The 1153433-nt window shown below is 33.9% G+C and overlaps 1 pseudogene; it reads left to right on the top strand.

Moving 5' to 3' along the window:
• The first annotated feature begins 596011 nt into the window (after window positions 1-596011).
• On the top strand, window positions 596012-598889 carry LOC143394561 (endosome-associated-trafficking regulator 1-like; annotated as a pseudogene).
• The last annotated feature ends 554544 nt before the right edge of the window (window positions 598890-1153433 follow it).

Raw genomic sequence — 1153433 nt, 5'->3', positions numbered from 1 at the left:
CTTCAGTTTTTGCCAATTATAAATAAAGCTGAAACAAATGTTCATATACATTGTTTTCTATTACTCTTGTGTAAATGACTAGAAGCAGGTTGGTGCATCATACGGCAATTATATGTTAAATTTGTTAGAAAATAGCAAACTGCTTCTTAGAAGATTTGAAGAATGTGCATAACTGCTATTTTAGTGAGAGATCCCATTGGTCTGTTCCTGCACTATTTGCTATCTGTTTGCTGGTGTATTTATTTTTAGCCACCCTAATAGATGCATGATGGTATCACATTGTAGTTTTAATTGATATTCTCCTAATGACTTGAGATTTTGGACATCTTTTCATATGTTCATGCACTATGCATATAGCTTATCTAGTAAAGTGTCTGAACAACTGCCTTTACCACTTTTAAAATGAGATTTGTGTTTTTTATTGTTGTTGCTCTATTTCAAGAATTCTTTACATATGTTTTGAATAAAAGTTCAATGTCAGATAAGCAATTTACAAATATATTCTTCTAGTCTAAGGTTTACTTTTCCAATCATCTAATAGTGTCCTTCAGAAGAATATATTTTTAATTTAGATGAAATACAATTTTTGTACCCCCCCATGAATTATTGTATTTCATCTAAAAACTCTGTGCCTAACTTACAGTCACTTTTTTTTCTAATTTTCTTATAAATTTGAGCATTTTTCATCTTATATTTGGTATGGAACACATTTCTTAATGTTAAAAAATAAAATTTGTTGTCACTGGGTTGTGGCTCAGTGGTAGAGCGCTTGCCTGGCATGTGTGAGGCACTGGATTCAATTCTCTTCTCGGCACCACATATAAATAAATAAATATAAAAAGATTCATTGATAACTAAAAAATATTTTTAAAAATAAGGTTTGAGATGGCAGTCAAGGTTCATTTTCTTATATATAAATAACAAATTATATTAAAATAATTTGTTTGAAATGCTATCTTTTTTCCATTGTATCTCCAAAATGCATTGCATTGACAAAATTTTGAGGTGTCTATTTCTATGTTCTGTTTTCTGTTAATCTCTATCTGTATCTATCAATCAATCAATCAATCTATGTATTCTTTTGTCAACATTACACTCTTTTGTTTATTGTATTTTTATAGTACATCTGAACATAGAATTCTCCAACTATAATCTTTTGGTAACATTTATTATATTATTTTTTCCTTTCAACCAACTTTTTAGAACTTTTTTGTAAATGTTGACATAATCTTACTGGAATTATGTTTGTAATCATGAGGAAACTATGAATTAATTTAGGCAGAATTGAATCACTGCAATTCATGAACATGATGTATCTCTACATTTATTTTAATATGAATTGCTTTGTGTATTTAGTTTACAGCATCAAAATCACATTTTGTTAGGCTTATACTTATGCATTTTGCATTTTGGTGTTATTATAAATGATGTTGTTTACTGAATTTCAGAGTTCAATATTCATTGCTAGAATAGAGGAACAAAATATATTAGTCTTATATCTTGCACCCTTCATAAACTCAATTAGAAGTTCAAGAATATTTACATTCTTTGGAATTTTCTATATAGACAATGACCTTGTCTGAAGTGTACAAGAGTTTTATTCCTTTCCTACAAATCTGTATGCCTTTCTTCTTTGCCTTATCTTATTTAACTTGCTAGAATGTCCAGCATGTTGCTGATTTACAATGCTGATAATAGAGATCTTTGTCTTATTACCAATCATGGGAATAAAATATTCAGTCTTTCTATTTTGTTTGATATTATCTAGTGTTTTCTACAAGTGATCTTTGCAAGTGTAAGTATGTTTCCTTCTGTTTAAAATTCTGAGAGTTATCAGGAGTACATATTGAGTTAGAAAAAAATGACTTTTCTTTTCAAGTTGACCTAAGTTTTTTTTTTTTTTAAGAGAGAGAGAACTTTTTAATATTTATTTTTTAGTTTTCAGCAGACACAACATCTTTATTTGTATGTGGTGCTGAGGATCGAACCTGGGCCGCACGCATGCCACATCCCCAGCCCCCGACCTAACTTTTTTTTATTTAATTTTTTATGAGTTATATTTATGATTTCTTATGTGAATCATCTTGGTATTCTCAGTATAAACTCTATTTTATCTAGATGCATTATCTTTTTTTTTACATTTGTGGATGTATTGGAGATTTTTTCCCTATGTTTGGGAAGGGTATTGGTCTGTGCCTTTTCTATTTCATTGTATCTTTCATCAGGATAATACTGAGTTCATAAGTTGAAATGAAGACTCTTGGGATTACCTATATTCTGGAAGAGATTGTGGAGACTTACTATTATTTTACTTTTAAATAATTTGTAAACTTTACCTTTGAGCAATGATCTCAATGAATTTAATACCTAGACAGCAACTTAACAACTTGTGTAAATTTTAATAGAGGTTGTCTATCAATGAAATGGCCCATTTAATCAAATTGTATAATTATAGGCAGAGATTTGTAATTATTTTTCTTCTTATTTTTTAGAGATGTATATTTTCTAGTGATTCCCCTCTTTCAATCCTAACAATGATTAAGTTGTATCTAACTAAAAGTTAATTTATTGGTCTTTCCAAAAAAACTTGCTGTGGGTTTCAAATATTTTCTCTATTGCTTTTCTGTATTCATTTTTATTTATTTTCATTTTTATGTTATCTAAATTCATGTATCTTCATTTTTGGTTGTTTTGTATATATATAAATAACTTTATTTATTTATTATTTATTTATTTTTATGTGGGTGGTGAGGATCAAACCCAGGGCCTTGTGAGGCGAGCATTCTACCACTGAGCCACAAACCCAAATCCTATTTAATATCTTTTCTTTTTCAAGTTTCATATTGTAGATACTTGAGAATGGTTAAAGACTTTTCCTGCAATGTAATTCTTTAATGAAGTGAATTTTATTGAGATACTTATTTTGATATGTTACTTGATTATTATTCAGTTCAAAGTATTTCCGAGTATGTTTGAAAAATTCTCTTTGTACTGATGTGTTATTTAGAAGTATTTTATTTACTTTATTAAGCAATTAGAGATTTTTCTGTTTTGTTTCTGTAACTCACTTCTTAACTGTGGTATAAAGAACATATTTTTTATGGTTTATATTCTATCAAATATGTTAAGGTTTATTTTATGGATCAGATTATGGTGTGTTTTGGCATGATCAAAGTGCACCTGAGAAGAATTCTGCACTTGTATAAAACGATCAGAAAATAAAATTCATTAGTCAAGTTGGTGGATAGTGTTGCTTACATCCACTATAAACTTGCAAATTATGTTTTCCTTTTGTAGCAATTACTGAGAAAGGAATATAAAAGGACTCATAAGTAATCATGGGTTTTCTCTTTCTCCTTCAAATTCTACAAATTTTGCTTCACTTATTTTGATACTTGGCAATTGAAAGTTCAAACCTATTTTATATTGTGTTTTCTGGCTTAATTGATCTTTTTATCATTTTGTAAGACTCTATTTTTCTATAAGTAATGTTTTTATCCTGAAGTCTTTTCTGATATTAATATAATCATATCAAACTTTTAAAGATTTCTGTTCACATAGTCTATTAGGATGTGTTCTTTTTAAAACAAATCTTTCCTCCACAGTTTTTTCCATTTTGTGTATTCTGCTCCTAAAATAATTCTGTTTCAACTTGTTGTTGATTACATTGTTTAAACTCAGACATTGTAATTGTTATTTCTAATATTTCCATCTGGTTCTTTTAATTAATTTTTTATTTGCTTGCCTGCCAAGAAATCTGACCTTTACATTTATTTTTAAGTTTTTCATCTTTTCCTCATGGAATACAATTTTCATAGATATAATAAAAACTTTGGCTAATAATTTCAATTACATCATCTCAGAGTTGGCTTAGAATTTGTTAACTATGGTTTTCCTTGAGAACTTGTATGAGGTAAAATTATATGTGAATATAGTCTTTTTTTCTTTAAATAAGTTGATCAATTTTGGACTGTACCCTAGATATCCATAGTCTTTTTGAGGCTCTATGTATTCTTCCAATTCTTTGTGACTGTTGATTTGATTTTCTTTCAGAAGTCCACTACATTGGTTGGGTTTAGGCTGTGTTTCTGCATTCATTTTTGTGGGTGGTCTTTCCAGTATTAGTTCAGTTTTGGAAGTATTGCTATTCTGCTTTTGGTCTTTCATATGCATCTAGAAGTCAGGCATAAAAATCCCTTGGTTTATATAGCTTCATGTACAATATTGGGGGTACTTTTCCAGCTCCTCTCCAGGATTGATTCTGTAACCTTTTTCCTAGTCCTCTGCCAAAAATGCCAGTTTTTTTTTTTTGTTGTTGTTGTTAGAATTTCAACTTTCTGTACCACTCCACTGTGATTGGGACTGCCATCTGGACAATGGAATTCCAGAAAAAAAAATATAAGAGATTCACTGAAAGCCTTCAGTGCATAGGTCATATGCATTTTAGAATCTCTATATAGTAAGATTTTCCTCTCTCAGGATGAAACAATGCCTGCTGTTCCTGAAACCACAGATCTTCTACTGAGGTCACCCCCAGGAAAGGGCTATAAGGAAAATCACAAAGAGAAAGCAAGGCAAAGGGACTGCCCCTCCCACATAGTCTTTTACTTCTAGAAGTTCCTTGTCCTGGCACCAAGCCAGAAATAGATTGACACTACAGTGCACACTGGACAGTTCTGCAAAGGCTGTGCTTAGACCAAAACTGGTTAACAGATAATGATATTAATAATAGGAAACTCACCACTTAAAACTTCATTCAACTTTAGTTCCCATGTCCACTCTGCCTAACTTCTCAGAATCCTAAGGGAGTTGTTTTTATATTTTATTCACAGATTTAAGGTCTCATAGTTATGAGAAAGAAGCTATCATGGTTTTACTCCACCCTGTCACCAAGTGTTCCATGTAAAATTTTAATATAAATAGATTTTTATTTTTTTCTTTATACTAGCACTCCACCATCTCTCACAAACAGAAAAACACACCACATAATTTACTTAGGATATTAATAAACTCGCTGATTTTTATATGGTTTATACACATTCAGAAGGTGCAACTTGTTCTATCATCACTAAAAGAGCTAATGAGAAGTATCAATATTTGGTTAACTTTCTTATTATCTTATTATGTACTTAAGAGAAAGTTTCAAAGTGAAATTATTAGGAAAAGGTCATAAGATTTTTGAAAATATGATCCATGTTACTCTTTTTTTTTTCTAAAATAAAACCTTATTACCAGTGCGTAGCCTTCCTTTCCTAATTTCAAAAATAATGGACATGATCACTTGTTATAAAAATTTATAGTCTAATAAGTAGAAAATAATATTTTAAATCTTAACTTCCTTTTAAATCTAAGGATAATAACTTTTTTGTTTCTTGTTTTATTGATATCTTTCATTTTGATTCTATTTGTTTTACAATAATTTTTATTCTATTATACAAAACTTGAACAGTTTGACCCTTTAAAGCAACTGCTTATGTTTGCCTTTCAGTTTTATTCTCAGGCATTTGGCTCAATAAAAATTCCTACTTTTTAAAATTTGTTTTATTTAGTTACACATGACAGTACAATGACCTTGACATATCATACATTTGAATCAGATGGGATATAATTTCTCATTTTTCTGAGTATACAGGTTGCAGAATCACATTGGTCATGCAGTCACATATGTACATACAGTAATAATAATGTCTGTTTCATTCTACTATCCTTTATATCTCCCCAATCCCTCCACTCCCCTTCCATCACTTCTCTCTACCTAATCTAGGGTAACACTATTCTTTTTTTTCTTCTCATATCTTGATACATGTATTTTGTATAACAATGAGGGTCTCCTTCCACCATTCATGCAATTCCTCTTCTCCCTTCCTTTCCCTCCCACCCCTCTTCCTTATGTACAGGTAATCTTCTTCCCATGCTCTTCCTCTCTTCCCCATTTTGAGTCACCCCGCTTATATCAGAGAAGACATTCAGCATTTGTTTTTTGGGGATTGGCTAACTTCACTTAGCATATCTGCTCTAATGCCATCCATTTCCCTGCAAATGCCATGATCTTATTTTTTTTTAGTGTTGAGTAATATTCCATTGTGTACATATGCCAATTTTTTTTTTGTATCCATTCATCCATTGAAGGGCATCTAGGTTGCTCTACAGTCTAGCTATTGTGAATTGTGCTGCTATAAACATTGATATGACTGTGCCTCTGTAGTATGCTGTTTTTAGGTTCTTAACTCAAAATGGATCAAGGATCTAGGAATTAAACCAGAGACTCTGCATCTAATAGAAGCAAAAGTGGGCCCTAATCTCCATCACAAGGGGTTAGACCTAAATTTCCTTAATAAGACACCTATAGCACAAGAATTAAAACCAAGAATCAACAAATGGGATGAATTAAAACTAAAAAGTTTTTTTTCTCAGCAAGAGAAATAATATGTGAGGTGAATAGGGAGCCTACATCCTGGGAACAAATTTTTACCCCTCACACATCAGGTAGAGTTCTAATCTCTAGGGTATACAAAGAACTCAAAAAAGTATACATCAAAAAAACAAATAACCCAATCAACAAATGGGCCAAGGACCTGAACAGACACTTCTCAGAAAAGGATATACAATCAATCAACAAATATACAAAAAAAAATGCTCATCATCTCTAGCAATCAGAGTAATTCAAATTAATACTACTCTAAGATACCATCTCATTCTAGTAATAGTGGCAGCCATGATGAAGACAAACAACAAGTGCTAGTGAGGATGTGGGGAAAAGCGCACACTCATGCATTGCTGGTGGGACTGCAAATTGGTGCAGCCAATATGGAAAGCAGTATGGAGATTCCTTGGAAATTTGGGAATGGAACCACCATTTGACCCAGCTATCCCTCTTCTCGGACTATACTCCAAATCCTTACTTTTAATATAGTTAATCTATTAATAATTTCTTGTATTGTTTCCATTCTGATGTCACACTTAGAAAATCTTTACATCCTCCTAAACAGGATTGCTTGCAACTAAATTGGATGATGTATGTGTAAGATAAAGGTTTAGTTTTATTTCTGTATTGTCCAAAAGTGAAAGCTTTTTTCTTAGGTATCCATAGTTAGTTATTGGTCAACGTGTACTTATAAACACTTGCTAGTTGACTTCTAAGAGTCGTGATTAAATTAGAGCTGTTTGGAGTTGGAAATGTTCTAGCTAAATATTTAAAAAACATGGATTATAATCTAATGTTGGATTTAATGTGTTATTTTAGGCAACATATTGTGAAATTTTAAAAACGCCACTCAAATTCTTACTGGTACCTGTAGAGTCCCAAGAGTTCTTACTACTTTGGTTTCACAAATTTGGAAAGCACTAAACTAAAATGGTCCCTCTTATTTCTGAAAGCAAGTATGTAATTTCCTAAGTGGGGTAAACTAACAGGCAGAGAGAATTTTGTTTTGGCAAAGAAATACCAGGATATTAAAAGATATGAAAATTATATTCATTTAATAGTATTTTAAATGATCTTCTCTCTTTCACACTTAAGAAAAAAATTCAAATTATCAACCAAAAAAAGGGAAGCGAGAAATTCTCTGACCATTTCATAGAAGAAAAAAAAAAAAACTAAAAAAAAATTGAATCATGACTCAGATTTCTTTTTCTTTCTTTCTTTCTTTTTTTTCTTTTTTTTGGACAAGACCAGACGATAGAAAGGAATCTGTGCTGAACTTTGAGGAGTAGAGTGACCTTAGTAATCATGGGTAGTCTTCAGTATGGTCTTTCGTATTCTGGTGCAATGTAGACATTTGGTTCTTGCTGGAGACAGCATCTTCGACTGCTGGACTAGGCTTTGACAGGTCACTATACTAAAACAAAAGGGAGGAGGTGAAGTGAATTGAACCGCAGGTGGAAAGTAACTGGATTCTGGCAGATGTAGTGCCATGGGTGCTAGGGGCCAAGGGCTGAGCATCCCATTGAACGTCATATTTCTGATGATTCCATCCTATTACTGTAATGTATCAGGTTAATATATGAATGGTTTTCTTTTTATTGCTGGGCCAGTCTCATATGATGGTTGGGATTTTAATATTATATTAATATTCTATAGATTCAGAACAGGAAGAAAATGAGGAAATAACTAACCCTGAGAATGACCTAATCTTGGGTAATATTCACATATAGCTTTACCTGGACTTCCACTGAGCAATGTGCAAAAGAATGACTTATAAGTAGGAAAGAGAACAATTGAACAAGTGCTTCAGCATGGTCTAAGGCTTAAATTAGGTCTGGACAGTCAAGATTGACGAAGGCAATTGGAACGGCACAGTGTATCTATTTGCACTGAGTCTGGAGAGCTGGGAATTAAATACTTCTAAAGTGGTTTGTGAAAGATAAGTATAGGAAGTCCAAACTACAAACACAACTTCTGCCTTAGTTTGGCACGAAAACACTAGAGTACTAACTTGGAGGTTGCCAGATTTAGCATATATAAATACAGAACACCCTGTACTCAAATTTCAAATAAACAATAAATGATGTTATAGCATAAGTATATCTCAAATATTACATGGGACATATTAAAATATTTGGCGTTTGTCTAAAATTCAAATCTGTGAATCTTATGTTTGGCAGTTATACTCCCAATCAAACACAATTTCCTTGTCAATTTATGATATTCTGAGTGAATAAACTGGGATGTTCTCAGAGACACTGAATTCTTGATATTTTCACATTCATCATGAAGGGGAATCTACTGATGCTGCATGGGCTAAGAAGTCTAAAAGATTCAGCACAATTGAAGACCTTGAACTTCTTTTAGGAAAAGTGAAAATTTGTAAGTCCTCTACTTAACTTAACCACTCTGGTCTTATAAAAATATTCGTAATAATAAAATACTCCAGTCAGAATGTCAGCTATTATGAAGACAAACAGCAATAAGTGTTGGCGAGGATGTGGGGGAAAAGGCACTCTCAAAACATTGCTTGTGGGACTGCAAATTGATGCAGCCAATATGGAAAGCAGTATGGAGATTCCTTGGAAAACTGGGAATGGAACCACCAGCTATCCTCTCCTCGGTCTATAACCAAAGGACTTAAAAACAGCATACTACAGGGACACAGCCACATCAATGTTTATAGCAGCACAATTCACAATAGCTAAACTGTGGAGCCAACCTAGATGCCCTTCAGTAGATGAATGGGTTAAAATAAATGTGGCATATATACACAATGGAAAATTATTCATCAATAAAAGAGAATAAAATCATGACATTTGCAGGTAAATGGATGGAGTTGGAAAAGATAATGCTAAGTGAAGTTAGCCAATCCCCTCCCTCCAAAAAAAACAAATGCTGAATGTTTTCTATGATATAAGGTGACTGATTCATAGTGGGGTAGGGAGGGAGAGCATGGGAGGAATAGATGAACTCTCGATAGGGAAGAGGGGTGGGAGGGGAAGGGAATGGGCAGGGGGTTAGCAATGATGGTGAAATGTGATGGACATTATTATCCTATATATATATATATATAAAGACATGAATTGGTGTGAACATATTTTATATACAAACAGAGATATGAAAAACTGTGCTCTATATGTGTAATAAGAATTGTAATGCATTCTGCTGTCATGTATTTAAAAAATAATATCAATTAAAAATACCAGGAATTTTTTCTGCAGATTATTTCTCCAGGGTCTTCAGTATATAATAAAAAAGAGGCCATATCTTCCAAAAAATACATTGTTGGAATAATCAAGTAGTTGAAAATACCTAAAATCATTCCATTTTGACCTATGGATTCCAACCAATTGATGTCTCCAGATATATATCTTTTCCATATCATATTATTTGTGAACTTCTATTTTTGATAGAAAAACTTTTGATATTACTTTTATTCTTCATTGGAAGGTATGCATATAGTCATGTGTGAAATAATTTTGAACATCTTAATGATGATGTATCATCCAATGTTCACTGATAGGCCAGTGATTTTTGACAAATGCATGTAAGTGATGATAGAACATCAGAGTAAGTGCATTTTCACCAAGTTTGGGCTCTTGGGTAAAAATTTTTTGAAAATAATTAATCTTCAAAAAATTATACATCATGCCATGGTGTTAGGCTAGAATGAGTAACATGAGACGAGGTTGAAGTTTTAGACAATAGTCCTTCCCCCTAACCTACCCTGCAGCTTTGCCAGGAGTCTCTAGTCCAGGTGTGGATACTGTATCCTGCTGCACCTGGGTATAGAGGTTTGTAGAGCAGAGAATAAGTCTGTAGTATTCCTAGGTTGCGACACAGAGCTGCATTTGCCACCCACTCTGACTATTCTGATTGAAAGGACACGAATTCTCCCTGGTGGCTCAGTCTCAACTTATTGATGATGATATCACTTATCGGATTTGGCTGTAATAAGCTGCCTTATTGACTTCTCTGCCTTGTCACTCCTGCTGCTGGCTCCTTGTCACAGGCACCACTGCTTTGCATCAGTGTGCCTTTGCTTTATTGGCTTATTGATAGTCCCATCCATCTTCTTCAAGTAGGTGACAGGCTGGCATTTGAGTCTTCTGTCTTCCCATGATTTTGCAGCCTGCAGGATGGCTTCCTCAAGTCCCTGGAATTTTGCCCAAATGGGCAGGATGCAAACTGTTCCTCTCTATTACACAGAGGGATTTTTACAAATCTATCATTGCAAAATATATGAAATTGTTGACAATTTTTTTTTCTGTGAGTATTGAAGTGCAAGAGGAAACTAATATTTGACCTAGTAATGGGGATAAACAGCTTCAGACTGCTTTTCCAGGTGCTCCCCATGAGAGTTCTGTGATGGTTGCACTAACAGAGTCATGTTTTCCCCCAGGTATCTAAACAGAGCCAAATAGCCACAGGGGTGTGAACTGATTCCTTTTTCACTTTGTAAAACATCAAAACCATGTCAGAGGAACACTGATAACAAGATTCTTTGTTACCAACAGCAAGAAAAAACTAATCCCTGGTACTAACCTCATTCAATTTCAAAGACAGAATAATAACCATCTGCTTTTCTTTTTTTAATTTAAGGTCAATGTTTATGCCTGTGGCATGTGAGTCCATCATTTGATTTGTAAACTGAATATGTTTAATTTGAAACCATCCAGAAAATGATATAGCATGATGTAATGGGAGCTTTTATAGGAATAGAAAACAAAGATTATAGAATGGGAAATCTTTCATAGATGCATGCTGCTATATATGATTAAACATTCATTTTTTGACCCCATTTTTACTGGATCTCTGCACAAAAATCATCTGGGTAACATCAGGTGCAACCAGGAGTCTAGTTTTGTGTGTGTGTGTGTGTGTGTGTGTGTGTGTGTGAACTCAAACTAGTTGCTTTAGGAATTTGCAGCACTCTATGGGGTGAGCTTCACACCAAACTCATAAAACATGCACTTTTCATTTGGGGAACTAAAATGCCTCCTGAGAGGGTGGAGGAAAGAAGATTTTTTTTTTTAATATGAGAACAAGAGCTTCCACTGATGGGAAGATGATCATTACACTAAAGTCTTTACTAAAATCTTTACAAGGTAAAGTTTAGTTTCCCACTATTAGATGAAGAAATCGACACAGTAAGTGAGTAAGATAAACTAGGATTTAATTCTGCTCTCTCTCCTTCCAAACCCAGTCTTACAAATGCTGCATGACTTTATCTTCACCCTGTGCATACATATTTCTATTTTTTATCCTTAATGTTTGAAACAATAAAATCCAGATATCTTAGGCAATCTCTGTTATGTCTGGGAGCAACAATAAATATAAACTTTAAACTAATTTGATATTTCAGAATGATAAGGAAACAGTGAAAATAAAATGTCATTATGAGAAAGTGGTACGATATCAATAGAGAAATCTTTATTTTTTAATCTAAAACATGGCAACATGAATTTATATTCAACCTATTGCTTCGTGACTTTATATAAACCACTAAAATGTCCCCACCCTTCCTTGCTGAGTTTTAGTCTCTCTCCATTGTAGGTTTATTTCTTGCTGTGATTCTTTTTGTGATATAAAATTTCTATTTCATACTCACTCTTCTCTGTTTGTGGAATAAATGTTTACGGCTTTTTGACAATTTTTATTATTTTCTGATAGATGGCATAATAGGGAATTTTCAGTAGCTTAATGTGCAGAACAAAGCAGTATTGTCTGTGAATACCTAAACATTCAGAGCAATCTGAACTCAACATCATATCTTCAACCACCCACTTGAAGTGAAGAATGTTAGAAACCAAATATTATTACATGATAGTGCTTCACAAACACTGATAAACCATTACAAGGAAAACTCCTTGTTCCTTAAAGTGGGTAGGGAAGATCAAGAAACGGCTATGACGAATACAGTTATTTATAGCCTCAACAACCTTGTGGATTGTTAAGTATTCACATAGAAATCTCATTTTCTTATAAAACTACAGTTTTCCTTTTATAAAGAGAGCACTGAATTAGAGTCAAGCATTCTATATTTGCTGTGGTCTGAGTTTATGTACCCCTAGAACTCATGTGATAAATTGTAACTTTCAAGGACAGAATTAGAGAGTGAGGGCTTTTGGAAAGTGAATAGTTCTGAGGACAGAGGTCCCATCATTGGGATTAGTGCCCCTTTAAAATATACCCAAGGGAACTTATTCATCCCTGTATCCATGTGAGGACACCATGAGAAAGCACCATTCATGAAAAAGCATGTCCTCATCAGACAATGAATCTCTCAGCACCTTGATCTTGAACTGTCCAGATTCTAGAATTATGTGAAGTAAACTTCTATTGTTTATAAGCCACCTCAAGTATAGTTTTGTTATAGCCACCCAAATGGACTAAGACTGATTTATTTTTAGGGTTCCAGAATAAATTATCATAAAGCAAGTGGTTTAACAAAACAGATATTTATTCTTCCACAGTTATGGAAGCTAAATATCTGAAATCAAAGTGTCAGCAGGAAGTTTCTGGGTAGGATTATTCCTTGCCTTTTTCTTCTGATAGCCAGCAATATTTGACCACTTCTAGGTTTGTACCAGTCCAGTTTCTTCCCCCATCATCACACCACGGCTGTCTGCTCCATGTGTGTCTCTGTCTACATATTCAAATGTCTACCTTTTATGAGAATATCTGACATGTTGAATTACGGCCTGTTGTAAAGACTTGACTTTAACTTGATTACTTCTGTAATGATCCTGTTTCCAAAAGGGAACACATTCTGAGGTGCTAGGAGTTAGGAATTCAACATCTTCTTTTTCTTATGAACCCAATTCAACTCATAACACATGCCATAAGATGCAGAGCAAATATATTTAATGACCACAGTGAAAGTGCTTGAATTACACATTGGTAAGAGAAGAAAGTAGAAGAAAACGGGCTTTTCTCCAAACTAGTGAAAGATACTGTCATTGGACACGAGGACAAGCCAACTTTACTTAATTCTGTTACTCTTAAAAAATCCTTGTTCAAAATGGTCATGATGAGCTCTTTCTGTGTTCTCTGATCTCCATCAGCAGTTGAGCAGATGCCCTTCAATGACCAGTTGTATAACAGTCTATCCCTTTGTCCATAAGAAACATGCTCCATCAGCCTCCTTAGTTCTTCTCCTCAGTAATCAAATGTATGGAAGATGATATGTCATGAGCTTTGTAATGTTTTGAACAACCAATAAAAAAAAAAAAAAGAAAATCAGCAGTCACCATTGATTTTAGCCTGGTACCCAGAGGTTTTAGGGATGGACAGTGTGGTGACACTTGAGAGAATCACTCACCTCTGACACCCAATTGCTTCTCAGTTCAGGTGAGGTAACAGGATTCTCAATTATGTTGCTGAGAAATAATCACTCCCTGATGTACAGTGATATCTGGATCATTTAACCTGAAGAAATAGTGGAAAAAAAGAAGTTACTCTGCTTAATCTAAAGCAGACTAAAGTGGACTGAATTTGACCTCCAAAACATGAAAGAGTAATGCACTTTATTATGATTTAATAGTAGGCATGGCAAGTATCTGTACAGAAAAAAAAAAAACAGCAGAGAACCTTGAGTTCTGCATAGTCTCTACTTATCTTTCATATGGGTACTGTACAGATAGGGATGAAATTAAATATAATTTCAAGACATCTTCTTGCCAGGAGTACATTATCATTTAGTAAAATTGAATAAAGCAAAAAAAAATTCATTAATAATACTGAACTATAATAGTATTTGGAAAAATGACATTATTTAAAAAGAGTTAGGTAATTCCATTTCTTTTTCTTTGTTTTTACATCCCTTTTTAACTTTTTTTAAAAAACATATATTCAATGTCTAAAGTAATATTAACTTAGTCTCTACTATGTTCCAACTGACATACTTGGTCTTGGGATACCAAAGCTAAAGAAAGGTCTCAGCTTAAGATTGCATATTTTTATTTTTACCATTTTGTACTTTGTAATGTCAATATTAGGTACTGTTTTAAGGGCAAGAAGAAATAACATTAACTGAAGACTACACTTATTAAATTAAAGAAAGATCATATGCATGGATAATTTCTGTTGTTAAGTGGAGCTCTTGTAATAAAACTAAACCACACTACAGAAATTTTTAGACATTGCAAATAAAGCAATGATTTTTCTTTAGATATTTTTTCCTCTTCGAATGGTCTAGTGCTTTGCAAGAATTTTCAAACCCTGAAAGGTATTTAAATTAGGTTTAAAAACATTTTTTCTGACTCTTGTGGAAAATTAAACAATTAATAAGATAACACCATTATTATGAATTTTTTTCATTATCTTTGTTATTGGGTGATAAAAATGTTTTAAGGTATGTCCTTCCCATTAATGTTAATTAGGGATATAAAACAAACAAGTGGCCATAGTGTCATGCATTCTCTTCTCCTTTAGTAAAAAAAAATGCACTTGAGGAAGGAAGAGGAGGAAGACTATTGTGCTAGATGCCTGGGCAGAGGGCAGAAGGTCCTCCCATGGGTTAGGAGAGGATTTGTGTAGCTCACATCAACTCTCAGATGACTTCTCACCTACATTCATAGTCTTTGGGAAGAAAGTGAGCACAGTTCCCCATATACCATTCTCCCTTCTTGATGGAACTTCTTTGGCAGAGATTTGTGAGTTATTATGAAATTATTTACTCCCATGAGTTTTATCATGTCTTATTCATATATTTTCCGTAAAATAGAGTTGAAATTGTCACAGTGTATCTGAGCAGTGGTTTTTGACCCAGCCAAACCCAAAATTTACCAGCAACCAACTTTCTGTATTTCTCTACTAAGTATTTCAGAGTTGGCAGAGTGTACATTGATCAAGGAGTCTGTTTCACTTTCCATTCTGCAGTCACAGATGGGGCTTTTGGAAAATAAGTACCAGATTTAGTAGGCTATTTAAACTTTTTTAGTAAATCTAAACAATATAAATGGGAATTTGATTGATTTGTTTCTCAGGTTCTAATAACAGGATCCTGGTCTCCTTTGACCTATTTGAAGTTGAGATTAGCTCTTCATCCTTAGCCTTTTGTTCTTTGTTATGATTCTGTTCACAATTCAAGAATTTACAGGAGCTGGGGTTGTGGCTCAACAGTAGAATGCTTGCCACGAATGTGCGAGGCTCTGGGTTCAATCCTCAAATCACATAAACATAAATAAATAAAATAAAGATATTGTATTCAACTACAACTAAAAAATAAATATTTAAGGAAAAAAGAATTTACAGAAACACATTTATTAGTTGGATTATTTGCTCCTCATAAAGCATATGATGAATAAACAACTTTTTTTAATTGGTAAAAAACAATATTTCTTTTTTCTTATTTCTAGTATAACTGAATATTCTATTCCTTTCCTGTTTTAATTTTTCTCATTAGCCAAAATATCACTAACAGTCTCTTTTGTGAATGTTCATGATAGCCAGTCTCCCAAAGATTTTCTTGTCAAAAGCATTATACTGGTAAGAGTTTATAGCCCCAAACCAAGAAGTTCAGACCTATTAATTTAAGAAGAAAAAGAATTTAAGGAAGAGTAAAAATGTTCTCACATACATTAAGGAAAACCTGGAGCACAGGAATCAGTGGTGATTAGATATTAAGTACCTCAGCCCTGTCACCAGCAGAGTAACATTATTGCCAATGTTGCTCGACTCCAAATCCACTTGGTATCACCACCATGGCAGACAAAACCCCCTGTTTCCATGTGAATATGGGTTCTCTATTTTTCGTTGGATAATTCAATAAATACAAAATTTTATACAAAACTGTCCAACTAATCAAACTGTGCCCATATTCTTACAGCAGTGTTATAGTCAGCTTTTTATTGCTATGACCAAAAGACTTAATCAGAACAAGACTGAAAAGGAAACATTTATTTGGAGTTTATAGTTTCAGAGATTCACTCTGTGGTAGGCCAACTCCATAGTTTTGGGCTAAAGGTGAGGCAGAACTCATGGTGGAAGTGTGTGGAGGAGGAAATTAGCTCAGGACAAGCTAACCAGGAAGAAGAGAAAGGGGGAGAGAAGGGAGACAAATGTAACTCACAGGTACAAAATACAAACCCCAAAGGCATGCCCTTCTTAACCTATCTCCTATACCCACAACCTACCTGCCTACAGTTACTACTTAGTTAATCTATATCAATGGATTAATAAACTGATAAGATTATTTGCTCATAATCTAATCATTTCATCACTGAAAATTCATGCATTGTCTCATACATGAACTTTCAGGAAAAACCTAATCTTATCTAACTCATAATAGCCAGGAACCAGGAAAACACAGTCAGGCCTTTGTATTTTTTTAAAACCAGCAGTGAAATTCTGTCTTCCATTAAGAATTATACAATAGTTAATTCCCAAGATGTAGAAGAATATCCTACCCTGAGCACACAAAAAACAAAAGGGCAGATTTAATTTGCTGGAAAAATTCTATAACAGGGGCACATCACACAGAAATAATTAGGATACAGCTTCTGTCATTGAGAAATTCACAATACATTTAGACAAACATTGACAAGTCAAAACATGGTGTTCTTTTACATAACATAGTATTTTTGCACAGATTACTAGATAACTTTAGGATCAGAGCAGAAGGTGCAAAAGGATTCTTCACATAGTCATCAAGAAAGAAATTTTACAGGAGATGCTATTTAATGAATAATACTAATGCCTATTTAATAATTGCTATTGTTCTTAAATTATCAATATATGTATTTTTCACGAACATCAATATTTTCAAACCTTTTTTTCCAGCATTTAAAAGCAGATATTATTGCGGTATTCTGAAGACAGTAACCAAAGTGATGTTTGCAAGGTTAAACTGTCAGCAAATGATTAAGTCAGAATGTAAACTCAGGCTTTATGGATACTCCTTATTTTTTAACTACCATATAAGTATGAGAAAGAAGACAAAGCATAACCAATCTCAGTGTGCATGATGGGGAAAGGTGAGATCTATGAAAAGTCTGTGAAATTTTGAGAATTATGAAAGACCAATAAAATAATAACTGAAGCAAGCTATAAGCTAAATCTAGATTCAAAGACTTTTCATGTCCTGCTCATTTAATACTTACACCAACCACAAACTGAGTATTATAGAATTTCAATTTTGCTAATGGAGAAACTGAATACTGATAAGGTCAAATGATTACCAACGTGTCAGAGTTAGGATGAGTTTCTGCAAGCTATTGTTATAAAACAAACCAAACTGAAATGCAGTGGCTTTAATGAAAGAAAAACAACATTTGTGTTAGTAATTTTCTTTTTGTTTTACCCTCACCAAAATTGCAAACTTGGATGAGGAAAAGTTTCATTTGGGTTCATGGTTTCAGAGGTTCAGTTCATGGTCAACCAACTCCATCATTCTGAGTCTGAAATGAAAGCGGAGCATCATGACATAAGTCTGGGCAGGAAAGTAGAACCCATGGCAGTCAGGAAGCAGAGAGAGAGGAAGGGCCAAGGATACATATGACCACACCCACTGTGAACTGTTGCCTCCAGTTATACTCTACTCTCCTGTAGTTACTATGTAGTAGTGCATTCAAATTCTTAATTCATCGAATTGTTTAATGCACTGATGAAATTATAGCTCTCATAATCTACTCATTTCACCTCTCAACATTTCTACCTTGCCAAACACATGAGCTTCTTAGCGAATGTTATAAAGATCCAAATCATAACAATATTTTCTTTTCTTTCAAAATGGGGTCCAGCTGGGGCATTCTTTCAACATGCATAAGTTGGAATGCTCAAAATGGCTCACTGATATGCCTGGTGACTTTGTAAAGATGGCTTGGAAGGGTGCAATTTCCTCAACCTGTAGTCTCAAGACCTCTTAATCTCCAGTTATACTCTGGCTAAGCTTGGTATGTCCCTGTGGTCTCTTGTGCAGGATAATTGGATCTTTTAAAGAGCTATTTAGGGCTCCCAAAAGCACAGAAGCAGAAGCTATTAGACTTTCTCAGGCTTATATATGAAAGTGGAATAGTCTCACTTCTACTGCACTCTATCAACTACAATGAGTTATAGGCCCAGAGTAGGAAAACATATGGGAGTATACATTTATGTGTGAGGGAAACATACAAGAGTATGAATTTGGGGGAGGCAAAATGCATGAGACTACTTTGATAAAAACATCTACTACATTGTATCATGTATTTAGGGCTGACAACCAGCCTCCCTGATTTTGGAGCTTATTACTTTTTAATATCAAGTTTTTGGAAGTTAGAAATGGAAGAGAGTGGGAGAATGAAGAAGAATGATGTAATACAGTCATAGTCCTAGGTCAGAAAAAAGGGTACTATATGCCAAAGTAAGCAACTTTTTCCTTGCTGAGGTCAGAAAGCAGAGGATCTATATACTAATCTGGGGACCTTTTCTTTCCTGTTTACTTGACCACCTGTAGTTTGTGCTTAAACTTTTGCTTCATAACTGTATGATGTACAGGGGATGAGAAAAAATTTTACATGCTCTAAACAAAAATCGTTATCTTTTCCTCCTAAATCAGAAGCACTGTCCCCCCCCCACCCCCATTGTGGTTCATATTAATGGAGAAATGTCCTGGATGAGAATAGGGAGAAGGTGAATCTTTACTGAGAAATCTGTTCAAAAATCAGACTCTAAAATTAATGTTTCTTTTGCTGTGAAACAAATGTTTGTGTCCCCATTCTCATTCATATGTGGAAAATCTCACCACTCCCAAAGTGATGGTATTCAGAGGTAGGATGCTTAAGGTAGGATGCTTAATTAGGGTTTCAGGGTGTAATCCTCAAAATGGGATTTTTCCCTTCAAAATCACACTCAAGACAGATCCTTCATCCCTTCCGCTTTGTGAGGATGTGGTAAGAATATGCTGTCTGTGGACCAGAGAGCACAAGGTCTGAAGACACAGAACCTCGGGGCTGGGGATGTGGCTCAAGTGATAGCGCGCTTGCCTGGAATGTGTGCGACCCAGGTTCAATCCTCAGCACCACATACAAACAAAGATGTTGTGTCCGCCAAGAACTAAAAAATAAATATTAAGAAAAATTCTCTCTCTCTCTCTCTCTCTCTCTCTCTCTCTCTCTTTAAAAAAAAAAAAAAAGACACAGAACCTCCTTGGACCTAGAACTCATCAGTCTCCAAAAGTGTGATGAATAAATTTCTGTTTTTTATTAAGCTACTGGTTTATTGTTTTCTTATAGTAGTCAGAATTGACAAAGATATACTTTTAATCTGTTCCATTTTTCATTTTTTTCTTTTATGATATTTAATTCCAAAAGTAGCATAAATTTGTATTGCTATGATTTCAAAAATTAGTGTACTATTCCCCTGTTGTTTTCTGAGATATCTATTGGTATCACACTGAGGAATATGCATTTAAGGGATTTCACAGGGGTGAAGTGACAACATGCCAAAGAGCAAATCAGGAGTGTGTGTGTTCAGGGAATCAATGATTGACATGACTCCTGTTGAAGAGCAACAATGCAGGAAAAGTGTTGTAGTCAGCTTGTTCATCACTGGACCAAAAAGCCCTCACAATAACAACCTATAAGAGGGGAAATTTAGTTGAGGCTCATGGTTTCAAAAGTCTCAGTCCATAGATAGCTAGCTCCATTGATCTGGGTCAGAGGTGAGGCTGAATATCATGACAGACGGGTGTGACAGAGGAAAGCAGAGGGCTTAGCAATGAGGACACAGAGTATGGTCTCCTCACTGGGAACAAAAATATTTACCCCAAAGATGCAGCCCCAATGATCTACCTCCTCCAACTACACTCTACTTACCTATTGTTACATTCAGTTATCTATTCAAGTGTATTAATATACCAATTAGGCTAAGGGTCTCATAGATAGAAACACAATTAAGTTCAGTTGCCAAAATGTTTAGAAATTTTTGATGGTGGTGAAATTGGTGTGTGGCTCTGCTAGAAATCTTCAGAAGTTCAAAACTTTCACAGCTGAACATTCGTTGTTTTCAATTACTGTCACCTGCTGACTCCTGATAACATTTGCAATTCCTCAAGACCAAATTCCAAATTATCACAAATGAAAAAGGAATATTTATAAATTAATCAGCAACCACATTCCAAAGCATTTTTATGAATTTCATGCCATTGTCTTAGTTCATTTAAATGTAATAAAATTTGCATTCTTTAACAAGATATGTGATTATTTAGTAATTTCTTTCTCATAGAAAAGTTCTTCTAAACCTTATATTATAAAGCAAGAAGACTAGTTTATTATCAGGAGAGAAAGAAAGTTAATTAGAAGTAGTTTTGTGAGGTCAAAACAAGTCTATATATAAAATAGAATGAATTTGAAAGAAAAAGTAAAACTTCCATCTTTGTGAGTTTCCAATTAATGAACAAAATATTAGGAAAAGTCTTTGGTAATGCTTTCATTGTTTAACAAGTGATTTTAAAATAGTTTTTCTTTTATTTTTAAGTAAAATTTTATGAGTGTAGATATAGGTCCATTTCATTGGATAAAACATGCCAATGAAATACAATGTTTTTTTTCAATAGTTATTTCCTAAACCACAAGGGATATAAATGATTTATTAAGTTGTCAGTGGTAAAACTGGAAGTTAAGGTAGGTACTAAAGTATCAATTACGTACACAGAAGAGGTGGAATTTATTTTTTCATTCTATGGAACATATTTGTTCCACACTTTTTCTTAATTCTTGAATTTACTGAATTAAGATGCCCTCTGGCTCCCAAAACTTCATTCTGTTGTTTGGTAATATTAATGACTGTATTTTTTTTTTACCTTCTCTAATTTCTTTACTGCTGAGAAGAACTCATAATGTGTAATAGAAGAATGGTAAAAAATATATACCTATATCTGAAATAATAGTCATTTAATAAAGTTCTTAAAGATTTAGGTTTGGAATCAAACTACTTAGATTTAATATTTTGTTTTCCTTATACTGATGATCTAACTTCTCCAAACTTGATACTCACCAGTCTCATCCATAAAAGGGAAATAAAGATAATACCTACATACTCTCATTCAATCACCTAAAATTACAGAGGGTATATATAAGTACCTACCACTATTATATGAGTCTGCAATACAGAAAAAAATACAGTCGCTTATTTCAATGTCCTTATATTCTTCTGGCAGAGACAGTCAATAAGTCAGCAGCAGCAACAACAACAAAAGTACATTGAACATCAAATATTTATAAACATTATTATAAGCCAAGTGAAGGACAAAGTGTAAGAAATGTGTGATATAAAATAGCATGGCCAAATATTCTTTCACAATAAAAATGACCAAAAAATGATAAATAGAAAGGAAGAGCATTGACCTGATAAAGTTCATCTAAGAAAACCCAGTGAATATCATACTCATTAGTGAAATACTGAATATTTTCTCCTTGAGTTCAGGAACAAGGCAGTGATTTTCAGCCTCACCACTTCTGCTTAACACTGGACTGGGTGTAGATCCTACCAAAGCAATTAAACAAGAAAATTTTTTAAAAGTCATCATCATTATGAATAAAATAAAATACAAGTGATATATCAGAAGATATGATTTGTGTATGAAAAATACTATGAAATCCAATAAGAATGATAATCACAAACTCAAAATCTATCAATAAAATGTTCAAGAAAGTTGCAGAATGCAAGATCAATAAAAAATCAAGTATATTTTTACACCTTAAGATTAATAATCCAACATTTTTAATGGAATTAAGAAATCAATGTCTCTTGAAATATTGATATCAAAAAGAATAAAGTACTTAGAAAAATTTTAACAAAAGAAAAGTAAGATATGTGTACTAAAAACTACAAAAATCATAGAAAAAGTGGAAAGACTATTCAGCTTGATGTTCTAGAGGTCATGATTTTTCTCAGATGGCCTTTATCAAGTCAAGGTTCTTCTTTTCTATCATAGGTTGTTGGACACTTTTTATTGGAAATTTTTATCAAGAAAGCATATTTGGCATTCTATTAAATATCATATATTTTCTTACATATTGTCCCTACATGGGTCAAAATAATGTTTATAAACATTTTATATTTAATAGTCATGGATATAAAAACCTCATATTATCAAATGGTAATATGTCCAAATTGATATAGAAAATTCATCATAACCACAATCAAAATTCTAACCACTGTTTTTGCTGCTGTTATATAAATAAAATTGTATGCCTACTTCACAGAATACAAATAAGTTAACTCAAAGTGAATCATAGACCTAAATAATTGTAGGAGGTAAAGCTGTGAAATTCCCAGAAATAAACAGGAGTATATCTTCATTATTTCTTAAACATTGTGCCTAAACCACAAAGCAACAAATAACAAAAGAGATGATGGACTTCTTCAAGAACAAATCAAAACAAAAACCCAAAGCAAATTCAGAGAATTCCATGGAGAAAGTGAAAAGTCAACAACCTACCTAGTGAGTGATAACATTTGCCAATTACATATTGGATGAGGGAGTAATATCCACAATATACAGAGAACAGTCACAACCAAATAATAGGAAAATACAATTAAAAATTAGGCAACTAAACTTTTATTCAAGGAATAAATGCAAATGTTTAATAATAATTAATCCATCATAATTAATAAACTGAATAGTCCAACATTAATAGTTGATAAGGAAATAATAATCAAAACCGCAGGTATTTTTTTCATATCTACTATTTTAGTTAGCTTCTTTGCTGCTGCGACTAAAAAATCTGACCAGAACAATTTTTCAGGAGGAAAAGTTTATTGAGGTCTCATAGTTTCAGAGGTGACAGTCCATAGGCAGCCAGCTCTATTCCTTGGGCCTCAAGGTGAAGTAGAATTTCATGGCAGAAGAGTGTAATAGAGGAAAGTATCTCACATCATGATCTGAAGGCAGAGAGAATACACTCACCAGATAAAAAATATTTGGTCCTAAAGGAATGGCCCTAATGACCCACCTCTGCCAGCAACATCATACCTGGCTTTTGGTTTCCACTTTATTAACCCTATCATGGAATTAATTCACAGATTGGATTAAGGCTCTCATAACCTAATCTTTTCTTCTCTAAACCTTGTTGCACTGTTTCACATATGAGCTTTTGGGGGACACCTCACATCCAAATACTCTAACACCCACCTTAACAGCTATACTCAAAAAGGCAAATATTACTAAGTGTGATGAGGAGGTAGAGTAAAAGATTCCTTATAAATTTCTAACAGTGTAGTAAAATTTCCAAACAGTTTGGAAGTTTCTAAAAAAAAAAGTTAAAATCAGTTATTATATGACCTAGCAGTTCCATTCCTGTGTATATTCCTAAGATGCGTGAAATCATACATTCAAATGTAAAGTTGTCTACAAATTTTCTTTACAGCATTATTCATAATTGTTGAAAAGCAGAAATATCCTGACTGCCCATCTACTTATGAATGAATGAATACATGTAGAAGATGTTTAATGGGATATTATTCTGTTAACAAAGAAGTGATGACATATACTACAATATGGATAAATCAGAACCTTTCAACTAAATGAAAGAAACCAGGCACAAAACAGACACATATTATGGTTCTGTTTTGCTTGTTTGCTGTCTTTTGGAAGTCACTCTCAGCTAACAGTCACAACGGCACTCCCTGCCACATGGTTCCTTTCATTTTACAAATCAGGAACAAAGAAATTGCCAGCATCAAAGTTTCTCACACCAAATATTTTTCTTTAGAAAAGGCTTAGGTTCTCTTATTGGCCTCCTCTGACAGCTCCCTGGGAAATCTCCCCATCCATTGATTTGAAACCTTAATCATATCTCATTCAAAATTTCTTTACCATATAACAAAAAATTATATTTTATCTCATCACAAGTTCTATGCCCACTCAGAGTAAGGAGATCACAAAAAGTCAAGCGTAATAGGGAGTCATTTCAGATCTATGCTTACTACAGTATGTTTGGTTGTGGGTTTAACAAACATTTGTTCCTCTACTATGAGAAAAATTCTGTACTATTGCTCCTATTTTAACCCTGCATCATAAAACCACAATCTTAATGAAAAGAGCATCATATACAAGAAATGAAATCTGCTTACCATTTACTATCATATGACTAAAAATAATGAGTAAAGAGTTATTATGGAATACATAAACCACAAAAACACTTCCAGGCTCCAGAATAGGTACTACTAATTCAACAAATACAGGCTAAATCCTCAATAAATGATGGTAAATTCCAACCACCAGAATAATCATAGGATGTGGACAGCAATGATACTTTGTAATAAAAGAGAATAAAATCCAGAATTAGAAATAAATTAATGAAATTTTAAGATCATTTCTAGAAATTCCTCTGACCACTTTATACCTTCTTCCAGGTGGAGGGGGGTGTGTATCAGAGTGTGGATGAGCTCATATCAGAGGACTGACTTAAGGTGTCACCTAAGTTACCAATAATTTTTTAAAAATTATCATCCATACTACTAAGTAACCTGAATCATCTTTCCATGCTTTCACAGAAAACATTATGAAATCACTGTAAGATGAAATGGTATGAAAAGATTATGAAGATAAAAACATATAGAAAAAATATGCTAAAGATTTGATCTAAGCAATTAACTGATGATGAAAATAATTATAATCTTGGGTTTATACCATGCTTCTGGGTTTTCAGTGTTTGTATATTAATCAACTTAAAAATACATTTTTTGTATAATATCTTATTTAATTTAAAATAAATATTTATTTTATGTCTAATTTTTATTTTTACATTAATATTATTTTTTTAAAACCAAGCTCTCACTAAAATGTATAATGTACAAAACCTAGAACTAAAACAGATGCAGAAAAAGCAATTGACAAAATAGAGCACCCCTTCATGTTCAAAACACTAGAAAAAGAAGGGATAGTAGGAACACACCTCAATATTGTAAAAGCTATATGTTAAGCCTAAGGCCAACATCATTCTAAACCAAGAAAAAATTGAGAGCATTACTTCAAAACACTGGAACAAGACAAGGATGCCCGCTAAAACCACGCCTATTCATAATCTTTGAAACTCTAGCAAGACTAATTAGACAGAAACAGAAATTAAAGGGATAAGAATAGGAAAACTACCTATTTGCTGATGTCATAATTGTATATTAGAATATCAAAAAAATTCCACCAGAAAACTTCTAGAACTAATAAGTGAATTTAGCAAATACAAGGAGATAAAATCATCAACCATAAATCAAACATTCTTTTTTTTTTTTTTTTTGAGAGAGAGAGAGAGAGAGAGAGAGAGAGAGAACTTTTAATATTTTATTTTTTAGTTATCGGCGGACACAACATCTTTGTTTGTATGTGGTGCTGAGGATCGAACCCAGGCCACAGGCATGCAAGGCCAGTGCACTACCGCTTGAGCTACATCCCCAGCTGTATATATTCTGATGTATATTTCTTATACATCAGAAATTAATTCATTGAGAGAGAAATTAGGAAAACTACCTTGTTCACAATAGCCTCAAAAAAAAAAAATTAAATAATGGGAATTAGTCTAGCAAAAGAGGTAACAGACCTTTGCAATGAAAACTACAGAACACTAGAGAAAAATTGAAGAAGACCTTAGAAGATGGAAAGATCTTCCATGTTCTTATATAGGCAGAATTAATATTGTCAAAATGGCCATACTACCAAAAGTGTTATGCAGATTTAATGCAATTACTATTAAAATCCCAATGATATCCTTCATAGAACTAGAAAAAGCAACCATGAAATTCATTTGGAAAAATAAGAATCCCAGAATAGCTAAAGCAATCCTTGGCAAAAAAAAAAAAAAAAAAAAGTAAAGCAGAATGCATCACAATACTGGAACTTAAATTATGCTACTGAATTTTAGTAAAAAAAAAAAAAATAGCATGGTATTGGGCACCAAAACAGACATGTAGCCCAATGATATAGAATAGAAGACACAGAGACAAACCACATAAATACAATTATTTCATACTAGAGAAAAGAGCCAAAAATATTCATTGGAGAATAGATAGCCTCTTCAATAAATGGTGCTGAGAAAATGGGAAATCCTTATTTAACAAAATGAAGTTAAAACCATATCTCTCACCCTGCACAAATCTCAACTCAAACTAGATCAAAGACTTAGGCACTAGACCAGAGACACTGTGCCTAATAGAAGAAAAAGTAGGAACAAATCTTCACCATGTCGACTTAGGAGATTCCTAAAACACGAGAAGTAAAATCAAGAATCACTTACTGGGATGGATTAAAACTATAAAACTTCTTCTCAGCAAAGGAAACAGTCAATAATGTGAAGAAAGAGCCTACAGAATGGGATCAAAACTTTTCCACATGCATCTCAGATACAGCATTAATTTGCAGGTATAAAAAGAACTCAAAAAACTCAACACCAAAAAAACAACAACAAAAAATAATAACCCAATTAGTAAATAGGGTAAGCAACTGAACAGACACTTCACAGAAGAATCAACGAATATATAAAAAAATGTTCAACATCACTAGCAATTAGAAAAATGCAAATTAAAACTACTCTAAGATTTCATCTCATTCAAGTCAAAATGGCAATTATCAAAAATAAAGCAAAAATAAATGTTGATGAGGATGTGTGGAAAAAGTACACTCATACATTGCTGGTGGGATTGCAAATTGGTGCAATCATTATGGAAAACAATTATGGAGGTTCCTTAGAAAACTTGGAATGGAATCACCATATGACACAGCTATTCTACTCCTTGGTTTATACTCAAAGGACTTAAAATCATACTACAGTGACACAGCCACATCAATGCTTATAGCAGATCAATTCACAATAGCCAAACTATGAAACCAATCTAGGTGCCCTTCAATAGATGACTAGATAAAGAAAATGTAGTTTGTATACACAATTTCTCAGCCATAAAGAAAAATGAAATTATGGCATTTGCAGGTAAATGGATGGATTTGGAGAATATCATGCTAAGCGAAATAAAGCAATCCCCCAAAACAAAGGCTGAATGTTTTCTCTGATATACAGATGCTAATTCACAATAATTTTGGGTGGGTTTAGGGAAACAAAGGTACTTTGTATTAAGCAAAGGGGAGTGAAGGGAGGGGAGGGAGTTTATTGGTAGGAAGGATAGTAGAATGAATTGGACATTATTACCCTTTGTACTTATATGATTAAATGACTTATGTGGTCCTACAAGATATACAACCAGAAGAATGAGAATTTAACTCCATTTATGTGTGATGTGTCAAAATGCATTCTAATGTTGCATACAACTAATTAGAACAAATAAAAAAGTAGATCTGTATGTAAGTATTAGAAATACCTTGTCTTTTGTAGTAAAATAATGACAAATATATCTCTAAAAGGTTACGTTTTAAGCCTCAAACAAAACCCACAATAAATTTTATCAGATTTATGAGGATTTGCTTTTGTGCTAAATCACAGTAGATTTGACACTTCAACTAGAATAAGTTGGTTTTGATTTAACATCTTGGTCAGTAATAGTATGGGATGGCACTATAATTTTGGGGAACATAAATTTCACTAAAATTTATAGAAATAAACTCTTGAACTCTGTTCATAAGGTTATCCTTTTTGTAACTCTTGTTTAACATCCATACATAATGAATTAGCCTGGAAACTGTGCACAGTACTTCCCCACCCAAGAGTGCTCAGTGATGCTTCTTCATCTTTTACATCTTTCCAAAGCTATCAGAAATATGTTCTTATGTTATTGGTATGTCTATGTTCTTTTTATTCTATAAATTTTATATACACGCATGGTTTGTTTTTTTAAACAAGTAACTGATATAACTTAAATAGTGCTTTGCAATTTGGATTTTAGCCCATAAAATATAGATGTGGTATAGTTTTTAATTTCTACGTGCAAGGTTTTGACAGACATTTTATTTATTTATTTTTAATTTTTTTTTGACAGACATTTTAAAAGCATTTATCTGTTGACTATAAATCTAAAACTTTAAAAGTTTTGTTATTATATCCAGTGAAATAAAGGGTGTTACTATATATGTGTCATATCTAAATAAGTTATGAAATGAATGTAATAATTTGAACCATGTGACTTTTACATGTTCACATTTTCTAGTTGTTCTCCAGAAAAATACACAAATGTGCCTCTCCCCTGACATTCTCTAGTATTTGTTGTCAGTTATTGTCTTGCAAATTGGTAGCTGAAAAATGGAACCATGCATTTTATCCTAACTTTTCATTACGAGATTTTCTTTTTAAATACAAATTTCATAGATACATTAAAATTATACATATTTACACAGCACTCTGTGATGTTTCAATACAATATGTACACGTCACATGTTCAACTCTGGCTAATCCTAACTATTCAGATGTGTATAATTTCATCATGGTGAAGACATTCAAAACCATTTCTTTTAGATTTTTCTTTTGAATTACACAGTACATTATTCTTTCTGTATTTACACTATTTTGAAATAGAAACCAGGACTTCAAAGTTTTCATACATGCAGAGTAGTTGAAAGAATTTTAAATGAGTTTCCATACAATCAGTACCCAAAGAGCTGTATTGCATATTCCTGTGCAACTCACTAAAATATGTGGTCTTATCTTACATTTTGTTTTATTGTGAGAAAAAGAAAAAAGGATTAATCTGCAGATTATGAAACTGATTTTTGTGCTCCATTTCCATATTCATTTGAGCATATCTATTGATTTCATTTTTTCTTTCATTTAGTGCACATAATTTTAGTTATGGAAAATTTAGAATTTATATTAATATTTGTTTATTAATTTTACTTCCACTGCCATTCTCTTGATTTATGAACTTTTTTTGACAGTACTCCATCTTTATTTTTAAGTATCATCTTTAAGATCATTTAGAAACTCTAAGGTAATTTTTGGAAGAATATTGTTAAATTTTTTGATATAGATTTATATTGGAAAATTGGCATACTCATGTGGCTCAGTTTTTTCTATTAAAATGATATGCCTTTTATTTGATGACTTTTTTTTTCTTTTTGTCCTCCCATGCCATTTTATTATTATTCTTAGGGGTTTTTCACTTTCTTCAATTTTTTTCTGTCTCTCTCTTTTTTTAAAGTTGCTACTGAAAATGGGATCTTTTATTTTTATCTTCCAATTGTTTCACCCTTTACTATATTCATGCTATTCCTTTCTGTATATTGATAAACAAAGCATTTTTATAAATTTTATTTTTATAGATCAGCAGTTTTTATTGCTAAGTTTATGTAAAAACTGTTTATTTTATTTATCTTTTAGTTTTACCAATCATTTCTCTCTAAATGTGTCAAGTGCTATGTTTCTAAATGTGTTAACAGATACCCCAGTATAATATGACAGTAGTATAAACATCCAGTTTTAATTTTTGACTCTCTGTTCTAGTATTTGCTATTGTACATATTATTTGTTTGGGGTTGAGATATGTATATTTCTTAGAGATAGATAAGTATATAAATAAAGTTAGAAAGTAAGTTTTACACACAAATGCATAGTTTTATGTACAAATGTATACATGTAAGGTTCTATTATATGTATAATATATATATATATATATATATATATTGCATGTATACATTTCATATGTATACATATGAAATCATATAGCCATATATATGGCATGAATATATTGATAATATTTATATGTGCATATTATCAAAATAAGCATATATTTAGAAATTGAAAATACTATAAAACTTAAGAGTTAATACTGAATTCAAGTACACTTTCTTCATCTATGGAGATAATAAAGATTTTCAAATTAATCTATTAATAAAACACAGGCATATATATATATATATATATATATATATATATATATATATATATCATATCAGTTGAAATATTTTGTTTCTGAAACAAGCCACATTAAGATAAGGTATATGGTTCTTTTAACAGGCCTCTAAATTATGCCTTAAAGATTATAAGTGATTTCTATGTCAGTGTTAAACTAAAATTTGTCTTCAGTTTCTTTTGTGTTATTTTTGTAAGATTTTGATAGCAATGTTATCTAGGATTTTCAGAAAGAAATTTCTCTTACATTTTACTCTGGGAATAATCTACATACACCTCAAGTCATTGGTTTCTTTTTTTTTAGCCTTTTAAGAAAATTAATATATTTATTTTAATTAGGTATATATGACAGCAGAATGCATTTTGATTGATTGTATACAATTGCAACACAACATGACATTACTAAAAAATTTTTTCTAGTCATTTTAAAAATTTATTCTTATTTGTTATATAAAGTCATTGTTTTCTTAAAAGTTCAATGAATAGCTGAGCATAACTTGTGAGGACCTTACTTTTCTGTTTCTTCCTTAGTAATGACTGTTTAGGATTTGTATCTCTTACGGGCATGGTGGCAAGTGCCTACAATCCCAATGACTCTGGGGGCTGAAGCAGGGGGATCATGAATATAAAGCCAGCCCCAGCAATTTATCAAGGCCCTAAGCAACTTAACAAGACCCTGTCTCAAAGTAAAATAAATAATAAAAAGGACAGGGGATATGGCTCAGTGGTTAAGTGCCCTTGGGTTCAATCCCTGGTACAAAAAAGAAAAAAAAAAAAGAATTTCTATCTCTCATAATTTTGATTATTGATATCCTAGTGAATCATATATTTCACTTAATTGGAAATTAATTTACATAAAGCTAGGAGAACTAGCCCTTATGATTTTCTAATTTCTCCTGGATCTTTAGTTGTTTCAAGCTTGTACTTTCTCATTTTGCATATTTATGCTTTTTTCCCTTTTCACCTTTTACCATTTAAATACAGATAACTCTTTTTCTCCCCACAATGAACCATGTCTTGGATATTTTCATCTGAAAATAATTTTTTTCATTCTATTCTGCTTCATTTCTGCTTTTATCTGTATTGACTTCTTCATTTATCCCTTCACTTGTTATATTTTACAATGCTAGAAGTGTATTACATATTCATATATTTACTTTCTTTCAAACTTATTAATGTATGCATTTAGAATAATTTTTCCTGCAACCACGTTTTTTTCTTCCCACATGTTCTGATTTATGATGTCTTCATCATTGTCAATTTATCCATATTGGGAAATTTTGATGCTTTTTTATTTTTGTTTTTATTTAAATCTGCTAATTTGGTATTGTTTATTTTTAAACAAAGACTATTAAAATTCCTATTTATGATAACGTGTTAGATTTTACGTCTTCACATTTATTTTTTTCCATTCTGTTAATTATTTCTGATTTTATTACATGATGACTAGAGAAGGCTGGCCATGTAATTATTCCATTGTGGAAATTTATTTAACATTAGTTTAATTGTCATTGCTATTCTTTTCAAGTTTTCTGCTCAAAGGATAAAATGTTCAACAATGAAGGGTGTCAATCTAAGATTGGCTGCCTAAAAAAGAGAGAATTTTGGTTGAAACGGTTAAAAGATTTTTGAGGAAAGTGTTCACCATCCACTTCTGTCACACCAGCTGCAGCCCATGGGGCACGAGAGCAAACGAAATGCCTGGGTTCTTGCTAAGCAGTTGCAAACTGTCACTGAAAGAACATCAAATTCACAGCCACATGAAGACCTTCCTAGAAGGGAAGGTCGTCATCTATCTTGAGATGTGACTTGACTTTGAGCCCCAGATTTGTGAGTTTTTTTCCACTTAAGAAGGAGCACTTTAGTTCTCAAGCATGACACCGCAGGGCAGAGCTTGATTTCCCAAGATGAGAGAATATTTATTGTCCCCTTGTCATTCTGTCAACTGTGTTTCATTACTTGTCTCGGTTTGAAGAGAGAAAGAAATAAATAAGGACTATGTGATGATACCTGAAAAGTGTTGCACTTTTTTCTCTCATAGACCTAAGTGTAAAGGCTTCACATTGTGTTTTCCTCATATATTTAACCTTAACTAAAACTTTGTGCTCCTGTGACCCATGATATAATGCAGTTCACAAATCAAGGATCATAGGAACATGTTGAAAAGGTCCAAGTAAAATTTGAAATGCTACCTTATAAGGGGAGTTTAAATTCATACACGTACACATATGCATGCGCCCACACACACACTACATCAACTTTCACTTAGAATCATCCCCGCCCCATATTACAGTTTTCACTGTTACAAGCATCCTAGATTGAGCTGGGCATGGTGGCACATGTCTGTAATCCCAGTAACTCAGGAAATTCAGGCAGGAGGATTACAAGTTCAAAGCCAGTCTCAGCAATTTAATGAGGCCCTAAGAAATTTAGGGAGACCATGTCTCAAAATTAAATCAAATAATAAAATTAATTAATTAATTAATTAATAGGGTTGGAAATGTGGGTCAGTGGTTAAGTACCTCTTGATTCAAACCCTGGTACTAAAAAAGAAAAAGAAGATAAAATAATTTTAGATTGAGCTAGAAAAATAAAATTGGATCTTAATTACTGAAGAAGATATTAACATTAACATTTTTTTTCTGAGATAGTAGTCCAGTTTACTGACAACCTTCTTGGCTGACATTTTTCATCTTCAGGATAAACTGGATGAGCCAACTGCTTACCATACATGGCTGGCTATAAGCTATACTAATGAATAAAGGAAAATGATCAATACTTTTTAATCTGCAAAATATCCAGAGACTGTAGACAAATTGTTTTCCATATTCAATACTTAGGTGTCCAAGTTTGTCCTCCTTCAACTTCACAGCCTGATAAATCCCATTTCCATGACCCCTCGAAGACACAATATACTTTGTGACCTTTAAAAACCAAAGAAAATCCAAAATCTGTTATTATCTTCTGGCCCTCACAAAGGGCTCCTGTGACTTATGTAAATATAATAAACATTTATTGAGGAAAGTTTTAGCTTAGAGTTTTAAAATTTCTCATGTGAGATTTTATTAGTATCATCATTCACATATTGTAATGAAGGAAGATGATTTCTCACAGAAATTGTTCCCAGTGAGAACACAATTATTAAATACCATGATCACTGATAATAATTAAACTTTTATTATCTCAGTTTCAAACCTGTCAGATCAGGCTCCCCAGAGGGGTGACTGTGTGAGAGGTTTTAGAAAACAGTAGAGTGAGTAGTACAGCCTTAGAACTAACAGGAGAACTGAGAGGGAATATAGTGTGGCAGGCTGAAGGCTGAGAGAAAGCCCTCTTTGGACAGTCTATGAGGTTTTTACTCATGACAATTCTGATACCAAGTGAATGGGTCTTGTTACACTAAAACCATTTTCCAACTCTTCAGACTGCACCTGGGTGTCTATGATTTCCCTTGATTCTGACACTATGTGCACTCAGAGTAAGATTTCACAAATGAAGGGCTCAGCCCCACAGAACTTCCCCTCTTCAGAATTCGTGGGCACTCTGAGTTATCATATTCCTGACCCACTGGTGGCAATTCTCACCAGCTAGCCTCAGGTTTGCTGATTTATGAGAACAACTTGCAGAACTCAAGGAAGACACTTCTTACAAAGTGGCAAATCCACTTTGTTAAGAAAGAATGGGTTCTATCCTCAACACTACATAAAAATAAATTAATAAAAAATAAAGGTATAAAAATAAAATAAAATGTATTGTGTTGTTTTTTGGTGGATTTGCCACTTTGTAAGAAAGTATGCCACTCAAGGATAGACCAAAGGAAGACATGCCCATTGCAAGCTGTGGGGCAGACAGAATAGACTTCCTGTTCTCTCCAGTAAGCCACTGCCCACCATCTTAATATATCCAGCAACCCAGGAGCTCTCTGAACCCTTACATTTAGGGTTTCTAAGAGGTTTCATCACTTGGGCGCAAATGATTAAAACACTGGCCTTTGGTGATTAACTCAGTCTTCAGCATTTCTCTCCTCCTTTCTTACTATGGAACTGATAATTCCTACAGACTTATCAGGTGATCGGTGTCTCTGGCAACCAACAAGCATCCTGAAGCTATTTAGGAGCCACCAAGAGTCATCTTTTGAATATAAATTTGGGGATTTAAAAGGGGATTATTATAAATAACAAAATTAATTCCTCTTATCCCTATCACTCAAGAAATTCAAAGAGTTTTTAAAAACTCTGGTGTTGAAAACTGAGGATGAAGATAAAATATGTATTTCTTATTACATCCAAATAACACAGTTTGTGGCACAATAGTCTTTTTCTCATGCTATATTTTATCAAAGTCTGGGAAAGTTAAGCTGTTCCCAGTGAGGGATAAGAACACTAGGAATGAAATATAAAGCAGATTAAAGGAAAATTATCAAAATGATTGTTAAGAGAGAATGAACAATATCCATTGCTTTCAAACATCAGCTTAGTGCTGGACACTTCTTTTGAAAATACGCAACAGGAACTGAGACAGAGCTACTGAACATAAGTGGTTTTCTGGAAATTTGATTAGTTAATTATTGGAGAAATTATACAAACCCAGGACTACCTGCTTCAAGGTACATGATTTTTTAAAATTGTTTGTTTAAAATACATTGTGTTGTTGGGGTTGGGGTTGTGGCTCAGTGGTAGAGCGCTTGCCTAGCACATGTGATGCCCTGGGTTCGATTCTCAACACCACATAAAAATAAATTAATAAAAATAAAGGCATAAAAATAAAATAAAATGTATTGTGCTGTTTTTTCACTGGACAAAGGAAGAAAAATATACATGTGAGGGAGAAAACTGAGCAAGAATCCATTTCTGTGCCGATGGTAGATATTTGGCTGTAGTTGGCTTTAAATTCGCTATTGAACTGTGCAATCCTTACCCTGACTGCCTTGAGGGTGCCTGGACTAAGATTGCTAAAATGAGGGATGGTTATCAAATTTGTGAACTCAAAGAAGCGATCAGGTGAGCAGGAAGAAGTAAAGAATAATTTTGCACTCCTGAAGTTAAAAAGATAAACTTCCCAGACTTGCTGATCAGTGGAATGTCAGTCTAACCTATTGTGGCCTTGATTTCACCTGACTATTCCAAGGTACAGCCATGATCATCTTACCTTCACACATCTTACAGGTGCAGAATTTTAAAAATGTCCTATTCCTTCTTAAGTATTGTGTTTCTCCTCATTGTTTTCCTCATTGGAGTTGAATTTTTTAGATCTTGATTTCTTAAGTTTCATGGAATTTTACTAAATGAATGACTGAAAATTCCAACCAAACACAAATCCTCAGTAATAAATCTGAAGGATGAACTAGCAACAGGTCAATGAATCAGGGGCTGTGGGAAATGGAAGCATTTTTCATGACCTCCAACTTCAGTTATTCCTTGATCAGCCTAATGGGTTAAAATAGAAGAAAGGAAAGAAAGTTATAAATGGCTTGTGGAAAGTGCAGAGAAATCCAAAATCACAATGGAAAAAGGAAGAGGACACCAGAGGATGCAGAAAGAAGAGATGGGGAAAGCAGGGAGCGAAAAGGAAAAAATATCGTGTTAAAATTTATAATTCTGGACTGTTAGGTGTGTGGTAGTCAGAGAAGCAAGGTTTAGTAAAAGAGGAAAAGCTGTCCCAAGAAAAGGGCTTAAAGCTAAGAGGAAGAGGTGGCCTTCCTCTGAGGATGTCTGCGCCCTGAGATCTGAATCTGGGAGGCACCATCTTTGTTACCTAGGGTTGTTCTCCATTCTAGCCTTGTTGAATTTCGCTGCCATCCTGAGCCTAATTCCCTATCTCTGAAGAATGAGAGCTATGATTTGTTCCCAGGAAGACTGAGTTTTCATATTTGTCAAGGATGGTTTTGGAAATGATTTGCTTCTGTATTGATTTGCATACAGTATTTATTTTGAAGTTCCAGAGAGTAAACTTTTTGTTCCTCGATGTTTGAAAATTTGATTTGTACCAATGTTATCACAGTTTGATTCTACTCTCTAACCTGTATCTAGTTAATATTACTTAGATCTCTAAAGAAGTTCTACCTCCTGATCATGTGGCATACAGTTGTCATTCACATTAATGGAATTGGGTAGTCATCTGAAAGATAACACACCCTGTAGGAAAAGCTACTGACTTTCTTTATAACATGTCAAAACCAAAGTCCCTAAGTAATAACAAAGACTGACCTTCTGAATCTCCTTAGAAATTTTTGTCAGAGTCAATGGCATCCAGAGGGGGTGTTCAAATGCTTACTCCACTATATGAATTTCTTAAACTTCACATGAAATCAAAAAGTATAGCTATATGCAGTTGATAATGAAGCTAACGAAACTTAAGCTTTAGGATCCTCATCTGCACAGGCCCATTTGGGGGCTAGATACAAAAATTTTAATTTGTAAACATTGCATTTTTCATAAAGTGGTTCTCCTAAAATATGAGAGTTACAAGTAGGGTTGACAGATTTTACAAAAAACAAAAAAATCAAACAAACCATAAATGAAAATCTAGAACATTTGTTTAAATTTAAATTTCAGAAAAACAAAGAACTATGTGATATTTGGGGAAATTTCATACTAAAATATGCTTGTTTATCTGACAATATTTACAAGCACTGGGGAACCAACCAGAAGTGAACACAGCAAACAATGGTGTTATGTTTCATGGAATTTATAAACAATGAACCAATAAGTAAACTGTGCCATGTTTATGATACTCATTCTATTTTGTATTGATTGAAATAAGTCAATAAGTGCTTCTCTTTAGAAATAAGATTGAAGAGAGAGGAAAAGGGGGAGTGTCAATATCAAGAGGAGGAGAGGAAGGAGGACCACTTACAAACAAATGTGAAGGCAGTATGAAAAACGGAGAGCAATATGTTATTTTTTGAACTCTACTTATTATAACACTTTTAGGTTTGCAGCAAACTAGAGAAGAGAGTCTAGAGGATTTCTGTATCCACCATACTTGGTTCCTTCTATGAAATCAAAACTGTTGAAAAATGATCAAAAAGAGCAATCATCCTTTTCTGAGACTCTTAGATTTGCTGATGGGGTCAGGATGCCAGGAAGCCATGTTGAGAACTGAATCTGCTGGAGAGAACAATTTTCCATAATCTAACAGTACCTTGCAAGGCTTGGGAGATAATCTGAGTGAGCAATTTGCTTCCTGATACAGACATCCCAGTGGACTTACAAAATTTACAACCACCCTAATTTGCATAATTTTTCAATCACTGGACTTGCTTCATTCCGCTTTATCTCCCCTGCATATTCTCACTTGTAAAAAGTCCATCATCTTCCTATTTTGGAGGGCTCAGTCACTAGCTAAAACTGTGTTTTCCTGATTTGCGAATGTGCCGTGTGTCCAAATAAAACTTTTATTTTATCCACATTTGTGATTTCCTTGGTTCACAATACACGTATACATAACTACTTCTACATGTAATTGTTTGCATATATATTAAGCTAAGTTGAACTTTGTAATGATGTCTCCAACTTGAATTTATTATCTCACAGATGGTGTTAGTCTGCTTCTCTTCTTTATCTGTAAATTCCCACTCTAGCAATGAGAAGAAATCTGACTCCCACCTTGGCCATTCATTACTCAGTTGTTCAGTTCCAGTGCATATATTCAATAGTCTTAGAATTCTTAACTGATACCCTCTGAGATATAACTTTATCAAACAGAATACAGTGCTTATGTGCAGCAATGCTCTGCATGTAGACTTTCATCATTTACAAAGTTACCTAAGTCAGTATCTCCTCCCATTCCCTTCCTTATTTGTTTCAGATATTTGCAATGCAATTAGATGATCTTGAATGTCATTGTTCCTTCCTATGATTTCTTGACCTCCAAATTGATTTTTTTTTAAATTTCAATATTAAGGTTTCTATCTTGTGCTGTGAACTTTAATGTATTTTGACAAAGACATTATATCACCTACCCACCAATTCATCATTATATGAAAAGAAAGGTTTTGCTGCCATAAAACAATCCTATGTTTACCTATTCATACCTACTCTTAAACCCAACCTCTGGCAATCATTTTGCTGTCTGAAACTTTTGACTTTTTTGGGGGGATGACAGATAGTTAGAATGCTATAATATGTACTCTTCACTTTCACTTACCAGTGTGCATAATGCAGTCTTTTCTTTCACTTAGCAGTGCTCATGTAAGATTCTTCCATTTTTTTATGACTTGATAACTTACTTTTTTATCACTGAATAATATCCCATTGCCTGAACGTACTATACTTTGTTTATCTATTTACTTATTGGAGGACATCTTTGTTGTTTTAGTTTTTATTTTTGTTGTTGTTGTTGTTTGGTCAGTATGAATGACAATTTTGATCAAGCTGCTCTAGAGCTCCTGGGCTCAAGAGATCCTCCTACTTCATCCTCCCAAGGTTGGGGGTAAGAGTAGATCTGAATAGGTAAACAGAGTGTGTTCAAATAAACATTCACATGCAGGCTATTGTATGCGTATAAATTTTCAACTGAATTTATTAAATAGCAGGAGCATAACTGCTTGATTGTATAGTAACATTATGTAGGTTTGTCAAACTGCCAAAGTAATCTGGGCATAATGGTGCACACCTGTAATTCCATATCGCCTACCCACCAACTCAACATTATATGAAAAGGAAGGTTTTGCTGCCATAAAACCATCCTCGGTTTACCTATTCAGACCTACTCTTACCCCCAACCTTGGAAGGATGAAGTAGGAGGATCTCTTGAGCCCAGGAGCTCTACAGCAGCTTGGTCAATATAATGAAAGCCCATCGCCAAAAAAAATAAAATAAAATGAAGACACTTAAAAAAACAATACATTGCCAAATTTATGATCTTCTAAAATGATTGCACCATTTTTAAATCAATCCCACCAGCAAAAAAAGAACTTTTATTGTTCACATGCTCTATAGATAATTTGATTTTATCCAGTGTAATAGTATTAGCAATAGCTCAGTTTTGCTTTGCAACTTCATGATGATAAATAATACTGAGCATCTTGAAATTATAAAACCAGTCTTAATAGATATTTTAGAGTAAAGATTTGTAAAAATAAAGGGATACCAAAGTAAAAACTAATATCCTCGTCCTCTTCCTCCTCCTCCTCCTCCCCATCATCATCATCATAAACTTCAGACTCTAGAATTCCCTTTTGGCAATTGTGAAGGTAGGGAAAAAAGTCACATACTCAATTGTTGTAACAAAAGTGTTGCACATTTCAAACTTCCCTGTGTAAAGTACTCATGTATAGAGAAAAAGAGAAATTTAATTGTTTTTATAGTGAGGAATGAGTCAGCTAGAATAGTTTGGAAAGGTTAGCAATAGTCACCCAAAGTTTATTTGGTTGTTAAGAAAGGCTTCCTTTAACAGAAAGCTCCATTTTAGTGCAGTCTTTGTGCTGAGAATAACCTTTATTTCTATTTATAGAGCACTTACTAGATGCCAAGATCTCAGATCAACCTTCTCTATGCATTAAATCCCCTTTTTTTCCCATCATCCTTTATGTGGGGCACCTATTAAAACTTAAGTTAAGCAAAAAATGTACCACGTATGGCAACATAGGAATAATTATTATGTTTTAGAGGTTTATTATCTTGAGAAAAGTAATAGATGAAGGATTAGAGTATTTTAAAATATTTGTAAATACACGGTGAAAATGGGATAAACTTTTCTACAAAAGTCAATCCTACTGAAAATTCAATTCAATAAAATATCATACATATCACTGATATGTAATACAAGAAATGCCTTCACTGAAGTATTTTCTGTAACTATATTATTGTGTCATTTTGAGGAATGCACTGTATTTCAAATTATCAATGTTCAAAAATAGTTGTCCTATGAATAGGACACAAGGACAATGTGCACTACATAGTGACATAGTGCACTGTATTGATGCCTGACAAATTCTAACATGTTGCTACTGTGGTCAATTGTTCACAATTTGAAACCTGTGTTTCTATACACTAAAGAATAAATTGGAGAAAACAGTATACTGAATGCTTAAGAAAAGTGAAATTTGAGGTAAAATTTTTGTGTCTTTGATAAATGTTTGACCATGAATGAAATAATTATCAGATGTTATATACACAGTTCACTGAAGTAATTTATAAACTCTGGTTATAAATTCTAAGCTCTGCCCAAATTATCAAGATATTGCTATAAAACTTTGACTTATATTATGGAAAAAGTGCTCAAAAAGAATCCCAGGATGATCTTTTGCATGGTAGTCATAGTTCTACAAATGTTTGAAGTGATATAAAATCCATGAGTATACTCTAGTTTTTTTTGGCAATCTCTTCGTAAATGAAAGCTTATTGGTACACCTTTGAAATATTGGATTCCAAACCATAGGCAACAAGAGAGAAGACAGAGTAAACAAGTGAGTTCTGAAACTGTCAACACTGGCAAGAAAAGAAGCAAGATTGTTATATGATTGCAGATTTGATATAACCAAGGAAATTATCTTAAAATGGCCAGATACTAAATGTGCCATTGTTGGAATGAACAACACAGAGGAACTGCTTGGCAAAGTTCAATGATGGAAAAAAGAAAGTGAAGTCGTTATTTCTGAACCAAAGGTAGTGGGTACCTATAGCAATTTCAATTGTGGTGTGCATAAACATGATGGGTAAGTCTCTAACTATTCCACTTCTGTCAGAGTAAAAAAAAAAGGTATTGACGTTTGTACGCATAAATAATATGTAGGCATATCATAAGTGCATGGATTATTAACAGATTCATGAACAAAGACAAGAAAGATAAATTTGTTGGATTTCAAAAGAGACATCAACTGAGCATAGCTAAAAAGATGCAATGCGAACCCAATTAGGAGAAAGAATGTAATACTCCCAGACCTACTACTGTCTACAATGATTTCAGACTTAATATGGGAAGCAATGTTATTCTCAAAGAGCAAGAACAATGACAGTGTCAAAATAAGTCACATGCCATACCAGTAATATATTGTCAAAATGTAATACAATCCTTTGTTTGGAGTATACTGTGGTTTAGATGTGAGGTGTTCCCAAAAGCTCATGTGTGAAACAATGGAAGAAAATTTAGATTTGAAATTAGTCATGAGAATTTTAACTTAATCAGTGTATTAATCCCCTGATAGGGATTAACTTGGTGGTAACTGTAGGTAGGTAGAGTGTAGCTGGAGGAGGTGGGTCCCTGGGGGTATCTCTTTGGGATTTATATTTTGTCTTGGTGAGAAGAGCTCTTTCTCTCTCTGCTTCCTGATGCAATGTCCTACATTGTTTTCCTCTGCCACACACTTCTGCCATGATGTCCTGCCTCACCCCAGGCCCCAAGAAATGGAGTCTGCTGTCTATGGACTTGGACCCGTGAAACTGTGAGCTCCAAATTGAACTTTCCCTCTGAAATTGTTCTTGTCAGGTCTTTCAGTCCCAGCAGGGGGTAAAAACAACAACAACAACTAAAGAAAAGTATTTTGCTCTTTTATACCAAAATTAATTTTTAAACAAATAATGGAAGTCACTTCTTTGGACATAATGTAATATATAAAGGATGTCTTATTTGCCCCATGTCCTATTGAGAGGCTTATATATATAAAAGATATTATGTTGTCCCTATGTCTTATCTATAGGAAAATCTGTATGTTTGTTCTTGATGATATTTGAAGGGTATATTAACTCCAGATTAGTATTTCCTTCCCTTTTTAATACATCTATGAAATATTCATAGAACTGAAAACTTGGAACTTAATGGATTAATAACAAAATGTGGAGAAACCCTTGAAATTAGGTTCTGTTAATCTTCCCATGACTTTTGACAAAAACTAAGGGACAGACCAGCTAAATTTCTTTCTAAAGTCCTCAGCAATGTGTGGCAAAGCCTGGATATAAAATCAGAAAATTAGGTATAGACTATGGCTTTTGTAAAATTTGACTATTTTTCTTTATCAGTGGTATAGATTATATGGAATGGAGGGTTTCCTCATGCCATAATAATGCATGAATATAACATAATTTGATCAACTTCACTCTGACATTTTGGTCACAGCAAATCCCCTATCTCACAGAACTGATCCTATCACCTGTTAGGAGGAAAAGCTGAGCAATAGGAGACCCTTCTCAAAAATGGAGTTGCAATCACCCCTTCAAGAAAGACAAATTCTCAGCTCAGTCGGTCTTTTGTGATTATAGAAATTCAGAATTTGAGTTCTGGAATAAATTCTAAATATCATCCTAATTTTTTTCTTTTTAATATATGAGGACATATTCATTGTCGTACCTAATAATTGCAAGAGTTCTCCACAATGAGTAAGTTTTTCTACTGAATCTTATTTTTTATATGAACATTACAAAAATGATGGATTAACCATTGTTTCTTTTGGTCAGTTTGTCATTTTGGGTTCAGAGCCTCTGCTATGGCTTGCATAATTGTCCCCTAAATGTTCATGTATTAAAGGCTTGGTCCCCATGATGGTGCCACTGGGAGTTGGAACCTTTAGGAAGGGAGAGGCTGTTGGTGACTAGGGGTGTGCCCCCAATGAGGGTTATAGGAATCAAGTCTCTTCCTTCTCCTCTTTACTTTCTGACTGATAATGCTGCATTTTTTCTCTGCCACAAATTCCTGTTATGATGTGCTGCCTTGTCAGAGGCCTGAAGCTTTATCTCCCTTCCCACTAACCCTGAATCTATAGATTCTGTCTGGAAACTCCTGAATATGAATACAAATAAACCATTTATCTTCATAAGTTTAATTATCTCAGGTATTTTCTTATAGTAATGCAAAGCTGAACAATACAGCCTCAAGTGCCTTAATAGCAAGTTAGAAACTAGAACTCCACAGGCATTTCTACTCTTCACCAACTTGCTGCATGCCTGGCTGCTATCAGAATCTCTTATGCTAATGATCACCTCATTTAAATATAAATTCTGTTTTTCCTTCTAGAACAAGTCATGTAAATCTTACAGAAAGTATTTGTTTTCTTTCCCAAGTGATGCATGCAGCAATGCCACAGTAATTTGAGCTTGATTACTATAATAACAAAGAAAACTTGTGAGTGAGGTTATTTTTCTTTTTTTAAAGAGATCAAGCAAAAGGTGTTCCATAGCTATGTGCCTTTGATTCCTTTGGTTGCATCCTGATCTCATTACAAGACCAGAAAATGAGAGAGAGGTAGCTAGAAATAATGAATCTAATTATTTTGCTATTAAGATTTTATGGGTGGAATAGGGAGGGGAAATCAACTAAGAAAACAAAGCTCAAGTTAATTCCAATTCATAGCTTTCAGAGCATTTGATAAATCTTCCAGGGAAATAAATAGTAGCAAGAGAGAGTGAGCTGGGGAATCCTTTCAGTTTGTTTTATAAATGGGGGTCGGAGATTGGACAGTAATTAAAAGCTTTAATAATGTAATTAATGTAATTTTGGATGTGTCTTTACTGGGTATTAATTACCCTGTACTTACTAGAACAGATAAAAATGACATCATTCTTTGTGTTTAGTGTGGGATGTATCTTCCACATGTGAATACAGTATAACCAAGATAAATTGATTACCAAATTAATCATTTTTCAAAATATCAAATACTAGCTTAAGGTGTTGGAAAATGGTGGAATCTGTTAATGAATCTCTTTTCTCACTAGACAGTCTTTATGAACAATCCAAGGAAAAATAATCAATAAACTTAGGTGGAAAAGAATATGCCATAAGAAGAAAAAAAAATCTTTAAAATTAAATAAAACAGAAGAACACACTGAATTAGGAGAGAATTATTGATAGTATATAATAAAAACTGAAATAGAATATATGAAATATTAGCAAGATTAATAGAAATAAAAACAATCAGGTGATAGACAATGCTTAATTCTGTCTGTGAGTCAATTCAATTCACAATAAAGCCTGTGAGTTGTGTTGGATCTCTAAATTCCCTAAGGTTATTGCTCCAATATGCCACCTGTGTCCTGGAAAGGAGACCTATTCATTGCATTCTTGACATTGTACAGTTTCCAAGTTCAGCTGCTTTTTAAGGCAGGAAGACATGACTGACACACGTTTCTAACTATGTATCTAAGCCAGAGACTGTCTTGAGTCATGGGGAAAAAAATACACACTGTACTAGATGTGTTAGAATGCCAAGGCTGCCAAATAAATCACCCAAAACCTCAATAATACACGATAAGAAAAACTGATTTATCATGCATGTGCTGAGTTCACCACAAGATTGTCTTACCAAGGCTGCATACAACTGGGTAATTCTTTTTCTAAAATCCCTTATCCTCTTCCTTAATCCAGTGGACCAGTCTAGGCTTGGCCATCTTTTGACCATGGCAGAAGTGCAAGAGTGAATCTAACTGCATAAGTACTTTCATTCATGCAAGTGTTTTTTATAGTAGCAACATGCCTGCTAACACATTATTGGCCAGAAAATGTCATGTGGTTTGGCCTAGACTCAAGGAGTGAAGACATACTTTTAACAGAGTAGTGGGAGTTACTGAAAAGTCACATGGCCCTTAATGCAATGTACGGTAGGAAGAAAATAGTCATATTGAGTGTAAACAGTCAAGAGTAACATTAAAGTGCTTTTACAAAATGAATTCTATAATTTAGGTTAAATCTGCAAATCACTCTATAATTATAATTGTTAGTTATCCTCTCATTGTGTTAGTGTCAATTGGAACTATCTCAAGATTGAAATGACTCTTGTGGGTAACAGATATTCAGAGAAAATAAGTATGACCTAATTTTGTCCTATTCTTTCTACAATATGATTTTTTTAACCCTACTTAAAAATGTGAATTTTATCTTCATGCAATAGCTGCTCAAAAATGAGAGATTAGTAAGTAATCAGTATGAACTCTAAGAATCAAAGTCAAAGTAAAAAGTAAACTCTTAATATTATAGAAGTTCTCTCCTACATTTTACAGACGATATTACTAAAATACAAAGTGGATGTATAACTAGCAAATTCTTAAATGAGATACTTTGGAGCAAAAGACTCTTAATTAGTGGTAAAATATCACTTTATATTTCATGATTCTTTTAGCTTTTGATCACTCTGACCAAAATCCTCAACATGAACAACTTAGAGGAAGAAAAGGATTTTTTTTTTGGCTGACAGTTCCGAGGTTTAGTCCATGGTGGGCCATCTCTGTTGCTCTGAGCCCAAGTGAGGCAGAAAATCATGGCCGAAGGGCATGGAGGAGGGAAGGTGCTTAGGAGGTAGCAGTAGTCGGGAAGCAGAGAGAGGGAAAAAGCTTCAGGGAAGATGAACCCTTCCAGAGTACATCCCCAGTGATCATACCTCCTCAGGCTGCCTCCCACCTGCCTACCTACAGTTATCACCTGCTCTACATTAGGATCAACTGATTATGTTAAAGCTCTCACAATCCAATGATCTCAACTACTATCATTCTTGCATTGATACAGAAGTTTTTGAGGAGCACCTCTTATCTAAACCATAACAATAGTTTCCTGAGCAAGTTGATACAAAACAAATCCAATTTGCTTCTCCATTTTACTTATACTATATCATACATAACTCTTAACCTTCAAGTATATGTCTACAAAAATTAACTAAAAATGTTGACTGCATTTTATTCCTTCTTATCAACACAGTTTTGATTTTTTCCTATAAATAATCTTTAGATTTTTAAAATATTTCCTATACTTTGCTGTGTTTAAATATAATTCTCTGTCTAAATAATTGTTGGGGATTGTGGATATGGGTCTAGTCAAGATCATTTGTTTATATAAGAGACATATTTTGTTGATATACACCCTCAGAAGTTCCTGAGGGAGAAGGTATACAGCAGGTCAAATGGGGACATTTATGTGTTGAGATTTGAGATGTGGAAGATCCATTCCATTGAATCTGAGGTATGTGTATGATTGAGCTGATAACTCAAAGAGCACTAATTCTAAGGATAGAAATGTTTCCCTGGGACTATCATCGCCCCCCAGGTCACTAGAATTCCACCAGTATTATGAAAAACCCATAAGTAATAGACAAAATCCATAGCGATTTTCCCTGGACCAGAGCACTGGATTCCAAAATAACCATGACATGCTTATGTACCTCCAATTATTTGCCTCTCATATTAAGACAGCAGCTGTTGAAATAATGATACAAAAAAAATGGTCAAGTTTTTTCCCCATGACTCAACACAAGCATTTACATTATTTAGACACTCAATGTCTCTTCTGACTTATGATTGCCTTACAATGTATGGAATATATTTAGTGTCCCTGTGGAAGCAATTATGCATAAAGCATCAGCATATATTTATATAGTAGACAGCAGTTTCATGGGTCCCTGCAGTGTATTTTAACAGTAGTGGAAACTAAAGTTTTGGAGTAATGTGTTTTATATATCATTCAGATCGAAGAATATACAGTATTTTTAAATTTTAGAAAGCATTTGAACATTGGATGAAGTTGTAGAAAGTATTAAGGTGGTAGAAATTCATTAAATATTTTAGGATGGCTATATAATAAGTGATCCAATGTAGTTTTAATGTTTAGCTTCCATAAAATATTTTTTTAATTTTTAATATAATCCCCATAATGAATTGGTAATCAAAACAATTTTCAGGTAATTTCTGCTTGAAAACAACATTTATTACCCCCCAAATCCAGCATTAGTTATCTACTTGATAATAGATTTCTTTAAATTCTTGAAGAATTTGGTGAATCTAAAATAAAATGAGGATCCAAAAGGTGGAAGTATCTCAAAATAATGAAAACTTCTCAATTAAGGACTTACACTTTTTTTTCTGATAATTTGGGAATTTTTGATTATTTAAAAAAGCACTTACATCACGAAATTCAAATAGAAATAACACTTTGACATTAAGGCCTTTTAATGTGGATATCTGATTGATGTGAGCTTTGGGTTATATTTTGCCCAGAGTGGGTCACCAAACCCATCCCCAGAGGTTTTAGTGCAATGAAGATAGCCCTTCAGGGATCACACAACAACATATTTGCTATAATGTACACAAATTTGGGCTTTACATTAATAAAGAGATCACTGTTAAAAGATACATTAGATGTTTCTGGCTCAAGAAAACTTTTTTTTTTGTGTGTGTGTGTGTGTGAAACTAAACTGTAGTAACCCAAAAGGGAATTTAGTCTCATTTGTTATTCTCTAACAATATTAAAAATGTTTGGGGCTGGAGATGTGGCTCAAGCGGTAGCGCGCTTGCCTGGCATGCGTGCCGCCCGGGTTCGATCCTCAGCACCACATACAGACAAAGATGTTGTGTCCGCCAAATACTAAAAAATAAATATTAAAATTCTCTCTCTCCCTCTTTCTCACTCTCTCTCACTCTTTCTTTTAAAAAAAATGTTTTATTAAAAGAGTTTAAAGATATTAAAAGTGAGCAAATAACAGAAAATGTCTTGTATATAAAAATATTGAGAAATGGTGTCTTCCAAAATAACTTTGGTGAAAAACTGAGTAATTCACTTGACAAACTTCCATGAATTAGATAGACCTGTGAAGGTCTTTCAGTAATTAATAATCTCTATGTAAAGAGAACAGAATAAAGAACAGAAGAGTTTATATCCTTTGTTCCAATTTCAAGAATAAATTACTAAGGTATAATTAATTTTTCAATGATTTAATCACAGATAAACCAATGCTATTTATTCTCAATATAAATATTCATTTCTAGAGGGAAGAAATGAATTGAATATATCCATACTAAGAAATACTATGCAATTATTAAAATAAATCTTATAATTTCTTAAAGAAAATAAATGAGAAAAATGTTGTGTAGTTTATTCATGATATTGGTCTTGAGATAAAAATAAGTAATACTATATACAGAGTAGAAGGAAATGAAATAAAATATCCAAATTTGTGATGTTATTGTAGACTATTGTTATTTTCATTTGATGCTTTTCTATTGTTTTTACACTGTAACTATATAGTTCTAGGATTATCTTTTAAATCACTGAAAAATTAAAATTATTATTATATTTTCAAATGTCTAAAAAAGTGAAGTTTGTATATGTTGAGAACTAATATACGTATTTTCTATTCACAGCTTTATGTTTCTATTTTGTTTTTAAAATACTGGATTGTTATGTATTATAATCGAATGCAAGAGATTATTTAAGTTACTATTATTACATGCCTTTTAACAATTTGGAATTTTTTTTGAGAATCTAGTTAATTTCATGTCTTAAAGAAACCATCTTCACATGTCTAAACATGTCTCAAAACCAGATTTTCCATGAGTTTTTATTAGCTGTCCAAGGAACCCCAAATAACTTTATACCAATGTAGTATTCTTAGCTTGCTTGCTTACTGCAATTTTTGGTTTAAATAATACTTATTTAGAATTCAGAATGAATTATAAGTCTTTAAAAATGCTTTTTAAACAAGTTCTTATTTTCTTAGTCAATTTTCCACAGGATAAGAGAGTTTTACATTTTTTTTTTTGCCTTGATTTTAATTGTCTATCTCCTTTTTGAAACAGAGATGCATTTTGGCAGCATATCTTTTTCAAGCATATATGCAATTATAAGAGAATTAATGGTGTTTTTTTTTTTTCCAGGAAAGAGGTGAACTTCTTTTTTTTTTTTTTTTTTTAAAGAGAGAGTGAAAGAGAGTAAGAGAGAGGGAGAGAGACAGAATTTTAATATTTATTTTTTAGTATTTGGCGGACACAACATCTTTGTTTGTACATGGTGCTGAGGATCGAAACCTGGCCACATGCATGCCAGGCGAGCATGCTACCACTTGAGCCACATCCCCAGCCCCAGAGGTGAACTTCTGTCTGAACCAAAACCCAACAGAAAACTTTACTGCACAGAATCCCAAAGATATCCAAGACCTTCATTCTCTCCAAACTAAGTTTTTGCTGATTTCCCGAAGTGTGAATATTTAAAAGTCAGTTTTCTGAGATTGGCAGTAGAATTCCAACTTCCCAATTCAAGTAACTTCAAAACCCTTTCCACTGAGTGTATTTCTATTCATATGCCCGAGCCTCCAACAACCATCAGCAGTCTCTTGTTTTGTAATGTAATGTGTGACAAAGACAAGATGAGATGGACAAAGGAGAAATGAAGTTGGAAATGTGAATGGTAACAACTGAGGCCAACCCTTAAGTTAGTGGAGAGAAGGGACAGAGGAGATGATCCTATTACAGCATCATTCCACGAAACAGCATTTTCATTATTGTATGACAGGATTTTCTGTAATTTGTCATATGTTTCTAAAGTGATCCGAAGACTACATAACTCTCAAGGTCGTCCCAGGCAGCACTCGGAGGAAATGGCTTCTGCAGAAAACATCCTTAACTCCTTTTGGCAGAATCAGAGAGTGCTTAGAGAAGAAATGCCCTACAAGCAAGGGGATTTTTTATTAGAAAGGACTTATCCACTTGGAATGAAAACAGTATAGCAGAAGCTAACATCACCAATCACAGAAAAAAAGGATTGTAGAGTCAGAACAGAGAAGCACTGTAATTCATCTAGATCTTTCCTCAAGCTCCAGAGAGGTTTATAATTAATTCAAAGATTGTGAACTAAACAATTCTGCTAACTCTAACATTGACCAGTTAGCTTCCCTGTTATAATTTTGCATCCAATGCCATAGATTTTGTGGACACTCGATAGCTATTGATTATTACTAATGACTCTATATCTTGAGTGAATTATTGACCTGCTCTAAAATTCTTTCAGTGTCTGTTCTAAAACTTTTCTTTGACAACTAATTTAGCTTATTTTATATTTGTTGTAAATGGAACATATCATAAAAGGAAAATGATGAATGGCCTCTTTAGACAGTAGCTTCTTATATACAAGGTCATATCATGGCCACTATTTTCTCTGAGCTTTAAATATTTACTATTCATCTCAATTTTTAGTCCATCATTCACTCCATCTTCCATGAAATCAATGCCAGTAAAACATCACTGAAACTTATTTGTTACAAAATATTCTCCTGCACTAAAGTCAGGGCATAAAAGGAAAGCCATTATTTATATTTGTATTAATAAAATTTAAGGAGGCCCTTTTCTGAACCTTTTAACTGTACACCTAGAATTTAAATTCTATTTTTCCACCATTATTTATCACTGTGTATGCATCAAGAAGGACACTTGGAGATTTAGACTAGGCAATATTGTACCTTCTTAAATCATAAATTGAACTGGCAATGAATTTGGGTCTTCTTAGATATTCTCCATGAACTGAATTACTAAATCTGGCTTATTGCTTTTCCTACAGTTCATGATGTGATCGGAGAGCAAAGGCATTTGGCTGAAGATAATTCTGAAATAATGTAGATATATTTGAGTGTTTTGAAGATACTTCAAAGGAAATTTGTTTAAAAAATTGTTCAACTGTGTTACATAAAAACAGTATTCCTACAGATAGTTTAATTTTTAACACCTTCAGGAAGAATCCATCCCTAATGTTATTATAAGCATAGTAATATAAGTTAATAATGACCTGGGTATGCCCAATGAGAAAGTATTTTGTCTTTGTAGATTACTACTAGTAAGTGGAGATATAGCCTATCTTTAATCGTTTTGAAAGGAATGGTAAAAGGTGATTTCCATTCATGCATGGTTTCCAGACTTATAAAACTTTAAGAGCCAAGTACCTCTCTACACAGAAATTTATGCAATATATAAAAGACATATAAAACAAACCTGGAGGGTGGACGTGATATCTGGTCATATAGGTAAAGAGGTTCATCTAAGTCAAGTTTGGGGAACTATATTTAGGAAATATATTTAGGACTGAGAAGTAACCAACTTTGTTTAACTCCAGTTACAATCAGAAAATTTTGCAGTTATATATTATATGCTTTGTCTTAGAATCATACTGTACATTAGCATATAAAGTCTATGAATGATCCTACAGAAATACAAGAGATTAACTTAATTAGTGAAAGAATCTGTATTATATTAAAACTTTTAGCATCCTATCATCAAAACATTCCTTGAAAGTATTTTTAAGAAATTTATTCTCACCCAGCCTCTTTATTTATAAGGAAAATAAAAGAAGTTACTGGTTAAAAATCTCATCCAAGTTTACACTTGGTAAATGGCAGAAATAATGTCAACTTTGATAGCCTGAAAAAAAAATATATATATATATATATTCATATATACATAAATAAAATATATGTAATATATTATATATATTCGTTCATTCAGTTTATCGCCCTGTGTTTGTAATGATTACTCTGTAATTGCAAATTAAGTATCTTTTCCAAATATACTAGCGTTTACCAAAAAATTATCCCCAGGTTGAGTAGATAGCTAAAATGGCTTAAGAGTTTCCACCTTTTAAAAATTTTATTCTTAATATATGCATAAGTAAATCACATTCAATGAAATTGATTGTGCTCTATGACAGATAACATAATGTTTTTCTAGTGAATTTCATAAAGCATAAACTTCAAAAAATTGACTCAAATGAAATATCACTTAGCCATAAAGAAGAATAAAATTATGGCATTTGCCCATAAATGGATGGAACTGGGAACTATCATGCTAAATGAAATAAGCCAATCTCCCAAATCAAAGCCCAAATATTCTCTCTGATAGGTGATGCTAACACACAATGGAGGGTGGACAGGGATACAAGTTCCTTAAATTAGAGAAAAGGGAATGAAGGGAAGGGTGGGGGAGAGGGGACTAGGAAAGATAGTAGAATGGATTGGACATAACTTTCTAATGTTCATGTATGATTACATGACCAGTGTTACTCCACATCATGTACAACCACAGGAATGGGAAGTTATATTCCATGTATGAACAATATGTCAAAATAAATTCTACTGTCATGTATAACTACAAAGAAGAAATAAAAGCTGTGGGAGGCCAACCTTATGGGTGACTGAGTTACACTCCCCAGCTGGGTGCAGAGGCGCTCAGTCACAGAAATGGGTGTGTCTTGCTACAGCCCCATGGGTGAATCTATGCTCACCTGTTCCTTTGTAATATAACCCCTTGCCCTGTTTAGGATAGAATCTTCCATGGAAGTGCCTTGTGTGTGTCCCCTCCTCTTATTGTGCCCTTGGGTGTGGCCTACCCAGGTGTCAGCCAACCTGCTGACAGTGGACATCATGAAGATAGACTCAGCCCCCTGAAACCCGACCGCTTGACTCATTTGAATAGCTTCTCCTCAATAAAAGGGGTCAGCGCGTGCTCTCGCTCTCTCTCTTCCTGCGGACCCTTAAGGTCAGAGGAGCCGTCACAGCAACCCCAAAGAAAAAGGTATTTGTGTCTCTTGTGTGGTTATTTTGTGCAGCCCAGTTAGCCCAGTTTAACTAGAGTGACCCCTGAGCCTTTTAGTTGCAAGAACAGAAACCCGGCAAAAAGCAAATTTTAAAAATTGTCTCAGTTCCCCAAACTTGACTTAGATGAACCTCTTTACCTATATGACCAGATGTCACATCCAGGTTTGTTTTATATTTCTGCTTTCCCTATTTGTCCTGCCTTCCAATAATCTGTGGTGTTAGAATTTCTTTCTCTTCAGACTTAGAGTAATGACATCATTTTTTTATTTTATTTTTTTGGTACTTTGGTATGCTTACTGCTTGTCTTACAATTTGTACAGCTGAGCAAAATTTCCTTAAAAAAATAAAGTGGAATTAATCTTCTTATCCATATGGGTGGTAAAATCATCCTCATTGCTCAATGAGGGTACATTTTAGAGGAGGTCATTTGTACACCCTCAAAGGATTGATTTGAGGATCATGCCAGCCTTATTATTGGATGCCTGCTATAAGACATTATTTTGCACAGGGAGATACGACATGCAAGTCCAGCTTTCTGAAAGCTCATATTTTCAGAAGGAAGATAAGATACACAGATAAGTAAATAGAATATGATATCACTTATATTATCACAGAGTGTATACAGGATGGCCAGAGAATAGAGAGACTCTAGAGGAGCTAATTTCAGGTCTGTGATGGAGTTCAGCACCACTCATCCATATTTTTTTCAACTTTCTTTTCCTTTTTTATAAAGGAAATGCAAGAAAATGTGATTAACATTTTTTTTCTCTGAAATTAAGGGTGTGTGTGTATGTGTGTGTGTGTGTGTGTGTGTGTGTGTTTGTGTGCATGTGCGCTCACTAATAACCTTTACCTCAGTCTAAAAATATATTTTGTTGGAGCAAGTCCCATAAATTTTAGTGCCAAAATGATGCCTGTGTTTCAGGGGCCATTGGTTTCTGCAGTTATGTACTAATCTGCATATAAAAAAGCAGTGGTGGCTGGGGGTTCCATTGGCTCCATCACAGCCCTAATTTGTCAGTGCTCACAGAGGATGCCCTTTCCTTTCTTGCCCCAAAAGACGCTCATCAGGAATTTTGTTTAAATCTTCCAGAGGCTACATGGAATATAGAGGGACCTAGGAAAAGGCTCTAATCTTCTGTCTTACAATCCCATAAACACTCTGACCAATCATTTACTTAGCTTGATATTTTATCCTCCACTGCACTAACTTGCAACTAAAATTCAGAACAGGCTGCCAGACAAAGTCAAGCAAGCTCTGAGAAGCAAAAGGATTAGCTGAACCTCTGAGTTTTGCTAGGTCTCCCTGAACAAGAATCACTTAACAGATTTTAAATCATCAGATTTTTAATATCAATCTGTCCTGTGGTTAATTATCAGGAACATGAACAAGCCTCAACTTAACCATATAAAATTTGAAAACAGATAGGACACATAGTGAAAAAAAATGAGATAAATTTGTTTTCATTCTTCTTGTAAATATCTAAATATACTCATTATGATATTCAACAACTAAAAGTAAGTGTAGATGATGATTTTAGCTGCAAACATTCAAATGACCTATGAAATTCATGACATTGTTTATGAAGAATTGACAGTAAACTGCAGTATCTGTTCTGAAATTCTGTATTTTCCCTTTATCTTCCAATTTGTGATTAAAACATCTGGAATGAAAATAAGCAAATAACCCAAATCAGAGCTCAAGTTCACCACACACTACTTGACCAAACCATCAAATTACATTATATTTCTCTGAAAACTGAATCATGTGGACTTGATGTGTCTTTCCCTACTAGAGATGATGCTAATAAGCATAAGCAAATCAAGGGGAAAATTAATTTCATCAGCCGTTTTACTACTCTGATGGGCAGAGTGATATCTGAGATAGACAAGGATTTTACCGTTTCTTTCTCAATCAGAATCCCTTTTCACACCTCAAGTATATCAGGGTTTTTCATAGTAAAAAAACAATTACACACACACACACACACACACACACACACATATATATATATACACACACACACACATATATGTATATATCTACAAACATATATAATTGAATAATATATATATAATGCATAATGTATATTCACACATATATGTATATATACACATACATAAACTTATAGCCTTATTTTTCCTTGTAAATGATCAGGTTTTGATAATTCTGAATCTCTTTGTATTCCTTCTATCAGATTTACCTAGGATTTGTGTAAAATTTAATTGTTCATGTTATTGAAATTGTCTATGTAGCCTGTTGTCATCTAATTTATTGATATACTTCAAGCCTGTTCCACAGTTGTAAGGTTATGTTTCGGAGTGGAATGGTACACACACACACACACACACACACACACACACAACACCTCTCTCAGAGAGAGGAAGGGAAAGTGATTTTATGTTGGTGGCCCATGTGATGTTGGAGGTGAGAAGGCCCTTGACCTGTTTTCTGGGAGCTGGAGGACGAGGAAAGCTGGTGGTGTGGTTTGAAGTTCTCAGAGCCAGGGATACATGTTGTAGACTCCAGTGAGAGGATTAGAGGTTGAAAGCTGGAGGCCCATGGCCAGGAGGAAGCTGTTGTGTAGCTCAAGCACTCAGGCAGAAAGCCAAGCAATTATCTTTCCCTCTACCATCTTTCTGTATTCAGGCCCTAAATGGATTGAAGGACGCCCACCCACTTTGTGAAGGATGATCTGTTTGATCTACCAATTCAATGGTAATTTATTTGGGAAATACCCTCACATTTAATCCAGAAATAATGTTTTATCAGATATGTGGGCTTCCCACATTTCACTGAGGTCTCTACCATATTTGTAAAAGACCATGAAAGCTTTATCTTTGTCACTTTTCCTTAAGAACCACTAAATTGTAGGACTCCTAGTTGCAATAATATATATATTTAGTTGTAGATGACCCTTTATTTATTTATAGGTGGTGCTGAGAATCAAACCCAGTGCCTCATACATGCCAAGCTAGTGCTCTACCACTGAGTCACAAGCCCAGCCCTGCATAATACTCTTTAGATAATATTGGTAGCCTATTGACACGGATCCTGCTATCTCCGTGTCAGAGTGATGGCTTTATGATCTGAAAGAGGTTATTGTCTGATGAATGGGATCAACAAAGTTATACAATAGACCAATGTTCCTTGCCTACAAGATTACTGAGAAAAGTAAAGGATTGATTTATTGTATATGTAGCCCAGATCTCATAGACTATAATCACATTGCCTCGGCCATCAATATCAATGGCATCATCTATATCACTAAAATCACAAGAAATGTGGTTATCGTTGGGGACATATTAATGCAAATAAATATTGACTCTCTGTGTCCTTTCTTCATATGGTCTCATTTTATTAAATTGGGAGGAAAATGTGGATCTTTTAAGTCTAAAAATATCTGATTGTATCATAGGGGTTGATTTTCTTAATGATTTCAAGGTTCAAATATTAAGTCTCTATATTCTAGTTTCTATATTTACCATAAAGTATTTCACTTTGCTTCATCATATACTCAATATTTATATTGTTTTTTTTCAAATGACAGGTGGTAGATATGTAAACTCACTGCCCAAGTTCACAAGACCTCAACTAAATTGAATTCCTATTGTGTGTATTACCCAGAGGTTCCCAATTTGTGTTTCTATTTAGTGGAAATTCACTGTTTTATCACTAAAAGTATAGCAGTCCTCAAATATTAGCATCACATCACTTCAAATAGTGACCTTACTTTTCTACCAATTAACTCTTTCAAATGGACCTTGGCACAATTTGAAGAGATAAAGGTCAACAGTATAGGATAAGTATGTATTTATTGGTGATAAGACTGAGGTTTAAAAAGTTCAATTATGTGTTATGAGGACAAATAAGGCAAAAAGAAATTGAATATGATTAAGAGAAAAATCAATAATGTTCAGTAAAACCTGAGTAGAAAGTTAAATAGAGTCAGCTATAGTATGTGTGCATTTCTATAAAATCATTATTAAGCAAGGAAACACCAAAGGTTCCCACTGAATGTTATTAAAAAGATGTATATAATATTACCCTTCCACTCTGAAATATATCTGTTCTTCTATGAAAAAGGCTTAAAGTTTATCAATAAATGACATAACGATAGACTACATAGACAATCTCAATTAACATGACCAATTAAATTTCATGTAAGAACAAAATCCAATTAAAGAAATACATACAAATACAGAATTTTCACCTCCTCATTTTTACCAACAACAGTAACAAAAAGTCATGTTCCTCAGGAGGGAGAGACGTGATAGAATAAAATTTGAAATAGGACACTGACTATGAATTATTTATCCTAATGTCCTGCAAGTCTCATTAAGCTTTCTTTCTAAGGAAAGATGATATATTCATTTATATCATGGAATTTATTTAATTTTTATACAATTTTAGTTATTACCAAGGAATCTGAAAAAAAAATATTATGGTTCCAACTTGCTTTCACATATGGCTACTCAACGGATTGTTTAAGGACAATGTTCTTTCCGATAAATCAGCATTTTCACAGAACACCACCATCAGATACTTGGCAGTACCCCTGCCTTCAAAATAAGATCCTTGCTGAGCATATGTGGAAATTGAGAGACTGCGCATATTGGTTGAAATAGAATTGAAGCAGTTGGCCAACATGTGGAAGACATCAGGAAAAGTTATTTCAATGATCTCACATGGGCAAATATGGTGCTGTATTTCCAGAATAAACAGATCAGTCTGTCTGAGTGTGACACTCTCATGTGAACACATGCAGACACAGGGATTTGAAGAAACAGTGTAATGAGCTAGAGCAGAGCCCAGGAAAGAGGGAAGATGTTCTCCCCTGAATATCTATTATCAAGCAAGAAAACCTGTTCCATGACTCAAATAGTTGCATAAAGATGGACACTTGAAAGGAAATATAGAGGAGGAGCTGAGGAAGTAGAGGTAGATTTCATTTTCCCCTTCACCTGAACCCCATTCATATACATTCTGAGCCACACTAAAATCTTAAGAATTAGGAAAACGTGGCATCTAAATGACCCACTCTTAAAATTCACCTTGATAAAATACACAGGTGTGAGAAGGGCAAGCATAAAATGTATTGACTGTTTTTTTTTTATTTCCTGAAGGCATTTGGCTGTGTCCTTCTACTCATAAGTTCCCTTATGAATAACATTAATGTAGAAGAAAGGCACTTGTATATTGAAAGTCCTGACCAAAGAAAGCAGGAAATACCTTGGGTGTAGTCAGGCCTTGGACACTCTTCAAAAACTGCTGAGACTAAAGGCAGGTTTGGCTTCATGAAAGTTCTTTCTTACTTGGAACATTACTTTTGATTTAGGAAGTCAGTTATTAATGTTATCAAAACTAAGAAAAATATATTCCAGCCTTTTCCCATTTTACTTTTCAAAATGTCTAAGTGAGATGCTATCAATTTTGGGGGAAGGACTAAGACTGTCATTGACCAGAATGGTGGAAAATGTCAATGTACCAAGAAAAAGAAAATGAGTCTTTCCACTATCCATCTCCTGCAGTTCCACATAAAGTCATCTCCATAGTAATTTTATATTTCATTTAGTCAATAACAGTCTCAACAGTCAACCAAGTTAATCTGAAAAACAGGAGTGATAACACTTTTGTGATATTTTATAGTAGATATTTGGCCAATGTGCTTGCTTGATTCCAGTTAAATAAGTTTTAAATACAGTATACTCTGTCAATAAATTCCATATTTTTAAAAGATGCAAAGTTTAGTCTCAAGGAAATTGGATGTGAGTAAGAGGAGGAAATATTTACTTTGGGTCTCATTTTTTTTCATCATTCTATTTTCCATTAATGCTGCATAAAATATAATGTAAGAAATGTAAGTGCAAATTAAGCTTGTTACTTTGGTAAAATTTTAAAACAAGTGTGTCATTAAAATTCCACGTAGTTGGGTTGAAGAGAAACAAACAGTCGCCATAGTCTAGACAAGACAGGAATGTATTTATTATTCATATCAATTATATAAGTAAACCATTACTGCATGTAAGCTGTGAAGCCCACAGGAAACTCATTTATTTCTGGTTGACCACTTCACAATCTATGTGGTATGGTTCATCCCTATGGTCCAAGATTGTGGCATTTGTATCTTAATGAAAGAAGAGAGAAAGAAAAAGGAGTGGAAGAAGGAAGGAGATGGGGGTGGTGGAGGCGGACAAGCACCAAGAGTACCTTAAAGACAATCAGAGAAGATAACATGAGAAATTCACATTTATATCCTTTTGACCAATGATTAGCCACTCCTCTTAAGTATAGCTACAAAGTAAGCAGATCAATATTTTCATTATTCTCAGTGTCTTAAATTATATTCTTTTTTTTCTCTTATTTTATTAGTTGTTCAAAACATTACAAAGCTCTTGACATATCATATTTCATACATTTGATTCAAGAGGGTTATCAACTCCCATTTTTACCCCATATACAGACTGCAGAATCACATCGGTTACACATCCACGTTTTTTACATACTGCCATACTAGTGTCTGTTGTATTCTTCTTATGAAAGAGGGATACATTGAGAGACAAACAATTCTATCCCATAATATGTCTAGTTTGAAAGTCTGTGACAAGCAATCTGTATTTTTCTTTACAACAATCTAAGAAGATCAACAACTATGACCAGTTCAAACAACTAACCCATTTGTTAATATTTTATCAGAGAGTCAATCAGTAAATATAATGGTCACTGTGACATTTCACACCTTATAAATTAAAAAAAAATAGAATGCCCCAAAATATTCACTTTTATCTAGTAGGATACACCTTTCCAATTTCCTTGGGTTTGCAGAGATCTTGAGTGGGGATACTTCAATTATGTTTATTAAGTTAACATAAAGGATCTTCCATGGCCATAGGATTCGGATACCTACATTGAGATTCCTAACAGGTAAAATGTTTTTATACATGACAAAAATGGATCCAGAGGGAGAGTTAATCAAAAATCTCATGTATCTCCTAAACATGTATCTCCTAAACATGTATCTCCTAAACATGCAAGCTGAGGATTCTTCTAATTTTGTATTTTGATTTATTTTTACTGAGAACTGGAATATCCTGAGATTTTCTAAATCCGGAATATATAAAATACAAGACAGTGTGAGAGCAAATAAGCCATCAGGTAAAAATATGGCTGTATTTGGTACCTCAAAATTCCAAAATGTGGTCAGTTTTTTATCATTAATATTTGTCCAATGACTATTATATATTTAATGGTCAAATATTTGACAAAATATAAAGCAGAAAAGATTGAAGTTCTTTAATTCTTCTGAATCAAAAAAGTCTTTCGGGCTGGGGGATAGTTCACGGAGAGAGTGGCTATTTAGCATGCGCAGGCCCTGAGTTCCATCCCCAGTGACACATACAAGTTGTCTATTGAAGTTTTATATAAAAGTCATATTTTTCTTGTGTAAGAAGACTTATAATATTCATGTTTGCAATGTCAAATTTACTGTAGCTTGGAAGATGGAAGAGTGTTATAACATTCAGGAGAGAGAAAATGGAAATCCATATGCTTAGCCACATGTGTAGTCAGCTGCCATGGGAGACTTGGGGCCTTTTAGAAATGTGAGCATTACATTAATCTTCTTACTCACAAATGAAGTTCATTGATGATGCCATTGCCTCACTTTTTTTTTTCATTTCTTAAATTTGAACTATGTTTATTTCTGAAATCATAAAAAAAAATGAATTGTCAGGAAAAACAAATAGCAACACCAACTAATGAATACAGCCATTTTGTTTGGACCTGAAACCAAAGTATATCTTGACAATACAGGTCAAGGAAAAATATGTTTTACTTCAAGTGTACAACTTTGAAAAGTTCAATCTATTTATGGAGAAACAACAGTGGCTTGCCTGATACGCTTTTATCTTCAAGGACAAAAACCTTAGGAACAAAATATATGTGAGTAGCTTTTCCTTTCTGCTGGTTATTTCTGTTTACTCTCTTCAAAAGTGAGACCCTCTTATTATTTGAAAGGAAGAAATTAAGTATGTCAAAGATTTCAACATCTGTCAAACTGTATAAAAAGAGTTTTCTAAAGCTTTGTAATCCCTTAAAATTAGGAATCTCAAAGAAAATATAAGTAATGTTATAAACAAACTATTGTTTTCATAATCTCTTCTGATTGGCAAGAAGCAAATCAAATATCTTCAGATCATTAATATTTGATGATGATTCAGCTAGGATTTAAAATAGGAATCTATTTCCTTATTCAATATACTTAATGGCCAATAATATAAGTATAATCTAGAATTTAAGAGGAAAAATATAGCAATTTTAATGAAATATACTAAAGTTTACAAATCTAGAATATTATACATTGAGAAGGAAAAAGGGCAAATAATTTGACTTATGTAAATGACCACATTTGAAGATAGTCCAACCTAAATATTTGATACAATAGTTCTGATTATATAGACAATCTCTATTTAGTTGCAAAAGTTAATTTATTTTTAAAAAATTTACTTAGGATAAGGTTATTGTGAAATTATCTTGTGCTATTCACTCTGGTAGGTGCTGGTGATTCAGTGGTGAGTCACTGAGAATGTCTCTACCAAGAAATTACTTTCAAATAGGGAAATTGGGTGAGTATATATAAGCATCTAATAAGTCAGCACTTAAATATAATAAGTAAGAATTACCATTAGGATACGGGGATGATATCATCACCACCACCACCATCATCATCATGGGAGTTTTCCATGAGGAAGAAATAATATGTTATTTTTAGCAAAGATGTTTTTTTCATTCAATCCTATTGTTCAGTGCTTTATTACAGAGAGACTTCACTGGAAATAAGACTGAGATGAATTAGCATGCAAAATATTTACTGGGAGTGCCTTAAAGATGAACATCTGTGTTAAGGACAAAGGAGCCAATGGAGAAGAAAGGAAAGTTAATCTTCAAGGAATTCACAAGTGTCAGCTGCTTTATGGGACACTTGGAAGCTACAATATGAATTCAAAGTTGTTAAAAGTGGGGCAAGGATCATCATAATGACATGGATCAGGCATTAATGAAAATAACCAATGAAAATTTTAGGAATATTATATTTTCAGTTTAAAAGCAAATCTGGACATTGTAGAACATTACCCACTGCCGTCCACTGTTTGTGCAAAAAAACTGTAACACCATAGATGGAGCTGGTGATAAGGCCACCACGAATCAGTGCTTTATCCTCTGCTACCATTTCTAGATTCCCCTTAGCTGTGACCTGTCCTCCTGTTATCTTAGTGGCTTACCCAGTGGGATGACACAGACCTTCATTGATAAGGATCTGAGTCCTGGTCACCATGCTCTTCTCAAGTTAACCTAACTAGATCTTCTTCACATTTGCCATCGAAAGTAGGAAAGTGGATAATCAAGGCCCTAAAGGGGATCAGCTGAGACCATCCAAATTTCCCCTTTGACCCCATTTAATACCTAAAAAACTTATTTTAGCTTTAATTTAATTTGTGTAGAAAACAAATGTCAGGACAAGTGGCAAAAGCCCAATTTTGGGTATGTTTTGATGGAAGAGACAAAAAACAGTGTGTTGGTAGAGTAGACATAAAGTGGACTTTGGGGTGGTGAATGATTATTTACTAAAATAAAAAAGGCTTAAGGCTGCTTTTTTTTTTTTTTGGACTGGGATCTGCTTTTATATGCTGAAGATTTCATCTTGGAAACTTCCTACAGAATGTGTTTTATACTTAAGTGACACCTCTGACAACAATGTCAACCATATTCTCTGAGCGTACTCTCTACAAACTGGTTGGCTCACATCAGATACCTTAATACACTAGATCCACTTGCCAAGTGGACTTAAAAAAAATTTCTAAAATTGAACAAAAAAATCTTACAGGTGATTCCACAGACTTCTTCAGCTTTATCTTTCGTCAGTTTTCAACTTGTGTTTTCTGATTCAGTAATAACAGAACAAATTGTATTGCCTGAAAAGTCCATGATCTCTCTTACCTCTAGGTAAAATTCCTCATCACTTAGAACCCGCTTTGTCTGGTCTGTGATGTCCATTCTTCCAGAAAATCTTTTTTTAACAGCTCTACCCCCAGACTTCCCTGAAGTTCTCATTGTATTTCATACTGACATATCTCACAGCATTTCATTGGTTATATTGGATTTGAATCATCTCTCTAGACCTAGAGAACCATGAATGCAGAATATTCATCAAGTTAGTCCTGGTGTGCTCAATACCTTGGGCATCCAACAAATATTTGTAAAATATATGAGACTCCTATCTTAGTTTTAAAGAAGAAATTACTACCTATCTATTTAGAGATGTATCAGACAATTGCTTTAAAATCAAATTTAGAGCCAGTGATCAAAATAATTATCTAAATAATTAATTAAAATGGTAATAATTAAAATTAATAATTAAAAATAATTAATCAAATAGTATTAATTATATAAATAATTAATTTAAAAAATGTGAATGCACCACATTTTTAGAGATTCTGATACTGTATGTTTAAACCGGGGGCCACCAATGATTTTGTTATAGGAATTTGATAGGCCAATCTTAACAGAACAACTGATCTGAAGTTCCCAGAGAATAAAAAGCAAGAAAAAAAGTCCCATCTAACCAGTTATAATAGCATAAATGGCAGCTGGAATTCTAAGCAGAAGATAGAGATCTGAATTTGAACCCTATTTTTATTATATTAACCACATTTTTATTATACTTACAAAAATATGCTTAATTTTAAAAAAGAGTTAAAATAGAATGCATTAGTAATACACAAAAGATAGGCCAATTTGATCTATAAATTTAAGAGCATTCATTTTGAAAACTTTGACAGTGAAAATATACTGAAAATTTTATATTGTTCTGTATTATCTTTTAACCCTCAAACAGCATATAATTATATCAAAGATTTTATTCTCATGGCTGATGCTTAATGCATTAAAACAGCTTAATGTATTAAAAACTGAAATGTTAATTTTTGATAATTTTTCGAAATGACTTACCTTTTCAAGTTCTGGAGGATAACCTTTCACATCCATATTGGGTACATTTCCATCAACTCCTCTTTCTTATGGTGAGGTATAAATGTTGGCACTCCTCAGATAAATTTATGACTTGATTCCTGTTAGGCTTGAATTGTCTCTCTATTGCTTTTCTAAGGAAGAAAATAATGTCCTTTTTCTTTCCCCTAAGGGAAAACATTTCTAAAAATGGGGTGTTTTCAAATCTATCTTTGAACAGGAGAAGAAGTGACAAGAATTCAGAGTGAAAACACCTTGAGCTATATGAGACTCTTCATTTTTCAGCAATATAAGAAGACAATGAACTAGGATGTCTCTAGGGAAAACTAAAATGCTGTATGTGTTAATATTTCTATTTCTTTTGTATCAGTGAGTCCTAAGTAAATGACCACGAGGCTTTAAGTTTACTTTAGTACACAAAGTACTACCTTTAAATGTTATGTCTTTGGGTCTTTAAAAAAAACAAAAACCTTCATTTTTATAGTAAGCTTTTTTTTTTTCTTCAAAAGAACAGATCTCAGATTTTCCCTTGAAATATTTGAACTATTCAACTGCCAATAAATTCAAGTGAATTAGTAAATAAATTGACAACTGGTTGTAGCCAACCTGATAAGAATATTATCCAAATTCCTTTGCAGGTATATTTATTCTCCTGCTGTACACTTGAGGTTTCCATGCATTTGACCCAAGGAAAACAGTCATTTAGCAATGTACTTCATACATTGCCACAGGACTCCAAATAAGTAAATAGAAAACAGTGTAGAATTTATGATGAAACTCTCAGTTGCTCATTTTGCTGCTTTTGGTTTATCAAAAGCAGCTTTAAATGACTTCCCTCAATCTAGTTCCTCTCATCTTTATTTCCTCCTGAAGCTATAGGCTGATGAATCTTCCTAGAACTTCATGTTGTCCATGTCACCTCATATTCAAGAATCCATGGGACTCAACATTGCTTATAAAGTAAAGGATAAGCTGTATTCTTTCTAGGCTATGCCACTGATCACATCATCTATTCATTCATATTACACATACTTACTCAATCTAGACTTCGGTTCAATAAGAAAAAGTTAAAAAAAAAAAAAAAAAAGCATGGCAATGGCATTTTGCAGCTCCTCCCAGTCAGAGCTGTAGGTTTCCCTGCTCCTAGAGCCCTGGGCTGGTAACATGACCTGCTTTGATCAATAACTACATCAAAAATAGTATTGCATAAGATCTGGTGCTGGGCTTAAAGAATGATACAGATTCTGTCTTTACTCTCTTGTCCCTGAGAATGCTTCATAAGGAAAACAGGATTATACAGTGGAGAAAAAGAGACCATGTGGAGAAATGAGTCTTCCTAGCTGACAGCCGGCACTAATTACCATAGGTGAGGCCATGTTGGATTTTCTAATGCAGGTGATCTTCATCCTAAGTTCAGCCACAATGATGAATAAATATTATGTTGTTTTATCACTAACTATATGATAGTAAATGCTATGATAGTAATTCATTATGCAGCAAAAGAGTGGACATATTTGCAGGTAGCAGTCATCCATTCATAGACACACACACACACACACACACACACACACACACACAGTTAGGACCCTAATGCCATAGCATTTAAGGACATGTAAGCAGACAGAGAGAAAAACAAATACCTAACAAAATGAATATGTAAATAAGCATATGAAGTCATGACAGATTTTTCATAAGTAATTATAACAGTGCTACCTAAAAGAGAAAGATTGACAGTAAGGAAAGCCCATTCTGAAGTAGTAAATTGGGAATTCAGCAAGGAGTCAAGTCTAAAAAGGAGTTGTGGTTCAATGGAATAGAGTTTTAAATTGCTGCTGTTTTACTTTTGATAAATGCAAATTCTTTTAAGTGAAGCATGCTGTTTTTACTTAGCTCACAATCTCCCTCTGCCCCTTAAATCTTGACTCTTCATGAATTTTATACATATACATATATATATGATTCTGAATTACCTTTTATGTAGAACTTTTTGTTTTGAACAGTTTTCCCTACATATATCTGGGTTTTTCCTTCTCAATATTTACAACTCAGTTAGAATCTTATTTCTCTGAATAAATCCACCTCCCATCAAATGTACATTTGCTCTACAAAATTGTGAAATGGAGATATCATGTCACAATAACATCTATTCTGGTGATTCTGGTGAATATTATGAGTATTTATGTTAAGTGTCCAAGCTACCTCTTGGCATAGCACAATTAAAATAAATGATGGAAATTGTCATCACGATCATCATCATATTTAATCATCTGCTCACTCAAATATTTTATTTAGTCTCTTTAAATGTCAATTATGGTGCTAGGTGCTAAAAAGACAAATGAGTTTTTCTTTGATCCAAAAGAATTATTTTATCCACCTGGGTTTCATGACTATAGTCAGTGGAGCACTGCGATTGGAGGGCCTGCGATCTTATCCTGCACAAATGTTTTGGGGGAGCCCTATCTAGTCCTCTCAAGTCACATTCCTTCATAAGGGGCTGGAGTCCCTAGGGTCAAGGAAACACATCTGCTTATCTTTGCCTTCTAGGCCAGTACTTTTCAAACTACATGTGGTAAAGAGCTAGTTTTTGTTTTGTCCTTTAATTTACAATCTGCTGTAGACAAATATTTTGTGATATATAATAAAGATTAATTACTGGAGAAATTAAATTTTAAAGGGTGCCATCTAAAATGCAAGGCTCAATTTTTTTATTATAAGATTCAACAGAAATCAAATTACTTTTCCAAATTACTACAGAACTTTCTAACGTCTTGAATCAACTTTGAACCTTATCTTATAGAATAATAAACTTCTCACAAACTGACAGTAGTCAGTAGACTGAATTTTGAGTATCACTGTGATACTCAAAAGTATCCTGGGAACCTGATATTTTCACCCTCAAATAAACAAGTAACAAATATTTACTTTTTCCCCACATTTATGGGGATTGAACCAAGGGCTTTTGCATGTAAGCATCTGTGTATCACTGAGTTAAACCCCCAGCCTTCAGTAACAAGTGTTGGAGTTAAGTAACAATAGTAGAAAGGCAAATGACAGAATGGATTTAGGAAGTATTATGCAGATGGAAATGCTGAGCATCAAGTTCTGCCTGTCATGTTTATTTAACTGATTATTTAACTTTATTCTGAACAAAAATTTCTTTTTTTTTGTTTTTGTTCTAATATGTGGCAGGAACTGGGCCATATTTATGCTGAACATAGTACTAGCACAATTAGGAGCTTCCTACTCACTTGGGATTGGCTCACTTCTAAGATTCTGCTTTTTGCTTCATACAACTTCCATCATTTCTTCATTTTTATTATGAATAAATAATAAATATAATATTAATAAAATTAGTATTATTAAATTCAATAATTATTAACAATAATGAATAACATAAATAATAATAAGAAGAACTACTTCTTTAGTCCTTAGAATCCCTGGTACCACATACTACTATCCTTTGCAGACAGTTGACATGAGAAGACATGAAAAGCAAAAGGTTGTGATACCCACTCTGTATGCCAACGCATAGGATGCCGTGGGATTTTCCAAGTAACCCAGAGAAACACTGCAACATCTGCTGGACAACTCAAGAGATATTAGCTTTAGGTCACTCACAATCTTAGTTGGAGATTTTCTCTTGGTGGTATCATAAACTTGTCAAACATTTGTGGAGTTCACTGAGAATAAACATTAAATATCACATGACAATGTGGAACAACAATTTTTGTGACAGGATCTAGCCATTCACCAAGATTTGAGAAAGTGTTCAGTGTCCAACATCCCATTAACATGTGATTGAAATTATATGAGAATGAATAGAAACATTTTTTTTCTTTGAAGTTATGTTTAGTATTTCTTAAGTGGCTCCTAAGTTGGGAGGACATAAACATTAGGATTCTTGTATGTACTCACCTAGCAACTGAACTGTGTGATATTTCTTTTAGCTTAATGCACTATAAAAAAATTAGATAAATACAAAGGGTACCATGAACAAAAAAAGTTTTGAAGACTCTTTATTAGATATTTACATCCAATGTTTCTTTGCTTCCTGATTTCATGGTCTTAGTCCTGAAACTAACTTTCCAATGCCTCAATTTCAGTTTTTGTTAAATGAAGATAATCATAGTAACTTCAAGTTTTTCTTCTAGGATTAGGTGAAATAATTCTTAGAACATAGGCTCTTATATGGTAAGAGTTCAATGGATGTCTTCTTATATTATTTTAATTGTTGTGGCTTTTCAGGTCCAGCTCACACTCATTTAAGGCACTGAGATACTTTATAAACCCAGCATCTCAATTCAAGCTTTGTGAGTTAAGGAACTACTCCAAATTAATATAATTCTGGTACAAAAATGTGGGATATTCTAACAGAAGCTATAGGTACCAACTCTACCTGTTACAGAATGAGATAATTAGATTAATGGATACATTGGGATATGTTTTTCTTGTTTGCCGTTTTCTACTTTATTTGACAAGGTAACTTTACAGAAAGTGGCAAAGGTGCTCCTCGGAACACAGCTGGATGGAAATATATCATGAACAAAGCTATAAAAAGACAGTCTCTCTATTTGTCTGACTCTCAGCTACATGGTTAGTGATGCCTAAAAAGGAAGACAAAAGAAATTCATATAGAGGTAGCTTTATGAAATCTACAGGCAGGATACTATTAATATGAATGTCTTTTTCTCCAGCTTCATGTTAAAGCAAACCATCTGGAATCCTTTCCAGGGATTGAACAAAGCAGGTGGAAGTGGAGAAGCTGAGCTGATATTCAAGCTTGTTTCCAGGTGGGAGAAGTCAATAAGGGTAGCCACAAAGCACTCTCCAAGCCAGAGTGCCACCATTGGCTCCTGCTAAAGGTGCCCCTTTTTTGCAGCTATCTCTATATGTTTATGACTGAGATAACAATGCAATACAGAAAAATAACTATCCAGCAAGGCCTCTCTTTGCCTCATGCTGTCAAACTTTCATAAATGTTCTTTAAATTTTTACTACAATATGTTCTAGATATTTTTCTATAAAAACATGGTTGCTTTTGCTGTTACTCTAACAATGTGTCCCTTGCCTGACTTACTAAAGAGTCACAAAACTATTTTGGTAAATGTGGGAGATTAAATCCTTTAGGCTTTGTGGGCTTCCTAGTTTCTATTGCGATACAGTTCTGCAACCACATCACAATAACAACCCACAGACAATACCTGTGCCACTGAATGTGACTGTGTTCCAAGAAAGACTTGTTTACAACAGGCAGGTGACTGGTCACATTTGGCTCTTGGGCCATAGTTTGCCAATGTCTGTTCTAAGGTAAAGAAAGAAATAATATAAATAATTGGATTGACTGTTTAAGTGGACCTACAGTTTGAGGATGTGAAAAACATTTTGGAACTACGTAAAAATTGAAAACCAGAAAGTCAGGTATTGATTTTCATTAATTTACTCAATCTTGCAAATTGTATTGCTTACACGCTATGATCCAAACGCTAATTTGGGTAATCTCTTGTGATGTACTATATCCATTTCAGAATGAAATATTTATTCCCTACTGTAGATGCTTCCTTCCCTAATGATGCAGCTTGATCCTCTCTTTCCTCTCATTGATTCCTCTCAAGGGAAGAGCAGTAATTTAATCTGATTTGTTATTTTGAAGAGAAAAAAAATGGGCATGTATCATTCAGCTTCTGCCTCTTCCATTATATTTGGAAATGAGTTGCTCCAAGCAGGTTTTATTTATTTTTTGCTTCTGAAGAGAGAGGCAGATCTGACCTGAATATCTAAGTCTGTCTAGCTCTGGGAACAAATTTTATGGAGCTCATACATGTTCATAGATGTAACCAAATTCTTCAACTTAAATTGTTTCAATGTAAAAGAGATATTTTGGTTCCCATGAACCTACTCCTTTGCCTTATTTCTAAATCAATTTAGAACTTAGGTGAGAAAAAGGGATGGTCTTTGTAAAATGACTTAGAGATTTCAGAGTGGAGGTTGACAAACATGGATATCACTCCCATAGGGACCAGAGGGAAGGAGGTACTTTTGGAGAACACTAAATGACTACAAACTGATGATATGCCCTAAGGGTGAAAAATAAAGATAGCCAACAGGAAATATAGCAGATGAATGCTAGCCACTGAGTTTAAAAAATACTGAGTGTTGTCCCTGATATCAGCAATGGAGCATATCGTATTCCAGGGTCAAACTAACTGGAAACATAGGCAGAGTTAAGAAGGAAGAGAAGATTCTGCAGCTGCAAGAAAGAGCCCATGCATGGAAATACCTTAATGATTTAGGCCATTTAAACACTTGAGGTGTTAAAGAACAATGGAGAGCTATTGGAGTTTCACAAGATATGCAGTTCCATTCTTGGATTTATTTATTTTTTTAAAAAAGCTACTCTAGATACTTGAAAGAAAGGTTTTAATTAGGGACAAAAATTTAATGGTGATTGTAGACTTAGGGGTATAATAAGCAACCACTGAAATCCACATCCCTTCTTTGTTTATTTTTCCATCCCTTTGTGATCTTGTTTCATGTTTCACTAAGAAGGTAAGGGAAATTAAAAGAAAACATGTGCATGCTTCCATCATCATCTATTTTTAATAGCAAGGATCTGCCAGTGTCCATCAGTGGATGAATGGATAAGGAAATTATTATACAAATACACCATGGAGTTTTATTCTGCCATAAAAAAGAATGAAATTCTAATCATTTGCAGGAAAATGGATAGAACTTGATAGCATCATTAAGCAAATTAAGCCAAATTCATAAAGTCAAGAGTCATATGCTTTCTCTTATATTTGGAAACCAGCAGGGAAAAAGGGGGTAAAAAGTGGTGTATATCATTAAAATAGAAGGGAGACTAGTAGAGGAAAGGGACCAGGGAGAAGTAGAAGGGAATAAGAGAGACACCGGCAAATGATTTTGACCAAATTAAATTTTTTCTATTATGTGCATATATGAACGAATAACAGTGAATCCCACTATTATGTAAAATTATGATGTACCACTCAAAAAACAAAGAAAATAAATAGAATGTCTCAAAACTCACTCCAGCCTCCTTTTCTATTTCATGTCTTTTCCTTTCCTTTTCTTTCTGTTCCCTTTCTTTTGCTTTTCTTGTGTTGAAATGTATTTCCTTGTGGTTCTCACCCACTAGGAGGACTTCACATGCCATTTGTTTTCTGTTGATTTCCAATTTAACTCACTTCTCTGAATGCAAAAGCCATACACAGCCACACCATCATGTGGAGGCTATTGGAAGCTCTGACAAGAATGATTGGCGTGGATCAGTACAAATTTAAACAGGATTGGAATGAGTTCTGTGACCAGAATCAAAAGTCTTCAACATCTCTGCAGTTGTGATTCTCTGTCTAGCCAACTCCCATGTCTTTCTAGACCATTTCTATAGCCTCTAATTTGTTTTCCATTTCCTTTCTTCTTTCCTACATCTATTCTTCACAAGCCAGGGAACAAAACCTCTTAAAAAATAAATGAAAGGATGATATATTTTGGTAAAATCTTCAAAAGACTTTCTATCTTTCATGGAATAAAATACAAAGATCTTTTCCTGGTCTGCCAGGTGCAGCCTGCTCTAGTCCCTGCTTATCTCTCCCACCTCCTATCCTGTCCCTATACCCCTCTCTTGCTGCACTGAAGCCATGATGAGATCCTTGGTTCTCCTAGAATATACTTCTTGCTGCAGAGTCTTACAAGTTTTGTTTCCCTGATTGTTCTTTCCCCACTATCAATATTTTTTTTTCCATTAACACCTGTTTAATATCATTTCATTTTGTCCTTTAATTTTTAGTTTATCCTTATAATAAGGTAAGTTTATGGTAAGAATTTTATTTTAAAAGGTGATCTAGAACATGTTTGTACATTAGCTAAACAAACACAAAAATATTCAACACACAGAATGGGAGAAAATTTTGGTCACCTGTACCTCAGAGAGAGCATTAATCTCCAGGATACATAAAGAACTAAAAAAAAAAAATAACCACCAAAAAAACAAATCACCCAATCAATTAATTGGCTAAGGATATGAACAGACACTTGACAGAAGAAGAAATATAAATGATCAATAAATATATGAAAAAAATGTTCCATATTTCTAGCAATTAGATGAATGTAAATTAAAACTACAATGAGATTTCATCTTGCTCCACTCATAATGGCAATTATCAAGAATACAAGTAATAATAAGTGCTAGTGAGGATGTGAGGCAGAAGGTTCACTCATACATTGCTGGTAGGCCTAAAAATTTATGTAACTACTATGAAAAGCAGTATGGAGATTTTTCAGAAAACTTGGAATGGAACCACCATTTGACCCAATTATCTCACTCCTCAGTTTATACCCCAAAGACTTAAAAGCAGTATACTATAGTGACACAGCCACATCAATATTTATAGCAGCTCCATTCACAATAGCTCAGTGATGGAATCAACCTAGGTGCCCTCAAAAGATTAATGAATAAAGAAAATGCGATATATGTATATATACAATGGAATATTGCTCAGCCATAAATAAGAGTAAAATTATAGCATTTACCTGTAAATAGATAGAACTGGAGAATATCATGCTAAGTGAAATAAGCCAGTCTCAAAAAACCAAAAGTCAAATGTTTTCTCTGGTATGCAGATGCTAACTCACAATGAGGTGGGGGATGATTAGGAAGGAGTTAGATTAGACAGGAGAATGAAGGGAAGGAGGGGGAATGGAAATAGGAAAGATAGTAGAATGAATCTGATATTACTATCCTATGTACATATATGATTACACAACCAAGGTAATTCTAGATCATGTCCAACCAGAAGAATGAGAAGTTATATTCCATATATATAGAATATGTCAAATATATTCTACTGAGCTGGGGATATAGCTCAGTTGGTAGAGTGCTTGCTTCACATGCACAAGGCCCTGGGTTCAATCCTCAGCACCCCCCCCCATAAAATATAGATAGATAGATAGATATAGATATAGATATACACATACATATATATCTAACATCAAATAAAACATAAATAAATATGTTATAAAAAAGAAATTACATAAGATTATATTTCAAACTAATATAATTTTATAGATAAGTAAGGAGACGATGTAATTTGACTCAACTTACCTTAAATACATTGGACTCTACAATATTACTGTCACAAAGAATATTTGACCTTTTAACTAAGAAATTGTGTGATAATTCAGGACACTGACTTCCAAAGCTGCTGACAGGAATGCCATTAAGTAGAAGTCATACTATTGCAGGACTGAGCCCCTGGTCTCCTGGCCATCAGGTCTAAGAGGGAATTTTGAGGGAGTCAAAGAGTGGTAACCTTGAGTCAAAAAGCAAGGAGATGAAGGTCATCTTTCAAGCCAAGTCACTACCTCTTGGGCTCTGCCTCCCTCTTACTTTCAATTTTTTCTTAATTAAACCCTAAAAATAGGAAGACAATAAAAAGTAAAGATTTTGTTGAGGAAAACCTGAGGCAATATTACCTGAATGTCAAATAATAGTAGTTATACATTGCAGGAAAAATACAAGTTTGATTAGATACAGTTGAGAATGTGAGAGTTAAACAATCATGTAGGTTCACTTACTCTAGGGCTCTTCAATATATAATAATGTGCATTTTATTGCTCACAAAGTTATCTAAAATTCAGATGATACAAAACATTTTTGACAATGCAGTCCTTGTTTTGTTTTAAACGTCAAGAAATCATTAATGGGACATATTTTGAGACAAGTTGGTACAAATTATTTTGCAATACATGTTAAAAATTTCCTTCTTGAAAACAGAAATATCATTAAGGAAGACCAAAAAAAAAAAGGCACAAAGATCACCGTGGCATGCTTCTCATTCTCATGTCAGGCTGCAAACATTGTGGCTATTGATATGAAAAAGAAAAGAGCTAACAAACAGCATAGAATAGAGAACTAAAAAGAAGACTATATTACATTCTGCAGAATCACAGAGTTTTCATGAGTGCAAGCATTTCTAAGGTTTGAGGATTTTTGTTTTTCACTTGCATTTCTTCCTCTCTGTGTTTTCTCGCCTCTTCCTCTAATCTTTCAGCATAGTCTTCACTCTGCATTCCTTTTAGGCCAGGAATGATTACCAGTGCACAGATACAGATGTCATAGTTGAGACAACCAGAGGATTTACACATTACTTTTATTTTCAAAAGTGTCTTCCAAAATTGAGGCTCAATTTTCTTTCTTTTTTCTCTTTTTTTCTGTTTGATTTTTTCTTAGTTGTATGTTTATTTATTTATGTTTCTAAGATATTTGTGGCTAAATGTTTAATGACTTCTCTTAGATGACATTACCCTTATTTGAATCAAAGCAGAATCTCTTACCAACCTACCACATTCACAGGGTAGATGAGATGAGCAGGAATATCACATGTGTATTTCTACTTCTGCAATATTTTAGGTGGTTACATCCAAATGTACTCATTCAAAACTGACATAATCTGTTTGAAGAGCTCTGAGGGATTTTGTGGTGGTTATAGATAAAACTCAAAATACATTATTAAGTATATACTTAAATATTTGGTCTCTGAAGCTGAGGAGGTTGCTGACAGAGAAGAACATTTCACACATCTGTAATGTTATTTGTTACAAAGAGGCATGTTTGCATTTTTAGCTGGGAAAAAAAAGAAATATATCTTTACTTTATTTAACTCAACCTATACAATTCCTGAAATACAGTAGGTGTCCAGTAGCTTTCAAAGAGTTGTGTTACTAGACTTAATGCAGTTGAAACTTTCCATAGTATTATTTTTCCATTTAAACCTGAACAAAATAGTTAAAAAGGGGAATATGGTGCTTTTTTTAATAAAAGATGATAGATAAATATGATGGTGGGCAGATGAGGTATGCAATTCATGGAGGAACCAGGCATATATCATTGCAATAAAATTTTAAGAAATAGGATGATTTTATGCTATAAATACTGTAACATACTGAAATAGTGTTGATGTTTTCATACAGTGCCTGCGTAATTTGCTTTGTAGGAATTATCCATCAATAAGAAATTTTGACAGTTGATAAATGGGTGTCAAGCCATACCATGTAGAGATTAAAAAAAAAAAAACATGTCTAGAAAAGTGCAGTTGCCACTTGCCTGATTAGCACTCTATGTAAGAAAATTATGCCAGACTGAGAAAAGAACCACCAGAAATGATCAGATGGAGTAGGGTTTGACATTCATATAGGACCTAGAAATGTATTCATTCTACCGGGCACACTGGGAAAACTATTATTCATGGGAAATTCATTGATAGAGCACATAGATAGTTATTTTCTCCGTAGCAGGGGAAATACAGCCCTAGAATAAGCACAACTCTCTCTGATCTATACCAGCCAATCTTAAAAGCAAGTCCTTCCTTCTATTAAAATCAAACTGTTTCCTAGTAGCATAATTGTGCCCCAGAACAAAGCTCAGGAATACAAAGAGAATTAAAAAAAAAATTCTGGTTTCTAACAAGGTAAGATCCAAAATGTCTGGCATTAAATTAAAACAAAAAATACCCCAGACATTCATAGTCAGAAAAATATTACTCATAATGAGAAGATAAATCAAAAGCAAAATCAAACTAAATGTCACCCATTAAAATGACACTCATTTAAAATTAACAGACAGTGATATTAAAACAGAAATAGCCAGGTGAGATGGTGCACACCTATAATCCCAGCAGCTTGGGAGACTGAGACAGGAGGATAGCAAGTTCAAAGCCAGCCTCCGCAACTGGGAGGCAATAATCAACTCAAGGAGACCCTGTCTCTAAATAAAATACAAAATAGGGCTGGGGATGAGGCTTAGTGGTCAAATGCCCTTGAGTTCAATCCCCAGTACTAAAAAAAAAAAAAAAAAAAAGAAAGAAAAAAGAAAAAAAAAAAACCAGAAATACATTCAGGTAAATTGGTAGAATAGAACAATGATGAAGGAGTTGTATTGAAGCTCAAGTTCTCAATCTATGGCATTATTCTGCCCCTGCTGCATTCCTTTAACTCTCCACTAATGACAAAGAGCAGTGAATACATTCATGACTAAATATCCTCAGATCCCAAGTGAGACAACTGAAGTTTTACTGTGTCTCTCGGGAGCTTAAGGTGCTCCTGAGAATGAGTCCCTTTAGCTCAGAGTATATACTGTCTTGGGAATGCACCCTTTATTTCGCTGCCCTTAGAATCTCTGCCTCATCTAATCACGTCTCATGTATCATCACTTAAATTAATTTTCTGTACTCAAATCCTTGCTTGGGGTCGGCTTCTGGAGAGATACATATCAGGAGAGTGATTATTTTGGAAGATTATACTAAATATCTAGCTCAAGATTTTGTTGCTGTTCAGAAAGCAAATGACAAACTTGGTCAAAATTCCTCTGACTTAGGCTTTTCTTCCTTTTTCATGAAGTGTTTTGTTATTTCAGTTAAGTGATGTAGTTTTCTGATCTGCACAGTTGACTTTAAACTTTTTCCTTACATTCTCTGTGTAGGAGTAGTAGTGATGGTGCCAGAGCGCACAGTTCTCTTCCCTCCTTACACATTAACATCCTGCAAACCTAAGCTTTGAAAATATGAAGATGGCTTCCAAGCTCAAAAACCCAATTGCAGACTAGCACTTTTACACTGATCGGAGCTAAATATAAAAGAAGCATCTTCAAACACATTTTTATTTAAACATTATCTAAATCTTTCATAGGTGGGCCACTGGGGGCTGTGCTCCTTCTTTTCTTCCCCTTCTGCTTTCTTGCCGCCAGGAGGGTAGTAGCTTCCTTTGGTCACACCCTTCTCCATAATATTCTGCCTCCCCTTTGGCCCAGAATAATGGCATCAGCTGTCTATGGACTGAGACCTCTGAAACTGTGAGCCCCAAATATACACTTCTTTCTCTACTCTTGTCAGGTGTTTTGGTCACAGTGAAGCAAAGGGGACTAAAACAGAAACTGAACTGGTATCCAAAGTGGGGTCATGGCTATGACTACACTGTTCAGGTATTTCAGAAGCCTTTGGAAGTTGTGGAAGGAATTTGAAAAAATTTTGGTAATGCAAGCTGGAAAAGCCTTAGAATGTGGAAAGCAGAGCTTTATGGGCAATTCTGGTGAGAGCTCAGATGAGCAGGGTGCATATAAGAGTACATACTGTGCTCATGAGATTTCAGAAAAAAAATGGGGACTCGATCAGGAACTGGTCCAGAGGACATTCATGCTACATACTGACAAAGAGGTTGTCTACATTTTTTCAATGTCCTGAAATTTTGTGTGAGGTTAAATTTAAAAGTGATGGGCTAATAATAATCTGGTAAAGGAAATTCCAAGGCAGCACAGCATTCAGTCAGTAGTGTGAATACTGCTGAAGGCTTTTATCCTAGTTTACTGGGAAAATCAGGAGCAAAATGCAGAGCTGAATAATTTCAAAACTTTCCTATTAGACCAGAAAAGTGCTTATAAAACTGGGGCAAAGGAAAATGTAGTTGTTAAAGAAATTACAACCACTAAAGAGATGCTAGATACTTTGACAGAGGTGATAGGAAAAGTGGCTTGAGGGCATCTCATGAATCTGTAAGACCAAAACCACTGCTGGTCTCAAGTTGTAAAAAGGAAAGTTCTTTTGAGAAAGAGATATTGAGGGTAACCTGCTTGACATGGAGACCTAGGAAATTTCTTCACCTTACTCAGCCACCCAAGTACTCAGAGGTCACTATTACCATGATTTTAGGGGTCCAATCATTATGGGAGCTGTCAGTCAACCTGGGTGACATTCACATGGTGCTGGTTCTGCAAGAATGCATAATGCTCAAATAAAGGGGTCATGGAAGCCTCCACTCAGATTTCAAATGAATGCCAGGGAATCTTAAAAAGTGTAGCAGGATCAGAGTCTCTGTGGGCTGCCCCTAAGAAGGTGATGCATGAAGCTCTAAAGGCAAAGTCAAAGCTGGAATGGAGACCCCAGAATTAAGAAATGCCAGTAGCATAGATTGTCTGCTGAGAAAAGCTGCCAGCTCTGGAGAGAGCTAGGCTAAAAGAGAGCCTACATGCACTGTAATGGACAAAACTTAAAGGGCAGAGCTGCCCAACCTCTTTGGGAATAATCTCTTATAGCCATCTGTATAAGATGCTCTACATGGAATTATGAATTGAATTATGGGATCTGTTTGTTCAGGTGGACTTTGGGCTTGCTTTGAATTATGGGATCTGTTTGTTCAGTTGGATTTGGGGTTTGCTTTAACCCCATACCTTATTTCTATGCACCTATTCCACTTTTAGAAATGGTAATGTTTATTCTGTACCACTGTATACTGGATATGCAACTTGCTTTTGATTTTTACAGGGACTCAGAGAAAAGAGTTTGCCTTGAGTCTCAGAAGAATCTTTGGACTTGGACTTTTGGGCAGTGCTGGAACTCTGAGAACTATGGCAGCTTAGAAAGAATTAAGTGCATTTGATTATGAGGTGGATATGAGTTTTAGGGGCCAGGGGCAGAATGTTATGGTTTAGATAAGAGGTATCTCCCCCAAATCTCCTCTGTTGATGAAGGTATATTCAGAGGTGAAATGATAATTGTAGTCAGAAGGTGAGCAAGATTAGAGGAGAGGAGTTACTGGGGGTGTGCCTTGAAAGGGTGCATCATCCCTGTGGCCCTTTCTTTCTTCCCCCTCTGCTTTCTTGCTGCCATGAGTAGAGCAGTTCCCTTCTACCACCCGTCCTTCATGATGATCTGCTTTACCTTGAGCTCAGAGCAATGGAGTCCATCATTTATGGATTGAGACTTCTGTAACTGGGAGACTCAAATAAGCTTTCCCTCCTCTACACAGTCCTTCTCTGGTATTTTGGTTGTGGTGAAGCAAAGCTGACGAAAACAGATACCCAATAGTCAATTCAAACTGTTTAAAGCTAAAGAGAGCTTTAGTTTTACTTTATTGGACAAAGAAAATCACATGTCTGTCCAAACCAAATTGTTCTAGGGTCCTGTACAAAATGGTAAGGCTAACAAGATTACAACTAGAGCAATACTCTTCCTATATGTGAATCATATACTTCAGTACAAGGGCTCTTATGAATATCCTTCATAATTTGTGAACTTATTAAAATGTGGGTTTTCAGAACTACATAGAGTGAGAAATTAGAGTTGATATTTATTGAATAGACATTGATTCTTCCTTCCTATAGCATTTCTAACAGAAATCTTATGGCTTGTATACTCTTTGACCTGGGAAGAGGAGTGCCTAGTGATTATTGATAAACTCTCAAAGCCAAGGCCTAAGGCTCTGAGAACCACAAAACTCAAAGCCTGGAGGGTCAGGAAAATTGTCCTCAAGACTACCACACAAAAACATGAACCAGTGAGTGGCAGTGTTTATCTACCTTCAGGGGTGGAGGGAGGCTCTGCATAGATCTCTTCATGCAGGTATCCATGTGTGATTTCACCAACCACAGCCTTCTAGGAGAGCCACAGAGGGAAACGTCCAGTGTTCAGCAGAGTTGGTGACTTAAGAATAAAGAGCTCCAGGGGGAATATTATTTTTCTTTTTGTCAACAGCAGCAGCAACAACAAAAGGGGATTAAAATTCTGGTGTTTTAATTTTGCAGAGTGTGGCTACGGGATGTGTGGTATATAAGCCAGTTTTAAGACCTACTCAAGCAATGTGCCTTTCCAAACTTCGGGGCTTGCCCCTTCAAACACATCTCACATCATATCTTTATCAATGATTTTACACTTGAGATGTTATCATTAAGTATGACCTTTGTAACTTATTTTTGTCCTCTCTCAATTGAGCCCCAAAACTTATTAAGGGATAAACATGAATGCTATGTATCTTTTCCAACCTCTAGTTAAATAATGGTACCTCATGTACTTTGTACGATCTTTTGAAGTTGAACTATTTCCTCTGAAAAGGTTTGAATTTTGATTCCTTTTTATTTTACTACAGTAAATAGGGGCAACTTCTGTTTTATTAACCCTCTTTAGTATTTTTTTTCCACTATTCCTGTGTAAGATATAGCAATCAGATATACTTACTTTAAATTTGTGTTTGAGAGATCAAGATGATGAAAAACAAGTCAGCTATAACATCCAGGAATAAAATTCAAGACAGAAAAAAATTATGGTAAGAAGTCAGAGTAGAAGTATTTAGATCGCTGAGGAGTGGTCTGGGGAAAGAGATAGATTTACACCCTATTCCTGTCTTTTACGTCAGCAGTGGGTCATTTACAGTCAGCTATAAAAACGAAGAAAACAGTACAATAATTTCAAAAATTATAAGTGGAAAAGTGAAAGATAATACCAGCAAGGAGACCAATGATTTACAGGAACATCATGTTAGGGCTCCTAATTTTGTATCCCAGTAAACCACAATATCACAATATCCCTTCTAAAGACACAATTAGTCTTTCTTTCCCCAACTCTAGGCAGTACTGAGAGGTAGTTTGTCTATTACCTTTGTCATTACAGTATTCTCTCACAATATAATATGCCGTCTGAAAGTCAGGCTTCATCCCACCTACACGTGATATGGTCACTCAGGGATATGTGTGGTTTTAGGCAAATACCCACAGAGTTTTACTGTAACCAGGCAACCATAGTGTGTACTCCTCCAAAAGGAGGCTGTTAAATTTGATGTGACCAATAGCAGATTAGTTTAATCCTTTTTTTAAAAAAAATACACATATATTTATTTTTATTACAGTCTTCTTAACTTCATGAATGTAAGTTGTATTTTACTTTTTAATGTAATCTAACCTGGAAATCAGAGGCTGGAGGAGTACTGAAACTCAAACGTGAAAACAAACTAGACTCAGTTCTTATTTCTGGAATGTATTGATTGTGCAACCTGGGAAAAATCATTTGCCTTTTCTGAACTTGCTTTTATCCTTAAAAGTGAATTAATATCTTGTAGTATCATTAAAAACTCCTGTTTAGTACTTGGGAAGGCCCATGTCATACAGATGGACAAAGTTACAGTCTAAAGCAATCCTGACATGCCTCCTTAAGACATAGTATTCAGGGCCATACTGAGATCTTTTTGTCTGCCATAACATAAGATGGGCAATGGAAATAAAGGATAACTATTTCATATATTATGGTATGTACTTTATTATCTGCCTTCTATCAAAGGATATATACAAATACACAGACTGATTCACACACATGCAGAGCACTAAAAATGTTAATAGATTTGAAATATAGATAATAGTTATTTTATTTTGGTTAAGGCTGTTCCTAATTTCTAAATTTTTATGTAATATACATGTCTTTTCAAAAACAGAATCATACTGAACAAAATAACTGCAATTTATTAAACACTTAATAGGACAACTTTATGTGATGGAGAAAACTGCAGAATGTCTGAGCTCATTTTGCAGCAGGGATTCCTAAGAAGGCTCATCCTTCCTTCTTTATTAGGACAAATAATACATGATATCTCATTCCCTCATCTTTAAAATTAAAATTAAAAAAGTACCTCTTGGAGATATTTTATCTGCAAAGATCTACTCAAATATTTATTATTTGTTATTATCTCAGTGACCTCATTATTTCTAAGAGAAAAAAAATACATAGTGATTAATCCTTTGTACACATGATCTTAAAAAAAAAACCTTAATATTCCTGAATTTGAAACCAGTATTCTGATTTCTAAAGCAATTTCTACTAAGATGATCATTGGCTGCTTGTACACAAAATTTAATTGCAACTTTAAAATATTTTTCATAATATTAAATAAAAAAGTGTAAACCACCTAAATTGATGATTCTCAACAGGACAATCATGGCACTTTTGGTGGAAAATTCTTCATATGTGTGCCTGAGGCATTACAGTAAATTTAACATTACTTTTTTTTTAACCCATCAAATTCCAGAAATTCCACATACCAATCTTTGTGACAACAAAAAAATGTTCCCCTCACTGCATTTCCCCCATCTCTGGGAATAATATTGCCCTTATTTGAGAAGATGTAGTATAAATATTTGCAGTGGCTCATGGGTTAAATAAATGTCAGTACAGTCATGCCCATATAATGACATTTTGATCAATGACAGATAAGATACACAATGATGGTCCCATAAGCTTGTATTGCCTCACGCTGCTATGGCCATCTCATTTTGTGTAAGAACACTCTAGGATGTCCACACAACATGGAAATCCCTAAAAAATGTGTCTCTGTGAATGTATCTTCATGATTAAAGGACATGCAACAGTATATCTATCTATGAAGCATATATGTTGCATTTTAAAAGATTATTTCTTGTGTTGGGAGTGTAGCTTGCAATATAATTTATAGTACAGGTAAATATATACTCACATACAAATATAATGGTTTTGCATTTAGATATCTCCAAAAACTCAAGGGTCTACACAAGCAATGGCATTTATTGCAAAGATTTGTGAAGTTGGTAGTCTGGGTAGTTTTATTTCAGCTAAAAATAGTCTGTGATTTCTTCCTCAAGGTCACAGATAATTTCCCTAATCCTGGGAATTATATCTTCCCTACAAAAAGGAGGGGGGGAAAAGGAAAAGAGAAGAATGAATGGTAGCATGTCAAAGGGATCTGCTTTCTTATACAACCCATTGGGCAGAACTATATCACACAGCTACACATAGCTACAAGGAAGTCTGGGGAATCGAACCCTTGTAAAGGCCCACTGCCAACCCGAACAAAATGAATATTTTGCTTCATTAGAAGAAAAGGATCCTTGAAATGGGTAAGTGACCATCAGATTCTACCACTTTACATAAATATATAACTGTCCCTATTTCTGCCATGAGACCAGCACTGGCTTCATGAAAGAAGATTCGATTCATAAGTAATTGCTAGGGAGTTTTAAATTAAAGAGACAAGACTCTCATTACCTTTAAAACCAGCTCCAGGATGGCTTCTCCTAGCTCCCGCCTCCAGCCACCTAATGCGGTAGTGAAGTTTACAGAAGAGGCTACGGAGAGAACATGCCAGGGAGTGGACTTTTATTGGGGAACAAAAAATTCAAGAGAAAATCCCATCCAATGAAGGTTAAGGGGGGCAGCATCCCAAGGTCAGGGGCTACAATTGGGTCTTCGGGGTAGTGGCCAGACACGCCTCTGCTCAGACAAGCCCTCGGACCTGGAGAAGGGTGGGGAAAGCTCTGACACAGCTGGGTCTAAGCGCCTCTCACCCAGCCAGGGAGGTAACTCAAATCACCTGCAAGGATGGCCTCCCACACCTATTTCCTGTTATTCTTCTTTAAATTAATGTATTTATTTGTTCTGATTAGTTATATATGGCAGCAGAATGCATTTCTAATCATAGTACTCAAATGGAGCATAATTTTTCATTTCTCTGCTTGTACACAAAGTAGAATTATTTGTCTCATCATACATGTTCCTAGGGTAATGATGACCATCTCATTTGCTGTTATTCTTATTTACATTTTTTTATATTTCATTGTTCCTCTTGATTATAGAAGTAGGTTATGGGTTGTAGTTTCTCCCTAACATCTAGTATACCTCTTTCCCCTGGCATACACACTGGAAGGATCTTTGACGAAAAGAAAGGATTCTACCTCATTAAAAAGAAATTTTATGCAAGGGACAGTCAAGAAACATGGAGGGAACATGGGTCAAAAGAAAGAAACAGCTCATCTAGATTAATATGAAGAGACAAGTACCCTAAATGTAGAATTGAGGGGCAGAAGTAGAAATGAATGGTGGAATTCAGGAGACTAGGAATTAGATTTGAGAAGACTCAATAGGAAGGGGTAGAAGCATTCCTCAGACCACAATCAATGGCAAACATACAATGTAGAGAGATATCAAAAGATTCAAAAAAGAACAAAAATTTGAAAGATGCTACCAAGTCATGAGGCTTCCTTTGCTCTACATTTCAAAAATCTAAGCACTTGGTATAAAGGCAGACAGAGCACTGAGGTGAAGGCTGGTGATTTTGTACTTTCTAAAACATATTTCCTGGTTATATGTTAGTCTGATCACTGAAGTTTATTTCACATCTTTTCCATTCTCCTGAGGGGCTGCTTCATGAGCCATACTTAGGAAAATATGAAGTGACAAAATTCCTCTGGAAGAGAATTTTGAGAGACAATGAAAATGGTAGCCTTTGCTACACTCTGCTTTACAAATCTTCTCAGAGATCTTTTCAGGCTTGGAAAGTGGAAGCTGCTATACGCAGAGACTTCAGGCAAATAAAATACGCCTTCCCTGCTGTTCTTTCAAAAAGCAACAATACATGGAGAATGAATACCTGGAAAAGAAATCTAGTCATTTTTATTGAACTAGTTTGTCAAAGAGTCTTAATTAAGCATTTTATATTCTTGCTATTTTCTTTTCCACTAATCTCCAGAAAGCAGAGTATTTACATCAACTCAAAAGATTTGAATATGAGGAACAGAAGAATTGGGCATATTGATCTTAATGAGTAGGCTTATTGGTAAAGGCCTGCCTTCATTTCCTCTCTCTTTACTTTTATTTATTGAAGCTATTTTTCATGCTTCTTCATGACTCAAACTCTGCAGAGCAGACTTAGAAGGATCATTCTCACCACATAGACATGGTTCATGCTTACACAATTGTCTGTTCTAACTCCAGTGCACAGTCTGAAATTGATTGGAGTAAAGTCTTAATTTGTGCTCTTAAGCAGACACTATCTTTCCCCAGGAAACAGATGCATGAGCATTCATTCAGTACTGCTGTATACACAGGGAATTTAAGAATGTCAAAGACATACCAGGTTGTAATGTCTCCTATTATTCTTTTCTATTCTCTAAAATCTTGTTTAAACTCTTGATTGAAGTCTGACTTTGGAGCTAGGGTATCTTGGTTTTACTACTGTCATGGATAATCATTCTCCGAACAATTTTGGTTATCTTGTCTGGGCTTTTTGCTAGTCTTCAAGATTAGCACTTTGAAGCACATAATGAAAATTCTCCTTTGGAAAGTAATGTCATTATTCCAGATTCTATTCAAATCCCTAGCTTTCTCTTTTCTATAAATAAAACAGGGTTTTCATCAAAACCTATATATTTTTCAAATCATAGAGTTAATGCTTTTCTGAAAACATAATAGCCCCCAATATGGAGTATACTTATTTTAGTTTGCATGTTTTTCTTTTTTGTTACATACCTACTTCTTTTTATTCCAGCTCACCTTTTTCACTCTTTCCTCTCAAATACAAGGCCTCAGATTTGCAACCTGAGATAAGTGATGTGGTCCAGCCCAAAGCTTATAGCTACAATCCTGGTTCTTTGCCTGGATGTACTAGAGAAGCCCACACAATGTGGGCCTGCCTTGGAAAAGTTTCTGAAAATAAAACTAACACAAGTTTAAAAATAAAAATCATTTTAATATTCTTCATGTTTGTTTCAAATTGCACAGTAAAATTTGAGAGGCATAATATCATAACCACATCATTTGCTTCAACCAAAAGGAAAAAAATGCTATTTCCAAGGTAAATTTCAATGCATAAGAAATCTCCTCCACAGCATTCACTTTGGAGATAAAGAAATATTATCAGTGAAATTGTCCAGTAAAAAAAAAATACACTTGTCCCTTGAAAAAGAACAGTTGGAGAACTCTCACTTCCGAATTTCAGAGTTTGCTCATAAAGCTACTTTAATAAAGTCTGTGTGGTACTGACATAGAATGGACACAGAGATCAAGGCAAGTGACTTGAACATCCAAAATGTATCCTGATATTTTAATCAATTAGTTTTCAACAAGGGTATCACAAGAATTAATTGGGGATGATACAGTCTTTTCAAAAAATGCTCTATATAACTGAATAATCACATACAATAGAATTATAATTTTTTCTTACACTGACACAAAAATTAAATCACAGTAGATCATAGAGCTAAATTTAAGTGCTAAAATTAAATTTAGAAGAAAATAGAGGAGTTGATCTTCATGATCTTGGTGTAAATACTGTCTTCTATAAACCAAACACACACACACACACACACACACACACACACACGCACACACAACAGATAATTTGAACTTCATGAAAACTAAAACCATTTGCACTGCAAATGATTTTGTCAAGAAAGTAAAAGATAAGCCCATGGAATTGGAAAAAAAATGCTTTCAAGTTATGTTTGGTAGGTAATCAGTATTCAAGCTATGCAAAGTACTTTTATAACTTGATATTTAAGAGCTACATGACAACTAATCTTTTGCCAAAGATCTGAGTCGTCATTTCTCCAAAGAAGTCACAAAAATGGTCAATAGCATATGGAAAGATTCCTTGCTTCATTATCCAGGAGAGAAATGCAAATCAAGCCAAAATCACCGTGAGATACCATCTCACACCCATAGGATGGTTATCATAAAAAGGATTTGCAACAACAATACTGGGAAAACTAGAAGTCTGAATGCTCATATGTCACTGGTAGGAAGGGTAAAATGGTGGAGTTGCTTTGGAAAACAGTTAGCATTGCCCCCAAAGAATAAACTCAGAGTTATCATATGATTAAGTGATTCCACTCTTAGGTGTACACCCAAGAGAAATGGAAAACTCAAATATGAACGTTCATGGCAACAAGATTCAGAGTCATCAAAAAATGTCAAATTCCTATCATATGAAATGGATAAATAAAATGTAATATCTACATACAATAAAAAATTTTCAACCATAAAAACAGTGAGCTATTGATACATGCAATGACATGGGTGAAATTTAAAGATACTATGTTAAATAGAATAATATTGTAACAACATATCATCTGTCATATGATAGTATTTATTTTAAGAAATGTTCAGAAAAGACATCTCTATAGGGATAGAAAATAGACTAGTGGTTTCCTAGTATTGGAACCTGGAGGTAAGAGAAGAAAAATGGGGAAATGTCTACAAATTTGAAATGGATTTCTTTTAGGGGTGACAAAAGTTTTCTAAAGAGATTTTTCTGATGCTTACACAACTGTTTGAAAATACAAAAAAACATTGAATCATGCAACTTTACATGGCTGAAGTATATAGTATGTGAATTATAGGTCACTAAAGGAGTTTAAAAATAAGAGAGAAAGTGGAAATGACAAATCCAACCCCGTTGTGTAGAAGGAAATACAGATATGAGTCATTTAAAGGAAACAAACAATTTCAGTGAAGTCAAATTAAGAAACTCAAATATGGTCACTTGAAAAGTCTTTCACTCGTGGAATACAAATTTTATTTTTCCTGTCTCTGTAATAAATCTAACTATATTGATTTAAAATAAATGGGACTAGACATTTTACTTTGATCATTTTAACTTATCAAATCTGTTGAATGCCACAGATTCAAAAGGAACACACTAGAATCTAATCAAATTATTTAACTATTAGATAAACAGATGGGTAGATAAATAAATAGATAAAGATAGGCAGACAACCTACCAAAAATGGTAAAGGGAGTGTTTATGTAATCCACAATATAGTGGATTATTTTTGAGATGCCCCTGAATTGTAACTTCATTAATATTAGGTATTGTGAATATGCAGGGAAATAACATCATTGTAAGAGACTTTCATTTTCTATTAATATTGACATACTAGGACTTATGTAAAATCTTTTGAGAAAAATTAGACTCGTGACATCCATGCAGAAAGTTAAATTACATGGTTTAAGAGAATAATCTTTCCCTAGAATAAGTCAGATCTTAATTTAGGCTTAAAAGCATTTTTTTTTAACTGTAGTTTTTCCACAAGGCATGAAGACAAGGGCAAGAACATTTGGTTTTCTTTTACATACATATTCAAAATTAGTTGAATCCAGAACTAGAGGATGTTACATACATAGTAGAAAATTGCTTTAATATATATGCAGCTCCTACAGATTTTTGAGGCACATTAATAACCTAGAAACTACAAAGACCCTAGTTATGTTGACAGATATATCCTTTTGTTTTCTTCCAATTTCCTGTTCATGTATTTTCCAGCATATGTCTCTATATATTATAAATACAGATAAAATCATAATGTCCCTTCAACTTAATATAAATGGAAAACAAGAGAGGGTACATTTGACTATGTATGAACCACTATTTTAAAAGGTAGACAAAACAGACAGATTATACTAGCTCCAAAATAAAGAGTCACTGTTTAATATTTGAAGACGATATAAATTACATTAACTGCATAGGAAATGAAGGCAGAGGCTGAGACCCACCTAAACCCGAAATAAACCAGATAATTTTTCTTCCTTAATTGCAAAAGATGGATGGGTATAATTAATTGGGCCTTTTGCTTTATTTTAATTTCTCCTCCCTGTCATAACCATGAACCCACAGATCTGATGGCCCCAATACACACATACACACACACACACACACACACACACACATACACACACAAAAGTCCTTGTTTTGCCAGAGATATAAAAGAATAAACAGAGAAAATTGTGAACGATGTTTGCTTAAATGAATTCCTAAATGTTATTTTGTTTGTTTGTTTGTTTGTTTTGGTTTGTTACTGCCCTTTACTTGCGTGTCTTGGAATCCAAGACTCAGCTGAGCACCTTAGAACTAAACTAGGAGAGAGCTGGAGGGGCTTGGACAGTATCACCTGTAGAGGGCAGTAAAGTACCATGCACAAAACAGCTGGAGCTAAAGCTCCCAAACTGGCCATGCAACCTGTAGTTAATAAAGAACTGGGCAGGGGAGCAAAATAACCAGGTTTAGAAGAGATTTATTTGAACTACATGAGCAAGAGTGTTATACAGTTCCCCAGAAAACTCCATCTGTGGAATTCACAGCAGGGCAAAGTGTGTTGGTGATCAAAGGCTACAGCAAAAGCTCTAAATCATGTTGTTCCCCATACTCCCCGCCTCCACCCATGCTGCAAACCCCTTGAAGACTGAGACAAATGATTCTTCAGTTTTAATAACAGATAAAAGATCGGCTTTTTGACTTCTGATTTGGGAAAATGCATAGTTTAAAAATAAATCTGAATTCAGAAGCTATAGACTGTCTCCAAACAAAATGGAGAAATGTGGGTTATTGCACTAGCTTTGTAAATAAAAGGTTTGTTACTGAAGGCAAATCTCTTAATTAACCTCTCTGAAACTAGGTTTCAACAGTTAAATAATGAGCTGGATTAGACAAATATGAAAACAATTATAGCTCTATTATCCTATATGCTTGTGTATCTGTGGTGGGGGAGTCATCATTAGCATTTCTCCCAGAACATTCAGAAGAAAAACACAATTGTTCCTTCAATACCTTTGATTATCTGTGATAGGCAGTGCATTTAAAGTATGACAAGCAGCTACTAGTGTAGAATTATTCTGTGACTAGAAGAATATTGAAGCTTTCCTGGTGATTTTCAGGGATTTAGACTGAAGAGACTCCTACTTCTCAGGTACCACCTTTGGTTTCCTTTCTGATTGAACGTTGCTTCCCTAGAACTTGCTTGAAAGTCCAACTCAAGTGTGTATCTGACAAAGCTCTGCAAAATTTTATCTCAGATATATATTTAATTAGGCATGAACTAATTATTTATTTACTGGTATTTTATCAGTTAATTGTTTGCTGACATTTCAAAATTGGGAAACTTCCCATAAGAGTCTTGATTTCTGAATTTTTTTTCTTTTTGAAAAACAACAACAAAAAGACAAAAACTGAAATAAAACAAAACAGAACAACAACAAAACCAAAGAAACAGGAATCACTGTGCTGTGGGCCCTCTCTACATTTCAGACAGTTGCCAGAGCTCCAGGGTCTTCGCTTTGGGATCACCACATTGGTTCACTTAGATTGTCTGCTGTGGGCTTCTCACCCTTAAGGGCCATTCCTGTTCACTGCAGGCATTACAGTATGTGACCCTCAGAGGAACACGGATTCTAAAGTCTATTTTTTATTTCAACTGATTGTTTAAAAGCAAAGACTTTGGTTTCTGTTCCTTTCATCATCTTGCTGGAGTTCTGTTGCTCACCAGAGAGGTCTCTAATTCCAATCAACCACCACCACATTTTAGCGATAAGTTCTTAATGAGAAAATTAAGAATGAACAAATGTAATACTTCATCATTGAGGAAAGTAACCCAAAGAAGCAGAATCAGCAGTGGATTCTGCACTGTGTATGCCAAAGAGCTGGTTTGGAATATTGAAGTTGGCTGCTTCCATTAACCTGGGAAGTTGTTGGGCATTCTGGTATTAAATCGCTGTTGTTATTTATCCATGTTTGACTTTTCTAAGGCATGGTTACTCCTCTTTCGGGACATTGGCTATACCTTGTTCACCTCAAAGATTCTCCTGTGACTTGCCCCATAGCTTGCTGTGATATTAAATCTTACTGGAATGAGATGGATATTGAATGCTGTGACAGGCAACTAAGTCCTTGTTATGACAAATACACTAAATTCCAAAACAATATCTGGGAGTGGCATGCCAGTGGCATCATAGATAACATCTGTGCACACAGCTAAAGCCAAAATATCTAAGCACTTTTGGGGAAATAAAAAGAAGATAGAGTGATAGTATTTGCAAATAAAACGTCCTGTGGGCACATCCCAAATATCCAAGCTGCCATGTCTGGACTAAAGTAAAAACCCATTAAGAGAAATCCTTTAAGTCTTATTGATTTTCGTGCACAAAATAATAACATATTTGAGATGACAAAGCGATGGAGCCAGTAAGTAAAGGGGTGAGGAATCACAAGCCACTGCAGGGATTATGCTTACTAATGGCTTTTAAACGTAAAATTTGGGTTCCAGTAACATATGTGCTTCTCCTGTAGAAAGTATGAGAGAACCAATATGCTTTCCAAGTTGAGTCCTAAGAGGCTTCACAGGCAATAATAATGAAGTGAGCTTAGCATCAACAAAAGTACTTATTTTGAAAGAGACTACAACATGGTAACCAATGGGCTTTCCTGCCCTCTTTCTATAAGTCATTTGCTGGTGTCTAATGTTGAGCTCAACACTCAGTGAGTACCTTATGTACAGTAGTCGTAAACGGATAATCTCAAATTCAAGAACCTGACAAACTTTTATCTTATGGACTAGAAAATCGAATACCTCAAACCACAAACTTGACCCATGTTACACCAAGTTCAAATAAGAGTTTAAATCTTTGTCTTCAGACTTTAAACCTAGTCTGTTAATCCATTGATGCAAGAGTTATGATTTGGACTTTTAATGTTCTCCAGAAAGCACATGTATTGGAAGGATGGTTCTCAGTGCAACAAGGTTCAGCGGTGGGACTTTTAGTCAGTGGTAACGGCTATAACCTCATCAGTGGATTAATCCATTTGGATTAATAATCTGAATGGCCTCCTTGGTGGTAGTCAATCCCTATAGGCAGGTAGGACTTGTTTAAGGAAATAGGTCACTAGGGGTTTTTCCCTTCAGTATGATATCTTGTCCTGTTGGTTTTTTTTAATTTTTTTAAATTTTTTTTTTTAACTGTCTCCTTTGCTTCCCAGCTGCCATGAGTTGAATAGCTTTCCTCTGCCACATCCTTCCACCATGATGTTCTACCTTACATCAGGCCCAGAGCAATGGAGTTGGCTGACTAGGGGTTTTTGAAACCGTGAGCCAAAATGAAAGCTTTTTCTCCTTTAAGTTGTAGTAATCAGGGATTTTCGTCACTGTGATGAAAAGTTGGCAAACACAAACAGTATTAAATTGCCAGAAATAAAGAGTATAAAAATTTAAAGTTGTAAAAATAAAAGACCTAGGGTACTCATAGACTTAGAAAAACATTGCTTCAAAAAAGAAAGCATAGCCATTTCCTTTGAATACAATGCAAGTTCAAGATTATTTTTCAAGATCACCCCTTATCTTAACCTGGTTGTGCTGATATGAAAAAAATGCCAAAATCCATGTAGCTGATAAACAGCAGAAATTATTTCTCATAGTTTTTGAGGCTGGGAAGTCTGAAATCAGGTGAAGGCATGTTCTGTATCTAGTGATGGCTCATTTTACCAGACACTTATTGTTTCTAGCTATGTCTCAGCCTAGTAGAAAAGTCAAAATGTATTCTGCTGTCATATACACCTAATTAGAATAAATAAATTAATTAATTTTAAAAACTGTAAAACAGGGATCTCAAATCTCCTTTATAAGGGAACAGCTAGAGTTTGGATTCAATATGGTTTTCAAAGGCCCATATGTTAAAGAAATGGTCCCTTGCTTGACACTACTGGGGTATGGTGGAAACTTTGAGAGGTAGGAGCCAGTGAGAGACCTTCAGGTCCCTGAGGGTATCCATCAAAGGGGACTGTGGACCCCACTTCTTCCTGTGTGTTACTTTCACTTCCTGGCCATGAGGTGAGAGGTTTGTTCTACCATGTCCTCCTAACCATGATGTTCTGCCTTGCTACAGACCCAAAAGCAAAGGGGAAAACCCACCTTATACTGGAACCTCCAAAACTGTGAACCAAAACAAACATTCTCTCTTGAGAAGCTGAGTATCTTTGTTAGTTATTACAGTGATAGAAAGATGACTGATAGAGGCGCTGATTTCACTCGTGAGGACTAATTACCTCCCAAAGCATCATCATCTTAGCCAGGAAGATTTTAACTTAAGAATTTGGTAGAGGGGGAAGCACATACTCAGATAATAGCATCCCAAAACAAACACTAACATTTTTAAACACCTGCGTGTCCCTCCCATTTCCTGTCAGGTAGGCCTTATATAGAAGTGACCAGCAGACGAGGCCTTGGAGTCAAGTTCTATTTACTTCTTCTGTAACCTCAGGTCATTTATTAATAACTATTCTGTGCCTTATATCCTGAGTTATGAAGTTGTGACAGTAGTATATACCTCCTAGGAGTACTCTGAAGATTGAATTTTATACATTTAAAACATTACTATTATTACTATTATTGCTATTAAGAAATACTTGCAGATTTTTAAACATACTCATTTTAAGGAATCCTTATCTCCAGGTCACCAGGTTGATTGAGTTTTTTTCTTTAGAAGGATTTTTGGAACCTGCCATCATAGCAGTTATCACAGTTAATCACCAAATTTCTCATTTCTGTCAGTTTTTACAATTCCATTATCTATTTCTGCAAAAAACATATGAACTATTCCAAGGCAGAGAAATTTTCTCTATCCTAAGAGTGTACAGAGTTTACTTAATTAGATAATAAAAGTCAAGGAGAACATTCCAGGGACTGAAGCATGTGACTTTGTAGGACAAAGAAGGGCGGGTCTTTGTGGAGGTGTGCATATTTTGGGACATTCTAAAATTACGCTTGTGTTCAAGGACTGTTCTATTCTGCAAACGTGCGCCAACACATTTTTCCAAATAAAGCAGTACTTCTGGGTGGCGTTAAGGATGACACAGCAAGGCTGTGCTCTGAAGTGGGAAGTGAAAGTGGAGCACCCTGCTGTCACCCTCTGCCCTGCCTCCTGTCCTCCTGAGTCCCTGAGGAAGGACTGAATGTCAGGGGTCAGAAAGACAAGGCCATCAAAAGTGATTTCAGCCTATTCATCAAGAAAAGCCAGAGTGGAATTATTTGTTTGGTGGGGTTAAAAACAAAATCAAAATGTTCCCTCTTTTCTAGGAAACAGTAACAAGATATTTCCACACTATTTCAGACCTTATGGGAAAATGAGCACCACTGCCCTGGGGTAGGCTACAACACAGGACTCTCCTGCTCTTCTGAACTATCCAGTCTCCTCTCTCTTTCTGTCTCTCTCTTACATTGTCTGCTGTCATAAACCCTTAGGAGCATAACATTATCAAGTGACTACAGATACATAAAGTTAAAATACAGACTGGCCCATCCTATCTCTGACCTTAAATAACTAATAAGTAACTTTGCTACCCCAGGGAGCTCTGTGAAGGCTTCTCTTACCACACACACACACACACACACACACACACACACACACACACACACACACACAATGATTCTTGTATCATTGAAAGAGCCTGGGTCTGGCTTGCCTTCCAGTTCTGGAATTCTGTAAGTTTCATGACTTTCTAATAATGTCTCTCATCCAAGTGATCAGTAAATATTGGTTGTTAATAAAATAGGTGAGTATTGTGCACAAGACTTGTAAGGAGAAAAAGACGACAGGAATATGCAGAATATTAGAAAACTCAATTACAACATTTTGGGGATTGACTTGAAGAAATATTTATGAAGTATTCCTTTAGAGAAGAGTTAAACAATGGATTATCCATTTGATTTAAATGTTAATCTCTAGTATAAGACCAATAAACTATGGAAATGGAGAAAATTGGAACTCATCATGTCAAGCTACCTGTGAAAAATATTTTGCGTAACTATTGGAAAGTATATGTGTATAAACATTTATTTTCAGTCTGCATATGTGTGTATCTATCCATGTGTACAGATATTATAAATGGTATATGTAAGTTGCTATATATCAATATTTTAAGCAAAAAATTAATATATTAAATATATTAGCAACATGTTAATATATTACATCTATTAAACAATATATTAATTTTTTTCACTTGAAAAATTCAATAATATAAATGATTAAAAAAAAACTTACCTAAATATAAAATTATAAGGAGATATAATTCCTCACCTACCATGTGGATGAAACTTAAGTCTTACCCTCTAAGCATTCTTTAGGATCTGGCATACAGGTGCTTGACAAAGTGATGGTACAATGTGGAGAAAGGAGATTCTCATACACTGTGAATAATGTGTAAAGTGTTGAAACTGTTTTAGAAAACTGCTTGGGATTTTCTAGTTCAGTGGACAATAACCATGGTCTATGATCCCCCAAGTTCACCTCTGGGAATATCCCTTTGAGGGTGTTATGCATGATACATGGGAAAGGATGTTCATGGCAAGATTCTTTATAATAACCCATCTAAAATTAAATGGCCCAGAAAGACAATTCTTGTTTCTCTTGCTTGTCTTTTTATTCTGCATTGTGTCAGAAGAACACTGTATTTTTAATAAAAAAAGTTTGCTGTCCCCTGATAGATACACACAATGAATGAGGAACCTTGGACCCTAAAGAGGATTTGGCATATTACAAAGGGGAGGTAAGAGGATGAATAAGATAATGCCAGTTTCATGGGTTCCCCAAAGGTTGCGACCAAAGATGTGACTTTATCGGAAGATGTGAATTTATCAGAAAAGTGTCATTGAAGCTTGCAAATCCAGGGGCAGCTGTGAAGTGAGAGAAGAGTGGTCTTCCAGGCTCTAGGAGAGGGTGCACCTCACTGTCTACTTAATGCTGCCAGTGGAGGAACTTGGGACGATTCACTATCCTTTGAAATTTCTGACAAGCCCTGCCTGGGATTCCTTAGGGAAGAGTCCCTTCTCCGTTTTTTTTTTTTTTTTTTTTCAATCTATGTTATAATTCTTCATATTTATATATATATATTATTTCATCTATAAAAGGGACTACCGACCAAAACCTTAGGGGCAGTATAGATTGATCTTTGGGAAGAAAACATAATTCTCAACCAGAGAACCTGGAATAATTCTTGCAACTAGCATTAAAACTCATAAAACTCATTAAGTATTTGATTTTTTTAATTGAGATTTCACTGTATACAAGAGCATCCAATCATTGAGCATCCAATTCATGTTCTGAATTCAATTGCATATTAATGTATTTACTGAATCAAAGGAAGTGATTTTGAATATAGTAAGAAAGGAGAAAATATACAGGGATTGTCTTTTACTTCATAGCGGGCATTTCATTAGACTGCATTTATGTCTCAGTGCCTTTGTTTTTTTCTTGTCCTTTGAAAATTTTTTTTTATTTACTCAGGAACATGGAGACATTTTTGAATAAAGAGGAAAAAACTGCCAGGTATTTTAGTGTATACAGAGCAGACAGTCATAAATTATATTAATGTGTTAGAAATTTATAAAGTCAATTTCAATGTGATTATTTACCAACCTTTATAAACTAAAGAAAACATTTCATGATGCATTCTGAATAATGAAAGTGAATAATTAAATTTTACTTTTCAAAATGGGCCTCAGCCACTTCCTGGGAATTTTGTTCTCCATTAGCCCACATGTGTGCTTGTTAACTCCCCAAGCATCAACTGATTGTTTCCAGTCTGAGAACATATGCTCTACCATTGCCTGGACAGAAAGAACAATGACATGGCTCCTTACTTCAAGAGGAAGATAATTCATGTGAATGCAGATTTAGAAAATATACAAGTACTGAATTCAGGACAATGTCTAGACCCTCCTATGTGTTATGAACTTTAATATATTTTGTAATGCATAGCTCCAGCTTTACTCCTTAGTTTTTCTTCCTTCTAATTATTCATGGAGAAAAAATGTCCTCTCCAGTTCTATAGCTATGGATGATGAAGAAAAGGTCATATTTGGAAATTACATTTGTTTTAGACTTCTGAGGATCAAGGCCAGATAAGACCTTTGAATTTGGCTACATGAAGATGAGGAAATGGAAGAGGACATTCTTCTAAATAAGATATTTGGCTCTCATTGTAACACTAAAATAAGCTTATTATAGAAAATTTATAAAATATAGAGAAATACAAGAAAAAATTCAACTATAGGCCCTACACTTAATCATAAATATTGCTAACATCTTTAAGGTTCTTTTTTTTTCCTCATGAAATAAAACATTCCTTGAATATTTCACACAATCTTATAGAATTAAAATGTTGTTATTTTTAGATATTTCCCTTGTTTTTATTTTTTTGTGGCGATTTTACCATCCAATGAAATGTTCTTTGAAAATATGCTTCCGGTTAAGTATCTGAGAAATATTTCATTCCATGCAAGTGTTGCAATGTATGTTTGCTAATAAAAAACCAGTTACTACCTAAACCTCAGAATACTTTTAAAACACTAAATATCTGTGCAAAATACTCTTGAAGTTGATCAAAGATAATTATTAATCCACTCTCAAGTGCTCTGATTGCCTCAAATATTTTCATCATTAATTAGAAAAAGAAGAATACGGATCCGAGAGCACTATTTTTGTGCTGCAGCAAGACTTACTTAGTAGATTAAGTAACTTAATTTGTTCATTTTCACTTCATTGTTGTGTTTTTAAACACTCAGATGTTCAGTACCACCTGGGAAAGCATTCTGCTTACATATTTTTAGAACATTGGTTTTTAGTTCTGTGTTGTTTTGGTTTGGCCAACACATTGTAACATGTGGCTCTAAGTTTATGAAATGTGTTCAAATCCATTATGAACTTCACCACCATTTGACTTGGTCCTGGGTTTAGATCCTTGGAGCCGCTAGTGTCCATGTATTTCTCCTTTTTGTAATGATGTTTCAAATTTGTCCTGATTTTTTTTTTCTCTCACATTATTCCCTTGTATCTGAAAAAGGCTAATTCTATCACCAGCTCAAGGAATGGCTAAAAAGCCTCACTCCTGTATTGCCATTTGTTGATTCAGGGACTGACATGAGCCTCATGTGGGGATAATGAGACCAGTGTAGATGTTGGCTGAGATCTATGGGAAAGGATCTTCATTATTCTTCTTTTAACTACCTAAAAAGATGATTTTCCAGCATCTTTCAATCTTTTGCAGCATCTTGGATGAGACTAAAGAGATTTCCAGGAGGTAAGCCTGCTTGGTATTGGACCTGGTACTTTCCATTCTAGTCTTCCCTATTGTGTCATTGCCAAAGCAAACATGGTTGTCATCATTGCTGTTTTCCTTTCTTTTATTCTTTTTTCTTTCTTGACACCTCTGTTACAACAAGACAGGAAAAGTTTGCCAAGAGAAAAAGTAAAATCCTGAAGAAGAGGCATGAAAGAGAAGAGGATTAAAATAAAATGACTTCTTACGATTTGAACGGCTGGATGGACCCCAACCTGCAGACTTTTTAATACGAAAAGCTAATTAATTCCTTAGCTATTTAAGCACTCAAGTTAGCTGTTGGATTATTTGCAAATTTTAATATCTCAAATATCCAGACATAAATTTTTCAAAATGAGAACAGCCATCAATAGAAATTAAATGCCTAAAATAACCAAAGTAGTAAACATTAGAGCAAGACTTAAACTCGGGACTTTGGAGTTTGAATGTAAAGCTGAATTATTTCTCCCTCATGGGTGATGGCATGGTGGGAATTCTTATAGTTTAAAAGACAATAAAGGTGAAAACTGGTTATGGCTCTCAAAGAGTATTTATTTTCTTATTTTGCAAATATTTCTAATGCAAATGTTCATAACCCTTTTCTATTGTGTGGCCGAAGAATTTTGCTTAAGTTGATGTGCTTCTCTGGACCAGGAACATCTGAATGCAGCCACTAGATGAACCATTTTTCTCCTTTCTACATATACAAAAGGGAATGGGACTTGGTGACCTAACAGGTTGTTGTTCCCAACTTCAGGAGCTAAAATCTTAGACCTAGTAATTGCCCCCTCAGGAGTAATATAATCTTTGTCTCTCTGCAATTAACAATATGTCAACACCAGCAGGGTTTCAGGGGACAAGAAGCCTGCTCTGGTGATCCGTGTTTCACACAGTCTCTTTCTTCTTCCAAAACTGTCCATTGTCCCTGTTTGATTCAGAACATAGTTGCAGCAAGTTTCCAAGTCAAGGGTAGAGTGGCTTTTCCTTTCAGACAGACACTGTTAAACCAGGGCAGCTTTCAATGTACAATTGCCAAATTCTACCAGATGAGAGCTAGGGAGAGAGGACTAAAAGGGCAGAGTTGTATTTTTCTTGCTAGTAGATTTTGTTTTCACCTAACACTCAGGAAGAGCAAAGCCATCTATTATTGTTTGCTGGTTTTGAGTGTTTTCTGAGGGAATGTGCTACACAGTCCAAGCTGTATCACAGATGGCGTAGGAGGTGTGGATGTTTGCTGTGAAGCCCACTATCTCCTGTACTCCAGTCCAGGTGGGGGCTTCCCAGGCTGTCGCCATCTGACCTCTATATCAGTAGATTACAAATGTTATATTTGATTTTGTTTTGCCACTCCCAACTTAAGTTTAATTTACTGATTCACACTTTTCACCCCTTTGTATTATAAAAAAAATAACTAATATTTTATTAATAAAATGTTTAAATTTACAAAAAGATTTGAAGAACTGACCATGAACATTCATATACATGATCTTTAAATTCAACAACTTACATTTGCTACATCTGTATCATCATGTATCTGTCCATCCCTATCCACTTATCAATTAATCTTTTTTTTTTTTTGGTGCATTTCAAAATCAGTTTCAGATTTCAGTACTCTATGTAATATCTAAATATTCCAACAATATTTAAAGCTTTTTGGTTCTTTTTTTTCAGGGTGTAAAATGTATGTACAATTAAATGCACAAGTCCTAAGTGAACTTTTGAGTTTGAAAAATGGGTATGCCTCTGTAAACCAATTCCTTATAAACCCAGAATTTCCCTCATATCTTTTTTTCCAGCAATTCTCACCCCTGTTATCTTGGAAACTATTATTTTGGTTTATTTCAACATAAAATAGTTAGATGTTTCTAAAACATTGTATAAAGGATATCAAACAGTAACTACCTTTATTTTAAAGCTTCTTTTACTTACTTATGATATTTTTTGAGATATCCTTATAATATGGATTGTCATGTGGGTTGAGTTTATTTTCACTGCTGAGTAATATTTTATTAAATGAATGTGTTTCAACTCATCTATCATGATCTCATTGATGTAACCTATTTTAGATTTTGTTATTTTATTTCTTCATAAAGTTTCTGTGAATCTGATTGCACAAGTATTTTGTGGATATAAATTTTCTGTTTGTGGATGGGGACAGAGTAAATACCTAGGAATTAAATTATTAGATCACAGGACTGGCATATATTTAGTTTTAAAAGAAGCTTCCATATTTTTTCCAGTATGATTTTTAACATTTTAAATTTCCCAAGAAAAAGATATTCTGAATGTTGTATACTCCTGACAATATTTGGTGTTGTCAGTCTTTTAATTTTATGTTCCTATAAGGACCTAGTGGTATCTCATTGTGGCTTTAATTCACAGTTTTTCCAATGCTTAATAATGTTGAATGCTTCTTTGTGGGCTAATTAACCATTTATAAGTATGCCTTGTTGAAGTGTCCATACTATTCGCACTCATTCATTTTTCTTTTAATTTAGCAAATATGTACTGATTGCTTATCACAGGCATGGTGTCATTTGAATTTAGGGAAACAATGGTAAAAACAAACAGAAAAAGTAGAATCCTTGCTTTTATGGAGCAAAGCAGCTAGATAGATAGAAAAATGAAACCACAGGCAGTGTCTAAAGGGATGCATGTGTCAGAGGGTCACCTGACTTTCTTGATGGGGGTAGCATAGGGAGGACAATGTGCAAGACTCCAGTTAAACATGACACGGTAGGATTTGTCCATTATTGATGGACAGTGTGTTAATTTCCTAGGGCTGCTGTAACAAATTATACCAAATTAAGTGGCTTAAAACCACAGACATTTATTGTCACATAGTTCTGGAAGCTAAGAGTCTGAAATAAAGGAGCAAGCAAGGTCATGCTCACAATGAAGGCTCTAGGGAGACCCTTTCTAACTTCTGGTGGTTGCTAGTAGTTATTCCTTATTTTATGGTTGCTTCATGCCAATCTCTGCCTCCCTATTCACGTAGCCTTCTCTATTTCTTTTCTATATCTGGATGCAAATTTCTGTCATTTTTAATGCAGACACTAGTCATTGAATTTAGGGTTCCCTTATCTAGCATAGTCTCATCTTAACTTGAATACAATTACAAAGGTCCTATTTCTAAATAATGTTGCATTCACCTATACCAGAGATAAGAACTTGAATATATTAATGGGGCATAGAAATCAATCAGCCTACCACTGATGGCAATGCAGGATATAAACCATGGAGCATAGGTCATCCCAAAGAACCTGAGGACACCAAATCCTGTTCCCAGTTTTGTTTCTGTCAAGCTCTGAGAAACTGAGTAATTCATTTCAACTATCTGCACCTCATATGACTCATTTTAAAAAGGACATTTGATTTGACAATATTTAAGGCTAGTACCTTGCCTTGCTTTTACCCTGCTGCCTCAACACTGTGCTACAGTGTGAGTGCCCCTCCTAGTGAGTCTATACCACCCTAGGCATATTGATATCATAATATCTACTACAAGCCTATCATCATTACTAAAATGTAGCATGTAAGCTTTCCTTTGCAAGAAAAACACTTATGCCCTTGTATTCTAGTTCAGTGATGTTGTCTTTTATTTTGGATCAATTCCATTGCCTCCCTCATTTTGTAAATGGAAAATATATTCTAGATTACTTGAATTCAGTAAATGCACTGCACTCAGCCTGCTCCTCATTGTTTCATATCTATCAGTTATCTTCCAGTGCCAGTTTTAACCCCCTGAGGTTAGTATTCTGACTGGTCAAGTGAAGAGAATGTCTAATCTAAACAGTCAACTCTCATCATACTTTGTTCTTCTATTCTGACAAGTGTGGTTCAGTTTTTATTTATAAAAATGCCTCCCAGTAACCAGTAAGTGTGCTGCAATACATTGTGTGAAAATAACAGCATCTGAGTAATAGAAACCAACGCAATTCCCTGAAAATAATCTGGTGTCCACATTGGTAAGCAAGAGAAATGTGGTTTGCATAGATAATGCAAAATTACATTGCATATTTAAATTAGTCATGCAAATGTCCTTCCACTGTATTCCTGGGAGAAATAAAATAATAACACACTGAGGTAAGTGCTAAAGAGGCAATAAAGGGCTAAAGCAAGAATTAGGGGTGGATGGAATATAATACTCAGAGCAGGTGGTCAGGAAAAGTCTTGCTGAAGATATGACATTAAATCTAAGACATAATGGGAAGCAGGATCTAGACATGTAAATTGTGCCTGTGTGTGTGTGGTGTGTGTTGCAATGTTTTCCAAAGAGTGAAAACACCATACACTTTGTATCAGGAAAGGGATTGCAACAATAATAGCATGGTTGGACTGACTAATGAAGAAAGCTAGTTGTACATAAGAAAGTTTTTCAAGATTTTATAAGGGCAAAATCATGTAGGATTTTTTTATACCATGCAATAAATTGACATTTTATTCTATGTGTTAAGTCACCAAAAAAGTCTCGAATGAGACAGAGTATGGTTTAATTTGAAAAGATCATTTTGATTTTTTTCTGGGGTGGGTTGAGCTGGATCAAGGAGATTATAAGTACTGCTACAGAGACAGTGGGATTGAAAGATGATTTATAACAAAAAATGTTATAAATGCTCAGGATGTACAGGCACTTCTAAAACGAAAGTGCAGGTGATGCTATAGATAGGGGAATTGCTTGAGAGTTTGGATAAGAAAAACTTAGAGTACTAAGTCCCCTTCCCTACTCACCTCAGACTAGTAACTGAACTTCATTAACTATCAAAGAAAATTAGAAATTTGCTATTTAAAGAGGTTTGGTTAACCTGTGAGATTCTCAATTTGGGGAGCAAAAAAACCATGCTTGTAAGAAGAGAGTTAAGGTGAAAGCCTTCTACAAAATAGGAAAACCCCAAAGATTTTCCTCATTAAGTTCCAGAAATGGAGAGCCAGGCTGATACTGTCCAGGAAGAAATTCAGAAAATTCTTTTGAGGCCCCATAACTTCTAGAGAGGAGAATTTTAGTTACTGACCATTGCAGAATTCCAGGAAAGAGGCCAGCCATTATATCTACAATGACCTAGAACAGGCATCATTTTTAGTGCATTATTTTAAAATCTGACCAACAATAAATGATTACCAAGTATATGAGCAAAATCTGAAAACATTATATACCCAAAGCAGAAATTATATGAAAAACAGCAAAAAAAAAAAAAAAAAAAAAAACTACTGCAGATGTAAAAGAAAATGGCATATTCACTAAATGGCAATGTGTTTCTATAAAAAAAAATGCAAATATTCAGAGATTTTGAGAAGTCTATGCAAAACAAAAATCAAAGGGCATATATGAAATTCAATAGAAAAGTGGGAATAGAATTTAAGAAACGATTTGCAAAAAAAGATATAAAATTATAATAAGTAGAAAAAATGTGATTAGCTGTCATCTCAACAATTATAAAAATAACTATATCAAAAAGATTTAAAGAAATGAAAACAGAAAAAAATTATCAAATAATTTGATAAAACTTTCCATAACTATAGTTTCTAATGTTTTAATTTGAGAGGACTCCAATAGAATGACTGATGGTCTTGGTTTGTCTGGGAATGAGGGTGAGTTTTCTTAAGATATAGAACTTTTAGTTTTAAAATCAGAATATCCCAAGGAATGCTTGGAAGAATGGTTCACTGTGCCCACCAAATGTCAGTATAATGAGCAAAAAAAAAAAAATTTCAAATAATATACCATCATAGAACCAATAAGATGATATCTTATATAAATTCAGAAAGAGGGAATAGTTTGCCTATCCAAGACAGAGACCCAGAAAAGCATCAAACTATTCAATAGCAACACCAGAAATTGGAAGACAATGGAGCAAGAAAATCAAAATTCTAAAAATAAATAATTTTCAACCCAGAATTCTATACCTAAAGACACTTTTAGATATACAAATTCTCAAAATATTTTCCCCACATACATCTTTTACCGGAAATATACTGCAGAATACATTCCACAAAGATGAAGGGACATGCTAATGTATTAGTTTTCCATTGTATGACAAAGTAGATAAAAAAGGTAACTTAAAAGAGGAAAGATTGTGGCTCATAGTTTCAGAGGTTTTAGTTCATGTTCAGCTGACACCATTGTTTCTGGGTCTGTGGTGGCACAGAATATCACGGTAAATGGGTGGAGTGGAGCACCACTGCTTACCTCATGGTGTCTGGAAAGCAGACAGAGAGAAGAGAGTATTGAGCCAAGCTATACCCTTCAAGGACATGCCCCAGTATCTCTGCCTCCCTCGGTCAGGCCCTACTTACTACATTTTTTTATGACCTCCCAATGGTTCATTCAATTTTGAAGCCGTCAATGGATTAATCCATTGAGGAAAATAGAGTGTTCATAATCCAATCACTTCCCAAAGGCCCCACCTATGAACATTGCTGAATTGGAGACCAAGACTTCAACATGTGAGCCTTTGGAGGAGATTTCAGATTCAAAGGATAGTATCTAAGAAAGTAGAAATAAGAGGATTTAGAACCCTGGGAATCTCACATGTAAGAAAGAAGGTGAGAATTTCTACTGTGATGGAAAAAATGATAGTCTGAGATATTGACAAAGGATGTATTGAGATTATTTATTAAAAGAGCCATTTACACAAATGCAGAGAAATTTAAAAAAAAATGTCATGGGTTGGTGACACATTCTGGGGCTAGGAAGGGAGGGAAGCCATTGCCAGCCTTAAGCCAAAAGTGACAATGAACTCCAGCAAGACCTGTGCAATGTCACAATGCAGCCTTGCAAGAATGTAGAGAAATTCAAACTTTGAGTCTGCTGAAATAAACCAGCTATGAACAGATTAACAAGAAAATTATGTGTAAATTTGTTAATAGGTCTATGTGCATGGGAGTCATAAACAATGTACCAGACTCTAAGAAGAGTCAGATGATTGAAGCTTAAATACTTTCTTTATAGGGAAGAGAAAAATGTGGAGGGAGGGGGTTATAAGCAACTTAAGAGGGGTAATAAATAATTTTTTTAGAAAAATTGAATAAACCCTGAGAACAGACGATAACCTGGGGCAAAGATCCTCTGGAGTGTAAGCATAGTGTGCATGTAGGCATGGAGACTTTTAGTCTCCTCCTCTGTGACATGAATTAATGGTTAATAAAATTGCCAAAAGATTAAAGATTATTGTGATAAGTTTTGGTGGATCTGGTCTTTAGGTAAATAAGGAAATCTCAGCAAATCCCTTCCTGTGATTTTAGAAAGAAAGAGGAGCTCGAGATAGGAGGGGAAGGTCAGAAAGGAACCAATATCTTGGTTCATCTTCTTCAATCTCCTACTAGTATGATGAAGTCAATCAGAAGCCCAAAGGCCAAGCAGCCCAAGTGATACAAATCATAGATGCTTCTCTGGGGGCAGAGCAGAAAAGGAAAGTTTAAAATTTTCTTGGACAGAAAAATAGAAACTATCCAGCAGAGTGTTATGAATTTAAATGAGCTGCTGTCATAATCCATTTTGTTGGTTTCCTACATTTTCTCTCTTCTAGTTGACTTTCTTACCATGTACATTTTTATAGCCTCTGTGCGAGTGTGCTTTTGGTCTACTAACTCTCTGGTTATCTCATGAGTCACAGTAAACTATCCAGCCTATGTCTAATTTATGAGTATTTTGAATTATGTCCAAAGACAAACTGCCTGACTTTTATACTTTCCTAATTGTAATACCTCTCTTTGGACCACTTGGTCCCTATTTTGATAGAGTTTTCTCACCAGGCCATCTTATAGCCCATTGGTTAACTCCTGGACTTGCCATCTTCTGTCCATTTCTCTCTAACCAGAGGGGATGTGTTGGATAGTAAAATAACCATCCTACAGACTGTCCTTAAAGAGATGAATGGTAGAAAGATTGCTTCAGAAAGCGTTGTAGGTAAAAAAAGAAGATCAGAACTAGCATTTCTAAAGCTAAATTCACATTTGGTGAGAGCTTTTATATGCATTAGTTCTTGCATGTGAAAGAGACACATGAAAGCATATATTTAAATGACTTATCCAAAGACACTCAGAAAAATTATAGCTGAACCAGATCAGATAGGAATCTAAGTACCATTTAATGAAATTTACAGTGATAGCACCTAGAGGAATCAATTGAAAAAATATTCCAATACATGAATATACTGCATTACACTAAAAGCCAGAGTCATATATATATAAAGAGATTACAAGAAGATGCATTGTGGACCCAGGAATTATGATCTAAGGTGAAAAGAAATGGAATCTAATACAAAAGATCCCAGTGCCGCACCCCCTCCCCAAGAAAGAAGTAAAAATAGTAGAAGCAAATTAAGATAGTAGGAATTTAGCAATTGCAATGAAACATAGAAAATGAACTTTTAGAATGGTATATAGTATATAACTCATCCTTCTTCTTTTGTTTTTGCTGGGTTAGGATGGGTCAAGCCCAGAAGTAAAGAATTAGAACTTGGCCCTATATGGCTCATGGAAAAGGCACGCTGTGGTAAGATTGGGAGCTTAAAAGTAGAGGAAGAAACCTGAAGGAATTTGGGGACCTAGGCAGAGAAGATAGTGAGTGAGAAGTGGAAACATGTAGGTCATTTGGGGATTGGCAAGCCACAGATAATCTGTGTTTTAAAAAGCATCTGTAGCAATTTCTATGTACATTCTGTACCCAGAGCTCAGTCCTCTCACACGTTAATCATAGCAATACCAAGGTTCCACTAGATCATTTTATAATCCATATTTAATGTGACTAATGCAGAAGACATCAGTAAATTCTGTCTCAAGTGCTCCCCTGAGAATTGAAACCAGATAGGAAAGGTGGAATAAAGCTCAATTTTGTCAAATCAGTTAGTCAGCATTGTCTAATTATTTAGTCTTGAGACTTCTTAACCCGTTCTTTCCTAACACTGTGAATAGTTTTATTCTCTTTCTCTTTCCTGGTGAGGTATTTCATCGATTGGAAGTCTCTAAGTAGCTTACTGTGAAGAAGTCTCTCATTCTGAGTTATTGCTTGACTAAAAGAAAGTACCCAGTCGGTCCTCTTCCTCCAACTCCACTCATTTTATAAGGTAAAATAATTCACTCTTTGATAGGGCAAATCGAAAGTCAATGAATTAGGAAATAGTTATTAAGAAAATAAACTAATATTTTGAAATAAGTGGCTAGAGTCCATCATCAGGGTTAAGAAAGTATTTTTAACAATGGGCATATGTGTTCTTATCACAAGTATATGTAGTATTGCAACAGAAATGGTGGAGATGAAAAAGCAAAGCCTTCATAAATACTTAAGTAGTTATGCCTGCACTTCTTTATTTCTTTCCAATTGCAATTGTTCCCTTAGAACATTTTTAGAAGCTGAGTCTTAATTGAGATATACTGAATTGTGTGCATATTAAATTACACTAATTCTTTCTTTTTTTTTCAAATTACCTTTGGGGACAGTTTTAAGGTATCATTTTTTTTTTTTAAAGTACAGTAATACATTCTAGTTATTTATTTTGACATGCAATGATGAAAAGCCAAAAAGACCTCTGTATACTACAAATAACTATCCCTCACTGGTCAGTTACATGAAGAGCGATCACTTAATTGGACTTTAGTTTCCTCATATTAAACAACAACAACAACAATAACAACAACAACAAAAAACCTATAATATCTCTTTATATTGTCCCTTTATATTTTGGGTTCTAAAACTTCTACTTAGACACATGTGGACTTACTGAATTTTCTTATTTTTTTGTTTTTTATTGATGGAGGAAGGGAAAAGCATGAAGATTTATGCATTGATCTTTTCTGTAGGATGCAGCTCCTACACAGAGTCCGTATTTAGTTGTTTAATGGTATTTGACCTACGACCTGTATATTAAGAAAGGCTGTTACTTGGGTCATTTTATTCCTGGTGCTTTGCTCTTTTCCTATGTAGAGTTACATGTTTGGATTCTTAATTTGTAAATATAATGTATTTCAAAACTCAAATCAAAGAATAAGAAGAGTGGGCTGTGCACTGCTTAAAAAAAATGACGGTGAATGATGAAGATATTTGCTCTCCCATGAGGCCTTCTGCCATCATCTGATTTACAAGTCAGTCTCAAATTCTGAAGTTTGTAGGAAATAATTTTTCTCCCTCATGAAGGAGAAGGTTTGTTGCCAGTGGTTTTTCTCGGAGCATTCCATCCTATGTTTCTGAGAAGCAATTTTTTTTGTTTTGTTTTATTTTATTCTCCCCTCTGGGATCCCATTCCATGAGAGGAAAAGCAGACCTGATGGGAAGTAATAGCAGGCTTTTTATGGGCTGTCATTGATGAAAGAATGAAATGCATTAACTAATTGAGAACAGAAAATTGGAGCCCAGGATCCCATTAGAAATTTCTTCTACTTCCTAGATCTTTTTAAAGATTTTCAGAATAATTTTGGTTGGCCCCCTTACTGCTTTCCATCTGCTCTGCTTTTCTAACTAGCTTTCCATTCAACTAAAACAATAAATTTGCCCATAAAGCCAAGCAGATATTTTTTTTTTCAGAAAGATTAGGGGAAAAAAATAAAGAGAAAATGATTTCCTAATTAGGTAATCATCCATCACCTCAGGCAACTAAGGATCTACCATTAACTACTTACAATAACAGGGCAGCATGAAAAATTGAACAGAATGCACTATGGATGTGTTTTATGAGGGTGGAAGTGTTGGTCCTGAAGAGTCATCATAGCCTTAATCTTCCCTGAAATGATCAATTCTTACACGTTGGATGAGAGCAGAATTACGGACACTAATTCAGAACTTCACAGTTCACAAAATTTTTTCAAGCTTTTTTTGTATGGATTCCTCATGCTGACTCTACAAAATTCACACATTTATAAATTTTTCTAAATAGAAAAGTGAGGGCTGGAAGATCCCATAGTTCAAGGTCATACTAATGTAGGATATTCACCCAACCAAGTTCTCCCTCCATGCACAGGAAGTTGATGTTCCCTCTCTTAGACTCCAGAAAAAGATCATCAGTTCCTCGGATTCACAAGCAAGTTCCTATGACAGTCCACACCCAGTGCCTTTTCCCAAGAGCAACTGAGCAGAATATGTATTTTATTGATTGGGGTTACAATCTTATCTCTGCCCTGTTTTTCATGCCTAGAACAACATTTGGTTATGCTTGATTTCTGAAGTATTTCCAAGCAAATTGGGAAAGAATAGTGTCTATTTAATAATTTTAATGTTAGTAAGAGGTTGGAAGTGAGGAGCTGTTTTCCACATTTGAGTGGTAAGACTAAAATAAACAAGGACATCAAGGAAAGATGTCTAAATCTACTCAAAGCTTTCTCTGAAGTTGACATTCACAAAAAAAGTGACTTGTCCAATGCTACATAACTCATATAAGGGAGGATAACATTCAATACTGGTGGTGGATTCTAAAGCCCTTTCTCATAATTGTATGAACTATGGTTATGCATTTTACATAATTTTTTGATTACATTTACCAACCTAAAATTTTAACTCATTAGTGAGAAAGACTGCACTTTTAAAATGTTAGATCAATTAATAAGCTCCAAGTTATAGAGAAATTATACAAGAGATCTGAAAGTATTTAACAAAACTACCAATTAACTCTATGTACTGAAGCAGATCTGAAGCATGAGTATATTACTAACCAACTGGAGAGAGCTCTAAGATTAATCCCAGGCAAGTCACTTTATCTCTCTATACTTCACTTGCCTTATCTTTGTAAAGAACTTCTCAAATATTACAGAATGGTAGAATAATTTTAAAGATTTAAAAAAAGAAAAGAAAAACAGAAAGCAATCCTGGTGCCTATGAAACACCCCATTTCTGCAATGATTGTGAGGTGAGCAGAGAATCTCTCAAAATTTCCAAGAAAAAGAAAATGGCCTGGTAAGAGAAACATTTCAGGAAGATTCTTTTGATTTCAATGTAGGAAATGTATCAAAGACAGGAAAGAGAAAAAGATAAATAAACCGAGAAAGAATTCTAGGAAAAACTGACGGTGGTCCTGAGCAGGGCAGTGGAGCAGGTAATCTTTGATGTAATACTTAGAGAAGAATAAATGGATCTTAGTGATTGATTGGAAGAAGGAGCTGATGGAGAAAGAGAAGTCTAAATGTAGAAACTGGATTGATAACAGTCAAGATAAGGAGGCAAAAGGGTGAACTACTATGGGAGTAAGCCACACTAATAGAGAGCTATAGATGTCAAATCCCTGAGCAGTCCATGAGGAAATATCTAAAGCTGGCTGGGCGGAGTAGGGAGTCAACAGCATACATAAGGGATTTGAACTCTAGAAATAGGAGGTCCACTAGGCAGGAACAAGTGAGAAGAAAATCAGAGAGGGCCTGCAGAGGAATGCCAAGAATTAAGGGGAAAAGAAAGAAAGTAAAGCCATAGGAAGAATAAAAACTCCAGTGAAGAGAAATGGCAGCTTGAAAATGTATTACGGACACTTTGTTTTGCGTATTTCAAAAAACTGAGTTGTAACTATGGATCTCAAAAGTTTGGTGAGAAGAATACATAGATGAGATGGGTAATGGTGCTCCTCCAAATAGTAGGGACTCTAGAGAATTTAAAATTTCTTATATCTATAATCATAGATTTTCTTCTGATCCCTTGCCCTACATTCTCTCTGCTCTTTCAAAATATAACATAGCTAATGAAAAGGAAGTTTGGGTTTCCGACTCTGTGGTTTTACACATTTTGACAATTCCTGATCTAAACCAGGGCTAACAAATCAGCGTAGATCTTGCCAGTCATTAATGGCTGTGCATCTGTGTGACTGCCCAGGGAGCTGGCCACCAGGAAGATCATGATTTATCCTGTAAAATGGAACAAATTAAATCTGGACACCAGTCGTAAATTCTTATTTCCAGTTTCCTGTCTGCCTTGCAGTGCAGTTTATTTCTTCTTAGTATCCTAATCTAGTGTCCTTCATTTTTTAAATTTTTCTTGTGACAGGTGAACATTTGGCTCAAGTAAACAGAATATTTTCAAAGTAATAAGTACATTTCTTGACTTCATGTAAGAGAAACCTGAAACACTCAGAACAGATCTAATTTTAGAAAAGAAGAAGAAAAGAAAAAGAAAAAGATGATGCTGTATTAATAGATTGGCTGCCATTTTGAGATATTCCTTTATGCAAATCAGATAACTGATTCTTGTGTACTTATATGACTTCTTTATCATGCTCAAAGACTTAAAGTCTGATAACTCTGCTCCATATTCCAGACACTAGGAACTAAATTTACACAGTTTGAGAATCATGTGCAATGTTTTGAGAATTAAGAGGGCAACATCAGGTAAGTCCATGACAAGAATTCAGGTTCTTGATAACATAACAGTCATTGTTTTCTCATATAAAGGGTTCAGATGTGATTTTATAATAACAGAATTTAACCAGGACCTCACTCCATTCATTGTTGTCTTCTCTCCTTTCTTCGCTTTTCCCTGGATATTACATCATATGTAACTACCATGTTATATCGATCTCATTCATTTTCTTTTCTCCTAAACCATGAACAGTTACCCATAAACAGAGATTCTCGTTTCTTCCTTATTTCTCTATGTTTTTTTCACAGAAACTCTTCTCAGAGAGATCCAGGCCCTTGGACTTAAGTCATTATTTTCCTAGACCTGTATTCTGCATTAATCAGTATTCACCATTTCTTCTCTGTTATAACTTCTCTTAGATCTCATCATACACTGTCTCATGCTTATTTTCAGAAAACCTGGTCCTCTTGTCACTTAGACCTGCATTCCATTGTATTCTGATGTCAGTCTAGTACAGTTAGCCCTCTGTATCTGCAGTTTCCACATTCATGAATTCAACAAACTGCAGATCAAAAATATGTGAAAAAATTTCACTGCTCATCATCATGTATTGGCTGTTTTCCTTGTCATTATTCCCTAAATAATCAAGTATAACTTCTATTTGCACAGTGTGTTCACATTGCATTAGGTGTTATAAATAATTCAGAGATGATTTAAAGTATCTAAATGGATATAGAAAAGTTATATGAAAGTATTACATTATTTTATATAAGGGATATGAATATCTGTATTTTGGTATCTGGTGTTGCTTAATTCTAAGGCCTCCTTATAAATCTTTTAATTCACCATCTTCGATGGACTGAGTATGATTCTGGTTCATCAATGACTTTCATCATTTCTTAGGATGGTGACTTGTAACCCTAATTAGCAGAATGGACATTCCTATAAGGCCATACAGTGTGAGGTAGAAGAAATGTAAACATGGGAAAAATAGAATTTGAGTTTCAACTATTAGTTTTTATGTCACAATCAGCAATTTGACATTCAGCAAATTGTCTTTGGTAAGTCTCACTTCCCTTATCTATAAATGAGGACATGAATATTGATCTTGACAGAATGTTGTAATCAAGCCATGAGATATGTCCACAGAATATCTAGCAGACTGCTTGGATGGACCAATGATAATTAAACTGCAAAATATTTTTTGTTCATTTGCTTTTTGTTGTTATTATTACTGTAGTTTAAGTCTCTGTTTTCGGTACTCAAAAGTACTGATTGGTTATATTCTCATATTTTCCTTGTTTAAAAATATGTGTGCTCCTGTGGTTGAGAGCATCATGGTAAGACAGTGGCTTCCACTTGTGTAATTAATAAAAGTTAATGCCACAATTGACACTAAGCTTGCACTCCTTCATTATTGATTGTACATAGCAGATACCTGAACTGAAACAACCTCTGTATTGTCAGTACCTGGGAAAACAGGGTTAATTGAGGGAGATAATCATTAATACCTGTTCATATGTTGTAAATATATAAACATTGAATCTAATTATTTTCATCTTTATTCTCTTTAGCTTAAAAGATGGTAGGTACAGGGCTGGGGTTGTGGCTCAGCAGTAGAGTGCTTGCATAGCACGTGCGAGGCCCTGGGTTCAATCTTCAGCACCATGTAAAAACAAATAAAATAAAGTATTAAAAAAAAGATTGTAGTTATAGTCAAAAAGTTCTCTTTCTTTTGTTTATGAGGTTTTGGGCATTTGTACCAACATGGAATAAAGTATGAATGAACCATTATTGGCCAAGAGAATAGGACTTCCAACATTAAAGTTATGTTTCTCCAAGAGTTGGGTTTACTTTTAAGGTACAGTACCAGAAATTTAAGTTATAAATTTCAAAAACTGTAACTCACAGGCTGTGTTTTTTGGGTGACACTAGAAAAGACACTGGAAGAAATGAAGTGATTTGAGACCTGTGCTGCTTTTTAAGCTTTCTTCTCATGATAGCATATGACTATCAAAATAAAATTCCTTGTCAAACCCAACAAATCTCCAGAAAATGTCAGCAAAACTGAAACTGAATTTCCCTGATTTACTGTAAGAGGAATGGAGCCTTTGTGACAATCTCATAATTCCATTCGCTCACACTTATTGCAAAGTGTTGTTGTTGGGTTGTTTTTTTTGTTTTGTTTTTGGCATTGTTGTTGTTATTGAGCACTAAGATATAGAAATAAGTCAAATATGTGGAAATAAATTAAATGTCTCCCAGACAAGTTCCACAGTGGAGTGAACATTTTCCTTAATAAACCTTCTCACCATGACATGAACAGAAGCATCCCCAGCCATTTGGCAAGATTTCTGTCTTCTTCCGTGCTTGTCTTCTGTCTTCTTTGACACTGTTCTCTTGACTACTGGAGTTGAGACTTCATTTTTCATCTTCTGCTCTGTTCTTTGTTCGCTTCATTTAATAACTTGCTGTGCTCAGTTAGTCTTTTGTATGAAAGATAATGTGTACAGTGGTGTTTTGTAATGTTTTACACTGGTAAGTCATTATACATATCACTGGAAGTTTATACCTCAAAAGACTGAAATAATTACTTGGTTGTTTTGTTTGTTTGTTTTGTTTTGTTTTTGATTTTGATGTATTTTAGTGTAAGCTTTGGCTTGAAACTAACCAAGCTTAAACCTTAATTTCTCCATTTAGTCAAATCCACTCGATTGGTAAGCCACATAATCTCTATAAATCTTAATTCCCTTAATGGTTATGTGGAAGACATTATATGTATTTCAGAGTCATTGTAGTAATTAAATAGAATAGTTAATATGAATTGGGTAAAATTGTTAAATAGTGTTCCTTTAATTCATCTGAAGTCTATTCTAAGTTTGTAGTATTAAAAAAAAAAGCATCACCCTGTTATCAGAAGATGATCATAGGAATGGTATTAAACCAATAATAAGATAATCTGGTTCTACACATAATTTCATACTTATACATTTGATGACTTAGGCAAATTATGTGTATTCTTTGTCAATAGAGCTGTAATAATCATGGGCTAATTTTCTGAGGTGTTTAAAAATATATATAAGACAGGATGTTCAATTGTTCACCTTCTACCCCAAAGATAGGAGTCCCAGTTGTCCATGCATGGGTTGATGTCCTTAGCTGTCCCTTTTAAGGAAGCCAGTGAGAATTCTGAACTAGGGAACCAGCCTTAATGAACTCTCCAAGGGAAACTCAACATCCCCCATTTCTCTTAAGGAAACCTATTGCAAATCATCGTTTCTCCTATAAAAGAAAATCTTAGCAATATAGAGCTCCTCTCAGCCAGGGATCTGAATGATTTCTTTGACCCTAACACCTATTGAAGTGCTTAATGGTTATAGGCACTTCACGGACATTTCCAAGTGCTTGAACAGATACAAGAATGGATGAATATTTCTATCCCACTAACTGTTGTGCATAATTTATGAATTTTCATATCAAAACAAATGTATGAGTCTTTTTCCTCCCTGTACCTCTGAGCAAAACCAGTGAATTTCTATGGGATATTATCAGACCCCATGTTTTTAAACATTGTCCTGTCATGAATTAACTTTAGAATCAAAGCAAATAACTCAGGTGGCATACTTTATTAGGAAATAAAAGCTGATCTTTATCTCCAAGACATTTTTTCACATCTAACTGATGTCAGAATTAATATTTCTTTGTGGGAATTAGAAATTTATTCTATTTTAAACTGAACTAGTTCCAGAGCATAGCTAATGACCAACCTAGAAGCTGAACTTTATCCTAAATAAAACAGGAAAATTCCTAAAATAGGTAGTCTAGGGCAAGTACTGATTTTTGACAGAGCATGTCAAAAGTCAAGAAAAATCATCATTTCTTCTGTCTTCAAGCTCTGTATTCTATCTAGAATTCCAAGTTCTTTCTCAGAGGCCAGAGCTGTCTTCATTCTCTTCATCAAGCTCAGCAGGAGCAGAGGGAATAACAAATACTTCCTCCAGAAACCTGTCTCTGCTATTTATTTGGAGATTGTAGATATTTTTAGCTCTACATTCTCCTGGAAGTTCAGTAGAACATGTATAAAACTCATGCATCCTTTCTGAGAAATCTGTGCATCAAACGTAGTTCTTTTCAACCAGCAGTAATGAGCTGATTTGTCCCTTGCTCCTCAGAACCTTCCTTGTGTTATTAAAAAAGTAGTTCGTTATAGATGAAAGTAAAGGCTTAACAACAGAACATGCAATTAAAATTAAAGTTTCTCAGAGTCCAAAAGAACCCACAAAATTATTATTATTATTTTTAATTAAAAGTTCATAAGAGGCAGTTCAATGGTTTGGAATAAGACCTCACAAAAGAGGAAATAAAATATATTTGTGTTGAAAATCTGTAGTGATATATGAAAATGTGTTTATTGTTAAATTATTTTTGTCTATGAAAGGCCAGGAAATATCTCTCACTATATCATTATACTGACTTCTAACTGTGAGTTTTCACCCTAAGTTTCCAAATTAGGAAAGAAAACTGGACCAGAAAAATCTGCTCATGGTTTTATTCTCTCCATGATTAAAAATGAGAAAATAAACCTTTTTCTACATTCATGATCAGTTCTTTTCTTTTGAGTGTGCAATCTATGAATGTCTATGTGACCATTTGTGTTTGTAAGAAATAGCACCATTATTCTGTATGATGAACTTATCATAAAATGCTATGATTTTGTGAAATAATTGAAAGTATTGCTAGTGTCCCTGATAATGGAAATAATACACCACCAGTAGAAATTTCTCATATGTACTTTCATGTAAACTGAGATTTGTCTAACAAACGTCAATTTTAAAAAGAAATGTTGAAGACAGATAATAATCATCCATTGCTTTCTCATAAAAGAGATAGTGATTATTTCCTTATAATTTTATTGTTGTTGTTTTAAAATTAAGCACTATACTTACAGTATGTTATATCATTAATAGATTTAAAACAGATAAATTGTTTCAAAATTGTGTTATTATAGGGCTGGGTTGTAGCTCAGTGGTAGAGCACTTGCTTAGCATGCATGAGGCACTGGGTTTGATCCCTGGCACCACATAAAAATAAATAAATAAATAAATAAATAAATAAAGGTATTGTGTCCATCTGCAACTAAAAAAATAAATATTAAAAATTGTCTTATTGTAAATAATTCTCAAAAAATTAAAGTAATGGTCTTGAGTATTTTAATTAAATAAATGATAATATGTTTGCAGTTAGAAGTTTAATTTTTTTAAAATAAATACTTTCCAGTATATCCAAAAGGTACCCATGAATTCCTATCATAATTGTTTGTATCATGACTATGATTTTATGTTAATGTAAGGGTTTGGTATGTTATTAATTATTTTAGAAACATGCAATTCTAATTTAATAATTGAACAGATTTTTTAAAAATAAGTACATATGTATTAATTATAAGTGAAAGAAATATGAGTTCAATGATAATCGAATTAAAGTGATTTTAAAGAAATAAAATTAACAATTTTTTAATGTTACCTAAGACTATGTCTAGAAAAATAAATACAGATTTATACATTCTGGAGTGATAATTTTTTTTTCTTTTCTTTATTTCTAGATCCTTTAAGTGTCTTTGCAAGGTACTGAGAACCACCATGACAGGTAAGATTTTGGAGAATATGCCTAATCACACAAATAGGTAACTAATTGATATTTTATCTTGAAATTAGAAATATTCAATATAATTTATCTCTGTAACCAACCCTGTTTATCTACACTTAGAATATTTTGAAATCTTTGCCTAAAATGTTGAGGTTCTGGGTTCCATCCCTGGTGTTGTAGGGACAGATGAGGCAATGGCACGAATACAGCAGGAAACAGTTTTATTTGGTTCAGAGGGCACGGCTTTTGCTGTAATCAATCAATCCCCTGAACTCTGAGTTCAGGTAGTTTCAGAATTTTATACCCAGCATGTAAAGGGAGGGGCTCAGAAGTTCAGAGTCTGGAGAAGTTCACATAAAAGCAGCTTTTTCTTTCACTCTTCTGGACAAGTTAACCCTTCAAGGGCAACACCTCCTCCCTCCAGCTGTTACCATGGATCCCAGTTGGTAATTTCTCTTATCTTAGAAATGTAGACATCCCTGTGAATCCCTGCTCAAGGCCAGAGGCCTTGTTTACACACTTCTACAAACTACTATACTGGATACATGTTTGTGAACAACTAGTAAGGGGGTATCTAGCACCTGGAGTGCTGATTTCTTCCAATCTAGTGGCCAAGTAAAATAGAGCAACATGAAAATAAGAAGTTTATCTACATTGACCCTTTTGTAGAGACTCTTTTGTTGATAGTCCTAAAAATCAGCCATGGTGAAGATTTTTGGAGAAACCCAGTTAAGGTTTTCTGTGGAGAAAGGGGGTATCACTACACTAGAACTTAAAAAAAAATGTGTTTGGAAATCAAAAAAGTATATTCTTAGTCATAGTAATTCCTATAAGAACACACTCAACAGGAAGGTGCTAATTGTGAAATATAGAGTTAGAGGACTTAGATGATTATTAACTGAATAAAAATGAACACAAAAAACTTATATGTCCCTAAGCTTAAAAATGCTAAATAAAACATCTTAGCTTGGTTGCATTTTATAACTTTAATATCAAGTCAATTGCATCATTTAAAATTAACCTACAAAATATTTTCATGTTCACTCTGCAATTACAAGATGATCAAATCTCAGCAGTCTTAAAGGTGGTACTTAAATCACATTAAATATCTTAATATAAATTAAATATATTCTGGATCTTATTTACATCATATTAACCTGCAAGTAGATGAAATTCAAAGATTTAGTCAGGTAACTATATGTTTCTAAACTTGTTCTTGCTTTCAGGTCAGTATCAACCTTTTGATTTAATTTTTATCAAGCACCACTGACACTTGCTACATGGAGGCTGTTGATTTGAGGTACAGAGAAGTTCTTCTAAACTTTTTAAATGATACATGAGCCATGGTTAGAAATCTTATGTGAAAACAGTTGTGTTTTGTGTTCCTGGAATCACAGTGTTTTGTATATATAGTATAACAAACAAGTTAATTGGAACCACTAGAGATGATAACGGTCATGAAATTGGTGGTGATAATGATGGTGGTGATAGTTCTGCACGCAGTTGATTTCTAGTGTGCACTACTGCTATAAGGCATACTTTAGAGATTTTTTAATCATAAAATGAACTTGCAAAGTAGAATTTTTTCCTCTTTTAAATTATAAGTGAAAAAAGTAACAAAAGAGGGAAAAATAAATGGATTCTCCAAGAGTGAAGGCAGGAGAAAAACAGCTGGTCTCAAAGCCAGACTTCACCAATCCCACTAATCAGAGTCTCAGATGATGGATAACCAAAACAATCAAGAGAAATAAAGCTGGACTGAGACAAACTTAATCAATTCACTTAGTGATATTTGTTTGAACATGGGTGAGCTAAGTAATGAAGTAAAGAATGAATCACAATGCATAGTACTGATCACTATACATTCAAGGTAAGAGTGAATGTGACATATAAATGCAAGAAAACCATCACAGAATCATTTTGTTTGAAAAAGCTTGCAACCTGACCAGTAAAAAAAAAAAAAAAAAACAAAAAACACTTAAAAGGATTTCATAAATATCAGTGATTAATAATATCCTTTCTCTAAGGCTATCAAACTTGAGAACATTGTTTAAATCAAATTATCACTGAAACTATAGATTTACATCCAGTTGTTAAATAATATAGAAATATGGTACAGATATGGAAGAAAATGTATTTCTCTTGTAAGTTTAATGTAAACTCTCGGGAACGGATGTTCCAGTTCATTGCCAATGTTCTCAGTTGAATAATACTCTCAGGAAGCGTTGTTTCTGCTGTATTGACTGACATAACAATGAACCTGAGACAAAAGAAATGGACTGTCTTCATGGGATTTAAAAACTGAAAAGAATTAAATCTACATGAGCTTCTACTCATGCTCTTTGGAATTCATTATTGTATTCAATAAGAGGTATAGACTTGAAGTTAGAAAAAAATGTTATTTATTATTGATTCATTTGCCTATTTTTGACCTATTATGTGAACAATTTAAGGAAAATATTGATCACTGAGACATGCTATTCTTTGGTGGCATTCAATTAAATGTTCATTACATGTCTCCCTACTGTTAGGACAAGGAGATTCACAAAATTCTCTCTGGTGAGTGGAATCTGTTATCACTGTGGAAAGCAAGTCTTCTGTGGCCAGACTTGCCTGTGTGCCTGCTGGGGAGCTCTGCCCTCAAAGAGCACTATAATCTTGGACAAGGGATATCATTATTCTGTGCCTCAGTCTTCTCCATTAAATGAAATAGTATATTTCATTTAACAGTTTAAAGTAGTTTATTTCCTCATTGATCCATTGTGAGCATTAAGTGAGTTGCATAATAAAGTGCTTAGAACAACATTTGACACACAAATCTATTGTCATCATCATTATTATTGTTAGTATCATCATCTTGATAGGTCTCATGGTCTTTGATGCACCTGCCTGTATTGTGAATAACCTGGGTGACACTCATCCAAGTTAGTCTCTAATTCTTTGGCTAAGAATTAGTGAGAATTAGCTGAATGAGAATGTTAGGTGAAAAGGGCAAGACATTCATGAGAGGGAGATGGGTATTGTCACCCAAAAGGCAAAGAGGAAAATGCTATCAACATCCCTTGGCCCAGTGGCTGTTAACCTAGAGGAAGAACTGTTAACCTAGAGGAAGATCAGAAGAATATATTTTAGAGCCCTGCAGTCCTTCACCCAGCAAGTACAGGGTACAGGAACTCAACATTTTCATGATTCCAAAGCCCAAAGCATAAGAATTGTTGGAGATACTGTGGTATTGTATGTTATCATTTATTTATTTTATATCAAAATATAATAGAAGGAGGAGGAGGAGGTGGAGAAGAGAAAGGAGAAAATATCATGCTTAAAGTAACATACATAAGATGCAGAAATTATTTAAAGTGTAAAACTTACTGAAAAATAAAAAGTTATTCTTATTGCTATAAACTCTGTCCAAGGTGACTCATATAACCAGCATTTATAGTATAACCACAAATTTTTGTAGTGGAGTATGTGTATGCATACATGTTGACCTGGCAGGATATAGGTATTGAGTTATCTCTGCCTTTGTTTTTGATATACACTTTGTTTTGATATACACTTTTGATATACTCCTTCAAGAGAATGAGGCCTGCTCATACACTGATAGGTGCTCTTAATGGCAGGGATGATTTCTGAGGGCAATCTCCAATGCCTCCCTCTTGTCCTTTTCCTTAACTCAAAGGTAGCCTTTTTTAAAAAATAAATCTCTAATGGGATTACCTGATTTTCTCCTTCAACCAGGTGAATTGTACTATATAATTATACTGTTTTAGCTTTATCTGGCTTATTTCTCATGATGCTATGTTTGGGAGTTGCATTTTTCTTTTATTTTTTTCAGAGGGCGTACCAGGAATTGAACCCAGGGATGCTTAAAAACTGAGTCACATCCCCAGCCCATTTTGTGTTTTATTTAGAGACAGGATCTCACTGATTTGCTTAGTGCCTAGCTTTTTGCTGAGTCTGGTTTTGAACTCATGATCCACCACCTGTCTCAGCCTCCTGGGCATTTGTACCTTTGTATGTAGTTATAGGCTATTCATCTTACTGTATTATAATCTATTACATAAGTATATAACTTTAGGATTCAATTATGTTGCTTGTGGTCATTTGTTTCATTTCTAGTTTTGGCTATTAAAAATAGTGCTATCAACATTCTAATTCATGCCATTCGGGGTCTACTTTATTACAACCTTTGCAATTAAATGGTGCAAATTTAAACAAATATTATATTTGACTCTAACTGATGGATACTGAAAATGACAGCCTTTGGGTGGCATATTTCAATATTAACATCAAACCACACACTTGAAATTAAGCCATAAAAACTTTTATAGTGAAATAACAAAACAATAATTCTATTGAAAAGGAAAATTTAACATCTCCTTTTACAATAACAAATGCATGAAAGTGATACAGGTATTAAGTCTCTTCATTAAGTATTAGATTTTTTTTTCTAGATTAGACAGGTAATTTTTATGTCTCTGTGCCTGGGTTTCCTCATCTGTAAAATAGGGATAAGGGCCATTCTACTTAGTACTGCTTAGCACTTCTACTTAGCACTTGGCACAGTACCTGGCATGTGGTGAGTGCTTATGATACTCGTTTTTATTGTGCTGAATGAAGACTACAGCTCAGGAATTCATCCTAATGATATAAACAGAGCATGGAAAAGTATCCAGGGATTGTGAAGCCATTACTCCTTCAAGAGAATGAGGCTTAATCATTTACAAAATTCTTTCATCTGCCTCACATGTCTTCCCAGGGAATTTTATTATTCCTGTTTTATAAGAGAATGCTGCATCTCAGGAAATATATTTATTTAGTTAGGCATTTACTTTTTGTTTTCTCCTTAGAGTAAAAAAAAATGAGATTCACCACAGAAATGGATAGATACATTAAGTAAACATTAGGTAAGGAAACATGGTAAATACGGTAAATGACAGGACTGTGAGAGGAAGAAAAGATAAAATGAGTCTAATATGTCTCTAATATCGAGCTACTAGAGAGCAGAAAAAGATCTCATTCTGACTGAGCACAGTGGTGCATGCCTATAATCCTGGTTGCTCAGGAGGCTGAGGTGGGAGAATCACAAGTTCAAAGCCAGCCTCAGCAAAGAGTGAGGTACTATACCTCTAAATAAAATACGAAAAAAAAAAAAAATAGGGCTAGGAATGTAGCTTAGTGATTAATTGTCTCTGAGTCCTGGTACTCTCTGAAAAAAAAATCTCCTTCTATACCTTAGTAAATAATACAAAAAAAACATGTAATCACTTCAACATCACCATGCTTTAAAGATCACACACTCAGTGATGCATGATCAGTTTCACATACCCACCTATGTTCTTGTTCATACATGCCTTCACACACACAGGCTCACAGACATATACACACAGCTGCTGATTGAGATTTCAAAACTATTATTATTCTCCTTTATAGAAGAGGTTAAGTGGGATAAAGTGGCCTGCATCCTTGCAATCACCCACATAAAATATGAAATACTTTTGGAAGCCATAGACACAACAGAACATCCAACTGCAATGAATCCAACTTTCTGAGAAGACCATTCATCTCTGATGATCTGGCTGAAGGCAGAAATAACTTTTTTATCAGAAAACTTCTAGTTACAACCAATTGTTCACCATGGAAACAGAAATTTCAGGCTTTAGTTATGAGACAGCTAATTTTGAGAAGTGTAAATCCCTAATGTTGAGTAAAAGAAACTCCTATTGGGATATGTCCTGTTATTGCAAGCTGCTAGTTATAAAACAATTAAATGTCAAAGGAATCCTTGTACAAACTCTGAAAGCAGAATGATTGATCCTGATTCCCATTCCCACCTTTTCCAAGAAAAAGATATTCATTATGTTACTTAAGTGCTTCTAATAGTTTTCCTCATCTATAGACCTAATATCCTCTAACAGAGATGAATATTAAATGAAATGAGCTATGTAAATTGCTGAACATAATGACCAGTATGTAATAAGGACTCAATATCAGCAATTATTGATTTTATTATTACTAAAAAACAGTTTAAGAGATAGCATCATTGAGACATTCTTTCTGCTAATTAGCTTCACTTTTTTTAGCATGTGTTTTAAATTGATGATAAAGTTCAATACTGTTGCCCCAAAGAAGAATAATGTCTTCAGATAGTGAGCATGTATTTCATTTAGAGACAATGTAAATTTTTAAGAAATGGTGATCTAAACACATTCTTATAGAGTTCACAATGATCAGTTAATGTGTTGTGATAAAATGCCTGCCTCTGAGGATAAGGAATAAGACTCTATCAGCAACTATAACTCACACTGACTGAAAGAACTACTTTTGGCATGAATTAGTTGACTTCATAATGCTTTGCCTACAATAAAATTTGTATTTAATCAATATATTCTATAAATAATCTGATACTATTTTTGAAAAACTTTCTCCTGGAGGTAATAAAGTATATTACAACTAGAACACTAGTTGATGAATAAAAATAAAACTGCTTTCCTACGGATGCCTGTGTCCACATGCCAGAGTGTATGGAGCTTTAGAAAGCAGGCTTGCCATGGTCAAAGAAGAATTCAGTAAACCGTTTAGAACAGCTAGTAAAATTTAGAAGCTAAAAATATAGGGGACAACACTTTAAATTTATTTTGCATTCTGAGTTAATCAAGCAGAAATTATTAGAATCAACATTAGAAAGATTCATTCTCTTGATTAACATGAGGTCATAAAGGTAGTAAATTCCCAACTTTTGAATCAAATATATGTTTTCTATCTCACAATTATTATTTGTTTTTACTTAATCACTTTCAAATTCTTAACAAATGTCCGTTTGTGGAGCCAATTCTTAATCAGAATCCCAGAATATGATATAAATACAGAGATGCCTGCAGATTTGGGGCTTGGAATCCTTATTCATGCTCCTGAATCTCCCCAATACCTCTCAAAAGGAATTGATGAATCTCATCAAAGCTGTAGGTCTTCAGAATAACATTGAAATCCTGTTGTATGCAATACATTTTTTGTTTTGATTATTTAGTATGCTTCATAAGAACCTTTAATTATAATAAGATATTTCGTGTCCATAAAAAAACCACTATATCAATAGATATTATCTTCTCTCTTTTGTACAAAATGCAACACATAGGAGATTATGTGTTCTGCTTATAGTCACAACCAACTAGTAGATGACAAAGCAAGAAATAAAATCCAGGTCACATAACACCATGGTTATTAATCAATTTTTGTTATCCTAAGATTAGTTCTTGTCTATTATAACAATCAAGGTAAAAATTAGTTTCTTGAATTAGGGATTAAATAAAACAAAAACATAGTAATAACTAATTTCATTCTTTATTTTTTAACTGTGAATTCTGAAAACTTCTAGTTTTGATTGAACATGTTATTCTTACCTGTTAAGTGCCCTACTGTAGTTAATGTCTTCTTCCATTTTATCTTCTATCAATGCAAAGCAGGGGTCACTGGTGTCTGCTAAGAATAATACAACCATATGAAGCATGCAGGTGTGATCACACTTAGAGGCAGAATCATCTCTGAGGGAAGCAAAAAGTCAGGCTTTAGGTTACTGCCAGCTCTGTTTTGTTAGATAATACCAGAATCAAAACTTTTGATATTCTCTGACATAGTCTAGCTGTTATGGAAGACAAAGATAGGAAGGCATTTGGACCTGAAAAGAAAGAATATACAAGGACAGGAAAGAGTTGTACAATAGGATATAAGGGTAATTGATCATATGTGGGATTCTTTTGATAAGATGCAGGTTGGATTTTTTTGTCCATGTTAGACAATTATTAAGTTTTGGATACAGATAAAATTTTGGTATGGTCTTTCACATGCTTAGATGCTTTTCACTTAGAATAATATGAAGCCAATGGAAAGTCCTGAGCTGACAGGCTGGGTGACCACGGCAGGGCATCGCAGGCTTCTCGGAGCTCACCAGTGTGCCTCAAGAACAACTTTAACTGTTCTGACTGGAATCTGGAGGACAGAGTCCCAAGGAGCAGTTACTGCATAATAAAATTATACTGAAAACCTTGATTTTGTTTGGTTCTACTTCAAAAATGGCTGAAATATATTATATAGAACCAAAATTGCATCTCAGTGGTATCACTGAAGGATGGGAGATATCTGAGTTTTGCCTAAATTGAAGTAGAGAGGCTGAAAATGACATAATAAAATTAAGAGGTTTGTAATGTAAAACAAAATGAGGAAGCACTGAGATACTCCCGGGGAATTATTCTGGGAAATGATATCAGTGTAATAGGAGTCCTTCTTTAGCAAGAATGCTAATGCTAACGCTCACAATCAGAGCATTCCCAACAAGTTTAGGAGAGAGATCTCAGTACAACTAATCCCAAAGAAGGACTATTTGTCAGCAATTTTACCCCAGCAGAACTTATTTGAAAAGTACCCTTTTTACTTTCTAAAAGATGGGTTGTCAAACAGCACTCCTTGTACCAAAGCTGATACTTCACATTTATTTGTAATGTGAAAATTTTACTGAAACAGAGACACATTCACATATCACCTATAGCTGTTCCCACACACCATGGCAGAGTTGAATAGTTGTCACAAAGATAATCTGGCCTGCAATACAAAAAATACTACTTTTTGGTCTTTTAAGAACTAGCTTACAAATCCCTACTCTAAAACCTATTTCATGAATCTCTCTAACTATATCTAACATTTAATTAATAGTATAAGTAACATTTTTATACATCAAGATAGGAAGTAACAATGTATGAGACAAAAGGATAACATAATATCCACTTTATAACCATGTTAAGAAATTAAATAGTGAAGTGTTGTCAACTTTTAGTAGTTAAATACGACTACTTCTCTCTTTTTTTGCTTATATGAACAGAATATGTTTAAATATCTATTTCTTTTGTAAAATGAGTAAGATTCTTATAAATAAAAATTCCCTTTTATTCATTTTCTTGTTAATTCTTTTATTTAATTGTTAATTTTTGAGCATCTATTATCTATTGAGTAGTTTTTTAGATGTTAGGGATATAGATATGAATCAAGGGCAGAAGTCCCTACCCTCACCATGCTTCTCTTTGTCCTGAGGCCCAGGGCCTGCCAGGCTGGGCACTGAGAATTAATGAATGCATCACTGATAAAGAAATATACAAGGTCTTAGAAACAGGAAACATGTTTGTCAGAAGATATAGGGGAAAACTTAAAGAATCACCATAATGATAGTCTTTAGACCAGTTTTTACACTTTTGAAAATTATGATACTTTAACATCTTGGACTTGCTTTCTCATACATGTATTTGTTGATTTATTTATGCATCTGTTAACTTGTAAAGAAATTCTGTAAATCAAATCTACTTAACATACATGGGAATAGAATTCTTGGAAATTAGAATCCTTAAAATGATTTTGTCAATCAAGAGTAAGATTAAAATCTGTTTTAAAGGGAAAAGTTTGCTTTGTTTACCTAAACAAATTCTTTCCTGGTAGAATATTTAAAAATGAAGATGCTGGAATTCTTAAAACTTCTTTTAAATATGAGCTCTTTTTCTTATTTTGATAAATTCTTTATTTTATGTTTAATATATTTAAAACAAATTAAGAGCGGCTAAATAGAAAACATGGTTGTTTCTATGAGTTTTCAATCAACACACTTGATATTTCCCATTTTAATAATAATCAAATAATATTATACTTTTTTATAAATAGCTTCTTTACCTTTCTTGAATGTTGACTTACAATATGGTGTAAAAGTGATTTGCTTTTCAGGTTTTTGTACATGATCTTCAAGTAAAACATCCACTTAAATTTGAATTCTGTATATGAGACCACCAGTCAACATTTTATTTAAAAATCCATATTCCTTGGAATGCTATCATTTTGGGAATGAAGGGAAAGACTGCACACTATCCTTTACTTTGAAGGAAGCAGATTGAGTTTCCCAGTAACTACACATACACATTGCTAAAACTTTGGCATTTACCCTATTTTCTAAATACTGTTTATCCCCATGGCCATGATAAAAGATTGATCTCCCATTTTAATAATCAGATCTGCAAATTTCGACTTAGCATCACATCCAAACAATCCAATCTAAAGGTGATTGACATCCCTGCTTGTGCATCAAAATCTATTAAACCAGATGTTTCACCTCTCCCCCTGCCAAGAATGATCATCTTTTTATGATCAGTTGTCAAGGTAAGTCTGTCCTCAAGGCATCACTGAAGTTTAGGTAGAAAAGCATACGTCATTCAAATGCAATCATTCTATATGCTCTATCTGGATTGTTACCATTTCATAACTGGATTTTTTTTCAAGATGAAAATCAGTTGTGTTTTCCTTGAAAATATCTGCTAATGTCAGAAAATGCCTTCTGACCCTTAACAATATAATCTTCTAATTGCAATCAAAATGAAGATCTGTTTATATAAGGGCATAACTTGATATAGAAATGGCTAATTATTCTGAAAAATTCCATAGTTTTTAGTTTAGGAGCATGGAAGAACTATAAGTTTTCTTTAAAAAATACATGCTTTCTTCTCTGATACACCAGGGGGACAAAAATTGGGAAGTATAGTTGTATAGCAAATAATGTTCCATATTATCCCATCCTCATTATCTTCCCACCATAAAATGATATATTTTAATGAACAAAAGAAGATGACATTTTAACATGGAATAGTGTTATACTGATAACATCAACAAGAAAATTTTATCTCTGACTCTTAAAACAAATGGAATATATGCTGCATGTCTTCAAAGACTGGGAAAAAGTGATAAAGATAGATACTTATTACCTTTGGAGAACATTTCTTAGCTACCTAAAGGGGCCTTTGGAAGATATTTAGTTCAAACTTTATTCTGAAATAAAATATGAATGCAATAGCAGTTCATTTTGAAATGGTTTAGGAATAGTAGTAGAATCTTACATTTAAACAGTCACATTTTATTTCATTCTGAATGATCTCAAAATTCAAACAATTTCCCCTTGGACAGTGTGCTGTATATACATATATACATTTATGTGACAATGCTAGAGCTAATATAATAAAAAAGGAAAATTGGTCAATATTTTTGAAAGAACACGGAAGAAAAACCTCTAACTACTAGAGTAATCTCTTTGAGGTTCAAGAGAGCTACGTTCAGAAACAGGGATTGCTATGTATGTTACTTTCTTAATAAGAAGCACATATAAGATTACTATATGAAGAATCACTAATGCTTAAATACATCTGTCAACATTAGCTATGCTAATGTGAGAATGTCAAGATTGGACTCATTCTCAGATAAATGAAAGCATTAGTTAGTTTGCCTTTCTAGCAACATAACTTTAAGATACACAGTCTGCAAAAAGATCAAACTAAATTTTGGCACAACATGATAATGTTTGCTTACTATATACAATTACAGTGGTGGAGTTACACAAAAGGAGACACTGAAAGCTTTGTGACGTTGTATTTTCTCAGTCTTAATCTTTTACAGAGTATTTTTTTCCCATTCTTTCAACCTCTTTCTTCTCTTTTACTCATTCATCATAGATAGGTTAAATCTTTGGTAAGAATTAAATCCAAAGATTGCAAAGCAGCTTAACAACACAAAGATCAAAATATGTGTTTTAATTATATGTGAGGTTTTAACAGCAATCTGGGCATAAAGAATTCATATATAAATGAATGAACCTAAATGCATCCAAGTGAAATATACAAGTAAGGTTTCTCTGAAATGTGGGGAAACTGAGTTTTAGTTGGCAGCAAAGCATACATTGGGTCCAAGTAAGAATGAACCTCTCAGGAGTCTCAATAAATCTATAAAAATATTTCACACTTGCCAGTGCATGTCCCTTAGCAGGGTACTTTTCTCAGCAAATGATTTGCAGGAAACTCTGATCTCCATAACAACCTGACTCAGATATGAGCAGAAAGAGAACATTCTCCCCTACCTAGAATGTTCACCCTTTGTCCTTAAATCACACTGCTTGTTCTCAGGATAATTTCCCATCAGTAATGACGGTACTATCTAATTCAGTTTCATTCCACATGGAGTCTTCGTGGCTCTTATCCCACAGGGACTAGAGAAGCTAGCATGCATGGTGAGGAATTTAAGTCAGTGATACTTGTTTAGCAGAATCTTGAAACTTAATGAGTCCCTTCAGAACTCTGTGGGGAAGAGATGCTGGTGGCTGGTGCTTCCGAAGACATCAATCTGGACTACATCAATGTTGTCCCTGAGGTCATCTGCTGTAGAGAGCCTACATTTTCTAGGAAGAAAGTGGCAAAGAGCACTGTTGTTTACTGAGGTTAGAAAAATCTCCTTTTGCTCTCTGTTGTCTTCATCTCTGCAAGTGCTTCACATTGTTGTAAGAGAATTGTTGCAAACTGTTGTAGAAGAATCAGAAGCCCCAAAGCCAGGGAGAGAAAGAAAGGAAGCTTTTGTAATAAAACATAAATATGTGATCTCTCTTCTGCTTTAAGGTAGCAAAATATTTTGTTCATTATTTGTTATGATCTTGAATGTTTAGTTGTATCCATGAACTCAGAATTGGTGGGATAGTCAAGAAGAATAGCAGATAATTCAGAGCTGACATGTCCAGCATTAGGAGATTATTTTAGCATAATAATTAAGGAGATTTGAATACAAGTTAATAAATAAATAACGCAAAACTACCATTGTGTTGGTATAGTCTGTATTAAAAAAAAAAAAGTTCTGCACACATTTTGTCATTGCCTGGTATTGTCATATGGGGTAACAATTTCTATTGCTCTACTGTTGCTCTCTGGTTAATGTGATCATGTCCAAATCTACACAGCATGTTAATAGACTGTCTTGTTCTGGTCTTCCCTAATGGGAAGCATTTAGTGACTGAAGACCATTTACATCATTTCAGCAACAGTACTCTCCTCAATAACTGCGTCCATTTGTTTCAGGTATAGAAACTAAAGATTGAATTTTATGAGTTCTAACAATGTTCTCTCTAGAGAGATATTTCAAGGTACAAATACTTAACAAAGTTTGTAAATTCTCTACTGAACAAGTATGATTTCTTCATTGACTCTGCATACAATTAATTGAATCTGATATTTTTTCTTTAAAAAGGTCAAGAAAGCAAACAAGAATGCACAAAAATTATGTTCTTAGATAAAAATTATGTTCTTAGATAAAAAATTATGTTCTTAGATAAAAAATAAATTAACTTCAAAAAAGTAAAACAGTTGCCAGGTGTGGTGGTATATGCCTCTGATCCCAGTGGCTTGGGAAGCTGAGGCAGGAGGATCACAATTTCAAAGCCAAGCTCAGCAATTTAGTGCGACCCTGTCTCTAAATAAAATATAAATAAATAAAAAGGGCGGGGGATGTGGCTCAGTGGTTAAATGCCCCTGAGTTCAAACCCTGGTACCAAAATAAATAAAAAACAACCATGAGTATATTATAAAAATTCATTAGATACCTGGAAAAATTAATCCAGGCACAGCAGTTCTGAGAAATACTACTGTTCATCCACTGACTTTAAAGTTTAAAAATATAAATCACCAGGACCTCTGGATCAGAAAGGAGCAAAAAATAATGTAAAAGTGCAACAAATTAGATTTCATCAGAATTTTCAGAAACAGCATACAAAGCAAGGCAAAAAAAAAAATTTAAAAAAGGAAGAGAATTCTGTAAAAAACAAAACCCTCAATAAAACAAATGTAATTGTTGTGGTGTGAACTGATCAATACAATCAATAAGTCATAGGCACAGGTTATAGATTATAGGAATAAGGTAAGATAACATAGATAGGCAACAGTAAGACATAAGATTTAAGTCATAGGAAATAAGGAACTAGATAATATAAGATGATAAGTGTAGGTTAGTGAGTTAAAAACATAGGCATAGATAAGGTTAGACCAATATAGCTGTGAACAAATGTCAGTAGCAAATGATAGGTAAGTGTGCGTGTGAGTAGGTCATAAGATAACTGTAGTTTTAAGCATCAAATAAGTTAATACTGGGATAGTGGGGATAGAGTCACTGTGGCTATATGAACAGAAAAGTGTGGCCATAGGGACCTCACCTTAGCTGTTCTAGACTCCATCTTAGTTTTCTGTTACTGTTTCTGGGAAGAGGAAAATGCATGACCCATTTCTGAGAAACAGAAACAAAAGCTATTTTCTTATTTAAAAAAAAAAATGTTTTTTAATACTTTGTGCCCCACAAAATGTACCCAACTCAGTATATGGCGGTAGTCCTCGTGAGCTACAACATGACTTTGAAGTAGATGCTTATCCCTGCTGACCCCTGCTCAATCAAGCTCAGGATATGGTTGTCTAACACCTGCTCCAACCAAGGTGCGGTTATAAGATAGCCGCTTTTTACCTGCTTGCGCCTCATCTGGAAAATTCCAGTCCTGTTTAGGGCTCTCAGGTTCTGCTAACTGCTAACTGCTGTTTTAGCTTCTGTAGTTGGCTTGCTTGCACAATGCTGAAAAAAGCCACTAAGCTGTGATTTTTGTCTTTAAATTCTCAAGGAAAGCGGGGGAGGGGGGGGGGCGCTGCTGTTCTCCCACAATGCTTCAGTCTTTACCGGTGGGTGACAGCCCCTGGCGGGGTCAATAAAGTTCTCTCTTCTGTTTACATTAAACCTTAGTGTGTTTCTGAGGCAGATCCGTATTACAGTATGCCCCTTGAATTTTATATATACCCAAGATATTCTTTATGTGTAAAAGCTGTAAAAATTAAAGCTTTAGTCATATAATAATTTAGGAATTCACCCTACATCATGTACAGCCAGAGAAATGAAAAGTTGTGCTGCAATTGTGTACAATGAATAAAAATGCATCCTGCTATCACATATACCTAATTAAAACAAATAAATAACTTTTAAAAAATAATTTATGAATTCTTTACCCATGTGCCTTTCTTGAGGATCTAATTCAGCCAATACATAGATGGCTAAGAAACACTTCAGTAAAAGAGCTTATGTTAATCAGTTGAGGATTAAGACACAGGTGAGAACTAGGTGGAAGCCTAATGTGCAAATGTAATGCAACAAAGTAGGTATAATGCACCAAAAATAGCAAGAGAAGGAGGGATGCAGGACAGTGTAAAGTTGAATAAGCTCTCTAATTGCTTTCACACAACAGGAAGGAAATAGAGTATTGAAAACATAGAATACATAATGAACCTTTGAATAAGGAAACATTGGTCTAAAGCATTTTCTAAAAGTATGTATAAAAAGATATTCACCATAACAAAAAATAAACAAGTAAATGCAATAAAGTCAATAAATAACAGTACAAAGACTGTATAATCCATATTGAACAGAAAAAGAAACACACTTGATATACACCATTCAAAAATATTACGAGGGTTAAGATGAAATATATTGGCCCTATAACTGGGCTATTATGAATTGTGCTACTATAAACATTGACATGCCTGAATCACTGTAGCAGGCTGATTTTAGTTCTTTTGGATAAACTTGGTATATATGCCCAATGAAGTATTAGTCAGCTTTACATAAGAATGGAATTATGGCATTTGCTTATAAATGAATGAACTAGAGAACATCATGGTAAGTGAAAAAAAACAGATTTTTGAAATTTTGAGGCTTGAATTTTGTTTCTCATCTGCAGAAGCTAGACAAAAATAAAGGGAAAAAAGTAGGTGGAAACTACATGAAAATAGTAGGTAGATCAGTGGAGCAGAGGAAGGTGTAGAGGGGGTGTGTGGAGGGATGGAAAAAAAGGAGAAACCATGGAATGAAATTGACCAAACTATGCTACTATGCTGTGTACATACATGAATATATGACAGTAATTTTTATGTTTACATATATCTGTAACATACTAATAAAATAACTATAAATATTAGAAGGGATGTGTGTGTGTGTGTGTGTGTGTGTGTATCTTTGTCTTATCATGAAATGTTCATGGGCTTAATTAATCTATTAAAAGAAAAAATGTGAAATTTAGCTTAAAAATAAAGGCCCAAGTATATTTTGCATAAATTAAATAACTCTAAACAAAGAAAATAATTTCAGAAAATAAGGGATAGGTGAAAGTATATGAACATATGGAAGCAATGCTTTTCTTTTCTTTTTTTTTTAGTTATCGGCAGATACAACATCTTTCTTTGTATGTGGTGCTGAGGATCGAACCCTGGCTACACGCATGCCAGGCGAGCGCGCTACCGCTTGAGCCACATCCCCAGCCCAAAGGTGCTAGGAGCCATTAGCCAAGTAGGTATGACAATTTCCTTGCCAGCGTACCCCATGTTGCTTAGTGGAAGGACTCGTGGAAATAGGACATTTTGCAGGGACATTGCATGTAAGGTGACCTTGCTCAAGGGCGGATCCAGGTTTAGGGCGTTCCCGGTTTAGGAAGGTTATTCCTGCTGGGAATAGGGCGTATCCTGCTGCCTGAGTTCCTCTTGAGTTCTCACAGGATTCAGACAGTATTTTTGGGAGACAGAAGCCCAGTGGAGGTGTGGATTTGGGCAGAGAACGTGATTTTCCCCAGAACGTGTTTGGAGAGGGCCGGTGTGAGTTCGGGAATAAAGAATTGCTGTTTGAATCTACAAAGCTGTGAGTGGCTCGTGATTTGTGCCCAGCCAGACTGCGGCACAAAGGAAGCAATGCTTTTCATAATGCAGGAGTAATAATTATGATATTGGACAAAATGAAGTTCCCATCAGAAAACATCAAACATAACAAAGATAAACATATTTTATGCTTAAAGGTAGAATTAATAAATAAGATATGACATCTAAATCTATGCAGCAAGTAACATGGTGAACACTTCTATGAAACAAAAACTACCACAGATACAAGGAGACATGAATATAATAACTAATGATGTTAAACATTAATGTACCTTTCTTGGTTAAGACATATCAAGTGAGAACAAGAGAAAAGACTATTTTCTTAAAAATTTATAGAAATAAAGAAAAACAAATAGGAAAAGAAATTAAGACAACAGTTCATAGAAAAAAAAGGAATATTAATATGAATGACCTATAAATATATAAAAAGATGTTCAGAGCTGCCCATTATTATAGAAACTCATATCAATGAGGTAACTTTGGTACTGTCAGATTGAAAAAAATATTATAAATCTTTATAAAATAAGTCTTATTAAGTATGTGATTTTGGCTTGATTAATTTTTATAATTTTGGAGAAAACCGTGTTCATATTCACTCAAATTTAAATTATGCGAATTTTATTAAGTACTTGCATTTTAAGTGATTCCTAAGTGAATTATCAAAGTCATCTGTATAAAGGGGGCTTATGCAGGAATAACACAACCAAATATTGATGAGAAGAAAACTAAAAATTATGAAATATTCAAACAGAGATTGGTATTTTTTTAAAAGAATATAATTATTCTAGGTACTGATATGGAAATATTTTTAAGATATATCATTAAATAAGTTAATGTGGATATTTACAACTACCTAAAATTGTGAGTGATGTGTGCATGCTTGTGAACAAAATAAACAAGAAATTTTTGTAAGGACATCTAAGAAATTATTGTCCTATATTTAGAAGAAAAATTTATTTTCCTATATATTTTAATTTTATTCTATTTTATAATGGTTATGTATTATTTTTCTAGTAATTATAATAACAGTGAAAGGTAGATTCATCAATGTTGACTTAGAAGATGAAAGAGAGAACACCAAGGAAATTTTGTACAGGTAAAGAGTTGGAGAATTTGACTGTGCAAGCTTCTAAATACAGAAATAGGCAGTTAAATGAGTCCTCCCAACCCCATCTGTAAACGTTGGTTTGATCTTCTTGACTTATGTCTGAATCATTGCCACTAAATTGTCCTTTGATTTGGAAGTGTGGAGTTCTCATGTTGCAAGACACTTGGGATTATATAATGTAACTCTTCATTTTATTGATAAGAACAGTAGAATATTCAATGACTTGCTGAGATTCATAGACAATATCAAGAGTAGGACACTAAGGAGTATTTTCTGACTGGGCCATTGGAAGTCTTCCTGCTAAACAATAAGGAAAGATCTATTTATCATTTGGAAGTTGACTCATTTGCTAATTGAGTAACATTACCAAGTAACTTGTGTTTGTTTCATTATTTTTGTGCTGATAATTATGCCTATGAAATATGTTTCTAAATCAGTAAAAAAAAACCCAAAAAATGATAAGATTAAGATACATGTGCCTTTCCATTTGTATACTGATGTACATAGACATATTTTACCCATTTGATGTAAGTAATCAACTTACCTTTAAAAATTTAGAAATAAATGGATTAAAAATTAAAGTCACATGAATTTAGAGTCATTACAGCCTCAGTCTGAGGTCTTATTTCAAAATGGTCTTAAATAAGAATACATAAGAAAAAGTAGTCCAGGTTATTTTCAATTGCTGGGGTCCATGGTGAGAGTAAAGACCCATTAAAAGCTGGAGATAAACCACAGAAAGTCCTTACGATACTTCCAATAACATTTCCTGCACTTTCCTGAACTTATCAATCAACCTTAGTTTCAACTCTAAGAATATTATTTTTACTGCCACTAAACCAGTTCTGGCTATTTCTCAGTTTCCAAAATTCTTATATGTTTCAGGCCTTTTCCACCTGTATGCATATTTTTGAAATCTTCTTTTGTCTTCAGTAGCCCACCTAAGGACTCAAACTCAGGGCCAGGTTCAAGTTAAGTATACTCTTGTCAGTGAGGTTTATATTTTCTCCTACCTAGATTGTTCTGATTCATAGCATGGTGATGCTATTGAGGATCCCGAGAAACCAACACAACATGACCAAGAGCTCCTGTCACCCACATAAGTCCCAGAAAAAGAAAATGGCAGCACCTCTGCCTTATTCCCCCACATTCTGCTGAGTCTGAGTCTGACCAGATCATTGAGAGGGTGAGAATGAGGGGAAGAATATTTTCTCCCAGGGTCTTTGTCATGCTTGTGGCAACTGGTAGATGTGCTTCAGGGATGTGAGTGCTGATTGATCCAGCTCATGTAGGCAGAAGGGACCTCCAGTGCAAGCCATCTCTGTCAGAATTCTCCCATACCACAAGTTCGTTCCACAAATTAACAATCACAGGGCAGATTTTCCAGAATCATTTGTGACCTTCTGAGCTACAAATAGAATGGAATTTTTTTCTGCTGAGAAGTTAAGATATAATGACTATCCTGGGGCAAAATTCAATACAACATAAAATAAAAATCAATAATAAGACATCCATTGTCACATTAATGGAGCTGAACTTTGAGTATTCTATCAAGTCAACTTTCTTAGGAAGTGGAAGTTTGTAAAGAGCCAGGGTCCTTTTATATTTATATTTGTTTAGATTCATTACTTGTTTTGTTTGTTTTCTTGACCAAATATTTATATCACAGCACAAACTAAAGCTAAGTGACCAGACATCATATTTTAAATAGTTAAGAAAACTATTAGATTACAACATGCATTACATTATAAAATAGCCAAGTTTACGAAAAACAGTGATAATGTTGTTATCCTCATTCATGTTTCTCCTTTGATTTCTCCAATTCCTGGGTGGAATCATAACAGGTAACACTTCTATAGTGTCATATGTCGGATCCTATTCCAAGAACATTGCAAGCATTAAAACCATTAACCCTTCTACCAACTCTGCAAGGAAGGTGCTATTGTACTTCTTACTTTACAAATGAGGAAGCAAATAGTTAAGTCAGTTCATGAAGGCCACACTGCTGAGAAGAGAGAATCCACAGCATATAGTAGCTGCTACAGGACATCTCCATAGAAAGCCAAGTGGGCCTTGGTCTCAAGATGCTCTGCTGTTTACACAACAGAGAAGGCCTGGTAGAATAGGGAACTAAAACCATAAACCAAATTAGCAGCATCTTTCACAAGTTTAAGGCTACGTGTATTATCAGACATTCTTCAAATCCCTTTGTATTATGACTTCCTTAATTTCATCTTTCAGAGTGCCTTCCCTGTTTGCCTGTGCTCATTTGTCTGGGGTCCCTGTGCCTGCCAGCCTGTGTAAATGCTACCCCAGCCTGTCTAGTCTGCCAATTCTATGCCATCTATTTGAGACTGACTTTTGCAGACATAATCCCCAGTCTCTAAAATTATTCCTCTTTACATTATTAGTTGGAAAGAAGTAATTAATGGAATGGGGAATAGAATATTTTACTATTCTATGTGTTTCTGGAGCTGGAGCTTGAATTGAAAGCAAGGTGACATGGTGATGCAGAAGGAAAGGTTTAGCAGAAACTCCTGTCTGTGATTTCTGGAATCAGGCAGGTGGTGAATTCCTGCTCTGTCTAAATGTGTAAGTGTGGTCTGATGCTGAGGGCACGTTCTGTGAAGAAGTCCTGGGACATTAACTCCCTTTCCACGACAATCAAACAATCAATTAGACACTGAATTACTACTCTGCTACACTGCTATGGTGGTCCTCAGTCTTTCAAAATCTGGTCAAATGCAAAGTACTGGTTCTATTTTGCTCAATATGCAATCCTCCTGGTGTTTGCAGATGCTATTCCTCTGCTTGGAATAGCCTTCCTGTCCTTCCTTGATGCTCTATCCTGAACCACTTTTTTATGGCAGTGCTGGTATAGATATAGGTACAAGAGTCTCCACATGAGCTCATTCCACCCAGCAGCATGAAAGGTCTTTCCTCTCTGTGATTCACACTTACTTCCTAAGGGTCTCCTTAGGAACTAGGGTGCACTCTTGTATCACAAATTGACAAGGACTTTTGAAAATATAATTTTTGAACATATGTAGGGCATCCTTTCTACTTTGATTAATTTTTTCACATACAATTTTCTTTGCTTTATATTTAGAATTTTCTAAATCCAAGCTATTATCTCTCCCAAGCCATATGAACACTAAATTCTCCTGTATTAAGTCAATATAAAAAAATTTAAAAAGTGGGATTTAAGGATAATTATTGTCTGTTATTGTATTTTATGAGGGAGGAAGATAGATAGATAACCAAGTTGCCTAAAAAATTAACTCAAATCTGTAATTCACTTTGCCACTTATGAGCTGCTAAGGAAGATATTTTTATTACTCAAGATAAAATAAGAGAATATATTATAATATATTTAATATTTAAATATATTTAAATATCATGTATTTCAATTTAATTCTATTAAATGTTTAAGTATTTACTATGATCTAGTTATTATTCTAGATAAAAGAAATACAGAGTTCCATAAAAAGTTTATAACAGAGATAGAAAGAAAAGTAAAAGTGAATCTGGTTTAATATTTTTAAATATTAATTTTTATAGAGTAAAATTAACCTGTAAATGGAGGCTGAACTGTAATTTCAGTCTCTAAGGATTCATTTTTTCTTGTCATGTTTACAAGTTCCCATGAACCTATCTGAGTTCTAATGTCTGTACTTTTGTGAGAATTGATGAACCTGGGTAAATGCAGATAACTAAAGTAGAAAGCACTAGAAGATGCTACAATTCGAGACTACAGTAGAAGAAGAATATGGGACAATGAGAGAAAAGATTGGACAAAGAATCTGTGCCTTGATTTAGGACCTTCACTGTGATTCCATTAATGCAGGTACAGAAAACCAATCTGGGATATTACTCCCGTGTGCTTCCTGGCAGATAGATTATTAGTTATCATCAAAGCATCAAGGGAGAAAAGAAAAAAGGAAGAAAGGATGGAAAGGAAGGGGGAGGGATCTTTTATGAAGGGTGCCCTTTTAATGTATTCCTTCAACTAGGATCAATACCTTCTGAAGAGACCATATCTCTCACTCTTAATTTTCTCACATTATTGTTACAAAACTGTTCTCCGAAAATTCATCTCTCTTTTGGTGGTCTTCTTGATAAATTTTCTTCCCTTTACTTTGATACAAATAGATAAGCCTAAATAGAGCCTATTTTTTCAGGTGGTGTGGTGAAAATCACATATGATGCCCTCCTCTGTGGGGACACGGCTGAACATTAGGTCATTCCCTCCTGTTTCCTGTGTTATTTTTGAAGTCACTCGAGTAGCAGCTGTGGCCACTGTCAGAGTGCAAGATACACCTCTTTTCCAGGTGCTATTCTCCCATTTCACTAATATTTTCTTTCCACATCCTGTGTGTGCTGGTTAGCTCTTGCCAAGTATAATATTCTCCCTTCATGCAGAAAGTCACTTTCAATGCTCACATCCTTCTGAGAACGACCTGCAAACTTTTATCAAAGATGCTCACTCTGCCAGAGTGGACATATTTTCCTAGGAAGAATGTTTATAGGGCTCCTTACACCTAGATTTTCAGCTGCTTGATTTTATTATGGCATTTATTAGAAAAAAAATATAAGAAGTGGTATTTGGTCATCTTAAAATTCATAGAGATGTTTTGCAGTAACTGAGATTCTGGCAATTTTTCAAGAACAGAAACTACCTAGGTGGAACAAAAAGTGTGTTATTAGACGTGAATAGAAGGTCAAAATCCAGTCATAGAAATTTAAAAAAAAATCAATTAAATAGATTTTAGTCTCTACTGAAAGTATGTTCTATCTTGATCAGATTTTATTTATCAGAGTTTAAATTCCCTGGGTTTAAGAAGAGGTTAATCTCGGAACCTGTTTTATCCTGCGTATGGAAGACAAGAGCCCACAGTTACAGAAACTGGAGGAATAGGTGGCAGGGATCAAGCTCCTTTGTATAAAATAAAGATAAACCACTCAAGCTGGTGGACATCACAATCTCTCAGAGACTCTAGAAAGAACTAGCAATAAAGGCATCCTAATATCCTTCCTGGAATTAGACCTGCAGAATCAAAGAGTTCATTTTAGTGTACTAGAGCGACAAAGCATGAACTACTTTGGGTAGGATTGAGAATGACTTCACTAAGGGAAGGGAAACCAAGGGTAACATGAATCAATAAAGAAGCATATTTCATAGGAATTCTATTAACATAATGCCTTGAAAGTGGAGTACCAGTTTATTATTTGGATGAAATTTTGAAACTCCAAACTCTCTACAACATGAAATGTCATAAAAATTTATTTCTTGATTTCCATTATTGCTACTAACAAAATATATATATATCAGGTAAATTTAAAAGACAGATACAGTCACTTTAATGTTGTATTAGTTCAAATGCAATAAGTATCATCTCTTGTGTCTTTCAGTTATCCTCTTGCAGTGGGCAGATTTTCCTACCTCCAGATTTTGTAGAATGTTTTGATCATATCCCTAAAACTATGATATCTGTAAATAATAGCCATTATCTTTAAAAACTTAAATATTGAGTTAATTTTTATGCTACAACAGTAGCATGAATTCTTATGTGAATCCAACCTTATAACAAAATGCCAGTAATATTTTCATATCTATATCAGATTACTTTTTCTCTGGAATTAGAATGTCAACCAAATATTATTATGAGAAAAAGCAACTGGCCTAAACATAGATAATATAATCATGGCAGTTTTTGCTTAAACATAAATATAAACTATAAAAGAAAGCATTAATATAGCATAAAACAAAGCACAACAATAATGTGTCACTTATATTTTTTCATCAGAATTACATTAGTATCTACTATGTATCGGATCATGTACCTTCACCTGCTTATAGATACTTACAAGTTTCATTGCCCTCAGGATAAACCACTATTTTCTTACTGTTTGATTCCTGGTCTGACATAAACACACCATCTCTAACCCACTGCTCTACCAAATAAAATGCCCCTTAGTTTCTATAAATCTCCAGAATCCAGAATGTTTCACTTTGTTATACCTCTTGCTACACTCCTTCCCTCTCTACCTCTGGCTCCATGTCTCCCCCTTAAATCATTGCTCCTTTTCAACTAAACTCAAGGGTCATGTCCTTAAAGTGACTTGTTGACCCACTTTAATTGATTTCTATCATATTTCTTTTTTGCTATTTGTCCTTTCCTGTTATATGTTTCCTTGTGTGCTTTTTGACTTCCTCCTCCTTGCAGTGGGGGAATTTGTAGATTTTGTACTTACTATATGCTGAGTATCTGGAATAGTGCCCATGACAAAACCAGTTTTCAGTGTGTTTTGTGTGTCCCAATTTTAATTGGGGATATAATTTCCAACATGGACTCGTGGGTTCAGACTTAACAGAATTTATGATTTCTCAGTAAGTGAACACAGCTTTCAAAGATGAAGCCAAACAAAGGTGTATTGCCACTGTTGCTTTTCATCTATGCCATCCAGTCTCACCATAGGAACACATGGTGGCACATGGAGAGCTGCAGCTCTGGAATTTTCCTTAAGTCAGTGAATTTCTTCAAATATAAAAGTGGAAGAAAAAATATACAGCCAGCATACGGTAAAGAAAGAGAACATTCAGGTTTGGAATATTCTTTTCAAGAAAATTATGATAGATTTTCCTGTCTCATTATGCCTAGTATACACATATGTCTTTATTCCAATTTTATTAAAATAAAAAAGAAAGTGTCTATCTTTCTATTGTTAGGATTCTGAACATTATATATATAGAGAGAATAAAAGTGTTGGGGAACATTAAAATGAAAGTATGGTTATGTTATACTTTGAAAGCTTTATGGATAACAATGTGTCTGTAGGTTAATGAATATCAGGTAATAAATAAAGCTTTATTTAATTGTTAAGATGTTTAAATATAACATATAAAATAGATATGCTTTTAAAACTTCTCTTATTTTCTATTCTTAAGAAATGAGAGTTCAGCAAATCTACAATTTTTTTTAATTTTTAATTTTTAAACTTTTAAAAACATTGTTTAGCTACTCTTTAAAGCTTTTTTTTTTTTTTTTAAATCAAGTCTTTACTCCTGATGTTTTTCTTCCCAATTTGTTCTATTCTCTCTCTACCTTCCAAACCTTATGTGGAAACTCCATTAGTGTACTCCATTAGTCTACACTGGTTCTCTATTCCCCCAAGGGATATGAGTACTCTCTCAGTCCTCATAGACCAGGGCCATGCCCAACCATCTTACTCTGCTCAGCTTTTTTGACTATCTGTCACAGATAAAAGGTTCTAAGATGACTGAAATCAGGTAGTGTTTTTCACCCATCTTCGCCTCCCAGTATCCCCTACCATAGATTCTGGGATGCAACATTGTTCCATAAATATTTCATAAATCAAATATCTCTCTGTCTTCATTTCCAAGAGTGATGCTTGAAAAGGTCAAATCTTGAGAGCCAGATGCAGAGAACAAGTTATGGATAACAAAGGTAACACCAAAAAAATGCTGTTACTCCTATAAAGAAAGCATACATCTTCCCTCTGAACCCAAGATCAACAACAATGGAAAAAAAAAACACACCATGAATTTAAACCAATAAAATGCTAACAAGCAAACTGAAAATTTCAGTTTATATTATCACATATTAAACTATGAAAAGCTAAAATTTCACATAACATTTCAATGTCTCAGTGACTTATCAAGGTCTATAGTTCTCATTTTGCATATTAAATCACATATAGTATAAGGAAGAAAGTTTTTTCCTTTTTAAAAGGAGTTATAAAGGCTAGCAAATATGTTTATTTGCAAATATATCCCGCAGTGAGTTCTATTTCTCTGTATAAATATTATATATTTATATTATATATTTATATATTATATATATACATATACATATATGTGTGTATATATATATATATATATATATATATATATATATATCTCCAGTAGAGTACAGAAGATATATATATATATATATATATATATATATATATATATATATATATATATATCCAGTAGAGTGCAGGATGGGGGTCAGGGGATCAGAGAGTTGTAGGGGGAAAGAGGAGGATTTAGAGTACAAGACTGATCAAATTATGTTACATTCATGTATGATTATGTCATAATGAATCCCACTATTATGTATTATGATAAGTAACTAACTTAAACAATAAAAGATGCCTGGAGACTCCAAAAATAATAAAGATCAGCAAATTTGTCTTTATTAAAATAATTATTAATTTTACTGATTCCTTGCCACCTCTCACCATAGTATGTACTAAATATACTATTTTAAAAAATGGCCCCTGTAAACTGTGGTATTTAACTCTTTTCTGCCAGTTTGTCATCCCCTTAATTGAGACTTATATCATATTTCTCTCATTTCCATAAAAGTATCTTAATTAGTCATTCTGTCTTCTATACACACCACCCTTTCAAACATCACACAATGTTGTCACTGAGGTGTTCTATCTTAACATCCAAATATAATCCTATCACTCTCCTGGTTAAACTCCAACAGCTACTCTCTTACCTTCCCCCACACTGCATTCAGCATAAAGAACACACTTTTAGGCCCAATTATCCCTGCCCATTCTTCCTTGCAGCCACACTTACTCATTTACTACTTCATAGAAATACTGGTTGAAACATTTTCTCTCTCACAAATGCTATGCCTACTCTCATGCACAACCTCATATATTTTCCTCAGTAGTAGACCCTATTGATGTCCCAACTAGCTCTGCTTTGTTTTCCCCATTGCACAGAGAATCCCTAGTTGCTGTGAAAGTTGACTGTTGATAGCTAATGGAGACATGTTTGCCATCAGTTGGGGGCCACCTCAACCAGAAGGTTGTGCATTATTCACTCCACCCCTCCTACTACTTGTAATTAACGATGGATGGGGCCAGTCAACTTGCCTCAGAGTGAGACCAACTGGACATTTCATGCTCTTAAGTTTCCCAGGGGATCAGATCAGCCTATCAGCTTGAGGACAGACCTTTGCTTAGCTTATGCTTTTGTGTTTTCCCCATGCTTTCCATTCCTCTTCTGAGACTACTCTTTGAATCCTTAGCTCAAGAATTTGTCTCTGGAAAATCAAATCTAAGATATTCCTCAGATAAACTTCATGAAGTTAGTATTATTACTGCCATTTCACAGATGGGAAAATTGAAGTTGAAAAGGAATGTTATTTCTTTCTCTATTCTTTCATAACAATTATAAGTTATTCTCAAGTGATTGGCAAGTAATTATGGTCAGTAACTAACACAAGTAACTTCAGGATTCAAGCAGGTAACATGCTCATGGATAAGCTCAGGTGGAAGCCAATATAACAGCAGAATTGTTGTTGAAACTGGATCTTGGATCACCACAAAATCCACTTAGATTTTCTTTTAACAACCAAGTATCCATAAGCCCCTGTATATCTTTGCACTTTGAATTTGTGAAATGAGTTCCAAAGTTCTAAATCAATTAAGGGTCATGTTTTGATACATTTACTCTATTCTATACAGTAGAGTAAATGGTTTAGTGTATAATCTGTCTAAACCTTCACTATCCTATCTAAATGGGATATTTTTGGTAGACAACTACTGTTCTTTGTGCTGCTTACAACAAGCTCTTCCTCTACTTGACTCTGCCAGCAGAGCTTCCTTTGTAACAAAATGGATGAAAATGGAAGACTCTCAGACAGTCTTGAGCCTAGGGATAGCCATGTGAACCCGTTCTCTCCTTTGGAATCCTGGGAATAATTCTCCTTGATGAAAGAGAAAGATATCCACTCAGAATGTGCTGCCCATTATTCCCTACTTTTCTGTGAGAACATGAAACACGGACTGCTATATGCATCTTATGACCACAAAGATTGACACTCACCACACTGTGAGGATTGAGAGCAGAGCGATGGGAAGAGTCAAGGTACTTGATGAAGACAAACCTGAGCACCAAAACAACTCCCAGGTTTCTTCCTTCTGATTTCCTGCTACATCAATCTAAAGAAGTAGCAAGCACTCTTGTTTGAGCCACTTTTAGTTGGTGTTCCATTACTTGTAGCAAAAAGCATCATAAGTGACCTGGCAGGAGAAAAATAAGTCTTGGAGAATTTTAGTAGCTTGACCAATTTCACACAGATAACTGGCAATAGTGTAAGCACTTATACTCAGGGCACCTGGCACTCCTGTGCAGAGGATCCTTCCTTCCATTGAGTGTAATGATAGTGAAGGCTTTTACTTTTCATCAAGCTTTCTTCAGACTTTCTTCAAATGCTATGTGGACCAAATAGTTCAGGATGTCTGGGATTCTCAGTGAAATAATATGAATAAGGGAGGATTTTCATCTAAGTAAGAAGGATGAGCATCTAGCTTATTTTTATTCATTTCAGAATATGAAAATAAACTTCCTATCTGAAGTGGTGGAATCTCAAAACTGACACATTTTCCTACCTTCTGCTCACATTTTCTCAGAAAACAAAAGGAACAATATATTATTTGGGTAAAGAGCAATATAATTTGATTTGAATATTGATTCTCAATTTTTCAGTATATAATGTTCAAAAGGCACATTTTAACAGTCTGGAACATTCATCTCCCTACTTAAATAAATGCAATAACTATATGAAAGTGAAGACAGGAATATTTTCCTGAAATTTAACTCTCCAGGTTGTCTTTGGGAGGTACAAATGCCCAGATTTAACATAGGGGATTTGTATTAAATCACCATGAGACATATTTACATTAAATAATATTTTTCATCAGTCAGGCATTTCCTGTTTAAAAGTTTGACTTTGAAAGAGTGAGGGATGTTTATGATCAACTTTGCAATTCAGGGGACTTTATAGATTGTGAGATGCTTACAAATTCTTTCTAAACGATACCTCTTAATGAGGCTTGATAATGATGGTCTTATTACTTCAGTAAAATAGCCTTCCAATGTACCACAGATAATCATTGTTGTAGCAGAAAAGTCAGAAAAGAATAAATATCCACTGGCAAAGAATTTAGTAGGAAGATGTTTATTATTAAGATAAAAGAGAAAGGGTAAATGAATCATAAACAGTTCATTATTAGAAAAAAATTAATGATTTCCCAATCAAGGAAATATTTCCTTTTGGAATATATCAGAATATTTTGAAACACTCCAAAGTGATTCTCCTGATAAAAAGGAAAATAACTTGTTTTGTGTAGTTCTTTGTAATTTAAAATGGATTACTATATGGATTTTCGCCTTTGATACTTACAAGTTTCCTGTGAAGTGTATTGGCTAAGAGTTATTATTTTATTATTTTACAGATTAAGAAACTTAGGCAGAAAAAGATACTTGTCACATCACAGGCACTATTTGACAGATCTTGGTCCAAACCCTCGATTCTATTCTATAGTTTATACAAGTACCACTGTTAGAAGCTCTAAAGCACTGAACTTGAAAAGAATGTGCAGGTTTCTGAAGTTTTATATTTTAGGTTGTTAATCAAAAGAGTATCTTTAAAAAATATCTCAAGGATTTTCCAATTTATTGTAATAGAAAAATACAGAAAACAAAGAATCACATGACCTCCTCTAAAATTGAGAGAGAGAGAAAGATAGTAGGTGATAAAATTCTATCATAAACTAGAAATACTTTATGTCTTAATCTGAGGGATAATTGCATGGAGTTTACACATTGGAAAATTGTCAAACTCTATGTTTAAGATTTGCATACTTTACTGAAGATTTTTCTTGATGTAAAAAGAAAAATAAATATGCAAATATATTCATACATGTGTACATATATACTCACATCTATAATGATTCTAAGCGTACATATGGACCTTTCTGTGTATAAAATTAATGTTTCAGGCACTTTTATCTAATTTTTAGTTTGTTACTTAAGTACAAAAGTATAACTACTTTAAAAAACTGTACATATTTTATATTCAAGAATATAAAACCCATAATTTGTCATGGGGAAAATGCCCAAATTGCAAATCATAAGTTTTTTATTTCTTATTTTTTTTCATCACTTCTAATGTATACAAGACCAATGGGCACATAGGAGATAGTCAATGAACTTACACCCATTGATCAAACAAAAGAAACTTTTTAAAAAAGATACAGAGCATGCCTTTGACAAATCTTATAAACCCCAATTCTCTTATGCCGAATGCATCTCAACTTGGTGTGCTTATTTGTTGCCCAACTCATTGGACCTTTCTTGGACAATCTCCCTCAATGATCCAAAGCTTTCCATAATATTATGCCGACTTGTCAAAACAAAGCATATGTGCACATAATCACCATCTGGACTCTTAACTGTGAGGTGATTTCAGTTGTGGGAAGATGAGTAAGATGTGAGTATGTGTGTGTGTGTTTGTGTGTGTGTGGTGAGTGGCAGTGAGTTGATGACAGATGAGCTCTCAAGCATCGCAACTGGATGTGTTACATATCTTAATAAATTCTCACAACATGGCAAGATAAGAATTCATCTCAAAGTAATTAAATATCATGCCCATGTATTTCAATATCAAAAGAGGTTGAGAAGAAAAAACAAGTTTGTCTCATTTTGAAGGACATTCTATTGTATCAGCCTTCTTATTCACAATCTACTAGCACTATTGAACTCTAAGGTGCTTTGGGACTTACCTATAACTACATTTATAGATTCCCAGAAAGGTGACTTGCTCAATATTTCACAGTAAGTTAACAAGATAATTAGGATTAAATCATAGATTTTTCAGTTACTATTTATAAAAAATAATTTTGTTTATAAGAAAAACTAAGGTGCTAACTGTTCATCTAACAACAATATTTCTTGTGATAGTAATGATATTTTAAAAACATTCTTAGAAAAAAAAAACAAATATAAATTTTAAGAATAAAATCCTTAATGGTACTATAGTCCTATTCTTTCCTTATGTATATCACAGCTCATTTATTACTATATTTGAATCATCTGTATTTTCTCTTTCTCTATTATTTGATTTTGCTTTTAATTTTAGATCAGTGTTCAACACATATTAGCTGCTTAATATGGTTTGTTGAAAGAGCAAATGAATAAATGATGAGTTGGGTTAAAAGTGGTGTTCCCATTACCACCATAATAAGTGATCATTTTTTTAATACAAAGGAATCTTTTGAGCCTCTTTGAAAATGTCATTTTTGTGACAGTTTACTCAAACTGTAGTTATGAACAGCAGTCATGGTAGAAATGCCTGTCATTTCCAGAGAGGCCATCAGTTATTATGAAAAGTGTGTATGATCTATTTCTAAGAAGAAAGATACATTGCCTTCCTTCAATGGATTTCCTTCCAAGAGAAGAAAGTTGGTCAAACAACTCAGAATCTTAGCCAAACAGACATGTTAGCTTTAATTGACTTCTGCAATTAATCATTTTGGAAAGGTTATTAAAGTCTGTTGAAATTTATTTTATGTTTTTATAAGAATAATTTATTTGTGTTAAGTGGGAAAAAATAAAGACTGTTCCCCTTAATTTGTTTATAAATGATCACAGCTATTCTTGTCTTCTTGATGAGCAATGGTGAATGTGCCTTCCCTAAAGGCCTGGCTAAATAAGATCATCTGCAAGGCCAAATTCTTCCCACTGGTGAATGTGTTTGTTACATGAGGGAAGTGGTGTGGGGGTGGGGCTTGAAATTATGGATGTGGATATAGGTAATTGTCAAAAGGATAAGGCAAATTTTATTTGCTGGAAATAACTGAAAATTTTCCATTAAAATAATAAATAAAATAATACATTTGATTAAGGATTCTCATTGCATACTAGTTAGATTTAAGTATTAAAGGTAGTTTGTCAAGTCACTGAAACATTCAATTGAATGCCGTTACTATCTGAAATGACACTGACAAAATGAAATGTTACTACCCGCATTCCAGAGAGTAGATGCCTGGCTCTTTTGGTCATCATGAGAAATATTAGCACATTACTTTAAAGGAGAAAAAGAAAAATGAACAACTCTATAGATAAATTAAATGATTAGGCAGATTAACTATTTTAATTGTGTGGGGGTATTAACAAGGGCTTTTACAAAAAATGGATTCTATTTGTATATCACTGAACCTGACAACTGCTAAAAGGCAGAAACAATCAAGACATATCCCAATTCTCTACATAGTAAAAACAGAAAGGTTATGTCGTTGGGTTTTACTTTGTAGAAGAGCCACTTCTTTCAAAGGGTCCCTTTATGCCTTTCTGATGGCCAAATTCTTCAGATTGGCTCCTTCAAACCTAATGTTGATGGGAGTTTCAACATTTGTAATAGTTTGACAGATTAAGAAGGTGTTCTTTGCCAAGCTTGGTGGTGCAAGCCTGTAATCCCAGCGGTTCCAGAGGCTGAGAGAGGAGGATCCCGAGTTCAAAGCCAACCTCAGCAATGAGGAGGAGCTAAGCAATTCTGTGAGACACTGTCTCTAAAATAAAAATACAAAATAGGGCTAGAGATGTGGCTTAGTGGTGGAGTGCCCCTGAGTTCAAACCCTGGTGCCAAAAAAAAACAAAAAAAGAGGAAAGTGTTCTTTATGCAAACTGCCCCCATGGTGATCTTATAAACCCTCAACTTCAGGCCATGAAGTAGGGAGGAAGTGCCACTACCCAATGGAACTAAGAAGGGAGCTTCCTTAATATCAAGGATTGGAAATAATTGTTTCTTCTGTGATCTTTCCACTCAAGGTGTCAACATCTTGTCTAAAATAGGTATGGTTTACTTGGCCCCATCTACCTCTGTCAATTCCTAAACAATCTCTTGGTATTTGTTTAACTTATAATTTTACATAATTTTATTTTCTAAAATGACTTGAAGCTCTACTGAGAAATATGAATTATACAGTGCTTTCACTACAGTTATTTTTATGATTATAATGATATAATAGTGTGCTATTCACCTTCCATGGTATTTTAATAGTATATTCAAATCTTCATTAGTATCTAGTTAAGAATCTTTGATTTGTTGTAATTAAGAGTATTTTTTTAAAATGTATAATTATCCTTGACTTTTTTTCTTAGAACAGTTTCTCTTCAATCTTTAAGGACTCAATTCTTCATGTGGACATTGGAAAAGGTCTTCAGGGAAGCACCTTGCATCTAAATCCAGGTGAGGGTGTTTGGTTCTGTCAAGCATCCCAAGAGTGATTCCTGGTGACCTTTCTGTGAATAGCACCACACATCCAGTAATGTAGCATCACACAGAGCTTGAGAAGCACCTTGGTGTCAAGTGAACTTCACAATGACCTTGTCCTTATATTCTTGGACCCACATCAGTTTTTGTTTTGTTTTGTTTGTTGTTGCTGTTGTTTGTTCACTACTGGAGATTGAACCAGGGAAGCTCTACCACTGAGCTATATTCCCAACCAAGTTACCCAGGATGGCCTCAAACTTGTGATCCTCCTGCCTCAGCCTCCTGAGTAACTGGGATTACAGAGGTGTGCCACTACCAGACTCAGGCAGTTTTTGGCACATACGCTGTTCTTTCTTTTCTTCATCATCAGGGAAGCAAGGATGCAAGAAAAGAGAGTCTTTGTGACTTAAATCTCCTGCTCCTAAAACTCCTTATTTTTCCTTCCTCCTCTTCCTCTTCCTCTTCTCCTCCACTTTTACATTCTTCTTTCCAAATTTTGTAGGTGTTCTTTTATACGCAAATTTTATTAATAAAGATGCCAATCAAGTATGTGCCTAAAGATCTTGTGCACTGGCATCTTTATTAACATTTGTGTGTCTGTTTAAAGTTGATAGTCCTTCCTTTCCAAAGCTTTACAATTGAGTTGAAAAGAAACACCATACAGAAAATGGTATCTGTTGTGATGCTAAGAACATTGACTCTAAAGGAGACAACCAATTAAGTGAATGAAGGCAGGGAAACACACGTTGCTAGGCTGTAATTTATGTGTTCATGGAATAGAGGTAATGCTGGACATGTGGAAAGACAGGTTGAAGACAACTTAGATAAGTACTGCATGTTAGGTTCAGTGATTTCAAATAATTCTGGCTGTCCTGGAGTCCTACTTCAGGGCTTTGAGAAATAAAGGGCTTCACTCAGATCTTTAGTTGAAAAAAAATTCAAATTCAATGATATGTATACATTATGAATTCATCCCATATCTTTAAATTAAGTGTCTTGGAAGCAAATGGTAGGTAGCTGGGATCTAGATTAGACCAAGTGCTAGTTAGAGATTAGAGGCAGACGGATTTAAGAGGGAGGCCAGCTGAGGTGTAATGAACTGAGGATCTTCACCAGCACAATCATTATATGGAAATTGATAGCAAAAGGTGAGAGGTGACTTAGTGTTTGGGGGCTACTCTAATGAACATCATAGACTGGGTGAGTTTTTTGCCAAAAGCTTGGTCCTTGTCCCCAGTGCCAACCCAATAATAAGGACACGGATTTGAGAAAAAGGAACAAGAAGGTTTATTGCTTTATTAGCAAAGGAGAAACATAGGGGGCTCCTGTCCCAAAGGCTATGATTCTGCCCATCAGCAGGAACAAGAGGCTTTTAAAGAGGAAACTCAAAGGTTACATTCCACGTCCTCTCGGTTGGAGTTGTAATTCACTTATTAATTTGGGGGATAGTAATTTCTGAGATCTTTTGGTACCATCTCCCAAGTGTGGATTACTTCACTGCTCGGGTGGGTGTGTACTCAGGAACAGATAACTTTGCCTAGGATGGGGAAGAAAGGTAATCCTGTTTCCCTTGAGAGGAGAAGAGATGAGAAAGAATCAGAGAGAGATGAAGAGAAAGAAACATGTCCATTTTAAAAATAAGTTGCAAAAAAATGAAAAATAAAATTATCTGCAGTGGCAGAGCAGCAAGGGTTATATTCAAACCATAAAGTGGACCCCTGGTATAGCTTCAACAATGGGTTTATTTTATCTCAGTCCTGGAGGCTGGGTAGTCCAAGATGAAGGAGCTGGACAACTTGGTTTCTGTTGATGACTCTTCCTGGTGAGTGAGCAGCTAATGTGACTATCTGCATATGGCAGAAGGAGAGGGAACTAGCTCTCTGGTGTCTCTTCTCCAAAGGACAGATATCCTATTAGATCAGGGCTCCAGACATGAGTTAACCTTACATACTACCCGGTGGGCCTTATTTCCAAATACAGTCACATTGGAGAGTATGGCATTAAGATAGGACTGTTGGGGGATGGGGACACAATTTTTCCATGGCAGAGAAAAGGAAACCTAATCTAGCTGATCTCTTCTAAATTTTTCTCTATCCAGAAGTTCAAATGTCTATGTCACATATAATAGTTAAAAGTTTGTTTTAATCTAGACCCTGGAAAGACTTTACTTAATATTTTTAAAATATGAAAAGAGTCTTATACGGTACTAAAAAATGTTATAATAATGGGGAAAAAAAACCCAAAAAGTTTCAGGAATTGGTGAGACAGAGGAATGTCTTCTGTATAAAATCTCCCCATTGTTTGCAGGCAATTATTATGCACTTTAAAGCCTCCAAAGAGCCTAAACTGGAAGATGCAAATATTTTCCAGATTTAAGGCAGAGACCAAGAAAGCTTCTAACCCTATAATGCTAGGAAATCACATTATACTTTTATTTCCTATATTCCATGTGTGTGTGTGTGTGTGTGTGTGTGTGTGTGTGTGTGTGTGTACTTCTACATAGAGGCTGTAAGTCAATTCAGACATAACCCCAACTGGGAAGGTCTTGTCCCTCACATGGGGAAGTTCAATTCCAAGGATTGGAATCCTTTGACTACATTTCTCCAGGCCAGAGATGACCTGGCAGGAGGGAAAGTCCTGTCTCTTTCAGGATCTACTTCATCCTGGGATGTGTGCTTTCCTGCTTCCTCTTCTAAAAATCTCATTAAGAGACAATGGTGGAAGTGCTCAGGGCAGAAACATACAGGCAGCTGGTGGTATGTTTTTGTAGCATGTTCTCAAAATTAAGTACTGGTCCTCACTTCCAATATTTCTGGCCCACAGTCAGTGACAGTTGGACTGTTTCATTCTAGGCTTAGTGCAGGGTTTATTGGTCCAACTATTCAAAATTCTAAGTTGCAGAATCCTATCTCCTTTCAAATACAAGATGCATGATTATATATCAAATATTATATAAAAACAGCAGGTAATGTGACAGCTTTCTCAACTACTCCTTGTCATACCACATGACCTGCATTTCAGGAACCTTCTAGCATGTGAATTATTCTTAAAATTTTCATAATTTAAGGTTATGATATCATGCAATAGGGAGAAATATTTAAAAACAACTCCCTATATGCCCCCTTCCTCTACTTTGAGGGAATTAAACTGGTTTGATCTTCTAACAAGGAAATTCGAATCAATTATAATAGAGGCATCTTTATATTTCATTTGATCTTAAACACAAATGTACATCTCTACTAAATGAGCATTTATCTACAATATCATGATTTCCTCAGGACATGATGCAGATTCTTAGATTTGGATAATTTGTACTCATTGCATCAATTTTGTTTTGTTATTTGATACAGAATTCATAGTACAGAGAATATAAGTATGATTAAATTTTTATTTTTCTTCCTGTGGCATATTGGCTTATGATTGTATGGTTGGGTTGTGGAAAGCTTTGGAAAAGTACCCAGAGACATGGGACCTATTAATTTGAATCATATATTCAAGTAAATATTCCATTTATTCAGTCCTGAGTATGTTACATGTACATTTTTGTTATTATTGTTGTTGATACTACCAGGGATTAAACTCAGAGGTCTTAACCACTGAGCTACTTGCTCAGCCTTTTCTATTTTTGTTTTGCAAATTCGGAGACAGGTTCTCACAAAGTTGCTTAGGTCTTGCAACTTGCTAAGTTGCTAGAGCTGGCTTTGGATTTATAATCCTCCTGCTTCAGCCTCCTGAGCGGCTGCTGGGATTATAGGTGTGCACCTATGTGCCCAGCTACATGTACATTTTATAATTAACTTTCTTTTATTATTAAGCTCAGCTCATTATGAAGAGAAGTCTTGTCTCAAAGAATGTTTAAATGTGAACATAGGGTTAATGATCCAGGATGTGTGCTGACTTTTACCAACAGCAAACAAATGATTGGAAAGTGAAGGATGAGGAAGTGAAGCAGGGAGTGTTTATAATACTGTTGAGGAATTAGAAAGAGGTAAGGAGAAAGTAGATGGAAGCCGGAGGGGATGTAGGATCAAGTGGATTTTTTTTTTTTTTTTTGGTACCACAGATTAAACCCAGAGGTTTAACTACTGAGCCACATCTGATACCCTTTTAATGTTTCTTTTTAAATTTTGAATCAGGGCTTCTCTAAGTTCTTTAAGGTCTCACTAATTTGCTGAGGCTGGCTTTCAATGCTCCATCCTCCTGCCTTAGCCTCCCGAAGTACTGGGATTACAGGTGTGCACCACTGTGCCCAGCCAAGTGGGGCTTTGCTGTGTTCATTTCCTTTTTATTTAAGGCAGTATGTTCTGTACCAAGTTGTTAAGATGCCAAAGTCAGCTACAATATGAATGAACGAAGGAGAGAGGAATCCAGACAGCTATCTGAGGAGCAGAATTAACAAAGATTCCATTGTCATAAAAATTCATCCATTTCCTTGGCTGGATGCTCTCTAAGTACAAATGAGTTATGCCATTTCCAAGTCCCATTGCTTCAATATCTGCCCCGTTCCTTTCCAGTGGTGTCTGTTTCTGATAGAATCTTATATATAAAATTAAGTCACATCATGAATGAACTCAAAGATATCTTACTGAATTTGTTCCGTTTAAAATCATCCTTGCTCACATGACCTTGCCTGTGGATGAGCCTGCTGAACTTGTAGATTTACACTGAAATGGAGGGAAAGCTTAGGCTGAGCATTGGCCATGAAGCAGCTTCTGTACACAGGATTCTGACATGGTAACAGTCGAGCTGAATACATTACTTCATTTATTCCTCACCCACACCATGTGAAAATTTTAGTATTCCCATGTTACCAAAACAGAGACTAAATTTAGAAACATTGAAGGTTTTCAACTACTTAAAGGACTGGTTTATAGTTAGAGCTGAAGACTTCCTAAATTCTCTCCCAAGGTTGTCTTTGGTCTTGTTTATCTCACTGATAAATAAAGTTTTTCAGAGTGTTGGGGGAGAGAATTTGGGCTGGGTGGATAACTGAATGATAGTGGCTGATATTATTGAGACCTATGAAGATCTTAGTAAAATGAAAGCAGATTACCTGATGACTTGTAAGAAGAGATAATCATATTTTCCTGATATGATTAGTACCTAAAATAATTATCAAAATGTCTTCAGAGTTGGATGCTGTTTGATTGACTCAGGGCCTTATTATTTGAACTACAATATCTGTAAAATGTTACTTGTAATGATCCACAGATGTGTTAGGCTCATTTGTAGCCATCAAGTCACTGATGCTCATCACTGAATTTGAACCTAAAGAAGACAGAATTTAAAAAGGTGGCCGCATGTACATAGGATGTCATCTGCCAATGCAGGCTCTTAGAAATACAGCACCAGGGTCCTCATTCTCTTTTCCAAAGCAGTCATAATCCCAGAGTCCATTTCCCTCTAAAGCCTGAAGGCAGAACAAAAATCTCATGTTCAATTTAGCACAGCAAAATCACTCAGACTGTGTATGAATGGGTAGGAGAGTTTGTTGAATAATCCAAATGTCATTGCTTTTCTTTAGCTCTCCAGTGCTATGGGGCCAGCAGCCTTCCAATTCCTGTGATATTTGTAAGACTTATATGAGAAATCTTCCTTAGCATTTTACCTCTAAAAGATACATTGTGGTCATACACAGTTAGGACCAGATTGTTTTCATTATGGAAGAAAAACACGGATTTAAGAAAAACCTTTTTCTTGAGGATAAACCAGAGAAAACTTTCAAGGATGCAGAGGATTCTTTTCTTAGTAAACAATTTCAGCTTCCATTTATTTGACTGCCAAGAATCCAGGCTATTTCAGGGAACTGAATGGAAGTTTACTTTTGAAAATTAACTCTTTGTGACTATGGTTTATTACCCAACTGCAAGAAAAAAAATCAATACTCAACAAATTTAAATTAGTTGCCCAGCTCTACATTATGCATTGATAGGAATTAAAGAGTTTTAGAGGGCGATGCATCTAAAGGATTATGATGTTTGTCAAATGTGGAAGCTAAATCTCAGGGCAAAGGATGCATGGGGCTTTGTTCCAAATCAAAAACCAGGTGACTGGCATATCTGGAACTAGTGCCACTAGCCATCTTAGTGCTGTATTTATTTCTCTATAGAAGTACCTAACTGTCATGTCTGATTCACAGATGAAGAGCTTAGAGTTTAGATGAGAATATAAGAATACAAAATATTTAGAAATAAAAAAATCAATCAAGTTAGGCATTTGTGCCCTTTTTCAACTCTGTTGTAGAAAGTCTCAGACTCTGAGACTTTGTATCAAATCTGCTTAATAAGTCTGTTGGTGAGAATGTAAGGCTCAGCATGTGAATTCTTTTCACCAAAGGCCCCTAATTTAGGATGGCATTTTGATAATTTATTAGTAGGTTACCTTTGAATATGTCCTGAAAGCAAGTTAAATATATGTTATTGTAAATCCATTAAATGCTGAGGCAACAAGCAAAGAGAACAAGAGTACATTCTGCCCTTGTTTCTAGCACTTAGTTTTGTATCTTCCTGATTTCTTGGAAGTTAGCTAAAACCCAGGGATCCAGTAAGTTCTGATATTGTCTTGAGAAAAACAAATAACAGTCCACAGTGACAAACTTGGCAATGAGGAGGGAGCCCACCTCCCATTCAGTATGTTAATCTTTCTTCAGGGACCTGATTGATTTACTCCCAACTCTCCACAGATAAGGGTGAATTGTCCTGATTTTCCCACTCCATGAAACAGATCTCTTCTTTCCTGGAACTCCTGATTCCTCCAAGGGCCTTATAATTGAATTTAATCAAAATCAGGTCTGACTAGTGCTAAGGAAATATTTCCCTACACTAGAAAATAGTTATGTACAAGAAATAATAAATTGAAGGAAAAGTTGAAGAGAACAGAAATCTACTGAAGGCCCCACCTTCCCAGAATGTTTAAGCACATTCTTCTGCATAGTACAGTGGGATTTACATAACTATTTTAAAAGTTTGTGAATTCCTGCAATCACATTGAAAAATGTTTGTTATGTAATGTACAGTGGGAAAAAAAAGAAGACACACACTTTTATAGTCAGCAGGATAATTATGTAATGAAGAACCTTTGCATAAACATGTTGGAAGGATTTGCACAAATATATTAATAGTGTTCTCACATGAGTAGTGGCATTTTGGCTGATTTAAAAGTAACTCCTACTTTTACACATTTCTCAAATTCTGTTTAACTTATTCAGTCAATAAATATTTATAGATTACAAATATATATGTCAGGTCCCTGACTAAGTGTTACAGAAAGAATTGTGATCAAGATAGGCAGAGAGAGCTAGCTAACCAAATGCAAAGACTAATGAAAAATACAAATCAAAAACAACTAGCACATGATAAATCAAACTCTGTAGTTTTATAAGCCAAGTTTTTAAGAACACAATAAAGAATGGCACCCAAAATGTAGAAGGCAGGGAAAAAATGGGGGTGTGAATTAGGATGTCTTCAGCTGCTATTAAAAGAAGAATGACACAAAGTCACAAAGTGTTCTTTTTTATTTTTTATTTTTATTTGACACAAAGTGTTTTAAAACATAAGAAATGTATTGGTTCATGAAGGTTGAGCTGTGACCCTCAAAAATAAATTTTGAATTCCTAACTCCTGTACCTATAACTCTCACATTAAGTAGGGTTTTTTTGCAGGTGTAATCAAGTTAAAATGAGGTCACCCTGGATTAAGCTGTCCAATGACCAGTGTTCTTATTAAGGAAAGAGATTTGAGAGAGAAGGAAACAGAGGAGACAGACACACAGCTGTCTGTGCCCTCTTCTTGATAATAGCAGTGTCCTTTTCTGGTGAATAAATAACTGTAGCAATTTGTAGCTTCAGATGCCTAAAACACATGCAGAGGAAAAATGAGGTTGCCTCTTTGAGGGACTGTTCCTTTCAAATGCAGGAGAAAAGTTTGTAGAAACCTCTCACCAACTTCACGTTGTGTTTGATTAACCCAAATGGCTGGCCCTAAATCAATGTCCTAACTGACTTAAGCCTGGCTCCTACTCACTGGAAAGACAAATAGATTAAGTCACCCCAGGAGCTGTGGGAGTTCTCTACTGAGGCACCTGGGTCCCCTGGGAACATGGTGGACAGCTGAACAAAAGTGGTCCGTGAGACAGAAGTCCAGGAGTGGGTAGAGCACATGGTGGACGCTGAGGAGGCAACTGTGCCACTGCTCAGTTTTCTGCTCCCCACTCCCTCCGGTGAGATGGGAAAAATGGAAAGATAAATAGGATAAAAATGGCAAAACAGAAAGCACCAGGTGAGAAGCCTTACAGTGGCCTGAGGACACACAGGAGGGACCATCCCAGTGCTGTTTGAAAAGACTCTGGATTCAGGGCAGGATGGGAGGTGAAGTTGGGCCAGTGACCAGAGCCTTGCAAATCCCTTGTAGATATTTTGGGCTTTATCTTAAGAACTACAGGAACATTTTAAAAGAGAATTATGTAGGCGGTGTTATTATAATATTTGTGTTTTCACTCCAACCCTCTAGTTTCAACACAAGAATATTTTAGAAGTTAAATTCAGAAATGATCATGTTGAGGGCGGGAGATTATTGCATTAATTCAATAAGAGAATTATAGCCTTTTCTTGGTGTTGGTCTCCAAGATGGAAAGAAAAGGATGGGGTTGGATTCATACAAAATGAACATCTTAGAATACTGTTGCAATGGAAAAGCTTAGGTCCATAGTTCCAGGGAACCTAGGGATTGGTAAAATGAGGGTTTGCCTGAACCAGTTTATAATCTGCCCAATTCTTACACTATCAGGAAATGTAATCCAAAACTTCCCACCAGTGCCATATCTGCATATATTAGATAGCAAATATTTTATTTTTTGATTCTTTTTCTTTTTCACCCATTCCTCCTGATGGTCTCTCCTCCTTTCAAAAATGTGTTGAATCCACACTTCATCACTCCAAAGGAATTTGGGACAAGTGGAACATATAGTACTTTGCATTGTTTTTGAAGTCCAATTTCCTTGAAAAACTAAGGAGTCGTGTTCTTGGTGGTGATATATAAGAAAGAGGTAATGGGATTTCTAGATAAATACAAAGTCCCTTCATAATACAAGGGATAATACAAGGAAATGATAGAAATATCGTTCCCAGTAGTACTGAATGGAAAGGAGGGAAACAAATAAGGAGGGATAGTGGATAGGAAGAAGAGAGAAAAAGTTTTATGAGTTTCCAGTGCAAGATGAAAACCAGTATCTGACATCTTGCTTCTTGGAAGTACCATCAGGGAGGGTCACGACTCTCTTTAGAGACTCTCTTGAGCTGTGGCATACATCCAGGCAAATGGGATTAGAGACAATTTCACAACATTCCGTTGACCCTGGGTAGATAAGGAAGCAGCGTAAATTCCCTGGAATCATAGAGGACATACTGACAGGTGTAATTTCCATTCGACCTGAGCGAGCCAATGTGAGGGACTGATGGAACTTTCCTTTATCCTTACCCATACCTTGACACAGCATAAGACTCCATAACTGTGTGATAAACTTAATTGAAAAAGACAGAGTTTTTATCCTGATGCCTAGTAGAATAAAAATATAGTTACTTTATTTGCTCACCTGAACTTTTAAACTGAATTTATATCAATATGCCCTTTTGAAGAGTTCTGTTATCACCTATTTTGAATTCAGTGCTATTTTTTAAAATATATTTTTATTGTAGGTGGACACAATACCTTTATTTTATTTTTATATGGTGCTGAGGATTGAACCCAGTGCCTCACTTGTGCTAGGCAAGTGCTCTACCACTGAGCCACAATCTCAGCCCTCTAGTGCTATTTTTAATGGGTTGTTATTATCAGCAAGTAACAGAAGCATGACTTAAGCAAACGTATTTTTGTTTGTATAGTTTATTTGCTTCTTCTTTTCCCCTGAATGATTAAAGGGAAACATTTGAAGGCATTGGGTTCCATCATTCAATGATGTCATGCAGGCAATAACTTCTGTCATGCCTACTATGTTGTGTGTCACTCTTATGCTGCTTGTCACCTTGTTACCATGACCCAGACATTATGCATATGTTCAAAGTGAACAAGTGGTTTGGTACCAGCTGTGTTTATACCTAAACCTTTTTATTAGAAATGTAAGAAATTTCCCAGGGAGCTCTAGTTCCTCTCATTGAACATCTAATGCTGTATCTAGCTACAAGGAATATGGGGGCAAAGTACATTGCTATGATAGATAAAATCTGGTTTTCATTAGTAAAGAATCTGGGGGAATGGTTATGGATTATGCAACTGACATTGTTCCCAGTTAACTAATGGAGAAATAGGAACAAGGGGGTAGGGAGCCTCTCCTAATTATTTTCTATTACTTGTCAACAGTTTCTTTTACAAGCCCAAAGTTTGTTTAAACATTCGCAGGACAGGACAGTAAAGCCAGTAATATAATATGGCTATGTGTTGATGATAGACTTTAGGTCCATTATTTGATTATTTTCCCACTGTCATCTCTGTTTATCAAACACTGATTGGTCTCAGAGATCTAAGTCTCTGATTTAAAAAAAAAAAAAAGAAAAGAAAATCTTGGCTCTTTTTCTATTTATTTTCTATTTATACTTCTTGAATTAAAATAAATTTTAGCCATGAGCATAAGCCATATTCTGTAAGGGTTGGTGAATTTTGATAATACTGGAAAAATCCTAAATTGAGAATGAACAATGAGGGCTGATTAGGAATCCCAAAGGCATAAAGGCATAAAAACCTTCATAGCCATTCCCACATGTGAGGAGAAAGAGCAGGGAGAGTAAGATTGGAGACAGTCCTGCAAAAGACTTTCTCAGGACCCTGTCATTGACAATGATATGTTGACCAAAGTCAAATCTATGACACCTTGTCCAATATGCCTTACAAAATACAGGCAGAGAAAAAAAGAGAAAAGATAGTGTGCCTTCACAGAGTTCCTGTGGGTCCCGGTTCTGAAGCCATCTGAGAGCAGTGATGCATGTCAGCCCTGATGTTAAGAGTGATGAAATCTAATTCTGTGTATTTTTCTCCTTTGGAGGGGACAGAGGATACCAGTAAAATCTATGTTGTACTCTGGCTTTTTGTGTATTTACCATTATAGTCAAGCTCACATTTGCTACTGAATTAATAAAGACTTCATTGGAAATAACAGATTTTCTAATCATGAGCAACATATGCCATATCCCTTTTATTTTGTATTTGTTAGTCTATATTGAGATTTGGAAACGACACAGTAGATATCCTCACTTTATTTAGTTATCTTCCTGTTCATTCATTTATTTATTCTTTCATTCAGTGTGATGAGATTCATCCTAGAATATCTAGTCACATTAATTTACTCACAAACTTCTACTTGTTAACATTCACATACATACTTGGTGCTCCATGTAGTGTGGCTAGCAAGACAATGGCCTTCAGGACTGATACAGCTTTGTGTGTGGCAACCTCGCAGCAGGCAGAATTTATGTTGTCATAGGCTCTGTTCCTGCCCATAGATGGATCACTCAATCTTAGTTTTTCTCCCTCCAGACTTGATCCTGAGCTTACTTACACCTTGTGAGTACAGATGCCCAGTCTTCATCTGACTTGGGGTGAGAGAGAAAAGAGGACAAAGTGGCCTGCCAAGCATAACTTGAGTTCATGCTTCTCAGGCACGGCTAAAAAGTGTCTTTCAGATTTTGCAGCCCCAGAACCTCTCACAAGACTTAAATTTCAAGATTGTGCATTTTATAAATTAAACTTAGTCTCTAGTGCTTTGGAATTTGTTGGATCTCTACATGTCTACTTGCCCTTTATTTCTATAGTTTGGGACATGTTTAACTTACCCTTTACTTCTACAGTTTGGGACATAATATTTATATGCTTATCAGGGGAGGAATGTAAATGCTTGGATATTATGGGTTTTTGTGGTTTTAAACAATGATCAGAATAATCTGGAAACAAAGGACTCTCATTAGGTTGGTCGGTCTGGAAGACAAACAGTACAGGGAGAAGAGAGGACAGGAATCATAAGGTAGGTGTCACTCATTTGAGCAGCCATCTAAAGACCAGGCCTGAGTGTCGCAATGAGTTCTGAGCTACAAGGCTCTCACCCTTCTCTTTCACTGACTTGAACTAGTCTTGATAGCTAATTTCACTGAGCTGTGGACCCGGATCCTTCGCAGGCACTTGTTTTTCACCATCGAACACTCTAGTTTAATACATTGTCTCGCTAAAAACAAAGAAGAGCTCTTTCCCCTGGAGTTTCTCTCTTCATTCTTGTCCTCATTCAAAATGCCATGATTTTGTGTTATCAGGAAAATGTGACTGCCACCACATGCTGTGTCACTTCAACTTAATCGTTCTTAGCCCTCCATCATCAGAGATACTAAATTGCCAATAAGAAGGATTTATTAAAGAAAGCAGGCTTCCCAGAAGCTTTGTCAAACTGCTTCAGATCTCCTAAGTCATTTAGTGTTAGCTTAATTCCAATTTTGAGGTAAATGTGTATAATATGTAGACAGGAAAAAAACTGGGCAGTTTTACAAAATGTTTACATCACAGTATAATTCTCCTACTTGGCAAATCAAAGACATTTCAATATTTTCTTAAATATGGACTTCATGTTAGTCCAAGAATAATAATAATTAAGAATTTTTGTTTGTTTGTGTGTGTGTGTGTTTTTCCTACAGTGAAAATGACCTCAGGAGATCATCTAAATTAACTGCTGCCTTTAGGCGATCATTACATTTTACAAAATTACAACTGAGGCTGTAAAGATTAAATGGTTTGCCGAAGGCCTCACAGGGTCTTCCAGTAAGTGAAGGTTTCTGGCTTGTGTTTCTTTATTTCTTTATCATTCTAACTTTCTTGTACTTGGAAAAACTTGGGTTGTCACCTCAGACTGACTTGTGTCTTGCTAGCCACACTACATGGAGCACCAAGTATGTATGTGAATGTTAACAAGTAGAAGTTTGTGAGTAAATTAATGTGACTTGTGTCTTGATCTACCTCTTACCAGCTATACAACCCTCAACAATTTGCTTAATTGGGGAACTAAAATTGTCTTGTTTCATAAAGTGCAGGAAACTTCTACTTGGAGTGAAGTCTGTAAGGCTTAGAGATTACATATATAAAGCCCTTTGTAAAAGATGCTCAAATAATGATTGAGATTTTTCTGTCACTGAATACACAAAATTTATTGAGTACTACCTACTCTATAAGAAAATGTCAGGTGATAGGGAAAAGGAATGAACCAGGCATTGTCATGTATGAAAAGAACTCATAGTCATGGTGTTAAAAAAAAAAAATGATTACTTTGCAAAACACTGTGAAAACTTCTTTAAGTAGCATCACAAATCCTCCTGGGATGCGTATATTTAGCCTTTCTTAGCTTATGTTTTGATAGCACAGGTGACTTCAGACAGGACAGCAGGAGCCTACCTTGGGGAATTTATGAGTTTCCATGTGGTGGGAATAGAGTGATTTTGCTCATATGTTTGTTCAAAATGTTGAACCACTTTTCAAGCATTCTCACTTGGTCTCACGTAGAGAAATCTTGGGTAAGGACAAACTTCTTTTAGTTCAGCTGGTTAAAGACTTGTGGCAAATAGTTATTTACATTCGCAGGCTTTACCAAGGTCACTGAAACCAGGGCCCTTACTTTTGAGTCAGTCCTGCTAAGGGAGAGTGCCTGGCCTCTGATAAAGTATTTCCATAATCTCCTGACCTTAATCTGACAGGATATTCAGAGATATTTGGGCAAAAAATCTACAATTCCTCCAAATGCATGTTTGCCCTCCAGTTCCGCATCCCTCTGCCTGAGGGACTGGCAGTCCTGAACTGTTCTTCTTTTATCACCTGCAGGTTGCTCTGGCATTTCCGCTTCAGACCATCAAATTTTAAAGGATCCTGAGGACCCCGAGCCAACCCTGGAAAAGTGTGCCCTTTCTGGTCCAGCACCCGCCTGTTTGCTTGGCTTCATAAACTGCTGACTTATAAAGAGCTACTCACACAATGTGTGGATAATCCAATTACTGAAGCTTAGCTGGGAGGGTTTATCCCAAACAAAACACAATGGCATTGGAGAGAGAGAGGGGACATGCAAGAGAGGAAAGGAGAGTCAAAAACTTTGGAGTTACCAGGGCAGCAGTGCAAAGTGACTGATTAAATTCTTTTTGTCTTTTCAATCAGAGCTTTCACATAAAGAGTAAAGAGAATCTCTGCTTGCTGCAAATCCGGGTGTCTTGACAGCCAGATTTAATTCAGCCTCGCTTTCTGCCTGATGTACAGTGACATGCAATAGGGGCTGGACTGGCATATCAGATGGATGGAATTGCACGCAAGCCTTTTCAGCACCTGTCTCTGCCCTCTTTTCTAATCTTAGGCAAGAATGGAGGTGCAAGGTACGGCATGTGGGTCACAGGAATGAAGGTGGCACTTTCTCTCTGGAGGAAGTCTCTGCAAGCAGAGTGGAATTGAATTGACAGGTGACATTACCGTTCATCTTTACTCTGCAGGTTTTGAATTGAATTCTGCCACTTTCCAGTGGCTATAGACTTATGAAAGCTATTTCACACCTGTTAGCCTCAGTTTTCTCACTCCTAAAATGGGGAAAATAGTAGTTCATACTTTATGAGGTTGTGAGAACTAATTCCCAACATGCTGCCGGTTTAATATCTGACAAAGACTAAGGATTTCATTAATTTGATTTTACGAAATTAGTAAGATGTATTTTAATTTTTATGCTACTCATAATAGAGTCTTATTCTGTGATTCCAAGATTTAAACAATTTAAACCTTTGGCTGCCTCTATCCTATAGATTGTATGCCTAATGAAAACTGTAACTTTGGGTCTCTGAAAAGCAATTGAAGGTTGTTATCTTTTATTTAACATAAACGAGATTAGTATTTTGCAAAGCCTTTGTGGAAGCTTTGATTGTTAACCTGTAAGTAATTTGATTTCTCTACAAAGCAGGCATATTGGCCTCTGGAATGGAAGCCCAGTCACAGATGAGTGTGGGAATCTGGGTGAGTGTAGTGGGGGGACACACCATCCTTCGTTGAATAAGCACCCCAGAAAAAACATAGTCAGGGGACAAGCTAAGGTTGATTTTTTTTCTTGCCGGGATCTTTCTATTCACAGTGCCATTTGCTCTCTCAAAGTAAAACACACAGCTTTAGGGAAAGGTTTATATGGCAGCAAGAGAGTGAAGTAAAGTCTAGAAATCAATGTGGCACTCTGGCTACTATGTTCCTTCAAATTTAAAGGATCTTAACCACTTTGGAAAACAAATGCATTTTTCTGCCTCCTAATGTTTCTTCCTCTTTAAATTGACAAAGCAAAGGATTAATGAATTGAGCAATCTGAACTCTAAACAAGAGGTGCCAAACATGAATTTGTATAAAAGTATCTACATATGTAATATGTTTATTAAAATATGTATGTGAGCATGATATGCAAATCTCTACCTTCTTGGACTTTCAGAAATTATTATTTCCAATAATTTCTACATTCTATATCTTCTGGCATTCAGAGTATCATCAGGTGGGCTTGTGTGTCCTTGGCTCTTGGCCCCATCCAGTTTCTGTTCTTAATATCTGTGAAGGCTTAGTGTCTCCTCTCTCTTCCTTCCCCACAGTCAAAATTCATCTCACTCAGTCTTTTCTTAATGTAGTGAAATTTTTCCTGACTTTTGTTCTTTTTAGCCTCTTATTTGCTAAAAAGTTACTGAAGATTCTAAACAGTGTGATTTCATTCTTTTTCTTTCTTTTTCTCTTATATTTCCCTGCTCCTAGGCACCCATGTGTCCATTTCCATTGGTAATGGAGAATAAAATCCTTGCTACTTCATTATGAGATGCATTTTAACTTACTAAATGGAATTTCTACCATTATCCAGAACTTTATGTGTATATTCTTAAAGTCATTAAAGTAATTTGAAAGCACATAGCACATCTATCTTAGGTTTCAAATGGTCTTGTTTTGCTTTTTAAGTCATACTGTGTTTCACATTTATAAATAAGTATCCTTACCATCAGAGCTTGTCCCAGAGACATTGTGTGGCTGTGGAAATAGTTCTTCCATTTACAAGAATGCAGCATTTGTGCATGTGATAATGGTAAGCACCAGCATTTGCAGGGAGCTTGAAGTCTTCCAGGCACTGTGTCAAATACTTTACTTGCCTCAATTAGTAAATCTTTGCAAAAAGCTTTGGAGGGAAATGTTATTATTTTTCCCCATCTTACATCTGAAGAAATTGAGACTTGGAGAAGAGAAGTAATTGACTAAATGTTCCAGTGATTAAATTGAGGAGGAAGCTTTGCTGGTCAGGTCTGATTCTGGAGCGCTTACTGCTGTCACTATGTGACTCCACTGTCAACCTTAGCCATTCAAGAATTACTGGACCCTAAACAGGAATCTACACCTATGTGCAACATACTCAGCCTTCTCTTGAATACCAAAGCCAACCTAATTAAGGGGCCATTTGTTTTCTGACTATGGCACAGTAGGATGTTGGTAGAAAGAGAATGAGAGAGAATCATAGAAACAGTAGGGATTTGACATTAGGAAAATAATGTAACTGAGTCATAATTTTTCATCTGAGAATTAGAGATATGATAATTTTATGTCTTTAAGCATCAAAATTAAACTAGAAAAAATGGAAAATTTTTCTTGAAATATGAAAATTCCATCAAAATGCTTGCCATATGTCCAGTGTATTATTTTTATTATTTTCTTTCTCAAAGAGTTGCATACATCATGTGTGACTGCACACAACCTATCTGTCCTGGGCTTTGTTGTTACATTAAAAAAAACCCTGTCATTCAATATCTATTAAATTTTGCAAAATTTAACAGATTTGCAAACTGAGTTATGAAGACAGAACTACTCAGACACCTGTGTTTCTGAATTTAATACCACTTTTAATTGCATTAAAACCTGAGTAATGTCACAGTTCATACTACTCCCCATAGAAAATCCCAGAAGAAGATGGTATTTAAAAAACTTTCTTCTCTCTAGCACTCATGTATTTTGTAAATAGCTTATGGAAACCTCAGGGCAAGGGCAATTGTGGTTTCAGGATTTGGGCTCAGATGAAGTTAGATCCTACATGTCAGAGTCTTGGATTCTTCCTGCAGACTTTACTTTTTGGGATGAATTTCAAAGTAGATTCATTATCCAACATCATCCAGGGTCCCTTGTAGGGTGTGTGGGTATTAGCATAAGTAGGCATTGCAGCATTGCAGAATCAAAGACAGATGCCCTCCTTTTTCAACTGAAGGGAGATGAAATTTTTATTTCTCTTAATAATGAGTCATACATGTACTAGTGTTTCTTCTTAAGCAATGAATTTATCCTTTCCTACCATTAGGAAATAGAGGAACACTCAAAACTTAACCCAAATAATCACAGTCATTTCAATAATTTTTCTCTTAAATATAATATCCTAGATCTCCAAGGAACATCTTTGCTACCAGTGTTATTTCCTGATGTTTCCATAGATGTGCTCACTAGATCATATGCTTATAGTCACAGTGCTTTGACAACAGCTTTCCTAATGCCCAACATTGATATTAGTGTTGGTAGCTAGAGTGACAAGAGTGTCTCCAAGGAGAGCTGGACAGGATGACAGAACATTTTCATCAGTTAGTGACACAAACATCTACTAAATTGTGTCCCAGAACAAAACAACAGAAAAACAAGGAAATAATCAAAATTTCCTTACTTAACAATATTTTCCCTCTATTATATGTATTGCCTGATACTAAGCAAAATCTCACTGAATGGTACTTAAAGCACATGTAATAGAATGTCAGATTAAAGAATAACTTATTGAATAAATGAAAAGAAGTCTAATCCTTAGGCTCACTTCTGTTCTCAAGTTGACACTCCTTTTCTGTGATTTCTTTTGCTATTTATTTCATTTCCAAAACAATTCTGCAGTTCATTTAAGTAGACACACACACACTCACACACACACACACACACACACACACACACACACAAACCACAAATCTGGGTTAATCAAGTAGGTGAAGAACATGATAGAATTTGTACAATAATTGGATTGCTGTCCTTAAGGATGACCTCGACTTCACTCAAAAAGCACTTCATTCAGCAACTGCCTTCACAGATGGTTATCATGTAAACAAACCCAGGTGGAGGAGTAGCTGTCTTGTATTTTCTCATTCTCCATCCAGAGTTTCTACTCGCCTATGGCTGAAGGCAGGGTCTGACTCTAGCAAAAGCCTTGCTTTGTTACCGATAATAATAAGAATAATGAAGGTAAAGGTTTTAACACAGAGGACTTGGCCTTGCTCCTTTGGCTTTCACACATGCTATCATAAATAAGAAATGCGTTCACAGGTCACCTCTATATTACAATCTATTCTCAGCCAAAGGGCTATAAGAGGAGAAATGTTATTTAATGGGATTTTCTAGAAGCACTCAAAGATATAGAGACCTGAGTTGGTAACTCTTTCTGAAGATGGTGGAGTGGTTAGAAATAGCACATATCTGCTCAAGGCTTTGGTACTTTTCCTTGGAAATATATTAGGGTCTTTAGTTAGAATTTTATTATGTTTAAGTATAAAAATATTTTTATTTTAGAAGTTATAAACATTTATGCATTATATATAATATATATATATATATATTATATATAATGTATAGAAGATACTCTGCCTATGAATGCCTAATTTTACTTACATACAAACAGAAAATGATTCAGTACTTTAGCAAGTACAAAGCTCTTGTGAGTTTTGTAAATGAGAGCAAATTTGCTTTACTTTGTTACTTTTGTCTAACCAACACTTTATTTGTTCTTTTCTCTGTAATAACATGAATCTTTTCCATTTGCCTTTCCCCATATCTCATTTTCTAGTACTTAGTCACTCATGGTGTCCTACCTCTCATGGCCATATAGATGGGGTACTAACCAGGACTGGCCAGTCACCCTAGCCCATCCTCTGGATTGCCTCCCACTGCCACACACGCAATGAGCTCCAGCATGCATCTGTGATCCCAACAGGCCAGTCACAAATCTTACTTGAATTTTCTGCAGAAAATTTTAGGAGGAACCAAACACTTGAATGGTTATTTTCTTTTCTACCTACAGAATGACACTTCATGAAGCCTAAAGCTTTAGAGGAAGGAAAAAGACCAAACTTGATGATTATTTTTTATCTTTTCCTTTAAATGTTTGTATTTAAGTTTGATCTGGGCAAAAGCCATACACTTATGTATAGAAGTCATGGCATCTAAAGGGATTAAAAATGATATTCTTTGTAATAATTGATTAATAAAATGGGAAAGTTTTGTAATTTTATAGATGGGTATTGAATTTTTTCTTCTTTTTTGGGGATAAATAGCTTGATAAGTCTGTTTGGGTAAGTCAGTTTGAACTAAGATTTCTCACTAGGGAGCAGTTACTCTGAAGAACACAGAAGATTGTGTGCATCATTCTGGAACCTTCCAGGAGGAAGGGTGTCAACAGCAAATAGAAGACATACAGAGGAAAAAAATCGAGAAGAAAGCCCACGTGAATGCAAGGAGGGTCATCTAACAATTTGACTGTGGTATACCCAGTTCTAACTGCCCTTCTCAGGTTTGATCCAACATGCTTTTTTAAAAATTTATTTCTTACATACATGACAATAGTGTAATGCATTACATTCATAATTATCCATTCACAGCACGATTTTTTGTAACTCTGTATATAAAGTGTGTTCATGCCAAATTATGCCATTATACATCAACTCTTTTTTCGCATTACAATTCTTAATACACCTTTATACCACAATGTATCACCTCTCTGTTTGTATATAGGTATGTTGCACAAAATACATGTATGAAGATGTGAATCTGGTGTCAACATACCAACATGCATTTTGAGGGGAGAAAGTGCACTTTCAGTGTGCTTGAAAATGTCAGGGAAGCTAGCTCCACATCTTTACCAGTTTCCGCAGGCAAAACATAGGAATTTGGTTAAGCAGTGGGTCATTCAATTTTCCTATTTTCACATCAGTCTTTCTTCAAGGACTCAGTGGAATTCTTAAAAATACTCAGGGTGTGGGGTCTGCCTGCTTTTGTATAAAATGTTGAGGGGTGATCCCTTCATAGGGAGATGAGCACATACAGTCCAGGTTGATGCTGGTCCTCAATTACAACTTCATAAACCTTAGAGTGGAAACAAAAGCACATTTATGATGAGATTTGGATTCTGACACACTCTACAAGCAATCCCCAACTCATTATGCAAAGATTTCCAAGAGTTTAGTGTCCACTACATAAAGCTGTGTTAGAGTTGGGAACTGAACAGATAATGCTGCAAACACTGAGAAATGAATAAAGCAGTAGATTTTTCATTTTGAGGAAGATCATTCTCCATAGGCCCAATTCCAGGATGATGTTACATATATTACGTCCGTTGAAAATCCCCATGAATACTGGTGTAAAGCCCAGTAATGCTTGTGACTTTCCAACTTTATATATGTTGTGATGTTACCCAGATGATAAACTGGGTTACAAATAGGAAAATTGAATTACCTAGTGCTTAACCATATTTCTATGTTTTGCCTGCAGACACTGTTCGAGATGTGGAGCTATCTTCCCTGACACACTCAAGCACACTGAAAATGCACTTTCTCCCCTCAAAATGAATGTTGGATCAAACCTGAGAAGGGCAGAGTTAGACTTGGGTATCCCACTATCAAATTGCATGGCCAGTAAAACCTCCTCCATTCTCTTCCTACTGAATGTCTTGGCAGAAGAACACTTTAACTATTAAACCTGACCACTCAGCTCTTGCCAACTCTGAGAGGCCCACAATCCTCTCCTTCTTTTCTTCTTTTGCTCAGTCTCTATTAGATCTTGAACTGTGTTCTCTCCCCACCACCATCACAAAATGCCTGATATAATCAACTTACCAAAAAAGAAAAGGCCTCTTATCTCTCACTGTGCACGAAAGTCAACTCAAAATGGATCAAAGACCTAAGAATTAGACCAACATGTAGGCTCAGGCAACAACTTTCTCAATAGGACCCCTAAAGCTCAGGAAATAATGCCAAGAATTAATAACTGGGATGGAATCAAATGTAAAAGCCTCTGCACAACAAAGGAAACAATTAAGAATGTCTGTCAGCATTCAAACAAGCTAGAACATTGGCTGAATTCATCTTCCATGCCTTCTCCCTGTTTTTCACCACTAGTCCGTTCCTCATTAAAGAACTCCATGCATGTCTCCTTTAGCTGCTCAATTGTCTCATCTATTAGTCTTGTCTTAGTTTAATCAGACTTGTCATTCCTCCAGATCACACTCAAAGCCATGAGTGACCTCTACTCTGTGCAATTTGTTAACTTCTTGACTTTTTTCTTGCTATACCTCTTCACCCCATTAGACAACCTTGAACAATCCATATTATATACTGGGGAGTTCTAGCAATGATACTGCTACATATCTAATAATAACTATTGCCACAGGGTTGAGGATGAACTGAAGCAGAACATATGAAAGTATCTGAAAAAAAATAATCACAATGTACAATTGTTGGGAGTGTTATACAAAATATGATATACTACATTATTTTTAAAACAAGTAGAGATGAAGAAATATACAGAACTGTATGACATACCTTAATCTTGACAATCTCTTCTCTGAAGCAAGATATTTTATTTTCTCTATTTAAAAAGGAATATCCATTTTATGCAATCTGCCATTGTGTTTTTGCTTCTCTCCCTTTCTGGAAAGCAATATAGTAATGCAAATAATTGCAGAACATAAAGATGTAAACAGCTGTGATTTAGCTTTCAGAATAAAACTGTGTCAAATGCACTTCTGCCATTTCATGTTATGTACACATTCCTATTACAATGGTCCTAGCATTTGATTTTCCAATGCCATACTTTGGAAAGTAGGAGTGAATATTCTGCTTGGAAAGAGACACCAGAAAAAAATTAAAAAACAGTTTAAGCGCATCATTTTGTAGATACAGAGGTAATATGTCATAGTAGATGCTAGTGAATTGCCACTACTATGACTCATGGGTATTGATGCTTTAGCCTCTATCCTTCTTTTGCTATCTTGATCAACTCTCCTAAGCACGGTAGTATGTTAAATAAATACAATTTTTAAAAAGTGACAGCTAGATGAAGTGGTGCACATTTATGATCCCAGCTACTTGGAGGACTGAGTTGGGAGGATTGAAAATTCAAGACCAGCTCAGCAATTTAGTGAGACCCAGTCTCAAAATAAATTTCCAAAAGAAAGAATTGAGGGTGTGGCATATTGGTGCAATTCTTGCCTAGCATGTGCAAAGCCCTAGGTCTCATCCCCAGTTCTATTAAAAAAAAAAAAAAGATTTTTAAATTGATTTCACAAAGCATTATCTAGAGAAGACTCATACCTTTCCTCTTTTTTGGGGAGGTTACAGGGGATTGAACTCAGGGCACTCAACCACTGAGCCACATCCCCAGTCCTATTTTGTATTTTATTTAGAGACAGGCTCTCACTGAGTTGCTTAGCACCTTGCCCTTGATGAGGTTGGCTTTGAACTTGAGATCCTCCTGCTTCAGCCTCCCAAGATACAGGGATTACAGGCATGCACCACCATGCCCAGCTCATGCTCATCTTAATATAACTGTATTGTTTAAACTAAAGCAATTATTCCTTATACCAAATTATTTTTATGAAGATTGAGTCTATAAATTGGTAGTTTAGGGCCGGAGGAATGTATGTATACTCTCGTTCCCCACTTCCAGTTCTAAGGAAGATGCTCTAAAGATTCATCCATTTTTTTTTTTAAATAGATGTGGCTGAGATTGGGTGTGATTTCAGTTATCTCTTTTAAGTGTGATTTATTTGCACAGGTACCTGCATTTGGTTGCTTTCCTTATTGTCATGTGGAAAATTAATGTGTTAATTAGACTTCAAATAGTCAACTGGAATAACCACCATTTACTTTCTTCTCAACCCATTTGCTGTCTTCCTGTACATGTGCACTTGACGAATTCCTAAAGATCTTTACTGAATCAAAACGTTATTGATCATTGGCTCATCTGTCACTCAGAGTTAATTTTGATGGATATTAAATTTGAGGATAAATATACATGATATCCAGCCTTAGCATAGCTGATGTGACATTTCTTTTCCTTTTTTTTTTTCTTTCTCTGAGGAACAAGTTGAAAAAGTTCAGGAAATGCTATCTGAAAATTTCCTGCATGAGTGTATTGATTATTTTGTGTTGAGAGCACTTGAAGAACTGCAAATGGAAGAAGAGGACTGAAGACAGATCTTCTGAAAGAACTCCATTCTCATCAGTCCCCTCCCTGGGAACCACAGCAACCAGGGAAGATGATCTCTTTTTTTTTTTAGTTTTCTTAAGACAAAGTAATTTTTAAAAACTATTTTATTTATTCATTTATTTATTTTTTATGTGGTGCTAAGGATCAAACTCAGTGCCTCACACATTCTAGGTAAGCGCTCTGCCACTGAGGTACAGCCCCAGCCCCAAGACAAAGTAATTTTTTATTTTTACAAATTATAATCATATGTAACAACAAGATGCATAGTAATGTCATAGTGTATAAATACAGAGGGGGTGACTGAATCAAGTAATTAACATAGTCAACACCTTAGGTACTTCTTATTGATTCCTCCCATCCAACTTCAACTTTGTACCATTTACTCTTTGAACGTTTTCTTGTTACCCTCACAAGATAAGATCAACTCTTATCACAGTAGAGAAGACAAGGTGTTGAAACCACAGGCAAACTATGATCTGTTCTTCAAAGGTCCATTCCTCTTCCCCCCCACCAAAATCACTGATTCTCCTCTAAGTTGCCTACATTCCCCCTTCCACCTCCCCTAAACCTGCTTGTTTTGGGTATGTCCACTTTCCTTCCTGGTGATGATCACATGTATGTACCTAATGTGAGTGCCCTTCCTCCAGTTAATATTCTGGTGATGAATTGATTTCACAGACTCAGTTATGAAGCCTTCCAGGGATGCAGGGAACATTCCCTCCCATCAAGGCCATACCCATGTCCTCTAAGAAATTCTCATTCACAGATACGTCCTTGTCCTTTTCTTACTTTGATGGTGAGATTTTTTTAGGAAACAGCCATATCACAACAGCTATGTTTATAAGGGTGACCAAAGTGAAACAAAGCTAAATACTAGTTAAAAATGTAGTAAACATAGACATAATTCAATGATAAACTACTACAGTAGGGAAAGAGTTATTAATACTGAGTTCAACTTCTATCACAACAGGCAGGAGAGGCACTGATGGGTAATTAAGGGAGTTTGGTCTGTGTGACTCCAGTATAGAGATTTGCTAATAGGCACTTATCTCGGGGACAAAGAAACTTCTCATAACTATGACAGGAGGTAGTTATGCAGGTTAGAAGGTGAAGCATGTTGCCCTGTGTACACAAGTTAGGCTCTGAGCCCAAGTGCAGGCATCTCTTTGAGTGCTTGCATTTCAAAGAGACTTCCCCTAGTTCCTTAAAGTGACAGTTCTGGCAGCAGAAGATTTACATCTCAAATGAGGAAAGAATGGGTTTGTAATTACAAAGTTTCTAAGGTAATTGCTTTAAGAAGAGGTCAAGAACTTATCAGCCCATTGCGGTTTTGGTGGTCACATACAGTATATTCTCCTGGCAGCATCCAGCTTTCTCAGGCAGATAGATGTTTGCTAGAGGATGAAGTTCTTCCTGGGGTCAACCTTAAGCCTCTATATGCTAGTTTGGTCAAGTCTTTTAGTGCTGGTATTTGGACAGAGTTGTCTTGTGCTGAGTTCTTGCAGTTTTTCAGGCCTCTTCTGAGTCAGGTGTAGAATTTGCTGGAACACAGCATGTGATATTGTAAATCCTCCCCCATGCCCTGAGATGGGCTACTTTCAGTTCCTTCAACATCTGAGGTAATACCTGTTTCATAAAAACATCACATGCTTATTAAGTGGTAGGCTTGGGATTTATACCCAGTCACAATCTTACTGATTTTCTGAGCATAAACATCTCTAAACTTGGTAATATTTTTCAGATTCTTGCTTGAAGAAAACTGTTCTGATGCAGTACTTTTCTTCATATTTACTTCTAATTACCTTCTGATGGGTTTTGAGATTTAACATATTTTGAACCATTATTCTTTTAAATTGAATTAGATATTTGAGTACAGAGAAATGAAGAGTAAATGAGGTTATTTATTTATCGACTTATTTCCTCTATGCCCCTTAACATTGTTTTCTCTGTCCATTTAGGTTTTTCTCTTTGTTAGGGGAAAAGGTAATGCCTAGCTGAAGAAAAATAAAAATGAGAACAAAATTAGATGAAAGCAAAGAAATGAGAAAATCTTCAGGATTATTCAAAACTAGAAAAAATGTGGGTTTCTTTTTTTCAGTATTGACACCTTAAAGCCAGATGATTCTTTGCTTCGCAGGACTGTTCTGTGCATTGCAAGATGTTCAGTGGCAACCCTGTGCTTTCCCCACTAGATGCCAGCAGCAACCTCCCCCTGGTTGTGATAACCACAAAGCCCCAGATATTGCCAAATGTCCTCTGGGAGGCAAAATCATCCCAGTTAAGAAACATTTTATAGAAGGATAGAAAAAGGATTTAGTTTTTAAAAACCCATTCTTCATCATTAATGCTGCTTTGTTTTATTTTGCAAAACCTTAAAAGTCCCACTGTGGTGCTTCTGGACCCTGACCTGTTATAAATTCTATCTGAAGTTCATGAACAGGTAGGTCTGATACTCTGTAACCCCTTTTTTGGCCTAGACACCCCTTCCTCATGGAATCCTTGCTTCATTCCTTTGGTCTCATGCCCCAGTTGGACTTGATTCAATTTTCAACGTTAAATCACCAACGTTTCCAGGTTGATTAACCTGCCTCTCCAATCTCCTTGACTCAGACCTTAATTTCACCTACCTGGCCTCTTAAGCACTGGCTGCATATGTGCTGGGCCCTGTCTTTCTGCCTAGGCCTCTTGTTCTTGTGTGCCACTTAATGTGTAAAGCGCTACTCGGATGCTTTTCAAAAATGAAGAGCCAAGAACAAAAAAATTAATCCTCCCCAAATTGCAAGGACTGGAAAAAAGATAACAGAATTTGTTTATATGGGAAAATAAGATTAATTAGCCTCAGTAAAGGGACCACACATGTCTGCAGAAAGTATCCTCAGAGTTATAATGAAGTGACCAAGGAAACAGAGTTAGCTAAAAATCAAAATAAATCAGGATGCCCCCATTAGTAAATTTCTGTCTCAGGTCACCTTCCCCCCCCACCCCCTTTTTTTTTTTGTACAGGCCTCTTCAGTGTTATTGATCGTTTTCCAAGTTATATTAGGTAAATTACATGTGCCCTGTGGTTGGAGGGATGTGCTAACTGGGTCCTTGATTGGTTCTCATCCCCCTTGATAGGGATTCAGATGCCATGATATCCAACAACAGCGGAAAGGATCACTCAGTTGAATGAGAAAGAATAAGTATCTGCTGTATTCAGAACTAAAGAAAGAAGAAAACCTTGGAATCAAATCAACAATCCTAGGAATTGAACCAATAAATAAGCAAATCATTTTGCTCTGCTATTTTATTTCAAAGCCCCTTCCACGCCTCACTTACCTGATCACCATTCCTTCACCCAACAAACAATTGGGGAAATTTATTCCATTTCGTGGTAGCCACCTTCATCGCAGTCTCTTGATTTAATGCTAGGCTGGAGTAATTCAATTTAACCGAAACTCCATCTTCTAAGGGATGACAAATAATATATCACTTATTTTGTACTTTTATCTGAAAAGTACATGGAGATACTTAGTAATCCACATGTTTATATCATCTTTACTGGAAGGTCTTGTTCCATAATAAATTTAGAACAGAATAGCTTCTAGATAACTTAATGCATTTGGACTAAAATATACTCACAGAGGACTCTGACTGGCTTGCAGAAATTGGGTGTTTTGTAAAAGAAAAAAAAAATGTTTAATGCTTTGGAAAACTTCTGTTCTTGTATCAGTGATATGGTCCAATTGCAAATCCAGAAATATAAAATTAGTGATATATTTCTTTCTGATTTTTCTTCACTGTTTACATTAATTAAGTATAATTGTTGTTCATAAAAAGGTTTTATTCTGTTTCATTTAGATTCATTTTCTGAAGAAGTTTTTAGATCTTTTTCCTCTTTAAATAATTAGAAACCAGATAGTGATATCACAAACACTAACATCCAATTTGCATACCATCTAAATTCATTGATTGGAATATGTAAACTTTTTTCTCACATTTATTTGGTTAACTTAAAGTTACCATTGTTATTTGTAATGCACTTGTTTTTTTTAAATTTTTAATTAATTAATTTTTTTTTGGTGGTGCTAGGAATTGAACCCAGGGTCCCATACAAGACAAGTCCTCTACCAACAGAGCTATATCCCCAACCCTACTTGTGTGTGTGTGTGTGTATGTGTGTGTGTGTGTATGTGTTTATGCTCACAAACCGTTTCTAAAACTATAATAAAAGAAGTAAAATAACTTAAGGACAGGATATTTGGATATGTTTAATAGGTGTACAATACAACCACAATTAATCAAGAGGATAAGAGGTAGTAACCAAACATAATTTCTTAAGGTTCAAAACTCAAATACACAATTCTGTGTTTGATAAGTTAAATGTGTTTTTAAATAGAGGCCATAATATTAGGCTTGGTGAGTAATTGTGAAAGCATTTCCCTATTTCAGAAAGTAAATAATAGCTCATTTAAAAATTTTTTAAATCTAAAAATAGTGAGCCTGAGTGCACACAGTGGTAGACACAGCTCTGGCTCTAACATGCAAGCATGAAGGGAAGGAACCATCTGTGACCATGTCATAGGTTTAGGATGGAAAAGTCCACAGCACAATGAGTTAATCACTTATTATCATTATCATCCATTGTAACAAAATATAACCACATGACAACCCAATATACTGAACAAACCAGTTCCTAGGATATAATCCTTAGAGAGTTTTTGTTGCTATTATTGTTTTGCATTTTTTAAAAAAATTCCTACTTGTTCTAAATCCTCCAGAAAACACAATCTTTTCTTGCCTTAGGATGAAATTTTTTTTTAATTTTTTTATTTGTTGTTCAAAACATTACAAAGCTCTTGACATATCATATTTTATACATTTGATTCAAGTGGGTTATGAACTCCCATTTTGACCCCATATACAGATTGCAGAATCACATTGGTTACACATCCATGTTTTTACATATTTCCATACTAGTGACTGTTGTATTCTGCTGCCTTTCCTATCCTCTACTATCCCCCCTCCCCTCCCCTCCCATCTTTTCTCTCTACCCTATCTACTATAATACATTTCTCTCCCTTGATTTTTTTTCCCTTTCCCCTCACATCCTCTTATATATAATTTTGTATAACAGTGAGGGTCTCCTTCCATTTCCATGCAATTTCCCTTCTCTCTCCCTTTCTCTCCCACCTCTCTTCCCTGTTTAATATTAATCTTTTTCTCATGCTCTTCCTCCCTGCTCTGTTTTTAGTTGCTCTCCTTATATCAAAGAAGACATTTGGCATTTGTTTCTTAGGGATTGGCTAGCTTCACTTAGCATAATCTGCTCTAATGCCATCCATTTCCCTGCAAATTCCATGATTTTGTCATTTTTTAGTGCTGAGTAATACTCCATTGTGTATAAATGCCACATTTTTTAATCCATTCATCTATTGAAGGGCATCAGGGTTGGTTCCACAGTCTAGCTATTGTGAATTGTGCTGCTATGAACATTGATGTAGCAGTATCCCTATAGTACGCTCTTTTAAGGTCTTCAGGGAATAGTCCGAGAAGGGCAATAGCTGGGTCAAATGGTGGTTCCATTCCCAGCTTTCCCAGGAATCTCCATACTGCTTTCCAAATTGGCCACACCAATTTGCAGTCCCACCAGCAATGTACAAGTGTACCCTCTTCTCCACATCCTCGCCAGCACTTGTTGTTTGACTTCATAATGGCTGCCAATCTTACTGGAGTGAGATGATATCTTAGGGTGGTTTTGATTTGCATTTCTCTGACTGCTAGAGATAGTGAGCATTTTTTCATGTACTTGTTGATTGATTGAATATCCTCCTTTGAGAAATGTCTGTTCAGGTCCTTGGCCCATTTGTTGATTGGGTTATTTGTTTTCTTATTGCTTAATTTTTTGAGTTCTTTGTATACTCTGGATATTAGGGCTCTATCTGAAGTGTGAGGAGTAAAGATTTGTTCCCAGGATGTAGGCTCCCTATTTGCCTCTCTTATTGTTTCTCTTACTGAGAAAAAACTTTTTAGTTTGAGTAAGTCCCATTTGTTGATTCTTGTTTTTAACTCTTGTGCTATGGGTGTCCTATTAAGGAATTTGGAGCCCAACCCCACAATATGTAGATCGGAGCCAACTTTTTCTTCTATCAGATGCAGAGTCTCTGATTTGATATCAAGCTCCTTGATCCATTTTGAGTTAACATTTGTGCATGGTGAGAGGAGGGGGTTCAGTTTCATTTTGTTGCATATGGATTTCCAGTTTTCCCAACACCATTTGTTGAAGATGCTATCTTTCCTCCATTGCATGCTTTTAGTCCCTTTATCGAATATAAGATAGTTGTAATTTTGTGGATTGGTTTCTGTGTCCTCTATTCTGTACCATTGGTCCACCCACCTGTTTTGGTACCAGTACCATGCTGTTTTTGTTACTATTGCTCTGTAGTACAGTTTGAAATCTGGTATCGCTATACCTCCTGATTCACACTTCCTGCTTAGAATTGCTTTTGCTATTCTGGGTCTTTTATTTTTCCATATGAATTTCATGATTGCTTTATCTATTTCTACAAGAAATGCCATTGGGATTTTGATTGGCATTGCATTGAACCTATAGAGAACTTTTGGTAATGTGGCCATTTTGATGATGTTAGTTCTGCCTATCCATGAACAGGGTATATTTTTCCATCTTCTAAGATCTTCTTCTATTTCTCTCTTTAGGGTTCTGTAGTTTTCATTGTATAAATCTTTCACCTCTTTTGTTAGGTTGATTCCCAAGTATTTCATTTTTGGGGGGGATATTGTGAATGGGGTGGTTTTCCTCATTTCCAGTTCAGAAGATTTGTCGCTGATATACAGGAATGCCTTTGATTTATGAGTGTTGATTTTATATCCTGCCACTTTGCTGAATTCATTTATTAGCTCTAGTAGTTTCTTTGTAGACCCTTTTGTGTCTTCTAGGTATAGGATCATATCATCCACAAATAGTGATAATTTAAGTTCTTCTTTTCCTATCTTAATGCCTTTAATTTCTTTTGTCTGTCTAATTGCTCTGGCCAGTATTTTGAGAACTATATTGAATAGAAGTGGTGATAGAGGGCATCCCTGTCTTGTTCCAGATTTTAGAGGGAATGCCTTCAGTTTTTCTCCATTTAGAATGATGCTAGCCTGAGGCTTAGCATATATAGCTTTTACAATGTTGAGGTAAGTTCCTGTTATCCCTAGTTTTTCTAGTGTTTTGAACATAAAGGGATGCTGTACTTTGTCGAATGCTTTTTCTGCATCTATCGAGATGATCATATGGCTCTTATCTTTAAGTCTATTGATGTGGTGAATAATGTTTATTGATTTCCGTATATTGAACCAGCCTTGCATCCCAGGGATTAATCCTACTTGATCATGGTTCACGACCTTTTTGATATGATTTTGTATCCGATTTGCCAGAATTTTATTGAGGATTTTTGCATCTAAATTCATTAGGGATATTGGTCTGTAGTTTTCTTTCTTTGAGGTGTCTTTATCTGGTTGGGAATCAGGGTGATATTGGCCTCATAGAATGAATTTTGAAGTTCTCCCTCTTTTCTGTCTTCTGAAATAGATTGTAGAGTATCGGTATTAGTTCTTTTTTAAAGTTCTTATAAAACTCTGCTGTACATCCATCCAGTCCTGGGCTTTTCTTGGTTGGTAGTCTTTTGATGGCTTCTTCTATTTTTAGGATGAAAATTTGGAAGTCGTTCAACAGTTACACTTAAGTCTTAAAACACAACTCCACCAGATAATAAAAACATCCATACTTATGATATTCTTATTATATACTCTAAGTATATAGTCAACCTGATTGAAAGTTGACAAAGGTATTTTTGTTTTCCCATCTCAAATTTCAGAGGAATACTGAAATTTGGCATAGACAGCAGTAATCTGTATTTATTGTCTTTTGAATTCTACCACTTCCTTCTGTCCTCCCAAGTTCACTCCTTTTTCTCTTTTTCCTCTGCAATAGTCCTACTTCTCCTTACCATCAGCTTCTGGAGTAGTGATTTGAAGCAGAAAAGGTAAATGGGAGTTCTGTTTGGACACCATGCTACCTGGCGCCCTCTGCATCTGGCCAATGCTCAAAGCAGACACTTGGTAGGCTCTTCAGAGACTCTCCTTATCCATTTTTAAGGATCATTCACCCTCAGTCTGAGTACATGCACCTGTCCTCTGCTAGTCCCCTCGTCTTTCATCACCACTGAGAGTCTACACCAGTTCTGGTTCTTCTTGGCTGACACCTGCTTGTCCTTCTAGACTTCTTTTGGAAATGAAGCTAAATGACCCATCAAAGTTCTTTCTCATGATTGTCCTGCAGGTGATTCACATTTGTACCAAGGAGCTCGTTGAGAACAAGTTTTATCTAGCTCAACAATCTCTTCTTCACCATGGCTTCAAAGCAGTTAGTTAGCACTGTCTTGCTCTTGGATCTTCCAGGTTTTAGTCAGACATCAATCTTTGTATTTCTTTTTTTTTTTTTAAGAGAGAGAGAGAGAGAGAGAGAGAGAGAATTTTTTGATATTTATTTTTTAGTTTTCGGTGGACACAACATCTTTGTTTGTATGTGGTGCTGAGGATCGAACCCGGGCCGCACGCATGCCAGGCGAGCACGCTACCACTTGAGCCACATCCCCAGCCCCAATCTTTGTATTTCTTGAACTTCTGTTAAGGTACGTAAACAAGTCAGGATGGCACCTGGTATTTTGCCAGAGAAATGTTAGAGTCTGTAAACAAGTCTGCATGGTGCCTGGCAAAATGCCAGAGGGAGTGGTTTGTGAAGTAACAAAAGCGAGCCATTAAGTGTGGAGATTCCTTATTGGGTGACTGCTGTATCTATTTTATGCTAATTAGATAAGCTGTGTAAAATGTATAAATACCACTCCTGTCCTACAATAAACGGCTCCTACTCCTGCTGTATCAACGTACACAAGTTATTCGTCACCCCCCGGTTATTTTGCTGCAGCCGGACTGCGGCAAACTTCAGGAATAAACACTGAGTTTTTGTTTGCTTGTTTGTTTTAACTTTTGTCAAAAGAGGGATTGAATCTATTGCCTCCCGTATGGGCTCTACCACTGAGCCACACCCTTAGCTCCTACACATTAAGATTTACATGTTCTAAAACTTCTTATTGTTGAAGGATTATTACTGAACACTCTTTTTTGAGCATCAGTGACTCCCAGCACACCTATAAATCCCTCTCTATATATTATTATATGGATAATTTCCTGAAAACCTGGGGCATTTTGAAATGATTTTTGGAGTTAGGAACCCTGTCCTTTAATTACTTAGTAGAGCCAGGCAAAGGGAGATATTCACAGCGTAATTCATTTGGAATAAACCTTTGAAAACACCCTGTTACCTGTTTTAACCTTCTTACAAGTGAGGGGTGAGAGGTCATCTGACACATTTCATTAACTATTCTAAACATTCAGAGTGTTTTTTAGTGCTATATTTGGAATATATCTCACCCATTTAGGTGTTTCCCTCTGAATATTAATTCAAACAATTTTCACACATTCTTTTTACTTTTGGAATTATTTTGGAAGAATCATTTTATTCATTTTTTTGTTATAATTCTTTAATGATTTTTATATAAAATGTCCCCCCCCCAAAAAAAAAAAAACTCCTGTGTAAATGCAGGAATGTCAAGAGGTAAAATGATCAGATTATAAGGGCTGTTACCTAACTGATCTATTCTCATTTGAATGAACTGACTGAGTGGTAACTGTAGGCAGGTGGAGTGTGGTTGGAGAAGGTAGGTCAGTAGGGAAATGCCCTGGAAGGGTGCATTTGCCCTGTAGCCCCTTCTCAATCTCTCTGTCTCTCTCTCTCTCTCTCTCTCTCTCTCTCTCTCTCTCTCTCTCTCTCTCTCTCTGCTTCCTGATCTGGCCATGAGCTGAACAATTTTTCTCTGTTGGGCCCTTATACCATAACATGCTGCCTGATCTTGGATGCAGAGCAATGGAGTTGGTGGTCTGTGAACTAAGACCTCTAAACCTGTGAATCCCAAATAAACTTTTCCTCCCCTAAATTATTCTGGTCAGGTATTTTGGTCACCATGATGCAAAGCAGGCTGAAATAATCCTTAAAGCTGTTAAATGCTTTGGCCATGTCTTTTCCTTACATGGACTGCAACTCTCTTAATCTTAATAAAAATAATATCATGTCTCATTATCAAAACAAATCATTTTCTTCTAAAATCTTTTAATATCCTCCTTCCTCTATTAAAACATCATCAATCTCTAAATCATGGTGAATGAAGAAAAAGTTCACCCACTTCTATAGGCATGTTGCAAAATTAATTACAACTTTGTTGAGGAAAGATTGATATAAATTGGGATGGATAGACTAAGTGAAATGATATTGAAATGATAGATGTCGTCTCTTGAGTAATATTTAATCCTACTGACTTTCTGAGGACATTCATCCTCCATATTTAAATTTTAGGCAATGACTCATGATGAAGCACATCCCATCACTGTGGATAATTCTCATTACATGGTCATATTTAAGAAAAGATGCTAATGTTGAAGACCTTAAATGCTCTTAAACCTAGCTATTTTATTTGCTTAAATGTCTTGGATAGCATTTGGAAATGAATAAATGATAAATTAATATTGTCTCATTTTGTTCCAAGGTTTTGCTTTGATGACAAAGAGGAAATCTTTCTTTTCCTTTCTTTCTTCCCTCCTTCCTTCCTTCCTTCTCTGCCTCCCTCCTTCCTATGTGGATATGTTTGTTTTAAGTAAAAGGAAGTTTCTGTATGAATTTTTTTCTCCAAATTATACCATTAGCAATGTATATGACATATACCCAAATATTTATTATAATCAAGTGTCCCCAGAACTTTTAATATGGAAGTTACTTGTTATAAGTCAGAAAGTATTTGTTATTTCTACCTATTCCTCAATCTTCTCCCTCTACCTTAGAAAATAAATAGTGAAGAGTTTGTTCCCAAATGCTTAGTGTTTTGCAAGAAAAAAAAGAAAAAAGGTAATTGGGAAGTGCTCTTAAAAGAAATTAGTTTCTCTTGTCAACTGTCATCAAGATGGATTACACTCAGCTGCTTCGCAGAAGCAGAAATGAAATCTAACATATTTGTGGCTAAGACAATAGTGTGCATATTTTTAAATTGCATCAGGTAGGGCTTATTATTTAAGATTCGTTGCTACTGTCATTGTCACAACATCCTACATTATTCAAACCCAGCATCAATTCCATTAGTCAGTCTCTCCTTTGCTGTCAAAGATGCAAATACAGGCTTGTGTTACTTCTAGTAAATGCATCATCTGAATGAGAAATGTGTCAGGAAATATTAAATAATATAAGGTAGGATTCTGAAATAAAATTAAACAAATAGATAAGCCCTCATTCCAAAAAGAGAAAATTCTTCTTGTGTTTATGTGTGTATGTGTGAGTGTGTGTGTGAGTGTGAGTGTGAGTGTGTGTATGGGTGTGTCTATATGTCTGCATGTGAAGGCTCTAAGGTGCTCAACAACCTGGTGCTCATGGGTGCTTAGCATATATGTTTTGAAAGAACAACTGACTTGAATGAATGGATGAGTAAATGAGTGAAAATCGGAGGATAATTGCTTAACATGTTGACAGTACATTAAGGACATAAAGACATGATTTAGTCTATAAACATTTTCCTGGGTGTTCAGGAAAATATGAAATAAATTTACAATATTCCAAATTACCCAATATTTTATAATGTTATGTCAGCTTGTATGCTTGGAGATTAGAACTACTTTACTCTGTTGAGCAAAGGTGAAGTGTTTCCATAATTAACACTATTTGGATAGATTTTCTCACATACTTACTACTTGCAAGGTTTTATCAGCACATACATTTGTGAATACAAAATATGAGGGCAAATCATGTTTTCTGTCATTAAGAAATAATAGCACAAGACTCACTTCATGAGTTGAGATGGAACACCACTTTTCTTTTTTTTTTTGCCGTTTTTAAAATATAACATTTATTGCTTAGATGGTTTGATACAGAACAGCTTTCTTTTCATTCTGAATTTGGAAGTTCTATACAACTGAGTACAAAGAGGAACAAAAAGTACCAAAACCAAACTTGTGATTCTCTGTTCATGTGGCATAAACCAGTTTTGTACATAACATGTAGCAGCAGTTTTTTAAGTTCCCTTTAGAAAAATATGAAATCTACACATTTATTATTGTTTCCTGTTTAATGCATGGGCTGAAATCACTAGGATCAACTTCCTTCTTGAAGAAAGAGAGGAGAGGAAAGAGACGAACGTATGATGAATCTGTCTGAAACTGGCATCGGGCTGCCACGTAGCTTCCCCAGAGCCTGGTGGAAAACAGCCCTGGGGTCTTTGTTTCTTTTGTTCACGCAGCCAGGTGTTTCATGTAGTGATTGAATCTCAGCATTGGGAGCACCACTTTTCTCAGAGCTAATGTTTAGGAAAAATATCAAATATGGATATTGTGCAACTGGTAAAAAGATTTCTGGTTTTACCATTTTAAAAATGATTCTATTAAAACCTAAATGCTATTAGTTAAACTTATTCAGGTTAATAAAATAGACTATCTAATTTGTTTAAAAAATAAATAAATTGAATAAATATTTTGATTTATTGTATTGATATGATTATTTCACACTATAGTGTCCATGTAGTTAGACTACAATCTGCTTCTTTTAATTTACTACTGTTATTTCCTATATGAATTTTTGATCACTAGTTTGAAATCGAGACACAATATCTCATGTACCCTTGATAACTTGAACTGAATTTGGGAAACATAACCAAAAGCAACTATTGTTTACTAAGGATCAATAATGCTTCATTTGCCTTATATATGTGATTTTTATCCTTATTAAAACTCAATGAGTTGGATGTTATATTTTATTATTGAAGAAGACACTCAAAAAGTTTGAACAGCTTACCCATATCCAAACAACTAGTCATCATGTTTAGCTCTGAGTCTGTGTTTTTCTCTAGGTGAAACCTCCACATGTAATGACTAAAAGACTCTCCTTCATGGATTTCACTGTCAGGCAAGTTGTCTATCACCTCCAAAGACATTCTGCACGTTTTCATCAAGGTCTTTACTCAAATTCAAAACCAAAGGAGCAAACTATCCATAAATGAGTATGTAGCAAGTTGTAGGATATGTGTAATCTCCACTCTGTTAGCCGCTTGGTTCATCTGAAGGAAGCTCACCAGTGTAACAGTCCTATCCTCTCTTTGTTCCTTTGTTCAGTCTGGTTCAGGAATGGAGTTGTGACTTTCCTGACTGATAGACTTGGAAAAGCAGATTTAAAGAAATAAGGTTTGGCTCAGCAGCTTTGTTATTTCTCTTAGGAGCAAGCTACCTGTTAAGCTCAGTCTCTTTGATGTCTTAAGTCTTTTAGTGCCTTGTTCTTTAATGTCTTAAGTACTACCAGGGCAAACCTCACCTGTTCCCACAGACAGGGATGCCTGACTTGGGGTATGGATGTTAGGCCCACTTATTCTCACGCTAAGCAGTGTCTTCCATTTAAGCTTTTATCAGAAATAGCAATGTTGTTTGGATAGCATTTAATATTCCTTTGTATACATTTTGGATTTTTATAAAGGCCACTTACTAAACTTATTATTAAGTGGCCACTTACTAAACTAATAATTTTAGTAAGTAGCCTTTATAAAAGACTCAGAGACTCCAACTAATAATAAGATAATCATCAAGTAAATTTACATACATACACACTTATATACATACTCAAGCATCAAAACAGAAATACGAAAAAATTGCAACAAAATTGTATTAATGGCTGATTTGCTTTTTTTTAAGGTAGGATTTACATGTAGCAAATTAGCATTAGACTTACTTTTACAGACCTAGTTTTAATTCCAGTTTCCAAACATACCAATAGTATGTGTTTATTTATTTATTTTTTGTTCTTTTCCAATTATATATAACACATCTATGGTGTTTTTGTTAGAATCAAACTAAAAACGCTTAAAAAAAGAAAACACCACTTTTATCATGCTTTATGTAAGTAGCAACCTGCTCTGTTGTGAACCTGAGAAAGGAAGAAGTGATACATGCTAGTTATTCTGTTTAACCATATGGTAAAACATACACTTAACTACTAATTACATAGATATTGACATACAAATGTCTATTCATATGTCTGAGTATGAATTATTTAATTTCAATGTCCTAAATGTTTTACATTAGCATCTGTTTTGGTAGGAATCTGATAATGGACTTCCTTGCCATCTCTCTGAATAGCAAAGATGAGGAAACCCATAGGGTCCAGTCATATATGTATGTTTATATTAGAGAGGTCATATATTTTTCTCATTATTTTGGTAGGCCTGCTATATTTCCAATTAACTTCACAATAATAATATGGCACCTTTAGGATATGTAAGATGGTATAACTAGAATTATAGCACTAGATGATTTATGCCAAACGTTATTTCTAAGGAATTCTTGGATTCTAAGCAAGAGTGAAGATAACAAAACAGAGCTTTAAACATTGGTGTTCAGAATGGAGATTTATTTCCCCATCACACATGGCTTAGGCGTGTTCTTTTGTATTAGCTCCTCTCTTCTCTGCTTTCCCACTAACAGTTCTGTAACATAACACATGCTTTATACAATATGTAGATTAAAAAGCTAGCTTTAATAACTAACTTTTACAATCAACGTTAGTCCTGTAATGATATACACAGCCCCAAAATACATGTTCGGAGAGTAAGATTGATTATGTAAAATGAACAGGAATTCTTTCTGGATGACTTGGCATGATAGAGTAGTACAGCAACACTTGGATATCTAATGAAGACATGAAAATTGTGTAAGGTGTGTGTGTGTGTGTGTGTGTGTGTGTGTGTGTATAACTTATAAAAATACACTATTCTTTGCCTTTATTGTGTATTGACAGTTAAACTAGTAAATACAGACCTTCATATTTCCTATATAAAAGTCACAGGAAAGACATGAAAGCCTTGAGGCTTTGCAAAGATAAGGCATGTAGTTATGCACAAAATTACCAGCACTTGCAAACTAAAAGAGGTTTCTTCTAATATATAAAGACAATGAATATGAATAAAATATAGTCAACAGATGTGAAAAGAATTTTTAAAGAATGTTTTAAATGAGCACACTTTTTTAGAGTAGCAGGATTGTCACACCAGCTCCTGAATATTTATAAGAGGTTGTTGATCTGGCAAACATTTTTTTTTTTTTTTTGGTACCAGGGATTAAACCCAAGTGTGCTTAACCACTGAATGACATCCTTTGCTTTTTTAAATTTTGAGTCAGAGTCTTACTGAACTGCTTAGCGCATTGCTAAATTGCTGAGGCTGGTCTTAAACTTGTGATCCTCCTGTCTCAGCCTCCTGAGTCACTGGGATTAGAGGTGTGTGCCATGACTTGGCTGGCATTTTCTAAAGGTTACCAAAGTTTAACCTCTTATTATAAACTGATACAGACTTAGGTAAAATATATGTAGCCATTGTCCCCAGGCATTGTATGATATGGACTTTGGTGGGATGTGGTTCTTAGGAGAACATCACAAGATGAGCTCCACATTCACCCTGGCATTCTGTGGAGAGAAACCTGCTAAACAGAGGCAGCAGTGGGAGCCCAAAAGGGAGCAGGCATCTGGATGGGCAGAGGAAACAGAGATTAGGGTTAAGGGATGCGGGAACAAATCAGAAGGGGGAAGAAAATAAAAGAAAGAGGGAAATGGAGGAGGGAAGTGAAACAGAAGGTGAAGGATGGGAGCAGGAGGGGAGACAGGAAGGGAAAAAGAAGGGGAAACAAAAGCCAGCACTTTTGGACCAGAGGAGTGAAATCTTTTTCTTTAAGGGGGAAAAAATTACATGAGTGTGTACCTATAACATGATAAGGAACCTAATGCAAGGGTCACAGCATATTCACATCAGGTGCTTTTGAATGATTAAAAACGTGAATTATTACCTACTCTTCACCAGCATAGTGGGGAGAGTTATTGGTGTCTCTCCCAATCCTTTGTTTGAATAAGAAAGACCTGAACAGTTTAAAAGCATTAGGTATTTTAGGATAGGAAAGAAGAGATAATGGGATACACGCACGAACACACACACACACACACACACACACACAGAGAGAGGGGGGGGAGAGGGAGAGAGATACATAAACAATTAGATACATAGATAAAACTCAATAAAAGAAGAATTTTTCTACTATTGAGAATGCTAAAATTAATAATTAAGTATATCATTTCAGTCTTTGTATGCTTCTTAAAAATAAAATAAAGAACAATGAAAAAAGTTAGCTGTGTTACAGTCTACATGTTATGTCTCCACAAAAATTCCTATGTTGAAACACTAAGCCCCAGGGTGATGACTTTGGAAAGTAGAGTCTCTGGGGGAGTGATAAGATCTTGAAGATTGAGAGCATCCCTGAACAGGGTCCCTGTTCAATATTGAATCAGCCGGTGCCTTTATTTTGTATTTCCTAGTCTCCAGGATTACGAGAAAGAAATTTCTGTTCCTTAAAATTCATAGAAGCCTGAATGGACTAGTTAATCATAGTGAAAAATATAGACACCTGGCTTGTAAAAGCAGCTATTTTGAAGAGGATTATTCTCATTTAGGTGTAACATTCCTCATCTATCTGCAAAGACAATTCCCTGTCATGTTATTTATGCATGCTAAAAAGATAATTGTCACAAAGAAGATTGCACACGTAGGATAAAGAGTTGGAATACCTTACAGACCTCCTCAACAGGTTCATAAGTGGTCTGGTTTAGCCAGTAGTCATCAGTCACCCCCTTGTTTGAATGGTGTCTCTTCTAAATTAAAAAAAAAAAAAAAATGCCTTCATTCCAAGTATTTCACTAATTAACTTCTGATATTTTCCACAAGATTTTATACAATGTGAGCAATTCTATGATGCCAGTAGTTTCAAATATTAACATAATGTATCATAAATATAGTTTTGTTTATCATGAGCAAATAATTTAAAATGTTATGCCAGGCACAGTAATGCATACCTCTAATCTCAGAGACTCAGGAGACTGAGGCAGAAGAATCTCAAGTTGAAGATCATCCTGGCAATTTAGTGAGACCCTGTCTGAAAATTTAAAAATATAAAGGACTGGAAATGCACCTCAGTGGTACAGCAGCCCTGGGTTCAATTTCCAGTGCCAAAGAAAAGAAGAATAATTTTTAAAAAATATTACGTGGCTATGACTATACAATGTTTAAGAGATCTCCTTGGATTCAAATTGCTTTCATTCAAATACTGGTTCTGCTACATATTATTATGTTTTTTTGTTTTTGATATTTTTTGTTTGTTTTTTTTATTCTTGATAAGATTAATCTATGACTTTGTTTCCTCACATATAAAATATTAGTGGTTATAATTCACTATTTCATTGTATTATTGTGAAAAGTGAATTCACTGATACATGGGAAAAGTTTAATATGTAAACATGTCATTTCTGATCCATAGAGAGTTCATATGTGTTCACTACTAATTTCACAGGCCTTCTCTGACAGATGTATTGTCACTTTGTCTTTCTGTTCTTATAATTGATCTGGTCTCAAATGCTAATTTGAGTTACATTACTATCTTCTTTGCTATCTTTTGGATGTGGTTGTTTCCCAAAAGACTCATGTGTTGGAAGGTGGTCCCTGGTGTGGCAATGCTAAGAGGTATGAGAAACCTAAGTTATTGGAATAGTATAGTCCCTCAGAAGGGACTAACTTAGTTCGAGTGGGACCTTACTTAGTACCTAAAACAGTGAGTTATTCCTGGCCCCTCACCCAAACTCTGTCTTTTCTATTCTCAACCACCAGGAGGTCCACACCAGGCTCAGCTAATGCTAGCACCAAGCCCTCAACTTTCAGAATTGTGAGCTAAATGAATCTCTTTCCTTTATAGTTATCTAACCTCAGGTATTTTATTATAGGAATAAAAAATTATTTAATGGATGCATTATGATGAGTCTATTAGTTGTGATTAGTTGATCACCTGATACATACAGGCTACATAATAGACACATTTTTAAAATTTATTTATTCCTCCCAACAATCCTAAAAATAGGTATTACTAAAGTTTAACTAATGGGAGAAATGAGTTTCATAGAGTTTAATTAATGCTGTTTTCAAGGTTCAAACTCAGGCTTCTCTAAGTTTCTAAGCATTATTCCTTCCATTAAGATTGTTAATTAATTTCCCACATTTTTTACTCTCTGGCCTTCTATCCTCACAAATCCCTACTTATGGAATAAGAACTTACTTACAACTCCCATAAATGAGCAAGGAAACTAGCAGTAATGTGTAGCCTTTCTTGTTTTCCTTCCTATACTGTACAAAGCATTGCTAATAATTCTAATAGTCTATAAAGGCACAGCTATTGCCAAACAGGATCCTGATAGCATAGTTAAGCTACTTGTATTGAAAAACAAGAAGCAAAGCTAAACAAAATGTTAATCTTCCAATTGAAAGAAAGTCATTTATCTAAAAACATTGAACTCATAATAGAATTTGAAAGCATTATAATATTTGAAAACAAAATAAAACAAAACTGAATCAGTGGCACTTTACTAGGGGACCCACTGAAGAGGGGTGGGCTCATGGGGATTATGGAGCACAGCTCCCTCTGCATCGGATGTCCTTCTATGGCCCCTTGAGCTGCTTGCTTTTTGCAGATCCATTCTTGGATAATGCAAAAAGGAAGAATGACCTTTCCATTTATCCTCCCATGGAAGTTCCCATTTCCCAATCATAATTAGTATCATTAAGCCATAAAGAGAAAGCTAGCATCTGCATTACAGGATTCCCCACCAAGCCACGGATGAGTTATGGCTCTGTGTAACCTCAAGTAGTACTGACATTTAAAAAATCGAGCTTCTTAAGATATATGCATAAATCTCTAATGTTGAAATTTCAAAGGTAATGTTTTTGAGCAAAAGGTTCCTCCTGGAGACTATAAAAGTGTTACATCTGGGTGAGAAGAGTCATGATTCAATTTAAAGATAGTCTTGTGCTTTCTATGGGCAGTTTTTCATGCAGAGTTGATGTGCCCCTACAATACCATTACTCGCCATTAAGATCATCAACCTGGCCTTTTCAAACCCATTCTTACAGTTCAATCTTTTAACAGAAGAACAGGAAGTCTGTTGTTCTTGCTTTTAGTTCAAAATTGCATTCAGCAGACATACATAAGAGTGTGTTCTCCACAAAGTGATGCATGCATACAGTACAGTCACCTGTCTGAGTGCCACCTTCTCCATCTTGCTGTTCACAGTCTAGCTAACTCCTCACAATTTTAGTCATAGCTGCAATGTCACCTCCTGCAGAGAGATTTTTAAAAGTCAGTAAAGTAATTTTATAGTTCATCAATGTATTCACAATGTATTCCCTTTAGAAACATGTACTTCTTGTGGGCAGCAATGGTCCCACGTCCACTTTTATGTCCCCAACATATAGAAAATTTGTGAGAAATGAATGAGTGTGGCAGAGGTGCTATGAGGACAATAGCAACGACTGTCAAGAGTGTCAGGAGGCTTCTACTTTAGACAAGACTATATTAGTTTATTAAAATAAAAAAAGTAAAAGGAAATGAACATCTAGGTCATGTGCAGATAACATGTTCTGGAAATGCATAACTTTCTGTTTTCAGTCACTATCTGGAAAGTGAGTGGAAATATATCTTTCCTCTTTCTAAAATTATTCAACTTTTTACTTTTTTACAAGAGCCACCATAACTTAGTGTTTATCAAAAATAAATAGGACTATTTATAATACGAAGTACAGTTCCTGGTCACTCAGTATCCAATGGGGATTGGTTCCAGGACACCCATGAGTACCCAAATCCACTGATGCTCAAGTCTCATATAAAATGATGTAGTATATTTTTCATCCTATTTATTATCTTTAAGCATACCTCAATTACTTATAACACCTAATATGATGTAAATGCTATAAAAATAATTATACTATATCATTTAAGGAATCATGACAAGAATAAAAGCCCATATATACTCAGTACAGCTGACAGACATTGTAGGTGATCAACAGAGCAAACAAATGAGAAAGGAGGCAATACGTGAGTCCTGGAGACTGCTGGTCTGAGAAATATCAGGAGGCTACAGCAAGGCCAGCCTACACTTTACTTCATTCATGTCAGCCCTGGGCAAATTCAAATTTTGCTTTTTTTGGAAAAAAAAAATTAAGATTTTTGGAAACGTTTGGAAATAAAAACATTTTTTTTAACTTGCATTTACTTCTATCTGCAGATGTAGAAACTGTTGGTATGGAGGGCTGACTGTACTTTTATATTTTCCATAGACTCAAATTCCTTGGGAAATTTCCATCAGTTTTTTTTAAACCATTTATGATATATAGGTTGGTTGCACAAATGAGTGGCTGAGCTATGTCAGTGGCTAATGTGAAGTAAGTGATTCATAACCTTGAGACATTCCACTGGGGGTAAAACATCATTGTTGATACACTAACATAACAGAAGGATTAAGAGGAATTCGGACAATTGCCTGCTGTTTCACAACTGGGCCACCATCCCTGGATGGCTATGTTCTGGTTCATATATTGCATTAAAATACAGTAAAACACCTGGAGGTAAACAATCAACCTGGTGAGAAATCACAAGCATCCTTTTATAGTGAGGCTGAAAAATGTTATATTGTCAGCATCTATGAGAAAACTGTCAAGACCACATGATTCCCGTTATGTAAAGAGGGAGAGGCATCATGGTGCTATTTGTTTTGTGATGTCATTAGCATTACTATGTTTGAATAGAGAAATTAAATGTAGAAAAACCACAAGTACTAAAAAGAACTAGTTGCCTAATATCTATATTTTCAAAAAGCTGTTTTGCCTCTAGGATGTTTGCCTTTATTGGCTGAAAATTAAACAGTTTGAAAATGAAAGTACAGGGAGACATTCCCCACCATTAAAAGCTAGGGGTTGGTATAACTAAGGCAGAGACATGAATTTTCTTAAATTCTGTGGGTTGGGAAGGTCTGGATCTAACTTGTTGGGTGCTAGGAGGTACAACAATTTTATTGAAGACCTTCAGATTATATAAGGGCAATAACATCAACTGGCATGTGTGTCTTAGGAGTGCTCTGGAGACCCCTGTTTTATGAGGCTAATTGGGTATAATACTGGCTCTTATTAAATGCAGCCAGGTATTCAAAAGCGGGCTGCCGATAGCAAAGCAAATGTCGATCATTTTAAACTATACCTCTAAGGTCAATTTCATTCCTTCATTTTAGACACAGCATTGAGCCAAAATTTATGTTACTTTATTAAAATAAAATTTCATCATCCTAATTTTAATTGAGTTTTAGATTTTGATTTATTTCAAGTATGGTCAAGTGACCTCCCAGAAAAAAGCTTATGAAATAGTGGCATTTCCTGGGGGAGTTCAGAATCCAATAACAAATTACTTTTTGGATACATATCAATGCAAAGACCTGGAATCCTGAGCACAGGGTGATGAATAAGCCACCTTTCACAAAGCGTCTCTCCCCTGTCCCCATTACAGGCTTCTCAAACTTGCTATGTCTAAACAGGAATTCAAGTCACATAAGAAGAGGCCTAATAAAAAAATAATAACAGGCTAGGCGGCCCTAATGTAAAAATATGAAATCTTGAAAATATCAAATCCTGAATCTTTTTGAGTGTTATACTTTAGAGAATTTAAGGGGTTGATTTTTGGATTAGGGATATTCAACTGGTAAAACATTTGCAAATATCACAAAATAAAAATCCTCAAATATCAGAAACATTTCTGTTTCCAAACTTTTCATCCTGTTATAGCTGATACATGTTAAATATTTACCATGTTCAGGTGTTGTTTCATACGTTATTTTCAATTATTTATTTAGGAAAATTTTAAATGTACAGAAAATTTACAAAGATAACACAAAAACTGTTTTTATACCTTCTCACGATCTGCCCTATCATTTAGATCATATATTAATATGATATATTTGTCAGAACTAATGAATCAATATTAAAACATTATAATTCTTTTTTGTTTTTACCTAATATTAATTTTTCTGTTCAAAAATGTCATCCAGGATACCCAAAATATTGTGTATCCATGGCTGTGAAAGCTTCTTGGACTTGCTATGATTTTGATGACTTTGACAGCTTTAAGAAGTATTGGTCAGGCATTTGGTAGACTGTTCCTCAGTTATGATTTGTCTGATTCCTCAGTGGTAGAGCATCACTGGATTCAATCCCCAGTACCCAAAACAAAACAAAACAAACAACAACACCACAAAAAGAAAACCGAAGTAACATTTTCATCCTTTCCTCAAATCATAGTAATTTTTATCATTTTGAATTATAATAATTATATAAATGTGAAGACATACCAACTCTTTTTGTCTTATTTTAGGAAGTTAACTACAAAATTAGGGGCAAAATATAAAGTAAGCACCTTTAAAAAGTGAACATGTATATACCTATATGAAATAGAATAAAGATGTTGAATATACTATGTCCTAATACCAATGTAAATAAGCATTATGCACTTTTCGTGAAGGAATGCATTGAATTTTCAACAAAAACACAATGAGTCGATAATATGATTATCCCATTTCATGGGTAGGAAAGCAGAGACTTATACAAGTTTGAGTAGAGGAAGCTTCCCACAATTGCATATTTGACATGGCTGATCTTGATCTTGATCAGAATCTTGATCAAACTGGTTTTACATCCTGAGTTCAAAGTTAAATATGTCTCTGATTAACTCACACAAGTAAAGTCTAAGGGGTTATCTGATCATTAAAGTCAAGTAGCTGAAGCTTATTATAGAAAAGAAACTAGATCTATACTGAGTATTTGAAAAGAAAAAATAGAGCTGAGACCAATGGAGAGGATTTATAAAGAGATGCAATTCAATCCTAAATAAAGACACAATATTCTGAAAAATATTGAGAAATAAAATTGGACAAAAAAACTTAATTGAAATATAGGTGCACTTGGAAGAAAGGATAAAATACTGTAATAAGAACAAAGACTTTCCTTCACCTACAAAGATTCTCCCACTCCTAAGTGCCTTACACACATTAATTTATGAATTAGTCACAGCATCCTCTAAGTAGAGTACCATCAACAAAGATAAAATTGGAAACATGGAGTCTAAATGATTTTTACAAGTCAGCACAACCTAGTAAGTATCAGGGTCAACATTCAAAGTCAAGCAATCCTGCTTTTTCCACATGGACACTTCGCAGCTTCAAGATGCTGTGGTGTTTCAGTTTGTTCTTAACCAACTTACCTAAAAGTGCTGGTCCTTCATCATTATAAAATTTATAACCAGCCCATTGGTGAAAGCCCATTATTCAAGCTACTTAGGAGACTAACTTAAGGCAGGGTGATCTCAATTTCAACCTAGGCTACTTGGTGAGAGTCTGTCTCGAAATAAAATATAAAACGGAACGGATTTAATCCTTAGCACCAAAACAAAAACAAACAAGTGACACTTTCAATCTTTCCTCAATGCCTAGTAATTTTTATCATTTTGAATTATAATAATTATATAAATGTAAAGACATACCAACTCTTTTAGTCTTATTTCAGGAAGTTAACTACAAAATATAAAGTAAGCACCTTTAAAAAGTGAACATATATATCCCTATATAAAATAGAATAAAGATGTTGAATATACTATGTCCTCATAATACCCAGTGATATTTTGTGTGTGTGGGTGTGTGGTATTGGGGATAGAATCCAGGGCCACTCTGTCACTGAGCTGCATCCCCAATTTTTATTCTTTGAGAGTCTTGCTAAATTGCTCAGGCTGGTTTCAAACTTGTAATCCTCCTGCCTCAGCTTCCCAAGTAATGGATTTTATGTGTTTGCCACCACATATGGTTCACAGTGGTTTTATTTATTATTATTATTATAAAATAAAAAAAATTCTGCTCTGGAGATAAAAAATAAAAGCCATCATCTTGCTTTTCTGCTTATATAATATTTATGATTATTAATTAATTCATTTAATTAATTAGTTTGAACACACATAGAGACTAGGCATCTTCAAGATGCTAAGGATTTAAAGACATGGAAAAAATAAAAATATTTTTAAAAGTTTAAAAACATCTTGGTTTCCAAATTAAGTCTACTTAACAAAATTCCATTCTTTACCAGAACAAAAGGAGCTGATCAGCAGGGCAAGAGCCCATCTAGATGCACAAAAAAGCACTACCTTTTCCCAATCAATGTTATCATTACATTCAGTTAAATGAGTGAAAAATCTAAGTTTGATGCAGAAGAGAAGAAAGAAAAAAGTTATTTTGTGAACCTCTCCCAGGACTGAATTGCAGCCTGAGCAATGTAACAAGCAGAGAAGATAAATGCAATCCCGTGGTTCACCTTTTAGATTTCTGTACTGGAACATTAGTTCAGGCCTACAGAATTGATCTGGGTAATGCCTGGAAACAGGAGGCCTTCAGGAAGTGCCAGTAATGAAAGAGCTTCATCTCCTACCCACACAGTGAACCGGGATGCTGACAAAGTGGAATCCATTTGGTTTCTCCTGATTGACACCTGTGGTTAATTGAGTGTCACATTGTGTTCATGTTACCTCTGTTCTGAAGCACACAACAAGAGATCACCCCTGACAAGTGATAGCTTAGAGTGAGCATAAATAAAGCATTTTCATTGATCTGGCAATGGCTGTAGGTAGAACCCACAGCCCATCTGCTTGACAGCCATTGCAAATTGCAAGAGCATTGTAATCCTTTCCCCTTTCTCTTTCCTTTCCAACATTGTTAAACCACAAGGCCACTTATGCTGATTTAGTGGCCACTAAGAAAATGATGCCTTATCTACAACAGGATTATAAGCTCCACCTCCCAACCCACTCCACTGCACCCCTGCCCATGCCTTTGCTTCATTAAAGATTGCTTTTCAGGAAGGAATGCTCCAAGTACTTTCCAAACCTCTTGGACGAAGACATACATGAAGTATCAATAATCTTTTTCAGGGGACCCTACACTAAGCATGCTGGTTTGGAAGTGAGAAAGAGGGGATGATAAGGAGAAAGGAAGAAGCAGAAGTTTAAAGTTGGTACAACAATATTAGTCAGATATTGTCCATCTAGGCCTGCCTGATTCTCCCAGTTTGTCACATTAATCATCAGTGTTACTGTGGCAACCAAGCATATCTATTATATTATAATTATCTTTATGCAAGTAGACTTCTAATACTGGACCCTGGGCTTTCTGAAAGCTACATCATTGCTATTATAGATGTTGCACAAAGAAGAGCAAAGAGAAAGCCTTTACTAGGGATTTGGCCACAGAATATACAAGTGCCAAAAAGGACAGTGTTAAGAAAAAAGCATAGTATATTCATTCATGTAAATTGGGTCCTCCAGCCTTATCTCTAGATTTCTTTAGAATCTTGAAGATATTAACCACCACCCAGAAAGCTTTGGCCTATATAAAGTACTTCTATTAATATTTGCCATATTAGAAAGTCTAAGATATCTTTAAAATATTTAATGAGGGTTGGGGAGTGTAGGTCATATCTAGCATGTGTGAGGCCCTGGGTTGATGACCAGCATTGCAAAAGTTAATTAATTAATTAATTATGGATAGATTCATTACTAAGTGATTTAAAACAGTGATAAACCCATCACATAATAATGGAAATGCCATGTTTTATGAAACATTTCTATAATATCTATAAGAAAAGTAGCTCATGTGAAGAGTAGTTTTTGTCAACATTTTTGCAAGTCTGGTTTAAAAGCTAGATGTTCATATTGTGCTTGGCAACCACTCTCTTGCTGTCTTAGGGTCTTATTTCTTTTTCTGTTACTGTAATGGAACACCACAGACTAGGTATTAGAAACAACAGAAGTTTATTTGATTCACAATTTTAAAGTCTGGGAAGTCCAAAAGTGTGGCGCTGGTACCTGGAGAGTGTCTTTGTGCTCCTGAAAGGCAAAGGAGCATGTGCAAGATGGAGGGAAGAGACTGAGTTGAACTCAGCCTATCAGGAACCCATTCCTGAGATAACAAAACCACTCACACACACACACACACACACACACACACACACACACAAATATAGAATTAATGAATTCATGAGGGCAGAGCCTCCTGATCTAATAATCTCTTAATACATCCCCACCTTAGCACCATGACAATGGCAATTAAATTTACTTCTGAGATTTGGAGGTACCAATGTGAAAATCAAGTTGAGGCTCACCAAGTAGAACAAAAAGTTCAGTGGTGACAAAGTGAAGATGAACACCAGAAAACACGTATTCTAACTGCCCTGAACATGTGCTCCAAAATGGCATCTAAAGGTTCTGGTTTTATAGATAAAGAAAGGAAAATAAGGGGGTTACAGAAAGCAGGTTGCTATAATTACATTGGTTGTTAAGTATAGTACAGGTTGTTGAGTGGACACTGTTTGATAATTTTATGAAGAATTATGAAAAGTAGGTAAATGTTTTCATGAAGCTTATTTATGATCATTATGTTATTAGGGAGCCAGCAGAGACCTACTATCATAGGTCAGTGCCGGGGGCGGGACGAATAACTTGTGTACGTTGATACAGCAGGAGTGGAAGCCGTTTATTGTAGGATCTGAGCGGTATTTATACATTTTACACAGCTTATCTAATTAGCATAAAATAGATACAGCCGTCAACCAATAAGGAATCTCCACACTTAATGGTTCACTTTTGTTACTTTACAAGCCACTCCCTCTGGCATTTTGCCAGGCGCCATGCAGACTTGTCTACAGACTCTAATATTTCTCTGGCAAAATAACAGATGCCAATCTGACTTGTTTACAGACCTTAACAGGTCAGAATGACCAAGGTGACCTGGGTCTTTCCCTTCATGCTCCCTCAGCCTCAGGAACTTTGCAACCTGGTTCTTGCAGCATTTAAAATCTTTCCTCATTAGAGACTTTGAGAGCTTTGAGAGTGTAGGAACTGTGATATCAAGTGAGGCCTTCATTGTACACTCTTAATGAAATGAAAAAAGACAATTGCTTAGTACTAGTGTAGAAATGAAAACCCTGAAAGAGACTCAAGGACCTTCAAGGGTTCCAAGATGACACTTTGAGAACCCTTGAACAAGACTTTTGAAACTCCACTCAAAGAATATGTGACCTCTCAATTCCAATGAATTGTTGGTTGGAGAAAGATAACACATTGATCCTCACTATCTATGTGACCTTGATCCTCAGGAACATACTGGTCAGTTGTAAGTATTTTTCAAGGTGGAACTTCACATTTAACCTATGCATTTGCTGCCAGCAATTATGCAAGTTCATTGCTCAAAAAGAATGTGGCCTCAAAATATTGACAACCATCTTTAATCCCATCTTCCAATGAATACCCCTTATTGCCTATGGGATGCCATCATCTCCAGCAAAATATGGGATTCTAAAACTTCAAAGACATGGAAATTGGGAAATACATAAAAGTTACAACAATGATTTGGAAATTAAGAATAAACAAGAACTAAAAGAAAAAAAAAATTACCTGGAAGCCTGCAGATTGCAGCTGTCAATCTTGGCTCTTTGGTACTATCTAAATCTAGTTCCAATTAAATAAGTATGTGATTTCCAATACCCTTAATAGCAGAATCATATGGCCTCTTACAGCTAAGTGGATCTTTAAAAGGAAAGAGCAAATCAGAAACTCCTACCCAAGGACACGGAAGCTAACCCTATCGAATTGACTATCAATAATTAAGGCCTTTGATGACTCAAATCATTTAGATAATAAGATTGCTTTGAAGTAAATAAATATCAAATTAGGATTTGTGGCAGTCACAGGTGTTTGGCAGGGCTGGCCTATAATCACGGAGAAAATGAATGCATTTTATTCAGCATAATTAGACAAAGAAATGAAGTTTATATGCAAATTGTATACCACTTTAGTCAAAGATAACCGGTCAGACTGCTTTTGGTAATTTAAACTTTCATTTAGATGAGAATTTGCGAAGTATCTATTTTCAATGCAATTGGAGTGCAGCTGGTTGCACTCTCTCAGTCATCTGAGAGAGAAATTTAAATGTCCCTGATAACCCTCCAGTCTTGCTTTGGTCCTGACAGAACATGTGCATTTTTTTAAACTTGACTTCTATACTTGTCTATATGGAGAATCAGTTCCAGAAGTTTACATATGAGGGTTTTTTTTTAGCATCCAGCACTTGACCCAAAATGAGTATGTAGAAAGTTGGTGGGGCAAAACGGTAGATTAGGAAGAAAAAATTTGCTGCAATGCTGTGAAATATGAGATTTTAAAACAATTTGGAAAGGAAAACATTGCTTTTGTTTTTTCCCCTTTAGATAAAGCTTTGTGCTTCCCAACTTCTGTTAAGTCTGCCATCTTTCTGTAATGAGTTTCTGCTTTTTCTATCTTCTTCCTGTTGGACTATAATGTTGAGTTTATTCATCTCAATGTTACCTGAGTAGCCTAGGCTATTTCTTTTGTTTTTTAAATAGACATTTGCAAAGATAAATTGAACTATTGACCTAGACTAAACTCAAGGTGTACAAATCAAGGAGAAAAAAAAATGTATCTTTTTTTCTCAGGGAGGAGATATAACATCTGAAAAGCAGCAGGTGGGATTTATTAAACATATATGCTTCAATTTCTATTGTTTTTTTTCCTTTCTTTTGTTTTTTTCTTCTTATTGAATAGTTTCTAGTTGGTTGCAATGTACTGGCTCCCTGTATTCCCACTGTACCTATCTGTTTATCTTATTTCATTAGTCATAGTTAATCACGAATAATCCAACTATGTGACTGAACACACTAATTCTAAATCAGTGTACTAGTGCTGTAGTCTCTTTTACAAATATTAAGTGACACCTACCCTTTAAAGGGTATGTTCCATATTATGTTCTCAGAATTATGTGGGCATCATAATAATTTATGGAGTTGTTGGAAATACAGGTATCTGGGCCTATTTAAGACCAACTGAATCAGAATCTCTAAATATCAAGTGGAACTCAAAGGGGTGATAAACATTAGAGGAATTAATGTTTTAAAAGCACGCAGCATGATGCCTAGGATAGACAGCAGCTATTTTTATATGTCTTCTGTTTTTTTTATTAGATCCATAACATAGTTATGAATGAAAAGAGTAGACTTATGAATGAATGCTCAAAGGACTGTACTATATACATGTGGAAAGTACCAGAAAAAATGATCTATCACTAAATCTTTGGATAAAGATTCCATCTGCACTTTCTTTCTGCTCGTTTCCTCTACTTATTTCAATCACAGCCTTATTTATAACAAGGTGGCTGTAAACCAAGTGTGTGATATTTACTCATTAACCCAACAAGGAGAGTTGGAGGGCCTTTGATGATGTGGTGCTAAGAGAAGATGGCTTGATGGGACAATGTCCATTCAGTCAAATGTCAGGTACCTGAGAGCCACGCCCACTTTTTTCCAGTTGTGAATATTGGCTCTTCTACAAATGAACAACCACCCAAGTAAATGTTAAGGAATGGGGTACTCTTGAATTCTTCCCTTCTTTGCACCTGACTTGTGTCTTCATTACTGAATCTCAACATGAACAAATAGCATGTGACCCAAGAAAACAAGCCTATAAAGGAAAGGCTTTTGATTACTGTAACAACTGAGATAAGAACCTTGTTTTTAAGCATATGTGTTATTTATTATGGCATAAGCAATCACCCCTAAAATATAGCAGCTTTAAGCAATGGACATTTATTGTCTCATAGCAGTTGTGGGTCAGGAATCAGGTGTAGCTTTGCTTATTTTTCTGAATCAGGCCTCCAATAAGTTTTCAGGATGTCGCCTGGGAATACTATCATCTCAAATTTCTACGGTGATGTAATCATTGCATCAGCTTACTAACAAGGCTCTTAATCTAAGACCCTTAAAACTCCCTCGCTATTGGAAAACTGTTTTTCCTCTCTTCTTTGCCACACAGGGCTAAGCATAGGGAAACCTACAAAAGACAATGTGGTTTCCTTAAAGCTAGTAAATCAAAGAGTCATAGAAAGGGTGCCATCATTGTCATTTATAACCTGTTCTTGGCAGTGTCATCCCATCACTTTTGCCATATTCTATTGGTTAGAAGCACGTTACTAAATTTTATCCACCTTTGAGAGGCGAGGACTGTACACAAGCATTAATACCAGTATGTAGGGGTCACTGGGAGCCATATCAGAAGCTACCTGCCATTTGAGGGAGCCCAACCTCTCTTTATCAAATTCATACAGATACTATTTGCCTATTTTATCAGTCCTCAAAATATCAATAGTGAGTTTTCTCCAATTCATAAAATTTGATTTAAAATTTTAGTATGTGAGGCTAGTAAGACACATTTTTTTTACTATCAGTTTATTTTCAGAAACATTCTACTAATAATCTATACCATATAGCATGACATTCAGGAAGCTAAATGTAGGAAGTGTACCTGCCTTTGAGTGGGTCCTGCCTACTTTTGTAACTGCACATTTTGTCTTTCCCTCACTAAAAGTACAATACATTAGTATCGATTGTTTGTAGTTTCCCAGGAAATTATGCATATATTCCTGTTATTTCTAATACATGGAAAGACTCTATATTCATTCTAGCCATATGACTTTCTCAAATTTTAAAAATTAGCCTCAGTATCTTTCCCAACCTTCTCCCTGGGCTACTTAGCCCATGATCTCCATTTCCATAACATCTTATTCCTACCCCTGTTGCTATATTATCTATTTTGTTCAAGAGCTTAAGGAATTAATGATCCTCAAGAACTTAGTATATTCAGTTTTGCATACTTAACACCAAAAACAAACCCTGGGCTACAATACATTACAATACATGCTTATGGAATATCAGAGAAGGTAGAGGGAAGACTACAAGGGGGGAGAGGGAGGAAAAGAAGAAGGAAGGCGGGAAGAAAGCAGGGCAGCAAGTAGGGGAAGAAATTAAGGGGTGAGTCTTCAAGCAACATAAAGACAAAATATTTACACTCATTGCTCTTAAGTACCCCTAGGAAGAGACGAATGAAATCTAATAGTTCAATGCAATTACCATATAATTGATTAAAATCTTTACTTATGGCTATACATTTAAAAATGTCTAAAAATAGGTAAAAATATCTGAAAGATTCTGCCCTAATATGTTTTAAAGATCATGTTGCCTAAACAACATTTCCAGTGGTTAAAAGGAATTATAGAATTTCAGGTTCATTGTAGCAAAACAATACTAAGAGCGTCAACAGAAATTTCACTAAAGAAACCATAATTTTTCAAAGTCCTTTTATGGATGTATTCACACTTTTCTCAAGAGGAAAGGTTTTCTTTATAGCAAGAATACAGTGGTTTTCACTTATGCTCCTCCTTCCTTTATTCTTTCTTAGGCTAAACAACACACAAACCAGTAGAGCTAAGTGACTGTGCCCTTTAACTATCTAGTTGATAATGGAAGTAACCACTCTCTTTCCTCCAGTGATGATGATCCCATTACTACAAGTAAAATAAATTACATTTCTAATCAATTGTTCAATCAGATCCAACTGACTTGACCCAAAATGGTGTTGTTGAACAAAATCCAAAGGTTTTTGGATTTTATGACGTATATTGGTAATTGATATTTCTGACATATATTGGTAATTATAATCAGAAAAATTTAAATAATTTTATATGATACACTAAATAGTATTTTATTTCTTCCCTCTTTTTTCTATTGTTTTCAATCCAAGAAATTGCAATCTTCACTATCTTAGAAGTAAAACTTCATAAAAGTAAAGAGTTGATTTGAGAAAAGAATTAATCATGAATCTGGCAAACCTCAAAACCAACAGAGGTTCAAAAAGGTCCACCCAGCAATGTGGGCAAGCAATGTTGATAGAAAAAAGAGACATATGGATACAGATTAACTGGATAGAGCTCAGCATTTGCTTGATGAGGCATGGTGTGCTGATGAGACTTGCCTTATATGGACATGGTATGATTGGTTGGCAGACTATGATTGGCTCAAGCTTGACTACTATGAGTAGTTGAGATTCATCTATTTGTTACAAGATACACTCATAATTGGGTTGCAGTTTGTTTACATATTAAGATTGCACTTTACTATGAATGCAGGCAGCTTTAGGCCAAATTCAGTTTAATTTAACAGCATCAAAATGAATCATGTGCATTCATGTTTTCCCTTTTATCTATGTGCATTCTGTTCTTTTATTTATAGTTTTTAATTCCAGCACCATCCAGAAATCATAACTCATGTTCTCCTTAACTCAATGTGAGTGGGCTTCTAAGTCATTGTCATTTCTAACAGGAAAGTCTTGATTGGAGAATTTGAAAAGTACAGGGAGAAGCAGGTGCACCAGTAACTCAGAGTCTGGTGAAGGATGGCTCTAGACAGAAACTATTCTGGATGCAAATGCCCCAAGGGCAGCAGTGGTCAGTAAAATCTCTTCAAAGTAGTAGGTGCTTGTCCTGTGGAATCATTATTTCTTCTTTGTATCTAAGATGTTGAAATTTTACTCCCCTAACCACCTCCTTGCACTAAAGCTGGTAACCCCCTCATTTGGCTCAGAATTTATTTTTCCAACAAGCACTGAAGCACTCTGCCTTTATAGATTCTTTTGTTTGCTATTTCCCAACTGATTATGCCAAATCCAGAATCTTCCTTAATTAGTTTTTTCAGCACAATTTTTTCCTACCCAATAAACCTGCTTATTAAATTAGACTTACATCCTGAGCTGTAGCTTTTGCTTAATTAATATGTGCAAATATAAAAAAAGTAGAATAATTAAAGGATTATTTATAAATACAAAAGAAAAAGTGATTTAGTAACTAAAGAATTTTTACTAAACCTTATTTGCAAATTGCCTCCTCCTTCCAGCCTCCTGTGGAAAGTCTCAGTTGTGAGAGTTATTTTCTGAAGAAGTCAAATATAGTTGGGAGTCTGACGCCTTTCACTTCTGGAGTTCTTTTATGATGCTCAACTCTTGGAAACTACTCTCTGGCTGCCAGTGATTTCTCATTAAGATGATAACATGATGGAAACTGCCAAGTATCTATATTTCAAAGTTGTAGGAGTGGATGCTCTTCAAGAGAGAACCTGCCCCTCTTTCCCTTGTTAAGTGATTTTATTAACTTACATACATATTTAAATATGCTTACTTGTTTATATGTTCTTCCCTGCCTGATTAGGTACATAATATGTTTAGGCAAATAGTAACAATTGCTTAAGATTTTTTAAAAATAGTTCATGTTAAAACATAAACACCTCTGATTCTAACGCAGCAATATCACTGTACAATCCTATAGCTTCAAGCACTGTCACCATTAAGAAAAGATTATATTTTAAGACTGCCATAATGTTCTGAAATGAGAGACCCTATGAAGATGCTGATACTAGGATGGAAGAGAAAATTCAGGATCTGAACTAAGGAAATCATCTGAAGGTTTATCAGAGGATGAGCAAAATCCAACCTACCCCCATGATTACATGACCTTTGTAATACTGCAGGAAAGGCCAAATATTCAGTTAAATATTTCCCACTCCGATTGCTATCTCTTCCTCTCCCATGTCCTCAGGCTTCTTATGTGATGTCAAAATATGAACTGCTCAAAAGAGACAAACAATGGCTTTCTGGTTTTCAGAGAGGAAAACAAAGATAAATCATCTACATCAAATCAGTCCTGACCAAAAACCCAAAGAAATACAAGATGAAAATGGATAAAGAGACACATGATTAACATGCAGCTATACATCCTCTTCTGAACGTGAAAACAAAAGAAATTGAAAGAATGACAGTACCAAAGACCACAAAAGGAAAAAAAGGAAGTAAGAAAAATAGCCTCAACATTTATATAAACAATACAATCTGAAAGAAAATATAAAGCAGGAATCAATGCAAAAGTTTTCCATGAATGTTTTATGACAGAGGAAAGCTTAATAAAAACATGAATTCAACAACACACAATTCAAAAAGATATTAAAATAACAAAATGAAAGAATAATGGGTTGAACTATTACTCCCAAAGATATATCCTCCCAGAACATTAGAATGTGATCTTCTTTGGATAAAGCATCTTTGCAGACTTAATGCAGGTAAAAAGAAATCTCTGGTGATATCATTCTAAATTAGGGTAGGCTTAAATCTAATGATGTACAAGCCTATTTATGTATTTATTTACTTATGTGTAATGAGGATTGAACCCTAGGAGCTCTATGATTAATCAACATACCCAGACCTTTTAATTTTTATTTTTATTTATTTATTTATTTTTAATTTTCAGACAGGGTCTTTTAAAAAAATATTTATTTTTTTTATTTGTAGTTGGACACAATACCCCCATGTATTTATTTTTATGTGACGCTGAGGATTGAACCCAGGGCCTCACACATGCTAGGTGAGTGCTCCACCACTGAGCCACAACACCAGCCCCAGACAGGTTCCAGGGTCTTTCTAAATAACTTCTAACTAGATGGACCTCTAACTTGGGATCCTCCTCCCTCAGCCTCCCCAAAAGCTGGGATTACAAGTATATGCCACCATACATGGAGAAGATAGAGGCATAGGATAGATAATAGGTGTAGATAAATGGGAGAAAGTCCATGTGAAGACAAAGTTAGCAGTGATGTAGCTACAAGTTGACAGATGACAAGAATTACCAGCAGAAGTTCATAAAAAGGCATAAAATAGGACTTCCTCCGAACCTCCAGAAGAAACCCACTCTGCTCATGCATTGATCTCAGATTGCTGGTCTCTGCAACTGAGAGAATGTAAATTTCTGTTCTTCAAGGGTTAGCAAGTTTGTGGTGATTGTTAAGACAATGAGGACAGATTGGTTGAAAATGGAATTATGACAGAAAATATAGCAAAAACTCCTAGTTTTCTCCAAATGCTTCTGCACCGTTTTGCTTGCATAGGGAAGTCTTTTAAAATGCATTTCTTGTCTTCTTTGCAACTTGACTTAAACTTCAGTTCTAGTCCTGAGGTGTCAGTGGAAGTATAAAAGTAACTTAGGAAAAGCATCTTTAAAGAATGGACACTTATCTTAATCTCTCCACTTTCTCACTGGGTGACAGGCAAGGACTGTGGACAGAAATAGAGTGACCATCTTACATTTGGAGATTGTCCATGGTTAGCCTCACAGGGCAGAAAGAGGGAAGCCAGCTGGGTGTCTGACAGAGAGCAGTTCCATATCAGCCCTAAGTGGCTTTTGCTGAGCTTGCTGGTTGGAGGAAGGATGAACTGCCGTCTTGTTTAGACCACTTAAATATTTAAGCCTTGGTTACAGAAGCAAGAACTTTTATTTAAAGTAGTGTATCCTATTATTCATATCAATATATTTGAAATTATATTCAGAGTTCATTAATGATTGTCTACTTAACTTTTCATAATATATGTTTTTACATATGGAAAAGGAAAAGTCTTTGAAATTAGACTGGGATTTAAATTATTGAGCTATCACTTGCTAAATGGTAGATTTTTTCAGTGAATAAGTACACGTATTTGAACCTAATTCTTCATCGATGAAGTAAGGTACATACCTATTTAACTATTTAATTTATAGGTTCCTTTTTATTATTTATAGGTACCTATTTAATTTACAGTTATTATCTATCTAACCTTCTTGTACTTCAGCTTACTAAATTATAAAATGGAGGTAATGATATTTCCTATTTCAGAACAATGTTTTGGGATGTGCAGTTGGTCCTATGTATCCACAGGTTCTGTATCTGTGGATTCAAATAACAGCAGATCAAAAGTATTTTCAAAGATGTGCATGAATTGAACATGTAACATTTTTCTTGTAATTATGCCATACACAACATATAAGAAGAACTATTTTTGTATATAGCATTTACTTTGTCTCCAGTATCATAGGAAATCTAGTGGTCAACTTAATATATAAGAGAAGATGTGTGTAGGCAAATACAGCAACATATTGAGTGCCCACCAATTTTGAATGTGAAGAGTCTTTTAGAACCAAGCTCACATGGGTTCAGAGGGATGATTATTTGATGTGCTTAGAATAGTGTCTGGCCTCAATTAAATATTATATAATTTTCAGCTGTCCTCATCATAATTATTCTTACTATTGACTGTTAAAATGTGAAAATTCACAGTAAGGATTATGTAATGTGAAGCTTAATACCTGATAATAACAAACACCGACTAAATGGTAGTCATATTATTTTGACCATTATTCAGTGAGCACATTGAATCATCTTTTCTCATCAGTCCCCTGCTGTCCTGCTAATTGAGGTCACTTATTATAGAGCATGATCTTGGTTTCCTATTCAATATTCTGATATGTTTACTTCTAGCATCTACTACCGCTTTAATTCAATAACCTAGTTATTTTTGTCTGATTAGCTCTCTTAAAGGTTGGCTTGGTAAAATCACTGTCTACTCCTTGGAGTTAAAAGAACCAAATGAAATTCTTCATCTCGTCTCCCAAATAATATAATTCCAATTTTTCTTCTAATTTGACCCCTTTGATTTTTATCCCGTGTTCTATATTCAGACAGTGTGGCCATCTTTTCCTGAATATTTCTCACTTTTTCTCTCCACACCTTTACCTTGTGCTACTGCTCAAATAAGGTGTCTTATTTTCTCTATCTACACACACGTTGGAGGTCTTTCAAAGTACTAACTTTCAAAGTATTAACTCCTCCATCAGGTCTCTCTCGGCATTATGTATTTTTTTCTCTTCATATTTTTTTAATCTTTTTAATTTTTTGTTTTAATTAGTTATATATGAAAGTAGAATGTACTTATGCACTTTTATATATCATACATAGATGGTATATAATTTCTCATTTTTCTGAGTGTCCATATTGTAGAATCATATTGGTCATGCAGTCACATATATACATAAAGTAAAAATGTCTGTTTCATTCTACTCTCTTTCCTATCCCCATATCCCCTCCCCTCTCCTTCCTTGACTTCCTTCTATCTAATCTAAGGAAATGCTATTCTTTTCTAGTGTCCCCTGCCTTGCCGCAGTCTGGCTGGGCACAAATCACGAGCCACTCACAGCTTTGTAGATTCAAACAGCAATTCTTTATTCCCGATCTCACACCGGCACTCTACAAACACGTTCTGGGGAAATCCACGTTCTCCGCCCAAATCCACACACCACTGGGCTTCTGTCTCCCAAATATATTCTGAATCCCATGAGAACTCAAGGGGAACTCAGGCAGCAGGATACGCCCTATTCTAAACCGGGAACATCCTAAACTCGGATTATCCTAAACCGGGAACACCCTAAACACGGATCCACCCTGGTCCTTGAGCAAGGTCACCTTCCACTAAGCAACATGGGGGTACGCTGGCAAGGAAATTGTCATACCTACTTGGCTAATGGCTCCCAGCACTGCCTTATTGTGAATTAGCATCTACATATTAGAGAAATCATTAAGCTTTTCTTTGTGGGGGTGGGGATTGGCTTATTTTGCTTGGCATGATATTCTTCAACTCCATCTGTTTACTGGCAAATGCTATAATTTTATTTGTCTTTAAAGCTGAGTAATATTCCATTGAATATATGTACCATATTTTCTTTATCCATTCATCTATTGAAGGACACCTAGATTGGTTCTGTAGTTTAGCTATTGTAAATTGAGCAGCACAGAAGAAACACAATCTATCAACAAATATATGAAAAAGTTTTCAACATCTCTAGCAATTAGAGAAATGCAAATCAAAACTACACTAATATTTTATCTCACTCTTGTCAGAATGGCAATCATCAAGAATACAGGCAACAATAAATGTTGGCGGAGATGTGGGGAAAAATGTACTCTCATACGTTGCTGCTGGGACTGCAAATTAGTACAACCACTATGGAAAGCAGTATGGAGATTCCTCAGAAAACTGGGAATGGAATGAACCACCATTTGACCCAGCTATCCCACTCCTTAGTTTACACCCAAAGGACTTATAGTTAGCATACTACGGTAATGCAGCCACATCTCTTCATGTTTTTTTAATCTCCTCTTGACAGTAACAGCCATGATGAACATGAAGAGAATTGTTACCTAGGTCTGCTATCTCACTTTAGTCACCTTTAAGTACCAGGAAAAAATTAGCTAAACATATAGGAGAAAAGACCTAGGAAATGAAGTTTTTCTCCACCAGCTCCTTTCTCCCTCTGGGTTGGGTGATGTAACAGAGATGAGCAAGCCAAATTAACTCTTCTTCCTTCTAACCCAGCTCCCATTCCTACATCTGAGACAACCTCTTTAAATCGACCCTCCTAACCAACTCCAAGAACAAGGATTACCACACTGGCTCCGCCTTCTCATTTCAGCCAGCTGAACAGCAAAAGACAGGGATATGAACCGCAAGGCAGACGGGACTGCCACACACTTGAGTGTCCACAGCTGTTACTTAGGGATCTTGATCAGTCACAAATTCGGATCAGTAAATATGGGATTCATCCCCAAATTCTTCATTTCCAGTAGGCTCCCAGGTGATGACAATGCTGTTTACCCATGTCCCACACCCTGAGTGACACATCTGTTCATAAAAAGTTAGGTTGTTAAAATGAGCTTACTCTGTGGGGTCTTGGGGAGGAGATGGGGAAAGAGGAGCTGTTCACTGTGCTTGTTTGCACAGGAGCTTTTTCTACCATGAATTCAAGACATGACCAATGAGACAATGTAATTAATCTTCCCATAGTAAAAATGAGACAGGGGAAACCATACTTTTTTTTTTTTCTGTGACTTTCTGAATAGAGTGAATAAGGATTGCTGGAAGGTCGATGATAGACAGACACAGAGATTATGTGGATGATCCAAAAATATTTTCCCCATCTTTTTACTGTATTCTGCTTCACATTCTGTACTCTTAGCACGTTACACAGTTTACATGAGCTCTGTGATGCAGAGGGATGGTGTTTATTGTCCTTGTGTCTCAGTCAATGCTGCATGGTAACAATTTAAACAAGTTGTTGGATTAAATCAAGTACTTGTTTCAGACTTATTTCTGGAATCTCATGACTCTCACATTGAAGAAGTTTATAAAAAGATCATTTCTTTCAAGACGGGAAACTAAAGTGCAGCTATTATGGTAAAGTCCTCTTTTTGGTGAGGGAGGCAGTAAATAACTTCTGAGAAACTGTACTATCATAGAAAGAATATGCAGCTCTGACTATTTAAGATTGAGATAACAAATTGGAATGCCTGATTTATCTAAATTCTAGTAATAACAATAATAATATTATTCGTGCTGATGAAGGATGCAATGAAATAAATTATGTAAATTTGATTAACATAATAGATGCTCAGTAAATGTTGGAGCGCCCCCACCTTTCCACCCAAAGATGTTCTGAATAATGGAAGGAAATACGATTTAGAATTGAGTTGCTTTCCTTGCTTCCATTCTAATACTACTGTTGTTTCTGCTCTTGCAGAGAAAGAATCCAGTGGAAATATCTATTTGCTTTTTGGATGATATATTTAGTAAGCAACCTTTAAGGGCCATTCCTTACCCTACAAGTTACTAGTATCTTGTCCCAAATGTTTTATAAATGGGATGGCTTGTTGTGCTCAAGTTTATATATATAATTTTTATACTTAGTCACACAGTTCTCTACCAACATATACATAAAATAGAAGAGGAAAGAATGTTATAGTTGTACCTATGTATATCTGTAAAGGGCATAAATAAAAGTGTGTGTGTGTGTGTGTGTGTGTGTGTGTGTGTGTGTTTGTGTGTGTGTCTGTACCTATGGAGAGAGTAATAAAATAAAAGAGGGAGATAAACTGACTGATTTTGTTCATAACAAACCCATTTTTTAAGAGTAGGGGAATTAAAACAACTAAAGTATAAAAATCCTTTAAAGTTTTTTAAAGACTGATTTTTGATTTAGTTGTATTTTAGAAAGGGTTAGTCAATAGAGAATAAAATGATCTTCCAGTTAACTGGATTTACTGACAAGCCAACAGGCACAGACATAGACTGGCCAGCATTAGCCTCTGTGGCTGTCCAACGTGGACACCTTTCTTTCCAGTCTTCCCTTGTTTCATCACTTTCACAGATCCCTACAACCTTATATCCCCACTTATCAACAGTAAACGTGTTCTATTTTTCTTGTTCATTTCATATTTCCAAAAACTGGGTGTGGATGAAGGATCTTCTCAGCATTTGCAATCATTACAAACTAGCTCAGCGTGAGGTTCTCTCAATGCCTTCGAACTCCCCTTTCACATTTCTCCCCCATTCATCTCCCTTCCCTTGTCCTCCCCACCTTTCTCTCTCTTCCTTCCTAGAAGAGTGAAACTATTGTATCTTGGGAAAAGATACAGTTACTAAAATGCCACTTAGAAAAACAATGGACCACTAAAATCACTGATATAGTAATATGGATAACTGCTTAACATGTAACTACTATCGAGTGTCTTTGTACCTTAAATTTTCTTTTTCCACCTGAACGTTCAAAAGTTGGATGTGTTGTTTTCTTGTTGGTGGGGGAGACTTCCCAAAATTCACGACATGTTTGTGATCTCCACACTATTCCTCCTGTAGGACCTTTAGTCAAATGTAGTGTTTCAAACCAGGGAATTTCCTTAGAAATGTGTGGTTGAATGTGGTCCTTTTGCTTCTACTCAGCAGGGAGGTGAACTCAAAACTAGTCTTAAGTCAATACAGAGTCAACTTACTGTGATGGAGGAAGGGTGGAGAGACTGATTTCTCCTGTTCTTTTTGGTACCTGAATGTGAAAGTCACACATATCCTCAAAAATTCCTTCTAAAAAGAATAGAGTTATGCAGATGACAAGGACAGTAATTTTTTCTCCCTGTTTTTTTTTTTTTTTTTTTTTTTTTTTGGTAATCACTGTCTTTTGCTGTCCTACTTAAATATACTGTGATTAGTCCTCACTGATGATTCTCTGCCTCCTTCAAAAATTTTATGATCTTTTTTTCAAAACAAGGAAGGCATTGATTGGACTTTAATGCTTGAGTAGGTTACAGTGTTACAATTTTCTTATCAAGAGAATCTGATGTCTCTGAGCAACCACAGAGGATCTTGTTGTTTTTATTTAGGCTAGAATCTGGGGATTAATTTGCTGTGCTTCTTGGTTCTCTGTCATTCATCTTGGATGGTAAAAATAAGTAAGTAAGTAAATAAATAAATAAAATGAAGTGCAGGAGCTAGATAGATTGACAGAACTGAAATAAGTCTGCTGGAAAATTGTCATTGAAAACTGCAGCCATGCCTATCATTATAGAGACATTTTAACTTCTTTTGAAAGCTTAATTCAACTAAATAAGCATTCAATATGCATCCAGTATATAGCTTGATATTAGGGCAAGCACAGTACCGAGAATTTGAAATTAACCCTTCCTTCAAAAGCATGAGAAATCTTGATAGGTTTGAAAGAATACTCTTTAAGAATATGTGAATATTCTCTCAGGTTCTTGGTATGCAAACCCTTTAAAGGTCAGGCAGGAACTATATATGAATTGGGAATGGTACCTGGACTATAAGTAGGTGGTCACACAGTCCCAGACTCATCACTAAAATTTATACTCCATTGGTCTCAATTTCATAGTCTGTAGGATGAAACAGGTGCACTAAGTTGACTCTATGGATCTTTTTCCCCCTTATTTCCATGATTCTTGAAATAAGAATAATAGAAGACCTCAAGTCACATTGTGCCAAATATAATATAAAACACAATCCTTCCAGGTGAGATAGCTAATGTTATGTATGATCAGAAAATGGAAAAAAAGCAACTGCAGTGGTCAGAAAGGCCTGAAAGATGATGCAAAAGTAGCAATCTTAACAATAATAATAAAATAGAAGTTTGGGAAGTGGTAGATGGCCTAACAGAGAGGAAACAAATGACTTAGCATATTTCATCAAGTGAACAGTTTGATCAGTTATAAGACTCTATTATTTTATGCACTGTTAAAAGGGAAAATTCTTCCATTTAAACAATAACGTTGAGCTTTTCTATGTTTAATTATTTTTTAAATTGCATGTATTTAAAAATATTCTTTACTCAATTGAATGTAGGAACAACTAGGACCAAGTTTTTTTTCAAAAATCAATAACAAAAGTATATCCTTAACTGCCACTTGACCAATAGATAGGATAAAATATTATTAAAACATAACCAGTTTCTAAAAATAATTTCTAAAAAAATCTTATCCCAGGGTGACTGAGAAATAATTTTTAGTAAATAATTTCAATCAGTAAAAATGATCAACATGCATTTTATAGATGAAACTATTCAGTTGCCAGTGTCGGAAGTTGCCTCTGTACCACAAGTTGATGAACCATTAGAATCCTGGTGAATTCATGAACACTGTTTCTAGGAAAAATCATGAAGTCTAAAGCTGAAAAATGCTGTATTCAGGATTTATAGAAGGTGTAATACTTAGAACCACGGTAGATTCAAAGTTTTGTTAAAATGTACTTCCCAATGAAATTCTCTAATATGTATTCTATACCTTGGTTATGGAGAATTTTCTAAGTGGGAGATTGATTTCTCAAAGTCTCATTATAAATGAAACAATACCTCCAGTTAATAATTTAATAACAAATAACCAGATTTATACAATAGTAGCATTTGTTTGTATGGAATATGCTTTCATCTTGGTTCTCAGGGAGAAAAATAAAGGACTTAATATTTTAAAAGTATCCTCTGCTTTACAGAGTATGGAAGAAAAGGACATTTTTAACTGTTTTCCCACTGAAGCAGCTATGAATCATTTCATATTCTCATTCAAATCTTCCAGTGAAGGTACTAATATAAAATCTCTTCCAGAATGCAACCAAATGCCTGCAAGCAATCTAGGACTAGTCAAAAAAGAGTATGACTTCTTCAGTCATGAGCAATATTTAAGATTTGTATTTTCCACTATTTTAACAAATAAACTATTCTCTGCAGTGGAGACTGGGGAGTGAATTTCATTATTCAACCCAAGGTCACAGGTGGTTTTGCAGCAAAGCATAATTAAATTGTGTGGAATGAATTAAAATGGTTTAGCAAATAAGGTCTTCTTATTTGGGCTGAATAGAATAGACAAAATGCAGCACCATGTTTTCCCTACAACCAGGCAACACTTGAGCCCAGAGAGATTAATCTGGAGTGTAATCACTTGATCATCCCTGTGTATGAATACTTAGTTGAAATTATTCCTCAGTCACCCTGGGATGGGAAAAGCAATCACTCGTAATTAGCAGGTCACATTTTTATAGGAATATTTATGCAGGGCACGGGGAGGAAGGAATAAGAGAAAACCCCTCTTGTTTAGGGAAAAATTGATATGTGGTGCTTGGGATGAACACGATAATCAAAAACTATTAAAAGGTAAGGGAAGTTATTAAGGATGAAGAGGTCCACCTAATTATATACTTTTTCATGTGCTTTTTAGGTGATAGAAGGTACCACTGCTGCAAATGGGTAGCAGAGTAGAAAGACAAGATTTTCTTAGGAGAAATGGGTTCTTTTCAGCTAGATTTTCGAAGAAGTCACAAATAAGCTGATTTAAAAATATCTTCATGTCTCTTTCCCCTAAACAAATGATACCATTTTTGCCTTTAGGAAAGAGAAATATAGAGTAAATCATATATCCTTAAATTATAAAAGACTACAATGTATCTCCTGTTCTGTCATGATTTATCATTTAACAATTTCTACACTATTCCAATTATCTTTTTGTTTAGTGAAGAAATTAGAATCTCCAAGACAAACACTTCAACCAGACATTTTATTTTTGACAATAGCTTCAGAATACATTATGGAATATTGACTTGCAATATATAGTTATTTGCATTATATAAACAGGTGAGATATATGTTATATAGTAGTCAGAGTCAAATAACCCCAGGACCAAATTGGAGGGACCAGAAGAGTCAGCTGTTGACTTAATAAATAGAAAAATACAAAATCTTTTAGTAATATACCAAGAATATTTGAATATTTATTTCAAAGATTGTTCCCCAAACAGAACTTTTGAAAAATTTAGGTCACCAATTCATCATGGATTAACCATATTGTTAAATTCTAACATTTTCAGTGGATATAAAAATTATTTTATGTCTCTATTGACAGTCAGATATAAAGTTTATAATAACTAGCTATTATTTTTAAATGCATGTTAATCTGATATATGAGAGAATTCAGGGTATATGAATTCAGAACAGAATTTTCAGTACTTATATACATATCTAAATATTTAAATGTAGTATGGACTCCTATTACTATGAATAGAGGCAAAGATACAGTAGCAGTGAAAATAGTTTCATTCAAATATGTGTATAAGTTTATACGAACACTGGTAAAATTTAAAACAATCTTCTTTTTTTCTTTTTGCTTCTCACTATTTATAGCAAATATTCTGCTTCCACAATTCTCCCCAGTCAAAAATTCTTTGAGACCATGTCATCTGACTTGACCCATTGGAGATTGGAGTCATTTGACTCACCCATCCTGAGAATGGCCTCACAGTGTAGGTTTTAAACTGGCCATTAAACCTGCCATTAAACCTTGTCCACCTCAGTCATGCTGATCTGGATGGACGCATGGTCCTTGGCATCAATGGTGCGGTTGCTGGTGGGGCATTTCCGTGGCGTGTACAGGTCTTGTTATGCCCATCCCTGAATTCTTTCTGGTCATTTGTGTATTTATCTTGAATGTTTTTTGATATATGCTTAGAGCACTCAGGGCAATCCTGCCTTCAAATATTTTGGGTTCCCTGTAGGTAAATTTTGGAAGGCAGATCAACAAGACTGAGACTCCGAAACAAACTCCAGTGCTCTTGCTTAATATATACATAAAAATACTCTGTTAACATTTATTAAACATGGACAAATAGCATGTCAGTCATTTCTTAAGTGTCAGATATATTGGTTTGCTTACTATCAAATTAAATATATATATTAAAATATGAATTAAATAGTTATTATATATATGGATATATATGTGTATGTATTCATATACACATATATATGTATACATTGCCAAGTAAGTATTTTGTCCAGGATAAAATAGATCCCTAATCAATACAAAGACCCTGAATTTGTCAATTTAGAATATCTAAGTATGAATTCCATAGTCAAATTGGGGAAAAAATTAAACATAGTCCTTCCTGCCGTTCTAATTAAACTATTTACTTCTTCTCATGCCAGTTAGAATTAGCTACTTTTAAACTGTACTGTAAGTTGCATTCAGCCTAACTGTGTTTTAGGAGGACAATTAATCTACTTCCTTTCTCTTTTTCCGCAGAACTTCTTAGCTGACTCCCTCTATCCTCCACCCCTTAGAACTTTGTTAGCAAGACCTTTAGAGCCAAAGTTTGGGTGAGCAAAAGACTTATTCTAGCTTCTTTTGTTGGCAGAATATTTTCACTGCTGAAAGCATCAGCCTCAGCTCACTATTGATTTTTATGGATTTCGTTAGCCATTCCCAGTCCATCTGTCTGCAATAAAACAAAGATCCCTTCAACCCTAAAGAATTTCAAAGCTGTGAAAACTCAGAAAATACCACCTGGGAGATTACCTCTCTTTTTGGCAAAGATTAAAATGCTCTTCTGGGATTAATTTGTGTTCATCCAAGCTTTTGAATAGCTATTTTCCTCAAAACTTTTTTGAAAAAAAAAATTTCTTTCCAGTATATCCTCTCTCATGAACATATATATGCTGGAAAGACATACTGTAGTGTACTGTAATAGGACCCAGTGTAACCTTGAAAAACTCGGAGAGAACATCTTTGCATCTCTTCCTCATTTGCTCTAATGATGCATCTTCTGTTTTAACCCAGCATTTATTTAAATGTGCTCCAATAGGAACACAGTTCTAGTTTTCTTTTCCAAATCATTTCACCAGTGTGTAAAAAAAAAAAAAAAAAAAAAAAAGAACAGAAAAATGTTGGTAGGGTTTGAAAATAGCTTCTTGGTGGAATTAGCCTGCCACTGTGGCAGTGTTGGGAAGGGGGGATTCAGGAGGTGATTAGGTCCTTAAGAGAGATTAATAATGCCTTTCTGGAGGGAGTGAGTTTGTTCTGGTGAGAGCAGGTTACTATAAAGCAAGGCTGCCCTGTGCTTTGGCTCTTCCAGGCATGCTAATCTGCCTTTCACTTTCTGGCATGTTATGATGACCAAATATAGACACCTCATCTTGGTGATTCATCCTCCACAACCATGCACTAAGTTAATTTCTTTCTTTTATAAATTATCCAGTCTCAGGTATTCTTTTTTTATAACACACAATGGACTGAGACAGATGCTAACTATATGGATTCTTAGGTTAAAGTCATGTCCTACTTTTTGTTTGATAACCAAGGTTATAATAACAGTGTTTCTGCCCTTGACTCCATAAATGTAGAGATATTTTATTCTAAATTTGAAGTATCATGAAAACTTTCAAAGACTTTTAGGCAGTCTTCCCAGGGTAGAGCACTGGGAAGTGGGATGTTTAGAAGTATATATAAAAATATTTCAATTCTTCAACAAGACTGAGACTCTAAAACAAACTCCAGGCTCTATCTAACTTACATCTTTTATCTTTAATCTCTTTTTCCAACTCAGTGGGGCCAAAGTAGGCTCCTAGCTCTAGCTCTGAAAGCCTTCAGTTTCTGGAACGCTTGCAGATTCAAGCTTAAGGAAAACAAATGCCAAGATGCTGTGGCTACCGTGATTTATTTCTTTATTCATTATCATTAATATTTTTTCTTCTCTATCATAAATGCCTAGCAACTGCCACATGAAATCTAAGGAATGTTATTGCTCAAACAACAAAGAGAATAGAGCAACTTAATGTATTTTATCATTTTACAGGAGGCAAACTAAAATGAGTAAGTACCATGTATCATAAAAGGAACCATATTTTTTAAAAGCAAAATAGAGAGGTGCTAATAAAAATGAAGGCTTTCCTATTTCACTGAATCCCCTGCAGAGAAAGAAAAAGGAAGCAGTGAAGCTGAGGCGCTGTGCCCTCTGAGCCAGGGATCATTCACAGATGTCTAGCTATTGCTGCTTAGCCTTGCCTTCTAAGCTAAGTGTGGAAATGTGCGTCTGATAGGACAGCTGAGACCTTCCTAAAGGTTTGAAGGATTTTATCAACCTCTCAAAGGATGAGATAAAGACATGCTTGGGGCTGGACATGTTCACCGCCAAAGATAGGTTGCGCCTGTGAGATTCTGTCCCCAGTCTGGTGATTTCCCCGTTCACTTTTCCAAAGCAGCCCAGTGTCTGTGACCGCTGCTATAAGAAACACAGAAAGCTCCAACAGGGATTACCTTTCTAGCAGCTGATCAGTGAAGGAGTAATTAGATCATACAGTTAACTGACAGTGGTTACAGAAAAGGCCCTGTCTTCTTTCAGGAGAGAATTTCCAATTGCAGCAACAGTACAACACTCAGAAGATGTTTCATTCTGCACGTGGCACGAAGCGAAGTCATCAGGCTCATCTGATTTAGGACTGGGAACCTGGCTTCCATGCAGATCTCAAAAGAACAAGGTCAAGACTTCTGGTTTGAAGTAATTCAGCACTCCTTTTCTCCAGCTGCAAATTTCCCTCGGAATTGTCTTTCATGTTAGGGCATCTATGGAATTGTGCTCATAAAAGAAAGAGGCACAGATGTTTCTTCTAATGCCCTGAATACAGAGTTGATGGGTCAACTCATCATATTCTGCATATTTTAAAACATGATGTGGTTATGGTTTTAGAAAAGAAAAAAATTCAGGGCATGCCACTGAATATTTTATATTAATGATTTTCATGTAAGAAAGAACTGGTCAAATAGTGAAAAAGATGCATATATGTTGGTGCCGATATGCAGCCTTCCAGAGACATACTGAAAAAGTCAACAGCCAAAAGAAGCCAAAGACAAGAAAATATGTCCAGATGGGCAAGTGCAGAATGTCACTATGCCTGTGATAACCAAAGGAGTGAAATTGGTGGGAAAAATAATGAGCTATAGTTCGAATAAGCTTTCCAGCTTTACAAATGTCGTTTCGTATTTGGCCAGCAGGAGGTGTTCTGCGCAAAGGGCTCAAGTACCAACTAGCCCCATACAGTGGACACATAAATCAGTTTTGGTAGTAGGTTGAATTATGTTCTTAATCATGTAAGGATACTTTTGCTTGAAACTATTCTTTCTCATATTTCTGGCAGTATCTCTTCTTTATGGGCATGCTGGAATCCAGCCAAAGCTTTCCTCCTAGGTAAAAATGACAACATCTTAATTAGGAATGTTTGGTCTGTGGCTTGAGTTGCCAAAGAGCGGTCCCATTGTTCTAATGCACAGACATTCATCATCAGCCGCTCCTCATACCTACAGCTTCATGGTGAAGCACATTCCCCGGAGGAGGATTTCAGCTACGCTGTCTTTTAAGTGACCAATTCTTATAAGGAGGGTTATAAAAAATAAAGAAATTTAAATCAAAAGAATCATTTAAAAAATAAGAATGGCACAAACAAGCAGAAAGTAATGTCAATATTTTTCCTATATGAAATGATTCATTATAGTTCTCAGGGGAGCAAATAAATGTTAGGATTCCAGCTAATTCCTTAGCAATATGATAAAGAATCTGAATTCTTTTGTGCAATAAGATGGGGCTAAAGACCATTCATCTTCAAAAGCTGCAGAAAAAAATGCATTTTGTGTGTTCAAGAGATCTTTGTGGATGTAGGGACTGAGGGTATAGTCCCTTACTGAGTGCATACTTAGCATGCACAAGGCCTCTGGTTCTATCCCACACATACACCCACAAAAAATTAGAAAAACAGAAAAAAGAAATGTTTGCAAATGTTAAAGATAAGACCTGATAGCAAATCAAAACCATGCAAAAATGCTAATTGGAAACCCAAAACAAAATACTTCTTTCCCTCTTGAGTTTCTTGATGTGACAATCATAATTTACAATAAGAAGATAAACAATGATCTGGGACAAATCTCATGACATCATTTCAAACATCCCAAATATAAATAAATATAATAGTTTCCAATTTTTTTTTTTTAATTTAGCTTCTTATCTAGAAAATTCTTCAGACTATAAAGGACACTTAAAATGTTGACGTGTGAGCGTCAGTGTCTGTGTCTAAGTGTGCATGTGTGCGACCAATGCGTGAGATTGCTGTATGTCATAGGAGGTAGGAGGGGCTCTTAATTCAGGGCAAACATGAGGATGCGTTGGTTGGTATCAAATTTTAGTTATTTCAGATAAAAGAAAGATCCAGCTCTGTGAAGTACACACTAAGCTATACAACTTATGACTAAATATTTTGGTACTGTGAAGATTGGCAGTTGTCAAACTTTATTCAAAAGTATTTTAATCATTAAGCCTGTCACCTTTGTCAAATCCTTTAGAAGTGCAAATTAAGGGTTCTGAAGAAAGACCTTGGCAAATATAAAGACCTGCTCTGCTGCCACCAGGTAAAAATGTTGAATTTTAAAACAGCTGCAAAATTATGCCTGAAGCTAATAAAAAAAATGATGCAAAGATCAAAAACATTCAAATATGCTTCAAATTAAGAAGACCAACTCCTTATTAGTAGTTTTTTCAAATATGGTACTACTTATCAGGAGGTAATAATTAATGAAATGCAAGTGCTGCTTTGTTAAATTTAAAATATTTGAAAGAAAAAAAATTCTACATTGTTATTTTTTACCAACTTTTGTTATTCATTGCTTTCAAAGATTGAATGACTATCCCTTTACTTTTCTCTGAGAATTTAAAAAACAAATAATTGATAGCTTAAATACTTTTTGTTTTTATAAATACCATTTATTTTGAAATTGGTTGAGATTCACTTGAATTTGCCCTATTTGTATAGAATGTTCCTGTGAATAATTCACCCAGCTTCCCCCAAGAACATCTTACACAACTGAAATACATTGTTGAAACCAGGAAATTCACTGACAAAAATTCTATAAAATACAGACTTTCTTTGGATTTCACTGGGTTTTAAAATCTTTTTTTTTTTCTTTCTCTTCTGGGAATCTTTAAGTTACTCAAATCTCTTACTGGTTATCAATAATAAATATTATGTGATAAAAAGCAAATCATTGTCTAGCAGTGACATTAACATGACGAACGCTATGCTTTAGGTCCCATCTGTTTTCACTTATTTCAGAAGGGTCCTGACTTTAGTCTACTTAATCATTCCTACCCCTTCCCCCCCTTAAATGTCTCTCCCAACACCAGTATTCAGATAACAACAGCCAAAAACAAAGTTTGACATCTTTGAGTGCTTTATCTTTGAAAAACTCAAGGGGGTCATTTCAATAAATTCCACAGGTCCTTCCTGACATTAATACTGACAAATGAAAGAAATGAACACAATTTATAAATCTAAGAGCAATATTTTCATCTACCTTATCAAAGAGAGGGGATGACTTCTACGTGGAGAACACCTGGGTTCCACTTGTACAGAGCAATAAATGCCATTGTTTAAATGAAAAGTTCTGTCTAAAGCAAACCCTCCTGTCCCTGAGTGGGCACCAAGGCAGTACTTTGGGAGTGACACTTGAGGATGACATACATTAAGTATGTCATGTTTTAAAATTAGAGAAAGAAAGATACCATGGCCATTTGTAATTCAAATATATGTTTTCTTGTGGGCTAAATTGTTAATAATCATTAGAATTTATTTTATCATCAGAAAGATTTAAAAGGCTTAATAAAGTAAAGTTGAACCACACAGAGACGAGCGAATAGGTAAGAAAATCACTAGCATTTTTCACAAATGGAAGAAAATTAGATCTGTTCACTAAATTTATATCAACTGAATAGTCTATTAAACCAAAAAATAGTTAACATTGTAACCATTTCTTTAAAATTCTTCAGTAGAAAAGCACAAGACCAGAGTCACTTTTTATAAGCTGTCATCCGGGTGGCATAAAAGACAAAAAGTAGGACTTCTATAAAAGGAATACTTAAATGTTTTTCAGACTTCTAAAATGCTAGAGCACCTTTTTGGAAGATGATGATCCTCTTTAAATGATTGCCTATGTATCTAACTAATTGAGGGAAATTAAACGTAATTGTAATGCATCACTCTACTTTCATACTGCAATTTTCACTAAGTTCAGACCTGTCTAGTTAATAACATCTATTATCACTCTCATAAATGAGGAAGAAGGCTACCAGACTGGCAAATCCAGGTGGTCAATGATTGCTTGGGGTAGGGTATCATGAAGTTAGCAAACCCTCAAGGTTAAGTTTATGATTGGGGGTACACACTGGCAAGAGCCTTCAAGTAACAAAAGAGAACAAATAGCTTTGTAGAGAGATTTTGTCCCATATTACATAGGAATGCAAAAGAATATCCATGATGAAGTAGTATGAAAAATTTGATGCCAATCCCAGGCATTAAGGTCATTGAAATAGAAGAATCATGGGGCATCTTAACAGTAAAAAGAAATTTATAGTGCACTGTTACCCAACTAGGCCTCTGTCCTTTGTGGGAACTTTGGAATGCATAAGTACAGAAGATTAGGACTTCCATCATCTCAAAATTGTTCACACAAAAATTTGGCCAGCAAGTTTTATTGGACTATAAAGATAAGGTGGTGAATTATTGGACTCAGGGGGCCTTGCATTTCAGGCTATGGAATTCAATTTTGAAATGGAAGTCTTTATCAAATGCTATCTGAAATCAAAATTCAACTATAAGCGGTCAGAACTTCTGGGGAGGGCAGCTATGATACTCTTTAGATTTGTGCCTATGAAAATTGGTGTGTGTAGGTTTCCACTATAAGGACTCATTCATTATCAGCCATTAAATCAGTGATATGTAATATAAAATGTAACATACAACATAAAAAAATCAGACACCAGAAATAAAGAAACAAACCTTTATTAGCCAGAGTTTGCCATCTGGGTTTAGATAGGCAAAAATATACACAGTTGTCAAGCAGGGTTAGAGTGCAATGATCACACAGATGCCATAGGAACACAGAGTGAGGTTACCTGACTCCAGAGGATGAAGAAGGTGTATAGGACTCCCCAAGGCTCTGAGATACTCTGACATTCATTCTATGCAGCATATAAAAATGAGACTTTCATCAAAGCTCTTTTTACAATTATCATTTTTCTCTAAACCAAAAGTAGCCATTGTCTATGTCTTTCATGGCACACTTACATTCTGTGACCTTATTTTTCTTTCACTGTGTTACCCAGGCTAGTCTGGAGCTCTTGGGCTTAAGTCTCAGCCTTAAGCCCTTCTGTCTCAGCCTCCTGCACAGCTGGAACCACAGGCAAACACCATCAAACCCAGAGATTCCGTTACATCAGCATGCATATTACTCTATCATCCCTGTTATATTGGAGCCCTGAGAAGGCAAAGGCCTGCTTCCTTGAGCCTCTCCAGCTGAATACAAATGAGGCCTCATTAGTTACATATTCAAAACTCCTGCCCCACCTGTGTTGTGGCAGTGACCTTGGTGCATAATTCAGATTCACAAGCTGATTTTGGAACTGTCACTACACCTCACTCTCTGACACAGCACTGTGCCATCTTCTGCACCCACGTGTCCAGCATCCCATCATCACTGCTGGCACTTGCTGACCAGTGCCACAGGTGCTGTCTCTCAGCATTCTCCAAGTCCCAGGAATATCCTCTCAAATCTCATTTTGCTCCTTGAGTCGTGATACTACTGAGATTGTAGCCCTGTGTCATTGAGTCTCAAATAAAACAGTTCCTGTTCTTTGATTGCATCCACTCCATGTGTGTGTTTAGTCCCTGAAGTAGGGCATGGAGAATTGTGTCCCACTTTCTTTTTCCCTTTCCTGTCTATTTGCCCAAATTGTAACCACCTCTGAATGCGGCAACTTTACTCTCTCCTGTAAATCAGTTCATGCAAACTGACATAAAAGGGCTACTCAAAGCACTGCTTTCTAAGGTACACTCTTTACCCTCAGCTTGGCTGCCAGTTACATTAGCATCCCTACTCACACCCTGCATGATGGCCCATATATATTCTATTCCCAATCAATATGAATGTTTACTAATTGATACATAATTACATCCAATGCGAAATAGCACCATCTAATATGGTAAAATTGGTGGGGACTTCTTCTATACCTAGAAACTAAACCAGATATATATATGAATAAATTACACGAGAGGGAAAAAATGCAACTCACTGTGCTGCAAGACTAACAATATGGCAGTAATATGTGTCTGCCAAACTGCCATCTCCACGAATTAATCTTTCATTTCATCTCTGGATTTACAATTGCACTTCAGCTGGAAGTACAGTTATGGGTGAATTGAGATTCTTTTATACTCATTCTTCATGCTACAACATAATAAAGATTTTTATTGTTGAACTTTTTTGATGCATATATTGTTCAAAATTACAGAATTTGTCTTATAGTTGACTGTAAGGAATAAAAAGGAAGTAAGACTTTTTAAGGTATGGGGTACATGAAAAAGGGTTACATCAAACCACGTGAACATATCAAATGCCTTCAAATACCCACACATAGAATGGGGCAGTCTCTAGTGCTTTAAAAATGAAATCTACTCCATTCCCTGTTTTACGTTCTATCTCATGTTTCCCTAAAGTCAATTAATTATCTCTCACTAAAAAACATTTATCACTTGTTAATACCAATATGATATGAATAGCAGAATATTGACCACCATTTACTGAGAAACTCAGTATTTATCCATGAATGTGTAATGTAAGGATGATAAGAATAAAATTATTCTAGAACATAAGACAATATATGAGAATTTTTTATAATACTCATGCAAATAAATTTTTGATTGTTTTTACTGGAAATAGCAAACTAATAACTAATTTTGTTTCTCAGGGTGATCATAGAAGTAAGAAAGGACTCCAGAAACAATGTCATTTCTGCATCATACTATGAGCTAATGCAAGTTTAAGTGGGCAATCCTAGGTTCAAACAAAAGAGAAACCAACCCGCCCATTATGATTTACTGGAAAATGTATGGAAGAAGGGAAAAAAATGACAAATTTGCACCAATATATCAGTCTACCACTTTACAATTTCATGTCCTGTTTCTATTTCTCGTCTGATTTTCTGACTTGATTGAATTAATGTTTTATGCAAAGTTAAACTTAAGAATTAGGGAAAAAAGTCTGTCATGATGCTTCCCCAAGTACAAGATAATATATAGAGAGAGGCTGAGAACACATCCACAATCTCAAGACCTTTTTTAAAAGTTTTTACAGGAGTGTGGCTATAGCTCTATAATTTTTTCAGTTTTGAATGACATTAAAAGGGAACATACTGGTAAGCCACCAAGTAGGTTATTAAGGGTCACTAAAAGTCAGTCTTCCAAAACATGGACACATGGTTCAACTTTACTGAAGGTTGCAAGTTCACTATTACAAGAAGCCTGACTGTATGCTACATTAGACAGTCTTTTGAAGCTCCTTACATGCATTGCTAATAAAAGAAAAAATATAGAACTCCCCAAAGTAGGGGCAAGGATGCTTTGATATTGTTTTATTTGATATTGTTTTAATGGAAAATGGTGTGGAATTGCAGCTTTCCTTACTTTTTAATTGCAAATAACTTGATTTATCTTAATTGTCATTACCTTTTTTGTTGTGCGTACACTCATAAACTATACACTGTCACTTAATGTATTTGCAGCAATAGCATTTTTAGACATGTAATGGCTTTGCAAAGACTTTGTTATGGCACATTGGTAATAGGTTTCAAATAATACTTAGAATTCTATTTCTATAGCATAAGGGTACAAAGTTCCCTCCCCCTCTTCTCTTAAACACACATATCAATAAAAAATGATGTGCAAAATGGCAATTTTCACAACAGAATGACTTTTCAATTGGGAAGTAGTAATGAATTTCCTAGATGTAGCATGGAGTTGGTATGCAGCTTCATGGGATATAGCCTGATGTTTTTTTTCTGGATCATCATATTGTGTTATTAGGCCAGATTCAGGAAGGCTGTAAATGAAACCTGAAACTTGGAAATGCTTTCAACACTTTCAACAAAGTGTCACTAATTTTACCTTTCCAGTCTTGTGTACTGTAGGCAGCATTCCCAACTACATAGTTGATATTCAGACAGTGTGTGACATGGGGATTTTACTTATGCAATCCCTAAGTTATTAATGAAAAACAGACATTTGTACAATTATCTAGATGTTTCTAACCTCACAGATGCTTCTCTCAACATGTGCAGGTTTGATATCAGTATTTGAAGTTTTCAATTTTAAGCCAGATATTCTGGTGTTATTAGCGGACGCATTATTATAATCTGACTTTTCCAGGACTGCAGTATGCATAAGAAAATCTCTTGTTTTCTTTCTCTTCCTTCTCCTACTTCAAAGTATAATGGTGACAGGAAACCCACTCAGATTTCAAAAGCTAAACTGTGATTCATAAAGTATTTGAATGTAATATTATACAAATGTAAAAAAATGTTGTTAAGAGTATATAATAGCTTAGATATTTGTTTACCTTCATATTTTATATTTAGATACTGTATACTATACTTTGGACTGACTTATAGAGAATTATTTAAAATTCCTGATTTAAAACTTGGGGAATCTTAAGGCACATACCTAGGATTTATGATCTTAAATCTTCATGTATTAAATTGTGTATTAAAATAGCTGCATGCAGTGTAAACAAACCTAGGCTTTGGAGTCATAGAGAAATGTTTCAGATATCACTTTAGAATGGTGTAATATGGATAGGTCACTTAACTTCAGTAAAATATAGCTTACTTTTAAATGTTACACAATGTATATCCATGTATTATAAAAACACCAAATACTACCCTATAAGTACAGTTTTTTAACATTTACATATATATCAGTTAAAATGTGATTTAAATAAAAAATACTTAGGTTCTAACAAGAGACTTGGGGAAAATGCCTACCTTGTGAGATGCCTATGATGATTAATGGTGGCTTATGGACAATGATTTTTTTTATTAAACTCTAATTTTAAAAGAGCTTAAAATTGATTACTCTTGCTGTTCTAAATTGGGAAATAACTAAATGTTACCCATAAAGTGACTCACATTAATTTGATAAACTGAGGTTTATAAAACAATGAGTAAATACTTGTATTCAAATGGTTAGACTTTCATGTTTATCCCCTCTGTAGCTCTTCTCAACTTTGAAACAGTTAGTTCATAAACGTTAGGATGCTGATGAATTGATTGTACCAAAAAGAAAGAAGAAGCTAATGCAAGAGCGAGTGAAATGCTTATGCAATTAGGTTCTTGAAAGAAGAAATTTTGAGGTAATACATAGTTGAAATAAGACCCTAGCTACTGCTGGGTTTTTTTCCCCTCAAATACATAGGCTGATTCTGTTTTTATGGATGGGTCTCATCAACGTCTAAAAGCTTATAGATCAATGTCTGCTTATACATGTACTAAATGAAGAGTACAGCCAGACCTCAATATCTGAAAGTTCCTCATCCAACGATCCAATTAAAACTAGATAAAAAATATTGAAATGATGCTGCCATACCACAGGCCCTAAAGCCATGGAGCCAATTTCTCATGAATAGAAACCTCTGATACCATAGCCAAAATAAATCTTTCCTCCTTTTAGGTTCATGTCTCAGGTACTTTCTCATAGTAATGAAAGATGACTAACACAACAAAAAGGACCAGCAACCTCCAGCAGAACACAGACCATCAGTCTTAACAGGAGTATTTCACAGTCCTTATAGGCTTTAAATACAGTTGAAGGAGATGGCTGATCTCAAAGTGACTACTCCACTCTAAGGAATAAACTCACTTTGGGGGTCCCTAAACCCCACACCCAATCTACTACAATAGGCACTGTTCTACACTATCCTCCTTTAGGGGCCACAAGAAAACCCTCTGATGTTTCCAGAAAACTTGGATCAATATACAGCTCACAGGGCAGGGGACAGAACCCTCAGTGTTCTGTAGCTTCAAGTATTGGTGATTGACAAAGCCACAAGCCTTAAACCCACCTGCACTTGCCCTGCTGGAACTAAGTATAGTCTCCTTCCTAATCCACAATGTTGGGACCTTGGATGCTGGTACCCAAAGCCCTGGTGTCACCTGCATTTGTCCCCAGGGCCTGGGAAGATAACTCCTAGGTTTTATAAGAAGAGTGTCACAAGCCTTGTTCCACCCACATTCACCCTATAGGATCTAGAAAGGTCTCTTTTAGGTCCTACAGCCCAGGACTGGGGCTGAAATGCAATAAGTCCTGGTGTAATCTGCAGTTTGCTCCTGTGAGACCTAGTGAAGATCTTCTCTGTGGCCCATGGCCTTTGGACTGAAGTTGTTGGTGTCAAAAAGCCTCAGCATCACCCCATTCACCTCCTGGGAACTAGGGAAGATCCCACTCATGTTCTGCAGCTTCATGACTGTGTACCCAAAGTCACAGCTCCAACTTCATCAGCACTAGCCCTGTGTGATCAGATGTCAGCCTCATTCATATCCTACAGATCTAGCACCACAGAATCCAAAGCCACATGCCCCAGACCCAACCACACTTGCCCAGGAGGAATTACGGGGGGTCTCCTCTATGGCCCTTAGCCTTTGCACCAGGGTAGATGGTGCCAAAGCCCCCAACATCACATGGACTTGGCTCTTGGAACCTGAGAAAGGTCTCATCCAGGTTCCTCAGCTACAGGAATGGGACTGCTAGTGCTGCAGGTACCAGTGTTACCTACACTCACATTGTGTTGTCCTCAGGAAGTTCCCATCTATGTTTCATAGTTCCAGATCTGTAGCTACCAGTGTTTAAGCACTAATATCACCCCTCGTGTCCAGTGGAACTTAGGAAAATTTCCCTTTGCATTTTACAACATTTTCTGATACCACTAGCCTCAGCATTGCCTATGCTCCTCCTGTAGGACATGAAAAACTGTTCATGTATGTCCTTTAGCTCCATAACTGAAAGTGCAGGTGCTACAAGTTTAGGGATCTTCTGAATTTACCTCAAATAACTTAAAGAAGGTTCCCTTTATATGCTATGGCTCTGGGACTAGGGCACTAACTCCATAACCCTTGGTGTTACCCATGCTTGTCCTGTGGGACCTAGACACAGTCCCCTCCGTATCCTATACTATTAAGAAAGTGATAGCTGCTATCACAAGCCCCAGTGTCATTAGTGCTTGATTCTGTGGGGGTAAGGACATTCATCTTTGGAAGCCTATGTCCACTACAGTGTCTATTTTTTTTAATGACTGTAGTCTAGACTGAGGGCCACTCATGGACACTGCTGATGTCAATTATAGTTGAGGAAATCAGAGAGGCTATACTTCTCAGCTCATGTACAACCAAAGCCAAAGCAATATCCAACTGACACATATATCCCAACTAATGATGGAAAATAAAAATGTGGTAAATGTATGCAATAAAATTCAGTCATGAAAAAAAAAGTGAATTCCTGACATTTGCAGAAACATTGATAGAAGTGAAGATCCTTATGTTAAGTGAAATTAGTCAACCCAGAAAGACAAATACCACATGTTCTCATTTATTTGTGAAAACTACAAGTTCAACTTCATAGAAAAATGGAATGGAATAGTGGTCACTAGAGACTGAGATGGACACAAGGGTGAGGGATGAAATGGAATTAGAAAAGAAGTATCAAAACACAAGAAAATTTAGTTCTGGTTTTCTATAGCACAGTAGAGTTACTGATGGTTCTGACAATCTGTGACATATTTTGAAATAATTAGAAGAGTATGAAATTCCCAACACAAAAAACAATTATCATTTGAGGAGATGCAATAGATTATTATCCTGATTTGACCATTACATATTATATGCATTCATCCAATTATTATAATTATCCCATAAATATGTACAAATACTGCAAATTCTGTGCTTCAACAAAAAGTAATTTAGAACCTTTGTAAAAAAATTAGAAAAGTTCTAAAAAAGCAAAATAAAAATCTGCCTTATACTAAGCAGTATACTGAATCTATAAAAATAAAGTGATATGTAGGTGTGCCCTGTATTAGGTGTTACAAACAATCCATAAATGGTTCAAAGTATTCAATATTTTAATAGTGTAGATTATATGCAAATATTATGACATTTTATATGATGCAATTGAACATCAATGGAGTTAGGTATAGGGGAAATTTTGGGATCAGGTCACCCCATGTAGATCAAGAGATAATTACAATGACAAGTTTACAACCAGAAAGAGTTAAGCATAAAGCTAACAGAAGAATACATTTTTTTGAAACCAAATTATCACTCATATTCTTTTTAGGTGGAAAATAATATGAATTGATATTAATTTTTAACTATTTTTTGTGTGTGTTCCAGGGTAGGGAAACACTATGTAATGGATTATAAGAGACTAGTTACAGTGATTGTAAAAGTTTTTTTTTTTTTCAAATTTTCTTTTCTTATTTCCACAAAACCTAAAATTAAAACAATAATACTTTTATTTTAAAAGGATACTGAGATATTGTAGTCATAATTAACTGATTACAGTAATTGATGAAACTGATATAGCACCATTGGTTACTAACTGATTACTAATGAATTAATGAATTTAATCAGGTTTAATCTTAAACTTCATTCTTTTAATATTTTTGTAATCATAAGAATATATACAAATCATATATGTATACAAGTAGGTACTTTTGAAACAGAAATCCATATATTGGCTTCAAGATATCATCTTGTAAAGAATGTCTACATTAGAATGAGACTATTTGAGTATGAGACTTTCTCTATCAGAGGACTTATAACTGAGTATCCATGCCATTTTTTTTCTTCTTCTCATGGTTACCCAATGTGCAAAAGTGAGATAGGGACTGAACATATTGTGTGTGTGGGAGTGGGAAGTGGGAGACTGAAGATAGCCAATCACATATCCTCACTCACTCCTCTGTTCTTGAATGGAGAATTAAAATTTCCAGAATCCTCTTGGTGTAGAGGAGAATATCCAGAGACATTATGTTAAGAAGGTTCAAAGCCCAATTTTCTCTGAAGAGAGTCTGAGAGATGATGCCTTACAATTCATACATCTTCACAGTCTTATAGCCACATCTTTGACTTGACCTTACTCCTGTAAGTGTATATTTGAATTTTTTCCTAAAGCCATTTTTACTTTGAGAATCTTTTGCTGAAAAAATAAACTATTTTCCAACCTAGCACGTCCAGATTGGAAGTGTCTCCTGTAGATCTAGAGTAAAAACTAACTAGTTACTTCTGTTAGGTCACTAGTTTAGCCATGAATGGTGTATAGGAAAAAGATAATGAAAGGTAGTCAACTGAAAACCACAGGGAGACTTCTCTGAAAGATAAGCATCTAGAAGATGGAAACGTGGTATGTTAAAATCTCTCCCAGTCATAATTACATCCCCTTAGGAAAAAACTATGGTCTCAGGAGCATGCCACGCCCGACCAGGTGGCCTGGACCCTCCCTTATCACAAACTTTCACAACCCCCACACAGGCAACTAAAACATCAAAGCTGAGAGCTATTCAATTGGTTAAAATAAACCCATTTAAGGGGGCAGAAATTGGGGCAAAAATAGGGGAACTCAATTTCCTCAATATCTCCAACTCTGTGAACACCACACCATTCTCTCTTGGAGGTGATCCATGCAATTCCTCTTCTTTCAGTCAAAAGTCAAGACATAGACCTTGGCAGGGGGAGTCTCTGGAAACTTCCCTGATATCCTCAATAAAACTGGAGGGCAGGACCCTGTGCAGTACTTTCCTCTCTGATAGGACCCACTCTCTCCCTTGAGAGTATCCCCTTTTCCTATCCCTTCTAATAAATTCACACCTGTGATTCTGAGTGACGTGTCTGAAATCTTTCTGGCATGAGTTCAAGAACTTGAGTGCAAGGGGGGCCTTCATAGCTGCCTCAGCCCCCTGATGGGCCTCTGCCCTGTAACAATTCTTACCTTGTAATTCCTCAGACACAGAAAAAGAAGGCAGTGAGCATTTGAAGCATTCTACCTGGAAATCCCCTTCACAGAATTCATGAGTTTATTATAAACATTATTTGTGAATCAAAGGAGGCAATCTTCGAGGGTCACTAGTGGTTACTAATTATCCTCTCAGGGAAATGGAGGTGTGTGCACCTCCCATAGTTCAACCAAGGAAGCATCAGGTATGAAGAGCCCTTTAAATGATTAGAACAGAGCCAGGGGAGTCTCCTTTACATGACAGTGAAAATATCCAAGGGCAAAAAAAAAGAAAAAAGAAAGAAAGAAAGAATTTTACTTTTAACATTTAGATAGCCAAGAACTACAGCTCTTCTGATCTCTATCCTGCATGCCATTTTACCTGTATGTGGGTGCCCATGTGGGGGACCTTCTAGTAACCAGAGGCTATCCTCTCAGGGCAGAGCAGAAATGACAAAAGAAAGAGGGACCCAGGAATCTCAGAGTCAAAGGAATCTGAGAACATTGTTCTTGGATGGCCCTTGTGTATACAATTATTCAATTATTGAGACACACTATAAATTTTTTCCAACTCTCTTGTGAAAGACCAAGGCAGATGGAAGTGACAGAAATAATTTAAAAATATTGAAACTGAAGGAAAATCTGAATAAGCAGTCTAAATTTTTTTGCTTCTACTTACTTGATATAGTACTGATTTTCAATATCTCTTAGGTAAATGATAGTTGGCAGGTACTGACTTTACTACTTTACACACAATGTTGTATGGTCACTATGGTAACAATTATTTACCATTATTTTTTTAGAAATATGGGCATACCTTGTCTTGCTTAAAACAGTTTAATCCATGGGCCCTTTCATTTGGTCCTGTGCAAATATCCAAAGGGTGAATATTTGTCATCAGTGGGTATAAAATTCCCCCCCTCAGATAACACTAACACCACCATTTTCTGAACATGCCTCCTAAGAAAAAAACATAAAATTTATTACACATGCACAGATCACCAATTGCTTTACTTTTCCTTACTTCCAATCACCTTTTTACTTGTCTTAGATAATCCTGTTTTTTTTTTTTTTAACCTGAAAATACTTAAACCCTAACCTAAGAGAAGTTGGATTTGAGGGGTGGTCCCCATTTTCTTCTTTGGTACTTTCTCAATTAAATGTTTTCTACTCCAAACACTGGTGCTCAGTTGTTGGTATTTCCTGCATACCTGGAACAATATCTGTTATTTCTTTCCCCAAATTATCTGGTCAATAGTCTATTTTTTATGAATAAAATTTTATTTGACTACATCTAAACTTACTTAAATTTATATTTTTTATATTTACTTTCCTTGTTTAATAGCAGAACTTAGTAGTAACAGCAGACACTATATATATATATATATATATATATATATATATATATATATATATATATCACTCATATTTTAGTCATTTTTTTTGATCACTGTGGCCAAAAGACCTGACAAAAACAATATAGAGGAGGAAAAATTTATTTGGTCTTATTTTTTTTGTTGTTGTTATTATTGTTTATTCTTTTTAGATATATGTAACAATATAGTGTATTTTCACATATTATACATACATGGAGTATAACTTATTCTAATTAAGATCTCAGTCTTGTGGTTGTACATGATGTGAAGTTTCGCTGGTCATATATTCATATATAAACACAGGAAAGTTATGTCTGATTCATTCTACTGTCTCTTCTGTTACCATCCTTCCTCCCTTCACTTCATTCTTATTTCTCCAATCAAATGAACTTCTAGTCTTCTCTTGCCCCACCCCTTACTGTATGTTAGCATTCACATATCAGAGAGAACATTTGGTCTTCGGATGTTTTGTGCAGGATTGACTTATTTCAATTAGCATGATAGTGTCCAGTTCCATTTATTTACCTGCAAATGCCATCATTTTATTCTTCTTTATGGCTGAATAATATTTGATTGTGTATAAATACCACATTTTCTTTATCCATTCATCTGTTGAGGGCACCTAGGTTGGTTCCATAGCTTAGCTGTAATGAATTGAGCTGCTATAAACATTGATGTGTTTGCATCACTGCAGTAGGCTGATTTTAAATCCTTTGGGTATATGCCAAGGAGTGGGATAATTGGGTCAAATGGTGGTTCCATTCCAAGTTTTCTGAGAAATCTCCATTCTTCTTTCCAGGGTGGTTCATCAATTTGCAGTTCCACTAGCAATGTATTAGTGTACGTTTTCCCTCACATCCTCACCAACATTTATTGTTGCTTGTATTCTTGATAATTAACATTTTGACTGGAGTGAGATAAGATCTCAGTGTAGATTTAATATTGAATTTCTCTAATTTCTAGAGATACTGAACATTGTTTTCATATATTTGTTGACCATTTATCTTCCTTCTTCTGTGAAGTGCTTGTTTAGTTCTAATTGGGCTATGTTTTTCTTTTGGTGTTAAGTTTTTTGAGTTCCTTATTTTTTTTTAAAGAGAGAGAGAGAGAGAGAGAGAGAGAGAGAGAGAGAGAGAGAGAGAATTTTAATATTTATTTTTTAGTTATCGGCGGGCACAACATCTTTGTATGTGCTGCTGAGGATCAAACCCAGGTTGCACGCATGCCAGGCGAGCATGCTACCGCTTGAGCCACATCCCCAGCCCTTTTGAGTTCTTTATATATCCTGGAGATTAATGCTCTTTCTGAGGTGCAGGTGGCAGAGATTTTCTCTCCTATTCTGTAGGTTCTCTCTTCATGATGTTAATTGTTTGCTCTGCCATGAAGAAGCATCTTATTTGATACCATCCCAGTTTTTTATTTTACTTCGTGCACTTTAGGAGTCTTGTTGAGAAAGTTGGTTCCTAATCTAACATGATTGAGAGTTAGGCCTACATTTTCTTTCAGTAGATGCAGGGTCTGTGGTCTAATGCCTAGGTCCTTGATTCATTTTGAGTTGAGTTTTGTGCAGGGCGAGGGATAGGAGTTCGATTTCTTTCTACTACATATGGATTTCCAGTTTTCCTAGCACCATTTGTTGAAGAGGCTATCTTTTATCAAAAGTATGTTTATGGCAACTTTGTGTAGTATGAATTAACTGTATATATGTGGGTTTGCTTCTGTGTCTTCTTCCGTTCTGTTGGTCTTCGTGCCTGTTTTTGTGCCAATATCATGACATTTTTGTTACTATAGTTCTGTAGTATAATTTAAGCTCTGGAATTGTGATGCTTCTTACTTTACTTTTCTTGCTGAGGATTGCTTTGGCTATTCTGGGCCTCTCATTTTTTCAAATTTCATACCTGCTTTTTTTCTCTATGAAAAACATCATTGGAATTTTAATAGGAATTATGTTAAATCTGTATTATGCTTTTGATAGTATAGTCATCTTGACAATATTAATTCTGCCCCTTCCCAGAACATGGGAGATCTTTTCATCTTCTAAGGTTTTCTTCAGATTATTTAGTGTATGATTACACTAATATAAATGGTGAAAGAGAGCATCCGTGTCTTCTTCCAGTTTTTATAGAAAATGCTTTCAAGTTCTCTCCATTTAGAATAATGTTGGCCTTTGCTTTGGAATATATCAGTTTTAAAGTTTTGAATTGTGTTTCTACTATCCCTAGTTTTTCTAATGTTCTGAACATGAATGGATGCTGAATTTTGTCAAAAGATTTTTCTGCCTCTATTGAGATAATTACGTAATTCTTGTCTTTTAAGTCTATCGATGTGATGGATTATTTTTATTGCTTTCCATTTATTGAACCAACCTTGCATCCCTGGGATGAATCCCACTTGATCATGGTGCACTTTCTTTTTAATATGTTTGTATCTGATTTTTCAGTACTATATTAATTAAGAATTTTATTTATTTATTCAAGAATTTTATTTATTTATTTATTTTTTTATTAAGATTTTTTGCATCTATGTTCATCAGGGATTGGTTTGAAGTTTTGTTCCTTAATGCATTTTTGTCTGGTTTTCATTTCAGGGTAATACTAGATTCATAAAACAAATATGGAATGTTTTCTATTTGATGAGATAATTTGAGAAGTATCATGAAGACATTGACAAATTTCTGGAGATATATCATCTACACAAATTGAATCAGGTGGACATAGAAAATTTAAACAGATCAATTTCCAGCAATAAAATTGAAGATGCCATAAAAAAACTACTAATAAAGAAAAGATCAGGATCAGATAATATTCCAACTGAGGTTTACTAGACCTGGCTTATGGTTTTAGAGGTCTCAGTTCATAGACAGCCAACTCCATAGCTGTGAGCCTAAGGTGAGGCATAAAACCATATTAGAAAAAATTAACAGAAGAAATTAGCTCAGCATATGGCAAACAGGAAGCAGAAAGAGAGTTCTGCTCACCAGGGACAAAATCCCAAATCCAAAAGCATGTTCCTAGTAACTTATCTCCTCTAGTCACAACCTATCTATCAACAGTAACTACCAGTTCATCCAGAATAGTGGATTAATCCACTAATTAGATTAAGGCTTTCAATAGCCAAATCATTTCATGTCTGAAAATTCTTGTATTATCTCACACATGAGCCTTTGAAGGATACTAAACTATAACTGCCCATAAAGCTGAAAATATTTACTATATAGCTTTATAGAGGAAAAAGTGCTTTGCTACCCCTAATTTGAGCAACCTCCTGGAAAATAAATGCCACTTGTCTAAACTTCACATATTGGTCCATCTTCATATAGCTCAGATGACTAAGAAGGAACTCCATATCTGTACCACCTTGCTTTCCATATAGAAAGTAATTAATGAGTAAACATAGGAAGATACAAACGTGTGATAGTTGTCCATTGAGTTTTTAACTCAAAGAAAATAGAAAAATATTCTGTAAATACTCTGAGTGACATAATGTGTCAATTTATGATTTCATTTAGAAATTTAAAAGATTATTATAAGGACATAGCATTAAAAATCATGATTTCATTGGCAAAGTAATAAATAGAATCAATTGAAAACTCTGTTCAAACCTATTGTGTGCTTTACTTTGTACCTTTGAAATGATAACACATACCCCAGAATTAATAATTGGAACACTAACAAATGTATAAAATATCATAGGCATCAGAATAAGTACAAAAATAATTTCTATCATTTGGCTGTTGCTGGAGTCCTAGGTTTGATGGAGGGATCTGACTTTAGGGACTCCCAATATATCAGGTCTGGCCACTTGCCTACACCACCCCCTACCACCACCACAAGGAATGGTGAAGTAAGATAGGTATTTATTATCCAGTATAGCCATACTGGGAATGCAATGGACTTTGGGTTTCCTAGAGCTAACTAGAATTCCAGATGGTATGGGGTAGAAGGTTAGAATTATGCATAGTTAAGAAGTCTTGGTCAAACTCTGGTCTTATTGATTATTAGCTCAGGATGGCCATGGCCATGAGCAGTCTTGTTGGCAGCAGTTGTCTTGGCGGAGGTTTAGGTGTAGTTTTGACTCATCATCACAAGATGGTTATTTATCAGAACTCCTGCTGGAATCCAAGTTCACTGAAGGAGCGAATGACTCAGAGAAAAGTACAAATCAGGAAAGTAGGATGAAGCTAATTAGAGCCTTTAATGATTTAGGGCAATGGCGTAATGACTGCAGAATTCTAGGTGTTCTTCTGGGGTTCTGAATTAGGATCACGTAAAAGCTGGCATTTGAAAAATCTATTGTTCATGATGTCCCTGAAAATTCTGAAGACAGGGATACCAAACTTTTATCCTGTTTTTATTTTTTATATTTTTATTTTTGAGAGCAAAGTAACAGAATTTATTAGAATAATAGAAATAAATGAGGTATCCCAAATGAGGAAATTTCCCGAGAAGGATACCCTTATCCTGCTTTTAGTTACTCATCAATCATCTGCAGGTCCAAATGAAGAGACAGACTTTTTAGCAAAAGTAGCATGTACAACCAGATTTTAAAAAGGACGTACTAATGTCCTTAAAACCTCAGTAATAAAAATAATCATAGCTAAGTCATTACATTTTAAGCAGAATTATTAGTAATGGCAAAATTTACTAAATCTACTTCCATTATACTGCACTGGGAGGAGGTCCCATATCAGTCCAAACTGCTAAAATTCATTTTGAGTAAACTCAATTTTAAAATAAAAATCTGTAATAATAACAGGCTTCAATAATTTGTAATGTGCTAATCTCTGTGCAAAAAGGGTGTCTGTTGTTACCCCAGACTACAGATGGGATTTCAGAAGGAATTAGATAGAAGTCAGGGTATTAGGTATGATTACAATATTTGTGCACTTAACTCCCAGTTGTGCTATAACAGGAATTTGAGAAGGAAGGTGTTGGGGTTTAGAGAACAATACCCCCATATATGATCTTTTGTCATAATGAGTAATTAGATTTAAAGGGAAAGGATTCCCTTCATTAGCCTTAAGAGCAGACTGCAAAAGGAAAGACAATCACTTTCCAACCCTTCCTTAAAATCCCATTACCTATCTCAGAAAAGAAGACTGAAGAATATAATCACACCTGGATGGATTTCCAGTACAAGATAATATCTGTCCCTTGGCCTCATTGAAATTCCAAAATGACTGTCTCCTGGACCCTTCATTTATCTAATAATCATTTGCAGGTTCCAAAAATTGTACGTGTTTCCTACTTCTGCCCTCCCCTATAAAAAAAAAAAGATGCATCTACATCTGTGAATAAGGGGAAATTGGTAGGTAATTATACTCCAGTGAATTTTTTTTCCTCCTTGCAATGGAATCTCTCCCCCTTTTTGAATACAATGCATGGAAATACATCAATTTCAGCATAGCGATACTGGGAATACATTTTTATACATTTGTAATTGGGGCATGATAATTTTACATAATGATGGGATTTGTTGTTACATATTTATATGTGCACAAAATATAACAATATGATTTGTTGATATCATTCCCCAGCACTTTCCCCCTCTCACCCCACTTCCCACCTGTTGGTCCCTTCCCTCTACTGATCTACCTTTGATTTTCATGAGATCCAGCCCCACCTTTCTTTTCTTTTTCTTCTCTAGCTTCTGCATACAGGGTGTGTTTGACTTATTTCCTTTAACATGATGATCCATTTTCCTGCAAGTGATATAATTTCATTTTTCTTTACAGATGAATAAAATTCATATATAGAGATATGATTTTTTGCATAAGTTAATGCATTTATGCTTTTCCTTCTATTTTATTTCTCCATGTATTATATTGACTCTTCAGAGGGCACTGAGAAAATTTCCCTTCACTTCTACAAAGGAATGAAAATAGGTTTTCACAAAGGGACATCTATTTCATGAAGAACTTAAAGCACTTGTTTTAGAATATAGATCCCATGAAAGAAATCATCTCAATGCATTTATGTTTGCTTTCTCATCACATATTTTATTGTACCTTCTATAAACATGATGGTTGATAAATGTTTCCAGAAGTGAGAAAGTCACTTTGGTTTTATTTCAAAAATTACATTGCTATAAAACTTTTCAAGAATTAACATTAGCAAGAAAGCTTATATTCAAAATATCTATTTTTTTGCAATTCAGAGAGTTGATAATGTTCTTTTAAAAATGTATTAAGTAATTAACCTAATGAACTTCTTTTATAGGCATTGTATAAAAATCATAGTTCAAATGTCTTGCTCCTTGATCCTAATTAACTTGGGTGAGAATTTATATATGAGGTAACTGTCAGCTCCCTTGAATATCTGGACAATTTCTGTAACAGCTTATGAGATTTATAACACCTCTTTGTAATATTTTTTCTTTTATATGTGGAATCACAAATTATGCAAAAACTGAGTACTGCCAGAATATTAATCGTCACAAATTCTAACAATTCCCATGCCAGACTCAAGGAATTGGTCTTCATCCTTACACCTTATCATCATACATTATAAAATGGTCCTCTTACTCCTTGGTCTAAGACACTGATGGATACAAACTTGATAACAGCTTCAAGACCTTGGACCCAAAGATCAAGGCTGCATCTAGTTCTATACTTTATATTTAATTTCAACACATGTTTCTTTGTCTTAATACTTAACATTTTATCAGTATCCTTTCACCTGCATTTTTCTCTAAGTAAAATCCATCTTATTAGCCAGGTACTTTTTAGAGTAGGCTCCCATACTTACCAGTGAAATCTGCATGTCCCTTTAAAAGAATAATACTGAGCCTTCAAAGTTGTTATTCTCTTTATTTAAGCAAAGTATCTTTAGAGAAAACTTTAAAGAGTTAACCAGACCACCAAGTCTCTGTGGCTCATTCTTATGACCCTGAACTGTGCATATTCAGGAATGTGAGCACTACATGTGATAATGTGTCTTCCTTATAAATAAATAAATATGTCATTTTCATATGTGAAGGTTAAAAATAAAGCATGACCTTAATTTATTCAATCTTAAAATGGATTTTGCCAAATAAATATTTTTTTCTCCTTTAAAAGAAACTTAGGAACATACTCATTGCTCAGTAATAATTGCTAAATTAGTTAGTTATACACATTAATAAACAATTGGTCCAATCTTTATTTATGTTACTTTTTAATCCAATATTTTTAAATAGTAATAATTAGGTAATTTGTAGAGATTAACAGCATATTTAGTGTTTATAACTTAGTAGAATTTTTACAATATATAGACAAATACACTGCATATGAACATGATATAATTATAAATGGGAAAACAGGTAAATGTAAAATATATAAATGAATATATTTCCAAATATGATTTCAAATATTTTTCTAAATAAATAATTTATAATTTTAAAATGATGAATATATTCTTCTTTTAACTAATACATTAAATTGCTGAGCTGGTCTTTGTTATAGACCTTAGAAAAATAATAGTAAATCCCCCAGAAATAGTTTTACCTTCATAAACCTTACATTCTAGTGGTAAATTAAGAGAATTATCTGAGAATATCAAATAAATAATATTGTTATAGGTACTCAGTAAATATTTATTTTAATGTTTATAGAGTTAAATTTTTAGATCTCATTCATAATACTTGAAATAAAGAGTGTTCTGCAAAAATATATCCTTCAATGATACACATATGCATTATAATATATGTAAATACTTATGCAATTTTAAAAGCATTCTTGACTTAACAATATTTTAAACAGATCACAGTTATTTACCTGTACAGAGAAATATTTGGTGGTTTTTAGGTAAAGAAGCAATTTTAGTTTTCTGTATTTTCTGATCTTTCCATGTAACATATTTACAATTTCATCAAGGATGATTCATTCTAAATAAATATCATTGAAATGATATTATGGTTTGCATATGAGGTATGCCCCCAAAGCTCCTGTTAATGCATGAATACTCAGAGGTAAGATGATTAAATTATGAGAATTATAACTGTAGGTGAGTAGGGCATAGCTAAAGGAGGTGGGTCACAGGGGGCATGCCCTTATTTTCTCTCTGGCCCTTCCCATTTTTCTCTCTGCTTCCTGATTTGATGAGTTGACTAGTTTTCCTCTGTTAGTCCCTCCTGCCATGATGTTGTGCCTTATCTTCGGCCCAGAGCAATGGAGTTGGCCTGGCGATGGATGGAACCTCTGAAACTGTGAACCCAAAATAAACTTTACTTTCTGTCAGTTGTTCTTTCAGATATTTGGTCACAGACATGAAAAGTTGACTAACACAGAAATTGATACTGAGAAGTGGAGTCTTTGCTGTGACTAACCTGATCAGGTGGTTCAGAAGTATTTGGAGCACCCTAGAATGGTGGTGCAATGCCCATAATCCCAGTGGCTCTGGAGGCTGACAGGTAGGAGGATCGTGAGTTCAAAGCCAGTCTCAGCAACTTAGCAAGACTCTGTCTCTAAATAAAATACATATATGTAAAACATATATAAAAAAAAAAGCACCCGAGTTTAATTTCTGATATCTGTCCCAAAAAAGAAAAAAAAATATATTTGAAGCAGGTTTGTAGGAGGAATTTGGAAAGCTTTGGAGATATAGGTTAGGGAAGTTTTACAAAGTAGCAAGCAAAGCTTAAAAACTGATTCTTTTAGGCACTCAGGGAACCAGAACTCCTGTAAGAGTGCACAGTAAAGACTGTATTCATGAAGATTTAGAGTGCAACAAGGATCATGTTGGGAATTGAACAGAATATAACTCAGATTATATTCTGGCAAAGAATTCATCTACATTTTCCCTGTGTCCTGAGACTTTCTGTGAGGTTAAATTTAAAGGTGATGGACTAAGTCATCAAATGGAGGAAATTTTAGGGCAGGACATTTTTCAGGTAGTTGCATGGATTTTTCTTGCAGTATGTATCTGTTACAATTGGACGCAGAAAGCAGAGAAGGACGATTTTGAAAACTTACAATATGGCCAGAAAATTATAAAATTGGAGTCAAAGATTATGTGGTTGATGAAGAGGTTACCATCATTAAAGAAAAGTTAAGAACTTTTTTTTAATATTTTATTTTATTTTAGTTATCAGCGGACACAACATCTTTGTTTGTATGTGGTGCTGAGGATCAAACCCTGGCAGCACGCATGCCAGGCGAGCGCTCTACCGCTTGAGCCACATCCCCAGCCCCAAGTTAAGAACTTTTTAGAGACACAATAGGAAAGATTTGCAAAACCACACCCATTGCAGGCTTAAAGAGTAAACTTTGATAACTGGGGCATCCCATTACTGGGGTATTCTGCTCACACAGGGGGGGCCTAAGAAGTTGTTTCATCACATTGAGCAGACTAGGCACTCAGAGGCCGCTGCATCTGGGATTACTGAGGGCCCAGCTGCTGCATGAACTGGCCATGGACTTTTACATTCTCCACCAGCAGCTGGTTCTGCAGGAGAGCAGGATGCTAAAGTTAAGTGATCATAGATGCTTCTACCAAATTTTTAAAGGAAGGGCCTAGAAGGCCAGGCAAAGTATAGCAACATCAAAATCCCTGTGGGAAGCTCGTGAGAGGGTTTTGTGTAAAGCTGTGAAGCAAAAACTGAAGCCGGAATGAAGATTCCAGGAATTAAGATTTTCCAATTACATGGACTGTCTGCCAGGAAAAGCTGACGACTGTGGAGAGAACCAGGCTAAAAGAGAACTTATGTGCACTACAAACAGCCAGACCAAGGGGGGCAGAACTGCTCAAGTCCTTTGAAAAGCTCATCTTGCTGCCATGTGTCCTAGATGCTGTATGTGGAGTTATAGAACCTATTTGCCTGGCTAGATTTTAGCATAGTTTCATCCTCTCTCTTTTCTCTATTCCTCCCTTTCAGAATGGGGATGTTTCCTCTGTACCATTATATATTGGATATATGTAACTTGCTTTTAATTTTTACAGGGACTCACAGCCAAGAGTTTGCCTTAATTCTCAGAGGAAACTTTGACTTCTGGGCAATGTTGTAACTGTTTATAGCATGGGATCTCTTTGAAATGGACTAATGCATTTTGCATTGTGAGATTAACATGAGCTTTTGGAGGCCAGGGGCAGTTTACAGTTTGAATATGAAGTATCCCTTCAAAGCACTTGTGTTAATGCAGGACTATTCAGAGGTGAAATGATTTGATTGTGAGAGCCATTATCCAATCAGTCCATCTTAGTTTGAATGCACTACCTGGGTGGTAACTGAGGCAGGTGGGATGTTGCTAAAGGAGATGTGTCACTGGAGGTGTGCCCAGGAAGGGTTCACCTTCACTGAAGCACCTTCCCTTTTTATCTTTGCTTCCTGGCTACCATATGCTCAGTAGGTTTCCTCTTCCAGATTCTTCTTCCATGAAGTTTCACCTCACCTCAGGCTCAGAGCAATAGAATCCGCCAACCATAAACTGAAAATGCACCTCTGAAAACGTGGGTCCAAAATAAACTTTTACCCTCCTAAGTTTTTCTTATCAGTCATTTTCGTCACAGCAACAAAAAGTTGATTAGTAGAGAAATTGGTATAGAGAAGTGGAATTATGCTGTGACTAATCTGACCATGTGATTTTGAAGTTGTTGGAATTGGTTTGAGGAAGGAGTTTGGAAAAATCTGGAGAAGTCTATAATCAGAACAAAATGGCAATTCTGTTAGGGGCTGAGAAGACCAGAGTGCTGACAGGAATGTGAACAGTAAAGACTGTGCTAATGAGTTTGAACTAGAGGCCATTCATATTACATTATGGAAAATGACATGTCTACATTTTTTTTTCCATGCACCGAAACTACTGTGGAGTTTAAAGGTGATGGACTAATTAATCTGCCATGAGAAGTTTCGAGATAACATAGCATTCAGACTGTAGCATAGGTATTGTTGATTTTACATTAAAAATTGGGCACAAAAAAAGCATAGCGAAAAAAAAAGAAAAAAAAAAGGAAAACTTCAGACTTGGTGAGAAAAGAAAAACATATTTAAATGTGTAAACAAGCAAGGTGTAGAGACTGGTGCCATTAAAAAGAAATCAAGTGTTTTGCACCAGGAAATAGGAAATATGACTTCAAAGAATTTCATGAATCCACAAAATCTCACCCATATCAGACTCAAATTTGTAAAAATAAACATTTCAAAGACTATATTTTGAGATAAGTACAGGACCACCCAGGATATTGTTTCTCTCTAAGTAATGTCTCTTGCTCCCGCCAGCAAATATTCAGAGGCTTCTTCAGTCATGGTTAAAGCAGGATCAAATATGGCTCACACTGGTGACAGATCTTGGTCTCACCTATGTCGTGCTACTTTTGCTGGCATGCACAATGCAAGAGCTATGTGCTTATAGAACCTGTTTCTATCAAGATTTCAAAGAAACACTTCAGAGACAAGGCAGTATGAGGGTCAGGGTCAGAGTTCCTGAAAGCAGCCCACGACAGGGTTATGTATGAAACTGTGAGAGTGAAGCTAAGAGTACAATGGAAATCCCAGGAAGTTAGAGATAAAATCAATGTGTAATGCCTGCCAAGGGAAGTTGAAGACAGCAAGCAGTCAGCCCCAAATTCATAACATGTGGGCTTCAAACATCAAAGCTGTAGGGGTAGATCTACTCAAAACTCTTGGAGCTCATATCACACCACAATGTGACCCAAATTCTGGACAAGGAGTTATAGAATTTAATGTATGCTGTACTTGGTTTTGGTCTTCCATTCACACAGTTTCATCCTGCAATTTTCCCATTATTTTGGGGAATGGGAATGTATTCTGTGTGCCATTGTATCCTAGAAGTATGTAACTTGATATTTGAATTGTTGCAGAGCTTTCTGTTAAAGGTTTGCCTTGACTTTTAGAGGAATCTTTGAATTTTGTACTTTCGAGCCATGTTGGAATTATTGAGTTTGGAAACTCTTGAAGATAGACTGAATGCATTTTGCTTTACAAGAGAGACATGAGTCTTTGGAGCTCAAGGAAGGAATTCTATGGTTTGGATCTTAAATGACCCCCAAGATCCCATATGCTCAAGGCAACATTGTTCTCTAGCCTGCAGTGCTGTATAGAAAGATGGTAGAGACTTTAAAGCCTGGTGAAAGGAAGTGAGGTTGCGTCAGGGGTGCCTTTGAATGAAATATTGAAACTTTAGTCCCTTCCTTTCATTAATTTTGCTTCCCAACTGCCATGAGGTGAACAGCTTTATGGAACCATTTATTCCCTGCCTTGCCACAGGTTCAAAAGCAAATAGCCAACTGACTATAGTCTGAAACCTCTGAAAACACGAACCAAAGTAAATTTGTCCTCCTTATAACTGATTACCTCAAGTATTTTTTTCACAATAATGGAAATTTGACTAACACAGGCTATTATGGTCCAAATATTTTAACTAACAAGTATGTTCCCTGATAGTCTTTCATTGGCTTGTAGGATGCCGACATCAGTAAGATTCCAGAGGATGAAATAACTACAGAGTGGAAAACTTTGGTCTCTAAATTACCACTTGGAGAAAAGTTTATGCTCACTTTGTCATAGTTCTACGGGTGAAGAAATAAATTTCTAAAGTATTTGAGCTATTGCACACACAGCTAGTATTCTTCTAATGTTATAGTTATAGCAGTAGCTCATTCTTTTTTCAATGCTCCATTTCAAGTACAAACATACTAAATTTATTATTTTATTCTTATGTTAACACATATTTGGCTTCATTTTTCTATAATTTGTCATTCTTATAAAGAGTACTACAAGAAAATAATATGTATTATTACTTCTACAGTGATATTTTTACTAGGGTCTGCAGGTCTGACTGGATTGTTGGATTTTCGTCACCGTGGATCTCCATAATTCTTCAATTTTAAAATCTACTGGATATTTTTAACACCATAGGAATGCCTTTGGAACTTTAAATAGCTTTGTGTTTCTGTTTTGAATGACAAGCTCATTTTTATATCTTATCACTTGTTTCACTGTGGAATGGGGTAGAATAAAAACAAAAATAGTGAATTGTTACTCTTATTGTTTTGATATCGTGTAATAATCTTATCAACTCTTGAATGTAGTCAGCAATTCATAAATAATTCGTTTAAGAAATAAGAAAAATGATTCAAAGTACAGGACCTCTACTCTGAAGGCATCAGTTAGAATTTGCTCACTTCTGGGGAATAAACTGAAGAAATATCAACCTCTGAGTTCACTCAAGATGCTTGCCGATTTGATTTCCTTAAAATGACAGAACCACAAGCTCCAGCTCACTTTAGTAAGAGACCTACCACCCCAGCTCTTAAGAGTCCATTCATATTTTCTTTCAACTGAAATTTTTGTTTATTTGTTTATTTAATAAGGTTGTTTATTTCATCACACTCTAGAAGATAATCTCTAGATCTAGTTTGAAGGTCTTGGAACTTTAACAATTGTACCCCAAATATGGGACTTTGTCATGCTGAGTGCTTCGAATGAAAGGGACTAGACAGCCTCAGAAAGCAGGTTGAAAGCAAAGTCTCTCTCGGATTTCTTCCCTTCTTCTCTCTACTGCCCCTTCCTTAAAGGAAGCAAATCATAGAAAGCAGAATACCTGTTCCCCAAGGATGAGCCATAGAAATTAGAACCCCTTATACCCATAGCAAGCCAGAAAAACTAGAATATTACTCAAACTCTATCCCACATTTTTCTGTATTGAATAGCCATAAAGAAACTCTCTGGCCTACCTGTCCGCTAGTAGATGATAAGGCCTTCTTCACTGAGATACCCTGCCCTAGATAGACTGATGAGAAAGAATACTACAATAGAAAGGTGAAAATGAATCTGACTCACAGGTCTTGCGGAGTTTCTCCTCTTCAGTCTGCTACCATTAGATCATATACTTTTGGTCAGCCACCTTCATACATGGCTGTCTATTTTTTATCAGACCTAAGCATAAAAATAACTTCCTTGAGTCTTTGAGTCTTCATTTCTGAAGTCTCCTGTGTCATATAAAATTTTTATGAAATAAATTTGCTTTGCTTTTCTCTTGTTAACTCTTTGTTATATGAATGAGTCTCATCCTTATGATGAATAAGGAAAAGTATCACATTTCCATCCTTGTAAGAGTCTTTAAGTAGAGACTGCTAAAAAGAGATATTTACAATGTGATGTCATTGCATTGCATCATCATTCCTTAGATAGAAACTAGTCACAGATCGACCCAAATTCAATGAGAGGAAATTAACACCGGAATTAGGACCAAGAGCTGGGGTTCCTGGAAGACCTAGAGTCAATTTTATCACATAAAAGACAATATAATGGATGGTTGACATGATAACTGTCCTAATATAAATTACCAATAAACCCAAACAATTAGTATCCTAATGTTCTTTTATGCAGTGGATGATTAAATTTGGTTGTCAACTTGGCTATGCTGAGACAGGCCTAGAAAATTGGTAAATGACAATTCTGGATGTGTCTATGAGAGTATTTACAGATAAGATTGGCTTGTGGGACAATGAACTGAGTGAAGTCTACCCACCCTCAACATGGTCAAGACAGTATCCAATTGATTGGATATTTGTTAAGAGACCTACCACCCCAGCTCTTAGAGGGAGAGGGGGACACTGCAGGCACTCATGGTGGATGGCTTTTGAGTAGGTGCATATTTTTTTTTGTTGGTGCTGCTGTTGCTCATGCACATCCAACTAAATCCTGATTCTCCAGCCTTTGAACATAGCCTGCACCCATGACTCTGCAGGGTGCTTTCAGGCCTGTGGCCTCAGACTAGGGCTGCATGCCTGTCTTCTCTCTTATTGTGAGCTTTCCAGCCTCTTAGACTGAAAAGCTGCTTGTTTCCCTGGCTCCCAAGCCTGCAGATGGCCATTATGGGCTTATCCAGCTTCTGATCACGTAAGCCAATCTAATAAGTCCTCTATATAGTTGGTTAGCTAGTTATTTTTTCTCTGAAGGAATTTAGTAATACACACAGAATCTCATATATAGTAGTATGAATTGCGTGTCTTATATGCTTTATGTTTATTTTTTTCACTTTCAAGATAGTCTTCAATTTCTTTATCAATAAAATAGTGTCAAGTTTTTAAGTACAATCTATTTCTACAAATATTTGAAGACCGTTTATCAGATAGTCATGAAAATTTTGAATGAATCCTTAGTTGTTTCCTTTTTAATCAACCACACAACTCTCAGATGCAACAGGAAGAAAAATTTACTTCTTTTGAATATAAGTTGTGCTGAGATAAATTCCTAGTCAGCAAGAGATATAATTCAGAGAGGTTATGTAAATAATTAACCTTTGGAAATAACACTTACTATGCAAGCACACATATCAATAAAAATGATTGCCAGATTCTATTCACCTTTAGCCAAAGATTGCAGTGGGTAATTTAGAAAACATTTAAAATATTTGCATATCAGTCATGGTGATACATTTTCTCTGGTTCTCAATTTCAATAGACCAAGCCAGTAAAGTTTCTTTATCAGTGTATAAAAGTTGCACAGTGATCATTTGATTAACAATAGTAACCTTTCTCTCATAAGAAAACCAATATTGTGCCTTTTTTTTTTTTTGCTAAAGGTTTAGGACAACAAGCTGATTTCATATGATATCAATGTTAGTTATTAAAGAGTAATAGAATTTTCCAAAAGCAAAAAAAGGGGCAAGTACAAAACATTGTTTAAGAATAGAAGGTTCCTTACAAAATTGTTTATTTGTTAATCAATATGTTCTATTCACAAAGGATAATATATAGGCATATAAACAGTAACTTATTTTGGATATTAAGTATTTGATCAATTGTTTAATCATTCAGATTTTGTTGCAGGCATTATTGCAATTCTCTTTGCTTTTTGACTCTTTCAATCAGATTTTAAATAACTTTTATCTTCATCCTTTTAAATGCATGTGAAATAAGGTTATAATGATTCCACCATTATGATGAACCTCCAATCTCCATGATTAAAGGAGAACAGCACACCTTTCAAGTAAAAGAAGTCACCACAAAAGCTTTAGTCTTTTCTATTTCCAAAGATTTGTTTTATTTTATTCACATTGCACTGAAGTATTTTCCTGTCACTTCCCAGGATAACACTTTGCTTCCCTTCCTTCAGGAATCTGTTTTATGATTCACCCGTAAGTGGAATACTGTACACCTCATGTACCTCACATGTAAAGGATTTCGATGTAATACAGTTGAGTCTGGGGATTAATCGAAGGAATGGTAGTGTTTACCAACAAAATAACACTGGGAAAGTTTCTTGAAATGATGTTAATATATTAAGACCAGAGTTCTAGAACTACTTCCCAGACACTAACCAATTTATCAAAAATAAATAGATAGATAAATAAATAAAAATAAGAAATTGTTTTGTGAACATAGAACTCTGGGGTGGGAGGAATACAAAAATTGAGGAATGTCTATTAAATCTTGTGTAGAAGAGACATGATTGCTGCTGAGCAGCACAGAGCTGTCTTTCCTGTGCATCATGGTCAGTTCCTGCCAGCCTGTTCACAAGAAGCCTATTTATAACCCCAATAAAGGTGTTTGGCAAACTATTATGCAAAGTCAGTAAATGAAAAGTAGGTGAAACTCAGAAATAACCTCACATGGAATAAAGGAAGAATTAGGTAAAGCCATTTTCAGGAAAGATCCGAATCTCTCTCTCTCTCTGGAGAATTTTCCACTTCAAGGATCTTACATTATTTGAGAACTCCTGCTGTGGGCCTTATTAGAAAAGCAAAAATATGAATAAAGTTTGCAATTAAGTGACTCAGGGTTCTATCATTTTTTTATTTCTTGAATTTGACTATTATACTTTGGTTATATAAGATGTTAATAACTGGGAAAACTGATATAGGAAGATATGAGAACTTTGCATTTTTTTCAATTTCCTATGTAAGTATAAATTATATAAAAATTATTACAGCTATACAAATAAGACAATTCTAATTTCTCAGAAACAAAATTCCTTCAATGAAAGAGAGGTATTACTTTTGGTGTGTGCTTCCCTTAGCTACTTTGGATGACAGGTAAATATCCTAAGAAATTTCTTAAATAATACAAGATAATCCATGAGCTAAATTATAAATTAATGGGCAGAGCACTTATTTTTCTTGGCAATTTTTAATCACAAGTGATAAAGTAGAATTCTTCCCAACATCATAGGATATTAAAGAGATAAACAAGGAAGGTAGGTGAGATGATTGGTAATCAGAGAGGGCCTTTGGATAAATAACTGTGATGTCTAAATGAGGATTTGTTTTCTGTTTATATTTGCAATGTGATGTGACTTCTCTTGCCTATGTCTCCATGACATTCTCAATGAACTAGTTTTCTTACTAATGTATCAGGAAATATATATATATATATATATATATATATATATATATATATATATATATATATATATACACACACACACACACACACACACACACACACACACAAACACTATATATTTGTGTGTGTGTGTGTGTGTGTGTGTGTGTGTGTGTGTGGGATTAGGGTAAGGGTCTAAGTGTGTTTCCACAGCTATCTCAGGGAAGCTCTCTAACATTAACGAAACTCAGGAGATGTTTCTCTCTTTCAACAGTTGGTAAGGAAGAGAGGACAAATGTGTTGAGAAGGAAGATGAAGCCCAGATCATAGATTCAGGAGAAGCATGCATATGTCCTGGTGGGTTGTGTAACCTTGCAAAAGTGCACAGAAACACAGGTGAATGTTCAAATGTGTAGCCATAAAACTGACTTTGAGGAAGCCAGACACAGAAGTTCTGGAAACTCATATGTATACCTCCTCTTCAGGACCCCCTGGCATTTCTCCTAAATGAGGCCCTTTTTCAATAAATGTCACAGGAATATCCACACTTCATAGCTCTGTCAAATCTTTCTTTCTCTTTCCACAAGACCTAAGAGAAACCAGAAACTTCATTTGATCCTTGACCCCTCACTAACAATAACATGTGGGTCAAAAAGCTGTTCAGCCTTCAACTCATTAGTGTTTAATTCAAAATGACACTTATTTATCAAATAACCTAGTATTGGCTGGAAAATTTAATTTGAGTTATAGAATACAAGGGACATAAAGGTGTCTTTCTTTCTGTTGTTGTGACACATTTGTCCTACATATTTTACTATCTGAACTCATGAGGTTTTTTTAATAATTTATTTATCTTTCTTTCTGACTTTCTGATCCTAAGTTAACTTGAATTTCAATTACTTACCAGCTGTTTAGTCATACTGATTTTTATACTTGTCTTTACCCATAGGTATGCCATTCTATTAATTATGATTTGTTTACACAGAATCAAATCCTTGTCTTATTGTCTGTATCAAAATGTGTCTACCAACCAACCATTTCTTTACTTAGCCCTAACATAATGCTTAGGTACTGCTTCATTCAATCAGTATCTACTAAATGTGTCGGAGGAAGGAGAAGTAATCTTGCTGTTTCTATCCTATGAGCACATCCCTCTGTGTCCTCCCTCCACCCCTTCCTCCTGAAGGCAGTTTAAGATGCAGGTAAACATAGAAGCTTGTCTTCCCCTACTAAAACACAAACAAATTCTTTGGGCAAGTCTCATTGATAAGATAGAGAAGAAAACATCAGCTAGGAAAAGTCAATAATGGAATGTAAATTGAGCCTCAATTTTTCCTTTTTCTTTTAAGATAATGAGAGTAAATTTAGCTCCAATGTGTTTCTGCTGTCTTGTTTATTTGGGGGCAATTTAGGAACTAATTCTCCACTATAAGGTTCATGTTCCACTTCAAAATCATCAGTTTAGCAGTGGTGAGCTGTTATCTCCAAGTAAATTCAGATTCAATTTCAGTGGATAAAGATACAAAGTAACTCAAATTGCCATCTTCCTGGTTCACAGATAATTCTCAGGAAATTGGAAGCTAGGTGACAGAAGACAATTTTCTCTAAAGTTAATTTAAATTAACAGATTCAATTTCACATGTGTTATGAGCTACTTGAATTTCCAGATGGGGACTTTAACATTTAAACAGAAATCCCACTCAGAAGTCATTCCCTACACTGGAATACAATCTCAGTAAAATCATCTCTCAGAAACACATCAACACAGGTGCAGTGGAATAGAATCGTCATCATTTTCCACGTCAGATGTGACTTTGTTAAGAATGCAGACAGAGTAGAAAGGAATCACCAAAGACTTCAGTGGTATTGTAATTCAAACAGTCTTATTTCAGATGAGAGCAGTATTTGTTAATATTGCTACTGGAAGAAATCAAATAATACAAATTATACTACTTGATAAGACTAAAACCAGAATTCCAAGGTACAATAATGAATGTAAAAAATTGTTGCAATGTTTATAAATGATGCTTAAATTATTGCTTCTGAGGTAGTTTTCACTTTTTAAACTACATTTTTAGGTAGTAATATTTCATAATGTTAGAATTGGCAAATATGAAATATAAATGTATTTGATTGCCTTTGTGATAACTGAGTTAAATTTTAGGTGATAGTAATTAAGAGAGAAAATCCTTCATGTAAAATATGGATGATGAATGGGCAATTATTTTAAGTTACATACATCCACTGACAACTATGATTGCACTTATCTATATCTTAAATTGTGATATAAAGTGTATTTTATCTTTAAGACAAGATTACATACAGATCTAAAATTCAAACTAACATTTAACAGTATGGTGATTGCCACTTGAATACTCATCATGCACCAATTTCTCATAACTTTCTTATCTAATTTCAAATAGATATCAAGTCATTTAGATCTTTCATGCCACATCATAATATAAAATGTCCCTACTTAATCTTATTGATAATCTAGACATTATTCCCCAAAGTCATTTTCATCAGTTTAAATATATTCATGTAGAATATTCTCACTATGATATCAGTGAGAACATGTCATCAGTCTTTCTTCAAAATACTTCAATAGAAATTTAATAGGTCACAAGGGCTGTACACCATGGACTCTTTCTGGTAGACACTTTCTAACTCTAATCTAATCTCTGACATTAGACACGTATGTCAGAATCTCATTAAGACACATGTTGACTCTCCTTGAGCATCAGGTGCACAAGCCAATAAGGCAACACTTACTTTATCTCTCACAAGAGGTTAGTACTTATGGATTTCTCACAGAAAATTTTGTCACCTTGAATACATGGGCAGAAGACCATGGGTAATAGCTAGTTTCAAAAGACAGCTGTTCAGGGAATCAATCTTTCCAGGATTCTTGCTCTATTATGTTTTTTTTTTTTTTAAACTTTGGTTGCCCCTTGAATCCTGAACCAGGAAGACAGAGTGCTGTGACTTTTGGGGGGTTTCCAGGACCATCAGATAAAGACTTGAGATTTCCAGCTGGATCTGTTTGAATTTTTCTTGTTGGAACCATCTGAGAACCAGTTAGTCTGCTCTTAGTAGCCCAAGGCACAGGGAGGGAGATACCAAGTGTAGGTGCTCTGTGACATTCCTAGCAGAGGTCCCAGCTAATAATTCTGGTCTATGGCCTGCCCTGTGATGGAACCTGTTTTAGTCAGATATTTCACCACTGTGCCTAAAAGATCTGACCAGAATAATTGTAGTTGAGGAAAAGTTTATTTGAGGGCTCACAGTTTCAGATGTCTCAGTCCATCAAAGGTCAGCTCCATTCTTTGGGGTTTGAGGTGAGGCTGAACATCATGAAGGCAGAGGGTGGTGGAGGGAAGCTGCTCACATCATGGTGATCACAAAGGAGAGAGAGAAAGAGAAAGAGAGAGAGAGAGAGAGAGAGAGAGAGAGAGAGAGAGAAGAAGGAGAGAGAGAGAGAGAGAGAGAAAGAGAGAGAGAGAGACTCCACTCACCAGATACAAATATATAACCCAAAGCTACGCCCCCTAATTCCCACCTTGTCCAACCACACCCTATCACTTCAGTTACCACTCAACTAATCCCTATCAGGGGATTAAATCACTGATTGGGTTAAGACTCTCACAACTTAATCATTTCTCCTCCAAACCTTCTTGCACTGTCTCACATGTGAGCTTTTGGGGACACCTCACATCTAAATCATAACAGAGCCATCATGGACATCCAGCTTAGGAGAGCCTCTGTCTAACCCCCAGGTAAAAACTGTGCAACTGAGCCAGATCAAATCATAGATATGTGAAAGAAAAAAATAAAATTATTTTACTAAGGCAGAAATTATCAAAGTGGTTTGTTACCAAACAACAGATAACCTAATTATCACACAAGGAAAATACTGTTGTTCAGATTTGCCCAAATCTAATAAATAACAATCATAAAAATACTATTAGCTACTGGCACTGAAAGTCAATCATTTTGCTAAAAAAGAATTGTTCAGCTAATAAATTGTTTCAATTCAGTTTACTAATTCTGTATTGACAAGACAATAAAAGCAAGGATCTCTAACAATGGGAAAGCAGATATGAGGAAATAATACATAAATAAATAATTTTTGAGAACAAGATACTGTATGATTTATTGAATGCATTAAGTTAACTATATTTGTATGCAATAGTGCCAACATTTTCCAAGTCAGTGAACATAATTTAAATTAACCATTAACTGTAATTTATATCAAGTAACTTGTTTATTTGTGTGTCTTTAGCCTATTTAAACTTTATTCTGTTAAATCAAGCTAAGACAGTGTAGTTAAATATTATTTAAATGAATAGTGCATAAATATGGTTCCTTATTAAAGTCCGAATGTTAGCCTTTTAGAGATGTCATTTTGATGACATTTTAAAATTTACACACAGACACAACATTCACAAATTGCTGTTCTATTTCACAGAATTTACTATTTCCTAGAATTTCTAATTTATTTTCTTGATTTTTGTCCCTGCCATTTTTGGAATGTAAAACTCATGAGAAGAGGGTCTTGGCCTCTCCTGTTATCCCTAAGACATATGTTCCCTGGGGTTCCATTGTGCTCCTTAGGGACTGAATGCTGCCTGGGACAGATTCTTTCCTAAAAATATACTTGTCATTAAGTTAATAAAATAGGCTTTCAAAAGTGTTCAATCTGGGCCTCTATCTTGCAAGAAGATTAAAAACAAACACACAAAAAATGAAATTTTCTTAAATGAAAGAAATATTTTCCCACTTTTTAAATTATTTATTGCTATTATCAGTTTTTAAAACAATTTTTTCTCAGTATTTTTCAACAAGTTTAATAATTTGATAGAAAAAGATATAATAAAATCATGATATCTATGTTGTAGAAGGTCTTAACATCAGTTAGATATATGATCAAATCAAGTACAAGGATCTTTTCTTAGAATATTTTATCACTAGAATATGTAAAGTCATACTTGTATTTCAAGGCTCTTTGAAAAGTTACAGAGATAATAGCAAAGATAGTAACACTTGCTAATTTTAATATCCTTAAATCAAAATTAAAATATATAATTTACTATTCATTTTTATGATCCTGGTAATGTCAACTAATTTTATAAAGCTCAATCATCAATTTTTTCCAGTTACCTGTTTTTCAAAAATAAATAGTTTCATTTTTTAAAACACAGGTATTTCATATTACATGACAGCCTTGTTTCATGTGCGTGAACTATACATGTGTGGGTATGTATATATATATATATATATATATATATATATATATATATACACATATATACACAAACATCATACATATCTCTCATTTCTTTATGTGAGAAAATTCAATTGAAATTTATTTTAATTCAGGGAAATTAACTTATTGATTTATTGACATTAATTTATTGACATATATATATATTTTGAGTCCTAACTCTGAGCTTATTGTGCACTCTTAGTTGTGTGAAAATAATCCCCAAACAAAACAGACACATATTATTTCCCTTAAGAATTTAAATTCTAGTTTGAATTTAAAAGCCTAATCAAGCATTGAAATCTGTACATTATTGTCATTATTAAAAACATATAATTCATTTGCCATTAAAGAATTAACTCCAAAAAATCAAAATAAATCATCCAGGTGGTGGTGCATGCCTGTAATCCCAGTAACTGTGGAGATTGATGTGGGAGGATTTCAAGTTCAAGGCCATTCTCAGCAACTTCGTGAGGCCCTAAGCAACTTAGTAACACTTTGTCTCAAAATAAAAAATAAAAATGGATGGGAATATGGTTCAGTGATTAAGTGCCCCTGGTTTCAATTCCCAGTTCAGACAGAAAAAAAATAAAAAAAAAAATACAAAAGAAACCATATGCAGTCATATCTGTCCCTTTAATAGATTTCTATTGCTCTTCTAGGAGTCTGAGAAACACCACCTGGAATCTTAAGATCCTCAGGATGGGGTGGGTAGAGGCAGGGACAAGTTCTCTAGTACCATAATGAATGTGTGTTTGTCTGCATAGCCTAGCAACACTGAGATGGACAACTAGCTATGCACTGGGAAAGCGCCTGTTCCTGATGCCTGCTTGGTCCTATGTCACCGATAACCCTGTTGTTACTGAAGCATGTAAATTGTGTGGCTGTTAGAGTCTATAAACAAGTCAGGATGGCACCTGGCATTTTGCCAGAGAAATGTTAGAGTCTGTAAACAAGTCTGGATGGCGCCTGGCAAAATGCTAGAGGGAATGGTTTGTGAAGTAATACCAGTGAGCCATTAAGTGTGGAAATTCCTGATTGGTTGACTGCTGTATCTAGTTTATGCTAATTAAGATAAGCTGTGTGGAATGTATAAATATGGCTCCGGTCCTACAATAAACGGCTCCCACTCCTGCTGTATCAATCTACGCAAGTTGTTCGTCATCCCCAGGTTAGTTTGCTGCAGCTGGACTGTGGCATGTGGCTTGCTGTAAATGAACCTGAATGATGAGCAAGGAATGAGTTTGTAATCTTAGATTCACTATGGGATGGCCTCTTTGAACTAGATTAAGGAAATGATCCTTTTTATTTTTATTTTTAATTTTTCTCCAGATTTTATACTTGCATTATTAGCCTTTCAGAGGCAGAGTAAAATTATGATTTGATATAGAATCAGTTGGAAATTGGTAATAAAGGCTAGTAGAGGCTGGGAAGAGTAATGATAGGGAAAGAATGCTTAATAGTCCCAGGGGCTCCGGGGACTAAGGCAGGAGGGTTTCAAGTTCAAAGCCAGCCTCAGTAAGGGCAAGGCACTTTACAACTAGGTAAGACCCTATCTCTAAAAAGAAAAAAAAAAAATACAAAAATAGGGCTGCTGATGTGGCTAAGTGGTTGAGTGCACCTGAGTTCAATCCCTGGTATCAAATTAAAACCAAAAAACAAACAACTAAAAGAATGTTTAATAATTCCATCAGAAGTTTTAGACTTGCAGACATAAACATAAGCAATTTACCTTAGACTGAGAAAATGACAAGGGCTAATCTTCCTCAGAACCATAAGCCAAGAGAAATGATTAATTGGGCAGTAAGTAATATTGTCAGGATAATTGATTTTATAGATGAGCCAGAGATACTTGACATGGAAAAGTTGAAGTAAAACACCAGTTACATCTCTCCAATTTCAATTCTGAGACATTCTCAGAATGTCTACTACTAGTTACAGAATCAAAACTATCAAAACACAACCAGTTGGTGAAAACAATATAGATGTTATATTCTTCATGTAATTCTAAAGCGCATCAATCACATTGTAATCAATCTTGTAAAATATAAAACAGATGACTCTTCAGGTCTATGAAGTACTAGTTCTCAGAAAGGGTTAGCTCCTTTCACAAATTAACGACGAATCCTGTCATTTCCTTATGTCCCCAAGACAATATAGAAACCAGACGGAAATAGCCTTACCCAAAGCACTTCACCAGCATCCACACATCCCTTCCACAAATTGTTCCTATCGACATTTAGGCATTCTGTTTTTCCAAAAGCCCAATTTAAAAATATAAATCCATTATTGTCATCATCGCCCTTACTGTATACGGTGAGTTTATCAGGTTTGCACAGTAGCATCAATTAAAATTCTATGTGTGACAATTCTTTGTCACTTTTTAAGCATAACAAGATTTCTTTAGTAATTATTTACCATTTAATCTCCTAACAGAATGAGGCACAAACATGTTTTGATGTGGTGACGATAGTAAAGCGACTGCCTCCCTCAATATGAGCTGCTTCTGAGGAAGGGAACTTTGGAAAGTTCATCAGCTGAAGCTTGTAGTTTGAAGTATGTGGATGACAAAGCTCTAAAGGAAAGCAAGGACAAAAGAAGAAGACGTGGAGTGTAAATGATCACTGCTCTGTGAGTGTCTCTTCCCTCCACCCTAGTTTATGATTTTGATTGAAGTCAGAAATAAGCGAGACCAACATCCTTTATATATGCATGTGCCGGGAAGCTTTCATGAAAATGAGTGAAAAAACTTTGAAAAATGAACGTTTCTTAATAATACCAGTAAAATGGTATAACCCAGGAATACAATGTCCTTGGAGTCAACATTATATACTCAGGCTCATCTTATCTGGCTGCATTCTACATATTCATAGTCCTTTTGGTACATACTCATCATTGACAGCTCAACTCGTTACGGCAGTGCAAGGCAGACAGGAAACATAGTGCAAACATATATCTCAGGCCTCGCATTGTCAGTGAAGGACAAAGTAATAACATAGGGAAATTTCTCCTTGCAGAAGTTGGGCGATATTCAGTCCTATGCATTCAGTTCTGTTCTAAGCGACATGCAAAGCATATAGGGCTTTGTAGTTTTTATTGAAATTAAGAATAACTTTAACAACACATGAGGGTGAATGGAATAAAAAGGTGAACAGAAGGAGCTACAAGGCAAAGGAGAATTATTTATGAATAAAGAATTTAAAATGTGGGTTTTTTTTGAGTGGCAAACAGAATAAGTGATCAGAGTAAGAGATAATTAATAATAATTGCTAATGAAATTAAATAAGAAATTCAATTAAAATGAAATATATAAGTTCAATTAATATCTTGTTTATGACTCATGATAAACATATTAAGCATTGGGATTAATATGTTCATATATAATATGTATATAAGAGGAAATATACTCATGTTCCTCTATTGAAAAACAAAGAAATAAAAATTAGCATTACTTGAAAAAGAAAAACAAATTTATAATAGTGAAGTGGCAGAATAAGTATGGCATGGAGCTCTGAGTACACTATGGGGGGACACCCCCCAAAGCCAGGCTGTACATGTGGCAGCCAGGGTCCCAGTACAAAGGGGTTCTAGCCCTTAATTTTAGAGTTTTAGGTAAAAAAGTCTGATGTGAGTTTAAAGAATGAAATAAGATCCTTAATCAAGAATGTAGCCTCCTTAGAAATGGAGGGTATGAAGTCCAAGGGCAGGTCCCTTCATTAGTGAAGGTCTCTATTGACCAAAGAAGCATATAGACTTTCAGGTAAGAATCTGCATATCTACGGTTGGCCTTATGAGTGCTGTTACAGATGTGTAAATAGACTCTTACAGACTACTGTAAATTGTTCAACCAAGACCACAGAGTGTTTAATAAAAGATGAAGGGCAGTGGGTTTGGCTCAGTGGTAGAGCACTTAGCAAGCATGAGCGAGGTACTGGGTTCAATCCCCAGGACTGAAAAAACAAAAGCCAAACAAAACAAAAGCAATAACAGAGATAAAGTATTAGAAGTAAAATGGGTCCATAATTTATTTATTTCACCCATTGTCCTCATATAGTGCTTTGAAGAACTTTCTTCACTACTGAAATTATTTGAGTAAAATAAGTTTTCTGTTTGTTTTGAGTTTTGCAAAATTTGTGTGAGGAAATCACTGGTAGTTGGTTTTATTTCCATTGGGGTGGTGGAGGTAGTCAAGAATTGTTGATTAACTCATTAATTTCTTTATTTGCTATACTTTAAGGCTTTCTGTATCTTCCTGAGTTAAATTTCAGAAGTAATACTTGTCTAGAAAAATTTCCATTTTAATTACATTTATATCTTCATTAATATAAAAGTGTTCCTAGAATTAAAAAATAATCCCTTCTGCATGCATATTCCTTTCCTCATATAGTCTATTTTTGTTTTCTTGTCTTTATTGATAAATCTTCCAAAATTTATCTCTCAGTTCAGACCTTATTTGATTTCTTGACATGGGTTAAATGCCTTTTCTGCTCAATCCATCATCTTTATTATTTATCAGTGCATTTCTGTTGGCTATTTTTTTTATACTGATTTTTACTGTTACACTTACTGTTTGCCAGATCTGGTAATTCTATATTGGATTTCTGAAGTGGGAAATGGCACATGTCTGAAAGTGTGAGTTTGTTGTCTTCCTCTACAGAGCGCTGAATTTCAATTTGGCAGCCTTGATCATTTTCACATCTTGTTTTGGTTGTTATTTTTGAAATGTTTATGAGTGCATTATACGTGTGCATAATAGTGGGGTTCATTTTGACATATTCATAAATGCATAAAACCTAATTTGCTCCATTTCAATCTCTAGTATCTCTCCTTTCCTTCCTTTCTTCCATCTCTCTATAGGTCTTTCTTCAATTTGTTTATTGCTTTTTCTTTGGTGAATTATGGTAATACATAAAAGTACAATTCATAGTTTGGTCAATTTCATTCTTCATTTACCCATCCTTTACTGATCTCTCCCCATTTGTCCCCTTCCTCCACTCTGCTATTTTTATTTCTTTTTTCATAATGGAGGATATCTACTCAGACATAAAGAACCATGCAACTATGTCATTTATTGGTGAATGCATGGAACCTGAAATGATCATGCTCAGTTAAATAAGCAAGACTCTGAAAATCAAGGGTCAAATGTTTTCTCTCATATGCCAAAGCTAGAGCAAAATAGGGAATTTTTAAAAGAAGATCTGTCATGAAATTACAAGGCTCTGTTTTAAGTATCTTTTAAGACAAGACTAAAGGCTTTCTTATTCTATGGTGATTTAGTCTTACTCCTAAAGCATAAATCTTTCCCTGGTTTCTACTCATTTCCCAGATTATTATATGAGATTTCTACTGTCTGACTGTTTTGAACTTAGATATTTCTCAGGCCTCTATGAGGTCAAGAAATTGTTTATCTCTAGCTTACCATATTTGCTATTTATGTATCCATATAGAGTTTATTTTACATTACACAAATTAACATGAAATTCAAGATTCTAGAGGATCCAATGCCAATTTCAGGAGTCCTATCTTTGCCTAGAAAATTCCATATGCCTTCACCTCCCTGAACTCATCCACATCTTCAGAAGTCACTAACACTATCATCATCTGTTCACCTTCTTGGAAGAGAACTTTGGTCCAGAAATTTCCTTCAGGCAGAAAGCCAGAGCAATTGGAGAAATGAAAATGTTTCCCTTCTCTTGAAGATCACAATCCTTTTCTGCTTTTTGCTTACTGTTCCACTATCTAAAAACACCTGTTTCTTGTACTTTCCCCACCTCTAGTCCATTTCAATGGCAGAAAAGTGGCCTTGTCACTCTGTTATAATTGGGAATAGAACTACATCTCACTTATTTTAATAAATCATTTTAAAATTAATCTTTCATCCCATATAATCCTCAGAATCTTTCTTTAAATGTGAAACAATTTAGAAATGACACTTTAAGTTTCCAAAAGTGTGTTTGTGTTTTCAGAAGGTGATCTTTATTATTGCATTATAGGTATATATAACTTTCAACAGAATATATGATTTGACTTTCTCATTGGTATTAGTTCTATTTGAGATAGTCTCTGAATGTGTGTGAAATGATGTACTAATTATTGTTTGCAAGATTCTTTATTAATGACACATATTACTATTGAAATACTATTTATCCACAAAGATTTTGGGCATACATTCTAGCCATTTGATACTGAAGATATAACAATTTTCAAAGAGGATTATTTAATATGTCTAATTCTGCTCTGTGCAATTTTTTTTCCATATAGTAAGCTACGCTGACATTCAGAGTATATTTATGTTTCTAGTGAGCTTTTACTAATAACATTATGTAAGTAAAAGATAATATTCAAATAATACATATTTTTTCTTAGTAGATTGTGTCTTTTGATGAGCTTTTTTTTTAACTTTTTAACTTTCTTCTGTCATTTCTTAAAACTCTTCTCAGTCTTCATGTTTTGTATATTCCACTTTAAAGGAGAGATGTGAATACAATCTGTCTTCACTCATTTATTTATTTATTTTTGCTGCTAGAGTTCTGCCATGATATTCTAATAAATATTGCAAATTAAATAAAATGAAGTTTTAAATAAAAATTTTACATACACACACACACACACACACACAAACACACTTATATAGCCAGATATCTTTACAATTAAGAAAAGGCCCACATTATATTACAAAACTAAAAGAATAACAAAAACCTAAAATCTATGTCACAGCATAAAATAAATTTGAATAAATTATTTTACATTTTATTTAAAAAGATTGAATGCAATCATATAAACTTCTGAAAAGCAAAATGATTATAAAGAAATTTTTAAATTATAAAATTTCAAAAAAATATAGACATATTTTCTCTATAAAACAAATTTTAAAAATAAGAGGGATGCTTCTTTATAGAGTAAAAGTAAATTTCAGAGTTTATCAGTACCCAGAAAACAAAACAACAAAAAAAAAACCCTACTTTATTTAATCTAGTTTAAAGCAAATATTACACTTGTACTTCCATTTGAATTACAGAAGCTGTAAGTTGAAAAATTTAAACTGTGAGGTTGGAACCCAAGTTGAGTTTTACCTACAAGGAAAAAAATCTGTAGGAAAACCAATGGGCTGAGATGACATCAGGGCTTTGGGTTCCTATAGGTTACAGTTTGGATCTGGAATTCAAACCTGAAGTCTCACATTGAAAGCAAGGTCCCCAATCCAACCAGATTCAGAAGTGGGCTTTCAGGCAACACCTGTATCACAAGGGCTGTGACCTCATCAGTGGATTAATCCATTGATCGCTGAATGGACAACAGGGAGATAGGACCTAGTTCAAGGAAATAGGTCACTGAAGGTGCACCAAGGAAGGATTTGTTTTCTCTCTAGCCCCTGTATGCCTCTCTCTCTCTTTTTCTCTGTCTGTTTCCTGGCTGCCATGAACTAAGCTTGTTTCTTCCACCAAGCCTTTCCACCATGATGCTCTGTTCACACCCCACCCCCGCTAGAAAAATGGAGCCAGCTAACCACAGACTGAGATCTCTAAAAGTATGAACCAAAATAAACCTTTCTTCATCTAAGCTATTCTTGTCAAATACTTTGGTTACAATGACAAAAAGCTGATTAACATCCTATATTAAAACAAAAAACAAAAAACAAGAAACTGAAGACCAGTGTAAACAGTGCAATGAAATAAGTTGAAACTCTGAGACCCTGCCAATTATCTCATTAGGTACTGTACACTGGGCCTCACCCAAATAAGGTAAATGTCTAGCTGGAGCCAATCAAGTAGTCTCTTAACTTTGCTTTTGTTTTTCAGACTGTAGAAGTCTGCTACTCACTCTTCCTTAGTGAAGCTCTCCCAATCTCTTACTCTATTAAGACCTGCCCAGTTTATGAATCTTTTAATGGTGGCATAAACTCTGCTAAAAGCTTTCTCTAAAACCTTTCTTTTGACACATCAAAGGGCAGCAGGTTATAGTCATTAATTGCACAGATCTGGTAGCCAGACTTTATGGAGTCAAATCTCTCTCTCTCTCTCTCTCTCTCTCTCTCTCTCTCTCTCTCTCTCTCTCCTCCTCCTCCTCCTCCTCCTCCTCCTCCTCCTCCTCCTCCTCCTCCTCCTTCTCCTTCTCCTTCGTCTTTTCTTCATCCTTTTTCTTCTTTCTTTTTTTTTAGTACTGAGGATGGAACTTGCATAGCTCATATTTTACCACTGAGCTATATCCCTAGCCCCTAGAGTCAAATCTTGATCTTGCTATTTATATTCACGTTATTAGGTAAGGGATATAACTTTTCCACTACTCATTTTTTTTTTTAAAAATTAGAATAATAATAGCAACTGATAGAATTGAATTAAGTGACTTAATATTTATTAATTGCTTATAATAATGCTGAGTAAATATTAAGAACAGTAGATTTGATACTTAGGCAAATGTGGGAGTTGATGATAAACCTTTATATGTACTGTGTTGTTATGTCTTATTCCACTCCTAAATTTGAATGTTAGGTAGCATTCCAAAGGAAGTTGCAGGAATTAATTCTTTGTCCTTCAAGGAGAATCCAAATACCACACTACCCTTTTGTACACCATATTATATCTTTTCCCTCTATATTTTTTTATGTTACTCTAAGCATCTTTTTATTTTCAGCATGAAAGAAAAAAATCATAATTAAGAAGACATAATTATTTTTGTCATTTGTAATTATTTTCCTTTAAAAGTCTTTGTAGTTCAAAACGTATGAATTTTCTTCCTGAAGAATTTACAATAAAATTAACACATCAATGGAGTTGTAATTCTTCACTGTTCACATGGCAAGTGGCAGCAGGGGACCAGCAGGAGTCTAGTATCATATGCTCAGGAGTCAGTTAAATGCTCTGCTCAGAGGATTTGTAGCATTTGTTCAAAATATTACTTACAATAGAACTTTGCCATATTTTTCCTACAACTTCCAGTGTTACGATAGAAAGGTCAAAGCTAAGGTAGAGAAATACCATGAACTAAAAGTTATTGTTGAATTTTATAAAATAATTGCTTCTTTTTAAAAGCTGAAAGTATTTTTATCAAATATCATAAGTTAAAGTCCATGGAAAAGCTTGAAAGACAAAGGCTGAATATAAAAATGATTTGAAATTTTGCTCAAGACCATTGTACAGATTATTAATCATTTGTAATCCTTTTATTCATCAATGCAACAAAAATTTAGTTTAGTAATATTTGAAGAGATCTTAACAAGATTGTCCCTTCCCACTACTTGGAAGATGATTTTACTTTTCCAGCTATCGTTTTAAATTCAAACACAATTGGAAATGCAATCAAAACAGTCTTGCAATATGATGGGTCAAGAAGAATAAAGTTTCAAATGGGATACCTTATTAAAATAAGAAATATCAACACAATATTGGAGGCATGAGGTAAGGACATAAAATCAGCCCAAGTCATTTATTCATTCAACAAACAACATGAACTCCTCATTGAACTCTCATTCTAGTATGAAACACAGTCAATATTTTTTAAAAAAGAAAAGCACAAGGGAAATAGGTATTGAAAAATTATTATTTTCTGTGGAAAAGAAGTTGTAAAAAAGAGATGTTCTAGGGTATTGAACTTTGACCTAAGTCATCTGGAGAAGCCTCATTGAGATGTTTTGGAGGCATGTGAAGGAAGTGCTAGGGAAACTTTGTGGATATTTAGGGAATAAGCATGTTAATCTCTCAGAGGAACAGCGGAAAAGGTCACAAGGCAGGAACATGCCTGAGCATTCACCACACATGTGGGAGAGCAGGATGCATGATGTCGGGGGCAAATGAAGTAATAACCTGTCCCTGAAATGGTACAAATGGAGTAACAATCTGTTTCTATCCTGTAGAGTCTTATACATTTCAGTAAGAAATTTCTACTTCATGAGAGAGGGAAAGTTTGACCAGAAAATTATCTGGTACTTTATTTAAAAAAAAAAAAGTTTGAATACTGCATGAGGTATGAATTATGAAGAAGAGGTAGATAACCAATCAGGAGATTATGTCCAAAGTCCAGAATATAGTGGTTTGGGTTTGGTGAGCAGTGGAGAGAGTGAAAAGAAATCAGAAGATGAATACATTTTTAAAGAACATCTTGATGCATTTACTGATGAACTGAAAGTAGTATATGAGAATCAGAGAAGAGTAAATGTTTTGCACTGAGAAATTAGAAGGAAGGAATTATTATCCTAAAAAATATAATCATAGTCCATGATAATTGGAACAATTCAAACCAAAATTGAATGCATGGAGTTGGAATGGATTACAAAGGTTTCTGACAAACTAGTTTAGAAAATGGAGAAACTGGTGGGGGGCGGGGCAATATACAAATATAAATTCTTGTCTCCATTTCTTTTTTTAATATTGTTTTAGTTGTAGACAGACACAATACCTTTATTTTATTTATTTGGTGTTATGTGGTGCTAAGGATCAAACCCAGTGCCTCACACGTGAGAGGGAAATGCTCTGCCAACTGAACTACAACCCAGCCCTCCATTTCTTTTCAGTATGTCTGAGGTAGACATTCTGTCTCTCTCTCTCTCTCTCTCTGTGCGTGTGTGTGTGTGTGTGTGTGTGTGTGTACAAACAACTATACTGACAAGAGGAAAAATGAAAAAATAATGATGTTCTCATTTTAATACCCCAATGTAGAGGTATTTCCCAATTCACTGTTGGGAAAACTACTACTTTGAGGCCAGCTGTTTGTTTGGTGAATAAGGATATTTTGGAGTATAGCCATACTTGTTTGTTTATATATTGTCTGTGACTTCTTTGAAGTTACAACAGCATATTTAAGTAGTTATGACAGAGACTATATGGGTCACAAGCCTAAAATATGCATTATATCTCACTTGGAAAAAAGTTTATGGACTTCTGCCTTAAATAATGATATTCATAAAAGAAAGTGTATATTTCATAGTAAAGAAAATGGATTTGAGTGGATAATTCAGAACAACAGAGAGGAATCTGAAGCTGGATAGTAGATTTTAGTAGCTGGTTTAATTCAAAGTGTGATTTAATACATGTGTATTGATCACTTACTTTTTGTTTACACCTGTTATATGATCTAAACTTCTGGACAACATGACTGCCCTCAGGACCGTCACTGAAGTACAGATATTTAGATTGTGCTGGAACAACCCTGGGGACCATTTACATTATAGATTAGAAAGCAATTCATGTTCCTTGGTTTTGTGTAACGTGATGGCACTGGGGGTCTTGTCTCTCTCAAATGTTCCTCACTTAACTGAAGGTATCAACCTCAGCATTTGAAGAACAGTCATGAGTTGATGGACGATTTTCCCATGCAAACTTCCTTTATGCTACCCAGAAGCTTCAACAAAATATCACTGCTGGGTCAATGATATCTGAGAAACTTCTCTTTTCCCATGATTTTCAAAATAGTCTTGCATTAAACTTCTGTGATGCAGAAAAACAAAGACTCTGGTATTTTGCTTAATCTATTGTTACACAATAGCAAAATAACAGGAAACCAAACAGCAAATAGTTGGCACATCCCATCAAAATGACTGAATACTTATGAATTGGTCACCAAAGCACTGTTTTTTGTTTTTTGTTTTTTTGGTTGTTGTCTATTTATTTATTTATTTGTGGAAGGCTGGAAATTGAGCCCAGGGCCATGTGAATGCTAAGTGAGTGCTCTACACCAAGCTGCATCCACCAGCCTTTACCAAAGCACTTTGTCCTATAGAAGAAGATTGCGAAACCAAACCATAAAAGCTAATGAATGACATGTGGCACTCTCAAGATTACTGATGAAATGTCTTAAATAAGGGGAATCTTTCAAATCCCATCAATTTAGTTTCTGCTGGTTGTCTGTCAACATTTGTGCTAGAGGAATTTTGGATAATGGGTATGAAGAAGTAGAAAACAAGTGAAGTGAAATCAGGGGCTATCCCAGAGGTTATGAGTTGTGTAAACATACTATGTATCAAGCTCTAAACGTTACTCATTTCACAAAATCAATAAATACAAAGGAACACACTTCATTTTTATAGAGGCAAAAACTATTAGATTTTAGCGCTGCTTAGGCACACATACCTGAATTGCATAATACTCAATGCTCTGCCCTTTGGATAAATGGATTTCAGTACATTTTAAAGAAGAAATGCCAAACACACACACACACACACACACACACACACACACACAATATTACACTCTTCCTGAAATGCTGACTGCCTCTTGGTCCATCAGGGTAGGCCAGTTGACCCACAGCATGTGTATCAGTCGAGATCTTCTCAAGAAATATTTCAAATCAAATTGGTAAAATATATCTGCATGAGGGACTGCTCAAAGAGGTGTGGCAGGTTGGGAGATCACTAAAAGAGACTGAGGCAAGACACTCTGAGACTAGCAAGAGAAGAAAGTCATCACCTTTCTCACACTGATGGGACAGAGGAGGAAAGGCATGTATCTGGTGGCTGCCATCAGAAAGTATATCCTGGAGGGACACAATCACTGCCATCAAATGGGTTCTGAGTCAGGAATGGTCCTGGGGAAAGCATGCCCAACCTCTCTTATTCTCCATCCTCTGAATATTTCCTGGTGCCCTGAATTAAGCAAGCCCAACTTGGAATCTGACCAAGAAGCCTAGGGGTCTGAGCTCAGAATATAAAGCAGGGTAGAGGAGGATGCAGGATTCCTTGAGCTAGGCAGTGATTGGAATGTGTGAAGCAAATGGAGTATTAATTGCACATCAGGGAAAGACAACAGACAACACTTGGATCCATGTTCATTCTTCATCTCTTTTTTTGTAGAGTTTTTTTCTTTCTTTTCAGTCTTTTATTCTATTATGTACATTAACAATTTTGAGAGGAAGATAACAAAATAATGAAGGCCCCAAATTAATTTAGCTTCTTTTCAAAGTATGCACACTAAAGGAATCCACAAGTGTGATATAACATTTACTGATCTCCACAATTTTTCCCTGTGGAACATCAGGCACCCTGCAGAATGAAATATGCCCACTGAAAGTGCCCTGAGTAGAGCCTAATAAATCTTAGACTAGCAGACAGTTGAAACAGGAAGATCCACTGAGCTCCGGTGCAGGAAGGTCTAATCCACTGGATAAATTGTTCCAAGAAGAACTCATCCTTGTGAAAATATATTATCCTTATGACAATACCAAGGCCATTGTCCAAGGCAGTTATTGGCTGTGAAAATGCCAGTATCAAGAGTGAAATATACCAGGAGAATGAAGGTAAAGAAAGAAGCGGGTGATCATATAAAATAGAGAGAGGAACAGATCACATCTGCCCTGCCAGTCTTACTGCTAAGACATGGAATTTCTGTGGTGTGCCTCAGGTGGTATCCCCAAACTACATGTCCAGATATACTTACAAGATAACTTTGGAGAATTTCCTCCATGTCAGTAAATTATGAATCCTGGGATAAATTAATTAACTTAGAAACCAAGACAGGGTTTACAGAGAACTACAGTGTCTAATACACACACACACACACACACACATATATACACATATATATATGCACAGATATATGTATATATAATTTAAATATTTTATTATATATCATTCATATATACAAATATGAATATATATATATATATATATATATATATATATATATATATATACATACACACTCAGAGGATGAGATTATCAGTCTTGGAGAGGAAATAGTCTTGTCCTTTGCTTCATTTGGTGAACAGCTTTTAAAAATGATCTAATAAAATGCTTTATAAAAGTGTGGTTCACATGGCTTACTCCATATACCTAAAATGAAATACAAGCAAAATTAATATTCTGGGTGACTCAAGAAAAATAATTCTGAAGAAAATTATTTTGCTTTTGGTAGTGGTGTGTGAGGGGATGGGATACTAGTGAGAATATCAGAGAAGTACATGTAAGCTGAACATGGTGGTACATACCTATAATCCCAGTGACTAAAGAGGCTGAGGCAGGAGGATCCCAAGTTTGAGGCCAAACTCAGCAACTTATCAAGACTCAGTCAAAATAAAAACTAAAAAGAGCTGTGATTGTAACTCAGTGGTAGAGCACCCCTGGGTTCAATCACTGGTACCAAAATCAAAATAAACAAAATGAAATGGAAGTGAACTATCATCATTGATTCATCTCAATATTAAAACCTCATTTTACCTACAGAGATACTGTTTTAGAAAATGTACTTTGCCAAATCACAGGGATTACTAAATTCATATTAAACTGAAAATTGGGGTAAATATATACTTTACGTGAAAATATTCACAAAGCAAAATATTTGGGGCTTCTTATTTAACTGGATATTTTAAATGTGTTTATAAATCTTGTGAGCTAATCCTCAATATGTAATAAGCTTGTTTAATGGAAAACAGGAAAAGATTCAGACCTTTCAACATTGAGAGACTGCTCAGATCCCCAATTGGAGGGACATGTTTGATGGCCTAGTCTGCTCAGCTACACAGCAAACTCAATGATGCATTAACCTCCAGTTCTTTCCAAATCCCCACTGCAAACCATCATGCAGACCATTCCTGTGCAATAGATTCATGGGCTAATAGGCCAAAATGTCATTTTCTAACCTTAGATTCCAATCTCAGTTTAGTCACTTAATGGCATATCTATGTCCTATCTATGATAACTTATTCCATCAATTTATGCCTGATTTTTATTATCTCAGGATGAATTTATCTCTGCCCCATTATAATAATAAGGTTATATGGAAATTCTGTAGTAAAAAATCAAAGTATATTTATAAAAATAACAAATGATTAGTATTAGCAAGAAATAGTTAAAATCTCTAAGTCTTTTGGCTAGTTAATTTAATAATGAAATTAACTTTCCTTCCAAGCTTCTGTAAACAACATATTATTTTCCTAAAAAATAGAATACATATACATTGAAGATAATATTTAAAATATGAAGTTATGAGGAATAAAATGAAACTTCCATACCAACAGATAATTTTGCACCTATGAATACATAGAGTTGATAATTAAACTTGGTCCGATCTAGACCTACATTCTCTTTTCCCCTTAGATCTACATTTTAGTAGAATATGATCATTTTATTCTTCACACTAACACCATATTACAAATGTTTTCCCATATTACAATTATTTTGAAAAGTTATTCTTAATAATGACATAAGGTGTCATTCTATGCACATACCATAGTTTGGTAAATAATCTCCCTATTTTTAGAAATGCATTTATTAGTATTTTATTTTCTTTGTTACTAAATGCAATATTGTAACAAACACCAAAGAAGGAAGAACAGGAATCTCTGTGGACATCTCTGGTAATTGTAGGGCCCATTGTTTTCAAGTGGAACTTTTAGGTAAATACTTATCAATATTTTTATAGTTTTGATTCTGCGAACCAAATTGTTTTCTAATGATTTACACTAGATTGTTTCCACCTCCATAAGATATTTGCTAATATTTAAACCAGTTGTATATGCTTTTTTTCTTATTTTGCTAAGCAATTTCACCATAGAGACTTAAAAATGAGAAGATAATATCATGAATTATTATATTGTATTGATTTTCAAAGTCTCCAAGAAGGATTATATACATGCATGCACACACACATACTCACACGCACAAACACAACACACAAATGAAAGTCCTTGCCTCAGTGAGTGCCAAGATCTGAGACATTATTCAAACCAGCAACAAATATACTTATATATCTGATCAGAAGACCTATTATATTTTATCACCTGTCTTCTATAATGTGGGTGAATTCTGTGAAAAATAGAAAGTATGATCTTATTGTGTGAGTTCAGTAGTATTAAACTAAAATTGAACCTATCAGCTTAGCAATATTTACAGGTCCTGAAAATAGCAAGTGTTGACATAAATGTGGACCAATGTAAATTATCATGTATAACTGCGTAAGTAGAAAATGGCAAAGGATAAAATCATGCTAGATAGGTTTAGGGGTAATTGTGCAAATGGCAAAAAATGGGCATATTCTTTGTTTCACTAATCCCTGTCCAAAATATCTACCCTAAAGAAGTTAAGCACATCCACAAGGCTCATGTGCAAGAACTTTCATCACAGCACTAGAAATGCACTTAAAGAGACAAATAATATAATATTACATGTACACAAATAGGAGCACCATATCACAGTTAAAACAAATTCAATATGTTACCTGAAAGATGACAATGATGAAAGGTAAGTGATAAAGAGATATTTCTGTAAATATTGTAGTATCATGCTAACTTGGTGCAGGGATACACATGCGAAATCTCAGCTACTTGCAAAACTGAGGCAGAAGAATGGCAAATTCAAAGACAGCCAGGGAAACTTAGCAAAGCTTTATTTCAACATAAAAATTTAGGAATATGTAGCTCAGTGGTAGGGTGAGCCTGGGTTCAATCTCCACTATCATAAAAACTATGTATCTATTGTATTTATTGTAATTTAAAGAAGCATGGGATTGATTTAAACACATAGGAACAAACTGGAGTAGAAGTTACCTTTAAATGGGAGAAAACAAAATCAGTGTCACATACAAAGGGGAGTGGAATTCTACTTTTACTGTTTAATACTTTAAGGATGGTGGAAGTAAAATTACAGCAAAATGTCCAAATATGACAAAATCAAAATAGCAAATGTGGGCATCTAATTAGTCTTTCTCTGTGTTTGAAACGTTTATTTTGAAGAAACTATGGGAAAAAATGCTGCTATATCCCCAGACAAACCAAAATTAGAGTCCCTAAATTTTTGTCCCACCCATATAAACACATTCCATTCAAACCATCTTTCCCTGTCTTTCTTTCTCATTTCTGTCTTTGCCATAGAAGGAAACATTCATGAAAATTTTCATACCATTTTTATTTCATATTTTTCAGGCCTGGGTTCCACCAGAATCTCATAATTTAAAGCTCTCTTCTCAGTTCCAATCATCCTTCCCTACCTTTCTTTCCCTTACAGCCTCATCCAATCCCTGTCATGTACATCTTCGACCATGAGTTTACCTCTGATCTACCAATTCCTTGGCACTTTATGATCTCATGAGATTCCTTACTGAATAGAACTACTCTGAGCTAATCTACTTTCACTTCATCCTACCCATCTGCTAGAATGTATGTTGCGCCCAAAATCTCAGCACCAGCAATGATCTTTTAAAATATGGTTCTAGAATACTGCCTTCCCCACTCTATATGTTGATGGTGTTTAACCTTTTTTCTAGAATAAAAATTCTCTCCACTTTTTCTGATCTGCAGGGTGAGCTCAGAAGGAGCTACCTGTTGTAGCTTTCACCCAAATCTTCATATAAATGGTTTCCACCTGTTTCCCATCTCTCCAGGGATTGATCTTTAATTGATGCCATTCCATCATTACTTCTCTTCGTGATCATCATCCCCAAATTCTTGTTTTTTCACATCAGAAATAAAAATCCACGAGAGTGGAGACCATGTGTTCTTCTTCTTCTTCTTTTTTTCCTTATATACATATCATAACTACAACCTCCAAACTGAAACTTGTCTGCCATATAAGTGATGCATAGTAAACATGTTGAATAATGGAGTGAATGAATGAGACATACACTGTCCATGCCACTGAGCAATGCACATTTTTTCCTAGTTGATTCTTATCTAATTCACCATAACACCTACTTCAAAGATTTTCTGGCTCCCTAAACTTCCCAGCATAATTTTGTTTCCCTAATTCTCAAAAAAAAAAAAAAATATTTGGTTGCCTACTAGACTATAAAAATTAATTACTTGGTATTTTCTCAATTTCCTTTTAAATCAATTTGCTCTGTTTTTCTGCTTCATTTTTCTCAATTCTCCTTCTCAGAAAGACAATTATTATTACTTTTCACTTTGCTAAGGTCAATCCTTGCATCTTTGCAAGATATTATAAATGACACCATCTGTTTGTTCTTCAGTTTCTTCATACTGTGCTGTGTTTTTCTCCCTGCAACAAATGTGTTTAATTTGGTTATGTCCCAAACAAAACAGAGAAGCAGTAAATCCTCTTTTAATTCTATTTTCTCAAAAGAGTGTAATCTTTTCTTCTGTTCACCAACACATATTTTAACTAATCATCCTAAATTCTATCCATTCCCTCTTTTCTTATCAATTCTTCCTTATCTTGTATTTGGCATCATCTTTACACCTCTGCTCTTTTGAAAATCCTCAACCAAAAATTACCAATTACTTATAGTCATCAAACTCACAGGGCTTCTTCTAAAAACTTGTTCTGGATGTTGCTTGATACTAAGTTCCATTCTAATTTTCTCAACTAACTCCTGAAACTCAAGGCTGCATATCTGCAAACTGTACCTCCACACTCTTCAGCTGGATTCTTGCTCTGCTCTGCCTAAGAGTGAGGTTTGGAGTGCTGAAAAAGAAGAAAAGTTTTTGTGAGGCATCTGTGCATTTTTTTCTATTTTGGGCTGCATAGCCTCCTGGGAATCACCTGCATTCCTGCTGCAGATGCTCAAATGTTATGCTTTTAGGAACTCTGAGTATCTTACTGGAAATTACTGTGAAGGATGGCAATTCGTGGTTTAAACATTTTACACATGAGAGGACAACTCATGCAGCTTCTTTTCTGTGACTGCATTTGATAGATAGAGTCCCTGCATTACAGACATAGTCACTCTTCTCTGGAACATTACACAAGGTTGTTGCTATTTGCTTTTCTCAAATCATCTTTTCTTAATATTTGAGCTTTCCTGCATTCCTAAATTACTTTTCCCTCTACTTAACTGATGTTCATGGCATTCTTTCTCACTCATTCTTAATCTTCACTTCCTGAGGAATAGCATTTTCTATAATTATTTACTCAATTCCTTTTGTTTAATATGTGAATATTTTTCTATTTATTTTATGTATTCTATGCCATCTTTTATTAAACATGTACCAATATTTCCTTCTTTAGGTCTCACTTCCCTTCTGAATTCTATACTGACACTGATACTATTATTAAGTATATTTCTAAGCATCTTGTATAGGCCTTTAATTTTTTTAATTTTTAAATTTATTTTATAGTAGAATGCCTTTCGACACATTGTACACAAATGGAGCACAAATTATTCCTCTGGCTGTACATGGTACAGAGTCACTCCAGTAATGCACACATATAGGAAAATAACGTATGTATGTCTCATTCTACTGTCCTTCATTCTTCCTTATACTCCTGCCCCACTATGGATCAGCATCTACTTATCAGAGAAAACATTCAGCTTCTCTTTTTGGGGGGTTGGATTATTTAAATTAGACTGATATTCTCGAGTTCCATCCATTTACCTGCAAATCATAACTTCATTCTTCTTTAAGGCTGAGTAATAGTCCATTGTGTATATATATCAAATTTTCTTTATCTATTCATCTGTTGAAGGGCAGATACAGTGTTAATCTCCAGGATATATAAAGAACTCAAAAAAACTTAACACCAAAAAAAAAAAAAAAAAACCAATAAATGGGCTAAGGAACTGAACAGACACTTCACAGAAAAATAAATATAATCTATTGATAAACATGAAAAAACATTCATTATCTCTAGCAATTAGAGAAATATAAATAAAAACTACTATAATATTTCATCTCACTTTAGTCAGAATGGCAATTATCAAGAACACAGGCAATAATAATTGTTGGTGAGGATGTGAAGGAAAATGTAAACTCATACATTGTTAGTGGGACTGCAAACTGGTGCAACCACTATGGAAAGCAGTATAGAGATATCTCAGAAAACTTGGAATGGATCTACCATTCATCTCAGCAACCCCACTCCCCAATTTATACCCAAAGTATTTAAAAACAGCATACTACAGTGACACAGCCACATCAATGTTTATTGTAGCTCAACTCACAATAGCTATACTATGGAACCAACCTAGGCCTTTAAATTTTAATATTTATATCTAACTTTCTTAACTCCTCTCAGGCTTGAAATGTTGATTAATTCCATCAGTTATCCAGGTTTTATACTATTTTTCCCTCAACTGTACAATCTAGAAAGAGTTCTCTTATACCCTTCATCTTACTATTTAGATACATCTTACCTTTTCCTCTTTATTTTCTTCTTAGGTCACTATTCAGTTTATCTTCTATCCTAACGAGTTTGAGTTTCCTGCTTCTGATCACCACCTTCTTCACCTGGCTCTTCGTCTTCTTCTTTTTTTTAATTTTTATTGTTGATTGTTCAAAACATTACATAGTTCTTGATATATCATATTTCACACTTTGATTCAAGTGGGTTACGAACTCCCATTTTTACCCCGTATACAGATTGCAGAATCACATCGGTTACACATCACCTGATTTACATATTGCCATACTAGTGTCTGTTGTATTCTGCTGTCTTTCCTATCCTCTACTATCCCCCCTCCCCTCCCCTCCCCTCCCCTTCCCTCCCCTCCCCTCCCCTCCCCTCTTCTCTCTCTACCCTATCTACTGTAATTCATTTCTCCTCCTTCACCTGGCTCTTCACTCATCTCTGATCATGGAGTTACCAGGCTCAACGTTTTCTAAAGCCACATAACAATGCAAAAATAATACATAAAATTACTAAAAATCCTGTGTCCTCTGCCTGGGATTTAATGTCTTTTTGTATTCGGAGCTCAACTTAACTTTTGAGTCACTCTTCTCCTCTTACAATATTCCCTGTTGATATATATTCACTTCTTTGCATCTTATTGTTCAGTAATAATGACTAATTCATGATTCTTCAACCATTTATCATTTCTGAAATCTAATATGGACTATATATCCCACACCTTTTTCTGAGAGACAAACCCATATTTGTAAGTCAATTTCAAAAGTCACTTTCCATGTAAAAATGTGTTAGAAGGCCACACCCATCCACTAATAAAAATCAGTATTTTCTTTTGGCCAGTGTCCAAATTGAACGTATTCTATTTCCTTTGGAGATTCTAACTGATTCCTTTCTTTAAACCTATGCATTTTCCTGCCTTGTTTTTTTATCAGACTGTAGGAGTCAGAAGCTCAGAGCTGATTCATCTTAGTTTCCCCTGCCACCCACTAAAAGAGTATTAGGGGCATTGCAGACACACCACATGTGTGGGTTGAATTTATTTGAACTTCACAAAAACTTGAATTGGTGTCCACTGTAGGGGACACTGACACAGCCACCAGGATGCCTCTCCTCAGAACAGCCTGCCAGCAGCCAGGCCCTGAAGCACCCTTCCTAGATCACACCTGGATGAAAGGGAAGCAGATGAAAGGAATCAAAGAGCTTTCCTAAGTGGCAGAGGTGCTTGGCAGAGGGCAGACATCACCTGGTGGGTGTGCTCATTGCACCGGAGCAGCCACTGCAGTGCCCTGGAGCCAGAAGGCAGGTGCAGAATTACTAGCACTTTTGAATTTCAGTATGATGGACAGCAACCTGATGTGGCTCCAGGCTTCTCAGATGTTTTTACCCCTTCATTTACTTCAGATTCAATTAAGACAGATACTTAGGAATAATAAGTGTGATCAGCAACATTCAAAATGATCACAGCTCCAACTTTTGGAAGTTGACTTGCATAGACATGATTTGGGGACTTTGAACTTCAAATTAGGTAGCCAACATGGTTCTCTTTCAGTGTAATGATAAAGATTACAAACAGTATTTACAGATAAAGTCTTAGTTAGCCTTTAGTTTTTATTATTCTATCAGCAGTCTTGGGGGTATTTATTTTTAAGGTGTGATGACTAAGAATCTGATGCTTCCCTGTGAAGACTATGGATTCTAGAGTCAACAGGATGCAAATCATGTTAGTCATCAGTGTGAATCTTTGAGTATTCCCCTATACAAGGTTGGTCTCTTTCTTTAGAAGGATGCTAACAATATTAATTATACATAGGGATGCTGGGAGGACAAAATGACTAATGACATTCCATCCATTTGGATACTCCCAGATAGTAGAGGCAGCTGGGGATTATGAATAAGAAAGAACTTTGGAGGCCAATGCTATTTTAAGTCATGGTTCTAACTTTAGAAATTTTGCATCCTTATATGCCTTTCTGAGTCATATTTTCATTATTTGAGAAAATGAGGCTGGTCCTGGCTGTCATTATTTTTATGAATATTAAAAATGTAGTAAATTTCAAAGTCTAGCATCAGATATGGAGCTGTGTTTGCAGGATCATTCAATAGATAAGAGCTATGTACATCTTTCAATAAGCCTCCTTCAATTTTCACCTGTGAAGTGCAGATAAATAATACCTCAAAAGTTTCATGGGTTTATTTATTAATTAATTTATTTATTTGCATCAAATTAGACAAGGAGTGATCTTCCACAAAATTCTAAGGTGCTTAGTTTGCATAAGGTTTGGATTTTTCTATTTATCTATCACTAAATATATCACAATTTTTTTTTTTTTTTTTGCAAAATGTATAGATCTGGCCACATTGTATGACCTCATCTAATCCTACACTATCCAAGTTCCTGCCAAAAGTGGAGTGGAGGTGATCCTTACAAGTAATTATAGAAGACAAGTTGCACTTCTGCTCAAACCCTTGAAAGATTCTGTGTTTCAATCAGAGAAAAAGTCACATTAGCTTGTTGTTCTATTGCGTTATCTTTCTGGTTTCTTTAAGTGCTAATCTTCCCTCTGATCATTCTGTTTCTTTCATATTTGCATCCATGAAATTCTTTGAATGCCTCACCCATACTCTTGCCTTGGATCTTTGGCCAGTGATTCTTCTGCCACCTAGAACTCTGTTCCCTTCTGAGAAAGTGTGGCTAATCCCTCACCATCTTCAAATTTTTTCACCAAATGTCACCATTTAACAAAGTCCCTCTTATCTCCACTCTCTAATTTGCTTCCTCTTTCATTCCTTATCCCCTTTATTCTGCTCCTTTCTTTTTGTTGATCTTACTAATTAACTTACATTATTCATTTATTTAGAAAGTTTATGTTTAATTGTATGCCTCATCTCACAGGAATATTAATTCCATTAGGGATCTAAATTTCATTAATTCTTTTGAATTCAAGCTTCTAGAACAAATCATAAATAAATGTTTATTGAAATAAATTGATAGAGATGGGGCGGTATTTTAAAATGAATTTCTAGGTCATTGTCAATAGGTTCAGTATCTGCTATAGCATTATGCATGTATGGAGCAGTGATTGGAGCATTATCACTTACAGTTGCCCCTTTAATATCTGGACCTTCCAGATACAGCCTCTTCTTTCTGTAATTGGAGCTGTTGCCCACAATTACATTTGCATCTCTTGAAATAAATGGAAACAGGGAGCTGACTTCAGAGTTCTGATAAAAAATGCATTGCTCTATGGTTGAGTGCACTTAATTTTCTTATATATTAGAAGCTAATGCTTACATCCCACATGAAGGCAAAACCAAATGCCAGGTAGTTATATATCCCTGGAGAATGTTATCCAAAATTGCAAGCTAGTTTGCATTAAAGGGACTAAGTGCTCAAAGTCTACTAACAAAAAAGTATAGCATTTTTTTTTTAAAGAAAATAAGTATATTGCACCTTCAATATAAAAGTACATATTACAGTGTTTAATAATAATTAAAAATCAATCATAATTTCAATTATATTTTGTAATTTGTGTCAATGATGATTTTTATGGTTGTGAAATACTTTTATGACTCCAATACATGCAGTCTTACTCTAACTGGATATAGAATCTATGCTGAGGAGAAACCCAACTTAAAATACATTGCTGTAGTATGGAAAATTAGCAGATTCCCCTCTTGCCACAAATTATTTGATGGAATTATATTGTAAAGTTATGAGAAGAGAGAGATAATGAGACTAAACTTCCCAGGGTGAGAGCATTGACATTGGGAGGCAATAAAGCTTGGGTCAGGGTTGCGATACAGAATGAGAATGAGGTATTCTGACAGCTAAAAAATATATATCTATTTACTGAGTTAGTCATCTTTCTATCATGTTAGCAAAATACTAGAGATGATCAACTCAGAATGAGGAAAGATGCCTCTTGGCTCACAGCTTTGGAGTTTTGGGCCCATGGTTGGTTGGTCTTGTTGCTCTGGGGCCTGGGTTGAGGCAGAACATTATGGTGGGGATGCCTGACAGAGGAGGCTCCCCACCTTGTGGCAGCCAGGAAGCAAAGAGAGAGTAAGGGAAGGAGCCAGGAATTCAAGATCCTCTATCCTCCTCCAGAGTACACCCTCAGTGATCTAAGATCTCCCATTAGGCTCCATCTCTTAAAGGTTCTACCACCTCCCACAAGTGCCACAGGTTGGGGATCAAGTCTTTTATACATGGGTCTCTTCAAGATATCCCGGATCCAAACTATATAGTGTTCACTTTTCATAGAGGAAATTTTAATTGTATTTCCATCTTCCTTGTTTGCTTCCTCCTTGACTCATGACTCTAATTCAATTCCAGGTGTATTCTCACGTGGTCCTGAGGGTGTGGTTATGCGTGTGTGTGCCGAATGGCAATAATGATCAAGGTTGAAGACAAGCTGGTTCAGGACATGTGGACAGTGATGGATGGAGCTGTGACGAGACTTTCATTAGATCCATCTCCCCTTCTCCCTTCTCTTCTCCATTCTGTCATGTAAGAACCAACTGAGTTTTCCTCACAATAGTAGTGAATATTGAACATTGATAATGAGAGTCATCTCTCTGTCGAAATGCAGGTAATTCCAGGAAATCATTTTCAGATACTTTGAGGGAAATAAATTGTTTCATGTTCTCTACATTCTTGGGTCAGAATTGTTTCAGAGAAGAGATCCAGTCAACATGATGGGAAAAAATAAACTGCACTTTTCTTTACAATGTGTATCTTTTAAGAAAAGACCCATAAGTCATTCTTAGAAAAGTAACTCTAGGCTTTGGGAAAAACTGTTATCCTCAGAGCAATCAGAGAAGATTTAGTTGGTTGGTTGAAATGACGGAAGGTGAGGGGAACAAATTTTCCATGTAACTTTGACATCCTTGGGGGAAGAAAAGCTCACCAAGTCCTGGAGCTGCTTCTTTGAAACCAATAGTACATTAGTGCTATCAATATAGTACACATGATCCAGCAGAAGAAAGAAGTGAGCTTTACCACAGGACTTGTCTTACCATAGGCAAGACTCCACTGATAATATCCAGATATATTGTCTCAATTATCTGAAATGAGGCTCTGTTTCATTTTGTTCATTTTTCTGCAAATGTTGTTAGAAAGAAAAAAAAAAAACTAGAAGCAGACAAGACAGGGACAAAGAACAAACACAAACATGCCCTTAGTAAAAAAAGATTCCGATTAGACATTTTGATTAAAGATGTAATAAGCAGACATTGAAATCCATATATTGGAAAATTCTCAAATCTATGACCAACAGTTCAAGTGACCGTAGGGCACATATTTATGAAGTAATATAGCAAAACATTGCTAGATATCATCTTTCCGGACTAAAAGGAGCAGGACTTTCTTTGCCATGGCAATTTAAAGAGGGTAAAAGCAGAGAAAAGAAAACTAGATTCTGCATTAGATGCTTTGATTGCCAAGATGGGAAAGCTGAGTTGAGTTATCCAAATCTCCATGAGAAAAGACATTTTCTAAGAATGAGATATTGAGGGATTAGGGAAAGAAATGTTGTAAATCACTTGCAGCTAGGTATTTTCCAGCTCATGTCAATAATGTAGTTAAGCTATGTGGATTTAAAAATTAAGGTGATGGTTCAAATAAAATGCAGTCATAACAAATCTGCATTTCAAAACATAATTAAAGGAATGTCAGCATATAATGCGAAATGCAAACACAGTGCATTACTCCAAAATGTATTTCTCTGTGGATTTACAAAAATCTCAACTCAACTGAAGGCAACGTTTCAAAATAAATAAGAATGGACTTCACTTAAATGACTATACAATAAAATATCTACAAAAATATAATGAAAAATTACTTTCCCTGAGTGTCCTATATATTATTACAAATTCTTACCTCACCCAGAGGAGCTATTTTAATGAGGAGCCACAGTTCAATTCTGTGGTTTACTTACAAATTCTGATAAGAAACCCAATTTTAAAAACTTTTTGAATTTTGTTGCATCTTGTTTTTTCTGCACATGTGAAATAACTTGATTATCAATTCGTTAAGCCAACTTATGCTTTGTACAATAAGAATCTGACTTTTAAGAAAATCACAGAGTACTTAATGACTACATGTCACAACTTAATTACCCACCTGTATGTCATGTTAAGATCACACACACACACACACACACACACACACACACAATTTTTCAGCACATAATCACACCTGTATTTATAAATCATTTAATCTAAATATTAGCTCATAGAGATCATCATATGAATAAAGTTTAAGACAATGTCTTTGTAATTTAGTGCAGGAAAATTTATTCTCACAGTCACTGAAACCATTGCTCCTTTTCACAAACCTCTCTATTTATTTAGGCTTACCATAGTTCTTGAGCACATACTATTCGTAAGTACTGGCACTTGTGCATATGGATTTACTGACAGTGATTTAATACATGTTTTTCCAAGTCAGGACATCTTTGAAACCCCAAACTAGGTACCTTTAACTAACAGACAATTGACAAAAATATTTCAATCAAGTCCTGTAAATAATTAAACCTAAATTTAACATTGAACTATACTTTCTAGAAACAGAACTGTTGGTTGTAAGATGGTATAAAATTTAGGAGTAAAAGAGATAAGGAGTAAAACTGAACTCTGGATTTACATCTTTAAGATGTGATCTGAATTTCAAAATGTTAGAGGCAGATTGAAGTTCAAGGTATAGAGTGATCCAGGCATAGTGCTACACACTAGTAATCCTAGCATTTGGGAGACTGAGAGAGAAGGGTCTTAAGTTCAAGGCCGTAGTCAGTATTAGTGAGATCCTCAGCAACTTGGCAAGACCCTGTCTCAGAATAAAAAATAAAAAGGACTGGGAGTGTAGCTCAGTGGTAAAGTACCCCTGGTTGAATCACTAGTACCCTTGACTCAAAAAAAAAAAAATGTAGATTGAAAAATTGGGAATACAAGGCCCTTTTTGCCTCCAAACATACTGTTACATCATCTATGGTGTACTGCATATATCAAGAGCTAGTTCTCTCTCTCTCTCTCTCTCTCTCTCTCTCTCTATATATATATATATATATATATATATATATATATATATATATCATCATTAGATAAAATAATACAACGAGATCCTTGAAGATACACCTTTGGTCAAAAATATTTACTAAAGTCTGGTTTGTTTGTGGCTATGTATCCTTCCAAATATAGAACAGTTTTTAGAAGATAGGCTACTGACAATGTGTTTGTTTTCTAGTTAAGACAATGATGATACAACTTGGATCTTAGAAAACTTGTGGCAAGATCTAAAGCAAAAATTGAGACAATTTGCCTTGTGGTAAGCCAAGAGGTCCCAGGATTTGAGTCAGAACATAGAGAAGGCTAAAGAGAGAGTGGCATTTGATAGGAGAATATACTTGTAGGTCAGTATGTGGAATGCATGTAGCAATGCACTTTCTCTCCTTCCTTCTAGATATATTTTTTCTAATATATCAAGAGGCAGTTTATTGTTCTAAGGCAAGACCAAAGGTTTCCCTCTCATGAAATTAAATCAGCTTTTTGTGAGGTCTAGATCTGCAAGGTCCGTAATTGGTGCTTCAGAGCAAAGTTCTTGGATTTCTAATATAAAGAATAAAAAGACAAAACAGAGGTTAAAGAAAATATGAAATACAGATTATTAATCAAGGATGTCTGACTAACAGGAGTTTTATAAAGAAAGAAAAAGAAACGTAGATGAGACAATAGCCAAAGAGATACAGGAGGACATGTCCAGGGAATATGAACAACACAAGTATTTACCGTTTGGATCTTGAATATTTACAGTTTGGATCTTGAAGGCCAGTGTGTGTTTTACTACTGGGAGATGAAGGAACCTTAAAGAGCTGGGGCCTTGTGGAAAGATTTTACTTTATTGGGGGCATGGCCCCTAAGGGGATATTTGGGCCCTGGCCTCTATCTGTCCTTGTAACTACCTTGAGATGAGAGGTTTCCTCTACCAGGGACTTCCTCCCATGATGCTTTGCCTTGGCACAGGACAAAAGGCAACCAAGGGCTTCAGTCCATGAATCTGAAATTATGGGCCAAAATTAATCTTTTCTCTACAAGTTTTTCTTTTCCTATCCCCAGGTATTTGTTCACAGTGATGGAAAACTTTCTAACATATAAACGGTTTACTAAAAGCCTCCATGAAATACCAAACCAGACCAATGGAGAAATACTGCAAGAGCCTTCATAGAAAGAAGAAAGGAGAGATCCTAAAAATTTTAAGAGAAAAAAAATGACTTAAATACAAAGAAATAATCATCAGGTGTTTTCATTTTCTCAAAAAGAGGAGATATTAGAAAAATGAACAGAAATACCATCAAAGTTCTGAGGTCTTCTGAGTTTTAGTCTACATTTCTATCATAAGCTAGAGGATTAGTCAAAGTTGATAACAAAGCAAATGTTCTCAGACTTCCAAATACTTTGTATTAGATCTAATAAAAATTTGTTGAATTACTGCTGTGTTACAGTGATTCTTTTAGCCAATGACAATAGAATAGTGAGTAAGGCAGCTAAATGAATCATGTACTCTAGAGGCAGGAGTCGGAAAAAAAATCAACAGGAAATAGTGATACATAAAAATAGAAAACATCCTTTCAAATTCAATCTCAGATTATTGTTCTCTGTGGATAAAAATATCAGTACCAAATGCATTGCCTCAAATCATAATTGTCTTAACACCCTTGTTTAGATTATAATTATCTAACACCAGATAAGTCTTCTCTGATAGATTGACACTATTTATGGATGTATTTATCTCTCTCTCTTTCACTTTTTTTATATCCAATTTCCTTGAGTCTGTGATAGTTGAAGTACTGTAGAGTCTCTCTTAAATTTGTCTCTCATTCTGCATGCCATTAAACAACTGCTCTCAATTGTTTACTATTACTCTCTTTTTGAACCAGTCCTAAAGTCACAAGTCATTGTACTAAATAAGTTTGTGTTACTATTTTTCTCCCTGAATTTCACTCTGTTACTGAATCTATGTGATTTTCTTTGACTCTTTTTTTTTTTTCATCCTTAACATTTTTTGTGGTCTCTTATTTCCTTTTTTAAAAATCAGTTCCTTTTTCTAACTACCCATAGGAGTTCTCCCCAAGCTTCGGGTCTGTTTGCTATTTTGGGTGATGCATGCCTCTCTGCTCCCTGCTGGGATTCATAATTGTTCCTTGGCAGATGGATACTGGCATGCCTAATCATTGCTCTGAACTTTCCCCAAGTTCAATTAGCAAACAGCGGTAGTGTAGGGGCTGCTTCTCCAGCACATCTCACAGCCGCCCTCCATGCGTTTTCAAATTTGCAGTGAGCTCACTATAATAATAGCTTTTCATAATTGCAAATCATTTGTGTCTATGGAGGATTTAATCATGATATTATATTATTCTTATTCCTCTGAACCTAGACGAGGCCATTGCTTATTAAAGAGCACCGACCTACCTCAGTAAATATTTGCCAGAGATGAGTTGATGAGATTCTTAATATTCTAAGCAAAGTCTTTTTTTTTTTTTGATTCAAGGAAGGCACAAGGAGCAGAGGGCTAAGATTTACCAAAGGCCTTTGCAAATAATATCGCCATGAAAAGTAACTTGCTAAATGAAGAATACAATGATAAAAGGTCATTGCATCTACCTTTCCATTCCTTGATACATGCTATTGTCAATGTGTGGTGAGTTCAGCATTAAAAATAATAATGAGACATGATGCATTCTTATCAGATTAACTTGAGGATTTTACAGATATGGTTTGGGATTTTGAGGAGGGATAGTTAAGTTTCTCTGTATCAAGGTATCTCCTTGGTTTTTCCACGTTCATCCAACAGGGAAACAATGTGGTATAGTGTAAAATCATAGACAGGGAAGGGAAGAGACCAGATGGACCGCTGTATTGTGCCATTGGCCACGGGGTATTTAACTGTTGGGCAAATTACTGATATAAATCAGCCTCAGGTACCCAGCATGGGGATAACAGTGTCTGCCTTGCAGAGCTTTAATGAGGATTGAAAGCAATGGAAGTAAAGCTCAATGACACCATTAATGGTCAATAAGTGGCAGGTTATTATCAAAAGCCTGTTGTTAAGTTCCAAGAAAAAGAGGGCATTTGTTAAGGTTTTGGATCATTGCTCTTTTACTTGACCGAAGATTCTCAAGGAGTCAAACAATTTTAAAACTGTAGATTTCTATACTGAGAGAAGCAATATAGGGTTTGACCATTGCCAATGAAAACTTCCTGTTCTAAACTGGGCACTTATGAACTGAGGGTGTAGCTTGGTAATAGAACATGTGCCTTGCATGAGCAAGAATTTGGTTCAATACCCAGTAACACACACATCAAATAAAATAAACACAGCTTATCTTTAAACTGTGAAGTAATCCTGCTTAACCTTTTACAAACAAGGAAGTAGCTAATATTATGAACTGCTGGCAGTTCATAATTCTCTATTAAAAGGACATAGATACAGATTCAATGTGATCCTAATCAAAATCATAGAAAGTTATTTTATAAATATCCAAGTATTGATACTAAAATTTATATGAAGATATAAATGACCTAAAACAATGTTGAAGGAGAAAAAGACAAAGCACTGGCATTACCTAATTTCAAGACTTATTGGTGAAGCTACTGTAATCAAGACATTGTGGGACTGACAGGAAAATAGACAAACCAGTGGAATAGAACAGAGTCTAAAAATAGATCCACACCAATATAGTGACTTGATCTTGAGAAAGGAGTAAAGACAATGAACTGGAAGAAATTCTTTTCCAAAAAAAATGCTGTTGGGACAAGTGGATATACATGTGCAAAATTATTAATCTAGACACAGATCTTATATCCTTCGCAAAAATTAACAGAAAATGGGTCATAAACCTAAAGGTAAAATGCAAAACTATAACTCTAGAAAACAATGTAGGAGAAAATTTAGCACTTGGGTTTGGCGATTACTTCTTAGATTATTAGATTACTTCTTAGATTACTTCTTAGATTAACACTAAGGAATACTTGCTTGCTTGTAGAACAAAAACAAGAAGTGTGTAGATGCATGTATAAAGGTTCATGCAACAGTAGATGGTCAGTAACCACATGAAACCCAGAAATTAATATAGTTAGAGATACAGAAAGCCCCAATACTGAGTGCTCCATGGTTCAGCATCTTGGGAGAAGGGAGTACCTCTGTGATTGAGGCACAGATGAAAGGGTCCTGGTGATCTTCACCAATACAGAATCCAGCACCAGAGAAAGATAAAGTCTAAATACATGAGACCTGTAATCGAAACAGAAAACTGGCACTGGAGAAGAAATCCTTGCATTTCCAAGCATATTAATACAGTATGGTAACGGTGAAGGAAGCCCTAGGAAGGCTCCTATTGTTTGAGTTTGCTGCTGGATGATCAGCAAATCCATGAATTTTTCTTCTCCAAAGTCAAACATCCTCTTCTCTGCACTGGCTCCATGACCAATGACCTTAAGAAATGATTTTGGCCATGGAGCAGTGACTCTGAAATAAATGTGCAGATAATTCTCAGTGATGGGATCTGTAGGCTGCAATGTGGATGAAAGCAAAAGGTGTTTCCCTTTAAAAAATGGCCAGTTCATGAGATATGCTAATAGATACCTGGAAAGATGGCAGTTAGGTGTGATTTTGCATGAAATGTAATTTGAGGAGCTCAGGAAAATGGGTGTCATATATAATGAAATCACCTACCTCTTTTCCCAGAAGAAATCTTTGCAGGCCCCAGGCTTCCCACATGGCAGCTCCCAGAGATTTGCCCCAGCATCTAAATCACCCTCATAGGAGGTTGCCCAGGGAGCTCCTGAAAGGATCCCTGCCTAGTGAGCTCTACATTTCATTCCAAGTGTGCAAAGCAGCTGAGAGGATTTCCCAAAAATTTCAGCCGGAACTTCCTCCCTCCAGTCTCTTCCTGTGAGCATCAAAGGGGAAAAGAATCAGATGTGAACAACTCTTGGCCTTTGCTTTATTATTTTCTGTTGAGAGCCATAGCCAAAGGAGCCCCAGCAAACTTCCAGCTGCCAGCAAACTTCCAGTGCCAGCTGATGATTGGCTCACAGCGGCCTCACCTAACTTCTAGCTGCCAGCTGATTGGCTCCTCTGCAGTGATGATCATTGGGCTGTTTCCCTGCCCTTTCAGACCACGGAGTTGTTCATTGGGGGATTTTTGGCTCTGCCCATGCGACCCAGCCAATCAGTCTCAAGAGCAGGAGGAGTCGGGGTGGGTGTGTGAGAGGCTTGTGGGAAGCTGGTGGTGGCAGTTGGGCTCTGAGGGAATTCCTGAAGAGCTCGTGTGGTGTGGTATGTGTGTTGTAAAAATAAAGTTTGTTTCTACTTGATAAGTGGCTTGTGAATTGTGCCCAGCCAGACGGCGGCAATTTTCCCTTCTTTTTCTTTACTTTTTTGTTTCTTCTCTTTTTAATATATATTTTTTTTTGTTTTATCTCTTTTCCACATTTCTTCCAGTTTTTATACTTTGTTAAAAATATTTCAGTTTTTGTATGTTTTCTATTAATGTTGTTTAGAATTGTTGAATTGGTTTATCTTTTAAAAGTTTTTCTTTTCTTTATTTTCTTCCATATTTTTCTACACTTTCTTTTCTTTTGTTGTTTTGTTGTATTAATTTATATATATATATATATATGGGGATACATATATATGTATTTATATATAATATATGTTATATATAAAAACATATATCACACATACATTATATATATATATGACCCAATAGATAGACCAATATCCACATAAGAAATAATACTAAGCTTCTAACATTCATAATTCTATAGTAACAGAAAAAATATTAAAATAGATGAAATTCTGGATGAAAATTTTTTTTAAAAAAATTATTTTTAAAAAGCTCAATGAATTCTGGTAAAAAATAGTGAGTTAAGAAATATAGAATATGAATGAAAAATTCAAAATAAAGATAGAGGTTATAAAATTATGTCAAACAAAAATCTTAGAATTAGAAATCTCAACAAATAAGGTAAAATTTTTTCTTGTTGAAAACCTTGCAAACAGACTAGATCAAGTGGATCAAAGTACATCAGAAGTCTCTGGAACATCATAAATATATATATATATATATATATATATATATATATATATATATATACATACATATACACACACACACACACACACACACACACATCATTGGAAGAGGTGAGGTGTAAGAGTCACAAACTGAAGGCATATAAAACCCATTTAATAAAATATTAGCTAAAAATTTCCTAAATCTTCGAAAGATGTGAACATCCAAGTAAAGGATGCATTTATATCCCCAAATAGACATAATCAGAAAAGAAATTTCCCATGACATATTGGAGCTAAATTGCCAAAAATTCAGAACAAAGAAATAATATTAAAATTTGCAAGATCAAAGTAGCACGTCACATTTGAAAACAAACCGATTAGATTATCAACAGATTTTTTCTTCTGGAAACTCTAAAGTCTTGGATGGGGGAACAACTCTCAACCAAGATTATTGTACCCTGTTCTTCAGAATCAAAGAATGCATACAGACCTTCCAAGATAAGAATAAACTGAGAATTCATGAACATTAGATCAGTATTACAGAAGAACTCAAAGGTAGTTTACACCCAGAAGAGAAAGAAAAATAAACACAATCACTAGATTATGTAAAACAATAAGTCCCACTAGAAGAATAGACACACAAATGAAAATTAGAAAAGAATCAAAGAAGATAGGTATAGCGGCACATATTTATAATCCCAGCAGCTCTGGAGCAAGCCTGAGGCAGGAGGATCACACGTTTAAAGCCAACCTCAGAAAAATTTAGGCACTAAGCAACTCATTGAGACCCTGTCTAAATTAAATACAAAATAAGACTGGGGGTGTGGCTCCGTGATAAAGTACCCCTGAATTCAATCCCCAGTATACCTCCCCCAAATTAAAAGAATCAAACATTAAAATTATGAACCATAAATCTTCTAAGATGAAGAAAAAGTAACAAAAATTAACATAGATAATTCAAACCAACCAGAAAAAAAACAATAAAATGATAAAAACAAGAAGATATATTTCAATAATAACCTTGAATGTAAATGGTCTCAATTCTCCAATTAAAGCATGGAGTCTGGCTGAATAGATTAAAAAACAAGACCCAGCACTATGCTGTATACAAGAAACTCATGTCAGCAACAAAAAAAAAACACATTTTACTAAAGTAAAATTATATTTCAAGTTGAAGGAGCCTGACAACAAGAAAGAGTAGTGTACTTACATCTAACAAAATAGATTTTAAAACAAAATCATTCAGAAATGACAAAGAAGATCATTATTTATTGTTCAAGGGAATATGTTATAAGATATAATGATTCTAAATTTTTGTGTGTCAAATACCAGAGTGTCTAGTTTTATAAAGCAAGCACTACTAGACATAAAGGTATAAGTGGTTCCCAATTTAATAAGCATAGTTGACTTCAGTACCCCATCCTCACCAATAGATACATCATTCAGACCAAAAAAGTCAATAAAGAAATATCACATTTAAATTACAATATAGATTATGTGTATTTAACAAACAAATACAGAATATTCCATATAAAAACTATGGAACATATGTTATTTTTTAATGGCAGATGGAACTTTTTCCAAAATAGACCATATATTAGACCACAGAACAAGTTTAAAAAAATAAAGCTATAAAATATTATTGCATCTTATTGATCATGGTTCAATGTAACTAGAAATCAACAAGAGAAAGTGCAGAAATTATCCAAACCCATGCAGAATGAATATCACATTATTATACAAACAGTGGGTCACTGAAAAAGTCATAAGAAATTTTTTTAAAAAAATCCTTGAATCAAATGAATATGGAAACAAAAGATATTGTAATGTATGGAATATAACAAAACAGTATTAAATATAAGTTTATAGCAATAAATATCTATGCCAAAAAAGATCTCAAATGTATGATCTAATAACACATCTCAAAGCCTGAGACACTTAGTAGATCAGACAAAGAGAAATAAAGGGAAGCGGGGGGGATATGAAAAGAAAGGAGAGTGGGAAGAATCTGACATAAGTTTCCTATGTATGTATATGGTTAAGTCACAGTGAATCTCACCACAGTGTACATGCACAAAAAAAAAAACTTAAAAAATAACTATGTTAAATGGCAGAAAGATCAATAGAGGAAAGGGAGAAGGGAGTGGGGATAGGGAAGGGAAAGGAGAGGTACTAGGGTTTGCATGAGAACAAGATGCATTCCCTACTTATAAAATTATGTCAAAATAGATTCCACTGTCATATATAACTAAAAAAAAGGAAAAAAGAGAAAATAAATAAAGAAAAAACTAAACCTATAACCAACAGAATAAAATAAACATCATTAGAGCAAAAATAAGTGAAATGGAGGCTAAAAGATAATTAAAAGCATCAATGAAACAAATAGTTGATTCTTTAAAAAGATAAAAATTGACACCTTTAATTAAATTAACTTAAAGAGAGAAAAGATGCAAATAAACAAAATTAGAGATGAAAGGGAGACATTATAATAGATACTACTGAAATTTAAATGATCATTAAGAAATATTTAAAATATATATGCCAATCAGTTGGAAAATCTAGATGGAATGAACAAATTTCTGGGCATATATGACCTACAAAAATTAATCCAAGAGCATATAAAAACATAAATAGATAAATAGCAATAAATGAATTTCAAACAGTAAAATGTCTCCCAACAATGATGATCCCCAGGTCAGATGGATTCACTGCTGAATTTTATCAGACTTTTAAAGATGTAACACAAATGCTCTTCAAATAGAAAGGAAGGGATCCTTCCAAACTCATTCTATAAACCAGTATTACGCAGCTACCAAAACCAGATGAGAAGACAATAAACACATCAATATATCTGATGAACAAAGATTAAAAAATGTACAATAAAAACACTAAATTAAATTCAACAATACATTACAATATTATTAACCATTATCAAGTTAGTTTCATTTAAGGGATAAAAGATGGTTCAACATATTCAAATTAATAAATGTAATTCAGCTCATAAATAGAAGCAAGAATAAAAATCACATGATTATCTCAATAATTGCAGAAATAATCTTTGATAAAATTCAACATCTCTTTATGATACAAGCCCTTGAAAAATTAGGTATTTTTTGGTTTATATGAGAAATGTCCCCAAAAACTCATGTGTGACTCATGGAAGAAGGCTTAGAGGTGAAATGATTGGATTACAAGAGCCATAATTCAGTCAATGAATTAATTCCCTAATAGGGATTAACTGAGTAATAACTGAAGTCAGGTAGGGTGTGTTTGGAAGAGGTAGGCCATTTGGGGTGTGGCTTTGGGGTATATACTCTGTATCTGGAGACTGGAGTGTCTCTGACTCAATATATATGCCAATAAATTGAAAAATCTAGATGGAATGAACAAATTTATGGACATATATGTCCTACAAAAATTAATCCAAGAGTATATAAAAATATAAATAGATCAATAACATTAATTAATTTTGAACAGTAAAACATCTCCCAACAATGATGATCCCCTGGTCATGTCGCAAACTGTTTTCTTCCACCACACTCTTCAGCCATGATTTTCTCCCTCACCTCAGGCCCCAAGCAATGAAATGAGCAGTCTGTGGACAAAGACTTCTGAAATTGTTAGCCCAAATGAACTTTTCCTCCTCTAATAGTTCTTGTCAGGTCTTTTGGTCTCAGCAACAAGAAAGCTGATTAAAGGGCTGGAGTTGTGTCTCAGTGGTAGAGTGCTTTCCTAGCACATGTGAGGCCCTGGGTTCTATTCTAAGCTCCACATATAAATTAAAAAAAAATAAAGGTATCGTGTTCACCTACAACTAATAAATAAATACATTTTTAAAAAGCTGACTAATACAAGATCAGTATAAAAGGAACTTACTTACATCATAAAGGTTATACATAACAAATCCATAACCAAAATCATACTATGTGAGGAAAATCTGAAAACATTTCCTTTAAGATCAGGAACAAGATAGGGTGTCCACTATGCTGTAAGACCAGAAACTTTGAAACTATTAGAAAGAAAATGTAGGCAAAATAATTTGAGATATTGGCATAAGCAATGATTCTCTGGACAGGGCTCTAATAGTTCAGATAATTACCAAATGGGATTACATCAAATTAGAATGTTTTTTCATAATAAAAGAAATGATCAAGAGAATGAAGAAATCTATACAGTGGGAGAAAATTCTAACTAGCTCTTCACCTAACAGAAGCTTAATATCCAAAATATACAAAGAAATAAACAAAAAATTACACAAAAAGAACAGGTATGCCAAATAATAAATGGACAAATGAGCTGAACAAACATTTCTCAAGAAATAGTACAAATGGCCAATAAATTTATGAAAAAATGATCAACCTCTTTAGCTATTAGGGAAATGCAGATAAGAACTGCATGAGATTCCATCTCAGCCTTGTAAGAATATTTATTATCAGGTAAACAAAAAATAACAAATACTTGTGAGAGTGTGGCATTTTAAGAATTCTTATACACTGTTAGGGGGAATATAAATTACTAGAGCCACTAGAAGAGTAAGTAGGGAGGTTCCTCAAACATTAGAAATTGCATTTCCATATGATTCAGCTAGTCCTGGATACATATCTAAAAGAAATGAAATCACTATACATAATATACATCTGCATAACCCATGTCTGTTGTGGCACTATTCATAATAACCCTGATATGAAATCAGCGTAAGTGCCTATCAGTAGACCAATGGGTAAATAAAATATGGTATCTACACATAAGGCAATGTTATTCAGCCATAAAGAATGAGATTACCTCATTTGCAGGATTAGAACTGGAAGACATCATGTTGAACAAAATAGATCAGACATAGTAAAAGAAGTATCACATCTTTCTTCTCACACATAGAAACTAAAACAAACAAATAAAACCCCCTGAAAGTAGAAGAGGGACCATTTGGGAGTGGGAAGGAGTTGTTGGGGTGCTGGGGAGTGTGGAGAGAAGTAAAAAGGATAGTAGACATGATCAATGCACAATGTCTGCATGTTTGGAAATGTCATGCTGAAACCCATTAATTTGTACAAGTAACATGTGTTAGTAAAACCAAAGATACAGCAATAAAGTCAGTATCCTTGAAAGAAATATTTGGTAAGCTAGACTTCATCAAAATTTAAAATCTCTGCTGGCACTGACAACTGTTAAGCAAATGAGAAGATGAGCCACAGACTAGGAGGAAATATTTGCAAAAGACATCTGATAAAGAAAAGGCTATCCAAAATATACCATGAACACTTAAAAACCCAAATTAAGAAAAAAAACTAATGAATGGCAAAATATAAGTATACAGCCAACCAAAGAATATACAGATTATAAATAAGCACATGGAAAGGTATTAAACATTGTATAACATTAGGGAATGGCAAATTAAAATAACGAGTTGCCAGTACATCAGTATATACCTACTACAATGGTGAAAAATTCAAAACAATGTCAACAAATAACTGTAGGGATGTGGATCAATCAGAATGTTTATTCATTACTGTTGGGAATGTAAAACTAATACAAAATCATACGTTTGGGCAGGTTTTCAAGTTGAAGTATCCCAGTGTGTTGCAGGGTTGAGGCAACACACATCTTAACTGCTTGCCAGAATGCACATCGCATAGACCAACAATAAGTTTCTTTGTGATATAGTGTGAAATTACTGCCTATATTCACTAAGACACTTTTGACATATTTTTAGAAAAATGAATGAGAATAGGAACAACACCATAAAATTCTATATTTGTTTTGAAAGATATTACAAGTAAACAAGATTTTAAACAAATAAATATTTTGTTTTCATTTATTGAGATTATATTAGTTAATTTGTGTATGTGGACATGATTGGACAGGCATCAGGATAATCTCACCATCATGTATGAGTACATACTATGTTGCATACAATGAGATGAGCCGTTTTCTGTGTTATGTAATGTCATTTAATATTATGATACCCTGTGAGTTTGGTGAAATTATCACCATCATTGCACAGGTGTGAAAACAGGGGCTATAAATTACTTCTTCTTATTTGGGTTCATTCAATTTTATTTTCAGTGAAGTTTCTCTTTCCCACTATGTAGTAAGCAAGTACCATCTTATTTTTGCACGTCATTATATTTCCGAAAAGCATTTTGGCACCAAGGTAGAGTATATGTTCAAAACACATTTTGTAAATGATTTATTCCTCTCATAGACTTTGTTAGCAATTTTAGTGAAGAATTTGCTGGAGTTGATAGTTTAATATTTCTATTTAATACATAGTCATCTCTTACCAAAGATAAAACATTCTTTGTACAAATGGTTGATAATTTGGGGAGGTGTGTTAACTTTTTATGGAACAAACTACCCTTATTGACTGGAACAGGTTATTTAACTAAAGGAGGTCACAGTTTTTATTTATAATTGCTGAAGGGTTTTAGACTAATTTTTCATATTATAGTATATTTTATATGCTATATTTCTGGCATTAAATTTAGTAAACCCTTCAAATCTGTGGGTTCTGCTTCTACAGATCCAACCAATTATTAATAGAATATACATATTTTTAAAAGTGTCTGTATTAAACATGTATAAACTTCTCTTTCATTGTTTCTTTTGTCTTTTCTCTTTTTTTCCTCTCTCTCTCTCTTTTATTTTTTTTATATTTGGTATTGAGGATTGAACCAAGGGGTACTTAACCATTGAGCCACATACCCAGCCCTTTTTATATTTTAGAGACAGAGTATCACTAAGTTGCTTAAGGCTTCATATTAAGTTGCTGAGGCTGGCTTTGAACTTGCAATACTCTTTTCTCAGCCTCCCAAGTCTCTGGGATTACAGGTGTGTGCCACCACACTAGGCCTTGTCATAGTTTTCTAAACAAAATAGTTTGACAATCATTTACATGGGATTTACATTATAATAGGTATTATAAATACTCTAGATATGATTTACAATATACAGGAGTTTGTGTTGTAGGCTTTATGAAAATACTGTAGCACTTTACATGAGGTACTTGACCATTTGCAGATTCTGGTGTCTGAGATGTTCTGTTACCAGTTTTTGATAGAGTGACCTAGAAGACTTGGATGACTTTACACTGATCCTTAGAATAAATATATGCAATGCTTTGTTGAAGGAAGTTGAACAATCAAAAAGGCCAGGGAAAACAAAATTCCCCTTGATGAGGGTAGTCCTTGAAATCATTGTCACTGGTACTGTACATGGGAACATAAAGTTCACTGAAAATGAAGCAAAATGTTATTGAAGTGCTTCCAGAGTTAGACAACATTTATCTTTAGTACACATTATCCCAACCCCAACCAACAGGACTTAGCATTCTTATTCCTGATAGTGAAAAAAATTGCTTTCTGTGATTCAGGAGGAGTGGAGTCTACCAGGCTACCTAACTTCAAGTTTCACAAATGAGGTCATTTACTGCTATGTGGTAATATAAATTTAATTAGAACCTGAATTTGTGCCTCAATCCAGTGCTGAGAGTCCATTTAATCATGGAAAATTATATATTTCCTCATCTATAAGAAAATCCCCCATCTTGATCATCTTAGAATTTGTTATGAGCATTGAAACAAATGTTGGATCTTTTAGAGTTTTGTTTGTTCGTTTTCAGATAGCAGGCATTATCCAAGGTTGAGACATTTTTTAGTAATTCACATGGTGTACAAAACAAATATACCTAAGCACAACACAAAGATGAACAATAAAAAGGAGGGTCAGGTACACAGTGTGGGAATAGGAAAAATGGAAATACATAGACACAACTAGACACCACTCCAGAAATGTCAATTTCCTTGCTCTAAGTTTTGCAAACTTACATTAATGTTTTAGTGAGAATAGGGCCAACTGGTAGAAAAATAATCAAAATCCTGGGGTTGTCATTTTGACACATTGTCTCTCTACCTTCCATGGGCATTTTTAAATTGCTCATCCAAATAACATTTTAAGTGTCTAGTACGTCCCATCCATTATAATTAACCCCCAATTTTTTAAAAGACACAGTGTTTGGAAGGAAAGTTAAATACTAGGGAACATTCTAAGGTTAATTGCCAATTACTGAGGATGCTTTTAGAAAAAAATTTTAAAGCAGTCCATTTCTCATTTATGGAACTATTTGAACATAGCTCAGTCGGGTCAGGATCTGTTGACCTAAATTCGGGATATTCTCTGAAGATGGAAACAATGGCAGCTATCCTGCAGAGAAGAAATCAAGAGAAATGTCACATTTCAAAAGAGAAAATGAGTTGTTTTTCCATTCATCTGATTGCTAGAACTTTGGCTGGGGCAAGTTTGAAGAGGCAGACTTCTTTCTGAATATAAATACAACCAGTTCTCTAATAATCCATATTCTAAATGCCCTAAATGTCCTTAGTCACTTTCTTTTAATCTCCAGTTTTAAATAATTAATGTAACTTGCTATTAACATTTACTTCTGTTTTGCTGGAAACATTTTCTCCATATATAAGACACACAAAAATGAGACCAGACAGAATAGACTCATTTTTCATTTCTTTTTTCACTTACAAAAAATATACTCCCTAAAAATTTTATTGCAAAATTCAGATTGTCAAGAAATGTGGCCTTTTTGTCTACATGCCCGCTAGTAGCCCATTTTTAGAACATGTATTCTTCCCTGTGGCAGAAACAAATTATTGATAAATTAAATAATTTCTCCCTTTTCCCCTAAATCAGCATCTCAGTTCAGGGTGGTCAGTGTTAAGCTTGTGATGTGAGGAGGGAGAAGTCTCTGGGTTTCTTTTCTGTGCACTGTGATTTAAGTACGTTGGTTAGGATATCACCTCCACAGGTCACTGTTAAGTCACCTCTGTTGGGGTCTGCCAGGTGTCCTGACTCGAGCTTCTATGTACCTCCTGAGGGCAGAGGAAGCCCTTGCCGGCTGCATCACCACCCAGCTTTGCTGTGATTGGCACTCACTGATGCTGGCCAAAGTATTTTTCCTTTATTGTGCTATTTTTGAATTCACCAGAAATTATTCTATTGATCTTGGATCTTGCTGGGAACATACAGAGGTTTGCCTCAGAAACTTGGACATACCTGTGTCATCCAACCATGCTTGCTTCTGCCCCATGATGACTGCAGTTGAGCATGAGTAGGACTGGGATGGAGAGGATAATAATGCTGGTTTTTAAAACTGTATCTGGGAGCTAAGGCTCAGGTCTTTTCTGTTCTTGAGGAATCAGGCATTTTGTAGTGCCATGACTGATGGTTAGGAGACTAAGGTGGAGGAGTAATAGAGTCTTTCAACCTCTAAATACTTTGTATCCCTCATTATTTTCATTGTTCTTTGAAAGGAAGCCTTGACATTTTAATTGATTTCAAAGATCTTTGTGTTCTCCCTTCTCAGGTTCCATGAAAAGAGAAGGCCTCACAACTGAAATCTGGGGAAAGGCAGAGAAAATAAGAAATACAAAGGGCTGTGAGTCAATGTAACTATAACAAGAGTCCATCAATTGATACTGAAGATATTTCATGGTTACACGATTTTTCAGTGGTGAGTAGCACTGTATTATTTGTATACATCATGTTTATAGAAGTAACACATTTTCAATTGAATGATATTTAGCTTCATTTTTTTACAAATATTGTTATATGAAACAGCCATATGCTTCCATTATCATCCATGTATTAGAACACATATTTTTAGTTAAATCCCTGGAAATGGAATTCCTGGGTCAATGGATAAATTCATTTTGCATATTGTAAATCATTGCCAAATTGCCTTCCAAAGAATTTGAAATAATGTAAAAGTTCATTAGCAAAGTATCAGCTGAACAATAAATATATTTATTTGTAAATATATACATATATATATATATATATATATATAATTAAATTCACATATCACAATTTTTACTCTAAAGGAGGCCTAGAATTTAATTAAAGGATTAATTTGACATTAATATGCCTGGAATTATTTAAAATATTAATGACAAGAAAGTTATATTTTGTTTTCATTTTGCAATGAATTTCCTTACATAGTCTATTTTTTATGTTAAGAAAAACAAAATTTTCTTAAAAATTCACTGAAATATAAATTGTATATGGGGAAGGAAGCCAGTTCATTGCTTTAGGTCAAGAGTGTGTGCTCAATAAATGAATGAGTGAATAAATACAAGAACACAAATATACAAATACAAAATTAAAAAAACCCCTCTGATTTCCAGAAATATAATACCAGTTTAAATATCTGTGATTCATTTCTCTTTGAGGAGAACACTGCCTGAGCAATTAGCTCTCCAGAGTTTTTTTTGTGATAGCCATTATTAACTTAAATGAAGTGAAAAACCCAAAATACATCAAGGTAAGAGAGATGCAAAGAGATGATCCCAAATTTCATTTATTGGGAACTGAAGCCTTGGAGCAACAGTGCCAAGGGGTGTATCATTTAAGTGTTGATGGAGTCATGATGGCAGAGGATGGATTAAGGTCATTGTCATCGGGGATGGGTTTCTGATAGTAAGGATGAGTTTCACTCAATTTTCTCTCTCTGCCTTACATGCGCCTGATTGCTTTTCTGCCTTGGTGTGATGCAGCACAGAATCTCTCCCCAGATGTAACACCATGCTTTTAGATGTACTAGCTTCCAGAACCATGGACCCAATGGGCTTCCATTACGTATTATAACCAGTGTGCATAGTTCACCCAGCCTGTGATATTCTGTTTCAGTGGCAGAAAAAGTACTAAGACAGTGAAGAAGCAAAGACACAGGACTACATGTTTCCAGTTCCTTCCCCTCTAATCTCTGAGTTGGTTCTATTCATAACCCTAAAGTCACTATGAAATAGCTCCTGAGGAATTCCATTTTATTTTGGAACAGTAGTGAATATTTCAAAACATTTGTTTATTAACTTTAAATCTGCCTAAATTTGGCTTCTCCATTGGTTCACAGACTTCTTCTTGTAAGGAATATCTGCAGTTTAAATTATCAATATTATTGGAAACATTTATGTTTCGCAGAATCTCTTTTGGTTGCATGATACAAATTAAATAATCCCATATCCTCGTGTTTTCTTCCATGGTCAGTTCCACAGAGTTATTCCAATTCCTGTCTTTACTCGTCATAGCTCATCCTGAGCTGGTAGAAAAGACAAAGGTATAATAAATAAGCGAGCACTGTGCATTTACAATATGCCTGATTTACTTGAGATCTCTGGGAAAGAGAAAACAAATAAGATCTCAATAAAGATTTGCATTTTAATATCTCTATAAAGGACAAGATAGAATGTGATATGTAATTGAGCTGCAGTCAACTACTAGAACTGAGCATGCATTGAGCTGTGGCCCTTGAAATGCTTTTTGACACAGGATATTTATCTTTTTCAGATTGTACTCTTATAAAATAAAATAAAATTATCATAAGTATGTCTAACCAAGCTTCTCATGGGATTGAAGCTTGAATTTGCCCTGCCTTTGTGATCTAAAATTTTAACTATTAAAATAATTTTAAATAGTTCTTGGCGAAGAATAAGCCTGGAATGCTTGATGTACACTAGGGGTTTGGGGATGTCATTATTGACCTACTGTTAGTTTTGTTGAAGAGGAGCTGAATCTGAATTAGCTAGACAATGGCAGAAGGGACATGGTCTAAATGGGAATGAGGAGGTATCACAAACATGGAGAAAAGCATTAAGTTGTAGAACCATAGTATGCATATCATAAAATAAGATGTTTGGGTTGATTTGTCATAAAGAAAAATTTAAAATTTAAGAAAAACAAAACATTATCAAAATTTTGAAGTACAGATTATATGTAAATGAAACATCAATATTTTACTAAGCAATGTAAAATATTTCAAAAAATCATCTGAAGAAGACATGAGCATCTTTGAAGAGAACACAGGAAGTCCTATAGAATGAAGATTAAGAAGTTGAGAAGACAAAAACTATACTTGAATACAAGTTACAATATCCAGATGATCAAGTCTGATTATTCAGAATTTATTTCTTATGTGTTACAAAAGGAATGACCAAAATGAGTTTGGGAGAGGTAAAATTACAATGATACTTCATGAGAAGTTTTTAGACTAGATGAAATGATAAAAATTTTTTGCAACATAAATACATGTTCAATGCATACTAAGTGTATTTGTTGTTTATTGCTATGTGAGAAATTACCCCAGATTATCCTCAAACTTTGTGGCTCCAAAAATTAACCCTTATTTTCACAGAATTGGTATGTGTCAGGAATTCATCTATTCTTTCAAAAGATTTCAGGCAAGATGTTGGCCTAAGCGTCAGTCATCTGAAGCCTTCTTTTCATCTGTAGATCCATTTGCAAGGTGCCCTTAAAATGTTTCGCAAGTTCGACAGAATGAAGCCTCTTCCAGGATTGCTCCCCCGACATTCCAAGACATCTTCATCTTAAGAAGATGATTTTCCCCAGAATACATAAGCCGGTAAAGAGAATAAGAAAGATGGAAGTATTTCCCAGTCTTAGAAGTCACATAGCATCACTTCCACTGTAATTTAGTACTTAGATTTGAAGCAGGATGTCCTTCCACCTTCTGGGAAGGAGTGACACATTTGTAGACATATTGTAAAACCACCTCATCTAGGTCTATGGAAATAACACCACAAGCACCCAAGAGGCAGGCCAAAGAGCCAAAAGCCAAGATAAATTTGTAAAAAAATTCAGAAGTATGTATAAAGAAATAATAGACAGCCACTTTTAAAATAATATTTGGAGGGCATTTGGATAGTATCTTGAAAGATTTGAGGAAAAAAAAAACTACTAATGTTAGAATTCACAATCTGACACACAATGATTCAAAATCGAGTAAAAACAAAACAAAAACAAAACAAAATCACAGAAGTTTTCCAACAGCCAATATGCTGCAACATTTACCTTCATCAGATATTTCCTGAAAGTGCTACACAGAATTGGAGAAGAAGAAAAATAGTTTAAGGATTCAAAATAAGAAAAAAATAAATAAAACAAATATATGCTTATATACAGATACCTGTTGAGTATTCAAAATAATAGTGGTATTACTAACCTGGTGTGGATCAAAACAAAGGAAAGAACAAAGAGGTAATAAGGGAGTAATGTTCAAAGTTAAGGCAGTGTAGCACTGTTTGGAGATGGCTAATAATTTTACTCATTGTTGATGCTATTAACTTAATGAAATAGTTCAAATGGAATATAGACATTACAAACAGTGCAGAAGAAGGGGAGTAATAACACTTATTCATTACAAGAGACAGCAGCATAAACAAAGGCATATTTATGTACTGTAATTAGAAAGCACAAAATAAGATGGAAGAAACAAATATTGATTCATAATTATCACAGAACAAGCTAAATAAACAAGCAAATTAAAAATTAAAATATCACCAAATGGATATTCTCCATCTATTTTGCTACATTTAAAATCAAAGGAATAAGAAATAAAAAGATTAAGGAGATAGACCACACAATAAGAAATAGATGAAAAGGTCAATCCATTAGGCATGTAAAAAAGCTTATAAAATCCTAAATATGTTATTATTTTAATAATCTTAGATAAAAAGCCTGAAATATTTTTCAAAATTACCAAGAAAAATTAACAAATTGTCAAACATATTGGGAAAGTTGATCACTTCTTTGTAATCAATAGAACAAAGAAAAAATATAAAGCTATAGAATATTTGAGAAAGATAACTAAGAAACAAAAAAAAAAAAAAAAAGAAAGAAAAACAAGAATAATTATCTCTCTCTTTCTAGGTCTCTCCCTCTTTTTTTCCCTTGCTCGATCACTCTCTCTCTATCTATATCTACCTATCTATATATTTATATATTATGTATATAACATAATGTATACATATATATGCTAAATCTTATATATATACACACACACACACACACACACACACACACACACACACATACACATATGTCTTCTAGATAGTAATGAAACATTTTAAAGTCCTAAGATTTAACATATGGCTGTTTTACAATACAGTTAGATAGATGAATAAATGAAACAAAAATGAAAGCCTAAGAACAGAACAAATGCATATTTTACAAAAATAAAAAAAACTTGAAATATGAAAGATGGAAAATTTTAAGTCTATAGGGAAATTGAAGTCTATTCCACAGGGTACTGAGGCAACTGTTTATCCATATGACAAATAAAGAAACTGCCCAAAGAGATGCTTGTGTCACCAGAAATAAAAATCATTTCCAGATGAATTAAAAACATAAATCTGAAGTGAACACATTATACTTTTAATGGAAAAGAAGAAATTGTCTTTATATGTTATGGTAGGTACGAATTTTTATACAAGATAAATAAAAGAAAAAGTGATGAATGCAAATTAATAAACAATATGTTGTCTGCATTTAAGACATCAGTACTGGAAATGTTACTGTAAACAAAGGGAAGAGAGAGACTGTAGAATAGCCAATTTGTATAGAAAAAAAGGAAACTGTCAGCCTATATAGAAAAAATGCTTTATACTTTGCAATGCATTATCTTCTACAAAGTTAATATGAAAAAAGGAACAAGTACAAAAACATAGTAGCAACACATGCATTGTCTATGAAAGGAAATTCAAATAGAAACAAATACTAATAACAATGTAAATTAAAATAGCAATACAATTTATTTTTACTCCATAGAATGTAAAAACTTTGATACATTTTTCAGTATAGTTTATGACAATAGAATACATATTAAAAAATGTAAAAATGTTTTGCTTTCTGCTAAAACGAAAATTGGCAATGAATATTGGATACATTGATTTGGAATGTCAGGGCACAAATATGCATATCCACAGTCCTAAATATCAGTAGTAAATTTGCTAAATTGTGGCACATTCATGCAGTCAATTCAGTTTTCTCAGAATATTAAAATTCATACCAGCTCATTCGGCAAAATTTTATTCACATTTTGATATATTCACTACTGATGTATGCTACTTAATAGAAAAATTACAATTTAATTTCTCCTCTGAAGTCAATTAGTATTTTATGGGAACTGTGCCATTTATTTGTTCTTATGGAATTTAAAAATTTTTATATGTAATTACAGTTGTTTTCATATGTTTTATATTTCTAAAAATTATATCCTATATATCAATAAAGGAGTTGCTATAAAATTTTCCATTAATTTTCAAAAAAACACCTTGGATAAAGCAGGTACTTAAAAATGTTTGTTGAATAAGTTACTTGTTATGTTTTCTGTTATTTGCAACTGAAAGCTTTTTTTCCCCCATAGTGGTATGGTAAATCCTTTTTTCTAATGTAGGTAACTAAGAAAGTTCACATCAATGTCCCATCTTAATCAAGTACTGTGGAGATGGAGAAAATAGTTAGGGCCAATTTCCAATCAAAGTAGAGCCATAAAGTACTGTCTTACTTTTTGCCTATTTGTCTTACTATTAGGAAATATTTTGTAGAACTAGGAACACCTCTCTGTGCTTTCTTTCATAGAATCTATTTCATAGGCTCTTTCCAGAAATGTACTCTCCAGGAGTTATCAGTAGGGGTATTGTGCTTACTAGTTTTCCCTTACTAATATGTCCTTACCCTTTTCTCCACCAAATGCACACTTTATTTGTGGTTCACAAAATTTCCATTTGATATTTATTTTATTATCGAAGAATAGCATTATGTAACAGATTTTTGAGGAAATGTTATAATATTCAGTATTGTGAAGGTTCTGAAGTGGTAAAAACCAGTTTGATAAATTTAATATTTGATTCTTTCCCTCCAAGAAGAATAAGGAAAAGTAAATGAACTATTTTTTATACATTTTTCTCTAAAGAAACTTTATTGAACCAATTATAAAATTATTTTACTTAATAATGAAATTAGATGACTTCAGCAAGGAGAAAAATAAGGTAACTTTTTTTTTTCCTTTTAAGTATGCAATTCTATTAACAAGGAAGGACATGTTTTGAGCTGTCCTCACAGACCACAGAATCAGCTTTTCTTGGAATCAACCTTGCTTTTATCTCCTGAAGATGATGATAGGGATTGAACACTGGCAAATGTGCTACCATTCTCAGATGGGCCACGGGCAATGGTACTGTTTTTTGTGAGGATCTTGCTTTTGCCTTATATTTCTGAAAAATAAAACAAGCAAGGAATATAGGGTTAATCACACTAATTCAAGGCTTTTCATTCTATTTACATAACTGAGAAACTGGAAAAAGGATTATCTGGTGTCAGAAACCAGGTGCATGGCTATATTAAGAGATGAGGAGAGGGTAGTGATTAGGAAAGACCATGACGTAAATTTCTGAAACTAATAATATTCTAGTTCTTCAGCTGGCTATATTCAGAAGTTAGTTTTGTCATTGCTTGATCATTTAATGTATGCAGTTTTCTATATGTACTGTGCTTTAATTAAAGCTATGAAACAAACAAATATGAAGAAAACCAAATAACCCACAGCCTCTTTGTCTTGAATATCCATTCATAAGAGTAGTTATGAGCTGCAGTATACATGATTGTATACAGACATATATATATATATCACCCACAGCATACAGAAGAAAAATATGTACTCCAAATTGTCTGGGAGTCAACCCTAGAAAAGGTCAATATTCAAAATGGCTACAAAGCCAGGAAAAGAAAGTTTCTTCTGGGCTAAGTTCTGTGATGCCTTTGTCCTTGGTCTATATTCTTTCCTTTCATGCTCTATTACTGAAGAGTGGCAAGGCAAAGCTAACTGTAAGCTCAATGCCAGGGAATGTGAGTGGTCCCCCAGGTCATCACAAATGGTGAATATGAACATCAGAAATGCCTTCTGTCCACATTGTGCGCCTAATCAGGAATAGGAGAAGGGCTTAACCAATTTCAAGGGTATCAGCTCAGTTACTTTCCTTATTCCTATCACTCCAGCTGTAACTAGGAAGTGAAGCATCAAACCTGTAGGTGTGGTACTGCTGTTCCTTTATTTTTTGTGTCTTACTGTGTTTATCTTGGGACCCTTTTAATCAGCCCTGGATATTCTATAAGCACTGTAAGTCAGGGTTTTGGTTCCAAGAAAAACTAGGCTGATATTACAATATGGAGGTGTAGCTTATAGAGAGTTAAAGTGAAAGAATCTGTCTGTAAATAGTTTTGTTGATCACAAGGCAATGCCTCAATAGTTTGAACAAAATTTACCCCTTGTCATTTACTGAGGAAATAAATAGAGGCACGTCCACATTTGGAACAAGTGCTTTGGAGCCCTGCCATCCATTTTTCACATAAAGCTACAAGGGAGAAAGGAATAATGGACACTGATTTATTCATGAATGAGGAGGCTCTGACTTTCTATCCACAGGCTTAGAGATAAAAGAAAACACAGAAAAGGAAGCAGTTAAGTATTCAGGAGTAGGAGACTTGCACAAAACCCTCTGTTTGATCTCATTTTTTCCCTGCTGTTTTAAGTGAAGGCAAAGAATCCAAACGCACGTTGGCAGGTTTAGAACACAAAGAGCACAATGATAGAATCTGAGCATTTGTACCATGACCTTCTCTCAAGTTAAGTGCTCTTCTACTATCTGCCTGTAGGTAATTTGTTTATTCACATCATTTTTGAACAATAAAAAAATTCTTCAACTACTATACAAATTAAAATGTCATAAGTGGCCATTAGAGGTCATTAGATGTCTCAATTAGGATTTACTTAGGAAAAATACATATTTCAAATCTCTATTACCATATGTGAAAATAGCAATTGCATAAATTCACTAATGCTTGATAAAAAGAGGAAAACATTTTTAAGAAGACTTTTTTTTTTTAAAAAATAGTGGGTTTAAAAACGTATCTATGACAATTTAATCACTAGGATAATCTAAAATACATTAATATCCAATCCTTACACTCATTCAGTTTTTGGCAAAATCAAAGACTTAACCTATTATTTTTGGAAAGAACATTAATGTAATCTCTGTACACAATTATATTTTACTTTGTTAAGAGTATAGGGATGGCAACTAAAATGAATTTTAAATTAACATCAACCAGGTGAAGAATAGGGCATGTTGTCTTTAAATAGTGTGTTTTTTCCTCTTAAATTCTAGCCATCATCTTTGCTCCCTTCCATCTTTCATTCCTGAATGCTACTTCCATTTGGATTTCATTCAATTGATTATGGAACTACCACAATTCAAATCCTGTCATAAATATTATAAATGCACCCAGATATCTTTCCTTTTTGTAGGGTTCATCTTTAACCTTTGTGTGTGATTAGGTTACTCATAAATAACAGCTAAATATTATTAGGAAATTGCTATATTTCAGAAACTAAAATATTTATTAAAACATATCATTTACCCCACAGTCACTTTGAAGTGAACACTAAAGTTACCTCAATTTTACAGTATTTGTAAAATTGAGTTTAGAGACATTAGGTATATTAGACATTAGCCAGGCTATTTGGCTTTAAAGAATGTGGTCTTAATTCTGGATTTGCCATTGACTTTCCAGTTCTTTTCTGCAAAAGGTCTAGAATTTGCTGCTATGCTAAGTGGATTTTAGGTGATATTTTCTTTTTTGTCTTCCCTGATCACTGTGTCCTGTGAATTCTTGATGGCTTGGTATCTATCTTAGCTTCCAAGGACCACATAAACAATTACAATGAAGTTGATGTCTTAAAAATAACAGATATTTTTAATATGATGGTTTTAATCCAAAAGTTCAAAATAAAAGTGTTCACAGGTTAGCTCTAAGGGACAACCTCTGGAAGCCCTAAGGGACAACCTTTCCTAGGCCTCTCTCCCAGCTTCTCCTCTCGCCTAACAATCTTTGGTGTTCCTTGACTTCTAGATGTTTCAGTCCAATCTCTGTCCCTGTGTTGATTCAATACCGTATGATGTGTTACTGTGTGTCCTTTTCTGTCTCTTACAAGGAGATTCTCTTTAGATTTAGAGCCCATCCTATTCTAATAAAAACTCAATTCAATTCCTACCTCACTTATCTATGCAAATACCCTATTTAAAATGAGGTCACATTCAGAAGTTCTGGATGGATATGAGCTATGCATGATACTATTTAATTCACTGTAGTTTCCTGGTCTCTTCAGCTCTATCTACTGAAATCATAGATATCATAAGTCTCCACCTGAATTCCCAGGAGTGATGCCTAAGTTTGGAAACTATCCAACTAGTAAACACGAACAATTTTAAAGCTCACATTGTTGGCTTCCTATTTCTTGGTGGTTCTTGTTCTTCATTTCTTAATGTCCAATGACTTAAATATTTTGTCTGATTTTTCTGTGGGATAGTAGGTGAGAATGTGCACCTATTCCTTTTACTCCATCTTTGCCCAAAATGAGTTTTACCATTTATTTATTTATTTATTTATATTGAGATTTAAGTTGTTTTATGGTTAGCTACGTGACCGTACCTTATTTCTAAGTCACATAAATATTTTATATAAGCTAAAATTATGTGATTTTCATAAGTTTTTATTATTTTAAACCATTGATTATTAAAAATTCTTTGTGACTTTTTTAAAAGATATTTTTTTAGTTGTAGATGGACACAATACCTTTATTTTATTTATTTTTATGTGATACTGAGGATTGAACCCAGTATCTCATATGTGTGAGGCAAGGACTCTGCTGCTATGCCACAATCCTGGCTCTTCTTTGTGGCTTTTTTACTGGACCCAGATCTGTGACAGGAAAAGCATTAGAAGAGATTTTAAAAGGGGATAAAATAAACAATAAGTCTTGTGTTCTTTAATATTAGTGACAAATTATATATGTGTATATACATATTCAAATTTTGAAGATCTTAATTTTCTGAACACACAGCTATTTGAAAGAATTACATTCAAGAATGCATGGGTGGGCTGGGGCTGGGGCACAGCGGTAGTGCACTTGCCTGGCATGTGTGAGGTACTGGGTTCAATTCTCAGCACCACATATAAATAAATAAATAAAGGTCTATCAACAACTCAAAAAATATTTTAAAAAAAGAATGCATGGGTTATCCCAGGATCTCAGGAGGCTGAGGCAGAAGGATCATGAGTTTAAAGCCAGTCTCATCATTTTAGTGAATATCTAAGCAACTCATTGAGTCCTTGTCTCTAAATAAAATTAACAACAACAATAAAGATGGCAGTTGATATGGCTTAGTAGATAAGTGATCCTTGGTTCAATCCCCAGCACCAAAATAAATAAATGAATGAATGAATGAATAAATAAATAAATAAATAAATAAAATCATGGGTTAGAACAAAGTGGTATAACCTGAATCGATTCTATATTCCATATATACTGTAGGCATATATAGTAATGAATACTACACAGATACCACAGAAATATGAGAGAATATGTATTGAAACATTTTTCACACACTTAGGAAGTTCAGAATTATAGTGTTTATAATGTTTTCCCATTATCCTTTTCTTTATCCAACTACTCTACAAGAGTTATGCTCTTTAACTTCCATATGTGCCCCAGATAGTATACATAACTCATTGTTTTTACTAATAATGTCTACCTGAAAGTATGATCAAGAACAATTCCTTTTGCTTTTTTTCACTTAATTCTTTGTATTTACTTAAAAAGTACATGTGTATATTCGTGTGTGTCTATGTGTTTGTGCTTATACACACAAGTACATGCTATGATTTTCATCAAACAAAAAATTCATTTATGTTTTCAAAAAAATGTTCAAGAGTTGAAGTACTGCATTGATGTCTTCAAAAGATCTTGATTATTTTTAGTACATTTTGAAAAATTCTTGAATAAAGCACCATACTCACTGGTTTCTAAGGCAAAAATTTTCATAAACATCAAAAGAATCAAACTACAATTTGCAGTACATTTTCTGCCACCACATTTGCTGGTAGACACAGTTTGTTGTTTAATATAAATTCAAAATCATTTTTTCTCCACTATTTTTAAAGACTTAAAATAAGTATTCTTACAAAAAAAATCATTGATAAGACTACTAGTATAGTTGTCATTTAAAAATCTCATTGAGTAACATTTATCCAAGATCACCTCACAGCACAGTATCACCAAATCATCACAGAATTTATTATTCAATTGCAAAATAAGATGTTTATAATGTTATCTGTGCTTTTTAATCCTTTTCTCAGACTACATTCTTTGGTGACAGGGTCTTGGTTACATTTTTTGTTGCTAACATATCAATGTCATAATTCACTCTGTTTATCTCCCATATAAACTCAGGCTCTGATCACGTTTCCTAAAGAAATATGGGATATCATTACATAAAACACTAGATTTTCAAAGTTGCTACAAATACAAACAAACACAGTATTTTTTCCCTTAAAAACAGCAATCAAGTAAAGGAAAATGTTTCACTTGATATTTCTATTTCTGCCATATGGGAGCATTCTTAGGTAGCAGAAAATATAAAGCAGTAATAATTCAGATTATTGTGCTTAAAAAGAACCACTTAATTATATTTGTGTGTATTTATAAATGAATAAATTATATGTTGATAAAATCTAAAGGAATAATTTGATCAATGTTATTGCTCCCTGCATAAGTGTGTGTATAAAGTCTTGAAAAACCATATTTCTCCCAAAATTCACAAGTAATGAAATTCAATGTTTTTAACATAGGAAATACTATGGTTTAAATATGAGACATCCTCTAAAACCTCATGTGTAAGACAACACAAGAAAGTTCAGAGGTAAAATAATTGGATTATGAGAGTTGTAATTTAATCAGTGGATTAATCTCATTTTATGGATTTACTAGGTGGTAACTATTGGTCATTGGGGTTTTATATTTTGTCTTTGTTGTGCAGAGTTCTCTCTCTTTCTGCTTCCTCTCTCTTTCTCCTTCCTGATTGTCTTGTCCTGAGCTTCTTTCCTCCACTACATCCATCTGTCACAATATTCTGCCTCTGGCCCAGAGCTATGAATTTGGCCATCTATTGTACTAAGACCTCTGAAACTATGCCAAATAAACTTTTCCTCCTCTAATTGTTCTTATAAGGTCTTTGATTACAGAGGCAAAAGAGCTGCCTAAAGCAGGTGGTTTATACTTAAGATGGGAGTCAAGAACATTTCTTACCTCTTAACTAGTTTTAGTATCCTCTTCTTTATACTATTGGAAATAGTAAAAGAGACAATTCCAACAGAAGTTAATTACAACTGAGAGATCACAAACAATACCTGATCTTTGAGAAAATAATGTGCGAATGACACCAGGAAAAGGTAATTAAATTATGTTTCAAGATCAGTTCTTGTATAAGAACAAAATTTCCTGTTCTTTTGTCAATAAAATAAAACAGAACTGACAACAAACACAGGAATTCCAACTGCATAGAAGAGAACCACTAATATTCTAAAATATTTCTGTATAACCAAGTGTAAAGATTGTAGTTCATATTGTATGAATAGGTAAGAAATTTTGCATCAACTTACTAATTGAATAGATGCTGGAACAGAAGTGGAAAAAAATCTTTCACATATGAAGTGGGTATTTTTGTATTAATGGGAGGAATTTTTTTACTAAAAGAGAACTCAATAATGGTTTTTTGTGAAAATGCATCTACACATACTAGCCTGGATTCCAACTAGTCTTTGAACATTAAGAATTCACCCTATTTCCATTAAAATTCAGATCCCCATAAAGAAGATTAATACACATCATACAATTAAGTGTAGGAAAGAGAGTCAAGAAAACTAAGAGTAACCTTATTTTGTTTAATACCTATTTCAGACAAAGTTAAGCTTTTAAACTCAGAATGAAATGTAGCACAATTCCATATTAACCTTCATTGTTTTTTATTGTAGGTAAAATATAATTTCTCTGAATAATCCTTGCCAACACATTAATGAGTATTTCATACATTCTAATTTGATCAAAGACAATTATTGTTAAGTAATAACAGCACAATACACAAAATTTTTTTGAAAGCTTCACACCAGTTTTTGCCAAAATAAAATAAAATTAAATAAATCCTCACAAATAAATGGCATAAAATCTCCAACAATTAAGCAATAAAAGGTGAAACTGGAAAAATTCAAATGACTTTTTTTTATGTTTTGAACATGAGGTGTTATCCAAAGATCTTCTGTTAATTCAGGAATGTTAGGAGTGAAAGGATTAGATTATGATGGCTCTAACCCAATCAGTGAATTAATCCATTTAGTGGATTAATCATTTGGATGGACTAGCTGGTTAATAACTATAGGCAGGTGCAGCATGGGGAAGGAAATAGATCACTGGAGGCATGACTTAAATTTTGGATTTTTGTCCCAGGCACTGCTCTCCATCTGCTTACTAGACACCATAACCTGAGCAGATTTCCACCACCATAATGCTTTGCCACATCCAGGGGCCAGAGCAATGGAGTCGGCCTACCACAGACTGAACCTCTCACACCATGAGCCCCAAATGAACTTTTCTTCTCTCAATTATTCTGGTTAGTTATTTTGGTCATGGAAAGCAAAGCTGACCTAAAAACTTTTAAAATTAAAGATCTGTACCTCTGATTGAATCACTTGGAGATTTCTTTTATTTCAGGCAAGAAACACTGAACAATATTTAATTAAATTCCTTCATGAAATGTTTGGGGAAAGCTTCCAGAATACTTTCAAGGTATTTGTCTCAAACTGTACTTCTTTGGTTATATAATTTTTGTCTTAATTTTCCAAGATTCACTTTTTCACTCCACATCACTTTTTCATTCAATAACACCCTTATTAATAGTATGTCCATATAGTTCAAGATACAATTGCCCTCTTTACTCCCACACATTTTTCATCATCACTTGTTAATTTAAGACAGATAGATCAATGATACATTAACCAAGAGGGAGCAGAAGTGGTCAATATTTCTTATCCAATTGAAAACAGAAAATGCAAGGCAAAATTACATCAGAGAATATACTCAGCTCTTTTACACCTTCTCTCCTGTTATTATAATACTGTGGTGAAGAGCATCCACTCAACCCTAAAACCACCTAGGGTCACATCTCAGCTATTTTCTCATCTCAAAAATGGGGAAAATAATAGTAATTATGCCATTATGTTGAGGATGAAATAAGTTAATTCATATCAAACTGTGGAGGAGTGATATTTGTGTATTAAGTTCTCAATAAGTCTAAGCTGTCCCTAGGCCACCTTTGCTCTGGGCTACAGCTGCTGCATCCTCTGTCCTATCTTGCACAGTGTCAATCATTTGGCTGCTGAAGATCTGGGACCATGGCTCTGTTATGTTTGTGTTTCCAACATTGAATATAAGTCCTGTAGCAGCCACTTAGGCAGTGTGTGTTTCAGACATATAACCAGATTTCATGTAACATCCTATGGTTGCCTCTTCATGAAGCTGCCTCATCCTACCAAGAAGATGTTAAAACACTTTCTTTGTAACCATCTTCTTACCAAGTGCCTCTCTCATAGTACTTTTAACATTTTGTTACTTGAAATTTTGTATTTGTGTGTGTATTATTTGTTACTATGTAGCCAATTATCCCAGAGGGCTTTCATTCAATATAAAGTTATGGGTCACAGTATATGAGAGTCTAAAGTCCAGGTACAGTTCCCTGTGCAGGGTCTCAGCACAGGATATCAAGGTGTTAACTGAGGTTTCAACCTCCTTTAAGTTTCCATTCTCTCCTCCAACTTATTGGTGTAATGCAGAATTCATCCTGTGTTATTTTATCTTAAGGTCTCATTTTCTTGCTAGCTCTTGCCTGGGCCTCTGTTTATAGAGGCCACCCTCTGGTCTTTGTCACAGGTTGGTTCCTTTTTCAACAAGGCAGCTTCCTCTCAAGTTCTGCTACCACTGCTTGTCTCCTTTAAGGGCTTACCTGATTAAGTCAGCCAACTATGATTGCCTCCTTTGTAATTAACTTAAAGTTATCTGAGTAAGGACTTTAGTCACATCTGGACGATTTTTTTTATACTAACTTATACTAATTATACAACATAGCTATAAGAATCATATCCATCATATTTACAAATTCAGCCTCCATTCACAGGGAGGATGCTTTGCATTCTTAGAAATCTTAAAATTCTTCCCTCTACAGTCCCTCAGTACTCTGTGAACTAAATAAATGTAGGGGTTGCATCCAATTTTTCTCTGTGTTCATATCATTTGGAGTGGTACCCAATCAATATTTTTTGAACAAAATAAAACAATAAGCAAATGAATGAAAGAATATGATGCTTATAACTCAGTTGTGTGTTGCTCAAGCATTGAATCAACTAAAATTTTGCCAATATTTCAGACTTTAAGGTACTGGTAAATTTGAGTTTGTTTGCTTTGGTTCTTAATGATGATAAGCAGATTGGAGGTCCTATATTTTTTTCCTAAAGACAAAACCCAATAAAAATTGGTATGGATTCTCTAATTCAGACTAATTTTTCCAGCCTATCCTAAGTTATTGCTGTCTGAAAACATTTTCAAACTGCACTCTCAACCTGTTTGTTAAGTGGAGGGTCTTAGGATACTCTGAATTGGCTGACGTATAACTGTTTTAGATCCATCAGAGTATGAGAACTAGAAATCTGTGGATATGGATTAGAAGTGTTTGCAAAAATGAATAAATGTATGTATGTATGTATGTATGTTTGTTTGTTTGTTTTTTAATATATTTCTTTGTTAACATTTTTCCAAATTAGTTTGTCTATGTCCCTAGTATTTAGATTTCGAATGTTCCTCAAAATATAAAACAACAATGTAAGCATGACCTATGAATTGGATCAAGGAGAACACAACTGAGCATAACTAAAGTAGGAAACATTCAGTAGAAGAGGGCAAGTGAATAAAATCCAACCTATTGGTTTAAAGTTTCTTACATTCAAAGCAACTTCTTTAAACCTTTGTTTTAAAGCATCCTAACAGGATTTATATACAAGGTGGACAGAACATGCTAATTTCCCAGTTCTTTTAATCAGCTTCTGGAGAGTTCAGGGAAAAGTTAATCCCATTAACAGCTCTCTCTCCTTCTTCCTGAGATGTTTCTTTTGTTCCAATTCATAGGTCATGGTCACTTTTGTTGTTTTATATTTTGAGGAACATTCGAAATCTAAATGCTAGGGACCTAGACCAAACTAATTTGGAACAATGTTAACAAAGACACAAAAAACAATAGCACCATTCCACAAACAAAAGGAAAGCAGTTGGGCCTGAAAGTGGATTTCATTCTTGTGTTTGCATAATTTTTCTGTACAACTGGCAATTAACCTCAAGCCTTTTGCCTTTGCAGATTTCTTTTCTTAACAGGGTAGACAGTTTGTTGTTTTGTTTAAAAACAAAACAAAACAAAACAAAACAAAACAAAAAAAACTACTTCTATTTTAGCATCTTTAAGCTTGGCCTGGTGAGAATAGTTAGTATTTCTACTGAAGAATATGCAGGAAGGAGGCACTCATTCTAACTTATATCTAGAAGAATCCACTTTTGTATAAATCAATTTACTAGAAGGGTATAGACTGCACTATGCTGCAGAGTCTTTGTCAGAAAGTGTTTAAAGATGGAACTCTGAGACTATTGCAGTCCTTTCTAAAATTGTGCATATTTAGAAGATCTAGGCTCATATCATTTTATACACCTTTAGTAATTTGAAAATTTTGCTCCCAGTAAACTTAATACTATAGGAAAAAAATTCACATCAAATTTTCTTAAACCTCCTGCAAAATTATTTTATTACTTAGTTCTTCCCTTGGAATCTTGTTAAATTGATTTAGAATAGATTTTAAATGAGCTTTAGAGCTTGAAGGAGTGATTTTTAGTTATCTCCACAATGCATATATGGGGTTAATCCCATTTCCAAGTGATTCTTGAAATGATTACTTAATCTGTATGTTCAAATGGCTTTGGCAAACAGAGAAAGTCACATGGTAACTCAGGGACCTTGTGTTAATAATATAACACAAGTTGTATTGGATATTCTATTCACTCTGTTTCTTCTCATAACTCAAGAAGTACTTCTCAAAACTAGCTACCTATTAGAATCACATTTATTATTATTATTTTTCATTTAGTGCCCATATTGGTCTTCACATTATACCAACTGAATAAAAAATTCTTTAGATAGGTTCAATATGAGTAATGACTAAAAATGTTTCCAGAGGCTTCTAATGTGAAGAAAGGGTTTATAATCACTGGAATAAAAACTTTTATTCTGATATGAATAAACACATAATCAATAACCCATTATAATCTATATAACCATTTAAATACTTTATTAAAGATATTTATCACATTTAATAAAATGTATTAACTCAGTCCATCTTGGAAGATGTTGAGAGAAACAGGATAAAGATGATTTCTATTTTGCATCCATAGAGTGAGGCATGTCAAGAACAGAGTTGAAGCTTGGGTACCTGGTATGAGATATTTTAGTCAATTTCACCCAAATACCATGACAAAACTCAGTGCAAAGCTACAGGGATCCACTAAATAAACAAACAAACAAACAAAATCCACATAGATCAGCATTTCTATTAACAACTAAATGCACAATGACAAAATGATTGATTTTAGCAAGACCCTTAACAAAACAATTTTATCCTTTAAGACGATGTATGTTCAATTTTCTTAACAAGGGAAATGCATAGAATATACTTCTCAGAAATAATGCAGGGTATAGAATTATACTTTAATTACAATGTCAAATTCATGTATAAAAAATGAGAAACATTTAAATATTCACATGATTTTCTCTAGGTGGGGAGATTTTGTATGACTTCTATTATCTTTGTAGTATGTAAGAATATTTCCTAACAATTGTAAAAGCTTATTCTATTATTTTATGTTTGAGAAAAAAAATTAATTAAGCAGACTCATCAAAAGAAGCTGGTTTGTTGGTGCTATCTAAGAAGGAATGAGAAGTTTTTAGCAAGTCTTTCTCTGAGATAGTCATCTTTTTGCCAACTCATTCCTGCTGCCTCTTCACATACTACCCTTAAATTACAGACAGTACTGCATCATCCACCTATCTATCTATCTATCTTCTATCTATCTATCTATCTATCTATCTATCTATCTACCTACCTATCTACCTACCTACCTACCTATCATCTAGTGTTTTTTTTTCTATTTATACATGTACACATTGAATGCCTTTTCCATCTTAAAAGTATACACTGATGCACTGTCACAATAAGATCTACAGTCTGAGATGATTCAAAACTGGCACAAATTTGTTTTTCCTTCTTTACAATTTTGTAGACATATTCATTCTTACCAAAGATCTTAGGAGACTCAATTTATCAAGCATATAATGATTTTTTCTCAAGTCAATAACTCACATTTTCACATGAAGGAAGTACTTCACAGGTTCTCTTTGGAATACCTGAATGGCCACTGTCTCTGGTTTTGTGCTTAAAGGCCATTATTAAGTAAAATAAGAATGTTTTAACACAATATATTCCCACCATTAATTTGATAAGACAGGCAGCTACTTGGAACATAATGGCAGGGTGGGATATATAGTATGGATACACTGGGCACAAAGACCTGATTCATGTGCTGTGTGGGACAGAGTGGAAACAGGGAATTGTGTCATACTCTTCATTAGGGTACACAATTTAAAAATTGTGGATTTTTTTTAGAATTTTTAATTAACTTATCTATTAATTTTAGTACCAGGACTTTAAATCAGGGTACTTTGCCACTGAGCTAAGTCGCTAGTCATTTTTATTTTATTTTTTTTTTTAATTTGAGACAATGTCTTGCTAAAGTGCTTTGGGCCTCACTTAGTTGTTGAGACTGACCTCAAACTTGTGATCCTCCTGACTCAGCCTCCCAACCCACTGGAATTACAAGTGTCCACCAATGTGCTAGGCTTCAATTTAATTTTTGACCACAGTTGACCAAAGGCAACTGAAATCATGGAAAGTGAAGCTATAGGTGGGGATGGTAGGCTGTTATATTATGTCACAAATTCTCATTCCCTTAGCTCATGCTTAGTATGGAAAAAAAGAGCTTTTATTAAGGTTCCTCAAAACTCTTGCTCCCATTCCTAAGTTATTCTGCTATAGGATTGGCTGTTACTTTTATTATAAGCAGAGGTTTCCTGGGTTCCAACATAGCCCATTATTATTCTAATCCAATTTTCACTGAGGTACACAGTGTTTTAAAATCAGAATTTATTGAATACAATTTTTTTATATTCATCATAATTCAAGAACATTTTGACAACACAGTAATTCTGCCCAGTTGTGAGAGGAAATTCAGCTCTTGAATCTAATACAATTTGCCCCTTGCTCAATGAGAAATTGACAACCTTAGTAAGAAAGGTAAATGTTTCATTTTGCCTATTCAAATGCAAAAGTTCAACTTGGCTGCCACATATGAGCAATGAAAACCTGCCCGCCCAAGGTATAATAAAAAAACAAACAACTTCTCAGACTACACATTTCTCTATACTCATCCCAAATATGTATAAAAAGTCACTACTCCATTGTCTTTCATCATTTCTCTTAAGAAATACACTTGTTTATAGTAAGTTTTAGATCATTGTGAACTTGTATCTGAAGTTCTGAGCTTCTGAGATTTAGAGGCAAGCGAATTTTATTCTGAAAATACTATTCTGCCTAAAAATAGTTTCAGGTTAATTACAAATTTCTTGTAGCCAGTATTAAAAAATAATTAACTGAAGAGATTAACTAAAATTACAAAAGGACATCATTTTCAAAATGAAGCCTCATTACCAAAAATTATCATTTTATTTTCAGAGTGATAAAAAACATGTTAGGGAGAAAGTAAGCAGGGTCCAAATGATACTTTCTCAACTCAAACAGTTATATATAGATAGATATAAATATATAGATATGGATAGATGCAAAGAAAACACATACATATGTACATATACATACTTTTATCATAGAAATTATTAGTACAATATGGAATATAAGTGGATTCTACTTAGTTTTTAGAACTCAAGGAACTTCTCCACATGAGGGACTTACCTATTTTTTATGGAGTGAAACTTTTACAGGGTCAGCTAAGAAGAAAGGGCAGAGAAGATATAACAGCATGGAATCAAATGTCCTCTAGACCAACTGCATAGTAAAAACCTTCTGTCCTATATTCAGAAAGAAGACTCTGAAATAATCTCAAGGTGTTTGTATTCTTTAGAACCCATCTGAGACTCAGAGAATCAACAATTTTGTTTTGAGACAAAAGTGGATGTTACTGCATTGTTGGTTGGAATGCATGTTTTTCATTTGTGTCTGAATTTCAGCATCACTGCGAAACTGGAAAATAACATTGTCACATTCATCACAGTTACTAGTGCAGTTTTTAGGGTGCTGGGAATTGTTCCTCAAGACAGAAAGATAAGCAGTGCTCCCATTGAAAGCAGCAGGGCTTCACTCTGCCAAAAGAAACTTACTTGGCCATAAGCACATATAAGATAGGCCTGGGCTTCTCAAAAATACCTGGAGAAATTTCCTCTGGAGGGCTGAAACCCTGTGGTATTTCACATGAAGACTTCATTCTTAGTCTCAGATTTCTGATGCTGATAGATATTAATTTTTTCACAAATATGTGGTAAAAACTCAACATGTTCAATTTTCTTATTATGAATGCATTATCATTCTTGTGCTAATACAAATAAATGATATCTCCGAGAAATCAAGAAATTGCTTATTTTCATCCAGCCAGCAGATAGTACAGTCTTTCAGTCATAAATCCTACATGTTTTCATTGCACATACTAGAACTTTACTTAAAATCTTCATGTTTGGCAGAATGAAATGCTATTTCTTCAAATGATTTAATTATCTCTGAGATTAATTGGGGCATATTCCTCTCCTTTTCTTATATCATCTGTTAATTCTTCAAGAAAGAAATGTCAATAATGGTTATCATTCGTGGATACAAAAAAAGTCACTCATACATTTTCAGGATCAAACTAAGCAACCAATTTACATAAAAGTTAGATGAGAAGTTCCATGTGAAGTTTGGCTCACACATGAAACTTCTACAAGTCACTCCTATTTGCCACTCTACTTTGTGATTCATGTGACAGTAATTTCTTCTATTTCATCATGGTACCTCTGAATTTCAGGGACGGTTCATTGCCAACTCTTCTTGATTCTCCAGGGAACTGTTGAATCTAAACCTTTCATTTCAGGAAAATATAGGAACTACACATATTAAAATAAAATGTATAATGAAATTATGCTGAAGTAGGGCCAGAAGTCATCAAATTTTCATATTAATCTCTAACTAAAGAAGCTATGCCTGAAATTTGGAGAATTTATTGCAAGGTCACATAGCCACTTAGAGCTGGCAGTTCTTTCAGGTCTCATCATATAGATTTCTGTATCTTTTTGGACACCAGTTATCAAAGAATCAACCAATCTCTTCCTTCTCTTAACTCATTTCATTAAGAAGTCTTTAGTAATAGTAACATCAGTGTAATCAAACTTCTAAGAGTTTCCTGACTCAGTACAAGTACTTTGCTCCCTACAAACTCAATGTCCAAGAATTGTTTATGGACTTCTGATTCTTTCTATATGCAGGAAGGGAACATTATTCTTCAGATATTGCTCATTCACCTTTTTCTGTTGTAAAATCATGAGTACAAGGTGGATGTTTCCCTTGAGAAGTTTTCAAGGTTCATTTAATTGAGAATAAGGCTTGGCAGTGATGATCTCCCAGTAGCTTGGCAGGGTCAATAAGAGTGCCTGGTGAAGAAAATGAAGACTCATGGCCACTGAGATTATTTGGGTCTTTTTTTGTTTTGTTTTGTTTTAGATAAGCATCATTTGTAAGACTAAAGAATACTAGAGAATTTTCATAAATATTTGTGGTTAGCATGTCTGACACCCATTGCTGCTACTTCTAGCAAGAGTGTCAATTTCCACTCAAGAATCCTCCACTTCCCAACTCTTAATCCATATGGTCCAAATGGAGTTTCATTTCCACATGTTATTTACCAAACTAGATAGTGTATTTTATTTTCTTTGACACACAATCGGCTCAAGCATAGTAGGTACACATTCTTGTTCTATATGATTGGCAGAAATTTTGTAGACCAAACTTAAGAGATGAAATTTTTGCCAATAATATTTAACGTTAGAGTGTATGACATTACTATTGCCATAGACAAATTGCAATATATGTATTACGATAAAGGACGTGGTGACCATCACATTTCACCATCACAAATTATATTTTCTTATGTTTAACTAAAATAAATAAATAAATAAATGAGCTATTACCCATAGCTTCCATTCTAATTGTTAATTAGCTGTTACCCATAGCTTCCAAATTCTAATTGTTAACCTTATTTTTGAAAATAAAATTTTTCTCAAGTGAAAAAACAAAAATAAAACCAACCAACAAACAAAAACAAAAACAATAAAGGACATGGCATGGGGCCTCCAAATGAAGTCAGAGAATGAAGTCAACACAAGAGAAACAACAGAACTCTTATAGAACTTAACTCACAAAGACTTTGTTGGAACCTAGTATCAAGATAATTCTAGGTCCTCAATTTTTATTTTTTTATGAAAGCCACTTTACAAAGTTTAAGAATTCTATTTGAACAGGAAGAAACAGGAGGGAAGTTGGTATAATTCTGGTTATTTTCCGTAAGTAATGATTCTTAAATTAATGCCTGGGTAGAAAGGGATTCATTATTGCAGGTATTACTAGCTTCAGGCCTCAAAATCACCACATAACTAGAACTCCATGACCTTCATCAAAGGTGCAGAAAACTGTACTTTGTTGTTATTTCTGTGCGCACAATTGGAGTTTGATGGGGATTCTAAAGAAAAAACTAAAACCAATATTGTGCAACCCAACACCCTTCAAGGGGAGTGTGTCCAGGGATAATCAGCATAGATCAGAAGGGAAAAATATTGTCAGACAATTCTCCCAAAATACAAAAAGTCCTCATAAGTTTCTTGCCAAACTCCTGAGTCTGCCATTTGGCCTTGCCTTGTGGCTGCCCTTTCCTGTCACCTGTTGGGATTTAATTCCTTTCTCTTTTCTGTGATTCAGGGAATATATTTGATGCTTCAGCAGTTTTCACTACCTCCCAAAGCTCTCCTTAATACTATGTAAAATAAGCCACAGAGGACAAAATGTTCTCACACTTCTCTTGGATAAAGCAGGAACATGCTTCAATCCACATGTTGCTCTGGCACCATCTTAGCTGTCTGGTAGACATTTCCTTAATTTGGAGAAATGTAGAGGAACCCTTTGAAAACTTGCAAGTGTAATTGCTGAAGAAAGCACACAAAATAAGTAAATGTCTTTGGAAATTACAGCAATATTGATGACTTGAAATGTAGTTTTGCCATTACTGTAAAACTGTGAGTTATTTTTATATCCACTTTTCCTAATTTTTACAATGATAAATAATTGTTAAAAATACAGAAAAGGCCAAAAAAATTTTTTTTAAAGTGTTCATAATCTCATCATTGAGAAGATGCTTACAAGGTTTACTGGTTTGCCCGTGGTTCGTTTCCTGTTCTACTTACACATATATTTGCTCCCTTCTGAAAAGGAGAGCTTACACGTAAGAAAACTAAGTGGGTGTGTATTGTGCATATTTCTTTATGTTCTGTTTTTCTTATTGACATAAGAAGTATCATGTTAGTGAATATGATTTCTAATGGATGCTTATTACATACACACACACACCACAAATATATGTATATATATATCCAAATGATGCTATACTGTCAACTTATTGGGCCTTTCTAAAATCTGCCACAATAAAGGGGCCCATAGTATGCATCTTCTCTCTCTATAATATTGCAATTATGTTACAAACTTTCAATTTGAATATTATAGCAAGTTAAGCAGAGACCAGTGTGTTGAGTTTCCATGGAAATTCAGCAAAACATTTTCAGTTTTCATTTGATTATCTACTTGCTCTTCTGTCAGTGCATAGCCACTGAGTGACTTGTTCTCCTTCACTAGACAATAATCTTGCAGAGGGTAAAACTGTTTCTTCACCTCACCAGAGCATCAGAAGCATCTCTTATAATTTGTGGTACATAATAAGGGCTGTATGTAGTTTTGCCATTACTGTAAAACTGTGAGTTATTTTTATATCCACTTTTCCTAATTTTTACAGTGATAAATAATTGTTAAAAATACAGATTAAATATTGTTCTTAATACTGATTAAGTACTAATTACTCAGTATTAAGTTTTCTGAGGCACTAAGAAATAGTGACAAAGAGACACGTCTTCCATGATAAAATCATTTGTATTGAGAGCTTTTTATTTTTTAGGTACTGTACTGTTTTAATTCATAGTCACATTTAATAAAATCAGTGATATATAATAATTGTTTTATAGATGAAAAAGCATAAGAAATTAAAGAAAATTGTCAAGTTGACAAAGACACTAAGTGGCTGTTATGGTTTGGATCTGGAAGTGTCCCCCCAAATGCTTAGGTTTGAAAGCATGATCTCCCAATGCAGAAAGACTCAGGATGGGTGTTTTAGGCAATGATGAGAACTGTAACCTCGCCAGTGGATTAATCCCTTTGCTGGGTTAAGAATCTGAATGGTTCACTGGGTGGTAACTGTAGGCAGCTGGGGCATGGATGGAGGAAGTAGGTCACTGGGCACATACCCTGGGGGATTATTTCTTGTCTCTAGTTCCTCTTCCTCTCTGCTTTTGGGCTGCAATGAGGTGAGGAGCTTTACTCTTCCATTCCCTTCCACCATGGTGTTCTACCTCACTGCAAGCCCAGAGCAATGGAGTTGGCTGACTATGGACTGAAATCTCTGAGACCATGAACTAAAATAAATCTTTCATACTCTAAATTGTTTTTGTCAGATATTTTAAGCACATTAATGAAAAAACAATTAATGCAATGATAATTCACTATACAGTGTGTAGATATCTCTTTCTAAGTCTATGTTCTAAATGACTATATTGTATCTGTAGTTTGCAATTGTATTATTATCTGTAGTACCATATTAGTGTCATAGTACCTCAAAAGATCTAAATTGATATTGGTCTTAAAATGTTTCTGTACATAGATAGTTATTATAAGCAACTAATGAAGTAAAATTTGTTTTAATTTCTCTGCTGAGGAATACTGAAAAACATTTACCTCTTTATGGTGCACCATGAGCAGTCACCCTCACCCCCTCCTTTTTCTGCATCTTCCCTCCTGGTCCTCTGGATCTCTCCCTTTCAGGACCTGCTGTATGGCACCATCAAACACATCACTGAATTTTCATCAATTTGGAGACATGTTCTTGCTATTGCAAGCCTGGAGATTTCATAGAAAAGAAATATTCTATTTCTTTGTTTATAATGCTATTTTTCTCCCTTTATAATATTACAATTTCAAATATATAGCATAAGTATATGATTTTAAGAATCTAATGCCAATTCTGACCACAGGTAAAGTCTGTTTGCATCTCAGTGAGGGCCTTCACATGTTTTCATTCATCATCAATATATTAGAGTTGCCCAATTTACATAGTAATACCAACAGGAAAGTAAATGGAATTACCAGAAACACTCAAAACCCCAGGGTCTGAAAATTCTGATGACTAACTTCTTGTATCTATGTCTTCCTCTGACAATTATATGAGCTAAAGAGAGTCACATGACCCAAGGTCATGACTTCATCCTGAAGTCAGGACCCATTAAATAACAGGTTGATGTGGACATCAAGACCCAGCTACCTCATGTCAATAGGAGCTACTTAACAATACCCTGACAGCCCCAGAGCTCTTCATAATCTCTGTCTCAGTTGATTTCTGGAGAACCAAAAAAGGACACTGAGGGTGCTGCCTTCGTTTCTTCTCAACAAGCCATCTCTCAATAAGACAAGAAGATTCCTCTGCAAAATCAACCTACATGAAAAGGGACCTAAATTGGGATCCCAGTCAAAACTCAGGAATCCTGAATAGAGTTTAGTCATTAGTTATACATTACTGCACTGATATTTTCATAGAAAATTCCATGAGAAAAAAGTAGTCAAAAAAGAATAGAAAGATCTATTCGAGGATGTCATAATGCCATGGTGGGGAATTTTAACATTGTCCCTTTAACATATAGAGGATTGTGAGGCAGCCAGAACCTCACCAGGGTATTTTTTCCTATTCAGGAGGGGATAAGCCACCTGAGAAAATAAAATCTAAAATAGTTAGTGAAGAAATAAGACAAAGTCAGAATCAGTTTTAAGGGAGCAACTGATAGGGTTTTCCAGTCCTTACCGGAGCTGGAACAGAACAATTAGATTATGACTCTGGTGGTTTACTTAAGGGGGTACATTAAAGGCAGGGACAAGGTTTCAGGGTTGGGGTCTTATTTCATGATCTCTTGCAGTCAACAGGTTGATTGGCATCTTGGGAAGCCACACCCATCTCTGAGAGTCTGTGTGCCCCATCTCTGATGCTGAGTGGGAACTGACAGAACTGAATAGAAATTCACATGTATCTGGGAGGTCTTAACCAACAGGATTGCAACTGGAAGTTCCCAGATATCAGATTTTCCTACTCACTGGCTGCAATGCAAAGTTCACAGATGGCTCTCGACAATACAGTATACATCCATATCCACATATAACCATGCACCCATTCTAGTAAGGTATTATTTGCAACAAACAATGATTTCTCTAAAATATTCCATATTCTGTTCCCTCTGCTTAGAACATCCTCTACATTCCAACTCCTTTGCTCTCCTTTAAATTCTGTTCAGATTTGGTCTCTTCTAAGAAGATGTGTTAGCTTAGTTTTAGAGTGTCTGATGGCTTGTTGCTATATGCCGAGAGCACCACAGACTTCAAAGCCTCAACCTGAATTATATTTGATAACTATGTCTTCTCCAGTTCACTGTGATGTCTTTGCTGAATCACTATCTAACACCTATTTTGTCTAACACTGAGTCCATAAAAAATCCTGTTGTGTAATATATTTCCAATTGCATTTTTCAAATGGTCTTATAATTTGTATTATGTTTTTTATTATTATAATTTGTATCAGTTGTTTATTATTAAAAACATCAGCATATGTCTCCATTTTTATATTTATCAATATATCATTGTATTCTTAATTATAAATTGTTGTTTTATTGGTGTATCTGTTCTCTAAAATGTTCATGGATAAGTTAGGATTTATACTTCACTTTTATTCTTGCTTAACTAGTATTATGTTAAACCCATAGCAAAATTTTGACTTGGTAATTAATTAATTGGTGTAATAAAATGTAGTTTGTTTTCTTTCATAAGTATAAACATCATCCAGATTATCTGTGCTTTAGTATAAAAGGAAATCTTTTACTTTTGTTGTTAGCAAAGGGAAGGTAGCTTTGAAATGAACATTTGTCTCAAGTTTCCAAAATAATAATTTACTTCACTGAGATAAAATATCCATAGAAGAAAAATTATTTTTTCACTAAAATTTCCAAATTATTCCTTAAAGGAAAAATATCACTTATTTTTCTTCATTTTTGTGGGAAAAATAAAAACCTCATTAGTGACATTATTTTGTAATTACATACTATCTATGCATACTGAAATGTGAAAGCTTTAATATTGGTCTAATTTGCTTCCCGAATTACAGTAAATATCATTAGCAGGGATTTCATACTCAGACCTTTAAGATAATTATATATGCACTAGTCTGATCGTCATTTTGGCATTGGTTATGAGTAACCAATGTGCTCAGAAAACATAAGCCATGTATAAATGCAATTTTATAGGCTATATTTATATTCTGAGGAAAAATGTTTCAGTGGTCTTATAATTTGTATTATGTTTTCTTTATCCAAGTTCAAATATCACCTATATATAAAAAAACAAAAGTCCTAGATGAAAGTAAAGTGGGTAAAAAATTCTCTGAGGACCCCAAATAGGAAGCACGTATTTCACGTTCATAAGCTACCCTTTTAGTCAACCATTGCAAATCTAGTCACATAATTTTAAAAAGCAACATCGCTTACAGTCCTACTCACACAAGCTAGAGAGTACAATAATACAATGGGAAAAGGTATTAATGAAGCAACTGAATAACAGGATAAACTCCTAAATGGCTGGTGGACAGTAAGGAGGGAATTCACAAAACAGTTAAAGAGCAAAAACACACAAATTCAACATGCAGCCATTTTTGTATTATTCATGTTGAAATAAATACATTGAGAAATATAACTTGTGTTTTACTTGATAAAAAGTCACATAATTGGTTAACAAATACTTACTAAGCATTAAATTTTACATTTTATAAAGTGATTTTCATATGCACACAAGTCTGATGGTTAATATCTTTGTGATTAGATGTTGCCATTTCTTTACTAGCTTTTCAATAGTTTTTGTATTACTACTGTATGATTTCTATTATATCCTTTAAGAAAAATCTTTATTTCAGTTGTTTTTGCTGCAAAAGTATATAAAAGACATACATATATATACATATATATGCATATATATGTATATATATATACTGATATATGTGTGTATCTATAAATATGAAATATGTTTACATTACTCAAATATATATACTTAAGTGATTAACACTTTTATTTGTTTTATAAAAACCAAGAACTCTGGAGTTAGCACATGCTTAAGAATCTCAGGCTTTTTCTAGGTTTCATTTTGAAGTTTTAGGAGGTTCTTTTCATATTCAACCTTATTTTTATATGTCTTCAACATTGCTATCACTATTCCAGCTGGATAAATTTATCCAACAGGATAAATTCTATTCCAACAAGAGGAAATATTCCTCACATATGTGTTCTGTGAGAGCTAGGTGCCTGCTCTCCAAAGATCTGTGCTCTTAACATGTTAGTATATATTTTCAAAGAAATTACTGGTCAGCCAAGGGTTAGATTATTTTTTCCCCTTAGGCTAATTTTGCTTTTCTTCCCATGCACTCCACCCTCTGGTAAGAAACTCCATTACTTTTGTTTCTAGACTGAAAGGTATATTCCCATTCTCTATTCAGATGTGCAGATATAAGATAAAATGAAATCACAAGGGAATTCTTGATTCATAGACTGGAAGAGCCTAGAGCCCTGAATCTCCATATGAAACACAGCAGTCACCCAGAAACAGAAGCACTATACTGTTACATATGAATGAGCAAAGTATTCTTTTGTGTCGGCACAATATATAGAAGTTATTCCACAAAAGTTTGGAATTTACTGCTAAAGTAGCTACATGCTTAACTTATATCCATTCCATTCAAATAGATAATGAACATTTTCCAAGAGGTGTCAAAAGGCTTCTCAGGAGTACTTTGCTAAGGACTGGGACATAAACTCATACCCATGGGAAAGTAGACAGGACAACAGATTTAAAATGTTTTGATTGAGCACCAGGCAATAGCCTAGAGGCAACTCATTTCTAATGATCAGTAATCTTCTAAACCTTCCAGTGTTAATGTGCTATAATCTTGTCTTTATGTATAGAAATACCATCTGAGTAGTCCAAACACCATATAAGAGCCTGTTCTATATTTTAATTATCATGCAGAACATACCCTCAGTTGCAATCACTAGAGAAATGAGAACTAGCTATAGAACATCATCTTCATATTAACCTTCATTTTTATGAATACCTTATAAAACCAATCCTGATTTTTCTCATGTTAAATGTCTTCTCATTTTAAAAATTCTGATGCTGCTTCAACTTTCATTCTCTAGCTATCACTTTTTTGGACTTAATACTAAAGGTCTTTGGCTTTAGTAATCACCTGGGAAATGAGTAAATTCGATAAAATTATCTCAATTGTCTTCCAGCTACAAGTAATTAAGAAATTACTTTTATGTTCTGTGCTTATGTGTGGATAGATAGCATATCTATCCCTCTTCTGTTCACGCCATGCTGATAAGTTTCATCTATCTGTTTAGAAGTGATACTTCTAGCTAAAAATTCATAGAAATTGTGTAGTTGATTCCTATTGTTGGTTTCTTTTCTTTTTCATTGTACTCTAATTTTATTAAGAGGTAATGGTTAAACTTGCATGGCCTTCAAACTTGCATTTTCAACAACGTAAAATGTAGATCAAGGTTAAAAACAATAGTGTAAATCTGCAGATTTATATACCCTTTATAATGCATGCACATATATTCATTGAAGTACATTCTATCTCTTCTTCCTTAAAATCAAAAATATTTAGAAGGATTGAATAAAGTTCTTCAAGTTTTTGACATAAAAAACGATTAAACTATGTTAATCCTCAACCAGAAAATTAAACTAAGGAGAATAACTTGTTCTTCAAGCCAAAAAATAAAAAGTATTTAAAAAAATGTAATTGGTTTTCAGTTAGCAATATGTACATATGTTTATATAGGGCTCTCCAGAAACATTTGCATTAAAATGGCCCAATCCAATAATGCTCTGCTGTTGAGCTTGAGAATATAAAATGCCTAGTACTTATACAGAAATGAATATACAATTGTTTTCTGAGAAAGAAAAGCTTTGAGCAACTTGAGAGGAGCTCAATTAAGCCTTGTATTTAGTGGATAACTCAGCTACAATTGAAGTAGCAACCCAAGGTAAACCATTGTTATAGCATCAAGAGAGTACATGATAGTTTTAGTCAATAAACTCTCAGTGGGTGCTTAGCATAAGGAAAACTGAAAGGGATGAGGAAAACAAAACAAAAAAAAAATTAAAATCATGAATTTTGTATTCTTTTGAAAATTAAAATGTTTCATTATTTGGTAATTGTCTAGAGGTGGTTGATTAAAATGACTTTATACCACTTCATCAGCAATTAGGTCTCTGACAAGGCTCACTGGCATATGTGTTGGAAGGTGTCAAAAGGGCCATCAATTTCGTAAGTTGCTTTCATTTCACATTTGGGGTTTGGCTTGTTGGGCTTTGTTAATTTGCTATATTAATTACAGGAGAAAACACCTAGTTTGATAGCAGTTTTAGAAAGTCCAGGTATTTGTTATGCTGCAAAAAATATTAATCCTCTATTTCATACTGAGCAAATGCAAATGTCATTACCTGGAAGGGAACTTTATCCAATGAAAAATAGATAAAGAAATGCCTTATAACTTGTCATCTGGCAATTTTAATATTTCAGAATGCAAAAGTCAACCAGTTTTTGTTTATACTTCTCTTGGCTCACTTGAAATACTTAGTTTTGATTAGAAATTTTAACATATGAAGGCAGCCTGAGAAAATTTAGAGCTGCCTTGGTGCTGGGAGCCATCAGCCAAGTAGGTATGACAAATTCCTTGCCAGCTTACTCCCATGCTGTCTAGTGGAAGGACTTCTGAAAGGTGACCTTGCTCAAGGACCAGGGCAGGATCCGTGTTTAGGGTGTTCCCCCTTTAGAATAGGGCAGTTTAGCATAATAGGAGAGTAGGGTGTTTCCCCTTTAGAATAGGGTTAGAATAGGGCGGTTTAGTAATAGGAGATTAGGGTGTTCCTCTTTTGGAATAGGGCGTATCCTGCTGCTGAGTTCCTCTTGAGTGCTTAGGGTCAGACAGTATATTTTGGGAGACAGAAGCCCATGCGGAGTGGATTTAGGCAGGAGTGGATTTGGGCGGATTGGATTTGGGCAGAGAACCTGGATTCCCCCAGAACGTGTTTGTAGACGGCCGGTGTGAGTTCGGGAATAAAGAATTGCTGTTTGAATCTACAAGCTGTGTGGAGACTCGTGATTTGTGCCCAGCCGAGAGACTGCGGCACCTTGGAATTTCATCTCTCCCTGCTCTGGGATTGTGGCCATGATACTGAAGCACATTTTTACATTAACTATTTATGATGGCTTAAAAACCATGTGAATCACTGTTATTATTTTATTTAATACTACAAACTTGTGCTGTTCTTTCTATTAGATCCATTTTGAAGATCAAGAAGGATGTCATTTCACTGAGCCTCCCCTGTCTATGTTTGTTTCATGTCCCATCACACTGCTTGATTTTTCTGTATTGCCTTAGTGTCACCTCATGTTTAATGGCTGGCTCCTTCAGTTCAAACATACAAGGTAAATGAAGGCAGTTTTCTTACTCTTACCCTCCCACTGATTTTCTACAGCCTGGAATAATGTTTGCACAGTAAGCCCTTAAAAGTTATTTATTAAGAAGAGTGATATATATTTTGGTTTGTCAGGTAAAAAAAATTATATCTTCAAATTACAATAATCTGTCACTATACAAGTACTGTTTGGTAGAGCAAATTAGTAATGCAGGATTATGAAAGGGCATAAGGAAACTATTGGGAGTCATGAAAATGTTCATCTTGCTTGTGGCAATTGTTTCAATGGATATAGACATATGTTATGATTTATCAAATTGTATATATGTGTCATTTATTGGATGTAGATAACACATCAACAAAGGTGTTTAAAGCAATGGCAGACTAAAGTTATGAAACAAAGGATTGAGTGAGTTAATTAAATTTACTTTATAAAAATATTACCCAGTGTTTCTTATTTTGTGATTCCTTTTTTAATCCATCAAATGATTCTGACTCACTGGCTTTTAGAACATAGTAGATCGAATAAGAGACGTCTTATAACAGTGATTCCATACACTGGCGCTTGCTCCAGAGTCAGTAAGTTTAACTATTAAATGATGAAATATCTCATCTCCTTGCCTCTATTTCATTTTCTCTGAAATAAGTTGTACTAAAGAATATGAAGTACCTTGAAATTGCTCTAAATATAGTTTCTGTCCATATCTAAATTGTGAAAAATGCACATGCATTATAACATCTATTGCTGTAATACATATATTAAAACAAAGAATAATGGTCTCTTCAAACTATAGAGAAGATCTTACATATGAATTTGTACTTGTTACTCCCTGCTGTGTTTTAATACCAAGTATACAACTTATCATTGTTATTATTACTCATTTTTCTAATTAAAATTTTGCCTGGGACAGGTAATCCCAAACAGAATAATGTAAAAAACATTCGTATTTGCTTCTAGACTACCAGGGAAGCAAGGGAAATAAGTTTAGATTAAAAATGGAATTCCACATGTGGACAATCACAATCATCTGTGTGTCTAGATAACAAATTTCCTAGCCTAAGGAGCTTATTGAGTTAGTTAATGAAGCTGCAATGAGGGAGTCTTAGGATATCAAAGGCATATTTAAGATTTTGTTAAATAGACCAGGGAGTAAAAAAACAAATCTAGCACTATGTCTCATATTTCTAGACTCTCTTTATATAATGTTGATATACCTAATGAAAACCACTTCTGTATGTCAGTAATTCAGTGTTTTTTGAAATAGTAATAAATGATATTTTGATTTTGTTTTAAATGTTCAATTATTTCATATGTATTGATAGAGCCTAGGAATATAAAATTGAGTCATATGTGCTAACAGCCAGGCTCTATTGATTGAGCACTGGTGACGTAACATCTAAGGAAAAGGAAAATCCAAATTCTTTATTTATTAGGAAAGGCAAATAATTATATAACTATGAACAATTTATACTGGAACAGTATTTGGTTTAATCAACTCCTTAGGGCAAAATTTATGACTGTTTAGCATTTAGTTATAGTTGCTACTGAAATAAAGTTTCATATTACAACTCTGGATATGGAACCTATGATTAAATTTCTTGGCTTGGCAGAACAGAAGAGTAACAAAAATAAAAAATTTAAACATGCTAATGGACTTTTTAACCTTCTCAAATCATTGGGTAAATAAATAATTTTTTAGTTCAAAAGTAGAGATAAAAAAGGGGATAAAATGAAATGAGTCTTGCTCCTGATCCTGCAGCCATTCACCTTACCCAACTCCCAAACCAATTCACACACATGCACATACAACACAGTTGTGTCACAGGAATGTATTGGTTTTTCTGTATTCCTTAAAGAAAAAAGTTCATTTTTGACAATATAAGCAAATTGTGTGTGTATGTGTATCCTTTGATAGAAATATTATTTTAATACTGTGTTCTCAATCTTTCTCTTTTTTTCCCACTTGACAATGCACCTTTAAAATCTTTTCACACTGGTGCATAAAAGAATCCTTCACTCTTCTTTGAATTTTCTCAATGTTTGGATGGAAAGTGGATAAATTGGTAGAGAGATATATTAATGGGCACAATGGTCATTTTTCAACTTTCTATTACAAACTAATGCATATATGCTACATATAAAATTATATATGATTTTATATAAAGGTCATTTCTTAATTGTAGAGATACAATTGTAGGGTAAATATGTAGAATACACAGAGATAATATTCAAAGTGCTAGACTTTGGCACTTGAATGTCCCTTCAAATCTTAAGTATTTGAGGTTTGGTCCCCAGAGTGGTACTATTGGAAAGTGGTTGAAACTTTGAGAGGTAGGGTCCTTTAGATCATTAGAGGCATACCCTTATAAGGGATTAAGGGACTCTGGATCCATTCTCTCTCTCTCTTTCTCTCTCTCTCTCTTCCTGGATGTGATAAGTGGTTTTGCTTCATCCTGTGTTCGCATTCTGCTGTGCCCAAAGAAATGGGCCAACTGATTTCTGGAAACATCAAAACTGTGAGCCAAAATAATCCTTTTCTCTTTTTAACTTGATTATCTAATGTATTTTGTTATGGTTTCAGAAAACTAGTTAAAACAATGTGACAGAACTGGAATGTATCTTGCCAAGGGTTCTTCCATATATGTTTCATGAATTTGAACTGTCATCTTAAACTTACAGAATGCTGATGTTCCTAGCCTATATAGTTGAACAAAGTATATTTTCAAGCCTGGATTGTTATAATCTTACATATTAAATAAATATATTACTATAGTTTCAATTTTTATCACAGTGAGAGATGTTGAACACCTGTTCATAAAATGCCATTCATATTGTCTTCTATACAATCTATATATTTAATAGACTGCAATTAGTTTTCTTGTGAATTGTGTTTTTTTTTTCATACATTTTTAGGATCATTGCATGTATCAGGAACATTCCCCCCCATCAAATGTATTATAAATGCTTTTATGTTTTCTTTTTATGGTGCTTATGGTATTATTGTGCCACCTAGATTTTTCACATCACTATTGTATTTAACTATATGTTTCAATGTTTCTTCAGCTTTCTCTATATTCAAGCATCATAACAAATGCCTCCTCATAAAAATCATACAAATGAATATGTTGATGTTTTTATTGTTGTTCAGTTATGTTATAGTCTTTCTGTTTCACATAAAATTATTTACATTATTCATGGCATTTGGATCAATCAATATTCATCCTAATTTACCATGTAGAGCTTCAACTTATTTTTAGTTGCTTGACTAAGTATTTCTTTCACTTATTAAAAAGTCTTTTCTTCTTCTTGTGATTTAGAAATATTAATAATAAAGTGAATTCTAACATGTGATTGAATATGTTTTTGGACTTAAATTTAAAAAAAAATTGTGGTATATCTTCATTGAGAATCAATTCTACATTTTCTAAGTATTGTGTTTTTTGATACGTCCAAATATCTGATTGGGCCTGTACTCCCATATAGTTTTCTTCTATCATATTTTAGATTTCATGCCTATTAGTCTTACATATAAACAAAATCATAGTTGTTTGTTATTGAAATTTACATTGTTTAGTTTATCTACATTTCTGTAATGGTATACACAGGTACAACACAAGCATGGACAAGATTTTCTGTACAAACTTTCAGTGAACTACTAACTTTCCCTCATTTATGGACATGAATGATGTATTTTAATAAGCACACATACTTCTGGAGGACTTTTCACATGGTATATATTTGAATGTGTACATTTGGAGTGGTATGTAGCAATTCCTACGATTTAGAATCCCAGGTTCAATTCCAAAGTTGTCTTTCCTACATATGTGACTGAGAACAACAAGTAACTAAATATTCCAAAATCTCAGTTTGCTTATAAGTAAAATAGCTTTCCAACTTCACAGGGTTATGGGAAACAGTAACTGAGACTATAAAAGTAAAACCCTTGTTAGAAGAAACAAATTTTAGCTCTTATAATGGATACTATATATCAAAGTGTCTAGGACTTTGCAGCCATGACACCAACTCTTCCCTTCTTGGTAGTCTCCAGTTCTCTTTTGGGGAAAACTTTTGGTTGTAGCTCTACAACTGAAAACATTAGGGGTCTCTGGTGCTCCCATTCAGCAGATCTTTTCTCTGATTGGCTCAGATAAGGAAGGTCATGCAGCATAATATATCAAACTCATATTTCCAGCTTGCCGAAGATGCTAAGTAGAACTAGAGGCAAGGAGAGTGGGTTGGAAAGATGGGGTGGTTGCAATCATCCTCTCTGGAGTTGGTCCCTGGTCAGCAACTATGACCTATTTCTGGCACTGAAAACATATATAACTTCCCTTTATCCACTTCTAAACTCATTTGTCTTCCTTCCATTTTACCTTAAGAACTTCTCTTGTTCTTCCAATAAAATCCTTTTGAAATAAACTTAGCTGACATGATTTCTTTACAATGTAAAGGGTTCTAACCAATAAGACTGCCATTTCAGAAAATTAAAACTTTTGAAATTTCAATAATATTCCCCAGCCATGCAACTATAAGTGTTCTATGTACTATTATTAAACAGCAAAACCTACATTTAAACTGATAGTGTCATAATTTGACATTCAAAACAGGCTACTTTTAGAGTTGGGAAAGTAGTTCAGGGGTAGAGCATTTTCTATAGATGCCTAAAGCCCTTGATTCAATTTCCAGCACCACAAAAGTAAATGAATAAATGAATAGATTTTTAAAATATGTTATGTCTGATTTATATATCATTGGTGTGTGTGTGTGTGTGTGTGTGTGTGTGTGTGTATCTGATCACTCAGAAATTCTGTGCTGGAAACCTTCCAAGATAAACCCATCTAATTCCATTGTCTTTATTCTCAGTAATACTATTGAATATGTGATTATGGTTGACCTTCCTCAGTGATTTTAATATATTTTTTTTCATACCTTCAATTGCCTATTTCAACATAACCATTCATTGTGGTCCAATTATAAGCTTTCCATTTACTATCAAGTTAATAAGAATCATTAACTTGTGATGAATCGATATTGACTTTATTTTCTGGAAACTGATGCTGTTTCAGAAGTTCTTGTTGCATGGGGGATGTAGCTCAGTGGTAGAGTGCCTGCCTAGCACGTGTGATATCCAGCATCATACACACAAAAATAGTCACTGGAAATTCATATTCAAAATAGGCTCCAATAAATGAGCTTCTTTGAAGTAGTAATTGGAAAAGAATTAACTAATTTGTTTCATAAATTACTGGGCCTGACTCAAGACCAAGTGCTTCTGGTCTTTGGAGACCTGAGTGCTTCCTTCCAGATAGGACCTGCCCCTAGCACAGGTGAGCAGGAGACCTATGAGGAAACAAGACTGCTTGATAAGGAGCAGAGAGCAGCAGATTTCCTTCTCTACATTCTTAGTTCTGCTTCAGGTCATTGGACTTTGATTCTATATTGCAATTCAAATGTATAAATATTATGGAAAGCTTGTTATGTAAATCATGAGCATAAAGTTATTTTTTCTATTCATTAAACATCCACTGATCTTTTCATGTGAATCGTCAGCTAAATAATCTAGATTTTTTTTTTGTGTGTGTGTGTGTGAGAGATAGAGAGAGAGAGAGAGAGAGAGAGAGAGAGAGAGAGAGAGAGAGAGAGAGAGAGAGAGAATCCTTTAATATTTATCCTCTAGTTCTCAGGGGACACAACATCCCTGTTTGTATGTGGTGCTGAGGATCGAACCGGGCTGCATGCACGCCAGGCGAGCAGGCAACCGCCGGAGCCACACCCCCAGCCCCTAATCTAGATAATTATGGTCCTGTTGACTCCCTTGGAAGGTGCCTTTTTCTCAGACTCATAACATTTAATTACTGTCAGGTGTGTTAACTGGAGAGGGAAGAAACTAAAAAAAAAAAAAAAAATACCAAAAGAGAGAAAATGTCAAACACCAATCTACAGAAATGATTTAATTTTCATTTTGGTTACATGGACATTTGAGGATTCCATGTAGAATTTCTTGAAGATAACTCATGTCCTAAAGTGCCACTTGGGGCAAAAGTAGGTGATGTTCATCATGCATACTATCATCATTCAGGAAACACATGTAATTCTAAGCAGAAATTAATTATTAACATCACCTTCAAACCAGTGTCATCCAGTTTTGAAAGCTTTGCAGGTGGATTCCCAGCCTCACACTAATTGAAGAACAACTGGTTAATAAAGAGGCCAATTTAATATCCAGGTAATGGGAGATAGGGGAAGGTAAAATAGAAACCCAGCTGACAAGCCTCAGAGGAGACAAGTCAGATGAGAGTTCCACAACTTAATAATTACCAAATTCTTCTAAGACTTAGTTTTCTCATACACAAAGTGGATAATAATGCCCTTGGAGGGCATTTGGGGTGTATTAAGTGAATCATGTGTAAAGCACATTAAATTATACTTGTATCATAAATATGATTGCAGGTATTTTCCCCACACATTGTCACTTGCAAAATCAAAAAGAAAGGAAGTCAAAATTTACCATAAATGTTTCAACATTATTAAAATAGAACCTCTTGCCAGTGTTCCTAAAATTGTACACCTTTTATTGAGGATGAGTCGTCCAAATTCAAAGTTTTAAAAGACCTTCTAGGCCCAGCCTCTTACTGAACCCAAATAGTCTAGCCTTCTGAACATAGATGAGTTAGTCAAGAATGGAAGAAAATCAACAGAAATTGGCAAGCAAATTATTCACTTGTCAATCTTTTCAGACAAGAATAAGGTTTATATTTTTTTGACCAGTCAGATACAACTTTTTCTCTGCAAATTGCTAATTCCAAATGTAGAGAACACATGAGCCTGCACACTCCTTTTTTTTTTTTTTTTTTTTTTTTTTTTTTTTTTTTGCTTTTCTGCTACAGTAGGATTTAGAAATGATTCTACACTGGAGATAGCCTCAGATTTTCACAATTGCTATAACCCCAAGACCCAAATGGAGTGAAAATGAGGTCTCAGGCTCCAAAGATATTATGATGATAAGTCACAAATATGTAATTGTCAGATAAGAGGAGAGGTACAGGATGAGCATGTGATAGCAGGAATAGAACAAGACAGAATCTTAGAAATGTGTTCTATCAAAATGAAAAATGAAAAAGGCAATACATTTTTGAATTACTTGTTTTTAGCATTGAAGATTGATTGCAAGAAGCTATCCTCTCTTGGTTGTTTAGGAGGCACTAAATAGATCTTCATCTGCAAGCTAGTTTAACTGTTCTTTTAGCAATGATAACAAGAGGGCTCTTGACTAGTAATTCAGAATAGAAGCTCTTAAATTAGAAGAAAACTGTATTTAATGCAGTTTTCTTTTCTTTATGACTGTTCAACATCTGGTGAACATGACTATTCTTTTATTTGTATCAATTTTCTTTTCTGTAACTAATGATGTTTACTTCATAGGGAACCACCCTCATAAGATTAAAAGGGAAAATGGGAAATGAAATATATAAGACTTTTATTCCATCATCTAATACACAGTATGATCTTGATGAGCAAGTATTATCATTTCCTAGTTTTTAACCACGTGCTAGGTGCTATAGCTAACATTCCATCAAACTGGCTTGGTAGACAATGCTAAATCTTTTTCTAAAAATAAGGAGCCTAAGACCCAGAAAACACATACATTGGCCCAAATTTACCCAGATGTGGTAGACCATGAACTGAACTCAAGCTTTCTCACTTCCAAGCCTTCACACTGCCATGTCCTTTCTTTTCCCACGACCTTGTTATTATTCTGCTCTGAAGCTCTCATTTTAAAGATGTAATGGCTTCTCTGCAGCCCTAGTTGCAAATTATTTAAAACCACTTTATAAAGCTGTTCTCTGGGTATCCTTGCATGTCTGTCTCCTGCTGAAGAATTTTGCTGATTTTTCCAAAGTTATCAATGAGTCAAAAACATATTTCTATCATCATTTCACCTGTGACAGAATCAATACACAGGTGCATGACAACTGTTTAATAAATGGCAAATTAAAACAGTATAAATAACATAGACTATATTTTGATACAATGTTATTCAAGTTAGGAGAAATATTTGATGGATCTTCTTATCTTCGGTATCTAAATGTCTAAACTAATTCAAAAATACTAAATGAGTTCAAATAATGAGGAAATAACTCAAATTTATTTTAAAGAATATTATTTTATTCCACAAATTTTTAGTGGAATAATTGTTTATAAAATGCCTTTGTACGCTTAATTTTTTCTCATTTTGTATAAATATCTTTAAAGTGCTGAAACTTCTAGAAATAGAAAGAGAATCATTGCTTGAATCAACATTTGCTTTCTTTCAAGGGTAGTGATTCTGATTTACAGTGAGATTGATTAATTTCTGTGTTATGATTTTATCTGTGCATTGAAGTTGACTTATGTGATGTCCTTAAAATAAAAATAAAAGAAACAAGGCCTTTGATTAAACCGACTCAATTTCAGATTTGTGTTTCACTACCTATGTGATGATGTCCTTTCTTATAGAGAATTGAGGGAATAATTGAAGTCTCTCTGGGAGAATTTGGTGCCTAAGACATCTATATTGGTAAAGAACCACAGTAAAAAAAATATATGTAATCACTGTGTGTGTATGTGTGTGTTTCTGTGTGTGTGTGTGTGTGTGTGTGTGTGAGAGAGAGAGAGAGAGAGAGAGAGAGAGAGAGAGTTCTCTTTACTTCCCAATCAACGAATCAATAAGCATTTATTTAATATATACTGTATATTAGACACTGCTAAATGTTTTGGAGATGCAAATTCATGATCTAGTTCTTGTCATATAAATTTATATTAAATATTTTGAACTTGAATGAAATTAAAGAAAGTTTTAATGTATTACAATGTTTAAATTAAGTCTATAACACCTAGCATGATTTATTTTCTAGTAAATGGTGTAAAAAAATTTAATAGGTGTTAGAAAAAGAGAGCTCATTTTGGACATGGGATTTATGGGGAAGTTTGAGTCTTTGACTCCCATCCTTGGCTCCAGTCATGTTTTTCCAGCAGCTGCTAATAATCCTTTTAGGAGTTGAACTCCTAAAATCATGTAAGAACCTACAGTTGTATTTATGCCTTGCTCTTGTTCTCTGCCTGCTTGGGTACACTTGGGCTTTGAGATCTTCTGTGGCTCTCTAGCTTCTAGTCCACTTTATTGTTACATGGGTTGTGCTTTACCTAGAAAGAGAGGTGCCCATCCTATAACCCAGATAGGTATTTTCTTTTTCTAAGCTGTCTCTTTCCCATTGAGAATGAAATAGTTTATTCTTCCTGGGATATACCATTCTGGGACCAGGTATAATTCCCTAGTTCTCTTTTAAACATACTAAAACCAGGCAGTACTTTATCCATCCATAAATCTTTCCAATTCAGCCGTTTTTCCACTTTCTAAGATACAGCTTAAAGTCAACTGATTAGGGTTTTGGACTCTAGGTACACTCTTTCTACTTTGTTGGCTTTGAGATACTAAGCAGGCTATGCCAATTGGGTGTTCTCTGTTACTACGGGGGTCTAATGAAAGAGATTTTCAGGGGAGTTCAAAATCCATACCATCTGACTAGGGTTTCCTTTCTCATGTTTTACTCTCTTCAGTCATACTTGGCCTCAAATTGAATGGTAACGAAATAATTTAAGCCGTGAGAGCTTCAATAATTATGGACTGGTTATATTCTAAAGGGTAACATAGAAAAAAGTAAAAATGCAGCAAGAAGAGAATTCCAAAATTCGCAAGCAAAATGTAGGTTCTGGGTTGAGAAGGAGTTATTTAAGCTCTGAGTCTAAAATTATAAGGTTCCATAGGTAGATGAAAGCTGTATTTTCCTTCTTGATTTATTATATACATTTAATAATTGTTAATCTGTCTGTCAGATGTGAATATAACAGGTTTACATAGATTTTAATTTATTTATTTATTTTTTGCATTGTATAGCTAATATGCTAACTTACAGAAATGTTACTTATGTCTTTAGGTACACTTTGGGTACAGAGTTAGGGATTGGGAAGGAAAAGGAAGTCCAGGTAGTATTAAGTACTGAATCTTTAAGCCTCTATCAATAAATCATTTATTTATTTATTTATTTATTTATTTGTACCAGAGATTAAACTCAAGGGAACTTGACCAATGAGCCACATCCCTAGTCCTTTTTTATCTTTTATTTTGAGATAAGGTCTTACTAATTTGGTTAAACTTTGTTATGTTGCAGAGGCTGGCCTTGAACTTGCAGTCTTCTTGCCCCAGTCTCCTGAGTCACTGGGATTACAGGCATGTGCCATCAATTGCACACAGCTTCATTCCCTACCTTCTTGAAATGGAATGAGATTTTGCTTGTATAAAAGAGGTGTAGGGACATGTTGATTGTGATAATATTTGAAACCTTCACCAGATGGTTATGAATGATATATTCATATTTTATTATGAATTTAAGTATAATTTAATAACTTTCAGTGTCATCAATTGTGCATGTGAATTTATTGGATAATAGTTTTATGTTAAATGCATGAGCAATCCTTTGCTTGAAAATACTGAATATCCCCATGTATTATCACCATTTAAAGTTTTATTTTTACATGTTTTTAAGTCAAATTTGGAGAGATGAAAATAATAAAACTCTTGACTTTAGTGCTCCTTATAAAGTGCTTAGTTACGTACTTTTTAAAACAAGGACAGATTTTTCTGATAAATATGATTGGGACCACAGAACAAAATTATATGTGTCAGTTTGTCCTCATTTCCAGGGTCCTTCTCCTTTATGCTGTGATTTTAATGGTCTTCAGGTTTATATTACCAGGCATAGTGAATTGAAAAAATAAACCACTATTTTGATTGAGGTTGGAGGTGATGGTTTTATTCTTGGTTGGTAGCGAATTGGGACAATATATACACAGTACGGTTATGATTCAATATATAGAATCGTACTTTGAACCATGTATATTGTATGGTATTTTAAAGGCTTGAAATATAACTTACCATTCAACTTTCATTAAATGCTTTGTAAGAGCTACAAAAATCCATTTTTTGAGCCACATAACCTATGCTCATTGACTTTTGTTCTTGTGAGTGTAACACTTCTTATGTGATCTCTTTTGCCTCATGTTCTTCTAAAGTTCTCTCGACTCTGGTGACACACTGATCTTCCTAAAATGAAAGAACAACTTTAATCTTTTATTGCAACCATTTCCATTGCAATAAAAAAGTAAAATTTATGAGAAGTATATGAAAAGGTGCTCGACATTACAAATCATCAGGGAAATGCAAATCAGAAAGATAATGAGACAACACTTCACACCTGCCATGGTAGTTATTATTGAAAAGTGGTATATATACACAATGGAATGTTATTCATCAATAAAAGAGAATAAAATCATGGCATTTGCAGGTAAATGGATGGAGTTAGAGAAGATAATGCTAAGTGAAGTTAGCCAATCCCCCCAAAACAAATGCTGAATATTTTCTTTGATATAAGGAGTCTTATTCCTAATGGGATAGGGAGAGGGAGCATGGGACAAATAGACAAACTCTATCTAGGGCAGAGTTGTTGGAGGGGAAGGCAGAGGGTATGGGGTTATAAATGATGGTGGAATGCAATGTTCATTATTATCCAAAGTACATGTATGAAAACATGAATTGGTGTTAATAAACTTTGTATACAGTCAGAGATATGAAAAATTGTGCTCTATCTGTATAATAAGAATTATAATGCATTCTTATGTCATATATAAATTAAAAAAAAAAGTTGGACTGAGGCTGTATCTCAGTGGTAGAGTGCTTCCCTAGCATGTGTGAGGCACTGGGTTTGATCCTCAGCACCACATAAAAATAAATAAATAAAATAAAGTTATTGTGTACCTCTACAACTATTTTTTTAAGTTAAGTGTTGGCAAGGATGTGGAGTAAAAAAATAATTCATATACAATGTTGTTAGGAATGATACTGCAACAATCACTACAGAAAACACTTTGAACATTCTTTAAAAAATTGAAAATGTAACTATCTTATGATATAGAAATTCCATTTCTGGGTATATATCCCAAAGTACTGAAATCAAGATCTCAAATATATCTCTATACCTTTTCATTCTTTGCAGTGTTATTCAGAATAGGAAGATATGAAAACAATCTAAGTGTCCAAATGAATGGATAAAGAAAATGTGATATATACACACCTACACATACTGTAAACACACGGGAGGATACTATTTAGTCTTCAAAGAAAAGAAGGGAAATTCTGCCTTCTGGGAAAATATATAGGAACCTGGAGGACATTATGCTATGGGAAATAAGCCAGACAGAGAAAGACAAGTACTACATGATCTCACTTCTATGAGGAATCTAATCGAAGTCAAAGATACAGATGGAATGACAAGGGTAAAATGGCAAGGTATTGCTCAAAGAGTAGAAAGTTCTAATCACATATGATGAATACATCTTAGAAATGTACTGTAGAGTGTAATATCTATAATTATAACATGTGATTGTTTATTTAAACATTTTCTAAGTGTGTAGATTTTATAAGTATTCTTATCACTAAAATAATAATAAATAAATAAGGGCATGAGGATACTTTTAGGGTTGATAGATAGCTTTATGATATAGATTGTCATGAAGATTCCATGATTATGTATCTCCAAACACGTGAAGTTGTATACACTAAATTCTTCTGTCTGTTCATCATACTGCAATGAACTAGTTTTTAAGAAAGCGAAAGGTAAACTGCCTTGCAGGACTTCCAGTGGCCTCCACTATTGGAAAACAGCTACCTTGCATTAAAACCAGGATTATGGGCCTGGGGGTGTGGCTCAAGTGGTAGTGCGCTGGCCTGGCATGCACGAGGCACTGGGTTCGATCCTCAGCACCACATAAAAATAAATAAAGATATTGTGTCCATCTAAAACAAAAAAATAAATATTAAAAAAACAGGATTATGTTCTTTTATTTATTTTTTTAAATTAATTTTTATTGTTGGTTGTTCAAAACATTACATAGTTCTTGATATATCATATTTCACACTTTGATTCAAGTGGGATATGAACTCCCATTTTTACCCCATATACAGATTGCAGAATCACATCAGTTGCACATCCATTGATTTACATATTGCCATACTAGAGTCTGTTGTATTCTGCTGCCTTTCCTATCCTCTACTATCCCCCCTCCCCCCTATATTCTTTTAATTTCGTGGTTACCCTGTGCATTGTCCAGGTGTTTGTACCCTCTCTGGTTTGTTAATGCCTTTTGTCTTCATAGTCCACTACTATGAAAGCTCTAAACTGTCTACTTCATCATAGTCAGATATATGGGCTTCTGAATGTACCTTTTTCTTTAAATCTTTGTTTAGCGTATTTAGGTTTTACTCATCCATATACCCAAGAAAAAACTAGCTGTTATGGAACTGGGAACTTCTGAGAAACTGAGGCAGGACAAAGACCCCTCTTCAAACCTTGCTTTTCATGACCAAGTCAGAAAGATTTTAGACATGTTGCTCAGAGTAAAAGGAATAAGTTTGTTGAAGGGATAGACAAAAGGGAAAGGGGATCCTCTTAGGGAGAGAATGAATTCTTTCAGAGAGGAGAAGGACAATGTGGCCCTCCTGCATTCCAGTTTTATTGGGGGATCCTAGAGAAGTTTCCAGAGAGTCTCATCTCGGTCCATATCTTGACTTTTGACTGACAGCAAGGTGATATCAGACTTTCAAGTTCCCACTACTATGACAACTCTAGGTCACCTTGGCCCATGCTGACCTCTTCTAATTGGATTCCTAACTATACATTCTTACAGATTTTATGATTAGGAGGAACTATCCTTATTTCTCTGATTTTAAGGATCTTCTCACAAAAGTTTCTTCTTTCAGAGTAACATGAGTTCTTCTTATTAACATTATTTTGGCCCTGTGTGAACAGGTAGATTGCTGAAAAATGTAACATATCCTGTCCACCAAGGCCAGCCCGGCTGCAAGTAAATTGCTTCTTGAAAAAAAAAAAAAAAAGCATGTGGGGGTCAGCACAGTAGACCCATTTTGTGGAGTTATATGCTTAACCTCATGTCCCCACCATTGGCAACTGTCTGCTCCCTAACATTACCACAGTAATTTCCAAAATTGTGTGTTTTACCAAAATTAATTGCAAAGAATGAAGAATTTTCAGTGATTAATTATTTTCAGAGTAGTATGTAAATAGTGTGATGTGCAATATCTTATAAAGAAAATACAACCACAAAAGGTTTGGACATTTTACTGTGAACAAGACATATTAAGACACAAACAAATTATTTAATTTCTCTTTGAGAAAAACATAAGAGAAATTAACACTTCTCAGTTTCTGGAGATAAGTATGGCAAGGAAAAATAAAATATATAGTATAGTATCACTAATATGAAAAATTGTGAAAATTTTGGCATTATAATTTTGTCAAAGAAGACCAAATATCAAGATTGGAATATTCCATTTTAAGTCTAATAAAAGGAAAGCTCATTGAGATAAGCAAATAATAATGTAACACAAGTAACTAGAAATGTGTTGAGGACATGTCACCCTAAAATGTGCTGTTATGACACATTGATCATTCTGAGCTGACATAATTTGAAAGGCAGCAGTTGCAGGAATGAAATCTGAGCTACCTTTCTTACCTGTAGCAAGCTGTAAAAGATTTTTATAAGAAAGGTTCCTTCCTTATAGCAATATGCATGGATAAGCCTTATCACAAGTGACTAGAAAAGAACGCAGTACCAGATCTGCAGGAATGTATATTCAAAGATACTGGATCTCATACTAGTTCTCAAATTCCTCTCTTACCTTCAAGTGACCTTCCTAAGAATTTGCTGCCCATAGTTGAGATACCATTTTCTTATCATTTTCTAGCAAATATATGTTCTTTATCTAAACCATAAAAAAGCTTTCTGCTTTGACCATTTCTTTGAGTGAGAATTCACTCTCTTCTGAGGGTTCCTATGTACATGTAAAAAATACAACTTCTGTGCTTTTCTCCTGGTAATCTGTCTTGTACCAACTGGGTTCCTAGATTCAACCACAAATCTTAGTTAAGAACTAAGTGGTTGTCTTTAGTCTTCCATATAACAAAATACTCTAGAAAGATTTAGAAAAATATCATGCTTACTGAAATTTTAAAAACCAACTATATTTAGAAAAATGTTGGTCATTTTAAGTATATATAAAAAAGTAATATATTACTGAAGAAATCTAAATATTAATGTCACTAAAATTAGCAGGGATAGGATATCTACCAATAGCATAAATGGATAATTCACCAGGAAATCTATAACAATGGGGGTAGCCAAAATCCACCTCCCTAGCACATAACATTAAGAAATACATACAGAAATGCCCAAACACCATTCTTTCAGCATAAATAGAAGCCAAGACGTATGAGAACTTTAAGTTATCTGCAGCTTGAAGAAATAAAGGAAATTAAATACCAAGCCTTTTTGCCACAGACTCTGTTATGAACACCGGTTATCTAGGGAAAAGTGTACAGAAAAGAGGGAGGTACAACAGTTACTTCAAATAGTTCCATAATTGCCACATGAAGGTCAACTCTACCCTCTCTGTGGAATTAGTAAACTGGGAGACCAGAGCACTGTTCAAAGAGCTTAAAAGCTCAGGCCATTTGAGGTGATCATCTTTGAAAAGTATAATTCCTGGGGGAGAAACAGGTAAAAACGTATTATGAGGTAACACTTGGCAATTTGATTGTGAAGAGAAAAAGGAACAAAATTGAAAATTTAGAGTAAGAAAAATAAAAATGAGAAGAAAAAGTAATGGACTAAATGTAATTCTTCCCTGTGTACTAAATAAACATATCAAAGAAGACATTTGGCATTTGTGTTTTAGGGATTGGCTAGCTTCACTTAACATAATCTGCTCTAATGCCATTCATTTCCCTGCAAATGCCATGATTTTGTCATTTTTTTAGTGCAGAGTAATACTCCATTGTGTATAAATGCCACATTTTTTTTATCCATTCATCTATTGAAGGGCAACTGGTTCCACAGTCTAGCTATTGTGAATTGTGCTGCTATGAACATCAATGTGGCAGTATCCCTGTAGTACGCTCTTTTAAAGTCTTCAGGGAATAGTCCGAGAAGGGCAATAGCTGGGTCAAATGGTGGTTCCATTCCCAGCTTTCCCAGGAATCCCCATACTGCTTTCCAAATTGGCCGCACCAATTTGCAGTCCCACCAGCAATGTACAAGAGTACCCTTTTCCCCACATCCTCATCAGCACTTATTGTTGTTTGACTTCATAATGGCTGCCAATCTTACTGGAGTGAGATGGTATCTTAGGGTGGTTTTGATTTGCATTTCTCTGATTGCTAGAGATGGTGAGCATTTTTTCATGTACTTGTTGATTGATTGTATGTCCTCCTCTGTGAAGTGTCTGTTCAGGTCCTTGGCCCATTTGTTGATTGGGTTATTTGTTATCTTATTGTTTAATTTTTTTGAGTTCTTTGTATACTCTGGATATTAGGGCTCTATTATTGTTATACAAAATTACATATAAGAGGTTGTGAAGGGAATAGGAAAAAAACAAGGAGAGAAATGAATTACAGTAGATGGGGTAGAGAGAGAAGATGGGAGGGGAGAGGAGGGGGGATAGTAGAGGATAGGAAAGGTAGCAGAATACAACAGTTACTAATATGGCATTATGTAAAATTGTGGATGTGTAACGGATATGGTTCTGCAAACTGTTTTTGGGGTAAAAATGGGAGTTCATAACCCACTTGAATCTAATGTATGAAATATGATATGTCAAGAGCTTTTTAATGTTTTGCACAACCAATAAAAAAAAATAATAAAAAAATAAATAATTAAACTTATAAACCTAACAGAGTGAAACTTGTTTTATGGACACAGGATAATACTGTTGAGTTAGGAATTATCACAAATCCACAAAGGCCTAGAAAGAAACTAAAATTAAATAATATTATAATACTTAAAACACACCTGACCCAACAAAATTCACCCCAAAACTGAATACTGTATATTTAAGCTGATATATATATATATATGTATCTCAGCTTGGATAATTTAGAAAATGTATTATTTACAAAATCAGAACTTAAAAAAATAATAAAAGGCTAATGGAAAGAACGTTGATTGGAAGAAAAGGATATAACATCTCAAATAGAAAACTTAATAGCATTTCAAAATAGGATGGATTCAAATGAAAGTATGATATGTTGTTAAAGAAAGTTACAAATAGAACCACAGAGAAATTAAATTGCAAAAAGTCAGAGATAAAGTGGTAAAAAATAATGAAATAATAATAATAATAATAATAATAATAATAATCAGCAATAGAATAACTGAGGAAACTGAAAAAGTCAAACAAAAAAGACAGAAGAGAATTAATGTTTTAGTACATAATATAAGACAACTGCCAAACAACAGAATATCCAATAGAATACATTGGGAGGGCATATTAGTTGTCGTGCAACATTTACCAGGTATGATCAACAAAGTTTTATACTGATAAAAACCATACATTTTAAAAGAATCTTCAAAGGCTGGGGTTGTAGCTCAGTGGTAGAACATTTGCCTAGCATGTTTGAGGTACTGGGTTTGATCCTCAGCACCTCATAAAAATAAATAAATAAAAATAAAGGTTTTGTGTCCAACTACAACTAGAAAAAAAATTAAAAAGAAAAAGAACCTCTGAGGTCTTCAAGTAAATTAAAAATAACTTGCAAAGATAAAAGTATTAAACTGGCCATGTGAGCCCACAACCAGTGAGAACACCTCATTCCAAGATCTCATTTTCTGAATTCACACTCAAGTCTCCAATGAAAAAATAATAAAAAATAATAATAATCCAGAGCTTCTTGAAGAAATGATGAACTCTCTGCAGGGGAAAGAAAAAACATGAAAATGAGCCTGAAGCATCCTGTAGTCCCTTAAAATAAAGAAGAAGAGTGCTATTAATTGTATATATAATTAATATATATATATTAATTATATGGAAAACTGTCTTCCTGCCAAGTTCAAATAATAGGAAACTGGATTCAACATCCAAAGACAAAACTCTGTACCTGTTTCAATCCCCAGAGGCCCCTGAACAGTTTGGGGCCAGTTTCTGACCAGTCTGCCAGTTTCTTGGTTTTCTCTGCCAGGATCGCAACCAGAGGCGGGCAGCAATGTTCCCTCCTCCAGTCATTTTCCCTTGGCATTGCCACAGTTTCCATGCCCAGGGCCATGAGCCTCATTGATCTTACTCTTTAATTCATTCAGCAAACCTGTTGGTTTCCTCAGCATTACTTTGCCAACATGGAGGTTGGTGGGAAGAATAGGGGTAGAGTGGAGAACAGCTACAGCTAACTTTGCAGGTTTCTGATCTTTCTACTTGGAGTTCAATGATGTGTCTACAGAAACTGCCTCTAAGTTTGCTGTTTGCTTTAATTTTGAGAACTGTTCTTGATAATTTCATCAGTTTTTTTTTAATCATTGATTTGTGGTGAGAATTTTTGTTTCTTTTTCATTTGCTTTCCCAGCAGTCTGGAGTTCTGATCAGAGTCATTGGTTTCTAGTAACAGGCTTCTTGGCTGAAATGAATATCTCTGGTTTGCCACATGAACATCCCTGGCTGCCATTTCCAGTCAGCATTACTAATAAAATGATGGAAAAGCTGGGGAAGTGCTTAACTAGAAGAAATCCCACCCTCAAATTATTTATGTTGGGTTCTATTTATATGGCAGAAAAGGCATTATATTAACCCATAGATTACTAAATGTTTTTGTCTTAACTTGACTCCAAAACATGTGTAAATATGAGCTGTTCATTTTTATGTCCAGATCTACAATTTCTTATGTGTAAAACAGAAGAATTCATGTGAAATTTTTGAAAGACTTCTTTCATCTCAGAAATTCTATGGTCCCATGAGAAAATAGGTAGGGTTCCAGTTTTTACAACAAATTATTGGGAAGCCTAAATTAAATGTGATTGGTGCATGAATTGTCCTTAAGCCTGGAAATTAGAGAATGGAACTGAATTCCTCTTGCTATATGTGAATGTTAATCATGTAATCAGTGTTTAATTTGAGATATGCTGGTTGTACATAACAAATCTTAGAAGGTCAATCATGAAAAAGGTTGTACTTGCCAGGAACCTTTTCAGTGGAGAATTATAAAAGAGGGGAATGTGAACAAATAGTGGGAGCTAGAAGAAATGACATTGAACTTTCATGAGACAGGCTACTGAATCTTCAATACTGAATCTCAGCAAGCCCCCAGATGAATATTAGCAAGGTTTGGCCACCATTAAGTTGAACAATTTTCCTTCAAAATTTTCCTTAAATGAATTTAATTTTCTTAATTAATGATACTAAATATAAAATCATTTCATGGCTTAAAGGTCAAATACTTTTTGTATTTTAAGAACTGTAAAACTATTCAAATTGAATGATTTAGTATAAAGGAAATTAAATTTAATTATTCATTTGAGGAAACTGCAAAAGATTATCTTTGATATTTGTAGCCCTTCTGAAATATTGGTACTTGAAAATAAATTTGCCTTGGGTTATGACACAAATGCAGTACAAGAAAATAATTATTATTCTAAATGTTCAAGACTAGAAAGAAGTGAAGGATTCCTAAAATCAGACTCAAAAAGTCCAATAATGTGAAGCGAATTATATACACATAAACTAATATTCTCCACTAATTTTTAAGTACTGTTTTCCATAATGAAATAAATAATATGATAGTGTAGATATATAAAAATGTAATAGCATAAAACACATAAAATCAACTGAAAGCTATAGCTGAAATGAACAAATTTTTCTAATAAGCTATTTCAGTAACTACTCAGGAACTATCCATTGGGTTCCTAACATATGTTTGTTATTTGGTAACTTGCTACGCATTAATGATAGGAAATATAAAATGAGAAAGTTAAACTTCTGTATTTTATAGTTAAAGTTAGGCATTTTTAATTTTATAGTTTGGTTAAAATCATAATAGAATTACATAGTTTGATTATATATTATACTATTCCTTGCCTTTGATGTGCATGCTAATTATCTAGAGATTCGTTAAAATGCTATTCTGCTTTGGTAGATCTGGAATAGGATTTAAGACTCAATGCTTCACTCGAGCTTCCAAGTAATGCCAATTCCACTGGTTCATGAACTCCCCTTGGACTAGCCAGGCTGAGGGACATCTTTAATTTCTTCCACAAAAAGTTACAAGAGGTCCCTTTTAGAATCAGATCATAGGATACACATAATGATGATCATTGATATTGTGTATAAAAGTCTTCCTTTTATACTTTATTCTTCATGAATAAATATTTTAATGAGATGATAAAAGAAATGAGCAATAAATTATTATTCCCCATGTTTTTGCTGCATTCAAATATTTGTATGTTTAGTTCTGTTCCTCCCAATTTTTAAAATGCATTCTATTTAGTTACTGTATGTACTTAATCTTTATTTCCCAAACAACTAGCCCATTTGTTTTATAAACAAGTGTTCTTTGAAGAGATTGAATGCCCATCAAATACTGAGGAGTTTGCTTTGCCAAAATAGGCATGAGGCATCTGACTTAGAACTGGAGATGTTGGAAGCAACGCTCAATAAGTCAAGTTCAAAGAAATTACTTTTGTTCCCAAAATAAATCACTGTAGTCTATTAAGCCTTTAAGAAAATAGAAACTTGTTTTTTTTCATTTCTGATTTGAATTTAGAAACATTTATAAAATCTTAAAAAATGCTAGACATGTATTCCCTTTCATGCTTTCCCATGTGTTTCTCATGCTAAGGCTGGTGTTTTTCTCAGCACCACTTTCTTTGCCATTGCTTGGACGGTTTCCTTTTACTCTCTTTGGGAACATTTTATTAATGGTCTGAATCCAATCAGTCTTGGCTTTTGCCTTGAACTCCCTCCCCGTTTTCTCCCCCTTTGCTCTTTTGGGCAAATGCCCACAGTATTCCAAATCCTAAATATGGCCAGGCCATTTATGAATGGATTCTCTTCTCAGATTTCACCTTGGTATAAATATTAGCATAGCAGAGACACTGAGGGGAATAAAAAATGAAAATGAAAATCAGAACTTCATTAGAGTTAGTTTATCTCTGGGGATTGGTAATCACTTCAAAATCTGTAATCATTGCAAATCACTAAAAATGTTACTCTTAAACAAGTTGATTATAAACAACAGGAAGTCATGGGGCAGCTTCCCTAATGAATGAGTTCATCTTACCTCCCAGCCAACCAAGAATCGGAGAAGTGGCAGGGATTAGATTCCCTCCCCACTCCCTGACTGATTAAAAGGCCAACTCTGTACTTAAGCTTTCCTGGAGATCTCAGGAAGAGAGACAGGTGGAAGACTTAAAAATGCAAAATATTAAAAACCAAAGTGGGGTAAGGAGATAGGGAAAGAAGCAAATTTTCCCCTTTGGGGAAAATATGAAAGAGATTTCTTGGGAAACAAATATATTTTCATAGCATTCAGTGCACCCACTACTTACATGAAGTTTCCAATAGCATCTCATTAATTCAGATGCATGCAATTAAGATTCTACACTTCAATATAAAAGAGGAAGGACTCACAAGAAAAATGTTAAGACAAACAGAGACAGTAAGGTCAGAAGGAAAGAAAACTCCTTAATGGAGTAGAGACCTGTCCCCTTAGGAAAAGGACCATTCTTCACTGTTTGTATCATTTAACAAGGCATGCAAATCTCTGACCATGTGAAAAAAAAATCTGTTTGGTTTAACAAAGTGCTAACACATACTATTCAAGGTATATATACAGAGACAAATTATTCTGTCAATCACCTAAAAATATGTAATGCTATTATATCCCTTAAATGGAAAGGGGAGAGCAAGGGGTCAGATTGGAGTGAGCATTTTGTGTCATTGTTTATGCAATAAATGACAAGAGCTGTAAGAAAAAAAAAAGAAACTGATCATTCAATTGAAAGCAATTGAATTTCTTCTCAGCTAAGACAAAAGTACACAGAAACTGCTCTGACAGAATTAGAAGGTCAACAGCTGGCTGAATTCAAATGCCTACAGGGTTATTCAAGTGACATTAATAGGTAAAATATTTCAAATAAATAAAGGCTTGGATAAAAATATGCTATGCATTTCAATACGACTTATTGTTATCTGAAGATAGGCAGAATTCTGAGATGGCCAACAAGATTCTCACACTCTTGTATGTGTCCTTCTCCATGAGTGTGGGCAGGACCTGGAATATGATGAATTTCATATCCATAATTAGATTGTATTTTATGTTAAAGGTAAAAAGATTTTGCAGATACAATTAGGGTCTCAATTCAGTTTATCTTGAGTTAATTAAAACTGAGATTGCCATAAGTGGATCTGAACTGGTCATATGAGGCTTTCCAAAGGTTTTGGCCCTTCCTGAAGTTGGAGATATATGAATGATAAGAGAATTTCTCTTGTAGGAATTAAAAAAATACATAAACTGCTCAGTTCTGAGAAGATCCTCTATGATTATGATTTGCCACATAATCACCTCTATGGCTCCATGGATCATCTCATGAAAAAATAGCATCTCAAATATAAAAGAATAGGTCATAGTGAGCAGGAGTGGACTGGAGATTCCATACCTCCTTTGGAGGGGGCTTCTTTTTTATTAACTTCTATTTATTTATGTATTTATTTATTCATTCATTCATTCTAATTTGTTATATATGACAGCAGAGTGCATTTCAATTCATATTACACATATAGAACACAATTTTTCATGTCTCTGGTTCTACACAAAGTAGAGTCACACCATTCATGTCTTCACACATGTACTAGGGTAATGATGCCCATCTCATTTCACTGTCTTTCCTATCCCCATGCCCCATCCCTTCCCCTTCCTCCCCTTTGCCCTATCTAAAGTTCCTGCATTCCTCCTATGCTCCCCACCATATCCCAATTATGGATCAGCATCCTCATATCAGAGAAACCATTCAGCATTTGATTTTTTGGGATTAGCTTACTTCACTTAGCATCATGTTCTCCAACATGCGAAAACTTGTATGCAAATGTTCACTGCATGTTTATTCATAATTACCTCAAGAATGGAAACAAGCAAGAAGAGAATGGATGAACAAACTATGATAAATATAGCCAATAGGATATTATCAATTTTAAGACAAACGTAAAAAATTAGCCACCACATGAATAGTGTGACTCTACTTTGTGTAGAACCAGAGACATGAAAAACTGTGCTCTATATGTGTAATATGAATTTAAATGCACTCTGCTGTCATAAATAACAAATTAGAATAAATAAATAAATAAATAAGAAAAATAGGGCTAATGAGAGAGAAGTCCAGAGAGTTAGTGAAAAATTCAAGTTTTAGACTACACTTAAAGAAAGAAATTTCACTTCCAAACACATAAAGGAGTTGCAAGCAGTAAAGCAAAGTAGTGTTTAAGATACTTTCTTAAGTCATTAGCTAGAGTGGTAATAAAAATACAAATACACTTTGTGCCCTAGACGAATAATGTGTTTGACTAATGGGGGAAAAATGCAGTGAAAGAGGAAACTGGAATTTTACATTGTTTCAAGGTAGCTCTCTGTTATAAAATAGAAATCAATTCTTTAACATGCTGTGGACATCAAATTATGGAGAGAGAGAGAGAAGAGAGAGAGAGAGAGAGAGAGAGAGATGAGACCCTGTCTTGCCCAGCAGACATGGTGATTTTCTCCCTGTGAGACTCTGAGCAAGGACCCAGCTAACACATTCCAGACTCCTGGCTTGTAGATTCTGCAAGATAACAAATGAATGTTAATTAAAACTTTAAAATGATAGTACCATTTTGGAAGACAGTTTACCAATTTCTCAAAGGCTGGAGATATATATATATATATATATATATATATATATATATATATATATATATATATATGTAGAGAGAGAGAGAGAGAGAGAGAGAGAGAGAAATTTTCAAAACATTAGAAGTAAATTCAGCATAAAAATGTAAAATACAGATTTGAACTAGATTTAGACCAAAATCAAATTCCTTCTACCTTTATCTATAGAAAATTTACCTTTATTTATAGAAAGAATTTACTTTTATTATTAAAAATATTATTAAAAATTTACCTTTATTTATAGAAAATTCACTGGTTTGTAAAATGATGTTAACAAATAGTTGTGACAAGTTTCATTTTTAAAAACATTTGCACAGACAAAAGTACCAAAATAAATCACTAAGGGCATGTCTCACTGTCTTCTCTTATATAGGCCAAGTCCCTAGAAGTTGATCACCTTGAAAGCAGTGATCCAAAGATGCTATCTAGTATTTTCTTTTTAGGTTATTCAACAAAATCTAATTTAGTGGCAGTGAACCCTTTTCCTAAGTACAGGAAATGCTCTTCCTCCATCAGAGGAGTTACAAATTATGCCATTATAAAGATCTATGGTAGTTTTACTACTCAAATGGTGGGTTCATTGCAGACTAAAAAGACATTTCTGAAATGAATGGTGGCCTTTAAATCCCTTGATCTCCATCTTAGCATTAGTTAAGCAAAAGTGCTATTGTGTGTCTAACTCACTGTATTTTTCTAGCCAGAGGGCTAATGAGAGAGAAGTCCAGAAAGTTAGTGAAAAATCCAAGTTTTAGACTACATTTAAAGAAAGAAATTTCACTTCCAAACACATAAAGGAGTTGCAAGCAGTAAAGCCAAGTAGTGTTTAAGACACTTTCTTAAGTCATTAGCTAGAGCGGTAATATAAATATGCATTAAAGAAAAGGCAAGTATTACAACTTGTAGAAGTAAAATTTTGAAAATATAGCATACTTGATGATACTTTAAATTTTTACTTATTAAAAATACTAGCAATTCTAAATTAGTATCTACCTGATCAGCAATCATACCAATTCTTGTAATTTGGTATCTCTGAAGTTTTACTTATCATTGAATATGAAAAATAACTAGATGAGCTTTGTAGAGAATGCAACAGTAAGACTGGCCACTTCTCTTAAAGTCCTTACATTTTATGGAATTAAGCAGGTCTGTGCACAGTTATGTAAGAAATGTAGCAAAACACACACACACACACACACACACATACACACACACACACACACACACACACACACAAATCATGCCTTGTGAACCCCTGGGCAGGGGGACAAATTTCAAATAGAAACAAGAAGCTTCCTTAAGATGAGGTGGAACTTGAGCTTCATTAGAAATGGGTAGGGTTTTTTAACAAAGGAGCAGAGAATAAATACAAACACAGAGTTTTAAAAATACAAATCAACTTTATGCCCTAGACAAATAATGTATTCGACTAACGGGGAAAAAGTGCAGTAAAAGTGGAAATTGGAATTTTACATTGTTTCAAGATAGCTCTCTGTTATAAAATAGAAATCAATTCTTTAACACGCTGTGGACATAAAATTATGGAATTATTTCTGACACCTATGTATCTTTGCTTATGCAACATGTGTGTCTCCAAAGTTGCTGCCATAATTAAAAGGAAATTGTAATTCTGAGAAGTACTAGAAATAGTATTTTCACAAGATTTTGAATAGCCTATATCACCCAAATCTGCCCAAATAAAGAGTTTGTTATTTTTCAGGTGTAAATAAACAAACAAAAAAGATCCACTCAGAATCACTGAAAGATCCTATCTATGCCAAAAGCATAGAAAAATGTGGGCTTCATGGAGAGGGAGGAAACATGCTAGACCAGTCTAGAGATTAATCAGTTGTGAGCAGATCTTTTTTTTTTTTTTTTATTGGTTGTTCAAAACATTACAAAGCTCATGACATATCACCTTTCATACATTTGATTCACGTGGGTTATGAACTCCCATTTTTACCCCAAATACAGATTGCAGAATCACATCGGTTACACATCCACGTTTTTACATAATGCCATATTAGTGACTGTTGTATTCTGCTACCTTTCCTATCCCCTACTATCCCCCCTCCCCTCCCCTCCCATCTTCTCTCTCTACCCCATCTGCTGTTATTCAATTCTCTCCCTTGTTTTTTTTCCCCCTTTCCCCTCACAACCTCTTATTTATACTGTGAAATTGAGAGAGTGTCCCTCCTTCCTTGTCCCTGTGCCATTCCACTGTTAAAATCAATGTAATGATGAACACAGAAGGTGCCAGTAGATGCATATCAAAGGGTATTTACCAGGCCAGCTAATCAGGTTAATAATATATTATGAGAAGTCTTCTGTGTATCATATAAAAATGAGATGGATAAAGTTTCTAATATTCAAAATTCCCTACTTGATATCTCATGCATACTTCAACTTCTTGTATGTATAATTCAAGAACATGGATCAAAAAGCCACTAAAGTTAGTGGCAGTGTCAGGATAAACAGATTGCTTGATTTACGTATTTGGTTGAGAATAATGTATGCAATCAATACATGTTAGTTATCAAACTTTGAAAATAAAAGCAGATATAAGAAATAAAGGAAAGAAATATTTAGAGTTCTAGTACTCTAAAGCAACCAATATTAACATTTAGTGTTAAATGTTAATTTAATATGATACTAAAAATTTAACATGATGCTAAAAAAATCATTGATGTCAAAATATAAAAAGGATGAATGACAGGATAGATGGGCAGATGAGACAAAAATTAGAAGGAATGGATCAAATTATAACTGTTACTGTTAAGAAAACATTCACTCCATCAAGTTAATTTGAATATATCCAAAGAAAAAAGAAACTAAATTAAAGTAAAAGGGATAACCAAAATGTGATGAGATTAAATTCTCATCACACAGTGGATAAAGTAGCTGAATGATTCTTCTAATTGTTAAAAGATAATCACAATAACAGCTGAGCACAGTGCACACACCTGTAATCCCAGCAGTTTGGGAGGCTAAGGCAGGAGGATCATGAGTTCAAAGCCAGCTTCAGCAAAAGGGAGGTGCTAAGCAACTCAGTGAGACCCTGTCTCTGAATAAAATACAAAATAGGGTTGGGGATTTGGCTCAGTGTTCAAGTGTCCCTGAGTTCAATCACCCGTTCAAAAAAAAAAAGATGACTACAACAAGAAATATTTCCTTTCAACATCTCTAGCAATTAGAGAAATACTACTATTTCTCTAATTTAATTAAAGAAATTAATTTCACTGAGATTTCACCTCAATTAACCAGAATGGCAATTATCAAAAATATGTGTACAACTAGACTCATGAAAAATTGTGCTGTATATGTGCACTATGAATTGAAATGCACTCTGCTGTCATATATAACAAATTAGAATAAATAAATAAATTTAATTTAAAAAATAATACAAGTAAAAATAAATGTTGGTGAGGATGTGGGATAAAGGTATACTCACACACTATTTGTTGGACTGCAAATTGATGCAACCCTTCTGGAAAGCAGTATGGAAATTCCTCAAAAAAACTAGGAGTAGAACCATTATTAACGACATTCACCCCACTCCCAGGCATACATCCAGAGGATTCAAAATCAGCATACTATACTGACACAGCCACATCAATGTTTACAGCAGCACAATTCACATTATTTATGCCATGGAACAAACATGCATGCCCTTTGATAGATAAATGAATAAATAAAGTGGCATATATATATATATATATATATATATATATATATATATACACATATACATACATACACAATAGAATATTACTCAGCCATAAAGAAGAATGACTTTATGACATTAGCCAGTAAATGGATGGATCTGGAGATTATCATGCTAAGTGAAATAAGACAATCCAAAAAAGTCAAGGGTTGAATGTTTTCTCAGATATGTGCAAGCTAGCCCACAATAAGGGAAGAGAGGGATCGATTAACAAAAAAGAATAGAAGTTCAGTAGAAAAGACAAAGAGGAATCAAGGTAATGGAGAAGGAATGGGAAAAGGAAAGACAACAGAATGAATCTGACATACCATTCCTATGTTTCCTATGTACGTATATGAATACACCACAGTGACTTACCACCATGTAAATCCACAAGAAATAACTGTGAGTAAAAGGCATAAAGATCAGTTGAAGAAAGGGAGCAGGAAGTGGGAGGAGGAGAGGGGAAGGAAAGTTCTGGGGACAGACTTAGAATAAGTTATACTCCATACTTTTGTGTCAAAATGGATTCTACTGTCATGTAGAACTAAAAAGCACCAATAAAAATTTTAAAACAGATGTTTTAACAGATTAAAACAGATGTTTCCTTTTTGAATAAATAATTCGACTTAAGAGCCTCTACACATTTACTCAGATGAGTATGCAGTTCAGTTTAACATTTCCTCCCACCTTTGTCCATCTTCCATTTTTAATGCAGAATTATTTTTTAACTTGTCAGAGATTTTAATGCTTACATTCCATTTTAAATACAGTTTGTTATTTTTTTCCTCAATTTTGTGTTTGAATGAATTTAATATTTACGCTATTTTTCTACATCACCCTGCACACCCTTCATTGTCTATTTATTTCATTTTGTTTATTTGAATTTATTGCATCCTCAAGTAGTTTTTCTTTTCTTTTAAGGATTCTATGAACCCAATGCCACAATATTTTTTCACTTATTTTTGTGATCCTAAATGTCTAGATATCTCCTTTTCATTCAAAGAATGCTTCATTGGATGTGTTTGCGTAGAACTTGTTTTTTTCTCCAGCAGTCTGCATAGGTATCTACATAGGTATCAACTCACGGCATTCTGACTTTAGATATTACAGAATTCTGATGTCAATCTAATTTTTACCTCTTGTAGGTGTCAGGCTTTTTCCTACCTAGAGGCCTGAATGAATAACACATTCATCTGTCTGACAATTTAATTAATTTAACCAGGTTTAACCTAGGTGTTGATGTGGTGTTATAAAACAAGTCTTGCTGCTTTTTAAACACATTCTATTCTTTCTTCCCTGGTACCTAAAAACGTAGATTTCTTGTTGTTGTTTCATTCTGATGTTCAATAGTTTAGTTATAGTATGTTTTGATGTTGAGCACTCTGAATCATTTTTTTGCTGTTATATGTATGATATCTGTTTTCACCATGGATTTGATTAGCATTTTCATAACACTTTTTGTGTATTTTATTTCTGAATAATATTTTTGCTCAATGTTGTATTTGTTAGCCCAGGCTGAGATAGAAAATCACCAGAGACTCAGTAGTTTATATAACAGAAATTAAATTTCTCACAGTTCTGGAGGCTGGAAAGTCCAAGGTCAAGGTCAAATGTAGTTGGGTTCTGGTGAGGGCTCTTTTTCAGGCTGTCAGAGAGCCACATTATCCCTGAATCCTTACATAATAAAGAGTGAAGATGCAGACTCTCTGCTATTTCTTCTTAGAAGAACATTAATTCTATTATGAGGATCCTGTTCTTATCATCTCATTTAAACCGTATTATTATCTTTTAAAAACCCAATCTCCTAACACTATCTATCACATTGGGGTTAAGGTTTGAACAATATGAATTGAGAGGACAAAAACCTTCATACCATAGCAAATATTGAGCTATATATACTTGTGTGTGCACACACCTACACACACAAATTGTAGATACATCAATAACAAATACATTGCACTTTCAAGAGATAACATGTGAATTATATTTATGTAGATTATGTATCACTTTGTGTTATGGTATTATTTTTTTAAAAAAATTCCTTCACAGTGATTGTCTCAAGTTTTTCTTCCATGACACACATTTTTAATTAAATGGTTTGGACCATTTCTATTTTCATGTTTCCTGTTCTCAGTGCACAATTAGTATTTTATGCTCGATATATCTCCTTAGTCATGCCTTTCTAAATCTCATTGTACCCTTTCATAAATAAATTTTCATTGTAAAGATTTCATTGCATTCCAATTATCAGTAAGTTCTCATCAAATTTTACTATCTAGAGATCTCTTTCATAGAATTTGTTTTCATTTCTGTGGTTATATGCTGTCTCAGACTAAGTACCAAAAGAGCATTGATTTTTTATTATGTATCTTAATGTGGGCAGCTAGTTCATACTAACTATGTGTTATAATACTGTTTGGGCAATTCTTTTTGACACCTTGTTGAGTTTGTATGCTAGACCACTTATTGATCTAGCATACAAACTAGTGGTACTGCTTTTTCAAGTATTGGGCCTATTATTGCTCTTCTTTATTAAAATGTTGCTGATCACCTTATGACAGTTTTAATATTTTTATTTTTTCTCCTATTTAATTATGAATTGAAGTGGGAGCTATTTCTGAATCTTCATTTTTTCATCTTTACCCATCAATTCCAAGTTTGTAAAATCTAAATGTAGTTATGGCTAGGTTAGATTTTTAGAATACAAAAACTAATATGAGTAGTGGGCAAAAAGAAATATAGGTAAAAGCCAGTTAATTAAACTGAGAAAAAACTTTAAGAGAAAGGAGTAAAGCCAAGGTCTTTTTCCAGAACTTGGTATAAAGTAAAGGGTTGCAATTTATCTGAATATATTCTATGGGTTTTAGAAAACAATAGTAATGGTTCAATTGAGTCAATTCAATTAATGATGAATGCTTTTGCATTATGTTTCTTCGAATGAATGAACAAGGATGTGTACTAAGAAAGAAATGTCAGTTTGCTATAAGATATGTGGAAGGCCCAGATAAATTTTATATTCAGAATGGATATATGTTAATAATCCATGATAAATTCTATGAGTATTATCTTGAGGATATGAGCTCAATTATTAAAAGAAATGACATTTATGAACTATGTAAATTGATATCCAATTAACTTGCAGCAGCTATCTTATTAAGTCCCATTTAAGTGTATTAGCATTCTTTACAATTTCATATATCAATGTGAATTTAACTGTACCTTTATTGCCATTGTAATTTTGAGTTAATTACATAGTTGGTTGATTTATCTTTTGTGTAATTATTAAGCCTTAGTCTCTATGCTTCAAAAAAATAAAAATAAAATTGATAGCTTTATAAATTCAAGTCCCCAAAGCATCACTAATTTTCTGGCTTTGTACAAATGTTTGTTTCGAAGCACAATGCAGATTTCACATGGCTTATGTTAGCTGAGTAATCATTTTAATTCTTCATTAAAAATAAAATATTAAGCACATACATAATGCATTCCCCCAAACCATCATTTGGACTTTCAAATGGTTTTCCTTGCTTTTATGATTTGATTAGTGTCTGTCTGATTATAAGAAAATTTTTTGACAATTGAGTGGTAGTTTAATAAAACATGATAAGAAATAGCTATTAAACACATATTTTCTATGCATTTGATAAAGTTTTTTTTTTTATTTACTTGGACAATCTCTCAATGTCTCACATGGCCAGGCACTTATCAAATTTGACATAGTTTGAAAAATGATGAGCTTTGTGTCAGATAACATGGAGATCAATTAGCTCCCTGTTTCTATTTCTTCATTTTTTTTGGGGGGGAGGGGCCATATTGATGTCATTTTCACTTATTTACTTATCATCCAATGTGAATGGTGACTATTACATATGGTTACACTGAATATTAAACTTAATTATATGTGTATACACATGAAAACATAATAATATAAGCAATAGTCGTGAAAATCCATTGTCCTTAATACTATGTAGTATTATAATAGCTTATATATGTTTTGATTTTTGAAAGGCAAATCAATCATTCAAATTTGAGCATATATAAGACTGTTAACTTTGTTTCATTTGCTTTATTAATACAAAAGTATTTGATAATTATTCCTATACTTATACTAACAGAAACTATTAGATTTGTATTTCTTTATGGTTCAAGAGTTTGTGCATTGCTGAATCAAAATCTGAATAGTTGTGAGGAAGAATGTCAGAGAATCAGTTCCTAACTATGTCACCCAAGCAGCCATTCAATGCCATCTAAGTAAGTTTGTTGTGGTACCTTTGCTTTTTGCATTAGCCTCACACACGCAGCCTTCTCTGTGAGCTTGGCCTGGTCATTGCCACAGTGTTGTGTGGTATTCAGCTTTCTCCCTGCTTTAAAAGACTGCAAAGTGGAAATCAGGCTCCTGACCTTATCTCCCCATCCCCTGCTAAACAAGGCTGGTCATTTCTCCCTTGCTATTATCATTTGTTTCCTTGCTAACTTCATCCAGTTTAAGTATTCTAAAAATATCCAATAAAATCACCAATAAAGCCATCAGGTGTCAAGTGCAATAATAAATGTCCCTGGAAATAAAATCTCACTAATGGAATGGAAGGAAACCTAAAATCCTTGCTCATGTGCTTCCAATTAAAAATGTTTCCTCTGGCTTGTCATTATTTATAGCACTGTTAATGATGGAATTCACACTGAAATAAATGTCTTTCTTGTTGGAGATTATTCATGACGCCCATGTGCATATAAAGCACCTCAAACAGAACGTTCTGTATGGTGATTTGAGATTGGGGGTCATGGGGATTGATGTAGAAAGCTGAAAAGGATTTCACCTGTAGTTTCACAATGGCTCTGTTGAGCTTTTGGGTCTGACTGATAAGGATGAACAATTGTGACCACTGGAGGTAAATTTATGGAAATTAGTTGAACAATTCCAGTGTGGCTCTGTGATATCAAAATTACAATTTGTACAGATGGTGACTCTTTACAGTCAACTAAGCAATGAAAATAAAGCTGCGATACTTGTCAGGATACCAACATTCAGATGAAAAGCTTGTAGTGTCCCTTGCCCACAAGGCAGGCAGGTAGTCGGGGCAATCCTGAATTGAATGCTGCTGGATTTTTATTTTCTGATTTAAGAGCCTACCGTCATATTTTATTGCTCCCCAGAGTTTTTAATTTAAATAGGAATTTTAAGGATATCTTCCCTATTTCATGACCACAAAAGACAACTATGAAAAGAGAAGAACATTACTAGTGCAATGATAGCATTCACACATTGACTATTTTTTCAGGCATTTAATATATTCTTTGCTTACAAAACAGGTCTGCTGCAATGTAGGTCATTTGTAACTTGCTTTTACACATGAGAAAACTATACCTAAGAGACCAATCACAGAGTAGGCTATTATCCAAACAAACCTATTTGTGCCTGGAACCCACATTCTTGGAGCTACCCGACTGTGCTTATGAGTTAATTGACTACCCCATAAATTCATCTTTTCCACATCATCACTGATCTCATTCCTATTAACATATATTCAAAACCCCCATAATTTCCTTGCATAATTACTTTTGATACTTTTTTCTGGAGGAGTCAGTATGACTTTACTCACTCAAAAGCATTTTCTTCTATGTGTGTTATCCTCTCATTTCTATATCCTGCACAAGCTCTAATAATCTGGTTCTGAAGGATGCTGCCTGGGGACTTATTCTAGTAGAATTCATGAAGAATAAACACATGAATGTTATGCTTCACTTTACATGCAGAATATGGAGAGTTGAGGTGAGCATTCATTGACTCAAATATATATCTCTATATCTATGTTTAAAATGTTAGTTGAGATGTAACAGCCTACATTTCATTTCCCCATTTTTTGGAGGGGAGGATGGGCATCTTTTTGCATATTTCCTCCTCTGAAGAACATGGATATATATGAATATTCAGTCCTCTAAACTCTATCCAGAAATAATTACAGCCTTGATGATCATGCCAGCAAAAGGTCTTAATTTAGGGTAATAAAAATACTTTATTTAAATTTACATTTTTTTCTTCATTAAGACATCCTTGAAAAAAACTGAAGAAATATTCATGCAAAATATTAACAATTGTTTGCTTGGAGTTGATAAAATGTTGCTCAATGCAATCTGTAAAATCTAAACAAGTTTTCAATAGAGCCTTCTGCCTTACCTTTGGTTATTAATGGTAGTACTTTCTATAGCACTTCAATTTATAAACTCCTTTGGTAAAAGAATTTATTATGTAATATTCAGTGACAAGGGTCATTTGTCAAAACTGCTGACCATGTCAAAAATTGGTAAGAATGTTTGATATCACTAAAATTTAATTTTAAATACTCAGTTGATTAGAAATATTCAGGTTGCATTCAGCATCAACTTTTCTATGTATAAATATCAAGATATTGACTAGGGCATTTAACAACAAATGGGAAGTTTGGCAGTGTCAACTACTTCTTAATCCTGGCTATTGTAGAACCTCTAAACATCTCTATTTTAGGCCTTTGGAATGAACTGTTTTGCTGCCCACACTATTAAAGGCCAACTTCTAGGGTTTTTTGTACTGTAGTAACCCACATAAAATTCCTGTATATCTTGCCAAAGTCATAAACAAACTATTTTCCTTTTATTGCAGCTTTTATTTACAGCAAGAAACCATTGCTGATCCTTTGTGAAGGTTTCTGGGAATTTATTTATGCTAAGGCCATCACCTTTCTTTTCTAAAAGTCATTCTCTCTGCTGACTGAATGATCCAATCACTTCTGGGCTTCTTAGGTTGCCATTATGACACCTTCCTAGATTTCAGTCTTCATAGACTTAACTGTCATTCAACATGGAGACAGGGCATCAAAATCAGGGGACAATTGTGCCATTATAGTGAAGGGGGCTGGCACCACCTCTTCTATGCTTTTCCTACAGGGTAGGAAAGACATTTCTAGCTTTAATTGGACTCTGAAGACTTGTGAGTGAAATTGGAAAAGCTGATCCTTTGTGCAGATATTTAGGTGTTATAAGTAGGTAGACTTCCATTGGCACTTAAAATTCAACTGTGGGGGTAAAAAAGCTTTCAGAAGATGACACAGGAGAATATCCTCATGACTTGGGGTGGGCAAACGTTGCATTTATTTATTTATTTATTTATGTATGTATGGATGGATGGATGGATTTATTTATTTATTTATTTTGGGTGGGGGGATTGCTAGGGAACCAGAACCAGGACCCTGAGCTTTCTAGGCAAGTGCTTTACCACTGAACTATACACCTAGTCCTATAAGTGTTTCTTTAATAAAACAATATTTAAGAAAGAAATGCTTAATAAAATGAATATAATTAAAATTAAGAATTGATTTTTATAAAATGAAAGTATTAAGAAAAATGAAAAGTGAAGTAAAGGAAACAAGATGTTTTCAATATCTGACAGAAAACTTATATTCAGAATATATAAAATAGACTGTCTTCAAAGCAATAAAGAAAAAACAAATAACTCCTTCAAGGTAAAACAAAAACAAAATTTCAGGCAGCTCACAAAAGACATATGTAAAGTTTCACAAGATAATTCTTCATTATGAAAATGCCAATCAAAATCACAATGAGATAAACAATATACAATAATATCTTAACTGGAATGTTTTAAATTAAGAAAATAAAGATAAAACAAGTGGAAAACATTAAGAAAATAAAGCTAAAACAAGTGGAAAACAAACTGACAATACCAAGTGCTAAGTAGCATGTTAAGCAAATGTAAATATACTAGTAATGGTAATAGTAATTATTATACTCACTTGACAAAATTCATTTGCATAATCAGAAATAACACATATAGCCTAATCTATTCACACATGCACATAGAAATGATAGCTTCCAGTAGGGTGTGTGTGTGTGTGGGGGGTGTGTGTGTGTATCAATCTATAGCCATGTTCACCTATGTGCATGAAAGACATTGACAAGAATACCTATAGCAGCATCATTCATAGTTTCAAATAAAATTAAGAAAATCCAACATCCATCACTAATAGGTTGAATAGATGAAGTGTGCTGTGGCCATATAATAGAACATTGTACATTCATAAAAGTACTATTTCAACTTGCAAAAAATAGAGATGAATCTCTCTCTCTCTCTCTCTCTCTCTCTCTCTCTCACACACACACACACACACACACACACACACACGATTTTGAGTGAAAGAAGTCACTGACAAAAGTCTGCATGTAATGGTGTCTCTATATATTCATACAAAACAGGGAAAATAATATGAGGTTAAAAGTCGTAATAGTAGCTACTTTTCTACAAGTTGGGTGGTGATTATAAAGGGGCATGAAACAAGTGGCTGGGAGGTCAGGAATGCTCATCACTTTCATTTGGGTGAAAGCTAGCCTAATATGTTTAGCTTTTAAATTTAATAAAATTATTCAAATGATATCAATGCATTTTGTGTGTTTTGTTTTAATAAAATAAAGTAAAAATATTAAAATCTTAATGCATAGCTCTTACCTAGATGAGAAATTTCCAAGGAAATAGTATTTTTCTGTTTTGTCATTGTTCTGTAGTCAGAGAGGGGTTAAATATGATCAAAGCAGCCTGCTATGTACAATGTGTAGATAATATTTTGAGAAAAGAAGTATTTATCCTTTCCCCTTCTCCCATTGGAAAGTTTTATTTTATGACAATAGAATGTATTTTGACATATCACGAATACAATGAATATAACTTAGGGGAAAGTTTAGTGATATAAAGCAAAGAATGCTTATCATCGTTTTGGGTACCAAGCACATTTGGTAGATATTATTGTCATTATCATCTTCATGTTTACCTATATTATTTTTGCAGCACACAGTTGATATTTTTCATTTTAAATTTTAAAGGTATATTTTTATTTTTTAAAAAGGTGATACTGTTTTCTTACCTCTTCTACATATTTACATTTCATTTAAGTGTGTTATGATGAACAATTATAAAATTATTGGGGCTCTGTAAAACACTGCTAGTTAAATGAAATAAAGGTAATACTGTTTAATAAAAATAAACACAAAGTTATTTCTTATTACAGAAATACTTGTAGTTTTTAGCAGTTTCTCCCAAAATGTTAACATCCATGGAGTAAAACCAACCAACAGCTCAGGATAAACCAACATATGCAGTGTTATTATCTATTTGGAGCAGTTTTATCTTGATAACTAATTTAAATCAAACTTAATTTTGATCAAACCCTTTGGCTGTGTTTACTGTCCACATTTGGATAGCAAAACAAGCAATCAAAAAAGATTCCAATGGAATAATTCTGTTCAGCTCTACCATTTGGATTTCTAAGAATCAGTTGCATTCTGTCAAAAGGCATGATCATGAAACCAGTACTTCAGAAGGTCATCTTAATTCATAAAAGATGAATTTTTTTTACAGGAGATTGAACCCAGGAATGCTTAACCACTGAGATTGAACCCATGAGTGTTTAACCATATCCCCAACACCTTTTTTATATTTTTATTTAGAGACATGGTCTCCCTGAGTTGCTTAGGACTTCCTTAAGCTGCTAAGGCTGGCTTTGAACTTGGGATCTTCCTGCTTCATCCCCTCCCCCACCCCCAGTCTCTGGGATTACAAGCATGTACCACCACACCTAGCTAGAAGATGGACTTCTAACATTACAAGGTTTTTAGGAATTATAATCTTAATGGATATCTGTGATGGTACCCAGGAGGAAACAGAAATCCAGGAAGGTTAAGAATTTGCTTTGAGTCATTTTGCATAGGACAGAGAACTAGAACCCAGGTCCCCCGACCCGAAATTCTCTGCACTCTTATTTTGTACACCCTTTTTTTGGTATGCTCTTTCTGAGATGGGAATAAGAAGAAGTTGTTCAAAGGATCAAATAGTAGATATAGATTATCTAACTCAAAGATGTCTGGTCTCAGCAAGCTGAGATCATAACACAAACTTGAAGGTTTAATTAAGTGTGGACTACTCCTGTGTTAATCATGAATTATCAACACAAATGTTAATATTAACAATCAAAAGAACCCAGAAGAAAAGATGAGGGCTCTTCTGAGAACTTCTTCTTGTCAGGAGGTTTTTATACAGACAACGTGGATGATGATTTTCATTCGGAGAAATTTTAAGGCATTGATTCCCGTAATTGTGCGAGGGCAGAGTTGCCCATGGTAGTTCCATACCAGAGCTAGAAAAGACCTCCAGAATAAATACATAATGCAGCTGGTAATGAAAGGGTGAAGCCACATTCTTCTGTAATCACAGTTCTTTCTGAAGTCGTATAGTCCCTCTAAATGAGATAATAAAGTAACTCACATTGGTTCCTTCAGTTCCCTGGAGTTTAAAGTGTATTAATGGCTATTGGATTCAGAATAAATAAACTGGATGGAAAAATCATTATGTGAGTTCTATTTTCCAAATATCAATTTGGTTTCTAAGCACTCCAATAATTTACCTTTAATTTCTAGCTTGAAGCTTCTGGGAAAAATAGTTGAAATATGGGGCATCATTTATTTTTCCCTCTTTATAATAATGGGATATGAATTCATTGACTGAGGTTATTGAATTTGACTTTAGAAACTGATTCATCCCTTAAAAAAACATGTATTTTACATATTGAATTTCATCCTTTGGGGAATAACAAACAATAAAAAAAAAATGCATTGAAAAAATTAGTTGAAATGTTTGGATGAATAGACTCTTTCTCCTCTTTATGGTATCATGTGAACCGCCAGTGTTTCTGCCAAGATTTAACACTGGGAATTAGTGAGCAAAGTTGTAAAACAGCATTATATTCTTCCTAAAATATAAGTTTAAATGTTCTTATTTTTAGTTTGCATACATTCAGCATTTTATATTTAACTATGCCCAAAGTAGAGAGGTCAGAAATGGTGGATCACCATAAGGGAGGTTTAATAGTTGTGCCGTTTGGGCAGTATGTGTTGTATATGGGCTTAAATGTGCAGGGATTTAGGCATAACCTGCAGACAAAAAAATGCATTTTGTGTCATTAAATTTCATTTACATGGAAATGGAAGCAAGAGTTAAAAAAGAGTAACTGTAGCACAGGATCCAGTTCATCATTTCATACAGTCATTACAGTGCTCAAAATATTCAGCAGACTTTAATGTTTATATTCAACGTGCAGAGCTCCTACCACTTGAGTATATTTTTATTATTATTATTCACTAAATCTTCTTTTCAATTAAGGCAAATCATGAGCTAATTTGTCTTGTAATGTTTTCTGCTTTAAAAATAATTTATTTCAATGGCAGAAGAAATACTTAGGAAGTACAGGATATATACATACTCAATAGATCTTCTAATTCACAAATTCAGAGGAAATTCTTCCCTTTCCTTTCCCTTTCTCCTTCCTTCTCTCCCTCCCTCCTTCTTCCTTTGTATCTTCCTACCTTCCTTTTGTACACTCATTCTCCTTTCTCTTTTCTCCCTGCATTCTTTCCTTTTTCTTCTACCTACCTTACATTTTTTTATTTTTATTATCAAAGCAACCCCCATAACTACCAGAAAACTAGAAGAATCACAAAATTACCAATAATTTCATCTCCCAAATACAGTAACAAATAATCCTTTGATAAAATAAATTCAAAAATTTCTTCTATATGCTAAATATTTGTTGAGCAAACAAATGTGATAATCTTGAGATGTTACTAAATTAGAAATAAAATTTTCAATAATTCGGGTAGAAGACATGTCTTTCTTACTGATATTGTATTTATTGACAAAAAATCCTAATTATTTTCTCTCTACATCTTTGTACAACAACCCGATATATATCCTGAGACACAGACTTAATATAATATTTCTCCAGGTGCAACTTCTTTTTAAATTTGAGCATGAATATATTATGTTGTCTGTAAGTATTTCTTCAACATTTAAATTTTGTCTGTTCGTTCTTTCTCATCTATTAATGTTTCATAAAGAAAAAGAACACCCTTAAGTTTTAGTGGTATGAGATTTCTCAAGATTTCCCTATCACCATATCTTCTACAAATTTATATGGTTCTGTTGAAAAACTCTGGATCGTGCGCACACGCGCACGAGCACACACACACACACACACACACACAAACTAATTTTTCTGTTTGTTGGAAAGAACTCTACATTCAGCAGAGCTCAATTATAAATTTCATTTGCAAAACTAGCTGTCCTACCCAACTCTTCCCAGCAAGATGACCAGTTCTCTTCTCTCTTCCTTGGATATATTGTACATTACCAAAAGTTTTCTCTCTGCACAATTTTTACATTCAGAGGGCAAGAACTATGTCTTGCCCTGTACTGGGCATCACAAATACAGGGATTTTTATTAAATGAATGAATGGATGGATGGATGGATGAATGAATGGATATGTTAATATGATCAATGTGCATGCTTGACACTGAACAAAAGTCTTTTACCTCTGTGTTAGGCAAGAGAATTGCTGTGGTTGGAGAAATGATGGAAAACATCAAAGGAGACTAAATGGAAAGAAAATAAAGGACAATTATTTGAACAATCTGAAAACAATTTAGTTCATTCATTGGAGTCTATAAGGGAGCAATGAAACAGTGACTTTCTTGTATAAGGGGAAGGAGCAGGGCAAGGGTGAATGTGTGGGTTATCAAGAGGTTAATGAAAAATCGTGACCCACAGTTAAGTGGCCACGGTGCAGCTGCCACGTCAATGTATCTAAACACCCCAATTCTCCAGGCTTCACTACTCAATCCTTTAGCAAATTGCATTTTTAACAAGGAAGAAACTTCATTATAGTGAAGCAATCCCGTGATGACACCAGATATCTTCACCAAAATAAGTATTCACTTAATTTAAAGCACTTGATTAAAATATCTGTGCTCCAGTACCTGAATTGTTCACTTTTCAAAACACTTTGGTAGACATTTCTACTTTGGAGGTTTAAGTAGACACAAATAAAAGTGGAGAGAAGAAAAATAGCCACAAGGTTAAAATATGAGGAAAAAGCTAAATGGAAACCAACACAGCTACCCCGGCCATAGGAAAAAAAAAAAAAAAAGCCTTTGGGGGGATCTATAATAAATGAACATAGGTGATTAAATTTAATTCAGTAGTTGATGGTTCCCAGGGGCCAAGCTTGCCGCTCAGTTCATAAAATATATGACACTGTGTTGACTACACACTCGCTGCCCTGATGTCGGAAGCACACGTAATTCTACCTCTAACCATCTTTCACGTGAGAAGTAATTTATTAAAGACCTTGCCCTTCCCGTTGGTACACAGCTCAGGTTGCCTGTTTCTCTTCTATCATCATTGTATTATTTTTCTGGGAAATTTCCACGGGCAAGGGATGAGGTCAACGACTTCACCATCCTCTCCTTATTGTGGCCTCCTTGATCAACTGAGAAAGGTCTTTTGTGTCTATGTTAGAACTACATAAAAAATAAAGACAATCATTCTTTCATAGAGCCAATATTTTTTGAGCCCCTTTTATGTGCCAGGCCATGGATATTTAGACATTCATCAGGGACAAGTGTATCTCCAGCAAGCTTACATCTCAGAAGGAAGAGTGACAAAGAAATAAATAATAATCAAAGAAAAAGAAAGAAGAAATTCATAACCACTATGCAAGCTGAAGTTCTGTCCTCAGATGCTGGTTATTTGAAAGGCAGAAGTGTCTAGAGACTTGTTTGTCTAGTGTCATGTTCAGTTTGTTTTTGAGAAAGAGAGTTGAGAGAAAAAATGGAAGATACTATGCTGCCTAGACATAGTATTACGTCTATAACTTGGATTAGAAGTTCTTAATCCAAAGAATTCTACACAGTGACTGGTATCAGGGTGCTTATTATATCACCAATTTTCATGTCATGCAAAGAGTGTCAGGTCTTCATGATGATATGATACGTTTGATGGAGTCACATTTGATTTCTTAGGTTTTATATACGTGTTTTGTTCCAGTACTACACTAAGGTGCTCTATCACTGAAATACAACCCCACATATTTTTATTTATATATTTTTTTGTTTTGTTTTGAGATAGTCTTGTCAAACCTGACTTTGAATGTGTGATCCTCCTGCTTCAGCCTCGCAAGTCGCTGGAATTACAGTTGAGTACCACAGCATTTAGTTTAAATAACTTTAATCTATGGCCAGGATCAAATATCTACTCCCTTCTGAATGGTTGATTGATTTTTAACTGCCCCAAACCTATCTATATGCCTCAATATTGAGTTTTATTTTTATTTTAAATAACTGACATCAGAATTTCCAAATTGTGTTTCATATATAGTCATGAAAACCACAAAACATGATTACAAATACCTAATTTGAATGAGTTTAATTCTACAGAATGTACCAAAACGGTTACATGCACAGAATTGCATAGACTGATTTCCCTTCCCCTGGTCTTGTGGCCAGATAGAGCTTAAATTTTCCTTGAATTTTATGCATTTTGACAATATTATAGGTTCATGTCCCAGTGCAAATTTTACTCTGAGATCTTACAATGTTATGCTTTGTCTATCATACCTACATTTATATATTAAATATTTAATATTGTTTTTGAGATATACTTTAATAGTGGAAATTCACGTAGACGTAGGACTTCAAAAAGCAATTATATCACAGTCTTAAAATCCCTGAGGATGTTAATGTCAAGCACTGCTATCATGGCTTATTTAATTTCTTACCCAAATGTCTCTATGGATCAATAGATGACATTTTTATATGTATGCATGTAATTTTCATATAAGATTATAACTTAATACTATTTCATATTCCTATTGCTTATCCTACTTCTGCATTTCTTATAAGCATTTCCTTATTCTAACTTGTTAAAAGGATAAAAGTAGAACATAAATGTCCTTCAAAAATGATTCAATATTTTATCCCTAAATCTTTCCTGTCAAATCTTTCTTTCCTTGACATTGCCATTAATTCCATCACCTATGTTTGGATTTACAAAAAAAATACTGCTATGCTTTTGTTATAGAAAAAGTATGAAATGATCAACATTGAGTGATGAATGGAATATTCTACAGCCATGTATTCTTTCCCAATGCAGAACAGAATTAAGGCTCTAGGCAATGAGGTTGAAGGGAAGAAAGACTTTGAACTGTTCCTGTTCCATAATAGAAAAGTGGAGTTCCTGAGTGTTACTGATTGGCTAATTATACCTGGGTTGGACCACAGGTGAGCATAAGCTATCTAGAGATGTTCTGCTGCATCCATGAAGTGGCCCTGAGATCATGATGTCCAGTGGCCTGAATCAAGTTGATGGGGCCTCATTAGTTCTGCACTGCTGATAGCAGTCATGATGGCCAGGTTAAGGTAATGCTTTCTTTCATTTGAAGAGAATAAAATAAAATGTTAAACTGATTATATAATTTCCCTTTTTGCCCATCTCACTTGTTGCTTTTGCACTCATTCTATGCGCAAATAGATTCATTAATATAATGATATGCATTTGAGAATTATTTATTTTAATCATTACCCTCTTAGTTCAAACCTATAATGATCAAATGTGAATATCTGTAAGCTACTGTAGCAGGTATTTTTTATAGGCAAAATATTAATAACGGATGAAATGACATGTTTCTTTTACTTTTTTTTTCTACACCTTGAAATTAACTTAAGTCATCCTTGGAGCCGTTTATTAGAACAATAGGATTTTTCAACCTTAAACTTATTGATGCAAAGCCAATATCTGTGTAGGTGAGTGTGCATATATGTACGTGTATGTATATATATGGTGATGGCTATATTGTACATATATATTTTATAGTATCCTTGATTTTTACAACAAGATTCTTGTAATGACACCCACTCCTAGCTGCTACACAAAATTATATTTAAAGATTACCAAATACCCACCCCTGACCCCCGTGTCAAAAATTACTTTCTAGTGAGACTACTGTACTAGGCTAGTAGAAATACCAATTCCCTGTCATTATTTCTCCTTGCAGTCCTGTAGGCCTATGGAAAAGACCTCGAAATCTATAAGTAAGCCATTTGGAAAGATATTCATAGCATGGGATTATTATCACTAAGACATTTGTATTACCTGAATGGGTAGTAACTGTTTAGGGACTCTTCTGGAGGTAGAGCAAGACCTGCTGCATCTGAAAGTTCCCATTGCTAGAATCATTGTCCCTCATTTTTCTCCTAGATCCTCTGAATATATGGTTTTCTCCCTGAGAGCAGAAAATGGGTCTGTTAGTTGAGAAAACTGTCAATGTCTTCATCTTTGAAAATCTGTCTCTTTCCCCTTTTCTAACTCTCTGAGACCTGACAGTATTCTTTTTCTGACCAATTTTCAAGCCTAATCCTGGGAGTAGGTGCACATTGATAAATAAGGGTAAAAGAAACATTTCATTTCATTTCATCCATATAAGTGACAGTGTCAATGCTCTGGAATGGGAAGGAGGAAACAAGATACAGAGGACTTGTGTGTGTGTCTGTGTGCATATGCGTCCGCGCGTGCGTGTGTGTGTGTTTAAAATTTGGAGTAAGAGTAGAAATCTTTGGATCAAAAAAACATATATGGTCCTGAGGAAATTGTTAGTTTTATATATTTAAATGTTCCATCTCTGTCCTTGAGGACAGCAAACTGGAAGTATATTTTGTTAAGGAAAAAAAAATATGTATAACACTTCTTTGTTGAGCAATATGAAGATAGATGATTTTTTAACTTTACTATTAATTTGTTTTTTATTGGTACACTGCAATTGTATCTAATAGTGGGATTTATAATGTCATATGCAATCATTTACATAACATAATTTCCCAGTACCTTCCCTTTCTTTTCCCTTTTCCTTCTCCCATGATCCATTTGCTCCAAGACAATAGATTTTTTAATCTATTCAGAATTTATCTTTATTTTTATTTTTTTAATGGGAAACTGGTATTGAAAACCCTAAGGTGGCTGGGTATGACAGTGCATGATTATAGTTCTGCTACTTGGGAGACTGAGGCAAGAAGATATCAAGTTCAAGGCCAGCCTGGGAAAGTTAGGGACACCCTATCTGTTTTAAAATAAAAAGTGTTGGGATTTGTAGATAGATAGTAAGTACATCCCTGGGGTCAATCCTCAGCAACCCCTCCCATCAAAAAATAGTGATGAACCATGATATGAGTAAGATGATATTTCAAGGTGGTTGAATACATACCTTGGAGATAGACTGTGGAGGTTCAATATCCAGTTCTGTCTCTCATCTCACTCATCTCATAAACTTGTTATTATATCCATGACTCAGTTTCCTCCATGAGACTAGTGAAATTACCTACTTCATAAGGTAATTCTAGAATAAAATAAAGTAAATTACAAATGCTTTATCTCTGGTCAGCACTCTATAAATGAATACAATATTATTTCCTTAATAAAAAGAAATAAGCCCTTTTAAAATGAATTGGACCACCAGAAAGAAATAGAAATAAGCTAGAGGCTAGAGAATATTCTACCACTGTTATTAAACCAAGACCCTTTTAACCAACACACGAAATACCATTACTAAAATAACAAGATTTACAAAATAGAAAGTTTATTTGCAAAGTGGTTAAGCATGGAGTTGGGAGATTCATATCTTAGATCCACCTCCCCAGGTATAATATTTGTGGACATTTATGGAATAAAGAAGCAGGGTGGTCTGAGGAATGAAGAAAGGTGATTGGAGATGAAATAACCGGTGGTCTGGGCATGTTTCATTAAACTGCATAGCTCTCATAGACTGCATGTTTTAAAATCGTAAGAAAAAAAAAAGGAGACACAGAGACAAGATGCAGAGGCAGGAAAGGTAAGAAAGAGTGGCTGCCCCTGCAAGTAGCCATTAGTACCATGACTACATTATTATTTAGTATTTCCTTAATCCCAGGTGCTAGATAATTGAGATCAAAGTCAGGGCTGATTAAGACAGTCCCCTTTTCTCTAAGGACATTACCATAAGAACTAGATACTGCCCCTGTATAGTTATCTTACTAGCTTCAAGGAGAAATTGCTGGGCATTCCAAGTGTGGGAAACAGAGTTCCAGTTACCCCCTGAGAGTTTGCTCACCAGAGGAATACTTCCCTGTACATTTCCACGGTCAGAATACCTACAAGTCCCTATATTCCCAGGCGCTGTGTGCCTGAGATGAAGGTCAAAACTGACAAGGCTCCAGCACAGAGTTTCCTCATGAAGAACATTGCTATAGCATCCTGTGTCTTTGCAAAGGAATTTCCCAGCAGCCAGGCATTCCGTCCCTCTGCACAGAAACTTCTTAATCACCAAGCATGCAGAATCAGGAAGTTTATAAGAGACTCCAATCCCAAACACAGAACTCCTACATAAAATGGCCAGGTTGGCATGATCTGAACATAGAGTTTTTGGCCTATTGATAGCAGAATGTCACCCATCAGATACCAGTGCAGGCACAATTACAGTTGGTGGTTTCAATGAAAGTGGCTCTTGAGTCTCTGGAAAGTAACTTAGGCCACCATTACCATCACCATCTACATGTCAGAGGTTTTCAAATAGAAGAATAATAGTATATAGCTATTATGTATAATAGTATTATATAGCTATTATACAGAAGAATAATCATATATAGCCATGTGAACTGAAGAACTAGTGATTTTTAAGGTCAACAAAATGCAAGTAACTAAGGGGAGCATCGGGTTAGAATAAGAGAAGTAAAAAGGACAGAGGGTTGATTAGTGTAAGTGACACTGGCCAGCTGTGGGTTTTGGTTGGAAACTATCAAAGACAGGATGCTGTCCTCCTGTGGAGTTTTAGAGATTAGGGAATCTCCACTCTGAAGAGGGATGGAATCTTTGAGACTCTTCTTTTGATGGTTATAATCTTGAGAATGGCTGTCAGGTCCTTGAGAGATGGTTCTGAGCTGTGAACAGTATGCATTTATGACTCTAAGTCCTTATTTTAGTAAATGCCCAGCAGATGATTGTGGCCCATTGAGTAAGGTCTGTTTTAAGTTAACCCAGAGTGACACAGAAGAAAAATCTCAAGAGTGTTTAGAATCTATCCATGCCTGACAAAACCTTTTCCTGAACTATTAATCCAAAGGCTCATTTAGGTTTGTGACTAATCCACTGCTCTTAGTTGTCTGCAACTGATCTATCAGAAAGAAAATGTACCTCACACACAGCATCTAGTTTAACTTTATACAGGCTGACCTCAGATAACCCCAGTACTTTCTAATACCTACTTCTACCTGACCTCAGCCCAGCCAAATGTTGATGCCAGCTACTCTCTGGACCTCTGGGCCAGTTGCCAAGACATCAAATGCTTAGCACCTAGTTAGAGACACTTTGGAATAAAGAAATCTTTTCAACTTCATTTCACTCCAATTTTTCAAACATTATTTCACCCATAAGTCCTTGTGGCATTTTTCATTAAAGGACTATCAGCACTTTGTGGAACTGTGACTCTAAAGAACAGAGTTGTGACACGCAATCTAATGTCCCTTTTCATACTGACTAAAACATGCTCTGTTCTCTGGTCACTATTTTGACTCTTAAGTTTTCATTCTATGGGTTAACTTTTTATTCGCCTTTTGCCAACCTGTGCTTAATACGATCCCACCTCACACTCATTAAGCTGTCTCAAGGTTTCCACATATTATAATAAACAGTAGCTCTAACCACTGCTTCTCCAGATGAACACCTAACTCGGGACATGTCTCACTACACCAGCACATTTCTGCACTTTCCACCTGATCCTATGTGTCTCCTTCTCATCTGTGTCTACCCCCATGATAGAGGCCATTTTGAGGCAATTAGAGCTTCACTGTTTAATCACTTTGTCTTTAATCATAGTTGACCAGGAAAGGTTCACATTAAATCACATCTAAGTACTAATGTGCTTTTCTGAAACTAATGAGCCTCTTGTGCCTCAAGATAAGAAAAAAGAAAATATGGCTGGTTTTGTGAAAGAACGTTCAGCAGTTTCAGCATTCCTTATTTATGGATCAGATAGAAATAGCTCACATATACTTATTCTTAAGATATTTCAGGATACAAGTATTATTTTTTTTCCACAACTCTCTCCTAATCTAAATCCATTTGGTTGGAATGGACAACCACTTGGGCATATCAAACAGCCTGACAAACCAGAGCCCCATATCACCCAATCACATTGGCGTGCTTTGGAATGTTACAGAGGACAGAAGTCGAGCTAATCAGAGACAGCCCTGAGATTCTTCCATCTGGTGAGAAATACTTGACCTTCATTCATGCTCTTGAGAGAAAGTGCTAAGTGAATGGATTATGCATGAAATACATGTACAAAATTCATGGCATGCTCAGGATAATTTTAAAATAATTTAAGAATGAGACTATTTGCAATCAAGTGGCTTGAATCCATTCCAGGAAAAACTTGCATCAGCCTGAAGGGGGTGTTGACAGAAAGTTTAACTTAAAAAACTAGAATGGGTTTTAAAGATACTTTTTATATCTCTGTATCAAGTCATAACTCACAAGAACTCCCTCCAGGAATGATGTGATAAGATCCTTTTTCATTCAACAAGTTTAGTTTTTGATTTACTTACAAACTAAACCGACTTATCACACAAATTCTAATGGGTGCCAATTAGGATAAAACATTTTAAATACTAAGCATCAGAACACTGAGGAAAATCTCACATGAAGAACAGGAAACCTAGTAACATTTACATGGAAAATTTTTATAGTCTTTTCTTGTGGTTTTTCTTTTATCAGATTCACAATCATAGGGGTAAAAAAATTAATAGTTATATGCAAAGGTTTTCTCTTTAATATTCAAATACACATAAACTAAGCAGCATTAAAATAACATTCTGTTACAACAAAAAAATAACATTATTCTTTTCTTTTTAGGATGACAGCTATTAAGTAGACCATAGTATTGGAAAGATTTGATGCAACATACTTGTCACAGACTACTAATAGGAGTATCAATGTCTACAATTCCTGGGCCACAACCAAAACTATTTATTAATTTTAAAAAGTCATACTCATTGATTCAACTTTATTAGTCAGAGAATAAAGATAAGAGTATAATGTGTATAAGCCAGAACTTTGCTGTGACATTATTTATGATAGGAAAAGATAAAGGAAATGAATTAATCTTTATATTCCTAAAACCAATGAATATCATGTGATATACCATAATATAGTACTTGACTCAATGGAACTGCTTGACACTGTGGCCATCTACATCCTTGAAAGTGCTACTCTGTTTGAGTGCTGTTCTAACTTCCCCTGGGCTACAGCTTTCTGACTCCTCCTCAGGATCATCTCTATGCAGTTGAGGGGCTCTGGGTTCAGACTCCCTTCTGTCACTCTGTAGCCACAAGACATGAAAAAAACCAGTTTCCTCTCCAAGGTTTAGTTTCTACATTACTTAAAATGCAATATGTTTATCCAGATTAGTAAATATAAACTACATTATTAATATTTTTTAATATTAAAGTGTTTATATTCTCTAAAATTCGATCCTAGGCCTTTTCACCTTTATATATTTTGTTTCCTCTAAAGGAAATAAATACAAAATAAATACAAAATTTTTATTTCCAGGCTGACCACTCTGTTACATTTCTGATGCAGATATTCAAAATCCTACTGAATATTTTAGCCTATAAATTGATGTCATACTTTGAAGGAAACATATCCAATCAGAACCAACTCTACTGTCTTCCCTAACACAGACCCAAATGCTTCCATATCTTGTTCTCTTCTAAGTTGACCTAGCGCAGTTATTATGATCACCATTTGTGTGAGAAATACTTGACCTCATCAATGTTCTTGTGAAAAAGTGCTGAGCGAATGGATTATGGATTAAAATACATGTCCAAAATTCATACAATCCTTTGATAATTTTAAGAGAATTTGAGACTAGTGGCCCCAGGCTGGAATGGTGCAGTTCCTGCACTTGGTAGCTCATTCTAGGTCGACAGGGAGAACGTGGAAGGGGTATATAGCAGATTCAGAAAGAAGAGTAGGGAGAGGGCCACTGAATAGGGGTTATAATTTTTGGTTATGTGGTGTAGCCACGTTACAATGACCACCTGGGAACAAAGAAAATGAATACTCTGGTTCTCCTTCCCTTCTCTTTCTCAAGGCCACTACCACGGATCTTCATTGGTAAAATCCAAGTCAAAACCAGAAGGTAGGAAAATCTTTGGAGTCCATACAGATAAGCCTCCAGATGCACAGGGCAGGTATAGATTAGATGGCAAAGAGACAGAACATTTTCAGTACAATTCTCTATATCCATACTACACAGCACATTTTCTAAAACATCTTCAATTGAATTTGCATATGAAATGGTACATCCCTTCTTATATTAGTTAGCTTTTTGTCACTGTAACAAAATAACTGAGTTAATCAAGTTAGAAGAGAAAAGATTTGTTTGGGAGTTTGAGAAAGAAATCTCTCTCTCTCTCTCTCTCTCTCTCTCTCTCTCTCACACACACACACACACACACACACATGCACACACACACACGGAGGAATTATTTGATTTGGCTTATGGTTTCATTGTTTTTAGTCAATTCACTTGGCCCTGTCACTTTGGGCCTGAGATGAGATGGAACATCATGGCAGAGAGCAAAAGCTGCTCATCTCATGATGGCCCAGGAGAGAAAAAGAAAAAAGAAATATGCCCTTTGACAGAATGGTCCCAGTGACCTACTTCCTCTTACTAGGCCACATTTCACAAAACCTCAAGCTCCAATAGCACCAGGAGTTTGGACCAAGCATTCAAAACATGAGCATTTGGGGAACATTTCAGATACAAAACACAGATCTTATGGACACCTTTTTTGATAAAATTTAATATGCACTGCTGCATCTTTTATCCTTGGCTCACAACACTCTGTTCTTTTCCTAGATTGCTTATGCTCAGGATTTTCATATTCATTTTCTCTCTCTCTCTCTCCTTCTCCCTCTCCCTCCTGTCTCCTTCTCCCTTTTTATCTCTCCTCTCCCCTAGAGAGTGAAATTTTCTGAGGGCAAATAAAATTTCAACACATTTTTGTCTAATACTTTCCATTTGTTTCAGTTTTATATGGCTGTATTATTATTTACTAAGAACTTTGTGACTTAATACAATACCTATTTATTATCTTAAAGTCTTATAGATCAGCTATACAAATAGACTCAACTGGATTAACCACTCATTATCTTGAAGTCCAAATCAAAGTGTCATTTGGCTGGGATCTTATCTGGAGATTGGGAAAACATTCATCTCTAACCCTGTTCCTGATACTGGCAGAATTTTGTTTCTCCCAGTTGTAGGACTGAAGTCCCTGCTTCTTTACTGAAGGACAGCCAGGGACAACACCCATCACCTAGAACTGCCCAGACACCCTGGAATGAGGCCCCTTCAAACACTGGAATGAAGAATGGTATACTGAATTTTTCTCATGCTTCAAAGCTCTCCACTCCTGCTGATACTACCAGCTGGAGAAAACTCCAAACAGCTAAGGTGATTAGATTGGTTCTACCTTTTTGTCACATGAAGTATTATAATCTTGGGAATGCACTAGTTCTCTTGAGGGGAGAGCCTTAGAAAGAGTGTAGGTCATTGGGTGCCATTCCTGGAATCCTTCTTTTCACATTGCTCTCATAGTCACCACCAAGCTTCTCTACGTGATCCCAGTGACCTGTCACATGGGCATCTCTCCAGTCTCTCCTACATCCTTTTTTTCTTTCTTTTTTTTTTCCATTGGCCATGCCTGCCAACTTCTTTCAGGCTGGCTCTAAACCTTTCAAATATTTCCAAGGAAAACACTACCTGCTACCACCTTATTCTCCAAAGCTGTGCTCTAGACTTCCCCCATGCCCACCCACAGAGCATGGCCAAGAACTTGGGAGGATATGCTTCTGTATTTTTGCAGAGAAAATGATCATAATCATTTATAGGCTGATTTTATTTTCAAGTTTATAATAAAATCTTAACATGCAAACCAAATATTTCTAAGAAACTATCTACAGGTAACTCACCAATAATTAGATATTATTGGACTTCAATATTAATTTTATATTAACCAGCTATTATTAAGTTCAATAATATATGCACAATAAAAATAAATCGGTAAATGTTGACAAATCAATCCAATAAATGCCAGTAATTCTAACTTATGGTAGAATTTTATTCCTATAATTCTAATTACTAGAGGTTGAGTCTGATTGTAAACTTCTGTTTTTATAAACATAAACATATTGATACACTTGAAATTCCAATGAAATCTATGCTGTGACTTTATAGAATCATGTGAGAAATAATATAATTATTAAGTGACACAGGAAATTTGAACATAAAACTTACAGATATGCAGTCATATAATATTGTATTCTACAAAATTTGGGCCATTAAAAATTCCCTTTTAATTATTGAAGAGTATATAGATGGATAACTTTTTTCCTTGAAGAATTACATAATAGTTTCAAGTGATTATAGACCTTCCATAAAGGATGAGAGAGGAATTTGTGGCTGGAAGAGAAAGCCACAATTTCAGTTTTTCATATCTTTGTCAGTCTTATTATATATCCATAATAGAAAATTGCATCACAACCAAAATAATTCAATTAATGAATCTAATGAGAAAGAGCTAATAGTGGAAAAAATTGAAATGTTAAATACTCAATGAAATATGATGAATTCCTGAAATATATGACATATGTTTATTTTTACAATCAGAATATAATTTGAATAATGTTTGGATATGAAAGAAGAATGAATCTTTGGTACTTTATATTGTGCTCCCATTTAATTTATCTCTCTTTTACTTACATGCACTCAGACAAATAAAAAGGATAACTTTCCTTCATGTCTTATTCTCTGATTTCAATTAAGAACACATTTATTAAGTGCCTCTAATGAACTTGTGTTTGGTCTACTCCCTGGTTATGCTAGGGTTAAGCTGAAGCTTATAGAGGTTCAGGCATTCACAAGTGCATGTTCTTATATGATCATCATGACGATACTCTCAGGTAGGTTTCCTTCACTCCATAGATGATTAACCCAAGATCCATTCAGGGATTAAATGGCAGTGGTCTTTCAGTGCATTTTCTTGTAGAGATGCAAGAATTTTGAATGTCACACTTTTTGCTGTTGACTGATTCATTATGGCATACCTGATTAACCTGAGCAGGATCACTTTTAAAGACTGAAGTTTGTTCTGTTGGTTCTTTCATTATTTTATATAAATAATATTTTTATCTACATGTCTAGAGCACTATCCATTCATTTGTTCATTCTTTTATTAACTCTGCCTTTATTAAGCAGTTACCTAAGGCAAGCTACATAGTCCCAGGAAAATTAAAGATTAAAGAAACTGTAAAACAAATTGATAAAGTTCAGAGGCTTATTCTAAAGAAAGTAAAAAAGCAAATGAAGTATGCATAATCAAATGTTAGTCAATGTCATGCTCCTAAAATCTAAAGCAAGATGGAGTCGGTTTAAAATTTATAGTGGAGTGGGAAATTGCTCAGTTTTTTTGTTTATTTGATTTTGTTTTGTCTAAGATATATTCATAAACTTTCTTTTGGAAATAATATGCCAATTTGTTCTTGGGAATATATCTTTTTTTTCCAATAATTTCAATATCAAATGACTTTATCTATATGTTAACCGTGAGCATACAGTCAGGTATGGCCAATCAAAACATTTTTTCTCCCTGTACATATAATCCAGTTCAGAGATAATAACTATGCAGATCAAGGAAATCCAGACCAATTCAATGAAATTTTTCTGGAATGGTTGTGTCCAAAGGATACAGTTTTGCTGCTCAAATTGAGCATGAGAAATGGAGCACAGGTAGTCTCCTGTTGTGTTGCTACTTTGAGGAGGGAGCCAGTTCTGAAGAGGAAAGAGAAATATGACCCTTGGTGACATTGATTATACCCTGATTTAAGACATATTGAGATCAGGATCACACATGATTTCTTGTTGATTACATTAAGGCTGTTTTTATTTTTCTTCCTATAATATTCTTTGTATAAACCTTTTATTCCATCAAACCACACACATAAGATTCATGCAGTTGACTTTCAATGGACTCTAGGATTTAAATTGGAAAAAGTTATAGTATGGTATGATAGAGAAAAATCTATGCTCATTCGGAAATTTTCTGTAAGCTTTATGGTCTACTAATGTATGTTGTATCCTCTTCTTTACTAACTCTCATCTCTGCTAAATATGTGAGGAAAGTTAAATTTGAATTTGAATTTAAATTCAAATTTGAATTCAAATACATAACTGAGAATTTTGTGTTTAAAGTATGACCATGTTTTCCATAGCACTTAGTTATAATAAATATATTTATTCAATAAAATTTAATCTAGAACCCTGTATATTTATTTCTTAAATAGATCAACCTTAAAGAGATATTTTCTCTACTAGAGGACCTGCTCTGAGGACCTCCATTATCAAGTATTTTTTCAAATAGTTCCTTATAATTTTTCCAGGTAAAAATCATTAAAATCTCATTTAATAGCAAAAATTAAGTTATTGCTACATGGTTATTAATTATTTTTTTTCTTTGTGTTCAGGCCAAAAAGATCCAAATAGGTGAATATGACAGCTAAAGATCTTTCTCCATCTCCCATCTCCCTGGGGCTCCTGATCCCTTTCTGCAAAGGTCTGCTTCCCAGTCTTCTCCAGCTCTTGATATAACACACACACACACACACACACACACACACACACACACACATTCCCTCTTACCTTCAGCCAATTTTTCCAGAACTCTTTCAGCTTCTCTATTTTTGGCTACATCAAACTAGTTTCAGGGACGAGATGTTTTTAATCCATTCCAATCTAAATGGGATCCTATCGCTTTCATTTCTGAACCTAAAATTCTTCTAAAAAGATATTCATAGTTATCATATGAATGAATTTTCTTCCAAACATGAGGAATATTTCTGACAATTTTAATTCATCTAGAAATCTGAGATTTTTCTTCCAGGCTAGCTTGGATTGATGTGAAATAATGGACAACTTTTAAAGCTCTGCCTATTTCAGATGTGGAATTCGCTGACCTCCTCTTTATGACATTGCACACATAGAAAATTAATTTTCTTATGCACTTTCCATGTTCACTTCTAAATATAATCCTGGAAGTAAGCTAAACAAACAAACAAGCAATTAAAACAACCAAACATATTTCAATCCACCATGATTCTGATATCTCATTTTGTGGGAGGGGTATTATTCTGCATATTGGGCTGTTAGCTGAGAGGTACAGAGCCAGCACATTCTATCTTTACAGTGATAAGTACCCTGTGAGATATTAATGAAGGTTTCAGAAAATCATGGTTGCAATTTCACACAGGCCAATTCAGGAGATGGAATTTCTCTTAAAGATAGTGGGTTTTATGCCTCATACTTCTCTAATGCCATTTTCTTGATATGCTTTTTGCAAAATACAGGTTTCTTTCTTTAAAACTAAATATCCCTAGCAACCAGCAGGATACAGGTATGAAAGATCAATATCTGTGTTAAGAAAGAATTTGGGATTTTTCAAGAGAGACACACATTCAATAAGTCTTTACACAATTATATATTTTAGATAAATTGATGTGCCTGGAGAATGTACGGCAATTGCAAAGACTTAATCAATGCATTTCCTGTACACTCTTCCCCATACACTTGTCTTTAGTAACCCCACCTTAACTTCTAAGATATTTGTTATTTTGAGTTTTTTACATTTTCTTCCTTTCTGATGACCCAAGACTGATAGTGGAGTTGGTAATATAATGTATCCATTAGCTTGGGATCCTCAAACATAAATAGCCTCTGGGTGCATACCAGGTTGTAATCCTGTCCTTGCAACTCTGTGGAGAATGGTTCTTGCCAAAAATAAAGATGGCTTCTCTACAATGAATTCCTATTGTGTATGCTGATTTGGGTTAGTCTGTTGCTACAAAAGACCAGATTATTTAGATTCATCTTGAAAGTTATGGGAGCTCAACAGCAGACCTTTCTGAGCTTGTAAATGCAAGAAAGAGTTGATGGTGCCACAGTGACTAGAGCCCTGATGCTGAGACGTAGCATTGACTGACAAGTTTTCATGCTTCTATGGGGGGAAAATCCTAGTTTTAGGAAAAAAAAAATCCTAGTGTTACAGTTGTTTCTTTTAAATAATTTATGCATGTGGCAAACTGACATATTAAGCATCAGTACCCAACATTCTTTTTTTTTTGTGATCTGAAATTTGTTTGTTTTTTTTTTATTGGTTGTTCAAAACATTACAAAGATTTAGACATATCATATTTCATACATTAGATTCAAGTGGGTTATGAACTCTCATTTTTACCCGAAATACATGTGATTCTGCAATCAGTACCCAACATTCTTGATACATTAGCATAAAGTTCTGAATTACTCTGAGATGGGTAAGGCTGAGTACCAAATTATCTGCTTCTTAGAACCTTCTCTCTTTCCTACTCCTACCAGTTCACCATTGTACCCTACTATGAACTGAATGTCTACAGTTCCCCAAAATTCATATATTAAAGGATTTATCCGCACTGTGATAGTAGAAAAACTGGAGACAACCTATGTAGAGAGATCATATCAACTTCCTTGAACAGAATGACTTGGAGCTCAGTGAGTGACAGATTAGTGAAGAAAATGACAATTGAAGCAGCAAGACTTTTATGTTGAACAGGAAGGGTAAGTGATTTGTACAAGGAAACCAGTAGCTGGGAAGGTATCTACCCTTGTCCTCACTGTGAAGTGCACAGTCTATGTGAAAAAACAAAAAAGCAGCCCCTACCCTAGGGAAATGGTATTCTCATGGTGTGGCTATTTGAGGTAAAGTGAAGATGTAGAGGAAGCATTAAGAGAAGAGACTGAAAATACAGGCTGGGCCACACATCACTGAACACACTTTACTTTCTGAGAATGTGGCCACTGTTTCCCTCAAGGCAGAGGTGTTCACCAAACACGTTTTTTCAGGACAGACAGGAAATGGATCAGAGGCCAGGAAGCAAAGCAAGGTGGATGCAAAAAAAAAAAAAAAAAATGAAACAAAATAACAATAGAAGACACATATAGCCAGAGCTGTTATCTTTTCTTATATGCATAACATTGAATATTAAAAATAAAATACACAAGATGAATATTCTTGGATAATTCATAGGCATAATCAGACTGTAAGACCCAACAACAGTAACTCATTTCTCATCACAGTTAAAATGGTGTGATGCTCACCATCTTTGTTCTTGTTTCTTCAATTTTAAAAGGAAAAAAAAGTAAAATAGAAAGTAAAGCTCAATTTAAGAAAAGCTGAAACAATCTCCACGAATGTCAAATCTGTTTTGACACATTGCAATGACTATAATTTGAACATAAAATAATGTTTGTGCAGATATGACACAAAGTAATCTCATTATAATCTCTAGGTACTATAATCACTCAAAGTAACTTTCTTGATACATCTATTTTGATAGTCTTTGATCTTGTGGTACCCGTTTGATCAAACTTTTTGACCACAATTTTTTATTTTCCTAAGCTAAATTATATCTTTGGCAAAAATTGTTCTCAAAATATTCATAAGAAGATAATAATGAAAATTTATGAATACCGGAGACCACTATCCTAGAAGAATATCCACATTATATTTAACCTATTGGAATCGTTCCACAACTTAAGTGGAGATTATAATAACATAATAGCAGCTATAACTTATCAAATGCTAAGTGCAATTCATTTATTAGCTTATTAATCCTGATAAACTTTCCAGGTGTATGCCACTGTTCCAGTTCACTCAGGAGATGAAAGGAACGCATTCCTGAGGTAGAGTCATAAGTAAGCACAGAACTAGAATTTGATCCCATGTCTTTCTGATACCAAGCCCAAACTCAAGACTATTCTATGTCACTGTTTTATTCTCAGAAGCAAGATCCATAAAGGTGAGTAGACCTGTGTGCCATATAAATACGTAGGAAACTTGTAGAAACTATTTTCATTGGTTATTGCAACAATCAGTGCTAAAGTTATAGACACTGCTAGAAAATTCTGTTGATGGAATTGTGTGATATATAGATAAGGAAAATGAGGACCGAAAATACTCCTGTTGATTCTATTTCTTTTTCATATTGATTTTGGAATTGTTTTATAAGCACCCTGTGACCTATTAAGTATTGTAGGAACCATTGGCAACAACAGAGTTCTGACTGAGCCCACAATAAAAAAGGCCATATACCCAATCTTGAAGAAATTTTTCAGTAGCATCATCTGTGTCGATAATTTCTCAATGAATAGTTAAGATCCAGTTTTCTTAGACAATAGTAAAAGGAAAAAACCTTACAGACAATGAATTTTCTCTCCTTTTTTCCCTATGAATGTGAATTTTTTGGTCTGTTAAGTAATTCTTTATTTTCAATATCTATAATTTTATAATGCAGTTATAACTATGACATTGCTAGAAGAGACCTGACTGCTACTTACCTCCCTGACAAAGTCACCAAGGTTTTTCTCAGTACTTATTTTTTTCTGTAAATTTTTTTAGCATCTAATGGGAGCTGTGCTCTCTATTGGGATCCTGGTAAGTAAAGTTGGTATTTAAAAGGCTTAACGGCTAAAAGAAAGCATAATGGAAAATCTTAGATGTTATATTTGGATTCATAAATTATGTTCAGGTGACTTAAATGCCCATTTTTTCTAAAATGCAAAACTTATTCAGTGGCAAAGAGCATCATAGATATGAACAAACATTATACTCATGAATCTGATGAAAGAAGACAATTTTGTTCAAAGTAACAATGACAGCAAAAATAAGATCAGAAGTTTGAGGTGTTGATAATCAACCTTTCATAAATGGACTTCAGATATCAGTCACTGTAAATTACTCAGGGCCAAAGGAAATTAACCATTTTTAAAAAGTGAGTACTGAACAATTCTTTTTACCTGAAAGTAGATATGAGAGGTAGACTTTAAAAATGCAGAAGCAGTCCAAGTAGTCAGAGGATTCATATTAATATAATGGTACTCCCCCATAATGCTTTTGAGTGGAAAGTAACTATATCAGGTTCAGCAATATTAACTTTAATAACTGCAATCTTCTGGGTTATACAGGATTACTCAAAATATGTGACTCTATACACTTTTTTAAATCTTTTGTGGATAATTTTCTATGGAGTACTCTGTCCTTAAATTTCAGTCCCAAAGGATTGTAGTCAGTGCAAAGGAAGCACATTGTTTAATTAAGAAAAAACAGAATTTCTCTGATACTTTGTAAACAAATCATATGTAATCATATATACTTATAAGCAAATCCAATCACTTATGATTTATCATTTCATTGCTTACTTGGAAGAAGGGCTCAATTTTTTGTTTATTTTACGAACAATGAAGGAACCTTTTTTTTTTTTCCTACTCGTAGGTATCTGTACATGAATTAGTTTTCTTAAAATGTGTTCTGAAATAACATGCTGAACTTGAGTGTGTCATTGGATAAATTCATATATAGAGAAAGAAATTTTTGAAAGTCTTACCTAAATAAAAATTATATTGGGAGTAAGCTTTATTTTTGCTTAGCAACCACACATTCTCTTTTTGCCTTATAATTAGCTTTTATCACACATTAATATTCTTAAGCCATTCAAATAGTTACGCAATAAGCCTTATGTTTACTCTTTTTTCTAGTAGATTAACCAACTGAATTCACTGACTGGTGGATGCTTAGAATATATCATTCACCACTGAAACCTTCACTCCCATCATCATCCTGACTACTTTCCACACCACTACTGAAGTTTTCAGTTTCTGAAAAACTTATTTTCAAATCTCAGAATATTTAGCACATGATAGGTACATAAATTTAGGCAACTTTGACACACAGGTAATTTAGACATGCTTTCCTAGATTCAGCATTAGACAATTATATAACCAGAAAAAATATTCAAATTGTAGCCACTGCACAATTATCTGCCTTGAATAGAAAATGTTTGGAGAATGTCTGAAGCTTGTGTACTCACCACGAAAATCTGAAATATTTGATGTTTGCCTGTGATTTTGAATGCATACCAGTGAGCTCAGTTAAAGGATTCTGAAGAAGAAACTTCATTGAATTAGAGGATAATGTTATAGCCCAAATTAGGTAGGAAATTTTAGCTACTGGATAAATTTCAATGCTTGTCCTTAAGAAGATAAAATAATATCTTCCTACCAAAGTCATTTGCGTTGGAGAGAAGCTGTGCATGGTTCCCTTTGAAACACCAAGACAAAAGAGCTGCTGTATGAGATATATGTCTGATAAAGATGTATCCTTATTAAAATCTTTCCAAACAGCAATCATATTGAGATTTTGTGCATGAGTCTCAATATCTTCCTCGTATTAGAATTCTTATGCTATTTAGAAATTTAAGAGGATATAAAAATGTATTTTAATTGGGTCCAAAGTTAAGGATCATAAATTACTAGTAAATAAATATAAGCCATGATTTCTAACAAAAACCACAGAAAAACTTAAAGGTAATATTAATGTGTATTGAAAAACATGTTTCAAGAGAAAGCCAAATGGCAGATGCACTGGAGTCAAACTGACTTGAAACATTAATTTTACCCTAAATTCATCAGTGGTAAATAAATTGGCAGCATACCTTTATTTAAGGAGGACAAACCAATCTATAGGTATAATCAGTAATGCCCAACATAACATGAGCATGTTGAAAAGTGACAGTTTAATCACTGTTGCAGAGCAGATCTTTTAATAAAATATGTTCTTAATTAATAAATTATGTTATTAATGGTAGTTCATGTAGCTACCATTTTAGTGAATATTTTATTTCACTAAAATAAATTATATAAAAATAGTAGGAATATTCTTTGTTGAACTTTTTATTCAACTAGAATTTGTTTCTTCAGACATTACAGGGAACTGGATTGTTCTTTGCTACAACATTAATAGATATGCCTGAATCATTTAATAATCATCTATTGGTTATTGGAAAACTATTAAATGATATACTGGATTTTAGTTGACTCTTTAACAAAAATATGAAATTAAAATTGATGAATAGTTGCAATAAGATGATTACTTTATTTGCAAAATCTTATAAAGACTAAGAGCATGATGGATACATTTGGCATTAACATTCTAATTGTTTAGTGAAAGCTAATACTATGTCAAAGGAATAGGACAATGTATAAGCAATTCAATATAAGACAGCCAAAATCCCTGGGATATCCTTTAAAAATATGTGATCCAAGTATGACAAGTATAAATGTATAATAACTGTTATTATCTTCATGAACATTCATCAAAAGGATAATCAATTCCTGCAGTTAAGGTTTTACAATCATTTGCATACTACAATAGCAATGACATAAAGGTTAGAGATAAAAGACGCATGTTAAGGTTGAATTCAGTATATAGCTTTAACTTGGTTGTTCCTAAAAGGATTCTGTAAGATTTTGCCAAAGAATTTTTTATATCACAGAATAAGTGTTGTACCATTTTTTAGAGACAGGTAGCTTGATGCTGTAGGTTTCAAGGAGAGTAATTCCTTTCTCTACTCATCAGTCTAAAGAATTTTAATTACTGTGTTCTGTGGTTACTTGTAAGGATTAAAACAAAATTAGCACCTTAATTTTTAGTGCTATGATTCTGTGTTTTCCATATACATGTTATTAGTAATAATTTATTTTTATGATTCAAGGGAAAATGTTTAAGTCTTTTGACTTTGTGTCTCATTTATTAAATATATAATGTCTTCCATTATGTTTACAAAAAAATGGTTTTATAGAATGCATAAATAGCATAATGAAATAAATAGAAATATTTTAATTATGATGGGCTGGACTATATTTTATTTTAATCTGGAAGTATTAAATGTGAGAAATAAAAGTGGATGCTTTTAAGAACAGAAATTTAAAATGTTACTTAGTTTAAATGACTTGTGTTGCAAACCACTTTACTAGGGAATAACACAAACCTTATGTTCCACAAGTTAGAACACTTAGCTTCTTAATCACTTTTCTACTTTAAAAAAATATTTTGCCAATTATGCACCTTCTGGAAAATGTAAACCATACAGATTCACAGAAAAGCCACTTTTAATGATGGAAAAGCAATAGAAATGCAGCTTCGACCAAAAATGGTATAAAATACTCAAGCCTGAAAACTTGAGATGCTATAGCTACAGGGGATATTTAATAAAGTTCTGCAGAAAGATGTCCACATTGAACAACTGGAAATCACATTTAGTTCATGCACAATACAGGAATTATCAAAGGGTTGGATCACACAGAAAGTAAAATATTTGGATGCAGAATGAAAAATAAACACTATATAAATAGATGTCATTGTTGACTTAACAAGTTAGGAGCAGAGAAGGCTGAGAGGATAATCTTTTTAAAAATCTACCGAAATTTAAGTATGGTTATCAATTTTTAGAGAGAAAAACTGAAGACATTTTCCTTCTTTACACCTAGTGGAAATCAGAGTTATATGCATTTAAAAGAATACATCCATAATAACATACAGAAAAGGAGGAAATCACTAGCAGAATCAGGATCAAGTTTCAGTAATGACAAACCAAAGAGAGGAAATTACAGTGCTGAAAATTTTTAGAAAATGTGTGCAGTGCCCATAGATATCCTGCTAGGCTCCAAACTCCTGTTGGTAGTTGTTAAGAATATAGATAGTTATAAATCAAGAAGCATGATAAACAAATACTATAGTCAGCCATAGGGAGGGAGGTGATAGACAGTTAGAAGATACAAAGCACAAAACAAAAGACTTATAGCGAATATCCAAGAGAATATTGTTTTCTTCTTCATAAATTGGTATCATGCTGGTATAAAAGTTGATAAAACAAAAAGAAAGAAAAAAAAACAAGACTCAGCACTTGAAACTTTAAAAAAAATATAATTTTTTTTTCTTTTAAAAATTAAAGAAGTTTAGGAAATAGTCCAATTTACATCTTACCAATTAAAAGAATATCCTTTTCCAGCTGTGTTGGATTAACGAGAGTGTTTTCATATTTATGGTTCAAACAACTGAAAAACTAAGGAAAATATGTGGAGTGATTATTTTCAGGCATTGAGTAATAGGTATGACCTTAAAATAAATGAGAAAAGTGAGGCGAGTTATATAGTCACCCCAACAATTTGGAGATATATTACAAACATACAGCAGAAAAAAAATAGCCCAAATAGAGCACAGGCCTCTTGCTGAGTTTGAAACATAGAGATCAGAATACAGGGAGCCATTCAGAAATTGTTATAGGATTCACTTTGAGTTTTGCAGAAAAGTAAAATGTGTATGCAAAAGGGCAAAAGTGCCATGATGGTATCTGAAGACATGTCACAACACTGGATGCTCAGGGGTTCCCAGGTCACATCCATGAAAAGACATCAAGATCTGGACCAACCTGAGTGGGAGGCTGTTTTAATCACTCAGAGAATTTAGTAAAGATCCTAAAAAGTCTATACTTTATTGGGAGCTAAAATATTCATATGGTAAAGCTATGCTAGACCCAGATACCAATGCTAAAATCCAGGCTTAAAATAATATATTGAATCACGTGTAACATCATATTACCAGGAAAAATTAGCTTAACTTTTTTCAACACGATACAAAGAAAACCCTACATACAAACAGCATAACCTTCACAATGCTAGCACCCATTAAAACCAGAGGGAAAATCAGCCTATAAAAACAGTTCCAGAAACAGTAAGAGGACAAGATGCTAAAATAGCTGTTAATGTCATGATTACATATCTAAAGGAGTAGTTGAACATCAACGAAAGAAATAGGGACAGGGGTTGTAGCTCAGTGGTAGAGTACATGCTTAGCATACAGGGGGTCCTGGTTCAATCCCAAGCACAAAACAAAAGATGAAATAAAAGATATAAATTAACCACCACAATGGACCTTCTAGAGTTGAAAAATGCAATATCACTTAAAACGGAATTGGAAAATATTAGCAGTAGGTGAGGAAGTATAGTAGATTAATTTGAAGAGATAACGATAGAAAATAAGCTGAAAAAAGAAAAAAAATTAAGACAAACTTCTGAGCCAATATAGATTAATATATCTGTAATAAAAAACAGAGTTGGTGAAGAAATACAGAAATACAGTATACTTACAAATATACAAATTTATGGTTAATATAATAATTTATTATATATATTTGTATAATGCAAAATACAAATTTAGAAATATATATTTATATATAAAATATGTATATAATTTTAAAATATATTTTGTTTATATATTATATATATACAATACCTATAATACATATAGTATATAATGTGATGTTCATAATATATATATATACATTTATGTATTAGAACATTTATTTTAAAATTTATATTAAACATATAATTTGAAAATTATGTAATTTTAAATTTTATTAAATAAAAAGTCTAAGAATTTCAAGAAGTCTAACTAGACCAAAACAAATGAGTAAACAAATGAAATAACAGCAACACAGTTTCTAATTAATTCATAAAGAAACAAAAAGAGAAATTCTATGAAAATAAAATGGAATTCTGAAAAGATTCAAGACAGCAGGCAAAGATAGAATATGAAATGATAAGCTAAATAGAAAGGAAAAACAATTGGAATATTTAAAGGCAAACTCACTCATAATCCCATTACATTGACATGCTCTAATCATTCCTCTTAAGTGGAAGGTATTTTAAAATTAGATAAAATCACTAGACTAAAATATAGATAGTGTATAAGAAACTCACATTAAATACAAAAGCACTAGAGTAATATACTACATAAAAAGAGTAAGCTATTTTTGCATCCTAAATATTCATTTTTGTCCTTTGGGAGATAATATCACCTCTGCAGAAAGGCATGGTGTATGATATGACATGATTTTTAGTAACTGGTAACATTCAAAACATAATCCATTAGAGAATGACAGGAAGTTTGAATCATTCTCATTTTGTTGGGAGATATTTTTACATGGATTACCTTCTCTTCTTTGTCGGTCACACTAAGTCTTGGACGAGAAGTATATTATGAAAACAAATATATCTAACCACTGCATGAGAATGCTAATTTCTTTATCTTACATAGAAAAGGCCAGAAGAGACTTCTGTGTGCCTGGGTTTTTGAAGTTATGTGTCTTATTATCTTGTAATAATAGAACAGGAGAAGATAATTATTTGACCCTTAAATGACTGCAAATCAGATAATTTCTATAATTGACAATAATGACCATCAAAATCACCACGGACTGTGGACCAGGACCACTCCGTTAGAATCATTGGGGCTGATGATAAAAACTGAAGAGACACTGAAACTCTCTTTAGACTACTAAATCAGACTCACATCAAAGCTGGGTTTAGATGTCTATATTAAAAAAATAATAATAATCTTCTCCAGAAAACTGTATGCAATCTAACCTTGTGTGAAATTGCTTAAATTGGAAAAAAAAATATTCCCAGTCATGTCTTGCTCAGTATTTTCTAAGTGTCTAGTGAGGAAGAAGGAAGTTTCTACGACACTGAGATGGAATATCTATAATTTGTGTGTAGTAATTTGCTCAAATTCATGTTAAACAGAGTCACTTCTCATGCTATGGCATGTGTCATATCAACCAGGGTACTGCATCTTCTGTGTAGCCTGAAGGCAGACCAAGCCTAGAGGCTTTAGTCAGTCTTAGGTACTCATAAAGTGCAAACTCAAATGCACACTCAGTCATGGTCTGAACACCTCGTATAGGCCCTTACTCAATTATATCAATATAGAAAATAGTCAAGGTATAAGAATACTCTAGATACATCATATTCACTGCTACTCACTGAATAATTAATATAATCTAATATTTGTGCAGAATAGCTAAAGATTAATTTTATGTTTAAGCAATAAGGGCCAAGATGGATATGCCCCAAATAAGGAGTTTTTTTTTTCTTCTCTTTTTTGTGGATGGTGTTGGGCCTCAGGAAATGATACCCCAAGAATGATGCTTTGCATACAGAGCATACAAGACACTTAAAGACCCACCTCAGAATCAAAGCCCCTCTCACTTTACCTTCATTCTGTCCCCCTCCCAGAATCGAGAGGTACTCTGCATATTTCTCTTATCTACATAAAAGGGGAACCCAATTGCCTTCAGTTTTTTAATGAAATTCCATTAACCAGAAAGGGCTAAATTCAGATGTCAGGAAGGAAGACTGAAATTGGTCAATATACCTGGTCAGACCTGTCACACAAAGTTGACTTCTAATTCATGCCTATGGAAAATCATTTACAATCCATTATCCTGTGGCTCCATGGGACTTTGTTTTATGTTCTCAAAGCACTTTGAGTTCCCCTAAGAACCACTTACTGTTCTTCTTAAAGTTGTCTGTGTTCCTCATCATCTCCCTCCACTACAGAAAAGGAGATATATTTGTTTCTGAATTACATTGGGATAGGGAATAATCACACTCCTCAGATTTTCTCTCATGCTTTGATTTTTCCCTTTTGCTTGTTGATAGATTTGTGTGTCTTTCCTCCTAATAAATCTGTCTTTTGTCATTTCATCCCAGCAAACGTTCAGAGGGTTGAAGGGAAATCTGCCTTTGCCCCTAAAATGAAGTAGCGTAACTAAATTATAGATTGAGGTTGAGTGGCACATTAAAATTCTTTAATATGCAGGATATGGAACTTTCTCTGAATAAAGAAGAAATAAAATAAATGCATGAATAAAAGGGTTTTGCTTTGCAACTGAAAAATTAGACAAAACAATTAATCAGGGTCATTGGCATGATCCTACCTAGAACTGGATATTTCATTATATTGTACCAAGAATTAGATGCTTTATAGGTACAACAATTAAAATCATTTAGGAAGAGTGAACATTTTATTGATGTCCAAGTCTTGTGATTAAGTAAACTCATTAAATATTTGTAAATATTTAGGTTGTTTTATTTTCCAGTATTATAGGATAGTATTGTTTAGTACTGTTTTTTTAATTTAATAACAAAATCTTAAACATTTGGACAACTTTAGAAAACTCTGGCATTTTAAACTTGCACATCCCTTCAGTGTTGGACAGCTGAGGCTCATTTTTAGAGGGGCCAGAACTATAACAAACCCTGGATTTGATTTAAAGCTCTGGGGTTTGAAACAGGGTGAGACTCTTAGTGGTAGAGAGATTCCCAGCATGAGCAAAATTTAGAAATATTAACTTAGAATGGGTGAACCACAAAAGGTTCCAAAGTTCAGTGTAAATATAAATATACATGATCTTGGACACTTAGTCTAACTTCTTTATTTTGGAAATGTACCAAGAATACTATGCCCTGGAAGATTACCAGTATTTACTAATGCAGTAATGGTGAGAAAAATTGTGACAATCTGATTGTCAAGTGATCTACTTAGCTGTTAGCCCATCATCACAAAGACTTAATCAAGAGTGTTTTCAGTTCATAGTAACTTGAGTTTCAAGTTTGTTCATGATTCTGAAAATGATACATGTCTTTTTGTAAAGTTTCTTTCCACAAATATTATGTATCCTAAACTACTTTTATTTTTATGGGGTCTGCCTTCTCAGTAGGAAGTCTTCTGTCAGATATCCAACAAAACCATTTTTAATCACATTTATAATGCCTTCCTGTGGTTGGGAAATAGCAGACATTGGACTTAGTGACTTCAAGGTGAAGGAAGAAACCAAGACTGTGTCTCCCTTATAGGAACCAGGGTTAAATTCCTTTCATAATGATATTTTCAGATTGATCTGCCCTTATAAATAATACTGGTTCACAACAGGGGTATGCACCAGGTAGTCTTTCTCCAAACCTAGAACTTCATTCTTCTCCAGATGGCATTCAATAATTCAGCATCTAGTTATTTTATTTTGACTGGTGACTTATAACTTAAACATGCCAGAGTTTGTGAGTAAAATTATGAAAAGTAAAATACAATAGAGATTCAGTCAGTTCCTTTGTAAAGCATTCATTTGCCAGGATAAATGGTATGGTACATATTTGATTTAGTGCAAGTAATATGCATAAGTTTAAGAAAAGAAAACTTGTTACAAATGTCACTTTAAATAACTGGTAAACTTTGGCTTTGTAAAATTTAGCAAATGATAGTCTTAAACAAAGTGAAACAATAACCAGTAATCTAACATGTCTTTTAAAGAAAACCTATGATTCTAGACACTGAATTCAGTGAATTTTGCTAATTCTTGAGAAAGAACTAATGATTTCTGAAATCTGAGTCTTTCCTGTGCATCAAGAGGAAAGAGTTGAAAAGCAGAATCAGATCAAAGGAAGAAGATAAAGAGTTTCAGGAATCATTGAACCTTAGGATATCAGGAACCCCAGAGAGGATATATACTTTAACATCCATGGCACAAGAAGTTACTGACATTCACAGCTTCTATTATTATTTAAAAAAATACTCTCTGATTTCTAAAGAAAATTAAAGTTGATAAATGGGCAATTACTTGGTTTACATAACAAAAGAGAAAGGGGTGTGCTATATAACCCATATGTATACCTTTAGATACCAGATTGTTTTATCTAATTTCAGCACAATCACATTAGCTTAAGTACTAAGTAAAATAAGAATTTCAGTTTTATAGAGTGATTTTTTAAGATAATAACGAATTGTTCTAATCATAAACCATAGCTTTCTTCTTGAAAGTCAATAATAACCTTCATATTTATACAGTTATGTATATTATTCTGTTTAGTCTGTTACAAGAGAGTACTACAGACCAGATGGTTTAAGCAACAGAGATCTATTTCATACAGTTCAAGAGGTTTATAAGTCCAAGATCAATGTGCAGAAAGACCCAGAGTCTGGTGAAGGCTCACTTCTTAGTTTAGAAACAACCATTTTTCTCTCTGATCCCTCATATGACCTAAAAAAAAAGTAATTTCTCTCATGTCTCTTACCATAAGGGCACTAATCACATTCATAAGAGTTCCATAGTCATGACCTTATGACCTCCCAAAGATCCCTTCCTAATACACTGGGAGTTATGATTTCAACCTATAATGAATTTCAGGAGACTCATATAAATAGAGTGTAATAGCTCATGAATTTTACTGTTTATAATTTCCATAACTCAAACAATATCTTTTAACAGAAATGTAGTTTTGGAGGCAGAAGTAATATCAATTTGCATTGTTAATCCCTACCTAGGTTAAGATTTATAAATTAATGATTCATTTGTGAAGCCTTTATTATAAATAATTATTTATTTTTTTTATATAGACTCTGAAAGCTTTTGGGGAGCAGTAATCATATTTTTCAATTTTTCATTGTGGTCGTTTCCATGACAACCTACATAGGGATAGATGGAAAGTAGGGATTTATATAATTTATATTGTATTATACATTGCAATGAGCATCTAATACTATAACAAAATGATAAAGAATGAAACTTTAATATGTGTTCCTTATTGAATTATCCCTCAAATCTACATTGCTGATCTTAAAATGTAGACTTACACATTCAATGAAGATCATGTAACAGAGAACATACTTACAACTCTCTCCGAAAAAATGAATAAAAAAATGAAAGTACAAAACGATGATTTGTAGAAAAATGGCAAGTCAATGAATACCAAGGTAATAAAAACACTTTGGATAAAAAAAAAGTTAGCAAGGTGCAGGCAACATTTATGTCAGGTTAATGGCCAGAATGAATTTTCAACTTATGGCACAGTGAGAGGGAAAACACACACACACACACACACACACACACACACACACACACACACACACACCCTACCTGGCTGTTACTCAAATCTGAGAAGATAGGGTTTTGAGTCCAGGGAAGCAAAGACAGCAGGAATTTACAAGATGGCGCACTGTAGAAAAATTCCAGCACACAAAAAAAATATAAAGGAAGCCTTCTAGTGGTCCCCATGAGACTAGGTCTGGAAAAAGCAGCTCCCAAGAGGATAAGGGGAACAATTCCGTGGAGATTCTATAAGATGAGAATATTCCATGTTCTTACCAACTGGAAAGGAAAAAACTCCTGCCAACTCAGAGGACATGAGTAATAATGCTCAGAATTTTATAGCTACAATGGTAGAGAATAAATAGCATAGAGAAGGATTGTTCTGATTGTATCTAAATAAAAATTTGAATGGAAAATATGAAAAGGGTAAAATTGTCCCCAGATGAAGCTACTGTGTACTAGAACAAAGTTCAAGAATATTTAGAGGAATAAAAATATCAAACATCCATAATGTAAGATTCCAATATCTAGTAACTCATAATTTTTTTTCAGGAGTGTGAAGACATTGGAAATATACTCTATTATGAGAAAAATATCAATTAATAGGAACAGGAACAATTTTTAAAATATTTACTATGAATATATAAAGAGAAAATTAAGTATGGAAATGGAAGATAAGGCCACATAGGAAAAGTTTAAAAAAAACATAGTAAGATTGTAGGTAGTTTTAAGCTTAGCCATGTCCAACTTAATGTTAAATGAAAATAATACAAATATTATGATTAAAGGAAGTAGTCCATATTGTGAACTGAAATACCAAGTGTTAAAAAGTTTTAAGTAGGTTCTCTAACCTCATGGAATTAAATTATAACTTAATTAAGACAAATATCTGGAGAATTCCCAAATATTTCAAAAGTAAATAGCATACTTCTAAATTACTCATGAGACAATGAAGAAATCAGAAGTTATTAAAACATTTTTAACTGAACGAAACTGAAAACATAGGATATCAACATTTGAGGAGCAGTTAAAGCAGTACTTAGGTGGAAATTTGTAGCAATAAATGTCTCCATTAAGAGCAAATCTCAAATCAAGGATTTCTGCTTACTTCCTAGAAAACAACAAACTCAGAGAAATTTGAAGCCAAAATGAGTAGTAGAAATAGCATGATGAATATCAAACAGATCATCAAAGGAAACACATAGAAAACCAATAAAAAAGAATCAACAAAAGCAAAAGGTATTTCTTTGAGAAGATAAAGAAACTGGATATACTTCTGGCAGTATCATTTTATACACATGGATGTGTATAAAATTCTTGAAAATGCAAACTAACTTAGAATGATGGAAAGAAGATCATCAGTCGCTTACATTTGGGGGATTCAAGCACATGAATGAGGGAAGTATTGCAAAAGCATACAAGGAGACTCTTAGAATGAAGGGCATGTTCATTACCTTGGATACATTGGAAGTTTTAATTCTATGTTTTATATATGTACAGTTTATTTTAGGTTAATCATAGGTCAAGAAAGCTCTTAAATAAGACAATTCACTTTAACGTCATGACTCAAGGCATTTCAAAGAGTCTTAATTTGAACCTTACATTGAAATAAGAAAAAGAATTTTTAATTAAGTTTTTCCACAAATGATACCACAGGACATTAAGTGAAATAAGCCAGACACAGAAAGACAAATGTCTCATATTCTTACGCATATTTGAAAGCCAAAAACATGGATCTCTAAAAAAGAGAGTAGAATAGTAATTACTTGAAGCCAGGAAGGATAATGAGTAGGTATGATACAGGGAAGTTACATAAAATAGAGAAAAGTTACCAAAATACAAGTAAATATGAGGGATGTATTTTAGCATTCTGCAGCATGATAAGGTGAACAAGTTTACACCAACTTATTGCAAATTTGTGGAAGAGCTAGAAGAGAAGGGTTGGAAGGCTTCTAACATAAATGATAAGGAGATAGAGATGGTAATTATCTGTTTTGATAATTATGCCTTGTATACATGATTAGATTATCACATTACTCCAAAAATATGTATAATTATTATGTCAATTAAAAAGAAAAAAATAATTTTTAAAGTGAAGTAAAAATGAGTTCTATTTAACTCTTTGTTATATATCAAATAAATAACAAAGACAAAAATAAAGAAGTTTTAAAGGAAACTGAAGAAGAATACAGACAGTGTACAGAGAGAATCTATAGCTTTAGAATGAATAAAATGTATTTTTAAAAACAGAATTGTAGAATAAATTGTATGATTGCTTTATCAAAACTCCTTCTTTTTGTTTCCTTTTGTCGTTAAAGTCAAGGTATGGGGGACAGGTAAATATTACATTTTCTTTCTTCAAGTGGTTCATAAACTCCTATGATCAGACACCAACATTAATGTACTTCATTATTTTAACTGCAGAAAAAAAAATAAGTACTATTCTCCATTTTAGAATAGTTCAGGATTTCATATGGATATATAAGAAATTAAAATCCAAATGATAAGTGATATCCCATCCCATCTGGCTTACAATGCAAACAGGCAAGAAAAGCATAAACTACTGGTAAGTAATACTAATAAGGTAAATATTTCCCTCCTTACAGGGCTTTATAGCCTGGAATTCTAAAATGGAGATGAGAATGGGGAATGGGGCAGGGAGGTTTCATGGATAGGTGTGGGAGAACCTACAGACACAGGAATGGGTGACAAGATTTCACACAATAAGGACTCAAACATGACCTGACCTGTGTGATGTCTCTTATAGCTGCCTCTTCTCTCAAGAAGAACTCCAATTGTTCTTGCCTTATGCATTTACAAGGAGTCCCTAAGTAGAAAACATAAAATTTAAGCTCAAACAGGATGTTCTTTATGAGCTGAATTGTGGAATAAAAGAAAGCAAAAGATCGGGAATTATGAACTTCAAGCCAACTCCTTAAATCATATTAGCACAAAATATTCCAGAGATCACAGTGTTTCAAACTACACATAGCAGTAACTCAGCAAGTCCAGTGTTTTAATTACTTTAAAAACTTGAATCAACAACGAATGCTATAGGAAGCAAAATGAATGTACATTAATCATAAACTACTTTGGTCACATGGCATCTTTCATTCCAGAAAGGTTCACAACCTCTGGATCTGCTTCTCATTACACTTAACCTGAGGAAATTGGACCAATAGTAGCTTTGGAGAGACTGAATGGGAGAAGGTTGAATGCTTAAATTTGATAGAGCTACATAAGGGTTGCAAAAAACAAAGTGATTTTTCTTATTGAGACTCATTTCTAGATTTGTCATATAATAATAAAGAAGTAGACTATGGCAACATGAGGGTTAAAATAAGTCTTAGGAGGAATTTGCAATATTCACCTAACAGAAGACTTACTATTATCAAGTATTGTTTCTGCAATAAAAATTTATGAATACTTTTATTATTCTGTAAAGTGGTGCTATTAGTAACACTGGGAATACTCATGGTAAATCAAGCACACAGAAGTATGCATATGATATTGCTGATTTAGACATAACAGACAATTAAATTCTCTGAAAAGTTTCTGATTTGTTTTTATCACCTCTCTATATTGGAATTTTCTTTAAAGCTTTCACTGTTAAAACTACTGGTTACTAATATGTTGTAAAACTATATACTATTATGCATTTTGATTTTTACAAAAAAATGCTTAAATTTGATTTTCATAGATTAAAAAAGCTTCAAAATCTTATGCCATCCTCAAAAATAATTACCTTACTCTCCTTTTTATTGTTCTGAGTGAAATATGATTTGAAATACCATCTTCCATAATAGCAGGGTTGGAAACTATGTTTTTATAGTAAATTTTGGGATGGAACAGAAGATTGTTTATTCATTCTGAAGTTCTTTTATTTATTTCATTCTGAAATATTTAATGGATCATTACCCTAATCTAGATCCCATATTAACTTCTGGGACTGATTCGGGGTCTTTTTTGAAATAACCTCAGGCTACAGAGTGAAATATGTATGTAAACAAATGCAGTTTTGACATTGTCTGGCCAATCACTTAGGTATAATGAAAGGCATTTTTCTGATTTTTGAGTCACATGTAGTTAAATTTTATTTCCTCTGTTATGATTATAATTTTGTATTTCTCATTTTCCTACTCCACCCAGCCATAGCTTTACTTGAGATTGTGTTTTCTTTCTTTGTAAAACATACAGTGCTAATGTGTTAAGGAGAAAAACAGTTACTCTGATATTCTTCTATCCGCACAGGCAGTAGAAGAAACATCTATCCTGTTCCAGTATGATAACTCATCTATTAAATTTTGTTAAACTGTCCTTTCCTGTTTTCAGGGACCCAATTTATAAAACAGCTTTCTCTGATAACTGTGTGCCCCTTTTTGTTACATATCAGATTTGATTTATTATAGTCAAAAACCAGAAGACTAGGTTAATTTTTTAATTTGTTTTTCAAAACATTTTGCACTTTGTGTGTGTGTGTGTGTGTGTGTGTGTGTGTGTTTAAATTGAAGCATTATTGTCGTACATACTGATGGGATTTTTGTTACATATTTGTACATGCACACAATATACTATAAGAGAGATAATTTTGTCAATATCTCTCCTTAGCGCTTCCTTCCTCACTACCCCTGGTCCCTTTTCTGTACTGATCTCCCTTTGATTTTTCTGAGAATCGCCCCCATCTTTCTTTTCCTTTTTCCTCTCTAGCTTACACATATGTAAGAAAACATAGTGACCCTTAAACTTCAGAGTTTTATTTATTTCTCTTTACATAATGGTCTCTAGATTTGTCCATTTCCTTGCTAATAACAAATTTTCATTTTTCTTTATGACTAAATAAAACTCCACTGTGTATTTACACCATATTTCCTTATCCATTCATCCATTGATGGACATCTAGCCTGGTTCCACTATTTGGTTATTGTGAATTGTGCTGCTATAAACATGGTTATGCATGTATCACTGTTGAAAGATGACTTTTAATTCTTCAGGAGAAAAACTGATCATTGTATAGCTGAGTTATATGATGGTTCCATGCCTAGTTTTTTTTTTTTTTTTTTTTTTTTTTTTTTTTTTTTTTAGGAAACTACACTATTGCACTAATTTACAATTCCACCAAAATAGTGTAGAAGTGTTCCTTTTATTCCACATCCCCCTCCAACATTTATTATTTTTATTCTTGATGACTGCCATTCTTACAGGATTGAGAAGAAAGCTCAGTGTAGATTGATTTACATTTTCCTAATTGCTAATGATGTTGAGAATTTTTTCATATATTTGTTGGCCATTTATATTTTTTCTTTTAAGATTTGTCTGTTTAATTCATTTGCATATTTATTAACTAGGTTATTTGATTTTTTGATGTAAAGTTTTTTTTGAGTTCTTTATATCTTCTAGATATTAATTCTCTGTCAGAAGAGTAGCTGGCAAAATTTTTCTCCCATTCTGCAATTTCTCTCTTCACATTCTGACTTGTTTCCTTTGCTGTGTAGAAGATTTTTAATTTGATAAAATTCCATATATTAACTATAGGCATTATTTCCTGAGCTTTATGGGTCCTATTATGAAAGTCATTGCCTGTGCCTAAAACCTGGAGTGTTGACCCTATATTTTCTTCTAGGACTTGCAGGTTTCTGGTCTAATTCTTATGTCTTTGAACCACTTTGAGTTAGGAGATTAACTTTTAATTAGAAGTGGGAAAAATAAAGGTTGAAGCCAGAAAATGTAGGGAAATAAATAGTCACTAACAAATTATATAGTTATATTATCCTAATACAGAAAATTGCAATTAGGAAAAGCAAGAGATAAAAAACAAAATCAGCACCACCAACAAAGAAAAACAGGGATAAAAATGTGTTAGTCATGTTTCCATTACTTTAACAAAATACCTGAAATAGTAAACTTAAAAGGAGGAAAGGATTATTTTGGCTCACAGTTTTGGAGGTTTCATTCAATGCTGAATTGGTACCACTTTTTGGGGGGTCTGTGGAGAGGGCATACATCATGGTGGGAGCATAAAGAGGTGGGAGTAGATGAGGCTTCCTCATTAGAGCAGCAAAATGAGAGTAGGAAAAGGGGCCAAGGGCACAAGCCCAGTATTCTAATCTGCTCCTACTAGGCTCCACCTTTTAAAAGTCCCACCACCTCCCAGCAGTATCCACACTGGCAAACCAGTGTTTAATACATGGGGTTGTGGTGATATTTTAGATTCAAACAGCAAGTACCACAAAGATGTGAAAGGTCAGCTGTTCATTGGAATAAGATAACAAGGTGGTATTCAGAGAAATCTTAGAATAAGGGTGAAAGTTCACTGAGCTGAGGATTCTGTGACTTTCACTGTTTTTATTCAAGCCCTCACTCTCTGAAGGTTTCTCTGGATTTAATGTCCTTGCAACATGCTGTTTCAAACTTTTCAGCAGAGAAATTTATCCTTAGAAGTTTATCCTTAAGTATTAGGAAGGCCTATCTCAGTTTTAAATATTATCATATGCTTTTGAAAAATGCTCTCATTCTGTCAATTTAGTAAATGGTTAACTAGAAGAACATCGACTTTCAAGTTGGGTGTGTGAGTGTGCTGAAATCTTTTTTTTTATTTTTAAAAACTTATTTATTTATTCTAATTAGGTATACATGACAGCAGAATGGATTTTGATTCATTGTACACAATTGCATCACAACTTTTCATTTTTCTGGTTGTGCATGATGTATTGTTGTACCATATGTGTAGTCTACATTTACCTAAGATAATGTTGTCCTTCTCATTCCACTATCTTTCCTGCCCCCATGCCCTCTCTCCTCCCCTCCCTCCCTTTTGCCCTGATATTGTGATCATCATTTACTAAACAGAGAATGTAACAGGAGTTAATTTCTCTGAGATTCAATTTTCTCAACTATAAAATTTTGATAAAATTTTAAAAAAGGATAAAATGGTTGTTAGAATGCAACACAAAGACTACTTAATATGATACAGTATTAAAAATGGTAGTTTATTATTCAGTATAGCTATAGTGATATGAAAAAATAATTACTATAGCCCACACTAAACAGAAGATAGTCCATAGTTATAAAACTCAGTTTGTTTCCTATGGACTTTTAAGTAAACCACCAACCATTTGATCTTTTTATGATCTCATAAAATCACAAAACCTGGAAGCCTCCAATTCTGTCACTTTGAGTAATAATTATAATAATTAATATACTTTTTTTTCATTCCTAAAATAAATCCAAAACTTTACATGAAGAATCAATTGGGTAGGTTAGTTTTCAGAAAGTTAAAATTTAAATTTAATCCTTTTAGATGAATGGTCAATAAATATTTAGTATTGTTAAATTTAGAAGAACAAACCAAACAATACAAATTACTTTTTTAAATGATACATATTTCATCAGATCTATTCAGTATTTATTACACTTATTACAAGTAAATGTTTAGTAACATAAACATTGATTTGCAAATATTTCATTTCAAAATTGTGTTATTTCTATGCTCTAAGTAGAATAATTTATGAAACAGGCTAAAATGCCAATATTAGTTACTTTGTATATATATATCACTCAGTAAGTTTCTTGATCAACTTCAAACCTATAACTTAAACACCAGATTATATTACAGATGGCTATAATTGACCTCAAATTAAATACTTTGTAAGATATGGAGCATAGACCAATAATAAGGAAGGAAGTGAAAATAATCTACAGACTCTAAATTATTCACATTATTGTCTCAGACTAATATGTCCAGAAGAAGAGCCCAAAAAGCTCTGGTTTGAGTATTTTTCTTTGTGGAAAAATTATAGCCATCAGCAATTTAGGAAAAAAAAAAGTGAATCCAGATGTCTAGAAAAAAAGTAGTAAATAAAAACAAATAAGATAAAATAACACTAAAGGATTATAAAATTGCTTGAAGCTCTATATCACTGATAGTTATATACTTCATTCTAATCATAATCTTGGTATTGAGAAAATATTTTTTTAAATTTTCATTAATTGGCACATTTAATTTCTCCTTGTGTTCTCATCAATATTTTTTTGCAGGAAAATCAAAATGAAAGTTACCTTTGAAGGTGGCGAGTGAGTGAATATAATGCATCAAAATTTCCTTCCGGATTAGGGAAATTTTATAAAGCCTGTCCTCCAGCCCCATTGAACTAAGGGAAGGAAAAATACCGTAGAGGTTAAGGAAGCAACTGTGAATAATTTCAATTCTTTGGATTCTAATTTCAGAGGAAGGGATATAGTCGATGCAAAGGGGGCAAATCATGGGTGATTTGGCTCTGACTTCCTTTTCAAACATAATTTTCAGGGATTCTGTGGTACTGAACATGTAGGAAATTTTTGATTGAAGACATAGACTGAGACAGCACTTTCTGCCCAACCATGGTTCCTATGTGGCATAGAAAGGCATCAAAAGATCCACTTTGCCTCTGTGTAAGTAAAAAATGACTGATTCATGGATGGTGGTGGTGATGGGATTGCCACTCGGAATGTATTTGCAAAGAGACATGGTAAGTGTTTTTCCAGAGCTATAGGGAGAGTTATTAAGGCCTGGGAAGTTTTAATAGACATCATGGTCAGACCTTGAAGTCATACAGTTCCAGGAAGAGTTGAGATGAACCAGTCAGTAAAAGAAGATAGCCACACTGGGTTATTCTCTCAGCATGGGGACCATGGGTTGAATCCCACCAAGCAGAAATATTGGGACAACAAGCATCAAGAGAGCTAGGATTAGACTCTATAGAATTTGCCATCCAGTGTGTGCGTGCATAAGTGTGCATGTGTGCGCACGCATGCACATCACTGACTTGACTGGTTCATTTAAGGATGAGTATCATATAGAGAACCCTCCCCCATCCCATGCACTTCTGACCTTTAAAATCTTAATGACCATGATTTTTATCTTAGGACCACACTTCATCTTGAAGAGAAATAGAGGAAGATGGAAATGGTTTTATCACATAATTCACCTTACAAAGTGACAGAATAAATGATACTATTTAATTGATGCTATTTAAACAAAGTAAGATTGAAATATCATTAACTGATACTTTTTTTTAAATTATTTTTTAGTTGTAGTTGGACACAATACCATTATTTATTTATTTATTTATATGTGGTGCTGCGAATGGAACCCAGGGCCTCGCACATGCTAGGTGACTGCTCTATTTCTGAACCACAACCTCAGTCCCTCTTTAATTGATACTTTTAGAATCATTCTAGCCTATTGCTCCCACCAGTATGGAAGATTAAGTTATTATAAATTTAAGATGTTGTTTATCTTAGTTTTATGAGGAAATTTGCTGTCCTTCTAAAATATAATATTTTCCTTTCTAATTTAAATGTAAACCTTATAGAGGCATTTAAAGCATTCTTTAAAATTTTATTTGTACAAACCTTTATCTGATAAGTAGTGAATTGGAAATAACCTGTTTTTAACATATAAAATTGCTATTGACTACACAAATATCTTAAATGTTTTAACATCTATTTGTAAAAAAAAATTAAAACACGTGAAAATATAGAGTGAAAAGTAACAAATTAAAAAAAAATAACTAAGACAACTAACAAAAGCATAAAGCAGAGATACCACAACAACTTCTTCACTTAATAAACTTTATCCACTTAGTTCTGGGATATATAACACTCTGAAAATTTCATGAAAGGTAAATAAATAGTATTAATAAAATTCATCATAACTATTAAAACAAATAAAGATTATGAATTGGTTCATTTCTTTGTGTGTTCTGCCATTTGGGGAATTCACATGATAATTAATTAAATATTTTCTCTAATAATTTTAGGTGCTTTTTTAGTGCTAACTCATCCACTAGGGCAGCCAGCAATAGTGAATTACAAGGTTGAACAGAAGGCAAATGTTGTGACTCTGGAGGGGACATAGTCATGTTGGCAGGTAATTGGAGTGACATAGCAAGATAATGCAGAGTGCCCTGCGATGAGGCTCAAGTTAACAGAGAAGCAAAAGCTCTTCCTGCAAACATAAGGTTTGCCTTCCATTACTTTGAGAAGAAAAGATACAAGGCTTAAATATTTCGGTCAAAATCAGGTTCTCCTGAATATTATGGTAGGAAAGATGCCCCAGGAAGAAGAACTAGTTTAAACAAAGAATAGATAAATTTAGAGAATACATTAAGTCTCTATTGGATTAGTCATTTTGGAAACAAATTCCAGTATAAAGTGATTCCAAATAAAAACAAGTCTGTATTTCAACCCTAAGAAATGTAGGTATTGAACTCCCACACACTGAACCTGGAAGATAGTGAAGACGTTACTGAAATAGGGAAATCACAGTTCTTATAGTTTATTCCTCAAAGGAGCCAGTTATTCATGATGGATAAGATGTTATTTAAAATATGATTAAACTTTAATTCTGTTTTTTATTTTACAGATTGATCAATTAAATTTGTTATTTCTAAAAATCAATTAAATTTCATTTATTTTCTTGGTCAAATGGCATTATAATCTCTTTACTATTGTACAATGATCAGTTTTCTGACTGACTTATAAAAACAGTAACAACAACAAAAAAATTATTTTGCCCAATATTAAAGCTTATATTTTTAAAGATGATGTTCTATTGCAATTATTGTGCTTCAGTTATATTTCCATCTGTGAATGTTTTATCCTTCAACTTATGTGATGCCTGCTTCCATCTGATTTTTCTTTCCACTAAACTTCACAAATCACTTTCATGAATTCCTATAGTGCCTCATGTCTCCAAGCCCAGTATTCCAGGGAACAATTGTTATTCATATGTAGCTTTGATGAAATCTAAGACTTAATTTTTAACCCACTGCTTAGATTCCTTTGTATACTTACAGATCGAACTGCCTACTGGATATTCCAGCTTAGACATAGTAGGCATCTTAATGTATTCGCTTTAGCCTAAAGTCTCACATTAGCACACATTTCTGTTATTTCCCACATGTTTTTAATTTTAGAAAATGACACTGCATTAAAAATATACCCCAGATAGATTTCATCACTTTCACTACTGCTACCCGCAGCAAGCCAACATCCATCATCTATCTCTTGCCTCAGTCAAGCAGCAGTCTACTGATTTGTCTTGGGTCTTGCCACATTTGTTTCTATCCATAGTTTATTCTGCCATTCAATAGTCAGTTTGACTATTTTGATATGAAATTCTTGTCCCCAACTCTCTAAAGTTATTCCAACTTCTTTTCATGAAGTGCTTTCCTTGATATGACCCAGTTTATGCTCCCATCCAATTTAATCCTGTGTTTATTCTCACTCTCCCCAATCTACTTCAACCACTCTGACCACTTCTCTTTTCCTCTAACATGTGAAGCATAATTCTAACTTTTCTGGAAAGTCCCCTTCCCTAGAAAACTCCAGCATCTCTCCCTCATCTTATTTATGTGACTGCTCAAAGAGCACCATCTTCCCTTATCCTGGTCATCTATATCCACATAGGCACCTTTATTTTCTATTTACTCCTTGTCATTATTTGACATTACGTTGTTTACATATTTGTTTCATTTGGCTTTTTTCTTTTCCCCCCATTTTCCTCACTACAATATAAGCGCCCAGAAGATAAAAGACTGAACAACCATTCTTAGAAAAATAATGACCAACTGAATGCTCTTCTCCACCTAACTAGTTTGTATAATTCTGTCTTTGGAAGCCTAAGCTCAATGAGTTGAATTTTATAACTTGAGAGTCACATGTCTTAAAAGAAAGCTGGGTACAATCACTTAAAGTACATTGAAGTTTTTTATAGCTTATAATTGTTCTACTATTGCCATAGAAACAACAGTCTGATTGCCATGTTTCTAAAAAGATCATTTAAATATTGCCCACATTAGCAAGAAAGATTATAAGGAAATTTCTTGCTTTAAGATATGTCAGTCACCTTCCAAAGAAAAACTTTAGGGCTGGGGCTGTAACTCAGTGGCAGTACACTTGCCTGACATGTGTGAAGCACTGGGTTCAATCTTTAGCGCCACATAAAAATAAATAAAATAAAGCCATTCTGTCCATCTACAGCTACAAAATAAAGAAAGAAAGAAAGAAAGAAAAGAAAAGAAAAAACTTTAATGCAATAAGGTGAGCTGATAGAATAAGAGGGCTTTAGGATTTGAAAAAAAAATGAGGTATTATTTCCCCAGAAAGATGAGGGGAATTTCAAAGTGTCAATAACAGTGTTGATGTATAAAAGGTAAGTATAAGAAGATAACAAACAGCTTTTGTATTCTGGACATTTCAAGAACTTCCATATCTTTGCCATAAATAAACTGCTATAAATCATGCTAAGTATTTTATTAATGTAAGAGCTTTAATATTAATCAAAAAATTCTGAAAATTGTGTATCAAGTATATAGAAGTCTCTCATAAAGTGAATACACCTGAAGAAGTCTGATTATATTTGGTTATCACCATCTGTAAGCTTGGCAGAGATATCAACAAGAACTCACTATTGACAAGAATGAAGAATAGGGAAAATTACTGTGAAATCTCTGATATTTTAAGTTCCACAATCAAGAAACACAAAGATTCCTTAAACAATCTTACTTGAATATCTAAGGATAATCATTTTTCTTTATGTAATTTCCTAAGAAGATTTTCTGCAGGCTTCCATCCATTCTGCAAATCTTAGTACTGTTGATTCTTTATAACTGACATGATTTGAAACTTGAACTTCACACATTGATCCAGCTGCTCATATAGTGTAAAATCTTGAAATAATTACTGTGCAACTTGATCCCTTGGCTACTCTTAATACAAGATAGAAAGGGCATATTATGAAGTTTATTTGTGCACTTGACATCGATATTACTGTTCATCCTTTTTTCCTGCTCAATTGCTTATTATACTCACATTATGCAAATTAGCCCATCAAGATGATGATCCGGGTGTGTCAGAAACCTCATTGTGGACACAGTGATTTTCCTGAGTAAATATCTTGAAATTTTTTTCCTTCATATATGCTTTGTCTTTGCCAAATATTTTCAGACTAAAAAATGAGGCCTTCATTTAGTTAAGTATATTCTGTGGTAAACTAAGTACAGTTTTCCAATATCTGAAAAAGATATTGAATTTCTAAGATATACAACAGTAATGAGGAAATACAGAATAGAACAGATTTCATGATGGGAGACAGGCAATATTCTACCAAGTTATCCAAAGCAAGGACACTTTAATGTCTAGATGTTAGTGTGGGCCTTAGCAATAATCAATCCAGGCTGAAATAGTGAAGTATATAAGATAATGTGTCTTTTATACCATCTGTCTTTGATCGATAGTATCTAATAAACTATATACCCATATTTAATTTTAAATATTTCCAGGTTTTTAAAAGTGACACTTTTATTGTAAATTTAATATGCAATTAAAATATATTCATATATTATATTTTTATTAATGAAGAATTCATGTCTCAATGAGTTGATATACTTTTTTGTTTGTCTGTCTTTCTTTCTTTCTTTCTTTCTTTCTTTCTTTCTTTCTTTCTTTCTTTCTTTCTTTCTTTCTTCCTTTTTCTTTGTGTGTGTAAACTCATCAACAGAGTCTTCCTTTCCTTCCATAATGCAGTTTACTTTGCACACCCAAGCAGTTCTCCCTGACAACACTAATGTCTTTTGTTCTAGCTGCCCTTAGAAGTCTTTGATATTGGAGAATGCATTGACTGGTGCCAGAGGAAAAAACTTCGTAAATCTCTAATTTAAAATGTACTGTTTTGGATGAAAAGAATCCCCCAGAGGTGCTTTACAAATCTCTTTTAGATATATTTTTTCTTCTGGCCATCAAATCTACATTTATCATTTTGTCTATGCCTTTATTATATATAATGTACTTCAAATGATGTTTTATGATGATATTTAACAGTTACACCCTTAGCATGTCTTCCTGATTGTTAAGATCAGCACACTTAACTGTTTGCCCACTAGTGTGTTAGCTTGATTTGTAGTGGTTCATTTAAATTCTTGCACCTATTTACTCTGTTTTAACAACTGTGTATTGATTTTTTCCAATTGAAACAAATCAGGTTTGTGCTGGGATATGCCAAAGAATAAAATACATGTAACTCTACACTTCTCATTTCTACTGTGGATGAGGCAAGCACTAAAATAAGTCATGTAATTATTTAAATGTGATTACTATAAAAATGATAAAGCAGCAATTCCATTTTACAATTTCTGTTGCAAATCACAATAGATGTTTGTCATGGATCAATAGATAGATGAATGTCATGGTAAAAGAAGCCAAGGATATCCCATTTACCAAAGCAGATGCCACCTGATACCCACTTACTAGAGCAAAATTAATCTTTGTAAGAATCGATCAGATTAGGGAAGTGCTTAAATTAGGTGAGCTTACCTCCATAGTCAAAGAGAAAAGTATAATATATGTGTATAATCATGAGAAGGAAAACATTTTATACAGTGATTTTTTTCACTTTATCCTACTTTGTGGATCCATTAAAGGTGTTATAATACCCTTCAGATATTATAATAAACTGCATGTAGCTTAGTCACATAAGATTGAGACCATAATGAAATAGTCAACATAGATACAGAGTTGTTGCTTCAGGCTGAAGTTAATGGAACTTTGAAAATACATAAAATGAGTTACGCTTTTGGTGTTGTTTACAATACTTTTATTTTCTGTAATGAAACCGGTTTCTGTAGGCAAACAAGTGGATAGTGGAGGTTTCTTATTCTAATTTATTCTGGAGATGATGGGTCAAAAAAAGCAAATATTTTCTGTTGGAACAAGTTTATTTATTTGAGAAAACATACTAATTTTTAAGCTTAGCCCATGTTTATTCCAGGTTTATGAGTGCACGATTGACAAAAATTGCATATATTTAAGGTGTAAATATGATACATGATTAAATGATCTAATTATCTAGAAAATTAATATACTGATTGATCACACAGTTTTTTTTTTCTGTTTGTGTATGTGTTGTGGATGGTGAATAGTAGACTTCATACTACTCTCTTAAGACATTTCAAATACATAATACATTATAATTAACTTTAACACACCACTGTACGTGAGACCTCCAGAATTTATTCAATTTATAATTAGAAGCTGGTATTCTGACTAATGTCGCCTCTTTATTCTTATTCTCTAGTTCCAGGTAACAACTATTCTATTATTTTTCAATGATTTCTGTTATTCTAAATTCCAAATATAAGCTATATCCTACAGTATTTGTCTCTGTCTGGCTTACTTAACATCATCCCTTATAGATTCACCCATTTTTGTCAGAAATGGAATGATCTCTTTCCTTTTTAAGGCTAAATAATATTACATTCATATGTTTGTGTGTGTGTGTGTGTGTGTGTGTGTGTGTGTGTGTGTAAATATATCAGATATTTTTGTTCATTCACTCATTGATGGACACTTTGTCTGTTTTTCTACCCTGGCTATTGTGAATAATGCTACTATGAACATGAGAGAGCAGATATCACTTTAAGATGGTGATTTTAATTTCTCTGAATATAGGTGCAGAAGCAGCATTGCTGGGCTTCATGGAAGTTATTTTTTTAATTTTTTAAAGAACTTCCATATTATAATAACCATGCCAATTTATATCCCTACCAAGAGTGGACAAGGGAGTCTCTTTTGCCACATCTTATCTAACAGGTACTATTTCACTCATTTTGATAATGGCCATCCAAATATGGGAATTGATATCTCAAGTTTAATTTATATTTGATAGCTAGTGATGTTGAGCACCTTTTCATATACTTGTGGATATTCGTTTGTATTCTTGTAGGAGTAAATATCCAGGTCTTAGTTAATCTTTTTTCCAATTTAATTTTATTTTGGACATTAATCTCTTGTGTGATATATGGTTTGCCAATATTTTCCCTTATCATGTAAGTGGTCTATGCATTTTGTCATTTCTTTATCTGTGAAGATACTGGAATTTGATGCAGTTTTGCTTATTTACTTTTGTTTTTGTTGCTTATACTTTTAGCATCATATGCAGAAACATCCTTGCCAAGATTAATGTCAAGTAAGTTTTCTTCTAGGAATTTCATAGTTTCAGCTCTTACCTTTAGGTCTTTAATACATTCTAAAATTGATTTTTGTCTATAACATTAGGGTTCAATTTTACTCTTTTTCAAGTAGATATTGAGTTTTCCCAGCAACTTATTTAAGAGGCTCTCTTTCTGCTGCTTTGTATCCTTGTTTAAGGAAGACTTAACTGTGTATGTGTGGGTTTATTTTTGAACTTTGCATTACATTCATTGGTATATATGTTTGCTTTTATTCTAATACCGTACTGTTTTGAGCACTATATCTTTTTAAGATAATTTGGAATAAGAAAGTGTGATGTATCCACTTTGTTAATCTTTTTAAAGATTGTGTTAGTGATATGACGTGTTTTGGGGTTCCATATTAATTCTAGGAATTTTTTTCCTCTATGAAAAATGATATTGGAATTTTGATAGGGATAATATTGAATCTGTAGTTTACTTTTGGCAGTAGGGATAGTTTAACAGAGTAATTATTTCAATACACTAATAGGGAATATTTTGGAATTAACTTTCATCTTCAATCTATTTCAACAATATCTTTTTATTTTCAGTGTGCAGATCATTCAATTCCTTGGTTATATTTATTCTTAATATTTTATTCTTTTTGATGCTATTGCAAATGATATTGCTTTCTTATACTAGTTTTAAGATAGGTCATTGTTTATGTAGAAACACAACAATTGATTTTCATATGTTATTTTTGTATCTTTTAAATTTACTGAATTTGTTTATTATTTCTAACAATTGTTGGGTGAAGTCTTCACTGTTTTCTCTGTAGGAAACTATAGCATCTGTAAAAAGAGGCAATACTGGTTATTTCATTGTGATTTGAATACCTCTTATTTGCCTTTATTATCTAATTGTTTTGACTAGGACTTCCAGTACTATGTAGTACAGTAATGGAGAGAGTAGGTATCCATGTCAAGTTCCTGGTCTTGGAGGAAAGTTTTCAGCATTTCTCCATTGAACATGATGTTATCTGTGGTCTTGTTATATGTGAATTTTGTTATGTTGAACTATATTTCTCCTGTACTAATTTGATAATAACTTTTATTGTGAAAGCATATTGAACTTAATCATATTCCATAAGTACTAAGATGATTATATGACACTTTAACTTTCATTATGTCAATGTAGTACATCACTGTGATCTCCCTTTGTTGAGCCATCCTGGAATCATAGACATAGATCCCACTTGATCGTGGTGTATGAAACTTTTAATGTACTATTAATATAGAATTTTTGTATCTATTTTCATTGTCGATATCAGCTTGTAATTTTCTTGTAATGTTGGTGTTTCACTTTAATATAAGGTAATCATGGTCTCATAAATTGACTTTAAGAATATGTCTTCTACAATTTATGGAAGAGTTTGAGAAGAATAGATATTAATTCTTGTTTAAATGTTTGATAGAATTCTTCAGTAAAATATCTGGTTGTAGGTTTTTCATTCTTGGATGATTTCTTATTTTTGATCCAATTTTTAAATTCATCATTGGTATGTTCAGATTTTCTACTTCTTCATGATTCACTCTTTGTAGGTGTGTACTTCTAGTAGTGGATCTAGGTTTTTTTTTTTACCTCTAGTATATCCAATTTGTTAGCATAGGATAAATAATTCATAACAATGTCTTATGATCTTTTATATAGCTTTGGTATCATATAAAATGTCTCTTTCATTTTTTATTTATTTGGGTTCTCTCTCCTTTTTTTATTTTTAGTTAGGCTAGGAAAATATTTGTTGATTTAAAATGTCAAACACCAAGTTTTTTTGATATTTTATGTGGTTAGTCTTATCTTTATTTTTTGTATGCTGTGATATGTATTTTCTAATTTCTGCTAACTTCATTTCTTTATTTCATTTTGCTTTTGCTTTTGTGTTGATGGATATGGAATCCAGAGTCTTTGCACTCCAGGTAAGCACTGTACCACTGAACAGCTATACTACTGAACACTCTGCTAATTTTGCACCTACTTCTTTTTAGGTCTTTGATGTTTCAAAATTAGGGTGCATACTTGAGATTTTTGTTTTAATTTCATTTAATTTTGGTACCAGGAATAGAACCCAGGAGTTTTTATTCACTGAGTCATATACCCAGATCTTTTTATATAATATTTTGAGATAGGGTCCCGCTTAGTTGCTTAGGCCCTTGCTAAGTTGCTGAGGCTGGCTTTGAATTTGTGATTCTCCTGCCTTAGTTTCACAAGCAGCTGGGATTATGGGGGTGCTGAGATTTTTTTTTAATAGTATAGATGATTTTCACTATATATTTTCTTCTTAGCATATCTCTTGCTATATCCTATAAGCTGGAGTATGTTTTTCTACCATTCCTTTTGCCTCAATTATATTTTGATTTTCCTTCTGATTTTTTCTTTGACCCCTGGTTGCTGTTTAGGAGCATGTTGTTGAATTTCAATGTATTTGTGAATTTTCCGTTTTTTTATATCATGAGTGATTTTTACTCTCTTACTATTGTATTAGAAAAATTTCTTAATATGATTTCAATTGTCTTTAAGTTTGCTAAAACTTGTTTTTCAGTTAATATATGATATACCCAAAAGAACATTCCATGTGTGATGGAGAAAAATATGTTTTTCTTGTTGTGGATAGAGTGGGAGAATATACAGATTTTTCTTTTAGTCTGAAGTGTAGTTCCTGTTCAATTGCTTCCTATTGCTTTTAATTCATGATGATCCGTCCATTATTGGAAGTAAGGTATATAGTCTTCTACTATTGTTGTATTTTATTGCTGTCTATTAACTATCTTTTGGATCAGTTAATATCTGTTTCATATATTTAAGTATTCTAATGTTGGATGGACACATATTTATAATTTTTATATCCTCTTGATAAGTTGACTCATTTTTCATTATACAATGAGACCCTTGACTTTGTTACAGATTTTGACTTGAACTATGCCAGCTTTCTCTTGTCTTCATTTGCAAGGAAAATCTTTTTTACATCCCTAAATTTTAGCTTATGTTTGTCTTTAAAGCTAATGCGAATCTCCTTTATGGAGCCATGTGGTTAGGTCTAAAAATCTATTCAGGTACTCTATATTTATTTTGATTAAGAATATAGTTATTTTATATTTAGATTAACTATTGATAGGGAATTATTTATTTTTGACAATGTGTTGTTTTTGACCATTTCATAGTTTCTTTGTTTCTTCTCTGTTTTGTGTTTTGATGATTCTTTTTTTTTTTTGTAACAATGTTTGATTTTTTTTTCCTGTTTAATTACTCAAGGAAGCTCTACACTTTTTCATGCCTCTGTATTTTGTTTCTAATGTCAGAATATACTTTTAAAAATTTTCATGCATTCAAAAAATTGTTATAGACATGAGTTTTTTATTCATTTGTTTGTCATACTTAAGATCAAACCCAGGGCCTCACATAAGTTTCCTACCAATATACTGCAAACTCAGCACTTTCCATTGCTTAATATTCATTTTTTGAGACAGGGTCTCACTAAGTTGCCCAGACTGGTCTTGAACTTGTGATATTCCCACTGAGATTATAGATGTGCACCACTGTGAAACTTTTATTACCTTGTCTTTAAACCTTTATATTGGAGTTAAAAAATATCATTACAGTATTAGAGCATTATGAAGTTTGCTACATGATTACCATTATCAGTGAGATTCATAGAGTCATGTTATTAATTAGCATTCTTTCATGTTACTAATTAGCATTCTTTCATCTTAGTTTGAAGAAATTTTAGCATTTATTATAAGACAGGTCTAGTCATTATTAATTCCTTAAGAGATTTTTTTTTTGTATGAGTGCCTATATTTTTCTTTGTTTCTGATGGACACATAAAATATACTTGATTGACAGGAATTTTTTTGGTTTTTTTTTCTTTTATTAACTTTAAATATATCATCGCACTCTTTCTTAGCCTAAAACATTTTTGTTGAGAAATCTCTCCTTTCTCTTGCTGCTTTCAGAATTTTAATTTTTTGACTTTTAACATTTTGATTAAAATGTGTCTAGTGAAGCCCTCTTCAGTTGAATCTGAGGTTCTTTGAGTTTATAAATCCAGATGTTCATATACCTCAGATGATTTTGGAAATTTTCAGCCATTTTTAAATAAAATTTTTGCCTTTTTAGCTACCTCTTCTCGTTGGAGATATCCATAATGTATTTACTAATTATTATTGGTGTTTCCTTTATTCCTTTACATTCATTCTTTCTTCTTGCTTAGGCCCTTCCTAAGTTGCTGAGGCTTACCTGTTTCAAAGTACCTGTTTTCAAATTCATAGATAATTCTTTCTACTTGAGCAAACTTATTCCTGAAACTCTTCATTCCACTTTTATTTCATTCTTTATGTAATTTTTCTCATTGTTGAGAGATTAAACTCAGGGCCTCACACATACCAGAAAAGCCCTACTACCACTAATCTACACTCCCAGCCCTATTCATTATATTTTTAAACTGCAGCATTTGATTCTTAAAAAAAGAAAAAAAAACTTCAAATTTTGTTCATTTAAATCATTTTCCTGATTTAATTCAGCTATATTTCTGTGTTCTCTAATGGCTTACAAAGCTTTCTTAGAACATTTATGTCAGTTTTTTTGTCATGCAGTTAACAGATCTGAATTTTTTTAAGGTGGATTACTAGAAAATCTGGGGGCTCCTTTGGAAGAATCACATTTTCTTTGTTTGTCATGTTCTTTGAAGTCTTGCACTACTTTCATTGAATTTGAGGATGGAAACAACCCTCTATGCTGACTGGCTCTGAAAGAGAAATAACCTCATCATTCAGTGTAGCTATATATTCTGAGGTTCTTTCATATGTTTTCTATGAATGTTTTACTCTATCTTCTCTTTTCTTTCTAAGAGGGAATCTTAATATTGTGTATTATTTGTTAATACCACAAAGCCAGGCTAAGAGCTGAGATTCCCTCATTGTGTTCCCTAGGGTAGTGCCTTGAAGCATGAAGGCTTGTATTACATTCCTTCTCTCATTCCCACTGCATTCAGCCAACTGACTGAGCATGCTTACAAGTCATCAGCAGAAGCTCACACTATCCTGTTAATATCTAACATATCTTGTTGGTATCTTTAACGATTTTTAAAAAGGAATTACAGTGTATGGATTAACCAATAAAAATAGTAAGTAGAATAAAAATATATATTGCCAGGTGTGGTGGCACACACCTATAATCCTAGCACCTAAAGAGGGAGGCTGGGCAGGAGAATCACAAGTTTAAAGCCAGCCTCAGCAAATCAAGATTCTAAGCAACTCACTGAGATCTTTTCTCTGAATAAAATACAAAAAATTGGCTTAGGACATGGCTCAGTGGCCAAGAGCCCCTGAGTTCTATCCCTGAAATTCCTCAAATAATAATAAGCATATATACACAAATATGAATATAAAATTTATACATGTGTGTATATATAGATATATATGTACACACACACAAGGTACCTTCACCATTTATTTTTCAGGTAACCCCCTCTTCCCAGCTATTTCCCAACTTTTAGTTATGTTACAAATATATATGATAGATAATGGGCTTCAACATTTGTAGTGGCTTCTATCACTGATTATTTATCATTCAAACTTGTCAAGGATACCGTGGATAAAGACAAATTTGCCATCTATTTTTACATGCATTTTAAAATTTGAAATGCAATAATAACTGTAATATCAAAACTCATTTAATAAAATAAGTTCTCTTAAGATCAGAACCACCGCATTTAACAAAATAAAAATTAGAAATGACATGTTTTAATATAAATGAACTTAACCTGTCAAATTGAAACATTTAAAATATATTAAAACATCTTTCATTTGTAGATATGCTATTATCAATAAAATGTATGAATACACTTTCATGTCATAGGAGATTTCCAGAAAGAGCATTTTATGTATTACATTATTTATTTATATAATTTTAATCAGGTGTCAAGACTACTATCTCCCACCTTAAATTGTACAGAATAAAATTCAGTAAATTTTAATAAATGCAAACACAACTTCTTAAGTATTTTTAGGCAAAATACATTTCAAGATCAGTGTGTTGTATATTGGAAGATGTGTGAGATACCACTAGCAGTGTGACATATGCCACATCCAGTTACTCACCTGTAGATAAGAAAGTACTAGTCTATATTTCTTGTGAAAATGAAATTCTTGAGGTAGACTTTATAAAGGCAAAGTTTATTTAGCTTACTGTTTTGGAGACAGTACGTAGAAACAACACCTTGCAGGCCTTTGAGATGTCTCTAGGCCCATGGTGGTAGAATGGAATCACACTGCTAAACAAGAAGGCAGAGAGAGATCAGACATAGGTTTTTGTAATGACAAGTTCACCCAAGAACTCTTTCTGGGAGATCAATAGACCTTTCCAAGGGCAGTTTCCCCAATGACCAAGGTCAGGTCTTACAGTTTCCTTCCCAAAGTTTCTAAGACCTGATAGACCTAGAAGGGGAGCTACACTTGGAAAAATGAGAAATCTTTCAACAGATGAACATCTCAGGGATAAACCACATTTGAAACACAGAATCTTTCCTTCTTCTCCACAGTTTATAATCATCTCACAATTAAAATGTAACAATTCTATCTAAAATTGACCCAAAGTCTTAGCTATTCCAGCATCACTCAAAAGTCCAAGTTTAAAATCTCTTCTGAAACTCAAGGCAAATTATTTCCACTGTGAGTTCCTATAATAAAAAAGAAAAACAAAACTAAACTAAAATCCAATTTCAAACTTCTAGAATACAATGGTGGGAAAGGTAAAGGATAAATAGTTGCTTATAATAGGTTCTAACAATCCTTTGCATTTCTATGGTATCAGATGTAAGGTCTTTTTTTCATCTTTAATCTTATTTATTTGGGTTTTCTATTATTCTATTTTTCTTTGTCTAGCTAAAAGTTTGATTTTTATATTGAAATTGCCTGGTGTATAAGGATAGGATCCAACTGGTGATGATATATTTTCTCTGGGTTTAAGGTAGAACATTTAAATATGTAAATACACACTCAAGTGCATGTGTGCCTGTACCTGTGATCTGCCAATACGTAATTAATTAATATTAACTTAATTGTTAATTTAATTGTTTCTTTAATTAGAAAACATCAAAAATGTGGCACATCTATCACCACCAACAATAATAAAACAATAAAAGGGTCATAAATAGGCAAGTAGAAAGGGTTAATTGACCCCAAACAAGACCAAAACCCAGCCCTGCAGGACAAATATTAAATCCTAAAACTTCAAGTCCTGTATTTTGTGTACACTGTGACGAGGTCTGGGGCCCCAAAGCCATGGGAAGCCCTGTGCTTATGACTTTGGTGGTTGCTATCCACGTGGCTACTTTCTTGGTCTGATGTGGTTATAAGTACCATCATGGGAGTGACATGTCGCTGGTCACTCTACCAGTTTTGAGTCTGCACAGAAGCCCTACTCCACCAGCACCAATATCCATCACCTAATCAGAGGAGCTCCGAAGGGGTTTTAACTCTAAATGGAACTTCCTGCTAGTATCCCAGGATTTCTATTGAAATTTCAGTGGAAGCCATCATGACCCAATAATTCCAATATTCTGCATACTTTCAAAACTAGAAGTACATGGATACAAATTTCTGACGCTTGCCTGAGCTTTGCTTGGGCCCCTTTGAATTACAGGTGCAGCCATGAAATACTTTGCTAACTGAATATGTGAAATTAATCCTAAGGAGGACCCGGGTACCTAGCTACCAGAGAGCATGAGGTTTCATGAAACAATTCTGCCCTGGAAGATTTCTGATCCTATAATGAGAGAGGCATCCCTGAAGATATTGTGTTGCCTTGGAGAACTTTTTTCCAATTGTCCTAAAACAATGCACTTGGCTTCTTCTTATCCATAATAGTTTCTTCAAAAAATAGAATTAGATATACCCTGGCGGTTCAAATATGCTTTTTAATTTCTTTCCTGGCCAGGCTGTGAATTTCCCAAATCTTTCCTTTAAGTTCCCTTTTGCTCTGAAATAGCACTGTAAATTGTTCTTAATTTGGGCATTCCATAGAGTCATGGGTGTGGACAAAATTCAATCAGCCTGTTTTTCATGTTGTAACAGGGTAGCCTTTAGACCCATTTCCAACACAATTGGTTACCTAGTTTCCTTGTCTTCTGAGCCTTCACCAGAATTTCCCTTAACACTCTATCTAGGGCACTCTGAAATTTTTTCCAGCCTGCTTCTGTACCCATTTTCAGGGACAGTTATAGTGAAAGCCTCAATTCTCCATAGCAGTTTTCTAGATTAGTCCATTTCACATTGTTGTAATGAAATATTTGAGGTGAACTAACTTTATAAAAAATAGTTTGTTTTGGTAGGTCTGTTGAGGGCCTCATCACAGATGATGGGAACATGCTCAGGAAGAGAGGATCACTGCCAAATAGGGAGACTAGGGAGTCAAAGAGAAATTCAGTGACCAGATTCAAACTTTTATAATAGCTTACCCTCAATAGACTTAACTCCAGGAGATCAAAATTCCCTTCTGAGTGCAGATCCCTCAATGATGCAGGGACCCCCTATGAAACCTCACCGTGTAAAGTTTCCACAGCTCCCAAACTGCTACACTAGAGCTTCCAGATCATGGAACTTTGGGGGAAGCTTTAAAAACATACCAGTACTGTAGAAGATGGCAATATTTACCCTGACGTTTCTTTAAGGAGTAAATGAAATAATATCCAGATAACACTGAGCTTGTTGCCCCACCTTTTATGAGTGTCCAATAAAAAATGCTGCTCTTCAAAATTGCTTAAAAAGAACTACTTAGATGAAAATTATCCACAGTTAACAATGATAAATAAGTCAAAGGAGCTATGATCTCATAATACTAATATGAAAGTGGAATAGTTTACTAACAATCAAGACTGGATAAATAGGGAGCCAGATATATGAATTTATAAGACATTTGGAGCTATCAAACAATTTGGTTAAGTTGAAACAAAAAAACAAAGTGCACTTTTATTTTTTTCATTCTTCTTTTAATGTAGTAGTAGACTAACTATCCAGAAAAAAACACTTTTGATATAGAAAACCCAGAATGTTAGCAAAATTAAAAGAAAAAAAAACTTTACAAATACATGTTCAACTCACCTGAAAAATAAGAGAAACAGGGGTCAAATGAACAAGCCAATTATATTGTCCATAAGAAACACAGTAGATTTTCACAGGTTATTTATATATATATATATATATATATATATATATATATATATATATATATATATAACTTCTGACAGATTAAATCTTGTTGCTCACAAATTAACAGGAAAAGACATGGATCAAAGCAAAATAAAAGCTGAGATTACGATTACTTTTTATAAAGTTAGGGACTCTTAAAGCATTTTTTGAGGGGGGATCAGGGGATGGAACCCAGGAGCATTTAACCACTGGGTCACATCCTCAGCCCTTTTTTATATTTTATTTAGAGACATAGTCTCAATGAGTTGCTTAGGACTTTGCTGCTGAGGCTGGATTTGAACTCCTGATCCTCCTGCCTCAACTTCCTGAGCTGTTGGGAATTTAGGTATATAACACCGAGCCTGACATTGCAATGAGTACTCTGGACAAAAACCTACCTTGAGAATTATATCCACTGAGATTTAACTATTAACACATCTGCTATGATAGGTCTTTGGAATCTATATTCAAACTGCATTTAGGACCCTGAAAATCCAAACAAAATTTTTGTTTAAGGTGATTCTATGTATTAGTGCTACTTAGCGGAAGTATCTATTATTTGTTAGTATCTCCTAAATTTTAGCAGAAACAATGACAGTCTTGACAAGCCATGCTTAAACATGGAGATCAAAAATCCTCATGCATAAAATTCTAAGAAATGCAAACTCACAAAGAGCAATCAAAAGGAGCATAGAAGAAAGAAGCCACATGAAGCAGAAGTAAGGAGAAGCAACAGGCAACAGACTCAGGTCTGTATAAACTGCAGACATTTGAAATGTCGAATAAAGAATATTAAAGTTTGTTCAACGTGTTTAAAGAAAAATTTAAAAATCATGTTAAGCATATAATGAAGACTGAATTTTGATGGACTGAATCACATTCCCCTAAAACTTGTATGTTGAAATCCCAATCTCCAGTATTCTGGATTATGTCTCTATTTTATGACAGAGCCTTTAAAGAGGTAGTGGAGTTACATAAAGCCATTGGAATGATTCCTAGATTAACATGACTGATGTCTTTATAAAAAGAGGAAATTTAAATACAAAGAGAGATGCCAGGCGTACCACTAACACAGTAAAGCCATGTGAAGACATGGACAGGCATCCACCTGCAAGCCAGCTATTGAGGTCACAGAATGAAGCAAACCCCTGACACCTTCGTCTTGGACTTTTAGCCTCCAGAAATGAGAGAAAAAATTCTGTGTTTTAAACTATCCAATTTGTGATAGTTTGCTAAAGCATCCCCAACAAAGTATAAAAAATGAGTACATGTATTAAAAATAAGATTTTGGGTATGAAACATAAATACTTAAAAATCAAAATAATTAATTGATTACACTCAAATAGTCCAAGACACTGGTGAGAAAAAAATATGAGGAGGGAAATCTTGCCTTAGAGAATACCAAGATGTATCTGAGCATGTGCAAGGCCTCACATTCAGTTCCCAGCATACATATTTCTTTACTAGTTCAGACTGTGTGGAATCATGATAAACATAGGGGAAAAGATTAAATTGGTTATATATATCTATATATAGTTTATAATTTGAAGGTAGAGTAATTATTTATCTCAATTTTTCTGAGACAGTCCAGTTTATACTAGTTGTCATTTAGTTTAGCAATTAGCACTTCCAAAACTTAATTTGGATTATAAATGATATCACCTGTTGTTGATCTTTGTGGAAAGGGATAAACTAGTAAGTAAATGGTACTGACAAAACCATTGCCCTTAAATTTAAAAAAGTTCCATTAGATGCCTATCCATACAAAACACTAAATTCAATCAATACAAATATTTTGGAAGTATTTCAGCATCACTGAATGAGAGATGAAATGCAGTAAATGATTATCTACTCAGGTTCTATGCCCTGGCTCTCAACCCTGAGGAAAGCTGTCATTTTCCCATCTGTTTGCTGGAAAAGAAACTACATCCTTTTGGTCTATCAAGGAGAGGACAGCTCTTGCCATTCAGCTTTCCTGGAGAAGAACTTTTGAATTTTTTTGAATTTCTTTTCTCCCAAAGGCTCCGAAGGTAATAGCAGTTGCATTCTAGGTCTTTGCTACCTAAGATCATTATACTGACTCACGTTTTATTTATTAACTGTTGTCTGTTTTAGGCCATTTTCATGTGTGCTGCTACCTAACCATTATCTTCTAATTATTGTTATAATCTGCATAGTTATGAATTTCAGTCAAAGTGCATAATATATTCTGAAATCATGCTCTATTCAGAACCTTTATTTTGGACATCAGGAAGTACTTTATCCTTCAGAACATTGACTTTGAAATCTTAAAACATGTTTGTACTCCCCAGGATTGTGGTGAAAATTAAGTGAGATAATCTATGAACTCATGCAAAGCTCTCATTCTTGTATCACAAATCTAACAGTGCTTAATTGAAGCTGCCTCTTTCATTTATGTTGTGCTTATCTTCATTAAATTTAATTAATTATATTCATCACTTCCACCAGAAAATGCAGGTTTGCTTTCTGATTTTGCCATTTGTAGCAAACTTAATTATATTATCAAAGTATTCAATATTTAAAATAGTTCATATGCAATTATCCAAATCATTGCAACAAATTATGAAGTACTTTGAGTCTTAACACCAGAGTTCTTGGTACCATGAAGCACAACTGGCCCTTGTTGAATATTCAATATTTCACACTGAATATTGAAATTCAACAAGTTATTTATTTATTTATTTTATTTGAATTCAATGTATATTATGATCAATGTTATTGTCCTTAGTTAAAAATAAAAAAGGACTGAGAGACTGAGAAAAGAATTTAAAATTTTTGAGTTTTTCAGTAAGTCAAGCACAGAGTTCGAGATAAATCTGAGTTCCATAGCACAAAAATAATATAACATTTTCACTGTAACATTTTCACTGAAAATATGCTTCTATCATGAGTGCAGTGCTAAATCTACATGATGTCTTCTTACTGGGCCCTTGACATCATTGCTCATGATACTACACTTCCTCATTAGGTATATTTAAAATGCTGATAAAATTGAATTTTCTTTCCTTCATATTGGCTACTAGAAAATATCAAAAAGATTGGATTTGTAAAGATGTATGTTTAAAATGTGTAATTCTAAATTTGAATACATGCATAAGAACAATGTTTCTGAAGGGACATGCAGCTGTGGCTAATTTGCTTTTTCAAAGAGCCTTATGATCTGAGTAATAGATTAAACCCTTGTTAGCCACCCTGAATGTTATAATTATATTGAACTTTCTCTGAAAGTAAAAAAAAATAGGAAAAACAAAATTTTAGAATGTGTTAATTGCTTAAATATAAAGACTAGTTTTAAATTCTGTTAAACCTTTCAAAATTAGGGAAAAACGAACACCCTGATGTCAAACTGGAAAAATTTATCAATAACACGTTGACATTCTTTAACAAATTCAAAACAAAATTCCAAAGTTGTTAATAATGCTGGTTTCTCAGCAAAATTTGTAAGGGAAGAATTTATCAAAAATACAAGCTTTGGGAGGATATAGTTACTATCTAAGCAAATGAGGTAAAGGTTAACATGTAATTGGCCAGTTTTAAAACATACCTTCTATTGAGTCTTACTGTGAGAAAGTTCTAAAGCTTGAAGCTTAAAGTCAAAGCAAGGGATGAAACATATATATATATACACACACATTTATATGTGTATGTGTGTGTGTGTGTGTGTGTGTGTGTGTGTGTGTGTATTTAAGAGAGAGTCTCTCTATGTTGCTCAGGCTGGTTTGGAATTCCTGAGCTAAAGTGATACTCCTGTCTCAACCTCCCCTGAAGCTGGGATTATAGATGCATACTACTAGGTCCATTTGCCAGTATATATTTTCTTGCATAGTAGAAACTTGTTTATAAAAATGAAATGCCAACTATATTAAATATTTTAGAAAATAAAAGTCATTTATAATGTTTTCTTCTACTACAATTTTTTTATATTTCTTCATATCATATCAGTTTGAAAATATATTTTACTAGTCAAAATACTAATTTATATTTTGAAACTAAAATACAATGTGATGGTATAGGAGGTGACTAGGTCACAAGGGCAGGGCCCTAGGGAGCTTCTTTGTCCTTTGCCACCATGGAAGGGTACCAAGAACAGAGCAAGGACTTAAGGAATAGAAAAGCCAGTTGAGTAAACAAGGTAAGAGATTAGAACAGCCGTGGTCATGGAGGCCGAGTCAGTATATGATCACTCATAAGGAGAGCTGAGCAGGAATGTGGCATCAACATTATTTACATTCTACAAAGCTGGGTCTGGTTACTACAAGGGCAATGGATGATTAGAAATAGGGAGGAAAAAAGTAGGAGATCCAGATAAAATCGTTTCAAAAATTCCTGTGGACAAAATAGTGGCAACTTGAAGTAGGGTGCGGAGTTTGGAGATGAATGAAGGTGGATAAATGGGTGTTATACTTTGTAGATAAATTAAACTGGAGTTTAGAACTAGAATTGATGTGCAAGAGAAATAGAAAATACTGAAGAAACATAAATCACCCTATTCTGTCCCAACTTAAGTATGTTTAAGAATTTTTCTGTTAATTAAAACAACAAAAATGCAAACCAAAACAAATCAAACTTTCATATTTTTGCCAGTCAATTTCTCTTAAGATTCTTCTTATTTAATACTTAATGAAAACAAAACAAAATACATCAGAAAATTATGGTGAACCATGCATTCTAGTGTTTATAGATGTGCAATCCACATAGTGAAATTATGAAATAAGCTTAGGTGTCCATTCATAGATGAATGAATAAAAAAATGTGGAGTTCTACAGAATGGAAATTTATTCAGCCATAGAAAAGACTGAAATTATGTTATTTTCTGGTAAATGGATGAAACTGGAGAAAATCATGCTAAGTAAAATGACCTAGACTCAGAAAGCCAAGGACCAAAAATTTTCCCTCATATGCAGAAATTATAGATTAAAAAAAAGAATTATAAGGGTGGGGGGAAATCTCACAAAAATACCATGTAGATGTAAAAAAGATGTAGGAGTTCAAAGGAAAGGGAGAAAGGGATGAAAGAGGAAATACTGGGAGATAACATCAACCAAATTGTCACATATACATGTATGGACACATCACAATGAATTCACTTTTATGTATTATTGTAATGTACTAATAAAAATATACATGCAAATGAGTAGTAGGAAAACCAGAAGAGTAGAGGAAGGGAGACAGAGAACAGAGGAGGAAAGAGAAAGAGGAAGTATTGGGGAATAAATCTGAGCAAATTATGTTATGTGAATATATGAATATGTCACAATGCACCTTATTATTATGTGTAATTACGATGAAATAATAAAAACATAAAAGTCATCTACTTTTTTGAGGCAGCAGTAAGGAGAAACACTCATTGTTCACTGCATTATATAAAGCCACAAAGAGAACTGCCTAAATCCTGGGGTACACAAAGCACCTGTGGAAGAACTATTTATTGATCATAACTCAAACCCACCCACGATGATGGAGCAATGCACCCCTCAATGACTATTCTATTCCTCCATCAACAATTTAATATGTTGTCAATCATCAGAAAGGGCTAGAGTTTAGAGCTTTTATTATACTGATTTAAGAAAAGATATTCTTCACACAGTGTTTGTGTGTGGGTGAGACTGTGTGCAAGTATGTTATAGAACTCAGATGACACGTGTATGCATAACATATACTTTTCAGCTATTATTCTTATTTGCAGTCCACTGAATCACCAGATGAAAGTTACAAAGGATGGGTCTGTGATCCCAAGATATTAGCCTTCACTGTAAAACATTCTCAGAAAAGAAAATCTATTAAAATAGGCTTGTTTAGTTATGCTGCATTTATCACTTAAGATGCCTCAGTCTTCAGTAGCTGCCTCCCATTATGCCAGGTCCTAAGAAAAAATTGAAAGAGGCAAGGCCAAGAAAATACATACATTCTTTGTTAGTTAGAGGACTTTGTTGACAAAGTTCAGTAAAATCTTCTATTGGATTTAATTTAGTCCAATATTGGTTAACATTGAAGGTCTCCTTCCTTGATTGTCAATAGATCTATAGTCTATATAAAAAGCAATGCTGGAGTTTCTGTTTCTCTCTTAGGCACGCACCTTAACCTTGATTCTTTAACTATCTGCCTGTTGTTATTGAAGAAATGACTATTTGGAAGTATCATTATTAAAGCATAAACCATCAGTGTGACTCTGGAAGTCTTTTCTTTTGGAAGAAAATTTTAAAATAACAATTACTGAAGTTATGTTATTTGATGAACATCAGTGTTAGAAGAGCAGTGAGGGGCTAATGGGAAGATAGATTGAAAGAAGAAAATGCTTTCTTAACATTCAAAGAAGAGGCCAGATCTTTATAATGCATCATAAATCAAAGATTCAAATTACCCATTCCCAAATAATGTGATACCTTCTAAACACCAGCCTTTTATTTAGGAAGGTGATCTTTGGAAAGATGTGACACTACGCTGTCTCTCCACTACTTCCTTCAGAAGACATAATAATTTGATACTTACGTTGCTCTTCAAATCACTTTTTCAATTTTTAATGGAATGCTTTGATTTTCCAAATAAATTTCACTACATAGCAGATCAAAGAGGATAATGCCTTTCACCAAAGAAGTACAATACACCAATTAGTATTTCATCTCTTAGAAGTTCTATATATATTTTTTTTCTTCAGTAAGTCCTATCAGTGCCTATAATGTGCCCAGAATATGTGATAGGACTAAGTGGGTGTGTTTCCACTGACAGATGAATAGACCCCAGCCAGGCAAAATGTGCTGAGAACAAAGGGTGTTAAAGTTCTATCATTATCATAAAAATGCTTTGTATTATTAATAATGCTAATACTGATAACTATTATTAAACAGCTATTTTATTCTATGGTTTCTTCCTCTTGAAAATATATCACAGACTAAGATAAAAATGTTAAATGAGGTAAGTGAATTACAGAGAGAACTGTTCTATTTTTTCCATAAGTAGAGCTGGAAATCTAAGTCTAAAAACCTGGAGTTGATCAGCGGAAAGAGCACACCTGTGAGGCATAACTTGAGTTTGCTCAAAGAGAGGGCCAGCGGATGCTTTCTGCCATACTTCAGCAACTTACCCTTTTTGGAAGGATTCTGATTGTGTGTGTTTGTGAGAACTATATGTGCAATCCACAGAGCCAAATCTCACTGGCCAAGCACTTACAGTATGATTAAATATCCCACCATTTTTGAAAGAGTAAAATAATGTCTCAGAATTTTATGAGCTGAATGTATGTTCAAGTCATGAGTGTGAGGGTTATTCAGTTATACTTTGGCCTGGGGAACTTAAATCCCTTGGGATATTACAAGAATATTTAAAATTTACCAATACCCATATTCTCTCATTTTTTTATGAGAAAGTACTACAATGCTACCCCTGAAAAGATCATTTGATACATATCACTTGACACACACTTCAAAATCCTTTCTTCAAAAAATTACTCCTCTAGATTCCAGTTGAAATTATATATATAATATATATCTATTGAGATATGTGTGTATATATGAGTTTCAATTTCTTCTTATGAAATGGAAAAATATTACATATATCTCAATAGAGTTTTACTAGGAATTTCTTTTGTACTTTTAAAAGAAGCAGAGGCATTAGGTGAAATTTTTCCATGTTCATTTTTTAGAGTAGTATGATATTAGTTATCTATTGCTTTTTAAAAAATTACCCTAACATTTGTTAGTTACAACAATAAACTTTTTTTTCCTCACATGTTTTGTGGGTCAGAAGTCCAGGGTACATTTGTCAGTGATTTTGGACCAGGAATGTTCCTTACTTTACTATCAAGTTGTTGACTTGTGGTCATCCTTAGAAGGCTTGATTTGGAGTGAAATATTCACTTCCAAGGTTGAGCCCTTAGATGACCTTTTGCAGAAGGCCTCAGTTCTTTGCTGGCTATTAAGAGAGGACTTAGTTCTTTGCCATGGAACTTTCATTAGCACTGTTAAAGGGCCCACTACTTGCAATAGCAAGTACTCTTTGAGAACAGAAAAGGCAATATTTTTTATGAGATAGTCTCTTTCGCTCTCTTAGTACTTGGAGTAGGACATTTACATGTTCTGACAGAAAATGCAATTGCCAATGATTCATAAACATAATATTTAATTAGAAGCAGTATGCAAAATAATGCACAGAAATTAGGTTGAGTGCACAGCAGTTTACTGTGTATTGTTTCCAGCCATCTTAAGAGGTAGTTCAAAAGGCACTAATCTTAGTATCAAAGACAGAAATTTAAATTTATACAGCATCATTCTTATTTGGGAAACCTAGACAAGTTAAATAGTCATCTCAGATGGATGCCTGATGATTCAAAATCATTGATTCTACTTTGAACACTGCAGTTTTATATGGGGAAAAAATAATTTCTTGAATATTTAAGCTGCTTGGTAGTCTTAAACCCTTAGTCATAAATTTGGAGATCCGAGCAAAAGAATTAAATACCATAATCGGACAAGTATTAGCCCAAATAAAACACAGAGATAGTAGCATTCATGGGAATGTTGATCTCTATCTTTAGATTTCAGCTAGCTTATAGTGGATTTTAACAAGTTACAGAGATATTGAATGTTTAATATCACTAACATTTATTACATGACATCATATTAGAGCTGAAAAAGTGATAGATATCAAAATTTCTTCCTTAATATTAGGAAGTTGGTTGTACATTGAGCAAGTATGAATCATAATGTAATAAATATACCAGAAGATTGTAACTAACAAAAATTGTTATATAAATAAAAATGAATTATACACTATTTTGAGGACATGGACCGTCAAATCACTTTGCAAAGGACTAAATGTCAAGCTAAATAATGATTGTTTATACATATTTCTTCCATGGATCATTACTACCTTCAGCAACATTGCTTTAAAATGTTTGTGTTCACTGTGTATTCACTTGCAGCATTACTCCAACTGGCCCCATTATCTTTAAGCACCAACCTAAATTTCCCAGGAAAAAGAATATTTTAAATTTCAGGTTGCAATAAGGACTGTTTTCTTGTTCTGATTGGAGAAATAACTAAGGAGAGTTGAGGAATGAAGAGGGCATTGCTGTGGGTGAAGGATCATGCAGAAAAGAGCTCCCTTTAAGTTACTTTGACATTTGTAGTAGAAGGGATTTAATTGAACTAATGTTCAAACACAGAGATTAAAAATCCAGGGTTGGGACTGTGGTCTAGCTGTAGCGCATTTGCCTGGCATGTATGAGACACTGTGTTCAATTCTCAGCACCATGTATAAATAAAATAAAGATCTATCAAGAACTAAGAAAAAATTTTTTAAAAAATTCATAAATTGACAACCTGTGTTTTAAGAGGTAAATATGGACGGAGATGTGGAAGGAGGGAGACTGTATTGACTGATACAAAGATAATGACAATATGAGTAAGTAGTGAATTCTTAGAAGTGTATGTTGTCTTGACATTCATTTTGACTGTAAGCTTAACCATCTTGCACCAGAGTGAGGCTCAGTCCTCTTGACAGTGTTACTAGTTTCACCTCTCCTTCCAGTTCCTCATCATCAGTTTAGATATCTGCCATGTGCAATTGCTGTTTCTTGACCTCTCCCCAATGGGACAGCTAGATGCATTCTACTTGCCTTGCCCCACTGACCTCCAAATCCTAAGTGAACTGTGCAAATATGCCTACATGACTATCTTTAAGTCAGTATGATCCCCTGAAACTAGTGCCTTCTTGCTTTAAATCCACCAATTAAGAGTGCCCACAGGAAATCTTTCTGGATAATTTCCTTGACCCTCAAAAAGTGTTGGTCCTCAGATGGCCAATACTCAATTGTGTTTGCTCCCTGAACTCTGTGTGTGTGGCCTCTGCTTGTGTCATGCATCCCATCCTCAGGAGCTTTAAGTAATATAATCCTTATTTCAATCTGGTGTCTCTTCTAAGCATTAGTGGGATGCTCTCCATCTTCAGGATCTTCAGTTCAAACACAGTAGTGGTTATCCTTATCATATCATCATTATCCTTATTATTTTGTATATTTACATTGTTGCAGGTCCTTTCCATAAATTATTTAATTTTTAAACCCCACTTTCAATGAGATAGGATTCTACTCTCATTTTTAGAGATGGGTTATCCATCACTCAGAGCAGCTGAGTGAAGCCACCCATCAGAGTGGCCATGGTAGTTTTGCATAAACAAAGGACAGTCCTATTCTAAATGTGGTAGATGTATCACCTCATCTCCTGACTGCATGATACCATGACCTTTGGGACCTCTTTCCTTTCTGAATCACTTCAAGTGTCACAGATCTCAAATGTCTTTTCCTATTGTGATCCCTTAAGACCTGGTGTTACCTCGAATTCAAGGTCACTTGTTTGACCTAATGCAATCATTGTTTTTTTCAGCTCATTCTGTGAATTATTTTTTCTCCCACCTTGCTCCTGTTAGGTGGAGCAAACAACGTGTTCCTTCTCTCAAGGGTGGAATGGAGTAGAGTACTTGTTTCAACCATGTCTGTCTAAAACACAGGGATAGAACCAGGTTTCTGCCGGTGTTGGGAATTAAAGACTTCAAAAAACAGAAACTTCAGAATGAGAAAGTATTTCTAGGACATGACATGTTATCAGAAACCTAATTTCAGTAGGCAAGACAGGAAAATTTGGCAAGGGAAAATAACCATAAATGATCATGAGGATACAAACAAGAGCTGGCTGAGATGAGGACTAAAATTGTAGAATATTTTCCAGCACTGAAGAGGATTAGTGAAATAATTCAGATCTTAGCAGAAAACTAAGTCAAGCACTGCTTCATTAAAGCCCCAGTCCACAGAGGGAATTCTGTTAAAGATATACAGAGATCGGTTTCTAGAACCAGAGTATAGAATCTGAGAGAGCAGCTTGATGGGCAATGGCCAATATACTTATTTTTGGCTGACTTTTTATACTATTGAGCAAAGTTCTTCACTCATAAACAAAGATTCAAAAAAGACCAGTGATTTAGCATTAATGAAAAAAAAAGAATAAAAAAGCAGCTACAATATTAAACAACTTAATGATAAACTCAACTTCTTATTTTGACATTCTATCATATGCAGATGTAAGCTCCTTGTCAATAAAATTTCTAAAATTTGTTAACATTTTTATGATTTTATTCCTAAATGGTAAATGTTTGGAAGTTTGTATTTCAAAATCTACTGATGAATCTGACATGTAAATTCCTATTATAAAAAAAAAAAAAAACATTTTGGGGAAGTTTTGACTTGGGTTCTGAACCTCAATTTTTTTTTTGTTTTTGTTTTTATCATATTGCTGTTTGTTTTATCCTTATAACTAAAGATTGGCATATTACAATCTTAATAAAATGGCAATAACTATCTTTCAAAGTTCTGATGGACTCAAGTGTGGTCAAAAGTGTCTCTCATGAATTACCATACTTAATCCTCACATCAGCCCATCTGAAAGTTGGTTTCATTAGTGTTTAGAGAGGTTCAGTAAACTTGTTTATGATAATAACTAAGAATAGGGTTTTAAGATTCAAACTTTGGACTAGGGTGGTGGCTCAAGTGGTAGAGTGCTTGCCTAGCACACGTGAGGCACTGGGTTAGATCCTCAGCACCACACATAAAAATAAAATAAAGTTTAAAAAAATGATTCAAAGTTAGTTGTCTAACCCAAAGTTTTATCTTTTAACACTTACAACTATAAAATATAGGCATTCATTACACGAATATAAGGTTCCTCATAGCCTTTAATCTCATTGTATGATAGTATGGAAAAAATTAAGTTTTCACTGGAGAAGAAGAACAATGGTAACTACAATCTATTTTGCCCTTCTCTGTCTTTACAAAGACAATTTAAAATTTCATTAAAATGTTACCATTGTCTTGAATTAAAAAAAAACATAGTCCATGGGTTTCTAATTAACTAATTTTAATTTTTACATTTGAATAAAAAATATGTCCTATTTAAAAAAATTTTCAATGTTTTTCTCTTTTATTTTTTAAAAACAACCTAGAATTATTTAAAAATCTGAAAGTCTATTATAAAGTAGATGAAATTTTTGGATTGACTAGAAAGAGAAATCTTAGACATAAAATTTCTTTTCTTTATATGTCACCCAACAAATGGCATTTTGTTATAAGTTGAGTGCTCTAAGACAAGACAGAGTCCACATTTTCTGATTTTCAGGCAACAATCAATTTCTATTTCCTATCCTTCTTCCTGAACTTGATAAAGTTGAATGACAGATTAATCTTATATATTTTCACATTTATGTCCTAAATACTAAATAACACTTGCTTTTGATGATCTCTTATCTCCGATAGAAGTCATGAACTGTGATTTTTTTTTTCAGGATTTCTGGACTACAAATAGATTAGTTAAATGGATCATTAAGAAATGAAATAGAAATGGAGGACATTCTTGGAAAAAATGTGGAATGGCATAAAACCATTTTTTGAGCCCATTGTAAATGACAAAATTTATGGAAATAGGAAATTTTTATGATGATTGTTTTCCATGTTTCCTCTGAAAAAAAGAGAAACATCACCAAGATATGAGTTTCTTTAGGCTTCTCCCTTTATTCCTTAAAAATCAGACGTATGTCTGTGTGTCAGTTTCCCATTTCTGATGTAACAATTTATCATAAAAATGGTGACTTTAGACAAAATAAATTTATTCTCTTATAGTTTGTGGAGTCCAGAAACCAAGAACATTGGCAGTGTTGGTTCCCTCTGGAGTTTCTAGGATAAAATTTATTTTATGTCTTCTGCTGATGGAGGATGCCTGCATTCCCCAGTGTGGGGTCCCCTTCCCCACATCCCTCCAACCACTTGTTTCCCTTCCTCTCATCTCACCTGCCACTACTATTCTGATTCACTTGTGTCTTTCTTTTAAGGGACCTTGTGATTACTGGGCTCATTTTGATACTCTATCTCAAACTGAGATACTCTATTTCAAACATTTAATCCAATGAAAGTTCAGAGTCTCTTCTGCCATATAGGTAAAATATTTACAGGGTCTGGTGATTAAATTGTGTTCATGGGGAACATGGCCATATTTGACCTACCATGATCTTCTATAAACAAGATACTTAATCTTATTTTAACTGTATCTCCTAGATTTTACAAATTGATGTTTAAAGTCTGTTCACTTTCCTGCTACAGCCTGGTTGGCCTTTCCCACTACTATTCTGCTGTGAATGAGGGATAGATTTGTTGTGACAACAATCCGTTTTGTACAAGGTCAGCATTAATCCTGGAGGCTAATGTGTTATCTCAGTTCATTAACACTCAAAATATACCCATGAACTGAGACACATGAGCCTGTATGCGAAGAATTTTCATTAGAGACTGATTGTTATAGTTAGCATGTTAACACCTTTACATTTTTCAGATTCATACAAAATTTATGCTATATAAAACAGATAAGATCAAAAGTATTAACTGTAATAAAAAAAAACTTTAGGACAGGCATTACATTCTATGATGAAGTATCTTCAAGGGCATATATGTCACATAGCAACTATATTCCTAGGATAGCTTAATAGTTTTTCACTGGTATGTATTTCATTTAGTGTATTCGCATAGATACAAGTCTAGCATATAGGAGGTAAAGATATTTACCCTAATATTCTTGTGGTTGTTTAAAATTGCAGACATCTAAAAAATACAGACATATTATACAGAGACCTTTTGTTAATTATATTACCAACCATATTTTTGAAACAGTTTGTGTGTGTGTGTGTGTGTGTGTGTGTGTGTGTATAGATGTTCTGTGGAAATGTCTTAAAGACTACCTATATGAATAAATATATATGAAAGACTGGAAGAAAGAAGTCTTCAAAAATAAGTTGAAGTCTCACACACATTCTTTTGCCCCTGTAAGTGAGTGCCTCATAGTAACAACTGTCTAAAATGTTATGTTGTGAATCATGAGTAAACAAGTAGAAGAAGGAGTGAGAGAAAATTGTAGAAAAATATAAAAATGTAACTAGATGGAGATTAGGAAGACTGTCCCAAACTGGATCATTGTAATACACTATGAATTTTAAAATTCGTCTTCAAACAAATGTGAGATTTCTCCTTTCCTGAGGACATAGTTGCACGATGGACAGAAAATCCAGCATCTTTCAACCCCATTCAAACTAGCATATTTGAAATTAGATAGTTCTTAACCGCTCAAAAAGAGTCATTCAGTTTGAATTATTTTTAAGGCCCTAAAAATGAAGGGGCAGAACACAGAAAGATAAAGACGCTTTAACTTAAAATATACCATTGTTTTAAGTCGGAGCAAGTAATACCAAAATAAAAATAAAGTCAATACTGAAGACATATTGGGAATATTTTTTCCTATTGAAGAGGATTACAGGATTCTCAAGCCCAAGCTCTAAAATGTCAGAAGAGGAGCAGAGAGATGTATGGAGAAGGTGGGCGATCCTGTAATAATCCTGACAGATTGGCAGAACTCAGCTGTGTGATTTTCCTACTTTATGAACTGCAGCAGCTATACAAACCAGGCCACACCACATGCCAATCTGTAAAACCGCCGCAGCCTGTGTGGAGTTCAATTTAGCTGTGCCTTAATCCATTATCTTGTTGCAATTTAGACAGGACTTTTATGAAATGGGTAATTGCAGCAATTCTTCACCCAATTCAGAAGGAAAGCTCCTCTCAAACAACACTTTGACAATAAGGGAGGGATTATTGGTAAGTCTGATTTCACTACCTGACTATAAACTGACCAAATGATTTGGGTTTTCTACAAAATTTCTAAAGTGTTAAAAGGTTTTTACAAAGTAGTTCAAAGGATTATATGAAATCTACATGCCAGGCCCTATGACGTGCTCATATCAAGTAGAGTACCAGAGTGTTCTTAGACGTAGTAGGCTTATATTCTGCTTGAGAAAATAGAGCTTTTTAAAATAAGGGTGCTTTGCTTATTGTGTAACTAAAATAGTTTAATTCATATCATTCCAAAATAATTATATGTCCCAATTTATTTTTTAAAAATAATTTCACCATACCAACATTAAACCTTATTATTTATTGAAAAATAAAATTACACATAAATGTCATATTCTTCATTTTTCAGCATCCAGTTTCTTTGGATTTTTTTGTTTCAAACCTACATGATTGACTTTGAATACTACCATGGTCCCTTTGGTACCATTAACACTATCTTCAGCTCCAAACACACAAACTGTGCAAAAAGAATTTTTAAAAAATTCAAATTATACAGTGGACTTTGGACAAGGATCTGAAATAATTCAAATTACAGATAATTGTCCAAATATTAAAAAAATCTACATTTTATTCTGTCCATGTTGATTCAGCTTCAAAGCCTACAAATGAACCACATTTTGATCCAGTCTAAATAAACTTTTGCCAAACTCTTACTAGTTTAGAAAGGCCAAGTTCCCACATTTGTTTTTCTTGGGTCATGTTAAATTTCTCAAATTATGATATTACTCATTGCTAATGAGCTGAATTTTCATTAGTACAGTTCCCCTTTCTTATTCTAATACTTATTTAGAAATTATCCTATTTGACTTTGTGTTTCAATGGCAGTTATTAAGCCATATAATTAAATAGATCCTGGTTTATTAGTTTTAATAGGTTCACTTGAATAGCCTTTTAACTGCTGGGTTCCCAACTACTTCTAGGCAATTTGACAGAAAATGAGGAATTTAACTGTTACAACATTTCATGTTTTGGGCCCAGACTATTTTGGCTTGAGACTTTGGTGGAAATTGATTAGTGAGATCATATGACTTTAGTAGTTCCTTTCCAAATTACAAAAATGTTTTAATATTTTCTGCTCATCATCAACTAAATTAAAACCAACTTGACTATAGATTTTTTAAAATATTATTTTCCTTGTCTTTAATCTCTCTCTCTCTCTCTCTCTCTCTCTCTCTCTCTCTCTCTCTCTCAGAAACATAATGAATAAATTTAGTTAAGCACTGTTTTATAAATGTGGGGATTTAGTCATTGAGTGTGTAGTTAAATGCTTTTAAAGCAGTTTTGTGTTAAAGAGTATTGAAAATAGATATTTATTGATGTGAAATTTCGCAGTTGCATTCAACTTTCATTTGAATTATTACTCTACATGAGGGTTACTGAAATTATTCACTTCATCAACTAACATTATTAAAGTCTTTTAAGCTCTTAAAGAAACCATAACACTCTGTAGGTTATATATTATTTAGGATTTTAAAATGTAAAGTTATTACAAAAATATATTCCTTATTTTTAGTGTCTGGTATATAATTAAAAAATAATAATAATAATAAAGAATCATTCCATGAATGACTGTATGGAAAGTAATTAAGTACAAAAGATAAAATTGTTAGTATTAGATATTACTTTAAAATATATAATTATAAAAGGTGATTGATTTTTTAAAGAATAATTTTTTACTTATACATGTACACAATATCTTTATTTTATTTATTTATTTTTATGTGGTGCTGAGGATCGAACCCAGAGTCTCACATATGCGAGGTGAACACTCTACTGCTGAGCCTCAATCCTAGCCCAGGTGTGGATTTAATTAGCTTGTTTGTGGTAACAATGTCACAGCTGTACTTGTACCAAAACATCATACTTTTAAAAAAATCTTTATTAGAGATAGGGTCTCACTGAGTAGTTTAGGGCCTTTCTAAATTGCTGAGGCTGGCTTTGAACTTGTGATCCTCCTTCCTCAGCCATCGGGATTACAGGAATGTGCCACTGCACTCAAAACATTATATTTTATACTCTGAATGTGCAATTTTTATTTTTTAATCATATATAAATAAAGCTGTAAAAAGTAAACAAAGATATTACTTTGGTGAGAGAATACGCAATATTTAACTTGAACAACATTTTTCTAAAGTAAAAATTTCATTTAGAAAAACAAATATTGCCACTACTCATTATAAACTCAGAAATTAGCTTCTCCTCCTTCACCTATATCCCTGCCTCTCTGCTTAATATGAAGCTGTACCCATTTGATAGCACATTTCTCTCCATGCATGCAAAGGAGGAGAGTATGGGTTTTTCAAAACAGAATCACGTGTTACTTACTCTGCTATATCGAAAGTGTGTATAGTCATAGTTAATCACCATCACTCTGTCACATTCCTGGCTTTTACTCCTTTGAACACCAGGAGGTCTATAGTGGAAAAAGAAGCAGGGTAGCAAGAGGTTACATGGAACATGTAATAACTTCTCAAAACATATTTAATAAATCAATGAATGAATAAATGAGTTTGATTTTAGGAAATTAGTGAGAAAAAAATAATAACTCTTTGTGGATAGAAAAAATAAAACCATTCTGTCTATATGCAAACATGCAAAATGTACAGCCTCCTTCTGAATCTTCCAGGATCTGTCATTCTTAGAAAGGCTTTAGGCTAGAGATAGAGATAATAGGAGAGGAGAAGTACTACCCATGAAATAGATTGGAAGAAACAAGGTGTAAAAAGGATTCTAGGGACTAGTCATGATTAAAGAGATCATGAGGTCATGATCCCCAAGTTAGCAATCAAAGAGGACGCTGGAGCTCATGTGCACAATATAACCAGGAGAACAAAGGAAGAATAATGATGTGTGTCTTTAATGCCAAAAATGCTGTTCCATGAAGTCCAAACAAGGTCCTAGGATTCATTCCTGAAATTTTGGATATTCTCTTTGATGTCACAATGTTTCTGCTATTTTTTTCCCCTTCGTCATCATATCATCAACATTACTACCCATGGAGCTACCATTTATTAAATTTCTACTATTGCCAGGTACTGGGTTTAGTCATTTTTACATATTCTCAAAATCATTGTGATAAATTACTATCCAATTTTACATATGTGTATATCTTAGCTATATTACATAGCCATAATAACAATAGCTCAATCTTTACCTTATTATTACCCACTTATACTTCTTCCTATTTCCACTAATGCAAAAATTGAAAGTGAACCCAAACTTTAATTAGAACCTTTATTTAAATCAGTAATTCCAAATTATATTCCTTTAAAATATTTGTTTTAAAATATATTCTGCAATACAAACAAAATAATTGAACGATTATTTGATCTATAGAATGTTCTTCCCTTAGAAATTGACAATGTATCTTTCTAAAAGGTTGTATAAAGTGTTACATTGTTAACCCCATTTGTTTAGATTATATTCAACCTCTTATGCAAATGCATAGTAAATAAACTTTCTTCAATCCTTTTGCTAAGCTTAAATAGCTTTTAACTTCTCATACCAACCAACATCATAGAGAAAATTTCAGAAAAATTCTTTAGGAATCTTTGCAACATTACTTGAAAGAGTTCCCAGACATGTAATAACTTCTCAAAATGCATTTAATAAATGAATGAATGAGTTTGACTTTAGGAAATTAGTAAAAGGAAAATAATAACTCTTTGTAAGATAGAAAAAAATAAAACAATTTTCTATCAAAACCTTTCTCTCTTTCACTTACATTATTTTCCCATGTTTTTCTTAGTTACCTCTTTTGATACGTGTAGACCAACTGTCAAAGTCTTGCTCTACAATCCCCCTTGAACCCAAACCCTCATTGGTGTTCTTATAAGATAAAGCACAAAGGCATTTGAAGAAGACAGTAGAGTAGATGATGAAAGGCCTAAAAAAAACTGGTAAAATCCAACAATAAACTTAAGATATGCATGCAGAGTAGATGAGATACATAGAGCAGTCTTCTTTCCTTGATGTGCCATGTGGTGGAGAAAATCTCATCATCACATAAACAACTGCCAGAACATGAAAGCCTGGCCAGGGGCCAATTCACCTCAAATGCAAATGAAGTAATTAAAATTAATGAATATTGAACTGCCTCCATACAATCAAAATAAAAAATCAAAAAAGCAATCAAAACCAAAGTTCACCTTCTTATCACACTCTAGAAAACCTGATTTCACAGAAACTTTCCATTGAGAATTATAAAAATTGACTATTAAAGAGATGGACTTCAATTAATTTGCTAGATTTATGCATCTATGATATCATTTTTAAATTAAAATATTTGACTGAAAACAGATTAACTATCATCTAAAGGAATTTATAACTTAAGAAGACATCTCAGGTTTTCATAACAGTCAGACCCAGGGCATTGGTCCATTCTGACATATCAAGAGGGAAGAACAATAAAAATATTCATCTCTCCACCCTGTTTGGTAATGTTTAGGAAGAAAAGCCAAATGAAATACCGTGGTCCAGAAGAGCAGATTAAGGATCTTGTAAAAATCTATTTTTTTAAATGAAAGGATTCTTTTTTGTCTTATACACTTGATAATTTGCATCCAAAATCATTCCACACTAGTAAGCCTCAAAAATTTAATGCAAATTTTACATTCTATATAGATATAATTCCATATGATGTCTAATAGTTGATTAGACAGCTTACCAGTCACAAAAATGTGTGAAGTAAATTGGCTCATTAGAGTTTCTAAAATCTCAAATTGATTTTTTTGAAAAACTTAGCTCAGTTAACTACACAAAGAAATATACATTAATTTTAGTAATGATTATACATGCAACAGATTATATAAATAATTATTAAATATTAAGTATTGTTAAAACAATAAAGGCATTAATAAGGAAAATATCCATAGTCCCACAACAGAAGTTAACCAGCAACTCCAAGGGGAAAAATATGCCTATTTTGAGTCCAATATCTCTCTCTCCATTCCAGATTTTTCCTATACCCTTACACAATATATTGCTTTATTTTTGTGTTTCCACACCTTTATAGAATAGAATTACACTTAATATGTTATCCTAAGGCATTCTGTTACATTTTGGTATTATTTTTAAGTTATTTTCCATGGCTGTGTAGTACTGTACTGTAAGGTTATTGATTTTCTCCAGTTCTTCATTAACACAAACAATAATGGTGGCATCTTATTGTAAATATACAAGAACTTCTCCAGGGCATACATCTAGGATACATTCACTGGAGCATAGGTTGTGGGCATCTTCAATGTGGTAGATTATTTCAAATCCTTTTCCAAAGTGTTTGTAACAATATATATACCAACATAGTATGAGGCTACACATTTTCCATTGTACACACTAACATTTGATAAGACTTGGCCTCACATTTCCCAGTCTGATATTCTTTGAAGTATTAATAGTTTGCAAAATTACTAATGAAGTTTAGAAACTGTATCCTTCTATTGGCCATCTCTGCCTCTAATTCTGTGAATTGCCTAATCATATATTTTACCAACTTTTTAATAGCCATGTTAGTTAGTCTCTAATTAATTTCATTTGGATACTATCCATACCATATTTTATTTGGATGCTAATACAAATTTGGATACTAATAATATCAGTAACTTAAATACGAATTCTCTGGTCAGTAATATATGTTGTAAAAAATGCTGTGTTTTAGCTTGTGTTTTTATTGAAGTACATATAGCATAGTTAGAAGTTCTCAATCTTAATAGAGTCAAAATTGTTGACGTTATATTTTTTACATCTAGTGATGATTTTTTCTCAAATATCCTGAAAAATGCTCTATATTTTCTACAATATTTTGGCATTTTGTTGATAACACTCATATATTTATTCTCCATGGAATGAATTACTTTGTATATGAAAGGTAAGAATCCCACTTCATGTTTTTCTCATATGAGTTACAGATTGTCCCCAAACCATTTCCTGTATTTTTCATTTTTCTTACTGATTTGAAAATCCAATGTTATAAGTCAAGATTAGTGATGTCAGTGCTTTTGTATCTGAGCTCTCTACACTTTTTAGTTTTTTTGTCTGTGTCTGAATAGACATTAGCACTTATTGATACTCAATTTTCATACCTTATCAGCCATGCATTTATATGTCATGTATTGTATGCACACGGTCTAATAATTTTTAACTTCTTCACAGTGTTGTGCAGTCATCACCACAATCTAATTATAGAACACTTTTATCTTTCTTAAAAGAATCCCATGCCCTTTGGCAGCCACTCCCCAACTCTTTCTACTGTTTACCATCCATCCTTCCTGACCTAATAAATCACTAGTCTATGTTCTTTTTCTGTAGCTTTCCCTGGTCTCTGCATTTCATATAAAATAAACCACATAATATGTGGTCTTTTGTGATAGGCATCTATAGATTAGTATAATGTATTCAAGCCGACTCATAACATATAGCAGAATTGTATCCATTGTATTGATGAATAATATTCCATTATACAAATATACTGGATATTTTATCAGTCCATTTTCTATTGTTATAACAAAATACCCAAGGGGGGGGAATGTTTAAAGAAAAAAGGTTTATTTAGTTCAATAGGTCCAAGAGCATCACACAGACATCCACTAAATTCTAATGAGGGTCATCTTGGGAATATCATTTCATGGCAGAGGATATCAAGGTAGGGGTGAGAAAGCTCATGGCCAGATATGAGCTGGAAAGCAGGGAGAAGTCAGGCTGAACCTTCTAAAAGCTCATTCTCATAGGAACTACACTAATCCCTTCTGAGGGCAGCATCACCAAGGACCTAATTACTTTATCCTTGCCTCCACCTCTTAAAAAATCTACCACCTTTCACAACACCACACTAGGGACCAAGCATTCAACTGATGACTTTGGGGAAAACACTCAAACAGAATCCAAACCATAGAATCTACGATGATCAAGACCACTAGGAACATTCACATGTGGGCATATGTTCATATTTCTTCTTGGATATACACCTAAAAGTAGAATTCCTGAATATATAAAGTTCTATTTAAAAATTTTAAGAAATACGGTAATGGTCAATCTGAATTGTCAACTTGATTGAATCAGGAGATGCTGAAGCTTAAGAGGCTTCTTGATGTATCAATGAGGGTGTGTCTAGGAATGATTGGCAGGTGGGATAGCAAACTGAAGGAGAGAACTTCCCTAAGCATGGGAAGCACCATTCAATAGGTTGGAGGCTTGAATGGAATAAAAGTTGGAAGAACAAGGAAGTAGCATCAGATGCAAGCTCTATTCTTCCTTCATGGGTTCTTGACTGCAGCTGCAACAACCTGAGGACACCAGACTCTCACTCCTTCACTCTTCTAAAGCAGACTCTGCCTGTGACTCTCTAGGGAGCTGCCAGAACCCTTTGGACTGTGACTGGGGTAGCACGGTTGATCCCTCTAATCTGAGTGTCAACATCTTGGACTGCACAGCTACTGGTACCTCCAGCTCTCCAGAGTGCACACAGCCATTGTGGCATTCAGCTTCTGGTTGTGGAAGCCAATCTAATAAATTTCCTTTTTATAATCATACTCCTGTTGATTCTCTTCCTCCAGAGAACCCTGACTGATACAACTTTTAAGTTGTTTTCCAAAGTATCTATCCCATTTTATGGTTTCACCAGCAGTGCATGAGTGTTGAAATTTCTCTACTCCAGTTTTATAACATGCTCATTGTCTCTCAGGAAGTACTCCCAAACAATTCTTCTCTAGGATTTCTTGATGTCACTTAAACCTAAATTTTATAATTAACTTCTTATGTTCTTTGTGAATTTCACAGGGATTGTGACTAGTATTGTATTATAGATTATTTTGGTAGGAAGTAGTATCATTATCAAATTATATTCTCAAAACCATTAAAATGATATATTTCTCAATTAGTTATTCTTTAATTCTTATAAGATCTTACAACTTCTCAATGACTACTTTGCACTTTTTGTGGGATAAATTACTAGTTACATTTTATTTTATTTTTATTTATTCTGGGTGGTATGTATTTTAATTATTTGATTATATATTTTATAAACTTATGAATAGCACTTACTATGTGATAAGCCAGTATATAAATATAATGTGTGTAAAGAGTCATAGAACTTCTCATCTGTGGTTTTTAGTTGAAATCAACTTATTCACTGATTTTGGTGCACCATTTTAAATTGATGATGAATTTTCCTATATACTAGATAAAGTAAAGCTACAATAATCAATTTGTAACCACATGCCAAATATTCAGTTGCTGAGATCCCAGTGAACAGAAAGTCAGTTGCCAAAATGATTAACATTGTCACAAATTTGGTGTCCATCTTTATAGATACCAGTTATTGGCTAATTTATATGCTAACATATTAGCAATCAAGAATTAGTGTGCCTTCCCATTCCCTTTAAAATCTTGAACAAGGCAGAGTTGCCTTCTTTCACCACTTGTAATCAACATAGTCCTTGAAACTTCCAGAGTAGTTAGGCACAAGAAAGAAATTAAAGGGCTAAGAATAGGAAAATAAGAGCTCAAACTACCCCTATTTACTCATGACATGATTCTATATTAAGAAGACCCCAAAAAAACTCCTCCAGAAAACTTCGATAACTAATAAACAAATTCAGTAAAATAGCAGGATATAAAATTAATACCATAAATCAATTGGCATTCCTTTATATCAATGATGAGTCAACTGAAAGAGAAAGTAGGAAAACTATATTCCTGTCACAATATCCTCATAAAAAGCAAACTAACTAACGGACTTGGGACTCAATTAACAAAAGAGGTGAGAGATTTCTATAATGAAAATTGCAGAACACTAAAGAAAGAAATTGAAGATGACTTCAGAATATGGAAAGATTGTCCATGCTCTTGGTTAGGCACAATTAATATTGTCAAAATTGGGACTGGGATTGTGACTCAGCAGTGGAGTGCTCGCCTAGCATGGGCAGGACCTGGGTTCAATCCTCAGCACCACATAAAAATAAAGGCCTTGTGTTCTGTCCATCTACACCTAAAAAAATAAATATTAAAAAAATATTGTCAAAATGTCCATACTACTAAAAGCACTCTACAGGTTTAATGTGATTTCTATGAATATTTTAAGATTGTCCTTCCTAGAAAAAGAAAAAGTAGTCATAAAATTTACTTGGAAAAATAAGAGACTCAGAATAGCCAAACCAATACTTAGTGAGAAAAGTGAAGCAGGATGCATCACAATACCAGACTTAAGTTATACTACAGAGTTATCATTACAAAAATGGCATGGTATTGGCACTAAAAGAGATATGAAGAGTAATAGAACAGAATAGAAGACACAGAGACAAACCCACATAAATACAGTAATCTCATACCAGACAAATTTATCATAAAAATATATTGGAGGAAAGATAGCCTCTTTAACAACTGCTGCTGGGAAAACTGAAATTCTATATGTAATAGAATGAAATTTAACCCCTTTCTCTCACACGGCAGAAAACTCAAAGCAAAGTGGATCAAGGACCTAGGCATTAGACCAGAGACCCTGCACCTAATGGAAAATAATGTAGATCCAAATCTCCATCATATCAGCTTAGAAACCAACTTCCTCAATAAAACGCCTAAAAAGTTAAAAAAAAAAAAAATCAATAAATGGGATTGCACTGAACTAAAAAACGTCCTCACAGTCCAGGAAACAGTAAAGATTATGAAGAGAGAGCCTACACAATGGGAGAAAAATTTTGCCACTTTCACTACTGATAGAAACTTAATCTCCAAGATATATAAAAAAATCAAAAAAACTTAACACCAATAACACAAATAACTCAATAAATAAATGGGCATTAACTCAATAAATTAATAGGCATTTCACAGAAGAAGAAATACAAATAGTCAACAAATAAATTGATTTAGACAGCCTTTCTCCACTATGACTGAAAGACACAACCAGAACAATTGTAGAGGAGCAAAGTTTATTTGGGGGCTCACAGTTTCAGAGGTCTCAACCCAGAGACAGCAGGCTCTGTTCCTCAGGGCTCAAGGTGAGGCAGGGTATTGTGAGATCAGGCAAGGCCCTCAGGGAGCAAATTTAAAATTTTAAATTCGCAGATTTAAAACGACCACCGAAGGAGCCTTTATTTGAGATATCACTCCCAGGAGGAACTCGACAGACCAACAGTGTAGACAGGAGAAGGGCCTGAGGAGAAACCGCGTGGGAGCTCTACTGGACTGGAATTTTATGGGGTTTAGGCAGGAAGGAAAGGGCTTGGGACAGGAAAAGGTGTGTTAGAGTACCTTGTCTCCCTGGAGTTGGTCAGGGGAGCTGGCTGAACTCCAGGATTGGCCAGGGGGCTGCTGATTGACAGATGTTAATCAGGAGATCCCGCTAATTGTCAGGCATTTCCATCGATGCCTGATTGAGGGTTCTTACCTGTGCGGGTTGCTTTGTCCTGAGTCACTGCCTCCGACCTGACAGGTATCATGGTGGCGGAGTGTGGTAGAGGGAAGAGGTTCACATGAAGATCAGAAAGGAGAGGGCGGGGGGTTGTGAGTCCATTTGTCTAACTAATTGCCTCAATTAATCCCACCAGGGGATTCATTCTCTACTTGAGTTCATGTTCTCCCAACACAATCATTTCTCCTTTGGACCCTCTTGCAATGTCTCACACGTGAGCTTTTGGGGAACACTCACACCAAAACCATATTATATATGAAAAAATATTTAACATCTCCAGGAATTAGAGAAATGCAAATTAAAACTATTCTGAGATTCTATCTCATTCCAGTTAGAATAGCAATTATCAAGAATACAAGTAACTATAAATGTTGGCGAGAATGTAGGGGAAAATGTTCACTCATACATTGCTGGTGGGACTACAAATTAGTGCAACCACTCTGGAAAGCTGTATGGGTGGTTCCTCAGAAAACTTGGAATGAAACCCCCACTTGACTCACTTGTTGGTATATACTCAAAGGACTTTAAATCAGGATAAAAAAGGACACAGCCACATCAATGTTTATAGCATCTCAACTCATAATAGGTAAGCTATGGAACCACCCGAGGTACCCTTCAACAGATGAATGGATAAAGAATCTGTGGTATATATACACAATAGAATATTAATCAGCCATAAGGAAAAATGAAATTCTGGCATTTTCTGGTACATGGATGGAACTTAAGAATAACATGCTAAGTGAAATAAAGCAATCCCCCCCAAAAAACAGTCTTATTGTGTATATGCAGATGATAATAAATAATAAGAAGGGTGAAGAAAGAATAGAATTTCATTGGATTAAACAAAGCTGAATGAAGGGAAGTGAGGGGGAATAGGAATAGGAAAGACAGCAAAATGAATCAGACATAACTTTTCCAGGTTCATATATGAATACATGACCAGTGAAACTGCACATCAAGTATAACCACAAGAATGGATTCCAAATTAGAATAAGTCATACTCCCTCTTTGTATAATATGTCAAAATACACTTTATTGTCATTATACCTAAAAAGAACAAATTTTAAAAGTGAAGGAAAACATAGTCTTCTTTCATTCATTTTACTACTCAGAAACCAAAGACTTGTTAGTATGTTTAATCACAATAATGATGATGACAATGTGCCGCAGCAGTCCGGCTGCAGCAAAATAACCAGGGGTGGGGGGCAGGGATGAACATCTTGTGTTGACTGCGGCAACAATGTAGAAAGCTAGCTCCCACCTTCAGCTTTTATCTGGGAATTGTTGCATTGACTGGATCATGGATTGATTGTCTATCATTCTTTACCTTTCACTATAGTGGGATTTTCTCTCAGTAGGGCATATAATAAAATCCGTAGCAATACTTATGAAAATAATAACAATTATGTGCTAGGTGTTGTTATATGTTCCATGCTTACTTCTTAGAAACACTTTAAAATAGGTTCTGAGACAACAGTAGCAATGAAAGAGAAACACCTCATCAAGCAGGCCAGAATGGACCCAGAGACTATGGCTGGCCCAGAGAAGTCTAACTAAAGAGCTTGCTCCTGTTAGCTCAATTTAAAGTGGTCACATCTGTTCTTCCTGATGTTGGAGACTCTCTTTATTCTATGATAAAATAACGTCATTTGTGTGATTTGCTTTATGTTAGGTTTCATGCCAAAGACCATTTTCTTAGAAAAGTATGTTTTCCCTTGTTTTTGCTGGAAGTAATTTGACCACTTCTTGCATACTATTAAAAATCTTTGTTAATACTGCTGTGATTAACTTAACAGAACAGAAGCGTGTGTGAATACTAAGCTTCCCAGGGTATTCCATATCATCTATTTACAGATGCATGTAGTTTATTTTCATTTCTAAAAAATTACCTTATCTAGAAAAAAATGAATAAATACATAGAAAAATAAAACACCAAATAGAAGAAAGAAATGATCCAATTGATTGTTATCATAAGGTTGCCATAACATGTTGCTACAGATTTGATAGTTTAAAACAGGAGGAAATTATTCTCTCTCAGTTTTGCAGGCTAGAAATTCACAATAAGTCAGGGCCACATGTCCTCCAGGGTTTCCTGAAATGAATCTGTTCCTTGTCTCTTGTAGCTTCTGCTGGCTGCCAACAATTCTGCTGTGATGGTTTATTCCAAGTCAACTTGATTGGGCTACAGGTCCCAATTAGCTGGCCAAACATTATGCTTGATGTTTGTGTGTGAATGTTCTTGGCTGAGATTTACTTTTTCCTTTGCCACAGTATGGGTGGTGCTCATCCAACCAACTAAAGACGTAAATTCCATCACCTGATGGCCTTCAGACTTCAGCGACTTTTTCCCTGCTTCTGCAGTCTGACTGCCTTTGGACTTGAACTGAAACCATTTCCTGATTCTCCAGCCTGCTGGCCACCCCAGTCAGACTTTGAGCTCCAAAGACTCCACAATTGCATGAGCCATTTTCTTAAAATTAGTCAATACAGCCAGCATTGGTGGCACATGCCTGTGATCCCTGTGACTCAGGAGGCTGAGGCAGGAGGATCTTGAGTTCAAAGCCATCCTCAGCAAAAGGGAGGAACTAAGCAACTCAGTGAGATCCTGTCTCTAAATAAAACATAAAATAGGGCTGGGAATGTGATCAGTGGTTGAGTGTCCTTGAGTTCAATTTCTGGTACAAAAAAAAAAATTAGTCAACATCATAAATATTCTATTGCTTCTATTTCTCTGGAAACTTTTGGTACACTGTGTTTATAGCCACATACCTCTCTTCCCTGCCTCCCTCTTCACTGTGTTTGAGCTTCTGTGACTGATCGACCCATCCTTTTCTCTTATAAGGATACAAGGATACTCACAATGGCATGTGGGGTCCATTCAAATGTTTCAGGTTTCTCTCTTCCCTTCAAGATTCTTAATTTAATTGTGCTTGCAAAGTCTCTTTTTTTTTTTTTGAATGAGGTGATATTTACGAATTCCAGAAATTAGGACTTGATATCTTCTGGTGCCATTATCCAATTTTCCAATGAATTAGGCCTTTTTAAAAATGTTAATAATATATGTTAGTGCAAAAATTTAAGATCAGGATATTGCTCATCTAAAAACTTTCTATTATCAGTTACTGGGACTAAGAATGGATTTAGAGTTAACTTTGTGAGATTCTTTCATGACTTTTGCTTTTTGAGGATAAATATCTCATAGACGCTTGTGTGTGTGTGTGTGTGTGTGTGTGTGTGTGTGTGTAGTTATTGATTGTTAGTTTTTTTCTCAGAGTTAGTGAAGTAGTAGTAGGCAAGTTACAATTTGGGGGTTTTCCTTCCACACACACTAATATGTTTGGGTTGATAAAGCCTCACAACAGATTGTTTCTAACACTCAATTTGCTGTGTGACTTTGGGTAAGTCATTTTCTTGACCTCATCTTTCTGATCAATAAAATGTGTCAGTCTGTAATATATTCTTTGTGTTGCTTTGTCAGCTCTACCATTTTTATGAACTTGGGTCTATAAAGCTCTTTTATGATGATGTCTCTTCATGAAAGCATAGCTAATCCAGCTGTTTCTGATTATCCATCTTTACCTACAGCTTGGTTGTCACAGTGAATTACTGGAATATTCTAAAAGTGACTCAACAATTTGACATTTTAAAGAGGCCAAATCATTTTGAAATACAACCAACATATGTTAAACAATGTTAACCCATTTAACATATCATATTTATGTCAAGCTAAAACAGAATATATTTTATGTCAATATTAAAATCTCAAACCACAGATGATAAATTTTTTACACTGGTAATATAATAAATTTCAGGTAAAATAAGAATATTGTTTACTAACAATATGCCAAAAGTTTATTTTTTTCTATCAGCTCATATAACAAAGGTAAGTTTTAAAAGATGTTAATAAATGTCATGGATTTTTTTTCAAAATTTCTACCAATAATCCAATTACTATCTAATTTGAGTAATAGAAATTAGAAGACAAAATCATTCCCCTTTATTTTTTAACAACTCAAAAAAGGTAGTCATTAAACTATTTTTAATGAAAATAATGATGACTGAAGTATTGAAAAAGTAGCAAGTTAGCATTATTTTGCAATTATGTCAATAACTCAGGTGTAATAGTTGAAATTCTAATATTGCTAAAAAATACAAATGAATGTTTACATTTGAGGATATCCAATATCAATCAAGATTTTTTTAAATATGTGATTCCTGCATGAAAAAATATTTCAAAAAGAGATTCCTAGACCATTTCAATTAAGAATGGGATATAGTTTAATCTCATTAAAATATCCTTACTACTCTCTTAATATATACTGTTACTTTCATATAGTTCATTATGAAGCAGAGTTTAAATTAGTTGAAATAGAAAAAAATATTTTTAATATATTTATTTATTTATGTAGTCAGTTAGTCAGTTAGTTAGTTAATGTGGTGCTGAGAATCGAACCCAGTGCCTCACACATGCTCAGCAGGCGCTCCACCATTGAGCCACAAACCCAGCCTCAAAATAGACAACTTTTGATTTTGGATGAAGCATTTCAAATGCATCTTGCATCCTTTCTCCATATTTACACTTTCACTGACTTGGTCTTATCTTATTAGTGCTCTGTAAGCATGATTTCTGCTGATACTTCCTAAGGAATGTCATTGTCCTTGCCAAAATGCATGAAATTCAGTTGCTTCCTGGGGTTTCTTTTTGGTGTTATTTTCAGTGGGCACATTGCATAAGCAAACAAGCTTGTGATTTCTAGAACATGTGAGTGGAAGAATGTTTATGTGAGGAAAGAAGATCAAACTGTCAGCATTCTATAGAGTAAGAAATATCGACTTATTCTTGACTCCTCTTAGGAAGGCAGCAAGTACAGTATCTCAGTGGATGAGGATTGCCTGTGTTGCACTGTCAGCTCCCATACTCATAGCTGAGTAACACTGGGAAAGTGGCTGCACTTCTCTGTGCCTTGATTTCTGCAAAAGTTAAATGGAAATAATAGCCAGATCTATGTCACAGGTTTAAATTGAAGATTCATCCCCAAGGATGAGGATAAACTCAAAATCAGAAACAAGTGAAAATTGTGGCTCAGAGATAGAGCGCTCACCTAGCATGCATGAGGCACTGGGTTCCATCCTCAGAACCACATAAAGTAAAATAAAAGACATTGTGTCCACTTATAACCAAAAAAGTAATATTTTTAAAAAATATTATTATTGTTACCAATACTTATACAAATTATTACTCCTTTGCATAAATAGAAAAATTAATATTCTACTTTCTTTGCTTTTCCCCTAGTATTGGGGATTGTCTAAAGGCATTTGCCCAATGGGCTATGGCTCCTGGAGCAGAGTATGTTTTCCAAAAAGAACTGTAGCAATAATTTTGGTTTCATACACTCTTCCAAATTTTGCATCCTTTCAATCAAAAGATGACGTTGATTCTCCCCTTGAGCTTTTCTGGTCTTAATGACTCATTGCTGAACAGAACAGGGCATCTGAGAAGGCTTCTGAGAACAGGTTATACTGAACAATATGGCTTCTTCGTCTCTCTTGCTCCCCTTTCCCTTCTCCCCATCTATCTGTACTGCTAGATGATTGGCAGGAGCCCAGGCCACATGGAGAATGTAGTTGTTCCAGCTGACAGTTTCAGCCAAGGACTCACTGGGGTCTGACATGAGAGGGAGCCCTGCTACAGATAATCCCAGGTTTGAGCCATCACAGCTGATGCCAGTGGAGCTGAGCGGAGCTACCCTTGCCAAAACCTGCCCACATTACAGATTAATGAATAAAATCAATGTTATCATTGCTTTAAACTGCATGTTTGTTGAAAATTGATTATACAGATTTAGTAACTGGAAGAGTAGGCAAAGCAAATAAATTGTGTCTTAGAAAGAACTTCCAAAATTATAAGGGGACGATGCATGAGCCTACCCAGGCATTACTAATGACATGGTACAAATTTTCCCTGGCTGGAAAAATTTGTGCACGTTATTTTTTTTTTCCTTCTATTTTTTTTTTTTTGTTGTTGTTGTTTTTGCCTGAGATTCCTGGGGGCAAAATAGAAAATTCCTCTGTCTTTATCTTTATCTGTGTTCCTAAAGTTAGCATCTTGGTTTTATTTATCTTTTAACTCAGTTTTCCCCCACCCCAGAATTCAGAAAGCTCTCATTTGAAATTTTAAAAGTGAATAAACGCTTAATTCTCCAAATTAAATTTATCATGGAATAGACAAATTGAGTTTGTCTTTCTCATAAATGATTCACTTACTCAAGTTCCCTACAGAATGAAACAATTATAAAAGAAAGACTTGGTGTCACCCTGTATAACACAGCCCTACATTAACTCATGTACTCAGGGGCAGTAATTTATAATCTATTTTCTTTTCATATAACAGTGCTTAGAAAAGAAAATGGGTGAGGGTCAGCTTCTTAAAAAAATAATGCCAAATATTTGGTTTGGAAATGAAATATGAATAGGGGAAATTGACTAGCAGGAAAAACCGGTACTTCATTGACAGTGAGATCAAATAAATGGCTTTTTTGGGAGGGGAACAGGAGGTGAAGAAAATGGCTTTTCCACCATAGGGTCACGTCAGGTTTTGCTTAAGTATTATACACGTTTTACCAGTTTAAGGTGGCAGAGGAGTGAAGAAAGAAAAGTCAAATTCACAAAATCTGCTGCAATTTGATTTGTAGCATTTTTTTTTAATTTGCCAACTGCTCACATTTTTCTGTGAACATTTTTATAAAAGAAAAATCCAATTCTTCACAGCTATCACTGAATAATTTGATTTATTAATGCAACTGACTAATAAGCAACTCAATTCAGACTGAGCACTCTACTACTATTAGTATTTTAGTGAAAGTGGCCTGTTTCTAGGTCCTAGGCCTAGCTGTCTGCTGACATGTCCATTCAAGTTAGAGAGGGTCACTTGCAGTTTGCTCTCTTGGGCAGTTTAAAAAAAAAAAAATTGTGTTTTTTTTTTCTTTTTAATTTTCCAACCACAATTAAGAAATTAGTGGACCACAGTGGAGACCAGAATTTACTGGATATTGAAGCACCCTCATACCTTCTCTAGATTCCTCAGGACGAATAATCCCAATAGGACCCATCCAGCATCATGCCAACCCTGTAGAGTTTGATATGACAAGATATCTCTTGGTAGCTGAGTAGTTTAATACTTAGACAAAAATGGTTTTGAAGGTGTATCTGCACACTGTGTCTTAAAAAATTTTATTACACACTCTCTGCCAAATATAAATGAAATTCACTTCCTTTCAATGTTGATTTACTTTTGATATAATTGCTGAAAGCTTAAAGGCATAGAGAATAGTTGATTAAAAACTAATAACAAAATATTAAATTTTATTTTATAAATAATAGTTTGTCAACTCTTAGTTTCTAACATCATAAGCAAGTACTCCAGCAAAAGAAAATGGTATAAACAAAAAATAAGATAAAAATAAATAGTATTAAAAACCATGTGTGGTGGCATACAAGTGTAATCCCAGCAGCTCAGTAGGCTGAGGCAGGAGGATCGCAAATTCAAATCCAGCTTTAGAAACTTAGTGAGGTGCTAAGCCACTCAGTGAGACCATGTCTCTAAATAAAACACAAAATAGAGCTGGGGATGTGGCTCAGTTCCCATGTTTGAGTGCCCCTGAGTTCAATCCCTGGTACTGCATCCCAAAATAACAATCAGTAGCAAAAAGAAAAGAACAAAATTAATACCATGTTTTTAAAATCATAAATGGCCCACATTGTTGTTAAAATGTCTTATGGACATTTATTTAATAATTCCCATATTTCTGTGTAAAAAAAAATCATTCAACAAAATGGTATTTGGAAATCAGCATACAAAAGGTGTTCTGTAACACATCACTAAGGAAATGCAAACAACAAAAAGATAATCACTAAAGACATGTTAGAATGATCAAAAAATCCAAACACTGATAATACCAAGTGTTTGCCAGGATGTGGGATATAGGAACCATAACTGACTGGTCAGAATGCAAACCAGTGCAGTCACTTTACAAGAGACTTTGGAAGTTTCTTAGAAACTAAAACAATTTTGCTCTACAGTCTAGCAACCACACTTCTTGGTGTTTACATTAATGAGTTAAAAACAATGACCATACAAAAATCTGAATAGGAATGGGTCTAGTAGCTTTATCTTAAATAACAAAATCTAGAAGCAACCAAGATGTCCTTCAGCAGGTGGATGAATAAGTAATACATTTAGAAATTGGAATATAATTCAATGCTGAAAAGAGATGAGTTACAAGCCATGAAAGGCATTGCTGAAACTTAAATTCACATTACTTTGTGAAAGAAGCCATAGTTTATGTTTCCAATTATATAACATTCTGGAAAAGGCAAAATTATGGAGATAAAAATCAGATCCATTGTGTCCATGAGTTAGAGAATGGACAAAAGGATGAGTAGATGGAGCAGAGAAATTTTAGGACAGTGAAACTATTCTGATGACACATGCTGGTGGATACATGTCACTATATGTTGCTCTAAGTCCATAGCATGAGCAGCACTAAGACTGTTCTCTTCAATGCTTTGAAATCTGTAATCTGTGAATGCTGGGTGATGATGTCTCAATGTAGATTCCATCATTTGTAACAAATGTACCACTCTGGTGTGGGATGTTCACTGTCCTGGTCATTGTGTTGTGTCATACCATAATTGGAAGCTAACAAATATTCAAATGCTGTGACACTATGTAAGACCGACAAGAGCACGCCTGACTACTGTCATAGATTATGACCCATTATAGACATATGAGCAGGACATGACCTAACCAAGAATAACAGCTGCCATGCTGGGGCAGAGAGTTGGTCTTTGGGCAACCATTATCTAGCATTAGACAGGAATACACAATTTAATATCATATGCTCAAGGTAGAGCAACTCCATAGATTATTTTCATGTTGGGAATCTGAGCTGAGCTGCCCTTTAGCTTTCCATCTGCCTGTAGGTGCAGGCAGATCTTATGCACCTGCCGTCATTCAAGGAGAAGACCCATTTTTTGCCAATGGTGAATGAAATAAGTCAGGAGGAGGTCCATGTCCATCTCAGCTGTATTTCCCTTTCTTTTTATTTATTTATTTTTAATTATCTAGGTAATTAGAAATATGTGGATAAGAAAAACAACTTTTTAAAGACTTTTCTTGATTCAGTTTTTCACATACTCTACTATACGTAATTTTATTATCCACTAAAAAGCACCAAAGAAATGCCTGTGTTATTTAAAGTTGTTTTGGAAGTTTTAGAGCCTTACATCATCTCAATTATACTTTTAACCTAAGGAAACTGAGGTTTGAAGAAGTTGTTTAATTCAAATTAAGATCACAGCTATTGAAGTGACAGAAGAGATTTGAAACTATTTCTGATATTTTAAACTCTGTGCTCACTTGGAATTCATGAATTCTTAGAGGTACTTCTTTCTCACCTCTGTGACTTTATACATTCAACATCTAATTTGTGGATTATCATACATATATCATACACATATGTATTATATATGCACACACGTGCACACACACATGTGTGTGTGTGTGTGTATATATATACACAATCAGCACAGTTTGTCAATTTGTTGTTCTGAACATTAGAGGAACCTAAACTCTTCATGCCTGTGGAAACTTTAAGCATTTCTATCACACATCTTGCATTAATTAAAAAAAAAATGACAAATTCTTTTTTTAAAACCCTTATATTTATGGATCTTATTTGTTTTACTTTTCTTATTACACTATTTGAGCTTCAGTAAAATTTTAAATAATAGCAGAGCTACTGAGAATCATTGCTTTGTGAGTTACTTCTAAGGTAAGACTTCTAATACTCCATCATCAAGTAGAGTATTGAATCTCCTTTCTTGGTCTTAATAAATATTTATCAAGACCTTTAGTAAATATTTCATAAGAATTTTGTTTCAATCATGAATGGACATCAAATCATAAAACAGCAGTTGTTAGGATGATACAATCTTCTTAGTGTGCTAATACCATGAATTACACTGATAGACAGCTGTTACCTAACAACTAACAGGCTTGGCATTATTGCTGTAATAACTACATGAAAAGGGACCCAATTCTGTTCTTTATCACCTCAGCTGAGAATCGTCAAGAATTAAACTTTGTCCACTCTGTCCCCCCTTCAACCTTTTTCCCCATCTAGTCTTCCTGGAAGAACTTCAAGGGTTGTTTAGACTTGTTCTCCAGCATCTAGTGCCATTATGTCATCTGCCTCATTGTACTTTCTAGAGCGGAGACCACCACTGAAATTTACTGTATGATTTCTGACCCACTCAGCCCCTGCGGGCCATCTATACCACCTTGGTTTTTCCTTCTGTTTTCAAGCTATGGCTTCTTCTTCCTCTGATCTTTCTTCCAGATTACTAATGGACCTACTTCTACTGTCCTTTTAGTTCACCATCAGTCCACTGTCTTCACCTTCCCGAATGCCCTTGTGGGCCAGTCTGCTATCAGTCACCAAAGTATTCTTCTTAATGCTCTGAGAAAAGATCTTCACAGTTATTTCGGTGGTAGAGGACTGATTTTCCTTCACTGTATTTTGACCATGTAATGAATTTCACTGAAATCTTGGGTGTTCAAGTATTTATTTTAGCCTTCATACATTTCCCTCATTGGCTATATAAAGCTCTCCAGGGTTTCAACATCATGGATTGGTCAAAGCATTCCCTAGGAGCACTGTTGCTTAGTCTGAATGATGAATGGCTCCCTTTGCTTTACCTGCTTGGGATTGGCTCACTCAACTTCCCTTGGCTTCACCCATATGTGATCACCCAACGGACTCATATGTATGACAAACTGTCTAATGTGCACGTTCTTTGTAACAAAAGCTCCTTGAATGAGGGAAAAAAAGAGGGGGGAGTCATCTAACTTGACTTGAGACATATCTGACCTCATTTTCTGTTCAGCCAGGGTATTTTGTGATATTGATATAAATTTTAGTAATGTGTGTGTGTGTGTGTGTGTGTGTGTGTATGTGTGTGTGTGTGTGTGTATGTGTGTGTGTGTGTGTGTGTATGTGTGTAATAGGAGAGTGGGAGAATGGATAGCACCAATAGGAATAAGTAATACATACATTCCAAACTAGATAGTAAAATAAAACACACTAGTTCTTTAAGTTAGAAGATCTCAACTGGACATAAATGCCTCCTAGAGGGCATTTACGATATCTGGAAACATTTTTTATGCACGTGACTAGGAAAGAGGATACTACTCACATCTTTTGGGTACAGACAGAAAATGTTACTAAGCATCTTATGAGAAATCCTACACTAAGTGAGTCATAGACATTGTCACACAGTTATAGAGTTGGACATTCCTGGAGAACATATAGAACATTAACAACATTGTGGACAAAGAAAGACTTATGCATGGTCCCTACTTTCACAGATCTTATTTTCTGGGAGGAGATACACTCCCTCAATAATTCTCCCTAAGAATGATGGGAATTACAAGACAAGTAGAACATAGTGTTCATCAGAACAAAATAGGAGAAAATATTTAGTAAAAATAAGAGTTAAATAGTAATTTTTATTTGTTCTCCACATCAATATTTTATAGCAAAAACTCATTAAAGCCATGCCATTTTACTCAAAATAGCACAATAAAAAAGAGTATTATTTAGCCAACTAAATGTAACTTTCTCAGCTAATGAATAGATGTAATAATCCATGTCCCCTTCTCAAACATGCCTCCTCCCTCTCCTCTCCCATCATCCCTAATTTGTTCTCAGAATCTGGGATGAGTTTTTGGATTTACTGCAGGGAAAATAAATCATTTTTGATATCAGATCAGAAATATATGCTTTTTGTACCTCTAAGCCATAAGATTTTTTTTCTGTTATTTGTATGTTTTTTTTTTCCCCTTATATGCAGGGAAGTAGTCTCAGTTCTCTCTTTCTGTTTCTTTCTCCCTGCCTTCCTCTCAAAAGCTCTTATAAGGTCATTAACATCTGTTTACATTGACAATAAATAAAAGGCATCTGCAGGGATGAAGATACACTGATATGTTTTTAAACTTTATGACTCTTCTTCTAGCATTTGATCTTCATAATGTGCACTTTCTGCTATGATCCAATTAATCTTAAACACGATGCCAGGCGTGTGGACTGTTTGGTTTTAATTTACTAGGTTATAACTAGTGGTATATTCTCCTTGGGTATTGCTCTGCACCCATAAATTATTTGGTAGCAATTATCTCTTAAAATGCATCCAAATGTTTTTTACTTGCTTCTTGAATTCCAAGTAAGCCTTCATTTAAGATATTTGTAAGAACTTATTTTAATGTTCTTTTGTTCCTTCCTCTAACTGAGAGATATATGGATTTATTTTTTATTTTTTGCTTGCAATGTGTGTAATTTGAGTATTGTTGAGAGCTAGCCGGACCAAAAATAATTCCATCTGTGTACAATTTCAAAATACCTTATTCCATCCCAAATTTTTTTAAAAAATGTGTTTAAACATGAAAACACTCTGATAACACCAGATTTTCACATAAGCTGCAAAAATTAGAATTTAAATGAATCAAATTTGGGGAAACTTAAAAGCCTAGTTAGTTACAATAGATCTTTCCTGTGTGGGTCACAAATGCCACTGCTTGTGTAAACAGATGAATCTATATGAGAGTCAGTGGGATGAAATATAAGGAATATAAGGAATTTATCAGCAGAGAATCTTATCTTTGAATTCTCAATGTGTCACTTACAGGCTGCATTTCTAAAGCTCCCACACTTCTCTAATAATGAGATTCCTACTATTAAATGACCATTGTACAGATGAAAAGTAATGGTAATGGTTATACTAAACTTTTCTGAACTTTTGCCCTGTACTATCTCATTGAATCTTTGCAACCTATAAGGTGTACAAGAAAACGTTACAAAGAGTTTAAGTAATTTGCCTCTATTTTTTGCAGACATTAAGATGTAGGGTTGGTATATAAGAAGTACTATCCAAGTAGTGTAGGACTGAGTCCATATTTGTCACTACATTAAAAATAGCACCATACATATTTAAATCAGGCACTCAAAAATTATTAGGAACTGATTATTCAATGTCCAAAGAAAAGGTAATAAGTATGAGCAATATCAGCACTCCTGTTTCTTTGCAGCAAGATTCATGGTAATCAAAATATAGAATAAAGTGCTAAAGGTGTGGCTCAGTGGTAGAGCAAGTGCCTAACATGTGCAAAGCCATGGGTTCAATCCCTTTTATGGGGGGTGGGAGGCATGAAATCAACTTTAGTGTTTATTAACAGATAATTGGATAAAGAAAATGTGGTGTTATATATACTTAATAGAACATTATTCAACCAATAAAAGAGTAAAATTCTGTCATTTTCAGTGACATGAATAGGCCTGAAGAACATTATGTTAAGTACATGAAATTGGCACAGAAAGGAGAAATACTGCATTTTGTTTGTTCCTCGGAGGTGTAAGTAAAAAAAAAAAGTGTGTTTTCTAGAAGTAGAAAATATAAAGTGGCTATCAGAGGCTAAGAAAACTAGGGGAAATATGGGATAGAGAATGGTCACTAATTGTATGCAATTACACTTAGGTAGTAGTTCTAGGGAAGAGTGACAATAAATTACTATATATTTCAAAATTACTAGAAGACATATTTTGTAAAATGTTTTTGAGAGGGTACTGAGGTTTGAACCCAGGAAGCACTTAACCACTGGTCCATATTCTCAGCCCTTTTATTTCTTTATTTTTGAGATAAGTTCTCACTAAGTTGTTGAGGCTAGCCTTGAACTTGCAATCCTGTTGTTTCAATTGCCCAACACAATGGAACTACAGGCTCATACCGCCATTCCTGGCTAGAAAAGATATTTTGAATGTTTCCAACACACACACCCACAAAAATAAGAAAAGAAAAATATTTAAGTTACCTATATGGTAATTACCCTTATCTGATAGTTTCAAAATATATGTGTATCAAAACATCACAATGTACCACATAAATATATACAATTCTGTGTGTCAATTAAAATTTTAATACAATTATTATGATCAGTAAATATGATGTAAAAAGAAAAAGAGTAATTGGCCTAAAATACTGCAATCAACATCACCATTTATTTTCTTATATACTATGGTCAGACATACTAGAAAATTATACTTAGGCTTTTCCATGCCCTACAACTACTATTAACCAAAGTGTATGTTGACAGCTAACTGTGTGTTAGAATGGGTCACCAAAGTGAATAACTGTCTCAGCTTATTTCTATGCATGAGGTCTAGGAATTAGTTCCTAAACTAAATTTGCTTTCCTTAATTATCTAAATCAATTGTTTGAATGGTGCCATATCTACACAGTAACAGCACAATTTCACAGTTAATTTTAATTAGCTAAACATAAAGTAGCTGGATGGCAATTGAACAGATGGAAAATATATAGTATTGAACCCAGACTGCCCCAAATGTTGGGGACCATCAAACAAAGAAGTCTGTTTTTTCCTCCTCTGCGCCTGGAAATTATATATCTATATCTATATCTATATATTTTTTTCTGTGAAATGCTTAACAGAACTTGTTGATGTACTTTTGTTTTAAATACTACATGAACAATGGGACATAAGCACACTGAAATAGCACATCCAACACCTGTTCACAAGCTTGGTACTGGAACATGCCTGAGGTCCTAAGTAATTTTGGAGTTGTAGGTTTTCAAATAGATAATGAGCCTGGAAGTATCTCCATACATGGCATAATAGAAAGATCCCAAATTAAATCAGATCATAAAGTCATCATTGGATAATGTAGGAAAAGGAAAATATGATATCCTGGGGGGATTTATCAGATGATGCTCATTATGTCATAAGTCCATGAAGAACCAGATACTGGTCTTTAGATTTGCAGTCTCAGTAATCGTACAGTTTAGTGTCAAAGTTTATTTTATAACAAAGAATCCAATTAAGCCATATTACATGGATAATATGGTAATTTCTTAGCATATGATGAAAATTATTGGATAGGGTAGGGATTGGCACACTTTCTCTAAGGGGTCAAGTGGGGTTTGTCACATCCACTCAGCTCTGCATCTGTAGTAGAAAAACAATCATAGGGGCTGGGGATGTGGCTCAAGCGGTAGCATGCTCGCCTGGCATGCGTACAGCCCGGGTTCGATCCTCAGCACCACATACAAACAAAGATGTTGTGTCCACCAAAAACTAAAAAATAAATATTAAAATTCTCTCTCTCTCTCTCTCTCTCTCTCTCTCTCTCTCTCTCTTTAAAAAAAATAAAATCAATCATAAACTACATATAAAACAATAGGCAAGGCTATGTTCCAATTAAATTTTGCTTATGGACACAAAATTGAATTTTACATAATTTTCATGTCAACAAATATAATTGAAGTTATTGTTCAAATTGGGGGGCACTTTAGGGTGAAGCATTTTGAAAAATGATTAAAAACATATACAACAGTTTTTAAAAATTTTGAAGCAGAATTATTTTCATTGCAAATAGAAAAGTGTCAAAATTAATAGCCAATAACTAATACACAAACATCTAGCATTGGACTAGTAACATAGCAGCTCCATTGCTTCAGGCATCTGAAGTTTGAGGAAATGATATTTTCCACATGGAATTCTGCATCAGGTAAGTCATGGACCCCAGTATAAAGGAACAAGAAAGACATCTTCAGTGTCATAAGGGTTCAGTGAATTTACATATAAAAAATTTAAAAGAAGTAACTTTATGATACATCCTAGGCAAAAGGAGGCTTGGTTGAGACAAATACAGGAGTCTAGGTAATAATAGATTCAGTCTAGAATAGAAATGAAAAGAAAGCCCCAAATATAATCTTTGGAATAGGGCTAGAAGACAGGGTACACTATTTGGAGAAGGAACATACAGGGTTAAGGCGACAGGTAAAAATAATATTACCTGGGTAGTGCTTTGGACTTGATACAATTATTGAGACAAGAAGAAATTAAAAGAAAGAGAGAGAAGATAAAGACAAAATATTCAAGAACAAAAGAAAGGCAATTAAGATCTGAGAAGCAGAGTTATGGAAAGAATCCATAGATGAAAGCAAATGTAATCATCAGCAATGAATATTTACATAGTAAGGTTTTTTTTTATTTCAAAATTAGTTATAGTTACAGAAGAGCAAATGTTACCAGCCTTGAAAATATAAGAGTAAAAATACAGATGACAGAATTTTTAAGGTGGAAGTTTCCAGGGGTGGGAGAAATTGGACAGAAGGTTAAGAGCTACTTGTAGCCTGAATTTTCAAAACTGAGAATATTCAAATAGTGTTTTCAGTTTTTAGAGGAAAAGATCAAGATATTCTGTAACTTTTATTTTAAAATATTGCCATGTGACCTCTAAAAGAAAGTGATCTAACTACATCAAAAAAGGAAATAAATAGCAGCAGAGAAACTTAAGCAGTAAGCTAAGAGTTAATATCAATAATTGTCAAAGCATGCGGTAACAGTTTAAAAATACCATTAATTCTATAGTGGTGACCATGTGAAAGAATGGTCATTAAAAGAGTCTTCTGGGAGTCGGGACTAGAATCAACAGTGGTAGAACAGGGAGCTCCTTTTTTTTTTTTTTTCTTTTTAAGAAATCCAAAATAATGTGCAAATATTGAATATTTTAATAACAAAGGAAAATGTTAAACAATGGAACCAAAGTAAAGGGAGTTGGTTGAGTAAGATATTGAAAGACCTTAGCCATGTGTTTGTGTCTTTGGCCATGGTTACTCTTACCTTGCAGGCCTGTCTCTGCCTTCCTGTTGTGATGGCCCTGTTGTCTCCTTGAGTTTCTAGAGCTCCCTGGGCTGTTCCTGCACCCAGGTCTTTGTGCATGTGGACCCCCAGTCTGGATGTTCCTCACCCAGTATTTGGCAGAGCTCACACAGAGCTCCCATTTTAGCATGCAATTCACCAAACTAGGTTCAAACTTACCTTTTCTCCAAAATACCCTTTCTCTTTCCCTTCTTAATTTTTCTCCATAGTATGCACTACCAGCTCACCTGTTATATATTTTAGAGGCAATTTTATATATTGTCTGACTGCCACCATTAGAAGGTAAGCTTCAGGAAGGTAGAGAATTCTTCCCATTGTGTTCTCTGTTGTATCTCTGTCATTTTGAACAGTTTGTAGTAAACACGTGTTATGGTTTGGATGTCACCCAAAAGCTCATGTGTAGACAATGCAAGAAGGTTATAAGAGCTTTAACCCAATCAGTAAAATAATACTGTGATGGATGGAATTATCTGAGTAGTGACTGAAGGTGAGTAGGTGTGGCTGGAGGAGGTGGATCAGTGGCTTTGTGCTTTGGGGGTATATATTTTATACCTGGAGAGTGAGGCTCTCTCTGTCTCTTTCTGCTTTCTGGTCATCGTATGAACCACTTCCCTCCACTACACTTTTCTACCTTGAAGTACTTCAACCCCTGAGAAATGGAGCCTAAATAAGTATTTCCTAAATAAACCCTAAATAAACATTTCCTTCCCTAAAATTTTTGTGGTTGGGTCTTTAGTCACAGTTGTGAAAATGCTGACTAAAACAACAGGTAACACACCTTTGCTGAATGGATGACTTTCAAATATCCTTAGTAAAGTGATAGGATTACTGGTGGTTGATGGACAGGGGAAGACTGTCTGTTGGCCACTATTAAAAGGATCTCTGGCACTATCTGCCATTATTTTGCTTTCGTGGCCAGTTAAGTTCAGATTCTTTGTTTATTCCTGTCATCGCTTGCCAAGTATTTCATGTTGTTTCTAAGCATTTGAATACCTTCCCATATAATCTTAATAACTACTAAATAAATGTTATAATACCCATTTTTGAGATGATAAAAACCTCAAATGAAAAAATAAGCCACTTAAGTTAGTCCCTTGGCTAGCGTTCTCCAGAACTTATATACTAAATCAAGTCATGCTCATGCTTATCAAGTCCAAGAGACAATTTTAAATGATTTTGCATTAAGTATGTATTGGTTAGAAGTTTCTGTTTGCAGATTATAGCAAAATCAACTGACTTAAATAATGAAAGACTATTTATTTATCCATATAAGCAAACTGAACGGGTGTAGGACAACTACAGTAAAGGTCTTCTAAGTCCCTGTAATTCCTTTAGCTCTGCCCTATTTTTTGTGTGTACTTCATACCTACTTGGCTTTTCTTCTGGTCTGTAGCTTTGTCTCTTTCTTCTTTGCAGATATTTTTAATTTCCTCATTACTATATAAAATTTCAGGTTTTCCCTCTGTTTCAAATGCTTGGGGCCAATATTCTGATTGGTTGAAGATTTACCTATCAAACTGGAAATGAATATCATCTATCAAAACTACTCAGTGGAAATATTCAGAATGTATATTATGTGACCAGCCGGGACTTCAATGTGGAGTTCAGCTTGTTCCCCCCAGTTTTACATTTTATAAAATCTTTCCCGTGAGCCCTTCGTGTAATGACAACACAGTATGTATAAACTAGAAGAGGCCACAGAAATAACCATGTTCGCATTTGTTTTTACCAAGCCCCCAAATTCAAGGGTTGAGTGTTTTCATTCATATGTAGAAGCTAGATGAAAACAAGGAAAAAATAATAAAAGGAAGAGAAAGAAAAGGGAAAGGGGGTGAATAGAAGAGGGATCATTGGAGTAGAGGAAGGGAATTGGAGCTGTGGGACAAGGGATAGAAAAAGGGAGGAACAATGGAATAAATCTGATCAAATTTTTCTATATACAAATATGAATTTATCACAGTGAATTTCACCTTTATGTACATCCATAATGTACTAATTTAAAAAACTAAACATAAATAGAAGAAACATCAGTAGAGTTGAGGAAAGGGAATAGGGAGAAGAGAGGAGAAGGAAAGGAGAAATACTAGTGACTGAACTGCAGCCAATTATATTTCACACTTGTGTGATTATGTCAAAATGAACCAAAGTATCTATAGCTATAATGAACTAATAAAATAAATGAAAAAAAAACCTACTTTCTTACTGTAACAATGACTAATACAAACAAGGGGCAGGAACCTTACCAAAACATGAAAAAGAAAATTAGGGGAAGAAAAAAATGGAAAGAGAAGTAGGTAGTTTTATGAGGGGAGAGGCCAATAGGAAAGGAGAAGCAATCCCTCAGAAGGTTAAAAAAAAAAAAAAAAAAAAAAAAAAAAAAAAAAAAAAATTCCAGACAGATCTCACTTTGATTACAGTGTTTTTGAGATGGATTTTTGAGTGGGATTTTATCCTTTATTTGGTGAAGAGACAGGATTTAGGATGTTTAACACCAGGGAAACAGAGCATTCTAGCTTGTCAAATGTAACCAAATTAAAAATGTGTGGCCATGCCTTCTAGCATGGCTCTTACTGAGGTGGCAGCCACAATCAAAATGGTGTCTATTAAGTAGAATGTTTCCGTTGACTCAGACAAATAATTTGTACCTCAAAACCAGATTGTTTTTCAGATGAATTTAACAGGTACGAAGGTAATTGACAGGACCAGAGATAGAATTCCCTCCATTAGTTTACAGAACAGGTATCTCATATGTATTATTCTGACTTTATCAGTGTCTGAAGCAGAGGATACAACAGTGAGCTGAGCAATTTACATTAAGTGACAGAAAATATTTTTCTTCTGGAAATTTGCAATCCAGACCAACTTAGAAATAGACACAAATGCATTCTCATTCGTAACCTGCCAGAAACAGTTATAAAACTATAGGTGTGTGTATGCATTTGTGTGTGCACGTGTGTGTGTGTGTGTGTGTGTGTGTGTGTGTGTGAGCAGCATTTATTAATTTGGTAATTACAGCATTTAGTGAGGTAACTCAACATTTTAAATGTATGGAAATTTTAAAAATTCTCTTAGTTTGCCTGGATGGAATTATAATATCTGTGAACAATGAACTGACATGTGACAATGACAACAGGCAGGAGCCCAGCTGTGGCTTTCTTTTCAGATGAATACCTTCTCTTCCCATTGGCCAGTTATTCTCTGTATAAAATAACATCACCTTCTTTACAAACTGTACTGTTCCCTACATATTCAGTAGGACCTATGTCAAAGAGGAATAGCACTGGACACTTGGTAAACTTTGTGAGATTTTATTCAGAGGGCTACAGCAGAGAGAGAGACACTGGTGTAAACTGAGCTCCCCACCCCAACCAATACAGCAGTATGGAGATTTTTAAAGGGGAAATCAAGAGAGCAAAAAGGACCAAGAGGAATTGATAACACTGGAATAGAGTGGGGCTGGGAGGACCATGGACGAAAAAAATGTGATGGGTTGGCGGGGTGGGGGGGAGGCTCTAGGGAAATGGAAATGTATAGAAGGAGGTTGAGAGGAAATTCCTTAAAATTTCTAGGCCATGTAGTTTGGTACATTCTTAACATCTCAAGGTGTGTTTTGGAGTTTGGCCTTATTGCAATTTATTAAGTAAAGATTCTACCTAGGGGCCATCATCGGCTTTAGTGGTCTGGTTGAGTACAGGCAGAAAGTGTTGAGTCTCTTATCATAGTGCTCAAGTCCTTTTTGTTTTGTGGGAGCTCACAGTTCATCCCTGACTTCAAGTTGAGATTCAAAGGAGTTGATCAACAAGGAGGCAAAGGAAGGGACAGAGGAGGAATCCATGGTCCAGGGTGCAAGTCTTCCTTATGAAATGCTCTGAAGCTGAAAGCCTGTGCACCCTAGAAGGGTGGGGATCATCCTTAGGTGCTCAAAACCACAAAATAAATGTTGCTTATTGCTCTGGAGTAGAAACTAGCAAAGAAGTCATATTGAGCACATTTTAAATACCCACTCTGCTCCAAGGCAACCCAGGATTTATCTGTCCTGCATACTGTTATCCCAGAATTTACCATGTCAGGTTTTTATTATTTTTTCCCTCCTCCTCTTTCTCTTATTCCTCTTTTTCCTATTATTCCTTCTACTTTCTTTCCTTTATTATTCTTTAACTTTTATTTATATAAAAGGATGTTTGAAAAATTAAGAGTAAAGAATAACTATTTCATTCTACATTTTGGGAATGTTAATCATTAAAACTTCAATCCTTATAATCAAGAAATACATGTATACATAGTAAGGGGAGATATATATATATATATATATATATAGAGAGAGAGAGAGAGAGAGAGAGAGAGAATGAGATGTTCTGAAGTCAGAAGAGTTCAAAAGATAATAATTGTTTTGCCCTTTTTGACATACCATTTTGTTTCAAATTTTTGGATTATTTCCCTTTCTATTTGAAAATATTTTATGGCATAATTTTAATGTATTGCCTTTTAATAATTAAAAAAACACAGCGCTGAATATTTTTCACAAGCCAAAGTCAAAGGATCAAAGTATAAAATAGTAATTTGAGAACATTAAAAACTTGGGTTCAGTTGAAATCACTTTCTAAGATGTTTAATGTAGGCTTGATAATTTATTCAGATTTTTCTGGTCTCTCAAATTTAGCCTGAAAACTTGCCAAAATGGATATCATTTTTCCCCATAACTTTCTGCTCCCATTTAGAATGCAAATTATTTCACAGCCACATCTTACGTGATATTGTAACTCTTTCACTTCACTTCTCCCTGCTAAACTGTAAAGAATAAGAATCTGTGTCACTCTTACTTTTTAACTCTTTTAATTTTTGAGATGAAGTGTATTTTAAAAAACCTGTGGAAAATATCAGAGTCACAATAATGGTGGCTTTATTTTTCTATTTCTTGAGTTTGTTTTCTGATCCCAGAATTTTATTATTCATCTTTTCTTCTTGATGGAGAGGCTGGCTGACTGACAGGCCTGTATCAGATGCATGTCTCAGAACTTACAAGCTGTCATTTATTTTTTTTTTCTAACCAGCACCTTTTGTTAAAGACAATAAAACAAATCCCTTGGAGATTTTATTTTTTCAATTTAAATCTGGGGGAGTGAAGGGTTCCCATAGCTACTGCTATTGTTATCAAATTTATTTTAAATTTATTTTTTTTAAAATGCCAATCTTCGGCTGATAAAGTGTTTACTTCCTAGGATGATGCTATGAGGTCAGTATCACATCTGTCACTGTGCAGTAGCCTCAGCATGTCCTTTATTAAAAATCACAAAGAGAATTTTCTTCTCTGCTTGTTTGAATTGTAAGACAGCGCTGATAATTTTTCAATTCTTTCTAGTAAGGTAAACTCTTTACTCTTTAGCTACGCAGAACTTAAAAATACAAAGGAAAAAGACTCCTGTTAGTTTATGAGTAACATTCATTAAAACTATTGCTCTTGGTGAGACAGGTAAAAAGATCATGATTAACTAAAGAGAGAAATTTGTTTTTATTTCTATTTTACAAATGAGGAAACTATGGCAAATTGTTATTAATAATAAACTTTACCAAGCACCAGATATGTGTCAATTGAAATGTTAAGATTTGAGGATATATAGATGAATAGATCTCATTTTCTACCATCAAAGAATTAGAGGTTGAAAGAGGAGGTAAAACATGTAAACACCTAATTTAAAAATATGCTTGCAATAAAATGGATATAAATAAGTATTAATAAGAGAGCAGATGTGAGATCTTAATCTCTCTAGGGTTCGTGCAAAGACTTTGTGGGAATGGCCTTGACTGACAGAGGACAATGATGGATAATGGGAAAAGGAAGGAGAGGGTGTTATCTACAATATGCCAGGTGGTTGTCATTATAGGATGATCTAAGGTCAGACAAGGGGGCACATAACAGTTTTGCAGCAGCCATTTGGTCATAATATGAGAGAAAATAAGGAAAAGTGGTGAGAAAACAGGGTTAGTAAGGATGGTTTCCAAGTGAACCCACCTTGAAGGGCCACACAGAGCACACGATCCCTTTAAATGGTATAACATAGGGAAAACAAAGAAGACATTCTACATACACAAGGTGTATTAGTCAGTTTGCATTGCTGTGACCAAAATCCTGGATAGGAAGTACTTAGAGGAGGAGAAGTTTATTTTGGCTCACAGTTTCAGAAGTTCAGTAATGCTCAGTCAGTGCCATCGCTCTGGAACCAAGTGAGGTGGAGCATTATGGCAAAAGTGAATAGAGGAGGAAAGTTGCTCACCTCAGGAACAGGGGGGGGGGGGGGGGGGCGGGAGAGGGAGGGAGGGAGAGAGAGAAACCAGGAACAAATATACAATCCTCAAGCCATGTCCCAGTAGCCCTCCTCCTTTAGCCATACCCCACTTGTCTATAGTTACCACCCAGTAATCTATTCAAATTGCTAATTCAAGGTGGGTATGGTGATGCACTCCTTTAATCCCAGTGAGTTGGAAGGCTGAGATACAAGGATCACAAGTTCCAGGTCAACCTACCAATTTAGCTAAGCCCTAAGCAAACTGAGGGAGACCATATCTCAATATAAAAAATATAAAAAGAGTTGGGAAATGGATTCTACTGTCATGTCAACTAAAAACAACCAATATAAAAGGGGTTGGGAGATGTAGCTCAGTGGTGAAGCAATCCCAAGTACAAAAAAATAAAATTATGAATCTGTCCAATAGATTAATACAGTGACTAGGTCATAGCTTTTATAATCTAATCAGTTCACCTCTTGCATTAACACAGGAGTTATGGGGTGACATGTCATATTCAATATTCAAATCAAAAAAATCAGCAAAAGACATTTCTGGGGGAAAACTGACCCAGGGGAAAGATTCCACTGCAGGCTTTACATGGGATCATAAGAAAAGAAAAGAGCACACTAAGATAAAGGAGTAGGAGCTTTGTCATTCAGGGAACAACAAAAGGCTCAATCCAATCTCAAGCACAAAGAAGAGAGAGATTTATGCAAAGCTCTCCTGAAGGAAGATTAATCTGGCATAGTGAGACAGTTTGGAAGGATATGGAAGAGTAGGACCATGACTGGGAATGAGTTTTTTATTTAAATCTAAAGTGATAAGAGTTGCAGTGAAGGAAGCATCGAGGAAGTAAGATCACACAATGTACATAAGGAATGTTCTTACAATACACAGTATAACTTCTTATTCTTCTGCTCTTCCAAGTGGCTCCATTAGATCAAGTAGCTCCCTATACTTTTGGGTGTGTGGCCAGAGTGAATCTCGGTCATGGCTGGCAATTATTTTACACAAGAGCACCACCTTACTTTTATTTACTTTTTCTAGCACAGAATGTTGCCAGATCTTGTGGTTTTGGAAAAAGAAATAAATCAGAGCAAAAAGGAGCAGCTTGCTCAGCACTACAATGATTAGGAAGAAGGAAATGGGAAAGGTCATTTCGTATTCACTTACTCTTACAGAGGGGAGGGTCCAAGCACATCCCTCTTGTGTTTGAGCTTTAAGTCAGGGAAAAGCAGATCAATGCAGTAGCAAGGTCGGTGATGAAATAAAATGCAGGCTGTCCCTTCATGACACCCAGCCTCAGAAAAATAAACTCCTTCTGCAAGGCTTAGACAGTCTCTGGTTCATTCTGATGCATAACTAAAGAGGCCAAAAGCAAAAACAAAAAAAACAATGAAAACAAAAAAAATCCATCACCACCACCAACAGAAACCACTGGGAGGTGAAAGGGACAAGAATGCCTGATATTCTGAACACCAGGGGAGGTAATTCTGCTGAATAATTCACTGAATATAAGGCAAACAAGCTCCAATTGGCAAATAATTCCCTTTCATCCTACTGATTTATCTGAAAATTAAACAGTCTAACTCAAGTCAAAATAGCAATATAAATTTACAGGAGTCAGAATGTGAATTAGAGTAAAACAATTAAAACCTACGCCAAGAGAGCACTATGGGAATGAAACTAAAGAACTATTATTTAAATATTAAGAAAGAAAGAAAGAAAGAAAGAAAGAAAGAAAGAAAGAAAGAAAGAAAGAAAGAAAGAGAGAAAGAAAGAAAAGAAAGAAAAGAAATCTATGGGCCACTGCCATTTACATTGAGTTCATCATGGAAAATTGGATTGTAATGATATATAGATGCTATTAGGGTATAGATAGTGGGGCTATATTCTGATCCCCAAGAGCTGCTAATTAAATTGTTTCTATGATAATGGATAGATGTTGAATAGCTCTATGCAGAAGGAAAAAATAATAGATTTCCTGTGATCCATTTTACACTTAACCCATAGGCAAAACAAACTAAAGACATTTAGCATTTTACTCAATCTCTGCAAGTTCCCATCCTAAAGGTAACATTTCAACCACGTTCCTAAATGATGATAAATACATGAAGCCAAGAGATCCAAAGGATGGAATTGTTTTCTCAAAGTTAATTCCTCCATGGAATCACCACCTTAAAGTTTTCTGTCAAAGGTGAGTGGCCCAGGCAGAATTGAATTACGTTACCTAGGCAAGAGGAGGAAAAGAGAAGATAATGTGTGAAAGATTTGATACTATCTCTAATAGGCTTTTTCCTTTCTGACAGAGTTGGTTTAGCTATTTTCCAGAAATGAGCTTGAGGAGTGCATCTATGTGTGAGAGGGAGGGAGCTCACACATATGCACTGTATGCATTAGAGCCTCTAAAGTCATTTAAGACTTTTAAATTCAGATAATTAGAGGTTTTATAAAGTCTGGTTGCCCTCCTGATTTACCACAGGGATGAAAAAAATCAGTAAATATGTATTATAAAATGTAATACAAATTTATAGGCTATGTGGGTAGAAAGGAAATAAATTCACATGGCTTCAAGGTTTCATTTGAGCACACTTATGAAAATTCAATAGCTTTCTTGAAATCTTTCCCATCCATTTCTGCATGCAAAATTGGCTCCCAAGTGATACTCTTGGCATCTAAACATTTAACACCTAATGAATTCCAAAAGTGAGACACCACATTAAAATGGGAAAGCATGGTAAAATATGTTCAAATAATGGCTACATAAATGAAAATTACAAATGTTGAGGATTGTAATGAGATTTCAGGGTGGGGGAACTACTTATATATTTTATAAAAAAACTAAACCATGTTTTTTTTCCCCTGAATAATTAAAGTCATTTTCCTTTCCTCCTTCCTTTGGATCTCTTATCATCAGGCTATACCAACATATGCTCTTTACCTAATGGGGGTTATCTACAGGCCCTGTGTCACATGTCTTCACTCATCTGCACAGTATGGTTAGAGTAGCATAGCAATAGCTTATTGTCTTTGTCTCCCCCAGTTTTCTTTATGTTTCTTACCTCCTTCTCATTAACTCTTTACTCAAAGGGTATTTTTTGCAATCTTTTATCAAAGATTATCATTCCCATGATCCTGACCAAGATACCCAGGCCTGCTCTATTTTTCCACTATTGTTATCTATTAATAAATATACATCTTACATATAACTCTTATAATTCCAAGCTTCTTCCTACCTCAAATACAATCTCTAGAGGAAATGGTATTTAAAATTGGGTCTTGCACATAATAAACAGAAAATAAATACTTCCTACATGAAACATTTTTTTTGGAAAGAACGCACTCCAGGAAATTTTCTTTTCTTTTCTTTTCTTTTTTTTTGGTTAACAATTGGCAAAAATGTTATTTCTAAGCTGCTAATGAATCTGAGAATGAGGCAACACAGTGATATAAATCCGGAGAGAGGGGGGAAAATAAATTTTCTTTAATTTTGAAGTGTCCTATCTCTGAAAGAGAAAACCAAGCAAAATATACATTTCAATCTAATTTAAAACTAAATTTAAAGGATACTACATATTCCTATAGCATCAATTAGAAGTCAATTAAACTCAAACTAATAGAGACTTTATATATTTCCATTCATGTTTAAGAAACATAGAAGTAAAAGAACAGATATTAACATTGTTTTGATTTGTGTTTACAATTTTGAAAAAAAAAAAAGCAGCAAGATTGGAAGAAAGTGGGAATGTCATCCCTATTATACAGACCATGATTTCAGTATATAGAAATCCCTGGGTCTCCATGAAAGCATGGGTTTCAGGCTTCTGGAGGAAAAATTTAGAGATGCTTAAGTTTATCATATAAAATGGTGTATTTGGCAATTTTTCTAAAAATGAAAAAATTCAAGTATATACTCAAGTCACTCTTTGTCTTTATGTGACTATTGTCAGCTCTGCACTTTTAATTGTACCACTGAATCCTGACATGAATCCAGAAATGTAGATTAACTTTGGAGACTGGAAACAGAAATATAGAACAAAATTAGTCCTCAACTGAAAGCAGTTCTATGAAGGTAACTTAAATGATCAACAAAGGTTGTTCTCAATATAATTTTCTCATGTACAATGCTATATAATTTTGATTGGATTCAAGATGTTCCTGTCAGGGTTGAACACCTGAAACCAGGGCCACTTGGGGAGCCACATGCTCTGATTACACCCTTTAGACCACTTCCCTTTAGAAATAAATACATAAGTAATATTTGCAATTTGCATTTCATTATTTATATTTCCCTTACTTTAAAAGATACATGGTTATTTCTTTCTACCCACTGTCTATTTTCTCTGTCTGGCTACTTTTTTTCCTAATTACGTATAACAGTATGTGTGTATAAAAAGAGAGATTTTACTAAAGCTCTGTAAAATTTTCTTCATTGTTTTTCTTTTGAGTGTTTTCCTACCATATTTAACACTCTATAAATATCCAAGAAACAAACAAAAGACAGTGATAATTGGGAATATTACTATGAAGGTGGGTCAATTGTTCTCTTTAAATATGAATTTTATTTAGGTTGTTGTAGGACAGTTTTACTGCTTAACAATAAAATGTTGTGGATCATTTAAGATCTAATAACAAAAATAATCGAGTTACAATCCAGAGGTGTAGTATCAAGAAGATACATGAAGTTCAGAACATAGCTTCTGAGAGTTACCCTGGGAACAAGCAAAAGGAAAATGGAGAATTCAGGAAAATGACCTAAGAATCATGAAAGGAGTATACAAGTTAATGTTTGGGTTAAGTTTGATCTACATTAATCCCTCTTTAGAAGAGGATCTAAAATACAATGGATATGACTGACTATTATGCAAGTGGAAATCAATAATCAAAAGCTGCTATAAGATGGATACTATGGATCTTAATTTAATATCATCATTGCAGTGTTAAAATGAAATCTTATGGAATTTGAACAAATCAACCAAGGGAAAACAGACACATAATATAGGTTTTTTGTTTTCCATGAGGGACTACTTCTAGGACCCTGGCATAGAGAGTAAAATCCACAGACTCAGTTATTTTATATAAACTGATATAGTGTTTGCATATAATCTACCTACATTCTTCAGTATACTTTGAATCATCTCTAGTTCATTTATAGTATATAATGTTATTCAAATTTTATCCAAATAGTTGTGATTCCAAATTGCTTAGGAAATAATGACGTTATGGTTTAGATATGAAATGTTCCCCAAAGTGCTCCTGTGACAAATCAGGAATACTCAGTGGTGAAACAATTATGAAGGTGTATTCTAATCAGAAGATTAATACATTTGTTATATTAATAGTAATTTGATGGGTTTCTGAGCAGTAAATGTAGGTAGGTAAGGAATGACTGGAATAAGTCAGTCACTGAGGCATGCCTTTGGAATTATATTTTGTTCCTAACTTGTTTCTCAACTCTCTCTCTCTCTATGTGTGTGTGTGTGTGTGTGTGTGTGTGTGTGTGTGTGTGTGTTTCTCTGTCTATGCCTCTCACTCTCCTCCCTGGCTATCTTGAGTTAAAAGCTTTCCTCTGCCAGTCCCTTCCACCATGCTGTTCGCCTCTTCTCAGGCCCACAGCAATGGTGTTGTTTGACCATGGACTGAACCTCTGAAACCATGAGACCAAAATAAACTTTTCCCTTTTTATGTTATTCTTTTCAGGTATTTTGATCACAGCAATGAGAATAAAACTAACACAAATGGCAAAAAAAAAAAAAAATTAAAATAATAAGAAGTCTACATGTTCACTATTGGCACAAGAAGAGGCAGAACCTAAATAGATGAAGGATAAACTCTACTAGGACAAAGTGTTCCTAACTTAGTAAAATTGATTAAACCATTTTAAAGTTGCCATGTCCAAGAAATGTTATCCCTAAGATGATAAGGTAAAAGACAACACATGCATAAATGTACGTAAACTAAATAAATACATAGAAGCACAACCAGAATAGTAAAACAAATGAGTACAAACTGAAGGATGAAAAATGACTTAAAGGATGTATAGCAATTTTTAAATATTTTCATGATCATCAAGATAGGATGAGAAGGACGTTCAAGAGATTAGAGGTGTAGGTCATTTGTAGAACATATTACAAGGTCTTGGGTATAAACCCAGGACACCCCCAAAAAGCAGTTTGAATTCTATTGCCTCACACAATATACACATATATATCATATATAATATGTGTCTCTCTCTATATATATGTTATCATAACACACACACACACACACACACACACACACACACACACATATATATATATATATATATATATATATATATTAATTCCGTTCACTGCTAGCCCATGTACTAAATGATGTGGGTAAACATGTGGATAATAGTTATAGCTTCTGCTCTGCTTCAGTTACCATTGTTATAGAAGTATCAAGATCAAATGGACTGAATTTAGAAGAGTATATTAAATATTGGGGAAGAAAAATATAGCTTAATAGATGAATATTGTCTTCCAAAATGAACTATATTACTCGTGAAGTACCAAAAACAGTATAAACATTTGAGTAGAAGTTCATAAGTGACTTAAAGGGAATTCTTTCACATAGCTGAAGGAGAATATATTAGACCACTGACCACTAAGTACTTTCCAAACTATAAATTCTGCGATTCCATATTAAAGGAGCTCAATATTCTTGATAGAAATATTCAGTTTACTAAGTACATTATACAGCAGTGGGAGAGATTTACAATCAAATTAATTGCCAACTAGCTCTTGGAAACTATGCAGCCCTGTGTCTCTCCAATTATTACAACCGAATATGTAATATAATATGTAAATTGCCAACTTTTGTTTTTGATTGGCTTTGCAGGAGTTTAATCAGCAGCCTTATCTCTTCATATTTTTATATTTTTATAGATGTTCTCTTTGTGATTGCAAAAAAAAAAAAAAAAAAAAAAAAAAAAAAAAAAGCCCAGCAAGACATGTTTTCATTGGCTTCTTGAAAATAGAATGGAATGGTTTGTGGATACCATCCAGGGCTGTGGTTATAAAGTTCTTCTTAACCATTTCTCACTGCATACAGTTTTTATGGGAGCCTTTTTTATTTGATCTGTGATGCACCATGATGCACATTGTGCTTATGAATCCACATAATTGAGACCCCTGACAAATGGCATCCAGCTTTATTTGTGACAATTGCCAGAAGGATAGGCTGCACGATACATTTTGATAACTCTTAATAAGTGATAAATGTGGCACTGAGCTGAGTTTACATAGCACACCTGGTGCAGCAAACCCACACAGCTGTTACCAGGTGTGAACACTTGTTTACCAGCATCGCTGGCGCTTTGCTCATTTGAGTCAGCCTCCCAGGTTCACCACTGCTGCTAAATGAGTCAAACTCATCTTAATAGCAGTGCTGTTAGTGTCTGTGCTTCCAACCCCGCTGCATTTAGAAGAAATCAGCATGATTGAAAAGTGACTTTCTTACAGTTCATCTCCCTTTGACCTTCCCAGATTGGGAACTTCATTTCCTATGCACATATCTGCTTACTCTGGGGTTTCTGCCAAAGAAGAGAGTCTGCCATCCAGGAACACATTTACAATGATCAGACCTTGCTGGAGGGGAATATTCATAAATTGGAAAACTGCCGGAATTTACCCAGGAAGAAAGTTCAGAGATTGGGGAAAAAAGAGACTCTTTCCGGGGACTCTTTTAAAGCAGGTTAGTCTCTGGATTCACCTTGCAAGGTTCAAAATATATTGTCTTTCTTGAGCAGCAACTTTCTTTGCAACAGCATTACTTTGTGCCTTGGAGGATTAAGGTTTCATGCTCACTGTAAGAGTTAAACTTTGCTTAAGCTTTTAGGGAACAACTCTACTCCAAGTGCTTTTGATCCTAATTCCTTCAGCTGTACTGTACATGTAGACATTGAGACAATTTGACAGTATTTGAGTTGTATTTGACAAATGAGACAACCAGTACATGATTCTCTGCTCTGGGTGGGAAGGGTTTCCCAGGCGGGAATGTGAATTGTGGTTGGTAAAGAGTTCAATGTAGAAAGATGAAATGTTTAAGCTAAACCACCTTGCCCTCAATTGAAAGTAGGGTGCACTCCAAGTTCAAATGGAAATTGGGTTGATAAATTATGAAATAAAGGGATGAGGAGTAGTGTTTTCCCCCATTGAGTCCTAACCAAGGAGAAAAAGAGCAATGGGAGGTGAGAACGTGTGGCTGAGAATAAGCACTTGATACATGGCGATCCCCTTTATAGTACATTTCATACTGTGGGTTTCATTAAAAGCAGAACCCTGCCCCCACAATACAAAAATCAATTATGAAACAATTATATCCATGTTTTTAAGAATAATTCTTATGAATAATTAAATCAGGCAAAAACTTGGCAAACCAGAGATGGCTTCTATTTCAAAATTCACAAAAGGGGTAAATAGCTGAGGCTGGAACTGAGTTTCTTAGCCAAATGCGATCTTATTATCCTTGGGCCAATTCCTTCTTAGCAATGTTTACTAATCCTTTATGCAGTGTTATCTTCCAATGTTATTAAAATCACCATAGATGATTAGGAAGATCAAATGTTAGGGCTGATTTTTAAAAGCACAGTCATTTGCTTTTGTTCTCAAGCCAAATTTAGCATCCTTTCATGTTCTTCATAATTAGTATCTTGGCTCAGATTATAGCCTCGCCTCCTCGAATGTGTCAAATGCGGGTGTCACTGTGAAAAGAGACAGGCAGGCCTCAGCTTGAGCAAACTACGCTTAAAGATGGCAGTGTTCTGAAAAAGAAGTGACATTGTGTTACCTATTTTAATTGAAAAATTCTTTTCCTAATTTATTTTTACATTATCCTACCAATAATGTCCTGTAGGAGTATATAAAAAAAGCTCAACTAGGACATTGTCAGCAGAGCATCCTTTTTTCTTGAAAGGATCACAGACTCGGGGTGTAGATGACCAATTATTGAAACACAGACTTCCTCACCTGCCTTCCCCATGTTGGGAAGTAACAGGAGAATGATCCCAGGGCTGTGGGGTGAGATTCTGTTGCGGTGAACACTTGCAAATCAGATAGGCTTATAGAAATACAGACTGTGAAAGCCACTAATCAGCCATACGTTGTACAATGCATGTGTTTGTTGTTTGTATTTTTCAAAATGCACCTTCCTGAATCTTCTTTAAAAATGTTTCCTCCTTTCAAGATAGTAAATGAAAAAAGTAATACTATAGAATGTATGACCACTTTTATAGATGAACCCAGTACTTAAGAGTATATAAGAGTAAAGCCTTTGATACTGAAGAAAATAAAACTAAACATTTCCTTTGTGTTCTTAAGATCCAGGTCACTCACATTACTGTAAAAACTAGTTGAATGAGTTTTTAATCTACCAAAAGGCCAGGAAGGGAATTTCCCACTGATTTCATCTCTCTACAGGAATTTTCTGTTTAATTTCTATCAGTGCCATCATACTTGCCTCTTACTTTAAGCACTCGCCCAATTATCCTTTATTTATTCCCTTCAAATCATCTGAGCAAGGTGTGAATTTCAGGGGGAAAAAAAAACACCTAATCTCATTGCCATGTATTATCCAAATTTCATTTTTGTCCAAATTCTTGATTTCGGGGAGCAGAATGCTGATTGTTCTAGTCCCAGCTGAAAAGGAAATGCATTCCAATTTTGATATGCAATTGTTACTCCTGGTGCTAGATCAATTTCCAGACTGAGGAAAACAGTTGTCATCAGTAGGGTATTGATAATTGAAAACATGCGTAAACATCTCCAGAGCTGAGAGAGCAGTTTCCTAAACAAGATGATTTTATTAAAAAAAAAAAAAAATCTTTGGAGAATTAATTCCACCATGAGATTACCAGACAGAGATAATGCAAATGTGTGAAAATAGGGCCACGCATACTTACATTTACCCCATTTCAACCTACTTCAAAGAAAACACTAAACCAAACCCTGTGGGAAGATAAACATGGGGAAACACATTCGTAATTAATCTAGAAGAACTTGATGACATGATTTATTACCATCTGAAATAAGCATAATCCTATTTTACCTGAAATCAAATTATTCTTATAGCTAGATTTCACTGAGAGGACATGAACAATGGTGAAAATATCATATATATTACCTTAACTTCAAAAATCCTTGCTAAGGCTAGGGTTGTATTCAGTGGTAGAGTGCTTGTCTTGCAGTGTGAGGCACTAGGCTCCATCCTCAGCACCATATAAAAATAAATAAATAAAATAAATGTATTGGATCCATATACAACTAATTTTTTTTAAAAAAAAACCCTGCTATTTATTAAGTTGCTACTGCATTTCAACTAGAATCCTAATTATTTATGTAAGTTACCTAATTTAACTTCTACACTATCTGTTTAATGTTTTTAGAATTTCAAAGTTATTAAGGGCACTTAATTTTTAACCACTATGTTATAAGGAAATTTAGAACTCTTTAGATTATTAAAACTAGGAAATATTTCATGTATTTCTCCAAATTATTCAAACTTTTAGAAATTACAATAAACTGAGCCTGGCATTTTAATGACTTGCCTATGAATAGCTATTCTTTCTAGCTGAAATGTCACAGGGAACTTTTGCAGTATGATTTCACTAATGTACCTGTCCACATAGTTTATTGTTTTGATATCCCATAGTTTGGGTTATTCGTTATTGAGATGCACACATTCTCTTCTTCCTAAGTATTCTATAGTGATATTTTCTATGGTATCTATTTAGGTAAGACAGTCCTATGACTAACAATCTTTTTTCCACTTTCAACAAATGAATCTTGAATGAGTGATATTTTGTAGATACTAATACTGCTGAATACTCACCTTTATCTTGCAATCTTTACCAAGGAAGTGTGAGAACCTACATGACAACTATATAATAGGCTGCCTTCTTGGCCATTCCACCCCTGAAAGTCACCTGCATTTGAGCTTGTCTCCCACAGAAATTTTGTAGATAACTGATAGGTCTGACTTAGAAGTGACATATCATCAGTTAAGTAAAATGAATATTATTAAGAGAAGCATAGAAAGATCTAGAATATCATATTACCTTGGCCTTTTCCTGAGTTAAGATTGCAATCATATTTATCCTGTTCCATTAAAAGAATGAAAGAAAATGCCTGAGCAGATATTCTCCAAAAGTAAATCTTGGCATTATTTAACTCCATTCTTTTATTTTTAATTTTATTCTTCCCCACAGAATTCTCAGAGTCTTCAAATACATTTTCATACATGATGTCATCTAGCAAAAATTATGAGAAATATGTATTCTTAATATAATATTTACTTACCTAGAGCCAATGAAATCAGTTCTTTGCATTATTTTTTTTCTTTCTCATAGGATACTGTATGAGTCAGGAATGATTGGGTTTTGCTGATTAACTCCCAAATCTCATTATATTTAACACAAATCTAAAACACATTTTGAGAGTGGAGGATGTGTCAGTTCCACACAAACACTCATAGACTCAGACTAATGAAGTTTACTAACCTAGGACAATAACAACATGAGACTTCCAATGTTGCCACAGCAGAGGAAAAGAGAATAAGTAAACTTTACACCAACTCAGATTTACCATAGATTGACCATATCACAGTACTTCTGCACACAGCCCATCGACCAGAATGATTCACATGGTCCCAAGCTATCTTGGTGTAGAGAGGAAAGAGGAAAATGTATGACATATTTGATATATCATAGAGTTATTTCCATTGGTAATTTATTTATTGTAAATGTATGGACTTTGAAGCCTAATGAATGTCCTCGGGTTTGTTAAAACTCTGATATTTCTTACTTGGGCAAATTAATTTAATAACTTCTCTGTTTCATTTTCTAAAAATTCAGATAATCTAATGTACTTATAGGCTTTTTGAGATCTTTAATGAAATTATACACATGAAGGTGTTTAGCACAATCTGTTATACAGTAAGCACTCAATATTATTAACTAATTAAAAATTCATTTGACCAACATTTATAATCAGCAACCTAAGAGCTAAGGACCAGTAGGTAAAGAAAAGGAAAGCTGACACTGCTTTCATGGAAATCATGATACATCAGAAGAAAAAGGTATTCCTATGAATTTAAAACAAGTATTTGCTCATTTATTTTCAAATAAATTATTTAGGTTTACTAGCACAACAGTGAGAGGTAGTGATAACCTGATTCAAAGGACGAAAATAATCAAATTGTTTCTAAGAGAGCAAGTCTTTAAAACAAGGATTTTTATTCTCAGGGGAAAAAAAATTCACAAGTAAAGTACATCATTTTGAAGAAGTGAAAGTGTCCCTGTTTCTGTGACTAAAATAGGTTTATGTGGAGAAACTGAGAATTAAGTGGCATTCATTGGAATAGCTGAAAAAAAATGAGCTATTTGATTTATAAAAGCATCAAATGTTTGTCTCATATGTTGATGAATTACAATTTGGTGACTAATATTAAAATTAAGTACTGTTGGAAATCTGCTTACAGTTGCAGGATCTTTTTTTGTTTGTTTCTTATTGAGTCAAGACTGGGTCGTGGATAATGGGCTAAATTCTCCCAGCCTAAAATAAAACAAAACAAAAAATATAATAGTAATGAATAAAAATTTAGTGAAAGAACCCGAGCTCAGAAGTGGTAATATTTTCTAAGGCTGTGGATTGAGTTATATGAACTTTATAATTAGGCTTTAGAAGAAAAGCCAGGTCAAATTTTATTTCAATTAACCTCTTGAGAGTCTCATTAATCAAAACCCACTTAAAGTGATTTTCATTTTCTAAGCACAATATGATGCAAAATACACACTGTTTATAAATCCTCATTAGTGTCATAGAAGTTGATTTTTGTTTGTTTCTGCTAGTTCAATTGGTTTTGGTTTTATTTCTTTGCTCTGACTTTCAAGATGTTTATGAGGAAAAAATTATCTATCCATTTCATGGTGTGCATCTTTCTGTTTACTAGTTCACTGCTTTAGGAAATACAAGATACATACAAAAGAGGAAGTTAGTTTAAATTTAAAATGTGTAAGTCATGGTAGACAAGCAGCTCAGAGATTGTATCAATGCTATTACAGTCACTGAGAGATTCTGGGGGAAAAAAAAAAGAAGGATCTGATCAGAACAGTGAAGTCTCCTGCCCTACCCTCTCCCCTAACATTTATATATTCAGTTAGATATGACTGAAACTGTAATTTAAGAGCTTTACTCACAAGTAGCCACAAGCATACAAATGACACATGCATAGGTCATACTAATTCTAAAGAAAATTTTGTTATAGTGCATTTTGGTAAATATGCAAATTATAAAGAAAGCAGAGATAATTGAATTTTCTCAAATCAGAATAAATGGCCATTATTTTAACTGAACTTCTTTCTGAGGGAATACTCAAATTCACTGTTATATTCATTGATGTAAGAGTATGTCTTGTTTTCATAAAGTTGAGTTTAACAGATAAAAGATTAAGAAGTCTGAGAATTGAAAATAGGAAAAAAAATGAGCAAAGAAATTAAGGCAAAGAACATAGTAGAGTTATGATGCATATCATATCATCTTTTTCTCAATATTGCAATTATTTAGTGCTGGTAGCAGGCCCGCCCTGGCCCCCGGGGCCCAGCCCCCAGTTCCTTGTTCTGCATGTCAAAGTGGCCAGCTCACAGGGTCGTGATGCCGGTTTGCGGTTTCCCGTTTATCTGCCCCAGACATATGTGCCTCTTTGGGAACATCTTGACCTGTTCGGAGCCTCCTGATAGGGGACGATGATGGCAACCCAAGGACGCAGTCATTACTCTTCCCTCCTCGCTTTTGAGTCATTTCCCCAGCTGTTTCAAAAGATATATAAGGGGAACAAATTTGGCAATAAAAAAAAAAAAAAGCGCAGGCTTCCTCCTGGATGAAGAACCCTGGTGTCCTGTGTAATTCTTAACCTCGCCATCCCTCGCCGGGACTCGGCTCCCGTAGCCAGATGCGGCAATTTAGATAATTCATAGACACTCTAAATTAAATCAGAAAACTTTATCAAAGTAAACAAAAGGAAGTGATTATGAGTATTAACTGGAAGTGGAACTGGGATAACAATTATACTTTTAAGGAAAAATTGTGCAAATCTATGTATATAAATTTGATATACCTGCATAAATTATAGAGTGTATATATATATATTTTTTTTTTTTCAGGTCACACTTTCATCATAACCTGACACCTAGTATAATATTTGGAAAGTAAGAAAGACTTAATGAATATTTATTGAATCAATAACTAAATAAGAGAATAAAATAATTTTCTATAGTTTTTTGATTCTGTTTACCACTGAGACTCAATGTAAATGTATAAAATATCGCTATTCATCTAATACAATTGGAAATGTAATTTTATCTAAATCAGATAGATTTCTCAGTGAAATATTGGGCTTGGATTGATGAAAAGCAAGATTTGGAGTCTTATTCAGGCATATGTGAATGTGTGGTTTTTCTACCTCAACATCTTTCGACTTGCCAAAACTTGTTTCTGCCACCTCCTGTCAGTTCTACCTTCTCTGTGATCAGGAGATTATCTTGACTTTTAATGTCAGCAACATAATTGCAAAATTAGCTTTGGTTTATAAATCAGTGTTACTATTCAGAAGTGGGAATGGGAAGATCTGGGACTTGAGACCATCTTGTGGTTTCTCCAGGCTTTGTGGTGTCAAAAACAAGAAGGTAATCGGCATTTACTCTCAGTACCATCTGCAGCTATTCTGTGATGCAAAGAAACTTTGTGGTCTAAAGAGATGAGAGGTATGTGTGAAGTTCTCCAAATTAGCCATTAAGATTTCAAGGTTTATTCAAAGAGGAATTCTAGCAGGTTTAAGAAGCCCTGTCCTACAGTCCTACAGCCCATGTTTTAACATAGGGGAAAGGCATCATTATGGCTGCTGTACAGTGGGTGTGGCTCTTCTTCCCTGGCTGGTCCCATTAGGTCCTTGCCACCCCCTGCCTGGAACCTCTCTCCTCTTTCAATCACCTCTTCCCCAAAAGCATGTATTCTAAAAAACTCATGCCAAATAAAAATTATTAAAAAAGAAACCTCCGAATCTGATGATATAGATTAAATGTCCAGGAAAAGTCCAGAAAGAGTCAGGAGAAGGTTTGACTTTAAAAGGACATGTCAATGTGTTTTTATGACAGATATCATGGCTTTGGAAATTTATCACTTTATTTTTAGTCTCAAATTCTTATTCAGTTCTGAACCCCAATATTCAGCCCCTGTTCCAGGTGTAAAGACTAAGCTTCAGCCTTCAGCACTCCAGTTTCCTAAGTACTCTTTGTCACCATGCAGAAAATGCTAGAACCATTAGCCTTTTCCTGGTTTTCTGAACATGTTGAAGTACTTAATACCTCTCATCTGTATCACTTCTCATGTCTGGGCCTAGATCTTTAGCACATGGCTATTCTCTGTCTTCTACTGGATTTATCTTTCTCTGAGGAGAATTATCTTTCTTTCTGTACTCATCATCACATTCTGAGATACAATTTCTTCTCAAGCTGCAATCCTTCTCTCTTGGACTCTCTTTTAAATTCATTCCAATGCGTTCACTTTGTCTCAACACCATTTTATCATATTTTTTTTCCTCTTTCAACTAGTTCATGTTGTAAATTCACAACTATTTCCTGCTTGAGTTGACCCTTAGTAGTCAGTTCTGCCTGGTTTTATTCTAAGAATGTATCTCCTTACTGATGAAATGTGTGAGACTGAATTATAAAGAAAAGGAACTAACAAATGTAGTCAAATTAATGGAAACAAACTAACCTCATTTATTTCTTAAGTATTAATACAGCCAATCTTGGAAAATACTCTTATTAAGATATTTTAATGAGTATAAATCAGATACTGATTTTTATTCTTGATATTGTTAATTCTAAACATACATAATTCCTTGAAGACAAGTCATGGGATCAAGATGACAGAACAACTTATAAATCTTGATGGACAATGGTTCCTAATCAACTTTATTATTGAGCTCTTAAACTATATTTCTTTTTTTTAAGCACTTTTAGAAAGTTGACCTGTTGTTAATCATTTACTTATTCCTTTTTGCTTTTACATTTCCCACCTAAGCTTTCCATGTGACTGAATTATAGAAATAAGAACATTTATGAAAGTGATATATGTGACTCTAAGTTCTGTCTCTAAAATCATGTAATGGGGTACTTCTTTCCTCTCTTCTCTCTTCTCTTTTTTATTAGTCAAACATAGTGGATAGAGTACAGGCCCTGAAGACCTGAGGGTTGGGAGAAACCCCAGATAGACAGAACATGAGTTCCTGAATGAGCGTGTAGAGAAGATTCACTCAATGTCCCAACCTGTATTTAATTATAATATGAATAAGACAAAAACCTTTATTGGGTTCAGGCCCAGATATCTGAATGATTTGGGAAAAAAAAAAAAAAAAACAGTTGGCCAACTCTCCACACAGAACATTAATATTTTACTACTACAATGGTTTGGGGAAGGATTAGATTTAGGGAAAACTAAGGAATTCCTAAAAGGACTTTAATATCCCAAGGTGAATTAGAAAGACTAATATCTATCTCGAAAATTCAGGATGATGCTGTTTATGGCAGAGCATCTGACTCAGGGCACACTCAGAAGAAGTAAATATATGAAGGGGCCCTGTAGAGGGTAAAGAGTACCAGGATCAATATAAGACAAAACGTGGTTTAATCTTTGAATCTGTCACTTCTTTAACCCATGACTTTATGAGAATTAATTTCTCTCAAACTTATTTCCTTTATTGGGTTTTTAAAAATTTTTCAGTACTGGGGATTAAACAGGTCTTGGACTATGCTATGCAAGCACTCTACTACTAAGCTACATTCCCACCCCCTAGTTCCTTCATTTGTAAAAGCATAACAATTTTGACCTATAAAGGCTGTTGTATTAACATATAAAGATACATAAACATATGCATATATATGTATGTATGCATATGTATATGTGTGTGTGTGTGTGTGTGTATTCCTGTCACATGGAATGCTTTATTCCGCTTTTACACTGCTGTGATTAAAACACCTGACAAGAAAAATTTTAAGTTTAATTGAGGCTTATGGTTTCATAGGTCTCATTCCATATATAGCTGCCTCAAATCTTTGGGGCTAAAATGAGGTAGAACATTATGGCAGAAGGAAAGTAGCTGGTAATATTGAACCAGGAAGTAGATAAAGAGAGAGAGAGAGAGAGAGAGAGAGAGAGAGACTCCCCTCACCAAGGTCAAGATATATACCCCAAAGGCATACCTTCAATGATGCACCTCCTTCAGTCATCCCTGCCTGCCTAGTTACCACCAGTTTAATCCTTATCAGAGGAGTGATGCACTGAATAGGTTAAGGCTCTCATAACCCAATTATTTTACTTCTAAGCTTTCTTACATGAGCTTTTGAGGGACACATATGAGCTTTTGAGGGTCACTTTATATCTAAACCTTTACATGGAAACACCCAATTAATTAATTATCAAAGCTTAAAGTTTTAAATATTGAGATAGTTTAGAATAAGATGTTTTCTAGATACTCAGTGTGCTGAACATTTGTTCCTGCATTCTGGCTTTTCCTTTCTCTTTCTTTTCTTTCCTTTCCTTTTCTTTCTTTTTTGGCACTGGGGATTGAACTCAAGGGGACTCAACCACTGAGCCACATCCCCACCCCTTTTTCTATTTTACTTAGAGACAGGGTCTCACTGAGTTGCTTAGCACCTTGCTGTTGTTAAGGCTAGCTTTGAACTCACGATCCTCCTGCCTCAGCCTCCAGACCCTGTGCTCTACTGTATAGGTGCATTGTGTCTCAGCAAATTCCTGTTGAGGTCCTAAGTCCCAGTACCTCAAGACTTTCAGAGAAAATCAGGTTAAAATTAGATCACTAAAACATTGCTTTTATTTAAAGGGGAAATTTGAAGTTAGAGACTCACATAAGAAAGACACCAGGTGAACATCAAGACAGCCATGTACAAGCCAATGACAAAAGAGTGGAATAAGTCCTTCCCTCACCAACCTCAAAGGGAACCCAATCCTGCCACCACCTGGATTTCAGACATCTGGGCTATAGAACTGTATGACAATGAATCTCTGTCATTTATGCCATCTAGTTTGTGGTACTCTCTTTTAATAGTACCATCAAACTAATACAATTTGCCATTTGAAAGACTTTCAGGTATGGAAATATAATATAAAATTATCCCAGCAATTGGGAAACAATAATTTCTGACAAAATGATTCAATTTCCCTTCCCAGTATCATTGAAAAACTGAGCTCTTTGCAGAGTTCCACAGGCAGAGATACTGGACCTTAGTGTGGCATGAACCCTTTGGTGTCCTGAGGGGAAGAGGCTCAAATAAAATATTGATCTAAAGGACCTTCAGTGCCCTTCAGAAGATAACAACAGCCATCATATTACTGTGGCCAAGTCCCTATTCCTTGTACCTCAGTAATGTAAAAAACTTCATATGGTAGACAAAGTAGAAGGGCATCACAAATCATAAATATTCTGGAAAAAAATGAGTGCACATTTTATTTGAGAAGCACATTTGTTCCTCAAGGTTTTTATTTTGTGGAATCTAAAAAGAAAGTATTTAAACAAATTTCAGAGTTAAATTTCAAAGTTCAAACATATAGGGTGCATTGTTCGAGAAAAATTTTGATCTTTTAATTTTTTTATTCATGTTTTTTTTAATTCATCCATCAACTTCCTCCTAACATTTTTTATACATTATCTTTTAAAGTTTCTGTAAATAATATTTACAGAAGGATGCTACTGGTAGACCACTGGTGTACTCATCATTGATAAGACTAGTATTTTCCTCTCATTGGCAAGTGCATGTCCTCAGCAACTACAAAAAGAAATCTACATGGTAAAACTACAGGAGTAAAAGCTAGTAGAACTTAGGAGGCCAGAAAGACATGGTCTACTAAGAATTCCTTTTTAGACTTAGCATCCTTCACATTTAATTAAATAATTTTGCATGTTAGGTCAATTTTTTTTTAATTTTGTATTTTAAAAATTACTTTTGTGCATCTTTCATTTATTTAAAAAATCAGACCCAATTTGAATTTTGAGTATGTGTTAGTAAATATATAGCTCCAAGAAGGAAAGAATATTCTCAGATAACAAATAATATTCCCTTGCCCCCCCCCCCCCCTTTTTTTCTAGGATTCTTTGACTTAACATCACTTGTAGTATCCCGGAGGATCTTAGATAAAAGTTTCAGAACAACCTTGCCACTCCATGGAGTCATATGGAAGAACCTCAGGTGAACCTTGCCATTCCGTGCAGGGTCCTGCAGTATATGTGTCAATCTCCACACTTATACTCTATTTTTATTGTTAGAATTAAAAGCCCTTCTTTGTTGTAACTGACAGTCCAGCTCTAACTTACATCTCTGCTGTCAAGACATTTTTTCTGTAACTTACCAAATAACTATTTCCTGAAGATGAAGGTTTTAGTAGTTCTTTCAAAGGAACAGTGCCATCAGCTTCAAATTAGCTCATGGTCAGTGTCCCAACAACCCAGTGCAAGATTGTCTTGACAACCTCCTACTTCTGAACACTATTGATGTTTTTATCAACTATTTTCTGGGAAAAGCAGACTTTGATCTTAAGTAATCATTTAAAAATTGTTCACCAAATTTCGTGAGCGAACACCTGCAACTCCTCTAGAACTCAGCATCACACAAAAGGTATGATAGGTAGGACAGGGCCCATATATTCACCTTCCCTGTCAAACTCACTGCATATCTTGATAAAGAAACAAACAAACAAAACCCACATATTTCAGTAGTCTTTCCTTCCTTACACAGCCTACCACCATATCTATCACCATTTATTTCTTGCTAACTTTATTACTTATTTATTTGTTTGTTTTGATACCAAGGATTAGATTCAAGGGTGCTTACCCACATAGCCATATCCCCAACCCTTTGCATTTTTTTATTTAGAGACAGAGTCTCCCTTAGTTGCTTAGGGCCTCGCTAAGTTGCTGAAGCTTGCTTTGAACTTGTGATCCTCCTGCATCAGCCTCCTGAGCTGCTTAGATTACAGGCATGTGCCATCACATCCATCAAATTCCTCCTAACTTTATACTGTATCTTATTCCTGTATCATTTTTCATCAACAATCCCTTAATTAATTGGATATATCCATGTCTTTTATATTCACTTGACTTTCAATATTCTGGGGTTTTTTGCTATTTATTTGAGATCCCAACTTTCTCATCTTCTCATATAAACTTTATGAAAGGACTATAGTTGTTTTTATCACTTTTAAAGATGAAAAAAATTACACACAATCATCAAACTACTTTGTGAACAGTGGTTCTTTTCTAAATAATAAAAGTACCAATACTGTGTTGTTCTTCACAGAATTAGCTTTAAGAATGCTGTAATGTAGTAAACTCTCTAAGCAAAGACTCTTTAAAAAATATGCAACAACGAATTTCACTATTATAAGTAATTATAATCCAATAAACCTCCAAGAAAGCAAAAATAACAATGAAGTCTTGAGACCAGTTGAAATAAGTTATTAAAAAAATCATTCTGTTTTCACATATAATAAATTTAGAAAGATAGCAAAGACTTGGCCCTATGCTTAATTTTAAATGTGTTGGAGGGGAAGAAGTAAGGTTTAGGCTTAGGGTAGAGCTTCTACACTATGATTTCTAATTTAACCAAGCCTCAGCTGAGAATAGAACAACTTGCATGGCTATCTATAGAAGAATGTCTTTTAAGGGTCTTACTTTATCTAAGACATGATCTAAATGGTAGAGTGAAATTACATCATCAAGAGTGGTATCCTCTGAAGCAGGAAGGCTCAGCTATGAGAGTTTCTTCCCCCAGGACTAAAGATGGAAGATAAGATAAAGACTGTTAGGATCACTACATTCTTCTTTTATACTGTAATAATTTCCTTTCCTATATTTGGTGACTAATTCAACAGTTAGTGGCTATTTGGATATTCTTCATCTCTGAGTTAGTATAAATAATAATTCTGCCATTAAACATTCTAGTTCATTGTTTTGGGGAACATATGTAAACATTTCTGCAAATAGGTTTCATTCCCTCTACTGTTACTTTTTCTACATAAAGGGATTCACAAACATTAAAATAAAGATAAATCATCCTGACTGCCCATCTCTTCTATAGCCATGCACCATTCCTCTGCTCACATTTACAAAAAAGTCACAGAGAAGATTATCTATAAACTTTCAATTTCCTCTTGATCTTTATCTCAGCTGAAATGAAGGATCAGCATGTCATATTGAACTCACCGAGATCTTTCTCCATGTCAAGCTTCACTAATGCTTTCAAGGATAGAAGCAATCAAGGGTCACAGGCATACCAGGGCGGTTCCCCTGTCCTTTATCTGTCTGGCTGAAAGAAGTGGTTTCCAACTGAAATGGGAAGTTACCTTTAACACTAAGACAGATTTACACATCAAAATAGCTCCATTGTATTGTCCATTGTAAGAGCTTATGTAATATTTTCCAGTTACTCAGCCTTCATAAATATATAAATGCTAAACTCATTTACATATGTCACTAAACTGCTGTTGCTGTACTAATATATAATTCAGTGGGTGAGAACTCTTCTCCAACACCATTAGTTGGCTAGGAGTTTATCCCTGAAGTTAGTTGTGCTCATTCTTACTTAGACCCGTCACCCAGGTAGAGATAAACACAAGAATCACAGGTCAGTTACTTAATGTCCTCGCTCAGTTTTTTAGTGCTGCTCCAGCTAGATATATCAGCAGCACTTGGCATAGCTATTATTTTATTATGCTTTTCTTAGATAGCTTCTCAGGCAGAATTTCTGCCCTTCTCATCTTTTTATTTTCTTCCACCTCACTGGCAGCTAAATTTTTAATTTCTGTATGATTCCTTCTCAGCTTTTAGGTCTCTTGAGATGAGACCACAGTGTGGGGCCTCCTCCATAGAATTCTTTCCTGTTCACTTGTAATTTCACAATGTATTTTGACTTTAAGTCTCATGTAGGTGTGGAAGACTCCAAAATTCTTCTTTCCAGTCTTTTCTATTGATCTCCAGACTCATGTCCTAGCTGCCTTTCTTGACATCCCTGTTTGTACATCAGTTCCCATCAGAAAATTTATACGTCAAAACGAATTTGTTCTTATTTTCGGATGTTCCTTCTATAGATATCTCAATCTGAGAAATAAGTAAATTAAATTAGAAAATGGCAGCTCTCTCCTTACAGTAACTCAAAATAAACCACGGTGCTTTCCTTGCTTTGTGTTTTTGCCTTATACCCCTATCCAATCTACATCAATATCTATATTGATGCATCAATATTTATAAGAAACAGATTACTTCTTCCCATCTACACATACAAACATAGATTTAACTTAAAAGTAATGAACTTTCAGCTTCACTGCGCCTCACCCATAGAGGTCCTTTCTGTCCCTCCAGGGGTTCAGGAGTCTTCTAGCCATGGGACAGAGACCAGTATACCATTTGCCTTATAATACATGTTGGTGATGGACCTGAGGCTAGAGGTAGGCAGCAGCATGCTGGCAATAATAAGTCCACACCATCAAGTCCAGAGTAACACCTGCAACTTGAATTGCTTCTGGGACCTACCACTCACTCCAAGTAGAGGGTTCAGAAGGCAACATGATACTTCTCTCTGTTGAATGCCTGTCAAGACCCTGGCTTATCTATCTCCTATAGACTGACCCAGTGTAGCAATAGTAGTTGGAAGTGAGGTACCTCAGGAGATGAGGTTAGGCCAACCTGGGCCAGTGTTTGGGCAGTGGGTGTTCCCAGGGGTCAAAGATGTGAAGAGGTCTAGAGGTTCAGAAGCTTCCCTCCAGCAATAGCACAGCCTGGCCAGGAACTGCAAAGGAAGTTACAAAATTGAAAATTGTTTTTCTAAACTGTCAAAAATAAAAAGGCACTCTTTGTTCAAGCAAGCTTGAACAAAGCTTAACAAGTTTTGTTATTTTTTTTTTTTTTTTAGTGATAGAATTTTCTTTCTATTTTCTCTACCATAAAATTGTTATATGGCAAGGTGACCAAAAAAGTACTTCTAAAAGTATAGATAAAAAAAGCAGAATAGAGAGTTAGCAAATAGCTAATAGTAACAACACTAATAATTTATAAATTCTGAGACTTTTATGATACCTGTATTTTTCGGCAACTTTTAAACATTTGTAATACCTTCACTTATTCTAAATAAATATTTACTTCTGTAACTGACTGTGTAGCAATAATTTTGTTTTATAACAGAGCTCTGCAAAACCTACATCTGCTCCTCCACATTGCTTTCTCTTTATACCAAGTGTCCATCAGTCCCTCGTAAGGATTGACTGAGGGACCTCCTAACCTCCCTGATTTGCTCTGCCAATATACCAAAAGAAAGCAAGGGTGATTATTTTTAACTGTAACCTAGGTTGTACACTTGATTGACTGGAAGCCTGCCAGTCACTTCCCATTTCACTCAGAATCAAGACCAATGTCCCTAATAGTAGCCTAACTGTGGTCGTGTTTAACTCTGACCTCAGCTGGTTTCTCTCTCCTCTTGCTCAGGCAGTTTCATTCAGGTTGTTCTGTTTCATGTTCTCATAACATGCCAGTCATGTTCCTACCTTGACAACATTGTATCTGAGGCCATCTTCCTATTTCCTAAGATACCCTTTGAGTCTTTTGTTTTCACTTTCTTAGGCAATATGCCTATCAACAAAAGCATCGGTGTTAGCCAGCTTTGCATGGCAATGATCAAAATATCCAACAAGAATAACTCAAAGGAAGAAAAGTTTTGGGGGGGTTACAGTTCCAGAGGCTTAGTCTAGATTGACTGATTCCTTGCTCTGAGTCTGAGGCAGAACATCATGGCAGAAGGAAGTGGCTGAGGAAGGCTGCTCAATTCATGGCTTCCAGGAAGCACAGAGAGAGATGGAAGGAACCGCCTTTGGGATTAATCCCTCTAATATCTCCAGTGACTTACTTCCTCCAGCCATGCCCCACTTGCCCACAGTGACCATCCAGTGATCCATTCCCATTGTTAATTCATCAAATGGATCAATTCACTGGTGATGTTATAGCTCTCATAATCTAACTATTTCACCTCTGAAATTTCCTGCATTTCCAAGAGTTTTGCAGAGGACATTAAAGACCCACATCATGACAGCATCTCAGTGAGAACTCCCTGGTCATCCTCTGTAAAACTGATTCCTCAGCACTCACAGAGAAAGACATCTTTTCCTGATCTCTGCTTTTTTTTTTTTTTTCATATCATCATGACCTTGTAAAAAACTCTAAATTCAACCAGCTTAATTTTTAATTTTATTTTTCCTCTCACTACTCTAGAAGAGCAGAGATATTTGATTCACCTGGTTTGTTCACTTTCTATTGACACTTCTAAACTTTAATTAAGGTCTGGCATATTGTTGGCCCTTCATTAATGTGTGTTGTCTCATGAATGAGTAAATGAGTGAATAGTTTATGCTTCCTACAATCGTGTTTCTCAGAGTGTAGATACAAAAGTCTCAAATTCCCCAGTTATTGTTTTAGTCCTTTGTGTAGCAGAAAGTCACTAAAGAATTGTGACTTTTCAAGTAAAAGCTATAGATTTGTGTTTATGGAAGATAGTTTTGAAAACACCATGGAAGATAGCCTGTTTTGGGGTAAAGCTAAGAGACCAATTAGTAGTAATGTGATAATCTGTACTACAGCAAGAGAAATAGATGTTGTGGTTTCTGACATATAAATCCTGAGAATTCCATGAATGATTTCTCTGTTTTGTTTTGTTTATTTTATACAAATATTTGGCTTGATAGAAGAAATCACTAAATTGAAAATAAATCCATAAGTCAATGACACCCAAAGAATCCACATCTGTCATTGTCAGGGGTGGTAACATACTTTCAGGAAGTTTTCTTCTAGGAATAAAAAAAAAAAAATTACTTGACAAATGTGATCCATTTGCCACCAATGCTTCCACCTTTGTGTAATATGACCTGGGTGCGCATCATGATGGCACATGGCACATACATTCATTCCATCTACCTGCAGAACCTCAGAGTCCTATTCTATGAAGAACATAGATAGCAGCGGGAAGAGGAGGTATTTCTTAATTCTTGTTTCCCAGAATTCATGTGCCTGTCCTCCCTCCGAACTGAAGATAGCAAACTGCTCTTCACAGACCAAAACATACACATGAGAGGCTGGAGAAAATGGGAAACAGATGGAAAGGAAAGAGGAGGGGGTGGAAGGAAATGAAAGGGAAGCAGGCTGCCACCTGTTTTCCAGCACAATGATCATTAAAGTTATCACATGTTATGCCAGAAGCTTTATTTTAAATACCCTTGTCTGCTACCTTCTGAGTTAAGCAAATAGTTTTGAATATGCATGTCATATGTAATTTAAATTACTTTCCATCACAGTCAATGACTGCAGTTTAATTTACTGAGCAAGTTTGAATCCTTTCGAAAAAATAATAAAGGATATATATATATATATATATATATATATATATATATATATATATCTCCTCCCTCTATCTTGTTCATTCAGGAACATACATTCATTGTTTCTGAATGGAACATATCATATCAGTACCTAAGTAAATGCTTTAAATGCTTCCTGATAGGGCCACCTATTAGTAATCTTTAAAAACCAAATAAGCGTTCTAGATCAGAGTGAGTAAATGTCAGGACCGGTAATAATTTAACAGATTCATATAGGACCCAAGAAAGTTTTTACTATGAAACTAGGATTAATCTTCAAATGAAAATTTCTGGATATCCAAGTCATACATACTTCAACTTAATTTTTTAACCAACATATAGACCAGTGTGCTGTACTGATTCAGGCGTTGTGGAACTATACATCAGGGTTGATAAACACAAGGCCTGTCTATATAGCAAGATTTCCAAGTTGTTTTTATTGGTTATTTAATATGCATATTCTTGACTTACTACCCATTATGTGAACGTGATAATTTTTGCTGAGAACCACAGTTGAATTCTGTTTTTCTCTTGATGTTTTTATGTGTTTGTTGGAAAAAACACAATAATTTGATGATCGGAAAACATAAAGTTACCAGGGTGCAAAGCATTTTTGTCTCTAAACTGCTATTCTATTGATTTAACTAGAAGCTATAGGATTTATTACAAGGCCTTATTGTAACTGCTAATTTTTAGGCTATTGATAAATGTACGTTTAATTTAAAATGAGTATTCTCAGATGAAAATGAACCAAATTATGAGAATATTTAACCAGGATCTTAAGAGCTCAGTTTCATCATTATTTTTTTTGTTATCTATACACATTTACTTGAATTAATTAGTATCAGTTCCCTTACACACAGATCGGGGATTATGTTTTGGTAATTAAATGATCAGCTGCTATCAGAACATTATTCCTTCCCTACTCAAAGAAAATAATTGCAAAATCTGGACATAATACCAAAAACTGGTAAGCTAGATAGTAATCAGCCAAAGTCAGCCTGAAGAGAATACACACACTGGAAGGAGGAGAATAGTAGAAGAAAACAGAATTCCCAGTCCTGTGATTACAGCCAGGCAATAATTAGCATGGTGGAAGCAGAAGGTTTGCTCCTATTGGTATAGTAACTGCAGTGTTTTGACCTAGGGAATCATAAGAATGAAGCCAGGAAAGCTCTGACTATGGAAGAGAAAGGAGGAATTCCTGGAAGGGAGCACTGATCACACATTCTATCATTTACCCTGAGTTATGCATAAGTAGTGCAGATAAAAAGCAGCCAATGCAAGAAAAAAAGAGTGTCTCTGAGATGAGCTTCTGCCCAAGAAACAGAGCTCACATTTCTAATCTATTTCCTTGCTAAAGCAGGTAAAGTGCACTAATCAGAGAAAATAATAGAATCTGCACAACTTAGCCATTCATAATGCTCACAGTGCATTAAAATATTCCTCAATGTAAGAGTGGAAAACACTTTCAAGGGAAAATAAAATTGATTCTGAAATGGCACCGAGGATGGAATAGCAGACAGAAGTTTTAACATAGCTATTATAGAGCCTTTTTATTAAGTAAAGTAAAATGTGCTTATATCAATGAAAATAAAAAAAAGTTCAGCAGAGTAATATAGACAGATAATGGAATACACAAGATCTGAGTAAAAGTTCTAGCACTATACATACACACTTGATATTTATTACCATGTGAATTTATTAACAGCCTAGATGGAAATAGTAGATTATTCAGGAAACTAAAAGATAAATCAAGGGAAATTATTCAATGTGAAAAACACAGAAAAATAAAGATTATCAACAATTAAAAGGCCTCAGTGATTTTTAAGACAATATCAATTGGTCTAACATGCTCAGAGCTTCAAATGTAGGAAATGAAAAACTGGGAAAATCAAAGGGAGAAATGGTTAATTCCACAATCATAGATAAATATTTTAACACCATTCTCTCACAATTGATAGAACAGCTAGACAAAAGAATAGACTTGAAAGATCTCAACAGTACTAGATTTGTGCCCTTCTTCCACATCTTAAGTAAAACCCACATCTAAAAATGGCAGTATTTGTGTTCTTTCAAGTATGTGTAATAATTTTAAAGATTAACCACAGGTACTCCATAGCAAATTCTTAATAAGTTCAAAAAGATTAAAATAATAGAAAAATGTTTTGAGCAAATTAATAACAAAATTAATAACAGAAAGTGCTTTAAAAAGCCCTAATTATTTTGAAAATATAGCACACACATCTAAAATTTTCATAAGGCCAAAAAGTATCACTAGGTAACTTTGAGATGCACTATGAAAAATTCAACAGATAAAAGTCACAAAGGTACAGGTAAAGAGGTTTGAAAATTTAAACCTATGTATAAAAAGAAAACTCTGAAATCAATAATCTGTGATCACACATTACAAAATAGATAAAGAAAAAATTAAATCCACAGTATAGGGAAGGAGATAATATAGATAAGAGTAGATAGCCATAAAATATAATAAAAAATAGTAATGGTGAATTGATAAACTTTTGAAAAATTTGATTAGAATTAAGAAAAGAAGAAATAAATTACCAGTATAAATTAAAATTATGCACCAATAAAAATTCTAAAAACATTAATGGCAATAAGGATACATTGTAAATTTATAGTAAAATATTTGATGAACTAAAGGGAATAAACAAACCCTATAAAAGAGAAATATTACCAAAACAGATACAAGAATTTTACCAAAACAGATACCATAAAAATGTAAAAAAAATTATAAGATTTTTCATAAAATCGACTCTAGAATTAGATGGTCATATTTGTTAATTTTGAAAAATATAGTATATTTGAATAGTATGGATACTACAGAAAAACAGTATAAATCTTCCCAAAACTATTTCAGAAAATGTGAGAACTGAGACTAAGTTCTCAACCTCCTTTTATGAAATATACATATATGTGTGTGTTTGTATACATATTTATACACACACACATACACACACACACATATATATATATATGTACACATATATATTTATATATGAAGGATGGAAAATTATAGATCAAAACTATTCATGAGCATGGACATCAAGAAGTGCACAAACTTTTAGCAAATGAAATTCTGTAATCTATAATAGGGATAAATATACTATTCTAATAAAGATAATATTACCCATAGACTCCAAAACTGATTTATTATCTAAAGATTCAAGCAATGTAATTAAGAAAATAAAGGGAAAAATCATAAAATTCTAGCAGATTCAGAAAAAGAATTTGACAAAATTTAACACCCAGATATGATAATAATGTTCACTAAACTACCAATGAAAGAGAAAGTCATCAAGCTCATAAAGAATAGCTATGATTTGAACATGTTTTGTCCTCTGTGAAATTAATGTTAAAATTTAATTCCCATCATGAGCTATTAAGAGGTGGGAAGTTTAGGAGGTTTGGGGCTCTGCCCACATGAATGAATCAATCACTTCATATGATTAATAAATTAATTAACTAATGAATTATTTCAAGACTGAGTCTGCTCTAAAAGCCAAGGTGGCTAGGTCTCTTGCACACACTCTGCCTCAGGACTCTACCACAAGAAGGCTATCACAGATGTGGCCACTAAGCCCTGACCCCAAACTGTAAGACAAAATAAACCTATTTACTTTATAACCTACCAGTCTTTGGTATTTTCTTTCAAGAAAAAGCTGTGTGGGTACATTTGATTATCTATATAGAAAGGAAAGAGGAACGAAATGGCTTAAAAGCAGACTTTATAACTCAAATGTAAGCAGAGTAGAAAGATTTGACTTAAAAAGGAAGAAATATTAAAAGGGTGGTTAAAAATCTCCTTGCTAAGGAGATTACTAGGGATGGAAGAAAGCCCTGGTACTGGACATCAAAACAATGGAAAAAGCCTTCAAGACATCTCAGAAATCTCCCGGGATTTTCTTTCCATTTTAGGACCAGAGACATAGGTGGGCAGGATGTTTTCTGAAAAGAAGTTCAGGGGCTACGCCACGGGCTCATTGCTTTCCTGTGAGGTGCTCTACAAGCAACCCAGAGGTGACTCATATAAGCCAAACCAATCAGAAGGCAGCAAGTCACAGACTGGTGGCATCAGTGTGGTGGTACTAACTCCTCAGGTATGCAGAGCGCAGGAGCTATGGGGCGATGAAAGCTGTTATGGGGTAATAACTTGTTCCCAACCTGTTTATTCTGTTGTTTGCAAAACACTAATGTGATAATTGCTTGATAGAATTTCCAGGTTGGTCATTTGGTTGACAAATTGTGATTTTCTGTGTTCTTGCAACAGATGCACAATTTTGAAGGTGAAAAATATCTTGGCCAATATGAAGTGATGAGAGTTGAAAGGTAAAACTAGTTTTATGTGGGGGAATCATCGTGTGCTATTCCTGTATTTCAGCATTTAAATACTTACCGTTTTTTCTCTCAAGGGTTCAGACCTTAGGTCAACAGGACAATTAAAATGTCTATCTAATCTTCATTAAAATGGAACAGCAAATTGGTTCTTTTTCACAGTCAGAAGGTGTGAGACTGAGAAAGCCCAGGTCTCCTGGACACACATCCTAATCCTGCCCTGGAGTTGGCATCATTACAAGAGGTTTGTTGTCAGAGAGGGAGTGATGCTGGGAAAGAGAGCTGTTGCCAGCCACTGCTCTCTAGGAAGCCCCACTAAGACCATGGGAAAACAAAACCATTTCCAAAGATCACAGGCTGTGGATTAATAGAACCCAAGGAAAAGCACAGAGTGGTGTGAAAGTTATGAAACGAGATGGTTCCATGGGTTCCATTTAGGGAGTGTAAGCCTGTCTGACAGGCGCATTCCACGCAGGCCAAACACCTCGGCCCCCATTAACAAGTACAGTCCTTCGGGTTTCTAACACAGTTGGCTTTTCAGTTATGTGTTAACCACTCTTTAACTAGCAAAGTAGGAGGGCAAAGTACAAGGAAAACTCTGAGGGTGAGAAAATCTCAGATGTCAACTTTTAAAGCACAATAACGCTAATTTTAAGTCAAACTTAAAAAAAAAAATCTAGTTAGTATAGCTATGTGCCCAAGTCGACAGATTTCATTCATTCATGAATACATTCCTCTATGTAGGACCTCAGAATCCCTTTGGCTAGAAACTAGTAGATGGAATTTCTAATTAAAAAGGAAAAAATAGAGCTCCCGTCGATTTAACCCCAAGTTACTTTGTCAAACCTTCACCCTCACACTCCCTCCTAGAAGCCCCTCCATAGTCTCTTATTCATATTGACAATTTGAACTTGACAGCACCCATGGAGGAACTGACAGCTTTTCTCCAAAAGCAACAACATCCGTGCTGAAGTTACTTCAACACCTCAAAATTTACCTTTCCAACTGAAACATTTCATACATGGTGAGTAATAGAATTCACAAAGGAACTATTTATAAAAGGATTCCCTCTGCCCTGGGTGATAGTTGCTAAAGTAATTTTCTTTTACTTTGGGTCAAGGCTGGGGAGAATTTTGACTTCATAGAACCCTCTCGTATTTACACAGATGTGAAATGCCTCATATTTTATTCATGGTTGCCTTTCCAAAGGTATTGCTTTGTCTCTACTTTTCTCTTCCAGTCTGTCTGTCTGCATACCTCTCTCACACTCCAGTTCCTTCTTTATTAAGAAAATAAGGGTGATGAAGGTTCTATGAAATACCTACTGGAAAGTTCATTACAATTCAGTGAAGTTTCTATTCCAGATTCTTTTTGCCAAGGAGACAAATGTTAAAATGGTTTCATTATGTTTATTGACAAGTTGGTTCATGGAGGCTTTTCTGAACTTGTTTAGGATTTCCCACAGGTAGCTAATAAGAATAAGGTAAATATGACATCTTTCAAAGTAATGTTTACAATTTATTTTGGTTCTTGATCAGAGTCATAGGAGTTATTTGGTATCCAATCACAACTCTGAATGGCAGGATTCTCTCTCTTTTTAAATTGAATGTACTCAGTATATATTTAAGAGAATAACCACAATCTTGGAGAATGACTTAGGAAAAGTATCATTATTTGTATTTCTTCAAATTCACTTAGGAAAATTTCATCACTGGACATTTTGTTTCAGACAACGTAATGTGTTTTCATTTCCATTTTTGTTAATGTATAAAATAGAACTTATTTCAAGTAATCAAAAATCCAAAAGAATAGCTCCTTTTGGTCTCTCTTGAGACGTTTCTTATAAATTCAAAGCCAAGGAAAGTATCCTTTCTTTAGTGTTCTTATTAGCAATAGAGATAAGGAGTTAAGAAAATATGTAGTGGTGTGGAATGGGTAGGCTTTAAAATAAATTAGCAGTACTCTAACCATTGCTAAGGGGCAGTAGAACATTAAGAAGAGATATTACAGTTATAAAACTGAATAAGGCCCAACTTTATACTAATAGTTCCCTCTTTAGATGGGTCTGATAGTCTTCCTTCAGTTTCTTTCAACGATTGTTAAAATAATTTCTTTTACCACCTGTTCTTTCTGCTTTAGGCCATTTTGACATTAAATATATACAGAAGAATGTGTCTATTAGGGGCTATAGTGCACAGGCTATTTTATTAATAGAGAATCCCAATTAGAATATCTTTTATTCTGTTTAGCTGTCATTGTAGGTTACATCAATGAGGATTGACCCTTTGTAAATTTCAGTTATATAGTGAGCATTGATTTTCTTCCATCAAAGCCCATAAATTATTTTCTTAGTCTAAGAGAGACTCTAAAGCTTAATCACAATTCAAGCTGTGACTTATGACTGTGATACTCAAATAGAAAGGCATAATGATATTTTTATATTAAGTTTGAATAGAGGCCTAGATGTTTGGGAATGTTGGTTTCTGATTATCAGTGATAACATTATTTTGAGTTTTACCAATAAATGCAACTGGATGGGCTCTGAATGTTTAATACATAAAGCAAGATACAAAAGTTTAACTTTCTTGGTGGAGTCACCCCAATAAAATCAGGAACGCTTTAATTATAAATTAACTAGTCATATACATTCTAGAAAGAAAGCTTTCTGAAGTTAATATGTTGGATGTTTTGTGTGTCTCTGATTAGTATAACCATGTTAGGCTTTTTGTACACATCACTCTAGTTTTCTTGCCCACAATTTTTAAATCAGGAAAATATTCCCTTAGAAGCATTGATGGTCCTGACTTGTAGTGAATATTTACATAAAGTCACTGAGATATGAAAAATAGTGGAGCACTGCTGAATTTTAATTATTTTTTGAATATTTTTCCATGCAGTTACTGTACATAGGGCATTATTTTAGAAAGAAACAGATGGAGAGACAAAGTCGAACTATAAGATACAGAAAACCATTTAATTTCTTATTGATACATAGCAATTTATCCCACCATAATCTAGTTCTATGTATTGTTTCCCGTATTAGGCAGTATGAGAAATTTGCACATGCTATTGTCTTTTATGTTTTGTTTTGTTCAAAAAAACTTAAGGTAATGGAAATATTTGCAAATATAGAAAGTTAGAAGCAGATTAAAAAATAGCACTGGCTTTTTGCCATGGAAATTTACATATTGTCACTGAGAGATGAAGGATGGTGAACCTCTTTCTTATGTAGTTTGTATAATTTTTAAAAAAGTCTTTCAGAAAGTGACTGTGAAATTGTCACCATGTTTGATACTAAATCCTATGACCTAAATTCTGAAACATTGCATTTGGAGGCTTATGAACACCTCAGACATGCACAAATTTAAGACAAGGAGTTCAAGGACTACCCTCCTATTTCTTCCTAAAAATAATTTTATTGGAGAGCAATCTGAATACATTGACAGGATCATTTTGTTCTATTCCTAGGATGTTCTCAAATTTAAAAAAAAATCTGCAATTTTTTTGAATATTTATAATCATTATGTGAATATACATCTCTCACAATTCCAAACGTTTAGAAGAAAAATAGATATTAGGCTGACTTTCAATAAACAGCTTGTATTTTTTTCTATTGATTTAAAAATGAATGAATGAATGAATGAATGAAAATGGAATGCATTACAATTCTTATTACACATATATATCACAACTTTTCATATCTTTGTATATAAAGTATTTTGACACCCATTCGTGCCTTCTTACATGTACTTTGGATAATGATGTCTATCACATTCCACCATGCTTGCTAATCCCCTGCCCCCTCCCTTTCCCTCCCACCCCTGGGAAGAGAATTATCTAGAATTTACCTATTCTTCCCATGCTCCATTGCACTATGAGTCAGCCTCCTTACATCAGAGAAAACCTCCATCATTTGTTTTTTTTGGGGAGGATTGGCTAACTTCACTTAGCATTATCTAAACAGTTTGTATTTTGACGCTGCTTCTTCAACTTTTGTTTTGTTTTGGGCCAGAATTTTCTTCATGTATGGAATAGAGTAATTATTGTCAACTCATAATATTAGAGTAAAGAATACATGAGATAATGCTTTCAAAGTATTTGCAAAATACTAGACAATTGATAATTTGTACATTAAAATAATATAGCTTGTTTTACTTCTCTTTATTAAACAGGAATTGAGAAACTACTATGTGCAAGCCTCTCTCTAAAGAAGAAAAAATGTATATAAACTACCTAAAAAAAAGATTAGAATGTGAAAGATCTGAATTGAGTTTCATGTTCAGATGGTGAAGAAGTTTATAATTGGGATGAAACAAAACATGAATGTCTGAATGTAATGAAGATAGATTGGGGTTGGGATAAACCATTAGCAGTCTTAAATTACAGTTTAACAAGTTTAAATCATAGTTGTAGGCAATGTGGCTTCCAAGTAATGGAAACACAACTGATTTCACTTTATACTACCAAGTGGACAACAGCAGAACAGATAAGAAGACAGAACCAAGAAAATGGAAAAATTAAAAATAAAGGTTATAATGTAGAAAAACTTTTAAAGACGAAATTAATTCAGCTTTCAAGAGAGATCACATAAGGAATGGTCAAAGAATTTTAAGTTATCTTGAAATTATTGCTTCTAAGGTAGTGAAAGATCAGCTGGCTTTCTGGAGAGCTTATGGATTCTGGTTCTGTTATCATGAATGGTTGAAGCACCAGTATGATATTGAAATGGGAAAAGTAAGAGGGTGGCTAGAAAATAACATTGAATATAGAAATAAAAGTCATGTGTCATTCAAATATAGGTCAATTATTGTATATAATCACTGGAGAGGATCATGCTTCTGCTTGCCATTGAGAGTAGAATTGACCACATGATTGGGTTTGGTCAGTGCAGTACTAGGGGGAGTAACGTGGGACTTCCAGGAAGGGCCTAAAGAGTCATTTTCTGCTTGGTCATAGTCTCTTTTTCTTCTTCATATCAACCAGAAATATTCCCCACCGTGTAGGTCTATGTCTCAGAGTAGAGACAATGACATTGAATAACACCCAGTACCTCATCCTCTGCCTGTCCCACTTCACACCACTCTCACTGCCACCACAGTGATATGACCACAGCTGTAACTCCTGTTAGGCAGGTACCATTTTGAAAATTGACCTATGCTGTTGGAGATCACTACAGTATCAGGTTACTTATGTAATATTACTTTGCATATTTTGGTGGGTATAAATAGAGGTCACCACAAATCTTCTGAGACGGATGGTATTTGAAACAAGAAAATATCCAGAGATGAGGAAAAGCCGGAGAGTGAAACTTAGAAAATAATTTTAGCCAGGGGCAGTGTCATATGCCTGTAATCCCAGCAATTTAGGAGGCTCGGGGATGCAAGTTTAAAGCCAGTCTCAGTAATTTAGCAAGGTTCTAAATAACTTAGTGAAATCCTGGGTCAAAATAAAATAATAATAATAATAACAATAAATATAAAGGGCTGGGATGCTGCTCAATGGTAAAGGGTCCCTGGGTTCAAGCACTGGTACCACCCCCCCCAAAAAATAATTCTAGAGAATAAATAAGAAGATAAATCAGTAAGTGAAAAGAGGTCACCAAATTCAAGAAGAGTTTCTCAAGAAAAATATTTTTTTCAAGAACATTAAATATCGTAAAGAAATAAAGTAAATATTCTTTCAATAACATTAAATATTGTAAAGAAAGTAGAAGGAGGAGAATTAAAATGTGTATGAAATTCTGCTGAAGAAGCTTTAACCTCAGTACTCCTCAGAAATAACTCTCAATGTTTCTGCACCCTCTTGCCAGAAAAGCATTTAAAATTGCCAGCATTTATAGAGAGGAAGGAAGGAAGGAAGGAAGGAAGGAAGGAAGGAAGGAAGGAAAGAAGGAAGGAAGGAAGGAAGGAAGGAAGGAAGGAAGGAGGGAAGGAGGGAGGGAAGGAAGGAGAAAGAAAATTTCAACACATGCAATCTGTCAGCATCCTTAGAAATTTTATATTCTATCCTTTTATCAAAAGTATTGCCATCAAAATCATCCTGAGCTTCATTTGCTTATAATTTCCATTTCTCCATTGTTACCATCACCACCAATAGAATTTACTTTTAATTAATTCATATGTAAGAGCAGTTTCTTCATTTTTCCATAGTGTTAAATGTTATGATCTTTTGATCCTAAAAGTAGTCTGGCTTGGATCATATCAAGGAAAATGTAATTTTGTAGAAATACCAGTGAAATGAACCTGTAATTAGAATGTCATCAGTGACTGAGGAATCCCCAGAGAAGAGTCAAGGTACTCTGGTCCCCTTGGCATCTATCCATTCACTTCTATCTGTGTGAAGTTAAGGACTGACCTCTCGGCTAGGTAGAATTAATCAAGGTACTATGTTCCTCTTTCATTGATCTCTTGGGAGACAACCTGCCAACATTTTTACTGGTAGAGATTCCTTAATATGACCATTTTATGAGAGAAACATTCTCCCGTTTATATGTACATTTCTCTTTCATATTCTCCTTTTGTAAATGAATTAATATATGTAAAATATTCAAAAAAGTGTCTGGTACGTACAAAATACCACTGAATTACTTTCTATTATTATCCAGATGATGATTCTTCACAAATGGTTGCAACATGGTCCAGTTCTGAAGCTGTCTCTTTTTTCCATCCTCTGCATTTCATCTAGATAAATTATCCCTAAATTACAAACAGGACCACACTGAAAGTTTTGCTGACACTATAATTTGATTCTGGAATGTCCCCCAAGATTCATGTGCTAAAGACTTAGTGCCAAAACTAGGGAACTTCTAAGAGGTGGTAGAAGAGTTAAGAGGCAGGCTTAGTGAGAGGCCTTATGTCATTGGGGGTACATCCTCAAAGGGAACTGAGAGATCCCACTGTCTCACTTTCTCTTTCTTTGCTTCTCAGGCACTGAGAAGTTACTTAGATTCACCATGGGTTCCCCAAGGTGATGTGTTGCTTTGTAACAAGCCCCAAAGCAACAGGACAAAGCAGCTGTGGACTGAAATCTCTGAAACTATGAGCCAAAATAAGGGTTACAATTTAAAAAGTTGATTATTTCAGGTATTCTGTTATGAAAATAAAAAGAAGAACACCACAACCTCCAAGACAAACTCTGAGCTACCTTCTCAAGGTCACTAGACCTTTACTTCCATGCCAAAAACTAACTCTGTAACCTCATGTGGTTCCCATTCTGTACCATAGATCTCTTGAACTTTTTCATCCTATTTGAAATATCCCCTCTGCACAGTATCTCCTTAACATCTCCTTTTCCTCTTTTACGGTTTATCTCCCATAGTATCTTTTTCAAAAAAGTTTTTCTGAACCTTCTTCCCCAGTGTGTCTTCTCAATATTTCCATCATTCAGTCATTACAGTGATCATGTTATAAATAATGTTTGAAGATTTTTTTCCGTCAACTACACTACTTCTTAAAGGCAGAACTGTGTCAGTTTTGTTACAATCTCAGCACGCCTCAAACTTTCAGACAAATAGTAGGTGTTTGCAAACTTTGAAGCAAAGAATGAAAGGTTCCCTGTGTATAAAGCAACAACTCAGGTGTCCTTTTGGAACCTCTGTTGACATGTTTTCTGTTTTCCATGGTTTTGATATATTATCTCTTTAATATTTTCTGTTTCAAGTTCTTTCTGAAGTTAGGCAGGGTGCATATTTAATACATAACCGTAAAGTCTTAGCATTATATGAACTCTTAGAGACAAATTAGCATAAATGTCTTAATAAATGAGGAAATTAAGGAAGGGGAATTAAGTGATTTGCCTGGCTGGACAAATGTTGGCAATGGCACCAGAAGGTTCTCTATAAGTTAAAACATCTCAGGCACAAGTTCAGTTATATTTCTATTAAGTTACACTCATTTTGTCCTTTATGGGTCAGCATTGTTGGCAAATTACACCTAAATCCATAGTAATGATGTAATGAGAAACACAGATATTATTTTCTGCTGCCTAATTATTTTTAACTAATATCCTTTGACTTTCTACACTGTGCCAAGCATTTAAGGTATATTAGTTTCTTGAGTTAATTGAGCCCGGAAGGCTAAGTCTGATACTCTCTCATTTATGTTTAAGGAAACTGAAAGCATGGATTTCATGGAAGATTCCTAAGTGTCAAAGAGCTGATAAACTGAAAGCAGGGATGATCCGTTTCCAGATTCAGACTTTATCAAAGTTGGACTAAAACAGACATACTAAACAAACAGAATCTTCTTCTATATTCTTATCCATTAAAATTATATATCTATATTGGGGAGCAAATGGGTGAATGGGAAAGAAGCAAGTGTTATGAAATGGAAAATTAAAATGGAAAATTAGACATGTCATTCCATGATCATTGATGGGAAAAGTAGATGGTCATCATATATTTGTCAACTACTATGTGCCAGTTGTCCTTCTCTAACTGCACAAAAATGTGGATACTTTTACTCCCACTTAAGACCTTAAAAAATTGAAGTTTAAACTCAATTCAGTAACTTTCTCTACTCAAAAATTCTCTGGGCTTTGTGCCAATAGAGTGCAAATTAAAACTGGTTGAACTTCAAAACCCAAAAGTGAAGAAAGGCGGAAGGTTTTTCCAGTGAAAGATATAAAATCAAGTTAATAAAAAGAAGAAAGCATAGTATGTGTTGAGAAATAAGAAGCAGAATAGAAGTTGCAAGAAGAAATATAATAGGAGATAAGGTAAGAATGGCAAGCTGAGTTCCTTAGGTGAAAAGTTATGGATGGCAGACTTTGGGTCTAATTTTCAGTTCAGCAGGCAAGAGGGATGCATGGAATCAAGAAGTGACTAGAAAGAGTGAGATGAGACAGATCGTTATTCAAACATTTTAATCAATAAAATTAATAATGATGAGATTTAGATTATGGTATCAGTAATAAATAGAGAAGGCAATAGTCAAATATGGACTAAGGAGGCTTTGGTGTGCACCTGAGACATGATCTGAACCACAATATAGCTGAATCTACACAATCATTGTGTGTATTTATTGTTTTTCTGTATCCAATGACTGAAATTCATTCAATATGAAAATAGTGCAGGAAATACTCATTTGTTTCCTGTAATCACATAACTATGATATGTAATGGTATGCCAAACACATGGGTAGTTAAGCTATTTCTGCCCAGAACCTGTCAACCACATGGGAAAAGTTGCAAAACACATTTGAAAGTGCCACGTAGATTTTTTTGAAAAACTCCATGTGCATTTATTACAGAGGCAATATAGCTTCAGTGATGTATAAGTCAAACCAATGTGTGTTTAAAAGTTTGGTAAACCTACCTCAGATTCCCTTTAACACAATGTGCTTTCTCACAAGGTCAGGTTTTGCTTAAACATTTCTCTTTCACGTGGCAACTAGCATCTGTTAGTGTCCGATTCCCCTGTGCACTGGTAATGGCTGTGCTATTTGTTATTTAGGACATTTGGTGGAGGGGAGAAATGATCAAATATTTATAAGTTTCTGAAGGTGTCCAGAAACCAATATTCTACAGTTATACCCTAAAACCTTATATTCACATCTACTGTGTTACTTCTTCAATGAAGATTAAATAAATGCCTTCCTCATATCTCTACAGATTAAGCTAATTTACTTAACATTTGCTTTTTGCATCTGCTTTAGAGACACACTTTTCTAGAAATCTTTGCACCACATCTGAGCTGATGTTCCACATGTACATACCTTGAATACCCATCTTTACTATAATTTTGTTCCCCTTTTAATCATGGAGTTAAAAGTCAGGAGACAAATATTGGGTTTTTATTATGTGATTCCAAGATGTTTTAATAACAGACCACGTGGAAAGCAGAGAGGAGGCATGTGGAGAAGAAGCACCCATATTTCTTGACTTCAAGGTGAACAGTAAAGAATAAATAATTCACTCCATAGCCATCACCTACCTGTATTTATTACCTTTTAAAAAGCCAGAGGTACTGAAATGTAAGTGGAAGGAACTACTGTGAATTCGGACAACCTCCACCCCACTCACGTAGCTATGAAAAATGCATTTATTTTGAAAACACTGTGTGCATTTTTAATCCTTTTGCTTTGGTTATGTCAAACAACAAAAATCCTTGTCTTAGAATTTCAAACAATCTATAAGTATATATAGTAAAAGGTGTAAGCACTCTCTGCCTTCTTTGCTGTTAGTAGTTTTATGTTTATTAACTTTTGAGAAATTGTGTGTATAAATATGAATCATATGTTAAAATAGGATTTTGTATTGGTCTTTTGAAGAGGTTGGGACTCATGAACATTGTTCTGTAGTTTGTTATTTTGTTTAACAATATGCAGTGGATTTTTTTTTTAAAATTATATCTAATTCAATTATTTTAATGGCTGCACAGTGTTCCATTTATGGATATTATGCAGTTTATCTCTATCTTTTTCGCTCTCACTCTTGACACTTACCCATACATACACACACATACACACACTCATTTTTATTTCATTGGCAATGTTGCTCTGAGTTTCCTTGTACATATATTTGCATATATGTGCTCAAGCATTTTTTTTCTTTAAATTAGCAGAGTTTATTTGAGCAAATAATGATCCAAAGTTGGGAACCACTTAGTGTTAGGAGATGTTCAGAGAACTTCATCCAAGAATGAGGAGAGGTAGTACTATAAACAGAAAAAAGTAGTGATGTACAAAAATAACTTCATAGGTTACAGTTCAGCATTTTGTAGAAAGTAGATTACTATAAATTTTTTAGCATTTAAAAATGTTTTCCCCTTCACATAGTGAATGAGAGACTCACACACATCTCTTTACTGTGTTTCCGTCTCCATTATCTCACAGCAATAAATTTTAGACAAATATTTGAAAACTTTAGAGTGATAAACATGGTGAACTATAATTCTCAGTAATGAAATATTTGTATATATTGTCCAGGTAACACTGCTATCTTCTTAGCTCCAAGGATTCATTGAAATATTTAAATATTGTCTTCTCTTTCTGTATCAGCATCCATGACCAAATGTACTTCCTATTCCAGTATCTATCTCTACTTAACATTTATTAACCTGCTTTAATGTTATTTTATTTTTCTCTATTCTTTAAGCAGTTTTTAGTATCAGCCTGTCTCTGCAGTAAAGAACAAAGCTACAGTGGAAATGACAGCTTCCCTAGAAGCCATCTAAGTACCTTCCTACGCTCTGGGTTTGTTTGTTCTCTTTAGAAAATCAGAGAATACAAAACATGGTCTACATCTGACAAGATGCTGAGCTGAACTCATTTTTAGCAGACTTCATGCTGTGGCTGACAGTTTTGTAGCCAAAAGAGTGAGTTGGGACAAAAGAAAGGAGAATGGGACAGTATTACAATTCTTAATATTTTCTTTGCCACCTCATTGATATATTTTTTAAGAAATACCTGGTGGTATAACAAAGTATATCCAGTTTTGTTGGGAAAAAAGATCACAAAGTTGAAGTGATTCTGGTTTTATTTTTTTAAAAAATGAACAATTTAATTGTAAAGGATGGAAATTTTATGTGTGCTTATAATCATGGCAAGAATTAGATACAAATATCAGAAGTGGAAAACTAAAAGTAACTATTTTTATAGTTATTATGTAAGATATTATGTAAGAATAACTTATGAGTTTTTATGTAAGAAGTTCTAGAATTAAAGTAGTAGCTTAACAGAAAGGAACTATGTTTCTAAATCCATAGTGAGAATTAAAAATAAACAAAGTGTATAAAACCATGTTTTTTTAAGTAAGTGTTAATTTCTAAAGATAATAATACTTGGGGATTATATTATGTATTTATTAGGGAACTTATTAAAATAGCCCAAGCCACCTATTTCTGCATATCCCATTAACAATTTCAAACAACCTAGAAATTGTTACTGGTAAAAATGTAGGTTGCACTGACAACACAAAACTGTACAGATTGAAATGATTATTCTATTTATACTGGGTCGCTCTCACAAAGGAGAAAAACAACAATTGAATCAGGTCAGTTGCCTTAATATGCAAAAGAAAACTATTTTAAGCCAAAAACTGCATTTATTTCAGTTAATTGGCACCCATTGAAAATCAATTTGATGGAACCCCACGCTGTTCTACATTATCTGTATCATTTGGTTTCTCTGCTTCAGGAACATTATGTAGCCACCACCAAGGCAGCCAGGGAGGAAGGTGTTATTTATGCAGCCCACCTAACTGCTTCTGTGGCTATAGTATTTAAATAGACTTAAGCTTGTGAACTCTAAAATTCAGGATTGAAATAGTACAGTGTGTATGGTCTGATGTTTAGCAGTAACAAAGAGGGAAGTACAAAAGGCAAGATATTCTCTTTCTTCCCTTCCTATTTGCATATTATCTATATTCTACAATAAATGGGGGTAAGATTGATTGTGTTCATCTCTCATTCATGAGCATTATATATTAGCTAGCTAAGAGAATTGTCCTCAATATTAAAATTATGCCAGTCTAAATACAATATTGCCTTTTAACTTTTGACAACTTGAATTACTCCATGAAAGGAGCAATTTACCTAAATACCTGAGTATCTAGACATAGGTCTTCTATTTACAATTTGCCTCTTAGAGAAGTTGTTAAGAATTTCCAGAAAATGATAGCTAGGTTTTCAAGATAGGAAGTCCAAAGTAAATTATGATTCAGAAAAACCATTTGGCTAAAGTGAAATTTTAGGCAATTAAATCCATACAGTCAATACACTGGCCACCTATTTAGGCTGTTCCTAAGCTTTGGGACTATGGCCAATACCTAAAATGGAAAGAAATTCTGCTTTTTCAAAGTGACTGCCTCTTCTATAGAAAAATGTAGATGTCATGATTCTGGAATGCCTTATCATAGTCTATATCCAGGTCATACGGAGTTATGTGATGCTGTCTTCAAGTTTTTGTTAACTTTTTTTTTTTTTTTAGACAAAGTCACTTGTTTCTCTTAAGGTGAATGCTTTAGGTTCACTTAAAAGTATAGGTCCTAAACAAAATTCAGATATCAATTTCATTTTGGATCTTTCAGGGCCATTACTTGCTCATTTGACACTTTTTATGAATTAGAGAAAAGAGTCTCTAGGAATGGACAGATCCTAGCACCACCTGCCAGACCTTTTCTCCTCTTTCGGGCACTATTTTTTGCAGCCACAGTCTGCTCAATTGTCCAAGTCAGCTCTGCATCTTCAATTAGTCTCTAATTTAAATTCATCACATTATTTCCTGAACATCCTACTGATCTTAAGCCTTAAACTACACCCAGAACACTCTGATCCTCTGCCAAACATTTGGTTTATATTTTAATAAAATAAATTATTTAAAGGTATCTGATTTATATTTTTTGACTTGTACTTTATTTACATCAAATGAATATTTCTCCATTCTCCTCCAAGTGAAGGAAGTAGTCCTTCTTCCACCTGGGATTCCTCCTCAGTGTTCCCCCTCCTCCTGGGATGAATATCGTTTCTAGACTTCCTCTCCTGGTTTTGCATGGTTGAGATTTTCCTACATTTGGTATGCTTTTATTTTCAAACCTCCACTATCTAAACCTGTATTTACTGTTTCAGTTTCTTCTACCTGGAGCAAAATTCATGATTTAAGTATACCTGAGCCCTGCCTCTCTCAGATGTGCATTTTGCAAACATCTTCTCCCAGTTGTTATACTGATCTTCTTCATCTCTGACATTACATTGTGCAGAGCAGAAGTTTCTAATTTTAATGAAGTCCAGCTTACCAACTATTTCTTTCATTGATCATGCCTTTGCTATTGTATATAAATTGTCCTCATCAGACCTGAGGGCCTCTGGATATTCTCCCAAGTTATATTGTAGGAATTTTGTTTTATTTATTTATTTATTTTTGGTACCAAATATTGAACTTGGAGGCACTCGAACACTGAGACACATCCTCAGCCCTATTTTGTATTTTATTTAGAGACAGGGACTCACTGAGTTGCTTAGTGCCTTGCTTTGAACACTTGATCCTCCTGGCTCACCCTCGAAGCTGCTGGGATTACAGGTGTGCACTACCACACCCAGCTCTAGGAGTTTTATTATTTCTCATTTACATATAGGTCTATGATCCATTTTAATGCTTATTTCACTGTATGATTTTTGAAAAACAAATGTCAGTGTTTGCTCTTGGCTTTATCATACATATTTTAATTTTGTCTCTCTTTGAAAGCTAATTTGACTGAATATAGAATTCTAGGTAAAATAATATGTTGTTTTTAAATGTTTTTAATCTGTTATCCCACTACCTTAAATCCAGGTTTCTTATTTCCTAGAAGTTCTATTAGTCTTTCTTCAATTTTTGTTGTTACACTTCTTTAGCTTAATTCACTTCTTTAAATATATGTTCAAGTTAACTAACTTTCATACTTGTTTTCTAATCTACCAGTTAAAATCTACTGGCAAGTGCCTCTAATGATTTTAATTTATTCAGTTATTTTACTCTTCAACTGCAAAATTTCCATGTGATTAGTCTTTATTATTTTTATCATTATGTTAATATTCTGACTTTATGGCATTGTTATACCTTCTTTTGCTTCCTTTATCATGCTTTTATTTAATTCTGTGAGCATGTTTATGAGAGATACTTTGATTTCTTGTTTACTGTTGTTAAATTGAAGATCTGGTAGCTCTCAGACACTGTGTGTTGCCTGCTTTTCTTTTGGTTATATCAGTTATACTTCTCAAGGTTTTTTTTTCCTATTAACTAATATATTGAAACATCTCTGAGTATTTTCCCCTTGGACTTTCTACTATTAATAGCTTATAATTTTTTTCAGTGGATGACGTCATTATTTTGGTGAATGTTATTCACCACTGCCCAATCCCCAATGGTCAATCTGTATGGTTCTTCTGGGAAATTGAAGTTGGGTAGGCCCACAGCCCCTTAAAGACAATGGAATTTGTTGGGTTCTCTTTCTCTTCTTATGTTCAGCTCTTGAACTCTCCCAGGGACACCTCTTCTTAGAAGGTGAACACTCAATCAAGAGGATCAGGTGCCTGAGGTCTTCCTAGTGTAAGCCACAGTTGCATAGTATTTACTATAGGACACATCCAGGAGAGGTAGATGATGGCAGAAGAGAAACAACTCTCATTCATACTTGTCTGGGACAGCCTCAGCAAGAGTAGCTGAGAACTAGATAGAAAACTTTGAAGGCCTGCTTCTTCTAAGAAGAAAGCATTTCACCTGGGAGTGGGATTAAGTCTGATATCACTGGCAGAAAGTCTGAATCTCTAGTCCATTGATCTGGGACAAAGGAGAGAGGAAATATTCTTAGTTTAAATACAACAGACTCTCAACTTTCCTAACAAATTTTCATAGATTTTTATGAGTATATGTCTTGTTTTTGCTCAGGATCATTAAATTAGGATTATTTCTAGAGGCTTTAGTTGTTGTTCTTATAATCTGAGTATAGTATCCTATACTTAGAAGCAGATCAGCAAAACCTCTCATGGTGTCATTTTAACTAATCTTCTGTGCCTACATATAGAAGATTAATTATGTATGTATTTCTACACACAGGAAATTTGGTTGTAGTTTTCTTTCCATTTTTTCCATGAAGGGATTACTTGTAGAAATTTTAGCATGATATATAATGTTGACTTGAAAAGTTCAGTGGAAATCTCTCTAGATACTAAGATAAATATTTGAAAGTAGTTAATCAACATCATCCTTTCCTGAGTATTTGAAATTTCATCAAAAGAAAGACAGTCAAAAGGAATATAAAGTGGTGAGGAATTTATCAAAATATAACAATGTATATGTGCATATATGTATATGCATATATATACACATTCTATATGTGTGTATACATCTATGCACTTGTATGCATATGTTCTTCTATGTGTACCTTTGAAATAATTATAGAAAAATATTTTGAAGAATAAGAATGAAGTGGGAACATAATCATTTTCTTGTGATGTTTCTGATGTTTAGAATCTCTTCGCCAAATTTTGTATTTGGATGTTAGAAATGAACAAATCATATTTTTATAAATTTAAGTAAATTTATAATTATTTATCTTGGTAAGATAAAGATCACTCCAAATTGAAAGTGTAGGCAAATTGGCTTCATTGCCAGCTCTATAACTAACTGTCCCTGCTAATTTACATAGGTCTCATAATATTTATCTGCTTGCCTATGTGTAAAATTAGATTAATTAAACCTGAATTATGTACCATACAGAGCTATTACAGGATCAAAAGCAATAATATAAGCATACCATATAAATGCAAAGTGTGTACAAATCATGTGTTTAACTAGTATCCATAAAAAAAGGGGAAAAATCTTCATAGATTCCAAATATTTATTGAGCATTCACTCTTTTAGACAGACAACTTTGAACAGTGAGGATTCAAATGTTCATGGAATATATCTTGACTGATAGAGACAGAAAACAACATAAATCAATAAATGAAATTTAATTCTAACTTTACATAAAATACCATGAGTTTTAATTCCAATTACAGTTTTATTTTAAACAGAGATAAGAGGGAACAGTCAAATTAACACATTTCTGAAGTAATGATTTTTCTACCTTGAACGAGCTATATAGGAAAGGAAGTTCCCTGAGAAATACTTATCTAAACATAATATTGCACTGTTTTGTGGGGTTCATACATTAATTGGATTACTTTTATTTATGTTCTGATGAAATAAAGTATTTCATTTTATTCAAACTTATAGTCTACCATAATTCATAAATCTATATTAAGTTTTAACAATGGTAAGGCCTTGCTTGGCACAAGTGGTATGATTTCAGAGCCTGCCTAGAGGAAGTCTTGCCCCATGATGATGGATGAAGTATCAAATATCTCTTGTAACAGAGACTTAAGAATCACAGCAATGTAAAATAACCAACAGCAGCCCTTTTTCCTGAAAGAAACTTTTGATAAAATAGAACATGGAAGGAAGCATGAATATGGTGTATACTTTCATAGGAAGGAGCCATAGGACCAATACTATAAAGGAAGAAGGACACAGCAATGGTAACTCTGGGGATGTTTATTTGTAGTCTCATAAATGCAAATATATTTTTCAATGAAAATATTGAGCTCTTATTATGTGTCCATTTCTCTACTTAGACCAGTGATGCAAGATGAACAGGGCATGGGTTGTAGCTGCAAGATGTCTACAGTAAATTAGGAAATGTCAACTTTGGAAATATACATACAGCTGAAGACCACTGTAATGCCTGGACTGCAAGTAGTCACAAAGAGGAAGAAACTGATTCCTTAAAGGCAAATGGGAGATTCTATAAAAAGTAGGCATACTTGAGCTGACTTTCGAAAGAAAATATATTCACCTGAGACACACAGGGCACGTGGAGTGACAATGGCAGCAGGAAAGGGTCCTGAAAGTTTTCAAGAGACAGGAGAAGCAGTGTGAGAAATGTGCACACTTTCAAGAAGGAGGAATCCAGGAAATGCTTTTACTTTTACATCTACAAAATTTCATGAAAACATGCACTCATTTTGGTTGCTCTTCAGTATGTTCTAGCTATCATCCTGTAATGACTTGCTCTATTTTTCCCAACCCACAGATAAAGAATAAGACTACCTTATTATATGACATTACGCTCAATACGATTTATTGAAGATCTTTTAACATATTTTTAAAAACTCAAAGGGAAATGCTATGTATCTCCTAGGATTACAAAATATTGCCCAAAGAACTGAAAGAAAATGTCAGTCCTATCAAGCCAAAATATTGGAAACTATTTGACATTATAAAAACATGTGTTTTTTTTTCCCATTTTCAAGATACTGTGCATTTTAGAAATCTAAAATATTATTGAAGGATATCTCAGGTTAGCAATGGAGAGACGTTGTACAGAATACAAATTCCAAAACTTGGGATGCACTTTTTTGTTCTAAGATGTACAAAAAGCATAAAAGAAGATATAAAATGTTACACCCCCTGAAGAAGAGTATTTTATTGTTGTTTGGTGGGGGCAACTATTACGTAAAAGGAAAACATGCTCCAGAAAAGCTCTACTCTGCTTGAATGTGAAATACATAAAAAACCTTTACAGGACTTGATTTTTCCTCTTAAATATTCATGATCACTGTCCACTTAACATCAAGCTGTCATTTAATATTCAGTTGGTTCAGTGAAGGTAAAAGGGATCTATTTGTACCATGGAAACTTTTGTTAGTAAACAGATGTTTTTTTTTGTTGTTTTTTGGTTTTTTTTTTTTAGTTCTGAGTTAGCAGAATGAAGCTTTTCATGTTCGTACAATGTTTTGGTAGGAAAGTATGAGTAATGGATATAAGGCTTCTTTTCCTAAAAATTAAAAGCAAAAGTAATTTTCCACCTATAAAGAGCTGGATCTGAAATAAAAATGTTTCTTCATTCAAAATGTGCCCACCACCTCGAAAGACATGCTTTTCTCCACTGAGAAAAATTTCAGTAACACAAATCAAGTGCAGCTGATGTTCCAGTTCCAAATGTATATAGTGGGATATGAGCAGGGCAGGAAGGAACCTTGGAAAATAAAAGGGACTCTGGAGGCTCGTGCCCCAAGAAGTTTTCAATCACACTTTAAAATTAAGTGTCTTAAATCAGGATTTAATTTACAGTTTAAGATTTAATAACACAGTCATTGCATGTTAATTAAACAGCAATGGATCATTACCAACCTGTTTAATGAGGTGTAACAACTACTGCATATAAAACATAACCGACATTATTATTACATTCCCATTAAATTTCAATAAATCTGTTTGAATAATTATTGGTATTTAAGTACTATAAAATTGCTAACATAACTAGGCATACCTATTTATATTTAATAAAACAGGAATTTTATTGTAGGAATAATTAAATTCCCAGGACTTCATTCCTCTTTTTGCTTGGTGAACAAATCCTCTTTACAAGAGTTGAAGTTGCTGTTCCACTAAATGAAGATTTAAGGAGAGAAGAATTCAGCCCACACTGAAGGAGGTATTCTAGTCATAAGTTTGAGAATCTCACCTTTCTTTAGGTCCATAGCTTGCATTTCTTTTTAACTAATAAATACAATTCATTTTAACTAATAAATACAATTGGAAGAACCATCTCTCCACTACTCCTTTTTTTTAAAATATTTTTTTTAGTTCTAGAAAGACACAATACCTAAATTTTATTTGTTTTTATTTCTTTTTTGATGTGGTGCTGGGGATCAAACCCAGTGCCTCATACATCCTAGGCAAGCGCTCTACCACTGAGCCACAAACCCAACCCTCCACCACTCTTTTGACTGGAGGCTCATAAATCCTCATGCTACTTCCCTTCTAATACAGGGTGACTGGAGAGTCCTTGCCAAGGAATATGATTTGATTTCAGGTGCAGAAAAATCAGTCATCTTTGGGTTGGGAGGATTTGGGGTAGCTAGTGAGAAGAATAGCCTACTGACGAAATTAAGCACAGATAATGAACTCCATTTGGTGTGCATTTCACTGGGCTGCCCTTGTCATGAGGAAGTAGGATGCTCTATGGAAATAATCTATTCTGAATAATAAAGCTATGGTACTGCCAAGAGCAATCTCAAATGCAAGTGCATGGACAGAGTTTAGTGAGTTGGTGGGACTGTGAAAGTGCATGTAGGATAGTCTTCAATATTTATGAATTGAGAGATTTGCATTCTTAATATATAATTTTGGAGGCTAATTTATAAATATAATATCTTCTCCTTTGTCCAGAATTTTAAATAAAAATGTGCTGGATACTACAGTGAGTAAATGAATCTGTGAGAACTTTTTATGGAATGCAGACAATATGTATTGGACCCAGGGAAGGGATTCAGTGAAAGCTAGATATTAGCCCAAATGCTGGAACGGAAAGGGAAAATAGGCAAAGAACACAATTAAGATTTCAGAGTTCAATTGTTTTTCTCCCTCTTAACAAATTTTTAACAGAGCAATATAATGCTCAAGAGTATACATACAAGATTTTAAAGCTGATCTGTAGAATTTATTTTTCTTACATAACCGACACATCTGTTTTGCCTGTTGGCCAACAACCTACAATTTCTGCCTAACACAGGTCCTGACAACTACCACTTTACTCTTGAAGAAAATATACTATATACATTCAGTGACGTAGTACTGAGCCTTCAAAAGAAGGGAATCTTGCCATATACAACAACATGGATAAAATTGGAAGACACTTTGTTAAGTAAAACCAGTCAGTCAGAGAAGGACAGATATGAGTCTATTTTTATGAGGTCTCTAAAATCATCAGAATCAAATCCTTTTACACAAATTTTAAAAGTAAGCTGACCTCTGCAAAGCTCAGAGACTTAGGGAAACAAAGCATCTGACACTTGAGTAACGCATGTATTTGTTAATTTCAGCAAAGCTTAATGAGGTGCTAAATGTTGTGGGGAGGGCAGGAGGTTAAAAAATGTGACTGTCATAAAGCTGGGGAGGCATGCATTATACAAATACAACAATAGAGAAGAGGGGGAAAGTCTATTTTTAAATGTTAAATATGTATCATAAAAGTTTCACAGAGAAGGAATCTGAAAAAGTAGAGAGTGGATAAAGACTCGAGTGCTCTGTGGGGCAGGAATTTGGATTATGCCATGAGAAAGAGAGATTGCATAAGAACAGTAGAATAAACCAAGTATTTCAAGGCAAGAAAAGAGCTTGACAGAATGTGTGGAAATGTGTTGGCATAATTGGAAAATATCATGCCACTTAGAAAGTGAGCCAGTAAAATCTGTATTCTTATTAAGGGGAAATTCAAGGTAGAATTGCTACTTGTCTTGCTATTATGTTTACATTTCAATGAAAAGAAACATTGAACCACTAATATATTGAGTCAAAAAATGCCATGTCAAAAATGACCTCCTATGTTTATCATTGCTTATTACCAATGTGTGGGTTGCAACTCAAGAGACTCCAGCTGCAGTTTGCAGCTTCATTTCCTTGGATGGCTAATTAGTTTCTGCAAACAGGTCAACACAGCCTTATCTCAACATACCCTGGCTGCTTTGCATATTGTTCTGACAAACTTTCATCCATTCAAAGACAAGTTTTCCCCTTTCACAAAGAGCCACCCAAATCAGGCACCGCACCCGCAGTATACTCAATGTTTCCATTAAGCCTAGTTAGAGCAAACAACTGAAATATTATCTTTCTGGAGTTATAGAATAAAGGAATCCTGGCAGAAGAAAATTCTGTAGGAATTATAAAGATTGGGGCTTATTACAGGAGAAAATCAAGGGAAGGATGAATATTCCAAATGTATTAAAGTAGGTTCTTTATCTGCTTTAAAAAGGTATGAACCACCCCTCACATGGATACAATGAGCCATTTGGTGTTCTAAATTCTAGGAAGGCTGTTTTGAAAACAGTACTGTCTATTTCAGACAATTCAAACAAGAAATTCTTAGGCAATATAGATCCTTGGAAGGAAAAGAAACTTTGAAGTAGAGAAACACCACCTCACCCACAATAATATCAGAATTATATTTGTATATATGCACACATGCATGCACTCACACACACCTCCGGTGGTGGGGGAGTGGGTAGAGAGACACTTGTAAGAATAATAGATTTTCATCATGTAAGAAGTTTGGTTTCTCTTTTAAAAAAAATTTTTTACTGTGTATCAGTATTTGCCTAGATAACTTATGATGAACTTGATTATGATTATCGTACAGTAAATTACCTGGATTCTGAACTATCATTCCTCATTTGACAGTACCAGAATCTATCCAGTTGCAAAACAAAGCTAATGGTCCCTCTGACATAGGAAGGTCCCTGATAATGACTGCCTAAAACAGAGAGCCTATATGTATATTTTGGATGTTCAAGAATGTCAGGATACCTATCTCATTTGGGGCACACTGATGTTTCCCAAAAGAGAATGATGGGGGCATTAAATCATTGAAGGAATAGGAGCATTGTTTTAAACATGAATTATAAGAGAATTCAAATAACATTAATTGTAGTGTGGTAAGTATATGTTTGAAGACATAAGATGCTGTAAGCATATTTTAATGGTAAGTAACATTTACAAAGAGAAAGTCAAGCAACCAAAGTCAAGCTGAAAATGATTTATGTTTCCATGGACATAAAACCAGAGGTGAATGGAGTTGCAGGTAGTGTAGATGTGAGTTTAGTTCTTGAAGAATAATAGGAATCAAAACTCCTAAAATGAGGGAGAAACTAAGCCCACCAAGTAAACAGAAAATTTGTGTCAATTAGAAAAATTTTCTACCATTAATATTCAGAGAGGGTAGCATCACACAATGGACTATGTTCTTCTGCCCAGAGATGATAGATGTTACTTCCACCCAAACTTAAAAAAAAAAAAACAAGTTACATGGCAAGACTGACAATGCTAGAGCTAAGAAGTGTAATATTTCTACAAGGAGGGGCACTAGGGTAAGGGCCAAGCAGGACAAGGCAGAGACAATATCAAAATTAAAATTCGTCAGGAGAAAATATACCATAGGACACTACAAATGATTAAATATATCTATAATCACAAAATGGTATGAAGATGAAAGACAGGATTTCATTTTTTTTGTGTGTGTTAAAATGCTGCTTAGAAAAAGAACCCTAAGACTATAACAGACAGTAAGTATAAAATAGGTTAATTAAGGCTGGGCATGGGGATGCATCCCTATAATCCCAGCAGTTAGGGAGGCTGAGGCATGAGGATCGCTGCAGGTTCAAAGCCAGAATCAGCAACTTAGTGAGGCTGTAAGCAACCTAGTGAGACCCTATCTCAAAATAATTAATTAATTAATTAATTAATTAATTAATTGAAAGGGCTGAGGATGTTGCTCAGTGTTAAACCCCACCTTGGTTCAATCCCTGGTAACAACAACAACAACAAAGTAATGTTAATTAAAACATGTTCATTCTTGATAAAAATGAGTAATAGAAAAGCAAATAAAAGCTAATATTGTAAAAGTAATAACTTAAAAAATAGATCTTGTAAGTAAGTAATGTTAATAGAAATAGAGAATCACTAGTGAAAAAACCAAGTAAATATAAGCATCATAAATATTTTGCATCAAAAATACATTTTCAGAAATATAAATAACACCAAAATAAATAAAATTTACAAACATAGTAGATACCAATATATCTCTATCAAAAATGATCATTGTGACAGAATTTGGTAAGTGTAATGAATTCCAGAATTAAGTTAAAATATTTTTTTTTTTTTTGTAGAGAGAGAGCAGATGGTAGATAGCTATAGCTTTCACATGCATTTATATAATCTTCCACTTAACCAATTAGATTATGCATTCAATTTAAGGATGCACTGACATTTACAAATATTGACTGAAATTAAATAACAAAGTAAATGTAAATAAATATTAAATAATATTATAGCAATACTTTCTTAAATTATAAAATAGAGATTAAATGGTAGTAAAATGGTCTCTATTAAAAATAAATATATGAGTTAAATATATTTTTAAGTAGATTCAAATAATATGACTGTGTAGCAAAAATAAAAGAATGAATACAGTAATCTTTTGGAGATAAATGCCTCAAGACAAAATTTACAAAAAGTTTATGAGAAAATGATAACTTTTTCTACATATCTCAGTTCCTTGTAGAATCCAACTGTGCTGAGCATCAGAAAGCTGTATCAAGGAGACATCTAAAGGGATAATAGGACTATGGCCTGGTGTCACACTTGGGAGACAAACACAGTCAACACTGAGAAGACTGAAGCTCTGCACAACTTCCACCTGCATATGTCACCCTCAGAACCTTCACAGGAGTGCCAGTGGGAAATCGAAAGAGTGTTCATTTTCCTATTATTTAAAACACAAAATGCTTCTTAACTTACAATGGGATTATGACCCCATAAACCCATTTTCAAGTCAAAAATATTATAATCTTAAAATAAACTTAATACCTTTAATATGTTAACTTATCAAACACCTTGGCTTAGCCTACTTTCCCTTGAACTTGCTCAGAATAATTGCACTGACTAAGGTTTGGCGGGAACCTCTAACAGAAAGGCTATTTTGTAATAAAGTGTTGAATATTTAATATAATTTATTGAGTACTTGCATGGAAAACAAAGCTGGCTGCAGTGCACCAAGGAATACTGGTTATTTACCCTCATGATCACATGGCTTACTGGGGCTGTGACTCACTAGACAGCCACCATATCACTTACCCAATCATCTTCATGCATTTTACTGAAATAACAGAATGCCATAGTCTGGGCAATTTATGAATAGTAAATTATGAAGCTCACAGTTCTGGACCATGGAAAGTTCATTATCAAGCTGTAATCATCCAATAAGACCCTTGTTGCTGTGTCATAGCCAGGCAGAAAGTAGCACCTGAGGAGCAAAAGGGCAGGATGAAGAAAAAACTGAAGAAGCTGAACTTTGTTTTATAACAAAGCCACTCCTATGAGAACTGAACCACTGCTAGATAGTGGACTTGACCCATGCATGATGATGGTGCCCTCACGAAATAATCATGTCTTAAAGGTCCCATCTCCAAACATAGTCACAGTGGCAATTATATTTCAGTATGAATTTTGGACGGGAGACTAAAACCATAGCAACAGGGAATTATTAAATTTCTAAAATTTGAAGAATCACTCCCATCAGACTATTGTCAAATAAAAAAAAAACAAAAGGTAAATTGAACCATTGTTAAGTCAGGAATCAACTGTAATGAAAAATTAAAAAAAAAAAATCCTAACTAAGGAATTTATAAATAATTATGGAATTTTCATGAAGTACAATTCTAATCAGCAACTGAATTTAATGAACTAGATCTTCATGAATTGAATGCATGAAATTATGGAACAATGTGAAGTGAAAACAGGCAGGTAGTGCAATGATTACTGTGAGAGTATGGGAACATTTATAAAAATTTAAAGAGAGCAATAATGTTGATTGTCTATTTGCATTAAAGAATAACAGCACAACAAAATTAGGAATAGCCATTACAATTTTGTGGTGTAGGCTAGGGAATGTGCTTAAGGAATTGTTCTCAGAGCATTGCAGAACTGTACTTATAAAATTTTACTTCATAAAAACATAAAATTAAAATACATAAAGTAAATAAAACATCAGACTAAGTATCATTTACCTGAATGAAAGGTACATGATTGTGTGCCATCTTACTTTCTTGAATTTTTGATAAGACTAAAGTATTTCATGGGTAAAAGAGAAGTGAATGAAGAATGTATCTGGAAATGGAGAAGCCACAGTGAGACCCAGTGCTCACTATCACCTGTTCTTTCTCCACTGCTTTAGCTGGACCACATGTTCATCAAGGTGACCCTGAGCTTTATTATTCCCCCAAGTGTGAACAAGCACTAAAATGTAGAATATCCCCTATATCAGCTTATCCTAACCAGAATGGGAAACATTTCCTCTCGGACCACTTGGATCATATTCTCTGTTCACCTCTTCATTTGCCCAGTTTCTGTACATGACGGCTTACCCTAGCCTATCTTAGACTTTCTCAGAATATTTACATTAGCCTAAATATGAAATTTTCTGCTAGCCCTGCTTACCCCTCCTATAAAAATAAAAAGAGCCTTTTTATCTTTCATTTTGAGATGCTTGCAGATCCTGAGATCAGAGATGATGGTTCTCTCTATTGCTATAATATTTGAATAAAATCTCTACTTATCTCAGTCTGAAATTTTTATTCAACAGGGAATTTTGGCAATGGGATAAAAATTGGATATGGTCACAAATCCTGGTCCATGTATTTGGTCCCACTTTATTTATTACTGAAGTTATTGAGATAATATTTTTATAAGGAAACTTCAACTTTATAAAAAAAACAATCTGACAAAAATAGATTACAGGGGCTGGGGATGTGGCTCAAGCGGTAGCGCGCTCGCCTGGCATGCGTGCGGCCCGGGTTCGATCCTCAGCACCACATACAGACAAAGATGTTGTGTCCGCCAAATACTAAAAAATAAATATTAAAATTCTCTCTCTCTCTCTCCCTCTTTCTCACTCTCTCTCACTCTTTCTTTTAAAAAAATAGATTACAGACATTAACATCTTTTCAATTTTTTTCTTTTTCCTATAAGATAAGATCATCAATGTACATTCTGGTGTGTCTAGGCTGGATTATACCATAAACATTTACATCTATTGTAGGCTGATTAACATCTGTTATTTACTTTTAGCACTTCTCTCATTTTCTTATTTTTCTCATTTTTAAAGGGGCCTCAGTTTGGGTGTGGAATTATACAGTCAACCCGCTTAAAAGCAGAAAGATATTTAGACTTGAGCATGTTCTGTGCCCAGAAATTTATAAGAGTAAACAATTCAGAAGACAAAACTAATCTCCTGCCTTTCTCTTCTGCCCTCTCCTTCTGGCTGAAATTCTGCATGGGGAGAGGCTGGTGTGTGCTATCTTGCTTCCCTGCCATGTTGGAGTGGGAAACAAGGAAGAAAAGAGGCCAAGATCAAGTACTACTCTGAAAGCATGTATATTCTGATCTGGACTGTGGTTAGTCCTGAGGTGAGTCTGCTGGACACTGAGGTCCTATGAAGCTCCTTTTGTAGGCCTGATATGTTCTGCATGGTGTCTTTGCCTGGTAAGGATACTACCTCATCGCCACGCAGTTCCCTCTCTGGTTAGACATCTTTAAATGGTGCTGAGGAGCAGCAGCAGTGAAGCAGGTTAATGCCTTCAAAAAATTCCTTTAAGAATTTTCCAGTTCAGAAAGCATCACAATTTCAACTTTAGAATGTACCTGGAATTTCTCGACCTTCTTATTTCATTACACAGCATCAGGAAATCTGCCCCAACATACTGTTGACAGCCATGACTGGATGTCAGAAAGGGACAAAGAAACTGAGTAGCAACCTCTGTGGCCTACTGGGTAGTAGATATTATTTATAAACTGAGAGTTTTAAAAAATTAGATTTCTGAGTCAGCTTCCTCTTATATGGAGAAATAGTCCCTCTTTCAGTTCAGGAAGGAGCCCACTGGCCGAGCACAAAATGTAGACTCAAGTATATATTGGGATATTAATTAAAATCAAGTTTTAATTTGCTTTTTTAAAATAACTTTATGACTCTTCATTAAGAGGACAGAATTGGCTATTTCTTCAGTCTTAGAAAATAGATTGAGTACTAAATATGAGTACTAATATGAGTACTAAAAATAATAAGAGACATGTGGGTAGGAAAAGTTTATTTATTTCCCTAAAAAATGATTTAGATAAAATATATAGGCTATCTCTACCATCCTGTCAGGTAGCATTTAAAAAAAATAAATTGTGCACGTTGGAAGTTAGCCATGGGGAAAATTTTTGCTATATGTGTCTTGTTTTTAACTTTTCATAGTTAATTTCATGTCAACCAGACTAAGATGCAGGGCGCCCTGATATTTGGTGAAACATAATTCTGGTTGTATCTCTGAAGGTATTTCTGGATGATATTAATATTTGAATTGGTAGAATCAGTAAAGCTGATTTTTCCACCCAATGCACGAGAGGCATAAATGGATAGAAAGCAGGGCAAGGAAGAATTCACTCTCTCCTCCTCTTTCTCAACTAACTACGGTATCATTTCTCTTGCATTTAAACTAGAACTTGCAACTGCTGGCCCTCAAGCCTGAAGACTTGAACTAGACTGTGCTTCAGCTGTTTAAGGTCTCTGGGTTACAGAGAGTACACTGTGGAAATTCTTAGGCTTTGTAATTGTGTGAGCCAAAGTAGATTTGTGTGCACACACCTACACATACACATCCATATATACATGTAAAACACATTGGGTACACACACAGAAACACACACACACACATATAAACATACATTGTGAATGTACACACACACACACACACACACACAAACACACAATTTCTTATCAATTCTGTTTCTCTGGAGAACTCCAATATTCCTCTATTCAATGAGTCTTCTCCGTGGTTGTTTCTGAATTTGACAGTCCAAGCGTATTTGACCAGAAGACTGGCATCTTTTTGGTAATTTAATTTTGTTTCTAAAATTATGTAGAAGACAAATTAATTCAGTATAAAGGATAGAGTTCATGTCCATGAATGCAGAGAACATTTTTGATTACCTGAGCTAAGGACCATTAAAATTCAATAAATATATGTGGAGTATAATGCTATTGACAGTTTAAAAGTTGACCACTACGGATTTAATAAATTTCTTAAATAAAATATAAAATTAATGACAATATCTAATATTAAAACCATATATGTACAGTTTAGATAATTGTCATCATTTGTATGATATAAGAGATTAAATATGTACATGCCTACAGAATGTATCATGTACATTTTTTTTTTTTTTTGGTGGTGGTCCTAGGGATTGAACCTAGGGCTACTTTACCACTGAGCTACAGCCCTACTCATTTTACTTTGAGACAGGGCCTCATTAAGTTTCTGAAGCTGGCTTTAAAGATTGGCTTATATATTTCCATAATTAAAGTAGCATTTATGCTATCACAGAAATACTGAATATATACATTGCCTTTCTTGCTTATAGATGCATGTTTAATATATAAATAGTTGAAAACCAAAATAAACTATTAGGCAGCATAATCTTTGTGATTCTGCAACCTGTATACTCAGAAAAATGAGATATTATATCCCATCTGATTTAAATGTGTGATGTGTCAAGGTCATTTTACTGTCATGTGTAACTAATTAAAACAAATTTTAAAAAAATCTTAGCATTTGCTACTTGGGTTTAAATTTTATAAAATCTTCTTTAAAATTATGTCCTTTTTTGAACTTTTAGGGGAAAAAAATGTTTTCCAACAGTCACAACAGGGTAATTAGGACAATAAGGATCACATAGAATGGATGGGAAAAATGTGTGTGCAAATGTGCTGGAGCTGAGCCTTTTCAGCCTCACATTTGTTTGTGATAAGTAGTGGTTTGAAATAGCTTTTTGGATAGTGCATCAGAGAGCTACAAACCAAGAGCAGATGGAAGGAAATGTCTGACTCTTTAATTTCTACAGTTTTAGGGACCGTTGAAATGCTGGTGTTCTAGACTCAGCTGGTCCACAGGTGGAAGGTGAGCATTCAACACCTGCTCTGTTCCTGCTACTGCTGCATGGCGGGCTTAGGAATGCCTGCATGGATCATCATTTATTAATTACTTAATCAGTAAGCTCTGTAAATGGTGATCATAATTATCCCATAAGGTCACTGAAGTAAAGGACAGTAAGGTCTCAGGGCAATAAGGTCTAAACTAAAATCTATTTATCTGAAACTACATGACATGATGTTGTTTTTTATCTCTGCCTTGAATTTCAAATTAGCATCCAGTTGAAGTGATTGTTTTGAAAAATGAATCCATAATAAAAGAATTTCCTTGGAGTTGTTTCTCTGCTGCCATTGGTAATGAATAATGGGATATGTGTTCCTTAAGGCAACACCAATACCCTTTGACTATCTTCTTTCAGGAATATCTTAGAATCGTGATAATGACTTGTAATTCTAAGCACCCAATAGTCAAACAAGTGTTTCAGAAACTCTGATTTATCTAGAGAAAATCCAGAAAGCAGAGTAAAAATCTTTGTATACAGTATGTTCCTACTTACATAAAAATAACTCTATATATACCATTTTTTCACTTTGCTGTTTGACTTTCTATATACAGAGCACATAGTTTCTGAAACACTTGATTAATCATTGAATTGTGACAAATGCAAGATACATGGATAGATATACTTGCATACATATATTTGTTTTATATATAAATATATATGTATACAGATACATAAATGGATATATTGCATACATTCTGAAAGCATGCCAATAATTAATTATTTTTTATCATATTTTTTGCTGCTTTATGTTATTATGTTTGTTTCCAATTAGTTTTTGGATGTGTAATTTAGAGATAATAAACTGTGTGAACTTAAGTTCACAATTCAATGAGTTTTGTAAAATCTATCACAACCTAAATATAAGGTCAAATGACTAAAATCATAATACAGAACTGCATTTTTAAGACAATAGCAAAAGCAAATGTGTATAGTGTTTGAGCACTGGAAAGGTGGATAGTACAACATGGTGAAAGATAACATTTTGAATTTCTTAGATTAAATTAAATGTGTTGCTATTAAATTTAATTAGACATCTTATTATTTTTTATGTAGCTACCAAATATTTTAGAATTACAATATTAAGCTTGCATATTTCCATAAAATGGCATAGAACATTTCATCAACACAGTTTCCTCATGCCCCTTGTCTTTGAAATCCTAAGTCCCTGACAGCCAAAAATATAATTTCCTTTCCAGTTTTGATTTTCTATAATTTCATATATTCAAGTATATCATATTTCTGTCTGGTTGATTTTATTTTGCCTAGGACTTGTGAAATACATTAACACCTTCTCATTCCTTTTTACTTCTTAGTGATACTCAATGTATGGATAAACCAACATCTGCTAATACATTCCCAAGTAGATAATTCAGGCTGTATCTACTTTGGGGCTAAGTTTAATAATGTCCTTGTATAGATTTGCATTTTATTGAAGTTTGAAAAAATTCCTAGAAATCAAGTGAGTAGATCATATGGAAAGAGTAAGAAACAGTGAAACCGTGCTCCAACATTTTTGTACCATTTTGTTTTCCATCAACATTTGTGTGAGTTCTAGTTTCTCCCGACAATTGCCTAGATTTGCTTTTGGTTAGTCTTTTTAAATTTTATCAATTCCCATGAATGTGTATCCTATCTTAAATAAGAAATGAAACTCTTCTCATGTGATTATTTACCATGTATATCTTGATTTCTGAGGTGTTTAATTTTTGTTGATTTATAAAATTGGTAACTATTTGAGATAGAAATTAGTCATTGATCTGACACATTTTGCAAATATTTTCTATTCTACAATGTGATTGCTTTGAACTTTATCTTTTTTGGGGTGGGGAGATACCCCCAACCGTATTTTGTATTTTATTTAGAGAGAGGGTGTCACTGAGTTGCTTAGCATCTTGCTAACTTGCTGAGGTTGGCTTTGAACTCATGATCCTCCTGCTTCAGCTTTCCAAGATGCTGGGATTGTAGGCATGCATCAACATACCCAGCTTAACTTTATCTTTTAAAGAGCTAACTTTTTGATTTTCATAAATTTTGATTTTACTTTAATTTATAGCCAACAATTTTATTATAAGAAAATAAAAAATATTTTCTTATATGTTTTCATCAAGAAATTTGCACTTTACATACCATAAATGTATATAATTTTAAAGTTAGTAATTCAGTGGATTGTATATATTCACAAAGTTATGAAACCATCAGTGCTGTCTAAACTCAGAGTACTTTATTATTCCAAAATAAATCAAAATGTCATTACTAGTTATTCCCATTCCCCTCACTCTAACCCTAGAAAACCATTAATTTATTTTCTGTCTTGGTGAGTTTGCATATTCTAAACATCTTATGCAGTCTGACTTCCCTCACTTATTTAAAATGTTCATCCATGTAATCACATAATTAGTGATTTATTATTTGTTACTACTGACTAGCTGAATAATTATACATTGCATGGATGTACCATATTTGTTTATTTATTCATCAATTGATGACATTTGACTTATACAAGTTTTTGCTACCCTTTATAATATTGATGTGGATATTCATGTACATTTTTTGCATACATAAGCTTCTAATTTCCTTGGGTATATATGCATCAGTAGAATTGCTGAGTTGCTTGCTAGCTCAGTCTTTAACTTTTTGATGAACTGCCCAACCCTTTTCCAAACAGCTGCACCACATCACTTCCTGTCTCTGAAGCAATGTAAGAGAAATCTATTTTCTCTAAATCTTCAACATTTGTTGTTGTCTGTCTTTTTTTTTTTTTTTTACTATAATCATTCTAATGGCTGTGAAATCTTTTCATGGGCTTATTTTTCATTTGTACATCTTATTTCTTATTTGGAGGCATAACTATTCAAAATATATTGACTGCTTTTTAAGTTGAAAAGATTTATTTTTAGTTTCAGGATGTCTTTATAATCTGGATTCTAGTCCCTTATCAGATACGTGTTTTATATACATGTTTTCTATTCTATGGATTGTCTTTTGTTAGAAAGAGAGAGAGAGAGAGAGATTTTTTTGATATTTATTTTTTAGTTTTCGATGGACACAACATCTTTATTTTATTTTTATGTGGTGCTGAGGATCAAACCCAGTGCCCCACGCATGCCAGGCAAGCTCGCTACAGGTTAAGCCACATCCCCAGCCCTATGGGTTGTCTTTGAAACAAAAGAGATTTAAATCTTGCTAATGTCCAATTTACATTCTTTTATGTTACTTATGGTCTTGCTGTTACATTTCAAAAACCATTACCTAAAGTCATGAAATTTATCTTATTTTCTTTTAACAAAATACAGGTCAAGCTCATAAATTTAGAACTTTCACAAACTTTAAATTAATTTTCTGTAGATAGTATAATGTAGAATTACAAAATCATTGTTTTGAATGTGTATATGCATTGTCCCAGAACAATTTGTCAGAAAGTCATTTTCCCCCCAATGAATGTCCTTGGAGGATAATTATTGATAATCAGCTCATGAAGGATGAATTTAATATGTTCGAGTCCTCTAGCTTTGTTCTTTTTCAAGAGTATTTTGACTATTCTGGGTATCTTGCATTTCTACATAAGCCCTCAATTTAACTTGTCTGCTTCTACAGGGAGAAAAGGCTTCTAGAATTTTTTTTTTTTTTTTTTTTAATATAAGTGTTACATTGCATCTGTAGATCATTTGAGAAGCAATGCCATTTTTTTTTTTTTTTCTGGTACCAGGGATTGATGACAGGGGCACTCAACCACTGAGCCACATCCCCAGCTCTATTTTGTATTTTGTTTAGAGACTGGATCTCACTGAGTTGCTTAGCACCTTGCTTTTGCTGAGGTAGTCTTTGAACTCACAATCCTGCCTCAGCCTTCCAAACTGCTGGGATTACAGGCATATGCCACTGCAGGCATCTTAACAGTAGTAAGTTGTTCAACCTATGAACATAACGTGTTTTTCTATGTACTTATTCCTTGTTTAATTTCTTTCAACAATATTTTATAGAATTCAGTGTCCAGGTCTAGCACATTTTTATTAAATTTATTAAGCATTTTATTCTTTTTAGTGTAATTTTATATGGAATTATTTTCTTAATATAAATTTTGAATTGTTTATTGCTGGTCTATAAAACTACAATTGTATTTTTTATAGAAGTTTGCTGTATAATTTCCACATAGCAAATATTCAACTGAGAATTTCTTAAATTCTGTTTTGCCACTCATTTGTAGCTTAATTTGATAGGTGTCAGAGAACACATTGTGTAGTATTTCAATTCTTTGAAATTTATTTTGAGCAAATCATATCCTAATATAAGGTCTATCCTGGAAAATGCCTCAAATGCTTTTAAGAAAATGTGCATTTTTCTGTGAGAAATAGTGTTGTATAGATGTTCGGTTCTAGCTGCATTTTAGTGTGCTCATTCTATTTACTATTTATTTTTAGTTTCAGGATGTCTTTATAATCTGGATTCAAGTCCCTTGAATTTTGTTTAGTGACTTGATCTTCTGTCTAAATTTTTACGTACATTTTTGAAAATAGGCATTGAATCTCCAACTAATATTTATAATTCAGCATTTCTTCAATTCTCTCATTCTTTAAGTATTTTGGAGCACTGTTGTTAAGAACACATAACTGTATAATTTTATGTATTCTGGATGAATTGATTATTTTATAATTATATAAATGATCATATTTGTCTCTAATATCAACTGATAAAGGATGGATTAGGTCTTATTATAAACCTACTAACTTAATTTTTTATCTCATAATTCATGTTGGAGCTTTAACTATTTACTTGAGATATGAGAGATAGGCACTTTAAGTCATTAATTAAAGTTAAATGAAGTCATAAGGGTGGATCTTTGATGTAGTAGTACCAGTGTACTTAGAGGAAGAGAATGTGGCACCAGAGTTCTTCCTCTACCATGTTAGGGCACTGTGATAAAATAGCCATCTGCAAGCCAAGAAGAGACCTCCTAATCACACTACCCACTCAGCCACACTAGTTAGTTCCCTGATATCAGATTTCCAGTCTTCAGAACTCTAGAAAATAATTTTTATGATATAAGTCATCAAGTCTATAACATTTTGTTAGGAAGCCCAACCTAACTAATGTGCTTTCTCATAGTTTTTAACCCAATTTTTTGAATGTATTTATCATAACTAACTTGAAGTATTTATCTGAAAATTTCAGTGTCTGGTTTTCATAGGAACAATCTTTCTTTTCCTGCATATGAACAAAATTTTCTTGTTTCTTTGAATATTTTACATTGTTGTTTATTAAAAACTTCACATTTAAAATAACAATGTGTCAACTCTCTAAAATTATTTTTTGTTGCTATTGGTATATTTAGTGGTTTTCCTAAAACAATTTAGTAATGTCAGTATGTGGGGTCACTGAAGTCTCTGCTTGATTAGACTAGTAGTCATTTATTGATTGAGCAAAAATTTCCAAAATGCCTGGAATCAATGAATTTTCTAAAATTTGTCAACAGACTCTATAGATGTCAGCTTAAACCACCAAAATACACCTGAGGAGTTAATAATTCTGTCTTATTCTTCACTTTATACTTATGCAAAACTTCAAAGTCGATCAGAGTGAATGTTTAAAGCTCTCTGGAGTCTCTGCTATGAACGCTCACAACCCTGGTCAGGGCATAACTCGAAAAATGTATGTGAACTTCCAATTTGTTAGGAATATTTCAAAAACATTTCAAAGCTCTTTATGAATATTTTATTCCCTGTTCTTCACTTAAAATTTTTTGGTATTTCTTATTTTTCCCTCTGGCTTTCATTGTCAGACAGTTGGTAAACAATTGTCACTGATTGTTTTTGACAAACATTCTTATGGAAAAGATTGTATGCATCAAGCAAAATCCAATTGAGGTTAAATGAAGACAAACTCTGTGAATGAGGATTCCCAGGAAATTACCAGATGTATCAAATAATGTGATATTCTAAAAGTGGTGTTTAAGTTCTAAAATTGTGATGTCTACTACAGTGGATATTCAGGTTTGCAGTGTGTTTTCAAGGCCATTATTTATCCATGCAAATATGGAATGGGAGACAAGGAGAAGAAATGAAGCTAAATAACATGCTTCTCTTACCAAAATTCAGCTGTTCTTATGGAGATTCAAGTGTTTATCTTGAATGAATATCCCTTGAATTGTTGAAAGCCTCTGCTTCTATCTCAGAATTCTAAAAATGTTCAATTTTTACACAGTTTTCTAGCTTTATTGCTTTGCTGAAATACAACATTTTTTAAGTAATTTACTCTACAGGTACTGCTGATCTCACTTAGCAATATATTCTTGTTTCTAGTACATAGGTCTTCTTCCTTTAAAAATTTTTTTCTAGGTATTCCATACTTTTGATGCTATTTAAAATTGTTGTTTTATTTGAACACTAAATGTGAATTACTATTGTATAAAAGAAAATTTTGCTTTTGTGTATCAATTTTATATCTTGTGATCATGTTATATTTATGTACTGATCCTGGAGATATTTTTATAGATAGGTTTTTAGCAATCATTTGAAAGTTATCTGTACATAATATAATTTTACTGCCTCCTTTAAAATGTTTATTTTTTGTTTCTTTTACTATTTCATTTTAATGTTTAGAACCTCCAAGTACAATATTGAATACAAGTACTTAAATGGACATATATGCCTTATTTCTAATCTTCACTAGAATATATTCAGTCTTTTATCATTAAGTTTGATGTTAATCATATATATTTTAAAGATACTTTTAATACATTGAGGATAACTTCTCTTCTAAATATTCTGAGTGATTTAATCTAAATGTTATTGAATTTTGTTAAATCCCCTTTTTCTTTATCACTTTTGATGTGATCATGTGTTTTTTCTTTTCTATACACTGATTTTGTTGTAGTCATTCCCCTAAATGCATGGGGTTGAATATTCTTTGTATATCTGGCTGCTTTTGAATGTATCCAGGTGATGAATTTTACATTGATAAATGTTGATTTTGTCATTTTCTTTTAAATATTATTGATCTTAAATATGGAGGCTGTTAAAATACTTGGAATCAATTTGATATTTATGAGATATTTTTAGAAAATAAATTAGGATGTGTCCTGAAAAGCTTATCCTTATTAAGGTATAACCATTTCAAGTACACTGATGATGACATCTTGTTATTATATGGTCTTTCGAGTCTGACTGATTGCAGTAAAAACTATTCCCAATATAGGTACAATCTGGAAATTTTTGTGTCCACTGCTTCCTAATAGTTTTTCTTTTTTCTCTGCTCAGATTATTTACTTTTAAAATTTTCATGCATGTGGAGATCTATACTCAAACAAAACACTTTGAATTCTTTTTTTGCAGATCTCTCTGTCTCTCTCAAAGTCTACCCTGTAAATTCTAGTTTTCTTAACTTCGCTGTCCTTCCTTTGATCTTTATCCCCCTCTGCTTGGCAAGTTTGAAGTTCTCTGTTTATGTTTACATTCTATTTAATGTAGAAAGTTGGTTCTAGGCAACAAGAAGAGAGAATTAATGTGTTCACTTTGATATTTTTTCTTTCTCTCAGCTGTCGCATTAAAACACTACTTATTGTTAACTGTCTAAAAGCTATCATTTATATTTTTTATATTTTATAACATGCAAGGGTAATATATATGGTCCATATTATGCTGTGGAAGAAGGGCAAAATAATCATGTTTTTTTTTTTTAATTTTGGTACCAGTTATTAAACCCTGGGGCACTTAAGCACTGAGCCATATCCCCACATCCCCAGGCATTTTTTTTTTTTTTTTTTTTTTTGTATTTTATTTAGAGAAAGGGTCTCACTGAGTTGCTTAAGGCCTTACTCAGTTGTTAAGGCTGGCTTTGAACTCAAAATCCTTCTGCCTCAGCTTCCTGAGTTGCTGGGAATATAGGCATGCACCACCACACCTGGCACATAATAATCTGAATTATGCTTTTATTCATGTTTCCTAATTAAGGTGACTCATATTTACTTTACAGTTATTTCATGAAGTTCTTTTCCCTTATAAAGATTAGCAGTAATATTTACTCCAAAATCCTTAAGTTTATTTTAGGTTATATCTTAGATTCAAGAACTATTTGGCAAGAACACAGAAAATGGCAGTCAAGATGTATTCAGTAAGTACCAGCTGCTCCCAGAAGTGGAATTAAATCAACAAGTGTGAGGCTACATTGATGAATTGGGATGCCATTCAAAAGTGGTGAAGTACAATTCGAGAGAGAGTCGGTGACAAAATGAAACTAAAAATATTGGTTTTTAGGATAATAAGAAAACTAATAGAATAATTAAACTTTACCAATGACAGGTGTACAGTACCTTCTGGGGAAGCACCCTTTAAGTGGAGTGGAAGACAGAAACCCAGAAATACCAAAGAAAATGCAGACTCCACTCTCGGACAAACATGCAGTCTTAGAATTGGATTCTGTTTAACTAGCTGGAGCAGGAAGAGGTTCTGTGCACTTTCCTACAAATTCAGATAGTGCCATGAACGGGAGCCACTTTAAGAGGGGCTCCATTGTCTAGGCTTTCTGCATGGTCATCAGAAACCCTGGCATTTCTTCTAACTCCAAGAACCAATGTCCGTTTTCTTTTTTCCCCATTGTTTCAGTGTGTACATGACCTAAAGGTCAGTGGAGAACCAGGAGAGAAACTATAGCATAAACCCACTGAGAACTCTGAGTGGCAGAAACATGGTATGTTAGACAACTGATTTACCAAATAGAGAGGAATTGAGGGCGCTTCCATATGAAATTGGCAGTTTAAATTTGGACAGAGAGGGAGCTGAGTTATACACGGATTGTGAGGGAGTTCATCCAGGTGTGCTACTGTTGAGTCTGGTGGAAATCTTGATGCTGGCAACTCCCCACCTCAGCACAGACTCCACAGATCCTCCCACCTCTACCATGTGTAGAGGTGTTTGGAGGATTCCCTGCTCCAATGTGGACCCTTGCCATGCCTCTGAGGATAGGAACTGAGGATCTCAGGATTTGGGATGGGTGCCAATCCAGACAAGTCATCAGGCTTCACAAGCAATGGACTAGCCTAATGGCTCCTACTAGCCTTGCCCGCACCCTGGGCACAAAAAAACTGCCATGTCAGGGTGAATTTAGATCCACAGCCTACACTGTTTCTTCAATATTTGCTGACAGACAAGAAAGGGTTAAAATCACCATCAGTGTTCCTCTGTTTGGATTAGAGCTCAGAAGAAACAAACTGAGAAGTATTTGGTCCCACAAACCTCACCCCTATAACTGGTGGATTATAAAATTAGAAGTTTCATAATTTTAATCACCTTGGTAAGGAGAAATCTTACTCTTTTTGTATGTTCACTTTTTTGTAAACTTTGTCTCATTTTCTGATATCATTTTTTTTTGTATTTCTGTCTAAATTAATGCATTATAAAATTCATTGATTGAATTTTTCTTGGTCCCAAGAAATAATAGTGGGTGATTTTAATAACTCCCTCTAATAGTCATTCACAAAAAAAAATCAACAAAGAAACAAAAGACTTAAACTACACTATAAATAAAATTAACTTAGTAGACATCTATAGAATATTCCACCTAGATCTATGAAAATTCATATTCTTTCCAGAAATGTATGGAGATTTTCCCCAAATATATATTTTATTCAATAAGCAAGTCTTAGTAAATTTTTAAAAATTGAAATAATTCCCTGCATCTATTCAGATCATAAAGAAATGAAATTAGAATTCAATAGCAAGAGAAACTATAGAAAATATAAAAACACATAAAGATTGAACAATACACTTTTGAGCTATGAGCCATTGAAAATAGTCAAAGGGTAAATTAAGAAGTTCCTAGAATCCAATGAAAACGAAAACACAACATGTTAAGTTGTTAAAAAAAAAAAAAATCTGTGAAATACAATGAAGGCAGATCTAAGAAGAAGGTCAATAGCTGGATACCTGCATTAAAAAGTCAGATTGACTTAAATAAATAGCTTAATGATTCATGTCAAGTAAATAAAGAAAGGGGAAAAAAGGACTAATCAAACAAAAAATCAGTAGAAGGAATGAAAATAATGATAATCAGAGATGAGACTAATGAAATGTAGAATAAAAAACAATAAAAGGATCAATGAATCAAGGTTGGTTCATTGAAATGATAAACAAGATTGATGAATCCTTAGCCAAACTAACTAAAATAAAAAGATAGAAGGAACAAATTAGTAAAATTGGAGGTGAAAAGCGGCTAATGCAACAGAGACCTCTGAAATCCAGAGAATCATTTAACACTATTTTGAAAGTTTATATTTTAATAAATTGTAGAATCTAGAAGAAATGGATAAATTTCTGTACACATGCAGCCTACCAAAACTGAACAAAAATAAAAAACACAAAGAGATTAATAATGAGCAGTCATACTGAAACAATAAGAAAAAATCTCCAAGCAGCCATAGTCAGTGGTGCAAACCTAAAATCCCAGCAACTCAGGAGGATTTTGCAATAGGATTGCAAGTTCCAGGCCAGCTTCAGCAACTTGGTGAGACCACAAACAACTTGGTGAAAACCTGTCTCAAAACAAACAAACAAACAATAAAAAACAGAGGACTGTTGAAGATTTAGGTGAAGAAATGAAAAGCCTGAATGAGGGCACTTAAAAAGAAATTCAGAAAGAAATAATTTAAAAAAATAATGGGAATATATAACACAAACTAAGATGTATGCTAAAATCGTTGCTTTAAAGTATTATAGATACTTCAGTAGCTAAAAAATTTAAAACATTTCCTATTTTTTAAAAAAAAAATGCATCAAGTTGCCATGAAATTTTTCAAAAATTTAAATGAGTAAGTAAAGTTTTTGCATGACTTGTAAAAACATGCCATGGAGGGTTTTTGTTACTCTGGACTAAATATCCACCTGCCAGTACCATTTGGAGACTGGTGTTACTATTAATATTTAAAATGGTATCTGTTTCCCAAAGCAGAATGAGCAATTTATATGACTTCATTAAGGATATTTCTTAAGTGCATGGAAAAATGACAAAGCGCTTTTCAGAAGAAGAGCAAATTCACATCCTTATGCGGTGTCAGCAGCTGTCCTGTGATGTATTTGACATGGGCATTTCCTGCACTGTCTGATGGCAACTATTGTTGAAGTATGAACACCTTCTTTTTACTTCCTCCTCCCATCAAGAACTTCATCTCCTGAGTTTCACCATGCTGTATTGGGAAAGATTTAATACCATAAGAAGCTGATTTCATAATTTTTGGAAACTAGAATACTATAGAAAGCCATTCTCTACATCAGAAAAGTTTCAGGCTCTTAAATTTATAAATTTCTTATAAAATATCACCATTTAGTTTAGAAAATAACTCTAGATAGGGCAGATGGGTGGGAGGGGAAGAGAGGGGGAATGGGGTTAGTAATGATGGTGGAATGTGATGGACATCATTATCCAAAGTACGCGTAAGAAGACATGAATTGGTGTGAACATAATTTATATGCAAACAGAGATATGAAAATTGTGCTCTAAATGTGTAATAAGAATTGTAATGCATTCTGATGTCATGTATTTAAAAAATGAAATAAATTAAAAAGAAAAAAAACAACCAATTTTGTCCCAGTGTCCCAGATGTGAAGCATTGATAAAAACTTAAATGTTGCAAATAACACAAAATATAAATATATAATACAGTATAATTATAGTAAAAATTTTAACACACTAATATAAATTAACATTAATTAATATAACATATATAAGCTCTTGATTATTATTAGTGTGTTAATTAATATAACTTATATATAAGCTCTTGATTATTATTACCAATCTCTTTTAATGTACTTGTGTCAATTTTCATTGGGTCCTTGGGACTTAATGGGTAAGGATGAGGCTTCACCCTTTCTTGCAAAAGTGAATTAACAAATAATGGTTGAGTTGAATATTTCAATAAAGGTAATGACAATAGTAAAAGAAGCTCAAGTAAGAAGAAGGGACTTAGATGTTAGTTGAAGTTCTAGGTGACCAGGGGTCTTTACAAAGCTATTAATCTTTGTAAATCTATCTATGCCTTAATTCCCTTGTCTTAACCATGAAGAAACTATCATGAATCACCTCTAAGGCTGTTTTTACCATTGTTGGAATTCAAGAATTTTGTTATGGTTTGAATGTAGGATATCCCCCAAAAGTTCATATATGAGACAATGCAAGAAGGTTGAGAGGAGCAATTATTGCATTATGAGAGCTTTAACACAATCACTGAATTAATCGCCTGATGAAATTAATTGAGTTGTAACTGAAGGATGGTGGGGTGTGGCTGGAGGAGGTGAGGCATTGGGGGCCTGGTTTTGAGGTATATATTTGTATATGGAAAGTTGAGTCTCTCTCTACTTCTGATCATCATGTGAGCTGCTTCCCTCCACCACACGCTTTTATCATGATGTCCTGCCTCACCTTGAGCCTGAAGGAATGAAGCCAGCTATTCATGCACTCCCTGAAACTGGGAGCCCCCAAATAAACCTTTCCTCCTCTACTATTGTTCTGACTGGGGCCTTTTAGTCATAGCAGTGAAAAAAACTGACTAAAACAAGTCTGTACATTGCAGATGTATAAATGTTTCCATATATCTGGGTCCTTTAAAAAGGCAACTATGTTATCCACATGCAAATTTCTAGACCTCTTGTCCCAAACAAAACTATAATGACTGTTTATCTTAGGGAAATTTAAAAGGTTATTTTCTTGCCATCATTTTCTTCCATACCTATTCTCCCTTTCTGAATTATTGATGCTCATGCTGAGATGTCAAGGCTATTATGTATGAGACCTTAGAGTTACTGACAACACTTCTGTTAGTTGTCAGATCTACCATTTTCAGGTCTCCTAAGTCTGCAGCTCCCAGTGTTTGGGAAATTTTAGTGAAATATTTCTTTTCGTTATTTCTTTTAACATTTCTCAGATAAACCTGAGGTGATCAGAAACAAATCTTTGTTAAGAAAGTTAGAAGACAAGAGGAATGACAAAATTATTCTGGAATCATATTCTAACTTTCAGGAAAATTCATAGAATTCTACCTTGAAGAACCATGAGGAATTCCTGCCACTAATTTCCCAGACAAGCTTAGAGTCAGAATCTAGGGTAAGTACAACTCAGACTTAAGCCGGAGGCCATGCTAAAGATATGCTCAGAGCAGAGCAGGCCTTTGCATTTAGTGAAATGTTACTCCCAAATAATTTTCAAAGTACATGTAGATTTGACAAGATAGGAGATAACTTAATTAACAACAACTGAACTATTTTCATTCTCTGAGCCACATGAGGTATGACCTTTCAGTTTATAGCTTTCCACTGGCCTTTACAACGGAAGTAGCTTATATATAATGTGGTCTTTAGCAGCTTCAGAGACAGGCTCTCTCTTAGGAGTGAGAATTGTTAGTTGCAAGTGCTCTGTCACCCGTGGTGGGAGCCTTGGTACAAATCACAAGGTATTTGGCATGGCATGAAAACTTAAATGACCAAACAATGCTCCATGCTTGACAATGTATGCAAATACAAAGTATAGACTCTCAAGCCTATAAAATGGTTATTTTAAAAATCATAATAGTTGTTTAGTATTGCTGACATAAAAGCTGCTGATTATAAGTGCTGAGTGTACAATATACTCTAAACATGAGCTACCTTATTTTGATTTCTACTTTATAAAATTTTCTTGTGTATTTCAACTGATGGCATATGATGAGAATATCTGTGAGAATGCAGAATTTAAGTACTTATAAATTATTTGAAAATATTGATTATCAATTAGATGATTAATATTTTTAACCTAATTCCTGTACCTTATTTCTGCATTTATTATATCATTTTAAGTATTTGGCATGGCGAAATTTGAATATTGTTATTTTAACAGGTCCAATAGAAAGGCCTCAAATATTCTTCTCATCTTGTTGAACTGGTTACTATTAAAATAATAAAATTCTACTCCTTCATGTTACAAGGACATATAAGGGAAAAAAGAAAAGAAATATGGAGATTTTTTAGTTTGTAAGTTTTTACTGCAAAAGATACTATGTCACTTGCAAGGTAAACATAAAAGTATATTTTAGTTTCTTAAGTAATTTTTACAAAAATAAGTTCAAAATATTTGGGTAAATTTTACATGCCTACATGGCGACCATTATTAAACAAGTTCCCTGTCTTTGCATATTTTTCTCTTAAAAAATGGGGGATTCCTTTTGTTCTGGAATTATATGTATCTATCATGAACACCTTGATACCAGCATCACTATCAAATTAGATGCAGAGAAAGAGATTGTCCTTGTGGTGCTCAGCAAATGAAAGAGGCATTTTGAAATCTGTACAGAAAAATCTATTAGGATGAATTCATGTTTTTTGGATATAAGTTTCAGCCAAGTTTCTTATCATGGAAACACTAACAGGATAAATGCATTTTAGGTAAATAAAGAATAAAGGTTTATTTACCTGCAGATAAAGAAGAAAGTTTTGCAGTTATTATATTCAAACCTATGTGTGTATGTAAATACATCAGCATACGCAATTAAATTTTATCTATCTATCTATCTATCTATCTATCTATCTATCTATATATGATAAAGTGGTCCTAAATCATCTATGTTGCTTACCTTGATTAAATCATTTTAAAAACAAACAAACAAACAAACAAGAAACAGGAGTTTCATGTTCAGTGCTCCATGTCTCTATTTGCACTGAACTTAACTGAGGCCCAAGTAAGGTAAATACAATTCAATATAGATTAAAAATGTACATTAATGTCTTCCTTTCAGATTTCCTGAATATGCAGCTCCCTATGGTTTGAGGAGATTTTAGTGAGAGACATTTTCCTCATTTCTTTTCACATTTTAAAGATAAACTTTGCTGAAGAATCATAAGGAAATCTTTGTTAAGAAAGTTAGAAGGCAAGTGGGATGACAAAATCATTCTGGAATCATCTTCTAACTAACAGGAAAATTCTACATTAAAGAACCATGAGAAATTCCTGCCACTAATTTCCCACACAAGGCTAGAGTCTGAATCTAAGGTAAGCAAAACTCAGACTTCATCCAGAGGCCACACTAAAGATGTGCTCACAGGGCTGGGGATGTGGCTCAAGCGGTAGCGCGCTCGCCTGGCATGCGTGCGGCCCGGGTTTGATCCTCAGCAGCACATACAAACAAAGATGTTGTGCCCATCAAAAACTAAAAAATAAATATTAAAAAATTCTCTCTCACTCTCTCTCTCTAAAAAAAAAAAAAAAAAAGATGTGCTCACAGCAAAGCAGACCTCTTCATTTGGTGAAATGTAACTCTCCAATAATTTTCAAAGTACATGTAGATTTGACAAGACACTAGAATACTTAATTAGTAACAACTGAAGTCTTTCCATTCTCTGAGTCACATTAGATAGGAACTTTCAGTCTGAAATTTCCACTGGCTGCAATTGGGATTCAAAATTGGCTGAGTTATTCCAAAATTATTTTGCATCATGTTTTTTTATTTCCTGAGCACTTTTTTTATTTTAATTTGCAAAAGCATGTTTTTGAAGGAAACTTAATCTTTTTATTTTTCACTATTTACATTGATATCAATAAGATATTATTTGTCGAATCTATTTGAATGTCAGGAAACCTTTTAAGGATTCTATAAATAACATCTTCTTTTTAAATAATCTTAAATAATCGACTTTTGTCAGAGCAGAATGTTGTGTTTTCAGCAAATACCAGTGAACTTGAATATAAAATTTCCACATTTAGTTGGGAAAAGTGAACTACAAACTTAAGTCCTCTAGAAACTTGGAAAATATATTATTCAGCCTGGAAACCTTCAATATTGATGAGGGAATATGCAAAGATTTTTCAGGCAAGTAATCCAATATAATAGAATTATCATTAATATTGCTCATAGAGGTTAAAGACAGTCAATGAACACATGCCTGCATTATTTGAATTTAATACAATAAAAATATCAGGACATTCTTCTCACTATTTATGTCATTGAAGTGCAAGATTTACCAAAGGACTTAAAATCAGCATACTACAGTAACACTGCCACATCAATGTTTATAGTAGCTCAATTAACAATTGCTAAGCTGTGAAACCAACCTAGTTGTCCTTCAGGGATGAATGAATAAAGAAAATGTGAACCTTAAAATTTTTTAACACACATACACACAATAGAGTTTTATATATATATATATATATATATATATATATATATATAATAGACTATTATTCATCCTTAATAAGAAGGAAATCATGGCATTTTCCAGTAAATGGATGAAGCTGGAGAATCATGCTAAGTGAAATAAGCTAGTCCCCCCAAACCAAAGACTGAATGTTTTCTCTAATATGCAGGGTGGGGGTGGGGGTTAGGAAAGAATGGAATTACATTCAATTAGGTAGAGGGGACTGAAGAAAGGGGAGGGGTATGGGGGAAGGAAGCATAGTAGTATGAATCAGGCATTATTACCGTAGGTACATATATGACTACATGACCAATATGATTCTGCATCATGTACAACTAGAAGAATGAAAAATTATACTTCATGTACGTATGATGTGTCAATGTGTATTCTACTGTCATGTATAACGAATTAGTACAGATTTTTAAAATTCGAAAAAAAATGGAGTAAATCAATTGCTTATCCCTCATTTTTTTCCTTAAATCTATCTTTAAACTTTTGAGTGTATTATTCACAATATCTTTGAATTAGACCTTGTTCTGACCAATAGAAAAAATTACAGTCTCTGTTTAGTCCATTGAAATAATTTGCTTCCATTAGAGTTCATAGGGATCAAGCAATACATTTTTAGTTAAAAGAAGAAAAGTTTTCCATAGTTTTTTCTCCATAACAGCCTTTTTGGATTAAGAGTGTTGCCTAGTGAGTGACAATAATTGCCAAAAGAGTATCTTGATATTCTGTATTTGTATTAATTTCAATTAATAAATGCATGTGTTCATTGATTCTCTTGAACCTCTGAAAACATTTTGGGTCTAAACTGGAGACACAAAAGAGCATTTGTGCTTCTCATTTTTTGGTGGACCTTAAAATTTTTTAACAAAAACCTAAGAAAGTACTAAATGACTCTATGCTTCATAATCTTATATTCACAACCCAAAGAAACAAGACTGCATCCTTGAGTCTTTATGTAGTTAAATATCATTCTGCAACTCAGTGCTCTCTCTGCTGAAAAATGCATATGACATTTTCCAGGGCTGTCATTGTATACTTTCATTAACAATGTGCTCCCTGATGAAGACAAATGTGGTAAAGATAATGCAGAAATCCTTCTTGATATCTTATTTTCTTTTCATCAAAACCTGCCACATGTGGTGATATATTGCTAGAGAAGGCAGTGTGTTAAATGCACACCCACAGACTCACATGTCAGAGTCATTTCTTGCATTGCAAAGTATGTTTGTAGCAATACAACCAATGACATTAAGCATGGAAAATATTAATAGCACTGACAATTATATCACAATAAATTAAGTTTATAACCTTGAAAATAGCTTTTTATTAAACTTAACGAACATCAATATGACTATATTTGAAGGGACGACATAAATCTAGTCAAGGGTGTTAGGATGGGAGGGAGACAGACAAAGAGGAGCTGACTTAAATTACTTTGACCTGAGAAAATGTGCAAGATAACACATTAGGTGGATTTGGGGGTCTATAGAGAGCAAAGTGAAGCTGGTAATGAATTATCCACAGGTTTTGACAATCCATGAATAATGTAAAATTCTGGTGTTATTGAAACTACTACAGGTGGAACAGAAACTGACTGGCAGTGACATGGATTTGTGACAAAATGGTTATCTCCTCAGGTTATAGGATGTGCACTAGATTGATTTTGAGGGAAGCAATTTTTATGACAATCTCTCTTACTAATTACTTTTCTATACATCGATAAGCCTAGAGAAATTCTCATAAATAAGATGAAATTATATTAGTTTTTACAATGCAGTTCAGATCAGCAAGAAAACATTTTAGAAACATCAGAGGAGTTACTTTTGATGGAATTACATGAAAACAGAATGTATTCCACTGTTAGGTAATGAGAACCTTCAGAGATCATTTCCAAACAATCGAAATGGCCTTTTATTGGGGATTTTGTATTTATCTGAGGGGTTTGTGCAAAAGGTATTTTACCTCTAGGATTCTTTCAAAAGCAGAGTAATTCCAAATCTTTAATTTCATCTCTCTGAGTTTCAGTTTTCTAATTTGTAAAAATTGAGTCCAATCCTCAGTGGATCTCTGAGATCCCTTCCAGCACCAAAGTTATGTGATTGTCACATAATTTGTCATTTTCTATGTGCTCAGTTACTTTATATCTCCCAGTAAAGAATTGGTGAGTAATCGATGTCAGAATGATAGTAGTATAGATTCAAATTGCTACTGAGAATGGAGTAAGATAGCACCTGGCACAGATTTTTCTTTTTGAATATGATATTTGCCAAGTCAAAGATAGGGTCAGAGCTGCTAACCAAGGAATAACTTGTACCCATCATTTATTCTTTACCCCCCATCACACATCCACACTGGCCCCTACCCCATCTAGTTTGTTTGGAAACAACACATACAACTCTGTAACATATTTTGTCATTTGGGTACAAATTCTGAGTTGAGGCTGAGGAAAAATATATGATAGTGATAAAAATGACAGCAATAATAATTATTAGTAGTAATAGCACCAATAGTTATTAGGTGACTTTGCTTAAGAAGAATATATTGTCCCATGGCATTTGCTATATCCAAGAACAATTCACTACACTTTATATAAAATAACTCATTTGGTAATCATGACAATTCTGTTATAGGTACTATTATTATTTATCTCCATTTAGAAAAAAATGATACATAAAATATATAGGTGACCATTTACTGTGTTTTATTATATGATAGATTCCATTAAGCTTTTTAAAATTCTCCATATTTTATTCACTCTCCACAGCAGTCTTGGTTGGCAAATAAAGCATTTCCATTTTGTGAATAAGGACACTGAGGCTCAAATCAGTTAAACAATATTCCAAGGAGCAGGGGCTAGATAATAATAAGAAGGTATCTGCATATATCTATTTGACTCCATAATTAGAGTCTTAACCACAACATTTAGGGCTTCCCTGGGTGATTCCTTTTCAGTTAGTAGTTCAACCTCTGCCCAGGAGAGAAAAAAAAAATGATTTAAAAAATGTTTTAAACTGTTAATCTCAAGCTTCTTCAAATGTACATGAAACCACTCACTTTCTAAAATAAAGTGTATATTTCATCCACAGCTGATGTTCCAAAGTAAAACTGATATATTAGGTTGAAATATGGAAACTGCCCATACATGACCATTTCTGACCCATAACAACAGCAATTTCATAATTTGACCCCATACATGGTCCCTGCAGCAAATTTGGAGTAATACTTTGTCAACTCAATTAAACATTAGTTGTTGATTGATTGACAAAGAGGAAGCCTCCTGGCAGCTAATTTGTAATGTATACCTTGATTATGCTAGAATTGAGATCTCCTTGGCATTATTACATTTAATGATTCATGATTTTAAAGTCAGACGTTGCCTGTTCATTTACTTTTCCTTACATGAGTGGTTCCAAATTACCAAATGCCAGGGGGCTTTAGAATTTATAATTTTACCTTTATGTTAACAGACTTTATGTACTCAGTATTCTTGCTTTAACTGAGACTTGGAAATAAGCCCCGCATGTGAACAAGCAGAACAAATTGCCCGGCCACCTAGTGCACTACCAACTGCTTGTCTGTACTGCAAGTTCTGATGAGAAAGGCCCTGAAAGTGCAACAGCTCTTCCCCTGTCTGTTCAAGGAGCTGTTGTTTCTCAACTATAAATCTTCCCTGCTGTGCTCAGCTGTGTGCTGCTGGCACTGAGATTCTGCAAACTGCATTTATTTTTCCCTTTAGGCTGGCACCTTCTGAGCTTCTGCTTAGGAAGAACTTTGCACCCAGCAGACCAGTTACTATCAGTTGATTTCTAGTTTCCAGTGTCTTCTACCAATCTCAGAACCACTATCAAGGACCCACCTCAGAGGAACCACCAATAACTGTACAGTCCTCCTTCTTCTTATAAATCCAAACTCCCACCTTTTAACCTCAGTGCTAGAAGGACTGCTCTCATTCCTATATCAATGTTCACTCAAAGTTCTCTTTTATTTTCTTTTAATATTACCTAAACCAATGCACTACAGGGTATTCTGCTGAAACAATTAGCACGGGTTTTTTTCCCCACCTGATACATCCTCAATGTTTTGACTGATGATGTTAATAAGTTATTTCTTTAGAATTAAGTTTTTTGTTGAAATCCTGATATGTGAGAATGTTACTTAGGAATTAAATGTGTTTTCTAGATAGGAAGGAAACTAGTGGTTAGCAAACATTTGACAATTCTAATATTTAGTATCTAATTTATAGTATTTTCTAATATTTAGTATTCACTTACGAATTGAATGCATTTGCTAGATAGGAAACTTGTGGTTAGCAAACATTTGACAATCGTAATATTTAGTATCAATTTGGACTGATGAATTTAAAAAGACAAGAAACCAAAAATAAATTTTACTAAAGTTACCATGTAAATTTATGCTGCACAATCAAATGTTAAAAGTTAATTTGTTTCTTGGGCTGAATGAACAGGTGCTTTTAAGGATATTGTATACTTACATGTTTTGTGAAGGCATTTGTTCTCTTTACCCATCTTTGCATTTGGTCCTTTATTTGCTTTTTATTTTCAAAGAGTAACCTTCCCGAAGTATGCTGTTTGGTGGTTTGCATTTTAATTGTTCATCAAACCACATCCTTAAATGTACTTTAAAACTGTCATGAATTGAGGCTCTGTTTGAATCAATCCCTTGCTTCCCCCTTTCCCATTTATCTTTCATGTACCATGACACACATGGAAGCCTGTTCCTTCCAAAATGATGAGCTTTCTTCTTGAGTGTTAGCAACAGCACAACTGGGCTTAAATAATGGGACGCTGATCCAAAAGCTGCTTTCTCACTAAATCCTTATTATTAATCTAAGGTTGGTAGCATGTTAACTCGGGTTTCAGAATTCTGCATTATCCAGACATTTAAGGTCTTGCATGCACTCAACTTTTTCTGGTCCTGTCACTTCAAATATCAGATATTTAATCAGCCTCTCTCCTGATATTGATGCCGAAACAGCTCTATTTTTGGAGTTTTAAGATTTCTGTCTTGAAGCATATCTGGATTCCTGTGTGAACTTATCACCCCTGTCTCCTTTGTAAGTTAAATGAATCCCTAAAGAAATTAAAACATGGCAAAGCAATGCCCTGGCGACATAGAGCCTGCAGCCTGCTGCCCTGGGCTCTTATCCTTACCCTGTGTTCTCCAGCCATATCTGAACAATTAGCAATTCCCGGAAGAGTCTTTGCTTTCCTTTACCTCCATTTCCTTAGCATCTTTCTGCTTCTTCCTGGAAATCCACCACACCGCATCGCTTCTTCCCATCAAGCAACCATTGTCCCATTGGTGGAAAAGGGCGTAAGTACCCACTCTTCCCGTAAACACTTAGGATTCCTTTGGGTCCCACTTTGCAGTTGTTAGCACGGCACTTTGAGTTTTCCTCTCTCATAAATCTTACTTCAATCGGTCGTAAATTACTTTTTAAGCCTTTCTTCAGACTTACCAAAGAATAGCTGTTCCATTTATGTATATTATAAACATAACAGAAAGTGAACTCACCAACCAAACTAGAACTAAAATTTTACTAAATCTTCTATTTTATTATGGATTTTCCCTTATCACAGGTGTCTAATACCCTTCTCAGAAGCATCCACTATCTTTGTCTTGTTTTATATATCTTACTTCATTTTTACATTGCATAAATCTTAAAGATATTTTGTAATCATTCTTGAATTAGTGACATACTTGTATCTATACAAATATACAGCATACACATACATATAAGCTATGTGTAAGTCTGCAGGTGTGTCTAGCCTTCTGAAAAATATTTAGCCTAGGTGTTTTTGAGATTGACATATGTTTTACATCTCTGGTCTCCTTACTTCCATTTTTAAAATTGATACTGTTGTGTAAATATCTTAACTTTTGTTTAGCTGTTTTCCTATTGGTGGACATTTAGGCTGTTTTGGGTTGTATCATCCTTCTATGAACAATGAGATATGAAGTATCCTGGTACACATGTTCAAAATCTCTGTGGGGTATTTAGAAAGAAATGGAAATTTGATGTCACAATGCACAAATATTTAACTTTCCAAGGATTTGAAGTCCTTCTGTTACTTGGAATTAATTTCTGTGTATGGTGTGGAAGAGGATTAAATTTTCTTTCCTTTCCTATTCTTTTCTCCTATATACAAAATTAATAGTCCCAATATAATGTTCTTTAATAGTCTTCTTTTTCTTCGGAGATTTGTAAGGCCTTGACAGAATTTTGAAACTGTATGTCTGTATCAAAGGTCTTTATTCACTTTTTAAACAACCTGCCATTTTTTGTTTGTTTATTTTCTTTTTGTTTTACCTTCCAATTCTTTCTTTAGGAGTTGCTGCTATTTCTTGCCCCTCAGGAACAAGATTCACTTAAAAAAAAAGTTTAAGGAAACAGGATATAGTTTTGCTTGGCTAGTTAAGAGTCCTCATGTGACAGATGTATAATTGTTGGGTTTCTCTGGTTATTTTATGGACTATTAACTTCAGTTCCCTTAAAATTAACCAGATCTTGGTTCTTGTAGGCTACTGGTCATTTTCTGACAAATGATGCATTATGGAATTCTCTCATTGGGGTAATGCTGTGGGTCTAACAGATACATGAACAAACTCATTCATTTTTGCCCTAACATCAGTAAAAACTGAATTTAGTCTTCAGTGTAGCTTTTGTATTCTCTTTTGTTGATAGATAATTCTAGCTTCAAAATGTTGTATTTGATCTTTCATTTTATTAACAAATAGCAATTGAGCATATACTGTATATATATCAATGTTTTAAATTTTAAGGTTTTATTAATTAACCAAAGAGATATCTCTGGACCTATGGAACTTATATTTTATTAAGAAATCCAAAAGGAAATAAAATGACTTACAAATCTATACTATATAAGAACGTAATAAGTTCTATGGAGAGTATAAATTAGTGAAAAGGCCTGGATTGGATAAGTTTATTGCAGTTTCAAAGGGTCTAATTAAGATATCACCTAAGCAAGATGTAGATATTTTCTGGTATTTCCTAAACTCCAAAAGGAATGTACTCCTTGCATTCCTACTCACCTGGTTTAACATAAGAGAGAATCGCCTGACTTCCATGCCTGAGAGAGATGGTAGAATAGGAAGCACAGAATTCTGTGAACTTTTTCCAAATGTATTTTTTCCTTTTAGAATCTTTTCTCTTTTATAGAGTGTAAAAGGTTGCTTGTGGGGATCACAGAACAGTTTTGTAATTCTTAGCATATTTTGAATTCTTTATTAGAGGCCTAATGCGGAATATATTATTTTCTGTCTTTAGAGTTTCAATTGAAATTAAGCAGAAAATTTCTCATTTCAATTTTCTGTTCCAAAGCAAATTTAAATAAAAAGAAAGTAGATGTTGAATAATCTTAGCACAAAGATAAGTTACTCCTAGCTTTAGTGAAATTTATACTTACCAGGTATTATGAATAACTGACCCTGCTATTCTCATAGGTCTTATCATATACCAACTTCATGCAATGAACCAACTGGATCCTGGAAATTCAGTAGTAAAGAAAATAGGTGTAGTCTCTAAGTCTTGGAACTCTAGTAAATTGTAAAACATCACACTAAGCAAATAGTTGTTTAAGTGAGAAACATCTCAAATTCTCAAAAGGAAAAAAAAAAAAACCCTGGCACTATGGCTATATTTGCTATGGCATTTGGACCTTTGGAGTTATCAGTGAATGCTTCCTTGAGGAAATTACAGTGAAGCTGCATACTAAAGCATGAGAAGGAATCCGGCAGCTGGGGTTTACTCTGGGAATGTCCCTTGTAAAAGGCAGAGAACCTGGCATATGTAGAGAGAGGAACAGACTGTGTACTTTTTAAAGCACAAGTCAACTTAACTCTCAGAGTAAGAGAGTTCTATCTGGAACATCACACATGACTCCTTAGGCCATTCCTTCCTTTATTGGACATACCTTCTCTGGTCCAGAGTAAGAGATAAAGAATCCCTCACACAGTAGGGACGGATAGTTTGTGAAACATATCATTATATATCCAAGAATGTTTATACCTTAAATTATTTTAACCAGGAGCCCTATCTAACCAATTAATAGATGGTATGCTGATAAGCATCTCTAAACCTGGGATATCTGATAAAAGCATTTCATAGATAGGAAATTTTCTATTAGAGAATACCATTAGTGCATATTTCCTAGAGTTCCAGTTGTCCAGGCCACAGGGAAATTAGACTGGTTACTTACTTATTTTCTTGACTACAGACAATTCTCCAAGTAATGAGAAGACTGGATTCCAGGCCAGTGGATTTAACTCTGTCCTGCCCATGAGTTCAATAGATATTTTCATTATATTTTAATCTTTTGATAAACAAACATATCTTCCTCCCCATACTGAGGCCCAAATCATGAGTGAGCAGAGGTAACTTTTTAACTTAAATTTTGAAGGAGATTCTGTGGAATCCTTTGACAGTAGTGTATAAGAACTCCAAAGTCTGAGGCAGGTAAGAAAATACCGCAGTATTTTCTTTAATCAAATTCTCTTTGATTCATAGTCTGTACTCTTGACTGTAGGGAAATACTGGTTAATTGTAGGACTTATCAGGTTGTCCTTTATCCTTTGAACTTTGCAAATGTTCTAGGCAATTGATCCAAAGGAAAACATGCACGAGGAGTCCTCTGATCTTCAGTTTATGTAGATGCTGCGTAGATGCCTCTTGTCCAGTCCCGGGTTAGCCCTCAGAAGGATATGAACCTGGAACTCCATTTGCTTTGTAATGAGGATCTGTAATATCACTTTATAATGAGGATCTGTAATAGAGGCACATAGTTTATTTTTATTCATTGTTCATCTTCAGCTTTGCAGTTAAGTGAGACCAGGACAGATGCCAATTAAAGACTGAAAAAAAATGGACATGCTTTACTTCAGGGTTAAAACACAGAAGAATAAGTGTGAGTCCTCAGCATGCTCTTTCCCTTGCGTCATAAAACTGAAGCAAATGTTTGAGACAGAGGAGCCGCTAATGATTTGAGTTTCTGAGTAACTCTGAAACAGGACTGTACAACCTGTAAAATTAGTTGGTCATAAAGATTTGTTGTGACAGCCAGCGGAGACCTAGGGCTTGTTTATTACTTCAGCTTGTCCCAATGTAGCACCTCTATATATTTTGGCTATGAGCCTGGGTTTCTAAGGTCCAGGTTATTCTATGAATAATTTAAATATTTCCTCTGAGGTTAGTATCACCTTGGTGAATCTCTAAAGAGGAATCTGTCATTGAATTTCACCATTTGTGGAATCCACAGTCTTTGACACATAGTCCAGACATGAAGGACATTATTGAAAATTAGTGTATGTCCAAGTTGATGCCATCTATCCATTCCTCTAAAATGAAAACTCTTTCTCCTAAAACTTTTGGGTAGCATGAAGGTATTATTGTCTCTATGTGAGAGTTTATCTCAATAAATTATACTGCTACTCAACTAGTGCAATTAATAACTGGACCCTATGTTTTGACATCCCACAGATTGTGAATGACTAGTAGGCACTAAGTTTGTAAATAAAATGATAATATACAGCCTTTGAAAAGGATAATTTTATGATATTAAATACACTTTGTGTCTTCCACATTAAACTTTGGACTTTTGATATTCTTGGGAAGGAAGAGATACAGACCTAGAACCCCAGATCATGACTGGAAATTTTTTGTCTTTTTTTCTTATGCTTTATCTTCCTTTCTATTCAATTTTTGGGTCCTTCTCCTTTTTTTATTCTTTTCAATTTATGTTTCTCTTTTGCCCCTGGTTTTGAGTATGGGGAATACCTACCTTCACTAAATACTGCTGCTTTTAGAACCTATGTCCATTGTTTTTGGGGTTTTTATTTTGTTTTGGTGGGGCATTGACTATTTAATTTTTTAATTTTAATAGGAAAAAAGCTTTTAAAATAACCTCATTTTTCTTCTTCATAATGTTAAAAATATAAGGTTATATTTTGTATAAATGCAGGGAGAAGAGGGAGATATTGATGGTTAACATTCAGTTTACATGGTGTGAACAAGTGGATTCATTGCTGTGTTTGGAGTATCTCCAAGGAATCATCTCCTGAAGAAACAGTATGTCCCACTCTAAGTTAGACTCTTGCAAAATGTGATATCCCTGCCTCAATGCATTAGCTATGCTTTAAAATCTGACCAAGGTACCGAGCAAAGGTGTACACTAAAAAAACTTTTTATTCAGATCTCCATTTACAAAGCTTCTTTCCTGGTCTTTTTGGAAAACAAGCCAATCCTTGAACACCCTCCCCCTTAATTAAAAAAAAAAAACTCATATAAAGGAGTTCAAATTAATTTGTTAGTCTTTTTAGTGTTTTTTAAAGAATTTTTTTTTTTTTACAATTTGAGAGAGAATTGCTATGAGGAAATAGCAATGATCAAAACAATGAATACAATTGTGATCATTCATATGGGGGGTTCTTTAATAGAAATCATTTAGGTATCTGTAAAAGTGGATCATGTATGGGACACTTCTACTGGTGAACTACAGTTGATTTCTAAGAGTAAGAGAGTTTTTAAACATTGATTTTGTGAATGAAGTTAGGAATCTAGAACACACCATGAAAATTTGATGCTAGATATTAGACATAAGAAACCATTAAAATAAGTTTCCACAGATGTATTCATCTCCACATGATCATGTCTCAACAACTAGTTTTGTTTAAGGAAGGTACACAATTCACACAATACAAGCTTCTATTCAGGAGTGATGTGCAGTATTGAATTTTGCTGACTTGAAAAGTATTTTTTATTTTTATTTTTTACTGAGACATAGTGTAGCAGTGAAATATATATAAATGAATATTACCGGCTTGCGTTAACATTGGCATGAGACAAATGCTCAGGGGATTATGTTATCTCAATTTTCGTCTATTCTTAGATTGAGGTCGCTTCATTCTTCAGATATTGCTAAGATTCTAGTATGTTTCTTCCACCTTCTTTCTGCACATTTGAAGTTTCTTCCTACACATAAATTATGAATAATGTATTTTGTCTTTAGAATATATTCAGTAGTGATTTAGAAGCAGTATTTTAGCACTGCAAGACTGAGTTCCACAAGGCAAGGATTGCGTCTACCATGTTCACTGCTGTCTCCCTTGAGCCTAGGAGAGTTCCTGGCATCAAACATGATTCTAATGTGTGTTTTTCAAAAATAGGACCCAGAAATGGCAGTTTTAAATTACTTTAGTGTTCTTTTTTACACCTCTCCCTAAGTATGTAAGCTTTGGTCTTAAAATGAATGCAGGCCTCTCTTGATTCTCACTGGACTTAAGATCCACCCACAACAGATTTCACTTCTGAAAATATTCTCCTAAATTGTTCTGAACTTGTTACAATATAAAAAAATAAATAAATAAATAAGCATGACAGTAGATGTTTTGATTGGTCCTATCACTGTTAGCTAAATACTTTCCACCCTTCAATTTCCAGCATTATGGTGGGATTATACTACCTTATTTCCTTGTGTTTGTATTGACATTGATAGTAGTTCCATCTCAGGAATTTTGAGATAAATGACAAGTATAATTTCACAATGAAGCATAGATTTATTAGTGCTAAAATCTCCAGAAATCAATATCTATTTCTCTCTCTCTCTCTCTCTCTCTCTCTCTCTCTCTCTCTCTCTCTCTCTCCTCTCTCCCTTGTGTGGTACTTGTTTGCAGTAAAGAAGGTGGCTGTTCTGTCAGTTTGAGATGAAACAGAATTTCTAAACCCATAATAGACTTTGCTCTATTAATCTTTGAGTTTGGGGATTGTTAATATAGCCTAATTTATATCCTACCTACTACAGAGAATTTCCCATGTGTTAAAATTTTCAATACAATTATTTAAAACCTCCCTGCACTATTGGAAATACCAGGTTTTATTATCTGTGCTTTTGAAATGAACATTTTAAATGTGGTCTGTATTCTGCTTTTATATTTTGCATATTTACAACCACCTGTTTTCATACTTCTCAGGTATCAAATATATCTTAAAGCAAAGACTCTTAAAATTTTCAAAGTTTCTCCACCCTGAAACATTTGCCTCCCACTGGGGACTGGCATCTCTTCATTCAATGAGATTTCATCTCTGCTTTGAGAATGAGGCACAGTCCCTTCTGTCTGAGGGCAAATCTATGCATTAATGCTCTTGTGAGCCTGTATGGACACAGTTTCCATTTCATCAGATACTTACAGACAAATGGTAATGTACAAGCACTGATTTTCAAATAAGAATATTTCACAAGATATAACAGCACTACTCTATTTTTGCATTCTAGAATTTAATTTAGAGTTAGATTAACACATCTTCTGTGGAAGACCGTTAAGTTGTTTTACATCCATATGCCAGAGGCCTTCAATTCCTCATTGAAGAGGAATAGAACACATGCAGCCTGATAGCCACTGAATCTGGCTTCAGAAACCATCCCCTCTGCCTTTCTAAATTTTATGACTATTTTTCTTTCAGAATAATCTTTGATCTTTATAAACCACCAGGAAATTCTGACCGATCCACTTTGAGCAGTCTTTTGAATCTCTTCATGTTCTTTCAATCAACAAGTAGACAAGGGAAGAGAGGCATTATCCTACTTTTCACTAAAAACACACATGTGCCAGATTTGCCAAATGCATCTGTAATGAGAAGAAGATGCGAGGTGAGAGAAGAAAGACTATGAGTCACACCAGCCTACTTCGGAGGCTGCATTTCCTTAAAATGTTTCATGTGTTTGTGTTTCTTATCCACTTTAAACAATGATTATAAATTCTTGAAAGAAAAGGAAAACCTGCTTTCTGGTGCTTTATGCCCCCTTATTCTAGCCAAGAGAGGTGCCAAATAAAATGCAGATATTTCGTTAATTTTAAATTTTAGAAAACATCAGCAAGCATATTTTTTAAGTATAGTTATGTTCTGTGAAATATTTGGGATACATTTACATTGAAAAATACCATTTATCTGAAATTCAAATTCAACAGAATACCCTATATTTTTACTTGCTAAGCCCAACAACTCTACACTAGAGTTAAAAAAACAAAAAAGGCATTCGAAGAAAACCTAACTCTTTTTACCATTACTAGAGGAGCCAGTGCTGGAATTTGATCCAGAGTTTTTTAATTCCTTTGCCAGAAATCTTTTTTCCACATCAGACCTGTCTTTCCTGAAGGACAGAGAAGTTCACTTCATTGGCTTTGGAGAAAATCTATCTGGTTCAGCTATTGGATCCACAAACTACTAGCTTTTCAATTTTGTGCAATATATTCATCAATGAAGCAACAATTAAAATAAAATTCTGAATATATATGAGATAAAGTACTTGACTTGAAAATAGTTAATCTTTCACATAAATAGAAATTATGTATGAGTACTTATTTTCCTTTTGGTATTCAAAGTCATTTTTCAAGTTCTGATGAAATCAGAGAAACTCTCAAATGTATATATTAAAAATCATTTTCTTAACAATTTCAGAAAGTCACAGACTCTCTGAAGCCCAAGTCCTATGAAGACTGAATAAATCTATTACTGGTTTTACATATAATTTAGAACTCTTTATATTCAACAGAGACTCTTAAATAAGGTAGCTTCATAAACACAATAAAGCTGCTCTTTTGCCAAAGTAGAACTACCATTTCTTAACCTTGGTATCCCCAGTAATTCTTTCTTATAAGGGGCCAAGGAGGTAAACTGGAGCTTAGTTGATGGCACGTTGCTGACTGATGTGTTCTCTAAAGGGCTTCAAATTCACTTACAGTATTTTGCTCATTGGGCACACATTTAATTTTCTTGGCACTGTATTCAATGATCTGTAGCTTTGAACTTAAATAGTAAATTTTTCAGGGACACTTCATCATGTGCTTTATACAGCAGAACACAAACTATAAATAGGGTAACTCTTCAGAAAGTACTCTTAAAACTTAATTGCATAACCCACTATGATTTTATATTATGTATTATCCAAATATACTTTGTCTTATAAAATAATTATAGTTTATTCTCTAAATACTTAAAAAAATCCATATAATTTCATTATTTTGTCTATGCTACCACTACACTTGGGTAGGAGAAAGCAAAGGATATAGGAAAAAATATAAATGATACGTCTATATGCAACCACTGCTACTTACTTGAATGTTACACTAAATTGCACAGGAAGTGAAAAAAAAATCACAAATTAATCTATAAGACTTTGCCTTTAAGATGTCCAGAGTCATGAACTAAAGACCAGATCATTCCATACGGATTTTTAAGTCTGGCAATATTCTACATTATAGAGGCCATTGCAGATGGATATGCAGTGTAAGAGGAACATTCTCTAGTTAGCAATAAAATAGCAAAGGAGCACAGCTGCTTTAGCTAGGTACAGATTTTACTTAAGTCAGATGGGAGGACTTTCATCCTTATATACTATTATGAGATAACCTTAATGAGCACAAGGAGATTAACCAACTTTTCCAAGTTTACAAGCTGATAAGTTTCAGAGCAGGATTTTAACATAAGCAGACTAAATATTGTAGATGATATGCTGGTGCTGCTGAAAAGTCCTCATTAATTGTACACATACACAGATTGAACTCATAATTTAACCATGTGCTTTTAAAGATAATGTAAGTCCATCTTCATGATATATGATGTGTGGGATGCCCTTGTTATCTATTTGAACAATTAAAAACAACTGACATTTAGAAAGATGAGAGTAGCACATAGGATATCAGGGATGAATCTAGGATTTGAAATACTACATTCTACCATTTCTAATTTTTTTCATTTTATCATTTTATTTACTTTTCTTTCTTTTTCTTAAATCTACATCTCTAAAATCAGGCTTCATTTTATGATCACATTCAGTTAGAACACAAAGGTGACATACTTGTCATTGCCTGTCAGTGATTAAACTTGGTCATAGCCACTCTCAATGTCACCTCGCAACTGAGTTATGTACATTGTTAAAACTACAGATGTTGAGTGTAATTGACATTAAAAATATCTTCAAAGACATTGCATTATCCTGTGGTTCAGCACTAAAACTAAAAGCTATGGGTTAATTATTTACTTTCTTTTTCAATGGTGAACATAAAATAATGATGCATTTTTTAAATTTAGACATTTAGATTTGTCAAAATTGAATAGGTATGTTTGTACCCAAACCAAAGAATAAGCATAATAATGTTGTTCATTCTTTGAATTTCTAAGACTTCCCATCAAATTAATATTATATACATATATATAATATTAATTAATATATATATATAATGTTGTGCAAGTACCATATATATATAATTTATACATATATATAAAATGTTGTGCAAGTACATAGAAGTATAGTATTATTTAAAAGCAAACAGATGTAATTAAACATAAAAGTGCTATATAAATTGTTAGGAATTATAGAGTAGGTACACTCTTGATAAATGGATGAAATATTTTCTCTTTAAAGATATTGTTTTTCCAGTGGTCATTTTTGGTTACTTATTAAAAATGTTGAGACAGAACTAAGCTGTGAGTGGATTTTGTTAATTATTCAAAGCCCTTCCCTTAACACACTTCAACCATTTCTTTATGTCAACATAATAAAATTAGGAAAAGAAAAGTGAACTGAGAAGAGTATGTTCTTTCTTTTCATGTGCCAGGGCACCTAGACACATAGCTAACTTTTTAAGGAGAATAAATTGACCTTAAAAATTAAACTGAATAAGTAAAATCCTTCTCTGGAATTATTTTATACAGCTTTTCAGCAACAAAAAAATCCACATGTGTCTCTCTCTCTCTCTCTCTCTCTCTCTCTCTCTCTCTCTCACACACACACACACACACACACAACACTCAAAAATAATTACTAAATAGTTGCAAATCAAATGTTGTTTTCCTCTGCTTAGAAAATTTTATTTGCAACATTTCTTATTTTCATATTGCTTTAATGATACTGCCCAGTATTGATAATTAATCTAGATAATGACATTCCCAAATATGATGCCACATCTCTGGACCCTGAAGTGTGTCCAACATGCCATTAAAATCCTATTAAAGCTTTATTTAACAGTCTCAAATTAAAAATAAACATTGGTGGTACATAAGAGAGAATAATGATCACACTGACCTTGGGATGTTCTTTCTTGAAAGCTTCAGTACTGAAATATCGGTTATCTAAGGCTGGAAGATTTGGAGAAGAAAATCTAACTAGCAAAGACCTCCATATCAGCCATTCCTTATTTATCTTTAGTAAATATAATTTAGGAAGTTCTAAAAGAGATGAGTTATCAGGAAAAAAAAGCATATTCTGTTGTTTACATGTTTGTTGTTGTGAAGACGTCATGTGTATAAATGATGTAACACAAACATTACTACATAAAAGTGAATTTTGTGTACTTTCAGCCTTCTGGAATCTAGGTTGAACTGAGAAAGGGAAGAACTGTTTGGTGAAATAGTGAAATAAGTTCCCAGATATTTCCATTTTTTGAAACTTAAAGAAACTTTGGAACAACGTTCAAGTTGTGTATAATGTTATAAGTTTATCTTCATCTTAGTGCGTTTAACAAACTTCTATGATAGGCCACTAAGATTTTGTTTGTAGGGGGTCAGGACCTGTCTCTCTGAGAGGGTTAATCCTATGGAAAGAAGTAACTTCAAGTCATGAATGTCATGTGGAAATGAAATACGGATCCTCAACGGATTGGGATATGGATTCTGAGCACTGACTTCTATCGAATTATGTTTGTTTCCTATGTTCAGCAGTGCAAAACCAAGTCTTTGAGACGAGGTGGTTGTCAGTTAGCCTACCAAATACTATTTGATTAAGCTCTGGAATACATTGAAACCCCAGCTTTCATCCTTCATGACTCCTAAGATCATACTGCAACATTAAATAAATGATTGACTCTTCCCAGCGCTGTCATGGAACACCATACAGCTTTGATGATTCAGTGATCATTGGGTACAGTAAAAAAGCTAGAGTAGGTGTTACACTGTGGAGCCAATTAACAGAGCAATAGGAATTCCTGCTGTGACAATCAAAGGTGGCACCCTCCAGGGAACTTCTGCCTATCTGGATCATCAAGAGAAACTCTGGTTTTCAGGAAAAGAACACTAAAGAATGATAATTGTATCTGACAAAGGAATGTGAGACTCTCCATAACACATACAGGGAATTCAAATAAACACTTCAAAGTGGGTTGAGTTTTTCTAGGGATTATAGGTCCTGGTTAGCAGATGAATATTGCAGACCAGTAGATATATTTCTCAGGCAACTTAAAAGCTTGCAAAGATGGTTCATGTTCATTTGAGGTATACACTTTTCTGCCTTCGTTACTTTGTAATATTACAGGAACAAAGAGAAGAACTATAAAATATTCTCATTGTTCTTTAAAAGTGAAGCCAGAGATTTTGTGGGTTTTTTCCAACACCAAAACTCATTCTTTTTTCAATTTTCCACCACCAATAAGGTCTAACAATACAATGATTTAGATACAGTTTAAATGCCCAGTTCAGCAGCATTGCCCCCACTTTAGATAACAGTTACAAATCCTAACAGCTCAGAGCTCCCTTGTCCTCTTCCATATGCAGCCTTCCAAGCACATGAGAATGTTCTTCAGTGCTGACACAACCCAAGAATCATCATTCTGAGGTTCTGAATGGAGTTTCCATTATATACAACAATTGGTTAAACCACTGGCCAATGATGATTAACCTTAAAGTACAGCCGCTCTCCCTTCCCCAGAAGTCAATAGGTGGCATTGTGGGTCCCAATCCTATCACAAATGCTATGCCTTTCTGATGATCAGTTCCCATCTTAAAGTTATTTAGCCTCCTGTCTTTTTTGGCATGATCTAAATAGCATATAAAAGAAGATTCCAAAGACTTCAGGAATATTTTTGTGCTATGGACCAGGGACAAAGACCAAATATTTAATCTCGTATCATAAAATTGAGGGAAAAGATAATGTCCTACTACAGGATGTTATACAGTAGGCATGACTAACATGGGCCTTCCAGCTACACTCTCTGAGGGCAAAAAGGAACTATTCACTTGAAACCTTGGCAAGTTTATTTTCAACTTGTGTTTTAGAAACGCGTGATTATAAGCAAAACCTAAAGAGAATATTCTGACCATTGGAAATATGTCTTTCAGGGGAAAAAATTGAAAAGACAACTTCCTTCCTTATGAAATATGGGGATACTGGTCAAAAGAAGATAGAGTAGAATTCCATGGATACCATTTCAAGAGGATAATCAACAAGTAGAAGAGAGAGAGAGAGAGAGAGAGAGAGAGAGAGAGAGAGAGAGAGAGAGAGAAGGAAGGAAGGAAGGAAGGAAGGAGAGAAAGAAAGAGAGAAAGAGAGAGAAAGCAAATGGGATTATTTAAGTATATAAGGACTGAAAAGTTCTTGTCAATTAGAGAAAGATCCTCTGGTAATTTTTTGATTAATTTTTGCTTGTGTTCTCACAGTAGTAGGGTTCAAAGACAGAAATCTGAGTTTCATGTCATAGACCTAATTTTTAATTTAACTGGAATGAACATCAGATAATATTTTAGCAAAATTATCAGATTAATTTTTGCTGACATATTTTGATGGTCAGTAACACAAGGCAAACATACATAATGTGATGTAAAGCAAAACTACAAAATATTAGAGTTTATTCCAACAATGTATAAATCTATACTCATAACCATATTTCTTTTGATATTTTAAATAGATCAAGGTATCTTTTAATTTTCTATTTTAAAAATCATATTTATACCTATGCCACACATTCCAAGAACTAATTACTGAAATTGTAAAAAATTTTACAAATTGAATCATTAGGTTAAGACTGAAAATAGCAAGCTATTATTTAAAAGTATTTTTTAAAGTATTTTTAAGCCAAATAATAAGGAACTATAATGTAGAGTCTGAAATGTAACATATCAAATAATTATTATAAAGTTATTAGGTTAATATTAGGCTTAGGAGAGTTATCTAAGAAGTGAGAATAAAAAAATATAAAGTATTTTATTAGATGTTAAATGTGTTTGAAAAATTTTGCTTTTGATTTAAATATGTGTATGATTCCTTACTGTCTAGATAATCTCAGCAATTTCTCTTTCTTATATGTTTATCTCCTTAAAATTTTCATTTTACTGTAAGAAGACAGTAGACAAGTGTAATGTTTCAATACATTCTTGTAAAATACTCTCTGCATAATTCATTGTTATTCTCAGAATCTGTTGGAGCAATTTAAAATGCCAGAAGAAATTTCTTAATGCCTCAGTGAGTCCTAGTTATACAATCAAGTTGCACAAAAATAGAATCAAATAATAAAAAGGAAACACCTGCAATTAAGAAAGTTAACTTTTAAAATATCCAAAATATTAATCCCAGAAAAAAATGAGTTGGAGAAAAGTGATTTTTTTGATAATTTCCTTGTTATATACATCAAGGTAATTTTGCCTGCTCTGAAAACACTTGAGGTCTGTATGACTCTTTGCTGTGAAGTGAAGAATTTTAAAAAAAGAAGTAAAAAATTAAATTATTATTATTTATGACTTACTTAGATTTGTTTGTATCATGATCATAGAATTAAAAATAAAAACTGAATTTTAATTTTCTATAGGTTTCATTACCCAATTTAATTTTTCAATTCTTTTTTTTTAGTCACATGTGATTGGGAAATTGGGCCTTTGCTAATACAAACTCTTTTCTCTCTGAATGTCATTTTTATTTTATTCTGTTATTCCTGTCAAAATTCCCTACTTCAGGGCTGGGGATGTGCCTCGAGCGGTAGGGGGCTCGCCTGGCATGCGTGCGGCCCGGGTTCAATCCTCAGCACCACCTACAAACAGGGATGTTGTGTCCCCCGAAAACTAAAAATTAAATAATAAAAAATTCTCTCTCTCTCTCTCTCTCTCTCTCTCTCTCTCTCTCTCTCTCTCTCTCAAAAAAAAAAAAAAAAAAAATTAAAAAAATTCCCTACTTCAGTAAGACTCAAAAAATTCATATTGCATGTAAAAGAAGCATATAATTAAGGTGTAGGCCTTTCTACAGTACTCCACCCACAGACACAGGCTGAACAACCAGAATAGTAGGTGTTAAGAGGGTCTCTGCCTCAAGATCTCCTCTCTTTACCATAGGTTTTGGGAAGTCATATACCAAGTAATGATATGAGAATTTGGGTCAGAATGAATAAGTCGATTCATTTGAAAGAATTTAGAAGCTACAAGATCCAAGGAAAACTTCAATATAGTTTTGCTTAAAAATCCTCAGATTTATAGGGCATAACAAAACGAAAAGAACATAAAATTTTAAAAAATTTTAAAAAATGAAAAGTCACCATTTAACAACTGGAAGTGAAGGAAATTAGCTGGAATATATTTTGATATACTTTAAGATAAAAGGAAAGTTTAATTTGAATTCAAATTTTATGGCTGGGCTGAATATTATAACCAAAAATCTATGCTTTTATTTATCTTGCATCATATAATTTAATAATATTTTATATGTGCATAGAAAAATGTGTTCAAAAGGTTTTCAAAATAATTCTCCATCTGTAATTTCACAAATATGTTCTTGGATCGTGGAAATTTCAGGATTACCACTTTGCTCTTAAAGACTCATTTTAAATCAAGTGGTCAAGAGCTTTTGAAAGCACATGATGAGTTGTGACACATCTGGAACTCTAACACAGGTCTTCTGAATGTTCGACCCAGACTCTTTTTGCAATCAAACAATAGATGTAACATACTGCACATTTATATTATTTAACAAAGAAATCAGAAAAAAAAGTAAAGTCTTTTCAGGATCCTTAGAGAATATTTTGTTCAGATTGTTTCAGGATGCAAATTAGTAGGTACATAAATAAATAAACAACCATGCCTAATGCTTTTTACCCTAGTTTTGGAAACCCAGCTTTGAATGCACTTTTGAAAATGTTTCTGCAATGAAAAGCTGTGGAGTTTTCTTTTTCATTTATTAGGAGCTGATTAGACAGATGTTAGGTGTTGTCAGGAAGCTGACATGAAGTAGTGAATATTAATTGCTTGATATGTTCATGGTAACTTTGGGCAGTTGATATTTGATGGCAATTATAATTTTAATTATTTCAGTTCATTAAAAATATAAATGCTTCCTTGCTAGGAAAAAGTGTAATTTTTATTAGCGTCAAATGTAGTCTTTTGAATACCTAAAATGCTGTCTTCCAACATGTTACTCATAGACACCTAGAAAAGAACATAGAGAAAGGAAGGCAGGAGCTAGTTGGTGCATCTACTAAACCTTGGGAATGGCTGGTTAGAAACAAGGCCTTCCACAAGAACCCTGGCAGTGGTTTTATTTTAATTATTTTATTTATGTATTCATTTATTTTTGATCAGTTGTAGGAAACACAAAGAAATAAGCTTCAGAGAACATCACTTTTTGTCTCTCATTGGGTAGTTAACACATAGGGCAATTTTGTTTCACGTTTTTCAACTTATTAAAAAGAAAGTATATTTGTTGTGAATCATAGAGAACAAATCTCATGATCTCAATTGGTCAACTTCAAATGAACAGAGTGGTGTGCCCCTACATCAGGACTTCAGGGGCATGGAGTTTTGAGGTTGGAAGATCTAATATCAAGTATCTATTAGTTTCCATCTTATAAACCACTCCTATTAAGGTTGATTTCAAATTAACAACAGATCACTGAATGTGCCTTGGAATAAAATGTGTTCACTGAGTGAACACATGATATGTCATCAAAAGTTGTACAGTTTTTCTATCTCAAGGGCACTATTAATATTCAGTCTGGGACAGGAAATATAAATTATAATGTACTCAAGGAAATGAGAATATAAATGCCACTACTCTAATAGAATATAAGCATCTATAAGTTAATTAAGAAACATTCCTTTAAAAACAAGAAGTTGGGATTCACCGTCATATTGAAGTATAAACAATGCATGAGAATGTTTCTGAAAAGATCTGTTTATTTTTTAAGGGAAATCTGAGGTTCACAGCAAAATTGAGAGGAAGGCACAAAGATTTTCCATATATCACCTGCCAGCATATGGTGGTCTTCCCTGGTATCAAAATTTTCCACCAGTGGGGTACTTGTGTTAAAATTGATGGAAATTACAGACACATATTATTATCACCTTTTATATAAAAGTTCACTCTTGGTATTCTACATTCCATAGGTTTGGGATAATTTAAAATGGCCTATACTCACTGTTATAGGACCATACAAGGTAATTCTGTGGCACTAAATTTCATCTGTGCTTGATATCTGGCACTGAATCATGCTCCTTTGCCCAGATTTACCAGAGTTTATTTTTTCATGATTCTACTGAAGGGCATTTTGGTACCTTCCAACTTTTGTTAATTATAAATAAACTTGCTATAAACATCCACGAGCAGGTTTTTGTGGACACAGATATTTCAGAGTCTTTGGGTAAATATCAAGGAAAACAATTATTGGATCATACGGTAAAAACTATGCTTACTTTTTAAGAAACTACCAAATCATCTTTCACAGTAGGTGTACCATTTTATCCTATCACCAAAGATAGGTTCTTGTTGTTATATATTGCCTTCCATATTCTGCATTATCAGAGTTCTGGAATTTGAACATTGTAATAGATGTATAGTGACACCTTATTGTTGTAATAATTCACAGTTCACTGATGAGATAGGACGTGGAGCTTCTTACCATATACTTAACTGCCAACTGCATGTGTTCTCTTATGGGGTGTCTGTTTGTTAAGGTCATTGTCTGTTTTTTAATGAAGATTTATTTTCTTATTGTTGATTTTTAGGAGTTCTTTGTATATTTTAGATAACATTCCTATATCAGATAAAGCTTTTGCAAGTATCCTCTCAGTCGGCAGCCTGCTTGTCTTTTCCTTCTCCTGACACGATCTTTCACAGAGAAGAAAATTTTAATGAAATCCAATTATTCTTTCATGGATTACATGTTTGGTGTTGTATCTAACAAATCATTAACATTAAAAGTTATCCAGACTTTTTGTATAATATAAGAATTTGTATTTTACATTTTAGTCCATAATTCATCGTGAGTTAACGTTTTGTGAAAGATGGAAGATCTATGTTTAGCTTTATTTATTTATTTTTTGCATGTAGACATTCAGTTGTTCCAGTATCCTATGTTTTAAGGTTACTTTGTCCACTATGTTGTCTTTGCTTCTTTTTTAAATATCAGTTGACCCTTCTTACAAAGATCTATTTCTGGCCTTTTCCAATGATCTATCTATTATTTCACCATTTTCAGACTTTTTTTAAAGATGGACACAATATATTTACATTATTTATTTTATGTGGCGCTCAGGATTGAACCCAGTGCCTCATATGTGTGAGGCAAGCACTCTACTGCTGAGCTGTAACCCCAGCCCCTCCACACATTCTAGCTCATTGAATTTTTTATAATAATTTTCATAATGAACAATGTCAGTCCTCCAATTTTGTTCTTCTTCATCATGGTGTTGGGTATTTTAAGTCTTCTGTGTTTCCATATGAATTGTAGAATTAGTTTTTCAGTATCTACCAAATAATTTCCAGGGATTATGGTTTTGGTTTCATTGAGTCTATAGGTAAATTTGTGAAATATCAACATCTTGACATTGTGTCTTTAAGTCCATGAACATGGGACTTTTCTCAATTTATTTCTTTGATTTCTTGCATCAGATATTTCCATTTTCTTCAAATATATCTTGTACATATTTTTAGTTATACCTAATAGTTTTATTTGTAGTGTGCCATTGCAAATGATACAGTGTTTTAAATTTCCAATTTCACTTGCTCATTGCTGATATATAAGAAAGCAAGTGATTTTTATATTAACCTTGTATCCTGGAACCTTTCTATAATCACTTATTTGTTCCAGCAGGGGTTTTTGTTTGTACGTTTTTATTCTTTTGGGTTTCCTACATGCATATATGATAATCATGTCATGTGTAAGCAGAGACTATTTTAGTTCTTCACTCCTAAGTGAGCACTTCAGCAAGGTGAATAGCAGAGGTGAGAGAGAACATCCTTGGCTTGTTATTAATGTGAGTGGGGAAGGTATGAGTTAGTTTGTCACCAGTATGTGTAGGATTTTTATAGACATCTTTTATCAAATAAAGTGAGTTCCCCTCTATCTTTAGTTTATTGAGAATTTTAATATGAATGAATGTTAGGTTTCATCACATTATTTTTATGTTTTTATTGAAATGATCATGTCAATTTTACTCTTTAGCCTGTTGATGTGATGAATTGCATTATTTGATTTTTAAATATTGAACCAGCCGTGCACCTGGATAAATCACACCTGAATCTACTGTAAAAATTATTTATACATCATTGGATATAAATTACTAATATTTTACTGAGTATTTTTCATCTTTATTCATGAGAGGCATTGGTCTGTAGTTTTCTTATAATGTCTTTGTCTGGTTTTAGCATTAGGGTAATGTGGATCTTATAAAATGAGTTGGGAAGAAGTCTCTCTGCTTCTATCTTTTGAATTGATATAATTTATTATCAAACATTTGGTAGCGTTCCCCTGTGAATCCATTTGGGTTAGGCATATTCTGTTGTGGAAAACTATTGATTCTTGGCTTGATTTCCTTAACAGATATAGGTCTATTGAAGTTGCCAAGTTTTATGTGTGTGAGTTTTGACAGATTGTGTCCTTCAAGGAGTTAATCCATTACATCTAGATTATCAAATTTGTGAGTATAGAATTTTCAGAAAATTCCTTTGTTATTTTAACATCTACGAAATCTCTCATGATGCTCTATTTCAATTGTGATATTAGTAATTTGTACTTTTTCTCATATTTTCTTAGTCTGATTATAATATTATTGATTTTATTGATCTTAAAAAAAGAAAACACCTTTGGTTTCATTGATTGTTTCTCCTTTAATTTTCTGTTTGGGGCATCACTGATTTCGACTCTAACATTTATTATTCATTTCCTCGTGTTTATTTGAATTAATTTGTTCTTCTTTACCTGGTCTCCTAAGGTATAATGTTGGGTGCTTTATTTTAGTTTCTTTCTGCACATGAAGTGTGTTTTATTTCCCTCTGACAATTGCTTTCACTGTACTCCACAAATTTTGATGATATTTTTGTTTTCTTTAAGTTCAAAATACTTTTTAAATCTTTTTTTTTTTTGAGATTTTTCTCCTTTGATTTACAACACCATTTGGAAGTTTGTTTATGTTCAAATTTTTGGAAATTTTCTGAATAACTTTCTATATTGATTATTAGTTTAACTCCATTGTGTTTTGAGAGTAGACAAACACATGCACACGCATACACACACACATATATGTGTGTGTGTATGTGTGTATATATATATATATATATATATATATATATATATATATATAATTTTTTCTTAAAGTGTGTTTTATAGCCAAACATGTGGTCTATATTGGTGAATACTCCAAGTGAGTTTGAGAAGACAGGTGTATTTTGCTACCATTGGATGAAGTAGTCTATTGATGTACCTTTTATCCAGTTGATTGATGATACTGCTGGTGCAACAATGTGCTAACTCAATTTCTACCTCCGGCATCTATCCATTTTTCATAGAAGGATGTTGCAGTCTCTACTATAACAGTGGATTCATGCTTATATCCTTGAAGTCCAATCAGGTTTGGGCTCACACATTTTAACACTCCATTGTCAGGTGCATGAGGTTAAGGGTTATTCTTGCAGAATTGAGCCCTTTTATCATTATGTGGTGACTCCTGGTATCCCTGACAACTTTCCTGACTTTGAAGTCTGCTCTGTGTAAAATTAATAAAGCAAATTCCACTTTCCTTTGATTAACATATCCTTTTAGAACTTGATAATCATGCACAAACTAGTTTTATTTCTTGATTTTAAAACTTTAGTGGAGTTTATCAGGATGAAAAAATCCAAACTTCCCTTGAAGTAGCTTTCCTTTAACTTCTGATACTTAGAATCTTTGAAGCTGCCCCAAACCCAGTAATTCCTACAATCTGATGGTTCACTTCTTTATTTCATTGGTATCACACCGTGAAATGCCATCTATAAATTTCCAATATTAGCAATCAACTCTTCTTTTGCTTTTGTTTCCTTGAAATTGGCTAGAGTGTTTTTCTATTGCTTGCAACCACCATCACAGTGGTTGTTGAGATGTTATATAATAAAAGAAAGTTTACATATAAGTCTTTTGATACACTCTCACACACTTAAGGCAGGAAATGCAGCTTGAAATAATTCTTCCAGAACTCCAAGAAATTTTAGGAAAAAAATGGGAATAGGAGTTCTGTGAAGAAAATATTGGTGTTCATTTGTATAATCCATGCTTCATGGACAAAAACAAAAATCCTAGATAATGACAAAAGTAAGATTTGCACTTAGTTATTGTCCTGTATTTCTTCTCCTGTGGAGACTGCATGCACCTGATTACACCTCGTAAAAGTGTTCAGGTTGGGCCTGCAAATGATTCTGTCAAGCTGATAAGTTTATGTTTCACAGAATTAATAACCAAACTAAACTATGTTCAATCTGGTTTATTTATTGTTTCAAATTCTCTTTTCCAAGAATATATGAAAGGAAATTTTATGACTTTTTTTTTTTCTCCACAGTATTTCATATAAAATTCAGTGTAAACATATTCAGGAAAGGAAATAAGTTTGCTTCAACACACATTCATCTATTCTTTATTTATTATCATTATTATTTTACTAGTTTGTGTCCTAAGAACTTGAACAAATCTATGAATCAGTCCTAACTAGATTGTATCAGGACATATTCCTGCTTTCTCCTAGTAAGAAGGAAAGTAGCTGACCTTTGATTTTTATTTTGAAATTACATCTGGAATGCTTACTGGAGATTGGCTCAAATTGAGCAGATGAGAATAACTGAGTCATCATTGGGAGGAATGACTCCTTCCCAGGAACTTTTCTATGCTGAGATCAGAATAATAGAAGATAGAGTTCAGTACTTGCTCCTCTATTCTCTACGGGAGGGAAGTTTTATTCATTACCCCATCATCAGTTCTTTGATGCCTTATTTTGTGGAGGTAAAGAGAGTTATTTGATTGTGGTTGGCAGCTCTGGTGACCATTTCTGGACTGGGTTGAATTAATTATTAAGCATCCTTAGCATAAGACATCAGGTGTTTGTCTTTTTTCTTCCTCGCTGAACCAGAAAAAAAAAAAAGCAGCAATTTCAGCAACTATGAGTTGTGTCTGCTCCACAGAATCAAACTTTCTCATAAGTGAACTTTTAAATGGCCCTAAAAGAGAGGAAGATGTGGAGAATTTAGAAACCCATTTTCACTCTCAAATGAGCTACCTTCCCAAATAGCCTTTTAATAATACAGGTGTTATTTTCTCTCCCTGATGATTCCTTTGAGGCATTTCTAAAGTTCAGGATTGTAGTGAGGAACTCGATTATTATTTTTTTCACATCTTAAGAATGCTCATTTCCAATTGCAGTGCAGTTGTTGGATAAAGTTAAATGTATTAAACGAGCAGTGTCAAGTTTTAGAAGCAGTCAAATTTCTGTATTGATTACATGAGGACTTAGGTTGAAGTCTGTACTTTAGGCCACCTGGGCAGTATTTGTGCTGCTGTTTTGAAAAGAATCACTATGAAAGTCTAACTTCTAATTCACAACATTCTGCTGATCTTTTCAGAAATAAAAATCAAAGTGAAAAATAGACTGCAATCAGATGTTACACAAAAAGGAAAAAAGGCAGGCATCAGCAATATTATCTCATAAAGAAAGTGCATCGAAAGTAAATTAGTTGGATTCCTCTTATATTATTTTTAATATATTTCCCTGGTATTAAAGTTGAAATTGTCAATGAAGCTTTAGCATAGCTGATAAAAATGAGGTAGACAGTAATTGAAGAAACAAAAGAATCTGATGACCTCTGTTACTTAAGTCCATACAAATCAAAAATAATCCATAGCAATTTGCTGTTTAGTTGTTTCCTCCATGATCATTAGTTTCCAGAGATTACAAGAGGAAAACACACTTTCAGATGTAAGTAGCATTCAAAATACAGGGGGAGAAGCTGCATTCAAAATGGAATCTCAGTGGGCTGAGCTTTTGGCTCAGTGGGTAGAGTGCTTGCCTAGTGAGTATAATGCACTGGGTTTGATTTTCAGCACTGCATATAAATAAAGAAAATAAAGGTCTATCAACAACTAAAAAAACAAAAAAAGAACAAATAAAAAAACACAATACTTAAAAAAAATAGTGGAACCTCAATGCTATTTATGTCCTTTTCCACATTAACAGTACTCTTTCTTAGTATCATATGAAAATATGTCTCCACACCCCACTCATCAAAATTAAAATGATTTTTCATGATAAAAATTATATTCTTAGTCTAGTTTAACATATTAAATGGAAATATTTTTGAGTTCACTTTAATAATGACAATATTCTTGTTTTTATAAACAAAACTAACACCTTTAAGTTCCTTATAACCATTTAAAAAGATATGAAAATATCGAAATGATCATTACAATTTAACTGAGCTTTTACTCATATATTTATATTTGTGATCACAGTTTATACTCAGAAATAAGATCTCCAATGTTGGCGCAAATATCCTGACTTGGCTAACAAAAACCCAAACCTTAGAGAAGTTAAGTAACTAATTTCCTAATTTTATAAACCTTGAAAGAGTCACAACTGGGATGAATTTAATGATATTCTCATCAAGCAAACAAAATTTCTATTTGGATTGTAACATTCTTCTGTTTTTGCATGTATGTACATATTCCAAATTGTGATAAAAAATGTAAATTTATAACTTTTTTATAATACATTGCTTACCCCTGTAGATAAATATATTTAGTAAATATTATTTTTAGAATCATATTAAAATTTCAATTTTTTTGTACCAGGAATGAACCCAGGGGCACTCCACCACTGAGCCACATCCCCAGCCCTATTCTGTATTTTATTTAGGGACAGGATTTTACTAAGTAGCTTAGCACCTTACTTTTGCTGAGGCTGGCTTTGAACTCATGACCCTCCTGCCTCAGCCTCACGAGCTGCTGGGAGATTACAGGTGTGAGCCACCTTACCTGGCAAACTTCATTATTTTTGAGTCATCATTATTTAACAAGTTTGTCTTCCTTTTTGATTTTCCTACATTTCATTTTTTTTATAAATAAGACTGTTGTGAACATCTTTGCATTTTAATGGTTATTCAATTCTTTATATCAAAGTGAATTATGGATTAATTAGGAAAGAATCTTTTCCAGGTTAACTTATTATGGGCCACATGGAAAATATAAGCTGTCTTTCTATAGCCTGTGGAGGATACCTGAAATGAGGAGCATAACTGAGCCACAAAGAAAGCAAGAGAAAGCCCAGGCACCACAGTAGAGGTCCTGAAACCAGGGCCATCAGTAGGAACCACTGTGAGTGACCTTCAGGGAAGCACTTCCAACTGCTGGTGGCCAATGGCAATAGTTTTTTGAAGAATCTCCATACTGCTTTTTACATTGGCTGCACCAATTTGCAGTCCTGCCAGCAAAGTATGAGTGCATCTTTTTCCCCACATTGTTGCCAACATTTATTGTTGCCTGTATTCTTGATGGTTACCATTCTGACAGAAGTGAGATAAAATCTTAGAATAGTTTTCATTTGCATTTCTCTAATTGCTAGAGATGTTGAATACTCTTTCATATATTGTTTGACCAATTTTATTTCTTCTTCTTTGAAGTGTCTGTTCAGTTCCTTAGCCCATTTATTATTTGGGTTATGTGTGTGTGTGTGTGTGTGTGTGTGTGTGTGTGTGTGTGTTAAGTTTTTTGAGTTCTTTATATCTCCTAGAGATGAATGCTTTACTGGAGGTGCATGTGGTAAGGAAATTTTCCCAATCTGTAGGCTCTCTCCTCACGTTATTGTTACAGAATATCCGACCTTAAACTATACTACAGAGGTATAGTAACAAAAATGGCATGGTATTGGCACCAAAATAGTCTTGTAGACCAATGGTACAGAATACAGGACACAGAGAAAAACCCACATAAATATGGTTATCTCATACTAGACAAGGGCTCCAAAAATGTTCACTGGAGAAAAGGTAGCTTATTCAACTGATGGTGCTAGCAAAACTGTAAATCCATGTGTAGCAAAATGAAATTACACCTCTACCTCTCATCCTGCATAAAAAAAAATCAACTCAAAGTGGATTAAAGGCACTATAATAAAGACTTTGGGCCTAACAGAAGAAAAAATAAGCCCAAATCTGCAGCATGTCAGCATTTTTGGTTTTTTTTAATGAACTCAAATAAGCTAATGAACCTTCTATGGATATTCCCAAATAATGCAGTTCAAAAGATCCATTATGATTGACCTAATTGTTAATAAGTCGGTAATGGATAAAGAAACTGGTACTTATAAATAATGGAATATTATTCAGTTTTTAAAAAGAAGAAAATCCTGCCATTTTCAAGAATATGGATGGAGGACATCATATTAAATGAAATAAACCAGTTATAGAAAAAAATAATCTCACTTATATTTGGAATCTAAAATGTTGAACAGTGAAGCAAGAGCAGAATGACTGTCACCAAGGCCATGTAGGGAGGGAACAGGGAGACTTTGGTCAAAGGGTATAAGATTTAAGATACACAAGAAGAAATAGTTCAAGAGATAAATTGTAGAACATGGGGATTATAGTTAATAACATATTTATATTTAAAGATCAATAATATATTTAATCTTTTCTACATATTAAATAACTCCATGTTAATGAGCATTGTGTAGCTTTTCTACAATGTGTGTATATACATATTTGAAAACATCATGTTGTAGATCACAAATTTTTATTTGCTAATTAAAATTTTTTATAAATATGACTATAATGTAAGCCTCCCTGAGACATGTACTGCATTAGGATGATAATTTGAGACATAAAGATAAACACTAGTTGCTCCAAAGTCGTTTCTGATCTTGACATTTACCCGCATCACCCACATTAGGGCCTGTTTTATAATTGGTGAGTGCAAGCATAAACCTGCACTCTCATGGTTCCTTCTTTCTTCACTCCAGTTATAAATCACCAAAATTAATGTTCTTTGTTCATTTTCCATATTTGGAATTCATATATTCTATTGTATTTTTCCATACTGGGGATTGAGCCCAGGTGTACTTCACCATTGTGTTACATCCCCAGTATATATATATTTTTTATGAGACAGGGTCTTCCTAAATGGCTGAGGGTCTCACTAATTATATTTTATTTACTTATTTATTTTGGTACCAGGGATTGAATCCATGGGAACTTAACCCCTGAGCCACATCCCCAGCCCTTTTTATTTTTTATTTTGAGACAGTCTTACTAAGTTGCTTAGGGCCTTGCTAAGTTGCTGAGGCTGGCCTCAAACTTGCAATTCTCCTGCCTTAGCCTCTGACTCATTGAAATTACAGGTGTGCACCATGGCACCAGGCCATTTATTCATACTTTCCTAAAAAAAAAGAGAGAGAGAGATTTTTAATATTTTAAATTTATAGTTCATCCACTTTCTAAACAAATGATAAAAAATAATTAGGATATTGACACTGGATTGATACAATGTATATTTATCAGCATATCCCTATTATTTGAGGACAAATATGTCAGAAAGTTAGCAATCAAGTCAACACAATAGTTCCTAATTTGAGACCATAAGCATTACAATACATGTGAAAAAATAAACACACTTCACATTAGATATTTGTATGCATTCACAATGGCAGACATCAAAGTTTACCTTTATTGACACATAAAAAGTTATTGTAGATTGTTATGACACATTACTTCTTGCTGCTTTTTTTTTCTTAATGACTTTCCTAAGACAATGTGATATAAATTGCTACTACCATAAAACACATTTCCAGCAATAGATAAAAGCATTTTCTTGTTTTCAAGAGACAGATATTTCAACACCTGCTTCAGGCAGAACACATTGAATTTTTTTGTCCTCTATTATTATTTGAGTAATGTAACCCTCGTTTCTCTTTGGGGAACAAAATACTAATATTTTAATTTTTGAAACTTAAATATTATTTTAATGAGTGAGGCATAGTTGTAAAACTTGCTAATATAGTAAAAACTGAGATGTCTTTAATAAATTAGCAATATCAGCAAATTAAGGCTTAAAGGAGTTATCAAACTGTACCCTAAGATAAATCATCCACTCTCTTTAGAATTGTAGTCAATATAAAGAGATCTTTCCTCTTTTTAATTCAGTTGATTTTCTATAATGTCATGGCCTATAGCTTCTATGTTAAAAATAGTTGTATAAAATAAAGTAACATTTAAAGATACATTTTATTAATTAAAATATTAAGAAATAATGCTAAGTTCTAGCTATGAAGCCTGTGTCTGAAACTGTAGAGAGGAATAATTCAACATTGTAGACCTTGAAGGCAATATTAAAGGATTCAGGGGAGTGCCAGAACTGTTGAGAATAGGCATTGTGAATGGGGTGCTGGGGATTCAGAAAAATCTTCTCAGCATGGCTAAAAAAAACCAAACAGGTTGAGCACCAGTTATACCTATCGTGTTAGAGACGCAAAACTACAGCAGCTCAGGGCTGAGAGAAAACCTGACAGACCCCAGGGATGTGAAATCCTGCTTGGTTTGAGTGTGCATGTAAAGGGGAGAAGACAGTTGAGGCCCGTCACAGACACATTGTGTACCCATCCTAAAAAATAAATTGGATTTATCCTAAAAGTTACAGGGAGTTAATAAAGAAAGGCTCTAATGTAGGACACTGAGGTGTTCTGATTTGCTACTCACTTTGGTAATATTATCAAGAGTAGATCAAGGAGCCTGACAGATGTCACATTAATTCTGGTAGCAGATGACAAGGGCCTGAAATGAAATAAATGTAATATGTGAGTAGGGGTGGCATTTTCCTATTTAATATAATTCTGTTTCCTAATCATGCTTAATAAATTTGTTATATATCTAGTAATTTTTAGGCAATAGAATGGGCATTGAGTAGGTAACCTGTGGAAGATACAGATCAATAATGCTTATATTGATAAAAATATATTTCCCTCAGTCCATTTAGCCAAAATCTTTTACTATAAAAAGACAAAGCTCTTTTCTGTTGGTGCACAATTACTGAGCAAGTGCATGACTCACATTTAATCCTTAGGCAATACCTTCTTTCATTCTGACTAATACCTGCGAGGTAGGGACTAATTTCTTTGGTAGTCATGGAGGAACTAAGGTATGCAGACATGTGCTAGTTTCCAAGGCTTCATTTCAGAGCAGGTCCTGGAATGAAAATCCTATCTGTCTGTCTTCAAAGATAACGGGTTTAAGCATTATGGAATATGACCTTCTCCTAATTCATGTATTTTGAGTTTTCTCCCCACCACTATAGTCAATTCCACACTGAAGTTGAAATCACTAACAGTAGGTAAGGCTTCCGAGCTAAGTGATTGAATTCTGGCTCGTGTAAAGTCTTTAGGTAACAGAGAGACTAGCCTGCAGGTGCTATGGCTGCACATTTGCAGCTTAATGACTAAGGAGGGCTGATGAGCAGCCATGGTGACAAGTGTTGCTACCAGGGAACTGGAGGGAAATGAGGACAGACTGCTGTGAGGTGAGAGCAGAGGCTGGAAGCACTAATACAATCAATATTAATGCTGGTTGTAATGTGAGCTCAGTGCCAAGGAGGCTGGTGAAGTGGGTGCCCAGGAGAGGCTAATAGCCACATCCGATCATCAAAGGGCAGATGTTAAATGTGATTCCGATGAAAAGTGAGAGGCACTGCTGACAGGGGCAGAGCTGAAGAGACAGGCAGACACACGTGGTGGTGGAAATTGTCAAACACAAGTGTGTTCTTGGGAGAAAAGCAGAGACAGGGAGAGGGAGGAGAGTCAAACCTCAAAATCCACCATATTGTTTTTAGACCAAGTTATTAAAAAGCAGAACAAACTAACAGGTATTTAACCATTCACCACACCTAACAGTTAAAGAGAAAATCAAATCAAGTGGTTTCTTCCCAAGGAAATCTTTGGCATTATAATGGGAGTGAGTTTCCACCAAAAAAAAAAAAAAAAAAAAAAAATCTTTTACTGAATAAAGGAAAGAATAAAAAAATAAAAGCAACTAAAAATCTTAATGTTCCAATGCTCTATTTCTTTTGCTTTTTACCCATATAGCTTCAGATTTGTTTTACAGGGCACCTGCTCCTGTCTCCTGGGAGGATTTGCATTTTTTGCTAAGGAATTCTGCTGAGGCTAGCAGGAATTTCTCATGGGTGGTTGCTAGAACAGGATTTAGTAGGAGTTGTTATTCTGTGGATTGTAGAATTCTTCCTGCAGCGCTTCAATCAGTTTACCCATTAAGATGAAAGATCCCTATTTCAAAGAATGCAAAAGAGTACATCATACTGTTCCTGAGAGCGTGCAAGTATACTCATCATTGACCTTCTGCATCACCTAGCAGAGTGAAGAATCTTTCACTGATGCTAACATCACTATACTGTAAAACTGCAGAAACTAGAACAAATCACACTTCCAGGCAAAGAAATGTCCTTAAAAGTCTGATCTGTAGTCATAGCTGTTAGTGAATTTCTACCCAAGGCAAGTAGTTTAAAAAGAAATGTGAAATGACTATCTCAGTTATTTGCAATATAATAGCCAATAGAAAAAGTCACCCTCCATATTGGAGGGGAATGGCAGTGAGACTGAAAATAAAAAGTTATGAAGGCATGGATTATAGGATGTTTAGCATTAGAGCAGTGATACTTGCTTTCTATAGCTGAGCACACATCACACTCACTTGACATAAATAAGAATAGAGGAGACATGTGAGGCAGAACTGAACAAATATAAGATGAGGAAATACAAAGTCCCAAAAGTGCATTAATACTGAGTTTTCACAGTATAGATATGGTTCCTTCATACATATCTTTGTTGATAAAACAAGAAAGAAATTGTGAGGCAGGGGGAGGAAGCACAGACTTCAGTAGCTTTAGGGCTTCACATTGCCCTTGATCTGTATTTTCAATTCCTGTTTTGTTTAAATATAACTAATTTTGTCAAGTTGCTCACCTCACCCAGAGATTGTCTACATCCCCATCTAGAACAGTGACCAACATATCCTGAGAAGGCTATAGCCATTGGTTGAGTTAAAGAATAAGTGTAACACTAAACAGGCTTTTCTACTCTTATACTTACATTTTTGTTTGACTTTTCATCTTTTAAGCTGCCCTCCTTCAATCTTGTACTAATGATTCAAGATCCCTGTAAAACTTCTTACCTGCTGGATGTGGTGGCACATGCCTGTAATCCCAGTGGATAGGAGGCTGAGACAGGAGGATCACAAGTACAAAGCCAGCCTCAGTAAAAGCAAGGTGCTAAGCAACTCAGTGAGACCCTGTCTCTAAATAAAAAATACAAAAAATAGGGCTGGAGATGTAGCTCAGTGGATGAGTGTCTCTGAGGTCAATAACCCCCCAAAATGCTTCTCACCTTTTTTTAGTCTTATTTTGGGCAGATTTTAGACTTGTTTTAAATCAATATATTCTCTCTCGTAAGACTAAAATATTTATTTTTGTTTCTATTAAAGTAACAAAGTGCATTCTGTGTGTAAACATTTTTATGGTTATTTTGCAGTACATCTTTTATTTTCTGTCTATGTGTATGTGTGCTGTGGTCCAAAAGTTTATGTCCCCATTCATATGCTAGAACTTAGTATAATACTATGAAAGGTGATACTAATTTGGGGGATGATCAGGTCATGATGATGAAGTCCTCACAAAGGAGATTAGAGATCCTTAGAGAGCTAGCTTAGCTTACCTCATCCATATGATGACACAGTGAAAAATTTCCATACATAAACAAAAAAACCATATCTGATGGATACAGAAACTGTTCTTGCCTTGATCTTGGATTTCACAACTTCCAGAAGAGTGAAAATAACTTTCTGTTGTTTGTGAGTTACCAAATCTATGGTATTCTGTTGTAGCAGCTTCACTGGACTAAGAAAATGCTCTTATATTGGCATAATGCCACATAAGTTTCCCCAAAATTAGGAGCTCATTGTTATATATTTTGCTCAACTGTTTATCCCTAGAATAATATTATGTCACAGTGTGGGCTCATAATCATTGAAGGAAATGGAAGAATCATTGAACCAATGGCAGAATTACAGTAAACAAATTGAGTGAAGCTAAATCCTGCATCCTTTTTTTATCTACTTCTCTAGGAGATGACAAAAAGTAATTGTTGAATTTTTTTTTCTTCAAATTAAGTTACAAGAGGAAAACTGAATGAATTATTTCACTACATTTTTTTTTCTCAGTAATGGAGCTACAAAGGCCCAAAGACTCAGTCATACAAAAACATTTCTATCAAAGCAAATATTCCAAGGGCTGAGGATTTATTTTCCAGGAACCAGACAAGGTTGAGTCTTGAATATAGACCTATCACAAGAATGTGCAAGGTTTGAGCAAACCAGGCCTTCTCAGTTCACCCTTTGTCTCATAGAGATATAATGGAATTTTATATTAAAAATGAATTTTATATTTGAGAATTTGTATCAAAGTATGTAATATAAAATAATATAATGCCTGGATTTTGCTTCTATAATAAATGATGGGGAAAGGAGTTATCTTGGGTTATAGATAAGACAAAATTTATCTTGTTTTTGATACTAAAGCCTTAATATAAATACTTGGATTTATTATGTTGAGCTATAGTTTTATATTATAGATTTGTAACTTTTTGTACTAGTGTTAAAATATACATTAAAAATAAAAAGCAGTTAAGCTTACACAACTCCTCTTTGTATGAATGGGTGCCACCATTGTTCTCCAAACAAGATAGAATACTGGAGGTTTACTCTTTGATGGTATAGATAAATGGAACCCACAACTGGAGAACAGTACTCAAGGATGAAGCACCATTTTAAACAGGAAAACTAATTAAATTTTAATAAAATTGAAATATGACATCTAATTATCGCTCACATTTAAATAATTACATAAATGAACAAGAAAGAAAATTATCAAGCAAAAAAATATTTTTTTCCTCCAGATTTGAAGGTACATGTCACATATGCCTCAAAATTGAAGTTTGGTTCTTTTTTAGATGATTGTTTGTACAAGATGCAGCAACCTATTTTTCACTTTAGTGGAAATAGGTCAATGTATTCTACACAAACTTGAAGAAAATATTATAGCAAAGTATTGGAGTTTAGGAATTTCTGCAAAAAGATTATTTGAGACACGGTAAATAATTTACTTTGCTATTTCATGTACTGATTTAGTATTCATTGATGATTCTTGTTTGAATAAAATATTACTATGAGAGTTGATCAATGATGATATTCTAATGCCTAATACCTTCTGTATTTATTAGTTAGTGTTTTATTATAAGTCAGAGACTTCCTTCCCCCCCTGTACATTAGTCATTTTACAGATTTATGAAATTAAAAACTATGTTAGTAATCTATGTCTATCAGTATTGGTTTTGATATTCATCAAAGATTGACCAGTAGGAGTAACTTCAAAAAATCTTTTTCGTTCTTTTGAAACTTCCTCATCGTTATTTGAGCAATTATGTACCACAAGATAAATTATCCATTACGCCAAGGAGTTCTGATTGCCTTTATATGGGAGAGTATTTGCAAATCTGAGGTTGGACTTTTTTTTTCCTTTTGACTCTTTCGATTGCCAAAGCTGAGAAATATGTGTATGTGCAAGCAAAAATCTTCCCGCAGATACATAAAATCTCTATCTAATCTGTTTCCCATTTAGCTTCAATTAGGAATCATCACTTTACACCAATATTGCCTAAACCAATATAAGCTTACTGAATTTTTGTCTTCTTACATTTCTACATCATTTCTCCAAGAATGACAAAGCATCCTGACTATCCTTGATGCTTTCTCTGATTTTATGAAATTTTCTTAAATTCTCTCAAATTATCCTCTAAGATCTGCTTCCCGCAAGCCTTGTTCATGTACTTTCTTTTCTGGCTTTGAGATCACCACATTCACTGGCTGAACCTTCTGAATTCACTCTGGCCCAGAATTGTCACCAGTCAGTGTGTCCCTACTGGGAGTGCAACAGCATAGCTTTCACCCCGGAGAACATATAAGTGAATGGATTTACTGAATTCTATGCTTAACATCACCTAAATGCCACAATATAGTAAGTGTTTAACTGAAATAAGTTAATCTAAAATTTACATTATACCTACTGTTTTGTATGCTTTATAAAATTTAATATTTAAAGAGAAAAAGGTTTTGAATGAAAAAGTAGTTTACAAAGATTTTTTTCCCCCAACCTTATCTTTTGAAGAGGAAAAATGAGGAGAAAGTAAAGTAGGAAGAGGAAGAGTTGGAGGAGAGAACTCAATTATTTTCAATGTAGCTCTACTACAAAAACTTAACACAACATGCACATGAATTTCCACAAGTATAGCTACATGTTTACAATAATGCTGGAGTCAAGAATAAAAATCCAACCTGTCTTATTTTATTGGTGGTAAAGATTCTTGTCTTTATTTTTACTTTTTTTCTATTATTATTTACCTTCAGGCTTTTTTTTTTTTTTTTTTTTTGTTCTCTGAAATAACATTTTTACTCCTCCCTCCAAAAAAGATTAAAATAACTTCAGGGTAATCCCTGTTACTACCACTATCAGACTCTGTTGTGATGCACTTAGAGCAGGACCTTTGGGCAACTTAGGACATGCACACCTTTCCAAGACTGAATCATGAAGACAAGGGGAAATAGGAGCAGACCAATAACCAGTTATGAGACTGAATCAGTTAAAAAATGTCTCACATGGAAGAAAAGTTGGATGCCTTCACTGTTGAGTTCTGCTCAACATCTTAAGAGTAACTGATACCATTTTTTTCTTAAATTATTCCAAAATTTGAAGAAAAAGAAATTCTTCCAAACATGGTATATGAGTCCAGCATCATCCTGAAACTGAAACCAAACATAAACAAGATGAACAAAGATAGCTACAGGCTAATAATCTTGATGAAGATAGATGGAAAAATCCTTTGACAAAATACTAGAAAACTTAATCCAACAGAACATTTAAAAGATTATTCACCATGATCAAGTGATGTTAATCCCAGGGATGCAAGTATGCCTTCACATATGCAGATCAATAAATGTGATGTACCACATCAATACACTATAGGATAAACACCATAAGATCATCTCAATAAATGCAGAGAAAACACTTCATAATATTCAACATCACTTCATGACAAATTCTGAACAAATTAGGAATAGAAGGCTCAAACCTCAACATAATAAAGACCATGTATAATAAGCCAACAACTAACATTATGCTGAAGGTTAATAATCATAATAAATATATAATGTCTAAGATCTGGAATAAGACAAGAATGCCTACTTTCACCACCTCTATTCAATATAGTTTTGAAAGTCCTAGTTAGAGAATTCAAGCAAGAGAGAGAAATAAAGGACATTCAAACTGGAATAGATGGAGTGAACTATTCACTAGTTCCTGATGACATATTATATGTAGAAAATCTCAAAGATGCCACTCAAAAACTATTAGAGCTGATAAACAAATACAGCAAATTTACATGACATAAATGAACATATAAAATTAGTGCTGTACCTCATCAGCAAACTATTTGAGTTGGATATCAAGAAAGCATTCCCATTTAAATAACTATTGCAAAAAAATAAAATACCTAGGAATAAATTTAGCCAGGATAAAAGATTTCTACAATGAAATCCATAAAACATTGAGAAAAAGCATTAAATAGGATACACACACACACACACACACACACACACACATACACACGCACATAACATATATACACACATGGAAAAACATGTAGTGTTCATGGTATGGAAGAATCAATATTGTTAAAACGTCCATACTATCCAGTGTACAAATTCAGTGTAATCATGATCAAAATAACTGTGGTATCCATAACAAAACTAGAAAATTTGTATGGAAGCACACACACACACTCACATAGCCATGATGTCTTCAGCAATAAAGAACAAAATAGGAGGCATTATACTACCTGACTTCAACATGTTACAAAGCTGTAGTATTCAACAAGTATATGAAAAGATACTCAGTTTCAGTAATCATCAGAGAAATGTAAATCAAAACAACAATGAGATATCCCCTAACTCCAGTAAGAATGGGTATTATCAAAAAACACCACACAATAAATGATGGCAAGAAAGTGGACAAAGATAAATCATGCACACTATTGATGGGAATATATATTAGTGCTGCATTGTTGAAAACAATATGAAATTTCCTTAAGAAACTAAAAAGAGAATTACTATATGACACACCAATCCTATTTTTTGATATTTATCTATAGAAAAAGAGATCAGTATGCCAAAGAGACTTCTGCACTTCCACATTTATTACAACATTATTTACAATGGCCAAGAATTGGTACAAACCTAAGTATTCACCAACTCATAAAAGGATAAAAAGACGCGGTAATAAATATATACCTTGGAATATCATTCAGCCATTAAAATGAATCCTTTTATTTCCATCAACATGGATGAAAGTGGAGACCATGGTATTAAGTACAATAACTGGCACAGAAATACAAGTACCATGTAATCCATGTGTTCTTACCCATACATGGAGTGTATGTATATATATATATATATATATACACACACACACACACACACACACACACACACACACACACACATATATATGCACATACATATATATGTGTGTGTGTGGATATATATATATACATAATATATAATCTATGATCACATAGAAGTTGAGAATAGAATTATGGCTACTAGAGGCTAGGGAGGTAGGAGGGAGGGAGGAATGGAGAATATGGCAGAGTAGGGTGACTACAGATAAGGATTCTGTGCTGTCTGCTCAAAAATCTAACGAAAAGACTTAGGATGTTTTTGTGATAAAGTACTGGTAAATATCTGAGGAAACAGTTATGATTATACAATGTATAAGTTACACGGTATCTATAAATATGAATAACATTTTTATGTATCAGTTAAAAAACAAATGTAATATAAATTTAAAAAATAATAAGAATTTCAATCGAAATAATCTGAGTATCTGAAAGCCTTTTAGATATAAATCACTTTTGCTCTTTCCCATTTTTTGCCTTCATTCCTGCTTTACTTTACTCATTCCCTCCCATGCTTTAAGTGTGTATCCTAAACGTGCATGTGTTAAAAATTGCATCCACAAATCCAGATGCTTTTGGTATCTGCAGTGAAATCTTTGGGTGGTAAAGATGATTAGATGAGGTCAGAGGGTGGAGCTGGGATGATGTCATTCGTGGTTTTGAAAGGAGAGAGTGGAGCTGGCATTCTTACAATAGGAAGCCCTCCCCCAGGTTATGACTCAGCAGCACAACCCTCACCAGAGCTTAGCACCATGCTCTTTTTCTAACCTCCAGTGCGATGAGCTAAATAAACCTCTATTGTTTTTTAATTATCCAGTCTGTAGTATTCAGAAGGCATTCCCTCACCAAATATGTTAGAATACCATTTTGTCAATAGAGGTGCACTTCAATTTCCAAAGAAGTAAAGACAAGGTCATTCTAGCTATTAGTTCAACTTTGACCTTTGGATTTTAAACTTAGCAAGATGAACATTCTAATTCTATCAAAAGGAGTTTAAAATATCCTCAACAGATGTTCTTAAATGCAGACTTTTCTCTCTGCCAAAATTTTATTTGCCCTCCCCACTTCCTTTCCCTCCTCAGTGAAGTATATTCTTAGCTTGAAAAGCACATATAAAATAAATATATTTTTACTTTAAAATGTAATTAAAACTAGCCAAGCATGTTATCATAGTCCAAAGAATCTATTATAGCTTTAAAGTTTTTATTGCGAAGCAGATAATTTTTATATCTAGATCTGAACCTAGTTCATCATATTGAATTTTACCAAGTCTTACACATTTTTTTTTTTTTTACATGTAAGGTGTCATTTCTACACTGGAAAAAGTATGAAATGATTCAAGATGAAACCTGCTGACTCTTGGTAAAGGTGTCAGAATAAAGTAATTGTTCAAACCTGCCCTTAGATAATAATTATAAAAACTGTGTTAACTTTAAAACCCAAGTACTTAAACTGGAAGGTATTTAAAAGATGAAAAAAGTCAGAGTAAGTTTACTCTTTAAAACTTTCCAATAAGAAGAAAACTATGAAGGTTAGAAGATTAACACATTGTTGTCAAATGAGTGAAAGAAAAACAATGCTAATTGAGAAGTCTATATCTGACTTTATTTATTTGTTTGTTTGTTTGTTTGTTTGTTTATTTTTGCTACTAGGGATTCATCCCAGGCGCACTCAACCACTGAGTCATATTCCCATTTTATTTTTGTATTTTATTTAGATACAGGGTCTCACTAAGTTGCTGAGGCTGGTTTTGAACTCTGGGTCCTCCTGCCTCAGTCTGGAGAGACCCTGGGATTACAGGCATGCCTCAGGACACCTGCCCTTGACAAGTTTTGAATAAACAAAACTGAGACACTCTGGAGCCAGCAGACAGGTTATATAAAGAGTGCTAAAAGTAGAGTGTGATGCCACAAAGTGACTTGGATTCTATAAAGCAATGGCACGCATGGAGTGATAAGTATACAGGGATAAATACAGTACTTTGTTATTCAATGTTTACCATTTATTTTCTGAATTTCTTTTAAAATTTGAGAGGAAGAATTTTAATATACTACTAAGAGATTGATAGCATACACATAACAATAGTGATACAAAGTACATAGGAATGTATTGCTTTAAAGTTTCTCTATTTTTTTCAGAAGTAATTTGATGCTAACCCCAAGTAGATTCTAATAAAGTAAGGATACATACTTTAATTCTGGTTCTTAATACGAATACAAGGAAATATAGCTGGAAAGCAAAAATAGAAAATAATATTAAATACTGCAGATATCACATTAATTGAGAAAAGGCAGGAAATGAAGAATAGATAAAAATGAGAAAGAATGTGGAAAACACCTAGCAAAATGGCCTATCAAACTATACCTGTATTAATTATGAACAGCCTAAATATCCATTCAAAAAGCAGTAATTTTCAGACTGGTTACAAAAGCAAGAGTCCACTGTGTATTGTCCAAGAGAGACACACTTTAAATACAAAATAAAAATAGCTTGCAAGTAACAACATGAATTATACAGTATGTAGGCAGTAAGCTGAAGAAAGTTGTCAGGGCCGTACGTATTCTGACAAAGCACAGTGCCAGGCAAGAGAATCACTACAGATAAAGTGGAACACTCAATAGTGACAATAGTGCCAATAAATCAGAAAAAAAAAGTCTTTATTTATGCCCAATAGCATAAATTCAGAACTAATGGGAGAAATTAGCAACTTTATCATCCTATTTAGATATGCTAATATACCTAACTCAGATTTTCTAGAAAAACTGACCAACATAAGAATAGTAAGGAAGCTAATTGTAAATGACATTATTTATCATCTTTTATCCTACTGACATGTGAAAATGACTACATACCCAAACTGTCAGAGAGAAGGTGGAACAATTAGAACTCACACACGTGAATATCAAAAATATCATACTGAGAAAAAAAAAATCAAGACACCAGATAAATACCATATAATTCTTTTTATATGAAATTTTATAAAATGCACAGGTTTGTAGTGACAAAAAGGATAACAGTGATTTTTCCTGAGGTTAGAGATTAGAATTGGCTACCAGGTGACATTCTTGCATTCTTGGAAGTGACTGCATCTGAGGGTTTGCAGGTGTGGCTGCCTATCAAACTCATTGAATTGTGCACTTTGGTGAAGTTCATATGCATCAATGGTATTTCAACATAGTTTTTTAAAATAAATGAGCAACAAGAAAAATAAAAAAGAAGATATTGGTACAATTATTCTGAGGTCCAGTCCCTGGTAGACATGCATGTGTTACTGGTGAGGAGGGTTTCCAAGGATAGAGAGAGGAGGGATATCTATGTCTTTAGTGCCTTCTGTGGAGCAGTAAGTTACCATGGTCTTGGTTTTCACAGCAGTTCTCTAAAGTGGGTACTCTCCCCCTCTAGAAAATGGAAAACCTATATTTCAATGTACCTTATTATGATTCCAAAGAATAGTAAACTTTTCTAGGTTTCTTGAATTTAAAGGGATTGTTCTTGGTCAAACTACCTGTTGCTCACCACAGAGTAGTTTGTGAAAGTATTAATGTTTTACATAAACTATTTTCTTCCTAAAAGGTCTAGAGTAATGCAAATAAATAAGAGTAGTTATGTTAGAAAGCAGAGTGAATGTAGCACTTTTAATTTTATGTATATTTTTTTCTTTTCTTTTGCTATCAGGGATTAAATCCAGGGGTATTTAAACACTAACCAGTGAGCAACTTCTCCAGCCCTTTTATTTATTTGTTCACTTATTTTCCATTTGTTTGTTTGTTTGTTATTTTAAGGCCAGGTCTGGCTAACTTGCCTAGGACCTCATTAACTTTCTGAGGCTGACTTTGAACTTGTGATCCTCCTGCCTCAAACTCTCAAGGCGCTTAGATTACAGGTATGTCCCACTGTGCCTGGTTGGGTTTATCTTAATTCAATATTAAAATCTATTGTTTTTGATGTTACTATCAGGGTTGTGCTGATAAATGTTTAACAACTGGTACCCTGGAAAGGAGAAAAACACAAAATGTTTGTCTATTACATTTGATGATTTCAGTGTTGTGAATACTCACAGTCATGCCAATTTTAAGCTATACAATAATGTCATTAAACACTCATCTAGGACAAAATCTGCACAGTTGTTTTTATTTCTGCTGATGCAAGCCAGTTCCAGTTCACCCCTGATTTTAACCTATTTCACAAACAGGATGGATTAAAACTTTTAGAGTTTATTTTATTTCACAGCTTTTTTGTTAATAGCACATTTCTTTGGCGGGCATTAGAGTACATTTAGTTTCATGACACTCATTAATTGAATTTGAAACCCATTAACAGGCTCGTGTTACTTAAAGGATGAAATTGTCCTGATAACAAGTTGAGTTTAGTGCATCAACAACAGTGACTTCCGTCTTCAGTATATCCTTTTATGTAATAGAAGATTTGGAAGAAGAACTTCAGGATTCCCTTGCCTCATTCTCTTTTGAAGCTCATTTTCACTTCTTCAGAAAATTCTGATGACTGCTTTTAACTCTACTTCTCACTGTCTTCACTTCCACATTGCTCTGGCATGAGCCACCTCTGGGATTATTGCAATAGCCTGCTAATCTCTCTCTTCTCCTCCACCACTGCCCTGTTCCAAATGCAACATTATCACTAACTTTCTAAAATCTAAATCTGATCTTAATGCTGCTCAGTTCAAATCCCCTTTGGTGCTTCTGCATCCCATTCATGGTTCAATGCTAAGTTCTAATCTTGACCTTCATTGATGCCCTACATCATATATTATCACTCCCATCCTTCTAACTATACCTCTAGTCGCTCTTCTCCCTCACTTACTTTTCCAGCCAGGTTGACCTGAAAATATCTTGAAACTGCCTTAAATCATTCCCTCTGCTTACGTTCTATTCTGGGAGATTTCCGTGTATTTTACTGCTTCATTTCCTTCATGGCTGTGCTCAAACATCACCTTCTCAGTGAAGCCTTACATTCTACTCATTCAATCCTTGTTAAAATACATGCTACCACCCTATTCCTACCCTGGCCCTGAGTCCTGTGCATCCTGTTTGACTTATATTCCTTATTTTTCCCCACAACACTTATACTATTCCAATATCTACAACATTGATTTGGTCATTTTATTATGCATACTGTTTCTTCACTACAATGTGACCTCTATAAGGTCAGGAATTTTTGCCTATACATAATACCTAACACCTTTATTCAATTTTATTCTGAATTCACATAAAATTGTGCATGTTTATGGGTACAGTGTGGTGTTTTAATACATGTATATATTTTTCAGTGATCAAATTATTGCTAGCTATTTACGTTACCCATCACTTCTTCCAACAATTATTATTTCTTTTTAGTGAGAATGTTCAAAATTCTTTTATTTATTTTGAAATATACAACAAATTATCAAATAGTCACTTGTTTTGCTACAAATACAAGTTTTTTGTTTGTTTTTGACAATGGCTATGATAATTTCCATTTCTACCAAGAGTGTGTCAGAATGACTCTTTATTTTATTCCTTGACAATGCTTGTGCTTTTTTCTTTTTTTCTGTTTTTTAATAATAGCCATTTTAATGGGAAAGAGGTGATATCTCATCATGTTTCTGGTTTGCATTTCCATGGTAATCAGTCATGTTGAACAGTTTTTTTTTTCCATGTATTCATTTGCCATCATTATATATGTATATATATATATTTTTTTTTTTTGAGAAACATCTATTTAGGACTTTAGTCTGTCTTTCAAAAAATCAGATTATTTATTTTTTGCTATTGAGTTGTTTGAATTCATTGTATATTCTTTGTATTAACCTGTTGACAGATGCATAGTTTGCCAATATTTTCTCCCAATTTGTAGGTTGTCTTTTTACTTCATTGATCTTTTCCTTTGCTGTGCAGAATCTTTCAGTTTTATGTAATCCCACTTGTCAATTTATGTTTCTATTGCCTGTCTTATTCACAAAAACATGGCCCATACAAATGTCACAAAGCATTTCTCCGATGTTTTCTTCCAATGGTTGCATAGTTCAGGTGGTACATCTAAGCCTTGCATCCATTATGTGTTAATTTTTGTATGTGATGAGAGATGGATTCTATTTTCATTCTTCTGCATGAAGATTTCCAGTTCCCCATACTCCACTTACCGAGGAGACTGTCATTTACTCATAGTGCCTTTGTCAAAATTTGGTTGATTGTAGGGGATATGGGTATGTCTCATTAATTACCTACCATGCATGAGGCTCTGAATCCAATCCCTCGCACTTTAAAAACAAAGAGAGAGAGAGAGAGAGAGAGAGAGAGAGAGAGAGAAGACCATTAATGTACAGTCTTTGTTCTAGTTCTCTATTCAGTTCAATTGGTCTACTTACCTGTTTTTATTTCAGTACCATGGTGTTCTGTTTTTACTAGAAATTTGTATTATGTCATTTGTATCTTATATATCTTGAAGTCAGGAAATGTGATATCTCCAGTTTTATTTTACTCAAAATTGATTTGACTATTTAGAGTCCTCTAGGTTTCATAAAAATTTTAGAATTATTTTTCTGTTTATATAAATAATGTCATTGATATTTTGATATTTATTGCATTGAAACTACAGATCACTTTGTGTAGCTTGAAAAGTTTTTCCATATTCTTTGTTTGTTCCTTATAGTTGTACATGTGGTGCTGTCCATTGTTATATATGTATACATGCACACAATGTAACGATATAATTTGGTCAGTATTATTCCCTAGTATTTTCCCTTTCTCTCATCCTCCCTTCCCTAGTCATTTTTCTCTACTCTAGTGATTTCCTTTTGATTTTTGTGAGATCCGCCTCAGTCTTTCTTTTTTATCTCTAGCTTTTATATATGAGATAACATATGACCCTTGACATTTCAATAGTACTCATTCTTCTAATGAATGAACACATACATATTTTCATTTATTTGTCTTCAATTTTTATTATTGTTTTATGATTTTTCATTGTAGAGATATTTCACCTTCAAATTTACTAAAAACAGTACTAGTTTTCTTTATTTCTTTTCCAAATAGCTTTCTATTACTATGAATAAATTTTATTGATAAAACAATAAAAAGAAGCACAAAACAAATAATTGGTTGTTTTGAAAAAATAAGGGAAATTGACAAATATTTAGTTAAATTTAGGGAGAAAAAAGATGGCTAAATCAAATAAAATGAGAAATAAAAAAGAGACATTACAATGGACATCATAAAAATAGAAAGGATCACAAAAAATATTATGAATAACTATACACCAACAAATTGGAAAACCTACCTAGATGAAATGAATAAATTCACCTGGACACATGTAATCTCACAAGTTGAATCAAGAAGAAATAGAAAACCTGTACTGATCAACAATGTAGAAAAATATTTCATTGACTAATAGCTTCCACATTGAATTTTATCAATTAAAGAACTAGTACTGATTCTCAAGCTATTCTAAAATATATTTTAAAAGGGAATGTAAACAGGTCTGGGGTTGTGGCTCAGAGGTAGAGTGCTCACCTAGCACCTGGGAGGCCCTGGGGTTGATCCTCAGCACCACATAAAAATAAATAAATAAAGTAAAGGTATTGTGTTCAACTACAACTAAAAAAAATAAATATTTTTTTTTAAATGGGAATGTAAACAAATTCACACAAGGACAATCTTCTGCATAAGGGATGCTCAATACTATATATTAAAGAAATAATATATTGTATTACTCATAGTAAATTCATGGTACATTTTGAAAAACAACTGATTAAAGCCCTTACACATTTTCATGTTACAGGACTGATTTATGTCTAAGAAATTTTTTTCTGAATAAAAATATTTAATAAAAACTGTCCAGTAAATAAATAAATAAATAAATGTCTGCCCAAAGCTCCATTTCTGGAGATATAACAGAAAAGAAATTATAAAAGACCAAGCCAGGACAGGGGGGGCGGGCAGCGGCGACCAGAGAGTGGGTGGTGGGGCTGTGGCCAGGTTAGGTAGCCAAGGCGATGTTGGGCCAAGGGTGCCGCCCAGAACCTTGTCGTTCGAGATGACAATAAACTGGAAGAGCTTGAAGAGACTAATCCATTCTCTTTTAAAGAGTTTCTGAAAACCAAGGACCTTAGTCTGAAAGAGGACACAACTAATAGCAGAGTTTATCCATAGGAAGCCTCGAGACACTCATTGGGACTGGACCACAGCTCTCCCACACCCACCCCACCCCCAAGACTGAGGGGTATCCCTGGAATATCAGCAGCCATTGTTTGAAGACACTACAGGGGATAGTGACATCCAGGATGAGGAGGAGGAAGATGAGGACAGTGGGTAGAATGGGGCCATTTTGCTCTGGAGAAGGGTCACTCCTCTAGGACCACAGCCAGCACATCACCCTGTGCCACATGCCTTTCCTTCTTCTCCACCTGGTCAGAGCTGGCAGGGCCTGAGTCTCAGCCCCGCTGGACACTGAGTGGCACAGATTTCGAGCATCTTGCTGGCTCTTCAGCCGGGAGTCAGCAAGTGCCCAGTTTATAACTGATGGAGATGCTCTGGGAGACAGCCACCTGCAGACGCTGCAATAAGTTAGGAAGCATTGAAGGATGAACATTCTAAGCTCAGAAGAAAGCTGAATGAGGTTCAGAGCTTCTCTGAAACTCAAACAGAAATGGTAAGGATGCTTGAAGGGGAGCTAGAAGCAAAGATGATCAAGGAGGAAAGTGACTGCCCTGACCTGGAGACCCTGGTGCAGCAGCTGGAGCAGAATCTGGAGCTGATGACGAAATGGGTTGGAAAGGCAGAAAATCACGTCATGAAGCTGAAACAGGAAATAAACTTGCTCCAGGCACAGTTCTCCAACTTCAAGCCTGAGAATGAAGCCCTGAGGTCGGGCCAGGGTGCCAGCCTGATGGTGGTAAAGCAGAACAGTGGTAAAGCAGAACAGTGACGTGTCCTTACAGAATCTCTGTGTTGTCATGAACAGTGCACACGCCTCCATGAAGCAGCTGGCTTCTGAAGCGGAAACACTGAATTTTGTTTCTGAAATCCTTAAATCTGTAGACAGAATTTCCGAGGTTAAAGATGAGGAGGACAAGTTTTAAGGATCTCTGGATGCTTCTATGTGCCCTGATCAGTAGTGCTTCATCTGAATGTGCAATTGTTCCCCAAAGTGTGCAGTCTTCACTTGAATAGTTATCATGAGATAGTAATTTCATGACCTAAAACAGTGTTATTGGCCACCTGCAATAGGAGTAGCTCTTGTCCATGAATTGCTTTTGTGGTTTATGTGTAGTCTTTCTTGGTGAAATTCTCACTGTTTTGTAGATTCAGTAATTTGTTGAAAAATTTTTTAAATAAAATCCAGTGAGTTTTTAAATTCCCAAACATAAAAACATAACTTCTGTATTCAGTGCTCTTCCATTTTCATCCCAGAACATCGATAAGTTCAGTTGATTGTCTTGATTACCTAAGTACAAAAAAGCACTAAGAGCCACCCAGGAATGAGCAGCTTGAACAGGGACACATGCCTTTTTACTGTCACTCAGTGGTTGTCATAGCCTTCCTGGGGTAGATTCTGTCATCAGTAGCCCAAGTGGTGGACACTGCTATCCTCCCACAGGAAGACAAGGTTGCATACATTCCACAATACGAAGTTGTCCAAACTTGGGCTTTGAGCCTTCAGCTTTGAAAAGCTGTTTTGGCTGGTGATCTTGATACACATTTCAAGTGTGTTTTTTTGCAATGAAGCTTAGAGATTCAGTGGTCTAAAATGCATGCAGAGCATCCCGGAGTTGACATCAGGTCTTTGGGCTCCTCGTACCTGCGCTACTGTTTGGGAGGGCACAACAGACACCTATGCCTTTTGGCCTGTTTTCCTAGAGATGTTATTTTTTAACTTACTTTTCCCCTTTTGTTTAAGTCTGCAAGTTTCTTGTTTTAATAAATTCTGAAGTTAAAAAAAAAAGACCAAGTCACTTTAAAAGTATTTCATATGTTATAAATAATTATTAAGATCCTTCTGTATATCTAGAAATACTCTGATAAATTTAAAAGGATTATCTTACATATATAAATTTATTTCCTGATATCAAATATATAAATGTAAATATAATTTCATTAAAATTATTTCTTGAAAATTAATGCAGAAAATTTTTTTTAAAAAAGAATGCATAGAGTTTTCTGCTTAATATATATATATGATGGGGTGTTGCACATAACTCATGGGCTTAAGAAACTGGAAAAGCACATGCAAGTCACAAAAAAAGTCAATGTTGCACTTAGGAATAATTTTGCCAATGTTTGAAACATAAAAGGACTATGAAAGGAATACAGAGAGGATATATGAAATACAGAAAGCCTTGGAAGTAAAGAGAAGTCTTCCACAGTCCCCTGACTTTGGGGATGCTCCATTGAGGAGGTAGGGATTGAGACTCTATAATCTTCCTGAGATTGAGACTCTATCATCTTCTTGTCAAATATATATATTATGAATGAACCCCCTCCCTCCGGTTCCCTGCTACTTGGTGGAGTATTGATGGAAAGTGATTTTATTTATTTATTTATTTATTATCCGTGGAAATATTTGTGAGTAAGGCTAATGCATAATCTTACAGTATTCCATTAGTCAGGGTTCATTCAAGAAACAGAACCAATAAAAGATATATATATATATATATATATATATATATATATATATATATATATATTAGAGATTTATTGCAAGATATTGGGTTATGCCATGGTGGGGGCCGACTAGGAAGGGCAGGCTTATAGGAAAAACAGGTTGAAGTTGTAATCTTCAAGAGAATTTATTGCTTCTCTGGGAAATCAATTTTTACTCTTAAAGCTTTTCATTTGGTTGAATCAGACTCACCCAGATTTTCTTCTTAAAGTCAACTGATGATGAACATGAATCACATCTACAAAATAACTTCATAACAACACCTACATCAGTGTTTGAATTACTAGGAACTGTAGCCCAAACAATTAACAAAGCATACTGAATATATCACAAAAGAACTGACACTTCAGTCTTTGTCTTTGTTGTTGTTGTTGTTCCTCTGTCTTCTTGCCTGTATTTTTTGTTTTGAAACCCTAGAGTTCAGCATCACATTTTCGGAATTACATCTTTATTTTACTAGGAACACTATTAATAGTCAGCTTCTTTTGCACTTGTTAAAATTCACATTGAAATAGGTTCTGAAAAATCATAACAACTATACTTATCAATATAGAGATTCAGTTCTCTTTTTCTTACTTTGTAAGTCAGCAGGTGCAGATCTTGATTGTACCTCAGAATCATTCAGAATACTGAAAAAATAAGAATGATTCAAGTCACCACCTCTGAACCCTGATACTGAAACTTTAGCATTGGTGCCTAGGCATTCATATTTTACTTAAATCAAAACTTGACAGTTGATATGTTGTCAATGCCAAGAATATAATGTATATACTTTTGGGGGGATACCCAGGATTGAATTCAGGGGCGCTCAACCATTGAGCCACTTCCTCAGCCCTATTTTATATTTTATTTAGAGACAGAGTTGCTGAGTTGCTTAGTGCCTCACCATTGATGAGGCTGGCTTTGAATGTACAATCCTCCTGTCTCAGCCTTCCATCCTCTGGGATTACATGCGTGAGTCACTGCGCGCAGCACCTGTTGCTATAATTGTATGTTTATTAATTTTTGTTCTCTACTGAATACAGCAAAACAAACTAATTTAAATTATTTCCCTAAATCGTTTTTTCTTTCTTTTCCTGTTTAGTGTGCTTCTTTTTGTAAGTGTAGGATTAAATGTTTACAAGAGCAATACATATCTTGAAATTCAAAGGGAAAATAGGCAATCAATATTTTTCAAAAGAGTCAACATGAAATTGTCTGTGAAATATCAATAAGCATACAATCTGGCTTTCTGTCAGAGCACAGGGAGGTTGTCTATTTAATACTCAATACATGCATACTGCATAAAATTACAATTGCTCCAGAGCTGTGAATCAATGTTACAGTTTCCCAAGAGAGATAATACCTAAGGAGGAAGATATCAACTTTATTAAGCACTGAGAAATTTCTGCCCTTCCTGAGCTAAACCATGTGGGGAGACCATTCGTTCCTCCTAACTTGTCAGTCGCTATCCTGTTTGCAGCAATGTGTAATTGGTCTACATCAGGGGTTTGACTTGACCTTTCAAAACAACCATGTGTTTAGTGCAGTGCAGTGCAGAAACATCATGACATCCATTAGGAGAACAACTGAATCAAAATGTGAATTGTTTTCCTTTGATTTTGGAAATCTGGGTTTTTTTTTCATTTATACATGTGGTTTAAAACAGCTTTTGCATACACATTTGTCAAAGATATAGTTATTAGTTTTCAAACAATAGACTTCAGTGACTAAAAGAAAAGTTATTTATACATTACAGATTTGTTGAGACATAAGTTATCTAATTTACTCCTAAAAAGTGCTGGAAAAATCAGTTTCCTGTTCATAGATAAAGGACAATGACAATGAGTTTAGGTGGTAGAAAAGGCATTTTGGAAAAAAGTGGGAAAATCTTTCAGATCACACCCATCATTCCATTGTTACCTTAACAAAGCAACATACAAACTGATTTTGCTGATGTCCGACATGGGATCAGACTTTGAATAATTTAAATATTTAGATTTAAAATGATACTCATATTGACTCATTTCCTCATAGACTAGAACTACAAAGCTGTATTTAATGATCTTTCCAATAGGCACACTTTGTCAGATGGAAGTTGAGGATGAAAGAAAAATATATAAATCAACAAGATGTACTTGTTTAATCTTCAGTGAGACCAGTTCCAAGGTGAAAATTTTGAATTTTTCAAATCTGTTTTTTAGTTATATTTATTGCACCATTGAAAATCTCAAGATTTTTGTATATGTGAAAATGCAGGTCTACAAACTCTGTGGTAAGTAAATTTTCTATGACTTTACCTGAAGAGACTCTATCAACTATGTGTTTCGGGGATAGGGGGTGGTTGAGAGGGAACAGCAATGAGGCTAGGTAGAGAATGTAATAATGGATGGTTAGATATGAGTAAGGTGTAGACAACCTTGAATAAGGAAAAAAATGGTAAGAATCTGTGAGGCAAAACTTCAAAGAAGTTCATCCATGAGACTTCAGAAGAAAGGCATTCTTGAGAATACTCTTTGTCAAATATCAGTATCGCAAAGTCTAGAGTTGAAATTAAAATTGATGAGTCACAGAATATGATTATCAGGTTTTAATTTACAAAGTCAGATTCTCTCAATAGACCTGTTTAAATATCACTGAGGAGTCCACAATCATGAAATATATTGCCATATGTAATGAGGTTATCTTTCCTCCTGAAAAATCAGAGAAACTCCCACTAATGTCCAAATGAAAAGGCATAAAACATACTTTTTATCTCTGACATGTTTGCATAGATTCTGTCATCCCCTTTTCTCTAAAGCCTCAATGAGATATTCCTTTTATCAAAACTAATCACAAGCATCTTTTATATAAGAAGAGATGAGCTCTCTAAATTTAGTTGTATGTTCTTACTCCTCCAAATAAAACTAATCCACTTTCACCACATGAGCATTTTAGAATTAAACAAAGTCAGCTATCCTGTAGTATGAATTAACATAGTGCTTTCTGTTTTACAACAGGAATTCACACAGCTACTTTAAGTTCAAGGTAGAACATGCACTGTGCCTTGCAGTCATTTTCAGAATAGGACGGAAATCTGGAGGATGATTCATTACAGTTGAAAAAGGATGAGATATAAAAGTATCAGTGGTGACTGGACATTTTGGAGAAAAGCTATGATTCTCGTTGAGATCACAAGATTTGATAGGGATTTAGTGACATGGTTTAATGTCTTGCATTACACAGTACATGAAAAATGAGTCCTGATGTAGAGAGGAGGAAGTAAAACAGAAAACCAGTCCTCCCATTAAAGGACAGATTAATACAAACAAGTGAAGAACATTCAGAAGCTTGGAACTTTTAATTTTCATGGGATATTAATTTTCATGACACAATTCAGGGACCTTTTAAAAAGTAAATTAGATTTTATTCAACCTAGACTTTTACATTTAAATACATTTCTATCTCTCCATAAAAGTTGTCAAGGTAGTTATTTCTCTCCAAAGTATTTGCATTATATTTTAAGAAAAAAAAAGTTTCAGCCATAGAACCTGGTGAAAAATATTTCATTCCTTTGAATAGATACACTTTGATTTGGATCTCTGTGTGAGCCAACCAATTAGAAGGTATACTACTTCAAGGGATACATATCCTTGGAAGATAAAATATAAACAAGTAGCTATGAAAACAAAAGATCAATTATCATATTGCTAGAGTGCTACAGGGAGTAGTGTAAGAATTCTATAGAACAAAAACATACTGTTTGGGGGCATAATGCATAATATAAAGGCTGACCCAAGTAAATGAGCTTGTAGCTTACACAATCTGGTAGAGCCTTTAAAACTAACATTAAAAAAAAACAAACACATAATTGTGAATATATAATTCCTTTTCCCTCAGGGCCTTGGAACGGACTATGCAAGTGAGTGTTCCTAAAACATAATTCACCTGATTACTGAAATTCTACTCCCCCAAAACAGCACTGGGTATCCTATTAAATTATTTTGATTCATGAGTTCCATTGGATGGAAGGACTAGGGACATGGAAAGAGAGTCTTCTTTGTTTTATCATAATTGAATAAATGTTGACTCTTCCAATTACGTGATAAATTCTGAAGGTGAATCCCAAAGGACCATAATAAAAATACAAAAATTTCTGATTTCATTCACTAGGTAGTTGAAAATGACAGAAATACATTTTAAGGACAGAATGCTTCATAGATGTAGATGATTTAGATATACACCTACTATTGTGATCACATCCCACTTGGATGAAAATAAGAGCCTTATACATCTGTTGACTTTGGAATAGCAAAGAAATTAGAAATCAAGTATTAATTAGAATGCATAATTGAATTGAACAAATCAGAGTGTGGAAGGAGATATGAAGTATTATATTTTTATTTAATACATGTACTTTTCTATATAATATGTATAAAACATTGTACATATTATGTTTCATATGCATTGATTGTAATAGGCCTGGATGCCCAGAGAAGAATGGAAAGAAGTGTTGTTCACTATGGTCCTTAAAACATGGTGACTTCAAATCATCAGTGCTGCCATCTTGGTAAAAAAAGCTGTTGAATGTTTGGAACTTGGGAAATACAGTATCAGAGAAAAATGAGGTAAAGGTCTTCCTTTAGGAGTCATTATCATACCAATCCTATTCAGGGATATGGTTCTTTCTCCAGTGTTACCATCTAAATGAAGATATGAGCAATACTGGTTATTTCATGGCTGTTGGTCATCATGAATCTTCTATATCCTTCCTTATAAAGTAAAATAAATAAATGAGGCCACTTCTTTAACACTTTACTGGTCTTTTGACTAGTAGGATTGGTGTTACCATGAACATTTTAGTCATCCTAAGGTCTTTCAAAATTTTAGTGGGCACATTATTCTGGGGCCCTACTAATAAATTATTCATTTACTCATTCATCCAGAACTTACTGGCTACTCTGTGCCAGTAACTACCTAGACACTGGAGCAGAGGGATTAATAAAATTCCATCTCCTTTGAGAGACATGTCTTAATGGGAATTCAAATAGAGCAGGTGCTGATCATAATGAAATGTCACAAGTGTTGAGGTAATGAGACAATAATGGATTCTACATACTTAGGTGAAATATATTTACGTGAATATAACAGAACAGGTGTGAAAGAGTTCTGTAATCATGAGGTGACATGATGGTTAGAGTTTATTAAATATATGACAAATAAAACAGAAGTAAAGTCTTTTGACCATTTTACCCTGTAGGTAATGTCCCATTTCTTTTTTCTTCACAGCAAAAATCCTCCAAAATATTGTCAATATTTGCTGTTTTCATTATCCCTTTTCCTCTTCTTGACTTTCTCCAATTTGAATTCTTTTTCACCAAACTCCAATGAGAAAACATAAGTTGATTTTTGCCATATTAATAATTGTTGTTTTATTTCTTCACTTTATTTGTCAGGAAATTTGAAAAATGGGATCATCATCTTATTTAAAAAAAAAAACAATCCAGAGGGATTTATTAATACCACATTCTCATGGTGTTTCTTCTTCGTGGAATATTCTTTTCCAGTTTCCTTTGATAACATCTTGTCCTTTGCCCAAATCTCTAAAGTATTTCACAATAAAAGCTCTTACTTTTTTCTAACTTATACTCTTCCCTTAGTTTATTTGATTCAGTTCAATGGCTTCAAATGTTATTTGGGTGCAAAGTACTTCCATGTATCATCATTTCTATCCAAATTCTCTCCTTGCTTTCAGACTGACTTTTTTTACCCAAATGCCTATTCAACCTTATTCTTCCATGTATAATGTGCATGCAAAGTTAATATATGTAAAAACAACTTGCTTTCCTTCCGTTAACTTTTTCCTCACTTATTTTCCCATTCAGTAAATGGAACCACTTACCATTTGCTCACATCAAAATATTAAAAAAAAATGGATTTTTTTTTCTAAATTTTCCTATTATAGAGCATATGCAACCTGTAGGAAAGTTGTATCATTTCTGGTTTTATCATAAGTCCCAAATCAGAGAGCTTAGCAACATCTTAAGTGAAATATCTTGGAGCACACCACAGTCATCTCTTAAATAGACTATTTCACAGTCTGAGAGTATCCATGATACACTCCTACCTCTTTCAGCATGTGCATTCTATTCTTGTCTACATTATCCACAGGTTGTCTTTCCAAACTCCACTCAAGTCATATCACTGCATTGCTTAAAAATTTCTACTAGTTTCAATGCATTGGGAACAAATCCCAAAGCCATCATCATTGTGATGTTATCTGGCCCCTCCCATGTGGCTCTGATTTGAGCCCACTCATCCACATCTTACTAGCTTCACGGTCTGTATTTCTTTTCCCTCTGTGCCTTGAACATGATAAATGTATTCATCATAAGACTTTTGAACTTTCTGGGTCTTCTACCTACAAAAAGCTCTTTTCTGTTGTTCATTTGTCTGGTTATATCTTGGCATGGATGCTTTCTTTTCATAAGACCTCAGCTCATGTTTTACCTTTTTAGGAAAAATTTCCAAAACCACATTAATGTAGACCTCCATTCACCTATCATCAGTTAGTTAACTATTTCACTATTGCAGTTAACTATTTCACTATTGCAATTTATTTCTAAGTAACTGAAGTTAGAAGTAATTTTGTTCATTTCTGCATTTCCTAGCTTTCCCCACTAGAATATAAAATCCACGGAGGCAAAAACTTATTTTTGTTTTTAACTACTGCAACTGCTGTGCTTTGGATACATAGTAGATGATTGGTAATTATTCGTTCAATAAAAAATTGGATGAATGACATGAATCAGCTTTTTAAGAGTGCCAAAAGACATAACTGTACTCAGCTGGGTCATGTCTATCATCCATCGACTTTAGTCTTCAATGATGCACGTTACTGTGGAAGCTTGGATGCCTTTCTAACATCAGACTTACTGACTGACATGTACAGGTTCATATTCTAATTCATTCTAATTTCTTTTAAGCAACATAGTATGAATCTATAATACATTCTGGAAGAATGCCTGACATTTTTATTTTTTGCATAGAGAATAAGCAGTTCACTAACAAAGAAATAAGAGCGCAAGAGTAATCTAAACATGACCCAATAGTTTCTGAGATTCAAAATACAATATTCTATGTTTTAAAATCTAACCTCTTTCTAACTTCATTCAGCTATATCAGGGATGACCTCAACCAAAATATATTTTGCTACATGATGTGAGCTGAATATTTTGAAAATTTGGTATTTATTCAGTAAGATAAAGAGGAAGTACATGCCTAAGGTCAGTCTTTTACCAAATCCTTTGAATTCTGGTTAGGAAAGCCAAAATCCATCATTGCAGGAAAACCTTCAGGACAGATTTCCTTTTCTCATTGCATCTCCCAGTCATTATGAAATGGCTGAATTGCAGAGGCATCAGCTTAACCCAAGGATGACGCCTGTGGACTTCAAACTCTAGCAAAAGCATTTGGCATAGATCGGTTTCATCTTACTTCTCAATTTTTTCTGTAGTTGTAATGGCCCACAATTTTTCTCTTCCTCTTTTCCATATTCCATTTAACACAGCACTCACCCTCAGAAAGTTTACAGCGAGGAGCCCAAAGCAATATTTTCTTATAGAAAATGTTCAAATTGCCAGCAACTATTTTTCTCATGGTTCTTCGTCCGAGTACATTGTGATGGACTGATGCGGCTAAACTTTAATTCATTAATTTTAATAAGAAAAGATGTGGAATTGCCCTTCAAAAGATATCCAAGCAAAATACAATTTAGAATAACATGTCATCAAAATTGTTTCGCTTGTGATTAAATAAGTGTTTCTCAATGACATAAAGAATGGAGTTGCTGAACATATTTTCGATAAGGGTTTAATTAATTAAGCATAATTTTTATGTTTTGACATAATCTTATAAATATTGTACACTTGGTTGAAAGAGTAGTGAGAATATCATGATGTCCTGCCATTTCTCTTAAAATAATAATATACAAAAAAATATAAAATTGACATTTTTTAATAATCTGTTTCTGTCTCTTCTTAGTTTTAATATAAATAAGCCATGGCTTATATTCCTTTAAAGTAATCTTAAATAATTCAAAAGGAATAGAAAATCATCATTTCAATAACAGTAGCAAAGGTAGTCCTACTACAGAATGAAAGTTTTCAAAATATGCCCACATACCTACACAGACTACTGTTTCCATTTTCAAAGCTGTTTACTAAAAATCTATGTATACTTTAGAGAAAAGATAAACTAGGAGATATAAATATAAAATATTATCAAATAATCACTGTTTTAATTTTTATCCCATTTTAAAAGATTGTTCAATAGCATTCCTAATTCCATACTCTAATTTGATGTGTGCCATAGTTCTGATTTTAAAGCCAACATCGGCTACACACGCTGTTATCATGTAACCTTATCCTAATCTTAGAAGAAGCTGTTCAGGCTGTGAGTACCTGGCATATTTTAGGCAAATTTTTGCTATTGTTAAACGATGGTACCAATGGACTAGAAAAGGCATTAAAAACAAATAAAACTAAAATGAAATAGAATAAAACAAAGCTATGCTGAATGATGTTGCACGAATTGTTATTTAAAAGGGTAGAGAATACTTTTGGCTATTCAGAAAAATAGAGAAGGATATTTTCATTCTAGCCTTATTTTCAAAATTGTGAAGATGAAAGGTAATTTATGTCAAGTGGAAAAAGAAAAACCAGATGCTTATCAGAAAGAAGCTACAAAAAGCCTCTTTTATTTTTCTCTGCAATAAAAAAACTTTATACTAGAAACCAATTTGTAATATGTCAAGACATTTTGTCCTAAAAGAAAGGGTAAAACACCCCCCACCCCAAGAGTCTTTAAGAAAGACTACATTTTCTCTGATCTTTGGTTAAAGTGTTTTAGAATCTATAGAAGATTGAAAACCAGGCTCTCCATCAGAATATTCATGAAGAGGATATGAGTCAAATTGAGTAAAAATTAAAGAAAATACTGGACATAATGTAACACAATTTGCTATATACTGCAGCCTAATAATCAAACTTTGAGAACTAGTCAGCTATGTGTTTATGTATGGTTGTATGAACACATTTCCCTACATAAATGGTGACATTGGAATTGGAATTTGATAGAAATTATCCAATTGTAGAGACACTCAATAGCTACTTGAGTACCTCTGAACCACTTAAAAAGATGATGTTTGGTATATTTTTCATAGTTTTGAGAACCAAGACACTTGCCTCATATGAATTTTTATGAGAAAAATTGTTTGATTATAAGCACCAAATTCAGCAGACAGTCAGATGCAATTTAATTTCTGGGTAGTAATTCTGTTTTATAATACCCTGACTATCTTTGTATATTTTCTTAGTACTAAGTTTATTTTACTCCTAAAGATTGTGAGTATGTATTTATATATGCATGTATATATGTGTGTGTGTGTGTGTATATATATATATATATATATATATATATATATACAAACACATATTAGATATATATAGGCATATATATACAAACATATATATATATATATATATATGATATATGTAATATGTCAAGAGATTTTGCCATTAAGGGATAAAGAAAGGGTAAAACACCCCCCAGAGACTACAATTTCTTTGATCTTTGGTTAAAGTGTTTTTGAATCTATAGAAAACAGAAAATCATGCTCTCTATCAGAATATTCACAAAGAGGATATGAGTCAAATCAAGTAAAAATTAATGTAAAAAATCTCTTGATGTATATCTGTGTGTGTGTGTGTGTATGTGTATGTGTGTGTGTGTGTGTATTTATATGATGTTAGATGTAATCAGGTTTCTGAGTCAGGTTCTATTCATCATTTAAGTGAGGAATAATCAGTTGATAGTATCATATATGGAATCTCCAATTAAGACAGATCTAATCCTTTTTGTCTCAAATCAGGTCCGCTGCAGTGTGTAAGTTAAATTTCTTTTAATAATATCTAGTAGCTAACCAGAAAGACAGGAGCCAGCGCTGAGAACTATAGCATCGTTTTAATTTCCCAGGCTATCAGATGGTATTTAACATAATTCCCTAATAGATTGGGGTGTTTCATTTTTCTTGAATGTATTGGAGAAAACAGAAGCGACACTTTCCTTTCCATGTGCCCTTCCTAAGACCAAGGAGGAAACTGCCGTGGAGTAAAGACAGACACAGTTGATGCTGTTATGTGTGGACATCTTTTCCTGTGCATTAACATATTACAGAATTTTCTCAGAGGACTTTTTGCCACTCACCATGTGTCTGAAGTGTTACTTTCTACAGCCACCCTGTTTGGCTATTGTTAGTAACTGGGTATGAGAGCATTTCAGAATGTTAGTGTTGCTCCTAGTCTCATGGGTGACTTCAGCTTCTGCTGTCTTTCCTGCTTTTTGTCTCTCTCCCCTGCTATCAGCTCTGGGGGTTGTATCCCTATTGCCAGTGTTAACTGGTTGTCTTAATTCATGCTCTGCAATTTGACCAGTATTTATATGGCTCATAACTTCTTTGATGGATTTCTCTATATGGTACACATTAAGCTGGTTGGTATGTATGTCCTAAGTCTTTTATCTCCCCACAACTCTGTAAGGTTGGTGCTCTTATTATCTGTATTTCAGAGACAGGGAACTGAAGTTCAGAATGTTATATAACTAAATCACCAGAAATAACAGCACTTGTGTAAGAGATAAAATTTGAATGCATGATGTCTGACCCTGGAATCTGCTTTTACTGTTGCCCACTTAGAAAAACATAGCCACTTGTTTCTGGTTATGTGCCTCAGAGTCTAAGAAATGGGAACTGGTATGGCTGAGATATTAGCATCCAGCTGAGCAGCAAAGGGTACAAAAGAATCTACAAGGTCAGGATGATCTGCATGAATTAAAGACAGGCTGAGGTGAGATTCCATAATGTTTATGCATTAATATTGTGATGCAATGTCCCATATAAGCTGAAAAATAACAAAATCTGTTTAATCAACAGTTCTCTCTCTCTCTCTCTCTCTCTCTCTCTCTCTCTCTCTCTGTATGTGTGTGTGTGTGTGTTTTCCTGTACATCACAATTTCCAAATATTCTTGGTTATAGTCTGGAAGGTTTTTCAGGGAATGCTTGCTTTGAAAAATTAGAATAAAATCCCTAAATAAATATAACTTTTCTGGTAGTAGAAATGAGCCATTTGTAAATGATAGGTAACTAAGTACTACCTGTGGGCAAATATTTCCAAATATTATTTCCTTCTGTTCTATTTGAGCTATTTTATGAACATTTAAGTAGAAATGACACTGTGTTGAAGCATATTTCTTCTCTAAACTGAGTTGTATATGCTTATATTATAACCCCCAGGGTGAATGAAAATCGTGATTGGAATTTTCATATTCTAATATTTACAGCAATGAAATTTACAGTAGAGATCATCACATTTTCCCACTTTTTGTGTTGCAAGGATAGCTGAAAATACTGGAGTATATGTTTGGCATTAGAAAATCAACCATGTCTTTGAAATTTTCATATATTCCAGAAGGAAATAAAAACCCTTCAAAAGCCTAGCAGGTGGCATACTATTTCTTTTTAATTCTGAAGAGCTACACACATAAATACACACACACACCCCACACTCGGGTCTTGCATGTGTAACAGAACTACACTACAAAACCCCTCTGTATTTGTCTTGCTATACCTAAAATGCTGCACTAGAGGGCAGTGCAGCTATGATCATTCTGCCTTGCCAGATTTTGATCAAATTTCCTGATGCTGTTACAGAATATAGAAAGCATACATTAATTTAAAATAAACTGCACACATTTGTTTTAAAAGCACTTAGCTTATACCTGATGGTTAATAGATCTGAATTGCTTGGAGCCTGATGCACACAGAGTAATGAATTTAGCAGATTTTTTTAGGGGGTGAGGGGGAAAGACGAATATGAACTAAATTCTTTCATTTGCCTCTATACCTTAAGGGAAAAAATCAGAAATAATAAAGAACTGTTATGAACAAGCTGGTAGGTATAAGTATTAGTTTACATTTAAATGAATATAGATTGCAAAAAAAAAAGGATATGTTTCAAGTAGGTTCCAGCATCTTGTTTGAAACGCAGAAGAGCAATTTGTATTTATATAAATTTAGGGGGATGCCTCATGTTTCCTTAGGCCTTTTCGAAGATTTGCTTTTATTCACCTTGGCAATGGGCATTTAGAATATGATAGGGAGGCTGTTCAAAGACTTCTTGGATGGGAGACACAGAAGGCTTGTTATCAACTGAGGCTCTGCTATGAGCCTGGATCTCTGGAACACTCTTCAGGAAGGAGAAGTGGGCAGAGTGGAATCAAGCAATATGTTACAGCATCATTCCCCTTCACTGGTAAAAGTTAAAAGAATAAATTTATAAACATAAGGCACCAGAAATAAAAATATCCTTTCCCTCTATTTCCTACAGTGACATGAGATATATATTCTAGATTGTAGACAGAGCTGCCTTGGAGATAAATTGTCTGATTTCGGCATCTCAGCGGTGGATAATAGATTCCCCTCAGAACCACATAATTAAAAAATGACATTTCTGCTACTTTGTGCCAACCTAGAACTGCTGCTGCCCCTAGCTTCTGGGCCTGGGAGCCCTGCAGGGTACAACCAAACAAATTTTGCATTATTCAGTGGGACAATGTAAGGTCGTGTTAACAAAAAAGTTCCTTCTGGGGGGACCAGAGGACTTTATTACATTCTTCTTTACAAATTGCTCTTTCTGCTTTTCATCTTCTTTTTAAAAATCCTGCCGACAAGGAAGGGATATGACGATGAGATGAGGACATCTACTTATTACAAGTTAGCCAGATGAAAGAGAGCATATGCGATGAGCAGAATAAATTGAGTCTAATTTTAGCACCTTTTTTTTTCCCTCAAAGCTGAAATTCAGAATCAGCCAAAGACGAGACAAATGCTATGAGAAAGATATGTAAATCAAAGTGTTATTTAGGTCCACTTTCTTAGATATATTTTGAAAAAGATGGTTAATCCTTCTATGGATTTCCCCCCAGGGAGTTTCCTAAAAGGCAATTGATAGTAGTCCGAATAACAGCTCTTGATGGGTCTCCTAGTTCACTGTATATCTCTAAAATAATGTGCGGGCAAGACACAACTCCAATTAACAGTTACTAAAACGTAAATGGATTTGAAAATGTCACATAGCTGGTAATTAGTGAAACCAAGACTAGCAATGGACCATTTGATTTCTATTTGAGATACTGAAGAAACAGAATTCTTCAGGTGACTTTGTTCAAATAATAAGAGCACTCATAGATTTTTTTTTAAATATGTCTCCTTAAAAATATCTATATATATGTATGCTATATATGTACATATATCTATGTATATGTATATACTGCAATTGATTTAAATACATACATATATATTTGCGATTAATTTAGTTAATTTAAATTTGGGGATTTCAACACTTGGTGTAGGGTTTTTAGTCCTGGGATCACAATATATCATCCTTTGAACATGTGGATTTTACTACATATTTCTGATGATCAGTGTTCATACTGGTAAAAAGCAAAGGCATTTAGTGGGATTTAAATGACATTTTCCCAAACTCCTAATGAGAATGTAAAACAAAACACAGTGTGCTTAATCATTTGTCCACAACCACGTTCTAAAAAACCTAAGGGAAGATGGTTATAGATTGTAGTCAATGCATAATGCCTTAGAAATTAATCTGTCAGTCCCAGGGTTCAAAGTTTTTGGAAAATGATGGCCCTGGGACCATGCATTTCCATAAGATTTGGGTAATCTGGGTCAGCAGTGAAAATGTTGTGCTCTTTTCATGGAGATTTTGTGAGAATTTGGGGAATTCATAGGTGTAATTCAGGCTCAATAGCCAGTGGTTAGTATGTTTTCAGAGTATACACAAATACACAAAAATGTCCCTTTTAGTTTAAGTTATCAGTGTACATGATTTCTGTTGGTACAGTGTAGATTCAGAAAACAAACTCTCAGGATTCAGATGCAGCTCCACTTACTGTGTGATTTTTTTTTTCATCATTATATTAAACTTTCCTCTGCACCTCAGTTTAAATTTTTATATTTGTACAATAGGGTTGTTAGAACATTAAATGAAATAATATATTGATTAACATAGTAGAATGTATACAATATTTCTCTATTCAATAGGAGTTATTATTAATAGTGGTAGTAACATTTGCTTTCATATAAGTATTATTGAATTCTGGAAAGCATACAGTTATTCTAAGACTTAAAGAATATAATATCCTATTGAAGCATAAGGAATGAAGAAAAATGGTGATGTAATTCAATTTACAGAAGATGAAAGTTTTATGTGCCCTTAGGGAGATTATCTTGCTCTAATCCTGAATTATTGATAACAATATTGCTAATGTGATAAGAATAAGTATGTTACACAAAACAAAGTACAATGGAGTGTCTCTTGTATGATACATATAAAAAATATACTTACATATTCTTATTTGTGGAGAATAGATAAAAAATGGTAACCAGAAATTGCCAAGATCAGTTACAAGCAGGGAGAGTGTTAAAACTGGGTGGAGAGAATAAAAGTGGGTTAGTACAGATCTGGGTGGAGTGTCACTGTTGGAGAATGTTTTTTTATGGCTCTGAAATTAAATTTCATGGTTGTATTAGTTTGTTTCCCATTACTATAAAGAAAAAATGCACAACAAACTAAATGTGAAGGAAAGAGGGTTATTTATCTCACAATATTGGAGGCCCCAATATCAGGTGGCCCCATTGGTTCAATGTCTTGTGAAGAACCAGTACTGGAAAGCATCATGGTAGTGACACATCCTAACATTGCAACACTGAGGACTAAGCTGCAAAACATGAACCCTTGGGAGACAACCTCAACTCAAATCCAAAGCTACCAATGATGATGCTTCACTTATGGAAAATATAGATGAAAAATTAAAGACCCCCAGGATGCAAGGGCAATCCAACTTTCAATAAGTAACAAACTTAACTCAATTATTAACTCCATAAAGAGGGTGAAATGTTAAGAACCAAGTTACTTTGGAAAATAGTGTTATGACAGTGTAGTAAAAGGTTAATTTTAAAAAGAAGCAATATGAATATTATACTCTAGTTGGTAACACTGTGTTTCAGATATATTTCTCACAAAATATGAAACTAGTTTTTGTGTATAATGGAATTGAACAAATAGACAAATATATTGTAGAGGTAAACAAGGTTTTTGCATACCAAAGAAATAATGGTAAAGAAAGGAGAAAAGCCAGAATGAACCTTAGGTGTTGCATTGGAATTGATAGCACATAAAGTTATTGGTTTCAATATGTATAAGAATGAATGACAAAAAATACAGATGTTTGTATGCATTAATTCATGATGCTTAATGTAATATATACAATATTGTATATCATGCATAATACTTTATGAATATTATATATAATGTGAGTTATATATATATTATTTATATTGTATATATTACATGCAAATTGTAGTTAGTATAGTATATTATATATCATGTTTTATATATTATATGTATAAGTAAGTATATAATATGTATGGCATGTATTATATACTTAACTATATATATATATAATTATATATAATATATATGATGTATATTTTTCATATATATAATGTATATTCATTTCCTAGCTTGCTGTACTGGAGTAGTCTAGAAATATTATTGCCCCAGAAGTAATGAACATACCTAGTAACCAATGTTACCTGCAAAGTTATATTCTGCAGGTGTTGAGTCTATCTTTTAATGATGGCAACATATGAAAAGGACTCAAGCACCCACTGTCTCCAAGGCCCTGTCAACTGAAAAATTTTAAGCAATGTTAGGTAACATTAGATTATAACCTATAAAATAAATATTTATAAGCCTATGCTGTTAGGAAAAAATTTCACTACTCAATAAATAAGTAAATGAGGAAGAAACAATAGCTCTTCCTTTAAAGATGACTATAATTAACTATAACTAGAATCAGAAATTGACAATTTTATTGGACAAAAATCATGTTATATTAGTTGCAGAAAATAATCATCAATGGTGACTAAAATTAGTGAGCCAAAGTATAGGGATATTTTCATACTCATGAAGTAATTTCCTGCAGGTTGCCTAGTAATTACAAAAGGAAAACTGATAACTTTACAGTGGAGACACTTGGCAGATACAGCATTAATTGACCAACCCATTTAAACATTAATTAAGTTTTAAGATATTGACACAAGATTTCTCCTGACGTTTTACAATAATAATGGTAAATCAATGTTTTGGTGACATTTGAAAAAATTCAACAACTGAATTATAAAATATATGTGTGTATACATATATATTTATATATTTGTTTATTTTCTACTTTTTATAATATACTATGGTCCTACCAATTGTTAATTTTAGGAGAAACTGTTTACTAGAGCTTCATTATTTTTCAAATTTTCTGTAAGTCTAGAATTATTTCAGATGAAAAAGTTTAAAAAGAGACAAAAAACATATTCAAGGATCCAGGCATTTTAATATTTAATACTTATTCTAAAAATAAAAAAGGAAAAATGCTTAATGCTGAAGATGACTGACTTTTAACATGTTTGGAAAGGTAATCTAATTTCCAGTAAAACTAATGATTATCTAATTAAATTACTAATTATTCCACCAACATATTGGAATGGATACATTATCTCAACTTTATAGAGTATTATTGTTATTTTAAAGAGGGGTCAATTAGCAATTAGAGGGATTAAATCATTTTCCCACAGCCCAGAGCCTAAATTTATTCTCTAAGAACTAAAGAAGTGTTTATTTATTGTGTACCTAAGATTTCAGTTTGCAGACTTTATGTCTAGGTCTCATAAAATAAATGTGAAAAGTACCAGTGTCCTCATTTAGGGATTAAGAAACCAAATTCAGAAAGGATGTATATTAATAGCAGGTAATTTCCATGAGCGTATTCATGGTCTACTTCTGTTCTGCAAACCTTCACTGCTAACTTCCCCTGAGGCCATGCAGCTGCTTCAAAGATTCATCTCTCCCATTACACTGAACCTATATTGAAATGAGGCTAATGGAAACTTTATTTTACCATGCTATCTTTATTAAAATTAAAGCATAAATGGTAGATTTTTATGTAGTCATGATTAAATGAAGAACTTTTTTAAAATCCTACAAACGTGGCAGAATTCGTAGGTATCATTTTCAATATGATGGGCAGACTATACACAACTTATCTAAAACAACTAAACAAACACTGCAAACTCAAAACTTTTACTGGCCATTCCGTTATCTATAAATCATATTCCATATGCATTTGGCTAGTCATTGTTCTAGTGACAAGGCTGGTGCTGGCCACGAGGCAACAGCTAATTTATAAAATGAGGCTAACCTTGAGTCTTGAGCTCGCAGAGTTGGGAGAGTCCATTTACTATGTTCTTTACCTGTGAACCTGTGTCAATTTGGCTAAATATGTGTTTTAATCAGTCACTGAAAAGAGAATTCTCCCAAGGAAAAACAGGAGAATATAGAAGTATAGATACTTTGGGCCAGTCGCTGAGCCTTAATTATCAGTGTGAAAGGGGATTTTTGAGTAAAGTGTTTGTATTATTCTAATGGTTCTGGTTATATCCCCAAAGAAAGGGGCATCTTATTTGAAACCATTAAGGGGAGGAAACAATGTTAGGAAAAGATTTATGAATTCTTTTTGTTTTTATTCTCAAGTGGAAAAGAAAAGCAAAAAGAGGGAGGTGAGATACCTTGTTGCAAAATGTAGCTTCTGTCAACCTCACAGCTGTTCCCCTGAGGCCCAGAACATCCTGGGAATGTTGGTATATTTTTCCCAGAGTTTCTGGAACTCTGATGTGCCTAATGGAAGGCCTCAATGCAGGTGCCTCCGGCTGCTGAAAAGAATCTTTCACAGTGTGTGGACTGTGGAGGCCTCTCTAAGAAATCTCTATGGTTTGTGGTTGTTAGAAGTTGAAGGGAAGGAAACAAATCAACACATGATCAAGACAACAAAAACTTCCCCTCTTGGGTGCCACAACCTCTGGAGATGCTCAGAAAAAAAAAAAATAATAATAATAATAATGACGATTTATAGAAGAGTTTCTGTGAGAATCTCTTATGTTACTGAGAGCAAAAAGTCCAATAGAAGAGTGTATTGTACTTAATATAGACACTTTAGTTGCAGTCTTGGAAAACAAGAGATATCAAAATGTTGAATTGCTACTTTTTTAATACATAAGAAAAAATATTCCTAAAAGTTTGAGTTTTTTTTTTTTCCAGGAAATAAACCTAAATCCATTCCTTCAATGAGTTTGGGTATAATAGTGGAGTGAATTAGAGAATTTCCACCAAAAATACATAGTGGCTTGAATCAAGAATGCATTCTAAGAACAGCTCCAAGAGTGCATAGCTTGGCCAAACCGCTCTCCTCCATGTAGTCATTCAGGGCTCCAATCTAATGGAGGCTCTGTCCTTTTTTTAAGTGTAGCTTCTAAAACTGTCCTGGAAGTAGTTCCCATCTTGGTAACAAGAAAAATAGAGCACATGGCTGTACATGGGAGATTTTCATGAGACAACTAATTGAGCTAATTGAGACCCTGTCTCTAAATAAAATATAAAATAAGGTTGGGAATGTTGTGTCTCAGTGGTCCAGTGCCCCTGAGTTCAATTCCCAGTACCAAAAAAAAAGTCTTATTTATTGTTCTATTTCAACATATTACCCAATGCCTAGAATTTGAAAATAGAAGTCAATTTTTGGAGAATCAAATCAAGACTGCTATATAACTTTTGGTCTTTTAACAATCCATTGGAGATTCTATTCATTTATTTTCATAATGATCTGAATTTTACTGTTATTGTGTTATATAACTTTGTTTATATGTATTGTTGAACTATAGTAGGTCTTCAGTAAATGAAAATTATTTATTTAGTAAATGAGGACAATGTAGGAAAAATACAAGGAACAAAAACATTATCGATTCAGAAGGAGAATTCTCTCTGCTCAGAGAAATGAATGAGTTAAACTAGTCCACAAATGAATAAAGAACACATATAGAAAAAAAGACTAATGACAGATTGAAACTTCAAAGCCAGGATATTGTGGGGGGCGGGAAGCAAAACAGAACTAGAGAACCAAAACCCAAATGGGTGAAGATCTAACAACAAAATGAAATGAATACTGGACAGGAAATGCCCATAAATCTAAGGAATGCCTCTGATTCAGAGGGAGCAAAAGATCAGCAAGGAAGGAGATAGGTGGTGAGGAATGACAAAGACTGTTCTTTGATAAAAATGGCTTAGCTGTCATAATTTCAGAAGTAATACTCTTTTTCAGATAATAAAGGAGACTGATGGAGAAGAGATGTGGAGAACAGAGGCAAAAATCCTCTCAGTGTCAGAAGTTGATGTTGAAAGCTATCAATGTTGGGTATAGATAAGTGATTAAAAATTAAACATTAACTTATCTTGACTGAACTCTCAAAAACATTTGGAATTTATAAGACATAAAAATGTTTTAGTTAATAGCTCAATAGAGGCTTTCCAGAAATATTCAGATATACAGTTGTTTCTTTTTATATAGGAAGTACTTAGGAATTTATATTAACGTGTAAATATATATTTATTTACCTGTGCATATGCATAAATATGTAATGTGAATAATCCAATAGAAATAGAAAAGCAAAAGAATATTTCTAAAAGAATGGCAATTGTGCCCATGCATATTAAACGTTTAATTGTAATTGTTGCAGTTATTTTAAAAAGTAAACATGTAGTTGTTATTGCTATAACTCTATTGTAATGTAATTGTCACTCTTATGCAGGATGCAAATGAGGCCTGGATTCCTTGAAAATGGCCCCAGATAGGCTACATTAGAGTGGTTTGAAATCATACATCAACTTTATTTTCATTTCTACCATCTTTATTTTCATTTCCTCCCCGTATCTATAGCTAATAGATGCACCTAGATATCAATCACATTGGTGGCTCCAACTCTGAACTCGTCATCTTACCCACTAGACGTGGATTTCTTGTACACATTCTTTCATTTTTTCTAAATTTACTCTCTGTAAAGTTCTGTCTACCACTTCAATTAAACACACACATGCACACATGCACACGCACACCCATAAACAAAACTTTGATATCTGAGTGATATTAGTAAGTCTGTTATATTCACAGATTTCTGTGCTTTTCACAACATTTATCACTATCTAATTAGGTCCACAGCCAACTAGGTCTCCTCATCTCACATTCCTACTAAAACACAGTTGTATATAGCTCATGAAATCCAGACTACTAATAAATAATTCTTAAGAAGACATTGGTTACCAGGCCCAATTATTTTCCTATATTTATTATAATTACTTCCATAAAAATGTGCCATTACAATCTTTTTGATCCAAAGTTTAAAAATTTAAGTCATTCGTCTTCTCTACTTTCAATGTATTGATACATCCTTCATGTATTGAAGACTCAAATTACATCACCTGAACCACTGTTTATTTAAATTCAGATTAATAATATAAAAACTTCATTAATTCCACAATAACAAAGGAGTGATGCCCAATTTTTTATACCGATAATGGAAGTCTCAAAATGTATTTTAAAAATATATCCTGCATTTTCCAGACATCCCCAAAGTGTGCTAATGTAGCTGAGTTCCAACCAATGGCACTTCATCTGGAGGGGTGTGCCTCACTTCCAGGACTGGTCAGGGAAAAATCCCAACATTTGCTTCTCTACGATCTTTTCCTGCCTATGGCTGGATGAAAACACAAAGGATCATCTTGGAAGACCCATACGAAAGATGGCAGAGTCTCCATCAGAGAAACTTCCTATACCTTTAACATATCTACCAATTAGACATCGATCAGAAATATATGTCTACTTTAGATTTTCAGGTTTACCTGTTACATAATGTAATATTGCTTAACTAATATCAAGTAATCTCTCTCTCTCTCGCTCTCTCTCTCTCTCCTCCCCACCACCCCTGCCCTCTGATGTTTTTGCATTCCCCCACATATATGTTTGAATACTCTTTTCCTAGTCAAAGTAATTTCATACCTGTTTCCCATTATATCTATATATCTATATCTATATCTAGATATGGCATATTGTAAAAGACATACTTTGTCCTGTGTATATTGCATATCTCACAGAAACAGGGAGTTGTAGACCAGCACAGTACAGTATTCCTCCCTAAAATCAAAGCTGATTGAACAAATCAGGGACCAAACTGAGTCAATTCTATTTTCTCCCCCAAAGTAGGACAGAGACCAGTTGGATATTGACAGTAACCCAAGCTGAAATAAGCCTGGAGACAGCATTTAGAAACAGTCATGATGGACCTGGTAAAAGAGAAGCAGAGAAAACAGATATGTAAAGTGAAAAAAACACACATAAAAAAAATATGACACAAGGACAATCAGAAACAAGCAATCATTTTCCCTCATACAGAGACAAAGGGAAGCCCCACAGCTTCTCATCTCAGTGATTTTTCAGTCCTTGTTCCAGGATCCAGGAAGTCCGAATACAATGTTGGCAGTGGTTTGGATGTGATACCCATGTGTTCTTCCACTTAATTTTGTTTTGCATTGTAAGCCACTTAAATTTGGCTTCTGTAGCATCGCAGCGGCCATTTGCTAAGGAACTACTCCAAGCTTTTGGTCCATGTGTCTGTGTTGGATCTGTTTCCTCCCAGGAAATGTCCACCTATTAACTTCTACACTTTTCTATCACACATATTCTTAATGATTTTTTTTTAGAACTATGTAAAACTAATATGAAAGGCTCATTCTTTATTATCCAAATTATCAAAACACATTTCTATCAGAAGAGGAATGAGACTTAAATTTTGAGGACATTCTAGGTAAGAATGAAAAGTTGTAAATACTAATATTTCGAAATCTGAGAAAGGAAGTGCTGCACAATTTAGAAAACTGTTGGAATAAAATTATGATCATGTTTGACAAATTAAAATATAAGCAATATGAAAAAAGAATAAGATATTCACACTAATGTATGTCATGTTTCATCATAAGCATGTGTAATGGGTTTAGTTAATTAAAATGCTTCAAATTCAAATCATAAAGGGAATTATTTTTACAGCTTCACAATAGTATACATGTAGTTTCTTTTTTATTGATTCTTTTTAGTTATGCATGATAGTAGAATCCATTTTGATATAATTATACGAGCATGGAATATATATTATTCTAATTAGAATCACATCCTTGTGGATGTACACAATGTTAGGATTCAATGTGTTGTATTCATATGTCTAGAAAGGCAAGTTATGTCAGATTCTTTCCGCTGTCTTTTCTTTTCTTAGCCCCTCTCCCTTCCTTCCCTTCATTCCCTTTTGTCTAATTATTCCCTCCCTCACTTATTGTGAGTTAGCTTCCTCATATCAGAGAAAACATTCAAATTTTGGCTTTCAGGGACTTGCTTATTTCACTTAGCATAAGTGAAATAAGATCCTTCCAGATCCTTCCATTTACTGGTGAATTTCATAAAATCATTCTTTTTAATGACTAAGTACTACACCATTGTGTATATTTACCACAGTTTCTTTATACATTCATCTAATGAAGGACCTCAGGTTGGCTCCAGAGCTTAGCTATTGTGAATTGAGCTGCTGTAAACATTAATGTGGCTGTGTATGCTGATTTTTAACTCTTTTGGATATATATCAAACAGAGAGATAACTGGGTTAAATGGTCCTTTCATTCCTAGTTTTTTTTTCATTTCTCAAACATGCTTCTCTTAAAAAAATCATTATGCATAAAAAAATCATTGAACGAAATTTTTGTTCTAAACTTGACACCTCCTAACTTCTAGTGTTGAACTTATGTATTTTAGCATGGTCCTAGGTCCTGTTCTAGGTATTTCTGCCTGACAGGAAACATACTGATATTGAGAGATTTTTAAATTAATTAGATTTATAATCATATTTATTATTTCTTGTTATTACCTTCTCCCTCCTTCTCGCATTCACCATCTTCAGTACCATGAATCTGTGCCAATCACCAGTTGATATTTCAACAATACCAGCTCAACCTTCATAAGCAAGGTTTAGAATGAGGCAAGGGTTTAAGAAGAAATTAAGGCTTGGAGACATTCATTATCAGATACTGGGTCATATGACAGCCAATAAATAGTTGTAGAAGGACAACAAACTCCTTAAGTTCAAAACCCTCTTGGTCAGTCTCTGCCCTTGTATCCAAGAAAATGTAAGGGGCTATTAACTCTGAGGAGCAACATAAAGGGTACAGTAAGATGTCTCAGGGGCAAATGGTAGTTCTTGTTTGGGAAAGTGTTAATAGAAACATGCTCAGGCCATAGAAAGTGTGAGCCCTGAAAATATCACCTAAATAGGGCAGGGTTTACTGTGATCTATCTCATGAACCAATTCCTGAAGACATTATAATGCAAAAGAATTGTGTAGAAAAACCCTGTAAGACACTGTCCATTGTCAGGAGTGTGGAGCAGAATCAGAAGAACATTGCCTGAGCTAAACTTACTATATCATTACCAAAACCTATACATGAATGCGGGATATTTTGTGCTAACAAATATTTAAACATAATAGGTCCACAAATGCTTTCATATCTGCCAGGCTAATGTTTAATACCATCTGCTGTTCTCTTCCCTAGAGATACCATGATTAATAATTTGAGTGATGCTCACATGTAAGAAGAATCGAGCAAGCTCAGAGATAGTGGACTTTTCTATTCAAAGCTATTTTAACATTACCATCTGGAATCTTGCTATTTTGGCTTTTGTTCTGTTTCTGCTACCTTGTGTCCAAGTCTTAAGAAGCCTTAAATTTCCTCAGCAGATTGGAGCCAAACACAGCATTGATTTAGGACTATAACACATTCACACTGGTTTCATGTTCTATTCTTTCCAACCATTTCCCCCACAGTTACCAGAGGTAAAGCCCTGCAGCTATGACAAAAGGAAATAAATTCCTGAAACCCTGAGGCTAATTTTTGGTTGTAAAGTTTTTACGTCTTGCTTCTGTCTCCACAGCAAGAGAGACTGACCAAATGTACCTTGCAAAGGTTCTCCAAAATGTCTGGGCAGAGAGAAGGTTGATTGCTGCCTGTTTCACAGATATGGAACCCAAGCTTCCAGACCAGGCAAATATTTTTCTCAGAGAGGCTCTGCTGAGGAGTCATTCCTGCAAACCATGGACTTGGCTTCCTTGGAAAGAAACAGAGTCACGGAGAAGCCAGAAAATTGAAGGATTTTACATTTCAAATGCAGTGTCTCATATGGAATAAATTGTAAAGAAGTAATCATGATACCAGAAGTCAAAGATTTAATAAGACTCCATTTGCACCCCACAAACAGCATTAGGAGTAAACTTGATATGCCAAACAAACAAAACAGTGCATGAGTGTTTTCCTTCTGTCGCTGTTGTTCATCTGTTTATTTTTACAAAGGGGATAAAAATTCCTGCTGTGTACACTTGAACTCTTGTGAACAAATGTGTGTAATAGAGTGAGTGTGATGCAGGAGGAATAACTTTTAAGATTTTCATCCTTTCTGCACTCTTCAACAGTTTGTCAGTCATATGATACAGTAGTTAGAAATTTTGCTTTATCATCAAGAAAATTCATGCCTTCATAGCTCAGTTTAATTTTTATCTCTATTTGTAGCATTGGAGCTGAGGACAACTTGTAACGTTTGAAAGCTGAGATTTTCCTCTGTGAATTTAATTTAATTTTATATTTTGCTCAGCATGGTGTATATATAGACTGATCCATTTAACTTTCAGCTTCTCAAGCATTTTCCTCCTATTCTTGTGATTGGGTCTCTTAGGTTATTGGCAAAAGCTTAAGGAGAATATTCCCTGAGCTTCTTTTCAATGAAGAAAAGTGGTTGTGGGGATTTTCCATAATAATCTGAATTATGAAACAAAGTATCATTTTTAGAACTTAAAATTATTGGTTTTGTTTTCAATTTTCACAGTTATGCAAAATGAAATTGAATTTAACATAAAGTTCAGTACATAAAGAACACCTCTTAACACCTAATAGTCTGTGCTCTGTGCAGTAAAATCTAATGCACTTTGAAATTAAATTATTTTACTCTCCACTGATGGCAATTACATTAAAGATTGAAACAAATATGTGTTGTTATTGCTAGTGTTCATAATCACTCATTCTCCTTTATCAACTCTGATTGAATTAGTTCAGAATTTGTGACATATTTTGTTTCAGTTTGTCAAATAATATTTAAAAATTTATGAATGCAAATAATTCAAGGATGCCTATATACATACTTTTGGTTTAAACTACCTTTATATTTACTCAAAGTATACAACCATGACTCTTTCAAGGCTAACAACTACCTTCAATATTATGTTTATAATTTTATTGAGATTTTTTAAGTTACAATTTTATCTGACATGTATGCCATATTACCTAATTGCCCTTATTTTAAAGGTTCCTACAATAATGTCATACTGTAACTAGTCTTCTTTTACAGGTTTTATTTTGCCCAATCTTTTTCCTGAAATTCATGTTTTTTTAGTGGCAAATGGTTGAAGTTTGTTTATTTTCGTTGCTATAAAATATTGCAATGGATGACTCTACTACAATATATTTATCCATTCTCCAATGATTAAAATTTGTGTTGTTTTCAGCTTTTGTTTTGTTTTAGTTTGGTTATTACAAATAATACTACTATAAACTGCATTTTGCACGTCTCTTGGTTCATATGTGGTAGAGTTCTTTAGTAAAATGTCTTTGATAGAGATGCACAACTAAAACAAAATCACATTGTGGTCAGGACAATATTTTTAAGAACTCTGCAGAGTGTAGAATATTTCCTTCCTTGCAAACTGACAACTTCACATGTTATTATTTCATTGATGCTAACAGAAGTCACAAAACTCCCAAGTCAGAGACAAAGGATTTCAATATTCATGGCAAAAGCAGCAACCACAGCTTCCCATTCGCTGGTGTCAATATTCTGTGTCCCTAAATCCCACAGGTATGACACACAGGGCACAGGACAGATGTCTGAACATACAGTGGTGGGTTGTGTTAGAAGAGAAAAACACAGAGCTTAGGATATATTCTGTTTATACAGTAAGCATGCACTTTGTCTTGGGGGAGATATTATCTCATCTTTCAAGGTCATTCACTACAAACATAGCCCTTAGAGTGGCCTGGGAAGACAGTGATCAGGGTTTTAAACTCTTGACACATCCATCAAGTATATGCAGGGAAATCAGGGACCCAGGTGGATTCTTCTCCTGACAGATGATTTTATGATATCATTACCCTTAATATATTAGATAAATATTGATCTTCTCTATTCTATTTCATTTCCAAAATTCTCTTTATAACATCAAAATTATTTCACAAATTTATATATAGTATCTTTCAATATAAAAGTAAACAAATTTTAAAAGATAAACAAAAATCACTCTGACTGAAAGCAGAGTTCATACTGGTTCATACTCAGCCTTACAATGCATGAGGCTAATTTTTTGAAATGATTTATCAGCTATTCATGATTCTCTTTCTGATAGCAGTGCTTAAATAATCTCCTTACTATGTATTTTCACCTCCACTTGATTTTGTGAGACATTTTTTGATAATCAAGAAGTACATAATTATATCTAATTTGGTTAAAATTTTCATTTTGCTGATGATAAGGTAATTCATCATTGTCACATATATGTAGCTCATTTATGTTTAATTTTCTGTTTAATGCCTGCTTATAACTTTGACACATTTTAAGACTGAGATACTTGTCCCTTTCAATGAACTTTTTATATTAATCATTTGTGAATATTGCTGAAACCTTATATTGTTTGGTATTCTATTTTCATTCAATTTCTGGTGTCATTTGATAAATGGAATTCCTTTTATGATTTCAAGTTTTCCATTTTAAGGTACAAGATAATAATTTTTTGCATGCATAAGAAATCATTCTAGACCCTTAGTAATAAAGATATTCTCCTAAATTTTCTTTAAAAAATGTTAAATACCTTAAACATTTAAATCCTTAATATATATAAACTGATCAAAATAGTCAAATGAATTAAATATCTAGAGAAAAATGTGAAGACAACCTATTCAAAATAAATTGTGAATATTCTTAAGAAAGAATCAATATGACCTAAATAAAAGGAAAATATTTATGGGTGAAAGACAGTGTATAAAGAAACCAATTATCTCCACCTTTACCTATACATTCTACTGTAATCCCTAGAAAAATTCCTGCACTAAGAAATATTTTTGTGCTTATTGTTGATGAAATTATCAAATTGAGTATAAAATTCATCTGCATAAACATTAAATAAAATATCCAATTAAACTTAAAAGAAAAAATACAAATGTTGGAGGCCTCAAATCCAATATGAAGTGAATGATAGTAAAGCCTTAATCTATGAATGAAATCAACCAATATTCCCTACAATTCTGCCATGCTAAATTATGACACTTATCCTTTGACTCTCAAAACACATATACAGAAATATCATCCTCACTTAATAAGCAATATTTATTTTTAGTTATACTTTTGTTCTATACTTATGACTTTACATAGTCACTTTTAAAAATTTGTAAACACTGTGTGTCAGTTTTATCAATTCAAGAGCAAAGAAATTTATTAAGATTAGAATGATTTATTAAATACATTCAATAAAAGTCAGCATTTGCCAATCAGGAAACTCTGATTTTATTATATTTTATTTATTCCATGAATAAAATTTTTGTCTCATACTTACATTTGTATCTTAAATATATCTATTGATATTGACAAATAAAAGAACGAAAGAAAGAAAATGACAGCCATTGTTGCCTAAAGAAAGGAAGAGAGTATATTTCTTTGTGGGAAATGTTTGTGAGATGAATAACTTAAGATTGTGAAACCAATGAGATTTTTGAAACATTCAGAAAAAGATGTGAATACATTTTTTATTTGTCAAAGGAATGAAAGGTCAACAGAGTGTGGATGGGAATAAAACAGAAGATACTGCTGCAAAACTCAAGTCTCTTTACCCCATACCTTGGGCTCATTTGGTGATTTGTATAACCTCCCTGGCCTGTGTAGACACCCCAATGTGAGATCCCAGTCCTCTGCCTCACTTCCAAAGAGTTCTGACCTTTCACTACTGACTGATGGGCTGAGTTCATTCTTCCAACATAATCAACACATCTCCTTTCCTTATACCTGGAGTGCTTTCCCAACTTTGTATCTGGTATAATTTCAAATTTCAAAGATGCATTTTGGCATCTTTATAAATACCTCCAGGTTTTATTAGTTCACAGAGTGCATGTATTTGTACTCTATATTCTTCAGTATATTTTTCCTGATATTATCTGTACTCTCCCTCTTAAGTGTATGTTCTAATATTTTTTGTGCATATTTTGCCAAGCCAATGTAATTGGGATTTTCTGTCTCACAGTAACTTTAAGACATTATAAAAAACTAAAAAATAACACCCAAATCTAATAAATACATATGTTGAAAATAATTTTTAAAAAAACTCAGTGAAACTCATTTTCAACCCAGTTAAATGTATCTGCTGTGATGGTCCTGCCATGTTGGATCATTAGACTTCTCAGTTTAGTGGGAGCAATTTTTCTGGAGCACCATGATACCTGCCCTGATTAAGTGTTCCTATGGGTGGTGTGGAAACCATTCCTCACTTGGTTGATGTTGTTTATACAGAGCTACTTCTTAATACTTTCAATGTTGAGAATTTGATATTAGTGGAATTGAGGAAGTGAAATTATTAGGGTGTCCTTAAAGTCTTTTTCCACAAATGAATGATTTATTGAGGCAATGAAATAAAGGAATAAGTTTATCTGCTCAATATAGCCCATCATTTTTGATGAATGTGACTCACCTTTCTTTAAGAAGTCCAATTCAGCACTGATACCAATTTGTAAATTTTATAGAGAAAGAAACTGTAAAATATCTTATAAAGGTGACCACAGAAGCAACTAAATGAGGCCAGAAGACTCAAAATCTGAACTGCACTGGATACAATATAAAGCAGATGATGTCTAATATTCAGACATTCACAGGATGAAATTTGGCTTTTCCCTTTTGGAGCAATATTTGCTTGCTGTTGACTAAAGTCAGGTACCAACACTTCACAACACCTCATTAGCTACCTGCCATGCATTCAGATTAAGGAGCCTCTTTCATGGCTTGACCTTTTGTAGTGTGCTGGTCTGGCTTGGAACAGCCTGAGGTGCATAGTGTGTATTTTTTTCCCGACTACACATTAAGCGACACCATATTAGAGCCTGGAATTAGCCATGATGAGTAGTTACACCTTGAAAACCAGTACACTCTACAGGTAACAGCGACCAGTTGTTATGCATTTATCACAACACCATAACTTGTGTCCTATCGTTGGGCTGCGAAAACCTCTCTAATTCCACTGGAGTGTTTGCAAAAACTTTGTCATCAGAGTGCTATATTCACCTGATCAGTACACAAGGAATGAATTATCATAGGATCATTGTAAGTCACTTGAATTTATGGTGTTCAAATTATACCAAATACACCCCTGACACACATATACACATCAAAGAAAATAGATGAATCTATTCAGAGCAGGGTCCACAGGATCCCCATGCCTATTATGTGTAATAGCGTTTATCATGTTAGTTCCACAAGCCTTGTCCCTGTATGATCTTTTCAGATCCTGTTGGAGGAATGACACCTTTTCTGGATTCTCAGCTCTGCCACTAGGCAGTTTAAGCAGTTGTGTGAACCTGGGCATAGATCAACTAACAAATACAAGCCTTGGTCATCCTACCTATGAAATAGGAAAAATGGAACTTGCCTGTGCTTTATGAAAATTAAATAAAATAATGCTTTTGAAGTAATTATCCCAGAGATATTATCTAGCAGTTATTAAACGATGATAGTTTGTTTTATTATTGTAAAATTATCATTATTATCATTATTGTTACTACCACCATTTTTATAACAGTTAATTCATTATATGACTTAAGTGAATAGTTTTCTCAAAAAAAAAAAAAAAAAGAGAGAGGATACAAGAGTGGTACATCTTTCCTTTCACAAATGATATTTAGCCAAGAGACCTGTGAAAGCAGACCAATCTGGAACTGACAATGACATCATAACATGGTTTGGTGATATTGGGTCACCCAGACCCCCTATCTTTTCATTTCCAAACAAACTGCAGAAAATAAAAAACAAAGTTGTCTTTCGAAGGGTGCAAAGCCATGAGCCTTGTGAAAGTGAAATGTGATTTAGCTGGAGGTTGTTGGGATGAAGCAGGAATCCTGGAAGCTGAGGTAGAGTGGCACTTGGCTGACTCTTTGTTCATCCTCCACCTGGGCTCTTCCAGTGGCTGAGGCAGGCAACCAAAGCCTTAGGGAAAAGCAATAGACTGAATATTTGTCCCTCCATAATTCAGATATTGAAATACTAAGTCCCAGGGTGTTGATTGCTCTAGGGGTTTTGGGGGAAGGATCTAGGCCATCAGGGCAGAACTTTCATGAATGGGATCAGTGCCTTTATAAAATAAGCCCCCAGAGAGCTCCTCCACAATCTTTCCATTATGAAAAAGTTGCAATCTGTAGCCCTAAGAGTGCTCTTATCACAACCCAACCAACCAACCAACCACACTGGAACCCTGATCTTGAACTTGCAGCTTCCAGAGTCATGAAGATAAATTTTGGTTGTTGATAAGCCACGCAATCTACGGCACTTTGTTAGAGCAGCTGTAACTGATGAAGACAGGAAGGCTGATTTACAATTAGAGAAGAAGGATACTTGTGTGGCCATGGAGAGATCCTAAAATTTGTCTCCTCATGAACATATACCGAAACCCTAAAATGATCTCACCATCACTACTGCTTATTAGATTACCTTCTTGTATTGAACAAGATATCTTTACTCCTTTTTTATGGCTGAAAGCCTCTGTCTAAGCCCCAGAGTTCCAGCTTTCTTTCCAGGAGTTCCAAAAAATTTTCCCACTATATGCCAGGATCACACCAGATGCATCCTCTACAAAATCTCCCAGGTGCCCTGTATCACAGGATTTATTCTCTCCATTTTTTTTTCCCTTGAGGACAGGTGATGTTACTTACCCACTGTCACCAGTTTTCAATGGTATAGGAGGGATTTTTACAAAGATTTCTTTGTTTCAAAGCACCTGCGTTTCCCACCACAGTTCACAAGCTCCAATAGCCAGGATGGAGAAAAACTGGAAGATCCCAGAAGTCATTCTAAATAATCCAAGTGACTCTCTTAAGGGCTGTAATTAAAGTTTCTCTGTTCAGAAAATTCTTTGTGAAGTGTAAGGGGGAAAAAACTCACCTTCAACATCTGTAGCTGATGAACGGTGTCCCAAGAGAGAAAAATCCAGACAAAGGAGACCCCTGGGAAAGGCAGCGTCTGGCAGAGGTAGGGAGGAGTGTGGGTGAAAAGAATATTGTTCCTAAGAAGAAAGAAAGGGATATTTTAGACAGGCCTGGAGCTTATTCGCTGGTGGCTGGTGACTGGTGGAAGGAGCTTTCTTTTATAGGTGACGGGCAAGGATCCTTTATAATTAGGGAAAAAGTGTGTGTGTTCCAATCTCCCATTCTTTACCTACAACTAATATGTCGATGAATTCCCAAATTCAGAGGTTACATCAGAGGAGTGAGAGGAACTTACAGGGTTATTGCTTGCACAAGATGGTTAAAGAAATGGAAGAATTAAAAGGAGAACTTTCCTTTTTCTGGTTGTATTTGTGGGTCTTGGTACTTTTAGGGTAATGCCAGCTGTATGCCCTGGTGGGCACTGACTATTTCATTGGTTGTGAAGTTTGTTTTTCTGATTAAACTGATGATTATACTATATATATATACAATATATATATATATATATTTAGTTCTATTTATTCTTTTTAAAAAAATGAAATCATTCCTTAAAGTGACTATAGTAAATTTGGAAGAATTTGACTAGTTTAATTGGTTAGCCAGTTAATCTGCCTCCTGGTTTGCTCTGACTTGCTCTGTAGACCACAGATATAAGAAGAGAGCCCACCTAAGAAGCTTCAGTGTGAAAAAAATAAGTAGCTTGTTTTCTGAATCCATTTATACTTGACTCCCCTTGTGATTTGTCCACCCTGATTTCTGACCTAGAGGGATTAGAATTGAGTTTCTTATTGTACCTAGGTTGTATAAAACAAATTTTATAAAATAAATGTAGATTTTCTTTGGATCCAAAATAGATGATCCTTTGGCTTAGCATTTCTAAAAGGAGGAGGAACATCTAATAGTAGCTAATCCTGTATACTCAGCAGTCAGATCTGGTTTTGAATCCTCTTATGACTACAACATTGAGCAAGTCACAGATCCTGTCTAAGGAACTGGCTTCGTATCTGGAAAATGTTGATAATATTAGTCTTCATACTAATCCACAATAACCCCAAATGTATATGAATAAGGCTATGAATTTTGAATATGATTATATGCACAAAGAACTTGGGAACAGTGCCATGCATGTATAAGCATTAAATAAATACTACCTTCCTTGTCATTATTTTCCCTCATTTATTTTTTCCTGTTTCCCTTTGTTTATTTCTTCCTATCCTTTTGTACTTTATACATCGCATGTTCGTCACCTCAATTATACTGGATTTTTAAATATAAAGCAGAGGAGACCACAAAAAGTCATTTAAAGCATATTTGCCATTGTCCCTAAGACCATAGAACTGAATTTCTAGGACTCATCCCTCCCCACTTCTGGAATTCTGCTTCAGTTACCATTAACCCTTCCTTACAGCAGCCACTGACAACAGAACTATCTTAAGCATAGCTATTTCAGGTGAAGTTTTACTATCTTAAATGCCTCAATTGATAGCTTAATATCATCAGGACTGACAGATCATCTCTGTGATGTTTGAAATAAAACCAGTTGTTTTAGTCAACTTTTTGTTTCTGTGACAAAAGGATCTGACCAAAACAACTATAGAGGAAAAGCTTATTTGAGGGTTCACAGTTTCAGAGGTCTTAGTCCATAGAAGGGCACATTCTATTTCTCAGGGCCCAAGATGAGACTGAACATCATGGAGGAGTGTGTGGCAGAGGGAAGCAGCTCATATCATGGTGATCAAAAAGCAGAGAGACTCCACTGTCCAGATACAAAATATACACCCCATAACCATACTCCTGATAAATCACTTGCTCCAATCACATCCCACCTGCCTCCACTTACCATTCAGTTAATCACATCAGGGATTAATTCACTAATGAATTCATCAGGGATTAATTCAGTGGCTTTCACAACCCACTCATTTCTCTTCTGAACCTTCTTGCATTGTCTCACAAGTAAGCTTTTGGGGGGTACCTCACATCCAAACCATAACACTGGTATAACACACATAAACGTACATTGTATGTCCATTTGGTAAGAAGGTGTCATTTACCCTCATGTTATTACAGGGAGAGATTCCATTGCAGCAGGATAGAATGAAACAGAAGTGGCATACTTCTAACTGTATAATATCATGCTTCCCTTTTTTTTCCCTTTGGAAGAAAGTTGACAAGTAGAATCTTAAATTCTGGAATCTATGGGTAATTAGGAGAAAAAGTGTGTGTGTTCCAATCTCCCATTCTTTACCTACAATTAATATGTTGATGAATTCGCAAATTCAGAGGTTATATCAGAGGAGTGAGAGCATTTAGCATTTCTAAAATGCTAAATGAGTAAGAGAATGGCCTATAAATTTTTCTTCTTTCTTAAATTTTCCTGAATATCCATGGATGAGTTTTCTAGATAAGTCCTTTCTCTATAATTTATTTTCTATTAAAAGCATCAGTTTATTTTTCTCAATAAAAGAATTTATGACTACTAGTTGTATCAAATTTACATTGAATGCCTCAACCATTTAAAATTCTTTTACTTAGCTAAGAATATTCTTTGTGATTTCTCCTTTGCTATTATGCAGAGTATAGCTCAATCAGTGCTTTTTCAAACTCAGAAAAGAGAAGCATACTTTGTACAATTTTTATTTCATAAGAATTACTTTTCTTTCTTTAATTTGTGCATGAATATAAGACATCTTGGTGTTCAGGAATCAAGGCCCAAATGCTATTTAACAAAAAGACTTAAAATTGACAGCTGCAAGTTGAAGTTTGCTCAATCCGTAGCAGTGAACTTGGGTCTGATTGGCTCCTTTGGTAAGATAAAAAGAGTTCTCCAGGCAAAGCTGGGATGTATGGTGGGCAATGTCATGGTTCAAAGAGGAAAGCTGTCGCTTTAGCTTTGGAAACATTATACATCCATTGTCAAGACACTTGCAATACAGAAATCATGATTCCCATTGCAATTCATGTGCTTATTTATGGCAATAAATATGACAAAACAAAAAAAAATGATTTGAATTTCTTTTATATTTGTGATAAATCCAGGTTTTCATAGAATGTAAGCCCTGAAAATACATGTCACTGAAACTTCCTTTTATTCAGTCTACCCAACCTTTAAAGCCTATCTTTGAAATTTCTATGGGTATACGGATGTCAGATAAGAGTCCTGATGCAGGAAAAAAACACTGGGGAAAGTTCAAGGTAGTGAAGAATTGCAGGGTGAGTATTTAAGAAATCAGGACTTGCCATATTGGATAAGGTATCCTAGCAAAGTTCAGTGGTAAATATAGAGAGGGCAGTCAGAACAACATACACTGGGGATGAGAAATGGGTTTGCAGTTTTATATTTTACATTTTATTGAAAAATCAAAATTTAATAAATTATATCATACTTGTTAACTCTAAAAGACAATTAACTATTAAATTAATAGAAAAGAAAATGTTATACAGCAAAATATAATTAATTAAAAGGTGCAAAATACAAAAAATAAATAAATCTAACAAATGGTATGGAGGAAGATTCATATTTACGTAATAATCATTTAATTAAATATAAAATTATGTAATAAAGAACAATATGGCTGAGCTGGGGAAGGAGTGAAGTGAACACATTTTGCAAGTATACACCTACAATGGAATTATAGAGGAAAACCAAATGTCAAAAGAGTTAAAGTTTTAGAACATATACACATTCAAAAAAGAACAAAATTTTGCTATCTTAATATTAAAAATGCACCTTTCAGTGCAAGTTATATTACCAGAAATAAGGAAGAGTTAAAAATTATTAAATGTTTAATTAGCAAGAAAATAAAGTTATTTCAAGTGTATACACCTATTAAGACAGCTCAAAATTATAACAAATGTTAACACAAGTATCAGAGCTATAAACATACATAAAAATCTATAACCATAGTGAAACCACTTTTTCAGTAAACAAAGCAAACGAATAAAAATAATGATTCAGTGACATAGGAGATTTAAAGAATAAGATAAATATTGCCTAATTTATACCAAGGGAGCACTATACCCAAGAACTCTAAAAACTTACTCCTTTTAAAGAATTATAATATGTTTACCCCAAATCAATTATATGTTGTCACAGACTGATCTCCACAGCTTTGAAAGAAATGAAATCATCAACATTGAATTGAATGTTATTTAGCCTCAGTGCAACTGTTAAACCATCAATAGAAAATCCCTATATGTTTTCAAATTCAAAAATGCAAAAATTCTTTCAGGTTCCAGTTCTGCCTTTTATTCTAGACCCCTGAGGATATCCAATCCCCATTCAAAGTTTCTCAGTAATTCAAAGATTTGGTCAGAGGATATATAAATAGTTTGGAGCTCCCCTTTCCTGAATATTTCCCCCTTTTCTAGTTATATTAGCCCAAAGCTTTGTCTCTTATGAAGATGGTCAACTGAACCTTTCCATCACTCTGGTCACCTGAATTAAGAGCACCACTTTCAGGGAACTGCCACAATTTCCTCAGGGTATTTCCCATCTTTCAATGATCTGTACCATCTAAATTCTGCATGCATTGCTTCTGATTATTGCTTATTTACTTATTTAATGCCCTTAAGCACTTTTTAAATTTTTAAAAAAGAAATTGTCCTAGTTTTGACATTCTACCCTTAGCAGAAACCAGAAGTCAAGACACAATATTTGTTTGTTTTTCTATAATTTTAATGTCCATACATTTGTTATATTTTCAAAATGAAGTCTACATTTTGTTAATAACAGAGACCTAAATCTGTTCCTTTTGATTTTGCTCTGCAGAGGTGATCTCTGTCTTTCCATGAAATATCTGATCCAGAACTTCATGTGTTTTTTTTGTTTGTTTTTTTGTTTTTAATTCTGAGTGTGTCAGAAAGATTTTCTCTTGCTTGTGGTCTAACGTGATTTTGATGTCAACAAAGAACTGGCTTTGTTTAACTATCTCTGAATTCAAATAGGCTGCCAATATTTTAAACTATTTATTCTTCTTTATTCACATTTTTTGCATTTAAAAGGGTAGTACAGGGAAAATACATTTGATAGATTTTTATTGAGATCATATTATTTAAAAGTTGACTAGAATTCTATGTTCTTATTTAAGATTCTAATAAATAAAAAGTACCAGAGTAGGTATATTTGGTCAATATATAATTGTATGATTGAGCAAAAATTTGTTGCAGACACTGTATTTTTTGAAGCATGGATTGAAAGACATTAAAATGTAGCATTAGAGTATTGTTTAATACCATTTAATACCATTGAAATTGGATAACAATAGGATCTATCAGATTAGATCATATGAGATTTCATAAGTTGTTTGTCAGTAATAGGGAAAAATGGCTCAATACTCCATAGAGGATGGCAGTCCTGATATTATTATATATACTTACATATACTCATTATATACGTTATATACTTCAACTGCCCTTAAAAAACACACATGCCAGGTTTTAATATTTACTTCTATGGGAATGATGATGAAAATAAATATTTTCAACAGAGCTTTTTAAAATGTGAATGTCAGGAATACAGACAACTTCCAAGAGCCAATTTGTTTCAAGTGTTTTGATTGTGAGAGGTTTATGTTTTGATTGTGAACAGAAAACAATGTTCATATGTCTTCATTTATAAAGTTTACTGATTTAAAATAGTTTGACTTGGGCTGGGGATGTGGCTCAAGCGGTAGCGCGCTCGCCTGGCATGCGTGCGGCCCGGGTTCGATCCTCAGCACCACATACAAACAAAAATGTTGTGTCCACCGAGAACTAAAAAATAAACATTAAAAAAATTTAAAAAAAAATAATAAAAAAAATAAAATAGTTTGACTTTATTTATTTCAGAATGGATAATGGAATACAAGATGTGATATGTATCAGAAAGAGATTCTAGATAGGAACATTTTAATTTAGAGAATTACAATATGGAAAACTATCATCTAATGTCAAAAAATCAAAGTAAGCATAGCTATTTTTTCTATTTCTGTGGAAAACAGAAATTACCATAATTTTTTCAATTAGAATTTCCTCTTTTAAAAAATAGAATTTTGTTTTATTATCCTTTTTTGTGGAACTGATCTCTGTTTTTTTCTATTTTTGTGGAACCTGTCTCCTCTTTTCTTTTCCTTTTTTTTAAAATTTATATATGACAGTGGGATACATTTCAATTCTTATTACACATATAGAGCACAATTTTTTATATCTCTGGTTGTATACACAGTATATTAATACCAATTTGTGTCTTTATATATGTACTTTGGATAATAAACATCATCACATTACAACATCATTAATTACCCCATGCCCCCTCCCTTCCCTTCCCACCCCTCTGCCCTATCTAGAGTTGGTCTATTCCTCCCATGCTCCCTCTCTGTATTCCACTATGAATCAGCCTCCTTGTACCAGAGAAAACATTCGGCATTTAGTTTTTGGGGATCAGCTAATTTTACTTAGAACTATCTTCCCTCATTCCATCCATTTGCTTACTTTTCTTTTCTTTTCTTTTCCTTTCTCTTCAATTTTTTTTTTCTTATTTTGCTCCATCTTCAACACATGAGAGAAAACATTCAACCTTTGACTTTGTGAACCTGGGTGTTTCTGTTTAGCATGAGGTTCTACAGTTTCATATATTTAGCAGCAAATCTTACAATTTCATTCTTTATTATGAATAAACTCCATTGTACCTATCTATTTTCTTTATCTATTGACCTGTGGGTCAAAACCTAGGTTGGTTCTCTAACTTGGAATTTTGCTGTTATAAACATTGATGTGTTTCTATCACTATAATATGCTTATTTTAATTCTTGGGGGTAAATACCATGAAGTGGGAAATCTGGTCATACGGTGATTCCATTTCTACTGTTTGGAGGAATTTTTGTACTGCTTTCCAAAGTGATTGTACTAATTTTAAGCCCCACTAAATATGAATGAGTATACCTTTTTCTCCACATCCTCACCATCATTTATTATTATTTTTATTCTTGATGATTGCCATTCTATCTGGAGCAAGAGGAAATATCAAAATAATTTGATTTGCATTTCTCTAATTGCCTAGGCTGTCAAAGCTTTTTTTAAATGTATTTATTGACTATTTGTATTTCTTCTTTTGAGAAATTTCAGATTAGTTCATTTGTACATTTATTGATTAGGTTATTAGGTTTTTTGGTGTTAAGTTTTTTGAGTTCTTTATAGATTCTAGATAGTAATCCCTTATAGGAGAATATTTTCTAACATTCTGTAGGACATCTTTAAGTCAAATTATTTCTGTTTGCTGATGATCTGATCCTTAGAAGACCCAGAAAGCTCTACCAGGAAACTTCTATGGTTGATAGACAAATTCATCAAAGTAGCAGCATATGACAACAATATACAAAAATGAATAGTGTTCCTATACCGCAATAATAAATCTGCTAAGAAAGAAATTAGAAAAACTATCCTATTTACAACAACGTAAAAAAATAATTAATAAAATAATATACTCGGGGGAAAAAAGTAAGCAAAGAGTTGAAAGACCTACACAATTATAACTTTAGACCACTGAAGAAAGAACCCAAAGATCTTAGAATATGAAAAGACCTCCCATGTTCTTGGATCAGCAGAGTTGGGTTTGGGAGGGGAAGCAAGTGGGTAAAAGGGGGTAAAAAAGGTGGTGGAATGAGATAGACATCATTACTCTAAGTACATATATGAAGACACCAATGCTGTCAATCTACATTGTTTACAACCAGAGATATGAAAAAATGCTCTATATATGTAATATGAATTGTAATGCATTCTTCTGTTATATATAACAAATTAGAAGGAAAAAAAATTAAAAAGTAAACTTGGCAAAGAGGAATAAAGTTTCCAAGGCAGAGAAAGGGGGTAAGAGAGTGAATAATTTAAAAAACAAATTGTATTTTTTATTATTCTTTCTAGGAGGGTTGGAACAAATGCACTGTCATATGAAATTTCTGAAGATGCTTTATTCCTTTTTGTATGATGGATGTCAAATCCAAATATCTGCCATATAATTAATGATTTGCATAAATCATATTAATGAGATAATAGCACCCATCTGGTATGTTGTGTAGGTTGAGTCACTTTGTATGGTGTTTCTCCATGTGTACTTCCTTGAGCACAAACGCTTACCTAAATTATACCATCCTATATGGGAACAAGATTTATTGGAATGGAATTTCAGATTGGGGTAGTGGTACTTTTGAACAATTTTGATTAATTATGTGGATTAATTTTAGACAAATTGAAGGTTAACTGTTGAGAGAGCTCATCATTCAATTCAACTGATTTTGTATAAAATATATTTTAAATATCCAGTTTGTGCAAGTAAATAGGAATGAAATTTATGCCATAAGGAAATTTCTCAGTCTTCCAGGATATATAGTATACCTGTAGATAGAAAAATATAAATGAGATTTCTTAATTAATATTTTAAACAGGACAAATATATCTCTTTAATTTTGATGCAACTATATGAAGTATCATAAATATTGAAAGGAAGTTAAGTGCCTTCATCCGTTGTTTTGATAAGAAAGTTTTTCAAAAACGGGTAACTTTAATTTATTTAATACTTAAGACTTTGTTAAGCACTTAAAACTCTGCTACATTAAAGATAAGAAAAAAAAATTATTAATCCTAATTTTCATAGTTTGCCTATTAGTATTCCACTTGCCCTACATTTCTTCTAGGCTTCATTTAATCAATTAGTTCATGCATATGGTAAATGAAAATAGAGTATATTTTATAATTCTTATCAATCATGCACATTAATAAACATATGTGGAGACTCATTCACCCCCATAGGCAGTGAGGACCATTTGGGAAAATTCATTTGCCTAACAGATTTCCTCCTGGAGATTGTTTCAGCTGGTGACACATGCATTTGAAAGCAAGGATATTATTCAACACTCCAAGACAGAACAAGCAGGGGGAAAAAAGAAGTGTGTTATGTTATTTGAGAAGACAAAATTAATATTGGTATATATTTTAATTTAGATTAACTTCATAACCATCCACAGTGCCATTGTTATTTTCCATCTTAGATTCAACTGGTTCAAGTGATTGAATTCTTTCTGTATAAACTTTGCATTACATTTAATTCTGCGATTTCAGTAGAAGCAACATATCTTTTTATTATGCACATGTCACCACTCCCCCAAAAGTCTCCACAGAGATCAAGTCATATAATCACAACAAAAACTAATCAGCTCCACTTGTGAGAAAGAAAGTATGTCAAGGAAGTAAATAGAAGCAGTAAATCAGGAGACAATTGAGAAGGCAAACAGAGCACAGAGGTTACTAAATAACCCAAGAAGAGGTGGGATCTGAGGCACTCACAGAATTAACCTTTGCCACCTCCTATGATCACATTATCTACAGTCTCAGTGCTTGGAATATTTTCTGCCTGCTAATTAGAATGTGAAGAGTATATTTTTTTCCTAGGCTCTAACAAAATTTAAAATAAAAGTAATAATTATTCTGTGTTCTATTTTGCCCTTGGTAATAAATGTATGAAAGAAGACAAAGGGGCTTCTATCTACATACAGCTGGTTTTTTTTATTTACCATTTCCAATTTTTCCTTTTTACTTTTTGTCTATTAAAATGATGAGGAAACCTGTGGATGAAGCTCAGCAGTAGAACACCTGCTTAGCATGTGTGGTGCCATGTTCAATCCTCAGCACCATAAAAATTTTTAAAAATAAATAAATAAAATGATGATGGGTTTTTGTATACCGATTTATTATATTCACAACAGTATTCACAAGGGTTTTTAAGTTATGCTAAATTTTGCTCAGGCAATTTAGGACCATTTCAAAACCAAAACAAATTGGTATATTAATTATTGACATTATTAATAGTTATAATTCAAGACGTAATTTAATTTTTTTAATCTTAAGTCATGCTAGTCTGTAGGTTTTAAAGTGACTTTGCTTTTTATTGCATTCTAAGGATAAAATGGATATATTTTCATTACCTAATTAAATAGTAATTTTTCCTTTAAACTCTTAATTCTCATCAATGGGAACGATTTGTTTTTATGTTATATTAGATGCTTCAGACTTATTTTTTTTTTGCCTAAATTCAAAGAATAATATCAAATTATAACTCAGCAGAGTGTGTTGACTTTCTATTACCATTAACCTGAGGTGAATCAACTTGAGAAGAAAAAGTATTTATTTGGGCTCATTATTTGGAGGTTACAATCCATGCTGATTGGCTACATTGCTTTGGGGCCCATGGCAAAGCAGCCTCACCATGATAGAAAGCATGTGTCAGAGAAATCTGCTCCTCTCATGGCTCCAGAAAGCAAAGAAAGAGGAAGAAACTGGTATCCCCAATCCTCCTTCAAGGTCAGTTTCCCAATCCTTTAAGATTTTGTCAAGTAACACCACATTCTAACAGCAACAAACCAAGGAACAAGCCTTTAACACATGAGCTTTTGTGGGAAATACAAGATCCAAAATATTGCACAGTATGAAACAACTACAAAATATCTCCTAAAGGATAAAATTAATTTATTTGATCACTTATTAAGATTGTAACTGTGTTATGAAGACCATGGGACAAAGGCATTTGTGATATTGCTGTCCAGTTAGCACTTCAGATGAACAGAACAATTTTGTCCCAAAATTGTGTGTTTTATTTCTAAACTATTGTCTAAGGGAAAAACATGGTGTCATAGAAAATATTGTGAAGATTTTTTATATTATGTCAAAAGGATTATGTTTGAATATATTTCTGAAAATTAACCAAGTGAATACTTCAAATCATCTATTCATTTTTGCAATTGAAAAGAAAATAAGCTGGGGTTGTGGCTCAGTGGTAGAGTGCTTGCCTCACATGTGTTCAGGCACTGGGTTCAATTCGAAACCTTGTATTTTTAAATATATTTGAGTTGTAGATGAATCAATCGAGCTGATCAAAGCAGAATGTATGAACATCTTCAGTAGATTAGATAATTATTTATGATATTTGAATAGGCTATGCTTCACGTAATCATCATGATGAAAACATAAAATTGGATTCTAGAAAAATTAGTGCTGTTCATTCCTAGCTCAGCCAAACTTCATGCCCTTTTCCATGACTATAATACATATATTTATATACATATATGTATATACAAGTGTGTGTGTGTGTATACACACATATATATGGTAAAATCTCTTTACCAAACACTCTGCACTTGACATCTGGAACATAAAATTTGTTGCACATATGTGAACCTCTCTGATCAATGGCGTATCATCATGATTAAGATCTTGGGCTATGGAACTTAAGTTTCAATTCTGCTTTTACTACTTACTAGTTTCTACTACTTACTGTTGTCAAGTTAACCTTCTATGTCTCAGGTGTCTATTCTATTAAGTGGAGATAATAATATTTTCTTATAGGATTATGACTAGACTAATAGTACATTTTCTAAAAATGGAAAACATGCAAAAGTAGATTTTATTATTATATTTCATAATGTATAAACTTTATAGGACAAGTTCATACTAGATTTTGCTTGCAATTATGGGCACAGGTGTAGTAGGAAACCTGGATTCCATTTTATTTCAGTTATATGTGTTAAGTGAATTAATATTTACATGAATAATGCCTGTATTATGATCAATACTACCATTTATGGCAATATATGTGTGAGATATTAGCAAAGGCAGTTTACATTTTTAATAAAACCCTTTATTCAGAAGAATACTATTGGCATTTTCATATTAGGAAACAAACTTTACATTCTGAATAACTTGCTCTGGTGTCCCTTGATTATAAAGAAATTGATGTGGAAATTGCAGGTAGATTTACTTGACTTTAAAATGTTTTCTAATTTCATAATATTTCACTACTCCCCAGCATATCACAGAAAGGTTACATTTTAAATGTGATATTATCACAACTAATCTCTTTAAAATTATGAGTGATGGAACATTCTGTTCCATTCTTCCTTGACATTTTTAACATCTCTGAAGCTTGATAGTCCATAAATAATTTTAAACAAAATTTGAGCCATGCATTTCTGAACTCAGCATAATTGGTTTCAACTGAGTGCTTATTCTTAATTAATGTTTTGATAATCACTAAAAATATGTTTACATATATTTGTATTTATATTTTGATATGGGAATTATTTTGAATAATTTGTATTATAGAATTAAATATATTTTTGTATACTTTTATTATTGTGCATAATAAGGAACATTCTGCTTGGGGCAGGTGTTCCAAGATGTTTTCAATATGTAGAGTGACATCTCCCAGGACAGATTAGTAATGAGGAGGATACTCTGAGTAAGTCCAACAGTCTCCTCCTGTAAGTTTGTTAAGTTCACAAAGCAATTGTATGGTATCTATAACATATTAAATAATAATATAAATATAAGTTATGAACACATTAGTCTTTTAAAAATAATTCTGACATGTTTATGTTTCTATATTATTGTCAAGTAACATTTTACCTTTTTCTCTTGCAAATTTTATAACTAGAATTCTAAATTAAGCAATCTATATTTTTTTCAAAACATTGATTTTTGAAAATGTCCTCATATCTTTCCTGTCATTATATATATTGTATATCTAATTCTAAATGATCTTCATTTAAATCATTATATTTGAATGTATTTTCTTTTAAAAGTATTTTTTAAAAGTAGTTCTTGAATACATTAATCACATTATTCTTTTCTGAAGTCATTCTGCCTTACCAGTATTATTACAATCACCTTATGTGAATAATAATGTGGTCAATTTTCCATGTAGTAAATTTCGATATTTTTAGAAAATGCTTCTCTCAACTAAATTGCATGCTAATATTCAATGTTTATTTGATTTCAGATATATAGTTTTCAAGGGTACGAATCAAACTCCTAGTTGTACTTTGGTGACTTCCCACATATTTAAGATGTATTATTTAATATTGCTGTAAAAATAATCAGTATATAAGAGTGCAAAATATTCCTCCCATTATCTGCTATCCATTTAATTAGTTGTTGGATTCTAATATGCAGGTATAATTCAATCAGTATTGCTAGCCTGTACAACCAATGGAAAACAATCTTATTAACTAGAATAGAGGTATTATGTATCCTTGGTTATGCTATTAAAAACTCATTTCCAAAGTGCACTTTTTCTCCCTTTCAGTTCAGTTACATCATATTTTACATTCCATCTTCAAATTCTTTCAACTTCCTAAAAGACTTAAAATATTATCATACATTGAAGTTCTTTGCTGTCAAGATGAATAAGCTTTGACATAGTCTTTGTTTTATTATTCACAACTTATATATTATAAAAAATAGTTTCATCACCCTAAAATAATTATTTGTTCTACCAATCCAACCCTCCTCATTCTGCTCATTGATTATTTTACTGTACTCCTTTTCCCAGAATGTTATACAACTGAAATCATACTATATACTGCCTTTTCAAACTAGCTTATTTTGCTTAGTAACATATATTAAAATTTACTTCATGTCATTTATGTATTAGTAATCCTTTTTTATTGCAAAATATTTTCATTTTCAAGTGAAATCTTACTAGGCTGTGGGGGCTGACCTCAAATTTGCAATCTTCTTACCTCAGCTTCCCCTGTAGCTGATATTAACAGGTGTGTGCCACCCCATGTAGCTTCAAAATATACTTTTTAAAAAAATCTACAGGTGAACTACAATTTATTAATTGACCTATTGAAATAAAATTTGGCTATTTCTAATTTTTAATAAAATTGAGTTAAGCTGCCGTATGCATTTAAGTGTAGGTTTTCTCATGCACATAAATGTTAAAGGCTGTTGCATAAAAGGGAGGAGTGAAATTGCTGAGTTAGATGATAAACCATGGTTGCTTCTTAAAGAAACTAAGAAAATTGAACAAACTGTCTTCCAAAGTGGCTATACAATTTGCCTTCCTGGTCTCAATGAACTAGAGTTTCCATGTTTTATGTCCATGCTACCAACTGGTATTATTAATTTTTTCAGGGGCCAACTACCGAGCCGCTACCAATTACCTAGCCACTGCCACTTACCAACTGCTGTTCTAACAGTAGTACACCAAGTAATTAAATTAAAATTTACTATCTATTTTACCTTATAAAATTTTTCTCGCTTTAAACTATACCTTCTTCAGAATCACTTTAGAAAGAACTGTTCTTTCTCCTGGAGAATTCTGCAGTAGATTCCCTGGATAATGTATCAACTCTTTCCTGGTTTGTCCTTGACCTCCAGGACCATATACTATTTTTATTTCTTTATTTTAAATATTGTTATTGATTCATTCTTTCCATTGTTCACTATTTACATGAGGACTCTGGAGGAAGGAAAAGATGATCCTTCTACTCTGTATATGCCAATAACCAAATATTTATCTTTGTGTAATTAATAGCAATCAATATTTCTAATTATAAATATTTTTAAATTAACTAATGCTTTTTTGAAAACTTAAAATTGTGAAATGTTTTCCTGCCATTGTGGAAAAATTGTACAAAGTATACTGTAACTTACACTAGGTATGCAAAATAAAAATCCATCTCATCTTATAAAAATGATCCTGAATTGATTAGTTGCATTGAATGTAATCTTAATATGAATACCAGGCAAAGATGCTATGTGAACAGAAAATTAAAGATCTACATCATTTTTAAACATAGATAGGAAAAATTTTAATAAATTCAAATAGATTAGTGAGCATTTAAAAATGATTTTTTAGTATATTTCAGTTTTGTTTTGTATTATTTTTATTTTTAATTTTTAAAATGTACATATATACATGTGGGGATATATATATATATATAAAGTATATATATATATACATATATTTCTATCACATATTTTTTCCCTTGATTCTCTCATGTATTTGGCTAACAGCCTATCCTGATTTTCTATTTTACTCTTCCTTTAAGCTTTTAATTTTGCCTTCTCTCCTCCTCCCACATAATCATCACTTCCTGCGTCACTTCTCTCCCCCTGTCCACCATTTGAAATTGTAAACCCTTTTGCAAACTTATAGATCATATTGTACACAATAAATGACCATAATATTTCTGTTTTCTGTGACAAATAAATCATAGATATCATAGCAGGATCTATTGATTTTAATGCTGTATATTCTTTCTATTGGTTGTTGTAATTATTTGTCTCCCCTAAACAGTGAGGTACTGAAAATCTTCAGGAACATTGATTCCATTGGGCAGAAACTACTGACTCAGATCCATACTGTTAGATGTGTAGAAACACAAACAACATGAAAAAGCAAGAGAACAAAGTGCCATAAACCAAGATACTTCAATAACAGAATCTATCAATACAACAGTAGAAGAAATGTCAGAGAAAGAGTTTAGAATGTACATAGTTAAACTGATCTGTGAGGTAAAGGATACTGAAAGGAGTAAAATTAGAGAGAAAATACAGAAAGTGAAAGATAACTTCAATAAAGAGATACAGATCCTGAAGGGGGAAAAAAAGTAGAGCTCTTCAAAATGAAAGAATCAATCAATAAACCAAATTAAAAATTTAATTGAAAGCATCACCAACAGACTAGACCACCTGAGAGACAGCATTTCAATCAATGAAGGCAAAATATATAATCTTGAAAATAAAGTTGATCATGGAGAAAAGATGTTAAGAGACCATGAACAAAACTTCCAGAAAATATGGAGTAACCTGAAAAGATCAAGTTTAAGATTTATCAGGATAGATGAAGGCTCAATAATAAAAACTAAAGGAATGCACAAATTTTTTAATGAAATAATATTAGAACATTTCCCAAATATAAAGAATAAAATGTGGAATCAAATACAGGAGACTTATAGGACCCCAAATATACATAATTACAACAGACCCACACCAAGTCACATTATTATAAAAGTGCATAATATACAAAATAAGGATAGAATTTTAAAGGATGTCAGAGAAAAATGACAGGTTATATTTAGAGAAATATCAATCCAGATCTCATATATACCAAGTTCTGAAAGAAAATAGATGCCAGCCAAGAATACTATACCCTACAAAATAAAGTTTTAGACTTGACAATGAAAAACCTTCCATGATAAAAAATAAATAAATAAATAAATAAAATTCACAACTAGAAAGCCTGCACTACAAACATGCTGAATAAAATATTTCAGAAGAAGAGATAGAAAATAAATGTGAAAATCAATAAAGGGAGGGAATATACTAGAAGAAATAGTCAATCAAAGGAAAAACTAAAGCAAATTAAAAAATCAGAAATAAATAATAAAAACAGGGAAGAAAATAAGTTCTCAATAATAACATTGAAAGTAAATGGCCCAAACTCATCAATCCAATGACATAGGCAAGCAAATTGGTTTAAAAAACAAGACCTCATAGTTAAAGGTATCCACAGACTGAAGGTAAAATGATGGGGGGAAAAGAAAAACATCATTCACATGGTCTCATAAACAGGGGTTTTATCCTCATATCAGATAAAGTGGATTTCAAGACAAAATTATTCAGAAGAGACAAAAGAGGATATTTCATACTGCTTAAGAAAATTATTCACCAACAAGACATATCAATCATAAACATTTTTGCCCCAAACAATAGAGCTTCTACAATAATCAGACAAACTCTTCTAAATTTCAAGAATCAAATAGACCACAACACAATTACACACCTCTCTCAGCACTGGAGAGATCCTCTAAACTAAAACTAAATACATAATCTATTGAACTAAAAATTACAATGGTTATGATTCATATTTAACAGACATATATAAAATATTTCATCCACTAATGATTAAATAAACTTTCTTCCGAACGGCACATGGATCCTTCTGTAAAATAGACCATACCTTAGGCCACAAAGCATTTCTTAGCTAATACAAAATAAATAAATAAAAAGTAGAAGCTACACTAAGTCCTAGAAATTAATTAATATGTTATTAAATGGATATCAGAACCAATAAAAAAAATGAAATAAAAATACTTAGAGGTAAATCAGAAGAGTAAAATGATATATCAAAATCTCTAGGACATGATGAAAGTAGTTCTAAGAGGAAAGTTGATTGCATTGAGCAGTAGAAGACAGGAAATAATTAAAATAAGAGCTGAGATGAATGAAAATTGAAATAAAACATTTCAAAAAATTAATTAAAAAGGTGGTTCTTTAAAAAAATAAACAAAAGTAAATGCTTAGCCAACTTAATGAAGAAAAAAAACAGAAAATTCAAATTACTAAAATATGTGACGAAAAAGAAAATATGATGGAAACTACTAAATACAGAGGACAATCAGAAACTATTTTGAAAATTTATACTCTAAAAAAATAGAAAATCTTGAAGCCACTGACAATTTCTATAGACAATGAAGAGTGTGAAGAGAGAGCCTAGAGAATTGGAGAAAATCTTTGTCACATGCACCTCAGATACAGCCTTAGTCTCCAGAATTTTTAAAGAATTCAAAAGAGTTAACAATAAAAAACATGAATAACCCAATCAATAAATGGTCAAAAAAACTGAACAGGCACTTCACAGAAGAAAAAATACAAATTATTAACAAATATATGGAAAAATGTTCAACATCTCTAGCAATTAGAGAATTGCCAAATAAACTCCACAGAGTTTATTTGGCAATTCTCTAATTTATTTGGAGTTTATTTATTAAAATCTTCACAGAGATTTTATCTCACTTTATTCAGAATGGCAATTATTAAAAATACAAGTGACAATAAATATTGGTAAGGATGTGAGGGAAAAGGTACATTTATACATTGTTGGTGAGATTGCAAACGGGAGCAACCACTGTGGAAAGCATTATGGGGATTCCTTAGAAAACTTGGAATGAAACCATCATTTGACCTAGGTATTCCACTCCTTGGTATATACCTAAATGACTTAAAATCAACATACTCTAGTGACGCAGCCACATCAATGGTTTTAGCAGCTCAATCCACAATAGCTAAGCTATGGAAACAATCTAAGTGCCCTTAAAGAGATGAATGGTTAAAAAAAAATGTAATACACACATACACACACACACACACACAATGAAATATCACTCAGACATAAAGACTGTAATTATAGCATTTGTTGGTAAATGGATGGAACTGGCCAATACTAAGTGAAATCAGCCAATGAAATGAAAAAATCAAAGGCCAAATATTCTCTTGAATACATGGGTACTAACACACAATAAAGGGGCAGGGATAGAAGAACAGAAATTCATTGAATTAAACAATGGTGAAGGAAGGGAAGGGAAAATAGAAGGGATTAGAAATGACAGTCGAATAAATCAGACATAACTTTCCTATATTCATATATGAATACATGACTAGCATAACTCCAAATCAGATACAACCACAAGAATGGGAACTTTTACTCCATATAATTATAATATGTCAAAACTACACTGTATTGTCATGTATATCTGAAAAGGATCAAAGAATAAAAGAAATAAAAATGAAGAGTTTTTCTTTTTTCTTTCTGGAGGGGGCGTAACCAAGGATTGAACTCAAGGGCACTTGATCACTGATCCACAGCCCCAGCGCTATTTTGTATTTTATTTAGAGAAAGGATCTCACTGAGTTGCTTAGTGCCTTGTTTTTGCTGAGGCTGGCTTTGATATCATGGTCCTCCTATCTCAGCTTCCCAAGCTGCTAGGAGTGCCAGAGTATGCCATGATACCCAACTAGTTTTACTATATATTACCAGTGAATCTACTGACAAAGAAATCAGGAAAGCAATTCCATTCACAATAGTCTTTTTAAAAATCTAGAAATAAATCTAATCAAGGAAGTGAAAGACCTCTACAATGAAAACCATAGAACTCTGAAGAAATTAATGGAAGGAGACTTCAGAAAATGAAAATTCTCTAATGTTTCTGGATATGGCAGAAGTAATATTGTTAAAATGGCTGGTCATACCACCATAAGTAATATATAGATTCATTACAGCCTCCAACAAAATATTAATGAAATTTTTCACAGAACTAGAGAAAACAGTACTAAAATTCATTTGAAGAATAAAAGATCTACATAAGCATAGGACTCTAATTAGAATAAATTATACTCCATGTATGTATAATATGTCAAAATACACTCTACTGTCATGTTTATCTAAAAATAAAGAAAAAAAATCATAAAAAATAAAAACCCAGAATAGCCAAAGCAATTTTATGCCAAAAAATCAATTTTGCGTGCACACTTGAAATCCCATGGCTTGGGAGGCTTATTCAAGAGCATCACAAGCTCAAAGCCAGCCTTAGCAATAGCAAGACAATATTTCAAAATAAAACGAAAAAAAGGACTCAGTTGTTAAGTGCCCCTGTATTCAAATCCTGGTTCCAGGAAAACAAACAAACAAAAAAGCAATGTTGGAGGTATCACAATTGACTTCAATTTATACTACAGAGCTATAGCAACAAAAACTGCGTGATATTGGCATAAAAACGGACACATGAAACAATGGTACTGTACAGAAGACACAGAGAAAATTTCACAAAGCTACACTTGCCTGACCTTGACAAAGGTACTAAAAACATACATTGGATAAAATATAATATTTTCAGCACAATATACTGGGAAATCTGGTTATTTGTGTGCAGCAGAATGAAACTAGACATTTATCTTTCACCCTATACAAATGTCAACTCAAACTCAAAGACTAAGTATTAGACCAGAATTTGTGAAACTCCTAGAAGAAAACCTAAGGTCAACACTCCACACAGAGGTACAAGTAATGACTTTCTCAGTAGGACCCATAAAGCTCAGAAAATAATGCCAACATGTAATAAATGGGTTAGAATTAAATACTATACCTACCTCTTCATAGCAAAGGAAACAATTAGGAATCTGAAGAGTGAAAGAACGATCAAGGCTTGCTGTCAGAGAAAATACCCGTTTATTGAGGCAATTCTGCATATTTATAGAGCGGGGGTTGGTCTGAGGGTTGAAACAGTTTACCAATTTAACAGTTTTGGCAGCTGGCATGGGGTGCTTTCTGATTGGTGGGTAAAGATCATGTGAGCCAGCAGGGCTCACCATTGGATGTCTCTTCTCGGGGGATGGGGAGGTTATTCTCTGGAGCCAGGGCGACTCCCAACAAAGAGAACCTACAGAATGTGAGAAAATCTTTGTTAGTCACATTGCTGACAGAGGATTAATATCAAGAATATATTAAAAAAAACTGAAAAAACAAAGACCCCGATTAATAAATAGGAAAACGAATTAGGCTCTTAAAAGAAGAAATACTAATGGCTAACAAATATATGAAAATGTGTTCAACATCATTAGCAATTAGGGAAATGCAAATCAAAACTACACTGAGATTTCATCTCATATCCATCAGAATGGCAGTCATCAAGAATACAAATAATAATAAATGCTGGAGGAGATATGGAGAAAAAGGAACACTTTTACCCTGTTGGTGGGACTATAAATTAGTACAACTTCTATAGCAATTACTATGGAGGCTCCTTAAAAACTGGGCATGAGGGGCTGGGTTTGTGACTCAGTGCTAGGGTGCTCTCCTAGCTCATGTGAGGCCCTGGGTTCACAAAAAATACAAAAATAAATAAAGGTGTTGTATAGTATTACAACTAAAAAATAAATATTTAAAAAAGGAAACTTGTCATGAAACCACCATATGCTCCAGGTATACCACTCCTTGGTGTTTATCCTAAAGAATCAAAGTCATCAAACTATAGTGCTGATTGCAGCACAATTCACAATAGGCAAACTATGGAACCAGACGATGTGTTCATCAGCAGGTGAATGGATAAAGAAATGTTATATACATATGCACAATGGAGTTTTATTCAGTCATAAAGAAAAATGAAACTATGTCATTTGCAGGAAAATGGAACTAGAGACTATTATGTTAACTTTCCCTCATATGGGAAGCTAAAAAGGAAAAATAAAAATAAAAATGAAGGATCAGGGATGTCATGAAAATCAAAGGAGTACAGCAGAAGAAAGGGACCAGGGGATGGGAAGTGGGGAAGGAGGTGGAAAGTGCTGGGGAGTGATATGAGCTAAATGACATTATTATATATGTTATACATTTTTACATGTTATACACTATGTTACATATGTAACAACAAATCCAATAATTGTAACCAATTATAATGTACTAATAAAAATGTAAAAAAAATTAAAATAAAATAATTTAAAAATAAAAAATATTAGGAAAAAAGCAAAGAGAAAAAAATCTCACTATTTGTTGAAGACACATGGTTTGGAAATCTTTATTAAATTTCAATTAATTTGGCCATTAGAAATTGCAGAGAAGTGAATTAGCAGTGGTCAATTAATTATTCACTTCAAAAAAGCTTTATTTTTTAAGAGACTAGGCTGAGAAAGTAGTCACATAGAAAACAAATGAGCATATTGTACGATGAAAGCCATGTGTACCAGGTATTAAAAGAATCAATTTTTCACATGGAGAACATATTTCAAAAACTGCATAGTCAACTCTGATATATTGTATATTGCTCTATGCAGTCAAATGAATAAAAGGCAGAGAATTTACTATTGGATTTAATGATATCATGGCTAACCTTGGGAGAGAGTCATGTTTACATGGTGCTCACTCAGTTGGTCACTTCTGTAAATACCTATACAGACAATATTTTATCTTCTTTTTTGTCCACATTAGAGACCAGCAATCGGAATTATCAATTCTGACATAATGACAGAGGTAGAAAGAGCAGACCCTGTTTCTAAATAGAGTTCCTTTCAAGAGAAAATGAAAAGAAAAACTATTCTGTGCTAAAGCATGTACGTACACATGAATTTTTCTCTGTTATCTTGTCTGTTTAGTGCCTATTTATGGTTGATACATATTATATATTTCAAAACCTTATATTTGTTTTATGCTACTAAAATTTGTGTTATGTAATTAATATTAACACAATGGTGAATTTAAAGAAGGAGGTGGGCCTATTGCAAATTTTTATTCCCAGTTTAGTAGTAGATAAATAATTTGAGATAAACGAGTAAAGAAACATTTAAAACTTGGTAGCACTAACAAAGATGTTGGTAACACCATTTATACAATTAGCAGAATTAGCAGAATGTTTAAGCATGGTGAAAATTATTTGCTTTTTTTCTTTAGGCCAAATCATTAATGTCTTACAGTGGTGATCACTCTCTCTCTCTCTTTCTGGTTTACTGTGTGATGAGATCTGTCTGAATGGACTTGGGTCTGTGTCATACGTGGCAATTCCTCTTAGAAGAAGTGAGTTCTGAGATTTTAGATGGAAACTAAATTTTCTTTCTTTTGTGAAGAATATTTTAAAAGCTAACATTGTCTATTCATTTCTTTCATACATGATGTCCTTTCCCACAGGTTTTAAATAACATTGTGACTGGGACCTCTGAATATTCAGTTATTACTTTATTAGTCTTTAATGGAATGAACTTTGCCACAGGCAAGTCACTATAATGTGAAATTTTTAGAAAACCACTTTAAAAATCTGCATATTAAAGCATGAAAAGCCTTTTAAGTTCAATCTCATGTCCTCTACTTACACAATTTTTAAAGGAGAAGGAAAACTGAATATATTTAAAGAGATGGGTGCAGTGTGTTTTGAGATGTCATACATAGTACAAATAGGTACAAAATTTATTTACAGCTTGATAAAATTAACTAACATCATTATATATGTAAAATGTTATGAAGGCTTTGCTATAGCCATAGGACCAGCAGGCTTATTTCATATATTTAGAACTCCTACTATATAGTAGTCCTTAAGAAATCTTAAGTGTGTATTTTAAATATTCTAATAACTCTGAAAAAAAAATCCATATTATTTTTTCCATTTAGTTACATTTTGGAGTAGAAAAGAATTAAAGATAATTATATGCAATGAAGGAACAGGAAATATATCTACAATTTAGACTTTATTATTAAAGTAAGTAAATTAATACAAATGTATTTGAAAAAGAGAATGGATGAACTTGTAAGAAATTTTTCAAAAAATGAATTTTTTTTAGTAAGATCAAGACAGAAGAAACTATCTAAAGACAAAGAGGTGGTAAAACGAAACAAGGAAACCCAATTGTGGATGATATTTTAAGAGAAAGAAATAAGGTAGGATTGGAAAGAAGTACACATGTCCTCAAAGAGTTCTACTTTATGTTGCACAGATGAGTAAAATACCAAATGAGTGAAAGTGTTTGTAAACATGATGAACTCTATATTTTGGTTGTCATTAAAATTTTATTAAGTTGGGAAATAATTGTGAGGATGATACTTTTTTAAAAAGTATTTTATACATGTATTTGTACATTTGTATATATGTGTTTATAGAAAAATATTCTCATAGACATTATACGATAATATTATAGACTTTTCAGTCAAACAGAGAATTATTTCAATATATTTTTAAAATCATTACCAAGATAGTAATTAAGAATTTCAACCATTTATCTGTCCTAGTCCTCTATGTAAACCCCTGGCCTAACAGAAAAGTAAAGAATTCCTCTGCAGGGATAAACCATGATAAATATGGTAAAACACAAACAAAACATGGAAATAAATGCAAATTCAAATATGAAAATCCATTTTAATCTATGAGTTTACACAAAACAAAAATTGAGAAGCAGGTGCGACAGGGGTAGAATCAGAAAATATGTGTATCCCAAGAGAATGATTTTAAATTTTATCCTAGAAGAAAATAAAATTTATGAGAGATTGTAATCTTTGATATTTCCAAAATTACATTTTCAGAAGCAAGTGGAAAATAGAATGAAGTGCATTTGCATAATCTTTAGTAGCAATGTTGTAGAGTTCTTGTAACAATGTACTTGGAAATTATTTTAAATGGGTTTAAGACAGGCATTTCTCATTTAATGATTTCTGTGTACATCTGTTGAATATTTTGAAGGCAAATACTATCTACACAGAATTTTTAGATAAGTTTATGAAAATATTTTCTGTATATTACAATGATCTTGATACATTTATTTATAAAATAAATTACAGAAAAGTGAAAGTCATAACTTTTTCCCTATTACATTACTTTAAAGAATCTGCTTTCTCTGAAATAAGTGCTACAAATTACAGGCCATTTGGATGTGTTACATTTTCCAAGTTAAAGTTTATTATGGTTATTTCAATTGGCAAAGTGAGTCTAAGTGGTTTGAAAAGCTTTACAGAGAAAGGTAGCATGCCAGGGATGTGACTTTTCTAGATGACAAAACATAACAAGAAGCTTCGAGTTTTAAGACTCAGACATGAGTTTCCAATCACACCATTATCTCTTCTGCACTGCTCTGTAAAATTAAATCAGAACAAATGTTAGAGGCTGACCACTTCAGAAAACTGAAAATAAACATCACTTCTCTCATTGTTACCATACGTGTTCTGAAATATGTGTGTTCACAAAATTGTACCTTCTTTTTTTGACAAAACTAGTATATAATATCCATGTAGATTTCTCTCTCTCTTTACTGTGCTCTTATGTATATCTTATTTTTCTGCCTCTCTGTGTTTTTTTTTGTGTGTGTGTGTGTGTTTCTCTGTGTGTGTACAAGTGAAAACGACAAATATCGGTGACCTTTAAATAACTTGATTTTAATATTTAACTTGAAAAATAAATCCATCCATTGTCATAGATCAGCTATAGCTACGGACATTATTTAGTTAAATGGAAAGTCTATATTAACACCTCTTTTTGGATAAATGCAAACAGCAAGTCAAAGAAAATATATATGTAGGGATTAGGGAAAAAAGAACATGAAGGATAAATAGAGTGAAACAAATAAATGAATTAAATTATACTTTTTAACTTTTTATGAAAAAATGTGAAGAGGGTTTAACTCAAATTTTTCTTTCAATTTGTTTTTCTTATCTCTTTTAATTGGTATAAGCATACTTCAAAACCTTCATATTTTATTTACTGCTTCATTATACTCAAAGAATCAGGGAAGGGATTTCATGAAATCCTATTGATATGATTGAAGCCTTGGTTTTAAGTGAATAATTTACAATGGTTCTTGAGATCCCTATGATGTCACAGATAACCCAGGTTGGTACTGTCATAACTAATTTAAAGCACTGTGCATTACCTGATTAAAAAAAAAAAAGAGTAAATATTTTACCAGGTAATTGTGTTGTCTCTCTCTCATCCTGTTTCTGTCTCTAGGTGAGAAATGCAAGAATGGTTTTAATGTCTACTATTAATATGGTATTTAAAACACAGCTTTAATATTACCTGCCCTGATTTACATACTAATAGCACACTGTTCATGCACTAAAATTCCATATATCCTTATTGGCACAGGACAGACTTGGGTTTGATTGCCAATTCATTCATGAATTCGAGTACTTTCCTTAAACTCCCTGAGCTTGTTTTATCACCTGTAAATTAGTAGACTACTAAGCTTATATAGATCTGTTGGCAGGATTAATTTAATAATATATGTGGCATCCCATAAAGGTGGTTACATACAAACCATTACTCTCACCATCTTTTGCCTTCCTTTTTTATAGATGTTGAAAAGTCCAACTACTCAGTTCCCCAGATTTCCTTGCATCTAGATGTGGACATAGTGCTGCTGGCAAGTTGTAAGTCAAATTTCTGGAAACATTTCCTTTAGGAAAAATACTCAGTTGGCCTGTGCTTTAGGCCTTGGCCATTCTTCCTGCCCACAATACAGAAACAATATCTGAAGGCAAAAGAGTCCTCACACAATCATGAGGGTGAAACAGGCTGTGTTAGGAATGGTCTATGTTGAAGGGAAAGCAAAAAATCTAATTAACATCTTGAACATTTGAATATATCCTGGGCTGCTGATTCCAAATTTTGGGATGGTCAGAAAAATAAAACATTTGCTTCTTTAAGACCCTGTTAGTTTTTAGTCTGTTTTTGCTTATGGACACATTTCTATTTTTATTATGTGTAAAGGGTCTAGGGATTTTGTTAGCATAATCTGTACATAATAAATTTTAATCTTATCTCAACCATCCTACTGATTCTGAGTAAAAGAGGGAGCAAACAAAATATAAACTAATGAAAATTTGACAGTTCTCCCTACTGTGTGTTTAGAGTTAGAAGAAGCAAGCTTGTTTCTCTGAAGGCCACCATGATTCTGGAGACCTCACAGGATAATCCTTAGAATGCTCATCCATTTTAAAGCAGAATACTGCTGTTCTACACTTCACAACAATCAATCAAATTTCCTAACTCATTAATAAATCATGAGCATTTTAGCAACGAGATGAAACACACAAGGTTCAGGAGACCAGCTAAAAAATGGTCCAAAAAAGAATCTGAGTTATAATTTTGGAATAAAAGATATTAATAGTGAGATTAAAACCACCTAAATCTGTGCTTTAATTATATGCATGTAGGTACAGGGAAATAAAAACTCTTGGGTTTTAAAACTTAAAGATGTTATTGTGCTATGTTATGTAAATGAGCAAGGCTATTGACAACTAATACGTCTGGCCTATTTTGAGACCTATTTTTAAAGAGATATCACAATTCTTTACAGAATGAAGTAAAGAAAAATGTTTAGATATCATCAAATCTCTTAAATGGAACACTTGTTTCATTCTATTTGTGTCTTGGTCTTAGGGTATTTATTTCTTTGCTTTTGTTCAACTTCTTAAATATTTGAGTGTAAATTATTATCAGTCTGTCCACTGATAAGAGGATCTTGAATCAAAATTGGCTGACTCGTTCAGTTAGAGAAGAGGGTTGTTCTTTATTTCAGTTCCCAAAATAGAACTCCCCACATTGTGACAACAACCACATTTGATATCCAGGTTTTTTCTTTTGGAGAGACTTTTGTTGAAGCTTGGCAGGGGAACCAGGTTACAAACTCAGATGTGCTTCTGTGCTTCGGTGTCAATTTCACTTGTTGTGCATCTTAACATATGAGGAAATCAGTCACTCAGAATATTTGCTGTAGAGTTTTTTTTCAGTTTATAAACTATGCTATCTTAACCCACACAAGTATACCTATAGTTGGTTGCTCACATTTATATAACACCATTGCCACCAGGAATCTTCATCTCTAGTTTTCTTCCTCAGAGAAAGACATGAGGGATGGAGATATGCTGTCATTTGTTCTTTATCACTGAGAAAATTGGTAAATAATAGAAAGGACTGAAGAAAGAAAAACATTTTTTTTTCAGATGATTTTGGTATTGAAAGTTGCGAAAATTAAGGGAGGTAATAGAGGAATGGCTTTTTTTTAATACTTACAATGTGGCAGACACATTTGTGTGAGATACATTTAATGCTAAAATCAATTATGCATGCTTAAGTGAATAACAGTATCATATTTTGCATATGTGCATTTAGGGTGTATTTCTGTAGGTAAGAGATTTCCTTACAATAAACTGAATTACAATTTTTAATTAATAGAATGACTAAAAGTGTTACTTCATCAGATCAAAATATGCCACTGATGATCCTCCTTTTTCTCCAGCTGTCTCCTCTGTCAGTTTGTCTGCTGGTCATTCATCTCCTTAGTGTCTCTTCACAGGATGACTGCAGCAAGTCTAGTGGCATGTCTCCCCACGGGGCCCAAAGGCAGGACACAAGGCAGGACAGCAAGGCTTTCTCCACCTGGGCCTCTGTCTCCTTAGCCACAAAGAAAACCCTTCCAAAAAGCCCCAGAACAGAGTACACACACACACACACACACACACACACACACACACACATTTATTTTTACTAGAGAGAATTTTATTTTACTTAATTTTTTTTTTACTGGTGCATTGCAATTCTACAGAGAATAATTAGGTCTATTTTATTTCACAATTTTTGATTTCCCAGTTGATTCCAATTTATTCTCACGTCTTCATCCCTCCATCATCTCCCTGGTCTTCTTCTTCTATTCTATTGATCTCCCTTCTACTTTCAATGCAATCTTCCCCATTTTTATTTTCCCTTTTTACTCTACAGCTTCCATGTGAAATAAAATATGCAGCCAGTCCAGCTTTTTTCATTTAACAGGATGCTTTTAAGTTCTATCATTTTTTCTGCAAATGACATAATTTTACTCTTCTTTATGGATGAATAAAGCTCAATTGTATATACATATAACATTTTCATTGTCTAGTCATCTATGGATGGACACCTAAGCTGGTTCCATTTCTTGGTTATTGTGAATTACACTACTGTAAACATGAGTCCATATGTACTCCATAATATTCTGACATTCAATCTTTTGAGACGTAGTTGCTTGGCCACACTTATCCCCATTAGGAATTTGAGAATGACAGTCATTCAACTTGCATACTGTGAGATGAATAAGAGTAAAGAAAAGGATTGGGAACAGCTAACTAGGAATTTCAGAAAACTTATCTTCTACTTTGTTCTCTGAAGTATGCAGAATTTTTTTAAATGAAAATTTTAAATATAATTGTCCTTTTCAAGAATTTGGACAAAATTTTCCATTTATCAATTATCAAGACAAGCTAAGTCTTCCTAAATAATAATTTAGAATGTCTTTAATGTTCAATAATATTTTAAAAATTTCTTTGTATCACTGAGCTAAATCACCTCACCTTTTTATTTTTTTAGTTTGATACAGGATCTGTCTAAATTGCTGAAGCTGGCCTTAAACTTCTGATTGTCCTGACTTAATCTCCTGAGTACCTGGGATTGTAGTCATGTGCTATGGCATCCAGCTCTTGCTACATCAAACATAGTATTAGATCAGCAAAGGAGAAATGAAAAGCATGCAATTAATATATTTATTATTGCAGATGGTATATATTTCACATGGCATATGCTATCTGTGATTTATAAAAGTAAAATTTATTATGCTATATCATTTGATCAACTACCTTGCTAAACTGTTTTTAATTATTTCAATAATTTTTCTATAGATTTTATAGATTTAAAAAAAAGATTTCCATGTTAACAGTTATTAATCATAAGTTTTTTTATTTTTGTTTTCTTTCCAAGCTTTACATTCTTTTACATTCTTACCATGTCTTCTTGTCTTGTAATTCTTAGTTGTAATGCATTGGCAAAACCAATTAAACTTTTAACAGAAATGAAGATTACTGAAATTGTTATGGGTTAAATCCCCTCCCCCAAATTTGTTGTGGTTCTTATTACTTGTGAATGTGAACTTCTTTGGAAATAAGATGCTTGAAGATGTAATAAAGTTAAAAACAGGCTTCTGTGATAGAACTTAGCCAATAGGACAATATTGCCTAAAAGGAGAAGAGACACAGGCACATAGAAGAAAATACTATGTGAAGATGCAGTAGAGACCGGAGAGGCATATCCAGAACACCATGAAGTTCTGGCAACATTAGAAGCTAGAGAAAGAAAAGGATAATAAATATCTGTAAGGCATTCAGATATGGTGTGGCCTTTTCAACAACTTGATTTTAAAATTCTTGCATGCAGAATTATGAAAGAATATATATCTGTTGCCTTAAGCCATGCAGTTTTTGTGATATTGGTTATGATAGCCATAAAAAACAAACACTGTCAACATTTATAGAATTTATGGGAATGTTTCTAAAATTGTAACATTATTTCTAAAGAATGATATTTGTTTTGGCAAATACCAGAATCTTGTTGCCAAGAAGAACCTTAATGAATACTGAATCAGTGGATGGGAAACAGGATATTTACATGGTCTCAAAATATCTCACCACATGACACTTAGGAGAAAGTGATTCACTTTACAGTTCAAAATGTAGCAGATTCCATCACAGTATTATGGTCAAGTTAGTTAGCATCCCTGGATATAATAAGCCACCAGATATGGCACCACAAGAAGGTGATAGCACTCCCTTTGTTAAATTCTTCTCAAAATATCAAGACAGAAAATCATGAGAAAACTTTGGAAAAACTCAAATTGAAGTACATTTTGTAAAATAAATACTCATTTTGAAAATTGTGAAGTTACTGAAAGAAAAAGATAGGCTGACAAACTGTCCTAGATTGATCCTAGGAAATATCAAAGAAAGTCCAATATGTAACACTGGATTGCATCTTAGACCAGAAAAAGAAATAACATTAGTAAATAATTGGTGATATTGAAATAAGTCTATAAATTTGTACATTAGTTGGATGTTAAATTTATGATACTTTCTTGTATTGATAATTTTACTATGATCACATAAAAATTTAGCATGTAAGGAAGATAAAGGACATGATAATTTTAAAATTAATTTAATTCATTTTAAAATGGAAAGCTAAAAAAATATGATAGTAACATTAGCTATAGAATACTGATGGTATCATTTAATAGTGTAAGAAAGTTACCTTCTATTAACAGTGTTCTAGGATTTTGGTTTGTTTTTTACTTCCTTAATTATGAATGTATACTGTTGCTCCTCATTGCTGATGTAATCATGTATTTTTTTCTGTTGATACATTAACATCAATGATTATATTTATGAATTTTATGATACTAATCCATATTGGAATATGTTCAATTTCGTTGCAATAGATTCATCTGTATTGGACCTGACTATAATTTTTGAAATATTATTTTTCTAGGATATATTTATTTGTGTTGATAAATAAAATTGAGGTGTAATTTTCCCTTCTCATGTTAAATTCCAAATCCTTTTGTGAAAACATGATACTATTCTAAAGCTATGAGTGAGAGCTCAACTCTTTCTTTTCCCTGATACAAATTTTATGACTAGAATTGCTTGTCTTTGAAGATTGGAAAAAATAACTATAAATTTCTAAGAGCATGGAGTTTTGTTATTTTTAACATTTCAACATATTATAATTTATTAATTCTGTATGCTTTTTATTTCTGTATCAGTTTACTGTAAAATGAATGATTTAATATTTCTTCATTTCATTTAAATTCAGAGCATAAAGCTAATTTTATCTATTTGAACATGCTAAACATCTGTTGTATTTCTAATTAAATTTTGCTTTCATAGATTTTTATCCATGGCTTTTTTCTTTAAATGTTTATTTTATTAATATATTCTAATAATAATTTTCTTTTTGCTTTCATCATTTCTGTTTTTACTGTGTTTTCTAGTTCACTGTTTTTAATTCCTGTTTATCATCGTTTTGCTTATTATATTATTTTTATAATTCATATAGTTTTCATATTTATTTACTTGAAAAAAAATAAGGCTCTGTTTTCTGGCCTAAACTCTATTTTACTGCACTTCACAAAGCTTTTGTGGGAGGTATTTCAGTCACCTTTTAGTTGCAAAAGTTTTCTTTTGAAGCTCCCTTGTGCCCCCCACCTTAGGTCCATGATTTAATTACTCATGAATTTTTTATTTAATGTCTATAACCATCTGGGTGAGAGAGTGGGATTCCATGTCCTTAGAAGCAGGGTTTGGAAGGCTGTAGCCAAGATACATGTAATGCAGAAGCCTGTGAAAACTGCGTGAGGCGAGAAATAAGCTCCCTTGGTTCCCCCAGAAGGAAAGGCATTCTGTGGATCTCTTAATTCAACCACAGGACTAATCCAGACTTCTGACTTCTGAATCCATAAGTAATAAATTGTTTTATACCGCTTAGTTTTTAGTAGTTCATTGGAGAAGAAATAGAAAACTACACATTCATCTACTTGTATAAAAATGATATCCATAGGATTTATAAGCAACACTTGGCTAAATTCAAATCCATGTTTCTGCTGAGATGTCTTTATCTTGATACCAGTTGCTGGTGATCTAGAAGTCTATAATGGAGGACATCTAACTTCAGTGCAAGTATGACTGGTATGAATATAACTGATTCCAGAATGCACATGAGTTACCCAAGGCAAAAGACTTGTCACGAAAGAATGAGTGAGATGAAGAAAATGCTTTAGAAAAAGGGAAAAATTTCTTATGAAAAATTTGAAGAAATATAGATCTGTGTGAATTCTTGTATGTCTGGTCTTCAAAAAGATCTGGAAAGTAACATAAGATAAGACTAGTGAATTGGACAGAATACAGAGCTGGAAGAGTCTACAAGATGAACAATCATATACAATTATTTTTATTTTAAGAGCTTTTGGGAAACAATTTATGGATTTCTTTAAAAATGAATATGAATAGTTTATATCTGTGTTTCAATTAAAGTATTTCACTTTATGGCATGAATCCCTCACCATCTCTATGCAAATACTTTCATACATTTATTTACTGCCCAATTAAAAGCATGTAATTCAAAAATGTGACTTGGGTTATGATAATTTTAGGATATCACCTCATTATGCATCTGCAATAATAGTGCAAGTTATTTAAATGTGTTAACAATGAAATACTATGCAAAAATATTCATATTTCTCAGTACTGGGTAAGAAGTTTAGGTAATTAATGAAAGTCAGTTAATTGTTCACATCAACTTAATCAATAAAAGTTAGATGGACTCAATATTTCTTCTTGACCTTTTGCCCATCCCTAATGCAAATAGAGATGAAAAAGAAAAATCACTATGATTAAAAACACATCTTCTACAAGTGAACTTTAAAATTAATGGGCCCGTTGTGATAGTCATGGTTTGGATTTTATTCTCAATTAAATTCAATCTAAAAATGAATTAAAAATGACAGTTGTAAATGGATGGAAAAGAAATCATATATAACAGTGATTTGATTTTAAAAGCACAATGATATTAGCTCTTTAAAAGTACGAATGTATTGGCCTATAAAACCTCTGGTGAGACAGATGAGGCCCTACTTATCTATTTGATTAGGACTGGTGTATGTTAGATAAAAGTATTTTTTAAAGAATTCTATGGGATATTATTTTATGTGTGCTTTGTCAGTTGTGGTTAAATTTTGAAGTATTTAGAGCCTCATCATGTTCTTAAAAACAGATTTCAGAAAGAATAAATAACATTTAACATGGCTGAGCTAATCATAATGAAGATAAGGAGTACAATCTCCTATCAATATTTACAAATAGATCTAGATGCTACTTTTAAAAATTGTGGGTCCTGATCTTTTCATCTGTTAGAATAAATCTCCTGCTATGCAACAACTAAGGTAGAAGCAGTAATACTTAAGTTATAAGTCACTCTCAGCATAAGAATGAATTGCTCTGTACCCTGGCAATAAAGTTTTTCTCTGCTTCAAATATGTCCTCATATATTATCAGGATGATTACACTCTCACAAATAAATATTTTAAGTACTACAACCAAATCATACAAACTCTAAACATCATGTCCAGGCTTGGAGATAGAAACCAGTTCATGAATTAAAAGGATATGTGATTGGTTCTTTCAAGATTGACTTTCACCCACTGATTCCAATTTGACCCCTTTGTCTCATGAAATAATTGCATTTCCTTTTCCACGATGGATTTCTGAAATAGGATCTAGTTACTTATCATATTGTAGAATTATTGAAATGTCCTTAAGAGGAAGACCTAGTATAATGGCCTCACCACATACGGTTTATGTTCTGGCTCCCTTTAAATTTAATGCATGATGTTGTGACTCAGGAGACATTTATCCCCTTATGTGTTATTATTTATTTATTTTCGTTCTAATTTGTTATATATGATAGCAGAATGTATTACAATTCATATTAAACATATAGAGCACAATATTTCATATCTCTGATTATACACAAAGTATATTTACTCCATTCGTGTCTTCATACATGTACTTAGGGTAATGATATCTACCTCAGTTCACTGTCTCTTTTATTCCCATGTCCCCTCTCTTCCCCTCCCACCCCTCTGCCCTATATCTAGAGTTCATCTAATCCTCCCATGCTCCCCCTCCCAACCCCACTCTGAATCAGACTCCTTATATTAGAGAAAACATTCGGCATTTGTTTTTTTTGGGATTGGATAACTTCACTTAGCATTATATTCTCCAAATCCATCCATTTACCTGCAATTGCCATGATTTATTCTTTTTTTATTACTAATATTTCATTGTGTAAATATACCACATTTTTTTATCCACTTATCTAGTGAGGGTCATCAAGTTTGGTTCCAAAGTTTAGCTATTGTGAATTGTGCTGCTGTAAACATTGATGTGTCTGTGTCCCTGAAGTAGGCTGTTTTTAAGTCCTTTGGGTATAAGCCAAGGAGTGGGATAGCTGGGTCAAATGGTGGTTCCATTCACAGCTTTCCAAGGAATCTCCATACTGCTTTCCATATTGCTTGCACCAATTGGCAGTCCCACTAGCAATGTATGAGTGTGCCTTTTGCCACACATACTTGCCAACACTTATTGTTGTTTGTGTTCTTAATAGCTGCCATTCTGACAAGAGTGAGATGAAATCTTAGAGTGGTTTTGATTTGCATTTCTCTAATTACCAGAGATGTTGAACATTTTTACATATATTTGTTGATTGATTGTATACCATCTTCTGAGAGGTGTCTTTTCAGTTCCTTGGCCCATTGATTAATTTGGGATATTTGTTTTTTGGTTTTTAGCTTTTTGAGTTCTTTATATACCCTAGAGATTAGTGCTCTATCTGATATGGGAGTGGTAAAAATTTGCTCCCAAGATGTAGGCTCTCTAAGCACATCACTGATTGTTTCTTTTGCTTTGAAGAAGTTTTTTAGTTTGAACCCATCCTGTTATCAATTCTTGATTTTAATTCTTGCACTATAGGAGTCTTATTAAGGAAGTTGGAGCCTAACCCGACATGATGGAAATTTGGGCCTGCTTTTTCTTCTAAATAGGCGCAGTGTCTCTAGTTTAATTCATAGGTCTTTCATCCATTTTGAGTTGAGTTTTGTACATGGTTAGGGATAGGGCTTTAATTTCATATTGTTGATTATGGATTTTCAGTTTTCCCAGCACCATTTGTTGGAGAGGCTATCTTTTCTGCAATGTATGTTTTTGATGCCTTTGTCTAATGTAAGATAATTGTAATTATGTGGGTTAGTCTCTGTGTTCTCTATTATGTACCATTGGTCAACTAGTCTACTTTGATGTCAATACCATGCTGTTTTTGTTTTTGTTGTTGTTGTTTGTTTTTTACTATTGACTGTAGCAAAAATATACTACAGTCAATAATAGTTTAAGGTCTGGTACGGTAACTCCATTTGCTTCACTCTTCTTGATAAAGACTGCTTTAACTATTCTGGGTCTCTTATTTTTCCAGATGAATTTCATGACTGTTTTTACTATTTCTATGAAGAATGCCATTGGGATTATGATTAGAATTGCATTAAATCTGTACAGTGCTTTTGGTAGTATGGTCATTTTGACAATACTAATTCTTCCTTTCCAAGTAGAAGGGAGATCTTTCCATATTCTAAGGTCTTCTTAATTTTCTTTCTTTTGCATACTGTAGTTTTCATCCTAGAGGTCTTTCACCTCTTTTGATAAGTTGATTCCCAAGTATTTCAGTTTCTTGAGGCTATGTAAATAGAATAATTTTCTCATTTCCCTTTCAGAGAATTTGTCACTGATATACACAAATGCCTATGATTTATGGGTGTTGATTTTGTATCCTGCTACTTTGCTGAATTCATTTACTAGTTCTAGAGGTTTTCTTGTGGAATTTTTTAGAATCATATCATTGGCAAATAGTGCTAATTTGAGTTCTTTTTTCCCTATCTGTATCCCTTTGATTTCTTTCATATATCTAATTTCTCTGGCCAGTGTTTCAAAAACTATGTTGAATAGAAGTGGTGAAAGGGGGCATTCCTGTCTTGTTCCAGTTTTTAGAGGGAATACTTTCAATTTTTCTCTATTCAGAATGATGTTGGCCTGGGGCTTAGTTCAAATAGTTTTTACAGTGTTGAAATATGTTCCTGTTATCCCCATTTTGCTAGTGTTTTGAACATGTATGTATACTGTATTTTGTCAAATGTTTTTACTACATTAATTGAGATCATCATATGATTCTTATCTTTGAGTCTATTTATGTGAAGAGTTACATTTATTGATTTCCACATGTTGAACCAACCTTTCATCCTTGGGATGAACCCTACTTGATTGTGATACACTATCTTTTTGATATGATTTTGAATTCAATTTACCAGAATTTTATTGGGAATTTTCACATCTATGTTTATTAGAGATATTGGACTGGATTTTTTTTTTCTATGATGTGTCTTTGCTTGGTTTGGGAATAAGGGTGATATTGGCCTCATAGAATGAGTTTGGAAGTGATCCCTCTTTATCTAGTTCATGAAATAATTTGTACAGTATAGGTATTAGTTCTTTTTTTTAGGTCTTGTAGAACTCAGCTGTGTATCCACCTGGTCCTGGGCTTTTTTTGATTGGTAGACTTCTGTTGGCATCTTCTATTTCCTTGCTTGAAATTGATCTGTTTAAATTGTGTATATCATCCTGATTCAATTTGGGAAACTCATATGCCTCTAGAAATTTGTCAATGCCTTTGATGTTCTCTATTTTATTGAGTACAAGTTTTCAAAATGATTTCTAAATATCTTCAGTACTTCTGTAGTATCTGTGGTGTTATTTCCTTTTTCATCATGTATGTTAGTGATTTGACTTTTCTCTCTCCTCTTTGTTAGCATGGCTAAGGGTTTGTCAATTTTATTTATTTATTTACTATTTTGAAGAACCAACTTTTTATTTTGTCAGTGTTTTCAATTTTTTTGTTGTTGTTGTTTGTTTGTTTCAATTTCATTGATTTCAGCTCTGATTTTAATTATTTGCTGTCTTCTACTGCTTTTGGTGTTGATTTGTTCTTCTTTTTCTAGGGATTTGACATATAATATTAGGTCATTTATTTGTTGTCTCTTTTCTTCTTTTAAGGAATGAACTCCATGCAATGAATATTCCTCTTAGAACTGTCTTCATAGTGTCACAGAGACTTTGATATGTTGTATCAGTGTTATCATTTACCTCCAAAAGTTTTTTAATATCCTCTTTGATGTCTTTTGCAAAACATTGTTCATTAAGTAGCATATTTTTCAGCCTTCAGGTGTTGGAGTATTTTTTAATTCTTATTTTATTATTGATTTCTAATTTCATTCCATTGTTATCTGATAAGAAGAGAATATTAAAAGCCATGAGAGAAATGAATCAGATTTTATATAGGGGGAAACCAATTAGGTTATGTGCAGATTTTTCAATCCAGATCCTGAGTTGCAGGGTAATATCTCTACTTTTTTGTATTTGTTAAGAGTTGCTTTGTGTCATATTATATGGTCTGTTTTAGAGAAGGATCCATGTGCTGCTATGAAAAAAGTGTATTCACTCGTTGAAGGATGGCATATTCTATATATGTCAGTTAAGTCTAAGTTATTGATTGTATTATTGAGTTCTATAGTTTCTTTGTTCAGCTTTTGTTTTGAAAATCTATCCAGTGGTGAAAGAGGTGTGTTAAAGTCACACCGAATTATTAGATTGCGGTCAATTTGACTCTTGAACTTGAGAAGAGTTTGTTTGATGAACATAGATGTTTGGGGCATATATTTAAAACTGTTATGTCTTGTTGGTGTATGGTTCCCTTGAGCAGTCTGAAAAATGACCTTCTTTGTCCCTTTTGATAAACTTTAGCTTAAAGTCTACTTTCTTTGCTATGAGGATGGAAACCCTTGCTTGCTTTCACCTTCCATGTGACTGGAATGATTTTACCCAACCTTTCACCTTTAGTCTGTGTATGTCTTTTCCTATGAGAGGAGTCTCTAGGAAGCAGCATATTGTTGGGTCTTTTTTTATTTTTTATTTTTTGATCCAATCAACTAGGCTAAGTCTTTTGATTGGTGAGTTTAGGCCATTAACATTCAGTGTTATTACTGAGACATGATTTGTATTCCCACCCATTTTTGTTATTTAACTTTACTTGGTTTTTCCTATGATTAACTTTTCCTTTAGTGTAATACCTCTCTTTGATGATTTTCATTGTTGTTTTTCATTTTCTCTTCACAGAATATTTTGTCAAGGATGTTCTATAGTGCAGGATTTTTAGCTGTAAATTCTTTTAACTTTTGTTTATCATGGAAGATTTTTATCTCATCATCAAATCTAATGCTTAATTTTGCTGGATACAAAATTCTTAGTTGGCATCCGTTTTCTTTCAGAGCTTGATATATGTTGTTCTAGGATCTTCTAGCTTTCAGGATCTGGGTTGTAAAATCTGCACATAACCTAATTGTTTTCCCCCTATATGTAGTCTGATTCATTTCTCTCATGGCTTTTAATATTCTCTTCTTATTCTGTATGTTAGGTATTTTCATTATAATGTGCCTTGGTGTGAATCTATTGTGATTGTGTAGATATGGTATCCTGTAAGCTTCTTGAAATTGGTTTTCAAATTGTTCTTCATGGTTGGAAAACTTTCTGATATTATTTCATTGAATAGATTGTTCATTCCTTTGGTTTGAAACTCTATGACTTCCTCTGTCCCAATAACTCTTAAATTTGGTCTTTTTATGCTATCTCATATTTCTTGAATGTTCTGCTCATGATTTCTTTTTTTTTTGCTCATGATTTCTTGCCATTTTCACTCTGGTCTACATTCTTTTCAGGATTATACATTTTGTCTTCATTGTCTGAGGTCCTATCTTCCAAGTGGTCTAATCTGTTGGTGATGCTTTCAATTGAGCTTTTAATTTGGTTTATTGTTTCTTTCATTCTAATGATTTCTATTTGGTTTTTCTTTAGAACCTCTATCTCCCCATTGATGTAATCTTTTCCTTCCTGTATTTGCTTATGTAGCTCTTTGTCAAAATGATCTTTTGTTACCTGTATTTACTCTCTTATATCATCCTTTTAATCACAGAACATTTTAATTGTGTACATCTTGAACTCCTTCCCTGTCTTTTTATCTGCTGTGCTGGCCATGGATTTTAATAATGTGGTATCTTGATTTGTTAAGGGCACTTTCTTCCCTGGCTTTTCATGTTGCACATGTGTCTTCCTTTCTAGTTCTGTGGATTCAAGGCATTACCATATTTACTCTATAGTCTTATAGTGGCCCTGTAAGGTTCCAGTACCTCTCCTTTGAGGTGCAGGACAATGTTAACAGATCCCAATAGAAACAAAATACCACCTAAAAATAAATATTTTTATTAAAACATTTACAGTTTAATCACAATGTACAGAAATGTCAAATTCAATTATTATCTACAATATAGTCAGTAGGTTTTGAAAGGGTTTAAAGTCTCTAATGGTGGACAAGGAACCATGGGTGAGGTGTAGGATATACTGAGGAGGTATGAGATGAAGATAGAGAGTTATTTTATCTTAGGAAGTGTGAAAGAGAAATCTAAAGAAGAAGGTTAGTAGAAGAATAGAGAAGTAGTGATTTGGGGTAGACAAATAAGAGGGAAGAGTGTAGAGTACATAAAACAAACACACATATAAAGAAAAGTTTTTTAAAATGTTATAATAGTAAAATTTGGAGAGAAAACAAAAAAATAATATACAACACAACTATAATGTACTATCCAGTCCTCTCAATCCTCAATATTCTAATTCATGCAGAGTACTTGGTTTCATATATGTTGGAGATGTGAGGACAGGAAAATAAAGAGGGAGAAGAAAGAAAAAAAAATCTTGAAGGAAGAAATAAAGATTGTTTTGGTTGAAGATCAGTATCTTTCCTGCTTCCCTTCTCATCCAATAGGTGGGTTGTCTGTTCTTAATTGATATCTTGCCCTCAGGATAGTGGGGCTTACCAGGGTGTGAGGGTTGTTTTTGGGTACAAGGCACCTTGAAATCAGGTATGGCACCTGCTGGTCCCTTTGGGAGACTGCACCTCAACGATCTCCTTTGGGGTCTGCCCCTGTGATGTGGGAGCCAGGACTTATCTCACCTGTAGACCTCACAATTCCTGCCCTCTAGATTAGTCTCTAGAGTGTATCTCCCTCACCTTCTCCCTTTCTACTTCCTAATCAGGAACCTTTCTCTCTGGGGGTCTTGTGTGTTGCACTCTGGTGGCTGTCCACCTGATGAGGAGGGCTGTTTTGAATCGGGCAGTCATTCTGCAGAGTTAGTGGCTGCTGGAGATTGGGGAGAATTAGAAAACTATGGTACTAGGCTATCCAGTGTTCCAAACTGGTAATTGCCCCAACTAAAGATGGTGAGGGAGGAGATCCAAGATGGATGCAGCTGCTTTTAGCTATTTGGTTTGGGGCCCAGTGGGGACAGCCTTGTGCAATGCTTTCAGACTTGAGCTCTGTGGCATGCAGTGTTGCCGCTGCCAGCTTTCTACAGAGCCTCTGATGTCCCCAAGTGTAGGCAAGATACCATGAGAAGAGGACTATGGCAGTAGCTGCCAAGTCCCAAGATGGAGAGCACCGGAAATGTGAAAGATGGGGTTAGATGGGGGTCCATGTGGGAATGGTGGCCAGAGTTCCTGAATGTGGGTAGCAGCTGAGTGTCCTTTGTGGTAGCAATGCCTGGGAATTTTGTGCCAGTGCAGATGCCAGTGGTCCTGCTGAGGCACCCAGGAGACCTGTGTGGGAAAGTAGTAGGGAGTCGGGAGTCCTGTTGTGATGTTGAGGCCCGGGGCCCTGCATAGCATGGTGGCCATAATTCCTGTGTGGGAATAGCTTTGGAGGGGTCCTCTATAACTCTCAGAAGAGCAGTATTCCCACTATTGAGACCCGGGTCATGGAGTCACACATGCTGCCTCCCTCTGGCCCACCATCCTGGATCTGCTCCCATTCTATCCCTGTACGTGTTCCTAATCACTGGGATGTCTGTAACCTTAAGGTATTTGGGAAATTTATGATATTGGAATCCAAAAGTTCTCCTAAGATAAAAACCTAATATTCACATTAGACAAAATTATCATATAAATTATCTATATATGTTTACAATGTCACAAATTTCAACTGGTTAAAATACCTCTGGATAAAGGAATATTTTTTTCTGGATTTTTATCAAGAGGTTTGTTACATAAGAATATTTTTTTTCCAACTGAAAGAAGACTCATCATGATGAAATATTTTTGATTTGGTTGTTTTGATTTATTTATTTGAATTTATTTTTCACTAATATATAAAAACATAAAATTTGAACATATTATAGGGTGCCATGTGATAGTTCAACATATATATAAGTTTGTATGGTGTGTTTAAATAGGGTAAACCTATCTATATCTTCAAACATTTATCATTTTTTTAAGGTGAAAGCATTCAAAATTGTTTCTTCCAGCTTTTTGAAATATACAGTACAGTATCATTTTCTATAGCCACGTTAATAAGCAATACAACACAAGAACTTCTTACTCCTATCTGTTGCTTGGTATGACGTTATTGATGATATTTTCAAACACACCATTACATTATTAATAGATTTAAAGACATATTTTTTCCTCTTGTTTTCTATGTTTTTGCAGAATCTTATGTCAAATAAATTATAGTAAGCCTAATAGACTCTATTCAATTTTCTAAAATCTTTTCATGAAATGTTAATGTATAGTTACTTTAATCCAATTTTAAAGTTAATGAAAAATTACACATATAGCCTACCATTTTACTATAGTGGAATATTTTCTGTCTCAGACTTAGACAAAAATCTACATCTTCTGACTTTGGAGTAGTGCACATTTTAATGTGACATTACTTCCTCCATTGCTTAATATTCATCTTTAATAAAGAATATTTGCCAATTTATATTTAACCCTAAATATTTTTATTCATAAGGACAAATATTCTATATAGGTAGGTTTTCCCTAAACCTAAATGTGAATTAAGCCCTTCTTGTAAAAAAATTTCCTAACTCCATCTCCAACTGAATAAAATAATTTCTTGAAAATGAGTTTTGGTATTTTATAAAAATAAATCAGTCTGAAATAAATATTAATCTTGTATTTCTTATATGGGCACTTTAAAATTTATTCCATGTAATTTATAAATATAAATTATTAAAAATCAAAATATTTTGTAATACAGGAAGTTATTAAAATGGGTGTTGATACTTAGATTAAACAGATGCATAATTAAACCACAAGAGTGATAAGACTGGGACAGTTGTGTTAAAAATTTGCTTTATCATGTCTAATTTTATGTGAAGTTTTGTTTTCTGCAATATATGAATATCATTACAGAAAATGTTATGTAATAGCATCTCTTCCTCATTAAGAAATATAAAATCTCCACACAATTTGTAGTGTAATAATTAATTTCAACAGTGATAAATAAATTGGATTCCCTTCTGACAGAATACCAAAATAATGGAGTTTGCCATTCTAGGAAGAAAAATCATTTGTTATGTAAGAATCATGAATTTTCTGTTGAAAAAGAGAATTTTTAGAAATTATGTATTCTAAGTCAGATATATCTAAAATTTCCTGATGTTACATACCAGTTAAATTAGACTTCTAAACTGACATATTGCAAGGTAAAGGGAAAAAAAAGGAATACATCAAGATAAAAGTCTATTTTCAATAGCTAAATTGTGGAACCAACCTAGATGCCCTTCAGTAGATGAATGGATAAAGAAAATGTAGTTTATTATATACAATGGAATATTATTCATCAATAAAAGAGAATAAAATCATGGATGAAGCTGGAGAGACTATAATGCTAAGTGAAGTTAGCCAATCCCCCATAAGAACACTGATTCATAATGGGTTTGAGAGGGGGAGCATGGAAGTATTAGATAAACACTAGATAGAGCAAAGAGGTGGGAGGGGAAAGGAGGGGGCATGGGGGTAAAAAAGATGGTGGAATGAGATGGATATCATTACCCTAAATACATGTGTGAAGACACAAATGGTGTGAATATACATTGTATACAACCAGATATATGAAAAATTGTTCTCTATATGTGTAATATGAATTGTAACTCATTCTGCTGTCATATATAACAAATTAGAATAAAAATATAAAAATATAAAAATCTATGATTTGTAGAGTTGAAAGTTGTTTTTTAGGAATTAGTCAGTCATCTTTGAATAGGAATTTACCATACATACAGACCAATACAAATAATTATATCTTTTTGTTTTTCTCATTGAGGATACTTTTTAAGAAACAATGTACACATGGATATTAATTTGCTATGCACAGTGGCATGTGCCTGTAATCCCATTGGCTTGGGAGGCTGAGGCAGGGGGATCACGGGTTCAAAGCCAGCCTCAGCGAAGGCAATGTGCTAAAGCAACTCACCCTGTCTCTAAATAAAATACAAAATAGGGCTGGGGATGTGGCTCAGTGATTGAGTGCCCATGAATTCAATCACTGTTACCTGATGCCCAACCAAAAACAGAATATTAATCTGATTCAAAGGATGAAGTAATGAAGATAGAGATATGTTGCTTGTACCAGTCCTGGTCTAATGCATGAAACACAATCATGAAGACTATTTCAAAGCAAAAAAAATTAATTATAAGATTTAGATGGTAGGAAAGTAATAGTCCAAAAGGAAAGTTAATTAATTCAAGAAAATCCAGTATCACCTAGGAGAGTTGAAGGAAAATTTGGGGACAAAATTGGTAGAAGACAGGAAATAATCAAAACCAGAGCTAAAATCAATGAAAGTAAGATTTAAAGAAAAAATTCAAAAGATTAATGAAACAAAAAAATGTTTTTTTGGAAGAATAAACAAAATTGGTAAACACTTAGCCAAGCAAACTAAAAGAAAGAAGGGAAAAAATACTCAAGTTATAAAAATCCACAATAAAAAGGTAATGTCATCACAAATATTACTGAAATCCAGATTATTATTAGTAACTATTTTGAAAAATTATGATCCAATAAGGTAGAAAATTTTGAAGACATGACAAATTCCTAGAAGCATATGACCTAACCAAATTGAACCAGGAAGTTATAGAAATTTAAACAAAGCAATTTCAAGTATTGAAATTGAAGAAGCCGTCAAAAGCCAACCATCAAAACAAATCCCTGAACCAGATGGATTCTGGTTCTACCAGACTTTTAAGGAAGATCATACCAATCCTCCTCAAATAATTCCATGAAATTGAAAAGGAGGTAACTCTTTCATACTCATCCTATTAAGCCAGTATCACTCTAATACCAAAATCAGAAAGAGACATATGAAGGAAATAAAACTTCCAACTAATATCCCTGATGAATGTTGATACAGAAATTATTAATGAAACACTTGGCAAATCAATACAGAAACACATTAAAAAGATAGTGAACCATGGTTGAGTGGGTTTCATCTGTAAGTTGGTTGGTTGGTTGGTTCAACATCCAGAAATAAATAAATATAATTCACCACATCAATAACATAAAAGAATCACAATATGCAGAAAAAGTATTTGAAAAAATGTAGGCCCAATACTTCAATATACTGGCTCAGGAAATGACTTCCTTATCAAGTCTTGTAAAGTCTAAGAAATAAAATAAAGAATCAGTAAATGGGATGGTATCAAACAAAAAAGCTCCTTCATATCAAGGAAACTTAGAATGGAATCACCATTTGACCCAGTTATCCCACTCCTCGGTATACATCCAAAGGATTAAAAATCAGCATACTACACTGATACAGCCCCAGCAATATTTATAGCAGCACAGCTTACAATAGCTAAGCTATGGATCCAACTTAGGTGCCCTTCAACAAATGAATAAATAAAGAAATTGTGGTATACACACACAATGGAATATTATTCACTCATAAAGAATGACTTTATGACATTTGCTGGTAAATGTATGGATCTAGAGCCTATCATGCTAAGTGAAATAAGCCAATCCCCCTAATACAAAGGTCAAATGTTTTCCGTGACATGTGGAAGTTAACTCACAATGGTGGAGGTGGGTAATAAAAATGAATAGAATTCCGGTGTTGTAGACAAAATTGAATGAAGGTAAGGAATTGGGATGGGAGAAAGAAAGAAAGTGGAATGAATCTGACAAAACTTTCCTGTGTACATATATGAACATACCACAGCGGATCTCACCATTTGTATTTCTTGAGTGTAACAGAAATTAATTAAAAGAAAAAAAGCTATGAGAATATTGGAGAAAGATCAGTAGAAGGAAGGGAGAAGGGGATGGGGGAGGGAAGGAGAGTACTGGGGACTGAATTAGTTCAAGATATATTCTATGCCTTTATAATTATTTCAAAATGGATTCTACTGCCATGTATATATTAAAAAAATAATAAAATGAAACAACATTTTTAAAAATGTTAAAAACCAAATGTTAGAGGGAAGTCATGTGTATCACTCCTGGGGCAGGACATTATAGAATGATCTGTTTTCCTTTCCTCTCTCCTTACCTGCCACAGCAACTTTGAGTACATGTTAATGATTTTGAATTCTTTAAAGACAAAAAACAGCCTGAGGAATCCAGTCAACTCAGAGGCACTGCTGCCCTGGCAGGTCTCACGATCCTGCAGAAGAGAGTGTGACTGAGAAAAGAAGTCTTATGGAAGACGTTGATATTTTTTCATTCTTCTTAAACATATACTAAGTGGTATGATTATTAAGGTGTGTATATTGTTCCAGGCAGAAAATAAAACAACAGTGAAACAAATGAATGCACTTCTTGACATTAAGCAAACAATCTCATGGAAGAACACAGATGCAAAAATACAAACAAATTGGCACAATATTATGAAAAAGTAGAGAGTCTGGAAGGAGGTACTGTGTTATCAAATTTTAAATCTTTGTCAATGAGATCATAAAAATATTTCATGTTATATTTTTCACATTACCTTTATTTGATCACTCACTAATAATATCAAATGTTTAGTTTGTTCAGTTACATTTTCATTTCTTTTGTAAACTGACTCTCCAAATTCCTTGAACTTTTTATTAAGGTTTTACTATTTTAACGTCAGTTAATATAGTAGAGGGATGTTAGGCCCTACTTGGTCCTGTATGATGTAACCTCTTCTGATAGTCAATTGTACTTTCATTTAGTTAATATGATTTTTATTTTATTCAATTTCATCAATTTAGTGTACTTGATTCTGTTATCATTGCTCTATTTTTGAAACATGCATTATCAAAAATCATAAAATTTTTTGAAATTATTTTTTATTGCAGTTCCTTAATGATCATAATTCTTGATTTAATTCATAAGTCTTTCCCTCTGGAACAATGAAAAACAACATTTGAAAGAGGAACTATCCTTCAGTTTAGATTGCAGTGAAGGTAAAACTGCTGCCCAGACCCAGAATTCATGATGGACACATTGTTTGAGTGAGTAAAAAAAAAAAAAAAATATATATATATATATATATATATATATATATATATATATATATACACACATATATATATATATATATATATATATATATATATATATAGTTTTTGTTGTCTAATGACTTAGCTTATAGATTATTTAATTACTTTTACATTCAACTCTTTAATCCTACTTAAACCCATTTAGGCATATAACACATATAACACATAGAAAGAATTTCCTTTTGTTCCTAGAACAATCGAAATTCCCTAGATTTATTCTGGCAGTGCAGAGTCTTTTAAGTATTTCTTAGTGTTAGACAGGGATAGAGTACCACATCTTAAATTTTTGGTTTGATTTCTTTTTGTACTTTAAAATTATAAGTAGTCAGTTCAGTACAATAGCTATGGTTTAAAAAACAAAACAACAACAACAACAAAGACTGTACTATGTCACACTTTAAGGTTTTGTGTTTTCCTTTTAAATAATAAAAAAATCTGGCATACACTCTCAAAATGATTGAATAAAAGTAAGAAGAACAGTTATAATTATATCAAATAATAAATGTTAGTGAATCTCTTTGCAATAACAAAGTAAGAATTTCAGTATTACTCTATAAACTGAAAACTAACTTTGCCAAAAACAATTTAATCAACCTGGAAAATTTGGATAAGTTTAATAATGATAATATGATGGCATAAATGATAATAATGATAAAACTGAAATATGACTGTCTCACTTAGGCTCAGGGTTCATGTATGTTGTTGAATAAATCACTATTTCAATTTTTATAAATTAATATTTCAGCATATAGATATAACAATACCTTTCCCTGTGTATGGGTTGTATATTCTGATTCTTTATGAGTCATTTTTTTGTTGTTTAAAAGGACATTTTACGTAACATACTGTGACAACTCTGAAAATCAGATTTACGTACCTACTCAGGGATTCTTGTAGATGTTTATTTTTGTTTGTTTGTTTATTTATTTTTCTTTTTGCTTGCTGGAACTATTTGTGTAAAATCCATCTTCTTTGTCATGTTCAATCTCCGAAATCTGTCCAGTTGCTTTGTAGTCAACTCCTGATTGGGCAGATCATTATTACCTTGCACCTTACAGAGTTTGCACCGGACCCCTACAACTCTGTGTCATTCTTTACCACATTTTAAGGTCAGCCAGAGTAGAAAAAAGTTGGAGTTTTCCTGAGTGTTTTCTGGGAACATGCATGTTTGTGTGGCCTTCTGAATTTCCAGAAATATGTCATAACTCTTCAAATCATACGACTGACATCTATTTGTTCAACTGTCCTTTTAAGGTTTTTTAGTGAGTCCCTTGTTATCCTTAGCTGGTATCATTACTTTGGGTTTCTGCCCTGTTATATAATTGCCAGTGATTCTTTTTGACAAATGCCTTTGAAGTTAGTGTTTTTGCTTAAAGCATGCTCTGAGTCATGTCATCGTAAACAAGTCCTAAGAATAGAACTTTTCAGGGACCTTGCAGACATGTGAAATGATAACTTTTGTCTAAGTATGGGGTTGTTAAGGAGCTCTAAACTCATTTGATCCCCTGCACTGGTTGCTAAAATGCTGGGTTGTTGGTATACAGAGCTAAGGTAATTGAAATACTTGGTTTTCAAAATTACCAATGACATGATAACAGGGGAGTTAAAAAAATTTGTGGCAAGTTAAAATGGCTCTAAATTTGCATTTAGAGATGTAGCCATTTTTTTAAAAAAGTATTCTTGGATTGTTAACATCTTTTGGTAAATTTCACGAGTTTTAGAAACAAAGATTTTTTGTACAAGTTTGTCCAGTGTTTACAATGTTTTTATAAAGAAGATTTGTAGCAATTCTTATTACATAATTTGAAATCTACTTCTTGGAATTCAATACCTCTCCACTCTTAAAATTCCCTTTAAATAACTAGGTAGCTCCGTAATTTTTATCATCTCTTTAAATATATTAGCTTGCTTTGGAAAATAATTATGGTAAACTGTTTTAGCCTTTATGATGTTTGTTATCCTTCCACACAGGTGAAATACAGATAGTCATATGAATCATGCAGAATAATGAAAGGTGAGCAGGAGGGTACTTATCATTTTTTGGCAGAACCAGTAAAGACCAATGCATAGTTAGCCATGCCCTCGATTTTCTTTCATGATCCCAGACAAAATTTATACAGAAGTTGCAACAACTTAGTAGATCTTTGAATATGTTACAGAACAATCCATAGGATACTGTTGATAGACATACAGCATAAATCATTGTAATTTCAAGGTTTGTTTCCAAGATATGAAATAGCTTATTAAAATTAATATAGTACTTAAAATAGTATATACATTCATTAAACTAATTCTTAAAATTTGTCTTATGATAAAACTCTATATCCTTCTTTATGATTCAAAATTTTGATGGTCCATTTCAAAAATCAAAACAAAATAAAATACTGTATCCCTTTTGTATGGCTAATTAATAAGTTGCATTTGAGAGCATGTGTGTCATTCTATGTACTTCAAAAAAATCTAAGTGAGGTTCCTGGAAGCTTTTTGTACTGATTGCTATTGACAATTAGTTGCTACTTATATATCTGAATCATAGTTGGAATAAAGAATATATACAGAAATCTTGTGAAGTTCTTAATTCTGTGCTTTATTATCCTCTTTAAAAAAATAGCAAAAAAAAATTACTCTCCTGAATCTCATTCAGAGTTGCCACAAGAAGGAGTATGTGAAAACAGTTAACTAAAAATGTTTAACACTAAACACACACCAATGATATGATGATTCTGATCTATAGGTTGAACTTTAAAAGGACATCAGGAATACCTACATATTGTCTCAGGGAACAGTAGACTAGGTTGGTCACAAAGTAACAAGATACTAGGAACCAATGTGAGAGTTTGTTTTGCACAGTCTCTTTATTATTCAGACCAGGAGTCAGGGGTTCAGGACTTTACCAGCTGGCCAACACCTTATCTAAGATGGACCCAAGGCTTTCCAAATCCCTGGCCAGTTGGTCAACATTTAAGGGAAAAAATATAGAGAGATACTAGACATGTACAAGTATATGTCATATATATTATTATTATTTTAATATTTATCTTTCAGTTTTCGGCAGACACAACATTTTTATTTTATTTTATGTGGTGCTGAGGATCGAACCCAGCGCCCCACGCATGCCAGGTGAGCGCGTTACCACTTGAGCCACATCCTCAGCCCCAAATATATTTTATATGTGTGTGTGTGTGTGTGTGTGTGTGTGTATTCATATACATACATACATATATATATATATATATATATATATATATATATATATATATATATATATCATATGTATTGTATGTGATATATGATTATTAACATACAGATTAGAGAGTTCAAATCAAATAATGACGTGGAAAAAGACCAGAATTACCAGAAGAAGAAATAGCCATCTGAGAAATAAGGTTGTTACAATCTTAAAAACTAGCCATTTTAACACTAACACAGCAACACAGCGTTGTGGTTTAGATGTGATGTTCCCCCCAATCTCATGCGTGAGACAATGCAACAAACTGTAAGGTTCGTCCTTAACCTAATCAGTGCATTAATCCACTTGAATGGGTTAACACGACTGGATAAAGTGGGCCACTGGGGATGTGCTTTGGGGTTTATATTTTGTCCCTGGTGAGCAGAGTACTCTCTGCTTCCTGGTGGCACTCTTGAGCTGCTTTCCTCCACTGTGTCCCTGGGCTATGATGTGCTGACTCAGCCCAGAGCAATGGAATTGCCTATCTAGGGACTTCAACCTATGAAACCCTGAGTGCCAAATAGACTTTTCCTCCTCTAAAATTATTGATTTTTTTTTCCAGTCTTGAGGTCACAGTGGCAAAAAAAAAAAAAAAAAAAAAAAAGCTGACAAAACCCACAGATATCTGATTTTGCATGAGGTTTCATGTTTGAAAGTGCTCCATTTACCTTAATTGGAAAATTGTCTGCTTCTTCCTTATGTAATCCTCTTCCTCACTTTGCATTTAAGTGTGGCTTGTTGAAGAGAGAGCAGTATATGCCATTGCCATCAGTGAAGTGTAACTTCATTTTATTTCATTTAATACCCATTTTAAGAAAAACATCATCTTGCAGTTACACCAAGCCTTCCTCTCTTCATTGCCTTGTGTATTAGGTAATTGCTCCCATTCAAAACCAGCTGCTGTTGATTTTACTTTGAGCAGGACATTTGTATTTAGCTAGTTGCTCTAAATCTCAGTCTCAACATGGGTACCTGAAGGACTTTGGAAGCTTCCCAATCATGTAGACAAACATGCGTGTTGATGTGAGAAACAAAATACCCTAAGGCTGTCAACACTTCATCATTCCATGGCTTCTCACCCAAACCCTAATCCCCACTTGTTTACCATTACTAAAACCAAGCCAATGACTCTGTCTTGCCCTGTTTGGAAACATGTCCTGTGCATCAGACAATTCTGAGATTTTCCCTACTTAATGTTATTTTACTTCAGTGTCCCTGGAGGGGGGACTTAATGTTTTAGCAGGAGGGGGACCTGTGTGAGCTTGTGCCTGTGGCTCTGCTGTCCTCAGGGGTTTCCTGTGGCCTACAACCCTGGGTGAGTTTTATGATGCAGTCTCTGCTCACAAACCCATCATCAGGCCTGGGAGAATAGTAGAGGCAGACACACACACACACACTAAAGGGAAAACCCTGGGGATTCTGGTTACTTGTCTCTCCCCTAAGCACAAAACCAGTGTATCAGAGGATCCTTTGAAACAACACACATGGATTTCACATCTCTGCTCATGTCCCTGTTTCACCGGAACATTAGCCTGAAATCTGCCTTTGACGTTTCCTGGGGTTGCTTCACAGCTGCTGGCAGATTCTTTGATTCTTTATGCAGCATCCTTCCTAGTGCTTGTAAAGCTGGATCAGGAATACCCATGTGGCAACACATTTAAGCTGTCTTATTAGAAACAAATTTGCAGGCAGCTTTTGCCACAGTTTGTTGCAGAAACTGGAACAAGGAACCTATTTGCACACACAGTGTGCTACAAAGGCTAACATGATCTTTCCAAACTCAGTGCTGCCTCATAAACAGTCTCAAAACACCTAAGTCTGCCTGGAGACCCTCAGTTGAGACCTCTTCTGAATATCTGTTTGGATCCTGGAACACACATTTGTAAATTTGTTGGGAGATATTAACGCATGAAAGGTTTGAAAGCAGACAGTGCACGTTATTTTGAGTAGGATGTCTCTATTCTTCAAAGAAACTTATGCAAATAGGTTTGGGGATGAACTTTTACAAGCTGCTGCTGGTTTTTGTTGTAGGCATTTGTTTGTTTATAATTACTGTTACATACAATGCACTACACTCCAAAGAGATAAATGCCACGTGTATTTTTAAAACCTTCTTCAATAAAAATTATATTGCTTCACTAAATGGACCTTTTTAAAATGTATAATGCAGCTCCAAAGACCAAGCAATAGGTGGAGTGGTAATTGAATGGTAAGTGGCAACCTGTAATTCCATTTATTTTGTAAGTGGCTATGGCATTAAACAGGCAGTAACAGCCCCTTGGCGATGGCATTATAAAGTGAATGAAAAGGTCAGTCTCCAATGTTTTGGGTCAAATTAATTCTTTGATTTGGAAATGAACAGGTAAATACCAAAAAAATTAACTGTTATGCCTGTTACATCTCATAAAACGGACTTCAGAAAGACTTGGGATATGGCTGAGGGCATAGTTCAGTGGTAGAATACATGTTTAGCATGGCAGAGTCCCTCAGTTCAATCCCCAGAACCACAGAGAAAAGAAAAATTTGTAGAAGGCTACACTGTAGTACTTATACCAGAAATACAGATATTAATTTTCAAGATGTTTTCCACGTGTTGATTACCAGGAAAACATTGACATTTCATATTGTGCACGGGAAGATCAAGTGTCAATAATAAGAAACTTGCAAAAGAATTTAAGAATATTTAATTAAACAAGAAAAGAAACCAGAGATACCCTTAGAACTGACTGAGGAGACTTACAACATTGATCAAATAAAAAGACTTCAAACAATGTATTGACTAATAATTAAACATTAGTTTTAATTACATGGAGTTTATTGATTATCTGATAAGAGTAGATTCAATAGAGATGGTAGCAAAAATTTAAGCTATATGGCTTCTATACTGCACCCATTCTTGGGCAAAACAGAAGTGGGTGAAAACTTGAGAATGGTAGTTGAAAAAAAGAACAAGTTAGACAAATGTTCTTGCATAGGTAAAAGGAGATGAGCTATTGACTTTGCAGGAAAAATTATTTGCTCTAGTAAGTTTAACACATACATTATAACATTTGTGTGTGTGTGTGTGTGTGTGTGTGTGTATACACATGATAACATCAGTGGCAACAAGTCACAGTGTAAAACTACAGAGGTTCTTATGTATATATGTATGATACTGAAAGAGAACAACATGAACCATGAGGCAAGAAAGGTATTTTGAAGGTATGTTGATAAAAGTTATTTTGATGGTGGGCCACAGAATTCCAGTTAAGAACAGAAATGAGGATATTATAGAGGTGAAGTACAACAAAAAGTTAAAAAAAATCAGTGTATTCAAAATCATAATGAGTTATGGGGGTTTTGCAGGCAGGACACAGAGGGTTTGTGATGAGAAGCAAGAGCTCAGTTTTCTGCTATGATTTCACTGAATAGGTTTACTATGTCCCCAATATGTAGGTCTTCTCCTACAATTAGTATGCCAATTATGTAAACATTTGATCTTCCAATGGTTTCTCAGAGACAGAACTAACTTCCTTCCTTTTTCTTTCTTTCATTACCTTATTGCTGTATAAATATAATATTTCAGTTGGTTGTCTACAAGCTCTTCAGTCAATTGATTCTTGACAAAGGTGCCCACTCATACATTGGAGTAAGAGCCTCTATATTTATACACAGACTTGTTGCCATTGATGAATGGTACATTATCCTTACCTTCAACAAATGGTGCTGGGACAATTGGATATTAACATGTAGAAGATTGAACGTGGATATTTATTTCTTGCCCTGTTAAAAATAAATTTAAAATGAATTAAAGATCTTAATGTAAGACCTGAAAATTTGAAACTACTAAAATAAAAATAGAGGAAACACATCAAATAAAAAAATGCTGGTGAGGTTGTGTAGGTAAAGGGAGCCCTTTATACACTTCTGGTAGGAATATCAATTAGTATGGTCACCATGGAAAACTGTAAGGAGGCTCATCGAAACTAAAACCCGAACTACCATATCACCCAGCTACACCCAAATCAGGTTATGTGGTTTATGTCCATATTCAAAGGAAATAACTGAATACTATGTTCATTGCAGCATCATTCGCAATAGTCAAAATATGAAATCAGGCCAGGTGCCTGTCAACAGGTGAATGGCTAAAGAAAAAGTGATGTGGACACACTTTGGAGTACTAAACAGGTGTAAAGAGGAATGAAATCCTGTAATGTGCAGGAAAATGGATGGAACTGGAAAATGTTGACGAAAATAAGCCAGAAACACATGTTTTCTCTCACATGTGACACTAACAAAAAAAGAAAGAAAGAAAAAAGAAGATGGCATAAAAGTATAAGAGTAAATACTAATAACTGAGAAAGGAATTGGAGGAGGAAAAAATTGAGAGAAGAGGGAAAATAAACTACTTAAGAGGCTGAGGCAACCAGCCTGGGCAACATAGACAACAAAGATTGACCTCATCTCAAAAAAAGAAAAGAAAATCCAATTAACTATGCTGATGTATTCAGTGACACTTCCTTCAATTCACAATAAAAAATAACGCTTTTGCTTCTGAAACTTCATTGTACTTTCTCACATCTTGGACAAACTGATCCATCTTCTCATTGTGTTTCTCAGGTCTAACCCTCTTCAGCACTGTAATTGTATCATTATAATTCCCACAAGCACCACATGCAAATCAGTGCTTCATGCATAATCTATATACCAAATATTTGATAAACAATTTCCCCAAAGAAAAAAACTGAACTGACTTCACTTTACAAAACACAGGAGTCAATGAAATAAACTAAAATTAACATCTCATGCCACTCAGTTTGCTCTTTCACTTTCTCCTACTGTGCATCTATTTCTGTGGTCTAAATAACAAATAATATCCAAGAATGCAAATTAAGTCAATGTTAATTAAATGTTGTTAATTTAGAAGAATATATTATAACTACATTCACTGTGAGAGTTTATAAATGTTATGGCCTATATGTGTTTAAGACAACCTTGGTGACCCTCTATGTGTGTTTCTCTCTCTCTCTCTCTCTCTCTCTCTCACACACACACACACACACACACACACACACCTCAGTGAGTCTTCAAAATCAAGGAAATGTTGTTACAATATGTAGATAGCATCCATTAAAGAAAGTAACAGTTATCTTTATGAATTACATTTAATTTTTTTCACAAACACTACTTTCCATAGCATAATCATTTTTGTTTAGATCATATTTTCATTAAAACTACTTCATCTCTCATAGATATCACACCTGCTCACATTAATCAAAATATTTGACATTAATTTTTTCCTTTATTTTTGACTCCTTGATACCATATTTTGAATTTTCTTTTTCACTAAGGTATAATTGACGAGTGAATTGTATATATTCATAGTATGCAACTTATTGTTTTAATATATGTATACTTCATGAAGTGATGATGTTGTTTACTGTATTTTTCTCCTCATGCACCTGAATATTGTGTGTGTAGAATATTTAAAATTTACTGTCTTAGAGAACATCAAGTACATAAAACATTGTTATTGACAATAGTCAACAAGTTGTACATTGCATCTACAGAATTCATTCATGCTCCCTAACTGAAATGTCACAGCCTTTAACCAGCATCTCCTCATCCACACATATACCCCCAGCCACTGATAATCACCATTCTACTCTCTGCTTCCACAGGTTAAACAATATTTCACTTAGCACATTATCTTTCAGTTTCTCGCATGCTGTCACAAATGGCAGAAAAACCTTGCTTTTTAGGATTGGTGCAGAGTATTTCATTATGTACGTGAATAGGTAGATCACATTTATATATGAGTATGTGCATATTTCTGCATTCACACACACACACACACACACACACACACACACTTAATATACCTTTACACCTACTGATTCTGTATACACATTTATACATCAGTTTGCTGGTATTTAGTTGAGGATTTTTGCATGTATGTTTTTCAGGGATGTTAGTGTATAATTTTCTGTTCTTTCCTTTCTTTTCTCCCTCCTCTGTCCTAGTTTGATTTGCTACCAGTATAATGCTGGCCTTGTGAAGTGAGTTTGTACGTCTTCTCTCCTTTTCAAATTTTGCAAGAGTTGGAGAAGGATTAATATTTAATCTTCCATGCATGTTTGGCAGAATTCATCTGTGAAGTCATCATGTCCTGAGCCTCTCTTTGTTAGGAGGTTTTCCATTACTGTTACATTCTCCTTGCTTATTGTTACTGTATTTCGATTTTCCATTTTTTCATAAATTCATGTAGGTTGAAAGTGTCTAGGCACTTATTATTTTTTGCATAAGTGTTCATGGTTGTTTCTTCCAATTTTTCACATTTCTGTGCTGTCAATTGCAACGCATCCTCTTTTCTAATTTCATTTATTTGAGTTCCTTTTTTTCTTAGTTCAGTTAAGATTTGTTAAATTTTCAAAAAACCCTTTCCATTTTATTGAATTTCTGATTGCTTTTTTCATCTCTGGATCATCTAATCTTACTCTAGTACTTATTATTCTTATCCTTCTGCTGATTTTGTTCTTAGTTTTTTCTTCTAGTTCCCTGAGTTTCAGAGTTAGATTGTTTATTTGAAATTTCTTTCCTTAATGTGGTATTTATTACTAAAATGGCCTCTCAGAAAACACTTTTTCTTAAGTTTTGATGTGTTGTATTTGTGTATTCATTTGTCTCAAGATACTTTTTTATTTCCTGTTTTATTTCTTCTATGATCCATCATTTAGGAATGTGTTCTTTAATTTGCACATGTTTAAAACTTTTCAACTTTATTTCTAGTATTATACCTAAAATTTTGCTTTAAATGTACAGTATGAGTTTTCATAGAATCGCTATCAATGGGCTGATGTTTTATCATCCATTAGCACTCAGGTAAGTCACTCTGAAGGCTTCTTTCTCCAAGCACTTGCATATCCTTTTGGATATTTTATTGGAATCAACAAATAAATAAATAAACTACAGGTTCCTGCTCAAATAATTTAGGAAAAATCATGTTCATATTTCTTCACTACAAAATTTTATAATGCTTTATTTTGCTGAGTTATTTTGTAAACTAAAAGATGCCTGGAAATTATATGCTTATAATAGTTTTTAAAGTAGATGACATTAAAACAATAACATTTTTTCTTCTTTGCATACAGTCAAATCAATCTGTTGATGTACTAAGGAATACACTTTGGAGAATAAATGTTTATACTACTGGCTGAATGATATCGTTCTCTATGCCAGGTTTGCTTATTTGTTTGCATTTTATTAGGAATACTGGCGATCTGCTGTTTCATAGTAGCTTGCATTTATTCCTTAAGCTGGTATGGTAATAGCACCTGAATTTGCTTGAAGAAATTCACTTCCTTAGCATAGAATTGATGAGAAGAATTTCATTCCGTAGCTACAAAACGAGTAATAATGACCCAACTTAGGTTAACTGTCACTTTTCTCCTAAGTTTCAAATCTTGTAGGGAAATACAGGGGGAAAAAAAAAAAAAAAAAAAAAGATCTGATCCATTTCATTGGGAGTATCCTCACAGTGGTGTTGAGATTTTTTCAATAGAATGAAAAGCAATGATCCTCCTTCCCCTCAATTAAGATTTGCATGTCTTAATCCCCAGAATCTCTACATAGGTAATGAAGGTGGACCTAACATAATCAGAAACGTTCTTAAAGAGGGACTCAGAAGAGGGGGAAGCAGAGGAGTTAGAGTGTGAGAAAGACATTGGCTGTCGTTGACTTTGAAGATGCAGGGAAAGGCTCTGGGAAAGAAACCTGAGTAGCCTCTCAAAGATCAAAAGAGAAAGGGAATGAGTTCTCCCCTCTAAGCTCCATAAAAAAATAGCTCCATTTTTACACCTTGATTTTTACCTTGGCGAGAACATTTTAGACTTTTTAAATATAGGAATATAACATAAAATTATCGTGTTGCTTTAAGCTACTGAATTTGTAGTACTCTATTATAACAGTGATCCATAGAAAACCAATTTTCTTGCAGTGCCTCCTACCTTCATGATGTTGTCCATCTCCAAATGGTTCTTCAACATTCTCTTATATTAAAAAGTTCCTCCTAAATAATTCTAATAATTCTATTTTTATTAAACTTATGCAGAATTTTTTTCTGAAACTTTGTTAATAAATCATTCAATTTCAAACATCTATATGTTTTGGTCATTTTTTTTTTGGTCATCATTGAAATATAAATACTTCATAGAATAAACTATAATTTATTTCAAATACAGATGGAATTTAATGCAGTCTTATGAATTCTTTGTCATTCCTTAAAATGTATTCTGATTATGATTAACTTGTTTGATGAAAAATATTTACAAAAAGAAAAGTTCATGGAGGGGCATGTACAGATTATAAATAAAAAGAAAATAATGTAATGCAAGTTATAAAAAAACCAAATTTTCTTTTTGTCTCTGAGATCTTATTTAGATATTTTTCTATACTCAAATAATAATAATGTAGCAGTTATATAATTTTATTTGTATCTTTTACTTAGAAAAATATTTTGTATGTCAGCATATTATCTTTTATATTTAGTGATGGTATGATATTTTGATAAACTATGTTACAATTTACACATGATTTTCAGTATTCTAATTGTTCATATAATAGTAAATATAAATACAAATTTATTCTTTTACAGTAAATTCTCATAAGTTTTAGACTTTCTTATAAAAAAGTTAATCTGATTCTATTTTTTCTTATGTGTACTATGTCCCAAAGTTATTAGTAATCTAATTTATTTTTACTTTAAAGTCTAAATATCAGTGTTTATTATTTGTAATAATAAACTCTGCCATCAATTCTACTGAGTGTAAAACAGTGGCATCAACTATATTGAATGTAAAAATTTTTATGGAAAATCCAAACAAAATTTGATAATCATCAACTAAAAACTTGTTTCTGTTCTTTGCATGAGCAAATTCATTAAATAAGAGACACTTATTCTTCTTTCCCACTGGCTTCTGCTTCTATTGTTTATTTTATAAATCAATCAACTAGCAAACAAAACTGTTCAACTCTACTACATGGGTTTGGGGTACATTTTTTCCTCATGCTTCACAGATATTTAGTCATTCTTATTTTGTTGTTTAATTATTTTATTCTTGATGTGATTTTGTTTTTCTTGGTATCCTACACAGGAAAAAACATACTTTTTACTTATGTGAATAAGAATTAGCATTTCTCAATAATCCTGAATTTTTCTTGCTTAATGATTTAATAATGCATTTGAATTTTTTTGTTTTTTAAAAATTTAATTTAAAATGTATTTATACAACTGTATTGTAATTCCATTTCTCAATAATTATCATGTTTTTTATTTCAATTTTTTCTGTCCTGAAATGTGTTATGCTTTTTAAATCTAAATCCCATCTCATTAATTCTACTATATTTCTGATACTAATTTAATTTATTATGTATGTGTACATATATGCATGTGCATTATGTGTGTATTTAGTAATATTATTTATTAATAATTAATAATCAAATGTATTTTTCTTTTAAAATCTAAATATTAGTGTTTATTATTCAGATATATAAGACTTTCTTATTCCTTTAAAATATTCAGCATATTATTACATACATAACTACTTTTTACAATTTCTAAAGCTAAGTATTTTAAGAGAAACTTCTAGTATTAATTTTGTTTGACTAGGTGTTGATGTGGGTGAACTTTTCCTTATCCAATATGTAAATTTTACTATGAGGTCATTCTTTAGAAAAGCCTTGGGAAAAGTGGGTGTGTGTTAAAGTTGAGTTACTTTTAACATAATTTATTTTATCATCATTTGATTTACAGATCTAGAATCATTTTAAGTTAAATTAGTGGGATAAGACTTATCAAATACACAGTATGCTCATCAGTTTGAGCTCCTATGAGAAGCTATAAAAAGGCTGGTTTGCTTATAAAACCAAACTAATTTTTCTCAGTTCTGGAAGTTTCCAAATCTAAGTACAAGTCCTTCATAGACTGAGTGCCTGGTATGGGCCAGTTTCCTGATTCATACAAGGCAGTTCTTTGTTGTGTCCTCCTATGGTAGAAATAGTGAAAGAGTTATCTTGGGCCCCTTCTATAAGGGCACTAATCTGATTTGTTAAAGCCCAGTCCCTATAATCTAATCTCCTCTGGAAAAAAAAAAAAAAAAGAATCACTTTCTAATCTCATCAGCTTGGGGGTTATATTTTCAATTTTGGGGAGGGACAAATATTCAGATCATAGGACATAGGTTATTTGAATATGAAACACAAATCTGGATGATGGGTAAATAAAGAGAGGAAAGGTACTTCATGCAAATTCATTAATAGCTAAATATATGGTTTCACATCCCCCCTATTACCTAAAGTGGACAACTGCTAGGTAATGACAACCTTGAATTTTCTTGAAAGGAGAGTTCCTGCCTTCCAGATTGAGAATCTCATCCTCTAGATTCCTTGGAGTAGGAAGTTTCAGTTTCCAGATGCCCTGGGGCAGAAGCTCTGCCCCTGAAATTCTTCCAGGCAGGAACTGGGTCTCCAAGGCAGGATACCTGAATGACTTAAGAGTGTCTTACTACAATGTCATCTCTGTGTCTGGGTTACAAACTTCAGCTCCCCAAGTCTAGAAATCCGATGTTGGTGTCTTTGTTGGTCTTAAGTCTTGGGAATCATCCTATCCCCATGCTGTTATGGGCATTGCTCAACAGTTACTTTTATAAAGGCCTGAATATTGATAATCACAATGAACTTTATGGCATTTTCCATTCCTGGCTTTCCATCACAAGACCACTATATTCCTGACATCAAACGGAATACAGCAAGGCTTCAGCTTTTTCAAAGCCTGATTCTCAAAAACATGAAAATAAAAATAAATAACTTGGTATTATTTGTCCTGTCTGGTGGATTCCTGGGAATGCCCTACATGAAGGGATTGCCTTTCTTTGATATAATTCAAACTTACCTTGTACTAAATACTTCTCCAGAGGTGCATTTGTCAAAAATGTTTATATTCAAGTGTTTTAATGTAGTAATTGCTAAAGCCATAGGATAAAGGATTGTAAAATAATAGACTAATCAAAAAGCTGAAAAAATAAAGCTGAGGAAAGGTATGTTATGTTGGCTGCCATCACAGAAAAAGATGAACTGGTGACTTAAACACCAGAAATTTATTTCTTATAGTTCTGGAGACTAGAAGTTTGAGGTCCAAGTACTGCCATCATTTGTTCCTGGTTCATGCTCACTTTATCCCTTCCAGATGGCTGCCTTCTCACTGTGTTCTAAAGTGGTGAAAAGAGGTTCTTTCTCTTTCCCTCTTCTGATGAGATCAGTGTCCCATCCTTATAATTTTATGAACCATAGTTATTCTCTCTACAGATACAATCACTTTGGTAACTAGGGCTTCAGCACTAGGGGTGGACTGTATAGTGGAGTCCACACCAGATGTTACATTCAGTGAACAGCTCAATCATATTTCTGGAAATTTAGAATTCCTTCAACACTTGTGTGGCCATGTGCACACAAGTGAAGAAGGAAGTGAAAAGGCTCCAAGCGCACATTTTAGTCGATGTTGAAACTCGGAACAGGGAAGAATGGAAGGCTATGGCAGAGGGTAAAAGACCAGGCTGAGTGTTGAAAGCATGACATACACATGCACTGGAAACAACCTGAGGGAATTTATTGACTTAGTCACTCGAGATTATTTCTGTCCTATCACTAGCTGACCACTAAGGTAACCAGACAAAAACTGTGGTGTATCCACATGACAAAAACACATGCTTTGTAGAGTTGGTTCTGAAAAATCACTGAACAAGCAGCAACTACAACCAGCAGAGAGAGCACTCGACAGGGGTGGCAAAGAAGCCAAAAAAAAAAACAAGAACCTTCAGGAGGAAGCACTGTTGGAAAGCTAGACAGAGACTTTAATCAGATGTCTTAAACATACTCAGACAACTAAGAGAACCATGCCTGAAGAGCTCAACGAAAGTGTGAAAATTAAAATAATAATAATTTAAATGAAAAATTAATTAATAGCAGTACTGGGTAGAAAAAAGTAACAATTGAAGTGGAAGATAGGTCAACTGTGATTTATCATCTGAGGAGCAGAAATCTCTTTTACAAAATGAAGGAAAACCCAGAGAACACCAGAAACCTGTGGGACTCCACCAAGTATCCCAACGTATGATTAATGGACGATCCATAGGAGTGGAGATAAAGGAACATAAAGGAGACTTGCAAAAATAAAGGATAAATGACTTCCCATGTCTAATAAGAAATAAAAGTTTTCACCTCCAAGAAATTCTTCAAGTTAGATAAATTCCAAGAGTTATATATATGGCACATCATAACCAAATTGTTAAAAACAGAGAGAGAGAGAGAGAGAGAGAGAGAGAGAGAGAGAGAGAGAGAGAGAGAGAGACTGACTAACAAGAAGCCAGAATGAATCAACAAAATGCAGGCTATAATCCTCAGTAAGATCAGCAGCTTATTTCTTATAAAGAGCCATAAAAGCTAACAAGAAGTGAGATGACATATTCAAAATACTGAAATTTAAAAAAAAAAAAGGACTGTAAACTAAGAACTCATTCAGGAGCAAAACTGTCTTTCAAAATGAAAGCAGAAATTAAGGTATTTTAAGGTAAATCAAAACTGAGAGAGCTATTTCTAAAGACCAACTTAAAAGAAAAGGACACTGTAGAGTAACCCAAACCCACAGAAAGAAATAAAGAGTACCCTCGAAGGTAACTATAAAGATAAAAATAAAAGTGTAAGTGTGGTTTACTTCTGTGACTCCTTGTCTTATTTAAAAGCCAGTTGAATAAAGCAATAATAATAAACATATGAGAAGTGCACACACTGTGTAAAGATGTTATAGAGTAATAGCATAAAAGAGATTGTAGACAGGGCAAAGAATTTGTATGTTATTGAAATTAAGCTGGTATTGGTCCACATACATTTTGATAAATTAAGACATAAATGTTAATCACTGAACAAACAGTAAGAAAATACAGAAGCACAATAGAAATCAATAATAGGTGTATCAAGGATAAAAAAAATTCATATGACATGCAGAAAAAAATTTTGTAATATATCAGTTGTAAATCCACATTATGGTAATTCAACTTAATATAAATGATTTAAATTCTTGATTGAAGAGATTCTTGATTGGCAGAATGTTTAAAATATGTGATGTGACTATATGCTGTCTCCTTTAAACTTTAAATTTAAAGACAAGAATTGGACAAAGTAAAGAATAGAAAAAGATAAACATGAAAACCACAATTTATTTATTTATTTATTTTGGGTAACCAAGGCTTGAATTCAGGGACACTCTGCCACTGAACTACATCCTCAGCCCTTTGTTGTATTTTATTTAGAGAGAGGGCATCACTGAATTGCCCAACACCTCACTAAATTGCTGAGGATGGCATTGAACTCGCGATCCTTCTGCCTCAGCCTCATGAGTTTCTGGGATTATATTCATGCGCCTCAGCATACATTAACCTGAGAATTGAATAACAGTAGACAAAAAAGTCAAAATTTAGATCTGCATAAAGATCAACAAACCTGACCACCTTTATCTAGAAAAGAAAGGAAGAATATTAGAGAAAATCCAAATTACTAAAATTAAAAATGAAAGAGATAGTGTTTCTACTCACCTTGAAATAAAAATAAAAAATTTTTTGAAACAGTCAAATCTCTAGGAATTTTAATCTATTGAAGCTAAGTAAACAAGATACAGAAAATCTGAACCAATTTATAATAAGTAAAATTGTGATTTAAGGAAAAATAGCAAAAACAACAAAGAAAGAAAAATATTCCTCAGTTACAGGGAGTTACACTTATAAATTGTAACAAAGATTTAAAGAATTTTTACCCATCTTTCACAAGCTCTTTCAAAAGGAAGAAGAGGAAGAAAAATTCGTAATTCATCACTCCACCATGCGGCCAGCGCAATGGTTTCATTAATGAGGTTCTTGGCATAAAAGTTAGCTAGCAGAGATCGAAATAAACACACAGACTCAGTTACCTTTTTCTATGACCAGGTCCGAGAGACAGCTCCCCTCTCTGGTTCCCTCCTCTAACCGCCTGGCAGCGCAGCAAGGATTACTCAGGGCTAGCCGGAGAGAGAGAGAGCAAGCACGCCAGGGAGTAGCCTTTTATTGGGGAGCAAGAAATTCAGGGGATAATTCCATCCAATAAAGGTTGAAGGGGGGCCGCACTCCAAGGTCAGGGTCAGTGATTGGGCCCCCGGGGTCAGTGGTCAGTCACACCCCGACATGGATGGGTTCTCTCATCAGGAGAGGGCTGGGAAAGCTCCCACACAGCCTAAGCACCTCAGACCCAAACCGGGAGTCACCCAGTCACGTGTGAGAATGGCTCCCCACACATCACCTGAGGCCAATGATACCATCATACCAAAACCAAAAACTTTACAAGAAGAGAAAGCTATAGAATATCACTTACAAATATATATACAAAACTTTTCGACAGAATAGCAGCAAAGTGAAGCCAGCTGTATATAAAAAGAATTGTATACCATGCTCTGGTGGGATTTATTCCTAGGAACATATGTATGATTCAGTACAGAAAGAATCAACTGACTTAATAAGTCATATTAATAGATTATAGAAAGATTATAGCTGAACATTATTGATTATTATAATTTGACAAAATCCTGCACTTTTCATGATAAAACATTCAGTAAACTAAGAATAGCTATCAACTTCTGCAACATGATAAAGGTCACCAATGATAAATTCTCAACTAACATTCTTAATGTTAGAGGACTAAAAAGTTAATTCTTAAGATCAAGAACAACACAAGAGTGTCTTCTCTTGTCATTTATTATAAATATAGTGATGTAGTCCTAGCCAGGGCAATAAGGAAAGAAAATGAAATAAAGTGTCTAGATGGAAAAGTAATGAACAAATTAATTTTATTTGCAGATGATATAATTTTTACAGAGAAAATTCTAGAGAATACACATCTAGAAATACACAAGCAGAATAATAGCAATCATTAATCAATTTTTTAAAAAAGCTTAATTAATATCTCTTTTCTCTTGAGTACGTTTTAACTTCCATAAACTAATTACATATCTTTTCTAGCTTTCACAAAAATGTGCCCATAATTTTGAAGTGAAAAGTTACTACCTTTGTAATAGTATACAATACCATTCAATAAATTTCTTGAGGACAGGATCACTATTATCATTTCTTTTCTTTTCTCTTTTCTCTTTAACATTTATGATACATTTGTTATAATATCATATCAGTGTGTAATAATAGCTCTTGCCTCAAGATGGGCCTTGAAAAAGTAAAAAATAATTTATTAAATACATATTTTAAAGATACTGGATCATTTAAGTCACAAAGCTAGTTTGTATAACTGAGATAGACTAAACCTACATTTGAGAACTATATCAAAATATAGTACTTAATACATTTTTATCATATTGCTAACATTTATATAGACATATGTTATGATTAAATAATACTTGAAATAATATTAAATGCACACTGTAGCCAAAGAAGCTGAATATTTGTTCATCTCTCTAATCTGTACAAATACATATTTACACACACACACACACACACACACACACACACACACACTGGGGTTAGGTCTTAAGTGTAGATACAACTATATAATAGGTTCTCATTTATGTAGTTCAAATAAGTTTATATTGGAGCTCAAAATAGGAGAAAATAATGAATTTTCCTTTCTTTATTATCCAATAATATAAAATATACTCCGGAGAGTTCTGAGAGATAAAAGTAGAATCTTTTTCTCTTTTGAATAATTTTGTTTTGATCTCTTTTTATGGGCTATAGTATTTACTCAGAGCAATACCTATTGGTATATTCATAGTCCTTCCCCTACTTTGTCAGCCTCAGGATACATGATGGCATTCATTATTCATGCTTTTAACAACATTGTATTTAATAGGAAGTCAGTTTTTTCAAACTCACATGCTCTGAAATGATGCTCAATATTTTGAGCAATGAGTTTTTTACAAATTGAACCTACTATATGAAATACAGTTTAACTCATGACATACATCAATACTATGTTATAGATGCTCTATTATTTTTATGACAGAGAAGGCAATAAAAATACAGGGATGGTAAGTATCAATACCAACTTTTCAGATCTAATAACAGTGAAACATATTCCCCAACTATGTAGGATTCTAAAATATTCACTTAATTTCTGTTCTGTTTCCTGACATGATATTGGGAAATGATTCCCCAAATTTATTGAGTGAATCACAATGTAATTTGTGTTTTCTTAAAAATAAATATTGTGGTGGGATTGGTAGAATCTGAGTTGCATCCTCAAATGCTGGGTGCCTCTAATTATTTTTATGTGTTTTAGAAAAAATTAAAGAATTATCTCTCTATTTTCTAGAGTTCATTTGTATTTCTATTGAGATTAGATCTGTGAACTCTTCTTGGAACTCAATGTACATTCAACTTCTATTTCTAGTTCTCTTTTTGTTTACTATTATATTTGAAAGTACCACATAAACCACAGACAGAAAGCTTCATAGAGGATTGACCAGTACATTTCAGACTTTTAGCAACATGTAGGGAAAAAAAAAAGTTTTTCCATATGTTATTACCAAGCAGTCTTTATCACACACTTAAAGAAGTATTGCATTTTTTAAATATTATATCCAGTTGTGATTGAGCAGATGGGTACTCAATGCCCAATTATACACTAGGTATTTTTGGTCCCTGAAATGGCCTTTCTAATCTTTAAAGCAGAACTTTAGCCTGGAGCTGTCTTTAATAATATATTAAGCATTAAATGTATGAGCAAAGCACAAACACATTACTTTTTTTTTAGATGCCCTGAATTCCATATTCCTATGTACCTGCACTCATTTCTTTTCAAAGAAACTAAATTATTTAAATGTAGAATTTCCTGTTATTTTCTTTGCTGTGTGTGCACTCCCACAGAAAGTACATATCTTGTTGCATCTTACTTTTCATTGGTAATACGTCATTCGTTAATGCTCTTAAACTCTCTTAATCATAGTCTTGTAAGAATTTCTTAAGCTATAATAAATAGGAAAAAATAGTTTCCAAAAGTGAAAACTGAAGTAATTATAACAACTTTGCTGATAGTGACATATAGTTAAATATAGATAGCATGAAAAAGTAATTTAAGTAGTATCATGAATCAGTTCAAATCCAATAGGTGACAATTTCAAGAAGGATCTTTTTTTTTTCTTCAAGTCATGCTCAATACATAAGAGTTGTTCACTAACACTTCAATTGGATGCATAGACTGAGTACTGTGGGGGCTGCCCAGATCAATTGTGTGTAGGTCGATCACTGAGCTCACGTCAATAAAGTAATCAAAGTTGAAATATATTCCACTTACAGCTTCTTGTTTCCAATATTCTAAGAACTAACCAACCGTAATCATTAATCCCATCAGCTTTGCCACTTGGAAGACTGACAGAGGAACAGAATTTCAGTAGGAAGTTTTCCTGAGTATATGAGTTGGTCAGTTGGAGCATGAGACTTACCGGAGTCAGACGAAATTTAATGAATTATCAACCAATGATTCATACTGTAATTTAAAAATTATAATGTTGATCTCTCTGAAGAATGCCAAAGACTATGCAACTAGTTACTGAGATTCAAAAGTATCAAGGAAAGAGATTACTATTTCCCAAATTCTTCATCTTAAGCCAAACCAAGGGACAAAATTCACTGTTAGTATTTAAAATGGCTATAATGATTTTGTGAAAAGGACCTGAGAGAATCCTGCCTGCAATGATTTCCTACTGCTGGTGTTCAGGACTTTGTGCAATCTCCTCTTTCTGATTTGGAAAAGGACTGGAAATTTGCTTCTAAGCCAGGAGAATACAGCAAAGGTGATGGGATCTTACACTTTTTACTAAGTAATATTATGTCAGAAGTGTTGTCTTCTTATTCTCATGATCATTGTATATTCTGCACTGTTTTTGATATACTAGAAAGAAATACTTTCTTGCTCTTCTGGAAAAAGCAAATGTTCATGCTATGACCTGTATATGGAGAGGGCCACAGGAAAAAAGATCTGAGGGCACCACAGTAAATGCGTGAAGATTTTGCAATTTTGCAAAATGAATTTAGACAATAACCTGAGGAAAGATGGAAGCCACTCTTTCTGACGTAAGCCTCCACATGAGCTGGATGATTGACAAATATATTTTAGACTTTTAACAACATGTAGAAGAAAAGCTTTTCCATATGTCATTACCAAGCAATGTTTATCACACACTTAAAGAAGTATAGAATTTTTTAAAATGTTATTTCAAGCCAGTACTTGATACTATACTTCAGAAACCCAGAGAAAATGATTCAGATAATTGTGCCGGGACTCCTAACAAATGGAAAATATGCACTAATAAATTCTATGTTGTTTTATGCCAGATTTGTGGTAATGTTTACATGACATTGGCATTGAACATAATTACAAAACTGAAGGAGTAATTTCTGTGAGTCTAGTTAACAAAAAATTCTGATAAAATAATTCTGAGACATTATAAGAAAGTACTCATGAATGATAAGTTTCTCTTAGTGAAGGTTGTCCTTCAAATGAACTATTATTTAACTGAAGAAGCATGCATTACATAGTGCTTAAAAGCATGAGCTACAACAAGTTCCTGGGATCATATCCCAGCTCTTGTGATCTGAGCAGTCTGTGCAACCTCTCCAAGACTTAGTTGGTTCACTTGAAAAAAAAAAGTGTAGTAACTATATATTTCTCTTAGAATTGATATGAAGATTGAGTCAATTTCATGTTATATGTATCTGTTAACTCACTGAAATAGATTTTTGGTTTCCCTGTAAAATTGTATTATCAGTTGTGTTTTCCTGCCAAAATAATTAGGCTTCCAAAATGAAGCAAATAGCTTTGCTCATTGTACCTAGAATTAATGTCAGGAGTGTCACAGGCAGGGAAAGAATAGAAATTTGCAGATGCCCACAATAGAAAGACAGTTTATTAAATGAAAAGAGCAGAAAGGACTCTGAAAATGATCACAGATTGATACAGATAATTGCAGCAGATTATGGATGTCAGAGAAATGGAGCTCTTCTGGGACTTCATTTTCAGAGAAAATGTGTTACCAATATGTAAACAAAATTCCATTGAGCAAGTTTTGTTGAAAAAAAGCCACAAGAGAATAAGAAAATTACCTCACAAAGACATGTAAATGGGCAAATAAGGATTAGTAAAGGAATAATAATGCTAATAATAAATTTTAATAAAGTTCTTCAAGACAGAAATAATGAAACATACTAAAGAAAGAAGGAACTTCCATGTTAATTGCAATTACAAAAGTTAACATACGGTGTACAACCAGAGATATGGAAAATTGTGCTCTGTATGTGTAATATGAATGTAATGCATTCTGTTGTCATATATAACAAATTAAAATTTAAAAAAAAATTAAAAAGTTAAGATATGTAAACAATTGAAAGAAGAATGGATAAAGAAAATGCTACACACATTCAGAGAGTAAACTTTGAGGACATAGCTAAGTGAAATAAGCCAGAGACATACAAATACTGCATGATCTTTATTATGTACATGTGGAATAATAAGTATTGAAATCATAGCAATAGAGAATAGATTGGTGGTTACCGTGAACTAGAGGATGGGGTAAAAGGGGGGATGTTGGTTAAAGGGTAGAAACTTTCATTTATAAGATGAATAAATACTGGAAACCCAACATACAGCCTGGTGACTATAGTCAACAATTGTACTATATACTCGAAATTTGGTGAGAATAAATACCAACTGTTCTCAACACACACACACACAAACTTGCCCACACATACACACACACAGAGGTAACTGTAAGGTGATGGGTTATGTTTATTAGCTTGATTATTATTTGCAAGAATATAATAAAATATCACATTGTACATTTTAAATACATACAATATTTAAAATCATATTTTAATAATTCTGGAGGATGAAAAAGAAAGAATCACAGGAATTCATTCCTCATATAGGCACACAGTATACAAAACCAGGTCGGAGACCGATTCACTTGTTACTGTCTGGAAAATTATTATTGACATCTTTGTGAAGTCACATCAGTGCTTACACATTAAGCTTAAATAGATTTTGCATTTCTGGTATTTATGAACACTTCAAATAAATAGTGACTATATATGAATATATCTATATGCAATGTTCAATATATATATATACTATTTATTTTATATATATATATATATATATATATATATATATATATATAATTTTTTAGGTGGATTCTGGAATGGATAGTGGCATTTTTAAATTGAATAATGGAATTTTTCCTGAAATCCCTTTCTTCGGGGATTAGTTCATGGTTAATTTCCCTGGGATTTATTTTGTATGTATAGACATTATACTTACATTCTTGTACCTGATAATAAGCTATATATGTGAAATAGAAAAAGATTCATTGATTTAAATGGACATGGTCTTTGTTCACTTTTTCAAATAATATATTTGATTAAATAACTTTTTAATGATCATGTTCAATAGGCAAAATGATTGGAAAACCACAATCCTTTGAATCAAGTTTTTTTTTTTATTTTGACTGTAGTCAGTATAATTAAATAGTACATTGATTAAACAGTTGTAAAAGAATCAATTTTAGTCAGCCACAGTGGCACATGCTTTGTATATTAACAACTTAGAAGCTGAGGCAGGAGGATCGTGAGTTCAAGGTCAACCTCAGCAACTTAGCAAAACCCTGTCTCAAATTTAAAAAAATAAATAAATGTTGGGAATATAGCTCAGTGGTAAAGTGCCCCTGGGTTCAATCCCCAATCCCTAGTACTGTAAAGAAAAGAAAAAAGGAAAGAGAGAGAGAGAGACAGAGAGACAGAGAAAGAGAATTCAGAATAAGATGAACTTTCAGTAAAGAATAAAACCAAACATTAATCCATTTGATTTTGCTTAGGGGCAAAGTCTCATGGAAAACCAAAAAGTGGGTATGTAAGGAAGCTTCAAAGTTTGAAAAATTTAAAGCCTCCTTTATATTGTGATAAATCATAAGAAAATGACTAACAAATCTTAGTAAACAAGACCTTTTATTAAGGGTTTGCAAATATCACTCTATTTTTCTCTGTCTCTCTTCTCTAATTTAGAAAAATAAAGAGAATATAAATATTGCTCAGGTGCAGAGTCAACTACCCATCAATATTTGGAGTCCTAGTGAATAGCCAGTGCTTTCAAATACTTTTATGTGTCAGTTAATTAAACAATGTTTAATATGGTAAGATTTATTTATTTTAAAAATATGGACAACATTTTCATTTTGTATTTTAAAAAGTCACTATGTATAAAACACCATATATTCAATTGGCTTAAATATCTGTGTCAGAAGTTAGAAACAATTATCTGAAATACAGAATGATGGGCAAAATTATATGTATGCCTGTGAGTGTGTGGCTATGTGTACAATTTTTTGTTCATACGTATATTTTCTCGTTCTACATTTAGTCCATAGAATTCTACCTCCACTGATGCTGTTAGGTCAATGTAGAAGTTGGACAATTCTACTTTTCAAAATACATGAGTGTCAGTATCAAATCTAATGTTTGCAACATCTAAATGTTTAAAAATGATTATGTTCAAAATTTAGTGGATTATGCCACATCTGGTATGAAAATATTTTCTATATGGACACTTACAGCTCATCTTCATATATGAAATAAGAATAATGCAACTGTGGCACTTTGCACTTATATATAGGTGTGTGTGGGGGTGTGTGTATCTTGTGTGTATAGTATAGTTTCCAATTAACACTTACTCCTCTTTTTAAGAACTGTGGATTTGATTTTTATTAGTGTCCAATTAATTTAACTAGAAAAATACAAGTTGATCCCTTTGATTGAGAAAGGTCTCTGAATATCTTGTTATTATTCCTGAAGATTACTACTTTCTGTTGAACATTTATGACATTTTATGCACAATTATTAAATATTGTGCCTATGAAAGGAAGAGTTGAATTAATTATGGGGGGAGATATTAAATATCAGACAGTGTCTCACCCATTTGTATAAACTAAAGGCATAAGGTAATGTAGCATCTGTACATTTTGCTACATTTAGCATGAAAGTTGGATTACCATTTCTCTAGGAATAAAAGAAAAAGATTTAGAAATTACATACTAAATATATCATATTAAATTAAAGAGTGAGAAAGATTGGCTTCCTTAAGATGTGGTATTAACATAATTCCCACCCTATGTATTGAGGTTCCTTTAACAGTACAAGAATAATATCAAATCAATTAGTTTTGCATAAAAATGTAGAAAACCATGCTGGGAATATATATTAATAAAAACTAATATCAATACTTTTAGCTTCTTAAAAATTTAAATGAGATTAATTTTTTAGTTTTATATGGAAGTCAGTTATCTTTCCTATTAATGTGATAATTCATTCAACAAATATTGTTATATAAGTAGAATTCTTTTAGTTTATTCAGTAAGTTCCATATGTAAACATATTACCAACCTTTTCAGTCTAATAAATATTTTTTTAATATCCACAAGATTGATCCACAGTAAACTGATAAAATTCATGGCTAACCATATAATATCATTAAAAACACAAAATATTTTATTGAGATTATATGCTTATAAATTATTGGCATATTATTAATAGTTATAATATTATCTTTAGATTTAATAGCAATTGTTATTTTTTCTTACAATTTCTAATTGATTTAAAGAGCTTTACAGTGCTTTATTCCTGTATATAAGTTCATGTGTTTATATAAACATATGATATACTGCTATTTATGTACTTGTAAATGATAATATATAAATTCACATGTATATACATATATAATTACTTATTCATAACCTACTATAAATGCAAATATGTATGTGTGCATTGTGTACTGGACACTAATGATTATAAAATAAAGTTCTACTTGAAATCATGATGGTTTTATTTTCATTGATTATGAGGTGTCTGCAAAAATTACTAACAAGAGAAAATCCATAGAAGATGTGGAAATATCAATATGCTCCTTAGTTACTAATAATGAAAATGTACATTCAAGGTATACTGAGTTTTCATAAATTATTTCTTAGATCTCAGAGTGAACAAAATCAGTTCAGGTTGATTAGATAGAGATGATATGTCAAATGAGAAGTTTATAAGTCTCAAGACTCACAATGTTATACACTGCAGTTTGCAGTATTATATATACATATATATATATGTATAATATGTATATATATACACACATATAACATATATAAACATAAATAAATATATATGTTAATGTAAATGTGTGTATATATACACACACACATACATTATAGAAAATATTAAATTTTCCTGAATCATTTTTCCTTCTCCTTAACTGCCATGAAGTTGAACTGTCAATATGATATACTCAAAGAAAGTAAAAGGGACCCTCAAGACAATACTTGGATGATTCAAGCAGTGACAAGAAAGAAGACTCTTTGCTGATTAAAGAGGAGAGAAGTAAGAAGATTAGTATGTTCAAACTGGAAGTCAATGACTCTCCAGTTTGATTTCTTCATTTTGTGAGTCAAAAACTAGCAGTCACTGTGGTAGTAAATTTGTGTTCCCAAATGGAAAGCTAGAAATGTTTCATTCCTCCAATTATAGAGGTATCTCTCATTTTAAAACTTAATAAAAGATGTATAACAGTAACAATTTAATCATTTTAGTTATTAATTCCCTGATATTTCTTACCTCTGATTTTGTTGTAATGACTATTTTCAAAATTCTTATGTATACACATATATATTGTTATGAAATAATATCAATAAGAATATTTATTTAAAATAAAATTAAGACACATGAATTAGAATATGTTAAAATATAGCATTCAGACTTATTAACTGTAGATAAAATTTGCATTTTTTATTACAATACATACACTCACAATTCAAAAATTTCATTGGAATTTGGATTCAACTGCTAAAAATGTAATTTTAAAATGTCTACTTTGCAAACATTCATATTAAAAGGTCATTAGAAAATCACTTTGAACTAGTTAGGAACTCTTTCCTCGACTAAATTACTCTTACATTTCTTATTTTCCTGTTGAAATTTTTCAGTAATGTAAAATATTTTTATAGAAAACTCAGCATGAATAGAGTTGTTTTCTTTCTTGTGCATTTGCTCCCTTATACAGGTGACATGGTTTCTTCCAACGTTTGTTTTAAATTAGATCACCTTAAGGCAAAATGCTGAATGTACACAGGATGGTGTCTTTGTTCAGATATGTACTGATTCCATTACCTAAGGGAATACAGAAAATAGAGAATGAAAAACAGGTCTCATTTAACAGTACAAATTTAGACTTACAATACTTCAAAGAAAGAATATGTATAGAAATTTAATATTTGCAATATAAAATTTGGGAAGAAGTCTGAACCCCAACTTTTTATTGTAAATTGCAAGAGAATCAGGATAAAAACAATTACTGGATACTACCATGATCCCAATAATGGGAAAAAAAATGAAGGTACAATGTGTATGCTGTATTGTAGCCCTTTTTCTTGGTAGAATTTCATCAGCATTTTGACTTTTCTTTTTCAAATGCTTGTTTACTTAGAATTGTTAAGTAGTGTGCCTTTTTCTCTTAGAAGCTCTGTGGCTATAGTAGCTAAAAATTTGCTTGAATTAACTGAATTTTCTTACTTTTAAAGAACATTTAATATACTTTATTCCTAATATTAATTGCCTTGCAGGTTACCAAACTTGAGTTATAAACAAGTTTCCTGTTTTATGTACATATGTGCATATGTACCACCCATAATATTATGATATGGGTGAACCATTGCTTTTTTTTTCTCAAGCTCAGCATTTCATGAAATTATGACCAAATAAAACTTTATCTTCAAGAATTGGTATTCAATACATATTTTCACATTCTCAAATACTTCCTCCCAAAATATCAGGATATCCAATTGTTTGGTGGTGATCATGGCAGGACAAACTCCCTTGTAGGTCCATCAAGATACTATAAGACTGAAAGAAAGGAGACTCTAGAGATAATGAGAATTTCAATTGCTTATTTTCAAGTTGAAGTTCTTCCTTCATGTTTAATGGCAAAGAATTTAGGGATTGTCTATGTGATTGACAAGATGTTAACATATGTATAAGAAAAAATTAACTCTATATGTAAACCTCTCTGTATCCACACATAAGTCAGTCTCATTAGGGCAAAGAGTCAAGTCTGATTGAAAGCCATAGATAAGTGAATAAGAATATCAAATTCCCTGTGTTTGAGACTTCTAGCATGAAAGTGACATTTCATCCAACAATAACAAATATCTGCACAGGAAACACTTGTACCATGAACAAAGATGTCTTTGTGGATAAATGAATGAGTAATTATTATTATGTCTAGTTTGTTATGTTACCCTGTGTTTCTTGGTCCTGCTTTAGTTTCCAGGAAATAATTATTAGGAAATTAAGAGTCAGATGATTGGAGGCACTTTAAAAAAAACTTTTTTTAATTGTCAATAGAACTTTGTTTTACTTATTTATAAGTGGTGCTGAGGATCAATGCAGAGACTCACTTGTGCTAGGTAAGTGCTCTACCACTGAACTACAACCCCAGCTCTGGAGGCACTTTTTATATACTTACTTTTATCGTTTTACTTGTGTTTTACCTTTAATCATTCTATTTCACAATATAATTATTTGTCTAAAATACCTTCTAATTACTTGGGCATATATTGATAAATTATTAATGTATTCTCTCTGAAACACTCAAGGTAATATTACACTCAATGTTAAAAGAAAATAAGGCTACTGAAAAGAGAACTTTTCGCCCTCAGAATGGACATATTAATCACTGCAAGAATGAAAGTCATAAGGGAGGAAAGAGTGGTTTAGAAACCAAAATGGGAGATGACAGGAAATCGTTGGAAAAATCAATGTGCTTAAATGATGAAAGATCAAAGCATCATCCTTCTAGGAAATGTACAAATATCAAATAGAGTGGCTTAGTTTCAAAAAAGCAGCATTATTCTCCTCTGGAGGCAAAATATGGGTTCAGGATATGAAACATGATAATAGGAGAATTAAGATAAAGTTGAGTAATTTTCACAGTGGAAGCAATACTAAGTTCCAGGAAAGGAGAAAAATTGTGATGGATTACAACATTCCATTTCTGATAACAGTGTATTTCTTAAAAAATCTGTGTACTCACATGTGTTTGTGCCTATGTGTTTGCCTATGTATATGGATGTTTATATAAGAGAAAGATACTATCCTGTTTTTTAAAAAATTAAAATTTACAGGTCTATATTCTAAACTCACAATCCTAATTTTAGTACTTTCCAAAGATAAATTAATAAAGACTTTCACAAAGAGACTTTGTGCAATTCCCTTCATAATAACTTACTTATAATCACCTTAAACTATAAGCAACCCAATCTCCCACCAACACACAATAACATGGATAATCCAACATTTACATATTAATTCCTAATAAAAATAATTAGCTTTGTACACTTTAAATTAAGTTATATCATCGTATACATAATTTATCTGCAGAAAGAACTGTAAATGAGTCTTAAACTCTAGCTAGTAATATAAATGCTAAGGCATTTTGTATTTTTTTGGTTTCTTCAGAGACACAGACCAATATGAAACATAGATAGACTAATAAAGAAGTAGATATACAGATACATACATCAGGAAAATTAGTAGGGGAATTGGCTTATGCAATTATGGCAGCTAAAAGTCCTGTAACAGGCCACCTGCAGGGTAGAGACCCCGTGTTCGCTCATGTTGGTTTGGCCTGAGTCTGACAGCCTCAGAACCATACAGAAGCCAATGGTGTAACTTTCTGTGGAAACCAAAAGCCTGAGAATGGGGTGTATTGTTCTTTCAGCAGCCCTGTCAACTGGATGGTGCTCACCCACGTGGAGTGCAGATGTTTCCCACCTAGTGCACTCAGCCTTGTGTGCTTATCTCTGAAAACACACTCAAAGAAACACCTAATCATCAACTTTCTAAGGATTTATTAATCTAACCTAATTGACACCTAAAATTAATTTTCACAGGTATACAGTTGTCTGAAACTTTCATTGAAGTCAATCAAATGAAAGATATAATGATGGGTGGTTAGTGAGATGTATATGTATGAATGAAACAAATATAACAAAAACATTAATAAATACATTCATCAAGGGAATATGCCTAGGCATTAACAAAAGTATTATAAAGTTTATATAAGTTTTAAAAATATTAATGATAAAGTATTGGGGAAACTAAAAAGATAACAAAAAGTAAGACTTTTACTATGTCCACATTGATATATTTTTCTAGATGTATGTACATCATACATATAGTTGTTAGACTAAGTGAAATAGAATTCAAAGAGTATATACTGTATGATATCATAATGAAAATCAAGAAAGAAAATTAATGCACATAAATATTAATCATAAAGGTGGTTGCTTATGAGTGCTGGTGGTGGTATGGTAAAGAGCAAGAATGCCCTTCAGTGGTGGTGGTTTGTGGATATATAAAATACCACCATTTCCACTTTTAAATTTAAATTTTAAATATTTTTTTAAATGAAATAAAAACAATTTTCTATTTAAAAAGCTCTGAGATCTTCTATTTGTCATGTTATTTTAATGTAGGAAATATTAAAGAATGTTCATCTTAAGCATAATTCCAGCTAGATGCACAGAGACTCAGGAAAGAATAAAAAGTAAATGAGTAAGTAATATAAAGGTGAATATAAATATAAAACAATTTGATAATCTTCCATTGTGTTTAAAATGCATATCAACTTAAAAATAAATTATTAATATTGCACATTGAAAAGAAATATGTAAATTGATGTAAAGTTCTTTAAAGTCACTGAATTGTAGGAATGTTATGCCGCTGTCTAGCTGGTCACAAGATCACGAGCCACTCAAACAAGAACAAACTTTATTTTTGAAACAACCGCCAAATACCACGTTTGTGTCCAGGAAGAATCCTGATCCACCCACGCGGCGTTCCACCGGTTCCTTCCCGGACCCCCAGCGCCAAAACTTCCCCCGGAATTCCCTCCTACTGCACTTTCCCAACCAATGGGAACTCTCCAGGAGTCCCGCAGCAGGCCCAGGTAAACAGCAGGAGTCCGGTATCCATATGAATGTAATTTTTAACATAATCATATCATCTCAATGGCTAGCTGGCGTCACCTTTCAATCAAAAATGCCATGCATCATATTAATTGGCTGTGGCTCCCAGAAATGTTATAAAAGTAATATACTAACATTAGATAGCTTTATTTATCAAAAATTTATTTTGTTATCTACAAAAAACTTAAGAAGAAAAATAAAATGTGCATAATTATTAAGCTATTGGAGATAATAGGTTTATTTTACAAATAAGTCAACAAGGAGATATAAAGTAATAAAAATATTAAACATTAGCTCAAATATTAAAAAATAGAAGGGTATCAAATTAAAAAGCTTCTACGCAGCAAAGGAAACAAGAGGGTGAAGAGAGAGCCTACAGAATGGAGATTTTTGGCCCCAGCTTCTCAGACAGGGAGGGCATTAATATCCATAATATACAAAGAACTCAAAAAACTTAACCCAATCAACAAATGGGCAAAAGAATTAAATAGATACTTCTCAAAGAAAGAAATACAAATTATCAGCAAATATATAAAAAAATGTTAAACATCTCTAGCAATTAGGGAAATGCAAATTAATACTACACTGAGATTTCATCTCACCCAGTCAGAAGGATAATTATCAAGAATACAAATAATAATAAATTTTGACAAGGGTGTAGGGAAAAAGGTACACACATACATTGTCCTTAGAACTGAAAATTAATGTAAGACCCAACTAACCTAAACCTTAGTATATATATCCCAAGTGTTTAAAAATCAGCAAACTATAGCAATGCAGCCACATCAATGTTTATAGAAGTACAGTTCAAAGTAACCCAGTTATGGAGCCAAACTAAGAACCCTTGAACAAGTGAATGGGATTTATATATGGCATTTATACACAATAAAGTATTATTCAGACATAAAGAAGAATACAATTGTGGCATTAGCTGGTAAATGGATGAAACTGGAGATTATCATGCTAAGTGAAATAAGCCAGTCCCCAAAAGTCAAAGGTCAAAGATTTTCTCTGATATGCAGAAGCTCATCCAAAATAATGAGGAGGAAAGATTAAAAACAAACAGAGAGAGAGAACAAGGAAAAAGAGAGAGAGAAGGAATTTTATCAAATTAGAAGAAATATAAGTAGAGTGGATGAAAGAGATTGAGGAGGAAAAAAGGGAGACTGGATAATGGAAGAACAGTGCAATAAATCTGGTCCAACATGGGTGTGGCACTGTGGGCCCCCAAGTTGGGCAGTGGATGTATCAATAGGACACTAATTAAATTTAAAAAAAAAAGCAGTAAACTGTAAATGGATTAAAGAGGAGTCTATGAAGTGAAGGGATGGGGGGTGTGCTGGGGACTGAAATGCAGCAGGTTATGTTCCATGCTTTTGTGATAATGTCAGGGTGCATTCTCATGTTATAAGTAAGTAAAAAGAAAAAAATATTTTTAAGAAATTACAAATATTAAACTTTAGGTAATAAATTATAAATGCTTGAGTGTTTAAGGATGAGTCATATTGGTATATGCAAGTTTTTTGATGTATCTAAAAATAAAATTAATTTGTGGCAGACTAGACAAGTGTATAATGGGTTATAAGCTAATTAAAGCAACATGAGAAAACTTTAGAAACTGTCTTTAAGGTCACATGTCAATAATTACATAAAATCATATTAATTAATCAAAAAGTAAAATTTGTAATACTGGGTTTGAAAGAGAAAAAATGTGCTTCTAATGAACAAACCACTTGAAATAAAAAGATATAAAAGAAAATAAATGATGTAAAGGTATAGAAATACTAGCCCAAATGAAGCTCAAATAGGTATAATAATATCAGACAAAATAGAATTTATGGCAATTCTAATAAGGTGAATAAGCATATCTCAAAATGACATAAAAGTGATTAAACCATATATATAAAATAAGAAATTCATATTGTCCTAATAACATAACCTCTGAAAACAAAAAGCCAAATGGGCAGAAACTTGAAAGTAAAATAAGCAATGTCAGAATAATGAAAATGCTAACCTATTTCTTAAATGACAAAAAAATCTGTAAGAATAAAGAAAAGTTATTTTGAATGACATTTAATATCAAATTTTCATATTCAAAACACAAAAAAGCAACAAATAAAACACACTAATTCTTTTTAAGAGCTATGTAATATTAATCAAAATAAAAGTATGGTGGTAAATGAAGCAAGAATATGTGGCTTACCAATATCAAATTAAGACTGACATCATGAAAATAAAAGATAATTAAATAATATCCATACTTGAAAATCAAGTTGAATGCACATTTCCATGTATTAAAATATTTACAAAGCGATGATGACAGAATATTCTGAACTCAAGGAACATTAAAATATGGAATTTATAATATTATTATTATTCAGGAAAACCCATATTCATACAAAAATTATAATTATAGATGTATTTATAAAAAACAAAAATAATAATGAATATCTATATCAGTATGGAAGCAGAAGATAGGTCCAAAGGATTTTTTGTTTTTTAAAACAAGACTATGAGCAACTTTGTTATTTTAAGACAGGGCCTCAGGCTAAAAGGTCCTAGGAGAAAACTGTCTATTAATGAAGTGCAACTGTTTATACTTAACTAGAGAGAATCAACCTTCCCTTCAGTTGTGATGACTTAAATTTTTTTTCGATTCCTAATTTATTGTCCTGGCAACACCTTGCTGAAGCATACCCAATCTCCTTTTTCTCACTTGTCAACTTGAAACTTAGAAATGTCTTTTTTCCCAGGTTTAGAACAATGCCTGTCACATCATTGCTTGGTTAACAATCCTGGACATAGATTCATAGAAGCTCACGATGTCCTTTTTCCCCTAGTGAGAGTTGGAACAATATTGACTAAAATAAACACAAAAGAAGTTTGAAGATCCAGAATGTCCACACATGCAAGTTACATAATACAACAAAGGTAGCAAACACTTTCATACCCTTGACCAGAAAGCCATCTGCACAGGGAATGCTCAACTATTCAACCCTCAGAACATGTCTACTAGATCGGTAGACTATAAACCCCATTTATATATGAGGGCACTAAGTAGGAATTGCTGGGTGATGTTCCCTGGTAAAAGGGCTAATCAATACTGCATTGAACCAGGGTAATCTAGGTTAAAACCACACTCTTAGCTGTTCTATACTGCTTCTTACCTATGTAGAACACACAAATTTACACAAACAATACCTAGGTTATTTGTCATTGCCTGGCACCTAACTTATTTTTTTCTGAAAAAAAAAAAGTGTCAAGAGGTCTGTTAGTCTCTTAGTTAGCTAATCAAATATAATCTAATTTAGATTTCAGACATTATTCCAAATTCTTGCATTTATTGACGAATGTAAATCCACTAACATTTGTGTTATTTTCTACAAATCACAGCAGAGGAATTTGAAGTCTGGAGAATTTGTAGTCATAGAGCATAGCTGTGATTCTAAGCCAAGTGTAGTTGCTAAAATGTCTACATGCTTACCCAGTACAAAATTATGATTTTCTAAATATGATGTAAGGTGCACAAAGAAGTCCATAACAGATAATCAGAATGGGGGTAATATTTTAACTTTATGGAATCCATGTTCAGAGAGGCTGTAAGAGTGACAAATTTCCTTTTATAGGTTTTCATGAATGAGAAAATACTGGCTTATATTTAAAGAAGAAGCAAACATTTATTTCTAATTATCTCTGAGCTCACAAAATTGCATTATGCTTCATCAGTAAGGAGGTAGTCACACTCTCATGTTTGAACCTGATCAGGCTTGAAAAGCCAAATTTTCTGATTTCTTAATAGGCATCACCGGATGGTTTATAAATTCAATCTATTATAATGAGTTCACTGAGGAAAATTATGTTGCTTAATATTATCTAACCTGAATGAAGAGTTCATCAACAGAGTTATTTTGCAAATCAACTATGTATGCTATGTTTTACATAATCATGTAAATTACTGTTTTATCTATCAATTCTATGCAATGAATGATATTTAAAATAACTCAGCACTTGTTGTCAAGGTTTAAATTACAAGGACATGTAGCAGCTGTCTTATGATAATGAGAAAAAAAAAAGCCCACAAGGTATCAGGCATACTTAGAAACCATATATAGACCAAAGAGTTCATTCTCTCTTTAAGGTAAAATTAACATCATAAGCTGTGATGAGGAATAAATACTTATACTTGAACCCAGAGCTTGATGTGGGAAGACATTGATTACATTCTCAGAAAACATGATTGGATATTAAAACCATGCTTATCATGTTAAAAAAATGTAGTTCTGAACTCTGGAAATTTACAGAAGTATATATATACTGGACTGAAGTATAATATCATATCTGTGCTGTCATATATATACATATATATGTGTGTATATATATATATACACACACACATATATACATATACATACACTTATATGTACACGCACTTACAAGTGTCAAATATATAGTTCACATATTTTGTATAAAGATATTTTATTCAACTATATATATATATATGCATATATACATATATACATATTATATTGTTGGTTCTCAGTGCTCCACAAGAAAGTTATGACATAGAACATCATTTAAATGATTTTAATATCCTTCTAATTTTAAAATTCTTTAACCACACAAACATAAGTCTATTTGCATAATTGACTATCCAATATTTACACAGGTGTTTAATTTTATAAACAGCACAGGTTTTGGCTACCCAAACAAACAAAATTATTTTGCATCCATACAATTTCCAAAATAAGTCCATCTAGAGGAATATAACAATGTCATACATGGAGCCAACATTTTGAAGAGAGAGAGTGGAGAAATGCACATAGAGGAAAACACAACAGTGCAGTTCATAAATGGGGAAAGCCTTCATGCTTGTGCATATGTGGGTAATGATATATTATATTGACCTTACCATGCATAAGCCTTGTTATTTTTCAACACAACATTTTAATAATGACATAATTATATATTTGCCTCATTATGGAATCTGAGTTAATGCTGTATTCACAACACATATTTTTATTTCAGTAATGACAAGAATAGAATTCTATGCTCTGTTAGTGTCCCTTAGAAAATTGAAGCTTTATTTGGTAAATAGTACTTAAATATTTGTTGATTAAATTGAACCTCCAGCTCCCCAGACAGGAGAGAGGCATGCTTTGAGGTAAATATTTGGACAAACTTTTGCATATTACTTAGACTTTTACCTGACAAATTTCTTCCTCATTTGATCTTTTTTTTTTATTTCTTACTGTTATCATCAATTTATTGTTTCACTGTCAAAGGTGTCAGGAAAGTTTATCTTTAGAATATAATTGCACACTTATTGTGTGCAATAATTGTCTTGGATTCTTTTATGAGCAGCTCCAGGGAAAAAAAAGCCAAATAAATATAATGTTATTATTTCTTCCCTTATTTCCTTCATGAAAATGGAAAGATAAGAAAAACACAGTATACAACCAATCGCCACCTAAATATCTGTGTTTTTTATACACACACACACATATACATACTTTTATTTTTAGTAGTATAATGTATTTCTTTAGAATGTAGTTTCCTAGAAGGCAGGATTGGTGTTAGTAGGTCATTGAACACTATGATAACTACATTTCATCATTGAAATACATCTTGGAAATTGTGAATTTACAATATATCCTGAGCAGAGCAAACTATGTACCAGATAGCTCAATAGTTTTCACTTAGTCTGATTTAGATTAACATTAAATATATAAATATATAAATATATATATATATATATATATATATATATATATATATATAGAGAGAGAGAGAGAGAGAGAGAGAGAGAGAGAGAGAGACAGAGAGAGAGATATGAAGGGACTGATAACATACACAGTCCATTTTTTGAAAAAGACATCAATTTAGAAGTATTGAATTTCATATCTGTATCCCTTGTGTGCTGTTGATTAATAGGCGAATAGGTACCCCACAGAGGCATAAATTTAACCTGTGGAGCAGCTCTCTGTAAGCTGGTAAACACTGCCTTGCTTTGTCCATACCAGGGAATTAATTGATCAAAGCCTCAGGATTCCACAACAGATTAACATGAATTTGCAATTAAATAGAAAGATTAATGTTTGTATCTACTATAATTAATATATAATTTTTAATGACAGTATAATTTTGATTCAAAAGAATAGACTGCAATACTGAACTTTTAAAATTTTTTCCTGTTTTTTGTTTTCCCCATTTCTGGAAGAAAGGGTGATGTATGAACTTGCTCTTCACTTTTCTCCTCATGGAAACTTAATATCCTTGGCCTTTGAGGGGCAGGAGGAGTCACTATGTGACTAAGAGAAGCTATTTTTAAGTGAAAAACTGATTGAATAGTATAATAAATAAAACTTTCTATTTTTCTCTAAATGTTTATTTCTCAAGAATACATTGGCTCTATTTGTTTTATGTTAGACAAATTTAATCACAGATTTTCTCTCTCAATCATATGCACACACACATTCACATATACCCTCAAACACGTAAAAGTCTGTTATTAAAATATAATATTTACATTTTCCCTGAAATTAGAGTAGGTTATTTTTCTTTTAATTAATGTCTATGTCCTTCAGTTTCCTTCTTTAATTTTACAATTCCTTTTTTTCTTGATGAATTTAAAATGGGTGCAAAGAATTTTTTTTATAAATTTTGTTATAATTCTAATTTATACTTACCCATTCTCCCTACTGCTTATCCTTATACAGAAGAATTGCTCTTCATCAGATTTTTCTAACATACTTTCTTCTTATGAAATCATATTGAACTACAACATAAAGTAGTTTCAAAAGAAACAATGAAAAAAATGCTCTAAATATGATGTGCCTGCTAAGGTAGTATGAATGGTTTGAATGGTAAGAAAATTCAAAATTTTAAAATGTGGATAGCAGAATAAAATTTTAGTAAATTTAGAAAAAAAAAATCTACTGCATTAAAAAAGTTGGTCCACAAGTTACAGAACAAACTTTTAACATATGTAGTAAATATTTGAAAGCAAAAAAACAATCGAAAAAGTGGTATTAGAAATCTTTTTTGTTTGAAAATTCTGTACTCTTTAGGAGAATCTAGTAGAAGTTTCAAGGTGATCCCTAACTTCAGTGTCCCAGATAGATCATTCACAGGCTACAGAGGACCGGACAGGCAACATGCAAGATCTTGTACCATGAAGAGGCTTAAGAAGGCTCAGATGTTGTACAGGCCATAAGTCATCAAGCATTGAGATTTTGGAAATGGCACAGAAAAATGAATCATGATGACTTTGGTGAACTTATTAACTTCAGTATTACAAAATCAGTTAACACCATTGTATTTTAAATTCTCCAGACTTAGAATTCATTCACTCTAACTGTGCCATTTAATTCTGCTGGGTTCTTGAGGAAAAAGTTCCGTTTTTTTTTTTTTTTTCTGTACCAGCCATTGAACCCAGGGATGTTTACCCACTGAGCCACATCTTCAACCCTTTTTTTTTATTTTTCATTTTGAGACAGGGTCTCACTAAGTTGCTAAGAGCCTTGCTATGTTGCTGAGACTGTCTTTGAACTTGTAATCCTCCTGCCTCGTCCTCAGGAGCAGCTGAGATTACAGGCATGCACCATGCACCTGGCTCCAATAAATTTTATAATGATATTTTTTAAAGTATAGAAACATTGCATTTTAATTGTATGGTTATTGACTATGTATTAACACTAAAGACTGTGACCTTTGAAGGGAAAGGAGAGTGACAAAAATTTCAAGCAAAGGATGAGCCCAGGTATAACTATGACCAGTTCAAGGTTGACCCTGGAGGGACCAAAATAGGAATATGAGAGAAGACTTTGAAATCAGTTCGGAGAAGTCCCAGAATACTCAGCAGAGCCATTCCAATTTCATATAATGTATAACACAGAGCTCTATACCTAGTAATGGACGCCCACTAAAAATATATTTTTTATGTACTAGAAAAGTATTTAAACTTATTTATTTATTTCTATTTGTGAAAAGTGTACATTGTTTAGGTGGTAGCACTGATTCATGATCCAGAATACTTTGGTTATGATAATGAACTTTAAATATTTTAATATCTTGCAATTTCTTATGATTAGTTTCATTCATTTGGATAAGACTGGATAGTACTTGGAATGAAATCTGTTTCCAAGAAGCAAAGCAAAGCTGATTGACCTTTAATGCAATTAAACCTATGAATTTGCCTCATTAGTCTCATATTTAAGCTAAATGAGTTGGTATATTTATTTAGCATAATTGCCCTGTAGTCTAGATTTTAATGTAAAATAGGGGCAGTCAACTTTACAAGATTTCTTTTAGTAAATTCCCAGCAAAAAAATCATTTTATTTTTAAGGTTATACATTTTACTTGTATATAATTTTTCATCTAAAACATTTAAAAAACCTTTATTACATATAACAGAACTATGAAATGTCTAAATAGTTATATTTTTATTTTTAATAAACTGAATACTTTATATCAAATATCAATCATAAATACATCTCAAGTACCTTATATGTTCTTTTTTGAGCCAATAGAATCAGTTACAGATGAGCCATGAATTTCTGTAAGTCACTGATATTCCTGATGTGTTGGTTAAATCATAAGTCATGTAATTAAACAATATGATAAATAGGAATTATCGCATAGTAAAATTGGAAATAAGTAGATAGTGAGTGCAATATTAATGTCATGCTGAAACTGAACAATAATATTCAAAAACTGAAAGCACAATAAAAAATAGCTTCCACGTATTGCTTAGAAACAACATTCTTAGCAATGTATCAGAATCTTTTCCTACAAATAACATCCACTGAGAATTGTGTTGATTTCCATTTTAAAAGGTTAGCAAAGGATCATAGGAATGTAAAGTAGCATCAGAGTTCTCACCCAAAAAATAAATGTCAGAATCAAAATCCCACGCAGACTTGATGAATCCCAATCAAAATTCTTACAATTTTGATGTTTTGTCAGAATTCCAGATCTATCCTTCATATCACTGTAATGAATAAAACCAAAAGTGAAACATTTTACCAGGAAAAAGAATTTTTTTTTTTAATCTACAAAGAGCAGAAGTTCAGACAGGAGACACACGTACCTTGGGGCAAAGGTTTCTCATCTGATTCTCAAAAAATTACTTCTGCATTTTTATTTGACATATTTTGATTATATGCAATAGTTCAGTTGTGAAAAGAATGCAGATACTGGCTTCACACTAATGGCAATATCATAGGTGAGTTTTACAATATTTTCTAATTCAAAGTAGGGATAATTACAGTGGCTTACTCAAAGGTTTTGTGAGAATTAAATAAAATAATATGCAGAGTGCCCACAAAGTGCCTGCTACAATGTTATTGCTCAATAAGTGACTCATTTCATTATTAATATAAGTATTATTTTTGTAACTATTACATTGCACTCCAAAATACTATATTTTTATCACAATAGTGAAATATCAATCTTTATCAGTCAATTAATTTTAGCCTTATTAATTGAGATGCAAATTTTTACCTTTTCTCACTTCCAGGGCACTTAATTTTGAAAAAAAAAAATGTTCTAGGAAAATATCTAGATGGTGATTCATTAATGATAGTACAAAATGTTTTGGAAATTTCCAGGCATAAAAATTATGATTACATTATAATATGGGTGAGTATGATATATATTTTACATTTGCTTTCTCATTTCACAGCAACATAAAGTCAGATCAAAACTATTTCTTTGATTCTATTTGTCTATTTTCAAGAGAGAATGAAAAACTAAAAACCAAAACAAATTAAAAAGCACTGGAGTACTTTGACTCAGCCATAACCATAAAGGAAGGAGTTTAGATTTGGTTAAGTGCAAAAGAAATAAAATTTACTCATAATTACAATGCACTATTACAAACACATTTTTATGGTTAAAATTCATTTGCAATATGTTTGTTGTGTGCTTGTTTCGATTTTCCTAAGAGTTTGAAACCAAGGTCTATTTTCATCATTTGGTAAGTTTTCTTTAACTGATCTTTAAAGAAGGTTAGACAGCACCCTGGATGTTCCTAGTCCAGAGGTAGGTGCCAGAGCTCAGGTGAAAGTTAAGCCAACACAAACAAAGAATTATAAACTTTATAACTCTTAAGTGTTACAAGTGTCAAGTGTTAAATGGAAATACTACAGTTATAAAAAGACAAAAAAGAAAAAAGTAATAGAAGGTGCTTCCTGAACCATGTTGTAGGGAGTTCGGAGTGGTGCAAAAACACACTGGTTTGTTCCTTAAGAGATAAAAATGGAGAACTGTTACATTTACCTTATCTGTTAGATATTTTATTAACTGGCTTCAGATAACTCCTTCAGTTAAGATTTCTCCACTGTAGCATGATTGACATTTTTTTTCCCTCAGCATTTCATTTCTTATATTGATAAATACTATACCATTTTAGAGTTGCACAAGCTTTTTCTTGTTTCATTGATCAGTTGGACATTTGGGTTGTTTCCACTTTTTGGCTTATATGAATAATGCTGCTTTGAACATCTGTGCATATTTATTTTTCGTGGACATCTGTTTTTGTTCTTCTTGGATATTACTTAGGAGGGAAATTGCTTGATTATATGGTAACTGTAAAGCACAAAGAACAAAGATAGAATCAAAAAATTGGACTTTATAGAAATAAAAAAAAATTACTTAAAATTTTTAAAACATACACCATAGATAGAATAAAAAGAACCTATGCAACAGAATAAAATGCTAGCACATCACATACCTTAGAGAAGTCTTGAAACTAAAATATTTTTAATTCAATAATAAAAACTTGTTATTGATATTATAGGCTGGATACTCTATTGTCTTGGGGTCTGGCTTGTGCATTGTAAGATGTTTAGCATCATTCTTTACCACTAGCCACAAGATGCCAATATACTCAGTTCTGAGACCATAAATGTCCTCTTGAAGCAGCCCTCCCGTGTCCCCACTTCTGCATCAATGACTAAAATAATCAAAAACATAACTTAGAGTAGTTGAGCCCAACTTATTTTACTCAAATGAGAATGGGCTGTTTCTCCCATTGGTCCAGCAGCCCAACTGTCAAGCTTGGAGATGCTAAGATTCTCCTGCACATTTTCATTCTTGCAAGATTTTACAAGGTGCTTTTACATCAAGCATCATGTTCACACCTGAGGCAGGGGAGAAACTGGGGCATATTGCCGAAGTTCCTACTGCATTTTACCAGGAAAATCAGTGTTTCCCCTTATGCCTGTAACTGCAGCCTACTTCCATTAATTCCTCATGGATGAGCAATGCCTCACAGCCACTGCAGTTGGTATGGATGCTGAGTCTAACTCCCATGCCTGTGTTTATGGTAGCTGGAGAATAGGAAGAGGGGCTCTGAGAGTTGATGTCAGCCAAGAAAGGCCTTCTTTGGCTCCAAACCTAGAATACGTGAAAATAAAACTCCTTTATAAGGTATGAGGTTCTATACTAACATGACATAATATTAATCTGTCATGTTCATTACCATTGGCATTATTTTTCTTATTGTATTATTTTACTTTGAAGTTTTTTCCAGATTTGTATCTATTTTTATCAATTTCTTCCATGGAAAATATTTTCAGTTATGAAATGCTTTAAAAAAAAATGATGTATCTTGCATTCTTCCTTCCAAATCTGCTGTGTAAATGACATGTTTTTAAAGTATCTATCTTTAATTGTGATACTGTAACAATTCAGCAGATAGTTGACATTTGAATCTATAGTTACATATTATATAAACACATAAAACTACTTCTTGTCCTGTGGTTCCTCATCCTGATGGTATCCTTCAATGACAACCACCTAATGAAATGTTGTCTTCTGATATCTTGAATCTCCACCACTACGTAGCTTTCCCCCCCACCTATTCTAGGCTTATTATTTTGAATTTATTAGGGATACACATTATATATCTCTCTCATTACCAGTATTTTAAGCACTTGCATGAGAAAATGACTTATACATTCAATTCTGACATAGCTAAACATTATCTGTAGAATACACAAAAATCGAAAAAAGCAGTGGAGCACTGTAATATATGCCTTTTATCCCAGATATTCAGAGAACTGAAGCAAGAGGATTGCAAATTTGAGGACAACCTGGACTATGTAGTAAGACCCTCTCTTAAAATTGACAAATAGAAAGAGGGGGGAAGCTTAGTGGGTGGGCATCCTGGGTTTAATCCTAGTACTCAAATGAATAAAACAACAAATAAAATGAATGAGCATAAAAAATATGCTTGGCTGATATTCTTAGTAGGAATCTTTTTTATCTTTTTTTTAAAATAATTCTTCCTTCAAGAAGAGGAAAGCAGCACCACTATGTTAAATTCTAGTGGCAAAATCAAAATCACAATATCAAGATTTCTTCATGATGCATAGAATCATAAAAGAAGACCAAATGCAGGAAAAAAATAAAAAATAATAAAAAGAGTTTCAGGTGGCTGGAGAAATTTCTGAAATCTGTTAGTGTCTTCTAAAGACAAAAGAACATCAGCAAATAGCAAAACACCAAAAACATCACTCCTTCCCAGAATAAAACCCTTTTGTCAGACAAGGCAGCCGCTTAGAATGGATATGAAAGATTAATGCTTCCACCAGCCCTGCCAGAATTTTCCCTTCTACACTAAATAAAGCAATGGAAAAAGAGTGAGCAATAAACCAATTAAAGGAACCCAGTGAGATGTAATGAAAACATTCCTGATTTGTTTTCTTTTATTCTCTCTCTCTCTCTCTCTCTCTCTCTCTCTCTCTCTCTCTCTCTCTTATAGCAAAGACAAAGGTTTCCTTTCAGGTGTGTCGCACTGGGTGTCCAACTATTAGGTTTGGCTCACAAACTCTGGCGCTGGTTTGAGGAACAGAAATTGTCTCTGCTGGAATCAAAGTGTTGACAGAGAGACATTTTATAAAAATGATTCTTTGGCTGCTAACTTTTCCCTACAGCTGCCTGTCTCCTCCCAGGGGAACATGGCACAAGGCCACAGACATAAAGGAAGACTTCAAGAGAAAAAAAAATAAAAGAAATAATAATAATAAAGCCTTTTTCAGTAATTTGCATTTTTTCCAGTCCTGTGGATATTCTTGAAATAAGTTAGGGACACACGTGCCCAGCTTCCTGCTGAGCCTCTGCAAAAGGAGACATTGCCAGGGATATTTCCCAGTCTTCTCAGAAGTTCACTCCTGCATGGTACAGTCTTAGAGGAAAAAGGATTACAGTCCATTTAGACAGTCTGGTATGTATGGGTGTAGAACCTTGCAGAAAGTACGTCTGCCTAGAAAACCATCTGGCATTAATACCCCGAACATAAAAGGCAAAGTAGCCCTGGGTGATGGGTTTCCATCATTTGTTACGCTCTGACACAGGTGGCTGAGAACTCACATGTGCAGAACATCACCCAGTCTTGTTCAGTTTCCAGTGAGAGAGTAATATGATTGTCCATAGGCTCAAATCCATCCGTATTTCAGAAAAGGTAAACATTTTGCAACTTTTCATATCTTTTAAAATTTGTATTAGCAAACAAAAAGTCATTTAATCCACCATTTCCTGATACAAGGGTGGGACAGAATTTCTGACACAGAGGATGATGTGGTAGAATGACTGTAAAATCAGCTGTGCTGGTTGATTCTTGAAACCATAATTGTTTGGGGGAAACTCCTGGTACCAGCCCATGTTTCCTGCTTCCTTTAGGAAGTTCAAAGACAGAAATTTTGCTTTTATCTATCAGGCCATCTCTCTTCCTTTGTACTTTGAAGACATGCCCTTTGTCGCCCTTTTCTGGTTTCTGTAAACTAGGTGTGTCATCTCCTTCACTTCCTTCCACAACCCTGTTCATTGTTTTTAGCACCTTTTTTATGTTTTTGCTTTATCTAGATTTCTCAAAGATGTAGGGTAGATGTCTGGGTGTTTCTTTTTCTCCTTTGTGTGAAGTGACAGTAGGAAAATAACTCCTTTACTCTGGAGTCTTTCAGGGTCTCACCTTAGAACTCATGTTTAGTTGGTTATGAAAGAAAAAAAAAACATCTACTGAATTATCCATTAATTCTACATTTATTCTCAATGGTACCTCTGTCATATATCAAGTCACATCTCTTCATGAAACTGTTTCCAACTCTAAGCCACATAGATACTTGATCAACCCAAATAGATAATAGAGTAATACCTGATTATTCTATTCCTCTCACTAAGTTCCAGATCCACATTGCCTTAACAGTAAAGTGGATATAGTTATGATTCAATTCTTAATTATCTATCCACATATATATCTTACTTCTGCTTATTGTTTCTCATAATCTTGGCTTTTTATTTGTTCACTACCTGTTCTTATGAATTTGGGAAATATTTTGTGGAGTTCCAAAAAAAAATTGAAATGTTATTTTTATTGTAGTGAGTTCATGTATTAATCTGAGTAAAAATAAAAGCTTCAAAAATCATTTACCTAGTGTTTATCTTCATTTATGCATATCTTATTTTGTGCCCTTCAGCAATGTTTTATAATTTTTGCCAAGATACAGTTTTGCTATGAATATTTTTAGTAACCATATGCCTGTAGTACTATTGGAAATAGGACTTAGCAAATATTTTCTAACTGGTTATTACTAATATATGATGGTCAAATCTTGTTATGTGAATTAGGAGTTGAGGGTCCTTACAATGTATTTTTAAAATTTTTTATAATTTAACATTCGATAATCTAGGTATTTTTATATAGACAAGCACAATATTTAACTTATATTACATGAAGTTGCTGTTAGTTTTTTCAATCTACATGATTTTTCTTTTTTTTGCATACTTTTTTTCATATTCTTCAATAAAAAACAATTATCCATAATTACTTATATTGACATGGATGTACAGAAATCACAGGAAAAAATAAAAAATGAAAGAAAGATTACCCAAGCTACGAATACACTGCTAAGCAAATTCAACTTTAGTTTTACATTTTAAAAATCAAAACCTCCTCCTTTATCTTCAAGTCAATTCCATTAATTCTGTCTCAGATAATCAAGGTGTTGGTAAAAGTTTTCTACCATGGACTTATGCTGTTCTCTGATCTAGTATTTTTTTATCCTACTCAAATCCCAGGTATACCCCAAATCTTCTCTACTATCCTCAGATGAAAGATTTATTTTCTTTTGAATTCCTACAACAACCTGTTGGACAGTTCTTTTGAATGTTAATTATGAATGACATCAGAACAATTTTCCACTGTTATAATGATGTTGCATATAAATTATAACTTAAATGCTTCACTTTGATGTTTGTTCTTTGTATTTTCTTATTTTCAGATTTTTGTTGTTGATATTTTCTTAACCTGCATCAAGCCCAGGGTCTCTTGCATAATAGGCAAATATCCTACCACTAAGACACACCCCCAGTCCTCAAATGGTATGTTACATGTGTTGTTTTTTGGATAGTTCCTGTGAGGCAAAGACTTAAGATGTACTGAAACAGATATTCATCACACGTGTAGAAATTTCTTCTGTGTTCTTTACAGAGATTTCACAGCATTCTTTGCAAATGTTGGAGTGTCAAATAAATACTTCTGTAGTGAGAAATAATATCTTTCATTATTTTCATAGTATAAATTCAGTGGTAGATTTTTAAATATAATATATAAAACTTTGGTCTTTATGAAAGTATTTTGGTCTTGGAATTCATTGATACTTGAAACCAGCAATAGACATGTTTTAAAATTATGGTGGGGGACTTCTTCATAGAATAAGGCTTCCTAAATGTGCTCATACTTTCTCTCTCTCTTCTCCTCTCATGTGGTTCTTGTGGGAATTATGTACATATATATTTTTCCCAGGATGAAAGTTGATGTCACTGTAAGTTATTGCAATCATGTATCTTATTAATATAGGAAGAAAAAAATCTGAAAGAAGAGAAATATAGAAAAATTAAAAGATCCCCATGCACTACAGATTGAATATTTATATCCTGCCCAAATAAAGTCATATGTTGGAACCTAAACCCTAATGTAATGGGCATCCACAGGTAGCACTTCAGGTGGTGATGAGGTCAAAATAAGTGAGCCCTTATGAATAGGATCTAGACCTTATAAAGACCCCATGGAGCTCTTGCCTCTTGTACCCCCTGAGCATGATGAGAAGATGGCAGTCTGTGAACCAGAAGAGGGGTCCTAACCAGCATGGAATTAGTACACCTTGATCTTAGGCTTCCCAGGGTTCAAAATTGTGGGAAATTAAGGTTTCTTAAGTCTAAGGTAAGTTTGTATAATAGCCTGAAGAGACTAAAAAACTTTATCAATGGGATTTTTTTTTAAACAAGTATTTTTATTTTTTTAAACAAGTATTTTTTTAAACTGTATTTTGAATCTTTCCAAAGCCAAAATGCTAGCCTAGGAAAAATGAGTGCATAAATTTGTGTCCAAGTGGTGGAAACTGCCACATTTAAAACACTTCCAGGATGATTTCTTGGTATTAAGTGTGAAATAAGTTGGGTGTGGTATTTGCATGTATTCGATTTTGTTATCACTATGGCAAGACATTAAAATTCCTTTCTTTTTTTTTTTTTAAAGAGAGAGAGAGAGAGAGAATTTTAATATTTATTTTTTAGTTTTCGGCGGACACAACATCTTTGTTTGTATGTAGTGCTGAGGATCAAACCCGGGCGGCACGCATGCCAGGCGAGTGCACTACCGCTTGAGCCACATCTCCAGCCCCCTAAAATTCCTTTCAATTTATGGAAACCATGGTGTTTTTACCTGTTGTCTTAAGCTGAATTCACTGTTTGGAGTTTCTGGCAAAGTCTTGTGGCCACTGTAAATTCTGACAACTTTAAATGTTCCTAAAATTCCTACAGCTGGTTGCTCTTTTTTTTTTTTTTTTTGGTGCCAGGGATTGAATCCAGAGACACTCAAGCATTGAACCACATCCCTAGCCTGAATTTATATTTTATTTAGCGACAGAGTCTCACTGATTTTCTTAGCACCTTGCTGTTACTAAAGCTGGTTTTGAACTTGAGATTCTCCTGCCTCAGCCTCCTGAATCACTGGGATTACAGGTGTGTGCCAACACGTCTGACTATTGCTCTTGACTATTGCACATATTGCACAGGTTTATTTTTATAAGGTCAATAATTTTGAAAATAACTCTAAAATATTCTCTGAAATTGGAAATTGACAAGAGATTATGCTCAATCATAAAAAAAGGATAAATGAAATCTGAACCAATACATCTTTTTTTTTTTTCCACCCTGACTGGAAGCACAATTCTAGTTCTTTTCTGAAGACAGAGCTTAAATTTTTAGAGGGCTAAACATGAATGCTCAGACAAGGAGAAATTATCAAAATCTAATGAAAGATAGACCAGGACCATTCTCATTTGTTCATGCTTTCCTCGTACTTTTTAAAATGTGTGCTCCAACTTCATTTCTTTCCTTATTTAACTGAAACCTCATGGCCCACAAATGTAACTTGGCGTTCATCTGCAAGCCAAAGCCACAAGAAGAGGAAAAAGTGGACTGTCACACTCCCGACAGCAGCTGATTTAAGAGTCTATGTGCTGGTGCTTTTGTTTTTCTTCTTTTACATTAATTTCCTGGCTCAGAGATGGCATTTTCCAACTACTCTGCCCTTGTGAGCATGGCACATGCCAGATGAATAAAGTATGCACGACTTTATGACATTAAATTTCATGTGATATCAGTATGTTAAGGCTAGAGATAATATGTCCTAATTTGTTGATGAAGAAATAATGCAAACAATATATTTTATTATGACATATAAAATTTTAGGATAATTTTTTTAAAACTTCATAAGCATATTCTATACTTTCAAAACTAAGAAAAAGTACAACATGGATCCCAATTTCCCTCTTTGTCCCTTTCCTGCTTTTTAGAGTAACAACAACAATAGAAGAAAATCCCTCTCTTCACTTAGCATTTTATATTTAAAATGAAAATGTGAAGGAAGGCCAGTAGGAATAATGAATCTGGAAAGTTTTTTTTTTTTTTTTCCTAATTTTCTAGGGAAAACTTGGATGGATGATAATAAAGAATTACCTGTTCCCAATTCTAAAAGCTAGAGAGTCTTACAGTTTTTCTATCCTGAACAGTTGTCCTTATACTTTATAGGCTGTAAGATAATGTGAACTTGTGCAATGACATATTAGTAGCAAGATTTCCAAACTGTGTTTTTAAAATTAAAAAAAAAATCACTTAATTGTGATAACCTCCAACTTTCATCTAATGAACATCTGGATGTCCTGTCTTCTGAACTGAGCTCTCTTGAGAATTCTCCTCTTTGTTGATCTCAGCATAATTAACATAAAGGACTCAGATAATACCCAGGTGTTTCAAAAAACCTCCTCTTTCAAGGTACAGTGTACATAGACTGGGTGAGATGTTCCTTGGCCCCTAGCTTCCTTCTTTGAAATAATTTACAAATGACCACATCTATTATTCTTAAATACTGATTTCATGGTTTTTTCCCCCTTATTCTACTACATTAGAGAAATGAACAATATTTCTGTAAGTTTTTGTTTTTTCTGATATTTGGCTGGTAAGTGCTAATTGTGTGTATTTATGGGGAAGAGTATGATATTCTGATACATACTTAAAGTGTGTAGTGATCAAATCAGGTTAATGAACATACTCATTATCTCAAATATTTATCATTTATTTATGTAGGGAACATTCATTTTTTTTCAAGCAATTTTGAAATAGACAATAAAGCATTGTTAATTGTGGTCACCCCATAGTGTTACAGAACACTAGAAAAATTTCCTTCTTCCTAAGTGTACTTTTGGACATGTTAATCAACCTCTATCTATCCTTTCCCCATCCTTCCCAGTCTCTCTACATTTATTAGGTCAACTTTTTACTTTCCATGTACAACTTAGAACATGTCATATTTTTCTTTCTGTGTGTGACTTATTTCACTTCCTATAATGTCTAGGTTTATATAAGTCACCACAGATATTTTATGGCTGGATAATATTCCATTGTATATACATACTACATGTTATTTTTCCATTTGTCAGTTGATGCACACTCATGCTTATTCCATACCTTGAAGAATGTGAATAGTGCAAAAATAAATGCGAGAGTGCAGATTTCTCTTTGACTTTGTGATTTCCCTTTCTTTTACATGCAGTAGCGAGTTTGCTGGATCTTATAGTCATTCTACTTTTTGTTTTTGAGGAACACTGTTTTCCATTATGCCTTTGCTATAATTCACATTCCCACCAATGAGTTAACAATGCCTCTTTTTCAGCACTTTTGCTGGGAATTTTTATCTTTTGTCTTTTTTTTCCCCGTGGTTACTAGAGATTGAATTCAGGGTCACTTGACCACTGAGCTACATACTAGCCCTATTTTGTATTTTATTTAGAGACAGGGTCTCACTGAGTTGCTTAGCGCCTCACCATTGCGAATACTGGCTTTGAACTCATGATCCTCCTGCTTCAGCCTCCCAAGCTGCTGAGATTACAGGTGTGCGCCAAGGGCCCAGCCATCCTTGTCTTTTTGATAGCGACCATTCCAGCTGGGGGAAAATGATAGTTCATTGTGGTTTTAATTTGAATTTTCTTGATGAATAGTAATGTTGATTATTTTTTTACATATTTACTGGTCATTTCTATGTGGTCTTTTGAGAAATACCTGTTCAAAATATTTCCCTAATTTAGTCAAATTATTATTTTTTTCTGTTGAATTGCTTATATATTATAAACATAAATTTCATGTCAGATGAATAGTTCACAATACTTCCTTACCTTTCAATGATCATTTTAATTTTCTTCATTCTCTGTGTGAACACTTTGTTTATTGGACGGGTTCTTGTGAGAATTATAACTATCCCTTTTCAGGTTTGTGGCATTTTTTTTCATTTATTGAAATTCTCTCTCTCTCTCTCTCTCTCTCTCTTTATGTTGTTGTGCTGGGGATTGAACTCAGGGCCTTGTGCATGCAAGGCAAGCAGTCTACCAACTGAGCTATATTTATTGAAATTCTATTGTAATGACTAATTTCATGTTGTCAACTGGGATTTGGTGCCCAGTCTTTTTTGTCAAACACTAGTCTTGTTATGGCCAGGAGGGATTCTTTTTAGATGTGATTAACGTGTGTCAGTAGATTTTGAGTAAAACGGATTACTTTACATGATGTGGGTGGGCCTGGTTCAGTGAGTTGAGGGCCTTCAGTGCAAAACTAGTCTCATGCAAGTGGGGTTTTCTGCCCCCAGGCTGCCTTCAGACTCAAGCCTGTAGCAACCACACTTGTTGGGGTGTCTTTCCTGTCAGCCGGCCCTAAAAATTTCTAATGGTTATCCCTCAGCTATTATTATTTTCAAATGAGAAAAATAAATATAAGACATAAGACATAACAGTTAATAAAATAGAGAAAAACAGTTCTCTGTCCAGCAAAGGTTTTTCTGATTTCAAAGACTGTACCCTTTCTACGGCTATTCAGCTGATTTTATTGTAAAAATCAGAGGACATAGAAAACATTTTATTTTTCTTTTCACTAAGAGAGAATGAAAATTGTGCTGGTTAGGATATTTTCCCTTCTGTAAATAACAAATCTTTCAATTTGTTGGTTTTTCTTATTTGCCTTTTTTTTTGTTTTAAAAATTAAAAGTAAATTTAGTATTAATGAGGAACAATTAGCAATAACGAGCAAACCTCATCATGTATTTTATGTACTATATGTGTTTTAAGGGACTCAGAAAATCATAAATGTTGCAAAACAATTTTAGTAAAGGGAATTTTATTAAAGCTATTAGGAAATAGTAGAGTAATTCAATTGTTAAAGAAAATAGAAAGCCCTTACCTGATTCAGCAGGAAGAGGCCCGAGAAAGAGTTCTTGAAGAGGTAGAGGGATATAGGGTGATTTACACTTACAGGGAATGGCTGTGGTTGGGAGCCAAGGGGTGCTAGAGAGGGAGGCACCTGGTCTGGTATGGAGAGAACCACAAGTATAAGCAGACCAAACTTTTCTCTTTTCATTTTCTCAACCCTTACAGATTTCTCCCTCTAACCAGAAGCAAATGGTCCAGGACTTTCAATTTTAAGTCTATGGACAGGCCTACCTGCTAGCCTGTGAGCAACAATGACTAGGGCCTTCCTTAAGTGGCAAGTCGATTCCTTCTAGCACACCACAAAGACAGTTTATTTGCTAAAAGGAGAAACAAAGTATGATTACTTTTTCTTCTATTCCTCCATACTATTTTTTTGTGAAATATACACATAATGTTTACAACTTCCACAGTATATTACAGAAAGTTAATATTTCAGATAATTACCACAGGAACCCCTTAAGCATATTTCGTAAATAATGACCAAAATGGAAATAGTTTTCTTTTCATGAATAAATAAGGGTCAAACACAAATTACTACTAATGTTGTCAATCATTTCAAGAGGGTCTTGCCAACCCTATGGTCCTTTTTCCTACCTCCCAGCAGTTTCTGCCACATCCATATCGATGGCAACTTCTTGTTTGATAAACAAATCTCTGTTTTCTGGAGACCTATCATAGATTATTTCCATTTTTGTTTCATATGCACACTTTTCTCCCTCTGGTGGTCTTTACTATTGTGCACAATTTCTTGTTTTCTGTATCAAAATCCATTATCCAGAAAGGTGTTGCATACACAATTGTTTCTTGAGATGAATATTATTAGTATATCAGTGTGTCCCAATAGGTGAAAAATGCCTGATGCTATTCAAAGTGTGGTGGGAGAGTGTGAGAGATGACACAAGAGCTCCAGAATATTGCAAGAGTGGGGAACTCTAAAAGGAAGATAAAGGAACACACACACTTGGTATAATTCACAGTATTTGCTTGTTTTTTAGCTGTGCTTATAACAGTCTATTTTTTTCACAAGGCTTAGGACTTATAAATCATGGAAAATTCAAGATCATGGAAATTCAAAACTGCTTATGAGGCAAACTTGGCAAATAATTTCTCTAATTTATGTCTATGAAAACTCATGTCTTAGAAGAAATTAAGTTAAAGTCACACATTTAGTAGGTGATGAAGCTGGTATTTCCTAGAATTTACTTCATGTGGAAATATTATTAACTACTGCTTAACTCTTAAAAGATTTTTATTTCTTGTTGAGTGCTTATGAGGTAGTTATCTATACCTATTCATATCTACAGAACACTCCATGGTAATCAAAAGATAATTTGAAATACTGACTTCATCTCAGAATCACCCATAAATCTTAATATATGAAGTCTCTTTGCCAGTCACATTGAGGCCTTCAAGGGCGTGATTCAGAATTTTTGACTGCTTAATCAAATAAGAGTTTACAACAATATTTTAGTACATGAACATAAAATAATTTATTTTTATTCCTGAAAAAAACAAATTTAGAAATAACATTATTAGAGGTGGGAGATGTGCAGTAGGAGTAAACCTTGGCAGTGTAATTAAAATAACAAAAGCAAAAGCTGCTTGAGTTGGAAATAGTATGTTTAATGTATCCACTAAAATTTATCACACTTTGTGAATGAATGATGAGGACAGTATTAACAGTTGACATATAAATAGTTTAAGAATTTGCCTTAAAATAATTATTTTTATGAGTTTTCATTACATTAAAAAGTTTCTTACATATACTGTAAATCATTGGCTCCAGCCTGATTGTTTATTTTTAATTTTTCCATTGTTACACACCTCGGCTACTTGAAGCCCTACATTAAAATTCATTGTGATTTCTACTTCAGTTCTTCATTTCAAACCTGAATAAAACAAGTGGTACTTGTGAATTTTTCTAAGCAAATACAGTACCCAAACTCTTATGTTTTTAAAGGCTTAATTTTTGTTTGCCATGAACAAAATTTTAAGTATTTAACCACAAATTACTTACACAGTGTTTCCTGTATATGTATCTGGAAATACGTTTCTTTTTTTCTTCTACAAAAGCAGAAAAAAAGAAATTTCCAATGGTACAATTTATTTGTAGAGAAATCAAATTGTGTTTTCTTTGGATTCATTTATCTATATACCAATTAGACTTGTAATGATTTCCATGCTAAATGATCAATTTGGGTTATCAACTGGGGATGCGAATATTTTGCTTCTATCCATTTCGTTAGGTTTTCAGTTTTCTCAGTTTAAAAAAAGAATTACTCTGAATTCTCTGACCATTTTAAGAATATTTAAGCTTAGTGAATTATCTTCACTGCTTATCGCTAAATTAATCTTATTATTGATAAGGAAGTGTGTGATATTTGGAAAAGAGAATTTCTCAATTGCCTTTTAAATTACCTTTTTCCAAAGAAATCACCATGGTAATTTATTAATTATTTATAACATGACTAATAAGAGTAAGTCATCAGATGTATTTAGTTAATATAAATTAGATTATGAACAATTACAAAAGGATCAGAAGAAGTGATAGTCTAAAGGAGGAAGAGAATGAGAGATGTCAATGAATCAGAGAAACTAAAGTCTTGTAGCTTCCAAAGTGGTAGAGAAAAAAATCTTGTAGCAGGTTGTGGGAACTGATGATCTTTTATAGCTATGGTTTTGTGGGTCTAGTCAAGTTCTTAGTGAATCTCCTGGATTTTCTGTGGTCAACTGTGCTACCAGTTGGATAGAAGAACTAAATGAGAAACAGAGGAGTGTGAGGAGAAGTAGAAAGTTGCCATACACCTCTGCATTGATTATAATAGTATTCAGAGATTAATGGTGGCTGCTTCACTGTTCCTTCCAAAGTTGCCATAACTACCACTTTTAGCTAAACCTAACCTGGGAACCATGAACAACCTCCATAAGAATTCTTTTAATTTTGATATTAAAGAAGTTTTTTAACCAATTTATTAATTTTTGCTACTCTTTTTTTTCACATCAAGTTTCCCAGAAGCAGTTTGTAAGAACAGAACTTATTTGAGATCCATTTATTAAGAAGTGTTCATAGGAAAACCTGGTAATAAAGTAGAATAATAGAACAAAAAAGGAAAAAGGGTCAAAATAATGATATATTACACAATCCCACAGTGTGCAAAAATGTAAACATGATAATTGGTTGAAATAAGAAAGTGGGCCGGGCACTGTGGCACATGCCTATAATCCCATTGGCTCTGAAGGCTGAGACAGGAAGATTGTAATTTAAAAGCCAGCCTTAGCAATTTAACAAGGCCCTAAGCAACTTAGAGAGACCCTGTCTCCAAATGAAAAAAAAAAATAAAAAGGGCTGGGGATGGCTAAAAAAAAAAAAAGAAATGTGAAGATAGAATTAAATTATTTTATGAAGTATATCTTAGCTTTCTAAGGACAGATTTTGTAATCACTACTTTCACATAGGCAACTTACTTCTTCAGAACTCTAAATATAAGGTTTTAGTAACAATCAAAACCTATTTATAGAACACGAGGGACCATAGCTTTGACGATAATACAGTCATCTATTTTATAAAGAGAAATTGTTGTATTCTATGCACTGTGATAAATGGGGCCAGCCTCGAAGAGGAAAATACTTATCTATAAACTCTAATATGAATTGTATTATTTTTTTAAATGTCATGTTGATAAATATTTTTCAAAGAGATAGATATGGGACCATGTCTATGAAAGATAGTAACTTGTTTGTGATATAAGTCTAGTTCCCACTGAAGTACAGTTTGTCTATAGAAAATAATCATGTGATCCTCTATAGGAGCAGACTTAAACCCTTGCATGTGAAGATGAATAGCCAAAATATAGGTCTCAAAGAACTATAATTAGATTTTAAGTGCCATATTATTTCTTCAAAAAGGCACATATTTTAAGAAATTATAAGTTAGATGAATACAATTTACCTTGAAGCATATCATTGTTTTGGTTGAGATTTTAAAAATAATATTTAAATTTATAGAAAGTAGGTTATATTTCCAAAATTCATAAATAAATGCCAATATAAATTAGGAAATCTTGTGATAAAAGTATGGGAAGATATACAAAACTTCGTGTAAAAATTATCAAATATTTAGAAGTCATGAAATTAGTTTCTATTATTCTTTGAACAATTTCAATCAATCTTCATTAGAACTTGGCTGTTATTTATTACTATAAAATTAGAATATAATCTTTCAGGTTTTAATTTCTTAATATGATAACAGTTTGAAATTATTTAAATGATCTAAATTTTACTAGATGTTTTCTAGTAAAGAATGTTTTTCTTGTTGGCTTAGTATGTTTTCTGCTGCAATAACAGAATGATTAGGTCTAAATTACTTTTAAAAAATAGAGATTTATTTCTTACGATTCATAGTGTAGAAAGTTAAAGGCTTATATCTGTCTCAGTGCCTCATGCCTTGAGGACAGGTAGAAGAGCAGGGAAGTGGGGGGACTCCCCTTTTTATTAGGTACCTACTCTCATGATTAAGGAAAGAAAGAAAACAAGCTTCCTCTTGCAATCTTGCAACAATGGCGTTGATCTGCATGTGAGAGCAGATCTCTTATGACCTACAATGACTGATGCACTGAAGTCACACTCAAATCATAATAAACGGCAATTTACTGATCCATTTTCCTTCCTTCCCTGTCTGCTTTCCTTCAACAAATGTCTGCTGAGTGTGTATAAATGTCTGGCATTGTTTTAAGCAATATTATAAGAAAGCACCACCAACAAAACAAAACCAAAAAGAGGTGCCCACTTTCAGAAAAAGAAAAAAAAAAGTTCCACTTAATAGAGAAAACAAATGATAATGATGATGATAATAATAATAATAATAATAATAATAATAATAATAATAATAATAAAGATTAAACTTGCTATTGCAAACTACAGTATAAAAATGCCTGGTTATGTCAAATAAGCACATAGCAAAAAGAAGTGTTCTATTCTATGGAGATATGGAAAATATCCTCATAAAAACAGGTGGAAACTATCCCCAAGTCAACATGATAAACTGAAGAAATGTTGGTATGGCCATTGCAACACACAGTGGGAAACTTGTGTCCCTGTAGCTAACACAGATGGATTGGTGTTGGTGATGAGGCAGGTGTAGGGCAGCAAGGATGGACTAATGGAGGGGTTATATACCTTACTAAGCATTTTTGTCTTTATTCTAAGAAAAATGTAGTACTTTCAATGGGTCAAGTTGAAAGAGAGAATTTACTTCTGAAGTTATTACACTTTTGATGCCTATGAGATAATCAAACAGGTTTATTGTTCAGAAAATCAAAACAGATCAGAACTTGTCAAGTGGATATCTTGTCTAGAGGTGCATGTTAATTCTATGTGATTTATATTAACTCTATGCTGGTGTTCTATCCCATATTCAGCCTATAAGAAATATGGAATAAAATATTTATATGGTGTTAATAAGTATGTATGTGACATGTAAATCTATTTAATATACAAATATCATATACTTTTTGGCACTATACCTATTTTGTGCTAAAAGATGTCATTAGGAGGGTATCAGCTTGCTCTTCTCATGAAAAACAAAAAACAGAAAGCTGTATCATGGTAGACTGATGCTTATTCTCATCTGTTAGAAAAGGCTAGGTAAGATTTTTTAAATGGCTATACATACATATTAAGGTCTACATAGATCTCTAGATGAGCTAGCTCCCACAAAGGGGAAACAACTGCAAAGTAAGCTGAAGATCATTGACAACTTTTTCATGTAAAACATTTAACATTTTAGATACAGACGGGTTGCAACTTCCTGAAATAACTAATTCATGATATCTTGTGCTTTCATTTACCTATTTAACAATTTTACATTTAATTAACAAATTCTTCATTGTAACTTCTCTTTATTAAAAAAAAAAAAATAGCAATAGTGAGGTTTGGATTTCCGAGCAGGACTGTAGCACAGGTGGTATTTAAATGCGTGTTTAAAATGAGGAATTGTATACAGTGAGAGAAAGACTGAAGACAGAACACTGGTAGATTTCTGCAGCTGTGACTATCCCCTATTGGTAACATAATACTTCTATAAAATTAGCCATACCCAATAATTAATTTATATTTGGAGATGAATTTATCTCTGGTAAACCCTCGATAGATATTAAGGCCACCACCCTTGTGGAAGACGTTTAGAGTGGATGGATTTTTCAGGTGTGTCTTTAAGAACTGAGTAGTGCTGAGGTAAGTAGCTCGCCTAATTTAGATGTGAAACAAAGAGATGGGAAAGCATACTTATAAGGAAAGAAATTAGGAAAAAGTAATCCCCCAAAGGAGGTCAATGAGTTCAATACAGAAACACTTTTGAGACATGTTAAAGGAATATTATAGTGATTTTAATGAGTATATATTGTGATATAATGGTTATATTTATTGATCCATGATACAATTCACCATAAACATCAAAAACAGCCTTCAGATAGAGCAGCTGTCAAGAGAGCTTAAGAATTTCATTTTACATTGTCAAATTTAAATGGAGAAAATAATCAGAGATGAAGTATTGTCATTGCCTTGTATTTACCTTTCCTTAGAAATAAAGACATTTTCAAAAACTATATATTGAAATTTTTATTATAAATCTAATTTTATCTATATACATAATATTTTCAACTAGGAACAGTCCCTAATTGTATTCTCAATTTAGTAATATATGGTCACAGCTACTTGTCATGTGTCTGTTGTCTGAAAATATCGAAAATGGTATCAAGTATTGGAAATGCATCACCTAGAAGTCAATCTGTATAGTTGTGAAGATAAAGCAGGGTAGCCAACTTCAGAGTCTAACTCACTGAGATTTTCAACATATGTTCCAACATCTCATGACTTGTTACTTACAGCACAATTCACTTGACTCTCCCCATCATAAAAATGAAAATATATAAATCATTCATCTTTCCAGATTTTCAGAAATAAACCTGGAAACATCTGTTGCTTTTTGGTTCAGTATGCAATGTTCAGACCAGTCTCTTAGTATTTGGCTTTTTTCCCCAAAAACCTGGAATCTGTTTTCATAGGAAAGACTACCTGAACAAACTGAATATTTGGACAGCATTTGCAGTTAAGTTTTTTAGTTTTCCCTTGATAAGTTTTATTTTTTTTCTCCAGGATTTCTTAGCTAATGACAGCTATGACCTAACAGCAGTGAAAAACACCAATATAATATTTAAAGCTCATACATCTGGCACAGAAAAAAGCAAAAGAAAAGTTTGAGATATTTCATCACTAAATAAAATACAGGGTCTGGAATTTTAAACTGAGCCAGTGGCATCAGGTGCTTTTCTTTTTAGTTTTTATTAAAAAAATAAACTATTTTTTAGTGATGATATTATTGAGATAATATTTCCTGTCTCAAAGTCAATAAGTAAATAACTTCACAGAAATGTTTTTGTAACATGGAAATGAAGCAACTGAATGTATTTTTGAAGTATTGAGGATGATGGCAGAAGCAGCTACAAAATGGTACAAATGTTATTAGTACAAATTTAAAGAAGATAGTCTTCAAGTTGAGATCCTAATGTGATGCAGATAATTCAGATAATATGTTTTATTTGGCCTAATTTGTTTGAAGAGTCTTTTCTTTAATCAAGTATTTATTTTGAAATAGTTAATATGTATAAAATAAGGAATTTCAGTTTTTCTCATTTCTTTTTTGCCCACAAAATGTTGGCTCTGAATCTGGTTGTCTTTCCCTAAAATGATATTACACAGCTTCAAATTTTAGTGAATATTACCTAGAAAACAACAGCAATAGTAAAAGCAATCCAACAGGCAAATGATTTTCTTTATTTGCCTTTTATGTCCCAGATCACCAGAGAAAGCAACTTTTCCTCCAAAAAATACAAAGTAGGAAGACCAAATTTCCAGAAAGGCATGAAACATTCTTCAAGAATGTATTTAATCCTTCAATAAACAAAATACAGATTCAACAAGTACACCATGTGAGACAAATTTTTAAAATAAAGTATCTTCTTTCTGAAGGAGCATTCATTCCTATGGAAAGGAGTGATATTCAGATAGCCAAAGATTTTTATTCTCATTGAAAGTAAGTGACTACTAACTTAAGCAGGAAAATTAAGGAAACAGTAAAATGTAGCTAAAAAGTTGTTAGGGTTTAGATGTGAGGTGTCCCCCAAAATCTCACATTGAGATTTTGAGACAATGCAAGAAAGTTCTGAGGAGAAATGATTGAGCTGTCAGAGGCTTACCCCAATCAGTGAATTAATCCCATGATCGGGGTTATCTAAGTGGTAACTGAAGTCGTAGGGGGTGGCTGGAGGAGATAGATAGTGGTATGAACAAGCACAGTAGCTTGATGGATGGAAGAAAACTTGAACAAATAAGGACCTAGTTGTTATGGAAGAAGGAATCCTTGATCAGAGACACAAGTCTACAGAGGGGAATTTAGTAACTGATACTGCAATTTAGGAGCTCAGATAAAGGAACCTGTAGAGCTAGGATGCTGCAGAGGTGGCAATGCCAGGCAGTTATTCTTCTCCCAAGGGTCATGTTGAGGCTGGTTCTAGAACTGCCTTAGGAATGCCAGTTTCTTTTTCTTTATATATATCTTGCACAATTATGGGTCACATGCTATTAGCTGATAATGCCCAACCGTGTGGTATTCCATTCATCAAAGTTAATTTTCTTTGTTTTACTAACTTCTCAGTCTTTACCTTATTTTCCCACCTCTTTAGTCATGAAGTATGAATATTAAAAAATTAAAGAGAGGAACTGGTTTAGGAACAAATGATGACTTCTACAAAAAAGAAAGTCAAAGACTATTTCTCTAATTTAGAACATTTAATTTTAATGATAACCTGTGAATCAGTTGCTGGTGCCTGTTCTTCACTAGATGAACATTGGGAGCACTGAAAGTTTGAACATTTTTTTCTTAACTCTGACAACTTATAAGTAGTTCAAATGCAGGTCTTAAGGTCCTCAGGGAGCTGGCATTTCTTTATTGACAAAGCTCTCTAGCACCAAGCTGTATTTTAAAGCAAACCAGTTCTCCCCAAGCCTAGTCTAGTCTAGCTGATCCTATTATAACATTGACTCTTTATTTAACATTAATATAAGGATTGCTATAAGGATTGCTTTTGCTGACATATCTTTTCAGCCTAGTTAAAACAAAACAAAACAAAATAAGAATCAGCCCAAGAAAGTTTTCATGCAGGAATTTTACTTAGAAAGTAACTAAAAGGAGCAGGAGTGAGATACAGATCATGAAAAAGGAAAAAAAAAGGAAGGCAATTTAAGGATACATTTCTACCATGCATTGACCATTAATAATGTTGGACTGAACATGAGCCCTGTGTTCCTGGTGGACAGCAATTGTCAAGAAATCTCCATTTTGTGTAGTAGGAAAGGGCTTACTTCAAACAACCATCCTGGTATGACCCAGGTAAGATCCTGAACAACTGACTTAATTTACCTGTGATGTGGCCAGACACAGACCCTCCAAATGTGCACCCTTTCTCTCAATGGGATCAACTGAATTGCTTGTCCCCACTCACCTACCTGAACAAATTCCCACCAACATGATAAAAGGATAGTTAGTCTCCCTACCACACTAGTATTTTTAAATAAAATTTCTCATTACCCAAGGCAAATTTGTTTTTTATTTGACTGAGAGAATTAAGAAAATGTTACCTTAATATGGTAACGTGGCATGTGGGAAAACATGAGAAGTAGGAAGGTTTCTCCACCAATTTCCCTTAAAGCAGTCCAAAGAAGACATTTCTGATCTTCCTCTAAAATAAGACATAAGACCCTCTTCCAGAGAAGTACTCTCTATCCAAAGAGGAAAGGAATGAAGACAGCAATGACAGGAAGAATCTGAACCAACAGGCCCTGTTCATTTCCCTCTTCATTTTATCACCAGGCAGTCATACTGCTTTGTCTTCCAATCATACTGCTGCACAACTGTCCACAAGTTTTTCCTTTGCATTTGGATCTTTAATTCTGAAAGCTCCCTTGTTATATAAAACTTATATTAAATCAATGTGTTGTGCTTTCCTCTTACTTATCTTTTGTCACAGAGCTTCCAGACATGAACCTGGTGATGGATGAGAAAATACATTATTTCTTCCCCACATGACTATTCTTTCTTTCAGGGGAGTCATTTCTTTTTATTTTTGATTCCTCTAATTCCTTCCTCAATACTCTATTAAACCATTTGTATTTCATTTTTAGTTGGCCAGGGTATGTTAAACTTAAATATGCACATCATCTGAGGTCATGGTAAATTAGAGATTTTGATTAAATATACCTAATGGAACTGTATGGTAAGTGGCTGCTGGGCGAAACTCATGCTACTGGTTTATAATGACACTTTAGACAGTTGCTGTGTCCATGCTGTGAAACTATATCCCCTCAAAGACAGGTCCCAAGTGCTTCTAGTCCAATAACTCCCCACTTACACTTGGACCCCCTGGAACAGTACCCACAAGACTCACTCCACATTTTTCTGTTCCTTTCTGACTCCTATTGGTGGTCTTATAATTTTTTTTTCCAGTGCATGAATAATTTCCTGTCAGAGAAGAGACCATATTTTCTGCTAGACTGGCATCTTGCAAGAGGAGTGAGGGGGAAAAAGTGAAATGGAGAAAGAAGAAAAGCCAAGCTAGGCTCAATCCATGTGACCTCTGAAATCACCTTGTGCAACCACACATCTCAGATACTTTTCAGTCAAGGAAATCAGTGACTTTTTTCTTTTTTCCCAAAGGTGTAAATGAAGACCCCACTAGTTTAAGCATCCTTAGGGTTCTGAGTTCTGCATATGCAGGTGTTGAAGATGTTTCAATTGAGCTTTCCTTGCTACAGCTTCAGAGAAGGCCTGGGAAGGAAACAAGCATAACTCTTCTAAGGAAAGGGTCACTGCAGCCCTGGCGACAGCAGGAGGTAAGGCCAAAAGGATTGGAAATGACTTGGAATAGTAGTCTTTCATTTATCATCTGAATCCACATTTTTCAGTGTGTCCTTTTCCTTCCATTCCTTTCTATTTATCACTCAGTGCCATTTGCCAGAAATAGCTACTAAAATACCAAATATCATCCCTCATGTCATTTTCTTACATTGGGCCTGTCTTTTCCAGCTTCTGCATTCCGAAAATAAGTTCTTACTAGTCCTGATGAGTCTGAGTTCTAGATATTGGAACCCGCAAACTTGTGTTCAAGTTAAGTTTTACTGCTCACTCTCTGGGTTTGAATATTTTATTTTGCTTCCTCTGCTGAAAAGTAAGGGTAATGACAGTGTCTGCTATATGCAAAAAAAAAATCATTGTGATGATATGTGCAAAGTTACTCAGGAATCTTTCAAACTCTAAACAAAATATAATCTGCTATTTTAACACCATACTTAGTTAACATCATATGATTAAGTTAAAGACCTAGAAAATGCTTCAAAACTCCTATCTTTCCCAGAATTATTGGCATTTAAAAAGAGAAAAAATATAATGGGAATGAATAAATACTTATCAATTTCTAATAGCAAATTTTGCTGAGATAGGTATTCTCATTGTGCCAGATAGGTATTTCTCAAAATCTTCTTATCCAGGTTATTTGCCTCTCATTTAAAACTTGTTCTTCTAATTTGAAAAAAAAAAAAAAAAAAGAAAACCAAAAACTTCTTAGCATCAGTACTTATAATTACCCTTTCTGAGTATACACTTGATATCAATAGTACTAAACTGCATTATATAATATATATATATATATATATATATATATATATATATATGCATATATATATATATAATGTTATGATTACAATTTTACCTTTAATGATACTATTATTTAATGCTATAAATGACATCTTATGTAAAATATTATAAGTGACACACCAGAGACTGAACACAGGTTTGTACAAAAATGTTTCTAGAGCCTTTTATTCCACTGATTTGATATATTTGGTTGGTAGCATGACCATATCCCTTGAATTGCAGTAGATGACCCCACTATGTCTGTTACCAATTCCCCATTTAACTTATCCTGTTGTAATAATTGTTAATATTTTTGTAGTCTTGTCTTATTTTAAAATAAAGTTTGCAAGGGTATTAAATGTTCCATGTTTTTCAACATGTGTTCATGTATTTTTCAGTAACAACTCTGCCTCATTCTCTAAATCTTAAACAATAACACTGAGAGCAGCTGGTTGGTTTCTTAAGCTCATGATGCCAAGAAAAGGCATGGAGAAAAGTAACTCATGAAATTGAAGTCCAAATGTAGTCCAGCCTATATTCTGCACTAAACAAAAGCCACTTATAAATATTTCATCCCCCTGTACTGATATGTATTTTTTTTAAATATGAGCTAGTGTTACTTCATAAGTTTGTTTTGTACAAACATTATATTATATTTCAAAGTTTTTTTCTCAAGGCTAAAAATTTTGGTTATGAACTTGAAGAAATCATTAAACTTTCTGTTGATGAGTCAAGTGAACTCTGATGGCTCATTCTGTGTTCACACTCAAAATGTGATGGCATCTGGGGTAGAATCCAATGGTATGTTCAGATAGGTATTAAATGGCAGGCTGGGGATATAGCTCAGTTGATAGAGTGCTTGTCTCACATACACAAGGCCTTGAGTTCCATCCCTGGCACCACACACACACACATACACACAGAAATAGCTATTTTGTGGAGCCAGACAGAATGGCTATTATAGAATCATCTGGGGTTTTTTGAGTCTGTTTAATGATTGTCCTGATAGAAGAAAAATATTAAGACTGCTTTTTTTCTTTTTGTCATCTATAAATGGATTTTGTGTAGTAAATTCTAATGTGCGATAATTGATTTCAAATTAAAGTAACATCGCAAGCAATGGCTAGACAATTTAAGACTGCAGTGAAGAACTCTTGCCTACCATGTAGTGTTAGCTGGTCAATATGATCTTGCTTAAAATTAATAAGAGACTGTACTAGGAAACTAATCCCTTTTTTAGGTATTTAACCTTGTAAGATAGAAAATCACCTGAATTTTGCTTACTTTTTTTCTTATAGTTTCAGTGCTAAATGTATTTCACACATTTACTTTAAAATATCCCATGTAAATTATGTTGATTATATACTCAAGCATACTACTTATTGCACATATATTTTCCACTTTGACCTAGTACAATATTGTTTCAGTCTGTTCAGGCTAATGTAATAAAAAAAGTTCTACAGACTAGGCTGTATAAATGACAAATATTTATTTTTCATGTCATAGTTCTGGAGACCTGGAAGTCCAAGCTCACATACTGTTTTATTTGGTGTCTGGTCAGATTGTACTTCCTGGTTCACTTATGTCTGTCTTCTCCCTGTGTACTCACATGGTAGCAGGAATGAGGAATGTCTCTGAGACCTCTTTTATAAGGACTATAATAGCATTCATTCTACCTTCATTACCTGATTTCCCATTGCCTTCCCAATTTTTATCTAATATCATGGATTCAAATTGCAACATAGAACTTAGAAAGGACATAAAAAATCAATACATAACACAAGCTTTGATTGGAAGAAATGCTTCCTATGTAAACTGACTCATAATGCGTGTTCATTGGAGAAGAGTAGAGACCAGTGTCATCACAGAAAATGTTTACTTCTCTAATTCATAAAAGTATTGCTGTTAACTTTAGACATTGTCTTTTAGATAATTTACTTCAACAAATTTCACAAATTGATGTAATGTTATTTTGTTCATTTGTCTTTCACTATGAATGTATTTCAATGGAAATAAATCATCATGAACATTTCATTTTCCAGTGAATCATATAATGAAATGGAGAAGTTATGCTTTGGAGCTCAGAAGAACTGATGGATTCTAGATTTTGGTGCTGACTTATCTGTCCTAAAATTTAAATTTCTTCCTATAAAGTTTATTTAAGAAACTGGAATAAATATTACTGAAATTGATGCTCCATTCTTGACAAATTTCTATTTTAGGAATATGCAAAAGGATATAGGACTTTAGAAATTAATATTCCTTTCTTTCCAAATTTTAAGAATAATTTAACATCTAATTTATACTCCAAAAGCCACATTTATTTGAGATCAATCATAAGTGTACAACCTTCTGTTCATAATTTGCAACGCAATGATGAATTACCTGTAATATACTTACAAACTTCAAGTTCCTTCTTACGACACAATGATTACCATGAAAAAATGCAAAATCAAATCAAACTATTATGGGGATAGGGAGAATAATGGTCTCTCACACATCTGCCTCCCTCACCTGTGGACATTTTGTGTTTCACAGCAAAGAAGAATTGAGACAGCATGCACAAATGTTTTATAATCAAAAGACATTGAAATAAGAAGACTATCTGAATAAGCACAATTGATCACGGGGATTCTTACATGTGGAGAAGGTCAAAAGAGTCAGTATAGGATGGTGCCATGAGATAGGTTTGATAACTGTTGGCTTTGAATCCATGAGCCAAGAAATGTACAAGCAAGGACAAGGATTTACCCCTAATGCCTTCCCAAAGAATCCATCCCTGATAGCAACTAGATTGTGGCCCTGTGAGATCCATCTACATGTCTAATCTCCAGAATCATAAGATAATAAGTTTGTGCTGTTTTAAGTTAAAAAGTTTATGGTGAATTCATTAGAAAACTAATATAGTCATTAACAGGAAATTATAGTAACTTACTCAGCAGCTTTTTGATAAATAATTTGCTATATGCTTAATCACAAAGTAATTTTTTTCCAATTACTTTTGCCAGGTCATAATAATCTTTTAAAATCATAATAACTTTCTCATTATAAAATAATGCTCATATAATAGAATGATAATCATAAGACTTTAAAAATCATTGAAAATATAAACATAAACATAAAAGAAGTATAAAATAATATACACTATCACTTTAAGTATATCCAATGGGAGTGCAGATAGACAAGACCTGATTGGATATAGGACTGGACTTTAAGTTTTTGTTTTGGGGAGAATTGGTGAAGTTTGAAATTTCTACCAGCCAAAAAAATGAAGCACCAGAGTTTTGTTATCACGTTGTCCAGATGTGGGGCAGAAAGGAAAGAAGCAAAGACAAGGCATAAAGCTCACAACAAACATCAAAAATGGAGTCACACTGGATATTGTAGTGCGGGTCTATAATTCCAGGAAGTCATGAAGCTGAGGCAGGGGAACTGCAAGTTTGAGGCCAGTCTGGGAAACCTTAGACCTGTCTCAAAATAAAAATATAAAATGGACCATAACTCCATGATAAAACACCCTTGGGTCCAATCCTCAGTATTAAAAAAAAAATGCAGTCAGACTCTTCATTCTTCATCTTATGAAGAATACGCTTCTATCTTCCCCAGGGGCTGGTTCTCTGAGATGTTCTCAAACTGCCTTTACTACTACCTCCCAGCACCTAATCTGTTAAGCCCACAATGACCTGCAGATGTTTTGAACTATTCAGACAAACTTTCAGCACCTTCCATAGTGCTTAGTAAATTTTTGTTGATTGATGGGACATACATTTTTTTTCCTAATAAGGTTTATAGTTGTTTAGTCTTTTACTCATCCTTCTCTCAAGCAAATTAAAGCTCTTATATAATCTAACTACTCATCAAAGTTACATGTTATGGTTTAGATCTGAGGTGTCCACAAAAGCTCATGTGTGAGAAAGGGCAAGAAAGTGTAGAGGTGAAATGATTGGGTTATGACAGCCTTAATCTAATCAGTGGATTAATTCACTAACAGGGATTAACTGGGTTGTAAGTGTAGGCAGGAAGGGTGTAACAGGAGGAGGTCTTTGGGGTGAGTCTTTGAGGTATGTTTTGTCCCTGGTGAGGGAGAGCTCTCTAGGCTTCCTAATTGTCATGTCCTGAGTTGCTTTTCTCTTCCTTCAAAATGTTCTGCCTTACCTCAGGCCTAAAGTAACTGAGTTGGACATCTATGAACTGAGACCTCTGGAACTAGGAGCCCCAAAGTAAAGTAAAATTGCTCTTGTCAGGTTTTTAGTCATAGTGGGAAAAAGCTAACTAAAACATTAGGTCTACCACTTATTAATGGAGTCTGAAAACTGAATTTCAAAATTTTATTAAATAAGAATTGGAGATCCTTCTAGTACACTTCAATGTTTAATTGAAAGATATAACCTGTTCATTTTTTGCTCTGCTTTCCTTAAGATTCAGTTATTTTTTGCTTAAGTAGCCCTCTATTAGCTGTTCAGCAACATTTATCCAGATAGAAAAAAATAATCTCTTAATATGTGTACATAATGAAAAAAAAATTATCTATTTTTCTTCACTATACTCTTTTGGGACAACAATTTTCCATAAATACTTTGAAAAGATGCCCTTTATCTTCTTTGTATTATTCCTGGGGAGAAAAGAGCTTGTCTAATTATTGCTCAGTTATGTTTGATCTTTTCGCTCTGATGTTTCATTAAGAGAGGAATAAGTATAGACTTGTTTGTTCATTGGCTATTAGTTCAGATGTGCTTTCAGTGAGCTGTTGTTTGCTAGCTGTAAAGGTCAATTTTGTTGTCTTTGGTTTATCATCATGCTACTCCCTTCAGATTTTCAGTTTCTGCCAACTGTAGTTCTAAGTACAGACCCAGACTGTATTTTGCAGGTTAGGAATACTGTATTGATGTTACTGGAGTAGAGTAGGTTCCATCTATGAGATGTAAGCACTGTAATGCAGACCTTGGCTAGGGGACATGTCTTTCTCTTCTTGCCTCCCTGGTAAACAATTTTACATAGACTGTGGATCCAGAGAGAGGGAACAGTTTTCAGCCTTTTCCCAGTCCCAAATGTCATGCAGTGAACATGGCTTTAGTCAATTTCTTCATTTTCATGGGGTGTTTCTCATTTTCAACTCCATCTCACTTTAATTCATGTCCTGCTCTGCATAGTGCCACACTTAGTTTTCTCTAGGTCTACAAGTTAACCCTGTCCACCATCTTTGTGTTGCTTTTCCACTTAGATATAGTGTGGGACTCAATTCTCTCTTTTAACATTTTATCTATCAATGGTATCAGTTTTCAGTGGAGGTAGATGGGAAGTTGAGGTTCAAAGAAGAACAATGATGATAACCTCTCTAGGAATTAGATGACCATTTCTTAGATAATGCTTGCCCTTGGGGCCCTCTACTGGAGGGTCCTTGACCAAGTCCCTGCCCTATGGCTGTGAGCTTTCACTGATCTCAGAGTCATAGTACCCTGGAACCAGCCTTTGATAATCATAGTACAATTACTGTTTTTGTGCTTATATGGACGGAAAATATCAGGTTTAATAGTGCTTACATGAAGGTGAATAATAATGACATAACTGATTACTAAGTGCCCACATGTGCTTTTAAGTCCTACCATAAAACGTCCTTTGGCCTCATTCTCAGAGATAACATAGGGCTAGGGAGATGGATTAGTCTTATGTGTGTTTCTCAGAAAAGTCCTGTCAGTCCAAACTGATGCCATTACTGTCTTCCAGATTAGTGTTAAAATAAGTGACTTGGGATACTGCACATGTGTCTGTGTGTTTTCCAAATGAAATCTAAAACTAGTAAAAATCATTTTGGTTTGACTTTTTTTTTTCTAGGTAAATCCTTAATGGGGCTCATGAGAAGTGTCAGGTAAACTTGGCCTAAGTTCCAGGGAAACTCACTCTCCCTCCCAAAGGATATAAAGGAAAGATTTATGACTCCAGGTGAAAAGCATAAGAAAGCTGGTGACTATAGATGACTTTAGCTTTGTGTTTCTGGTTCACTGGGAGTCTAAAATGGAACTTTGTGATTTCAGGAGATGCCTCTATGTATACAGGAAGGAAAGCCTTGCAGAATCTGTACAAATATGGCCGTCAGTCTGTGCCTGTTTATTCACATATACTCTGTCTCCAAAGACCCACAGAGTCAATTATATAGAGAGCAGTGCATTTTCATCTTGAGCTTATGTATTTTCAGAGATATTTTATTAATAGTTTGAAATTCCCCATTTCCTCAATTAAACAAATCTTGATAACATTTTGCTTTACTCACTAGTGGGACTGAAATATTATCCCCAAAGTAGACTTGGTCCACGTTCCAATGTGCTCTCCAGTATTCTGAACAGGAAATCAAGTCATGTCTGTCTGTACAGCCCTCACCATGAATATAATTCATTAAGGAATTAGAGCTGTGAGTTTTTGGAGTATTTTTTCTCTGCTATTGGAATTTTTAATATGAAAGGCTAAATCAGTGTGTCTGTTTGTGATTTAAAAGCCTTCAAATTGAAGACTTTTGCAGGTGCATGTTGGCATGTGGGTGGGATCTAGACCATAGACTAGCTCGCATTTCAGCACCAGAGTAGAAAATGGGCATGGAATGAATCCTCTCTTGCCCCATTAACCACTGGCCTCATAGGCAACATCTGGAGTTCTCATAGGTATTTTATAACTAAAATAGCAGTAGTCACTCTACCACTGGCTATAGTACTTCTAGGCTAAGAACCACAATATAGTCACTGAAAGAACAGCCTTCTCATTGATTAAAATGGCCCGAGTATGTTTCTCTTCCAATTTTTAAGGAATTAAGAAAAAACTGTAGATCTTTCTTCTACCTTCTGTTTCTAATTTAGTGCATTGGAGTGCTTGATTGTCTCCTGTCATGCAATGAAATAAAAATGAGCAATACTTGCAAGGAACATCCTCCTTCAGTGAGCCTCTCATACTGCTTGTCCTGCTGTGCTTCTGTCCATGGTGTCAAAGGTCTCCTGAACATAGGCACATGTACAAACTTGAAAAGTGGTCAAGAGATGGATTTTTGTGCTACACCATAGTGAAGGCAATTGACATATCATGGAGCCGAATTTAAGACAGTATTGATAGTTTTATAGGTTTTTAAAATTCATTTCTTTAAAAGAACAAGGGCCCCTTTCTTCATTTCTTCATTCAGATTAATTGATATGAGAGAGATAAAATACCTGAAGAAAATGGAGTAAAACCTGACATCCACAGGGGTCAAAAATTGAGGAGAAAGCAGCTCCCAAATGCTTGGGTAATTTCATCTTGCTGAAGAAATACTTTCTTGTATTTAATGGGAGAAATTAGATGGTGTTTTTTCTCAGTCCCCTTATAGCATGACAACATAAATAAGACTGATAGCCTCATCATTACCATGATGTTAGAGTTAATGTATAAGAAATGCTTCAATAAGCAGTTTCGATCTTCCACAGAAACCCCATGACTCTGAACCTAGAGCAGATGATACATGGGAAAAGAGTCTAGGAACTCAGACTGCAGTGCAATCAAGTAATGTTTAGTAAATAAAGCTTGCTGTTCTCTTATTTGGAAAAGCCTTCATTTCTTTGAGGATTTCAAATATTTCAGTCAAAATGTTAGACTTTGAACATATGAAAGCAAGCAGGAAGCCTGTTGTCATTAGCCTCATGGAGTTCATGGTCTAATAAAGGGTATGGACCAAGAGACATTAGGGTGGCTTAATGAATTAAGTCATGAGGGGAGTCTAAAAGAGTAAAAATAGAAGTGAGAATGGTCAGGACAGGCTTCTCTAAGAGGTGATGTGAATACAGATACTGGGAAAATGAGATGTTGGTTTTCCAAAAAAGAAGGAGTGGGACATTTCAAGGTAGATCGGTGTGTGAAGTCCCTGGGGGCACAAATGGCTACCATTTATTCAAGTAATCAGAAAATACATTGGACAAGAGGTGGAACTGGACAAGAAGGCAGGGGGCAAATGTTCTTTTCTTCTGTCTAGTAAGACTTTGAAACATAAAGGTACTTGACATAAAGGGTCCATTGAATTTAGCATGTGCCCAGGGATTCTGAAGACTTTGAAGTCTGAATAACTTTTACCTTCCTATAAAGTGAAAGGATAACAGTTTCGTTATTACAAAGAGACTCATATAATAAGCGCATTCTAATAGTTCTTTATATTTCAATAGAGTTTTTGAATTGGCAATTTTTTTCAAAAAGGTTCATCTGTTCTTCAAAATGTTCATAAGTTGGGTGCATTCAGATTTATGGTTAATTTCTCAGAAGAGATTAATATAGTACTTGAATCCACATGAAAATGCTGCCAAATAATTGAGATTTAAAGATAGGCAACTTTTATTTTTAAAAGATCCCACAAGATAGCTGTTCACCTGATTTTGAAACCCTCTCATAATCTAGGTATGGAAAAAAAATCTTATCTTTTCCCCCTTGGTAGTTTGCAAACGGATGCATGGAGTAGAATTATATGAAGTTTAGAATGGGTAAAACTAATAGTGGATATTTCTGGTGGAGATTGATTGATTGGAAATGGAAATGCATACTATTCTGGAATGATGAAATTTTCTGTGTTCATATATAGAATGGTAAATAACTTTTAAAAATCACAGTTGTATCCCCAAGAAATTTTGATACATGATGGAGTTTGAAAATCACAGCTACGAATAGAGTGCTTTAGTCAAGCAGGTGATTTAGCATCACAGAAACAAAGACAAAAGCAAATCAAACAACAAATCTCTAGTCATAATTGTTATAGTTCCAATCTCTTATAATATAGACTTACCAAGCATGAAGACATGCTAAGGAAACCATGTTTCTCACAGGCATTCTAGTGACTGTGATGCTGAAAACTTTTACAGCTGAGATTATGCCCCCAAATAAAATTATAAGCCCTAAGAAATATTTGATGTCTTGCTGATATTGAATGCATGGGAAATAAGCATATGATATTTAGAAATAAATATTTGTACTACCTTTGATAAAAATATGCTGGTTTATCTGAATATTAATTTATTTACATTTATCAGGTTTGAAATTGTGTAAAGGGAAAGTGAGCTCACAGAGTAGTTGAGAATTTGGAGGTGCCTTAATATACATGATAATTGCCAAGAATGAAGAATAATATATCTCAAACATTCCCTGGAAGTATATTAATATTAGGAATATAATTATCCCTTTAAGAGGTTTTATAATATAATTTATTTTTGTATGCCTGATCAGTGCAGTTTTATTTTTTCCTCACCAACTAAACTTTTAAAAAAAATCATTCCCACTATTCAACAGCAATATATCCCTCAGATTTCCCAGATATTTAAAAGTGATAGAGAATTTACTCATTAGACTAGAATTACCTATAAATCAAGAGAACATAGTCTAATGTTGCAAATCCATATTTGGGTGAGAAGTTTTTCAGACTGCACTTCTTTGGGTACATCTCTTCCTGGTTCAATTGTCCATGTTTTCTCACTGACTTTTCATTTCAAAAGTTTCCTAACACGAATCCTTCGTTAACTATTCCTTTTAAAGCCAACAGAAGTTCAAGTGTTCGATTCTGAAAAATGAAAAGAGAAAGAAAAGAAAGAGATCTTACAAGACATGTTTAAACTGCTTCTGAATGAAGGCTGCAAAACAAATTTGTTCCTTCAGTGTAAACCTTGTGGTGCTTCATCTATAGGCTTTTGTGGTCTCTGCTTTTCTGAAATAGCAGGAAATGTTTTAACAATTAGAGTGAGCAAATTGTAAAGGGAAATATGGTAGTGTGTTACCAGCCGAGTCCTTAAATAAAACATTCCTTTCTTAATGTAGTCCTGATGCTGCTCCGTCTTCTATTAGTTGGGGCCACTGCATTGCCATAGGCAAGCATCAAATATACAGTAGTTTGATAATGGTAATACGTAGAGCACTAGAACAAAACATAATTATGATAGGCAGAAAGAGACACAAACTGCATTTACCTTTAGGCATCTTTTTGGCTTCCCACAAACAAATTAAACCACAGTCTAATTTCAATGATGTGTGTTTGTTTAATTTGCATTCTTTAAAAAGTTCTAACTTTTCTAAAATAAGATGTTAATTTTTTTTTTCTGTACCAAAGTTGGAAAAAGAAATATTGGTACATAAGTTATAATTACTTATTTATATTAATGGACAGGTCAAGGGTATGTATTCAAAATTAAAAATGCTCAATAATAGGAAGGAGGTTTAGTAGAATATATATGAGATTATTTATATATATATATATATATATATATATATATATATATACTATTTTAAATTTTCTGATAAAAAAGAAATATTTTAAATGAAAGTTTTCCTATTTTAATGTTAAAATGAATTAACTTTTCAAAGCATCATCTTTTCCAAAACCTTAAAAATTTGTTTTAAGTGTATAGCCTACAAAATCAGATGTATGACAGATGAATGAGACAATAAATTGAATCCAAAGTTTCAGCTGATATAGATTTACCAAAATATTAGAAGCATCTAAGAAAAAGAATGTAATCCTTATTTAAAATTAATTTTATATGATGGTCTCAGATATTATTTTTTAAAAGTACTCTCATTCTTGTCTAAATTTAATGTGTTTTACCACTAATAATTAAGTTCACAAGTAATATAGGATTGGATTCCTGTTGAATCAATTTTGTAATCATTAGGAAAAGATAAAAATCCAAATCCTTGAGTATATGTGAATGTATAGAAAGATTCAAAGTTAATAGTAACCTTGAAATCAGGGAGGCCCTCTGTTTAAAAGTATATCCCGTGACAGAGTGTTTTTGAACAATGTGGGCCTCAGAGTTTGACTTCATCAGTTCAGGTGGTTCTCCATCACCTTACTAACTCTGACCTCTAGCAAATGTTTAACCTAATTAAGGCTCAATTTTATAATTTTAAAAGCTGTAATAATAATACCATCTCTAGTAATGAGCTGCAGGAGATTTTCTAATGCATTCCACACAATGTCCACTTTCCTGTCTTAGTTAACAATGTTCAATTGCTTTACAGCAAATAGTTAATTAAGTATTTTGTGTTATCTAGTCTCTACCTCACTCCACTCTGGTGTTCATTTTAAATTCTTTCTAAATCAGAAGAATTTTGAAAGAAAGGAAAGAAAATTCAATTGTAACCCATTGGCCCCTCCTACTTAGTACAGGATTCAGGAAAGAGTTAAAAATAAATAGACTAGACCTCTGAATCCTGGGGAATTTGGTGATATTTTTGTTGTCATCCATTTGAGTCTCTCAAATTATCCCTAGGTGCTCACTGCTTTGTAAAACGTGGTGCAGAGTATACTCTATGGATGGTTTTTCAACATTCATGTAGACTTATTTGCTAAAACTGTGGATATCCTACTTGGATATAGTTCTTTGAACCCTTTTTCGAATAATAGCATTGCACTCCATAATAACATTTTGGTGCTTGATGGTCAGCATGTATGATGTTATTCACCACATAGCCCAGGTACATAATAGGCTATACCATCCAGGTCAGTGTAAGAGCACTGTGTATTTCCAATAACAATGAAATCAACCAATGATGCACTGCTCAGAATGTTAAATAATAATTTTAATAAAATTTATATTCCAATTCTTCTGTTTCTCAAAGGTATTACTCTTGCTAGGCTGTTTTTCTCTATATTATCTTTTATTAGTAGTAGCATGAATTAAGTGCTTAGAATCACACTTTTTCAATGGTTATGTTTTTCACTACTTCATGATTTTCACCTTTTAGCTATTTGTATTTATACTATTTACCCCTATTCTAGGCATATATTTCACATTAAATAAATGTTTGGTACTAATAGTAGATATGTATCTATATGTAGAGAATTATAATACTATATTGCAGGCTATGCTTTAAGTTTACAGAACATGTGAAATACAATACTCAAAATGCTAATAAATTCTAAAGATGACAGTTGTGGAGAATTGCTGGACATAGAAATGTCCTGATTTGGAGGAGGATCTGCTTACTTCTTCAATGTATCTGGAAAGAGAAGCATTTTGGGCCATTTAGCTGAGACAAATCGCCATGTTCATTAGAAAACAGTCACTTAATTCAGAATTAGGGGTACCTTTAAAACAATGCCAGGATGGAGGAAAAAAAAAAGAGTGCATAAGAAGTTTAACAAATCTGACTCAGAGATCTGAACTTATTCTACATGTGGAATCCATCAAGCCAACTTTAGTGGCACTTTCAAACTTCCCTTTTCTGTAACTGTTCCTCATTAAACTCAGAAGGATTGAGGATAACTTTTTTTCAGTAATTTATGACATTTGTGTCTATTTGCAACAGTTGTAAAAATACAGCATAACCAGGAAACATCATAAAACACTCATAAACCCTTCGAAAGGCAGCCAAAGAACTAGACTTTCCACAGCAGTTAATGATACAAATGTGAGCGAATTATCCCTCAGCTGAGGCTGTGTGAAATCTGTGAACTATGTAATGCATTTTAACAAATACTTAAGGCATAAAAAATAAAAACAGAAATCAGCTTTGTATATAAAATAAAACTTATATGATAGAAAATTTCCAATAATTCTGTCAACATCAAGTATAGATTTTTATGAGAAAAGATCTACATTAATGTGAAATATCTATTATTTTCACAATTTTTTTAAATTAGATTTTCTCCTGGAGGTTATAATTTACTTACTTCTATAATAAACCAACGAGTTCAGTTTATTATAGGTGGAAAGTGAGTTGTTTCCCTCACAGAAAAATGCATATTAATATTCTATGATGTACAATTTCATGAGAAAACGTACAGGAAATGTACATTTATAAAATTGCTGATACATATGTGTATGCGTATATCACTTCAGTTTAATTTTATTGTGAATGACACATATTTTACAGCTTTTTAAAGAATATTTGAAAGAGTTTGGTGCCTTAAAAGTTCACATTTTATAGTTCCTTCCACTACTCCATACGAGAATAATTCTAAAGTAATTTTGGCAAAAAAAAAAAAAAAAATTGCTACCCAATTGATGGTACTACCTGAATTCAATTTATTTTCTATTTTCTAGGTTCCTGGTATGTCTTTGTATTTATTGAAAACAGTGAGACCTTTTCTCCCCACACAATACAAGAAATGCCTGAGAGTTGGATTACAGTCATCAGACTGATCTTTTCCCCAGAAACTAAGCTGTTGAGAAGATTAAGAAGGGATGGAATTTTCATACTTTTGCTACTAGTTTGAATCATTCCTGTACTGAAAAAAAAAATCAGGTAATATGCTAGGTTTACTTGGCAAATCAATGCCCACTATTTCTTCCGGCTGGTTTTCCTGGGGATACCGCACATAAAATCTCTCTCTAGTTCCAGCTTGAAAAAATGCTGGGGATAATAACTTGGAAGAGTTCCTAGTCAAATTACATTTATTCTGGAAGATTTCTTTCCCAATGAATTAAAAAATAGTAAATGGGAGAGAAACATAAACATATTGTTTTTTTTTATGGCAACCTAGTACCAGAAAACGGTGAAATAGTAATATTAGCATGATCAGTTTTCTAATGATAGCATACAATAGGAGAAACAGAGGACCTTGTGCAGAGTTTTGGAAAACAAAATAAATTTGGTTAATCCACAGTCTTCCTAGTTCCCCATACCCAACAAAACCCTTATTTTTAGCACTAACCTCGGTGAAGGCTTTAAGGATTAAATCACAGGGAGACAAATGGTGGGAATTTTTAAATATGAGAACTAGATCGAGAGCAAAGTAATGGATGCTGAAATTTTTCAGAATTAATAAAGTAGAAGAAAAGGAAAAGAATTAGACAAAGAAGATAATAATGTCATTTTCCCTTATTACTCTTAACTGAAAGTTGTGAATCTAGGAAATAACGTAATTCCATGATTTTTTTCATAGCAAATATTTACATTCACAGGTACATTAGATGAAAGCATACATACATGTATCAGTGGATAAAATGAAAATATTTAAGTAGGTTGAGTCAAAAATTTTATTGAGAAAACAAGATTTTGATAAAAAAGCCAAAACTAATTGAAAACCAGAATGGACACACTCCAAATCTTGATTTCTTTGTCCAGGCACCAGCAGTATAGAGTATTGACATTATGGTATGTAAACACATTCACGACACTTACATCATTGTGTCACATGCTGTTAATCACCTAGCATGCTGTGAGATCTACTAACCTGCTATAAAAGGCACACATTTTTGTATTTGGAAATGTTTCAACTTATTGCCTTCCTTTCTAAAAATGACCTGAAATTGATGTTTTCAAGACATGGCTGGTGGTTCACAACACTTGTCACAGAGGGGCAATGTCATTATGTATATTCTTACTAACATCCATTTCAGAAATTCTGCTTGCATACCTCTAAACTGGTTGCAAACTAAAACTCTTATTACAAGGAATTGAGAAAGTTCTCCACCCTGATTCATAAAAACAATGTGTTGAATAATGTCTCGAAGACAGATAAGAGGTCATCCATGATGAGATTTGTATCCTAGAATATTCTGGTAATGGCAAGCATGCCACTTTTCATATCTTTATTCTGTATAAGACCTTGGTAAAAATTAAGAGTAATGACTAGGATATTGTATTAGTCACGAAGGTTGTTCATCATGTTTGTTTTCTTAATTCTTCTGATTGAGTTTTAGATGTATTCTTATTTTTTTATCTATGGAAAAATTAGTGTATTCAAGGAAATCATTTGGGTGGATTTTGTGCTTGCAATGGCGTGGTATTCAAAAGCAGATTTGATATAACCAAGATACTATCCTCATACCTTTTGTCTATATAGATTCCCTAAACTGTTAATGATGGGAATTGTATAACAATAGTGGGGATATTTTTCAGTACCTGATGAATGATATGAATTCTCTCTTGCCTCACAGATCTCAGTCTTAGACTCACTTCCTTTGTCTATTTATGTAGTTTGCAGAAAACTAAGATGCTTATTTTTAAACCAACTTTAATACCTTGTCTTCCTTTAAATCTTTCTAAATTTCTTTAATATAGTAATTCTACTCTCCTTGATGTTCCTATAGCATTTTATACATTAAATACTCTGGCTTTTGTCATATTGTACAATTTCATGTCTGATTCTGAGTAATATGTGGGTACTTCACTGGAATAGAGAGTGTCTTAAACATTTTTTCCTCCTTTGTCTTCTCCTCCTTCTCTCACTTCTATTCTTTTTCCTCAATTTATGCAATCTTGAATTAAGTAGGCACTAAGTAAATGTTCCTTACTTTTTTTCAACTTCAGGGTGATAAAAGTAACATGTTTTTCAAAGCATTATTTTTAATGTCTTCTGTTATAAAATTCAGAAAGACAACATGGTTGGTTTAAAATATTATTTAATGTGTATTGGAAGAGTTGTAATAGGTAATTCAAAGATCAGGACATGGTTTTCTATTTTATTAAGAGGTCTTTACATGTAAACTTGGGTAATTGTGAAAATTATAAGGGTACCAATCTTCTATTTAATACATTTCTGAACATTTATTCTATAGCTACTTCTAGCTTCAGAATTGATAATACTAGAACTGTGAGAGGAATAGGCGACCTCTAGATAGGGCAGGGGGTTGGAGGGGAAGGGAGGAGGCATGGTGTTAGAAATGATGGGGGAACATGATGATCACTGTTATCCAAAGTACATATATGAAGACACGAATTGGTGTGAATATACTTTGTATACAACCAGAGATATGAAAAAATGTGCTCTATATGTGTAATACAAATTATAATGCATTCTGCTGTCATATGTAAATTTAATTAATTAATTAATTAAAAATGATTAAAATTAAATTAAAAATAAGTATATGTTGGTTGAAAATCAGAATTGTTTCAAATGTAGCCATTTGGAAAGGAAATCTTCAGAGGAGATATTTTTCTGTTGCTTTGTTTCTGATCATCTAACTCTGCTCTACAGTGTTCTAAGACTTTCCCATTAGGATATAAACTACTTCTCCCATGATGATAATGAATAAAGAAAAAAGAAAAGAAAAACCAGACAGGTTCTTTAAATCTGAATTTGAAGCTAATATTTCAATAAAACTAAAAAAGAAACTCCGTCATATCCACTTGAAAGTCAATTTATTTTATGATGGGGCTACAGGACTACAACCTATTTTAAGTTAATAATGGTATATTCATTTGTCAGAAGCTACTATTCTTTATAAATTTATCCTTAATAAAAAGATATGGAGAAATTTAGCAAAAAGAATATGTAATTTGTTTTGGTAATTCAATATTAAAAAGTCATGTTATATATAAAATGAAATATAATTTTGTTTATGTCATTTCTCTAAGTTGTGATTCCAAAAGTATGAGACAGATGTCCCTATAGTTCTCTAACTTGGGCAAAGATATCTAAGTAATAATTACTTAGATTTTAAGAATTGTTACAAATTTTTAGTTTAACTGATAAAGTTTAGTAGTATTTTAAAGCAAAATATAAGGCTTCTAGTAAATGAACTATAAAATTACTTCGTGTTGGAGTTAGTATTAATCTTTCCAATCCTTTAAATGGGCTTCCTGTTATTTCTATAATCAAATTAAAACATACTGATAGATAAGCAAAGCAAAAAGGATGAGGATTGGTTGAAAATAAATTTTATAAAATTTAACCTTATAAGATGAATGAAAAAAATCAACAAGAAACTTAAAGGGGGTAAAATTTATAGTTTCTTCATTAATATATAGGAGACAATTCTTTAAATTGAATCACATTTAAATAGGATTAATATAACAAAGTCAGTGACTCACAAATGCATACCTCCATGTGGATAAAAGTCATTTTCAGGTTAGTTCTAGTGCTTTAGATACAGATGAAACATATTTTCTGGAATTAGTATGCTTTGAGTTGGTAAAATTAAATTATGGTGCATTGAAGAGCATGCAGGACCAAGTCAGGCATATTTGATTGCAATGTGGCTTCTGATATTACCTGAATGAACTTCTGAAAGACAAATGCTTTACACGTGTCATCATTTTTTTTTTTTTTTTTTTTTTTTTTTTTTTTTTTTTTATTTTTAATCTTTTTTTTTTTTTTTTTTTTTTTTTTAATTGATTTTTATTGTAGGTTGTTCAAAACATTACATAGTTTTTGATATATCATAATTCACACTTTGATTCAAGTGGGATATGAACTCCCATTTTTACCCCATATACAGATTGCAGAATCACATCAGTTGCACATTGATTTACATATTGCCATTCTGGAGTCTGTTGTATTCTGCTGCCTTTCCCATCCTCCGCTATCCCCCCTCCCCCCTCCCCTCCCCTCTTCTTTCTCTACCCCCTCTACTGTAATTCATTTCTCCCCCTTATATTTTCCCTCCTTTCCCCTCACTTCCTCTTGTATGTAATTTTGTATAGCCCTGAGGGTCTCCTTCCATTTACATGCAATTTCCCTTCTCTCTCCCTTTCCCTCCCACCTCTCATCCCTGTTTAATGTTAATCTTCTTCTCATGCTCTTCTTCCCTACTCTGTTCTTAGTAACTCTCCTTATATCAAAGAAGACATTTGGCATTTGTTTTTAAGGGATTGGCTAGCTTCACTTAGCATAATCTGCTCTAATGCCATCCATTTCCCTCCAAATTCTATGATTTTGTCATTTCTTAATGCAGAGTAATACTCCATTGTGTATAAATGCCACATTTTTTTTATCCATTCGTCTATTGAAGGGCATCTAGGTTGGTTCCACAGTCTTGCTATTGTGAATTGTGCTGCCCTTCAATAGACGAATGGATAAAAAAAATGTGGCATTTATACGTGTCATCATTTTTAGCTGTAAATGGGAACACTATTGCTAAAATTAGATGGATTAACGATGTAAATGAAATATGATTAAATGAGATGCAACATAACACATTATAGATTCTCATACACCATTAACTTTCTTCCTATCCCTTTACCTTCACATGAAAGTTTCTTTCTAAAGTTTTATTCAGTCATAGAGACAATAAACTATGCCATTTATTGGTAAATGGATGGAACTAGAGAATACCATGCTAAGTGAAATAAACTCCCTCAGAAAAATCAAGGGTTGAATGCTTTCTGTCGTTTCTCTTTCAGAGATAGAGAAAAATTAGGATAAAACTGGGAAGGGGAATTAGATATTATAGAGATGCAGGCAAGATTAGTGGAGTAGAAGATAGAAATCAACAAGAAAGAAGGAGGGACTGAAAAAAGGGAGGAAGTACAGAGTGAATTTAAGAAAACTACACTGTGAGCATATATAACTATGCCACAGTGAATTTCACCTTTATGTACATCTAAATGCAGATTGAGGAGAGGTCTACAGACTCATCATTTTGACCCTGCAGCCCCCTTCCCTGGCCCCCTAGATGGATCTCACCGAGACAACAGGGGCTCAACCACCACTGGACCCACAACAGGGCTCCCTACTCCTGTCTCCCTGGCAGTTCTCTGGTCTCAATGTTAAGATCCATTGTAAAAGCGAGGATCTTCCTTGCCCCTTTAGAAAGAGGAAAGAAAAGAGCAAAAGAGACAGAAGGAAGTGGTGGGCACAAGCAGGTGAATCAGGTGTGGACTTCGGTTTGGATCCAGCTGTGTCTTACTGACTATATGATCCTGTGCTGGTACTTCTGAGCCTCCTTTCCTTACATATAAAACAGACTGGAGGTGAAAGTAGTAAAACCAGCCTCATAGTGCCAGGTGGATATTAAGGGAGAAGAGTCTTGGTGTGGCATGGAGAAAATCTTGTGTCCACTATCCCATCAGGAATTTCTCAGGTATCCTGCCAGGCCTATTGAACTTGAGTCCAGTGACTGGGGGTCCATACCAGGTGATGGGTACCCCAAGCCCTGGCCAGTCTCCCTCTGGACTTCCAACATCAGGTCTCTCCATGTTTCCAGAGTAGTGTACCTCCCAAGTGTCTGGACCTCACTGCTCTGCCTGGTAGCCACTCTGAGTGCTCACCTACATGGGCAAGCAGCTGAGCTTTATACTGTATTATCGCTCAGCACTTGTAGCTGGACCAGGATCCCATAGCTCTACCCTGTCCTGGGTCATTTGCATCTCCCTGCCCACCCTGTCCTGCCATGATGGGCAGCATGCCCCTGAAGCCAATCACATTCCCAGTGGAAAGACTGGAAGGCCAAGGAGGCACACATAATCTGTGTGGTTTAGAGGGTGCAACTAGTCCTCAGATATTTGGGGGCAGGGATTAAAGATCTTTAAAATAGAGTTTTCTGCAGCAAGGAAGATGTTCTAAGCCCATGCCATCCACAGTAGCCACTAGCCACGTGTCGCTAACAAACCCTTGAAATATGGCTAGTATGATTAAGGGACTGAATTTTAATTTTATTCCATTTTATTTCATTTACATTTAAATGTAAATATCTACATGCAACTAGTGGCTGCTTTATTGGACAGCACCAAGAAAAGAGCTATGAATGATATGAACCAGGGTGTGAGGACACTTGAGTGGAACTGGACAAGCAGAGGTGGTGCAGAACTATCCCTGAACGGGGCAGTTCCCTTTCAACTTTGACCCACTGGGCTCTTGTCTCTTTGGTGCTTTCCTCCAGCATCCAGTTTTCACATCACTGAGCCACTCACCTTCTGCCAATGACAGGGCTCAGGACAGCAGCTGCCCCAGCCCTCACAGTGAGGGTGCAAGAGTTTCCTGGTCACTGTGCCACTAGACTTGCTTAGCATCTCTCAGACACAAAGGGTGACTTTGTTTGCATTTTTTTTTTCAATCAACTAAGAAACATGAAGCAGCGGTGTGGGTGTGATATGCACAGCCCTCTCCTATGGCTGGTATTTTTCAGAACAATGGAAATAAATCTATTTTTGATGGGCACCTATCAAAAATAAATAAATAAACAAGTATAAGGAAGGCCAGTAGAGCAGAGGAAGGAGATGTAGGATGGGGAGGGCGCTGGGGACTGAAATAAAGAAGATCAAATTTCATAAGGATATAAATTTGTCAAAATCCAACTATTATGTATAACTATAATACACTAATAAAATAAAAATTAAAGAAAATTTCTTCATGAGACATAAATACTTAAATTAAGAATATTTCTTTCCATCTATGATGGATTAATTTTGGTAAAAGTAAATGCCCTTTGGAAATGAATTAAAAACTAGGAAAAAATATATATATATACACATTTATATATGCATCAGAGGGCTGCTGAGGCAGTCAGGGCCTTAGAAATCAAGATCATGTAGTAAAGTTCATATTCTTTATTCTCTTTTCTTATTACTGATTCTTGTCATGGGGCCAATGATTGAGAATCCAGGAACAATGCAATTATATAACTCAAAGGTAAAGCATTTGTCTAGTATACATGAGGTACTAGATTTGACTCTCAGCTCTGAAAAAAAAAAATAGAATGAAGTCGGGCACAGTGGCGTACACCTGTGATGCCAGAGGCTCAGGAGGCTGAGGCAGGAAGATCACAGGTTCAGAAGCAGCCTCAGCAACAGAGAGGGGCTAATTAACTGAGTGACTAAATAAAATTCAAAATAGGGCTGTGGATGTGTTGCAGTGGTTGAGTGCCCCTGAATCCAATCCCCCATACCAAAAAATAGAAAAGAAACAGGTGGACTTAACAACAAAGGAATCCATTGTGTCCATTGTATAGATAGATTAGCAACAGAACCATGTTGCATTGCAGTGAAAGAGGGTAGACAATATCCTGGCTGAATGTAAAATAACTAAAAATATATTAAAACACGAACATACACACAAATACACACACACACACACACACATAAAATCACAATCATAGGAGACACATGAGACTCTGAGTGTGAGCTCTGTACATTTAGAGTTCTAAAAGGACCTGAAAGAGAAAACTAAAAAAAGGTAACATTTGAAATTATAACAGCCTTTAATTTCTCAGAACTAATGCAGCATCTCAACACACAGATTAAAAAAACACTATTGCATATCCCAGAGGAAACAAATCTAAAATAAACTACACCCAGCACCGCATATTTGAGCTATTAGAAGTCAAAGACAGAAAGGAAATCATAGGGGTGACTATAGATAGGAAGATTTGTTGATTTTAAAGTCACAATAATAAAATCAGGTAGTTTATATCTCAACAGACACAATGAATATTAGAAGACCCTGGAGCAAATAGATTTAAAATTTGTTATTTAAATATTGAATGATTAAATACTGAGTGATAGTTTTCACTGTTTATTGTATACTCAGCTTGCATTTGAGTTCATAACTGCAATGTACCATAATCATCACTTTTAAAACATGCTTATAAAGTATCAGATTATATGCCTTTGTTTCTCTAACTAACAACTTTCATTAGCATTCTAGGAAAAACAAGTCACCATTTGAAGGCTGCTACTTTCATGTACGATTGCTTTTCTTTTGGTCATCCACTATGGCTTATTCCTGTAACAGGTTGGCCTTTCAAGCTTCTGAGTTCAAAACAATATGTGGAATGTTTGCTAATGTTGAATTTCTTTTTCTTTTATTTATAAAGTTTATGTGTAACTTTGTGTTCTTTGAGTATATCAAAGGAAGGTAATATATCAATTACTAAGTAAAAATATGCTTTAAATGATAAAACATTAAAAGTAATGATGCAAAGTATTTACCAATGTTTTAATAAGATTTTAGATTTGATAGTTTTAAACATGAAACAAGGCCAATATTTCCACATTCATCTGTGATTCTTTTCTTAGATTGTACTTAATAAAATACTCAAAATTAGTATTTCAGGTTATGAAACATAAATAAATGAATATAAATATAAACATAGCGAAAGAACATAAAAGGATACATTCCAAAATCATATCACTTTCAATCTGGTACTACTAGAAGCAGACATAATTTATGAGATTAACAAATATATTGGTCTCTGTGAAATTTCTCTCAGCAGTATGTTTACCTTTCCTTAGTCTTTCCTTCCTAAATATTCACCCTCTTCCAGGAAGTGGACAGCCTCTGTGATTGCAGAGGACTCTCTTGCCTCTCGGAGTCACTGTTTTGTTTCCAATATTCATTATTTTAGTTAGGGTTTAATAGGTAATTATACATGAATTCTAGAGCTTACTTGAGAATGTTGTCTGATGAATGTGCTTAAAGTAAACCAAAGTTATCAGGCTATATATTTTCCGTCCTCTGATAGCTGTCATTGTGGCTTGAGTCACCAATAAAAATGCCCAACTCTTTCTTTAGATTCCCCAGATCCTGATGGAACCCATGAAAAACTACACTTTTTTGTTTGTTTGTTTGTTTGTTTCGTTTTGTTTTGGTACTAGAGATTGAACAAAGAATTGTACTAGCTCTGAGTTACATATCTAGTCTTTTATATCATTTTATTTTTATTTTGTGATAGTCTCACCAAGTGGCCCAGATTGGTCTCAAACTCACAGTCTTCTTGTCTCAGCCTCACAGGGAACTGAGATTACAGGTATGCAACATCATCCTCTCTAGCTCCCATAGTTTTTTCTAGACCTAGACAAATATTGTTAAAGTGGGCTTTTTCTTAGAAGTTTTAATTGAATAATTTCTGATTACAAAGAGAAACTTTCTTCTCTGAAAATAGAACTTATTAAGTAGAGTTCAAATTTACATCATGTTTGTTATAAATACCAGCAAAAGCTACTTCATTGGAAAGGTGAACTTTTACTTGTACTCTACTAACGAGAAAAGGATTAAGAATATTTAATTTGGCAAAGAAAACTATCAACATCTTCCATATGGAAAGACAGGAGTCAGATGTTGATTTTTTTTTTGAAAAAGAAAAAAGGTTCACAAAATTTAGTAAATTTGACTTTTGCTTCACAATACCTTTTATAGGTAAATAAGAGACACAATACTCCAGATAAAGCTGTTCCACATGACAGCCACAGCTGGTGAAAGAGGAAGCATAACCTCTTTGAAACAGTGAATAATAACACTTTTGAAGTTTAAATTAAAGAGACAGTTTTGGGAAACACATACAATTGAAAAATAGTTTAATTTTTCACCTTGTTGTTTATAATGGAGACATTGGAGTAGATACTAGACTATAACTAGCCTGTGTGACTGCATTTTCCTGAGGCATGAAAGTACTCACATTATCCAAATGGAATACGAACAAACATTTCTAATTTCTTTTTTGGTTATTGACAATATGCGCTGCAAGCCTTTGATTTAATATGGATACAGGGATAATTTGGTCCAGAGCACTCTACTAACTAAAATAGGTTAGTTTAAAACAATATATAAGGGCTGGGGATGTGGCTCAAGCAATAGCGCGCTCGCCTGGCATGCGTGTGGCCGGGGTTCGATCCTCAACACCACATACAAAACGAAGATGTTGTGTCCGCCAACAACTAAACAATAAATATTAAAATTCTCTCTCTCTCTCTCTCTCTCTCTCTCTCTCTGTCTGTCTGTCTCTAAAAAAAAATCATTAAAAAAAAACAATATATAAAGAGTCATGTTAACTGAAATATGCTGAGTGAAACAATAATGGATTCTTCACTAAAAGAAAAACAATGTTTACTCTTTCTTTGCTAATTTATCATTAAATTTCATCTTTTAAAAAATAGCGTGTATTTAGGGCTGGGGTTGTAGTTCAGTGGTAGAGCGCTTAACTCTTATGGGTGAGGCACGGGGTTCGATCCTCAGCACCACATAAAAATAGATAAATATAAAAAAGATATCTTGCCCATCTACAACTACAAATATTTAAAAATTAGTGTGTATTTAATCTTCCTCAAATTGAACTTTTCTAGTAATTCATTCATACAATAACAATGCATATTGCATAACAAAAACTATTGTAATCAATATTTTCTATGAAGCTAATTTTTCTACTTTGGTAAACAATATTATATAAGAATTAGAAAAGTCTGAGTCAGCAGAGTTGTGCAACATAAACCCCATCAAGTCCTATAAAATTAAATCTAGAGTTGTCATTATGTATAACAGGAAATAATTACTTTTTGAAGCTTAGCTTGTTTATATATTTTGCTGTTTTCCTCTGCTAATACCTGTGCATGTATTACCTCAAAATGACCGTATACATATATTTAACTCTTTATCTCTTAGGGAAGAGTGCTTGTTAAATATATCATATACACTTGGTTTATAAACTCATATGTTACATATATGGCTAATACCTCTGTGGTGAGTAAATGTTCTACTGATCAAATGTAAAAGTTCACAGCTGCTCTTCCACAGTGCCCAGCTTTCTCATATGTTCCTAGTCATTGCTGTCTAATCGTTTTGCACATTATCTTTTAATATAAAAGTTAGATACAACAAAGTTGTATCTAATAATAATGGTTGAGTTTGTCATCCTCAAGAGGCAAGAAGCTCAATGGCAGTCAAAACTGTGTAATTTTAAATTCTGGAAATGATTACAGGACACACAGCAGGTTGATGGCAAATCTGGACAATGACATTTTATATGCCTATATTTTTTCCCAATTCTCAAGACACTTTTCCACAATTATCTCATTATAGGCCAGAAAGAACTCTAGAAAATAAGTAGTGTAGATATTGTTTTTTATTGTCCCTTCTTTTGCAGAAGAATAATTTGGGGGATGGAGACTGTGTAATTAAAACTCAAAGGATTAGCAAACGATCTGATCAGTAGAAAATCTTAATTTCCTTAGGAATGGCTACAATATTTTTTTCTGATTGACTACAATTTACTGATTGACACTATGGACCTAACATTACTTTAAGGATACAACAATGAGTAAATATTCTCTTAGGACTATATTCTAGTGGGAAAGTTATACAGTAAATACTTAAGAAAGAAAGCATATTAAATTTTCTTAAAATAGTAAGTATTGTAAAAATTAAAACAGTGGTAAACATGTGCTAATGATATTAACTATTTTTTGATAGAATGATTGGGGACTAAATTTATGATGATATCATAATGACAAAAAGACCCAAATGATGGGATTAAATGGTGATGGGAAAGTCTGTGGGAAGAGCTTTTTAGGAGGCGGTAATGGCATTCACATGGGGAGAATATATTTGATGAATATCACATAATGTGACCTCAGTTGTTGAAAGAGTGGAAGGGCAGACATGGTGGAGGGCAGGTCAGCAGACAGATGATCTTGAACTATGACTTCGCTTTTTCTTTTCGACATAATCTTCATATCGTTTTGTATAATCAAAACTATTTATAAGATATATTTTATCAAGGAAAAACATGGCCATTAAAATCAGCTTTATATTCAAAACTTGGCTGCATCTTTGCACGTAATGCTGGATTCCATTTCCTTTATCCAAAACAGTGAGATCAAGATGAATTGTAACCATTTTAGAGGACTAGCATAACAAACAAAGATATGTTGTATTTGAGATATTAGTATTTTTTTAAATGAAACACTTTTCTCAGATTTGAAGAAATTTGCTAAAATTAGATTTCATCCTTTTAATATGGGCCTTACCAAATATATATATATTGATTGAATATCTAAAATGTTTATTTTCAAGTAGTTATATGAAATATAGATGTATAAAGGATAAGCTACATGATTTGTCTTTTTATATTTTAATATTTTAATTTAAAATGAAATAGGAAATCTAGAGCTAGAGAAATCTCACAAATATACCAGATGACAATAGCATAAAACAGGTGCATTCCAGAAAAACAGGAACACACACACACACACACACACACACACACACACACATATATATATATATATATATATATATATATATATCCCACATTCTCCAAGAGGTGCTTATTTTTTTATACTTAGATTGTCAGTATACTGGGTAATAAACTTATATGCACCTAGTTATTTTTAAATTGTTAATAAATACTAGTAAAAGATGACTTCAGTAGGAGGTGACATTTATAAAAAGGTTTTAGAAAATAATGGTAAAAGTTCTAAACATAAAATTAGGTTTTTCACAATTTTTAAATGTCAATGAGTGTTCTCAACCTTATGCATTAAGTCTTTATAAAAAGGTTGATCCACTTTCCAAAGTTTTCCTTTCTTATGCAAAATGTTAAAATAACCTTTTCAAAAAGATTATTTACCAAATCACTAGCAACAATGACAAATACTTTGGAAGACACATACCATTCTCATTGGGCCAAAATGTTTATAGAGAAATGTAGATTTATATTAGTAACTGTAGACAAACAATTTTTATGAGTGTAAGTATTTATGAGCCCAAATGAGCTAAAGTCCATAGTGAGACTCATTAGTCAAGGGAAAAAAAAAATCCTTGGCTGTATACAAAATAAGATAACTTCATTGTGTGTAACATATTTCATATAAACTGCATTTCAAAAATGTTTTATACAGTTAAATTATATATAGGCCTTGGATTATACATGTATATTATGGGATATAAATTATATAAGTGTGTAAATACATTGCACTGTGACTAAATTAAACATTCAATCATAAAGTCAAGAGCTCAAGAAAAAGAGAAAGAATTATGGGCATAAATAGAAAATGTAAAGGAAATATTTTATATAGTATCCATAGTCAGAAGAAAGGATGCTCTGGATTAGAAATCAGAAAAGGAAAGTGTTCAAAGGTAGCAAAACTGTGAGTAGACGCTTTAAAAATCAATAAACAAGCAACTAATAATAAGAGACGTTGAAAGTCATCTGAACTGGGCATTCTGGGCATCTGGCTCATCCTTTAGCACAGACACTGTGCTTCAAACACATAACAATGATAAATATCAAAACACAAAAAAATCTCACACAGTTCCATGAATCAGAAATTTTTGAAAGGGAAATGGATTAAACGTGAGGGTTGTTGAACTCTGAAGGAGTTGGCTAGGAACTCGGTTTTCCCAAGTAAAGGGAATACAGAAGACAAAGAATAAAGACACACTAAAGTGGTGAGTCAACCTGAGACTCAGTGTTTGGGGCCAAAGATTTAGGTAAGGTGGATATCCTAAGTTATGGACTGAAGAAGAAAAAAAGAAAAAGGCTGTGGGTTGAATTTTGGATTTAAGTTGACTCAGAGCCTAGAGAAATGGTATACAAATAAATTCATAGCAAATTACAAAGAACTGAACAAGACAATCAGCTAGCTATGTGCCTGGATCTGTGATTCAATGTCACCTTCTGGGAAGAAAATATTGTTCATAGGAGGATTCATATTAAGTAGGAGAGAAAGTGAGTGGGTGAAGTAGGTAAACTAGTAGTAGCTAAAGAATTTAAGGTAGCTGATTCCAGGAGAAGCCCTTATGGTCAGCAATCTATATGACAATAAAAAAGACAGGTGGAAGGAAAAAAATAATTAAAAGTCACCAGCATGGAATGAAACAGATGTCATTACCCTGGGTACATATATGATTACATGAATGGTGTGACTCTACATAGTGTACAACCAGAAAAAGGAAAAGTTGTGCTCCATTTGTGTACAATGAATCGAAATACATTCTGATGTCATGTATAACTAATTAGAACAAATTTTAAAAAAGACTAAAGGTCAACAAAAGCTACCATATTTTGAATGCAAAAGAAAAGTCACTACCAATTACCACCAATACCAAAGGAGACATCAAGCAGAATTATAAAATAATGTGTGTTTTTATAATATACAGATTGAATGGAGTAAAAATAAGTGATGAAATATTGAAAAGGCAGACTTTAATTTTTTCCCAAATTTTACAAGACAATTTTACTCAATAATATATTTTTTGTTGACTTTGACTACATCTTTTGCTAATAAAATGATATGAGTTTTTAATTAAAAATTTAAGAAAACCAGCAATTACTCTTACCTGTTCTACGTTGTGGGGAGAATTCAAAAGGAATAAAGGAGAGATTTGTGTTTCAGACAGAATAAGAAGTAAAACGATGAATTATGAAAAGGATCTTTTGAACTGATGTGTTAGACACTTCAGAATGATTCTCTATTAGTTATTCTAACTGGTTGAAATCATTGAGAGGAGCCAGATCGAGGAACTCCAGTTACTCTGGAATCACTGTGTAAGAGAAAAATCAAATAATCCATTAACATGCAAAATATCCCTGCATTTACTTTTACCCCAGAGGGTTGGTATTACTTAGAATCAAGAGCACAGAGAGAGATCCAAGATTATTGTAGAGGATAAACCACAAATGCCACTGCAAATCTTATTTTTTGACTGGTTGTCAGACATTCAATCTGAGGAATCTGCAAAAGTTAGCTGAAAAAATGTGTTAAAAATATATCAAACACACAAACACCACTCAAATGCAGCAAGAAACAAAATATTATAATGGTGATATTTGAATGGCATTATTTGAATGCAACAGAAATAACCTACAAAATCAATGACCATAACACAAATTTTCTCTAGGCAAAAAAAAAAAAAAAAAAAAAAAAAAGACTTTAATAAACACGTGCAGACATGGTAGGTGGAATGAACAGTGACTTGAAACAGAGAAGGAAAAAATGACAAATTTCAAAAAGTTCTTGATGTTCTCCATCTCCTAAATGTCCTGAGTGATAAAAATATGATGAACTTTAATGTTCCAATTACTATGAAAAATAAAGTAACACAATATTTGTACAGAAAGCAGCTGGATATATGCAGAATTTAAGACAGTAATTCATAGATAGCCTAGTCTGAGAAATAAGGAAGATATGTTTACAACCACACATTATTATAGTAAATTTGAATTTCATTACTGATAAACAGAAGCTATTACAAACTATCAGAAAGAAAGTGATTATGTGCAAGCAAATTAAATTAGGATGACCACAGACTTTCCACCTGACAGACAATAAAGAATAAACATCCTGGTGAAACTGAGAGAACATAAGTCCAAGATTATAGACCATTCAAACTGCCACTCAAAATTAAAAGCAGAATATTTAGACATACAAACATAAGTGACTTTAATACATTGTGACTTGCACTAAAAGAGCTAATAAAGAAAATACTTCAAGAATAAGAATTGGGTAGGGAAAATGACACACACACACACACAAAAAAAAAAAAAATCAAGAAGCACCCATGTATGCTAGTTAACATCAAGAAAGTGACTGAAAATCATAATTATTTCATGGTTAAAATTATGTAAAACTAAAACCCTCTAAGACCAATCAGAAAGAAGACAATACATCATCAGTATTCAAGAAAAATTCCTGAAGTTTCTTTAATTGTTCTAAGTGAGAATAAAAGCTAATTCTATTATGTGGAAAAAAAATAATTCTTGAAATTATTGAAATGAATTCTCCATCCTTTAAACCAAAAGAGGGAAAGAAAGTATATCAAGAACTTTATCAATTTATCAAAGGTGATGTAAAATAATTTTGACTTATAATATTTTCATACTAATATGCATTATCAGATTGGATTAAGAACAATATCAGCAATATAAGATGAGCTATATTTTGCCTATGAGACATAAAATAAACAAATATAAGGTGATAATGCAGGTATGAAAGCTCATATGCCTTGTAAATGTTGGGTAATGAAGCAGGTAGTGCAATATTAATAACAGAAATGAGATGATTTATTGTAAACTTATTAAGGATGACACTGACATTACATAATATTAAAGGAAGATATGCAAATAACTCTAAAGTAATAAAAAATAATGAGTATGTAATCATTTCATATTATAATATACAGCTATATGAAGCATGAGGTAAAAAGAAAATATTCAAGAAGCAATTAACAAATCAGCAATGGTGGGAAAGCTTTTTATATCCAGAAATTGATAAATTCACAAGAAAAATTTAATTAGTATATGTTGAGAATAATTAAACAGAAAAGAATAACATATTTGAAGTTGACATAGAATCTGACCCTTTTTAAATGGAAAAAAATACTAATACCCTTGTGTTAATTTATTTATATTTACAATAAAAGTGCCAATATAATATATAACTATATCTCAACGAAGTGTGAATAAAATGAGAAACAGCAAAAAGTAGGTTTGAATACATTAAATGAACACTAAATATCTCGTGGGTGTTAAAGTAAAACCCAATGGACAATTATACAATATATATAATATGAAACCAAATTGAAAATGTAGACATCAAATTTTGTTAAAAACAACTGAGGCTGAGTGTGGTGGCACACTCCTGTAATCCCAGCTGCTCTGGAGGCTGAGACAGAAGGATTGCAAGTTCAAAGCCAGCCTCAGCAACTTGTGGAGGGCCTAAACAACTCAGTGAGACCTTGTCTCTAAATAAAATACAAACAATGGTTAGAGCTGTGGCTCAGTAGTTAAGTGCCCCTGAGTTCAATTCCCGGTACAAAAAAAAAAAAAGAAAGAAAGAAAGAAAGAAAGGTAAAAGGAAAAAATAATAAATTGAGGTGTCAAGTACAGGAGACAAATTTGTATATTTAAATGTATTTAAAATTTTCAAAGAAACAAAGTTAGGAGAAGCTAAAGAATTTAAAAAAATAAAGAAAAAGAGAAAGCCTAGTCTTTATAGTAGAAACCTGGAGAAAAAATGATAATAACAAAGATATAAATTAATATAAGAAAATAGGGAAAAAATTAAGTATTACTTTAGCAATTCTGATAAGGGAATAAAAGTCACAAATATGTTTGGAACAAAAAGGATGTATAAGTTAAATTATTGTAAACTATCTAAAATTCAGAAGATGCTATTTAGAGATATTTTTATCAATTTCCAAAATATAAATAAGTTTGAATAAATAATAGAGATCATGGAATAGAAAACTTTTAAAAAGTACTGAAAAATAACAAGAAATGGGAATATATCTAAAAGTATACAAGTTAAAATTAAATCTGTAATAATAAGCTATTAACTTCCTAAATATATACTTGACCCAAATGACTTTATCTTAGAAGAACGTATGTTCCTGATTTTATACAATATCTAACAATAAATTTTTCAAAAAAGTAAGTTACCCAATTCAGTTTATGAGGCTTAATCAAATAAACATGACAACTAAGGTGTAAATTTGTATAAGCTTAAAAATAAAACTGAACAAGAATAGCAAGAAAAATTTGAGACCAATTTCTCTAAAAAACTGATATGCATAAATCTGAAATAAAATAGTAGCAAATAGAGTTCAATATTGTAAACACACAAAGGATACAAAATATCAGTTACACAGGAAGAAGAAATTCAAGAGATCTATTGCATATCATTGTGCTTATGGTTAATAAAAAAATGTATGTTTAAAAATTCCTTAAAGAAATATAAGCATACACATGAACATGTGCACATAAGTAAACTGTATTTTAACAAATTTCCAGGAATGCAAAGAACTATCAATTTTAGAGGAATTGCTTCAGAATTTGGAGGTGAGAAAAAGAAAAGAGATTCCCCAAAGAATGAGGTGAGATACTTAGTAAATGTCAATCCTTAACTGATGATGAAAATTCCTAGATGGTTGATTTAGATCAAGTGATTAGATGAAGGTCTCATAACCTAATCATTTCATCTCTAAACTTTCTTGCATTATCTTACACATGAGCTTTTGGGGAATACTTCATATCTAAACCATAATAGTGGTTTTTGGCTGAAAGGGAAATTCTACAATCAACTGGTAAAACCTGTCCATACTGATACACACATTCTTTTTTGTCCAAGTCAGAAACCAGAGTTTATTCATCCTTGTAATGGCATTTCCTAGACATTGAGTCAAAGAAATTAAAAGAAATAAACAATGCAAAAAGAAATGGAAATTGTTCCTATTTATGATGTTATCAACTTCTTTGTAAAATACTCAGAAGTACCAACAAATTAAGCTATCAACATTATTTTCTTAAATTGTTAAGTCTTCTAGATTCAAGATTCACATAAATATCATAGTAGTCTTGTACTCCAGTAATAACAAATAGAAAGTATAGTAGAAAGAAAAAGGTGGTATTTATAAAAACAATAAGAGTATAAATTACCCATGAAATAATAAAAGTATAAAGCTCAAATACAAGGTATGTAAGAACTTAATAGAACAAATTACCAACAATTGCTAGAAGATATAATAGAAGATTTTCACAGATAACAATGCCTTAATGAGTTTGATATATTGATACGAATATGCACGAAGATCTGGTTCAACAAATAACACATTTTGAAGGAAATATAGGAGGAGATGAAAGAGGGAAAATTTTGGTATTCCAAAGAGAATATGAAATGCAGTAGTTTTGTCAAAATACGTTATTAGTACAGAGAGGGAAAGACTAATATGTTCACATAAAGTTTATGTATGTCAGAGGAAATATTTCAATTAGTGGAGAAGAGATGTGCTTAAAAATAAATCTGGGTCTCTACATCATATTAGAAACAAAAAGAATTGTGAATTTTACTTTGAGATATAAATTTGAAAAGTGAATTCTAAAACCACAAATAAAAATGTAGCAAAGGGATTTTTATAACTCTGAGGTTAAATAAAATTTCTTCAAGCAAAACTCAAGAAGTTTAAAGCAGAAGGAAAAGATAAATTTGGTAAAATTGAAGTGGAAACATAGAGACCATAAACACTTCCTAAAAAATGTAGTTAAGCTTTAGGAGAATATATTTGCTCTCCATTAACCAATGAATGATTAATGTTCGTATTTTAAAATAACTGTCTAAAAATCAGTGAGACCAGTACATTTAAAAATGCATACAATTTGTTATTAATTTAATAAAAAAGTTAAAGGATCAAAAATATTAATAGATTTCTATATAATAATTATACAATTTGAAATCATATTTAAATAATATGCTATATCAATATAGTCAAATCTGCGTACCTCACAATTTTATTGAAAATATGGAGAAAATATATATTTTATGTTCTCTTAAACATCTGAAATAAAATTTGGGAATATGCATTACATTTTAAAATGAAAATATCTTTCACAATAAAATTATACTTTTAGTAGAGATGTCACATAAACATGTAGGGGAAAATATATATTACATTCTTATATCTTTTGGTAACATAGAAAGTTGAAGAAGTCTCAAAATATCTATTAACTAGAGAATAAATAAAAACATAATAGTAAACGCAAATGAAAAAGTATTGAAAAGTAATCAGATTAATCAACTTGATTATAGGTGACATAATAATTAACTCCAACTGAAGATATTTTATTTATTTATTTATTTTGAATATGTATATATATTTTTTAGTTGTAGTTGGACACAATACCTTTATTATATTTATTTTTATGTGGTGCTGAGTATCAAACCCAGGACCTCACACTTGCTAGGCCAGAGCTCTACTGCTGAGCCACAACCCCAGCCCTGAAGACATTTTATTTAAAAAGCAAATTGCATTATGATTTTTGCTGTATATTTGCATTTCAACAAAAGTTTACAAATTCAAGACATTACATTTTTAATGTATGGATATATATTCAGTGATGATATCTGAACATGCATAGGCTCAATGAACTCCAAAGTAAGAGAAACAATAATGGATATACTTACAGAAAAATTTATTTAGACATTTATAAAGAATTATTGGAACAAGTTGTAGTGGCAAGCTCCTTTAATCCCAGCAGCTCAGGAGACTGAGATAGGAGTATCTCAAGTTCAAAGCCAATCTCAGCAATGGTGAGGTGCTAAGCAACTCAATGAGACTCTGTCTCTAAATAAAATAGAAAAAAGGGCTGGGGATGCGGCTCAGTGACCAAGTGTCCCTGCATTCAATCCCTGGTACCCCTCCCCCCAAAAAAAAGAATTATTGGAAAAAAAATCACTTTTTTAAATCTGATTAACAACTTGTATTTTCAAATGAATTTAATAATTCTTACAATTAAACAGCAAAATGAAGAAGAAAAATGTGCAGAAATACTGAAGAGAAGAGGCATTTTACAAAAGAATGTCAACTTATTGACTGGTCAATAAATCCATTGCAACATTTCAATGCAATTATTTTTCAGAAAAAAAAACATGCTAATCTCTTTCTATTGTCTTCTTTTTGTAAACAAACTTTTGGAAAGAGATCAATGCAAACACTGAACCTGCCAAATGTTGGCAAGAATATAGAGTTGCTTCAATTCTCATAGTTTTATGGTAGTACTATAAAATTGTATGATCATTTTCTAAAAACATTTGGCAGTTTCCTACAAAATTCAACATGGTCTATATACCTTATAATCTACAGCCATAAAAATCTTCTCTTTATTGAATGAGAATTATATCCCAATTTTTAAAAAATGTAGTGGTACCAAACAGGAAGACATCTCTCCAAAATACCTAATTTATTTTTTTAGTGATTTAACTCTGCAACTCACATTTTTTTAGAATAAAACATAAATGGGATAATGTATATTAATTGTTTGCTTTGTAATTAGTAAGCAGTATATTAAGCATAAACCTTGAAACTTTGGTTCAAAATATAAAAAGTTCAAAAAATGCTCATACATTATACTCAAGGAGCAATAATGATTGCTGATAAACACATACAGAACAAATATATTTAAGTCACAATTTACTTAAAATCCATTATAAAGAACAGTAAAAATATTCTTTTGGATATGATGTCTTAGTGAAATGCTTCCACCAGTGTGAAAGAAATATTTTTAGAAGCTTTAATTATATAAACAGTGCAGTCTTCAACCATAGAGATAACACCAAGAAGAGCATTACTAGCAGATTTGAGTATGATAAGTTTTTATTTTATCACTGTAACAAAAATAAACTCACTGATGTATATGTGATGGAAAAATACTACTTCTAGCCTTTCTAAACAATGTTAAATATTTGAACAAAAAGGAGAAAGCAATTCTAAATATGAAAATGGTTTCCAAATACAAGTGTTTTTTTGTCTCTAAATATTTTATGATCTAATAATCCATGAGAAAAACAATGTATCTTCTTGCATTTTTTTCAGTAATATGTATTTTGAAATTGAAGATTAACATCCTACAGAGGAAAAAGTCCTGAGACATGCTTGTGCTTTGTGTAATTATGCAATAGTCATTCATTGAGCACCTAGTCCTATCAAAAACCAACTGCAAGAATACAGAGCAGGGCACTAAAATTTTGAAACTTTAAGACACTTTATGTAATTGAAAAAAAAAAAAGTCATGTAAAAATTCTAGAATACCATGATGGGTAACCACAACATAAATGTCAACAAAAGCTTTGTCCTTGTCCTTGATGCCAATCCAATAAGGAGGACATGGTTTTGAAGAAAATGGATAAAGAAGTTTTATTGCTTTGCTAGCAAAGGGGAAGCATAGGGGACTCCTATCCTAGAGGCTGTGATTCTGCCCATCAGGGGAAACAGGTTTTTGTTTTTTGTTTTCTTTTTTTTTTGTTTTTTTTTTTAAGGAGGTGATTCAAAGGCTATATTCTGGTATTCTGAGTCCAGAGTTATAATTCATTTGTTAACTTGGGAGACAGGCATTTCTCCATCTCCAAGTTCTGCATTACTTCATTCCTGTGGTGGGTTTCTTCTTAAGGACACATACCTGCCTAGGACAGAGAAGAAAGGCGATCCTGTTTCACCTGAGATAGGGGAGCAGGGGGGATTAGAGAGGAGGAGGAGTGAGAGAAGAAGAGAAATAAACGTGTTCTTTTTAAATTAAGACATGGTGGCAGAGCAACAAGGGCTACATTTTCAAAGCATAAAGTGAACCACCATTACTCACAAACAAGTACAGGAATGTAGGACAGAAGAAAATGGTTAATTCAGAAGGTGGTAATTTGGTGAAAGCCATGTGTTTTGCTCACCTTTTTTGACACTGTGACCAAAAGATCTGGCAATAATAGAGGAGGAAACATTTATTTGGGGACTCATAGTTTCAGAGATCTGTTCATAGATGGCCAGCTCTACTCCTTAGGGCCTGAGGTGAGCCAGCACATCATGGCAGAAGGGTGTGGCAGAGGAAAGTGCCTCAGGGCAGGATGATCAGGAAGGAGGGAGAGAGAGAGAGAGAGAGAGAGAGAGAGAGAGAGAGAGAGAGAGAGCAGCGCTCTGCTCAAAAAGATGAAATTTATACAGCAAAAGCACACCCCCAGTTACCCTCTTCCTCCAGTCACACCCTACCAACCTACAGTTACCACCCAATTAATCTCATCTGGGGATTGATTCACTGATTTAATTAAGGCTCTCATAACCTGATTACTTCTCCTCTAAACCTTCTTGCATTGTCTCACAGATGAGCTTTTGGGGGACATCTCACATCTAAACCATAAAACCATAAAACCATAGGTTTAGAAAGAATAACTATGAATTTATTTCTAACTAGGAAATCTCATTCACCCACCAGTCTTCATGATGGTTAATCAACAGGTGGAGAGTCCAATGTACTTACAAACTGACAGGCTCGACTATTATGGGGCTCTCCTCACCAAGAAGCACAGGGTTTGGAGCATGGGACAGAGCTGATGTGTGTTTGTTGAACAAATAGTTCTAATCCATTTCCTTGAGTTCTTGGGCATGTTAACAGAGCAATGAAATTTTAAAAGAGACATCAGTAAAATTGTCTCTCATTACACAAAACCAAATACAAAAATTTCCTTGTGTAATTCCAACACAGCTTAGTTCCTGAGCTTCCTCTTCAATTTCCAACCATTTAAAGGAGGCACTAGCTGGTTTGAGAATGATTGCTCTTGGTAGAGCTTGGGCTGGTAGCTCTCTGGTGGACAGTGCCAGAAGAACAGCCAGATTGTATTTCGTGGACAGGTGGCCTATGTCATTGAAGGCTTTGGTGATGGATAGTCTCTAAATTCATAAATGTTAAAGTAAATTCCCAATACAATACTAGAATTTTTTTGGGGGGGATGGTGGGCAGGTGTGTACCAGGGATTGAACCCAGCCCAATTTTGTATTTTTATTAGAGACAGGGTCTCACTTAGCTCCTCATTATTGCTGAGGCTGGCTTTGAACTCATCATCCTCCTGTCTCAGCTTCCCCAGCTGCTGGGATTAACAGGCATGCACCACTGCACCTGAGTTTAGAATATTCATACAATTTTTTTCTCCCCACCCCCTAGCCCCAGATTGGCAGATTTGAGCCAATGAGTGGTTAGACCTATAACTCTCTCCCCCTTAAGCATTCCCCTGTCAGCCATTTGGAAATTCAAGGAGGATTTAGCAATAAAATTGTCAAATGAGAAGACAGTAAAAGTTTTATTTACATAATTGCAATATCATGTAGATCTTTTGATATTATATATTTACAATATTTTTGAAATATAGACAGTAAGTTACTTAATCAGTGTCACACAATGAGAGAGGCAAATTTAAATAGAAAACTCTGTCTGGCAGTAGTCGTGAGACTTAACATGCAGGTCACAGACTTGATTTGGGAACTTGGTCTCTATGGAAGGAAGCAGTTACAATTTAAGTATTTACTTTTGACAAAAGTATGGCACATTATTGTTCTTACTTAAGGACAAAATGTATATGTTTTTAAATATAAGAATTGAGAATATTTTCTTTTTAAGGAGTACTTTTGAGATTTTTCTTAGCTTCAAGATAAATGTGCTTAATTTTAAATATCAGTTTACACATATGGAGAAAATCACTTAATTTGTCAGCACAAAATAGGTAAATACTACCCATTTTTAGTATTTAGTAATACTTTATCCCAGGACTGTGAAATCAGGGCCATTTCACACAGGATTTATATATAGCTGTCAATCATTGTTAACTAAACAAAAGATGATAGTAGAATTTAGAGAAAAAGGAGGAAAATCATTGTGTTTCTCTTGTAATGAGAAGTCATCACCATTCCCCCCACCTAATCCACATCTTTCTATTGCCATTTGCATGAGATTAACTCATTTCCACAATAAACAGACATCCAAAAGTCCTAAATAGATGATAAACTGTAAATTTTAATGCCCTTCATAAATATTTAGATCCAAAGATCTTATAAAAACCTTATGTAGTTAAGCATGTTGGTACATGCCTATAATCCCAGCAGCTCTGGAGGCCAAGGCAATTCAAAGCCAGCCTCAGCAAAACCAAGGCACTAAGCAATTCAGTGAGACCCTGTTTCTAAATAAAATATAAAAAAGGGCTGGGGATGTGGCTCAGTTGTTGAGTGCCCCTGGGTTCAATCCCCAGTACCCTTTTCCCCACAAAAAAAAATCTTATCTATGATCCTAGAAGCTTTCCTCCTTTTGAATTTTAATGATAAATATTTCTCTGCCTTATCTTTATTCTAATTTCTCAGAGTATTTATTTCTTCCCTGTTGTATTAACAGTTCTCCAGTACTATTAAGGACTGCTTTACTGTTCATAAACTTTCAACAATTTATTTTTATTTGGAAAATTTGTCAGAAGCTATATATCCAGGCAAGATATGGGCTAATGCAACTTTTTAACTACAAAGAAAAGTTTCTTGGAATCATCCATATCAGATTTTTAAGTTAGATACATAATAATTTTAGAATTTAAAGTGTCTTCTTGGAATTTTAGGATGACTTAGAAAATTTATCTAGCTTTTATCTTCTCCTGAAAGCGTATACATTGGTCTAAACAGGATTTAAAATTTCAATGTTTGAAACTACTGCAAAAAATTAAAATTAGGTCCTCTTGAGGGTTTTTTTTTTGTGGGGGGGCGTGGATGTGTCATTAGTCATACTAGGAACACAAATGATTTGATTTTTGTGCCATATTTCTAGATGAACTTACATGTGATTGAATATACCTTATGAATTATGTTTTTGATTATTCAATCTCCTTTAATTTCCCAGCAGCATTTTGAGGTTGATATTATTCTTAGAGTGTACTTAAATTGTGACTCAACTACATGAAAATGACTAATGAAAGAACACAGGATAAGTGATACTACCAAAATTCAAAAATGAAACTGTTTAGTGATGGGTTCACTATGTAAAATTTTTATTTTTATAATGGCTCAAAAAATATTGCCAGATATGGCAAAGAAAATGAGCATTCAAAAAGCGGTTCTTCACCCCTCATTTACTACCTCCCTAGAATTACTGCAATAAGTAGTAAGCTATCAATTATTTATGTTTTATTCTCTTTTACCTACTTCAAATAGAATTCAATATTTACAATACTAGTGAAACTACTCTTGAATAACTTTTTTGGTGTCCAAATAAAATAGAAGGTTTTCATTTATAACTTCCTACACTACACCTTAAAATAAAATATTCTCTGCTCTCAAATTATATAACAGTTTTAGAAAACTAGAGATGTAGATTTGTGATGAAGGAGAGTATTTAAAATTCTAGAACTTGATATGATGACCCTCAGTTTTCTCTGATTAGGGCCTCAGAAGACAAAACAAAGGTGTCAGTCAAACTGAGCTCTTGCCTGGAGACTTTGAAGGAGGCTATACTCCCAACCTCATCAATTTGTAGCTAGAACTTAGTTCTTGTGGTTGTAGGAATGCAGTGTTTATGTTCTTTCTTACAATCAACTGTAGAAAGTCACTCTCAGCTTCTGGGGACTCATCTGCATAGCTTCTTACATGATCTCCTTCATTTTCAATTCAGTAATGACATATTGGCATTATTGTGCCTTGCCCTTTCATGAGGAACCAGAAAATTCTGCTTTCAAAAGAATTAATTTGAATAAATCAGGCACAATCAGGTAATGTACCTATTATAAGGACGTTGTATTAGCAGTCTCAATTACACATGGAAAATCCCTCTTACCATCTAACAACATAATCATATAAGAGAGGCAAAGATCATGGGGGCCATCTAGAATTCTGCTAGCCATTCTTCTCCATTCTTGTCTCTTATGTATACTATTTCCTATATACACAGAAGTCAGTATCATAATTTTAAAACTTAGACTACTTTAAATCCATCAGACTGGTAGTAAATTTATTGTCTCAACTCCAGAAACATCCTTATGGATTTTTTCCTCTAATTACTAAAATCCTAATCAGATAAATTTAGATTTATAGCAAGCCTACTTTATTGAATTTGTCAGGGGACAACCTCTGTGCATTCAAGCTGGATCATCTATCAAATTTTATGGTTATTTTAGGTCACAGATGAGATTTTTTAAGAGAGAGAGAGAGAGAAGAGGGAGAGAGAGAGAATTTTTTAATATTTATTTTTAAGTTTTCAGTGGACACAACATCTTTATTTTATTTTTATGTGGTGCTGAGGATTGAACCCAGCGCCCCGTGCATACCAGGCGAGCGTGTTACCACTTGAGCCACATCCCCAGCCCACAGATGAGATTTTATATACAAACATAGCTTCCTATTTAGTTGTGAGAATATATATGAGTATATACATATGAGTATATATTACCTTCTTTAGATTTAACCAGATTGAAAATACTTTTTAAATTGCTTTTTTTCTGAAAACGTAAAGACTTTCTTGTCATTATTATCTAATTGATAGGGTATAACTACTATTTACATAGGGTTTACATCATAAAAATTCTCTACATTATGTACAACCACAACACTGGGATCCTAACTAAATGTACACTATGTTTCTATAAATATGTCAAATTATATTCTATAGTCATTAATAACTAAAAAGGACAAATGTAAAAAGTATATGGGAGTTTGTGCTTAGATTATATGTAAATACTATAACATATTACATGGGTCTTCAGCGTCTGTGTATTTTGGTACTCAACAGGGAAAGAGTCCTGGAAGCAATCCCTGCAGATCTTGAAGGATGACTGCATACATATTTAATGGAATTATCTAAATCCCTGGTTTACTCTGCACATTCAGGATAAGGTACATCTGAATCATCCTACTCTCTTCCCACTTTACTTCCTGCTAGGCTCAGTTTGATAATGTTGGCTGTTTTCTTTTCTATGTATTATTCAAATGGCTATCTGAAATGAGTTATCTCAATAGTAGGTATGATATTGGATAAAAAAAAAGATACTTATTCCAGTAAACATAGAGTAAAGTGATCACTGTCTTAAGCTATGTTGTAAGGAGTGAGAAGGGCACAAAAAGCAACACAGACAGTAAGTGTACTGTGCCCTTCCAGAATCTGACTCCAGGGGTAGAATGGCAATCAGTAACATCATGAAATAGAACTGACATCACTGCTATAAACAAAACCAAGGTCTAATTTCAGGCACTGAGTATGTCTGTCTCCAAAAGGCGTCTTCTCAGATTTAGCCATTTATTTAATTTTGATTTGTGGTGGAAGAGGTTGTCTAAAATGAGATTTGTTAGAGATGTAATAGAATAAGCAAAGTAGTATAAATATGCCCTACTGTTTTAAAAAGAAAAAACAATGACACATGAGCTTACACCACCATTGTAGATAATCTTTGGAAAACACTGATTCTAATTCATTAAATATGTTTTTCATAATTGTTGTTTAGTTAATGACTGCATTTAAATAAGATGCTATCATAAGACATGCTGTGTTAGATATTCATTATTTAAAACATATTTTAAGGCTAAGCAATATAGAACAAGCTATTCACCTCTTAAATAAATAGGCCCATAGCAACTCACTTATGCTTAACAACTGATAACTCCTTCAGTAAACCTATATTTTAAAGTCAATAAAAATAAACAAAAATTGTGTTTTTCTTACCATTTGTAGTTATAGTTTCTTTTGATTGCTAAATTGAATAGAACTAGACTCATTTATAAATTATAATAGTAACTCTTGAAACATATGCTAAGTAAAAACATGTGACCCAATAACATAATCTTTTGAGCACTTTTTCCTGTTGTATTCACTCTTAATTTATCACGTGCTCTCCCCCTAGTGGTCCTAAACATTTTTCACTAAATTAGGTGTAACCTTTGAAAGCAGTGTTTTTATAATTGTTGAAATCTTTGAAACCTTCAAGATGTTCACTATAATTTTCAGCAAATCTCTCCTAACATGTAGCAAAGTAACATGTAGCAAATGTGAAAGAGAATATTTTTCCCTATCTTCTCAAGCTGGGTTCCCCTACTTAGGCTTTCCTAGTATCTTGGTTTAGCCCTATATTGAGAATGATCACAGCCAGGCACAGTGGTGCACACCTGTAATCTCAGTGGCTGGGAAGACTGAGTCACTTGAAGATCGCAAGTTCAAAGTCAACATAAGCAACTTATTGAAGCCCTAAGCAACTCAATGAGTCCTTGTCTCTAAATAAGATATATATCAAACAAATCAGCAAAAAAAAAAAAAAACACTGGGGATGTGGCTCAGTTAAGCACTCTGGGTTCAATTCTTGGTACCAAAAAAAAAAAAAAAATGATCACTATATTATGTTGGTAACATAAGTTGTTTATGTTGCCTAGTAAATGTAAGAACAAGAAGCATGTCTTACTTACATATATAATTCCTGTACATAGAATGTATTGTAATTTTAGCAGGTGCTAAATTATTTTTAATGAATAAATCATTGAACATAGCACTAGTTTCTCTTATTTTGAAATAAAGCAGCAAATCATTCAAAGTAGTTGTGCTTCAGTTTTGTCATTTATTAAGAATAGGTTAAATCAAAAACTTCAGCTTAACGTTTCCAGAGTAAGATTATTTAGTGAAGTTTTATAATTTTTAGAATTCTCCAGCTTTTTAACGTCTGCATTTCTTCATTTTATATATGCAGATTGCTAGTGCCCTCTTATATTCTGTGTTTATGATACCATTTCATATGCTTGAAAGACAGTGAATGTATATTCACAATTAGAATAGCTTGTCTTTGAGACTTTAATTAAGGTAAAATGATCCAGATAGTTTTAAAAAGTAGAATATTAGTGTGATTGAACATTTTCATGGCTTTATAAAACCTTTAGTATTCATAATATTGCTTATCAAGTTTGAAAATTTAACAAGGATATATCAATTTAGGGGAGAAATCTAATAATATCAATTTCCTTTAATTATAGAAAAAATCATCTTCTGTTACTTGGAATCTGAACATAACATGAGAATCACATCAATCTCACATTGAAATTATTAGTATTACTGTAACTTTGATAAGAAGATAAAGAATAGCAACATGATGCTTTGGTCTATGTAATTGTACTCCAAGTTCAAAACAGTCTTTTTCCCTGGTATGCTTCCAAAATCTTTTCAATCACATTGATGCCTACTACTGATATTAACAGTTACCTTCTAAGAAACCTCCCTTTTACCTGCAAGATTGATTCAGATGATATTTAACACATTTTGTACCTAACTTTTTTTAACCAATTTAACATGATTTTCCATGGTATAAGAAAATCCATCATTTGCTTGATTTTAAGTGGACCTAATTGTAGTTATATTGCTTGGTTCTCCCCTTAAGCTTGCACTTGGGCTATTTCCTTAAATTCTGTGCTTCCCCACCCCCCCTCCCTTCTACATAGTGAATTCTTATCCAGCCAGTGATGGCTGGTTCAATTTCCAAACTTCATTTAAGTAATTTCTCCAAGTATGCCAGTCTTCTATACAATTACATTCACTATCAGATTTTTTGTTTGTTTGTTTATTTGTGGGCTTTTTATGTGGAGGAGGGGGCAGGAGAGGTGTTGCTGGAGATGAGCCCAGAGCCTCACACACCCTAGGTAAGCACTCTACTTCATAGTCACATGGTCTGATGCTTATTATTTCTCAAATTCTGTTTTAAGGAAATTTCCTGGAGATAGGGACCTTGACTTACAATTTTTTGCATTTCTCTTCAATAGATTTATCTGATGATTTTCTAGTGATTGACAATTAGCAGAATTTGTCATAATACAGAAAGGTAATCACTATTAATATAGATATTTGACTAGAAATGAAAAAATTATCTTGTGTAGGATTGGTATTTTTTCAGCTAATATTTCTATTCATGAGGAATGGAAGAAGAGTTAATTTAAAGATTTTATTGAAAAATAAATTTTTATCACTCAGTTCCCTTGAGACATGTGGCTTTTCTCACAGAACTTTGGAAGTTTTCTATTCATGTAAGCTTGTTTTTTTGTTTGTTTGTTTGGTTTTTTTTTTCTTTTTGTGTGTGTGTGTGGTGCTGGGGATTGAACCCCAGGCTTTGTGCATACAAAGCAAGCACTCTATTAACTAAGCTATATCCTCAGTCCATAAGGTTGATTTTTAATAGATTCAGCTAGTGATATTATATGGCAGGAAAAGTAATCCTTTCCTTACCCATCACAAGCGTGATGTCTGGCATCCCTATAACCAAAGACAGATAAAAAAGTGGAAAGCATGAAGAATTTATTTAACCAAAATTTTACATGACACAGTTGCCTTCAGTAAGAAAACCTGAAGACCTAGGGAACACTGTGTTTTATGGTTAGGTTTGATGAAGAATGGACAGTATAGAAAGAATTATGATCAAAGAAAAAGAATCTGATCTAATAGTAATAACCTGGAGAGGTGGCAAAGAGCCAGGTGAGGCCTGTCTGTTGAGATCTTCTTGGACTCCTAGTATAAGGCAAAACATCTGTCATGGCTATCACTGAAAGGTCTGGTGACCTACCTTTTCAGGGAGGTAGATAATAGAATTATTTTATGTCCAGCTCACACAGAAATAAAGGGGAATTTCATAGGGTGACCTTCCTTCTTCTTTTGTTTTTTTCAAAATTTTAGGTGACATATTTTGGGGTGTCATATTCTGATTCCTAATAGCTCTATAAATACACAGACATATACATTTTAACACATTAATTAAGGAAAGAGAACTCTAAAGATGTTTAAAATTTTAATTTGTTTTTGTTTCTTCACATGGGGTAAAGGGGATGCAGCAGATCTTCAAATTTATATAACCATTAAGTGATCCATGTGGATTCAAACTAAAAAGTAGTTATCCTCTCCTGTCTAATCCTATAGTATGACACTTGTGGGCACATTTTATCTTGGTATTGGAATATGTCCACACCAGCTACCTGAAAAAATGTAAGAAATTATTTCATGGAAATATTTATTTTTTTAGTTAAGGTTATGTAAGATTGTTTTATTAGTGATAGAAAATGAAATCCAGGTACCTGCTGATTTTCTGTCATTGTTACCCTTTATTGGTCTCTGTTGACAGGTCTAGAAGTAGTGTAAAAGTGGTAGTTCTCCTTTCCTTTGGGTGGAGTACATTACCTATTGTTAAAAGGATGTGTTCTTCTATGTTATTTCTAAACTTTTAAGGTTTGTGGGGTGGTGTCACTATTTGCTTTTGGATTTCTCTTATGGGCTTCATTAGTTTTAGTTCTAACTTTCCTTTCATCTTAGACCAAGACTTGCTTTTAGTCAATTGTATTTTCACATACAATTAAAATTGCTATTATCCCAAAGCATATTTTTAAGAAATATACTTTTTGGAAAATAAAATGCCTTAATGAGATTTGGGGATAGATCAGTTTTGAATTCCATTTAGAGGTTGAGCAGAGACAGTTTGTATTATATGGTTGGAAGAACTGAGGATTTGAAAATGATTGATGGGAGTTTAAATCCTGTCTCTATTCTTGGATCATTTGGGGTAATTTATTTTGCTTTCTTGGATTTCATTTAGCTCATCTTTAAATTGTAGATAATAATATAAAACTCTTCAGTTTGCTGAAAGAAAAATTGAAACAGTGTATGTGAAAATTCAAACATGCATAACACAATATCAGGTGGTTATTTCAATTGTTATTTTTTACTATTGTTACTAAACTAATTATTATTTCTGAAATTCCTAAATATATAACTTCATGAAGTCAAATTTATTCTACTTGTATATCTCATGAATGCAGCTGGTGTGATGCAGACAGTGAGAACCAATACCTGAAAATCCATAAGATTAACAATTATTCTCTGAACTGAGAAGCATATTGCATAATATTTCTCTAAAGAGAAAGCCATCCTTAGTTGTTGATTTGGTTGATTTTGCAATTTCTTTTCAATTGGACTTTATTTCAGAATACTGCATTTCAAATATACTTTTAACACAATGGGTAATCTTATATCTCATAAATACCTAGAACTTTATGCCAACGATGGCTTCTTCTGAAAGGACCCCTCCCTGCCTCCCTACTGTCAACCAAAGATACCTCTTAGGAGCTGTAGTGTTGTTTGATTCACCTTCCCTTGACTTAAATTTCTTGGGCACCTTATCTCAGGTAAACCAATTGATCCCTTTTCTGGGGCACTAAAACTAGGCATTGCTTGAGGAGGTGTCTACAGAATGTTTTTTCACAGTTGAAGGAGGCTGGCCTGCAGAAAGAGAAAACAATCTTGCATAAAGAAGCAGAAACAATAGAATTCTGATGATGATGCAAGAATTAAAGACAGGCAGTCAGTGTACATAGGTAATCAGATTGAGAACATGAAGGCTGATTTGGGTCCTGCAAGTTGGAGACAGCACCTAGGAGATTTGAATGTGAAAGCTCCAGAGCCTTTGATTACCAAGATTACCTGCTATACTGCCTGTCCCAGAAGGTTGTTAAAGAAGCATCCATTCAGCAGACAGGGAGCTGCTAATTAATGCCCCCTGCGTAGCAGCTCCCTCCACCTTGGCCCTTCCAGCCCACCTGCTTCTCACCTTTTGGCCATCCCAATGGCATCTCCGGGTGTAGTTGAGTTTGCAAGAATGAGAGAGATAAGGGGAAGAGAGCAACAGAACAAAGAAAGTCTAAAATATATAAAAAGGGCAAGATGCTTTCACTTCTTGAGATACCAGGACACCAGCTATGGCTCCCTTCTCCCTCCCAGGAAGAGTCTGTATTACTATTTTTAAATAAAACGTGCTTTCTATGCTGGCTTCCACCACTTCCCTACTGTTGAAATGTCAACATTGAGGAAGCAGAACTCATCACTGATAACCAGCTGATCAATGACAGCCAAATTTTTCAGCTGCAGTGACATCTTGGCCTTCCTCCACCTCTGATATTAAATTCTGCTTCAGATTCTGAAACACTTCTCAGTAACCAGAGCTATTTTTAAGTTTTATTTTTTTAATTTAATCAAATTTAACTTTTTTTCATCTGATGTTAAAAATCATATGTTTAGGTGAAGTAGTACATTTTACACTTAATGAAGTCTTACGTGTTAAGCGTTTAATGAAATTTATTAAATTGAATTTTATCAGATTGGGCTAAAAGCTATGGGACTGACTAGGATTGGAAGACTGAGAAAGGAGAAGACCTAATAGTTTTCTTTGATTTATAACTTTCTTTCATTTCAAAAATAACCTTCACAGAAAAGGAAATTACAAGTTTATACAGAGAGACACTTGGCTATTTTCACTGGATTGCATTGCTATAGCTCAGCAGTAAAAAGAAGCCTTTCAATCTATTAGGAAAAAATAAATAAAAAATAATGGTTAGAGCCTGAGCAGTTATACAAAGCAGAAATTGGCTTGGCCCAGTACACTGAAATCCTGTTGCTTTTATTGGAAATGGTTTCTTTTTCAGTAAGTGCTTTTTTTTAGTTCTGAGTCTGGAACCGTAGCTGCAGACCCTTGGTTGAGAAAATGGTCATACAGAGACACTGCCAGGGCATTCTGCCTAAAAAAGAATTCTAGGGAAGAAAGCATGGGTATCTTGCAGTGGGATTGTTTGTATAAAAATTCACATTCATTGCTTTACACTCTTAGTGTTGAAAGCTTTTCTCTATAAGAAACTCCATCTAACCTGAGCCCCAGTATCTTTCGGTCTCTTTTTACAATGTCACTGTTAGAAAAAGATGAAAAAGAAACAAACCCAGAATCTTGGCTTCTTTTCAGATATATTCTGGTGAGCTACTCAGCGAAGGAGTTTCAATGGAAACCCACCCCTGGACCAGGAATGGCAATTCAGGAACTGATCACTTTGAATTATTCATGACACAGTCAACCTTGACATTCTGAACACTGTGTGTGAGAATAGAAGAACTGAACAAGAGACCATAATGGTCATTATTAAGAAGCAATAACTGCTATTCATATGATTACTAGAGCCCAGAAGGAGTAATCAAGTCTAAAATGAAACTGTTCTACATTTGAAAGCTTTCCCTACAAATGTCTTTGAGAAATATAACTACTTTAGGTAGTATTTATTTTCCATCCTTTTCAATTTATTGGGTATTTTACAGTAGATTTTCTTATCATGTTACATTCCAGGCAGACCTTTGGGGTGCGGTCACAGATGTCTTTCTGAAGCTGTATGCTGAATGAGGGATGTGTAAATCAATTAAGTTGTTCTTGTCCTTCATAGGGATTTATGAATGTCTTTTTCTCTGAATCTACTTTATTCATAGGATTTCAAATAAAAGGGAGAAATGAGAGAGGGTTTTTCTAAGAGGGAGAGCAGTATTCTTAGCAAGGAATCTTGAAACTGCTGAGTTAGAGACATTTCTGTAAACGACTAAGGACATCTGGACTGAGCAGCATACATATCTCACTAACATTGGATTGTGCAGTATATAATCTTAATGACTGTGGCTTGAATTAAGCACACACACACAATCTCTTACTCACAAATCACAAGGTCTCCCAGTAATTTACTCAAATAACTCCTTCAGAAGAAGGTGACTTTTTTGTTAGATTTCATGGTTGTATCAAACAGGACACTCCAGGGGCCAAAGTGTTAAAAATGCTATGTAGGAAGAGGCAGAGATTATGGCCAAATTTAGTTACTCACACAAATCTCCTGCATTTCCCCTGATGTCTGAAAATCTAAAAGAACTTAATTTCTCGAAACAGCGCTGGTGCTTGTTTAATGTGGTTTTGGTCTGTGTGTTAGAAAACAGTATAAGAAGCTATGTTTTGCATGCAATGGTTTTGCATCAGAAAGCAAGGAAAACTTATGAAAAATGATGTACATGAACATTGTCAGAATTATGTAATTACCTTTAATGCTCATAGCTGTCATGACCCATCATAACATGAATCGATTTCATGCTCACAGCAGCCATGACCTGTATTGCCATGGTTACCTTAAAGTGTTTGACTGCACAAGGAGACCTAGAAAAAGTTTTAGAGGCCGCCATCATTTAAGAATGAGTATGATTTTCTACCAATAAGCATAATTTCCTTTTGGTTTATATTTTAGTAGATTATAAAATCATATTTTTGTGTGTATGTGTGTATATGTATTAAGATTAGAAACTTTAAATGGTTAACCATCATTCATTTATAGTTTAGTTGAAATGAATTCCAGATCTTTCTACAAATATGTTTATACTGGAAAGCCATGGAGAGATCTTAATGAAAGGGGAAAAGGGAAATTCAATGTGATTGAAAAAGGTGGAGGAAAAGATAGAAGATAAAAATGACCTAAATTATAATTGTTTCTTCTTGGAAACTATACAGAAGTCTTATAAATATATTAGGTTCAGTTTTCTTTCTATTTACTTTAAAATAATAGGTTCATAATAGTGAAAACACATGAGAAATAACATCTTGTTTGAAAAAGTAAGCGCAATTGTGCACTCCTCTCCTGAAGATGAAGAGCTGGAAACATGGTCTTACACAATCCAAGGGTCAGCACAGGAAGACTCTGTCTGATGGGCATGCTTCCTGCCTGGAGACAGCTCTTTCCTCAACCATTGTCTTCCTACATTTTGTCTCTTACTGTCCTTCATGTGCTGTAGAATGACTCTTGTCTATAGGCCTTCCCAGTTGCTGGACCATTTGCTTCAAAAAGCTTCAAAATTTGTGACCCAGGCCAGGTGCGTTGGCAGTCAACTATAATTCTAGCTTTTTGGAAGGCTGATGCAGGAGGATTGCAAGTTCAAAGCCAGCCTCAGCAACTTAGGGAGAACCTCAGAAATTTAGCAAGAACCTCTCTAAGTAAAAATACAAAAAAAGGAATGGGGACGTGGCTTAATAGTTAAGTGACTGTGGATTCAATCCCTGATAATAGAAAAAAAAAAATGTGACTCTTCCTTTAAGGGTAATTCCTTTTCAAAGTTTAACTATATCAAATAAAATTCCATGTCCTTGGAGAATATTTTTTTTGATTAATCTGATTAAAAATAACTTCATTCGGCTGGGGATGCGGCTCAAGTGGTAATGCACTCGCCCAACATGTGCGGGAGACTGGGTTTGATCCTCAGCACCAGATAAAAAATAAAATAAAATAAAGGTGTTGTGTCTACAGAAAACTGAAAAATAAATATTAAAAATTTTTCTCTCTCTCTCTCTCTAAAAAAAATAAATAAAAAATAAAAATAATTCCAAGTCTCTGTTTCCAGTGACTTATATTATGTCTTTAGAATTGTATCAATACTTAGAAATTAATCTTTGATTATATAAATGATGTGAGTATCACCTGAGCATAAACTTTGCCTTCTTCATTAGTGTATTTCTAGGAGACACTGTGCCTGACTAATATCAGCTATTCAATAACTTGAATAATAGAGAAGTATTGAATTCAGAGCCATGCCTTTATATGATTAGGTTATGGAAAAAATTAGAAAAGTTAGCATTAATTTTTCATGTTGGTTTATTGATTTATTTATCATGCATTCTCAAAATGTTTCCTTAAACTAACTTGGGGTCATGAATAGGAGTATTTTCTATGCCATAGAGGGCTGTAAAATAATTACAAAAGAAAACAATAAGCAGTTTTAGGCAGTTTTGCATATGTATATGTGTGTTATTTTTCCTTAGTTGATTATTCCAATACCTAAAAAGATAATGGGTTTGATGGAGGAAAGTCAAAAGTATTGTGGTAATTTCACATTATAACAAATGAAAGTAGAAAAGTGGACAGATCCCAGGCTTTTTTTAGAGGTAAAGCTAATAGGACTTGAGTGACTGAATGTGAGGATGAAGGAGACTGAATGGATGGCTCCCAGGTTTTAGTGAAGGCATGGTTAATTATGTCAAAAATTGATTAAGTGTGCCTAGTGCAGTGGCTCATGCCTATAATCCCAGCGGCTCAGGAAACAGAAACAGGAGGATTTCGAGTTCAAAGCCAGCCTCGGTAATAGCGAGGTGCTAAGCAACCCAGTGAGACCCTGTCTCTAAAAAAAATACGAAATAGGGCTGGAATGTAGCTCAGTAGCTGAGTGCGCCTGGGTTCAATCCCTGTTACTCTGCCCCACACCCTCACCGCCCCCCACCCCCCAAAAAAAGATTAAGTGAATTCAGAAGGTTGGTGGGGAAAAATTCATATATGAGTTCAGTGTTTGGAAAGTTCCGTTGAGGTCCTGTGGAATATCCTTGTGGATTGTCCACCTGTCAGTTGGTTGCAGTGACTGGGAATTCAGCAGAACTGTTTATGAGAAAATGTATATTTGGGAATAATTGATTGAAACCGTTCAATTATAACAAAGAACAAAAAAAAGGTGTAGGAATATACAAAGAAACAGAGAGACAAAGTTAAGAGAAGTATTAGGACAATCATATTAGTATAGTTTCCCAAAAAGGAGTTGATAAATAATGTCCAGTATAGTAAAAGTCAAATATAATGCAGTGTGAAAATTAGTAGAAAGTGTATTCATGATATTTCTAGTTGTTTTAGAATCAAGCATTCAGTATTTAATATAGTAGTATGAGGTATTGTTACAGAATGGTTTTTCCCCAGACTCTTGAAAATCAGTTTTTTTTTCATTTCTTATAATAAGTATGATAACTTAGAATGAGTGTTCAACCGGTACTTTTTTAAGTTCCATTTATCAATTCAACATAATTAATAGGTGACTTTGTAACTAATGAGAACACAATCTACATTATTTTTGTTCTTTTGTGAGGATGAGAGAAAATTAGAAATAGAATTTGAATCAAGGAACTCCCATATCATTGATAGGTTTCCATCTGTTGCTAGGGGATATGAGTTACAATAGACTCGCAGATTCATGAAGAACATTTTCTATGGATAAGGCAGGTAAATCTATCTCAAAAATGGAAATGTTGAGTAGACTAAGACTGTAAATATAGTTATCTTCCAAACAGCATAACGGAATAGCTACCCAATCAGATGTGAGTCCTTCTTCTGTTTCGTGAACCACTGTGCCATCTACTCAAATCTCATTTATGTGGCCACCTTGACAAGAGAAATGTCTTTAGTATTCTAGTTGTGCAATAATTCCTCAGGCCACCACTTACAACCGGCCTCTAATTTCTTATAGCTCCTCTCGTTCCCATAGAGTTTAAATAATATTGCTCTATAAAACTCATCCAATATTAAAAAGTTGAGGTAGAATTGCTTTGAAACATGACAAAATGAAACTTAAACAAACAAGAAGGAATAAAATAATAAAAAACAAAAATCAACAAAATAGAAAATTTACACACTGAGTATCTGTAACTGGCCCTAAATATGCCTCTCAAAATTGGTGAATCTTTTTTTTTTTCTTTTTTCCTTTGAATCTCTTGCACACTTGCTTTTCATGTCGATGGCTCTTTCTGGCATTCCTGTATTTTCTTTTTTAAGCAAAGCCAAAAAGTTGTCCATCCTTTTGCTCACCATCCACATGTAATCAGTCATTAAATTCTGTTACTATCGGCTCCTAATTTACTCATGGGTGACTTCTCTCAGTTCCCACTGACAGTATCTTAGGCTATCTGGTCCTGGGTGTTGTGAGATTATTACAGTGACTTCTTGCTATGTATTCCCCTTGCTCAAAGCTGTTCTAAAATGAATCTATAATTCATACCGCTCTCAAAATAATCATTTTAAAATGAAAAATCAGATCCTACTTCTTTCCTGCTTAGAACACTGCAATGGCTCTCCAGGGCATTCAGTGTAAATTTCAAACTCCTTAGCTGATTTTACGGTGCCCTTCTTAATCTGAACCTGCAAGTTGTCTGACCTCACATCGTTCTAATCTTTACATAAAGGCCTCCCTCCAGAACCTTGGGTCATTGATTTTATATTAAAGTCATACATTTTCTTCTAAGCATCATTTTAGCTGCACCCCACAAAACTAAACATGTTACATCTTGTAATTTGGTTAAAAAGCAATTTCTAATTCCTTTGTGCTTTCTTCTTTGATACATAGATTATAAATAATTTGTACAACTTTCAAATATTTGTTTTCCTACATTTAAAGGAAATTTAATTTTTAATTTAGTTCCACTGATGTTAGAGAACATACCATGTGTGTTTTCAATCCTTGCAAATGTTTTGAAACTATTTTTCTGGGTTGGCATGTAGTTTATGATGATGAATTTACCAAGTATATTTGCAGAGAATGCATACTTTATAATTGTTGTATATATTAATTTATAAATATCAGTTAAGTCCTGATAATGGAACAATCTGTCATTATTGCTTTTTTTGTTTGCTTAATTATATCAAGTGCTGAGAGAGAAGTGTTAAAATTTTTAACCATGTTGATGTAATTATTTCTTTGTCCCTTTCATTTTGTCAGGCTTTGCTTCATGACTTTACATTTCTGTTACCAGTTACATATAGATTTCTGATAGCTTTGTGCTCCACAGGAACTGACTGTTTTATGAATATTGAATGACCATATATGTCTGGTAATTATTTTGTCCTAAATTTACTTTATCTGATATCAGCTACAGATCTTAAAGGTAGCACTTCAGCTTTTCATGCATACTGTTTGAATGGTATGTATTTTATTCGCTTACTTTCAGTCTTATCTATAACATACATCTCTTAAATATACTGTAAAGTTAAATTTTTTAATCAATTCAGATTTTCTTGATGATTTAATGGATTTTTGGTTCATCAATATTTAATTTAATTACCAATGTAATTAGATTTATGTCTAACTTCTTATTATTTGCTTTCTGTGGGTTCCTTTGGCTTTTTTTTCCTTATTCTGATTTGCATTTCCTGCCTTCTTTTGCATTATTTAGATTTTTTAAGTATTCCATTTTAGTGAGTGTGCTGAATTACTAGTTTTTGCATATTTTCATGTACTATTCTAAGGATAATACATCCTAAGATTTTCAGTTGGCAAATAGTTAATATTTTATTATTTCATGCAAAATGCAGAAATCTTGAGTGTTAGTTAGCTTTCTGTCTCTGTGACAAAATACCTGAGAAAAACACAGTAAAAGAGGAAAGCTTTATTTTGGCTCCTGGTTTCATTCCATGCTCATTGGTTCCTTTGATTCTGGATGTGAGGTGAGGTAGAATATCATGATGTGGAGGGTGTGACAGAGTAAATCTGCTCATTTCTCGTGGCAGTCAGGTAGCAGCAAGAGACCAAGAACAGGGACAGGATATAGCTTTTAAGAACATGTCCTCCATGACCAACATGTTCCAATTAGGCCCTTCACCACCTCCCAATGGCACCACCAGTTGAGAAGTAAGCCATCAAAACATGGACTTTTTAGGGACATTCCAGATCAAAACTGCACAGCTTATAACTAACTGTGTACAACGTTTTATTGTTATGCAGTTGTGTCATGTTATTACATATTATTACATATATGTATGTATATATGAATATACATACATGTGTGTCTATACATACATACATTACAAAAACAAATTAATATTATATTTTGCTAGAAAGTCATATGTATTTTAAAACCAAAGAAGAAAACTAGTTGTTCATATTTATTCCAATGTTTATACTTTATGACATTGTTCATTCTTTCTTGAGAATGCAAATTTCTCTATCATACTATATTCCTGTGCTCTGAAGAATGTCTTTTAATACTTCTCACATTAGAAGTCTGACCTTGACACATTCATGTATTTTTTGTCTATCTGAACTGTCACACCATCATTTTTGATGGGTATTTGTACAAATACAAAATTCTATGTTGGCCATGTTTTAGATTCAGAATCTTGCTGAGTAAATTTTTGATTAAAAGGCTTTAGCTAGTCATACAATTCAGATGATTTTGCCCCTCATTGTAAGGTCATTATTTTTTTTTTCTGCCTAGTTTCAATATTTTTCTTTCTCTCTTGTTTTCAGACTGACATACCTAGTTGTGGTCTCCCTTGTTTATCTGATTAAAGTTTCCTAAGATTTTTTAATCTATAATTTATGTCTGAATAAATCTGAGAAAATTTCATTCCAATATTTCTTCGATTTTTTTTCCTGCTAAATCATCAATTCTATGGGATTGTAGTCACACATGTAAAAACTTGTTATTCTTGTCATCTATCCAGGCCCTGAAGCTCCACTCATTTTCTTTTTCATTCTTTTCTCCTGCCTTATTCAGGTAAGACATTTTCTATTCATGCATCTTTTTACTTGATGAATCTTGGGAATGTAAGTACACATCATTCTGCTAAGACCATCCAGTACATTTTTGATATCAGATATTGGTTTTTTATTTCTAAAATTCCCATTTTCATTGTTTCCTCTCTCTTTTGGGGATTGTCTATATTTTTACTCCAAGTATAGGACTATTCTCTTTTTTTCTATTCAGATATATTTATAATAGCTGCTTAAAGTCCTACTTTAAAAATTTTTAAAGTAGGTGATCTGGGTGATCTCAATGTTGGTCTCCATTGCTTTTACTTTCTTTCTTTTTTTTTTTTTTTTTTTTTTTTGAATAGGTCACACTTTCCAAGTGCCTAATATGCTTAATAGTTATATACTACTTGTGTTATTTTAAATATTCCTTTGGGGACACTCTTGACCTTGTATTATTTCTCTAGAGTTTTGCTATTTTTCTTGCAAAAGACAATTAGCATTTGAAATAATTTTGAAAACATCATTTAGCTTCTAGTTACATTTAGTTATGTTGTCTTTTGAAAAGTTGTTGGTAACCTGCCCCGTGCTTTTGTTTCTGACTTCTGTTATGATATCAGGAGAGTTTATATATAGAATTTAGTGTTCACCTTCTCTGATCCTGTTTCTTCCAGGATTAGCCTTTCACTTTCTGACCCTAGTTGCCTTGAGTCATTTTGTTTGATGCTTAAAGAAAAAAGACTCTATGTTTTCTTTCTAAATTTCTGATACCCTCTGGAAAGCTGACTCTGTCCTACTCACTAGCTAAAATCCATACAGAATGCACAACTCATTCTAAACCATTCTCATTTTCTGGGGTTCAACTATTTGTCAGAAAATGTCCCTGATTTTATGTATGAGGTAGGTAGAGCCCCTAGGTAGTTTTTATTGTTGTTTGTTTGTTTGTTTTTTGTATGTGTGTGTTAGATACTTTCTTTTGTGTTAGATACTTTTGGTTGTTTGTTTGCTTTTTGATTTAGCATTTGTAGGAGTGCATTTGAAGATTTCCAAAGCAGAACACAGATATTCAATTTGTATTTTGTCATGTAATGGAAAATAAGACCAGGTTGGAAACATAGATAGAAATATCATTCCAAACACCAGTTGGTATTGAATTAGGTCTGTGAAACTTCAGATGCTACCTGGGATCAAAGAATTTACATTCACTTTTGAACCTGTCTTCTTATTTCTGAGCTTCCAGTAAAAATATGATGATTAATATACACAAAACAAGTTAATGTCTTCCCTTAAGTCATCACACAATCATACAAACTCCTTTCACATATTTAGATATAGTTATATAAACACAATTCTTGTTATATAGTTGTTTTCAACCTCATGGGGTATCCCACAGAGATATTTATTTTTGTTTACCTTAATGAACATCATTTCTTTATTGTATTTACCATTTACATTGATGAAATAAAATCTGTCTTTCCAGGGGATCATGTTATGACTTTGGTAAGATAACACACTAGCTACTCAAGGGCAGGTGGGGAGATACAGTAAACCGTTGATACAAATCCTGTAAACCCCTGATAATGCCTTCTTTAGAGTCTAAGCTTATTAAGTAGAGAAAATGCCTCATCACTATTTTTATATTTGTAGCAGCAGCAAGGTTCATGACTTGTGTATATTGTATTTTTGGTAAACTTTTGAGAAAGTGACATCAGCCAAAAAATAATTTTTGTTCATTAAATAATCACTTTTTGATGGATAATATATGAGAAAGAAAATGACATTCAGAGTCTGAAGTGCTTTATTTGATACCATAGTTTGCAATTCAATAAAAGCAGTCAGGTAAATCAATCTTTTCTGACTCTAAGTGATTTATTCTACAAAATGGGGATAATGTTAGTTAACTCCCTGAGTAGTGAAACTCATATACAAGATAATGCAGATGAAATGGCTTTTGAAGTATTAAGTTGTTAACAAATATTAATTATGATGTCTGTGTAGGACACAGTATGCCTGGCAGTGTAGTTAATGTAAAGCATTTGAGATAAAGTTTATTACAAAAAAGAAGTTGCAAGGAAGGCTTTATTGAAAAGATGAACCTGTGAATATGTATTGAACTTCTACTGTGCGTGAGATTCATGCGTCCAAATAAATTGTCTGTGATTGAGGACTCAAGTCATGAAGTGATATCTGCAAGCTTTAGTCTATTAGATTTGTGGATTTCTTTTCTTTTCTTTTTTCTTTTTTTGTAACTTCTTTTTAGAGCTCCATGCTTTGCTTTTAAATTTCTTCTTTGATTCACAAATATACTAAGAATCTAAATACACACAGTATCTATCTATCTATAAATACATGTATATGTATTTATAGATAAATATATATATTTAATATATTGAATATAAATAAATAAATTTAAATACCTGTATTTACATAGGTGTGGTGTGCATTCCTGTAGTCCCAGTGACTGAAGTGGGGTGGGGGATAGACTGGGTGGGGGGATGGGGGTGGGGGTGGGGATTGAGTGGGGGGTTGAAGCAAGAGGATTACAAGTTCAAGGTCAGCTTCAGAAACTCAGGGACACCCTAAGGAACATAGCAAGACCCTCTTTCAAAGTGAAAAATTAAAAGGCCTGGGGATGTAGTCCAGTGGTTAAGAACCCCTGAGTTCAATCCCTGATACAAAATATATAACATATGTACATATATATGCTTATTTATTACTTATATATTGATTTATTATTTGTATTTTAACAAATATATTGTAGATAGTGAAAAACAATTAATTTGAATAGTGAACATACCAGTAATCTCTCAGGCTTATAGATCTGACATTCTTAGAGAATAAGCCAGCTGTGATGAGGGACAAGTCACTATAGAAAAATGGTGCAGGTGTATACGCAAACTTCCTGCTTTGGTTATAATGCAAGGTCTTTGTTTTTGATGTCCTCTCTTCTTTCTACTTTTTGTTTCCATCTATAGTCAAAGTTAAACTCTTAGTGGGAGTCCATAAAAAATATAATTGAGATTCTTGTTTTAAAGCTATAAATTGCATCTTCCTGATCCCAAGTTAGAGGTAAACACTTTAGATATTAAAGTTTAAAATTTAATTTTAAAATCACTTTCTCTATGACTCATGCTTCTTTAATAACTTTAAACAAATCAAGCCCTGTAGAGCTAACTACTCATTTCAATAGAACAGTGGACTTGGCCAACATGTTGGTTTCAATGGATACTGTCCTGAGGATTTTAGCGTGGCTGATGCATTATTACCAGAACATTTGCTTACCTTTTTTCCTAACTAGGGCTTGAGGCAAAAAATATGGATTCTTTTGTGGCTGGCTCTCCTTGCTAACAGAACATAAAACCAAGATATAGCCTGCATTCTAAAGGAGTCTGGCTCCTTAGGACTTTCTGTTTGGCCTCTGGAAAAGCTTTGGATCTCTTTGTGCTAAAGATTAATTCCATTTTTCATGTTGAAGTAAAGGTCTTCCAATTTCACCATGACATTTACATCATTGAATAGACATCTCATTGCTAAAGTAAATTTATACATAACATATCTCAGCTTTGGGATCCTTGGATTTTAATTAGAGAATGAAACATAAATCAGAATTTCAAGTTTAAGTGGTTGTGTCTCTCACAATCTTCAAACATAAATATACCAAATTCCTAAATATTCTTGAGAAATACCTTGGAAAATCATGCTTCTTTATATTGTATCAGTTAAAGGAGATATCTTCAGTATTCAAGTATTCTACAGCAAAATGCACATGGAAGTTTCTCACCAAATAAAAGCTGAAACTCTCATTTCTTGGTTCTGTCTTTACTCCTTCCATGTTTAATATGTGGTATGTGAGCACAGCAAAAACAAAACATGTGTCACATTATACATGTCTTTACCCACTGTGCTTTTACAGACTTAAAAAAAAAGCCATTTGGCTTTGTTACCCATTTAACCACTCACAAAGTATGAAAACATGCTTACATGTAGTAATTGCTAAGTTTAATGGTATATTTTTGGAAAACCAGGGACAATGTGAAACACCTGCTACTAAAGCAGCCTGTTCACATTTTTGGACATATTGGTAGGCTGCTAGAAAATCAGGAAGCTTAATGGTATATAGAGAACCCTGATTCATTTTGAATCAGCCACAAAACAAGTAGGGCATCCACCCAGGCACCAAAAGACTAAAATGAATTATTTATCACATGGCAGATTTTGGTCTATTGTACTAAAAGACAAAAACAAAAAAATCTTGTTGAAATCACAGCAGTATTAATATATCTACGATTTACTGGTAGCCAAATGAAAAATGCCCCAAAGTGTCTTCTTTCAGATATTACATTCTATTACATTTGGTTAAATAGTTCCTGAAAAGCATCTTAGACAAAATCTCATTGCATTGTTACATTGATAGCATAAGTTAATTTTGAGGAGAGGAGACAAAGGAAGATTTTCATACATTTCTCTATGTATCTTTGACTTTTTAAATCTAATGAAAACTTATCCACATAGAACCATTATAAAAAGAGAGGACTTGTATCAAAAAAATTCTAATTAATTATTGAAATCCTTTTTTTTTCCTCATCGTCCTCCTACATTACAGAGGATGCTACTGACACCAAATATAAATTGCTTATTTTCTTTTAAAGCACAGTGCAGCCTCATTAGAGGTGTTTGGCAATGTTCAGGGAGCACAGGAGAGAAAGATGCACAGCAGGCTGAGATGCTAGGAAGAAGCAGTGACCGCAGCAAGGCATAAGCACAGCAGAGCTAGGTTCAAGACAGTGGAGAAAGAGAACCCAGATGCAGAGAGAAGCACATGCAGAGCATCCTATGAAAAAAATAGAGTCACTTTTCAAGGCAAGTTGCCCCTCCCAGGAAGAGTAAGATGTTATACTTTTAAGGAACCAGTATGGATTGAAGTTATATACATGGATCAAAGTCCATGTACATTACCTAAGTATCTTGTATTTAATCCTGAACCAGGGTAGGGTGTGAAGGATTGTAACCAAACAGAAAATTTAAGAAGAATAAAATACCAGATTCACAGTTCATGGTGAATGAGGATAACAGCAGATGACATTCCAATAACTATTTATCCTTTATCCTATGCCAAAACTAGTAATAATTGGATTAATTGTGATATCTGGCAGAGGTTACCAGTGTCTTATTTCTAATCTGCAAAGGATTATCCAGGGAATCCTTGAATGTGTGAGGAATTTAATCCTAGCATCTCATTTTAGATGTATGTTTTCTGTGGTTATTTATGGATTCAACAGGAAAGAGGTTGCTTAGTCAAATGAACTATTAAAAAATATGAGAAGGCTTAATAGACATGGTGGTGAAACATCCTGGATCTAAGAACAGTGGACAGCAGATACTTCTAATGATCTAAACAGAGAAAAAGAAGGTTATCATGTAGTGCATAGTGAAAGTGCCTGCAGAAGAATGTTACCAGACAGGTGCTTTGGAACTCAGCCAGCTTGCAGGAATCTTGCAGCGAGAGCAAGGATAATAATACATACTGGATGCTTCTCCTCTTTTCTCAGTTCCTGTGGGTACCAACACTTGACTAACTTGAAGTTACAGGACAAAGGGACTCTCCCAGGAAGAACTGGCCAGCCATCTGGTGTAATGATGTGAAAGAATAGAGTAAATCTGGAGGGAAGGATGGATAATGTCAAGCATGACCCATGTCCTTCCATCAGTGGGAGCCTTCCCAAAATAATGGATCCATAGTGTGCATAATCAGAGAATGTTCAAATCATCAATAAGACAATGTCAAGTGTCATTTAATATATGTCCACTCAGCTGAGGGACTCTAATTTTTAATATGGTGATGTGCAATGTACACCATCTTGAGAATAGAGCATGTAGTGTTCTCAGAAATATCATAATGTTACACTCCTCTCAAAGTTTAAGTTGGAGGGTGAATTGGGAGCAGTGAGTGTATTCCTGTGGTGTATTAAACATTTGACCCATTCAAGGAAAGCAAAGTACTCAAACAAATCATTACCTTATATATTTTTTTGTTGACTTATCCAATGTGTTTACTGAGCTGAAGGGTCCATTTACCATAGCTACCGTATTTTAGAAACACTCTTTTTACTTTAGTTTTTCTCTTTCATTGTGGAGGCATCTCCATGAACAAAGTTCTCTGGTTCTTTGGCAATATTAACATTTTACCTAAAACTGTGTATGACACATCATTTTCTAATTTGATTTGAAATAATTGTAAAAACTTCAAAATTGTAAGAATACCCCCCCCTTTTTTTTCTTTCCCCAAAATAAATTCTTTCTGCTCTGGACTAGGGTTACATATGTTTTCTCTTTATTTCTCCACTGTTAATAGTGTATCTTTTAACATAAAGAAATTTTTTTCTGACTTATTAGCTGTAAACGAACTACTTAAGAACAAATACCATGGTTTAATTTTCCTCTCATGGCTGTGCAGTGAATTAGGTATTTTCTGATAATTAGTTCTTCCAAATCCCTTAGTTAAAAAAAGAAAGAGAGAAATCAAATTCTTTAAGTGTGTCATCTGTTTTCCTTTCAATATTTACTTTGATTCCTTTCCTTGTATCTAAATGTTCTTCATGACGACCACGTATATTCTCCATATTTTTCATAGAAATTTGATTCCTTGGAATAGTGGAAGAGTAACTATAATAAAACAAAGAGGTAAAAAAAAATTAAAGGAATCAGAAAGCTGCAACATTAAGTGCAATAATCTCAGTTAATTGACAAATCAAAGTGTTATATCATTTCAATATTTTGGAAATTTGACTAGTACTTTGGCAGTGAAATTTATAAGAGGGAACACTTTTTCTGTGATGGGCACACTTACCTTTTTACAGCTGATGCTTCATTTGGATTCTTGAAATCATGCACAAACAAATTTGAGCATTCTGTCTCCAGTCCTCCTACTCTTTTGGTCTCCTCTAAACCACTGCATAATAAAATTTAACTAATTGGAAGTCACACACAGTCAGATATTTAAATTTTGTTGCACATTTTTATTTTACCAGTCTGGATATATTTTGAATTTATTTTTTTTCTCTTCCTTTCCCTTATACAATTAACTAATTTAAGTAGAAAATGTTGGGTAAAGACCATAGATTATTTATGTTGACACTTTCAACACATAATAAAGCACTTGTCATACACAAACATCCAGTAAAAAAAAAAAAAAAAAAAAAAAAAAGCATTCCAAATTTTAACCTCATCCCTTTATTACAAGTTTAAAAAACAACAAACAAAAAAAAATAAAAATGATAGTAAATAGGACAATCCAGTATCAGTCAACCCTATGTAGTGTTTTATATTCACTATGTACCTGAAAAGATATGAACTTCAACACTCAGTGGAAGGGAAATACTTGGATTTTTCAAGAGATAGGACATTATGAATAGGTGACATCTGTGACATAAACAGTTGAAATCATTTACAAAAATGTGTTATGTTTTGTAATGTCCGAACAAATCCCCCCAAATCAAACTGTTGAGATGTAAATACTTAGATCTGAGTATTTTGAATTCAAGTCACTGATGGAGGAATCCTGGCCTGGAGATTTGCCGCTTTAAATAAAATGGCATTGGCAAGTCATGTACGGGGTGGTTTTAACACTAGTCATAGAAGCTTGTAATGTTCCTGATGATGACAGCATGATTTCTTCAAAATAGAATTTTGACTTAAATTTACTTGAGGAATATTTTTACAATTATTTAATTAGTAAAACAAAATAAAATATATCATAGTTGCATTCTCTATTCTTGCTTTTATATCATATTATTTATCATAAATATGTTTGAAGATAATTATGTTAAACTTTTGAAAATTTATGTGTATGTGCCTGCATGTGTGTAAAAATGTAAATTGCTTCTACCTAGCATAAATCAATCATTTCTTCATGATAAATACTGCTGGTATGCTTTTTGTGTGAATATGAATATGTCATTCTTGATTTGGTGTTATGATGTATTAATCTCCTGTGGATAATAGTCTACCCACTATATGAAAGACTGCTTCATAGTACATCAAAAATTGCAAGAAAGATTTTCTTCCAGCCATTTTTATTCTCGAAAGAAAAACATAGAACTAAAGTGGTCTGTGGGCACCTGTTGTCCATATGATGACCTTTAATTTACAGAATTAAAGCTTCATTAGGAAATATCTGATTCAAGTATGTAATGTAAACATCTTTTTTATTTGATATACACTGTTATTAATTATGGTGATCTTTAGACTCAGAAAAATGTTTGTGTTAATATAGACTTACATAAAATTTATAAGTTAGCTTAATTATAATATAAGCAACCATTTATAATGTTTACTATACACCCTATAATAAATTAAAGAATTTATGGACATTATCACACATAATTCTCACTTCAACATAATGAGGGATTTTACAGATCATAAAAATGAGAAAATAATTTTATGTATTATAGATTTATAAAATTTTTAAAAAGCAGAATTTAATCCAGGTCAGTTCAACTATCAAGTTTTTTTCTAAACCCTTGTCCTCGTCATTCTTCAAAATTACATAAACTATCTGTGTTTGTTTCCTTAACTGTACGGTGGAAATGCTCATTTCCCTCATGCAAGGCTCATGTAAAGATGAGAAACCCTACACATAAAATCCTTAGTACTTGGCACATTATGGTTTGTTTAAAATAACTAATATGACTTCAACGGATTTTGAAAGGACATTTTCTTCTAAATGATTAATAAATATGATTGTCTAAAGTCTAAAGATCTCTATAATTAATAACAATATATATCAAATTAAAAAGATTTTGAAATTAAATATTTGAATCAGACATTTCCTAATTTTGTTTTCTTTGTTGAGTTGTCCATTTATCCTCCTTTATATTGGATGATGCATTTTTTGCAAGTATAGCAATTGTCTATTTTGCTTTTTCTCTCTGCCGGCAAAGATGGGCAGTTGATAGATTTTTCTGAATGACTGGCTTCAGAGAAATGCTATCATAACTAAGTTACATAATGAAGTATGTGAAAATGACACAGAAGAATGGACTATCAAATTTGCATGAGCTTTAAGTAAGTTACATGCCAATTGTGATGTTGTTCTTTTTGTTTGTTTTAAACTTATTTATTTTTTAAAATATTTTTTTAGTTGTAGTTGGACACAATACCTTTATTTTATTTATTTATTTTAATGTGGTGTTGAGGATTGAATCCAGTGCCTCACATGTGCTAGGCAAGACCTCTACCACTGAGCCACAACCCCAGCCCCAATTGTTATTTGTTTTTAATAAAGAACTTTTCTTACTTTTGCAATGGGACTACCTAGAAGTTAATTGGTCTGGATATTAGTAGAAAATCAGTCAGTAATAATAGCAGCTATTTACCAGTTGTTCATTCAGTGTAAGATTTCATTCTAAGCAAAATGTTTCAATACTTAAAAGAAGTCCTATGAGATAAATGAGGAAACTGAAGTGTACAGAAGATAAATAATACTCACAAGGCTAAAAAAAAAGAATAAAAACACTGTGTGGCCTCACAGTTCATTACTAAAAGAAAAACAGAATTGATCATATTTACTTAAAATCTTATATCCATATATACTCCATCTCTGTAGTTTCTAAGTAGATAAAATAATTTAAATAAAAGGCTCAATTGACAACATATAGTATTAAGGAAGAACACAGTGACTTTCAATTTTTTAAAAAATGAGTAAAATGTCCCTGCTCTCTTCCATTAGTCATGTGATTTTTATGCCACACATAGCTTCTCTGACCCTTCATATCTTTATTTATAAGTCAACATGACATGACTTCTGTGGTTAATGAAAATCTTTTTAACAATACCTAAAATAAAGGCTGGCATAACTTGATTTATAAAATATCAAATATTCACTGAGTTTGAAATTAGAAGTATCTTACATTTTGAACTGTAGAATATTTTTAAGGATTTATTGTGATTTAAAGTATCATTTGTTAATTGCAATATTAGTGAACACTTTAAGAATTTTAAAGCACTATTAAAATATAATCAAGACAGTTTTATAAAGTCACATGACATCACTTTATAAAATATCAGGGAAGATATGAATTAAATAAAGCAATGAACAACCTCCTTAATCAGTCTATTTTTTCCTATTAAATATCTCAATTAATTAAAAAAATTAAATATCTCCAATACATTAAAAAATTATTTCTCTGTGTCTATTACATTAATGTCTAGAAACCAGAAATCAAGAGGTGCTTTCTGATCAATGTATTTGTTTTGAATTTTGATGTTATCTGGAATCCTAATTCAAGATTGTATGCTGACCTTCAAAAAGAACATTGTAGGTGCAGCCTTCCTCTCTATGAAATCATCATTTATTTATCATTGCGTAAGTTTGCAATTTAGTAAAGAATATTAAACCAAATCTATGCAGTCAAATCAGACAGATGAGACACAAGTGAACTTCTACTATTCTCAAACAGAATAACTAGTTATTACAGTGTTGATTATCTTGTATTAGTTATTATGTTTGGCAACATTAACAGAAATTTTTTTAGTATCTATTATTTTTCTGATCTGGGTATGAACTCAGCTACATTACTAACATAAACCCAATAATCAGGGATGGTATGCATGGAACAAATCTGTAGGTTATTTAGCCTGTTCTCATTTCCATGAGCTACCTGGCAGATCTATTCTGCACTTAGTAATAGAGATTTTTTCTCAAGAATGTATAAGGCAGTGCAGAAGTATAGGAAAGTCAACATCCAAACATTCTCGTTATGGAAAGTTAGAACTATGTCCAAGATATTAAAGTATCCAGTGGGTATATAAAAACTTCATCCCTGTGGAATGACCATTTGGGCCTGAAAATTAATTTGATATAAGATAAATTGACAGGAGAAAACACACAGATATTACATGTACATGAAAGCCTCTGCAGAAAACCGAAAACCCAGAGTGATGAAACCTAAATTCTTATACAGTAAGTGGAACCAAGAGTGGCAATTTGTGTAAAAGTAGCTCAAAGCTACTGGGAATTTGAAGGAAGATAAGAATTATTTTAACAAGGCCTGTTTGTACAGATTTTTCTCCACTATAACTGTCTCTGGTGAAAAGAATGTGTCTTTTCTCCTGACAGAAAGAGGGCACCTTTCACAGGGTGTTTTCTCTAGTATTCCTTGACAAGAATGTTTCTTTTCTCCCATACAGGGACCACAGAGTGTTCATTTTTATCTATATATTTTTGGGGGGGTACCAGGGATTGAATCTGAGGGTACTTGACCACTGAAACACATATGCAGCCCTACTTTGTATATTATTTAGAGATGGGTCTCACTGAGTTGTTTAACACCACACTTTTGCTGAGTTTGGCTTTGAACTTGGGATCCTCCTGCTTCAGCTTCCCTAGTCACTGGGATTACAGGACTGCACCACAGTACTCAGCTGCACAAGATATTTTTCAAGTGCCTTTAGCTTAAAATAATTTTCACACCACAGTGGGGCATTTTTGGGAGACATAACGTCACCCTTCACTTACTATGAAACAGACCCCACACAAGATATTTTTCAGCGTTATATATTAATTCTGTCAACAATTCTAAAAGCAGACTATCAGATTCATTATATACATTATAGCACTCAGATTTCAGGAAACAAATTTCTCTTTTTGAGAATCTGAACTTGGATTTTAGTAGGAAATTTGTGGGGGAAGCAGAAATAAAGCCAAATACTCTTATGTTGATTTTCTTCCTATGAACTTGACTCCCCACCAATGTTTTGTTGTTCTCTCTCTTACCTTTAGTCAAGCAAAAATTGGTGACATTTGAATATGACTTAAATGTTCCAACAGTATCAGAAATGTTCCCCTGCTGTATTAACAAAACCCAAAGAAATGTTGGCATGCATGTGCAGTTTGGATTCCGAATTCTGTCCCTTACTAAATATTACATCTTAAATCACCTTTCTCTGGCCCCCACTGGTTTAATGTCCATATCCCCCTCAACCTTTATGTAAAGTGGCCTCCCAAATGAAGGGCTATTCTATTAAATTTTACATACAGTACTTAACAAAATAGACATTCTATAAATGTTTACTGAAAGAAGAGCAGAGATTAGTGCAAAACTGTGACTCATTATACACTCTTTTTGGTTGGTAATTTTAAGGTTTTAAGATTTATCAAGATGTTATTCTCATGGTGACTAAGTTATTTATTATGTTTTGTTATAAATATGTATGCATATTTAGAACATAAATGTCCAAATATTGACACAAAATTCTATTACAGGTGGCATTTATGCTTTAAAAAACTACTGAATGTCTATAACTGCATTATCAGTAATATAATCCAGATAATTCATAGCTCACAAAGTCAATTAAAAGACTGGCACACTTTTAGAAGCTGTCAAGAATATTACACTATCTTTTAGAGATATTCATTTTGTGCTATATATATATATATATATATATATTTCTTTAACAGAGTAATAAAGAAAGGTTTATCCTCATTATCTATAAAATACTGGGCTCAATAAAATTTACAGTTTAAACTATGTGGTAGATATTTTAATTCACATTTGCAACTTAAACTCTTGATAGAATTTTGGATTGAGATATGTTTAATTTGAATAACCTTTATATCAAGTATTAGAATATATTTTATTTTCAATTAATGTACTTATAAGTTTTCTAATACAACTCAATTATGTCTCTAAATTTAAAAAGTTTATTTTTGGTGATTCATCAACATAATAAACATAATAATATATTTCTATTCAGTCAGTAAGTACTGAAAATTAATTTTATTATTTATTACACTAGGGGTATCTGAGTTCAAAAGTCATTGACCTAAAATTGCTTGTATGGATTAATTCTTTAGAACATAAGAATGTCTAATGTTGTCATGGAAGTATTAGACCCAATCTTGGGAAAACAGGAACACAAAAATATACCTGCATTCCTTACAAAAGAAAAGAATACATGACCAATTTAAAGGATTCTGAACATCAACCACAATTAAAGAAATAAAAATAGAAAAATAATTATTAGTATTTTGTATTGATTTAGCAAGGATTAAAAGGATTAATATTACTCATTGATAGAGGAATAAGTGAGTACTTTTGTATTGTATGCAAATTATATTAAATTTGAAACTAAATTTTACGTTGCCTCAAATGTGATATTAAAGTTTGTATGGTATGCATTGACATTTACCTCTTTATCTTCCTTTTCCTTTCTTCTTTCCACCAATTCCAATCCATTGTATACTATTATACTATTAAGTTCTAAAGTTTTTAGGGAGCAGAACAAGAGAAAAGTTCACTCAGCAAATGTGAGGCGGCTTTGGACCAGGGAGAGGCCATGACTTAGGGGCAGGAGAATTAGGGCATCATGTTAGATAAGGCAGTGGTTGCAGACTTCATCTTGGAGCCAGATCCCAAGAAGGGGCAGGTAAGGTGTCTTCATGGAAGAAGGAGGGCGGCACAATGTATGTGCAATCCTGGAGCCAGCATATAAGTTACAATTTTTTTTAAAAAAAAGGTAAAAATAGAAAAAAAATATTGTATTGAATAGGAATTACTTATATTTGTGTGAATTCATAGATGTAAATATGTACAGATGTATAAATAACTACAGATGTGTAATAAATGTAAAAAGCCTAGGTAGAAATGCATCATTGGATGTGACCAAAAAAAAAAAAAAAAAAAATCTTAACCTTCCCCTTGAGATAAGTGGGAACAGTGATTCTTCAACTTCCTAAATGATGGCTCATGTGTACCACTCTTCACTAAAAGGAACTATGATGGGGAGTGGGTGGGCATGTCTCATCTCAGAGATGCAAAGAGACAAGAGCAGGGATGAATTTGAGAAAGGATGGCACCAGTTCAAAGGGAAAAGAAGGAAGCTTGAAAGACTCTCACTTGCCCAATCTGGAACACTCTGAACAACAACATTATATTTAAAAAAATAATATCAGAAATGATCAAACCAACAAAATATGAAATTAACAGAAAAAAAAATGAGGAAGAATGTACTATGTAAACATTTTCAAAAAACTTTCTCACAAAATGCAAAGCACAAAGGAAAAAGAAGGCACTTCACCACCATTCAGTGGATAATTAAGTGAACATTGTTAATAATTGAATAACTGTAGACCATTTAATAGAGTGTGATGGGAAGAAGCAGCCTGACTTGCTAAAGCACACAACCTGACTTTTATCATGAGAAAACCTGCTGTGGAGGATGGAGTCAGTTTGCATTTGTGGAGTCATGAGCAAAGTTAAAAACTACCAACTACATCAGAAAACTCATACTAAAATTTGAGATACATCTACTCTATTTCCTAGAAATTCCGCTTTTAGGTTTAGGACTTTTTAGGCTTTGGATCAGGGATGTCCCCAAAAGTTCATGTGTTAAAAGCGTGTTCCCCAGTGTGGCAAGGTTCAGAGGTGGTGAGGAAGTGATTAGAAATGAGGGCTATAACCTCATCAGTGGATTAACTCATTTGACTAATAATTTGAATGATTTCTGGGGGTAACTGTAGACAGGTCGGGTGTGGCTAGAGGAAGTAAGTCACTGAGAATGGGCCCTGGGGAATATATCTGACCCTGGCTATGCCCTGTCTTTCTCTTTGCTATCTCACTACCATAACCTGAGCCTATCTTTCTTCCACCATGCCTCAGCCACCATCTTTTTGCCTTTAAGCCAGTCGACCTTGAACTGAGACCTCTGAAACTGATCCAAGATACATTTTTTCCTTTAAGTTGTTTTTGCTAGGTATATTGGTCACAACAACAAAAAGCTGTCACTGGGGTATAGTAAAAATATACATCTATGACAAAATATGATGTGTGAATGGTCATTTGAGCATTAAACTCCTAATATCAAAAACTTAGAAAGAACCCCACAAAAATCAGTAAAAAAAATCAGGTTATGCAATGGAATAATGTACAAAAAAAGGAGAAGAATAAGCCAATACATTCTGTATCTGTTATAATTGTATCATATCAATTCTCCCATCAGAAAAATTATATGAGCTTGGATAAGATTTTAAAGTGAAAAATGTTGCTCTCATCTATACAAAAAGGAGAAAAAGTGAATAATTTAAAAATCAGTATTCATGAACCCATCAGGGAACTAACAAAAAGATTTAGAAGAAGGAATTAGCAAGTCTGAAACCTAAAAGAAGACAGAGGCTTCCAAGCAGAGAGTGTGTGAACTCTCTGCTCACCCAGATGAGAGCCTAGGATGCAGTCAGACTGCCATTAAAGCAGGCAGCTACTTTCAAAAGAATGGCTAAAGGTCATTCTGGGGATGTGAGGACTCCCAGAGAGCTGCCCCTGGCTCAGTGGACAGGGTGTTCAGAAAATATTAGAAGGCAGATGGATTTGGGAGACTATAAGTATTACCCACAGGTACTTCAGGTGTAGAAGAGAGAGGATATGGCTATGGGAAAGAGTTTCCATCTTTTCTAAAACAACAAAGCGGTAAGTCTCTGGGGGCAGAGGGAAAGGGGAGAATACCAAACCCTATGCCTCCCAGTGTAAGGGCAGGATATATTCTTGAGTCCAGATCATTCCACTAGAAAATCTGGGTGTTGATGGTTGTTTTTGACTAGGATGGTTATTTCGTGACCATTTGTGAAAATTTGTAAAACCAAAGACATATGAATCAGAATAGCCATGACTTTAGGTGAGAGGGACAGTATGAAAGATTACAAAAGCCGGTGTTGGAGTTTTATTAATACTCTCTTTCTAGATGTGGTAGTGATTAGGTGGGTATAGTTAGAGGTAAAAAGTTATTAGTTTCAGGTTAGTGGTTTGCATGCTTTATACTATTATTATATATGTCAATAAAAATTAGATTAATTAAACCATTTATAAGGAACACTTTTTTAAATTAAAAAATTCTTATGTAAAAATTACATGAAATGCTGAATGTCAGTAATTGAAGTTCAAGAATAAGATCATGATAATAATTTAAATACTTTATGTTAAATGGGCACCCATGCTAATTGGTCATAAATATTAAAATTGTCAGAAAGATTTGAAGTACTTTATTGAGGAGATGGTATTATGATAACACTTTATTAATGATATAGTTGGTATTACAAATTATATTTTCATTTCTGTCATTTTTGCTGAAAGCTTGGTCCTTGTCCCCGATGTGAATCCAAAACAAGGACACAGTTTTGAGGAAAAGGAAAAAGGTTTATTGCTTTGCTAGCAAAGGAGAAACACAGGGGACTTCTGTTCCAAAGGCTGTGGTTCTGCCCATCCATAGGAACAAAGGGATTTTAAAGAATGATTCAGATAAAATAAGATTAGGGAGGAGAGATCAGAAAGGAGATCATTAAAAAAATGAGGGAGGAGAAAGTTGGGAAAAGAAGATCACGGAGAAGTTCAGGGAGAAGAAGTTTGGGAAAAAGAAACAAAAAACATGTAAGTTTCAAAGCGACAAGGGATATAGTCAAAGAATCAAGTGAACCCTGATAACACCATCACTTGTGTAGAGTCAATTTTATTTTATAGAAAGAGAAAAATGGATTCAAGAGAATTAAAAACCATAGGCTAAGATTATTGGTAATGCCTAAATATTATTGAAAATATACTTAATTGCATAATCAATACTTGAATCCCTGTTGTAACATAACTTTTCAGCCATTAAGCTAAGAAGGCCTTAACTTAGTAGGACCACATACTGCTGAGCAGATGGAGGATAAAAATACAGAAACGGGAAATAAAATGTGAGATAAATGACTCTATTAATTTAGTTTTTCAACATAACATGCATGCTATATTTTAAAATTATTTAAAACTAGCTTTAATAACAGAAATGAAAGATGCTAGTGAAACTAGTATACTGAACAAATAGATTAGTACAGAATAATAAGCATCTTCAAGAATCGTATTATAGAGTCACCAGTGTCTATGAAATTCAGACATCCAGTTTCGTTCTGTAAGATATTTGTTTTTCATATCATACAGGAATTACCAAATTGAAATATAAGATTTATAACATGTGAGCCATTAAAACGATGTTCTTTAAGTTCATTGTTCTTCTGTAGAAAGAAAAAAAAACTATCAGTGCTCAATATTCAAAATCAAAACACAAAATAAAGCATATATTTTATTATATTTGAATTTAATTTATACTATTCCATTACCTCAACATATTGATAAACCTATAAAATAGCTGTTTTTCTGCTCTCAGAAAGATAGTGTGAGTTCCCCTGATGAGCTCCCATTTTAAAGTTAGTGTTTAAAAAACCCCAAACCAAAATAAACAAATAAACAAAAACCTTCCTTTAAAGAATCTGTTTAAGCGATTGTCCTAATAGAATAGTAGATAACTAAGGGTGTAGAAGACTTCTGTAATGAATAAGTTCACTTGGGTACTTGCTAAAGAGTATATTGAAATTGATTGGTTCATCCATTTTTTTAAATAGTTCTCCATCTTATTATGATAGGATATTGTTGTGGACCCAAGAGATTAGCCAAATATTAAAAAAAATCTCTCCTCAAATTGCCCATTGAGACTGACACTTCCTTCTATCCTATATATTCAGGTAGTATTATGTTTTCTAGATATATTTGATCAGGAAATTAAATTAATAAGTCGACACTAGAAAATAGCTGAAAAGATGATATGCTCCTTATTTTTGCTTAATTGTTCATTAAAATAATATTTATTATACTATACCATACTTTGTTCTATGCTAGTGTATTTCCCCTGAGCTGTCTTTATAATAGAAAATCGCACATTGCAACTTTTCTGTAAGTTTGAGATTCAAAACAATAAATCTTCATCTATTAATTGGACTCAGTATGAACTTCTGCTAATTTTTATATGGGTCTTGCAACATATAATTTTATTTTTCCTTATGGTTTGTCATTTAAAAAGAAAAACCTTTGTTTTGCCCTCTAGTACTGTCATGAAAATGTTGAAAGCTGTGTAATAATTCTAATTAGTGGCAAATAACAATCCCTTCCTATACCCACTGATGATATAAGGTGATATATCTGTAACTGTATGTATGTATATCTCTGTAGATATCTGTATAGTTATACATATGGATATTAATGGATAATGCCATGTTAAAATGTTCCTATTTTCTGTTCAGTAAAACATTTCATATGAGTGATCATTTTTTATATTCAAGGATTCATAATACTGAATATATCGTCTCTAGATATGGCAAAGGAATTTGTATCAGAGTTAGTCCTCTCCAGGAACAACCAAAATTTATAGCAAAAACATATTTTTCCCACAGATTTTTAGGGAAACTGGGAATCAGCAAGGCAGTCTGAGTTTCAAGGCTCTACTTAAAAGGCTACAGTGCAGTCAAGTGAGATTAACCTGATCCTCTCTGTAACTCCTGGAGCACTTCATGATTCACAGAGGTCATCCTTTAAGTCTTGAACATCTGATAATCTCACGTGACTGCAGAGAAAAAAAATGGAGCTCAGGTGCTAGAACCCTGGAAAAAAGTAAAATCAGAGATGAGAACCTATAATTCCATAAGTTGCTGCTCTTGTTCTATTTACTAAATCTTAAGATCCTATGAGTTAGAAGTAGAAAAATCAAGCAGAAAGAAGTTGAAATTGTTAAAGAACTGAACAGAAACTGGTTGCAGTCTCATGGTGCTGGATATTCAAAAATTGAACTCAGGTCTAGTTAACAGTAAGGGGTCTTGGTTAATACCCAGTCTTTTGGTTGAGTCTCCTGAAGGATCATATCAGTTGAATAAGTGTAAATAGAAATATACTGATGTCCAAAGTTATTTGCTCCTACTGTACTCTACAGGAGACTGTATACAGAAAGAATCATTCAAAAACACTATAGTTGTCCATGCACTATGTTTACTAAATAATACACAATATACCAGAAAATAAAATCCAATCAACAAAAATTCAAGAGAAGAAATAACAAACAATAAGCATGTAAGTAATTCAGGTATTTGATTTTTCAGACACAGATTTTAAAATAGCTATGGTTAATATTAATAATATGATTGATTTTCCTGGTAGGATACTGTGTTTGAAATGAAGATGGATACATGAGTTGATGTACATTCATTTACTAGGCTATCAAACTATCAATTTAGTTTTCTTGTGCTAAAAATCTGATATTCCCATTAATTCTATAAGGGTTATTATTATATGTTTTCCTCATAGAAAAATATTGAAAAGACAGGGAATTCAGGCTCCAAATTTTATATACCATATATACATCTTTTTAAAATATGGAATAGATCCAATTTAATCTAAAACAAGGACAATATTTATTTTTAAGGCAATGTCGAAAAAATTGACAGGTTTCCCAAAGGACTATAGCATGAAATAGCAGATGAGTTAAGTATCTGACAAGGTAATGATTCAGGTTTAGCATTATTAATGGATCAAATATGTTTTTTCAGCATTTACAAATGGAACCATAATGGACCAATAGAAATTGCCTCTTCTGATTTTACCTGGGGGAGAATGAAATTGTATGTGAAGGAGATTCCTTCATTTTTAATCATCTTTATCCCTGCTGTTACACTGCATCAAATTAAAGGAAATGAGGAATTTACTGAGATCTGTATACATGAGTCCAGTGAACTAGTCTAAGCATAAATGTTCACAGTTGATCCCTCAACACAAGGAACACAGAATTCCCCATTAATGTTTCTGACCACATACTGTTTTCACTGCCCGTTTTTTTTTTTTTTTTTTTTTCTATTTGGGATAAAATACTATTTCACATATTAAACAGTTCCTATGAAATACTCAATGCAAATACACTATGATACCACTTCTTTATTTAACTTGTTCAGGAGTGAGGACCTGACCTTCAAAAGAATGTCTATGATTTTGTAAATGGAAAATCTTTTTTGTGTGTGTTGACAAAGCGGGGGTTATATTTTATGACCTTTTCTGCCATATTGTTTAAGAAAAAAAGTAAATAAACCTTTGGGATAATTAAAATTTCTAACTTAGAATAGAGAAGAATGGAGCTGGGAAAAGAAGAGATAGAGAGTACTCTTTTTTTTCCTCCCACATAATTTTGGTCTTACATTTAGAAAAAATTCATGACTTCATTTTCCACAAGACAGGCTAAGATTTCTTCAATAATTTTCCATTTTAATTTATTTGTAAGCAAACCAACTACTAGTTCAGTACTTAAAAGGTTCTAAATTATTACATTAAAATCATTGCATAGAGTTAAAAAAAGAGTGGTAACAAAATTCAAGTAATAGATATTATAATTAAAACATGGTAAATTATAAATTTGATAATATTGATTTCACCAACACAGCAAACCTTATTAAATTTAATCTATACTAATATATGAATTTCTATTAACATCATTCATAGTGTTAAGTAGAAGGTAGACATAAGCTATAGAAAGAACCTTGGAGTTTAATGGGTTAATTTTATAGACTGAGTCTACCTGTAAGTTATTAGCATATCTTTCTTTGAAGCAACTCATAAAATGTTGTTCTGACCCACTTCAGTTTAAAAAGGTAACAGTGCACCAAAATCCTTGACTAGAGAGCTTTGTAGTTTCAGTGTTGTTCTTCTTTCCTAGGAATGAGGAATAGGGGTCTGAAAGCCTTTGATAAAAAGAATACAAGTTAACCTGATCCAATCTGGACCCTAATGAAAAAGGGCCTTTGTGACCTTTACACAAACCAAACGACCAAGAGTAACCCTTAGGTTATTAGCTAATATAGACTGTCAATCCAGAGCCCAGAGGTGAGAATGGATCAGACCTTCTATGTCCCACCCTCCTACCCCTGAAGGTAGGTGAGACAAAAAGAAGTGAGTTGTCATTCTCTTCTCTGATAGGACCCACTCTCTCTTTTGAAGGTCAGAGGGTGCTTGCCCTTCTTCTTTTTTTCTAAAAAACTTTGCTAAGCTTTAATAAGTCTCTGTCTTGCTTGAAATTCTCTCATGTAAAGACATAAAAGCCAAGAACACACACAATTGTCAGTAAGACCTTATATCTAATTATTTAAATGATATTATTATTTCCATCTTGTAACATTCATTTATTAATGTTGTCCCCAAAAGAAGTTTTCTCAAGATTTGTTTTACTTCCATACAATCCTTAAGAGCTAGGCAGCTTCATCTGAACCAATAAGGATATTGAGAAAGTACCTGTGGTCATGATGTTAAAAAAAATAAATGAACTTCTCATACTACTTAAGAAGTACAATGGTTTTAATAAGAATAATACCAAAGAAACACCAATAGTATTAGTATAGATGTATGATATTTACTTAAATACATCTACTAACTGTTAATAAAGCAAGGGAGGGGAAATATAATTGGAATATTTAGTCCAGGTAATATGATAGATTCCAAAGGAGTTGATTTAAGCTGGTCTAAAAATAAAGTCATCCTTCTGTATTCTTTTGCCATCTGCCATGAAATTGCATCAGTCTTTTTTAGGAAAAGAGCCAACACAGATAAATCTAAGTTCACTGGGAAAGAGTTTGTGTTTACAGCAATGCCTAGCGTGCTGCTATTGCTTAATAAATGTCAAATCTGATGGATAATATTCATTTAGATGTTACATGCCTGCTTTTATATTTCCAATTGCAAAGCTTTGAGTTATAGACAGAGCTGTTAAATGTCCTTATCCTAATCTAATTTCACAATACCTAATTATGGTGGCTCACCATTTTCAGCTGAAATGTCTTAGACTAAGTAACCATTAGTCACATTTTCCATTCATATGAACGTGCGTCCAACAAACACGTATTGCTACCTCTTAGGGACCAGACATGAAGATGTATGACACATAATTCCCATCTTCAATAAAATTGTAATCCAATGAAAGAAAAGGATACAGAAATAATTAATTATAAACCAAAGTATCAGATATTACTTTGGGGCACACGATTTGTTCATTTATCTACTTTGATTCATACTGTCTTTAATACATTGATTTTCTCAATGTTTTTATTTTAGAGTTTTGTTTTCATCTTATATTCTCACCTTTTTCTATCCATTTCTTTGTAAGTCACATCAAAGTTCTGATTAGGGACAAATTTGAGAATGTTAGATGAATATTGTATAAATAAATAAATATAATAATTATGTTATATTATTGTAATATATATAATAATGGATAATGTGCTATATATAAAAAAATGAAACAATTCTTTTCGAATATGGTATCTGAGGAGTGCTGCATGAAGAAGTGGTTTTTGAGATACAGGGAGGGATGCATAGGATTCCAAGTTTAAAGTTAATGAATAACTGAAAATAAACATGCCAGCTCTTTACCTATGAACTTACAGTTTCCTCATGTTATCACTTAGTACAGTTTATTTGGGAATAATAAACTAACTGACTATAATGCTTTTTGTTCTGTTTCTTAATATTTGTCTTTGGCATAAATATCATTAAATATTGAAAGCCCTTGAAAAAGAAGAAAGAACAACAACAAAAAATGCTTACCAGTGAGCTGTGGAAATCTTATTTAGTTACTAAATAGTTTTCCTCATATGGAGAAACATTGTATTCAAGTCCAAATAATTTTTTAAAAAAAAATCTATGCACAATCTAATTTAATTGAATCAATCAATTAATTAATTATTAAGTAATTAATTTAGTCTTCTGAAAAGCCAAAGTCAGTTTTATGGTATTTACTTTTACTTCTTGGAATTTTTATTCCACCTTGCACAAATGTGAAGACTTAGGCGGTGAAATAGCAACATCGATTCATGCTTTCTTAGAAGTTTCAATAGACTTCTTGTCATAGGAAGAAAAAGAAGACAGAAAAGTTTTAGAAAGAATATTGTGACCAAAATCTCTGTCTTTGTCCCAGAATCCAATCTAATAATAAGGACATGGTTTTAGAAAAAGGTAAGAGAAGTTTTATTGCTTTGTTAGCAAAGGAGAAGCACAGGGGACTCCTGTCCCCAAGGCTGTATTTCTGCCCATGATGGGAAACAGGGGGTTTTTAAGGAGCTGATTCAAAGGTTACACTCCAGGTGTACTCTGTCCAGAGTTTAATCCACTTGTTAATTGGGGAGAAAATCATTTCTTAAATCTTCTGGTGCCATCTGCACAATATGAATTACTTCCTTCCTGTGGTGGGTGTGTGCTCAAGGACCCATAACTCATCCTAGGATGGGGAAGAAAGGTAATCCTGTTCTCTCAAGATTGGTAGTGGTGGGGGGGAAAGGGGGAGGGAAAGATTAGGAAGAAGGAGGGAGAGAGGAAAAGAAAGAAACATGTTTTAAAAATAAGTCACAGTGTGCCATCAAAAGTCTACCAACAACAATGTATGTTGTACCTTTTCCCTACATCCTCATCAACATTTATTGTTGCTTGTACTCTTTTTTTTTTAAGCAGGAGACAGAACCATCTTTATTCACCAGCCAGCAGTCCAGACCCACCAGCGGGTAGGCCAAGGGGCAGGCTGCTGGAATACACTCTCTGCCCCGACCTTTTATAGACCAAAATATTTTTATTATTTATTTATTTATTTATTTTTTATTTATTATATACATCACAATAGAGGAGTTCATTACATTCATAATTTTTTTGCATTGCAATTCTTGATAATTGCCATTCTGACTGAAGTGAGATGGAATCTTAAGGTACTTTTGATTTGCATTTCTCTAATTGCTAGAGATGTTGAATATTTTTTCATACATTTGTTGATCTTTTGTATTTCTTCTTCTGTGAAGTATCTGTTCAGTTCCTTTGCCCATTTATTGATTTGGTTATTTGGGTTTTTTTTTGGGGGGGGGGGATAAGTTTTTTGAGTTCTCTATATAGCCTGGAAATTAGTGCTTTATCTGAAATGCTTGTGTAAAGATTTTGTCTCATTCTGTAGGCTCTCTGTTCATGTTACTGATTGTTTCCTTTGCTGTGAAGTTTGATTCCATTCCATCATTGATTCTTGATTTTACTTCTTGGGCGTTAGGAATCTTGTTAAGGAAGTCAGGTTGCAAGCTAACATGGTAGAAATTTGAGCCTCCTTTTTTTTCTATTAGGTGCAGGGTCTCTGTGTTTTAGTGCCTAGGTCTTAAATCTGCTTTGAACATATCAATGTTTCTAGCAGCTCGATTCACAATAGCTAAACTATTTAACCAACCTAGATGACTTTCAACAGATGAATGGATAAAGAAACTCTGAATATATACATAATGGAAGGTTACTCAGCCTTAACTAAGAATGAAATTATAACATTTGCCAGTAAATGGATGGAACTGAAGAATATTTTGCTAAGCAAAATAAGCCAAACTCAAAGAAACAAAGGTTGAATTTTTTATCTGATATGAGGGTGTTAATTCACAATAAGAGGGTAGGGGGAGAAGAGAGGTATTTTGGTCTAGACAGAGTGGAGTGAAGGGAGGGTAGGAGGTATGGAATAGGAATGTTAGTAGAATTAATTGGACATTATTACCCTATGTGCATACATGATTACGTGACCTGTGTAACTGTACATCATGTACAACTACACAAATGAGAATTAATACTCCATTTGTGTATGATGTGTCAAAATGCATTTTTCTGTCATGTATAACTAATTACATCAGATTTTAAAAATAAAAAAAAAGCCTACCAACAAGAAAAGCCCAGGGCTAGATAAATTCTCAGCCAAGTTCTACTAGACATTCAAGGAAGAACTAACACCAATCCTTCTTGAATTATTTCATGGCATAGAAAAGGAAGAAACCCTTCCAAACACATTCTATGAAGTAGTATCACCCTGATATCAAAAACAGACAAAGACAAATCAAGGAAAGGCAACTTCAGACCAAAGTCCATGATAAACATAGTTGCAAAATTTCTTAATAAAATACTGGCACAATAGCATACAAACACAGATGAAAAAGATACTGCAAAGTGATCAAGTGGGATTCATCCCAGGTATACAAGCTTGGTTGAACTTACAGAAATCAATAAGCATATTTCATCACACATTAAAGATAATAATCACATGATGATCTCAATAGATGTAGAAAAACCATTTGACAAAATACAGCATCTATTCGTGTTCAAAGGACTAGATAAACTAAGGATAGTGGGCACATTCCTCAACAATGTAAAAGCTATTTATATTAAAACCAAGGTCAACATCGGTCCACACGGAGAAAAACTGAAAGCGTTCCTTCTAAAAACTGGAACAAGAAAGCACTTGAGCATAGTCCTGGAAACTCTAGCCAGAGAAATTAAAAGAAAGAAATTAAAGGGATACAAATAGGAAAAGAAGAACTCAAACTACCACTATTTGCTGATAACATGATTCTATATTTAGAAGAACCAAAAAACGCCACTAGAAAACTTCTAGAAAAATTCAAGAACTACTAATAAATGAACTCAGCAAATTAGCAGGATATAAAATCAACACCTATAAATCAAGTGTGTTTCTATACATAACTGATGAATCCACTGAAATAGAAATTAGGAAAATTTCCCCATGTACAATAGCCTCAAAAATTATTTGGGAAACAATCTAGCAAAATAGGTGAAAGATATCTTCAATGAAAACTACAGAACATTAAAAAATAAATTGAAAAAAACCTTAGAACATGAAAAATTCTCCCATGTTCTTGGATAGGTAGAATCAATGTTGTTAAAATGGCCATATCATCAAAAGCACTGTACACATTTAATGCAATTCCTATTAAAGTTCCAGTGATATTATTCACTGAAACAGAGAAAACAGTCATGAAAATCTTTTGGAAAAATAAGAGGCCCAGAATGCCTAAACCAATCCTTAGTGAGAAAATTGAAGCAGGAGACATCACATTACCAGACCTTCAGTTATACTACTGAGCTATAGTAACAAAAATGGCATGGTATTGGCACCAATATAGACCAATAGTACAGAATAGAGTACACAGAGACAAACCCACATAAACACAGTTATCTCATACTAGACAAAGCACAAACAACTTACAGTGGAGAAATGATAGCTTCTTCAATAAATGGTGCTGAGAAAACTTGAAATACATAGCAAAATGAAATTAAACTTCTATCTTTCACCATGCACAAATGTCAACTCAAGTGGATCATAAATTTAGACACTAGAAGAGAGATCCTACACTACTGGAAGAAAAAGTAGGCCCAAATCACCACCATATCGACTTAAGAACAAAATTTCTCAACAATAGTACTAAAGCACAAGAAGTGCAATCATAAATCAATAAATGGGATTGGTATCAAACAGAAGAAGAAATAATAGCTAAACTGTGGAACCACCTAGATGCCCATTAGGTGAATGGATAAAGAAACTGGTTTATATATATGCAATGGAATATTTCTTAGCATTAAAAGAGAATAAAATTATGTCATTTGCATGTGCATGGATGGAGTTGGAGAATATTATGCTAAGTAAAGTAAGCCAATCCAAAACACTAATGGCCAAATGTTTTCTCTGATTAGTGGATGCTGACCTATGATGGGGGAGGCATGGGAAGAATGGAAGAAATTTGAATTGGGCAAAGGGGAGGGTGGGGAAGTGTTGTGAGAGCAGAAAAGTTAGTGGAATGAGATGGGCATCATTACCCTAGGTAGATGTATGATTGCACAAATGGTGTGTCTCTGCACCATGTACAACTACAGAATTGGAATATTTTGCTCCATTTTTGTATGATGAATTGAAATGCATTCTGCTGTCATGTACAACTAAGCAGAAAAAAATAATAATAAAATACAAATATTCAACAAATACATGGAAAAATATTCAACATCTCTAGCAATTGGAGAAATGCAAGATAAACTACACAGAGATTTTTATCTCATTCCAGCCAGAATGGCAATTATCAGTAAGACAAGTGACAAATGTTGGCTAGGATGTGGGGAAAAAGGTATACTAATAATGATGAGCAAATGGGAGCAACCACTGTGAAAAGCAGTCTGGAGATTCCTCAGAAAACTTGGAATAACCACCATTTGTAGCTAAAGGGATTAAAATCAGCATACTACAGTGATGCTGTCACACCAATAGTTATAGCAGCTCAACTAACAATAGCTAAGCTATGGAGCCAACCTAGGTGCCCTTCAACAGATGAATGTCTAAAGAAAATGTGGTATACATACACAATGGAATATTACTCATCCATAAAGAAGAATGAAATTATGATATTTGTCAGTAAATGAATGGAATGGAGAATATCATACTAAGTGAAACAAGCCAGCCTCCCCACCCTACCAAGAAAGGACAAATTTCTCTCTGATATGCAGATGCGAACACACAATAAGAGGGGAGGGGAAAATGGAAGTTCATAGGATTAGACAAAAGGAAGGGAAGAGGGTTGGGAATAGAAAAGAGAGTAGAATGAATTGGATGTAACTTTCCTGTGTTCATATACAGGAAATATCCACCCAGTGTAACTCCACATCATGTACAACCACAAGAATGGGAATTTATACTCTATGTATATATAATATGTGAGAATACATTCTAGAGTCGTGTATAACTAAAATGAACAAATAAACAAATTTTAAAAATAAGTTATAGAGGAGATCAACAAGGGCCATTTTCAAAGCATGAAGTGAACCTCTGTTATAGTACTGACTATGAGTTCCTCTAAAGTCTAGTCTCTGTAATTTGTGTCTCTTGCCACTGAATTCCTACCAAGCCTTTATTTTCTGAATTCCTACCAAACCTTTATTTTCTCAAGCGTATGAAGAAGCTCTTTCTCCTGTCAGGGACAAGAGATTGCTTTTGAATAGAGTATGTTACACAAATAATCTCTAATATTTAACTATTTCCAAATTGTCTCATCTGTAATATTAAGAATATACAGCATCTATCTCAGAGAGATAGAGTCATTAATATAGGAAACACACTTAAAGCTAAAACTTCTGATAGTAAATGCTCAGTAAGTCTTAGTTATTAGTTTCATGCCTTCATTGTTCTCAGCTTAAATATCAATGTTCCCTAAAATATTTTATGGTTACCCCCCCCCAGACAAAAATGCCTAACTTTGACCAGCATGACTAAAATGAGTGATATCATGTCTCAAAATAAAATTGAAAGGACTGGGGATGTAGCACAGCAATAGAGTACTTGCTAAGCAAGTTTGTAGGTTCAACCTCCAGTCCTATGGGGGGGGGGGAAGGACAAAGATAATGTATAATAATATCAAAATTTTCCAAGTTGGGACATTATTAATTGCTCATTTTATGTAGTTCTGTACCCCTGTACTGTCTCATACCTTAGACACAAATCATGTACCTGTCATTACCAACATATTCCCAGTGTGTGGCACTATGGGTTTCTGACAGTGGTTCACTTTACACTTTAATTATTATCCCTTTTTGCTCTATAGATGACACTTTTTTTTTCTTTTTCCCAACCTTCTCCTCCCTGACCTTCTCCTCCCTGATTTTTTTTCTCCATGATCTTCTCCTTCCTAATCTCTCCTTTCTAATCCCAGAAAAATGGAATTTGTCTGAACCATCTCTTTAATGCCCCCTGTTCCCCTTGATGGGTAGAATCACAGACTCTGAGACCAGATTATTTCCTTTGTTAGCAAAGCAATAAATATTCTTTTTTTTTTTTTTGCCCTTTTTCCTTGAAACCTTGTCTTCATTATTGGATGGTAGGAGCGAGTTTTCTTTAACAGATTCAGTTAAGTAACACTTGACTGTGTCAATGTATGCATTAGCAAACAAAAGACCCTGACATGCTTTTTATTCCTACACTGTTAAGGAAATCAATTTCATTGCTATTTTGATCAATTAAGACACATAGATAATTCGATTAAAGCTCTCTAACATTATCCTGTAAATAATCCCATCATTGATATTTTGGGAAAAACATTTGAAATATATTCCTTATTATTTTAATTGAGTTTGTATTCTATCATACAATACTCTCTCTACTTTTTATCTGTAGTTGAAATCAAGTGGAAAGTTCCTGTGGGGGAAGACCTTCATTAGGTAGATGAGAATTGATGTATATAATATAAAGTTAAAGAGAAACATTAGAGAAAATAGTCAAGATTCTAAGATTTATTTTATAATTTTAACCAGGTATAGATTCTTTATACAGCATTTCAGATTCTTAAGGTGAAACTGAACACATAGGTTAAAAAATAAATAAGAAGAGCTGAAATAGAGCTGGAGTATGGTAATAAGGGATATATATATGTATATATATATATATATATATTATTTTAATGACTAAATAAAACTAGAATGTGATTGTAGGTTTATAGGAGTACAGTTTCAGAGAGGAAATTCGTTTGCATGACAGTAAACAAAATGGCAAAAAAAAAATCATTCCATTTAATATGTTTCATGATGTGAAAATTGGAACCATGGCACACATACAAGAAGTTGGACATGTCCCAGTACTTCTAAAATTTTTTATGGTTTAAAATGAAAGAATAGCAAGACTATGTTTAAACTATGTATACCTATAGAAACAGCTGGATGATAAGTATGTACCAAATAAGGGAATCAGTGTTCTTAGTCTTCAAGGATCCATCTTGATGGCAATTGGCAAGTGGCTTCTGTTTAAAGTGATATATATTAAAGGTGCCAGCAGCTAGTGAAGGTAAGTGAGAACTCCTCAGTACCCCGCTTCTCTCCGCCCTTTTCTGTCTACTGGCATGAACAGTATGAGAACATGCTTATTCCTTAATCACTGAGCCGTTTCCTCTGCATTGTTGAATTTCTCAACTCCTTTTCTTCTCCCATGAAAATATTGGCTTTATTCACTTTGCCTCTTTCTCTAAACTGTTTTGAAATGGATCCAATACATAGTATAAGTTGTTTTTCTCATAATTGCATGTTCTAAAAATAAACAGATGTTAATACACCAACAGGGAATCTTTGAGTGGAAATTGAAAAGTTAGAGCAAAAAAAACAATCAAAAGATCAAAAGTCCTTGGTAGCCTTGAAGGTCCAGGAGAAAAATGTGATGCTATCAGGAATGCAGGTGTTTTTGTTTCAACAGTTATACACTGGGAAAAATTTGAAGCAAAGAGGTATTTTTCAGAATAGAGAGCTAAGATGGTTTTTAAATCATATAATATAAATGCTCATTAAGTAAACCAAAAATCTGATCTCAATCATTTTTAAAGTAAAAGAAGAGCATATGATGTGTTCATAAGAAATTGCAATGTAGAAAAGTCACAATTACATTTTCCCAATATTTTCCTGAGCTATTAAAATTAGTAAGAAGGAAGTGTCAAATATAAGTAAGAATGTACTAATATTTATTGAAGAAAACATTAAGGCCAGATAATTATATGTATGTTATTTAATACAGAGGATGAATAGGGTCAAATGTATTCACACTCTCAAATATTCATCATTATCCCACACACCTACCTTGATCCTTCTTGAGCATATGCTGATAACTCACTTCCTGACATATTCTGATTGTCATATTCTTAGTTGTCACTGAGCTGTCATATGTAATGATATGTTCAAACATCATAGTTTTGTTAATATCTGTTTTTATATGATAAAATAGCTAATCAGAAGGAATAATTCTCAGATAAGTATTCAAAGTATCACATAATGTCCTTTTAAAAGAGCAAAATAACTTTTCTTAAATGTACTGCAACTTTACAAAAACTGTGTGGCATACGTAATGATGACCTGATGTCAGTTAAACAATATTTGTTGAACATATTGAACATAAGTTATGGTTTAACATTCATGGAGAATGCAATTTCTTTGGTTCTTTAAAAATGCTTAGAATACACACAGAAGGAAGATCATGTAAAGCAGAAGAAACAGATAAATGAGAATCTGAGACAAGAAAATACAGACTACCTTAGAGAAATGTATTAATTTATTACTACTAGACATGGTTCTCCTGGAAAGAATTGCAATACATAGTAATGAAAGAGATAATGTCTATGTAGCCAAAGCTAGAGATAATGTCATTTCAACAACTGTCCATAGGAATACAAGAAATTCAAGGAGGAAAATAATCTTTAGTGTTATTGGAAGAACTGGTTGATGACAGTCACTCAGGTCATCATTAAAACTGCTTTCTTGAGGCTGGGGTTGTGGCTCAGTGGTACAGTGCTCGCCTGGCATGCATGAGGCATTGGGTTCAATCCTCAGAACCACATAAAAATAAAATAATGATATTGTGTCCACCTAAAACTAAAAAATAAATATATTTTTAAAAAATGCTTTGCTTTCTATGTGGACTACATTAATCAGATTGGTAGGTTCTAACCAGTGATATGTAAATGGAAGAGATATTCAGTATTCCCAAGACATAACCATAAAGTTAATTTTCACACAGCTTCTTCTATGATCTTTCCCTTTCTGTGGTGACTGAGAAGCCATGGAATAAAGATAATAGAGCTATAAGATGGAATTAATTTGATCCCTAGTTACATCTTGAAAGACGGATGGATTATGAGTGAAAAAAACAGATTATCGTTGTTTTAAGCCAGAAGGATTTTGTGTGTTTGTTATATCTGATAGTCTTTACTCTACTGAACACAGTGCAGGGGTGCACAGTATCATTACCAAATGGAGGTGTGAGTTACCACTTAAGGGGAGAATGTAAGCAGGCAAGCATAGACCTAGACTAACAATGGATTCAGGAGTGGGAGGGAGGGAAGAAGGACAAAGAGGAAGGATAAGAATCTGATAAAACAATTTTTCCTGAAATCTTAGGGAATTTAGTATCAAGAAGGAAGACAACTGGCTCTGAGTCTTCTAGCTGTATCTTACCTGATGGTTTATTAGCTAGACCCATCATCAACAGCCGTGTGCCATGTGACTTTTGTAGAGTGCTAAATAATGATATGGAAAACATATTTTGCCCATCAATTGTTCTAAAGATGTAAATTTAGCCAGGCATGGTGGAGAACGCCTGTAATCCCAGGGGCTCCAAAGGCTCAGCAGGAGGATCAAGGTTCGAAGCCAGTCTCAGCACTGGTGAGGCACTAAGCAACTCAGTGAGACCCTGTCTCTAAATAAAATACAAAATAGGTCTGGGGATGTGGCTCAGTGGTTGATTACCCCTGAGTTCAATCCCCAGTACCAAAAAAAAAAAAAAAAAAAAGGTGGAAACTTCAAGGTACAGATTGAAGATAGAAATAAATCCCGTATTTCATTATCTTAGAAGATATTGCAGATAATAAACATTGGTAGAGACAGAGTATTTAAAGTGAAGAATTTTAGAAAAAATAATATTCCCTCTCTCTTCCTCCCTTTTTATTGGGTAAAAGACTTTTTATAAATCTAAAATCTTTGTCATATATAAAATTGACTTCTTGAAAATTAGTAAGTATTCCCTTTGTCTATTATGTAAGTACTCTCCCAATATTAGGGTTCTCCAGAGACAGCCAATAAAAAGTAGCTAAATAAATAGATTACCAAACAGATATATAAGAGTTTTTTTCTTAAAGCGACTTGGCTGCTGCAACTGTCAGAGCTGAGAATTTCCTCCGTGAGCTATCTGCAAGCTGGAGATCCAGATGCCAGTAGCATGGCTCAGTCCAAGTCCGAAGATCTCAGAACCAAAGAAGACAGTAATATAACTTTCAGTGCTCAGTTCAAGGCAAAAGAGAAATTAATTGAATCAGAATTTTGTTCTTCATCTTTGACAGTGTTTCCCCATACCTACCAGTCCTAACTCTATCATTGTATAAGTCTATTTATACCTGTTTACATGGTCCCCTTTAATGATATCACACTCCTTTCATTGGTAAAGGTGTCATGCACCCCTGCACTGTGTTCATTAAAGTTGTGGGTGGAGGTGGGGTAGTGGTGATGTCAATCCTGGAATGCAAAAGCCAAGGAGCCTGGAGTTCTGATGGCCAAGGATAGGGCAGGAAGAATGTCCCAGCTCAGGTGACATCTAGTCACAAACTTTCTCTGCTTCTGTTGTCTCCAGGTGTACCCACACTAGGGTATATCTTCTATAACTCTTCCAGTTAGACTCACATGATAATCTCTTCTAGAAACACCTTCACAGACACACCCAGATATAATGCTTTAGCAAATTTCTAGGTATTACTTAATCTCATCAAGTTCACCTAGAATTCATCATTACTTTATCAAAATTGAGTGGATTAAAAGTAAAAGCAATAGTTTATTCTGCTCACAAACTTAGAATCTGAGCAGGGCTAACTGGGCACCAGTCACCTTAGCTTTATGAGGATTCAGCTGAAGTGAGCAGGGTAGTAGAGGGGACTAGACTCTCACTCAGTGACTGGCATTAGACCCTAGATGCAATCTGAGACCTTAGCTAGAGAGGTACAAGTTTTTTAATGTGGATGTTTGAATTTCCCACAGAATGGATGCCAGGTTAGAAGATGAAGAATTCGGATAGAAACATCCAGGTGCAAGCTCTGTGAGGTTTGATGATTTATCCTTTGTGCTCGCATGCTGTCTCAGCCACATTTACTCTGTTCAAGCAGTCTCAAAGGTCTGCCAGTCTCAAGCAGAGTGGGATGAATCTCTCTTGTTAAGAGTAGCAGCTAGGGTCTGGATGGGGGAGATGGAACTTGTTCTTGAACCAATTTTTACAATTATTATTTGCCAAGTGAATCAATGTCATCATTTCCATTTTAAGTTAAAAAACAAGAGTCTTGTAAAGAAAAAGGATGATTTCAGTGATAAACCCAAGGCTGCACAGCAAATAAGAGAGAGGAATCTTATTAAATGAAGCTTCTTCATTCCAAGGAGGGGATTGTTTCTTTTGTATCAAAGACACCAGACTGCAGTGGCAGTTAGGTCTGTATAAATTATCTAAGGTCAAACATTCCTGGTGTATGGGTAGTATGTAGCATTAGCTCAAAAGTTACACTAAATTTAAATGCATAAAATAAAATCAGTGAGAAAGTAAGGAAATAATTGTTTGGGTAGCAATAGCATAGTTATTCTATAAGTATATTTTATGCATTATCTTGTAGAAATCATATGTTATGAACTGTACAACTGAATTTACATTAGAGTAAGAATGATGTTTTAATGTAGTTTCTACAAAGATTAAAGTTTTGTATTTTTAACTTCTTTCCCCTAATTTATGGGTCATGGATAATCACATTTAAAATGTTCCAAATTAAACTTTGTAACATGATTCCACCAACCTATAGACTCTGCTCATATACATTGACCTGTTCTTCTAACTGTTCCTATCTTTCGGCCTGCACTTATTTGATTCGTTAGAAATTATTTATCCCACCTCTTATTATTTAAATTTTCAGTCCTTTTCTATTTCTCCTGTAGTTATTGAAAATCAATTTGTTTACATTGGCTACATGGAACATTTCAACTACTTCCTTCTTGTGAAAGAATATCTCCACTATTCTTTCCTTGCATTCTCCAAACTACTGCCAAAGTATTAGTAACCTTCAGAATACAAAAAGACAGATGATAACTATGTACATACCCAGTCACAGAATCACCACTGTTACTGAGGTTAACATTATTCCAGTTTTAAATCAACTGATTACTAATTCGCCTAAAGAAATACAGACTCAAATAAACAACCCTTTGCTTCCAAGTTGATATCTTGCCACTTCCACCAACTTGCTACAGGGTATAGCCATGATTAATCTTTTTATGTCCTTAAAAATACACTTTTCAAAGGTTGGGTCTTTATTTTGAGCATCATATACATTTTTAGTGGCAAATTTTCATTGATTTTTCAATAAGTAGATGGAACATCAACTTGTTACAGGAGATTTTCCGAACACACAAAAATGTATTATTTCTAATAATAGCTATATTTATTGATGACTTACTAGGTGTCCAGAAATCTGATAAGTTTTATATCTGTAACACTATAACATCAATGAGATGATTATACCATGTTTACCAAGGGACAACTGAGAGGTAGAGGGTTACTTGCCCATAGTCACAAAGGTGGATCATTCACTATTGGCTAAGATTCCAACGTGGTTTTCTCAACCTGCTCCAAATGTGTTAGAGTTTATGGGATATTATTCTGATAGAAGCTATGAGCACTTGACAAATAATAGACATCTATAAATGTTTATTTTTACTATTTTGTGATATAGAAAAAAATAGATGTATTTCCACTAATATGCCAGGTTATTAACACCTACAGAAATTTTCAATTTTTATTTCTGTATCAATACCTATATGTAATACTTTATTATAGAATGTTGAACATAGAATTTGCTCTTCTGAAAATGTTTGTTGAAGAGAAGTCCTTTTGCCCTAAAACATTTTTAACTTTTTTTCAAAATTTGAAAAGGTATATAATATTTTCCTGATACTTATATATTATATTCAAGTGTTGAGTATGAATTAGAGATATTTTTCACATATTTCCATTCATTGGTCACTAACATTACATAGTTTATTAACATAATTTATTAACAAGGTATTTTATTAACAATTCTGGAAGACATGAATCTTGGTGAATTTAAAGCACTGACCATAATGACGTGGACATATTTCTACAAAAATACAAATTTCTTTGAGTAAACAGTGTGAATACAATTTTCCTGGCATAATAGTATATCACTGAAATAAAAGCAGTCTACACCAGGTACTGAATGCCAGATAGCTCAGTGGACACAGTTTGTGAAATTCGCTGGGTCAGGACCAACTTGTTTTCACATTTAGGACAGAGCATTTGTAAGTCACTGTTTATTCATGCAGCATTTGGTGGATAGAAGCAGGTATCAGGACATCCTTATGTGAAAGATTTATATTACAAAATCCTCAAAAAATATTTGGAGCTCTTCTGAGTCTGTTCTACTTTTTTGTCTATTCTCACTACTAAGGAAGGAAAAAAAAAGCTGTCCTACCTCAGACTCCCAAAATAACTACCTTTAAAAGTGTTGTTATAATTTTAAATTATTCAAGACACCTTTTGCCATTTTTCCCCCTTGATTTTGCTCACACGGGAATGCAGCAATAATTTTCTGCAGTGTTTCCTTTTGTATAATTTCAAAGCTTTAAGTCCTGAAGAAAAGGGAACTGAAACTGCCAGCACAATTTGAGTTCCCAACACCCACTCATATTTGAGTAAAACCCCTGGTGCTGAGTCTATATATAAATCTTTAAGATGTTGAGATTTAATTTATGCACCAATTGTCCTTGCATTCAGATTACACCTGGGTGAATAATTCTTCACTCTAGTGATGAGCCTGCCTACAAACCAAAGCACAGGGACCAGAGCTTTCTGCTAAAATTCTATAGAGCCTTGCTCTCACCTTATAATCATGTGTATCACGTCATATCTAAGTGATTTACTTTTGTTTCTCCTATAGGAGTATAAAATTCATGAGGAGAAAGACATTTGAAATCAACTTATTAGTAGATTGCCAACACTCTGCATACTGCTTTGAAAATACTTGGTGATTTAAATTTCTAGAAAGAATGTTTTCATGAATGGATGGATGTAGCATTTTTTTTCTAGTTGTATACATGTGAATATACTATGCTTCCAAGTAAGCAGCATTTGCATATTTATATTAAAATTTACATAAATGCATTTTGTAAGTATAAAGTGAGTAAAATGTCTGCAATATAAAAAAGTCTTTCAAGTAAAATGTGATGCATACATATTTCCTGACCTTTATAATGAATGAATTTTCAAGGTTCATTAACAAAGCAGATTTTTTCAGGAAGAAATAAAAAATTAAACTTTATCCTAAAAAAATGATATTGCAGAAAATAGTAAAATTTACTAGATTTTGTAGCAAATAATTTCAGTGACATCCAGAAGAAATCAGTATAGTTCATGTTATAATTTGAATTTTACAAATTTAAACAAAAGATAAATTTGTTGCCTTAAAAAAAATAACAGCTAACATTGATTTACTGAGTCACCTTTCCCAATGCCAAAAAAAAAAAAAACTAACAAAAATCTTTGAAATATTGTGGCAAAGACAAGAAATAATAATGTTTACTTGTTATGAGTTCTTGTTTATGTTAAAGGATAACAAACATGGACTTCTATGTTTGGAAGTTGTTGGTTCTCTAGGTTTTATATAGGGAAAAAATTGTTGTCAATGTAGCTAATTAAAGAGTTATGGAACTTTAAGAGTAGGGGTCTAGAGGCAGGTGTTTAGAATATTGGGATCATCAACTAATGCTAAGCTCATTAAATAAGTTAGTTCTCAAGAGACTTTACATAAGGGCAAGGTTGACCTCTGAACCCCTCATTAGCCTGAAATGAAGATGCACTACTGAATATTTTCTTGATATCACTGAGCCTCATAAGACCCCAAAGTTTGAGCCACTTGTCCCCTGCTATCTCATAATATGCCCTCCAACCAGCAGGAAAGAACTCCCACCAGCATGGGTCTGCCAGCAATTGGACATGCAACTCTCACTGGTCTTGAGCCCAACTTCTCTGCCAGACTGCATAATTATTCAACAGGCAAATCATATCCTGTCATGATCCAGGAGTCACTCAACCTCTTGTTACTATGACCTCTGACGTGTATAACCCCTGCTTATCTATTCTGCTCCTGACTACAACTTCTTTTGGCCCTGCCTGGTGCATTTGTGGTATTCTCTCCCAAAATAAAATTTTATGTGGATAATAAGTTGCTATTGTAATTATCAGTCCAGTGTTGGGTGTTATGTGGTCAACCATTCCAGAATTCTCAGGCAGGACTTACTGCTTCAACTATGAGGATTGAAGGAGGGCAGGGTGAATAAAACTGGAAATTGTTTTGAATTTGCTTATTTCATTAACTCGTTTTTATGTGATGAAAATTAGAAACCATTTCTTATTCCATAATCTTCATTCATTAGTCAGTGAGATATTTCTTTACATGTTCACTATTACCAGATAATGAAGAAATAGACATCATTATGCATTGTATCTATTGTCTTTTGCTGGATAACATAGTATCACAAATTCAGTGACTTGAAACAATCCACACTAACTAGCAAAATTCTGTAGGTCAGAATCCACTGCATGTTCAGGTTCTCTGCCTAAGAGTGTCACCATACAGAAATCACCATTATGTTGGCTAGTGATGTTCTCATCTGAAATTTAGGGTCCTCTTTCAAAGTTACTAAGAGTTGACAGAGATAATTCCCTTTAGATAAAATCTTTATTTTTCTGCCAGCCGTTGACTGAAGAACACTCCTAGAAACTACCTGAAGTTCCTTGTCCTGTGATCCACATAGCAGTTCACAGCCAGAACCTACTTTCTTCCACGCCAGCAAGAGCACATCTCTCTAAATTCCTTTTCTGCCATTATCTGAAATAATCTGCCTGCTTTTAAAGGGCTTGTGTAATTAAGAACATCCTGATAATCTCTTTACCTTAAGGTCAACTAAATTATAATTTTAATTATATCTGCAATACCCCTTACAGCATTGCCTGCATTAGTGTTTCATTAAGTAACTGGAAGAAGATGTGTGAACATCCGGGGTCAGGAATCTGTGGGGACCCTTAGAGGAATCTGTGACATACATGTACCCTTGCAAACTTGTATTTTTTTCTTTCATTTACTTTGGAAAGATAAACTGTTTAGTCAAAATGTTTGTACTTTTCACTCTTGACAGCTACAGCTTAATTCATTTTTCAGAAAGGTTATCTCAGTTTTTAATTATGCATGTTATTTTTCTTATACTTTTATATATTTTGGGCATCATGAAACTTCATAATATATGGTAATCTTTTATGCCAGCTTGCAATTAAAAGCTTAGTACAACTCATTCTATTTTATGTTAAATTAATGAGAGTTTTTTTTTTAAATATAGTCTTGACTATTTCTTTTATTGTGAACTGCTTTTACCTATTTTTAGGTTATTCAAATTATTACTTAAGCGCTTTTATAAAAAAATTCTTTCTCTATCTGTCATACTTATCTAGATGTCTACACATGTAGATACACATGAATATGTATTTAATCTTTGCACAGTTATATTAGTCCTTTACCTTCAAGCCTTTTAATTTAACATTTTATTTTAAAATATTTAAAAATGTTTGATGCCATAAACAGTGTGACAACTTTTATTTTAAATATATGAAGCTTATTTTTCTGAAAATATCTGTTGTTAGTTTCTACAAAAACTAATACATTTGCTATTTGATCCCCACTCTGTACTCTTAATCCTCCTCTCTGCTGATCTACTGTTAGCTCTCATTGCCAGCTACTATATCAATTATTTATTATAATGTTTATTGATATTGTCAGAATCCTCCACCTGGATAATATATATTCCATAAAAGCATGGGGTTTTGTTTCATTCATTAGTGTAATCCAAGCACCAAAAATGTGTGCCTAATACATATAAATTCTCAATAAATAATCACCAAGTGGATCTATAAATAAATATGCAATGGTATCCTCAAATTATGATTTTTTATGTAGTAATGTATGGATGTTTTATAGTTTGATCTGGACAAATGGCCACTAAGTGTTTTTCTCCTCCCCAAACAACAGCAACAGGACAGGTAGTTGTTTTTCTTTGATAATTTCATGTGGACAAAAATAAAATGCTAAAAGTACTAAACTAGAAAACTAGAAACCTGAGTTTAAATTCTAGTTCTGCCATGAAGTTGTTCTGTGAAATTGTGTACCCAGGATAAATTGCTGAGCTTCATTCACAAATGAATGAAACAGCTGCCCTTTTTCAGGGTCGTCTTGAGATCCAAATGTGCTGAACATTTTCAAAATTCTTTTTTTTAAGATAGAAAGAGAAAGAGAGAGAAAGAAAAGAAAGAGAGAAAGAAGAGAGAGAGAAAAAAAAATTTCTAATATTTATTTTTAGTTTTTGGTGGACACAACATCTTTATTTTATTTTATGTGGTGCTGAGAATCGAACCCAGTGCCCTGCACATGCCAGGAAAGCGTGTTACCGCTTGAGCCACATCCCCAGTCCAAAATTCTTTATAATGCATTAAGCACACTTTAAATATAATACCTCTAATGATATAACGTATTAATTTTGTGGTTATTATAAAGTATATTATATTGCATGCATTTCCAAAGAATCATTGCAGTTCACCTTTATACTCTATTTTACCCATTTTACACATTAGAAAACTAAGGCACAGACAGAACCAAAATTTAAAACCAATTATGCTGGGGCTAGGGTTGTGGCTCAGTGGTAGAGCACTTGCCTGGCATGTGTGAGGCACTAGGATTAATCCTTAGCACCACATAAAAATAAAGAAAGTCATTGTGTCCATTTACAACTAAAAATATATTAAACAACAAACAAACAATCATGCTGAATATAGGAAACTGTTAAAAGAAAAATGATTGCTTAAATTAAATTCAGCAGATTTTCTTTGAAAGAATTCATTGGGCACTAGTCCAAACAAATAATATTTCAAAGTGCTCATGCTCCGTGCCACCATTCCCTGCATTTCTATCCAGGAAAAGGCCACACAAAGGAGCAATGTGTAACTGGCAGGGGTGGCACACTCCTGTAATTCCAAAGGCTCAGGATTTCAAGCCAGCCTCAGAGATTTAGGGAGGTCCTAAGCAACTTAGCCATACCCATCTCAAAATAGAATGCAAAAAGGGTTAGGATGTGGCTTAGTGGTTAAGCACCCCTGGGTTCAATCCTGGGTATTTATACATAAACAAACAAACAAACAAACAAATAATAAAAAAAGAAGGAATTTGATTGGCTGTAGTTCACATTTTCCTTCTATGGTCATGTTATGGTGGCTTTCAGCCTAGATTGGCTGGAGGTATAGCTTAAGATGAGATTTGGCTTTCCAAGAGTATACATCTATTTGGGTTATAGTCTGTTAACGCATCAAGTTAGGTTGCAGTCACTATGTATCAAGAAAACTTTAAAAGACAAACTTACAATATGTATGGGGACTGCTTTAGGACAAGTTCAAATTCAATTTTTCTGGCCACATGACTAGCAACTTTATATTGTCCCATGTAGAAAAAATTTATTTGATTTATTTTTTGCCCTAGTTTTCTCATATCTTCCTTACTTTTTCATCCACATGCTAGTATATAAAAAATTCAAACATCAAAACCCTGCCTTTGTCTCTCAGGCCTTTAAAATCCCCCCTCTCTTTTTTTTCTATTTGCTGCAGTTAGCATTAAACTTTGTTTTCCCTTGATTATCTTTTCTCTTTAGCATGATTTTTTTCTGCTCCCTTATGTTTATCTTCAGGAAAAGAAAATGTAATCAAAACTATGTTTTCTGTTTATGCTCATGTTATCTTTTTCAGTAAAATCACTCTGTGTGGAAATTGCCATCAGAGTCATGCTGTGGTAAGGAAAATAAAGCTGAATACACATTTACTGTTTAAAACGACTGACTCTCAACTTGTACCAACAAAGACTTTAACAGACTAAGATATCCTTAGATGTTGAGCAAGTACATTTATTCAGACACACTAAGTCCTTGCCCTTGGTGAATTAAAGATGTATATAACTTTTGCTTTTTTAGTTATGCTTAGGATCCATTAATTTGCCTTCTATAGCTTTATCAAAGGGAGAAGGGAATCCCTTGAATATGTTAGTTACCCAAGAGTAGTAGTATCTGGGAATTTGTTTTCTTTATTTTATCTTTAGTCAGTAACATAATTATAAGCCCACTGTCATGCACCAACTATTGTTATTTTGTGAAATGTAATACAATTATATTTCACAAAATAACAATATTTTGTGAGTCAGTAAGGCAAAATACCTTACTGATTTCCATTCTCAGGGTACACCTGAGAAAAGAAGAGTCTTCAAAATTTGCTTGAACTCCTTAAATTGATTTTTTTTTAAGCTGAAATGACTTAAAGTATCTAGTTATTAAAGTAATTTTAGTGCCACTGTGCAACATTTAATTTTTAATTTAATTTCAATTAGGTCTTAATTTTTTTGGGCCATGTTGTGAAAGGAAATTTTGAATACCAAGGACATTAAATGAGTTTTGTGTTGTTTTATTTTAATCCTCTTCAAGCGGTTGACCAAACCATTATGCTATGTTCAATAGTTCTGTGTAATCTACTGTTCATAATAGGAGACACCCAAACAAACTTTACACCCAGTGATTGATATAAGAAAAAGAATTATATGGGCTTATTTGGGTCTGGGTTTTGGTTTGTTTGTTTTTGTTTACAATGATTATAAGTCTGGTACCAAAACATAAAGTTAGGATTTTTTTTGTTATAATTAGTTTTACATGATAGTTCTAGAATACATTTTGATACATCATACATAAATGGAGTGTGACTTCTCATTCTTCTGGTTTTACATGATGTAGAGTCAAACCAGTCGTGCAATCATGTATACACATAAGGTAATAATTTCTGATTCATTCTATTATCCTTCCTACCTTCAAACCCCTTCCCTCCCTTCACTCCCATCTGCCAAATGCAAAGTACCTCTATTTTTCCCTAGCTCCCCCACATATTGTGAATTAGCATCAGCATAACAGAGAAACCATTCAGCCTTTGTTTTTTTGGTTTTTTGTTTTGTTTTGTTTTTGGAACTGGTTTATTTCCCTTAGCATAGTATTTTTAATGAATTCTTACCTCTTTTAAATAAATCTGATCATTCCAAAAACTCTCTTGATATGAAAATCTTGATTTTTCTTTTTCTGATCTCTTTTCTATGACTAATCTTTCATGAACAAGAGAAACAAAATTTAATTATTTGTCCTGGCACATCTAGATCATAAAAGAAATAGTGACATATAATCAAGAATGTTTGGAGACCTGTTTCGAAAAATTACATCATAAATAATTATAGTAAAATATAGATATTTCTGCCAGGCAAGGTGGCACATGCCTGTAATCCCAGGGGCCCTGGGAACTGAGGTAGGAGGATCTTGAGTTCAAATCCAGCCTCAGCAAAAGCAAGGTGCTAAAAGCAACTCATTGAAACCCTTCTTTAAATAAAACACAAAATAGGGCTGGGACTGTGTCTAAGTGGTCGAATGCCTCTCTGAATTCAATCCCCAGTACCAAAAATATACATATATATGTATGTGTATGTATGTGTATAGATAGATAGATAGATACATATATAGATATATAGATATTTCTGATAAAATACAAGATGCATGTGACTTAGTTTATCATGGCATAATTATGAAAGTGAATTTGTAAAACTCAGAATACTCACAAAATAAAAAGTTTAATATTATTATACATTAAAAAAAGAGAATGTAGATCATAAGTTACAATCAAGTAGTTGTTTTCTTCTCACAATAAACAATACAAAGAAGATACAAATGACAAGTTCTAAGAATTTTAAGATTATATTCCAAGAGGAAGTAGCTTTTAGTAAATAAAATGAAATTAAATGTCTGAGATCACCATTACAATGTTTTCTTATTGTTTCATTATTATTATCAAATAAAGTATCATTTAGCAAAGCAACATATTCTCAAATAATTTTATCTGGTAGACATACATTTTGTACTAAAATAGGCAATTTTGAAAAAACTATATTAAATCATGATTTCTATGAATAGCAATAAAAATATTTTCAAGCAATGATACTTTGAGATACTTTATGTTTTCATGCTTTGATTAATTGATTCATAGACTCAACAAACATTAGCACCAACTGTGAGGCAGGTGTTATGTGCTATGGTGTTTAAAGATGAAAGAATAACTGGTCTCTGAAAACGTTCAGTTTATCAGTTTGATGGGGAAGTAGATATTTACATTATTCTTTTAACATTTATGAATTCTATTCCCTAGAACTTCTCTTACCATTTAAATATTCACAAATATATTTCCTATGAAAAAATGATATACATTTTGAAGAAATAATTTAGCTACTTTTATGAAAAGAAATAATTTTGTAAATATTATTCTAAGCTTCATTCTTTATTTATTTTCAACCATCAAGTATCAGTTGGATATAGCTTTGAAAAATTTCCTATAGAATTTAATTTTATATTGCAGGTCAAAAGAAAATTCATGAAATAATGCTGAAGTGAATGACAGACAAAGCTGACCTGCTTTCTTTCTCAGCAGTTACACATGATAAACAATATTTTTCTATTCTAAAAAAAAAACCCTAATCTACTTTTTTTCTGTGCATAATGGTTTCATGTTTAAACTCATTATTTTGGGAAGTGATGCATACTTGTCAACACTGTTTTAAAAATATCCTGAGCACAAAGGTGAGAACATTGATAGACAAAGGATTGCAAGAAAAATAGGCTTTCATAGAGTCGTGTCGTGTGCCACAGAGGAGAGCAAGCTTCTTGGTGAAGCAAAAAGAGGGGTGCAGAAGTTTAATTTTATGGAGCAAACATAGATGACTGAAGTATGAAGGCAATCAAAGCACAGTTAACTTTGCCAGGCAGGGTGGCGCATGCCTTTAATCCCAGCAGTTCTGGAGGCTGAGGCAGGAGGAAATAGAGTTTAAAGCCAGCCTCAGCAACTTTCAGGGACTCTGAAAGACCCTGTCTCAAAAACAAAAACAAAACAAACAAAAAAATAAATAAATAAATAAATAAAAAGTTTCAATAATCCATGGGTTCATCCCTGGTTAAAAATAAAAAAATAAATAAATAAAATAACAACAAAAACAAACAGTGGGGTAGAGATATTTCCTTTCCTTCTTTAAGATAGTTTTTGCTGTCACTGATCAGTTATATATTTCAGCATAACATCAAGTCATGTAAATTTTTTTGTTCTTTTAATTGGGACTTACTCAGGGACACTGATTTAGAAAAGTAACTGCTTTGATATTGATTTTTCACATTCATAAAATGCTCTAGAAATTCCAGGGTGAATTTTATTTTCTTAAAAACTTTGAATATTTCTGCGTTTACCTCTATTACAATTCCTGGATTAACTGATGATTTTTTTCAGTTTCTTTTCTTTTTAACTTATAATTGTGAAAGATTTCTTGACTCAGAACTTCATTTTCTGATTTTTGATGCTTATGTATAAAATTATTATTTGAATATTGATTTTATCTTTATAAAATTGAACAATTATGTTAATTTTGCAGTTATTGTCTTTAAGGTTCTTCTTTATTTCTAACTACTACACTGTTATTTCCCTCCCTCTCTCTTTCTGTTCTTTCTCTTTTTCTCCCTCTCTCTCTTCACTTTTCTCTCTGCCATTTCTGTCTATCTTCTGTTTTATTGTGTACTGGATGAGTCCTCCAGTGTAATGCTCAGTCAAAGCAGTGGTGGTGGGCACATTGCTTTTTCTGTTAACATTGAGGTGGGGGGAACACTTTGTGTGTGTGTGTGTGTGTGTGTGTGTGTGTGTATTTGGTGTTGGAGACTGAATGCTGGGCCTCATGCATGCTTGGTAAGAACATTACCACAGAACTGCCCTCCCAGCCCTATTTGTACATTTTTCATAAAGATTTCTCATTTGGGAAAGGGAGTTTTCTATTAGGATTATGAAGTGGATATAAAATTAATGGACTTTATATCAAATTCCTTCCACAAACCACTTAGATTAAAACATGAGTTTTAATCTCTTTTTTCATTCTTTTAACTCCAAAGTTTGATTGAGAAAGATTTTTGATACTAAAGCTTCCATTCATTTCTGACAGAAACTTCCTAATTACGATTTGTTTTCGCGATATTTATAAAGGAGATAGTAATTGCAACACTGATTAAAATGAGAGCACTGCTGCCTTAGAATTTATAAATAAAAACATTAAAATCTATGAAAAACTGAAATTAAAAATATTGCACTTGTTGAACACAAGCAAGTAAACATGTGTGGTTATGACATCTTTCTGGCTTTTCTGCTTTCTTCATTTTACTTAGCCAGGAGGATGTGAGAGGAAGTTCTTAGAAATAGCCTTTTTTTCTTTTTTCTTTTTTTTCTTTTTAGGTATCAGGGATTCAACTCAAGGGCATTCAACCACTGAGCCACATCCCCAGCTCTATTTTGTATTTTATTTAGAGTCAGGGTCTCACTGAGTTGCTTAGCACTGTGCTTTTGCTGAGGCTGACTTTGAACTTGTGATCCTCTTTCCTCAGCTACTAGGATTACATGCGTGCACCACCCCATCTGGCTTGGAAATAGATTTTAAGTGGGTTTCTATCTGTATATTTCTATCATGTAAGCTCTACTGATGAGAATTTACCAGAATTAAACATTTAGCCCACATTTTTTGCCTTGAGTCCACCAACCTCTTCCCTTTTACCAATAGGGTGGTCCATCAGCTTCAGTGGATTTTTTACCTGGTTCATGTTTTCATTTTTTTGAAGTTGGTTTAGTAGGATTAAGAATTAATATGCATAAAGTGCCAGAGTCTGTACCTATCGTGTACAGTAATTGCTCAATTTATAATTATTAATTTGTTACTATTGAAGGTGGTGTGACCTGTGTAAAGAGGGACTGCAATATGATGAAAAGAGAGAGGATTTGAAGTACAACATTAGCACCTAATTAAAAAATGAGTAAAGCTACTGCTCTGGTTCTTGCATGCAGCATGATTTATTTTAGAGAAAGATTTAAAGCATGAAGTATCATTAGAATGTACAGCAAAAAGATATTGGTGGCTTGGAATACAAAAACAAAGTTAGCACCAAATACATAGAAAGCAATAGATTTGGGATATTTTTGAGAAACAAGATTTTATAGTCAGAAGTTTTATACTAATCCTAGATTTAAAACTTGAATAAGAAAACACATTTCCTTTTTTTTTTTTTTGGTGGAAGGACCAGGAAAATCAATATTTGTTTTAATAAGGTTAGATTTGTAATAATGTCAGTAAAAGTTTTAAAAGATCAGTTGAGTATCTGTATATCCAATCATGAACAAAGAATTACATTTTGTAATGTCTCTAGAGATAGTGTTTAAATCATGGGACTTTAATACGTCGGAAAAATGTGGATAAAATTTTGAGTTTGCTCACTCCAACATTGAGAGTTCAAACAACACAGAGAAGATTTCAGAAAGAAGGGTGAAGGAATCCAGCCATCTGATCTACAGGTTGAAACATTTAATCCACTACAATTCTCGTAAGAAATGATGTTCAACTGCAAAATGCTGCACTGGAGATAAGAACAAAGAAGGCAGGAAGGTGACCATGGCCACTGGAAGGGGGACATACTGCTGGTGGCTAACATAGAAAGGGAAAGGATGATCTACTGATTTATGAACAGCACAGCAGAACCTCCAAACATTCTGAGTAAGAAAGGGAGGCACAGAAGATTGTACATTGTATGGCTACAGATATTTTAAACATCCTAGAAAATATTAACCTAGAAAAGGCAAAACCATAGAAACAGAAAATTGTTGCTGGAGGCTGGCTGTGCAGCAGAGATCAACTGCAAAGTGGCAACAGAACACTTTGTTTTTTATGGAATTATTCTAGTATACAGTTATGTTGAAGCTTGCATTACTACATAAATTCACTGAAGACCTTTGTGTTCTACATTTTCAGTGAATTTCTTACCCTGTGAAAATAAAATCATTCCCCCAGGATATAGTTTAATGTATATGAACGAACAAGAGAATGGCTGACTAGAATTTCATTGTATGAATATATCAAATTTTGGTAATTCATTCACTGGTTTGATAAACATTTGGATTTCCTCCAGGTTTTTGTACTACAGATAAAACCACTGTATGATATGAAAATATATAACATTCTAAGAAAATGTCAGGTGTTTTAAAAGTAGTTGCAATTTTGCAATATAAATAGATGATACTAGTTTGTTGTCCACTATATCCATTCTTTTAAGTATGTAATATCATCTAATTGGGATTTTAACTTAAATGATTATTTATTTACTAGTGATGACAAATACCTTTTCTTATAGTTATCTGCCATCTGCATGGAGTTTCTGCTCAAATTATTATTGTATGTTTGAGAATTTTTTTGGTAAATTTTGAGTTATGAGATTTTTCAAATACACTTTGAACCGAATTCATTTATTAGATAAATAATCTGAAAATGTTTTCTGCAGTCTACACCTTGTAATGTTTTTATCAGTATCTTTTGAATATAAAAAAAAATCTTTATAATTTAGAAAGATTACTTACATCATGTTCATTACTTAGAACCTTTTGGATTTAGTGCAATTGGCTTTATGGCCAGAAAATGGTTTCTTCCTTGAGTACTTGAAAAGAATGGGAGTCCCGATGATATGGGGTGGGTAGAATGTTGTATAAATGTGAATTAGGCCAATTTGATTGATGGTGGTGCTCAGGATTTTATATCCTTGCTGATTTTCTGTCTCCTTATTATATCAATTATATAGAAAAGTATTGAAATTTCAGACAATTATTTGAGATTTTTCAAGACTTCTCAGTTCTAACTTTTTTTGTAGCTATATTATTAGGTGAGCTGATAAATCAATTTTTTATTTCATAATATTTTTCTCTTAAATATATTTTATATTAGTATAATAGTTCAATGTTCATTAGCATAATACTTTAAATTTCTTTGGACTAGTCACATGAACTTTCTCTATGCGTACCTTTACCTATTTTTGTCATTATGCTTAAATACATTTCTTTTAGGAATCTGTTATGGTTTGAATTGAATTTTCAAAAAATATAAAGTGCTAAACACTGGTACCTATGAGTATGAATAAATTGTACATAAAGTTTTTGCTAATATAATTAGCATAATAAGTTAGATGAAGTCATACTAGAATAGGAAAAGCCCTAATCCCATGATTGCTGACTTTATAAGAAAAATAAATTTGGACACAGGGACCTGTACATAAAGGGGAGAACTAGAGTAATTCCTCTACAAGTTCAGGAACAATAAAATATTCTTGAAGGCATCAGAAACCTGAGAAGTCATGGGAGTGTCCCTTACTCTGCTGACATTTTGATTTTGGACTTATGTCTTCAAAATTATAAAATGACAAATTTCCGCTTTTTTAAGCTCTCCAGTTTGTGTTATTTTGTAATCATCATCCTAGGAATCTCGTGCCTTTTATCCAATATAATGTAGATTGCATGTCCATCAGTTAATGAAAGGAATTTAATATTTGTCAATCTGCAAGTGGTAAATGGTCTCCTATCTATCTTTATATTGAATTATTTTTGTTTAGGATTTTTTATAATTTTATCAGTTTTGAATGATATTTTACTGTACCTAGAATTCTAGATTGTTTTTCTTTTCCTTTCAATTCTTAAAAAATGTTCCTTCATTAACTTCTTGCTTGAATATTTTTTCTAATGAAAAACTGTTGCTTTCCTTGTGTATGAATATAATATATCCTTTCTCTGGGTACTTTTTAGATTTCATTTTTATCATGTCTTATGACATACAGTGGGAACATGTCCCGGTTTGGTTTTCTCCATATTTCTTTATCTCAGTATTTATTGAGCTTTGTAGGTAAATTACCTGATTTCCTGTAGAAGACAAGGAGTTCACTTGCCATATTCTGCAGCATCTTCTCATAAAGGAACCTCAGAGGAAGATGAAGAAAAGATGTTTTATTACAGTTTGTCTATGGAGAAGATAAATATAGTCTCAGAAAGTGAGAAAACAAGAACACTCATCCATTGCAAGAAGTTTGTTCATTTAAACTACTTAATCCTTTGTTCACTAAACTTCAGGAATCCTGGATTTCTTCTACCTCCAAATTATCTTGAATATTTCTTCATCTTGGCTTAAATTTTACTTCTTCAAGTAAAGTTTAACTCTACTTCTAATCTGAATATGAACTGTTATTAATTTTCATATTTATCTAATATTGATTTAGAGTATATATAAATATTTATATAAACATTTACTTTATGTCTGTTTTTTTGGCTAAACTGTTAACTCCATTAGGTCAGGACTCTGACAATTTTAGACACAATATGTCGTGGAGCATCTAGTCCAAAGATGGAATCATACAAAGATATATAAAGTTTTGAGGAACAAATACAAATTTTCTAACTTCCTCTCTTTCTCTCAAAAAGCAAAAAAAGGTAGTTGCTATAAAATTTTTAAAAATAGAAAACCATATACACATATATGAAATTGTTATCATGAAATTGAATATATTTAGAAAGTTACCAGTTATATTTTAGAGATTGTCCTTTCAATGAATATGGAATTAACATCCTTTGAAAATATGAAATGGTATTCCTACATTGTTTATTTAGAAATTCAATTTTGGTTAATGCTTTTCAGAATTCTGTCTTGCAAAATGTCAATATATATTTTCTAGTGCAACAAATAATTTTCCTATCAAAAACTTGCATGAAACTACAGTGAAACACTTTTCCTTATTAATGAAGTTCTACAAATAGTTAATGTATGTTGTGAGTCATCAAATCGGATGGAATTATGTGCAATATACTCCATTGTTTTTTATATATTTTTATTTATATATGAAAGCAGAATTCATTACAATTCTTACTGCACATATACAGCACCATTTTTCATATCTCTGGTGGTATACACAGTATATTCACACCAATTCCTCTCTTCATACCTGTACTTTGGATAATAAAGATCATCATATTCCACCATCATTAATTACCCTATGCCGCCTCCCTTCCCCTCCAACCCCATTCCCTATCTAGAGTTCATCTATTCCTTCCATGCTCCCACTCCCTATGAATCAGCTTTCTTATATCAAATAAAACATTCAGCATTTGATTTTGGGGATTGGCTAACTTCACTTAGCATTATCTTCTCTAACTCCATCCATTTACCTGCAAATGCCATGATTTTATTCTCTTTTATTGCTGAGTAATATTCCATTGTAAATATATGCAACATTTTTTTTTATCCATTCATCTACTGAAGGGCATCTAGGTTGGTTCCACAGTTTAGCTATTGTGAATTGTGCTTCTATAAACATTGGTGTGGCTATGTGTCCCTGGAGTATGCTGTTTTTAAGTCCTTTGGGTATAAACCAAGGAGACAGATAGCTAGGTCAAATTGTGGTTCCATTCCCAATTTTCCAAGAAATCTCCAAAATGCTTTTTATATGGGCTGCACCAATTTGCAGCCCCACCAACAGTGTGAGTGTACCTTCCCCCCACCCCACATCCTCACCAACACTTATTGTTTTTTGTAGACATAATAGCTTCCATTCTGACTGGAGTGAGATGAAATCTTAGAGTGGTTTTGATTTGCATTTCTCTAATTGGTAGTGATGATGATCTTTTTTCATGTATTTGTTGATTGATTGTGCATCATTTTCTGAGAAGTGTCTCTTCAGTTCCTTGGCCCATTTATTGATTGAGTTATTTGTGTTCTTGGTGTGTAGCTTTTTGAGTTCTTTATATACCCTCGAGATTAGTTCTCTATCTGATGTGTGAAGGGTAAAGATTTGCTATTATACTCTATTCATGTTCAGTTGCTAAACTCATTTTATTGACCATGTGTGGTCTGCTTAGTAATCATTATTGGTTCTGATATTCTAGAAAACAATAACAGCATGGTAATTATCATGGTGTTGTTATTTAAAATGACTCAAATTGTTAGTCATTACCTTGTTAAATTTTCTTCTACTTTCTCTTTTCCTGTATCTCTGGTTCATTTTAAAATGTTATTCCACCTATAATCTAAACAACATTCCTGAAAGTATTTCTAGGCTTAATAGGAATATTTAAATAAATATTTTTGTTGGACATTAAATTTCTACTCTCAATTTAGATTAGAAAGGTTTAAGTTAGTATCTGAACTAAATAAAGTATGGATCAAATCAATGTAATAAATAAATCATTGATTCAAAATGTCAAACAATCAAATATAATCAAACATATCCCCCCACTCTGGCCTCAAACTTCTCAACTTAGGTAATCCTCCTGCCTCAGCCTCCACTTTAGCTGGGTCTACAGATATACACCCCCATGCCCCACTCAACAAAGTAACTTTTAATCAATTATCTTTACTCAGTTTTATTTGTCATTTCAAGTTCCAGAACTCAAATTGTATGTGTAAGAAAATTAACAGCTTAGGGAAAGCATATAATTGTTCTATTTTAGCACATTAACTAGTAAACAAGCTTGATGTGTGTGCAACAAATTCACTGAAGTTTCTGTTGAAAATGCAAATTTTATAGGTTCCTGACAGTGATAATTAGAATAAATGTAGTTGAATTTCTGCTTTGTTTTTATTTTTGTTTATTTTAGACTTCATCCTCTTTGGCTATTGAAGCTACTGCAAACATGCTTTGGTTTCTTATTAAGCTGGTGTGTTACATATCAATCATCTCTTAATATTGTGTAGTCCACTCTCCTAACAAAACTTTAACCTGATGACTGATTGTTTTGTGATAAATGCAATAGAGAAAAGAGTCAGACATTACCTAGGATCTTAATCTAGGAATTTACAAGAGTGCTTAGGTCCAGTTATAGACTCTACAGCTTTACATATTTGATCACTTAGCTATGTTTCCCTGTATCTCTCACTTTTAACCATACAAGGATTCCTTTGTCATTACATGTATGGATTTTGTGGAATGAATGTAGACTTATTTTGTTGGAATCTAGCACAATAATAATATTGAAAGATTTAAGGTCATTTGAATAAGCCCTTAGTCTAATATCTCTTGGCAAAAATACTATTAAGCAGAAAAGAAGCAATCTCTGGAGGATCTTCCATTTGATACTTTTAAAATGACACTGGAAATAATTTGAGAGCTAAAGAGTAAGGTACTGCACAGATAAACATTCGGCTGAATGAAAAAACTGCATTTTCTAAGACAAATCGTATAATGTTTAGAGTTCTTGTTCTATTTATTTTTAAGTTTATTAAATGTATAAATATGTATTATGTAAAGTTATTTTATTTATATATTTATTTTATGTATTCATTTTGAGGCTATATTCTTCGACATTAAAACAATTGGGCTGATGTTGGGGCTCAGTGGTTATCTAGCCTGTGTGAGGCACTGGGTTCAATTCTAAGCACCACATAAATAAAACAAAGTTCCACTGATAATAATGATGATGATGATGATGATAATGATGATAATAATAATAAAATAATACAATTTAGAATTGACAATGGTAGAATTATTCTTATCTCTTTTAAATGTTAGCATATGATGAGTACTTTTGGCCAATAAATGTGAGTAGAATGATGTGTAACTTCAGATCACAAGTTCTAAAAGGCAGCATATGCTTTTTTATGCTTTTCCTACCTCTAGTAATAAAAGAAGCAAGTTGTGAGATACACCCTCCTTCCAAGTGTCTCACTTAGTGATTATCAGGAGCCAATTGAAACTACAGAATACAGAGCATCAATAGGAAATGTGATTTTTCTTTGATGCCATTGAACTCTTGGAATACACTCTTGGAATACACAGTAATCTCAAGTCGCCAGCTACTCTTTTTTTTTTTTTTTTTTTCTTGGTTGTTCTGAGGATTGAACCCAGGGCCTTGTGCATGCGAGACAAACACTCTACCAATTAAGCTATGTCCCCAGCTCCAGCTACTCCATTTTTACTAGGTAGCTATGACTATATTTTTCCAAACTTCAATTATTCTGTTATTTTAGGTATGTCTTCAGCAAAGTCCATTAAGGTAGGACACAAAAGAAGACTCAGCCTCACATATTTTGTAGCAACTTGTTATCAGGCTATAATGTCATTGTGGATAGGTAATGATATATAATTCATCTTACATTATGCTTATTAAATAATCTTTTGCCTATTCTTTAATTCTTTATCTCTGCTTTTCTGATTTCTTTAGACTAATCACATGTATTTACCAATCTATTTTCTCTTCTAACATTTAGGAATTTAATTATTCTGTTAAAAGTATTTCATAGTTGCTATAATTACTTATAAATATCCAATATCAAATTTTCAGTGGATAAACCTGTTTATAATTTTATCTTATTTCCAGAAAACACAAAGATATTTAAAATGTGAGTTCCATTGTTTCCTCTTAATTAATGATCTATTGTGTTTCTCATGTGACATGCACACATACAGAGGCAGACATTCTGATGTTTATTAAGTTCATTTTGATTATGTACATTTTTACTTTTTTTGTTGCTTATTTTCTCTTTTCTTTGACTTCCTATATGGACTCGTTTCTCTTCTGTCTTAAGAAGTTCCTTTAGAGTTTAGTTTGCCATGGGTTTACTTTAGTAACTTTTCAAGAATATGTGTCTGTATAGGTGTGTGTGCCATATATAAGTATGAAACTGACTTTGTTTGCACTTCATTTGGAAGAATCATTTTCTGGTGTTGGCAATGATTTTCCTTCAGCCGATTGAATGTGTCCATTCAGTAGATTCTGGTCTTCCATTTGTTAAGAAATCACTTACCCGTGTGACATGGATTCACTGAAGACACTCCCTCTTTCCTTCTATTACTTTTATGAAATTCTTCTTGTGCTTTCATTTCCCTCCTTGGAATTATTTTAATTTCTTCAATCTAGGTTAATTTCTTCAGTTTATGTGTTCTGTTGGCAACACTCTCTCATCCAATATTATTCTTTTTCATTTTTTGTACCAAAATTACACTAATATTTGACCTCATCATTATACCATATACATCACTCATATTCTCTTCCTTTTATGTATATAATAAGGTGCATACATTTTTAAATTTATGCCATATTCTATACAATTATTTTTATGTATTTTCTACTTAACTAGTTCTCTTTTTCAGTATACATAATATTCAGTTAAATTCACTTCTTTATAGTATCATTCTCTTGTTATAGAATTTTATTTTATCATATCTGCTATTCTATTATAGTAATAATATAGTTTACTATATAATAAACTATATAGTATAATATAGTTTCTAATTATCTAATTTTCTAATTTCTTTGCTCAACTTTACTTTAATTGAATTAATAATCATAATTGTTCTATAAACTGGTGTCTAATATTCCCCAAATATCTATACACATAATACTTCTATTTTATATACTGATTCTTAATCATTGTATCTTGTATTCCACTATGTTCCTTCTCATTGTATAGTGGGAAAACTAATTGAACATATTATAGAAAGCCTAGGTTCTCAATATTGTACTCTATATGAGATATTTATTTACTTTTCTCAGCAATTCAATTACAATCAGTAAAATACTTTCTTTATCTAAATCTAGACTCTTCATGCTCTACACCTCCAAGATTATCTGAAACCAGATTTCAAGTTCATTTAAAGGCTGTTTTATTTACCTTTGACTCTTTCATTTGGATTTTGCCCTTGAGAATCACAGCTTTATTGGAAGTTATTTAGTGGGTACTTGACTTTGAATTGTGCCTTTGTTCTGTGACACCCTCAAAGTCAGTTCAGCTTTAAACCTTTTATTTTTTTAATCATAAATGTCTTAAGGACGAAAGGCAGTCTTGGTGATAGTGTTATTTCTCTGAATTCTGATCAGTTTTATGAACACTCCTTGAATTAGGAAGGAGGTTTTTTTTCCTGATAAAGGCATCATAAGTTGAAACTATCATAAGTTGAAAGTGTAAAGCTTAATGCTCTTAAATTGCCATACATTGTAGCTCAGTGTTGCAACACAGTGCACTGCAGAGTTCCATTTGTTTACCCTCATGATCCTCTGCCTGAAACCCATGTGGCTGGCTGTCACAGCCTGGTTTCCTAGTGCATGCTGCTGATAGGAAAGAAAAGAGAAAAACTCAAGACTTCCAACTACAATTTCTTCTGAATGTGCCTCACTTTCTCCCCATTGTAAAGTCAAGCAACCTGAAAAGTTAAAAGTATTTGGAACCCTATTTATTGTGACATTAAAAGTAAGGGAACTCCCTGTGCCTCAGTGTCTTGTTAGTATTCACATACTTTTAAGATGATTCTATACATTGTTTAGATGCTTTGCCTATTTTTAGCAAGACAAATGCTATGAACTCCTTGTTATATAATTATTATTACCAAAAGTTCAACTTTTTACTCCTGATTTTTATTAACTTTTTTAATCTAGTGAACTTATTTCAGCTGCATTAGATTTGTTGAAGAAAACAGAAATGTCATTGAGATTTTTGTAAGGTGGGGAAATGGAAATTATATAGGTTTTCAGGAAGATGTCAAAAGATGAGGATCATTGCTTCAAGATTCTTCAGGATCCTTTTGTAGGGGTGAATATTACACTAGGTTTCATATTCACTAGTTTCTTTTCTTACTTACTAAAATGAAATATCTGAAGGTGCCTAGTTTTAAAGCAAAGGGATTTATTTGACTAAGTTCTGGAGTTTCAAAGGCTTGGAATCAGCACAGGTTTGACTCTGGTGATGATCTCATGGCCCATGGCCTCCTGGCTGGAACCTGTGTGAGAGGGTACGGTGAGACAAGAAGCCAGACCCTGAGGAAGGGTCAGTCTCACTCTTTTTTAATGACCCCTAGTGAGAACTCACCAGGGTCCTTCAAAAACTGTATTAATATCTTCCCAGGGAAATCATGCTCAATTACATAATTACATAATTACTTCATTCAGGTTACCAGGAGCCACTATTTCCTATTTTTTTTTTTATGCTGGGGATTGAGCCCAGATGCATCTACCACCAAGCCACACCACTAGCTCTTTTTATTTTTATTTTGAGATACAATCTAAATTGCCGAGACTGGCCTCAAACTCATGATTTCTTCTTCCTCAGTCTTACAAACAGCTGAGATTACAGGCATTCACCACCACACCCTGGTTCAGATACCACTTCTTAAAAGTTCCACGCCACATCCACCACATGGGAGGAACAAGCTCTCAACACAGGGGCTCTTGGGGGACCATAGCAGGTGATTTGGAAGGCCATGATTCTTAGTGCTTTATCAGAGCTAGTTTGAAGTCTTTGGAGACTGCACAACATTCCCCCCCATATTGTGTTTCCAGGAATTGTGTGTAATTTCTCCCTATTTATTCCATAGCCAACTTGTAATCTTAAGAGTTAAAAAGAAAACCTAAAAAGGTGATTTTACACACATAAATATTTGAGAAATGTATTATAAAGCAAAGAAGTTTAGAAGTTAGAAACGTGAATCACAAGATTGTTCTTGGAACAATTGAAATCTGGTGATTCTAAATATTGAAGACATTAGAGATTATTAGCACAAGAAAAGAAGATAAGCAGGGAGCATTATGAAATTTAAAAAAGTCTTTATTCCCATAAAGACAGCTTTATTTTACAAATCCATAGAGGTACAGAGGTAGGGTGACAAAACTACAGTTTTCATGATAGTTTTGATCTTATTGAAAAGTTGTGATGTCAATATGAAAATATAATTATCTAGCTTAATATTATTAGTGTGACATGATTTTATCATTATACTTGGAAACATTTAAGGGAACAAAGGAGGGTAATCAAAGCAAAATTTGAATTTTTTAAAGATATAAAATAAACTTAAATCACTGACTATAAACTTTTAAAATTAATGGCTTACCTGGAGCTTTTGCAGAAACATAGACACATCTGTCAACCTCTTTCAATCCTCCCCATATGCCCAATTTTGCATCATAACAGAAAAGATCTTTCCTGATTAACATACAGAACAGAGATTTGAAATTCAAATAATCTCTATTTTAAGATATTTGGAACTCTGATGAAGAAAAATGAACAAAAGTGAAAAACAAAACTTGAACTTTTCCAGTTCTGCTTTACAAGAAAAGCATGTGGGTTTATAATTGAAATTTGGAGAAACTATTTGATATGTATCTAACGGTAAAGAATCAGACTACAACTCCATAATTGTTCCTCCTACAATTGTGCAGTTCTCAACTTGAACAACCATATATGACATTTTTGGTTATAGGAAATTTTCTTTAAAACCCATCAGGATTAACCATTTTGTGTTGTGTCCAATCCTTCCATTGTAATGTTTTGGTAGCCTGAATACTTTCTATAATAGAATCAAAACAAATTTTCAGTAGAAATTGCTTTCATAATAAGTTGGTAAGTAGCTTTGGAAAATGTATAAATATTTATTTTTTAACGAAATATAGCTGTCTCAGGGAAAAAATAGCTTGTTATGATAACTGTCCTATAACTGTGCAACTTGTACTGTGAATGTTGAATTCCTCTCTGTCTCTTTTGTACTGTTGATTAAACCCAAGGATAATTTACCACTGAGCTACACCTCCAGTCCTTTTTATTTATTTATTCATTTAATGAATAATGTCTCATTAAATGTCTCATTAAATTGCTGAGTGTCTCCCTAAGTTACCCATGCTGTCCCCTAACTTGTCGTCTCATAGCCCCAGCCTCCTGATTTCCTTGACTGCAGGCATTCATCACTTTGCCCTATGTGAGCATTGAATATTGATACCAATTGGTCCATATAACATCTTTGGGAAATGTGGACTTCTGATTTAATGTAAGACAGGAAAATAAAGACTCAGGTATGACTCAAAGTGTGCTATTTATTGAGAATTACATGAACATATTTTCAAGTAAGTTCTTCAAATTTTTCAAACCCACAAATTTGTGTTATGAACCTGGAATTAATTTCAAATCTTTTTGTAAGCAGGTAATTTGATTTATATATCAGAATAGTGATGATGCTTCTGTCTTAATTACTATTTGGCAGATAAAATGCTATGTATATTTATGACGTACAACATATTTTCAAGTATGTATGCATTGTGGTATTGCTAATAAGCTAATTAATATGTGTATTCACAGGCTTATCAGTTTTTTTTTCTGATAAGAACATTTCAAATCTATTCTTTGCGATTTTAAAGAACACATTATGTTATTTTTAGCTATAGTCACCATATTGTACACTAAATGTCTTGAACTTAGTACTGCTATGTTTCCAAAATTTTATGTAATTTGTATACATTTTCTATACATTTGATCATGTAATCTATTAACGATGACAGTTGAATTTCTTCCTTTTAAATTTAAAAGGTTGTTGTTTGTCTTCCCTAATTGCTTTCTCTAGGACATCCAGTACTGTGTTGAAGTGGTGAGAGTGGACTTCCTGTGTCATTTCTGGTAGGACAAGAGAAGCTTTCACATTTTTACCAGTGAATAAGATAGTAGCTGGAGCTGGTCATGGATAGCCTTCACTGGATTGAGGTATATTTCTTCTCCACCTAATTTACTGAGGGATTTTATCATTAATGGTGATTAAATGTTGCCAAGTTCTTTTTCTGCACCTGTTGACATAATCAAATGGCATTTGTCCTTCATTCTGTTAATGGGAGGAAGCATGCCACACTTATAAGGAGGGAATAAATGAAACCCTGTTTGTATTGTTCAGATAAATCCCCTTGGTCATGGTGAGTGATGTCTAATGTATTGTTAAATTCACTATACTATCATTCTGAAGATTGCCGCATCTGTGTTCATCAGGATATTGTGTTAGTCAGATTTCAATCACTATAAAGGAGAGTCTGAGATGACACCCAAAGAACAGAGTTTCTTTTGGATCTAAGTTTTTGAAGTTTCAGTCTATAATGAATTGCCTCCTTCAGTTTTTGGCTAATGGTTAGACAGCTCATCATGTCAGGCAGGTGCTGCAAAGCAAAACCTCGGACATCATGCCCAGGAAGCACTCTTCAAGCATTCTCCAAGACTCATTGAGCTTCTCAGAGGCCACACTCTTTCAAGTTTCCATCAGCTTCCAACAGCACCACCTTCAAGTCCTTTCCAAACTGCATTATATAGTGGCCTAAAATTTTCTTTGCTTGTACTATCCTTGTCTGGCACTGATATCAGAATAATGCTGCCCTTATAAGATGAGTTCAAAAATAATTTCTATTTTATTTCTAGTTTTGATCTCTTTACTACTGCTTTTTTTCTTATTTCCTTCCTCTATTAATTTTTTGGATTTTGTTTGTTTGTTTTTATTTTCTAGTTCCTTGAAGTTGTAACCAGAGTCCTGAGAAATAGGCCCACTCTGGGATCCTTATGAATCAGATTTAGCCACTCATCCCAGAAACCAATTGGAAAAAGTCATGGTGAAAGATAGTAAAGGAACTTATTCAATAAACTGTATCAGGAAGTCAAGAGTCATTAAGCATCCTTAGTCCTTTTTTAGGGGAACTGAGTAGCTAATCAATCATGATCAAGTGGCCTGGTTATATCATGATTGATGAGGCCAGACCTTGTCATGATAAGAAAGTTTCTGTTGCCCTGGAGAGGGAAGTCATTTCAACTTTTGTCACCAGATGTTTATGCATCAACCTATGGTTTCTGGAACCCAAGGCAACTGAAGGAAAGATTGACTCAAAGCAAAAGACAGACGCAAAATGGGGGCAGAAATGCTAGGCTTTTTATGTTGCTTTTAGTTACCAATCAAGCATCTGGAGGTATCTGCAGGCCCAAGTGAAGGTGTTTTTAACAAAAACAGTCTCTAAGTCCTTGTTGCAAGGCGTAACATTAAGTTGTTCATTAAAATTTTTCTTGACACAGCTATTCATTGCCATAAACTTTCCTCATAAAAATACTTTCACTGCATACCACAATTTCTTTTTAGCTTAATCTTTGCTGTATTTGCCTGTCATGAGCTCATTGTTTAATTTCTATGTATTTGCAAATTTGATGAAAATCTTTCTGGTACTAATTTTTAGTTTTATATTATTGGTTTAGCAAAGATACTTGATATCATTTCAATCATCTTAAGTTATTTCAGGTTCTTTATGTGGCTAATATATGATCTATCCTGACAATGTTCTTTATTGTTTGTAAAGAACATATATTCTGCTATTGGACAGAATGGGAATGGTTGTGTGTGTGTGTGTGTGTGTGTGTGTGTGTGTGTGTGTTTGTGTGTGTGTGTGTGGTTTATTTTGTTCAAAGTATTATTTCAGTCTATTGTTTTCTTATTGATTTTCGGTTTAGATGATCAGTCTGTTGTTAAAAGTGAACTAATTAATTCTCCTACTATTTTATAACAGTTTTCTTCTCCATTATGATCTATTAATGTTTGCTTTGCATGTTAAGGTACCACAATGTAAGCTGAATATATATGTAAATTGTTTCATATTCTCTTGATTATTTGACTCTGTTATCATTATGTAATTGCCTTCTTTATCTCTTTTTTTTAATTTAAAATTTACTTTATCTGATATAAGTATAGTTACTTCTATTCTTTCTTTTGGTTTCCATTTTTCTGAAGTATCTTTTCTCCTCTCCCTTCACTTTTAATTTTGTGTGTCTTTAAGGCAAAGAATTGAAGGCAATGTCTTTCAAGTTGCATATTGGTGGGTAAAAATTTTTTAATGCATTCATCTATTCTACTTTAATCTATGTCTTTTGTTTGAAAAAATCAATCCATTTACATTACATGCAATTTCTGATAGGTAAGGACTTATAAATGCCATTTTGATGATTATTTTGTTTTTCCTTTTTTTAATCTTTGTTCCTTTACTCTTCATTCTTCCTGCTTTCCTTTGTGATTAAATGACTTTTCTCTAATGATGTTTCGATACCTTACTTTTGTTCTTTTGCATATCTATCATTATTCTTTGCTTTATGTTTAAACATAGCAAACTATATTAAACTGATAAAGTGTAACTTTGAATGTAAAAGAAAACATATTTTTCCACCCCACCCACCCCTTTTGGTTTTGATGTCACAATTTACATTTTTGTATTGTGTATCACTTAAATAATTGTATGTATTTTTACTTTTAAAAGTTTTGACTTACAACTTTGGTGCTACTGATATAAGTCATTCATGAAGCACCATTACAGTATTACTGTTTTCCCAATTTGACTGTATTGTTACAATTGTCTATAAGTAAGTGTAACCACTTACCTCATTTTCATATTACTAATTGGCATCCTTGTTTTTCATCTGAATACTATAGAATTGCTTGCAAGCCAAGTCTAGTGGTGACAGACTTCTTCAGCTTATCATTGTCTAGGGAATTGTTTGTTTTGAATGTGTTTCTCTCCTTTTGAGATAGATAGCTTTGTTAGATAAAGGATTCTTCCTTGGGAGTTGCATGCTTGTTTCTTTCAATTCTCTCTCCCCTATGTAGTAAGGATTCTGTTCAGAATCTACTGGTGGACTTATGGAACTTCCTTACATGTCTTAGAGAGATTGTCTCTTCCTGCTTTCAAGATCCTCCCTCTGTCCTTGCCTTTTGACAGTTTGACTATATGCCTTGTAATCTTGTTTGGGTTGATGATGTTGATCTTCTCTGACCTGGTGCTGGGTGAGCCTGGAGCCTGTATCTTTAGAGGCCAGCCTGGAGGCTGGGTGCACAAGTGTCAGCCTGATGATGAGGGCTGCAGGGGCAGGTCTGGTGCTCAAGAAGTCCTGAAAACTGTGCTGTGAGGGACAGCACATGATGGGGTGCATTCCGAAACCCGGGATTTGAGTCTATTTGGTGGTGGGTCAAGCCTGGAGACTGGGACTGCAGATTCCAATCTAGGGCTGGGACCAACCTAAAAGCTCAGTCTGTGGGTACTGGCTTAGGATCTGGGACCATGGGAGTCATCCTAGCCCTGGATTCTTCTGTGCTATGTTGGCGTTAGAATCCAAGACAAATGGGCTTTACTTTCCCCAAAGGAAGTGTATCTCTCTCCAAGCTGTGCCATTTGGGGTTTTTGTAGAGGTTCCATGGCAAGTATGAGACTCCTTCTCCTATACAATGCATCTTTTCTTACTTTTGTGCTATACTTTCATACTAGAATCTCTCTTTCCTGGTTTTCTTAGCTCTTGTGAAAGAATCTTTACACAGAATGATTGTTAATATTGATATTTGTGTGGTGAGGAAAGCATTGGAGAGGCATATTCTACATTTTCTTTTGGGATTCCTCATAGCATTTGTATATTCAGCCAAGGAGTATGAGAATGATCGTTCCATCATACTTAAGATCATAGTGACATTTATAAACAATTCTAAGTCCTTGGGTCACAAAATAGACAAGATTCAACTTCAGCAAATATTAATATTCCACTCTTAAGCATGGCACTGTTCTAATCATTGGGTATATATTGAAAAATGAAAACCAATGCTCTATCTATAAATGATGTTTTGTTTTAGTTGCAAACAAAAATAATTATAACAACTAAGAGGGATACTTTCTCCAGTGTCTTTTTTTTTCCTTTCTTTCCATAAACTGGATAGAAGACAATTCCAAGGCTCCGTGTGGTGATGGAACCATAGCTTGTTTCTACAAGAAGGATCCTAGTCTCTCAATCAATGCATGAAGGGAAACTGCCAGGAAGCAAACTCTTCCCATCTTGACAACTATATGTTTGAGAAATATACTTCCATTGCATTAATTCTACTAAATTCAGCTTCCATTCATTCCAGGAAGGTAACAATGAATTTTCTTTGCCAATATCAATATTCCAGTATAAATTTAGGTGAAAATTTGGCACTATTTTATATTCCCAATAAAAAAGTTCTGGTTTGAATAATTCTAAACCATTAAATGTTAAGCTATATAACATGAAAACTGACATCATGTATACATTTGTTTCCCATCTTACCACCTCCGTATGTGCCTTCATGAGGATGCACTCAGCAATGTTGTATTCTTTACTACTGACTTAAAAGGAACTGACACAGTTTTCACACTGAAATATTATTGTCATTAAAAAAATTTTGTAGAATTAATCTACTGGTGTTGTGTGAACAATTAAATAAAGCAAAAGTAAGTTTGAGAATCAAATGTTCTGAGAAGCAGATCAAATTTCTGAGAAATACTTTTGCTCTACTTTAAATCATTGTAAATATTTGACATTTTTTAACTTACTAGGTTTCTTTTTTATCATTTATATTGCAAAGTTTAAAGTATTATTTTCAACATTATTTTTCTGCCCTCAACTCATATGTAAATATCTGTTATTATATTACACACATTAAGTATGTGTATATAAGAATATGTCTCAAATTTATACTTTCAATGGATCTAGAGTTTTTTTTATGAAATCCCTATTTCTGAGCATGAATACTATGCATATGCTAGATATAAGTGAATACCAGTGGTTACAAGGGGTGGCACTGATGGAAGATAAAAACATTAGGCTATTTTTTAATTGTATACTTTCTCTTTTCATGAAATGCTTAACTTCCCTCCACAAATAAATTGCAGAAATAAGAAAAGAGACAATGTTAAAATACATTAGATTTGTAAAGTTTTAATATTACTTGGAGTAAAAACTATGAGTGTAGATAAAAATGATTCAGACCTTCTGTCTCTTCATGTATTTGTAGTAAGTGTTTGAAAATTTCACCAAAATAGCTTGGACTCATATATTCTCCTTCAGACTTTTATTTTTCTATCATCCATGTGTCTCTCCCTATATATTCTTCAGGCCGACATATTTTTAAAGCTTTAGTAAATACTGGACTCCCCTTTGGCAAATAAAAGGTCAGTAATTTGAATTTTCAGTAGCACTATACCAGTCCTGGTTCCAGAAATTCTATCAAGATGGGGTAATTATCAAAAGAACAGTTTGCTAACAATGTCATCCTGAACAAATGACTCAGAAACAAAGATATAAGAAAAAAATCTTTCTTACTTTATGTCATGAAAAATATGTTTTCACAAAGGATTCTAAGACTGAGCTCAGAAAACACTCCTTTGAAATGAGCTTAGAATGTCTCAACAGAGTCTGAAAGTTTCTCCAAACAAACAAAAAGCATTCACTAAGTTACTGCCAGGCAGCTTTGTCTTTTAATTTTTCAGGATAGAAGATCCCCAAGCTTTGTGTTTCCAAACATTTCTTAAAATTGCATTATTATAATCTTAAACAATAGATATGCACAATGATTAAGGAAAGCAATTATCAAAAATTTATATTTACAAATTATCTCTGGTAAGAGTGCTATTCCTCATGACATACACACTTGATATTGTATAATAGACTTAGTTCATTTGGACTGAAATATATTCTAAAGATGCTATTTTTAACCTAAAAATAGTGATTTGTTTATACTTTTTAAAAAAGTGGTGACATTCGTTGTATTGAGCTGGCAACTGAAAAAACATGAAATTCAACGTAGGCCCTCAGTAATGAGAAGGAAAAGTTGAGAAATGTAGGCAGGTGCCAGGACGGGAGGAGGTGCTCCAAGGACCAAGAAAGGCAAAGAATGTCCAACTGAACTTACCTCCTTTCATTTCTTCACTAGACAGTCAATGTTCTTTCAGAAACTACTGATAAATGACTTTTCTTTTTTTTATTAGTTGCTCAAACATTACAATGATCTTGACATATCATATATCATACATTTGATTCAAATGGAGTATGAATTCTTATTTTTCCCATGTGTACAAATTGCAGGATCATATTTGTTATACAGCCACGTATATACATACTGTCATACTAGTGTCTGTTGTATTCTGATAAATGACTTTTATTTTTCCCATTTGATCAAATCCAAAAAAGACATTTGATTTAACAGTCCTTGTTCTTTAATTATTTGTGTATCCTAGAAGGTCTGGCCAAACTTATATCTCTGAGTTTTCTTTATTCCTCCACCAAAATAAAATATCTTTTAGCAAAATAATTCTTTTTTTTTTTCAAAAACTACTTGATTTATCTGAATCTCAGGGGTAAAATGAGTAAATAAATTTAATAATTATATGTATATTAAAAGCTATTATGGAGATTAAATGAGAGAATAATTTAAAGTACATGAATATGAATAATACTAGAAACTAAATAAATGCTAGTCATTATTATTTTTATAATTGTTATGCTCATCAAAAGATTATATGTATACATTTATATGTTTGTATGTGTGTATGCCTATATATGTGTGTATATATGTGTGTATACATATACACCTATATAATTGTCATAAATTCAAAAGTAAAGCTTGAATACAATTTTAAAAATTCCTAAAATATAGTTTAAATGCTAGTCCAATGTAGTATAAATGATTTGTAAAGTGGAATGACTGAGTCATTTTGAAAAACTGGAAAAAGCTCAGGGTGAAGGTGGATTCTAAGAATGGAGGAGTGTGGGAGTGAAGGTATGAAAGATGTAATTTTTCAGTTCTGACTAACCCCTGCCTGGCCTCACCTGCAGTCAGTCTCTAGAATCTTTCATTAACAAATACTCCAGAAAAATGTAAAATGGTTGTAGTTAATTCTAGGCAAAAAAAAAAAAAAGAAGAAGAAGAAAAAGAAAAAAGAAAGACAATTTTCCTTAAGCCTTTAGAATTCAATATTGTTATTCAAAATTTTCAAAAGCTTTAGTTATTAAGTAATTCTGTGTTGGCTGTAATACTGTAGCTTTTTTCTACCTGTATCTGTATGAACAATAGAAGCCCTGAAAATCACAATATTTTGAAAAGGAAATGGAATGAGTGAATCTAAAAACATATTTGGGAGACAGAGTATTGGTAACACAGAATGATTATGATGAAATGTGTTATTAATTTTAAAATAGTTTCTTTAGGGAAAAAAAGCTGTCTTAGAGATACAGGAAGTTTCTTTGAAAGGCCTGGCTCTAAAATGAAAGAAAAATAAGTGAATATCTGGGCAAAAAAATCTTTAATGAAATGTCACATAATAAGAATTGACTGGAAAATATAGAAGCAATTAAGGAGATACAAGAAATGAAATATTCATTGACATATACTAGACAATGATCATAAAGTTACCCTATCTCAAATTTAGAGTAGTTATATGCAAGAATAATTGCTAATCTATAAGACTGCCATTAGGATTTATCATCTCTCAGTCAGAGTATTGGCATAACTTTCTTAAGAAAACTTAATAGAAACTTGAGGAGAAAGAGGAGTATTGGATTTTCTGACAACTAAGTGATGATTTACATTGTTTTAAGACTCTCCAGTTCTATGTAAAATGGTTATGCTCAGGGAATAAAAGAAGAAAAATATGAAAAAAATTCAGATATTATCTATGGTAATGTAAATATTGTACTCTTTCTATCTATGCTGTCTTTGTAAATGAGACTTTCTTCCTCTTTCCTCCATATTTACTTGTGAAAAGCAGATCCCCCATGTCAAGGCTTAGTTCTTCCAATATTTAAGCTTTGAAAGTTTGTGTTCTCTAACTTCTAAAATAAGTATTAAAATGAATAGCCCAGAGAGGTATCATAGGAATTAAATGTCATTATGGTTTAAATTTACTATTATTATTATTATTATTATTAGTAGTAGTAGTAGTAGTAGTACCAAGGATGCTAAACCCAGTGGTTAAGCATCCCTGGTACTACTACTACTACTGCTGCTACTAGTGGAGAGAGAGAGAGAGAGAGAGAGAGAGAGAGAGAGAGAGAGAGAGAGAGAGAGAGAGAGAGAGAGAAGAAAGAAAGAAAGAGCCTTGCTAAGTTGCTGAGGCTGTCTTTGAACTTGCCTCATCCTCTTGAGCCCCTGGGATTTAAAAGTGTGTACAACTGCTAAATGCATTCTTAATGGCACGTTATTATAGCACTACTTTCCAGTCCTTTTATCTAAAAACTCTCAAAGAATGATATAATTATATTCTCTTTTTATTTTTTGTGTATATGTTACATGATAAATCCTAAGTTTTTTAGGACTGAATTTTTGTCTTTTATTTATCTATTGTGATTCACAGTGCTTGTGAGCTGGTTTGTTTATTGACTTGGGGAAGAAATTCTACTTTTCTGTATATATCATTCTTTCAGCATCTTATTAAAAATTTTATTAAGTGTTGTGATACTGTGTCTTATCAAATTCCAGTGTTGACAAATCCACTTAGTGATTATGTAAGGAAAGGTGCTTTGTCACTAATTCTTCTTTACCACTAATAAAAAAGGTACAACATTTGGTGAAATTACATTTTAAGCTACAGATTTTAATCCAGAAGAATCTGTTTTCTATTCAGTAGGACAGAAGACTGCAAAGGTTGCATTCTATTGCCCTCTAGAAAAGTAACTGGTTTGTGTACTCAAACCAGCAATTATGTTCTAAAATTCATTTATAGAATGCCTACAAATATTAATACCTTCAAATACTTTTTAAAGGACTGTTAACATGTTATCATTCACGGATTAATTAATAAGTTCAATAAAATAATATAGATTCTGTTTCTATCGATGTCATCAGTGTTTCACTTTTGAAAAGTTTACTTTAGCTGTGAAATGGGTCCAGTACTGGGCCAAGTACAAATTCAGGGGTTTCTTATATTCTTTCCCAGTTCTACAGGCAACAATGAAAAAAGTCCTAAATTCCAAGGTGGATGGTTATTTTTGGTCAAACTTGATAGAGATAATGAAACTTGAAGAAGGAAACACAATTTTGGTGAAATAAATAATAAGAATTGTAAAAGCTATTGCTAAGATGGCTACAATTCTTTTTGGTATCTTTATGTAGAGTTGCCTTATTTTTTATTTCTTCACTTTTCTACCAACATCTCTATAATTATCTTTCCCAATTTATTTTAGCAGATCAATTTTATTTATTTCCCACAAATCTATTGCTACTCATAGCAACTACAACTCTTGATTCACACTCATATTTCATCAAATTATTTTAAAAGTTTTACTTGTATAAACATATTTGGTAAGAAACATAATTGACATTTTTCTCATTTGAGTAAAGTTTTAAAAATACAATTAATTTTACCCAACACATAAAACACAAAAATGTATTTATTAATGGGGTAAAATATGATGTTGTTTTGTTTTGATGCATGTATACTGTGTAATATTCATATAAGATTAAACATCATCTATCTCCTCAAACATTTGTAATTTCATGATGATATAAACTTTCAAAATCTTTTCTTTTAGCTTTAAAAAATGTATAGCATGTTACTATTATGTACAGTCACCCTACAATGCAATAGCACCCTAGAATTTCCAGCTCTGATCTAACTGTAACTTAGTGCCCACAGACTCTTTTTTGTTGGTTTGTTTGTTTTTAGAATTTTGGTTGAAACCCAGACAGGAACTAATAAACTATAAAATAGAAGATTAATATGATATTTATGCTTGCACTATAGTGACTCACACAATTAATGTTAGATAATGACAAATTTTTTTATGCCCAAAGAAATTCCATATGCTGTCAAAGAGGTAAAAAAAAGTGTGAGAACTAAAACATTTCATTTTATATTTTTAAATTAATAAAAAGACAAAAATACAAATAAAGATTATAAAAAATCTAAAATATAGTTTCAAAGATCTTCTAGAATCCAACATATAGTCCCTTTCTTATTTTATTTATGTTTCTTGTGTGTTTTTGTGTGTTTTGTGTATGTTTGTGTGTGTGTGTGTGTGTGTGGTACAGTTCTGGTGATTGAATTTATAGCATCACACATGCTGGGTGAGCACTCTACCAAAGCTGTATCCCCAGCCCTGCATCCTTGGTAATGGCAGTCTAGGTTCCTAGAATCCAAAAAAAAAAAAAAAAAAAAAAACGTATTTTACCAGTTGTATTATTTTACCATCATAGAGATGATGAACTTTTCCTCCATGTATTCAGAGTAAAGAAGACTGAGAAGTTAAAATCCTTCAACAATTATTCTGATTTTGGTAGTATCCTTAATTTATGGTTCTAGTTGAGATGAAGAAATAAAACATCCATGATCATTCTGGAAAATTTGATTCCAACATTCCTTGATAATTTATTGTTCTCTTTAAACAGATTCATTCATTACTTATAGATGGCCTCATAATGTACAGCAGCAAATGCGCAGAAGAAAGCCCTGGCATAAAAGCAGATTTTGCTCCCACTGAAAAAAGAATATCCGAACTATCTGATCAAGCATTCTTTACTTCAAGACAAAAGAAAAAGAAGTTGTTTGAGTAGTCCATAAATGAATATATTTAGTGAGTCAACACTACTATATAGGAAATGTTGTAGACTATAATTCTACTAGAAGCAAAACTATCCAGGTGTTCTGCATTTCTCTGAGCATTCTGTTTCAATCTCATTTACAATAATAGCAAGGAAAGATTAACTAATTAAATTGTACTCCTTGTCTTCTGTTCTATGTTCTCCATCTGGCCTCTCACATTATTTAAAATATAGTCTATGCACAAATTCAAGATAAAGTCATTCTTGTGACTTTCAGGATTGATATAATATTGTAATAACACATTTACCTTAACACAGAGCTGAGTTTATTTTTGGATAAAATTCCATGTTGCCTTGAATTACTTTCCACAATGTACATTTACTTCCATCTTTATTAAAAACATTCATGGTTTAAGCATATTTAAAGTTAAGAAAATTCTAGTAATAAGACAGAAATTACTATCTGATTAAGTACCTCCATATTTTATATCCAACAATTAAATATACATTCACATTTAGCAGTTATTGAGAGTTTTCTTAGTTTGTAAAAATATTAGAAATACAGCTAATTGCTTTACTAAGGATATTTAGATATTAAACTCCCCAAGGCAATTGACTAGTTAATTTCCTAATGTCTGTTTTAAAGAGTCATTAATGTCACTATTTATATCAGCCACTGAAATATAGCAAAATTCTCATCTTAAAGTCTGTCAAGTTGAACTTCAGTTCTATTGACAAATATGTAATTAGGTATAATAAATTATGTTTACCATAAACAAAAACTATCTATAAAATCACAATCATAATAAATTTTTGAGGTCACTATTGATTAGAAAATAAGCTTTATTGGGTCTTTGTAAGACACAAGTTAAATATAATGATTTATATCTGAAGTCCTCATTTATTTTGAAAGAATAAGATCTACTGAAAAAATTCCCAGTCAATTATTTTACTAATAATTTAAAAAGAGGTGTGGGCTGGGGATGTGGCACAAGTGGTAGTGCGCTCGCCTGGCATGTGTGTGGCCGGGGTTCGATCCTCAGCACCACATACAAACAAAGATGTTGTGTCCGCCAAAAACTAAAAAATAAATATTACAAAAAGAGGTGTGTGTGTGTGTGTGTGTGTGTGTGTGTTTGTGTGTGTGTTTGTGTGTGTGTGGTTTTGAGGGAAAATAAACAATTATGAAATAAACAATTTTAGTTATCTAGTAATTACAAATCTTCTGGGATCAATGCAACATGTGCTTTAGAAAAGCAATTCAATAGGACTATAGATAAAACCACCTCAACATTCATTGCGCTATTCAACAAAATAATTAAATACATAGTATGTGTCAGACATTGTTCATTCTTTAAATAAATTCACTAAAAACAAGTGTTTATTAAATAAATAGGTACTGAATATAAGGTATTGCTTGATACTGGAAGAAACAGGAAGTACCTTAAAAGGATGACAGAATAGCAGAAATGCTGCCTGATCACACACGAAATTATAGACATATAAAGACTCATAATGAGCTTGTGTCATGGGAGCATGAGGCAACACTGTGGTCAGGAAAGATCTGTATGGTAGGAAGACTCTTACCCTCTAAGTTGTACCGCACATGGGATAAATTCAACCAAAGAAAACAGAACTCCATATTTTAGAGACAGAACAGAGTAAGTGTATTTGTACAGCAACTACTATTGTTTTAATTTTTTGCTAGTGCAGTAAACATTGGAATAGGCAAGCGAGAAGAGTCTAGAGAGAAATGAGACTAAATTGTTAGGAAATCCTGATGATTACACTTATGTACTAGGACTTAATCTCACATTTTTATAAATTGTTAATCAGATAGTAATATGGCCATATTCACATCACAAAGCCCTCTCCCCTAAAATGATGGAGAATGAATTAAATGGCTGTATGAAAAGACATAGTAGAAGGAAATTAAAATATGTGCAAGAAATTATTATAGAGTAAAAGCAACATGGACTTAGGGTAGAAGGGGAGATACAGTTACACACAAAAATGAGAAGACTTGGTTATTTTTTCAGTGTGGGTGATAAGAGAGAAGAAGGAGGTAAGGATTGTGCTCAGATGTCTAGGATTGATAACAGAGAAGAAGACTATATTATTGGAAATACTCAGTGCAATTGACGGGAGGTAAGCTCACTTTTACAGGTGTTGACTTTGAGATATCTGTATGACAATCCATTTGAAATGAGCTAGAAACAAATGGATATATTGTGGGGTAGGCTAAAGAAAATTCTGGGCAAGAGAGTGATTTTGGAGATAACAACCTATAATATTAGTAATTGAAACCATGGAAATGAATTAAATTGAACAGATGTAGTGTGTAGCATAGGAAAAAAAAAGAGGTTTAAGACAGACCTGATATATATTATGAATTAATCATGCATAAGAAAGAATGAGATAGTATAAAGTGATAAAGAAAGCCTACGTAGCATAGTGTCATGGAAATCAAATAAAAAGTTTTCAAGGGGGGCGTTAAAAGGATAAAATGTTGCCAAAGTATATAACTATACAGGAAGGTATACTGTGGCTTATAATAAGAGAAGTTTAGTGTATGGAGATCAAAACAAAAATTGTACTAGATTTAGCAGTGAGTAGGAAGATTAAAAACATCTGAATAATATGACTTAAAATGGCCATTTAAAGCAGAAAGCAGTATTATTTTATTGAGTGACAATACATAGTAACAAAGCAAATCTATACATGTGTCTATGTGCATGTATGTAGGCATTTATGTATATTAAAAATGAGAAAAATAAGTGTGCATGAATATACTTTTGAAGAATGAAATAGAGAAACCAAGAACACATGTGTGAAGTGGAATAATTGATATTTAAACTTGTCTATAAAAAAAAGGAAAACAGTACAATCCTAAAGGAAGGTAATTCTTAGTATCCTAAACACGATGTGATTCACTGGATTTCAGCACATAAAGCAATAAGAAAATGTGTGTCTTAGACATACCATTCTATTCCCCTTGTGGATATGAATTGTAATAGAGCTAGCCTTGAAGCAGGGAAGTCAGATGGCTATAAAGCAACAGTTCATTCAACAAGTGATTGAAAAATGAACAGAACGGGCCATAGAAAAAGTAGGAGGAATAAAATAGGTGTTTTTTTGATGTCAAAAACCTGAAGCTGTGAAACTACTAGAAAGAACACATAGGGGAAATGTTTAAGATCATGAAATGGGCAAGGATTTTTGGACAAGATTCCAAAAGCTCAGAAAACAGAACAAAAATAAACAAATGGGATTCCATCAGTCCAAAACAAAAAGCTTCTATACAACCAAGAAAACAAACAACAGAGTGAAGATTATTTCCAGAGAATGGTAGTACCTTTTCAAATTATTCATCAGATCAGAGTTTGATATACATAATATATAAAGAGTTCCAAAAACTCAATAGCAAAAAAAAAAAAAACTACTAAAATGAAAAATAGACAAAACACCCAATTACCCAATTACAATTTTCTCAAAACAAGGCTCACAAATCATCAAAAGGAATATGAAAATTCTAAACTGAGCAATCAAGGAAAAGCAATTCAAACCCACAATAAGATATCACCTTGATCCTAAAAGAATGACTATTTCCAAAAAGACCAAAGATGACAAGTGCTGATAAGGATGGGGAGAAAAGGAAACCCTTGCCTACTGCTGATGGGAATGCAGATTAGTATGTTCAGTATGTAAAACAGTATGAGGTTTCCTCAAAATACTTAAATGAGAACTGTCATATCTCTGGCAATCCCACTGCTGGGTATGCATCCAAAGGGAATGAAATTATTGTATTAAGGAGACATCTGCATTCCAATGCTCACTGCAGCACTATTCACAATAAATGAGAGATGGAAACAACCTATGTGTCCATCAACTGACGAATAGACAAAGAGAAAGTGGCACATATGTACAATGGAATACTATTCAACCATAAAAGGAATCAAATACTGAACATCTGCAGCAACATGGATAGAATTGGAGAGCATGATATTAAGTAAAATAAGCCAGGTAAAGAAAGACATGTATTGTTTGATTGCACTTTTCAAATTGAATTTTAAATAAAAATTGTTTAAAATTCAAGTAAATAAATAGCATAATTAGGTCTTTGTGCATACACAATGTTCTTCTATGATCTCAATCTATTTAACACCTTGTTTTGGTAAATATGATAAGTCTTCACAAATTAGTCAAATACTTAGAATGAACCCCACATAAGACAAGATTTCTATATTTGTTTGCTTGTTTGTTTTTAATTAAAATATCTTGAGAGTTTGCTACCTAATGGAAACTTTGTAAACACTCCTCAAACCTTGTCCAGTGAACAGTGGGACTAGATCTCTTCCTCACATTGTTTACCCTGTGTTGTGCCTAAGCTACCAATGCTATGATGAATATTCTTGAAAAACACAGATTTTTAAAAGATTTTGCATTAACTTAAGAAAACATTGAAGAAATATAAGATAAAAAGAATTATATCATCTGAGCATTCAGAGAAAATGACATGTTCTATATATCCAGGACAGGGAAACCTAAGTACTTACACTATGAGAGTACCATCATCATCTTTCTGAATCTTGCAATTCATCACAGCCCTGGGGACAGGGGTCCCAACTGGATTTCCTAAAAATGACTGGAACTGGCCTAATAAAGAAATTTAGACCATAAACTAAAAAAAAAAAAATAATAATCTTATTTGGAAATAAGTCAGCAAGAATAAAGACAAAAACAATTTACTGAAACACCCATTCTCTAATAGTCACAGTGACTTATGTTTATCTCTTTGATAATTTATAATTGTAATAATGTGAGAAAACATAACAAACTATCATAGTTAAATTTTCCTCCATCAACTTTTCAATATTCAAGATTATCCTCTGAATTTACCAAGGTCTGGCAAATACTGTAAGTGTGTGTGTGTGTGTGTGTGTGTATACATGCTTGCGTGTTAACCTCAAGATGTAGGTGACAGTCCAATATTTTCATATAATAATGTGTGTTCATGCTTCAGGATGTCTCTGGAGTAGAGTCTGCATTCCTTCAGATGACTTGTGTATGCATGATTTAAAAGGTATCCTCAAATGCTTCCCTGACCAAATTTCTAAAACAGTATTTCTTGTTGAGCCTTATCTTCTGTATGCTCTTTCTCTTCTGTTGTGGTTTTTTATAGAAGTTTGCCTTGTTTGACTTTTTCTACCATACATTTATTTGTTGGTAAAACTAGGGTATAAAATTCTTGAGGGATGGGCACTTTGTCTTATTTTTATCAGTTTCTAGACCCTCAATTAATACTTGCTGAAAGAATAAATGAAAGCCCGACTTTCTGCCCTAACTTCTTTTTAAAAACCAGTTTTCATAATAATTCTGTAATTAGTATAAAATTTTATAATTACAAAAGTATAAAGTACTTCTATGATTATTATATAATTGGCAAAAAGGGAAGATTTTACAACCCAAGATCAAAAAGCAACCTAAGGCGCCTAATCAAAGTTCATTTCTCCTAGATGAGAATTCAGCATTCAGATATTTAGACTAAAATTTTTCACTCCTGCCATTCTGTTCTTCCCTGGTACTAATAAGATCCTTCAAATACTGGTTTGAGTATGTGGTCCTACCCAGTCTTGTTAATGTTCCTTGTGATTATCAGGAGACTCTTGAGGATCGAGCCTAGGAATTATGTATCATTAAATGGGAGAGTATAGTATAGCATTGGGCACATGAAGTGTGATAGACAAATGGCATCTGAACATTTGTTGGTTCTCTGGCTGCTTTGTGAAACTGTAGAGAATACCAATGAGCCATCACTAATTGAGGACACATATACCAAGAACCCAAATGCTTTGAAGTGGGTTATATTATTTCATGCTCACAACAACTCTCCTAGACATTGGTCTGGTTTGATACTGATTACATGATTTCATATTTATAAAAACCCTACAAGAGTGAAAATATCTTCATCTGTAAGCTAGAAAGATCTGCTCTGGAAAACTTCTTGACTTTAGCAAGAAAAATTAAATGTACACTTATCCCTAGGTAGACATAAGAATTTTGATATCACAACAGTTAGCAATGGATCCCCAAATGAAAACAAATGAAATGTTCATGACTGGCATAAAAGAAAAAAATATCTTGTGATCTATGTCTTTAATGAAAGAATATATCTTAGAATAAATTGGTTGCAACTGCATGCTCCAAGGATAACTCACAGAGTTGATGCTGAGCTACAGAGAGCAGACACAATTATTTACCTTATGATCCTACTCAACACACAAAACAGGAAACTAATCTTGGTTGTTATCTGCCACGCGACCAGCACTGGCTTCATGAAAGAAGGTTTGATTCATGAGTAAATGCTAGTGAGTTCTAAATTAAAGAGACAAGATTCTAATTACCTTTAATACCAGCTCCTGGACGGCTTCTCCTAGTTCCCACCTCCAGCCACCTAATGCATTGGCGAGGTTTACAGAAGAGACTAGGGAGAGAGAGAATACGCCAGGGAGTGGGCTTTTATTGGGGAACAAAAAATTCAAGGGAAAATCCCATCCAATGAAGGTTAAGGCGGGCAGCGTCCCAAGGTCAGGGGCGATGATTGGGTCTTGAGGGCAGTGGCCAGACACGCCTCTGCATGGACAAGCCCTCAGACCTGGAGAAGGGTGGGGAAAGCTCTGACACAGCTGTGTCTAAGCGCCTCTCACCCAGCCAGGGAGGTAACTCAAATCACGTGCGAGGATGGCACGCGATTGTTAGAAGTTAGCATAGCAGTTACTCATGGATATTGTAGTGACCTGAATGGATTATGGAATGTTTATGGGCTGTAATATTAAACCATTTAATTAAACTGGGAGTTATGTTTCCTAGAATCCTATTCTTATATGATAACTCATTCATATTGGTCAAATGAGGACCTTGGACCAAGCATTAACCAAGCATTTGTTCTTAAAAGGTTACCAGAGTTAGATATTATGATTGACAGAAATGTTGAACCCTATGAATCTAAACTATCTTATCTTTCATGGACTTCCTGCTCATCTTTCTCATCTTTCTAGCCCTGAAAATGGTCAGAGACATAAGGTCCACAATCAGACACTCAGCTACAGATTGTGGGGTGGCAGTTGCTTTCAAGCACCAGTATTTCATAAATCTCTTTATAAGGTGCCCACTCACAACTTCACTTTGGCAAGTTGTTTTGGAACTTTCGATTCCATAGCTAGCTCAAAGTTATCATTGTTCACCAGTGGCTCAGTCAGGTTGGCTAGAAATTCCATCCACAATCCTCTGACTCTTCATTCCACACATTCACTTTCCCAACTCTTCCCACATATTGTGAAAGTATAACTTCAGAATAAATTTTCACTTCGCGTATTTCTTACATGTAGTCTACTTCATGTAGAACCTTGACTGATGAATTGGTAAAGTTCTATTTCTTGACCTGGATGTTTGTTTCAACAATTTTTGATTTTTTTTTTCTTTTATGCCAATAATGTACGATTTTTGATGCAATGGCTCATCCACTTCTGAAACAATTTATTTAAGCTTACATTTTTGAATTTTATACATTTCCGATTATATTTTATACTTTTTAAAAATGCTTACTTATAAAACTGCTTCAAGAAATGAGAAAGCATTGATTTCATATCACATCAAATTAATTTTTATTCTCTGGACAGATATGCACAAACTGTCCTTCCATGAAGACAATATTGTTGATCTTTCTATCTGTGAAAGTTATGTATCATTTACCAAAATTTGTAAAGTGAGAAGCTATTGTGTGGTTTGTATGGTTTTGTTTGATGTGGCTATCTCAAACCTCTTTCAACACCGTGTTCAGTAAGTTTCCTTTGATTTAAAAAGTTATTTTACTTGTCAGTACTAGATACTTTGAGAAATCAACTGCATTAAGAGGTTATCATATGAAAGAAAATATTGAACTAACTGGGCATGAGATACAATTCAGGAATTCCAGAATCTTCATTCAGCAATTTACCTAACACCAAGGAACTTTGAAGGTGAAGCAAGACATATCTTTGGAGTAGTAGTTTTTGAATAAAGAAAACTATCAGAGTGGACAGCTATTTTTTGTGAAAGTGTGGGAGGCGGAATAGTGGTTCTCTAAAGTATCCAACTCCTAATCCTTAAAGCCTGCAAATGATAACTTACAAAGCAAAAGGGATTTGGCAGATGTGATTAAGGATCTTGAACCCAGGAGATTTTCCTGAATTATAAGACTGGACTTACATGCAATGGCAATTGTTCTTATAAGAAGGAGGCAAAAGGAGATTTGACAGGCAGAGAGGAAAACAAAAAAAGGTGAGGGGGTGATGAAAGCAAGAGGAGAATAGATGATATCACAAGGGGCCATGAGCCAATCTATGACATCAGCCTCCAGAGCTGCAGAAACCAAGGAAATGAAATCTCACCTAGAGTCTCCTGGGTGTGTGGGGGGGCGGGGGGGGGAACCCTTCTGATAGCATGAGGTTGGCTTAGAAAAATTCCATTTCAGACTTCTGGACTTGAGTAAGTTAGAAAATAAATTTTCAGAACTTCCTCATCTTTCTAGACCTTCAGTAAGATTTATTTCCCTGGATCTTTGCACTGCTCCCAGGTTTTCCAGTTTCCGACTTGATTTTGTCTTATTTACAGAGTTAACTCAATATTTAAAATGATTGTCTATTTTATTTGTACTTATTCACACTGTATTATCATCAGAATAACCAGTCAGATCAGTCTGTAAAATTTGGATGCAAGCCACTTTTGTGAAATAACTGTGATCATGGCCTCTTACAAGAAAGTGTTGACTGCGTGTAAGACTGTGTTGTTTTACCATGGTCAGTTATCATGAAAGGCCTGTTCTAATGTCTGTCACTGAGTTCATGAATGTTATGACTCATCAGGTTGTTTATGTATGCCTGCTACCTTGTGACTTGCTGTGCCCTTTTGAACACCTACTTAATACCAGTAGTGTTACATATAGTGAATATCTGCTTTCAATCTAGGAAACCTATCTTCAGTAGTCGATATCAGTTACACAGGCGGTGTAACTGATATGAATATGACTGTACCCTCCCTATCAAATACCTGGACAACCAGGCTCAGTAGATCTCTGGGTGGGACATACAATGTGGCCACACATACTTGCAGGAGGAATTAAACTCATTCCATACTTCTCCACCCCTCAGCCTTAGATGCTCTCATCTACCTTCCTTGGGACTTGTCCCATTTCTGCCCTTGCTGATTTCCTCTGTATCTTTTCATTATATAAACTGCCACTGTGAATATAAAAATTTCTGAGTCTTATAAATCCCTCTAACAAATTATTGAGTTCCGAAATACACTGAAGGATCCATAATACAGCCAAATTCCCCAGATTTAGGAACTTATAAAAGCTTATACCAGGAGGAGATGGGTCAACCCTGGAATTTTCTTGCATCTTAAGCTTATATTTTGTTCTCATTTTTACTCTATGATTTTGCTTGAATTATTGCTTTCAGATACTTTCCCTTGGGGGAGGTAATTTAAAATAAAATAATATGGTCTGTAAATGCACCAGTAAATAACTGTTTAAAGGCTATGTGTAATTGAATGAGTGCTCCATTCTTAATTCCTCTGCTATAGGCCAAATTGTCTTTCCCAGTTCATACAGAATGTGATTGTATTTTGAAATAGAGAATCTCAAGAGGCAACTAAGTTTTAATGAGGCAATTAGAATGGCTTTTAATATGACATGACTTATCTCCTAATAATAAGAGAAGACTGAGATAAACACAGAGAAAAAACCATGTGAGGACATCGTAAAAAGATGGTCATTTACAAACCATAGAGAAAGTGCTCATAGGAAACCAACCCTGTTGGTCATGAACTTCTAGCATGCAGAATTATGAGAAAATGAATTTCAATTGTTTAATCCACGCTTTCTGTACTATTTTGCTATGGCAGACTAGCAAACTCACAGACTAGCAAACTCACAGCCTTCAAGCTGTGGAACCACTTATGCATGTTCAGGATAAATTATGAAGTAATTCATAATTTATAAATGTATTCAATACTCAATTATCAATTTGATAATAATAAATGCATCAAAATTAAAGTCTTTTCTTACTGCTTTATGGAAAAGAAAGCAAACACTGACATACCTCTTCTAGATATTCTTGGAACCAAAATTACTCTTATCAGTAATTCCCATCCCTTAGGTCATAGACTGGTGCCTAAATACTGAGCACATATTTTTATATCAAACAACAATTCTAGGCTGAATAAACAATGTCAACATACACCAATACTTTCAAATGTATGTCAAAGATATTGTGATTATCAAGTTATAAAATCACCTACAAGTATTTATAAATGCACTGTAGTGCTTTTTCACTGATACATTAATTTTAAGAGAAAAGCTGTCCTGTAGGAAGAAAATCATGTGTTTTTCATATGAAAGAAAACTGCATGTTCATATTGGGTATATAGAATCTTTATAAGGATAACTTATTCATTCCTAAACAAAGCTGAAAAATATGTGTCCTTTTCTTTGGGCAACTAACATAGTTCCTGACCTATTATGAAAGGAGGGAAAGGTAATTTCAGCATCACTATTTATTTTTTATGAGGAAAAAAGAAACTAGGTAATTTTTTATTGTTTTTCACAATAAAAAATTGTTTTGTCACAAATACTTCAAATAGGCTAATACCTATGACATTCAATCTAGCAAAGATAATATAGTATAGTGGTGATCTGAAGTTAGTTTGAATGTGTTCAAATTTGAAAGAATTTCAAATTCTTTTGAACTCCTTGTGTAATTTGGAGTTTAAAGTTCGTATCTTAATTTTCATGCCTATAGGTCCCCTCATGGGAACTACTGTGAGATTTGAAGAAGAAAATGGGGCTGGGGATGTGTCTGAAGTGGTAGTGCGTTCGCCTGGCATGTGTGCGGCCTGGGTTCGATCCTCAGCACCACATACAAACAAAGATGTTGTGTCTGCCATAAACTAAAAAATAAATATTAAAAATTCTCTCTCTCTCAAAAAAAAAAAAAAAAAAGAAAGAAAGAAAGAAATGAGCAATGACTGGTCTATTACATTTTAGCATTAGGCTAACTTTTGGTATAGACCTTGCTCCATAGCCAGGGCCTACCCTGTCATCTCCGTTCACTGTAAAGAAGCACTGCTACTGAGAATGTTCTTGAGTTTTAGTAAAGAAGCAGAGATAGTTTCCCAGCAGGAAGACAATCAACTTGAACTCTGCTAATTTCCCTAAAAATAACTAATTGGATTTCTAGCTACAGGATATCTTCCTTCTCTGGTATACTTCAATGGTTTTTGTGAAATTCCTAATTTCTCACTAAACCTAAAAGCCTTTATGAAGTCAAAACATGACAACTAAAAAGCATTTTGGCATTGATCTGCATATGCCTTTATTCCCACAATGCCTTGAGATCATGTCCTTTTTGAATACACAAGTGGTAAATATCAAAGGGAAAGACTTAATGTGTATAAATGTCTTTTAAAAATTACTATCTTTCCCATCTTTAAATGGGCCATTACACTGCTGGAGTGCACATAATGTCACCAGGTTAACTGTTTAATTAATGGGTGGACATACACAATTGTATATTTCAAAGGAGGGCAGGCTTGTGCATCTTCAGCTAACTTAATGTGGAACAATATGGAAATCAGCCCTTTACAAAAGACTACCAGGAAATGTATAACCCAATTCATCAAATAAAGAATGTTTTCTTATTAATTCTCTTACTGAAACTGAGCAGGATATTTCACAACACTTAATGATCATGCACTTATTAATTTCTTTCATTTTACATTAGAACATTTGAAATTTACTCTTAGCAATTCTAAAATGTTCAATATACTGTTATTATCTGTAGTTACCATGCTGTGAAATGAATCTCAAAAATGTACTCCTTTTGTCTAACTAAACTTTTCTACCCTCTGAGAATTTTCTGATTATCCTTCCACCCCCAGCTTCTGGTAACAACCATTTTACTCTTTATTTTTTTGAGTTCAATTCCTTTAGAGTCTACATATGAAGATCTTGAGGTATTTATCTTTTTGTGCCTGACTCAATTTTACTTAACATAATATCCTCCGGGTTCATCCATGTTAAAAATTTACAGTTATACCTCTGTAAGGCTAAATGGAATCCTCTCATGTGTGATATTCACGTATCACAAATTCTCTCTATTCACTTGTGAATGTACACGTAGGTTGATTCTGAATCTTAGCTATTGTGAAGAAAGTTGCAATAAATGTGGAAGTGTAGATGATTCATCAATACAGCAATTTTATTTCCTATGGATATTTCCTAGAATTACAATTGCTGGATTATTTGGGGTGTGTGTGTGTGTGTGTGTGTGTGTGTGTGTATTTTTTTCCAAGAATCGCTACATAGGTTTCATATGGTGTAACAATTTTTATCAAGAGCGTACAGTGTTCTATTTTCTCTAGATGCAAAATGTTTACTATTATTTGGTATCTCCTGTATTAATGCAAGAATATTCAGAGATGAAATGATTGGATCCTGAGAGATATAACCTAATCAGTTCATCCCAGTTTGAATGATAAGGGGGTAACCATACTCAGGTAGGGTGTGGCTGGAGGAGGTAAGTCACTGGAATCAGGTCCTGGAAGATTTTATTTTCCCTGTCGCCTCTCTTCCCCTTCTCTCTCTTCCCTCCCTCTTCCCCCCTTTACTATCTATCATGAATGGAACAGTACTTCACCACCACATCCTGAGGTTCTGCCTAACTTTGGACCCAGAGCAATAGACTTGGCTGCCATGAACTGAACTTTTGAAACAATAAGCCAAAATAAACTTTATCTTCTGTGAATTGCTTATCAGGTGATGTGGTCATAGCAACACTGAATTGACACATACATTTATATCAGGAAAGGGGTTGTTGATGCAACTAACTTGATCATGTGGTTAAGAAATAGTCAGAGCTGCATTGTGGGAGGAGTTTGGAAATCTTTGGAGATGGAGGCTGGCAAAGCCTTAGCCTGTGTAAGCAGAAATTAATGGGTAATTCTGGTGGGAGCTCAGAAGATCATATTGACAATAGAAATGCAGACGGTGCTAATAAGTTATCAAAAGGGAATGAAAACTATACTAGTAATTGGATTAGAGGCCGCTCATGTTATATTCTGGTAAAGGAATTGGCTGCATTTTACCATGTCCTGAGACTTTGTGTGATACTGACTTGAAAAATGATGGACTAATTAATGAAGTGGAGGAAATTTCAATTGCATCACTGCCTTTAGTTCATAGCATCCAAAATTTTAGTTTTGGTTGAATTTTTCATCACTGTGACCAAAGTACCTGACTAAATTATGTTAGAGGAGAAAAAGGTTATTTGAGGCTCATGGTTTCAGATGTCTCAGTTCATAAAGAGTCAACCCCATTTCTCTGGGCCCAGGGTTGAGCTAGCACATTGTGGGGGTGGGGCCCAACAGAGGAAGGCTGTTCAGCTCAAGATGAGGTTTTGAAGCAAATAATGAGAACAGGAAGGAAGGATTTCAGGGAAGATGCATCCTGCCAGGGTATACCCTCAGTGGCCAGCCTACTCCAACCTCATCCCACCTTCCCATAATTATTACCAATCAGCCCCTTCAAACTGAGATGGAGCAATTAGGTTACAACTCTCATAATCTTATCATTCACCTCTGAATATTTCTGAATTGACAGGAGCTTTAGGGTTATACCTCACATCCAAACCATAACATTCCACCCTGGCTCCCAAAAGGTGTCTTACAGTACAAAATACACTTAATTCATCTCTAAGTATCTTCTATTTTTAAGTTTTAGCATTCCCCAAAAGTCCAGTAAAAGTTCAGTCTCATCTGAAATTCAAGACAAAAGTTTGACTGTGAGCCCCTCTAAAAATAAAATTCAAGTTACATATATCCAATATACAGTGGCACAGAGTGCATATTTCTATTCCAACAGGAAGAAATAGGAGCATAGAAAGAAGACATGAGGCCAAAGCAAGATCAAAACCCTAACCAAGAAAATAGACCACTTATCCCCACCTGTAATCCCTCCTACAATGTCTAGGACACATATCTGGGAGATGTGATTTTTGAAGAAATTATGCAGTCCTGTCCCTTTGGTGTTGCTGGTTGCCAGACATATGGGCTCTCTTTTAACTGCTCTCTATAGCCAGCAGTTTTTCTCAGCAGACCCTCCCTGTTACTGGCATCTCTTAATGTTTGGGGTTTTCATTCCAAATTCACAGATTCATGCATCAGACTCTATAGGCTAATCTGCAGGGACTTTGAACCTGTTACACTTTGCCTGGCCTCCCAGACTTTTTCTTTTTTTTAAATCTGTTGGATGCATCTTTGAACTCTTAACTTTATAGTCTTGCATTTCCAAAGAACTAGAATAATGTGGATGATGCCAATGTTTTTTCCAGATAGGCAGTAGCTGGGTCCCCTGATACCACAGTTGCTTTGTCCTCTCATTGTCTATATGACTCAGCATAGAGGAACAACTTCCTAGGCCCCCTGTGCTAGCAAAGTGGTCCCATGATTCTTTTCAAATGAATTTTTATTTCTGTACTGTGGAGGCTGTAGTGGGTGTGGTCTTTCAAATTGCTGAGGTGCTCTCATGGAATCTTTCCTGTTGTATTTTTGCAAAGTACTTAGCATCTCTTTATGGGCTGTAATTTCTTCAACAAGCACAACTTCTTTGGTCATAGCTTTATGTGTACTTTTCTGGCCAAACTTCAAGTTTTAAAATTCATTTATTGTGCATTCTAATTTAGATTACTGCAGTTAGGTTGAGAATCCACTGATTGAATGCTGTGTTGCTTTGAAAATTTCCTGCACTGGACTAATTAGTCTATCATTCAGAAATTCAGACTCAAATAAAGTTTCAGGACATGGGCCAAATGTAGACAAGTTTTTGGCCATACTATTACATGAGTGATCTCTAGTCTAATTCCCCAAATAGTCCTTGTTTCTCTCTGAAACTTTATAAAACCTCATGAGCAAAGTCCAAATTCTTATCGGTATTCTGAACTTCTGTTTTCTTCCACCAGTATCACCTATTAAGCTCTGCTTACAAATTCCTAAAGATTTTTCAATTTGAATCTGTAAATTTCAAAATTCCTATCTCAAACTATCTCTAAATACTCCTGAGCCTCATGGTCATGTTAGTCATACAAACAACCTCACTTCTCAGTAAAAAAATTTCTGTTATAGTTAGCATTTTTATTACTAGAACTAACAAGAACAATTTATATGAGAGAATATTTGTTGGAGATTCACAATTTCAGAAGTCTCAGTCCATACTCCATTCATTGATCTAGGTCAAAGGGGGAAAAGACCCTGTGAACATAAGCTACTGGGTGAAGTCAGGAGACAGGAGAGAGAGAGAGAGAGAGAGAGAGAGAGAGAGAGAGAGAGAGAGAGAGAGACAGGCCATAGGCAAGATAGGAAAGGTGAATTATTCCAGGGCATGATCTCAATGGATCACCTCCTCCTGCCACACCACACATGTCTAAATTTACCAGTTTATTCAAAGAAGGGTGTATTAATTAGGTTGCACCTCTCATAATCTAATAATTTCACTGCTGAATATTCTAGCACCATACATGCTTTTGGGGAATCCTCATATTCAAGCCACAATGATGCCAATGCATATTGGATATATGTAAATTTATAACTTGCTTTTGATTTTTACAGATGCTCATAGCCAAAAGTGTGCCTTAAGTCTCAGAAGAGACATTGAACTTGGACTTAGGGCAAAGCTGAAACTTTTAAGACTACGAGGGCCCTTGAACATGGACTATTGAACTTTGAATTGTGAGATGGACATCAGCTTTTGGGGGCCAGAGCAGCTCGTTATATTTTAGATGGAAGGCAAAACCCAAAATCTCTTGTGCTAATACAGGAGGAAAAATTATTAGATTATGAGAGCCAGAATTTAATCAGTAGATTAATTCAGTGGATAAATGCATAATTTGAATGGATTACGGAGTGGTAACTGTAGGCAGGTAGAACATGACTGGAGGAAGTTAGTTCACTGGGGTGTCTGCCTTTGGCTGTATATTTTATCTCCGTGTCCATCACACTTTTTCTGTTTCCTGCCATCAGCTGAACAGCTGTCCTCTTCCTTGCAGATATTTTACCTTGTGTTGGACCCAGGGGAATGGAGTCTGATGATGAAGAATCGAGAGCTCTGAAACCATGAACCCATAAATTAACTTTACTCCTCTAAGCTGTTCTCGTTAGGTATTTGAGTCATAGCAACAGAAATCTAATTAACACATGTCATTCAGAGCTGGAATGGTATTTGACATTTTGAAGGTCGTTAGTCTCACTTCAAGTTTCTTTAAAGGAAGAGACATATTCACAAGGTATCATGATATAGAGTAGGCCATGTGCTTAGTAGGAAATGAAGGAAGGGCAGAACATTACAAAGAGGAGAGTGTTTTACTAAAATTCTAGGGATTGTATTGCCTTCAAATTACTTTTCTCAAATCCCAAGAATGTCATTGATAAAACTACTTCAACTCTGCTCGCTGAAGCCGGATATGACCTGAGGTTAGACCTTGATCTTTGTATCAAATGTTTTAAAATTCAACAATTCTGACTCCTGCTGAAAGAACAAAACATTTCTGAGCATCATAATTATGGTTGGTTTTATCCAGTACCTTTGGAGTGTGGGCTGTGAATATATTCATCATATTTATGTGTCCCACAGCTCTTGGTCTAAAGTTTAGTTGAGGTTTGCATTTGCAACTAAAATTAATTTCCCCATTCTACTCTCTGACAGCAATTTTGAAGTACTATAAATCCCAAGACATGTTCATCAACTATAAGTAATTACTAATAAACGACAAGCAAATATTTTATTTTGTGTCTTTAATTAGTTATTTTGAAGTAATATATTTTCTAGAGTGTAGTATGATAAAAACAAATAGTTTAAGTCATTTTAAATTGATTTTTGATTTTTTTGTTTCCAATGAAAATCATGAATAAGAATTGAAAAATTATGGTATACAGAACAACTAAATAGATGTTTCCAAGAATGATGCCATTTTAATTGAAAACAAGAAATCTCAACCTGCACTCAATTTCAGCTTGCCACATAATACTACATCTCTCAAGATTTCAGCATTTTCTGATTTAATATTACATTTCACTTTTTTATTCAAGCAATCAGAATCTTGTTTTGCAAACAACCCATTTATTACTTGGTATGTGACTATTTATTACTTCTCAGTTATGTTTTGCAGTCATGTAATAGAAACAGCAGTTAACAGATCATTTATCTAGCAATCTTGGAATGAATTATAATACCATTAAAAGTATAGTGACAGATGCACAATTAATGGTTTCCAAAAGTATGTTAGTAAATCTGTGCTAGAAAGAGAAACAAATCTACTACTATACTTGTATTTGATATCTGTGTTTTCCCAAAGGACATCTGCCAAGCAATCAGGAAGAGAATGGAGATGATAAGAAAAAAAGTTTAAGTGGGCCAATTTTTCCATCTTTCATGGAAATATGTCAATGTTCAAGTTTAATTAAAAAAAAAAAAAACAACTAGAGGCATAGTTATAGTGTTGAGGCCATGTTGATGAGTAGTCACAGAACTTGGTTTTACAATAGTTAAATAAAGAGGGAAGGAACAGAGGAGAGAAGCAGGGGTAAACAATGTGGAAAAACTTGAAGCTGATTCCTTACTTTATTCTTGAAGAAATCACTTTACTGAGACCTCCTCAATCTCTCCTTTGTAAACAGAGCAGAATAACTGCTTTGAAGTACAATATTTGGAATTAAGTATCGAAGAGTTATAAAGTACCTAGTATAGGTTGTAGCATATATTAGGGGGTGACATACTGGTTAATATTTTCATTATCATTAGTGTTCTTTTAGTTGTAAGATTTGTCCTTCAAATGTCCTCATCAATTATGTAGCTATATTAATAAACTTGTCTGAATTTTACTACTTATATAATATAAATTATATATAAGGGCTTCTTTAAATGCATTTTTGATTTTCTGGAATACCTATAGAAAAGTTATAATTGATATGTATTTAGGTGAGTTTGATGGCCAGACAATTATAACAGATTACAGCAGACGACATCACTGTCCCCAAGATGTATATTTCTTTTTTTTTTTAAAGAGAGAGAGAGAGAGAGAGAGAGAGAGAGAGAGAGAGAGAGAGAATTTTTAATATTTATTTTTCAGTTTTCGGCGGACACAACATCTTTGTTTGTATGTGGTTTTGAGGATCGAACCCGGGCCGCACGCATGCCAGGCGAGCACGCTACGGCTTGAGCCACATCCCCAGCCCTGTATATTTCTTATAGTTACCCTCAATCAACTAATCTCTCTTAACATCATGCCTTAAGATTTGCTTTTTGAGTGAACCTACACTCCAGAGTGTTTTAAATATGGTTTCAGAAACTTTTTGATCAATATCATAAAAGAAAATATATACAATCTCAAACATGAGTTTAATGGTTAATGGAGAAGTAAAGATTGCTTGAAGTAATTTTCATTCATATATGTACCCATCTATTTATTCAGTAACATTTATTCAGCACTGAATATGTGTTGTACACTGTGCCATGAATGGTTCTTCTACTCACGCCTGCTTTTATTTTTCCTATACAACTTAAACACACAAAATAAATAGAGAAACTCTACATAGGGCAGAGGGATGGGAGAAAAAGGGAGGAGGCATGGGGTTAGAAATGATGGTGGAATGTGATGATTATTATTATTCAAAGTACCTATATGAAGACATGAATTGGTGTGAATATACTTTGTACACAATCAGAGATACGAAAAAATGTGCTCTATATGTGTAATAAGAAACGGTAATCGCATTCTGCTGTCGTATATAAATAACAAATTAATTTTAAAAATTCAAAATAATATAATTTAGCAATGTGTAGTAAGAACCATAACAAAAGAAAGAAGAGTAGTAGTAGATCAATGTAATAAAGAGAGTCCATTATGAATGAGTATCAACAACATTTTTGAGATGATACCTGAGCAGAGAAAAAAACAATTAAATGATGATGTGTATCAAGCAGATTAAGCCAATACTTTGGTGGTATAAACCTTTTATGCAGAGAGAAATGCACATACCAAAGCCTAAAAAGAAGCCACTGAAAGTATTTGAGTTATAGCAAACAGATCAGTAGGACAAAAGCTAAGTTACACAAGAAGAATGTGGTAGGAGATGAGTTTGGAGAGATAGCTAAGGACCAAATCATGTAGGACAGGGACTTTGGATTTTGTTATAATTATAGGAGGAATCTTTTGAGGAGGAAGTAATATATTATGACTGGATGCCATATAAATGACATAATGGTATTATAGCACAGGTACCGAAAATAGGAAACGTTGGGGGGAACGTCCAACAGTTAGAAAGAGGGGTAGGAAGTAGAGTTGGCTATTGTTTGAAGGAAAAACTGAATGGTTTTGCTGAAAGATTGGATCAAGGTCATGAGAGAAAGGAAGGACTTAAGGCTAATTCTTAAGTGTCATCTTAAGCAATTAGAGCAGTAATGTCTCTTTTCTAAAATGAAAAACATTAATAGGAATTTCAATTTTGAGGAATAGGAGTCATAACATTTCTGGAGGTATTAAGTTCATAAGCCCATGAAAACATTCTAGGGGAGAGATTCAATAAGCAAAGGGATATGTGTGTTTCAAGATCAGAGGAAAAGATGGAGCAAGAGATGTGTAAATAATATTCAATAGCATCAATATTCATTAAAATCTAAGAAACATTCTAGGTAGATAAAGAAGAAAAGCATGCTAAGAAAAATGAGGTTACTAAAAATTTCTAAAAGGGAGGGAAGTCAAAGCAAATAAAATGACCAAAGAATAATCACTGAAAGCCAGAGGTGTATCATACCAAAAGACAGTTAAGACAGTGTTTTAAGAAAGATCAGGAATTTCCTTTGCTAAATTGGAGCACAGAGATTCACTTTGAGAAGATATGAGGCATGTCCATTGTGTTTTTTAAGTTATAAGCTCATGTTGGCTTTGACAATAATAATATCAGTAGAGTAGTGAAAACAAAACTTTTATAAAGTTTCTTCAAGCTAGAGCAATAAGAAGATAAAGACAAGTATAGAAAGTTCTTTATATTCACACAGAGAATTTCAAGAAATGGGGTTCACTCTGAAGGAGAACAGGATCAAAGAAAAGTGTTATTTATTTTTGCAGAGACTTAGTGTAAAATGTCTACATTCTGTTGTTAATGTAGCAGTCAAGAGGAAATCTTATGATTCTTGAACATATTAATAATTGTGCTTAAAATCCCTAGAGCAGGTGAGAGGGGATGAAGTCCATTTGCACATATAGGGTCTGCCTTTGAGTAGGACCATGGACTACATCTCCTTATTGAAAAGATTAGGCATGCTATATGATTAGTCAGGTTAAAAGTGAGAAAGTTATTTTGTGATTGAGATCTTCTGAGTAAAAAAAAAAAAAAAAAAAAAAAAAAATCAAGATCATCCAAATGACATCAGATAGGTTAAATGGTTAGTTAATCTCTAGCAGATAATTTTAAGGATCTGGTTTAGTTGTCTTTCAAGCTAGGAATTTGAGAAACCCACCTAGGCTCACTGAAACACTTTAGGAAAAAAGAAGTTTCCATTGCATTTTAACGCATGTGGTAAAAGTGATTTTACTTTACCCTCATGTCTACATCTTTCTTAATTTCACCTTGAGTAAGGACAATGACTTTAAGAATAAATATTCCTTATAGTGATGATATTAGGACACTAAATATTTGCAGAATCAACTTTATTTTTCTAAATGCTTTGCTCCAAAACAATGAAAAGATTTAAATGACCTTCTTCATATAATTTCATGGGTCCACACACTCTTGGGATCCAATACAGAATTCCCAAACAGAATGGAGCCAGGGATGACATTTTTTTTTCCTTACAGTGGCAGAATATTTCCTAGGTGGGTTTGAACCACTGGAGCAAAAGAAGAGAAACAAGGAAGAGAATCTCCTGGGCAGAGGTGTAAGCATTTCACTATTACTGAACCAGAAAGTGGAATGTGGGATAACCAGAGTTGTGTTCAGGTGATAGGGAAGAATGGGCTAATCAGAGAGCTAGTGTTTATTCCAGGAATAAAGTGAAAAGGAATGGAAATGGAAGATTTTTAAAGTGGTGTGTGTGTGTGTGTGTGTGTGTGTGTGATGATTTTAATTATAAGGAGTCCCTCAGTTACTACATGGAAATAATATTGAGAGAGTAAGAATTAAAAATGAATGAAGATAAAATTAAAGAGCTTTTGCAGTAGTTTTGGGAGAGTTCTTAAAGATACAGGCTAGAAAATTGGTCACCACAATGTCGTATTCAAGTACCAACTTGGGAGACATTTAGAAGATTTAACTAGGAAAAATTCATGTTAGATAATATTGATGTAGAGAGTTACCAAGAAGAAAAGAATGCCTTCAAAACTTCCAGTAAAAAAACAGTTTAATGAAGAAAAACTAAAATAGAACAGAGAATAGAAAGAGCCTGATGAAGGAAAAGTATTGAGTTTCTTTTCGACCATCTGAAATTGAAATTCCTGAGTGGCCAGCGAGCAAAATTATATATACAAGGTCAGAGCTTAGAGGGAATTCCTGGACCTAAGGCAAAGTAACAAGTTGAAACAACAAGACTGGATGGATTGCTCAGTTACAGTGTATAGAATAATGGCAACTTTGATACACAGAGCCCTGCAAAACACTATCCAAATGTCCTCCCATACCAAGTTGACCTTAAATTTAAATACAGTTATAATTGACAGAATGGCAAAACCTACCACAAAAGCTTTCAAAAATTAAGTAAGGTGAAAAATAATTTCAGGTATGAAAATCAATGACAGAATATTTGTTCAGTGTCACTATTATTAGGAAGAAAGTAATGAACTTAAAATTACTGATCAAATGATATATATAATCAAAGACAATTTGTCTAAAATAAAGGGATTATACCAATTTTGTCTTTCTTTAGCACTGCTTGATATTCTTCAAAAATGATTGAGGGCACAACCTAAGGCATTCATCTCATATATTTTTTTGATTAAACCACCTTAAGAGGGTTATAAGGTAACTATTACAATGGCAATAAAATATGCATAAGATTTTATCATATTCCCAAAAAGGTAGAATAGCGCACTGAGACAGTTCACTGGAGATGAATTATCCGTGTAAAAAGTTGAATATGAATGACATGCAAAATGCAGTCTAGAAAAAAAAGTCTGTCGATTATATTAGACCACTCACGTATGTCCTTCAAGGTCTTTTCTTCACAATGCCAGGATTGTTTCTTCATGTGTTGCTCTTTCTCTTCCATGTTCTTTTCATATTTCAGCTCCCACCAAAGAAATTATGAGTATTTCTTCACATGTGTGCGTGTGTGTTTGTGCATGTGCGTGTGTGTGTGTGTGTGTGTGTGTGTGTGTGTGTTTTCTGACTTTCTCGTTTATGAAGCTTTCAGGACAAGGTCAGACTTACTGCTCCTCAGCTAACTGAGCCGTTCATTTCCCTGTCTGACACTACAGACGTGTTAACTTCTTTCTACTGCCTTTATTTTGGATATGTCCTTCCTCATTTTCTTTACAAAGTTTTCCTAACTTCTCTTTCTATATTTTTTACTTATTAAGCATAGGCCAAACATCCAGAGCATGGCTGCACATGTGCATTAATGAGACATTGTTCTAGTCCTTGAGAAGCTCGTAGTTTAGGGGATGAAACAAATAAGGATCTTCACTATGTGAGTGGATTCTGTGTGCATTTGTGCAAGGCTTCATCCTAAATGCTTTGCCTCTTACTATTGTAGTCATATAAACTCGCCTTCAAGATAGGACACTTTCGAGAAGGAAATACCCCTCATCATGATAACTGAAGGAAGGGGAGATAAACCAAGACACAGCCCAGAGTTGTTCCCTCTACTTACGACGCCTCTTCTGTGCTGCTGCCATTTTTAGAACTCCAAAATACAGCCCTGGTGATTTCACTTTTTGTCTAAAAAGTATTTGACAGCTTTGCCTCCTTACTATTTAAACCTATATATATATATATATATATATATACACACACACACATATTTCATATATATACACACACATATATACACATATTTCATATATATATATATATATATATATATATATTCACATATAGAGCACAATTTTTCATATCTCTGGTTGTATACACAGTATATTCACACCAATTCCTCTCTTCATACATGTACTTTGGATAATAATGATCAACACATTTCACCATCATTAATAACCCCATGCCCCTTCCCTTCCCTTCCAACCCCTCTGCCCTATCTAGAGTTCTTCTGTTCCTCCCATGCTTTTGTTCCCTATCCCACTATGAATCAGCCTCCTTATATCAAAGAAAACATTTGGCATTTGTTGTTTTGGAGATTGGCTAACTTCACTTAGGATTATCTTCTCCAATGCCATCCATTTACCTGCAAATGCCATGATTTTATTCTCTTTTATTGCTGAGTAATATTCCATTGTGTATATATGCCACATTTTTTTAATCCATTCATCTACTGAAGGACATCTAGGTTGCTTCTAGAGTTTAGCTATTGTGAATTGTGCTGCTATAAACATTGATGTGGCTTTGTCCTTGTAGTATGTTGTTTTAAGTTCTTTGTGTATAGATCAAGGAGAGGGATAGCTGGGACAAATGGTGGTTCCATTCTTACTTTTCCAAGAAATCTCCATACTGCTTTCCATATTGGCTGCACTAATTTGCAGTCCCACCAGCAGTGTATGAGTGTGCCTTTCCCCCACATCCTCGCTGACATTTGTTGTTGTTTGTATGCATAATAGCTTCCAATCTGACTGGAGTGAGATGAAACCTTAGAGTGGTTTTGATTTGCATTTCTCTAATTGCTAGTGATGATGAACATTTTTTCATCATGATAAATTTTTTTTCATGTATTTGTTGGTTGATTGTACATCACCTTCTGAGAAGTGTCTCTTCAGATCCTTGGCCCATTTATTGATTGGTTATTTGTTTTTTGGTTAAACCCAGACTCTTGATAACAGGTTTAAAGTGAAGTTCTGGGCATTTCACTCACTTCTTATCTGCCTCTATGTGACACAGAAATTTTTACAATCATAATAAAGAATGGAGAGTGAAAGAGAATTATAGGTCAGAATAACAGAAACCACAGCCCTGAATCATCAATAGGCCTCAGAAGAAACACATAGATGCTTCTACACGTATTAATGTAAATCTTGTCAGTAGCCAAATGACATGTTAGGAAATAAACAAACAAGTCAGTTCTGCATTCAGAAATATGAACATTTATAAATATGAGCCAAATTCCAGCACATAAAATAAAAAGTAAGAAACGAGATGTATGGAAGACCCTTGAGTATTGACAAAACACATTTCTGGGACCAAAAAGAAACTAAACTGGGATTTTTTTTAGAGAGAGAGAGAGAGAGAGAGAGAGAGAGAGAGAGAGAGAAGAGAGAGAAATTTTTAAAAATATTTATCTTTCAGGTTTTGGTGAACACAACATCTTTATTTTATCTTTATGTGGTGCTGAGGATCGAACCCAGTGCTCCACGCATGCCAGGTGAGCGGGTTACCGCTTTAGCCACATCCCCAGCCCAAACCTGGGATTTTTAAAAAGATAAAAAAAATACTGTTATGAAAAAGGAAGAATATAAATAAAAAAAAGATTGAAACAAATATGATCTCTTGCCTCTTCCCAACATACTAAGCCTACAAAAGGCATAAATGGATTTAAAAAGAAGGGTTAGGAAGCAAAGTCCAAGGAAATCATAACAGTAATCATATATATGACTACATATATATCTGTGTATCTATATGTACATAGGTTATACATGTTTGTATACATGCTACTTGTATCCCAGTACTCAAAACTGGTCCCCTTGTGTTGCTTCACTTTTCAAAGCTGATAACACACATAGGATAATTTTGGAATTGCTAAGCCACAGCACTGTAGAAGGTTGCTAGAATTTCATATTGTTGCAATTTTTTAACAATAATATAAAATGTACTTGTTATAAAATTTGTAAATCTAAATCTGTCCACGATATCTAACACATTCATAAGCCTATGGAATTCATACCTCCGTCAAGATACAGAAAATTTTTCATTTTATCTAAGCATTTTTGGGAACCAGTCTTCAGACTCCCCTTTCCTCCTTCCTTCTAGAAGTTTCCTCCTTTCTCTGATCCTCTCAAAGAAACTGCTTCTCTGAGTTTTTAACCATAGATTAGCTTTTATTTTACCTGCTTGAGAATTTCTTATAAATTCAAACATAGCTTTTCTACTCTATGTTCTCTGTTTGCTCTCAACAATAGCTCTGGAATCATGGACATTGTTAGATGTATTGGTCCTTTGTTCCTTTTTGGTACACAGTAATATTCCTTGCCAATATCTCTATGTATGTTTGCTCATTGGTTATTATTTGGATTATTTCTAGTTTTTGTTATACACTGCATATGCATTGTTGTTCATAGCCTTGTGTGTGTATGTATTCAATTATTTTGGTAGATGTGAGTCTACATAGAGTAGAATTATGGCATCATGCCCTAAATACACTTTTTTGCTAGCTACTGGGAAGCAGAGATCCATTTTCTCTCTCTATGAATTTACCTATTATGTATATTTTTTGTAAATGGAATCCTACAGAATGTTGCTGTTTACTTCTGCCAACTTTCACTAAGCCTAATATTTTAGAAGTACATCTACTTTACAGCATATATCAGCTTGATGTTTCTTATTATGGCTGAATATTACATTTCTTATATATGACAATTTGTATATCCACCATTCACTGATGAACATTTGAGTTTTCTCCACATTTTAACTATTGTGAATATTGCTGCTATAAATGTGCACATGCATCAGTTTGTTGGAGTACCACTTTTCAATTTCTTAGATACACATATAGGATTGTAAATGTTTAGTTAAATGGTGATACTTTGTTTAAATTTTTGAGAACCCACCAAAGTATTATTCTCAGGGACTATAAAATTTTATATTCCCACTAGCAATGTATAAGAATTTCAATTTTTCTACCTTCTTCCATTACTTAATATTTTCCATCTTCAAATACTTCTTACAGCCATCAAGTTGATATGAAGTGATATTCCTTGATCTTGATTCTTATTTTCCTAATGATTAATTGTATCATACATCTTTTCATGTGCTTTTGGAGTATTAATATAATGTTTTGAGAACTCTTAAATCATCTTCCCTTTGTTTGATTCGATTGTCTTTTGTAAATAAGTTATAGAAATTTTTATATACTAAACTCTCATTAGTTGTATAGTTTGCAAATATTATCTCTCATGGTATAAATTATCTTTAGTTTTTCCCCATAATGTCTGTTGATGCATAAAAGCTTTTGATTTCATGTCTGTTTTTTATTTTATTGATTATGATTTAGTGTCATTGTGATTAGTTTTCTATTGCCAAATCCTATAAATTTACCTCTTTTTTTCTGAATTCTTTTGAAATAATCATTGTATTTTACTTGTTTTCCATCTTTTTTATTATAAATTAGGGTTCTAACTTCATTATTTTGCATATGAATATCCAGGTATTCCACTATCATTTACTGAAAAGATGGATACCAAGATCACTCAATGGTTATAGAATACTCTAACCATTGAGTGATCTTGGTATCCTTCTTGAAAATTTATTGCCCTTATATGTAAATGTTTATTCATGAACTTTGGATCCTACTTCATTAGTCTATATTGCATTATAATGCTAGTACCAAACTGTATTTATTATGAGAGATTTGCAGTAGTAAGTTTTGAAATTTGAAAGTGTGAAAGTATGCATCTTGCTGGGTTTCTGTTTTTGTGACTAAAAGGCTCAGGAGTCACTCCAGTTAAACTGGGCTAACTGGGCAGCACAAAATAACCACACAAGAGACACAAATACCATTTTGTTTAGGGTCGCTGTGACAGTGAAAAACCAGCCTCTATCTCAGAGCAAAGCTGTCCAAGGAAGGGACATGGCCTTTGTCCTTGGAAAAACCCACAGAGCACTTCTAGGCACATTTCCACCCTGCTAAGTTGTTTATCTACAGGAGAGATCTGCTGCTGCGCCAGGTGTCCTGACTCAGTCAGGCTAGGTGGGGACCCATAGCAGCCCCCTAGCAGCCACCAATCAGCATTAGTCAGGGAAATACCTGGGATGCCAGATGACCCTCCCAGTAGTTTATGGTGGTTGATAACATATTGGGAAACCATGTAGTTCAGCACGTACACCCCTCTTGGCTTAAACCAATCAGTTCAAACGAATACCCCTTTTGTACTGACCAATCACCCCTACCCAACTTGTTCCCGTCAGTGAATGTGCTAATCATGTTTTAGAGTTGTTATTTGATTTTCCCGCGGTGTGTGATGATTTGCTATGATGTATGTGAAGTCCCTGCCCTCTCCAAAGAATGTATAAAACTGCTGCAAACCCTGGGCTCGGGCCTCTCAGCGTCACCAGTTGCTGTGTGTGCGTGCTGAGGACCGAGCTAGCTCGCAATAAACACCTCTTTGCTGCTTACATCGATCTTGGGTCTCTGGTGGTCTTTGGGGGTCCTGAATTCGAGCATAACAACAGCTCCTCTATCCTCAAGGGTCCACAGAAAGAGAGAGAGCGAGAGCACACACTGACCACTTTTATTGAGGAGAAACTATTCAAGTGAGGCAAGGGGTCAGATTTCAGGGGACTGAGTCTATCTTCATAATGTCCACTGTCAGCAGGTTGACTGACACCTGGGTAGGCCACACTCAAGGGCACAATAAGAGAAGAGGACACACACAAGGCACTTCCATGGAAGATTCTATCCTAAACAGGACAAGGGGTTATATTACAAAGGAAATGGAGAGCATAGGCTGTATGCTATGGATTGTAGCAAGACACCCATGCACAAGACACTGACCCTCATACGCAAGAAGGGTGGGGAAAGCTTTGCCATATTTCTGGGACTGAGCGCCACATCAACCAGCCTGGGAATGTGACTCAGTCACGTGTAAGGTTGGTCTCACACAGCATCTTCTAGATTTCTTTTTCAATATTGGTTTACCTATTTGGCCTTTTTAAATTTCATGTGAATTTGAGGAAGAGTTTTTCCATTAGATAAAAAAGAGTTTGGAAATTTGGTTGAGATAGTATTGCATCTGTAAAATGCTTTGTGTAGTATTGCCATCTTAACAAGTGATGTCTCCTTATCCCTTAATACAGGGTATCCTTCAATTTATCTAGGTTTTATTTAATTTTTTTTCCAGAAATATTTTATAATTTTCAGTATATCACTCATTTTTATTTCTTCTCTTTTAAGTTCCATGAACTTCTTTATCATTGATCTCTGCAGTTTCATGCCAATTACCTGCTTTCTCTGCCTCTCATGCATCTGGGTCAAAACTATTTCTCTTCCCGGTCTTCCTTTACCAAGAAATATTTTCTCTAGCATAATATCTAAATATTTTATATGTGATTACATGTTTACATGTATCCCTCCAAAATTAATAAAAAATACAAAAGAATAGGTAATGTTTATAAGTCCAAGTGCAAAAATATTTGAAGTGCAGTTTTCATTTGATATTTTACAAGACCATAATTCATAGATGATTTAATGAATTTTCAAAACCTAACACAATAGTTATATTGTTAAATTTCTGTCTTGCCCCCTGCAAAGTATTTTCATAAATTATTTATTACTCATTATACAGTAATAAAAGTTTATTTTAGTAGTAAAAGTTTATTTTATTATAATTTTATATCACTTAAAAAATACTTTTGCATTTCATTCAGTGTCCATTCTTACATTGGAAACGTAGCACCACATCAAGTTTTATTCTTTTTTTTTTTTTCAAACACATTGATTCAGGCAGCAGAACTTTAGGTTTGAAAATTATACAGTGAGAGACAGAGGCTTTTGGGTGGAAGCAATCTAACATACTACTGAATTTAATTTATAATTTTAAAATTTCAATGAAAATTTTATAAATATCCCTCTTCTCTCATGACACACTCTCTCACATCACTCTGCTAAGGCTAATAATAATAATTGCAAGTAAAGAAATTCACAGCAGAAAATTACACAGGACTTCTTGATATAAAAATTTTTAAGTTATAAAAGTATTGCATATTTGCATAACTGATTTTTATCAAAGGGATGCAGAAAATGATATTAAATTCTGTCAATAGCTGACATATAAATATTATAAACATGAAAGTAATTATAATAATATCTGAATTGTCTGAGGTATTTTGCCATGAAAAAAAAAATCATATGATGGAGGAAGAATGAAATAGTTCATTTTATTCACATTAAGCTTTATATCTTTATTATAAGTCAAATATTGCTTATTATGATATATGACATTTTATTTATTAGTTGTACATATTGATCTAGTTAACTAGACCGTGAAAACATTAATTTTAGGATTTTTAATTATTTTGCATAATGCTGAAATTTATATTTGTTTATGTAATCTTTTTTTCGGCTTAATTTTTGTGTAAAATATTTTCATAAAACAATTAATGCATCATAGAATTTAAAAATCTTGTGATCATTAAATTAATTACTCTTTCTATCCATACAACCTTATTTGTAACGATAATAAGTACAACTCGTCATCAAAATTTTCATAACTTTAAATTCCAGGTAAATAAAATAATAATATCTCAATGTTGTTTAAAAATATGTTTCATGTTTTAGTGTATTTATTGACTATTTCAATTAGATGACTCAATAACTTATGTTTCATTCCTTAAATAAAGTAATTTTTAAAAAAGTATTTGAATATTTTATTCAGAAATATATTAATATGATTAAGAACCTAAGAAATTTTACCCCATTAATTATTAGTTTGTTTGCAAGTTTAATGTCAATCATTCCAACTTTTATGGAAGTATTACAATCACAAATTATAATATGCAAAACCATAAATTGTTTGACTCTACCCAATTATATACGTATCTTCTTTTCTCAGTCTATGTTTCCTTTCCTTTTAGGTTAATAATAGTGCAGATACTAGATATCTACTATTCACTTATTTATGATTATTTTCTCAGAATACATCTTTGCTATTTATGTATTCTTTATTAATATAAAGATGCTTTATATTTAAAGACAGTGTCAAAAATTTGCATTTTATTCTTTGCCATAATATTTATTACTCCTCAAAAACAATTATAATTCTTCACCTATATCATTCATATTTTATATTCCATTAGTTTTCACACTCAAGTTTTTAATTTTTTGATGAGTTTTATTAGAAATTATAAAACTAGTATTTTTTGATCCCTAACTACAAGATAAGCTAAATGGAGACATTTTAGTCAAGTTTGTGTCAAGTATTGTGTATTTGTGTACGTATGTGTGTATACCTGTGATCATTTTCTTCAGAATGTTCTACCTTGATAGTAAATTAATAGAAAAAAATCTCAATATTTTTAAAATGTGTTTTAAATCACCAGGTACCTAAAGATCAGTTTGAAAATGCAAGTTGGGTGATGATATTACTTTTGGTATAGTACCCTGGACAGCACTCACACCTACCTAGTCAGTCTTCTTCCTACAAGTATCTATAATAATTTGTTTTACTTTAAAAAGCAGGAGAAATACTGACTCAAACTGGAACCACAATTATCTCCAAAAGTCCAATGATGTATATAGTGCAAGTCGCAATTTCTTGACTTCTTCATGGCTCTCAGTATGCTACTTGATGCTGTCAATATTTCCATTTCAAAGGTAAACCCATTATCATGATGAGTCAGAATACATATTAAACAACATTAATTTGAACAAAAAATCATACAAACTGATAAAATACTTTACTATAAGTAATCTTGAGTGTCCTCTCTCAAATTCAAGCATAAAATTTTGATTTAAAGAAATTCTCAATATTCATGTGTCTGTCAGGTTAATAATAATTTTGCATTACTAAAACACGATACCTGAGGCAGCTAACTTATGAAGGAAAGATTTATTTAGCTCAAAGTTTAGGAGGTTCAAATTTTAAGATTGTACAACTCCATGGATTTGGCCTCTTTTGAGATTGATGGTAGTGTCATATCATGGCAGAAACAAATGTAGAAAGCAGTTAATCTCAAATGAAAAAGTAGAGAGAGCTGTGTGAGAATTGTCTTCTTCCTTTAATAACAACCCTATTGCAGAGCTACTAAGTGGTGGCAGGAGACTACTCTGATCCCTTTAGAAGATAAGTTCCCAATTTACCTAATGCTCCCCCCATTAGAAAAATTTTAAGAGAAGGTCCTCTTATATAATTTTATAGCATATCCTTGAAAGCAAATTGAAAATAGCATGAATATATATACCTGATATTCTTCAATGTACTGTTTATACCCCTGAAAATTTTTAAATATTTCAAATGTATAATAATAATAGTTCAAAATTTTAAAGAATAAAATAATATGAAAAGACTATGAATGATGAAAAAATCTTTATTTGCTGTAGTTAGTTATTCATGATATATTATTATGTAAATAAGAAGTATACAGACAGTTGATATAAGTGAAAATTTTTTCTAATACGTAAGTATATAATGTGCAATTTTTTATAGATGCATATAAATTCATTTTTTATCATTTTATTGTGTCTGAGTTATGGTAAGTTAAATTATATTCTCTTGTAGATTTACACTAATTTTTATCTATCATAAACACACATATGTTTAAAAAATATGTAGCTAACAGTACTTATTTTCTCTCAACTGCCGCTGAATAGACTAGTGTTTTTCATTATGTAATGTAATGGGGCTTTCACAATGGAAACATTCAAGAAGCTAAAGGACATGCTACTAGTATATAATGGTTGAGGATAGAAAATGAAATATTAAAACGTTTAGAATTTTAGCTAAAGATGCATTAAGGCACAATTTTAGCTTAGGCGGAGTTCTAGGAGTGTGACCTCCATTCTAAGTAATGTCTTTTGACAATTCACAGCTACAGGTCACCAGAAACCTGTAGTGTAATAAAGAAATGCATTTCTGAGGAGTTTCTAGTAGACATTCAATTTTTCATTCGAATCCTTCTGCCTTCAATTAGCCATAGGGTTAGAAATTAGCCTGCGAGTAATTGTACTTGTAATGGATTCATTAAGTAATAACTTCGTTACCTTTTCCCTAAAATAAAGGGACTTCTCTCCAAGTGTATGTGCTATTACTTCATCATGAGACCAATTATTTTCAGCCTCAATGTGGCAAGTTTGAAGATTTTGAGGTCAAAATTTTAAATGTGTAAAGGGCAAACTCTAAGAATGTGCCTATTCCAGTTATCCATGGATGCACATTATAAACTTTCCAACTATAGAGCCTTAAGTAACACGCATTTGTTAAGTTGTATGCTTACATGCCTCAGGAATTCACTAGGTCTCAACTGCCCAATTCTTCTCCACTACATGGTGTTGGCATTGGTTCCTGGTTCCTGGCAATATCTAGCTAATTGACATGCTGATAACGCTTACTTGCATATATCTGACACCTTGGAACAGATTGATCAACAGTGGCAATGCCCGGGACATCAATCAAAACACCATTGTGATGGTTTAAGATTAGTGGGAATTCCTGCTCTGAGCCTCATAACATCAAGATGGGATCTTCCAAAGGACAAGGCAGGAACTGAATATTGTTTGACTTCAGTTTGAAATAACTTTGGGTATATGCTTTTGGTTGAATTAGTTCCAGGATCCACCCTCACCCCACACCTCAGAGGAGAGAGAAGAATGTGAAAGGATTTGTAGTCATGTCTTAAAACTTGCATAAAAGCCTAAGGAGAAAAGGGAAAAGCAATCGTGGAAGCAGCTATTTCTAGGTAAGCACTAAATGAAGAAGTAAAGCTTACAGACCACAGATTAAGTGCCCGGATTGAAAATAACAGTCTAGTTACAAATATGCTCTGATATCTTTAAACAAAGTTAGGTAGAGGAACAACAAACTAAAGGGACACTGCCAGATATTAATCAACTATTTTGTCAGTTATTTTGTTGCTGTGACTTAAGGACCTGATCAGAACAATTGTAGAGGAGAAAAGGTTTATTTTAGGGCTTACAGTTTCAGAGGTCTTAGTCCACAGAGGCTTCATTCCTTGGGGCTCAAAGTGAGGCTGAACATCACATCATGACAAAGTTTGTGGCGAGGGAAGCTGCTCACATCACGATGATCAAAAAGCAGGAAAGGTTTCCACTTGCCAGATACAAATATATATCCCCAAACCATGCCCCCAATTCCCACCTCGTTCAGCCACACACCCTACCACTTCAGTTACCACTCAGTTAAACCCTATCAGGGGATTAATACACTGAATTGTTTAAGACTCTCATAACCCAATAATTTACTATTGTTTAAAATGTCAAGATGATTCTTTAAGTTTTTTAATATTTTATTATACATGAGAGCTACGATTTACAGATAGGACTCTGGTCCAGCCACTGCAATAAGTATGAATTCATGATCACATTTAATTCTTGACAGAGTACAAAAGAGGTACTTTTGTTATTTCCAGACCATAGTTCAGAAACTGATCTTTGAAGAGTTTAAGCAATATATCAGCAATCAAAGGACTTGTTACTAGAAATAACCAAAGAAACCAAGGTGACTGGATTCCAAAGCATATTGTTTTCACTGCTATATTTTAATATCTTTAATTGCTTTAAAGTATGAATCTAAGTGAATATATCTTCATGTAAAGCTTTTTTTTTGGTTCACAAATATAATTACTGAAGTCTCAGAAGTTATCTTCAGTGATATATATTCTTGAACTTTTGTGGGGTAAAAGCTATTTTCAAATATAATGTAATGAGAAGAGGTATCTCAATTTATAGAAAGAAAATCACATTATTTCCTATTTTTATTCATGTCAATGTTTACCAAAAATTTTTATAACTTAGCAACATTTAAAAAATGTTGACTTATAGAAACTTAGATATGAAAGGAAATATAGAGGCAATCTAGTCCAGTGTCCTAATTTTACATTCTTTGTTCAGACAAAAAGTCATGAAAAAACATCAAAAGATTACCCTTGATAGAGTTATTCAGAATATTGAAGTTCATGAGAAACTAACTTTTCCCAGTTTACCTATTCCCTTAAAATTTCTAAAATGCTTATTATAACTTTTTAACTTTTTCAGTTTTTGTTTTCAAACACAATATTTATCAATATCTACCAAAAATGATACTGAAGAAAGCTGTTATTTTCTAAGGACTCTGATAATTTCTCTATCTGCATTCCTTAATAAATCCTGAAAATACTTTGATTGAAAAATAATAAACAAATATGTTGTTATTGTGAATTGTGCTTAAGATATGAGACATATTCAAAAGTAATTTAAACCAGGCTTTGCAAATCTAGATGATTTTCCTGAAGAAAGGACAATGAGATTTGGCTTGAAATAGCAAAACTGCAGTCTGTCTTCTAAAATTGTTGAATTTAATCAAGACGGAGAGATTTTCCATAATAAACATAGTCTGATAATGTTTTGTTTTTATAGCTCAGTAGAAATCCGAACCAATGGGCAAATGAAAAAGCATGTGAAAAAAAAAAGGTTTTAAGTTTCCAATTAGAGTATTTTGCAAATTTCAGCTCCATACTGCTACACATGAATATTTACATATCTATATTTACTTATTATATAATGATAACAAAAGAAATATAGTATAACTTTCTCAACACACCATTCTGATCTCTTCCTGGATTAGTAGTTAGTGTTTTTTCCCTCCATGCAGGGATTCTATCCTAACCATATGGGACTACAAATTTTCTAATTCATTAAATGTATTGATCATTCTGAAGACTTTGCTCAACCTGAGATATCAGTCCGGAAGACCCTTAAGTGTGATTGCCTGTCAGAGTCTTTCTTCTCTTTCAAACTTCTTTTCAAAATATTTTTTTCCAGATAAAAATTCAAGACTTAAAGGAAATACTGAAATCCATTTTGCATTCTAGAGTTTGTTTTCCAAACCTTCTCTTGTACATCCTCCTTTACCAGAATTAGCTCTTTCTTTCCACACTTAGCAGATACCTTGGTTGACTTCAGACCCATTGAGGGCAGGTGCAGGGAGTTGGCTTCATCTTTTTTCCTGTGGCGTGACTTATCACTATGTATTGCTCATATTAGAGTTCCCAAAATTATACCTTGTGGATAAAAAAATGAAGAACTAAAAAATCAAAGAAGGAGAAAAAAGAAAGTAGAAACACTAGAAGAATGATAGAAAGAAGACTTTGTAATCAGGATATAAGGTGTGGCAAAAACATAATTTATAGCAGTGTCCCCAACTGGACATCTTAAAGCTTTCAGAGTGTAAGAACCAGGAGGACATGCAGATAACAGATGATTCGGATTCATTCATTTGAAAACTGCTTCTCATTTCACCAAATTTGTCAGCGATATCAAAGGCACTGAGTAGACATTCAGTGACAAAGAGATAAATAAACGGTGAAACAGAAGAGGTGAGGTGTTTTCAGAATTTTAAGCAGTCGTAAGCATTTTAAGAATCTAAACTGAGGTTATATAATCTGAGAATGCTCCTAAGAGGAATTTGGGGAGTTTGTATTGTTTGTTTGTTTGTTTTTTATGGTGTTGGAGACTGAACCTAGGGCCATATACATGCTAATCACATACCCATCCTCAAAGCTGAACCCCCATCTCCCGACCTAAGCAATATTAATTCAAGGAAAATAGAAGTTTAAGATTCAATTAATCTGGCCAGCTCTGACCAGTGGCGGGTTCCTGGATTGTCTTTTTCTTTTATGGAAAATGCTGATGTAAGACTTGAACTAAGTCACAACAAGCTGAAATATAGGTCAAAATTTATAACTGGCTTTCATGACGCCAGCAAGAGATTAGGGATTAGACTGACCCTGTGATTGACCTCTCATCTAGAGCAACCCAAAGCAGATAGAAGTAAAAAAAAAGCAGGATGTGAGCATAAGGAATACAGAAGACTTGATCTTTGTGGCCTGGTAACCGGGCTCATTCATCAGAGATCTTACAAGAGTATCGCTCAGAAGGAAGAGTATGGAAACAGAGGGGTATGGTCTGACTGGTCTCTTATTTTTATATTTTTTTCTGATTTTATTTAAATTTTTTCTTTAAATTTTTTTGTTAAGTAATCACATATGGTATAGATCATAAATATACTAATCTATATCTAATTCTGATTCCAAAGCTAAATTTTTCTTCTCTACCTTAAGTAATTTAGATGCAGAACAAACAATTAGACTGAGAAAAAGTCTTAATGTCTTTTTTTTTATTCACATTATGTTTCTAATGTATCACTGATCTGGCAGTCCAACCAAGGGGAAAACAAAAAAAAGACTTAAAGGAAACACTGAAATCCATTTTGCATTCTAGAGTTTGTTTTTTGTTCTTCCAGAGCAAGAAAAAAAACAAAACATTTGTGTAGGGTCTTTCATGCATAGAAGTAGTAAATGCGCTTTTGTGGGTACATTTACAAGTGTTGATCCATTCTTCTCCCTAGGACCTTTGCATTTTAATGGAGTATTTCAAAACAAAGTAAATGAATGATTGACTCTTGAGCAAGATCGAATATGTTGGGGCATCTGCCTTCTTTTCTTGAAGTCTGGGATTATTTTATGAACAAGGCACATTTCTTCTGGGGTTGAAATCCATAAAATAGATGGAGGACAACCTCAATGATCAAGTTGATTTTCTCCAGATTGCATCATCTTTGATTTTTGGCAGTGACCTATTCAGGTGGCAATAATCATCAGGAATAGCCTAAAATGTAAGCACCATACCTGTCACATGGCCCGGATATTGAGTTATAGTAGCTCCAATTCAGAAAGAAAAGTCCACAGGGTAGCCAAAAATGCTTCAAGGGAGAAGAAAAAAAAATATTTATGGCAGCATTGTTGGCACTTTGAATAGTACAATTCTTTTTCACTTGTGCTGTCCTGTGTATGGTAGGTTGCTTAGCAGCATCCTTGGTAAACCCTGCATAGGTACTTATTAAAGAGCAGGGACAGTTGTGAGTCAGCCTGTTGTTATATGCACACACCTCTACAGTTTCCTAAATTATCCCTGGGGACCAAAAGTTACCTTTCTTTCTATAAGAATATAACCAAATGAAGGAAATAGAAGAGAGGGGGTTCACCAGTAACATAGGTTTATTGTGGACAATTCTGTGGAGGGGGCCCAATGGAGACTGAGATCATGTCCCACTTTTAGCTTGAGGTAGGTATAGAAGAGTGAGTGGGCAGAGTTGGGGGTTAGGCCATTGCTACGGACTTACCAGGGAAGGGTCCTTGTGGTGTCACTTTTATAAGGGAATCAGATATTTTTTAGAACTTCAGTCCTTGATAACAATTTCCTTTCCTATGATGATGGAGAATTGTCTAGGGTTTAGGTCAGACTTTGTCAGAATGACTTTGAAGTGACAAATGTTTTGAGATGGAGGATGTTTCAAAATGGCATTGCCTGTGTCAAGTTCTTTCTAATAGTTTCCCCAAAAAAGTATTTTAGAGTGTTAAGAGAAGAAGAACATAAAATAGAGAATTCAATACAGTGATAAAGTAAGTGTCTTTCCTCAGTAAATGGATAAAATTTTAGGGTAAAATACATGGAAAAGAATGAAGAAATAGTTTAGTTAGTCATAAAGTTAACATTATTACTTCATTCATTTACTTGTTCAACCAATCTTCATTGAATACTAAACTATGTTCAAGCAATGTACAAAGATTGGGGGGATTTAGGCTAATACAAAAATAAAAAAATAATGGGACAATTTTAAAGCAATGTATGTAAGAAATTTCAGAACCTCTCTGTCAAGGGAGCTAACAGGTAGGAATAGAAGAATCTTTTCAATTGTTCCCCTTTATAAAATGATGAGGGCTGAGGGTTTTGCTCAGTGGTAAAGCCCTTGCCTAGCCTGTGCGAGTCCCTGGGTTCCATCCCCAGCATTGCTAAATAAGTAAGTAAATAAGTGCAGTAAAACCTATAGACGTATTGTCTCTTCAAACTTTTACCAGTGGCATATTAAAATTCTACTGTCCTTAATTATTCTTTATTGTTATTTTCATGGTGTAATGCTGCAGTTTTTTAAATAAAATTAGTTTTGTTCTTTTGGCATTAGCAGCACAGGGGCCTATGGGACAGCAGCTTATGCTTTTTGGAGCTCTCCCTCCTTCAGATTTAGTGGCGGAGTACCACCTGGCTTTACTAGACATAATCTATTTGCATATGGCCAGCAGCAGGTTAGAGGGTGATAACAGCCATCAGAGGGTTCACATGGGTTTTCTAAGCCAGACCCAGGGAGCTTCTGTGCCACACCATTGTGAAGTGAACAATCAAATTTGGCCTTTGGGATGGTCCTCTCCCATTGCCACCTAAAGTTTAATTTTCAGGACAGATTGCAAAATTTATAAATATTTCTTGAAAAAAGTGATGCGTTTTGATTTTTATGCTGTAATCTAGTATTTCTGCCCAGCCCCTCTCTTTTAGTATGCCTCAGAGATTTAGTTTAAAGGGAGTGACTGGGCAACACTCTATTGCAGCTTTTTATGGAATTCTTGTTTTGCCTATTCTGTTCTGTGGCTGTGGTGGTAGGATGTTGTCTGTGCTAAATTCCCAACCTTGATTTTGTTACTTACAGAATGACTTCTAGTGTTTTTAAATAAAATAATTATGATATTGAAACAGCATTTACTTGTTAATGGTCTTGTTTTCCTGAATTCCAAATGTTAGAGAGTTTCTCTACTTTAGAATATCCCAGAGTATCTTAAACATGTCAAAGATTAATTATTTTGATTAAAATAAGCCCTCTTTTGTATGAAGGCAGACTATCTCAATACAGAGATTGTACGATGATTTCATGGACAATGAGGAGGTTTTGGAAAACAAGCCTAAACTCAGGCTGAAAGAATCAATAGTTATTTTTAAACATATACGTTTAAGCGTTGACTTAAAATTGTGGTTAAAAAAGAAAAAAAGAGCTTCTTATGTGAGAGCTTAGAACTATAACCATTGTTAACAAAGCTGTAGACCAAAGAATAATGGTTGACTTCTGAGCTGTAAACTAGAACTAAGAAAATTTTCAAATCGTTTCCTTAAATGATGTGTCTACCTTGCTTCTGGTAAAATAAATCTTGTTTTAGTGCAATTAAAATGACACAAATGTAATTTACTTTTCTGACATTTATATGTTTGTTTTCTTTCCTCATTTAACTTTACAGGAATCATAAAACTGAATTAGTTAGAGAACCACTTGTGTTTAAAAATGTTTTCTATATAATTGGTGTATATTTTACTGATATGAGATCACTGTTAGTAATAACACTAGTAGATGTATGGCAGCATTTATATCTAAATGGTATGTAATTAACAAAGTATAATCAGATGTTTATGAAATTTTGCAAAGAAAAAATTTTGCACAACTATGATTATACTTCTCAGAAATATATCTGAGAGATAGGATTAGAGCTTTCTCTAAAAACTGTCTCAAAGAGATAGTAATGATGAAAGCTTTTCAAACAAATGGAACAAATTATGCAACTTTATTAAAAGTGTATTAAATACACATTTATTAATGACATTAGTTAACTGGCTACTCTACATTGAAATATAAAATATGATTTTTAAATATGTTAAATTATCATTTTTCAAAATTCTTTAAATATCTAAATGCATTTTATTGTGATCACAATGAGTTAGAGCCCAAAATTGTAATTCATTTTTACAAATGGGGTAATTTAATATGTGAGAGATAACTAAATCACAATATGTCAAGGTCAGAGCTATAAAAAGTTTCAGGGATTTACACTATAAAAATGTAGCAATGGTGGACCACTAACCAGAGAACAAAGTTATAAATAAGTTCATTTATTAAATTTTTAAAAAATGTATGGCATATTTAATAAATATATATGTCACTGTTCAAAGAACAAAGGAACTTATTGGTAACATCCTCCAGAGGAAAATTGCTAATCAGATTTAGATTTATTGCATCAAATCACCCAGTCTAAACTTTTCATTCCAAAAATTATCTATTGGAAAACTTTAATATGGGGATCATTTCTAAAATATTAAAAACATGGAAATGAAACAACATATTATATTAAGAAATGCAAGTAATCTTTCCCTTTAGCTAAAATTACTGAAATACCAGCTTTCTCTACTTAGTTCTAAAAGGAATGGGCTTCATAAACATTATACACATACATGTGCACACATGTACTTGACAACACATAAGAAAAATTGTATTTGTTTAGCATAAAGTGTCTCATGGGTCTTTTTAGCTGTGAAAGTCTGACTTTTTATGCACAATGAGATTGAAAAGGTGAAACAAGATAGATGCTTTCTAAAGTAAAGTGGGAAGAGTTAAGATGTTAATAAAGAGCTATGTGAAAGAGGAGAGGAGGAATTAATAAAAGATTTTTGAGTAGTAGACCTTATAGAGGGAGGTAAATAGATTTTAGATTGAAAATCTGCCTACCTTTTATCATGTTCTGAGTGAAAACAATGAGCTAGACACAGTTATAAACACTATGAAACCGAGTCCATCTTCTGGTGAGAAATTCCCCATGACGATCCTACTTGTGGAAAAGGTGGAGTGTCCTAGTAGACAGACACCACACTTGACATTCCTTTACTTGGAATTTCCTCTCTGCTGTTTGGTACTAGTCAGTTGCCAGTAGGGCCAGTGTTTAATGAAATGTGGCCCCGTTACATGTGTTGAAATGGAAAAGAAACAAAGCCATGCCATTTTGTTCTGACCTGACCCCATTTTATGCTTGCTTAAAATTTTCTTTTCTGTCTCCTTTCTGACAGTTGTATCTATGTTGACTGTACAGTAGGACCTTCCTGGGGCCCTGACTAAGGCCCTGATGTATAACAAAAGTGACTCTAAAATGTATAATCAAAACAATTCTCTCAATATGATCAAAATGTATGTCTAAACAAGGTCTTTTCTGAGCTATAAGTGCCTCAATTGTCCTTGTGGTTTTTGTGGGTTTTGCATTTATAAACTCTGTACTTCCAAAATTCAGGTGCTGGGAGTTCTTTGAAGCACTAGCCTGCTCCCAGCCACTTGTGTGACTTGCTCATTAAAGGAACTTTTTCCCATTCAATTTGGCTCAATATCCATGGTGATTTGTAATTACAACACACTTCGTAACAGTATAATTTTTGCAAAAACAACAAACAAAGAAAATCAAGTCACAAATTATAATTTTAGTTTTCATAAAGAAGTAATAAAAGATGTAAAAGAGTCCCAACTAGAAAGAGATGAAGTATTTTGAATGAAGACAAAATCTTTGCAACGTTGATAGTGGGAATACTAACCCTAAATAGTCACAGAAATGCCAGAATAATGAAGTACTTGTGGAATAGAAGTTTTAATAAAAAAATGATTTTATATGATGTCTAGTTTTGAATGCTTTGAAGGGTTGCAGATAATATAAATATAAAATATATTTAAAAAAACAGCACAATGCCTGGTCTTTAGGTCAACAAAAATACAAGGTCTCTTCCTTTCATCATTCCTCAAGCCAATGACAACCAGCCACAGTAATGATGAATAGTAATAGTAATAGTAACAGTAATATTCCTAATATCCCAAAGTAAATGGATGTGGACATTGTAACTAAATCTGTTACAATGAGATGGGTACAATCATAGTGTTTGCATGAATAGAAAGAAAAGTAGTATATAAAATGTTTGGAGAAAAGGTTATCAGTTTTTATTTCTATTAATATTTTAGATCTTGAGAGCAAACAAATAAAAAACTTTCATAAATACCATTAAACAAGCACTCATCTCGTGAGCCTTTCTATGATGGTCTCACCTAGACTTTTATATTTAATAGTGCAATGTGACTGGAAAGCATGAAGCTTGGAATATTAAGAATGGACAAGTTGCAACTTTAAAATATATTCAAAGTTGTTTCATTTGATGATGAGGCTTCATATGAAGCATTTCTCATTTTGCAGTAATACATTATGTATAGTCTACTATGCAAACCATGACAAGAAATACATCCAAAGAAAGTTTCCAATGATAAGACATACACTTAATACACATGCAAACATCCTTACACAGATAATATCAATCAAACTCTAATGTATAAAAACTAGAGTATAAGAAAAAACTGAATGAATGTGAACTTTTATATGGAATATTTGCCTTGTGATTTTTGGGTTTATAATTTTGTCTAGAGAAGCCAAAACAACAACAACAACAAAAACAAAAACATAGCAACAAGTATAAAAACACCTAAAAAGGTAAAATCAGAATAAAAGGTATTTTAAAAACAACAACAAAAAAATCATATTCATTTATGAAGTGGTTGTATATAAGTCCCAGAGAGTACGGAAAAAAAGATGAAAACCTAGTATGCTCTACAAAACATATTCTTAAAAATTAAAATAGGACCCAGGGATGTAATCCCAGTGACTCAGGAGGCAAGGACAGGAGATTTATAGGTTTGAGCCCAGACTAGGCAATTTAGTGAGAGCCCTGTTTCAAAATAAAACAACAAGAACAAAAATGGCTGGGGATGCAGCTCAGTGGAAGAGTGCCCCTGAGTTCTATCACTAGACCTGAAAAAGAAGGAAAAAAAAGTTTGATATGAGGTTTTCTGTAGACTTTTATTAATTATACCATTTTGAGGAGAAGGAAATTATGTAAGGACTTCTTATTGACTCCAAGAGGTCATTGGGAGACAATTGAAACCAAAATAATAATATCTGATCATATGCTTCCTTTTAACTTCAGTGTGTTTAGATCTAAGTGTTTATGTCATTTGTTCAGATTTAAGCCTTTATATTGTTGTATTTTTAAAGCATTTTGACTAAAATGTTTTGTTTTACACATTTCAGATAATCATAGTCAAATAAAAAAAATGTTTAAATATCTCCTAATTGTTGAAATTTTGCAAGTATAACTAATCCACATTTCAAGACATTCTTGAATTGTATATTCTCTTTGGGGGCTTTCAAAATAATTCATATATTCTGGAATTTTTTATGTAGTTTTAAATATTAAACATTAATATTATCTCTCAGAGAAATTAGATCTATAAGTAGCCACAAGAAAATTGTCCTATGCAATATAGACTTAAGAGCATTCTAAGGCTGCACTTTCCCAAAGACTATTGAAAGTAATATCTTAGAATGTTAAAATATTCGCCAACTAATTATACATTATCATAAAAGTCTGACACCAAAAGTAGTGTGAGCAAAAATTTTCTTTCAGCATGAGGGACACTTCAGACCTTTGTGAATTTAAAGGTAGGGCACCATTTATTTGCATTGCCATCTGTGAAGGATGTTTTTTCTAGAGCTGGGCAGTCTATCTGATGGCCAAATGATATAGGTCCATATATAGGTCATATTCCTCAGCTCTTAAAAGAAAATACTGTAGCTGGTGGGTAAGACAAATCATAAACCAGTATGGTGATGCAGGTTTAGTATTTCCTAAGAATTAAACTAAGGTCTTGATATACATCATCTATTCAATTCTATTAATATCTAATGATCATAAAAATACCTAGCATTTGACAAACACTCAATATATATTCATTAAAAAAAAGAATCCCTATATTTGTATTAGGAAGGCTAGGCATGGAAGCTTAAGTTCTTATCTGAGATTGAAGCTATTTCTTTCTAATTCCAAATTCGGATCTTATAACTGTTAATAACTTTAGCTCCCAGAGTTTTTCCCTCAAATCCTAAATTGTCTATGGATAGCTGAGGTTGTTTTACCTTTTGTTTGACAATCCTTGATTTAATAGACTGATGATTCTCACTTGCTACCAGACCTGATTTACATTACGTTAATCTGCTGAAATGTACCTGTGACATTCAAAATAAAAACAATACTTTTGATGTATACTCGTAAATTGTATAAAAATAATGTAATTTACTTTTAAAATATTCACTTTATTTTAAAAAAGCAATACTTACATTGTTTTTACAATAATTACTTAGAGAAAGATTATTAATGTTCAGACACTTCATAATCAGTTCTAAGCAATAAGAATACAAAAACTGATTAAATTTTGTCTGATACAGAAATAAAGTAAATGTAGTTTCAAGTTTTGGCTCAGAAGAGTTAAGCATCCACTGAAATGTAGTAGTTTTAATTTTATGTTTTTCAAATAAATTTATTAGGAATCATATTTGTAGACCTTCAAAACTACTCTGGGAATCAAAGATTTTTCTACCAATGGTCACCATGTTCAATAAATCTCTAACACTATTCCTCCTATCTAACTGGAACTTTGAACCCTTTCCCCACCATACCCCCTTTCTCCATGTCGTTATAACTTTATTTTATTTTTTTTTAAATATTTTTTTTATTTCATTGGTAGTAATCATTTATACTTCAAAATTGCTAAAAGGACAAATTTTAAATATTCTCACTACAAAAGAGTATTAAGTCAATGGAGTAATTAGATGTGTTTCTTAGCTTAACTAAATCCTTCTGGATTGTGTAGAAAACATCAAAACATCACAGTGTATACCTAAATGTATGTAATTATTGTTTGTCAATTAAAAATTCAAAAATTAAACAGAATCAAACAAAAAAAAAAGATTTTTTCTAAGATTAAAATAGCACAGTACATATATACAGGCACAGTTTATTCCAAAAAATTTAAAAGTACATAGATTAAAATGAGCAGAGTTAAAAAATGCATAATACATATTCCAGAAGAGACCAGATATATACCTCAGTTTTCCTGTTCCAGTGAGATCTTATGACTAGTTCCAAATTCACCCAGCAATGCGGTGTGACAACACACACAAAGGATTGCTAATGTTGATGTTGATGCAAGCATCTGTGTAGTGAAGATGAAGGTATAGAAAAATTATCTTTCTGTACATTTTGGCTTGAATTGGCTAATAGATATCAAAAGTCTCCAATTGTGCAATTCTGATTATTTAAATTACCCATTTGCTTACTCTAGTGATATCAACTAATAATATTTTCCAAGATAATTGACACATGTTCGTGGTCATCCTCATGCATTTTTCTATGCTTACACTTTATTTATATTTACTTGTTTTTTTTTGTTTAGGTTTCCTTGAGGGTTTACTATGGAAAGCACAGGTTTTTGTAAATATATGTTTTAACATAAATATATTAGATAAAAAGAGTTATGGTGTATACAATAAGCCATAATATCTTGGTATGAAACTGAGTTGAATTTTATAACCACCTTAAAATCATATGTAAGGGAAACTTAGTTATCATAAATATTTGGAAAAATCATTAATTTCTTATGGAATTTGGCTTAAGACATGAAAACATGTTTAGACCTCCTAGGTATGTGCTGCTACAGTTCGAATTCACTTAGAGTCAAAGAATTTGTGATTCAGGCTAAATGTTATGGAATCACTAAAATCTCATTTCTGAAAATGGTGATTCATAACCATAAATGAAAATTACATCTACCCTAAAAATTGCTACCATTTTAAATGTGATGGTTTAAAACATAAATGGGCTGAAAATATAGCTTCATTAATTTATTCAGTAAAATTTACTATAAAAATAAAATATGTCATTAAAGATAATCCCTAACTTCAGCAAGCTAATAGCAAATTCAAAAAGGCATGCTGATTCATCAAAAATCTCCGTTGAATAATATGAGTCCTGGGAATTATAAATATGGTGTAAAAGTCATTCAGAGAAGAGACACAAAAATCCACATGTGGTTTGAAGTGTCAAATTTTGGTATTTGTTATATAGTCTGATTTGTATGAAGTTTAAAATTAATTTTATATATAATTCACACATCTTCACATTTGGAATTATTTTATTGCATTTTTCCCTCAGATACTATCAGAAAGATAGAAGATGAGATAATATTTTACATGAATCATTCTGATGTGTCAGAGTAGATATCCTTCTCTCAGAGCTGCCCAGAAGCTAAAGAAGTAAAAGGTGATGATCTGGGATGGAAATTCTGGATAAGCATATTGTCAGAAAAAATGTCTCCTTCATTTCTGTAGCTACGTTTTAATTTTTTTTTTTTTACTGAGTCCTTTTTATCTGCCATTTAGCAAGAATCCAATTACTGAGCACAAGCTTACTGCCTCATAAATAACATCCTCTTAACTTTCCAATCACACCATTCCAATTCTGTATTTTGTCAGCAAAAGTCCTGTTTTTAAAAATAATACTTTGGCCATCTGCTTGCCCATATGTGCTACACATCACTGAATGTTAGATTCTCTGCAAGTTTTATAGATGGTACCACAAACCTTGAATGTGTTTTCTCTCATAATTAGCATTTTACAACCACATTAAATTGATCACAGGTAAACTGCTTCATTTTGGTGTGTTATTTTGATTGTAATCAGACTACTTGCTGGAAAGTGATTTTGTGGCCAATATATTTTAGTTATAAAGAGTTTTCTTTCCTTTTTTTATAGCTAATACATTATTTTAAAGGTCACACTTGTCAGACCTATAAACTAAATCCCAGACTTGCAATGTAAGACATCCCGCAGAGGAGCCATCAGTGTTTACTTTGGGGTGAAGAATGTTATCCTAGCATTTCCATAAGTTTCAATGACTGATGATGTCATTTGCAATCTCTAAAATTGGCTCCTCCCAAATGAAAATGGAAAGTGCTCCGTCAGGGATTCTGTTTTCAGCTTTCAGGTTGTAAGTTGCATGTGTGTGTGTATGCATACATGTTTTGTACACAAATGTGTTTGTTTTACCAACCCTTTTTCCTACAAAACAAGATAAAATTTGAATATGTGTAGAGTAGGACTTGAAGTTACCATATCCATTCAACTTAGGAGCTGTCTTAATTTATGAATTAATTAGGGAAATCTTTAATCTACCCAGAAATCTGCCAAACTGAGATTTCAGTGCCTTTGTAAAAACATCAGGAGAAATGCAACTCTCTGTTCCTGTTGTAAAATATACCCTAAGCTTTCACGGTTAAAATGCAAGTTAGGCAATTACACATGAGACGTATGCAAAGTTATATATGTGTGTGTATGTATATATATATATATATATATATATATATATATATATACATACATACATACATACATATACAGACATACATTGTGAACCATGAAATTAGGTTAAAATATGGATATTCAATATAAAAAACCTTAAAATTATTTCAGATGAGAAAATTCTATAACAGGAGAGTGCATATTTACTAATGTAAAATCAGAAATCATAAACAAGTTTATCTCAATGTTGCTGAGAGGAAAAAAAGTATATCATTTATTCTCCTACTTTTTTCTATACCAGTCCTGTTTTTGATTTTTTGCAACATTATGTTTTTATAAAAGATCAGTTATTGAAAATATGTTCATATATAAAGGATATAAAAATAAGGGGGAGACAGAGAGAGATCTTGGAGAACTAATTTCAATATAGATAGGATAGATCATTGGAAATACAAAGACACTAAAATAGAAATGTTAAGTTGGTGTAGAGAAAGAGAATGCAAACATCATTAAAAGTCTGATTAGGACATTTGCTGCATTTATGGCATGTAATTGACAGCCTTGGTAAGAAAAATTTCACTGATATAGTGGGGGCAATAGCCTACAATAAGAAAGAATTGGTAATGAAGGAAACATTGAGAAATTGCGGAAATAACAAATGCTGTAAATTTCTCTGGAAAAGAAATATCTCATCAAACAAGTTCTAACTATCATCTTTCCATAAATTTGAATGCATGTGAAAATTATAACACACAGGTCAATGTCTGAAGGAAGTTAGAATCTGATAATGGTGAACTAGGGGATTAGAATAACTTACTTAATTGAGGAAATATATGTCTATGCAATATTCATATGTAACATGCACAAATAAACTCATCCACAAGAAGATGGAGAATAGAAAGTATTGCCCAGCATTGGGGTCTACTTTTCTCCCTGACTGATTTTGTAATTTCAGAACAGGCTGTAGTGAGATTAACATCTGAATAGCTTGTGTGTGATTTTTTGTGTGGCAAGAGAAATAAATGTAAGAGTCAGTGATAACACATTGAAGGTGATGAATATCCAAATTTGTTGTCAGGACCCAAGGAGCTGGACATTAAGAGTAAGGCAAAATTATCTTGACTCTTCAACCAGACCAAAGCCCAAATGATAGATTAAGATAATTTGGTTTTACAAGTCACTATGCGTGTCAAATAGGAGAAAAATTAAGTCCTTTCTACAATAAATAAATTAATAATCTCATGCAGCTTTTAAATTTTTTATGTGTGAAATGCACACATAAATGCAATTCAAATATTTGCAAAATTATAACCCAATAGAAAGAGAAAATATGAATTAAGAACTACCAAATGACAGAAAATAAATCAATTCCTAGGTTAAAGACAGTAATCAGGCTTTGACTTGATATGTCTGTGTTTTCTAATTTTAATGTCAATTTCAGTACAGCGTTAAAAAAATAAGACATAGATTTGTAAAAAAAAAACAAAATAAAATTCTAGAAATAAAAAAGATACATAGATTGGACATTAGAAAAACAGAGGTACTTTACTGCAAATTAGGCATTACATTCTAATTGGAATCTTAGAGGTAGAGGGCTGAACAGAATTAGTGGCTAAAAAACACTGAATGTACTCAACAGTTCACTTTAAATTATTAATTTCATATCATGTGAATTTCACTTTAGCAAAAAAGAATATATATTCTTTATAATATGTAATATATGTGTGTGTGTGAATATACTTAGTTGTAGATAGGCACTGTACCTTTATTTTATGTATTTATATTTATGTGGTGCTAATGATCAAATCCAGTGCCTTGCACATGCTAGGCAAGTGCTCTACTACTGAGCCACAACTCCAGACCCAATAGAAAAGAATTTTAAGAGAGACATGAGAGAGAAAAAAAAAATAAAAGAGCATGACATAAATCTATCTCTAGGTATAATGCAAGTATTTTCCCTATATGACAAAACATATTCAAGAAGTAAAGTGGGCCACAGATTCAAGAAATGCTATAAACCCAAGATAAGATCAACAGAAAAAAAAGATATTGTTATAATATGTTTAGATTACTGTTAAAAAGAGACCCAATAGTCTTAATCAAAAGGTATATTATTTTCATTGAAGCAAAAAGGTTGGTGCTGACTTCTCAACATAAAATTTTAAAATCCTAAAGTCAATTGTATAATATCTTTTAAAAAATTCCAATTAGGCTTTTTACCCCTAATGTATGAGTATGCATTACAACACACACAAAAATCTATCCCCAAACTTATTGACTTAACAAGTTTTTGTCATTTCACAGTTGCCACTGGTCATCTGGAAGAGGTTGCACACTGATGTAGAGTAGGGTCTGTCATGAGATTGCCACAGTGGTCTCAAACCTCACCTGGGGATTCTTCCAAATTCTGTCCAGTTGTTGAAGGCCTTAGAAGACCTCTTAGAAGCTCACTCCCAGGTCACTGACAGACCTCATTTCCTCTATGCTTGTGGCCAGTCTATAAACAACCTGAGTGTCATCATAACATATCATCTATCCTTACTTCTCACAGGGTTACTTCATGACATGGCAGCTGATTTCACAGGAGGAAATGATTTATGAGAGAGAGAGAGTACTCCAGAGACAGAAGCTCTGGTCATTTTATAACCTACTCTCAAAAGTAATGTCCTATTAATCACATCACTTCTACCATATTCTGTTCTCTAGATGTGTCACTAAGTTCAGTTCATGTTCAATGGCAGGGGTGTGGTTAAGATCTGACTCTTTAGAAGTAAAGCAATAAAGAATTTGTAGAAGTTTTTTTTCACAAGTGCTACAACCCACACATACGTATTTCAATACTAAAATTTAGTTTTACAGTGAGAAATACTATGATCCCAAAAGGAAATGAATGAATGTCAGAAAGGAAGGAATTTCAGTAGAAAATGTGAGATGGGGTATGAGTTAATGTAAATGCATATTGTACTATGCAGAACAAAATGTATTTTTAATATGTGTGTATGTATCCCTCCTATGACAGGGGATTAAGAAAGGATGGAAGAGACCAAGACAGAGGGATAGAGAGGTGTATTCTCTCTGAAAATAATAAAGACAGGTGGAGCTGCATTACATTTATATTCTAACTTACCTGAAATTAATAGGAAACATAATTTTACAAATGTATTTTATCCCTTCCTAATCAATATTATAAGGCTGTTTCTAGGTTAATTAATAATAGTATCATGAAATATCATAAAAGAGATAAGGACAAACAATGGTGTGTCAAAATCTATTTTTATTAATGTAAATGAAAGAAAAGAGAACATGAGACAGTAACAAAGAAATATATGTCAATAGTAAGAGTAAAAATAAATGAAGTTAAGAAGCATTAAAAAGTTAAGAAGCATTAAAAAAACTGGACAAACATGAAAACTCAAATTCTACCCAATATAATCCAGATACAGCTTAAACAAAATCTGTAGACAATTTGAGGAAATTTTTGGAAAAAAAAATACCATGTCAAACCAAGCAGATGAGTGTTAGCTGTATCAACAAAAATAGAATTTAGGGTAAGAAACATTACAGAAGACAATGAGTAGTAGCTCATAACTGAAGAAGTTACATCAAGAAGGTCAAAATAATTCTACAGTTTTGTACAACTTAACATAAATTTAAAGATGGACTGAATAAAAGAGAAAATAGAGCAGCCATGTGGTCAGATTTTTTTTTCCACAAAGCTTCATAAGAAACTCCACATCATGGGCAAACACAAGAATGAGATATTAAGTTGTACTGCATGCATACATAATATGTCAAAATATACTCTACAGTCGTGTATATCTAAACAGAACATTTTTTTAAAAAAAGATATATTGGATCTAATTCAACATTTCCACATCCTTTGGAAGAGTTTGTGTTTCTGAACTACATGTTCTTTAATGTTTAGTAGAACTTTTCTGAATGTCATCTTTGCTTTAACTACATGAAAAGATTCTCCTATATTTGAAGATTATTAGTTTTCTTTTCCTTATCTTCATGTGTCAATCTTGGTAACTTGTGTGGGATTTTTTAAAGGAATTTATCTCTTTTATCTATTTTTGTCATAAATTGGCTTATAGTATCATTTTATTTTTCCTTTAATCTCAACAGCACCGTGGTTATGTTTTCTTTTTCACACGTGCTAATTTTAATCTAGACTTACTGTCTTTCTTTCTTTCTCTCTCTCTCTCTCTCTCTCTCTCTCTCTGATTATCCTTTCAAAGTTATTAAATTTTATCAGTCTTTTGATAAATCCACTTTCAGATTTGCTATCATTCTTTTTTTCCTAACTAATTAATTGATAATCTTGTGATTACCATTTAGTTTGTTTTACTTGCTTCAAGTTGGTATTTTTATTAAATTCCTTAACTTGATTGCTTTCCTCTTCAATTTTGCATTTTGAGGGCAATGTATTTCCAAGTACTGTTTTGGTTGCCATCCACAATTTTTGATGCATGGTACTTCAGCTGTCATTCAATTATAATAAGTAAAATCCCTTTTATTTTATGTTTTCATCTATGAGTGTTGGAGTACTAACTTTAGTCATCAGCTTGCAAGTCTGAAGTTTTTCTTTTCTTCCAGAGATTCGTTTCCATGCTGCTTCCTTTGATTTGTCTGGTTTGAAGTTTGTAATCATAAAGTTGGAGACTATAAAATATTTCTTTTTCTCATTGACTTTTTTACCTAGAACTACCCTAGCCTCAATGTCACATCCCCTTATCCAATGAAGATACATAAGAAAAACTTGGAGACTCTATGTTTGGCTAAAGTCTTTAATGGTATAATTTTGTTTTGTTGGTCCTTCACTGCCCAGGGTCCCACATTCAGTGATCCTTTATGAATTCTTTATTGTTGTCCCTGTTGAATGATAAATTTCAAATGGAAAACCCATGTCCCCAGGTTTTCATAATTTTAGTTATTTTTATGTTTAGAATGCTGATCATTGTACTGCCTAAAACAAAAGAAGACAGTAGCTGTGAAACACTCCTCTTGGGAGTAATGTAATTCATTATAAGATCATAATTTATTTATTCTCAACATCTTTTCAGAAGCAAAGTGATGAAAGGTTTTCATCATGTATATACTTCTCAAAAGTGAATTTTAAAGGACAACCTAAGGAAAAATGCTTCTACTTCGTAACTTAAGGTATGTTGACTGTTAAGAATTCTTAATAAATGTAATATCTGCAAGATTTTATTACTATTGAGGAATTGTAAATTTTGAATATATTCTGGTGCTCCACATAGAAAACTGAGGACAAATGTTGTAATGTTTTATAAGGTTATAAATCTATCCAATGACAGTGAATAAACTCTAATCTAGAACTGTTAATTTTCATTTAACTGTTAATTTTCATTGAACTAATTCTAGCTTTAATATTGTTTTCCTAAACTCATCCCACAAACACCATACTATGCACTTTGAAAACAGTATGTAGTTTAATCATGAAAACAAAATAGTAGATGCTGATAAACAGGAAGCTAAATAATGTGCAGGGAAGAGAGGATACAGGAAATCTCTGTACCATCCTCTCAGATTTACTGTAAACCTAAGAATGTTCTACAACAAATTAAGACTTAAAAATCATAGCTATAATGCAGGAACTATTTACTCTTATTTTACGCACAGGAAATGAAGTGATACAGAAGTTTATATTAGTTTTTTTCCCTAAAGTCATTATGGTACACTATGACTAGTATTAGTATCCATTGCTAGATTCTCTAAAAATGTGTGTGTGCATGTGTGCGTGTGAGTGTGGGTGTGTGTGACTGTGTGTGAACGGGGAGGGGTGTTTTCACGGTATATTTACAGTCTGTTCTATTACATGCCCAGAGGTTCTTAAGAACCACATAATTAAAAAGTCAGTTTGTGGTGATGAGGTTTAGGCTTACAAAAGGGTCTTAGGAAGTCTGGGTTTATTCTAATTAAGTGAACTACCAGGGTGCTAAATGAAATTCTGTGCTTGGCAAACTCTCTTTGCTTTTGCATGGAGTTATATTTCTGGATGAAATATTCTGGGAATGAATGTTAAAAGCCCTTGTGCCACCTATACCCTCTTCAGAATTATTTTCTGAAAACACTCTGCAGTTTGGCAGCTGCTCTGCAACCTGGGAGTGTATTTTAATTGCCATCACATAGCTTCATGACTGAGGGATTTATATCTCTCTTCACAAAAATTCCCTCCCCTCTTTTAGCCTATTAGTTGGGATATTTAAGTTAATATTACAGGCATTTCCCATTATAAACTCACTTGGGCCACCGTATAATAGGATGGCATGTTTTCCTACAGGAAAAAAAAAAAAAAAAGAAGGAGAATCAGACTCTTAAAAAAATGAGTTATTCATTTTTGCAGTTCATCTTTTTATTTTGTCTTTCTGTTTTGATCTTTGTATACTGCTATTTATTTCATGGGGCTTCCTGAGTACAGAAAAAATTTAGTTTTTGATGGATACACTTTGTCAATATTATCATATCAGTAATGGTTTCAGAGAAGAAATGTCTTGTTTAACAGTTCACTGTTTTGTCTCAATAGCTCAGATAATATGGCGATTTCAGCTAATTGCAAGTAAGCATTTCTGCTTATTTCTCGGAAAGTTTAGCCCACATCGTCGATGACTTGCTTGTGTTATTTAATCGGTTAAGCAGCTCTATCATTGTTTCCAGATCCCTCTTTAATAAAGTACAAAATATGAAATAGAAGCCTAGGTAGAAAAAGGACTTTGAACTCAGATGTGACTGAATTTGAATCTCAACTTTGCTTTTTTGGCTCTGTGTCTTTTCACAAATTACTTCTCCTTTTTGAAGGTTAGCTCTTGCATCAATAAGTGGGGAATAAGGATTTTAAGAGTGAGTGAATAAAGAAATATAAGTAAAAATCTTAGCAGGGACTTTTCAGACACCTAATATGCAAGAAATGAATAGTCCTTAAATATTGCATTACAATAAAATAGAGTTTGTAATATCCTAAGCTGTGAGCTGACCAAAAATGATCTTTAAAAGAATTGTCCCACATTCAAAGAACTAAGAAAAGAAAATCATCTTGTGACATCACAAATCTGGCAGTTCATTATTAAATAATTATTTCACGCTTTAGCTAATTGGTATTTTAATGTAGATGGGAGATATTATTTTAAATCTTTAAAGTGCAAAAGTTGAATTGTGAGTGAAAAATAAAAAAATAGACTTAACATTGAATATTTCTGAACAATTTTAATGTATTTTGTTATATCATTTGATACCCAGGTGTATATAGAGACAGAAACACTCAGGTGCTTCCTTTAGTAAACTGCATATTAGATCAGAAGCAAAATACAACAAAATCATGATTCATGATTAATAAGAATGCTTTAGGCTTCTGGTGTTTCAGCTTAATTGTAAAAAGGCCATGGTTCTTAAATTCAAGGTTAACTATAAAAGTATTTTCCCCTGTGGTTATACTACTTCTGATGCTGCTAACACTATATTAATTGGATAGAATCTAATCATTTGATGTAAAATGCTCAAAATATATATTATACAAGGTCTTAGAAAGTGACAGTACATTAAAGACATATATATCTTAGGAAGTCCTTTGGACGTTATATCCCATTGTTCTCCAACAAATCTCTAATAGATAAACAATGAAACAAAATATATTAAGTAAAAAATATCCTAGTAAAGTCTTGCTAAATTGGTTTTGATTTATTAATCTAGTTATTTTCAAATTAAATGCCTACTTAATTTATATATATTTAATGCATGGATAAATTATTTGCATGCATATATAATTATGCATGTATGTATGTGGGCATGAATGAAACAAAGACCAAAATAGGCACATATATAATACAAATAGGTTAATCACAGCCATAAATTATATTACAACACATAACTGGTAAAAAGTGAGCAATTTTACTATATAAGTTATTTTTAAAATTGCTCATCAAACCCTGATTTTTAAAAGTAAAGTAACTACCATATATTATGGCAAAGACATTAACTCTTTATCTTTATTTAATTATCTCACTAGGTCTTGTTACATAAATATGTATCAGAATGTATTGGTCCCCTATGATGTGCTAACATTGTTGTTTGACATGTGAAGATGAATTTTAAAATGAGATATATACCTAATATTTATATCTTTACCATCTCAATTGAATGTATTACATATATGAACTATAAATTTCCCCATTACATGGTAAATGATGATGAATTGTGCTGTTACAAATAAAGCCTACAGTATTGGAGAGGATCTGGGTAAAGTAATAGTTACAAAAGACATGATAAATATTAATTTAAAATATCACAAGCCGTGCTTTAATTTATTTCTAAAAATCACTGTGCTGTAATTATTATGATACCTATTTTAATTACATGAAAAAAGAGGCTTAGTAAGTTTACATAACTTTCTTATGTGTAGTTAGCAAGTTGCAAAGTTAAAAGTTGGAACTATAACCCCAGAGACCAAAATAGCAACCATTGCAATATAAATTTAAAACATTGTGGTTTTCAACAATATCTCTTGGGTAAATTAATTTAAAATTGGATTTTGTTTTTATTCTTCCCATGCTGAAAAGTTTCCAAAGTTCGTCTGTGTTTTTGCATAGTGAGTTTATTGTAGAAATTAAGCTATATTGAGATTCTTGCAAATATTTGGCCTCTATCTTGAATGTGAGTCAAAATTTTATTACTTATTTGTTGGAGCAAGAGTTTAGGAATGTTTATGAAACCATAAGCATAACCTTGGAGGGTTTTTTTTTGTTTTTCTTTTTTGGAATGAAACATTGATAACATTCATTTTATAATAATTTTGTTTATTCTGCTAAAATTGAAACATAGCCAAACATATCTCATTTGATTAAGATTTTCTGTTGAGTTCTGGTTATATAGAACTGATTTTCTTATGTTTTTCCCATTTTCAAAGAATTTGTTTTTACTAAGTACTAATATAATAATGTTTAGGGGAACATTTTCCTTTAGAATATTTAGAAGTCTAAAGATTAATAATATCTACTATTGTTGCCAGTATTTACTGACATTTCTGTGGGCTACATGTATATCTGTGCTAAGTATTTTCTTAATGTTGTTTTGCATTTAATGCTGTACATGTATTCAAAACAAAGGAAAATAATGTTTTAGATACAAAGGTATTAGCATTAGGAACTCTTATCAATCAAGCACACACACACATATACAAAAATCACTATTCCACCATTATCAATATGTCTTATATTTTTTATACATAAAAAGCTAATGAAATCTTTAAATTTTCTAATTAATTTTTGTCATATAATGCTTTTTATATAATTTTATTCTTTTATAGCATTACTAATGAGTACACCTTATTTGTTTTATATGTTTTACTTTATATCATTTTCTGCCTAAATGTAATGAGTGAAATATGTAAGAATATTTCTCATGTCTAAGTTTTATAGCATTCCATTATAGCATAAATTATTTCTCTACAGCATGTATGTTTATAAGTGGCACTGTAATATGGCAAAAAATTTCCTAGTCTCTTCTTTTATCATACTACCTACTAGATATTTATAAAATTTTATAGTAATACATAATATAAAATATACTATTTTATGCATTTAAGTTTATAAGTATGCCTCAGAGATATTGAAAATTTGTTCTAGACAACCACAGTAAAGCAAATATTGCAATCAAGTGAGACATAATTTTTTTTAATTTCCAGTGCATAAAAGGTTATGTTTATACTATGCTATATTGTATTAAGTGTGTAATAGCCTTATTTTTAAAAAATGCACAGACCTTATTTACAAATAGTTTATTGCTAAAAAAACAAAAGTAACAATTATCTCAGCCTATGTTGAGTCATTTATTTTATTTTTTTTCCACTGAGGGTTTTACTCAATAGCAATGGCTGCTGATTAACCAGGGTGGTCGTTACTGCAGGTGGTGGGGTGCCTGTGGCAGTTTCTCAAAATAGGACACACTAGGCTTTTCTGCATTGGCTCAGTCTTCCATTCATGATTTTTCTGTAGCATGCGACACTGTCTGATATTATTTTACCTACAGTAGAACTTCAGAATTGGACTCAGTCCTTTGAAACCACCATTGCTTTATTAATTAAGTTAATATGATATGCTAAATACCTTACTGTCACCTGAACAATGTTCACAGCATATTTACCAAGAATAGCTTTCTTCTAAAGAAGTCACTTTCTTTCCTCATTCATAAAAAGTAACTCCTCACACATTAAAATTTTGTGATGATATTGCAGTAATTTAGTCATATCTTCACAATCTACTTCCAATTTTAGTTTTCTCTTGCTGTTTTCACACATCTGCAGTTATTTCTACCCCCAGAATCTTAAATTCCTCAAAGTCATCTGCGAAGGCTGAGCTTCAATTTCTTTATAACTCTTGCTAATATTTGTATTTGACTCTCTTCCTTGAATCACAAACATTCTTAATGGCATATAGAATAGTGAATCCTTTCCAAAATATTTTTCATTTACTTTGCCTACATACATAAGAGGAATCATTATCTATGGCAGCTATAGTCTTATAAAATCAATTTCTTCTATAATAAGATTTTAAAGTTGAAATTATGCCCTGATGCATGAGCTGCCGAATGAATGTTGTGTGAGTAGGCATGGAAACAGCATTAATCTTGTTTTCCATCTCCATTAGAGCTCTTGGATGACAAGGTGCACTGTCAACGGATGGCAATATTATAAAAGGATTTTTTTTATGGGTAGTATATTTCAGAAGTGGGCATAAAATATTCAATCACATGGTAATTTCAGCAGCTCAAGAGGCTGAAGCAGAAGGATTACAAGTTCAAAGCCAGCCTCAACAACTCAATGAGGCCCTAAGCAATTTAGGAAGAGTCTTTCTTAAAATAACAAATAAAAAGGGCTGGGGTTGTTGTCCAGGGGTTAGGCAATATTGGCTTTAATTCCTGGTGCCAAAAATCAAACAAACAAAAAAGTGTTCAGTATAATATCTGTAAGTAGATGTGCTATCACCCAGGCTTTGTTTTTCCATAGAACATAGGCAGAGTAAAGTCAGTACAATTCTTGGGACCCTAGGAATTTTGAAATTGTAAATGAACATTTGCTTAAAGTCACCAGTGGTATTAGCCCCTAAATAGTGAAACTTTGAAGTCAGACATTGGCTTCTCCTCTGTAGCTCTGAAAGTCCTAAACGGCATCTTCTTTTATTAGAAGGTTGTTTCATCTAGATTAGAAATCTATTTAGTGCAGCCACCTTTCATCAGTTTTCTTTGCTAGATAACTGAACTTCTGGAGAACTGGAGGCAAACTTCACAAGCCTTCACCTTCTAATTAGATGCTTTGGAGACAGCTTCTGTCCTTAAACCTCATGTACCAACCTCTGTCAGTATCAAACTTTTCTCTCTCAGCTTCCTCACTCCTCACAGCCTTCAAAGAAGTGCCTTGCTCCAAATTAGGCTTTGTCTTAAGGAAATGTTGTGGCTGGTTTGACCTTCTATCCAGTGTACTAACACTTTCCCCATAGCAGCAGGAAGTCTGTTTTACTTTCTTATCACTCATGTGTTTGCTGGAGAAGCACTTTTAATTCCCCTCAGTAACTTCTCCTTTGCCTTCACAACCAAGTGCATGTTTGTTGAAACCTTGCTTTTGGCCTATTGTGGCTTTCAGCGTACCTTTCTTTAATCATTATAGCTTTTGAGTTATAATGATTTAAGTGAGACTGTTTTCATTTGAACACTTGGATTTTATGGTGAGGTTATTAATTGGTTTAATTTCAATATTATTCTGTCTCAGGGAATGCGGAACAGGAGAGGGCAAGAGACAGGAAAAGAACTGGTTGGCGAAACAGAGCACAACATTTATCCATTAAGTTTGCTATCTTAAATGGGCAGGGTTCAGGATGCTCCAGGTACAATGATCATGTGGAGACCATTGGTTAAAATTTACCATAACAGATACAACAATGGAAAAATTTTAAATATTTCAAGCATTACCAAAATATGACAAAGAGCCATGATATGAGTGTGTGCTGCTATTAAAGCAGTGACCATGTATTTGGTGGGTGCATGATTGATACAACCTTCAATGTAAGATGTCTGTAATTCCAGTGAAGCAAAGACAAGGGAATGAGGAATGCCTGTACTGCCGAGGATAGTTCATAAAATAAATGCTTATTGAGTCAAAAGGCTAAGACTATTCTGATGAATGTTGACAGTGCATAAAATTAATTTCTAATTCTTATGTCCATTTGCAAACCAGAAAGCAGCAATTAATTCACTATCTTCCTGTCATCTATAGGTATTCACACTTCAGCAATTTTTTTCTTGTTCACTTATTAACAGATGAAATTTTTATTGATATTTAAGCAAATATAACCATCTTTAAAAAGTAAAATTGTTCTTTGAAAGTATGTGCAATGCCTAGTTGTTGCCACAATGTGCACCAAATTAGAAATTCTCTTCATTCATCTAATGAGTTCATCTTAAAAAAAGAATACCATTTCACACATCTTTCATTCATAGAGAAATAAAAAATTGCCAGAATGACCAGTGAAACAGTTAATTTTGCCCCAACTGTGGGACAGCATGTTGGTGAAAGCTGATGATCACCCTAATGTGGATCTTTGACCTTTGAACCCCACAAAATTTCCTCCTCAGATCTCCAATCCGCCTTATAATTATTGTAGATTCATGTTGATTTCTTTGTTCATTTTATTTCATTGTAAATTGGTCCTGAATTTTCCAGGGTTATATTTTGAAGGTGAAGTTCAACAAGTTCATATCATATTTTAACATGTTCCAGAATTTCTCAGAGGCCTATCAAAGTGATAGGTCTGGTGCACTGACTCCTGGTGGGGTAATGTTGTTTATTTATTTATTTATTTGTTTCCAGGCACATATCAGATTCACCTGTGAATGAAACAAAATTATTAATGTGACTCAGTTACTATATTTATTTGGGTCATAATGGAAATGTTTTAGCCGATATTACATATATTACATAGACTTTTTGGAAGTACAGATTTACTGAATACAGTATAACTTGATGATGGCTAATAGCTATTTCCCCACAAGGATAGAGGAGGAGACCTGGGAAATGGAGGGCAGGGGGTGAAAGGTACACCAAAGATTATTCTGACATTAGTTTACTTTAAACTAATCACATCCAGGTGGCCCCAAATTATTGTCAAGGCCTGAATGTCACCAAAAACATGGCCCTAGCATTCACTTTGATGGTGAAGTGTAAAGTTGATCCATTCCAGGACTCTCCCTTTGGACCCTTAGTACCCACAATATGAGGGCTAAGAATATTCTCTTGGATTATTTATATCCATCTTAGAAAAGTGAGCATTTAAAAAATCTGACTCCGCACATGTCATTCACACTATCATACCTATAAATTGGAATCTTGTGAAATCATCACAAAATAGTGTTTAGTTCTCTGTATACCATTTGTCACACGGTCACTTTGTAGGTTAAAATTGTCTTCCTTAACACCTTTTTTTTCCTCCAAATACTAAGGATTGGTCATTTTGCTAATGTTTAGAAATTTATGAAATGTGCAGACAATTGAAACATTTTTTATGGAGATTTTAGAAATGCATTTTGTCAAGGAGCAGCTCCATAAATACATTAAAATAAAACAAAACAACCACAATAACCACAGCAAAACAGCTCTAAGTGAATCAGGGTGGTTCTTTGAAAACACAGCTTGATAACAGCCTGAACTGAAGAGTGAAGAAGAAATATGTAACAACGAGGTAATGATTAGTATTAGCAAAGATCTTGACATGGTGTAACATGCATTCCCACCTAATAGGGAAGGAAACATAATTGTTGTTAACTGAGCATTTCATCCTTAATGAGATTGATTTATGTCTGAAAATGGAAGTAACAAGAAAGGAAGATTAATAACCAAGGGAAGGAAAGTACATGTGAGAGAGTATTGTCCATATCATTCTCTGGTAAAAGTGTCATTGAAATGCTCAAGAAGGGCCCTACCCAGGACAAAGTCTCAATATAGTTTCTTAATAATATAGATAGAGTTTAAGGAACTTCCAAGGAACAGGTTAAAATTCCTCACTAGAACCATTCATCTTTTGATTTACTACCTAGAATGAGATAAAGTGAAGTAGAAAACAGGTGGACAGAGCTTAGAATTTGAGTTTTGCCTCACTTACTTCTGGCTCTGCTACTACAGTGCTCTGTCCTCTCTTCTACCAAAAGGGATAACAATCATCCCTACCCAACAGTAAGTGTGCAAATGAATAATTACCATTATTACCCATCAAAATATGGTTAATTATTTATTACAATAAAAATAGGTCACAAGTTATAAATAATAAGGTTCCAGTTGAAGATGAAACATAATTTTACTTTCACTCCAAGAATAATACACCCTGATAGTTCATACAGGTGTATTTCAGGAATTATCAGGGACATCAATCCCAGCATAATGTTTTTGAGATGGACTGTATATATTTTCACATTAAGTGAGTAAAGTAGGACAATAAATAGGCTCACAGCAGCCCACATCCAATTTTGCCTTAAAATTACTTTGTTCCAAATTAGGCAAAAAATATGGCTTTTAGAATTTTATGGATTTCAGAACTTCAGATAAGGAATTTTGGAGATGTATCCAATGAAGAGAATGTAGAATAAGATCTAAGCCCCATAAAGAGAAAAATTGTATCCACAAATGAACCAATCCATGTGCAGCTAATTCCTTAAGTATATGTGGTATGTCAGTTTAAACTTCATGATTTTTTAAAATAAATCTGAATAACACATGGAGACCATAATGACCCTTCAAAATCCCTGGGTAATTAACTCTCCATGGCAACAATCTTTGTCCTGACTGAGCAGAGTTAACTTGTGGTATTTTTGTTTGAGTCTGATTTGATTGACTGAGTCTTCTTCCACTTTCTCCCTTTGCATATCAGAATTGATGTATGACGTTACTAGCCACTGTTGAAAATCATCATGTTTTATGATTCTTCCCCCAGGTAGATTCTTATTTGGTTGTGACCAGTGAGTAGAGCCAAATGACTAAACATCAATTCCCGGCCACTTTTATCTTAAAGAGATGGTGAAATCAAAATTCATCTTTTAAGAGGATATGACAGTGGAAAATAAGTATGATATATATTGATAAATGCATCATTTACTCTATATTAGAAGACTGAAGTATAAAATAGTCTACATGACTGATAGAATACACTTCCCAGATTCATACAATGGAGTCATAAAACACTGGAATCCAAACTTATTCCTAAAAATTCTACAACAAAAGTTTGTCTCCCTGAGAATCTGTGAACATTGATTTTTAAAGTAAAGATATGTATCAGAGGATATGTCATGTATAAGACATTAAAAACTATTACTACCTTTTAGTTACAAGTATTAATCAGTAAAAAATAAAATAGATGATTATTTTATTTGATATTTAATTTAAATATTAAAACTGATATCAGTGAGCCTGAACTAACATTGGTTATTGTCAAGAGTTTTTATGGCATGAACGCATTTTAATGAGCTATATATTCTTGAAGATCACTCAGAAATTCCTATTTTTCCCTTCTCCATTTTCTTTTATTGTTCCTAAATATTTATTTTTTAGCTTTAGGTGGACACAGTATCTTTATTTTATTTTTATGTGGTGCTGAAGATCAAACCCAGTGACACATGCATGCCAGGTAAGCGCACTACTTCTTGAGCCATATCCCCAGGCCCTCCCTTCTCCATTTTCTTGCACACTCTAAGTCTTCTCCTTTAATTTAATGTTCTTCTTGCCAGTCTTAAGTTAGTAATATTTTTCTTTCCATTAAGTATCATTTAATATTTATTCCTATACCCTAAAATGTCTTTGAACCCTCCTTTTCTCCTACAAGCCCTTGGAATCTGTTTAACCCAAAAAGTTCTTCACTGAAGATGGTGCTTTCCTAATCATGCTTGAGTTACCTTTCTGTAGCTATAACAAAATAACTGAAATCAATCAACTGAAAGAAGAAAATATTTTGGTTCATGGTTTGAAAGGTTTCAATCTATAACCACTTAACTAGTGTTTCTAGATCTATCTTGAAGCAAAACATCATTACAAGTAGGACATGGTAAATCAGAGCTGCTCAGTTCATGGTAGCATTGAAAGGAAGAGAGAGAGAAAGAGAAAGAGGAAAAAGCTGGGAGGAGATATAAACTTAAAAGACATACCACCAAGGACTTCTTCCAACTTGGCCCCACCTCCTAAGTTTCCATGGCCTCTCAATAGCCCATTAAATCTTAACTCTATGAATTGATTATTAGGTTGTATTCTACTTTTCATCCTTATGGTATCATAGGAGACTGCTCGGAAATGTAAATGGTTGTTGGTTAAATTTATTGTTCAATTGGTTCTAGAAAACTGTTAGCATCTCTGTAAGTAAGTCCTTAAATGAGATAAGACCTAAAATGAGAAAAAAAAAAAAACCTGACAGTAGTTTTAAGCATGTAAATTATAAGGAAAAAAGGGAAACTTTTGATGATAGAGAAGATGTACAATTCAACTGTTGGCAATGGCAATGTGAAGTGTTCTGTGCACTGTATCCAGTAAGAACTACTGTTACGGAGGTCTGTAGTGGGAATTCAGGGATCTTATGTGAAAGGAAGCTAACCAGTACACTACATGGGAAGTTAAGGGAAGGAAATACAACTGAGCACCTGAGTAGGTGCAGGGGAAGTCTGTCCAGTTTCTAGATGAGGCAGTGACATTTTGTGAATTCACTTTTTAAATTAGTTTTTATTATCTATAGTTAGGATATTCACTTAATAGTTTCATCCACTCTGTGGATGATACCTGTGATTTATTAGTCTTAACTACTCTCTCTCTTTCATTTTATATACATATTTATATTATATAAATACATATATACCATATATATGTATATATTATATATTATATTATATATATGTATGTATATCTTGCAGCATGAGTGAAGCGATGTCCTGAGGATTTTGTTTTGCTTTGGTACTGTTTAGTTGCAAGTCCAACATTCAGTCTTGTTAACACTAAAAACCATATTCTCCCTTTTTTTAATTCCCAGGAGTTTACATGTTCTGCTGATCTTTTTATGATATTGGAAAGAAATAGCAGAAAACCAAAGTTATACTTACTATTAGAGTCCAGTATGATCATCTTTATAAAACTCGATCTCTAAGCAAACGATTTTCATGGTGATAGAAGTGATCATTTCTAGGGAGGGAATTCCTTCCATGCAGCTTTCACTGCTAGTTGATAATACTAACATCGTCCTAGAGGAGAAGCAGCACCCTGAGAAAGTCAGATTCATGTTACTGCACAGCTGTCTGACCCTTTCGACAGTTCCATATGATCTCACAATTTTCATACAATTTTTTCCCATAAAGAATTTAGGGAAGAGGATAATGACAGTGTTTAGCTCATAGAACAGTTTAGTGGCTTAAGTAGGATAATGGATATAAGAAAGGTGTTTGTCACAATGTCTGACATATCCTGGTTCAGAAAGTTATGCATTGCTTACCTGAATATATAATCTGTTTCCTTTATTGTTTCTGTCTTTCTTTCTTTTTCTGTGAGAATATCTTGCTTCTTGATTAAAAAAAAATGAAAAAGAATGTAGAATGGAAGGAGAAGCAGGAGAAAGAACTTGAACAGCCTGATGCTTTGAGAATTGCTAACTATCATTATGCACATGATGGGGTAGGTGAAGAAGGTCATAAAACGTTTGAACTCATTCCAGCACGGGTGACCCTTTCTCAAACCCAGATGTTTAAATGACTGCTCAATGGGGATGTGTGGGATTATAAATATGCCCCATCTGCTGCCACCGTCTGCCTGCTCTTCAAAGTTATAAAATCACCTATTGCACTCAGCAGGCCACAGCGGTCCCCAATCCAGTCCCTGGGAAAATTAAAAAGTGACCAGAAACCTTACTTGTGACAAAGCTTTTCAACATTCATCTAAATGAAATAAATGAAGGTCAAGGCAATCACTTTGTTAATATACTGCCGGATACAAGTGCTATGGGAAATATTTTATGATTTAATGGAGAGAGTTAAATCTGAATAATCACAAACAAAAATGAGAGCTCATTTCAATGTTCACCTCTAGAAATCTGAAGGTACATTTTTTAGTACGGCATGGACCACATCACTCTTTTCTTAAATGGACTCTTAGCTGCAAGTGTTGTAATATGTTAGGGACATGTGATCTTATATTTTTAATATGTACTCTTATTATTATTATTTTGCTATGGTGGATTGAACCTAAGGATATTCAATCACTGAGTCACATTCCAATCCTTTTCATTTTTTATTTTGAGACAGGACTTAGCTTAGTTTCTCAGGGTCTCACTAAATTACTGAGGCTGGCCTTGATCTTGCAATCCTTCTGCCTCAGTCTCCCAAGCTGCTGGGATAATAATAATAATAATAATAATAATAATAATAATAATAATTAGTAGTAGTAGTAGTAGTAATAATAGTTAAGGCTTTACATTTCCTCTGCCCTGTTCCCCATTATGTTGTGTTTTAACTCTCCTACCTTTTATTTTTGGTGATCTATCTGCACTTTTTCATTACTCTTAAATGTATAATGTTCTTCAGGAGAATAAGGACTTTATTTCTTTTATCTCTTTAAGCAATGTACACAGCAAAGTGACTGGCCTGCAAGAAATACTCAGTAAACAGTATGGACTATATTAAAATTCATCAATGCTATTAATATGGTTCAAAATCATCCCGTGTAGTGAATAAAAATATAAATATATGTAAATACATTTATTTATTTATTTATATTTGAGGGGGGCGGTGTTCCTGGGAACAGAAATCAGTGGCACTAGACCACTGAGCTACCTCTCCAGCCCTATTTTGTATTTCATTTACAGAGAGGGTCTCACTGAGTTGCTTTGCACCTCACTTTTCTGAGACTGACTTTGAACTGCCTCAGCCTCCCAAGCTGCTGGGATTAGAGGCATGCGCCACCACGCCCAGCTAAAATATGTTTTTATGTATATTTTACCAAATATCAACTGAAAAATAGTCTCAAGTGCTTTGTCTTTGAGTTTACCTTGAGTCTAAGATTGTGTCATGTATATTTAAACATATATGCATGGACTTAAATAGAATAGAAGACAATAAACATGCAACATTCATGTAAAGAATATTGAAGTCCTGGCTTTGTGCTGGGTCCCTTTAATTTAAGGAGAATATACATCTGAGGTGATGTTATTTGCATCATGAAGTCATCATGATGGGCATATAATAGATAATTAGGTAATAGCCAAATAGGGAAATAGATGACGTAAGAGATGAAGGAAAATAGAAGCATGGAGAAATAGATTCTTCCAACTTAATGTCTGAACTCACTTTAATTAGAAAAAGGATATAGACATAGAGAGCCTGAGTTAATCTTTATAAGTTCAAAATGATTCAATCTAGAGCAAGCTGCTTGGACTCAATTAATACCTATATTTCCATCTTCTAATTAAAATAAAGTGGTACCTGGTTTTGTTGCTGCAAATGACATATGACATGTGAAAGCAATTTGTAAATTGCAAAGTAGTAGCCCAGTTCCCAAGTGTTTTGTATTCTGGATTGTTGGGTTTGCTGAAAGAGTTTTGAAGACATGATTTGCAGAAAGACAATAGTGGTTTGATAAAAAAAAAATACATATTGATAGAAAGGCTAGAATATTCTACTGTTTGAAGCCTCACATCAGAATGTCAGTCAGCTATTTACTCTGAAATTATGTATTTTATTAGTAAATATGTAACAACTAACAATAGTCTCTAATAAGCATAGTAACAACTAACAATAAGTCTCAAATACTGATGTTTCTTTAGTGTAGTTATTATTTATTTGATCTGTGACTGAAATTTTTAAAATATAGTTAAGTAACTGCATTGCCATCCATCTTCTATGAGTACCCAATATTTGCAGTGCTTCTCAAGCTTGAGCATTCATAGCAGCTGCCTGGAGGGATTTCACCAGATTCCTGAATTCCATTTCTAGAGGATCTTATTGTACTAGGCTGGAATGGCATGGATTCCAGCTCTTCTAACAAGTTCCCAGAAGACACTGGCCCACTGAAGCATTGCATACAGAGAGTGACTGAACAAGGAACAGTTCAAGTGATTTCCTCACTACTTAACAGGAAGGAAAGGTATTTCAAATGGCTTATTGCCATGTCTGTATAAAGATTTTGAAAGTTTAGAAGAGAACAAAATTTCCTCATGGATATACCTAGGCAATTGTAAAGTAGGTGGAGGTCCTCAGGAACCAAACCCTGAGGCAAAGATTTACATTAGGGAGTATTAGAGGACAGTATTCATTTGAGGGACAGCTTGAAGGACCAGAAGAAACAGGAAGTGACAAGAAGAATGTTGAAGTGCAAGGCAGTAGCACCTGGGGACTCAGCCCAGCCCATCCTTCAGGGAACTCTAGAGTAGCTGGACTCTCAGAATTATTCCTTTTCAGTGGAGAAAGGCCCAGCCATTTCACACATCCCCATCACCATCAATGAGCAATTTGATTTAGACCTATACCCTGGAGAAGAGATGTAACATTTGGCAAAGCAATATCGTTCAGGAAAGGACAGGAAGAGGTTCCTTAACACAGGTTTAGCTCTGAGTACTCAGAAATCAACACTTGTGTCTGCTTAGAGCATGAGTGCTTCTTTCTACAGGGAAGTATTATGGTACAAACACTAAAGATTGTCTTTTTGATACATTGTATGTTTGCAATTTCATTGGAACCTAGTTGTAAAATTACTGGGGTGCAGCATACATTACTTCCAGTATGAACCATATACAATTCTTGAGTCAGCAAAAGTAAACCAGAAACTCGTATAAGTGTGTACCAGCCACTCTCAAAATTTTGTTTTTGTTGACTCCTATGTTAGAATGAACTGGAAAGAGTGCTTCAGCACTTTAGTTTCAGAATTGCCAGTATATAGATTGTGAAATGAAATATGTTAGGGATAAAATGTTCTTTGAACTATTTCACCTTTTCCTGAAAGCATTTAGTAATTGGTTTGGCCTGGAAATGGAACATTTGCCTTAATCCAACCCCGATAAACCAACACATCCACTAATTAACTACAGATAAAATAGGATGATTTAGACAATTAATTTGGACGAAATAATTAGACTTGTCAAATTATTTCATTCAAGTATACTGTATTGCTTTTATTGATATGAGAAAGGATAATATAAATCATCTTACCCACTCCTTTACTTCACGGATCAATAACCTGAGGTCTAGAGATTAATTATCATTCATTCTTTCAGCCAGTATTTATGGAACCACTGCAACGTACCAGGCAGCTAGCTTGCTGCAAAGTACAAAACAGAGAAGAAAAGAGAGCCTGTCCTTTGCCCATAGAGCCTAAAATTTTAGGGGTTGGGCTGGGGCAGTAATTCAGTGTAGAACACCTGGCTATAAGTCAAGCCTGGGAGACCCTGGGTTCTCTGCCTAGCACTGCAGAGAGAGAGAGAGAGAGAGAGAGAGAGAGAGAGAGAGAGAGAGAGAGAGAGAGAGAAGAAATTTGTGGTATGTCTAATTAAAAAAAGAGAGAGAGAAATGAAGAAAGAAAAGAATAGAGACCTGGATACGATGACATTAATAGTCAAATTATGATAAGGAAGAAAAACACAAGGATCTTTTGGGTAGGAAAGAAGCCAGAAAATCCACCAGTGAGCAATTTGGGAGCATTCCAGGCAATGAGGACCTTGACATTTCAACAAACCGAAGGAAAGTTCATTGAGTCATGTGAGAAACTGAATATCATTAGATTGTGTAGGGAGTAAGGACCAATACACCTAAAAAACAAAGTGTGTGAGGAGTTTGGATGTTGATTTTATTCTAATTGCAAAGAAAAGTCATTTAAAGGGCTGCAACTTGAAAATGGGAAGGTGTTGTCCTTTGGATATGACTTATTCTTAGAAAGCATGTGTGTGAGACAATGCAAAATGTTCAGAGTTGATATGATTGAACTAAGAAAGATGTAATTTTTTTTGTAGGAAAACAGGCCATCCTATTACACAGTGGCCCCAATGAGTTTATAATAGGAAATGCTTGTAATATTAACTTAAATATCCCAATTAATAGGCTAAAAGAGGGGAGGGAATTTTTGTGAAGAGAGATATAAATCCCTCAGTATATTAATCCATTTGGTGGACTAATCACTTGAAAGCACTACAGTATTTGGTGGTAACTATAGAAGGTACGGTATGATTGGAGGAAGTGGTCACTGGGCGGATTTTTGTAGTATATATTTTGTCCCTAGTGAACAGAGCTTGCTCTCTTTCTGCTCCCCAGCTGTCAAGAACTGAGCATCTTTCCTCTGCTACGCCCTTCCACAATGATATTCTCCCTCCCCGTATGGCCCAAATCTATGGAATCAGCTGACCAGGGACTGATCCTCTAAAACCATGAGCCAAAATAAATCATTCCTCCTATAAGTTGTTCTTGTCAGGTCTTTTGGTCACAGAGACAAAAGGCTGACATGCTAGTCAGCAAGGGAAAATAATCCGATCCAAAGGAAGTAAATTTTTATTTTTTTTAAGAGAGAGTGAGGAGAGAGAGAGAGAGAGAGAGAGAGAGAGAGAGAGAGAGAGAGAGAGAATTTTAATATTTTATTTTTTAGTTTTCGGCAGACACAACCTCTTTGTTTTTTGTATGGAGTGCTGAGGATCGAACCCAGGCCGCATATATGCCCGATGGGCACTATACCTCTTGAGCCACATCCCTAGCCCAGGAAGTAAAATTTTTTGAAGATATCTATCCAGTTGATTGCTGTGAGTATTGGGTGAGTGTTGAGTGTTGGGGCTAAGAGTATATCAGGGATGACCAGATAGGAAATTACTGTAGCTACCAAGGTATTTAAGTGGGAATTTCACAGTTTTTTTTATGTTGTAGTGAACTGACTAGACTTTTTTACAACTTCAGTACCTGTTATTACTTCTTAATGTTCCATGTTTTCTAATAAGACATAGTTTCTTCCTTATACAGGATTTTCTTAAAAAAAAAAGAAACATAAAAACTCACATATATGTACATGTATATGTTTTATATATATGCACATAAACACTTATAATGTAGTGATTTTCTGAGGAGTGTATCTTGTTTGCAAATATATATAATTGCATTCATTTTAAAATATTTCACTAGTATTTTTAATTAAATTACATTTTCCTCTTTCCATATTTTAAGCACATTATTCACTCACATTTCACTTTCTTTATGTTTATTTGATAAACATTCCTAATGACATACATGCTTTTTTGAAGGTATTTTTTTCCTCTAAATAATTTTAATATTTCCTTTTCTTCCTTTGGAATCTTGCAGTTTGTCTATGATGTACTACTAGCCTAAGATTCTGGTTATTTCCTGAATATGTGTGTTGATTTATTTCATTAGATTGAGAAATGTTTCAGCCATTTTTCTCTCAAATACTGTCCCTGCTTCATCTTTTCTCCATGTTCTTCTGGGATTTTAGTTATTACATATTTGATATCCTTTTGACTAAGTCTCTTATGCTCTGTTGTAATGTTTCTTCTCATATGTCTCCTTCAGATTAAATTTCTCAAGTTGTTCTCAAATTTACTAATGCTACATTTTGTTCTGTTTAGAAAAGGATAAAAATCATCAAGCAAATCTTAAAGCTATGATTTTGTATGTTTCTGTAATAAAATATTGGTATGTTTTTTTCTTACAGATTCCAAATCTATGTTGAAATGCTCCCTGACATCTGTTTCTCCATATATTTTTATATATATTTTTTCTGGACACATTCAAATTTCAGAAGATGCTTATATAATAAATAAACTTAGGGAAATAAGCTGGCTTAGGGGAAAATTTCCATGTCCCATCTCATACTTGCTTAGAAATGTATGTTCATATAATGAGATAGCTGGGGGAGGATGAGGAGAAGCCTTTACCTTCTGTGTATCTCAATTCTATCAGACAATCAAAATCCCAAGGGGAGAGAAGAAGACATTTTAAAAGATCACCATGCTTGACTGTCATGCCATTTTAATTACATCAAGTCTTCATAGATGAGAAACAAGTTTGAGTATTTTTTAAGCTCTGCAGATATTTTGACATTCATCCAGGATTGGTCATGTTGGAATTATGGACTTAATTATTTATTTTCCCTTACTCTTCCTCCTCAGTGTTTTCCCTTATTCTGTGTGCACTAGATCCTTCAGAAAAATTTGTAATAAAAAATGTGATTAAATTTAACTCTACAATCACAAGAAAATTTTCATAGGCATGATGAAATAAGTTTTTGATATGGGTGATATATACATTCATGCAATAACAAAGAAATTATTGTTAGCATTCTTTACCACAGAAAAGGGACTACATAAACAAATATTTCTAGAGGATTACATGAAAGGAGATTTAAAGGAACTAAAATTGAAATAAATAATTAAATTAAATCTGGATTTAAGTCTATTGTGTGTTATCACAATGAAATACCTGAGCAGGCTATCTTTATAAAGAAGAGAGGATTATATAGTTCACAGTTTGGGAGACTTTTTAGTTAGCTTTTTCATTGTTGTGACCAAAGTACCCAATAAGAACAACTCAAAGGAGAAAAAAAATTAACTGGGGCTCACAGTTTCAGATAGCTCAGTCCATACACAATAGATTGCATTGCTCTGGGCCCAAGGTGATCAGTACATCAAGACAGAAAGGCCCAGTGGAGGAAAGCTACTCAGCTTGTGGCAGTGTAACGTAGTAGAGAGAAAAGGGGAGAGACACATTTCTAGTTATCCACCTCCTCCAGCAGCGCCCACCTACCTATTAACACCCGGTCAGTCTATTCAAACTAGGATGGACTGATTAGGTTGTAGGTCTCACAATCATTCCAACTCTGAGTATTCTTGCATCAAAAGGAACTTTAGGGGGACACCTCTGATCCAAACCATAACAGAGACTAAAAGTTTAAACAGCTCAGCGCTGGCTGTATCAGACAACCTGGGGCAGGATAAAGCATGTACAAAAATGAGTGATCAGATCCAGACAGGAAGGCAGAGTGGCTGGTTCCCACAATCCCTTCCTAGGGCATGACTCTCACTGACCTCAGTACCTGAAACTAGATCCACCTTTTAAAGTTTCCACGGGATCATCGCCCCATTGAGGACCAAGCTTCCAACACAGGAGCCTTTGCTGGGACACACTTAAACATATCCAAACCGTGTCAAGATTGCTATTAAAAATTATTTATATAATTTTTTAAGTGACTCTGAATGAAATGAGAAACATTATAGTTTCTAACATTCCTCCCATTTAGTGAGATAGTTTGCTTTTAAATTTGGCCTCACCATCATGAATAAATGGCTTCTATGTCAAGAAATTGAATAAATATTTTTAAATTATGAATATTTTTCTTCTTTTATTGGTATTGAACTCTATTTTATAGCATTTCATTGAAAAAAATTTTAAATAATGACTTTGCAGTAGTAAAAATTTTCTTGAATTTCATTCTATTTATCTGCCGCTTAATTTTCAATTTTTATTTTTTCTTGGCTCCTCTATTAGGCCATAAAATATTTTAGTTTGAAAGGGGTTATTGTCTTCTCATTTTACACCTACTTTCTCTCTCCTTATTTATCCTTTGTGGTCCGTATTTTCATTTTATTTCTCCACTTCAAGGAGTTCTTCTGATTTATCAACCCATGAATCCAGCTTCCTATTTGACAACCTATTTTCCTTCCTTCCTTCCTTCCTTCCTTCCTTCCTTCCTTCCTTCCTTCCTTCCTTCCTTCCTTCCTTCCTTCTGTCCTTCCTTCCTCTCTCTCTCTCTCTCTCTCTCTCTCTCTCTCTCTTTCTTTCTTTCTTTCTTATCAGAGATTGAACCCAGGAGCAATTAACTTCTGAGCCACATCCTCAGCCATTTCTTTTTTTTTTGTATTTTATTTAGAGACAGGATCTCTGAGTAGCTTAGAGCCTTAATAATTTGCTGAGAATTTAAATCTGAATTCTTCCTGACTCAGCATCCCAAGCCCTGGGATTATAGGTGTGTGCCTTTGGGCCCAGCTTGACAGCCTATTTTCTTTTTGTTTGTGTTGTTTTGCTTCTTGTACTGGGAATTGAATCCAGAGTTGCTCTAACACTGAGCTACATCGCCAACCCTTTTTACTTTAAATGTTGAGACAGGGTCTAGCTACCTTGTTTAGGGCCTTCTATATTGTTGAGACTGGCCTTGGAATTGAGATCCTTCTGTTGAGACACTCTAGAGTCACTGGGATTATAGTTATGTGCCAATGCACGTGGGATCCTATTTGACAACCTCTCTCAAATGCTTCAAATGCATTTCAAAGTTAACATATCCAAAATTGGAGTTAATGACCTTCCAGTGGATGATACCCCATGAGGTTGTGCAATGTAATGATTGTCTTAGGTCCCTTAACTTTAGAAGCTCTCATTTGTGTATGAAGCCAAAAGCCAGTTTAATCTTTGAACTTTTTTTTGTTTGTCACTGTATCATTCACTGAGTTCTACCCATAACTTCTAAGCCTCTATTATGTAAAATTTAATAGACTGTATAAGATATCATGTACTTGCATGATGATCTATCACTATAAAACCCTCTCAGTAGCTTGGTTCTCCATGTAACCATAGACTGTATGTGCTCTGCTAAGTATTATATCCCCAGTGTATAGCACCCTATTAGAATATAATAGATGCTTAACACACAATTTTTCAATAAATTAATTAACAAGGCATAACAAAACATTTTATAAGAAATTGTCTGAAATTGTTCCTATGATTATGTTAATCTTTTAAAAAATCTACTGAATATTTCCAGGTCAGTTGTTTTTTAAAATGTAGCTATATTTACTTAGTGTAATCATTAATAAATAAATTTTCAGTTGATTAACTTATATCAATTGCACAAATAGACTAATAAGACACATAATACTCCTAACTTGTTTAAAATATGTTGATGTAGCAAGAGATACTCAGTGGGGACATGCTTTAATTAAAATAAATAAATAAGACAGCTGCATTGATGCCTGAGGGTCTGATACTCACAAGGTGCGTATTTGATTCTAGATAGCTATCAAGGAAAAATAAATTACTTTTTAAATAATACATAAATATGTAGGAAAAACATGTTTGTCCAAGACTATGAAGCACTGAACTAAAATGGGTATAGGAATGAAACAAGTGCCCGAGAAAGAAAAAAGTAATCTCATGAAGATAGAAAGGAGATTGGTAGGTTAGAGGAAGGGGATTGGGCAGGAAGGAGAGGAAGAAAAAATGAGGTACAAGAAAGTAAAGTTGATCAAATTTTGTGCATATACAAATATGCCACAATGAAACTCTTTTTTTATATAATCATTTTGTACCAATACAAAAGAATGGATCAGAAAACCTAAATAAATTCATCAGTTGAATAATTAAACATGGTAAACATCAACTCCATCGGAAGGGATACTCAAAATTTAAAAAAAAAAAATTATGGGTACTTACATAACCAACATGCCAGTGATTTTCCAAATTGAATTAATAGCATAAGCCTAAACAATTGCAGCAAGAAAAATCAGAATGTTTTTGCATTATTTAGTTCACAAATAAAACTAGAATGCCACTAGACTTTAATTAGAATTGAACCACCATCATTTACTAACCATAAATTTGAATGTCAGTGTATTTCAATACCAAGTACATTTACTCTAAGTGTTGTCAAATCAATAACCAAATATGTGACATAGTGACACAACTGTTTAATATCTGTAATATAATGAATGGTTTCAATTAACCAAAAATCTGTTGGGGATTATTTGTTGAAGCTGTTTCTTAATTTCCTAAATAAGTAGTTACACAGACTATGTGACTCTATCCTGATTTCTGACAGTGATGGAAGTCCTGCTTTGTTTTGTTTCCAAATATCTATGTTGACCTAACAGCTTTTTCCTCTGATCAAGCATTTGAATTAAAAGTAAAAAATAAATAAATAAATTAAAACTTAGGCACTAGTGACCCCACATGGCAGGCAGACCAAGGGCCAGGGGCTTCTGGGGACCATGTGGGAGATGAGGCCGTCACTGCGGGTGTTCTCTCTGGCCACCTGCAGAGAGTTCACAAAGGCCTTAAAATACTACACCTGTCAAGTACCCACAGGCATGTCCAGCTGCATCACCATCATCAACTGAAATGCCAAAGAAACCATGTGCAAGATCACCCTCTGCTTGGGAGAGATCATAAACCCCTTGTTGGGAGACTCCATGTTGACCAAATCCTGCACCAGCAGGTGTGAGCCACTAGACATATCATCAGCCAGATCCACCCAGTGTCCTACTTCAACACTGAGCTGTGCCTGTGGACCCAGAGCTCACCAGGGCCCTGCCCTGCCTCAGCAGTTACCTGCCTCTTGGACCTGCTCCTCTAGAGTCTCACCTACCCTACTGCTCCCTACCCAGGATCAGCCCACTTCACAAACCTTGCAGAAATAAAGCTGCCTCATTCAACAAACAAACATACAAAAAAAAAAAAAAAAAAAAAAGAACAAAAACTATATCAAGTTGTCAGCTCATAGGCCAAGTGATATAATAAAGATATCTACTAAATCAGAGAGCCAGCAGATTCTTCTTCAGCATCCCATAAGTGGATTTCTCATAATTATAAGGCAATATTGTCAAATAATTCATTCCAGTGTTGGGCATCTGCCTTGGCAAGGTTTGAGCTTATTGAAGTTTTATTTGGGTAACTTTGATAATCTGCATTCATCTAAGCAATGTCATCAACTAGAATTCATTAGAGCACATTTCTTCTCAATTTACCTTTCATTTCCATTCATCTCAATGACCCACAGCAGAGACAATATTTATAGCTTATTACATTTGTCATAAAACATTGTCACATGTAAAAGGGAATGCTGTTTTTTTAAAAGACAGGGGCAGACATCTGCTAAGCCCTTTATATGAATGTCAGAAGGCTTTTCTACATCTTCAGCCCTGCTTGACAAGGAACATGTTTGCATATAAATCATTATCTATAGATAAATTTTGACTTGCAATATGAAAGGAAGCGGTGATATACTGAGAAGGCACTTATGTGTAATCATCATGTCCTACATTTTCTAACAGTGCTTGTCACATTGTAATCATGATCTGTATCTAATCTCTCTACATACATATGCTTATATCTATATTGATGTAAATTTTTCTATCCATATCTCTTTAAGAACAAATGAATGGATCATACATTTTAACAGAAATAGTATTTAAAATATAGCTGTAAGTTCAAGAATAATATGTTTCAAAATAAAAGTTGATTGTAATTTAATACTTTCTAACAGTGTAGCAGTATTTAAAGTATGTCAACATTAACAAAAATACACAATCAGAAGGAAAATATTATGCATTTCTTCAAGAGAGCAAATCCTTCTAAATGTTTTATTTGTGGGTATTATATTCACAGTCTTAGCCAAATGTGACACATTTAAGCATATAATATAAGTGGTTCTTCATGTCAGTGTATGTAGTACACTTGTAGGACAAATAACTGGATGAATAAATTAAAACCAAGAGCTGGTTTCCAATCATCAAGTAGGTCTCTATTACTCTGCAATGAACAGGATCCTTTTCTGAACTTCGAATGATGAAAAAGCTGGTCAGAACTTGAAGTGTAACTGTGACCATGAATGCTACTTGTTACATAAAGAAATCTGTCTCCTACTTCAGTTTTATTAGTATCTAAACTCTAGGAGCTGGCATGATATTCTTAGTAAAAAATTGAAAACTATGGGAAATTTATTAACTTAAGGGGAATCAAATACCCTACCTGTTTGTATAGCCAAATGAGTATTTAAACAAGTATCTCAACAATTTATTTCTTTTTATATATTTATATATTTCTTTTATAAAAAAAAAATGGCAATAGTATTCATCTTGAAATGAGTGGTTTAAGAAATATGCAAAAATTAAGGCCACTCTTTTTTTAAAATATATATTTGGTTTTAGGTGTAGATGGACACAATACTTTAATTTAATTAATTAATTAATTTTTATGTGGTGCTGAGGATTGAACCTAGCACTTTGTACATGCTAGGCAAACACTCTACCACTGAGCCACAACCCTAGCCCAAGGCCACTCTTTTTACTCCCAAATTAGCTATGCTCAAATGAGACCAGCAGAAATGAGAAAAATATGTGACTCAGACTCTGTCTTAGCAGGGTCACCAACTTTGTGTGACTTTGGTTATGTCACTAAAGACTTTTGACTTCTATGTCATCATCGGTACATGGAAATAGGGTTCCAAATCCTTTCTACCTTGCAGGATATTCGAGAGGATCAAATAATTTGATGAAGGACTTTGAGGTTAATGTGGTTAGCTACTGCATCTGATTTATTCTCAATTGCTTTGCAATTGCAATGCATATTACAACACTTAACTGCTTCCTAAGATGGCCCGGAGCATTTCAGATCCTTATTCACTTTGCTTTCCCACGATCTATTTCTTATGCCAATGTCCATTTAAAGGCTATGCACTTAATAGTGAACACCTTCAGAGACAGAAATAAACCAGTGGGGTGAATTAAAATATGAGATGTGAATTAGTACTTAGAAATGGTGCAGACAGGAAGGCAATTGGGAATGGGGCATCTATGCAATTATGGGAGAATCCCTGTGGGGTAACAATGAAAGAAAAGTTATCAGTTATGGAGAATTTACATGGAGTGTCTGTGTGTGTGTGTGTGTGTGTGTGTGTGTGTGTGTGTGAGAGAGAGAGAGAGAGAGAGAGAGAGAGAGAGAGAGAGAGAGGTCAAGAGGGAACATAATACTTTTGAGTATAAGAACAGAATAAAATAAAAGAAGCACAATGAAGAATAAAATAGTACAAAGTTATCAAGAATTTATGCTGTTCATCAACAAATCAATAGGTTTATTAGACCCCCCTGCAAAATGTGAAGAGACAAATCCTTCAATACCAACCTGTAAAATATCTGAGTTTAAGGAAAATAAAAAAAAATGTTTTCCTGATTATTTCAGTCCCAAAAATTAACTTGAGGACATGTTTGAATATATATATATATATATATAAACTTACACATGTATATGAATCATCACATAAGCTGCATAATAATTGAAATAAGAAGTAACTAAGATGACCACAACAGAAAAGAGAAATATATCACAATTATTACACACTATAATAAAGCACACATGCATATGCACATTTATGCTCATAACACTGGATATATTTATTATATTCCTGAAAAGAAGTATTAATAATCATAGTGCTAATATTGCAGTTTAGATCTGAAATGTCCCTCAAAGGCTCATGTGTTGAAGGCTTGCTCTCCAATACAACAATGTTTAGATGTAGAACTTTGGGGAAGTGATTAGATCATGAGACTCTGACCTCATCAGTAGATCAATAATTTGATTGTATAATTAGGAGGTGGTAGAAACTATAGGAGGTAGGACCTAATAGAAGAAGTAGGTCCTCGGAAACATGCCACTGGGAACAATATCTCATCTCCAGCTCCCTTTCTCTCTCTCTCTCTCTCTCTCTCTCTCTCTCTCTCTATATATATATATATATATATATATATATATATATATATATATTTTTTTTTTTCCAGTAGCCATGAGGTAAGAAGTTCTGTTATGTCACCACCTTTCTGCCATGATGCTTTGTGTTGCCATAGGCCCACAACTGACTATGGACTAAAACCTCTGAAATTGTGAGCCAATTTTTTTTTCTTCTAAGGTGTTTTTTTTTCAGGTACTTTGTCATAGTAATGTAAAACTAACCAACACTACTATTAATTTCTCTGATAGAAATTAAATGATCACTTTTTCTTTGTATTTCTTATATTTTAATATGAATATACATTGTTCTGATGAATATTTGATAAAAGATTTGGATTAAAGTAAAATTAGATTTTTACTTGAATAGAATGAATTGCATTGTTTTAAAGAATTAATAAAAATAAAGCTGGACAGAAGACTACAGAAAGAAAAATAAAGAAAGTGCAGATAAATACACTGTTAGATTTTAAGAATTTTTGATTATAAAATTAAAATATTAAAAAAGACAAAGTATTGGTGTAGGATGAGTCCCTCTTATGCCAATAGAACAACTATTAGCATTTCTGGAAAGACATTTTTAAATAAATATTTTAAATTATTTACATTTGACCTAGTAACTCTACTTCAAGTAATTTTTAATGCCAGGACATAATTAGAACTTCACCTAAATATTTATATAAAGGATAATCCATTATGGAACTAGTATAGTAATTTAATACCTAGAAATGGATAAATTAATTCGCATTCATTCATGGCAGAAAATGTTACAGAAATTAAATTATTAAGCTATTTATTTCAAGGAATGTTGTGTAAAATTTTTACTTTATAATGTGATGAAAGTACTAGACAAAAATCTCTATAAACAACATAGAGTCCAATTATTTTTTCTTTAATATAATATATGCCCTATCAGTAGTGTTTGATGATAGAGATGGAATCACTCAGTATAATGTAAGTATTTTTTTTTCCATAAGGATTTGTTTTTACACAGTTGTGGAAACTGCAGGAACACTCTGTGGAAAATTACCACTTTTCTGTCTTGTGATGAGTCCAAAGTCCTTATAGTCAGTAGGACTGATAGGAAAGCTGGATGTAAAATGTGGAAGAATGAGAACCAAAGGAGCCCAAATGGACAAACCGGAGGTTAGAACAACTGGAACCATGTTTATCTCCAACTTCCTCTAACCTCAGTGACACAGACAATGTACAAGGGAAACCGGAATCCTAGGCTACCCAGCTGCATGCACACCTGTTCCAGGACTTTACAAGCTGATGGACAATTCATGGGGTCAACTAACTGATCAGCATCAAAGTTCTGGAGTCGCCATTGTTCTTTGGCTCCATGACCTCCTTCAGAGCATCCTTCAGTCTGCCCACCACTGACTTCCTCCAACTTTGCTCAGATCTCTCTGTGGCCAAACTTAACCTGCATTCATTCAAGGACAGAAATTCTGTGAAATGGATTTCTAGCTAAGCTGAGCTGATGTGAGAAAAAGCATACATAAACATATGTATGGAAATAAATCCATATGAAGATAGGATTAAACACGGGTAGAAAGAAATTACAACATTTCTGCTGGTGGGCTAATGGATAATATATTTTCTTCCTTATATTTTTTCTGCCATATATTTCTAGACCATGTTTTTTTTTCTTCTCAGAACAAAATAATATTTTGCTTTTGATTAAATATAGGAATCCACAAAAACTTAAAATATGATTTATAAAAAATGAAATGAATTATAGCAAACAGAATTTCTTTAAGACAAAAACGTCAAAAGATTTTGAACGATGGAAAACCTGGACAAATATCAGTAATCGTGACAGGAGCTCATATTCTAGTAGAATAAATTCATAAATAAATAATATACAAATAGCTCAGTGATAAAGGGAAATAAGTGAAAGAATAAAACATTGAAGACATACAAATAGCCCAGCATTAAATTTCCAATAAAATCAAAAGAATTGAAATAATCTATTTTTTTAACCAATCCCATTATAAATTTTGTTCAAGTTGTGGAGAATTTTGCAAAATGGAACATATTATCAGAAAATGCTGATAAAAAAGCAATTTTGCTATGATTGTTTGAAGCAATATGGAAAAGTATTCATAAGTAGTTTTAAGACCATTTTAAATTATTAACAAAATCTTCTCTAAAGATCTCTATTAAGGAAAATTTCAGAATTTCAGACATTTCCCTAGCCTGTCAAGAAAGAAATAATTTCTTTCATTTTTTTTTTAACTTTTTTAAACACTGTAAAAGAATAAAAACCTTCATCCTGATGAAAGCTGATATATGTTTTTAACTAAAGTACAGGGAAAAGTAATAAAATAAATGATGTGGAAGGGAACTTACTCACATCTTAATCCAATTAACTCATTTTACAAATTTCGACTGAGCTCTGTACAAAATCACTTTAAAAGTGTTGTCAAATCACAAGTACAAGATCAGACTTAGATGAATGTAGTTGTGTTACCTCTGATATTTGTAATTCTCCCTAAGTTTTCTAAATATAAATGGCCATAAAGTGTATGCTTTTAACTTCAGAGAGTAATATAAGCAATTTCCATAAAATGTGAATAGCGTGAAACATTTGTTTAATATATATATATATATATTGTTTATTTATTTTTATGTGGTGCTGAGGATCGAACCCAGAACCTCATATGTGCAAGGCAAGTACTCTGCTACTGAGTCACAACCCCAGCCCAACTTGGAATGTTATAAGGTAAATTTGAGACAATGGGATGCCACTCAAACTAACACACACAGAAACACACACACACACACACACACAGAGTTTTTTTCACAAGAACATCTCAGATCATCATGTGAAACATGTTTTAAAAAGCAAAAGTATAAAAGCCACATATATTACTCCGATATTCAATGTAGAAGGCAGACATATTAAATTACTTATTGCTGGTTTTATTTGTATTGTTTTGGTGATGAAAAGAAGAACACTTGTTCTGTGTTCTAACAGAAAAAGTCAGATGGTTTTATGAAGAGCTTAAGTTTAGTTGCTAAAATTGAGAGCAGCTTCCAACACTCTGTACTGATAACTGCTTAGTAGATGCTTCCATGACACAGCAATTCAATTTCATGCTTAATTCCATCCCATTACCTGAGTGCCAATCTTCTCTCAGCTCCTTACAAATAGGCACTGGCTAGTTGTTGTGAAGCAAATTCAGTGCTGGCAATCGGGTTCTCTTTCCATTAAGTTTCTGTTGAGCTATGGCACAGATAAATGTCTTCACTCTTCAGAGCAGCCACACAGCAGGATGGATGCCAGGGCTTGCTTTGCTTGTCATTGATGGGGTAACATACAAATTTCAATAGGCCATACATCCTGGAAGCAGCCGTAGGGGCAAGTGTTTTATGAGCAGCACCAGGCAGACAATGGGTCACCACATATTCTACTTTCCTGCAACCAAGCTGGGAATATCTGTATTTCAGGGTCTGTGATTTTTAATCCAGTTTCTTGTGACAAATATGTGCTCTGTTCTGCTTGCCACTGGTTAGTACCTTGAGCAGCCAGCTCTGCAGAAAAGTCAATGACTAAATATAGCCTGTTATTATTGTTTCACTATTATCTTAAAAAATAGAAAGAACATAGAAAGAAAACAAGAACAGAGAACAAATAAGATGAATGAGAGTATGGTTTATTTTGTTTTTTTTTTCAGGTTGGCTGTTCTCTCTTGCCGAATAATCGATTATTCCCTGAGTTGCACCTGCTTACCAATTGTAGTTTAATGGTGTCCTTTGGAGCTCACAGCACTCATTAGTATTCTACAAACTCCCCCTGAACTTTGATGTCAAAACAAAGCCACATCCTCATACCTGGAGGTCTAGCAAATGTCCAAATGGGCTCAGAAAGGGATCTGAATATCAAAGCAAAACAAAAGACTGACACACTATCCCAAATCCCTGGTTTAATTTACTTGAAGTGAAAAGATTTCCTTTAATTTTTAGGCTTTCATGGATTAACCACTGCTAGGGAATGCTATTTTCAGAAGACGATTAATCTTCTGCATTGCATACAATTATGTGCAAAATTTGGCTGGTTGAATAAAAACAGGAAGGAATAGAATAGGGTGCCTCCAGGCCTTTGGAGGAAGTCTGTAGCAATCAGGACACAGGAAACTGATTTAGGTTCTTATGTATTGCACAGTAAGAAAATGCAGAGAGTGAACCAGAAATTTAGCTGAGTTTTTATGCCTTTCCTGACCTTTATTTTGCTGAGGTCATAGAAGTCAAGCATCTGTGCATACGTTTGCTCTTTGGAGTTTGGAGAGTAATGATGGACATGTGTACAATAGACACAAGGATGCCATTTTAGAAGAAAAACTGCAAATAAACTCCTTTGAAAAAGGTGTTTTGCTTAAATTTTCAGTTTTCCCAAACTGCTATGTGCAACTGTGACACATGGAGTCATTTGAAAGAATGTGCTGACCAAGGAGACAACATTAGTTAATTCAACAATAAATCCAGAGAGCATTAACTGCCCTATGACAAACTCATAGGTTTACCTATCAGTGAATTAATCACTACACACTGTACTGAACTTAAGCAAGCTTGTCTACTTTTGATGGAAAATATTTTATCTGTATTTGAATACATATTTATTAAGTCAGGAAGATTAGAAAAAAGAGTAAGCAAAATAGCCCACTGCAACCAATATAGCACCTATTATTGAATTCTTTCTTCTTTTCATATAGTTTAAGGACTGTGTGAGTTCACATCTAGTATATAAAAATCATAGCTCCTTACTGTAATCTTTTCATTCAAAAACTTATATTTACAATATTTAAATATTGTTCTAGAACAAAATTTTTAGAGCTATATCATATTGTATAAAATATCTGAAGGCATGTTTAGATGGTATAAATTTAACCATTTCTTTAATAGAAGATGATTTTCCTCAAATTTTTCAATATTGTGAATACTAGTTTTTGTTATACACAAGTGCTCAGGAAGAGGATCACTAGATACAATGCATATTTTTAAAATTTATGTGGGTCAAATTGCCCTCAAAGGTTTTTTTTTTGTTTTTTTTTGTTTGTTTTTTAAAGAGAGAGTGAGAGAGAGAAATAATTTTAATATTTATTTTTTAGTTTTTGGTGGACACAACATCTTTGTTTGTATGTGGTGCTGAGGATCGAACCCAGGCCACCCGCATGCCAGGCGAGCTCGATACCGCTTGAGCCACATCCCCAGCCCCTGCCCTCAAAGTTTTATAATTAACAATTGTAACAAAACCATTTAAGGGATTGTTATTTTGCTACTTTTAGAGAAATGTTGGATAGTATTTCTGTGTGATTTGAGACATGCAAATTAGCCTCTCTGTCCCTCAGTTTCCTTATTGGTCAGTGAAAAAGATAAAATAATACCTGTCAGTGTCAAGTCTTTTTGTTATTGAGGGAGAGTTAGTTTCTGTGAAGAAAGGAAACTCAGGTGATAGTTGATCTTAAAATCAGTGGACAATTTTGTAAATGCTGCGCTCCTCTTTAAGCTTTTATATTAAATCTCCTAGTTTTATTATTCTACTTAAAATATTTTAAGATATTATAAAATTAACTGTGTTTAAGTTTGACACCACTAACATGCATAGTTAAAGCCAAACATTTTAAATAAAATATATATCTCTTGATTTCATTTTGAATCCTTTAATTACCTGACTTAAAATGTCTACCTGTACTTAAGTAATTGTTAAAAATCACAATAAATTTACCAATGTGGTAAATCATATTATTAACAATATTATTGTGTATAAACTTTATGATATTTCAAATTAAAATAAAAAATTTAAATGCATCAATAAACAATATATTTAAAAATCATAATTGTGAGACTATTGCATTAAATTCATAGGCCAGATTGTTTAAAATTGAACTTATCTAATATGCACAGATTTATTTTCAACAGGATAATAATTATTTTATTTTCTTAAATAGGTCTACACTTAATCCCACAACTTCATGCAGCCACAAGGAAATAGTTCTCTTTGAAGTCTTCACTCACCAGTGTTGTTTTTTTGCCCTTTCCCTACCCTGTCACCTGCACCTCAAAGCTGCTTTGCTGTGTCAGTAATCTCAGAATTCATCCTGAACAATTCTGCTTGGCATCTTTTCCCCTTCATTCATAAAACAAAGTGTTTTCTAGGACTAGAAAATGATAAGATACAACTCTTTAAACTCCATCCTCCTCAGTTCACTTCTTGTCTTTTTTTCAAGTCAAATTTTCTTCTTCTTTTTTTTTTTTTTTTTGGCTTTAAACAAACAACTCCTCACTCTTCAACAGGAACAGACATTAAAAGTATCCCCATAATCACCTTCTGGGAAAGTCATCAGACGAGGGTCCTGGGTTAACAAAGTTGAATACAGTCAAGTGATGGACAGTTGCCTTTCATAGTTCTTGTAAAGTTTTGTTTGATTCCTCAAAATATTATTTAATCTTTTTAAAAAATTTGTCAGTTAATAAGATTATTTGGGTTGCATTTGCATAATTTGCTGTTACATAACAAGCATGCAGCTGAATATAGTGAGGGAAGAGTAAAATACTGAATAAATAATGATGAGACTAAAACTAGCCAGTCTGAAAAAAACATGGTTGATCTGGAATCTTGTCTAACAACATATTGCAAAGTAGTTTGCAGCTGAATTAAACCGAGGAGAAAATGTTTAAATACATGACTAAAAAATTATGTCTGAGTAATTATTTTCACCTAGGGTTGATCATTGCCCTTCTATTTGTAAAATCAGATAGAGAAATATTAAAGTTGAAACTGATGGCACTGTGAAGACAAAAATGTACTAACAGAACAATTAATTGTCCACATAATATTTGTATGCTATAAAATAAGAAAAAATAGTTAGCTAGCAAACATATGTATATGTAGATAAGTATCTAATCAGTCATTACATTGTATCCTATCACTTTATTTATTCCTATTTCACTACTGAGACTTTCGTTAAGATATAATGTGAATTTAAATATTTAGGGCTTTTTTTTTTTGAAAGAGAGAGAGAGAATTTTTAATATTTATTTTTTAGTTTTTGGTGGACACAACATCTTTATTTTATTTTTATGTTGTGCTGAGGATGGAACCCTGCACCCCGCGAATGCCAAGCGAGCGGGCTACCTCTTTGTTGGGTTCTCAGTGCCTGTTATTTTTGGTAGTCAGGTCTATACTGGGATTTAGATATTTCATTTTGGGGGAAGGGGATTCTGGGGATTCAACCCAGGACCTTATACATGCAAGGCAAACACTCTACCAACTGAGTTATATCTCCAACCCCAAGATTTGGATATTTCAATTGGATCTGTTCAACTTCAGGTGATCACTGTATAAAACATTTCAGATATTTTCATCTTGGTATGTATCCCTGACATCACTTCTTGGTTAATGTTGTCCTTCGGGAGTTCACCAGACATAATGCAGAAGAAGCCAAAAGAGGTTTCCTTCAAGTTTTTGGTGCTTCTGGAACTGTATTGTTCTTAAATTCCATAAAATCTCCTCGGAATTATTATACTCATTATTTCTTTTCTATTGCCCCAATTTGGTTAGTAACTTCTCACTAATGTATACTGGGGAACTCTGCTTCCTTTTTTATGGTCTCTCCAGAGCTTTTTTCACATTGAGAGACACATGGGCACATTTTCCTAACTCACCATTCTGGGTTTAATCAAGTGCAACCTCTCCCTGTGACGTTTTAGACCCTTGCCTTGGTCTTTCTAAGCTAGAACTTTTAGGCAAGACTGTCCCCCATAATTTGTCTCTGCATGTAATATTTCTTATTTCTTTACTATTGAGAAAATATTAAATCAAGTAAGTTAATGAACAACTGAAATTTGCATCTTAAGGGATGAAAATGTGAGCTGCAAATGTAATTAATGCATATAAACGTCTTTGCACATGCGTACATTATTCTTTCAAAGCTAGTCTTAGTGTTGAACTTATTTACTTCACTATTATTTCCTTTTTCAGGAAATCGGAAATTTTAAAATAAAGCTTGATAAGACCTTATCTCAAAAACTTTCTAAATCCTTTCAACAGAATTGGATCCTTTGTTATCATAGAATTTTTTTTTGTTTTTTTCATAACTAATATGATTAAATCTATAATTGTCTGAATAACTTTGGAACATAATTACTCAAGGGAATAGATTCCACCTTGCTCCCCTTTATTCATTTTATTATTACTTAGACTTTTTTTTTCAGATAATATACTGGAAAAATGTGCTTCAGTTTCCTTGGTCTAGCCAATACATTCTTCATATTTAGGACATACAGGAATGTTTCCCCAGTCCTCCATTGTGTCACTGTTTGTTTAATCAAGTTCAAAATATTCCTAAATGTAAAATTGTTTTCTTGAATAAATTTTAAAGAATTTTATTAGTTATTTTTTTCTATTTTTGAATGTTAATTTGGAAAAAGTAACTTATGAACAGCTGAGAACTGGGTTTGAATTTTAACTTTTACTCTTGATTCTGTTGAAATGCTACACGCCTGCGCGCGCGCGCACGCACACACACACACACACACACACACACATTTACATACTTATATGATGATCTTGTATTCTAGTTGGGTGAGAAAATAAGTAACACAGCTAAATACATTAATCATATAATATTCTAGAACAGAATAAATGTTCTGGAAAATAAAGTACTAGAACAAGATGAAAGACACCTGCAACTGTCCCGAGTTGTAGTGTCAAAAAGTAATTCTTGTAATTTTCTTTATCATATTTTGGAGATTTCCTTATAGCTTTCAGGAATGCCTGCTACCTCAGTTCTCTATCTTGGGGCAATGTGATATATTAATTCAATCATCCATCCTTTTAAATATTAGCAGAGGCACAGTTTCAATGCTGGTGTTATATGAGTAAACAAATCTTTCCACTGTCTTCAGAGAAGTCAGTGGTATAAGACAGATTAGTATTAAAACTTGAAATGCAACATAAAGTAATATGTGCTGATGTGCTATGATAGTACTGAGTATGGTCTGGGAGCTAATTGGAGGATCTGAGGAGCCACATTAAAATAAAAACCTAAAAGAGACTAAAGATTGAAAAGAGCAGAGTGATGTAAAAACAGGGTCTGTACAACTTTCAATCCTTCCAATCTTATTTCAGGAATCATCTCTTTAGTGAGGCTTTTAGTGGATCCAATATTCCATCTTCACTCCCTTTGTGCTTATAAAGCTTGTGGGTCCACATTCTCTGTAATAGCACATGGTGAAAAACATTGTAATTACCATTTCTATTCCTATTTTATCTGATAGATAGCATGTGTAAGAGACAAGAAGCACACTGACTTTAGCATGCAATCCTTTCGTTCTAAATAGAAGTAGACTATAGTCTTATTAATGTTAGAATGATGCAAAGATAATGGCAATCATTCCATCCTAGATATTTAAAAACACTGATGCCAATAAATAGTAAACACCTATAGAAAATAAAGTTTATTTGTTATTTTAATTAAAAATAGTGACAAAAACCTGGTTATGCACCTGCAAAACTCACTATTCTGAATAAAAACTTTTGGAGAACTGGCATGTTTGATTTTTTTGTATTATAAACATGATGAAGAACATATTATAAATATAATACTGTATATGTATTAAATGTATGTGTGTGTGTTGAAACCAGTTTGTTTCTTCAACTAACAACATGAATAAAAACCTAGAAGGTAAAATTAATTTGTATTTTAAGGGATTATAACATGTTTCAAGATTGAAACATTTACAACTTAGTTATAAACTATTCCATGAGTTTATTTCTTATGCATAATATTTTAAATATGCTGTTGACTTGTAATTCCTAATTCCTTGGAGCTTAATTTCAAAGATTCAACAAAAAAATCCAGGGGTAGAAAATAATTGAGTTAATTTAAAATAAACTCATTTATTTAAAAAATCAAGTAAAATTTCTTGCTTTTCCTAGCAAAGATGCTTAAAATTCATTTTTCTAAGAATGTCAAAATAGATTTTGCTCTTCTCAAGGAAAAATCTATTCATCTGTTCATCTCACTTGCTCCTGTCTCTTTAAAAATCAGTTAAAAGTGAATTTAATCATGATTACTCTTCCTTTATGTGCAGCTTGTAAAGTACTGCCAAATAAATATTTATTAAATCATACTTTGAGAAAGAGATAGAAGAAAATTGACTGGAGATGGAGGATAAAATATTCTCTTCCCTGACACACACACTGGAGAAAAATAAGTATTTAAGCTGCAGGACAATTGAGGACAAATGATATGCTCAGAAATGTCTCATTTTAGCTATCCATGTGATTTTCAATCAGCACAAAGAGAAAAAAAGCATAATTTCACAATTTTTAATATATTTTCAGTAACTTTTCCTGAGCCAGCCTGATGAAAGTCTGAAGAGGGATTTTTTTTTTTTTTTTTTTTTTTTTTGGAAAGTTCCAGTCATTGATTGCTGAGACTTCTTTCAACATATTCCTTGGGTCAGATCATCAGTCTTTGCAGTACAGTGGCTTGTCTCTACCTATATCAAAACTAGATACTTCAAAGGAAAAGAGAAAGCTCTGGTAATTTTTGTCTCTTATTTTGTTAAATAAATATCAATCGGCAGACCTAGGAAACAGAGTCAATTTCCTAAAGCATATAAGTATCAGCCTTTTTGTTAATCAATGAAGTATTGATTAATTAATTAATTAAAATAATCTGGGTACTGTTCCTACTTTTTCAATACACCTGGAAATCATGAGAGAAGAGCCCAGAATGTTAATCTCTGTGAGAATTTTTTTTTTTTTTAATAATCAACAGAAAGTAAATTGAATTTGCATTTGGGTAAAGGGCTTTAAGTTATTTGTCAGAATTTTCCTGTATTTGGTTGTACTGTGATTTTAAAATTGATTTGCAACATAAAACAAATTATTTATTTTAAAATGATTTTTTCTTCATTGAAACAAGTGTATATCTGGAGCAAAATCATATGATTTTTTCTTGAAATTCTCCTACATGTATAAAATGATAAGTTTGGTTTGAAATTATATCAACAGCTGCAGATTATTTATGTCAGTTAAATTTTTAAATAATTTATTCAGTGACAACTATATTTCTCTTAACCTTAGTTTTATATTCATGTTTTTAATGAATTAATTTAACATTAAATATGTAAAGTATTCACTGAATTTCCTAACATGGGAATTGTAGTTCCATTTTTTTCTTTCCTTATGTTGTTCTGTATTCCCAGAATTTATGACCACCCAAGGTTTCTTGATGACAAAATCATCAATGTTTCATTTATACTTTTTCTTTTCATTTTTAAAATCTGTGGTCACTTAATAGTAAATAGCTGTACCATTCTATTTATATGACTTTGATAAGTCTAGTTATCATTAGCAGAAACTTGGAAAAAATACTAAGCTATGAATTTATATATTCATTTCATATCGCCCTCATCGCTTGCAAGCAAATTTATTTAAATCAGTATCTCATTTTCAAAGGAAATATTTCTCAATTTTAACATACCTGAAAGTAATCCCACATGCCTACTAATGGTTATATCATAAAAACTAGGCACTTAATCCATATATGTTGAATTCCATAAAGTAATAGATCTCAAAATTTTTAACAGTTAATATTACCTTATAGTGGAAATATTCTGGGTGTTTCTAGAGAAAAATAGAAATTTTAAGCTTGCAATGTTTTTTGACCACACAAGTGAAGTCTCTAAAATGGTAAAGTGGCCCATCAAGAACAACTTTGTTGAGAGAGTCGAAGTCCTGGATACTGCTCATAACACAACATAAAGGAGTGCCTATTCTGCCTTTGACTACTTTTTCAATGTATACACAGAATTGAGCATGCATAACGTTCAATATGAGCCAGGTTGTAAGTAATTTGTAAGTATATTTAAAAGGATAACTTCTTAGAATTTAGTGTACCTATAAAGCACAAAAATATATTTGAAGTTAGGTATATTGTTATTTGAGAATAGTTTAGATTTTTTGGTGTTTACTCTATTCAATAATAAAAAAAGTTTACTTCTGCAAAATGCAGCCAAAACATTATAAGCACAGAATGCCAAATAGCCAGTGGCAACATTAATAATGCTTCCAGAAAGCTAATCTATTTCAATGACTCCTATTAAAGAGATTCTTCGTTTGGCAGGGTCTCATATGGGGTCAGGGCTTATTTTTTTTTAATTTTTATTAATACTTACAAAAAGGGAAAAGACAAAACCAAAATCAAGTTAATGGAAACCAACAAATTAATCTAATTTGCATTCTACATTAATAGTAGATGTACCTAAGATATTAGTTGAAAGGTTTGTTTTGAGAATAGGCAGAACTTTTATTTTATCATTATAAAAGTAATATGCCAATAAGCTAGAATGTCTTTGGACAGTCTTTGGTTTGAAGAATGTATTTTTCTATAACTAATCAATTTTAATTTATAGAAAAACTTTATAAATAAGTGAACCTCACTGAAATTTTAAATAAATATTTTTGTGAATGAAAATATGAAGCATAAATACCCAATACATACACACTAGCACTTATTCAAGAAAATTGAGGAAAGTTATAAGAGAAAATGAACATCAACAAAAGAAATGATAGTTAAAACAAAACATAAAAAGTTACTCAAATACACATTCTTAATTCTAAAAATTGTAGACCTAATATTATTTAGAGATAAAATATCATACAATATTAACATTTGCTATGTTAGTAAATAGTACCCTGGAAATGAAGTCATAAAAGAATCCATCTTTCTGCCATGCTGTGCTTTACAAAGAGCAGAGTTCTTTATTTATGTATAGTAAATATCAAACTAAACAATATTACAGTAGTATGTTACCTAAAATTCCAATTGCACTAAAATATTAATTTTCCTATTTAACTGTTGAAAGGCCTTATGTGTTTTTGATTTTTGAATCTCTTATGAATTGTTAATGGTTATATATTGTCAAGTAATGTCTTAGTATGTTTAATCACTTCTTGCATCTTAGCCAAAATTTCAAGAAGGAAATAGAATGGCATAGTCACTATTAAATATGATGTGTATAATAAAAAACTAAAGTAGTATAAAGAAACTTTATTGCTATCCATAGAAGCATTCAATTATTGACTGATAAACAATGAAAATCATGGAAGTTTTAAGGCAATTATTTAAAAGAATATATTATACCTCAAATGATAAAAAGTGGATTGATAAGTGGAAAGTTGGGAAGATGAATTAGGAAAACCCATGAATGTGTCTTCACAGAAAGACAACAATTACACTGAAAGACTGCTACAATAAGTCAAGAACTCTGGAATTTACTTAAAGGCTTATAACATCCAGAGGAAATGTTTGGATGGTAAATTGTGGATTATATACATATAATCAGCTCAATCAAGCATTTGAAAAAACAAATCCACACCCTTTCTTGATAAAAACCACTCAATAAGTGGAAATTAATAAGAACTCCTTCAATAAAATAAAATAAAATACATATATAAAAATATTTGTAGCAAGAATCATGTACTTTTCCATGCCTTTTAATGCTATTTTGAGAACATCTTAAAAGCTCGAATAATAAAAGAACTGCTATGTTTTATTTAAAAAAGTAAAAGATCTACTAGTTTTATTTGTTCCATCATCAGATATTTGGAAGAATAGACTGACCTTAAGGACTACTATTTCTGGCCATGCCTCTATAAAGATTCTTTATATATTCTCTTTCTTTTGTCAAAGCAATAAGAAAATAAGCAAATAAATAAAGTGCTGGTAGGTGTGTTGGCCTCTGGGCAGATATGCCACATTTAAGTAGAGAAAATGACACCACATTTTTTACTTAAAATATTCTCTGTTGTTTTGTTTTGTTAAATGAATCCTTTGAAAATAGTCTCTCATTTTTTTACATTTAAAGCTGCCTATACATGAAAGTACTGATAGGGTTTATTTATGTGGATAGAAAATCATGTGATTTTGTAAAATGCCCAAAGTTGAGGTGAGAAGTGAATTAATTAAGCTAAAAGTTTCTCTGTACAAGTCAAGCTGCCTTTGATCCTTCTTTACTTCTTGAAATAATTATTATTTTATCTGGATCAATTTCAAAGAAGACTTTTTACTTTTTTTACTTTTTAATGACAATCAAACAGATACTTTAAAGAAAAAATCTACGATGTCTGACTTAGAACCCCATACAAAGGAAGTGACACATGTTCAAGCCATGATGAAAGCTGTATTCAGGTCACATTTTATTTTTTAGCACTATCCAAGGGTGATGTAATTGTCAAGTACAGCTCAAATAAAAGTGAACCAAATAGTATAAAGAGAACTACAATTTTATTCCCAGCGGGAACTGTTACATTGGCTGTATAATATTCATCTTTTGAAAATGATGGAAGTCAAAATAAATAGCCCATTAAAGTTATATATATGCAGCCCATTTTACCTTAGAATTTTGATAAATGAGTTGTATTAACAATGGACATAGTTAATGCAGATACCTAAGCAAAGTGCTACATCAGTGCTTACTTACAATTGCTTTCATTTATCTGAAACATAAAGCATGCAAAATAACTTTTATTGTGTGCATTGTAGCTCTTGGAAGGAAGATCAGAGGTATCATAGATCATGTAAGAAGGAAAAAAATTAATCATCTTTACCTTTTGGAGTAGAAATATAAATGAATGCATTTTATGTTTTTAGATTGTAATGACAGATAATTTAGGATTATGTCAGCTGCAAACTAGCGATACACTTAATCAAACTGGCTTAGATCAAAGAAAGAAATTTATTGGTTTATGTCACTGCAAGGTCCAGAGGTAGAATGGCATTCAGGTGAAGCTTGTGCAAGTAAGTGAAATTATATCCTCAGGACTCAGTGTTTCCATTTCTTTATTCTGGCTCTTATTCTGTGGAGTTCATTCCCAGCTTCTACTTGGTTGACCTAATTCATCTTATCATCAGCATCCCCAGAAGAAAAGAACATCATCCTTCCTCCAGAGCAGTGGTTCTTAAATAAGAATAATTTGGCAATGTCTGAACATGATGATGTGTGTCAGAACTGAATTATGAGGGACTGCTCTCTAGTGGGTAGAGGACAGAGAGGTTGAAAACCAATCTTAAAATGCATAAGATAGCCTCCAAAAAATAAATAAATACATGGATATTTCGAAATATCAATGTTCAGGTTGAGAAATTCTAATCTAAAGTCTGTATCAACATTATTCAATATGATAGCCACTGATAATATGGCTATAAACACTGAAATGTAGCTGATACAACTAAATATGTTTTGCATGTCAGATACCAGATTTTGAAGCTTTATTATTAAAAAATGCAAAGATCTCTCATTGACAATTTTACATTGATAACCTGTTGAAATTATACTATTTTAGATTTATCCAGTTTAACATATTATTCAAATGATTTCATCTATTTCCTTTTAGTACTAACCTGTCTACTAAACAATTTTAAACTGTATATTTTATCTTCCAATATATTTATAGCAAATAGTTCTCATATAGATATATTTCAAAAGTACTGTCCAAAAGCAATTTCTGTAGTAATGGATAGACTGTGTCATCTGATCTGCCCATATAATGCCAAAGCCAATGTGGCCATTGAGCATTTAACTAGGGTAGCTAGTGTGAATGAGAAACTAACGTGCTTACTTTATATATATTTAATTATTTTTTATTTAAACAACTCACATAGGGCTAGTGCTTAGAGGATTAAATTGCATAGTTCAAGAATCATGTTAATTATCATTATTGTCTCTATTTGAGACATACACTTCCACAATTTAATCATAAAGGCTAGAATACTGTGATGTTCTGTCTGAGCAGACCTGGTTACATGCACATCCAGAGTAAAGTAAATTAAGTGCTGGTAGAAGCCTATAGAATGAAGAATGGAGGTTATCTAAGTCTTAGCAACAGCAGGCATCTTCCAGGAGTGATCTGTGATGGAGACATATGGGTAGAATGTCTCTTTATTTTTTTTCCTTTGATCTATACCATTAACTCAGAAGATTGATCCCCATTTACTTACAAATTTCTGTGTAATTAACAATGGGAATGAAACCTTTCTTAGTCAAATAAAAGTAATTTTTGAAAGCATTATTTAAGTGTGAATGTGATCATTAGGTAAGAAGTGAGATATAGAGATTAAATAAAAATTTTCAAAGCATTGTCCATCAGTATTTAAATTTTTTTCTTAGTAAAAGGTAATTTTAGTTTTTAAAAACTATTTCATGGTTTTACTTTAAATAAGTATCCAAATATTGAAAGTTACATATATCATTATTTAAATATAAATAATATATATCATTATTGTACTATTTTTATTTGAGATAGTATTCATATCATATAACATTCAAAATTTTAATTATTTTAAAGTATATCATCTACTGATTTGGGGATATTAATAATACTGTTCAGCTATCACCAGTACCTCATTCCACAATATTTTATTACTATATAAAAAAAAAATCCTAGTACCTTGGAATTCATTCTTCCCTCCATATCCTGGAAACTACTCATTTAGATTCTGCCTTTATCAATTTGCCTATTCTGCAAATTTCATGTAAATGGAATTATATAATAGATGACCTTTTGTGTATGACTTCTCTTGCTTAACATAATGTTCTCAAGGTTGATATATATCATCACATGTGTCAGTAATTAATTTCTTCTTATGGCTAAATAATATATAAACCATAGTATAGATAGGTCACATTTTTTAATCTCTTCATAATTTTATGGATATTTACATTGTTTCCATTTGATTCCATTTTCCATTTATATATTGTAATCATCCTACCATACATGAAATTGTATCTCATTGTGATTTTGTTTTGCATTTTCTAATGCCTGATTTTTTTAAGCATCTTCTCTAGTTCTCTTTTATGTATCTTCTTTGGAGATAGGTTCATTTAATCTTATACACATTTTTTTTAAATAAAGTTGTTTGTCTTTTTCAGTGTCAAGTCATAATAGTCTTTTATATATTCTGAATCCTAGATCCAGATGAGATGCATGCTTTGCAAATATTTTATCACATTTTGTGGGTTGTCATTTGAGGTACACAGTTTCTTTTTCTTTTGTTGTTTGTGCTCTTGATGTCACATTTAAGAAGTTATTATGTTTATGTTTTCTCCTAAGAATTTTATAGTTCTAGAGATTCCTAAATGATTGCTTCTTAAATCTTAATTAACCTTTCTTAAAAATGAGAGAAAGGAATGTAGTGTCATGCTTTGACATGGGGACATCTAATCATCCCAGCATCCTTTGCTGAAATGACTCCTCTTTCTCTATTGAATAGTCTTGATGGTCCTGTCAAAAATCAAGTGGCCAAGATATACATGTTAACTGCTTACTCTCCATTCAGTTGTTGCATGATCTAGCCTCATGCTGCTTTCACAGTTTTGATTATTATAGCTTTAGAGTATGTTTTGACTTCAACTTTGCTCTTTGGTTTTTACTATTTGGGTTTCTTGCTTTTATATATGAATTTTAGGGTTACCTCTCAATTTCTGCAAGAAGTTAGTTAGAATTTTGACAGTGATGCCCTTTATCAGATCGAGGAAGTTTCCTCTATCCTCAGTATGTTGAGGGTATTCATGAAACATTGATAAATTTTTTTCCCAAAATATTTTAAAGTATTTATGGAGATGATCATCTGCATGTACGTTTTGTTATCTTTTGTCTCTATTACCAAGTATATTATAATGATTTATTTTCCAACTGTGAATTCCTACGCTAAATCCTGTTTGGAAAGGGTGTATAATCATTTTAATATACTGCTTTCAGTCTGTAGTTTGTATTCTATTGATGATCATTACATCCATATTCTTATTTATATGAATATATACATGAATGTAGTTATTCATGTCCAAATAAATAGAGGTGTAGATGCAGGCTGCTTGAGCAGTACTTTGTTCTGAGGACTGCTTTTATTAGAATTTTTTATTACTATTCAATCTTTTCACTTGTTATAGGTCTGGGACAATTTTCTATTTCAGCTTTTGTGAGTTTTGGTTGGGAATGCATTTCTAGGAATTTGCACTGGATTGAGACCAATAATTTGGTTTGTTATTTTCAAGGCTGCTACTGCGCTAGAGAATGAGGAATTGAACAATGGGAAATTAAACCACCACAAATCTTGCTGTTTTTACTGTGCTTGCATAGTTTTTTTTTTTTTTTTCCAGTGAGTACTTCCCAAGTTACTTTTGATAATTTCCAGACTTCCAGAAAGTTCATTTTAATGGCTTCACCAGAAGTTCAGTTGTTTTTATGAAGGTATGGATTTTGAATTTCCTTACTTACAAGTTTTACCAATGTTATTTCATAATATTCTATGGAATCCATATCAGTATTCTTTTTCTGTCACCATTAGAAAAGGCAAAAACTAGTTTTTATCCAGTAGAATTGCTTTTCATTTTTCTAATAACTTTTTGAAAATTTGGCTCTATTTTAGTTATATCTACTTCATAGGCTGCATAATTAAATTGTCTATAAAATTTTACTTATTTGCACAAGGACAAAATGGCAGAAAGCTGGACAGGGAGAAATTGGGAATATGTTTTAAATTTGTAAATGATTGTACAATGTCTTCCTGTATGGAAATATCACATTACACCATGAATTTGCATAATTATTATGTGTCACTTTAAATAATAAACATGAAATAATATAAATGATTCAGCTCATGGAAAAACCATAAAATCCAGTTTAGATGAGGTAGTAATTTTTTGCACATATATATCAATAACCCTGTGATTTAAGTCTAAATTTGGTTTTCCTATAAGTTTTATTATGATATAATTGTTTTCCCTTATCACTTACACATATCTTAACAAGCAGCTTTCCTTTGTCATTTCATTATTTTTTTCTTCTGAATATATTGGCCAGATGCAAATGAATATATCAGGAGCTAAGATGTAGATATGCATCTGGAAAATTGAAAGGTTTATTTTTCTTTTCTTCTGGGATAACTATTCAAGATTATTTTCTTGCAAGGTGAGGGAAAGGATGTGTTAATCATATATTATAACAGTCTTTCCTTTTCTTTTTTATTTGAGTAATTTGTTAGCATTTAATTACTTGAACATATTGAAGCATATTCAACCAAGCTCTTGTGAGTAGGAATTTGTAACATTTTCAATATTTAGCTTCCAAAAATAACTCCATTTATAGGCAGTTACTATTGTGGGCATAATATTTTAATAATCCAAATATAGAAATGGGTATTTCTGGATAAAAATGAAAAAAGAATGTAAATGTTTGTTGACTATGTCCAAGTTCATTCCCAAACTATTTATTTCATTTCTACTGGCAATTTTGATAATGGCAGTTTTTATATAATTTATCAGAAGAAAGTATTTTGAGAAGCCTTCAGACTTTTTCCATCTGATACCTAAACACTAGTGGTCAGTAAACATTTAATCTGTATCTGATTATTTTTTAGATGCTTAAGGGTACTTTCAATATTTTTAATCTCTAGATATTGTTAAATATTTTTCACAATTTTTTCTATGAGGTTTTTATATGATTTTTATGGGTCTTTTATCTGAGAAAAATTATAGATATTTTCTCTCAATCTGCTATTATCTTTTGATTTTTTTCTCTCATGCACTTTTTTACATTTTAATGTAATAAAATTATGAATATTTCATTTTCTCTGTTTGAGATAAGTTTAGGAAATTCATTCCCAGTTTTATGTAACAAATAAATTTACTTATGTGTTCTCATCATTTATTTTTACATTTATTAACAAAAGAGGTTGAGGTCATTATGTTGCATAATATGTGCTGTTGATCCCAACTTTTTTTCTTTTTCTAATGGGCTATACAGTAGTCTCATTATCGTTCATTAAAAAATCTTAAGAATTTCCTAATTTTTTAAAACATAGATCTTATCATACATGGAATTTTCAAATATTCATGGATGTCTTTCTGAGTTTATACTCTCTTCCATTGACCTGCCCATTTATGTGGTTCTTGGGGTTGTACAAAAATATATGGTAGGATTAATCCCCCATAATTTCTTTCTTTGCCAGGTAACTTTCAGATACCAATCTTTGAATTGGAGTAGGTAGAAAAACTGCTGTGATTTGGCATCTACTTCAATAAGCATTTACTATAGCACATACAAATGACTTTACTCTTCTGCCATTGGAGTGTAACACATGCATAGTAATACAGTAATTTAATAGCAAGACCTCAGAATTCATTGTCACATTCCCTGGGGTACCTAAACCCTAACTGTTACCAATATGTAAGTCATGGCAAAAAGTACTCTGTACATCTGAGCCCCACTTCTGTTAAAAAGGAAAACTAAGGGATGTGGGTAGAGCTCATTGACAGAGTCCTTACCTAGCATGCCTGAGGGCCTGATTCCATCTTTAACATTGCAAAGAAAAAGAAAGAAAAAAAAATAGAAAAGAAAAGATAATTACTACAATCTACTGATGTAGTGAAGCCTATTAAAAATAGCATAATAACAGAAAAAGCATAATAATAGCTCAGCATGGTACTGTGAAAATAGAAAGCTCTCCATAGAATGAATTATTTATTGAGCTGGCATAAACATTTTTTATCTTAAATGTGAGGATAGAATCGAGTTATTTTTACAATAGTTTATTTGTATAAACTAAATCTCAATGAATTATCCACAAAGTTTTTCAAAATATAGGTTTGCAAATCATCTTATCTAATGACTTAAATATATAAAAGAGGAAAATTCAATCCAAAGAGATTCATATTTTGCCCAATGGTTCACAGAAATGTAACAACAATGTCAGAGTCAGTACCCACTTTTCTCAATTTTCTCTTCTCTCTTCCACAGGTTATGGGGAGAGCCAGATGACATGCAAGTTAGTTTTCCAACTTCAGAATTTAACTAAAGTGCAGGTATATTTGTAGTCTTATAAGGAAGCTGACATTTGTAATGCTTTAGTTTGTAAACTCTATTTTCATGTTCCATTATGGCTTTATTTTTTTCCCCTCATTCAAATTAATGCATAGTATGAAGCTAGAAAGTTTAGCTAAAGTGGTCATATTATCCACCCTAACTTTCCACCAGTACATGAACCTGGATGGTGTAGCATTATTAAGTCCAGCTTTCACTCACAAATTAAACACCGCTCAGCTGGAACATTGCTAATTCAATGCAATCCATTTTCATGTTTGACTGGTAAAGTATAGAATAATTCCACACATCATATATTCTAGAATTTTCTTGCTGCTCCCCAGAACACCTAGACTGATAAACATTAAACATCAACGTCCAGGTTAGCTTAATAAACCAGCTGCATCATTGTCTCTGTAATAGGCATTAGTCCTGGTAAGGGGTGGCTATATGACATGAGATATTTCAGGGTACATCAAGAGCATGAATCCTCCTAAGTAAAGGGAATTTTTATACATTTTAGAAAGGAACCTCAGATATAAAATTTGACTTAAAGATGAACACTGTTGGCTGGGGATGTGGCTCAAGTGGTAGCGTGCTCGCCAGGCATGCTTGTGGCCCGGGGTTCGATCCTTAGCACCACATACAAACAAAGATGTTGTGTCCTCGGAAAACTGAAAAATAAATATTGAAATTCTCTCTCTCTCTCTCTCTCTCTCTCTCTCTCTCTCTCTCTTAAAAAAAAAGATGAACACTTATGAACATGGTTACAAAAATTGCTTTCTTCATAAATATGATGAGTGTATTTAAGACCAACTCAAGGACTCTAAATACCATATTTTAGTTTTAGCATAATTTTTATAAAAATCAATGATAGTACAGTGTTTAATCTCTTTAAATTGACATTTTTCCCCCCTACCTAGGCTCCTTCTGGTGTTCTGAGGCTTGTCTGAAGGTATTTCATTAAACAGGCACAAGGTGTGCATTTCCTGGAGGTACTCTTCCTTTTTGTCATTTTCATAAAAGATTTTGTTGCTTTATTCTACAGTGGCATTTATGGAAAAGTAGTAAATACTAGGTTCTAAGAATTGCTCTTTGATACATAATTTGACTAATGGGATATAAGGAACTCCTATCCCCAGAACAGAAGCTAAGATGATGGCTGCTTGAGAGCTTCCATGCTGTTCTCCACTCCTGTGAAACCAAGAAGTCCCTGCTTGATTAACCTTGAACTACTTAGCATGACTATTTGCAAGTGATATTAATGGCATAACACAGAACAAGTGACACAAAGGGGAGTATACGCTTGGAGTACAGAAAAATATAAAAATAACAGAGAAAAAAAACTACCCCTGACTATTGCTTTAAAAGTTGCTCACTTGCGAACAAAGGTAAACTCTCTGAACTCTGCTATGTATTTTTAATAGGTATTCAGTTGATATCATTTTAATCAGCCTTGATTGTGCTCTAAGGTGTTATAGATCTGGAACTTAAAAATAAGCCTTCTTTTAACTAATAGTTGTTAAAAGAAACCATGTACCAGATACCATGGAAAACCCTGGGCATACAATTATGGTGCCTCTGATTTTTAAGGAGCTTAGAATCAAGTTTGATAGTGGAAAAGATAACTGATCATTAAGTTCAAGTAATTTAAATGGTGTGATAAAAGAAAGTACAGGATCTTATTACTCCTCCTTTATATCTTATCATAAAACCAGAACACCTGTATTATATCTTACAGCAAGAAAACCTACTAGAAGAGGTATCCCTTGAGCTGAGTTGTGAAGGATAAATTGAGATTTATTAATTAAATAAGACATAAGTAGGATGTTCCCATCAGAGAGGATAGTATGTATTTGAGTGTACAGGCATGAGAGATTGTAAGTATAATATCAGATGATATTAGTGTCCCCCCCTTGTTTTCTTTAAGCCTTGTTCCAGTACATGTTCACTTCTACTGACAAGAAGGAGTTTTGCTTGTGTTTTGTTCTCTTGACCCATGAATAATGTGATAGGCAAGAAGTGCCAGGAAATTAATGCTCCAGGGAATAGCTCACAGCTACAGCTGATGGCAAACTGGAATTAGTGGTCAATACCACAACTTCTTGGCACTCATGATGGTACAGCTCTAAAATGTGTTCCATGCTGTCTCCTAGCAAGAGAGTTCATCATGGTATCTCCCTTTATTTTATGTGTGTGTGTGTGTGTGTGTGTGTGTGTGCTGCTGGGCATCAAATCCAGGACTTTATACATATCAAGCAATCACTCTACCACTGAGCTACATCCCCTGCTCATGAATTGCTCTTTTATGCAGACAGTGTTGTCTTCCTTTCTTTCTTTATCTCACTATCTTCTCCCTTTAACTTCTTCCACAGGCAAGTCCTATATAAGTCATTCTCCAAGTCATGTCTAAAGTTCAAGGAAATAAAGGAAAATCATGATAAAATCATTGTTACATAAGTTTTTCAAAATGGAATTGGGAAGCCAATTGAAAGTAGGATTTATGCACATCTCAAGGAGCTGCTTAGGAATGTGAACTGGTTACCTCCACCCTTAGACCTCAGGAAACTGAAATAACCACAGACTGATTTGTGCCCTGAGGCTTAAGATAAATATCAAGAGGGATAACTTACTCATGTTTTAGGAATATTTTTAGCAATGAAATTGATTCTTAATTTTATCTTTCATGACTCACATAGCCCCTTTAAAATAGTCTTTTTATTCTTTTGAACTTCAAGTTTCTCTTTAAACAATTTTAATTATCTTATAATGAGATTTTTATCTGTTGAGAGGTAGGGTGACTTGACCATGGTTCCTATTTTCCTCTGGGCTGTGTTTGTGCCAGGAACTTCCTGTGTGAAGCTGCAGGTCAAGAAGGCCCAGTTGCTATGGTGACACCTGGCCAGAGAGGCTACAGTGCAAAGTCAGCAGCTCTGATCAGTCTGAACCTTGAGCTCAGTTACCAACTCCCAGGAATAGATAACTCTGGGCATAACAAGATGGCCTCAATGTTTGACAAGTTTCGTTACATTGTTCAGATTGCCTACTTGGCTGAAACATTCCCCAAAATAACTTTTTGATGAAACCTATAGAATAAATGTGCTAAGATAGCTCTATTGTAGAATTCCATCAGAGATTGGGTGCCCAAAACTTGAACACCAGCTTTGTAGATTTTAGATTGGAGTCAGCTTTTCTATGTATCTGTCTTTTCTTCTTCCCCCATCACTCCTCCAGTTTCTAAATCCACTGCTGTGCTGGTTGTGGTAAAACTTGTAAAAGCTCAGCATGACTACAATGTAGAGTATTGTAATATCTTGTTAAAAATCTCATGTAATATAAAAAAAAATCTAGAACAAAAATACATACAAGAAAAGACATTCTCCAAAAAACAAGTAAAATAACACTATATAACAATAGTTAGAGTTTATGTAGAATTGACTAGATTTCTAAAATTGGACTAAATTTAGAATAGTAACTTATTGTAGTAATAGTTTTCTAAGATAAGTTCTATAAGGTCTCCATTGCTGATGAGAAATCTAATTATGGTGCGTTTCAGTACAACATGACAAATAGAACATGGGCAATTTCAGATCATAGCACCTCAGTTAGTCTGAACGATGTTAAACCTTGTGGAAAAATAAAAAAGGGCAGGTAAGCAAAAAAAGGAAGAGAAATGAAGAAGAAGGAGAGTTTGGGCATGTTCAGGACTAATGGGAAAAATATAACTCTCAGCTATAAGTTCAATAGAAGTGATTACATGACAGGGGAAGTGTTATGGTTTAGATGTTAGGTTTCCCCCAGAAGTTCACATATGAGACAATGCAAGAAGGTTGAGAGAAGAAATTATTGTGTTGTGATAATGTTAACCAAATCAGTGAATTAATCCCCTAATAGGGATTAACTAAGCCATAACTGAAGGCTGGTTGGATGTAGCTGGAGGAAGTGGGACATTGCATGTGTGGCTTTTGGGTATATATTTTATATCCAGTGAGTTAAGTCCCTTGCTCTGCTCTCTGATCATCATGAGAGCCACTTTCCTCCACTACACTCTTCCGCCATGATGTTCTGCCTCACCTCTAGCTCCCAGAAATGAAATTGGCCTTCTATGGACTAAGACCTCTGAAATATGAGCACTCAAATAATTTTTCTTCCCTAAAATTCTGGTTCTGGACAGAACTTTTAGTGGCAGCAGTGGAAAAGCTAAACAAAACAGAAAGAGTATTCAATAACACAGCTATGAGGAATCAACAAGATTGCTGTACTCATAATGAGCTCTTTCCATCTCAGGCACTGTATTTTCAGGTATACTTTTATTCTCACAGGATTATTACTCTGATTTTACTAACTAGAAAACTGAAGGTCAGTGATTTTGAGAGAAATGGTACAGAAAAATGAAATTTCAGAGCTCTTGGGCTTACACTATCATTTACTGCTTGTTATCAACCTGCTTAAGATATTGCCCTATGTACATTGCTGTTTAGTAATATTAATACATAGTGTTGACTAAAAAAAAGTTAAAAATAAATAAGCAAAAAAGAATTCTTTGATTCTGAAGTAAGGCCAACTACTTGAATTTATGATATAATTTTAGCAAAAGTAGTGGTATATTAAATTTAATCTCAGTGGGTAACAGGAAGAGATTAGGAATATTCTTTTATAAGACTGTTCACTACATGGTACAATGTTTATTATGACTTGAATCTGAAATGTCTCCCAGGGCCTATATGTTTAAGACTCGGTCCATATCCTTTGGCACTTTTGGGAGAATGATTCTGGTAGAAGGAAGTTATATCATTGAGGCTGAGCCCTTAAAGGGACTATTGGAACCCCAACCCTTTATTCTAGCTCTTGGTTTCCTGGTCTCTATGAAGTGAGAATCTTTTCTCTACTATACCCTCCCGTGCAGGATCAAAAACAAAGGAGCCAACGGATCATGGACCGAAATCTTTTAAACTGTGAGCCAAAATAAATCTTTCCTCCTTAGAAATGGAATATTTCAGGTATTTTGTCACACAGGTAAAAAGCTGATGTCATCATGTTATTTCAAGGTACATTTAGACTTGGTAAAAATATATATGGCATTTCAATGGTTTGGATGTGGATTGAATCTTTCCCTTAAGTCATCATGTGTTACCATTTAATCTCTACTGAAAGGTATCGAGTATGCAAACTTAATATATCTACCGTGTTTGGAGGTGTTGTCTTTGTAAAGTGATTAGGCTTGAGTCCCTATGACTGAATCCCAGTGGCTTTCTAAGAAGGTAAAGACCAGAAAAGAAACATACACATTTGCTTCATGTACCTTTCCATGTAGTGTCTTCTGTAACCTCAGAACTCTGCCAGCAAAATATCTATAAAATATCTATCACCTGATGTGACCCCTTAGTATCATGCCTCTCCAGAACCATGAGCCAAAAAAAGAGGCCTTCCCCAACTCTTCTAATGACTTATCCAGTATGTTATGTTATATTGTTGGAAATAGAAAACTAGTGTGAAGACATGGTTGGGGCAAGTCCTATTTTCTTAAAAATTAATAGTAAAATGAACAGGGCATAAGAAATAAATGTAAATGTATCAAGTACACAAATAAAAACAGATAACACAGGAAAAAAGTGATATAACAAATAAGAAATAGGGTATAAGGAGGGTAGTGATTAGCTCAAATATAATTACTTTGGATAAGAATTATTTAATTCTGCAATTAAAAGACAGATTGTTCAGAGTAAATGTAATAAATAACTAAACCTAACAAGAGGTAGTCTATAAAAATTCCCCTTTAAAGACAAAGCTACGAATAAATTAAGATAGAAGGATGGATAAAAATATCATGATAATAAATCTGAAGTCACCATATTAATTTCAATAAAATTGACTCCTGAACAGAGAACTGTAAATCTTGCATCACGTAATCACAGTGGATAAATCTCTTAAATGTGTATTCAAACAATATCTAAGTATAAAATAAATAGGAAATAAAACCTGATATCAGAAAGAGAAAAAAAAATTCATGATATTTGAATACATCTATGTCTTTGAAAGAGAGCAAACAGGAAGAATATCAGATATGATACAGAAGACTTGAATGTCATTCTCATATTGACCTAATTGACATTATAGAAGTACACTATCAAATGACAGCAGAATAATCTTTTCTAGTTCAAATGAAAAAAAAAATCATCAAAGTAGGCTACATTTTGGGCCAATATCTAAATCTTAGAAAATTCTAGAGAAACAATCTAATATCAGAAATCTATGCATCTACCATAAAAATGAGAGGGATAATAGTATTTGAGAATTAAAGGAGGAAAAAGAAAAGAAATGATAAAAAAATGGAGCAGAATCCATAAAATTGAGTTTAGGAAAATTGATTAAAATCAAGAAGGTTCTTCGAAAAGATCAATAACATTAATAAACCTTAGTCTGGGTTAACCAAAAGAAGGCAGAAATGATAAATAGTCAACAGCCAAAATGAAGTAATGGTCATCACCACTGATGATTTTTATATTAAAAGAATAATGAATAAATACCATGAAAAGCTCTTTGCCTCCAAATTGGATGATTTCAATGAAATGATCCAATTTCCTTCAATGTACATATTACACTCACAAAATGTGATAGATGGTTTTAGTGAATACCATGGTCTCCTTTGTTTGAGGACCAGACTAAGGCAGCACTGAAGTTCTGGGACAATTCAGAAATGAGCCTAGAGTGAGGAAAAAGCTCACTGAAGCCCAGAAGTCAGATGAAGTTAAAGGGGAAATTAAAAAATTACTTGAGTCAAATGAAAATGAAAACATAGCATACCAAAATCTGTGGGAAACAGTAAAGACAAAAATAAGAGGGAAATTCATAGCAATGAGTGTCTACATTAAACATAAAATACAGAGACCTCAAGTAAATAATTTAAAGATGCAACTGCTGGTTTTAGAAAAATAAGAAACAAACCCCAAATTAGTAGAAAGAAATAATACAAATCAAAGCAGATATAAATGAAATAGAGACAAACAGACCAAATAGAGACTAAAATTGTAGACCAATATGTATGATGGGCATAGATGCAAAAATTCTCTGCAAAATAACTGATAACCATTCAACAGCATATTAAAATATCATATAGTATGATCAAGTTAGTTTTATTCCAGAGATAGAAAAATTTTTCAACATTCACAAATAAAATTGTACAACAAAAAAGTAAAATCAAGGATAAGAATCGCATGATCATCTCAATGGAAAAAATCTTTGATAAAATTCAACATCTGTTCTTGATAAAATCTTGAACAAAATAGATATAGAAGAATATTACTATAACATAAAGAAAGCTATGACCAACCCATAGCCAACTTTATACTGGATGTAGGAAAACCAAAAGCATTTCCTTTGAGATCAAAAACAAAATAAGGGGATTCCATACATACCACTCTTATTCCATATAGTACTACAAATTCTATCCAGAGAAATGAGGCAAGAGAAAGAGAAACAAGCAAATAGGAAAGGAGGAAGTAAAATTATATTTTTGAAGATAATATGATTATATACATAGAAAATTCGAAAAATTGCACAAACATTTTTAGAAGTGATAAAATTTTTTAGTAAAGTAAGGGGATACAAAATTACCACAAAAAATAGTAGCTTTTCTATATACCTATAATAAACTCACTAGAACAGAATTCAGGAAAGCATTCTCATTGATGATAGCCACAAAGACATTTAGATACCAAGGAAGAAGACATTAGAAGGCAGAAAGACTTCCCATGTTCATGGCTTAGGAGAACTAATATTGTTAAAATGGCCATACTATCCAAAGCAATTCACACATTTAATGCAATCCACACCAAAACCTCAATGACCTGCTTCAAAGAACTAGAGAAAACAACACAAAACTTCTTACAGAAGCACAGAAGACCCCAAAATAGTCAGAGCACTCCTGAGAAAAAGAGCTTTGCAAGAGGCATCACAATAGCTGATTACAGGGCCATAGCCACAAAAACTGCATGGCATTGTCATTAAAAACATACCTGATCAGGTGTGGTGGTGCACTACTATAATCCCAGCATCTTCTGAGGCTGAGGCAAGAGTATCACAAATTCAACACCAGCCTCTGCAAAAGCAGGGCACTAAGAAACTCAGTGAAACCCTGTCTCTAAACAAAATACAAAATACAGCGGGGATGTGGCTCAGTGGTTGAGTGCCTCTGAGTTCAATCCCTGGTATCAAGAAATATTTAAAAATCATACCTGTAGACCAATGAAACAGAGTAGAGGACCCAAAAATCAATCCATGCATATTCAGCAAACAGATTCTCAATACCTTGCCAAAACATACATTGGAGGCCTGAAAGGCTCTTCAACAAATGGTGCAGATGAATTGCATATTCACGTGTAAAAGACTGAAAATAGACTGTACCTTCAACATTGTGGGAAAATAAATTCAAAATGGATAAAAGACCTTAATGTAAGACCTGATACTTTGAACTACCAAAAGAAGCTATCAGGGAAACACTTCAAGATATTGGCATAGGCAACATTTTCCTGGAAGGGACTTGAATAGCTCAGAAACAAAAGCAAGAACTGACAAATGGGGTTAGATCAAAATAAAAAGCTTCTGCACAGCAAAGGAAGACACCAATAGAGTAAAATGACAACTTATGGTATAGAAAGAAGTCTTTTCCAGATATTAATCTGACAGATGATTACTATACAAAATATATTAAAAACTGAAAAATATTTAACAACAAAAAAAAGTAATCCAATAATTTTTTTCTCAAAAGAAGTACCCAGGTATAATAAATATATGAATAAATGTTCAGCCAGGCACAGTGGTGCATGCCTGTAATTCTAGAGACTGAGACAGAAGGATAACAATTTCAAGATCAGCCTCAGAAAATTACTGCTCTAAGCAACTTAGTGAGACTGTGTAACACAATAGCTCAACTATAAAGTGCGGCTTGGTTTTTGGAGATACTGGTAAAGTGTCCCCCAAATGCTTAATATTTTTATCTATTAACAAAATGCAAATCAAATCTACATTTGGATTCCATCCACCCTGGTTAGAATGGCTACTAAAAAAATAATCAAAAAAGAAAACACATTCTGACAATGTTGTGGAGAAGAAGAACCCCTTAAACACTGTTGGTGGGAATGTAAATTTGTGCATATAGAAAAGAGCATGCATGGAGTTTTCTCAAAAATCAACAAATATTTTTTTAAAAAAAAGAGAGAGAGAATTTTTTAATATTTATTTTTTAGTTTTCGGTGGACACAATATCTTTATTTTATTTTTATGTGGTGCTGAGGATCAAACCCAGCGCCTCGCGCATGCCAGGCGAGTGCGTTACCGCTTCAGCCACATCCCCAGACCCCAATGAAATTTTTAAAAATTTTTTTTTAAAAAAACAAGACTACTATGTGAACCTATTTTACCTGGTTATGCACATGTGTACACACACACACACACACACACACACACAAATGGAGTATTACTCAACCAAAATAAAAAACAAAATCCTGTCATTTACTGCAAAATGAATAGAACCTTTAAATAAAGAACGTAGAGACAGGAAAATAAGTATCACATGCTTTCTCTAACATGTAGAAACTAAAAAGCAAAAGATAAAAAAAACCCGAGAGTAGAAAACCAACTGCTAGGGACTGAAAAGGGAGAAAAAGGGTGGTGGCAGTGGTGGAAGAGATAACAGAAGGGAGGGTAGACATAATCAAAAGACAAAATATTCATGTACAGAAATGTAACTGTGGACACCTGTAGTTTGTGCAATAAATGTTATATAAATTAAAATTATGTATTTAAGAAGTAACACCCATTGTACTCAATCTTCTTCAGAAAGTAAAGCAGGCAAAACAATTCCTAACATATTATTTGCAGCCAAAATCACCCTTTTACCAAAGCCAAAAAAAGACAATATAAGACAAAAAAACTACAGATCATTATTGTTCATTAACATATATGTGAACATGTTCCAAAATGTTTGCAAATCAAATCCAATGATGTATTTAAAGTTATATTATCCATAACGTTAATAAGTATATTTATTCCAGATATGAAAATTTGATTAAAAATTTAAAAATTATTGTAATTTACCAGAGTCCAAAGAAAAAAAACTGTATATAATCATACCAATTGATGCAGAAAAGGCATTTAAAAATTCTAATATCATTTCTTAGTAAACTAGGAATAGAGGAGAAATTGTTTTTAGTTGTAGTTGGACACTATTTATTTATTTATTTATTTATTTTTATGTCGTGCTGAGAATTGAACCCAGTGCCTCACACATGCTAGGCAAGTGCTCTACTACTAAGCCACACCCCCAGCCCTCACATAGATGAACTCATAAAAGTAAGAGTAAAATATTTTGGTTACTAGACTTTAAGGGATAGTGGAACAGGGAGATTTTTGTGGAAAAACACAAAAATTATTTATTCAGAAGGGATAAACTCAAGCAATATTTTATACATTGTAGATATTATATGATGATATATTTTATACTTGCAAATTGCTAAGACAGTAGATTTTGTGTTCTCTCACCCTTAAAAAATGATGAGTGTGTAGATAATTTATATTAAAAAATGAATTAGCCATTTTGTAGTGCATACATATATCAAAACATCGTGCTATGTACTATAAATATGGACAATTTTTACTTGTCAATTAAAATGAACTTTTTAAAAATATTTTTTAAAATACTGGTTAACATTATACATATTGGTGACAGGATGTTTTACTGCTAAATTTGAGAACAAAACAAAACTGTGTTTTTAAAAACAATCCTACTATATATGACATTAGGAATCCTAGTTGGTACAAAGAGAGAAGAGGGAAGGAGAGAAGAGAAAAGGAGAACAATTGAGAAGAGGAGAGGGGAGGAGAGCCAAAAGAGAGGAAGGAAGAGAACCTGAAAAAAAAAAAAAAAGAAAGGAAGAAAGAAAGAAAAAATACACTATAGAAAGGAGAAAAAATAATAGAAATTTCTTTGCTCATCCAATATATGATAATCTATGGAAATTTTTCAAAGAATCCACTTAAAAATTTCTGGAACTGATAAGTACTTTAAGGAGTTGGCACATAAGCCAAATGGTGCTGGAAAAATTCAATTTTTAAATCAAATTACATACTTTGCAAACATTAATTGCTTATACACAATTGATGAACAATTGTAATTTTAAACCTAAAAAAATATGATTACAGATGACGAAATGCCTAGATATAAATCTAACAAAAATATTTCAGGGTACATACACACAACAATAAAAATCTGATGAAAGAAATGAAAGCATATCTAAATAAATGGAGAGAGACTCTGCATTCACACATTGTTGAAGTTGGTACCATGAAAATATTTATTCTCCCTAATTTTCAATGTAGTCCCAATAAAACTCCTAATTAAATGCTCTGTGGATATCAAAATACTTTAATGTTTATAAGGAAAAGCAAAACAAAAATAGCTAACATAGTAGTTAAGAAGTAAAAGTAAGTTAGAAGACTGACATCCAATTTCAAAACTTACAGTAGTTTAATCCATCCGTGGAACACAACAGTGACCTCAGATAAAGAGCCACACAATGGACTGGGCTTGTGGCTCAGTGGTAGAGCACTTGCCTCACATGTGTGAGGTACTGGGTTCAATTCTCAGCACCACATATAAATTAATGAATAAAAAATAAAGGTCCATCAACAGTAAAAAAAAAAAAAAAAAAAACAGAACCACACAAATACAGTGACGTAAAGGAGCATTCAATTGATGAAGCATAGGGGATTCAATTTAAAGGCTGTGAAATCATTAAATATGATAGTATAATTGTAGATTCAATGCAAAAAGGACAGTCACTTTGCCAAATGGTGCTGGAAAAATGCAAAAAGAAAAGAAGAAGAAAAATAAGAAGGAGAAGAGGAGAGAATTAAGACATATAGCCTTTCCCTTACAAAAATTTACTCAAGACAGACTATAGAAATAATATTTTAAGAAAGCAAAACCAAAACAATTCTCTAAAATTAAAAAAGAGAAAATCTAGTTAAGTTTAGCATGACCCATGAAAGAAACATTACTGAGTTAGATAATAGTATAATTTAAAATTTCTATAATGTTAAATACTCTGCTAAAAAATAAAAGGCAAAATGGACTGAGGGGTTCGTTGGGGGAGGATGCAAAACACATATCTGATAAGCATCTAGTCAAATATGTACAAAGAGATCTTCAAATTAATCAATACAAAAATAAAGTCAATTAAAATATGAACAAATGATCTGAACAGATTTCTCACCAGAGATTACACACAGGTAAAATTCTCTGAAAAGATGTACAACATTATTTATTCTCATGAAAAAACAAAGTGAAACAGCAATGAGATACCACTAATAGGTATAAAGTATGGAAGGTATAAAATATGGAAAACTGACAATAACAATTCCTGGCAATACACAGAACTACAGAAATTTTCATTTATTGCTTGTAAAATTGCAAACTCATGTTAATTTAATAAGAATTTGTAGCAGATTATTATAAAGGTAAATATAATCTTAATATATAACCCAGCAACTCTACTCTTAGGTACTGGCCAAATTAATTTGGAAATGTATGCTCACACAAAACCAGCATGTGAATGTTTTTAACACCTTTATTCATAATTGCCAAGAAATAGAAGAGACCAAATTGTCTTTCAGTAAATGAATGGATAAACGACTAGAATATCAGTAGAAAAAATATAATCAATGATTTGTAAAAATGAATAATTAAGCCACAAATATGGATGAGTTTTAAATATATATTGTTATGTGTAAGAAGCCCATCTGAAAATGTTATATGATATATGGTTCAAAATATATGACATTCTGAAAGAGTTAAAACTACCTATAGCAAAACTATTAGTGTTTGTCAGAGGTTTTAGAGGAAAGGGCTAGTGTTCAATGGATGAAGCATAGGGGATTCACTTTAAAGGCTGTTTAATCATTAAATATGATAGTATAATTATAGATACATGACAATACACTTTCATCAAAACTCTTGTAATTTATAGCACAAAGAGAAAAATTTAATCTATGCAAATTAAAAAATAATTTAAGAGGTTGATAGAGTATTTCAGGATAGCATACAGAGTATAATAAAATAATCTAAAATATGTATAATAATAAATATGTGATTGTGTAAACTCACTGATGATTGCAGGAGGAAAACTTGCTGATCAATGTAAATTTGTAAAAAATAAAGCTCTGCATAAGAGTAAAGGAAAGAAAGAGATTATACATAAAGACTATATTCTGGCTAACCAAATTATTTCCAATTAGCATATGGCTTAACAATTCTAACACATTTATATCAATACACTGAAAAAGAATGATTAACTAAATGAATGATGGATGGCCAGAGCCAGGATTCTTACTGGATTAAGCAAGTGAGGATGAAAGTGATTCATATGATAAGGTATTATGGTTGGTAAACCTCAGTGAATTCATTTTTAACTTTTGATAGCTGTGGGAGGCCATCCTCGCACGTGATTTGAGTTACCTCCCTGGCTGGGTGAGAGGCGCTTACACACAGCTGTGTCAGAGCCTTCCCCACCCTTCTCCAGGTCCAAGGGCTTGTCGGTGCAGAGGCGTGTCTGGCAACTGCCCTCAAGACCCAATCTTCGCCCCTGACCTTGGGATGCTGCCCCCCCTTAACCTTCATTGGATGGATTTTCACTGGAAGTTTTTATTCCCCAATGAAAGCTCAGTCCCTGGTGTGCGCTCTCTCTCTCTCTCTCTCTCTCTCTCTCTCTCTCTCTCTCTCTCTCTCTCTCCTCTTCTCTTCTTCTCTTCTGTAAACCTCGCCACCACATTAGGTGGCTGGAGGCGGGAGCTAGGAGAAGCTGTCCTGGAGCTGGTATTAAAGGTAATGAGAGTCTTGTCTCTTTAATTTAAAACTCCTTAGCAATTACTCATGAATCGAACCTTCTTTCATGAAGCCAGTGCTGGTCGCGTGGCAGTGATAGCTGAATGGACTACTGGGTGGTAATTGTAGGCAGGTGGGCACAACTGGAGGAAGGAAGTCACTGGGGCATCCCCTTGTGAACAATATGTTGTCCCTGCTCCCCACTCCCACCCTCCATCTCTCCTTCCTAGTTGCCATGAGCTGAGCATCTTTCCTCCACCACGTCTTTCTATAATGATGTTTCTGTCCAGGATTCAGCCAACTAAGGACTAAACTTCTGAAACCATAAGCTAAAATAAACCTTTCCTCCCCTAAGTTGTTCTTATCAGGTATTTTGGTCACAGTGATTCAAAGCCATCTAACACAGATATTTACAGGTAGACATACATAAAAAGAGATAGAGATGTGCATATTCACAGTTCAGTATATACACATAATTTTTCTTACTTTCTTAGAAGCAAGTATACCTAGAAACTAGATCTTTTAAATACCATTTTCCAGTAAAAGGAACAAGTCTCCTTAAAGAAATTATTTTATGATGGAGGAAGAAATATACATGATCAGCTTAGAGCAACTTATAGGGCCACAGATTAAGAAATTTCTACATACATAATTATATATATATATATATATACATATATATACATATATATATTATATATGAAATAACTAAGTGGTTGAATTAAAAGTAAACTGAAAGGAACAAAAATTTTATCGTTTTATGCACAAAAATCCCAAAAATATTTGTAGATACTTTTTACTTTTGTTGTGAACCATTTTATGTCTTATGTATCGCACTGTGACCTCCTCCCAATGAAAATAGTAGGAAAAGGAAATAACAGAGTGATTTTTATGGTGAGAAACCTGGCGAACTCTTATCTCATCTAGGTGATCAAGGTCAATGCAAAGTTCAAAATCAGGTTGATAGTAGGTACTTCTTGGTATGTTGAAATGGCACTTTACCCTTGTGCCCTTCTTCCCCAGGACCGTGATTTCCAGTCTAATTATGTGAAAATATCAAGTATATCCCTATGAAGTGTCTACAAAATGACCTCAAAAGTGTCACAGTCATAATATACAAGAAAAGTCTAGGAATCATCATAAGCAAGAAGAGCCTGAGGAGACATGTAGAATACATTTAATGTGTTTTTCAGGATGAGATCTTGAATCAGACAAAAGAAACTTCAATAAAAACTAAGCACTCTAATAAAATGTGAACTTTTTTGTTGATGTACCAATGTTGGTTCATTATATGTGACCAATGTGTCACATGATCTTAAAATGTTAATAAATTGGAATACAGGGTTCAATATACCTGAAAATTTTCTTCTTTCTTTAAAATCTCTGTCCATGTAGAAACTATCCTACAACATAAATTCTCTTTAAAAAAATAATGTGGTGTTTAAGGAAAATATGACTTTAGAGGTACAATCTTAAATTCTGTGGCAGTAATGTAGAAAAATGCTAGAAAACAAATAAGAAAAACAGCACAATTTAACACCCATTAAATGCCTAAGTGCCTACATGTCATAATAAATGACTATCTTGAAAGGACCTGATGTTTCCCTGGGGAAACAGGTGTCCATTATCTTTCTTGACTGCCTTGCCTGTCACCCCGTATATGAGAGGAAAGTGACCAAAGTGAGATGGAAATAGAATGAGAAGAAAGAGAAGGAGAAACGGAAAAAAAAAAAAAAAGGAGGAAGATATCGGCTGTACAAAAGTGGGGGAAATTCAGGAGAGGCATAAGGCTATATCTGCTGGGTTGTATATGCTGAGGTATGATGGTTTACAGGAAGGTGGGTGTCTGAAATCAGATTCAAAGTTGGAATACCAGGTGTGGCTTAACACAGGAGGTGAGCTGAGGTAGTTGGTAGATGAGAGTTGTGTGTGTGTGCTCACGCATGTTCAGGCATCCATGCACGGACATTTTGTGTATTCCTATTTAGTAGCATTCATCTGGATGCAGTTTTCAGCATTTTTCTTGCAGACAAATTGCACATAAGCAAACGTGAAATTCATGTTATGCACAAATCATTCCCTAATATATCAAATGCATTGGAACAAATTCACATTTTTGAAACCAGTATTGCAGCACAAGCAAATATCAATATAAATATGCATTCTTATCTCCCTCATTCTCAAACCAAAAGGAACTTACTCACAAAATATTCTGTTCTTTGCTTCTCCTTTTGGAGTGTTCAAAGTGTGTGAGGATGACCAAGGTTAAAAATTGATATTTTAATGATAAAATATGTATATTAGATTCCATGCCACACAGTCTAGATAACTTTGCCAAAGATTAACTTATGTGTCAGATATTTACAAACCTCCCTTTATATATGAAATACCTGTGTGGTGTTTTAAATAGAAAGATTTCTAAGGCTTACTCTAAAAATGTGTTATTCAAAGTTCACTCGTTAAAACAAAGATTTTGGAATATTTATTAGAAGATATATGATTATACATTTCTTCAATGCTGGCAAATCAGAAGCCATTGTAGTTGAAATCATCTGCCTGTGTATTTAACAAATAATATGGGTGAATTTTATGCAAAGTAAATTTTAGAAAACACTGTTTTAGACCAACTAAATAAGAATCTATGAACTGGTATATATGTGCATATTTAATAACCACTATTGATAATTTTGATAAGCATTCACATTTTCAAACTGATTCTTTCCATAATGAACTTAGCCTTGGGACATCTTTACTACTCAGGAAGCACATGACTATGGTTCCTCTGGCCAACTATTTTACCCAAACAATCATTTAATGAAATGTTCAATCTTAACAACCTTCTGGGAAGAGCTAGACAAACTTAGTGCAGTATAATAACATTTTTAAATGATGAAACATAAACAGCCTTCCTAAAATTTGCTTATAAAGAAATCAAGGTAAAAAAAAAAAAAGAAAGAAAGGTCAACCCTAACATCTCCAGAGGATAAACTGAATTGTGTACCCCTCTTCTTTGCCTCATCCGGAAGCATATTCTTTACTGTCCTGAGGTGTTTTCAGTTAACCATGTTCGATTTTGTTTCATTGATTATTGGCTGGGATCTGGTTAAATGGTTTCTGATACTAAAATCATACCCGTTCTTCACACTTTCTCGTTGCCATTTAAAATGCTTCTCTATCATTTTATTTACTTCTATTTTCTTCCTTATTTCATTCCTCCTTTTTTTTTTCCTTTTAGTTTTTTAAGCCAGCCACCTCTACAGAATGTGAACTCCCATCTGCTCAGACCAAGCAGAGGCTAGACCAGATGTGACCTGCAATTTGCTGAATGGGAAACAAACACAAGGAGTGCAGCCGTCTGCCATCTGTTGATGCAGAAAGCAGCAGGCCATGCCTGGCATTTCAACAGGGCTCCCCCGCTGGGAAATTGAAAGAAAAAGCATTTGTTTCATTTTTCCCCTTTCCTGACCTGACAGCTCCTTTGAGCAAGGTGGAGAAGAAAAAAAAAAGGATATCTTGCCATGAAGAAATGACAGCTTATAGGTAAGTATGTGTGCTCCATAAATAAACTGTATTTGCATTTAAAGTTTTACCCTTGCTGTGGTTGACTCTCCTTCCTCGGTGGTATAAAGAATCTAATCTCTGTGGATGTCAGGCACTCTTCCAAATTCCTAATCAGCTTTCTTCTCTGAATGCCACAAAGAAGGCTCTTGGGGAGTTAAAGGTAATGAGGCAGGTGTTAGCAGCAGATACAGACAAAGGCAAGGATTGCTCCTGGATGCAGAGTCTTGGTTTTACATGGTCAGAGAACATCTGGTTTCCATTTTCAGAAAGAGATGAATGTAATAGAACAGGTGGCCCTTGTGACATTAACATGTTAGCTTGGACCTCTTCCTCTCTCAGTCTGACTGTGTGAGCTCTGTCATTCCATTTGATACAAGGCACTGAGGTAGCTATTTCCTTCCTCAATGAGTATCTTAGTGAAGGCTGTTCTTGGTCTCTGGGTTGAACCATGATGCATAAGTTACAGTCTGTGGTTTCATGAGGCCCATTATCTAATAACATATGTATCTTTAAAAACATATTTTGAAGAAAATAAACTGTTTTGAAGATGCCCTTGTTTACTAATGCAGAAAATCCCAGATTTAAAAAACATTGCTTTTTTATGAGAAGGACACCTAAATCTTCTTCATTTTATTAAATTCTTTATTTCCTAAGTGCAGTCTTATTTAAAAATTACCATCTTTATATACATAATAATTGTTAGAATCAACAGTAAATAAATACAAAGTTAAGATTATTAAAATGGACCTTACATGTTGCAACAATATTACTAACTCCTATTTAAGTATGGTCCTTGCTCTACATGGACAAAATCTGCACAACAGAACCCTAGAACCCACAATCTATTTTTATTTATCATATTGTGCAATAGCCTTTCCAGTAAAGAACAGTTAAAGTAATTCTTTTTCTCTATAAATAGCATAAAACTCTGAAACAAAAGCCTACTAAGTGCCAACCATTGTAAAATATATTTGGTATGCAAAAACACGAATGCGGGCAAATAGGGCTAAAAATAAATACTACTCTGTATGCATGATGATATTCAGTTATTGTTGTCAGTGAAAACAGGCTGTAAAGTCATTATTTGTAAAATAAACATCCTTTACTTATGGAATATAATGCTAAAACTTTTTTATAAATCCCATTTGTATGTGTCTGTGTGTGTGTGTGTGTGTGCACGCACGTGTGTGTGGTGTGCCAGAGACGGAACATATGCACATATTAGGCAAGCACTGCTTCTGCATAGATGTTCCTATGAGTTTCCCAGGCATTGACATCTCTTGTGTTCTCAAAACAAATTTTAACATGTATTAAAGATGAATGATATATATCAAGTTTATTATAATTACTGCCCATTAGGTCCATGATTTGCCAACCAATTATCGTAACTCCTGTTTTTCCCTTGTCTACTAAATAAAAGCATGATCATTACTTATTCTCAAACTCTGTAATGGGCTCCCACAAGCTATTTGGTTGAAGACCAGCTACTGCTCAAATAGTCCCCAGTTGTTTCTGACTCTTTCAAATGAGTGCTTTGTGTGCTGAAACAAAACTAAAACAGCAACAAAGTAGCTTATTATTTGTATGGGCCTTACATACCTTTCCTTATTGTTTCCCCTTTTTTGATAGGTCACATTCTCCATTCTTAAATGTAAGCAAGAGAAGTTTTTTATGATTATTGCCCATTGAGTCCATTGAAAAATATCATTTCAAAGCAGTGTGGGTCATTAGGACTGCCAGATAAATTGCTATGTCTAGAAAGAGGTGAGAGAGAGGGTCTTCTCTAATGTGTCACATATTGGTAACAGGGTTCTGTAATAGCTTAAAATTGTATTCAGTTTAACAAAGTCTATATTAACCTGAAAAATTCTATATTTTTTCTATATTATGAGATTTAAAATTGTGAAAGAATTTGATGGAGGGCAAATGGAAATTCTACTTAAACATGCATTCATTCAGATAATATTTATTGATATTCTACTGTGAACTGAGCAATATTTTAGGGCTGGGGTAAAAAGAGTAAAAGAGAGAAAAGCAAAATAAAATACTAAAATCACTGCCCTTATGAAATTCATGTGTTAATGTGGGTGACAAAGAAGATTAAAAAGGAATTTTACAGTATATTAGATGAGACAGATTAGAGACTAGCAATGACCATAAGGCCTAGCTTTATGCTGGATGGGGGAGTTGGAGGGGGACAGAAGTCTTCAGGAATGAGTGAAATGAAAGTAAAGACTTAGAGTAACTTCAGAAACAATTGGTGCTGGGATGGAGAGTAAAAGCACTCTAGGCAGACAGAATGGTAGGTGCATTGACTTTGAAGCTCAAACATGTACTGGCTGCCCAAAGAAGAGAGAGGAATGCATTCAGTTGAAAGCCAGAGAGGTACAGAGGTCAAGCCCTGGAGGGTTTCCTGTGACATTTGAAAGCTTTGGCTTTTCCTTTGGGGGAATCCAGAGGAATTGGAAGTGTAAACAAAGGAGCAATAGAATTTGATCGTCTTAATATCTTCATTCTAGATACAAAGTTGGGTATAGACTAAAAGCACTCAAGGGTAGAAGCATGGACATCAACTTGGAAGCTATGCTAGAACTTTAAGTAAGAAACCACTGTTAATTGGAACAGAACAACAAGTTTTGAAATCAAAATGACTGTATGTTTTCATGTAATTTGAATACAAATTCCATAGAATTTGCTAGTTAATTAAATGTGGAATGTAAAACAAACAGAAGAAGAATTACTGTACATGTTTTATCTTGGTAGTTGAAAGAATGGCATCACTACTGAGATCTATCGTAGAAATAAACTTATTGGGGAAGAGGAGGAGGTTTGAGTATTGTACATATAAAATCTTAGATGACCATTCAACAATTATGTGGAGATTAGCACAAACAAGAAAATGGGTATAGAAGTTTGGAGTTCATGAATAGACTGAGCTTTGGGCACATATTTGTTAGTTATCCACATACAGATGATACCTAACACTGCCTAGGGAGTTTTGAAGATAGAAAAGCATATGAGATCAAAGGCTGAACCCTGAATCATTTCAATGAGAAAACTTTACAAACCTGAAGAGAAACTAAGTAAAGAATTTTTTTTCAAGAAAAACTAAAGCAAAGGAGAAAATTGAGCTGTAACTGCAGAAGCAAGTGTGTTTAAGAGATGTTTTTTTAAAGATAAGAGAAATATAAGCAATTCTACACTGATGTAACCATCCAATTAAAATGGAAAAGATTGAAGAAGCAGATGAGAAAGAATACTGGTGTAAAGTTTTTGAGTATCTAAGAGGGGACAGAATCTCAGGTGCAAGGAGCAGAGTTTATTTTCATGAAGAGTCTTCTGGAGAGAAAGGACTCAAGGACATGAATGCATGTAGTTGGACAGATGTGATAAGAAATTTTATAAAGTATACTGGTATGATTTTCTCAATAAAATTGAAAATTATGTAATCAACTAAAAGTGAGAATCTGAAGGAGGAATTAAAAGAGTTTGACATAAGATGATAGTTTCATGGAATGGATGATTAAAGAAATTTTAAAATGTAACAGATTGGAGAAATATAGCATTGAAAGGTATGGCTATGAGTCATTTGCAAAGATTGATTATGAACTTAAAGAGAGAACAGTGGGCACAGTTGTATCTTTGCTTATTTGATTCTTACTAAAAGAGGGACGCTCTAGAATAATTGAGAGTACCCATTGGCTATGCTTTTGCCAAAGGGACATCAGAAATGTCAAAACAAGGAATTTACAGATATTAAATAAAGGATTAAGTATGATTGATTGTTGAATTGGTGCAGAGAGAGGAAGGAAAGACAAGGATGATGATATCAGGAGCAGTAAATATTAGTACATTAAAGAATCGGCATTTTACAAGTTCATGGCTGCAAAGATGGTTGGACTCCATGAAGCAGATGAAATAAGCCAGCTGAATTGGAGAGTGAAGTTTTGAAATTGAGTTCAAGGCTGAAGCTACTCAAGGTCCACCAGGGAGTCATCATTGGATTGAGTAATTTTGGTGGGACAAAAGACAAGAAGATCACTAAACTGAGAGACCAATTTGCTGTGAGTTTCATCAATGTGGATGTTGAAGTCTCCAAGGATTCTGGAAGAAACAGTGTGTTCTTAAGGCAACAATCCAAAAAATCAAATATTCAAAACAAAAGGAGTGCTCTGAACATTGTGGATGGCTATTATAAAGAGGGCTGTTATATTTTATAGTCTGACATCATGAAATTAAGTGCTCTGTGTTTTTTAAGGAAGAAGTGAATGGTGATAAGTAGTGGAAAAAGTTGCTATTTTTCTGTGGCTGATGAACAGGAATACAGAGGAAAGTGACCTATTTTCAGGAGATGACATACCTTGTAGAAGATCCAATTTTCTATTGATAGCATTTTAAAAAGAACTTATGGATGATTTTTCTCATGTATAACGATGATTATTGATGACCCATAGTGACTTCAAAAGAAAGAAATTCAGAGTTAAGAAGAAATCCAAGATAATATCTAATATTATGGAGTCTGGTGGTTAATGTCATTATTATAGAGACTTGAATTTTCTATGGTCACTGGGGGAAACATGAAAAAAAGAAAAATTGTTCTATTTTATTCTTAAATGTTCTAAGGCAGAGACTTCTGGTGACTCTGAAGCTGGGAGTTGTCCTGTCAGGGACTCCAGAATTCTGTGGGCTCCCAGGAGGCATAGCAGGTGCATGTAAAGTTTTTCTCAGACAGCGCAGGGTTTCTGTCCATATAGGTCATAAGGCACCAGAAGAGCAATCACATTCCAAACAAGAGAGTTTCTTCTTCATCCTTTTTATTTCCCTATCCACCTGTCAGCATGATTTCCATTCAATAACATATCTAGGCTTCATGGGGAAAGGTAGGTATATGTGGTATTGATATTGTATGAATAGATTTTGAAGCATCAGGAGCTTCTATTCCTGATCTGCTGTTTGAATATGTTCCCCAGGAGAGCAAACACTACAATATTAAAAAATGGGTAGATAGTCACTTTTGTATACTTTGAAATTTACTTCAGAACAAAAAAATTCAAAGTTTCCTCCTGTGAGTCATGATCTGGATTGCAGAATTTATTTTATTTTATTCCATTTATTTTATTTCTTCACGGAGAGGTTGACATTTCTCTACCAGAACTTTTATAAAGGATCTCAGATTAAACATTTTGATTAGAGATATGCATTCTTTTCTTTAAAACTTTGTCAGAATAAAGTTTTAAAAGAGATTGATTTATCAAAAGATATCATTGAATACACATAAATGATATGACACCATATTATTATAAATTCAAGCTTCATTATGAATATCACTTAACATATCATTGGTTGCCCCACTGGAATTGGGTCAAATGTGTGCACTTTTTTATTATATTGATCTTGCTGTCCTTCTGTGCTTCTTCATTTCTCAAGTTCTGGCTTGGAACCATCTCTCGACTTTCTCACACATCTTCCTTTATGACGATACGTTGTTTGCAACAAGTCATTTTGTATGTTTTGTGTTTTCTCAACAGAATCTCTTTGTGAAGATACTATGTAAATCACCAGGGAATCCTCCCTCTGTGTGTTTGTTTTACTTACTGCTGCAGCATCATCTGAAGTAATACTTTTTAAAGATTAACCAACCAAATTTACCCTACCTACCAGTCTCTTTCTCTCCCTGTCTCTGATTCTCTGTTTTTTCCCTGAAACACTACTTCACTCAAAAGCATGGACTATAGTAGTAGAAGTGTATGGGCTGAAAAAAGCCATTATTTATCCATTATTGTCTCCTCACTAGCAGAATTTCTTACCCAAATTGAAGAGAAATAATAACATTTAATCAAAATGGGGTGCCTTTCATTGAGGAGGAGAAGCTGAGTTAGCTCTGACAGGTTTCCAACTGATCCTCCTGTGAAAGCATGGGTTTGGGAGAAATAACAAGATGGCGAATCTTCCTGATACACGAAGATGTAAACTGTCAGGTTGTGGAAAACAGAAGTTAACCTAATTTTTTTAATCGTGGAGCCTGTGCCAGCTCTGCAGCTGAGCCAGTGCCTCCCCCATATAAATGAGACGTCTGTAGAATCTCAGGATATTGGCAAAGTCAGTCATTTTTGATTTGCTATTTTTGGACGGTGATATGTTGCTGGAGTTCAAGATACCCCAACACACTTTGCTATTTCGTTAGGAATTTACTGAAAGATAAATCTGCCTGCTTCTGCCCTATTTCTACACTGAGAAGGAGTGATCAGTCATCAGCAAGCTTGCTGCCAAAAAGTTTTGTAAAGTCAGGAACCATTCCAAATGGGAATTAATGGGGAGCAAAAATGATCTTTTCATATTCTCAGCCTTCATAAGGTATGGCAATCTGTCTTGAGGTGGGGCTGCAAATCAATTAAGCATGAATGATGTATAGGTGTAGAATGTGACCTTAACAAGTTGTCTTGCCTGGGCCTTGATGTTTCCATCTGGTTTGTGCAAGGAATGTTCAGATAATGTAGTAAAGAGGAAGATTATGATTTCAAGGGGAACAGTCATTATGGGTCCCTATCTTCCTGGGCCTGATAACTTTAATCCAAGTTGCCTGGGAGGGAAGAACTCATAAAATACTTTATCTGAAGCAAGTGCAAAAATACTCATAAACTCAAAGGTTAATCACTGCACCAGAAGAACAGATGAAGGAGACAGGGCAGTTTTATGTTTCTTTACTGTGCTGCCCTTATTAATCATGTTGTGGGTTGCTTTAAAATATGTGCCTGTACTTTATTTTAAAAGCCTAATGGATAGACAGACAGACAGATGCTGAAAATGAAGTATGATAATAACAGGATTTGTTCAGTCTTTCTTCCTCTTGCCAGTGTTTGCAGGAGAGAAAATCAAGGTCAAGAAATGCATTTAGTTTTAGCTTTTGAATGAATTTTATTTTCATGCTGCATTTTTCTTACAATTATTTTTTACTTAACTTAAAATTTGACAATCTTACTTATTCCAAGATGCAGATGTTTACTTCATTTATCTTTCTTTGCAAGTGGCTTTATTTTAGGATGACAGGTGGACAGCTTGATCATGTGTGTAATGATTCCTTCAGATTCTGCTAACCAGCATGTAAGTGGATTGGAGAATGAAGCTAATAGAGCTGCTCTTGATAAATCTGCAAATGGGTTTCACTTCTGCCTCTGAATTTATGCAGGGCAAGTCACAACATAAAGGATTTATATAGATATAAGTTAGACAAAGTACAAAGGAAGTTTTTGATATGTTGCATATAGAGATGTGATGGATTTATACATAATTAAACAGGCTTCATCTAAATTGATCTTTTATTTAGGTTCCTTTAAGGGAAAGATGATGACTATTTTCAGTTTGCAAATCCTGTTGTTGCTGCCATTATACTGTGCAAGCAACTATTGATAGCATGCAAATGAATGTGCATGCTATTTCATCCCAGTAAAATATAATTTAAAGAAAAGAGCTAAAGACTATTCTTTTGAGCTGAAGTTTGATGAACTCTGATTTCAATCATCTATATGAATGAAATGAAGAAGATGTTTAGGAACTCTGCCTTTAACTTTGTTTATTATACAGAATTTGCACTTAAAAACTGTTTCTATACTTTTTTTACCTTTCAGTTATTCCTTAGGGATTATAAGTGCATGTGCTCAAAGCAGCCAAGAAGTAATGTAAATATATAAAATCAAAATTGCATAATGTTATTGTACCATTAATATACCAGTGGCACTTTTGAATAATTAGAGATATATGCAAAAATTCCTTTAAAAAACCTGTAGCAAGATTTGGCCCATAGACCTCTAGTTTTCCACTGCTGCTTTAGGTAGCAGCTTGGATTTCCTCTACTTGTTATGTCCATATGGTGTTTTGCCTGAAGACCAAATCATCCTTTCAAACACCAATCCAATTATTACCTTCTCTGAGGGACTTTCAATGAAATTAGTGAATACGATTCATTACTAATTTCCCTAAGCATTCAAAATGTAAACATTTTTGTATTCCTTTGTGATGCACTTATTCCCACAATAGACTAGCATCCTTAATTATTAAAGGTGAGCATACAAGATTGATTTCATGAAAATTTTGTTTTTTTCCCAAAGACATAATCATTTTCATTGTGAAATGTCTTATGTCAAATTTATATTCAGATATCCCTTACAATCCGAATTTACTTAATCAAATTCTTATTATCTGACTTTATGAATCAACAGATTTAGATATATTGATGCAAGAAATCCTTGCAATCTGACTTCTTATTACTTCTTGTTTTGAACAAACAGAAATAATATATTTAAATACTGTCTTATTTCTCCTTATACAAACTCATTTTATGAACATATGCTGTCAAACTTCAGGAACTCATTAGATGTGATTGGCAAGAATACTTAGAGAGGATTACAGTTCAAGGCACACAAGGACAGTCTCTTTTGTAATTCCTTAGGATCTTCTCATGAGTTATTAATTATCAGAAATCTTTCCAAAGCAATTAACTCCTCTATGACAACTTTGAGAAACAAAATCTCAATTTTCTATGGCCTAAAATACTATAAAAGAAAGAGGCTTTACTAACAACTACAAGTTACATCCTACTATATTTCCCATGGATGATGGTACTCAAACCACCTTAGTCATTCAATGTTAGAAGTATCCATTCTCATTTTACCACATATTCCCTTTGCTCAGATGGTTTTTTCCACTCTCCTGATGGTGGACTCTTCCTCATTGCTCAAGTCTGTACTTAAGCAATGACATGTCTACACGTATGCAGAAGAATATCTTTTGCCATTCTAGAAAAATAAAAATGTTATTAATTCACTCATCTATTCACTAAATTCACAAGATTAACTCTGTTATTATGTGCCAGATAATCTGCAAAGTATTATGTATATAGTGACTCACCAAAGACAAAAAGCCCCTACCTCTGTAGCTCCTACCTTCCAATAAAATATAAGGTGTCTTGGGGTTATTCTTTACTGCCATGTACAAGCTTATTTTTGCATTAGCACTTTTCTGTAGGTAGTTATTAGGTTTTATTTTTCTCCTGCAACCATGTAAACCATAAACTCCAAAAATGATGTCTGTTCAATTCAACATACCCCTGTGCTTGGCACACAAAAATTTTGTACCTAAGAATATAATGCTTGAGAGCACAAAGAGTCTAACTATACTTTCACATGGTTTAAGGTGTTTCAAAATTTCATTGGAACCCCAGTGAAATGTAATGTACTCAGGTTAGTTGAAAAATAAGATGGGAAAAAATTGAAAACATGCATTAGAGCATATGACCAATATTTACAAAGATAAAGTGGTTTACCTTTTTACAACAATGTAGCCAATGAATATGTGACTACTGGAAGGAAAAGAAAACCAAACATAACACCTATTATGATTTATTCTTTTGTCTCGATTTTTATCAACTCAGTAGAAAATTTGTATAAGAAATTTATTCATATTAAACTTGAATATAAATAGGTTGAAATGAATTGACTTCCAGTGGATATGTATTTGAACTGAGTTTGGTATGTAGCTCTTTTGATATTTTATTTCTAAATTTACATAAGTTACTCGAAGACTGTAATAATAACCTTATTGGATTATATACATAGGTCTTATTTTTTTTTCTAAAGTCAGAAAAAATTGTGAGATAGACATGGAAAAATATTTTCAAGTGTCAATTCAAATTTTAATTTCATCACACACATACACACACGCACACACACATGCACACACACACACTTCCCCACTATGGGGGGATATATAAAATTATATAATATATAATTAAGCTCTAAAATATACTTATTCTACAATCAAAATGACAACTTGTTAGTTTAGATAAAAGAAGTTAAATAACATTTGCTTTTGAAGCATGATCTAATTATTTGTTTTTGCTTATATAAGAAGGTCTGAAAGGCATAGATCTCATTTATACTAATGACTTAAGGTAAAGTCTCAGTTCCAGTAACAAATGAATAGTATCATTCATATGCCATGCTACCATATTGACTATTCTAGTATATTCTCTTAGGGAAACTGAGAAAAATGCAAGTGTATTGTCAAATATTTGAACAGATCAACATCATAACACAGTCTCCTATCAACTGTAAATTCTATAATCAAAACTGTCAGTTATTTAAAGAAAATAATAATGATCTCAGTTACTCAAAAAGTTCAGGTGTGCATGTTAGGGATTAATTTTCTCAGAAATTGCAAGTAAGTGAGATAAAGACATCACTACCCCACTTCCCAAAACATTTTCTGATGTCTCAGGTTGTATATAACTTTGATTCAATTATTGCATGAAAATATAAAAATATTGAAATGTTGTAGAATATTAAATGCATATGAGCATATATCAGAGCAATATTTCTACAATAATACTAATAATAGTTATCTTGAAATATGGTTAAATCAAGTTCAAGAGTAAAGTACTAGTAGCATAAAGAAGAGCATAGATTTAGATGTGAGGAAATTATTTGCCTAATTCTTTATGTAGTAATCAGACTACTGATAAAAGACTATTCAAAATATACAAAAAATTTTTCTGAAAACACTAGCCAGCTATGATGGACAAACACAGACTTGTAATCCCTGGTATGTAGAACAATATAAGCGAAATATTTACAACCTCTTTGAAGGTCATCAAATTCCAGGAAATTGGTGGCAATCCAGTGACTATCAGGCCATGAAGAAAACGATATCTCTTGTGTCTTTCTCCTTGCAGGAAACTGGGACACTCAGGAGAGCATGCAGTGTGCTTCCTGGAATGCAGAATGTTATGGTTTCTATATTAGGTTTTGCCCTTACAATTCACAATCAAGAGTTTTCCTTGAGTCTCTAGTAAGACTTTGGACTTGATCCTTTGGACAATTCTAAAACTGTTAATACTACGGGACTCTTAGAGATGGAGTAAATGCATTTTGCTTTATGAGATGCCTCTGAGCTTTTGGGGGGCCAGAAGAAGAATGTTATAGATTGGATATGAAGCATCCCCTAAATCTCCTATTAGTTTAAGAATATTCAATTTAAAGGGATTGGGAGGTAACACTAGGTAGGTAGGACATAGCTAGAGGAAGGTCATTGAGAGAAGTGCTCCTGAAGGGTCACACTTCCCTGAGGCTCCATCTCCCCTCCTTTTTGCTCTGCTTCTGAATCCTGCCAAGAGCTGAGTAGCTTTCCTTTACTGAGCCTTTCTCCCATGATGTACTGCTTCCCCTTGGGTACAAAGCAAAGCAGTTGGCTGTGTGTCAACTGAGACCTCTGAAACCCTGAGCCCCACATAAACTTCTTATTCTGACTTGGATGTGAAGTGTCCCCTAAAAGATCATGTGTAAGATAATGCAAGATGGTTCAGAGGAGATATTAGTGGGTGATGAGAATCTTAGCACAGTCCCTGTGGGATTAACTGAGTGGAGACTGAAAGTGGGTAGGGTGTGGATGGAGGAGGTGGGACATTGGGGGCTTGCCATTGGTGTATATGTTTTGTATCTGGAGAGTGGAGTCTCTCTGTTTCTTGGTCATCATGTGATCAGCTTCACCATGCCACACTCTTCTGCCATGGCATTCTGCTTCACCTAGAGTCTACCAGGTTTTGGATCTAGCTGTCTTTAGACTAAGACCTCAAAAACCATGAGACCCAAATAAACTTTTCCTCCTCTGCAATTGTTCTGGCTGGGTCTTTTAGTCACAGCAGCGACGAAATTAGTAAAACACTTCTCCTCCTCTAAAGTTGTTCTTGTTGGGTATTTTAGTCACAGACACAAAATCTGACCAGAACAAGGAGGGTGGCTGATTGATAAAGCAGCAGCAGCAGGAACGGCATTTAGTTAAACTGCCTGTTTCCCTCAGTACCCAGAGTGAGAGCAAGAAAGTCAGAGTTGATCCGATGTTGATCCACTGATGGGACAAATGACATTCAATTTACAACATTCCTGTTTTAGTCTGTTGGAAATTCTATTTTATAAAAAGAGACTGGATAATTTATAAACAACAGAAATGGGCTGCTCTCCATCCTGGATACTGGAAATTCCAAGATCAAGATACCAGCAGATCTGATATCTGGTGAGGGCTCACTCTCTTCTTCAAACATGGTATCTACTAGCTATGTCCTTATAATGGCGGAAGGGTCAGAGAGGCTTCTTGGAGCTCTTTCATAAGGGGAATAATCTTATGAAACCTCTTTTAATACCATTATACAGGGAATTAGCTTTATAGCATATTAGTTTGGGGACACACAATTGAGACCTCAGAATTCCTTTTTCTCAAACCTTCAATACATTTCCACTGATTTATTTGCCTTCCCTATATTTTCCTTCAGTATATTTGACTTTGTGATTCCTGAACACTGAATTTATTAATTGGTTTTGAAAGCCTTATTAAGTTTTCCACTAACCTTTTATATCCTTCTCTTTTTTTCTGTTTATCTAAGTATCTTTTTCTTCTATTTTCACACTTAAGATTCTACATAAGAATGCATTCTGACTTTTTTTAGTAAAACATTTATATTTCTCTTATTATAATTTGACCTTTTCATATTTCAACATTTGTTTAAAAAAAGAAATGCATTTTAATGATAACATGCTTATTTGATACCAGGAGGCTGAGGCAAGACAATCAAAAGTTTGAGTCAAGATATCAAGTTAACAAAACTCCATCTCAAAACAAAAAGCAAAAAGAAGTACGGATGTAGCTCACTGCTAAAACAGCCCTTGGTTCAATGTTCATACGAAGAAGGAGAAAAAAAAAAGGAACCCATGTTACAACTAGGAGCACACAATTAATCTGCATAGAGCTGAATTTTAATCTTTGTTTCTGACCATAGGCAAATAAATATAGACGTTGCCCATTTTAGGAAGATATGCATGACTATATACACAACTCTATAAAATATGATTTGAAATCATTTTTTTGGTAATACCAAACGAATTACTAAGGTCCAAGATTTTATTCATGATTTTCATTTGCATTTATTTTTACTTGACATATATGTTGACATTTGAAAGAAAACTGCTGGATATTGACAGTTGTTAGAAATATGGTATCAAATAGTACCACACATTCTCTAGGGGTTAGTGCCAGATAATTACTTATTTGACTAGCTGTTGTGATAATCTGTCTCCATGTAGGTATTGGATATATGTCAAATGTCTTTATTAAAGTGACTTTTAATAATATATTTCTAAAATATCAGTAGGCAAAGATGAGAACTTTATAGATTCCTCAGGTAATTCCAGATTAAGATCCCAAGTTGTTCTGATTTTATTTTCGAGGAAGATTTAGCTGGGGAACACAGTATCAGCAGAAAGATCATGCAGATAACAATTTGCATTATACAATGCAAATGAATTGCAATTTAATTAGCAAAGTCACTTTCGGTGTTTTTTTACCATTAAAATAAGATACAAGTCCAAATTAAATGCTATGCTATGTTATGAAATTGATTGTATAATTATTTTTAAAACTGAAAAAGTCAGAAATCTTTTAAAAAATTCTGCTAACAAAGTTCTGACAAAATATAATTGATTATTCTGGGATAATCACAAATTGTGAGACAGAAAGACCACTGACCATTATATTAGATAAAGACACATTTTATTTTTAAAAAATATTTTTCTAATAAAATTGTATGTATTTTCTAATACAAATATATATCTTCTTTTATTAGCCACTTTAGATGAAGCATTGAAAGAAAAATTCCCAAGCATTATCCTCAATTAATTACAACAAATTAGAAGATTTGGTACTTTCTCCAAGAAATGCTTCAATTTTCATGACTGAAAGCTTTCACCTGGTTTCAGTTTATTCTTGATCATATACATTACTATATAGTTGATCAGAAGGTCCTTCAAAACTGTTACAAAATACATTGTTTAAAGCAACAATTTACCCTACCTAGTTATTTTTTAATCAGATCCTTATTCTGTCTCTTCCTCATGCTATATTTGTATTCCAGGTTGATTAAAAAACAATCTTTGTGATAATTATATTTGAGTTATTTCCTGGGTTTGCATTTTAAACATTGGGGGTTATGTTTCATACATATTTTGCTTATGAGTGAGTATAAATGGCCTTAGTTTAAAAATTGGGGGTTTTGTTGTTGTTATTATTGTTGCTGTGTTTTTGTTTTTATATATTATGAATATTTTAATCTCTAACCAATTGTTTTATGGTTGAAAAGTAACATCCTGTAAGTATAAGTGGTACAAAGTACAGAAAGGAACAAGCCTTGGATAGCAACTGATACACTGCTCAAAAGCTCAGTCAGTTCTATGACTTGCCATGGTTTCAGAGCTCAGGACAGAGTTGTCTTGGTCTTATGTCAATGCTTTTCTTCTTTGAATATAGAACCATTTTAGGGGAAGTTTCTCATATATTTAATTTTAAATTTTAATATGAACACACCCTCTCTTTTAATATTACAATCTGTATGGAATATAATGGCTTCTGATTTTATTTTGCATGTTATTACTCTACTAAACATTATGCTTTGAAAATAAAAAAGCCTCAGCTCATTATCCCATTTACAAAAGCTTAATCTTCATATAAAACAGTCTTTTTAGAATCCAGTCTTAGGGCTTGGTGTGGTAGCACACACCTGTAATCGGAGTGGCTCTGGAGGATGAGGCAGGATGATTGCAAGTTCAAAGCCAGCCTGAGCAAAATTGAGGTGGTAAGCAATACAGTGAGACCCTTCTGAGTTCAATCCCTGATACCCACTCCCCCTGACAAACAAACCAAGTTTTATATATATCTGAAATCACTTACCCCAAAACTAGGACCTTAATCTTTGACCATATCTGCTGATGTGTTTAATGATCAGAAGGTCTATTTTAAGAATTATCTTAAACATTTAAATATCTTATCAATATTTATAAAAACATGTAAATTATATGAATAAAAATTAAGGAAACACCCAGCACATATAAATATAAGAAAAGAAAATTATTGCTAAAGAAGCCCTATGTGTGAACTCCCCAATTCTATCTCTTCCTTCCTCACTCATAGATAATTACTGTCTTAAATTTAGTTTCATTTAAATTATGAGCTCCCTTCTCATTTTACCACATGCTTAACAATAACATATTGCTTAGTTTTACACAGGCTTTTTCATGGTATATAAAAGTAATCACATAGTATATTATCTTCTGCTGAAGCCTTTTTTTGTTCAATATTATTGCACCTAAAATTTATGTCTGCTGTTGTATGTGGTTATAATTGTTTTTGGCTGCTATGTATAATTTAATTGTATGAATGACCATATATTTTATCTATTAAATTATTGATTAATATGTAGGTTGCTTCCAAATGTTTACTACTTCCAACAATGTTTTTTTTTAATGTTCTTAAATATTCACAATTCATAGTTGTTTTACACATCATTTTTTCAAGTATTTCCACTAGATCCTTTGGAATAGAGGTGCTGAATCAAAGGTATGCTTATCTATTAAAATAATGCCAATTGTTTTTCATGAAATGATTATGCCACTTTCAAAGTTTAAGTGATTCAGTTTTGCAGTATTCTAATAAATCTTAATAAGGTTAGTCTTTTAATTTTTCCATACTGGTGTTTCTCAATATTTCAATGTTATTTCCAATTATAATGATGATTACTATCTTTGCATATGATTATTGGCTATTCAAGTTTCCCCTTATGTGAAGTGCTTATTCAAATTACCAATAATGGCAAGAAAAGATATAATTACCAATTTGATTTAATAAGTTGAAAGATAGGAAATAATAACAACTAAGACAGAAAGTAATTGGAGACCATAGAAATTAAAAAATAGAATTGCAGTTCTTAGAAAAGTTTGACAACAGTAATAGTTTTTGTTGAGACTAATCAAGAAAACAGAGAGACTGAACAAAACAATCATGAATTAAAAAGAGAACATTATTCAGCATAGATACTGAAGTCATTTAAGACAAAATTACAAACAAGTTAATTACAAAAATTTATTTGAATGTGTAAAACACTAGATATGTATGTTTATAAAGAGTGTTTATGAAGAGTATAAAGAGAGGAATATTAAGCATAAATTATCAAATATAAAGTGAGAATATGAACTAATGACTTAAAATTTTTCTACAAAAAATTCCAGGTCCTGATGACCTCACCATGGTTCTTCCAAGAGTAAATATTTCTAACCTTGTATCTGCTCTTTCAGAGAATGGACAAAGAAAATATGTTCAGTCAACCTTTCACAAAGTTTTTAAGAATTTTATAACAAAGCTTAGTAATGATAAAAGAAATTGTTTGTGAATGAAAATTATAGTGTGTTGTAAACACAGAGGAAGATATACTAATTACTCATAAGGAAACTAAATACTGCATCATATTAAAAGAACAGCACATCATGGCCAAGTGAATATCAGAATACAAATCAACACATTAACTTTAACATATTAAATCAGAGAAACTATAAATCACTTCACCTAATACATAAATTTTAATTATTATATAATAATAATACAAAATTATTGATAATTTAACATTTGTTTATTCATAAAGAAAAAAATCATAAAAATACGAAAACAATGCATTTAATGATGATATGTTATCTTTATTTTTAAATAAAGGATGAAACAATATGTAACAATTATCACTTTTATCAAAGTGTCTTGGTTGAGTAAAATTTGAAAAGGAAAAAAAAATATTAAAGAGAAAAAGAGAACCATTTTTTCCTCTTCCTGTTAGTATTACCTATGAAAACAACCTAAAAAATTTGAATAGGAAATAATTATATTATTAAAAGTGTTTATCAATATTTCTGAACATATAACCAATTATATTTTACATATTAAAATGTAGCTGACAATAAAACTTACCCAATATATAATACTATGTTCGTCCTTTTTTGCACTCAAGATAAGCAAGTAACAAAAGTCTCCATTACTTAATGCTTACCAAATTTAAAAATTCCATGATTACTTCTTTTTTCACTTTAAATAAGCCTATGCAAAGCCATTAATTTTTTGGAGTAAGTGTAATTAATCCTCATAAAATTTTTAAACCTTACTTTAGTTTGGAGTACTATAATAGCAATACAATAGACTGGGTGTATTAAACAACCGAAATGCATTTTTCATATTTCTCAAGACAAAATCAAAGTGCCAACCAGTTCATTTCCTGGTTAGGAACTTTTTCCTGGTGTGTAGACTCATGTTGTCATATTGTGCCATCATGTGACAAGAGGAAATAAGCCTTCTCCAGTATCTTCTCCTGTACTCCTGTAGCTAATAATCCCAAAGGAGGCCTACACACTCATTACCCTCCCATTGGATTTAAATGTTCAACACCTGAAATTAGAGGAGAAACAACATTAATACATAGCATTCTGAATGGCTCCCCCAAATATGCATCTTTCCCAGATATCAGATAAATTCATTCCTTTTAAGTAACTTCAAAAATCTAAGCTATTTCCAATATCAATCTCAAGTCAAAAGTCCAACCTCTCATCTAAATATCATCTAAAAAGTTACAGGTGAGACTTGAGGTATAACTTATCCTGAAGTTAAAATTGAAAATTTATATTCATTTGGGAACCATCATTTAATTTTGAAACACACAATTATATGACATGTTCTGTGCTTTCAAAAAAAAATGGTAAGATAGACATAAGAAAGACATTTTCATTCCAAAGGGAAAGAAAGGAGGGGTGATAGATCACAAACAAATTCAAAATCTATCAGGGTCAATAGCATAAGATGTTAAGGCTGGAGGATTGCACTCTTTGGCTCAATACTTTGCCCTCCAGGCACACTGGGGTGACCTTGTCCCCACTGTGGATCTGCAGTACTTCCTACCATTAGGTGGCACTGTTGGGAATGTATGTGACCTTATGGCTCCAGGTGGGGCTCCTATTGAATACAGAATACCCTGTTGAAACTGTGGCAGTGCCCTGATGCAGTATGAGTCAAATGTGAGGTCTTTTTTTCTTTCAACTGAATATCAGGAAATATTCACAGCCAGATAAATCTGTGGCCACATCCTGTAATATGTAAGAATCTCAGCAATCATCCTCTCTTCTGTCCTATCTCCATTCTTTTCACTTCAAACTAGGAATATTTCTGCCAGGAAAGCAGGTTAAATCTACAGTTTACACATGCTATTTTCTGAATGCCTATCTCCAAATTCATGTCCTTAGAATAGTCTCCAAGTTAATAGTGTTGGGAGGTGGGTATTTTGGAAGGTATTTCATTCCCAAATTCATGAGTAGAACCCGCATGCATTGATAATGCTACTTTTGTAGAAAGGTCTTGCAGGAGAAGGTTTGCTTTGTCCAGGTCTTCTACTTGTAAAGAACCAGTACTTGTCCCCTCTTTCTCTTCTGGCTTCCACCATGTAAGAGCACAGTGCTCCTTCTCTCTGAAAGTTGGAACCAACCCTCATGTTATATTTCTTATCTCTAGAACTGTGATAAATGAACCTTTCCATATAAATTACCAAGTCTGTGATATTTTGTTATAGCAGCACAGACTTACATAACCCTAATACTAATCTGATCAAATGTTTGCTAGGGAAAACATTTAATGTGTTTTTGCAGAATGTACTTTCTCATGTATTGCAGTGTGTATAGTCCAAGGATTTTCCAAATTTAATTTCTTTTTGTGCTCAAAATTCCCTTTTCTCTCTTCTCAGAACTCATTATAATCAGCCAGGAGGAACTAAGCAGTTCAATCAGAAATTTGCTTAGATACCTTCCCAGCTAAGTATCCAATTTCCTTGCTCACCAGTGCTACCTTGCACAGATCACTAGAATATGAACAGAAATGAACAAAGCTTTTTGCCATTTTATAAAAGGATTGCTTTTTTACTTCATTGTCTAATCATGGTCGCTATTATCATTCTAAGAACTCATGCAGGGACTCTTAAATGCATTCCTCTTGTTAAGTAATCTAAGTTTGTTGACTTCTGTCCACCTTGGTTACTCACTGATGCCTTTGTTGTTGTTTTTTGGTGATAATAACAGTGTTGGTAGTTATTTAAACTATAATAGTTCTCATGTTGGGATGATATAAATTAATAAATTAAGCTATCAAGGCCAGAGTTAAAATTGATCACAATTCAATTTGTTAAGACTGCAAACTAAGTGGAAGGACTAAAGTCAGGGGCATTGATGATTTTGGTCAAACACTTGTGGGCCCTCAATTCTTTGAGAAAATAATTGCTACTTATTACTCAGGAATTTTAGAAGTGACATCTATTAAGAGGATAGTAAATGAGGATAGTTGCTTATATTTTGAATCCAAATATTCACATAAGATGAGAGACACTCATTGAAAGATGTACCAATTGAAAATATTACCAGGTACCAAATAATCAATTTTCAAAATCGAGTTTCAGATGATGATTTTTTTTTTCATGATTTTAGCAAATGGTAAGATATCCTGTTTTCTTTGACATATAAAAAGTAGAAAAATGCCTAAATTGTTTAGTTAACTATAAGTTAAGCATTTCATTTTGTTTGTGTGTTAATGTGCAAGCCAAAGAAATATTTGAGTACAGCATCCAGAGTTTAATTTGATACCAAGTTTTCTGACATTTTTATAGTCATTTAATGGAAATGTACATTAAATCAGAAGAGGACTCAATGCCTTTAGTTTCCTCTGTGACATTAACTTGTTACTTTACACATTGAATCAGAAAGGAGAATCTAAAAATAGATTCGATGAGAGCTTTTTGGTAATTAAGTTCCACCATCTAAAAAGAATTGCTAGTTATTTCTATAAAGCCATTTTAAAGAAACTTATTTTTTCACTTAGCATGATAAGAAAACTTTTGGAATAAGGCTACTACTATTATAATCATACTTTATGAATATTTTTGATTGGAGATTGAGTTTGATTTATATTGCTTTTTAATGATTTTTTTTGGAAAAAGTTTCACTGGTAATCTGAAAAATTCAAATTGCTTATCATCATGATTATTTAAATAACCCCTTGGTGCTGTATTAAATCAAAGCATTGCTTACAGTGGAGAATGGAGCCCAGTTTTTATTTCCTGTTGTTCTAAATTTGAAAGATAGATAATGATGTTGAAAATGAGGTCCATTTTTTTATTCTTAATCAGTAATAGTGATAAGTTTAATAATATATGAAAGTATTTCTTTGTTTAAAGGTTTATGGGGGTGAAAGGGACTATTTTCGTGGAGGTGTGATCTGTGTAAACACACAGGACCCTGTGCTTAGAAGGCCCCTGCATGTGGTTTAATGTTCTACTTTTACTATCTTGTAAATTTTCACAGCTTTTCATCAAGCTTCTATTTTCTAAAATGAATTCCAACAGGAAAATTGGGGTTTATCACATCTGTGAGAAGATACATGACACCCTTGGTATGGCTCTGATTCCTTGTTAATCCATGGACAGATACACTGCAGTGCCCAATGACCCCAGAATTCCTGTGTGCCTGGAAGACCAGGCATCTGCAAGTGCAAGGTAATCACTATTCCTAAATCTGACACGGATAACCTAAAGGGGCTACGATTTTGTTTTCTTCAAACTAAAATTTTCCTCAAAAATCGAAAGAAGATAATAAAGTTCCAACAAAACCCTAATGACTGAAGTAGACTAGATTGTTTTTTAAAAATTATTATTCGTTCTACTTCCTTCTATTAACAAATTACTTACTCTGAAAGTGATGGCATGGAAGACAAGAGAAGGACTAATAAGACATGGGTAGTCAGTGTCTGTCAGAAATACATGGATCAAGAAATAAAATCAAGAGTTGAATCTGTTTTGTGCAGTGTTTTCATGATCCGTTAGGTGTACATACAAGCTACGATGTATGAATGAATTGTGCACTACCAGTGATTGTATACAATTTAAATTCTCATATATCTATTTTAAATGAGCATTGTATAATGCCAAAAATAATAGTAAAATTCACACTAATAATTTTTTTCAACAAAAATGGCGTTAAATAATAAATGTAAATCATCCTGACAAGTTCAAGGAGACCATAAAATAATTTTTAAAAAGCATCATATTCTGATACATTTAATATCAACTTTTTCCCTGCATTTTTAATGAGGACCAAATGGTCCCTGATTTAAAGTGTTTCTAAGTTAGGCAAAATAAACTTCAAATCAAAAAATTCTTTAAAAAAAGAAAAGGAAAAAAATAGCATGCTAGGAAAAGTAGCCAGTCATAAAAGGACAAATACTATGTGACTGCACATATATTAGGAGATATCTAAAGTAACAAAATTATTCAGAACAGAACATAGACTGCAGGTAGCCTGGGACTAGGGGAAAGGAACATTAGAGTTATTGTTTGATGGACATGTGGTTTTAACTTTGTAATTGTAAAAGTGTTGTGCATATGGATAGTAGTGGTGATGGCAGAACAATATGGATGCACTTAATATTTAAAAAGGGTTAAGATGACCAATTTATGTTATATCTCTTTTAATACAATAAAAATTTGGAAAAAAATACTTGAGAATCTAATATTGAACAGAACATATAATTAGAACAACCAAGAGATGAAGTGTGAGAAAGTTCATGGTCAATAAAATTTCCATAAATTAATGAAATGAGTGAAAGAGGAATATTTGAGAGAATAGTTTAATGAAGTGATCAAAGATAACAGTATATTTTGGGATGATTTATATGGTTCCATTTAAATTACCTTGAGAACAATATAAGCTTTTATTAACCAGCTAGCAGTTTGAGAAATCCAACGGAAAGTTAAGAAAAGACTGTGTTTTATATACCACTATCACTACCTTTCTAAGTGACTACTTTAACTACTCCAAAATTAGCTGAGCATCAGAAATTCCTAAGCAAATACTTACATTTTAAATGTAAAAATACTGATGAGAAAACTCCTTGTCTATATAATATGATATAATAGATAATGAGAAAAACTCTTAATATATGCAGCATATCTACAAATTCTTGATAAAAATAATTTGTGTTCTTTGTTACATAGCTGGGCTAAAGATAAAAATGAAATATTCTATACTTTTTTTTTTTTTTAGTTCTGGGAATTGAACCCAAGGCCTTGCACATGCTGGGCAAGCACTCTGCCACTAAGGCACATCCCTAGTCCAGAAATTGGATATTCTGTAAAGAGGGAAATATTTAAAAATGAATCTGAACTTCATATTCTTATAACATGTCAAAATATATAATACTGTCATGTATAACTAAAAAGTACAAAATAAAAATTTTAAAAAAGTGTTTTGGAGATGGATGTTAGTAATGACGTCTAATTCTAAATCTAAAAAAAAGGAAAAATGAATCTTCCTTGGGATGAGGAAGCACTATTAAGAGTTTCTCTTAGGGAATGTGTAGATTCTTGAAAGTTTAGGGCCTGGTTTTTTTTTTTTTTTTTAATTACTTGAACACAGAAAATTTTTGAAAATTTAGAGTAGTGTTAGATTGGATGCAGATAAATTATTAAATCCATAACAAAATATCATATCTAAGCAACAATTACACAAAATGGCTATTATAGTAGAAATCATTACTTAAAAATTCAACATGCATATAAATATCTGATACAAAAAAAAGGAGATTGAGAAATATATCCATAAAAATAAATAGTAAACTGTTTTAAAAAGAAGTACATGTGACTTTAAGGACTATTTAAGAGAAATGTATAGCTTCAAATCTTGTACATAAAAAAGTTGAAAAGTCTGAAAAAGACAAGGTAAGTGTATTATCTTAAGAAAGCAGACAAATAAATAAAAAAATAAATAAGTAAGTATAAATTGATGATTAAGTGAAAAAAAAGAAAACCCTGAAGTAATAATAAACCTCAAAGTAGTAATTAATAACACTAATTACAAAGTAATATTGAAGAAGCTTGTCAAAGCCAAAAGTTCATTCTTGGAAAACAGATTTGAGAAATTCTGAGGAATTAACAGAAGAAAGTAAAATAAAGTTAAAAAAAAATCATTATTGAGAATGATAAGTTAGGACATGATTCAAAATAGATTAAAAATAATAAACATACTTTGTGGCAAAAGGAAAACCCTTTTAATCTGAACCAAAGTCCAGATTACAATGGATAGAAAACCCTGTGACCCTTTATCCATTTGAAAATGAAGTTGAAGTCTACAAATTACCAAAAAGAAAGAAACAAACAAAATTAAAAATACACACAAAAAAGAATAAAGAGAAAATGATTAGCTTGTATGGTCTATAAAGCATAAAAATTTAGATCTATATTAAAAATACATACTCATCCAGAATAAATCATAAATCCAAATATTTTAAGAGACATGTTCTAAAAAATCCCTCAAGAATTTATTATCCTCAGTCTTACACAATCCTTTGCAGTAAATAGAGAAAAAGTAGATTGAGTGAACCTAAGATTATTGAGGTTATTATGACTTGTCAATAAAATTGCAAATGCATAGCACATAATATAATTTGGTACACATATAAATATTTCTAATAAAATGTAGAATAAAAATGGTTATAATGAGAAACCCAATAACCAAAATAACATGTCATAACAAAGTTGGGTTAATTACAAAGCCATAAGGTTATCTGAACAATAATAATAATAATAATAAAAGGATTAATGAGTTGTGCTATCTAAAATTAAAAAATAAAATAAGGATTTTTTATTCTTATAACACAAAATTTAGCACAATCTTTTATAAATATTTATAAGATAAAATCTGATGACATAAATGGAATAAAGGAAGTCTCCTTAAATTGAAACAGTAACCTACAGAAACCATCATGTCCAATGTACAATCTTCTGCTTACCTTTAATAAACTCAGGGTTTGGACTCAACTATTATTTTTTATTTCTTCCTTTTTGTTTAGAAACATCATTAAGTTATGGTCCAAACAAAAGTAACAGAGACCTCACACCTTCTCATTCTTAGTGGATGTGTATGAAATGTTATTGAATTGACTTTTGTTGTTCTTTAAGAAAGTTTACACTTTGTGTTTCAGTAAAGCATAACAGATGGTCTTTTAAAAAGTCACAATAGATAAAAGGCACAGGTGGAAAAGAACAACTACAACTTTCCCATCTTCTTTTTTTCCTCCACATCAATAATGAGAGATTTTCATTTTTGGAGGAGGTTTGCAGGGGTAGAATGGAATTTCTATATATTTTTTCCTAGTAGCTACATAATTCAATTATTGCAATTGTCAGGTAAATGTACTAAAGAGATAGTATTGTTCACTAGCTGACTAAAAACTGTCATATATGTTGTGTAACATTTCCTGGATTTTACCAAAGACAGAGATAGAGATAGAGATAGAAAGAGAGAGATAGAAGGTGTTTGAAAAGTAAACACAGAAGAATTATGTTTTCTTCTCCTTAGTAGAGTAACATAAAGAAAAAAAAAGAAATAAAATACAAGAGGAAATGGATACCAATGATATTAAGTAGGATGTATACTACTCATCCTAAGAACTGTCTTGGTTCATAAACCTAAGAACTGTGGCAGCAAAGACATTGATCATCCACTTGGAAAACTTCCTTCTGCCATTGTGAACCTGTTTCCTCTGTCTCCCAGACATTTGTAGTTCTTTCCAGTGATTAACGTTCAGGAGGATTCTTCCTTTTCAGGCATCCCGTGGAATATAGCTGATAACCGGCAAGATAGCGTACTGCAACCCCTAAACTCCCTTTGCTCTTTTGAAATTCTTGCTACTTTTATTTTATGTAAAGTAAAGTTTATGTGTTTTAACTAACTTTATTTCTCTGGTATCTCAACCTACTCTGATTCATTTCTTTGTGCGGTGTCATGGAATATTTTCATGTATCGTTATTCCTCAAACTTAGAGGATTTATATTTTCTAATTCCTTGATTTATGAAGTTTTAAAGTTATACCATTTAGATTGACTTATAAATCCCCAAATAGGGTCTTGACAATTAAATTACTTGCCTAAAATAAAATTGTCAAATCTGAACCCTAAACTGAATGTAATAGTGCTATCGCTTGTTTCTTGTCTTGTACCTATGATGCATTATATTTAACCCACTTAACTTACAAATATAAATGCACACAGTATGAGCTCCTCAGTTCTTTCTTACATTCATGCTGACCAGTACTTGATGCATAATGGCATTCTATGAATACATTTATTTATTCAATAAATACTTATAGAACACTAACTATGATTTAGGAACCAAGCAAGTGCTGAGATAAAAAAAATTATTTCCCATGTACATCGGTTATAAGTGCTCCCTTGCAGCTCCATAGTTTTAAATACTGTTTATATGTCAATTGTTCTCAAATGTCTATCTCCAACTCTGATTTTTTCACTGACTCCGTATTTACATAATCAACTGTCTACTCAGAATATGTATGTGTTTAGCTAATAAATTTTACACTTTATTTCACTTGCCTCAAAACTTACTCTCATGTTGTTCCCATTTTAATAAATCTGTCCATTTACAAAAGCAAAAATCATAAAGTTACTTTTGAGTCTACCCTGAACTACAGGCTCCACTTGTAATCCATCAGCAAGTCCAGAAGTTTCATATTTTTTAAGAAGGTGTATCACGTCTGCAGTCAAGCTGATTCAGTTGAAGCTCCAACTCCATCATTTAATAACTATATGATACTGACCCAGGTAAATGACTTGACTGCAATTCACTTTTGATTTAATTCCATTGTAGTTAGCTAAAATGGCATTAATAATAATGTCTATATCATCTGATTGTTGTAAGAATAAAATAGAATAACATGTAAATATTTAGTACAGCCTCTCATTTATGGGTCAGTGATTTATTTATTTTTTTTAAGGAAGTGGAATCAACAAGAGTTGATGAGGGGGGCTCATGGCGATAAGAAAAGATAATTCCAGAAACACCTCTGCCTTTGGAGGTCTCTGCTTTGCACAAGTAGATGATTATTGACAACAATTTACCAAGTTATTTATCATGAGAAAGAATATTTGAGTATTATTGATGAGTTTAGAATGATACATGTTGAGTTGAATTGCTGTGGTTCATTTAGGTGAAGATCAATAAGCCTCTGTATGAAGGAACACCATGCTACACAACCTCAGGGAAGACCATGCCCGCTCCAATCCATGTAAGTGGTTCCACAATGATCAACAATACTCCCTGGTGACAGAAAATTTGATTGTGTACCTGTTTAATATCTGACTTATAACTGAAGGTTTGGGAAACATTCACTTGCATGGGAAACACTCATATTATAAGGAGATAGTTAAAAATGGAACCCAGAGGACTTTTTCCAGGAAAAGACCCACAAGAGACAATGAATTGTAGACAAAGAAATGCTAGATGTGAGAATCAAGATATACAACAACCAGGGTAGCACAGGTTCAAACCAAACAACTGGAGCGCCCATGTGGAAATGATCATTCAATAGTCGAATGCCTATTTATGACTTAGTATTTATAGATGAAATGATAAGATTTTTGAGAGTCAAATAAGTCTGTGTTCAAATCCTACTTTGCCCTTTAGACATTAAAAATTATGATGTTTATGATGATGATGATGATGATGACAGTGATGATGGTGATTACAGTGAGTATTTTAGCAGTAAAGCATGGCAGTAGCTCTTGTAGGTATGCCATCTGAAAATATAAGTTCTAATTTACAAATGGAGAAAATTACACTTATAATATTAGATCACTTCCTCAAGTCAAAATAACTGAAAAGAAGGAAAATCTAAATTTGACCAAGGCAGACTGACTGCAAAGCATCCTCTCTTAAACAATTCTACTATTGGTGATGTCTTAACTACCAAATTTTACTATGTTCTCAGCTAAAGAAGAAGAACAAAAAGAAGGAGAAGGGAAAGGAAAAGGAGAAGGAGACAGAAAGAGGAAGAGGGGGAGGAAAAAGAAGGAGAAGGAAGAGGAGGAGGAGGAGGAGGAGGAGGAGGCAGCAGCAGAGGAGGAGGAGAAGAAGAAAACTATCCTCATCTACTGTGATAATTAAATTTAATGGGAGGCTTTATATAAATTCCTACACCAGTAGTTAGAACTCAGATAACAATCAACAAATTGTAATTTGCTTTCTTCTTCTTCAATTCTAGGATGAATTAATAGCTTCCAAAATAGACAAGTTTCCCTCTACCTGGGAATTGTGAAGAAAATTAAAAAAAAAAAAAAATATATATATATATATATATATATATATATATATATATATAATTTTCATATGATATACAAATTGTAGCTGTATTGTAAATAATGGCCATTTATGAAAAAGGTCACTAAATTTAAAGCTGAAACTTAATCCTTAATTCATTGTATACCATCTTTCAGTAGTTTCTTATTATCTCATATTGCTTCTTGCTTAAAAGAGCTTCTTATATCCCCTTTGATTTAGAAGCCTGGTTTTTAAGGAACATATAACTATAAGAGAGTGCTGAGCTGAAAATGAGACAAGTGTTCCATTTAAGAATTGCTGAACTAGAGGTAACTAGAATTATTTCTGTTGAAGGATTTTGAGGTTTAGCACATAACAAAGGCAAATAAAGTTAAAATGCATCCTCCTTATTATAAAGCAAATTTGGCAATAACATGTTTTAGAGGTGGGGAAGGAAGCCATGGGACAGAAACTCCAGTCTTAATCAAAATGGCAACCCATATCCTGGTCAACCTCTTCTTGAAACTTTTTTTTTTCATAATACACACTATATTCCTTTCCTATGCTAGACCCATGAAGAGACCTTTGGGACTCTTGTCTCATTTTTAATATGGAGAAAATTCTCCACACCAGTTGAAGCAGTACATTCTTCAGGCACTTCCTTTAGAACATTCAGCACAAACTACAAACCACTGTAAATACTTAATAACTGTAGTTAGTTAAATCCCATCTAAAATGCTATTTGACCTGTTCTATCCAGATGCACTCATATTTTAAGGCAAACTTAAAATGAAACTTAATTATTTATACCTCTGTCAAATTTGACATTTGCAATTGATTTTCAGATTCATAAAGAATGCCTAGCATATATTGGGAAAAAAATCCTGTCTTCTCCACTAAGCTCTGGCATGAAAGTCACTGGGTGCTAGTAAGTGCCAAGGATTACATAATAGTTCACATATGAGAATTTACAACCTGAACATTGTCCTCTGTTCACTTCACAACAACCTTTGAACCTCTGAGATATGTTATATCGTTCTTGCAATTGGAAGTAATTGGAATGAGGCTAGATAAATGCTTATGTATCAGCAGAGTGAGAAATGGTCATAAGCAGTATAAAAATAACACTTATCACTAATGGAACATAAAAATGTCATTCCCTGGGTAGCAACTTAGCTGCTAAAATTGCTCTAGGGAGATAGAAGCAATTGCAATTTCCTCTGACCTCCAGGGTGGTCCAAATTTCTCTGGTTAAAATAATCCATTGGGAATGACTGATTAAGAAATTAAAAAGAAAATAACTTATGTAGCAGTTAATATTCCTCCTTACTGGGATAAATTGATTAATCATAAATTTATATGTATTTCAGGAATGTTATATGAAAATGGCACTTGGGTTTTGATATTAATTGTATTTATTCTTGCTAATATCCAACTTTTTTCTCTTATTTAGAATAAAATAAATCTATAATAATATATAATAATAATATATTTAGAAAATTATAATCATTTTTACAAAAATAAATTTTGTGGTTTAGACTCAGTCTAATCTTTGCTTTACTTTTTTTTAACTCTCTCTGAAATTCCAAGTGAAAACCAACTCATAACTTGAAAAAATATTTACATTATTGCATTAGTATTTACCATAAATTAATATACCATCATCTTTTATCCCCTTATTTGCTAACTGATCTTCGTTTCACATTTCCTAAATTTATCTCTTTCTTACCAAACAACTAAGAACTTTATGTTGGCTTTATATTCTTCCATGAATTCATGTTCAAGAAATGTATACCAATTAACAAAAAGAAAACCTGCCTAAGCCAAAAAAATATATGCATTAAAATTCGTTATAAACTGTTTCCTGTGGAAGACAGGGTTGAGCCTACAATGAAATCTAATTGTGATTCTCAATTTTTTTCCTGTTGCCTGGTGGTAGTTAGAGAGTTAAGTACCAAAGGCCACACCATGTGAAGCTGAAGGACTTGACTGTCCTTAGGAATGCCCATCCCTATTCCTTGAATAGACCACTATCTCAAGAAATCACTGATGGCCTGAGACAACTACTGTGACAGCTTAAAGTAGCAGACTTGAAACCTTAGGAACATATTTGGTTATAAAGATTACATTTATTCTTTTATTAAAACAGTTGAAGTTTTCTCTGGTATATGTCACATCCCTGCTATCAAACAAACCAAAGACAGGAAAAAGTCATTTCAAATAGAATTGAAAAAGTCAAATTTTGTTTTGGTTGAAAGTTGAAAAAGGCAATGATTCTTGGAGGAAAAACAAGCTATGCTTTCATTGGCTTGCATGGCTCTAATTCATCATGTTCAGCTCATCTTTTAATGCAATTTACGATTACAAGTATTTACTTAATGCAAAACCCTACCCAAATGGAAATAAATCCAACCAATACTTAAATCCTATCAAACATATCAAATTCGCATTGATATGTTCTCATGTCTACTTCTTTGAGAGCAGTTTGGATGAATGTAGAGTAATAATGCCTTCCTGACAGTCAACCTTTCCTTTAAATATGTTTGCCAGTTGAGTTGATTTTGAATGACCTTGCTAGCAAATAGTTACCTCTAATCTTATTCCCTGCCTGAAACAGACAAAGGAATTTACTTTTGATTTTATACTTGGTAGAAACAGATTTAAAAGAAGATTGCAACAAAATAAATATATGGTCTATATTTTATCATCAAAAACAAAGAGATTATCTTTGCAAAGGGTATGAAACTGTCAAGAAATAGTCTTTTATCATTCTCTATTTTCCTTTTTTTTTTTTTTTTGGTTTGTTTTATTTTGTTTATAGCAGCAAGAGTTGCAGTTTTTGCAATTTATCTCCTTGAGAGAATCCAAAAACTCATATTCAATGTGAATGAAGGATGTACAGAAAAAGCAAGAGACATATTTTTCTGCTGAGCAAGAGACTACATGATCCGTCCTCAAGGCATAACAAAATTTTCAAGCTCAAGAGTGAAACAATGAGTTCCAATGATCTACTACAATATGTATCCACAATACAAAATTCCTGTCCTTTGGACAGTGAGTATGGAGTTAAGTTTTATTAAACCCTTTTGAGTATTTTTTACTAGCTAGTGGATTTAAGACAAAAACATTAGGTTTTTTCCTGAAATCACCTTTATTTCAATGCCAGTGACAGATGTGAACACTGAGTCTGTGGTTCCTTCTTTGTATGTGCTTTGTTTTAAAAGTAAACTGAAAATTGCTGCTATGTGTCTAAAGTCTGCCACAGTCCATTCACCAAAGCATGACAAAAGGGTAAGCTGGTCCCATGGTTTGCATTTTTCTAAGCTGCAGCTGGGTTTCACAGAAGAATCTCTCATACTATCTAATCATTCTCTAATTTTACCTATAAGTGCCATTAGCATTTGTATCACATAAAATTATCTAGTGCTGAATGATCTCTGTGCTACCCTATTTCCTAGTAAACAGGCAAATAAATTGGAGAGAAGAATCCCTTTAATTGAATGTATTTATCTTTTTCTAGATATAGTCTTTGCAACATCTTCGATAATGATTCACCAAGAGACTTTCACAGTTACATTTTTCCTCTCAACTCACAATTAAGGAGCTCAAAACTTCAAAACTCTGCTCCCTTCCTCAATCATTAGAAGAAAATTTATGTGGCCTCTGCTACTATTTTGTCAGAAATTTAAATGATTCATATATAAACCAACAAGAACAGAAAATTTGGTACTAAATTTGAAGTGTGCACCCTGTTGTAGAGTTAAGTCAAAAGGCAAGGAAAACTATAATATACACTCTGCTTCATGTATTTGTTTTTCAAAAATAATGAAACTTTCATCTGTATCTAGTAGAGACCTTGTTTTAAAAATTGGATAATGTGCAATGATTATTTCTTAAGGGAATTGAAGACAAATTAAAAGTAGTAGAACATTATTGAACTGACTTTTCCTGAAGGAGAGAACAGGGACATGCCTGAGACTTCCATAGAACTGGAAAACAATGTGTGCAAACTAGGAATCTGACAGACACACTCTTCCATCATTATCATCTACACTGAATTTATCATTTATACCTAAAGGAAGAAGGTGTGTCAGAAAACATGATTAAAAACCACAGATGTCCTTTCATATCCTCATACTTGAAACTCAGTTGGTAAACTGCTCTCATACTAAAATATCACATCATGCAAATCATCGTATCCTGAATGTTTTAGTCAGCATTTTTCCTGCTGAGACTTAAAGACCTGACCAGAAAAACTATAGAGGAGGAAAGGTTTATTTAGGGACACACATTTCAGAATCTCAATCCACAGACAGCAGGCTCCATTCCTTGGGACTGGAGGTGAGGCAGGACATCATGGCAGAAGAATGTGGTGGAGGGAAGCAGCTCACATGATGATCAGGAAGCAGAGAGAGAGGCTTCCACTTATATCTGGCAAGTGGAGGCCTCTCTCTATATCTATTCTTTATTCTGGGTATTTCTATGAGTGTGATTTTGAATGAGATTATAACATTTAAATCAGTAGACAAAGACAGACGCGTTGTCCTCTTTGTCAGTAAACTTCCAGTTTGGAATTCAAATGTCACTCAAAGACCCATATGGTTGGTCACCATCCTGTGGCACTCTTGGGAGGTGGTAGAAAGTTTAGGAGATGGGGCCTAGTGTAAGGAAGTCACGCAAGTGGGAATTTGTCCTTGAAGGGGGCATTGGGGAATTGACTCTCTCTCTCTCTCTCTCTCTCTCTCTCTCTCTCTCTCTCTCTCTCTCTCTCTTTCTCTCTTTTTCTCTCTCTTTCTTGCTTCTCAGCTGCCATGAAGTGAGCAGCCTCCTCTATCATATGTTCCCACCATGATGAACTCCGCTGCACAGGCCCAAAGGAACATGCACTAAAACCTCTAAATCCAGGAAACAAAATATACCTCTCTCTTTGAAGAAGATTTACTTATGTATTTTACAACAGTCATTATAGTGATGAAATAGCTAAGATAGTAACTTAAAAAGGGAAAAAAGTGAGCAGGTTCCATAGTCCCCTAGACAGAATGCCTCCTATGTCCTAAAAACTTCTCAATAGGCCCCATAACAAAATGTTCCACCATTTCCCAATAATGCCACATTGGGTACCATGCCTTTAACACATGGGCCTTTGGGAAATACTCAACATCCAAACTATAGAACTTCCCTAAAGTAATTGGACCACATCTGATCAGTTATAGGCCAGAATGGAACATAAAGGCTGTCCCTCTCCCAGTATAAAATAATGTCTCTAAGTGTGAGTTTTTCAGTTGGGCTTTTATCTGCTTACTGACTCAAATGTAAATATCCACTATTCTTGAATGGGTCTTGAACTTGTTGGATTTCTGAATGAAACCAAGACCATCAGCATTCCTGGGCTTTTAACTTGCAGACTTATCTACCTTTGGACTTGTCATTTTCATAACTACATCGGCTAAATCCTCATAAAAATAACTGTCATCTATACATATAAATGAGAAATGTGCTATATATCTTTATTTTTCTGAAGAACATTAATTAGGGTATTAACATTAACAGTGGTATTCTTTACCATTCTGGTCTGTCAAATAACTTAGATGCCACATAGAGGTTTACATTTTACTTTTGTCCAGTGAGGCTAGTATTGTGATGAATATAAAATATATATAATCTCAGTAATGCAACCATATATTTCTATGCCTCACTGTATTGAGGTAAAGCAAACCTGTGTCTCTAGCAGTCTCCCGCAATTGCCTTTCTCCTCTATATTGACCTGCTGTCAAAAATAAAAGAGCTACAGCCTGTAATCACTGCACCTTGAAGAGAAGTCTTTCCAGAATCATGATTCAATATTGCTTTTTCTATTAATATAGATAATATAAGCATGATCCTGTTGAAGAGTCAGTTCAGTTAACCTATATTCTTCACTATGTCAACTACTCTCCAAAGGAGACTGTAATAAGTAAATGTTGAATAATTTTCAATAAATACATATATTTGATAATAATATTTAGTATTTGCCATCATCAAACACTATCCAATCTAAAGTGTTTCTTGTATCACTCCATTTGAGGGAAAAATGTATTTTTTTGCTTTGAATGCAGCATAAGCAAAGTGACAGAAGTTATTTGTTTCTATTATTTTTATATGATGTTTATTTTATATAAAATCATCTCTTTTGTTAATTTCTTAAATAAGAATTTGCAAATGTTTATAAAAAATGCATATTTAATGAAGCACATAATAGAAAAATTTCTATCAATTTTATTTTTTTTACTTTAATGTTTTATTTTGTTATTTTTGTATTTACTCTAATTAGGATTCCATTTTTTTTGTTGTAGTGATGTGTAGTTTCAATGGTGATATATTCACATATGAACATAAGAAAAGTTATGTCTGATTTATTCTACTGTCTTTCCTATTTCACCCGCCTCCCCTTCATTCACCTTTGTCTAATCCAGTGAACTTCTATTCTTCCCTCTCCCTGCACTTCTTGTGTGTTAGCATCTACATATCAGAGATAGCATTTGGCCTTTGATTTTGGGGGGGACTGGCTTATTTCACTCAGCATGATAATCTCCAGTTCCATTTATTTACCAGCAAATGCCATAATTTCATTCTTCTTTATGAATAAGTAATATTCCATTGCATACATATACCACATTTTTTTTTCCTTTTGCCACTACCAGCATGGCAGTTAAATTGGAAAACTAGATGAGGGAAAACAGAGGATTAGAAAAGACAAACAGACAGGCAATAAGAGAACAAGCCAGGGCCCCGTGGGCATTACACTCTGGTGTATAATGACCTAGAACCAGTTCAGCACAGTTATTATACAGGTTTTATCAATAAAAGATTTATCATGATAAAGTTTCTTCAAAGCAATGAGAGTGAAGAATGAACTTCTGTGCAACCCAATTATAGTTATCAGCTTGCAACCATAATTTTCTACCACCAGGCTGCTGGCATCTGAATTTAAAGTCAACAACTGATAATCCTGTGACAGGCCCAAAATCTCCTTTTGAGCAGGATGTCACTGTAGCAACTAGGCAATCTCCTTTGGCACCTTCTCACTGAGAGCTCCCAGAAGAAGCATCTTTTTTTTTTGTTTTGTTTTTGGACAGTTCAAGGACCACAATTTAGTCAGTGCTCCTGTCATCCATTCATATGTTGAAGGGCACCTCCATTGGTTCCATAGTTTTGTTATTGTAACTTAAGCCACTATAAACATTGATGTGGCTGCATCACTGTAGTATGCTGATTTTAATTCCTTTTATGTCATATAAGCTTAAGAACTAGGCACTGACTTCCTCAACAAGATCCCTAAAGCACAAGAAGTAAAATCAAGAATTAGAGGCTCAGGCTGTAGTTCAGTGGCAGAGTGCTTGCCTAGCATGTGTGAGGCACTGGGTTTGATCCTCAGCACTGCACAAAAATAAACAAATAAAATAAAAGCATGCTGCCCATCTACAACTAAAAGTAAATAAATAAATAAACAAATAAATAAATAACGAATGGGATGGTATTAAACTAAAGAGCTTCTTCACAGCAAAGGGAACAATAAAGAACATGAACTGAGAGCCTACAGAATGGGAAAAAAAAAAACTGTGCTACTGTCGCAGTCAGGCTGCGGCAAAGTAAGTGGGGGGGAGGGGAGGGGGGTGGGGGGGTGGTGAGGAACAACTTGTGTAGACTGATACAGCAGGAGTGGGAGCCCTTTATTGTAGGACAGGAGGGGTATTTATACATTCCATACAGCTTATCTTAATTAGCATAAACTAGATACAGCAGTCAACCAATAAGGAATCTCCACACTTAATGGCTCCCTGGAGTTACTTCACAAACCACTCCCTCTGGCAAAATGCCAGGCACCATCCAGACTTGTTTACATGCTACCTGCATCTTGGATAGAGCATTAATCTCCAGGATATATAAAGATCTCAAAAAATACCAAAAATATATACAGATAACCTAATAATACATGTACAAAGGAGCTGAACAAGCACTTCACAGGAGAAAAAAATATGAATGGTCAACAAATAGATGGAAGAAAGCTTCAACATCTCTAGCAATTAGACAAATACAAATTAAAACTACACCGAGATTTCATCTCATTCTAATGAGAATGGCAATTATCAAGACTACAGGTAACAATAAATATTGATGAGTATTTGGGGGAAAAGTTTCACCCATACATTGCTCATGGGACTGCAAATTGGTACAAGCACTCTGAAAAGCAGTATGGAGATTCCTGAGAAAACTTGGAATGGAACCACCATTTGACCCAGCTTTCGCCCTTCAGCGTTTCTTCTAAGGATAGAAGAATGTACAGAGTAAGTGAAGTTCAATTCAGTTGAACAAACACATTTGTGATGGCTCTTTCCATCTTCCACTGCAACAGGGATTATGGAATTCAGGGCCCCTGTCTGGAAAAGTCAAGCTTTCAGAGGAGGAAGCACACACAATATTTAAGAATTTTGCTAGCAATGCATAGAGGACTTTATGGGAGCACAGAGGAGGATCACCTAAAACAAAGTGAAGGAGAAGTCATTATAGATTGGGTCTTGAAAAATAATTGTGTTAGACAAATGAATAATAGGGCTAAATGACTAATGCTGAAAGAATATGCTTCATAGTAAAATAAGAGACATAAGAGTTCACGTATATGAAATCAAAGAATTTAGTATTGATGTTCCACAGGACGAGTAAAGGCAGCACTAGAGTAAGCACATGACGATGAGCATCTATTTATATTATTTTTATATGATGAGACATAAGTAGCCATACTTTATAGAGAAAAAAAATGAATAAAAAAAGGTTGTTCCAGGAAAAAAAATGAAAAAGACAAAGGAAACTTTACACAAAGGAACACATTTTTATTGAGGCATAATTGAATGAAATAAAGAATACAGGCTTGCATTCTACTATTTTATAGTTTTTGACACATGGATCACCCATGAAACCCTCACCACACATAGAATGATCAATACTCATCTCCCACGAGTTTCCCAGGAAGCCCTTTAAATCCATTCCTAAACACCCACTACCTCATCAGCAGGCATCCATTGATCAAGTTTCTGTCACTGTAGATTCATTTAGTTCTCCCAGAGTTATAAATAATGAAATCATAGTACGCTATTGTATGCTTTTTTGTTCATCATAATTATAGCATGGTTCCATCAAAGTTTATCCATTTACCTTTTAAATCTTTTAGTCAGCCATTTTGCCACTGTGACTAAAAGATTTGACCAGAACAACTTTAGGGGAGGAAAAGTTTATCTGGAGTCTCATGCTTTCAGAGGTCTTCGCCCATAGAGGGCTGGCTCCATTCCTCTGGGCTTGAGCTGAGGTTGCACATCATGGCAGAAGAGTGAGGCAGAGAGAAGTAACTCATATGATGATCAGAGAGCAGAGAGAAATGTCTCCATTTGACAAATATAAATACATACCCCAAGGCATGTCCCAATTCCTACCTCCTCCAGGCATACCCTACCTCTTTAGTTACCACTCAGTTAATCCCTACCATTAATTCACTTATTAGGCTAAGTGAATTATTAAGACTCTTACAACCCAATCATTTCTCCTCTGAACCTTCTTGCATTGTTTCACACATGAGCTTTTGGGGGGACACCTCACATTTACACCATAACAGAGAGTAATTTCCAATTTAAGGTTAGTACAAATTAAACTGCTAACAATGTTCACATACAAGTGTTTATGTGTATATATGAATTTATACACATAGGTACCAATGGATATTTATTACTCATATAATAAATAGTCAAAGTTTTCCCAAAGAGAAGGGTGCACTGTCAATCTAGAGTGAAGCTAGATGGGTGACTTGAGCTTTTATAGCAAGAAATGGAGCTGGTGAAAGGACTCCCCTTCTCACTGTGTGCATGGTGTGAAGTATTTGTGCACTTGAAAGAAAAGAGCAAGTGGACTTTCTATTGTCTTTACAGGAGTAGAGAAAAGGGGAAAGGGGAATCCTGGAATTTAACCATTATCTTGGAGAAAACATTAAAAATGGAGTCTGCCTTTTTTACATGGTATACTTTCTCCAAAGTGGTTTTACAATTTTATATTCCCTTTAGCAGAATGAATGTTCCTGTCCCTGTGCCTCCTGGCCAAAGACTTGACATGTATAATTTCTTAAAATTTAGACATTTTGATAGGCATTTAAGCAGTGTTTATTTGCAATTTTAGTTGACATTTCTTTAATGACTAACCATCTTGAACATCTTTTCATGTGTTTGTTTGCCCTTTCCATGCTTTCACTAATTAATTGTCGATCAAATCATCTTCAGAGTTATTATTGTTTTTCCTCATCTTATTTTTTAATGCTGCTTGTTTTTATGTGTTATGAGTCACATATATTTTATCAGATTTGTGGTTTACAAATATTTTCCCATATTTGAATTGTCATTCCATTCTGTTACTGATGTAGTTCAAAAGTACAAAATTCAAATATGAACAATTCAATTTATCATTTTTTTGTGATAGTTTTCATTCTTATATAAGAATATGAGAACTCAAATATTTTTGTTTCTATTTATAGTGCTATTTTTTTAGTTGTAAGTTTTAACAGTATGATCATATTGAGCTTATTTTCTTTAAGTGGTATAAGGTATGGGTTGAATTTGACATTTTTATATATATGTAGCAAATTATTCCAGCTGAGTGATCAATTAACCATGTATGTGTTAGACCTTTCTGAATTATGGCCTATTCCATGGATGTGTTGTCTAAATATATCAACACCATACCTCTTTCATATGTATAGTATAAGTTTATTTTAAGATCTGAATTTAAGTAGCATAATTCTTGGAGAATTAGTCTTCCTTGTAAAAGTTGTTAAAATATTCAAAGTAGTTATAGAGATAGATTGTAAATTTTACCAAAATATTCTAATGGGATTTTAACTGGATTTTTCTTCTGATCAATTTGAGGACACTTTTCTGTCTTAACAATGTTGAGACCTTCAACTTACGAACAGTGCATTTATTTACATTTATTTATAACGTCTTAAATTCTCCCACCGAATTTTATAGCTTTCATAGAACAGTTTTTATCAATTTATTATCAGGTCTCAAAATTTAACAATTTGAATATGATTTTTTGAATGTTAGTTTTTATTGATCTGTCATAAGTCCATAGACATAATTCATTTTTTTGTGTATATTAATCTTGGATCCTGATACCTCAGTTCTCATTTGCTTTTCTTTGGATCCCACAAAATTTTCTAAGAAGAAAATTAATGACATCACTGACAGGATATGATTCTCTTTCTCTTTCTTGCCTTACTGAGATACCTAGAACGATTAGTAACTTATTTGATAATAGTGAGAACAGGTATTTTAGTCTTACTCAGTTTTTAAGAGGAAAACATTCAGTCTCTCACCATTAAGTTTGATGTTAGTTGGAGATAGTTATAGATGCACACTATCAAGTTCATTCTTTCTATTCCTATTTTAATGTGATATTTTTTTCTTTGTATCTATCAGAAATGTTCATTGTATTTTAATGTATGCTTTATGCACATGTATGGAAATAATCTTTTTTATTCTTTTTTTTATTTTCTTGATATGTTAAAATGTACTAATATATTTTCCAATGTTAAACCAATTTTGATTCTTGAAAAACAGTCTTCTAATACAAAGCATGGAAGAGTAAAGAAAAATATTTCATATTAGAATAAGGCAGAGAAGTTTAATTTACTTTTTGCTTTCACCTTTAAGAAAAAGCAAAATGTGGGCTGGGGTTGTGGCTCAGTGGTAGAGTGCTCGCCTAGCACATGCAAGGCCCTGGGTTCGATCCTAAGCACCACATAAAAATAATTTTAAAAAAGGTATTGTGTCCAGCTACAAATAACAGATAAATATTTTTTTAAAAAAAGAAAAATCAAAAATGTATTTAAAATCATAAAGTTGAGAATAGACTTAGTTATAAGGCATATAAGAAGTCCACATGCTACTATCACATGAATTTTAGTTTTCAGGTCCAAAAAAATTAAAGAGTAAGAAAGAGAAGAAACTGAAGCTATAATAATAGAAAATCAGAGATCAAGTACATTGTAATTGGATTTTCTGGGAGGCAGACACCAAGACCAAGAATAATGTGCAAAGATTTATGTGGAAATACTTTCAAGATCAGTGTCTGTTGTAGAAGAACAGGAAGCAGAAGTGAGCAGAGGGAGCTCACCCCAAAGAGCCTTGGGCAGTTCTTTAGGGAATCCAGAAGAGTATGAATGTGTTAATATGTCTGGTTTGATCACATCATTCCTGTAGCAGTTACCTATGAAATTCATTTGTTTGGGGGACAGATAAATATTTGTCATTGTTACTTTTTTCTATAAAAATAAAGTATTTCTGAGTAAAATAGTCACATGTTGAATTCCACAAGGATGTGTAAACAGCTCTACAAGTTAATAACAAGGGAAAAGTGCTCTCTCAGTGCATTTGAGTAGAAGATCTTTGGTGTTCAGAGCACCTATTTATGTTTCCCTCCATCCCCTGCTTACCCTGGGAGTTCCTCAAGCAACATAGCATTTTGAGTTTACTACATCTCATCAGTGTGAGGCAACTTAGAGACTACCCAAATGACATGCTTAAATTAGAATTAGCTAACAGAACACACACATCTCTTTCTCTGCTCACATTTCTGGGAAAATATGAACCCAAGAATGGCTGTAAGCTTTGGTAGAAATCAAGCACCTTCTAAAATGCTGAAATCCAAGAAAGAAGCTTATCTATACAGAGCAGCGGAAGTCAATGAAGGAGTCCTGGTGCTGCCAATTCTCACCCCTACACTTTCCTAATATTGGCGTCCTCATCTTACTTGGATTTTTAAAAATTTCTTTCCTGTGCCCCCCACCACCACTACCTTTTGCAAGGTATAAAAGTTACCACACACAGAAGCACACCAAACCATTAAAAGCACAGTGGCTGTCAGATGTGATAAACCACAATCTGTATCCAAATGAAAGAATTAAGGACAATGGCTGAAAATTACCAAGGCGGATCAACATAGCCTTCAAAACTAAAATAAAATATTGATATAATGTTTTCAGTGAGCAGGAGACAAGTACTGTGTGAGGAAGCCGATATCATGGTATTGCATACCTTCCAAACGAAGCTCTGTTTCTACCAATGAGGACAGTGGAGGAGAACTCCCTGTAGTGGAAGCTCACCTCTCTAGCTGTGCTCTATCCAAGATCACCTTTATGCATCTCTCTAAAGAACCAATTAGAAAACCATAAACAAGAGCTGGGGTTGGGCTCAGTGGTAGAGGCCTAACCTAGCACATGTGAGCCACTGGGTTCAATCCTCAGCACTGCATAAAATAAATAGACAAAGGCATTGTGTCCACCTACAACTATATCTTTTTTTTTAAGTAAAAAACAATAAACAAGTAGAGGAAAGGTCAGTAGAGTAGAAGGAGACAAACAGGGGAAGGGATGAAGGAGAGGCAAGAGAAATCACTTAGTATTGAGTGGAGAAAAATATATTCCAAACATGTATGATTATCTCACAATGAACCTCACTTTTATGTACAACTAAACGGCACCAATAAAAACTTTTAACATTACGACTTTAAATTCTGCATCCTAATGCAAAGAACATCATCAGGGACTCAATAAATGCTTACTAAATGAGAAAAAAATAAATTTATGTTCAACTTAAATTTTCATTTTTCCCCCAGAGCATTCAGTTGATCATTCTACATTCTATATGGGACACCTCAGTATTTAGAAGTACAGAAAATGTCATTCATTTTCACTTCAACAGGCCATTTATCAATCTTATACTTTATATCATTTTAATATCATTTGTGTAATAAGAAATTATTGTGTAGTTATAGCTATTTTTAATAAATTTATATTTTGACTAATATACTATAAACATAGTCAGTTAAATGCTAACCCTTCCTTAGTACAGGGTCTAGGGATATTAAAAAATAGGAAAAAAAGTAATTTTGATCCCATCTATAGCTTGTCATGAGTATCACATCTAAAGTTGCCATCCACAACTGTCCTTTTTCCTTGAGTCTATTGTAACAAAATGAGATACTTGTGGTAAATTAGAAGGAATAGGAATGTATTGCTCTTAGTTCTGGATGCTGCAAAGTCCAACATCAAGTCTTCAACAGATTTACTATCTGGTGAGGACTCACTCTGCTTCATATCATAGTTGGTTCTTTTTTCCTTTTCTTTCCTTCTTTTTTTTTAAATTTTTCTTTTTGAACCAGGGATAGAATCCAAGGACATTCAACCAGTAAGCCACATCCCCAAAACTTTTCATATTTTATTTTGAGACAGGGTCTGGTTAAGTTAATTGGAGCCTTGCTAAGTTGCTGTGTCTAGCTTTGAATTCATGATCCTCCTGCCTTAACCTCCGGAGCTGCTGGGATTATAGGTGTGTGCCAATGCACTTGGCCATCATTGGTATTTTCTTGATGCTTCTTCACGTGGGTGAGTGAGCTCCCTTGTACCTTTTTTTTTTTTTTTAATGAGGATATTATATAAGCCCATTTTGTTGCTAATAATGAAACAGACTAGGTAAATTATAAAGAAAAATAAAGCTTATTTTGGCTCATGGTTCTGATTCAAAGTCCAGAGGTCACTTCTGGTGGCCTTCTTTTATATCTCTCTCTCTATTTTTTTACTTCATAACAGTTGGACATATTGATGGCATTTGTTGTTACATATTCGTACATGCACACAAGATAACTATATAACTTGGCCCATATCATTCCCCAGAATTTTCCCCCTCCCTGCTTTCTTCTCACACCTGGGTCCCTTTCCTTTGCTAATCTCCATTTGATTTTAGGAAATCCACCCTGGCCTTCATTTGCTTTTTCTTCAGTAGCTTTTGCATATGAGAGAAAACATATGAGTCTTCTGAGTTTGATTTATTTCACCTAACACGATGGTATCTAGTTCCATGGTGATGACCTTCTTGATGACAGAGTCCCAAGGTGGTGCAGGATATCCCTTGGCTATAGAAAAATGGTCTTTGAGAGACATCACCAAGATTTCCTAATAAAACTTTGATATAGGGACTGGGGTTGTGGCTTAGTGGTAGAGCACTCACTTACCACGTGCAAGGCCCTGTGTTCAATCCTCATCACCACATAAAAATAAATAAAAAATAAAGGTATTGTGTCCAACTACAACTAAAAAATAATATTAAAAAAACCTTAATATAACTCATTAATCAATTAAACTATTAATACCATGAGTTTACTAATCTAGTCATAGGGCAGTGCTCTAATTACCTATAAGTCCCATCTGCTCTCACCTCTTAATATTGAGAATTAAATTTTAACATAAAAATCACAGAAAACAAATCATATTCAAGTCACAACATTCTACCCTTCTCCCAAATCTCCTTTTCTTCTCATATGCAAAATATAGTCATTCCATCCCATGGTACCAAGGTCTCAAATCATTCTAGCATCAATTCAAAAGTCTAAAGTCTCTTGTGAGACTCAAGGTAAGCTTCTTCTATCTGTGAGCATATAAAACCAAAGCAAGTTATATATTTCCCCTTTACAAAAGGGGGACAGGTACAAGGTACCATTGCAAAAGTGAGGAATATACAAGCAAAATAAAAGTAACCTAGTCAAAGCAAGTCTGAAACATGCAGGACAGGTGTTAACACTTAAAGCCCATGTCTGGCATCCTATGCACACCAGAGAGGAGTTTGGTCCCCAAGGCCTTGAGCAGCTCCAACCCTAGGGCTTTGCTGAGCTTAGCCCATGCTTAGCTCTTTCAGTCTGGAGTCTCATGACTTTAGCTCTCCTAGGCTGGCTCTGCACATGGTCACTGTACCACACCCTTGGTTTTGTCTTCAAAACATGCTTTGTCTTTGCTCTTTTCCTGGTCAGGCTATAAATTTTCCAAGTCTTTCTGTTCTATTTCCTTTTCTAGAATCATATTGAAAGCAGCCAAATGTACCAATGCAACTTATTTATTTTGCTTAGAAATTTCTTTTGCCTGGTCCTCTAGGTCATTATTCTTATGTCCTGTTTTTTTTTTTTCCTTAAAATCTTAAGGAGATGGACATTGTTCAGCCAAGTTCTTCATTACTTCATAAAAGGATGGGCAAGTCTCTGGTTTCTAGTGAAATATTTCCACTTTCATTTGAGACCTCATTAACCTGGCCTTTACTGTCCACATTTGGTGAACATTCTGGTCATGGCCACTTAGCTCTTCCCTAGACATCTCATCCTCGGAGTTCTCATCTGAATTGCTCTTAACTCTTCATAACAATGTGCACTTTCCCTGGCCAGTTCCTCAGCACTCTTCCTACCCTTGCCCATTATCCAGTTCCAAAACTACTTCCACATTTTCAGTTATAGTTATTTCAGTAATAACCCCACTCCTGGCATCATCAATTCTTATGTCTTATTCTATTTTCTATTAATGATAAGAAAATATCTCAGAATGAGTCAATTATAAGGAAAAGGAGTATATTTTGGCCCATGAAAACAGAACAAGGTTGAGGGAGCACATAATCTGATGGGCTTCCTACTGGCCAAGTTCCAAGGTGGCAGAGGGCATCACAAAGTGAGAAGAAGGAAACCAACAACAGACCTCACTGAAGTGGCTTTATAGCAGAACCATTTTATTTTGGGGGATTACTCTTAACTTAACCAAATCCTGAGAAACATTATTTTCTTCACAAGCCCATCTTTTTCAAAAACCATTTGCTAGTGACAGAAAACTATAATTTTTTAAATCTATTTCTTTTGAATACTATTACTTAAAATTTGAAATCTAATTTAGAGATATCATTATTTGTTTTTAAGTACTAACACTTTCTTTTTAAGATTCAGTCTATACCAATTTCATTTTTGGAAAAAAGTTACATGAAGTTTAGCAAGCAGTAAAGCTATGACAATTTGTTACTATAACTCTCACTTAATTTATTCTGCTAACCTAATGTATTACAAAGTAGCTAATTTTAATAAGTTTTATTTTATTTCCCACAACTTGATTCCAAAAATATGTTGGTTCACCTTTGTTTTATTTCTATTTTTATTCTTTTTATCTTTGTCCATAGACATGAGATCAGTTTATCATAAAGGTGAGTGCTTAGCATATGGGATATGGTTTAATATTATAGCATTTGAGCAGTATTTAAATTGACAACTATATACTTTTGAGGAACTCTTCAGAGTGACAGGTCTTTGAAAACCTACTCATTTCTCTTAGAAGAATTAATTGTTGGTGCTGGGGCTGGGGCTGTGGCTTAGCAATAGCACACTTGCCTGGCATGTGTGAGGCACTGGGTTCAATTCTGAGCACCACACATAAATACCTAAATAAAATAAAGGTTTTTCAACAACAAAAAAAGAAAGAAAGAAAGAAAGAGAGAGACAGAGAGAGAAAGAAAGAAAGAAAGAGAGAGAGAAAGAAAAAAAGAAAGAAAGAAAGAAAGAATTGTCATTAATTCTCATGCAAAAGATTGAAAAACTTTAAAAGAATTAGGTACCAAAGGTCATCTTATTTCTTGAAATAAATTTATGCTTGAAACTGGTAGCTAAAATTTTGACTGTTGTCAAAAATTTGATTAGAGTTTATATTTAAGGGTCCTGATGGCTTTTGAGTAGACCTTAAGCTATACTAAAAATAGTTAAAATATAATTTATAATTTGTTTTTATTCTTAAAAACAAGACAAATAACCAAGTAATGTAAAGTAAATAACTTCCTACTAAAAAATCTTTCATGTGTTTTAAAAGTTCACAGTGAAATTTCAGATGAGTAAAGGAATGCGTAGAGGATGTGAGAAAAGAGAACATTTGACCTGGGGATTTTAAATGCTGTGTATGATTCATCAACAAGGTGTGAAAATTGAATCACATCATCCATAGAAATAGATTTCAGATAAAACAATTTACCATGAAAAAGAGGGCCTTTATTATGATAATTGGTTCATATAAAAAATTTGGTAATAAACAAAAATAATAAATGATATTTTGTTAAAATAATTTACAAAATTTTGAGTCTTAGATGGCTTTAAAAACCTCTGTTTAGAAAGAGGTGCACATGCAACAGGGTCTGGGCATTCTATCCGTGACCAAAGAAGACCTGTCTACCCATGTTTCTAAATTCCTAGTCTCAGCTTCCAGTTGTATGTCTGTAATATGAATCCATCACAAACCATCACTCTGAGCAAGAGACTGTGGCTTCTGAGACAAATTGGGATGACACATTTGGATATCTATCCAGATTGGTAATAAAGTTCTATAAGTAAATACAAATGTGAGAATAATTTTTTCAAAAAATATAGAATTCACCAGGATCATTCAGATGAAACTTCAGTGTTAGTTTCATCATTTATATGAACATGACACATTAAATATGGCAAATAACCCAACTAAGTTGAAATTCTGTAGACACAACTAAATCAACAAAATGCAAGAGAGATATGACACTGAATGAAACACAGGGAAAATTTCTTGTTTATCTTTTACAGTATAAACTACATAAAAGCTTATGAATTAAATGCAACTGAATTGATTGCATACCAAATATTACCTAGTAATTCAACTATATAAAATATATGAATTAGGGATGGTAAGGAAATGTATGTAAAAATAGTCCAAGTCTCTAATGCTAATCAAGAATTCTATATTAAAACACATCATTGATTACAGATACATAGAGATAAGACTGCTACTCATAACACTGAACTTTTTTTCCAGTATTGCATTTTCAACTTCTTAAAAGTAAATTGTGAAGTTGATGTGCATCATGAAGATGTAACTTTTTTCAGTAAGTTCATTTAATTGAAACTAGATGAATAGCACTTCAGATTTTCTTCCAACCATCAATAAAAATCAAAATGAACTCCTGATACCTAGATGTTTCAGACTCTAATATGTAGCTTGTATTATCCATGTTAATTTCTCATTAGTTATATTATCTATTCCTATTCTTATCTTCTCCTAAAGTAATTAAAAATAGAGGAATCAGTAGATTCATTTTACTTTGTTTCCATCTTTGAAGGAAGGTAGTTAAGAGTATGCAAAAGATAAGTAGTTATATCATTTTGTATTTAGTGGCTTCTTGCATGCAGCTGTGAACAATTGTAACCATGCCAAAGAGTCTGTTGAGTTATCATTCCAGAATGGGTTTATTAGCCAGAACATATTTAGTAACACAAATCTTGAAATTAGCAGCAAAATCACATGGAGGCTGTTGGAAGCATTTAACTCAGAAGATAACACTCTATTTTATAAACTCCCATTTTAGAAACCAGAGCAATCCACTTATGAAGTCCCAAAATTATGAAGACATTATGAAGTCCTAAAATTCAAAAGATTATAAGAGAAATTCAGATAAATTCTCTTTATTCTTTGTCATTCATTCTTTTTGAATGACTAAGTTAATTCTAAAAAAACCTAAAAATGATCTTTGACCAGGACTTAATCATGAAGATCAATAATAAGAGGGCATTTAGTAACTAAATACATCAATAACAACAACAAAAATAAAGAGGAGTATTGGGGAGGCAGAATTACAATACAAAAAATTAATCCCATGTTTGTTTATTTGAAGGGCCACAATATATTAGACATATTTTTGGAAGGCTGGTACAAACATATAGCAAAGTATTGTTCTATATATGAAAGGATTATCCATGAAAATCACCTTGTTTAAACAGGTTAGACAATGTTAGAGATGTAAAATGAGAAATTTATTATTGGTAGTTTTCATTATATACACGTATATATTCCATTTTTTAAATTTCAAAACTGATTTCTTCTTCATAGAAGGGTCTTCACTATTTCAAGATTTGCTCAGGAAAACAAGTCATTGTAAAAATTTAGCTGCAGAAAAATTTAACCAGATTCTTAGGGATATTCTCCCCAAAGACCTTGTTATGGTTTGAACCTGGAATGTCTTCCACCAAAAGCTTCTAGGTGAAGCAACACAACAATGTTTAGAGGTGATGAGATTAAAGTGTAAGAATTGTAATCAGTGATTTAATCCATTTAGTGGATAAATGATTCAAATGGACTACTGGATGATAATTGTATGCATGTGAGATATGACTAGAGAAAGTACATGGGGTATGTCCTTGGAGACAATATATAGTGCCTGGCTCCTTGTACATGTTCTCTCTCTCTCTCTCTCTCTCTCTCTCTCTCTCTCTCTCTCTCTCTCTCTCTCCCTGCTTTCTGGCTTCTATGAATGGAGCAACTGTCTTCCACAACACACTTCTGCTAGGCTGTTTCTGCCTTGGAGCCTACCAACCATGAATTGAACCTCTGAAATCATAAGCCAAAATAAACTTTAATTCTTCAAAGTTTTTCTCGTCAGATATTTGCTCACAGCCAGGCAAAGCTGACCTAGACAGATGTCAACCTCTAGCAATAAAGGAGGAGAATCATTCTCAGAGTTCACACAAAAGCTCCTCTGATTTTAGGAAGGCCTTGGACTATTTCAGCATGCTGGACAGGGGTGTGATTCTCAGATATTTATCAGAAAACTATTTGGACTTCACCTCTGTTCTTCACCCCCTTGGTTGCCTGCAATTGCCCCAGAATAATCACTTCTCTTTCTTTTCAGCTGTCAAATATTACATCTTAAAAGCAGAAGGAAATTCTGGGAAATTTAGTTCCCAGGGGCTCCTCTGGAGGAGGAGAGGAAAACTTAGATGTAGAGGGTAGAGGGGGATGTGATGCTGGGTGACAACTGACCATCCATCTCCCTGGTCCACATGTGAATTGATCTCCACTCTCTGTGATGCTTTAAAGAAAACACATGGGGATTTTAGTTATGTACAAAATGAGCAGCACTTAAAAACTCATTAATACAGATGTTCAATTTTTATACAGTTACTATAAATTACCTCAAAATCCAAAAGCTCAAAAATATTTCTGGACCTGATTCAGTGTAAAAAATTTGCTCCACCTCAATATTAGGATATACTTATTTGTTATGTGTGATGTTTAGATAAAATTCTCTACTATTGTTTAGGAGTTTTCAAAGTGTTTGTGGAATTTTGTATATGAGAAAAATATCAAATTATGAAGAATATTAGGCCCGAGTTCTGAAATGGGATTATGAATTAGCGCTTTATTGATTCTCTTCTCTGTTTGATTTTATTTCAATGAAATCATACTCTCTTTATCAAAATAATTTCCTAAAGCATTGCTTCATATGGTGGTCCATTCTATTTTTATGTCTACCTTAAACCTAATAAAATGTCTCTTGTGGAATAAAAATAAGTGGACTCTATTCATATTTAGATCATATTATATAATTACCACTCTGTGTAAATATTTGCAAAATAAAATACTTGGTGTCTATTTAAATAAACTTTATTTGACAAAGCAATTAAATTTGTTATGTAACCGACATGTAGAATCTTATCATGATGATTTGGACCTTAATGTATGTCATTTTCATTTAACATAAGTACAAATTCACTAACATAATATACGTTATGCCTTTCCTAAGAATTAATGAGTACATTTCATGCATAACCCAGCTGTTAATATGGTTATTCTCTTTGTAATGCACAAAGTTTAATTGTTTAACATTATCACATCTTCTTTGAGTTTGTAAGCACAGTTTATGGATAGAAATAAAAATTTTTATGGTTTTTACCTTGAATGATCAAAATCCCTGATTTTTAAATACATTTTTAATAACTTAATATGGAATAGTTAGAGGTAGCTTCTTTTATCCAATGTTCTTTATTAGCATGATCTGATATTGATGATTGAATTACATACAGAATTATAATTGATGGACACTTTTCACATTTTACCTGGTGGAGTTATGCTTTGAGATAATGGAACCAAAAATGTGAGGCAAACTCAAATGTCCTGTCACTGCAAAGGAGACAACTACCCATAGAGAAATCCTATTTAAATGAGAAATACTTAAATTTTATGAGTTGTTTGATACATCAGCACAGTTTCTACTAACCCTATCAGTATCCTCCTGCACATTTATATCTGTTGATGGAACAACTAATGAGATAACCAGGGATAGTGATTATTGGAAAAATGAGACACAATTGCCAATTTTCAGAAATATTTGGTAGTTTAAACATTTACTAGTATCATGTTTGTCATCCTTATGGGCTTAAAAGTTGGAGAAAACCCGTCTATTTCTTCTTATTTAACAGGATTGTACATTTACAGAGCATCTACGATTGACCAACTGCTTTAATTGAAATGACTTTTCTTGTTTTACAAGGATAATAGTGCCATGGGCTTTGGTTTATATTTTAAAAAGGATAAATGTTCTGTAAACCACACAAACAAAAGCAATGAGAATCTATTATATCTATTATTTTCATATAAATTCTGATATATTTTCATATAAAGTATAATTTTAAAATTATTTTACAATGGAAAATAAAGAAGAGCAATGATAATTTAATTTGTATATTCTATTGTTTGTATATTTGTATATTCTATTGTTCTTTATCCACATGTACTACTAATTAGATATCTTATATTTCTTTCATATATTCATCACATGCAGAAAAATAAGTTATATATAAAGTTATATTCATAGTAGATATTTAGTAATAATATATTGTAATACCTTTTATCTGGAGAAGCAATTAGAAGTCTTCTATTCCAACATTTCATACAATGAAAAAAATCTCTTCCAGTTTTATTTATTTAAACACCATCAATGTTAGAAAGCTCTAAGTCCCCAAAGAGTCATTTTATTTGAAGAGGAAAGATTGTTTTAATGTATATTTATTCCTAGAAGAGATGAAATTAGTACCTTAAACTTTTCCCAGTTGTCCCCTAACTCTCAGAGCACAATATGTGTCTTCTGATTTCATTGATAAAGTTTGAAATATTTGAAAACTAATGCAGCTTCCTTATGTATTTTCTTAATTAGTCCTGATAAGTAGTAAGTATTGTTCAAAGTTCAGTCTGTAGTTTAAAATGGAAAAAGTTTAAATTCTGATTCTAGCACTTATTATCTGAGAAATGTTGGACACATACAGATTTATAAGATAAAAGGGCTAATAACATGAGCTAACTTAACTTCCTGAGTTATTATGAAGATTAAAACAAGCCATGTATATTAAGACCTAATCTGGCACAGATAGCAGGTGTTTGATAAAAGGTAAAATCATTGAAATTAATTCTTATGTTTTTAAATATACCATGATATGATCTTAATATATTTCTTTCAAATAAACTCTTTCATGACATGTGAGTTGAGATATAGTGATTTTATCTTTATTCTGAGGATGAAATTTTCATACTGCTTCAAATGGTCAGAATTTTGACTTTTGTCCAGTGCTATTGACACAAAACAGAACCTTAAGTTCAGAGACTGAGCCTGTAAAATAAGGAGAAACAATCTCTAATTAATTCACAAATTTTCCACTTAATTGTGCTGCTTAAAATAGTTCTGCATAGCAGTGTGTGCTGAATGTTGCTCATAGCCAGTTCAAGAGGTTTTATACTCTAAGAGACTGTAATTTAGCCTATATTAGGTTTCTAAAATAAGATATCAAGTAATAGCAATGATTTCAACTTGATTTATGAAAAACTTGGCACAACAGAGCAATGTGAAAGGACAGCCTTTTGCAAAATAATGCTGGTCAATTTGACATCCATAAAGAAAAATTAAAACTTGACCCCTGCTTCACATTATGTTCCTCAAACACAAATCACAGGTCATAATGAAAAAGAATGATGAATTTAACTACATTAAAACTAAAAGTTCTGAGTCATCAATAACATCATTAATAGAGTGAAAGTAAAAGTCTTAAAATGGGAGCAGATACCTTCAATGATAGTAACTAATAAAAAAAAGTTTTAAGAACTCTAACAAGTCAATGAGAAAAAGAGAAAATTAATTAAAACAAAAGTTGACTAAATGATATTAATGGAGGAAGCACAAAATTGATGATGTGCTTGGCTAATTGACATATGAAAGGATCAGCATCATTATAAATCAACAGAGATTGCAGATTGCAATGCGCGCGCACACACACACAGTGTAAAAGATTGAAAATTGAAAATACAAAGAGTTATGAACTAAATTATGTCTCCCTCAACTCTCAAAGATATGTTAATGAACTAAACACTGAAAATGACTATATTTGGAGATAAAACCTCTAAAATGGTAATTAAGTTTATATTGGGTCATAAGTGTTGGGCCCTAATCCAATAGGAATGGTATCCTTAAATGAAAAGAAAGAGATATTAGCATGGGTTTGTGCAGAAGAAAAGGTGAGGACACAGCAAGAAGAAGATCATGTGGGTAAGTAAAGGAGAGAGGCCTCAGAAAACATGAGACCTACCAGCACCTATATCTTGGAATTTTTGCCTCCAGAACCTTAAATAGATAGATAGATGATAGATAGATAGATAGATAGATAGATAGATAGACAGACAGACAGATAGCTAGACAGATGAAGGTGAATTATAATGAAGCATAGAGATGACAGCATCCAGTGGTAAAAGGACAGGAATAGAGTGAACTTGCTACAGGACAGTCCACAAGAGCAAAGAATTATCGTATCCCAAGTATCTACATTGCTTAGTTGAAAAATCCTGTCCTAGTTATAAAATGTACAATAATTTACATACATATGATACAATAAATATGTAGAAGAATACTTAATGTTTATGATAGCCTAATTTTGGAAATAACTCAAATATGTAACAAATAGACTATGGTAAACTCTATACAACTACAAAAATTAGCAAAATATAGTTGCATCCAACACATGGACATTATCTCCAAAACATATAATTTTAAAAAGGAGAGAAAAAGAATAATGCATAGTCTTAGTGATGTACATTTATTAGCAATAAAAAATGAAGGAGAGTCTTAGAGTTTAAAATGTGTGAGGAAATGAAAAGCTGTTATGATACAAAGGGACACGTAAGGCCTCAGGGGTGCTAATAATGTTCTATTTATTCTCTAGGGAGACTGTTATTCAAACATTTAGTGTTTGAAGATTCATTAAAGTCTACATTTATTTTTTATGTACATTATTACATGTAGGTTATATTTCTTCATTTTGGAAAATAAACATATTTATGCTTATTTAAGCATAAGAAACTTCTAAGCTTTTTAGGTATTCTCATTCATTTTATGAAAATTCATCAAATTCATTCCTTCCTTTCAGATCACAAATTCTCAAATACCTATCACAAAACAAATGTTTATTGATATCATATTTTCAAGTAACTTTCCCCTTCTCCATCTTCAATTGGTCATACACTTATATTACTTATACATTAAGTTCTAACTATTGCACATATCTCAGAACTGTTGGATTGGATGAAGGTATAATTCATTTTTTAAAAATATAGTAGATCTTTAAGGAATACTTAGATGCCAAGACATGTAGTCCTGCAACCAAATGTATTCAAAATGTAGATATGGGAAAGATCAGAAACCTCCAGAATTGTCAGTGAAAAGGAACAGAAAAAGCTTCAGCTGAACCTGATAAGAATACTGGAGGAATCACAAAATCAAAGCAATTATGATAAATCATCTTCAGGCACCTTCATAAAGATTGGGCTTAACCACTCAAGAGAATCATTTATTAACCAACTGTTCTTAGGCATTTGAAATAGTGCATGCCTTTCCTAAAGCGATGCTCTTATACTTGGTCACTAACAAAAGTAGTTAATGGAAAAGCCATTTCTTTGCACTAGATAATCACCAAATAGAGAGTGGTGTGTTTTTTGATGGATTACCTTCAAACATAAGCTTATATATAAGTACCAAGCAATGTGCTTTCATAGTGTTTACTTGTGTTTCTTTGAAAAGTGCATTTGATTTTAGTATTTTTTAATGGAGTGCTTTTCTCAGGTAGGGAACTTAGAGCTATTTCCAAACTAGGAAAACATTATATGAGGAGCTTATCCTTTGAGATTCCAGCTGCTACTATCAATGGGAAGATAAAAGTATAGCTTTGCTCTTATTATTTACATTAGAAAAATAATTTCTTTCTTAGATTCACTGCTTCCAAAAAATTCTCAAAGTTAGTAATGAATATAGGGTGCATCGGATTGGGAATAAATTTATATAGGCTTCCATATACTACCATCTAGATGTGTAGCTTTAAGCAATGTAGTTTATCTTACCAAGTTTTAGTCAGCTTTTCCACCACTGTTACCAAAAAAACTTACAAGAACAATTTTAGAGGAGGAAAAACTTATTTGATGGCTCATGGTTTCTGAGGTCTCAGTATGTAGATGGCTGCCTCCATTTCTTGGGACATGAGTTGAGGCAGAACATAATGGCAGAAGTATGCGGTCGAGGAAAGCAGCTGAGGACATGGTATCAGAGAGCAGAGATAGAGCTCCCATGGTTACAGGCAAAACATATACTCCAAAGGCACACCTCCAATGACCCACCTCCTCCAGCCACAACCTACTGGCCTATAGCTACCACTCAGCTAACATGCTAATTAATTTAAGGCTCTCATAAGCAAGTCCTTTCACATGTAAATTTTCTTGCATTTTCTCAAACATGAGTTTCTTGGGGACACGTCATATCTAAACCATAATTGTTTGGATTTCTTTTTCTTCTGCTATGTGACCAGTTTAGATGGTTACTGACAGTCTGTCTATCCCTGTGACCGGGATTCCATCATTTAGAATAATGCACAAAGTACTTCTGAACTGCTCATTCCTTTTATGAATTAAAGATGCTTTCTTTACTACAAAGAGGCATGGTAAAATAGCATAAGTCTTTTTAAATAGCTCCTATTGTAGAACTATTTTATTACATGAATGTTCCCTTCTCCTGCCTTAAAAAAAAAAGGGGGGGTGATTTTCCATTGCAGGTCTCATGTAGTTATAGGGAGGAAAGAATCTAGGGTAAAATCATCAAAGCACTGTGGTAGGTCAGCTAACAATTATTTTGAGACTGATCAGGAAATGATCATTATGGACTAACCAAGATTCACATGATTATTAAAGGCAATGTGGAGAAAGAAATATTTTCTGCATTCTACTAGACATGAATGAGGAAGCATGGGCCACTGGATTTAATAAAAAAACAAAACAAAACAACAACAACAAAAAAAACACCTTAAGTGTTTGTAATGATGTACAGTTAGAGAAGACACAGTGGTTTCCAATAGCATGGTTGGAACACTTGATCAACTCTTGGCTGAAACCAACACATTTTCTTTTATTTTTACATTTACTGATGTTGATTTTTTCTATTTATAGCTAAAAACAATAATAATCTTGCTAATATTCTGTATGTAGCTGATTTTTCTTGGGGTTCAGATTTGGTGTCTCCATGGAAATATATAGAGCCTCCTTAAGTCTTACTTTATAATAAATGTACAGGGTCAAATCCAATAAAATCTATGATTGAACTCCCTCTTTATTTTTTATCCATCTCATGTCTTCCATTTCAAGAACTTATGGCTGGAAATCCAATTACTTTTAAATAAGAAAGACATTTTTGCTTTATAGTTTCTTTGGTCAATTTCTTTCTTTGTTGATTTTTCTCTATGTGGATATGTAACCACAAATTGGATAGGGTTTGCCATGGGAATATACAAGGATAATCATTTTCTCTGTGGATTATTAAATAATCAATTGCAAAATAAATGTGCAGCAGAACAGATGAAGGGTCAAGAAGAATCCTAGAGTTCATAAAGTGGGAAAAGTTAAACAAGAAAAAAACATGCATAATTGAGCAGCTCATAAAATGTTTAAGATAATTTAAATAAATATGTGCATATAAAAGGTACATATGAAAATATTAAATACAATTACATCATTTTAGGTCAGATAGAGCCATAAATAATAACAAAACTTGATTGTCCCTATTTAAAATTAATAAATTTAGTTAATTAAATATATATGTGTAAAAATATTAAAATACTTCATCACTAGAACACAGAAAGCATCTGATACTTTTCTTCTTATTAAGTATCACTAAAAAATGTCAAAGACATCAAGCTATAATTTTGTGTAATTTGTAAAATAATAAATTCATTCTAGTGGATTATTAGCAAAGAAAAAATGAAGGGAGGAAAATGTAGAGGTGATGAACTAAGGATGTAAATTAAAAGGTCATTTGCAGAACACAAATTAAATTTAACAGAAAACTTAACATTCCCATCCTGAGAAGTCAGGAAACTATATGTTGGCTTTTATCAACTAAATAGGAAAAAAATGTAACTATGGTGTGTCTTTTATTACTTTTTTTTCTTATTTTTTGTGATGCTTAATTACATTACCTGGCTAATGACAACCTCACCAGCCTTTCTGTGAATTGTGTACTCAGGCAGTAGCAACTTTTATACTTGGTGGTTAATCATCAAAATTCATATGAACATATGAAGACTGACTGGAAGTATATTACTCTTTAGAACTTTGCATCATGGTAATTTTTGCATAAATATGACATATTAGTTTTCAGCCAAAATGGATAATGATTTCTGACTCCTCCAACGTGGCTTGCATTGTGGGGGAGACATCCACGGGATCTGCCAGCTCTGGGGATGTCTTTGACACTGCACTGGATACTTCATAGTAACTGAGCCCCTCAGGCTGGCCATCACTCTATGCAGCTTGGAGGTAGTAACACAGTCTATCCTGCCACATCCACATAAAAAAAATCAATATGTTCATTGAATATTATTAGTTTTGCTTTCACATTTTATTGTTTCATACTAATATGCCACCTCAGGTTTATGTCTTGTCTTTCTAATGAAAGAAATGTGAAATACACACATACACCACACACACACACACACACACACACACATACACACACACTGAGAGAGAGAGAGAGAGAGAGAGAGAAACAAATTTTAATGCAATGCTTCCTTCAAATAATATATTCTCAAGTATTCAGTAAAGATATTCAGATAAAGAAGAATTCCTAAATTACAGGCCAAGTCTTAGATATAAAAATAGAATATTGAAAGTTAAAAATTACTGAGGTTTGGATGTTAGGTGTCTCCCAAAACTTTGTATGTTTCTGCAGGAATTGTCAGAGTTAAAATGATTAGACTGTGAGAGCTGTAACCTAATGAGTTTATCCCAGTTTGCCAGCCTGGGTGGGCTGACGGGGTGGTAACCATAGGCAGATTGAGTGTGGCTGGAGGACCCAGTTAGAAGGGACATTCCCTGGAAGGCTTGGTTGTTCTTAGGGCCCTTTCCTCCCTCCCCTTGCTTCCTGACCTCCCTACTCCATCTTGACCTGAACAGCTTTCTTCTGCAGGACCCTTGGGTCTGGAGCAATGTGCACCCTTACCTGAAGTTGACCATTAGTGGACTCACCTCTGAAGCCCTGAGTTTCACATAAAATTTTCTTTCTCCAAGTTGTTCTTGTCAGGTATTTCGGTCTCAGCCACACAAAAGCTAACTAAAAAACACTGGTGTCCGGTGGTTAGACCAGTGACTGATACATGTATGTAATTCACAATAGATATATTAGTTGATAAAATGGTGAACTAAAATGAATTAATTAATCTGGGTTTTTCTGGCACAACCCTCACTTTTTTATTGTTTAAAATATCCTCAACTCTCACAATGATACTAAAGTTCAAATTAAAGTTATTTGAGCCACACAAATAGCATGTTCCCCACCAAAATTTTCTCTATATTAATCATCTATTTTTGATTATTTTGTTATCCAAAACTTACTATATTGGTTGTGTAAGATATATGTTAGTTCAATTGAGTAAATTTAGCATAAATGGTATATTTGATTAATATATAGAAGCCAACAAAATTCTAACTCTAGCACTTAACATTCTTTTCTGTTAGAGATTTTAATATTTTATATATTAATATAGAGATGCAACTTCATATTTTTATTGACTTAGAATTCATTTTGGTCTTCAATTATTTTGGTGTTCAAATTTTCTCAAAATTGAACCTATTTGTGTATACTGTTGTTGAGATATATATATATATATATTCCTAGTTTCAAATTTAAACAAAATACACAATTTCTCTTCAAAACAAATAAATAAATAAATATTAAGATACAGGATGTCTTTAGGTTACTAGCTTTTTGTTAAAATGTTAGTATAATTACTTGAAACTAGAAATGTGGTTTTTTTCTCTATAGAAATGATATTAATATACTTAATGTTTCAAGTCATCCCTACAGTGAATTATTGTCAGAGTCCCCAGTAAAGGATGGATCATTCAAATTGTCAAGGGACCTTCAGGAAATAAAGGAGATGATACTTGAGAAAGATTGTGAGGTGGAACGTCCAGAGTAGTGGAGATGCTGGCTCATATAGATATCTTGTAAAGATGGAATAGGGTGTCAAGGGTTCCCTTCAAACTAACTCCTGCAGAACTACATTTTTATTGAATCAATGTTGATATTCAAATATATTCATGGCAATCACTGAGATTATTTGAGTTTGGCATACCAATTTTGGCTGATGCTTTGCAAAATACTCTTTATGTTTAACTCTTATAGAAGTATCTCGATTTGCTTCAAATTTATAAAATCACTTAGCTAACCCTCAGCATATATTCATAATGTATCTCCACTTCTGTTCCATTATCAGCCTATGCTAATAAAATAAGTATTATTTCTAAATCAAGCAAAAACGATTGCATATATGTGACCAGCATAATTACATGTGCATATATTGGGGTTATTTTCATGATCCTGTATGACCTCATATTATTATTAAATTTTGGACTGAATTTGCAATGGAAATTAAAGGAGAAAACTTTAGCATATTCTTAGTGTCTAACAAGCTTCTTTTTAAATTAATTTTTCATTAGTTTGTTATGGACTGTTAATTTATTTACTTATTTTTTTATATTTATTTATTTATTTATTCTAATTTGTTATATATGACAGCAGTATGTATTTTAATTGATAGTACACATATAGAGCACCATTTTTATGTCTCTGGTTGTACACAAAGTAGAGTCATATTATTTGTGTCTTCATACATGTATTTGGGATAATGATGTCCATCTCATTCCACCGTCTTTCCTACCCTCATGTCCTCTCCCTACACCTCCCTCTTTTTTGCCCTATTCAAAGTTCTTCCATCCCTCCCATTTTCCCCCTCCCACATCCATATTATGGATCAGCATCCTTATATCAGAGAAAACATTCAGCATTTGTTTTTTTGGGGATTGGTTTACTTAGCAGAATATTCTCAAACTCCATCCATTTACTTATAAATGATATGATTTTATTCTATTTTAGTGCTGAGTAATTGTATATATATACCACAGTTTGTTTATCTATTTATCTACTGAAGAGCATCTAGGTTGGTTATACAATTTAGTTATTGTGAATTGTGCTGCTGTAAACATTGATGTGACTGCATCACTATAATATGCTGTTTTTAAGTCCTTTGGGTATAAACCAAGGAGTAGGATAGCTAGGTCAAATGGTTCCATTCCAAGTTTTTGAGGAATCTCCACACTGCTTTCCAAAGTGGTTGCACCAATTTGCAGTTTCACTAGCAATGTATGAGTGTGCCTTCCTCCCCACATCTTCGCCAGCACTTATTGTTTGTATTTTTAATAGCTGCTATTCTGACTGGAGTGGGATGAAATCCTAGAGTAGTATTGATTTGCATTTCTGTAATTGCTAGAGATGTTGAACATTTTTTCATATATTTGTTGATTGACTGTATACCATCTTCTGAAAGCTGTCTGTTCAGTTCCTTGGATATTTATTGATTTGAGCTATTTGTTTTTTTAGTGTTTAGATTTTTGAGTTCTTTATATACCCTAATGCTCTATCTGATATGCGAGTGATAAAAATTTGCTCCCATTCTGTAGGCTCTCTATTCGCCTCACTGATTATTTATTTTGCTGAGAAGGAACTTGTTAGTTTGAATCCATCCCATTTATTGATTCTTGATTTTATTTCTTGTGCTATAGGAGTCTTATTAAGGAAGTTGGGGCCTAATTTGACCTGATGAAGATTTGGGCCTGCTTTTTCCTCTATTATTTATTTATTCTAATTTGTTATATATGACAGCAGCATGCATTTCAATTAATAATACACAAAGAGAACACAATTTTTCATGTCTCTAGTTGTACTCTGATGAAGATCTGTGCTTTTTTTTTTTTTTCTATTAGGTGCAGGGTCTCTGGTTTAATTCCTAGGTCCTTGATGCATTTCAAGTTGAGTTTTGTGCATGGTGAGAGATAGAGGATTTATTTCATTTTATTGCATATGGATTCCAGTTTTCCCAGCACCATTTGTTGAAAAGGCTATCCTTTCTTCAATATATGTTTTCGGCACTGTTGTCTAATATGAGATAACTTGATTTATGTGGGTTTGTCTCTGTGTTCTCTATTCTGTACCATTGATCAACAAGTCTATTTTGGTGCCAATTTCATTCTGTTTTTGTTAGTATTGCTCTGTATGTAGTTTAAGGTCTGGTATAGTGATGACACCTGCTTCACTCTTCTTGCTAAGAATTTCTTTAGCTATTCTGAGTCTCTTATTTTTCTAGATAAATTTAATGACTACTTTTACTATTTCTATGTGGAATATCTTTGGAATTTTGAGTATATTACATTCAATTTGGATAGTGGTTTTGGAACTATGGTCATTTTGACAATATTAATTCTGCATATCCCAGAACAATGGAGATCCCTGTCTTTTTCCAGGTTGTAGAGGGAATGCTTTCCATTTTTCTACATTTAGAATGATGTTGGCCTGGGGCTTAGCATAGATAGCCTTTATGATGTTGAGATATGTTCCTGTCATCCCTAGTTTTTCTAGTGTTTTGAACATGTATGCATGCTGTATGTTGTTGAATTCTTTTTCTGCATCTAGTAAGATGATCATATGATTCTTATCTTAAAGACTATTGATGTGATGAATTACACTTATTGATTTCCATATGTTGAAACAACCTTGCATCCCTGGGATCAACCCCATTTGATCATGGTGCACTATCTTTTTGATATATTTTTGTATTTGATTTGACAGAATTTTATTGAGAATTTTTTCATCTATTTTCATTAGAGATATTGTTCTGAAGTTTTTCACTGATGTGTCTTTCTCTGATTTTGGAATAGGATGATATTGGCCTCATGGAATGAGTTTGGAAGTGTTCTTGTCTTTTTGTATTTCATGAAATAATTTGAGGAGTATTGGTATTTGTTCTTCTTTGAAGATCTTGTAGAACTCAGTTGTACATGCACCTGGTCTTAGGCTTTTCTTGGTTGATAGGCTTCTGATGGCAGTATCTACTAGTAGTATCTACTATTTCTAGTAGTATACTGTAGTATACTATTACTACTATAGTATCTACTATTTCATTACTTGAAATTTATCTGTTTAAATTGTATATATCATCCTGATTCTGTTTGGGCAAATCATATGACTGAAGAAATCTGTGGATGCCTTCAATATTTTCTATTTTGTTGGAGTACATATTTTCAAAATAATTTTTAATTTTCTTCTGTGTTTCCATAGTGTTTGTCATGTTATTTTCTTTTTCATCTCTTACGTTAAAAAATCTAGTTTTCTCTCTCCTTCTCTACATTAGCATAGCTAAGGGTTTATCAACTTAATTTACTTTTTCAAAGAACCAAGTTTTGTTTTGACAATTTTTTCAGGTTTTTTTTTTTTGTCTAAATTTCATTGATTTCAGCCCTGATTTTAATTATTTTCTGCTTTCTACTGTTTTGGGTGTTGATTTGTTCTTTTTCTAGGGCTTTGAAATGTAATGTTATGCCATTTGTTTGTTGACTCTTTCTTCTTTTAAGAATCAACTCCATTTAATGAACTTTCCTCTTAGAACTGCTTCATAGTGTCCCGGATATTTCAATGTTTTATCAGTGTTCTCATTTACCTCTCAGAATTTTTAATCTCCTCTTTGATATCTTTTGTAATCAATTGTTCATTCAATAGCATATTATTTAGTCTCCAGGTGTTGGAATAGCTTTTATTTTTAATTTTATCATTAATATCTAATTTCATTTCATTATTATCTGATAGAATGCCAGGCAGTATTTTTATTTTTGTGTATTTGCTAAGAGTTGTTTTGTGGCATCATATGTGGTGTATTTTAGATAATGATCCAGGTACTGCTGAGAAGAAAGTGTATTTGTTGTTTGATGGATGAAAGAATCTGTTAAATCTAAAGTATTGATTGTGTTATTGAGTTCTATAATTTTTTTATTCAGTTTTTATTTTGAAGATCTATCCAGTGGTGAAAGAGGTGTCTTAAAAAGTCACCCAGAATTATTGTGCTGTGGTCAAAGTGACTACTGATCTTGAGCAGGGTTCGTTTGATGAATGTAGATGCTCCATTGTTTTGGTCATATATATTTATATTTGTTATATCTTGTTGATGTATGGTTCCCTTAAGCAGTATGAAGAGTCCTTCTTTATCCCTTTTGATTAACTTTGGCTTCAAGTCTACTTTATTTGATATGAGGATGAAAACCCCTACTTGTTTCCATAGTCCATGTGAGTTATATGTTTTTAACCCAACCTTTGACTTTCAGCCTATAGATGTCTTTTCCTATGAGATGAGTCTCCGGAAGACAGCATATTGTTGGACTTTTTTCTTAATGCAATCTGCCAGTCTATGTCTTTCGATTGGTGAGTTTAGGTGATTAGCATTCAGGATTATTATTGAGACATGATTTGTATACCTGGTCATATATATTTTTTTATTTTTGGTATTTAACTTGACTTGGTTTCTCCTTTGATTAGTATTTCTCCTCATGGTACATTTTGCCAGGGATGTTCTATAGTGTAGGATTTCTAGTTGTAAATTCTTTTAACTTTTGTTTATCATGGAAGGTTTTTATTTCACCATCAAATATAAAGCTCAATTTTGCTGGATATAAGATTCTTGATTGGCATCCATTTTCTTTCAGAACTTGCTATATATTGTTCCAGGATCTTCAAGCTCTAAGGGTCTGGCGTGAATAATCTGCAGAAATTCTAACTGATTTCCCCCTATATGTAATTTGATTCCATTCTCTTGTGGCTTTTAAAATTCTCTCCTTATTCTGTATATTAGGCATTTTTATTATAATGTGTCTTGGATTGGATCTGTTGTGGTTTTGTACATTTGATGTCTTGTAAACCTCTTGTATTTGACTTTTCATGTTTTGAAATTTTTCTGAAATTATTTCATTGAATAGATTGTTCATCCCTTTGGTTTGGAACTCTATGCTTTCCTCTATCCCAATAATTCTTAAACTTGGTATTTTTATATTATTCCATTATTCTTAAATGTTCTGCTCATAGTTTTTACCATCTTCACTGTGTGGTCAAAATTCTTTTCAAGATTATATATTTGTCTTCATTGTCTGAGTTGCTGTCTTGCAAGTAATCACCAAAACATATGTTGGTGATGCTTTCTATTGATCTTTTAGCTTGGTTTATTGTTTCTTTCATTTCATGTATTTCTGGGGTTTTTTTTTTTTTTGTTTGTTTGTTTCCTTCAGAACCTCTCTCTCCTTATTGAAGAAATCTTTTGCTTCCTGTATTTGCTTACAAAGTTCTTTATCAAAATGATCTTTTGCTGCCTGTATTTGCTCTCTTATATTATCCTTTAATGCACAGAACATTTTAATTACGTACATCCTGAACTCCTTCTCTGTCATTTCTTCTGTTGTGCTGGCCATGGATTCTAATAATGTAATAGCTTGGTTTGTTGGGGGCACTTCCTTTGTTTTTCCATGTTCATCTGTCTTTCTTTCTAGCACTGTGGATCCAAAGCATTATAGTTTTCACCCTATAGGCTTATAGTGTCCCTATAAGTTCCAATACCTCTCCTTTTTAAGGGGGAGAACAATGTGAACAAATCCTCATACTATGTACAACCTTAAAACAAATAACCACTATTTAGAGTTTTGTTACAATATACAAAAATGTAAGTTCAATTATTATCTACAATATAAACAGTAGGTTTGCAAAAGGGTCTACAGTTTCTAATGGTGGACAGACAACTAGGGGTGAGGTGTAAGATGAGAGGTTGAGGAGGTAGGAGGTGAGGATATAGAGTTATTAGATCTTAGGTAGCATGAAAGAAGAATCTAAAGAAGTTGGTTAGTAGCAGGAGAAGAGAGAATGCAGTTTGGGGGAGACAAGTAGGTGGGAAGACAATAGAGTACAAAAAACAAGCAAACATATATATTAAGAAAAGTAAAACAGAGATAAATGAATATACAACACCACTGTGATATTCTATTCAGACATCCCAGTCCTCAATAGCCTAATTCATGAAAAGTACTTAGTTGCACAAATGTTGGGGATGTGATGGTGGGAGAAGAGAAAGAGAAAAAAAAATCTCAAAGGAAGATACAAGATTTCTTTTGTTGTTGTTGGATATAAGTATTTCCAGCTTTCCTAGTCGTCCAATAGTTGGGGTTGTCTGTTGTTTGCTGGTATCTCCACCCTCAGCATGGTGAAGATTTTTAGGGTGGTGCCGCAGTCTGGCTGGGCACAAAATCATGAGCCACTCACAGCCTTGTAGATTCAAACAGCAATTCTTTATTCCCGAACTCACACTGACACTCTACAATCACGTTCTGGGCAAAATCCCGTTCTCCGCCAAATTCCATGTTCTGGATCCCAAATACTCTCTGAATCCCGTGAGAACTCAATGGGAATTCTAGGAGCAGGCACGCCTAAGGCAGCAGGATATGCCCTATTCCCAGCAGGGTACACCTTAAACCTGGAACTGCTCTAAACCCAAGGAGAGCCCTAAACCCTGATCTGCCCTAAACCCGGATCCGCCCTGGTCCTTGAGCAAGGTCACCTTACATGCAATGTCATTGCAAATGACCTGGGTCCAATATGGAGAGTCCTTCCTCTAAGCAACATTGGGTAGGCTGACAAAGAAATTGCCATGTGTCATTCCTACTTGGCAATGGCTCTCAGCAGGGTGGGATGGTTGTTCCAAGGATTTCCTCTGGAGCCCGCTCCTGTGATGCGGGTGCTTGGTCTTATCTCCTTGTATAGCCTATAGACCTTGTAATTCTTGGTCTTTAATTTAGTCTCTAAACTATTTCTCACTTACCCACTCCCTTTCTACTTTCTAATCAGGAAACTTTCTCTCTGGAGATCTTGTGGAATGAGCTCTGGGAGCTGTGCACCTGTTGCAGAGAGCTGTTTTATATTGAGCAGTTCAGGACCCGGTTTTGCGACCCAGTTTTGCAAGCTACCTACCAACCACCTAGCTGTAGGAATTGTGCAGGGTTAACTTGCTACCAGGGAGAGAGGAAAATTGGGGACTTTCAGTATCTTGATATTGCTTCTAAGCCCTAGCCAGTGTCAAGCTGGGAGTTGCCCCAACTAAAGATGTTGACAAAGCTGTCCCAAGATGGAGGCAGCTGCTTTCAGCAATGGAGTGTCAGGGGTCACGTGAGGTCAGGCAGTGACACTGAGCATTAAGTTCAGAGATGCAATTCTGTGGCATACAGCATAGTGGCTGGTGACTGTCTCCAGAGCCAGTTCAGTGTCCCCACATACAGGGCTACCTTGGGCAGAGGACGGTGGCAGTAGTTGTAGTGTCCCATGATGGAGGTGACCTGAGGACACCCACGTTGGTGGATGGGGGTCCATAAGGGAGTGGTGGCTGTGGCCAGTGTCCTGCATAGGAGTGATGGCCCGGATTCCTGCGTGGGTGGATGGTCAGGAGTTGTGTGTGGGTGCTGATGCTGGTGGTCCTGCTAGAACACTGAATCACCTGAGTGGACAAGTGGTCAGGAGTCCGGTGCTGACACTGAGGCCTGGAGACCTTTGCTGCACAGAATTCTACTACTTGAATCACAAGTTCTTGAGAGATAGAATGCAGCCTCCCTCTAGCCCGCCATTTTGGATCCTTCTAAATGGATCCAAAGTCCATTTTTAGGATCCTCCTAAAAAGTTTCTTAATTACACACAAATTTATAAGCTTATAGCATACACAAATTCTCTGGCATTCAAAAACATTATATGGCATATTGTGGCCTCTTGTTGCAGTTTTTCTGCTTTATTTTTTGCTTATAAACAATATTAGATAGAATTAAACTAATATCTATGGTAAATCTTTAATGAGCAAGGCACTGAAGAAAATCATCACAGAACTTTATGGAGTAAGAATCATTCTCATTTTTAACAAAGTGATAGTGATTGAGACTCTAAATTATTTGCCATGTGTAACTCAGATGGTAAAGCTTTGAATTCCATTTCATTCTCTCCTCTATTTCTATGCCTTATCTCTCAGGCAACTCTTTCTAACAGAAAAAAAAAATGAGTGCTAATATCTAACCATTGCTGACTCTGATATATTTTCTATCATCTGAGTAAACTTGTGCTGTTATAGATCCAAACACCTTCACAAAACTTTGCATAAAATAAACCAAAAGCATGTATATACATAAAAAAGCATACCTGCAAATATTTATTGGTCATTCACATCCTGGGATAATAGTAGAACAAAGTTTTCTAAGTAAATATTAAGTCATTAAAAACAGAAAGAACCTCAGAATATAAAACTGAATAGAGAAATGTCAATGTTCATAAATATAGCAGCAAATCTTATATAAAAATAAATACACTCATTACCATTATCCCAGATTCAATCTAATACACCATCTGTATGCAGAAATTTGCTGCTTCTGCATCATTGCTTATTCATTCAGCTTAATCAGATTGATGCTTCTGCCACAAAATATTAATCTGAAGCCCACTGTAAAAACATATATCACTTTTTACAGGAGGGTAGATTGACTTTTTTTCTAATGGGTAAAAATGGATGTTTATAAAAAAAATATTACCATGAAATAAATGCCAAAGTCCACTGGCCACCACCAAACTTATTTTTCTTAATAAAGTATGAATCTTAATTGCTATTATACAAATAGAAGAATAACCACCTTAATGAATTCTATACCAAACTGCTTGTGAATGTTTGCTTTCAGAGATAGAGAGATAGAGAGAGATAGATAGAGAGAGAGAGAGAGAGAGAGAGAGAGAGAGAGAGAGAGAAAATGAGAAAAACATTTTACTGGATGAATTGATGGACTGGAACATATTAAAAAATATTGGTTTCTAAGTTAATTCCAATGGAAGCTGAATAAAAATAAGAATTTTCAAATAAAAGTTTTCAAAACATCAACAATGAACAAGCACACTATTTTGCATATGTAAGATTGATGAACACTTAAAAATTTGATGATACTAATTTCTGTCAAAAATGCAGAGCATTACAAATGTATATACAAATGTCTAAGGAAGAGTAAATTCGTACAAATGTTTTTGAAAGCAGTTTGGTCATACACAGTAAGTTACAAGATAGGCAAATGCTATGGTCTAGAAATTCTACCTGCTGGCCAATATATTTAAATCACTCTAGAAATTACACCAGTTAGCATGTGCTCACTTCAGCACTGCTCAAAACAGTGAGAATTGCTTAATAATCCAGATAAAAATAGAAGAAGATAAAATAAATTTAAATATACTAAAAATAAAAAAAAAATACTTGGGAATACAAGTTAATGAATCAGAACTGTTTAACAACATGCATGAACATTATAAATATAACTTTGAATAAAAATATTATTTTCTATGTATGTACACATTTGCCCCAGAAATATGACACACAGGGGAAGAGAATGTCACCATCAGGTTTAAGGTCGGGGAGGGTGCCATAATTGATGGCATTAATGACATTACATGGGTACATTTCTACTTCTGCTTTCCAAACTTAATCATTTTAATATTAATTCATTATATAATTTATGTTAGAGAAAATGTATAATAAATTCTATTTCCATGTATCTGTAGATTAGATTAGAAATTTGCTTTACTCCAGTTTGTAATTAACCAATATCTGAGTAAATCTTTGAATATAGAGGAGAAATGTCCTGACTGGTCACATAGACAGGCCACAATCAACTATAGAGTTTCTTTTGCTCCTCAGTTATTTAGCTGCAATTTATGTTAGTATGTGTGTGAGTGTCAGTGTGTGTGTGTCTAGAGATTTAATCTGACAGGGAATATCTACCTCTGAGCTATTTTATTATTCCTCTTTCTAAATTTTATTTTGAGACAGTATCTCACTAATAATCCAGACTGTCCTTAATCTTGCAATCCTCCTGCCGCAGCAGTCAGTTTTCTGAATTGCTGACGTTCCAGGCATGGACATGCACAGGCACTCAGCCTTCTTATCTTGTTTTGAAAAGGTTACTTTTTAGTGCTCTTGCAGGTTTGCATCTTCCACCAGAATTGTATTTTTTAAAATTTAAACTGATCAATTGTTCTTTGCTTTAGGATCTTCATTTATTATCTTAATCAACAGATCAAGGAAGTAAAATCTTTTTAGTGTTAGTTATACTTTTGTATTACTTTTAGTTTCCTTTCTTTCTAGTCCATCATTCTTTCATACTTTAAGCCTTGATCCACTCAAACACTCCCACCCCCAACACTCTAACGTTACTTATTCTGTGCTATTAAGTCCCAGTTCTTTGGGCTCATTTTTTCTCTGGTGCTTTTCTCATCTTGTATCAGCAATAAATTAGTTGACAAGTTTAACCTCAAATATTACCCTTTCCTCTAATCATTATACCTGTATTGATGGTAGGTGCTTTTTCTGTTCTCTACTGCATAATGCTGATGAGGTCTTACTGTTGTGTTTTTCACAATGGATGTTAATTTTAAGTCACAGGAATCAGAGTGTTTTAATTTATACTTATGTCAGTTATAGTTTGAAACCAAAGAATTTACTGAGAAAATATTTATTGCAACAATAATTGAGCCAAAGATGAAATTCAAAGTAGGAATATACCTGTCTAGTACCTTATTCATTTACTCAATGCCTGTGCTCAGTGGGCATAGAAAGCGTGGGAAAGCTGGAAGTTTCCCTCTGCCTCATAAACAAGAGAATTTCTGACCTTTTCTTCTCCTCCCCTTAAAAGTCCATAATGCAAGAACAAAACTGATGAGCAATATGATTAAAGTCAAATATCAGCTGTATCCAGAGACGAACAGGATGGATTTATTACAAACACGGAGAGCAGGTTAGAGCACTTCAAAAAGGACACCAGTTCTATTTTACCCATCGATTCATTGTAAGGCAATTATCAGTTGTCAATTTAGCTAAATATTCTCAATGTTTATTGTTTTTTCATTGTCAAAATGGGGTTAGAAATAGCAAACATGACGCTGTTTTTGCATGGAATCCTGAGTTAATATTTGTATAGTACTTATTAAAGTGCACTGGGTTGTAAGCCTCAATTACCACTGCATGTGTATCTTCATTAGGGTTGTCATTAGTATCAGTGGGCTGCAGTGGTGCCAGAGACAGAATTGTGCTCTGGGGACTGTTCTTTTTACTGAGTTTTGCAGCAGCAAAATTTATTCTGGAAACAACTTTGAAATTTCTGAGTATGTTTTTTTTTTTTTTTTTAAATTCACAGTGAAAGCTCTATGAAATGATTTCGATTCCCATCTTTCCTATTTTCCCCGTAAAGAAATTGAGGTATTCACCAACAATCATAACAACTACTGTGGTCTTTGAAACAAAGCTAGTATTTACTTCATCTATGACATTCTCCCTTCAACCCATTAACCAGCAGCAGTGCACGTATTCATGAATTGAAGAATTATCTATGAGTAGCAGACATAAAACTGAAACAAACATTCTCCTCTTTGTCCTTTACTCCCTGAGCCAAAATAAAATTAAGTTTGTAAAATTAAGTTTATTATTTTATAATAAAAAAGGAAAATTTATGAATAGATACTTGAGAGCATTGTACTTAGAAGATGCAATACATTAATTACCTTATTGAAAAAATGTATTCTTCATTGTCATCTATTGGACATTGATATCTATGGAAGTAGATCTCGGTTAAATAAGGAACCATAACATTTTCAATGGAATAAATGTACTTGCTGAGCTTATGGAGCTTCTTTGACAGAGTCATCTTCATCATCAATATATAATAAACCACATTGGCAGCATTAAAGCAATTTACCATAACAAAGCTGCTTCCCATAAGAGTTTAGATAACATGTTAATTTAAATTTTTGCAATATGAGTAACTTTGAGTCTCATTATGGAGCTGCTGTTAAAATTTCTAACTCAGTTCTTTTTGCTTTAATGGCATAAAAGAAGAATCTGCTTATTAAGAACTAGAGCACATGAAATTAATTGTTTCCTCCAACATAAAAGCCAAGGCTATTTTTTCACTTTATGCTTTTGTCTGAATTGAAGAGATCCTTATGATATATTAGGTGATTTTTCCTTTCTACAAAAGCTACAGTAGGATGATTTAAAGCAGAGGCAGGCCAAACTATGTGGCATGAATTAACAAGAAACATGGTTACTGTTAAAACCAAGGAGTTACTCACGCAGGAGATAAGGTATGGCTAAACCAAAGGCACTTTGTGGACTGTAATAGTGAGTGGGACACGGGATGTCTGGATCCCCTCTCTTGTCTCCCTTTCCTTCAGAGCAAATGAGGTATTCTGTTTTAATTAATTTTTCAATGTTCCCAAACATAGTTTTCTGTAATATTAATTCTTCAACATATATGGATTTGGAAACTAAATACAATCAGGGGTTAGACTGGAAAGGTGACACTTAAATAGCACTCAGAAACTGGTATATTCTGAAAGTTAAACAAGACGTCCCCAACTGACAGCCTTTTTTATTGCAGAAGACAGTTCATTTCAGTTTTTAATAAATGTTTTACAAAGAACGCACACACTATTAGCTGATTTTTTTTTTGTTGTTGTTGATCTTTTTAGTATTCTTAGTTTCTGCACCAAGTTTACTTTTCTAATAATAAGTACTGTAATGTTTCCCATTTTACAAGTGAAAAAACTGGGACAGAGATGGGTAAATAATTACAAAATAATCACATATCTAATTAGTGGCAGGGTTGACATTACAACACAGGCTGACTAGTCCCACATCTTATGCTCAATCACTGAGCTCTGTTTTTCCTATTAAGTAAGTGATAATTATGGACACAAAATACATTCACTTTTCTCTTGCTGCTTGTCTTCTTAACCCAGTTTCATAAAATAGGAGTGTTAAGGCCACATCTAAAATCCTATTCAATTGCCTCCCAGAAACTCCAGAATGGGATATATATATACTGTGAACACTGAAAACCTTAGTAGCAGGTGGAGAAGCAAGTGTCAGGATATAGTCATAAGAGTTGTGGAAGACATCTTGACCACAGTAACCTCACAACAACAGGGTAAGACTGAGAAAGTTGTTCATATGCACCATGTACTAAGGTTATGGAGGATTCCAATCTGAGGAAAGATGAGCTAAAAATGGGGAGGTGAGAGAACATATGAGAAGGCCATATATTTGAAGAATATGAAGACATTTTGAAACAGTCATTATGAAGAGGAAGAGATCAATTTGATCAGAGAAATGCATTAGTATTCCCTGCCACCTAAACATAATATATTTAAAATATTGGTTAAAATTGATGTCAAAAATTGAAGTGAGAAAGTACATTGCCAAGTTATTCTTATAATGTTGTTTTAACTTGACAAAGGTCCACAAAAAAAAAAAATGGAAATAGTACTGAATGTTAACTCTAAGATTTGGGAACACAGATAATTCTTTTTCCTCATATAGTTCAGAATTTTCAAATTTTGCTTCAACGAATATGAATTGCATTTCTATATTTTTAATATCTATACTTTTTCATGTACTATCAGTCACTTTTGTACATTTTTCCTATTCTATAACAATAGACATTCTTTATATGAGTTTTTGTACATTAGTAAGTTTTTTACAGATGGTACACCATAAGTGAATATCTATGTCACAAGATACACATTCTTTGAATTTTAATATATTTTAAAATTTAAAATAGAGACAGTAAAGATAGTGTCACCAGCAGAGATATGCTCATTAATGATAAATTTGCTAAGGATTATAACTAGTCATAAAACTTCATATATTTTAAAATAAAGTTATAACACTGTAGTCACTGCTGGAATCTATCTTGTTCCTTTCCCTCTCCCCAGAAGCAACAACCAGTAAAATACATACTTTGCTTTTTACTTGTCTATTATTTTATTTCTATTGTACATTTAATTATCCCAATCACTATAAGAATAATATTTTGCATTTTACATTAAATTTACCTACAGTCTTTTATATTACATATATTATTTTGCTCTAGGAAATTATACGAAAGCTATCCTGAACCATTGTATGCTATGAAAAATAATTAGAAACTACCTTAATATTCATTCACATATTAAGTGAAGAATCAACTGTCTTCTATATATGCAATAAAGAAGTCTCCATTTGTTAATAGGTGAAATATTTCTATATGTATTAACATGAATAAAGCCTACAAGTATAATATTTATATAATTCTCTTTTTGTGATGCTAAAAAATGAACCTAAGTCATAAATATAATACAGAATTGCAAAGGGTTACCTTTGATATTTTAAGTTTAGAGAAAAAGTTAATCTCTTGGTATAAAGCTTTCCCAAAGAGATTTTCTTGGTTATTTTGGGCTTTAATCAGCTTTTTATTGACCATGGGATGATCCTATATTTGCTTTATTTCTCTTTATGTAAATTATTATTTAATGTTTGCTAACTATTGCATCTTAGAAACCTTTGCTTGGCTCAGACCAATAAATGACATTCTTTTCATGTTTAATTTTTGCAGTCATATGTCATTTAATAATAAAATTCATGCTGAGAAAAGTGTCATTTGGTAATTTTGTCCTTTTTCAAGCATCATGGAATGAGTTATGCAAAACTAGAATGGTATAGGTTAATCAATCAACATGGTTAATTTATACGATGAAGAGAGGCCATAATCATAAGCTGTGTGAGGCTACTGTTGGCATAACATGGCTTATTGTTTCACAGCTACTATTTTCATAAGAGTATACTCTAAAGTATTGATAAAACATATTGTGAATACATAAACCAGTAACAGCCATTTATGATCCTATTAATTATTAGATATTTACATAATTATACAAACTATACCTTTATGCAACTGGCAACATGGTAGATTTGTTTACACCAGTATTACCACAATCATGTAACAGCATGTAACTTCATTATGATGACAGCTACATTACTAAGGAATAGGACTATTGCAGCTCCACTGTTATCTTATGGGGCCACCCTTATATATGTGGTTGGTCACTGATCATAATGTTGCATCATGCATGACTGAATTTCCACTTTATCTCTTAAACCAAATTTCAGGTTATGATTCAGAAAAAGGATTTTTCATGCAGTCAAAGAAGCGGTACCACATAATCCCATTTTCCAACTTCAGTGCCCTTATACCACTGGTATGCAAAATATTGGAGACTGATGGACTTCAGGCTAATCTCTTTTTCACTGTCTAAGTCAACCGTCATTAAATCCAAACTATATTGCAATAGATTATAAATCCTTCAATGGTAGAAACATGGTCTTATCTTTATCAATATGAGCTGAACTTATTGATTACAGAGAAATTTTATATTTATCATTGCCCATCTGAACATACTAGCTTAAAGCTTTACAAAATGTACAGAAGTTTCAATTTGTCCCTTGAGAAAGTAACTTGCATTATAATGCCAGAATCATACTGCCCCTTATGCATCACACATTGGATGTGTCACATTATGAGATTCATGTCTACAGCTGGCTGGAACGCTCTCCTCCATGGTTCTTTGAACTAGTAATTTCCATGTGTGATGTTCTAATTAGAACAGTCACAGATGCACAGGTGGGCAATACCCCAAATTTGTTCTGTCATGTTTTAATATTCCATTGAACTGAAAAATTTTTAGGATAAGATAAGGTCAAAATCAGATATGAAGAGGACACATTGAACAAAGTCTATGAAAAAGTCTACCATGAGGCCATGGATAAAATATGAAAGCAATTCTAAAACAGGGAGTGAAAAAATTGAGCCTAAATAATTCAATCTACAACAGGACTCAACTCCTTGCTTGAATTGTAGTGTTAAAAGTGAGTATTGGCTCTTCTGAGCATATGGATTTGCAGGCTCTTTATTGTAAGAAAAAGAAAAATTGTAAGCCAATATCTCTTTGGTTAATGGAAAAAGGGTTTCCTAAATGCAAAAAGAAAAACTGAATTTAAATCTAGAACACAAGAACAGTAATTATTTTATTTCACAAATCTAGATGTTCCTAAATCATCCTCCCTACTTTTTTTAAGAGGAGCTCTGTTTCATTTGTAATTGTCTGTTTCTGAATACTATTTTAAATTAAATTTTTTTCAAAACCTCCTGAAATTAGGAAGGGCTTCTGAAACAGAAAATTTTTGATGAGTGGGCAAAATAAATTATTAAGTACTTTAATAATTTGCAAAGTGAGAGACCACAACTAAATCAGCCTCAAAAACATACCTATAGGCAAATTTAGGCTTAATTTAATACAATTTATTTTTTTTTCTAATTTTCCCAGCTGTGTCACCAAAAGTTCTTTAAGTTTTGGGGTGGTAAAAAGAGAAAGAAGGAGAGAGATGTTGCTTAATTCTCTATTCAGTCTTTTCAGTGAGTGTTTGGTTCTGTCTCAGTCCAAGGTGTCCAGGGACAAAAGGTCACTTTGAACCTAGTAAGAGTATTAGGACAGAAATAATAGGAAGTGATTATTATTACCCAGTTCCTAGTAAAGAGGAACATGATGACATTAAAACATAGCTACACTCTAAGATCAGCAGCTTTTGTAAGTTTCAATGTCATTTAGAAGGTAAAATATGATTAAGCATTTTTATTTTTCTCTCTCAAAGTCATACCCAACAGGGTTGAAGTAAAAAGAACACCATACTGAAATTTCAATTTATGAGTTAATCTGTTTGGAGAAATTTCTTGATGAGCTATCCTAAATAGGATACTAGGATTTTTAATGTAGTGATACATTTAGAAAGCATTTACCAAGAGTATATTAATACCAGATACTATTCTGAGACACATAAAGTCCCTATTTTCATTTCTTATGGGATACAAAAATATGTATATGTATAACATACTCTCAAGTAGTCAAAAGTACTGTGATGAAGATAAAATGTACTCATACAAGGGGCTGGGGTTGTGGCTCAGTGGTAGAGTGCTTACCTCGCACATGTGAGGCACTGGGTCTAATCCTTAGCACCATATAAATGTAAACAAAATAAAGATATTGTGTCCATCTACAATTAAAAAAATAGAAAATGTACATATTCATACGATATAATAAGAAAAAAAAACAGCAGTACAACTTGAGCTAGACAAGGGCTACAGAGACACAGCAGCATTTAAACAGAGAAACCAGAATCTGAGGAGAGAAGAAGGAATGACTACTACTCTGCCCATAAGCCAATACTATGAACTGTAATGGTTAAGAAAAACAAGATCACCATCACCAAAATGTCTGGGATGTAGAGAGGGAAAGAGGAATGTAGTGGTAAAAAACAGAGCAGAGTGGTCCTTAGGGGCTAGGTAGGAGGTCTCACAATCCACTAACAGTTGTAGATTTGAAATATGTGCAACCAGGAGACACAGAATAAGTCTAAGATAAGATGGGATAATAAATTATGTACCTTTGAAAGATTATTCTGGTGGTTGTGTGGGAAAAGGAGCTAGGAAAGGATCAAATGTGGAACTCAACACCCTGATTAGTCTATACAAGGAATGAAACGCTGAGCCTGGGGTTCGTGATACACTTACTTAGCTTCAAAATATTAAATAATTCACTTATTGATTTGAAATGGCAGAAAATGATATAAATGAAGTTAGTTATCACTTAAAGTTGAATATGGGAGATTATCCTTACTATGCTTTTCATATGTAAGTATAATATTCTTATCCTGAGAATCATTTTAAAAGTCAGTACTTCAAACCAAAATGGCATACACAGTTCATCCTATGTAATGCATAGGAGTATTAAAAGAAGAAACCCAATTTAAAATGTAGAATAAACATGGGCTGAAGAAAGTCTCCCACTTGATTTCTCTTCTTCAATTTGTCCCTAATGGTAGAACTCTTTCTTCTTTTGAGCTAAGGAAACACACAGGATTCTGTAAGTATGAAAATCAAATGAACCTTTTTATCTATACAATCCACTGGAGAAAACACTAATTATATCTAATCTAGTGTAATAGGTACCAGTGTTCCTGGGAGCCATTCCTACCTATTTCTGTTCATGAGAGTTCCAAATGTATTTGGTAACTCAAGGTATTGCTCAAGTCTTGGTTCACTGACAGCAATGTGGCATCACAAGGAGTTGGCAGATTATAATTAATCTTTTCCCCCAAAATAAAGCAAACACATTAATTTTCAAATTAATTCCATATTTATTTTTTAAATACAAATCAGAGTGTTTTATTCTATGTAGATACATGAAATGTAGGGCCAAGATCTGGCTCTCGATTCATTGGTCAATTATTCTAGGCTTGAGCCACTTTGTGCTGGGCTCTTTCTGTTTCTCTACCTAGTTTGCTTTATTTTTGTAGGAGGATTGAGTACATGCTCAGCTGTCAGCTTGTGTTGATTGGATTTGATTTACCAAAGGTATTGGTACAAGGTTTGGAAATATGGAAAATAGAGTAAACCTGACATTTCTTTCTTTCTCTTGGGAAAACTCATCACCATTCCCAAGTCTGACCAGGGCCCCTACATTTGGCCCCAGTTCCTACCAGAAGAGCTAAGGCCCAGAACCCCAACATCACATACTCCTAATTCCTCCAGACTGCTAATGCCAATTCTCAGCTGCACACTCTCTCCTAGTTGGTTCTATGTTTTTATTTTCTTTTCTGTTATAAATACATAGAATCATTCCTGTTTATATGGTTACACTTTAACAAACACGCCAGTCAACAGATTGGTCTGGACACACACACACACACACACACACACACACAAACACAGGCACCATCTCTCTTTTTCTCTGTTCTGCATCTCTTCACTTCCATCACTCTCGCTTATGATAAGGACACTATATATGAAGAAAATAAATCTTTTGCCATAGTCTTAATAGGCACAAAGTGTGGAATATAAATATTAACCTGTTACCAATGAAAAGTAAGGTCGAGCTTAATCCAGGTTTTTCTTTTAAATCTATAGTCATTTTACTAAGAAAAGAAGAAATGCCTGATATAGTTTATTTAAATTGGCCCCTGAGTTCTCATTTTATATAACCAAAATCATGTAAAGCTGATAAAGTCATAAATTTTCATCTTCTCCTACTTGATGACTATCCATGTTCAGAACTCAATTTAAATTGGCATTAGGAAGATCCGGTTTTGCAGTATGTATGATACCTCCACTCTTTAGCTCACTCATTCATTCACAGATTTCTTCAACCCATATTAGATGCTGAAGGTGCAAAGGTGGTTAAAAGCAGATGATTTCCTCTTATTTGGAGCTGCTGCCTAGTTGAGGAAATAAAGCAAAGAATTAATAGCCTGTTAAATGTGTCTTGACAATCTGTGAAAGTGCTGGGGAGGAGTATGGAAACATGACAATATAGTGTGGATAGGCAAGTTTCTTCGAGGAATTCCTCATTGCAATATTCCATTTCTTAGGCTCTAACTGTGATTCATGAGCTGAAGAATGCACAGAGCCATGTACAAAAAGAACAACACACACACGTGTGTGACTACAAGGAGAATGGCAGAAAAAAAGACTTTCTTCTGATTAAAGGTTGTGGTATTAGTTCTCTCCTGCTATGTAATAAAGTAGAGCACATTTAGTAGTGTTAAACCATGGCCATCTATTAGTTCACCCTTTTGAGGTCAGAAGTCTGGTAGGCTCAGTTGAGTACTCTGCTTAGAGTCTCCTAAGTGGAAACCAGCCTTGAATTCCTTACCTGGAGTCTACACCCCAATCTGCTTTCAAGAGCATTAATGCTATTAGCATTGTGCATATCTACAGCTACTTTCTATTTTGATTTTAGCTTGATTCTTGTCTTTCCCCCCAGAGGTCATCTTGTATCTCTTATTTTATTTATTTATCTATTTATTTATGTATCTATCTATTCATTCATTTACTTATTTAATATATCACCTGCCAGAAACCATATATGGCTCAATGTCCTGTTACAGTTTGGAACTCTGTGACCTTCCCTTGGACTGTGCCTCTCTGAGTCGTACTCTGATCTCCATCCCTTGGTCCACATCTGCCTTCCTTTTCTAGTTTTAAATAAGTTCCCCTGTGATTACGTTGGGCCCACCAGGGCAATCCATAACACTATTCCTACTTTAAAGTCAACTGGTGAGTAATACTAACTACACCTGCAGAGTCCCTTTTCAGCGGTTCTTCTTGCTTGATTAAAGACACAGATGAACTCTTGGAGGCAAATGTTTGAAACTCTGCCTACTACAGTCATATTAAGTGGCATTCACTACTAAGCTTTCTATTACGCAACTGAAGTCTTCTAAGCATAATGATGATGGTAGTGATTGGTAACGTTGGGTAGTGCATCATTATAATAATTTCTACTATTAGAGAACAGAGTAAAGACATATTTCTAAACCAGGAGCAGAGGCCTAAGCCTATAATCCCAGCAGCTTGGGAGACTGAGGCAGGAGTATCACAAATTCAAAGCCAGCCTCAGAAACTTAGTGAAGCCCTAAAAAACTCAGTGAGACCTTGTCTCTAAATAAAATACACAATAGGGCTCAGGATCTGATTCAGTGTTTGAGTGCCCCTGAGTTCAATCCCTAGATACTGCCCCGCCCCCCTGCAACATAGAAGTATTTCCATCCAGAGCTGAGAAAGAAACAATGTGTGTGAGCAATGAGATATTTATGAGAAATACAAGTGGTGACTCCAGCCAGGGACCCAAGTCCATAAACAAGAAAAACAGAAAAGGGGATCCAACCAACATATCTTGTCACAGTGCTTACTAAGAGTTCATGAAGCAGATGATATGTATTCTACCAATAGGAGTAATGAAGTATTCACAGAGGTAAGATGTGGAGACTTTGAAATTCATGTCTATTTCCAAATGGGCATTAGGTCTGTTGCAATCCATTTGATAAACATTATGATTCTATTTATAATTATGAAGAGGTAGAGTTAGCATGTTGGTAGAATTGAACCTAGACATAATCCTTTAAAGAATATAAAAATCAAGCTCAGAGAACCATGTTGTATTAGTAGCTCTCAGGAGACAAACTATAGGTCAGCTATAGCTATGACACATAAATTCTGTGGAAATGACCTAGCAATTCACGCTCCCATGGTGTAGCTGGCAAACACAAATCTTAGTGCTGAGGAGTAATGGATATCACTGTATGTTCTATACACAGGATAAAAGCAAAGATCAGCAAAGAGGATGTCCTCTTTCTTTCGTATATTGCTGCAGTCTGGCTGGGCACAAGATCATGAGCCACTTAAACAGGAACAAACTTTATTTGAAAAAACCGCCAATACCAAGTCCGTGCCCGGGAAGCTTCCCCATCCACCCACGCTGCGTTCTGCCGGTCCCTTCCCGGAACTCCAGCGCAAGCGCCTCCCCCGGAGTTCCCTCCTACTGCACTTTCCCAACCAATGGGAACTCTCCAGGAGTCCCGCAGCAGGAGTCCGGTATCCATATGAATGTAATTTTTAACATAATCATATCATCTCAATGGCTAGCTGGCATCACCTTTCAATCAAAAATGCCATGCATCATATTAATTGGCTGTGGCTCCCAGCAGTATATGAGAAAATAAAGAGACCTCAGTAACTAAGAGTTGTTATTAGAAATCAATTCTTACAACAAATGCTCACAACATACATTTTAATTTTCAATAAATGCTAGACCCTTGGATCAACTGTTGCTGTTCGCACCTAGGTTTCTTAAGAAATAGGACAGACACAAGATTAAGGAAGATGCAGAAGAAAATGGGGGAAGATGTGACAACTGTTAGTGAGTGTATTTTAGTGCTGTTTAGCCCTGTCCCTCGCAGATACTGAATGTCAAACAATATATTCTATTTCTAGTAGTCATCAAATTATTTTCAGTACTTTACAAATTAAAGGAATTTTATGAAAATAAAAAAGTGGCTCTGGTTAATGCCAGGTTAATGATCTGGAACACAAGATTTATAGTTTAATGTCCCAATAAGTTTTGGAAATTTGACTATTTACAAAAACAGGTTTATTGTCTATAAAGACATTTATTCTTAAAAAAAAAATGGTTCTCTTTGGGAATAATATTATACAGCAGCTATAGAGAATTTATAACTTTGACTCCTTAGAATTGTCTCCCATTCCTAGAAATATCTTCTGCTTTTGAATAACATTTTCCCTTCTGCCTGTGAAGATCAGTTTCATTTTCACCAAGAAGATGAGGCACCCATATTGTTCTCTCCAACCCAGGGTGGGGGAAAATCAAATGTAACTCAGCTTTGACCAGAATTATACCCTTATCTAACATTTTCTCACTGTGTGTGTGTGTGTGTGTGTGTGTGTGTGAGAGAGAGAGAGAGAGAGAGAGAGAGAGAGAGAGATTAACTGTGTGTATAGATATCTATATAGACGTATGCCTACATATACATGGATATATGTTACTGATATTGAATACATTAAGACTCTGAGATGGCTTGACAAACTGTACCGACACAAACACACAAACACACATATATTACCCACTGAGATCAGATGTAGAAAATGTCTGGCACTATAAAAGTTTCCTTCCTGTCTCTTCCAAGACAATCACCTTAGCCCAGTGATACATAAATCACTCCTCTTGTTTTCCTATCCTACACTCCTTGTGCCTGCCCTCAAACCTCACATAAAGTGAATAGCACAAACAAGCATCCAACACATTTCACTCAATACATATTTTAAGATTCATCCATGTAAAATCATATTCTCAGAGCAGAAATGAGGGGCCAGTTGTTCCATATCCTCATTGATATTTGAACTTTTAGTGTTCTGGTTTGTACCTAGTGAAATCTTATTGCTTTTAATTTAATTAGCACAAATATTTTCATATGCTTATTAGATTTTCAAAAAATTCCGTCATTTTTAAATTGGAATGCTTACCCCTTTATTATTGATTTTGTTTTAAAATTCTGCATATAAATAAATCTATATAGTACATATATAATATTCTAGCCTCTGCTTTTCTAATTCACTTTGTTAACGATCTGTCTCCTAAATATATATTCTTAACATTAATAAAATCAAATTTATTCTTTTTTTTCTTTGAGAAATAACACTATATAAGTGCTAGTTTCATTGTGCTTAATGCATTACCCTTAAGAAATCTCTGCTTCTTCCCTGCATCTTGTTTTATTTCTATTTTTAAATTTCTGATCAACTCAAATTTATTTGTTTATGCTTTAATTGAAAAGTCAGTATTTCTTTTCTTCTCAAATGGAGATAATATTGTTCCAGTATAATTTATTTTTACAGAGATAAAATATATCAGTTTTTATTAAGTTGCAGTCATGTCTGTGTTAGAAATCAACTGATTTTATATGCACTCTTGCATTTCTAGATCCCAGGCTCCTCTACCATATGCATTAGTTTTCTTTCTTTCTCTCTCTCTCTCTATATATATATATAGAGAGAAATATCACATATATCAGACACAACACACACCCACACATAAATTAACTTTGGGTGACCATTATACTAATTAAGAATGCACACCCATTATAGAAGTGAGATTGTGAACCCAATCTTAATTACTATAAATTTAATTAGTTAAATTTATTAACTAAATTTACCATAAGTCTTGAAATCTGCCATTGTAACTCTCTTCTTTTACATAAGAACCTTTTAGTTCTTCAAAGTCCTTTGCATTTTAGTGGAAATTTTGTAGTCATCTTATCCATTCTCACAGTGGTTTGGGGGAAACTTCTTGGTATGTTAATAAAGTTTGCATTTAAAACTGAAGATCTGTTTGGTGAAAACTGATATCTTTAAACTAGTAGATATATTTATGAAATTAGGACATTTTAAATATGTTTTCACAGTAATATTTGATATTTTTAAGAAAGATGACAAATATAATTTGTGTTAGATTCATATCCATGCATCTGATATCAGACAATATTCATTAAGCTTTTTGAATGCAAATTTTAAAGAAAATACCAAATGTGCCTCTTATCTCTTCTTCAGTTACATTTACAGCTGAATATTAGATATTGATTCTGGTTAGAGTTGCTTGCATAAAAAAATACACTTATTTCTAATAGTTTAATTTAGTTTATATTAGATGTTATCTGTCCTGTTCAAATGAAGAAAACTTTAATTCTTTTCACCTAATATTAACACACTGTATTTCTTGTTCTTACTCTATTTCGCTGTCTAGGACTTTCTCTACACTATTAGAATGTCATGATAGGGAATTTGGTTGTCTTGCTCAGACACCAAGGAAAATGTTTTAACATTTTAATATTTTATTGCTGATTATTCTTTCTAATGTTTGCAAATATATTTTATTGAAATATATTCATTCATATTACTTGTAAGAATGTCTTAAATAGTTATGAGTTTTTATTAAAACTATTTTTACAATGGTATTAGATTGACAGACATTTTAAATGATAACACAGAGAGTTTCCATATATTCCACACTCAGTTTCAGGTTTCCTTTTATTTAAAAACTTGCATGAGGGCTGGGGATGTGGCTCAAGCGGTAGCAAGCTTGCCTGGCATGCATGCAGCCTGTGTTGTGTCCGCCGATAACTAAAATATAAATATTAAAAAATTCTCTCTCTCTCTATCTTTAAAAATATAAAAACTTGCATGAGTATGGTAGTATTAATTTGTAACAATTTATAAACCAACACTGTTGCATTATTATTAACCACTCTCAATAGTGTATCCAGATTTCCTTAGAGTTTGCCCAATTTCCATTTTTTTTCAGAATTCTATTCAGGATGTCACATGAGGTTTGCTAGCCATACCTCCTTAGGCTCTTCCCTCTTCTTGACTGTGAATATTCTCAGGAATTAAAAAAAAAAAAAGAACTATGAGTAAATGACAAAGCAATAGAGAAGAGAGCAGAGGGTGGCAGGAAAAAAGTGAAAGTCCAGGTACTGGGGACAGAATTAGAATAAGATATATTCCATGGTTTTATAATTATGTCACAGCGGATTCTACTGTCATATATAACTAAAAAGAACCAATAAAAATTTTAAAAATAATAATTAAAAAGCTAGAAAGATTTTTTAATGTTTTCACCACAAGAAAAAAATACATATATCAAGATAGTTATGCTTATCCTAATTCGAACATTATATAATATATACATGCATAGAAACATCTCATAGTACCACATAAATATGCACAATTTTTATTGTTCAAATAAAAAGAAAAAAGAAAAAAGAGTGATCAGACATAAATTTAAAGGTAAAAAGAAAGACTATCATGTACCATGAAACCAAATCCTATCACAGATTAAAATTTTAGCAATTCATTTGTATTATAATATAATATGGATGCATGACAAGAAAAACAAAATTCACTGAACTCACAATGAAACATAATAAAATTAAATGTCTCCTCCCACCCCCAGGGGAAAAAAATATTCTTAGACTTGCCTTGTTCCTGACAACCTTGAGCATGGTGGATGTTAATTTTGAAGGGGTCCCCCTGTTGGAATTTGTCTGATATTATTTTCATGGCTGGGCTGGCACTATGTGTTTTAAGGAGGAATACCTCAGAAATAACATGTAATTTCCATCATATCCTAAAATCAACAGGCTGTTGGTGTTGACTTTGAGCCTGTGGTAAAAAGCAAGGTTTGTCAAATTTCTCAATGGTAAAGTTTTTTTTTTTTTCCTTCATTTTTTTTCCGATCTATCCTGACATTTTTTGAAAGAAGTCATTATATTTAGGAATTCTAAGGATTGGGGAATTACGCTATCATCACTTTAAGGTGGGATATCTACATAATTTATTCGGAACTATTTTGCATGGTAGATTTGTCTCTTATGCATGTTTTAATTTCCTCACTTTCTTATTTACACAAGTATGAACTCGTGGATATATTTTATACTTGGGGTTATAAACAATACTGGTCCCACATAGTTTTTGGTAAAAATATTCCACTTTAGGCTTTTGGCAGCTACTTCAAAAAACTCCTAAGTTCATTAGATATGCCCCACTTTTGTGGTTGGTTGGTTTTGAGCACTTCCTTGCATTCTGGCCCTGTGGGGTTCTTCAGGCTCATATTGTATATTTCTGGTACAGGTTTCCAATATCCATTTCACCAAGGAGTACTCCTCATACAAGAAAATGGTTATTATGAAGATCTGAGTGTTAGCCATTGTTGGGGTGTCATTTCTTTTAAACATTATTAGATTTCTAATCAAATAATTATGTTCATTTGCTAATCAATGCATATATACACACCTGTATTAATTTCCATATGAATTCTATCTGGCATCCACATCTTTCATCCATGAGCACATGACTATCCAACCTCATTTCCCATGCTGATCTATAAATTTAATTTCCAATGAGAAAACTAGCTTTTCATTAATTTGACTGTTCAATTCCCATTAAAATGTACAGTAACATCAGAAATGTTAAGATAGTATTGTTAAGAGTACAGTATTTATATATAGTTCCTCCTGTCTTTAGGTTTAATCTTTTCTTTCCAAAGTAACTTAGGCCAGTACATTTAGCTCCATCTACTTCAGTGAGGTCCTTCCATGCATTTTTTTAACTTTCTTTTTTCTTTTTTATTTTTTACCAGAGATTAAACACCCTGGGCCAATTAATTACTGAGCCACATCCTCTGCTCTTTTTATTTATTATTTTGAAACAGGGTCTCCATAAATTGCTTAAGGCTGACTTTGAACTTGTGATCCTCCTGGGATGACAGGAGTGCACCACACCATCTGGCTTTTTATGCATCTTTTATATAGTGATTCACAGTCATTTGTCAGTCTGTATTTTTCCTATAGATTCCTGAACTTCCTAAATATATGCATCTTTAAATTTACATACAACAGTGATCACTGTGTTGTTAAGTTCTACAGTTTTTAGGAATGAATGGTGGTTGCACACAAAATGACTTCACCATTGTAAAAAGCACCTGTGCTTCATTCATTCATCACCTGCCTTACCAAATCCCTGTCAATCTCATAACATTTACTGCTGCATAGTTTGCTTTTCCAGAATGATACAAAACAGGAATCATATGTTGTCACCTTTTCTGGCTAGCTTCTTTCACTTAGCAATGTGTGCTAAAGGCTTTCTTTGTTTCTTTTTCTTTTTTCTTCAGAACTGAGGTTTGAACCTAAGGACTCATGCATGCGAGGAAAGTACTCTGCCATTGAGTGATATCCCCAGTTTTTTATGTCTTTTCATGATTGAATAATAGTATTTTCTATTTCCATGGAATTAATACAACACAATTTATTTACCTGTTTACACAGAATGAGCCACTTTGTTTCTTCTTCCTCCTCCTCCTCCTCCTGTTCTTCTTCTTTATAACTACAAAGAGAGCTCCTCTAAATATTCAAGTGCAAGTCTTTTCATGAGACATAATCTTCAACTCAGTGGGTTAAATACCAAACCACATGATACTTGGATTGGATTAAGTGGCTTTGTAGACACTATCAAAGTGTGTCTTGTAACATTCTGAATTCCTATTGAGATCAGAGATGATATTGGTGTTGAAATAAATAAGGTCTGAGTCTGTTCCCCCAGTGTTGAAGATTGAATATCCAAGAAATACTGAAGCAAAAGCAAAAAAAAAAAAAAAAAAAAAAAAATTATTGAAAGTATAGAATGAAGAGAGAGAAAGAGAGAAAAACTCTTCTGCAGAGTCCACAGAGCAGGGGGTCCAAAGCCTTGTCTGTGGGGGTTTCCTACCCCTTTTATTCTTTCTTCTCATGCCCCCTCCTCCTCTTATCTTGCCTACTTGGCCAAAAGATGGAAAAGAAGCCCTGCAGGGTATGGGAAGGGAGGGCACCTCCCAGGGATCTACTCACTAACAACTCCTTGCTGGCACAATTCCCTGGAGGCAGGTAACCTTGGCAACACGTTGGAGGAGGAGAAGTGCTCTGGACATATTTATTTTGAATCAGCCCCCATCTTCCTGAGCCAATCACTCATTACCCACATGGACTTTGCATCCTTGCCAGTATTATAGTCAGTATTTTTTAAAATTTATTTAGGCAATCTGATAGCTGTGTAGTGGTATGTCATTTTTTAATTTGAAATTTCCTAATGACAATATATATAGTGTAATCTGTCACATGCTTATTTGCTACCAATATATCACTTTTGGTGAGGTGGGTGTTCTGATATTTCTTTATTTTTTATTTGTATTTTTTGCTTTCTTACTGTGACATATCCATAATTATTTGAACATTTTAAAATAACAGTCATTTAAATGATATGAGTTTTCTGTATCTGATAAGTATTTTGCAAATGTTCTTTTCAGTCTCTTCACAATATATTTCCCAGAGTAGAAGTTTTTCATTTTACTATAGTCCAACATGATTTTCTATTATAGACCATGTATTTGATGCTATACATATCTTTTCTATGTTATATCCCATAAGTTTTATAGTTCTGAATTTTATATGTAAATCTAAATTATCAAGTTTAAGTTATTTTTAAAAATTGAAACTGTGTCTAGAATTTTGTTATTTTAACATGTGAACATCCAAATTTTCTGGTGCCATTTGCTGCAAAATCCATCCTTTCTTCTTTGAATAACCTTTGCTCCCTTGGAAAATAAATAAATAAATAAAAGACAGTTTGTTACATTTGTGAGGATCTATTTCTGATCTCTGTGTTCTGCTACACTGATGTTGTATTCTTTTATCAATATTGTAATGTCTAGATCAATGGACTTTTATAGCAGTTCTTGAAGTTCAACAATTTCAATCCTCCACTTGGTTGTTCTTCTTTAGTGTCATAAGGGCTATTCAGAGTTTTTTGCCTTTCTCTATACACTGTACAATGACTTTGTTGATATCCACAAAATCACCCGCTAAGACTTTTATTGGAACTGTGCTTAATCTAAAGTTCAACTTGCCATGATCAACATCACATCTTAACAATATTGAGTCTTCCAATCCATGAACCTGCCATTTATTTAGATCTTTTAAAAATTTTTTTCATCAAAATTTATAGTTTTCTGCATATATACCCTATACATTCTGGTTTACATCTAAATATTTTATTTTAATGCTATTGTATATAATAGTGTTTAATGTAAGTTCTAGCTACTTATTGCTAGTATAAAAGAAAGCAAATTACTTTTGCATAATTAACTGTGTATCTTCACTTTAACTACTAATTACTTCCAAGTTTATTTTTGTTAATTATCGGAAATGTTCTGTATAGATAAAATGTCATTTGTAAACAAAAGCAGTTTTATTTCTTTTTCTCCAATATGAATACTTTTTGTTTCCTTTTGTAAACATTATTGCAATTATAGTAATGGATTTGTCCATTTCTCTTTACCATTGTAACAATTTTGGCTCACGGACATGACAATCAGTTTTTCCAAACACAGCAAGAATTGTTTTAGTGAAGATTTGACCCCTATTTATACATGTAATGTGAATTGCTTGTAGATGATCTATAGTAGCATCCAGTATTTTATGTACATTGACAGTCTCTGCCCTTGAATTGGTCTATTGAGATAATGCTCATGCCATTTATAAGATCATTTAAGATGTTTTAGGAGCTAGGAGGAAGGAAATAGAAATATTATATTATAAATTACTTTGCATTACCTTTGAATTGGTATAGTGTCATTTAAAAGTGGATTTCTATTATTTACAAATGTATATTACAAATTCTACAGAAAAGCTTAGTTACTATGCTATGAGAGAAGAGAATATGGAATCACAGAATGATTAGTTAAAAGCAGAAAAGACAAAATTGAAATTTAAAAAAAGGGATTAATACAATGAGTACAAAAGAGTAATGTACATGGTGGATGTTAATTCAACTGTGTCAATCATTTCTAATTCCTCTGAGTCCTCTTCTTGAAACTCAAGCTGCTTTTGACCAGGTTGTATGTGTTGATGATTGTGTTTGCAAGTATTATGTTGCTACAACCCAAATACCTGACAACAACAACTTAGAAGAGAAAAGATTTATTTTGACCCACAGTTTCAGAGGTCTCAATACATGGTCTGCTGGCTGCTGGTTCCATGGCAGAAATACCATGACTGAAAAAGCTGCTCAGTTCATGGCAGCCAGGAAATGAAGGGTGAGATGAAGGGGTTAGCAAGAAGACAAATGCTTCCAGGGCACACCACCAGCACCCTACCTCCTCCAAATAGTCCCATCTCCCAGTAGTCCATTCAATTATAGAAGGATTAGTCAATCAAGTGGATTAATCCACTGATGAGAACAGAGCCAAACATTACCAAAAATTCCCATCTCTGAATCTTGTTGCATTGGGGACCCCGCTTTCAACACAAGATTTTGGGGGGACATTCCAGGTCCAAATTATAACAAGGATGTTTGCTTCCTTTGCACACGATTTTGTCTTTGCTTACACTTTTGATGTGTTTTCTTGTGTGCTTGTGTATATATTGTCTTTCTCGTGTATTTTTCAAGATGCTAGCTGTGATTGTGTGTTGCAGAGATTCTCTGTCTTTAACAGGAGCTCTCAGACTATTCTTTAGCACTGTATTTTCCCTCGGGACTCAGATTTTCTGCTATAGAGAGTCTCACCCTTGATCTATTATTTTGTTATGGAAGTGATTTCCATATTGTGTTCTGTGACTCACTCTTTCATCCACAGAAAGATCTGGGGTTTTTTCCCTCCCTCAGCTTTCTGAATCATGCTACGTCATACTGAAAGCAAGAAAATATTTGACACTCTATAGTAGATAGAATTCTGTAAAGTCAGACAATGGGGAAATTGTTTACAGTTACTGTAAAGAAAATATTTATCTGGTCCCAGTAAGTAGTCACAAAATAGTGAATCAGCTAGTCATGCTCCCTTGTTTCAGCCAAGCCAAGCTATTTGTGGGATGGGGTCTGCATTAGATTCAAGATTGCACTTCCCTCTCCTGAAGCTCACATGATGACCAGTCATGCTTATCAATACCTGTGGTGACTCACCTGCTTCCCCTAAAGTATAGCCTGTTTTAATTCTTTTTTAGTTTTTATTTTATTTTTTTCCAAAAGGAACAAAAATTTGGCTCCAACCCGTACACACAACTAGGTCAGGACCAACATTAAGTATTTTCTTTCATTTTCTAGAATGAGAAACGAACTTATCACATTTTTGCAGAAATTCCTATACCACCAAAATAGCCTCAAATTTTTAACCGTTTTTTATAAAGAAAGAAAGATTATACCAAAATAAAAAATATACATTATTTCTTATAAATTTAGCATGACTTTAGGCTAAAATAATGGAAATACCAACTTGGGTCTGTATGAAGTACCTTCTCTACTGTGTTGTTTACAGTTGCTCACCTACATTTTCAGAAGATCAAAAGTAAGACAACTTAATTAGCAGCTGCCTTGGCCAAAATCAACCTGAAAAGTGAAGCTACATTTGCCTACTTCATTCATCTTGCACATGTATCTTCCTCTTATTACAGCAGGCTGAATTTCTACACTCTATATTGAATGCAAATACTCTTTTTTGATCAGTGATGATTTTGAATTTCAATTTTAATTCTAAAGATTTCCTTCTTCCCCATACAAAGTTTTTCCCTCATGCATACACTTCTATTTTTGTCTTTCTTTTCTGCACTATAAGCTATGTTGGCCAAAAGTGGGTGACAAACCAAAGGTTTCACAATAATGTATTTATCTATCTATCTATCTATCTATCTATCTATTTATTCATTCATTCCTTCAGTTGAGTGATGCTATGCCTGAAATTCTGCCAGTGGATATGAAAATGTTTTGTTTGTGCTATCAGTCTCTAATAAATCTTATATAAAATGTACTGTTCCAAAAGCAAAAGTACACAAAATTCAGTTATTTAGATTTTATTGTGAAATATGACCCCTTTATGTTACAAAAATAATCATAATAATAATTGGTCTAACTAGAAGAGAGTCAATGACAGCTATTTTAACTATAGGATTATTCTGTGTCATGAATTTAACTATTTTTAAATCATGGTTTTACTAGCACTAAATCTTTATAAGTCTGACCTGATTGGTGATAATGGTCTCATAGTTAATATTCAAGAATAAGACTCATAATCAAGCACATGTTTTCTAATAGTCTTCATAGTTTCAATAAATCTAAATAAACTAAAATTAATACCATTTTAAGTAGAGTGGAAAGGAGCAGAAAGCATCCAATCATTTAATGGTGCTTTTTGGTAGAGTTATGGCTCTCAACAACTGAATGAGACTCTAAAATAGTTTTATTTTTAAGAAAAAAAATAAAGAATATAAGTCTAGAAGCAAACAAGGAAATCCAGGAACATGAGTACAGGAGAAGAGGCAGTAAGAAAGAAGTTATGAAAGTTATGTTCAGTCTGGGGCCCTGCCCCAGCAATCCAGAGGCTCAGCCCGCTCATCAAACACCAAGACTACAGTACCCAGGCAACACCAGGTCTGTTTAAATATGTTGGAAACTAGCTGGGACAGAGTTTGCCACTGATCACCAGAGCTGGTGGCTGAATGGGGTTGAGAAAGACAATAGATCATCACTGTAGTGATATAGATGAGGAAAACATGTAACTAGGGTTAAGAACAGAGAGACAAGGTTTGAATTAAGCAGACCTGAGGAAAAACATTAAAAGAAAGAGATAACATGAGGTATAAGATTCCCACCCCACCCTGGCCCCAACACAACATAAGATGTTTTTCAATTTAATGAAGATTGGTACTTCTCATAGCATATAACAAACATTGTGTAGCTTTTTAAGACCACTGTAAATTAGACCTCATCTAACTTGTCCACGAAAGAACAAGAAAATATAAACTCGGGCAAATCAAGTGACCTGCAGCCTTTCATAAAGTGTGGATCGGCTGTCTTCAATCACTGTCCATTGGTTTCTCTTATAGGGCTACAGGCTGAATCCCGAGAAAGTCAAACTAAGATATCAGAGTGTAGGTAGTTTAATAAGTGGGCTCTTGAGAGGAATAATTAAGAAAGGGACAGAGACAGAGGAAAAGGAAGAGAAAAAAGCACTAAGGGCAGGAGAATTTAATCTTCAACACTATCTCAATGAAAGCCTGAGAAAGCTCTTCAGGAGTCCCAAATATGGAATAATCTTTTATAGCTATCCCAAGTGAGAAGATCAGGCTTTTTATATTCCCTAATTGTTTACTCCATGAATGCCTTTGGCCTTAAAAGTTGGAATGGCCAAGACTAAGGGGGAGATTTAGCTTAAGCAGTCCTGAAATGATCCAAGAGATGAACACGTCACAGCTTCTGCTGCATAAAATTTCTTCCCTTATTTGATAATAGGGAGAGCAGAGTGGTCAGGGCCAGAGAACTCTAACTGGCTAAAACCACAGGATGGGCAAGAGCTGGAGACTCGTTTGAAAATGACCCCAAAGGAAGAGAATGTGCAGATGTGCAGTGTGGGCTCCTGTATTTGGAAGACAGCAGCTTCCAGATAGAGTAGGAATCCATCCTGCTGGATACTCAATCATCTCTTACTGAGATATGCTCTACTCTAGGTGGGATAAGAGTAAAAGCACTGACCTCAGGGCTTGCAGACAAGAGTCCTCCCCAGTCTTTGTTGTTACATGTTTGAACTAGTTCCTTAGCCACTTTTAGCCATTTTTTCATCTTAACAACAGAACATTGAAATCTTTACTCTTGTTCCAATCAAAACTCTAAAAATTCTAAAAATAAAATGAATATTTGTGTAAGGGGATCTGTAACCTGGAGAAGTCTGCAATAATGTTTCCATGAAAATCTTTTAGATAATGCAAGCCTAGTAGATGAATAGATCACATAGAGACTTCAGATTTCTATTTGACTGTTTTGTTTGTATTAATTTGGTATATTTTCGGTCATCAATAGTCAGGGTATAAATAATCTCTGAAATTCCTTTTAGAGACTTTTTTAAACTGTGCAGTTATTTGCAGCAGTATGCATCTTTTTCCTTCACTGAATCTGAAAGACACAGAAGTAACAAAAACATAATCTTTTGTTTTGCCTATCTCTCTCCTACAGAGCATTTTCTGTTTGCCCTTACAAAAGGAACACATACTTTCAACTTTATTAGGTCATTAATTCTAAGCTTAAGCAAAGTTATGGTGTCCTGATAAAACCTTCTACTGTCATAAATACCAGAAGAATAGAAGTTGGATTCATGGATCTATCTCTTAAATTTTTGACCTCTGAAAACTTTTGGTCTCATTCATACATCAATTGGTTTCCAAAATGAGCATTTAAAACTTGTATTAAAACGCATAGATAAGTATAATCAATAATGAAGATGATGAATAATAGAAACAAGTCTTTTCCCTAATGTTTTCCATAAAGGATAATAATCTGGTACTTGTAGAGATGTCCTTCACAGATATCAAACGTAAATTTATTTGCTTTTGAAAAAGGGAAAAGAGGTCTCATTTCTGAATATAATTCTTCAGACTTTGCAAATATTACCAAACCTGATGTTTCCAAATCCTACTAACCATGCCTTCCAAAGGTGGCTTCTCATGAATATTCCTTCAACTTATGATGCGTAAATTCACTAGTAATGCAAAATATATACCTGAAAATTTTAACTATATGAAAAAACCTCAAGAATGTGTAATGTTGAAAGTAACCAATAATCTACTATCCTGAAGAACAAGGATAAAGGCACGTGAGATTTTATAAAAAGAAGCTGGAAAGGACAGAATTGGGACTATTACCTTGAGCAGTTAGATATGTCAGAAAAGGGATTGAGGAAATTGTAAAATAAATCTTAAAGGTATCCAGCAATATAAAATTTTGTTCAAGATTAGTATTCTCATTTTGAATAGATGGAACAGTTAAAATTTTGTTTTCTAAAAGTTTCACTGGATTAGATAGGGAAGCAAGTAATCAAATTAAGAAATCTGCATATTTCTGACATCTTCATATGCTCTTGTCATCCTTTTAAAATTAGCAATAAACCATGAAGGCTATAAAAAAGAGACTGTATAATTGTTGTGTTAGACTGACCTTTTATCTGAGCACTGAACTACTTTGCATAATCAATCAGGCCTCACATCTATCCAACTCCAAATCATGTATTGTTCTGCAGCCGTCCTGATGAATGTGGAGAACTGAAAACTTTGTTCCCTGAAGGGTGAAATTAAAAGTTGCTTAAATTACCAAAGATTCTGATGTGGACTCAGCTATTGATAATAATTTATACAATGTGTCACTGATTAACCTAAGAGATCCTGGGGCAGAATATACATTTTATTTCTATTTTAATTTTAGGAACATTAGTAAGCTTTTGGCAGATTGTACATCTTAAATATATGCAATGAATACAATGTTATTTGGAAAACAACAGAAATTTATTTCTCACAACTCACAAGATGGAAAAGTCTTAGATCAAGTTGATGGCAAATATTCTGTATATTGAGGTTCTACTTCCTCATAAATGGTGCCTCTTTGCTGTGTCCTCACATGTAAAAACACAAAACCTCTTCATGAGGGCTCCACTTTCATGAGCTAAAGTCATTCCAAAGACCCTAGTTCCTAATACCATCTCCTTTGGTATTAGATTTCATCATAGTAAATTATGGAGAGACACAATTGGACCACAGCAAAGAAATTGTTAAAGGGATGCATTTGCAAGCCAAGAATTGTCAGGAAAAAAAAAAAGTGAGAAGGGAGCATTTTCACTAGAAAGTTCGGAGACAGCATGAGCCTGCCAACACCTTGAACTGGACTTGTAGCCTCCAAAACTGCGAAGCAATAATTTTTTAGATTTCAGAACCCTGGTCAGTGGTATTTGTTGTGGCAGCCCTGAGAAATTATCCACCAGTTTTGGCAGTTGCCAACAATGCTTCTGAAATCTAAAACTATCTTTAAAATTTGATGGTCTAAGTTCCTATTTTATTTTTTTTCTTTTTCTTTTTCTTTCTTTTTTTGTTACTGGGGTTCGAACCCAGGGGTACTTAACCACTGAGCCACACCAGCAGACATTTTTTATATTTTGTTTAGAGACAAGGTCTCACAGAGTTGCTTAGGGCCTCCCTAAATTGCTGAACTTGCAATCCTCCTGCCTCAGCCTCTTGAGCTGCTGGGATTTCAGGTGTGTGCCACTGAGCCCAGCTTCTTTTTTATTTTAAGCATGTATTTTCAATGAGAGTATTCAATTGTCATCTATTTCCTTCAATATTCTGAACAGGTTGGCATTGATCAATGAGATGACACGTTTCCACAGATTCAAGGCTGAACATGTTTCTTCAAATTACAAAAGCTAACCCTCAGTTTGAAAAAAGATGGTATTTGTTTTTAATAACATAATCCTATAAAAACACACGGTACTAATGAAGACTATTTTCAATTTCATAGTGTTTTTTTCCCTTCCCTTCAATTACTTCTCAATGACAGTGAGCTGGAAGGGATTGAACATAATTGCAAAAAGTCTCAGTAATTAAAACGTCACCTAGAAAGTTTAGGAAGTGCTGGCATAAAGCTTAGCATTCTGTTTGAAAATGGGGATTTCACTATCTAGTGTTCACAGTTGGATCTTTCCAGCAGATTACACAGCTGTATCTACATTGAGCCAAAACACCCTGATGAAGAGCTACATGCAACCCAATGTTTGCAAAGAGTCCCAGGAAGCCAGATGTAAGGTTTTAGGTAAGCTTTGAGATGACTCAATAAATGCGTTATTTTCATTTTGTCATTACAATCCACGATGGTTGCATTAGAATAGAGATGTTTCTGATACTTTTAAAAAGCAGTTCAGAAGTAGAGTACTGATAGAAATGATTTCTTGGTCTTTGAAATTTTTGTTTCGTTGTTATTAATCAGTTTATGAAAATTCTCTCATGCCTTCATTTGTCATTCAGTGGCTCATTTATTAAATATTAATTGTACAACTATGATGAATTGGACCCTTTAGGTGTTGGGCTTTCAGGAGAGTTGTTTCATTTGCAGAAAGCTGCTCTACTCTAGGTCATACACTTTCCTAGAACAGTCCAGATCTAATAGATGTGAAATGCAGTTGTTGAGCCCCAGCCATCAAGTTCCATTGAGGCACAATTTTGAAAGGACCTATTTGCCCCAGAGCTCTCAAAAGAGATGGATAAGGTTGATGTGTGCTAGAAAGGGCTTGGCATCCATGTGAATTTCAGTGGTGGCTCTCTTAGGTAGGGAAGATTTGTAAAAGAGGCCATTACAGCATTGGCCCCATGAAAACAATTGGGAGGATTGGATTTGAAATAATAAAGACCAGGTAGTGTGTTTAACAGCCAGAAGGCAGGAGAGTGCAATTTTATAATGAGTGCTAAGGCCAGAACAGCCACCAACGGGCCTGACGTAGGGCATTATGGAGCTGGTTAATAGAAAACAGCATCCCTAATGATGCATTACTAGCTATCAGGGCACTGCCAAGCTCAACAACTTTGTAAGTCAGAGAGGCCTGTGGTCTTGCCCCAGCTCAGATAGTTCCCACGTTTGTGGCATTGATTAGTCAACTCAACTCATCTCTCTAAATTTTACTTTTTTCTACAAATCAGGCATAATAAAGCAGGCCTTTCTTAATTGCTAATGTATTTAAATTTTATATACCAAAATATATGACAAATGTGGCTCATTAGAACCTAAAGAGTTGGTTATTGTCTCCTCTTCCTCCTCCTTCTCCTCCTTTTTCATGGTCATCATCATCATCATCTCCATGATCTTAACAAGTGGGAAATGAACAAACTCTTCTTCATCATCACATTGTACAAACAGAGTTCTGTCTAAAATGGTTTAATAAAATTTTAGGAAGAAATAATGATAGACACCTATACTGTCTTATTAGCAACAGAATCAGTAGAAATATTATAGCTATATATAAATTATTTGCATATAAAATGTTGGGAATGATGCAGGGAACATTTGAAAAAATAATATTAATAAGATCACTTCTATTTTTATGATAAAAGGACAATTTTATATGCTGCATATTGAGATTTAACTAGAGGACAGTAGTTCTTTAAATCCAAATATAAATGTCTGGCAGGAAAGAAAAGACAGAAACAGCTTGTCAACATTTGACAGCCAACTGCCAAATTATAAGTGAACAATGATAGTAAATGTAGACATATGACATCAAATCTGTTCGTGGGCTCAGGAAGGATTACATTTGGCAATACTATACATTTTTTCATGGAAATCAAGAGTCAAAAGTGAAGCTAACTATATCTGAGAATGTGTGGTCTCTACATTTTCTGAAATTAAGATACTTCCTCCTTTGGGTTCTAAACCCATTTTTTCATACTTCATAGTTAAATTTATTTATAGAAAGTAGCTTTTCTGATTGTCAAAAAAGTAATGACTTTTTAAAAGTACTTTTGACCAAGCTTTATCATTCTTGGAATCACCTCAGATCATTTCTTTCTGGAAGAGACATAAAGAGTACAACTGTGACTTAGGTGTGGTGATTTATCTGAGTAGTTCAAATAAAGTAGACCACTTAAAAACATAGAAAGAAATGACAAAGTATTTGAATTTAGTTTTGTTTTGATTTGGATCTAAAAAAAATATCCCCCAAAGAGTCTTTGAGTTTGGTAATACAGTGTTCAACTTGAAATGGCAGGATTACGAGGAATACAACTTCATAAGTGGATCAATCTGATTGATGGATTAGTAAAGTTTGAATTGATTTTTCATGGTCACTGTAGGTAGGCGGGGGGTTCTGGCTGGAGAAAGTAGTACTGACTTGTGGCCTTGAAGTTTTATCTATTCCTAGCCTCTTCCCATCCTTCTTTCTGCTTCCAAGCTTCAGTGAACTCAACAGCTTTCCTCCATCACATTTTTCTGCTATGATGTTCTGAAACTGTGAAAAAAAATATAAATTTTTTCCTCTAAGCTGTTATTGTCAGATATTTTGGTCATAGCATCCAAAAGCTGAATAACACATCCTTTCTTTTCTTTTTTTTTTTATTGGTTGTTCAAAACCCTACAAAGCTCTTGACATATCATATTTCATACATTAGCATACATTAGCTTCAAGTGAGTTATGAACTCCCTTTTTTACCCCAAGTACAGATTGCAGAATCACATGGGTTACACATCCACATTTTTACATAATACCATACTAGTAACTGTTGTATTCTGCTACCTTTCCTAACACATCCTTTCTGCATATTGTTTTATTTATAAATCAGTTATTAATGATATTTCCCCTTTGCGGATAATGAGTTTTTTCCCTACTCATATCATTTTTTTTGTGATAACAAATGATACTACATATGTAAAAGAGTTTTCAGGCATTGAAAATTTTTGTTAGTCATATGTTTTTATTTTACTAATGAACTGATTACAGATGTAACATTTAAATTAAATGTAAGCATATTTTTATATTTTTAAACTTTGTGATTCATGGAGGTCTATCCAAATAATCTCAATATATTGCTAACTTGAATCTCACTAAGACTTTTAACTTTTTTGTTTGCTTTTTAGTGGTGCTGTGGGTTGAACCCAAGGCCTCTTGCATGCTAAGCAAGTGTTCTACCACTCAAATGTGTCCCCAGCTTTGGCCTTGACTTTTAACCAGTTTCCTGTGAAGGAAATTTCCTGTTTTCTGTTGCCATTGATATTTTCACTCTGTTGGAACTCATAAATGAAGCAAAAGATAGAATCCAAGATTATGAACAAAAATGAAAATATATCAAATATTAAAAATGCTTACTGAGGTATAATTTTTAAATAATAAAATACAGAGACTTCTAATTTTCAGTGTGATAAGTCAAGACAATATGTAGTACTGCTATCTCAATGGAGTTATATAACATTCCCTATACAGGAAAGTTTCCTCATGTCCCATCCTATCCCCTCAACAGCCCAAATCTACCATGTTTCTTTGTTCTAGTCTCATAATTTATTCTGTCTGTTCTAGAATTTCTTATAAATGACACAATAGGCTACATAATTTCTATGCCTTATCTGATTTTATTTGTTTAAGGGATTATATTTGAGTTATACTTATTTTGATATTTGTATTAGAATTACCTTTATAATTTCTGGAAAGTAATGCATTTTCTGAAAGTAGCACAATTTTTAATTATTCTTCTATTGATGGATATTTTGGAATTTCCAAAATTTGCAGTTATAAGTAAAGCTATAATGAACTTGCTTTTATAATTATATCGGAACATGTTTTCAATTACTTCTGAGAAAATATGTGGAAATGACATGCCTTAGAATATGGACATACCTATCTCTATTTTAAGAAAATGACAAACCATTTTCAAAAGTGATTACATATTGTACACTCTCACCAATACTGCATGAGAGTCCTTAATGCTTCATGTCAACTCAAACTTGGTATTTCCACTTTTTAAAAGAATTGTAAATAAATAATAACTCATTGAAGTTTCAGTTTTAACTTCTCTGCTGACCAGTGTTGTTAGACACGTTTACTGGTTTTTAGTAGAATACATATATTTTATTATATTGTGCATATCTCTTTAAGTCACTAGATTGAAATCACATTCCCAATAGTGGCTTTAAAAGACAGAATTCATTATTTTTTTACAAAGAATAACTTATCCTGTATTGAAAGATTATTGCTGAGTTGATTTGTGTCTCCCTCCAAATTCCTATGATGAAGACAACACTCAGTGCCTCAGATTATAGTTGAAGAGAAGACCCTTGAGGTACTTTAGGTAGAATGATGTCATCAGGGTGTATTGTCATCCAATATATCTGACATCCTTATAAAAAAGAAGAGATTAAGATCAGACATACAAAGACAAAAGACTCTGTTAAGACACAGTAGGAAGGGGGCCATCTGCAAGGCAAGGATAGGGACCTAGAAGAAACCAACTCTGCAGGCTCCTTGACCTTGGACTTCTAGCCTCCAGAATAATGAGGAAATAGGTGTCCTTTTTTTAAAGCCACCCAGTCTCTGCTGTTTTGTCATGTCAGCTTTTGCAGACAAATACAATGACTTGTTCTCTTTATGTGTATTTCAAGAAATTTTTGTCTACTCCAAGATTTAAAACTATTCTCTTATTTTTTCCCCTATATTGAAGTTTACTTATTTTGTGTTTAGGTTTATGATTCTCCTGTGTTACAGAAAAATGTAGTATTTAAAACTCATTTTTTATAAATACCTGATTTTTCCAGAATCATTTTTAATAGGCATTCTTTTTGCCCTTTAAATTATTGTATCAACATTTTTGAAAGGTAATTGACTAAATATGTGTGGATATATTTCATGACTATTCAGTTACATTGATCTATTTGACTACTATATTCTGTATAGATCTATTTGATCTACACACTTACACAAATATCATGTGTGTTGGCCATAAAACTTTGATGTGTTGATATAAAATAGTACAAAGTCTTCTAAATTTTTCTTATTGATTTACCTATTCCAACATTTTACATGTCCATGTGAATTTTAAAACCAACTTGTTTTTAATTATGCCAGTGTGTTGATTAAAGTATCATTGAATTTATACACCAATTAGAAGAAGAATGATATGTCAAAAAATTGAGTCTTTCAATCTATTGTTATATTTTAGCTATTAATCTATTGATCATTTGTTTTTGTTCACTAATACTATAAAATTCTCAGTGTAGAATTCTTATATAGGTTCAACAGTTGTTTATTGTTTTTGATATTGTAAGTAGTATTGTTATTTAATTTACTTTTACAATTTTAATTTATCAATATATAGTTTTATGTGTGTGTGTGTGTGTGTGTGTGTGTGTGTGTGTGTGTGTTAAGTCTGTATGCTGGTGGCCATGGTAATTTGACATATTTATTCTAATACTTTTTTCTTAGATATATTAGGATTTTCTTGGTAAACACATATGATATATGGAAAAAGAGGTTTTTTTTTTTTCCAATCTGTGTGCCATCTTTTGCTTTGCTTTTATTATACTCTCATGAACTATTTAAAAATGCCAGTACATTGAATAAATTTGGGTAAGGCAGTCTTACTGCATTTAGATATCACAGTGACAGCCCTCAACATTTTACCCTGTTAACTCTGTAATTTATGTTGTCCCTGTTTCTACACATTTTTAAAAAATTGGATTTTGAAATTTTTAAATGTTTTTCTTGTTTCTTTTGCATTTTTATAGTAACCTTTTACTATATTCTTTTAATGTATAAAATTGAATTAACCTTTTATGTTAGGATATACCATTCTTGGTCAAAATGCATTCATTATTCTCTTATATGTTGCTATATTTTATGCTAATAATACATGACAAATTTTTGTCACTGTATTGATGTGTAACATTTGTCTGTATATTTCTTTGTTGTATGTACTGATTAGATTTTTGCATCAGAATCTTGCTGGCCTTTATATAATTTTTTTAATTGCTTGTTTTCTTTGTGTGTACTTCTTTTTAAGGGTCAGTGCCTTTGGTTTTATTCAAATAAGAATGTAAAACCTAAGAGAAGAGTAAAAGCAACTGTCTTGATGTTAAAACAAAAGGGAAACTGAATGTGAATTAAGGCCCTCTATTAATTCAATTTGCTCAATTTAAATTTGTCAAGTTGTGTGGTGGTAAGCATGTCTATTTATTTTCTTTGTTTTGATTGTGTCTCTTATGAGAATCTCTGACTTCAATTTGAGTTAAAGTAATATAGGCCATAGTATATGTCCCTTGCAACTTTATGACTAAACTTCCTAGAGAAAGAGTCCATAATCCATTTTCACTCTAAGTTCAAGGATAAGGAGACCATCTAAAACAAGTCTTGGTGAATTATTTAAGAAGGCAGATAAGACTGATATCTCTCAAATAATTACATTTAAATATATTTTTAAAAGTTATTTGTGAGCAGAAAGTATACTGAATATACAAAACATAATTTTGGTTAAGCACTTAAAAACTTGAGTTAAAAAATAAAAATATGGAATAACCACAGTAAATATTAATTTGGCCGCTTTCATTTTGTAAAGATTGCTTTAAGAAAGAAAAACAGACTAATAAATATCAGTCAACTTTAAAATTGTGCTAAGCTTAAAAAGACAATACTTTATTTTACTTTCAGATTCCTTCAAGTAGAACAATTATAATTATTTTGTTCAAATATCTCCTCTATTTCCACAGGCTCTCCATTCTCAGACTCAACCAACAGTAGATCAAAAATATTTGGAAAAAAATCACGTCTGAGCGAAAAATGTATAGATTTTTTCTTGTTGATATTACCTAAAGAATGCAAGTATTAAAGAATACTAAAGATGAGATAAAGCATAAGAGAAGACGGGCATATGTCATATGCACATAAATACAACATTTAATATAAAGATCTTGAGCATCAACTGTTGTGGTATCTAAGTTCACATTCTAAAGCCATTCCTACAGGGATACTAAGGAATCATCATATTTCACACTTCTTAAAAGACATAGGGATTTGTTTTATTGTTGTTTAAGTTTTTGTGTTCTTTGTATACTCTGGAGATTAGAGCTCTATCTGAAGTATGAGGGGGAAAAATTTGTTTCCAGGATGTAGGCTCCCTATTTACCTCACTTATTATTTCTCTTGCTGAGAAAAAACATTTTAGTTTGAATATGTTCCATTTGTTGATTCTTGATTTTAACTCTTGTGCTATAGGTGTCCTATTAAGGAATTTGGAGCCCGACCCCACGAGATGGATATTAGGGCCTACTTTTTCTTCTATTAGATGTAGAGTCTCTGGTTTGATTCCTAGCTCCTTAACCCATTTTGAGTTGACTTTTATGCATGGTGAGAGAAAGGGATTCAATTTCATTTTGTTGCATACGGAGTTCCAGTTCTCCCAAAATAACCCAATCAACAAATGGGCCAAGGATCTGAACAGACACTTCTCAGAAGGGGATATACAATCAATCAACAAATACATGAAAAAATGCTCACCATCTCTAGCAATCAGAGAAATGCAAATTAAAACCACTCTAAGATACCATCTCACTCCAGTAAGAATGGCAGCCATTATGAAGTCAAACAATAACAAGTGCTGGTGAGGATGTAGGGAAAAAGGTACACTTGTACATTGCAGGTGAAACTGCAAATTGGTGCAGCCAATTTGGAAAGCAGTATGGAGATTCCTTGGAAAGCTAGGAATGGAACCACCATTTGACCCAGCTATTCCCCTTCTCAGGCTATACAAAAAAAGACCTAAAAAGAGCATACTAAAGGGACACAGCTACATCAATGTTCATAGCAGCAAAATTCACAATAGCTAGACTGTGGAACCAACCTAGATGCCCTTCAATAGATGAATGGATAAAAAAAAAAAAATTGGCATTTATACACAATGCAATATTACTCTGCACTAAAAAATAACAAGATCATGCCATTTGCAGGCAAAAGGATGGCATTAGAGCAGATTATGCTAAGTGAAGTTAGTCAATCCCTAAAAAACAAATGCCGAATGTCTTCTCTGATATGGGGGGGGGGGGTGACTCAAAATAGAGTAGGGAGGAAGAGCATGAGAAGAAGATTACCACTAAACAGGGAAGAGAGGTGGGAGGGAATGGGAGGGAGAAGGTGAATTGCACAGAAGATGGAAGGAGACCCTCATCATTATACAAAATACATATATGATGGTGTGAGGGGGAAGAAAAAAGAGAGAGAGAGAAATGTGTCACAGTAGATTGGGTAGAGAGAGGTGATGGGAGGGAAGGGGAGGGGAAGGGGGGATAGGAAGGGCAGCAGAATACAGTAGACACTAGTATTGCTGTATTTATATACGTGGCTGTATAACCAATGTGATCCTGCAATCTGTACACGTGGAAAAATGAGAATCCATATCCCATTTGAATCAAATGTATGATGTGTCAAGATCATTGTATTGTCATGAGCAACTAATAAAAAAAAAAAGACATAGGGATAGCGATCATGACCTTGCACTTTGCTATGGCCATGTGCTGAGTCCTAGCTAGTGAGATAGGTGGGAATGTGAAAAATGACACTTCTAGTTCTAGATGATTGGAAAAAAAAACTGAAGTAAACTCCAGTGTAATTATCCATTCTCTCTTATCCCATGTGTAGTCCAAATGAAGAGAATTCAGTCGAAATTGTGATGCTCTGGCATTGCAAAACTATTAGATGGAAGAAAACTGATTTCTGAGTGAATGCATGGAAAAACCACCCTTCAGTTGAGAACATATTTATTGAAATTTGCTTGAGTCAGAAATCAATTTTTTTCTGTGCTAAATCATTTATATTTGGTGATTCTTTATAATACATTCTTAGGTATATCTAATATAGTTGTTTTTTTCTATTACAGACAATATGTATTTCCTCCTGGGAAAATTTCTTTAAAACACTTAGTGATTTATCAAATTTTGTAAGCCATCAAATAAATGTATGTCAAATATTATACTAACCATTGGCAGGGGACAAGAGAGCTTACAGGAAATTCCACCTTGCTATAAATAAGACAGGTCCTTTTTATACCTTCACATAATCCTTGGCAGGCTTTCTTCCCAGTCCTTAACTACTCATAAACTCTTATAACTATCTACCTTGAAAGCTTAAAGACTAAAGTCTTGATTTCTTTTCTAATTAATTTACTATACAACCCCTTTGTGAAAATGAAAGCTTCCTGCTTTGTTTATTGTTATCTACATTACTTTCTAGTCCACAGTGAGACCTTATGAACATTTCTTGACTAGACCAATTCATGAAGAAAAGACATGAGTTATAAAGTGTTTATAATGCTACTGAAGTATTTCTGCATGACCATGTTCTCTAAGTCCTAAATTTTGTCCATTCTTACTTCTTCTGATTTATCTCACATATGCTTAAATGTGTATTTTTTTAGTTTTAGTTTTAAAACATGTTTTTAAAACATATATATAATATGTATATATGCATATATGTATATATGTATGCATGTGTGTGTGTGTGTATATATATATATATATATATATATATATATATATATATACATATGTATATGAGAAACCACTGAGAAATCTAAGTTAATTATCTCCCAAAAAAAGGAAACAAATGATGATTAGGAACAACTCCAGCTTCATTAGGACTTATTCATTTGCAAAGATAGAATAACATTGTTAACATATTTGAATATCCAGAAAATATGAGTTGATTAAATCTAGATAATTTTCAAGTGATTGGGGCTGCAATAATTCGAGAAAAAATAAGGCTCTCCTTTTTTTGTAATATACTTAACTCCAAATTCCTTTGTTTTTTAATTAATCTTATATAATATTAGTAACAACTGCTCCATGTTCCATGCAGAAAATATTTCATGGTATCATAAAGTAAGACATACTTATATTTAAAAACTAATTTTTTCATTTTTCATTTTTACATTTCCTGTTATTAAATGGTATGTATATTTGGCAATTGTACCAGTCCATGATTTGAAATCAAGTCCCTAAATCATAGGTGAAAGAGTATTCAGAAATCTAAAGTGGGGGAAGCTCAATTTGAATCAATTCTGTCTCTAAAAACAACTATACTCTAGAAAATGTACCAAATTCAACTACCTCAAGACAAAGAAAAGTTATCAAAATTAGGTAGATTCCAGATCAGGAGTATTCACCTGGAGGACAAGGGGAAAACCGAATAGATTGACATGTTCTGTACAACTTTTTCTCCCTGAAGAGGCTCCAGATGGTACCACATGGCATTATTCATGCTTGGGTACAAGCCCATAGTCATACTTTATTGATAAATCAGAACATATTGTTTGAAAAGAGCATGACAGAAAAAGGGGTATAAATCCAAAAGCAGAGAGAGCCAGGGAAGGAAAGTTCCAGCTTGTTTTGTGTAAATTCTATACAGGTATCTGGTTGCCTCTGGCATGGAGTATACTCAATGCAGCTAAACTAAGGCTGAAAGAAGTTAGCAGATATTGGAGCCCCTATCAACAGTAGAGGAAGAGTGTTTTGAAGTTAATTATATCCTAGTTTATTTATCTTACAAAAAATAAAGCAATTAAATAGAATCTCTATATCAGTATTACCTGGATGTTGGTACTCCTACCTAATTCATAAGTTTAAAGTATAATTCCCTTTGTTATAGAATTGAGAGGTAGGGGATATAGAAGATGATTAGGTTATTAGGACTCCACCTCCTCTTGTGGAATTAGTGCTTTTATAAAAAGAGTTCTGAAGAAATTGCCACTTTCATTTGCCATGTTAGAACTAAACTGAAAGCTGTGATCTTTGAAATAGAAACAGTTCTCATCTGACAACAAATCAGCTAGCATTTTGATCTTGGCCTTTCCATCCTTTAGAAGGGTTGTAATGTATTGTTTAAAATTATTCAATCTAGGGCATTTTGTTATAGCATTCTGCAAAGACTAATGCATGTATTATCACAATGACTAGGATAAAATATCAAATTACTAGACATACAACACGATGGGTATTTTGGACTTGTATTCAAACAACAAAGGACACAGAATTAGAAAAACTCAATAATAAAATAAAGTTTTTAAAATTTTATTTAATTTATTTCTTTGAGTGATACACTCCTATATTTTGTACATAATTTTTCTGCTGCTGACTGGCATAGTTTTTATTATTGCTTTCTCTATAGTGGCCCTTTTTATAGACTTTCTCTACTTTTCTTCCTATATCCTTTCTATCACAGGACTGTTTGCTCAGAATTTAGACTTTTTAAAATAAAAGTATCAGCCTGTACTCATCCTGTGTCTTCTTCTAGTTAGTATCTTATCTCTTTCCTGTTTTCATAACTAAAGGACATTTAAAAAATCTTTTGATGGTTTCAAGTCTGCTCTTTTCCTGTAAACTAATTTTTACCTGATTTTAGGCAGGACTACTCTATTAAAACTCTCTTAACCCAAATCACAACTACCTCCTAATAGAAATATTCCAAGGCCATTTGTCAACATGTTGGTGTTTATTTCATATTCATTATTTGAACATATTATCAGATTCTTGCTTTTTTTAAACTCTTATTTCCTGTTTTCTGAGATAACACTGTGCTATAATTTTCTCTAGTTCTCCATAAGATGGTTTTCAGTCTTTTTCTGTGATATGTTCTTCATATATTCAAATAGATATACATAAGGTACTTCTTTGCCATCTTCCATTATTCAATCTACACATTTTTCCCCAGAAGAGGCTTAAAAATTAGGATCTATGTCCTGATAAATTCTTCATTTATGCAGCCTAATAATTATTCCTGAACTTCAGACTCATACATATAGCTAAGAGAAAAATTTCTACTTTCATTGCCAAAAGTTACCTCAATTTAAATTATTTCAATTATTTCTAAATTCTGTTTTTGTTGTATAGTCCATATCCTGATAAAAGTCTACTTTAATATTTTCTTATCCTCAGATCCTCCAAATGTTAAAAGTTCCTGTTGACTATAACCTTGAGTACCTTTATTATATATTTTTCTCCATCACTCTTGCCACTACTTAGTGTACAATTAGACACTAGTTTTTTTAACTACATTATCTATCCCCATTTCTGTGCTAGTCTTTCAGCTCCTATTCCTTATTTTCCCTATATTTTATGCTTCAAATAGGATATCTTTATAATATCTGTTGGCATTTATTCAGTTTCCTAAAATTCATAGTTGGCACTGAATTATCTTTCATCTATTTAAAATTCTCTAGCATTCTGTTCAAGATCCAAGATTCCTCTGTTATATTAACTCATTTGAAGTCTTCAGACATGCCAGGGTCCAATTGCTCACATCTTAGTGCTTCTATTCTTTGTGCCATTGACAAGTATCTTAATTAGCTTCACTAAAATCAAGCTTTTCAGCAAACAATGTCTAAACTCAGTGGTTTACAATGAAAGTAAGTGTTTTTCCCATAGTTCTGCAGATCAAATAAGTCATTGGTGACATTGGTATGGATTCAGGTTGTGGATTGGATTGAGGTTTCCTTTGCATTTCTCCTGAATCTGTAACAAAAGGCTCAGCATGCAATGTCTTCTAAATAGAAGATGAGAGAGAGAGAGAGAGAGAGAGAGAGAGAGAGAGAGAGAGAACACAAATGTTCATTCTGTTCACATTTCATTGATCACAGTAAGTCACATCATCAGGCTCAAAGCACTTAGAACAGAGAAAATATTCTGCCTATTCTATTATTAAAAACTGATATTATGAGAAAAACATATAGTTCTTACTCCTATAACAGGCTGGTGAGTAACAGGGAGTGAATGATGCATTCTCACTCATCAAGAATGAACTAACTTTATATAACTGTTTAGTATTATTTCCACTTTTTTTTTAAGAGAGAGTGAGAGAGGGAGAGAGAGGAGAGAGTGAGAGAGAGAGAGAGAGAGAGAGAGAGAGAGAGAGAGAGAGAGAGAATTTTTTAATATTTATTTTTTAGTTATCGGCGGACACAACATCTTTGTTTGTATGTGGTGCTGAGGATCGAACCCGGGCCGCACACATGCCAGGCGAGCGCGCTACCACTTGAGCCACATCCCCAGCCCCTTATTTCCACTTTTGAATATGTTCCTGCCAGTTTTTTTTTTTTAATTTTCTACTTTATCCTAAATCCAACATGAGATGGAAAATCATTCTGAGTGCATTCTTCTCACATCCGCTTTAGTCTCTCATAACTCTCTTCACTACAGATACTATCATTGAGTTCCCCCACTTTTCTCCATCATTTCCCAGGTTTATAGTGGGAACTTTCACTTCAGCAGTGTGTTAGACTTCAGCATTTGTCCTTGACCTGCCACAGGATTCACATTTGGAAATGTTAAATAAGTGACTGACCGACAAAATGAACAAATGAATACTTTATTTATACTTATTAAGTTTAACTTCAAATTTATTTATGAAAAAAGATGCAAGAGTCAGTATACTTCTCAGGAAAGTCTTCTAAAATACTCAGTTCACTACATTACTAATATTAGCATGAAAAATTAGAAAAAAAAATCTTTTTCTTTATTTGCTTTGGATTAAACACGTATGTTTTAACATTGACCTACACCCCTAGTCTTTTTTTTAATTTTGAGAAAGGTTCTCACTAAGTTGCCCAGACTGGCCTCAATCTTGTTATCCTCTTGCGCCAGCCTCCTGAGTAGCTGGGTTTACAGGTGTGCACCACTATGTCTAACTGAAATTACTTCTTAGAATTTTTAACCTAGATTTTTCCCACTACTTGTTGTGGGATGAGCAGTACACAAGAATAGGAGAATGTCACAAAAAATTTTAGGTAAGAAAATTATGATTTTGTATGAGTAACTGAGAATTACTTTTTAGGCTCATTGATTTGTATGTGCTACAGATGTTGAATTGAAAAGAAATTGAAGGGGAAGTGTATTTTATTTCTTGCAGAGAGTGATGCAAATTTCAGGCAGTTACCTCTATTCTTCATTAATATTTGATTATTAATGTCAGTCAGAAATATTTAATACATTTATTTTCCCTGATAGTTTGCATATTTTTAAACAATGGAGCCATTCTCTACCAAAGCAAATTCTGTCAAAATATTGAGAAAAGCTGTTTAGAAGTCTTGTAGTGTCTGAAATATTTTTCTTCCTGTTATTTTCTCTCTCTAAACTCATGAATATTTTTGCAACTCCAATTTTGGTGACCAAAGTAAAAGCAAACTAAGATTCTTTTTCTCCTTCAATTTTTGTGAGAAAGAGAATCTATTCCAATCTTTTATTTTATTTTATTTTATTTTATTTTATTTTTTTGCTTTTGAAACTGGGTCCCAGCATGTGCATATTCTTAGCAATTCTTAGCAATTACTGTCATCTGGAATAACTTCTTATATTTCTTTTCCTATTGGCCTTTTACCTGGCCCTCATTACTCACCACCAAACAAGTTGTCTTCCTCTTGTTAACACTTTTTACCTCCATTCCCTTTCAACTGTGATTTATTGTCAGCATATGCTAGGTATTTTGGCAAAGGACTTCCTTTGATTTGTCTAATCAAATGAAGCCATAATCCTTAATAGAGAGATTTCCAAAAGGCTACCCTACAATTCTGGAGATAGATTCCAAAGATGGAAACACTCACAACACCCATTAATTAACACTTATTTAATGAATTTCTTTTTTGTTTAAAGTATGGCTATGCCCTTCGCAGTGGGACTCCATGAAGAGTAAATCCAGTCTCTGCCTTTAAAAAGAATTCAATCTATCCAAAGAGACATGAATAGGCATGTAAAAATGTAACATATTATTTTAATAAAATGCAATATGTTATAGATTCTGTCCTTTTTGATGAACTTTTAGCAATAGACAAAAAAAGATAAAAATTCCTTCAGAAACATACTTTAATAGGGAATAGAAGAAAAAAAACAATAAAAAAAGATAAATAATGACATAGTTAGGAAGTCATAAATAAGTCCTATGGAAAAACAAAAAAATAAAACTACAACAAAAGGATAAGACTGGAAATAAAGCACTGGGATTGTGTGAGGCTGCAGTTTTAGGTGGGTAGATGAGATTACGTGTTCTAGTACAGTATGGGAGCAATGTGGACACCTTGCTGATGGGTGTCCTTGGCAGATTGAGCAGACAGGGCAATGACCTTGATAGTGGAGGAGATGTTGTGTTTGTCTTCTGGAAGTGGAGGGTTGACCAGTGTGCTGCAACAAAAGATTCATCAGGACAATGATTGAAAATAAGGCAAAAAAAATTATCCAGTTGCTCCCTGGCTTTCGTTCTGAAGGAAATGGAAGGCATGGACAGAAGAATAATATCATCTAATTTTCTCAGGGCAAAATGTCTGCTAAATTGGTTCAGAGAAAACAGTAGCAGCAACACAGATTAGTGATAGTGGAAACTTGGCCTGGGATGGCAGGGGCAGATGTTGTGAGGAGTTGGAGTTAGTCTTAGAGATGGGGACAAATGCTATATGATATATTTTGAAGGAAGACCCAATAATATTTTTATAATAGATGGATGTGGTGTTTCAGAAAATGAGAGAAAGGACTTCAAGTTTCTTGAATCAAAACAATTGAAGACGGGAAATCCTAAACAAATATTTTTATTTCTGGGATGAAGGTAATGTGTTGTTATTATAATATGAATATTTTCTCAAGAATATTTTCACTTGTTCAAGAAGGAGGAGGAGGAGGAGGAGGAGGAGGAGGAGGAGGAGGAGGAGGAGGAGGAGGAGAAGGAGGAGGAGGAGGGGGAGAATATTTAAAACTGAACTTTCAGGATCAGGTAGATTAGATGGAAAAGAGCTGAAGGGACATATTTTCAATGAGTCAAATGCCACAAGCAGAAGAAATTAGACAAATATATACATTTGGCATCTAGATCTACAAACTTGTATGAACATATCTGCGTGACGCTAATAGACACTAAACCAGGAATCTGGGGAACATAAAAGTAAACACAATAACACGGAAATTAGAGATTGTGAGGGTGAGCATTTGAATCAGTAGACAAAGTGAAGATCACCCTTGTCAACGTGGGTAGAAATCATCCAATCCGTTGAAGGCCTGAACAGAATGAAAAGGCAAAAGCAGAGAAAAGTCAGCTCTCCTCTCCCTGCTTTGGCAGAGACATCCATCTTTCCTGCCATAGTCATGGATGCTTCTGGTTCTTGAAACTGGGACCTTCACCATTGCCTTTTGCTGGTTTTTATGACTTTTAGCTTGAAGTGGAATTAATGGACTATGAGACTGGAAGAAAAAGCTGCATTTTTGAAACAGTGACTAAATTGGCCAGGTGATGCTTTTTGTGCTGCTCATTTTACATTTCATTTGAAAATAAGTGGGATCTAAAATTTGTCTTCTAATGAGACAAAATAATGGACACCTGATTAGAAAAATGAATAAAATGCACCCACTTTGGATCCCACCAAACCATTGAATATTTTAGCACAGTATTGAATTTTGACATAGAATTAAAATAGATTCTTTTAAATATTGCTTGTTCCCCCTTATTATCTTCAGATGCTTTCTAGATTATCATGTACATATTGACTACATATTTTTTTCTTATTTTAATAGATTTAACTTCTAAAATTCTCCCCAATTTAATCTCTGCATTAGTCAGTGTTTTCCAAACAAACAGAACCAAGAGGCTATCCAAAGATATATAGAAAGAGATTTAGTATGACAGATTGGCTCACATTTTTATGGAGACTGAATTTCCCATGATCTGCCACCTGCAAGCTAGATACCTACCCAGGACCATGGCCAGGGAACTAATTTTTAAATAATTCATAAAAAAGCAGATTAAACATCAAGTCTTATGACTATTTTGAGGATGGGGTAGAGGAGGGTGAAGAGGATATTTCTGAAGAACATTTCCTGTGTAAGAAACATTAATAATGAATGTGACAAAAAAGGTTTTGGGCAGGGTCAGAGAATTTCCTCTGATCCTTAGAGTATAAGATACAGAGGATTGGCCTGGTGGGTAAGAAGCCTATAAATGGAGTCAGAGATTATAGAATACTTTATGCCAGCACATGTAATTCTGTGTAAGGAATTCTTAATTATTTTTCTTACAAAAGCAAGCAACATGTGTGTGTATACACAACATATATGATTATATGTATGTATATAATGTGTATACATAAAAACATGTATGTGTATGTACATATATGTATATAAATCGAATGTCATCAAAATATTTTTATATTATTTTAATATTATTGTATTATAATTAATTTATAATATGTATACTAATGTTATTTTTAGTATTATAAATTAATATTATATGTCTCTTACACAAACATGCATGTACCATCACTGTTCTATCCATTATAAACATATAAACTACAAAGATAAAACAGTATTAGATAAACCAAGTTAAATACTGACCATCAGAAACATGATATTGCTGTCTGCCTACAGTAACAGAATTTTCTTACTCTTGTGCAATACAACTCAATCTGTGCTTCTCAGCAGTAAAATCTCTTTGGTGTGCACTGAATAAGGTAAATGAATTTCACTCACTTGGATTTTTCAGGTCAATCCATGATTTTTTCATGAGTCATAAGTATAGTTTCTCTGTTTCAGGACAATCACAAAACTTCTCGCATATCAGATTCATAAAAGTTCCATTGAGAACCAGAATGTGATTTTATTCTGAGGGTCACAGGCGGAATCAGAACTTGGATGCGTGAACACTAAATATCAGAGTCAGAGTCCTTGGCTGTCATCACAACTTAATTGAACCTTGTTTCTTCATTTTATTACCAGAGTCTTGTCCTCCAGTATCTTCGAAGTCTTTGCCAAGCCTGTGAAGCTATAATGATGTTTTTGCTCAAAGCACGAGATGTAGACTTTAGCTATGTTATCATTTTCTTGACATTGGAGTTCTATGGGATTGATTTTATGAAATGTAATATAACTGAGTACTATTATTAATTTTGGAGAGGTCATCTTTGTTGTGTTTCAATTAAGGCATAGTAAAATTTTAAAAAAGAGAAATAAAACAATTCCTAACCAAGTATCAGTTACTTCCTGCCGTGGTGACCTTGCAGAATCTATCTATGGACTCTTCAATTAGTGAATCTCTGAATGCAGCAGTGTGAGTACCAGAAATAATACATTTAAGAAACTGGCTATATACACATGGCATTCAATAAGATAGGGATAATACAGCTTGCTATTTAAGGGCACAGGTTTGGGCATTAGCCATACCTGTATAATAGGTTCTCTAACATTGAAGGCATATTGCTTAATCTATCTGAGACTTTAAAACAGTGAAAAAAATAATACTTCAAAAATGATACCTACTTTAGAATGTAATGAAAAATAGAAGAACTATTATAAAATATTGTTTCACACAGTTCCTGGCAGGGAATATATATACACATGTATATACATCGGTGTGTGTAATTGTATGTGTATAATATATACAGAATAATATGATCTACTTAAATATACAAATAATTATTTAAAATAATTAGCAGCAATTATAAGTGTTAATGAGTCTAATAATAATAAATAACTTCTGCTATCATTGTTCTAATAATTGGTACTTAGTGGCTATATTATTGATATTTCAACTATTTGAAATATGTACTTTAAAAATACCAATTTACCACTTTGAAGAGGGTATGCATTTTTATTTTGACATTACCAATGAAGTATTTATTCCTATTATGCTTTAATACTGGCCATTGAAAATCAGGTGTCAGATTATCCCTAAAAGAAACAATTCATTCTGAAAACTTTTTAAAGTCCTCTGAGACTCTTTTCTAATAAGATGTAAACACTACGAGAGAGAAAGCAATACTTCTTTTTTTTTTTTTTTTAGTTTTATTTCTGAAAGGTCTGAGAAAGAAAGTAATCCAAATCGATATTTTAGTCATTGTGTATGAAGCTAAGAAAAGAGACCTATTCTCTCTTCCAGTTGTAAAACAAGAGCACACATTATGTTACATGAAGTTACAAAGTCTAAACATAAAAATATTAATGGTATCACTTTATAATGATTAGGAGTTTGAGTGGGAAGTGATGTCTTTCTGGTATCATTTTTTCTTGAACTGCTACTCTTTATTTCATTATTTAATCATAACCACAAGTTCTTTGACTTTCAGGGGAAAATGGGCACTATTATATTGTTCCCTACATGACTTCTCCCCATGTTTATTTACTTTCCTCTAACTTTTGTCTTAATGAATGCCTTATCTGTATTTCCTAATCCTGCTGCTCAGGAATGGTAAGGGATATCCGGCATGAGTACCTTTTGACCTTAATCTTAAGTGCATTGCAACATTCCTGAAAGTCAAACCAGCATGCCTTAAACTTCTCCATTCCTGAAATCTCATACTTTGAATGTGTTATGTTTGTCTGCTTTATTTGCCTCAGGACAGAAATTCTTACCTTGTGGGCCATTCACTGTACCATGCCCCTTTGCTGTTACTGAAAGTTATTTTACCCTGGGGAAAATGAGATAGAGCAATAAAAAAATGAAGATTTAGATTATTTTATAAATAAAGGAAAGGCAGATTAACATGGATCATTCATTGAAGCTATCTTCAAAATCTTTCCTACATATATATGTATATATCTATATCCACACGTATATAGGGATACATATCATATTAGTTTAAACTTTTTATATGTATTTGTGTGCAACATGTGTGTATGTGTGTTTGTGTGTGTATATATATGTATATTATATATATAATATACATATATATAACATATAAATATATAATATACATACAGTGATTCTCCTCAGTTGGGTATATGGAGTCTGATTTTACTCCAATATTTTGTAACTTAAGTGTCATGTCTAAGTTCTATTGTCTCCTATATTAAGGGAGGGAGTTGGTATTATCACAGATGTGAAAAATCAAGACTGCATCCATCAATCACAGTGGATGAATCTCAAAAGAATACTATCAAGCCAAAGGAGTCAGATCCAAAAATAATGCACACATTGTGATTCCATTTTGTACAATCTAAGCTGTTGAGGATCACTCCAGTGGCTGGCCTCGGCAGGGAAGTAATGTCTAAAGAAGTATAGGAGGGGAGTGTCTAGATATTGATCCTTGTGTGTGTTCAGTGTGATGATACATCAAGTCACACGATCATGGCATCGTTCTTCATGTGTATTACAATTTGGCAAAAGAAAATGTTTTTCAAAGCCATTCAATGAGAGAATTAAATTTACTAATTTTACTCATTCAAATGTAGACTTCTTTTATTTTTACCTCTCTTTAAAGTCATGAAAAGGTACATTTTATGAAAAGACAACTTCAGTAAGAAGTAAGGTAAAGAACTATTTTAACACAAGTCTGCTAAAATTTCCTGATTGCTCTGTAAGTAACTTTTAGCACTTGCTATTTACTCAGTTAGGTCTTCTATATTTTAGAGATACAGTGATAATTAAGAGTGAGTCTTGGGGCTGGGGTTGTGACTCAGCAGTTGAGCACTCACCTTTCACTTGCGAGACCCTGGGTTCGATCCTCAGCACCACATAAAAATACATAAGTAAAATAAAGGTATTGTGTACAACTACAACTAAAAAATAAATATTAAAAAAAAGGGTGGGTCTTGCCTGCAATCTAGTGGGAACAACAGAAAGAAATACATAGGAAATGCGTTGCTTTAATATGTTAGCAAAAGCCTACTGTTAGAAGGTGTTATTGGGATTCTGAACAGAAGCATATGGAACTACACACAAATTTTCCTGAATGGGTCAAAAACATTCAAATATGTCTGATATTTGAGTTGTCCACTGGAATGAATGGGATTCAGCCAAACAGTAAAAGCAAAAACTGTGCTCTAGAGGACATTCAAGGATCCTACTGGTAGCTGGTGTAGATATTTACAAACAATTTTTACAAAAATGTATCACTATCAACATTTTCTCAACTGGACTCCAGATGAGCTTTTAATGAATCTTGCAAAGAATTAGGCCTCAAAATAAAATAGGTTTGCATTCCATGTGTCCAAAAGGCTGGTGCCAAGAGAAAGGACATAAGTGTGAGAAGACCATAAGAACAATCCCCAAAAGGTATTTTATGAGTAATTAGTGCTATCCTGTGCAAATGTACTGTGATGTGTGCATGATGGGATATGGAGGAATGAGGGTGGAATGGGGCATAGAGATCTGTTCTTCATAGAACTATTATTCTATTTCCAGTTCAGTTGTAATGCCTCCAGCATTTAGTTCAGCATCTCCACTAGTTCCAGTGTCTGAATTCACTATCCTCATGTGTGTAACATAAAATAAATCTCAGAAGTTGCAATGCATTGATACAACAGGATCCTAATGTGTAGTCCTTGAAGATGAGAATATCAGTGTCTTAATTTTACCTATTGACTGTATTAGAATTAGAGTCATTCATTGGTAGGATTTCATTACCTAGCCTCAAAAAATATGCATTTCTTCTTCTTCAGATAAAACACAAAGACAATATATGTTGTGTGGGAAAAATTAAGAGCAAGGAAACAAAATAACTTTTCTAGAAGAGAATGTGTTTTCAAAAATAGTCTCCTCAAGAGTTCAGCAGGTGTTGTATATTAAGTTTACATTAACTCTCTAAAATTTATTATGGAAAGTACATATTTCTTTGAGTCCAGAGGGCTAGAAGGTTAACGAAGTGAATTAAACCAAACTCTCATCAAAGTGTTCTAATTCTTCTTATATTTATCATTGAATTATAGCATATTGCAAATGTACTGTCTCCCTCATAAAAGGCTCCCTCTGGGTGACAAAAGAAGAACATTTTATTAGAGTGCACAAAGATCTCCAGCATCTGGATCCTCAATATGTTCCCAGACTCGTTCTTTTTTTCCCTTCATTCAATTTCACCATATCACAAAAAACATTTCCACTATGGTTGACTCCTTGAAATTCTCAAATTAACTGTTTTCTCATGTTCTCACTTCTTTAAATAAGTTCTTAGCTGACCTGAGAATGTCCATTCTTCCAGAGATAATAAATCCCAAAACTGTAAGGTACCGAAAATATTTATTCAATGGGAAAGTGAAGGAACATTAATTACATTTTATTTCTGAGTTTGAAGGTTTCAAGGCTACAAAAAAATGGTAAATTTAGACAATCCCTGAATTTGCAGGTGACCATCTCCTCCACTATCTTAGACCTTGACCAGACATAGCTTCTGGATGCTCAATGGGAGCTTATCAGAGGATGTTTCAGTAAAGCAGAGCCCAGTTGAAATGCAGCATTTGTGCTAATAGGTTTGAGACATTGTTTACAGCAGGAGTGAAGTTGTTTCGTCTTATTCTTAAAGCTTGTTTTGTGAAACTCTCTAGAAGTGTCTCTTCCAGTATCACTAGCGATTTGAAAAATTTTCTTGATTCTAAAATACCAAAAATTCACAGGTATTAGAGGTTTATAAGATTATCTCACATCATTGTTTGTAAAACTCCATTGGTTAAGTTGAAATTAGATGCAAATTTTACTAATAAGGTACTGAAGCCACAAAGTTTAGATATGATTCCCACAGGTGTACAACTGCTAAGAAATGAAGCCAGAAACTTAAAATGTGAAGAGCCCAGAGTCCTCATTTCTAGTAATTCTCCTTGATGTTCCCATGTGTCCACCGGGTAAACATGATGTTCCCATGTGTCCACCGGGTAAACACATATTTCCCACGATGTTCTCAGTGTATAACTCAACTATCTTTATTAACATTGTGTCATTTGATGTTTACTACAATTTGGTTTACTATATATGCATCAAAAATATAATTCCCATGAGTAAAAGCTTTTGTTCTAAAACAATGAAATTATTTTTAAGTGCCAAAATTAAACTCTAGTCCATTTTATTCTAATATATGTATACATATATTACATATATATATATATATATATATCAGAATGCATATATGTGTGTATATATACACACACACACACACACACACACACACACACATATACACATTGTGGTTTGAAAGAAAGAGTAAATTATTTTATAAATGTTTTCTAGTTTGACAATAACATGAAAATACAAAAATAACAACGAAAAAAGGTGAGGAAACAGATCAGAAGAGTATAATATTCTAGGTGAGTTTAAAACTGCAGATATGAAACACATTATAAGCCTACAGAATAAATTACTAATTTAGCTCAAAGAAATCAAGACAGACTTTGTAGCATTGGAGATGTCACCAGTACCCTCCTGAAGGTTTTGGAAGTACACCTGTGCCTCAAGACCATGGATACTTAGTTTTTAAAAGAGGAAATTGTCCTTGAAATTGTTTGGTCAGTTTAACCTGACTGCACTTTTGCTATTGTACACAATTTGTGTTTATAATGTAGGGCAAAGGATTATCTAAAACCTTGGATTAGATCTCCACTCACACAAGTACAATCTGATTTTCAAACTGGGGAGCATTGAGATTGGACTTGGGTAAGAAGAGGTTTTGTGTTTGAGAAGACACCAGGGGGCATGTGTTAGATTGTGCAAGGTCTCAAATGATGAACACCTCAGAGGGCTTCCATGGTTGGTGAATGGCAGCAAATTCAGGGAGGTAGGAGTGCAGAGTGAGCAAATAAGGAATCCACAGGAAAGCTTTCTGGGCATTAGATAAAATAACAACAATAATTACACATTTCTTTTTGAAGAGACTTTGGACATTTTAAACATAAATTATTTCCCCAGATATATTATGGTAGATTGTATTCTTTTATATTGGGATGTATTTTATCACTGGGAAGAAAAAGGGAGAGTAATGCTATAAGTTTCTCCAAAAATCTTATCCTCAATTTCTGTTTTCTTCATTCACCAGATGAAAGAAAAGAAGAAAATAATGCCCCAAATTCCACTTTCAAATACTAATCTCTAAATATTATTGAAACATAGAGCACCTGGCATTTGTAAGAACTTTGTCATCAGTGTTCCTGATGTGTTAATATTAAGAAACAATTTTTATTTATTATTGAGGCATTCTTCTTCACTTTAACTCACTCTACATTTCCCTACTAAAACTGATTTTTATATTTTCTTATTCCTTTATAATGGTTTGTTTTCATTGAAAAGTCAAGGAGTAACAAATAAAAACCTTCTACCTTTTGTTCAATGTTGAGTTAAACCTTTGCTCTCACATCTTCCTGCGAAACAGCTTACCTCCTCCACACACAGACACACACATGCACTTCAACTCTTCAACTCATTCCATTAATTTAAAGCTCTTGTTCTTATGTTTTGCAAGCTGTAATTGCTTTTAGCAATATAATGTCTTACCACACCAACGTAATCGTAATGCAGTTACTAAATATTTTTCACATGGCAGTATCTGTCTCTGGCTAACTATTATGTGAGGTATTATTATAATTCTCTTTCTTCATACCATTGTATTTTGAAGATGTATAGAATAGGACTGGCTTCTATCTATAGAGTAATTAAATGAAATATTATAAGCCGGTTGGTCTGTCAAGAAAGTCTGCCTGTTTACTTGCTGAATTAAGTGTTCAGCAGAGAAACAGCTGCAGCCCAGGGTACTCTAGGAAGGAATGCATCTACCTAAAATAGCATAGGCAGCAAGCTCCCTGTCTGAGGTCTGATGTTCACCTCCTCTGTTATTATAAGGTGATAATAGGGCAGGCAATCTGGCAGGGTTTGACTGCCATAAGGAAGGGTATCAAAACATTCCATCTTCTGCTCACTTTTAGAAATTCTGCTGATCAAATAGAATGATAATAAAAACTGGCATTTGCATTATGACTTCTATCCAAGGATTTCAGTCCAGGCAGAAATAATTTTCCCTATTTCCTTTTTTTTTTCTTTTTATAATATAGTCATCATTACTGGGGTAGGAGCCTATTGCTTTTAAAACATCCAGTCATCTGACAAACTATTCTTATATACTCATTTATGCAACAATACATCTAAGAGTAGACTGTAATAAAAAAAAAAAAAAAAAAACAGGATGAATTATTCCAAGATCTGAAGTTACTTTACATTATTCTTCCTTTAAGACATGATGGCCTCAAAGTATTTTGAGTCCTATTTTAATATCTGAACTAATTATGGCCCTATATTGGTCATTGGGTTCATAAGCCCCAAAAATTCATCATGAAAGATATTATCAAATTTTCCTACCATATTTCCTTATTTCTTTTGATAACTCAACTGATTTTTTTTGCAAATATTATAGCATTTGCATCCATTTCTTGCTTCTTTACACATTTTCTTGAATATTATTTGAGTTTTATTTGCCATTAAGAAATGGTTTGAGATATAAGATTGCATCCCCTTTTCCTTTGTACTTAGTCAAAGCTTAGAGTTTAGTAGGTATTGAATTGATAATCAACAATTAATAAATAGAGAGCCCGAGGAAGAATTCTATATCAGGTGGCTTCCTTACTCATTTGAAATACATTATTATATTAATTCACATCAAGACAGTGAATATGGATTATTTCAAATGAAAATATTTTGTGGAAGTGACAAGCTTCATATTAAATATTATCTGTGGGTTACTTGGATTTAATAGTTTTGATAATCATAGTTTGTTATTTATTAAAGTTGCTCGATGACAGAAGAGACAAACTTTATTTCTAGGCCAAATCCATCTATTTTTAAAATGAAGCCTATATTACTCAAATTTCCATCCCTAGAAATAAACAGCTGACACAGGCTAACAGTACACTGTAAATATCTTTATTTAGCTCACAGTTTTGTACACTAAAAGTCCAAATGGTTTATGCAGGTAGATAGCAGTGATCATGTGGCAGGAAGTATTGCATCTCAGATCAGGAAGCTGAGAGAGAATAAGAACCACCGGGGGTTGCATGAGAATTAACTTCATCCCTTAAGAAGACATACTTCTAATGACCAAGAAACCTCCAGGTAATCTCCACTATTAAACAGCCTACCACCTCCCAATTCTGGAGACCAAACTGTTAACACATGGGTCCTTGGGGACACTCAGACCTATCTAACTAATAGCAGAACAAGTTATACTTATAAACAAAGAGTGTTAAAATTAGATAAATTTGTGAAGTTAAATAGAGGATTTTCTACCACAAAAGGATCTAATCTTTCAGTTGTTTCAGGATCATGAAGCTAAACTTAATCTGGTAACACGGTTAGGATCCCAACTCCAATATTCAGACTGCTGTCAGTAATATACAGGAAGACTGGTTGGGGGTGAGGGAATTGTTAGTAGCATTTATTTAATTTGAAGCAAACTCATCCTGCTAATGTCAGCCAAAAAGTGACTAGACCTCTGAAAGAAGGATAAGTGTTCCCTAAATTATTTAAGCTTGTACCATAATTAATATACGGCATTACTATTGATTTAATTAAACTAAGCTGCCTCCATACCAAGTAATGCCCAAAGTTAATTAGAACCATAGCCCCGAGCAGTTCGAATACACTGAGAAAGTAATTCCATGGTAAAATGCATGTTTACTTATTGTAATCTCAAAGACCTTGGTTACATGATCAATTCTTACCATTAGTAGTTCTTTCCCCTATGATATTCCTCTCCTATATAGCTATATCAAGTGACAGTATATTACTTATTAGATATGAACTATACAAAGTGTGGTGCTAATTATGTCAATGTATCTGTGCAGTGCACAGTCAGGTGCAGATTGTCAGTACACTCTAGATTCATTATCCCAACAGATGAAAAGTACTCTTTTGCTCATTCTCTTTTTATCTTCAACATTTACTGAACATTTACTGAACTAAATTAAAAATAACACTAAGAATACAAAAAGCAATCCAGGTGTAAGACCTGGAAATCTCTTGCCAATCTTCTTCATCCTCCTGCATCTAAGAGATAACCACCTCTGTGGTCTGACCATTGGTTTCCTTCCCTTCCACCACCAAATTTATAGGTCGAAACTCTAACTCCCGAGATGATGGCATTAGAAGGCAGTGTCATTTGGAAGTTGATTAGGTCATGGGGTGGAGCACTAGTAGATGGGATTTGTGTCCTTGTGAAAGGGGCCCCCAAGAGTGCAATTCTGACAGTGTGACACAGAAAGAAAGACCCTATCAGTCTTTCAATCTGCAGGCAACTGGATCTTAGATGTGCCAATCTCTCTGTGAAATAAACTCTGTTTTATAAACAGCCAGTATCCGTTACTTTGTTACTTTTGTGATTGCAGCCTAAGTGGACTCATATGCCACCTTTTGCCAATTTTGCTTCCTAAAAGCCTATATTCCACGGGAAAGGCTTCCAGAAGAGATTTTTCTAACACTCTGGTCTGCTTGCACTGACTGTTACTCTCGCCTTCTAATCAACCTCTCCTTTGGATCCTGGTGTTAAGTTTTCCCCATGCAGTTTTCAGAGTAATTTAAAAAAAAAATTAACACCAATTTTTCCATATTGCACTCCAGCTTAATAACACCAATAGCCACCTGCTGTATACAAAATAAAGTTCAAACTCCTTAACATGACTACCAACTCCTGCTTTGCAAGTGAAAATGAATCACAGTATCCCAGCTAGCAGGGGGCACAGAACAGTAGCTAATTTTGACAGTTCTTGATTTGCAATCTCATGTACTTTTCTCACTTACTGCCTTTGTGGGCTTACCCTGTGGATCATTGTTTTCAGTGATCACCTCAGTCTCTTTTGACTCTCCCAGACTGAATTACATGTGTTTTTTACCCATGATGCTCCATGTGTACTCTAACTTTTCTCTGTTGATGCACAAGTACATACTTGTGTACTTCATGTCTATCCTCATAGATGATAATCTTTTGTGGAAGAAAGGATATGCTTTATCTTTATGTCTGTAGTATTTACTTCATGGTCCGTCTCGTTGTATAGCTTTAAAAACTGCTTTGTTCTTAAGAGAATACAGCTTTGTTCTCAAGACTAAAATAGTGAAAATAATCTATTTGAGATAAGTAATAACAATTACCAGCTGTTGTATGCCCTCTAAATGGTAGGCACTCTGCATGTTATCTGAAATAATGTTTCCAATCATTATAAAATATTACTTTTATGTGATGTCTAAAGAACTGAAACTTAGGGAATTTTTGAAACTTAAATTATTTAATATTTATGGGGACAAAGCAACATGACAATCTGAGTCTGCAGTTCCAAGTTTCTAATTTTCTCTTCTGGGTTCTAATTTTTTTCTTTTTTCTCCCAACTGATTCCTTCTATCTATTTTCATGCAGTGTGATAGCTTACACTTTTAGAGCTCTATTGGGGCTAGTCTAACAAGCAGCAACTTTTGAGTGTTTGTATCTGTGTGTGCACATGTGTGTGTGTGTGTGTGTGTGTGTGTGTGTGTGGTGTGTCTTTACATCCCTTTGTCTTTAATCTCTAAAGACAGAAATGGCTCCATCTTCAAAGAAGCAGAAAATTTGGGTGACCTTGCATTATCTTTTGAAGAAAATTAACCAGATAAACATATGTTCTCATAAAATCAATAGCTGACATATCACATCTTATAGTGACCTGTCAAAAGGAAGAGCTACCATAAATCCAAGCATCTGTAAAATGTAAATTCAGAGGGCATAAAAAGCCTGAGTGATAATACAAAGCAGAATCTAGTCAGAAGAATGTAGAGAAGATGGAAAGGATTTATGTTCTGACTATAAACTTGAATATACTAAAAGTAAAGCACTTGATTAAAGTATCTGTACCTCCCCCCTTTGTTTATTGTCTAGTACATTTTCTAAAGAGAAGCAAGACAATGAACTGTGTTTGTTTAGAGTTTGGAGAGGCCCTTCAATCTTGTCTACAGGGGGAGCTGAGGGCAAAATATACCCTTTTCACCCTCAAAATTCAGAAAACATCAACTCCTTTTTATGCCAATACTCAATGTCTTTCTCCCGATTATAACCTCCTGGAGAAAAACCAATAATCATCCTCATGTCAATCATTAGATGTTTTATCCCTTAGATGGGTGTTCACATTCTGGACTACTTTCTTAGAGACATTTAAAAGTGCATTGCTACTAAAAGTTCTCAAATCCCCAGAAGCTGGTATCTACATCTGTATCAGTTCATCCAACAATGCTAAAAAATAAATGATATCTTATTGCCAAATCCAATCAATATACATATATACCATACAAGTCCAATGTATAGTATACATTGAAATTCTATAACTTTAAACACTGTGACTAGTTGCTGTTTTTAAAATTCTGGTACTCTTCTGCTTTTTGATGATTTTGCTTCTAGTTTTTCCCCTGTGATTTTCTTCCTCTGCATACCCCTTATATTACAGGGTGATTTAGGTCTTTTAACCTTTTTCTTATTCTCCAGGATTTTCATGGATGTCATCACCCAACACAGACTGTCTATTTCCACTTGTGTTATCAATGGCCCTGAAATATAAATCCTCACCCAAATTGCTCTCCTGAGCTCCAGAACACCTGCCATATCATTCCTGATCATTGCTAGCTCAAAGTCCTTTAGTTGTTTCCAAAAAAAATATCACCAGTCTAATATTTGATACCCCTCCCCCATCCCCCATCCCCCTTCTGTACCATGACCCACTGTGACTCAGTCCTCCACAGACCTTCATAGAAAGTTCTTCTGATGTGCTTGCCTCACATGCACAAAGCCCTGGGTTCAATCCCAGCATCACCAAAAATATTGAAAAGCTGACTAATACAAATAAATATGTTGTTAAAAAAAAAAAAAAAAAAAAAAGGTCTTCTGAAGCTTACACGTTACAAAATTTACGTTGAAGTTCCCCAATGGTTGGAGCTTTCTCAGCAAAATAGAACCAAACTGTGCTTCAGTCAACTCTGTAGATTCACAGCATTGATAAAACAAACAACTGCTCAAAACTTCCATCAATTTGGCTTTTCTGAGAAGGCTGTCCAAATCCACTTGGCAGACTCTTATGACTGAATTTCCCAGTAATATATTGGAGAGTTTTCTCACAATTGGAATTCTTGCAGAGTTGCACATCACTATAGAGTCTAGGCAAATACAAATGGAGGTCTTTAGGTAGCCTAAACAACATACAGACAGAAAGATTGACAAAGAAGGGAAGGGAAAAGGGACTTGCCATCTCCTTGGAAAGCCGGCACTGTGGGGATTTCTTGTCTGCGTTTTTGAGTGTGTTCCAAGGCTTAGAAACAGGATTTCTTGAATCTAAAATGCCTGGTGCCTATAAACCATTTTGTTTGTCAGAGTTTAACAGCCTCCCTCTGTGTGAAGGTGAGGTAAAGGGGGTGAGCTCCTCCGAACCTGATAGCTCATTTCAAGTTGGCTCCCTTTATTATGGCCTTGCCCTTTCTGAAACACCTGCCCTGACAGCTCTTCGGCCCCTTGCGTTTAGAAGTAATGCTGGGGATTTACAATGTGCTTCCCTCTGTACAGCCCTAGGGACTAGGAGGCAAGCAGCAGGTAAATAGAATAAAGGGAATTTTCTAGGTACCCAGACTTGGTTGTTTGTTCTCAAATTGAGAAGGAAGTTATAGAAAATGGCTCTTTCCCTTCATTAAAGTCCCAATTCCTGCCTGGATCAGCTGTGGATCATTTAATTTTATGTTTCCAAGCCCACAGCTGCGTTAAATACCATATCTAAGCAGAACTCAAAGTTTTTTTTTTTTTCATTCATTTTAATTAAAATCCAGATTTATAAATCATTTACTGATCAAAGATGGTATTTACAAAGTTTAATGAGAGATTTTGATCTTCAAATAGTAGCCTCCTATTAAGTTGATTCATTACCTAACATTTAAAGGATTCTACTATTATCTGCCTTGTCAGGAGCCTGCATCATCGTCCATTGGTTCCAAAATAAGAGCTAAAAATGAGAACATTTAGAAAGTATGTTGGTAATGATTTTATAAAGAAGAGAGCATAACACTTCTGCTGGTCCAGGCCACAACAGGAGCTGGTAGGGAGGCCCAGCATGAAGGCCAGTCTGTCCACTTATGATGATACAGATACTGTCAGGGCCACATAATGCATGCATTTCAGCTTGTCCCTTGATTTTCCATTTTGATGACATTGTGGTTCTTATATCATTCATTTTCCAATATTGCATTCAGCCTTTTTGTGGCTAGGGGTTTGAATTTCCTGTCTTTTTTTTTTTTTCTTTTTCAGAAGTTGTTTTATTAGGGACTTTTCTCCTATTACCATTTCTAAACACTTGTCTTTACTTATTTTATCTGTTCATTCAGCTATACTTCTCCTATTCGGGTAGGGAAGGAGAAACCCATAATGTGATACTTAATTTGTTCTGCATTCCTTCCAATGTTATTCCTAACTTAAAATACCATAAAAAGTAATTTCTTGTCAGAATGCATTTTTATTGAATTTCCTCTAGCTTAACTTCAGTGGCACTGCCTAGTCTCTTGCTTCAATGTCTACTCATTGGCACAAATTATTTGTATCGTATTTCAGGAAACCATCAGTGGAGTTCTCTTGTTTCCTTTGATTAGAGAATCAAATCTTTGGGCCAGATCTTAAGTGCTAGGGCTCAGCAAATAGATGCTTGCTTTCTTGGTAAGTGAAACGTACATTTCTCGTATTGGATTCTGTCTTCGTTTCATTCCTTCACTTGAGTTTTAAAGAAGTGCAGGAAATTGTGTTTCTTCTCAGGGCTTTGATGATATGTGCCTTTGAAATAAAGACCTCTATAGACTGTTTATAAACAACTGATTCTCCATAATTACTACCAGAGAAGGAAAAGCAAGATCTTGTTTATGTAGTAGATAAAACAAATATTAAGAGCTTCTAAGGCCAATATCCATTTGTTTACCACTCACCAACCAGAACATTCACATCTTATATCAATAGATCAATTCTGCTATTAAATAACATATCACATCATACTTAAGTGCTTGCATTTTCAAAATATCTCAGAATACTCTCCTACAATTAAATTAGGGATAATACCACTAACTAATTGAAACATAATAGGAGGAGTAGGTTTTTCTAGTGCTGACTTGTGTCTGACTTCTACCAATCAACCTGTCCCTGTTTCTGGGACTGTCAATACAGACTGTAGAGTGCCCATTTTTGTTGTCAATAATTATTGCTAATCTCTTCTGTTCTGATTATTTGAAAAGGAGTATATAGTGTGTTGAAGAGGATATTTTGATTACTTGATACTATTTATTTTAATTAATGGGATAGTTTAATAAATTCTTACTTTTGTGATTCAGGAGAATGAGAAAGTTCAAACACTTCTGTAATGTTAGTGAAAGTACAGTTATGAAAGCAACTAATACCTGGAGCATGTACCTGGTTTGATTAAATAAATATGCCAGGTGCATACTATGTACTATGAGAAATCTGAGGGAACTAAAAGATTGTCCAATTCTGCCCTATAAAAGCTGAAATGATTATAAACATGAAAATTTTACAAAACAGAAATGTGTAAGAGAGGGCCATATAACATTATGGGAAACCACTTGGGGAAATATAGGCACCCCATTGCAGGGAAGAAAGAAAACTGCCTGCAGTCACTCGGGGAACTCTTCTCAGACAGCCTGAGGCGAGGTCCAAGGGAAAGCATTCACCATTCCTCATGGAGGGATCTTTGCACCAGAGAATGAAAACAGGTTCAGCCTCCTACCTGAACAAGAGGTAGACGGGAATTGTGAAACAGATTATCAGACAATAGACTTCTACATCCAATGGGCACATTATTATCATAATAAAAAATAAGTCTAGAAGTCAATAAACATTGATTTCATCCTCAGAACAATTACATCAAATAATCTAAAAAAAAAAATCACAAACAAAAAGGGAAAAGCTTCATAACCCAGCACGCTGACAGCAGAGTCCTGAGTTGAAAACCCCAGGATGTATGTGGACTGTAAATATTTACTCTCCTGATGACCCCTTTTACTCTCAGTCCTTCCTGCCTGTCCTTACTACTTAGGAAACTCCAAATCATTGCCACAGCATATTATAAAAGATTTCAGTGGTTTCCTTTGACATCCAGGGCCCCCTTTACCCAAAATTAGTTTGTGAAACTTGAAAAAAAATTGTATAAAGCCCAAGAGAGTTTCATCAATCTTACCTGGCTCCTTTGTAGAAGGCGGATTTTGCTGTTTTTGTTTTTTCCTAGCGATTCTGATTCAGTAAATTTAGGATGAAACCTAGATAACTGAATTCCAAATGAGACAGGATACACCGTCTTAGACAAATCGTGTTGTCTTGTCATTCTTTACAGTCTTGAGCTGATCTGTCACAAAGGCAATTGCGCTATCATTTCCCATAATTGGAAAAAACCCAAGATGTCCATTAAAAAACGGAAAATGTCATAACAATTCTACTAATAAGTCTTATTTAAGTTTATTTAAGATGCAATGGCAAGGTCTTGAGTGCTCACAGGATGCTGTTACCGCTGTTGACCAGTGAGGAGTTCTTGCTTCCCCAATGTTGAAGTATAACACTAGAGAAGCACGCCAAGGCAAGGTCAGAGTGGAAATTAGAAGTTCATTAAAGGACAGCAGAAAAGACTTCTCCCGGAGGAAGAAGGGGACCCAAGAGGTGGAATCTGTGGAAGTGCGGTTGTTTCCCCTTTTTATAGTTCTTTCAGTGATGGAATGTAGGTTGGAAGGCCCAAGGGGTGGGACAAAGGTGGGCCAAAGAAGTAATCTGGGCAGGAAGGACTTCTGAGTTAGCACCTTCAAGTTTGCTGGGGCTGTTCATTAACATTTCTTTGGGATGGACTTTGGGCCTAGGGCTTTTTCCAGAATACATTAACATTCTAAGGACTTCATTAACATTCCAAGAGTTGTTTAACTTTTCCCAGAATTCATTCTAAACATGGCCTCCATTTTGGATCTTCCTCAATATTAGACCCGATTTACCTAACTACACTGACTACCTAACTTTAAATCTGGCTTCAAGGCCTGAAATGCTTTCAGCTGATTCCCACAAATGAATGGCACAAATTAATTTCTATTTTTCCATATCAGTGTTAAGGACACCCCAAATAAGAAAGGGCGCTTGGTGTATTCCTGCTCTAAAACACTTTTGTAGATAAAACAGCAAATCTGCTGACATCTTCACAAAATGTAGTCTAGTGTTTAAGATGTTTTGCCAATCAATTACCAATGCTCATCATTATAACTTGCATAATGACAATATTATGATAGATACAGGTTTTCAAAAAAGTAAAAATAATTTTATGAGATCAGAACTACTCTCCAGTGGATTCCTTAACACCTGATTTAAAAAAAAAGAGTTTAACAATGAAGGCTTTTTCCACATTTAGCACATTCATGGGTTTGATGGGTTCGTCCCTAGTATGGATTCTATCATTTTAGAGAAGTGCTTCTTTTGAGTGAATGCTTACCATGTTCAGTACATTCATTACATTGATATCCCATATGAATCCTCTGATGTGACAGGGGATGAGTTCTTTGTGAGGGATTTCCCACATTCATTATTTCTATGGAACTTTGCCTACATAGATGCTCTGATGTTCAATTTGACCTGGGCTGTGTTAAATGTACTTTTCCATGTGTCTCACATATGTGGGACTTCTTGTAGCAACTGTTGGCTTTGTAATAGAAATTGATCTCACTTGGGAGTTGATCTCCTAATTCCACAGAATCCCCCCACCCTCCCCACCCCCAGAGAATTTCAATTGCTTCAACTTTAGGAGCAACAAGCCCATCTTCAGAATTTATTTAACCTGAAGAACTTACTATGTGAATATTTCTTTAACACTAATTTTCCATAAATGTCCTACTTTGATAGGACATTTCTCAGTTTCAGATAATCTTATGGAATGGAAAGATGACATTTAGGTTTAAATTGAAATCCTGGGATGCATTATATAAGGATATCAAAATTAGATGCCAGAACAAAACCCAAATATTTAAATCAAATGATATAAAAATAACTTCAAATTTGTTGATGATCCTCAACCACAGGAAAAACATAGAAAATAAGCCATATAATTATTTAGTCAAATATAAGCTGTAACATATATAACATAATAATGTATACAAATGTTTCAAATATACACATTTTGTGAGCAGTATTTATACTCTGAGAGTCTCTTTCTAAAAACAAGGTTAATGATGGGAAATAGCTGCAAACTAAATTTTAATAAGGGAGAACTTCAAGGGATTGGTAGTAAAAACTAACACATTGCTGTTGCATATGAGAAGGCATAAGACACTTATTGCATGGGATGAGACATTTTAATTGAAACTTTAATCACAACTTAAAGTCCACTTACAGATAATAGAGAATGAGCAGAATGATTTTTGGCCTCTGGAGTTTTTATCTAAACACATGGAAAAGCCCTCATTGAGAGAAAATTCCAAAGGAAGATTAGGGAAGAAAATAAAGTTGCTTACTGATCACTTCTTTTGCACTTGTCCTGATTAACAAACAGGATCTGTGAATTTGTGGTTATGTCCCCTTTTATCTTCTGTAAAAATCCCTTGATCTGAATTGGTGATCAAATCCACTATTAGGGAAGAAGTACAAAGTCAATGAACAGATTCTCTTTGGCCACTCTTGCTGACTGAATCACACAGATGCACATTTTAATGGTATTGAGGTTCAAAACATGCCAATGTGCCTCTTTTTTTCTGTGCTAGATCCTACGTTTTCACTTTAATAAAGACAAGAAATTCTTAAGGCAACCAAAAGAAATAAATCAGTCCAAAATGTTTTGCTGCCCTTTTATCTTTTAAAATGAAAGCTAAAATTTATGGTTATGGATTATATACCCAGCCAGAAGGTATTTTTAGCAAGAGTTTTTATTAGTCCCATGAAGACTGCTGCCCTTGAACCCAATGCTGATTCAGTTCTTTGGTCTTTGGGACAATTTGCAAAATGGGTATCTATTGTCTGCTTATGAGCAATCAGTTTCACCAGGACAAATGGGAACATCCATTGCATGTTATTTCATTTTGACTTTAAAAATTTTTTAACCCAACATATTATGGAAACATAGAAAATAAGCCATACAATTATTTAGTCAAATATAAGCTGTAATAAGACATACTTCCTCTGTTTAACTATAACTATATAAGCTCCCTTCTCTAGAAAATAATGCACAAAACCTCATTCTATATCATTTAATAAAATATGATAAAATAACAATATGTTAATCCTGTTTCTACCAAGAAAGAAGAGAGGAAGTTAAATATGTGAAAATGAATCTCAGTATCTGTTCTCCAACAAGAAATTGAGTCTTTGAAGAAAAACCCCTGAAATCAGTTCATATAGTCAAATGCTAAGGAACTTCCAAAGCTCAAAATTTGCATTTTGTTGGTCAAAACTTCATTTAAGAAACATTTCTGGAACTCTGGTTCACAACTCTTCAAATTGTCTTTGCAAAATCATCCCCTCACACAGATTTGGGTCAAGGAGATAGAATGATATTCAAGGACAGATCTTGAAAAGAGGTGTCCCCCCACCCCCCAATTTTAAAAACATGATCTTCTTCAGAAAGTTTAAAATGTTTAATTTTAAAGGCAGCTTTGTCTAAGCAAATGAATAGTATTATAAAGTTCTGTTCCACACATCCATTATATTACTCATTATTCTCTAGAGTAAGAGATCTATCTAGGATATAAATATAGATATACACACATACACAGAGAACATATATGTGTACGTATATCTATGAAAATTATTGTAATTGGCTCATGTGATTATGGATGTTGGCAAGTCCAACCTTCATTGTGGGGGGCAAGGTACAGAGCAAGGACGCCAATGTTTCAGTTACAGTTTGAAGCCTGGCAAGCTAGAGAATTTCCTCTTGCAAAACAAAACCGGCCTTTACCTAGCTGGATGAGACCCACCTATATTCTGGATAATTTATTTCTCCCAAAGTTTACAAATTTAAATGTTAACCTCATCCAAAATCACCCTCCCTCCAAGTTGACACATTAAATTAATCTACACACTTGCACAGACTCTATATTACCAGTAGAAAAGTTATAAAATGATTAAAATGAAAAAGAGAATTCATGAGAAAACTTGAGAGAAGAAAACAAAAGTACATGTATGGGATTTAACAGTGCTGCTGTTAATTCTGTTGGTTTGATTTTTAAAGTTTCTTACTCTGTTCAAGGCAAATTTAAAAAAAAAAACATAATAAACTGGATAGCTTATAGACAACAGATTTTTTTTTTTTTTTTTTTTTGGTACTGGGTATTTAATCCAGGGGTACTTTACCACCAAGGTATATCCCCAGCACTTTTTTTTTTTTTTTTTTTTTTTTTTTTTTTTGAGACAGGATCTCACTAAGTTGCTTAGGGACTTTGCTAAATTGCTGAGGCTGGCCTTGAACTTGCAATCTTCCTTCTTCAGCCTCAGGAGTTGGTGGAATTAAAGGCATGTGACATAGCTGTTTCTCATAACTCTGGATGTTCAGAAGGCCAAGATTCAGGCACTGGCAGAATTTGTCTGGTAAGGGTCCACTTCCTTTTTCATAGTGACCACTTTTCACCGTGTCCCATGATAGTGGAAGGGGCATATGAATTTCTTGGGGTCCATTCACTCCACTTCATGAGGGTTCCACAGCTTATTCCTTCCCTGAAGTTCTACCTCCTACTACCATCACCTTGGTGATTATGATAATAGCCTATGAATTTTGGTGAGATGGAAACATTCAGATTATAGCATAAGGAGAAACTTGAACTGAAAGTTCACTGAACTCTCTTTCAAATTTAAAATTCTGCAGAATAATTAGTTCAGTGGCTATAATTAGTATGAAGATAAGAAACCAAATGAAAAGGATGGTTTTCACATGGTCAACACTAAATTATTTAGAAACTACTGATTCAGATGATTTAAAATGATCCCCAATGTTTCCTTCTCTTTTGATCTACATTCAATCCTTCAAACAAGGCATCATTTTCTTGCTGTCGGGGACCGTTCCTATATGTGAAACGTGAGCTAAGAGGAAAAATTATAAGTGATGAATTTTGCTACTCATCAGCCTATTCAACTATTCTATGTCATCTATTATGGATTTCAATCACACACCTTTGAATTCCCCATTATTACAGATAGTCAGTGGTTTATATGATACATAGGGATCACAGAAAATGTTCAATTTCAGAAACTATGTGAAAATAAAAGAACCAAATGCTATCTAATGACTCAAATATGTTACCTAATGACTATGGTTTTTATAAGAGTTGGATGATTGGCACAGAGAAAAAAATCTCTGCATATGCCAGTTCTAGCAATATTCATTCATTTGCAGAATAAAAAGTTTTTATGAACCATATTAGTATTGCAATCAAATATTAGCCTACAGGAGATGATTTTCACTTACACGTTAGTATTCGCTTTGTCTAATAACGTCTTTTTGAAACATTTGAGTGAATCTTGGAAGAAATAGATACTAATTCAGAAATAGCCCATAAGCCATTTGTTTCCCCTTATTTTCTTGGAAGCTTCTCTGTACTGAAAAAAATCTTCAAAGTTACAGATATTTTTGTGCTTTCTTCCTTGTAAAGAATAGAATTTTCAACTTGTAACTCTAAAATATTATTTTATTATTTTATTATTACTATTCAAATTATGAAAAGCATTTCTTTTTAAAAAAACTAGTATAGTTATTTTTAGTTTTACATGCCAATAAAATGTAATTTGACAAATTATACATACATAGAGTGTATTTAGAATACAATTCTTGTGGTTGCAAATGATGTGGAAAACAAAACACTTGTTTTGTTTTCAAGTACAAGGCTAGGAAAGTTATGTCTAATTAATTCTACTGTCTTTCCATTATGCTCCCCTCTCCTTCTCTTCATTTCCCTTTGTCTAATCCAATGAATTCCTATTATCTCCCTCCCCAACCTCTCTTGTTTTGAATTTAGCATCCACAAATCAGAGAGAACATTCAGCTTTGTTTTGGGAGGTTGGCTTATTTCATTTAGCAATGATATTCTCTAATTTGATTAATTTACTGGCAAATGCAATTATTTCATTCTTCTTTATGGCTAAGTAATATTCCACTGTATATGTATACTACATTTTCTTTATATATTCATTCATTGAAGGACACCTAGGTTGTTTCCATAGCATGGCTATTGTGAGTTGAGCTGCTATAAACATTGATGTGGCTACTGCATTACTGTATACTGATTTTAATTTCTTTGGTTATAGACTGAAGAGTAGGATAACTAAGTCGAACAGTGTTCCCATTCCAAGTTTTCTAAGGAATCTCCATACTTATTTCTATAGGAGTTGCACCAATTAACAGTCCCACAACAATGATGAGGCTACCTTTCTTCTCACATACTTGCCAACATTTATTGTTACTTCTTTTCTTTACAATTGCCATTCTAACTGGAATGAAAAGGGATCTCTTGTAGTTTTAATTTTCATTTCTCTAGTTGCAACAGACATTGAACATTTTTTTCATATATTTTTGACCATTTGTATCTGATGAACCAAGGAGGCCAAGAATGGAAAGAAAGAAAGAAAGAAAGAAAGAGAGAGAGAGGGAGGGAGGGAGGGAGGGAGGGAGGAAGGAAGGAAGGAAGGAAGGAAGGAAGGAAGGAAGGAAGGAAGGAAGGAACTGTTACACTAAGTGGACAACTATCAGACACACTGAGCTATTTAAGGACAGTCAACAGTAACAGAATATACATTCAATCCAAATGCACCCAGAGCATTGCCTAAGACATAAATCTGCTGAGTTATACAAAAAAAATCTTAAAATTGATTTTGATATCAGTAACAATATGAGACTAAGAATAGACAGATCTCTGAAAGTTCAATGTCAGATTATTAAAAACTGCTGACTCAAAGATATAATGAAAGAAATTTTAAGCTGAAGGATATTGTAGATATAAAATATACAGTGTCTAGGTGCAGGCAAAGTACTGCTTGAGGGAAAAATTATAGCTTCATAATGTCTACATAAATAGGGGGGAAAATACATAGAGAGCAATTATTTAAACTACTTCACAAAGCTAAAAAGCAAACAAATAAAAAAGAGCAATACATCCAAAGTAAATATAATAAAATAAATGATCATATAAAATCACAAAAAAGTTGATAATAATCAAGGAAAATTAAAATCTACAACTAATTTTTAAAAATATTTTGAAAAATAATAAACTCTAGCAGAAAGCATAGATGCCCTTAATATTCAGGAGTAAAAGAGGGAAGAAGTATAATAGCTCTGGAGAATTAGAAAAGTAAGTTTCTGGGCATGTTGGTACACAGCTGTAAAATCTCAGCAACTATGAAGGCTGAGGCAGGAGGACCCCGAGTTCCAAGGTAGCCTCAGTAACTGAGTTAGCCCCTCAGCAACTTAACAAGAATCTCAATAAGTAATAATAATAAACTTATTTTTTTTCTAAATATTTCCTTTTTTACATACCCCTGGGGCTGTAGCTTGATGGTGAAAGCGTCCCTGGCTTCCATTTCCTGTAGAAAGAAGGAAAGGAAGGAAGATAAGAAGGAAGAAAGAAAGGAAATTTTTTAAAAAAAATTAAATATGATGAACAACTTCATTGCAATTAATCTGAAAATTCTGATGAAATGGATATTTTTAAAAGAATATATGTTACTCAAACGAATTTAAAATAAAATCTCAGAATAGCCTGTTAGTGTTCCTCTCCCATGCCTTGCATGGGGCCGTGGGAATGGGGTGCCCCTTGGTGGAATGGGCTGGTTGAGGAATAAAAGCTAAGAAAAATAGAACGACATAAAACAATCACAGGACACAGAAAATAATTTCAAAATTGGGGGCAGGACGGGCAAGCAGATCAGTGGAATTGAGCTCCTATATTCTGGCAAAATGGAGTGGTGTGTCTTGCAGTCAGCAGGTTGATTGACATATTGGCAGGTCACACCAATCTCAGACCAGATCACAAGATCTGTGTGGGATCTTGGCAGAGCTTGAGGGGGATGTTCAACTGCATAAGGAGATCAATCCCTGTGGGGTGCCACGGGAGGTGCCCAATGCCAGCTTTATCCCCTCATTAGGCTACTGTGTGCAATATAGTCTACACACAGCCCACATACAGCTTGTGACATGTGTTAAATAAGTTATTTGTAATCAATAACCTTCTGGATAAAAATATAAATAAATAAATAAACAAACAAACAAATAAATAAAAACTCTAAGCCCAGATGATTTTATTAGTATATATCATCAAACATTTCATATGAAACATTTAAGGGCTAAATAATGCCTATTTTAAAACATAAATAAATAAAGAAGAACACATCAAAGTTTGTTCCTTTAGCTACCCTAACAATCAAAACCTATTAAAGACATTGTAAATAAACCTCAGAACAATAATCTTGGATGCAAAAAACTTTTTTAAAACAGAAGGCTACAATAAACTTCTATTTTCTTTTTAAAATAACATGAAAAGCATTTTGTTTTACTGTAATGACAAAAACATCTATTTAGGTCTTGCTCTGTATCATCTGTGAATCTCAGCTACTAAGTATCAGCCTCCCAAATCATAAAGAATTAACATGGAATTAACCTGTAGTGGCTCAACGTTTTAATCTGAAAGTACTTCTTTGAATGTATTGCTTTTATTTTCCTTCTTGAACAACATCTCAAATTTCCAGACTACCATGGTATGATAAAAATTGATTGGAACTTCCCAACTTTCAAATTCCAGAGAGACAGAAAGTTCTGTTAATTTTAACCAGACTTAATTCTGATATGTAATAGAGTACTGAGTCTCAGTTGAAGTTATAATCAATGTTTGTAGGTCTTTGACTAGTCCCACCTCCAGGAGTTTAAATCAGTACTAAGTTTGATTAAGGAATAAATGTGATTTATGTATAAATGGATTCTATAAGTAATCTTTTAAAAGGGACCCAGCTCTCTTGTTGCCTTGAAACCATTCCTTCTTACAAAATAGAACAAAGAGAGTGCTAGGTTTTACTTCACTACATATTATTTCTGTTTGGACCCAATAATCAGAGATGTTTGTTCAATAGAAAAAGAAATATGTAGAGAATTATTTTAAATTTTGGCAGGGTTTTACAACCGCTATCTGTTTTGTGGGTTTAGAAAATTGCAGATTTGAACAATGCCGTAGACACCCCTTTCACACAATTCACATAAGCATAGATGAAACAGTATGTGACCACTGTGGATCCTGGAGTCTATCCATGCAAAAGCCCAGAACCTCAAGGTAAGATGCACAAATCTACAGCTTTCTGACTTAGTTTCCACATTTTTGAAACATTATTTATTATAGACTGTATTAGAGGAATAAACATTAAGCATGGAGACTGTATGAGTGACCCAGTAACTTAAAGCCAAACTCTCAGATTGTTCAGGAAATAGTGAAACCACTCTAGGAAAAAAAAAAAAAAAAAAATTCCAGTAGATCTAGTCCAGCCAAAAGCTTGCTGTCTGACCCAGGACAAGACATTCAACCTGTCCAAGACTGTCTCCGCATGGTAGTTCAGAAAACAAAACATTATGGGACATGAATGACGAAATTCTCCTGAAACATCTCTCACTGTGATTGGCACATCGACTGTTTCCACAAATATTTGTGAAACCCACATGAAGCAGATTACAGTGCTCTAGTCGTCATCCCTGGCAATTCTGCAGAGGAGCTGAGTTTAAGTTCACTCTCAGAGCCCTCCCTGGAGGGGCTTCATCAGGAGGTGCTGACACATTGCATCACTGAAACAACAAGAAGTGCAAAGTGTAAACAAACAACCCTGGGCCCTTGAAATTTAAGAAACCCAGTAGATGTGTTTAACCAATCAGATTCTACCCACACCCAAAACACAAAATTCTTCGGTCACATAATAAAAATATTTGAGAACAGAACAGAAAGGATCAATGTGTGGTATGGAGCTCGGGAAAATGTGGGCCTGTGATTGTGGAGCCCACACCCACCAGACACTCCGTGATTTGAAGCCAAGACACGGCTGGATTTCCCAGAATAACATTTTGATGGCTCCCTAGTTGCCAGTTGCTTTTTTTTTTTCCTTCTTTATATAGTGGTAGTTAGCACCACATTGAGCATCTTGGGCTCAGTATGACTTCCTACCACATTCCATTCTTCATTTTCTGAACAACACACCAGGGTTGCCCTACCTCTGCACTTATTTTACCTCTTCAAGGTAGGAAAGCAAAAGGGACAGATGATTTTAAAAGAACACAGATTGACTTTCCTTTTGTTTCTATAAAGATGTGTGCCAGATCAATTCTTTGCTGATAATTATGCTTTTTTTTTCGTATTTTTAATTGTGATTCTGGTATATTTCTGGTACCACATGCTGGCAAATAATAAACCCTTCACCCAAATCCCAGACACACGCACACACAAATACACACATGCACACACATACACACAAAAAACCAAACACACTACTGATACTCCCTAGTCCTGTTTCCTTTAGGAGGCACCAGATATTACATTACATATCTTAAAGATATCATCCAAGTTATGTGTCATAGATATTATTGTCAGATTACTCATGAAGAAATGATATCTTCATTTCTTTCACAATGTCATATCCTACAAAGTAGCAGACACAATTTTTTTTTTTTTTTTTTTTCTGATACCAAAGCTTAGAGCTTTTAACTGCTGAATGGTATACTCCCTCACATATACTCAAAGTTCCTTTGCAGGGATATACACAGGTGTTTTTCCAAACTGAGACATTTGCAATTCAGGAGTGCATGGCTTGGATAAATACTTTCAACACAATCAGCACTCAATTAACTAAAAGGAACAATGTTTCATCCAACATTTGGTACAACTCTCTACTGGGTCATGGCAATGAAAGAAAGATGGCCTGACAGAGGATAAAGCTAAATAATGTAGGGGCCCTATGGTCAAGAATGCAGGATTGTCCACATTCCTTCTTGTTCACGCAATCACACTTTTACCTCTCCTGACCATATAAGGAATCTAAAGAGAAAATGAAAATGACCAAATAGGAGACTACAAGCTGCTTAGATACTAACTGCTGTGTTTAAGACTGTCTGAGATTCAGGTGCTAGTAAGCTCTTACCACAGGCCCCATGCTTAGCTTTCTCTCAGGCTTATTCTCAATATTTGCGTAACTATCTAAGTCAAGTCTACTTGAGTCTACATACCTTCATAATCACATAGAATCACCAGAAAGGAAGAAAATAAAATATTCAAAGAAACTCTCATTCATGTAGTACGTTGGAGGAACTGAGAAAGAATAGAGGCTTTCTCCTTAATATTAGCCGTCTTATTCAACTGCCAGGCTCTGGCCAATCGGCACTGCCAGGGATCCCTCTTCAGTTTGTCTGTGGGCATATGAACAGGTATCTGGAAGAGGTGGGATTAGCTCCCTGGGAAGGTGGGACAAGGCTAGGAATACTCACTAGCACATTCTGCAGTTCCATCATTTGTTCATTCTGTTTCATGGCCACTTCTGTTTCTCATTTGAGATATGCTTCAGTGGCAAGAAAAGCACATTTTCCTTCACCAATATCAATGTCTTAGTGCATGTGTGGAGACAGCAAACACTGTTATGTAAATACTGAATGATTTCAGAGAGTCATGCTTGGTATTGGAATTAAAAGTGGAATGAGGGCGTTCAATCAAATTCATCCAGTGAGACAAGAACACTGGATCTGAACTCAAAACCTCAAATTCTTCAGAAATGCGAAAATTCTTTTACTCAATGGGCGATCACCTAATAGTCTCGAAGCTTTCCTTGTGTCCTCATCTGTAAATGGAAAGAGCAAACCATATAAGAGCCTACTTGCAGAAAACAAGAAGAAATTATATGTAATGTTGACTGAATTCTGGTTTTATACAGGCGCTGCTCTACACATGTCTCCTGGCAAACTAATGTAAATCCTCAGAACACATCCTTAAAATGCCAAAACAAGGGAAAAGAGAAGCTGGATAACATTCCCCAAGTCATGCATTTGGAAGTATCAAAGTATCACAAGTAGTGAGTCAAGGAATCTTTTAAACCTGAGCATACCACTATACAATAAATAATTGCTTATAAAGTAAACTATAAACCAGGCATGGTGGCTCATGTCTATAATCCCAATGACTCAAGAGGCTAGGGCAGGAGGTTTGGGAGTTCAAAGCCTCAGCAATAGTGAGGCGCTAAGCTATTTAGTGAGACCCTGTCTCTAAACAATACAGAATAAGTCTGGGGGTGCAGATCAATGTGGTTGAGTTCCCCTGGTACCAAAAATAAATAAATAAATAATCTGTGAAACTACATGTATACAAATGCTTGTAGAAGTTGCCAGAGTTGATAGTGTGTGTGTGTGTGTGTGTGTGTGTGTGTGTGTGTGTGGCAATTAGTGTTATCTCAGGCTGAAGAAATCCAGGAGGTCTTGGTAGAATATGATGCTGTGTCTCTTAGATAGGATACTCTGACCTAGTAGACTTGAATGTATTTCTTTAAATATATAAGTGTATTTTCCTTTCCACATAAATCCTACCTAGAGAGGGAATATGGTAAGTAAAATCAATAAATTTCAAGGTTTTGTTGTTGTTTGTTTCTTTCTGTTGTTCTTAAATTTTTCTCCAGTTAAAATATGCTTTTGATGTCATAAAATTTGAAGAGATATTGCATGCTCTGGAGAAGAGAAATACAGGACTGGAGGTATATTAGGAGACAGGAAAAAAAAATCGATGCTTCATAAAACTGGCTGAATGTTTGCCCACTTCCCAGGAGTGTGGAGAGAACCACGTGGGAGTGTAAAAAGTCAGAGGCAGCACTAGCTGCTCCTCAAGGAGACTCAGTTCTGTTGTAGGAATCTAACCTGGGTACAGAATCAATAATCCTTTCCAAAATAGAGTGCATGATGGGGCTAAACACGCAAAGGGTGCAAAGCACTCTGGAATTTATAGAGGTGAGTTGAGTTGATGTTGCCAACCTTCACATGCTTTCTTATTTAGCCCTCCCAATTGCACAACCAGTTTAATATTTTCAAAGTGGCATGGTAGATATGGAGCAGCAGGAATGAAAGCCAGGCAAGACCATGCATTATATTGTTATAAATAACTTTGAGGGCATCTAACTAAACTCAGACTGACTACAAGAATATCAGTGTGAGGTACAGAGGCATGGATGAGACTGTATCAGGAGAGAGGAATAAGGAGAAGGCCATGCAGAATGTAAAATTATGGATGGAGGTAGCTCCATATGTACTTGAATGGATTGTAAAAGGCTTTACATTCCAGGCAAAGTGGCTGGAACCCAGGTCTCACTATCTGGAACCATTGTCTCAGAAAAAATGATTATCTTTCACAAGAGGTTGAGTTTAGCCTCTGGGTAACAGTGACGCCTGATTGCTTTGCCTTGCTTTAAATGTTGGCCCAGTCCTGGACTGAGCTCCGTCCAAAGACTTAGAGCCTTGTTTTTATAGGCAGTGCCATCATTAAGACACAAAGCACCACAGAGATTTGAAATGCACAGATTAAACATGCCTGTCACTCAGCCTGGCTGTGTGTGTGGTGGCTAACGCAGACGGCTCCGCTCTATTGGAGCCAGATCTCTTGGGAACAATTTTAAAAGTGTGACTTAAATGGAGTCACTGTAAATGAGTCTGCATAGGGCAGGCACTGAATATGTCATGTGGGAATCGGGCTCCTTGTGTCAGAAAATAGATGACAACCAGAGTTGGGAGGGAGGGTTACATTTTAAAAGGAAGACATTCAATCTTAAGACAGTTAACATTATTCTTAAGACATTAGAACTGAAACTACATTCCAGTAAGATTGAATATGCCTGTATATTAAAAATGTGTTCTAATTTCTGACATTGAGCATCTATCTCATTTAGAAATAGCAAACTGACAAGCACCTACAGATAACAAGTGGGAAGGTGAATCTTTTAAATTTAGATTCTTAAGCAATCCTTAGAAATGTTAGATGTGTAAAATAATAAACTTTTGAAGAGCAAACTCCTGGAATATGAGCTCTCTTTATGTCTTCAACAGCAATTATTATAAAAAAAAGAAAATTCAGGATTTGTTATCAGATAGGCCTGATTTCCTATATTAGGGCTATACTTAAAGAACTCCATAACCTTCCACAAGCTGTTTTTCTTTTCTTAACCTCACTGTATTATCGAACTATTGTAATAATATGTATTTGCAAAATTACTGAGATGATTAAATAAGAATATGTATAAAGGAATAAGCAAGAGTCACTGGCACCTAGTAGGCACACATCTTCATTCCAACAGGTTGTTATTGCTCTATGCACTTCAGGAAATTTTCCTAATCTAGATCTTTTGGAAAGAAATTGGTACAATAAATAAGTAAATGATTCACAGAGGTTATTTGCTAAAAATAATCTTCTTCTTAATCTGTTGTCAAATTACATATTGGAAAAATAAGCTTACCATTGGTTACTCAAGTCAGTTAATAATTGCAGGACACTTTTCCTGAGTATTTCTTATATGCAGGTTAATGTTTTTTTTTTTTTTAAATATATTGGCTGTCTTATTCCACGGTTCTTACTCCCTATGATTTTTGACCACTTCCAAATTCAAATCTCACAAACAAATCACAGGAAGGTAGGTTGTGAAATCTGTCACCCCATTTATTGCTAGGCTTGACTCAAATGATCTGTCCACTAAGTGGATATTACCTTCCTATATCACCACTCAACAGGCATCCCTTCTAAAGATGCAGGATCAGAAATGATGATCTTTATGATTGCTTCTGAAAGGAAAAGTGAAATTTTTTCATCAATAGCTTGCAGCAGGTAGCTGACCTCTGCCAGAGTTTTCAAATGCTTATGAAGGACTGTTTGTAGTGGAAATGAAATTTAACTATAAAAAGTAGAGATCAGATGTGATGATGGGTATCCAAATAAGTGTACCCTCCATATATTGGATGAAAATATCCAAAACATAGTCCCAGAAATATTTCAGGCAGTGGCAATGTCCACAGCTATTTTCCAAAGACTTACAAATGCTTTCAGAAAAATTTTATCCCACTCTCTCATTTTTAATACCAAACTTTTATTTACTGCCTGGTTCATTGCAGGGATTATTTAAGGGAATCAAAAAATTGTCAAGTGAAAGAATTTCAATATATAGCTGTTTAAAAAGTGCAATGTCAAGCAGATGCAGTGGTTTAGCCCTGTAATCCCAGCAATGCAAGAGGCTGATGCAAGAGAATCATGAGTTCAAAGCTAGAATCAACGACTTAGCAAGTCCCTAAGCAACTTAGAGAACCCTTCCCCTGCCCCCCCGCAAAAAAAAAGAAAAGAAAAAAAAAGAAAAAAGCCTAGGGATATGGCACCCCTGGGTTCAATACCTGATACAAAAAAAAAAAAAAATGTCATTGCCTTGAAACCTAGGCTCCCTAGAATTCTCTAGAAACACGGCATAGTTAACAAATGTTACTGCATAAGTACTATTTCCAAAGTTTATGACAGAAACATATTATAATCAAGAAATATTTAGAGTCAAACCTCAATCATTTTAGGTTTAGATGCAGTAGGAATGCCATCATAAACTTAGTAAATATTCACTTTTATCACGTCTGAGGTAGAATGCCAGATTTCACTGATTGATCTACTACAAAGTAAAGATCTTCTGATTTTTACATTTTTGGAAAATCAAATATAAGCATATTTCATTACTTGGAAAAAAAATAACCATCAATCTCCCTTCAGCATTGTTTCTAAGTAGCTAATTCAACGTAAAGTGAATTTCACCTTCAATATTACAAGGAACAACCCTGAGCACAGTTTTGCATGGGTGGATGTGAAGCCAAGTGGAAAAGGCATAGATGAGGTAGCAGGAGTCCACGTATTAGTTTATGTACCCAACATCTCTGGGTTTCCACTTACCTGTACAAAAATACAAGTAAGGATTTCTACCTCATGGGATTCTAATAACTACTACATGAAACAAAATGAATGACTAAATATCATAAGTCTCAGTACATTCCAGGTGCTAAAATCAATGTTTCTTCAAACAGTGAGTAGTAGGAGTGGTCTCAGTTTATAATGCAGAGCTCTCTTGAGGGATGGGCCATTTAGCTAATTTCAGAGCATTTTAATGAGCTAAAGTCAAATTCCATGTGCACTATTCTCCAAGTCTATTTCTAAAATATTAATGTCATAGAAACTAGCTGGACATTTATATAAATATAAATTTTAAGACAAGATAATCATTTCAAGAAAATGTACTTTAATAATTTCTAGTTCATGTTTATGCAGATGTCTTGATTCACAAAGTTCTTATCAAAAGAGGCTTTTTTGCCCATGCCCATGTAGTATTTTGGCTCCATTTAATAAATAACATCATTAGTAAATGATGTCATTCTCCTTTCTAAGGGGAATTCCTATTGAAAGAGAAATAAGCATGCAAATATTTGCTAAATTTGAAGATTTCAGTAAGGTTTAAGATTTCCCTTGACAGCAGAGGAATTTATTAAAAATTTGATTTCATGTTTTTGAAACTGTTACAATATGGCAGGAACTCAGGAGATGATGTGTTGCTTGTCAGCATGGAACGTGGAGTTACATATGAGACTTTCCTCATCTACTTTGGTTATACATACAACAGAAGATGAGGTCAACATCAAGGTCTGTTTGATTCACCTGGTAAAAATACGAGTCATTTTTAAATTCACACAGATTATTGCATAGAGTGAAAGAAATAAAGACAAAGATGCCAACTCCCAGGCCATATCCCACATACCCCAAAGACAGCAGTTATGTTAGCTAGCATTTTATAGCTGTGACCAAAATACCTAAAGAGAACAACAGAGAGGAGTAAAAGTCAATTCAGGGTTCACATTTCAGAGGTTCAGTTCACTGTCCACCAACTGCATTTCTCTGGGCATGGGATGAGGATGAATATTATGGTGGAAGGGCCTGGAGGAGGAAAGCTTCCAGCTCACGGCAGGCAAGAAACAGGAATGGCGAGGGTTTGTGGGGGGAGAACTCAAGAGATAAAATGTGATTCCCATGGGCACACTTGCAGTGACCTAATTCCTCCAACCATGCCCCACCTACCTATAGTTACCAGTCACTATTTCATTCAAATTATAAATGGATCAGATGGATCAGATGGATTAATCCACTGATTCAGTTACAGTTCTCATAACCTAACTATTTTCCCTCTGAAAGTTACTATAAAGTTTAACATGAGTTTTTTGGGAACATACGCTATGCAAACCATAACACTGAAACTAAAGGAGGCCAGTAACTGCTCTGTGAGGGATAGGCTCTAGTATTGCCCATTGCAGAGAATCCAGATCTGGACTGCAGCTAACTGGTTATATATCCTGCAGCTTTATGCTGAGGGAGATGAAGCAAAAAGTTTTATATCTCATTTGATCTCCAGAGACAACAGGAAAGCATCCTGTGACAACTTCTAGGAGAAATAGGGAGACTTGACCTTGGGATATGGTCTCCAAGCATCATCTCAGAGGTCTCCAAACCACTCAGGTTCTGGAAAAATCACGAACAGTTTCCAAATAACTCAGATCATCAGGGGTTCAAGCCTTTGCCTGCATTGTTTATTAAAATGTGTAAGTTTTCCAGGGCATAGTAGTGGGGACATGTCCTTAGGATCACACTTGTGTAAATCTTCCCAGTAAGAGAAATACATTATTTTGCCTCTAAACACAAAATATTATATAAATACTGTCAGAATAAAGATGAAATTATAAACTTTTCACAAAAAGTTTCTATCCCACAATTCAACAATCATGGGTCAAAAATGAAAGCTCAAAACTGCTTAGATAACCAAAATGTACTAGAAAGTACATTGAGACATTTAAAAAATACATTAGTGTTTGTTAGTGAAAAACTATAATATTTCTTTATAACCTTATACTTCCTGACTCTTGTAGTCCATTTGGTCATCAATGGGTTAATTCACTGATGAGATCAGAGGCATCATGATCTAATCATTCCCCAAATCTCCCTTCTGGACATTGCTGTATTGGGGTCCAAGACATTAAATACATGAGCCCTGGTGAGGGGGAATTCCAGATTCAAGTCATATCCTGTGGGAATAAAGTAGCATGAGTTTAGGCTGTGATCCATCTGACTAAAAGCAATGCTCCAACATCTTTCTAGTCCAATTACAATGTAGAGCTAGAGCAAAAAAAAAAAAAAAAAAAAAAAAAAAAAGTAGCCCTAAATTACAAGTTACTTAATCTTATCCAGTTATATATATTACTTAATACATGACGAGAGGCAGACTCCTGTGTAGGAGAATTATGGGATATTGATACAGAAGATGTTTCTTGGTGTTGCAAGGGCAGAAAAATTAGTAGGGGTACCACAGCCTCAGTTTCCTCATCTGAAAATCTACACTGATGAATTTGTGCCGGGGTCCAGCCCCAGCGGGGTCCAGGGAGTCCTGAAGGAGGAGTGGCGTCGGCGAAATGATGAGACAGGAGTCGTTCCGTTTGAGCAATCTCCAGAGAGAGAGCTAAAACTGCTTTCTCTGGGTCCCCTTTTTATTACAATTTTTTTCATCATTATAGATTCACAATACGTCATTGATTATATAATTTAAAACTTTGCCAAGACATGACATTTCCTTAACCATGATTGAGAGCACACCAATCTACATTCTTCCAGGATATGACCCCCAGCCATACAATCATCAAAGTACAGAATCATCAATAAAACATGTCACCAATTTACATCCTTCAGATTTTACCAAGATTTACTATTTTTCCCAAGATATGTTATTTCCTTATTAACTAATGTCAAACTACGTAACCAGACTCTAAGTCTCCTAGCCAATCATTAACCTAAAGTACTCTTGTACTTTATTTTTAATTCAAAATTCCCATCTAAAAAAGTCCCTTTAAATCTTATATTTAAAATATCCTAAAGTTTATGAATCATCCTTAAAACATATCAGAAACCTATACAACTAAAGACTTAAGAATTTCTAAACTTAAGAATCTAAATAAAATAATATTTCTAACATTATTTTAAAACTGTGTCTTATAAACCTATTTTAATTGATTCCCAAATTTATTCTCATAAAACTGGTTGAGCTGCTTTCTCGAAGAGTTTCTTTGTTTCTCAGTCAAGGTACACTAGTTCTCAAAGAGTTTGTTTCTCAGTCAAGGTGCACTAGTTCTCAAAGAATTTGTTTTTCAGAGGATGATTGTTGTCCATTATTAGGTTTGTCCACAATGTACTGAGATAGAAGAATAGCCTTTTACTTTGTCCTTGATATGCTGAGGGGTGGGTAGAACGGCCTCCAAGGCTTGAACTACCTGTTCTGTTCTAGCCATCTGAAATTTAATTTGTTTGGCATTTAACATACTCATGCCTCCTGTGAGAAACATAAGCATGAAAATGCAAAGTCCCAATTACATAAAAAAGGGTCTCATGGTTTCGGTTACCCACCAACCAGCGTGGCTTTGCCAGCATTCATCCTCACTGTGACCCTGTCAAGACAGTGGGAGAGCGGCTTTGCCAACACTTTTTCTCACTGTGACCCTGTCAAGACAGTGAGTGGGGGATCGCCTCCACCAAATTTGAATAAAATACAGTTAACTAGAATATTCCTTGAGGCAATCATGATATTTGGTTGAAATAATTATTTTGGTGAACAAACACCCACCCAAGAAATGAGAGAGAGAGAGAGAGAGAGAGAGAGAGAGAGAGAGAGAGAGAGAGAGAGACTAAATCTGATAGCATGAGTAAGAAAAATTTTATTTTGCTTCCAAGAAATGGAGCTATAAAATCAATAAAATAAAAAATGAAAAACTAAGAAGTGGGGAAAGGAGAGGAAAATTCAATCAGGTGAAGCCGAAGCAGGCCAACTCATGCCACCTCAGCCATATAGCTTTTTACTGGCTTCAGTCCAGCAGTGTGAAGAGCAGATTGGAAACACTGTGGAATTAATTCCTTTGGAACAGCCCAGGGTCTTGAATGAATACCTCAGGCTTCATACCACTAGCTGGGATGACAATACTTAAAGGATGCTGACCAATGTCTTCAGGGGTTCCTCAGGAAAACTGAATTCCCCTCCATGATAGTAAAACTGGGTTGATGGTATGCCTTTACCGACTATTTTCCTTGCCTCAGTTTTTCACTCCTCTTCACATATTCCTTTGGCTGAACTCACACATAATTACTGACCTGTAATTTCTTGTCTCAGTATCTCCTTCTGAGAAAACCTATCCTGAAATATGAGTTTATACATTGAAACTCACAACTACTATATACTCCAAGGGTTGGTGATTCCAATGCCACTGTAGAAGAATCAGTTGCTTGAAATTTTCAGAAAATTAGTAGATAGGCTTTACTTCTGCACAAAACATGCAATTAGTGGCTTCTGAGAAAGTTAAAACAGGTCTATGGGAGAGAGATGCTCATCCAACATCTGATTTACATTTGTGTAATAAGCTTTACCACATTAGGTGGTTGTGAGATTTAAAGTAAATGAGATGATACATATTTAAGTGCCTTGTAGACTGTTAAGTTCATGGCAAATGTACATCATGTCTTCACCTTGTGATTTTGATATATCAGTGAAATTAATTTACATCAGATATATTTTATAGCCTTGACCTGCTTGTCGAGTTCACTTGGCTTTACTACAAGTCTGAAAGAGCTCTTGTTATTCCTCCTCCTGATTCCCAGTCTGCAGTCTGTCCTTTCTCTTCTTATCAAATGAGATCTGCAGCCACAGCAGTTTTCATGTGAAATCCCTGTGCTAAAATATGCAGCTTGGGAGTAGGTCATATAGATGATACTTTGGGCAGTGGAAATGGATGCCCTAAGAGTCACATAGAAGGTTGCTGTCCTGTCCCAATGATTACAAAAAGGTAAAACTTGCATTAATCATGTTCCTTTTATGTGTTGGGTTTGGTTTTCTGAACCAGCTACCAATCATAGCACAGCTAATGAGACTCTGAATATTGTTTCTGTGGATTATTTTCTTATCTGGGCCTTGCTCCTTAATTGATGGCTGCTTTCCTCCTTTGAGGCCGTGCTTCAAGGTACTGAGGTGCTTAGTACTGCATACTAATCTTTGCTTTTGACATTGACACTTTTAAAATTTGACTCGAAAACAGGATTCTGTTATAATAACAGTATTCAAACTGTTTCACAGTGTTCTTTTCTCAGGCCCATCTCTCTAGATGTCCAAATAATTTCAGATTAGGAGGAGAAAGAATGCATTTGCCACTACCAGAATTCACTTTATTACTCCCCAGCTCAATCAGTTTGCTGATAGGCAATATTTGCAAAAGCTTGTTTATATACTTTTAAGAAAATGGTAGATAAAAAGAATATTCAGTGTGTTAATGTCTGATGTGCCAGATTTAAGGTGGGCTATTATGGACAATGTGGCCCACAGAGTTCACACAGAGGACAGCGAAGGATTTGTCCCTGGACTTGTTTCAGTTCCCCAAAAGGAAAGATGAGAATTGAGATCTTGGCCTATCAATATTTTCTTGTGTAAATTCATTCCTGCACATATGCATAAAACAGAAAAGATCAAAAAAAAAGAAAGAGAGAGAGAAAGAAAATAAATAAAATAAAAGAACCATTAAGAATAATTAGTATACTCACTAGAATTAGTTATTTATGTGAAGTGTGTCCATGGATTTACGAAATTAGAATATCTGAAAAATGTACCTCAAGATCTGCATCCTAGGGGCTGGGGTTGTAGCTAAATGGTAGAGTGCTTTGCGTAGCATATGTAAGGCCCTGGGTTTGATCCTCAGCACCGAATAAAGATAAATAAATAAAATAAAGGTATTGCATCCACTAGCCAGCTGATACTGATAAAAATAGTCAAGGAGATTCTGTTAGGGTTTCAAGCTGTCTCTTTGAAGTTTTAGAAACGAATTTCAGGTCATATTGGCCCTGGGCATATAAAGAAACTATTGAATACCCACTAAAGTATACCTTCAGTTTTATCATGAGGTGAAGTAAGAATATCTTAAATCTACAATTTATTGACATATTTTTACATAAAACACCAAGCAAGTTGAGTGTTAATAATTGAAGTCCATATGTGTAGTGTCTATCACAACATCTAGATAAAAAGAGGTTCAGCATCAATGGTGAATATCAGTTTGAACCATGTTTTTAAATAGATAAAATGTGTGTGACTCCGCAAAGGGAGACCATCACTTACATGCTAATAGAGTCATCATCTAGGCACCAGAGAACTGACCTGTAAACTCTCAGAGAGTAAAGGAGACAGAAGTCAGGCATAGTAGGAAAAGCTGTAAAGTGCTGACATTGATATTAGTCTACATTTATTGAAGCTGAATTCAAACGAACATATAACAAAAAATGTAGAAATGTAAAGGAGTTGACTTTTGATCCCTAACCTGGGTCTAAGTATTAATAACGCAATTAATACTTTAGTAATACTTTGCCCATCTTATAAAATGCTGACTAACATTGTTTATTCAAATTATGACCTTGGACTAAGACACTCATTTAATCCATTTGGCCTTTGCTATTTCGTATGCTCATTGGAGAGGTTAGGTAAGATTGATTGTACTTGCCAAATCTAAAATCACAAGTTATAGAAAGTCATTAATTTTGGAAACTAAAAATGGATCTCAAAATAATCCTCTTCTTGATTCATAAACTGAAATCAATATATCTTTAAAAATTACATACATATAAGTGTATTTTTCAAAGTTAAGTTTTAAAACACTATATATTGAATTATTTATGTGACTACTTGAGTTCTCATTAAGGTAGTCACTACTGAAACACTTTCTGGATATTTACATCTAAATCTGTGCCCTGAGGTCATCACATAATATTGGACTGGGGAGAAGTGAGGAGTAGAATTTTCCGCTTAGCTAAACATTGGAAATTTGCCACAGATAATCCACTAAGTAGATATTTGATAGACCTCTAATTATAAAGAATAATATTAAAAAATACAGATGCATCTTGCCTCCTGGTTACACCACCAGAATCACTTTCTTCTAGCTATTCTAGAGAGTTAATTCAAAATGATAGAATACTGTTAACTTTTGTAGTTTTACACACCACAAGACATTTTAATACTTATAGAAATAGAAATGGAAATCATACCAGCCTACAGAAGCATAAACACATAAGATGCTGTAGTGGAGAGCATGGGCAAGCAGCTTGAAACCCATTTAAGTTTATGCATTTGATAGAAGTAATATCCTGGAGGCCTTAAAGCCTTTATCTGGACTACAATAAAACAAGTTGTATCACATGAGCCTCTAGGGTGCTCCCATTGCCTCTTAGCTAGTCTGAAGGGTTGGTATCTATGGGCATAAAAATCTGTTCCTTTTACTGCATAACTAGGCTACAAAGAATTTATGTAGTAGTTTGGGGGTTTTGGAAAAAGTGGATTATTTCAAAAGCTTACATTGCAAAACAAACCAACACTCTGTTCCTTAGAGAACAAAACTCACTAAATATGAGCTGCTGGTAAATGGATATGCTCTGAAGCCATCCCAGGAGTTTGCTTTGACAGATGTCAGTTGATGGACATTTGCACAAAAGTCTCTGAAATGCCTTATTTTACACCCAATGTCAGTTGGCACATTACTTTCTTATACCTTCTGTGTTTCCATTAAATTAGGTTGGAAACAAAGCCCCCTATTTACTGAGCAAATTCTTTTTCTTTGGGAAATGGTGAACAATTACAACCATTACTCTGTCACCCATTTCCATCAGCTCAATTAAAAACGCCTACATGCTGCTTTCTGAATCATAGTCTCCCTGAGTGGAGACTGATTCTGGCATTCATGACTGATGAAAAGTCTCTGATCATACTGAGCAGAAGGTGGAATGTTCTTTCATTTGTAACCTTCTTTTGGATGCTGAGAAAATTAACCATGTTCTATGGATTGTTGGCAAAATGTCATGTCCCCATCCAGAGAAAGAACTTTCCATGACTTACCAAATAAAGCATCATGAATATCAAAGAGCTCCTATATAAGCATGTTTTGATGAATTAAGTATCAATGAAAGCAAAACATACCCATTGGAGATGGCAATTCTTAACCAAAACTTGAATGTATATATGTTCCAGATTTTGTCATACTCAAGGTCATAGGAAAAAGAAAAAGAAAGACTTTTAAAACTATAAAATATTGTCATATTCTATAATGTGTTTCTATAGACATTTTTATAATTGCCACACAAACGATTATATTATTCTCAACAAATGCAATCATAATAAACATTTCTCAGCTATAGAATTGCTCAATGTACTATTCATAGAAAAGTTAGAGTCATCAATTTTTAAGCATGATAATTATCTTATTGTTCATTTGTTCTATAATTTAATCATTTCAATAATATCTTATTTATTTAATTAAATTAAATACGATATTTTAACAATATCTTATTTAATTTACCAACACAATTGTGTAATATTTTAGAAGAAAATACTTTCAGATTCTATTACAGTTCAGCCAGTTTCCCATTTCATTGATTTTTTTTTTGTATTTGATAATAGTTTTGAGGTAGAAAATAAAACCTGGGTGATAATATGTGTCATTAAACACAGAGTATGAAAAATAAAACCACCTTGCAGTCTAATTCTGTGCTTCATATAACAACCCACACTAATTTCTATAACATTTTTAGGTACTTTGCATGTAGAACTTAATCCCAATGGCTTCTTGGTTTACAGTTCAGAGATATTTCTTAAGAAGCAGCAAAATAAGCCTGGAAGGGTGGTGCACACCTGTAATCCCAGTGATTCAAAAGGTGGAAACAGTTGAATCACAAGGTCAAGTTCAGCCTCATCAACTTAGTGAGGCCCTAAGCAATTTAGCAAGGCCCTCTCTCAAAATAAGATAAATAATTAAATAAATAAATAAAAAGAACTGAGGATGTAGCTTAGTGGTAAAGTACCCCCTGGGTTCAATATCCAGTACCAAAAAAAAATTTAAAAAATAAAAATAAATATAATAATTTGAACTATTTTCTGGATAATTTAATTACAAACTGAGGATCATTGATATTGACCATTTAAAATATTGTTTTTTAACCTCTTGTGTACTTTATTTTTTGCCATAATTAATGTTCTCAATGCTTCTATTAGAAACTGAATGTTTTTTCCCCAAATAGTGTTTTGAATTAAAAATATAAACCAAATTTGACCAAATGATCATTTCTTGTTCCTTTATTAAGATTTCTCTTCTAAGCAATAATACTAGCACACTTCCCAAATAGAAACAGTGCCAGGATTTAGTTCTCATAGATTTACAAATCTAAGTTTTTCTAATTTTAGATATTGTTATCTTCATAGGACAAATACCCAATGTAGTTAGAGCCAAAATATACATATAAGAAGTAACAAAGTATCTGTTCAATGTATAATTAAGAACCTGATTTTGCCATAAAAGGCAGGATTACAGAAACTTAAAGTGAGCAATGGACTCAAAGAAGCACAGATTCCAGTGGGAATTTATTTTATAAGAAAAAAAAAGCTGGCAATATTGAGATTCTCATTTACCAAGTAAAGGGAATATAGAGAGGCTTATAACATCTGAGTTCTGAGAGTATGTGAATTCTGATGCATGTCTTCCCCATATTAGCTGTGAATGTGCGAAAATAACCTAGTCCAGGTAGTATAACCGAAAAGTAGATTCACATATCTCAAAGGACAGTGAAACCCAGTTCTTTCTTTTTTAGTACTTGGGATCGAACCCAGGGGCACTCAACCACTGAGCCACAACCCCAACCCTTTTTATATTTTATTTAGAGACAAGGTCTTGCTAAATTGCTGAGGCTGGTTTTGAACTCACGATCCTCCTGCCTCAGTCTCCTGCACTGCTTAGATTACAGGTGAGCACCACTGCAACTGGCTAAGATTAATTAAAATTTTAGTCATGGTCTCAGCATAAGGATTCTGCCTGCCTGCCATAAGAAATTGGGCTAACGTAGCTCAGGTGAAAAAGAAAGGGAGTGCATAGTGTTACTACAAACTCTAGTATTACTCTCTTCCCCAGCAATCACTAGTCACATAATATATTTAAACTTAGGTTTACATCAATAAAATTAAATGTAATTAATAATTCAAGTCTTATGCCCTAATACCCATGTTTTCATGATTAATAGTCACATAAGGTAGACAGCTACCATATTAAACTACACAGATTATTTTCATTATCCCATATTTTCTTAATAAATAAATCTCTTCTCTAGAGCTGTGGTTCTTACTTGGAGCGATCTTCTTCTCCAGCAGACCTTGGTAATGTCCAGAGACAGCCTCAGTTGCTACAGATGGAGCAATGAAGGGAAGGAAGCTGCCAAGTACCCTTTGGTGAACACATTGGCCCACCACAATAAGAATCATCAGACTCAAAATAGTGGCAGTATCAAGATGAAGAAATTCTGTACTAGGGGAAAGGGGGCCAAGTTTCAAACATAAATTCCACAGGTGCATGTAGCTGGGAGAAGAGATTCACTCTAGATAAAGTCATCTCCATTTCTCACAAGTGCTCAGATTTTTGAAAGAAGATTGTTGTTGATGTTGATTTGTTACTAACACAACCCATGGAACAAAGAGCTCTGGAAAAGTGTTATAGGGAAACCAAGAAGGAAATTAAATGAAAGCACATACTATTAGGGGGATCATGCTAGGGGAATGCCACTAAGATTAGGAAGCAGACATCCATGTTGTTATCTTTAGACTATGATAGGGGCAGCCAATACAAGGAACCATATATATATATATATAGCTTTTCACGGGTAAGCCAAGAGGCAATGATAAGAAAGAGTTAATGCAGCCAACATTCAGAAGCTTATAATTTTCATTTGGATTGAGGAGCAATAACACGTGTCCAGTAGTGTATTAAGATTATCTCCTTCAAATATTAAGCTATTTTTTTTTCATCTTGAGAAAGAGAATAAATTTAGTAAGTGCCGCTGATACTGCCCATATCTCCTGGGATTCATTTTATCACTACTGTGCCCCACCCCATATATTCTCTGACTCTAGGAGACAGAAGAGCTCAGTCGCCTTGCTTTGCTTGAGGCTGAACAAACTGAGCAAGCATAATTCACACTCCAGGACTCTGAGGGTCATGAAGAAGTTAGAATTTTGCTTGAAATTATATCTTTGCATAGCTTCCTTCCCCTTTCTGTCCTGTTCCCTTCTTCTTGGGTTTCTCTTACTCAGCTTTCACACTTCCTTAATTTGTCATTCCTGAGAAGCTTCAAGGTTGACTTCCAGGGAACCTGTTTTATGACAATTATGTTCAGAGGCCACTTAGTCTTTGTATTTTTTTTCTCAAATTTGATTTATGCCCTTACCATGATTATTCCTTCCTTGTGATTGATTTGAGATTATATTCCTCTTTTATTTTTTTTCAGTTGGAAGGTTAAGTCATAATTATAATCTTTCTCTTTTTTTCCTAACATACAAATTTTAATGCTATATATTTCCCCGTAAGGTCTATATTTGCCATATTCCACACATCATGGTATGTGTCGTATTTCTGTTTTTACTCAGCTCAACCTATTTACTAGTTTGTGAGTGCCTTTAGGTATCATTTAATTTACACATATTAGAAATTTGAAAACACCTTTCTGTTGCTATCTTTGAGTTTAACTTTTAAGTGCATGGATTTTTTTTAGGATGTATTTTGATGAATGTTTGAAGAACACTTGAATATATTTGTATTTTATGTTGTATGTGTAGTTTTCTACTAGTGTCAAAAAGTTCAAATTGCTTGATAGAGAAAAGTGTTAAAGTCTCCATCTACAGTTGTGGATTTGCCTATTCTTTACTTTATATTCTAACAGTATTTGCTTCTCTACTTTAAAGATTTATTGTTAACATGCATTCATGTTTAGAATTATTGTACTTTCAGGGAAAATTTGCTCCTTTCTCATTAGGTATTCTTCTCTTTACTGTGCATAGTAGACCTTGTTCTGAAGTTTGTTTTTTTCTGACATTAATATAACCATCTCAGGTTTGTTTCCATTAGGGTTGCAGGACAGTCTGTCTGTCTCTCTCTCTCTTTCTCAAATATATAAATATATATACACAGACGTATATATATATATATATATACAGACGTATATATATATATATATATATATACAGACGTGTATATATATATATATATATATATATATATATATATATATATACACACACACACAGGACACCATATATATATGGTGTCCTGTGGACAATATATTGATTTTTAAAAATAGAATTGGCAGTTTCCACCTTGGTTTGGTCTGTGGGATCCAGACCAGTTAGGTTATGCTTGTGGTGTGTGTCTTTTGGTCTACAATTTAATCTGGCTTTCCTGAGTGATCCTGCACAATCCATAGCTTTGGCCTCATCGGTGCCCCTAGGCAAAGTCCTGTCTCCATGTTATTGCTCCTTTCCCAGGTTTATACTGCTATTGCTTCTCATCACCAACACCCAGTCTGGGGGACAGGGCTTCCCTCTGCTGTGTTGGCCTAGCCTTCATCAAAGCAAGGCCATTTACTGAGATATGAGGGACAGAGCTTTCTCAGTGTCCCTGCCCACAGTGTGGCTTGTAACTTGCACACCCTGTTCAGAAAACAATCTCCTATCCCTCATGCAGTACTGGGAGACCTGTCATGGCATTAGAGTAGAATCCTAAAACCAGAGTTTTCCTGATTCACTTTCCTGCTTTCCAATTCACTTGTTGATGTCTGCACTGCTAAATAAATTTTCTGTGGTCTCATTCTATTTTCATTTTTTTTTCTCTTTGGAAAACTCAGTGTGTTGAATATTTTTATGTGTGCCTATGCTAGATATCTTGTAGTAAAAGAGTCTGAAGTATATAGGATTGACATGTGAAAATGACCTCTTTCCAGGCAGTTAGTTGGGGAACTCAGTCAAGGTTGCAATTTAATCTGTCTTGGGGGCTTGTGTGTATATATATATATATATATATATATATATATATATATATATATATATATATATTCACACACACCTTAGTGTCCTTCAGAATTTAAATACTCTTAACAAAACTTTCACCTTATGCCAGGGCCATAATCCCTGAGGGAATTCTCAAGAGTTCATATTTCACTTCCCATGCTCAGACTTCCCAGGAGCACAGAGAACCTCTCCCCATACTCAAGCCCCATCCTCTTGATTCAGTGTCAGTTTCAAATAGATCCTGTATTCCTGGCCCTGAGCATAGGATTTCATCAGATTAGAGAGGGATTTAAAGGTATGATTTTTGGTCCACATACCATTATTGGAAAAGTGTGTTAGTTTATTTGCAATCTAGTGAAAAATAAACATTTTAAAAATGTATTTTACTACTCAGGATTGTACCCAGGGAAATTCTACCACTAAGCTACATCCCTAATCTTATTTTTGTCTTCTGAGACAGTCTCACTAATTTGCTGAGGTTGTCCTCCAAGTTGTCATCTTATCTCAGCCTCTCGAGTAGTTGGGCTTACAGGTGAGCTTCAACATTCTTGGCAACATTGTAAAATTTAAAAGAGATAGATTTATTATTTTCCTTAATATGATGACTTTTTAGTTTTAACTATCTTTTCTTTTCCCAATCCTCAGAAAATGTGAAGATTTTTCACTATTATTTTTCCTAAGAGCTTAGAATTTTATATATTTTAGGTTAATAGGTTATTTGGAAATATGTGTGTATGCTTCTATATAGACTATAAAGACCTGCATGCATCGAGTCACATTTTCTATTTCATAAAAAAGAAGAATCATACTCTGTTCATAGCCCATTATTCATAGTTGCAATTTCTATCCTATCTCAAACCCAAAGAGTAAGGATCCAATAGTTTGTAGTGAGGGACTGCTACTGTTTGTTTTCTTACCCTGCTCTTTTGCCTATTATTTAATAACTTAAAAGTAAGCATTTTCTTTACCTAATAATGGTCATTCTTGGACAGCCAAATCATATGAGTTACTGTTATAAAAATACACCTGGGATTTTTTTTTTTTTTTTTAACACATGGTGAGGCTAGGAGATCCAAAGATGACTGCCACTGCAAAGAATTTATTGCTGACAGTTCCCAAGAAGAAAGGATGCACCCTGCTCTGCAGGGCCAAAGGAAAGATTAACAAGAGGGGTTTCTCCAGAGAAAGGGAGCTAGGAAGACTGTGAGAAAGCCTTAATGGGGTTTTCCAAGGAAGGAATGAGTGACTCCAAGTAAGGGGCTGACCAGGTGAGATTGTCCAGTTGGAATAATTTTAAAGGAATGAAACCTGTTTACTTGCTTCACATGTCAAAAGCATACTCACATATTAGTCTGCACTGGGAGGAATATTCTATCCAAATCAGCAAGCCCCCTATGTCAAAATATCACATAAAGAAACTAGAAAAATTAGTAAATGCAATCACAGGTTAGAGAGAGTGAGTGTAATCAGTGAATTCCTGAAGGTGGCCCCATTCCTAACAACCACCATGAGCCTGAGAATGTATTTTTATCTTGATGGCTGTCACATCCATTCTCTGTCATTTCAAGGCTCTACATCATTGACTTCAGTCACTCATATTGCTATAGCCCAAGTTACAGTACTAATAAATGATTATTATGATGTCTCCTTTTCAAGAGATAGCTTTCTCATTTCATCTTTTTTTTTTATTCTTTTTTTATTGGTTGTTCAAAACATTATAAAGCTCTTGACGTATCATATTTCATACATTAGATTCAAGATGGTAATGAACTCCCAATTTTACCCCAAAACATCTTTATCCCTTTAAAGAGCATATGCAGGGAAATTTTTGCATACCATCACTAATGCAAAAGTCAGAATCCTTCCCTGCCTTTGCACCTCACCAAGTGGATGTGCTTAGAGTTGATCCTCATTCTGCTGGAAGTGATTCATTTCTCTGGTCTCTCCTAACTACTTCTCTCTCTCTCTCTCTCTCTCTCTCTCTCTCTCTTTCTCTCTCTCTCTCTCTCTCTCTCTCTCTCTTTCTTTCTCTCTCTCTCTCTCTCTCTCTCTCTCTCTCTCTCTCTCTCTCTCTCTCTTTCTCTCTGATGCAACTTTGAAAATTCTCTGGACCTTGATGGCAATCGTAACAGTTAAACAAGAAAAAGGAGCTAGGGTGGAGATGGAGTGAAGGGGATTTGACAAATCAGCCTAGGGCTCAATTCACATGACCTGCCAAAGAACTGTTGGATGACTGCACATTTTCATTATCTGGAGATAAGAACAGAAGAATAAGGATATGAGAAAATACAATCTGATGCATTATTTCTTTAAAATATTTGGTAGAGATGTAAGAATAACAGACAAAAGCCTCTGGGTTTAGCAGAATCATTAGTGTGAAATAATGTACCTGAGTCCAAAAACACGTCAAAAAAGCAATATGGAATATAAGCCAATTCCCAGCAGTTAGAATTTATTATTTATGATGCCAGTTAAACAAGGCTAATGTGCTCTGCAGAAGTGGTTATAGCTGCTATGCAGTATTAGTAGAAATTAGTCAGATGTTACCGGCTCAATATAAAGTAAATTTGCAAAGGTTTCTGCAAATGACAGTTTGGCTGAGTTAACATGACAGTCGAAAGCATCCAAGCTGTTTCAGTATTGGCAAGTGGGTTTAGAACCAAAGTCAGCATTTATTAGTGTAGGAAACAAATTAAACCAAAGAGGTGGTGACTAGTAATGAGCTTCAGCCCTTTACCCCTCATGCAACACATCCAGGGCATACTCCTCCTCTGGAAACCTACCCTTATCACTTTCAAGGAGAAATTAAGAGGGTCACTTTCTTTATCTTTGATTTCTGCTCTATCCAGCTCCCTCTGCTAAAATCTGAGCCCTAGGAATACCATCTAGCCAGGAGTCTTGCCTTGGGGATTGTACATATGTCAGCTCAGTGTTTTCTAAGGAAATGGTACACAAGGATCTAGTTTGGCAATGTGGCGCTAATTAGTAAAATTATTGTCCTGTCCAAAATGCATAATACTTAATACAATAATAATAATTGTTTTAATTTATAAACAGTTTCTCATAAATATATTGATGATGAGTTTTTTAATGAAAAGTTAAGGTAATAAAATATCACCTCGTTTTGAAAAATTAGACAACATGTCAAGCACCAGAGAAAATAAATAGATCCAAAAAATTCGGAGACAGTATTTTGTCAGTCTGCCTCACTGAACCTTCCTGTTGTGTAGGATCCATAATTAATTTTTAAGGAGATATAGAATAATTCCTGAGGCTTGAATAAGAAAGCAATATCCCTTTAGTAGACACAAGGGCCTGAGGAAACCTGCCTTCAGATTGGGTTCCAAGGATTCCTGCTGCTTTCCTGAGGTCCTTTCCTCAGGACTTGCCCCTCCCCTTCCCTCTTCTAACACCCCACCAGCCATTTCCTTTTTACTTCTTTCCTCTCTTCCCCTCTCACCCCCTCCCTTCCCTCCCCTTCCCTCCCTTCCCTTATCTTCTCTTCTCTCTCTTTATGGCCATATACTCTGAACAGACAATGATTCCCATGGAAGCTTCACAAATATTTTGTGCATCTTAGTGAGTAAAAAGAAAATAGCAAAAATTTTATGGTTAATTTTACACATGGAATTTAAGACTCTGATAGCTGTATGCAGATATATACATTGATTAAAGGTATATTGTTATGGCTTGGATGTGAGGTGTCCCCAGAAAGCTCACACGTGAGACAATGGAAGAAGATTCAGAGGAGAAATGATTGGGTTGCGAGAGTCCATTCATTGATTAATTCCCTGATAGGGATTAACTGAGTGGTATCTGAAGTGGCAGGGTATAACTGGAGGAGGTGGAAACTGGGGGGTGTGGTTTTGGGTTATATATTTGTATCTGGCAAGTTGAGTCAGTCCTCTCTCTCTCTCTCTCTCTCTCTCTCTCTCTCTCTCTCTCTCTCTCTCTCTTTCTCTCTCTCTCTCTTATCTAATGGCTAGGATGTGAGCTGGTTTCCTCTGCCACACTGTCCAGCCATGATGTTCAGCCTTACCTCCAGCCCTGAAGAATGCAGATGGACTTCTATCGACTAAGACCTCTGAAATTATGAGCCCTCAAGTAAATTTTTTCCTCCTCTATAGTTGTGCTGGTTAGGTCTTTTAGTCACAGCAGCGAAAAAGCTGACTAAAACATAGGTACAGATTAGAATGAAGAACAGAGACTTTTTTAAATAAATAAAATAAACATAAGAGTCACAGTCAGGATAACTAACATCTTTCCATCCTTCAAAGGTTCAATGTTCTATTGCTATTATTTTGAGGTTATGGAACCTGTTATTCTACTGTAGTTTCCATTTCTCTATCTGGATTTTTCCTCTGGCCTGACAACTATTCTTAATGCCATTATGTAAATCATTTATAGTTTAGTGAGGTCTCTAGACCACAAAATGAAATAATAAAAAAAATGGAAACAGTAAAATGATAATTTTGAATAGTCTTCAATTTGCCCCTAAGTGTCGAATTGTGATAGTTGTCAAATGGTATATATAATAGCACCATTGTCTCACCCAAGCTTTGTCACTATCTTTAAAACAGTTGAAATTTTATTAAAGTTAACAAAGGCTGAGTGGAAAGAAATGTCATTTACCATGTTAGGAAATAACTAATAGTTATATTCATTAATACCCCAGGACTTCTGTAAGAAAGGACCCTATACTTTGTGGCTTAGACCATAGCAGTTTAGTGCTCACAATTCTAGAGGCCAGAGTCCTGAATGAAGGTGTTGGCAGGTTTGTTTCCTTCTGAGTAACGGAAGAGTCTGCTCCAGGACTTTCCTTGGCTCAGGTGGGGCTGTTTATGTTGAAGTCAAATACTCCTTGTTAGCATGCCTATGTCCACATTTCTCTATTACAATGATTCCAGTCATATCGGATTAAGGTTTACTCCAATAATTTCTTTAAATTGATTACCTCTGGGGACTGGGGTTGTAGCTCAGTGGTAAAGCACCTACCTAGCATGTTTGAGGCACTGGGGTCAATCTTTAGTACCACCTAAAATAAAATAAAGGCATACTGTTCATATACAAAATCAACAAAAAAATAAAATAAAATAAGGAAAAAAATGATTAATCTTCGTAATTTTCCTACTTCCAAAACAGGCCACATTATAAAATGTGGGTGGGGGACATAACTTAAGCTTGTGAATTTTGGAAGAACATTGTTCAACCATGATATGAAAACCAACATTACTGCATTGACTAGTCAGTGCTTTTACTGAGAAGGCCCAGAAAATTGTGAGTAGAGTTGAATCAAAAGAGTCCTTAATGATGTGAGAATAAGGGCCAGGTGGGCAAAGATTTTTAAAATTCCAGTATCACAGATTGAATACAATTCACAAAGTTAGCCAAAGACAGTTTTCAATCTAATGACATGTAGACTTCCTTTTATACTTTGATAGGACCCACAAAAACAAAAGTAAAGTTTAGGAGAAGGTAGGAACACACTTGCCTATCCTATTTGGTTTATGGTAATGAATTCCAATTATTTGGAATTGACATTGTTCTGCACCATGTAAAGTTGACTCTAAGAACTTCTGTCTCTGCTCTGTTTAAGCAGCAAAGACAGATGACTACAGTGAATATTTTGAATGGATCCATTTATTTAGAGCTCATCTATGCTTTTTTTTTTTCTTTTTGTTCTTTGGGATCCTTGAGGGGGGAAGAAAATACACACTAATCAAATGCTGAGTCTGTTTTGGAGGCTGTGATTTCAGAAGAGTGGGCTAAGCCTGAGGTTCAGCTTCTGTTTTAGCAGCTTCTGCAGAGAAATTATCATAAGAGGAAGGGCTATAAATTTATTGTATGAACCTGAGTGGGATCACTGCCCCCACCTTTTACCCACCTACCTCCTTGCTTCTAAAACCCCATACAGTTCTGAAGTTATTAATTCAATAGACGTCTTCACAAATTTCATTCAGTCCTTCCTCAAATTTTGCTTTCATAAATATTATAAAATTACCAAAAATTTTTAAAAAAGCCAAATTGCCCTCATATAATGAAACTGCAGTCTATCACAACAGAGCTATACTTTAAAGTTTTTGGAGGAGGGAAGTGAGAGATGACAAGATTTGGGGACAGTTTATGTGAGCAATTTGTTATGCATGCAGGAGGAATGGCGGGTTGATGACAGAGTCACTTCTTGGTCCTGAACCTTAATTAACAAGGCCTCCCGAGGAACACACTGAGAAACAATAGGAAAATTCTTCTGAGCATTTCACAGATTATTCACTTCTAATCTTAAGGGACTTATTTTATTATTATTTTTCTTTCTTTGTGAGCTGTAGCTTCGTTGCCTTGACATCCACACTCAAGAGTTATTGGTATCAAACCAAGCTATATAAAAAGCTATCAAGCACTTCTCAGATTTTCCACAGTTCAAAGCAGGGTTGGCAGCCTGCCAGGCCTGCAAGATGAGCTGTGCCCCAATGTGGTGAGTGTGGCTGCACGTGCAAAAAGGAGCTTGGGGGTGAGGCAGGCAAGGCGGCCAATTTAGAGAATCCTGGAGGGAAGAAAGCTGGATGCTTCCCCAAAGACCTGAGGGTCACATTCTCCCCCTGAAGGGAACAAATGGAACTAATAATGTTGTACACTAGGTACGACCATCAGAAATATCACACTCTTGGAATAATTTTTATTTTTTTAAAAGCAGGGATCAGCTGTATTAGCCAGAAAGTTATTAAGAGGAATTTTATTTTGGGGACTCCAGGTACCAGGGATCTTAAGTGTTAGGACACTGCTGAGACCAAAAAACATGAATGTCTGGGACCTGAAATAATAATACTCTCACTGTCAGAAAATATGAAATTAGGAAGTTCTAAGAAATTAGGGGACATCCTATTAACCCTGATTCTGTCCCAGACACATGTTTCAATTTTACTTTTAAATTTGTGATCTGTATTTTCCAATCCCTCTTGGAAAATGGAATTGGAAACAGAAGGCTGATTTTAGTTTGTTTTCATCATTCCAAAACAGAAAATTATTGGTGCATTTTAGGGTTCCAGGATGGTAGGCCAGGTTGTTGGGTATTTCCAGAAGGAGGATATTAAGACCCTGAGGTGTTCAGTTCTTGCCCATGCCCATGTAGTTAGCAAGCAGCAGAAATGATACCATAGTTAGCTTGCTATTACCCCACCTTCCCTGATGTAGGAATATTTCCCCCTGTTTGACAGCTTATTCATTTTTTTTTTAATGTAAACACTTTACCAGGCTATGGAGAGAATTCTGTTATTGCTCTGTGTGTTTTCCTATCAGTCTTCATGGATTTCAAGTGACCAGATTGCAAGTGACCCTGGAGTGACTCTCAACCAATGAGGGATGGACATACATACCAGAGAATGCTCAAATATTGGTGACCCTGTTTTCTAATGCACCATCAAAACAAGTTTTCAGTTTTCCATACTGGACTGAGCTTTGTCTAAAATAACAACCCATTTATTAACATACTCTTTTATTGGCTGCTTTCCCCTGTTTCACTCACCCCAATCTCACTTCCTATGTTAGTATATCACCTACATCAATCCAAACTAACACAGTTGACTTGTGAATGACTCACATACTGAACCCATCAGAGAACTCTGAATCTAAAGATCCCACCACAATCAGAAAAATTCGGCTGAATCCTTGGTTTCTGCTCTAGATATATCTCTACTGACATCCTATAAAGAAAGAAAGAAAAAAGAAAATAAAAGCTTATGCCTAAATTCTACCAATAAGGGAAAATTATTCTTTGCATCTCAGTGAATACATACACATACACATATCTTTACAAAGGAAAATAATCTTATGGTTTTATAACCTTTTTAACTTAATATATCATGAACACCCTTTAAAGTCTTCAAACATTATTTTATTTTTATAACTTCAGATAATTGCTCTAATATATATACAAGAATTTTACTTACAGTTACAAGACTTCTTCTTCTTTTTTCTACTTACATAAATATTGTTAAGCTTAATAAATGTTCTTATTTATATTTTAATCAGCAGTGAGTAAAAGTTCCAGGAACTTTATCACAATTTAACAATATATTCTTAAAAATGTGCTAATTATTTATTGACAATGGGATTTTCCCCACTTTCAAACAAAATTCTTCCTTACCCAGTGTTCTCCTGCATATATGAATTTATTTCTAACAAGTGTTTTTTTTAACTTTTATTGTTTTAATCATACAAAATATCTGGAATTATTCTTAAATGTTAAAAGCCATTTCATCCAGCTGTTGAGATGTCACATAGCTACATTTATTATATTTTTTGGTAGAATCAAGTAAGTCAGGAAAAAATGTGTTTTGAATCAACAAAGAGATTTCAATGGCAAAATTTTATTTGATGACAAATAAGATAAATCAACTTGAAATGGATCAAAGACCAAAATGGTCTTAATAAATGATCTCAAGCAAACATAGGGAAACACTTGAAGACATTGGTATAGGCAAAATAGTAATAATGATACTAATAATACCACTACCAAAACACAGAAAACAAAAGTAAGAAGAGACAAATGCTATTATAGCAAATTAAGAGTTTTCTGCACAGCAAATGAAATAATCCAGAGTTAACACACAATCCTTAGAATGAAACAAAAAATTTGTAAACTATCTACCAATGAATTAATATCTAGAATATAAAAGGAATTGAAAAATTTTAACCAAAAAAAAAAAAAAGCAAGCAATTCAATTTGGAAATGGTCTATTGTCAGTATTGCAGCTTCCATTTTTGAGAATGGGGAAAACCTTTGTACTGAACTTTTCAACTTGTGTTTCTTTGTGGTTGAAAACTATCCCCAACAGCTGTCTGCAAATTCCATCTTAAGCAGCTGCTGGTTTTTGGTGGCTATCGAGGTAGTAAGAATGTGCCAAGGGATTGAAGAAGTAAGAAGATAGGACTTTCTGAGGTATTGGAAATGAACTTCAACAAGATATTTTCTTGTGGGTTTTTTAATGTGTGGGAGAAAGATTTTAAACATGTGACCTTCCCATAACATCTAAATCAACAATATCCTGTCTGTCTCTAAGCACAGCTCCCTAAAAGAATGAAATTGAGCTGTGTATGAATCTGACTTTGTTTAATGTCTGATTTCCTCTATTATGAATATTGCACCATGACTTTCATCAGTTTTAGTGGGTTATGAGCTTAGTATCTGCCAGGGAAACTTGGGTGATTGCAGAACTTAGCAGGGGAAAAAATTCTCTTCTGAGAATTTGTGTAGTTTGGCATCTGATTCCCGGCATAGAAGGTAGCCACAGTGTCAGAAGGAAATTGTTTTAGTGAAAAATAAGAAGTCTGAAGAGAGAAGAAGTAGAAAAAGAGAAAGAGAAGAAAGGGAGTACAAATTAGAGGACAGAATGAGTAAGGAGGCAAGAGAGAAGGAAATAAGGGTGGTCAAGGAGTGGGGGAGGATCTATGTTTAGCAGGCTACTGGTTATAGCATAATTTGGAATATCATTAGGAGCCATTTCTATCTTCATTTGGTTCCCAGGATTATAAATATTTTAAATGGGAAAGAAGGGATTGTCCATGAACTATGTCTGTTTCTATGGATTCTGCTCTTTTGCTAAAGTTGACAATAGTGTGTGTGCATGCCAGATGCCAATTGGGACTAATGGGAGATAACTCCCAGGTAGAGTCAGCTCCACAAGTTTCTGCTGATGCTGTCCAGTTTCTTCCACTCACATTCTCATGAACTTCGACATCCTTCCAAACCTGGGCTGGACAAAAGGAGAATGAAAAACAGACCTTCTGATGTAGCCCATGGCTACACTTCTTCCCATGGAATCCACAGCTCCAGACAGAAGAAATTAATATGACTCTCCTTCCTTGTACTTGGTCTCACCTTCAGAATATGTCACCAATGAGGTGACCTCCCCATTTTCCTCTCCTACCAATTAACTCAGAACTGATTTCAGCTTTCCTGCTACATTGATTGAAGGAGCTCCAACAGACACTTTCTGTTCTCATAGTGTCCATGGACATATTTTACCTGGAGAAAGTTCCACCACCCAACATCCTTATTTTAGCTTTGCCAAATAGTTTCAAGTAACAACTTTATAATGTTGAAGCTAAATAGAGAAACCAATTCTGGAATCTTTTAGTAATCAGTTTTGATCACCTTCTTTCTGTATCCCACATGAAAATGAATTATCAACAAATTGAAAAATATATGTTGAGGAGATAAGGAGATTTATTTTTCTTTTACCCTTCCACAAGGAAGTATAAGAAGTTTCGAGACCTATTAGTCGATAGAAACTCTGTATCTAAGGAATGTCCAATTTAGTAAGTGTTTACTATGTGGCAATTTGAAATCTGTGGAATTATTTTTATAAATTCCACATCTAATTATTGCAGGGTCACCAAGCATTGTATATTTTCAATAAACTGGAAATATTGCTTTAAACATTTCCCAATTTAGAAGAAAAGACTATTATTGCATTTATAATACAGATTAAATAACTTCAGGTGAGAGACTTAGGTCATTTGCCCCATGTCAATCAATTGATAGGTATCAACAAAACAACCAAAGCAGCATTTGAAATCAAAGCATTCGTTTCTACACCCAGCTTATTTTGGAGTCTGAATCTATGTCGAATCTGATAGTGGGAATTTAGACCAGATTTCTTTTCCTTTCTCTCTGCTCCTCCCTTTTTTCCCCCCATCTCTTCTTCTCTGGGTGTGTTCCTTTTCATCTGCCAGTTATTTTCCTCCCACTGGGAGGCAGTATTATCTATTTCCTCTAAGGAGCATGAAAACAATAATTATTAAGGTTTAGGACATTCTTATTTTCCTTTTGCCTATATGACAAAATACTGATTCTGTTCTTTTTTTTTTTCCTCTTTTACCCCTTTTTATGGTGTGGTTGATTAAATTCAGGGCTATGCACATGCCAGGCAAATACTTACCATGGAGCTACACCCCAGTCCTAAATACTCAGTGAAACTTCTTTATTTTCAGTAAAGGTATAAATATCAATGAGTTTGATATGAAATAATACCATGTTTTCTGCATGTAATTGCAAAACATTTTGTGTCAAGTAAGTTGAAATGCATGATGTGAAAACCAGGAGTCCTTGGACAGCAGAGGAAGGTAATTTGGTAATTTTGTACATCAATGTTCATAGCAGCACAATTCACAGTAGCTAGACTGTGGAACCAACCTAGATGCCCTTCAATAGATGAATGGATAAAAAAAAAATGTAGCATTTATACACAATGGAGTATTACTCAGCACTAAAAAAATGACAAAATCATGGCATTTGCAGGGAAATGGATGGCATCAGAGCAGATTATGCTAAGTGAAGCTAGCCAATCCCTAAAAAGCAAATGCCAAATGTCTTCTTTGATATAAGGAGAGCAACTGATAACAGAGCAGGGAGGAAGAGCATGAGAAGAAGATTAACATTAAACAGGGATGAGAGGTGGGAGGGAAAGGGAGGGAGAAGGGAAATTGCATGGAAATGGAAGGAGACCCTCATTGTTATACAAAATTACATATAAGAGGAAGTGAGGGGAAAGGGGGAAAAAACAAGGGAGAGAAATGAATTACAGTAGATGGGGTAGAGAGAGAAGATGGGCGGAGAGGGAAGGGAAGGGGGTATAGTAGAGGATAGGAAAGGCAACAGAATACAACAGACACTAGTATGGCAATATGTAAAAACGTGGATGTGTAACTATTGTGATTCTGCAATCTGTATATAGGGTAAAAATGGGAGTTCATAACCCACTTGAATCAAATGTATGAAATATGATATGTCAAGAGCAGTGTAATGTTTTGAACAACTAATAATAAAAGTTAAAAAAATGAAATGTTCTTATTTTAAGCACAATGGAGATTTGTGTTCAAGATAACACAAGAAGACACTCCCGTATTCCAAAGGGTTGAGAAGATATCCCCTGTATCCCATGAATCAGGAATGATGTTTATATTCTCTCATACATTCTGTTGCAGTTTTGTTCTTGAATGACAAGCTTCTTTACAAGAAGGTTAAATTTGGACTACAAAAAAAAATAAATGCTCTTGTTTTGTCACTGTCTTTGAAATAGAATGTGTCTTGCTATTCTAGTAACTGCTTTTATATGAGTTCTTAGAAAATGTGATACATGGCTCTTCGTGAGATGTGAAAATGTGCTCCAGAAGGATTAGATTGAATGAGGAATGTAGGAAATAAAAAACAAAGCTTCAGTTTCCTTATTTCAAAATTAGAGATAAGAATATCACAATGATGGCATTTGTGTTGGCTTTAATATTTTTAATTGTTTAAAAAAAAATTAGGTGCTATTTGGATTCTATAAGTACAATTTGATTTTAAATCCTGTGTGTGTGTGTGTGTGTGCATCTGTTTATAAGATCAATGAATAAAAATGAATTTTACACACCTTTGTTTTATAAGACCACCTAATTAAAATGCAATTAAAATAAGCAAACACTCACATGTACAGCCATAAATTCTGTCACTTGTTTAGGAAATATGCCGTGAACTTGTCTCTGTGGTAGATGTGACAGAACCATGATGTGTGCAGGTTATAAGATCACTTATTACATTTCAAACATTTATGGGACTATGGAGTATGGATCATTTGGAATTGAAGGAAAACAGCATGAATATGAAGGATTTCATTTTAGCCTAACATAGTTTGCACTGGATCATACCCTCATGGGGTGTTTCTCTATTATGTGCTTGATTTCTGTTATAAAAGTTTCAGTTATTCAAAGCTACAAGGCTCAATAGTTAAGAGCACAAGCTTTAAAATCAGCTACCTATGTTCAAACATTTTGAAATTTAATAACAGGCATCTGTATGTCCTTGTCAGATTCTCAAACATTGACTTGTGTCTTTTCATATTTGAAAAAAAAAATAGTAAACTACAGTTTACTAATGGATTTGAATACGTTAATAAATATCTTTCATAGACAACACAGATACCATCTGGAAACTTCCTTCACTCTTGGGATTTAAGTAAACTTACTTCAAACAATTTCATTAACTGTGAGAATGAGAAATCATCGCATAATTCCAGAACATTTCTGATAGCTTATTTCTTCATAGCCCTCACTTCAATTACTTTATCACTTTTTGTTTTCTCATATTTATTCTTGATTGAATGCAGGGCAAGCCCATTTACACTTACTTTTATTAAAAAATATTTAATGAATTTTATAACAGATTACATTTCTCACAGTACTTTGGCAATTTCTGTACCTCAACTATATTCTCTTTTACATCTAAGAAATAGCAGATTAAAAGTATTTTCCTGTCTTAGGTAATAAAATTTTTCTAATGGATAGGTTCCTCAAGTTTTTAGATTCTACTCCAATTTCTTCCCTCAAGTTCCTAATCAAAAATTTTTTTGGGGGGCTAGCATTATCGCTCAGTGGTAGCATGCTTGCCTAGCATGTGTGATGCACTGGGTTCGATTCTCAGCACCACATACAAATAAATAAAAAAAGGTCCATCAAAGACTAAGAAAAATATTTTAAAAACAAACAAAACAATTTTTTTCTTGTATTTTATTGGAGAAAGGATAGCCTCTTCAACAAATGGTACTGGGAAAACTTGAAATTCATATGTAGCAAAATGAAATTAAACCTCTATCTCTCACCCTGCACAAAACTCAACTCAACTGGATCAAGGACCTAGGAATTAGACCAGAGACCCTGCACCTGATAGAAGAAAGTGTAGACCTGAATCTTCATCATGTTGGACTAGGCCCTGACTTTTTAAATAATACTAAAGAGCAAAGAAAAAAATCAAGAATCAATAATTAGAATGGAATCAAACTAAAAAGTTTCTTCTCAGCAAAAGAAATAATCAATTAGATGAATATAGAGCCTACAGTATGGGAGCAAATTTTCACCACATGCACATCAGATAGAGCATTAATCTCCAGGATATATAAAGAACTCGAAAAACTTAACACCAAAGAAAAAAAAACAAATCAATACCAAATCAATAAATGGGCTAAGGAAACGAATAGATAATTCTTAGAAGAAGATATACAGGTGATCAAAAAATATATGAAAAAATGTCCAACCTCTTTAGTAATTAGAGAAATGCATATCAAAACTACTCCAAGATTTTATGTCACCGTAGTCAGAATGGCAGTTATTAAGAATACAAGCAATAATAAGTGTTGGAGAGGATATGTGGGAAAAGGTACACTTATACATTGTTTATGGGACTGTAAATTGGTGCAACCACTTTGGAAAGCAGTTTGAAGATTCCTCAGAAAAGTTGGAATGGAACCTCACCATTTAACCCAGCCATCCCATTCCTCAGTTTATACCTAAAGGTCTTAAAATCAACATATGATAGTGAAATAGCCACACCAATGTTTATAGCAGCTGAATTCACAATAGATAAAGTGTGGAACCAACCTAGATGCCCATCAATACATCTATTGATGGATAAAGAGACTGTGGTATATATACACAATGGAATATTGTTCAGCATCAAAAGAGAGTAAAATTGTGGCACTTGCAGATAAATGGATGGAATGGGAGAATATTATACTAAGCAAAGTAAGCCAATCCAAAACAACTGAAGGCCAAATGTTTTCTTTGATTAGTGGATGCTGATCTATGATGGGCCCGGGGCCGGGGGGGTTGGGGGCATGGAAAGAATGGAGGATCTTTCGACTGGGCAAAGGGGAGAGTGGAAAGGGGTTTTGAAGTTTTGAAGTTAGGAAAGATGGTGGATTAAGATGGACATCATTACCCTAAGTACATGTATCATTGCATGAATAGTGCATCGCTACACCATGTACAACCAGAGAATTGAAATGTTGTGCCCCATTTGTGTACAATGAATTGAAATGCATTCTGTTGTCATGTACAACTAAGTAGAACAAATAAAAATAAGTAAATATTAAAAAAAATCTTGTATTTTGTATAGGAATTATATATGCACCTGTGACAGCATTTTGGTGGTTCTATTTCTATTGGGCTCCTCTACTATATCCAATTAGCAACAGAGCAATCTTTTAAACTTCAATCCAGGTAATTTTATTCCTATATTCAAAACCGGTCAGTGGCTTTTCATCATTATTAGCATTAAATCTCAAGTCTTTCAATAACAATTCTCTACATAATTCACTCTTGGCTTTCTTATGGTGTCCTTTAAGTTCTCTCTCCTTTGCTTTTTATATCCTGACCTCATTGATCTTCTTCCAGACAGTCAATCATAACTTTAGGGTAATTATTATTGCTCTTCCTTCAACTTGCAGCATTTATTAATTTAAGATTCATGTAGGAAAGTATTTTCTCTCTTTTTCTAGATACACAATAAATACTAATTTAACTAATTAATTAATAGGAAAGTTCTAAATGATCAACCAAGTGATTTTCTTTTTTTTGTATAATATTCTTTATCTTATAAAACTGCTATTTTCTTTTAATGATAAATAAAAGAAAAAGTATTTATTAAAAGGTGCAAAGTCAAGCTTAGTCCCACACAAACTTGTTATCTATAGATTTTCACATTTGTTGCAATGCATGTTTTCCTCTTTTAGGTCCGAGACTCTGGTCTTCTGCATAGAATGTCTCCAAGAATACACCCAACCATTCTCATGCATGAATAAACTTGGAAATGAAGAAGAGTTAACAAGTTTGGAGAAAATTTCTCACGAAAAAGGGAAAAGAGCTGGTAAATAAGCACTTCCCGTTCTTGCAATGAGAATTGTGAGATATATATTTTACTTAAGATCTTAGAGAGTCTCAGCAGGATGAAACCAGT

Source organism: Callospermophilus lateralis, chromosome 3 (assembly GCF_048772815.1).
Source record: "Callospermophilus lateralis isolate mCalLat2 chromosome 3, mCalLat2.hap1, whole genome shotgun sequence".
NCBI lineage: Eukaryota > Metazoa > Chordata > Mammalia > Rodentia > Sciuridae > Callospermophilus > Callospermophilus lateralis.
The sequence above is the reverse complement of the archived record's forward strand: the minus strand, read 5'-3'. Positions and strand labels throughout refer to the sequence as shown.